The 1153433-nt window shown below is 40.0% G+C and overlaps 4 protein-coding genes, 1 long non-coding RNA gene, 1 other non-coding gene and 2 pseudogenes across 11 annotated transcripts; 4 read left to right on the top strand and 4 right to left on the bottom strand.

Annotated features, from left to right (window-relative positions):
• Positions 1 to 115417: 115417 nt before the first annotated feature.
• RALA (RAS like proto-oncogene A) lies at positions 115418 to 202501 on the bottom strand. 2 transcript variants are annotated; one of them, XM_030932767.1, is made up of 6 exons: positions 201652 to 202501; positions 201079 to 201154; positions 137052 to 137202; positions 132933 to 133141; positions 126425 to 126599; positions 115418 to 117400 (listed from the first exon to the last, which is right to left on the bottom strand). In XM_030932767.1, the coding sequence occupies exons 3-6, from the start codon at positions 137163 to 137165 to the stop codon at positions 117278 to 117280; spliced, it is 621 nt and encodes a 206-aa protein (XP_030788627.1). In that variant the 5' UTR covers positions 137166 to 137202; positions 201079 to 201154; positions 201652 to 202501; the 3' UTR covers positions 115418 to 117277. The 2 variants fall into 2 exon arrangements, with proteins under 2 accessions (XP_030788627.1, XP_010362552.1); XM_010364250.2 differs by lacking the exon at positions 201079 to 201154.
• Positions 202502 to 214690: 12189 nt separating this feature from the next.
• On the bottom strand, positions 214691 to 261753 carry YAE1 (YAE1 maturation factor of ABCE1). The gene is given in 4 exon segments (XM_010364249.2): positions 214691 to 215750; positions 215752 to 215976; positions 257520 to 257641; positions 261593 to 261753. Coding segments are annotated over 4 exon segments (606 nt in total). The 5' UTR covers positions 261722 to 261753; the 3' UTR covers positions 214691 to 215620.
• LOC104663115 lies at positions 257955 to 258787 on the top strand (annotated as a pseudogene).
• A 107591-nt stretch (positions 261754 to 369344) lies between the features above and the next one.
• Positions 369345 to 872958, bottom strand: POU6F2 (POU class 6 homeobox 2). Of its 3 annotated transcripts, none has more exons than XM_010364247.2 (11): positions 872809 to 872958; positions 841365 to 841475; positions 767710 to 767881; positions 644578 to 644669; positions 641302 to 641530; positions 505446 to 505810; positions 431552 to 431692; positions 405161 to 405367; positions 386320 to 386488; positions 377243 to 377411; positions 369345 to 373793 (listed from the first exon to the last, which is right to left on the bottom strand). In XM_010364247.2, the coding sequence occupies exons 2-11, from the start codon at positions 841380 to 841382 to the stop codon at positions 373289 to 373291; spliced, it is 2067 nt and encodes a 688-aa protein (XP_010362549.1). In that variant the 5' UTR covers positions 841383 to 841475; positions 872809 to 872958; the 3' UTR covers positions 369345 to 373288. The 3 variants fall into 3 exon arrangements, with proteins under 3 accessions (XP_010362549.1, XP_010362550.1, XP_030788778.1); XM_010364248.2 differs by having other exon boundaries at positions 369345 to 373685; XM_030932918.1 differs by lacking the exon at positions 841365 to 841475.
• Positions 432175 to 433694, top strand: LOC104663112. The gene is made up of 3 exons (XR_748094.2): positions 432175 to 432278; positions 433288 to 433366; positions 433510 to 433694. It is a non-coding gene; the product is annotated as an uncharacterized LOC104663112 (long non-coding RNA).
• LOC115898479 lies at positions 516063 to 516183 on the top strand. The gene has a single exon (XR_004058206.1). It is a non-coding gene; the product is annotated as a small nucleolar RNA SNORA20 (small nucleolar RNA).
• LOC104663113 lies at positions 858726 to 860301 on the bottom strand (annotated as a pseudogene). The gene has a single exon (XR_748095.2). The product of XR_748095.2 is annotated as an argininosuccinate synthase pseudogene (transcript).
• A 61433-nt stretch (positions 872959 to 934391) lies between the features above and the next one.
• VPS41 (VPS41 subunit of HOPS complex) lies at positions 934392 to 1119337 on the top strand. 2 transcript variants are annotated; one of them, XM_030932462.1, is made up of 29 exons: positions 934392 to 934464; positions 945429 to 945467; positions 977902 to 978009; positions 984813 to 984890; positions 1016695 to 1016769; positions 1025536 to 1025598; positions 1028899 to 1028964; positions 1049181 to 1049300; positions 1050436 to 1050582; positions 1056538 to 1056604; positions 1068822 to 1068919; positions 1071382 to 1071511; positions 1072972 to 1073087; positions 1074366 to 1074422; positions 1077896 to 1077957; positions 1079778 to 1079859; positions 1081867 to 1081959; positions 1086935 to 1087062; positions 1088730 to 1088874; positions 1091068 to 1091109; positions 1091252 to 1091302; positions 1093678 to 1093815; positions 1100360 to 1100414; positions 1102432 to 1102572; positions 1103862 to 1103998; positions 1116067 to 1116166; positions 1116271 to 1116315; positions 1117909 to 1117988; positions 1118563 to 1119337. In XM_030932462.1, the coding sequence occupies exons 1-29, from the start codon at positions 934444 to 934446 to the stop codon at positions 1118641 to 1118643; spliced, it is 2565 nt and encodes an 854-aa protein (XP_030788322.1). In that variant the 5' UTR covers positions 934392 to 934443; the 3' UTR covers positions 1118644 to 1119337. The 2 variants fall into 2 exon arrangements, 1 of the variants encoding a protein (XP_030788322.1); XR_004057966.1 differs by lacking the exons at positions 1117909 to 1117988; positions 1118563 to 1119337 and adding an exon at positions 1114633 to 1114742 and having other exon boundaries at positions 1116271 to 1116287.
• Positions 1119338 to 1153433: the final 34096 nt, after the last annotated feature.

Genomic DNA, 1153433 nt, shown 5'->3' with positions numbered 1-1153433 from the left:
CGGGTCAACATTTAGATTAAAAAATAATAATACATCTAATAGTTTTTCAATGTTGGCTTTAAAAAAAATTACTACAATCCAAACCAAATACACATACAGTCAGGTCTAGCCTGCAGACCATCTGTTTGCAACCTCTGCAGTAGAGAAGCTACTAATAAATACTGAATAGGCTATGACTAACAGAATTGAGAAGGGAGGTAAGCAAACTGAGATGTGGTATAAGTGTGCTGAATTTTCAACTGTCATAGCAGGAAGTAAAAAGAAAATGTCTAAACTTGATTAATTAAGAAATAGCAATAAAATGATTCAAAGTAGTTGCCTCTGGAAAATGGCATAAGGGGTGGGGCAGATGACTGTTGCTTTCCATTATAAGTTCTTTTTTATTCCTTGATTTTGAAAGGCAGGTAGGTATTATTAGGCATGCCAGGAACTTACTCTGAAAGTGTGAGGATAACTGTATTTGTTGCCAGCAATAATTGAAGAGGCCAATGGCTGGAAAAAGTTTGGAAGAGTGCAAAAGACATTATCTCTCCCTGAAGGAAAATAGGTCTTAGCAGATTTGGGAGAACGGACAAAATGCGGGTTTCCACATTTTTATGTACCCCAGAATTTATCTTTATGCAGGTCATGAGAGTCTTTAATCTTTTTTTTTTTTTTTTTTTTGAGACGGAGTTTCACTCTTGTTGCCCAGGCTGGAGTGCAGTGGCGTGATCTCGGTTCACTGCAACCTCGGCCTCCTGGGTTCAAGTGATTCTCCTGTCTCAACCTCGCCAGTAGCTGGGATTACAGACATGTGCCACCACACCTGGCTAATTTTGTACTTTTAGTAGAGACAGGGTTTCTCCATGTTGATCAGGCAGGTCTTGAACTCCCGACCTCAGGTGATCCACCTGCCTTGGCCTCCTAAAGTGCTGTGATTACAGGCATGAGCCACTGCGCCCAGCCAGGGAGTCTTTAATCTTAAGTGTGCTTTAAATTGTGGAGATGAAATAATTGAGTAAGGTAATCTGTTAAGTTTTACAATATGGAGGAACTAAAAAATTAAGAATCCATTCTGGTCGTTTCATTTTGAAATCATCTATGAGAAAACTCGAAAGTGCCACCCGTATTTCATGGAGCTATTTGTGCTTTTAAAAACTAGCCGGGCGTGGTGGTAGGCGCCTGTAGTCCCAGCTACTCGGGAGGCTGAGGCAGGAGAATGACGTGAACCCGGGAGGCGGAGCTTGCAGTGAGCGGAGATGGCGCCACTGCACTCCAGCCTGGGCGACAGAGCCACACTCCATCTCAAAAAAAAAAAAAAAAAAAAAAAAAAAATTTGTTGAGTCCTATTGTGTGTATGGAGGGGACTACTCTGGGCACAAAAACATAAGAACATAAAGCAGACTTGTTTCCTTTCTGACAGTACGCTTTTTATCTCTTTGGGGGGAAGATTTATGTATTTAGAGACAGGGACTCGCTCTGTTGCCCAGGCTGGAGTGCAATGGGGCAGTCACAGTTCACTGCAGACTTGACCTCTCAGGCTCAAGCAATCTTTCCACCTCAACCTCCCCAGTACCTGGGATCACAGATATATACTACCACACCCTACTAATTTTTTGGTTTTTGTAGAGACTGCTTCTCCCTACGTTGCCCAGGTTGGTCTTGAATCCTGGGCTCAAGTGATCCTCCTGCCTCAGCCTCCCAAAGTGCTGGGATTACAGGCATGAGCCCTTGTGCCCAGCCTGCAAAGTTTATTTGAAATGTGTTTCTATAGCATACCACCATCCCAGGGTATATTATATTTTAGATTCTTCTTCTCTAAAACAAAAACATGTCCTTGGCTGACAAAGAAACAATTAAAAGAAAAATGTCCTTAGAGACAATTCATATACTGTTTATATCAGTAGTAGCCCACCAGTTAGCTTCCCTTGAAAGAAAACAATATGGATGATCATTGTACCTTTTGGCCCTGCCCCACAATCTGAGTTAAGGTAAGGGGAGTCATACTGTAAAGGCAGCACTCCCTCCTATTCAGTGGGTCCAATTAAAAAAAAGAAAAAATAGACAGCACTCCCATTTGTCCTCTTGCATGATGAGGAGGCTCCGGACGTCCAGGACACCTGACTCAATCTAACATTTGGGTGACCTTTTCATCCCTTCCAGCATTGGTTTCTCAGGGTAACAACTCCATTAACAGGTGCCAATTTGTTTCCACAGCCTGATGAAGTTCATAAAGTTCACAGGAAAAGTCTTCAGTCATGAGCTGGCTCATCTCTACGCTGTGTTTTGGGAACGGAGGCTTCTTTAAGAGCCCTGCCTACCTCTAGCACATTAACGTCACTCCCATATCACCTTACTCAGAGAGTTGAAGAGTGGCAAGTAATAACCCTATTTTTAAAAGACTTTTGATTTCTCTCTGTATTTGCATAAAGTGCAAACATTTAACAGTTCACAGCTCATTGTAATTACTGAGTTCTACTCGGAGTAGTGTGGAAGGTCTTTGCTTTTAATCCCTCTATTCCATTGTCATTTCCTTGGAACACTCAGATCTGAAAGAGGCTTGCTATGCAGGGGAGCTACATGGCTCAGGCTCTGACAGTCTGAGGGGCAACTGGATCCAAGGGATTAGAGGCTATGATAGCTGAGCCTATTACTTGGCGGGACGAAGACACAAGAAATAACTCTTGACAAGTCAGAGCAAGTGTGATCTCAATGATAGCAGCTCTCCTGTTGCGCTTTCCTAACGAATGAGATTGGGGTCCCTAAACATTTTTTGGAAGAATAAGTCTTCTGTTTTATGTTTTAACAGGTCACTGCAATTCAACAGAGATAAATGAATTCAAATCAAAGATGTTTTCGGGTACTTCAAAAAATATACTTGTAAACTGCTTTCAAAGTACTTTTTTTTTTTTTTAATTTGGAAACACAAGCTGGTCACTTTTTTTTATAATTCCAGCACTTTGGGAGGCTGAGGTGGGAGGATCGCTTGAGCCCAGGAGTTTGAGACCAGCCTGGGCAACATAAGGAGACCTCGTCTCTGCAGAATTTTTTAAAAAATTAGCCAGGCATAGTGGCGCATGACCGTTGTTCTAGCTACTCAGAAGGCTGAGGTGGGAGGATCGCTTGAGCCCATGAATTTGAGGCTGCAGTGAAGTATGATTGCATCATCACACCCCAGGCTGGGCAATAGAGTGAGGCTTTGTCTCTAATCTATTATTTTTATTTTTAGTAATGGAGTCTTGTTCTGTCGCCCAGGCTGGTGCGATCATAGCACACCATAACCTTGAACTCTTGAGCTCAAGCGATCATCCTGCTTCAGCCTCCCAAGTGGCTGAGACAACAGGTAGGTGCCATCATCAAAGTACATTTTACTTTATAAAATAAATTAAGAAATTTTAGAATTGCACATTGATGGACAAACATTTTATCCTTAATACTATCTGCAGCCAAGTGTATATATATATATTTTTGAGACAAGGTCTCTCTGTCACCCAGGCTGGAGGATAGTGGCGCAGTCTCAGCGGAGTGGCAGCCTCCGCCCCCAGGCTCAAGCCATTTTCCCACTTCAACCTCCCAAGTAGCTGGGACTACTGGGCACATGCCACCATGCCCGGGTAATTTTTTTGTATTTTTACAGAGACAAGATTTCCCCATGTTTCCCAGGCTGGTCTCAAACTCCTGACCTCAAGGGATCCACCCACCTCAGCTTCCCAGGGTGCTAGGATTACAGGCATAAGCCACTGTCTCCAGCCCCAAGTATGATTTTTTTTTTTTTTGATTCGGAGTTTCATTCTTGTTGCCCAGGATGGAGTGCAATGGCGCGATCTCAGTTCACCGCAACCTCGGCCTCCCAGGTTCAAGCGATTCTCCTGCCTCAGCCTCACGAGTAGCTGGTATTACAGGCATGTGCCATCACGCCTGGCTAATTTTGCATTTTTAGTAGAGATGGGGTTCCACCTTGTTGGCCAGGCTGGTCTCGAATTCCCGACCTCAGGTGATCCACCCACCTCGGCCTCCCAAAGTGCTGGGATTATAGGCATGAGCCACCGCAACCAGCCCCCAAGTACAATTTTTAATTCTCTTTTATGCCTCTCTATGTCTCCCTTAAGTTTTGAAATTCAGTGCACTGATGAAAGCTCAAGGGGAAGTGTGGTATGGTGGAAGGAGTAAGAGGCTAAGAGTCAGAAGAAACTCTGGCTCTGCCATTTATAAGTCATATTCATTTAATCTCTTTGCTTCAGTTTCCACAGCTGTGAAATGGCAAGAATGATAGCTGCCTCACTTATTTTTACAAAGTTCTTGTAATAATACTGGATAATATAAATGAATAATCTGAGCCAGCATATGAGGTAGGTACTAATGTTACCCATTTTACAGAAGAGGGAACTAAAGGTTGAAGTGCTTGAGTGACTTGCTCAACATCACTCACAAGATACCTGACTGAGTTTGTACCCCATCCAGACTTACTTGGCCCCACTCAGCCCTACCCTTGGACCTTGGCTGCTTGCTCAGTGGAGCTCATCTGGTCTCCTAACACCACAGCTGACTCACAGCTGACTCACACTCCCCTGGGGTGAGTGTCTAGCTTTGTCCTGACCTCTCTGATGCCCATGGCAGTGTTGGGTTTGTTTCTCTTTCTTCCTTTTTTCCATTACTCTTTGCTTGCCTAGGATTCCACCTTCCAGTAAAGCAGCTGACATGCTCATATTCTAGTCCTGTGCTCTCCAATTCAGTAGCCACTAGCCACGTGTGGCTATTTAAATGTACTTATTGTTTGTTTGTTTGTTTGTTTGTTTGTTTTGAGACAGAGTCTTGCTGTGTTGCCCAGTCTGGAGTGCACTGGCACGGTCTTGACTCACTGCAACCTCCACCTCCTGGGTTCAAGCAATCCTCCCACCTCAGCCCCCTGAGTAACTGGGACTACAGGTGCGTGCCACCACATCTGGCTAATTTTTATATATATATTTTTTGGTATAGACAGAGTTTTACCATGTTGCCCACATTGGTCTCAAACTCCTGACCTCAAGCGATCCCCCAGCCTCGGTCTCCCAAAGTGCTGGGATTACAGGTGTGAGCCACCGTGCCTGGACTTTAAATTTAAATTAACTAAAATTACATAAAATTAAAAATTTCATTTCTCACTTACGCTGGCCACATTTCAAATGCTCAGTAGCTCCATGTGGCTAGTAACTACTGTAGTTGATAGCACAAATAAGAATATTTCCATCATCACAGAAAGTTGTATTGGCTAGGGCTGCTCAAAACCTTACCATCACCAATAACTTCTATTTTCATCAATTCCGTTCTTGACGGGCACCTTCTGTCTTTCTAATTTACTCTAGTATCCCCACTTAGATACCTTCCTTTGAACCTAGAGTTGTAGGATGCTGTGTCTTTCTCATCACTCTTTTCTTTTCTTTTCTTTTTTTTTTTTTTTTTTTTTTTTTTTTTTTTTTGAGACAGAGTCTCGCTCTGCCACCCAGGCTAGAGTGCAGTGGCCAGATCTCAGCTCACTGCAAGCTCCGCCTCCCGGGTTTATGCCATTCTCCTGCCTCAGCCTCCGGAGTAGCTGGGACTACAGGCGCCCGCCACCTCGCCCGGCTAGTTTTTTGTATTTTTTAGTAGAGACGGGGTTTCACCGTGTTAGCCAGGATGGTCTTGATCTCCTGACCTCGTGATCTGCCCGCCTCAGCCTCCCAAAGTGCTGGGATTACAGGCTTGAGCCACCGCGCCCGGCCTTTCTCATCACTCTCTTACTACATCCTCACCATCCCCCTTATCCAGCTTAATTTATATGATCTTTCAATGTTTTCTTAGTGTTCTATTCTTCCTTGATTACATTCATCTGCTGTGCAGGATATCATCTATTTTCCCCTCCAGATCCACTCTCCACCCTATTCTGTGACAGGTGGTCTACAATCATTGACGAACCTTTTCCTCTCTGGGTTCTGTTTGAGTTCAGTCCATGGCAACCCAGAAGGAGACTAGAGAGAGAGGGGAAGGTGAGATTGAGATATTTATTCCTCTAATGTTCTCTCTAAGAAGTCACCATGGGCTAGCTTTGTCCCTCATTGGAGGGACTCAGCTCCTGAAAGAACTTTATTCTCTATTTGAAAACCAAAACCAAAAAATACCCTCCTAGATTACTACTGAGCTCTGACAGACACCTGTGACCAGGATGGCTAAACTGGCCATCCTGAACTGGGTATTATATGCTCCACTAAAACCTAAAAATTGCACACAGCAAGTTTCTTTTTCTTTTTTCTTTTTTTTCTTTTCTTTTTTGAGACAGAGTCTCATTCACTCTGTTGCTCAGGCTGGAGTGCAGTGGTGCAATCTTGGCTCACTGCAACCCCCACCTCCTGGGTTCAAGCGATTCTCATGTCTCAGCCTCCTAAGTAGCTGGGATTACAGGTGTGCACCACCATGCCTGGCTAATTTTTGCATTTTTAGTAGAGATGGGGTTCCACCCTGTTGGCCAGGCTGGTCTCGAACTCCTGGCCTCAAGTCATTGCCTGCCTCAGCCTCCCAAAGTGCTGAGATTACAGGTATGAGCCACTGTGCCCGGCCAACAGCAGGTTTCTTATAAAATGGAAATGATATGATCTGCTTGGTACAGGTCTGGAAGACACAGCACCCTGCATGAGCAGGCGGCACAGACTCCCATGCTAGTGCTCCTACTGCTTTGTTGCCTCTTTCTGAATTCACACCAGTCCCTTTTGAGGAGTTCCACATAGCCAGTTAATAGAGGAAGAAGAAACACATAGGCCAGTTTTGTTGATGGATCTGCCTTTAGGCCATCCCCAACTGGAGGTGTGTAGCTGCTACACCATCTCTCCACTGAAAGGTGGCTTAGAGAGACAGTGGTGAAGGGAAATCCCTGTGGGCAGAGTGCTGGATGTTGCATCTAGTTGTCCACTACATGTGGAAGAAGAGGTAGCCTGAGGGACAGAACCGTAGTAACACATGGACAGTGACCCATTTGGTCAGGAACTTGGAAGGATTAATTTTGGAAAACCAGTGGGAAGGAGATCTGGGATGGATGCATGTGGGTGAAGCTCTTGGAATGAGCACAAAGTATGAAAATGTTCATGTTCCATGTAAATGCCCACCGCTAACAAAGAGGCTCTTAATCAGAGGGACAAGATGCCTTGGCCTATGAATGTCAATGAGTTTCTTTCCCCAGTCACTCATGGAGTTTGTGGACCTATGTACAGACAGGAATGAAAGTTGTGCATGGGCTCAACAGCATGGACTTTCCCTCATTAGGGCTACCACCAATGCTGAGCGCCCAACCTGCCAACAGCACAGGACAATTCTAAGCCCTTGACATGACATAATTTCCTGGGGGAGACCAGAGAGCCAACTAGTGGTAGGTTTAGGGTAGACACATAAACTGGGTGTAGATTTATCTTCCCTATCCTCAGTGCTTCTGCCAGCTCCACCAGTTTTTGGACTCTCAGAATACTTTATCCACCACCCTCATATCCCATGCAACATTGCCTAAGATGAGGGCATGAATTTTATGGCAAAGGAAGTGGAACAATGAACCCAACATCTGTGAACTTCACCTATCTTACCACAGACCTCACTACACAAAAGTAGTTGGTTTGATAGAACAGTAGAATGAATGCTCTGCTGAAATCCTAATGTCAGCTGGGAGATAACACCCTGTAAGGGTGGGCTCCTGACCTACAAATTGAGGTATGCTTATAACCCAGTGACCAGCACATGATGTCCTCATTTTCCTAGCCAGAATGCATGAGTCTAGGAACCAAGGTTGGAGATCGCAGTGATCCCTCTCACTATGACACCATAAACTTGAAGAATTTTTGCTTTTTTTCCCTGTGACCTTGGCTTCTGTGTATTTACAGGTCCTAGTGCCCAAGGGAGGAATGCAGAAAATGGGGTTACTGTGTTGACTGGAGTAGTCAATCCTGATTACCAGGGAAAAATTGGGTTGCTGCAACCCAGAGAAGACAGAGAGCTATGTTTGAAACCCAGAGGATTCACTGGGGTGCCTCTTAGTACTCATTTGGCCAATTGTCTTGGTCAATGAAAAGCTGTAGTAGCACACAAGAACAAGGTCACCTGTCAGGTAAAGAACCCCATTTAGCTGAGGTGCTATCAAAGGGTAAGAGAACATGGAATGAGTTGTAGAAGACAGCAGTTATGGTTACCACCTGCTTAGACTTCATGACCTGTCTCAGAAGCAGGGATGGTAATAGCTATGTGTTACATGCTTTCATTTCATAAGAAACTGTGAAACTGACCAGAGGCAGTGGCTCACGCCTGTCATCCCAGTAGTTTGGGAGGCTGAGGCAGGTGGATCACCTGAGGTCAGGAGTTTGAGATCTGCCGGGCCAATATGGTGAAACCCCATCTCTACTAAAAATACAAAAAATTAGCTGGGCATGGTGGCGGGCACCTATAATTCCAGCTACTTGGGGGGCTGAGGTAGGAGAATCACTTGAACCCAGGAGGCGGAAGTTGCAGTGAGCTGAGATGGTGCCATTGCACTCCAGCCTGGGCAATAAAAGCAAAACTACATCAAAAAAAAAAAAAAAGAAAGAAAAGAAAAGAAAAGAAAGAAAAAAAATAAATTGTGAAACTGCCTTCCAATGTGGGTGTGTCGTTTTGCATATCAGTTGCAATGTCTCCATTTTCATTTCTAATTGAGCTTATTTAAGTCTTCTCTCTTCCTGGTTAATCCAGCTGATGAACTATCAATTTTTTTTTATCTTTTCAAAGAACCGGTTTTTACATTTCACTGATGTTTTATATTTTTTTGTTTCCATTTCATTTAGTTCTGCTCTGATCTTTGTTATTCTTTTTCTTCTGCTAGTTTTGGATTGGTTTATTCTCAGTTTTATTTTTCCTTAGGATGGTTTGTTTCTTAATCAGTTTGTTATTGTTTCTCTATTTCTTTGAGGTGTCATGTTAGGTTTTAAGTTTGTGGTCTTTTACTTTGTTTTTTTGTTTTTGTTTTTGAGACGGAGTCTTGCTCTGTCACCCAGGCTGCAGTGCAGAGGCATGACCTTGGATCACTGCAGCCTCTGCCTCCCAGGTTCAAGCAATTCTCTTGCCTCAGCCATCCGGGTACATGGGACTATAGGCATGAACCATTGTGACCAGCTAATTTTTGTATTTTTAGTAGAGATGGGGTTTTGCCATGTTAGCCAGGCTGGCCTCAAGTGATTTACCTGCCTTAGCTTCCCAAAGTGCTGGGATCACAAGCATGAGCCACGATACCTGACCCATCTTTTACATTTATTTATTTATTTATTTTTTGAGATGGAGTTTCGCTCTTGTTGCCCAGGCTGGGGTGTAATGGCATGATCTCGGCTCACTAAAACCTCCACCTCCTGGGTTCAAGCAATTCACCTGCTCAGCCTCCCGAGCAGCTATGATTACAGGCATGTGCCACCATGCCTGACAAATTTTTTATTTTATAGTAGATGATGTTTCACCATGTTGGTCGGGCTGGTCTCGAACTCCTGACCTCAGATGATCCTCTCGCCTTGGCCTCCCAAAGCGCTGGGATTACAGGCATGAGCCACTGCACCAGGCCAACGTTTTTTAGGTAGGCATTTGTTCTATAAACTTTCCTTTTAGCACCGGTTTTACTGTATCCCAGAGATTCTGATCACTTGTGTCACTGTTATCATTACTTTTTTTTTTAAAAACAGAGTCTCACTTCATCACCCAGGCTGGGGTGCAGTGACACAATCTCGGCTCACTGCAACCTCTGCCTCCTGGGTTCAAGTAAGTCTTGTGCCTCAGCTGCTTGAGTAACTGGGACCACAGGCATGCACCACCATGTCTGGTTAATTTTCTGTATTTTTAGTAAAGACAGGGTTTTACCATGTTGGCCAGACTGGTCTCAAACTCCTGGGTTAAAGTGATCTGCCCACCTTGGCCTCCCAAAGTGCTGGAATTACAGGCATGAGCCACCATGCCCAGCTGTTATCAATGTTGAAGAATTTTCAAATTTTCATCTTGAGGCTGGGCATAGTGGCTCACACCTATAATCACAGCACTATGGAAGGCCAAAGTGGGAGGAATGCTTCAGCTCAGGAGTTTGAGACTAACCTGGGCATATAGTGAGACTTTGTCTCTATAAAAAAATTAACAACATAGCCAAGCATGGTGGTGTGTGCCTGTAGTCCCGGCTACTTAGGAGACTAAGGTAGGAGGATTACCTGAGCCCAGGAGTTTGGGGCTGAAGTGAGCCAAGATTGCACCACTGCACACCAGCCTGAGTGACAGAGTGAGACCCTATAGCAAACAAACAAATCTTTCATCTTGATTTCATTGTTAACCTAAAAATTATTCAGGAGCAGATAGTTTAATTTCCATGTGTTTGTATAGTTTTGAGTGTTCCTTTTGGAATTGATTTCTAGTTGTATTCTGCTATGGTCTGAGAAGTCACTTGATATGATTTCAATTTTTAATAATTTAATGAGACTTGTTTTTTGGCCATATGGTCTGTCTTTGAGAATGTTTCGTGTGGTGATAAGAAGAATGTATATTCTGCAGTTCTTGGCTAGAATGTTCTGTAAATGTCTGTTAAGTCCATTTTTTTCTGGAGGGAAGTTTAAGTTCAGTGTCTCTCTGTTGACTTTCTTCCTCAATGATCTATCTAGTGCTGACAGTGGTGTGTTGAAGCCCTCCACTATTATTGTGTAGCTGTCTATCTCTTCTTACCTCTAGTAGTGATTGTTTTATGAACTGGGAACTCCAGAGTTAGGTGCATATATATTTAGGTTTAAAGTCTGTCTTATTCAAGAATAGGTACTCCTGCTCACTTTTGATTTCCATTTGCATGGTATCTCTTTTTCCACCCCTTCATGTTGAGTTAAAAGAATCCTTACATGTTAAGTGAGTCTCTTGAAGATAGCAGATATTTGGTTTGTGACTTTTTATCCATTTTACCAATCTGTGTCTTTTAAATGGAGCATAAGGACCATTTACATTCAATGTTAATATTGAGATGTGAGCTACTATTCTCCTCATTGTGTTAATTGTTACTTACTTTGTTTTCTTCCTTGTTATTACTTTATATGCCCTATGAATTTTATGTGTTCAAAATTTTCTTTTTTTTTGAGATGGAGTCTCACTCTATTGCCCAGGCTGGAGTGCAGTGGCACAATCTCAATTTACTGCAACCTCCGCCTCCCAGGTTCAAGCAAATCTCATGCCTCAGCCTCCCAAGTAGATGAGATTACAGATATGTGCCACCATGCCAGGCTAATTTTTGTGTTTTTAGTAGAGATGGGGTTTCGCCATGTTGGCCTGACTGGTCTTGAACTCCTGACCTCAGATGATGACCTTGGCCTCCCAAAGTGCTAGGATAACAGGTGTGAGCCACCATGCCTGGCCCAAAATTCCAGGGAATATTGACCTTTTGTTTCAAAATTTAGAAAGTATTCTTTTACTATTCCTTGTAGTAACACATTCCCTCAGCATTTGATTATCTGAGAAAGATTTTACTTCTCCTTCATTTATGTAACTTAGTTTTGCTGGATATATAATTCTTGCCTGGCAGTTATTCTGTTTAAGGAGACTAAAGATAGGACCCCAATCCTTTTGGGCTTAAAAATTTTCTGCTGAGAAGCCTACTATTAGTGTGACAGGTTTTCCTTTATAGGCTATCTGATGCTTTTGTCTCACTGCTCTTAGAATTCTTTCTTTCACATTGACTTTATGTAGCCTCATACCATATGCCTTGATGATGTCCTTTTTGCAATGATTCTCCCAGGGGTTCTTTGAGCTTCTTGTATCTGGATGTCTAAATCTCTAGTAAGATGAGGGAAGTTTTCCTCAATTATTCCTTCAAATATATTTTCCAAACTCTGCTTTTTCTTCTTCCTCGGAAACTTCAATGATTCTTGGGTTTTCATGTTTTTACATAATCTGATTTTTTTTTGAGACTTTGTTCATATTTTAAAATTAAAAAAAACTTTAAAAATGTGTGTCTGATCGGACTAATTCAAAAGCCTTTTCTTCAAGTTCTGAAATTCTTTCTTCTACTTGGTCTACTCTATTGTTAAATTTCCACTGCATTTTGTAATTTGCTAAACGTGTCATTTATTTCCAGAAGTTCTGATTAGTTTTTCTTTAAGATGTTTATCTCTTTAGAAAATGTTTCTTTCATATCCTGAATTTTTAAAAAAATTTGTTTATCTTGTTTTTCACCTTTCTCTTGTATCTGCTTGAGTAACTTAATGATCAACCTTTTGAATTCTTTATCTGGTATTTCAAAGATTTCATCTTGGTTTGGATCCACTGGTGGAGAGTTAGTGTGGTGTTATGGAGCCCTGTTTTTTATATTGCTGCAGTTATTTTTCTGGGTCCTTCTCATTTGGGTAGACTATTTCTTATAATTATTTTTTCAATTTATTTTTGATTCAACTGTGTTTTTGTCTTATTTCTTTTTTTCTCCCTCTTGAGAATGTGACTAATGTTTACAGTTTATTGCAACCTAATTTGGCTGTATGTGCTTTCAGTGGAGAAGACACTATATGAGTTCCTTGGTCACAGAGAGTCTTTGTGTGATGCCCTTCTCAGATGCTAGTTGTAGTAGCAATGTGTTCAGTGTGTGAGTAGGTTCACTGTCTCCTGTAGGGCTAGGATGGCAGAAGTCTTATGAGGCTTATTTTGTTCCCCAGTGGTATGCACTTCTTTATTTATTTACTTTCTCCAGTATATTATTCATTGAGTTAACCAGTTCAGGCTTTAGGCCTGTAGGAGATGCCCATGAGTAAAAACCAGTTGTGGCTAAAGCAGGTGGGTAAATGCAATACCTAATGGTGGGCAGAGGTTCCAGTCTTGACTGGGGGAGCTCCCCCCAAAACGCACTGAGGTCAGGGGGAAGGGAGGGAGCCACCTCAGCTTCTCTACCACGCCAGCCGGGAAGCAAAATTTACCTCCTAGTCACACTGCTGGCTCAGTGTTCCAGCTATTTAGATTAGATACGCTCCTCTGTTCATCTGCAAAAAATGTTGATGCTCTATGTAGAAATGGATTGTGACTTTACCCCTCATGCAAGGCTAAACCTCCAGGGCACTCCTCCTGTGGGGATGCAGTCACCCTGAAGTGTTCCAGGACTATTTACAGGTATACCCATGCCGAGGTTCCATGGGAGAAGCCTCAGCTCTGTGTGCAGGGATGGCTGAGTGGGAGAAGAAGTATTTTTTTCCAAGACTCTTCACAAGCACTAGGGGTGCCTGACTATTGGGGTAGAGCTACAGACTTTCCTCACTGAGCCCAGCACTGCACCTGTGCCTCTGCACCTGTGTCCAGCACTGCACCGTCCCACAAACAGAAGGTTCTGTGACTCAAGGGCTGCAGTCTGAATTATTTTGTCCCATGAGATGTTCCCTTGTTGTAGTGCACTTCCCCTTTCCATAGGAGTAGAAGTCCCTGAGGGCCAGACTACTGTGAATTTTGGTGCTCCTCCACTCTACGAAGCTGTCACACTCCAGGCTGGTGCTGGAAGTGTCTGCAAGGAATCTAGTAATATGACTTGTCATCTAGTCTCCCAGCAGTAAGTACCAGTATCAGCTCTGATGGGGGTGGCAGGGGAGAGATGTAGACTCTGTGAGATTTCCTTGGTTATAAATAACCTTAATGTGTTGGCTTTCTCAAATACCAGCTGTAGTAGTAATGTGCTGGCCACGTGGACAGACTCAAGGCCTCCTGGTTAGCAAGAATGGTGAAGGCAGTGGTGATAGCTAAGGGTGGATAAGAGTTTTCTCCTCCCTGGCTGTTGTCTTATTGTGTCTGCAGATGCTGTAATGGATTATGTTGGTTGGCCTCCAGCCAGTAGGTGGCACTTGCAAAAGAGTGCCAGCTGTGGTAGTAGTGGTGGGATTTGTGCTTGCCTTATGTTACCCAGGGGAGGTACTCTGGTGTCTTAGGCAATGTGTGGGACCTGGAGCTTCCAAAAGTCCCTGTCCTTTGTGTTAAACTATCAGGGCAGGTGGAGGAGAAAAGCCAGATGGGGGTTGGGTCAGGCAAGTCTGTGCTCTGGCTCTCCATGTGTGGGTGCAAGCATTGCCCCAGTGGAAATCGGAGTACAGTTCTGGGGCCACTGGGTCAATGTTCCAGGGAGTAGCACAGCTGCCTCTGCTGCAAAGAAGAATCCACATGGGGATTGAGGGGTTGCAGGCAGCAGTAAGCCCTGCCCAGCTCCCATGCATTTACAAGGCAAGTCTCACACCCACTGTGTTCTAGTAGCAGCAGCTAGCAGGGTTCAAGACAGCCTGTGCTCAGAACTCAAAACTGCCCCAGGCCATAAGCCTTCCCCATTGGAACAGAAACCTTGGCTTTCCGGTCATGCCTCTCCCAGTCTGCCCTGGTGAAGGAGGGGCACCCAGCTCCTGCACCCGTGGCTATAGCACACTTCCCACTTATCCCTCAGTTCTGGCCAAAGGGTTTCATCCCTGCTTAAGATTATATTGCAGCTGGGTGCAGTGGCTCACGCCTGTAATCCCAGCACTTTGGGAGGCTGAGGTGGGTGGATCACCTGAAGTCAGGAATTTGAGACCAGCCTGGACAATGTGGTGAAACCCCATCTCTAATAAAATACAAAAATTAGCAGGGCATAGTGGCAGATGCCTGTAATCCCAGCTACTCAGGAGGCTGAGGCAGGAGAATCACTTAACCGGGAGGCGGAGGTTTCAGTGAGCCTAGATTGTGCCACTGTACTCCAGCCTAGGTGACGGAGTGAGACTCCATCTCAAAAAAAAAAAAAAAATTAAAAAATTAAAGATTATATTGCAAATCTCATTTGGGAGCTTCTCTCAACCCATGACTGCTGCCTGAGATAGCTGGCTGACTTCCATGAGGTCCCCTACGAGCTACAATCAGGAATGGCTTCCCACCATTTCCACCGGAGTCTGGGAGTGCACAGAAAGCACATCCTAATGCCTCTTCTTCTCACATACTCCCCACAGCTCACTAAATCAGCTCCAGCACTAGGTAGAGTTAAGGCCTTGCCCCAGGGCCTGGATTGCCAGGTTCCCCAGTGAAAGTAAATATCACAGTCAGTCTCTCCTTCTCTCACACTCTTGGGGACTCACAGTTTTCTGCCTGCCTAATGATGTCGGCTGCTGCTCACTGCTTCCTTCACATGGTAATTGGTTTCTTTCAGTTTTCCGTGTTAAGTTTCTGTGTTGCTTCTTGGAAAAAAATTCACAGTGTAAATCTGTATACGCACTCTTCTTTTTTTTGTTTCCTTTTGTTTTTGTTTTTTGAGACTGAGTCTTGCTCTGTTGCCCAGGCTGGAGTGCAGTGGTGCACTCTTGGCTCACTGCAACCTCTGCCTCCCAGGTTCAAGTGATTCTCCTGCCTCAGCCTCCCAAGTAGCTGGGACTACAGGTGCACACCACCACACCCAGCTAATTTTTGTATTTTTTGTAGAGATAGTGTTTCACCATGTTGTCCAGGCTGGTCTCTAACTCCTTACCTCAGGTGATCCGCCCACCTCAGCCTCCCAAAGTGCTGGGATTACAGGTGAGGGCCACCACGCCTGGCTTGTATGCACTATTCTGTCTTTCCAAGTGAGAGAGACATGCTAACAATGCCTCTAATCAACCATCTTGGAAACGAGATTTTTTCCCCTATGTTTTCTTCTAGTAGTCTTATTTATACTTTTGGGTTTTAATTTAAATATTTTTTCGTGTGTGTGACAGAATGTCACTCCATCACCCAGGCTGGAGCGCAGTGGTGCAATCTTCATTCACTGCAGCCTCCACCTCCCAGGTTCGAGTAATTCTCATGCCTCAGCCTCTCAAGCTGGAATTATAGGTGTGCACCAGCATGCCCAGCTAAATTTTGTATTTTTCAGTAGAGATGGGGTTTTGCCATGTTGGCCAGGCTGGTTTAAAACTCCTGACCTCAAGTGATCCACCCTCCTTGGCCTACCAAAGTGCTGGGATTACAGGCCTGAGCCACCACACCCAGCCTTTAATGTAGGTCTTTAATCCATTTTGAGTTGATTTTTGTATAGGGTGAGAGGTGGGGGGCCAGTTAGTTTCATTCTTCTACATGTGGATGTCCTGTTTTCCCAGAACTATTTATTAAAGAGACTGTCCTTTCCCCAATGAGTGTTCTTGACATATTTGTCAAAAACCAGTTGACTGTAGATATCTGGATTAATTTCTGGGTTCTCTATTATGTTCCATCGCTCTCTGTATCTGTTTTTATGACAGCATCATGCTGTTTCAGTTACTACAGCTTTGTAGTGTATTTTGAAGTGAGATAGCGTGAGGCTTCCAGCTTTGTTTTTGTTGTTCAAGATTACTTTGGCTATTCAGTATCTTTTGTGATTCCAAACAAATTTTAAGGGTTTTTTTTTCTTCTGTTTTTGTGAAGAATATCATTCTTTACAATGTATATATACCAATGTATATTGGTAGGGATTGTATTGAATCTGTAGATTGCTTTGAGTAATGCCATCATTTTAACAGTAATTATTCTTCTGATCCCTGGCAACAGCTAACAAATCCTACTTTGTTGGGAGATTTTTTTTACTGCTTCAATCTCATTATTTGCTATTGATCTATTCAGGCTTTCTATTTCTTCTTGGTTCAATTTTGGCTGATTGCATGTCCAGGAATTCATCCACTCCCTCTAAGTTTTCAAATGTATTGGTGTATAGGTGTCCATAATAGTCCATAATGATCCTTTGTATTTCTGTGGTATTGGTAGTGATGTCTCCTTTCTTGTTTCTGATTTTATTTATTTGGGTCTTATCTCTTTTTCTCTTAGTTGGCTTGTCAATTTTGTTTATCATTTCCATCCATTTACTTTTAATCTATATGTCTTTATATCTAAAGTGGATTTTTGTAGATAACAAATAGTTGAATCTCAGATAGATAGATAGATAGATAGATAGATAGATAGATAGGTAAAATTTTTAAGAGACACAGTCTCTCTCTGTTGCCCAGGTTAGAGTGCAGTGGCACAATCTTGGCCCACTACAACCTCTGCCTCCCAGGTTCAAGTGATTCTCGTACCTCAGCCTCCCAAGTAGCTGGGATTACAGGCATGTGTCACCATGCCTGACTAATTTTTGGGTTGTTTTGTTGTTGTTGTTTTGCTTTTCTTATGAGACAGAGTCTCATTCTGTCACCCAGGCTACAGTGCAGTGGCATGATCTCAGCTCATTGCAAACTCTGCTTCCCAGGTTCAAGCGATTCTCCTGCCTCAGCCTCCTGAGTAGCTGGGATTACATGAGTGCACCACCATGCCCAGCTAATTTTTGTATTTTCAGTAGAGACACGGCTTTGCCATGTTGGCCAGGCTAGTCTCAAGTGATCCACTCACCTAAGCCTTCCAAAGTGCTGGGATTACAGATGTGAGCCCCTGTGCCCGGCTTTTACTTTACTTTTTGATCCACTCTGACAATCTCTGTCTTTTCATTGGTGTGTTTAGACCATTGATGTTTAAACAGTTGTTGATATTGGGTTAATATATACCATATTATATACCATATTTGTTACTGTTTTTTATTTGTTGTCCTTGTTCTTCCTTTTTTGTCTTCCATGCTTGTCCTGAGTTTCATGGCAGGAGTGGTAGCCTCTTATAGAATTCATTTTTTATCTTAGCTTATCAGTTACGCTACCTTTTTAACTTCTTTTTAGTGGTTGCTTTAGAGTTTGCAATATACCTTCCTTGAAACAGGCAGTAAAAAATTAAAAAAAAAAGTTTGCAATATACATTTATAACTAATCCAAGTCCACTTTCAAATAACACTATAGTGCTTCACAGGTAGTACAAGTACTTTATAATGATGAAATAATTCTAATTCTTCCCTCTTATCCCTTGTATAATAGCTTTCATTCATTTCACTTATACATAAGCATATACATGTGTTTATATTTGCTTATATATGTTACATATATAAGCTTATATAAGTGTATATATGTGTGTATATATCTATCTGTTAGATCAATTAGAAATACAAATTTGAAGTTTTATTTTACCTTCACTTATCCCTTCTTTGACGTAGTTCCTTTATGTAGATCTGAGTTTTTGACTTTATGTAGATCTGAGTTATTTTACCTTCACTTATTCCTTCTTTGACATAGTTCCTTTATGTAGATCTGAGTTTTTGACTTATATTGTTTTCCTTCTCTCTAAAGAAATTTTAAAAACATTTCTTGCAAGGTAGGCCTACTGGGAACAGATTCCTTTTATTTTCATTTGTTTGAGAAAGTCTTTGTTTCTTCTTCACTTTTGAAGAATAATTTTGCAGGATACAGAATTCCGTGTTAGGGTTTTTTCTCTCAAAACTTAAATATTTCATTCCATTCTCTTCTTATTTGTATGGTTTCTGAGATAAATTGGATGTAATTTGTATCTTCGCTCCTCTTTAGCTAAGATTTTCTCCCCGCTCCCAACTTCTTTCAGGATTTTTTTTCTCTTTGATTTTTTTCAATTTAAATATGATATGCCAGCTATAGTTTTGTGTGTGTGTGTGTTTGTTTGTTTGTTTGTTTGTTTGTTTTTGGCATTTATCCTGCTTAGTGTTCTCTGAGCTTCCTGAATCTGTGATTTGGTATCTAACATTAATTTGATGAAATTCTAGGGCCAGGCACAGTGGCTCACACCTGTAATCCCAGGACTTTGGGAGGCTGAGGCAGAAGGATCACCTGAGGTCAGGAGCTTGAGACCAGCCTGGCCAACAAGGTGAAACCCCGTCTCTACCAAAAATACAAAAATTAGCCTGGCATGGTGCCTGTAATCCCAGCTACTTGGGAGGCTGAGGCAGGATAATTGATTGCTTGAATCAGAGGCCGAAGTTGCAGTGAGCCGAGATCGCACCATTGCACTCCAGCCTGGGTGACAAGAGCAAAACTCCATCTCAACAACAACAACAAAAAATCAATTTGATGAAATTCTCAGTCATTATTATGTGATAATATTGCTTCTTTTCTTTTCCCTTTCTCTTCTTCTTCTGGATTTCCCATTACATGCTGTTATACCTTTTTTAGTTGTCATACTGTTCTCGGGTGTTCTGCACTGGTTTTTCTTTAGTCTTTTTTATCTTTGCTTTTCAATTATGACAATTTCTTTTCTTTTCTTCTTCTTTTTGAGTGGAGTCTCACTTTGTTATCCAGGCTAGAGTGCAGTGGCATGATCTCAGCTCACTGCAATCTCGACCTCCTGGGTTCAAGCAATTCTCCTCCCTCAGCCTCCTGAGTAGTTAGGACTACAGGTGCACACCACCATGCCCGGCTAATTTTTGTATTTTTAGTAGAGACAGGGTTTCACTGTATTGGCCAGACTGGTCTGGAATTCCTGACCTCAAGTGATTCATCTGCCTCAGCCTCCTAAAGTGCTGGGATTACATGTGTGAACCACTACGCCTGGCCACTTTTTTCTTTTCTTTAAGACACTCTGTCACCCAGGCTGGAGTGCAGTGGTGCAGTGGTGCGATCTCAGTTTATGGCCACCTCAACCTCCCAGACTCAAGTGGTCCTCCCACCTCAGCCTCCTGGGACTACAGGTGCATGCCACCACGGCCAGGTAATTTTTAAAAAATCTTTTTGTAGAGATGGGTTCTCCCTATGTAGCCCATGGCTGGTTTTGAACCTCTAGGCTCAAGTGATCCATGTGCCTTTGCCTCCCAAAGTGTTAGGATTACAGGTGTGAGTCGCTGGCCCAGTTTTGGCAATTTATTTGAGAAATTCTCAAGCTCAGAAATTCTTTCCTTAGACCTGTTGAATCTCCTAACAAGTACATCAGAGTTATTGTTCACTTCTGTTAGTTTTTAATGTCTAGCATTTTTTTTGATTCTTTCTCAGAATTTCCATCTCCTTTCTTACACTGCACACATATGTTTACAGTCTGTCTACTTTATCCATTAGAATTCTTAGCATATTAATCATAGTTGTTCTAAATTCCTGGTCTGATAATCCCAGCATCCCTGCCATGTATGAGTCTGTTTCTAATGCTTGCTCTGTCTCTTCAAACTGTGTTTTTTGCCTTTTAGTATGCCTTGTAATTTTTTATTAATAGCCAGACATGAGGGATTAGATAAAAGGAACTGCTATAAATAGGCCATTAGTAATGTGGTGGTAGTACATGGGTGTTCTCATGAGAGAAAGTGTCCTTTAGTCCTGTGATGAGGTCTCAGTCTTTCAGTGAGCCTGTGCCTTTGGACTGTGAACTTTACTCATGATGCTCAATTTTGTTCCTCCCCCTTAGGTGGCATGAGGATAATTCATGAGCTTACTCCAGTGACATGGTTTGGCTCTGTCCCCACCAAACCTCAACTTGAACTGTATCTCCCAGAATTCCCACGTGTTGTGGGTGGGACCCAGGGGCAGGTAATTGAATCATGGGGGCCTGTGTTTCCCATGTTATTCTTGTAATAGTGAATAAGTCTCACGAGATCTGATGGGCTTACCAGAGGTTTTTACTTTTGCTTGTTCCTCATTTTCTCTTGCTGCCACCATATAAGAAATGTGCCATTAGTTTCTCCAGCCATGTGGAACTGTTAGTCCAGTTAAACCTCTTTTTCTTCCCAGTCTTGGGTATGTCTTTATCAGCAGCGTGAAAACAGACTAATACCCTCCAGCTAGACTGGGCTGCGGTTGGGTATTTCCCTTCCCCTAGGTCAGTCAGACTCTGATAAAACCCCAGCAGATAATAGTCTGGTAAGTTTCTCCTGGGGGCAGACCTGTTAAAAAGAACAGAATGCTTTGGTATTTTTCTATTTTTTTTTAGACAGAGTCTCAATCTGTCGCCCAGCTGGAGTGCAGAGTACAGTGGCGCGATCTCGGCTCACTGCAACCTCCGCCTCCCAGATTCAAGCAATTCTCCTGCCTCAGCCTCCAAGTAGCTGGGATTACAGGTGCGCACCACCATGCCAGGCTAATTTTTGTTTTTTGTTTTGTTTTGTTTTGTTTTTTGAGACGGAGTCTCGCTGTCGCCCAGGCTGGAGTGCAGTGGCCGGATCTCAGCTCACTGCAAGCTCCGCCTCCCGGGTTCACGCCATTCTCCTGCCTCAGCCTCCCGAGTAGCTGGGTCTACAGGCGCCCACCACCTCACCCGGCTAGTTTTTTGTATTTTTTAGTAGAAACGGGGTTTCACCGTGTTAGCCAGGATGGTCTTGATCTCCTGACTTCGTGATACGCCCGTCTGGGCCTCCCAATCCCAAAGTGCTGGGATTACAGGCTTGAGCCACCGCGCCCGGCCTAATTTTTGTATTTTTAGTGGAGACGGTGTTTCACCATGTTGGCCAGTCTGGTCTTGAACTCCTGACCTCAAGTGATCTGCCTGCCTCGGCCTCCCTAAGTGCTGGGATTACAGGCGTGAACCACTGAGCCCGGCCGCTTTGGTATTTTTCAAAATGATTCCTTTTACCCTCCCACTGCCAGAAGCACGAGTGGATTTTTTTTTTTTTTTCTAATATTCACCTTAAGGCCTGTTTTAGTTCCTGGGAATAAAACTCACAAAACTATATGAACGCCTCACCACTGGGTCCCCTGAAGCTTTTGACTCTCAGACTTGACCACTCCAGAAATTCATCAATTACAATTTATGTTTTCCTACCCTACCACTGGTTCCCATGGAGGAATGTGTATATGGGTTTCTGCTTTGGGAAATTATGACCCTCTGTCTGTCTCTGTCTCTCTCCAGTTTTTAGGGCAGCAATTTACCTTATGACCCCACTTCTCTTAAGGATCTAAAAAGAGTTGTTGATTTTTTAATTTGTTCAGCTTTTTACTTGTTTAGATGAAGTGGCAACTTTACATCCTTACATGCTGGACTAGATACCTAAAGTCACATGTACTCTTTGTAAAATCTGGCTTCTTGTATCCAGCATAATTATTTTTAAAGTTTATCTATGTTGTTGCATGTATCAGGAGTTGATTCATTTTTATTGCTGAGTAGTATTAGATTGTATGGATACACCATAGTTTGTTTATCCACTCATCTCTTAATGAGCATTTGAGTTGTTTTCAATTTTGGGTTAGTAGAAATAAAGCTGCTATTTTAGTCTGTTCTCACACTGCTATGAAGAAATACCTGAGACTGGGTAATTTATAAAGGAAAGAAGTTTAATTGACTTACAGATCTGCATGGTTGGGGAGGCCTCAGAAAACTTACAATTGTGGTGGAAGGCAAAGGAGAAGCAGTCACTTTCTTTACAGGGCGGCAGGATGGAGTGAGTACAAGCAGGGGAAATGTCAGACCCTTATAAAACCATCACATCTCGTAAGACTCACTCATTGTCACAAGAACAGCACGGGGAAAACTGCCCCCATGATCCAATTACCTCCACCTGGTCCCACCCCTGACACGTAGGGATTATGGGGATTACAATTCAAGACGAGATTTTGGGTGGGAACACAGCCAAACCATATCAGATGGATGAATACTTACGTACAAGTCTTTGACTAGATACATGTTTCTCTCTTAGGGGTAAATATCTAGGAGTATATTGACAGGACCATATAGTAGGTATATGTTTATTTTTTTAACAAACAGCCCGGCTGGGTGTGGTGGTTCATACCTATATTCCCAGCACTTTGGGAGGCTGAGGCAGGAGAATTGCTTGAGCCCAGGAGTTCAAGGCCAGCCTGGGCAACATGGTGAGACCCTGTCTCTACGAAAGAAAGAAAGAAAGAAAGAAAAAAAGAAAAAAAGAAAAAAAGAAAGAGAAAGAAAGAGAGAAAGAGAGAAAGAAAGAAAGAAAGAGAGAGAGAGAGAGAAAGAAAGAGAGAAAGAGAGAGAGAGAGAGAGAAAGAAAACGGCCAAATGTTTTTCTGAAGCAGTTGAATACTTTTCATTCCTACCAGCAGTTGGTATAATCAGTTGTTTTAAATGTATCCATTCTAACAGTTGTATAGAGGTATCTCGTTGTTGTTTTTTATAATTTATTTTATTTTATTTTACATTTTTTGTAGTTGGGATCTCACCACATTGGCCAGGCTGGTGTTGAACTCCTGGCCTCAAGAAATTCTCCCACCTCAGCCTCCCAAATTGTTTGGATCATAGATGTGAGCTACCATGCCTGGCCTTTTTGTGATAATAAACTGCATTTTCCTAATGACTAGGGATACTGACTACCTTTTCAGGTGTTTATTTGAGATTGACTGTATCTTCTTTGGTAATATGTCTCTGCAAATATTTTGTCTATTTTTATTGGATTGTTTTATTATTGAGTTTTGAGGATTCTTTATATATTTTGGATAAATGACTTTTATCAGATATTGTGATTTGCAAATATTTTTCCCAGTCTGTAGCTTATCTTTTCGTTCTCTTTTAAAAACATTTTTAGTCTTCTTTTTCTTCTTTTTTTAAAATATTTTTTCACCCTCAAACATTTTCCTATTCAATTTTTATTCTCTTAACAGTGTCTTTTGAAGAGCAGGATTCTTAATTTAATGAAGTCCAACTTAACAATTTTTAAATTTATGGATCATGCTTTTGGTGTTATATCGTAGAAGTCTTCACCTAATGTAAAGATTTTCCCCTACATTTTCTTCTACAGCTTTTTTTTTTATAGTTTCTATTTTACATTTAGGTCCATGATCCATTTTGAGGTTTTGTGTATGTGTACAAAGCGTGAGATGTAAGGGTCTACATTAATCTTTTTATATGTGGATATTCAATTGTTCCAGCACCATTTGTTGAAAAGACTATCCTCTTACCACTGGATTGCTTTGGGTAAAATCAATTGACTGTATATGTGTCTGTTTCTAAGATTCCTATTCTACTCCAATACCACAATGTTTTGATTATTGCACTAAGTATTGAGGTCAGGTAGCATAAGTTCTCCAAGTCTGTCATTTTTCAAAGTTGTTTTGACTATTCTGTATCCTATACATTTGTGTATGAATTTTAGAATTATCTTGGCAGTTTCTAAAACAGCCTGCTGGGATTTTTACTGTGATTGCATTGAGTCTACAGATGAATTTGGCAGAAATTGACATTTAACAATATTGAGGCTTCTGATAAGTTAAACAAAATTTTTTTAAATTGTTTTCTTCCTGGCCTCTCTGCATAGAGTCTTCTGATAACCTTTTTTAGTAAGTTGTATACTTTATGACCCTTTACCCCAAAACTTTAAATTATGTATTTCTTACCAATAAGAATGCTCTTGGGAAAAAGGCATTTGAGGGGGAAAAAAAGAATATTCTCTTATATTTCCATAATACAGTTATCAGCCTCAGTAAACTAAACATAGATATCATATTTTTATTTTATCGACTGTCTGTATTCCAATTTTGTCAATTTACCCAGTAACGTTCTTTGTAGCATTCTCTTTTCCTCCAGTACAGTTTCCAGACTAGGATCACGTGTGTATTTGGTTGTCATGTTTGCTTATTCTCCTTTAATCGGGAACAGGTCATCATCAGCCTTTCTTTATCTTTTATGACATTATTGTTTTTGAAGAATACAATCCCTTTTTTTCTTTTTCCTTTCTTACACTCCTTTTGTAAAAAGTATGGTATTTTATTGTGAAACAACAAGGTAATTAAAGGAAGTTTAAAAAATTGGCTGGGCGCCGTGGCTTACACCTATAATCCCAGCACTTTGGGAGGCTGAGGCAGGTGGATCACTTGAGGTCAGGAGCTCAAGACCAGACTGGGCAACATGGTGAAAATTCCTCTCTACTAAAAATCAAAAATTAGCCAGGTGTGGTGGCACATGCCTGTAGTCTCAGATATTTGGGACGCTTAGGTGGGAGAAAGGAGGCTGAGGTGAGAGAATTGCTTGAACCTGGGATGCAGAAGTTGAAGTGAGTCAAGATTGCACCACTGCCCTCCAGCCTGGGCAACAGAGTGAGACTCTGTCTCAAAATAATAGTAATAATAGTAATGGTAATAATAATGTTTACTTCTCAGAACAGAGAAGTCAATTAACAAAAAGATTACTAAGAAGCTTCAGTATAACTTATTCTTTGACTTACACGTGGCAAAAAATAGTGAGGCTTTGCTGATCTAATTTCTTTCTTTTTTTTTTTTTTCTGAGATGGAGTTTCGGTCTTGTTCCCTAGCCTGGTGTGCAATGGCGTCATTTTGACTCACTGCAACCTCTGCCTCCCGAGTTCAAGCAATTCTTCTGCCTAAGGCTCCCTAGTAGCTGGGATTACAGGCATGCACCGCCACTCCCGGCTAATTTTGCATTTTTAGTAGAGACGGAGTTTCTCCATGGTCAGGCTGGTCTCGAACTCCCGACCTCAGGTGATCCGCCCGTCTCGGCCTCCCAAAGTGCTGGGATTTCAGGCGTGAGTCACCGCGACCGGTCCTGCTGATCTAATTTCAAATAATTTTACATAATAATTTTTATAACAAGTACTTGCTCAGGTTCCTCTTCATGAAATAGTCTTTTTCTTTTTTAGACTGAGTTTTGCTCTTGTCGCCCAGGTTGGAGTGCAATGGGATGATCTCTACTGACTGCAACCTCTGCCTCCTGGGTTCAGGCAATTCTCTGGCCTCAGTCTCCTGAGTAGCTGGGACTACAGGTGTGTGCCACCACGCCCAGCTAAGTTTTGTATTTTTAGTAGAGATGGGTTTTCACCATGTTGGCCAGGCTGGTCTCCAACTCCTGACCTCAGGTGATCCGCCTGCCTCCGCCTCCCAAAGTGCTGGGATTATAGGTGTGAGCCACCTTGCCCAGCCGAAATAGTCATTTTTAAAATAAAACTAACAAAAAAAAATTTATTTTTGAGACGGAGTCTCTCTGTCGCCCAGTGAGGAGTGCAGTGGTGCGATCTCGGCTCACTGCAACCCCCGTCTCCCGGATTCATGCAATTCACATGCCTCAGCGTCCCAAGTAGCTGGGACTACAGGCTCCCGCCACCACGCCCGGCTAATTTTTTGTATTTTTAGTAGAGATGGGGTTTCACCGTCTTAGCCAGGATGATCTCGATCTCCTGACCTCATAATCCACCCACCTCGGCCTCCTAAAGTGCTGGGATTACAGGCGTGAGCCACCGCACCCAGTCAAAACTAAAAAAAAAAAAGTTTGATACTGTAGTAGACTAAAAGGGCTTATCATTGGGCACAGTGGCTCACACTTGTAATCTCAGCACTTTGGGAGGCTGAGGTGGGAAGATCAGCTGAGGCCAGGAGTTCAGGATCAGGCAACATAGTGAGAATCTGTCTCTACATATGTAAAGAGAACAATAAAATTAGCCAGATGGGGGGCACACAGTTATAGTCTCAGCTACTCAGGAGCTGAGTTGGGAGGATCACTTGACCCAGGAGGTTGAGGTTGCAGTGAGCTGTGATTGTGCCACTGCACCTCAGCCTGGGTGACAGAGTGAGATCCTGTCTCAAAAATCTAATAGCAAAGTTAAAAAATAAATAAATGATAGAGCTTTTCACATGTGGCTCACCTCTCCTTGGTAGGCATAAGGGGAGACTACAGTCATTAGGCAAGACATGTGTCTCCTTCTTGCCAGTTAAATGTGAATGTAAGAGATGTGTGTTTCTTCTGGATGGACATGTTTACTGGTGTGTTATCTCCATGTGCTTTGTTCCCTGCCATGGTGACCCTGGAAGTCCTATATTGAACGGGCAGCATTTCTAGAGAGAAGAAGCCTGGATTCCTGAGTCACCAGATGGAGGAGAACTCTGGCTCACCGACATCGAATTTTCATGTCTAATGCCTAAAACATTTATGTACCATTTGATTTCTGTTGGAAAAGAGAACTGAAAAGTAGCGGATTTCAAAATATCCTTTTAAGGTCACATCATTCCTATTACAGATTCTTAATGAAAAATTGATCTTCACCCATCAAACAAAATATACAAAAATATCTTAGAGCTATAAGGAAAGTAACAAATGGTTGCAAGGCACTTTCTTCCTTTTCTGTGGATATATCTTTGGGATGTTTTAAGTAACTGATATCAGAAAGTCTAAATTGAATTGGCTTAAAAATAAGATAATGCATTATCATACATTACTAAAATCCCCAACTAGAGTAGGAAGTGCTTCAGGATTGGTCAACTCAACAATTCAGCAACTCACTGTGCTATCAGGAACCTGGATTCCAGGCCGAGCGTGGTGGCTCACGCCTGTAATCCCAACACTTTGGGAGACCGACGCAGGTGAAGTTCGAGACCAGCCTGGCCAACATGATGAAACCCCGTCTGTACCAAAAAATACAAAAAATTAGCCAGGCGTGGTGGCACATGCCTGTAATTCCAGCTACTCAGGAGGCTGAGGCACAAGAATCACCTAAACCTGGGAGATGGAGGTCCAGTGAGCTGAGATCGTGCCACTGCACTTCAGCCTGAGTGACAAAGTGAGACTCTGTCTCAAGAAAAGGACCTGGATTCCTTCCATCATTCTTCGATATTTTTATTGTTAGCTTCATCCTCAAGCTCATAACAAGATGGCAGCAGTAATTGGCATATTCACATTCTGACAGGGCAATGTCAAGAGGAATAAGGATGGTTTCTCCTATATCTCTCTTTTAGGATTTGGGGAGGTTTCCCCAGAAGCTTCCTAATAAATTCTCCTCCTGTCTCATTGGCCAGAACCTAGTTACAGGACCATGCATAACTGATCATTGACAAAGGTCAGTGGGATTGTCTGTGGAAGAATCAGGCCTATCTTTACAAGTGGGGGTATTGTGGCTACAAGGAGGATGGGTTTTCTTGTGAGCAAAATCTGGGTGCTGTTAGGAAGGAGAAGTGTGACTGAAAGTTGGAGAGAAGCTGACAGCATGGCTTATGGTAGGGAATGACGGGATGAGACTCACTCATGGCCAACTCTAAGATGTCCTTCATTTATTAAGAGCCATGTATAGGACTGACAAGGAGAAAACAGATAGTTAAGGAATCCCTGGTCATACCCCTTCCCCCTTCTTGGTGCCTAATTTTAGATCATCCACAGCTTACCTGATTAATTAGGCTATTCATAGACTAACAAAGGGATTAGTTGAGGATTATATGTAGTTATTTTAGGAATTACAATGGGAATTGAAGAACTGTATTAGCTAGTATGGTTTAGTTCCAAGTTAAAATACATGGTCTTGACTTAAACTGGCTTACCGAGGAGGAAATGTATTATTTGCTGTAGCAATGGAACAAGAGTCAGGGTTGGTTGCCCAGCAGCTTCTTGATGCCTTTGTTCCAAGTTTTTTTTCCATCTCTCTGTTCTCCCAGCACTGGTGTTGGCTTCATTTTCAGGTTGATGGCAAGATGCCGTCAGCACTTTCATACATAGTATTTTGAAATGATAATGTCCAAAAGACAAAGGGAAGAGGCATCTGCTCTGTGGCTTTTCTTTGGATAGAGGAAAATTTCTCAGGACTATCTTCCTGAGAGCAGGATTCCCTCATGTTTCATTAACCAGGTTTTCATTACAAGCTCATTCACGAACCAAACACTAGCAAGAAGTATAGAATTTCCAGGATTGGCTTATGGTAATTATCTGGAGTCAAATGACATTTGGGGGTCAACTTTTATAACTGGGAAGCTGAGGCCAAAATGAGGTTTAAAACTTTTTTTCAACTTTTAAAGGATTCCTTTAAAACTTGAAGACCTTATTTTCTCACAGCGAGGTCACTAACAAAGTCACCTGGAGCAAGGTTATCATTTGTTTATTCCACATTTATTGAGTACTGGGAAAAAATGTGGAAGATAAAAATGAATGGTCTCTGGTCTCTTCCCTCAAGGAGCACATAGTCTAGTGGGGAAGTTATAATTGACTGTTCTAAGAGCTATAAATAGAGGCATGAGCTTAGCCCTATGGCTCAGAGATGATGGAGGAGGAGAAGTAGGAGGAGGGTGGAGGCATTGGCAGGGCAGAATCACAGGTACCTGAGCTAAGTGCTGAATGTACATGAGTTTGTCAGGCAAATGATAGACATGGGCATTCCAGGCAAAGAGATCAGCATAGACGGAGATAGTGAGGCACAAAAGGATATGGCAGAGGAAAAGAACTTGAAGACCTTTGGTGTGGCTGGCTCCTTAGCGTTATCAGAGTTAAGGCTGGTAAAATAGGCTTTGCATTGAAAGGTGTCATTGGCCACGACGAGAAGATTGGGATCTTCAAAACTAGTAAGCAGCCACTGAAGGATTTTAAGCAGATGGGTGACCTTGTTAAATTTGTATTTTTCAGTGTTTACTATGGCAGTGGATGGAAGACAATGTAGGAATGAGACCCAAATCAGGCAAATTTTTAGAGAGGCAAATTGAGTGGGCCTCAGTTTTCTTATTGAAAAAATGGGGTAGTGGAGTGGCATAGGATTAGATTAGGCATTACAAATGCAACTGCTACCAGGGCTGGACAGGTCCTGTCTATGCATCAGGTGCACTGGGGGTGGTTGGGAGCTGCATTACATGAATAGAACACGTTCCATCTAAAATGGGGGTCGTTCTTGAAAGAAGATGAAGAAGAATAAATAAATTAATAAAATAGAATGCAAGAGGGGCAGCAACTAGTCAGCCCAGGCTATTTTCTGTAGTTATTTTCCAGTTTTTCTCCCCAAACAGCCACTGAATCACTTTTTGTAAAGTCTCCTAATTTTTCTATGTTGGCAACTAATTTAAAAGTAAAAATCAATGTCAGCAGCAACAAGATTATGCACGGTAAATAAGTATACTCTGCTAGTTCACTGGTTTGGGACTTTGGGATATGATAAGCTCTAGGGCCTCTTCCAGCTCTAACAGGACATGACTCCTTGGTATCCCGCTAGCATTTATGCTACACTGTCATTGATTGTTGACAGTAAGCCAGTCACATGGATGAAAGTCTTTAGGACTGTTCAAACACACATAACCAGATATTTCTGGGGTTAGCATTTATTCATTGATATTTTCGTGTACTAATTTGTTCATTCAACAAGCATTTGTATAATGTCAATTACATGCAAATCATCGTTGAATAGAAATGGAGAGATGAATGAGAAAAATGAACCTTGGGGTTAAGGAGGAGAGACTGGGACTTCCTTACAAGAAGAAGAAATCTGTCATTTCTTACCTGTTACCTCTGCCAACAGCTGTTAGAGGAGAGACTTCTGCAACTTGGCCCAGGGCCTTCTTGTTCAGCCTTTCCCGTTCACAAGACACAGATGTGAGTAAACTTGTTCCTCAGGGTTCCCAGGACTCTCAGGATCCGACTTTCTACTATTCCATCTGGAGGAAAAGACAAATGACAAGAAAGGAAAAGAAGGCAATGAAAATAAATTACTGCTTAAGAAATTGGGTTATTGTGACGATGATGAGGCTTAAGTAACAGCTGACATTTGTTAAGGAGAGTTTTTTTTTTTTTTTTTTAAGTCAATCTAGGATTTTCTTTTAAAAAAAAGAACAAATATGAAAATGCAAGGAGTGGAAAAATGTGTATTGTGTGGAAAATGCATAGAATATCTCTGGAAGGATATGTGCACACAGAAACTGGCAATTGAATTCTATTTAGCTTACTTCCATTTAATTTTATTTTGTTCCATTTAATCAACAGAAAAAGAGCTTGAAACAAAATCAAGTTATAAAGTAAGAAAGTTAAATATACCATCAAAGGGAAGAAAAACAATAAATTACCTTTTTAAACCATTTTAATGTAACATTTTAAACAAAATATTTATTTTATAAGAACTACAAAGAGTTTTAAAATTATAGTATTCCAGTGTTGTCCATATAATTCAGAATAGTGTCAGAAGCTTTAAAGATATATACAGTACAGTGTATCTTTTGTTGTTGTTGTTGTTTGGGACAGTCTCGCTCTGTTGCACAGGTTGGAGTGCAGTGATGCAATCGTGGCTCACTGTAACCTCCATCTCCTGGTTACAGGCTGTGAGCCACTGCACCCAGCCAAGTATACCTTTTAACCCAGCAATTATAGTAATAAGAATTTATCCAAAGGAAATCATTTAACATGTGTATGAAGATTTAACTCTGGGCCAGGCACAGTGGCTCACACCTGTAATCCCAACACTTTGGGAGGCTGAGGCAGGTGGATCACCTGAGGTCAGGAGTTCGAGACGAGACTGGCCAACATGGTGAAACCCTGTCTCTACTAAAAATACAAAAAATTAGCCGGGCATGGTGGTGGATGTTTGTAATCCCAGCTACTAGGGAGGCTGAGGCAGGACAATCGCTTGAACCCGGGAGGCAGAGGTTGCAGTGAGCCGAGATCGCACTACTGCACTCCAGCCTGGGCGACAGAGCAAGCCTCTGTCTCAAAAACAAAAATAATAATAATAAATAATTAATTTTTTAAAAGTCTAAACAAAGACAAGAAAGCATCTGGGACCCAGGAAATGGAGTTTAAAGTGCAAAAGAGCCAGCCTGGTGCCAAAGATTGGGGATGGGAATTCAATACACTTCTGCAAAATTCCCGTGTGGTGCTGCCACCCACTGGACAATTAGGAAATTAAACTGAAACTTTGCCATAAACCTAGTTTTTCCATTAGAAAAATATTTTGTAGACGAGCTGACACTTGCTGTATATCTATCATAATACTTTTTCCCTAATGCATTTGCTTGTGCTTCCTAGCTCAATGATTATCATTAGAGACATATAAGAGGGACAGGTATGAGGAGACAAGAAAATGTCAGTTACTGAGAAATTAAAGACTTCAGTGTATTCTAGACTCAGTCTTTGTGAGTATGAAAGATCTGTAAATCTAGAACTCAATATGCATTTGCTACATAGTCACTTACTCACAAAAAATATGCTGATTAAAACAATAGCAAACATTTGTTGAGTGTTTACTGTATGCTGTATCTATACTTAATGCGGATAAAGTATTTTACAGATAAAACATGAATATAGTGCTTTATGGATACACACTTTATGTGGATTAATTTATTTAAGTCTCACTACAACCCCCCAAAGTAGGTGCCATTTTTGTCTTCATTTTACATGTAAAGAAACTGAGGCATGAGGATATTGAGTGACTTGCCCACGGTCATGAAGCAAACGAATGGTGAATTGGGAGTCCAGCCCATGGAGTCTGATCCGGAAGTTTGTCCCCTTAACCTCAAGGCTAGTGGTTCTCAAAGTGTGACTCCTAGACCAACGTCATCATCATTACCTGGAAACTTGATAGAACCCAAGTTATCAGGCCCCTTTAGAGACCTAAATCAGAAACTTGGGATGGAGCTGGATGTTGTGGTCTGCATGGTGCAGTCCCAGCTACTTGGGAGGCTGAGGTGGGAGGATAGCTTGAGACTAGACGTTTGAGGCTGCAGTGCACGATGGTCACACCTGTGAATAGCCACTGTACTCTAACCTAGGCAACATAGCCAGACCTTGTCTCAATAAAAGAAAAATAAAAAGAAAATCAAAATGGGGATCAGAGGATTCCAGGTGATTTTGCCATAGGCAAAAGTTTGACAACCACTGATTTAGATTATGCCACCACCAATGTTAAAGTATTTAAGTAAAAGTAACTGGTTCTAGACTTATCCTGGAGATCAAGAATAAACAGTATGGTAGACATAACTACACTGTCATTTATGTGACAGCCTTGGTGACTGTCAGGGATTCTCTGTTTATCATAATTGTGTTTGATTGGGATAATGACCCCTCTCCGGGGAGGAGAGCCCAAGGATAGAAAGGTGTGGGTGGTTCTGAAGAGAAGCAAAGGCACCCACCCAGGTGTCCATACTAGAAGTTGGCAGCAGGGAATAAATCCACCGTGGCTCTAAAACAGCAACATTAAAGCAAACATTAAAGCAAAGAAATTCCCTGGGCAGGAGGCTTGTTTTCTTCAGCAATTTGACTTCCAGGGAAAGAATGGTGGGGATTCCCCAGCAAGAGCAGGGCGTCTCATCCCAAGTGTGGCTTGGGCTTGTAGCAGTTGAGCTAAGCTGGAACAATGTCTCCCAGCATCCCCTTCCATGCATAGTTCCAGGCTGGCATGGCCCACAAGAGACATCTTGGGTGGAATTTGGAAGACAGAGGTGAAACAGCAGCTGTATCCCTTCTGTGCTCAGCCGACTGGCGCAGGCTCCAGCTACCATCCCAGCACGTGCTCACGCTGCTGCCTTTCTGTTGGCTCCCCTTGTTGGTGGCAGCCCTTGGCTCACAGTTCCCCCATACTCTGCTGGAGCCTCTTTCAGCTTTTCCAACAGTTGTGCCAGATGTTTAGTTCCATAGCGGAGGGCTCTAGCTTTCCCTATAGGACACCTACTTCCTTGAAATTGGAAGCTTTCTAAAAGACCTGTGTGGGCTCCAATACATCCTCTGGCTCCAGCTTTGGGCTCACGGGTCCCAGTTTATCCTTGCTTTCCTCCACTTGATATTCATCCTCATCCTCACTCCCAGAGGACCTGCCCTGCAGATTTCAGGCCCCAGAACCAGCCATCTACAGACTGTTCAATGTTAACAAAAAGAGTCAAGTTCCATAAAATATTTGAAGAGATTTATTCTGACCCAAATGAGGGTGACCATGGCCTGTGACACAGCCCTCAGGAGATCCTGAGAACATGTGCCCAAAGTGGTTGGGGCACAGCCTAGTTTTATACATTTTAGGGAGACATAAGACATCAATCAAATACGTGCAAGATGTACATTGGTTCTGTCTGGAAAGGTGGGACAACTGGAAGGAGGGGGGTGGGGGGGGCCCAGGTGATAGGTAGATTTAAACATTTTCTGAATGGCAGTTGGTTGAAGCAGTTAAGTTATTATCTAAAGGCCTGGAATAAATAGAAAGGAATGTCTGGGTTATGGTGATAGGGGGTTGCGGAGACCAGAGTTTTATCATGCAGATGAAACATCCAGGTAGCAGCCTTCAGAGATAATACACTGAAAGTGTTTCTTTTTTTTTTGTTTTGAGATAGGGTCTCACTCTATCACCTAGGCTGGAGTGTAGTGGCATGATCTCAGCTCACTGCAATCTCTGCCTCCCAGGCTCAAGTGATCCTCCTGTCTCTGCCTCCAGAGTAGCTGGGATTACAGGCGTTCGCCACCATACCTGGCTAATTTTTTGTATTTTTAGTAGAGACGAGGTTTCACCATGTTGACCAGGCTGGTCTTGAACTCCTGACCTCAAGTGATCCACCCGCCTCGGCCTCGCAAAGTGCTGGGATTACAGGCATGAGCCACCGTGCCTGGCTCGTAAGTTTTTCTTATCAGACTTAAGGTCTGTGTTGATGTTAATGCTTGTCAGTTTTTGCTGAAATCCAAAAGAGAGGAGGGTATAATGAGGCATGTCCAACCCTCCCTTCCCATCATGGCCTGAACCAGTTTTTCAGGTTAACTTTGGAATGCCCTGGCTGAGAGGAGGGGTCCATTCAGATGGTTGGCGGACCTTAGCATTTTATTTATTATTATTATTAATACTTTTAACTTCGTAAATTTTTTTGTTGAGATGGGGTTTTGCTATATTGCCCAAGTTGGTCTTGAATTCCAGGGCTCAAGAAATCCATCTGCCTCAGCTTTCCAAAGTGCTGGGATGAAGGCTGAGGCAGGTGGATCACTTGAGGTCAGGAGTTTGAGACCTGCTTGGCCAACAAGGTGAAACCCTGTCTCTCCCAAAAATACAAAACTTAGATGGACGTGGTGGCGCATACCTGTAATTCTAGCTACTTGGGTGGCTGAGCAGGATAATTGCTTGAACTCGGGAGGTGGAGGTTGCAGTTAGCCGAGATCATGCCACTGCACTCCAGCCTAGGTGACAGAGCGAGACTCCATCTCAAAAACAACAACAACAACAACAAACCAAAGTGCTTACATTACAGGTGTGAGCCACTGCCCATCCCAGAATTTTGTTTTTAGTTTACGCTAACCAGCTTCCAAAATTGTTTAAGTCCTCTCATATTTCCCTAGTATACATCACTCTGAGTGGGTTTTTCTGGATGGATCTCTGGCTGATACACTGGCACAGAGAGAGGATGCCTCATCTGGAGCAGACAAGGCACAAGCCAAGAGGGATCTGGGAACCAGACTTGAGGGAGGAAAAAAATGCTGGAGACTCAAGGTATCCTGGCCAGGTAAACCCAGAGGACTGTTAAGGTGACCCAGTTTTCAGGAGAAGAAAGATCCACCAAAATGCAGTAATCTTCACTCTTTGTACCATTCTCAACACTCAGCCACAGAGTGATGATTTCCAGATTTGGTGGAGAGATGCTGGAACAGGCTTGTCTGACCTGAGTCCCAGCTCCACCCCTTATCAGCTGGGCAATCTTGGGCTACTTGCTTAACCTCTCTTTGCCTCAGTTTATTCACATGCAAAATGGAGATAATAATAGCTCTTACCTCACAGGTTGTTGAGACGTTTGCAAGAGTTAATATTTGTAAAGTATCCAGAATAAGCCTTGGGACATAGCGAGTACTATTTACATTTCTTCTGTTTATTTGGAGGTATTCACATTTACAGATGACTCAAGTTTCACCTATGTCCCTTGGAGAGTACCTCCCCCTTACTTTCCCTCCAGGATTTGCCCCAGGAATTCCCCTTTTGCCTCCCCCGCAAGCAGTCTCCTTCTCATCTCCTCTCTCTCTCCTACCCAAAGCCCTGTAACCAACCAGCAGGTTCACCTTGCCTGCTGCTTAGACAGAGCCAATTTATCAAGACAGGAGAATTGCAATGGAGAAAGAGTAATTCGTGCAGAGCCGGCTGTGCAGGAGACCAGAGTTTTATTATTACTCAAATTAGACTCCTTGAGCATTTGGAGAATTTTTAAAGATAATTTGGGGGGTGGGGGCTCAGGAAGTGTGGAGTGCTGATTGGCCAGTTTGGAGATGGAATCACAGGGGGTCGTAGTGAGGTTTTCTTGCTGTCTTCTGTTCCTGGGTGGGATGACAGAACTGGTTGAGCCAGACTACCCTTCTGGGTGGTGTCAGCTAATCCATCCAGTGCAGGGTCTGCAAAATATCTCAAGCCCTGATCTTCGGTTTTACAATAGTGATGTTATCCCCAGAAGCAATTTGGGGAGGTTCAGACTTGCAGCCAGAGGCTGCATGACCCCTAAACCATAATTTCTAATCTTGTAGCTAATTTGTTAGTCCTACGAAGATAGACTGGTCCCCAGGCAAGAAGTGGGTCTTTTTGGGGAAAGGGCTATTATCAATTCTGTTTCAGAGTCAAATTCAAACTGTAAACTAAATTCCTTCCCAAGGTTGGTTCAGCCTATGCCCAGGAGTGAACAAGGACAGCTTAAAGGTTAAAAGCAAGATGGAGTCGGTTAGGTCTCATCTCTTTCACTGTCATCATTTCCTCTGTTATAATTTTTGCAAAGGCAGTTTCAACCCTGCTGTCAGCCCTTATGGAAGGAGTCTTTTGAGCAGCATGCCAGCCCTCTCCTGGATCTTCTCTGCCCTGACCTCACCTTACAAAAACCAGTTATCAGCATCTAAAATCCAAGATCAAATTATCCTGTGAGGTTTCAGTGGTCATGGCAGTGGACATGGCCGAGGCAGTGATTGGAGCCTTTTCTTGCCCTTATCTCTCTCTCTCTCTTTTTTTTTTTTTCTTTTCTTTCTTTTTTCTTTGACAGTCTTGCTGTCACCCAGGCTGGAGTGCAGTGGCATAATCTTGACTCACTGCAACCTCCGCCTTCCAGATTCAAGTGATTCTCAGCCTCCCAAGTAGCTGGGATTACAGGCATGCACCACCATGCCTGGCTAATTTTTTTATTTTTGGTAGAGACGAAGTTTCGCCATGTTGGCCTAGCTGGTCTCGAATTCCTGACCTCAGGTGATCCACCCGCCTCGGCCTCCCAAAGTGCTGGGATTACAGGCATGAGCCACCGCACCTGGCCATGTCTCTTACTTATTGAACATCTGCTGTATATCATGCAGTTCACTGGACACATAACATATAATAATGCTTCATTAGGTCTTCCCCACAGCCTGTTGGGCAATACCATCTTTGTTTCACAGGAGAGGCAGTTGAAGCTGAGAGAGGTTGGTAGCTGCCCCAGATCACACAGCCAAAGAGCCATGGGGTCATATTAGGAAACCAGGTCCCTATGGGCTGCACAACCCCAGCCAGCACTTTCCATTACAAAACCTGCCCTTGGGTTTCCTAGTCATTGTCAGAAAATTTCAAAAAGGATGTGCACTGCTTTAGAGACAGGGAAGAAGGGTGGGGAGCTAGGTGAGGCTTAGTTCTTTAGGGGCTAAAGAGAAGCAGAGGAACATGAGAAGTGTCTAGGAGAATGCCCACAACTGGCTCACTTCCATCCCTTCATCTTCCCTCATGCCCTGTTTTGACACTGGGCAAATGCCACCAAGTTCCAACAGTGCAATACGTATTGTTTAGGGCAGCAGAAGGGCAGGTGGTTGCTCCATGTTCCTAAGCCCGATTGTGCCTTCCCGTTCGAGCTGGACTTCCCCTCTGGACTGCGGTTTTCAGAACCTTCTCGACCAGTGTGGAGAAACCATAGAAACCACACAGTAGGTAATTTAAGTGAGTACTTTTCTCAGTTCTTCCAAGGATGTTGCCTCACATGCTGCAGTTCCCTGCAGGATGCCTAAGAGTGGAGTTAATTCATTACAGAATATGCCCTAGGACAACAGGACTGAATTCTCTCAGAAAGAAAGGGTTTTTTTTTTTTTTTTTTTTTTGTTAAATAAACAGAAAGATTAGTAAAATATATGCTATAACAACCCCCTATATACACATATACATCATCCATCTTCAACAATTAATAACAACTTGTCCATTTGTTTCATCTATCCGCTCCCTCCAGTACTTTTCAGGGGGTGTTGGGGATGAGTATTTTATTTTGTTTCTTTGTTTAGATAGTCTTGCTGTCACACAGGCTGGAGTGCAGTGGTGTGATCTCGGCTCACTGCAACTTCCACCTCCCAGGTTCGAGTGATTCTTTGCCTCAGCCTCCCAAGTGGCTGGCTGGACTCCCAAGTCCCACACTCCCTGGGACTACAGGCGTGTGCCACTGCCCCTGGCTGATTTATTTATTTACTTATTTATTTTATTTACTTTTTTAGATTTTTAGTAGAGACGGAGGTTTCACCATGTTGGCGAGGGTGGTCTCCAACTCCTGGCCTCAAATGATCCACCTGCCTTGGCCTCCCAAAGTGCTGGACTACAGGCGTGAGCCACCGTGTCTGGCTAGAATGAGCATTTTAAAGCAAGCACCAGACGTCATGAAATTTCACCCACAAATATCGCTGGCAAAAACTTTTATTTATTTCTACTTTTTTTTCTTTTTTTTAAATTATTTGTTATTTTTTTTGATTGACATCTCACCATGTTGCCCAGGCTGGTCTCAAACTCCTGGGCTCAAGAAATCCTCCCGCTTCAGCCTCCCAAAGTGCTGGAATTACAGGCATGAGCCACTGCGCCTGGCCGAACCCTTTAAAAATATGATCTCTATGTCGTTATTGCACAACAATGTAATAATGCTGCACATTGCACCAACAAATATAATTAGTAACATCTAAAATAATAATATTAATAAGATTTGTAATAAATTAATAACATCCACTACCCAAACCATATTCAAATTTCATTGATTATCTCAAAAATGGCTTTTTAAAAATAGGATCCAAACAAAACCTACATGTTGATTTAGTTCTCATGGCTGTTAAGTCTTCAAGCAAATCTTTAATCTCTATAAACCTCAGTTTCTTCATCTGTAAAATGAGAATAATTAATACCCATCTCATGGAGTGTGTTGGTTTCCTTGGGCTGCCTTAACACGTTCCACAAATTCAGTGGCTCAAAACAACAGAAATTTATTCTCTGGCAGTCTTGGAGGCCAGAGGTCCAAAACCAAGGTATCAGCATGGCCATACTCTCTGAAGGCTCTAGGGAAGCATCCTGCCTCACCTCTTCCAGCTCCTGGTGGCTGCTGGCCATCCTTGGTGTTTCTTGGCTTGCGCATGCATCACTCAAGTCCTCACCTATTATAAGGACAGTCACCTTAGAGCACACCCTAATCCATTGTGTCCTCATCTTAACGTAATTACATCTGCAGAAACCTTATTTCCAAATAAGGTTACATTCATAGGCACTAAGGGTTAGGACTTGAACAGATTTTTTAGGGGGTCATAGTTGAACCTATCACACATGATATTTGTATGGGGAAAACACAATACTGCTGTGGCAAGTAAGAATCACTTAATAAAAATGGTGGCAATGTTCAGTATTACTACTATAAGAATAGATGACCACAGCTCAACTCCAATTAGAACAGTTGAGGACTATGATGTGACAAAAGCAAATGGAGGCCAGGCAACTGTAGGAAACAGAAAGTTGTAGAGAGAACCTGGCATTTTCCAACATCAATTAGAGGCCTATGAGGAAAGGGAATTGGCTTGGAGTCATAAGTTTATTTCTCTCTCTCTCTCTCTCTCTTTCTCTCTCTCTCTCTCTCTCTCTCTCTCTCTCTCTCTCTGTCTATTCTTAGAGATAGAATCTCACTATGTTGTCTGGGCTGGAGTGCAATGCCTATTCACAGTCACGATCCTACTACTGATCAGCACAGGAGTTTTGACCTATTCAGTTTCTGCCTGGACTGGTTCACCCATCCTTAGGCAACCTGGTGGTCCCCTGCTCCCAGGAGGTCACCATATTGATGCTGAACTTAGTGCGGACACCTAATTGGCATCATGCACTATAGTCCAGGACTTCTTGGGCTCAAGTGATCCTCCCACCTCAGGAGTAGCTGGGACTACAGGCATGCACTGCTGTGCCCTACAGGAGTCAAAAGTTTAAGTGCTGCAACTTCCTCATGGGGAAGCTGTTTAACCAGAAAGACTAGATCTCAGAGCTATTTAATTAATTAATTAATTTATTTATTTATTTATTTATTTATCTTTTCTGTTCTCTTAGATGGCTGGATCAGATAATCCCTGCATTCCTTGCCAGCTCTATTTTTCTGTGATTCATTCATTACCTGTTTCAAATTACCCCAATTTGGTCCGAAGAAACTCAGAATTTTGAAATGTTAGAGGCTTTTGCAAATGGAAAGTTGAATTGGAAAAGCAATCAATATATCTTTGTAGGCCAGGCGTGGTGGCTCACACCTGTAATCCCAGCACTTTGGGAGGCCGAGGCAGGAGGATTACCTGAGGTCAGAAGTTCGAGAGCAATCTGACCAACATGGAGAAACCCTGTCTCTACTAAAGATACAAAATTAGCTGAGCTTGGTGGCACATGCCTGTAATCCCAGCTACTCCGGAGGCTGAGGCAGGAGGATCGCTTGAACTCAGGAGGTAGAATTATAATTTGTGACAGAACTTCCTGCATATGTATTAGGTTGTGCAAAAGTTATTGCGCTTTTTGCCATCAAAATGGTAAACCCGCCGTTACTTTTGCACCAACCTAATAGAGTTGAAGAACAAATCCAGACCTTCAGTCTTCATTTGTGCAATTCTAGTTCTGTGTGTTTGTTTTCCTTAAGGAGAATACATAGTAGTCATTAAATGCTGTTCACTAAATATTTGCAGCTCTTTACCTTTGGGGCACCTGGTAGGATTTGGGTTATGTAGCTCTTTTTGGGTAAATGAAATTTGAGCAGGAATGACATGTGACCCTTCCAGGTGGAAAGCAGTGCGTAATTCACCATCTTCACCTTCCCAACGTCCTGATGATCAAGGAAGCCACTGCTGAGAGGACACCACTGCCAGCCTGGGCCCTGAGTGGTGGCAGCAGCAAAGATGGCCTGCAGCCCCACCTTGGACATGTAGCAAAAGTAAGAAATAAATGTGATCACTGCAATTTGGGGGTTGGTTGTTACTGTGGCATAGGCCATTCTATCCTGGCTGACACAGTTTTCTTTAATACTGAAAAAGAAGCTGGGCCAGGCACAGTGACTCCTGCCTGTAATCCCAACACTTTGGGAGGCCAGGATAGGGGGACTGCTTGAGGCCAGGAGTTCGAAACCAGCCCGGGTGACACAGTGAGATGTTGTCTCAACAAAAAGTAAAAAATATTAGCCAGGCTCCAGGTGTAGGGTCTCATGCCTGTAATCTCAGCACTTTGGGAGGCCGAGGCAGGCGGATCATGAAGTCAGGAGTTCGAGAGCAGCCTGACCAACATGGTGAAACCCTGTCTCTTCTAAGAATACAAAAATTAGCCGGGCATGGTGGCACATGCCTGTAATCCCAGCTACTAAGGAGGCTGAGGCAAGAGAATCACTTGAATCTGGGAGGCAGAGGTTCAGTGAGCCAAGATTGCACCACTGCATTCCAGCCTGGGCGACAGAGTGAGACTCTGTCTCAAAAAAAAAAAAAAAAAAAAAAAAAAAAAACAAATTAGCCAGGCACAGTGGCACATGTCTGTAGTCCCAGCTACTTGGGAGAGGATTACTTGAGCTCCGGAGGTGGAGGCTGCAGCGTGCTGTGATGGGGACACTGCACTCCAGCCTAGGTGACAGACCAACACCCTGTCTAAGAAATAAATACATAAAAATAAAAGAGACGTTTCAAAAAAGTCAATTCTGTAGCAAACCAGGGCATGTCTATACTTTAGGAGCAAAGGGATTGTGATTTTTGGCCAGCAATTTAATTTCCCTTGCTTAACTTTGTAATTATCTTACATGCTCCCTGAAGCCTTGAAGTCAGATCTCTGCCTACCCTTCATTCACATCCCCAAACCACTTAGAGCAGAAACCAAGTTCCCACCTGCCCTGGCCTTCCAAAGTGCTGAGATTACAGGGGTGAGCCATCACTCTTGGCCCCCAGCTTTCTTTTCTTTTTTTGTTTCATTTTTTTGAGATGGAATTTTGCTCTTGTTGTCCAGACTGGAGTGCAATGGATCAATCTTGGCTCACTGCAACCTCTACCTCCCCAGTTCAAGTGATTCTCCTGCCTCAGCCTCCTGAGTAGCTGGGATTACAGGCACGCACCACCACGCATGACTAATTTTGTATTTTTAGTAGAGACAGGGTTTCTCCATGTTGGTCAGGCTGGTCTTGAACTCCCGACCTCAGGTGATCCGCCCGCCTCGGTCACCCAAAGTGCTGGGATTACAGGCGTGAGCCACTGCACACCCAGCCTTTTTTTTTTTTTTAAGATAAAGTCTTGCTCTGTCGCCAGGCTGGAGTGCAGTAGCACGATCTTGGCTCGCTGCAATATCTGCCTCCCTGGTTCAAGCAATTCCCCTGCCTCAGCCTCCCTAGTAGCGGGGACTACAGGCACCTCACCACCATGCCCGGCTAACTTTTTGTGTTTTAGTAGAGACAGAGTTTCACCATGTTGGCCAGGATGGTCTCGATCTCCTGACCTCGTGACCCGCCCGCCTCAGTCTCCCAAAGTGCTGAGATTACAGGCCTACGCCACCACACTTGGTCCCCACAACTTTCTTTAGGAGTCAACCAAACTCACACCAAGCTGTGTGAAAAGTCACAGCTTTGTCTAGTTTAGACACAAACTAGGCAGAGGTTCTGGTTATGACAGAACACAACATCTGTCCTCCTCCTCCTTCTTGCCTCATTCATTCAATGATATTTATTGACTGCCTACTGTGTGCCAGGCCCTGTGCAAGGCCCTGGAGAAAGGGCCCTTAAAAGCCACAGATCCTGCCTCCAGGACTGACTGGCCACCTGTGCCCTTCCCTGATCCCTGCCCCTGCCTCCTGCACTCCTACCCTAGACCTTGTTATTTTCCTATCAATTTTCTTTTTCTTCTTCTTCTTCTTTTTTTTTTTTTTTTTAGATGGGAGTCTTGCTCTGTTACCCAAGCTGGAGTGCAGTGGTGAGATCTCAGCTCACTGCAACCTCCACCTTCTGGGCTCAAGCCATCTTCCCACCTCAGTTTCCTGAGTTGCTGGGATCACAGGCGTGTGCTACCACACCTAGCTAATGTTTGTATTTTTGGTAGAGATGGGGTTTCACCATGTTGCCCAGGCTGGTCTGAAACTCCTGACTTCAAGTGATCTGCCTGCCTCACCCTCCTAAACTGCTGGGATTACAGACGTGAGCTACCATGCCCGGCTCCCAACTTTCTTTAGGAGTCAATTGAGCTCAAACCAGAAACTTCTGTTGCCAGATTATTAAATCTTAGGGTCTTTAGACAACTTCTGTGTAGTACAATGCTTCTCAAACTGGTTTCTGTAATGATACTCTTGGGCAGCTAAGAGTCTTCAGGTTGGGAAAACATTATCTCAAGGAATTAAAGATAATCTATAAAACTTTTGGCTATGTATTATTACTAAATATATAACATACCTTTATAACGTAAAATAATTCAACCAAAGTAAAAATCACAAATGCAAGGTGATTGTGTTATTTTGGCATTAGGTGCAATATTTGTTAAAATGAGGTCAGCAGATCCCAGGGCACAGGGAGTGGGGTGGGTTCTCTGGACATATTTTTGGGAGACGTGCATTCTCCAGTTTAAGAAGCACCAACACAGGGTAGTAGATCCCAAAGCTGACTTTATATTGGTTTGCTTGTCTCTCTCTCTTTCTTTCTTTCTCTTTCTCTTTCTTTCTTTCTCTTTCTTTCTTTCTTTCTTTCTTTCTTTCTTTCTTTCTTTCTTTCTTTCTTTCTTTCTTTCTTTCTTTCTTTCTTTCTTTCTTTCTTTCTTTCCTTCTTTCTTTCTTTTTCTTTCCTTCTTCTCTCTTTCTCTCTCTCTCTGTCTTTTTTTTTTTGTTTTTTTGTGACAGGGTCTCATTATGTTGCCCAGGCTGGTCTTGAGCTCCTGAGCTCAAGTGATCTGCCTGCCCCGTCCTCCCTAAGTGCTGGGTTTACAAAAATGAGCCACTGTGCCTGGCCTGATTTTCTCCTAAGGTTTCTACATAAATATGTCTTAGAGTTTTGTTTATTTATTTGCAGAAATTTGCATAAGTCTTAGAGTTAAAAAAAATTTCCCCCCAGGATTTATACATTTTTCATTTACTTTCGTGATGTATTTGTTTACTCCAGCTGTTCTCCAGCCAAGCTATATAAGTTGTTCAGTCTGTCTTACAGCAAGTACTTTTGTCCACGTAACTGTTTTATCTACACTTATAGTAAAATACACATAACAAAATGTACCATCTTAATCATTTTTAAATTTGCAGTTCAGTGGCATTAGGTTCATTAACATCACCATCACCACCATCCACCCTCAGAACTCTTTTTTCTTGCAAAATGGAGACTCTGTAACCTACTAAACACTAATTCCCCATTCTCTCCTCTCTCCAACCCCCTGGCAACCGCTTTTCTACTTTTTGTGTCTGGGAATTTGGCTACTGTAGGTATCTCATATAAGTAGAATCATACCATATTTGTCATTTTGTGATTGATTTATTTCACTTAGCAGAATATCCTTTAAGTTCATCTTTGTAGCATGTGTCAGAATTTCCTTCCTTTTTTAAATATTTTGTTTTTTTATTTTTTTGATATGGAGTCTCACTCTGTTGCCCAGGTCGGAGTGCAGTGGCACAATCTCAGCTCACTGCAACCTCAGTCTCCGGGGATCAAGCAATTCTCCTGCCTCAGCCTCCCAAGTAGCTGGGATTACAGGTACATGCCACCACACCAGCTAATTTTCGTATTTTTAGTAGAGATGGAGTTTCACGACGTTGGCCAGACTGGCTTGAACTCCTCACCTCAGGTGATCCACCCACCTTGGCTTCCCAAAGTGCTGAGATTACAGGCGTGAGCCACCGCACCCGGCTGGCTTTGCCCATTTTTTAATCAGGTTGTTTTTGTTGTTATTGTTGTTATTAAATTGCCCAAGTAACTCTTGGTGGTTGTGTTTCTCTAATTTCTGCCCTTCTCTTCCTTCCTTTTTTTTTTTTTTTTTTTGAGACGGAGTCTCGCTCTGTCGCCCAGGCTGGAGTGCAGTGGCCGGATCTCAGCTCACTGCAAGCTCCGCCCCCCGGGTTTACGCCATTCTCCTGCCTCAGCCTCCCGAGTAGCTGGGACTACAGGCGCCCGCCACCTCACCCGGCTAGTTTTTTGTATTTTTTAGTAGAGACGGGGTTTCACCGTGTTAGCCAGGATGGTCTCGATCTCCTGACCTCGTGATCCGCCCGTCTCGGCCTCCCAAAGTGCTGGGATTACAGGCTTGAGCCACCGCACCCGGCCTCTTCCTTTAATTCTTTATATTTTGTCACCAAGTGTGTAGCTTCTTAGACTTCTGTTGGGTAGTTTCAGTATTCATTTAGGAGTAAAAACAGAAAACAACAAAAAAAAAAAAAATGGAAAAAAGAAAGCAAAATAAATGTAGTTGCTTCCAGCTGGAATCTGGTAAAATATGTATTTCACAACCAAGTCTTGTAAGAAAGGATAATGTGACTCATATAAGCTGGAGAGTTTAGGAGATTTAAAGCTTAAAGTAGTGCTCAGACAAGGTCATGTGGGTCCACCTCTTAGCTCTGTTTCTTCTGGTTTCACTCTATCCTGAGACAGCCTTTTCCAGGGTGGTTTTAAGATGGCTGCCAGCAGCTACTTTCTTCTTTGTCCTCCCTGTCCCTCTTTCTCCTCCTCCTCTTCCTTCTCTACTTCCTACTTTCCCCTTTTCTTCTTCAGCAAACTTTATTTTGGCATTGTGAGAGGAAAATATCTTGGGCCTCCAAACACTAAGCTAAAGGGAAAAAGCAGCTGGGAACTGCTTAGAGCAAACCTGCCTCCCACTCTATTCAGTTATCCCTCTGTTCACTGAGATAGATGCATATCTGATTGCCTCCTTTGGAAAGGCTAATCAGAAACTCGGAAGAATGCAACTGTTTGTCTCTCACTTACCTGTGACCTGGAAATCCCCTCCTGCTTCAGGTCTTCTGCCTTCACTTCGAGTTGTCCAGCCTTTCCAGACTGAACTAATGTACTTCTTACATGTATTGATTGATGTCTCACGTCTCCCTAAAATGTATAAAACCAACCTGTGCCACAAACACTTTGGGCACATGTTGTCAGGACTTCTTGAGACTGTGTCATGGGTGAACATCCTTGCCCTTGACAAAGTAAGCTTTCTTTCTTTCTTTTTTTTTTTTTTTTTTTTTTTTTGGAGACAAGAGTTTTGCTCCATTGCCCAAGTTGGAGTGCAATGGTGTGATCTCGGCTCACTGCAACCTCTGCCTCCTGGGTTCAGGCAATTCTCCTGCCTCAGCCTCCCGAGTAGCTGCGATGACAGAAGCATGCCACCATGTCCGGCTACTTTTTGTATTTTTAGTAGAGACAGGGTTTCACCATCTTGGCCAGGCTGGTCTTGAACTCCTGACCTCGTGATCCACCTGCCTCAGCCTCCCAAAGTGCCCAGAAGGGGTTTCTGAGTGGAGATACCCCGACCTTTGACAAGCTTTAAATCAAAGTTACTATGAGCTAACTTTATGGCTCAAACCAATAGGATAATTTGCTGAGGTCTGAGAGCACCCCCTCCAGAGAATCCCTGATCTCCCTTTTTTTTTTTTTTTTTTTTTTTTTTTTTGAGTTTTACTTGCTTCCAATACAAGGAAGGCAAGTTTTTCCTGCTTCCATGATGATGGAAGGCAGGTAACTCCTTTATGGAGTTTGAGTTCGATTCCAGCAGGGAAGATGAGTTTTTTTCCCCCTGCTTCTAGGATAGTAGACAGCAGTCTTCAGCCTGAGACCCACCCCTAGGTAAGTAACTGAATTGGGGTTTGTCTTGGCTAAAGATTAACAACCAGCTGGCATTAATTTCTCCTTACACTTACAGCACTCACGTTGGAAACAAGTTTCAGTGCCGCAAAAGAAATAGCACTCGAACAGAAATTTTCTCAGCAAGGCAAATTTACTTCTGCAGAAGGGTGCAGCTTGCACCAGTCGTGATCACAAGAGTACACTGAGTGGGGTAGGGTGTAGGGGTTCAGTCAGGATGGTGGGAAAAACTGTAAAATAAACACAAATCTTCTTGGAAAGCTGGAAGGTTTTTGCAAAAGCCTCAGGATAGAGTTATGGCTGAAGACAGCCTAATTCTCCTTGAGCTATAGCAAGGGTAATTAACATAGGAATGTAGAGGAGTCTATCCAAATAGCTTGTTTACTCATGTGGTCCTAAGACTAACCTTTGACCATCTGCAGGTACATGATTGCTCTCCACTTGGGGGGTCGGTGATGGTAATTACCTTCTAGTGGTGTTTACTTGAGACTTTTGTCATTTAATGTGTGCTAAATAAATGCCAGGAGGGCCAGGGAGTGGGGGCCATGGTTGCCAGTCTCTCAGGAGTCTGTAAATGGCCTGGACTCTCAGCATAATATCTGTGTCAGTGTATTTATTCATCTGTTGTTGGGTCAGGGTCTGCAGGATGGACCCCCGCAGCTGGTGCCCTGTGTGAGGACCACTACAAAGGAAGCACGAAGGACTCCCTGAAAATGAAGGTAAAAAAGGACCACATGGTTACTGAATAATCAGTAAGTCATTGGTGCCCACTCAGGATTTCCAAGTTCAGGGGGATTGTTCAGGCTGAGGTTTCATCACAGGACAATAGTTATCAGCTCAGCAGAAATAGTATATAAAAGTATTGAAATAGCTGCTTAAAGCTAGCAGAGCCTAGGTTTTGCAGGCTCAATTAAGGGACCTAATGCGGACTGTTGAATCTCAAACCCATGGTTCACTAGAAAAGGTACGCTAGACATAGAGCTCTGGGAACAAGTGGGGAGAAATCTTAAACAAAATTATGCACAAGGGCAACGGGTCTCAGTAATAGCTCTAACACTATGGGCTTTAATTAAGGCAACCCTGGCTCCATTATACACAGAAGAGCCTAAAAAGGGGAAGGAGAAACAAATGTCACCTGCCTTACCACCTCCTCTTCCCTCGGCCCTGATATCACTGGGCCAAAATAACAAAGAGGAAACAGAGGTTTTACCTAAGCCTCCTCCTCCTCCAATAGATAGGAAAAAGGACAGGAGATACACCACAGCTATGAGACCCTGTCTCAGGCAGGCAGCATTAGAAGGGGAGCACTTAGTCTGCCTGGTAATGCAAGATCAGCAAGGCAATCAAGTATACAAATCCATTTCTTTTAACGCTTATAAAAAAGTTTAGAAAAGGCATTAGAGGACAGAGCTGCGTGGCCAAGCAAGTGGTAGGCAAAAGGGAAAGCTCAGTAGTGGGGAAGCTCGTGGACCTGGAGCCAGCAAGTGCTCCCGGGAACTTGGCTTGCGTGGAGGCAGCGACAGGAAGCCAGGCCCAGCGCGCTGGGGCTGGCCTGCTAGGGAGGGGCAGGAAGTGTGCACAGGAAGATCTGCCTGGCTGACAGCAGCTGCCTGGTGGTGGGGGGAAGGAGTGGCACACACAGAAAAAGTGGCACGGAAAGATGTGGCACAAAAAACGGCAGCACCTAAACAAATGCAAAGCGGCTGTCACCCTGGGGCCTGCCTGCTCAGCTCTCTGGCTCCGTGGGCCACCCAGAGCAAAATTTCAAGTGTTCCTTGTATACAAGCGACATCCCAAATTATAATTCTCTGCTAAAATTTAAGTACAATTTAAGAATTTGAAAGACCCCTTTTCTAATAATAACCACTGCTGTTATCACTCTCTTACCCCGACATGGCTCTCTCAAAATCCAATGTAAGTAGAGCAGTAAAGTTTAAAGGGAGAGAAATTACAAATTCTAATAATTAACTGCAAAATCTGTTTTCTGTCTTAAAGGGCAATCCAGCCCTGGATTCTCCCAGATATTTAACCCCTGCAGCAAAAAGTGAAATCAAGGACATAGAGCAAGCCATCTCTCAGAGGCAGTTAGATTGCATTGATCCATGGTATTCAATTCAATTGTTTATTTTTCCCACTAAACACTCCCTTACAGGGTTAACAGGACAGATGGCCCCCAGGCTCCGCTTCCTAGAATGAGTTTTTTGCTTACATACCAGAACTAAAACACTATCTCCCTATATTCAGTTAATTACTAAAGTAATCTATTCAGGTCACAAATGATGCAATCAGTTGCTAGGTTATGACCCTGTTGTCATCAGGATTTCTTTAAGTAAAAAGCAATTTGAAGCAGTATTGCCAGTATCTATTGATCTGCAAATAGCTTTCTCTGATTACACAGGACAAACACAGTATGTCCTCCCTGCTGATAAACTCCTTCATTTCTTATCTCATACTCCAGTAATCTTGCCCACAAAAATAGTTCACTCCCCCATATCTAATGCTTTAACACTGTTTACTGATGGTTCTGGTAAACATGGAAAAGTGGCAGTCTGGTGGAGACCACATAATTCAATCACTTGATCTGGGTTTACTAGCATTCAGAGAGCTGAGATTGGGGTCCTGATATTGGCCTTGGAAACTTTTTCCACTCAGCCCATCAATATTGTGAATGACTTGGCTTACTCTGTTTATTTATTGCAGAACCTTGAAACAGCCCTAATTAGGCCCACTCTTGAGCCCACCCTATGTGCTCTTTTTTTCTGACTTGACCCATTGCTAGATCAACATACACATCCTATGTTTATCACACACATTTGAGCCCACAGCTCTTTGCCTGGCCCATTGGCTTATAGAAATGGACAAGCAGACCTTCAGGTTATGACATCACTGCTTAACCAAGCCACCCAATTGCATCAATTTTTCCACAAAAAGTGGAGAAACTTATCTAAGCAATTTCAACTTACACAGAGGTTGGCTAAAGAAATTATCCTACAATGCCCAGATTGCCAGCTCACAGGCACATCCCCTCCTTCCACAGGTGTTAACCCTAGAGGACTAGAACCTAATCAGTTATGGCAAACAGATGTTACACACATTCCTGAATTTGGAAACCTTCGATATGTACATGTATTCATTGATACCAACACTCATCTAATTAGTGCACACACCCTTCCTGGAGAATCAACCCGATATGTCATTAAACATCTTCTTTTAACTTTTGCATTTATGGGACAGTCCTCAAAAATTAAAACTGATAACAGTCCAGCTTATGCCAGCTCACAATTTCAACAATTTTGTCACATGTAGAATATCTAACATTACACAGGCATTCCACATAACCCCCAAAGACAAGCCATAGTAGAAAGTGCCCACTCCACCCTTAAAAATGTGCTCAAAAAACAGAAAAGGGCGAGTATGGGTAAAGACCCTGCAACACTATTGGCACAAGCCTTATTTACCCTACATTTTCTAAATTTAGATGACAAATTTCAATCAGCTGTAGAAAAGCACTTCACTAAAACCTTTCGAGGCATAAAACCTGCAGTTTTATGGAAAGATGTGAACAGTAATGTATGGTGTGGTCCAAGTAAATTAGTAAAGTAGGGAAGAGGGTATGCTTGTGTTCACACCTCCTCAGGTCCTCTTTAGATTCCAGCATGACGCATCAAACCATACCATGGTGTGTCCGGAATTGGTGGGTTCTTGCTCTCAAGAATGAAGCCATGGACCCCCGCAGTGAGTGTTACAGTTCTTAAAGATGTTATGCCCAGAGTTGGTTCCTTCAGACGTTCAGATGTTTCTGGAGCTTCTTCCTTCTGGTGGGTTCGTGGTCTCGCTGACAGGAGTGAAGCTGTAGACTTTCGTGGTGAGTGTTACAGCTCTTAAAGGCAGCACGTCTGGAGTCGTTTGTTCTTCCTGGTGGGTTTGTGGTCTTACTGGCTTCAGGAGTGAAGCTGCAGACCTTCACAATGAGTGTTACAGCTCATAAGGGCAGCGTGGACCCAAAGAGTGAGCAGCAGCAAGATTTATTGCAAAGAGCAAAAGAACAAAGCTTCCACAGTGTGGAAGGGGACCTCAAGGAGCAGCCTGCTTTTATTTCCTTATCTGACCCCACCCACAATCTGCTGATTGGTCCATTTTACAGAGAACTGATTGGTCTGTTTTACAGAGAGCAGATTGGTCCATTTTGACAGAGTGCTGATTGGTGCTTTTACAAACCTTTAGCTAGACACATAGTGCTAGACAGAAAAGTTCTCCAAGTCCCCACTAGGTTAGCTAGATACAGAGTACCAATTGGTGTATTTACAAACCTTGAGCTAGATACAGAGTACTGATTGGTGTATTTACAAACCTTGAGCTAGACACAGAGTGCTGATTGGTGTGTTTACAATCCCTTAGCTAGACATAAAGGTTCTCCAAGTCCCTACTAGACTCAGGAGCTAAGCTGGCTTCACCTAGTGTATCCTGCACTGAGCTGCAGGCCAAGCTGCCCACCAGTCCCACACCATGTGCCCACACTTCTCAGACCTTGGGCGGTTGATAAGACCAGGCACTGCAGAGCAGGGGGCGGTGCTCATCGGGGAGGCTTGGGCCATGCAGGAGCCCACTGTGGTGGGTGGGGCTCAGACATGGCAGGCTGCAGGTCCTGAGCCCTGCCTCACGGGGAGGCAGCTGAGGCCCTGTGAGAATTCAAGCGTGGTGCATGTGGGCTGGTAGTGCTGGGGTACCTGGTGCAACCTCCACAGCTGATGGCCTGGGTGCTAAGCCTCTCACTGCCCTGGGCCAGTGGCCCCCGCCGGCCACTCCTGTGTGGGGCCTGCCAAGCCCGCGCCCATGCCTGCCAGAACTCGCGCAGTCCCGCAAGCACCAAGGCGCAGCCCCAGTTCCTGCCTGTGCCTCTCCCTTCACACCTCCCCACAAACAGAGGGAGGCGGTTTCGGCCTCGGTCAGCCTGGAGCGGGGCTCCCACAGTGCCGTGGCAGGCTGAAGGGCTCCTCAAGTGCCTCCAGAGTGGACGCCGAGGCCGAGGAGGTGCCGAGAGCGAGGGCTGCTAGTATGTTGTCACCTCTCAATGGCGTGGCTAGGACCCAACCTGGTACCAGAGATGAAGGAACAGACCCCACAGGACCTGCAGCCCCAGACAATGTGGCTTCTGCAGACAACACAAGCCTCGGACATTACCTGGGAGATGCTGAAGAGGACAACTCAGGAGGCTGAATGAATTCTGCTCCAGACACAGACATCATTGACTCTAGATAATTTGTTCCTTGCTATGCTTTCTGTTGTACATTGCAACTCATGTAGGGTATTGATCCTTTTTATGCTCTCTCTTTATCTGCAACCTGTACCTGCCACACTCTATTGGGCTCATATCTTAGATCCACCTTTCTTTCACCCTGTCACCTGGGCAGACACCCCCTTCCCAGCCTATAATAACGTGACTGCTTGTCTGGGAGGGATAGATTTCCCCATTGGGATCCCTCAATAATGGCATACATTGGGCTAAGGTGCCACATAACACTACATATCACTCCACTATCCTCCCACTGTGTGTAAGTTATAAAAATTCTAACCCTTACTATGTATCTGCCCAAACACAATTTTTGGCTACATCATGGCAAAGGAAATGCCTTAACAGCCTTAGCTGCAGGTAGCCTCAAACCAGGTAATGTAATCAACGCCGCTTTCCCAAACGTTCCTTCCTGTGCTAAAGGAAAAAGCCGGGAAAGTAATGGATTTCACTTTAGCTGGGAGGTCTGTCATGGGGGACAAGCACATAGCCTCCAGTTAGGCAATTATAGCATCTTAGACTGGAGCCCCCATGGCCATTTGCAGGGCAGCCTCACTAATGTCCTCATCTGTCATGGCATCAATCACAGTTTCATAGTCACGTCCTGTTCCCCTATGATTTGGGCCAATTGGGAGATGGGATATCCCAGATGCCAAGTAAAATCCAAGACACTTTATGACGCCTGGGACTTCTTGGCACCTCCCTTGACACCTGGCATGGAACATATCATAATTCCAGTAACAACTATACTATAACCTTTATTCATAATCACACTGATCAGTGCCTGATTTACATTACCCATCCATATGTTTTCCTTATGGGAACCAATATTTCTATTACACTCCAAAACTCCATGTTTGTGACCCAGGTGCAGGCACAGGCTTGGTTTGCCTCATGTATCACTAGTTACAATATATCTAATCTAAATATTACTAGTGCCATGGTATTAAGGAGACAATCTGAGGCATTCCTACCAGTCAATTTGAGATGCACTTGGCAGGGTTCCTCTGCCCTTGCCACCTTAGAACGTGACTTGTCCCAATTCAGACACAAAAGATTCATAGTTACATTTATGGCCTTTACAGTCTCAGCCACAGTCATCCTGGCAACTGCTGTTGTTGCTGTGGCATCTATTACTGAATCAGTACAAACAGATGTCTTTGTAGATAATCTGGCCAAAAATGTGTCTAATGAACTTCTCTTACAGTTGGGTATAGATTTAAAAATTCTTGCATGTCTGCAATCCCTCAAGGCTGCTTTGGAATATATGGGGGAGCGACAAGATGCACTGGCATTCCAACAGCGATTAAACTGCAACTGGGAGCATAAACTTATCTATGTCACTTCTCTACCATGGAATCAATCAACACATAGTTGGGATGGGGTGAAAGAACATCTCTGGGGAACCTTTCATAACAATTTAACAGCAGATGTAAAGCAACTTAAAACTAAAATTTTAGAATCCCTTCACACGTTAGATCTACACACCTAACAAACAGCTATATGGAAGGGTGTGCAAGATCATCTCTACTGGTTTGACACCCACTCCTGGGGGTCACTCTTTGACTGGAAAAGAATGTTGCTAATTATACTCATGATGGTCTTATGTTATTTACTAATTCTAGGATTCAAAGCCAGAGTAAGAGCAATGACCACCACACCTGACAAACCTGTTGCTGCATATATCTGCACTCTCCAATCAATAAGGCCTAATACAGAAAACAGAAAAGGGGGAGATGTAGGGTATCAGTCAGGATGATGGGAAAAATTGTAAAATAAACACAAACCTTCTTGGAAAGCTGGAAGGTTTTTGCAAAAGCCTCAGGATAGAGTTATGGCTGAAGGCAGCCTAATCCTCTTTGAGCTATATCAAGGGCAATTAACATAGGAATGTAGAGGAGTCTATCCAAATAGCTTGTTTGTTCATGTGGTCCTAAGACAAACCTTTGACCATCAGTCCTAAGACAAACCTTTGACCATCCGAAGGTGCATGATTGCTCTCTACTGTGGGGGGTGGGGGGGGGTCCAGCAAAAGTAATTACCTTCTAGTGGTGTTTACTTAAGACTTTTGTCATTTAATGTGTAGTGTATAAATGCCGGGAGGGCCAGTGAGTCAGGGCCATGGTTGCAAATCTTTACAGCACTCTCCTGGGAATCTGTAAGTGGGCTGGACTCTTCAGCTGGACTGACAAGCATAATACCTGTGTCAGGGTATGTTATTAATCTGTTTTTGGGTCAGGGTCTGTGGGATGGACACCTGCAGCAGGGCAGGGGTTTTTCAATCCCTAATGTAGTTGGTTCCTACTGCTATGTCCTTTCTCCATTGGCTGGAGTTGGACTGCACAGTCTAAACTGACTGGATTGGCTAATGTTTGAAACTGAACCCAGCTATCTAGGTGGGAAGGGGAAGGCTATCCATTATGGTGCAAGGCATGTCTAGGCTTGTCAGGGTATGTCAGGGTGTGGCAAGGGTGGGAAGGATTGTTTACCACGTGGGTAACTATAGAAACTAGAGAAAGAACCACAAGAACAGGGAATTAAGACCTTTTGAAGAGGAATTTATCATCTCTCACGGTTTCCTCATCTTGATTTTATAGTTTTTCCTCTTCAAAACACCTCAGCATATCTTGGCTCTGTTGTTCTTCTTGGGCGTCTAGAAGGAAGAGTTTATCTGAATAAGGCAGGGGTGAACTGAGGGAGGTTCTGGTGAAGGTCTTTCTGTAAGTCTTTGCACTAAACCACGAATACAGGATATGATACAAGAATACACATATAACGATTACAAGGGAGGTGAATATTAAGGTCATAATTCCTTTCCATTTCTCAAACCATTTTTCCATGAGGCTTGTAAAGGAGTCATTTATTCCAGAATTTTTAGCTAACTCATTTGATAAGGAGGTAAGACCTTGTAAGGCTTTTGTTATTGTTCCATTGGGGGCGGTGTTATTAGGAATAAAAGTACAACATTGGACTCCAATCATGACAAAAATCTCGCCTTTTTTAGCTAATATCATGTCAAGGGCTATTCTATTTTCCCAGGCCATTTGGCTGGTAGGGCCTAATTGTTCAACTATTCCTTTAATAGCATCTCTAGTATAATTAACACAGTGTTGTTGATTATAAAAGATATAACTTATTTAAGTTACATTCATGTTTACAGTTGACCACCAGAACAATATAGACTCAAATCCTGCAGCTATTTGATTTCAGGCTTTCAATTCTTATGGTACCCCTCGTGGTATTCCAATAGCATCTATATAAACATGAGGATCAAAAGATCTGTGAGACATCTCTCTTTTTACGATATTCTGTTTTCAACTTTCTTAGTTGATGAAATGCCAAGGTGAAAGGGATAACCAATTGAATTAGAGTGTAAGTGCCATTCTAGTTACTTGGCAGAGTACCCAGCAATAGTCCCCCGCAATACTACCACATATTTGCTCAGGGATGAACAAGGGCAGACTGGTAAGCTCTTGAAAAGCCTTGGTTTCACTGCACCCTGTTAAGTCTCCAAGGAATGCTAACTTGTCCCCCAGCCATGAAAGGCATAAGGTGAAGTTAATATCAGGGGCTGGAGGGCGGATGGTCCTCAGGGGCTGACCTGCAGGGCTCTTGACCTCAGGGAACAGCAGTAAAGGAGTCTTGCATGACTCATCACCTCAGACTGTGGGGTTCTGGAAGAGAGCTACCATACAGCTCATGCCTGGTCTGTGAGAGGTCCACCTCACGAGTGGAAAGGGGACAATTTGGGTCTCTGACCTGCCTGTCACACAAGCGTTAACAGTCACAGCGTGTGAACAGAATATTTAGTCCATTCCAGCCAAGCATTTTTATCCTGATACCCTGTTTCAATTGCTGTAATTTGTTTTAAATCATTAACCTCTACAACAGCTACTTTTGGTTTATCATTAAGTATATAATGAGAAAAGGTTTGGTTAGCGGAGAACTTAGGAGAGGGAGAAGCGGGTGCAGGAGGTAGGGAAGCAATGAAGTGCATTTCAAAGGATCCTGTGGGGTCCTTCCCTGAGACTCCTATACCATAGAAACAGCTTAATGAAGGGGAAGAACTCTGGGGAGCAGAGATGGTGATCTGTGCTGGATTACATTGGTTCAGCTGACAATTGGGAGGGGTAATTCCTTTAGTAAAATGAATATATGGTTTTAAGAAACTGCAAGTACTAATTGGGGTGGTCCATCCTTGCTCTTTAGTATTTCATAGAACATTGGACCAACTTCAGCAGAGAAGCTCTTCTCTAAGAGAACAAGATTCCCAGTTCATACTGGAGTCTTCGTCAAACTCTTCCCAAACTAACTTATCCCGGTTAACAAATGCCCAGTGTGAGGAAAACCAGGAAGGATGGAGATACTTTTCTGAAGCCAACTCTCCACAGGGTATAACAATGCAAGCATCAAAGGTAATAAATAGTTTGGGGTGAGTTTGACTTGGTTACATTAATGATAAGGAGACTAGTGATGGGGTAGGGGTAGGAAAGAAATACAGAATAGGAGAGTTAAACCCTCTTTAGCCTTAGCTTGGTAAGAGTTGGTCCTGGAACAAGGGACCATGATTCTGGGAAGAGTCGTGCCTGCTTAACTCGAGTGTGATGAGTCCAGCCCTTCTCGGCAGTCCAAACTGCTGTATCAGTTGTTAAGAGCACTAAATAAGATCCTTCCCAAGTGGGCTTGAGCTTCCCTTCTTTCCAACTTCTGATGAGGACATGATCTCTAGGCTGGTGGTGGTGAACTGGAAATTCAAGAGTTGGAGTCTGGGCTAGAATGCCTTGAGTCCTAAGGAAGCAGAGGCCAGAAGACAAAACTAATATATAGTTTTTGAGAAATTGAGTGAGGGTTTTCCCACTCAAAGGCAAATAGGTCCCAGCTGTCCTCTGCTAACAAATAAGCCCAGAAGGCATCTTTTAAATGTACTACTGTAAACGACTCGTGGCTGTATGGGATCCTACTGATAACAGTATAAGGATTGGGAACAACAGGGTGTGTAGTGTGGACTATTTGATTAATAACCCTAAGGTCTTGCACTAACCAGTATGACCTGTCTGGCTTCTTTACAGGCAGTATTGGAGTGTTATAGGGAGACATACAGGGTTCAAGAAGCCCATCATGGAGAAGACCTTAAATTACAGGTTTTAAATTTTCTCTGCCTTCTAAAGGAATAGGGTATTGCTTTCTCTTTACCACTTCCACAGGGGTTTTTAATTTAACATGAATCAGAGGAATCCATAACTTTCCTCAATTCCCAACTTTTGACCATATCTTGGGATGAATGTGTTCTTTGTCGGCGGTGGCAAGCAAGTTTAGGGAGGAGTGGAATTTTCCGTGGTTGATTTGAAGACCTAAGCCTAAATTTAGTGTTAGATCTCTTCCTAATAGATTTCCCCCTGCTTCCAGGATTAACAGAAATTTGATACTAGCTGATTGGTTTTTATATTCAACTTCTATCTCCTACTTACTGGTTCCTTCTCTAAATCTGTATTTTCATTCATGGGTGTTACGTCTCCCCCCATCTCTCTCAGCCCCTATGTCCCAGCCAGGACAAAGCACTCTGTCAGAGAGGAGCTGAGCTGCTGGCGGGAGTGTGCTGATGGTGCTAGAAGACCCTGACCAAAAGCCAGTTACACTTTTGCGTGAACTCTGGCTGCTGTAAACATGTGGCTGGGCCGAAGTGAACAACGCTGGGCACAAGAGTCCTCCAGAGTGGTCCCTTGACCAACCTGTCCCAGCTACCCAGCTTACATCTGAACTTGCCCTTCTTCCTCTTTCCTTGCCAGCTTCACAGTCATGCTGGGATGGGGTAAAATGACAAGCTTTTGTCTGCTTTAAGCAGTCATGCCACACTGCCAACAGTTTTCAAAGCATTATAGCCTTCAAAGAGATCCTTCCTTCCTTTCCTAATTTTAAGTTCCCAGGCTTTGCTTTTTGGTGCTCTTTATATGGCCTGGAAAGTGGAGGCCTAGGCTCTTTTTAGGTTCTGGCCCCCTGAGTACTTTGTTGTATGGTGGACAGAAGAATTTTTTCCTTCTGCTTTTGTTTTTCTTTGTGCCTTCTTACACACACTTTTTGAGCCTTCCTAAGAAGTTCACTTATGGGATAGTGTGGGCGATCAGTCAGAGTGGCAGAAGAAATTATAGGAATAGAAAGAAGCAAACCTTTGAAAGCAAGGAAGTTTGGCATAGCTTCAGATAGTTTGGCTGAAGGCAGCCAGATTCTCTTTTCAGGAGCCAGAGAGCTTAGGGCGCAGATACATAGGAATGTGGAGAAGTTTATCTAAAGAGCTTGTTTACTCGTGTGGTCCTACGACTAACCTTTGATCACTCATGGGCAGGATAGATCTCCTAGGGTGGGGGTGACCAGATTAATTACCCACAGGTGTGCTGACTCAAAGCCTTTTTCATTAAAACTGTGCCCAATAAATGCCCACAGGGACAGCTAATTGGGGCTGTGGTTGCTGACTCCTTACAGCACCTTCCTTGGTGTCTGTGAGTGACTCGGATCCCTAGAGGCACTTTCACTGAATATCAGTGTCTGGTTACATTATTCATCCATCATGCGAGCTGGGTCTGCAGGACAGACCCCAACAGGATGGTCTTTCCAATTTTCCATCTTTTGTAACTTCTTTGAAATATCTGGCCAACCGTTAGTAACAAAATGAAGTTTTAACATTCTTCATCCAAGAGGATCTCGGGATCTAGATCAGCATATTTTCTCATTTGATCCTTTAATCTGTCTAAAAATTCTATAGGCCCTTCATCTTGCCCTTGCTATGTATCAAATGCTCAGGTAAGATTCTGGATTCGGGGTACTGATTCTTTAATCCCTTTTATTATCATTGCCCTAAGGTCTTACATATGTAGTGGACTGCATTGTTATTGTCCCACTGGGGGTCTTTGGTGGGGAATTTTTGATCTGCTGCAGGAACATTTTGGCCAGGAGGGTGTTCACATTCTCAGACTACCATAGCAGCTCTACAGATCATGCTTCTTTCTTCCCTTGAGAAGAGGATGCCTAGGATGGACATTAGCTCAGCCCAAGTATGTAACTGTAGTCCTAGTAATTGGTCAATTTGGTTTGCTACCCCATAAGAATCATCTAATAGCGGCTTAAGCTCTCTTTATAGGTTTTGCACTTCTGAGCTAGTTAAAGCAGCATTTACAAAGACAATGCCACCTCCTCCTAGGGGCACCTCCCTCAAGGGGAAGAGAGCTGGAGCTGATTCCCCTGAGGTAGAGGGGAAGGGGAAGTTCTGAATATCTTTTTTTCATTGCTCTATTTCATGTTAAAGTCCCTTTAGGGAAGGGCACTTAGGCTGGTAGTGAGTGGGCTCTTGGGACGATTCCCAAGAGGGAGGGTTATAAAGAGGGGGAGCAACGGCGGCGTGAGAAGGATCTGGGACAGCAACTGCTTGAGGGGAAGGAAAGTTAGGGATGTTTGGTGGGGGAAGGTGATCTAGTGGGTCCCAAGTCATAGATTGCTTGGGGTTAAGAGTTTCCTTAGAGGAAACATTCTCTGGTTTATGCTTATCTTTTTGAGCTTTTAGGGAGTAGAGAAGAACAGGTCTTTGTCACCAACACAAGGCATAATCTATCTCTTCTTGGGAAACTGGACTCTTGTTATTAACATGTTCTATTAGAAGCTGACAAATCCAGTCCTCATTTGACCCAAAGTTTGGCCAGAAAACTGAGGGTTTAAGGATTGGTTCCTGGGTCCAAATAAAACAATAATATTTTATCATTTGTTGCTTTTTCTTACACTTAGTCCTTTCATTATCTTTCCAATATGTTAACATGAGACCTAGGGGACTCTCAAGGGGAATATCATTGCTGTTAGCTTTATCCTTTTCACTCCTTGTCTTACTTGGGGTATTTCCCATCTCAATGGTTTTGGGATGAGGCTCTACTTCCCTTACTGGAAATTTGTTGCCTTCCCCACTACTGGAGGTTTGTGTGAGGCTCAATTCCCCCTACTGGAGATTTCTCGCCTTTACTTTCTTCTAGAGACTCAACCCCTTGTATTAGGGATTTCCTGCCTTCCTTTTCTCTCTCTCTCTCTCTTTTTTTTTTTTCGGAGTCTCGCTCCGTCACCCAGGCTGGAGTGCAGCAGTGCGATCTCTGCTCACTGCAAGCTCCACCTCCCAGGTTCACGCCATTCTCCTGCCTCAGCCTCCCAAGTAGATGGGACTACAGGCACCTGCCACCACGCCTGGCCAATTTTGTTTTCGTATTTTTAGTAGAGATGGGGTTTTACTGTGTTAGCCAGGATGGTCTTGGTCTCCTGACCCGATGATCCACATGCCTCAGCCTCCCAAAGTGCTGGGATTACAGGCATGAGCCACCACACCCAGCCGCTGCCTTTCTTTTCTCTAGAGGCTCAATCCCCCCAGTGGAGGCTTCTTGCACTCTTTTCCTTTCATTTCATCCTCTATGGCTACTTCCCCAAAGGGAATGTCAGGTCCTTCTTAATGTTGGTGGGTCAGTATAAACTCCTGGTGGGAGCTGAAAGGCTGCCATAAGTCATATGAGGTGACCACGGAACTGCAGATTGGACTCACTCACTCTACACACCAGTAGTACTTATTCACACACTTTCAACTTTCAACCTCCAAGATGTCCCAACCACCAAGGAAATACTTTGTCACCCCCATGGCGTTTCTTACCTTGTTCTGTGCACAGAGTTGGCTAGTCACCATGGCATGTGATGATCTTTTCCCCCCAAGTTGTTGCTCTGTTTCTTCTTGTGTTGCTGAGAATCTGGATTTATTTGTCACACTGGTTGGGCCTCGATTCCTTACCCCCAAGGCCACTGCAATGAGGCAGTGGGGCATGCCTCCTCACAGGAGAGGACTGGACCCTTCCCCAGAGAAGAATAGGTATCCCAGATGGCCCCTAAATTTGTTAGAAACAAGTTTCGGTGATGCAGAAGAAATAGGACTTAAACAGAAATTTTCTCAGCAAGGCAAATTTACTTCTGCAGAAGGATGCAGCTTGTGCCAGTCACGATTGCAAGAGCACACCAGGTGGGGTAGGGCAGGGGATTTTATCCCTAATGCAATTGGTTCCTATTCCTGTGTCCTTTCTCCTGTGGGTTGGACCACACAGTCTAAACTGACCCGATTGGCTAATGTTTGAAATTGAACACAGCTATCTAGGCTGGAAGGGGAAGGCTATCCATTATGGTGCAAGGCATGTCTAGGCTTGTCAGGGCATGTCAGGGCGTGGCAAGGGCAGGAAGAGTTGTTTACAACTCTTAGCATGGGTAACTATAGAAACTAGAGAAACAAACAACCAGAGGAACAGGAAACTAAAACCTTTTGAAGAGGAATTTTTCATCTTTGACACTCAGAAGTTGTATAATTTGTGTGATCATTGTTAGCTTTGCTTAACTGTTTTTTTGTTTGTTTCTGTCTTGTTGGGTTTCTTTAGTGTGTGTGTGTTGGTCCTTTCCCCTATCAAATTTGACCAACCCTCTAGTTCATGAGCGTGGAATCCTCCAAACCCTCTAACTCATGAATGTAGAATCTTCCACTCCAAAGAAATAAGAGCACCTTGCTCCCCTCAACCTTTCAGGACATTCTCAGGCAACTGCAAATCATGTGAAGGTGTCTGGGAGGAATGCTCCTTAAGATGTGCAGTGGCTCTAAAAAGGTTTCCCCCTCAGAAGAATATACTTAGGATCTAATCTCAGCTGGCAGGAGCATATCAGGAGCTGACCCTTCCCACACCTTGAGCCCCTGACACACTGTGCCAGGTAGCTGCAACACAGGTGGACTGAACTCGTTCAAGGGGTAATGGTCCCCGAAAAGCTAGGTCTGCAAGCTATACATTGTGGATCTGACACACGTTCTGACTTGGACAAATCTGAAGAGGAACTCTAAATTGTGGAGAACAAGGCCTCTGAAGGAGGAAGAAAATGGTCAGCAAAAGAAAAAAAAAGAGGAAAGATTTTTTTATTTTGACTACTAAAGGGGCATAATTTACACAAGGCCACCTTTTTGCCAGCCCAGACCAAACTGAAAGAGCAATGGCTGTGCTTCTGAAAAAGCAGCATTTTGTGCTAGCTGAAATATGGTAATGAAAATTTAAAGGATTTTTTTAAAGGGGCACAATGGGTTAAAAGTCAGCTTATTTAAAGGGTAACATCCAAGATGTGTGTGTATATGTGTGCATGTTTGTATTAAAAGGCCTTCATGTTTTTGTTTTGTTTTTCTTACCTTGTATCTTGTCTTTTTTTGAGCAAAAGTGTTTTTTCTTCTCAGTTGACTGAGTTATGTTTTCACCTGGTTTTTTTTTGTTTTTGTCTTTTTTTTTTTTTTTTGACTAAAATAGTTATTGCAACAGGTTTCTCCCATTTTTTTTTGGAGATCCTATTACAGTGTGGGATCTGCCCAGAGCTCAGAGATCCAGTTAAAAGATAGATAGTCCCTATCTAAACAAAATTGTCCTCCTTATACAATCCTATGATAGATTTCTATAATTTTATGTTTGATTTGGCTCAAAGAAAAATAAAAACATCTCCCACCAGCACCATGAGATTATTTCTCTCTGTACCTTATGATGTAAATTTTGCTATTTGATTTTCTCTTGAGTTGTTTCCTTTAATATGCAAATTTAAGGATATTTAGCTGACAACTCTCTAAGTTTGTAAAGCAGGTTATCAAGAATCTGGGCACAGTGGCTCACGCCTGTAATCCTACCACTTTGGGAGGCCGAGGTGGAGTGGATCACTTAAGGTCAGGAGTTCAAGACAAGCCTGACCGACATGGTGAAACCACACCTCCACTAAAACACAAAACTTAGTTTGACATGATAGTGGGTGCCTGTAATCCCACCTACTTGGGAGGCTGAAATGGGAGAATTGCTTGAACCTGGGAGATGGTGGTTGTAGTGAGCCAAGATCATGCCACTGCACTCCAGCCTGGGCAGATGAGCAAGACTCTGTCTCAAAAAAAAAAAAAAAAAAAAAAAAAAAATCTGAAAATCTAAGATAGGAAAAAAAAAAAAGGGAGATTCTTCATGAATTTGTAAAATATACTTCCATCAGCATGCCTAATATGTCTATGTATTTATGTGTTGCATACACAATGTTTCACTACTACAAATATATAAAAGAGATCTAATTAACTATCTGAAGGAAAAATAAAAGCTTTTAAATCAAATACTTTATCAGGAAAAAAGAAAAGACTAGTGAAATGCTTTTACAAGCTTATGTAACTTAAGTAAAATCTTTAATAAATAAACTAGCTTTAAAATTATTGGTAAAGTTATATTAGAAATGTCTTAGAATTGCCAGCATATTTTTTTTACATGTGTTAATCAAGCAATTTCACAGTTATCTCTGCCAAATACCATAAGGTGTCAAAATTTGACATAAGGATTACAAAACTATGAACCCAGCCCAAAACAGAATGATCTTTGCTTGTGTAATTTTTTTTTTTAAGATGAGGTCTTGCTGTGTCACCCAGGCTGGAGTTCAGTGGTGCAATCTCAGCTCACTGCAACCTCCGCCTCCTGGGCTCAAGTGATTCTCCTGCCTCAGCCTCCCGAGTAGCTGGGACTAGAGTGCCCGCCACCACACCAGGCTATTTTTTTTTTTTTTTTTTTTTTTTTTTTTTTTTGTATTTTTAGTAAAGACAGGGTCTCACCATATTGGCCAGGCTGCTCTCAAACTCCTGGTGATGTGCCCGTCTCAGCCTCCCAAAACACTGGGATTACAGGTGTGAGCCACTATGCCTGTCCTGCTTGTGTAATTTTTAATAAATAGGACGTTGACATTGGTTTAGTGAAAATAGCTGCATCTTAAATTTAGTAAGATTACTATAACTTCTAATTTTGTGACTTTAGGCAAGCTAGTTCACAAGCAGTAAGGAGGCCTGTTTTGTGAAAGGACTGTTATGATCTTTGTTTCAAAACTAAACTATAAACTAAGTTCCTCCCAAAGTCCAGGAATGAACTAGGACAGCTTGGAGATTAGAAGCAAGATGGAGTCAAGTTAGGTCATGTCTTTTTTCACTGTTTTAGTTATAATTTTGCAATGGTGGTTTCATAACTTTAAATCATGACTATCTCGGTTTTCATAAATTAGCTAGGTGAACAATTAAAATAATTAGGTAAATGTGATGGGATAAAACTTATAAACAAACTTTAATAATTTAGAATCTAAAGTTATATTAAAATTAGGCCAGTCATGGTGGCTCACCTCTGTAATCCCAGCACTTTGAGAGGCTGAGGTGAGTAGATCACTTGAAATCAGGACTTCAAGACCAGCCTGACCAACATGGCAAAATTCCGTCTCTACTAAAAATACAAAAATTAGCCAGGTGTGGTGACACATGCTTGTAATCATAGCTACTCTGGAGGCTGAGGTAGGAAAATCGCTTGAACCCGGGAGGCAGAGATTGCACTGAGCTGAGATTGCACCTCTGCACTCCAGCTTGGGTGACAGAGCAAGACTCTGTCTCAAAAAATAAATAAAAATTTTAAAAAAAGTTATATTAAATTAAATAATAGATGTTTCATTATTTGGGTGTTTTCCAATAACTACATACTGTAGGAAAACAGTATTGCTAAAAAGAAAAAAAAAAAGTGTGTCCTTTCTTTAAAAGGTGAACAAGTTTTGTCTCATTCAAAGCTTCTTTAAAGGTTATGTATAAAACAAAGTAAAAGCCTAAAGAGAAATAACTTAAATAATTTTATATAAGAAAAAATCTTATATGGTAAATTTAATCCTAAAATAAAATGTTTTTTTAAGAAGAAGGGATGTTCAGGACAAATCAGAAAGTCCAAGCATGTCATGAATGGTTGGCGTAAGTCACAATAACAGGATTTATATATATGTTAAATAACTCAAAAAACTTTTATATAATCAAGTTGTCATATTATTATTAAGTTTTGGTTTGGTTAGGGGAAAAAATGAGGTAAATTTTTTTTTAATTAATGTTATTACACCCATGTATCTTCCTGTATGCATTTTTAAAGGTTTTGTAACATTATGTTACAGGATGTAACCTCCTGGATGTAAAAGGATGTCAAGTCCTGCTAAATCTTAAACACTGACAGCAATTAAAGCCTCATCTTCAGGCCCATAGAAGGTGCCAATAAAAATAAACTGCATTCCTAACACAGGGCGGGCCAGAAAATAAAGCCATTAACTCCTCAAGGCCCAGGGACCATTGCAGAAGAAGCGGACAGGTGAGGTTTTAAGGACCGATTTTAAGAGATAAAATAAGTTCAGTTTCTCTATAAATTAATCATTAATGTCAAAGACACACTGATGCAAGACCAACATATGGACCCCTGTGTCAGATAAACAAGGTTTTCTTAAAGCATTAACCAACTCCTTAATAAAGGTTATAAAAGGCTTATGGAAGTTACATCATATGATCAAGACTAAAATTTTATAGCTTGTTTACAAAATTTTAAAAAACAAATTTAATTGGCTTCATGCTGTTTTTATTAAAACTTCTTGTTTGGAAAATTAAGTCTCCTCTCTCAAAGAATGAAGGCTTTCACTGTTTTTTGAAATCCTTGAGTTATCACTTTGTGTATTTGTCCATTTTCATACTGCTGATAAAGACATACCCAAGACTGGGACATTTACAAAAGAAAGAGGTTTATTGGACTTAGAGTTCCATGTGGCCGGGGAGGCCTCACAATCATGGTGAAGGTGAAAGGCACATCTTATGTGGCAGCAAACAAGAGAAGAGAGCTTGTGCAGGGAAACTCCCATTTTTAAAACCATCAGATATTGTGAGACTTATTCACTGTCATGAGAACAGCATTGGAAAGACCAGCCCCCATGACTCATTTACCTCCCACCAGGTCCCTCCCACAATACATGGGAGGTGACACAGCCAAATCATACCACTTTGGTTAAGTGAATGACTTTACAATGACCTGTAATCTTATTTTGTGATATCAAGTATTTTAAACCTTTTATATTTGACAAACTTTCCAACATCAAATTATAAATTATGTCTTTTTCTGACCTAATTAATCCTTTAAGATAGTAGAGTCTCTAAAATCCAAAAATGACATAATTTGGCTTATTTGATATAAAAATAATACAGGAAGCATTGTCAAATATGAAATGGTGTTTGGTTTTCTTTGGGTTGTATTTGTATAAACATGTTATTGGTATGTGGTCCAAAATTACGGGAAACTCCTATAATTCTGATATGACTTAGTGTACATTATCAGTGATAATCATAATTCTTATGTTAAAATTATTGTGTGCCACAGAGGTAACAAATTTTCTTGTCAATTGTGTCATTAATTATGGCTGCCCTAAAATTTTTGTCATCCACAGACAATTGTTGTCTTGTTTTGGTCCTCTTTAGAAGGTGGTTTTATAATCAGCTATAAAACTCTAACAGGTGCTCTTGAATGGAGGTTTCTAGATAACTTTGGAGATTGTGACATCAGAATAGAGGAAAAACTTTCAGGACTCATTGAAAGCTAAAATGTTCATGAGTATAAGCAGAATAGGGAAGAACTGCATGGACTGAACTAATCTTTTTGACTTTTTGCTTAAAATGTTGTTGATCCTTTGTTTTGTTTTTCAGAGTCTTGGAACTTTTCTTTTGAGCCATTGACAGCCTTTAACAATTTAATATATTCCTATGAACAAAATTTGGAGCATATTTGTTTCTCTCTACCTGATTTCTCCAGTATTTGGGAACAATTTGTGAGTATTCTTAACTTATGGCAATACAGTTGTTTGCATAAGTGCAGTGAGAATCTATTTTCATTTGTAACAGGACACAATTGGAGAAACTGGTTATTTTACCTAGGATTTGACTGGAATGGTGTACTTTCCTTTAAAGAATCAAACCTGACTTATGGAGCCAAGAACGACCTTGGAAAAACTGGTCTCATATTTTGTGTACACAGTCCCTGTACAGGGTTTCTGATCTGTGGTAACTAAAGAATGTCACTTTCTGACAGGCCCAGAAGCCCCAGGTTTATCTTGGAACCTCAAGAAGAGAGGAAATTCACCCAACTCATACGTATTTGATGGCACAAATCCTTCACTGGGCTCAGGTTTAAAAAAGTCTTATCTGAGATTCCTTCTATGGAACAAAGTTCCATCGGAGCCAATTTAAAAACCTATGTAAAAAATAATTATTATTGCTGCACTGTATACAAATAATTAGGCCAAGTATAATAAAGTAAGGCAGTCCTACCATGAATTGTCTTCAGCAAAAATGAAAAACTGAAGAGAGAAAAATTATGTTTCAAAAACTGTAGTACACCTGTTGTTAGATTCTAGTCTTGGCCAATGTTTTAAAATTTTTAGTATTTTCTACAGTTTGGAAAGAATTCTAATTTTTTCTTGGCTACAAGTCTCAAAATAATGTTTTCAATTTTTTCATGTTTTTTTTTTTCCCACGTTTCTTAATTTGGAGTCACTGAAAACTAAGCTGTGCTTTTGTAAAGTCTGTGAACTGAAACTAGACAACTTAAACTTCAGAAGAAAATAACAGCAACCTATTGACATACATAAGCCACTTTCATACCTGCCTACAGATGTGTAGACTTCAGAGTAATGTGGCCTATATTGATTTTCAGGATTGTTCTTTTGTTTATTTTTGTTTTTCTCCCTTCCTCTCCCTATTTTTTCTTTGTAGGGCATGAGACTTCACAACCTTCTAAAAATGAGCTTTCCTAATAACTCTGGATCTACCTTACAGGAATAAATCATCCTAGCCATGAGAGATCAAACAAATCCTAGGACCAGAGGCTCATTTTCTTCTAAAACGCTTTCTCCAAAATATTTTAAAAAAGAAAAGGGGGGAATGTGAAAAGAAAATATCTTGGGCCCCCAAAGTCACTAAGCAAAGGGAAAAAGCAGCTGAGAACTGCTTAGGGCAAACCTTCCTCCCATTCTATTGAATGTTACCCCTCTGTTTATTGAGATAAATGCATATCTTATAGCTTCCTTTGGAAAGGCTAATCAGAAACTCAAAAGAAAGAAAACTTTGTCTCTCACCTATCTGTGACCTGGAAGCCACTTCCTGCTTTTCCTCCCTTTGCTTCGAGTTGTCCCGCCTTTCCAGATTGAACCAATGTACTTCTTACATATATTGATTGAAGTCTCATGTCTCCCTAAAATGTATAAAACCAAGCTGTGCCCTGACCACCTTGGGCATATGTCATCAGGACTTCTGAGGCTGTGTCATGGGTGCATCCTCAAACTTGGCAAAATAAACTTTCTAAATTAACTGAGACCTATCTCAGATTTTCTGGGTTTACAACATAATAAAGATTTATGGAAGAGTTTTGGGAACAGTATAAAGAATTGCTACATACCCTTTACTCAAGTTCCCCAGTTATTAAATTTTTAGCCCATTTGCTTTGTCATTCTTTCTCTTGCCCTCTTACTTTCTATATGTATTATCTGGTGTGTGTGTGTGTGTGTGTGTGTGTGTGTGCGTGTAATGTAATTGTTTCTGAACCACGGGCAAATGAGTTGCAGACATGATGACCCTACATATCTAAACACTTCAGTGTTACCTAAAATAAGAACATTAACCACAATAAAAATTATCAAACTCAACATGATACAATAATACCAACTAATCTACATATCTTAAATTTCACCCGCTGTCCCAATAATATCTTTTATAGGAAAAGAAAACCACAGATTATTAATTGCATTCTATTATCGTTTCTCTTTAGAGATTGCTGGATTCCCCTCCATAAGGAGCATTTGGCATTTCCCACCAAAAATTAAGTTTTTAATACTCTGATTGGGTTTAATTTGAGTCATGCATTTTCTCCTGAACCAATGACTGTTGTCTGGGGAAAGAGGTTTGCTGATGAACTTAGCCTCACTCACTTTCTACTCCCTAGGAGCCCGTGGATGGATTTAGGTTCACCTGAAGCAAATGAGGTCAGACAGGGAGGGTGATTCCCCAAAGCAAAATTGGGGTACTGTTTCTACAGAATAGAACTGAGTGAAAACAACCACCACCAATATCCAATAAGCTGGTTCATGGATGCCCAACATGCACCTATACAACAAAACAACAAATGCCGCTGATGCTTGGCTAAACAGAGACAGTGAAATTCGAACTAGAGCACAGGCAGACTCCAACCTAATTCTTTCACTTTCACGCAGTAAATATTTTAGTTTCTTTTTTTTAATTCATAGCACGACCTTTTTTTTTTTTCATTTGAGGCAGGGTCTCACGCTGTTGCCCAGCAGGCTGGAGTGCAGTGGTGAGATCATGGCTCACTGTAGCCTCAACTTCCCCAGGTTCAGGTGATCCTCCCACCTCAGCCTCCCTAGTAGCTGGGACTACAAGCATGCACCAGCATGCCCAGCTATTTTTTTTTGGTATTTTTTTGTAGAGTTGTGGTTTTGCCATGTTGCCCTGGCTGGTCTTGAACTGCTGGGCTTAAGTAATCCTCCCGCCTCGGCCTCCCAAAGTGCTGAAATTACAGGCATGAGCCACTGTACCCAGCCATAGTACAACTCTTAAGAGAAAGACTTGAGTCTATCTACTGCCTATGATTTTTTTTTTGTTTTTAATTTAGTTAATTCTCACAGCAGTTCTAGGTAGCAGGAAATTGTACATTTATCCCACTTCTGAAAAGTCTGTACTAAGGCAGACACTTGAAATAATTCTACTAAATGTGCTCAAGTAAATAAAATAATCTTAAACCCACGTTTTTGTTCCAAACAATAGGTTTTCTGAAATTGTGATCTTTCTAGAAGAACTTAGATGTGATTTTTCCTCTCAGTTTCTCTTTTTTAAAAAGTCTTAAGAATTTTCATTGTTAGCATGTTTATTTTTCTGCCTTTTCCAATGAGGGAGTTTCCATCTTTCTCAGAAACTGGAGGGCTCTAGTGGAGAGTGATGATGTGTCATCGTTTCACATTTCCTCTCACGCTTATTTTTCTCCTGGTTGTAAAGCTTCTAAATGATCGATTGCCATCTTAACAGATTTGAGGCCAGTCAGGGTCTCCTGCTGTCAGCACTGTCTTCTGGGGCAGTTTGTTTAAGCCCAGGAGAATGAATGCTCCCAGATATGTCTGCACCAGGACAAACTGATTTCTTACATTAGATCCAAAGTGTACTTAAGAAAGCATTCACTGAACCTAAGTGCTCAGTGTACTTTGAGGCATACATGTTTGTTTACCTTAGTCATTAAGCCTCAGAAAGTCCTACCATTCCTTGAGGCAGGAATGCACTCTTTTTAAATTTTCTATTCAGCAGAACCACAAATGTCTAAAAACAGAAATCCCACTTAATGATTTAAGTCTGTCTCCATCCTTACTCGACAACTAGGCAACTATTAAACAGAAAGAGCCCCAGTGCTGGCCTGCCGGAAGCTTTCCCTTCTGTGAGTTGAAACTGGGAAAGTGCAGGGAGGTATTGAAGTACGAGGGGAGGTGGAATGAGCCTTGTTGGTGGAGGCAGGACCCCTGAATCTTCATCTAGCTGTAACCTCAGCCACGCCACTTATACTTTGTGGGGCTTAAACTATGATATCCAAGAAAAATACTTCAGAATTTATTTATTTATTTATTTACTTATTTTTGAGACAGAGTCTTACTCTGTCGCCCAGGCTGGAGTGCAATGGTGCGATCTCGGCTCACTGCAACCTCCACTTCCCAGGTTTAAGTGATTCTCCTGTCTCAGCCTCCTGAGTAGCTGGGATTACAGGCACACGCCACCACGCCCGGCTAGTTTTTGTACTTTTAATAGAGACAGGGTTTTGCCATGTTGGCCAAGGTGGTCTTGAACTCCTGACCTCAGGTGATCTGCCCACCTCAGGCTCTCAAAATGCTACGATTATGGGTGTGAGCCACCGCAAATACTTCAGGATTTAATACAAAAGTCATAATTCTCCCCATGTTGACAATCCCAAAAGGAGAGTTTTCCTGAGAGAACTACCATAACTTGGTAAAATTATAATTTAGATTCTTCCAGATAAAAGTCATTTGTATAAATTTTCTTAATATGGTAATAGAGCCAATCCCTCAGATACATTCTTCTGTTTTGTTTGCCTACAGGTGAAAGAAGGCATATTCCTAGTACAGGTGCTCTGTTCACTCAGCACAAGGTAAACTCAAGCCCGTTTCTTTAAAAATCTTGTACAGACAAACTATGAGAGACAAATCTTTATAAAAGAAAAGAGGAGAGAGGAAGATGAATTATTCCTTTAAAAACAACTCATCTGACTTTGAAATGGGAGGGTATGAGAAAGTCATTAGAGGCTTTTGAGTGACGCTGGCTACTTTTCCAGAAAACTCCTTGCCCCAAGGTAAATAGCAATTTTGTCTTGGAACCTATATTTTGCCTACATTCTATATATATAAAATTGGATTAAAATGTAGAAGAATTTTGAAATAAAACAGAAACAGAAAGGGACAAAATAGTCCCTAAGCTCCCTTAAAAAACAAACAGTCAAAATCAATTTTCCGTATTCCAATTGGCAACTTTGGATGCTCTCATTGAAAAACAGAAGAAAAAAAAAATTTTTTTTTTTTTTGAGATGGAGTCTCTCTCTGTTGCCCTGGTTGGCGTTCACTGGCGTGATCTTGGCTTACTGCAACTTCCTCCTCCCAGGTTCACGCAATTCTCCCCCTCTGCCTCCCGAGTAGCTGGGATTATAGGCGCCCACCACCACGCTCAGCTAATTTTTGTATTTTTAGTCGAGGTGGGGTTTCACTATGTTAGCCAGGCTGGTCTTGAACTGCTGACCCCAAGTGATCCACCCGCTTCAACCTCCCAAAGTGCTGGGATTACAGGCATGAGTCACCTCGCCCGGCAGAAGAATGATTTTTGATTTATGGCCTCCAAGTCTGAATGCTTGGCCTCCAGGTCTTTTAGTTAAGAAATATTTCACAAGGTATATTCATTATTTTGTAAAAGGCAAACAATAACTCTAACTATCTCTGTTAATGTAACTTAGTCTAGATAGTACACTCAATCAGCTCCTTGTCCCTCACCAAATCAAAGTAAAATAATTTAACCACTAGGGAAGGTCTTAGAAATACTCTTATTAGAAAATATTCATTCATTCATTTGAATGTTTATTGAGAGCCTGTGAGCATGTGGAAATGAGCCAAAACATTGGCTAGGTGCGGTTGCTCATGCCTGTAATCCCAGCAGTTTGGGAGACTGAGGAGGGTGGATGGATCCCTTGAGCTCAGGAGTTTGAGATCAGCCTGGGCAACACAGCAAAAATCTGTCTTTACCAAAAATACAAAATTGGCTGGCCATGGTGGTGCACACCTGTAGTCCCAGCTACTCAGGAGGCTGAGGTCGGAGGATCACCTGAGCCCAGGAGGTGAAGGCTAGAGTGAGCTATGATCACACTACTGTACTCCAGCCTGGGTGACAGAATGTGACCCTATTTCAAAAAGTAAATAAATAAAAATATATTTTTTTAAAGGGAGTATTTTCTCTAGGTTCTCATTAAAATTAAAAAAGAAAAAAAAGGAGATGAGCCAAAACAAAGGCCCTGATTTCATGAAGCTGGATCTTATGAGGAGAGACCCATAATAAACAAATATCTCTATAACATCAGCTGAGGATAAGTGCCACAAAGAAAAATCATGCAATATAACATAACAGTGCAAAGAGCAGGTGGGGGGAACATGTTCTGTTTAGGTAGGAAGATCAGGGAAGACCTCCCCCTACCAGGGTGATCGAGACCTGAATGAAGTGAGGGAGTGAAACATGAGGTCACCTGGAGTGGGGGTTGGCAAACTTTTTCTGTCAGGAGCCAGACAGTGAACATTTTTGGCTTTGTTGGCCATACAATCTCTGTTGCAGCTACTCAACTCTGTCCTCGCAGCAGGAAACCAGACACAGACAACATAAATAAGTGTGGCTGTGTTCCAATGATCTCTTGGTAGAATTTGAATTTCATGTAATTTTCACGTATCACAAAATATTATTTTTCTTTTTTTCCCCAACCATTAAAAACTGTAAAAAATATTGTTAGCTCAGAAGCTGTACAAAATAGCCTGTGGGTTGCGTTTGACCCATGGACCATAATTTGCTGATTCTTGATCTCAAGGAAACACATTCCAGGGGAGGCAGCAATTCCAGCCTGGATCAGGAACATGCATGACTTGATGACAGAAAACAAAGGAAAGGTCCATCCCGAAGCATCAATTAGTAGTCATTATGGAAGACAGCCCACTACATTCATTCCAAATGATTTTTACCTAACTTCCCAACTTCTAACTTTCTAGATAACAGCTTGTTCTATATTGAGCACCCTTTGAAAGACAGATACCATGTTCCAGAGAGATGGGCAGATCAGGAGAAACATTTTAGAGAAAGTAGGTTTTGAACTGGTTTGGCTTTGAAAAAAAATGGACAAGATCCCAACAAGTGAGTCTGTTGGAGAAAGAGTATTCTAGTTAGAGGAATAACCTGAATAAAGGCATGGACGTGAGTTTCATGGTGCAGACTAGAGACTCTTGTAATCCCCATCAAGTATTGGGTGTATGTTGCATATCCTAACACTTTGAAAAGCAAGCCCTAAATCATGGTACTCAAATCCTTGCCTGCATCAGAACAGCCTGGAGGACTTGTTAAGCCAAATTGCTAGACCATTCTCCCAGAGTTTCTGATTCAGTAGATCTGGGGGAAGACCAGAGAATTTGCATTCCTAATAAGTTCCAAGGTGGTTCGGATGCTGAGGACCCTAGAAGCACACTTAAAGAGCCACTGCCCCACAGGGTTGGCTGCTACCAACCTGGAAGAGTGGGCTGTAGCAATCTTATATTGCCTACTTTCAAGGTGGGGGTGATACCTGAAAAATTTGCCTGAGATCAGCTATAAAACATAATAGTGTCAGGTTCACCCTAGGCTTGCTTGTGCGTGATATATGGAGTGGTGCACATCACATCAAGCTTTCAGAGAATCCTATGATGTCACCAAGGGACAAAAGAATTAGAGACATTTTGGAAATGACTCACACAGTGAGTTTGTGCATCCTCCTCATAAGTTAAAGGCCAAGATTAAACTCAAGCTCTCCAGCAGCTAAACATATCATAATAAGCTTCGTATTTGCATGCACTATTGACTTTTTTTCTTATTCATTCTTTTAGAGTGACAAAGCAGCACATATTTCTTTAAAATCCTTGACTTGCATCAAATTTCCAGTGATTAGCAAGAAATCTGAAAGGCAGACAGTAGAAAGACCAATATGCCCCCAAAAATATAGGTTTTGGCAAACTGAGCACGGTGGCTCACGCTTGTAATCCCAGCACTGTGGGAGGCCGAGGCGTGAGAATCACTTGAGTATAGGAGTTCAAGACCAGCCTGGGCAACATAGTATATGTAGAGACCTTGTCTCTACATATACTAAAGAGAAAAAGAGAAAGAAAAATAGGTTCTGGCCGGGTGTGGTGGCTCATGGCTGTAATCCTAGCACTTTGGGAGGCTGAGTGGGAGGATCACTTGAGCTCAGGAGTTTGAGACCAGCCTGGGCAATATAGCAAGACCCTGTCTCTCTATAAAAAATAATTAATTAAAAAATAAGAAAATTAAAGCAAAAAAGAGATAAGTTTTTAAGTGGAAACCACCAGGCCAGATGTGATGGCCCACACATCTGTAGTCCCAGTCCCTGGAGACGGAGGTAGGAGGATCATTTGAACCCAGGAGTTCAAGGCTGCAGTGAGCTATGATGGTGCCTGTGAATAGCCACTGCACTCCAGCCTGGGCAACATAGTGAGACTGGTTCTTGAAAAAAAAATAAATTAATATTAAATCCAACTAAATATATGGAGCAAAAACTCAAAGTTTGAATTCAGATCAGTTTGATGGTTTGCTGAGCTTGTTGCTGACTAGTCTCTTCTAAGGGATAAGGCCCTGTCTACAGACTAAGGTTGGTACCACACGACCCTGTTCTCCATTGCTGTGGCTTATTGGGCACTTGATCCAAGGGTGGCCCATGTCAGACTGACCAACAATCTATGATGTGGCATGTCTTAGAAACCTGAGCTGGGCCAAATTCCTCATTGAGGAACTGGTAGTTAGGAAATAGAGGGAGACTGGGCTATTTTGCCATGAGAGCTAGCAAAAGGCTCCTGTGGGCCATGTGCAATGCGTGAGTATGAAGAGGCTTAGCCATAAAGGGAGGAGGACAGAGTGGACAGATTCACAAGAAAGCAGCAGAGAGGCTGTAAGAGAGCCTGTGACCACTGGGGGAAAGGAATAGACTGGTTCTGGATGATTCTGTAGTTCCAGCGCACATGTATCCTTAAAGTCAGCTCCCTTTTCCATGAAATATGACTAACTCATGTGGGTTTCTTTCCTCAACCAAAGAGACCTAATGCAAACCAGCAGCTCTTTTCAATTAGAAAAAAAATGACTGTTAACTACCATTGTTTCTAATTAGAAAAGCAAGCAAAAACTACATTATTTTAATACATTCCAGCTTATATACAGAAAAAATATGGTTTAGTAACAAGTGTGGATCTGGTTTTTGTGGGGCCTGAAGTTTATACAGATTACAGATACAGATCTTTTAGAAAAGAATGCCAAATTATAGGTAAAAAACAGGTAGAGGGTCCAGGAGGGGCCTGTGAAAGTCAGAAGCCTTGAACCTGAGCTTCACAACTGCATGGTAAATTCAACTCTGTTTAGAAGAAAGAACACGATCCTAAAGCTAATGTGGCCTTAGGCACTTTTTAAATTTAAATAACAACATTTAACTTAAATAAAAAGTGGACCCCAGAAAATTACATAGTGTTCCCTTACTTTGGTTGATTGCTTTTTAAGCTGTCGCAAATGAACTTTTCGTGGCCAGGACCAGTACTTTTAAAAGGGAATAGAAAGGAAAGCCTCAAGGTGCATCAAATGATATAAGGATGACTATTGTAGTGTGAGACTTTTGTTTTCATTTTATAAATATGTAAGTCAGTGACTCACAAACTCTTTGGTCTTAGAATCTCTTTGTTCTCTTAAAATACACAGAGGACTATTATTGTTGTTTTTAGAGACAGGGTCTCACTCTGTCACCCAGGCTGGAGTGCAGTGGTGTGATCATAGCTCACTGCAGCCTCCATGTCCTGTGCTCAAGTGATCCTCCCACTTCAGCCTCTCAAATAGCTGGGACCACAGGTGCTTGCCACCATGCCAGACTAATTTTTTCTTTTGTGTGTGTGTGGAAACTGGGTCTTGCCCAGGCTGGTCTCAAGCTCCTGGCCTCCAACCATCCTCTTTCTTCAGCCTCCCAAAGTGTTGGAATTACAGGCATGAGCCACCACATCTGGCCCAGAGGAGAATTATTTAAGGTTAGCACCTAGAGTTAAAAAACATACACACACACGGCCCCAAAATGTTTTTGTTTATGTGAGATATATCTGTTGATATTTACTGTATTAAAAATTAAAACTAAGGACAGGTATGCTGGCTCATACCTGTAATCCCAGCACGTTGGGAGACCGAGGCAGGCAGATCGCCTGTGGTCAGGAGTTTGAGACCAGCCTGGCCAACATGGTGAAACCCCGTCTCTACTAAAAATACAAAAAAAAAAAAACCTAATTGCATGGTGGTGCACGCTGGGAGGCGGAGGTTGCAGTGAGCTGAGATCACGCCACTACACTCTAGCCTGGGCAACCGAGGGAGACTCTGTCTGAAAAAAAAATAAATAAAACTAAGAATTAAAAGTACATGTATTTATTAATTGTTGTTTTTTAGAGAATGGAATAGTAAAATCACAAGAAGTGAAGACATTTAAGGAGGCATCGAAACCCCTCAAATGTAAGAGAATCACATTTCTTTCTGACATTACAAAGGCTCTTTTTCTAAACGCTTAATGTGGGGAGGATCTGATCAACACAACAGGAGAAAAAGAGTGAAAGAACTATGTTGCCAGGAGGTGGCGCCTGCATGCTGCTGGGAGCCAGGAGGAAATGAGGGGGCAGACACACAGACTTCCTGAGAGGAGAGGTTCCCAAAGGATGCTGGCAGCAAGGAAACTTCAGGACAAGGGCGGGGGATCTTCCTGGCCCAACAGCAAATCAGAAAACGGAAGAACAGCTTTTTTCCATCCCTCTTTACCGCCCCAGTGTAAGCAAGTGGTTTTCAAATCCCTCGGGGTGCAGAAGAATCACTGAAGATGTGTTGAAAATGTAAATGTGATGATGGGACCCACATCAAGATTTAGAGCTGCAAAGTCTGCATTCTAGGAAGCTTCCCAGAGGATCCTGATATAGGTGTGGTCCTCTGACCACAGCCGTAATTATTTTAGGAGAAAGGAGCAAACTTTACAGCCCTAGATTTGCATGTGAAAAAACTGACATCAAATTTCACCTCTCAGTTGACAAAGGGCTTTCACATCTAAGGTCTTATTTAAGATGCAGAATTACCCTTTTATACCTGTGGCAACCGAGCAACCTGAGCCAGCCCACAACCAGAGCCCTCAACTTTCAAATCCAGTGCCCTTGTCTTAGCCCCAGGCAGCGTCTCCAGGGCCCCTGGTTAACACGGATACCTGACCCGGATTACCTTGGTGGTTCTCAAAACATGGTACCTGGACTAGAATCACCTGGAACTTGTTAAAGCATAATTTGGGGGGGCCCCCCTTCCAGACCTGCTGAATCAGAGACTCAGGGGTGGGCCCAGCATCTTGTGTTTAATAAGCCTGCCCAGTGATGCTGAAGATGTAGGCTGAAGTGCTGGGTTACCTTGGCCAGACCCTGGAACCTAAGTCATCCTCAGCGTCCAGATCCTCGGGGCATACTGCCAAGTGGAGCCAGCCACTGGAGAAATCATGGTGAGTGGAGTGGGGTGGAGGAGTGGAGTGGGGTGGAGGAGTGGACTAGGGAGGGCCTGTTTCTAAACGTTTCCCTGTGGTCAGGCATAAACCAGTGCTTTGGGGGCCTGCCTATGTTTTCTGCTTCTCTGCCTTGACATACTTTGTCCTTATTTCCACCCTGCCCCCCTGGAAAATTGATCTGATATCAGATAAATGTGTATCTGACTCAGCCCTACCCCTTCTCTTCTGCAGGCCATATGGTTGCTGCTGACCTTCAACTCCAATCCTTGCTCAGGTCTTGGCATAAGCTGGCCCTAAGAGGGAGGGCTTGAAGGAGCACCAGTCCACCCTTGGGGAAGTAATTCATTGTCCTCATCTGCCTGCCTGGCTCTCTGCTGCTGGCTAACACATGCTTCTAATCATGGCTGTTTGGCTCTTGAAAGCTGAGAATTCCCCGCCCCCACTTGGAGATACCTGATACCTTGTCTTGTCTGCAGAGCCAGGCTCACAAATCTCCTTGGTGACACCTTTCCAATTACCCATCCTACCTCTTTACAGGAAGTGAGCAAGTTCTTCCTTTGGGCTCCTGTGACACCTTCAGCTTACCTCACAGCATTTCCCTCACTCTGTTATAATTCTTTATTTACTCTCTGAAGTCCTTATTAGATTCCTGGCCCCAGGCAGAGCATCAGTAAATGTTCCTTAGGTGGGATGAATTTTCGATTTCCTCCTAATCACAGGCTGAGATCAGTGCACTGCCTTTTATGTATCTGGATTCCTGCTACCTAGAAAGGCAGTGCAGGAGCTCAACAAATGAGGGTGACCATGAAGGTGGAAGAGAACCAGAGCAGGCATTATTGCCTCCTGGGTCTTTCCCACACTGCGTTGAATGCTTGAGACCCTTCCTGCACTCCCCCTTCCTTTTACCTTTTTAGGAACCAGTGTCCTGTCCCTGGAACCTTGCTCTTCAAACCTTGGCTGCCAAATCTTGCAAACTGTTGAGAGAATAGCAGAAAGGATTCTGAATAAGGAGATCAAATAATTTATCACTCAAACTGGGGCACTTTGGAGAGTGAACGGGGTAGTATTAATAATGACAACAGGCAGCAGGGCGCGGTGGTTCACGCCTGTAATCCCAGCACTTTGGGAGGCCGAGGCCGGCGGATCACGAGGTCAGGAGATCGAGATCATCTTGACTAACATGGTGAAACCCCGTCTCTACCAAAAAAAAAAAATACAAAAAAATTAGCCAGGCATGGTGGCGGGCTCCTGTAGTCCCAACTGCTCTTGAGGCTGAGGCAGCAGAATGGCGTGAACCCGGGAGGTGGAGCTTTCAGTGAGCCGAGATGGCTCCACTGCACTCCAGCCTGGGTGACAGAGCGAAACTCCGTCTCAAAAAAAAAAAAAAAAAAAAAAAAAAAAAAAAAAAAAAAAAAAAATCAGCAGGCATAAATAGGAGTGTCACAGGCAACTTGGGAGATTGGGAGACATAGACACCCTATCTCTGAGCCACGGAGTGGCGTGGCGCACCTGTGTTCAGGAGCTGGGCTTGGCTCAGCTGGGCGCAGGTAGAAGTGGAACTGCAGACAGTGAAAGAGGTCTCATGGCTGAGGCAGACAGCATTTTCCATGAAAACTAGTGCCCAATTTTGAACTATGGGCACGCCAGAATAATGAAATCTCAAAGGTCATTTGACCCCCAGCTGCCTCAGTAATGTCTTCATTTTGGGCAAGTCCTCTACCTTCTCAATGGGCCCCCACAGTTAGAACCCTCTATCTCCAGCATGTCCCGATGTTGAGGGACCCCAGGAAGTCACCGACCTAGTTACAATCCTCAACCTGTCTAGCCTTTGTCGAAAAATCATTTTCAGATGCTCTCTTTTGGGCCACACAATGGCTTTCTGGGAGGCGAGTGCTTGGAATGACAGGACGCCTGGACACCGGTCACAGAAACACACGACACAGCAGAGTGTGAATGAAAGCATGTGTGAGTAAGCATCCCCTCCCCCACACTGGGCAGTATGTTACATGATTAAATGTAATCACGCTTTACCATTTATTTTCTTACTGCACCAAATTAGAGGGTGAAATTATCCTCATAACAAAAGGATTCCCCGGATTACAAAAGGGTTCCTGTAAGAAGCAGCTTCTCCTGTGTATGTTTATAGATCTTTAAATGCTCAGCAGAGGGAGAAAGTAAAAGCTGAAGGATTCCAAGTCACTGCTTATTACATATTGTTAAAAATTAAGATGAAGGGAATCTTGGCCGGGCGCGATGGCTCATGCCTGTATTCCCAGCAATTTGGGAGGCCAAGGTGGGCGGATCACCTGAGGTCAGGAGTTCGAGACCAGCCTGGCCAACATAGAGAAACCCCATCTCTAGTATAAATCCAATGTCTTGCTGATTTTCCAAATACAAAAATTAGCCAGGCGTGGTAGTGTACACCTGTAATCCCAGATACTCAGGAGGTTAAGGCAGGAGAATCGCTTGAACCTGGGAGGTAGAGGTTGCAGTGAGCCAAGATTGTGCTACTGCACTACAGCCTGGGTGACAGAGTGAGGCTCTGTTAAAAAAAAAAAAAAAAAAAAAAGCAGCGAATCTGAAATTATGACGTTCAAATGTATTTTCCTATGTTTAGCTTTAAATGGTCATTTCACCAGTAACGTTTTCTACTTTACTGGGCAGAAAGCTAAAGTGCCAGACGTCCAGCTCAATACTCAACCCAGAGAGCATGAGTTAGGTGACTGGCCCTAATGCACACCATTAGAAGGAGGCAGAGCTGGGGCTCAAACTCAGTCCCCAGCCACAAAGTCCAGTCTGAGGCCTTCAGTCCTACCCCACCGCTCATCCAGGGCCGCCTGAGCCCCCAGCTTGCAGCCTCCAGCCCCTTCGCACCCACGGACCCCTTCCTGGGTCTCTTACAGGTGGGAGCAGTACTGTCTATGACCATGAATCATGAATCACCACCTGATCACGAATCTCCAGGGCTTTGTCTACAGGAGTCGGAATGGTGCTTCCAACTGCTCTAAGGCAGAGTAGGAACACCGCGTCTCAGCGCCCTCCAAGGCCCGCGTGTGCTACCCCAGCGTGGGACTCCAGACGTCTAAGCACACCCAGTCCTCACTGCAGCACCGCATCCCACCGGCAGGGAGCGCTCCTCCTTCTCCAAAACATGAATCGCCTTCCCTCTTCAGGGCCTTCCTCATGAGGTTCTCGGGCCTGGAAAAGCTCTTGCCCTTGCTGGGTTAACTCCGATTACCTCTCTATAGGCTGAAAGCTCTATGCATGCTTTTTGTGCTCATCTGTTGGGTTTACTACCCTGTCTTTAGCACTTAAGTGCTAAAGATTTAGTACCTGGTGCATAATCACCTGTTAAGTGACAGCTTTTAGGTGTTCTTTTCTGGCAGCCAATAGAGACTTCCTGCAGCAGCTGCTGAAGTGGGAAAGCTTTCAACACCACCATGTAATTTGGAATTTCTCCAAAATTCTGTTACCTTTGTACCACCATGAAATGAAAAGTCAACAGGACACATTACAAAGCCAGTCATCAAATAATACGTGTTATATGATCCATTTATCTGAAGTTCAAAAGTAGGTAAAACAAATGAACTATGATCATTTTTGACTTATTATTATGATTATTATTTTAAGACAAGGTTTTGCTCCGGCTGGAGTGCAGTGGTGCTCAGCTCACTGCGACCTCTGCTTCCTGGGTTCAGGCGTTTCTCCTGCATCAGCCTCCTGAGTAGCTGGGACTACAGGTGCACGCCACCACACCCAGGTAATTTTTTGTAGTTTTATTAGAGATGGGGTTTCACCATGTTGGCCAGGCTGGTCTCCAACTCATGAGTTCAAGCAATCCTCTCACCTCAGCCTCCCAAAGTGCTGGGATTACAGGTGTGAACCACCGTCCCAGACCTTTTTGATAATTATTTACAAATAAAAGAGGTAAGTAAAATTTCCTTAGGGCACTGAATTTCTAAACAATACTCATTAGTTTCTTTTACAATATGTCATATAAAGACCTCCCTGGAAGAAGATCCTATTCACAAACGCAATAAAAAAATACAAGCTATCAAAAAAAAAAAAAAAAAAAACCAAACATAATCAACATAAACAACCAGACAAAGACATAAACTACCTAGGAACAAACTTAAAAATAAATGCAAAGCTGGGTGAGTGGCTCAACCCTTATAATTCCAGTGCTTTGGGAGGCTGAGGCAGGAGGATCAATTGAAGCTAGGAGTTCAAGATTAGTCTGGCAATATATCGAGAACTGCCTCTCTACAAAAAATTAGAAAAAGAAAAATAGCCTGGCGTGGTGGTTCAAGTCTATGAATCACCACCTGATCTTGGGAGGCTAAGGGGGGAGGATCACTTGAGCCTCAGAGATTGAGGCTTCAGTGAGCTACAATCATATTACTGCACTCCAGCCTGGACAACAGAGCAAGCCCTCATCTTTAAAAATATAAGAGTAGAATACATAAATGCATAGAAATGATATGACGAAAACTATAAAACTTTCCAAGAGACATGAAAATTTTAATAATAGTGAATGACAATTCTCAAAATCAAGATATTCATAGTAGCATTATCCATAATAACCTAAAATTAGATAAAATCCAAATATTCATCAACAGCAGAAGAGATGAATAAATTGTTGTATATTCACACAGCAATAAAGAATGAAATCCTGCTAAACCCAACAACATGGATAATCAGACATAATGATGAATGGAATAAGTCAGTCATCAAATAATACATATTATATGATCCATTTAGCTGAAGTTCAAAAGTAGGTAAAACAAATCAAGGGTGATAGAAATTGGAAGACTGGTTACCTTTGAAGGAAGTAATGACCAGTGGAGGGCACAAGGGAGGCTCAAGGAGTGATGGTTACACGTGAGTATTCACTTTTTAAAAATTAAATATTAGCTGGACGCTGTGGCTCACACCTGTAATACCAGCACTTTGGGAGGTAAAGGTGGGTGGATCGCTTGAGCCCAGGAGTTTGAGACCGGTCTGGGCAACATGGTGAAACCCCATCTCTATAAAAAATACAAAAATTATCCAGTCATGTTGGCACATGCCTGTAGTCCCAGCTACCTGAGAGGCTAAGTGGGAGGATCACCTAAGCCCGGGAGGTTGAGGCTGTGGTGAGCCATAATCATGCCACTGCACTCTAGCCTGGGTGACAGAGACCCTGTCTCCAAAAATAAAAAAAATAAAAAAATTAAATTAATTTAATTTAATTTAATATTAGAGCTTACCCTCCAAAAATACAGCAGTTAAAATGAATGGGCTACCACTATACTCAACAACATGAGTAAGTTCATAAAGATAATACTGAGTAAAAGAAATCAGACACAAATGAGTACATACTGTATGATTACATTTATATAAAGCAAAAAGAAATCAATCTAGTATATTAAATGTTGGACAAGTGTTTACATCTGGGAAGGAGGTGCAGTGAAGACAAGGAGGGGGCCGGGCGTGGTGGCTCACACCTGTAATCCCAGCACTTTGGGCTGCCAAGGCAGATCACCTGAGGTCAGGAGTTTGAGACCAGCCTGGCCAACATGGCAAAACCGTGTCTCTACTAAAAATACAAAAATTAGCCGGGCATGGTGGTGCATGCCTGTAGTCCCAGCTGAGATCATGCCACTGCACTCAAGCCTGGGTGACAGAGTGAGACTCTGTCTCAAAAAAAAAAAAAAAAAAAAAAAAAAATGATAGGGAGGAAGCACGAGAGAGGTTCAGAGTATTGGTGTTTCTCTGTATCTTAATCTGGGTCATATATATAGGTATTTTTTTCCTTATTTACATTGAAGGACTAGAGTGAGTCATATTTATACAGGTGCATTTTTATGATTTTTCATCAAACTATAATTTGTGCACTTTCAGTATATGTGATATACTTTAATTTTTACTGTATGTATTTGAGGTGTATGACATGATGTTTTGATATACTGACTTATCTTGATATATATAGACATAATGAATTGATTGCTATAGTCAAGCAAATGAACATACCCATCATCTCACATAGTTACCTTTCTTTTTTATGATAAGAGCACTTCAAACCTACTCTCTTGGAAAATCACTGATATACAATATTATTGGCTATAGTTCTCATGCTGTACATCAGATCTATAGCCTTACTTATCCTCCAAGATTGCAACTTTGTCCCCTTTGACCTGCATCTTCCCATTTCCTTCTATCCTGCAGGGCCCCCACCCTCCATAACTACCATTTTAATGTTTCTGTGTATTTTATATATATGTGTATATGTATAGATAGATAGATAGATAGATTTAAAATTTACAAAAAAATATGCATTCCCTTTGACATTGCAAATCTACTTTTAAGAACTTTTCCTAAGGAAACAAAACAAAAGCTCCCGAAGATGTACAAAGACATGCATAGAAGCATTGTTTACAATAAATAAAAATTAGAGACAACCTAAATGTCTAATGATAGGGGAGCCAGATGAATAATGTATGAGACATACAAGTACCGAAATACTATCCAGCCAACTGTAGATGACACAGACCTACATTTATTGATCTAGAAAAAGGCTCACTGTAACAGCTCAGATAACAAAAACAGGTAAATATATTGGTGTTTTCAAATATAATACCAAAATGTTTTCTGTGGTAACTTTGGGTGGTGGATTATGTCTGATTATTTTGCTTTTTGCTTACATGTTTTTTCTTTTCTTTTTCTTTTTAAATTTTTTTTTCAAGGCAGACAGAGTCTTGCTCAGTCACCCAGGCTGGAGTGCAGTGGCATGATCTTGGCTCACTGCAACCTCCGCCTCCTGGGTTCAAGTGATTCTCCTACCTCAGTTTCCCAAGTAACTGGGATTACAGGCGCGTGCCATTATGCTCAGCTAATTTTTGTATTCCTAATAGCGGTGGGGTTTCACCATATTGGCCAGGCTGGTCTTGAACTCTTGACCTGGTGATCCACCCGCCTTGGTCTCCCAAAATGCTGGGCGTAAGCCACTGTGCCTTCCCTTATATATTTTTTCTAACTTGTCTATAAAACTTGTATCTTTACATGCCTGTAACCCCAGCACTTTGGGAGGCTAAGGCGGGCAGATCACTTGAGGTCAGGAGTTCGAGACCAGCCTGACCAACATGGTGAAACCCAGTCTCTACTAAAAATACAAAAGTTAGCCAGGCATGGTGGTGCATGCCTGTAATCCCAACTACTCAGGAGGGTGAGGCAGGAGAATTGCTTGAATCCAGGAGGCGGAAGTTGCAGTGAGCCAATATGGCACCACCACACTCCAGTCTGGGTGACAGAGCAAGACCCTTTCTCAAAAAAAAAAAAAAATATATATATATATATACACATATATGTATACACACATACACACACACACACACACACACACATATATGTAGCTATTTTATTCACTGTAAGATAGCCCAGTTATTGATAAACAGACGAATTGCCTCCCCTAAGAACGTGGACTCTGTTAGTCATGGTACTTTGTAGGTATGATCTCAATTTTAGAGCTTCCTTTTCTAGACCCGTGAAAGTGAAGATAGTTTTGTTTTGAGGGGTTAAAATTATTCAACATATGCAAAGCATTTTCATTAACGGACACACAAAAGACACTAATAAATGTCATTGCCCTGCTTTTGGTGTGTCCAAGGAACTTAATTTCAGAATTTGGGTTTCAGATACATAACATCATTTAAAAAGATGCCCAGTTTTCCAGGGGATTAATAGTCTATAGTCTCTCTTGTTTTGATAAAGTATTTTTGTCCTTGTGTCAGTTACTTTGGATAAAAATTGTCAACAGTTCCTGGATCTTTTTCCTTCAAGAGAGCAAAAGAAATGGGATTGGTGGGTTAGGGCAGATACTCTTTTTTTTTTTTTTTTGAGGCAGGGTCTCTCTCTCTGTTGCCCAGGCTGGAGTGCAATGGGATGATCTCAGTGCACTGCAACCTCCACCTCCTGGGTTCAAGCGATTGTCCTGGCTGAGCCTCCCAAGTAGCTGGGACTATAGGTGTGTGCCACCACATCCGGCTAATTTTTGTATTTTTAGTACAGACGAAGTTTCACTATGTTGGTGAGGCTTGTCTCGAACTCCTGACCTCACGTGATCCACCCACTTTGGCCTCCCAAAGTGCTGGGATTACAGTCATGAGCCACTGTGCCTGGTCTCAGGTATTCTTGTTTAATCCTGTCAGCAGGTTGAGTTGCCGCACTTGTGCTCCAAGTTTGATATATAAAGGATTAACATCTGAAGGGGTTTAGAAGAAGCCAGACTGTTTGTGAAGTTTCCACCCACACCCCTCTGGGCTCTGATACTATAACAGCATGGAGCTGGCATACGTCTCAGGATCCCCAGAAAACAGCAGGTGGGCTCTTTTACTGTATTTTTCTATTCAACATAGTTAACCAAGTGACTTCAGACAGACCGACTGACCACACCACACTCAACTGTCCCTGGCCTCAAAGCTTCTGCCTCCTAAGTGTCTTATTTTTTTCTTTGAATAAGCCCAACCAGAAGGACAAGCCATAGGCATCAGCATAGCATTTAGTGGGTAGAGAGGAAACTGAAGTCCCTTCCAAACAAAACTCCATGTCCTCAACATGTTAAGAGGTACCTCCCCCAACATGACTAGTCCTAGTATAAATCCAACGTCTTGCTGATGTTCCAAAGGAGAAAAATGCAATTGTCAGAAGCCTGATAGACTATGAAGCATGTAAGTACATGAAAGCTACATCATTGGCTGGGCACAGTGGCTCTCTCCTGTAATCCCAGCACTTTGGGAGACTAAAGCAGGAGGGTCGCTTGAGCCCAGGGGATCGAGATCAGCCTCAGCAACATAATGAGAGTCTGTCTCTATAAAAAATGAAAATAAAATATTAGCCAGATGTGGTGGCATGGTGGCATTGTCCTAGCTACTCCAGAGGCTGAGGCAGGAGGATTGCTTGAGCCTGTGAGGTTGAAGTTGCAGTGAGTCGTGATTGTGCCACTACCCTCCAGCCTGTGTGACAGAGTGAGACTCTATCTGAAAAAAAAAAAAAAAAAAAAAAAAAACAAGAAAACAAAACAAAACAACAAAAACAAAAACAAAAAAAAACAGAAAAAGAAAACTACATAATTTATGAAACAGAAGTTCGTTTATACTGTGACAGTGTGTAAATATTACAATTCTTTCAGTAAGATAGAAACTAAAAAAAAAGGTTAACTTATGAATACGTTCATATGAAGAGACCACGTTGGCAAAGAAAGAGGTGTATGTGGAAAATTTTCCTATTTTATGCACTAAAAAAGCTACCCCATTTTCTCACCTCTCCAAACGATAGCAATAGCTAAGATTTACATACCACTTAGTAACGCTTCGTATGCATTCACTCATTCATTCCCCATAACTACCCATGAGGCAGGTAGTATTTTTCTCACTCATTTACAGATGAGGAAACTGAGGTTAACCATCAGCCCCCGCAGCACAAGCCTTTTTACTTCACTTTGTCATCATTCAGCTCTTTCAGTGGCTTTTGAGGCCTGGTTAAAGGCCAGTCTCCCTGGTCTAGGCTTATTGATGATGAGATGAGAACTGCCAGACCTCCATGCACTCTAGAGATAGCTTCCTGCCACCAGCTGAGATTAGTGATGCTGAGTTATCCGTAGCTGTCAAGGGCTGTCATCACTGAGATTGTCGGCATCCCTGCAATCTGGCTGGCTCCTGCCAGGTCCACCCACCTCCAGGTTGTTAGGTTATTAGGTCAGAAATGGGGGGCTTGTCTCTTACTGATTTATTCCTCTTGAGAGCTACTTAGAGAAGTGGAGAGATCAATATTCTTGAATGGAAGGACATGAGTCCGTAGGTCAGGAGAGGTCTGAGCTGCCAACAGAGAGGTGGGAACTATCTGCAGAGAGGGTACTTGAGGTGAGAAGCCAGCTTAGGCCAGTGCCCAGAGGGATGCCAACATCTAAGCATCTGGCAGATGACTTGGTATTATGTCCTTAAGCTCTATGATTACCTCTACTTTGTTATTCTCCTTGCACCCAATTGTTTCGATAATAAAAACTGCAAAACCCTTAATTATGGCAAAGTTCTGTAACCTTGTCTTTGGGAATAATGAAGACAGAGGGAATGTAAGAAACAGCATCCCATTTTACAGCAGATGAGGGTAAATTTAACTTTTTTCCAAGTTTATTATTTATTTATTTTTGATTGATGGATTGATTTGTTTATTTTCGAGGACGGAGTCTTACACTGTCACCGAGGCTGGAGTGCAGTGGCGTGATCTCAGCTCACTGCAACCTCTGCCTCCCAGGTTCAAGCAGTTCACCTGCCTCAGCCTCCAGAGTAACTGAGATTACAGGTGTGCACGATGCCCAGCTAATTTTTGTTTTTTGTTTTTGTTTTTGTTTTTTTTCCCAAGACGGAGTCTTGCTCTGTTGCCCAGGCTGGCGTGCAGTGGCATGATCTTGGCTCACTGCAATCTCCACTTCCCGGGTTCAAGCAATTCTCCTGCCTCAGCCTCCTGGGTAGCGGGGATTACAGGCACGCAGCACTACTCCTGGCTAATTTTTGTATTTTTAGTAGAGACAAGGTTTCACCATGTTGGCCAGGCTGGTCTCGAACTCCTGACCTCGTGATCCGCCCACCTCGGCCTTTCAAAGTGCTGGCATTACAGGTGTGTGCCACTGCGCCTGGCTTAGGATAAATCTACATATTAAAAAACTGATGCCTGGAACGGGAAGGAGACTAGCAGATTAAGGTACAGACCTCCCAAGATCTAGTGAAGGGAATAGTGAAGTGACCAGGGTGAGAGAGAAGCAAGTTGAATCCCTACGAATTCCAGAAGTGGGCGGTGAGGTGGAGAGAGGAAGACCGGGAAACCAGACTAGCTTAAAGAGGAACGAGGACCCAACACAGAATACAAATTTAATAAGAACCCATTTTCTTTATTAAAAATTAAAGACATTATAAGGGCCATTTATTAACAGCCATGTGTTTGGCACTTTTTGTAGTGGTTTCACATAATTCTAGGGGCATCCCACTGAAGAAGGGTTTACAATCCTCATTCTACAAAAGGGGAAGCAGAGGCTCTGAAGGATCTCCTTGTGAATTGCTAATTAGAAGCTCTGGAAATTACCTATGTTCTGACTCAGCCACTTCCTCACTGTGGGACCTGGGGCACGTCATCTCGAACCCCTGAGAGACACCTGGCAGCTGAGAGACTCCTCTGGGAATCACAGGACTCTAGGGGTTCTCATGTCCCTCCACTGCACTGTCCCCCTGCCCCCTGCATTCAACCTCTGTCAACCTTGAACAATGAAGTTCAGAAAATGTAAATAAGCATAGAGTTTATCTGAGCACAAAGATTGAGGATGGTCATCCAGAAAAGCGCTGACTCCAAACAAATAATGTCAGCGTTTCCAAAGTGAAGTTAAGGTTTCAATTATATAGGCAGAGATAGGGACATTCCAGGAGGATTACAAGTGTGCACGCAAGGTGCCTACCCACAGCGATGTGGTTGGTTTCAGATTGCTGTATTCCAAGGAAGATTATGACTGCGAAGGAGGGACAATGATCTAAAGGGGTCTTATCGCGGATGCTATTTGGTCTTCTTATTTACAGTGGAAAAAAGACAGAGGTTGCATCTGCATGCCATGTGACTCAGGCTGCATAGCCACATTCCTCTCAAGGCTCGGGATCATGTAAAGTTCCAGAAGCTTTAAGTTGTAATTCTTTCAAGTTTGATTTAATTCACAGTTCCAAAATCCCTGTTTTACAGGTAAAGAAACTGAGGCCAGCAGCAAGGGCAGGTCTAGCATCCAGGTTCTTGCTTAAGTACCTGTGATTCTGAAGCGGAACCTGCTTACAGAACATCACCGGCGGCTCCTGGGTCTATATAAGAAAAACTGATGCCCAAGGGGGAAGGGGACTAGGAGGCCGTGTTGAGAAAACCAGAGCCAGCCAGTGGCCTTGAAGTCCTCATGGAGGCTGGGCGCTCGCCTCGCCTGGTCTGCCTCCCGCACTGGTGCTGAGCAGCTAGTCCAGAGCGGGCAGGATCCGCGCTTCCGGTTTCCGGGCACTCCGGGTGTAGCCGCCTCTGCCCTGGGGGATCCCTTCTCCTCCAGCAGGCCGGGGAGGCCCACGTGGGCGGCTTCGTTGCAGCCAGCTTACAGTTGTCACGGAAACCTCCTCCCGCGTCTCCAGGGACCACAGCGGGAGAGGAAATAGCCACCAATGAGATAGCGGCGGTCTCGTGACGTCACGGTAGCTGGGCAGGCTTCACAGCTTTGGCTGAGAACTCAGCGGATCCCCGGAGTCTGAGGCCGGGGTTTGGGATTCTGGTACAGGGCGAGGAGTAAGAATGGCAGTCTGAGGGATGCAGCTTCATCGCCTCCAACGTGTCCGAAGGCACCTCCTATCAAGTTCCTCCAAAATGCACCTCTCCCCTCCCCCCACCTGCTCCTTCTCCTCCTGAATTCCTTTTTGATGCAGGCACCGCCGTCTACTGTAGGAGGAGCGGCCCTTGGGTGGGGGAGAGTGGAAGAGAACTGTCGTTGGCAGAGAAGAGAAGACTTCAGGGGAAATCCTGTCCCTGGCTTTCGCTGAGTGGGGTTCAGGCGGCGATGGGAGTTCAAGAGAGGAAGGGCTTTTCCTAACGGGGAAGGGTGGGAGAGGGAAGTGCCACCCTGGAAAACTACTCCGCTAGTTGCAGTGTGCATGGCGGGAAGGAGGAGAATTGGCTGGAGCTGAGCTGCAGGGAGCCTGAATGCCACCTTGTCTTGCTGCAGATGGCCCCAAACCCTGCGGTGCTCTTCTTCAGGTGGCCATAGGACCTGGCTCAGTCCAGCTTGAGGAGGGTCCCCGGAAGAAAGTCATTCCCCCTTCCCTTCTCAGAATAAGAACCAACTGTGAGCCAGGTCCTTTTCCAAGGCCTGGGGTGCAATAATGAATAAGAGAATAAGGTTCCTGACCTCAAGGAGACTGGCTCTAGGATGCGTTAGAACTTAAATTCCAAACTCTCCACCCCAGCCTCTGCTCTGAAAGTGAACTTTTGTACTGAACAAAGCGAAGAGATTATAACAAGACATGGCCCTAGAAAGGGTATCCGTTCTTGATGGCGCCCTGACCATATCCGGAAACCTGCTCCTTTGCAGTGCTCAGGGCTGAGGTCTTGGGGCCGCCTCCTGAGGCCCCAGCTTGGTGTCCATCCTGTCCCCTCCTCTCTGTATGTTCTCTTCACCTTCAGTTTCTGCTTCAAGGATTCCTCCAGAAAGAATGGGGCTGGGCTGAAAGTGGTTTATCCTAGTCTCTTGTCCCTAGGAAGGAGTAAATGGGCATGAGACTTACAAGGTATCAGGGTTTCAGGCATTTGGAGGCTGATCAAGAAAAAACAGAAACACTAGAGGCAGGCACACAGAAGCATTATTGGGCAGTGCTTGGATAGGGATGTATAAGAGGGGAAGTTCCTCATAGCATGAGACCATCCAGAGCTTTAAGGTGGGGGAGCCATCTTCCACAATGGGAGGGTTAAGGCATCTCCTCGGGGAGAGGGTGACCAGAGAGGGTCTTCTCTATTTAGGCGATGTCCCTCAGCAGCATGGCAGGGAGTCTCCAAAGGGAAGCAGCTGCTTGGGGTCTTATAACAACAAAGCTATGTTGTATCTATTGCTAGCAACTTTGTGTGAGGTTTTGCAGGGTTTGCCTCTAAGTGCAGCCTCTAAGTGGCTAAAAATATGCTGCTTTGGACCATTTAAAAAAATAATTGGATGTGTAAAAATTTGAATGTGGCACTGGTAGGCTTTTGAGCTAACAGGTCTCAGCCCATGGTGAAGAAATAAACAACCTAGGAACCCATACACAGAGGCCATCTTTGGCTCATCAATATAACACATGTACTGAAGGAAGAGAGAAAGGTCTGCTGCTGGCCTTGCCTCTTGGCATGACCTTGATTCAGGGTCCTCTCGGATAGTAAATGAGGGACATCTCATGGCAGACATTCCCACCCTCCAATGACTCTTAAGCCTGCCATTCAAGTCCTTCATGATCTGGGTCTGCTGACTCTTACACCCTGTGCTGAGTGTGGTAATAGCGTCATGGGCAAGGTAGTCTTCAATGGGTAAGACAAATTTCCTCATGTCATGTCCAACTCAAGAACCTTAATGGCTCCTTATTGTCCACTTTGTCCTGACCACAGGCCTAGCCAGATCCCCTGATTCTTAGTGCCATGTCTGCACTGCCTTGGCCACTTGCAGAGGTCATTCTACTGCTTTCTGGGTAAGTTGTTGAGTTCTTGGGGACTTAGTGAGATGTTCTTAAGCCTGCTGGCCTCAACGCCTGTGGCAGATGCTCCACTTATTCCCCACTTTCTGTTCTCCTCTTCTTCCATGATAACAGAATCTCACACAGCTGCCCCGAATAATATCTATATTTCCTGGCCTCTCTTGCAGCCAGGTGTGGCCAGGTGTGTTAGCCTCCTAGGGCTGCTGTACCCGAGCACTGCAGATCGAGTGACTTAAAACCACAGAAATTGATTGACTCACATGGAGGCTAAAAGTCCAAAAGCAGGGCCGTGGTCTCTCTGAAACCTGAGGGGTGAGTCCTTTGTTGCCTCTTTTGGCTTCTGGTGTTTGCCAGCAACCCTTGGCATTCTTTGCCTTATAGACACATCACTCCGAGCCCTGCCTCTCACATCCTATGGCATCTTTTCCGTCTAGGCCTCTTTTCCTCATCCTATAAGGACATCCGTCATATTGAATTAGGGCCCACCTTAATGACCTTGTCTTTTTTTTTTTTTTTTTTTTTTTTTTTTTTTTTTTTTTTTTTTGAGATGGAGTCTCGTTTTGTTGCCCAGGCCGGAGTGCAGTGGCACGATCTCGGCTCACTGCAACCTCCACCTCCCAGATTCAAGTGATTCTCCTGCCTCAGCCTCCCGAGTAGCTGGGACTACAGACGCCCGCCACCACACCTGGCTAATTTTTGTATTTTTAGTAGAGACGGAGTTTCACCATGTTGGCCAGGATGGTCTCTACCTCTTGACCTCGTGATCCGCCTGCCTCGGCCTTCCAAAGTGCTGGGATTACAGGCGTGAGCCACCGTGCCCGGCCAATCTCATCTTTTTTGTTTGTTTGAGATAAGAGTCTCACTATGTTGCCTGAACAGGTCTCAAACTCCTGGGATCAGGCAATCCTTCCACCTCAGCCTCCTGAGTGGCTGGGATTACGGATGCATGCCACTGCAACCAGCAGTGACCTCATTTTAACTTGATTACATCAGCAAAGATCCTCTTTCCAAATAAGGTGACATTCACACTTACTGGTGGCTGGGACTTCAATGTATCTTTTGAGGGACACAATTCAAACTCTAACAAGTAACTAACTTCTGGTCAAACAATGTGATGGAAATACGTAGTTGCTCCAAAAACATTTCATAGGAAACAGGATTTGTGTTCCCTTTATTCTTTGTCTCTCTCTCCATCCTGCTGCCCAGAACATGGATGCTACCATCTTGAATTATGACGTTGAGGCCACACAAGGCAGAGAAAAGCCTGGGCTCTCAACATTGTGGAACACCTTTCCAGCCCTGGGAAACCTACCTGGACTTTTACTTTTTTTTTGAGACAGAGTTTCCCTCTGTCACCTAGGCTGGGATACAGTGGCATGATCTCGGCTCCCTGCAACCTCCGCCTTCAGGGCTCAAGCGATTCTCCTGCCTCAGCCTCCCAAGGAGCTGGGACTACAGGTGTGCCCCACCATGCCTGGCTAATTTTTGTATTTTTAGTAGAGGTTGGGTTTCAGTATGTTGACCAGGCTGGTCTTGAACTCCTGACCTCAAGTGATCTGTCCACTTTGGCCTCCCAAAGTGCTGGGATTGCAGGCGTGAGCCACCGCACCTGGACTTTTTTTTTTTTTTTTTTTAAGAGACAAGATCTTGCTTGCCCTGCTGCCCAGGCTGGAGTGCAATGGTGTGATCATGGCTCACAGCAGCTTTGAACTTTTGAGCTTAAGCCATCTTCCCGCCTTCTTGGCCTCCCAAGTAACTGCGACTACCATGTGAGCCACCATGCCTGACTAATTTTATTTTTATTTTATAGAGACAGAGTCTTGCTACGTTGACTGTTCTCGAACTCCTGGCCTTAAGCAATCCTCCTATCTTGGCTTCCCAAAGTGTTGGGATTACAGGCATGAACCACTGTGCCTGGCCTTTTACTATAAATAAAAATAAACTTATAAGTGTATAAATCCCTTATTATGGAGTTTCTGTCCCTTGCAGAACCCAGTTCTAGCACACACACTTCATGCTATCTCAGACTTGGAGCTTATTAATGAGGTTTGATTTCTCCTTGGAGTTACCAAGAGGAATAGAACACAGGTGCTTTTGTTTTTAGATCTTCAGATTTATTTGGGGATTCTATATTGCATTCTCCTTCTCAGAGACACTCACCAGTGCCTAATCTGTGGCTTCTTTTCTGGCTTTTTCTTTCTCCCTTCACTCAATTCAGAGATTCTTAATCTCCTAATCTAGAGCAGGAAAAAAGTATTATCTTGCATTCATCCAAATCTATTAATTCTGTCATAAACTGCCTGCCCTGAGTTCCTTGGGGCTTTGACGTTTGACACTCAAAACCTTTGTCTCTGCTGGGTGCTGTGGCTCATGTCTGTAATCCCGGCACTTTGGGAGGCCGAGGCAAGCGGATCTTTTGAGGGCAGGAGTTCAAGACCAGCTTGGCCAACATGGTGAAACCCCATCTCTACAAAAAACACACATACACAGACACACAACGTTAGCTGGGCGTGGTGGCGTGCGTCTGTAGTCCCAGATACTCTGGAGGCTGAGGCAGGAGAATCACTTGAATCCGGGAGGCGAAGTTTACAGTGAGCCAATATCGTGCCACTGCACTCCAGCCTGGGTGACAGAGTAAGCTTCTGTCTCAAAAAACAAAACAAAACAAAAAAACCTTTGTCTCCTTTTGTTGTCTCAAAGATGTACTTTGAAAACCAGAAATTCAGAATGGACATTTTTACGTTTCTGTGCTCCTCTTTCCCTGGGGCCAGGAGCCCAGAGTGCTGTAGTGGATGCCCAGTAGGGGAAAGGTCACAGGGACCAGGAATGACCAGGGTGAAGATACATTGGCTAGTTTATCAAATGATCCTGCCACATGAGCATTCACCTAGATGTATCAGAAAATGCCAATACAGAAAACGTGAAAAGTCTTCAAGAAACTTTCTCCGCAAAAGATTCTGTGTTCACATAAGTTTGAGAAACACTCGGAGCTTTTAATATGCTAATATGCACTGTGAGATGGATAGAGTACTGTATTTCCAAAATTTACTCCCCCACTCCCCGAACCACTTACTAACATATCAAAGCACACACAGGGTTCTGTGTTCAAAAATGCATTTCTGTGTAAGTACACGGGGTGTGTGGATGTAGAGATGATGTCTGGGAGGAAACAGAAGAGGCCGGTACAGTCGCCTCAGAGAGGCAAGGTGGGAAGGAGACTCCCCTTTCACCGTGTATCTTTTGGTAATTTTGGCTTCTGTTTACTATGTGCATGTATTAAAATAGATGAAATTAATTTGTGGCAGCTTAGATGAGCCCAAAGCTGAAAATGCATTGACATCATATTTAACTGAATCCTTATGAATGATAACTACCAGACTTACTAAGGGTCATCTTAAGAAATATCCCTCATTGGTGAGGATGTGGAGAAAGGGGAACCCTCGTACATTGTTAGTGGGAATGTAAATTAGTACAGCCATTTCAAAAACCATGGAGGTTCCTCAAAAAACTAAAAATAGAATTACCATATGATGCAGCAATCCCACTTCTGGGTATATTTCCAAAGGAACTGAAATCAGTGTGCCAATGAGATGCCTGCACTCCCATGTCCATTGCTGTGTTACTCACAATAACTGAGATATGGCAACAACCACAGTGCCCATCAACGGGTGAATGGATTTTTTAAAGGGGGCAAATATACACAATGGGATACTATTCAGCCTTTAAACAGCAGGAAATTCTGTCTTCTGTAACAGCACGAATGGGCCTTAAAGGACCCACGAGAAATAAGAAAGGCATACAGAGACAAATACTAAATGATCTCATTTATAGGTGGAATCTAAAAAAGTTGAACTCAGAAGTAGAAAGTAGAATGGTAGTTGCCAGAGGCTGGGCCAGTGGGAGTAGTGGGGAGTGTGGATGGGAAAACAGGGGATGTTGGTCAAAGGATACAACATTTCAGTTAGACAGGAAGACTAGGTTCTGGTAATCAATTCTACAACCTAAATCCTAACCCGAACCTAATTATCTACAGCATGGTGACTATAGACAGTGTATTGTATATTTCAAAATAGCCAAAAGCATGGATTTGAAATGTTCTCATCACAAAGAAAAGATGAGTATCTGAGGTGATGGATATGCTAATAAGCCTGATTCAATTACTCCACAACATACACATATTGAAACGTCACATCGTACCCCATACATATATATGGTTATTATTGTCAGCTAAAAATAAAATGAAAAATGAAGAGAAATATCTCTCAGAAACTTTTCATTGAACCTGATATAAGAATGGCATTGAAGATGCTATAAAATAAGAAGGAAGAAAAATAAAAACAAAAAAATGAATTTGACTGGGGTGGTGTGGAACTGACGCTACTGAATTTTTTTTAAAGCTGTAATGTGCAGTTGGAGTTGAGACCCATTGAGATTTAGAGAGATCTTTGAGAGGTCCTCACTCAGCCATTTCCCTTGTATTAGACAAGGTATTAGACAAGGAAATTTTAAAGTGAGACTCAGTCTCTATCCTCAAATGGCTCATGGAGATGGAAGTCACTCAGTTTCTTATCAAAGATGTGTCCAGAGTCCAGAAAGAGCCTTTTCTGCACCCATTGAGCCCAGCCCCCTTGTGTGTGTGCTAGGGAAGGGCCTGGCATCAAAGCGAGGCCAGAGATGGGCTTGCCCAGAAAATGGCTAAAAGGAGCTTATCACATCAGCCTGGGAAGCTAAAGAGCTTTGGGTCACCTGCAACCCTGAAGGCAGCCTGGTCCTTCCAGGCACTGCGGGGCGTTCTACATCCCAGGTGACATTCTCAGGCCTAGGAAGTGCAGGAGGGGGTCAGCTTGAATAGCAGTGGCTCCTGGATTTTGCCCTAAAAAAGCTTTTCCACTTGCCAGACCTCTAACCACATTTTTTTTTTTTTAAAGCATCTCAGATATAGAATCACCCAGTTTCTATTTTAAACTCCAGCAAATGGAGAAATCACCATTTCAGGGAAGAGAGCTTGTCAGTTTTGGACTACTCTAATTTTATTTTATCTCAAACTTTCTATTGGAAATAATTACAAGCTCAGAGAAAATTACAAAATTAGTACGGAGTCCTTTCCCCACATAGTGACATCTTCCATGGGTATAGTGCAATATCAAAGCTAGGAAATTTGCATTGGCATATTACTGTTTTAGACTACAGGTTTTATTTCACCATTAAAAAAGTCCTTCATGCATTTTGTGTGTATGTATATTCTTCAATGCAGTTTTATCCCATGTAGAAATTTGTGTAACCACCACCACAATTAAGATGCAGAACTGTTCCGTCACTGCAAAAGACCTCTCTCCTGCTACTTCTTTATATTCACACCCACTCCTTCACTCCCCATCCCTCCCCTGGAAACCACTTATCTTTTTTCTCCATCTCTACATAGACAATGTTATATAAATTGAATAATTCAGGATGCAATCTTTAAATATAACAGCTTTATTGAGATATAATTAATATAACATGTAATTCCTCCATTAAAATTGTACAATTCAATGGTTTTTAATCTATTGAAAGAGTCATGCAACTATCACCACAATTTTAGAGCTTTTTCATCACTGAAAAAGGAAACCTTATATCCATTAGCAGTCACTCCCTATTTCTCCCAAACTCTCAATCTTAGGCAACCACTAATCTACTTTCCTTTTCATTTACCTTTGACTGTGTGCTGAACTCTCAATTTGCTTTCTGTACTGATAGATTTGTCTATTCTGGGCATTTCATATAAATAGAATCACACAATATGTGGTCTTTCGTGACTGGCTTCTTTCACTTACCATAATGTTTTCCAAGTTCATGTATGTTGCAGCACGTACCTCATTATTTTTTATAGCTGAATAATAATCCAGCGGATGGATAGATCACATTTTGTTTACCTATTTGTCAGCTGATGAACATTTGGATGTTTCCATTTTTTTGGCTGTTATGAATTATGCTGCTATGAACATTTGCATACAAGCTTTTATGTGGACACAGTGTTTTCATTTCTCTTAGGTATACATCTGGGAGTGGAATGCCAGATCATATGACAACTCTATGTTTAACTTTTTCAGGAGCTGTCAAACTGTTTTCCAAAAGCTGTACTATTTTACCATCCCACCAGCAGCGTATGAGGGTTCCAATTTCTCCACAACCTTACCAACACTTATTATCATCTTTTTTTTTTTTTTTTTTTTTTTTTGAGACAGGGTCTTGCTCTGTCGCCTAGGATGGAGTGCAGTGGCATATGCATGGCTCGCTACAGCCTCAACCTCCCAGGTTCAAACGATCCTCTTGCCTCAGCTTCCTGAGTAGCTGGGACTATAGGAGGATGCCCCCACACCTGGCTAATTTTAAAATTTTTTGTAGAGATGAGATCTCATTATGTTGCCCAGATTCGTCTCAAACTCCTGGACTCAAGCAATCCTTTTGCCTTGGCCTCCCAAAGTGCTGGGATTACAGGCATGAGCCTTGATTATAGGATGGCTATAATCAAGAGCCATCTGTCCTGATTATAGCCATCCTACTAAGTGTTAAGTAGGAGCTCACTGTGGTTTTAATTTGCAATTTCACTAATGACTAATGATGTTGAGGATATTTTCATTCTCTTATTAGCCATTTGCCTATATTCTTTGGAGAAATATTCAGATTCTTTGCCCTTTAAAATCGAATTATTAGTCTTTTTATTATTGAGTTGGAAGAGTTTTTTAAATATATGCTAGATATAAGTCCTTTATCAGATATAAGTTTGAAAATATTCTCTTCTATTCCATGAGTTGTCTTTATGCTTTCTTCATGGTATCTTTTGAAGCACACAAGTGTTTAATTTTGTTTCTGTATCTGTTTATGAGACAGAGTATTGCTCTGTCGCCCAGGCTGGAGTGCAGTGGTACGATCTCCACTCACTGCAACCTCTGCCTCTTGGTTCAAGCAATTCTCCTGCTGCAGCCTCCCGAGTAGCTGGGATTACAGGCGCCTGCCACCATGCCCAGCTAATTTTTGAATTTTTAGTAGAGACAGGATTTCACCATGTTGGCCAGGTTGGTCTCAAACTCCTGACCTCAAGTGGTCCACCCACCTTGGCCTCCCAAAATGCTGGGATAACAGTTGTAAGCCACCACGCCTGTCTAATTTTTATACTTTCAGTAGAGATGGGATTTCATCATGTTGGCCAGACTGGTCTTGAATTCCTGATATCAAGTGATCTGCCCACTTCAGCCTCCCAAAGTGATGGGATTACAGGCATGAGCCATTACACCTGGCCCAAAAGAATCTGTTTTGTCAGGTTTTTTTTTTTTTGTTTTTTTTTTTTGTTTTTTTTTTTTTGAGATGGAGTTTCACTCCTGTTGCCCAGGCTGGAGTGCAATGGCACAATCTTGACTCACTGCAACCTCCACCTCCCGGGTTCAAGGGATTCTCCTGCCTCAGCCTCCTGAGTAGCTAGGATTACAGGAATGTGCCACCAGGACCTCCACCTCCCAGCGTGCACCACCATGCCCAGCTAGTTTTTTTTTTTTTTTTTTTTTTTTTTTTTTTTTTTTTTTTTTTTTTTTGTATTTTTAGTAGAGACAGGGGTTCTCCATGTTGGTCAGGCTGGTCTCGAACTCCCAACCTCAGGCAATCCACCTGCCTCGGCCTCCCAAAATGCTGGGATTACAGGCGTGAGCCACCACACCCACCCTTGTCAGTCTTAAGATCTGTTTTAATGTTAATGTTGGTCAGCTGTTCTGAATTCCAAAGGGAGGGAGGTACAATGAGGCATCTTGGACCCCTCCTTCCCATCATGGCCTTAACTAGGTGTTCAAGTTTACATTGGAATGCCCTTGGTTGAGAGGGGGGTGCATCAGTTGATTGCAGGGCTTAGAATTTTATTTTTGGTTTATAATTCTCACATATAGTTTGAAGAAGAAGTTCAATTTTATTTGCATGTGGATATTCAGTTGTCCCAGTGCCATTTTGTTAAAAAGACTTTCTTCCCCTTTTGAATTATTTTGGCATCCTTGTCAAAAATCAATTAACCATAAATGTAAGGGTTTGTTTCTAGACTTTCAAGTCTATTTCACTGATCTATTGTCTATTCTTATGTCAGTACCACACAGTCGTGATTACTCTAGCTTTGTAATAAGTTTTGAAATCATGAGGTGTGACTGCTCCAACTTTGTTATTTTCTAGGATTGTTTTGACTGTCCTGGATCCCCTGAATTTCCATATGAATTTTAGAATCAGCTTGTCAATTTTCATGAAAAAATCAGCAGAGTTTTGATAAGAATTCCATAAAATATGTAGATCATTTAAGGCAGTATTGCTGTCTTAGCAATACTATATTAAGTCTTCCAAACCAGTATGTTTTCTATTTATGTAAGTCTTCTATTTTTCTTTCTGTAAATTTTTGTAATTTTCAGGCTATAGGTTTTCCAATTTTTTTTTTTTTTTTTTTTTTTTTTGAGACAGAGTCTTGCTCTGTCACCCAGGCTGGAGTGCAGTGGCACAATCTCGGCTCACTGCAACCTCCGCCTCCTGGGTTCAAGCCATTCTCCTGCCTCAGCCTCCTGAGTAGCTGGGATTACAGGCATGCCTCACCACCCTCAGCTAGTTTTTGTATTTTTAGTAGAGACAGGGTTTCCCCATGTTGGTCAGGCTGGTCTTGAACTCCTGACGTCGTGATCCAACCTCCTTGGCCTCCCAAAGTGCTGGGATTACAGGTGTGAGCCACTGCACCTGGCCAAGTTTTCCAATTCTTTTGTTAAATTTATTCCTAAGTATTTTATTCTTTTGAAACAATTATAAGAGGAATTGATAATATGACTTAAGAAGAAATCACTTAGGCAGATAGTAAGATTATGCAGTCCTTGACAAGGCTTTTCTCTTTAATGAAAAGCAGCCCAAATCATTTTCTAACAAAGAGCAGCCTGTAAAGTTGAGCTGCAGACATAGACAAGCAAGCTAGGAGCTTGCAGCGGTGAATGCTGGCAGGAAGTAGGGACTAGACATGTTTAAGATGGCGGCTCCATCTTCCCTTCTCAGCCAGACACGCATACAGTAAGGAGCAGACAAGATGGCACTGTCCAAGGAGAACTCATTTGCCTAATAAGATTAGAGTGGGGCAACCAGCCTTCCCCCACTCTCTGCCCCCCCCACCCCCACCCCATGCTATGTAAATATCACACCTGATCAAACCAATTTGTGAGCCCTGTGTAAATCAGACACCGCCTCCTCAAGTCGGACTATAAAATATGGTGCATTTGCATCCAGCCAGTCTTTTCTGCTCAGAAGACTCTTCTCTATTCGTAGAAAGAGTTGTTTTTCTTTCTCTTCTCTTCTGCCTATTAAACGTCCGTTCCTAAACTCCTGGTATGTGTCTGTGTCCTAAATTTCCCTGGCACAAGACGACAAACCCCAGGGTATATACCCCAGACAACGTAGCCACTTCAGAATTATGTTTTAAAAATCACTTTTGTTGGGTTGTTTATAGCTAGTGTATAGAAATGCAATTGACTTTTGTATATTGATCTTCTTCTACTCCACAATCATACTGAACTCATTTATGAGTTCAATTAATTTTTAATGGATTCTTTAGGATTTTCTGTACACAGCATCATGTCATCTGCAAACAGAGTTTTATTTCTCTCTTCCTGTGGTGTCATTTTATATATATATATATATATATATATATATATATATATATATATATATATATATATAGGTTTTTGTCTGTGGTTCCTGGCCCATAGTCTTTTATAGTCTCTTGTTATAATGTTGGGTGTATTAGGCCTCAGGAAACAGAATCTCTTGCCTGCCCTCCTTTCACCTGCCCCAAAGCAGGACTCTATTCTTCCCACCTTTCTGATTGTGGGTCTTATGACCCTCCCCTGAGAGGATCCTGCCTCATACCCTGGGGGAAGGAATGCTGACTTCCTGAAGCTTCCATAGAAATCCAAGAGAATTGGGTTCAGGAGTTTCCAAATAGCTGAAAATGTGGAGGTTCCTGGAGGGCAGTGCCCCAGAGAGGGCATGGAATCCCTGAGCCCGTTCCCTTACACCTTGCCCCATGTATTGCTTTATCTGTATCCTTTGTAATATCCTTTATAATAAACTGGTAAATGTGTTCCCTGAGTTCTGTGAGCTGCTCCAGCAAATTAATTAAACCCAAAGAGAAGGTTGTGGGAACCCCGACCCAAACCCCGTGGTCAGAAGTTCTGGAGGCCCAAGTTTGTGGTTGATGTCTGTGGAGCAGGGGTAGTCTTGGGGACGGAGTATTCAACCAGTGGAATCTGATGCTATCTCCAGATAGATAGTGTCAGACTTGAACTGGAGGACAACCAGCTGGTGTCCCCTGCTTGATAGTAGGGAGAAACTCCTAAAATTTTGTCACAGAAGTCTTCTTCTATATAGATGATTATCGTTGTGGTGTAAGAGTAGAGGAAAAACGTGGTTTGAGAGAGTTTTTCCTGACATAATTTGTGTCAGTGAATTGGGATTTGCTGGAAAGGCCCTGATGACAGAAACACGTGGTTTGGGAAAAGAAAGAAAAAAAGGGTGGGCAGGGGGTGGGGCAGTGGTGAGAAACCTTTGATTCCTGGGTGGCCACGTGGTCGCCCATGGTATGAGGCTGCAGCTGTGTTGAGATTGTAAACCGACCATAAAACTGACTGAATGGGCCTACTTCCTCTTGGCTAAGAAGATCACGCCTAAAACCTGAAAAACTAGTTCAGGCCATGACAGGAATGAGGGAGCAGATGTTAGAGTAGGTAGCTAGGCAGACATGAGCAGGGCAGGAGAGGAGGTTTCCCCTGCCCAATCGCCAGCAATGTCAGGCAACCATCAGGTGAAGGTGGTTGTTACACTGTCTAAAATAATAATCGATAGTCTCCCAATAGATAGAAAACACCTGAAGCTGGTGATCAGTAGCTTCCTAAAAAGATCTGAGGAGTTGGGCAGGCAGGCTCAATCATGCGCACTAAGGGGCAAAATGGCGGAGTTTCACTGGTATATGACCTTTTTTTTTTTTTTTTTTTTTTTTCTGAGACAGAGTCTAACTCTGTCGCCCAGGCTTAAGTACAGTGGCGCGATCTCAGCTCACTGCAACCTCCACCTCCTAGGTTCAAGCCATTCTCTTGCCTCAGCCTCCTGAGTAGCTGGGACTATAGGCGCCCACCACCACGCTTGGCTAATTTTTGTATTTTTAGTAGAGATGGGGTTTCAGCATATCAAACTGGTCTTGAACTCCTGACCTCGTGATCCACCTGCCTCAGCCTCCCAAAGTGGTGGGATTACAGGCATGAGCCACCACGCCCGGCCATATATGACCTTTTTCTAGAAACACTTGACTGGTGTGGGAAAAAAAATGCCTCAGATAAGCACATGCACAACTTCGGTAAACACACTACTCATGTGGCCCCTCCTAAGTGCTGACAGGCCACCCCAAGGAAAGAATCAAGGGAGAGGAAACACAAACCCTGGAATCATGCCAGTGTATAAAACTCCTATTTGGCCAGGTATAGTGGCTTAAACCTGTAATCTCAGCACTTCGGGAGGCTAAAGTGGGTGGATCACAAGGTCAAGAGATCGAGACCATCCTGGCCAACATGGTGAAACCCTGTCTGTACTAAAAATACATAGGTTAGCTGGGCCTGATGGCGTGTGCCTGTAGTCCTAGCTACTCGGGAGGCTGAGGCAGGAGAATTGCTTGAACCTGGGAGGCAGAGGTTGCAGTAAGCCAACATTGCACCACTGCACTGCAGCCTGGTGACAGCGCAAGACTCCTTCTCAAAAAAAAAAATTCAAGGATTGGATGGGGCACTTAGATCTCTCAAGTCACCTGCTTGGTGCTTGGCCTTCTTCCAAGTGTATTTTGCTTCCTTTTGTTCTTGCTCTAAAGCTTTTTAATAAACTCTCACTCCTGCCCTAAAACTTGCCTTATTCTCTCACTCTGCCTTATGCCCCTTGGCTGAATTCTTTCCTCTGAGGAGGCAAGAATCAAGTTTGCTGCAGACCCATCGATTCACACTGCCAGTACAGATGTGCCTCATTATACTCTCCTCCCTTTAGAATTCAGGCACAAGTGACCAACATTAACATTAAAACAGAGATCTTAAGACTGACAAAACAGACTGAGTAGTAATAATATACCAAATTTCAAACCAATGCTAATATAGCATCACATGACAGATAGCAGGACCTGAAGAAAAAAAAAAAAGAAAGGCTTTTCTTTTTTCTCTGGGAGAAAAGTTGCATATGTAAAGAGTCTCTATTAACATAATTGATCTTTCCCCTTCCAAGTGCTCCCAATCCTGAAGAGATTAACCGAAAGTCTGGCACCTTTTAAAGATCTAAATAGGAAACATTTGCCATCTGTTATCTCTAAGGTTGCTACCTATGAGACTTCATCTACATAATAGTAACCTTGTTCTCCACAACCCCTCATCTTAACCTAGACACTTCTTTCTATTGACTTCAGGTCTTTAGGTAATAACTCTTTCAACCAATTGCCAATCAGAAAATCTTTGAATCCATCTATAACCTGAAAGCCCCCTTCCCCACTTCCCCAGCTTCAAGTTGTCCTGCCTTTCAAGACAGAATTAATGCATATATATGAGGTATCAATTGATGTCTTATGTCCTCCTAAATTGTGTAAGATCAAGCCATAACTCAACCACCTTGGGCACATGTTCTCAGGACCTCTTGACACTGTGCCCCAGGCCATGGCCACTCATATTTGGCTCAGAATATTAAAAATTTTAGAATTTGTCTTTTTTCATCAATAAGGTAAACATTTCCAGCAAAATTTAAAGATGGATCCAACTCCCAGGGAGTTGGGTCACTGGAGGCATAAGGAAATGCAAACTAATAAGAAAAAATTAAAATATTCAATCTCTCGGCTACTGTTATCTATAATAGCTAAAATGAAAGTAAAAGAGGCTGGGTGTAGTGGCTCATGCCTGTAATCCCAGCACTTTGGGAGGCTGAGGCAGGCAGATCACGAGGTCAGGAGATTGAGACCATCCTGGCTAACAGGGTGAAACCCTGTCTCCACTAAAAAATAAAAAAAAATAAAAAAATAAAAAGCCAGGCGTGGTGGTGGGCACCTGTGGTCCCAGCTACTCGGGAGACTGAGGCAAGAGGATGGCGTGAACCTGGGAGGCAGAGCTTGCAGTGAGCCGAGATTGTGCCACTGCACTCCAGCCTGGGTGACAGAGCAAGACTCCGTCTCAAAAAAAAAAAAAAAAAGAAAGTAAGAGAGAGTGTGAAGTTGGGTCTTGAGGCCGTTGAAGCTGGACCAAGCTCAGATGTAGGTCAAAGCTCAGGCCACCAGCCTCAACGCTACCCACAAGTGGGAACATTATGCCAGGACAACAGAAAGTACCTCTAAGAACTGTGGTTACCAAGAAGGTATTCAACGTGGGAGAAGGACAAAACCAAGTAATGACTGAAGCCAGAGGGAATAGTGTGAAGGAATTGCTTCATTTTGTAGAGTGGTATCATCAGCTTCCCAAGGCATCTTTACAAAAATGGATCATGAGAATAACTAATTTAGGAGCAGTATCTTTGGTTTTAAATGCTGAGAGTGGAAGAGCATGTTTGGGTTGATGCAGGACCCACAGCTCACTATTGAACGGTCGCACATGGGTGTATATGATCTGGACACACAGGAGGTTATGCCCAAGGGAACAGCCAGCCTGGTGCACTGGATAAAAACCTCTGTGAGGTCTGTTAACCCTGGGAAGTGAAACTGTTTAACTTCACCTATAAAGGCCAATGGACACCCCAGATGAGGCAGCTGATTCACTTCATATGCAAGCCATGTGCAATTGACTCTATGACCTCAGGGATATTCACCCACTGAATGTGTCTGCTACCCAGGTCATAGATAATTAAGTTTATAATTTTTTGTAGAGACAGTGTCTCACCATCTTGCCCAGGCTGGTCTCAAACTCCTGGGCTCAAGACATCCTGCTTGGCTCAAGCCATCCTCCCACCATGGCCTCCCAAAACGCTGGGATTACAGGTATGACCCACCGTGCCCAGCCCTATTTTTAATTTTAATTTTGTTTCTTTTTTTTTTTTTTGGAGACAGAGTCTCGCTTTGATGCCCAGGCTGAAGTACAGTGGTGTGAGCTTGGCTCACTGCAACCTCCCCCTCCTGGGTTCAAGCGATTCTCCTGCCTCAGCCTCCTGAGTAGCTGAGACTACAGGCGCATGCTGCCATGACCAACTAATTTTTTGTATTTAGTAGAGACAGTTTCACTGTTGTTGCCCAGGCTGGTCTTGAACTCCTGAGCTCCAGCAATCCACTAGCCTTGGCCTCCCAAAGTGCTAGGACTACAGGAGTGAGCCACTGCGCCTGGCCAATTTTGTTTCTTTTAAAGACAGGGTTCTCACTATGTTACCCAGGCTGGTCTCAAACTTCTGGCCTGAAGTGATCTTTCCCTGTCAGCTTCCCAAAGCATTGGGATTACAGTCATGAACCACCAAGCCTAGCCTATTCTCTCTACTCTTATGAATGGATCCAAGATTTTCCATAATAAAAAGTTAAATTCTTAACACTGCTCAATGAAAGTTAATGGCTTAGTGACTCTGCATTTCTTTCTTCTTTCTGTCATCTTCAATGACACTTCTTATGTTGTTTTACACTGCTCATAGAGTCTGCCTCTCTTTATTCTGAAGTGTCCTGGTGGGCAGGAACTGTCCTGTTCACAGTCTTATCTCTGCAACAACCCCACTCACTCCAACAAATACATGATGATGTAAAATACATGTCCTGGGGACATGATGTTGTGTAAAAGCAGACATGGTTGCCAAATCATAGAACTCAGAATTTAGAGGAACCCTCAATCATTAATTAAATAGTTGTGTCCATACATGTACAATTGCTCCTAAGTGTTGCATAGGAGAATACATAGAGTTAACAGGTGGGGACTCAATCAGTCAGGGAGCTCAGGGAGGCCTCCCATAGAAAGTAACAATCAGCCTGAGGGATAAGAAGCTTCAGTCTGAAGGATGAGAAGGAATTAACTTTGTTTATCAGTTAGGATGCTTTTGGCTTCAGGTATTGAAAACCCTAACTTAGCTCAACAATAAAGAAAATGGATCATCCAATATAAGATGCCCAGAAATAAAAGAAACTTCCACATTGGACAACTCAGTAGTTCAACAATGTCATCAAGAATCCGGGTCCCTTGGGAAGCTGAGGTTGGAGGATTGCTTAAGGCAAGGAGCTTGAGACCAGCCTAGACAATGTAGCAAGACCTCATCTCTACAAATATTTTAAAAATTAGCCAGGCGTGGTGGCATGTGCCTATCGTCCCAGCTAATTGGGAGGCTGAGGTGAGAGGATAACTTTACTCAGGAGTTTGAGGTGGCACTGAGCTATGATTGCATTACTGCACTCCAGCCTGGTTGACAGAGCAAGACCTTGCCAATAACTAAACAAACAAACAGTAAAAACAAACAAACAAACAAACAAACAAAAAAAGTCCCCTTCATCTTCCTCTTGCTATTGTCACTGTCGGCTCATTTCTCCTCACATTGCAAAAATGGATTTCACAGTTCCAGATGTTATGTGCAAAGACAAACGTGACCAACAGAAGAGGAGCCACTACTCCCTGTGCATCTACTTTTAGCAGAAAATCTTCCCATGAAGTCTTGAGGCAGCATCCCAAGTCTTATTGGCTAGAATCACATGATGCCTAGTCCAGTCAATGGCAAGGGGACTGGAACCATCCTATTTGCTTAGACCAATCAAACATGATTTACTCCCTGGAGCTAGAATTGAGGTTTTGGCCTCTTTTAATACAGAAAAGAATGGAACAAATACAGAAAAGAATGGAACAAAACTGGGCTGTACCAGAAAGGAAAAGGGGTGGTGGAGGAATAAATTTGGGGTAGGAACCAATGTTGTTTGCTATGCTTGACAAAGAGGAATGTGAAAGAGGTTTTCCAGCAGTGGGACTAGCATGTGCAAAGGCTCTGAATTGGGAAGGGCTATAAGAAACGAGTGTGACTGAAACATGGAGTGCCAGGGGAAGGGAGCACAGCATAAGATGGGGAGAGCTTGCAGGGCCCAGTGAGCCTTGTGCATTAGTTTCCTGTTGCTGCCATGACAGATTATCTCAAATTTAGTGACTTGAAACAGCACAGACTTATCTTACAGTCCTGAAGATCAGAAACCCAAAATGACTTTTATGGAGCTAAAATCAAGGTGTCAGCAGAGCCGCGTATGTTCTTTCTGGAGGCTCTAGTGGGGAATCTTCTTTTTGGCATTTCCCACTTCTAGAGGCTGCCTGCATTCCTGGGGTTCTGGCATCACAACTTTCATTCTCTGCTTGCATCTTTCCATCTCCTTCTCTGATTCTCAGACCCTGACTTTCCTGCTTCCATCTTAGAAGGACCTTTAAGATTACACTGGACCCACTGAGATAATCCAGGATAGTAATCTCATCTCAAAATCCTTAACTTAATCACACCTGCAAAGTCCCTTTTGCCATATAAGATAATAACATATCCACAGGTTCTGGGAATTAGGACATGGACATCTTTGGGGGGCTATTTTGCAGCTCGCCACACTATTTTTGGAGTCCTGTATTTATCTTAAAAAGACTGCTCTCACAGATTGTTGAGTGCCTGTGGCGTTTCCAAGTGCAGGATGCAAGCTGCTGGTCTATCTACCATTCTCTGATCCGGAGGGTGGTGGGCATGTCTCACAGCTCCTCTAGAAGGTGTCCCAGTTGGGACTGTATGTGGGGGTTCCAACCCCACATTTTCCCTTGGTACTACCCTAAATAAAAGTCCTTTTTGAGGGCTCCACCCTTGTAGCAGGCTGCTGCCTGGACACCCAGGCTTTTCCATACTGAAATCTAAGCAGAGGCTCCCAAGCCTACTTCATTTTGCATTCTGTGTGCCTGCAGGCTTAACACAAAGTGGAAGTCGTCAAGGCTTAATGCTTACATTCTCTCAAGTGGTAGCTAAAGCTGAACCTGGGCCCCTTTGTGCCCTAGCTGGAACTGGAATGGCCAGGATGCAGGGAACAACGTCCCAAGCTGTATAGGACAGCAGGGCCATGGGTCTGGTCCATGAAATCATTCTTTCCTCCTTGGCCTCTGGGCCTTTTATGGGAGGGGCTGCCACAATGTTCTCTGAAATGCCTTTGAGGTCTTTTCCCCATTATCTTGGTTATCAGCACTTGCCTCTCTTTCAGTTATGCAAATTTCTCTAGCAAATGGTTGCTCCACAATCTGCTTGAATTCCTATCCTAAAAAAGCTTTTCCTTCCTCTGCCACATGGCCAGGCTGCAAATTTTCCAAATTTTTTATGCTCTGCTTCCCTTTTAAATATAAATTCCAGCTGCTCATGCCTGTAATTCCAACACTTTAGGGGGCTGAGGCAGATGGATCTCTTGAGTCTAGGAGTTTGAGACCAGCATGGGCAACATGGCAAAACCTTGTATCTACTAAAAACAAAAACAAAAGACATTAGCAGGGTGTGGTGGTGCATGCCTGTAGTCTCAACTAGTCGGCAGGTGAAGGCAGGAAAATTTCTTGAACTCAGGAGGTGGAGGTTGCAGTGAGCCAAGATCATGCCATTGCACTTCAGCCTGGGTGACAGAGTGAGACCTTGTCTCAAAAAATTTAATATGGTTTATTAAAAAGTAAATATAAATTCCACCTTTAAATCATTTCTTTGCTCCTGCATTTGAGCATAGGCTGTTAGAAGCAGCCAGGCCATGTATTGAATGCTTTTCTGCTTAGAAATGTCTTCCACCAGATACCCTAAATCAATCATCACACTTTAGTTCAAACTTCCAAAGATCCTTAGAGCACGGACACAATGTAGCCAAGCTCTTTGCTAAGGTATAACATGCATGACCTTTCTGCCACTTCCCAATAAGTTTGCCATTTCTATCTGAGACCTCAGAAGCCTGGACTTCATTTTCCACATCACTATCACCATTTTGGTCACAACCATTTAACCATCTCTAAGAAGTTCCAAACTTTCCCTCATCTTCCTGTTTTCTGAGCCCTCCAAACTCTTCCAACCTTGGCCTGATACCCAATTCTAAAGTTGCTTCCACATTTTCAGGTCTCCTTATAGCAATATCCCCTCCTGGTACCCATTTTCTGTATTAGTTTGTTCTTGCATTGCTATGAAGAACTACCTGAAACTAAGTAATCTATAAAGAAAAGAGGTTTAATTGGCTCATGGTTTTGCAGGCTATACAGGAAGCATGATGCCAACATCAGCTCAGTTTCTTGGGAGGCCTCAGGAAGCTTACAATCATGGCAGAAAACAGGGGTGGACATGTCACATGGTGAAAGCAGGAGCAAGTGAGATGGAGGGGGAGGTACTACACACTTTTTAAATACCAGATTTCATGAGAACTCACCATCATGAAGACAGCACCAAGCCATGAGTGATCCACCTCCTGCCGTGACCCAAACACCTCCCACCAGGGCCCACCTCCAGCACTGGGGATTTCAATTCAACATGAGATTTGAGAGGGGACAAATATCCAAAATATATCACCTGTTGAGCCCTGCATACCCTGACAATCACTAGCTGTCCTTTTAAGGCTCATTTGTCATGATAACTTGTCAGAAGGTTTATGACTTCTCTCTTGGAAATGGTTATTGACCTTTGACATAAGGACAGTGCTTCATTTGAAGCCTCCTCCCAGCAGTGGAGCAAACTCACAAAGGAGTTGCTGATTTCCTGGAATCGAATGCTTCCTTCTGTCTTTGGCAGATACACAGTGGGACAGGGGGATTACTTAGATATGCTACTGGCCAGCCTTTTCACCAGAGGCTGCAGCTGCTGCTCAGCATTTTCCTGTTTTCCTTTTTCTATTGTTTAAAAATCCTGTGTTGATACAAGTTCTTGATGTTAATGTGTCTCAGAAAAAATACAACCGTGACATAGGCTTCACAATGTATTTTGCTGATTTCATCATGTATTATCATTCTCATTTACTATCACTTTCCTGAGAAATACTGTATTTTCTTTCTGGGACTGTGGGAGTGTGGTGCGCCGGGGGCAGGATAAGAGAGACACAAGATGTGATGTGATATGCTGGTGTCTGTGCCCCTTCACCTCCATGCTCCACTTATGCTATTGGCCCTCTCAAGAAGATTTGCCTTTGGTGATGCCAGCTGACCCCCAAAATAGAGAATCAAGGTGAAGGCAAGCTGCTTTAGTTTAGTGGTTTGAATCAGTGAACCACCTCATAATTCCCAAAATGCAGCCTTGCTCACATCCAATGTAATGGGGCCTGAAAGCCAAACCCCACAAACTCTTGGAGCTGGTATCTCGGGCTGCTCTAAAAAATTCTTCAAGAATGAAATTCTTCATCAGTGCTTAACCATGTGCTCTCTATAAATCAAGGGTCAAAATGTTGAATGATTCAATTTCTCCAGTCTCTCAGTCAATGAGTAAAAGTGTATCGAAGGCCTCTTCTAAGTCAGAACTTTCGTATCAGCGGCCAAAGAGAATATTCATCTCCACATTAATGGTCTCTCGAGTTTGCCTCTACCCCAGTGCTCCAGGCCTTCAGTGAGGCTGAGAGAGGAGCCTTCTCTGTAACTAGTCAGGTATCTCTGACCTGTCCTTCCTTCTAGTGTTCTTATGCTCCATACTCCCATCCCCCTGGCAGAAACTCCAGATATTGATGAAAGATACTAGAGTGGGGTAGAAAGAACATGAAAGACTCAGCCAGCAGTGCAGGATTAAGTCTTTCTAGCTATGACCTTGCACAGGCCACCTGTTCTCGGCAGACTTCACTCCGTTGTTCCCATGACTTGCCATCTGAGGGTATTTTCAGTGCTAAGACTCAGTGAATACAAAGGTGTGGCAACGTGAATCTCTGGTTCCTTAAACTAGAGTCTCCAAGTTTATTCTTTCCAACATAAAACATGGACTTGAGGGGTATTATCAGTGGTTTAATTGGTGCCAAGCAGAATGTCACACAGAAACTGCTTTTTACAGAGAGCAGGGGACCAGCCACAGGGAGAACTTTTCTCTGCATTTAAAATATGTATACCCTGTACTAAAAATATCTTACTCTTTGTAAAATCCTCACAATAACCCCAGGATTTAGGCACTGACTAGGAGTTTTACAGTGAAGAACCCAGGGTTCAAGGAAGTTCCTCAAGGCAAATGAGAAGGGATGGAGGCCAAATTTGAATTTCAGTTCATCATGCTCTGGGAACCCTCAGACTATTGTGCTGTCTCCATTTAAAGCACCCTCAGCCCCGACCCAGAACTTGGAAAGGTAAGTGGGAAGAGTGTGGAATTAGAAGACTGATGACTCGGCTGGATGTGGTGGCTTACGCCTCTAGTTTCAGCTACTCAAGAGGCTGAAGTAGGAGGATCACTAGAGTCCAGGAGGTTGAGGCTGCAGTGAGCTATGATCATGCCACTGCACTCCAGCCTGGGCAACAAGTGAGACCCTGTCTCTAAAAAAAAAAAGACAAAGATGACAGATGCTTTTTTTTTTTTTTTTTCGATGGGGTCTCACTTTGTTGCCCGGGCTAGTCTGGAACTCCTGGGCTCAAGCGATCCTCACATCTCACCCTCCATAGGCATAAGTCACCACGTCTTTCTTTTTCTTTTTCCTTTTTTAATTGAAGCTCTGCATTCTAATTTTGGTTCTTATGTTACTCCTGTGATCTTGTGCAAAGTATCTTTCTTCTGATCTGTAAACTGAGGGAATGGCTTTTAAGGTGCCTTTTAGGCCAACTTCTAGGATTCTAGGAAAACCATCTAAATATCTACCCATTGAATCCGTTGAATCTGACATTCTTTTTTGTTGTTTTTTTGAGATGGAGTCTCGCTCTATCACCCAGGCTGGAGTGCAGTGGCGCAATCTCTGCTCACAGCCAACCTCCACCTCCCAGGTTCAAGCAATTCTCTTGCCTCAGTCTCCCAAGTAGCTGGGATTACAGGTGTGCACCACCGCGCCCAACTGATTTTTGTAATTTTAGTAGAGACAGGGTTTCACCATCGTGGCTAGGCTGGTCTCAAATTCCTGACTTTCGGTGATCCACACCTGCTTTGGCCTCCCAAAGTGCTGGGATTACAGGTGGGAGCCACCATGCCCAGCCCAATCTGGCATTCTTTACAAAGACCAGTCCATAAACAAATAAAAGAGCTGGCATGTGATGATACACCTCTCAGGGCTATAACCTGAAATCCACTTCACATCCTTCATAGACAAGTTACCTGTCAGCAGAGGCTCAGAAGTTAGCTCTCATACCTGCTTCCAATTCAACAAGCACAAAAACTGTCTTTAGGAATATTTTCTAAGTACTATCTGCTTGCAAGCACCTAAATGCTTTTCTGTTTATTTTCCTTGGGGCTTTTGATGCGAGCAATCTTTTATCAGATATCTGACAGTTTTTCTATCAGATTAGCCTTGCAAAATTTCCTGTGTCTCATATTCTCTCTTAAACAGATGTTAACTGTTCCTCCACCCTCTCCCCATCCCCATCAATGGTGTCTGGGTCCTGATTGAGAATAGATGACCAAACCTCACTTCCTGCCCATTTGCCATGCATCCACAGGCATTGTCTACAGTAGCTACATGCAGAACTGCTAGAGTAGAGGACTAAAACAATTTTGCAGTTAAAAAAATATGGGAGGAAAGCTCTGGGCTGCCAAAGGAATGCTGCCTTTTTACTGATATTATGGAAAAAGCAGAGTCAGGCCTGGCTCCACAGCTGAGCTCTGCACAAGGTTTTGCCTCTTGGCTCTTGATCCTCTTAGCAAACAGGCTGCAAGCACAAGAAGCCTCTTTCCCATTCACACAGCAACATCTGCAAACTTTCAGTCATTCAACAGGCTGCAGCCCTGGGAAAATCTCGGGTGTTTCCCACTTTAGTATAGGCACTAACTGTAATCTGACCTCCATTCTGTTGCTTCTCCACTGTGCAGTGACTAATAAGAGCATGGACTCAGAGCCAGACTACTTTGCTTCCAATCTCAGTTAATAATGACCAGTTCTGTGGCCTTGGACAAGTTATTCAAATTCTCTATGCCTCAGTTCCAACATCTGCAAAATAAGGGTTAATGGCACTATCTACTTCATTGGGTTAAGTATTAAATTTAGATATAAAAAATACAGTATCTTCATGTCCGGTGTACTGTTTGCTAATATTATATGGAATGACGATCATTAAGAAACAGGGGGCCTAGTTCAGCAGAAGGAGAATGAGACAAACTCTAATCTTTTTGAAACTTCACTTCCTCTCCTTATACATGGGGTACTTTCTTCAGTATGAATCTCTGCAATTGTCCCTTATGCCTGTTTGTCCTTCACCTGCATATTCCCAGCCAAACCCAGAGCAGGCAGTTCATCAAAATCTATTGAATACTAAAGGCACAAAGACCTCTACTGACCTGCCATTCTTGACTTCAGACACCAAAGGAGGTTTTTTTCTTGACTTCAGACGCCAAAGGAGGTTTTTTTTTTTTTTTTTTTTTTTTTTTAATACAGTTGAGGTCTCACTTTGTCCCCAATGGCTGGATTGAAGTAGGTTGATCATAGCTAACTGCTGCCTCAAAATCCTGGGCTCAAATCGATCCTTCTGCCTCAGCCTCCCTGGTAGCTGGGATTACAGGCGCATGTCACTGTGCCTGGCTAATTTTTTGATTTTTTTGTAGAGATGAGGTCTCACCATGTTGCCCAGGCTAGTCTTCAACTCTTGGGCTCAAGCAATCTGCCCACTACGGCCTCCCAAAGTGCTGGGATTACAGACTTCGCCTAAAGGAGACTTCTAACACTGGATTACTATGAAACCTCTACAGAAATTTTAGTAAATGCTTTGATAGCTTAGGTAGTAATATAAAGTTGCCAAATTTTTACGTTCTCACAAAATTTTAAGACATGACCTCCTAACTTATTCAGGTGAGCAAGACCATGTCTGGCTAATTTTTAAATTTTTTTTGTAAACGAGGCTATGTTGTCCAGACTGGTCTCAAACTCCTGGGCTCAAGCAATCCTCCTGCCTTGGCCTCCAAAAGCACTGGAATTACAGGTGTGAGCCATGGTGCCCAACCGGAGCACAGTATTTAACATCATATTCCATATTGGAGTTAAGAATGTGTACACACAATGACATTTAAAATTATGCCAATTATAACTTAAATGTGCTCATTCTAGCACTGCTTATGAAAGTTATGCAATTAAAATGAACTGGATTTTGAAAGGTTGTGCTCAATATTGGGCCAGATTGTTTCTAACTCGCAGGCTATTTGACAGTTAATAGGCCACGCTTCCCTCCTGACATCAAATGTTGGCCCAAAGCTTGGTGAAATGGTACAGGGTGTCATTCCTCCCACAATTTGTAAATTGTCTCTGGGGGTCATTCTGATCAGAAAATGAATATAAAGCTGTCACCTATCCATTCTAGAGTTTGGAGCATTCTAAAAGTAATGTACACATTTGGTCATTTCAGGACCGCATAGAACATCTTCCATGTAGTTGTACACGAGTCCCTCCATTTCTGAGCCTTGATTAAATCTTAGCAATGCTGACACTGTTATTTAGGAAATCTGGCATTACACAAAAGAAGTCTCCAAACTGAGAGCTCAAAAGATGTAGCTGTTTGGTAAAAACACCCCCGTTGATACATTTGAATATTACATGTTATATTGTAAACATCAAGTAACACCACAAACATTTTAAAAAAGGAAGTTTATTGGTCTTTAAATGGCTCAAATTGCAAATAAACAAATCGGGTAGTGGCATCAGCCTAAGACACGTGATGCATCTTTGTCAGTTGGCTTCATAGCACCTCAGTACCCAGGAGAGGAAAGGTCTCAAAGAAAAGTCACAATGTTAGTGGTTAGGACCCCTGGTTAAATAAGACTGTAATGAGTACACATGGAGATTGCTGGGCCCGCTGGCCTGTGTTACATTGGTAACTTGAATTCCGCACATGGCATAGCCTATGAGAAATACGAAATGAAAGATGTACATCTCAAACCCTTTAAGGACAAATATTTAACATGAGAAGCTGGATGTAATATCTAAAGAGTGAGTTCCTAACTTTACGTACACACCTGTTACCTGGAATGCCTGAACACATCTTTGACCTGTTGAAATTAGGACTGAGAAAAAAGAAAAAAACACTTTGTTGAATCAACTGTCCTAGCCCCACTGCAAAGAGGGGGAAAAAAATCTGACAGTGGCGTATTTCTGACTGAAATTATGTCCCCAAGTAGTGTGCCAGAATTCTTCCAGCAGGAACACCACACAATGGTGACACAGCCTAATGTGTGGTCAGTGTGTGCCACACATTTTCTGCACTATACCCAGGTTTGACGGCTTGATGTTAACTTCTGAAAATGTAGCTACAGTGTTCTTCATTATACATGGACAAGAATTACTACTAATAATTCCTGTATCAAATTGTAACTTCATGAGTATAAATTTAGAAATGAACAGATGGCAAGCATGAGTATTTTCCCAAAGTGTTCTAGTGCAAAATGCATTAGCACTACTGACATTTTCTTCCTGTGCCCTGCTCCCAGATTAAAAACTTAACACTTACATGCTCACCACTGGCAGAAAGTGATTTCCAGGGACCAGCATCTTAGAGAAGAGGAGGGTTCATTCAAACATAACTGGTGCTGAATCCTCACAGTTGAAAATTATCTTACAAGTATATGCTGGTCCTTCACTGAAAATGACCTTGCAGTTTATTAAAAGCGATCAAAGAGCTCTGGAATCTTATTTTCAAGAACCAGAGTATGGCACACATTTTAAATTTGGACAGACTCCTAGCAGACAGTTACTTCTCAAGAATTTTCTATACAAAAGCTGTATTCCATGCTAGGCATATATTTTCTCACCAGTACACATGGGGCAGTGGACCCCTGGTGTCAGTAACACACCCAGAATGATATAACCGGGTATTTTTCAGTTTCTAAATTAAGGCATATTCAAAAAATTCCATGTACAAGTTTACACCACTTTTCTAAGTTACTCACCAGGTAACTAAAGTAGATTCACAGATGAATTACTCTCAGTTTAACTATATGCAACAACCATGCCAATAACTTTTCTTCTAAATTTTGCATAATGGTTAAAAAAAGTGGTACAGTTTAACTATCATGTTCACAATTGTCATTTTTCAAGGCAGAAGACCAAGACATTTTAAAATGATATAAAATTTAAGCTTTATAATAAACACCAGAGGAAATTGCCTTTCCTCCCACTCCCCACCCCCATCTCACCTCTTTATTTAATATTTCAAGAAAGACTGCCGAGAAACACAAGCTCACACGCTACATTCAGGACCATGATAAATGTAGGCAATTATGAAATAAGTTGAACTTTGCTTCTTGGTGAAGCCACATTAATTTCTTTTTTAAGTAAATTTGACTTTCATTGCAGTTCCAATTCATGCTTTTAGTGATATACAACAATTTCCAAAATGTTAAAGTAATTTCAGTCAATTAAGCCTTCAATGGCAATGCTTATAAATTATATTTATTAGTATGGTCAAGATAAGAAAGGAGTTTGGGCTTTGATTATAAAATGCAGCATCTTTCTCTGATTCTCTTGGCTAAACTTTTCCTCTTCTTTTTTCCATTCTTTTCTTTGCTGTCTTCCATCTTTCTTGCTCGAATTTCTCTCATTAAATCAAAAAATACCTAGACAGAAAAAAAATAGGATCAATAAAGCAAACAGATATATGAACTTAGTACTTCTCCAAATCACAGCAGTAAACCTTGGGGATAAGAGAAGCATAAATATTTAAGAACTCTTGTTTGGGAGTAGAGAGCGGAAAGCATACAACAAAAGCCTGATTCTCCCAGTATCTTGAAAAAAGGAGGAAACTAGGAAGTTTTCTGAATTACACTTTATGGTAAAAATGTTCATATGTAATAAAACCTGATCTTTCTGTTCCAGTTTTTGAGACGAAAATCTATAAAGTGCTACAAGGTGACAATAGCCCCAAAGATAAAACTCAATGGATTATACTGAAGTACTTTAATAATCAATAAATGTATTTTATTAATTTATATTTAACAATATATGCTTAACTTTATATTTAATAATTTGGTATTTCATAACTTGGTTTCCTCAGCTTCATTTCTAAAAATGGAGAAAAAGCTCCATTTTTAGAAATGAAGCTGAGGAAGATGGGTGTATGCTTTATCATCTTGATACCAGACACTATGAAACAACTTTGTCTGTTACTCTATATGTGAGAATTTATCAGTTTTTGTCTGATGTCTAGGAACTGGTAAATAATGAGATATTAGCATAGTAACTAAAAAAATTATGAGTATAACAATTCAAAGTTAAATTTCAATAAGAAATTCCTCTGTTCTGTAACATAGAAGGGTCTGGAAGGCTACACACTCACACTCCACATAAACAGCTGAGAGTATATGATAAAAGGAGGAATAACTTTTATGATCACTTTTGAATTCTGGATTTAAAAAATAAGTTTTTACTTATAGAATTAAAAAACCCAGTAAGACTAAAGATGAGCAAGGAATATGAAAGCGATAAGGAGTGCTGTGAGTAAAGTGTGCGTATGTCATGACTGATGTGGCCTGTCCTAACGCATCTCTGAAAAAAGCAACATACGGAACAGCAGATAGAGCACTACCTGTGTGTGTGTGTAGGGCAGGAGTACACCTGTATTTGTTTGCCCTTGCACAAAGAACAATGAAATAATAAACCAAACCCTAATAATTTTATTTTCAAGAAGAAGGGAGGAGGGTACAAGGAAGAGTGAGGCATCTCTGAGTGTATCTTGTTATAGAATTTCTATTTTAGAGACATAGGTGGTTTACATACTCAAAAGTAAAATTAGGCTGGGACAGTGACTCACGCCTGTAATCTCAGCACTCTCGGAGGCCGAGGCGGGCAGATCACCTGAGGTCAGGAGTTCTAGAATACCCTGGCCAACATGGCAAAACACTGTCTCTACCAAAAATACAAAAATTAGCTGGGTGTAGTGAAGGGCACCTGTAATCCCAGCTACTCGGGAGGTTGAGGACAAGAATTGTTTGAACCCGGGAGGTGGAGGTTGCACTGAGCCAAGATCATGCCACTGATTCCTGCCTGGGTGACAGAGCAAGACTTAGTCTCAAACAAACAAACAAAAAAATAAAATAGCAAATCCTAAAAATTGAAAATCAAATTTAAACAAGTACGATCAGCCAGGCATGGTGGCTCACGCCTAAAATCCCAGCACTCTGGGACGCTGAGGTGGGTAGATCATCTGAGGTCAGGAGTTCAAGACCAGCCTGGCCAACATACAGAAACCTCACCTCTTCTAAAAATACAAAAATTAGCCAGGTGTGGTGGCATATGCCTGTAATCCCAGCTACTCGAGAGGCTGAGGCAGATCACTTGAATTCAGGAGGTGAAGTTTGCAGTGAACTGAGATCATGCCACTAAACTCCAGCCTGGGCAACAGAGTGAGATTCTGTTTCAAAAAACAAACAAACAAAACACAAATAAGTAAGACTGACTATATTCCAAGATGGTGACATAGTCACACAGAGGAATTATTTCAAAGGTCTACAAGACATAGCATAGAAAGTACCTATTTTAGAATAGATGCTAAGGATAAAAATAGAAACAAAATTCCAACAAAACAATACAAAGACAAATCTTAAACTTTTTTTTGTTTGTTTTTGAGAGACTCTCTGTTGCCCAGGCTGGAGTGCGTTGATGCGATCTCAGCTCACTGCAATCTCTGCCTCCTGGGTTCAAGAGATTCTTCTGCCTCAGCCTCCCGAGTAGTTGGGATTACAGATGTGCACCACCATGCTCAGCTAATTTTTGTATTTTTGGTAGAGACAGGGTTTTGCCATGTTGGCCAGTCTGGTCTCAAACTCCTGACCTCAGGTGATCTGTCTGCCTCACCCTCTGAATGTGCTGGGATTACAGACGTGAGCCAGCACACCCAGACAAACTTCATTTTGTAGTTTGTTTGTGACAGCAATGTTGCTCTTTTGGAACTATTGTATATACACTGAAGACTAATGCAAGGGAGGAATTATGTTAATGTAATTTAGGAACCAAGATTTTCAGTGTAAGACAAAAGATCTAAGTACAAAATCAAAGATGTACACATTTATAATGTTAAATTTGAATTGGAAATAACAACATGATCACATTTTTTTTTTCTTTTAATAATACCTATTTCCTAGCACTATTCACTAAAAAATGACAACACAATAGCAGTAAGCAACTTAAGTAACTATGCTATGGCTGCTAAAAACCATTCCTCCTAAACAGAACCTGAGTTCCGCAGATGAAGGGCTGATTTCTGATCTGCAGCAAGAAGCATAAAATTTAAGTCAGAAAGCAAGGAAACTCCCAGAGATGAATGGGCTGAGTCAAACGGACATAGGACCAACATGAAGGAGCATAAATGGTTAAAGGGAAAAACTGAGCATAAAACACACACACACGTGCGCGCGCGCACACACACACACACGCGCGCGCACACACAGAGTATGCAACAGAATGAAACACAACGATGACATAACACCCACGAATTCCTGCCCCGACTGGCTGTGATTCGATTTCCCCAGAGACTAGGAATTTCAGAAGGCCTCTTTTTCAAGTCTCTGGCTAACTAGCTAGGACAGGAGGTCTCAATTCTAACTAAATGTAATTATTGGAATACTCCCAGTATTGCTTTCTAATGCAGATAAATGACTATGAAAAGGAAACTAGATGAAGGTTTAATTTCTGATTTTATTTTCAATTGAATTTTGTCTGTTTCACGGACACACATTCACAGAGTACACCGTGATGTTTTGATACATATAATGTACAGTGGTAAGACCAGGGTAATTAGCACAGCCATCATCTCAATCATTTATTATTTGTGTTGGGAACATTCAATATCCTCCTTTCAGGTTATTTGAAACTATATATTAATGTTAAGTACAGTCATCTACAGTAGTATAGTACACCAGAGCTCATTCCTCATATCTAGCTGTAATTCTGTATAATTTAACAAATCTCTACCTATCCCTCCCATTCCCACCTCTAGTATTCTGTTCTATTTTTTACTTCTATGAGATCAACTTTTTCTAAGCTTTTACATATGAATGAGAACATGCAGTGTTTAACTGCCTGTTCCTGGCTTATTTCACTTAATTTTCTCCAGTTCTATCCATATTGCCTTGAATGACAGGATTTCATCCTTTTCAATGGTTGAATAGTATTCTATAGTGTGTATATATTTTCTTTATCCATTCATCTGTTGCTGGCACTTGGGTTAGTTCCGTATCTTGGCTATTGTGAACAGTGCTGTAACAAACAAATGTCATGAATAGGAAAACGGCTGTATTATGGAAAAGTCTAACCATGGAATACTTTGTGGTTTTAAAAAGAATGTGGATACATCTATATGCGGTGACATGGAAGAGTTACAAGATTTGTCATAAAATTTAAAAAGCACACCACAGAAATATGCACTATATATACAGATATAAAATATATTATGTATGTGTATAAATATGCACAAATCCTATTAATACAGGGGGAAAAACAAGCAAATGCAAACTTTCCCTTAGAGATATGTATGCCTGCTTTTAATGTCTGGAAAGACACACCCGTGTTAGCACTGGCTACTGAAAGGCAGGGGAAGGGAGTGAAATATGGGAGAAAAGTGACTCATTTTTCCTCCTTATGTTTCTGTATTATGAATTTTTCTTTATATAATAAGCATGTATCCATGTATTACTTGTACAATGAAAAAACCCAAATATCTTTTCCAAAAAATACGGTGTATTTCTACCAACATTCTTCCCTCAACATAAAACTGATTCTCTTGACATAATAAATCACACTCCCCCTTTGGACATCTGTTAATATTTGCTCAACTTCATTCTGTTCTGCCAGAATGTTCCTTAAAATCAAGAGCAACCTTGGAGTCGTGAATTAATAACCAGAGCATTTAGCTAGGATACTAACAAGGTCATTGAATGAATCCAATGAGTACACAAGTAGGTTTGCCCAGATGTTCCTCGCGCCTCAGGGTGATTCCTCTATGACACGCATGGCCTCCTGAGACATGCCATGCCCCATCTCTGGTGGCTATGACACTTTTTCATAAGTAGATTTAAAATCTGCATCTTTGAAACTTCCACCTAACGGTCTATTTGGAATCCAGATGAGGATAAGGCATGAGCCAATGATCTTATGGAGAGCTAGCATTTGTTCTGTGACAAAGCACGACACTTCACAATTTAATAAAAGGGAATAACACTTCCTATTCCTGAAAATTTGTGATCAGGCTTCTAGTAGTGGATGACATAAGAAATGGGAGATACACTAGCTATTCCAACCATTGTTTTGTTTTGTTTTTGAGATAGGGTCTAGCTCCATTACCCAGGCTGGAGGGTAGTGGTGTGATCTCAGCTCACTGTAGCCTCCGCCTCCCAGGCTCAAGCAATCCTCCTGTCTCAGCCTCCCAAGTAACTGGGACTACAGAGACATTTGCCACCACACCTGGTTAATTTTTGTATTTTTTGTAGAGATAGGGTTTTGCCATGTTGCCCAGGCTGGTCTCAAACTCCTGGGCTCAAGTAATCTGCCTGCCTCAGCCTACCAGAGTGCAGGGATTATAGGTGTGAGCCACCGCACCTGGCCCCAGCCATTTTTCTGAGTAAAACAGTGAGGAAAGAATGTGAGCATGTTAGCACCAGAGTTGGCCAGACCCAGAGGCCGCAGATGCCACCACAAACCCCGTGACCTTGAGCGAGTTATGTAATCTTCCCACACCTCAGCTTCCTCGTCTAAAAGTGAGCATCAGAAGAATATCTATGCCTCACACAATTAAGGATTAAATGGTTGGTACTTATCACAGTGCCTGGCTCTTATAAGCACAAACAAATATTAGCTTTTCTGATTATTAGATTATTTCCTCAGGAGAACAACCATGAAGACAAGTATAACCTAATTCTGGAAATTGAATGGTTGCTGCAAATGACTTTTACGTAGCCACTGAGGTACTTTATCTGGTAGCCACTCCGCAGGATGTAGCAGTACACGAAATTACAGTCTTCAGTATGGATTTCCACCTCACTTTACAAGCAGCCTCGTTTAATGTAACTCTGTTTTGGACAGGTGACCACTGACTGCAGACTGTATTATCTGAAACTGGCCACAGCAATGTTTCCTATGTGCTTTTCCAGAATCCTGCCACTTTTCATCAAGAGGTGAAGTCTACTGCCCTTCCTTCTCAACCTAGGTGAGACTTTGTGACTACCTTAAACATGTAGAATGAGGTAGAAATAATGCTGCATAACTTCAGAGACTATGTCATAAAAGGCTGTATGGTTTTTGCCTGGGTCTTCTTTTCTTGTGACACTTGCCCTTGGAGACTCTGCCCACTGTGCTGTGAGGAAGCCTAAACCAGCACATGTGGAAAAGGCCACATGGAGGAGCCCACCTGGAGAGGAACTGAGGCATCCTTGGATAACAGCCAGCATTATCTGGCTGAGCCAGACATGTGTGAACAAGCCTTCAGAACCTAAGTTTAGGTATTTCCAGTGCCTAGACTTGAAGCTTTCAGCTGAGGCAGCAGACACTGTAGAGCAGAGCCAAGCCATTTCCACTGTGCCCTGTTCAAATTCTTGGCCAGAGAATGTATGAGCAGAATAAATGACTGTTTTACCCAGAAAGGTTTTGGGGTGTACTTTGTTATACAGCCATAGTAACTAAAACAGCCTTATACTTTTATTTTTTGAAAAAGTGATACAGTCGTACCTCAGTATCTGTGGGGGATTGGTTCCAGGATGCCTGTGGATATCAAAATCTGTACCTACTCAAGTCCCGCAGCTGGCCCTGCAGAACCCATGGATACAAAAAGCCAGCCCTCCGCATATGCAGGTTTCACATCCTGCTGTATTCTCTGTCTGTATTTAGTTGTGGACGCAGAGACCAATGACATGGAGGGCAGACTGCATCTGTGAAAAAAAATCTGCGCAGCTGAAATCTGTGTTGTCTGAGGGCCAAGTGTCCATGAATATGGCAAAAAGTTCACAAGGGTATTTGCAGTCAAAAGAGCATAAACTGTGACTCAATTCTCTGGAGACAACCACAGGTACCAGAGTCTTACATATCCTTATGATGTGTACATAGATAATGTGTATGTATGTGTGTTTAAAACACATGGCAGCAAGCTACAGACACCACTCTGTACTTTGCTTCACTTACTTTATAATTGAAGATCATTTGATATCAGCACATTTAGTTCTATCTTCATTTCTTTTTAATGGTTGGGCAATACTCCATTATTTAAACCAGTCCATTATTGAACACTTGGATATTTCCAGTCTTTTGCTTCTAAAACTAATGCTTCACTGACTACTACTGAACATACATGTATACATGAGTGCATAATTTGTTCTGTATAATACATTTTTAGCACTTAAATTGTTGGGTCATAATTCTGATAGATATCACAAAACTGTCCTTCCACCAAAATGACAGGTTCCTATTTTTCTATACTCTTGCCGACAGTATATTCTATTCTCAATCTCTTTGCTTTTTTTCTCCCAAAGTGACGGGTAAAAAAAGGACATTCCACTGTAATTTTAAGTTGTACTTCCCTTTTAATAAGAGACCGAACCTCTCTTCCAGTTTAAAGGCCATGTATGTTTCCTTTCTACGACATGCCTGTTGCTGTTTCTGGGCCATTTTTCCTACGTTTTTGGTCTTTCTCTCACTGTCCTGTAAGACCTGTGCTAATGCAGACACCATACTTCCCAGGGCCTCTGATGCCAACACATGATCACCACAAGGACTGTTACAATACAGCTATCTTGAACTGCCAGTGTCTGCATGTCTTCCCCACTCCCCTTAGGTTCAAATAGTTTTTATAGTGTGTTCTACAACCTACTCGAGACATCAATTAGGAAAGTATATATATGCTATGAGAATGTTCAGTGTTGCCTTTTAAAACCTCAAACACCCTCAATCTTAAAATATATTTTCATTAATACTTTAAAAATATTTGCCCTACATACTGCCTCTTCAAATCTATAATTTTCTAATGACTTACTATAGGTCAGGCACAGGCTGGGGCATTTTACGTATATGATTTCATTTCATCTTTACAATAATCCTATGAAGCAGATACTCTTGTTCTCATTTCCAAAGGGAAGCTAACTGAAATACCCAAGCCCTACCTACTGTGTTCAGAAACCGTGGTTCCCAGGAAACTATGATAGGGCATGCTATGGACTGAATGCTTGTGTCACCCCAAAATTCATATACCGAAACCCTAATTCCTTACGTGATGACAATAAGAGATGGGGCCTTTGGGTGGTAATTATGTCACTAGGGTAGGGTTTTCATAATGGAATTAGTATCCTTCTAAGAAGGAGGAGAGCTATCTCTCTCTCTCTGTCATATGAGGATACAGCAGGAAGGTATAAGGAAATCCTGCAAATCAGGAAGAAAGCCCTCTCCAGAATCATATTGTCTAAGACCTTGATCTTAGACTTATCAGCCTCCAGAACTGTGGGAAATAACTTTGTTATTTAAGCAAAACACACACACACACACACACACACACACACACACACACGCCCTAGCCCCAACCTTAGAAAAAATTAGTATCCTGAATAGAAATCTGTAGTACTCACTTTGTACAGATATGTTAGACCTAAAGGAATCTTACAATGTGCTAAGAAGTTAATAAGTTTAAGACAGCAACGACACTGTCTTAAGACCTACAGCAAAATAACAGAACAAATCTTGAACTTTTTTTTTAACCTAGTACTTTCTGGATCAGGGTTATAAATCTACAGGCATACGTAGCACTTGCTAGAAGTGTAAATTCTCAGGTCCCATTCCAGACCAAATGAATCCAAATCTCTGGGGATAAGACTCAAGAATGTGTGTTTATGAAGATTTACAGGCAGTTCTTTTGCCTATTTGAGCCTGAGAGGCACTACTGCAGAGCCTAGATACTTGCAGGCTAAAGAAAGACCACACTTGGAGGCCTTTAAGATCCTGTGCTACCTTAGCCCAGTGGACAGTCTTTCTAGATACCAGACCTGGTCTAGGGCAGTGGGATGAAATGTACTTGGGGGTGTTCCACATCTGGTCTTCAGGAAGGGCCACTCGGAACAAAGTGAGACAAGAAAGAAGGGCAGACGGTTTCCTTTTCTTTCTTTCTCTTTCAGGAGAAAACAAAGGTTGAGGGTGGGGAGTGGAGAGTGGCAGGAGAGATTTTAAAACGATCTTATCTGGGGGCTTCTTCATCTTGGATGGTATCCTTATTTTTAAGAACTTAAGTGGGGTTGGGTAGGCGTCAGGTCAGAGGTAAGAACGTTCAGTGCTGGAATCCTGGGACTCACACAATTCCTTCTAAATTATCCAAAGACTTAATAGGATAAGGGGGGAAAAAGGTCAAGAATGTCATCAGTGCTTAAAAAAGAAAAACAAAAAAAAAAAAAGGTACATTTAGCTGCAGTGTCTTGTGTTTTAATGTCTCTTGGGAAGCTAAGGACAAGGTGAACTAAAATTCCTAACATGTATCTGAGCATTCAGGGATGATAAAAATCAACATACATTAAATCTCTATTTGAAAGTTTCATAGACTCTCCAGACAAAATGGAGCCAAGTTAAAGCAAACCAACCTATTTTAACATGATGCAGTAGTAAAGAGAGTCACATGTTACCTTGTCAACATTAGCTCGTGTTTTAGCAGATGTTTCCACGTAGTTAACATTCCACTGCTCAGCTCTGTTTTTTGCCTCTTCTACAGAAACCTGCCTTTTATCTTCTAAATCTGATTTGTTACCAACCAGTAGAAAGGGAACATTCTCATCTTCTTTTACTCTTAAAATCTGCTCCCTGGATAAGAGAAAATGAAAAAGAAATAATAACATTATAAGGATAGCACAGAAAGTTCTTGTTTACCTCGTATCTAGTTTTCCCTATTGTTAACATCTTCTACTACTGTGGTACACGAATCACAATTAATGAACCAATAGTGATACAGTATTAGCAACTAAGGTCCAAACTTTATTCAAATGTGCTTGCTTTTTGCCTGACATCCTTTTTCTGTTCCAGGATCCCATCCAGGTTGCCACATGACATTGAGTTTCGTCATGTCTCTTTAGCCTCGAGTTGGCCATGGTAGTTCTCAGACTTTCCTTGTTTTTGATGACCTTGATAGTTTTGAGGACTGCTGGCAGGCAGTTTGCTGAATGTCTCTCAATTGGGATTTGTCAGATGTTTTTCTCATGATTAAACCAGGGTTATTGGTTCTCGGGAGGAAGATAACAAGAGAGTGCTATTCTTATTGCATCATATCAAGGGTCCCGCCAACTGTTTTTTAAAACCCAAATGTGCCAGAAATTACTGGCAGTCAGACCTCAAGCATAGATTTTGCATTGAGAGCTAAGTTATCCACTGTGAAAGTGTCATCAATTTTAAAGTACCATGGTTCTGCTCTTCCTAGTCATGTAAGTCTGAGCAAAGTACTTCTTACCTCAGTTTCCTCATCTACAAAATGGAGCTAACAATGATACATTCCTTATAAAGTTGCTATGAGGGTTAAATGTGAAGTGCTTATAACTGCATGGAACAGTGTAAATATTCAAATAATGTTATCTCATTAATCTACTGGAAGAAATGTTTTCTTATAAAATCAACAAACAAAAGGAAATCTGTAAGATTTAGGTTCACTAATTTGCTACCTTAAAAATGCCTCTCCTTTGAAATTATTAAGAGCTGATGAAGCTATAGGAACATAAGTACAGTCAGCCCTCTGTATCCACAGACTCAACTAATTGCAAATAAAAAATATCTTTTAAAACCCCCAAAATAGCCAGGTGCAGTGGCTCATACCTGTAAACCCAGCACTTTGGGAGGCTGAGGCAGAAGGATTGCTTGAGGCCAGGAGTTCAATACCAGCCCAGGCAACATAGTGAGACCCCATATCTATAAAGAATAGAAAAAAAAAATTGGCCGGGTGTAGTAGTGTGCACCCGTGGTCCTAGCTACTCAGGAAGATCACTTGAGCCCAGGAATTCAAGGCTGCAGTGAGCCACGATTACATTACTGTACTCTAGCCTGGATGACAGAGTAAAACCCTGTCTCAAAAAAAAAAAAAAAAAATCAAAAACCAAAAAAATGCCACAACAAAAAGTAAAACAAAATTTAAAATGCAGAATAACAACGATTTACCTACCAATTATGCTGTATTAGCTATTAAAATTAATCTAGAGATGACTCAAAGTACATGGGAGGATGTGCATAGGCTATCTGCAAATACCACACCATTTTATAGAAGAGACTTGAACATCCATGGATGCTGTTATCCACAAGGGGTCCTGGAATCAATTCCCCGCCACCCTATACTGAGGGATGACTATATTTTACAATAAGAGAAAATGAGAAAATTAAAGGGATATTAGAATGGCAAATCAGCAAAGTACACTTGGTTTTGCAGGTCTTTTTTTTTTTTTTTTTTCCGACACCCAGGCTGGAGTGCAGTGGCATGATCATGGCTCACTGCAGCCTCAACCTCCCGGACTCAAGCAATTCTCCCACCTCAACTTCCCAAGTAGTACAACTATACCCACAGGCACACACCACCATACCCAGCTAATTTTTTTTTTTTTTTTCCGTAGAGACAGGGTTTCACTGTGTTGTCCAGACTGGTCTTGAACGCCTGAGCTCAAGTGATCTGCCTGCCTTGGCCTCCCAAAGTGCTGGGATTACTGCTGTGAGCCACTATACCTGGCTGTAGGCATTTCTACAGTGATGCTTGAGAAATTGGGAAAAACCTTCTTCCCTTATTTTCAGATTATTCTATTCTGTGTTTCTTAGACAATGTTTCCTAAATACCACCAGCACACTACTACCACTAACATTTTACTCAGTGTTCACAATGTGCCAAACACTGCTTTCAGGACTTTACATATTTTCTCATTTAATCCTTACCTAAACCTATGAAGTTAGTATCATTATTATTCTTGTCCTACAGATGAGGAAACTGATACACAGAGAAATTATGTTAACTTGCTCAGAGTCACACTTAAGTAGAACCAGGTCTGAGAAATCCAACTCCAGAGCACACAATGAACTTGAGATACCACGAGAATACAAAGGCAGACCTCCTGGATTTTAACTCTATGCTATTCCTGACTGCACGACCTGGGGCAAGCCACTTAACCTCCCAGCATTTCAGTTTCTTCATTTACAAATTTGGATGTCGCTTTTTTGAAAAAAGCCAAATTTAAGACACCACTGGTTCTCAATCTTATTTTATGGACTCTAAGAAAAACTGCTGGCAATTATAACTGTATGGTGCCATATCATAAGACATAGCCCTGAGAGCTGTTAAAATGTACATCTTATAATCTATGAAATCCAGCAGTATCAACCTCAGAGTGTTGTTTGAGAAACTAGTTTATATATGTGAATGCACAGAACAGTCTGGCTCCCGGTAAGTGTTGCATGAGTATGAGGTAGTGCTACTACTATTACTACTTCATTCACTTGATTACTCATGATGTAGCAAACATTCTAACACATTCAACACTCAAAGGAAGTTCTTTGGACCTGAACTCTCAGTTCTTCTAATGTGAATAGACTATAGGCTGCACAGACTATGGGTCACAGAGAAAGTAAACTCCATTCTTTACTGATTTGTATTTGTCTTAGAAAACAAAATGCCAAATAAGCACGGTATCTGGGTGATGCAGGCTAAGATGTACAGCACTACATGGTGCTATGATGCTTCCTACCACTCACATGATTTCTTGCAAAAACCATGTCAACTTTCACCATGATTACTATTAAATATATTCAGTACTTGTGAAGAGGATTTTGGCCAATCACAATCTTTTTCTAGGGCATGCTGTGACTTTCTTAACCAGTTTCCTTTGTGAATGAGGACCTGAATGCTGTTCTTCTTTTTTTTTAAATTATACTTTAAGTTCTAGGGTACATGTGTACAACGTGCAGGTTTGTTACATAGGGATACGTGTGCCATGTTTGTTTGCTGCACCCATCAACTCATCATTTACATTAGATATTTCTCCCAATGCTATCCCTCCCCCAGACCCCCACCCCAAGACAGGCCCCAGTGTGTGATGTTCCCCGCCCTGTGTCCAAGTGTTCTCATTGTTCACTTCCCACCTATAAGTGAAAACATGTGGTGTTTGGTTTTCTGTCCTTGTGATAGTTTGCTCAGAATGATGGTTTCCAGCTTCATCCATGTCCCTGCAAAGGACATGAACTCATTCTTTTTTATAGCTGCATAGTATTCCATGGTGTGTATGTGCCACATTTTCTTAATCCAGTCTATCACTGATGGACATTTGGGTTGGTTCCAAGTCTTTGCTATTGTGAGCAGTGCCGCAATAAACATACATGTGCATGTGTCTTCATAGTAGCATGATTTATAATCCTTTGGGTATATATCCAGCAATGGGATCACTGGGTTAAATGGTATTTCTAGTTCTAGATCCTTGAGAAATCGTCACACTGTCTTCACAATGGTTAAACTAATTTACACTCCCACCAACAGTGTAAAAGCATCCCTATTTTTCCACATCCTCTCCAGCATCTGTTGTTTCCTGACTTTTTAATGATCGCCACTGAATGAAGTTGTTAACAACAAGTAACCTGCCACTCAGTCTCACCACTTGGAAGGTGAGACTGACTCAGGTGTTTGTAACTCTAGCACCTCTGGTTATATATGTGTATATATAGTCATTAATTTATTTCTTAATAAATACCTACTAAGCTACTCTGAGTCAGGCGCTGCAGGGAAACCAATACTGAAAAACTATAGTGTGACGGATGCTGGCAGAAACAAGGCTGTAGAAAACCTGGACCTACTGGGTTCCGAGGTGAGAAGATGTTATTTTTTTTTTTAGAGTTAATAGATTGGTTTTATTAGCAACTTTCCTGGATGCCAGAGAAAGGTAATTCTATGGTATAAACTTCATAAACATTTTGCTTAATACAATACTCCCTTTAAATACAGTTTTAGAGGCTATTACAGCATTTCAGAATAGGGAAGTACAATCTGGTCCAACTTCATTTTGACATAGGAAAGTAAAAACCAAAAGGTAAGGGTTTTTGAATCAAAACAAATGCTTACTAAACATGTACTTACTATAGATTATATGCTAGCAACTATGTCATATATAGGTACTGGGGATACTGAGACAGGCAAGGAATGGGTGTTAAGCGTGATACTGGAGTTGTAGCAAGGACATTGCATATACAGACAAGGAAGTAATGGATTTTGTGGATCATAGAGATGACCAGGAAGGCCAAAGGGAGGAGCTGATATTTATGCTACTCTTACAGTGTAGACCACATGGAGTGCCTACTGTAACCATTCAGACCTTTTCAAAAAAGCCTTTCATATTGTTGGTGAGTCACTAGGGTCATTTTTATTTATGGCAGGGGCACTGGAGGTATGCCATAAGAGTAATGAATCATCCTTATTTTCTGTAATAGTAATAGCCCAAGATTCTTGGCATGAAAATACCTTACTCTCCTGAGATATCACTTTGACTTTGGTGACTATGGTGATTAACATTTATTCCATTACTTAGAACACGACTTGCTACATTATGAGCACTCAAATATCTGCTGAATGAATAAGCACTGGCATTTATGTAACTTTCAACATGCCTCCCAATTACAAGTTACCAGGGTCTGCCATCCCTTTGCATGTCATCATATATGAAATTCCTTCCTCATAGAAACCAACAAACTTTTTTTTTTTTTGAGACGGAGTCTCGCTTTGTCACCCAGGCTGGAATGCTGTGGCCGGATCTCAGCTCACTGCAAGCTCCGCCTCCCAGGTTTACGCCATTCTTCTGCCTCAGCCTCACGGGTAGCTGGGACTATAGGCGCCGCCACCTCGCCCAGCTAGTTTTTTGTAGTTTTTAGTAGAGACGGGGTTTCACCATGTTAGCCAGGATGGTCTTAATCTCCTGACCTCGTGATCCGCCCGTCTCGGCCTCCCAAAGTGCTGGGATTACAGGCTTGAGCCACCGCGCCCGGCCTAACAAACTTTATTTTATAAATAAATCTATACTTCAAAGTTTCTCAATTACCTACTTTTTGCAAAGAATACTCTATTAGAATAAGTTCTTGAGATTTTCAAGTGTGCATTAAAAAGGAATGCTTTGTATAAGCCTTGGTTTAGTTTTTTGCTCAACCACCTGAAATGCCCTCTTTCCTTATGTGTGCAAATCCTTCTTTTCTTCAAACTTATCTATTTCATGAAGGTTTCCCAGCTTCTTTCCCCTCCCAGATCTTCTGTACTAACCACTGCCCATGTTTCCTACTTTGTCACTAACTTGCTCTTGGTTAAATGCCTTATATATTCATCTAGGCTGTGTGAATCTTGAAAATACTGGGTACATTACATGCTTCTTTTCTGTCCTCCATATCAAGTAGACACTTAACACAGAAATAAAAATACGTATCACTTAATTAAAGAACACTTGATTTATGCATGTAGTATTTGCAAGACCACACAAGAACTCTATGCCAAATTTCTCTTATAGAGGAGTACCTCTTTCCCCTTTACCAAAACCACCTCCTCTAAAACCAAATGGGTTCCAGATTTTGATTAAACAATAAATATTAAAAATATTATATAACAATCTAGTGTGCCCACCTACAGAGATATTATTTCTATTCAAAAATTCATTCATTCTGAAGGTTCCCATGTAATAAGAAAAACAAACAAAATCAGTCTGTGCTATTAGGGCATCTATATTTTGAGGAGGATGGCAATGTGCCTGCTGAGCATTATATAGGGCTGAGAAACCATGACTAACAGAGAAAGATGTAACACCTGGGTAAGCTCCACTATGTGCTCCAAGTATGAACTGTTACGGCAGTAGTAGTTTACACTAAAGAGAAATACTTCAGTAACTCATAGAGACTCTGGGTAACTGAAGCTGTCACAAGATCAAACTCTAATACAGGTGACACTGGGATAGCTTTAAGACTATGCAAAGTATCCTAACGTGTATACATAACACAGTACAGAGAGTCATATACTAATATCAAAAAGGGAATAAACACAATTAGAGATAGAGTAAAAGACTAACAAGTTAGAACCTCTAGTTGTCTACTTGTGTGTGGGGAAGGAATTGTTGTATAGTATGTCACAAGCAACAACATTACTCTAGGACATACCTGAAGTCAGCTGTAGCTGCAAAGGATTCCATTTCTGTAATAGAGAAAACACAGAGGAACCCCTCCCCGCTTCGGAAGTAGTTGTCTCTAATTGCAGCGTAGTCCTCCTGCCCAGCTGTATCTAAGATATCGATCTGTACTTCCTCCCCATCTAGCACTACCTTCTTCCGATAGCTGTCTGCTTTGGTAGGCTCATAGTCCTCCACAAACTAGAAAAGATAAAAACACACCAATTTTTTAATTGTTATTTTTACGTTTCAAAACTTCTTATTTTGAAATAATTATAAATTCATGTGAAGCTGCCAAAATAGTACAAGAAGAGTTCTGTATACCCTTTGCCCAGATTCCTCCAATGGTAAAAACTACATTAATTTTAATTTTAGACAATCTGTTGGTTTCCTCAATTGCAAAAAGAGAGGGCTGAATTATTACCTCTAGGCTTTTTACAGCTTGAAAACAGCTTTTCTTCCTTAAAACACAATACCTGCAAAAACTATTACACATATATTTTACCAAATTTATAAGAATCTTTGGCCGGGCGCGGTGGCTCAAGCCTGTAATCCCAGCACTTTGGGAGGCTGAGACGGGCGGATCACGAGGTCAGGAGATCGAGACCATCCTGGCTAACACGGTGAAACCCCGTCTCTACTAAAAATACAAAAACTAGCCGGGCGAGGTGGCGGGCGCCTGTAGTCCCAGCTACTCGGGAGGTTGAGGCAGGAGAATGGTGTAAACCCGGGAGGCGGAGCTTGCAGTGAGCTGAGATCTGGCCACTGCACTCCAGGCCGGGCGACAGAGCGAGACTCCACCTCAAAAAAAAAAAAAAAAAAGAATCTTTTTTCTATGTGACTCTGAATATAAATTTTCATGCTAGAATTGTGGAAATAACTTAAAAGTCAACATTTCGGTAAGCACTGAAAGTATCATTAAATCCTTTCTTTTTCTAAAATAAGCCAAGTCAATAAAGTGATTTATACTACTCAATAGAAAGTCAAACCTTAAACTTTATGAGACTTCTTCCTAAACTTTTGATTTTTTAAATAGTACAATTAAACAACTTTACATTCCCACTCCTATCGACAGCCCCATAAATCTCACTTTAATATACCTTGATAAACCAGTATGTAGGTAGGTAGGCAGACAGATGATAAGTATGTGTGTATGTACGTAGACAAGGCCTTACTATGTTGCCCAGGCTGGTCTTGAACTCCTGGGCTCAAACAGTCCTACTGCCTCGGTCTCCTAAAGTGTTGGGATCACAGGTGTAAGCCACCATGCCTGGCCTATCTTTTGATATCATTGTTAGCACGTGTTCATCTATACACAGATATTTGTGGGTTTTTTATTAGCTCCTGTAAATATTTTCATTATCTGATATGTTTTTGTTTATTTGCTATGACTATATCCTGTCATTAGAATTTAACCCCTCAGAGCAGGGACCTTGCATATGTTACTCATCATTATATCTCTAAAGCCTACAACAGTGCCTGGTACATGGTAGGTACTCAATAAATAATTATTTAAAAAATGGACACTGTATTTGTAACTGTAAAAGTTAAATAACATTTTACCACATTTACATGCTATTAATGTGCTTAGTCATTCATTAAAAGTTAGGCACGTGGGCTGGGTGTGGCGGCACATGCCTGTAATGCCAGCAGTCAGGGAGGCTGAGGTGAGTGGATCACTTGAGCCCAGGAGTTCAAGACCAGACTGGGCAACATGGCAAAACCCTGTGATATGGTTTGGCTCTGTGTCCCCACCCAAATCTCATGTTGAACTGTAATTCCCAATGTTGGGGGACAGACCAGGTGGGAGGTGACTGGATCATGGGGGCAGATTTCCCTCATGCTGTTCTCATGATAGTGAGTTCTCATGAGATCTGATGGTTTTTGAAGTGTGCACATCTCTCTCTCTCGCTCGCTCTCTCCACCCCCACCCCCACTCCAACATGTGAGGATGTACTTGCTTTCCCTTCACCCTCTGCCACAATTGTAGGTTTCCTGAAGCCTCCTAGTCATGCTTCCTGTTAAGCCTGCGGAACTGTGAGTCAATTAAACCTCTTTTCTTCATAAATTACCCCAGTGTCAGGTAGTTCTTTATAGTAATGTGAGAACAGACGGATACGCCCCATCTCTACAAAAAAATACAACAATTAGCTGGACATAGTGGCATGTGCCTGTAGTCTCAACTACTTGGAAGGCTGAAATGGGAGGACTGCTTGAGCCTGGGGGAGGCAGAGGTTGCAGTGAGCTGAGACTGCACCACCGCAAGGGCAACAGACATTACCTTAAAAAAAAAAAAAAAAAAAAAAAAAGGTTAGGCATGTGAATATTCTCACTTTTGGCTTCCTTATTGTCAAGAGGAGACCGATTTAAGGATTAGTCTGAGAGAAGATTAGCTCTTAAATAAACAGTATGAAAAACAGAATTGAACGAATAGATCAATAGAAATGAAATAGATAATTTCATTTAAAGTACCATTTCAATCCTCTCTCCATAAACTTTTTTTAAAAAGAGACAGGGGTTTTGCTCTGTTGTCTAGGCTGGAGTGCAGTGGTATAGTCATTGCTCACTGTGACCTCCAACGCAAATGATCCTCCTGCCTTAGTCTCCTAAGTAGCTAGGAAAACAGGTGTGCAGCACCACGCCCAACTAATTTTTTAATTTTTTCATAGAGACAGAGTCTCACTTTGTTGGCAGCTGGTTCAAGCTCCTAGGCTCAAGTGATTCTCCTGCCTACGCCTTCCCTAAACTTTTTAATTCGCTCACTAACAAGCGTGGCAACTGATAGATTTAAAGGTTTTATGTATGTGTGTAAAAAGAATGGTGGGACACAGGCAATAGAAAAAGACATGGGGGGTTGGGTGCACTGGCTCACACCTGTAATCCCAGCTCTGGGAGCCCAAGGTGGGAGGATTACGCTGGGCAACAGAGTGAGACCCTGGTCTCGATTTAAAAAAATAAAAGGTTAAAAAAAAGAGATAAAGACATGGGGTGGGAAAAAGTCTGTAGAGGTATTTTTAGTCAAAAGACTAGGTTTAACACTTTGTTGCTCATCACAGGTCACTTTTCTTGGGCAAGTTGGGTAACTCTCTGAGGTTCTGTTTTCACATCTGTAAAATGGGGATACCACCATCTCCTACACAAGATTGTTATGAGGACTAAGTTCTCTGCAACCATAAAACTCGGCTTTTATTGGGAGAAAACGGAAGTGAGGATAAATACTCACATTGGATTACCAACTCTTAAGTCATCATTAAGACTTGATAACAGTCCTCTAGGGAAAGACTACATTGCTGTATAGAGGCTACACGTTAACTCAGGGATGATGAAGTCTGATAATGAATACAGGCATACACATCTGTAACCTGTGTAGTAATTATAAATTTTAGTGACACGGCCTGTTGAATGATGAGGGTAGTACCATGCCAAACATGCAATAATGACTTTTTCATCAAGTTTATTAAAAGACTTTTTTTTTTTTTTTTGGAGACGGAGTCTCGCTCTGTCGCCCAGGCTGGAGTGCAGTGGCGTGATCTCGGCTCACTGCAAACTCCGCCTCCCAGGTTCATGCCATTCTCCTGCCTCAGCCTCCCGAGCAGCTGGGACTACAGGTGCCTGCCACGGTGACCAGCTACTTTTTTGTATTTTTAGTAGAGACGGGGTTTCACCGTGTTAGCCTGGACGGTCTCAATCTCCTGACCTCATGATCCACCCGTCTCGGCCTCCCAAAGTGCTGGGATTACAGGCATGAGCCACCGCGCCTGGCCTAAAAGATACTTTATATATGTTAACCTATTAAGTACTATACCCACCACTTCCATTAATTAAAGGTAGGAATCTCCAATAAAACCTAAAAACAAAAAAGCTACAGTTAGATTACTAACAATAGAGGCACTGTTTTTAGTTTAGTTTTGTGTTTAAAGCATGAGGATTTTAAGGACCATAAGTTCCTGATTTGTAAAATCAAGTCATGTACAGATGGCTCTAAACACAAAAACGAAAAAAAATTAAGTTTCAAGGATTCAAAGAATCCATACAAAATAGCACCAAAACTAAGCTAGGGAAATATTCTCTGAAAGCCTAAACTTTGATCCATTATAAAATTAACACTTACCTCATCGTACATGAACTGTAGAGTCAGAGCTGACTTGCCCACGCCACCACTGCCTACCATGATGACTTTGTGTAAGGCCAAAGAATTCTGACCCTTGGGCTTATTTGCGGCCATCTTGTGTCTCAGTTTTCACCAAAGGATTAAGAAGAATCTAAGAAGAAAGAAAGAATAAGTAATGCTCAGTACATTCTTCTTCAGAATTCCAGCGTAAGAGATTACGTCCTTAGAGTTCAATATACTACTTTTCAATGTGTAGTGATTTTAAACAGATGGTAAATGAAGTATGCTCACTTAGGGGAAGAACCATTAACTATTTATCAGAGAATACCATGGCAATAAATCAAGCCTATGACTCAAGGGCATTTCTCTTAAAATAGTTGGGTTTCAGTAATGAGCTATGATCACACGTAAAAATTTTCTAGTATAACTGCATGCTGACAATAATGGGGTATCAGCCGCACTGCAGTATGTCCACACAGACATGAAAGCAGGCTACAGGATCTCTGTTTTCACACTAATTTACACTGGCAATAATTAAAGAGATGTTTCTTCCTTTTTTTTTTTTTCTTTTTGAGATGGAGTCTTGCTCTGTCACTCAGGCTGGAGTGCAGTGGCGTGATCTTGGCTTACTGCAGCCTCCACCTCCCAGGTTCAAGCGATTCTTGTGCCTCAGCCTCCTGAGTAGCGCACCACCATGCTTGGCTAGCTTTTGCATTTTAGTAGAGACAGGGTTTCGCCATGTTGGCTAGGCTGGTCTCAAACTCCTGGCCTCAAATGATCCGCCTGCCTTGGCCTCGCAAAGTGTTGGGATTACAGGCGTGAGCCACCACGCCCCCAACCAAGATGTTTCTCTTGAGTAAGAAACAAGTGACCAAAAAAAAGACTGCTAATGTGTTTATTACATCATGCCTCACATTAAGGACCTCATTGAAATGTTTACTTACTGCTATTTTATAGAAGAAGACATCCCAACAACTTGGTAGTAGAATTATAAACAGAATCCAACACTGTATACCCCAACTAACAGATTACTGGAACATTTGTTTCTTGGGATGGATGGCCAATCTAACAATGCTTGGATCTAGCATGCCTTCACTTTTCTCAGAGCATGCATTGTTTAATACATTTTTACACTCAGTGTGGAGAGGCCACGTTTTTACAGAAGTTGTAGTGGTGATGTGCACTAATGGCATCCAGTTACCTTTGGCCACGCGCCTGGCCATCCAGTTACTGGAGATTCCTACCTTTAATTAATGGAAGTGGTGGGTATAGTACTTAATAGGTTAACATATATAAAGTATCTTTTGGGCCAGGCGCGGTGGCTGATCGCCTTTGGCCATCCAGTTACTTGGCCTTAGAAAGAATCCTGTGAGGCCACAACAAACACTCTGAATGTGTGTGGAGATCCAAGCAAAGAGACTTTTTGTTATTAGGGGGTTGCACCCTTTGTCCTCAGCAACTCTTTGACTTGTTTTGGACACAAACAGCTTTCTAAGTTGCAGCTCCCAGAACCATGCCCCTCCTGTTTACCTTTCTATCTTGGGCCAATCCTTCCTAGCTCAGCTGCATCAGACCCACAATGGTCTCCTTCTGTTCTTCATTCTTCTATGCCTCTTGGCCTTTGCCATGCAGCTTCCTTTGTGTGGTATATTCTTATTCTATCTGGCTAACTCCTCTTGGTTTTTGGGTCTCAGCCTTACCCGAAACTCTCAACCTAAATTAGGTTCTTCTCTGCTCTGTGCTCTCAGATAGCATCTGCTACTTTTCCTTCTTCATAACCCTTATCACAAGTTGAAATTGCCTGAATATGTATTAGGTTGGCGTGAAAGTAATTGCAGTTTTGGCCATTACTTTCAATGGCAAAATCGCAATTACTTTTGCACCAACTTAATAGTATAAGTATTTCTCTAGTATACCAGAAACAGTGAGTTCAGGGCCATGTCCATTTGGGTTAATAGTCTGTTTAATGTAACTAACATGGCTGGCAAAATCAGCCACTTAGTGCAAAAGTGTTGAATGAATGAATGAATGAATACACAAATGTTTGCAGTCTGACTTAACCCTGAGGAATACTTTAGGCCAAGCTTGTCCAACCTGCGGCCCATGGGCCACATGCAGCCCTTTGAATGCTCAACAGAAATTTGAAAACTTTCTTAAAACATTATGCAACTTTTCTTTTTTTTTTTTTTTTTGCTCATCAGCTATCGTTAGTGTATTTGATGTCTGGTCCAAGACAATTCTTCTTCCAATGTGGCCCAGGGAAGCCAAAAGATTGGACCTCTGCTTTTAGGCTGTACTGGTGTAAAGTAGCTCTTCGTACTAGAGGTTCAATCACAAGCAGGGGTCAGGACAATCTGCCATGGGTCTGTGCCTCACATACGGGATTTACAGGGCACCCAAGAGCTGGGCACGGCTTCAGGTCCCAACCATAAATCATTTCCATATGCCTGTTTCCCCAATACAGAAAAGTATTAAGAATAATCCACCATAATCCTCTTGTCCATTTAACAATATGAACAAGCTAACATACCTTCTTGGAGACTGCTTTCAATCTACACTTAACGTAACTGAGATCACGTATACATAAATGCATTTTTTTCATCCTGTTCTTATCATTGTATCAAAAGCATTTTAGCAGAATCAGTTTGAACTGTTAAGTGTATGGCAAAAAAATTTACACTTACAGGCTAAGAGTTCAATTTTATTCAACAAACACAAATTCAGCCACTCTTTGACTTGGGTATGGAGAACAAGACCATCTGGTTGTGAGTGCTTATCATTACCCAAAAACAATGAAAATTACAGTACACTGTAGGTAACTAAAAGTCTGAAAGATACCAAATCTAAGCCAGTTTATGAAGCATGCTGTTGCTGGTGTTCCTAAACATGTCAGGAAGTGACTTCTTTATTATGATTCTTACTTGCTGGCAGCTATAATCATGTCACAGCTAATATATCTATTGTTTTATTTTTAAAACAGTTCATATCACATGAGCTCAGGGCATTAATACATCAATTAATACTCTAAGAGTTGTGTGTGTGTATGTGCTCAAAAGAAAACACTTAGCAGTCACTACAATTGGGTTAAAACACTTTTCCTTCTAGAACAATTTAAAATACAATCTGTGACTCAGAAAAGGCAGAGATTTCCAAGGACGTTTTTCCAAAGTGCAAACATTTCCTAATAACTATGAGCTGCACACTCCAGACTATTAAGGGGCTATCCAGCCGGGCGTGGTGGCTCAAGCCTGTAATCTCAGTACTTTGGGAGGCTGAGACAGGCGGATCACGAGGTCAGGAGATCAAGACCATCCTGGCTGACATGGTGAAACCCCGTCTCTACTAAAAAATACAAAAAAACTAGCCGGGCGAGGTGGCAGGTGCCTGTAGTCCCAGCTACTCGGGAGGCTGAGGCAGGAGAATGGCGTGAACCCGGGAGGCAGAGCTTGCAGTGAGCCGAGATCGCGCCACTGCACTCCAGCCTGAGCAACAGAGCGAGACCCCATCTCAAAAAAAAAAAAAAAAAAAAAAAGGCTATCCAGGAAAAGCAGCTCCTGCCAAGGAAAAACTACTCAACCCCCATTTTAAAAGACTTGGAACTCCACCACTTAATTCCCAAGCCCTGGTCAAGATGTTGTTTTGAATGATAAACAAGCCAAAGATCCTGCCTATGTGGAACTTAAGACAAACACATACACAAATAAGCAAATAACATTAGTGCAAAGTGCAATGAAAAAAAATAAGGCAGCAATGGGGGGAGGAGCTACTTTAACCAGATGGTCAAGGATGACTCCTCTGAAGAGGTGGCATTTGAGCTGAGACCTGAATGTTTTGAAGAAACTAGTCAGCTCTGAGGGGAGAGCATTCCAGACACAGGGAATAACAAGTACAAAGAACTTAGAAGGGGGTGGGAGTGGGGAGCCTGTTCTAGGGACCAGAAGAAGGCCAAAGTAGATAAAGCCTAGTGTCAGTCTGTTTCTTGTTGCTATAACAGAATTATCTGAGACTGGGTAATCTATTTTTTAAAAAGAAATTTATTTCTTACAGTTCTGAAGGCTGGGAATCTCAAGAGTATGGTGACAACATCTACATGGCTTCTGGTGGAAGACATCACATGGCAAATGGGCAAGTTTGCTGCTTCTTATAAAGCCACCAGTCCCATCATGGGGGCCCTACCCTGATGATCTTATTTAATCCTAATTACCTCCCAAAGCCTCACTGCTAATCAACATATGAATTTGGGGATTAAATTTCCAACACATGGCCAGATGCAGTGGCTCATGCCTATAATCCCAGCACTTTGGGAGGCCGAGGCGAGTGGATTAGTTGAGGTCAGGAGACCAGCCGGCAACACGGTGAAACCCTGTCTCTACTAAAAATACAAAAAAAGTAGTGGGGTGTGGTGGCAGGTGCCTGTAAACCTAGCTACACAGGAGGCTGGGACAGAAGAATCACTTGAACCCAGGAGGTGGAGGTTGCAGTGAGCCAAGATCCAGCCTGGGCAACAGAGTGAGACTCTGTCTTAGAAAGAAAAAAAAATTTCCAACACATGAAATTTGCAGGACACATTTAAACCACAGCATTTAGTGAATGACTGGAGAGTAAGAGGAGGTAAAACTGACAGGTAGGCAGAGAATGAATCACAAAAAGCCTTGAAGGCCCTGGAAGTGTTTGGATTTTACTAGAACTGCAATGGGAAGCCTCTGGAGTTTTTAAGAAGGATAGTGGCAAAATTTGGGTTTTTAAAAAGATTACCCTGATTGGTGTGTAGAGAACAGACAGTGGAAGTGGCAAGAGTTGAAAGTCTAGGAGGCTATCCCATTAATCTACGCAAGAGAGGATAGAGGCTTGGGGTACAGCAGCAGTAACGGTATTACTAGTTCCCGTATAACTACTAATGCCTCCTATACTGGGTTAACGAACATTTACTGACCACTCGCTAAGTGTGAGGCACTGTTCTGAGCACTCTGCACATACTAATTCAGCTGAGTACTACATTTCAGATATTTACAATCCTAGATGGTATGTACTATTTTAACTTCATTTAACAGATGAGGAATCTGGGTCACAGATGTTGACTTGCTCAAGACTAAGCCAGAATTCAAACTGAGGCAACCTGGCTCTCCTAACCACTATGTTATTTGGGATACGTTTTGAAGAAACAGTTGATAGGACTTTCTGATTGATTGGATGGGAGAAAACAAGACTAACCTTTAAGTTTTTGTCCCAAATATCTGAATGTTAGGCACCTCTATCTAAGATGGAGAATCAAGAAGGAATACGTCTGGGAAAGTAATCCCAAGCTCTGCTTGCACATTAGACATTTCAACTAGAGTTGAACAAGAAAAACTGAATGTTTTAGTCTGGAGTTTAGGGATGAGAGTAGAGATGGAAAAAAAAATTGCATGTCAGTTTACAGATGATATTTAAAGTCACAAGACTGAATGAGCTTTCTTAGGGACAAGAGGAAGACAGATATGAGAAAGCGGCAAAGGAAAGAGCCCTGAAACAACTCAATAGGCTAGTTCAGCAGGAGATCTAGTGATCACACAGTCACTGAGGCTGGCTGACTTAAATCGTGCTGACAGACTGAGGTGAGATATGAGGAGAGACAAAAAGAGAGCTAATTTTGTGCAAGATGGAGGTTGTTGGTAATTTTGGGAAGAGTCATTTCACCAGTTGAGGTAGAATGAGGTGGACAGTGCATGCCTGTAATCCCAGCTCCCTGGGAGACTGAGGCATGAGAATCGCTTGAACCTGGGAGGTGGAGGCTGCAGTGAGCCAAGATCCAAGATTGCACCACTGCACGCCAGCCTGAGCTAGACCGACTCTGTCTGAAAAAAAAAAAAAAAGGAATAGAGTGGGTTTGGGTGGAAGAGAAACAGAAGGTAGAGAATTGGATTTTTACTCTCAAGATGAATGGAGAAATGCAATCAGAAGGGGAAAGTGTTGTTAGGAAAAGGGCTTTTTGTTTGGCTGCTTTTAAAATATTATTAAGGGATGTGTGCATGACAGTCATCCAAGACAGGCATAAATTAATGATCTAGAAGGCAGGGTGAACTCTAGGAGCAAAGTTCTGGAGTGAACCAGAAGAATTAGGACCTGGAACATAACAGGAGCAGGGACATCTCTTCCTTCGTAATGGGAGGTGAGGCAATACAAAGAATAGGGGTATAGGTGCCGGCTGTAGGTAGATATATTTGACTGTATCTGTATTTCTTCAATGAAATACAACCACAGATAATTTTGTGAGGGAGTCGGAATTCAAAAGCAAGCCTGTCTAGATAGATCAATAGAACAGAATATACACACTAGATTCAAATACATACTGTAGTGTAGTGTGTAATAAATGGTGGCACTTCAAATGGGGGTGGGGGAAGACGGAGAATAATTCAACAGGTAGTGTTTGGACAACTGTTGAGCCAACTGGAAAAAAATAAAAGTTGGATCTATTCTCCTCATACCAATATAAAGCCTAAGTGAATCAAAGATTTAAGTGACAAAATGAAATCACAAAGGTACAAGGAAAAAAGCATGAAAGAACTGAATTGTTTGATAATCTTTTTTTTTATCTTTTTTTTTTTTTGAGACAGTCTCGCTCTGTCACCCAGGCTGGAGTGCAGTGGTGCACTCTAGGCTCACTGCAAACTCTGCCTCCTGGGTTCATGTGATTCTACTGCCTTAGCCTTCCGAGTAGCTGGGATTACAGGCATGCGTCACCATGCCCAGCTAGTGTGTATGTGTGTGTGTGTGTGTGTATATATATATATATATTTTTTTTTTGAGACAGAGTTTTACTCTTGTTGCCCTGGCTGGAGTGCAACCCCTGGTTCAAGCAATTCTCCGGCCTAAGCCTCCCGAGTAGCTGGGACTACAGGTGCATGCCACCATATCCAGCTAATTTTGTATTTTTAGTAGAGATGGGGTTTCTCCATGTTTGTCAGGCTGGTCTTAAACTCCCGAACTCAGGTATCTGCCTGCCGTGGCCTCCCAAAGTGTTGGGACTACAGGCATGAGTCACAGTGCCTGGCCTGTTTCATAACCTTAAGTGGGGAAGGTCTAAAGTATTACATAAAACTCAAGTCATAAGTTTGAAAAATTTTACTACTGAAAAAATTTCTGGCCAGGTGCGGTGGCTCACGCCTGTAATCCCAGCACTTTGGGAAGCCGAGGTGGGTGATCATGAGGTCAAGAGTTTGAGACCAGCCTTGCCAACACAGTGAAACCCCATCTCTACTAAAAATATAAATATAGCCAGGCATGGTGGCGCATGGCTGTAGTCCCAGATACTCAGGAGGCTGAGGCAGGAAACTCGCTTAAAATTGGGAGGCGGAGGTTGCAGTGAGCCGAGACTGCACCACTGCACTCCAGCCTAGGCAACAGAGGGAGAGTCCATCTAAAAAAAAATTCTGCATGGCAAAATCTTCTAAAAGCGAAGTAAAAAGATAAAACTGTGGAAAACATCTGCAATTCATTTTACAGATAAGAGATGATTTCTCTATATAAAAAACTATACCCCACTTCTCACTACTGCACTTGACTAGTCTTTAAAGAAGTTACCATAAATAAAATAAAAAACTGTAGGAAATTGGGCAAAAAATATGAGTAGTCACAGAAAAGGATATACAAATGACTCTAAGTATACTTGACCTCACTGATAAATAATACAAATAAAACTACATTGGGATAATGTTTTATCCATCAAATTAATAACTGTATGTTTGCAAGGGCTAGCAAACCACAGCCCCCTGGAATTGTTTTCGTACGGCCTGTAAGTTAAGAAGGGTTTTTATGTTTTTGAAGGGTTGTAATTAAAATCAAACCAAACCAAAAAGAATATGCAACCGAGAATGCGGCTTGCAAGCCTAAAATATTTTCTGTCGGCCCTTTACAGAAAACTTTTATCTATCCCTGGTGTAGAGAAATAGGCATATTCAATGATTGCTGGTGGAACTGTAAATCTGATACACAGAATAATATGCAACCACAAAAAATGAGGAAGCTCTTTATGCACTGAAATAGAAGGAACTCCAACACAGAGTTAAAATGAAAAAAAAAAAAAAAAAAGATGCAGAACAACACATCCTGTATGCTATGCATTGCCTAAAAACATTAAAACAAAAAAGGAACATTCAGGATTTGCCTGTTCATATATTTGGAAGGATATTTTTTTAAACGGTAACACAAGTTTGTCTGTGAAAATGGAAACTAAGTCACTACAGAAGTGAGAGAGTATACCATTTTGTACATTTGATTTTTGTATCATGTAAATGTATAACTTATTTAAAAAATATAATTAAAACTAGTCATAAATCAACGAAGCCCAGGTATTTATTGTACTCGGCAAAACTGCAATTAACTATGTTCTTGGTACCTTATATAAACTAGAAATTAGAGGTGTGAGCTTGAATTTTAATTAAAATACAACTTACCCACATGTACACGCCTTTGTATTTTTCCACTTCAAATGTGCAGGGACCCTTGAATTTCGAATTGTGTGACTTATTTGGCTCCTCAATTATTTTCTGTCTCTCACTGTTCAACTTTTTAAAGTGATGTCCTAGAATAATACTATAGAACCTATTTGGAGTGATGGGTGGGCTTCAAGTTTTCAAGTTCACTGTTTTTCTCTGCTTCATCCAGAAACTAGACACCTACACCATGTTCATACGAGCTACTTAAGTTACTTCCTTTCTTCTTTCCTCCATTTTTCCTTCTCTCCAAAAATACACCCAGGGCCTACCTTATTACATACATAAGGCACTGTGCTAAGTGCTGGAGCTATGGAATCCTGCCCTTGTATGTTTAGTTAACAGGTCCCACAATGTATTAGTTTCCTGTTGCTGCTGCAGCAAATTACCACAAAATTAGTGGCTTAAAACAACACACATTTATTCTGTTACAGTACTGGATGCCAGAAGCCCAAATGAATCTTAAAGGGCTAAAAAGAAGATGTCAACAGAGTTGGTTCCTTGAGGGGGCTTCAGGGGAGAATGTGCTCTTTGCCTCTTTCGCTTCTATAGCCTGGGGCATTCCTTGGCCCCTGGCCGCCATCACAGAAGCACGGCTCTGCTTCTGTGGCCATACTGCCTTCTCCTCTACTAGTCAATCTCAAACCTCCCTTTACTTCCCTTTTATAAGACACTTGTGATTCCTTTGGCCCATCCAGATGATCCAGAATAATCTCCTCACCTCAAAATCCTTAATTACGCTGGCAAAATTCCTTTTTGTCACATAGGGCAACATTCACAGGTTCTAGGAGTTAGGACATGGATATTTTGTGGGGCCATTACTCAGCCTACTGCTGACCACACACAGGGAAGTGGGTCAAGGAGCTTCGGACCACAAATCTTCAATGCAGACTCTAAACTCTCTATTTTAAACTTTAAAAATTTTTCTAAAAAACAATCAACTCGGGTTTTTCAATACTTACTAAGGAATACTCTACCAAGTAAGGTGTCAAATACCCTACGCCTGCCAAAACAAAAACCACAATGATCTTTGTATGCCCAGAATTCATTATTATCTTCTTTAGACTTTTGATAGAGAAGCTCATTACAGGATAAGCATCGCTAATCCAAAAATCCAAAATGTGAAATGCTCCCAAATTCAACACTTTTTTAGTGATGACATGACCCTTGAAGGAAACGCTCATAGGAGCATTTGGGATTTTTGGATTAGGGATGCTGAACCGGTTAAGTATAATGCAGATATTCTAAAGGCTGAAAAAAAATCCAAAATCCCAAACACTTCTGATCCCAAGCATTTCGGATCAAGGATACACAACCTGTTTTAGGCTTCAGTCTAATAACAGTATTGGCTGGTAAAAGTTGTGAGAGTCCTTTTTAATAAAGAGATTCAAGGAAGCATTTCCCTTGCCTCTGATCTGAATGGTACATTAAAGACTTATGATTGGCCGGGCGCAGTGGCTCACGCCTGTAACCCCAGCACTTTGGGAGGCCGAAACGGGTGGATCACAAGGTCAGGAGATCAAGACCATCCTGGCTAACATGGTGAAACCCCGTCTCTACTAAAAATACAAAAAATTAGCCGGGTGTAGTGGCGGGTGCCTGTAGTCTCAGCTACTCGGGAGGCTTAGGCAGGAGAATGGTGTGAACCCGGAAGGCAGAGCTTGCAATGAGCTGAGATCAGGCCACTGCACTCCAGCCTGGGCGACACAGTGAGACTGTCTCAAAAACAAAAACAAAAACAAAAACAAAGACTTATGATCATTAAAGTTCTGCCCCTATCAAATCATTACAAATCACAAGGAGGTACAGGCCATATTACTGAATGGAAAGTATTTCATATAAACAACTCACACATGATACTCCCTATCTGCATTAAGAATGTTTGCTCAATTAAAAAAACACAGGTAATATAAAATGAACAATTTCAGAAGAGGTAGAATATACATGACCAAGAAAAGGAGATACACAGTTTTTTTTTTTTTTAAATTTCCTGGACATGGTCTCACTCTGTTGCCCAGGCTAGGGTGCAATGGTACCATCACAGCTCACTGCAGCCTTGACCTGCCGGGCTTCAATGACCCTCCCATCTCAGCCACCTGAGTAACTAGGACTACAGGCACGCGCCACCGCCACCACTCTCAGCTAATTTTAAAAATATTTTGTAGAGACAGGGTCTGTGTTGCCCAGGCTGGTCTTGAATGCCTGGGCTCAAGCGATCCTCCCGCCTAGGCCTCCGTGTTAGGATTACTGGCTGAGCCACTGCACCAGGCCCACAAGTATATTTTCCTAACTGACAGAAGAATAAGTATCATCAACACAGGTTGAGCATCTCTAACCTGAAGATCGGACATGCTCCAAAATCTGAAACTTTCTGAGCATTGACATGATGCCACAAGTAGAAAATTCCACACCTGACCTCGTGTGACCTCATGTGGGTTGCAGTCAAAACACAAGTGCACAATACAGTTTATTCAGCATCCCCAAGACCCTCCTAGCCCTCTTCGGCTGCAATGTATCTTTTCTGCACGTGCCCAGATTCTCTCATGCAAGCATTCCCACAAAGGGTAGCAAAATGGTTCCATGTATACAAACTTTGTTTCACACACATAATTATTAAAAATTGGCTCACGCCTGTAATCACAGCACTTTGGGAGGCCAAGGCAGCCAGAGCACCTGAGGTAAGGAGTTCGAGACCAGTCCGGCCAAAATGGTGAAACCCTGTTTCTACTGAAAATACAACAAAATCAGTGGGGCGTGGTAGTGGGCGCCTGTAATCCCAGCTATGCAGGAGACTGAGGCAGGAGAATCGCTTGAACCCAGGAGGTGGAGGTTGCAGTGAGCTGAGATCATACCACTGTACTCCAGCCTGGGAAACAGAGGGAGACTCTGACTCAAAAAAAAAAAAAAAAAAAATTGTATAAAATTACCTTCAGGCTGCTATATGTATAAACTGTATATACATAAACGCATTTCATGTTTAGACTTGGGTCCCATCCCCAAGACATCTCAATATGCATTTGCAAATATTCCAAAATCCAAAAAAATCTTGCAACACTTCTGGTCCCAAGCATTTAGGATAAAGGATACTCAATCTGTACTATTTAACGTCTCAGAGCACAGGGAAAGCTTCCAAATTCTTTTTAGCAAGCTAGCCTAACAGTGATGCAAAGTACTGACAAAAATAGAATAAAGACAAAATAGAATGATTGGACTATCACATGAATATGGGGCAAAAAATTCTAAGTAAAAAATGTTAACAGATAGAATCTAGCACATTAAAAGAATAAACCAAAGTGACCAGGTGTGATTCAAACCAGATACAAGAATGGCTTAGAATTTTAGTAAGTCATAATTTCTGATATTAATAGGTGAAAAAAAATCATATCTCTACAGGTTCTAGAATATTTGATAAAATTGCTCATAAAAAAAGTAGAAATAGATTAGTGTTCACTTAATCACGTAGGAACTGACGGTCTTAAAACCCAGATCAGGCCCAGTGCAGCAGCTCTAACCTGTAATCCCAGTGCTTTAGGAGGCTAAGGTAGGAGGATGGCTTGAGTCCAGGAGTTTGAGGTTACAGTGAGATATGATTTTGTCACTGCATTACAGCCTGGGCTACATAGTGAGACCCCTCTGTCTTTTTTTTTTTTTTTTTTTGCAATGTATGCCTGTAGTTCCAGGTAATTACTTCCAGGCTACTTTCCTTTGTTGAATTTTTCGTAGAGACGAGGTCTCACTATTTTGCCTGGGCTGGTCTTGAACTGCTGAGCTCAAGCAATCCACCTGCCTCGGCCTCCCAAAGGGCTGGGATTACAGGTTTGAGCCACTGGGTCTGGCCAACCCTCTTAAGGGAGACCCTGTCTCTTAAAAATCATTTTTAATGACAAAATTAAAGCACTTCCATTAACATCAGGAGTAAGATAAGGGTGGCCGCTGCATCACTCTTACTTGGCACTGTTCTGGAAGTGGTCCCATATTAGAAAAGGAAAGAAAGAGGCATATGATCATTATTAACTGATAATATGATTTCATACCTAGAAAGACCAAAGGAATCAACTGCAAAATTACTACAAATAAGAGATTTCAAAGGGTAAATGGTTATATAAGCAATATAACATCCACAATTAAATTTCTTCTCAAATAACAGAATATATAATGAAAGACCCAATTTACAACCTCACTCACAAAGAGTATATAACTAAGAATAAAACTACCACTATCTGTGTAAGATATACATGAAGACGGTTTAATAATAATACTTAAGTAACATAAGGGATGACTTGAATAAATAAAGACAACCTGTTCTTAGGACATAAAGAGTGTACTCTGGTAAAGGTACAAAACCCTGACAGTAAAAAAAAGACCATTAATTATGAAAATTAAAAATATCTTCACGATTTAAAAAAACCTAGTACATTAAAACACAAAATACCTGACTCACAAGTCATCTGACCTGTCTCCTCAAGTTTTCTTCACCATAAAATTTGTGAAGATAATTTCTCTCTGTCTCTCTCTCTTTTTCTTTTTCGAGACAGAGTCTTGCTCTGTCGCCCAGGCTGGAGTGCAGTGGTGCGATCTCGGCTCACTGCGGCCTCCGTCTCTCAAGCTTAAGCAATCCTTCCACCTTGGCCTCCTGAGTAGCTGGCATGCACCACCACACTCAGCTAATTTTTGTATTTTTAGTAGAGAAAGGGTATTGCCGTATGTTGAAAACTGACTTGAACTTTTTCAGGGAAGGCTGATTTACATACAATAAAATTCACCCTGTTAAGTGTATAGTTCAATGAGTTTTGATAAATGTATACAGTCATGTAACCACCATCACAATCAAGGTACAAAACATTTCCATTACCCCAAAAAGTTTCCTCTTGCCCCTTTGCAGATAATCTTCTCCATCACCCTGGCAGCCACTGACAGGATTTCAAGCCTTACTGTTCTGCCTTTGGATCATAATGTATGTAGCTTTTTATGCCTGGCTTCTTTTAGACGAGGCTTTTGAGACACACAAATATTGTTGCATGTATCAGTGCATGCACCTTTTTTTTTTTTTTTTTTTTTTTTTACGACTGAATAGTATTCCATTGTCTGGATGTATCATGATTCATTTATGTTGTTTCCATTTTTAAAAATTTTATAAGTAGAGCTGTCATGAACTTTTGTGTACAGGTCTACACGTTTTCATTATTCTTGGGTAAACAACAGGTGCAGAACTGGTAGGTTGTATAGCGTGTGTTTAAATGTTTTCCAAAGTGGCTGTACCTTTTTGCATTTCCACTAACAACATATGAGATTTCCAGTTGCTTTCACATCCTGGAACTGTCCCAGGCTTTTAATTTTAGGCAGTCTAGTGAATGTGTAGTGATATTTCATTATAGTTTTAATTTGCATTTTCCTAATAACTAATCATGTTGAGCTCTTTTCATGTAGTTACTTGCCATCCATATGACTCTAGTGTTCAAATCTTTTGTCCATTAAAAATTTTTTTCTTGTCTTTTAAGTGAGTTTTAAGAGTTCTTTATATATTCTGAATTAAATCCTTTCCAGAGATGTATTTTGAAAATATTTTCTTCCAGTTTGACATATTTTTTGATGAGTATTTTTCTTTATGCTTTTGGTGTCTCAAAAATGTTTGACAAATTTTAAGTGGCAAAGTAACTACGTTTTGAATATTTATAAATAAAGCCTTATTATTTAGTTAATAATTTATTATAAAGAGATGGAAGGAAGTCCAGTCAAAAAAATGACATTAGTTATAACTGACACCCTAAACAGTTAAACCCTCCATTTTAAATATGCAATCAAGCTCCCTAGGAACAACATTCAAAGAAAATCCCTGAGGCATTTTTCTACTTTTGAAACATAACAACTCAGTATTTTCATGTTACTCTAACTGTACTAAATAAGGAGAACACAAAATAATAACAAAGACTGAACTAAGAAAAGTAATATTCTGTTTTAAGGGTACAGTAGTTGATGGCTTAAAGATGGTTTAACATTTTTGCCTTGTCTGCAAAATAAAACTTATTTATAAGACTTGCCAGACATATTGTCAGACATCAAAGCACAGAATCTTAACATTAACATCATGAAGGGTCAAGTTTTATCTTCCTGGGTTTCAGCTCATTTGTAACACTAAGGTTAACATTAATAAAACAACATACGTAAGATATCTAATATGCATAAATACGTATTCAATAAAGGGTAACAAATATTCAGGCATCTTTTTAGAAGACCACAACTTTATATGCCACATATACTCAGTCCGCAGTCAGTGCAAAATCATTACCAGCAGCATAAAGGTAAAGCACTTACCACAGCTAAAACTTACAAAAAATTTCTAAAACACATGAGAAAGTGATGGATGAGACTTGAGACAAAGCATTAGCAAATCAAGTGAACCTTGGTGTGACAGTAAGAAAGCAAGCTATAAAAAGTAAAAGGGCCAAAGAGGGACTTTATAAACCAAGTCTTTAGATTTTTATCCTCAGAGCAATGGAGAACCACCAGGAGTTTTAAAAAATGAGACACTGGGACTCAGAAGGCAGGAACAACAGGTGGAAGGCTACAGGTCAATCATGACTTGAGTTAGGACTAGGGAGGTGGGATGGATAGATCTAAAAGATATTTAGAAAAAAAGAGTCAAATGAACTAGATTAGATGTGAGTGGTAAAGGAAAGTGAGAATTTAAGCCAAAATAACAAACTTCCTAGCTTCAGTGACTATGGTCAGGAAAACAAGGGGAACAAGCAGCTTCTGTGGGACCAAGTGGGAGTAGGAGGGGAGAGAACAGTTAGTGCAAGGAAATGATGGAAATCAATATTGATCTATTAAAAGATCAAAATATTTAACAGGAAAAATCTGAGAGTAGCCTAAGAATAAGCAGTTTTCTTACCCCAGCCCCAGTGGTTTTGCTATCAGATTATGACCTGAATGTTTTCAGCAATATTGAGAAATAAGTAACAGGGTAGAACCTGAAAGGTGGAAAAGGAAATAAAAGACTCATAAACTGCTATTTATATTTTAATATTTGTTTTTAAACCCCTGTGTTTTCAAAATAAGATTATGTAGTTTAGAAAATAATAATTAATTGCAAAGATATATGTGTGCTTCCATATTCCTATGCTAATTCTGGAAGGATACATCGCCTTCTGAATTTTGATCCATGTCAATGTATTACATATTTGGAAATTAAATACACAGATGTTTTTATTTACTGAATTTAACAGCTTACAAAATTGAATAAAGAAATAATGTTCAGCTGAGCATGGTGGCACACACCTGTAATACCAGCATTTTGGAAGGCTGAGGTGGGAGGATCGCTTGAGACCAGGAGTTTTGAGACCAGCCTGGGCAACACAGTGAGACTTTGTCTCTACAAAAAATAATAAAAATTAGCTGGATGTGGTGGCACACACCGTAGTCCTAGCTACCCAGGAGGCTGAGGTGGGAGGATCACTTAAGCTGAGGAATTCGAGGCTGCAGTGAGCTAAGACTGCACAACTGTACTTTGGCCTGGGCAAGACAGCAAGACCCTGTCTCTACAAAAATAATAACAATGCAGGCTTAGACGCTTAATAGATCTAATTTTTAAAAGTATAATTTATGTAATTTATACCTGCTTTAGGTTCTATGTATGAGCTACTACAAATTAAGCATATATATAGCCTGGTAGTTTGAGTTTCTCTTATTGATTTACTTATGAACTTGATATTGTCTATGAGACCTTTGTTAATTTTAAAAAATACAGCCAGAAAAAATAACTTAATTAACCATGCCTAAATGATCCAGTTTAAAAATGAGTAGGGCACTTGCTTAACTGATTAAGACTTACATCAAACCATGTATTAGAATAGTGACAGAAAGTTTACTAGCAGGTTTTTGTTTTTCTTTTTGTTAAGAGACAGAATCTCGGTCTGTCACCCAGGCTGGAGTGCAGTGGTGCTATCATACCTTACTACAGCCCTGAACTCCCGGGCTCAAGTAATCCTCCTGCCTCAGCCTCCTGAGTAGTTGGGACTACAGGCACGTCTGGTTAATTTTTTTCTATTTTCTTTGTATAGACAGGGTCTCGCTATGTTGCTCAGGCTGGTCCTGAACTCCTCGCCTCAAGTGAACTTCTCACCTTGGCTTCCCAAAGTGCTGATATTATAGGCATAAGCCACCATGCCTGGGCCCACAAATGAAATATTTTAAAAGAAAAATCTAAGCACAGCCTCTGGTTTACATGAAGACATCTGTTAAATCCTACTCTTTAATACACATTTCATCAGTAAGTTGGCTCTCTCTTTGTATAGCTGCTTCTCTGATCTTTTGGTATTATTCTGGATTTCCTTTTCCTTTTTCCTATGCCTATATTCTGCACCAACATATGTTTATTGAGTCAGGTACTATGCTAGGCATTGGGAGAGGGTGGGGGATAGGTTCATAGACGAGCAAGTCAAGATCCTTGACTTCAAAGATCTTAAAATCAAGTACAGAGATGGAACAAAAGGGGGAGGGAAAGAATGTATTAAATTCTTATACATCACTTTGCCTTTTGCATTCCTTACCACTTACGTCACACTTGTATTTTTATTTTATTAATTAATTAATTTTTTTTTTTTAGACAGAGTCTTGCTCTGTCACTAGGCTGAAGTGCAGTGGTGCGATCTCGGCTCACTGCAACCTCCGCTCACTGCAACCTCCGCCTCCCAGGTTTGAGAAATTCTCCTGCCTCAGCCTCCCGAGTAGCTGGGACTATAGGCGACCACTACCATGCCCAGATAATTTTTGTATTTTTAGTAGAGATGGGGTTTCACCGTGTCGGCCTGGATGGTCTCAATCTCTTGACCTCACGATCTGCCCGTCTTGGCCTCCCAAAGTGCTAGGATTACAGGCGTTAGCCACTGCGCCCGGCCTTTCCTTTTCTTTTTTTTTTTTTTTTTTGAGATGGAATTTCACTCTCGTTGCTCAGGCTGGAGTGCAATGGTGCGATCTCGGCTCACCGCAATCTCTGCCTCTTGGGTTCAAGCAATTCTCTTGCCTCAGCCTCCTGAGTAGCTGGGATTACAGGCATGCGCCACCATGCCCAGTTAATTTTTGTATTTTTAGTAGAGACGGGGTTTCTCCACGTTGGTCAAGCTGGTCTCAAACTCCTGACCTCAGGTGATCCGCCCACCTCAGGCTCCCAAAGTGCTGGGGTTACAGGCATGAGTCACCGCACCCAGCCTTATGTTGTTTTACTGACTTCATAGCTGTAATTTTTAATGGCTATGTAACATATCATCCTGTGGACACAAAGCAATTTACTTACCATATACCATAATATAAGAGCTGTTTTGAATTCTTCAAAATTATAATGGATGACCATCTATTTCTACATTTAAAGTACTTTCCATGAGACAGAATCTACGAAATGGAAAATTAACAAACTGACTGTTTAAGGTTTATCACGCACATTGTCCAACTGCTTTCTTCAAGTGCTGTATTCTAGCACATGTAACTATGCTAGTATTGTTAGTATCCCTACTGGCATTGAGTATTCTTGTAAAAAACCTGCTACTTGTATACTGTGAAAAATATCTCACTGTTATTTCTAATTACATCTCTGATTTCTTAAAGAGGGTGAATATTTTTTCTATGTAGTATTTATTTTGTGAATTGCTAGTTCTTATCCTTTACTCACCTGGTAATAATATCTTGTATCACATTTTGTGTAATTTCATGTCACCATTGGCTAGACTTTCTTTTATCTTGCTCTCCCAGTCCACTATAGTAAGTTTCCTCTGTTGTTGGATAGATCTGTTTCTCACAACAGATCAGGAAGAGGCTTTAAATTCATGGGGTATTTTAAAGTTTCACTTTAGGTTCATGGGCAAGAAACAGGTTGACAAAGTGGCTCCTTCTCCAAATATCAAAAAAAGAGAGTTTACCCCGGGTTGTTAACATGTTCATTAGAACTCCTAATCTTCCCAGGCTGTGAGTTCAAAAAGAAATGTTTTTTGAAGTAGATTTCCAAAATTAGCATGGAACAGATGTTGCTGCAATCTTTGTATGGGCTGGGTGTGTGGGCAGGATATCAAGCTAGCTTTTCATGTATATTCCTTTAATTAATAGCATGTCCTATCATCTCTTCTGCCCTCTGTTCCTACTGACTCATTGCTTAAAGTCTCTTCAGGACTCAGTGGGGAAGAATAGATTTCCCTTACAGGCCTCCCTCATGGGAATGCTGGGTAGCCCTTCCTTCGCCCTGCTTCATCCATCAGCACCATCTGTTTTCTGTCTTCTACAACCTAGAAAGTCTCTGCTTTGCTGATGGTCACTCCATCTGTTCCCATTCTTAGTGCTATGACAGAATTACACATTTCTGTCTGTAAATTCTTTTTCCTGTCTTTTCACAGAGAGTTGGGGATAAGAGGAGGTAGACACATATATTTAGTCTACTGGCTTTCACTACTATGAACTTAAATTAAAATCCTGAGGTGACATGATTTGGAACCCCAAAATATTTCAAATTTAGACACTATAAAAAAAATTCTAAGACATTCAATTAAAATTAGCCTGAATTTTAAAGAATACTATTTTTCAGTACCAACTTCAAGAGCACATCAGTTTCCTGATATGGATGACCAAAGAATCATAAATAAACACAAAAGTTTAAGATGGGGCAATACCTGGCATCAAAAAGACTGGGAGTGAGGCACAAATGGGAGAGAAGAGACAGGAAAGCTAATGGTCTGAACTGCTACAGAGAAGGGTTGAAGTGATTGTTTTCCCCAAAAATGTTTTTTTCTTCACAACATTGGGACAAGTTGGCTAAAACTCAAAATTTTTAAGAAGATGTATTGATCAGTCAAAGCCTTGAAAATTAAACACTGACATTATTTTTACACACCACGAATGTAAAGCTAAAGACTGTCTCTACAGCAACAAAGATTCCCTTTATTCCAATTAACCTTTACTACAGCTCTTTTACAGACCACCTGCTGAATTCTTACTCTGTGGAACTGTGGGTGAATAGCCAATTCTTTTTATGGAGTAACAGGGAGCAGTTAAAAAGAAAGAAAGAAAATATAAACTAGCAATCTTTTAAATTCTGACTTGCTATATGTGGCACCCCACATCCATCCAGTCAGGTTAACCTCTTAGTATACACTGTAAGATCCTTCCTATAAAAGTAAGGCATTGCGAATGTCACTTTTTAAATTTAAAGAACCCCTACTGAATATAAAAATGTATTACCTGAAATTATGTTTAATGACAACTGAGTACTATCAGTTACATTCTCCAACACAAATCTGTTTAGCACAGGCTTACTTCCACGGGTGATCTTGAATGCTGCTGAATACGCCTAATCCTACCATTTGTGTTCATCACCTCCCAACACACACAGGTACGGGTGGGACTTGAGCTCCTCCTACCCTCAGTGTTTTTTCATAACTATAAAAGTAACATATATTCATTACATATAACTAGAGAGTAAAGTAAGAAAATGTCACCTTTGTGGCCCTGACACCCAGTATACATTTTTTTGAATTTTTACTGTCTTCTAGGACTATCTTACACAAAGTAGTCAACCAGTCATGAAGTTCAGGAAGCTAAGAGGAAAATTCCAGGGAAAGCAGGAAAAAGAAAGGGAAAAAAGGGAGATTAAAAAATCCAAATACCTGGATAGGACAAAAATCTTGGGGAAAAATAAATAATATTCCTATTTATTGAGTGCTTATTAACTGTATCAGACACTTTTTCAACTACGTACTTAATTATCTCATGAAACCCTCAAAACAACTTTAGACCTATCATTCACATTTTATAGGTGAGAAAACTGAGCCATATCAAGCTTTAAAAATGTGCCCTAGGACACACTATTGATGTGAAGCCAGGATTAAAAAAAAAAAATTCACATCCTAAGTGTTTGCCATCTAAACTTTATTACTACTATGGAAGAAACTAGCAAGAATGACCTTATACAAAGGTTAGAGGTAATTTCTTTTAAACATAAAAAGATAATACTCACGGGTGGCACAGAAAAGCTACCCAAATCACTTTATAAGGTCAATGGTACAAAAATAGCAATAATCACACCAAAAAAACTACATTGCAATCTCATTTATGAACAGAGAAATTCCATAAAATACCAACACCCGAAATTTACCTCTCAGCACACAAATAATCCATTACAGCATAGTGTGTTATACAGTCGACCCTTGGACAACACAGGGATTGGGGTACTGAACCAACTCCCCCAACCTCACTGTATGCAGTCGAAAATTCAACTTTTGACTCCCCCAAAACTTAACTACAAATGCCTACTTGACTGGAAGCCTTGCCAATAACATAATAGTTGATTAACACGTTATATGTATTATATACTGTATTCTTACCATAAAGTAAGCTAGAGAAAAGATATTGTTAAAAAATTGTAAGGAAGGAAAAATACACTTACTAGTCATTAAGTGAAAGTGGATCATCATAAAAGTCTTCATTCTCATCATTTTCATGTTGAGTAGGCTGAAGAGGAGGAGGAAGAGGAAGGATTGGTCCGCTGTCTCAGGGGTAACAGAGGAAAAAGAGGTGGAGGAGGTGGAAGGGAGGCAGAAAAAGCAGGCACACTCAATGTAGCTAAAGAAATGCACCATAATTACACTTTTTTGCTCTTTCATTTTTCTAAAAATGTTTCTATATGGTACCAATCCTTCTTCCACCATTTGCTTTAGTTTTAGTCCTTGTATCATGAAAGAGTCTATGTTGTAAATGAAGTCAAAAGCAGTCTTGAATAATAAGAATCCTTCTGCTAGATTATCTAACGTTACTTCCTTTTATGGGTTTGCTTCTTCCAGGACTCCTTTCTCATCACCTGGCACCAATTCAGACGCATTGATCTCTATCAAGCAGATTTTTGTTCCCCCAAGACCCCCCCTTTTTTTTTTTGGGCGCATCCACAAACTCTTTCAAGATTTCCTTGATTGGCTATGTCATAAATCTTGTGAAGTCATACACAACATTTGGACACAGTTTTCTCCAGCAGGAACTTATTGTTTGGGGATTAACGGCTTTCACAGTTTTTTCTATAACAATGATGGCATATTCAATAGTGTAAGCCTTCTAGGCTTTCATGATGTTCCTTCTATTGGGGTCCTCCATAGCACTGACATCCTTTCCACAGAGTGCTGTTAGCCTTCCAGGTCCTTACAACCCCCAATCTAGAAGCTGAATTACAGATGTTGTGTTTGGTGGCAAGTAGACCACTTCAATGCCTTCAGTTTTGACCTCACGGGGTTTGGGGTGGCCAGGGGCATTATCCAATATCAAAAGAACTTTAAAAACCAATCCTTTACTGGCAAGATACTTTCTGACTTTAGGAACAAAGCATTGATGAAAGCAATCCAGAAAAAGGGTTCTTGTCCATGACTTCTTGTTGTACAACAACCTAAAGACTGGCAGCTGGTGTTTATCTCTTCAAGACTTGAGGATTAGCAGCTTTACAGATAAGGGCGGCCCTGATCATAAACCCGACTGCACTTGCACAAAATAGTAGTTAGCCTATTCCTTCCTGCCTTAAATCCTGGTGCTTGCTTTTCTTCCTTACCAACAGAAGTACCTTGTGGCTTTTAAAATTTTTTCCAGAATAGGGCAATTTTGTCTGCCTTAAAAATCTGTTCAAGCAGATATCCTTTCTCCTCAATGTTTTTTTTAATGGCTTCTGGGAATTCACCTGCTGCCTCTTGGTTGGCAGATGCCGCTTCTCATGTTATCTTGACATTTAAAAAGCCAAACCTCTTTCTAAAATTATCAAACCATCCTTTGCTGGCATTAAATTCTCCAGTTTTAGATCCTTCACCTTCCTTTTGCTTTAAGTTGTCATATAATGACATTGCTTTTTCTGGAATCACATTAGAGTCTACAGGTACAGCTTTTTTTCCTTAGATGCAGGGACAGATTGGTTGGAAAGGTATGCCTTTCTTACAGCAACCCTGCACCCTCATAAAAACTGAATTTTCAATATGATAAAAAGGTATTTTGCAACAAATGCAAAGTTTTTGTGCCTGCTGCTGTAGCTACAGTGAAGGCTTCATATATTTTTTCTTTTTTTTACAATGTCCCTTACTCTGGATTCATTCATCTTGAAATGATGGACAATCACAGCTCAATCTATGTTACATATCAGGCAATTAAACTTTTTTCTTGTAATGTTGACTTTTCTCTGCTTCTTGGGAGCACTTCCAGCATCACTAGTAACATTTCCTATGGGTCCCATGGTGTTATTCAAAGTTTGCAGTGTTGTACAAACACTATTTACTGGAGAGATGAACTGTTCACACAGAGATAATCAGTGTCACATGGCATTTGAAGCAGATATCTGCAACACTTGAGCTCACCAATAGCAACAGGAGGTAGTTATGAAATGATTATAGTATCATATGCACTACAGTTAATTTCATGCAGTCATAATTTAATACTGAATCTTTACATTGGTTTACATTTCTCCTGACTGCAAATGGCGCCACATATAGTTGTGTTTGTATGTGATATGATTTGGATGTGTCCCCACCCAAATCTCATCTTGAATTGTAGCTCCTATGATTCCTACATGTTGTGAGAGGGACTCGGGGGAGACAATTGAATCATGGGGGGTGGTTCCCCCACACTATTCTCACGGTAGTGAATAAGTCTCACTTAGCTTGGCTCTCTCACTCTCTCATCTGCCACCATGTAAGATGTGCCTTTCACTGTCTGCCATGATTGTGAGGCCTTTCCAGCCACAGGAAACTGTGATCTGTTAAACCTCTTTTTCTTTATAAATTACCCAGTCTAGGGTGTGTCTTTATCAGCAGCATGAAAACAGACCAATACAGGAAACTGGTACTGGTAGAGTGGGGTGCTGTTGCAAAGATCCAAAAATGTGGAAGCAACCTTGGAACTGGGTAATGGACAGAGATTGGAACAGTCTGGAGGGCTCCAAAGAAGACAGGAAAATGTGGGAAAGTCTGGAATTTCCTAGAGACTTGCTGAATGGCTTGGACTGAAATGCTGATAATGATATAGACAATGAAATCCAGGCTGAGGTGGTCTCAGATGTAGATGAGGAACTTGTTGGGAACTGGAGTAAAGGTGACTCTTGCTATGTTTTAGCAAAGAGACTGACAGAATTTTGCCCCTGAACTAGAGATCTGTGGAACTCTGAACTTGAGGGAGATGATTTAGGGCATCTGGTGGAAGACATTTCTAAGCAGCAAAGCACTGAAAAGGTGACTTCAGTGCTGTTAAAAGCATTCAGTTTTAAAAGGGAAACAGAGCATAGAAGTTTGACAAATTTGCAGTCTGACAATGCAATAGGAAAAACAAGCCAGCTTTCTGAGGAGAAATTCAAGCTGGCTATACAAATCTGCATAAGTAATGATGGGCCCAGCGGGAATGTTAATCACCAAGACAATGGGGAAAATGTCTCCAGGGCATGTCAGAGATCTTTGCGGCAGCCCCTCTCATCACAGGCCTGAGGCCTAGGAGGAAAAAATGGTTTCATGAGCTGGGCTCAGGGCCCCCCTGCTGTGTGCAGCCTAGGGACTTGGTGCCCTACCTCCCAGTCACTCCAGTTAAGGCTAAAAGGGGCCAGGGCACAGGTCGGGTTGTGGTTTCAGAGGGTACAAGCCCCAAGACTTGGCAGCTGCTTCCCCGTGGTATTGAGCCTGCGAGTGCAAAGAAGTCAAGAACTGAGGTTTGGGAACCTCTGCATAGATTTCAGAGAATGTATGGAAATGCCTGGCTGTCCAGGCAGGGGCAGGGCCCTCATGGAGAACTTCTGCTAAGGCTGTGCAGAAGGGAAATGTGGGGGTGAAGCGCCCCCACAAAGTCCCCACTGGGGCACTGTCTACCAGAGCTGAGAGAAGAGGGCCACTGTCCTCCAGACCCTAGAATGGTAAATCCACTGCCAGCTTGCACCGTGAGCCTGGAAAAGCCACACTCAACATCAGTTCATGAAAGCAGCCAGGAGGGAGGCTGTACCTGGCAAAGCCACAGAGGCAGAGCTGCCCAAGACCACGGGAACCCACCTCTTGCATCAGAGTGACCTGGATGTGACACATGGAGTCAAAGGAGATCATTTTGGAGCTTGGATTTGACTGCCCTGCTGGATTTTGGATTTGCATAGGGCCTTTGGCCCCTTTGTTTTGGCCAATTTCTCCCATTTGGAATGGGTGCATTTACCCAATGCCTGCACCCCCATTGTATCTAGGAAGTAACTAACTTGCTTTTGATTTTACAGAGTCATAGGCATAAGAGACTTGCCTTGTCTAGATGTGATTTTGAACTGTGGACTTTCAAGTTAATGCTGAAATGAGTTAAGACTTTGGGGGACTGTTGGGAAGGCATTATTGGTTTTGAAATGTGAGGACATGAGACGGGAGCGGCTGGGGCAGAATGATACGGTTTGGTTGTATCCCCATCCAAATCTCAACTTGAATTGTAGCTCCCATGACTCCCACATGTTGTGGTAGGGACCTACTGGGAGATAACTGAATCATGGGGGCAGCTTCCCCCATACTATTCTTTTGGTAGTGAATAAGTCTCATGAGATCTGATTGTTTTATAAGGAGTTTACCTTTTAGCTTGGCTCTCTCATTCTCTTGTCTGCCACCATGTAAGACAGGCCTTTCACCTTCCACCATGATTGTGAGGTCTCTCCAGCCACAGGAAAAGTGTGAGTCAATTAAACCTCTTTTTCCTTATAAATTACCCACTCTTGGGTATGTCTTTCATGCTAGCAGCATGGAAACAGACTAATATAATATGCATGTATTTTGATAAATTTTAACTTTTTATAAGATTTGTGTACATTATATGATAGTCAATAACAAACTAGTATCTGCATATATTTAATGCATTCATGATAGACCTATCTTGTTTTCGATATTTCTAGGTTATACAGCTCAACTGCAAGTTTTTTCTAATTGTTGTAAATCTGTAAAAAAATTTCCAATATATTTATTGAAAAAATCTCCATAAGTAAACCATTGTGGTTCAAACCTGTGTTGTTCAAAGGTCAACTGTATTCCCAAAATGCAATATTAGATTAATAGTAAGCATAAAAACACAATCACATGAATAGGCCCAGTGAGAAAATCAATATAATCAATGCAAGTGAAAAGAAAAAGTGATGCAGAGAAGGCAAATCCATTTTTCAAGAGAGAGAGAGAAAAGAAATAAGCATTGGATAAAATTCAATCTTCCTTCCTGATAAAAATTCTTCTGAGTTAAGCACTAGAGACTGCCTCTTATAAGCATTATGTATTTCTAAAGAAATGGATCACAAGTGGGAGTCATTTTACGCCTTTTTTTTTTTTTTGAGATGGAGTCTTGGTGCCCCAGCTGGAGTTCAGTGGTGTGATCTTGGCTCAATGCAACCTCTGCCTCCTAGGTTCAAGCAATGCCCCTGCCTCAGCCTCCCAACGAGCTGAGACTACAGGTGCACGTCACCACACCAGGCTAATTTTTGTACTTTTTAAGTAGAGATGGAGTTTCACCATATTGGCCAGGCTGGTCTTGAACTCCTGACTTTGTGATCCTCCCTCCTGGGCCTCCCAAAGTGCTGGGATTACAATCGTGCCACCGAGTCTGGCCTTAAATCGTTTTTAATAAAAAAAAAAATTTTTTTTAAAGAGGGGGCCATGGGCAGACCAGGTTCAGACTCCCAGTCACAGGCATCCAAGGGCCCAGAGCTGCGCATAGCCCCCTTGGAAAGCATGTTCCTTTTATTATTATTTTTTGAGAGTCATTTTTATAAAGGAGCCACACTAAACTTATCTGTATTTTTTAAAAATATACATGCCACTAAAGCAAGCCCAACTTATTTTTAAGGAATGCAAAATTAGAGAGAACACGCTAGGGAGAGGTAGAAGGAAGCTCAGAACTCTTTTCTGGAATTTAGTACTCCTTTCTGCAGTGGTTAATGAATTAAGAGACAACTTTTGCTCATAATTCTGGGCTTATTTAGAGCCTACTTACCCAGAGATTCCAAAAGCAGTGATTAATAATAATAGCATAACACACAAATTACCATCAGTGAAGGCAGACAGATGCTGTTCAAAGAAACTCCATTTTCTCTTGGCTACAGTAAAATTATGAATCATGTAGGTAAGCTGCATTGTGAGTCATGATTAAGTTGATAACCAACTACAGCCTGCTCACTACTGTTAACTCCCTTTTTCATGAAAGACAAAAGCATACTTGAAAAGCACAAAATCTTAAGTTGAAGTTATACAAAACATAATGTGAAGTTACAAACTAGGAAAAAAAAAGACTTGACAATTCCCTGAAAATCATAAAACATCTCATAGCACTTATATTTTTCTTCCTAAGATTGAGTACTGAAAAATCTAAATTTAAGATTTGATCATTTTTTTTAAAATTTATTGTTTTGAGACAGAGTCTCTCTCCCTTGCCCAGGCTAGGGGTAGTGGTGCGATATGATCTCAGCTCACTGCAGCCTTGACCTCCTGGGGTCAAGTGAGCCTCCTGCCTCAGCCCCTTTCATCCCCACCACAGCAGCACCACCATACCCGGCTAATCTTTTTGTTGTGTTTTTTTCCTAGACGGGTTCTGCCATTTTGCCCCAGGCTGGTCTAGAACTCCTGGGCTCAAGTGATCTGCCTGCCTCGACCTCCCAAAGTGCAGGGATTACAGGTATGAGCCATCACACCTAGTCCATACCTTAAAATTTTAAATAATAGTAATTTATGAAGTCATAGACTTAATGTTTCAGCTCATATCAGACAACTGATTGCACCAAAAACATATGCATCTATGTGCAAAGCCTGCTTGAGGCAGGCGCGGTGGCGCATGCTTGTAGTTCCAGCTACTCAGGAGGCTAGGGTGGGAGGATTGCTTGATCCCAGGATTCTGAGGCCAATCTGGGCAACATAGTAAGACTCCATCTCTAAAAAAAATTAAAATTAAAAAAATTAAAAACACCCTAAAGGGAAGATTTGCTTACAGGTGCTTTTAACCAGGGGTATGACTCAGAATCAGCTTTTTAAAAAATGCATTTACGCTGGACCCATCCATGAAGATCCTAACTCACTGGTCAAGGATGCAGATAGTGTGTGTGTATATATATTTTGAACTGCCTAGATAACTGTAGTTCATATCTCTGGTGAAAAATCATCACGGTGTATATTTATAAAGTGAAACCATATGAAACTGCAAACATTATATATATACATACAAAAACAGCAGTTTCATATGGTTTATCTAATAGAAAGTGGCTGGGGGATAAAAATACCCAACAGACTGAACATACTACTTTGTACCAGGCGTGCTTTACTAAGTTCTTTATACTAGTTGTTCAAAGTATTGATAACACTAGGCAAGAAATGGGCAAAAATATACCTTGACTTTGTATGGGGAGGTGAGAGGGTTGGAGAGGCGGCTGAAGGAGAAAAGGAGCAAAGTCATGGATGCCACAGTGCAAACAACTGTTATGTCTGGAATGAAGACCACTGGGGTTAATGATGGAGTGAGAAGGTAATAGAAGACACCAGAGAACATTAATTTAAGACAAGGCCTGCATTTAGCAACTGTCTGTGTGCTCAAGAAAGGGACAACGCTCCTCAGTCATTTCCAACGTGTCTAATATCAAGAATACGGACAAGAATGCATGTGCTGTTAATACTCTTAACTCACAGAAAGAGAAGTAGGGGGAAGAGTACCCTCTGTTTACGGGGCTTAGTAGGTACCGTCGTGGCTCATCAGGAATGAACTAGTATCACACAGGCTGGGCATCAGGCCCATGCACAAGTAAACCTCCCATCTTTTAAAACTATCATTAAAAGACAATCATATTTAAAACTGAAATAGTAAACACATGCACCTACATTCAAACTAGTGGTTGGAAGCAGAATTGCAGCATTTCATTATCAATTTTTTTTTCTTTTTTTGTGGAGATAGGCTCTTGCTATGTTGCCCAGGCTGATCTTGAACTCCTGGGCTCAAGCAATCGGCCTGCCCCAGGCTTCCAAAGCGCTGGGATTACAAGTGTCAGCCACCATGTCTGGCTGCATTTCATTACCACTTAAGGCTTACAGGCCTCAATTAATATAGAGGACAGGTTAATGACCAAAAAGATAATGTTTAGAAGGTCCAGACCCCACAGAAAGTAAGGCTTTCCTGGGACCGTCTCCAATACAATATCCTTCAGTATACTAGTCTGTTTCTTTCCATTTTACAATTTGATACGATTTTTTAACAAGTTGCTTTTATGTCTACCTAGAAGTTTCACTGAACAGTTTTTAAAAGTAAATATAATTAAACTGAAGAATCACAGAAGGAAGCCTTAAAACAATTCAAACCCCCCATTTTTTATATGAAGAAATAAGGGTTCAACAAGAGTTACATCACTGGCATGAAGTTCCAGAGAGTTGTAGTGGAGTTAAAACTGAACTGGGCTGGGCATGGTGACTCACGCCTGTAATCCCAGCACTTTGGGAGGCCGAGGTGGGCAGATCACCTGAGGTCAGGAGTTCAAGACCAGCCTGGCCAACATGGTGAAACCCTGTCACTACAAAAATACAAAAATTAGCTGGGCATGATGAAAGGTGCCTGTAATCCCAGCTACTTGGGAGACTGAACGGGAGAATCGCTTAAACCTGGGAGGTGGAGGTTGCAGTGAGTCGAGATTGCGCCACTGCACTCCAGCCTGGGTGACCAAGCAAGAGTCCATCCCGAGAAAACAAAACAAAACAAACAAACAAACTGGAACTGAGCCAGGATGGTATGATCCAAGAGATTCTATATATCCATGCCAGTGTAGTCAGATGTGACATCACTGGAAACTCCCAAATGACTTTTGAAGCGAAGATCCCTTACTCTCATCCCTTCACTTTATCCCAAAATCCAGGGTCCAGATCAAGAGATGGGCTGAGCATGTTTGTTTTACTTGGTAACTGGTACCCACTTCCACATTCACCAATCTGTCATACTGGAGGACTGAGTTTAAATACATGAGCCAGACTTTAACTAACTTCCTTCAGGATTAGCCACAATATAACCTAACAGTTTCATGTTACGCTAGGTGTTCAAAAACATGGTCTTGTTGCACAGTAATAGGTGCTGCATGAAGACAGAGACTTGTTACAATAGACTCTTAACAACAAGGCATTCTGGTTGTCAGATAACTGGCTGCAGCTCGGCTGCAGCTCATAAATTATCTTTTTTTTCTTTCCTGGGTTCGTGTTCCTATCAAAAATCAGTAGTAGCCTCATAGAGAGTCATAACTAATCGCAAATCAGTGAGTCTTAACTCTAAAGGACTGAAAGAAAGACAAATAAAATACTAAAGCTCTTACATGCTATAGGATTTTAAATTGAGAAATAGCAAACATGAATAGATGAGACCTGTATTTGCTTAATTCCAGTAAACTAAATACTTTGGCCTAAATAGAGTTGTCAATCTCATAAACCCAACAAATACTGAGAAGCAAGAAAATTCAGGTAACACTGAATTTTGAATTGCTAGTTACAGTTCACTTGACCGGATGCAACTATAATGTACAAGGCATGGGAATAAATTTAAGATATCAGAATAGGGGTTTTGACTCTGCCACTACAAAAAACTATATACTAACTAAAACACCAAAGAGACTGATGCAAAGCCCCTTATATAAATACTGCCAGCTTTTTAATGTAAGTTCAGCTGATCACAATAAAAAGTGAAATTAGTCTGACACAGCTTACTTAAAATTCTTCAGAGACTCCACATTGCTCATAGGTGAAAATCTAAATTCCTTAATTCTGCCCCTGCTCATTTCTCTTTTTATTCCTCTCCCCGTAATCCTTATATGCCTTGATCCTGATGTATTCTGTAATTTCTATTAATAATTGTGGAAAATCTGGGGAAGTTTGGGTTAAATTATAATAAGCAAAGTGAAACAATGGTACTAAGTAAGGTTAATAGACTCTGAAGGGATTGGCACGACATAACTCAAAGAAACAGAAGATATGCTTGAAGTGAGTTTACAACAATCACAATTATTTTCCAAATGCTATATTCAGATCTACATACCTTTTTAAGAGGAACAATAAACTGGAGTTACAGTATAAAAAAAAAATTAAGAAATGGGAAAAGAAAAACCTTGGTTATCAGAAACTTATCTAACCACTATGTTATACTATATAAATTTTAGAATTCTATTTGGAACAGCTTTATTGAGGTACAACATACGATAAACTGCACATATTTAAGTCTGTTCAACTGTAATCCCTGTCTTTCCTTTCCCTCCATCTCCCCTCTGCACACTGATCTGCTCTCTGTACATATAGATGAGTAAGTACTTTCTTCAGTTTCACATAAAAGGAATTACGCAGTACGTACTCTGTTTTATCTGGCTTCTTTCAGTAAGCATAATTTTGACATTTATCCCTGTTGCTTGTATCTATAGCTCATTTCCTTTTATTGCTGAGTAGTATTCCATGTTATGGATATATTATAATTTGTTTATTCATTCACCTGTTGATGGACATTTGCGTGGTTTGTAGTTTTCAGCATCTGCTGACAAAGGTGCAAAAGGCAATTCAGTAAAGAAAGAATCACTTTTTTTAAACAATGATGCTAGAACAATTAGATGCAAAAATAGAATTGCAAAAAAAGAATTTAGAGGCTGGGCGTGGTGGCTCATCACTATAATCCTGCATTTTGGGAGGCCGAGACAGGAGGATTGCTTGAGCTCAGGAGTTCAAGACTAGCCTGGGCAACATAGTCAGATACAATCTCTACAAAAAATAAAAGACATTAACTGGGTATAGTGGCATACGCCTGTAGCCCCAGCTGCTTGGGAGGCTGAGATGGGAGAACTGCTTGAGCCTGGGAAAGCGAGGCTGCAGTGAGCCACGATCACACCATTGCACTCCAGCCTTGGTGACAGAGCGAGATCCTGTCTCAAAAAAACAAACCAAAATTTAGATTCATATATTACACCATATGCAAAAAAATTAACTCAAAATGGATTGTTTCTAAATGTAAAACCTAAAGCCACAAAACTTCTAGAAGAAAGCATAGAGTTAGGCATGTGACCTTGGGTTAGGCATTCAATGATTTCTTAGATAGAAACGTAAAATCTATCAAATTGATAAACTGGACATCAAAATAAAAAACTTCCAGTCTTTAAAGGTTAAGAAAATGAAAGGATAAGTCACAGACTGGGAGATAATCTTTAGAATTTAAAACTAAAATTACTGAGGAGAAGACAAAAAGAGGCAGCTATGGCTCACTAGCAAGATCTTTCCAATTACTTATTACTGTAAAAATTGGAATAAACTGTCTGTAAGCCCCATCAAAGAATTCCAACAGATAAAGAGGATTGGAGACGATTAAATTCATATTTCTTATTCTATAAATATATATTTTAGCTATTTCTAAGAAGACCAATTTAATGCATATTTGATATCATATTATTCAATGGTGAAAGAAGCAATTATGTTCTTGATTCACACAATTCAATAAAAATGTTTTTAATTAAAACATTTTTACCTGACAGGGTGATGTGACTGTGTACATAAAGGTAAAGAAAGTTGTTCATATAGAACCCCCTGTGCAGTATCCTCCACCTTCCAATTGCTTTCCAGCCTTCAATGGGCTAATTGTTTCACTGTTCCATAGTACTCTGGATACAACTATCAGTGCTACTCACCAAATTAATTATTGGGAGCTGAGAGCTGTCTTTTTCAGTTCTGTAATCTCAGCATCTAGCACAGTATGTGAAAATAACTAGTACATATTCAGTACATATTCAGACGGGAAAAAACCCTAAACTCTAGAAAATGATTTTGGAGAACAGTTCATCAGTATCGTCAAAATTCTAAGACATTTACTCAGGAGGAACAGGAACCCTACTTAACGCTGTTTTATCACCTGGAAGTACAATGTACTACAAAAAAATTAAACGCTGGTCTTGGAAGCTATAAGCTCCTACAAGACTAATGTTCAAAAAGGTCCTAAAAAATAAAATGGAATTTTGAGAGATAATTTTGCTGAGCTGAGGTGACACTTCATATAATTATTCTAAATAGATAAATTCTAAATAAATTATTACAACTAGGTGGGAGGATTGTAGGAGCTCAGGAATTCGAGACCAGCCTGGGCAACATAGCAAGGTCTCATCTCTATTAAAAATGTTTTAAAAATTGGCCAGTCATGGTGGCACACATCTGTGGTCTCAGTTACTCAGAAGGCTGAGGTAGGAGGATGGCTTAAGCCAGGTAGTCAAGGCTGCAGTGAGCCATGATTGTGCCACTGCACTTCAGCCTGGGCAACAGAGCAAGACCCTATCTCAAAAAATAATAATAATATGTCAGGTGTGGTGGCTCATGCCTGTAATCCCAGCACTTTGGAAGGCTGATGCGGGCGGATGATGAGGTCAGGAGTTTGAGACCAGCCTGACCAACATGGTGAAACCCTGTCTCTACTAAAAACACAAAATTAGCCAGGCGTGTTGGCACGTGCCTGTAATCCCAGCTACTCAGGAGGCTGAGGCAGGAAAATCGCTTTAACCTGGGAGGTGGAGGTTGCAGTGAGCCGAGATTGCACCACTGCATTTCAGCCTGGGCGACAGAGCGAGACTCCATCTCAAAAAATAAACAAATAATAATAACAGTTTGAGGCCATACTGGCTAACAATAATAATTGTTGAGACCAGCCTGGCTAACAATAATAATAGCTTGAGACAAGCCTGGCTAACATGGCAAAACCCCATCTCTACTAAAATACAAAAGTGAGCCGCGTATGGTGGTGCATGCCTGTAATCCCAGCTACTTGAGAAGCTGAGGTGGGAGAATTGCTGGCACCTGGGAGGCAGAGGTGGCAATGAGTCAAGATCACACCACTGCACTCCAGCCTGGGCAAGAGAGCAAGACTCCATCTCAAATAATAATAAAATTAATTCAACTACATCATGATTTGACTACAAAGAAATTCAGATCCTCTGATAGGATAGTTGTTTACTAAAATCACTCTAGAAAGTAGCAAACCTCTGTAAAACTTTTCTTGCTTCTTACCTTATACAGGTATTATGAAGTTTAGGAGTCTGAGGAATGTTAGAATTGCTATATTCTTATACCCACTTCAACAGGTTTATGTAACATATGATTACAGCAACTGAACAATTTTTGCAAATTAACTGAGGATTTGAATATCCTAGTCATCCTTGAGAACCCAATAAAACCAATGGACCTTCATCCTAGAAGCCCTACTATGGTCCTGTTTAAAAACTAATACAATTATTACAAAACTTATACCTACAATTATTGCTTTTGGTGAATTTGTATGTGAATTATTAGCAAGAACTTATATTGGGAGGGAAATGGCTATTCCAGTTTGAATGTTTGTCCCAACTCATGTTAAAATTTAACTGCCATTGTTAACAGTATTAAGATGTGGGACCTTGAAGAGCTGAGTAGGCCATAAGAGATCCACCCTCATGGGTGGGATTGGTGCCCTTATAAAAAGACAGGTTCATCACCCTTCACCTTGCCCTTTCAACCTCTCTTGCTCTACTGCCATAGGAGGACACCATATTCCTCCTCCTCCCTAGAGGATGCAGCAATAAGGGACCATCTTGGAAACAGAGACTGAACCTGCTGATACTTTGATCTTAAACCTCCTAGCCTCCAGAATATAAGAAGGAAATTTATATTCTTTACAAATTACCCAGTCTGGAGGCGGAGCTTGCAGTAAGCCGAGATTGTGCTACTGCACTCCAGCCTGGGAAACAGAGCGAAGACTCCATCTCAAAAAAAAAAAAAAAAAAAAAGGCAATTAAAAAAACAAATTACCCCATTTGTGGTACTTTGCTCTAGCAGCAGGAAATGGACTGAGACAATGGCTGTCAGGGTCATGACTATGCATAGAAAATTAGTGATAAGAATACTTATTGTAACATTATTCATCATAATAAAAAAGAATTATGCATAGCCATGAACCGTAAAGCAGTCATTTTAAAATGACACTGAGTACTGAATGACACTGGAAAACGTTCAGAAAATAAAAGCTGCTTACAACGAGTTATTTATATATTAACTTTATTTTGAACAGATATGTATTACTACAAACATAAAAAGATTGGATAGCAAAATAAAATTTCACTAAGAGTAATCTGAACAAGGGAATATGAAAAATGTTTAACTTCCAGGGCTTTTTGCTTAACTGTATTCCAGTTTTCTACCACAAATGTTACTTTTGTAATTAGAAAAAAAAGAGGTTAGTGAAAACGGAAAAATATTTAAAATATTTGTGGTTAGGCTCCAATATAATCAAACTGTCACAAATAGCTGCTTTGGCAATTGTGGAAACACTGGTCACATGACACAGAGTTTTGCAGACATTCAAGTGGGTCAGTGTGGTGAGGAGCCTCCAAGATGGCTTCCAACAATCCCCACGCCCCTAGTATTCACGTCGTTATGTAGGCTTCTATGTTGTACCAGGGTAGGTCTGTGTGACAAATATACCGATGTTCCTTGACATACAATAGAGTTACATCCCAAAAAAACCACTGTTAGGTTGAGAACATCATAAGTCGAAAATGCATTTAATACACCTAGCCTAACCTGAACATGCTCAGAAGACTTATATTAGCTTACAGTTGGGCAAAACCAACTAACACAAAGCCTATTTTATAATGAAGTGCTGACTATCTCATGTAATTTATTGAATACTGGGTTGAGAGTGAAAAACATAAAGATGGCATACCATTGTAAAGTTGAAAAATCCTAAGTCAGGGACTGTCTATGCATGTCAATTCCAAAGATTAGGGTATAAAAGGCTGAGGCTTCTGTCCTGGGCACTCTCTCTCATTACTTTCTACGGGGGAAACCACATTGTGGCTAGTCCAAAGGAGAGGCCGATGTGGCAAGGAACTGAAGCCTCCTGCCAATAGCCATGAATGAGATATGAAGCCGATACGACAGAGCCAAGTCTCAGAAGTCTGCAGCCCTGGCTGACACTTTGATTGCAGCCTCATGGGAGATTCTAAGTCAGAACCATCCAGCTTAACCATCCAACCATTCCACATTGTTGACCCACAGGAACTGTGATAATAAATGTTTGTTGTTTTAAGCAGCTAAGATATTGGTAATTTATAACACAGCCCCAAGAGATAACTATATAGTTAGCTTACAGTTTAAGACCAGAACTCTTCCAAGAACTCGCCTTAGGAAAAAGCACCGAGGCTGCAAGTCATTTTGCTCTAAATGCAAAGTTCTGATTTTCTATGTGGTTTGACCAAAACCAGAAAAGGTGTCTTAATACCTTCTTCAAAATGTTCAGTTCCCTAGATTTGATACCTATTTCTTCCCCTCTCCCACTCATATTTCATCCTATCTTTCTTCAGTTACTGTAAATCTAAGGGTTGGCAAGCTCTTTCTAGTAAATATTTTAGGTTTCTCTGTAGCACTACTCAATTCTGCTGCCATAGTTTGAAAGCAGCCACAGACAATACCTAAATAAATTCACAAGGTTATGTTCCAATAAAACTTTATTTTAAAAACAGGCAGCAGGCTGAATTTGGCTCCAGATTTGGGGTTTGCCAACCCCTGCTATAAATGAAACTGATTGAGATCTTAGTAAGCCCGATGCTTCCGCTCATGTCGATCTCATTCCCTCTAGCCAACTCAACAGAGACTGCTCCAGAAATTCTCTCCCTTTCATCCATGAATTTGTTCCTCTCTACTGGATTCAAATGTATTTTTTTCTATCTTAAAAACAAAACAAAAATTCTCTACCCTACTTTTCCATTTCTCAAACTCACTGTCTCCAATCTTTTTCCTTTTATCCTCTCCCAAGCCTACTCATATCAAGTTTTTGTTAAGATCACCTCCATACTGCTAAATCCAATGGTCAATTTTCAATCTTCGTTACACCTCACTTATCAGTAGCAGCAGACCATGACTCTCTTAAAACATTTTCTTTGTTTGGTTTCCAGGATACTACAATCACCTGGTTTTCCAAAGTCATTATGGCTTTTCTTTTTCCATCCATCTCTTTTTGGGCCTTTTTTTCCATCTACATTCATTCCTTTCATGAGTTCACTTAGGCTGTTTGAGTTGCTGCAACAAAACATGTAAGCCTGGGTAATTTATAAAGAACATAAATTTATTTCTCATAGCTCTGTGGCCTAGAAATCCAAATCGAAGCACCAGCAGGTTCGGTATCTGGTGAGGACCATCATCTGCTCCAAGACGGCACCCTGTTGCTGCATCCTCCAGAGGGGACCAATGCTGTGTCCTCCCTAGGAAAAGGAGCTGAAACGCAAAAAAGGGCCTAGCTAGCTCCTTTAGACTTTTTATAAAGTTGCTAATCCCATTCATGAGGACTCTGCCCTCGTGGACTAATCACCTCCTACTGGCACCATTTCTTAATATTGTTGTATTACGGATTAAGTTTCAACATGCATTTTGGAGGCAACACATTCAAACCATAATATTCAGTATAGAATCTACATGGGGATGACATCCAAATTTATATCTTTAGATTTCATCTCTCCCCTGAACATACATCAGATTCGCATGTAACTACCTACTTAACACATAAAACTAGTTGTCTAACAGGCAACTTAACTGTCCAAATTCCAAACTGTCTAAAACTCCACACTTAGTTTAACCTACTCCAACCTGCCTCTCTCTTAGCTCTCCCTCTATCAGTAAATGGCAACCTGATTCTTCAGGTTGCCATGCCAAAACCCCTGGAGTCATTCTTTTATTTTTATTGAGACAGGGTCTCGCTCTGTCACACAGGCTGGGGTGCAATGGCGTGATCACAGCTCAGTACAGCCTCAGTCTCCTGGGCTCAAGTGATCCTCCCACCTCAAGCCTCCTGAGTAGCTGGGATTACAGGCGCATGTCACCATGTGCAGCTAATTTTTGTATTTTTTTATAGAGACTGGGTTTTGACTTATTGCCTCTTCTGTCTCAAACTCTTGGGCTCAAGTGATCAGCTTGCCTCGACCTCCCAAAATGCTGGGATTATAGGGGTGAGCCATTGCACCCAGCCCCTTGGAGTCATTCTTCTTTTTTTTTTTTTTTTTTTTTTTTTTTTTGAGGCAGAGTCTCGCTCTGTCGCCCGGACTGGAGTGCAGTGGCCAGATCTCAGCTCACTGCAAGCTCCGCCTCCCGGGTTTACGCCATTCTCCTGCCTCAGCCTCCCAAGTAGCTGGGACTACAGGCGCCCGCCACCTCGCCCGGCTAGTTTTTGTATTTTTAGTAGAGACGGGGTTTCACCGTGTTAGCCAGGATGGTCTCGATCTCCTGACCTCATGATCCGCCCGTCTCGGCCTCCCAAAGTGCTGGGATTACAGGCTTGAGCCACCGCGCCCGGCCATTCTTAACTCTTCTTTCACAGCCCGCATCTGATTTGCTGGCAAATCTGTCACCTCTACTCTCAAAATATAGTCATTCCTAAGAAGACTTCTCATATCACTGGGAATAAAAGCCTTACGAGGTCTAAGAGATCCTAAATTACTTTGCCATTCCTTCAACTGGAAGATTAGCAGATTACTCGCTCCCTCACATCCTTTAGGATTCTTCTCTGCAAAATGTAAGATCCATGAGGGCAGGAATTTTGTCCATTTTATTTACTGTTATATCTCTGCTACCTGACACATGAGATCCTTAATATCTGCTGGATGAAAGAGTTAACTGTGAAAAGAGACCAAAAAAAAAAAAACTTATTAAGTTGATGGAAAACTACTGGCAAAAAAAACTGCATATATTAACTCCTTTTTCATTTTCACAGTGTTTTAAACATAAAGCTCTGGATTACACATGATAGCAAAAAGAGGACTAGAGTATGAGTCAATGGGCCTAGGTTCTACTACCTCATAGCCTCTAAAGATTCTGGTTCTCTGCCACTACAAACCTCTGAAGACCATGGTTTTCAGATATGTAAAATGAGAGGATTGAACCCATGCCCCTGGGCCCCTTCAAAACCTACAAAATTCCAAAATTTTTTATATGACTTTAGAAGCTTACAAGCCTCTATAAAGGTGTGTTAATATGGAAGTATAAATCTGACTTCCTGAGAAAAATGTTTCACCATATAGAAGTGGCCTACAAGCTGATGTGGTTGGTGAAACAAAATGAAACAAACACTTATTTAAGGGCTTGAAATAGATCTAAGACTTTGTGATAGATACTTGAAAAACTTATCTCTGTTTTCAATAATAACACTGAAAAGTAGGAAGAAATTTTCATTCTTTCTTTAAACAACAAAAATTTATTTCTTACAGTTCTGGAGTCTGGGGAGTTCAAGATCAAGGTGCTAGCAGATTCAGTGTCTGGTGAGGACCCATTTCCTCCTACATGGCTGTCTTCTCACTGTAACCTCACAGAAGGGGCAAGGGATCTCTTTGGGGTCGTTTTCAATAAGGCCACTAATTCCATTCATGAGGTCTCTTCCCTCATGACCTAATTACCTTCTAAAGGCCCCAACTCCTAATACCATCACCTTGCTGTCTAGGATTTCAATGTATGAATTTGGGGGGAACATAAACATTCAGTCCAGTGCAAACATGTCCAGGATCACACAACAGTAAGCTGGAACTCAAATGCAGGACTATGAAACTCCAGACCTACATTGTTTCCAATGTTTCCAACAATACCTCAAGTTTCAGTTACAGGACACACAATACACCTAGGACAGACACAGATACTTAAGGAACCTTTTGATCAGAAACAATCACAGAGTAAGCCTCATGAGTGCAGAAGCTATGTGGATTTCCACTAGAAAGAATCTGCAGCCAGGCATGGTGGCTCATGCCTGTAATCCTAGCACTTTGGGAGATCAAGGAAGGCGCCAACGCTTGAGCGCAGGAGTTCAAGACCAGTCTTGGCAATATGGCAAAACTCTGTGTCCACAAAAAATACAAAAATTAGCTGGGCATGGTGGCACACGCCTGTAGTCCTAGCTACTTGGGAGGCTGAGGTGGGAGGACTGCTCGAGCCCGGGAGGTCGAGGCTGCAACGAGCCATGACTGTGCCACTGCACTCCAGCCTGGGTGACACAGTGAGACCCTGTCTCTAAAATAAATAAATAAGAATCTGTTCATAAGCTAATAGGAGTACTTAGTTATACTGATCTCACTAAACAATGGTTTAGTGCCAACACAATATTTACGTATGATTAAAAATAAAATTTTACATTTTATAATAGCTTATCCAACCTCTCATTATTTTCTTACTTTTTATAGTTTATTATTTTATGGTTTATAATGGAAATCATATAGCTGCACAGCAGTACATGGATAAGGCTGAAAAGCAAATATATACACGAGAGGCTCTAGAGTTCTGTAGTGAGAGCATGCAGGACCAAAAAAACATTACTCCTCTGTAACAGAGGTACTCAAAGTGAAGTAGTTAATGACTAGAACAGAATAAATTTGAGAGTACACACTTAGAAATTTGTATAGAGAAACTTAGAGAAATTTTATGTCTATTCAATGTTCAATCTTTTCTTTTTTTTTTTTTTTTTGAGACAGGGTCTTGCTGTTACTCAGGCTGCAGTGTATGGCGAGAACATGGCTCACTGCGGCCTTGACCTCTGGGCTCAAGTGATCCTCCTGCCTCAGCCTCCTGAGCAGCTGGGACTACAGATGTGTGCTGCCACATCTGGCTCATTTAAAAAAAATTTTGGTAGAAATGGGGGTCTCACTGTGTTGTCCTGGCTGATCTCAAGCAATCCTCCCACCTTAGCCTCCCAAAGTGCTGAGATTACAGGTGTGAGCCAGTGTCCAGTCTGTTCAATCTAGTTTAAAAGTGGGCTTGTATTTATATTTTGAGGGGGGGTGCGGGGACAGGGTCTTGCTCTGTCATCCAGGCTGGAGTGCAGTGGCATTATCATGGCTCACTGCGGCCTTGACCTCCCAGGCTCAAGTGATCCTCCCACCTCAGCCTCTCAAGTAGTTAGGACTACATGCATGAGCCAGCACAGTTTTACCTTTTAAACATTTCATTCTTCTAGTAATTCATTGTGGTTGTATTTTCCAAAAGTATCAGTTGGCCACTTATTAAAAATTTTTAAATAGCCCTTCACCAGAGATAATTTTGAGAGCTCTGAAGTAGAGAATGGCCCAAGTCTGTCTAAAGGCAAATCTTATAATGCTTCTTAAATTGTTTTGTTGACTCCCCAGTGACCTATGGTGCTTTATGATTTGCCTACAACCTCCTGACCCCTCTAATCGGTCTCTTTTCCCTCCCCTCTTCACCCTTTAGGAATATACTCTTGCTCTGAATTCATGGAACAAATTTTATTTCCCAGTTTTGAACATTCAATGTCCAACTCAACCTGATGCATCTCCATTATCAAATTCCTATTTGTTCTCCTGTGGTCACTTATGGAAAGCTTTCCTTGCTCCTTAGAACTAGGTTAAGCGCCAGTCCCTATTATTTGCCTAGTACAGTACCTGGCACATAGTAGGTGTTTATTCATTCAAGAACATTTTATTAAACAAGACCTATGCTCATGTCACTATACCATACTGTCTCCCCTAAAAGGTTATATGCTTCCTTTACACTTTACTGACAATAAATGGACTTCTGTCAGCTTCAAATATTAAAGGAAAAACAACCTATAATTTCTAAAGAAAAAAACCCTCAATTACTATCATTATTCCCTTTCTCATTTCACTTATGAGGCCATTAACTGTCAATGTGTCTCAGTTTAAGAATTAAGAAAACTCACATTACTAACAACTTTCATCTCAAAATATTTTCATATTACTGCCTTAAAAAGGAAATGTTCTTTCTGAACCCTTCTGCCCTCAACTCCTATACTGTCACACAGGATTTACAAAATAGGTTTATTGGCTAATATAACAAAAATAAGCTACAAAACCCTGCTGTTGTTTACCCTTGTCCCAAGAATTTTAATGTTAAGTGATAGGATACTTTACACTGACATTAAATTGGGGAAAAAAAAAAAAAAGAGTACTCAGTTCTGAACCTGGATGATGTTACAATTATAATCTCAATATTTTAAGCCAAAGGACACTTCACACTTTTAACATCTAGGAAAGTCATCAAAAAGTCTGATTGCATCAAACTGGCTTAATCCATCAGTGTAAAGAAAGAGGAAAAAGTAATTTATAAGCAGAACTTGGGTTTCCTACAATTTTGCACAAATCTGTCATGTGATGAAATGTATTGTATACTGCACAACAAAACTCTTTAAAATGAAGTACCTAAAATTTCCCTGAAAGCACAGAAAAGTTTACTACTTCTTTAGTCTCAATGGTAGCGATCCTCTGACAAACATTACTTCTGGGTTTTAAATAATCAAGAAATAACAGCATAAATATTCTGGACTATATATTTACCTAATCTTTTTTGGTTGAAGAACAAATTGCTAATATTTGCATCAAAGATTTAAAGATCTAATGAAATTAGATAGTTTAAATCCACTAAGAATAAAGGGCAGTACTCTGTTTATGGCAAAACAGTAACCAAATTCACAGCTGGGGTTTGAAGGAAAAAGAGATGAAGGATGAAACAAAGTATTTCAGTAGTAACGCAAACTTATTCTTTTCTTTCCAAGTCTACAAGAAAGCAACTGTTATCTAGATAATTTTAAAAGTACTCACATACATATTTATATGAAAAACTAAACTATGTTTCACTCAGGCTAATAATAACAGCATTCTGTAAATACTTAACAACTGATAGCAGGGAAAGTGGACCAGGATGTGCTAAGACACAAAGGGAAGTCAAGCTGGGATAAACCTTGACACAGTCAAGATGGGAAGACCTTGATGAATCAACCAAGGTTATAAGAAATGATACATTCTAACTGTATGAATTAGCTCCCAAAATAAGCACCAATGAGTGAATACCTACTGAGTATCTTATTACACTTAACTCTTAACACATACAAATTAAAAAAAAAAAAAAAAATAGGAATTTCCCAGCAAGACCATAATAAGAAACAATCAAGTTGGCCGGGCGCGGTGGCTCAAGCCTGTAATCCCAGCACTTTGGGAGGCCGAGACGGGCGGATCACGAGGTCAGGAGATCGAGACCATCCTGGCTAACACGGTGAAACCCCGTCTCTACTAAAAATACAAAAAAAAACTAGCCGGGCGAGGTGGCGGGCGCCTGTAGTCCCAGCTACTTGGGAGGCTGAGGCAGGAGAATGGCGTAAACCCGGGAGGCGGAGCTTGCAGTGAGCTGAGATCTGGCCACTGCACTCCAGTCCGGGCGACAGAGCGAGACTCTGCCTCAAAAAAAAAAAAAAAAAGAAAAAAAAAAAAGAAACAATCAAGTTGCTGGGTGTGGTGGCTCACGCCTATAATCCTAGCACTTTGGGAGACCAAGGCAGGTGGATCACGAGGTCAGGAGATCGAGACCATCCTGGCTAACACGGTGAAATCCCGTCTCTACTAAAAAATATAAAAAATTAGCCGGGTGTGGTGGCAGGCGCCTGTAGTTTCAGCTATTTGGGAGGCTGAGGCAGGAGAAGGGCGTGAAGCTGGGAGAAAGAGATCGTAGTGAGCCGAGATTGCATCACTGCACTCCAGTCTGGGCGACAGAGCAAGACACCATCTCAACAACAACAACAACAACAAAAAGAAACAATCAATTTAGCCACCAGAAGTAGTACTCAGGTAGAATAGTATTTTTATTTCTGAGTTATATTCAATAAAGATTTTGAGTTCAGAATTTTGTCTCTCTCACAAATTCCTCAATTTAACTGAATAACTTTTTAAAAGATTTCTGAGGACCTGGAGTCATTATGTGTATTAACCTGCTCTCAGAGGCTATTATGAATTCAGGGCAGTATTCCTTGAATTCAATAGCCCTGGAATGTGGAATTCTGAATTCTTCTATCAGCACTGCATAGTCCTTCTGCCTCTTTTTTTTTTTTTTTTTTTTGAGATGAAGTCTCAACTCTGCCACCCAGGCTAGAGTGCAGGTGGCGTGGATCTCGGCTCACTGCAACCTCTACCTCCCCAGTTCAAGCGATTCTCCTGCCTCAGCCTCCTGAGATGACTGGGATTACAGGCTTGCGCCCCCACGCCTGGCTAATTTTTTTATTTTTAGTAGGGCCGAGGTTTTGGTATGTAGGTCAGGCTGGTCTCTAACTCCTGATCTCAAGTGATCCACCTGCGTCTGCCTCCCAAAGTGCTGGGATTACAGGCGTGAGCCTGTAGCACCACGCCTGGCTAATTTTTGTATTTTCAGTAGAGTGGGGATTTTGCCATGTCAGCCAGACTGGTCTCGAACTCCTGACCTCAAGTTATCTGCCTGCCTCAGCTTCTCAAAGTGCTGGGATTACAGGCATGAACCACTGCACCTGGCCGTTTTTCTGCCTCTTTCTTCCCTTGCATAGTTGTCCCCCGCTGTTCACTACTGCCTATGTGCCTGCTGGCAGCAACATCCTTTCACCCCTAAAAATTGTTTGGAAATAAACTATCAAGTTTATTACTAGGTATAAAGTAAGAGTAAGTAGGTTCTGGGTGATAACCTAATTATTCTCTTGTGCATCAGATACATAACAGCCTTTAGTGCTAGGACTTTGGCATTTATATGGATGCTCAAAGGTGCTCTTTGTTTGTTTGAACTTTACTTTCTAATTCTTAATGGTATAGTCTTAAGTTTCCTCACCTTCTACCTCACAGGTTTTACTGGATAATTAGATGCAAATAATGAATCTGAAATTGCTTAGGTCAGGGCATGGGAACAGAAGGAAATCTACAGATTCTAGTAACTTCCTCCTGCCTTATGTGTTCCATATGTAAGCTGTAAAACTTGAGATCCAAGTAAGTGAATGTTAGTGCTATTTTTAGAAGTTTGTGATCAGGATGGTTAGAAACTAACTGAAGAAATGAATGATGTGTGGCCTGAACAGGCAGACCACTTGGGAAACCAGTGGGAAAGTTTTACGACAGCCAGCTTCAATTATTTGATTAAAGGTATATGTAAAATGATTACTCTCAATTCTGTCAACAGTTGTGCTATTTAACAAGTGCTCAAAAATATGTCTACTAAATGCTGCTCCGGATAGCAAACCAAGGAATGAGAAGTCACAACAGTCTTCAGTTCAAAGAGGACATATTTTTAAATATAAACATCCAAAAATGAAGCAGATTTCCACAATATCACTACAGGGGTTTACGAATGGCTAATAGCCGGATAGCTTTGAGGGGATTTTTGTAAAGAGTGTGAAGGAAATCAGAATATATAACCCCCAAATATGCCTCTTTGATGTAAAAATTACTTTTTAGCTGAAGACAACTGAGAGATAGCAAACCAAGGAAAATCTCTATCCTCTTCCTTTTCTACCTAAAGGCAGGATATAGGATATAAATCCTCTGTTACTAGAGACAACTCTAGACTCATCAGCCCAGAGACAGCACCAGAGGAATCTGCAAACAAATCTTACTCCTTTACTTTCCCCCCATATCTTTACCTTTCCACGGTTTCCCACTCCTGGAAACCTAAAATCCTTTCCTTTGTCCTGTCATTTACCCACACATTTACTGCCCTTTGTTGAAGATGCTATATAAACCAGAGCTGCAAGCCACTGTGCTCTGAGTTTGTTTTCACTGCGGTTTCTCCCATGTGTTGTATGCTGCACATGTTAATAAACTCGCTTCTCTATTGTTAAACTGCCTTTGGTTACAGCGGTTGTTCCAACTGAGGAACTAAGATGGGTAGAGGTGATCTTTAGTCTTCCTCTTGGGTACAAAAATATACAAGACGACCCCTTAAGGTCTGTTTCAACTCTGACAGATAATACATTTTATACAGATAATCTGAAGCCAGAATTTTTCAATTCCGCATTTAATTTTCATACTAAAATAAATCCCAAAAAGTACTATATGGAAGAAACGTAAGTTCCACACAGTATCCAAAAATATCTGTTCAACTACATGAACAAATTCCAGTTGTATCTATCTACTAAAGGTTTAGATAAGAAGCACTTCAAGTGATAAACATGATTTCCTTTTTTGAGCAAGAAAATCACTAAAACTACATCAATAACACCATCACCATCACCAACCACATCATATACCCAACGTCATGAAAATGAACTGGGAATTATGCTTACTTAAAAAAATTATCCTTACTTAAAACAAAAATCACTTCAAAGATGAATCATATAACATATGGACACTGACAGAGCTTGGGAATCCAAATATATGAACACAGAGGGGAAGCAAACCAGTTTTAAAAAATTGATTTCAGCAATCTGTAGGAATGTAGGAACTCCAAGATGGTAATAACCCCACTCAGAGAGGTAAAGAAAACTACGTAAAAGAAAGTCCATGAGAAGTGGGGAGGTCAGCCACAATTATCAAGTTGTTATCAATGTTGAGATAGGTCCCCTCCCTTCCCTGGGAGGTGGGAAGATGTATGTGGAATGTTTTAGCATAAACCAAGTATCATATGTGTTTGTTTCAATACAAAAATGGTTCTATTAGTAAAGCCTGATTTAACATTAAAATTAATCAGAAAATAAATATGAGTTTTAAAAAAGAGTACAGGTATTAACCTTCTATTCATTACTTTTGGTTTAACCTCATAAAAATGGGCAAAAATGATATAACACCCGTAAAAAAGTAGACATACAATTTGTCTGCCCAGCACCCCTCCAGCACCCCTTCCTTTCCTTACCCCATCACAAAGGACTAAATTAGGATGTGCCACTTCCCTCAAAAGCAAGGCATGAGACCCAAGCTGGCCAAAGTGCTACATTTCTTGGGCTCTTCTAGTATGGCTACTGAGGAAGACTGTCTCTGCTGAGCTGGGAAGAACTGAATCTGGAGATAAAGGTGGCTATCTTCCTGATCACATGAAGAGAGTCTGCCAGTAAAATGGAGAAGTAGAGGAAGAGAGAAAAAAATGGCAAAACTCTGTTTTGCTGAACTGGCTTTCTGGCTCTTACAACTGAGAGAGTCCTAATACCCACAGTATGAGTATTTACTTCACATGGTTCAAAGTGGAAAGAGTGTCTCACTGCTTAATTGTTGAATGAAGATGAAGGTGACTATTCTTTCTTTAACTGACTCTGCTTTAATACTATTAATAGATACATGGAAGAATTAAGACCAGAAGATGTAGCTTTCCTCCCAACCCTCCAAGAAAGTCACATGGGAAATTAGAAAACATTAAGAAAGGCTCATGGTCAACATCATTACAAAAAAGCACAGCACTCTCTGAGAGAAAATATCTGCCAATCATATATAGCTGATAAAAGATTTGTATCTGTAATACACAAACTCTTACAACTCAGTAACAAGAAAATAACCCAATTTAAAAAGAAACAGGAAAAAGATTTGACTAAACGTCTCACCAAAGAAGGTATGTGAATGGCTAAGAAGCACATGAAAAGATGCTGAACATCATCAGTTATTAAGGAAATGCAAATGAAAACCACAATAAGATACCATTTCAGGCTGGGTACAGTGGCTCATGCCTGTAATTCCATCACTTTGGGAGGCCAAAGCAGGTGGATCCCTTGAGTTCAGGAGTTTGAGACAAGCCTGAGCAACATAGCAAAACCTCATTTCTCTAAAAAGACAAAAATTAGCCAGGAGTGGTGCCATGCACCTGTAGTCCCAGCTGTTGGGGAGGCTGAGGTGGCAGGATTGCTTGAGCCTGTGAGGTTGAGCTCCAGTGTGCCAAGATCTCACCACTGCACTCCAGCCTGAACAACAGAGCAAGTCCCTGTCTGAAAAAAACAAAACAAAATAAAAACCAGATACCATTTCATATCCACTAGAATAGTTATAATACAGAAAAAACACTAACATCAAAAAAGACTACAGCAGGTCCTCAAATAATGTTGTTTGGCTCAAAATAATTTGGTTTTAATGAAATAGGAGGGAAAAAACCCCACATTCCAAAGATGTGTACAAGAGGTTCACAGGCATATCTAAATTGTCCATGCCTGAGTGTGGTGTGTGCATGAGGGCATCCTGCAACAGGATGGCGTCCTGTTCAAGGCTGGTTCCAGCCTGGTTCCCTGAGTTGCTGGAATGGGCTCTGGCCATCCAAGAGCCTGAACTGGAAAAAGAGGGTTGGAAAATGAATGGATGAATACAAATTATTAGAAAATAAAAATCTATAAAGTCTATGATAATCAGACAAATGTATGAAAACACAGGATATGATATAAAAGTGCTCAGAAAGTCTGTCATATTTGTGATTATTTCTCTCCCTCTCTCTATTTTTTTAAAGGAACAGGGTCTCACTATGTTGTCATGGTTAAGAGTGCAATGACTATTCAGTCTTAACCATAGTGCACTACATCGTCAAACTCTTGGGCTCAAGAGATCCTCTTATCTCAGCCTCTCATGGAGCTGGGACTACGTGCGCACATCACCGCCATTTCTTTTTGAACTGTGTGGTGGCAGAAAGTGCTCCTTACAATTTTCGCTTTGTAAAGATTTCTTCTTTGATTTGCCAATCACTAATGCAACTGCTGTCACTCACTGATTCACCAAAAACTGGGTAATAATCTTGTTTGTATCAATCTTTCTGAAAAGTATGTATAGCTCACAATTATTTCAATGTTTAGAAGTGTTTTGGGTCTTGATTTAGAAGTTTGTGATGTTTTTGTGACCAGAAATATGCTGCAGAAACTTAACTCTTGTTTATATCAATTAACCTATGGTAAAATTGTTTTTGTTATACACCATTTCACTGAAAGTCACATTTTCCAAGAACCTACCTATGACATTAAGTGAGGACTTACTGTGTAACAACTGTCCATAAAGATGCAGAGAAATAGAAGCCCTCAAACACTGCTGGTGAGGATGCAAAATAATGTGCAGCCACTCTGGAAAACAGGGTGGCAATTTCTTAAGAGGTTAAACATAAATGTACCATACAGCCCAATAATTACACTCCCAAGTGTATATACATGAGAAATGAAAACATATGTCCACACAAAGGCTTGTACATGAATGTTCACAGCAGGATTAATCACAACAACCAAAAAGTGGAAAAAATCCAAATGTCCACCAACTGTAAATGATAAACAAGATGGCCTGGGCACAGTGGCTCATGCCTGTTATTCCAGAATTCTGGGAGGCCAAAGGGGAGGACTGCTTGAACCTAGGAGTTTCAGACCATCCTGGACAACACAGGGAGAACCCCATATGTACAAAAAAAATTTAAAAACTAGCCAGGCCTGGTGGCATGTGCCTATGGTCCCAACTACTTGGGGGGCTGAGGTGGGAAGAATGCTTGAGCCCCGGAGGTCAAGACTGCAGTGAGACATGATGATAAACAAAATGTGGTATATCCATATCCATAGAATGGAATACTACTAAGCAACAAAAAAGAACTACTGACACATGGGCCAGGTGCCGTGGCTCACACCTGTAATACCATCACTTTGGGAGGCCGAGGCGGGCGGATCATGAGGTCAGGAGATTGAGACCATCTTGGTTAACACAGTGAAATCCCATCTCTACTAAAATACAAAAAAATTAGCCGGGCGTGATGATGGGCGCCTGTAGTCCCAGCTACTCGGGAGGCTGAGGCAGGAGAATGGCGTGAACCCGGGAGGCGGAGCTTGCAGTGAGCTGAGATCCGGCCACTGCACTCCAGCCTGGACGACAGAGCGAGACTCCGTTTCAAAAAAAAAACACAAACAAACAAGAAAACACATGCTGTAACATGAATGAACCAGAAAGACACTATGCTAAGTAAAAGAAGCCAAACACAAAAACCACATATTGTATGATTTCATTTATATGTACCATCTGGAAAGGGCAAATCTATGAAGATCCCTGTTATACCCTTAGAAAAATCACTGACTTGACACTAAATATTGTTCTAAATTTATGAACAAGTGGCACACTCCTGTAATACCAGCTACTCAGGAGGCTTCAGCAGCAGGATCACTTGAGGCCAGGAGTTAAAGGTTAGAGTGAGCTGTGATCACACCATTGCACTCCAGCCTAGGTGACAGAGCATTCAGCCTAAGCGACAGAGTAAGACCCTGTCTTTTAAAATAAAATTTAAAAAAGAGAGAGAGAGAGAAAGAGACATTAGGAGACAACTGGGAAACCTGAATCTGGGTTAGATATTAGAGGATGTTACGGAATTACTACTAATTTTCTTAGGTGTTACAATAGTATTACAACAGTATTATGCAGGAGAATGCCTTTATTCTCAGAAAATGCAAGCTGAAGTACACAAAGGTGAAGTTTCTCCAGCTTACTTTCAAAGAGCTCAAAAATCAATCAATAAATAAAAGCATCTTATACTCAGAAAAAGCAAATGTGGCCAAAATGATAATTGGTGATTGGTGAATATAGGTGTAGGGTATGTAGGCATTCAATATACTATGTTACTCTTTTCTGTAGGTTTGAAATGTTTCAAAACAAAAAGCTGGGAGGAAATAGCACTCTCATTTTAAATCTAACCAAATGTAAAAGGAATTACCAATAAAGTTCTCTGTGCATTTAGAAAGAAGCACAGAGTTCATGTATAAATACTGTCATCTTTTTGGTCTACCTGTGTTAACATACTGAAACAGAGGGAACAATTGTTGAATTAAGGTCAATAAATGTTCCCATGTGGAAGAACAGCTGTCCTCTCTATATCTCTTGGCTGATAATAAAGATCAAATAAGATAATGTATACAAAAGGGCAGTTTCCATTAAAAAAAATTAGTCACACTTTGTACCTTCCTGTTAACAGGGACAGAAATACAGGATTAAACCTAACATCATTTTGGGTTACTTTGGCTATAACTGGGGCTCCTCAATTTTGTAGTCAACACTGCACTAACAATTCACTTAGACAATGTCAGTATTCATTATGAATAATTCCCCTTCATTACTCTTAAACATTCTATTTGCTACACCACAAATTTTAATAGTGTGCTTTTAACAATTTACTGTTTTAACAGCTTGAAACTCATCTGATATGGTTTGACTCTTGTGTCCCCACCCAAATCTCATGTCAATTTGTAATCCCCATGTGTCAGGGGAGGGACCTGGAAGCAGGTGACTGGATCATGGGGGTGGTTTCTCCCATGCTGTTCTAGTGATAGTGAGTTCTCATGACATCTGATCGTTTAAAAGTGTAGCACCTCCTTGCCTGGTCTCTCTCTCCTGCTCCACCGTAACGAGAATGTGCTTGCTTCCTCTTTGCCTTCTGCCATGATTATAAGTTTCCTGAGGCCTCCCAGTCATGATTCCCGTTAAGTCTGAAGAAATGTGAGTCAATTAAACCTCTTCTCTTCATAAATTACCCAGTCTCAGGTAGTTCTTTATAGCACTGAGAGAACAAACTGGTATAACATCAAATACACAAATGTAAAACAGAAATTTTGTTAAAGAATCAAAAGGAAAGTCCACCTGGAAGTTCAAACAAAAAGTCAAGTTTATAGTTTTTACCATAAAGAAAGTGTTCTTGGGACTGGACCTCAAACTTAAGAGATCTAAGAAGAAAAGGCATATATGATATGCTAAAACACAGATAACTTCATAAACATAGGGGAGCTCAAAGTACCCTAGCAGAGGAAGGAAAATAAATTATATTCACTAGAATGGCTATAATAAAAAAGATAATACAATAACAACTGTTAGTGAGGTTGTGGAAAAACTGGGAACTCTCATACGCTGCCAGTGGGGATGTAAAATGGTGCAGCTGCCTTAGAAAAGTTTGGTTGGTCCTCACAATGTTAAACATGGAGTTACTTTATGACCCAGCAATTCCACTCCCAGGTATATACACCCAAGAGAAATGAAAACATACATCCATGCAAAAACACATACATCAATGTTCATGTCAGCATTATTCAATATAAGCCCCCAAGTGGAAACACCCACATCTATCAACTGATGAACGGATAAATTATGGCATACCCACACAATGGAACATTATTCAGCCATAAAAACAAATGAAGTATTGCCACATGCTACAATATAGATGATCCTGAAAACATTATGTTAGGTGAAAATAGCCAGACACAAAAGACTACATATTGTGTGATTCCATTACGGAATCCAAAAATTGTTTGGAATAGGAAAGGCTGTAGAGTAGAGTCCCCATCCCCTGGGCCACAAACTGGTAGCAGTCCGTGGCCTGTTAGGAACTGGGCCGCACAGGAGGAGGTGAGCGGAGGGCGAGCAAGCATTACTGCCTGAGCTCCAACTCCTGTCAGATCAGTGCTGGCATCAGATTCTCACAAGAGTACAAACAGTGTGAACTGCGCACGTGAGCAATCTAGGTTGTGTGCTCCTTATTAGAATCTAATGCCTGATGATCCGAGGTGGAACAGTTTCATCCCAACACTATCCTCCTCCCCATCTCCCCTGGTCCGTGGAAAAACTGTCTTCCACAAAACCAGTCCCTGGTGCCAATAAGGTTGGGGACCACTGCTGTGGAGACAGAAAATAGATTAGTAGTTGCCAGGGGCTGAGGGGCAGAAGAAATCAAGCCTGATGACTAATGAGTATGGCTTTCTTTTCGAAGGTAATGAAAATCTTCTGGAAGTAGATATTGGTGATAATTGCACAACTCTGACTATATTAAAAACCACTAAATTGTACTTTTTTCTTTTTCAAGACAGGTCTGGCTCTGCTGCCCAGGCTGGAGTGCAGTGGCTCACTGCACCTCCTGGGCTCAAGCGATCCTCCCACCTCAGCATCCTGAGTAACTAGGACTACAGACAGGCATGCGCCACCATGTTCGGCTAATTTTTCTGTATTTTTTGTAGAGATGCTTGGTTAATTTTTTTGTACTTTTTGTAGAGATGGGGTTTTGCCATCTTGCTAGACTGGTTTTGAACTCCTGGATTCAAGCAATCTGCCCGCCTTGGCCTCCCAAAGTGCTGGAATTATAGGCATGAGCCTCCGTATCTGGTGAAATTGTACATTTTAAAGGGCAAATTTTATGGTATGTGAATTATACCTCAATAAATCTGTTATTATAAAGAAGACTCAAGTCCTCACTACAAAAAAAATAAGCAAAGGAAATAAAGACAATTCATACACTAAGAAATACAAATTACCAATGAAACAGAAAATTTAACAAGACAAAGAAATGGATTTTATGAACTGGACCAAAACAAAACATAAACATAAATAAGCATAGCAACAAATAGCGACAAAATGATCAAGTTTTATTTTATTCTTAGGGACTAAGAAAGCTACTGAAAATCACAAGCAGCAAATAAGAATGAAGTAGCAGGGACAGAGAATTGTCTTAGCTGTATTATGTAGATGTAAGAAACAGGAAGAAGACCGTGGAGATTAATAGGGTAGTGGGAAGGTTACCAATTATTCAAGCACTAAATGACTAGGGCTGGTGTCCCAGAAACCTAAGACTTCAGAGGATGGAGTAAATATTTTAGGCAGAAAGATGATGGAAGACAGATTTCCCTCAGACTAAAAATGGTGGGGGGCGGGCAGAGGAAATAAGACGACAACAACAACAACAAAAAGAACAGAAAAGATCACCCTCCTGCTGAAGCGTGCCATCAGGGTAGCTGCACGTACCACAGGACAAGATCTGAGGATCTTCAAGGCAGGAAACCCCAAAGTCTGCCCCACCCAAGTCTGGTTTTCATACCAGTGAGGCAGCAAGACCCTGAGAGAAAAAGGTGACATGGGTCATAGGAAAAGTGAAGACAGATAGCTGGAATGGACCAAGGAACGGACCAAGGTGAGTGAAGGCTCCTCAACCTAAGGACAAGAAGAGATCATTAAATACTCCACCTACCAGCACTCCAGGGACAGCAAAGATGGACAACAGGCCAAAGATTGAGAATTGTAAGGAGTTCTAGGAAGGAACTCATTAGCATATGGGGCAATAAATTAATAAACATCCTACCACCCAGCCCTCCTGGGAGAGAAAACAATAGAATGACAGAAAAGGGCAATAGGATGTGGTCTGAGAGTTCACAAAGGGACCTGGAAATCTTGAAATTATAAGAATCTACACAAAATATGCTACTTGAACTTTCTGGATAAATTAGATGGCAGTGAAATAAAAACACTCTCCAGAACTTGGGAGACCAAGCACTGGTGTGCAACCACCTTCATTGCCATGTGGATGGAACATGTGCAGGATGCTGGGCCAACACCTGATTTCACACTAACAAATCATTCCTGCCAGATGACTGGATCCGCATAAATAAACCTGGAGAAAGAACTGCCTCAAAGCCAGATGTCCCAGGCCCTACACACTTGTCAAGAACCACCCACAGCTATGTACTCTAGGATTACCCCCCAATGGATAAACTCATTTAATTACAAACCTACTGATACGGTTTGGCTGTGTCCCCACCAAAATCTCACCTTGAATTGTAATCGCCATAACCCCACCTGTTGAGGGAGGGACCAGGTGGGAGGTGACTGGATCATGGAGGCGGTTTCCTCCGTGCTGTTTTCGTGATAGTGAGTTCTCACGAGAGCTGATGGTTTTATATATAACGCAGTTTTTCCTGCTCTCGTGTGCACACGCTCCCTCTTGCTCTCTCACAGGTATTCTCATTCTCTCTCTCCTTCTCTCGCTTTTCTGCTGACATGTAACACATGCCTTCTTCACCTTCTGCCATGATTTTAAGTTTCCTGAGGCCTCCCCAGCCATGGGAAACTGTGAGTTAATTAAACCTCTTTTCTTTACAAATTACCCATTCTAGGGTTATGTCTTTATAGCAGTGTGAGAACTGACTAACATCTACCTCGCTATACGATCTAGAAATACAAGAAGTCAAGGCAGCACCATATCAATACAAAACCACTCTTGCTCATCTGCAAAGCACACACACCACTTAAGACTATGAAGCCTAGAAGGGAATCCCTAGATTTTCATAGACCCATGACAGCTTTAGCCTAGAAGAGAAAATGAGGTCACCCTGTGGCATCTATAACTAGCTGGGTAAAAAACACAATGAAATCCAGAAAACTGTGTAGAGAAGCAAGAAAACTCAGGACTGGTTGTATAAACTGAGAAACCATGAAGCAGTTACCATGCTAAGCACCGTATTTTGCTACCACGCACTAAGAAAGTTGACCTTTCCTGCCTCTTACCACATCCATCTCCTTAAGTATCTTTTGTTAAAATTTAATTTTTTAAAAATTGAGATGGAGCCTCACTCTGTCACCCAGGCTGGAGTGCAGTGGCATGACCTCAGTTCAATGAAGCCTCCCCTCCTGGGCTCAAGTGATCCTCCCACCTCAGCCTCCCAAGTAGCTGGGACCACAGGCACACGGCACCATGCTCAGCTAATTTTTGTACTTTTTGTAGAGACAGGGTTTCATCATGTTACTCAACCTGGTCTCAAACTCCTGAGCTCAAGCTACCTGCTGGCATCGGCCTCCCAAAGTACTGGGATTACAGGTCTTAGCCCCCATGCCCAGCCAATCTCCATAAGCATCTCTTAAAGACATAGCAAAGGACTGTGTGCAACCCTTGCAAGGTATACACATAGCCAGATAATTATCTAGCTTTAAATATACACATTTGTATATCCAGGATGAATATAATACAATGAAGCAATCAGCACCTCTATTAAAGACACTGTTACACTGCTATTTAATATTGTTCTGGAGATATTAGTCAATGCAATTAGATAAGATAAACAGTTAAAGGCATAAACACTGGAAAAGAAGGAAAAAAACTCTATTTACAGATGACATGATAGTATATCTGGAAAGTCTGAGAGAAGCAATGATGAAAGTAATTGATATGATTTGGATGTGTGTCTCTTCCAAGTTTTATGTTGAAATGTGATTCCCAATGTTGGAGGTGGGCCTAGTGGGGGATGTGTCGATCACGGGGCAGATTCCTCATGAATGGCTTGGTGCTGTCCTCACAGTAATGAGCAAGTTCTCACTCTATTAGTTCACATGACAGCTTGTTTTTTAAAAGAGCCCAGAACCTCTTCCTCTCTCTTACTCCTCTTTCGACATGTGTCACACCTGCTCACCCTTCACCTTCTTCCATGAGTAAAAACTTCCTGAGGCCTCACCTCATCAAGCAGATGTTGGTGTCATGCTAGTACACCCTGCAGAACCGTGAGCCAAACAAATCTCTTTCCTTTATGAATTATCCAGTCGTAGGTATTCTTTCATAGCAACGCAAAAGAGGCTAACATAGTCCAACTTAGTAAGAATTTGGCAAGGTGGCAGGAAAATATGCAGAAATCGACAATATTCATATTCATGGACAATAACCAGTTAAAAGACATAAATTATAAGAAAACTATAATAGCAACAAAAAAGATAAAATGGCTTAGGAATAAGAAAGAAATGTTGAAAACTTATATGAAGAAAACTATAAACCATTCCTCAAAGACACAAAAGTAGAATTTAAAAAATAAAAAGACATTGTTTTCGGTTAAGATGTCTCAATACCATCAAGATGTCAATTCCATAGCAGGGCATGATGGCACACACCTGTACTACCATCTACTCAGGTGGCTGAGGCAGGAGGATCACTTGAGCCCAGGAGTTCAAGGCTGCAGTGAGCTATGATGGCACCACTGCACTCCAGCCTGGGCAACAGAGGGAGACCCTTTCTCTAAAAAAAAGATGTCAGTTCTCCATAAGTTAGTATAAGTTTAATGTGATCCTAATAAAAACAGCAATGAGGCCGGGCACCGTGGCTCATGCCTGTAATCCCAGCACTTTGGAAGACCGAGGCAGGTGCATCACTTGAGGTCAGGAGTTTGAGACCAGCCTGGCCAATATGGCGAAACCCCGTCCCTACTGAAAAAAAAAAATACGCTGGGCATGGTGGCACATGCCTGTAGTCCCAGCTATATGGGAGGCTGAGGCAGGAGAATCGCTTGAACCTGGGAGGCAGAGGGTGCAGTGAGCTGAGATCGCACCACTGTACTCCAGCCTGGGTGACGCGGCGAGACTCTGTCTCAAAACAAAACAAACAAACAAAGAAAAACAGCAATGGAATTGTTTCATAGACTTAAGACAAATCGATGCTGAAGTTCATACAAGAAGGCAAGAAAAACAACGAAGAGGAAGTGCTATAATGGGGGACCAGCCCTACCAAATATTAAAACGTAGCCTCTATGATTACATGATGTGGTACTGGTACATGAATGGTGAGATAATCCAATAGAAAAAAAATACCCAACTGCATATAGAAGAAACAACAATTTTTTTTTCTTTTTTAAATAAATGTCATTGGGGCAATTGGATAGCCACTTGGAAAAGAATAAAATTATCATACATAGAAATAAACTCTGAATGGAACTAAATGTGAGAAATGAAACTATATGAGTACCAGAAGAAAGCATGTGTAATTTGAATTCCGCTATAACTTGAAGGTAAGAAAAAACTTCCTAAATATGACTAAAACTTCAGATGCAGTAAATTTAAAATTTACATATTTGACTATACAAAAACAATCTTTTGCATGGCAAAAAATCACCACAAGCAATGCCAAGACAACTAGCAAAAATATCTGCAACATATGTCAAAGTTAAATGGCTAATATTCTTAAATAGAAGGAACTTTTAAAAGCTGAGGGGAAAAAAGACTGAAAGTCATATAGAAAATGGGCAAATTGGTCGGGCACGGTGGCTGCTGCCTGTAATCCCAGCACTTTGGGAAGTTGAGGTGGGCAGATCACTTGAGTCCAGGAGTTCAAGACCAGTTTGGGCAACATGTTAAAACCTCATCCCGACAAAATACAAAAATTAGCACGGCATGGTGACATGCACCTATAATCCCAGCTACTCAGGAGGCTAAGGCAGAAAGATCACTTGAGTCTCAGAGGCTGAGGCTGCACTGAGCTGTGATGGCATCATTGCACCACTGCACTCCAGCCTGGGAGGGTCCAGCAAGACTCTGTCTCAGAAAAAAAAAAAGAAAGAAAGAAAAAGAAAGCTGGGCACGGTGGCTCACACCTGTAATGCTAGCTCTTGGGGAGGCTGAGGCAGATGGATCATTAGGTCAGGAGTTTGAGACTAGCCTGACCAACATGGTAAAACCCCATCTCTACTAAAAGTACAAAATTAGGGCCAGGCATGGTGGCTCACGCCTGTAATCCCAGCACTTTGGGAGGACGAGGCAGGCAGACCACGAGGTCAGGAGAGCGAGACTATCTTGGCTAACATGGTGAAACCCCGTCTCTACTAAAAGTCCAAAAAATTAGCTTGGTGGCACGTGCCTCTAGTTCCAGCTACTTGGGAGGCTGAGGCAGGAAAATCGCTTGAACCTGGGAGGCAGAGGTTGCAGTGAACTGAGATGGTGCCACTGCACTCCAGCCTGGTAGAGCGAGACTCCATCTCTAAATAAATAAATAAATAAATAAATAAATAAATAAATACATAAATACGTAAATAAGTAAATAAATACAAAAATTAGCCAGGCATGGTGGCGCACACCTGTAATCCCAGCTACTCAGGAAGCTGAGGCAGAAGAATCACTTGAACCTGGGAGACGGAGGTTGCAGTGAGCAGAGATCATGCCACTGCACTTCCAGCCTGGGCGACAGAGCAAAACTCCATCTCGAAAAGGAAAAAGAAAAGAAAGTGGACAAATAATATGAACAATAAAAAGAAATACTAAAATGGCCCTTAAACCTATGAAAACATGTTAAATTCACTTGTAATATAAGTACAAATGAAAATTACACTGAGATACCATTTCTTACCTATTAGATCAGCAGAAATTCAAAAGCTGACAAAACACTGCTGGTGAGGCTGTGGGGAAATAAACACTCTACTCTCATACACTGCTGGTAGGAATGCAAAATAGTACAACCCCATAGGATGAGGAGTTTGACAGTATCTAACAACTCTATATATGCATTATCCTGAAGATGTATCTCCAACAATACAAAGATACACGTACTCAAAGTTTTGCACTGTAATATCATTTGTAATTGCAAAATATTAGATATTATTTAAATATTCAAACAGGACATAGTTGAAAAAACTACGTGATTTGCTTTAATGCGACCCCCAGAGCAAATGCCAGAGAAAAGGCAAGTAGGCAAGGCAAAAAAACTTTATTTACAAGCCAATGTGAAGGAGGGAGCAAGGTTCACCAGTCTCCGGCAGTGGAGGCCAATGAAGTCGCTCCGGCATTCTCGGGCGAGGTTCCTAGGTCCACACAGGAGCAGGGGCCAAGGAAGTTCGGACCGGCGTTCTCGGACGAGGTTCCCGGGTCCCGCGTACAAGGAGGGGCCGAGGAAGTTCGCTCCGGCGCTCTAGGACGAGGTTCCTGGGTCCCGCGCACGAGGAGGGGCCGAGGAAGTTCGCTCCGGCGCTCTAGGACGAGGTTCCTGGGTCCCGCGCACGAGGAGGGGCCAAGGAAGTTCGCTCCGGCGTTCTCGGACGAGGTTCCTGGGTCCCGCCTACGAGGAGGGGCCAAGGAAGTTCGCTCCGGCGTTCTCGGACGTGGTTCCTGGGTCCCGCGTACGAGGAAGCGCCGAGGAAGTTCGGTCGCTCCGGCGTTCTCGGACGAGGTTCCTGGGTCCCGCGCACGAGGAGGGGCCAAGGAAGTTCGCACCGCGCGCCCGCCGGGAGCGGCTTTTACGTCCTGGGCCCGGGAGTGGGAGGGCAGTGGGCGGGACATAGGCGGGTCGGGGGCGGGGCGGTAGGCGTGGCTAGGCGGGTTCCGGTTCCTCCCCGTCGGAGGTCGTGTTGCGCCTGCGCAGCCGACCCGTGTCTTTCCCGGGCGCGGGAAAGTTGACGGTGAAGAACCCGGAACTGCGCCATCCTGCCTCCGCTTGTCCAAACACTACGGTACATACGATAGCAGTTAAGAATGAAAGGCCGGGCGCGGTGGCTCAAGCCTGTAATCCCAGCACTTTGGGAGGCCGAGACGGGCGGATCACGAGGTCACGAGATCGAGACCATCCTGGCTAATACGGTGAAACCCCGTCTCTACTAAAAAATACAAAAAACTAGCCGGGCGAGGTGGCGGGCGCCTGTAGTCCCAGCTACTTGGGAGGCTGAGGCAGGAGAATGGCGTAAACCCGGGGGGCGGAGCTTGCAGTGAGCTGAGATCCGGCCACTGCACTCCAGCCTGGGCGACACAGCGAGACTCCGTCTCAAAAAAAAAAAAAAAAAAAAGAATGAAAGTTATTGATTTTAGTTTATGTATATTATCTTTTCACATAGCTACTGAGTTGTTAGGAGATAAACATTAAGTTGTTCAGACCTAATTACTTAATAAATTAAACTGGCTGGGCGTGGTGGTTGACGCCTGTAATCCCAGCACTTTGGGAGGCTGAGGCGGGCAGATCACGAGCTCAGGAGTTCGAAATCCGCCTGGCCAGCATGGTGAAACCCCGTCTCTACGAAAAATACAAAAAATTAGCCGGACATGGTGCCACGTGCCTGTAATCCCAGCTACTCGGGAGGCTGAGGCAGAAGAATTGCTTGAACCTGGGAGGTGGTGGTCGCAGTGAGCCGAAATCGCACCGCTGCACTCCAGCATGGGTGAAAGAGCGAGACTCCATGTCAAAAAAAAAAAAAAAAGAATAAACAAACAAAAAAATTAAACTGTTAGGTGTTTCTTTTGACCTAGGGATGCTGTGAAAAAAATTACTGCGATAATAAGGGTGCCATGAATTGTGAAAGCTTGGGCACTTGACTGATAAAGGCCTATGAAGAAGGCCTTTAAGAGAGAGAAAGAACGTGTGTCTGTGTAGTTATGAGGTTACTGTGGATTGTTGTCAACAAAATTTACAATAGGCTAATGAAAGTACTCTCTCCATAGTAAGAGCTGTAACAGAAGTTATGACAGGACATAAGAGAAGCAACCAGCCCAGTCTTGAAGGTTTTTTTTTTTGTTTTGTTTTGTTTTTTTTTGAGGGATGGGATCCAGAGAGAGAACCTAATTGTAATTTTTTTTGGAGAAATATAACCTAAACTGAGTTCTGAAGGACCAGTAGGAGTATACTCAACTAGGGGAAGGAAGAGAGGCTAGAATTCCAGGAAGAGGAAATGGAGGACTGAGTAAACAAACACTAGCATTCCAGAAGCTGGGTATTGCTAAAACAAAAGATCATCCAAGAAGAGAGATAAGGCTAAAGGGTTAGGTAAGAAAAAAACGAAAAAATATGAAAGATAAAGGGGGAAAAAAGAGAGTTAGGTAAGGAGCACATCTTGAAGATTTTGTATATGAGATTAAGGCTAAATGGAGTTTGAATTTTATTAATGGGCAAAAAAGAGCCACAAGAGGATTTCAAGCAGGGGAATATCACCACTGTTCTAAGCAAGAATGGGAAAAGTATCAGATGGGTTCCAACCACAGGCTATAAGGCTAATGTAGTAATCCAGAATATCTAGACAGGGCAGCCGCACTCAGTGTTCACTCACTCAGTGTGGCAACCTCCACTTTCAATGGAGTACTATGTTAGCTTCTCGACTACATAAGCAAACAGATCCCGTGGCTTAGATGATCACAATCAAAATCTTTTGGAAACTGGGGAATCTTTGCCCACCTTCCCAATAAATCAGGGAGTATAAGCCATTTTATAATCTAACTGTGTCTTATGGTCCAAAATAACATTATCAAACCCTGACATTTAGTTTCAAAAGTAAATTCAGTAATAAAATTGGATCCCAGACTTTAAGGAGATTATGTATGTCAGTGTTACATCTATTGCATCTAATATAGGACCCTTGCTGTGAAGGGCTTTAAGAACAGTATCATTTTATGGAGGCATGCCTTTTTTGGCTTGTAAAGACTACCCTCTTGACTTTGAGAAACTAAGTCATCACCTTCAAGTATAATTAAATCAAATATGCAAATTCTCATCTAAAATTTACTCATACATAGAAACCCATAGAAGTTTAATTTCTTTTTTTCTATATGGCAACCCAAATCCTTATGAATGCAATAAGGTAATAAGAAAGATGTCTTAAAGAAAAAACAGAATAACTTACTTATGGGGGCCAGATAATCAGCTGTTTTTTACTTAAGGGTATATCTTTAAAAAAAGAGAGAGAGAGAGAGAAACACATTCTTCAAAGTAAGCCTATTTAAAAGTGCATTTTAAAAAGTGCACAGGCTTAGAAGGAGGGAAGAGAATTCTACCAGCACTGAAGAGCAGCTAGACCCTTACAAGACTTCTGCCACCTTTAAGCCTCCATCTTAAACCCAGAGAAAATGATTAATGGCCTCAAATGGTTAAAAACAGACCCAGAACATCTCTGCTTCTTTTACCATTCTTTCTACTGTCCCCCTTAGCTTCTCCCCAATTTCCATTAGTGAAAGAAAGAACTAAAAACCAATGTGATTTCAAGGAAAGGTCACTACAAATAGACTTACGGTATTCCTCTCAAATAGGGATGATTCTGTTACTTTAAAAGCACTAATCAAAAGAACTGAGTCCAAATACTTTACCAGAACACCGACGGGAACAATGCCCAACCATTTTTCCATCGTGGCACACATAGAAGGTGGTAACACTGTATGTGTAGGCACACTGAAGATAAAAGAGAAGAATGGCTGCTGCTTGAGGCCACCTGGCCAGGGCCACTGGCAACCCCAGGCCACACCTGATGTCCAAGAGAGAGGCATCAGTATCTTCGCCTTCCTGAAGCTCCAGTTCCCAGCTCAGTCAGAACTGCCTTTTCCACAGCCATTTAGGATTAACTGCAATAATACTCAATGCTCTCAGCAATTGTTACTTTCAAATCTAGGCTCTACTACACACAAGCTAGGTGCCTAGCCTCCGGCAAATAACTTCAATTTACCTTAATAAAGTATGGGAAAACTACCTGTCTTGCAGAAGTGTTGCAGAGATTAGAAATAATTTAAGTAAAGCTCTTATCACAGTGCTTGGCAGGCAATCAACACATGAGAACTCTTATTACCAAGAGGACTACTGAATTAAAGAAGGAAAATCTAACCTCTGTATAGTGGTAATGTCACTGACATAAGAAATTGCTGGCTTCCCTCTCCTTAGTGTCTAAGAGTTAAAACATTTTAAAAAACAATGAAAATCATAAACTATCTACTTCAGAATCATAATATTTTTCCTCATTAACATTCACAGTCTCTTATTCCAGTATTTTAAAAGTAATTGTCCTTGCCACTCATCTACTAAAGAATACAAATGCATATTACACTGATATGCATATCTACAAGAATTGACACGGGTACATTTATTTATGTTCTGTAGAAGCTAAGCTTGGAAAAACAGTGCAGGACCACCACCAGACACTTGGAGAGGACAGAAAATGTCAGCACCTTCTTCTTATTTGAACCTCCCTAACGTGAAAATAATCCAACCATCTATAGACAAAAATATTCCCTCACAAATGGTAGACAAGATTCTTTTCTATAATTAGCCCTTTCTTCTTTTGGAAAGTCCTGTGAAGAAAGTGTTGTAATGAAGTACTGCTTCAAAACAAACGATACATATCATTGCACACTCAGCAAACACACTAGAGAACAGCATCTGGATCTTGGAAAATAAATATAAAAGAGGCTATTGGTAAATCATGCCAAGGTCACATCAGGATGTCAGAGGATTGCATGTATTCATGGGAAGAATGAACCACTATAAGCATTCTGGGAAGCACCACGTTTTCCAAAAAGTGATAATTCCTAATTTCCTCTTTTTGATTAAGATAGGGTACAGTTATCAACCCCAAACATAAACTTGCTGTGTATCACCAGGCAATCTCTTCCTACTAACTCTGAATATGCTCAAGTAGTAAGCATTTAACACTGGAATACAAGTTACAATGCCCAGCACAATTTTAATATAATTTTAACCTTTCAGAGCAGGATAGTTTTGGAAGGTAAAGAATTCTTTGACTCTGCTGAAGAATGTAAAGACGAAGTAAAGTCTGTATGTGGCAAGAACCTAAAACAAAACAAACAGCCTAGCCCAACAAAAATAAGCAACTCCTGGATGGTGACTGTGAGATAACCTACACATTCATTCATTCAGTGCAGAAATGTGTGAACAGCTTCATGTTCAAGGCATTCTGCATAGAAACAGTGATAAGTAGGACATGGCTCCTGCCCTGAAGAAATTCAAGATCAAAACATGTTGTTTTCAGATAATATTTTACAATAAGAGTGTATTATTTTAATACAGGAGTCAGTTTAGAATAATATTGTATTCCAGAGACAGAAAAACGTGAGCTAATAAGACACACAGAAATACATTAATAAACATACTGTAAGAGTTTACTAATGAAATCTGTTATCCAGTTTCTGGAATATGATTAAAGTTGCAATTTACTTCCTGGAAAAGCATTAACTTATGACACATGTTTTATAATGTTTTATAAAGGTTGTTCCCCACACACACTACACAATTTGTAAATTAGGTGCTTTTCAGCTTGACACTTAGGGCGTGGCACGGGGCTTCTCACACTACCTCAGCGACACTTGGATGAGCTCTTACAAGTCTGGACATTCAGGTTTCCGAGCACAGGCCAGTTAACTCCCCAATTCTCCCTAAATCCTGAAACAACACTGCCACCCGTGTGCCGTCACCCCCATCTACTTACACACATATATACAGGTTAAAGCATGCCAATCACATCTTCCACTTCTAGAAATCTTTCAGAAACGAACCACAGAGGAAACATCTCTCTCCCAAAATGTATTCTCTTCCTCATTTTAGAAGCTAGATTACCTGAAAATGGGCTAAAGCCGTGCAAGCGCCCAAGGCCAGGTAGTCAGTTCAGCGCGGAGAGTCTAATGACTTTAGTCTGAAAAAACATTCCTTTAACTGGCAAAAAACAAACAAAAAACCCTGGGGGAGATGCTTAAAAAGCAGCAGCTCTAGTACAGGCAAGGAGTGGAAAGAAAGGGAAGAAGGGGAGAGGGGCGGAGTGAGGCGCGGGGACTGCGGCGGCAGCGGGTAGCCCCAGGTCGCGGGCACCGCCCGGGCGGGAACTTGGGCGCCGTGGACTAGAGGTGCGGGGTGACCTTCGGACGAGGCCAACTCAGAGGGGCTGCCGGGCGCGGGGGACCTCTCCGCAGCCGCCAGCTCTCGGGGGCTCACTCGCCCCACAGCGGCGAACGCTGTGCCCCGGATTCCAGCCGGGCTCATCTCGCAGCTCGACCCTAGGCAGAACGCGGGATGTGCAATCTCGGCAGCCCGAACCCGCGTCAGGGCCTCGGCCAGCCGCCGCCCGGACACACCCCCGCCGCCGCCCCGGTGGCCCCAGTCCCTCCCCGGGCGGCCCGAGCGGGCATCGCTCACCTGCACCCCAAGCCAGTCCGCCGCCCCGAAGGCTCCGGAAGCCGCGGCTGCGTGGCTCCGGCCGGAGGGTACTCGGTCCTTGTCTCCTGGGAGGCCCCGCGCCGGGAGCAGTCGAAGGAGGAGTCTGACGGGTGGCGGCGGAGCCTGGGCGCCTGGAAGAGGAGGAGGAGGAGGAGGAGAACTCCAACGCTCTGCTCTGGGGAGATCCACCCTCCTCCTGGCGGCTCTGCAGCAGCCGCCGCAGATCACTTCCGGGGCGCTGGGGAGCGGGGCGGGGCGGCTGGGGAGCGACTTCCTGTCCGTGGGCTGAGAGGAGGGTGATCATGGGCCCGGGCAGGAGAACAATGGCTTGGAGGGCGCAGGCTGCCCGGCCTCCGCCCCCTGCATGGTGAGAGCTGTCTGCTCTGTCTTTCCGGTGGCCCCACCCCCTCGGCTCTGAGCTCCGCGAGGTGAAGTCATATCCCGGGGGCTCGGGAGTGGCTGCGGGCCTCGCAGAGGTTCCCGGATCTCGGCGTCGTCGCCCCGGTGTCCTTGTCTTTCTTTTGGGGACCAAGAGGGGGTTCTTGGGGGAAGGAGGGGAGAGCAGAGTCCGCCATCTTGCTTCTAGAGGGTCAGCTCCTGTTCCCTGGGCGTCTCAGGGTTGAGGCCGCTCGGTGGCGTGGCCGGAGGTACTCAGAGCCGAGCTGGCGACGTGGCTTGTCGCGGGCCAAATCCCAGGAGGCGGGTCAGCCGCCTACCCTGGCTGGAGGGTCTTGTGGCTGCCCTGGGCCTCATCTAACTGCTGACCCCCTGGAGAATTCGCCTCCTCGGACGGTCTGCGAGTTTTCTGAGGGGTATCGGACCCCTCTGCGATTCTGCAGGTCGGGTGTCGGTGTGACACTGAGATCATCTTGCGGCCCCATGGCACTGTGATTTGGTAGCTTGTGAGAAGTAGTTTCACTAAATCCATAAATTTAAGTTAGCAACTACAGATTCTTATGTCTTGACATTTATTCGCTTATGTCTCTTTGCTTCCTACAAATTGAGTACCAACTACATTCCTGGTATGAGCCATTCAAGGATTGTCCAGTCTAGTGGGCAGACAGACATGAAAGCAAATAATTGCTATTGAAAGTATGGTATATCAAGATGTACAGAGTAAAGAATGGATAGCTTTACTAACTGTAGGTTAGAGTTTTTAAGATAAATAGGTATTTTCTACTACAAGAAAAGGGGTGGGATGGCAAATCCGGATCCGAACAGAAAGGAGATGCAGCACGGGGACAAATAATGTGTTGAGAAGAATGAGTACTAATTACAGGTCTTAAATTTCAAACTTAGGTTGCTGAAAAGGATGAGGCTAGAGAAGAAAACAGGAGCCAAATCACGAATCATCTATGCCCTAGTGAGGCAATGAGTGGACAGATTACAATTTAAGCTATTCTTCTGTTGGTAGAGAACAGATATAACTTGCAGGGTGGGGGTGGGAGGGCAGAGGAGAAGGGTAAGCAGAGAGCCCACAAGGGGGCTATTGCAGAAGCCCGACCCTGTGTGAGTGGTAGTGAGCATCCAAAGGAGATGGATTCCTAAAATATTCAAGAGACCAGATCAACTGATAATTGGTTGCTAGGGGCAGCTGCCAGATAGGAGAATGGAAGAGGCAATGATGATGCCTTGTTTTGCTTTGAGGGAGGGGCAGGATAAGGGCGTATTTTACCAAATAAGATAAGGAAGAATTAGGATGAGTCCTGGGAGGGGACAGTCAGTTTTGGAGCTGAGGAGTGAAGTAAGAGTGGTGCTGTCTAATGGTGGTTGTTATATGGGTCTAGAGCTCAGGGAGGAGTTGGGCTGAAGTTGGAAACACCACAGGTTTACATTACCACATCCAAGCTGACTGCAGTCTACGTCATTGAGCACAGTTTCAAAACTACTTCTCCTTTCTGCCTGCCTTTACTTGGGAAAATTACTGAAATACTGCATTAAAAAACCCAGTATGGTGATATGTGTCATCCATAGACCAATACTCTAATGTTTAATGGTCTTCTAAGGACCCTAAAGGTCAGGTTTAGCAGAAACTGGATGTAACAGTGGCATCTGTTAATAGTATAGCATCATTAACTCATAAAATGAAATATTATCTATGTTTATATTTTAATATTTTAATTTTTTTCTTTTTTATTCTGTAGGAATTGCTCCGTTCCAATAAAATATTTTAAATTTAATCATTGACAATAGTTAAGCTGGCCGTAGGTTAAGGATTGAGGATGGTGGGTTGCACAAATATCTGCTCAATGGAGAACTAGAAGGAGGATGACTTCAAGAAGAGAGAGGAATAGGAATGCAATGAAAGACAACCTCAGATTCATTAGTCAGCGTGTCTCAGCTGCTTTTCGGTGGCTCACAGCTATGCTAACCTAGCATAAAGCAGTCAGAAATAGAATAGTTCATTTTGAGCAGAGCTTCAGAAAACCACAAATAGTAAAAGCCCTATAAATAATAGCTACAGCTGCAAACCAAAGACTAATTATTAGTTTTTAACTCTGTATCCCTGTAGAGCAGCATTTTTGAACACACAAAAAAATGAGAAACTCATTCACTTACATCGTAGATTATTTAAATACAGTATTCTCAATTTTCTTTGGATAAAAAAGCATTTAGGTGTATTGAACAACCATATAATGGATAATATACTGAACAGGAAATGAGAATAATTAGCTTGAGTCCCTTTTTTGTTAGTTGTTCACCATATGACCCTAGCAATGTCACTTAACCTCTCTATGCCCTAGTTTCTCTGACTGTAAAATAGAGATAATAATAACTTTCTATCAACTGCCTCTCAGAGATATTATAGGAAATAACAAATTAATGCTATGAAAGCTCTTCGAGGTACTTGGATGAAAGGGCATAATTGTAAGTACATATTATTAATAATTAGCACTAATATCCAGTAGCACTCATGAGCATTCCTGACTTTGCTGCCTGGATTACTCAAAGAACATGAAGGATCCTGTTTTAAAATACACTTAGATCTTTTTTCTTAACTTGTGAATTGACTGTTTACTATTTATGATCAAACCTTGTGTATTAACAAATACAGTTAATGAAAGAGGGAAGTAAAAAGAAGTTTTGGTAGCTACAACTTTTATGTTCATGCTACTCATAGCTAATATATGCTTTGGGGGAATATACAGGGTAGATAGGGATTTACGAGAAGCATGTTTTAGAATTGATGACTAGTCTACTCCAGTCAATTAACTGGAATTTTGTATGAAAAACATTACTCATGTCCCCATAGAATAATGCAGTCCCTATAGAATTTATATACAGTTACATGTTTGACACAATTAAGTTGAACATTCCTGTGAGACTCTGTCATTCTCATCACTGTTTAATCGGAAACGTAATGAAATATATAGACTTGGGAAGTTTCGTCCAATGTCTATCCCTAAAGTAGATGAAATTTTTTTCCATTAAATTGGTGACTTCAGTGTTTCCTTTAGAAAGGTGTATGCATAATGTAAATATTTAAATATATTCATGACTACATAATATGCATATTTATTTTTATACACTTGCTTATATACCAATTTATAAAATTATCATTTAATGTATATTAACTCTACATCTGGTAACAACATGACAAACAAGCCTTCTTTGTGTTTTAGGGCCAGATGAAAAGGTAATTGGTTAATAGCCATTTGTCACCATTGATGAAAAATCAACTCAAAGTCATGTTTTATTATTTATTAGAGTTAAGAGCATTATCTATAAGAGTCATGACTGGGTGTGGTGGCTCACACCTGTAATCCCAGCACTTTGGGAGGCCCAGGCATGAGGATCACTTGAATACAGGAGTTCAAGACCAGCTTGGCAACATGGGGAGTCCTCATCTCTCTTAAAAAAAAAAAAAAGAAAAAAACTAGGCAGGCATAGTGGCATTCACCTGTGATCCCAGTTACTCAGGAGGCTGAGGTGGATCCCTTGAGCCCAGGAGGTCGAGGCTACAGTGCCTGTGATCATTACACTGTGCTCTGGCCTGGGCAACAAAATGAAACCCTGTCTCAAAAACGAAAAAAAAAAAAAATTCCGTGACACCTTAACATTTGTACTATTTCATTTTGTTTTCACAATTTTGTGAAATACAAATTATGCAAAGAAAGATTGCAGTGAGCCAAGATCTTGCCATTGCGCTCCAGCCTGGGCAACAAGAGTGAAACTCTATCTCAAAAGAAAAGAAAAGAAAAGAAAAGAAATAGGCTCAGAGTGCCGAAAGACTAGCCCTCTGAGACTAGTTTTTAAAGACTTAAAAACTCGCTACAGTTGTCAAGTAGCATACTCAAGCACACATCTTGAGATTCTCAAATACATTGTTTCTTTTAGTACTTTATACCAGGGTCACCAGCTTGATATGACTGTTATTCCAGAACGTATTTATAATATGAGCATTTCTGGCTTATTATTGATTGCCTGCAGCATCTCCAAAATTCAGCCAAATTTAAGTTTTTAAAACTGAAAACTACAATTCTTATGTTTATGACTGTATCTTTACCAGCTTGAAGACAGGCACTTTGTTTTATTCATTTTTGTATCCTTCATGGTGTCCAAAATAAGTACTCAGAAAATATTTTTGGGATAAATAAAAAGTATATTGTGATGTTTAGTTGAATTAGGGGATAAAAAGCTGATACAATTACCTCAAACTTTTTTAGGGGGTTGTACACATTTTGAGCACCTTCATATAAAGATAGTTTGTTTGGGTTTATACTTTAAATTGGTGGAACCATTGCCTCATTTTTAATGATGTCATGCCTTGGAGAGATAGGCTTAAGTAGGTGCTGGAGATGAAAGTCACCTGTATGATATGCTTCTGGGTATATTTGTTGGGCTTAGATAGTACGGGTGACCCACAACAAAAGGTCACCTAGAATATCTAAACACAACTTTAATGAGAATGTGTAAAGAGTGGGGTTATGACAGTTGAGGTCTTCATAATTCTCCTCTTCATGTCAACGACCCTTTTGGACCACGTATTTCTATACTTTTTCTGTCAAGGGATTGGAGGATGAGTACTGTATCAGTGGTTCCCAAATGTGACTGCTTATCACAATCACCTGTGTAGTTTCAAAGGAAATTCAGATTCTCAAGTCCCACTCTAAACATAGAAAATATTTAGATTTAGGATTAGAAAATCTTGGGTGAAGTCCAGGCATCTGTAACTGTAATAACACTCTCCCTCGAATTCCAGTGATCAGTCAGGTTTGGGAAGTTCTGGTTTCAATAACTTGTTCAAGGTCACACAGAACCCTAAGTAGAGCCAGAAACTAACTCAAATCTTTTGAGTCCAAGTTAAATATCTTTTCACTGGACTCCTGCTGTCCTTTTACTGACAATATATGATGGGGTAGGATGAAGAGGTGGGGAGAAAAGTAGCAATTTTAGTTTTTTCATATTTTTTTACCATATTCTCTTACATGGTTTTAAGATTAAATGAGCTAACATCCATAGAGTGCTTAGAACAGTATCTGGCACATGGTAATTACATATAACCATTCAATGAATAGGTCTGCATTGTCCAGTCATGGCATTCACTTTGCCTGGGGTTGCATTAGGTAACATTTTATTGGGTATCAACTTTTTCTATGAAGAAAAAAATGTATGTAAATAAAGGTGGATTCTTTAGCCTTTATTTGTCGTGGAAGCCCTGAATTTGTATAGCTGAAAATATTTCTATATTGTTTCTTTTCATCTTTTCTGATATATTAAGAAAATATTAATGATATACTTATTAAAAAATTGTGGATGTGTAGCTGTGTAGTATTTTTATATTATCTAATTTAGAATATAAGATAAGGTATTTTACATTGTCTTCCTATCACTGAACTAGCTCTAAAATCGATTCTTATTGGTATATAATTAAGTATTTAGTTTTTAGAAGTCATTGTTTGGATTGATCTTCCAGATGAAATATTTCCCCTTAATGAGGTAATAGATATGTGTGGTTCTATTTTATTCCCTTATTTCTCTGCAAGTTTTTTCAGTTTTCCAATCTTGAACAAGTTTTTATACTTGTTAATTATAAATAAAAGTATGCATTTTCATTACTAGTAAGTGAAGAACCCAATTTAATACTTTAAAATGCTCTTTGATACCTTTGGACAAAGTCTGAAAATATGACTTTGGTCAGTACCTGTCACTATGAAAACTGACATCAATTTTAGTTTTTGTTCAGTTTTATAAGTTGTATTATTTTTGAGGGATTACCCCATACCCAGCATCAATTTCTAGTGGCTCCTGTAATCCCAGCATTTTGGGAGGCCTAAGTGGGCGGATCACGAGGTCAGGAGATCAAGACCATCCTGGCTAAAACAGTGAAACCCCGTCTCTACTAAAAATACAAAAAATTAACTGGGCATGGTGGTGTGCTCCTAGTCCCAACTACTCTGGAGACTGAGGCAGGAGAATGGCATGAAACCGGGAGGCGGAGCTCTCAGTGAGCCGAGATCACGCCACCGCACTCCAGCCTAGGCAACAAAGCGACTCCATCTCAAAAAAAAAAAAAAAAATTATTGTGTCATAGATGGATAGATTTATCCTGGAAAAATGTGGAAGTAGGGCTAGATCAGAAAAGAAGATATTTATAACCTCAGGAGGTATCTGGCAGGTAGAGTAGATCATACTAATGGAGAAGCTAGAAGAAGAATCAGATATCATCACTGATGAAGCCCCTAACTCTTTGAATCCAGAGTCAGCCAAGGAATTGGGGTTAAATTACCACTTGTGAAATATTTACGGTATTTCAGACATTGTATAAGGCACTTAACAAAATAAGAAATGGCTGGCTAGGTCCCATGAATCTAGGTAGTTTGAGTCTTGAGAATCAGAGAAAATAATACTAATAAACAGTATATTTATATTACTCTATATTTCTATACTTATATACTTTATTATAAGAATTCAATTAATGACATGAGAGTGTGTGTTAGTTACTACTTATAATCCAATTAACAAGTTTTGAACTATACTCATTCCTTCCTCCATTCTTTTTACAATAGAGGCCATCATTCAATGTGTGTTCTAGGTCTTGGCTACTCCTGTCTACTTGGGACCTTGGTCCATCAATTATTCTCTTTCTGTTGTGTCTTCAACCTCTCGCTCTTTACTGGTTTCTTGCCATTAGCATTCTCATTTGTTTAAAGTGTCTTCTTCATGCATATCCTCCTTCTAGCTTCTGCTCAAATTCTCCTTTCCCCTAAAGAGGATTTTTGAGAAAATTGTCTACGCTTGCTTATCACCAGTTCCTCACCTCCAGGTGACCCTCAACTGTATATTAGACTTTTACCCCCAATACTGCTGTGAAACTATTCTTGATAAACTCACCAACATCATTCCTATTGTGAGAGATATCTTAGTTGTTAATGTTTCAACAGCATTTGAAGCTGTTGACCATTCTTTCCTTTTTGAAACAATCTTTTCTCTTGGCTTCTGTGATACCGTGCCTAACTGTTTTGTTGTTCTTTGCATGCTTCTGTCTTTGCTTAAATATTGCCACTCCAAGGAATTCTAAGGCTCTTATCAATGTAGTCTAGTCTCCACATTCTTTTTGGATGATTTCATCTAAACCCATGGTTTTACTTTCTATATATTGGTTACTTCTAGCTGTGAGCTCACTCCTAAGCTTGAAGCCTATATATTTAATTCCCTATCTGATATCTCTTTGAGTGTTTTGTAGGTACCCAGCTCAAACTAGGCATGTCCAAACTGACTGATGATAGCCAAATGAGCAGAGCCAGAAATCTAAATGTTTGCTTTGAATTTTCTCTCTACTTCTTACACATCCACTCATTTACCAGGATGTGCTAAATCTTCCTCCTCATTATATCTCAATATCATTCATTTCACTCTGCTTCTACCACCACTTCCCTAATCCAAGCCATTATTACCTCCTTACTATTATTGCAGCATAGATTAATGGGTTCAGACTCTTCCTGCTCTAAACTCAGTCTTCACTGTGCAACCATTATGATCTGGGAGGCAAATATGCTAACTTCTCTGCCTAAACTACTTTAATACTTCCATTAATCTTAGGATGGTCTGGAATGGCTTGTTTGTCATTCTTACTAGGAGGGCAAGAACTCTGTTTTGTGTACTGTTATTACCCCCATATTGGCTCAATATTAATTCTTTTAAAATGAATCATGGGAAAATATTATGAAGGAAAGTGTCCTCTGTGTTCATCAAGCTAGGTTATACTGCAGTAGCAGAAAATTTCAAAACTTCAGTGGCTTACCATCACAAAAGCTTATTGCTTGCTCATGTAACATGTACAGTTTGCTAGGATTCTCTCCTTTTCACTGTTACCTAAGAACCTACCTGTTGGAGGCACCAAGTGACATGTGTTTTCACAGTCACTGCAGGTGACTGCCAGGTACATAGAACATGGCAAATCTTGCACTGGCCATTAAAGTGACATACTTGCATTCATAATTCATTGACAAAGCAAGCCACATGTCATGCCTATTCAAAGTGGATAATCAAACCATATATCTGGAAGAAGAGGGAAACATAAACATTTGTATATAACCCAATGATATCATACTCTCTTAGTTGAGACTCTTTTGCTTGCAAGTGACATAAAACCAGCTCTATCTAGCTAAGGGATGATGAGAAAAATATCCCTTCAAATTTAAAAAGGGAATAAAAGACCAGTGTGGTGGCTCATGCCTATAATCCCAGCACTTTGGGAGGCTAACTGGGAGGATTGCTTAAGGCCAGGAGTTTGAGACCACCCTAGGCAACATAGCACAACCCTGTTTTGTTGTTGTTTTTGAGACGGAGTCTCACGCTGTCACCCAGGCTGGAGTGCAGTGGTGCAATCTCGGCTCACTGCAACTTCCACCTCCTGGGTTCAAACAATTCTCCTGCCTCAACCTCCTGAGTAGCTGGGACCACAGGTGCACGCTACCATGCCCAGGTCATTTTCGTATTTTTAGTGGAGATAGAGTGTCATCATGTTGGCCAGGCTGATCTCGCACTCCTGACCTCAAGTGATCCGCCCACCTTGGCCTCCTAAAGTGATGGGATAACAGGTGTGAGCCACAGTGCCTGGCCTCATTTATTTAAAAAAAAAAAAAAGCCAAGCAGGAGGACCCGCAGCTGTACTCCCAGCTACTCAGGAGGCTAAGGCATGAGGGACTGGTTGAGCTTAGGAGTTGAAGGTTACAGTGAGCTATGACTGCACCACTGCACTCCAGCCTGAGCAACGGAGCAAGACACTGTCTGTTAATCAAAAGGGGGTGGAGAGGGGAATCATAAGACAGCAGATTATACAACTGAAAAAAATTCAACAACTGAAAATGCGGGAGTATATCTGGGCCTCAGTGATAACTGGAACTAGGACTCTTCCTCCAAATCTTGTCTCTGTTTCTGTAGGTTTGCTTCAGTCTCCTCCGTTTCAGAATGACTGACTGTCCATATGGTCACTGATATCTCCCAATCCTCACACCTCATGGCTGCCACCACACCAGAGAGGGCTAGATGTCTTTTGGTTTTGTTTTTCCAGTTTCCTTAGTAAATCCTGGGTTGGGGCTCTGAATGGTTTGGTGGGAGTCATGTGTCCACTCTTAGACTAGTGATCTATGAGCCAGGAGACAGAGTCATGGGGCACAACCATGATGCCTGCCACCCAGCTCTCAAAGGGCAGGTGATGGTTAATTTTATGCATCAACTTGACTGGGCTATGGTAACCAGCTATTTAATTAAACTCTAAGTATGGACGTGAAGGCATTTTGTATATGTGGTTAACACCTGCAATCAGTTCACTTTAAGTAAAGGAGAATACCCACAATAGTGTAGGTCGACCTCATCCAATCAGTTGAAGGCCTCATAAGCAAAAACGGAGGTTTCCTGGAGAAGAAGAAACTCTGCCTCAAGATTGCAGTGTCAACTCCTGCAGAGCTTCCAGCCTGCCCTGTGGATCTATGGATTTTGAATTTGCCAGTCTCCACAATTATGTGAACCAATTCATTAAAATAAATAGACAGCTATAGCTATAGCTGTATCTATGTATCTGTGTCTGGAGATCTCTGACTGATACAGGGACAATTCCAGGATATGACAGAATCATTGTAATGCGAGCCAGGCGGCTACCCCAACAGAGTATCGGTGACAGGAACAGAGATGATACACAGAGGAATGGGAAAGAAGAAAAGGGAGGTGGGAATAAGAAAAAGTACATGTGGTAAATAATACTAGAATGTAGCTACGCATTGACTCACAAGGGACTAACTTTAAGTTACCTAACCGTCCTAATGCATCGTGAGTATTCACAAAACCATGATGAATATATTGAAATTTCATCCCTTTCTAATTCAGATTATTCCTTCATTTTGAATTACTCTGTCAGCACATGGCATGTTTTCTATAATTCATGTCTTACCATGTTTTATTTTTCTTATTTAACATTCTACAACTGGTGGTTTTATTTTCTAAATAAATTTATGTCACCTATTGCTGCTATAGCAAATTAACACAAATTTAGTGGTTTAAAACAACAACAAAAAAAGTTTTATTTTACAGCTCTAGAGGCCGAAGTCTAAAATGGATTGGCATGACTGTGTTCCTTCTGAAGGCTCTAGGGCAGGGGTCCCCAACCCCAGGGCCGTGAACCCGTACAAGTCTATGGCCTGTTAGGAACCAGGTGGTACAGCAGGAAGTGAGCAGTGGGCTAGCCAGGATTACCACCTGAGCTCCTTCCATCAGTTTAGCAGTGGCATTAGATTCTCATAGGATGAGAAACCCCTATCATGAACTGGGCATGTGAGGGATCTAAGTTGTGCACTCTTTGTGAGAATGTAACTAATTAATGCCTGATGATCTAAGGTGGAACAGTTTCATCCCAAAACTATCCCCGCTAGCCACCTGTCCATGGAAAAATTGTCTTCCAGAAAACCAGTTCCTGATGCCAAAAACATTGGGGACCGCTACTCTAGGGGAGAATACTATTCCTCGCTTCTTCCAGCTTCTAGAGGCTGCTCAGTCCTTGACTTGTGGCCCTCTTCCTCTTCCATCTCCAAAGCCAGCAGTCTCATCACTCTGTCTTCTGCTTCCATCATCATATCTCCTTTCCAACTCTGACTGTCCTGTCTGCCTCATAGAAGATCTCTTGTGATTACGTTGGGTTTACCAAATGATCCAGGAGAATTTCCCCATCTCAAAATCCTTAACTTAATCACATGTGCCAAATCCTTTTGCCTTTAAAGTAATATATTCACAGGTTCTGGGGCTGAGGACATAAACATCTTTAGGTGAGGGTATTCATTGTTCAGCCTATTGCAATAAATAATTATCATTATCAAATTGGTACACATAAATTAAAAAATCAAATAATATTGAAAAATCCCTCTCTCCAAGGCAAGTATTTTTAGCTTTTGTATCTGTTTCTTCTAGTATTTATCTTCATCCTTCTCAATAATAGGCTTACATGGCCATTTCTTATTTTACCAGTTTTATTTTATTTTTGAGACAGGGTCTCACTCTGTTGCCCAGGATGGAGTGCAGTGGTGCCATCTTGGCTCACTGCAACCTCCACCTCCTGGACTCAAGCAGTCCTCCCATCTTAGCCTCCCAAGTACCTGGAACTATGGGTGCACACCACCACATCTGGCTAATTTTTTGTACTTTTTGTAGACACGAAGTTTAGTCATGTTGCCCAGGCTGGTCTCAAACTCCTGGGTTCAAGTAATCCACCTGCCTTGAACTCCCACAGTGCTGGGACTGCAGGCATGCACCGTGGCACCCAGCCTATTTTATCCATTTTAGACATCATCTGTTGGCTTCCTGTTTTTTTAAGAAGGCAAGGTAAACAAATAACTTAAATAATGTATTTGTTTGCAGTGAAGCTTGTTAATACCATATAATGAAAATGTACAAAGAACCATGTTGCAATTATTGGGTAGATTTAAGTTAAAGACATTCATTAATAAGGAATCTTTGAATGTGAATATTCTGGGACTATCTCTAAGCCATTTGATCAGAACATCTGTCTTTGACTATTACCTTATTTGGGAAGGTATTGACATACATTTGAATTAAGCTCAGAATTTTTTAAAATAAGCCCTCATTTAAAAAAAAACTATATTCTATATTCAAATAAATTAATATGAATAGGACTTTCCAGAAACAATAATAAAGGAAACAAGGTATCTTGCAAAATGTGGTCCTGAACAAATAACGGTAAAAAAATAAATATATACTTAATTCCCAACTCCTCACAAAAGAGGCTACTTTCTGTGCCTCAGCCGTGGAAACAAGGGGCAGAATACCCTATTAGCAACCTTGGGCAGGGGGTTGCCAACACAAAAGCTCAAGCACTTAAACATGGCTATCTCAAAATAATTTCGGGGAACCTGACCAAAGGATTCAAATTTTGTTTTTAATAACTGATACAAAGGTAAAGTGCTTCTGCAACTAGCAGTGCCAGTGGAGCCTGTCTCAGCCCAGCACTCACCTATGTTATGCCCCCGAGCAAACCCTGATGCTCCTGCTCCAGGGGAGACCTTTTCCCTTTAGAGGTTCAGGACCCAGTGAACTCTTTGATTGTGTGAATGAGGTAAGCACCAACTCCATTTGGGAATTTTAAGGCTTGAAGTTAAATATTTTTCTAACACAGCTAGGCAGAGTCCATGTGTCAAACGCTGGTCTCCAGTTTGTTCTAATTTCTCACTATGTGTTTGTATATCTAAGACAACAGACTTTCACTGTATTGCCATAACCACAGGCAATGGCCGTCCTCACTTTTTCTTTCTTTTTCTTTTCTTTTTTTTTTTTTTTTTTTTTTGAGATGGGGTCTTACTCTGTCACCCAGGCTGGAGTGCAGTGGCACAATCTGGGCTCACTGCAACCTCTGCCTCCCTGGTTCAAGTGATTCTCCTGCCTCAGTCTCCCAAGAAGTTGGGATTACAGGCGCTTGCCACCATGTCCAGCTAATTTTTGTATTTTTAGAATAGACAGTTTCTCCATGTTGGCCAGGCTGGTCTCCAACTCTCCTCAAGTGATTCTCCCAGCTTGGCCTCCTCCCAAAGTGCTGGAATTACAGATATGAGCCTGTGTACCCAGCCTGCATCCTGATTTATGATTCCTATTTTGCACCTGGAAACAGTCCCTGTATTTAACAATAATACCTACACATAAAACAATCCACTGTTACAATTTATATAGTCACAAAACATTAAGGATTTTCTGTAGACTAAATGTTTTTAACCATAATTTTCTGCATCAAATCCACAGCCAGAATGCCCAAGATCAAAAAAATGTGCACAATACAAACCATAATCTGAAATACGCTTACAGACACACACTCTCACACACACTTCTCTTACAGAGCTGTGCTTGGGGAAACTCCATTTGTTGAGTGCCGCTGAAGGTGTGTTTTGCTAAACTGCTGCTCCAGGTTTTTGTTTGGAAAAATCTGTCACAGTAGGGTATGGCTATTTATTGGATGAACAGAAGAGAAAGATATACTTATGGCAACCAGAAAGCTTTAAGGTCTTTCAAGTCGTGTAAAGTGGACCTGCAGAAACGTTGGAATGTTCTCAGGATGCAAAATTGGAGCTGAAATGTCATATCAAACAGTTGCAAAAAATGTATAGCAACCGTGCCTTGAGGTCAAACCTGGTACCAAGATCTGCAACAAAAAGCTTCAAGACACATAGTTTGTTGGGCTTGTCCCACATGGTCGCATAATCTGATCATGTGTGAATTTCACAAACGACTCGTGTTGCTCTGCTAGTTTGGTATTGAGGATTTGCTCATACTCCTCCCAAATCTTCTCTTCATAGTTGAAGAGACGTGTACATACTGTTCCAGCTTGCCGGAGGGCCAAGGTGGGCTGGTCCATCTTCACTCAGGAGAAACCTGGAGCACTGGGTGCTGAGTGCTGAGGACTGAGGCTGGTTTTCCTAAACACAAGCTGCCTTCTGATTAAGAACAACTTCTAAATGTGTCCACCTCTGATAATGATTCTATTATGTGTTGAAAAATGTGCTTCGGAGTTGGAAGGTGCCTCTGGCGGCCAGGTGGGGCAGGCTGCTGCAGGGTCGCGGTGGGGTCTGCGTCTGAAGCGGCGGGCCTGGGGCCCGGAGCCGGGCGGGGAAGCGGGGAGTGGCGCGGCCGCTTTGGGGAACCTGGCTCAGCAGCGTTGCCTCGAGCTCGAGCTCCGTGGGCTGTTTCGGCGTAGCCCCGCTCGCCATGTGGCCGGCGACCCGGAGGGGATTCAGCCGTAGTTGCATCTCAACCTCCGGGCTCCTCAGCGGGGCTCTCAAGCCCAGTAGGCTCCAATCCGTTGATTTCCTGTTTTGATAGACAATTGGACAGACAGAGATTTGACTCTGTTATCACTGTCCCCACAAGTTTCCCCATTCTCCCAATTCGATAACATCATTATTTTCTGATAAACATATAACGAAGATTTGTCTCTGTTCCAACCCCCCCAACTTTCCCCATTCTCCCAGTTTGATAACATCATTACTTTCTGATAAAATAATAACCAGTGTTCCCACATGATGGTGATGTAAATATGATTCACTGCACGGCTTGATAGAGAAGTATGACTGCATTTCCTTTTAAAGATTTTTGTTTGGCTTTGGTATCTGCCTTATTGTTTAACTTATCTAATTTTCTACCCAGATGTTCCCAATGCTTTCCAAATATTTCATCACATTATCTATGGGGTCTCCCTTTTCCCGCAGCTCTTCCCCTGGGGGACTCCAGTCCTCCCGATCTCTGGCCTGGTTATTCTCCCCGTCTACAGCACAATTAGATCCTGTGATTCTCCTTCACTGCTTTCTTGGATAGCACATTAAAGGGGCTGGGGGGCGGGAGTACACAGAAAAGGTGACAGCTTTTCTGAAAGTGAGATTTCTGACATACTGGGCTGAAATTGTCTATATGTTCTACAGTGATGGGAAGGATTTTTAAATCTGACTTAATTATTAAGCTCATGTCAGGCTTGACTTTGGTATAAAATGAACCCTGACTCAGTATTTCTGACAATCAAGTAATACTCAGAATGAGTATTGGTTGTTTTAATTATATAACTTCTTCAGTTACAAGCCCAAAGTCTTTTATGTAATGAGTGAAAGAGTAATTAAAAGCATTTGTTTACACTCCAAATCTGAATGCTTTCTGAAGGAAAGCATTGGTAGATCCCTTATCAGTAGTTACTGAGAATTCATACATAATTAATAAACTTCTGTAATATAGAATGAAATCCTAGAAAATGTAAAATTTTGTTTAGACTCTAATCATGTCTAAAATGTATGTTAAATAGAATTAGCTAATTTCCTGGCTTTCCTCTTGGAAGAAATCACAGTCCCTCAAATCAGTCATTCTGTAAATACTTGTTCAGTGGTTATTATGGTCAAGAGACCAGATCTCCTGAGAGATCTTATCTTTGCCACATTCTCTTCCTGTGTTTGTTTTCTATCCTTTTCTTTTTCTTCTTTCTCAGAAATCATCCCTTAAACATTCTCTATCTCCTGCTCCATCTGCTCTTCACTTCCTGTCTCTCTCAATCCCTATGTCTTCTCTTGTCAGCAGTCACTTGATCAACGCAGGTGCCTTCTGTGTATTCCCAAGAACTTTGCCATATGTATTGTCCTAATTTTTAACTTCCCTAGGGTACTGTGCTGAATATTTTACAGGCATTAAAGAAATTATTGAAAGGCTTTAGAACTATAGGCAAATGGCATTTCACTTATGTCCTTGTTTCTAAGTCAATTTTTAAAAGTTGCATATCTTTATACCTTTATAACAATGGCACCTTTGTTGATTTCAGGGCTATTCAGTAGTTTCCTTAATTAATTTTTTTTGACAGAAATAAAGGAGTCAAGGGAGGGTGAACATGTTCTATGATCCTTGGATTTGGCCTGAAGGCTATTAAGGATTTCAACAGCAAAGGAATCAGTGTAGAGGAAAGGCCAAAAAGAAAACAAATATATTAGGGCCAGGCGCCCTGACTCACTCCTGTAATCCCAACACTTTGGGAGGCCGAGGCAGGTGGATCACATGAGGTCAGGAGTTTGGGACCAACCTGGCGATCATGGTAAAACCCCGTCTCTACTAAAAATAGAAAAATTAGCCAGGCATGGTGGCACGCGCCTGTAGTCCCAGCTACTCGGGAGGCTGAGGCAGGAGAATTGCTTGAACCTGGGAGGCAGAGATTTCAGTGAGCCAAGATTGCATCATTGCACTCCAGCCCGGGCAACAGAGCAAGACTACATCTTAAAAAGCAAACAAACAATAACAACAAAAACCAAATGTATTAGTTTTCTATTGCTGCTGTGATCAATTACCACAAACTTACTGGCTTAAAACAACAAAAAGTGTATTATCTTAGAGTTCTTTATTGAATTCAAAAGTCCAACATGAATCTTACTGGGCTCAGATCAGTGTCAGCAGGGTGTAGCCTAGAGGCTGCCTGATTTTTTGGGTCATGGCCTCCTTCCTTCACCTTCAAACCCAGCAATACCAGGCCAAGCCCTTCCCATGCTGCCATTTCTCTGGTTCTCCAATTGCCTCTTCCACTTTTAAGTATTCTTGTGATTATAGGATAATCCAGGATAACTTCCTATTTTAAAGCCAGCTGATTATCAACCTTAATTCCATTTCTAACATTCATTCCTTCCCTATATAATCTAACATAGTCTCAGGTTCCAGGGAGTAGGACATAGACAACATTGGGGAGGGCAACGAACATTATTCTATTGATCACAGTGAACAAAGGAGAGGATCCTGACAATCCCAAAGAAAGGAAAAATTATGACATTAAGTAAACCTCATAATTTGGAGATAAGGAAGATAACAGAGAAGCATTGAAGACAGTATAGCCCATGATGTAGAGAATACTTGATATTTTCATAGAGTATGAGGCTGAGAAGAAATTGGATATGTCATGTAATTGTTGACAGAAAGCAAACCACTAGAGTCAATTTGCACTGGTATAAATACCAACATTTTAGAAAGGAATAAAAATTTTATTTTTCTACTGAAAGACTCAAACTTAAAATAATGACAGTAGGCAACTCTATGCAAATCACCCTGAAACAAGAAAGTACATATTTTTAAAGCTCAATACAGTTTACAAAATGATTATATTCTGCAGTTATACAATTTGATGAAATTTGGATTTTAACTTATTCAATAGTTCATTCCGTATGGCTTCTCATAAGTACTGCAGAATGCTATCTTGGATTTTGATTTTTTTAGTGCTTTTTTGGGATTAAGTCTGAAATCTTCTAATTTGCCCTTAAACCTAGATAGAAAATTGTGGGCACACCCTTGTGTGTGTGCACAAATATAGCAACTGGAATGTTATCTGTATACCACTATTCACCCGGTTCCACCTCCATGCTCAGCAGAAGTCATCAGGGTGGAGTAGATTTATAAAGCACAGAATAATAGTTTCATTTTCTCCTTTGTTCTTGCTATAAGCCACAAACTAATCACTGTCAAAGAGAATGAGATTAGAATTATCTGTTCCTTTTGAATGTACATGAGGTTCCTCAATGTTAAACTAAAAATTTAACTACACGTAGGTGTTTAATACACTAGCATTCTTTTATTTGCTAAATTTTATTAAATGAAACTTGAAGTCAAAATCCCAAATGTCTCTGTATTGTTGAAATGGTTATTTAAAAATAACCATTTTATTGTTGTTGAAAAATACAATCTGTAACTCTGTTCCTTCTAGTCTACTTCTGATTCTTTGTGCTTAAACTTTATCTTTTATTTTTTTGAGCACAAAAAGTGCAGCTAGAAGTCCCAAAGGAAGAAAAACAACTGGAAGCAATAAGTAAATGTAATAATGAGATTTTAAAGTTGTAGGAGACTTTTGAAGTGGTTTTCTTGAGAGAATTTCTACAAAAAAAAAAAAAAATAATTGTTTACCGTGATTCTTGGAGGTAGGGCAAAAGACCCTGTAGCTTACCTGTTTCAATTTTCTAGGAAAAAGAACTCTGTGATGATGAATGAAACAATAAAAATTGAAACAGAACCATAATTCTAGTCATTCTCAAAGCCCAGCAGGAAGTAAAAAGGATAATCTAGAGAACATACTCAGTTTACCTATAAGAACTGAAGAAAGAACTTGCTTTGGGAGAAGTTCTCAGCCCATGTCATAGGGTTCTGCAAAGAAACAGAACCAACAGAGAAAGAGGAAAAAACAAGATTGGCTCATGCAGTAATTGAGGCTGAGAAGTCCCAAGATCTGTAGGCAATGAGCTGGAGACCCAGGAGAGCCAATGTGTAGTTTGTCTGAGCCTGAGAGCCTGAGAACCAGGACAGCTGATGGTGTAAGTTCCACTCTGAAAAACAACTGGCTCAAGACCCCAAAACAGCCAATGTTTCAATTCAAGACTGGAAGAAGAAAAGATTAATATCCCAGTTCAAAGCAGTCAGACAGAAGTTCCCTCTCACTTGAGGGAGGGTCAGTCTTTTGTTCTATTCAGGCCTTCAACTGTTTGGACAAGGGCTACCCATAGTAGATAGGACAACTTGCTTTACTCAATCTTCTGATTCAAATGTTAATCTCATCCAGCACCAACCTCACAGACACACCCAGAATAATATTCATCCAACTATTTGGGCACTTTATGGCTCAGTCAAGATGACACATAAAATTAAACATCACATCTCATAGGTTAACCACAACCTACCTCATAGTAGGTTGTAGACCATGCTTACAAAGTCACTTTGACCTGGTCTGGTTTCCCACCCAAAGCAAGAATCTCTCAACAACATTGCTGCTAGATGGCCATATAGGGTCTTCTTGGAAATTTCCAATGGGGAAATCAATATTTTGTGAGAAAGCTCAGGGGCAGCTTTAATTATTTTAGATAGGGCTATGTTATTTTGAACTGAAGAGTATCTCACTGTAATTTCCAGTCATTTGTCCTTCTTCTAACCTTTGGAACTACTCAGAATAAGTCTATATTCTATTCCGCACACCAACTCTTCAAGCAAATGAAGATTCTGTTATATTCTTCCAAACACTTTTTTCCCAAGTTAAACATTCCCAGCTTATTTTTCTAATCCTCATAGTATATGATTTCTTTGACACATTCTAGTTTTGTCAGTTTTCATAAAATGTGATATCTTAAACTGAACACATTTTAAATGTGTTCTAACTCTTTTATACTAGGGAAAAATCAACTTTGAGGCTCCGCTTCTCTTATTTTCATATAAGTACAAGAAGTTTTCTGTTGAAAAAAACCACTGAAACCATTATTTATGATTATATAGCTACTAATCAAAATAGCCTTAATATTATTTTAAGTTTTCCAATCCAAGTAGTTTACATAAATACTTTCCCAAACTCCTCTAAGATACATAATATTTCACACATATATTAACAATCGTCCTGCAATGTATTGTTTTCTTTGAGACTCAAAAATCAGTGGAGGTCACACTGCATACCTCAAGCCCTGATTTTGTTAGGTATCGACTTATCCCCCTTTGTCACACTGAAGAAGTAAAGGTGACACTAAGAAGTAAATCCTGATTGGCCTAAGCTAATTAAGATGTTTCAGAATAGGAGCAATCCCTCTTGCCAAAAGAATGTTTTAATGGCAGGCATATGATTTAGCTCTGGCCAATTAGATGTGTAAGAAACTCTGTTGAGTGGCTTCTTGAAAAGGTTTCCACATTTTTCAAAAGGAGATGTTAGTAAATGGCCTCTTTCCTTCCTCTGGATGTTCTATGTGGATGTGTTGACAGGCATAGCTATAACCATTTTGCTCTTAGCTGGAAATGTCAGAGGAACATATTGAAAGAACCTGTGTCCCTGACGTCAATCAACCCTTCCTCCATATTTCCTGCCCTTCCTCCATACTTCCTGTTATGTAGATATTAAACTCTCTTATTCTTTAAGTCGAGTTGAATTAACGTTTTCTGTTACTTGCAACCAAAGTCATCTTAATTGATAGATTCTGCCCTTGAACATATCAAAAACTCAGTTAACCCACATCTCACAGTTGGTGGAAGATCTAATATCCTCCTGATATTTCTTTGAAGTTCCTCAGAATGACTTACTCCAAATCCAACTTCCTGATACTGAACTCTTGAACACTGTGCAGATCCAGTTGTGGAACATGACTTCTTTATCTCAATTTATTTTAAAAAAATCCACTCTCATAATACACACTAAACTTTGTGTGTTAAATTTTATTGAATATTCAGACTGAGGGAATAGATTTTATATTACTCTGGTGAAACATCTTAAAAATGAATCATTAGATATTCTTGTTTTTGACATCCTCAGCAAATCCATCTACTGGAATTTTTTACTGGTCATCTTCCATGGTCAGCAATCTCTGGTTTCATTCTCCAGGCTAACATCTTCAGGAAAAAGCATTTCAACACAATTCCCACCGCTTAATTTTCTAATTAGTTTAGTTTTCCACCTACTTAGGGACTCTGGTTTACTTTTGCATATCAAAACTCATCACATGAGCCGGGCATGGTGGCTCACGCCTGTAATCCCAGCACTTTGGGAGGCCAAGGCGGGTGCACGAGGTCAGGAGATCAAGACCATCCTGGCTAACACGGTGAAACCCCGTCTCTACTAAAAAATACAAAAAATTAGCCCGGCATGGGTGGCAGGCGCCTGTAGTCCCAGCTACTCGGGAGGCTGAGGCAGGAGAATGGCATGAACCCGGGAGGCAGAGCTTGCAGTGAGCCGAGATCCGGCCACTGCACTCCAGCCTGGGCGACAGAGCAAGATTCCGTCTCAAACAAACAAACAAACAAACAAAACAAAAACAAAAACGAAAATTCATCACATGCTCTGCTAAATTAGAGGACATCTACTTTGGGTCTTACTTTTCTGGGGCACAGAATTATTGGCAGAAACTTTGAAATTTAGACCTGGCACAGTGGCTCACGCCTGTAATCCCAGCACTTTGGAAGGCAAAGGTGGACAGATCATTTGAGGCCAGGAGTTTGAGATCAACTTGACCAACATCGTGAAACCTCATGTCTACTAAAAATACAAAAATTAGTCAGGTGTAGTGGCGCATGCCTGTAATCCCAGCTACTTGGGAGATTGAGGCAAGAGAATTGCTTGAATGTGGAAAGCAGAGGCTGCAGTGAACTGAGATTGTGCCACTGCATTCCAGCCTAGATGACAGAGAGAGCCTCACTCTGTCACAAAACAAACAAACAAACAAAAAGCAAATAAAAAAAACGAACTTTGAAATTTCAATCTCTGTTTTCTTCTTCTTCTACCTGCCTCTGCAAATGGAAAGAAACAACATAGAGAGGAATTTTCTCATTGATATGAATTCAGCCACTCCACCTTAGAAGAATGAAGTTGCTATAGTCATTCTGGGTTTTAAATAACACATTTTTTTCTATGATAGACAAGAATGCTAATATAATGAGTAATTGTGCTAAAATATTTGCAAAGTGAATCTTCTCAGAAACTTTGAATCTTTTTCTGATGCTAAAGAGTTCTACAACGTGGAAATCCATCATTCATTATGAGTTTCTATTCATGGTAAGACTTGTTTTAAATCTCAGAAACTTATTGTCTAACTAGCCCTGCAGGTCTCTTAGGTATTAAGGAAGCCACACTGTGCCACTGTGTTTGTTTCAGCAGTCTATTGGCTGCATTGGGCTGGAATATTCTACCTTTCTAGCATTAACAGTCTGATGATTTTTCAATGATGATAGACTCTACAGAATTAGTGCTGAATTTAATAATGCATCTCTAACCAGATGTTCTCTTAAGTTTCTTATGTTCTTTCTGACGGGCTGTGTCTTTGAGTCCTCTAGTTTGCCCTAAAAAGGATAGAAATAACAAACATGATTCCAGGACAATTATTACTCCACAAAAATTCCTGTTAATTACTCCCAGGTAACACAGTTTTTTCTAAAGTAATCTGCTCTCTTAATCCATTCATTTTTTTCGTTCATTCATTCAGTACCTATTGACTGTCTTCTATAGATAACCACTTGCTGGGCACTCTTTGATATTATGCCCCTTGAAGTTAGAATATTCATGAAAATACTTTAACTTTTCTAATTTCATATCAATGTCAAACCTATATAATGCTCTACACAAGCATCTGCTTAATTCAAATGCGATTCGATGCAAAAAAAGGATTAAGTCAAAGAAGTTGGTCTGTTCTTTATAGTTTTTTTTTTTTTTTTTTTTTGAGATGGAGTCTGGCTCTGTCACCCAGGCTGGAGTGCAGTGGCTCCATCTCGGCTTACTGCAACCTCTGCCTCCTGAGCCTCCCGAGCAGCTGGATTACAGGCACCTGCCACCATGCCCGGCTAATTTTTGTATTTTTAGTAGAGATGGGGTTTCACCATGTTGGCCAAGCTGGTCTTGAACTCCTGACCTCAGGTGATCCACCCACCTTGGTCTCCCAAAGTGCTAGGATTACAGGCATGAACCACCGTGCCCAGCCCTTTATAGTTTATTGTTACATTTATAGTCTGTTATTCTTAAGAGTTAAAAGGAAATACTGCCATAATCAGAAGCTTTATTTACTTGTGTTAACTGCCCTGTAAAGCTGTTACAATGTTTTTGTAATAGTATTAAAGGTGGTTACAGAATTTTGACTTGAGTAAAATTAAACAATGAAAACTGTTCTGTTGTTGTTCTCAGTCTGTTTACTGTAGCTATAAATTTAGCATTTATGTCAGGAATTAAGCATGTTCCTGGCACAGAACTTAGTAATATGATGCTGGTCCCCAAAATACTTACTTAGATAACCTTTTAGATAACCAAAGAGCATTTTCACTTTGTGCTTGCTTTTGTTTGGTTTGTATAATGCCTGCTTATATAAAATAATATAGACGAAACCTTCTCTTTCAGACTAGATTTAAACCAGTCAAAATGACAGCCTATGAAGATGATGACAGTACTGACTTGCTGTCTTGGTTTGGTAGGGTTGCCATAACAAAGTATCACAAACTGGGTGGCTTAAACAACAGAAATAGTTTGTCTCATAGTTCTGGAGGCTAGAAGTTCAAGATCAAGGTGTTGACAGGGTTTGTTTCTTCTGAGGGCTGCGAGAAAGAATTTGTTTCATGTCTCTCCCTTAGCTCCTTGTGCTTTGTTGACCATCTTTCCCATTTCTTGGCTTGCAAATGCGTTACCTTCTGCCTCCATCTTGACACGGCATTCTCCCTAGTGTGCATGTTTGTCCCCAAATTTCCCCTTTTAATAAAAACAGCAGGCCGGGGGCGGTGGCTCACACCTGTAATCCCAACACTTTGGGAGGCCGTGGCAGGTGGATCACCTGAGGCTGGGAGTTTGAGACCAGCCTGACCAACATGGCGAAACCCTGTCTCTGCTAAAAATACAAAAATTAGCTGGGTGTGGCAGCACATGCCTGTAATCCCAGCTACTCGGGAGGCTGGGGCACAAGAATCGCTTGAACCCGTGAGAAAGAGGTAGTGGTGAGCTGAGATAGCGCCACTGCACTTCAGCCTGGGCGACAGAGTGAGACTCCATCCCAAAAATAAATAAATAAATAATAAATAAATAAAATTAATAAAAACACCATTTGTATTAGATTAGGGGTCCATCCTATTCTAGCATGACCTTACCTTAATTATATCGATAACTATTTCCAAACAAGGCCACATTCTGAAGTACTGGGGGCTAGAACTTCAACATAGGAATTTGAGGGGACACAATTCAACCATAACACTTACAATCAAAGTTATGTTTTATATTAGTGGTTCTTCCATTTCCTTAACAAATATTTACTCCCTGTGTGCTAAGCACTATGCTGGAAACTGGAAATACAATAATAAATTAGATACGGTCCTTATTCTCAAGAAACTTCAGTTCATGGATTTATGCCTCTTCCTTTACAGTCTTTTCACTTCCAAGGAAATGAAATAAAAAGGGGGCTACCAATGTTTAAGGACCATATGCAGAATACCTAAAAACAATAATAATGGCCAATATTTGTTGAATACTTGCAAATATCATCATGTACATTATCTCATTTAATCTTTAAAACAACACTTCAGGCCGGGCGCGGTGGCTGACACCTGTAATCCCAGCACTTTGGGAGGTTGAGGTGGGCAGATCACCTGAGGTCAAGAGTTCGAGACCAGCCTGGCCAACATGGTGAAACCCTGTCTCTACTAAAAATACAAAAATTAGCTGGGTGTAGTGGCGCATGCCTGTAGTCTCAGCTACTCAAGAAGCTGAGGCAGGAGAATCTTTTGAACTCCAGAGGCGGAGGGTGCAGTGAGCCGAGATTGTGCGACTGCACTCCAGCCTGGGCAACAGAGCAAGACTCCATCTCAAAAAAAGCAAAAATGACAACAACAAAAAAAACACTTTAAAGTAGAAACTATTATTATCACCCCATTTACAAATGAAGAAATTGAGGCTCTGGGAAGCCTAGCAAGTGGCAGAGTGAGGATTTATTTATTTATTTATTTATTTATTTATTTATTTATTTATTATTCTGAGACCGTGTCTCCCTCTGTCACCCAGGCTGGAGTGCAGTGGCATGATCTCAGCTCACTGCAACCTGTGCCTCCTGGGTTCAAGCGATTCTTGTGCCTCAGCCTCTCTAGGAGCTGGGATTATAGCCGCATGGCCAACCACGCCTGGCCAATTTTTGCATTTTTAGTACAGACAGGGTTTCACCATGTTGGCCAGGCTGGTCTCAAACTCCTGTCAAGTGAACTGCCGGCCTTGGCCTCCCAACAGAGTGAGGATTTTAGCCTAAGATGGCCTGGCACCTGAGCTAGATACCATTGCTACAGAACCCCTACATTATACATCTTCTAATGGTGGGGAGAATTGAAAAAAAAAAGTCTTTCCTTTATCTTTAAACAGTTTATGTAACATAATACCTATTGTCTAATTTCTTCTCCTTCTCTTTGTTGCCTTCTTCTTCTTTTTTTTTTTTTTGAGACAGGACCTCAGGGTCTCACTTTGTCACCTAGGCTGGAGTGCTGTGGCATGGTCATAGCTCACTGTAGCCTTGACCTTCTGAGTTCAAGGGATCCTTCTGTCTTAGCCCCCTAAATAGCTGGGACTACAGGCATGTGCCACCACACCCGGCTAATTTTTGTATTTGTGGTAGAGATGGAGTTTTGCCATGTTGCTCAGGCTGGTTTTGCACTCCTGAGCTCAAGCAATCCACCCTTCTTGGCCTACCAAAGTGCTGGGATTATGGGTGTGAGCCACTGCACCTGGCCTGTTGCTTTCTTTTTTACTTGCCAACATATACAAGTTCATTTGTTTCTTCCATCAACACTTCCTTAAAAACAAACAAACAAACAAACAAAAAATGAAAAAAAACTTGGCCCAGGCACGGTGGCTTATGCCTGTAATCCCAGTAATCTGGAAGGCGAGGCGGGAGGATCACTTGAGGTCAGGAGCTCAAGACCAGCCTGGCCAACACAGTGAAACCCTGTCTCTACTAAAATACAAAAATTGGCTTGGCATGGTGGCATGCACCTGCAATTCCAGCTACTCTGGAGGCTGAGGCAGGAGAATTGCTTTAACCCTAGAGGTGGAAGTTGCAGTGAGCTAAGATCATGCCACTGCACTCCAGCCTGGGTGACAGAGTGACGCTCTGTCACAAACAAACAAACCTGGCAGGGCATGGTTGCTCATACCTGTAACCCCAGGACTTTAGGAGGCCAAGGAGGGACTCCGAGCCTAGGAGTTCGAGACCAGTCTGGGCAACATAGTGAGTCCCTGTCTCTATTTAATAAAAAGAAAAAGAAAAAAAAAGAAAAATTTTTCTTATCTCACTTCTTTCCTTCCCATTTCCTTAGAGGACTTCCCTTTCTACCCAAAAACTGAATTTCCTCCGCAGAACATGCCGGTAATACAGAATTATCTGCTGGGAAATTGAGTGGGAAGTGGTTGGCTTACTATTCTGGGACAAAAACCAGCATCTCACTTTTAAAAGGTAAACCTTTTGGGAAGTGAAAGGATGGGGTTAAGTTCTTTCCAGAAAGGAAAACAATCCTATTTTTGGGCCATATCTATTGGCCCAACCACTACCACTACTATTAAAAACCCAGTTTCTCGGCCCTACTGCTAACACTGGTTTTACATTGACATAGTGACAGTGGATAAAGGTTTGCTGGATGATCAGAAGTATATTTTTCCCCAGAGTCTAAAGCAAAACATAACTTAGGAATGGCACTGCTATGAGGAAAAGTGAGATGTAATACCTGAGACCAGCTAATTATCAGAACTAAGTATCCAATATTAACCTCACAGTAAGTTAAACAGGTTCCCACGAATACATTCCAACCACTCTTAAAAAAATTTTTTTTTTAAATAGAGATGGAGTCTCACTATGTTGCCCAGGCTGGTCTCCTCCTGGGCTCAAACAATCCTCTCACTTCCACTTCCCAAAGTGCTGGGATTACAGGTGTGAGCCACTGTGCCTGGCCTCAACCTCTCTCTTTTCTAATCAGTGACAAGATTCTGAGAGAGAAATGAATAGAGTTGATTATGTAGCACATTATGAATAATTAGAGAAAGGGTTACTAGACTAAATATTTTCTCTTACATTTCTAAAGATTTTAGTAGAATCCTTTTTACTATGAAGAAGCCACAGTTCAAAAATGATTTCCTTTAAGGGACAAGTCTTGCATTTCTAATCTGTTAAAAGATGGCAAATGCCATAGTCATCATGACTTATCACAGAAATGTCTTTTAAAAATCCAGGTACAAATTTTAATTGCAAGCACAAATTACAAGAGAAAGAAAGTCAGTTTCAGAGACGTCAAATCATATTCGCTTCTAAAATCTTTCCCTTGAAATTTTTGTGGACATGGCCTATTTGCTTAGCATGTTAGTTAATGTTCCTACGTTAGTTGTGTCTTGTATTCATTTATTTATTCAACAAGTGTGTATTGAGTATCTATTTTATTCCAGGTACTGACCTAAGGGCCAACATACAAAGTCAAGTGAGAGACACAGCATATCCTCAAGGAGCAGATTGTCCAATGGGGAAGAGAGGTAAGTAAATAGGCACTTTTTATGTAATGTCATAAGTAATATAATGTAAATATGCACAGGGAGCACAGAAAATGGTGCCTGAGCCAGGGAGTGAGGTGAACAGGGTTAGGAAAGTTGTTGAGGAGAAGGACACATTTAAGCTACAAAATGAGGAATAATTATTATTGGAAGTGACTTAAAGCTGGGCATGGTGGCTCATGCCTGTAATCCCAGCACTTTGGGAGGCTGAGGCGAGCAGATCACCTGAGGTCGGGAGTTCAAGACCAGCCTGGCCAACATGGTGAAACCTCATCTCTACTAAAAATACAAAAATTAGCTGGGTGTGGTGGCTGGCACCTGTAATCCCAGCTGCTTGGGAGGTTGAGGCAGGAGAATTGCTGGAACCCGGGAGGCGGAGGTTGTGGTGAGCCGAGATCATGTCACTGCACTACAGCCTAAGCGACAGAGTGAGACGCCATCTCCATAAAAAGAAAAAAAAAAAAAGTGAATTACAGATTGCCAAATCTGGTAAGATTTTATTTTGTTACTTTTCAAATGTTCCATGTGATAAATGCCTCTCTTTTGCAAACTCTAAAATAAACATTAGTTTGACGATGGAGAATTCAACCATGTGTGACTGCCTTTGTCTCTTGTAGCTCTGTTATTAAGACCAGATATCAAGAAAAAGGCATAGCCAATGGAGAAAATTAATGATTAGGTCTGGAATTTAGCTGCTGGAGTTAGAGAAAGAACTAACTGCTGTATATATCTGCTGTATATAGATTTGACCAGAAAAGAAGCAGAGATGATTTCTTCTCATCTCAAGAAGGCTTGATGAAAGACAGCTTCCAAAATGAGTTCCTTGAGTGCTGAATCTCTATTCTTTTCATTTTTAAACTCATGATTCTAGGCTTGAAACTCACCCATGTTGATGCCACCACAGACAGCTTTGAATATGTACAAGGGCATCTCCAATAATTGTACTTGGGAGGAGGAGATAAGGCATCATTTCCCTCTTTATCTGCAATTGAGTAGTTACTGAGAGAGTTGTTTAAAGAGCTCTTTATTCATTCATTCGGATATTATTCATTGTTAAAACATATATAATTTGATATGTAAATTATATCTTAAGAAAACTGTTTTATAAAAGCCATTCGTAGTATACTCTAATGTCTTTTCCCCGAGGCCAGCATAGTTTGGCACATAAAGGCTTCTTGACTAAGTTGACTATGTGGCCTGGTTGGGTCCCTCTGCAGTGTTTACCAGCTCCTCTGGCATATGTCCCAGAACAACAATCCTTTTTCCTTTCAGATTATGACACTGGATGTGAACTGAAATCCCCTTAACTCAGAAACTTACTGTTCAAACCTCCAGAAAAACGCTGGACAAAATCCTCATCAATAAAAAGAGAATAATTGAACATGATGCTTGGAAATGTTCCCAGCAATGTCCTTAACCTTGGAAAAAAAATTCCTAGTCTATAATGTTTCTAGTCACTTATCCACAGGAATAGAATTGAAGGGTAAGTCAGAACAAGCAAAGGTCCTATTAGTGTGGCGGTTCTGGAGAAGAGGTTGCCTTGTTACTTTTTTCAGCAGAGAATTTAGAAAAGAACACCACAACATGAGGGGGAACATAGTCCTCCTTCCAAAAAGTTTATCTCTAAAAGATTAAAAACAAAAACAAAACACCCCGAAGTATAACATGATAACCTGGAGCAATCAGGTTGATTTAAATATATAAATATGATACAAATATCTAAATATGGAGCAGATTTTTCTTGGTTAAAAAAATGAGGTTCTGGCCGGGGCATGGTGGCTCACACCTGTAATCCCAGCACTTTGGGAGGCCAAGGCAGGTGGATCACTTGAGCTCAGAAGTTCAATACCAGCCTAGCCAACATGGTGAAAGCCCATCTCTACTAAAAATACAAAAAATTAGCCAAGCATGGAGGCGGACACATGTAATCCTAGCTACCTGGAAGACTGAGGCAGGAGAATTGCTTGAACCTGGGAGGTTGTAGTGAACCAAGATCATGCCATTGTACTCCAGCCTGGGCAACAAGAGTAAGACTCTGTCTAAAAAAAAGAAAAAAAAAAAAATGAGGTTCTACTTCCATTAATGGGAGAGTAGCATGTATCAGACCAACCATTCCACATTCCACAAGTAATGCTTATAAACTCTGAACAAAATATATGTATATATAAAATATGAAGGCATTGAGAAGGGACCAAAGTAGGCAGAAAATGAAAAGGAATCAAATTTAGAGGAAAAGAAAGACATTGGGTGAGTTTTTCCATTTCTTATGACTCTTTACCTAAGGGTGGGCTCCAGCAAGCCTTGCACAGGGTAGCTAATGCTCACAGACTCATAATCATACAGGTTATGTATTAAGAGTCAGAGTTTGGAGCAACCACAGCTGGAATGTGAGGGAGAAGATTCTGGAAAGGAGAGAGCCATAGGGGAGGAGCTCCAGTTTGTCAATATAAAATCTGCTTGAAAATCTGGCTGACTCCTGCACTATCCCTGTGCAGGGCAGAACCTGAGAAGCCCATACATGGCTAAAAGAATGGAACAAAGATTTCAGCTACTGCCCAACATAGAGGGGGTAGAGTATGGAGTTTGAGTTCTGGCAAGTTATCTGTCTACTAAAACAAAAATTAATACTCTTGAGAAGAACATAACAGAGTTCAGAGTTTCTCCAATTTATCATTCACTGACCATGTCCAGGATGCAACCCCAAATTACTAGACATAAGAAGAAACAGGAAAATGCGACCAACACTCTAAGAAAAAGACAGTCACTAGAGACCAACCACAGAATGCTTCATATATTGTAATTAGCAAAGATTTTAAGGCAGTTATTTAATTATACCTAAGGATGTAAAAGAAAACATAATTTAAATGAATAAACATATAGGAAATCTCAGCAGAGAAACCAACCACAAAGAAATAACCAGGCTGGATGCAGTGGCTCATGCCTGTGATTCCCAGCACTTTGGGAGGCTGGGGTGGGCAGATTGCTTAAGCTCACAAGTTTGAGACCAGACTGGGCAACGTGGCAAAACCCTGTCTCTACTAAAAATACAAAAAATTAGCTGGGCATGGTGGTGTGTGACTGTAGTCCCAGCTACTCGGGGGCTGAGGCAGGAGGATTTCTTGCACCCATAAAAGGCTGGGCACAGTGGCTCATGCCTGTAAATCCAGCACCTTGGGAGGCCAGGGCAGGCAGATCACTTGAGGCCAGGAGTTCCACACCAGACTGGCCTATATGGTGAAACCCCATCTCTACTAAAAATACAAAAATTAGCTGGGCATGGTGGCAGGCACCTGCAATTCTAGCTACTCGGAAGGCTGAGGCACAAGAATCGCTTGAACCCAGGACTTAGAGGTGACAGTGATCCAAGATTGTGCCACTGCACTGCAGCCTAGGTGACAGAGCAAGACTATCTCAAAAAAAAAAAAAAAAAAAAAAAAAAAAAAAAAAAAAAAAGAAGTAACCAAATGGAAATTATAGAGCTAGACATTAAAGTATCTGATATTTAAAAATTCACTAGATAGGCTTAACTGCAGATTGGAGATAAAAGAAGAAAGAACTAGTACCCTTGAAAATAGATCAATATAAATTATCCAATTTGAAAAAAGAAAACAGAGAAGAAAGCCTGGGAGAAAATGAGCAGAGTCCCAGTGACTTGTTAAACAACATTAAGAGGTTTAAATATGTGTAATTGGAGTCCCAGTAGAGAGAGAATGACCAAAGATTTAAAGAAGTAATGGCCAAAGCATTTCCGAATTTGGTGAAATATATGATTCTGGCAAATTCTAAGCAGGATAAGTGCAAAGAGAACTACATCTAGGAAAATTGTAACGAAACTACTGAAAACGAAAGTAAAAAAAATCTTTAAAAGAGCCAGAAAAAGCAGCACATTGTAGATAGGATAACAATGATACATAAACAGCTGACTTCTTACTAGAAGCCACAAGGTAATGAATCATACGTTTAAAGCACGAAAAGGATAAAACTTAGAATTCTGTATCTATTTCATATCTAGTAAAAGTGCATATGGTTGCCTACATGTGATGTTTCAACTTGTGATTTTTTGACTTTACTATGGCTTTATTGGGTGGTAGTACATGCATTTTTGACGTGACATTTTTGATTTGTCATGGGTTTACCATGGGTTAAATCCATCACAGATAAATTTATCATGGGTTTATAACTCCACGGTAAGTTGAGGAGCATCTGTATCTTGCATTTTACATATAGCAAAAATATCCCTAAGGAAATGCCAGTTAAAACAATGAGTTACTACTACAAATAGATGACACTAAATGCTGATGAGGATGTGAAGCCACAGGAACTTTCATTTATTGCTTGTAAGAATGCAAAATGGTAGAGCAACTTTGGAAGACAGTTTGGTGGTTTCTTTAAAGACTAAACATACTCTTACCATATGATCCAGCAAATGTACTTTTTGATATTTACCCAAAGGGTTTGAAAACTATGTTCATACAAAAACATGCACAAAGATGTTTATTGCAGCTTTACTCATAACTGCTGAACACTGGAAGAAATCAAGATGTCCTTTTGTAGGTGAATGGATAAAATGACTGTGAAATATCAACTATGAAATATTCAGTGCTAAAAAAAATGAGCTATCAAGCCATATAAAGATATGGAGAAAACTTAAATGCATATTGCCAAGTGAAAGAAGCTAATCTGAAAAGGCTACATAATGTATGATTCCAACTATAGTATATGACATTCCGGAAAAGGCAAAAATGCATAGGTGTAAAAAGATCAGTGGTTGCCAGGAATTAGGTGGGGAGGGAGAGATGAATAGGTAGAACACAGAGCATTTTTTAGGGCAGTGGAAATACTCTGTGTGATACTATAATGGTAGATACATGTCATTATACCTTTTTCAAAACCTGTAGAATGTACAACACCAACTGAATACTAATGTAAATTGTGGACTGTAGGAGATAATAACATATCAGTGTAAGTTCAGTAATTGTAACATATGTACCCATCTGTGAGGGATGTTGATAATGGGGGAGTCTATGCACGTGTGAAGGTAGGAGGTATCTGGGAACTCTTATCTTCTGTTCAATTTTGCTGTGAACTTAAACTTCTCTAAAACATAAAGTCTATTTTTAAAAATCCTTCAAGAATAAAAGGGAAATAAAGGCATTTTAAGATAAATGAAAACTAAGAGAATACATTGTCAATGGACCATACCCACAACAAATGCTTAAAAAGTATTTAGTACTATGTGTCAAACAGTATCTTCCATGTTTTAGCTTGTGTTTCCCAAGGCCAATGCTGAAACAAAATTTCAAGTGAGGTGGTTTATTTGGTAGGTGTTTTGCACTGAATTGTATCCCCCCACCAATAAATTGAAGACCCAACCTCTAGTACCTCAAAATATAATCATATTTGAAGATTAGGTCTTTTAAAAGGTTACTAAGTTATAATGAGGTCCTTAGGGTGGGCCTTAATCCAGTCTGACTGGTTTTCTTGAAAGAAGAGGAGTTTGGACACAGAAAGAGACACCCCAACACATGAGCACACAAAGAAACGATCATGTGAAGACACAAGAAGGCAGCCGTCTGTAAGTCAAGGAGGGAGGCCTCAGAAGGAACCAAGCCTGCCAACACTTTCATCTTGGACTTCCCAGCCTCCAGAACAGTGAGAAAATAAATGTCTGTTGTTTAAGCCACCCAGCCACCCAGTCTGTGGTTTTTGTTATGACAGCCCTAGCAAACTAATACAGTAGGTGGTCTCAGGAAATGTGGTAGAGAAGTGGGAAAGGAAGAAAGAGAAAAAAGGGCAGCCAAGGTAAGATGTTATTACAGGTCAAGTGTCCCTAATCTGAAAATCTGAAATCCAAAATTCTCCAAAATCTCAAAAGTTTTTCAGTGCCAATATGATGCCACAGGTGGAAAGTTCCAGACCTGACCTCATGTGATGGGTGGCAGTCAAAATTTTGTTTCATGCACAAAATTATTTAAAATAGTGTATAAAATGGCCTTAAAGCTATGTGTATAAGGCACATATGAAACATAAATGAATGTCATGTTTAGACTTGGGTCCTACATAATGAGATATCTTTATCTCATTATGTTTATGCAAATATCCCTAAAAAAAAAAAATCTGAATTCTGAATTTCTGGTCCTAAGCATTTTGGATAAGTGATACTCAACAGCATTGGGGTCAGGCAGACATGGGTTTATCCTCTTAGCTCTTTAGTTGTAAAATAGGAATAATACTGCCACTTTATGAGAATAGAATAACATAGTCCATATAAAACTCTTAGCCATTATCTGACATATCTTAAGTACTCAATAAGCATCTTAAAAAAATCATTTAATTTTGTGACAACTCTAAGATTACAGTAAATGATTATTTGTTTTAAAGTATCTCCATTAATTAAAAAGACTACTATTTAAGTTGTGTTGGGAATCTTAATGGTATTATTTTGGTGTATTATGTTTAGTGCAACGGCTTAGTAAATACTTAATGTACTAAATACTTAAATATATAGCATACATTCAGTAATGATTCATTTATACACACTTTTGATCTTCCTATTTATGTGGCTGGGCTGTACTCAAATTACATTCCCTTGTGTTCCCTATTTTCCTATTTCTGCAATCACACACTGTAAACTATGACACGTACATATTCTATTATGACACATGTCAGGTGTTTTCTTCCTCTAAGTCCCAAGGTTTTTGGAAAGGGACTTTTGGTGAGTCATAGTCTCGGTCTCTTGTGGTGAAGTGTGTGACCTTATCATCTGCCTACTGCCTCTAAGCATTGTTTCTTGAAATAAGGCCACAGTTCCCTAAATGCGACTGCCTGCAGCTCCTTTGGTCTTGCTGTAGCTGCATTCCTGGAATTGCCCTTCATAGGTCTCCTGGGGCCTCCTGGGAACTGGAGAGCATTTTGTAATGGAGAGGTCAGATACTTAAGTAAATTACCTTTAATTATGGAAAGCACAAAAGCTCAGAACAGAATTAGCGATCAAAATGGATTAATGGATCATCTTTCTATTAGTAATAATTAAGAGAAATACAAATTTAAATACAGAACTCCTACCTTCACATTTAAAAATACAATCTCAGACTGGGTGCAGTGGCTCACACCTGTAATCCCAGCTCTTTGAGAGGCCAAGGTAAGGGGATTGCTTGAGCTCAGGAGTTTGAGACCAGCCTAGTGAAACCCTGTCTCTACAAAAATTTAAAAAGTTAGCCAGGTGTGGTGGTGCATGCCTGTAGTCCCAGCTACTTGGGAGGCTGAGGTGGGAGAAACGCTTGAGCCTAGGGAGGTCGCACCACTGCACTCCAGCCTGGGCGACAGAGACCCTGTCTCAAAAATAAAAAATGAAAACAACTCTCAGATTGTGTAACTGAGTATGAGAAAGCCAATTTACTTTTTAAAAAGTTTATTCTTTAAGAAAATGTTAAAAACACATTTGTAATGGTTTTATTGGATTACAATAAAATGTTAAGAATTTTACTGGTTTCAAGAAAAGAAAAAATCAATTTGTGTGTATATTAAACCAGTACTAGGAGTTAAGACATAAAAAAAGAGATTTGATTTATAATGTTCACTCATTAATTGAACAGATATTTATTAACCACCCAATATCACCAGGCACTGGTCTAGCTGCTAAAGTTGTAGCTGTGAATAAAAGAGACAGATGAAAAAAAAAATTAGTACCCTCACATTTGAAAACAATATTTCAATAAACAAAACATCTAGAAAAAATGGTGAAAGAATGATGAGCAAAAACAACTCTTTAAGTTCAGTGAATGTCAAAGCAGCAGTCAATCAAACCCCACATGATGAGTCAGGGAGAGCCACATTATTTCCAATATGAAAGGTTATTTACAAAAACAAAACAAAGTTAAAAATAGAAACAGGCTGGGTACAGTGGCTCACGTCTGTAACCCAGCACTTTGCGAAGCCAAGATGGGCGGATCACTTGAGTTCAGGAGTTCGACACCAGCCTGGGCAACATGGCAAAACCCCATCTCTACCAAAAATACAAAAATTAGCCAGGCACGGTGGTGCACACCTGTGGTCCCAGCTACTAGGGAGGCTGAGGTGGGAGGATCATTTGAACATGGGAGGCAGAGGTTGCAGTGAGCCAAGACTGTGCCTCTGCACTCCAACTTGGTGACAGAATGAGACCCCATCTCAAAATAAATGAATAAATAAATAAGAAAACAGAAGCAAACACACATTACAGATAGCTAAGAAAATTACCTTGAAAATGACAATAATGAGCAGAGTAGTCAATGTTAGCCATTTAAAAATGTTAAACTTAATGTATCCATAAGTAATGCTAAACTAATCTACAAATCCATCAGATCCAGTGAGACAAGATTCCAGGGATAGAATAAAATAAACGTTAAGATGAGAGAAAATGAAACAACCATCTGAATGCTCTGACAAGGTATATACCTTGGATGCTTGATAGGCCCTTACTATGTATTCAGAAATTCTATTTATTTTATTTTATTTGCATTTTTTAAATTCCTCCTGTAAACCTGAAATAAGAAATTCTATTTCTGTTGTTCAGTCAGAGCAATTGTATTCTGGCAGGTTGGGCCATATAAACTAAACTCAGAAGAGACCTACATTGACAGAGCAGGAGCATCGCCATCTTGGACACGCAACGCCATTTTAAAGTTCCCCTTGATCAAATACCACCTAAATCCAAAGGGCATCAGCCTAATGGCTAAGGTCAGCATGACTATAAACCACAAATGACATTTCTGACCAGAAACATTCCAATCCTAAGATAAACCCCTCCCTGACCAGAGACATGCCATCCCTGATATAACCTCCCCTCCAGCTGGAGAGATGGCAGCCCCAAGATAACCTCCCCTCCAACAGTCGACATCCAACCCTGCAATGAACTTCTCCTCCACACTGAAACATTCCAAGCCTGTGATAAGCTCTCTCACCCTAAAACCCTCAAATAGTCTGTAAGAGAGAGTACTCCTGACCAAAAAATCGACCAGAAGCCCCTCTCAGGTTTATTTTCCAAAATAAACCTATCTTTGACTGCTGAGCCGCTTTTTGTGTTTCTTTCCTCGAACTCTTAAACAAGCCAGACTGTTTATGTCACTTTATTCATTAATACAAAATCCTCACAGATATTCAGGAGACCTTCCTCCAGATAAAAAGGGACTTGGGGCTGGGCATGGTGGCTCATGTCTGTAATCCTGCACTTTGGGAGGCTGAGGTGGGCAGATCACTTGAGGCCAGGAGTTTGAGACCAGCTTGGCCAACATGGTGAAACCCTGTCTCGACTAAAAATACAAAAAATTAGCTAGGTGTGGTGGTATGCACCCGTAATCCCAGTTACTAGGGAGGCTGAGGCAGGAGAATCACTTGAACCCGGGAGTCAGAGGCTGTAGTGAGCCAAGATCATGCCATTGCACTCCAGCCTGAGCGACAGAGCAAGACTATCAGAAAAAGAAAAAAAAAAGGGACTTGGGTGAATTTAAGGAGGTCTTCATCTAGACTGTGGAAGAGCTGAAAGAATTATCCTGTGGAAAGCTGTTCATTTAAAACATGTGTGCTGAGTACTTACTGTGTACCTAGCACTGTACTAAGTGCTAAGGATCCAGATTTGAATAAAATCAGTTCAAACCCTCAAAGAGCTCACAATTTGATGGGGCAACACTGAGGAATCATTATAATACATTAGGGGGGATGTAGGAGGCATTAGATAAACAGAGGAGAAAGTGGTGACCTGGAGAATGAGTAATGGCTTCCTAAAGGTGATATTTTAGTTGAACTGTAAAGGACAGATAGTGGAAAAAATTCATTCAGGCCTCAGCAACCAATATTTACAAGGACATAGAGTATTTAGGAAACAGCAAGTGTTACTATCAGTGATGTGTGAGGCCCTTTGGTTGTACTAATAGGAAATGACATTGGAAAGGAAGGCTGGAACTAGTTGTCTCAGAGCCATGGAGAGACAAGGAAAAGAACAATATGATCAAATTCACGTTTCAGAAAAATCCTTCTGGCAATGTTGTGGAGGACAGGGGAGCTATGGGAAGTAAAGGAAGGAAGATAGGAGGGCTGTTCCAATAGACCAGGCAAAAATTGATGAAAGTCTGAATTAAGCCCATAGAAGTTCAAATCTGTGGGATTTTACCTGAACAGAAGTGAGTGTTTAGCTAAAGAAAACCCATTTTGAAGGACAGCATTGGACATACACTAACAAAGATTTTTGCGTGGATTCTCCTTTTTCTCAAAACCATCTGAACAATCAGCAAACTACTTGGTATGTTTTTCTCTTATTAGACATTAGATTTCTGCCTGCCTAGTGGTGTTCAGGAGCTAACCTAAATCACTGACAAGATTTTAAGAGGGAGTAGGTATAATAATATTAAGTCTACCTATGAAATACTGAAGTCTAACAATCACCTAACCAGGCAGTAGGAAACTGAGGCCTTTGATTGTACCAGGATTTCTCAAAAGTCCAGAACTGATAAGGGAGAAAAATTAGATCATGCTGGTTCTTAAAAACCATGGAGAAGAAAATAGGGTTTCTTGCACGGTGAAGAGCTAGGTTTGCCAGGCACAGTAGCTCATGCTGGTAATCCTAGCATTTTGGGAGGCTGAGACAGGAGGATCTGTTAAGCACAGGAATTTGAGACCAGTCTGGGCAACATGGTCAGATCTTCCCTCTACGAAAAATAATGATAATAAAAAGAATGTCCTTCCTAAGCAGTCAGTGAAGCTTCCTTTTCTTTTTTCTTTCATTTTTGAGACAGGGTCTCCTTGTCCTGTTACCCAGGCCAGAGTGTTAGTGGTGCAACCATGGCTCACTTCAACCTTGACATCCCGGCTCAGGAGATCCTCCCACCTCAGCCTCTCAAGTAGCTAGAACTACAGTCAGACACCACCATGCCCAGCTCATTTTTGTAATGTTTGTAGAGATGGTGTTTCACCATGTTGCCCAGGCTGGTCTCGAACTTGTGAGCTCAAGCAATCTGCCCACCTCGGCCTCCTAAAGTGCTGGGATAACAGGTGTGAGCCACCATGCCCAGCCAATGAAGCTTTTTAAACTTTAACTTTAAAGTTCGCATTCTAGAACACATATGTTCATGAGGGCACTGAAATAGCTATATAGAAAACGACATAGTAAAAATTTTTATTATTGACATTGTTTTTCAAAACTTCATCAATCTGTAAGGTAAATGAATAATTTCTAAAGTTAGTATGTGGCTTATTTTATAATAAAAAACCCTTGTTTTAAATTAAAACTAAAATTGGCCAGGTGTAGTAGCTCACACCTGTCATCCCAGCACTTTGGGAGGCCAAGGCAGGTGGACAGCTTGAGGCCAGGAGTTCGAGACCAGCCTGGCTAACATGGTGAAACACTGTCTCTACTGAAAATACAAAAATAATCGGGTGTGGTAATGCATGCTTGTAATCCAAGTTATTTAGGAGGCAGAGGCAGGAGAATTGCTTGAACCCAGAAGACAGAGGTTGGAGTGAGCCGAGATCATGCCACTGCACTCCAGCTTGGGCGACAGGTAAAGACTCTGTCTCCAAAAAAAGAAAAATATAATAAAACTAAAATTATATACTGTTTACATTTTTAAATTCTAAAATCAAGTGTGATTTATTTAAAACTCAGAAGGAAGCAGGCAGGGGAATAAACAGGAAGCTTTGCTTAATCTGTTAATAAGACCAAGTAAGTGGATGTAAACAATGTTAGTACTAAGCAAATATCTACATACTTGATATATGTGTCAAAGCCTTCTCCTTTGAGAGGAAACTTTCATTACCAGGAAAGAAACCCTGTGGAGGTTCTTGCTACTGCTGTGCAGTGTATAGGGGGTAGCTGTCATTTTCTTCTTCTTCTTTCTTCTTTCTTCTTTCTTCTTTCTTCTTTCTTCTTTCTTCTTTCTTCTTTCTTCTTTCTTCTTTCTTCTTTCTTCTTTCTTCTTTCTTCTTCTTCTTCTTCTTCTTCTTCTTCTTCTTCTTCTTCTTCTTCTTCTTCTTCTTCTTTTCTTCTTCTTCTTCTTCTTTTCTTCTTCCTTCCTTCTTCTTCCTTCCTTCTTCTTCCTTCCTTCTTCTTCCTTCCTTCTTCTTCCTTCCTTCTCCTCCTCCTCCTCCTCCTCCTCCTCCTCCTCCTCCTTCTTCTTCTTCTTCTTCTTCTTCCTCTTTTTTTTTTTTTTTTTGAGATGGAGTCGCCCTCTTGTTGCCCAGGCTGGAGTACAATGATAAATGATGAGATCTGGTGTCACTGCAACCAGTGATCTCCTGCCTCAGCCACCTGAGCAGCTGGGATTACAGGCGCCCACCATCACGCCCAGCTAATTTTTGTATTTTTAGTAGAAACAGCGTTTCACCATGTTGGCCGGGCTGTTCCCGAACTCCTGACCTCAGGTGATCCGCCCGCCTCAGCCTCCCAAAGTGCTGGGATTACAGGCATGAGCCACTGCATCCAGCCCATTTTTCCTTCTTCTAAACTTTGTCAAGCTTTCAAGCCCACAACATGTACAAAGAAGGACTAAGTAATACTAGCTTTTCATAACTAAATAGTCCACAGAAATATGTTAATTAAAAGTTTAGACTGGAGCAAAAGGAAGATTGGAGAATTTTTAACACCTCAAAGTGACAACCATATAGGGGTTGGGAGCAACTGTTATTAACAAGTCCCAGAAACTAGCAGAGACTAAGAATGAATTGGAGCCAATTGGCCAAGAAAACAAAATGAGATTAAATTGTGATTTTAAAAAACTAAAGAGTAGTAAGGATACATACAAAAGTTTTTGTTTTCTAAATTTTATTCTAAGTTATCTTTAAAGCAGCGTTTTTAGACACAGCACCCCTTTTCATAACGAATATATTGTAATGCTCCCTGTACTGCCTTGAAGTAAAATTTACAGACAATATAACTTACTTACACATGATTTTTTAAAAAGTTATAAGGCCTTGCTTGTAATATAGAAGATAAATAAAAGGGAGATACTCAACAGCAAACTAATATGTATTTTGATACATAAGTGTTTGTACACAACCCCATTAAGGCATCATAAAGGAACCCAAAGCAGGGGATGTGGCAGGTGTGTTGCATGGGTGACTCAGGACCCAGAGCAGTGCTGCTGTCCGTTGGTAAATTCCAAATACAACATGGTACAACAGGGTGCAAAATTCCTTCTGCTTCATATCCCTGGAAAATTCAGTGTATATTAAACTATACCTAAAATTATATATACATATATATGTGTAATAGTACAAGAGTGGTAAAGGAAGGAGTTGTAAAAAAAAAAAAAAAAAAAAGATTAACAAAGTCAGGACGCTTGATTTCTTTTTCTTTTTTTTTTTTTTTGAGCTAGAGTCTTGCTCTGTTGCCCAGGCTGGACCAACAGCCTGTAATCCCAGCACTTTGGGAGGCTGAAGGGGGTGGATAACTTGAGGTCAGGAGTTCGAGACCAGCCTGGGCAACATGGTGAAACCCCGTCTCTGCTAAAAATACAAAAATTAGCTGGGTGTGGTGGTGTGTGCCTGTAATAACAGCTGCTTGGGAGGCTGAGGTGGGAGAATCACTTCAACCTGGGAGGTGGAGATTGCAGTGAGCCAAGATCATACTACTGCACTCCAGTCTGGGTCATACAGTGAGATTCCATCTGAAAAAAATAAAAAAAAGAAAGAAAGAAAGAAAAGAAAAACCACTCTTCCCAGGCTTTAGGCTGGTGGTGAACCCATGACCTGCAGCTGTGGAGAGAAACCCCTTTGTATTTCGCTTGAGCTTTAGCCTTCCCACAGGGCTTGCACTTTTATCATCTCATCGGTAAGATGACTACTCCAAGGCAACGTAAGCAAAGTGTTTATCCCAGTGCCTGGAACATACAAAGCCCTCAAGAAATGATAGTTATCGGCGGGCGCGGTGGCTCACACCTGTAATTCCAACACTTTGGAAGGCCGAGGCAGGCGGATCACGAGGTCAGGAGATCGAGACCATTCTGGCCAACACAGTGAAACCCCGTCTCTACTAAAAATACAAAAAATTAGCCGGGTGTGGTGATGGGTGCCTGTAGTTCCAGCTACTCGGGAGGCTGAGGCAGGAGAATGGCCTGAACCTGGGAGGCAGAGCTTGCAGTGAGTGGAGATCACGCCACTGCACTCCAGCCTGGGCGACAGAGCCAGACTCCGTCTCAAAAAAAAAAAAAAAAAAAAAAAAAAAGAAAATGATAGTTATCATTACTGGTCAGGCATGGTGGCTCACGCCTGTAGTAACAACACTTTGGGAGGTTGAGGCTGGCAGATCACGAGGTCAGGAGATCGAGACCATCCTGGCTAACACGGTGAAACCCCGTCTCTACTAAAAATACAAAAAACTTACAGGGCGTGGTGGTGGGTGCCTGTAGTTCCAGCTACTCGGGAAGCTGAGGCAGAAGAATTGCTTGAACCCGGGAGACAGAGCTTGCAGTGAGCAGAGATTGCCACTGCACTCCAGCCTGGGCGACAGAGCGAGACTCCGTCTCAAAAAAAAAAAAAAAAAAAAAAAAAAGGAAAAGAAAAGAAATGGTAGTTATCATTACCAACATAGACTGATACCTAGGATATATATATTTCTTTGAGATAGGGTCTTGCTCTGTCACCCAGGCTGGAGTGTGGTCGTGCGATCACGGCTTACTGCAGCCTTGACCTCCAAGGTTACAGCGATCCTTCCACCTTGGCTTCCCAAGTGGCTGGGACCACAGGGGCACACCACCACGCCTAATTTTTGTATTTTTGGTAGGGATGAGGTTTCGCCATCTTGCCCGGGCTGATCTCGAACTTCTGAGCTCAAGCGATCCACCTGCCTTGGCCTCCCAAAGTGCTGGGATTACAGGCGTGAGCCACCGCTCCCAGCAAGATATATATTTTAAGTGAAAAGAGCAGGCAGCTTTTGTACATTTGGTATGATTTCATTTCAGTAGGAACTTTTTGTCCACCAATGTATCTATTCCTCCTGAAGATAGTAGGTATTTAATAAATATCTGTTGAAGAAATACATTTCTATAAAAGGAAATTGTGCCATTTGCTAGTCTGCACATAGAAAAAATCTGGAAGAATCTGGAGGAGTAGTGTATGAGCTTGCCAGGGCTGCAATAACAAGGTACCACAGACCGGGTGGGTTGAACAGACATTTATTTTCCCCCAGTTCTGGAGGCAGGAATTCCAAGATCAAGGTATCAGCTGGTTTGTTTTTATCTGAGGCTCCTCTCCTTGGCTTGCAGATGGCCACTTTCCCTGTGTTCTCACGTGGTTTTTTCCTCCATATATGAGCATCCCTGGTATTTGTGTGTCCAAATTTCATCTTCTTGTAAGAATATTGGTCAGACTGGGTTAGGGCACACTTCTATCTCCAAATACAGTCACCTACTGAGGTACTGAGGACTGGGGCTTCAACATGGATTTTGAGGGGACACAATTCGGTACATAAAAGGTGGGATTATGAAATATTCATTTTTCCTAAATAATGTTTTCTACAATGTTTCTGAATATCTAAATATTTTACTAGGAGCCTGTATGGCAGACATACCTGATAATAATAACTGAAGCATAGCCTGAGAATGACTCTATGGCCTAAGAAGAACGGGTTGGTCAGAGTCTCCACCTAAGAAATTGGGAGTGGCCAACCTGGAGATTCACTCCTTATCTATGAAGGACCTTTGAACCTCTGGGCCATTCCCTGTAATACAGGACATGCAAGGAACTAAGGCCCTTTGTTTTGGGTTAAATGGAGGTTGCTAGGTAGAGGTTGCTAGGTGGAGGCTACTAGGTGGAGGTTACTAGGTGGAGGTGCTAAGTGAAGATGCTATATAAATTGCATGGGTTTTTTTGTTGTTGTTGAGATGGGGTCTTACTTTGTTGCCCATGCTGGTCTCAAACTCCTGGCCTCAAACGATCCTCCCAACCTGGCCTCCCATAATGTTGGGATTACTGGCCAGAGTCACCATGCCTGGCCAAACTACATATTTGTTACAAATGATAGCAGTCTTCCTGTCCAGCCCACTGCCACTGGACCACCCCTGTATGTAAGTCCTCAATAAACTCTACATCTCGTTTGCTGGCACCAGGTCTCTTCTTTGGCCTCTTGGACACAGTGCCATCCCTACAGGAGTCAATAGGGGTCAGTACGATAGACCCTAATTATTTTATAATATGGAAAGGCAATAAATTAGAATAAGGCAAAAATACTGTGTTTATATTTAAAATATAGTTAGATTATAGGCTTTGATACTTATAAACAGATTTTTCATTTATACAAACATCTCCTGGGACATTTGAAAGTCATGAAGGATGGAGGGCAATTCTTTTTTGTTCACTATTGACCCGGACATTGCAAGACATACAGCATCTCCTCCCCATAACCATTGCTAGTAGTACCCCCTTTTCATCACTCTGGCAAACAAAAAATATGCCCTGAGAGTTTCCAAAAACTCTCTTATTGATAACCACCACTTTAAAGTATAATTTTATATGAACTTTGCAAATGTTTAAAACGTTTTCTTCTTTTCCCTCCTTCCTTAGTTTTCTTTTAAAATAATAACGGGGTGGGGGGCGGTGAGGAGAAATCATGCTAATTACCTTTAGTTCTGCCAGCGGGAAGCTTGGCTGTGTCTGAGTCATGGCAGAGTTTCATGATGGCTGTTGTGTAAAGACAGTTAAACCTCTTGTAGCTTATTCAAATTCTTGCAGTTTATTCAAATTGCAGGTATGATGTTCAGGAGAAAATATGATAATAATACTAACGTCTAGTGAGTTCTGAACATGTAGCAGGCACTGTCCTAAGTGCTCCACATATGCAGATTCTTTACAATAACCCTAGGAGGTAGGCTCTATTATCTGACAGATGAAGAAACAGGCACAGGAAAGTGAACTGACCTGTAAGTGGTGAAGCTGTGCTTTGAAGCAATCACCAAGCAAGTGCTTTACGTACATTATTGCATGTAATCCCCACAGAAACAATGACATCACTGCCATTACCTCCATTTTATAGATCTTACACATTTGGAAAGTAGGAGGCTCAAATCTCCTGGGAAATACATGGCGTATATGCACACTGTTTATTAGCATGTACAAAATAATGGCAAACAAGGCCAAAGTTATTGCCACAATCAAATCAATGTGGAGAACCAAATAAATTCTGTAAATATCATATTCTCTTTCAAATCTATTTAAGTTAAAGATCAGTCACTTCTCACAGAATTTTCTGAGGTTCTGCCTGAGTATCTTATTGGATATTGTGGAGAAGTGACTTGTAAGTATGATATTCATTTTCCCCTAGAGTTAATGAAAAAATCACTCAATTCGGCTAAGAGTTGTCCCAGTTTTGAAAACTGGTCTTTCTCTTTTAAAACAGAAGCAATATTGTGACAAATGCAATAAAGAACTTTACTTTCATTTTGTTAAGAGCAGGCAGTCCCAGAGTTTTATCTGCAAAATATACATTTTTGTATAATATGTTCACATGGATACATAACATTTTATATGACTTTCACTCAAAAATATAACATTTTCCTTGTTTCTGTAGTTCTCATAATGATAAATTGCAATGGGCGCACAACATTTCTTTGAGTAGATGTTATAATAATTTATGCAATTTTTAGAATTGTTGATCATTTGGGTTATTCTAATTTTTCTCTACTCTAGATTGAATGCAGCAACAAAGAGCTTTGTGCTGAAAGTTTTTAAAATCACCTTTATAATTCCTTTAACTAAATTCCCAGAAGTGGGATTTTTAGGTAAATGTATGTAAATGGCTTTGATTTGATACATCTTCTGCTATACCAAATCAAAAGCTATACTGATCTTCGGCATCTTTCTTTGTCAGCTTCTCCATTCATTCTTTCCATCAGCTGAACACCATCTGTCAATGGCCACTTACTTTGCCTGACTTTCTCAAGTTGTCCCTGGTTACTTCCTTGGAGACAAAAGCAACCTGTGATGAGGTCAGAAGTATCGTGTTCACACTAAAGAGGCAAGGCCTCTGATGAGTAGCTGAGTGAAATCCCATCTCTGACCTCAGTGCTTCTGCTACCTTTCATGAAGGCCATCCTTTGTTCCAGCACACTGACAGAAATAAAAATTCTCTCTAAGCTGACAAATGGGGTGGGTCATAAGTGAACACTGTGACAGATTTCAGACATCATACAGACCTCATATTGGCCTAAAAGATAAAAATCACAGACAATATATCGTTTGGCAGCTTGAATGACAAAACAATGTGATTTTAAATGAAAATACTTTTAATTTGCTCCTACAAATGAATTAATGAGTTTTCCTTCTACAATCAATTCTATTGCAGTAATTTCTAAACAGCTGATAGATTAAAATTATATGGTTAGTTAAAATAACTATTTTTTGTTAAATTTTTTTTTTTGGCTGGGCATGGTGGCTCATGCCTATAATTCAAGCACTTTGGGAGGCCGAGGGAAGAGGATTGCTTGAGCCCAGGAGTTCTAGACTAGCCTAGGCAACATAGTGAGGCCCTATCTCAACAATAACAACAACAAAAGCAACAGTAACGAAATTAGCCAGGCATGGTGTAGTCCTATCAATAGTCTGATCTTTCCAGAAAGAATATCACCAAAGTACTAATCAGAACTACCTACAGATTCAGCTCTCAGAAGCTGGTGTAGTGCCTGTAGTCCCAGCTACTTGGGAGGCTGAGGCAGGAGGATTGCTTGAGCCCAGGAGATTGAGGCTGCCACGAGCAGGAATTGTACCATTGCATTCCAGCCTGAGTGACAGAGTGAGACTCCATCTCTTAAAAAAAAAGAAAAAGAAAATTAACTTTTACTTTTTAAAAAGCTATTTTTATGGTTATTTTCTTGTTTTTTCTTTTTTCTGAGACTGGGTCTCACTCTGTTGCCCACGCTGGAGTGCAGTGGCAGGATCATGGCTCACTGCAGCCTTGAACTCCTGGGCTCAAGCCATCCTCCTGCCTCAGCATTCCAAGTAGCTGGGACCACAGGTGTGTGCTACCATGCCCAGCTAATTTTGTATTTTTTTGTAGAGATGGGGATCTCCGTATGTTTCCCAGGCTGGTCTCAAACTCTTGGGTTCAAGTAATCCACGTGTCTCAGCCTCCCAAAGTGCTGGGATTATAGGCATGAGCCACCATGCCAGGGTGGTTAGTTGTTAATAAGCAAATAATTTGCTGTTCTATGGTATAATTTTTAATTACAAGTTAGAGAGTTTTTGGTTATTTCAGAAACTGATTTTGGAAGAAAGATGTTGTGCAATGCCACCAAATAAGAAAAAGAAGATATTTTATTTTCAGGTTATTTACAGTATATCCTCATTTCAGTCATTTTGCTTTATTGGCAAAAGCTATCATTATACTATTGTCAAATCACTCATATTTCATTATTACGAGAGATTTGACAACTCATTTGTTTTGTGTTTAAAAAACTATCCAGAACTGTACACTTCTTATGTAAATAACAAAGCCATATTACATAGATAATGAGGACTAGGTCATTAATAAGGAAACAGGCTTAACTATTCCAGAGTTGTATTTGATGAGAGGAAAATCTTCCTGGTTGTCCATTTGTTGACTAAAAAGAGAAGGGTTGTGATATATTTGAGTAGGTTAACAAAGTTGTTGTCTCTCCCTATGGTTACATCCTGAAAAGTTGTGTTTGTGTGTATGAGAGAGAGAGCTGAAGAGTGAGACCAAGAGATGAACTGAAAGTGTTGTTTGAAACAGTTTAGGTGCAGTCCTGCTTGCAAGTAGAGATGCTTCCTGCAGGTAAGATTAGATTTTTACATGACTTCTGATTGAAGGCTGCATGCTTTGGGTTCTAGGTGTTTACTTTTAGGCCTCAGAGCTTTGGAAAAAAGGTGCTTTTTTCTTTTGAACAGGTTTTCTTACTGATCGCTTATTTTGATTTAGAAAAATTCTCAACCTAGAATTTAAACAAGAACAGGAGGATTCTGATTTCTTATTTGTTGACATACCCCAAAAGCCCTCCTCATCCACTCAGCTTCACAAGTGGCTCAATCTGTCTGGCATAGCTTTAGGGATCATCACTAGCTTCTTGTACTTGGGACTATGAGGTCTAAGCAAAGGGCACATCACCAAGGAATGAAACACGGACTAGTTTATCAGGTGCAGCAGCACCACCTAGTGGGCTTGAACTAACTCAACAGCTTCTTCGAAAGAAACAGGATCCAAAGGTCCAAGGCCTCTCTCAGTGGTGAGTTGCATACACACGCATGAAAGCACCAGGATTCAATTTCCGAAGAACTCAATCTGTAGGTACTTCTGATTAGTACTTTGATCTTCTTTTTGGAAAGAGCAGACTATTTATAGGGCAAGAAAACGGAGTGTTACACACTGAGAACTCTTGGCTCTTTCTGGCAGATCTGTAGCAATATGCACATATGTGAGAGGTGAGCTAACACCCTTCTTTTGAGTTGAATAGGAATATGTAAAAGCTAGACACATCATCACAAAATGAGTGACATATAGTATCTTCCCGTTTGGAGGGTAGAAAGTCTAAGAAGTCTGAGGAGAATTTAGTTTCTCCTTTAGTGTATGTGCTAAACCACTTTCTACATAATATTCTCCCCTCAGAGTAAGCAATGGACCTTCTCTTTTTCTACATGTATAGCAAACAAATTTCTGGTCAATTTTTCTTCCTCATAACTGTTGGTTATTACACTTTTTTGTTTTTTTAGACACAGGGTCTCACTCTGTTGCCTAGGCTAGAGTGCAGTGGTGCAATCACAGCTCACTGCAGCCTCAACCTCCTGGGCTTAGGTGATCCTCCCACCTCAGCCTCCTTGGTGGCTGGGACTACAGGTGCACGCCACCATGCCTGGCTATTATTATTATTAACTTTTTTTGGTAGAGATAGGCTTTTGTCATGTTGCCCGGGCTGGTCTGGTCTCAAACTCCTGGGCTCAAGTCATCCTCCCACCTTAGCCTCTCAAAGTGCTGGGATTGTAGGCGTGAGCTATATACACATAGCTTGGCTATTATATACATTTTAAAAAATAAACAATACTTGCTGACTGGGAAAGACTTGAAAAATGCAGAAAAGTAGGTTCTTGTTCTTTTTTTTTTTTTTTTTTAAGACAGAGTCTCACTCTGTTGTCCAGGCTGGAGTGCAGCAGTGCAATCTTGGCTGACTGCACCCCCACCTCCTGGGTGCAAGCGATTCTCCTGCCTCAGTCTCCTGAGTAGCTGGGATTACAGGCACCTGCCACCATACCTGACTAATTTTTGTATTTTTAGTAGAGATGGGTTTTTGCCATGTTGGCCAGCCTGGTCTCCAACTCCTGACCACAAGTGATTCACCCGCCTCGGCCTCCCACAGAAAAGTAGAAATTAACAGCAAAGGAAACACATAGCTCACAGTTCCCCTTCTAAACACAGTCACTGCCACTGTGTTATTATTTAGTAAGCATCTACCCTGAGTACACACTCTGGAAGCAGGCTTGCCTTGGTTTGAATCTCAAGTGGGCCATTTGGTAGATATGACCTGGACAAGTTACTTAGCCTTCTTGGTGCCTCGATTTCTTCATCTCTAGGATAGGCATAATAATAGCTCTGCAGGAGAGGGCTATTATGAGGATTAAAGAAATTGATATATGTAAAGCTTTTAGAATATAGTGCCTATATGTAGTAAACACTATCTGCGTTAGCCATTACTTTCCCTCTCCTCTTCCTCCAGCTCCTTGCTGTTATTAGAACTATGCACCAGGGAACCTGCTAGAAACTAGCATCTTGGTTTGTTTTCACCTAGCTTTTGCCTTTGTATAGTTTCTGTCCTCTCTTTCTTAGTAGCTGAAACTATACTAAAACATAACTTTGTATCTTTTAAAATTTTGCTATATTGTAATATTATTCATTGTAAAATTTGTAATGACTGGTAAATGCTATTATCTTAATGTAACTATTTAGCCTGGTGTAAGATAATGAGTTTGGATATGTGGATTTTTATTATTAACATGCAAAATGAAGATAAACATTTTTTAAAAAGGCAAATATAAGGCAGGTGTGGTGGCTCATGCCTGTAATCCCAGCACTTTGGGAGGCCAAGGCAGGTGGATCACCTGAGGTCAGGAGTTCAAGACCAGCCTGGCCAACATGATGAAACCCCATCTCTACTAAAATTATAAAAAATTAGCTGGGTGTGGTGGCGGGCCCCTGTAATCCCAGCTACTCAGGAGGCTGAAGCAGGAGAATCGCTTAAACCCAGGAGGTGGAGGTTGTAGTAAGCTAAGATTGCGCCATTGCACCCCAGCTTCGACAACAAGAGTGAAACTCCATCTTAAAAAAAAAAAAAAAAGCAAACATAAAGGTTTACAAAAGAATGTAACATGATGTATTCTGGAATCCTGTTTCTGGTTATATTTCCATGTTGGCTAGTAGATTCATTTTTTTTTTTCTCTCATCAAGCACCACCTATGCATCTATGTAGACGGCATGATGCTGAATGCTGGCAATATAACACTAAATAAGGGATTTTCCTGGAGAAATGTGAAGAGGCACTCAAAGTGATGCAGGTGAAACACTGGGAAGAGCAATCAGCATTGCCTGATGAAGCTGAAATTTAAACTGGCATTGGAGGGTGACTGGAATTTGCTGGGAAAGGATGTGGAATAAAGTATTCTAGGCAGAAGAGTCAGCAATGAGTAAAAATCAAAGTTGGGAGTAAGCCTAGCGTGTCCATAAAGCATTGTAGTAATGCCTGTAAAGAAGTGTAGTGTGCATGGTGCAGTGGAAAGAGGCAGGTGGGAAAAGAAGACTGACAACACTTCTTTTGAGCCCAACACTTCAACAGGTTTGGGCCCAGACCTGGAAAAAAAAAAAAAAAAAAAAAAAGAAAAAAGAAAAGAAGGAATATATCCAGGTTTTAAGTCAGGGAAGTAAACAGTTTTGGGAAGATAACATGGGCAAGGGAGAGAATGGACAGGAAAACAGCTAGATTGTAGATACTGACATTAGTGATGTGGCTGGTACACAAATTAATTAAAATCTAAGTGATTAGAATGAAAGAAGGCCAGACTCAAACTGTTTGAAAGATGTAAAGCAACTCAATTGGAAGTAGTTGATGGCAAAGGAAAGGCAGAGGAAGAGTTAAAGGTTTCCAGCTACGGATGAACAGGGATGACATTAATAGGTGAGACCATCCAGTCAGAGTATAAAAACAAAGAGGTCCAACAGTGAAACTCTGGGGAATCCCTACATCTAAGCAGCAGTCAGAGTGGGGAAGAGTTAGCAAAATGATAGGGAATAGCAATAAGCAGGACAAGAACAAGGGTTGCTGGAGAAGGCAAGGAGAAGGGATTGTATGTATAATCAGTAGATGGTTCATGTCCAATGATGGAGAGGAGACAAATAGGAGGACTGAAAACAAGTCAGTGATGGGCAGTTGTGTGACTGCTGCCCATCACTGGGCAAAAAGTTGAAGTGAAAAGCTGAAGTGACTTTAGCAAAAAGTAGTTTAAAGCTGGAGAGTGCATAAGGGGTTAAGAATTTGAGACAGTGATGACAGACTCCTACTCCAGCATGTTTGTTCAGAAAAGGCATTAAGTAGGGGCAGAAGCAAGAAAGGTGGTAAAGTATCTTCATGACAGAGATTTGCGAATTTCTGTAGAACAAGAAGCCTGCTCGGTGGATCACTTCCTCTACACACACACACATACACACACATCCCTACACCCACACCCACACACTCTTTCTCTCTCTCTCTCTGTCTCTCTTCCTCCTGTATCTTAGACTGGAACCTTAGTTCTAAGAACAAAGCTCTAACCTTAGTTGGAAGAGGGTAAGAATCACAGCTTAGACTTGTCTGAAGGCTTTTATTTTGGTTTCCCACAAAGCAGTTAATAAGCAGTGTAAAGGATATATATTAGGTAAGGACACAGGTACATGTATTCAGCTGCCTGCTCCCTCTACATATCACATTTTTGGTGGTGTCAACAGTTCTAGTAACTGAAATGTCAGAAAAGTATGGTGCTGTGGGCTTCCTTACCACCCTTTTTAAAAACCTCAGCACCTGGAAGTAACTTATTTTAGATGAAATTTGTTTCTACGGAACCCACACCACTCAGTTTAATGTCTGGGTTCTGGGCCTTGAAACTCTGGCTGTGCCAGCTCTGGGGCAATCTTGCTTTACCATTTTTAATTTATGGTTATGCAGGGTCTTCTCATGGGAAGACCTGGCAGGCCTACAACATGTGAAGCAAGGCAAGAAACCCAAGGTAAGTAAGCTTTCTTTGCCTTCATTCTTGGTTCTAGTACAAAGGCTCATGTTCATGGAACACAGGTAGAATAAGCATGCCATTAACATTCCTCTGCAGTCCAGTAACTTCTGTATTTCATATTGTCAGAGATAGGGTATTGCTCTGTTACCCAGGCTGAAGTAGAGTGTGGCGATCTTGGCTCACTGCTGCCTCAACCTCCTGCACTCAAGTGATCCTCCCAGCTCAGCTTCCCAAGGAGCTAAGACTACAGGGACTTAACATCATGCCTGTTTTTTTTTTTTTTTTTTGAGACAAAGAGTCCTGCTCTGTCACCCAGGTTGGAGTGTAGCGACGCAATCTTGGCTCACTGCAACCTCCACCTCCCGGACTCATGCAATCCTTGTGCCTCAGCCTCCCCGGTAGCTGGAATTACAGGCATATGCCACCATGCCTGGCTCATTTGTCGTATTTTAGTAGAGACGGGGTTTCACTATGTTGCCCAGGCGGGTCTCGAACTCCTGAGCTCAGGCAATCCACCTGCCTTGGCCTCACAGTGTTAGGCTTACAGGTGTGAGCCACTGCACCCAGCGGATTTTTTTCATTTTACTAGAGACAAGGTCTCACTATGTTGCCCAGCCTGGTCTTGAACTCTTGGACTCAAGTGATCCTCCTGCCTTCACCTCCCAAAGTGTTGAGATTACAGGTGTGAGCCACTATGCCCGGCCGCTTCTGTACTTTTTTAAAGGCAAAACAAGTTCAAGAGATGTTTTCAACCCAACAGTCTCAACTAGCGAATTCTCCTGATTTCATTTTCTATGAAAATCTGTACAAATACACCATATGTAGCCAATGGTGGCAAGGGGTGTTATCTTCAGGGAATCTTATCAGGAAAAGCTTAGATAAAAATCTCAAGATTTACCACACTCATGACATTTTTACTTAGGGTGGCCTTGAGATGCATCATTAAGAGGTAAGTATTTCATATCTATATGCACGGCACAGCAACATTAAGACTTTAGAGGCTGCTTATAATACCCATATTCCATGTGGAGTGGAGATTTTGGCTGTGTCCATAAACATGGAAAGATACATATAACTAGACAAACTAGTAAATCTCTGAAACAGTCTTTACATCTGGAGAGATAGAAGAACTTTTTTTAGCCAGCTGTCAAATGGCACTGGTATCTTCAGTGGGTTTTAATAAATCCTGAAACTTAATATGGCTTTCTGATTTCAAATTTGTTGCTTCCATTTCTTAATGTTCTTCTGTGAACTTTGAGGGTCGTAAGATCACAGTAATACATTTTTAATCTCTTGAAAAGATATACTTCGTCAGATTCTTCATCTCAATATGCCTGTCTTTCAGCTTAGATCGTAGGTATAAATAGGGGCAAAAGAGCAATTAAGGCTACCAATGAGGGACAATTATTTCAGTGCCTTTGAAGTCAGGTATCTCATATAAACTTGTGTTTCAGGTGAATAAAAGTGATGAGAAATCCTCCCGTTTCTGATATGCTTAGGTCCTGGAGCAAAAATTTGAATCTAATTTTGTCCATGCTAGACTAAGAATATTGGTTCAAGGTAATATAGAAGTCAGTGTTTTACTCCTATGTGAATATGAAAAATACTGCAGTTTAAAATAATCTGGCACATTGTTAGGCAACATTATTAATTCCTTACTACTTAGAAAAACTATTTTCCTTGAACTTTAGCATAAAATATATTTTCTATATTTTTCACAAAACTGAATGTCCTTACTTTTAATGAATACAAAACCAGAAGATTTTAGTATTTTGCTGTTAATCATTTAATCAACAGCATAAACACTGCTTCAGTTTCTCAGTCTCTTTTGATTTCAATATATAACTACATATATATCTATATATATATATATCTCTACATATATATATAGTAGGGATAGGTCCTTCTAAATATGTTTAATTCTTGTTCACTTTTGCTAATAAGTCTGAAAACAATTCATTTTGACCACAAGTTTGGAAATGTCAATGACAATGGAAATTTCTGACCATATCTTAAACTCCATAAAAATTACCAGCGACAAAGAAAAAAGGCTTATATTACATTTAATAGTGTTAATTTTGAAGACAATAGTGTTAATTTCAATCTTCCATAAAGGATAACCCTACTGTTGAGGTGTTTGATGCAGAAACCAGTACAAATTTCGATTGTCAGGAAACCAAATGTTCTGAACATTATTTTCATTAGAAAAGGGAAGATAATTTTATAGTTGTTTGAGGTGTTGTAATACATCTACTGATAGGCCCAGCTGCTTAACTAAACCGGCTGTCTGTTCCAAAATCCATGTGGGGCTTGGGTTTTCTGAATGTGCATGCTCCTGTGTTCTACAACATTCTAAATATGAACAATCTATTCCATTATGGCTCTTGCTACAGTTTTTGTTAAACTCAGCATTATTTTCACAGAGTCTTTCATCTTTAGCTTCATCAGTCTTTTTCTCAGCTGGAACTACATGACAAATGTCCATGTCCTCAATGGAATCCAATAAATCTACAACATGGGATGGTGGAGTGATTGATTTCAGATGTTTGAGCACACACTCTTCACACTGGCCAACTGCATCCAGAAGATTGTTTATTTTATTGATCAAAGTTGAATTATTATTATGAAGGTGACACCAGGAGAGCAAAGCACTAAACAAAAATATAAACAAGGGTTAAATAGCAAAATAGGACTTAAAAATATAAGACTATTTATCAATTGGACTTAACCATAAAACTGTTTATAATTCATAACCCCCCTTTCTTTTTTTTTTTTTTTTTTTTTTTGAGGCGGAGTCTCCCTCTGTGGCCCAGGCTGGAGTAAGTGGCGCGATCTCGGCTCACTGCAAGCTCTGCCTCCCGGGTTCACGCCATTCTCCTGCCTCAGCCTCCCGAGTAGCTGGAACTACAGGCGCCCACCACCTCGCCTGGCTAGTTTTTTGTATTTTTTAGTAGAGACGGGGTTTCACCGTGTTAACCAGGATGGTCTCGATCTCCTGACCTTGTGATCCACCCGTCTCGGCCTCCCAAAGTGCTAGGATTACAGGCTTGAGCCACCGCGCCCGGCCCATAACCCCTCTTTCACAACTCTATATACACTTTTCCTGATTTTATACTTTTCTCTTATGACTATGTAATATCTGTTGAAGATGAATACAACTCCAAGAAAGAAAAATTAGTTTCTTCTTTAAGGACATTAAACAGCTTCTAAACTAGCAATTCTCAATCATGGATGCACATTAGAAACACCTGAAGAGCTCTGCAATCTATCAGGGCCCAGATTATACTCCAGACCAATTAAATCAGAATCTCTGGGGGTATCTTTTTTTTTAAAGTTTCAGAGTTTATTTCAAGGTGCAACCAAAGTTGAACACCATTGTTCTAAGCATATAGTTGCTTGCCATCAAGAATGAAGGTTAGAGAAAAAAAGTTTTAAAGAGACTTCACTTCCCTGGACTTATGTCACAGAGTAGACATTGTTTGCTGAACTACTAACAATTTCTTTGAAAAAGGTAAAAATTCTTCCAGTCCTAACAGATTTAATATCATAGTCATGTCATAAAATAATGATTATGAAAAGTATTTAAAAATAGAATCCACTGATAGAAAAGATTCAGCAGTAGCTTTCTAAGGTTATATAACATTAACTTGATGATGTGAATATTCACATTGACTATTTTCCTACTGTAGCAGACTAAATTCTGGTTCCTAATAGTTGGATTTTCTAAAACCCAAACACAATAAATTTTTCGGTTTTGTTTTGTTAACTTTTATCATCTACTCTTCTTTAAAATGAGTGCTTCTTTGAAGCATTTTTTTTTTTTCTCTACCAAGGGCAGTTTAAAGGGTATAAAACAAGGGTGTCCAATCTTGTGGTTTCCCTGGGCCTCATTGGAAGAACTGTCTTGTGCCACAGATAAAATACACTAACACCAGTGATAGCTAATGACTCAAAAAAAAAAAAAAAAAAAAAAAAAGACAAAGAAAATAATCATGAAAAAAATCTCATAAAGCTCATCATGTTTTAAGAAAGTTTATGAATTTGTGTTGGGCCATATTCAAAGCCGTCCTGGGCCACATGTGATATGCCGGCCACTGGTTGGACAAGCTTGGTATAAAGCATCAAAGAGGACAACGCTGCTAGGCTCCTGGCTCTGTGTATCATTTGACCACTTGGCTCTGATATATGCCATTATTGTAATGGCATCCTGACAAGTATTCAATGTTCAGGACTAAAGTAAATGAAATCAATTTTCTCTTAATTACCAACTATTTTCATCATGTACTTCTAGTCTAGAGGTCTGTCATACTGTGTGGAAGTATTAAAAGTTTTATTCAAAATCTGAAGACCTTTTAATGAGATAGATAATTGTTCAGGTAGCAGAAGTATACATCTTCTTACCATTTCTTTGCACGAAAAGACAGTATGTGGTTCACATATTAAAGTGGATGAGCTGATTAACGATTTTGACTTTTTGAAGGCAATATAATTATATGTTCTGTGACACACTTTAGCGGATTTAGCAGAAGGAAAAACACTTCAGTTTAAACACTTTATTTTTACAGAAACATCCTCCGGTAGTATTGAGGTTAAAATGATTCAGCATTTAGACTTTAAAAATTACCTTAATGTTCCTCGGAGTCGTCCATAGTTTAAAATGACTTCTGCGCCTTCCTTATAACCTTGATTGAAGCCCTGTTGTAGAGCAACTGCTTTTCCAGCATCTATTCCATCTCTATAACCTTCCTAAAAATAAGTAATGGAGAACTGCAGCTGTAACTAACACCGAGTATACCACATGTAGGCTTTTCTAGAAAAGTACAGAACCAATTTAGAAAGCTGATGAATTAGGGCTTTACTGTGTTATTGACCATAATATGGCATAACAATATAACTAAAGCAGACTATGCTTCTCATAAGTTTATTACTAGTTTATCATTACTTATCCACTTTTGAGGTCTAGAGTTACTGGGCAATTTTCAAAACACTGATAATCACAGTTTTTAAAAAACTTAGTATTGGGCCGCCATGTTTGCTGTGAAGTGGGCAAGTGGCAGACATGGCACCTTCCAGGAGTCTTGTAGTTCCCCTGGCAGTCCTGGTACTGTTGCTTTGGGGTGCTCCCTTGGACCCACAGGCAGCAGAGCAACATACGCATCATCACGGACGAGAACTGGACAGAGCTGCTGGAAGGAGGCTGGATGACAGAATTTTATGCCCCGTGGTGCCCTGCTTGTCAAAACCTTCAACCGTAATGCGAAAGTTTTGCTGAATGGGGAGAATATCTGAGGTTAATGTTGTGAAAGTGGATGTCACAGAGCAGCCAGGACTGACTGAATAGTTTACAATAACTGCTCTTCCTACTATTTATCATTGTAAAGATAGTGAATTTGGGCACTTTCAGAGTCCAAGGACTAAGAAGGACTTCATAAACTTTATAAGTGATAAACAGTGGAAGAGTATTGAATCCATTTCATCATGGTTTGGTCCAGGTTCTGTTCAGATGAGTAGTATGTCAGCACTCTTTCAGCTATCTATGAGGATGAGGACTTGCCATAACTACTTTAGTGAAGACCTTGGATTGCCAGTGTGGGGATCATATACTGTTTTTAGCAACTTTAGCAACTCTGTATTCTGGACTGTTATTAGAACTCTGTATGATATTTGTGACAGATTGCCTTTGTCCTTCAAAAAGGCACAGACCACAGCTATACCCTTCAAAAAAATTATTATCAGAATCTGCTCAACCTTTGAAAAAACTGGAGGAAGAACAAGGGGCGGATGAAGAAGATGTTTCAGAAGAAGCCAAAAGTAAAGAAGGAACAAAGACTTTCACAGAATGCCATAAGACAATGCTCTCTGAGTCCATCACTGGCCACAGATAAATCCTAGTTAAATTGTATAGTTATCTTAATATCATGATTTTGATAAAAACAGAAGACTGATTATTCCTTTTGGTTTGAAGGGAACTGTGACTTGCTTGTATATTACAGGGTTCAGTCTAGATTGTCATTAAATTGAAGACTCTACATTCAGAACATAAAAGCACTAGGTATGTAAGTTTGAAATATGATTTAAGCACAGTATGGGGTTTAAATAGTTCTCTAATTTTTGAAAAATCATGCCAAACAATAAGATTTATGTATATTTGTTTAATAATAACCTGTTTCAAGTCTGAGTTTTGAAAATTTACATTTCCCAAGTATTGCATTATTGGGGTATTTAAGATTTTAGATAAAAATATTTCTCATTTGATATAATTTTTCTCAGTTTCATGTATGTGAAAAAAGGAAGATATTTCCCATAAACGGGAACTTTGCCCACTGTCTCAAGAAATATATATTTCAGTGACAATTCAGTGGTCTTTTTAAAGATAGATTCCAAAATTTCCTCGTATTTTTAGGTTATGCAACTAATAAAAACTATCTTACATTAATTAGTTACAGTTTTCTACACATGGTGATATAGGATAAGCTAATGATTTAAGTTTTTAAGTCCATGGTATTCTCTTGATTCCAATAAATGATTTTCTCTTGTATTTTTCTTATTTACTATGGATTACATTTTTTATTTTTCAAATTGGATAATTTCCTGGAAGTGTTTTTTATGTTTTAGTAAACAGTATTTTTTGTTGTTGTTTCAAACTGAAGTTTAATGAGAGATCCATCAAATTGAACTGTCTGTTGAAAATTTAAAATTTTGGCCATTCATTTCAGATTTTAAATCATTCTTGCTGAACTTCTACTTGAAATTTTTTTTTTTAAATTTTTCTTTTTGGATGTGAAGGTGAACATTCCTGATTTTCGTCTGATGTGGAAAAGCCCTGGTAGTTCACATTTTGAAAATTCACAGAAGCTTAATATAAAACAAAGTTTGCATTCTACTCAGGAAAAAACATCTTCTTGTATATGTTTTAAATGTATCTTTGGCCTCATACAGAAAGTTCTTACTTAATTTTACAGTCTGTAATGCTTGATGTTTTAAAATCATAACTCTCTCTCTATATATATTTACTATTATTATTTTCTGAGATGGAGTCTCGCTCTGTCACCCAGGCTGGAGTGCAGTGGCATGATCTCAGCTCACTGCAACCTCCGCCTCCCAGGTTCAAGTGATTCTTCTGCCTCAGCCTCCCAAGTAGGTGAGACTACAGGTGCATGCCACCACGGCCAGCTAATTTTTGTATTTTTAGTAGGGACGGGGTTTCACCATACATTTTTATATTTTTTAAGAGACAAACTTCATATTTTCCTGTTCTTTCCTGACTGCTAATATTGTGTGGTATCTCACAGGTAGAAATCAACAGGATAGGACATTTAGTGTATTTTTACTCCTTAAAGAGCTAGAATACATAGTTTTGACCTCACAAGAAGGAGGAAAACCATAAATACAATGAATCAACTGATCATTATGTAGTAGACAATTTCTGTAATGTCTCTTTCTTTCTAGGCTCTGTTGGTAGGTGAATCAATTAGATTTATAGTAGAATAATGTACAAGTTTTCTTTAAAGGCCTCTCCTTTAGAATATAAAATATTCTATCATTGAAGAATTTGGATGTGTAACTTGTGATGCCTTAGAAAAATATCCTAAGCACAAAATAAACTTTTCTAACCACTTCAAAAGATCAAAAAACAAAAAACAAAACCCAGTGTCAGCAATGTATTCACAAAAAGGATACATGGAAAATTACAAGTCTGGGCTCTTGCCAACTGATTGGAATGGTGTGGGTGGGTGAGGAGACAGAGCAAAGCAGAGAGGAAATTGTTTTAAAAAGGATGACGAGAAGTCTGGTTTCAGAAATTTTGCATAATACCTAAATTCAACTAACCTGCAAAGGCTATGTGGGTAGTGATTTCGTTCTGCATCTCTCACGGTGCCACAGCATTCAAAAGATGCTCAATACTTACTAGCATAGCCCCAGTCTCACATAAAGCATTTTTGTAATTGACAACATGGTTTTTGGGCTAAGCAAATACCACTTTACTGAAATATTAAACAAGGTAGATTTCCAACTGCAGCTTCAGCGGCAATTTAATGGTTGGCAAATATATAAAGTTGACGTGGACCTCATACTTGGTCCTCACCCAGAACTAGGTTCTGAAGGCTGCACACAGAAATTAAGCTCAGTTTCAATGAACAGTGAGACAAATTAGAGATGAAAAACTTACATCTAACAAATAAAGAAACCAACTTTAATATTCCCTTACCTAGACACCAGTATTCCACATTAGTTTTCCCTTATTGCCCTCTGACAGCATGCTTAGTTCATCTTTTCAATGTGTCTTGATAAACACCACTCCTTAACTTTAGGCTCCCCACCCATTCAAGCAACCCATATAAACTGAGTACACGTCCTTTGATAGCCATAATTGGTATAGTTAGTGTATGTTTCTCCCCAGTTCCCTTTCCCTGTGATCCTCAACAAATTGCAAACTGTTCAAAGTCTAGACATAGTTAATTTTGGTCGGTCCTCTGCTTCTAACGCCCCCCCTAGGCTCTCAAACAACGCGTCTTGTTGTTTTACACGCTTTCAAGTAACCATTGAGAAATTCTAGCAAGACGCGGGTCGGACCGGGTTCCTAGGGATAAAGAGGGCAGCGCCGGGCCAGGTTGGGGCCACTCTGGACCCAGCTTCTTCACAACTCCGCGCCTCTTCCCACAACCCAGCACCCCGCGCCGTCCACACCACGTTTACTTTGACTCGTCTCTGCATGTGGCTCTGCCATTCCCGCTGCGCCAGGAGCGATTCGTCTGCCTCCTCGTCAAACACGTCCCCTTTGTCTCCAGGGCCCCGGACCAAGGAGGCTGCTTGAACCCACGACATCACCCAGGCAATTACAGGGTCGCAGGCCAACGGAAGCGCCAACAACTCCTTCCGGTCCGAAGGCGGGGCGAAGACGGCGAGTGGAGGCTCGGGAGGGGCTGCGCGTGCGCATGGGCGTGCTGTGCACGGTGTCCGCCGACAGAGCGTCTCGCTTGCGGTGACTTTGGGCTCCCTCGGTTGGCGAAGTGTTGATGTGCGCCTGTGAGTTGTGAGCGAGGCAGATTTCCTCGCGTGGCCGGCGCGACCTTCGCCTTTGCAGAAGGCAGCCGGTACCCTCAGTGAAACACCTTCCGTTTCCACCGTAGTCCTATCATGGTCTAGGTTTTACACTCGCGCGCGTTGGTAAACTATTAAAGGTAGTAAAGTTGATGGGCAATTACCGCCCAAAGACTTGGTCTCTTTTGGAATCTCCTCTGCGTTTAAAGGATTTGACAAATTGACATTTTAAACTGTTAGGATTGTGGAGTAAAGGATAATAGAATCGAAAAGTGAGGTACTGCAGCCAATATGAGATTAGTAAGAAATATAGAGTACATTTGTAAAGCCAATATATTTATTCATTGATCCACAGTATCCTTCTGCCTCCCATTCCTGTTCATATGCCCTAAACTGTTGGTTTGGTAAGGGTGGGGACTTGTGTCAACACCAGGACAGTTCTGACACATAGTAGATGCTGAACTCGATCTTGGTGAATGAATGAACACCTGTAGTATTTCTGTTTTGCACTTTGCCTAGGTAAAATGAGTCATGTGATAATTATTTATCTAACAATTTATTGAACACCTACCTTGTGTCAGGCACCATTCTAGGCTTTGGGATACATCGGTGAACAGACGGAAGTTCCCAACCCTTGTGGACTTTATAGTCATGTAAAATTGACAGGATAAACAATAAGCTATATATAAGTAACATAAGTTTTGTTAGAAGATCATAAATCTATGAAAAAAATTTTTAAATAAGCACAGTAAGAACCATGAGTGTGTGGAAGTGGGTGGTTGGTTCATGTTACAATTTTAAATCTCCAGAGAGAATTTGGCATCCCACAAATAAAAAATATGTAAACTATAAATATGTATATTTTATTACTGTAAATGTATTAAGACATATGTATATATCTTTATTAGGAACAAAATGGTAGTAAGCAATAAAGATAACAATGAATAAAATAGAAAACCTCAAAACTTGAATAAGTAAGTCCAATTCTTTTTTGTATTATTTGAAAACACCAATAAAATAGATAATTCTGTCATGATCCTGATTTTTAAAGAGAACAAAATTATACAAGAATGAGAAATGAGATAACCACTGATGCAGAAGGAGATTAAAATATTAATTACCAACTAAAACTCAAAAGCAACACATTTGAAAACCTGGGAGATATGAATGACTTTCTAGTAAAATTGACCCAAGAAGTAGAAAACATGAAGAGGCTAATTACCATAGAAAATTGGACATTAAATATCTACTATTAAAAATGTCACGGAGACTTGGGAGTTTCACATTAAGTCCTTTGCAATCTTTAAGGAATGATGGATTCTTAAACTATTTTTACCATTTTAGGGGAGAGAAAAAGAGGAAACTCCTTGAATCATTTCATGAAGCCAGCCTTACTGTAACTTCATAAAGATAGTATCAGAAAAACCCCAAAATTCAAGTTAGCTTGTGAATATGTATCCAGAAAAGAATCTAGTAGGTTGGTGCAAAAGTAATTGGGGTTTACTTTTGCACCAACCTAGTAGTACTTTATCAAAAGAATAATTCAAGAGGTTTTATACCAGGAAAGCAAACTTCTGCAATATTAGGACATCAATAATATTTCATTGCATTTACTATTTTTTGTTTTTAAACAGGGTCCTGCTCTGTCACCCAGGCTGGAGTGCAGTGGTAAGATCACAACTCACTGCATTCTGGATCTCCTGGGCTTGAGCTATCCTCCTACCTCAACCTCTTGGGTAGCTAGGACTACAGGCATGTACCACCGCACGTGGCTAAGTTTTTGATTTTTTTGTAGTGACAGGCATCTCACTATGTTACCTAGGCTGGTCTCCAACTCCTGAGCTCAAGCTATCCTCCCATCTCAGCCTCCTAAAGTGCTGGGATTACAGGCATGAGCCACTGTGCCTAGCCTGCATCAACATTAATATAAAGGGGAAAAACATGTTTTATTAATAAATGCTAAAAAGTCATTTGAAAAAATTTAAAAATCATTTCTAACAAAATAAAGTATAAATAGAAACTACAAATTGATAAAGATTTTACAAAAATTCCTATGAGTAGTATTTTAAACACTTAGATATTCAGATGTTTCCTTTAAAGTATAGAAAGGAGAGGGCATCTGGTAATCACTATTATTACTATACTTTTAGAGACTAGCACAATAGCACATGCAATAAGAGAAGTAAACAAAATAACCTGTATAAATGTTGGATAATAAAAGATGAAGATACTCGTTTTTAAAAAATGAGACAGGATCTTGTTCTGCCACTCAAGCTGGAATGCAGTGGTGCAATCATAGCTCACTACAACCTCAAACACCTGGGTTCAAGCAATCCTTCTCCCTCAGTTTCCCAAGTAGTTGGGACTACAGGCACACACCACAATGCTGAGCTAATTTAAAAACTATTTTTAGTAGAGATGGGGGTCTCGCTTTGTTGCCCAGGCTGGTTTCGAACTCCTGGCCTTAAGTGATCCTTCTGCCTCAGCCTTTCGAAGTGCTGTGATTATAGGCGTGAACCACCATGCCCAGCCTAAGATATTCCTTTTGGTCATTATATGATTATATGCCTAGAAACCCCAAAAAACTTCGCTTAAAAGCAACAGAATAAAAGAATTTGATAAAGTCTCTGAATATAAGAAAAACAAACATGCCAATAACCTCTTCTAGTAATAATCATCTAGAAATGTAAATGAGATAAATATCCACTTGTAATACCAACAAATATTATTAAATATAGTAATGACATATTTGTTTAGTTTTTAGTGTTTATTTAGTACTATATTTATAAATGTCAGGAACACATTTTTAAAATCATGTAGCAACATGCATAAATTTTGAGTGTAAACGCCACCTATGAAGATATAGAAAATTTCTATCACCCCAGAGAATTTCCTTGTGTTCCTTTGTGGTCAGTCCCTCATCCCTGGCAACACTTGGTCCAATTTTTATCACTAGATTAGTTTTGCCAGTTTAGAATTTCATAGAAATGGAATTGCATATGTCCTTTAATATATTTGGCTTCTTTGACTCAACATGTTTTTGAGACTCATTTATTTAGTTGCATGTACCAGTAGATTGATCTATTTTATTGCTAAGTACATTTTCATTATAGGGATATACCATAATCTGTCCATCTAGTCATTTTTGGATATTTGGATTGTTTCCAGTTTTTGGCTATTATGAATAAAGTTGCTGTGGACATTTTTGTACATGCCATTTGTGTACACATTTTCATTTCTCTTGGGTAAATATCTAGAAGTGGAACTGCTGGTCATATAGTAAGTATACATTTAACATTATAAGTGATATGGGCCGGGCACGGTGGCTCACACCTGTAATCCCAGCACTTTGGGAGGCTGAGGTGGGCAGATCATGAGATCAGGAGTTTGAGACCAGCCTGAGCAACGTGGTGAAACCCTGTCTCTACTAACAAATACAAAAATTAGCTGGGCATGGTGGCACGCGCCTGTAATCCCAACTACTCAGGAGGCTGAGGCATGAGAATCGCTTGAACCCGGGAGGCAGAGGTTGTAGTGAGCTGAGATTACACCACTGCACTCCAGCCTGGGAGACAGAGTGAGACTCTGTCTCAAGGAAAAAAAAAAAAGTGGTATGGTTTGGCTGTGTCCCCACCGAAATCTCGTCTTGAATTGTAGTTCATAATCCCCACGTGTCATGGGAGGGACCTGGTGGCAGGTAATTGAACCATAGGGGCAGTTACCCTCATGCTGCTGTTCTTGTAATAGTGAGTGAGTTCCCATGAGATCTGATGGTTTTATAAGGGGCTTTCCCCCCACTTGCTTGGCACTTCTCCTTCCTGCCATCATGTGAAGAGGGATGTGTTTGCTTCCCCTTCCACCATGATTTTAAGTTTCCTGAGGCCTCCCCAGCCCTGTGGAACTGTGAGTCAATTAAACTTTTCTTCCTTTATAAATTAGCCAGTCTGGAGCGGTCCTCTGTAGCAGCGTGAGAATGGACTGATACAATAAGAAACTGTTAAGCTGTGTTTCCAAAGTGATTATACCCCTTTACACTTCCACCATCAATGTACGAGTGTCAGTTGATCCACGTCCTCTACCTCACTTGGAATTGACAGTATTTTTAACATTAACTATTCTAATGGGTGTGTAGTAGTATTTATTACTGTGGCTTTAATTTGCATTTTCCAGATGACTTATGATATTGAACACATTTTCATGTGCTTATTTGTTATTTGTATATGTTTTTCTTTTGGAGATGGAGTCTTGCTCTGTTTCCCAGTCTGGAGTGCAGTGGAGTAATCTCGGCTCACTGCAACCCCTGCTTTTCAGGTTCAAGCGATTCTCCTGCCTCAGCCTCCGGAGTAACTGGGATTACAGGCACCTGCTACCACGCCCGGCTAATTTTTGTATTTTTAGTAGAGACGAAGTTTCACCCTATTGGCCAGGCTTGTCTCGAACTCCTGACTTCAGGTGATCCATCCGCCTCGGCCTCTTAAAGTGCTGGGATTACAGTTGTGAGCTACGGCGCCTGGCCACTTTGTATATTTTTTAAATGAAATATTTGTCTATAAAAAATTAGGTTGTTTTCTTATTGTGTTTAAAGGTTCTTTGTATATTCTGGACATAAGTCTTTTGTTGGATACATGTTTTATGACTATATTCTTTGCATTTATTATATCCAGCAGGAGACAGATATGGAGATAGAGTCAGGATTGCATGAGGTCTATAGGTGGGTGGGGAGTATAATGTCTGTGACAGATAAAAAGAGGAGGAAACATCATTAGGCAGGGAAAGCCTCCAGAAAGTGATGTTGCTCTGATTCCTGTAATAGGGAAGGGAGGAAGAAGCAGGATAGGACAAAGAGAGTCTCAGATTGCTATTTAGATCCAACAAAGCCTTGGTCAACATAAAAAGGAACTCTGGAGCAAAGAACAAAAGGATCCCTGCATTAGGCACACACAGCCAGACTGTGATATTCCTGCTCAATCATTGGCTGGGGGATGCCCTGGAAGACTGTGGCCTTAGCTAGAAATCGGAGGCAGATCCTATAGGTGCTTACAGCTGGAGGCTGACAGCTAACCAAGCCTTCAAGGACCAGATGATCTTTCAAGGTCTTTTCAAGTGTGTGATTCTATTGTTTCCAAAACAGCATTTCCTCTCCTTTTTAAAAAAGTGAACTGTAAATAACAATGACATCCCCTGTGTAAATTTTGATGTCACAATGTGAACTCACTCCAGGGTATTTAGTCAACTTATCTTACACCTCAGTATCTCTTATAGAAATACTCTGATGAGGTCAACCTTTAGGATTCACTGTATTTTCTTCCCATTCTTCTGCTTATCGTTCATCCTTGCCTTTTCCTTCAAAGACTTCAACAATTCTTTTTTATGTCCTTCTATTTCCAATCTCCTGCTAAGTTTTATTCTTTATCTCAGTCTTCAAAACTTTATTTGTGACTTTTGCAAACTGCTCTTTTGTAGTTGATATAATAAACTCTAAGAGGGCGCAGACCTTTTCTATACTTCTCTTCAAAGTTTCTAGCACACTGGGGCTGTAATCATTCCGTCTTTGGCAACCAGCCAGCAGGACTGATTTCCATATGCCAAGTGAAGTAGTTTTCCCACTTTCCCTTGTCCCTTCTAAACTTTCATATGTTCTACTATCCTTAGTGGCATTGAGCAACTAACTCCTTGGTTACTGTCTTTTAATTACTTATATCAGGTTTGCAAGACTAGGTAATATGTATTAGAAAAATAAAATTCTCGCTGGTGGTGAAAATAGATGGGAGATTATTCAAAATACAGCTTCTAAAGAGAGGACCTTGGAATAAGAATAGTAGGTCGATTCTGAGCAGACTTGCCTCCTTTCTTTTAAAGTCTGTAGATGACCCCAGTTCCAATACAGAATGTTTGTTGAATATTACAAAGTATGAAATAGAAATGTCAGACGAGGGGTCTTTTTTTTTTTTTTTTCTTTCTCAATTTTTTCTTTTTTTTCTTTTTTTTAATTATACTTTAAGTTCTAGGGTACATGTGCATAACGTGCAGGTTTGTTACATATGTATACTTGTGCCATGTTGGTGTGCTGCACCCATCAACTCGTCAGCACCCATCAATTCATCATTTGTATCAGGTATAACTCCCAATGCAATCCCTCCCCCCTCCCCCCTCCCCATGATAGGCCCCGGTGTGCGATGTTCCCCTTCCCGAGTCCAAGTGATCTCATTGTTCAGTTCCCACCTATAAGTGAGAACATGCGGTGTTTCGTTTTCTGTTCTTGCGATAGTTTGCTGAGAATGATGGTTTCCAGCTGCATCCATGTCCCTACAAAGGACGCAAACTCATCCTTTTTTATGGCTGCATAGTATTCCATGGTGTATATGTGCCACATTTTCTTAATCCAGTCAGACAGGGGGTCTTTCTTCCTCTTTTCTTCTTTGAGACAGGTCTCACTCTGCTGCCCAGACTGGAGTACAGTGGCACAATCACAGCTCACTGCGGCCTTGACCTCCGGGGCTCAGGCGATCCTCCCATCTTTGCCTCCTAAATAACTAGGACTACAAGTGTGCACCACCACATCTGGCTAACTAATTTTTTTTTTTCCATAAAGACAAGGGTCTCGCTATGTTGGCCAGGCTGGTCTTGAACTCCTGGGTTCAAGTGATCCTCTCACTTTGGCCTCCCAGTGTGTTGGGATTATAGGTGTGAGCCACTGCACCCAGCCAATTTAAGAATTTGAAATTGTTTTAATTCTTTTTAAATTTTCCTTGACATTGTTAAGTTCGATTTAGCTGAAGAATGTTTCATACTCTTGCCAAAGATCAAAGTATTTTTTTAGTGGAGTTTTACTTGCATAATTCAACAGTTATTTGTTGAACTTTAGCTATTGCACTAGAAGTTGGGGGAGCACATGTATGTTGCCTATTTCTTCTACAAGGTCCCCTTACAAGGTCAATAAGTCTTGTACCCACCCAAGAGCATTTGCAGTAGCTAGTGCTTCTGCCAAGAATGCTTTGTTCCAGATCTTAGCATGATTGACTCCTTTTCTTTTTTGTCTCGCTTTGTTACCTGGACAGAGTACAGTGGTATGATCACAACTCACTGCAGCCTCAGATGCTTGGACTCAAGTGATCCTACTGCCTCAGTCTCCTAAGTAGCTGGGATTACAATTGTGAGCCACAGTGCCCAGCGATTGGCTCCTTTTAATCATGTGGATCTTAATACATTTAGTACAAATGCTATCTCCTTGAAGAGGGCTTCCCTGTCTACTCAGCCTAAAGGAGCATCTCCATTCATAGGTACCTTTATTTTTTACGTCTATAATGATACTTAGAGAACTATTTAAAAGGATTTTGCTGGCCGGGCATGGTGGCTCATGCCTGTAATCCCAACACTTTGGGAGGCCGAGGCAGGCGGATAGCTTGAGGTCAGGAGGACGAGACCAGATCTGCCAACATGGTAAAATGTCATCTCAACACACGCACACACACACACACCACACACACACACACCACACACACATTAGCTAGGCATGGTGGCGGGTGCCTGTAATCCCAGCATTTTGGGAAGCTGAGGCAGGAGAGAATTGCTTGAACCTGGGAGGCAGAGGTTGCAGTGACCCGAGATGGTGCCACAGCACTCCAGCTTGGACAACAGAGCGAGACTCTGTCTCAAAAAACAAACAAACAAACAAAAAGATCTTGCTAATTTATTTGTTTATGTTTTTAAAAATTGCTTTTGTGCTTCCCTGACTGTCTTGCTTACTTCTGTAACCCTAGTTCCCAGCATAGTCCCTGCCACATAGTGAACACCCAATAAATATTTTTTTGGTGATTTTTTCCCTTTATTTTATTGATATTTATTATTATTATTTTTTGAGACAAGGTCTTGCTCTGTTGCCCAGGCCAGAGTGCAGTGGCATGATCATAGCTCACTGTAGCCTCCACCTCCTAGGCGCAAGCAATCCTCCTGCCTCAGCCTCCCAAGTAGGTGGGACTACAGGTGCATGTCACAATGTCCAGCTAATTAAACAATTTTTGTTGTTGTTGTTGAAATGAGGTAATGAGATCTCAGTATGTTGCCCAGGCAGGTATCAAACTCCTGGACTCAAGCAATCCTCCTGCCTCAGCCTCCCAAACTGCTGGGATTACAGGTATGAACCACTGGGCCCCGCCCCTTTTATTTTTAGTTGACATGTAATAATTGTACACATTTATGGGATATCGAGTGGTATTTCCATGTGTGTATAGGTTAATTAGTATATCCATCACCCCAAGCATTTATCATTTGTGTTGTGAACATTCAAAAGCTTCTCTTCTACCTTTTTGAAAATGTACAATAAATTATGGCTAAACGTATTACTCTACAGTGCTGTAGAACACCAGAATCCACTCTTCTTATCTAGCTATAATTTTATCTCTTAACCAATCTCACCCTGTCTTCTCCTCCTGCCTACTCTTCTCAGTCTCTAATAGCCATAATCCTACACTCTACTTCTAAAAGCTCAAATTTTTGTTCTTAGCTGTCACATGAGTGAAAATATGTGGTTATTATCTTTTGGTGCTTGACTTATTTTGCTTAACATAATGTCCTCCAAGCTCACTCATGTTACTGCAAATGAAAGATTTCATTCTTTCTAAATGGCTGAATAGTATTTCATTGTGTATACAACATTTTCTTTATCTATTTATCTGTTGATGGGACATTTAGGTTGATTCCATTATCTTTGCTATTGTGAATAGTGATGTGATAAACATGGGAATGCAAGCATCCCTTTGATATACTGACTTCTTTTCCTTTGGATAAATATCCAGTAGTGGGACTGGTGGATCGTATGGTAGATCTATTTTTAATTTTCTTGAGAAACCTCTATTTTGTTTTCCATAATGACTGTACTAATTTACATTCCCACCAACAATATGTAAGAGTTCCCTTTCCTCTAAATTCTCACCGGCATTTGTTATTTTGCATCTTTTTGGTAACAGCCATTCTAACTGGGGTGAAGTGACATCTCATTGTGGCTTTGATTTGCATTTACCTGATGATTAGTGATGTTGAACATTTAAAAATATATTTGTTGGCTCAATAAATATTTAGTGCATAACAGATTCTTCATGCTGGATCTTCTCTTCATTACTTAGGAACCTCAAGGAAAACCCACCTCTGTTGGAGGAGGAGGATTTTTGTGACTATTCCTTTGCCTGCCTTTCTGCGGAGACTGAGCCATTCCCCACTCCCCCATATGGGTTCCTGCTTCTGTGGTTGCGTCTGCTTACTAACATTCTCCCATAACTCTATTTCACTTACCTAGTAATCTACTCACTTATGGCCTCTTAGTAGTCAGGGACAGTATTATTTTCATCTCATATTTATTTGGAAACATTATTATCTGGTAAGGAATGCTCTAAACAGCCCAGTGGTTAGAAACAAGGGCTCTGGGACAAATTTATAGATTTGAACATTTATTTTGCCACTTACTGACTGTGTAGTCTTGGGTGTGTTACTTGATCTGTCTGTGCCTCAGTTTCCTCATTGAATAATACTAATACCACCTTCATATAGATGTCAGATGATTAAGTGAATAACCACACAAAAGCAGTGCTCAATAAATGTTAGCAATTATGTTTGTTTCTTTTATCTGACCTGAGATCAGATGCTTCAAGATTTTCAGAGCCCTCTCAGAGATTTTTGACTCCTGAATAACTCAACCGCTTTCCCTTCCACCCACTGCATTTGCCAGCCCTTTGGTTCCCCTACATCTCCATTTCTGCCAACCCCAATAATTTCTTAATTGTCTCAGTTACCTCTATTTGAATTAGAACCTAAACATGCCACACGTGGAGCTGACATATCTTTTTAGTTTCTTTTATTCTGTTGTCTTTCCTCCTCACTTCCTTCTCCCCACTTACACTTGTCTCCTTGCTGACTTTGAACATATTGAGCACACTCTTGCCCTAGGGTCTTTGTACTTCTCTCTTTGTGGAACAAATTTTCCCTCCTCCCATGGCTTACACCCTCACATCCTTCAGGTCTCTGTTCAAATGTTGCCTTATCGGAGAGACCTTTATCTATTTTAATATAAAGTAGAACCCCTAATCACTCTCCCTCTTCAATTCTGCCTTATTTTTTTATCATTGCACTAATGACATATTATCTATTTGCTTACTTATTGTCTGTCTTCATCATTAGAATATAAAATCTATGAGAGTAGAGATGCTATGTGTTTCGTTTATTGCTATATCCCCAATGTCTGGAACGATGCATGGGACATAGGCACTCAAATAAATATTTGTTGAATGAATTAATGGGTGGGTGGATTAGATGACTTGGTTTTCACTCTACTTAACTCTTTTAAAAAGTTGTTCTGACTATGCTTGCGATTAGTGAATCCTTTTTGCTAACAGCAATTATATTAGGAAACATAGTCTACATATATGAAATATAGTTGAGTGACATACAATTACTCATATGTGGATCTTAGTACATATTAGTTGACCAATTGGCTTACTTATTAACAGAATATTTAATTCTGGCTTGAAAAGCCAGGGCATGATTATCTAGACCAACTTTATCCAGACTGAGAGTTAGCATACAATATTTGAGTAAGCTTAGGTTTTAGTAAGCCCTACATTTTCAAATCTTATTTTTACCATTTCTTAGCTTTGTGTGGCTGGGCAAGTGGTCCAGCCTCTTTGAATGCGCTCATCTCTAATGTGGGAATAATTGTTCTTTTCTTGTAGAGTTAATACTAGGATTTAGTGAAATCACATAGCAAGTGCCTACTCAGTTTCTGGGGCTTTTCTCAATAAATGCTGCTTTCATTCCCTTTCCACTATCTTCTGAAGCCTGTGGTTAAATTATTTTTTCTATTCTAGGGACAGTCATTTTCTACAAAAGAGCATCTTTTATATGAAAGATGAGTGCAGACAATTCCATTTCATTAAAGAGCTGATGATTTAATAATTTACTTAGAAGCAAGCTATGGCTTCCATTATGAAACTCATCTGGCATATGTGCAAAGGACCACTATTATTTTTCTACTGACAAGAAAGCTGATGGAATATAAATACTTTACAAATGTGCACAGAACAGGTTATCCTGGTGCAATGTCTTTACCTGGAGAAATATCATATGACGCTTTGCAGTAGATGTGGCTCAACATAAAATTTGTCATTTCCTGAGCACTTGAAATATTGCTCTGTTTCTTATACCCTGTACTGCACGTGCTTATTTGATAATGTCGGTCTGCCTCCTTATTTCAGTTGCTGAAGTGACATAGCCCTGTTTTATAATTCGCCAAATGATTGAAGGTGCCAGACAGCTTGCTATTACCCCAGTAACATCACTGATTCTTAGTTCTTAAAGAAAAGGGAGGACAGTGAGCATTTAGCTTGAGGGTGATGTATTCTGTGGGAATGTATATTCTCAGCAAGTTGCTTGTGATTTTTTTTACCTTCTGTACAGCCAGGGGAGCAAAGGGACATATTTCAAATTCCCATTGGCAAAGAAGAGCCCCTGGTTCTTATAAGGATTTGTAAAATTCCGTACCTTTGAATGTTGTCAGTGATCTCTGGATATCCTCCAGCCTTTCTTTCATAAAGCTTTCAACATACAGAGCTGAGTGGGCCGGGCAGGGAAAGTGTATGTGAGTGTGTGATTGCCTGCGCCTGTGTCTGTGCTTCGTGCCTATCTGGAGCTGCCTTGATTGAAATGCCAATGTTCTGCCACGTTCTGGTCTGAATTTACTGTGGCAATAAAATGGAAGCGTCCGCCTGCATAGCAAAGTGAAGTGTAACAGTGGAGCCTCACCATTTATTTAGTTGAGTCAGCTTAGTGGAGATCAGTGCTCAGCTCTTCCTTTTGGTTCCTTTTTTGTTTCTCATCTCTAGTTTCTCATCAGCTGTTGAGTTTGGGGGTAAGTATTTCCTTGGAGCTGCAACAGCTCTCCATGTGGGGAAAGGGAGGGGTTACCTTCAATCTCCAGGAATGATGGGTGTGAGCAGAACTTGTCAAGAGTTTTATTGTTTGAAAGCACCTACATTTTTCTGTTTTCAACCTCTTTTGGAGAGAATAAATCACAAAATACTGGCAAGGCAAAGTTTTTATTTCTTAACAAATCATTAGATATCAGATAATGGAAGTAGTTAAATTGCACAAGTTGGTTTGTGGTTTGCAGGTACAAGAAAACACTTCATGATTGCTCTCAGAATTCTGCATGGCCTGAAACTATTTATTTATTTATTTATTTATTTATTTATTTATTTATTTATTTATTTGAGACAGGGTCTGGCTCTGTCACCCAGGCTGGAGTGCAGTGAAACAAACATGTTTTACTGCAGCCTTGACCTCCCAGACCCAAGCAATCCTCCCACCACAGCCTCCTGTGTAGCTGGGATGATAGGCGTGTGCTACCATGCCCGGCTAATTGTGTGATTTTTTTTTTTTTTTTTGTAGAGAATAGGGTCTCACTTTGTTTCCCAGGCTGGTCTTGAACTCCTGGGCTCAAGCAATCCTCCTACCTCTGAATCCCAAAGTACTGGGATTACAGGCATGAACCACTGCACCTGGCAGCTTGAAGCTTTTGAGGTTTGGAAGCGAATGGCGGGAAAGCAGTATTAAACAATATTCATCTTATTAGTAGGAAAGACCGCAGCTATTTCTTTTATTCTTTGTGGATTGATTCCAATTCAAAAGTTGCTGTGGTCCTGCAAACAAGGATTCTGGGCAAAACAAGAAATTGGGTGGCAAGCACAGTCAAATATGTTCGATTTCCTCCATGACCTCATGTGTAAAAAAGAACGGAGCTGCTCTAATTCACTGAGCAGATTCTGCATATGTTCACTTAAGGGATTAATTTTGTTCTTGAGGCTGGTAGGTTTCACATAGCACTGTAGCAGGACTGCTTGATTCATTCATGTATTCATTCTGTAAATACCATGCCAGGTTATGAATACAAAGATAATTCAAAATTGGATCACAACATGTTTCTCTAATTTGACTGTGACCTCCTTGCCAGCAAAGAGTTTACAGTCTAGTAGGGAAAATACATTATGAACATGAGAGTAAAATATGAATAGAAACTGAAATGCTGTAAAGCAGACAGATAAAGAGAAGTAGAGATGAACTGTTCTGAACAGGGATAAATGAGATTTGGTGGAGAGATTAGGGAAGACTTTGAGAAGGCATTTGAGCTTAACTTTGACTTTATGGGAACAGAAGGCAAACACTTTCCAGGTGGACAAAGACATAGACATGAAAAAGCACTGGACAAAGAAGGTTTATATTTCTTGCGGTGGTGGGTGGAGGAGATAGGAGAATGAGCAAGGGACAATTCTGTAGTTTAAGGCCCATTTTGGAACTGGAACTTACGGGATTTATGAACTACTTTTGGGGCTCCAAGGAGCACAATAAGGATAGATGGCACTTCAAGAGAAGGGGGTAGGGGACAGGGGGAGGGGGAAGGAGTCTGGGACTGCGTAGTGTTTTCTGATACCACTGCTGACACCAAATGTGTGTCTTTTATTGACACCAAATATTTTTTCACACCAATTCTCTTACACCAACTGGGTGTCCAATAGTTCGGTTCAATTCTGACACTGTCTACCTGGAGTTAGTGTCAGATCCTACAAGTTAAAGGGCTTGGTCCCGAAAGACTGCCCCTACCTCAGCTGCCAGCCACAAGTGTGGTCCCCAGCAACCCACACTTCTATCTAACTGACAACAAAGTTGGGGATTCCTATGACCCTCACCCTTGCCTTGGTGTGGACCGAGGTAACTAGATAATTTGCTGGAATGAACTCAGGACAATACTGTACTTACTATTACAGTTTATTATAAAGGATACAACTTAGGGCCAGATGGAAGAGACCCCTAAGACAAGGTTTGGGGCTGGGGGGTACAGAGCTTCCACGTCCTCTCCAGGTACCACTCTCCCAGCACACCCATGTGCTCACCGACTTGGAAGCTCCTGAAATCTTGTCATTTAGTGGTTTTTGTGGAAGTTTCATTGTCAATGCATAGGCATGATGGATTAAATCATTTGCCATGGGTGATCAAATGCAATCTCCAGCCTTCCTCCACTCCCCAGAATGAGGTGGGGGAGAGAGACTGATATTTCTGACCTTCCATTCATGTGGCTGACTTTTCTGGTGACCAACTTTCACCATGAGTCATCTCATGAGCATATGAAAGACAATAAATTTCAGGGATTTTAGGAGTTCTATGCCAGGAACAGGGTATAAAGACCAAATATAGTTGACCCTTCAACAATACAAGGGTTAGGAGCACTGACCCCTCGTGCAGTCAAAAATCTGAGTATAACATTTAACTCCCCCAAAACTTGACGACTAATAGCCGACTGTTGACCTGAAGCCTTACTGATAACATAATAGTTGATTAACATATATTTTGTGTGTGTTGTCTTTTTTCTTCTTTCTTCATTGGTATGGAGTTGGGAGTGAGGGATTTCTGGCTTAGTGGGGTGTGCGTTGTTAGGCAGAAGTATTCAGAATTTGTCCCAGTCCTTGAATTCCTTCCTTCATTGATACCATTAACTTCTGCCGTCCTTCTTTCTCTTTCTTTCTCTCTCTCCTTCCTTCCTGCCTGCTTGCCTTCCCTCCCTCCCTGCCTCTTTCTTTCTTCTTTCTTTCTTTCCCTCCCTCCCTCTCTCTCTCTCTCTCTCTCTCTCTCTCTCTCTCTTTCTTTCTTTCTTTCTTTCTTTCTTTCTTTCTTTCTTTCTTTCTTTCTTTCCTCTTTCTCTCTTTCTTCTTTCTCTTTTTTCTTTTGAGACAGAGTGTCTCTCTGTCACCCAGGCTGGAGTGCAGTGGCACAATCTCAGCTTACTGCAACCTCAGGCTCCTGGGTTCAAACGATTCTCCTGCCTCAGCCTCCTGAGTAGCTGGAATTACAGGCACGTACCACCATGCCTGGATAATTTTTGTGTTTTTAGTAGAGATGGGGTTTCACCATGTTGGCCAGGCTGGTCTCGGACTCGTGACCTCAGGTGATCCACCTGCCTCAACCTCCCAAAGTGCTGCGATTACAAGTGAGAGCCACTTTGCTTGGCCAATATTTTGTATGTTATATGTATTATGCGCTTCATTCTTACAATAAAGTCAGCTGGAGAGAAGAAAATGTTATTAAGAAAATCATAAGGAAGAGGAAATGACTTTAGTCTTCATTAAGTGGAAGTGGATCATGATAAAGGTTTTCATCCTCATCCTCTTCATGTTGAGTAGGCCGAAGAGGAAGAAGCGGGGTTTGGGGGTTTATTGGTCTTGCATCTCAGGGGTGGCAGAGGTGGAAGAAAATCTGTGTATCAGTTGACCTGCACAGGTCAGACCCACGTAGTTCGAAGGTCAATTGTATTTATGTTTTACTATACCACAGAAGCAGAAACCATTTACTTCACAATTTTTCCAAGGAGGACAGCAGCGAGCACAGACATGGGTGACAGTGGTGGGAGCGGCATGGAGCTGTGAGGTAGCCACAGATAACACACTGGATCAAGGTTGAGTGGGTTGGTGGCTGTTCTGGAACAGGGTGAGGACTTAGGCCAGGGGTGGTGAGGTGGGGCAGGGTTGATGTGACTTTGTTGAAGACTGCATCACAGTGTTGGCCCTGCTTAGAGGCTTCTGGGCTTTAACTGAAGGCAAGTTAGGAGAGAAAATGACTTTGCCCTACATATCTATCTTGTTAATTTCAACAGAAAATTTCTATTGTTGTAGTGATGCTAAGTCCGAGCTAGTGTCAATTCTGGGATAATCATCTAGAGTAATTGCTTTCTCTGCCTGGCCAAAGATGATCCAGCTTGTTAACAGTCCAAGTGTAAATATATGTGTAGGAAGATTTGAAGAATATGCTGACAAGCTGGCTTGAATCATTGAAAATGTTCACACTTTTCTCTTTGCTGCTGGCAGAGGAATCTCTGAAGGCAAAAACTTAGCTGAATGCTCCCAACAGTCAAATAAAGACGCCAACTCCGGACTCCACAAAACTAAAGATTAACCTTTTCTTTTCCTCTCACGGAGAACTAAGAGGCCAGTCAGTGAGACATCCCTTGAAGCCCCAAGGAATTAACCTTAGAATCTATTTTGCAAAGATACCCTAATGCCTTCAAAGATGCTGTTCAGGACTGAAAGCTGCCTGAAAGGGAAAAGGCTTGGATGATAACATTTAAAGAACACCAGGCCGGGCGCGGTGGCTCACGCCTATAATCCCAACACTTTGGGAGGCTGAGGCAGGTGGATCACCTGAGGTCATGAGTTTGAGACCAGCCTGGCGACATGGCAAAACCCTGTCTCTACTGAAAATACAAAAATTAGCTGGGTGTGGTGGTGGGCGCCTGTAATCCCAGTTACTTGGGAGGCTGAGGAAGGAGAATCACTTGAACCTGGTAAGTAGGTGTTGTAGTGAGTGGAGATCACGCAACTGCACTCCAGCCTGGGTGACAGAGTGAGATACCATCTCAGAAAAAACAAACAAGAAAACAAACAAAAAACAAGAACAGTGTATGGGCGCCATCATGGGTGCTTTACCTCCATTCTTTCTTTGAATTTTCCCGACAGCCCTGTGAGGTTGGATTTACCCTCTCCATTTTACAGATAAGGAAGGCAAGGTTCATAAAAGTCAAATTACTTCCTTAAGGTCATTTGACTAATTGGTCAGGGTATTAGTCTATCTGACCACTAGCCTCTGCTCTCTCTAGTACAGAACAAAATAGTTGTGGGTAATAATGTTTCAAGAAGCTCTGATTTTATTTATTTTATTTTGAGACAGAGTCTCACTCTGTTGCCCAGACTGGAATGCAATGGCAAGATCATAGCCCACTGTAGCCTCAAACTCGTGGGCTCAAGCGATCGTCCTGTGCAGTCACTTTCTTTTGTTTTTGTTTTTGTTTTTTTTTTTTGGAGATAGAGTCTCACTTACTCTGTCGCCCAGGCTGGAGTGCATCTGTGTGATCTTAGCTCATTGCAACCTCTGCCTCCTGAGTTCAAGAGATTCTCTGAGTGCCTCAGCCACCTGAGTAGCTGGGATTACAGGCATGAGCCACCATGCCTGGCTAATTTTTGTATTTTTGCATTTTTGTTTTTTGTTTTTGTTTTTTTTTTTTTGAGACGGAGTCTCACTCTGTTGCTCAGGCTGGAGTGTAGTGGCGCGATCTCGGTTCACTGCAATCTCCACCTCCTGGGTTCAAGTGATTCTCCTGCCTCAGCCTTCTGAGTAGCTGGGACTACAGGCTTGTGCCACCATGCCTGGCTAATTTTTGTATCTTTAGTAAAGTCAGGGTTTCACTATGTTGGCCAGGCTGGTCTTGAACTCTTGACCTCAGGTGATCTGGCATCTCGGACTCTCAAAAGTGCTGGGATTATAGGCATGAGCCACCATGCCCAGTTAATTTTTGTGTTTTTAGTAGAGACAGAGTTTTGCCATGTGGGCCAGGCTGGTCTTGAACTCCCGAGCTCAAGTGATCCTCCTGCCTTGGCCTCCCAAAGTGTAGGGATTACAGGGGTGAGCCGCCTTGCCTGGCCAAGAATCTAATTGTTGAGTTAGAAGGAACTTTGGAGTCAATAGAAAACTAGTATTGAAGGAAACTTCATAATTATTTTTAGTGATTCTCCACTCCCACCTTCCTACCAAGTGGTTACCTGGTTTAGGCTTTATTTCCAGTCAAGGGGAAATTACTACTACTACTACAACTAAGGCAGAGCCCAAAGGGGCAGCAAATCGAGAACTGCTCCTTTGATTCTAAAGCTTGCCTGCAAAAATAGAAAGATAGGAAAGAGGGTGGGCAGAGTATGAAGAGAAGATTAATGGAAGGAGAAGGGCCAATTCTATGAGATATTTAGAATATAATAATTAGTTAATGTGGCTCAAGAATAGATCCATAGATCAATGGAAAGGAATCTATTTCCTAGAAGCAAACTTTAAAACTTAATATATGATAAAGGAAATATCACATATCACTGGGAAAGATTAAGTAATGGTTTTGGGAAATTTACCTAGCTATGTGGAAAAAATCAATACAAATCATGAGTTCCTATTATATGCTAAAATAAATTCCAGGTACATTAGTGAGTTATGTTTAAAAAATGAAAATACTAGAAAAAAAAGTGAAGTGCAAAAGCAATATGTAAAGTCTTTAGATTTCAGAGGTGGGTAAGGAGCCCACAGTAGTAAATGGCAGAAGAAACGGTGAGGCGCACAGGGATCTGGACTGAATGTAGGCCCCAGGGGTTGAAGTTTCAATACAAAGGCAAGGATCAAAAGAGAGGATATAGGGCCTGCACAGAATGAGCAGAAGTGAATTTCCCTCATGGAACCAGGAGGCAGAAATGTGTTATCTTCTGTGAAAAGGCCTCTGAATATCCTGCCCACCAGCACTGAGTTATGACCAGAAGATTGCCGTCTGTCTTGAGACACGGATGGAAAAAGTCATTTGAAAGACTGGAACCCTGGGTCCTCACTGGTGCAGTGTGGAAATCCCAAGCTGAAGGATAGATTAAAAACCAAATCTGGCCAGGCCCTGTGGTTCATGCCTGTAATCCCAGCACATTGGGAGGCTGAGGCAGGTAGGTTGCTTGAGCCCAGGAGTTTGAGACCAGCCTGGGTAACATGGTGAAACCCTGTCTCTACTAAAAATACAAAAATTAGCCAGGCATGGTGGTGTGTGCTTGTAGTCCCAGCTACATGGGAGGCTGAGATGGGAGGATTGATTGAGTCTAGGAGGTCAAGGTTGAAGTGAGCCATGGTCATGCCAATGCACTCCAGCCTGGGTAACAGAGCAAGACCTCTCAAAAATCCTCTAGGGCCCAGACAGAGGAAACTCAGAATCCTTCTGCCTCTCTCATGGCTTCTACAGGGTAAGGCACTCAAGAAAAAAGCTTCTGCAGATAAACCTTTTCATGGAAGATGAATTCACGGGCAAAACATACAGAATAAGAAGCTCCAACATATGTCTAAAAGGAGTTTCCGAGTGAGTTTATCAAGAGAATGGCAGAAGAACTGTTCAAAGATATAATAGCTGAGCGTTTTCAAGAAAGGAATAAAAACAAGGTATTTAAAAGGCCTGTGGGTGCTAAGCAGGATTTGAAAATTCACACGGCATATCACAATGAAACTGCAGGGTGAGATGGCAGAGAATTAAGGATGAAGAGAAAATCCTGAAAGTCACCAGAGAGAAAAATCAAATTACCTACAAAGAACAACAGAGACTTCGGGGGATTTTTATTGGCCATTGTACATTATTGAGACATTGGAAATATTTTTAAAGTTAGGGAAAATAATGCCGAAACCAGCTTTTATACCCAAAGAGATTTAAAACACAGACACACATAAGTTGGAGTCAGACAGACGTGGCTCAAATTCTGATTTTGTCATTCAGTAGTTATCTAATCTCTTCCTGCCTTAGTTTGTTGATTTATGGAGTGTGGTAAGAACACCATCTCAACTGTTGTATATGGATGCCAAATGTTAGGTAACTGGACTGGGAACTCTTTCAATGTAATTTTTTTCTTTTGTTTTTTTGAGACAGAGTCTCACTCTGTCATCCAAGCTGGAGTATAGTGGCACAATCTTGGCTCACCGCAACCTCTGCCCCCCAGGTTCAAGTGATTCTCCTGCCTCAGCCTCCGAAGTAGCTGGGACTACAGTGATGCACCACCATGCCCGGCTAAGTTTTTTGTATTTTTAGTAGAGACAGGGTTTTACCATGTTGGTCAGGGTGGTCTTAAACTGCTGACCTCAAGTGATTTACCTGCCTCAGCCTACCAAAGTGCTGGGATTACTGGCATGAGCCACCGTGCCTGGCCTCAGTGTACTTTAAAAAGTCTATCTGTGGCCGGGCACTATGGCTCATGCCTGTAATCCCAGCCCTTTGGGAGGCCGAGGTGGGCAGATCACAAGGTCAGGAGCTTGAGACCAGTCTGGCCAACATAGTGAAACCCCGTCTCTAATAAAAATACAAAAAATTAGCCAGGTGTGGTGGTGTGCACCTGTAATCCCAGCTACTTAGGAGGCTGAGGCAGGAGAATTGTGTGAACCCCGGTGGCAGAGGTTGCAGTGAACCCAGATTGCGCCATTGCACTCCAGCCCGGGTGACAGTGCGAGACTTTGTCTCAAAAAAAAGCCTATTTATATATGACTTTGGTGAAGAATCCTTTCAAACAGAGACAACGTCAGGCCCAGAGTCAAAGCAGAAAGAAAGGAGGCTGACGGCACAGAATTATTGATGTCTGCCAAAGGAGGAAATGTGATAGACAAGCTTACTTCTAATTTAGAAGTAACAAAAGTAGGTCTTATTTTAAATTATTTAGAACGTTTTGGCAAGTAATTTCAAAATTAAATAACTATATTTTGCTTTCAAAAGGAATTTGAAAATTATGCCTCACTATTTTGATGAATAATTAAATGTCCCTTCTGGTTTTGCGTTTGCTTCCTCGCCTTTGCATTTCAGTATTGAAAACCTATGGGCCAATATTGAAGACAATATTGAAGACCTGTGGGCCAATATTGGTGACAGGTGGGCCATGTCTGTACCTGCTATAACCAGTTTGAACTGGAAGGGGACCCACTTCACTAGATGTGGAGCTTCTGTAGGTGTGGATCTCTAACCTTAACCCCCAATCCTTTCTTCCAGATTATGCATTCAAGATCTAAAGATGCTTTCCTTTCATCATCTAGAATGAATTTGTTCATTTATCCTGATGAAAGGTTAAAGAAGATATTGCCAAGTGTGAGCAATAACCTTTGATGGAGATGATATCACCAGTTCCTGAAAGTGCAGAACCATCTGTTTTTAGCAAGGGATGTGCTCCATTGAGCTCCTGATTTTGAGACTACTTTTACTTATTTATTTTTAAGCTTAATTTAGTTTGGTATTTAAAATTATCTTTAAATATCTCTTTAAAATTATCCAGCTCATGTTTCAATTCTCTGCTTCCTATGGAATAATGTTTAATTTTCCCTCTTTTATTAGTTAAGGCATACCGAAATTAGGGATAGAACCCCATAAAATCCATTTGACAGCTTCTCAGATGTAAGTTTCATCAAAAATAACCTTTAGATAAATTAAACAAATAAGAAGGCTGAGGAAAGTGTAGTTTTCAAACTGAACCAGTAAGTTGGTTTGAAAGAACACAGGAACTCATTTGGAAAGGTCTTAGCACAAGCTTAGAGAAGTGAGGGCCAGCACGTGTCATCAGGGAAGGAGGATGAGGCCTGGAGGCAGAAGGCAGCAGCTGAGGTCTTGGTACTCATCTGATCATCATTTGCTTTGGGCAGTCCACTCACCTTAGTTCTGCCCCAGTTTTCACTGCTCTGAAGTATCTGCTCCCCTCAAAGGGTTGCTGGGAAGATCTTTCAAGATAACCAAGGTAAAAATGCTCTGTGAACCTGAAAAAGAAAAAGACTGTAATTTAGATGTGATGAGTGTTAACTCGATTGGATTAAAGAATGCAAAGTATTGTTCCTGGGTATATCTGTCAGAGTGTTGCCAAGGAGATTAACACTTGAGTCAGTGGACTGGGAGAGACAGACCCACCCTTAATTTGGGTGGGCACCATCTAATCAGCTGCCAGCACAGCTAAGATAAAAGCAGGCAGAGGAACATGGAAGGACTAGACTGGCTGAGTCTTCTGGCCTCCATCTTTCTCCCATGCTGGATGCTTCCTGCCCTTGAACATCGGACTCCATGTTCCTTAGCTTTTGGACTTTTGGACCTACACCAGTGGTTTGCCAGGGGCTCTTGGGCCTGAGGCCACAGACTAAAGGTTGCACTATTGGCTTCCCTACTTTTGAGGTTTTGGGACGCGGACTGGCTTCCTTGCTTCTCAGTTTGTAGACCTTCTATTGTGGGACTTCATCTTGTGATCTTGTGAGTCAATAGCCCTTATAAACTCCCCTTCATATATTCATCTATCCTGTTAGTCCTGTCCCTCTAGAGAGCCCTGACTGTTACACTAGGTCATGGCATAACTTTGCCTTATTATTCTGTTGAAAGTTTTTTCTCCTCCCTTTTGAATCAGGTAGGTGTTTATCTCAGTTCTTTAGTTCAGTTGGTGTCATAGCATAAGTATGGAAAGATCTCAGCAGGAACAGTCTCCCAGAGAAATCCTGTTTGAGTGCCCAGATCATTTGGGAAAGGAAAAAGAAGGATATATTTTTAAGGTTTTCTGTAAGAACAAAAAAGACCTTCAAAATATTAATTCAATTATTGAACAATTTGACATTTGATATTACATATATTTACACTGTCCAAAATAGTAACCACTAATCACATGTGGCCATTTAACTTTAACTTAATTAAAACTAAATGACATGAGAAGTTTAGTTCTTCATTTGCACTGGCCACGTTCCAAGTGCTTGATAACCACACGTGGTGAGTGGCTATCACAATGGATGGCACAGACGTGAACTTTTCCACTATGGCAGAAAGTTCTACTGGAGAGCACTGGTATAGAACAAAATACCTGGATACATGAATACTTCTGTGGGTGATGGGAAAACACACAGAACAGATGATCACTTCCTGAGATCAATAGTCAACACAGCTCTCCCCTGTTGCTTAGTGATTTATGTAAACCTGAGATGTCTTTACATCCAATCTTAGGAAACGTCATCAATGTTACCTTCAAAACATCTCTGACCTCTCGTCATACCCCTTGTGCAAGCTCTCACCATGTGTGCTCTGATTCTGAAAATGCTTCTTACTTAACTGGGTTCCCTGATGTAAAATTGCCCTCCGCACACAACCTGTCCAGGAGTTCTCATCATTCTGGGCAAAAGCCAACATCTTTCAATGCCTGGCCAGATCTACCCCAGCCTCCACCCACCCAGCTTCTATGAGTCTCCCCCTTACTCACTCATCACCACCCATGCTGACCTCCTTGCTTTTTAGAACATACGATACCTACTCCCACCCAGGGCCTTTGCTTGTGCTATTCCCCAAGTTCGGAGCACCCTTCCCTCTCACCTCATTCATGTTTCTGCTCAAGATCGCTTCACCTGAGAAGGCTTCCTTTACATTCTCTACCAAATAACTGTGCCCCTCCCCATCATCGTCTAGCCCCATCTCCCACTCTCTTCATAGCACTTACTTCTACTTGATATTCTATCATATATTGACAGGTGTGTTATGTTTTGTGTGTCTCTCCATGAGTGCCGGAGCTGTGTAATACACACTTGTGGTTAAGAACACAGACTCTGGAGTCAGATTGCCTGGGATCAAATTCTAGCTTTGTCACTTACTGACTGTGTGACCTTTGCCAAGTTTGTTAGCTTCTCTTGGGCCAATAATACTATGCACCTCGTAAAGCAGATGTTAGAATTAAATGAGTTTCATGTATATAAGGTGCTTAGAATAGTGTGTGGCACATGGTAAGTGCCATTTAAATACTTGACATGTTGTTGGTAGTTTTGTATTATGTCAACTTAGCTAGGCTGAAGGTGGGTCCCTTCCCTATGTAATTCCAGGTTTGCATTGTCCACAAGGGACATATTACCCAGCATTTGAATGGTAGAACTGGGGTAACAGTTGAGCTTTTCTTTTCTCTCTGAAGATGGGTACAAGGGACCAGGGCTGTGACAGCTTGTACAAGTTGTCTCTGTCCTGTGAGCTCACTTTATTTGCATTGGGCATACCTGCAGCTCCTGCAGCTCATACTGGATCTCTAGGTGTGTGGGCAGCTCTGTGTTGACCTCCTGCAACTCATCCATGACATCAGGTAGGATGGGTTGAGAGGCAGATGTGGGTTCCAGCAAATACTGTCTTCTCAGAAAGGCTTTTTTTTTTTTTTTTTGTCTTATGTAATATAGGACTCTCATCACTTTCTATTATTTTACTCTGCTTTATTTTTCTTCATAGTACTCATTATCTCCAGACATTAGATTTATTAATTTTTTTGGATTGAGAGTAGGAGCTTTATATTTTTTGTCCAAGGATATCTGTCTCTGGCCATTAGGTTGTTTGATATGTGGTAGATCCCCAATACATATTCCTTAAATGAATGGGTGAAATGAAATTATAGGTCATAGTGTTGTTCCACGGGTGCAGAGGCAGAGTAAAGGCTTTGGAGGGCTCACATGACATTTCCACGTGAACATGGAAGCCTGATGTATTACCCAGCTCCCCTGCTGGTCTTTGAACTATATTGGAGAACAAAGAACTTTGCCAACCTAGTGCTAACCTAGTTAATGGAAACTCAAAGGAGGTAGATAGAGACTCATGAGGCTATACACAGCAAATATGAACTCTTTTTAGTCTCCGGCTTGTATTATAATTTGACTTTTGAAAAAATATTCCTTGCATCAGGTTAACATATAATCTATTTCATGCTTACTTCTGAGATGGGCATCATTGAACAGTTCATTAAACAAATCTTTAATAGCATCCTACTATGTGTGAAGCATTGTACTAGGTGCTGGGATATATAGTAGTGTACAAAACAGATCAAACCCCTCAATTTCATGGAACTTACAGTCTAGAGGGGAATACAGACAGTAAGGTAAGTATGTAAAATTCATAGTGTGTCAGTGATAAGTGCTTAGGAGACAAAGGAGGGGAGAGAAGGAGAAGTCTTGTTTCATTTTGATTTTTAACAATTTTTAAATAAGGTCAGGCCAAGGTGGTATTTTATTAAATAATGAAGGAGGTGAAGGAGTAAGCCATAGAGATATTTGGAGAAAGAACAGTTCTAGCAGAGAAAATAGCAAATGCACTGACCCTGAGGCAGGAATGGGCTGGGTGTGTTGGAGACCCAATGTAGGTGGTAGCAACTCCCTGCCAGCTCTAGCCCTGTGGGGCTTCACTGTCCTTCTCAAGTTCCCTGAACTCTGCGCACGCCTTTGTAAATAGTCCCGCTAATAAACTCTTCTCAACCCTTTTGAGAGTGCCATCTGTTTCCTGCAGGGACCTGATGGATGTGAGTGAGCTCCATCCTGTTTGGGAGTGTTGTGTAGTTTGTATAAAGAAATGCTGAAGGAGTTCAGAGCAGGAGAAAATCATTGTAAGAGGAAACACGTGAATCTTTTCTTTGACCTTGAAGAAAATAGAACAGAACCAAATTGTTTCTATGATTGGGCCTCTGATTAATGGTAACTCTTCCACCTATGGCTTCAGCCAAAAATTTTTTCTTTTCTTTTTTTTTAGACAGACTTTTTTGGTCACCAACGCTGGAGTACAGTGGCATGATCTCACTGCAACCTTCACTTCCCAGGTTCAAGCGATTCTCCTGCCTCAGCTTCCCAAATGCCTGGGATTACAGGCGCATGCCACCACTCCTGGCTAATTTTTGCATATATATAAATAATTTTTTTTTCTTTTTTTTTTTTTTAGTGAAGACAGGGTTTTACCATGTTGGCCAGGCTGGTCTTGAACTCCTGACCTAAGGTGATCTGCCCACCTCAACCTCCCAAAGTGCTGGGATTACCAGCATGAGCCACCATGCCTGGCAAAGCCAGAAATTTCTCTAGGTGTTATCATAGATTTTTCCTTCTTTCTCCCCCACTCCCCACAACATCTAATTGATCACTAAATCATATTGGAGTATACAAATTGGACTATGTTGCTGCTTCCCTTAAAACCATTCCTTAGCTCTCCCTAGTCTACAGGAGACTGTCCACACCCTTCAACAGGCATTTCCGGTCTCATCACCTGCCATCCGTCCTTTTGTGTGTTACGTCCAAGTGATATGGAAGAACTCAGGGCTTCCGTATGGTCATTCTTCCAGGTGTTTGTGTAAGCTTCACCAGATGGCATCATGGCCACTCCTCTGCTTTTTTTAGTTAACTCCTGCCTATCTCTTGCGACTTAGCTTAAGGGTCACCTCCTCAGGAAGCCTGGCTTTCCACAAGTATTTGAGGTAGCCTTTGCAGGCTGTGAACTAGGTGATTTGTGTAAAAAACATACAAAGTCCTTGTCCTCATGGAGCCTATGTCTAGTAGTAAGTGCTAATGTTAAATGTTTGAAAGGGCAGACACTAGATACGAAAACACCCAAACAAATACATAGCAAAAATCATGGGAAGTGCCTTGAAGGAAAAAACCAGAGAACAACAAAAACAGCTAAAGGGCAGGGATGGGGGATAGGGTGGGAAAGGGCTCTACTGTAAGGAGAAGGCTGAGGAGGTGACAATTAAACAGATACCTGAAGAATGACAACAGCTAGTCAGGTAAACTAGGTGATGTGGTGGGAAGTCGCAGAGAGGGTGGTGGTGGAAAGAGCGTTTTGGACAGAGTGAACCAAGGGACTGAGCACATAGGAAGGGCCTGGGCAGGTAAGAATCAACGGTGCATTGTAGGACCAGAACGCAGGTTAGTGGAGCTGGAATTGATGGGCTATGGAGAGAGTGACAGGAAGTGGAGCTGCAGAGGACAGAAGGCTATCTCCTGTGTGACTGCGTATACCCCGATACAAAGTTTGGATTTTATTTGAATGCATAGGAAGTCTCTGACAGTTTCTGAGCAGAGGAATGACTTGATTTCCTTCACGTTTTAAAAAGACCGCTCTGGCTACAACTTGGAGAATGTCTTGGAGGGAAGCCAAGAGTAAAAAGAAATGATGGTGCCTCATTCTCTGTCTTAGGAGTCTCCCTGACACATTCCTGAAGCACCTGGTGCTTATTTAAGCATAGCACTTTTAATCATGGTCACAATTTTCTGTTTACTTGTCTGTTGCTTCCACCAGTCTGAGGGCTCCTTGAGGGTGGGGACTGTGCCTTCTTTTCTTTTTCTTTACCTTTCTTTTCTTTCTTTTTTTTTGAGACAGAATCTTGCTCTGTCGCCCAAGCTGGAGTACAGTGGCATGATCTTGGCTTACCACAACCTCTGCCTCCCAGGTTCAAGTGATTCTCCTGCCTCAGCCTCCCGAGTAGCTGGGATTACAGGTGCCCGCCACAATGCCCTGCTAATTTATTTGTATTTATAGTAGAGACGGGTTTCACCATGTTGGTCAGGTTGGTCTCAAACTCCTGACCTCAGGTGATCCACCCGCCTTGGCCTCCCAAAGTGCTGGGATTACAAGTGTGAGCCACTGTGCTCAGCCTAGACTATAAATTTCTGTAAGCCATGTTTGTTGCAGTAGAAAGAGCATTTTAGAGGTCTAAGTAAGAGGTCTGAAGGAGAGTGGGGTGAGCAGGCTGCTTTCTTGTTGGAGGCGTGTGGACAGTAGACAAAGGGAGAATTGCTTGACTGGAGCTAGTTGGTTCAATAGGAATTTTTACTTATTTATTAAATTTTTACTTTTTTGAAATAGGGTCTCATTCTTTCACCCAGACTGGAGTGTGGAGGTGCAATCATGGTGCACTGGAGCCTCGACTTTCCTGGCTTAAGTGATGCTCCCACTTCAGCCTCCCAAGTAGCTGGGGCTACAGGTGTGCACCACCACATCAGGCTAATTTTTTTACTTTTTGTTTTGTAAAGATGGGGTTTTGCCATGTTGCCTAGGCTGGTCTTAGGCTTTGGGGACCAAGGGATCCTCCCATTTTGGCCTCCCAAAGTGTTGAGATTACAGGCAGGAGCCAACACGCCTGGCCCACACTTTTTCATTTCTGGAGTGTTTTTTTTTTTTTTTTTTTTTTTTCTGGGTCATGAAAAAAGGTTCTACATGTAGGGAGAGGATAACTGAATCTGCCACATTAATCAGTATAAAAACAAAGCAAATACCTTTTGGGTAGCACCACTCTTAGAGGCTCGTTTGAATCCTCCCCATAAAGCTAGGAGCTGGTAAGCTCTCAACTCTCAAAAGATTGTACAATGAGAATTTCTGCACAGTACCACAGTAAGATACAAAATACAACAGGGTGGGTGAATGAAATTAAAGATATATATGATAAATATGATAAAATACATTTGGTGTTTCATAAAATCATTTTGGCGGCAGGAAAACTCATTAGATTGTGAAGATGAATCACGGTGAGAACGGGGTCCCATTGGCAGAGCATCACTCACGGCACAGTAATTCTGCTGTTGTTGTGGGGCTCTGTGGGGAGGGTGGATTGATGATGATCCCTTCTTTATTGAGATTTTGGGCTCACATCTCATTTACATTTACGCCTGCCAGATGGCAGAGCCTTTATTTGTCGTTGTATTTCTTAGACATTTCTTGATCTCTGCAGCTCGAGTGCATGGATGCTGAAGTGGTACCATAAGTGCCCACAGGAAATGCATCAGTAAACACTGAGAGAAAAAGACAATGCTGAGGGCAGGAGTTTATTCTGCAGGATAACAGGGATGAAGCTAAGAAAAGGCAAGATGGACGTTCAATATCAGGAAAAGTACGCTGGCCATTCAGCTTTAAGAATAACTTCCCAAGGGAAGCTGTGAAAATCCCACGACTTGAGGCATTTGAGAACAGATTGGATGATGTACTGGAGATTATCCCGCAGGGAGTCAAATGTACTCTGGTCCAGGGAGTGAACTAAAATAGTCACAAAAACCACAAAATGATCTTTTGTGGTTATGATTCTGGGAGTCCAGTCAGGTCTTGCTTTATTGAATCCTTTGCTACAACCACTATGAATTTTCCCAAGCTGAACTGAAGAATTGTGCCTTAGAGTATAAGCCTTGGTGGGATTGCATCCCTGTGGCCTGGTCAGCTAAAAGGCTAATCAGATGTAGCATCTGTCTTACAGAATTCTACAGGTTTATGGTGCAATCTCCCCCCTCCTTTCTCCTCCTCCTCCTCTCCCACCCTCAGGAAGAGAACGAGTCACCTTGGTCTTCCTATTGCAGTACCTACTCTCTGCTGCTCACTGCACTGTGGTTTGGCATTTGAAGGAGAATATGGCTTTAAGACCACCAGGCAACACGAGACATGGAATTGCTGAGGGCTGCCAATCATTGCACAAGTGGACTGCAAAGCCTGTGGAGTTGCTATGGAAAGCCCCTCCCTGCTCCTGCTCTGGGGTGCCCAGAGATGTGCTGGGGATTCTGGGTCTTCTCTGTTTTATAGCCATTGTTAAGGATTTGATGGTGGTAGAGGGGAGGGAGGTTTTAATTCCCTAAGGACAGACCAAATCTGTCCCTCAAATTCAGCTCTGAGACTCCAGAGTGAACTGTTGAAGGCCTGCTGCTCATTCTTCTTTCTTTTCCTAATTAATGGTAATTGATCTAAAAATAATTGGGGACAGTCTCTGAAGTAGTTGCTGGGACGAGTTGTTGATATAGTTACAGAACTGGGTTTGAGATAACACAGAGGCTTGGGCAAGTTGAGAGGCTGAGGGGAACTCGTAAGTGAGTTCTTGGGGAGATTTCTCATCCATTACTTGAGTGTATGTCACTTTCTCAGTTGATTGGAATGTGCTGTAATTTTCCCACATAGTAGACTCTGGCCATTTATGGTTGTAACATTTAAAGTTTCAGTCACTTGAACATGACTGCAAGTCCATTCTATAAGGTGAAATGCATAACTTTGCCAAGGCATGAATTTGAATCACAACATTGCTGAGTAGTTGTACCTGAGAGTTTGTTACCTACTGACCAGACCAGACTAGCTGGCGCCTAGCCTCTATGTCTTACAGAAGCCCTTTTCATTCTTTCTTCCTTGTTCTGTGTGAGAAGTTTGGGAGACAGATCCTTGGTGAATGCCATGATTCTTAATTGCCTCATGACGACGAACCCAGCTGAGCCCAGCCTTCCTAAACATGCACCATCATAAAGAAGATCAAAGGAGCAGTCAGACCAGGACAAAAACTTGTTCAACCACATTTACTACTCTTTTATTATGAGCCAGGCCCTGTGCTGGGTGTCATAAGAAACACAAAGATGTACAACCTGGTTCTTGCCCTCGAAGAAAATACAACCAATAGGAGGATGGGAGGGAAAAAACAAGGATAAAAAAGAACATACTATAGGCCAATGCCAGATAACCACGTTGGGGTGTATTTCAGTACCAATAACCAATTCTCTGGATACCAGCTAGGAGTTCAATAACTCAATTCTGTCCCATGGAGTTAGAGTGCACCACTCTCCTGGCACATGGATGCGCTTCTCAATCCAGAAGTTCTCTGAACCCTGGAGGTTCCACTATCTAGGCATGACTGATCAAATCACTGGCCATTGGTGATTAACTCAATCTCCAACCCTGTCCCTTTTCTTGAGGCTGGGGAGTAGGACTGAAAGCTTTAAGCTTCTAATCAAGACTTGATCTTTCTGGCAACCAACACACATCCCAAAGCTATCTGGGGTGCCCAGCTACCAGTCATATCATTAGCACACAAAAGACACTCATCACTCTGGAGACTCCAAAGGTTGTAGGAGCTGTGTACCAAGAACCAGGAGTAAAGATCAAATATATATATATTTTTATTATACCCCAACCACCATAAGGAAGTTACAATGAAAGTGTCATGTGGTTTCAAAGAGAAGAAAGATCACATCCATTTTTTAAGTCCTCATATTGCAATATCTTGTGATGGTAAAGAACTTTGACTCTGCCAACCCTGGGTTTGACTCATGGGGCAAATCTCATAGTCAGTCTTCTACTTCTTTATCGGTGTCCTCAGTCCACAAAATGGAGCAAAACCAATTTCCCTGCAAAGAGTGTAAAGTAACTCAGAACTCTTACAGGACTGAGGCTTCTTGCCGTACAGTGTTATTTTATTTGCCTGTCTGTTGTGTCCACTACAGAGCTTAGCTACATTGCAATTTTTTTTTGTTGTTGTTTCCAGAAACCACAATAGATGAGGAGATTACGGCTTAAAACCCGCAGTCCCATTATCTGTCAGCCTGTGAAAGATAAAAAGTGCCACCAGTGTATCCAGAAAGTCATTTTTCAGTAGCCATAGGTGACAAGAACTACATTTCTTTACCAGGACATCTTGATGTGGCACATCATAAATATTCAGGTTCTGTAGACTTTTAAAAAAGATATTTATAATATCTCCTTTCTTGTATAACACTAGCTTCAAGGTCAGATTCAGGATGGCTCAAAACCAGGAAGTAGGAATTCTTACCCTTGAGAGAAAAGGGGCAGCTGGGGAGTGGGTGGAGGAAGCAGAAACCGAAAAGTGAAGCAGGACTTGGCTTTGGAAATCATCGGGTGAGGTGTGGCATCCTTAGACCCAGGCTGGCGGTACCTCTGCTCTGGGCCCATGCTTTCCAGAGCCTAGCTCTGGCTCTCCTCTGGCTGTGCCTTCCCCATGGGATGAGAAGTTCAGGAGACCAGGAGTGTGCCCACCTGGAGTTCATGCCCCCACTACTTCTAGACCAAGCTTGTCCAACCCGCAGGCTGCAGGCTGCAGGCCGCAGGTGGCCCAGAATGGCTTTGAATGTGGTCCAACACAAATTTGTAAACTTTCTAAAAACATTATGACATTTTTTTGATTTCTTTCTTTCTTTCTTTCTTTCTTTTTTAGTTCATCAGCTATTGTTAGTGTTAGTGTATTTATGTGTGGCTCGAGACAATTCTTTTTCTTCCAGTGTGGCCCAGGGAAGCCAAAAGATTGGACACCCCTGTTCTAGACCATCCTTCAGTGTCAGGGACATGGGGATTCCCTGCCCAAACACTTCGGTTTTCCCTTTTGAGGGCTAATAGTGCCATCTGTGTGCCTAGAGGGTGGCCGAGAGGTGGCTGTTTGGCAGGGACCGTGGTTGCAGGGAGACAGAGAGGTACACATGCATATGGAAGAGGTCTTTATGATCTGGGCAGAACTAGAAGAGGCATGAAAGAAAGGGGTGAGTTGTGGGCCAGGGGCCTCCATTTGTATTATTGCCCCAGGCCTGTAAATGTTAGGGGTAGGCCTGAATGGGAGTCCATGCTTAGAACTTTTCAGGCAAAAACAGTAGATTTGCAAATAGTTCCTAATAAGATTGAGCTGGCTTGCCCTTTTGTTAGATTCAGCCCCAGTTGCTTTTACTTCCATCTGCTGGTCACTAATAGTTCACAGCAAATAGTTCACAGTGATAGCACCTGTCCTCCTAGTCCATAGCTATAGTCCTTGAGATGCTGGGGTAACAAAAGAAGAGAAAGACTGTCTGGCATAGAATTTAGAATTCTAGCCTGACTCAGAGAGGCAAACTTTGATGGAGGCTACGGAATCAGAGTTCTGTCCTGAGACCTGGGTAAATTGGGCTCCTGGCATGGGCTCGCACTTCAGGGGGCTCTACTCTTTGGAGTGACTCTCTTGAACTTTTCTATTAAGTAACTTCCCTTTAATGCCTGGGACAGGCAGGAGTTAGCAGAACCAACCAGGCAGGATTCTTTGGCCCTGTCTCAGGGCCCATGTTATTCCCGGTGCCCATTTCTCCCTTTTAGGGCATTCTCCCATTCTCTACCATTGGATCTGGAGTTAACCAGATGGCCCAGGACCACTGAGCCTTGTGTTGATCACGTTGTCTTGACATGGACATGTCTGGACTAGGACTGGGACTCCAGTTCCAGGAGGGCAGCCTGGAGAGCAGAGAGTTCCTGCTGGCCAGCTAGCATTTCTTTTGTAGGATCACACGGAATTGGGCTGCCAGATGGTGCGGATATGCTGATTTGGTGGCTCAAATTGTTATATAGATAGGGGCTTTGCAAAAAAATATTTGCCTGGGCTCCACACACCCTAGGAGCAGCCCTGGTCAAGCACTTGTACAAATGGCGGTTGCTTCCCACATGATTCCTTCTAAATCTGCTGTCTCCCAAACCCCATAACAAGGACTCACAATCTATAAGCAGTAGGAACCAAGAGGCAGAGCGGGACGTCCTGGGTGTTTAATTCCTCTGCCTTTGACGTAGATGGTACAGTCCTGACTTTCCAGCTGAGTGGAGCCTTGCTCTTGGTTTCCACATGCAACAGTGACCTGCTTGAACCCCACAGTCAGGAAGATGGAGGATTCCTCACGAGTATTGAGGGTAATTGGTAGTGGCTTTAGGGAAGATAATGTCCAATCTCTGGCACAGGCTAGGGGAAGGGATAACCTGAGAAGGTGAGAAGGGGTGACTTTCATTATTCTGTCAGTAAAACTGAGTTTCCAGCACATTCTGTAGGTCCAAAGTGAACCCCCTCTCCACCCAAATCCTCTGTTGTGTCTGCCCTAAGAAGGGGCTTGTGGAAGAGAGAAGGTGAGCACACGACCGAAGGGCAGTGCACAGCTGCTGCTGATAATGTGGAGAGTTGCAGCGCACGTTTGCTGGGCATATTACGTTCATTATCTGGTTTAATACAATGATGAAATTTGGGGTGAGTACTGTTACTGCCTCCATTTCACAGACAAGGGAATAGAGATTAGAGTGGTGAAATAATTTGCTCAAGATCACGTAGCTAGTAAGTGGTGAAGTCAGGATTTGAACACAGGTTTCAAAACAGGCTGGAGGCCTGTTTGTGACCTGAGGGCCAAAATTCTATTGTGGGGTGAGGATAATCTATCTGCAAGGGAAAATTTGGGGCCTTGAGGACCTCACTGGGTCTCAGGAGAAAGCTCTTAGATGGGCTCCATTAACTGATTTTAAAGAGCCTGAAGTACTTGCCGTGACCGATTTCTCTTTCTGCAATCAGCAGCTTCAGAGTATAGCACACTTCAGTTGCTCTTAAAAGGTTACTGAAAAGTGGGTGTGAGATATTGACATTAACAAACAAACAAAAAATGATCGTATTGTGGTTCTCCTCACCCAACCACCTCAAAAACCCTTCTAAAACACCTCATGGAAAATCCCATTGTCACACTTTACTGAGTAACAACTGACCACACTCATTCAGAAAATCAATGGCAGAGTAAGTTTGATTTGAAGAAATGGAGCCGAACTCAAGAACCGTCTCGCAGGTCAGCCCCAAATCACAATCAACTGTGGTTAGAGCTGGGTCACCCTGGTCCTAGGCGATTTGGAATCTATATTGTGTTGGCACATTTAAAACAAACTAACTTGTTTATATGTGATATATGTGGCTTTTTCTTTTCTTTTTTTGCGGGGGTGGGAGGATGAAGTCTCACTGTGCTGCCAGGCTGGAGTGCAATGGAGTAATCTCGGCTCACCGCAACTTCTGCCTCCTGGGTTCAAACGATTCTCCTGCCTCAGCCTCCTGAGTAGCTGGGATTACAGGCATGCACCACTACGCCTGGCTAATTTTTGCATTTTGGTACAAAATAGAGATGGGGTTTTACCGTGTTGGCCAGGCTGGTCTTGAACTCCTGACCTCAAGTGATCTGCCCGCCTCAGTCTCCCAAAGTGTTGGGATTACAGGCGTGAGCCACACCTGGCCTCTATGTAGCTTTTCTAAGGAGGCTTTTTAAATTGGAGATTTATGGAGGCTTAAAAGAACACTTGAAATTTGGCCGGATAGCACAGGAACTTGGGAGAGAAGAAAACAAGAGGGGATCGAAACAAGAGTCAGCAATGAGGCAAACACAAGCAAGGGTGGACTTGGGAATTTGCCACCCTTTGACGAGGTGCCAGAGAGGCCAGACGTGTCTAACTTCTTTCAGGGAGCGCCATGTTCAGCAGCAATCTCTACATTCAGAAAAAAATTAACTCAGTTGGTCCTATGGGCCCCCTCTCCCCTCACACGTATCTCTTACCTCCATATTCAGAGGCAGGTTGGTCTGGTTTAAATCTGGGTTCTGATGTAACTGTGAACTTTGGGACATGTTACTGAACCATTCTGGGCCTCAGTTTCCTTATTTTCAAAAGAGGATAATAAAATCCCCTCCTTATATTGTTTTGAGGGAAAATGAGAGGGCCTGAGTGAAACGCTGAGCACAGCAGGTGCCCGTTGCAGGCTCTTAGTGAGGGCTGCGTGCTTCTCTCCCTCCCTCCTTTTTACTCTCTCTCCCTGCTGCTTTCTTTCCTTTTGTTTTTTGAAAAGTGATTGATCATTTTTATTTATTTGTTTATTTTTCTGGTAGGAATCTTAAACTGCCCTTTTAGGGGGAGTATACAAGACAAAAATATTTTCCTGGGGGAGGTATGGGAAGGTATGGGAATTCCAAGGCACTGGGTGCAGTTTCTGAGGAAGATAAGGCCCCAGGCGGACTACTGTAGGGAAAACAGGGGGCCATGGGTGCTTAAAGGGTTGGGTTCCAGGGTTGCCCAAAGTAGAGGGTGAGTGTGCGTATGCGCGTGTTCATATGCAGGTGTGGGTGTGCATACCTGTGTATGCATGGTGGCACGTGTGTGCCCATATGTGTGTGTAGGATCAGAGAGAGGGCTGCTTATAGCATAAAACTCACTGCTCCCTCCAGAGGTTAAGAAACTCATTAAGAGAGTCCCTCTCACACTTTTGGTGCTCATTGAAGACTGGAAGCTTTTTTCCCTCTCAGAAATCGCTTGCAGGAAACGAAGATATAAGAGAAAAAGTGTAAAGGCTTCTTTGAGAAAGGCCCTCTTTCTTCCAGTGTGAAGGGGCTCTCCAGGAGTTCCAGCAAGAACTCAAGGGCTCTCTCATTTTCCTCCCCACCTCTTCTCCTTCCTTTCTCCTTGATCTTTGTTCTTGCTTTCTCTAGCTTCCTCCACCCACCCGCCACGTCCCTCCCTCCCTGCCCATCCCTTTTCCGTCCTCCTCACTACTTTCCTTCCCTCCTTTTGTTCTCTGCTTTTCATCCAGTTGAGGGATGCCTGGTAGAACACATTTCTATTTCTCTTTTACTCATATCCCAGTACAACATCCCTGCGAGCACTGAGAAACATCTGTTTCTAGCTTTCCTTTTTCTGGAAATCATCATTTATTTCATGGTTTTTTTTTTTTTTTTTTTTTTTTTTTTGTCTATGGTTTAATGAGGCTCCTCTTCTCTGGGATATTCCCACAGATAGAACTTTGGCACCTGCTGTTTGGAGGTGCTGCAATTTCTTCCTCTTTTATCACCAAACAGTTGCCAACCTCCTTCACATTAGTGAAAGTGGGGGGGGGGGGGAACAACAACCAGAATGACGAACCCACAACCAGCCCACGACCCTCTGCTGCTGGGCTCGTACCTCACTGGCCACAGTGCAAGTTTGGTTTAAAAACTGAAGAAACGTTTACCTGAGGTATTATTTTTTTCCTGTGTCATAGCCTTTATAATAAACAAATGTCTTCATTTTAATGAATATAGGAGGAATTCGAGTCCAACTGGTTTCCGGTTGTAAGGATAGACAGGGATTACACTTTTAAAATTATTGACAGCCTGTCAATGCCCATAGCTTTGAATGATTGATGCCATGATAGCTACTGCCAGTGAGACAAACCTTCCAGAGGGTCGTGGCACTAGGAGCATCTGGAGTACTGAAGGCGGGATCCAGCCTCCCAAACCTTCTCAGGAAGGGAGCAGGTGTCATGTTGCCTTCTACATCCTTACCCTTTCCTGGGAGAGGTGCTCATATATTCAGCTGCTAGAGGGTTCTTCTGTTTCTTTTGTCAGAAGTAGGTTCAGGGCCAAGCTTAGCTATTAACTAGCTATGACACTTCTGGTCAGTAATGTAGCCTCTCTAAAGACCAGTTTTCTCTTCTCTAAAATACGGAAGGAATACTTACACAAAAAGTTGTAAGGAATAAGTGAGGTAACGTACTTAAGTATGGAGCTCAGTGCTGATACCTAGAAACTGTATAATAAACTGTGGCTATGCGACAGATGGAGTATATTTGAAGCCTCCATCTGGCCCTAGGCTATGATAATAGGAGTTAAGACAAGTGTTCCTAAGATGGTACTATTTAATCCTTCTTAAGAAATGAGAGGACTTTCTTTTAAGGTTTGGCCTAGTGGCTGAAGAGGCTCTTCATGGCCCTGAGGGTGGTTGGATAAACATCTTAGTACTGGAGAGTGGGCATTCTTGTCTGAATAGTAGGCGCATGCATCCACACTTTTCTCTTTTTGAGACAGAGTCTGGCTCTGTTGCCCAGGCTGCAGTGCCTGGCGAGATCACAATGGCGTGATCTTCGCTCACTGTAACCTCCGCCTCCCGGGTTCAAGCAACTTTCCTGCCTCAGTCTCCTGAATAGCTGAGATTACAGGCATGCGCCACCTCACCTGGGTAACTTTTGTATCTTTAGTAGAGATGGGGTTTTACCATGTTGGCCAGGCTGGTCTCAAATTCCTGACCTTAAGTGATCCACCTGCCACGGCCTCCCAAAGTGCTGGGGTTACAGGCGTGAGCCACCGCATCTGGTGAATCCACACTTTATTATATTTTATTTTATTTGAGATAAAGTCTCACTCTGTCGCCCAGGCTGGAGTGCAGTGGTGTGATCTCAGCTCACTGCAACCTCCGCTTCCTGGGTTCAAGCAATTCTCTGCCTCAGCCTCCCAAGTAGCTGGGATTACAGGCACCCGCCACCACGCCCGGCTAATTTTTGTATTTTTAGTAGAGACGGGATTTCACCATCTTGACCAGGCTGGTTTTGAACTCCTGACCTCACGATCCACTCACCTCGGCCTCCCAAGAATCCACACTTTTAAATCATAGACTGGAGTGACTAAACTGCAGTCACTGAGAGCCGTGTAGACCCAGCTTTTCCTCCTGTTTCTTCATCTCCTGTGTGAGGTCACCCATCAATCCTGCTGCTTTTCTCTTCTTTCAAAACATTGCATGTATTCTTTTTTTTTCCCACACTGTTCTTGCATCTGGCACAAGGCTTCATCTTATGTCTGAGTTATTGTCAAAACCTTTCCCTACCTTGTACCATATTTAATCTATAAAAAAAGTAAAAGTAACTCTAATTGCTTTTTAATACAGAAACAAAAAAGAGTCATTATAGAAAATTAGAAAAATAAAGTTAAAAAAAAGCAAATAGTTACTCCACCTAGAGGTAGCAATATCTGTGATTTTTTCTACATATGCACAGATGTATTTTAAATAAAAAAGAATCAGTGTGCGTAATGTTTTTCCATTTGCTTGTTTACTTAAGAATATGTCTGTTGTGGTGTAACAAATTACCCTGAATCTTAGCAATTAGAGAAACAAACATTTATTATCTCACACAGTCTAAAGGTCAGGAATACCCAGGAGTAGCTTAGCTGGTGGTTCTGGCTTAGGGTCTCTCATGGCAGTAGAGTCAAGATGTTGGCTGGGGCTGCAGTCATCTGAAGGGTTGGCTGGGATGGAAGCATCTTGATAGAGTTTGGATATTTGTTCCCTCCAAATCTCATGTTGGAATTTGATCTCCATCGTTGGAGGTAGGGCCTGATGGGAGGTGCTTGGGCCATGGGAATGGATGCCTCATGAATGGCTTGGTACCTTGCCTGCAGTAATGAGTGAGTGTTCTACTCTATTAGAACACTCCCTTAAGGGAACTCCCTTAAGAACTGATTGTTAAAAAGAACCTGGCACCTCCTTCCCTTCCCTCTTTTCCTTCTTCTCTTGCCATGTGATGCCTGCTACCCTTCGCCTTTTGCCATGAGTGGATGCAGCTCAGGGTCCTCACCAGAAGCAGATGCAGATGCCATGGTCCTTGTACAGCCGGCAGAACCATGAGCCAAATAAGCCTCTTCTCTTTAGGAATTACCCAGCCTCAGGTGTTTCTTTTTTTTTTAAGTTTTACTTTAAGTTCTGGAATACATATGCAGAAAGTGCATATATATGGTACATGTATACATAGATACACATAGGTATACATGAGCCATGGTGGTTTGCTGCACCTCAACCCGTTGTCTAGGTTTTAAGCCCCGCATGCATTAGGTATTTGTCCTAATGCTCTCCCTCCCCAGGTATTTCTTTATAGCAACACAAATGGAGAAAGACAGATCTCTCCAGGCAAAAGTCTGGAGGCCTCAGTTCCTCACCATGTGGACTTCTTCCAACATGGCAGTTGGCTTCCCCCAGAGCAAGTGATCCAGGAAAAAGGAGGAACAAGGCAAACACCACATTGTCTTTTTTTTCAGACAAGTTTTGAGATATGATTCACAGGACATGCAGTTCACCCATTGAAAGTATACAGTCTAGTGTTTTTTTTAAAAAAGTATATTCATAGGGTTGTACAACCACCACTACTGTCTATTAATAGTTCCAGAACTGTTTCTGTCACTCTAAAATGCAAAGCAGTCACTCCTCATTCCCTCCTCCCTCCACCCCCTGGCTACTTTCTGTCCCTATAGATTTGCCTATTTTGGACATTTCCTGTAAATGGAATCACATATGTGGCCTTTGTGTCTGGCTTCTTTCACTTAGCCTAAAGTTTTCAAGGGTCATCCACGTTGTAGCCTATATTGACTTTACTTTTGTTGCTGAACAACATTCCATTGTATGGATATACCACATTTTGTTTATCCATTCATCATGTTGCTGAGGGACGTTTGGGTTGTTTCCACTTTTTGGCTAATAGGAATAATTCTGTTTATAAACATTCAAGTTTCTGTGTGGATATTTGTTTTCATTTCTCTTGGGTATATACGTAGAAGTAAAATTTCTGAGTCATATGGTAACTCTGTGTTTAACATTTTGAGGAACTTCCTAAGGAGTTGCGCCATTTTACATTCCCACCAGCAGTGTTTGAGGGTTCCAATTTTTCCATATCTTTATCAACACTTGTTCACTGTTTTTTTGATTATAGCCGTCCTAGTGAAGTTGAAGCTCACTGTGGTTTTGATTTGCGTTTCCCTAGTGACTAATGATGTTGAGCAACTTTTAATGTGCTTACTGGTCACTTGTGGATATTTTGAGAAACGTTTATTTAGTTCTTTGTCCATTAAAAAATTGTGTTGTCTTTTTATTACTGAGTTGTATGAATTCTTCATGTATTCTGGATACAAGTTCCTTATCATATATATGATTTACAAGTACTTTATTCCATTTGTGTGTTAGCTTTGCACTTTCTTGGTAGTTCATTGTTTACAGGAACAATGTTTCTAATTTTGATGTAGCCCAAGCCACACTGTCTTCTTTGCAGCTGTGGAACAGTCTCCTTACCTAGTCTATTTATTAGAATGAGTTATTAAATTTGGCCTGCACTCAAGAGGGGTACTGAGGATCAAGCTCTATTTCTTTTGCTTTTTAAAAAAATTATAGTATAAAACACATAATAGGAAATCTACCCTGTTAACAAACTTTTAAGTTGTACAGTACACTATTGTTAACTATAACACATGTACATTGTTGTACAGCTGATCTCTAGAACTTTTTCATCTTGAATGATTGAAACTCTGTACCCACTGAACAGAAACTCTCTATTTCTCCCTTCCTCCAGCTTCTGGCAACCACCATTCTACTTTCTGTCTCTATGAGTTTGACTGCTTTGGATACCTCATTTAAGTGGGGTCTTGCAGTATTGTCCTTCTGTGACTGGCTTATTTCACTTAGTATCACGTCCTCAAGGTTCGTCCATGTTGTCAAAAATGGCAAGATTTCCTTCTTTTTGAGGGCTGAATAATATTCTGTTGAATGTGTATACCACATTTGGCTTACTCATTCATCTGTCAATGGACATTTGGGTTGTTTCTACCTTTTGGCTACTGTGAATAGTGCTGCAATGAGCGTGGAAGTGCAAATATCTCTTCAAGATCCTGTGTTCAGTTCTCTTGGCTAAATACCCAGAAGTGGGATCGATGGATCATATGGAAGTTCCATTTTCAATTTTTTGAGGACCCTGCACACTGTTTTTTATAGGAGCTGTGTCATTTTATATTCTGCCCGTAATGTACAAGGGTTTCAATTTCTCCACATTCTCACCAACACTTGCTGTTTTCTTTTTCTTTTTTTAAATAATGGCTATCTTAATAGGTATATTAGTTCATTTTCACACTGCTATAAAGAACTTTCCGAGACTGGGTAATTTATAAAGACGAGGTTTAGTTGGCTCATAATTCTGCATGGCTAGGAGGCCTCAGGAAACTTACAATCAAGATGGAAGGTGAAGGGGAAGCAGAGACCTTCTTCACATGGTGGCAGGAAAGAGAATACTAGCAAGAGCAGGGGAAACTGCCTCATAAAACCATCAGACCTTGTGACAACTCACTCAGTATCATGAGAACAGCATGGAGGAAACCATCCCTATGATCCAATCACCTCCTACCTCGGTCCCTCCCTTGACAACTGGGGATTATAATTCAGGATGAGATTTAGGTGAGGACACAGCCAAACCGTACCAACAGGTATAAAGCAATATCTCATTATGGTTTAGATTTGCATTTTTCTGACAATTCGTGATGTTGAGCATCTTTTCACATACCTATCAGCCATTTATATGTGTTCTTTGTGGGGGAAAATCTATACAAGTCCTTTGCCCATTTTTAAATTGAGTTATTTGTTTTTTGTTCTTGAGCGATAGGAGTCCCATATGTATTTCAGATATTAACACTTTATCAAACGCGTGGTTTGCAAATATTTTCTCTTATTCTGTGTGTTGCCTTTTCACTCTGTTGATTGTTTCCTTTGCTGTGCGAAAGTTTTAAATTTGATGTAGTCCCACTTGTTTTATTTTTCCATTTCTTGCCTGTGCTTTTGGGGTCATATCCAGGAAATCATGGCTAAGGCCAATGTTAGGAAGCAGATCTACCTTTTGAAGGGCAGAGAGTCAAAGCATTTGTGAACACATTTAAAGACTACAAGATAAGTTAATATTCATTTAAAATATCCTATTAGTCCATCAGAAGGCAGAATCTGAAGGCAAAGTGGATTAAAATTGTGGTTTCATTATTTAATTGCTGTGTGACATTGGAAAGATCACTTAATTCTTGGTGCCTATTTTCTTAGCTGTAAAATGGGGATGATATACATTTCTGTTGTGTATAACATCATATACCATCTATTCATCCCTGAAAAAAATGCGTTCTACAAAATCATGCACTAAAAAGAACCAATGGGAAAAATAGCGCTGGGAAAACCACACAAAACCTGTGGAACTGTGTAATCAGAGTACCCACAGAAACAGTAACAATCCTAATGAAAGTACTCGCACGGTTCTATGCAGGGATTGGCAGCTGGAATCTCACGCAATCAACCCTTTGCAGCCTTCAAGATTGGGCTTGTGCTTCCTCCCTCAGGTTGAAGGTGCTGGAGGGCATGCTTCTAATCTTCACTAATTTACCGCTTTAATAGGGAAGCTATCTTTTTCACAGCTTTTTCATCAGCACTTGTAGGTTTGCCAAATGGATATACATAACAGAAAACTCAGTGGTTCTTTTCCTTCCTTTCCCTCTCTCTCTTCCTCCCTTCCCCTTCCCCTCTCCTTCCTTCCTTCCTTCTTTCCTTCCCTCCCTCCTTCCCTCCCTCCCTCCCTCCCTCCCTCCCTCCCTCCCTCCCTCCCTTCCTTCCTTCCTTCCTTCCTTCCTTCCTTCCTTCCTTCCTTCCTTCCTTCCTTCCTTCCTTCCTTCCTCCCTTCCTCCCTTCCCTTCCCTTCCCTCCCCTTCCTTTCCCCTCTCCTCCCTTTCCCTTCCCCTCCTCTCCCTCCCCTACCCTCCCCTTCCCTCCCCTCTCCTTCTCTTCTTTCTTTCTTTTTTTTGAAAAAGGGTTTCACTGTGACCTAGGTTAGAATGACATCATCAGAGTTCACTGCAGCCTCCATCTGCTGGGCTCAAGCCATCCTCCCACCTCAGCCTCCCGAGTAGATAATACCACAGGTGTGCACCATTACCCTCAGCTAATTTTTGTATTTTTAGTAGAGACAGGGTCTTGCCATGTTGGTCAGGCTGGTCTTAAACTCCTGGACTCAAGTGATCTGCCCGCCTCAGCCTCCCAAAATGCTGGGATTACAGGCATGAGCCATCGTGCCTGGCCATGACCCAGTGGTTCTTGAAGTCTCTAAACCAGCCTTCACTTGCACTAAAAAAAAAATACTTGGATGCACTTTTAATTTTTTTTTGAAGTCTTCATTTACTACCATGCCTCTTCTTCTTTCATTATGAGAAAACTTGTGAGATCTATTTTTTTTTTTGAGACGGAGTTTCGCTCTTGTTGCCCAGGCTGGAGTGCAGTGGCGTGATCTTGGCTCACTGCAACCTCCACCTCCTGGGTTCAAGTGATTCTCCTGCTTCAGCCTCTTAAGTGGCTGGAATGACAGGCGTCCACCACCACACCTGGTTAATTCTTTTGTACTTTATTTATTTATTGTTTAAGCAGAGACGGGATTTCACCATGTTGGCCAGGCTGATCTCAAACTCCTGACCTCAGCCTCCACCTCCCAAAATGCTGGGATTACAGGCATGCGACACTGTGCCTGAACGTGAGATCATTTTAAAACATTAATGTGCTGGGAAGAATCAAGTATGAACTACAAGATGTGTTAAAAACGTCACTCCCTTGTTTACTAATTGTGTATAAGCTAATTTGCAACAAAGAATCAGGCATTGTAACAGCCTCATGAAGTTGTGAAGATTGAACGAAGTGATGCATGTGAAACATTGAGAACAATGCTGGGCAAATAGTTAGTGCTTTAAAAGTTATTTTGATTATAATCATACTTGTTTAGCCAATCCCCTCTTAGTTTTCCTGCTCCATTTGGAACTACACTCCACTTAAGAACATATTTTTCGAGTTTTTTTCCTATTTTCACATTGGTTAGCTCAGATCAGAGTGTAATTTCTCTCAGGCCTTGAGTTCTTGGAACTGATTATGTGTGAGAATTTACAAATATGGATTCACTTACAAAGTCCATTCCTGTGTAGCCTAGTTTGGCTTTAATTTAGAAATGTTTTGCTTCATTTAATTTTAGGAACAAATATGATGATTTTAGGAACAAGTATAATGACAAAACAAATACATTTCAAATAGGTGCAGGCCTTCAGGCTATACACTTTTATTTTCAGAATGATAACTTCAAGGCACCTAGATAATTATGAAACAATAAAAAGTTATATTATTTCTTGTGTTTTCTCAGGAAGGATGGGCATTGACTATCTTATAGGAATATATATATATATTTTTTTCTGAGACAGAGTCTTGCTCGATCACCCAGGCTGGAGTGCAGTGGTGCGATCTCGGCTCATTGCAACCTTTGCCTCCCAGATGCAAGTGATTCTCTTGCTTCAGCCTCCAGAGTAGCTGGGATTACAGGCACATCCCACCACGCCAGGCTAATTTTTGTCTTTTTAGTAGAGATGGGGTTTCACCATGTTGGCCAGGCTGGTCTCGAACTCTTGACCTCATGATCTGCCTGCCTTGGCCTCCCAAAGTGCTGCGATTACAGGCATGAGCCACCATGTCCAGCAGGAATATTCTAAAATATAAAAAGAAACAAACTTGGTATATTGGTTAACCCTGAGTTATGGATAAAGTTCAAGTTGAGAAATCTTACCTTTCTTCAAGCAGTTTAATTACTCAAGGTAGAATCTCTTTGATAAGTAACACTATACTTATTAGATTTTCAAGGAAATATTACTTGTGCCTCATCAAGGGCATTTCATTGATATTTTGAAAAAGCTACTGTATCTTAAACACTATAAATTTTCCTGAATTCCCCTCTTTTGAATTCTTTTGGTAACAACAGCCATGACAATAGAAATAACTAAGATTGCTCTCATGTTTGCTGTGTGCCAAGGCCCTGTGATTCACTGAATGAACGCAATGCTAAAATTGTCCTTTAATCTGGACTTTGCCTACATATGTGAACCTGGCACTATGTTAAAATCAAACATTTGTGTCGTTAGGACTTTTTTTTTTTTTTGAGACGAAGTCTCGCTCTGTCACCCAGGCTGGAATGCAGTGGCATGATCTTGGCACACTGCAACCTCTGCCTTCCGGGTTCAAGTGAGTCTCCTGCTTCAGCCTCCTCAGTAGCTAGGATTACAGGCGCGCGCCACCACGCCCGGCTAATTTCTGTATTTTTAGTAGAGATAGGGTTTCACCATGTTGGTTAAGCTGGTCTCGAACTCCTGACCCGTCACAAAGTGCTGGTATTACAGGCCTGAGCCAACGCCTCTGGCCAGAACTTTTGAAAGGAAATTTACAAAGGTAATTATTGGATAAAAGTGTGATTAGAATAGTTAGCACCAGGTGGCGCTAAAGGACTGAACTTGGAAACAGTTACCGTATTTGGTCCTCTTACCTGCGGGCCGGGAAAGGGCGATGCTCCTGGCTTAATGGCTGTGTTACAGGAAGGAAGGACCAGCATTTGCCTTCCTATGCCCTATTACGAGCAGATGCTAGGATTGCCCCTGTCACATTGTCTAGGTTCCCTTCCTGGAAAGCTGACACTCCCTAAAGGTATGGCTCACACAGTAACCTTACTGAGGTCTCAAGTGAACAAAAGACCCCATGGTTTTTCTAAAGAAAAGTGAAAACAAATCTCACATGAAATTGCTTTTTGGAATGCGTTTAATCTTGCTCTCACCTTTGTAGGTATCAAGGAATGGAGATTGGACAAAGGTAGCCAAACGAGAAAACATCTCCTGGAATTCCTTGCCTCAGGAGTAGACAGTGCAAAATCCTTCCCACCAGTTTGGGGTTTATTATTTAATGCACTTCCCCTTTCCTAGACATTTCCAATGTGCTCATAAGTGTTTTTCTCTTGGGCTGTTACCAGGAGAATAAAATCTGAGAATGGAGACCATAGATATAACAATAAAAATAAAATCCTTCCACCGGGTTTCTAAGGGGATAGCAGCAGAAAGAGCAAGAAGTGAAGTAAAAAGCCCCACTGCAAGAAAACGTAAAAACCCGGGAGCCTGAGAAACAGAGGCTGCCAAATTAAAGAATGGCAACAGTTCTTGCAAGGAGTCAGGAACAGCGGAGGCTGCTTCCTTGGGCAGAGTTACTGGGACATTGAGAGAGAGGCTCTATAGAAAGTGACTTTTGAAGGTAGATTGATAAAAGATGTTAAAAAATGCCTGAAATTTCTACCATCAGCTCTTTCTTTTCCGAAAGTCAAGTCTACTAAAAAAGCAGACCAATAGCTAAGTATCTTGCTCAATTTACACAAATCTCTTGCAAAATGCATCACTAAGGGCCATTTTTGATACAAGGTTTGGGCCAAGTAATCACCAATGTCAGCAATTCACCAGCCAGTCTAACCCAGTCTGACCTAGGCATCCACATAGAGCAACATGTTGCTGCCGTTCACTGTTTATGGAATTATTCTGCTGTCTTAGGGAGGCTGATCATGGAAACTCCTGAGTGCAGTATTCCAAGTACAGTGGCACCAGGAATTGCACTGTGGGCTTAGAATGAAACAATTTAGCCCTTCTGTCCTCACTCCATTACCTCCTCATTTCAAGGACCTCCATGAGACAAGGGAGAGAAGAAGGCAGTGGGAATGGCTAAGTGTCCCAATGTCTCTGGCTTAGTTCTCAGCATTTTGCTTCACATAACCTGGAGATCAGGTCATTCCTTGGCCAACAGGGAGAGGCTTTCCTGCTAGGCCTTCTGTGTTTGTTCCATTTATTTCCACATTCGTGTGTGAAACCATTGTTTAAGACATTTTGCTGCTAAATGGAATTCATTCAGCCTGTAAGAACAGTAAGATCAAAGACGGGGTAATTATCAGTTTTTCAGTAGTTAATCCTAAGGTTGGAAATGTGGTGATGAGGCTGGGTGTAATGGCTCATGCCTGTAATCTCAGTGCTTTGGGAGGCTGAGGTGGGAGGATCACTGGAGGCCAGCAGTAATGTATTGAGACTCTGTCTCTTGAAAGAAAAAATATACAAAAATTATCTGGACATGGTGGCATGTACCTGTAGTCCTAGCTACTCAGGAGGTTGAGGCAGGAGAATCGCTTGAGTTCAGGAGTTTGAGGCTGCAGCGAGCTATGACCATGTCACTGCACTCTGGCCTAAGTGACAAAGCAAGACCCTGTCTGAGAAAAAAAAAGTGTTAAAGAATATCTCTTCTTCCCACAGATAGCTAATGATTCTACAGGAAAATATAGTCCACATTTCTAGGTTTTCATTTATTCAAGCCCTCAAAAGGATTCTATAAATATGGGCTCATCTAGACTGAAGTATACATAGGTTTAAGATAGGAAAATCACATGGAAAAAAGAACATGGCATTAGGAGACCAAATGTGAGTCTTGGTGTCGCTGCTGATGTGCTGTGGTGTAAACGGTTTGGATGTCAGTTTCTCAGAGGCAAAGTTAATGTAATGTGAGGGAGGTGTTGCTCCCACCTTAGTCAGCACGGGGAAAGAGGGGTCACTCTCCTGTATTGACAGTCCCTTACTTCCTGTCCTCAGATCCAGCCTTTCTAATGGACAGGGGACTTTCCATTCACCATGTGGAATGTGTACTCCTACTCATTGGAACTGGGTTGATGTTATTCAGTCATTCTGCTCCCCACAACAGGGTGTCCGTTTTTCCAACTGAGTGCCAGTGGTTCTCCAGGCCCAAAGAGAGGAGCTTGCAGCTCTTCTCTCATGGTGAATTTTCCAGGACAAACAGTAATTCTCAGTGCTAGAGGGATCTGAATCCACAGAGGAATCCTTTCCTAACTGCCCCGACCGTAGGCAAACCATTTCCCTCATGGTGGTCGTGTCTGCCAGGTTATTATTTTAGCAGCCAGTCCTTTGACACTTTTGCACAATGGTTCCCTTTGAGGCAACTTACTATTTGATGGTTACAAAGAGACAGCATCACATTAGGGTGTCAGGGCCAGAAACGCACTCTGTGTATGTCATTCCGAAGTGGTTGTGATCAGCTGCCCTCTCTAAGTCTATTGGGTTAAATAGCCAGGGCATGGTAGCATAGGCACTCTGGAAGAGGTGAGGTGATCTGGACTTTGTGTGGTGTCTTGGCAAAGCTGCTGCAGCCAGTGTTGAAAGGAATGTCTTTTATTCTCCTTTCAAAGGCAGCTTCCTCTGTGTCAGTAACCTCTCTGACAAGGGCCTTGATCTTTGTGGGCACTTCTCCCAGAGTAGATTTTGGGAAAGATTTCGAGTAGCACCAACCCATATGAATTAATATTGTTCTGTAGACTCCCACTGGCTGGGAGGAGATCCCGGGCTGGAAATTGGACAGGGTCATCCCAAGAACTCCCAGGAACTCACGCCTCACTTCCGTCCACACAGAGTCCAGTAGAGCGGAAGCAGTTACTGTTCTCAGGGAACAGCACAGGTGGCACCATGCATGTGGGATTAAAGGTTCTTAGAAAACATCGAAGACATTCAAGGGATCACCACAATTTAAAATGGCATTTTGATAGTTTGATAGATGTATTCTCTAGTTCTGTTAATAACTATAAAGTCTTAAACATAATGTGCTATTTAAAAATGACCACATTCAAGCTGTTGTCTGTGTGTGTGTGCGTGTGCACGCGCGCATATGTGTGTGTGTGAGAGCAGGCTTGCACATGCACACACACGCTTAATGCTCACTTAGTATTGTCAAGCTGTTTGTATTTTAATGAATGTATTTGTAATGGCAAGGGACATATTACAGATGCATTTTTCCTTCAGTTACCAGAAGCTTTTAAGGAGTCAGAAAATTTGAACTAATAGAGATAATGTTTTATGTAGTCCCTTAGTGCATCTGTTGAACATGTAGGCAAAGGAGTTCATTGAAATAAATGCTGCGGTTGAATTTTTAACAGTGGCTGCATAAATATACAGACATCTATAACCTTTATGCCCATGGGAGCCAGGAAAATGATCTGTATAATTAACCCCTTGATTGATCTGGTCTTTCAGCTGTCAGGGTGGCAGGTCTGAATTCCCACACAGAGCAGGATGTACCCATAAATTCAAGGTGGCTGGGGGGAGAAGTTTCATTGGAAGCACTAAGTAAGCATTCATTTGACCGAATCTTTAAATGATTCCTTCTCCCTCAGTTTCTCAGTCTCTGCGGAAGGGTTGGGAGGAATGGGGAAATCATCTGGGATCTCTGATTGGTTACTCTAATTCGGTAGGTGTGGCAGGTAGAGTTCTGAGATGGCCCCCATGATTCCTACCCCCTGGTGTACACACCCAGGGTGGTCTCCTTTCTTGAGGGTGGGCAGGGCCTGTGAATGGGATGGGATGTCACTTTCTTGATTAGGTTATATGACAAAGGTGATAAGAGCATCAGCATTATGTTAAGTGATGTTACATTACGTTATGGCTCCATCTTAGCAGAGTGGAGAGGTTCAGAGCAGGAAAAACCTCCTGCTGGCCTTGAAGGAGCAAATTGCCAGGTTATGAAGAAGACCACGTGACAGGGAGAGGCAGGTGGCCTTTAGGAGCTAAGAATAGGCCCTGGCTGCCAGCCAGCAAGAAAGTGAGGACCTCAGTCCTATAACCACAAGGAGCTAAGTTTTTCCAATGACCAGGGAACATGGAACCCGAAGCCTCTGGGGAGATTGCAGCCCCACCTTGATTTCAGCCTGAGGACATCCCAGGTAAAGGATCCAGTAACTGTCCTGACTCCTGATCCATGGAAACTGTGAGATGATGCATGTGTGTGTTTCATGGTAACCTGTTACGCAGAGATAAAAAACTGAAGCAGTAGGTCTAGGGTGGGACCTGAGAATTTGCATTTGTAATAAATCTTCAAGTGAGGCTGAGCTGCTAGTTTGGGGCCACACTTTGAGAACCACTATTATAGTTTAACTTCCCCTGGCAGTTGATTTTATCTGTATCACAAATGGACATGCATTGTATGATTCTGGAATGTAACAAACATTAACCAAAAGGGATTTAGCAATATGTTTTAAGCCACAGCTAAATATAAGCCATATGGTTTAAGCCTTTAAAAATTATTTTAAATGCGGTGAACAAAATTAAACACAATATATAATATTAGAAAAAGCAATTTATAGGCCTAGTGGCTCATGCCTGTAATCCTAGCACTTTGGGAGGCTGAGGTGGATGGATTGCTTGAGCCCAGGAGTCCGAAACCAGCCTGGATACCATAGCGAGATCCCCTCTCTACTTTTTGTAAAAAAATGTGGAAAAAAAGAAAAAGCAGTTGGAATCAGGGCTTACAAAATGAGAACAGGAAAAATAACAAAGTGAGGTGTGAAGCTAGCATGCAAAATGCAAATATCACTCTTAGTTCACCCCTATGGAAGCAAAAGAGACTTAATGATTAATTGCCATTTTCTTTGTGAGAATCAAACCCCATTTATACTGCTTATGAATAAACTTCATATTGTAAACATACCTTGATTAAAAATTAAGTGATGATTTAGAACATCACATAAACTTTATAATTTCCACCATGGTAGAGAGAAAGATGGGACACCCTTTTGTGATTATTCAAAATATTGGCCAATTCTCTGGCATTGCTGAAGATATATGGGTAATAACAGCACTTCATTATTAGGTAGAAAAATGGATGCGGTGCCTCTAATTCTGTGCAACTATCTTCAACTATTTTTCCAACTCTGTCTGTGACCAGATTCTCTGTCTCTCTCCCTCTCTCCCCACTCTCATTCTCCCTTCATCCTTACTTGTTTTTGTTGAGTAATTTTTGAAGTGAAAACATGCAGCTCCATTGAGATTTTCCTGGTAGAACAAAACAGCTAGAGCTTTGCTTAATCCTGAGGCGTTTTACTTCTCTCTTAGTAATCTTAGTCCCCTCTGGCATAGTATGGGCTGACTGCTGTGACTCTGTTAGCTGAACCATCTGGATTGTTGTTTTTTTAAATTTAATACTGCACCTATCATCACCCAAATATGAAAGTTCTGCTCTCTCCAGGCACCTCCATATCCGTATAAAGTATTTTATGTAGCCGTGCCAGGGGGATCCAAGGAAAAAGATATTAAACTTGATTTTGAAGCTATTTCTGAATGTTGCTTGGTCTAATGACTGCCCTGCTCAGGTCTTTTGGAATAGAAAGTGTGAGTATGAGTGCGAGTGAGAGTGTAGTGGGTGGGACTGGGGCAGCCGTGAAGTGGAGGGTAGTCATAATCACTTGCGATGGGAGAGAGGGCCTGAGCAAGCACTATGGAGTTGTTTCTACTGCTGGGATATATATTGCATTCTTTTATTCAGAGCCAGAGGCAGGTACCTGACTAGGATATTTGTTCAGCCCTCTTGTAATGGTGAGTTTATTTTTATCTCTCTTTTTTTTTCTTTTTGGAGATATTCTTTTCTGCATCTCAGACACCAGCCAGAAGATAAGCATCCCTGGAACTTTAATTCCGTGGCAGCACCCTGTGCTAAATGCTGTTTCATTAACAAATGAGACTTTGCATGCACCTGCAGTCTTTTCAGAGCCACGTATCTCAGTCTGGGTGTTAAATTAGTAGTTAAATATTTTATGCTTCTGGGTAAGATAGGGAAAAAAGAAATATGATGTTTCCTCTTTATGTAACTTTCTTCCATTTTAACATTTACTATTCTCCCTCATTAGCAAAGCTTCTCCTTCTCCTTCTCCTTCTCCTTCTTCTTCTTCTTCTCAGAGTCTTACTTTTTCCCAGGCTGGAGTGCAGTGAGTGTCGCGATCTTGGCTCACTGTAGCTTCTGCCTCCCAGGTTCAAGTGATTCTCATGCCTCAACCTCCTGAGTAGCTGGGATTATAGGCATGCACCCCCATGACAGGCTAAGTGTTTTGTATTTTTAGCAGACAGGGTTTTGCTATGTTGGCCAGGCTGGTCTCCAACTTCTGGCCTCAAGTGATCTGCCCGACTCAGCCTCCCAAAGTGCTGAGATTACAGGCATGAGCCACTGTACCTGGCCTCATTAGCAAAGCTTCCAAACAAATAAAAACTTTGTGTTTGGGACAACTCCTGGGGGCTGGGGAATCATGGATAAACTTGACCAACGTGTGTATGATTCTTCTGTGTAGAACCTGTAAGGTGGTTGGAGTGCTTGTGATGCTGTCTGTTTTGTGGATTAGACGATGGAGATACAGAGGCTTGTCATTTTCCCAGGTTAGTGATGAGGACATTGGTCTACATTGCCAGTCTTCAGCTGTGCAGCCAACTTAGACAAAATTATAACCCAAATATTGTATTTCTGCTTTTCCTTGTGAATATCAGTATAAGCATACCAGATGAAAGACTTACCCTAATATTTATGTCTTAAGAATCTGAATTGCATTTCCACTCTGGAGCAATTGTGGGCCCTTAATAGTCATGCTCTTTGATGGTGAAATATTTCTGGAAAGTCTATATTCAAATTGTAAAATATAGGCCAGGTATAGTGGCTCATACCTATAATCTCAGCATTTTGGGAGGCCATGGCCAGAGGACTGCTTGAGTGGAGTTGGAGGTTGCAGTGAGCTATGATTGCACCACTGCACTCCAGCCTGGGCAACAGAATGAAACCTTGTCTCAAACAAAAACAAAAACAAAACAAAAATTAAAAATATTGTGTCCCGGCCAGGCACGGTGGCTCATGCCTGTAATCCCAGCACTTTGGGAGGCTGAGGCGGGCAGATCACAAGGTCAGGAGTTTGAGACCATCCTGACCAACATGGTGAAACCCATCTCTATTAAAAATACAAAGATTAGCCAGGTGTGGTGGCACACGCCTGTAATCCCAGCTACTCTGGAGGCTGAGGCAGGAGAATTACTTGAACTCAGGAGGCAGAGGTTGCAGTGAGTGGAGATCACGCCACTGCACTCCAGCCTGGGCAACAGAGGGAGACTCCTTCTAAAAAAAAAATATTGTGTCCCAAGAAATTTGTTTATTAAACAATGGTGTTTTGGACTTTTGTTGTTGTGGTGGTGGTTTTTTTTTTTTTTTTTTTTTTTTTTTTTTTTTTTTTTTTTAGACAGAGTCTTGCTCTGTCACCCAGTCTGGAGTGCAGTGGTGCAATCTCAGTCCACTGCAGCCTCCAGCTCCTGGTTTCAAGCAATTCTTGTACTTCAGCCTCCCAAGTAGCTGGGACTACAGGCACCTGCCACCATAACCGGCTAATTTTTTTTTTTTTTTTTTTTTTTTTTTGTGTATTTTTGGTAGAGATGGGGTTTTGCCATGTTGGCCAGGCTGGTCTCAAACACCTGACCTCCAATAATCCACCTGCCTCAGCCTCCCAAAGTACGGGGATTACAGATGTGAGCCGCTGCACTGGCCAACAATGGTGCTTTGAAGGCAAGTAGTGTTAGGTCTATGGTTGCAGTTAATAGAGATTGTAAGCTCTATTGATAAGCTTTGGGTTCTGATAAGCCAAACTCATTTAATAGATGGAAACACATTCTCTGTTAGAGGAACTTCTCTGATAATCTCTCTTGTCAGCACTGCTCCAGGCTTGTCAGGTTGTTGCCACTGGAAACATACAATTGGCTGGCAAAGAAGGTTGGGGTGGGATATTGGAGTTGTGAGTTGCCTTTGGAGCATAGCTCTGAGGTTTGGAATGTATTCGTTAATTAGTCTCATAAATGGCCTGTTTATCCATGGGCACATTCTATTTTTAACCTTCAGCCCAGTGTGAAACGATTTTGGAACATTTATCCAGGAATAGCTTTAAGAGCTTTGCTATAAGGAGACTGACTTTGGCTTGGCAGTGGTTTGGCTTGGAGACCAGCACTGTCTAGAATACTTCTGAGCTCCTTCTGAATGAGTATTTGACTACATGGAGCAAAACAAGCCAGCTCAGTGGCTCCTATGCAGAGATGGAGATGATCCAGGCTGAACCAATCAGTTGGGAACTAAGGGGAAAGGAAAGGTTGGTATCCAGGAAAACAACTTGGCAGCAGGTAGGGAGATGTAACTTCATGAAACCAGCCAGAGATTTCAGCTCTTAGCCCATGATGGCATTGAATAGGTGTGAGGGAGAGACTATGTATGAGAAGTGACATCTCAATTTAATCTCTCCAGGGCAAGGTTTCCTGAATTGTGTTGTGCCAAACATTAGAGTTTCTCAAGATATTAAGACTTTTCCAAGATCAAATAAGTGTGACGAACTCTGTATATGATGTTCCTGTTTGGAAATCAAAATTCTTCTGAATAGAAATCTAATTACTTTGCTTAACTGACCATTTACTTCACTAAGTTGACCAAGAAAATACCTTTAGCCAGAGTGAACAGGCAACCTACAGAATGGGAGAAAATTTTTGCAATCTACTTATCTGACAAAGGGCTAATATCCAGAACCTACAAAGAACTCAAACAAATTTACAAGAAAAAAACAAACAACTCCATCAAAAAGTGGGCAAAGGATATGAACAGACATTTCTCAAAAGAAGACATTCATACAGCCAACAGACACATGAAAAAAATGCTCATCATCACTGGTCATCAGAGAAATGCAAATCAAAACCACAATGAGATACCATCTCACACCAGTTACAATGACAATCATTAAAAAGTCAGGAAACAACAGGTGCTGGAGAGGATGTGGAGAAATAGGAACACTTTTACACTGTTGGTGGGATTGTAAACTGGTTCAACCATTATGGAAAACAGTATGGCAATTCCTCAAGGATCTAGAACTAGAAGTACCATATGACTCAGCCATCCCATTACTGGGTATATACCCAAAGGGTTATAAATCATGCTGCTATAAAGACACATGCACACGTATGTTCATTGAGGCACTATTCACAATAGCAAAGACTTGGAATCAACCCAAATGTCCATCAGTGACAGACTGGATTAAGAAAATGTGGCACATATACACCATGGAATACTATGCAGTCATAAAAAAGGATGAGTTTGTGTCCTTTGTAGGGACATGGATGCAGCTAGAAACCATCATTCTCAGCAAACTATCGCAAGAACAGAAAACCAAACACCACATGTTCTCACTCATAGGTGGGAACTGAACAATGAGATCACTTGGACTTGGGAAGGGGAACATCACACACTGGGGCCTATTATGGGGAGGGGAGAGGGGGGAGGGATGGCATTGGGAGTTATACCTGATGTAAATGACGAGTTGATGGGTGCTGACAAGTTGATGGGTGCAGCACACCAACATGGCACAGGTATACATATGTAACAAACCTGCAAGTTGTGCACATGTACCCTAGAACTGAAAGTATAAAAAAAAAAAAAAAAAAAAAAAAAAAAAACACCTGTTTGAAAACGAGGAAAAAAAAAAAAAGGAAAATAACTTTAGCTCTTAGTTAGCCTGCATACCAAGAAGATGTATGGATGTTTGATGGGTGACTCATCCTGTAATCTTGTGTTTTACTTCTTGTCTCTAGATGATTCTGGTGATAATAGGAACATGGGCTATTGATATGGTTTGGCTCTGTGTCCCCATCCAAATCTCATCTTGAATTGTTATCCCCATGTGTTGAAGCAGGGGCCTGGTGGGAAGTGATTGGATCACAGGGCGAGTTTCCCCCTTGCTGTTCTCGTAATGGTGAGTGAGACCATTCACTCACAAGATTTCACAAGATCTGGTGGTTTTAAAGTGTGGTACTACCCCCTTTGCCCATGCTCTCTCTCCTGCCACCATGTAAGATGTGCTTTGTTTCTCCTTCATCTTCCACCATGACTGTAAGTTTCCTGAGGCTTCCCCAGTCGTGTGGAACTGTGAGTCAATTAAACCTCTTTTCTTTTTAAATAACCCAGTCTCTGTTCTTTATAGCAGTGTGAAAATGGACTAATACAGTTATGTTACATTTTTGCAAGAGCCAAATACATCAACAGTGGCAGTCACTGTTCTCTCTTTGCCCTTTCATGTTTAACGTGACAAATTGTTACCAATGTCTTCAGGCCCCATCAATTAAGAAGATGAGTAGGATATTCTAAAACCCTGGAAACTTAGATCTTTGCTGGCAAATGCTACTCTAAGATGCTGAATAAAAGCATCAGGAAGAAATTATAAAGAATATTGTATATTTCTAGGAAGAATATTTTAGTTGGGGAAGAAAGCAATTTCTATCAATTTTTCTAAATTGTGATATAAAATACAAGTTAAATATTACCTGTTTATATAGGAATGCCTAATGTTCACCCACATTCAGCTTTCTTTTCTTTCAGAGCACACAGATGAATATTTCTCTCCATGTCGTTAGGTGGATCCACGTGACCAATTCCAGCCAATGCATCATGGGTGGAAGCAACATGTGTAATTTCCCAGCCAGAGCATTTAATTGCAGGTGTGAAAATCTCCAGCTCTCTTCCCTAACTGCCATGTCTTTTGAGGTTTTATGTTCCAGATGATGCCTGGATCTTTGAGTCTCTGTCTTGTGAAGGACAGGCAGTGGCTCTGGAGAGTCACTTGAATCCACAACTGACTCTGTGTAAATGGGAAACAAACTTTTCGTGTGTGGGTGACGCCAGAGTGAGTTTTGTGGGCTTCGGTTATTGCAAAAGCTAGCCTATTCTGAGTTTTTCTGATGGACTAAATGAGATAATCCAGGCCAACTTTTCTGAGACTTAGTTTTCTCTTTTGTAAAGTGTGGTAAACATTTCCTAACTTATAGGGTTGTGGGGATTAAATACCAAGAACATGGAAAACATTTAGCACACTGCCAGTCCCTAAAAAATTTCAATAACTATTAGAAGTTTAAGTATTGTAATGATCTGTTGGCATGTTTTCTGGCTACAAGTCTTTTATCAAATATATGATTTGCAAATATTTTATCTCAGTTTGTGACTTGTCTTTTCATTCTCTCAACAATGTCTTTCAAAGAGCAGAGTTTACATGTTTAGCAATTTGGCTTTTTTCATAAGTTGCACTTTTGTGTTATAACTTAAAAATTTTTGCTTAACTCAAAGTTACAAAAGTTTTATCCTAGGTTTCCTTTTAGAAGTTTTATAGTTTTAAGGTTTAAAGTCACTGATTCATTTTGAGTGAATTTTTAAAATATAATGTGAAGTATAGATCTAGGTTCGTGGTTTTTTGTATACAGATATCAAATTGTTTCAGAACTAATTGCTGAAAAGCAACTGTTTCTTCATCAAATTACCTTTGCACTCTTGTAATAAAATCAATTGTTCATATATGTGAAGGTCTGTTTGTGAAGTCTCTCTTCTGTCTCATTGATCTATTTGCTGATGTTAACACCTATGCTACATTGTCTTGATTACTATAGCTTCATAATAAGTCTTAAAATCAGCTGGTATTAGTCCTCCAAATTGTTCATCTCTTTCAATGCTTTCGGTTATTCTAGTTTCTTTGCACTTTCACATGAATATCAGAATCAGTTTGCCAGTTTCTAAAAAAAGTCTAGTGAGATTTTGATTGGAATTACATAGAACCTATGGATCTGCTTAGGGAGAATTGACATCTTAACAATATTTAGTTTTCTGATCCATGAACATATTATATCTCTCTATTTTTTTTTTTTTTTGAGACAGAGTCTCGCTCTGTAGCCCAGGCTGGAGTGCAGTGGCGCGATCTCGGCTCACTGCAAGCTCCGCCTCCTGGGTTTATGCCATTCTCCTGCCTCAGCCTCCCAAGTAGCTGGGACTACAGGCGCCCGCCACCTCGCCCAGCTAGTTTTTTGTACTTTCTTTTTTAGTAGAGACGGGGTTTCACCGTGTTCGCCAGGATGGTCTCGATCTCCTGACCTCGTGATCCACCCGTCTCGGCCTCCCAAAGTGCTGGGATTACAGGCTTGAGCCACTGTGCCCGGCCTATATCTCTCTATTTAGATCTTTACTTTTTCTCAATAATGTTCATAGTTTTCAGTGTACTGATCTTTCACAGCTTTTGTCAGATATATGCCTAAGAATTTTATACCTTTTGGTGTTACTGTAAATGTTACTATTTTTTGAATGTCAATTTCTGACTGTTTGTGGTTAGCATATAGAAATACAATTGATTTGTATTTGATTTGTATATTGTTCTGGTACTTTACCACCTTGCTAAACTCATTTATTAATTCTTTTATTTTTTGGGTAGATATCATAGGATATTTTACATTAGTAAACATTTTATCTGTAAACAAAATAAGTTATACATTATTCTTTTCCAAACTGTGTGCCATGTATTTTTTCTTGTCATATTGCACTGGTCAGAACCTCCAGTACAGTATTGAAGATAAATAGTGAGAGTAGACAATTTTGTCTTATTTCTGACCTTAGTGGGGAAGGCATTCAGTCTTATTTGTAGTTTTTTTTTTTTTTTTTTTTTTTTTTGTAGTTTGTGTTTGTGTGTGTGTGTGTGTATGGGAATAGGGAACAGGGTCTCGCTCTATTGCCAAGGCTGCAGTGCAGTGGCATGATCAGGGCTCACTGCAGCCTCGAACTCCTGGGCTCAAGCGATCCTCCTGTTTCAGCTTCTCGAGTAGCTGGGACTACAGGTGTGTACCACCACACCCAGATAATTACATGGGGGTTTCACTATGTTGCCCGGGCTGGCCTTAAAGGATCAAGTGATCCTCCCACCTTGGCCTCCTAAAGTGGTGAGATTACAGGCGTGAACAACTGCATACAGCTGGCATTCAGTCTTTTATCATAAAAAGCTGTAGGTTTTTCATAGATGTTATTTATCAGGATGAGGAAGTTCCTTTCTATCTCTAGTTTGTTGAGGTTTTTCTGTTTGTTTTTGTTTTTAAAATCAGGAATAGGTATTAGATTTTGTCAAATATAATTTCTGTATCTGTTGATACTTTTAAAATCAATAGCCAGAAAAAGAAAGTTTCCTTCGACATGCAGAAATGATATTCAATTATTTATATAAATGCTTTTTTTCAGTTGTAAAGGATAGTATGCAGTCAATCAGCACTGTTTAGTAAGAATTTCTTATGTCTAGACCATTGTGACATATAAAAAATATGTAATTATATCACCTCCTGGAATTCATGATTTTTTCTTACCCAATCCCCACCTATTGCTTTTCCTGATTCTCTTATTTTTGTTAACAGCACTACTATTCTTCCATTTAGTTCGAATGAAATATAAATTATTCCTGACTAAAACAGGAATTCTGGCAAGTAAGGGTTTTAATTTAGTCTAGTTAACAATTAGTTTTGTGACCTTAGATAAATGATGTTATCTACTGCCTGATGGGTTAGTTGGTTCTCTGAGAAGCAGATGCCAAGATGGAGTTAGATGCGCAATGATTGATTTTAGGACATGACTGTGAGGGATAGTGGGAAGGAGCAGGAGAAGGTGGGAGAGACTTCAGAGTATGTCACAGGTCTGTCATATCTGAGAGAGCAGAGGAAGGAAGGAAGATTGGGTAGGAAGAGTTTCAGTTCTAGGAAAGTTCTGTTCAACCTGATGGAGAGTCCTTGAGACAAAATCACCTGTTAAAGGAGTCCTGTTTACAAGAAGTGGACCTTCATTAATACCCTCACTGTGCTCAGTCATCAGCTGGGAGCAGCCTAAGGGAAGTGTGGCCCACTAGGAACTTGGGGATGGCTCCAGAAATGCAGCTGCTGGGGTCCTCAGTCAGTTATGCTTCTTGCAACAGAAGATCCAAGCAGCCCATTTGCATTACTAATGCTCTTTATTTGATCACTTACAAAAATGACAGTATTGAACTTCAGGCTTAAATTGATAGCCTACAAATGTGTTTTATTTAGGAGTATAGTTTAACACTGGTTTTTAAAAAATTAGTTTTCAGTACTTAAAAATCTTCAATTTCATCTAAAATTTGCATGCATAGATTCTAGTTACACTGAGTCACATTTTTGCATGACCATAGTCAACCAGGCCTGCAGAGAGGTTGTGCCTTTTAGGTGGGCCTCTCTACTTTGTCACTGTCTCCACCCCATTGGCTTTCATCATTTAAAGGTACCAACCAGGCCACTGTGGTCAAATGGTTGACTCTATTCAAAGGAAGAACTTGAAAATTAATTTGATAAGGGGTGTTGGGAGAGGGAATATTATAAAATGCTACAATTAGAAAGGAAACAATAAAAAACGGTCAAAGAACATGAACAGATAGTTCATAAATGATAAACATGGCTACGTTTTAAGCTACCCAATCTTATGACTCATATATCTTTAATTATTTTCCTAAGATGATTTCTAAAAGTTAAGTTGTACATCTTTATAACAGGTTAATGGGTATTGATAAATTACCTTCTAGAAAAGTTGTGTCAATTTATACTTCCAACAGCAACATATGAGGGGCCTATTTCCCTGAAGCTGTGCAAACTCTGAATCATGATTTTTTTTCATCTTTGCCAATTTGAGAGGGGACAAGGTTTCTTGTGATTGTTTTAATCTGCGCTTGTTCTATTACTAAAGGTCTGCATTCAGTTGCAATGAATCTTATTTATAGTGTCTGTTTTTCTAGAACAATGATTACCGGTTAATTTTTTATCATTTGGGGAATTTCAAATTAATGATATTGTAATGCTTCTGTCAACTGATAGATGTTTCACTTTTGTCACTAAATATTTAGTACTGTGGCAGGGCATGTTAGTTTAAGGTGCTTTGAGAAGCAGATGCGAAGTAAGCACTAAAAGTATAATAACTTATCAGGAGGAAACACCTGTGTGAAGAAAAACAGAAGGCTCTGGATAAAGCTGGGAGAACCATCAGACCACAAAGCAAGTCTGATCCTGTGTGAAGAAGGGAAGGAAAGGAGGAAGGGAGGGTGAAAATGTTCACCACAGCTGTTTGGGTGTCTTTGAGACAAAGTTGTTTGTTAGGGGAGCTCCACGTCTCCCAGGAACAAGCCTACCTTAGTATTTCTGTTGCATGGAGTTGTTGGCTGGTAGCAAGCCCACAGGAAGCATGACCTTGGCCATGGCCTTGAAGTCATGAAGGATTTCAGAGCACAGCAGCTGGGGTCTTTGTGGTCAGGTAAGCTCCCTATATGAAGATCTGTGAGGTATAACTGATGCCTGACTTGTCTTCACCAATGGGTGACTTGTCTAGTGGAGGAGGCTTGCTAGAATACTATTTATAGGAGGGACTAAAGAGCCTCTTAAGGAAGAACTCATCAAAGGAAGAGATGGTCAGGCCCAATGAGCCAGGCACAGACACACTTGTGATGGGGGAGCAGTTCTGAGTAGGGCTTCCTACCTAGCTCTCAGCTCCGCCTCCTGGCCGAGTCCCAGGGAGGAATGAGGGGACCAGAAAGCCGTAAGTAACAAACAAAAGAGCTGATTAATCTAAAATTCCTGAAAGACACAACGAGCACCATTTTCATATTCTTCTTTTTTCTGAGATGGAGTCTCACTCTGTCATTCAGGCTGTAGCACAGTGGTGCAATCTCAGCTCACTGCAACCTCTGCCGCCCGGATTTAAGCAATGCTCTTGTCTCAGCCTCCTGAGTAGAATACCTGGGACTACAGGTGTGCATCACCATGCCCGACTGATTTTTGTATTTTTAGTAGAGACAGGGTTTCGCTATGTTGGCCAGGCTGGTCTCGAACTCCTGACCTCAAGTGATCTGCCCGCCTCTGCCTCCCAAAGTACTGGAATTATAGGCGTGAGCCACCATGACTGGCCTCATATTCTTTCTAGATAGAGAGAAAGGTGCTGTATTCTTCCTACCTGTGCCCCAGAATCCTGAACAGCCACTGGTGTGTAGGGCCTGGTGGGAAGTGATGTTGCTGCAGACGCTGCAGTGCTGCAGAGAGAAGGTAGAGGGAGTCTGTGAGAGAGAGGGCAAGGGGGGTGCAGTAACTACCTCATAACAGGACTCCTTGATGGGCGACATGTGATATTCCCTCTCAGAGATAATTGTGGCTGGAGGGCGAGAATTCTGAGGGGTCAGTGGGGTAACTGCTTTTATTTAGAATTAAAATCAGTTTAGGGTATTGCTCAAGGACTCTGTATTATTAGGTTGGGCAAAGTTATGTCACAATAACAAGTAACCCCCAAACACAGTCATTAAAACAACAAAGGCTTATTTCTTGTTCACGTTATTTCCATGGTGGGTTGGTTAACGGCTTTGTTCCACTTCATTGCCTTCTTCACATCAGGACCCAGTCCAACAGAGTGGTCACTTTCTGGAACGTTGCTGGTGACCTGGCAGAAGGGAAAGGGAAAGACCATGAGGAAGCAGAATTTGACTGTAAAACTTTTGCCTGGAAGTGACACATGTTACACATCATTTGCCCTAACAAGTTACATGATGGCACCTGAGTTCAGTGGGGTGGGTAGTTTAGTCCCCCTATAGGATGAGGCAGAGAACATTGGTCAAGAGTAGTAAGGTCTACTCCAGCCCCTCCTTTGGGGGCTCCACCTCAGCCGTGTCAGCCTTCCGGGCATTGACAGGGGGAGGTGAAAGAGGGAAGCGGCGCATGCTCAGCCCTGTAACCATGTGGTGTCCTTTGCTGCCTCAGGACACCACAGAGAGTCCCTGCCAGCCAGGAGGCTCTCACCAGATGCGCCCCCTTGACCTTGGATTTCCCAGCTTCAAAATTGGTCATACAAGACACTCTGCCTTGCTCTCTTGAATTGCCTGCTCTGGTGGAAGCCCCCCAGCTTCTGCCATGTCATGAGAACACTCATGCAGCCCTGGGAAGAAGTCCACGTGGTGAGGAACTGAGGCCTCCCGCCAACAGCCAAGTGAAAGCACCATCCTGGAAGAGGACCCTCTACCCTCATTAAGTCTGTCAAGCCTTGAGATGAACGAACCAACGCTACGAGTGTAACTTCCCGAGAGACTCTGAGCCAGAATCACTCAGCTAAGTCACAATAACTGTGAAATAATCATGTATTACTGTTTTAAGCCAGCAAGTTTTGAGAGAATTTATTATGTGGTAATAGATAACGAATACAGTTGTGCTTGCTATGTTTGGTACTCAATCATTTTTACCACCGCATCAGTACACTGTAGTAGAAAACAAATTGTATGCATTAAACTGTTTCTTTTTCCCTGATGAGTTAGACTGGCTGTCAAGGGGAAAAGTGACCGTCAGAGATTTTTAAATGATCCGAATGATTCCAGTAAACATCACTTATTAGTCTGCTAAGACTGCCATAACAAAATACCACGTACTGGGTGGCTTAAACAACAGAACTTTACTTTCTCAGAATTCTGGGAGCTGCAAGTTCAAGATTAAGGCATCAGCAGGGTTGGTTTCTTCTGTGGCCCTGGTTGGCAGATGGCCATCTTCTTGCTGTGTTCTTGCATGATCTCTCCTCTGTGTGTGTCTGTGTCCTAATCTCCTCTTCTTACGAGTACACCAGCCATATTGGATTAGAGCCTACCCATACGACCTCATTTTACCTTAATTGCCCCTTTAAAGGCCCTATGTATAAATCTAGAAATACAGTCACATTCTGAGGTTACTGGGGGCTAGGACTTCAACATAGAAATTTTTGGGGCACACAATTTAGCCAAGAACACAGCACTACCAGCATTTCCTTCCCTTCCTTCCCTTCCTTCCTTCCTTCCTTCCTTCCTTCCTTCCTTCCTTCCTTCCTTCCTTCCTTCCTTCCTTCCTTCCTTCCTTTCCTTCCTTCCTTCCTTCCCTCCTCCCTCCCTCCCTCCCTTCCTTCCTTCCTTCCTTCCTTCCTTCCTTCCTTCCTTCCTTCCTTCCTTCCTTCCTTCCTTCCTTCCTTCCTTCCTTCCTCCCTTCCTTCGTTCCTTCCTTCCTCTCTCTCTGTCTCTCTCTCTTTCTCTTTCTTTCTTTCTGAAGGAGTTTCGCTCTTGTTGCCCAGGCTATAGTGCAATGGCACGATCTTGGCTCACTGCAACCTTTGCCTCACAGGTTCAAGTGATTCTCTTGCCTCGGCCTCCCGAGTAGCTGGGACTACAAGCATGCGTCACCACACCTGGTTAATTTTTTTGTATTTTTAGTAGAGGCAGGGTTTCACCATGTAGGTCAGGCTGGTCTCGAACTCCTGACCTCAAGTGATCCACCCACCTGGGTCTCCCGAAGTGCTGAGATTACAGGTGTGAGTCACTGCTCCCAGCCTATCATTTCATGCAGAGCATTCAACTGGAAAAACCTAGTAATACATATTATATTATAGACTGTCCTAATTGTTCACTTAAAGGTCTGAACACTTTTTTTTTTTTTTTTTTAAATCATATTAAACAAGGTTCTCTTTAGAAGACTAAGAGAAACAAGGCAGTTCTATCAAATTGTTTCAGGCATCTCTCTCCTCTTCTGCTGTATAAGTATAATCATGCTAAGCTTATTTCTACTTTAAGGACATTACACTAGCTGTTCCTTCTTCCTAGGGAACTTTTCTCCCAGAATTTTGCAAGACTAGCCTTCTCCTGTCACGTAGATGTCAGCTTTCAAGTCCCTTCCTCAGAAATGCCTTTCCTGTTTCTAATCTGCAGTGACCTTGTCCCCCCACTCTCAGCTCTTTTGTTTCACCATCTTCTGTTTTCTTTGTGGCATCATGTCTATCAGAAAACATATTCTATCTGATAATTCTGGTTTACTGCTTATGTATTTATTGTCTGTGTTTCTTCACTAGAACCATGTTCACAGACTTTAGTGATAGGGTAGGTGGATTGGAGACAGGGAAGGAGAAGGGGAGGGGAACAAAAACCAAAACTGCCTGGACAAGGCAGATGCCAAAAACACCTGGGACACGGAATTAGGAAAAGGAGGTCTGTAGGTTTGTAGAGGAAACATTTCTGAAGGGCCACAAGATGTGTGACAATAAGAGGGGAAATGAACAGCACTTTTAAAGAAGTGCTATTGGGTGTGTTTAGGTTCCTTGAGAGATTCAGGAAAAGATGAAAGTACTCTTTAATTATTTTTATTGCAGTAATGTGTATATATGACCATGATGCCCTATGTAAAAAGTAGCCTGGATTTCACAAACCAAGAGGTAGGCCTTGTTAGAACACCGTCCTCTGCTGAAATTCTGGTTTTGTGTATTAGTCTCCATAAAGGTAGTCCCTAGAATAATACAGAATGACTTTTGGGTCTCTATAACTGAGGTTTCTAGAACAACCCCTCACTCTGCTGCCAGTGGGGGTAGACAGTACTCAGCACATAATGATAACTGAAGAAATGTTGCTCCTAGGGAGGCTGCAGCGTTCATGAACCAGGCAGAACAAAGATGGTACTGGGGAGGTGGACTGAGGCTCTCCCCCATTGCCTCAATAGTAGGTCAATGGGGGAAATGCTGGGGGAAAGAGAGAGAGAGAGAGAGAGAGAGAGAGAGAGAGAGAGAGAGAGAGAGAGAGAGAGGGCTCTTATTTGAATAATTTAAAGTATTATTATTGGACTTGATCTTTTGGGAGAATATAGTAAGAGAACATTCTAGAAAATGACTGTTGAAATATGGGCAGAAAGACCTGGTACTACTGTTCCCCCAGACTTTAAACTTGTAAAGTCATGGCTTAATATGCTGCCCTATGCATCGTAAGAGTACCCAGGGCATTTTGGTAGTTAAGTGTCAAGTAAGCTGTCTGAAGGTCCATAAATGGGATATTTAGGAGAATGCCTGACTGAACAGACACATTTCTGCCCAAGAACCTGATGATGGGAGAGCAGCTATGTTGAAAGATGGCCAGGGCAAAGGGTTCCAAGTCTGAGTACCCTTGATGGGAATGTCTCATTATTTGAGATTTGAGATTAAAACTCTAAGGACTCAAGCTTCTTGGTGCCCCTGTTTGCATCCCTGGTTGGGACAGGCCTAGAGGAGTGGGGGTCTGTGTAATCCACTTAAGTCCAGCCACCTTTCCAAGTGGTCTTGACCAAGGACAGCACACGCATACCTGGCATGTTTACTTGTGGACCACGTTGGTGTAAGGGAATCAGGTTTGGGGGGACGAATTCAGATATAGCTTCCAAGATATGATCAGGCATGAAAATAGCATGAAAATGAAAGTAACATGTTGAATAGGTGAAAGTAAATTTTATTTTAAATTCTTTTTGAATAATAACACATTCTCAAGAAATCCCTAGAATTAAGTATTTTTGTCAATTATTTAGTAAGCGCCTAATTTGCTCTTGCTAGGGAAGAAAATTACACAGTTGTTCCTAAATTATTAAACAATATTTTGATGGCATTGACAGAGCAAGTAGCAAGGTATTGACTAGTCACCCTGCTATAGGAAAACTCTTGGGAAGCTCTGTTTTATCTTGCTAGGTGAAATTGAAGAGAAAAAGTAATTAATTCCCGTGAGCTACATCTGCAAACTCTGATGGAAAGTCACACATAAAGTTCATTGTCTTTTATAAGACAAAGTAGAAAAGCTCACAAACTAATTCTTTTAAAAAATGCCTTAAATGAACTTCAAAGCTGAAATCTTATTATTGTTCAAAGTTTCATTGGTATGGCTTTGGAGAGGAAATGTAGTTTGGGGGTAAGATTTACTCAAGTTTTTCTTTTTGGAATTTCATAATCCAGCCAATCTTCTTTTCTTGGTTTTGTAATTCATCCGTATATCCCTTTCAACACTTAGAAGAGTGAATGAGTGAATGGACATTTTCTTAAGGTTGACTTCTTGCTACATCCATAAAGAAGAATGACTCTGGGGAGAAGAGAAAGAGAGAAATTAGAGTTAAAGATAAATCCTAAAAATAGCTGTCTTTTGATTAAATGAATTGGGTTTAGACTGCTGTATGCTTTGCCCAGTTGCTCTTCTCTAGGCCAGGGACCTGCAAGGCTCGAGGAGTGGGAAGATACAATATTTTGGGAGAACTTTTAACCAAAAACTCAAAAAGTGAATTTCATCCTTCTTGGTATTGAGGGGCAGCTAGAAACTTTATTTATTTATTTATTTATTTATTTATTTATTTATTTATTTATTTATTTATTTATTTTTGAGACAGAGTCTCACTCTGTCGCCCAGGCTGGAGTGCAGTGGCACAATCTTGGCTCACTACAACCTCCACCTCCCAGGTTCAAGGGATTCTTGTGCCTCAGCCTCCTCAGTAGCTGGGACTACAGGTGCCCATGACCACGGCTGGCTAATTTTTGTATTTTTAGTAGAGATGGGATTTTACTATGTTGATCAGGCTAGTCTTGAACTCCTGCCCTCAAGTGATCCACCTGCCTTGGACTCCCAAAGTGATGAGATTACTGGTGTGAGCCACTGCACCTGGCCCAAAAACATTATTTAGATACAGTTTATAAAATGAAAGAACATTTATTAGGAAAAAGATGATTCTTTTATGGGCCACCTACCCAGTAACCTTAATGTGCTAGGTACTCATGTCATTGATTTTTCACATTAACCCTTTGAGATCATTATTATTTTATCCCCAGTTGATGAGAAATTTGGGACTTCAAGAGGTCAAATAATTTGTTCCAACTTTCACAGGAAGGGCAGAGAATGGCAACTGGGATCTGGACCCATTTATCTTTAACATCAAACCATGCCGTGCTCACTTAGAAGTACCTGGTAACAAAAGTGGTCACTCCATTGGAGTTGCTCACACTATAGTTGGAAAGACAAGGAGTAGGCACATGGAGAAGGGTCCAGAGTGCAGGGGGAGGGTTAAGATGCATCGAGCACCTGTTATGAAGGGATGCTAAAGACCATCTTTGGAAAAAGGCCTCTCTCTCAGATGGCTAATGGGCCAGGAAGTTAAGCTGAGCAAGTTTAAGTAATTTTTCCAATGGCCTCCCAATCAGATATTGATTCAGGTTCAGTTTGATGCCAAATCTTATGTCTCCCGAAGTGCTTTTTGCTTCAACTTAGAGCAAAGACCTCCAAAAAATATTGTCAAGGAACAATGTTTGTCCGTGTGGCTGGTAAGTGCTGTCGAGATGGAAAGAAGGGAAAGGACGTCAAGTTGAGTTAATTAGGAAAAGTAGAACTGTGTGAGCCAACATGGAGGCAGGAGCAATATAGCAGGGGTGGGACAGCCTGAAACTCAGCTCTGGCGCCAGTGGCATGGCTATGCTTTCCATAGCCGAGAGAGCATCTCAGAAGGAGAGGAAGAGGGTGTATGTGTGTGTGTAGTGGTTTGTGCGCCTAGAGTGGACTCTGTGGCAGCTCCTTTCACAGCATTCTGGTGGCCTCCATAACCCCCAGCCTTTTGAGTGTGATCAGGAAGCCAGAGGACAAAGAAGAGGTGGCAGGTGAGCAGGTTCTCATCATGGAGCTCTGGGCTGTCTGCAATTCTGCCTGTGCTCATCCTCTAGGGGTTACATCTCTGTAACCCCTCACTAAACAATGCTAAGGACAAAACATTTCAGACCAGAAAATGGCCTGCCTGGTGATTATGGCTGCCTTACTAAGTTTTACTGCTTCCCTGTGGATTCTGTTACTCAGGCAGAAGTTGGTCGTTTAAAAGAATGAATACAAGTGATTCAAATAAGTCAGTAATTTTTCAGAGGGTACATATGGATATTGCTTAAGAGTGGGCAAGACCTTTCTCTAGAGACCATCTTTTCATCTTCTAGTCCTAAAACCTCCACATTTTCACTGCATAGTTTGATGAGAATAACCAAGAACTCTATGCTTTCAGAATGTTTAAGGAGACTCTTTTTTTTGAGACAGAGTTTTGCTCTGTCACCCAGGCTGGAATGCAATGGCGCGATCTTGGCTCACTGCAACCTCTGCCTCCCAGGTTCAAGCGATTCTCCTGCCTCAGCCTCCCAAGTAGCTGGGATTACAGGTGCCCACCATCATGCCCAGTATTTTTGTATTTTAGTAGAGACAGGATTTTACCATGTTGGCCAGGCTGATCTCGAACTCCTGATCTCAGGTGATACACCCACCTCGGCCTCCAAAAGTACTGCGGCGATAACAGGCATGAGCCACTGCACCTGGCCTAAGGAGACTCTTTTGAATTAGTTGCAGATGTATCTTGAATATCTTCTTTCCCTTTCAACAGAGTTTCAAGGCTGGATTGGTACAGGTTTATCTGAGTATAAACAAAGGATATGCATAGTCACTGTTATTTAAGCTCTGTCATGAAACATTATTAGTCAAACATTGTGGCATCAAGTTGCCTTAGAGCTGAAAAAGTCAGAGGGGACCAAATCATCATTTTCAGTAATCATTTTACCATTCACGCATTTGGACACACCACAGCACTTACTTCAAATGCTTCTTCCTCAACACGTAAATTACCACATCCCCAACTTGTGTGTTCTTCAACGTGTCTGCAAAAGAGAATACCAGGAGTTCTGAGAACATGATCTGAAAATCTTTCCAATTGTCTGTGATTTAGGAAAGTCTTGTACTTTGTAGAAGATCCTAAAATTCTGGAACTTATGGAATACTTGGCTAAAGGAGCCAAATTTCTGGGTTTCTTATCCGGCATTCCGGTCCCTATGTTCTGCTGCGCAAAGGCTGGGTATGTTTCTAGGGTATGAGATTGTGATGTTCAAAAACAGAAATAAGACAGAGAGACTTTCAGCAACCGAGCACTAATATTTAAGATTCTTGTGGGAAAGGGGAAATATTATAGTGTAGTCAATTATAATGCCAACTTCTTCAGTCTTTATTTACTTGGGAAAGATTTCAGAGATGTGGTCTTAATTCCAGTTGAAACTGTTCTTTTCATGTTTAGAGGGGACTGGATGTTGACAGTTTTCTTTCCCTTTGTTCAGAAGTTTTATTTTTGGTTTATGATAATCCTAGCATATCAGTAACCATGCAAAAGAATAAACATGAATATTATGTGTTACTAGAACATATTGGTGTTTAATGTGACTTCGATACTTTCTTCTTCCCATTTACAAGCAACTGTGAGAAAACCTTCTGATAGAACTGTTTAATCATTTACTATATTTATTTCATTTCACAATAGTTCACACATTTTTAAAGAGTGAAGATTCATGCTACTGTAATTGCACCCTGGGGCCACTAATTCGGGTGCCTAAAGGCTCAGGCTGGTCTGGCAAATTGAAGTCTTGAAATTACATGCCTTATGTTGGCTGGTATGCCATCTTTGGGTGTTGGCATCTGTTTTCTTCTCTAAGGTTCCTTTTCCTCCATGAACATGGAATATTGTCAACACAGACTATAGTCCAGAGGGCCAACTGTTAAGCTGGGATAACAAGGAGTTCTCTGGAGCACCAGTGCCTCCGCAGCAACGCTGAAGCTTTTCTGTTTTAAATGCAGGTTTTGAGACAATCTCCTGCCGTCTTCATTTACTCCGAGTGAAGGATTCTAATGAAGTCACCATGAGTAATGAGGCTCAGCCCCATGGGTCCTCTCCTGAGAGGACTGTTTCTGCTGCCTGGTTGTTAGTTGTGTGATTTCTGTCTTTGTCTTTGTTATTTTCAGGGAAAGGTGCTCTGAGAAGGAGGTAAGCTTCACCTTGGCAAATTCTCTCCCAGAGAAATGAATACAAACATCTAATGTCATGACCCTCCTCTGGTTCCACACATTCAGCATGTTTGACACTGTTAGCAGCCATGGTGCAGACCAGAGGACAACAGCAAGTAGATTAAAATGTCCTTTTCTGCCGGGAGATGAGGTCTGTCTGAGTGGGCAGAGGCAGGGACAGCCAGGGAAGCTTTGATGGAGATGCTGTAGAACTGGCCTTTCAGGGGGTGTCTGTGGGTATATGAATTATTAATATATTAAGTGGGTTTCGTCTTCCTTTAATTTCCCCCTCCCAAATTCCAAAAAGCAAACAAGGAATTTGTGCTCACTTGCAAAAAGGCCAGATAACTTGGCGTTGGAACACAACTCCTTTTCTTCTGTTAGTTTTTGCAATGATGAGCTTATTGAGGAGACTGGAGGAGGAGAAACAGGAGAGAGAGAGGTGTGTGTCTTTTAGAGCAGATGGTGGGTGTGTGGAAGTGGAGAGGAGACAGAAGTCTGAATCTAGGTGCCAGACCTCCAAGGTTGACAAGGTTTTCTGTGCCTGAGTAAAATAGTAGGACCATGAGCCTTCAACAGACTGCAGGTTTGGACCAGGAGGCAATCAGTGGTGACTGGAATAGGTAGAAGAAGAGAAGGCCGGGTGTGGTGGCTCATGCCTGTACTTCCAGCACTTTGGGAGGCCAAGACAGGTGGATTGCTTGAGGTCAGGAGTTCGAGACCAGCCTGGCCAACATGGTGAAACCCCGTGTCTACTAAAAATACAAAAATTAGCTGGGCATGGCGGTGTGTGCCTGTAGTCCCAGCTACTTGGGAGACTGAGGTAGGAGAATCGCTTGAACCCAGGAGGTGGAGGTTGTAGTGAGCTGAGATTGTGCTACTGCCTTCCAGCCTGGGCGACAGAGGGAGACTCTGTCTCAATAAATAAACAAAAAAGTGAAGGGTATCCCTGAACATTTGCTCTGTCAAAGCTCCTGGGGCCTTTTCATCATTGTGGGGAGGAAGAAACATTCCTAATGATGACTGATAGCCTCAGAATTGGATTGAGTTTGATTTAAAGGAGATAAAGAGAGTGACTTTTGCATGTGTTAAAGTGTGTGGAGTCAAATTCATCCCTGCTGCCCATCTCACTGCACAAGGAGAGGCCCTGAACACCTGTGACATTAGCCTGAATGAAGAGCTGGACCTTGCTTCTTACAAAAAGTTTTTAGTTGAAGAAGCTTAATACACAAGGAGTGAGAGGAGTGTTACTTTATATATGACAAAGAAATTACATTGCCATTAATATTGCAGGTCACTGCTATGAGGGGGAAAATCCTTGTTTTATTTTAAGATTCTTAGTAGGGTTGATTCTGAGGCACAGAAAACTCAGGAGAGTTGGGCCTTCCAGACAAATGCATTTGCCTTGACGAAACACATTTGCAATAGCTCTCCAACAATGGCCTAGAGACTACTCACAATTCACATTGGACTTTAAAAAAATTTTTTTTATCCTGTTTTGAAAGTGGACCAGGTTTGGGGCACGAATTCACACAGCTACCACACCCACTCTTTCTGCCCAGAGAGTGAGGAGAAAGAATGGGTCAATCAGCTGACATATTTCCATCCAATTTCAAGGATAGAATGTGTTCATTTTCTGACTAATGGCATGTCATTTTGCAGAAGCCTTTGGTCACGAATTAATCCTGGAATCAAAACAGATTTTCCGGGGAGCAATCTTCCATCAAGTATTGATTTTTTTACACTCATGGAGTCTGTACTCCCTAATTTAACCTGACAATGATTCTGCACAATGGCCTGGGAGCACCTTGGCAGCTCGCTGAAGGAACTTTTACTGTCTTTTCTTTCTGCGAAGTAGAAGGGAAAAAAAACAGCCTGGCTAGCTCAGTCAGTCACTGGGGGGCATTTATGACTTGATACTTTACGTTTGGTGATTTGGAATGGGCAGAAAGCTGCCTCCTAACTTTTAAAGCAGTGCTGGGAGGGAAAGCTTCGCTTTGCTGAGACTCTGTTCGAAGGAACATTTTTAAAGAACTGCCAATATTAAACAAATCTGTAATATATTGTTCAGTTATGGCCAATGTTTTCAAGTGATGCCATCTTGCTCTACCCACCACACATGAGAAAATGGGGAAGCGTTTTCTAAAGAGAGGCTTTTGCCTTTGAATTTCAATGAATGTTGTTCTTTTTCTTGTTTCTGTTTTCTCAGAGACACTTTTGGATCCACTCTGATTCTTGTGAACCCAATAAACATTCTTAAGCTGCGCTGAATATGACAAAGCCCCTACTTCAAGAAACGCAGGGTTAGGAAAGTGTGGATAAAACAAGCACATTCCGTCTTTGGCATAAATTATGGAATTAGAACATAAATTATGGAAAGCATGGGCACGAGCCAGTGGGGTGGTGAGAACTGGGAACATTTCCTAATTTCCCTTGCAAGCAGGTTGGGACCATGTGACCAGCTTTGGCCAACCAACGAACTATGAATGGAAGACATAGGAGTCGCTTTCAGGTGGAGGCAGTTGTCCTTTCATCTGCTCCCTTCCCCTGCTACTGTGACTAGATGGAGGGTAACCTTGTTCTCCGAAGTCCCAGCTGGACTTTGTATAAGCAAAACAAACTTATGTGCTACAAAACTCCTAAGAAAGCCATGCATGGTGGCTCATGTCTGTAATCCCAGCACTTTGGGAGGCTGAGGTGGGTAGATCACCTGGGGTCAGGAGAAACCCTGTCTCTACTAAACCTGTCTCTACTAAAAATACAATAATTAGCTGGGCATGGTAGCGGGCACCTGTAATCTCAGCTACTGAGGAGGCTGAGGCAGGGGAATTGCTCGAACCCGGGAAGCAGAGGTTGCAGTGAGCTGAAATCGCGCCATTGCACTCCAGCCTGGGTGACAAGAGTGAAACTCAGTCTCAAAACGAAAAACAAAAAAACAAAAGAACTCCTAAGAAATCTAGGCCTTCTTGATATCACCACATTGGTTAGCCAAACTAATACAGATAGGTAGGATTACATGAGTGACGCCAAAATCCAGAGAGATGTAATTAAGAAGGCTCATTCACAGACAAGAATTTTGATGAACCCAGGAGCACTGAGCTCACAAAAAGCAGTGCTTAAGCAGCTCATAGAAACCAGTGGCAGGTTTTAACTGAAGTAGAATTATCTTATACTTACTGAGATATTGTTTGGAAACAGGGCATGTACATCTATTACTGATGGAAAGCAGAATCAATACTCTGACTGAATAATGCATTAAGCAGTCCGAGTGAGTCCCTGAGTCATGGGCACCCTAACAGGTTAGTGTGGTTTAGAGGTCATTTCCTCTGGATTCTGTATCTTCGACCTAATAAGAATAAAATTACTATTAATGCACTAATTTAGTAGGCACTTGGAGAGACAGGAGAAGTGGGAGTAGAATTTTGGCCCTTGAAGAGCTTGTGGGTGGGGAAGGAAGATTGCAAGCACTGTATAGAGTGAGGAAAGAAGGCAAGAGAGGAGTGGTCAGTTCGGGTGGCAGTGGGTCAGAGGAGGCTTTCTGAGACCTGAGAGCTGGGTCCTAGAGGGAGCAAGAGACTGGTAAAGAGGTCATCCCACTGAAGTGAGCAAAGGACTGAATGGTCTGAGTTGCTGATGAAGAAAACTCATGACGATTTTATGTAAAAGCAATCCCAAATGTCCTCATTAAAGGGAAAGGAGAGGATCTAAGGGAAGGAAGAATGGCAAACTCTCTCTTCCAACATTTTCCTTTTATTAGTCATTCCTTGTTGACCAGGGGCTCTTATGAAAGATGACATGTAGTTGGCCATGGCCATGCTGCACTCTGAAGAGTGGCCATCCTGCCCCTTAGATTTGAGCCTTTTTTCTTTCTCCTCATTGGTCATGCATCAGGTTATTATTGTCGGTGACAATCACAAAATTACTTCATTAGGCCAACTACACATCTTAACCAAGCCAAAAAGATGGCCTTACCAACACACTGGGTTGCTGCCTGGTGCTGCGACCTCATGAGTATTAGTTTTTTCATATGTAAAGTGAGAATTAAATTAAATGAGATAATTTTTATAACACAATTAATATGTAATTGGCCTTTGGCAGATTCTTAATCATCAGTAACATTATTATTACCAATCTATGTTTTTTTCCACTAAATCAGAATGCATTTGTGATTATATTAAAAAGCTCTTTTGGTGGATGCTATAAAATGAAAACTGACTTTGTTTTAAACTATTTCAGGTCATGTTTATTTGCCCTGTTTGAAATCCAAAGTTCCAAACTGTTGAGGAAAAAAGTCATTGCTAATATTGAGATAGTTTTTTAACAATTCACTTTCATTTTTTTCTTTGCTTTCCTCTATCATCAAAATAAAGAAGTTACCCATATGTTCCACAAATGAGCAATGAATACACAAGTTTATGTTTAATAATTTTTTGGAAATTACAGATTTTCAAAAATGCACAAAACACATCAATTATTATTTTGAAAATTCTTGGAAATCTTCATCTTCCTGTCTTAGTGCCTTCAGGGTGGGAGACTGTTCGGCTTTTTCACCTCTGGGAGAAAGCTGCAATTATTATCCCTGATTCTCTTGTCTTTTAAAATTTCAGTTTAATAGCAAAATGTTTAATTAAAAGCATAGATCAAATGTCATTTGAACAAGTGAATAGTATAGAATGAGTTTTGAGAAAGTTAAACTATGAGTTGTAACACATGGCTATATAAAATCCCTTGTGTTTCAGCGAGGGAAACAGCACACAACAGGCCCAGGTGTGGGGGACAAAGGGAGGAAGAACATTAGGACAAATACCTAATGCATGGGGGGCTCAAAACCTAGATGATGGGCTGATAGGTGCAGCAAACCACCATGGCACATGTATACCTATGTAACAAACCTGTATGTTCTGCACATGTATCCCAGAATTTAAAGTAAAATGAAAAATAAATTTTTTTTTTTTTTTTCCGAGATGGAGTCTTGCTCTGTTGCCCAGGATGGAGTGCAGTGGTACAATCTCGGCTCACTGCAAGCTCCGCCTCCCGTGTTCAAGCTGTTCTCCTGCCTCAGTCTCCCGAGCAGCCGGGAGCCCGGCTAATTTTTTGTACTTTTAGTAGAGATGGGGTTTCACTGTGTTAGCCAGGATGGTCTCGATCTCTACCCTCATGATCTCAGCCTCCCAAAGTGCTGAGATTACAGGTGTGAGGTTAATTTTTTTTAAAAAAGGAAGAACTGTTACAAAAAAAAGTCCCTTGTGTTTGAAACAGTGATTGAAATAGCGTATTTCAACAGCTTTATGCAGATGTCATTCTAGAATGAACTCTTTTTTTCTTTACAAATTAAAGAAAACTTCAGTTGAAAGAGTGCCACCTTTTTTCTTTTTTTTTTTTTCCCATCAAAGTGCATCTGTACATTGGTGAAGTGCTTTAATGATCTTCACTGTGCATGATTACAAAGTGCTCTATTATATGCAAGTACCATGGAGGTAAATAGCAGGTTTCATGACTGTAAATTTCAAACTTTCTCCCTTTAAAAAACATATCAGTGATTCTACTGCACATCAAGATATTTAGATTTGAGTGAAACCACTTTCTGATTCTCAAAAGATAGTAACATTTTGTTATATTTGTGATTTGAGCTACTTCTGGAACCAGTCTTCAAAAAAGCTAGAGCAGCTAATGATTCCTCTGAGCCTACAGGGTGGGAGAAGTTTGCAGGGAGATAAACACAGGTTATTATTATTTTATTTCTTTTTCCCTGACTACCAGGTATGAGTGATTGTCAGAGAACAGAAATGATATGTCATCTTCATTGCCCATGCATATCTACATTTTTGGAAACTCTAGAAGCTTCTGAAAGCTCAAAATTTGGAGAAGTTTTGCTCTGGGTTTCAAGTGGATTAGAGACCTTACACCAGTGATTCTGGGATTAGAGGCCCATGTTATTGGATGACAAGTATTCTAGGAATGAAGAATATACAATAAATACCATATGGCCTTTAGCAGAGAGATTCAGGTCATGAACTCTAATCAGACAGGCTTGGCTTTAATGTCTACCTCTGATATTTTCTTGGGTAAGTTACTTAAGCTTTCTAAACTTTATTTTTCTCATCTTTATAATGGAGGTAATAAGATCTCCTTCATGGGGTCGTTGTGAAAATTAAATACATACAAATGCATGTGTATACATACACACATAATTTTTTTGGTGATATTAGTTCAGTTCCTGGCAGGAAGCTTAATCAGTGGCAGTCATTATTCTTATTAAAGTTAAATAGCTTTGCCCAAATGTCTATAGTGGCCCAGATAAATAATGTTATACTCAAATAGAATATAAAAATCCAAACAAAAAACCATGATTGCCTAAGGTCTAATCCTCAGTTAAAGCGAAATGGAGGAAAAACAACACTTCAGATCCTCTTGGCCAGGTTCCTTCTGTAGGCCTAATAAAGTGTGAGTTGATTTGTCTTTCCTATCTGGGCATTTAGGAAAAAGATCTGACTCTAGAAGAATTTTCTTAATTTTTTTTTTCTTTACAAACATCTGCATCAAATACTGCTCATTGGTCCTTGGTAGAATCTAATTGTATTTAGATTGCTGAATAAAAACCAGGTAGAAAAAAATGACATTCTGGATGAAAGCATAGGATCAATTGGATTGTTTCCATCAGTTTCATCTATTGTCAGAGGAATAAGTGAAGGCTTCCAGCTGCAGCTGTGAGACTGTAAAAACCATTTAAAACACATCAACATGTTAGAATTGATTTGCATAGTTTAGAGATGGGGGGTGGGGGGAAAGGAAGACTTAAAGCTTAGTATTATACTGTGACTTGGCTATTTTTTTATGGTCTGAAAATAACTTTAAGATGCAGAGGTTTTTTTGTTTTTGAGGTCTATTTCGTTCACCTTTTTCTAAAAGATGCACCCATGCTCACTAAGTGGTAGGCAATTAACATATGAAATGAGATTTAAAATCTTATGTAAAAATGTATGTAGCCCCACAATAGTAAACAACATTTAAGGAAATTTTGCAGAGGTCTTTATTGAAACAAAGAGAGATGTGAATCCAGAAAACACACTTAAAGAAAACAAAACAGAAAATACAAGACCAGCAGATCTGGTTTTCATCCTATCAATATGCACAAAGACTTGTATAATTACACAGGAAAAAATTGCCACTGGCATGCCCCTAAGATGTTTGCATCTGAATTTGGGACTTTTAGATCCTGTCTTATCAAATAAAATTTCCTAACAAAATCTGGTTGACTTGAGCGAAACGTCCGCTGTACAATGGGAAAACAAGAATCTCAAATGTTAGAAAGAAATCATCTTTGTGGATTTAATTGCCATTGACAGAAAAAGGCCATTGGGCTGGAAAGATAATCACCGTTCAGTCAGAAAGCATTATGTAGTTTGAAATTAAGGAAAAAAATTCTATTACGTTAAAACAGCTGGAAAATGAAATCTAATAAAGAAAATATTTAATTTAAATGATTTACTTTATTTTATTTTATCTTTTTGGTCAGTGAAGTTTTTCACTGCAAATGTGACATGTATGACTAAATATCACATGTCTGGGCCAGGTAGAAGCTGATATTTATTGATAAATGTCAATCTTGGGAGAAAAACATAAGAGATCTACTGCTTTTAAGTTTATTGCCTTTCTATACCAATCCAAGTTTTTTTTTGACATGACATAAGAAGAACTCAGTTCATCTTACCTACAGGCTGGGGAAAGTTTTTCTCTGGGAGGGCATTTTGATCCAACTGTCCACTTGTAAAGATATTCAGATGAGATTACAATGGGTGGCACCACTTCTTCCTTCCTGAGTTAGACTTCAACCTCCTCCCAAACTGAAGCTGCCATGGTGGCTTGGTTTTGTGTTTGTGGAGCCTACTGTTTCTTCTGTTTTCTTTGTTTCTTCTTCTGCCTTTACTAACTTTTCAAAGCCCAGCCCACCTCCCCTTGGCACACTGTTCCCTCCAACCCTCAACCCTTATGCCGGAGGACTGTGGCAAGTAAGATTTTTCCTAGTGGGTATATGATTTTAAAATATTGTGAAGTATTGATGTAGGCGTAGTCCAGATCTGAGTGAGCTTTTCGTCCTTTCCAACAGTCTGGGGTTGTGCACTGAAGACATGACTGTATCTTTTGTATTCATATTCACAGATCTAAATGAAGTCCCTAGGTGAATATTATTTTAGCTATTGTCTTACTCTGTGCTGCTATAATCAAATACCAGAGACTAGGTCATTCGTAAAGAATAGAAATGTATTTCTCACAGTTCTGAAGACTGAGAAGTCCAAGATCAAGGCACCAGAAAATTCAGAGGCTGGTAAGGGCTGCTCTCTGCTTCCAAGATGGCGCCTCGGAAGGTGATGGAGCAAAAAGGGGCAAATGCTTCCTTGCCCCTCTTTTATAAGGTCATTAGTCTCATTCACAAGAACTCTACCCTCATGACTTAATTATCTCCTAAAGGCCTTACCTCTTAATACTGTCATATTGGCAATAAAGTTTCAACACATGAATTTTGGGGGACATTCAGATTGTTGCAGCTATGAATGCTATTATTCTCAAATTTCCTTTCTCTAGGAAACATCAAATCATCCTAATTAGGGGAATTCCTTAATTCCTCTATTTACTCATTCGTTTATTCATCTTGCTTTTACTAGATGCCAGAACTTGTATTTGTCATTGGCAATACAAAGATTACTAAGACATGTTTCCTCCTCTCAAGAAGGAACTATTTTTAAAGGATTCAGTGGCGCCATAGAATGAAGTTTAGATTTTCTTCAGAATTTCCCTGAGACCATCTGCCCCAGCCTCAGACATGCTCACTACACTTTTGCTTCGTCCCATCAGCATTGCCCCTCAGCCCCCTGTGGGAGCTCCAGTGTGCTCTCTCTCTCCTAACTGCCATCACTCCTGTCACAGTGATGCAGGCAAGGATTTAGGCTTAGGTATTTGGAGAGGAGATAAGAAATTGTAGGCCTGGTGCAGTGGCTCACCCCTGTAATCCCAGCACTTTGGGAGGTCAAGGTGGGTGGATCACCTGAGGTCAGGAGTTCAAGATCAGCCTGGGCAACATGGGGAAACCTCATTTCTACTAAAAACACTAAAGTTAGCTGGGCATGGTGGTGGGGGCCTGTAATCCCACCTACTCGGGAGGCTGAAGCAGGAGAATTGCTTGAACCTGGGGTGTGGAGTTTGCAGTGAGCTGAGATCATGCCACTGCACTCCAGCCTGGACAACAGAGTGAGACTCTGTTCAAAAAAACAAACAAACAAACAAAAAAAGAAAAAAAAAAAAAAAAGAAAAAAAAGAAAAGTAATTGTAGAAGCCTCCATCTAATGGCTTTTATTTCCTCTGTGAAGTAAGAGGCAAATTCAGTGCTCAGAGGTAGGGCAAAGATTAAGAAAAGTAGTCAAGTGTAACTAGCTCAGTATCTCCTTTTTCACTATTCTCATCAGCCCCTCAAAAAGCCCACAAGTATTTCAGGGGTTACCAGAATGTCTTTTACATGCATAGAGACACATCCACACCCACTTCCGCCTGTGGTGTCAGGGTGTCCATGAAGCCCACTGAGCACCCACCATGGGTTTCTGCCAGTGGCCTGAGTGGGTGGCTGCTGCATGATGAGGTACAGAGGTCACTCCTCTGATGCTATGCAGCTCCTCTGGGCCACAGTCCTTCCCACCGCTCCTTCTGGCCTGTAGCCACCTGGCCCCTCTGAGTCTCTGTGTTGGCATGATCCAAAGCTGTGTTACCCAGGCCTTAATGGGCTACAATATGAAGGGAAACTATTCCTTTCATTTTTACTCATAGCATCTTTCTCTCTTGTATACAGACAAGCACCCAAGGACTGGCTTAGGGATATATTTGAAAAATAGCCACCTGCTATTCTCAGAATCCCTGAGAATGCTCCAATGATTAAGCCTCTGCTGTTAGCACAACATGGCTGTGCCTTAAAATAATTCTGCTTGAAGGGATCTGCAGATTCCCTCATTCCCCTCACTATGCAGTCTAAACCCCAGCTATGGACACAATTCAAGCCACCGTATCAGCAGATTTCAGAGGACCCTTTCTTAATAGCTCTATCAACATTTCCAGACAGATGGAATCATGACAGCAACAAACTAAGACTTAAGTTAAACTTCATGCTAGGAAAGTTTTAGAATAACTGCTTAGGGGATGGAAAATGTACCAGACTAGAGAAAGTTACAAAATTGCTGAACTCCACTCATTGCTCCTTGGAGACTGGAGCCCTTCGATTGGAATGGTACCGTCCAGCATCTGTGTGCAATTTGTCCAGCAGTGTTGGGCGGCCCAGGAAGAAAAGAGAGGTTTGAATTGAATCAGGGATGAGGATGAGCAGGGCTGGTAAGGCATAGTAATACAGAGTGTGAAGGGATTGAGAAAGTTTCTAACATTGTTGTTGGAACGATTGATTTTGAAGCTCAGCTGGCTGGTGCAGAGAAGGAAGGGGAGGGTGGGGAAGTTGAGAGGGTCATTTGTTTAGCAAGTATTTATTGATCACTGACAATGTATTGGGCAGGCACAGGCCTAGGTTCTGGGAAAACTGTCTTTGAGAAGTTTGCAGGCAGGTTGGAAAGGCAGGTAAATCATAGTATAGAGCGTTAACTGCTACAATAGTCTAGGGAGCTGTAGAAGTAGACAAGAGAAACATTTGACTTTTCTAAGACTGCTGGAGGAAATTCATATTGGAAAAGCATCTGAGTTTTCCAAGACTTCTGGAAACAAGTATCTGACTTTTCTAAGACAGCACCTACGTGGGGACCTGGGAGGCAAGAATGAGTTAGCCAGGCGAAAGGGGAGCGAGTGTGCTCCCAGGTGAAAGGACCAGCTTGGGCAAAGTCTTTGAGGTAAGAGAGAAAGGATGGCAAGGCCAGCTCAGGGTGACTAGAGTGTAGTGGACTGCAGAGGAGCAGGGAAGGAGGGCTGGCCAGGTTGGCAAAGGCAATGTCAGGAAGGACCGTGGGGTATTGTAGGATACTTTCACAGCTCTCTACCCAGCTCAGTCCCTGCTGGCCAACATGAAACTGCCTCACCATCAAGGGTAGAGCCCAGAATCCAAGTTTGTGTCATGTTGACTATGCTTTGCCAGTCACAACTGATCAGACCTAAGGATCATGGTCCAGAATATTCACTTAGGGGCAAAGAAAGCTGTTTGCAGAGAGACAGAACTGAATCAGCATGTGCAGAGAGAAGGGGAGGGAGAGATAGGGCCAGGGGAGAGGGAGCGAGAAATGTATGAAGATCCTAACTCCCTTTAGCTCTTGAGCTCTGGGGCATTCCCCTGTGTCCTTGTAATTAATTCTTCCTTTTTGCATCCAATCGAACCCAAGTGGATTCTGTTTCTTGCAACCAAAGGAGCTTTGATGAGGCTCACCAGGGAAAGAACACACAATGAGAGGAGAACTCTGTGGAGCAGCAATGTGGGTAGAGTTGCTTTATGTCTCAAATTGTTAGTCACAGACTTTTCTAGTCAGTTTAGGGGCTGTGGTTTCCTTGGCTGTACCGGTGCCCTTAAAGCTTACTAGGCTTTTAAAAAAATCTAGTTCAGGAGTCAGCAAACTACAGCATGTGTGCCAGATCCAGGCCGACACTTAGTTTTGTAAATAAAGTTTTTATTGCAACACAGAGACGTCCATTTTTCACAGGTTGATTTATCTCAGTTCCATGTTGCATGTTCCATGAAAGAATACCCATGATTCCTTTCTAGACACATTTCTTAGATTTTCCATAATCCTTTGCATTCTTGTGCCCATGCCAGCTCTTTCTTTCTCACGCTAATTGTCCAGTATCTTGAGCTTGTCAGGTTTAGATGGAAGTGCCGGAATCTACCTCCCACCAAGACCTAAACAATGAGGAGAAATTCCTCAAAGAGGACAAATTTCTGAATTGGAGTGTCAAAAAATGAAAAATATCCACTACTGAGGGCTGAGGTGGGCTTTTCAGAACCCTGGAGCTTCGGAAGAGGCAGCATGGAGTAGTGGGAGTTAGGAGGTCTGTCTCTTCATGCACATATCTTACTAACGGGCTGGGGACCTTTGCGGTCACTCAGCCCTCTGGAGCTTCAGTTTTCCTGTATACAAAATCTAGTGGTTTCTAGATTTTGAATTTCATTGACCAGTAACATTTCAAAGGGAATTTTGGGAATTAACATAGATATCTTGCCAATGTGTTGCTTTGTTAAGTAAAGATATTATTTAAAATAACTACCAACAACGATCACCATCATTTTATACAATAAAATATATTTTAATACCACAAATTAGGAAGGATATTATCTCAGAATAATAATTAATTCTTTACATTGATTAGCTTTTAAGAAAACTTACTATGTTGGCTTTTTTCTAACTTCATGTGGACCAGTGAAGGACCGTCACTACGCCATGGGTGTAGTGGGAACCGTCAGTAATGGTTTTTAAGGTCCTTCCCAAGATCATGATTCTTTGATTTTCTGAAGGCTGGAGAGAGGGCTTTTTGTCTAAGCTTGTTATGACATCGGAAACTTTTTCCTTTTGATTCCTTAGCAAACCTTTTTTGGATGACCTTCAGTGCATGGCAGAGAGTCTACCTTTTAATGTGCATTTAAAAAAACTCTTGAATGGTAAGAGGAAGCCTTTGGGATAAGGAGCATCCACCTCTTTATGTTGCTTAATGTTACTGTCGTAGAGGTGCCCAGAGACCTTGGCAGTGAGTGCATTTCTATAAATCTTAAAAATCAATCAACTAATCAATATGTAGGGAAGGCTGATAGATGTGCCCACTTAGGGGACGAAATGCCTGGTCCAGGTTGGCCTTTCTCATTATTGAGGAGACACTGATGGCTGGCGATATGCAAAGTTTCATAAAGATAACCTTTGTCTCTCTCTCTCCTTCCCACACTTTTCAAAATCATACATTTTGAAGGCAGCTGGGATCGAGGGAATTGAATATGCACATTTTGAAGGAAAGAAACCACTGATGCATATATAAATACTGAGGAATAATAACGGAAGGGAAAGGGACACGTTATTGACTGTGGTTAAAAGTACAGCAAGGGATAATGGGCCTTGTCGGACCAAGGGAAACTTTTCAACTCTAAGGATCCAACTTCCTAACAATGGGGAGTGTGGAGAGGTTTGTAGATAGAGGCCCTTTTCTGGGTGTTCAGAGCTGAGCAGATGAAAAATGGAAGGGTTTAGTGCAGTGAGCAGTACCGCCTTCACCAGGGGCTTTCTATGGTCCTAGGGGGTTGTGATTTTTTCAGCCCTAAGATCTATAATTCTGCTTTTCTTTGTAGATTTTGTGTTGACTCATTTTGATTGCTCCATTTCTTTCCTCTCCTTGCCGTCCTATGCCTGTGGTTGTCTCTTCTTAAAATTTTATCTTGCAAGTCCAGTTTGTTTTCCTCTTTGTGTGGATCCTTTTGGTTCATTGCATGCATGCCCATGTTATTTATTCTGATGCGTTTCCTTGAAACTCTCTCTTGCTGGTTTGGACACTTAGCTTTTTGAACACAATAACTACCCGGTGAAAGAGACCTTTCCCCAAGTTACCTGTTGCTGTTCTTAGGAAAGCTCATGTCTAGGAGCAGGTATTTTGTCTTGGTACATGAAGGATGGTTTGTTGTATGTGGTACATTTATCTTGGGACTCTGTGGTAAAAAGACTCATTCCTAAACAAATATATCAGCATTTACAGACAACAGCAACAAAAACCAAAACCAAGCTATCCCTCACCATAGCCTCTTTATTCCAATGCTACTGCCAATGGTTAAAAAAAAAAAAAAAAAAAAAAAAAAAAAAAATTCTGGGCCGGGCGCAATGGCTCATGCCTGTAATCCCAAGACTTTGGGAGGGAGAGGTGGGCAGATCACCCGAGGTCAGGAGTTTGAGACCAGCCTGTCCAATATGGTGAAATTCCATCTCCATTTCTACTAAAAATACAAACATTAGCTGGGTGTGATGGTGCACAGCTGTAGTCCCAGCTACTTAGGAGGCTGAGGCAGAAGAATCCTTGAACCTGTGAGGCAGATGTTGCAGTGAATCGAGATCGTACCATTGAACTCCAGTCTGGGCAACTGAGCAAGACTCCATCTCAAAAAAAAAAAAAAAAAAAAAAAAATTCCGGACTCATCTGTTGAAATTACCCTTACAGCTTATTCATAAATCACACCAGAACACTGGTCTCCTTGCTTCATAACCCCACTTTTTTATTTGACCCAAGATTATATTACCACTTTCATCTATCTTATTTAATTAAATCTGTTTCATATGCATTTAAATGCAGGATGACTGTGAAAATATTTTATAACACAGGCCAGTCAAAACAGATGAAAGTTGTAACCAACAGATATACTTGTAGCAATATATGGCCTCTGAATATAAATTTTTCTTTATGCTATTCCAAAACATTTTGAAAAATAAAAATGCCCCCCCTTATGGTGAACTTTGATCTTTTTTGACTTTCCAGTGTTCAACTTTAGCTGCTCTTTTGGGAGACTTCCCCATTATGTGTGGTTTTCATGATATAGTGGGTAGTGTCCAGCCTCTCACTACTCCTGGTGAGAGGTTATCAGAAGAGTTTTTTCCTTCCCTGCTTTCTGAGTTCCAAGAATGTGGCAGAGTCTTGGCCTAACAGATGCTCTCTTGAGCAAATCCAAACAAGGCAAAGAGATTTTAGTGTCCGTTCAAGATGGAGGCAGTATCAATGTCTTGGGGCAGGGGCAGTAGCATGGGATGATGGTGGTGAAAGTATCTTAAATTGACAATTTCTACTAAAAGATAATTGTGTTTCCTGTACTTCCTAATCCCCTCTCAATACATTTTCCCTTTTTACTTAATTAAGAGAGTCAGAAATGATTTCTGTAACTTGTGCCTGAAGGCATATACTTAGGATCTACAAAAAGTTGGCCTCAGACTTTAAGAACAAGCAGGTGTTTTTGTTAATTGACAAAACCATTACTGAGAAACACCTTGGCAGGCTAGGATACAGACCCAAATCAACTAAAATCTGCATTTGGAATAAAAACATAAATCAGTTTCATGAGGTAGAGAGTTGACTAGCAGCAGTTCATGTGACAGTGTTCTATGGTTTTATTTTGACCAGAGCTCAATGAGGGTATCCCTAGAGGTGACATGACTTCTATCCTTGGGGAAAAGATGGTCCCAGGAGTCTTTTATTTGGTTCTGTGTATTTTTTCCTTGTGAACCTAAATTAATTTTTCGAAAGTTCAACTATCTTCCCTTCTATTGTGGTTTTTCTAGCTCTAATATTCTGTGCAAATTTTTTTTTTTGAAAAAAGAACTTTGTTTCTTGGACACAGGGTGGGGAACATCACACACTGGGGCCTGTTGTCGGGTGTGGGGCAGGGGGAGGGTTAGCATGGGGAGAAATACCTAATGTAAATGATGGGTTGATGGATGCAGCAGGCCAACATGGTACATGTATACCTACCTATGTAATAAGCCTGCACGTTGTGCACATGTACCCTAGAACTTGAAGTATAATAATAATAAAAAAACTGTGTTTAAACCCCTTGACAGTATTTAATGCTGCTCCGTATATCTACCTTTGTGAGATTAAAGAGACATTATAAAGAGGATTACAAATAGGAAAGTAAACTCCTTATTTCTATTAATTATTTACTTATAGGACAGTATTTCATTTTTATATATTGATTTTATATGAATTCTATTATTTTATCATCTGTAAAGCTACTATTTATTGGCTCTATTTAACAGATTGGGAAATAAACTCAGTCACCTAGGCTACTTGCCCAAGACAACACAGCTCGTATGTGACAGAGCCAGGATTTGAACTCAAGCCTTCTGACTTCAAACCTTAAACTATCCCACAGCATCATCCTTTGATTTGAAATTAAGGTATATGTATTAACCATATGGGATTTATTGAACTCAGGAATTGATGTTTGAATGCTGGATGTTGTCAGTGACATTAATGTATTTGAATGAGTATAAATTGATGTCAAAATAGTGTCCTGGGTTTATCTGAAACTTCTACTGATTTGTAATAAGAAGTGCACTGATTTCTAGTTTCCAGTTGTACATATAAAGAGCTTGGAACTTGTTACTCTCATTTTTATAAGAAAAATGCTGAAGAAACTGAAAATCAGCAACTCTCCCAAGAACCAACCATCAGAGAGTTGAGGTCACATGGAAAACTGTTGCCCTGAGAACTGGAGAGACAGGTGGATACAGAGAATTACCAGAGCAGAGCCTGCAGCTGGAACCAGTATCAATGAGAACACTTTAAACTGTAATAGATAAATTGCTGGAGGCTCAGTATGGAGGAGCTTGAGAGTTAAAAAATTCCCAATCTTGTGGGGACATACTATCTTGAGTTTTACCTCCAGGATCCCCAGTAGATTCTTACTGTGAAGACTGGAGAAAAATCCCTCATGCTTCTTGCTGGGAGAAGGGGAGAACAACCATTTGTAAATAGTTCAGACATCTTTGTTCTCCTTAACAATGCCTATCCTCAAGGGAAACTGTTTTACCAGATCCTAACCAACTAGGGGAAAGGGAAGGCAAATACCCAATTCCAGCCTCCTCTAGCCTTTAATGTGGGACAAGGGATAAACTTAACTCTGGTTCACTAAAAGACAGAGACCTAATCATAGGATTAAAGAACACTTTTCCAACAGGCCCCTGTATAATAACAAGAGATCACAATGGAAAAAACTACAGATCTCAGACTTTATTTAAGAGGCAATCTCCAGGAAAACATAAAGACAACAGGAGAGACAAAAACAGGGACATCAGAGGAAATTTTGGCCTCTGACACCACAGCTATGGCAAACAGTCAATACTGCCTATAGTCAGAAAAACACAAAATCTCACACTAAAGGCCCCTTTACCTCAGTTCTTTTTACTTGATACATCATATCTGACTTTCAACAAAAGATTACAAGCCATGGTGAAAGGCAACAAAACAAAACAAAACAAAATAAAGAAGACACACAGTAAGTATGAGAACCAGATTTACTTATGGCAGATATTTTAGAATTATCAGATCTAGAATTTAAAATAATCATAATGAATGTGCTAAGGACTCTAATAAAAATTGTGGACAACTTGCAAGAAGAAATGGGTTATGTAAGCAGAAATGGAAACCAAAGAAAGAATCAATAGAAAATGATAGAAATAAATCATATTGTAACAGAAATGAAGAATGCCTTTGATGGGCTCATCAGTAGACTGGACATGGCTGAGGAAAGAATTAGTGAGTTTGAAGATGTGTCCACAGACACTTCTCACACTGAAAGGCAAAGAGAAAAAGGAATAAAAAAAATAGAACAGAGGATCCAAGAACTGTAGGACAATGAAAAAAGGTACAACACATGTATAATGGGAATATCAGAAAGGAAAGAGAGAAAGGAACAAAAGAAGTATCTGAAGTAAGAATAGCTGAAAAATTTCCAAAATTAATGACAAACACAAAACCATAGATCCAGGAAGCTAAAAACATAAGCAGGATAAATACTAAAAATCTACACCTAGGCATAATCAATTGTCCTTGACATTGTGGCCATAATCGTATTCAAACTTCAGAAAATCAGTGAGAGAAAATCTTGAAAGCAACCAGAGGAAAAAACACCTTACATAGAGAGAAGCAAACATAAGGATTATATCAAACGTCTCATCAGAATTGAAGCAAGTGAAAAGAGAGTGAAATGAATATTTTAAGAGTCAAAAGAGAAAACCACCAACCTAGAATTCTGGATACAGTGAAATTATCCTTTGAGAGTGAAGAAGAAATAAACTTTCTCAGACAAAAAAAATTTAAAGAATTTGTCACCAGTAGACCTGCCTTGAAGAAATGTTGAAATAATTCTTCAGACACAAGAAAAATAACACAGGTCAGAAACTCCAATCTACATAAGAACATTAGAAAATGAAAAAAATGAAGGAAAAATAAAGTATTTAATTTTTCTTATTCTTGATTGATCTAACATAATAATTTCCTCAAAATAATAATAACAATGTAGCCAGTTATTATATTATGTTGGTGCACAAGTGATTGCTGTTTATTAATTACTTTTATAATTAAAAATAATGGCAAAACAACAATCACTTTTGCAGCAACCTATAGCTTATGGATAAGTGAAAAGACTGACAGCAATGTGATAAGGGAGGGAAGGGAAGAGTTGGAAATACCCAGTTATAAGATTCTTGGACTACTATTTGAAAGTAGACTTGGATTAATTGTAAATATATATTATAAACTCTAGGGAAAACACTAAAGAAATTAAACAAAGAAGTATAATTCATATGGTAAGACAGGAGAGAAAATGGAATTGTATAAAATGGTCAGTTAAAACTAGAGGAGGCAGAAAAAGAGGGGAAGACAAAAAAAAAAAAAAAAAAAAAAAAAAAAAAAAAAAAAAAAGAAGCAAAGAACAAGAGTAATGAATAGAAAACAGTTACCAAAAACAGTTACCAATGTGGTCAACACTAATCTACCTGTCAATAATTACTTTAAATGTGAATGGCCTAAATATACCAAAAAGTGTATTAATGTGTATTAGTAAATGTTTCTAATCTGTCAATAATAAGATGTCTAAGTCTTCCCTTTTCCTCGTCTTGATAAAGGCTCTGATAATTATGCAAGACTGATGTCACTGATATTAGAAGTTGTGGGTAAGGGGGTTAAATTGGAAAGAGTTAGAGAAGATCCTGAGCTGGAATTGAGATGCCACTTAAGCTTCCCTGGGGTGGTGGTGTGCATCATGAGGTCAGCAGATTTTCCCACATATCTGAAGTCCATGCCCATGGGTTTTTTCCCAGTAGTCCCCAAGAACCACGGCCACTAAAGGACCAACCCTGATGACTGTATTGTACCTCAACTCAGTTAGCATTTGTTGATCAGTAGCATATACCAGTGTAGGTGCTGGACAGTAAAAAATGAGTAAGTCATGGTCTCTGCCACCACAGAGTTGAGCCTATGGACATACAAACAAATTACTTAAAGGATGGTGATGTCATGATTTATGAATTGTCTAGTTTTTATATTCAGAGGTTAAAAACCAGTAGTGTTTAGATAGATTTTTTCTGTGCTTATTTAAATTTAAAAAACTGTTGCCAATATTTATAAATTAGGAGAATTCACACAAAAATAAAGATTTTCAGCCTCTCTGGGAAAACTAAAAGGTCTGACAGCACTGGCTCTACCTTCCCACACAGCAACAACAGGTCAGAGCTGAGCCACAGCTATGTTCTTTTGATAAGACGTGCATTCTCCCGTTCACTACACTCTCCACCAGTCCGTATTGTCTCTGACACTGAGGCCAAGTGTCAGGTACTTTTTATCATTGTGTTTATACTGTTCTCCTGGGTCCATTTTTCTCATATACATTACTTTCCAGCATTGTTAGTGTTTTAGTTTATAACCACTATTAAACTTTACTTTTCACAAAAAGCAAATATAAATAACAGTCAAATGTGTAACATCACTTTAGTAACATAAAATAATTACTCACAAATAATTATAAATAATTATAAATATTGATAAATCATACATTTATTTATTTTTTATTATTATACTTTAAGTTCTAGGGTACATGTGCATAACGTGCAGGTTTGTTACATATGTATACTTGTGCCATGTTGGTGTGCTGCACCCATCAACTCTTCAGCACCCATCAACTCATCATTTACATCAGGTATAACTCCCAATGCAATCCCTCCCCCCTCTCCCCTCCCCATAATAGGCCCCAGTGTGTGATGTTCCCCTTCCCGAGTCCAAGTGATCTCATTGTTCAGTTCCCACCTATGAGTGAGAACATGCGGTGTTTGGTTTTCTGTTCTTGCGATAGTTTGCTGAGAATGATGGTTTCTAGCTGCATCCATGTCCCTACAAAGGACACAAACTCATCCTTTTTTATGGCTGCATAGTATTCTATGGTGTATATGTGCCACATTTTCTTAATCCAGTCTATCACTAATGGACATTTAGGTTGATTCCAAGTCTTTGCTATTGTGAATAGTGCCGCAATAAACATACGTGTGCATGTGTCTTTATAGCAGCATGATTTATAATCCTTTGGTTATATACCCAGTAATGGGATGGCTGGGTCATATGGTACTTCCAGTTCTAGATCCTTGAGGAATTGCCATACTGTTTTCCATAATGGTTGAACTAGTTTACAGTCCCACCAACAGTGTAAAAGTGTTCCTATTTTTCCACATCCTCTCCAGCACCTATTGTTTCCTGACTTTTTAATGATTGCCATTGTAACTGGTGTGAGATGGTATCTCATTGTGGTTTTGATTTGCATTTCTCTGATGGCCAGTGATGATGAGCATTTTTTCATGTGTCTGTTGGCTGTATGCATGTCTTCTTTTGAGAAATGTCTGTTCATATCCCTTGCCCACTTTTTGATGGAGTTGTTTTTTTCTTGTAAATTTGTTTGAGTTCTTTGTAGGTTCTGGATATTAGCCCTTTGTCAGATGAGTAGATTGCAAAAATTTTCTCCCATTCTGTGGGTTGCCTGTTCACTCTGATGGTAGTTTCTTTTGCTGTGCAGAAGCTCTTTAGTTTAATTAGATCCCATTTGTCAATTTTGGCTTTTGTTGCCATTGCTTTTAGTGTTTTAGACATGAAGTCCTTGCCCATGCCTATGTCCTGAATGGTATTACCTAAGTTTTCTTCTAGGGTTTTTATGGTATTAGGTCTAACATTTAAGTCTCTAATCCATCTTGAATTAACTTTCTTATAAGGAGTAAGGAAAGGATCCAGTTTCAGCTTTCTACTTATGGCTCTCCAATTTTCCCAGCACCATTTATTAAACAGGGAATCTTTTCCCCATTTCTTGTTTTTCTCAGGTTTGCCAAAGATCAGATGGCTATAGATGTGTGGTATTATTTCTGAGGACTCTGTTTTGTTCCATTGATCTATATGTCTGTTTTGGTACCAGTACCATGCTGTTTTGGTTACTGTAGCCTTGTAGTATAGTTTGAAGTCAGGTAGCGTGATGCCTCCAGCTTTGTTCTTTTGACTTAGGATTGTCTTGGCAATGCGGGCTCTTTTTTGGTTCCATATGAACTTTAAAGCCGTTTTTTCCAATTCTGTGAAGAAAGTCATTGGTAGCTTGATGGGGATAGCATTGAATCTATAAATTACCTTGGGCAGTATGGCCATTTTCACGATATTGATTCTTCCTATCCATGAGCATGGTATGTTCTTCCATTTGTTTGTGTCCTCTTTTATTTCACTGAGCAGTGGTTTGTAGTTCTCCTTGAAGAGGTCCTTTACATCCCTTGTAAGTTGGATTCCTAGGTATTTTATTCTCTTTGAAGCAATTGTGAATGGAAGTTCATTCATGATTTGGCTCTCTGTTTGTCTGTTACTGGTGTATAAGAATGCTTGTGATTTTTGCACATTAATTTTGTATCCTGAGACTTTGCTGAAGTTGCTTATCAGCTTAAGGGGATTTTGGGTTGAGATGATGGAGTTTTCTAAATATTCAATCATGCCATCTGCAAACAGGGACAATTTGACTTCTTCTTTTCCTAACTGAATACCCTTGATTTCTTTCTCTTGCCTGATTGCCCTAGCCAGAACTTCCAACACTATGTTGAATATGAGTGGTGAGAGAGGGCATCCCTGTCTTGTTCCAGTTTTCAAAGGGAATGCTTCCAGTTTTTGCCCATTCAGTATGATATTGGCTGTGGGCTTGTCATAAATATCTCTTATTATTTTGAGATATGTTCCATCAATACCGAATTTATTGAGAGTTTTTAGCATGAAGGGCTGTTGAATTTTGTTGAAGGCCTTTTCTGCATCTATTGAGATAATCATGTGGTTTTTGTCTTTGGTTCTGTTTATATGCTGGATTACATTTATTGATATGCATATGTTGAACCAGCCTTGCATCCCAGAGATGAAGCCCACTTGATCATGGTGGATAAGCTTTTTGATGTGCTGCTGGATTCGGTTTGCCAATATTTTATTGAGGAATTTTGCATCGATGTTCATCAGGGATATTGGTCTAAAATTCTCTTTTTTTGTTGTGTCTCTGCCAGGCTTTGGTATCAGGATGATGTTGGCCTCATAAAATGAGTAGGGAGGATTCCGTCTTTTTCTATTGATTGAAATAGTTTCAGAAGGAATGGTAACAGCTCCTCTTTGTACCTCTGGTAGAATTCAGCTGTGAATCCATCTGGTCCTGGACTTTTTTTGGTTGGTAGGCTACTAATTATTGCCTCAATTTCAGAGCCTTCTATTGGTCTATTCAGGGATTCAGCTTCTTCCTGGTTTAGTCTTGGGAGGATGTATGTGTCCAGGAAATTATCCATTTCTTCTAGATTTTCTAGTTTATTTGCGTAAAAGTGTTTATAGTATTCTCTGACGGTAGTTTGTATTTCTGTGGGGTCGGTGGTGATATCCCCTTTATCATTTTTTATTGCGTCTATTTGATTCTTCTCTCTTTTCTCCTTTATTAGTCTTGCTAGTAGTCTATCAATTTTGTCGATCTTTTCAAAAAACCAACTCCTGGATTCATTGATTTTTTGGAGGGTTTTTTGTGTCTCTATCTCCTTCAGTTCTGCTCTGATCTTAGTTATTTCTTGCCTTCTGCTAGCTTTTGAATGTGTTTGCTCTTGCTTCTCTAGTTCTTTTAATTGTGATGTTAGAGTGTCCATTTTAGATCTTTCCAGCTTTCTCTTGTGGGCATTTAGTGCTATAAATTTCCCTCTACACACTGCTTTAAATGTGTCCCAGAAATTCTGGTATGTTGTATCTTTGTTCTCATTGGTTTCAAATAACATCTTTATTTCTGCCTTCATTACGTTATGTACCCAGTAGTCATTCAGGAGCATGTTGTTCAGTTTCCATGTAGTTGGGCAGATTTGATAGAGTTTCTTAGTACTGAGTTCTAGTTTGATTGCACTGTAGTCTGAGAGACAGTTTGTTAGAATTTCTGTTCTTTTACATTTGCTGAGGATTGCTTTACTTCCAACTATGTGGTCAATTTTTGAATAAGTGTGATGTGGTGCTGAGAAGAATGTATATTCTGTTGATTTGGGGTGGAGAGTTCTGTAGATGTCTATTAGGTCCACTTGGTGCAGAGTTGAGTTCAATTCCTGGATATCCTTGTTAACCTCCTGTCTCATTGATCTGTCTAATGTTGACAGTGGGGTGATAAAGTCTTCCATTATTATTGTCTAAGTTTCTTTGTAAGTCTCTAAGGACTTGCTTTATGAATCTGGGTGCTCCTGTATTGGGTGCATATATATTTTGGATAGTTAGCTCTTCCTGTTTAATTGATCCTTTTACCATTATGTAATGGCCTTCTTTGTCTCTTTTGATCTTTGATGGTTTAAAGTCTGTTTTATCAGAGAGTAGGATTGCAACCCCTGCTTTTTTTTGTTCTCCATTTGCTTGGTAGATCTTCCTCCATCCCTTTATTTTGAGCCTATGTGTGCCTCTGCATGTGAGATGGCTCTCCTGAATACAGCAAATTGATGGGTCTTGACTCTTTATCAAGTTTGCCAGTCTGTGTGTTTTAATTGGACCATTTAGTCCATTTACATTTAGGGTTAATATTGTTATGTGTGAACTTGATCCTGTCATTATGATATTAACTTGTTGTTTTGCTCATTAGTTGATGCAGTTTCTTCCTAGCCTCAATGGTCTTTACATTTTGGCAGGTTTTTGCAATGGCTGGTAGCGGTTGTTCCTTTCCATGTTTAGTGCCTCCTTCAGGGTCTCTTGTAAGGCAGTCCTGGTGGTGACAAAATCTTTAAGCATTTGCTTATCTGTAAAGGATTTTATTTCTCCTTCACTTATGAAACTTAGTTTGGCTGGATATGAAATTCTGGGTTGAAACTTCTTTTCTTTAAGAATGTTGAATATCAGCCCCCACTCTCTTCTGGCTTGTAGAGTTTCTGCCGAGAGATCTGTTGTTAGTCTGATGGGCTTCCCTTTGTGGGTAACCCGACCTTTCTCTCTGGCTGTCCTTAACAGTTTTTCCTTCATTTCAACTTTGGTGAATCTGACAATTATGTGTCTTGGAGTTGCTCTTCTTGAGGAGTATCTTTGTGGTGTTCTCTGTATTTCCTGAATTTGAATTTGGCCTGCCTTACTAGGTTGGGGAAGTTCTCCTGGATGATATCCTGAAGTGTTTTCCAACTTGGTTCCATTTTCCCCCTCACTTTCAGGCACCCCAATCAGATGTAGATTTGGTCTTTTCACATAATCCCATACTTCTTGAAGGCTTTGTTCATTTCTTTTTCCTCTTTTTTCTTTAGACTTCTCTTCTCGCTTCATTTCATTCATTAGATCCTCAATCGCGGATACTCTTTCTTCCAGTTGATCGTGTTGGTTACTGAAGCTTGTGCATTTGTCACGTATTTCTCGTGTCATGGTTTTTATCTCTGTCAGTTTGTTTATGGCCTTCTCCGCATTGATTATTCTAGTTATCCATTCTTCCATTCTTTTTTCAAGATTTTTAGTTTCTTTGTGCTGGGTATGTAATTCCTCCTTTAGCTCTGAGAAATTTGATGGACTGAAGTCTTCTTTTCTCAACTCATCGAAGTCATTCTCCGTCCAGCTTTGATCCGTTGCTGGCGATGAGCTGCATTCCTTTGGAGGGGGAGATGCGCTCTTATTTTTTGAATTTCCAGCTTTTCTGCCCTGCTTTTTCCCTATCTTTGTGGTTTTATCTGCCTTTGGTCGTTGATGATGGTGACGTACTGATGGGATTTTGGTGTGGGTGTCCTTCCTGTTTGTTAGTTTTCCTTCTAACAGTCAGGACCTTCAGCTGTAGATTTGTTGGAGATTGCCTGAGGTCCACTCCTGACCCTGTTTGCCTGGGTATCAGCAGCAGAGGCTGCAGAAGATAGAATATTGCTGAACAGCGAGTGTACGTGTCTGATTCTTGCTTTAGAAGCTTCGTCTCAGGGGTGTACCCCGCCGTGTGATGTGTGGGGTGTCGGTCTGCCCCTAGTGGGGGATGTCTCCCAGTTAGGCTACTCAGGGGTCAGGGACCCACTTGAGCAGGTCTGTCTGTTCTCAGATCTCAACCTCCGTGTTGGGAGATCCACTGCTCTCTTCAAAGCTGTCAGACAGGGTCGTTTGCATCTGCAGAGGTTTCTGCTGCTTTTTTTTTTTGTTTACCTGTGCCCTGTCCCCAGAGGTGGAATCTACAGAGACAGGCAGGCCTCCTTGAGCTGCTGTGGGCTCCACCCAGTTCGAGCTCCCCAGCGGCTTTGTTTACCTACTTAAGCCGCAGCAATGGTGGGTGCCCCTTCCCCAGCCTCGCTGCTGCCTTTGTTAGATTGCAGACTGCTGTGCTAGCAATGAGGGAGGCTCCGCGGGCATGGGACCCTCCCAGCCAGGTGTGGGATATAATCTCCCGGTGTGCCGTTTGCTGAGACCCTTGGTAAAGCGCAGTATTGGGGTGGGAGTTACCCATATTTCCAGGTGTTGTGTGTCTCAGTTCCCCTGGCTAGGAAAAGGGATTCCCTTCCCGCTTGTGCTTCCCAGGTGAGGCGATGCCTTGCCCTGCTTCAGCTGTCGCTGGTCGGGGTGCAGCAGCTGACCAGCACTGATTGTCTGGCACTCCCTAATGAGAAGAACCCGGTATCTCAGTTGAAAATGCAGAAATCACTTGTCTTCTGTGTCACTCGTGCTGGGACCTGGAGACTGGAGCTGTTCCTATTTGGCCATCTTGCTCCGCTCCCTCACATTTATTTCTATTAATTAATCAATTAATAAATATTTACTTAATTAAATAATTAGTGAATAATTAAATTTTATTTATTTATTGATTTTTTAAAAACTTACACTTTAGGTTCTGGGGTACATGTGGAGAATGTGCTGGTTTGTTACCTAGGTATATATGTGCCATGGTGACTTGCTGCACTCGTCAACCTGTCATCTACATTAGGTATTTTTCCTAATGCTATCCCTCCCCCAGCCCCCACACCCCAACAGGCCCCAGTGTGTGATATCCCCCGCCCTGTGTCCAAGTGTTCTTATTGTTCAACTCCTACTTAAGAGTGAGAGCATGCAGTGTTCAGTTTTCTGTTCTTGTGTTAGTTTGCTGAGAATGATGGTTTCCAGTTTCATCTATGTCCCTGCAAAGGACATGAACTCATCCTTTTTTATGGCTATATAGTATTCCATGGTCAGTATGTTCCACATTTTCTTTATCCAGTCTATCATTGATGGGCATTTGGGTTGGTTCCAAGTCTTTGCTATTGGGAACAGTGCTGCAACAAACATACACATGCGTGTGTCTTTATAGTAGAATGATTTATAATCCTTTGGGTATATATCCATTAATGGGATTGCTGGGTTAAATGGTATTTCTAGTTCTAGATCCTTGAGGAATCACCACACTGTCTTCCACAATGGTGAACTAATTTACACTTCCACCAACAGTGTAAAAGCATTCCTATTTCTCCACATCCTCTATAGCATCTGTTGTTTCCCGACTTTTTAATGATCGCCATTCTAAGTGGTGTGAGATGGTATCTCATTGTGGTTTTGATTTGCATTTCTCTAGTGGCCAGTGATGATGAGCTTTTTTTTTTTTTTTTCTGAGACAGAGTCTCGCTCTGTTGCCCAGGCTGGAGTGCAATGGCATGATCTTGGCTCACGGCAACCTCCGCCTCCCAGGTTCAAGCGATTTTCCTGCCTCAGCCTCCCAAGTAGCTGGGATTACAGGCATGTGCCACCACGCCCAGCTAATTTTGTATTTTTAGTAGAGACGGGGTTTCTCCATGTTGGCCAGGCTGGTCTCCAACTCCTGACCTCAGGTAATCCACCCACCTTGGCCTCCCAAAGTGCTGGGATTATAGGGGTGAGCCACTGCGCCAGGCTGATGAGCTTTTTTTTCATGTTTGTTGGCTGCATAAATGTCTCCTTTTGAGAAATATCTGTTCATAGCCTTCACCCACTTTTTGATGGGGTTGTTTTTTTTCTTGTACATTTGTGTAAGTTCTTTGTAGATTCTGGATATTAGCCCTTTGTCAGATGGATAGATTGCAAAAATTTTCTCCCATTCTGTAGGTTGCCTGTTCACTTTGATGGTAGTTTCTTTTGCTGTGCAGAAGCTCTTTAGTTTAATTAGATCCCATATGTCAATTTTGGCATTTCTTGCCATTGCTTTTAGTGTTTTAGTCATGAAGTCTTTGCCCATGCCTATGTCCTGAATGGTATTGCCTAGATTTTCTTCTAGGGTTTTTATGGTTTTAGGTCTTATGTTGAAGTCTTTAATCCATCTTGAGCTAATTTTTGTATAAGGTGTAAGGAAGGGATTCAGTTTCAGCTTTCTGCATATGGCTAGCCAATTTTCCCAACACTATTTATTAAATAAGGAATCCTTTCCCCATTGCTTGTTTTTGTCAGGTTTGTCAAAGCTCAGATGGTTGTAGGTATGTGGTGTTATTCCTGAGGCCTCTGTTCTGTTCCATTGGTCTGTATGCTGTTTTGGTTATTGTAGCCTTGTATTATAGTTTGAAGTCAGGTAGCGTGATGCCTCTAGCTTTGTTCTTTTTGCTTAGGATTGTCTTGCCTATGTGGGCTCTTTTTTGGTTCTATGTGAAATTTAAAGTAGTTTTTTTCCAATTCTGTGAAGAAAGTCAATGGTAGCTTGATGGGGATAGCACTGAATCTATAAATCACTTTGGGCAGTATGGCCATTTTCACGATATTAATTCTTTCTATCCATGAGCATGGAATGTTTTTCCATTTGTTTGTGTCCTCTCTTATTTCCTTGAGCAGTGGTTTGTAGTTCTCCTTGAAGAGGTCCTTCACAACTCTTGTAAGTTGTATTCCTAGGTATTTTATTCTCTTTGTAGTGATTGTGAATGGGAGTTCACTCATGATTTGGCTCTCTGTCTGTTATTGGTATATAGGAATGCTTGTGGTTTTTGCACATTGATTTTGTATCCTGAGACTTTGCTGAAGTTGCTTATCAGCTTAAGGAGATTTTGGGCTGAGATAATGGGGTTTTCTAAATATACAATCATGTCATCTGCAAACAGAGACAATTTGACTTCCTTTTTTCCCTAATTTAATAGCCTTTATTTATTTATTTATTTATTTATTTATTTAATTATTTTTTGAGATAGAGTTTCATTCTTGTTACCCAGGCTGGAGTGCAATGGCATGATCTTGGCTCACTGCAACCTCCACCTCCTGGGTTCAAGCAATTCTCCTGCCTCAGCCTCCCGAGTAGCTGGGATTACGGGCATGCACCACCATGCCTGGCTAATTTTGTATTTTTAGTAGAGATGGGGTTTCTCCATGTTGGTCAGGCTGGTCTTGAACTCCCGATCTCAGATGATCCGCCTGCCTTGGCCTCCCAAAATATAGGAGTGAGCCACCTCCTTTATTTCTTTCTCTTACCTGATTGCCCTGACCAGAACTTCCAATACTGTGTTGAATAGGAGTGGTGAGAGAGGGCATCCTTGTCTTGTGCTGGTTTTTAAAGGGAATGCTTTCAGTTTTTGCCCATTCAGTATGATATTGGCTGTGGGTTTGTCATAAATAGCTCTTATTATTTTGAGATACGTTCCATCAATATCTAGTTTATTGAGAGTTTTTAGCATGAAGGGCTGTTGAATTTTGTTGATGACCTTTTCTGCGTGTATTGAGATAATCATGTGGTTTTTGTCATTGGTTCTGTTTATGTGATGGATTACATTTATTGATTTGCATATGTTGAACCAGTCTTGCATCCCAGGGATGAAGCCAACTTGATTTTGGTGGATAAGCTTTTTGATGTGCTGCTGGATTCGTTTTGCCAGTATTTTATTGAGGATTTTTGCATCAATGAATAATTAAAGTTTGCTTTTTAATTTATTGGTATTTAGTGGAAGTCACGTTTGTTCCCATTGTCCTTAACAACACCTCATTCAAAGTGTACCAAAGAAGACATTTCATCTCACATTGAGACAGCCAGGTGGAAAGGGCTCCCTGGCAGAGCCTCTGACCAACCTATGCACTGGGAGGAATGCACACTGGTGTGGAGCCACAGAAGTTCATGCCATTTGCAGCAGGGAGAAGCTCGGCCCCCTCCTCTTCCTGGGTGGTACCTGTAATTCAATTTGTGAGGCAGGAAGCCTGCACTAGCAGGAACTCTGGCCTTGCAGAGAGTCCCTGTTCCCCCTTTTTTCCTGTTTGTCTAATAAATCCCATTTTTTTCACCCTTCAAATAATCTGTGAGCCTAAATTTTCATGGCCATGGGACAAGGACCCAGTCTTTAGCCAAAGTAAGGAAAAGTCCTGCAACAACATGGAGAGCCTCCAAATCACAGACAAGGGCTCAAAATTTCCTTCTCTCCCTCTTTGGTCTAGAGAGGAAGGCTGAACCATTTTGATATGATTTATCATAGTTTTTCTGAGAAAAACTGTCTTCCTTTGGATTCTGGACATTCATCATCTCTCAAACTGGCCAGGTGCCTCCTTTCTCATAGCGGTCTGGGCAGGGAGGGACTGGTGGTGAGCATCTGCAGCTGAAGGAAGCACTGTGGCAGCTCCAGGGTTTCCACTTGCAATTTGGGTTCTCTTGCTTTGTTCCACTGGGATTAGACTGGAAGGGTAAAAAGCCACTGTGGCAGGTGCTGGGAGAAACACAGTGATGCTGGGGAGAAAGAGGGAGAAGTATCACAATAGGAGTGCCTGGGCAATGCCATGGGCACTTAGATCCAGGAGAACCTGCTCTTAGGCCTTGCAGTCCAGACATACCTGGTCTTATATTTTCATTCGTCCTCTTGCTAGCTGTGAGACTTTGGGCTAGGGACTTAGACTCACTCTGCTTCAGTCACCTTTTCTGCAAAAGAAAGAAGCTAGTATCTTCTGGAGTTGTTTCATAGATTAAACGTGGGCAAAACCCTTTACATAGTGCCTGGCATGTTGCAACTGTGCAGTCAACAAATGGTAACTATTATTGTTGTAGTTGTAACCAGTATAGGGTTGCCAGAAAAAAAACAAGATTCCCAATTATGTTTGAATTTCAGATGAACAATGAAAAATTTTTAGTATAAATATGCCTGAAATATTGCATGAAATATTCATCCGAAATTCAAATTCAACTGGGTGTGCTGTGTTTTTATTTGCTAAATCTGGCAATCCTAAACCGGTATGTTCCAAAACTGCGTTCATTCATTCAGGCAACAAATGTTTATTGGGCCAGGCACTGTTTTGGGGGCTTATGAAAAGTAAATCAAACAAAGATTGCTGACTTTGAGGGGGTTATATTCTAATCAGGAAGAGACAGATAATAAACAATAAATATATTAAATAGTTAAACAACATAGCATATAAGATGATTACAAGTGCTATAAAAAATGTTGAGTAGGTTATAGGTTTAGGAAGTGCTAGGAGGTGGTGGTGCAGATAGCAATGTTAACTAGGGTGGCCCTTGTAAGCCACTTAAAAGATGAGATTTGAGCAAAGACTTCAAGAAGGCAGGGGAGTAGGAGCTTTCTGGGCAGAGGATACAGTTTATGAAAAGCTGATGACCCAAGAAGGGCACCAGGAAAAACCAGGATGTTGAATCTACTAGCATCCCATGAAGAGCACAACCAGATGAGCAGCCTTTTCCCAGGAGCCACTGCCCTTGCTGTTACTTTCAAGCTGCCAACTTCTGCCAGGCAGCTGACCTTCCGAAGCTCTTCTCTGGCCAGGAGGAATTCTCCTTTCTCATTTCAGAAGCAGCCCTGGGGAAGGGCCATGACAAGGGTGAGGTGCTAGGATGCCAAATTTAAATTTTATGCATGTCTGAGTGACTCCTTAAAAAATTTTGTCCTTTGTGGGCCTTGCTTGTGTCACCGAGGCCTGGCCCTGCTTCTAAGGATGCTGAGCTATTTAATCTGGAATGCCTCAGCTCTCTCCTGCCTCTTCCCTTCTCAGCACTCACAGGATCTCCCTGTCATGGCTGCTCAGGGCTATGCTGCTCCCCCTACTCAGAGCCATCTTCCCTCAAAAGCCCCTGTCCCTCTAATCTCTGTCCCTGCGGGGAACTCTAATTTCAATCTTCTGCAAGTATTTGAACCTCAGTTGAGGGCCAGGTTTGAGGTCTTTCCCACAGGGCTCCTGGGCCCCGGATAAATCTAGGGATGTGTCTGAGCATCTGTTCCAGGATCTGCAAACACTTCAGGGAGGCAAGAAATAGGTTTTTAGAACATTTTGAGATGGTGCCTGGGTTCAGCTTCCCCAAAGATAAGGATTTGGGTGTAAGTGATTTATTAAGAAAGAACTTTGGGAAAACCTGGGAAGGGAGTGGAGATGCAACATAAGTGAGGGAGTGATTCCAGGTCATTTTCCAGGGTGGGCGACTGCAGCCTGGTCCCTCCATCTGGAGTATGCATGAGCCTTGGAAGTACCCAGGCCAGGAGCTGTGGGGGCTGGGGACATCATCCTTTCAGCTCTGCGGGTAGGGATTTGGGAACATAAACTTCCAGGCACCTGGGGCTCTGTGCTTTTGCAGACAAAAATGACTTAGTAGCTGGAGAAAGTCCTCCAGAAGGTACAAAATTTGGGGGCCAAACCTTTTTGAAGCAGGTGGCAGGGTACACAGAAATGGAGTGAAAGAATCCTAGGGGTTTTGGGTGGAGCCTTAACAGCGTCACTATGGACGGCTAGGAGGTGGACCCAAACCAGCTTAGCCCAATAGAGCAGGGATCTGTAAACTACAGTCTCTGGGCCAAATTCAGTCAACTGCCAGTTTTTGTTAATAAAGTTTTATTGGAACACAGCTACTACCATTTGTTTACATGCTGCCTATGGCTGTTCTTGTGCTACAACAGCAGAGTATTGTCCTCAGAGTCTGAAATATTTACTATTTGCCGACCCCTGCAATAGATCTTCATCCTGACTTCAACTCTAAATAGTCAGTTTCACTGTTATGCTTTCAGGTCTTAGGCTTTTCATCTGGATCTTGGAGGCTGATCAGAGTTCAGAGGTCAGGAAAGGGAGGAGAAACAGGCCAAGAGAACACAAAATGTAAGTAGAGCTTCCTGGCTGAGGAAGTTGAGGGGGTGCATGCACAAAATGTTGAATTGTCTCGTCTGGCTAACTTCCAGTTTTGGGGAAAATAAGGGCAAAGTAAGTTTAAAGGAGAGAAGCAGAAAATAAAGGGTTTGGAGGAGGAGAATAAGGGATGGGGCAGTTGTTTTGCCAAGGCATGGGCAGTTGGCACTGATGTGTCCTCAAGTATTTTGCTCTCTTCAGGAAGTTTAAATGGACCCCTTCAGAGTTGAATACTTCCTCTGAAGAGAAAAGACGGAGAAACAGGTTCTTATACTCTTGGGAGACTGCAGATACATTAATTTTTCTCATTTTTGTTCCTCTGGGGGAGTCTGATGGTTCTAGAAGCAGAAATAAAGAATACACATGCAAGTGCTTGAGCACCCATTATATTTTTCAAAGACTGGTTGCATTGCAATCTCCCAGGAACAGAACCAGGCGCCTGTGTGTGGACTCTTCCCCTCTATTCAAAGTAGCAAAAAACCCAAAAGTAAGAATTTGAACATTCAGGAGACAGTAGGAGTGTGTTAAAAAGTAAGCGTGAAGCTTGTGCTGTTGGAAAGAAGCAATAAAAATATTCAATGTGTGTGTATGTCAGGGTGTGTTTTATCAAATTGGATGGCAGAGAATGATTTTGATGGGTTCAAGTCATTTCCCTAAGCCTTTATATCACAGACTGGCTCCCCGTAAGGACATGTGTACAATGCTTAATGTGTGCATGGTATTGGCTACTGAAGGCTTTGATATGGTTTGGACTTACATGAAGATAAAACCATTCTTTGAATGTAAAGTAGAGGGACTCACTTTAAGTAAGAGATCATCAAGCCAGCCAGTATGAGCCTGCCATTACCTAGGGATGCATATTTCCATGACTGAAATCCACTTTTCTTCACTCATACCTTTTGATTGGTTAGCAAAGCCTGTGTGGAAATGATCTCGGGTCTCATGTCTCCCCCACAGACAACAGGGGGCTGTTGTGTTTTCCTCCGGGATTAGCTGCATGGTGGGTCAAGTTAAGATTCTGGGTAAATAAGGGCTGAGTTTTGGCAACCCAAACAGCTGTGGCATTTCACAGAAATGGGATTTCATGATATGTGAGTTCTATTTTTGGTTTTCTAATTTACCCTCTGTCTCTGAAGTTCAAGACAAACAATTAAAGCAGCCCATGAATGTTAAAATAGAGCAATATAAAGAAAAACAGCTGAACTATAATAATCTATAATGAAAAGATCTTGTTTCTTTGTATATTCTGATTTTTCTACAATAAAAATAGATTACTTATGCAATAAAAGATTTCAACAATAACAAAAACTGGAAGGTAAAAGAAGCAAAACTCTTCCCCAAATGATCTCTTTTCCTTCATCTGTAGTCATAGATGTGGCCCAAGTGGTGACCAGATCCATGGATCAAAAGTCCATTGTCTGAGGTCCAGTGATCCACTTCAATGATGCATTAGTTCAGGAGTTTAGTCAGTCTAAACGTAAGTAAGTCTTAGTGAATCTTCCTTTATGAGAACATTTATTAGTAGCATAAGTATATCTAAGCAGGGCTCAAATCTCAGATAATAGTGCAGAATTTGAAAATGAGGACAGTAATACCTACATACGGTAGGTATCCAAGAAATGCCAGTCTCTTTTCTGCTTCTTTTGTCCAGCATCTTAATATCTGCAAAGGGCTTCAATATTATAGTTAACCATGAGTGTTATTGCACATGAGTTTCTTGCTCTTTGACTGAAGTTCAGTGTTTGGAACTACTTCAGTTCTGGATCTTTTTGGTTATATTGGTCTTCCTATCATTGCATAGGTGCAAATAGTCAAACACCCTGGAAACGTCACCTCTTTCAGAGGTGATGCCCCAGTGATCTCAGTAACAAAGCCCATTACCTCATACAGATACTTTTACATAGATCACAGACTTCAGTGATATAGATAAGGCAATGGGAAGAGTGTGATTTCTTCCCAAATGACAATCTCAGATCTGGTAAATGGTCAGGAGCCCAACTAAAACTCTTTTTTTTTTTTTTTTTTTTTTTTTAGACAGAGTCTTGCTCGGTTGCCCAGGCTGGAGTGCAGTGGCGCAATCTTGGCTCACTGCAACCCCTGCCTCCTGGGGTTCAAGTGATTCCCCTGCCTCAGCCTCCCAAGTAGCTGGGATTATGGGAGCCCGCCACCATGCCTGGCTAATTTTTGTATTTTTAGTAAAGACGGGGTTTCACTGTGTTGGCTAGGCTGGTCTCGAACTCCTGACCTCAGGTGATCCACCTGCCTTGGTCTACCAAAGTGCTGGGCTTACAGACATGAGCCACCACTCCCAGCCAACTAAAACTCTTTAAAGTGACATGGGAGTATCAAAGTAAGTTCTGGAATGGACCTTCCAGCCCGGGTCCCAGGTCAGCTTCCTATTTCCACATTCATTGCATGGTCTTTACTTGCTAGTGGGATTAGTGACTAGGACCCACTGATTTTCTCTTTCACTTTCAATTGGTTTTAACTCATTTGCCTTTGGAATCATTGGAGCTCTTTGTTTTCTTATCTGGAGACCCTAAATCTCAGTGATAATAAAAGGATACAGTGTATATAGGCATTTCTAATTTCCGTTTATGTGTCCTTTACTGTTTCTGCCAAGCAGTAAGCATTCAGACTAAGTTCACCTAAATCATAGTGGACTTGCTAATTAGATAACTGGTAATTATCCACAGCAGTAAGCCTTTCCTGAACTGCTACCGTGTATCAGATACTGTAGTTTTCATTGACAGTTCAAAGACATGGCGGTATCAGAGTTTACTGTGTTTCAATGTGTACTCACCTTGGTGAATATTCTAGTTCCTAGTGTATTGAAGAACCAGCTGTATCTACCAACTCTGGGATCTTGGTGAAGACTATTAACTTTTATGATTCTTCGTTCTCATGTATAAAACAGGAATCATCACACTTTTTTGGGTTTATGTTAGGAGCGACTAAAATAATGTATATGAGAGAGCTTTGAAAACGATACAAATATGACTGTTACTCTTATTAGACAAGGAAGATGTCACATGCAAATGACAACTAGTTAAAAGAACTTATTGCCAACTACACTTATCTGTAAGCCAAGTCCACAGGCCACTCAGAGATCAACAGCTGTGATTTTTTTTTTTTGTTTTAACATTTCAGAGGTGGCTAATAAACATGCAAACTTGATAAATGTTCTGATGAAGGAAGCACAATGCCTGGCACATAACTATTTGGGGGAATGGCATATAATTGAGCCTTAAAGAATGAGTAGAAATTAGATAGGTTAACAGTACTGTGGATGGACATTCCAAGCAGAGGGTATTGCATCAAAAGTAATTTGGGCATTGGAGAAATTTTAGAAAATTTGGTGTGGCAAGGACATAACCCAATGAACTGGGAATTGATGAGAGATCAGGCTAAAGAAGTAGGCAAGGACCAGGTCACAAAAGGTATTGTGTTCTGTGCTGGAGTCTGTTTCTCTTTCTGAAGGTAATGTTGGAAAGGTTTTAAACAAAAGAGAAATATATTTATACTGGCTTTCTGACTACTCTGGTGGCAAACATATGATGGGTGTAGAGGCTAGGAGGAGCATATATCACGGTGATCCAGGTGAGAGGCAGGTGGGTCTGAACTAAGTAGTGGAGGTGGGTGATGGTGACCAGCAGAGGCTCAAAAGGCATTCATGAGGCAGAACTGCCAGAACTAATAGTGATTTAGGGTGTGTGTGTGTGTTGTGTTTGTGTGTGTGTGTATAAAGGGGTTGGGATGACCTCTAGACTTCTGCTTTGGGTGACTGATGGATGGAGCCATTAACAAGGATAAAGCAAATAGGAGAAAGGCCCTGAAGAGGATTAAGTGATGTTCATAATTGCTTTAAGAAAACGGAAATATTTCATATGTTTTAGAAAGGTTTTCATGCAATGCACTGAAGATCTCCTTAGGTGTCATCTTCTTCCCTTGACCACGGACTTCCTCAGTGCCTGGTAGGTAAGACAAATGGGTGTGTTTGATTGGACTCCTTTTGAGGTACAGAACAATGGATGAGGAGCTGGGACTTGTCTTTTTTAGGAGTTGGTTTTATCTATATGTTGCTTCTGAACTCTTTCCAAGCATAGATTCTTTATTAAACTCATCAACCATTGTCCTGCTACACTTGCCACTGAATATATTGTATGCATATGGTTGGTTTAGTAGACAATTGTTATTGGAACAACTTTTGGAATCATTTAAAACTGATACTTGTGGTTGTATTCTAAGCCTAGGCTGTTCCTACCCATTCATTTTCAGTTTTGAAGTCTGCCTCAGAATTGCTTTCCATCATTTTAGTTTTGAAATTTATTTTTGAAATATTATAGTATAAGAAACATGGAATTATTTCACTTTCTGGAGAAATATCACTGGTTTTTGCACAATGAATATGAGTTTCTTGAAGGCAAAGATTCTTTTTGTTTATTTCTGAGTCCTCAGCACACAGGATTTTCTGACACATGCGAAACGCTCAGCAGATATTTGTGGAATGATTAAATGTAAAGGATGGCTGTCCTTTTTAAAGAAGATGTTTTAGAGATTCCTAGGTCAAACATATTTCATAATAATAGGCATAATCATAGGCAGGACCTTTGCTCATAATATTTGTAGACTATTAAATACGGAAGGAAAGCCATTGAAAATGACTTTATTTTTTGTCTTTTCCCCACCCATCAAGGCAGAAGTATCAGCATTTTTTTCCGCCCCTTTTAAAGTCAGGCTTGGATCTTCCTGGCCCCTTCGTGGCTCATTTATAATGTATGGTTACTCAAATTTTTGGTTTTGTTGCTAACTCCAAAGCACTTCTTATCAATCACAATATGAAGTTGATACACAGATTTTCATGTGGCATAAACAATGTTTGCTAAAGGTCACTGAAAGTATGACGATTATGATTCTAAAATTTTCTTTTTACTGATACTTTTAGCAAGATGATCCTATCTTTTGAATTAGTGATTTATATAACAACATTCACTCTCCCCTCCTACTCACACTAAACTTCAGGCGGGAACATATGCCAAATGTCCAGATTTTCCAGAACATGCCATTACAGACATTACTTAAGACTAGCAGATCACTATTCACCAACGGAACTCTCTACGACCTGACACACACCTGGGTGTTAGTTGTAGAATGTGGTGGCTCTGGGTTTTATCTGCTCATTACCATAGCTCTTTTTTTTTTTTGTCTTCCGGTTCTTATGTGGACTCCTCTTTCAATCCTTGTGGTCCCACAGGGTCGTCAGAGTGAGGCCCCACCCTCCCCCCACAGACAGGAATGAGCCTGTGACCATGAATTTATGTGCACCACCCCCCAGCACCAGTGCTTAGTTTAGAGAAGGGTGCATGACTCACAGTCCTAGAGTTGATGGTTAGAGAATCCATCTGAGAAGGAAACCAAGCAGCACAGGCTGATTACATCTTTGAAACCACTGAATCCAGCTGTGCTTCAGGTCTACAATGGGACTTCCCATTAAGTCAAACAACACAGTATGTTTATGTGTAGGCAAGTTTGAGTTAGATTCCTATAACTCGCAACCAAAAGAGTCCCAATGAATACAATATGTCATTTGAAAAGTTAAAATAATCATGATATTAACCAGTCTGTCTTGAACCCCTTCCTTTCCTTAACATTTGGGGTTGTAACATACACTTTTTAAAATGCTGACAACTTAAATGACATATCTGAGGGTGAGACACAGTTACCCTAGAAGCTCATGTCAAACAATTATTTATTTTTTATGGTACAAATTAAAAGTGACAGATCTGAAGCTGTTAAGAAATACACAAAGTGCAGCTTTACTGACCATACAGATATTGCTCTAGATTAAGTACAGTTTTTTTTTTTTTTTTTTTTTTTTTTTTTTTTTAACATTAAGCAACCTGTGCAGATAAAATCAGCTTTGGTTTCAATGTCAGAGCAAGTAAGGAGCTTTTAAATATTCAGTTTGGCTTCTTGGTCACAAGTCTATCATGTCAACTTCTCATCATGATGATTTTTCCAAAGAAACCCAGTCCTGTTTCCTGCCCTCCCTCCTGCTGCCTGCTCCGGGCACAGAGAAGCAGATCTCTTTGTGGTGGCTCATAAGTGACCCCGGTGACCAGTCTAGATCACAGCACATAGGACAAAAAAAAAAAATCACTTTCTTAACAACAAATAAACAAATGTGCCTCACATAATTTCAAGTTGAAGACAAGCAAATCACATGACAAAAGGCTCATTACAAAATGTTATCCAAACAGATTTTACAGTCAAACATTGAAATGAAAATCAATTTCCTTTATCTCCATTTCTTTTAAGCTTGGTCATTAACTGGGTACAAGTAGAGTGCTGAGGTAAAACATTGATGAACAGTTTGTATTTCTTTTTTTTTTTTTTTTTTTTTAAATAGGAACAGTTTAGTATTGCGAGATTGTCAGCAACATTTAGCCATATCTATACAATGTGCATATACCTACAAATATTGAGCTTTGGTCCAGCGTAGAGAAACGAGCAAAGGCAATTTACGATTTCTTTTTGGTTATAGCTTGAGTTCTTTGATATGCCTCTACTTGTTTTGTTTTGTTTTTTCTAGCTCCTTTTGCTTTTTTGTTCTCTCTTTTGTGTTGTGTGTGTATGTGTGTGTGCATCTGTGTGATGACAACATAAAAAAGCCAAAACCTTGCAAATGCAATGAAAAATTTCAACTGTTCAAAATATTTTCTTGGTTGAAAAAGGAAGAAAATCTATAAACAAGTGTAAAATGTAATATCCACTGTCATTTTTTTCATGAAGTAATGAAGAAAATGCAGATGACAATAATTAAAAATTATGTGAGAAAAATACTGAAGCTTGAAATACAATCACATATGCCCAAAGTGACTTTTATTTTTTTGTGGGTGGCAAACCTTAACCTTCAGTTCATGGAAACATAAAAGACACTTAAACGCTATTGGCATATGAAGTTGTTTACAAGTAGACATGAGAAATGTCATCATAAAATCAAGCATTAGATGTGGTCCCAAAGACTTATGAGTTACACAGTATAATTTATATTCCTAAGAATCTGTTCAGGCACCTTTTTATGCCTTGTAGCAAAAAATTTATCTGTAAAAAATTAATATAAGAAGCATTACAACACCTTATAAATAATTTATAAAACAATACAAAATTATAAAACTATAAAAAAATCACTGCACATGAATGGTGTTACGACTGTGGGATGAATATATTTCTTTTTTGTTCCACTCTGGAAGATTACTTTTATTTTATATTTTCCCTGTCCTAGTTAGACCCTCCCAATTATAGATCTCAGAACTGAGCAGGCCTTATGTAACCGCTGCCGGCATATATTTAAATATTTAGCATCCGTCATATGTTATCTTGTTAACTTCTCTTCGCAGGGAGCTTTTCTTGATGGAATTTGGAGCAGGTCCTAGGAGAATCCAAAATCTGTTTTAATCAATAAAGTTTTGGGTTTCTGAGTTGTCCATATTTGTGCAGTTTTTGAGGTGGCGAAAGGGACTCTGTGATGTTGGCATTGAAGATCAAGTTAGCTGTGGTCCAGTTAGCATTGACTGATAAAATGGAAACACCTTTACGAGTGACTTGTTCCGCTTCCAGGATTCCTTTTAGAGTTTCTTTGCTGGTAGTCTCTTGATTGCTGCATGAATCATCGGAGGGGACAATTATACTGTAGCATTTACACAACCAGCAAAGGAGCCAACAGAAGAAACTCAAACCCCCCGGGGGGAGGGAGTGTATTAGGGGAAGGAGATGGCATTTCTACTCAGTTGGGCAACTTGAGATTGGGTTTCTCTTTTTTCTTTCACAACTTACTTCTAGATAATACATGAGCATGATTATAAATTATGCGTGAATATTTACATTTCAACAGCAAGCAAATTGACGGCTCTCTTTTGCCTGCTCCTTTAATGGAACACCGTCTGCCTGTACCTGGGTGAAAACACCAGTGGCAGGTGCCAAGTGCTCACCTGCACAGCCGTCCTCACATCCTAACATGTTCTTCTTGCTTATTAGGTTATTGCAGCCCACAGCTCTTCTAAGTTATTTTTTTAAAGGAAATAATCCTCTAGTTCTCATATTGAAGGGTATTCTGATGTGTTAGATAAGCCCCTTCTGTATGTTTTCTTTTGGTGGAAATTTCTTCAAACTTCCTTTCCCCTGAAGAACCTAGCCCCCAATTCCAGTTGTTTAAATTTGCCCGCCACTTTTCTGCTCCATTTGTATATCCCGAAGAATAATTATTCCCCCCTGAAAAAAGTCTGCCATCAATATTGGAATGAAAGAAGTAGCAGAAAAGATGAGATTAACAGGATACACGATGGCCTTTAATGATCCAGTTGCGATCACTTTCTTTTTAGCCTGTTTCTTCGTGTGTGTGTTTATGGGTGTGTGCATGCCATGTGTGTATTTGACTGAAATCTTGAGACATTTCTTTGGCTATCAGACTTCTGAGAGAAATTGCTTTGCACAGAAGCATAACATAGATGTAAGTATTGAACCAAATGTGCAGCTTATGTTTATATTACAAAATTAGTTTTGGTCAGCTCTCCATGTACGTGGCCAACAGACTGAGAAAAATCCCAAGCTCTGGTGTGGACAGTGAGCACAATTATAGCTTATGCCAGTGTTGACAGTTCATCGAGCAAAGCCCTAGTTATTTTGGAGTCTCTCCTGCATTTCACTAGGATCTGAGTGGAAAAGACACCGTTCCTCCCCACTTCTGTGGCTTTCCAGCAGACCCCGGGAGCCACGCGTGAGGGAGATGGAGAAATGGAGGAAAAGAGAGAAATGTGAGCTCCATTTTCTTTTCTCAAACCCACAAGTCATAGTGAGAAAAAAGCAACAAGTGCTTTGGCACACGATCCAGGATGCCCTCCCGTCAAAAAGAAAGAAAAAGAAAAAAAACCACCCTCCCCACCCCCCACCCAAGAAAAACCCAATAGTGAGCCTCACAGAATGGCTTCAACAATGGTACCCACCCCGTGGGTGGAGACAATAGATGGGAAAGATGGGAGAAATCAGGTTTCCTATTGTTCTGTTAGTACAAATGTAAAAATTCGTAACACAACTTTACGCGCGGGGAAGCGTAGACGAACGATCGCGTTGCAATGCCATGTTTCTGACTTTGGTTAATAGGTTTCATAGTGAATCAGCACTTAGTACCTGAAGGGGTGCAGTCCTTCCTCCAGGTGGCAGGCTTGTATTCGCTTTGAACAGATCAAAGTTTTTGTTTCTTCATTGTTGGTTTTTGGTTTAGGTTTTTTTTTTTTTCTTTTTCCTTAAAATGTGTTCACATTTTCATAATATACAGAAAAAAGTACGTGGTTATTTGGTTTGCTTTAAGTCCATTAAAAAACTGGGTTTGGGGGAGACGGGTGGGGGAAGGGAACTATCCTACCATATACACCTTCCATGTGGTGTATTCCTTGTTTAAAAATTTTCAAAAAAATTTCTTGTTTCCTATTTGGAAAACCAACAGACATGTAGAAACCGTTCTGTCCACTTGGTAGTTTTCTTAGTCTTTTACTTACAAGGGTGATGATGGCTGGGGCTATTTTTAAATTAAATTAAAAGTCATTGTTATTGTTGTGGAGTCCCAAGCGTGGAGTTTAGTTTCTGTGAATTTTGCTTCTGATTATGGGTGGGCATCTCTTTAGGAGTTTTCTTCCAGAGAGTCTGTTAAGGGCTCCAAAGGGACTGCCGTGGCCGGCTCGTGCTGTTTTAAGCGTTTAATTGTGTTCTTCAGCGCTTGCCTCTTATTGCAGAACCAAACTCTAACTACTTCTCGGTCATAGTTCAGCTTCTCAGCAATTTCGGTCATTTCCTGCCCAGAGGGGTGTGTGTTCTTCTCAAAGTGGGCATTGAGGATCTCAAGGGCCTGGGGTGTGAAGGAGGTGCGCCGCTTGCGCTTTTTGGATGGTTCACTCCCGATAAACTCGGTCAGGTTCTGCATACCTGCTCGATGGCGGGCCTCAGCCTCAGCCATCCACCGCTCAAGCACCGGCTTGATCTTCTGGGCACTTTTAGGGGTGATGTCCAGCTTTTCAAACCTGGCAGGATACAAAAGGCCAGGGTTCAGTTTGGCTGTCAGACTGCTAGCTATAGTGTTCTCTTGGGCTTCCTGTGGTAGGAAAAAGTGGCTTCTCAGGATGGTGTGTCTGGGGGGGAAAATTGAGAAAGAACAGTCTTACACTGAGTCCTCTGCCAGGGTGGGCCTCCTGCCTGCCTGCCTGACTGCCTGGCAGGGCGAATTCACTGCAGGTTAATAGCCAGCTGCAAGGTAGCCAGCCCTGCCCAAGCCAGCGCCAACCCTCCCAGCGTGCTCCATGCCAGACCATGCAAACCACACAGGCGCACAGACAGGGGGGAGGAGAAGCAGAGACAGTAGGATGCATGAGCTATCATTAACAGGCACGCAAACAACTTCAGGCCTTTTCCCTATAAACTCTGAGATCTAAGCTTTTATTTCAACAGTACCAGCTCCATTTCTCCAGTCCTCAGACTCCTGAAGGCAAAAATTAACACTAGGAAGTGACATCAAAGATGACAGTTGTCACATTCTTTCATTTAAAATGATTCTCTACATGTTTTACATTTGGTTTTCTTTAAATTTCCTCCACTGACTTGGTTATAAAAATGTTATTGCTATTATCATAGTCACTGATGGCCACTGGGACTTTTTTATGGCTCTCTTTTTATCTCTCTTTTGTGTCTCATTTTGACTTCTCTCTCTTTTTCTCTCTCTGGGAACAAACAATTTTCACCATATGTAAGTTAACAACATGCCCCTTTTCCAGGTAAAACATAACCCATTGCTACTTTCCTGTTCTGGCTCAAACAGCTGGACACATTGTAATTACTATAAAACACCCCACCTCTGGGTGTGCTAAGGCCACCTCCTGCCTTCCCAGCACCATCCGGCGTAATGGTGTACTTTTGCACCAGGGCACCAAGCTGTGTTTAATGTGTGATATCTGCAAACTGTACTTGAATGATATCATTTTCTGTAAATGAGGTCTTCTATGTATCAACTGCCATCAGCAATTCTTTGCTACATTGACTTTAAAAAATATGAAGTGTCTTGGACAAAATCATATAGAGTGTTTTAAGAAGTCGCCCTGGTACCAAACTCACACTTATTCTCAATGAGGTACAAAAAAAGTAGGAATTCTTTAATTCATTTGTTTGTTTATTCTAAATCCAAATTCACAACTCTCTATTATGACAGCTTTGGATACACAGAATTCTCCTCTCCCTTTTACAGTGTCCCATGCTGTTGAAAAACTTCTGACTACAGAGTGCATCTTATTACAATGGTCTGTTCTCATAGAGCTAAACTGAGCCTGTGTTACTCAGAATATGTTTTGTAAGGATGTTTGCAAAAGTGCAGAAAAGGATAGGCTTTCTTTATGTGCCACAATCTTATTTTTGGCGGCATATTTTAGATCTCTTATAATGTGATAAGCAGCACAAACAGAATCAAATTTTAATGCAATTTCCATAGCATTCCCTTCCACATAGAACTCAAGGGTTATTTGTTTATTTTTGAAAAACCCAGCTTCCAGTACTGGTCAAGGAGGGAAGGAGTACATTTGCTTTCAATACAGAGTGAACTGATCATTTAATGTTATTTAATGAACTTGTCCTTTACGGCAAGCTCCTCAAAAGCTCTCATTGTGCTAATTTGCCACATACCACATTTTGCCATCGTTTGCCATAAAATCCCCAAAGCTTAAATATTTGATTGTGTGACAACGTGCTTTACAGTGTCAAGGCACCAGGGGACAGAGGTTGTGATAGGGCTGATCAGTGTATTGCTAATGCTTTTTTCTCTGTGCCTCTGATAAGGAGGGATTTAAAGTAGCTCCTAGGAGTCACTGCAGCTAATGAGGGACAAGCGATGCCTGAGTGTGCAGGCTCCAAAGCAGGTTCCTCAGCACCCTTTGAATTCACTTAAACTGTTCCAATATAAGATCTCGGTCTTTCTTTCTTTTCTTGGTAGATAGCTCCTAAAACGATCTCACTGAAGTACTGGAAGCTAGAGAAAGGCCCAAAAGTCAAGGCATCAGACACGTTCTGTTATACTAGGAATTCCCAAAGTCTCCACATTTCAGCCACAGCTTTTTTGACCTCTCTCTGGGGTAGACTTTAGAAATCAACATACATGATTGGGAATGCCCAAGAAGTGCTAAGTGCATGAGTTAAACATTAGCTAGCACTTATATCAATAAAAGGAAATCACGTTTTAGGACTAAAAATAAGCTAAACAGGAATTTAGCACCAATAGAAAATTGGCAACAACTAAAAAACCTGTGGCTGCTTTTATCCCAAGGCTGTCAAGATGAAACAAAATTAATGTTTCCCAACAGGGAGCAATGGTATTCATATCATGGATGCTGCTTGTTAGTGTTGATGCTTCTGTACATGTTGTTTGGAATAACATATACAAGCCTTGAAACAAATTTCCCAGCAGTAGTATCCTTGTATAGACTGAATAAAGGTTATTTTCTACAGGGAGGTATCTTATAAGAAAAAACAGTAGGGGAGGCCATAGAAGTGAGAGGATCCTATGGTGCTTTTTGTATTTAACAACAATCAATGGGTTTTATGGAAAATCATTGAGCAAAATGTGAGCTGCAAGCTACTACCCCATACTGATGTTATTTATAACCTTAGTCTTAAACTGCAGGAAAAGTACACTTCCGTCCTTTGGGGAATACATTAAAAGTATAAAGAGCAGATAAAAAGACAGCATTTCATGGATCACCAAGAACAAAATCCACTTAAATGAGTTTAGAGTTGGTTTCTTGGCTTTTCCTGATGGAGGAGGACTCATAAGGTATTGCCCAAGAGGAAAAAGCTCTTACCGAAGTGCCTTTGTTACCTCATGCATAAACATGGGATTAGTGCAACACACACATGCATGCACGGGGCCTGCTTCTGACCACTTAACCCGGATCAACTTGAACACAACCAAGGCCGGATTCTGTTATTCATTTACTTAATTTGGGGGAAATGAGCAAGGTTAGGCCAGATTCTCACTGCCCTTTTCTGAGCCATTTAAAGCAGCCGCTTCTTCTTTTATTTTATTTTTTATTTCTTATAAACGTGCTTTTAAAGCTGTTTCTGGGAAGGCAAGTTAAAACCTTCAAGGTCACAAGATAGTTAATTTTCTTTTTTAAATGTGTGTTTTCTTGGAAAATCCTGATAGCCATCTCTGGGCAGAAATAGCAAAGGCGTTAACACAAATGGCAGCTTTACAACATTTGCTCAGAATACCTATGTACGGACAAAGTCGGTGGCTCTCAGCTGCATAGGAGTGTGGGCCCAGGAGGAAGGCCCCTGACCCCGGGGTAGCGTATTTCCAATGAGACTGCCTTGGAAGTTCTTGGTGAGTTGACAGGAGTTATAAAGCCAGGACCCCCAAATTTGCTTCAGCAGCATCGTTTGCATCAAGATCACCAATCCCAACATATAGCTGCCCCCAAACTTTGTTCCCACTCTCTGCCCCTCCAGCTTTGCCCACCCGACGAAGAAAAGCTGAACCATGAGGACAAATGAGGCCCAGGCCGGCCAGAAGAGGTGACAGCATGCAGGCGCGGGTTACCTGCAGATGGCTGACTGGCTGTACGCGGGCCCCTCTGTAGCACTGAGAGCCTGTCCCACCTGAGTCTGGGTCAGGCCAAGGGACAGGCGCCGGATTTTAAAAGCTTTGGCAAATTCTCGGATCTCCTCCAGATTAACCCCATCCACCTCACCCGCTGCCGTTTGAGGATCTGTGGAGATGTTTTTAAAAATAGGATCAATACGTCAACACACAGCCGAGCAATATCTGTTTATTACGGTTTATAAGAAAGTGGCTCTCTTTAGCAGCAGAGCAGTGAGGAAACCAACCTCAGAGAATGTTCTCTTTGTCTCCCAGGTGAGACACCCAAGACTCCATCCTCAATTCATTACACCTCCACAAATCATCCTTCGAGATGTTTCTGTCCCAGACAAAGCCACAGCTTGTTCACACTGCCACTTCCCCAATGTCCCAGCATGTTCCTTAGGGCTTAACAAATAACAACCAGCACTGGGAGGCACTTGCTATGGGGATGCGACTCCATTTTGCCCATAAATATGTTCAAATATTGTGCAAAAATATGAAAAGGGAAAGGTTTCCATTTGAAATGTTTTAATTAGCATATTTAATGCTAAAAATTACTCTTGAAGAAAATAGTATTTTGTATTTTTCCTTCACCTGATCGCCAAAGCAGCCAGGCTAACAGCTAGGCTAACAGATGATAATATTGCCCAATTTCTTACGTTCACATTAGTCCCTCAGAAGAGCATGCTTATGAAACTGGGAGAATAATATTGTCTTTTTCCCCCCATAGCAGTTTACTGACACAGACGCCTTTGTCCCCTGAAAGGGCACGTAATAAAAAATGCCTACCACAGGAAAGCTCCTTTGGTGCTGGATAACGCGGTCAATTTAGGACTTATCAAGGGAAATGACACAACAGCTGGAGAATGAAACTTTCCGCCCCTGGCTACTCATCCCTGGATAAATGAAAGCATACACCAAGCTGGAGACAGCATGGGTTGGGGATGGTGGAAGATTTCAAAGTGCTACTCAATCCTGCCTGTAGCGAAGTCATTCTCCCTGTGAGCTGACTCTATTGTTCTTCACCTCATTCTTCCGACTTATGTGAAAAGTTTTTCTCTCCCTTTTTCTGCACAATAACCTATCAATTTCAGTAAATCTGAGTACTCGTCCAAGGACTGTGGCAGACTATATTACTCTTCTGGGCTGAGAACTATGGAAACGCTAGTTATCGTGACACAAAACAAAAAATACCCCACAAAACCAGAACATTTTCGTGCCAAACGCCCATTTTCAAGGACTTTTAAATAAAGATGTTAATATCTGTGGGGAGCTTGGAGCTTCATGTGCAGATTTTCTTATTACTGGGGAGGGATCTTCTCCAGCCTAAGGAAAATGGACTCTGTCAACAGAATCAGCAAAACAGGTATAGTTTGTCTTTTAATCGTCACATTAAAACAACAACAAAAAAAGTCCTGTAGAATGTCATTACTCATAATTTTGTTGTAGAAAGATTGAAAAGTGGTACAACTCCTGCGATGGGTCTAAGTATTTTTGAAAAGTAACTTCTGGGAGTCTGAGTGGGGGGAGGGGCAATATCAGAAACAGTTCAGCCTCTATGGAGTTTACAGTCTATAGGGGACTGGCACACAATGCTAATGCGCAAGAAACAATTAGAGAAAAATATCAGGCAGAGTATAATCGAGAACTAATGGTATGACATCCACACCGGGTGTGCAGACACAGGAGAGAGGAGAGGAGGGAGGATTCATCTAGGTCTTCCCCAGTGGGCAGCTTTCAGAGAATGGAGGAGTCATATAGTCTGGTCAGCGGTGACAGCGTGCACACAGGCAGCAAGGCAGGGAGAAGCAAGGCACAGTGAGGACCTGTAAGGTTTGTAGGGTGAAGCAGCAGTTCGTGCTAGAAGTGAATATTTCAGTGTAGCACAATGAGAATCTATGAGCATGGGCGGGGCAGGGGTGGGCAGTGACTATAAAACTGGTTTGCCTGTTAAGATGAATAGAAATCCTGTTTTTTCTCCCAAAACTACTCCCAGAAGGCAGGCAATCCTCAGCTAATGAGATTGGTTTGGGTCGTCCCTAGTGGAGGCTGCGCTCTGGATCCCAAACCCCAGGAGCACATCAGCCTGGAGCTGCTTCCGGGCTCGCTAAGGATTGTGGAAGCTCACTTCGGCAGTCACCGTCTCGAGCCCGTTTTTCCTTTCCCTGTGAAAAAATTCCCTAGAGCAAAAGTTGCACATGAGCAGCGTGCAAATAAAATCTAGCTTTCCTAGTGTTTACATTAAAAAAATTACTTGCTAACATGTAAACATTTATTTCTAAAGGAAAATCTTCATTTTCCAAATTCTTCTGAAATGTTAGAAGATTTGACTGCCCCGGATGTACATTTGCACTTGGTAATGTCCAGTGGGCTACAGCTGATTCTGGCTGCTCCTTCAGCTCCTCCTCGTGTTCACACCACCCAGCCTCCAACCTGCTCCTTGCTCAGCCCGTTTTGTGACCCTGCGTTAGAGCATGCATTCCCAATGAGGCTGATATTGGTTCTGAGGGGGAGGCAGAAAAAGTCTTAGTACAATGGCGTGGTCCCCCAAAGGGCCATAGTACATCAATAGAGCAGATGTGCAATATATCTGTGGTATTAAAATGTTATGGACGGGTGGGGTGGGGAGGAAGGAGGGCAATTAAGATTAACAAACAAACAAACAAAACAAAACACCTAAAAATGCTCCTTGCAGGGGGAGTGGGGTGATAATAAAATAATAGCTGAGAGCTGGGCGCAGTGGCTCACGCCCCTAATCCCAGCACTTTGGGAGGCCGAGGCAGGCAGTTCACGAGGTCAGGAGATCAAGACCATCCTGGCTAACACAGTGAAACCCTGTCTCTACTAAAAAATACAAAAAATTAGCCTGGCGTGGTGGCGGGCGCCTGTAGTCCCTGCTATTCGGGAGGCTGAGGCAGGAGAATGGCGTGAAGTGGGGAGGCAGAGCTTGCAGTGAGCCGAGATCGTGTCACTGCATTCCAACCTGGGAGACAGCGAGACTCTGTCTCAAAAAAAAAAAAAAAAAAAAGCTGAGAAACCCTGGTTTACAGAAGAGAGTACAGAATGGTACAGTGAGAGAGGGATCTGGCCTCTCTGAGAGAGGGAAGAAGGGTTTGGCAGTCTTGCAAGGGTGTGAGCATGGAGGTTTGAAACTGAAAAAATGGAAAGCTGGAGACATTCCATGTAACAATATCACTTTTAGGACTGTGATTTTCTTAATTTGGCAGGTATAAGAGTCACCGGTTTGGGTCCAGGGATGTGCATTTTTAACAAGTAACATAAGCGATTCTGATGCAGGGGATCTGCTGACAACTACAGAAAGAAATCTTTCTTTGTGGCCCTGGCTCGACCAAGTCTGGGTGTGGTGCCCTCTGTGTGCCATTGTCTCTACTGATCCTTTACCATTATTCAGCTTCACTACACAGAAAACTTGCTCCCTTACCTGTATAGGACTGATGGGCCAGACAGGTCTGTTGAGCGGGGGCTCCGGAGCAGCCATCCCACCCTGGCCCTTTCCTTACCCCACTCTCACTACATATGGCAAGTGGTCAAGATCTGGGAATCAGTGGGCTGGGAAAGTAAAATTTTTGCCTTTATTAGCCCCATCTGTAGCTCAGCTAAATTCAGTTGAATTAACCAGTATGCGAGGGGCAGGTCTTTAATCTGGAAGGGTTTCCATGGTCTACTCCAGTCCCAGGGCCTGTGTTGCAACCAGACAGTGGCACAGGATTGGGCAGGCTTATGACTTGGGCTGACATTTCATGTAAATGTGTCCTCTCATCTTTCTTCCCTTCCCCTGCTGTCTCTATTGTTTATATGTCCTTACTAGTTCCTTGAGACTATCAACTGAATCTGTGTGTGTGATCGTGCAGGCTGCTTTTTGTGAGATCACTGACAATAACCAGAGTTGAAAAGGAAGCTATGGACTTTTAGCCTGTGTGCATTGATGGTGTTGTGTGGATTATCAAACTTTCACTTTAAAGCTCAGAGGGATGGGAGCCTGGGCTACTGAGCCCAGTATCTTCCATGAGGCCCCCAAGAAAGAGTTATTCCACCAGGAAGTTGAATTCCTTCTTCTTCCTCTGACAGTTTCCACTCTTGTATTTTCTCCTGGTTCTACTTAGATCCGTGATAAAATAGAAATTCTTATGAAATTTAAACAGGGTGATGGTCTATTGGACAAAGTAGCATCTCTCTGCAAAATTTGTTGATTGCTGGAGGTGAACACTCAGATTTCTTTATATTAGTGTTCTTATCCATAAAACTCAGTTGGCAAAATGTTATTGTTATCGTTTTGCTCCATGGGTTCTGAGACTACAAAAATCTTCCCATTCAAAAAAGGAGTCCACTTCTAGATAAATATTAGCTTTACCCTGATTACTACATGTGGGACTTGTCTTCACATTTTGGAAGAATTCATTAGATGGTGTCTGTAAGATGTTTTGAATTCATCAAAAGACTAATGCTCCTTTTTTAATCCCAAAGTTTCTGTCTTAAACTCTTGAGGTTATTTCACTGTGAGAATAGTTTCCCTTCCTTAAGGAATATATACTTTTTGGCTTGAAAAGGGGAAATAAGAGGTTACTGTGATAAACAGAGTCCTCCCTGGAATGCTACCTCAGCTCAGAATTTCACATTCTGTCCTGGGATAGGTCAATCTGGCTTTCTGTCATCTATTCTCCTGGCTCTGGGGAGGTTGGGTTCATTTTAAGGATGAATCTCAAGGCCACCTTGATGGGAACTTCAGGTAAAATCCTCAGATCTCTCACAAGGTGGATCCAGCACTTTTAACCAGCTCTAGGGAAACTCAATCTGGGGCTTCTTTGGAGGGCGGAGGAAGTGGCATCTTTTATAGAAGTTTGCTCCAGATTACATGAGCCTGATATATTAAAGACAGGGCCAGAAAATAATAGCAATGATGGCCAGGGTCCACCCTGAAACTGACCCTTTGGTCAACGAGGAATTAACTGGCCTGGGGACTTAGGCTAATACGGCATTGAAAATTGGCAGTGACCCATAAATATAATGATGATGTTTCCAAAATCAAGCCTGGGATGCATGAACTGAAAGTAAAAAAGATTTTTATGCAAACTGCATGAAAACAAACCTGCTTTGTAGAATCTGGTTGCATGGTCACCGGGCCCATACTGAATTGAGTGCTCAGGATGCATCAGTCAGGACAGAGTTTTGCTTTATTTTTTATTATTATTATTTTTTAATTTAGCTCCTTCCCACTCTTAGCCCGGGCGTCAGTGTAAGGTGCTGTTAAATGGGTTGAATAGTTACCATGCATCAACATCATCTTTCCATGATTCCTGATTTGTAGGATTGTTATGAGAATAATATATATCTTTAAAGAAGCTTCTAAAGGTATGAATTAATTAATTAACTATCTTATGTAAATAGCTGTCTGCTTTTTAGTGCTAGTCTCACAGCAAATAATGGGCATATTTACCACATATTTCTGAGAAATAGGAAGCCATTTGGGAGTTTGCAATGTAATTTGGGAGAACTGTCCTTTTGCAATATGGTGACCTCTTTGGGATGTAGAAAATGGCATGGATTGTGAATCAGGGTGTTTCGCTGTGCTATATGCTATGGGCATGCAACTTTAAGTTCACTTTATAGTTTTGTTTTTTTCTGGAACTAACTATAAGTCATTTGCTGTCTAAGGATCAAGCTTAGGTGTTGAGAAAATGTATACTGGAAAAAAATCCAGCAAGCAATCAAAACCCTAAATCTACCTATTTCTAAACAGTGCACTGTAAATCTTAAACCTGATTGGGACATTTGTCAAGTCACTTGTTTGACTCTTCTTCTGACTTTCTAAAAACCCTGCTTATAAAAACTGTATCCACCTCTGATGATTATGGAGACTGAGCAAGGTTTAACACAAGGCAAGGTGCTAGAAATAAGTACTGTGCAGATTTTCCAATAAATATGCATGTTTGGTAGTTCTGAGCCCAGATGTGCTGTCCTTTGCATATGAACATCTTGTATCATTACTAAGGTATTAACTCAACATTCTCTTGCTTGCAGTGGGCAAAGCTTTTGTATGATTCACCTATTCTAGTTCATCTGGCATATGGCAGGTTAGCCAATGACAGTCTTTGACAATGACATGGAGGACTCATTGGTCATGGTTTTGACCAAAGTTTTGGTGATATTGTGATGTAATAAGATATATATATATCTGACACGGAGTTCCTAAATCCTTTGGAATGCCCTAGATGATAGGAGCATCTTTTGTTCTAATGAGGTGATTCTTAGGGGCTCCTGGATAGCTTCATGATAATGGCAGGTCATCAGAAAGACAAAGCCATGATTAGAAGCTTGAAGCTTTTAGCCCCACCTCGACTCTTTAGGGAGAGAAGAGGGGCTGGAGACTGAGTTAATAATCAATTATGTCTATATGATGCAGCTGCCACAAAAATCACTAAGGTATGGAATTCGCAGAGCTTCCAAGTTGGTGAAAACATCCACATTCTGAGAGAGTGGTGCACTCCAACTCTACAGGGGCAGAAATTCCTGCATTTGGAGTCCTTCCAGACCTCACCCTGTGTACCTCTTCATCTAGCTGTTCATATGTATTCTTTATAATATCCTTTATAGTAAACCAGTAGATGTATTTCTCTGTGTCCTGTGAGCCATCATAGCAAATTATGGAACCAGAGGGTTATGATCCATGTACTATTCATTCTGTGGTTGGGTTTTGAGACAGAAGGGAATTAACTAAACAACACGCTCAAAATTTGTGGCAACTCTAAGTCCAGCAGTGGGTTAGGGCATAATGTGACCCTAGTGGTACTGTTAGACTCTCTTGGCCTGCAGAGACAACTGTGGAGCTAGCTTGGTGTCATTCAGGCTCTGCATAGGGTTTGAAGTTACCGGCTTCAATTGCATGTGGTAAAAGAGTCTCTCTTTCCCAAGCCTATATATTTTATACCAAGGATATGTAATATGGTTCACTCATCATAAACCTAGAACTTGTATGTCCCACTGGCTACTGTGCAGTGGAAGTTCCATCTGGCCCATTCAGATATCTCTGTTATTGATTTCTGAAAAAGACTAATCCTTCACTGCCCAGCTGTGACAAGGGACTAGAGAGAACCTAGTTCCATCCATCTGACTGTCTGCTGTCTGCCCATCCACTCATTCATCTTTCTGTCCATCTTACACATATTAACTATTTACCTTGTGTGAAACATTTTATTAGTAGGAGGTTGTTTGTACTTCTTTTCCATATTTAACTTATTTCTTCTCTGTAAAAAGCTAAACTTTGGTTCCTTTTCTTTCAGGACCAAAGCTTAACAACCTATCCTAAATTTATGACCTTGCTGCCATTTAGAAATGGAGTATTTTGCAAAAACTTATACGGAATATTGAATTGTAACAAAGTTTGACTCTTTTCCCTAGGATTTTTTTTTTTTAATTAGGGGAAATCTGACTATAATTAAATTCGTTTTATCCTTAACTTTATGCAAGTCAGACTAGAGTTTCTGGAGAGGGCTATATATCTAAACAACCTAAAATACAGTTGATGGAAAATGCGTATGTATCCTGAAACTCTGGTGTTGACCCATCTTTAAGATCAACAGCATCCAGGTTAGTCTGGTGAAGTACCTGGACATATTTTCTTTTTTTGAGATGGAGTTTTGCTCTTGTTGCCCAGGCCGGAGTGCAATGGCGCGATCTCGGCTCACTGCAACCTCCGCCTCCCGGATTCAAGCGATTCTCTTGTCTCAGTGTCCCAAGTAGGTGGGATTGAAGGTGCATGCCACCATGCCCGGCTAATTTTTGTATTTTTAGTAGAAACCCAGTTTCATCATATTGGTCAGGCCGGTCTTGAACTCCTAACCTCACATGATCTGCCCGCCTTGGCCTTCCAAAGTGCTGGGGTTACAGGCATGAGCCACTGTGCCCGGCCTACCCAGGCATTTTCACATCTTTCCATAATGCCTCATTCTGTTTTCTTCCCTACCCACAAGCATCTTTCTTGCCTGAATTATCAGTATAATTGAATATAGACATACATGTATGTAATTCTTTTTCTTTTTTGAGGAGAATTACTTGTCGGGGAGGTCATGGCAACCCTCCATTTTGCTTTAAGATTTGCCCCATGATATGTAAGATCCTCCTGTACCTGTTATGACAGGTCATTCATGACACTTGACCAAACACAGATCCTCACATGTCCTCATTTTATGGCACAGATGCCTATGCAGGCATCCATAGCTGCTGGATTTTTGGTCCCTGGTGAATTGCAATCTGTGCACATGTTCCACAGTTTTATAGATAAGTAAAAGCTACATTAATGGTGACTGACATTAAATCAGACCATTATCCCATCCATCTTAACATGCTGTTATTTGCATGTGATAAATGTACTACCTATCCCTAGGGCCAAATACCATTCTAATAACTATATATATACATATACAGGCTATTTAGGGAGGCAGACTTGCAGGCTTATCCTATTTTATGAATGGTTGTTCAGAGATTTCTCATGAGATTCTGGCCCATGCAGCTTCCCCCACATGCCACTTGAGGTGGCTTATTGTACGCACACACCCACCCGCCCACAGGCATGCTCTCTTTTATTTCCTCTGACACCTACAAATAGAACGGCAGGGGACTTCAAACACACAGAAAAGCAGCTTGACCTGCCAACTGAGTGCCTGTTGTTGGTTATTTCAGTTGTGAGCTATGTGGCTCATGCCATGAAAGCTGATCAGTTGCTACCTTCTGAAGTGGCAGGACTGACTCAGCACATCAGCAGCCACTTAAGATGGAACCCGGTCCTTGATAGCCACTAATCCAGGGAGTGTGCTTTGGGGGCCTGCTTCCCCAGGGAACCATCTGGTCCTGGGGACGGACTTCATCTCAGTATTGACCTAGCAGTGCCAGGAAATTCCTCTGCAGCGTTGAGAGAAAGAGAGAGCAAGAGAGAGTGAGAGAGAGACAAGAAGGAAGACATTGCAAATAGGCAACAAGAAGGCCACCGTGATTTAAACCGAGCCAGAAAGGATACTTACTGCTGACTAACTGGCCCACGCTCAAAGCTGAAGAAGAGGAGGATGAGGAGGAAGAAGAGGAAGCCTGCCGGATGGGACTTTGAGACATGGATGCTTGGCTGTGAGCCAGGTGCAGAAGGTTGCCTTGGGAGGCTGCTTGACCCACTGACGTCTGGGAGGGTTGGTGGAGCTACATGAGGGGATGTAAAAAAAAAATACACAAATGAATGAAAAATTAGGGGGAAAACGCCTGGGAACAGAAGTTTCATCTGGGGGTGAATCATTTTATTTCCAAGAATATATACTTCTCAGGAAGAGTGCACACACTACACAGCAGGCAGGCATTTTTTTTTTTTTTTTTTTTTTTTTTTTTGTAGAGTACATATTGCCACTTGCTTGACAGGCATTTTATTAGTAATTCTAAATATATTATTAATTCCCTACTTGGCTTGTTAGAGCACCCAATTTTCTACATTTCTCAACCCTGGCATGTGGGTGGACCTTTCTGTCTATTCATACAATTACAGCACACTTGACAGGCTTCTCAAATAAATATAGATAAAATATAACACCATCAACTCAGATTGGGAAAGTAAAACTTAAAGGTGTGGCTGTGCCCCACCATTTTATCCTATGTAACTGGTATTTTTAGAAAACTTCCAATGTAGGCTGAGTGTGTGTGGGAACTTCCTCCTCTTACAGACTCTAGAGTCTGGATGGGTTTCTGTGTTGATAAAATGCTCTCTGATATCCTAAGGAAAATTCAGAGAGAAGATGGGGAGTCAGGACAAAAATTTCCAGTAGGATTTGTAGCTCTCAGTTGTTACTTTCTTACTCTGTGCCAGCCACTGTATTAAGACATTGACTAATTTTCCTATCAGCCTGTGGTGTGGGTACTATTTCCATCCCTCTCTCACAAACAGGGAAGCCGAGGCACAGAGAAGCTAAAGGATTTTACAGGTTCAACCAGCAAGTGCAGAGGAGCTGGTCTCTGGACACATGAAGTCTGACCCTGGGACCTGGGCTCTTAGTCACGATGCCACAAGGAAGAATTAATTTAATTTTAAAAATTGTGTGTGTGGTAAGGAAGGCTGTCTTTATATCCATTTATTCATGATTCCTCTACAGGTTATCAAAGGACTGTTGTTCTGAGAGATGAGAGGAGCTCAGCTGAGGAGAGAAAGGAGAGAGGGGAGGGAAATGCTTGCAGGTTCTAGGTCTACTTGGAGGCCCAGGAGGGATGTCTCTGTATCATTTTTTTTTCTCCTGGAAAGCTGCCATAAGGGCAGGCCAGGACCCCAAGAAGGTAGACAATGAGCCTCAGCATTAGCCACCTTTGTTGATTGGATGTAGCATTTTTTGGTTTGCAAAGTGCTTTCATATCCATCTTCATTCTCACAGAGGTGTAGCAAGGCTTTTGTAAAAAGGAATCAGCCTGCGAGTAGAATTAGGTCAGGACCTGAACTTTGGTGGGAGAGACAGCTACCCCCAAAACAGGCACCAATCTGAGAAGGTCTACTACCTTGTTAGCACCTAAGAGCCAGCCTGGGGTGTTCCAACTTCATATTTGTCACTGCTTTCCCAATGTGTGTGTGTTCATTTTTTCATTCAACTTTATTCAGATGTAATTTACACATAATGAAATAAATCCATTTTAAACACAAAGTTTGATGAGTTTTGTCAAATGTGTACACATGTGAAACCACCACCACAATCAAGTTATAGAACCTTCTAATCATTCCACAATGCTCCCTCCTCTCCTTTGTCATCAATTTCCCCTCAACTCCCTGCCCTAGACAGCCACTACCCTGGTTTCTGTCACTCTAGATTCATTTGTCTGAGTCCAGAAATGGAATCATACAGTACGTACTCTTTTTGTATCTGGCTTCTTTTGCTTGGCATACTGTTTTTGAGATTCATTCATTTTGTTGCATGCCTTGGTAGTTCAGTTTTTTTTTATTGCTGAATAGTATTCCCTTCCATACATATATGAATATGGTATATTGTTTATGAATTCATCTGTTGGTGGGTATTTGGGTTGTTTCCAGTTTGGGGCCATGATGAATAAAGGTGTTATATAAACATTAATGAACAAGGTTGTGTGTCTACTTGTGTTGTTTCTCTTATGTAAATACCTAGGAGTGGAACTGCTGGATCATACTGTAAATGCATGTTTAACTTTCTCAGAACCTCCCAAACTGATTTCCAAAGTGGTTGTACCATTTTATGTTCCCACCAGCAACGTACGAGAATTCCAGTTGCTCCACATTCTCCCTAACACTTAGGATCATCATACTTTCTAATTCCCTCAAGTGTTGTTATCAAATTAATATTTTTCCTTCAAACAATTGTTAGTTAGGGGCTACTCTGCAAAATGTTCTTAAGGAGCTCTTTTCCCTTCTGGTCCCCTGTGGCAATAATTAATAATGGCTCCCCGACTCACATGGTATTCCTATGCAGCAGATGTGCCTGGCAGGATTACGTGAAGTAAATAACCAGCCTATGTGGCTGCTGAACATTAGAATCCAGGCTCCCATCCCATAGTGCAGGGATCTTCCCAGGAAACCATTTTGTGCCTCCTACAGAATTGCCTGCAGTTACATTTCAAGTGAACACCCGTATTGTTGCTCAGCTATGCAAAGTAGAGGCTAGATTACAAGCCAAAGACAGTTACAATTGACATGGGATCCTAAATTAATATGCATCAAGCATCTGCCAAAGGTAATTAGCCAAACTGCTGAGGACATAATCAACAATTGAATCCAGTAAATTTTATACTGTAGGGACACACATTAAAGATTAAATCTATTTTTAATTTGCGTAATAAAATGTGATGGATATTTGCATGTCAGTCTACCCCCTATAACCTATTGAGTTGTCCTTCTAAATACTGTTACTTGGCAAAAGCTTTTTACAGTTTTGAGTTACTGAATCGTGAGATTGTCTTCAGTTTTACCATTGCATCAATGTTTTATTGGCCCTGGGTGTGGTAAAGAACCATCAAGGAACTGGAAAAGACACCAATTTAAATATTTCTTCCTCAGACACAACACAGTAAAGAAAAAATTACTAGGCTGCAATCTTGCTTAAGAGTCACTAGAGCAAGCTAGGGCTTATGCATTAAGCTAGGCAAGAGAAGAAATTTGAGATGAAAAGAAAATAATTATTTTAAGAACTTGTTCCATGTCCATACAGTCAAAAGGAGAGTCAAAAGGAATCTAAGATGTCTAAGAATCTAAGAAAGATATTTTTCTTCCAAAGTAAGTAATCATTTCTTTTAGGACACTGGGGTCCTGCTTACCTCTATAGTTCAACCAGACAGTTCAGAAAAACCAACACAAATTCTGCAAATTTCTTACTTGTCAAGGATCAAGAAGATTATATAAGCAGTGGCATCTTAATGGAGCCCATAGATTTCATTCCAATTGCCAGTGTAAATGTGTGTCTGTTAATTCTAGAATCATTTGCACGCTCAGATAGAATAACCTATTGCACATGTCAAAATCAGCCCAGAGACTGACCTCTTGCCTTCATAACGTCTTTCCTTAGAAAAACAGGACTTCAGAGGTACCACTTCTGTGACCTTCCATCTCTAAGGCTGTAATTCTTTCAGGTAAACTATGAAATATAACACTATGTCATTGGAATTCTTAGTTTAATGTTTTTGGTGTATTAATCTTTAGAAATTTTATGCTTAAAATATATTTATCAAATAAGAAAAGACAAAGCAGAGATTTAAGCTAGTTTATGAAACAGCTCTGGGGTTCAATATAAAAAATTAATATATGTTAAATAAGCAGCATTAGGAATATGTTACTTAATTTGATTTAATTATGTTGTTTTGGACACTGACTTAACTGTAAAAATTGTGTATACTTGTATTGCATAACTATTGGCAAAAGAAAGAGATACTTAAATACTAGGACGTAACTGGACACAAAAATTGGAATAGTTTACCAAAAGAAAATGCAGGGAGTTAGGGAATAATCAGAAGCAGAAGAAAAAGTTTCTTTTCCTTCCTGGAGGGAAAGGGAAACTTAGATGCTTCTATAAAGGCAGATGTTTTATTACATTGTCTTATTTTTGAAAGGGCCAAATATGTGGGTAATGTTTACTGGATGCTTCCTACCTGTTTTTGTATCTATTATTTAAAATCCTGGCAATAGTCCTCCTTTTTAGGTACTGGTGATACCATTACAGAAGAGGAAACAGAGACTTAAAAAGATGAAATGACTTACTTGGGATTACACAGCTGGTACAAGTAAGCTTGGAATCCAGGTAAGTCTGACTCAAGAGCCAGCACTCCTTCCACTATGCCCCGCTGCCTCTCAACTCCCCGATCATTGGAGATGAGCAGTTACAGGTCAGGGAAACAGCAGGGAGCTCTAGCTGGGAAGTGTGGGACCAAATGAGGTATGTTCAAACTGATAGATCACGGTGAGCTACACTTTCAAGTTGATCAGCCATAGTGTGGGTCACCATGATCTATCAATGTGTTTTTTTTTCCTAATATAAAATTTCAGATATTTTTCTGATTTAAGAATTGTTACCTGCAGTTCCCTATTTAAAATGTCATATTTGAAAGAAAACATGGTTCTCTCAGGTGGCTAGAAGATTATCCAAAAATAATGTTATGATTTTAGTGCAGTCTGGGGACACATCTCCGATGCAGTTGCCTACAGATTGTTCTTTGCTTCATATAATTAATTCTGGTTATCTGTACTACCCCCAAACTTACTCTTCTCAGTATTGTATCCTGTTTATATGATTGTATTTTCTATTTATTCACCATACTGTTAGTAGACTGCCTAAAGGAGCTTGAGTTTCTGTCCATCTAAGTTTACATAATCACTTTCTTGCCTTTTTTTGAGCTATAAGCCAGGTGTAAATAGGCTGAGAGCATGGAGAATCTGCAAGAAGAGAAAAGGAACAGCTCATGTGAGCCTGTGGCTATGCATTTTCCAGAGGAGGAGGACTGGATGTCCATCCCACACACAGAATGACAAACAGAACACAGGATGCAGCGTCTGAAAAGCTTTCTACGTCCTGTTGGCTCTCACAGGCTTGCTCTCTTGGTTTGTTTTTATTGGTTGGCACTGCCAGGGTGTTTAATATATTCACCAAAAATAGATTGAAATAACAGTGCACTGTAAAGGCTTTCTAGATTTTCTGTGCCACTGATCCCCAGGTATCTTCTATGTGTTATGCAGTATATCCTTAATAATGTTTTAGTTTCTGGAATAAATCATCTTCTAATTAAATTTGTGATTGATATTAAAATAAGTGGGGTGGCAAGTGCCTTGGAAGGTGGAATAAAATGCAGAATGTACTAGGCAAGTTGGAAAAGTGAATGCATATAAACAGAAAATTCAAATGGGATTAAATACAGAGAAACTCACTTGGGGAGGAAAAATCTCTCTAAATCTGCAAAGGCAAAATGAAGGAGGGTTGGCCTTCTACAAAGATGTCAGAGAGCCATAGTGAACCCCAGGCTGAACCTTCCCTGTGCTGCAATGGAGGCAGTGAATACAACCCAGAGGGGCCTCACAGAAGCCAGAGTATATGGGAAGGGCATCGCTACTTGCCCTCCCTGCCTGTCCTAGTTGGCATTTTTTTGAGTAATGTGTACCTTGGAATAGCTTGAAGAGAAATTAAATCAGTGCTTCTCAAGATTTAGTTGCATCAGAATCACCTGGAGGGCTGTTAGAGCACAAATCACTGGGCTCCACCCTGACTTTCTGATTTAGTAAGCCTGGGTTGGGGCTCAAGAATTTGCATATCTAACAAGTTTTCAGGTGATGCTGCTACTGTGGGTTGGAGGACAACACAGATTTTGGAAGGAGCTTCTCTTGGAAAAAGAGTTAAAGCACATGGATCTGCTATGTCTAGACAAAAGAAGCCAGAGCCCAGACATAAGAAGAACTTTGATTAACTAGGAGGGTATAATGAATGCCTGAGCCTTACTGAGGAGTTCATTCTACTGTGGACAAGAACACAAATTAAATTTGCTGAGAAATTTAGGGTTGACATCAGGATGATCTACCTTAAAACATTTGGAGGACCTGGAATATGATACAAAGGAGATTTTAGCTATCTTTGTGGAAAATTTGAAAAGAGGAGGAAGTTATCCTTTTGGCAGGGCTTAGGAGACTTACTGGGTTTTGCTTCCTGCTTTATTCTATGACAGTGAAACATCTCTTTAATGCAAGTAGGAAGAAGAGCCCCACATGTGAGGGTCCAGTACATGCACTGCCTATCAGCAGGGGAGTAAGTATGGCAGAATCACCAATGGCCTCAAGATAGAGAAGGACAGCAGCAAATCCTGTGCCAGGCACTATGAAGACATGAGGAAGTGGGGAGTGTCAGAATGAGAGAAGGATTTAGTGGAGATACCTCAACATAGGCAGAGAAGGCCAAAGCAGTCACAAAACAAGCTTGGAACGTGCAATAAAAGCTCAGCAGGTACAAATGATGGAATGGAAGTTAGAGTTCAGTGCAGAGCAGCAAATGAGGGATTACATGCAATTGAGATAATGAGGTGGGAGAGCATGCAGAGAGGAAGGGGTTGACATTCAGAAAAGAAATAAACAGAGAAGACAGTGCTGCATGGAAGGACTTCCCAAGCCTCTGGTAGGCACAAATTTGGAACATACTGGGAAGTGACAAAAGTCACAGAATTGGAAAGACACAGAAGGGCCGGAGCTGGGCTTCTCTGGAAGCATGGCTAGGATGCTGGTGTCCTAGATAGTGAAATACTATAATTTGGCAGCAATTAAGCAAAACACAAGTGACTGAGCACCCACCATGGGCTGGATCGTGAACTGTGTGGATGAGGCTGAATCAGTTTGGTCGCTACTTTTCAAATGTAAACGCCTAATGATGATAGAATTTGACAAAAATGAATGGAGTGGGTGAAGGTGGGACAAGGAGCAGAGATGAAGGAGAAATGCTTCATGGAGAGCGTTCCGAGAGGCTTTACAGAGGAGTGAGGGATTCAGGGCAGAGGAGGGAGAGTGGATCCAGATCCCAAAGGATGCATAAGCAGGAGCTTGTCAGACAGGGAAGGTGGGAAGAGGTTCCACGCCAGGGGCACAGAATGCACAGAAAGTACGAATGAACTGTGTCAGTCGAACTTGGCAGGGAGTGAGAAGGTGAGACCAGAGAAGTGAGCTATCCGGATACATGGCTGGAAGGTCAAAGGGCTGCTCTGCATTGGGACTACCCATACACATTTCACCCACCTAGGTAAACCCTTAGTCTATTTTAGATCCCTGGTGGGTGGGAATGCCTCATTTCTATCTCATTCTGGGTGGCTTGAGAAAAAATTGAGCATCAGTGATTCAGGCCAGGGCTAGGAAGGAACACTGAGTTTTTTGAAAATTAGTAAGTGAATACATTTTTGTATTTACTTGAAAAATAATGGATGGATTTTGATAGTTGCATGGCATTTTAAGAGAGCTAATTTGAATAAGCTACCTCTCACTGGTTTTCTGTTAGTACCAAGATTACTTTTTGAGGAAAAACTGAGTGCCTTCATGGATGGTAGTCTCCAAGGATTATAGCTATGGTATTTAATTTTTGAAAAATCTTAATGCTTTGATTTTGCAAGTTGCAGATTTTTTTCCTTTCATTTATCTCTCTCCGCCTTAATGATACTGAAAAGTCCTGTTAACTTTTGTCTGGATTTAGTCAAAAGGAGAATAAATCTACACAAAAATAATGTCTGTGTGGCTTAAGAAACTACTAATTCATAGGCATAGGGCAATCAGGGAAAGAAAACCAGGGCCTCTGGAGCGACCCTGACTTTGGGAGGTGTTCACCATATGCCACAGCAGCTGTAGAGTCCCTTGGAGGAAGCAAAAGGTTGCTTTTGAGCTCCACTAAGTACTTTTGTATTAAGTAATTTTTTTTCATGCACACAAAGATTCTCATCACTCTCTTATTTTCATCTGGTTGTTTGTTTGTTTGAGACAGAGTCTCACACTGTAACCCAAGGTGGAGTGCAGTGGTACGATCTCGGGTCACTGCAACGTCTGCGTCCTGGGCTCAAGCAGTTCTCGTGCCTCAGCCTCCCAAGTAGCTGGGACTACAGGCATGCGCCACCACACACAGCTAACTTTTTGTATTTTAGTAGAGATGGGGTTTCACTATGTTGCCCAGGGTGGTCTCGAACTCCTGAACTCAGGTGATCCACCTGCCTTGCCCTCCCAAAGTACTGGGCACCATGCCAGCCTTCATCTGGCTTTTTTCTGAGTTTTATTTTCTGGTGTTGCTCACCAAGGATTTCTGATGTAATACTGCGGAAGTTAAATTTAGGGCTGTCAAATACTGGTGTATGTAAAAAAAAATAGTGTTTGTATTTCAGATGATAACTTTGCACGTTCTTCTTTCTTCATTGGAATGAATCATCATCAGTGTGTTGGATACCACATTCTTAGATTCAGGCTCTTTTAATTAATGGTAGGCAGAGGTGAAAATCAAATTAAAGATGTCATTACTTTTATTAAATTAAAACAAATCATTCCATGTCATCTGGTCTGACAGTCCTATACTTTACTTCATGGAAGTGGACTTCCTTCTGAGTATGAGTTAGGGAGCTCTCTGTTCCTGTAATTTATGACATATTTTACCATCAGAACTATGCTCTTGTGAGATCAAACATTTGTCGTAAATCACATGAAAAAATAAATTGAGAAACTTCTCTACTGTATGACAGAAATCCTTTATTTTTTAGTGGTTGTCCATGTTATATTTCTTCAATGTAAAGGGTAATATTTAAAGAAAAAAATTGAAGACCACTATCCTTATGCCTCTTGAGCTTTTCACTTTTTGACTCAGGGGCTTTTATGATCTGCGAGCCTCAGAATCACAGCTTTTACATCTGGGACTCACACTTGTGCATCTCCTGTCAAATTTGCCCAACTTGTTAGCTTGACTGCATGTTCTCATGGTGTCTCAACTGGAGCCAATGCCAAGAAATAAAGTCATTCATTTATTTCTACCATTTCCATGGTATTTCTGACCAGGTTCACCATCAGTTTTCTGGGTATTCCTGGGACTAGGACAGACCATTGGCACATGCCTTGAACAAGGGGGACAGGTCCGTTGGTGCCTGCTGTGACTTGGGTATTTGAGATGGTTCCCCCATTGCTCTTTTCAGCTGCGCTCACGTGTTCTCTCAGCGTGCACATACGTGAGAGGTGGACATGTGTATTGGTTAAGGGAGCCTGCTCTTTGGGATGCTGGTTGTAGCTGACATGTTGGTTGGGGTATACTTTGTTGGATTTGCAAGGTACATCCCCAAGAAGCTGGCTGTTTTTTCCAGTTGCTAATCTCCAATCCTGCAGTGAAGAGGACAGTGGTGGTGGTTAGACTAGCAGAGAACTGACCATATGTTGCTGTAGTAGGAACAAGTTTTCGTTCCAGGGCCGACAGATGCTGCGTGAGAAGGCTCCTGAGGTGCGCCTGGGCCTGTGAGAGAGACTGTGGACATGGATTACCGATATCTGCTGTGAGCAAGGGGTTAGGAGTGGCACCATTCCTGCATCTTATTTGCTATTTCTTGGTTAGGCCTTTCTCCTCCTGGATCAAAACTGTCCTATTCCTGATCTAGAGCTGCAATTTTGTGTCACAGCTGTAGTCTATCACCCACACTCACCTTTGAAATTCAAGGTGAGAGTAAGAGCTACTTTATATTAAATGTTAATGATTTCTAACTAATTCATCACCTTTTTGGCAGTTTATAACCGGCTTTGCTGACAGAAAAGGTTTTTAGCAGATTGTAGAAAAAGAGGCCAATTTATCCATCTTTTCCCCCAGAGATAATTTTGAACATAGTTGGAACAGATGAAACTAGGGTTTAAAAGGCCAATGAAAGATAGAGAACTTTGCCTTATTTGAGGAACCACTTAGAAGGTAGAGAATCAAATGGAAATAGTGTAAATAGTAAATAGCGAAATAAACCAGCTGAGAGATGGGGGGGAAGAAAAGTTCCTAATGATAAGATTGGCAGAGACTGCTTGGGATAAAGCTGAGGAAGAAGAGGTGGCTTCCCAGGCTACCGATTTAGATTTCAAGTGAGAAGACAAAGTCTCTGTCTCCAGAAAGTGTACAGATTCAGACCTTGCTGGGATTCTCCTGGTGTTGGTTCCCTCGCTGGGTGAAGTTCCCTTGTTAAACACTCTAATAGATCCCTTCACTTCTCCCTCATGGCACTTACTGCTGTCTTAGGGACATATTTGTACAAGTCTTTGGTGAATGTACATCTTCCTCACTACACCATAAGCTCCATGAAGGAAGAGTTCATGGCATCTGTCTTGCCCGCCAACACAGCCTAGCTTCCTGGTACCAATGCCAGACACATGGTAGGTGGTCAATAAATATTTCCGTTAAATAGATTTTTTTTTGTACTCATTGAACAAGCAACTGGATTTTTCAAGCATAGTCTCTGAGAGTCACCAAGAATGGGCTTGTTTTCATGGTTGGATCAGGAGCCAAATGCAGGCAATGGCTGAGGTCTCTGGAAGGCTATTTCTGCATTGTTGTAGATAAATGATAATATTGGGACTTTCTTCTTCCCTTCTCTTTATATTTTATTTCCTTGCTAACTGCTTTACATTATACAGCTTTCTGACTTCACATAAAGCCATGTGCTCGGTCATATACTCACTCTTAGTCTTCATCATTCTTGTCCACCATCTTTCTTTTGTTAGTGTACACTCCAGCTTTAACTCTGGTCTTAGCCTTGCCCACCTTTCACTTCTTAACTTACTCAGCTAAGGAGCTCATTTCAACACATTTCAAACAGGGACAATCCAGACTTTAAAACGTTGTAACAGAGAAATAGAGGAATTGATGTTTCTTCATTGCTTTACCTAATTTTATTTCTGCAGCATTTGATGCTCGTCCACTTCCTATTTTTTTGAAACACTTGGATGCTAGATCACCACACTCCGGGTTTCTCTTCTAGTTACCCAATCATTTCTTCTCTCATTTTTCCTCCTCTATTCCTTAAATGCTGGTGTTTCCCAGGAGGGACTCCTTGGTCTTCCTTCCCTTGCTTCTGATGCTTTTTCCAATTTTTTTTCTTCCCTTGCTCCTCTTGCTTTCTCTGGTGTCTCCTTTGTTTTCAGCTACAACAAATGTACTCATGACTTGACTCCCATATACTCATGACTCAACTCCAAGTACATGCTCTCATTAATTCTTTTTTGTGTTTTGCTATAGACTCCTAAATGGTTTGCTCACAGTAGATGGTTTACTTCAGTTCAACCTCTGTAGTGCCAGCAGAGTTATTTTCTTGAAAAAAAAAAAAAAAAAAAAGCTAAGCATGCCATTCCTCTTTTAAAATACCTCTAACACATTTAGCAGGTTCTGTTCCCCATGCCACCCAACTGGGTGAGTCCCTCCAACAGGGGTTGTCAGACACCCTACATAGGAGTGATCCTACAGGCATCGGGTTGGTGCCCCTTGAGGTCAGAGGTCCCAGAGGAAGGAGGAGGCACCCATCTTTGCTGTTCTCCAGCCTCCTTGAATGATATGACAAGGCATAGGAGCGAATCAGATGAGTAGGGCCTGAAGTGAACCCCCAGCAAACTGTAGCAGCCCTGAGAAGATGGACTTGACCTTTGAAAGAAAAACAAGCAGAAAGCAACAACAACAGCATCATCATCAACAACAACAACAAGCCCCCACAAAAACCCCATCCAAGGATCAGCAGCCTCAAAGACTGAAACTAGACAAACTCACAAAGATGGGAAAGAATCAATGAAAAAATGCTGAAAACCCAGAAGACCAGAGTACCTCTTCTCCAAATGATCATAACGTCTCTCCAACAAGGGCACAGAACTGGATGGAGGATCAGATGGACTAATTGACATCAACAGGCTTCAGAAGATAGATAATAAAAACTACGATGAGCTAAAGGAGCATGTTCTCACCCAATGCAAAGAAGCTAAGAACCTTGATAAAAGGTTTGAGGAATTGCTAACTACCATAACTAGTTTAGAGAGGAACATAAATGACCTGATGGAACTGAAAAACACTGCACGAGAACTTCGTGAAGCATACACAAGTATCAATAGCCAAATCAATCAAGTGGAAGAAAGGATATTAGAGTTTGAAGACCACCTTGCTGAAATAAGGCATGCAGACAAGACTAGAGAAAAAAGAATGAAAAGGAATGAACAAAGCTTCCAAGAAATACGGGACTTCATAAAAAGACCAAACTTATGATTGATTGGAGTACCTGAAGGAGATAGGGAGAATGGAAACAAGCTGGAAAACACACTTCAGGATATTATCCAGGAGAACTTCCCCAACCTAGCAAGAAAGGCCAACATGCAAATACAGGAAATACAGAGAAAACCATTAAGATATTCCATGAGAAGATCAACCCCAAGACACATAATCATTAGATTCTCTAAGGGCAAAATGAAGGAAAAATTGTTAAGGGCAGACAGAGAGAAAGGCCAGGTCACTTACAAAGGGAAGTCCATAAAACTAACAGCAGATCTCTCAGCAGAAACTCTACAAGCCAGAAGAGATTGGGGGCCAATATTCAACATTCTTAAAGAAAAGAATTTTCAATCCAGAATTTCATATCCAGGCCAATTAAGCTTCACAAGTGAAGGAGAAATAAAATCATTCCCAGACAAGCAAATGCTTAGGGATTTTGTTACCACCATACCTGCCCTGCAAGAGCACCTGAAGGAAGCACTAAATATGGAAAGGAAAAACCAGTACCAGTCACTGCAAAAACACACCAAAAAGCCCAGGCGCCGTGGCTCTTGCCTGTAATCCCACTTTGGGAGGCTGAGGTGGGTGGATCACCTGAGGTCAGGGTTTGAGACCAGCCTGGCCAACATGGCAAAACCCCGTCTCTACTAAAAATACAAAAAATAGCCAGGGGTGGCGGTGCGGGCCTGTAATACCATCTACTCAGGAGGCTGAGGCAGGAGAATCAGTTGAACCCAGGAGGCAGAGGTTGCAGTGAGCTGAAATTGTGCCACTGCACACCAGCCTTGGTGACAAGAGTGAAAATCTGTTTAAAAACAACAAAACAAAAACAAACACAAAAAACACCAAAATATAAAGACCAATGACACTATGAGGAAATTACATCAACTAGTGTGCAAAATAACAAAATAGCAGCATGGTGGCAGAATCAACTTCATATATAACAATACTAACCCTAAATGTAAATGGGCTAAATGCCCAATTAAAAGACACAGACTGGCAAATTAGATAAAAAGTCAGGAGCCATTAGTGTGTTGTATTCAGGAGACCCATCTCACGTGCAAAGGCACATGCAGGCTCAAAATAAAGGGATGGAGGAAAATTTACCAAGCAAATGGAAAGCAAAAAAAAAGCAGGGGTTGCAATCCTAGTCTCTGACAAAATGGACTTTAAACTAGTGAAGATCAAAAAGGACAAAGAAGGGTATTACATAATGGTAAAGGGAACAATTCAACAGGAAGAGCTAACTATCCTAAATATACATGCACCCAATACAGGAGCACCCAGATTCATAAAACAAGCTCTTAGAGACCTACAAAGAGACTTAGACTCCCACACAATAATAGTAGGAGACTTTAATACCCCACTGTCAGTATTAGATAAATCAATGAGACAGAAAATTAACAAAGATATTCAGGACTTGAACTCAGCTCTGGATCAAGTGGACCTAATAGACCTAACAGAACTCTCCACCCCAAATCAACAGAATATACATTCTTCTCAGTGCCACATGGCCCTTATTCTAAAATCAACCACATAACTGGAGTAAAACTCTCCTCATCAAATGTGAAAGAACTGAAATCATAACCATCTCTCAGACCACAGTGTGATCAAATTAGAACTCAAGATTAAGAAACTCACCAAAACATGGCCGGGCGCGGTGGCTCAAGCCTGTAATCCCAGCACTTTGGGAGGCCGAGACGGGAGGATCACGAGGTCAGGAGATCAAGGCCATCCTGGCTAATACGGTGAAACCCTGTCTCTACTTAAAAATACAAAAAACTAGCCGGGGGATGAGGCGGGCGCCTGTAGTTCCAGCTACTCGGGAGGCTGAGGCAGGAGAATGGCGTAAACCCAGGAGGCGGAGCTTGCAGTGAGCTGAGATCCGGCCACTGCACTCCAGCCTGGGTGGCAGAGCAAGACTCCGTCTCAAAAAAAAAAAAAAAAAAAAAAAGAAACTCACCAAAACCGCATGATTACATGGAAATTGAACAACCTGCTCCTAGATGACTCCTGGGTAAATAATGAAATTACGTCAGAAATCAAGAAGTTCTTTGAAACCGATGAGAACAAAGACACAACGTACCAGAATCTCTGAGATGCAGCTAAGGCAGTGTTAAGAGGGAAATTTATACCACTAAATGCCCACACCAGAAAGCTAGAAAGATCTCAAATCAACACCTAACATCACAATTAAGAACTAGAGAGGCAAGAGCAAACTAATCCAAAAGCTAGCAGAAGACAAGAAATAACTAAGATCAGAGAAGAATTGAAGGAGACAGAGACAAGAAAAAACCCTCCAAAAAATTAATAAATCCAGGAACTGTGTTTTTGAAAAAAAATTAACAAAATAGATAGACCACTAGCTAGATTAATAAAGATGAAAAGAGAGTAGAATCAAATAGTCACAATAAAAAGTGATAAAGGGGATATCACCACTGACCTCACAGAAATGCAAACTACCACCAGGTAACACCATAAACACCTCTACAGAAATAAACTAGAAAATCTAGAAGAAATGAATAAATTCCTGGACACATACACCCTCCCAAGACCAAATCAGGAAGAAGTCAAATCCCTGAATAGACCAATAACAAGTTCTGAAATTGAGGCAGTAATTAATAGCCTACCAACAACAACAACAAAAAGCCCAGGACCAGATGGAGTCACAGTTGAATTCTATCAGAAATGCAAAGAGGAGCTGGTACCACTGCTTCTGGAACTATTTCAAACAATTGAAAAGGAGGGACTCCTCCCTAACTCATTTTATGAAGCCAGCGTCATCCTGATACCACAACCGGGAAGAGACACAACAAAAAAAGAAAGCTTCAGGCCAATATTCCTGATTAACATAGATGCAAAAATCCTCAATAAAATACTGGCAAAACAAATCCAGCAGCAGATCAAAAAACTTATCCACCACGATCAAGTCAGCTTCATCCCTGGCATGCAAGGCTGGTTCAACTTATGCAAATCAATAAATGTAATCCATCACATAAACAGAATCAAAGACAAAAACCACATGATTATCTCAATAGATGCACAAAAAGCCTTTGATAAAATTCAGCATCCCTTCATGTTAAAAACTCTTAATAAACTAGGTATTGATGGAACATATCTCAAAATAGTAAGAGCTATTTATGACAAACCCACAGCCAATATCATATTGAATGGGCAAAAGCTGGAAGCATCCCCTTTGAAAACAGGTACAAGACAAGGATGCCCTCTCTTACCACTCCTATTCAACATAGTATTGGAAGTCTGGCCAGGGCAATCAGGTGAGAGAGGAAAATAAAGTGTGTTTAAATAGGAAGAGAGGAAGTCAAATTATCTCTGCTTGCAGATGACATGATTTTATATTTAGAAAACCCCATCATCTTGGCCCAAAAACTCCTTAAACTAATAAGCAAGTTCAGCAAAGTCTCAGGATACAAAATCAATGTGCAAAAATCACAGGCATTCTTTTACACCAACAATAGACAAGCAGAGAGCCAAATCATGAATTAACTCCCATTCACAATTACTATAAAGAGAATAAAATACCTAGGAATACAGCTAACAGGGGATGTGAAGGACCTCTTCAAGGAGAACTACAAACCACTGCTTAATGAAATAAGAGAGGACACAAACAAATGGAAAAACATTCCATTCTTTTGGATAGGAAGAATCAATATTGTGAAAATGGCCATACTACCTAGAGTAATTTATAGATTCAATGCTATACCCATCAAACTACCATTGACATTCTTCACAGAATTAGAAAAAACTATTTTAAGTTTCATATGGAATCAAAGAAGACCCCATATAGCCAAGACAATCATAAGCAAAAAGAACAAAGCTGGAGGCATCACTCTGCCTGACTTCAAACTATACTACAAGGCTACAGTAACCAAAATAGCATGGTACTGGCACCAAAACAGATATATAGACCAATGGAGCAGAATAGAGACCTCATAAATAACACCATACATCTAAAACCATCTAATCTTGGACAAACCCGACAAAAACAATGGGGAAAGGATTCCCTCTTTAATAAATGGTGCTGGGAAAACTGGCTAGCCATATGCAGAAAATCAAAACTGGACCCCTTTCTTACACATTATACAAAAATTAACTCAAGATGGATTAGACTTAAATGTAAAACCCCAAACCATAAAAACCCTAGAAGAAAACCTAGGCAATACCATTCAGGACATAGGCATGGGCAAAGACTTCATGACAAAAATGCCAAAAGCAATCGCAACAAAAGCCAAAATTGACAAATGGGATCTAATTAAACAAAAGAGCTGCACGGCAAAAGAAACTAGCATCAAAGTGAACAGGCAACCTATAGAATGGGAGAAAATTTTTGCAATCTATCCATCTGACAAAGGTCTAATATCCAGAATTTACAAGGAACTTAAACAAATATACAAGAAAAAAACAACCCCACCAAAAAGTGGGCAAAGGATATGAACAGACACTTCTCAAAAGAAGACATTTACACAGCCAACAAACATATGAAAAAAAGCATAATATCACTGATCATCAGAGAAATGCAAATGAAAACCACAATGAGATACCATTTCATGCCAATCAGAATGGTGATTATTAAAAAGTCAGGAAACAATAGATGCTGGGGAGGCTGTGGAGAAATAGGAACGCTTTTACACTGTTGGTGGGAATGTAAATTAGTTCAATCATTGTGGAAGATAGTGTGGTGATTCCTCCAGGATCTAGAACCTGCAATATCATTTGACCCAGCAATCCCATTACTGGGTATATACCCAAAAGAATATAAATCATTCTACTATAAAGACACATGCACATGTATATTTATTGCAGCACTGTTTACAATAGCAAAGACATGGAACCAACCCAAATGCCCATCAATGATAGACTAGATAAGGAAAATGTGGTACATATACACCATGGAATACTATGCTGCCATAAAAGGGAATGAGGTAATGTCCTTTGCAGGGATACGGATGAAGCTGGAAGCCATCATCCTCAGCAAACAAACACAGGAACAGAAAACCAAACACCTCATGTTCTCACTCATAATGGGGAGTTGAACATTGAAAACAGATGGACACAGAGAGGGGAACAACACACACCAGGGCCTGTTAGGGGGTAGGGGTGCGAGGAGGAAACTTAGAGGACGGGTCCATAGGTGCGGCAACCACCATAGCACATGTATACCGTATACCTATGTAACAAACCTGTGCGTTCTGCACATGAATCTCTTTGTGTGTGTGTGTGTGTGTGTATGTGTGTGGTTTTTTTAAGAAGAAGTTTAAAAAAAAAAACAAAACAAAAAACCAAAAACAAGCCCTCATAGATCTCCAGGGCTTGGCTGCAGAGTAAATCATCACCATCATCATCACCATCACCATCATCATCACTATCATCACGACTATGTTAGTGCTTACTGCATGCCAGGCACTATTCTGACCACTTCATATGTGTTAACTCATTTAATCCTCATAACCACCCGGTGAGGTAGCTACTGGTGTATCCCCACTTTACAAATGAGGTAACAGGGGCACAAAGATGATATGTAGTGTGTTCAAGATCACACAGAGAAAAAGTCCATCCTTTTCGGCTTGTTTATAGAGCCCTTCCATGAATGTCCTCCGCCTCCTCTCTGCTCCAATCACATGAGCCTTTCTCCTGTTTCTCAGCACTTCATCCTCTTTCCCATTTCCCTGCCTTTGTGCCTGCTGTTCCCTCTACTTGGAATGTTGTTAACCCTTCATTTACTTGGTTAACTCATACCCAACTGTCCAGACTCCATTCCCAAGCCATTATCTCTGGGAGGACTAAAAATTCTCTGGGCAGAGTTGGTCACTTCCAGCTCTGTGGTGACACCTGCCCTGTCACAGGACAGTCTCTGCTCTACTGCACAACAGATTCTGCTTATATATCTGTGTCCTCTACAGGGTGATGAGCTCCCTAAAATCAGAAAGCATCTCTCCTTTATTTCTGTTTCTTCACATTTATCAGGGGCCTGCTATACAGTAGGTTATCAAAAAATGTTTGTTGAAGGAGCCAATTAACCAGACACTCCATGAGGTCAGGGACCACACCTTTCTTTTGTGCTGCAGACCCAACCTCTAGCACAAACACATAGGAAGCTCTCAATTGATATTTGAATGGAAAAATTAATTGGATCATCATGGTTTTGTGAAATTCAACCAAGCAGAACTCTGTATTTTTCATTTCCTCATTTATAGGCAGTGGTTTCAGTAGCAGCAACTTGGGATCTCTTAATATTTAATAATTTTTTCATTCACAGTTAAGGCATGAGTGTTCTTGGTTTCTCTTTGACCTCATCTTGAAAATCTGAAAATTAAGTATCTTGAGCACAGATTAATAATAATCCATCCCTATTGAATTTTAGGGCACTCTCTCTGTAATTTAATATATTCTTATTTTTAGATTAAAGAGATATTTAGTTATCACCCATATTCATTAAGAATGAAAAATAGAGTTACATGCCATTTTATAAGTGTCGATATGTTCAGATGAGTGAGATCAAATATTTTGTAATGTAAAAATTACTTTTCACTGATTGAGACCAAAGAGGAGAAGCTGAGTAAGGAGAGTGTCCTGTGCCATGGCTGCCTTGGCCTGGAACATTTACCTGCTGGCCGGGCTTGATGGGTGACAGCGTGATGCCCTGGGTGTTGATCACAGGCAGGATCTGGTTCCCAATGACTGTGGCGATGATCTGGCCCTGGGCGTTTGTTAGGAGCTGGGGTGTGATTGGCTGCACTTGCAAGCCCTGAGTGCCGCTCGCTGCTTGGCTCGATGGCCCTGGATTAGGCATCAGTGGAATGGTCCCGATAATCTGCAAGAGACAGGCCCAAAGGTGAAGAGCTGGCTCCGTTAAGGGTCTGCGCATGCAACTGAAGACCATGCAGAGTCTGGTCTCTGTAGGATGCTCCCTGGGAGCTGACTCAGAATCTGCAAGCAGCTCTGGAGGGGGGTGCGGTGGAAGAAAGTGGCAGGGGCAGGCATCTAAAGAAGAGATAAGTACACATGAACTGAGTTCATGGGATGGAAAGGAGAAACATCTTATATAAAAATAAAATCAAGCATCTGTTAAGGTATAAACATGCAGTTTTTGCCAGGGCAGGTCTGACATCTGCTTTTTCTCAGAACCAGAGGGAGGATGGGCTTCTCACAGTACTCAAGGCCCTCTTCCACCCGGGAAGCTGCATCCCACCGCCCCTCAAACCTGGGTGGCTCCACACTCCCTGAACTAAAGGGGATCCTTTGACATTCTTTCCTCTGCTTCCTTCCCTCCACCGACATTCAGCTCCTCTCCCAAGGCTGAGGGAGGGGCTCCCTGATACTCGCAGCAGGATTGGGGCCTCACACACCCTGGTGTTTACAGTGGTGGAGAGCCTGGGCTCTCAGAGTGACAGGATTCCATTCCCAGCTGTGCCACTTGCTGGCTGTGGCACATTTGTCAAGGGACCTAAGCTTTCTGAAGGCTTGAGAGAATTGAGATTATAAACAAGTTTTTGAAACTCTTAAAGTAGAGGTGAAATGACTACTGAGGACTGAAATCAGAAAGAAAATGCCTTTGAAATGATGTGTTGTAAAGCCAGGGCCTAAAGGTGAGGGGCTTGGGGCTTCTGTGGCAGGTGGCGGGGGAGGCTCTTCTCTGTATCCAGTGGCTTCTGGCTTCAGCGAGGGATCGTGGGGACAGACTGCAGGAGGGGCCTGGCCAGATCCAATTACTGTGCCAAGGAGAAAGACACCATGAATAGAAACAGCAAATGGACAGACTGGGTGTCCACAGAATCTGGAAATAGAGACCATATTGTTAGGGACACACTGTTAGTGACAGATGTAATCTGTAAAAACCTAAAACACGATCTCTATTTCCAACTGTGGTGGCATCTCCTGAGAAGCGACATGGTACTGGCCGTGTGGATGCTTTTCTGCCTCCACATACAGTAGGATGGTTACGCAGCTCTGCTTTGCCGGTCGCCTTCAAGGGCTCTGGCTCCCAGAGGTGAAATCTGGTGACCTGACCTGGGGGCCACCAGGACACAGTAATAAGATCTCAGGAAGTGTTTTCACACATATGATTTCTCTGCATTCTGTATTCTTACAGCACCTCTATGAAGTAATATTTGTCACGCCTCTGCTTACTAGACAAGACACAGGGGCACAGGGAGGCCAAGCAACTCAGCTGAGTTTCTTCACAGAAGCATTTGTAAGTGACAATCTGGGGCTACAGTCCAGGTCTGGTTGACCCCAAGCACTCGCTTTTCCATCCTTCCCCCTAGCTCCCACAACATGGAGAACCTTGGAGGGTGCCAGCTCTTAGAAAATGCACTGTGTATCTTGTCTGCAATTTCCCACTAGATGAAAGGCTGCTGGTGGGCTGGGTTTGTAAATGATACTGCTTTCTACCTGCACAATACCCCGAGCAGTGCTTTGAACATAGTTTCTCAGTAAATGTTTTTTGACTGAATGGTTTCTAGATTCAGCTGTCACTGGGACGCCTGATGCAGCTGGAACCACAGGAGAACTGCAAGACCATGCCATTCAGTGACAGATCGTGCTGGAGAAAGCCTTCTCATCCCTAGGCCGTTGCTTCCACCACAAAAGCCCCTGTGGGATGACACTAATGGAGGACCTGTGCGGATATCAAGTATCAATGGCATTTGTCAATGGAGGCCGATAAAGGTCAAGTAATTACTGGGAGAGTGGTCAGCTCTCCCCTAGGGAGTGTGGCAGGGCTGCAGTCTCACTGAGCAAGCCCACAATGCCTGGCCCGCAGCATCAGCAATGAGCACGTCCCATCAGTGCTGGCAAGGTCAGGAGGCGTCCACATCAATAGATCATAGTGCATAAGTACTTTATTGATGAGTGGTCTTGCATTAAACAGCCAGGATTCAAAGGCTGGCTCCTGTGACCCCACAAGCAAGGTAAGAGAGGCCCAGGAACAGGCCTCCCATCTTCAGCCTGTGTTGGATAACTCCCCTTTCCACACATGCACAATAAAAACTCAGCCACTGACCCACCCACTCTGGCCTTCCCCAGTGTCTTAGGCCTTTGCAGCCTCATTTCATCCTATAGGCCTGAGCTGAAAGCCTGTGGAAGCTGGATGCATCTACGGGGCAGGGCTGTGGGTCCTGTTTGGGGCAGGGTGTCAGTGCGATTAAGAGCCAATGGGAGCAAGTATCCTGAGAGAATGGTTCAGGGTGAGCACAGCACATGACAGTTACAGAACACACTGTGATGAAGACAGAGGCGTTCTGTCCCGGGAAGATTGACACCAGCCTGTGCTTGCCTCTGCAGTAGTGAAATACTCTGCCTGCTTCCTGGATGGAAAGAAGAAGAAAGGCAAATGCAAACAAGTCATCAGCCTCTTCCTTAAGCACAACCTCACTCTCGGCTGTGTGCCACCGCATTACTAAAACATGGTGCTGCCTATGTTCCTACCCACCCTGTCCTCTCTTCTTTTCTAGGCCTGAGCATCACTTATCAAGGATAGGATAACAGTAGTGTCAGAGCCAGAGGACTCTGTAATCACCTGACTATTGCTGCCTTTAACAAAGAGAGTCTGCCTTTGAGGTGGGGGTGCAGGGTCAGGAGCAGTTCTAAAGTCAGGAAGCCTTTGGTGACACTATGCATTCTTATTTTTGTTTCTCTTTGAGGGGCATTGGGGTCACCATCTCAACATGTCAAAAACTTGGTAGTGCATTATGGGGAATTTCGTCATATTCCCGAATGTATCACAATACGTTGGTTTCAATTGGCTCCCATTCATTGAAGGGTAAAGATGGTCACACACTGTGTCATCTAAATATTCTCTGATGTGCCTGTTTTGCTTACACTGGCTCTGATTCCTCTTAGCACTGCCACAGGTTTAATCAGAACTCCTCCATGGACTTTGACTTCACAGAGGTCGTTAAGAAGGGAACCGGGGGAACTGACATGGCAAAGATCTGAGACTCTCTGTACTCATGAGAAATTGTCCATTTCACCTGTGGAAATCATATTTTAAATTAAAGGCCTTTTGATACTCAAGGAAAGTATTTGCATCTACATATGTTTCAACTAAATCAGGAAATGAAAACGGAGGTTTGACAAGGCTGTAGGGGAATCTCTTATTTGAGAGTAAAGGTAGAAAGAGGATGCTTTTGGGACACTTGCAGTCCTAAAACTAGCTTTTGGAGTTTGACTTCCCAGCTCCCAGAAGCTAAGATTTACTGCTAGGAAAAGGATTTGCCACTGAGCACACGCACATCTAGGCTGTGACTCCTGTTCAAGCCACTCAATGTACAAGACAGATTTATGTTCTCCTGAAATGCCGAGGATTCCTGCAGAGCAGCCTAATACCTGTAGATCCTTCTCTCTGTAAACACTGTGTCAAGTGCCATGAAGGAGGCCAAAAAGATGCAACTGGGGCTGGGGAGGGGTAAACAAGACAGGTACTTTGCATGCAGAGATTCCAACAATCCAAGGGTGGAAATGATGAGCACCAAATGAATAGCAAGTACTCTCTGAGAAAAATCCCTATACCTACGTGGTGGGTATGCAAAAGACTATTGGAAATGAATGAGTTATTTCCGAGGAAGAAGGGTGGGTATGGTTTGAGAGGCCTTCACAGAAGAAATGGGGGCCAAGCAGGGTCTGGAGGTTGGGTACGATTTGGGGAAGGCAGAGAAACCATTCCAAATAAGACATCAGCCTAAAGGTGAGAAACATGGGGGATGGGGAGTTGGATGCAAGGGAAGGTTGAGACAGGTTAGCCTGGGAGGGTCAAATTTCATCCAGCCAAGGGGTTCTGATGAGTGAGTTTTGACAGGAGTGTAGGGGAGTGCTGAAATGGGGCTATTCCGTGTGAATGTCACTGTCTGGACAGAACGGACTCAAGTGGTGAGGGACTACAGATCTGGAAATCAGTTGTAGACCTAGGATGCTGCTGTAGTGTTCAAGTGTGAAGCAAAATGCCTCAATAACTCTTTGGCATAGGATTTGCTTGATTCACTAACTTCTGCTTTAATTCAAAAAGCATGGCCTACTCTCTGCCTAGGTTGCAACATTAGAAAATTTGCAGTTAAGTTATTGCCCTGTAAATCTCATAGCAAATAGCTGAGGCATTATTTGCAATGATCCTCTATGTCTTTGCCCCAGTTCTCCACCAGTGATGATTCATCCCTGAAAAATGCTTTAACCAGGCCAAAGCCCATACTAGTATTGTAATAATAATTTGTGACCTAAAAGAGTCTGGCTTCTCTGAAACAGGACTTACTTGGTTGTTGCTGTGAATGTCCATCTATCTCTTTCCTTAAATGAGTTAAGAGCATAAATCACAAAAGAGGAATAAAGTTCATATTGTAAGAGCAACTTAAAAAAATCATTCAAATAGTAGTGTTTGCTAGCACACGTATTTAAAAGATCCCCATTTCCCTAAGAACTTGAGTGGCTTACGCCCAAATGTGACTATCACGAATTCAGCAGCTATTACAACTTAAGCCATAATGAAGATTAGCTTGCAATTGTAGCCAACTCCAGCAATTCAGGGTTCTGAAGCCCCTTTTGAGTCATGAGGTTATCATTACACTGCCCTCATGTGCCTCAGTCTAGTTGAGGTAGTCAATAGAGATGAATCATGACTGATGGTGGGTAAAGTGTCCTGAATGTATTCACTGCTGACGGGTGCATGTCATCAGCAGCAGTCTGAGAGTTCTGTCACAGAAGCCCAGGGCATTCAGATAAGTCATCTGAAAGGCCACATGTTGTTATAGCCAATGATAATGCTGTTAAACTCTGTGATGGAGAATGTGATTGCAGATGTCAAATTGACAAGTAATTTTGTTGCCCATATATGTAAGAAAAGGAGACCCATCAATGCTGTAAATCGGTAATTTCCTCAGGTCTTTCAATCCATCAGCAGAGAAAATTCTTTCCCAAATATTTGTGCAATCTCAGCACATTTTGGTCAAGAGATTTTTGTTAACACTAGCATCATCCTGTCCATTCTTGAACAAGAGCTTATAACGTTTGAGAGCCAGGGAGATGGTGGTGAGTGATCACCAAACAGAAGCAGCCCATCAATCTTCTCCTTTCTTTCTGGTCTGGCCACAACTATTCTTTCTCTTCCTCCAAGTAATGATTTTGTCCTCCTTATACAGCATATTCATTCTAGGCTCACTGTACTCCCAAAGTTAGGGTTAAACTCTCTTAGAATTATTTTGGCAACTCTGATTAGGATGTTGGCTCTGGAAAGGTAGGAGAATACTATTATTTCTCAAACAAAATGAATTTTTCCAAGACGCAAACTCGTGCCCTCTTGCATTTGGCTATGTCCAAGACGGAGAACAAGAGAAGCATGAATGTAGAGAGAGGCTTTAGCAGAGAATTTAAATCAGAGAATGTAAAGGCATAAAGACAAGCAGATGAAGGCATCTAATCAGAGGAAGACACTAGCCAAGGGCAAATGGGTTTAATCTTGCAGGAAATGCCAATCCTCTAGCCATGGCTTTCTGGAGCTCTGGAGGTTCCAGGGTTTGGGAAGAAACAGTTTCTTCCTTCCCATGACTGTTTGACAATGTCTGGGATGGGCATGGGAATAGGAATGGCAGTGTGTTCCAAGATGGTATCACTACAATCCAGGATACGAGACAAATTAGCTTAGACCAACCTGCAAGAAATGGATGACACATATTTGTTTAATGAGCAACTGTGAGAAAGGATTTTTGAAGGTATACACTTTAATGCTTTTATTAGGGGTATCAATAGGTACTCTACCCCTGGGAATACCCACCTACTTGATACTTTTCCTTGTCAGTCAGAATTAGAATCCTTGCTTGGTGCTCTACTATTTGGTTTCAACTTTAGAAACACACTCACAGACAAGAGTAAAGAACTGAAGGTGTCAGGATCTTTAAAATGACACTTTCTGTCACACTAAGAAAGGAATAATTTGCATGAAAACCGATGTTATTTAAACAGCAATAACAACAATAAAAACAATCCTCTCCCCTAAAAGCTTCTCAAAAGCCATTAAAGTTAATTCTCCTTAATAGAGTTTAAGATGTATACCAAAGAAAAAAAGAATTCCCCACTGGCTGGGTTTCAGCCCAGGCTTTGCCACTAACTGGTAGGAGATCAATAGTGAATTACTTTACCTCTTAAGATCTCAGTCTACTCACCTGTAAAATAGGAATAGTAATGTCCACTTCATAAGGTTACTGTGAGAACTAAGATAATCTATGCAAAGCACTCAGCACTGTGGTTTACCAGCCAAATAACTGTTCAATAATAAATGGTCCTTCGTAGTTTAATTTTGTTTACATGCTTGTGTGGTAACTCCTGGGCATTTACACTAAATTGCAAAAGCTCTTTTGAATTCTTCTGAATGTTGTATTTTTTATCATGGAAATTATTTACCATGATGAAGATGATAGCTTATTATGAAATGTAATTTGATCTTCCCTGTTTTATAATAGAATGCTACGTTGGAAGTTTCCATGGGGGCACCAAGACCCAATTGGTGCTGCATTCCAGTGGAGGGACTAGAGTATGTGCTGGACTTATAGAGGAGGTTAATGAAAACCAATTAGACAGTTCCAGAACTCAGACCTTGACAATGAGGACAGACACAGAGAATTTTTGAAAATCTGTGTCTTCCTCACTTCCAGAGGTGGAGCATGGGGAGCTTTCTCCTTACCTCAAGGACAATAAAAGTGGTCGAATAAATATTGTGCTCTCAAATTTGGGGGAAATATTCTTGAGTAATGAAAAGGTGAGAGGCTATGGCTTTTGAGCTGAGGAGGGAGGAGAGAGAAAAAGGGAGGATGAGAGAGAGAGAAGAGAGAGAAGAAGAAGAAGAGGGAGGAAGAGAAGAGGCAGGGAGAGACAAAGAGAGTGAGAAAGATCACTCACCACCTGCCATTGACACTAGCTACTCTCCCATGACAGCAGGAGTAAGGATGTGTGAGTGTTTCTCTGGGCTCAATATTATGGGTTTGAACCATTTAAAATCCTGTCCCAGAGGACCCCTCGGGGAATGGACACTGGACAACACCAGAGAGGGCTTTGAAGAGTGGATCTGGAGAAAACCAAGCTCCGAGCAGGAAGTGGGCACCTGGAAGAAAACACAGTGCTCATAACAATGTGCCACTGCAAAGTCCCAGCTGGGCCTCAAAAGAATGCATGAAAGTGCCCCCAAGAGTTGGCCTGAGCCATTGGCTGGTCCAGAGAGCAGGAAACCTTCTGCCATTCTCATCCGCTCATGTCTCCTTTCCTCACCTCAACCTGACTAGTTGAGGGCATCACGAGCAAGCTGGAGCAGGATGGGAACCATTCCAACAGGGAGAGCAGGAGGGGCCGGCTACCCTTTTCCACAGCAGCAAGCAGCAGGAAGGAGGCCCCAGTTGGGGCTGCTAATGGTGTTTTAAATTAGAGCTGCAGTTGGGACCGTTGTCAGGTAACTGGGCATCTTATTTGCAATTAAAGTGGCCATACAAGATTGTGTTACCTGAGATGCCCAGAGAAGTCAAGAAGCAAGAAACCGCTGAGCTCTTGTTCCAGGGAAGAGGAACATCACCACTGAGAAGGCTGAAAGGGGCTGCCTTGCTCTCAAATATTAAGGTCAATAACACACAGAAAAGACATTTTATGAGTCATAACGAACATCAGGACTTTATCAACTAAGTGCTTGAAAAACAGAGGAGAAATGAAGGCAAGAAAGAGACAAGGAAAAAGAGAGGAGAGAATTTAAGAAGCTAGCAGAGGTACAGCATTTTAAACTGTGAGCAGAATATATTTCCCCATAAACTATGAATTCGGTTTATTTCTGAGAGGTAGCAGCTGCTATTTATAATAGTGATTGTTGAAGTTTCAGCTGACTTAAACATATATACTATTCAAATGCATTAGTTGCTGACATTCCTCTGAAGATTTTGAAACCTTAAACTTGTAACAGGAACAGTCAATGCCTACCAACAGGGACAATAGTTACGATATCTCAAAAAAGGTCAGAAGAGTCAGGAGAAGTTTTGACATGGTCATTGACAGTTACGTTAGCAAGGTTGTTCCCATTAGTAACCAGAAATATTTACAAGTTGTGCTTGTAAATATAACAAAGATGTGCTTTTGTGGCTCTTCATTTCCTCTATTATGTTTAACTAAACACCAAACTCCCAAACACGTTCTTGAACAGTCTTTTTTCATGTAGTTATTGGGGAAGAAGAAATCTAGTATGTCTGCCTGTGTTTTCCAATTACAAATGATGAAGCAGGGAGAAGAGATTCTATTAGATCTTAATGACATAAAACAGGATGAATAATGCCAATTCCAAAGGTGCTTTATGGGAATAATTTGCGTATAGAGTGTGGCCTGAACCCTAGTTATGCAGCCCATGAGCAGCAAACCTCGCAGAAGAAAGTCCACATTTCAGGGAACTGACAGGTCTCCCAGGTAGGAGTCAACTCAATGGATATTCTTGAGTCAACTCAATGATCATTCTTATTGGACTTGAATATTTCTCGGGTCCTTTGGCAAAATAAAGTTAGCAGCCTCGGCCCCATTCTGAACAGTTGACAGTTCCTACTACAATAATACTACAACTGAATCTGGCACACTCCACACTCTGGAGGCAGGTGTTGTGTTTTTGTGTGTGTGTGTGTTTGTTTTTCCTTAAATTTTTAATTTTAAGATGCAGCATAATATCTGGGGTTACATATTTTACTGTAATTATGAGATTTGCCATGTTCTCTTTTATCTGGGTTTCCACTAGAGCTTTAGGAAACATTGATAGAAAAAGGATTCGATCCTGAATATAATCAAAAGAGTAAATCAAATTTATACAAGATTATATTACATTGAGATGAGAATTAAGTATGGAGTCATTGTAACCACCTTCGTGGTCTATTCCTGGAGTGATTGGTGGACAGCAATCAGTGTCTAGGAAATGTATCCTTTTTTTGAACACAGTATAGGTGCCTGCCATGAACACATGTTTTAAAATTATATCTGCATTATATATAGGCATAATGAAAAGCATACTGGAAAGTTCTGGATTACTTAAGGCTAATTGATTTCTCTACGGTACTTTTTTCCTTCTACTGCTCTGAATACTTTTTACTCAACTAGAAAGTAGGACGATGAAAACAGGAGATGGGCGAGTCAGTTATGCAAAATGTTATCTCCAGTTATTGTCAAGGTTGAGCTGGGCATTGCTATGGACTGAGGATTTATGTTCCCCCAAACTTCACATGTTGAAACCTCAAGTCCAGTGTAATAGTATTTGAAGTGAGGCCTTTGGAAAGTGATTAGGTCAACTGGGATTAGTGTCCATATAAAAGAGACCCCAGAGAGTTCCCTGGACCCTTCCACTATGTAAGGACGTAGCAAGAAGATAGCTGTCTGTGACCAGGAAGCGGGTCCTCACTGAACACTGAATCTGCTGGCACTGTGATCTTGAATTTCTCAGTCTCTACAACTATGAAAAATATATTTCTGTTGTTTAGAAGTCATCCAGTCTACCATATTCTGTTATAGCAGCCAGAAGAGACCAAGACAGACATGATGTTGGAATCAATGTTGACTGGCCTCCTCTGTGACTAAGGGGAAATACTTAGGGATACAAAGTAGTTCTCCCAGAAAGGGCCAGATAAGCAAGATGCTCAGCATTATGTGCAATTCTTTTTGGGCAAGGGAAGTGGAATTTGCAGGCGTCTTTTTGGAAATGGACAGAGAACTTGCCATTTTGTTTCGTGCCTGTCTTCTCCTGGGAAATGTATTGCTTATGGTTAACATATACTCGAAGTTTTAAGTATATAAGCGTGGTTATGTTTGTACAAATATTAACAATTACATATTGAACGTGTGTCAATATAGACAGTGGCAGCCTTTTCAGTGGCAGAACCCCTCTGCTTTATTCTGTGATGGCTTCAAAACTAAGAGGTGGTTTTATTCATGCATTTACTCATGTACAAATTCATCACTCACTCACTCACTCACTCACTCACTCACTCACTCACTCAGCAAATCCTTTCTGAGGGCCTCCTGTGTGCCTGGCATGGGGGCAGGGCATACCACATTGTACTAGCTCCCACTATAGAAGACCAGGATGCTACCCAGCCATCTGAATTTGTGTAAACCCTCTGTTTTGGATCAGTAGGAGTATTCTGTAAATCCTCTCTTATGGCACTAGCAACCCACCAATGAGAAGACAACCTATGCTCCTTGTAGGCAGGGCAGTCAAGATGGCAGCAATTTACATAAAACTGAAACCTGCACTGTTGACAAGAGTTCAGTATGTTCTTTTCTCCTCCTGGAAACTGCTGCAACTGTCAATGACTTCAGGTGATCTCCCAAAGTTCCTCCTTTTGAAGACCAATTACATGCTCAGATGTGTTTGTTGCTGGACAACCGAGTTCACCTTTCCTTGAAATATGACCTTATTCTCTCTGTGGATTGAAATGTCTATTCGTTTTTATTCCAATTAGAATTCTACAGATAGGAAAATTAAAATATATCCATAGATGGGAACTTTTTGGGAGTGTGATGGTGCTGCACCATAGTTGATGGCACTGTCAGGCAGTATTCTAGATCCTGAGAGTCCGAGAAACATCTGACTATTCTAAATTTTATTTTAAAGCCACTCTGTAGGAAGGAACATGACCAAAATGCCTGGGTAAGTCAGGTAACAATCTGGACTGAGTTACTTTATTGAGGGGGAGGGTAGGTGGGAAGTAGATCTATTGGGACTTCTGGTCTCTAAGGACATAAATTGAAGCTGCTGGTTTCTCACTGGAGAGTAGACATGGCAGGCACAGGGTGGAAAATGACCTCAACTTTGCATAGCACAATGCTCCTCCCAGTGGCCACAGCATAGTCATCACCTCTGCACATCTTGAGTCCATCACAAGGATCCTATGAATTTCTTACTTGTAAACAATGGCACAGCTCCATCACACTCCCAAAAAGTTCCCACCTATGGATATATTTTAATTTTCCTATCTGTAGAATTCTAGTTTGAATAAAAGTGAATGGACATTTCCACCCGCAGTTATTTATAACAAGGGCACCTGTGATATCGCATAAAAATGAATTCCTTCAAGCCATTGTGGACTTGGTTTCCATTTCTATCATCTTACATTAGTTATTCTTTTTTCCTCACTTATTTATTTGAATATTACTTATTCAGTGGGAGGAAATGAAAATATTTGTAAATATGATCTAATGTTTCAATTTCCAGTTCTTCTTAGTGGTTTAACATTTTGATTGTATTTTTCCACTAGAAAGTTTAAAAATGTTCCAGGTACTAGAAAACAAAGACAAATTTTTATGGATAAACTGGAAACATTTCTTTTCATCATTCTTTCCTTTTTCCCCCAGTGACTACAAATTAAACTATGGTTTCTTTTCATTTTCTTAGTAGCTGCCAACACTGTCAAATTGCTAAAACATTTTTTTCCCCCTTAAAAGAGAAGCACAACTGTGGTGAAGCCATCATTTTGCAGAAAGACCAACTTCATGAGCCTTTATATGGCTTTGCCTAAAACTTTAAGTTTTAATACCAGCAAAAATACCTAGAATTTGCAGAAGTATTTCTGCTTCTGCCTGTTGATGCCAGATTAAGTGACTAAATCATATTAAAGTTATTTATTGCTTGGGAGAACACCTGTTAGTGTCACTCAGCTTTGGTCCTTAGAAGCTTTAGGAAACATTCCTAAATCAACCACTGGACCTATGAACTGTTTATATTATTTTTCTTCCCAAATGAGAAAAGAAAGAGCTACAGCAGTGGTAGCAAACAAACAAACAAACAAACAAACAACAACAAAACCCTAAATTTGGACCAGTGATCTCCAATATTCCAAGTTTTTTGGAGCAATAGAAATTGGTGAAGAAAATGTTTGGCAATTGCTTAAGAAAATACTGTACATATTTAGCATCCCTTTGTACTTTGTTTATACTCAGTAAGCACATACAAGCTGTAAAGCTGAATTTAAATTAGGATAAACAACAAAACAAGTCTCTAAGAAAATAAGAGGGTGGGGAATGAAGCCATGCCAAGTGCCACTAAAGATGCATCTATTTATCACCACCCAGTTTCATGAGTCCAAGATGATTCATATGCTTTTTGTGAAGAGAATATCCACTGTTGTGGCAAAATTAAATGTATTTTGATAGTTGCATGTAATATTTATCTATCTATTCAATCAGAAAAAAGTTGTCTTCACCACTCAAACATATATTACTTTTTCAATTTTCTGTTAGTAATGTTTTTTTTTAATGTTCTTTAGGGTGAGACCACAGAATTTCTCATTTCTCACGACAAAGACCATAACTCATTAGAATTATGCTGATGAGTTTTTCTCATAAAATTGCATCCCCATTTTCATAGGTGGCCAATCTGCAACCTTATCCCTAATGATTAGCCAGTTTTTGATAGATGTATGCAAAGAGGGCTGGATATACTCTTCCAATTGTAGTTTCTCATAGTTTTCTAATTCCTACTTTAAATGTTCCTCAGAAAAAGAGTATTTGGAAGGCACTTCAAATTTGGTCCTGGTGAAATATGATTTATTATTGCTAATAAACCAATCAATAAATGTAATGATTTTCTGACTGTCCTGTTTTAAGCTCAATAATTTATAATTCATGCTGATAGCATGAATTTTGGCATTTTTAATTTCAAAAGTTATTTTTGAAGTACAGACTTGTCAGGAATATGTCTCACAGCCTTGCCAGATGATATCATTCACAGACTAGCCATATATATTATTAAGTAATGGAAAAGCTGGAATAGTGATACTTTCATCAAAGAACCACTAAGATGTTTAGCTACAAAGCCAAAAATAATCTATTTAACTTCGCTAAAAAAATTGGAGCATTTTAAGCAATGTTTGTAGTATCATATTTGGTTTCTGAGAAGGGTAAGTTTTTAGTACTTTCTGATTCATCTAGGTTCTGGATTTCAGGAACCAGTCTAGATATGCAGAACCACAGATACCATTCTCATTTCTACTGCCTTATCTCCATGTAAGCCTAGAGGGGCAGAAACTCTACTTTTCAAATATTTATAAATGTGTATGATTTTATAGTCTCAGAAATCGAATTCTCAAAGTCTGGAGTAGCACACTATGTCATTTCCTTTTGTATTCATTTAAGGAATTTGTGTATCACCTTTTAAACATAAACATTCTTTCAATAATGTTACCCTTTGTATTAAAAATCCTAAATAGTTCTTTTATAACCCAATAATACTGAGAAGATCCTCATATTAAGAAGGCTTCCATTTTAAACTTGCAAGAAAATCTTCAAATTCTATGTGAATTTAAAACAGATTTTTGTTTTTGCCCATGTTATTTACCCCTTCCTTTTGGCTATCTAGGATAGCTTGCTGATGTTACTTGCAGATTTACCGAAGGCAGATGGGAATGTTTTCATTCTAGACCATCAGAGGAAATCAACAGTTGTTAAACGACCCTAGCAGGTAATATCTCTGTGGCCCCTGTCTTTTGATTAAATAAAGTACAACATTTTGTTATGGAGAAAAGTGAATGCTATTATGTCTAGCAGCCATCTAGTCATGTCATAGAAGCGAGCTAGACATCACCTAGCCTGTTGCTGCTGCTGCTAATCTGATGAAAACAAGATTGTTCAGCTTACCCGGTCACTAATGGTGTGGGCAGTTGACTCAAAAATCATCAAACTGGTCTTCTCTGCTTGCTGGCGGGACCATGGATTTCAAGACAGATGTGAGTGCCAAGGATTTAACATCTTTTGTTACTTTTACTTTTTACAACAACCCCAAAATGTTAGCTGTTAAAACAATTGAAGTAAGTCAACTAAATTAACAATTGCCATTTTCATCAGCTAGAGTAATGCTGGATGACCCACTTAAAAGCACATCCACATAAAACTTCTCATATTAAACAGACCCTACTTTAGGCCAGGTGCAGTGGCTCACTCCTGTAACCCCAGCACTTTGAGAGGCTGAGGTGGGTGGATCACTTGAGGTCAGGAGTTCGAGACCAGCCTAGCCAACATGGTGAAATCTCATCTCTACTAAAAATATACAAAAATTAGTGGGCCGTGGTGGTGGGTGCCTGTAATCCTAGCTACTCGGGAGACTGAGGCAGGAGAATTGCTTGAACCCAGGAAGCAGAGGTTGCAGTGAGCAGAGATGGCAGCACTGCACTCCAACCTGGGCGACAGAGTGAGATTCAGTCTCAAAAAACAAACAAAAAACCCAAACGGACTCGACTTTAGATCAGCCACCCTAAGTGGTTAAAATATATAAATAGATATATATTTATGAAATGACTACTATATGGCAGGCACTCTATTAGGCACTTACACATATTATGCTGAAAGCAGCTTTGCTTCAGAGGAAAGTTGGGCTTCAAAGCAGCCAGATCTGGGCTCAAGTCCAGGCTCTATCATTGACTATATGGCTCTGGAAAGTGGGTTAACTTTTCTTTCTTTCTTTTCTTTTTTTGAGATGGAGTCTTGCTCTGTCACCCAGGCTGGAGTGCAATGATGTGATCTCAGCTCACTGCAACCTCCGCCCCCTGGGTTCAAGCGATTCTCTTGCCTCAGCCTCCCAAGTAGCTGGGACTACAGGTGCCTGCCACTACACCTGGCTAATTTTGGTGTTTTTAGTAGAGACAGCGTTTCACCATGTTGGCCAGGCTGGTCTCGAACTCCTGACCTGAAGTAATCTGCCTGCCTCGGCCTCTCAAAATGCTGGGATTACAGGCGTGAGCCACCGCGCCTGACCTGTTTAACTTTTCTGAGCCTTCAGTTCCTCAGCTGTAAATTAGAGATGATAGTGCAAAATCATTGTGAGAATGAAATGAAATGATGAATTTATGCAAAAATGCTTATTGACTAGCATATTAGCATATATGAAATACTCCATTCAGGCTACAGATTTTATTACTGTATTTATGGTCTTTATGTGCCAGGTGCCATTCTAGCCACTTGGTTCTAGCTGCAGTGAACAAAACAAAATGTTTTAAATTATTATTACAGTACAGTGATTAAAAGCAATCTCTATTAGACATAACTGAGTTTGAATCCAGCCATTTCTAGTTGGGTGATATTGGAAGTTTCTTAATCTGTATAATGGGAATAAACCACATTGTGTGTGGTGGTAAAGATAAAGTAATATATCAAGTGCTTGGCACATAAATAGCTACTTAGCACATAAATAGTGCTCAATTAGTGGCAGCAACATATTAATTTATTATTGCTATTAATATGAATCCTCCTAACAAACTTGAGAGGAATATATTGGTGTCATTTCATGGAAGAGATAACTTCAGCTGAAGAAGATTAAATATCTTGCCAGGGGGTGCAGAGCTGCTTGGAGATGAAGTCAGGATTCAGATTTGTCTGATTTGAAAGTCCATGTTCTTTATCCTGGGCCACCTTTCATGTCAGTACGTGGATATTTGCACTGTCCACCTCTGTTACTCTAAGGAGATTGGTTTATTGTGAGTATTTATTGGCAAGTATCTGATCTAGGGAGTGTGCAACATTTTTTTTCCTGTTTGTGTATCTGTGTGTTGCTTGATTAATAGCATTTACTTACAAATATAAAGCTGCATCACATCTTGACTTCCCTGTAGTATTCTGAACCCTCCACCTGATGACATCTTCTCAGGACCTACTTATATTGTTAGTTATACAGGTAGAAAAGTTTAGTTGACGAGATCAATGGCAATTTGGAGTAATGGCTAGTGCACTTAGTTCAACTGGGTCATTCGAAGGCCTACGTTTGAACTTAATCTGGCTCCTCTCCCTGTTGTGAGCTGTGACTTTTCCATTCCTACCTAACTCTGATTTCTCATTTCTTTCTTATTGGCTCTGTGAGTTGATGACATCCTTAAGAGTATTCATCATGTCAACAACTCACAGGCCAACAAGAAAGTTGGGTGCATTATTGGGCATATGGTGTGGTAAATAATATACTGAAAGTTTATTTGAAAGTTTAATGTTTCTCACGTGAATTTAATGTTTTCTCCTCTCCAATAACACTCTTCTTAACTATAAACATAGTTTGAAGATGGAGCTGATGTTGTTCTAGTATGCTAAATCAAAATTTAGCACTTCCTCCTTTTCTTGTCTGCCCTCCTTCTACTCAAATCAAGTTTAATTTTCATTCTACAGTTGGAAAAGCTGAGGTATAAATGCCTTCCACTCCCATCCCTTTTTGTTAAATATTAAAAGGAGCCATCATCAACAGCCCATTGTATGGTTTTATTGATAATGGAATTGGTTCAGGATATTTATCAAATAAATAACATATTTCCTTAATTACAGTTATAAACATTTCAATGACCCCCTTTTTTTTTTTTTTTTTTTTTTTTTTACATTTTTAACATTTTTGAAATTAGGCTACCTCTAACAACTGATATATTTATCAAATGTGGTATTTTCTTTCCTCCCCTCCAAAAATCAGTGGTGTCTTAGACTCAAAATAATTTGTAATTCTTGCTCTATCAACCTCATAGAGTAAGAAGACTCAAAATTCAGCGTTCGATATTCCTCTTTTTCTTTGGAAGGGTTTACCTCATTCTGGGTGGATCTAGAAATGTGTGGGGTCTTGCCACATTAGGAGCTCGATCAATTCTAACATCACTGTGCTGCGTGGGACAACAATCTTCAGCTGCAATCTTCAGCCCAACAGAAGATTCACTGGGATAGGGTTTTCTATTGAGCTCTGAAAGGCTAATCCGATGAGTGCCCATACGAAGCACTCATCATGCCTTTCTTTCCTCATCGCTAGGTTGCCTCACTGGAAGGCAGGAGATCTATGGACACAAGACAATTTTCTCTGGCAAGAAGTGGAGATCTGATACAGACTTTTCAAGAACGTCTCATTGCTTTAGACAATTCCCTGATACTACCTGTCCGGTTCCTTTGATTAGCAAAAATAATGATAGTAAGAATACCAGTTAAAATACTCTGCATTTATTTGGTAAGGTTTATATCTCTTTACAGTTTTCAAGTGTGAATGTGTGTGTGTGTGTGTGTGTGTATATATGCCTTCAAGAGAACTCTGTGAGGTTGACAGAGCAAGAATTACAATTCCCATTTGCAGATGGAGACATGAAGGTTCCGGAGTTTGTGACATGTCTATGGAATAGCCAGGAAATGAACCAAGTCTCTGAACCTGAGAAAATCAGGGTGATATGGAAGAATGGGAATGGACTTCGAACTCAAATCTCAGTTCTGCCACTTCCAAAAGATGTTATCCCAGGGAGTCACTTAATCCCTGATGCCTTGAGAGTTTGCACAGCTGAAACAATCAAATCTGCCGTGAACTGCTCTGCTAGGATTATAGATGATACCAGCCCCAGGGTGAAGGTTCAATGCTTGGGAGATATTATTTTCATTGTTCTTTTCTAGAAGTCACTTGGCCCAAAAGACTTCAGCTAAAGCCTAGCACTCCCCTAAGAATTAAGCCAGTTAAAGAGCTTTGCACACAGTAAGAAGTCACGTGAACATTGTCGTATTTTGCCATAGGGAGGCACTAATTGGAATGTAAACTATGCTCAGGAAAGAAAGAGCTAGTATGTCAGACTAGCTCTGAGGGAGCTGTTTGTAAATGGCATCGGGTTACGCAGTACCTGTTTAGAATTATAGCTGCTATTTAGGTTGCTTCATTAGTTAATTGGTCCGCTTCTGTCCTTTAGACAGACAAGATGTGCTAAGTCTTGATTTAGGAGCCTCCACAAGAAAACGTTTCCTAATTCCCAGGAAAATGAAATACTCAAGGATAAAAATTTAACACATGGGCCAGGAGTGGTGGCTCACCCCTGTAATCCCAGCACTTTGGGAGGCCGAGGCAGGTGGATCACCTGAGGTCAGGAGTTCGAGACCAGCCTGGTCAACATGGTGAAACCCCGTCTCTACTAAAAATACAAAAATTAGCTGGACGTGGTGGTGTGCACCTGAAATCCCAGCTACTAGGGAGGCTGAAGCAGGAGAATCGCTTGAACCCTGGAGGTGGAGGTTGCAGTGAGCCAAGATTGTGCCATTGCACTCCAGCCTGGGCAACAAGAGTGAAACTCCGTCTCAATAAATAAATAAATAAAAAATAAAAAGATAAACAAAATGCTGCAGCAGCCAGAAGGGGGGAAAGTGACAGCATGCCAGTTCTGCTTTAGGTGAGAAAGACCTTGGTCCTCTCTAGCTCAATCTTCAGGGAGAATCCTCCAAAGTAGATTTCTCACTGTGCATTCCTACACACCCCTTTTAGGGTACATGGCAGCTTGCACTGCTGAGTTTTGCTGGGGAAGGAGAGTAGAAAGAGTTCAGAGAGGGCTTTCCTTTCAGTTCTTTAAGGTAACCCTAAAGCGATTGATAACTTTTTCATTTCAGAAATGTGGTGGGGGGATAGAAGGAAGGAGGGCGGGGCGACCTTGGGCAGGGCCGCATCCGCCGTCCTAAGAAGGTACAGCCCGGAGCGTCTACTGGGGCCCTGACATCCAACGTGTCCGCAGCTGGGCCGCACCACAGCAAAGCTTCCCGTCAAGTCCGTCGCCCGCGGAGTCCCTGCGCTTCGGGGCTCAACAGCGCGATTTACCATCGAGACGGTCCCAGGCCTGAGGACAGCGAGGGCACTTCCGCTCTTCACTCCACAGCCACCGTCCCACTCCCCCTCTGCCTGGGCACTGCAGGAGAGCCCCTTCAGCGAGCGCCTCGGGTCGTCCCACGTTCATTTGCCCTCGGTTTGCATATGACGAGTCCCTGGGACTTTTGGCAACAGTATGAGATGAGATCCTTTATTTCTGCAAAAGTGTTATGTAGGTGTGTGTCCTCAAAACAACACAGAAACCACCGCGAAGCCCTGGTTGCAAAGGAAGCCCCCATTGGAAGAGGTTCTTTTCTGATTTAAATCACTATTTCGCATTTTTAAAAAAAGTGGATAAGAATGAGTGTGAATGGCTTCCTGCAGCATTTTTTGAAGTGGGCTCTGCCAGCGTGAACTCTAGGAAGTGTTCGGTTGGGGAAAACAGGGTTAAGAAAATAAAAGAGGTTGCTGTGGTGAAGCTCAGCGGGGCAGCGCTACTGCCTGGCTCCGCCCACGGGTCGGTCCCACGCGAGACGGCTGCACTGCGCTGCCCGGCTCCTCGGACCAGGGGACTCTCGTTTGTGGGGCATCTTGAGGGATTCGTTATTTTCCCGAAGCGCACACTTAGGGAAAAACGTCATTAATGCAACTGCTTCTCCTGAAATGAGGAAATAAAACTGTCAACTGGGCTCAAAGGGGAAATTTGATATGTTAGTAGAAAGATTGAGGTTGTTTATTGTTTTATCTTTATAACTCAGATGAAGTCAGGGTAAAATTCCTATAATGTTACTAATCCCATGAACATATATATTTCCCAGTCTCTAGAAAGAGCTGATTTAAGAAATGTTATTCGATTTTAAAAAATGCTACTTGAAGTATAGTTCACACAATGCGACTTAATTTTTACACCTTTAAAAATAAAATTTCCTATAATGACATTGCAAATGAGACAATACAAGCTTTTTTCAGATTTTTTTTGGTTTATAAAAGATGGCCAAAAGCATTAGTTAAGCAATGTGATATGAATAGATTGGTCTGTTTATTGTATTTGTGAGAAAACATACAGACACCAACTCTGAGTTTTCAACAAAACATGTTGGATTCTTATTTACACAAAATATAGAAACAATAGATTCTAGTGCCTTTTTTTTGTATTTAAAAATGGTATTATTCTGTACAAATTATTTCGTATCTTGCTTCTTCAATTAATATTTTGGAGTAAAAATGCAGAACGTGCATGAAAAGGGTTCATTTTATCATGGTAATCACCTTGAGAATGGGAGAAGAAGGTGCTACAGTTTCAGCTGTGTCTGTCATGTTCTGTTTCTTTTTTTCTTAAAAAATTTTTTAAAAATTAATTAATTAATTTTTTGTGTGTGGCTGCTTCCCGCCGCTCCTACCCCTCTGTTTCTTTTAAAAATAAGCAAGAAAACTGAAGCTAATATGGAGAAAAAATGTCAATATGCAGGTGGTTAAACAAGAGTGCCTTTTGTATTATTTTGCAAAAATTATTTTCTATACATTTAACATGTTTCATTGTTTAAAATGAAATAAAGTAATATATGTGAATCTCCCTAAACTCCTGATCAACTGGCTTTGGCAGGATATTTCTAATGAACATCATTTATTTAGTCACATGGTCAGAATTACACATATTTCTTTTCCACAGGGTTTGAAAATAATTTTACAAATGTGTTCAGCTACGGTTTTGTTAGTTCTTGGCAGATCTAATAACTCCTAGAGTGGGACTCAACACTCACTGAATAAATTCATTATATCTCAATCCTTTGGCTGAGATTTGCATTTACTACAACTTTATTTTCATTTATTTTGTAGTGATTTGCTTTAAAAGATTCTCATGTATTTAAAAGGTTGGGCTAATTACTTTCGCAACCCACAGTTCAGGGTCAATTGCTGGGTTTTTGTCCTAAAAGAATAGCCGTGATTTATTAAATGCTTATGACATATATCAGGCACTGTGTCAGGCACTTTTTCTACCACATTTAACCCCACAACAAATATATGTGAGAAGCCTATCATTCCTGTTTCACTGATGAGGAAACAGAGGCCCAGAAAAAAGTTTTATGATGTATCCAAGGTCCACGCAACTAAGAAGTGATAGTATTTGGGTTCCAATCAAAGCCCATGCTCTTAGCTACTCTCTTGCTCTCCGGAGATGTTATTTATCTTATTACAACTCAGAGCAACATCCCCATCTGAACATCATGTTGCTTCAATTCTAAGATACGTATTTTTAACCATGTTTGAAAGTGATGACATCAGGATGGCCTTCCAGTTGATGCGTACATCCATGATGCTGGTGGTGTTCCTGCCTCTCCATTCACCCCTCTCTAGCTCAGAGCTTTTGAATAGAATTGTGTGGCAATCAATGGTTTTGCGCCATCAAAGGCATATTCTCTAAGTCATAATGCATAGGCTGCTGTTAGAACCATTCGATAGGTTTTCTTTCATCATGGCCTTGTCATTTTAGGAGGCAGTCCCTATCCTACACTGCTCCAGCAAATCCTTCCAAATCTCACCAAACCAACTCTGCTCAGCTGACATACAATAGTATGTACATTCTGGAGTAACCTGACCAGGTATGTCTCTTTACTTTTCCTTCTTTTTAATACGTTGAAATAGTAATGTTTAGTTGATTTCACCCCCCTGCCTTAATTGGCTTTTTAAGGACCAATGCGTTTGACTTTACTTGCTGCCACTTAAGAAAATTTCACAGTGGTCTAGGACTTAATTTCATCAGGAAACATTCTGAGCTTCAGTTAAAATGTAGAATGCTTTCTTTAGCACCAGTAGAAAATAAAATTTCATTTGCTTTTACTTTGCTGCAATAACGCCAATAAGGAGATATTGCCAGGGGCACCAGGGAAGCCAATTCTATAGCTGAACAAATCGATAGTAAATCTACTTGCCAAATCTTGAACATACCCACTGAATAAGTGTTAAGAGCACGTATATAACCTCACACTTTCCCTCCTCCCTACTGAACTATCCAAGATAAGGGTAAGATTTCCTTAAAATAACTTAATGTCCTACTAAGATTTTCACATTCTCAAACTCCTCACACATACACAGACTTTAGCATGGGTTTTTGTGCACAGTTATGAACTGAAAACACATACCATCTTGATTAATAGCTAGCATTTATTGGGTGATAGCATTATTGAGTGATGATTATGTGCCTGATGCCATTCTCAGGACTTTAATCCTAGGACCTGGTGTTATTATTATCTCCATTTTTCAGATGAAGAAATTGAAGCACAGAATAAGGAAACTGCCCAGTCTCACAGCTGGTGGATGGCAGTCTGGCTCCAGAACCCTTTCTTTTTGCTTGTACACTGTACTGCCTCTTGCTGCATGTCCAGATCAAATACAGGTTTCCAGAAACTATGAGACAAAACTCTTAACAATGACGATGATGATAATTATGCAATCATTTATTGAGAATACCTGTGTACTCAGGCACTGTGGCAGGCTTTCCCCACACATTATCTCATTTAATCTTCACAACCTAGGAGCTTAGATTTTATTATCCTTACTTTATAATTGGCAAAACTGAGGCTCAAAGAGCTCAAGTAATTTGCCCAAGGTCACAGAGCCAGTTACGGGCCAACCTGGAATTCAAACAAGTCCACAGCTAGCACCCATTCCATTGCCCACCTGCCACACTTGCATGATTTCCAGATCCAGCAAACAAAGAGAACTAGGATGTTTTTCTCAGCAATGCCATAGTCATGATCAATTTCATGACTACTAATTTCAGGAGGACATATGCTACCTTCCCACCTCAGAGTGAAGTTGGATATGATATAATTTTAGAGCCTTCAGCATCCTTGGGTAAGATATGTACTTTATGATTTTATTTATTTATTTTGGAGACAGGGTCTCACTCCGTCACCCAGGCTGGAGTGCAGTGGCACAATCTTGACTCACTGCAACCTCCGCCTCCCAAGTAGCTGGGACTACAGGTGCCTGCCACCAGACCCAGCTAATATTTTTGTATGTTTTTGTAGAGACAGAGTTTTGCCATGTTGTCCAGGCTGGTCTCAAACTCCTGGACTCAAGTGATCCACCCGCCTTGGCCTCCCACAGTGCTGTGATTACAGGCATGAGCCACCATGCCTGGCCTCTACTCTATGACTTTAGAACGCAGTATTTCTGTTAAAATTTATAACTCTATTGAATAGTGTCTGTTCTTTGAATTAATGACACACGAGCGGGTGGGGTTAGAAAGTTATAAAAACGACTGAAGTTTTTCCTCCATGTTTGTTCATAATAACTACCGGTTGGGAAAAAAAGGAGCAGGAATAAAATTCTTCAATATATGGAGATTTCCTATCTCTTTAAATTTACTGATATCCAGTTAATAGAAACAGAGTCAGATGCCAAGATAGGGAAGCAAAACCGCCAAGTCCCAGGTAGGGGGATTTCTTTCTGTTGAGAGGTGAGGGCCAAGAGCCTGAAGTAAGATTCTGGCATGTCTCCTCATGTGAGTTGGGCATCTACCCAGCAGAGGAGGCAGCCTTAGGACTGCTTGCCCTGCAAAAGTGCACCACTGGCATAGGCTGTGGGCCCTGTGAGACACTAAGTCTCGTGGCTGCCTCATATAGGTTCCATTTGAACGTTAAGAATGAAACTGGCTTGGGTAGGTTAAGTCATGGCTCCAAGATCATAAAACTAGAAGGAGGTGGAGCCTAAACTCAATCCCAGGTAGGTCTGAATTCAAAGTCTTAACTACTGAATCTTGTCTTTTGTTTCCGGGTAGCCAAAATAATCTAGCAGGAGAGGAGGATCAGAACATTTCTGATAATAGAACCCCCATCTCACCCCACCCCTTCTCAACAGACCTAACCTCACCAAACTATCAGTAGAGTAAAACATGCTTTCCACACTTAGGTTTAGATTTTAATGTGATTACTCCTGGGTGAACTTCCAAATGTAAACAATAGTTGATGTCAAGAACTCAAGTGAAAGAATTTTTAAATGTATTCTGAGTTTTCTCTTTGTACCTTTTCTGGGAAAGCGCTATGGAGATTTTTAAGAAATCGAAAATGCGCTGGGTGGAGTAATCCTACTTTACATGGTATTTTGAGCAAGGCTAATTCTAAGAATCTGGTTTCAATGTATTGCTACCTTTTGTGCCACGTTAACATAAGCCAAAGGAATATGCACACACACAAACAAAAAACAAATAAGTTTTGCCTATCTCTTTTGGTGTAATTTGACCATAGGCTGTTCACCCCACTTCACAGTGCCACGCAAGTATCTCTGTACCAACAGTTGTAGGACATGCACCTTTTCCTGGGAAGATAACCGGGTTGATATTCTAAACACACACAATAAAACCCAAAACCAACAAACAAAACTAACCATATCGCTGCATGAATATGGCCAACTATCCACTGGAAGTTTGAGTATTTTAACTCTTGAACTCTTTCTTCACTAGTTAGATGACATGACCCCACTGGGCACGTGTTAAAACTTAAGATTTCATGAGTGGGCATTATTGATTTCTCTGTGAATGTAATTTTTTTTCCACTTTAGGAGGTTTGTGTACCACATCAAATAAATGATCACACCCCAGTTTCTAAAATAAGATATTTTAAAGTCAACTCTTGTACAATGTATGCACAGTACCAATCAATCTTCTACTTGGAAGATCATTTTCTAATGGGTACTTATGGGCTGGGAAAGCTATCCTTGGGGTTTGGCAAAGGCCAAAAAAAGCAAAGGTAGCAACTCCAGCCCCTGAGAATATCTAATTGGCAAAGTAATCAGCCCTTAAATGATCAGAAGAATAAAATCCTAATAATTCCTTCTATATAATGGATTTTCTGCATCACAAATATTCAAGTTATAGAGAATAGCAGTGTATTTTACTTAGATGTAGGAACAAAAAAATCAGAGGAAATATCTGTCGGTGGATATGGTTTCTATCTTGAACCCCTAAAATTTACATCTCAAGGGCCAGCTCCCTGGCAGGAGTGAGGCAGGGTGTCCTATTTCTGGGCACAGCTCTAGGAAGCAGCGACCTGATGTGAGTATGAGTTATAGATATTAAAACCAACTTTTCCTCCACACCAATATCCCGTCCCTCCAGAAATCTTAATAGGCTTTTGAGAGCCTCCATTTAGAGCCGGCTGCATAAAATGATCCTTTGATGAAAAGGGATTGGAACAAGGGTTAAAGCAGACATTGAAAGGTTACTGTAGAGGGCACAGTGTTCATACAACCCTCCTTTAATATGTGTGGTGTGCACCTGTGATAAGATGATTCATTACATGGGGCCTCTCTTTGACAAGCTCCATCGTTCAGCCCTCGGGGTTCTGATGGGACAATCCTGCACCCGCCCAGGAAATAAAACAAGGTCAGCTTTTTTTCCCTGGGACGTAGACGGAGACGATTTAGCTTATAATGCATCTTTGTTTACTCTTTATGTAAAATAAAAACAGGGTTCAAGACATCGAAATGCCTGCTGTCCACAGAGCAGGCCAAGCAGGGAGGATGCAAACACACTGCTGGGCAAATAAATAAGGCTGGGGAAAAAATCTTTGTGAGAATGCTAGCCCCTTCTCCCTTGGATTTCATGATCATAAACAGTCACACTGGAGAACCAAGTGTCCTAACCACTGGGCTCTGAGAAAGGCCTTCGGATGGAGGGTACCCTAACATCATCAGTTTCATCTCGTTTGCTTTTTATGCAGGTTTTGGGTTTATTGGGTTGTCTGAAGCTCTTCCAGTGTCTTGTATGACCATTACGTGGTACATTAGCAGTGTGAGGGGACGGACCCTATCTCATGACATGAGGAAGGTTTACTGCCCCTGTCATACTGAAGTAAATCAACAAGCATGCCAGAGGTTGCCTGGCTTCCATGGGAATTGGCAGGAGGCTGGGGGCCATGGAGCTGACCTGCAATTGGCTTCATTCTAACTCACCCCTTTTCTTTGTTGCTTTTATAAGACTTCTTCATCACCTTCCCATACATTCAAAAATTGGCTTTGTTAAGACTAATTTTGATATCTTACACCAATTATGGAAGGAAACTGATCAGTTTCCCTCATTATCCAAGTTCTTCCCTAAGTGAAAAATAAAAAAAGCAAAACTGACATTTTATTCTTAAAATTTAACTTTTTTTTTTTTTTTGAAAGAATGCCCCTGTAATGCAAAGTAACTTCTTCATATAAGGTCATAACATGAGTCACAGTACAGAGACAAAAACAAAATAAAACTTTGACAATCTAGAGGTAGGAAAAAAAATCTTGCTTCTAAAATATAGAAACACCTCCCAACCCTTCTCCTATTCTTGACATTGCTAGTAAACATTATTTATTTGCCTCGAATAGATGCGGTTACATATCACTGTCATGCAAAAGAAATTCATTTCCTTTCCAAGTTCAATCTGCCATAAAAATGCACTCTTGTTCCCATCTCCCACTCACCTGTCCTTGTGCATTAGTAACTAGTTGACCTGTGACCCCCTGAAGACTGGAGAGGGCATTGCCAAAGGCCTGTGAGCTTGCTATGGAGCTCATGGCTGCTGCAGCCGCTGCAGCCTGACTTGCTAGTGGATTATTAACCAGCTGCAAAGAGAGAAAAGATCACCGTGAAAACCACCGAGAGGCACAGGCACAGCACACGGACACAACATTGACTCTAGGGAGGTAGTTCTTGCCTCAATTCGCTCATGCAAAGGGGCCTGGAACCCACCGGAGGGGCGTGGCGAACGTTCCCTGGAAGCTCTGGGGTAGGGGGATGATGGAAACGAGGTTGGAAGGAAAATGTTGGGCAGCTTGATGGAGCCTGGGTTTAGGGCTAGCCCAGGAGGGAACGAGCCTGAGCTTTAGGGGTGAGGTGGGCTGTTAGGACCTTCTTGGGTGGAGAAATGATTTTGCAGAAGCCCTCTGGACTAAATAAAACTCTGAGGAAATATCTGCTTTCCCTGAGGTAATCAGACAGAATAGGGGAGTAAATAAGATAGGGGTTGTGGAAAGAGAGGATTAGATTTTTAGGATTTCTGTGAATGAATTTATCATTTCCATCTGTGGATTGCAGTTTCTTTCAGGGACATTGGGTGAGGCAGGTGTTCCACTCCACTTTCTTGTTTGAGGGGAGAAGGAAACCAAAGCCAGTAGACATGGAAATCTATGGCCTCTGCGCTCTCAGAGGGTGAGTCTAGGGCTGCGACAATTTTGGGGCTTTACCCTAACCACAGGATTCAAGGCCAATGAGAACGGTTGTTTGATGAATGGTCAGATTGACAACTGCTTGCTCTTGTAGCTGATATATATGGTCTTTCCTCAGCCTCTTTCCTGGGACAAGAGTGAAACAGGGAGGAAGAAAGAGAAAGGGGGAGAGAGACCTGCCAGGGAGTAGGTTATGGCTGCCAAAATCTGTTTTTCCATGGAGACCAATTCAATATTCTCCTTCCTGCCAATTTTCCACGCCACAGGTTTTCAGGCCTTCTGACCATGAGGCAGAAGTGTGGCTTCAACTAAAATCTGCATTTAGGTTAATGACTAGATATAAATTCAAGAAACATTTAAACTATTTTCACAGTATTGGTTTTGATACATGAATTTCATTTGTATTTATTCTAGGGTGTTATTTTTTTCCCATATAGTTTCTCTCAAGTACAACAATTGATGTGTTGGAAATAATGCATTTTCCATCACCAGTTCCCACATCCATGAAATTCCTGCATTTTTTTCAGAAACATGCCAAGACTAAGACTTGGTGGAAAAAAATTAATGCCATACCTAATTCAAGTCCTGGAAGCTCTTCTAAAAATGCCACTTTTTAAACTTTCTTTATTTTTTGTCTCAGTCTCTCTTCTCTCTCTCTTTTCCTTCTTCCCTATTTCTTTCCTTCAAACCATATTTTATTTCTTAATTTCTTTGGAAATTTGCCTAGAGATTATACTATCTTATGAAGAAGGAAATATTGTCAGAGAAAACATCAAAAAGGACAGGAATTTAATAATTATTTTTTCATTAATGTGATATCTTTATCTTATTGGTTTCTTTATTCATTTATAACTACATTTCACATAACTGTTCTTCAGTAATTCTGCTGACCCAGCTATTTTTTTTTAAATGAGAATCCATTTTAAGTTGATTACTTTATGTCTTTTGCCTTTATCTCTCTCCTAAAAGACAATAATGATTTTCTTTTTAAGGAGAAAAAAATTCTCACTCATTAGCCTAAAGAGAAACCCTGTCTTATCCCAGATTACCACCATGGGATTTAAAATTCAGGTTGGTCTTGATTTTGATTTTTGGAGTATGTCTTTATAGGATAGATGGGGTAACAGTATGCATCCAGAAGTAACTCTCCTTGTTTGTAGACTACCTGAAGTGAGAAGAGTTCATAATGTGTTCTTTTTTTTTAACTTCTGAAGTGAGAAGACTGCGTTGGAAATACTGTCTCCAAACTGCTGGTACAGACACTGACCGCTGGTACAATATTTTTAGGTCATTTATCAATTGCCATGTTTACATTTCTTTCATGCAATACAAGTTGAAATCATAATGAAATTCTTGAGTTTCGGAATATCTCAAAATAAGTTTCTTCATCTTCAACAAATGATTAAATTATGTTCAATTGGATCTTAGTGTTGAACATGGATTTGGTCCATGAATTTTGGGTGAATAATTTAAATATCTATATACAGACTGCTCTCTCTGAAGAAGATGGGCAATTATTTATATTTAATGAAAAGAAAATATTTTTATTAATTACAAGACATTTCCCTAACATCTATGTTGATCAAAAATTCATACAGGAAATTATAGAATTATTCTCTGGATACAAAATAGCATAGATTGGGAATTTCCTACATTGAGGACACTAGTGTGTTGTTCAGATATAGTCCCATGCAATTTGCTGCCTATTCAGGTATTGCATAAATATAAACAATTATTCTGAATACAAAACAAAGTCTCTACTTAAAAGTGAGCTTCTGAGCCTTTGTGTTTTGGGGTCAGAAATGGGTATACTTCAACTGCTTTGGACTGCTGCCTTGGCAACCACAAATACATAGGTTTGGCTTATTTGTAACGTTTATTTCCTCTGTATTCTGGTCCTAGCTTAAAATCTAATTTGGTCCTCTTTTTGCTGCCCTTCCCTCTTAATAAAGCAAATGCCAACTCAAATGACTCTTTTACTTCCTAGCTGGCATTCCGGTAGGTCTTTGTGGACGTTGTCTGAGCTCTGGGGAGATGCCTTGCTGTCCCTGTAGAACTAGAGCTAGAATCATCGTCACAGAGTGTGGTGTGCACAGACAGTGGGTGCAAGCCAATCTGTAAGCTGACAGCATTCCAGGAGGACCACTGGTGGTGTTGATGGATGCAACTTTATACATACATATCTTTTGGCTTCTTTGTCTGTGACTGCCAAGGCAGGGATGTCGTATGCATTAAAATATGTGGCAGGGAAGTGGAGGGGGTGGTCAGGAAACCACACGTGTTCTTCTCATCACCTCTGGTCATGTCACTCTGTATTGTCCCCAGTCATATCATGTTAGCACTGCTCCTATCAATATTTCTTGATTGGAGACTCCGGGTAGATTTGGACAGTGGGAAACCCAGGCACAATAAATGCACATAATGAGCATGTTATCGTTCCGGGACCAACTGGATATTTTGAAGCTGCTGCCAAGTTTATGCCTTCAGATCTTTCATTGCCAATGTACCTAACCAGCAAAGGATGGCCCAAATGAAGTCTGACTATAATACATGGTCTTGTTTTCAACAGACCAGCTTAAAAGACATGATGAATTCTGGTGTGTGCTTGTTGATAAATGTGGAAGCTTTCTAGAGGAAGGATTTGCAGAGGGCTAGAGTTCTTATGTTATATACAAATGGATTCTGGGCCTTGAATACATCAAGTTCTACTTCTGGAGTCTAAAAACCCACTAAGAGAAACATTGATATCTTAAGACCGTTTTCTCCTCCCTGGAATTTTAGAGAATACAATGACAGAATAATTTTTTGAAGTAGTTTTATGCCAGTGAGGAAAGGCTCCAAGCCTTATATTCCCCTGCTTGCCCATTAATGCAGGTGAGGGCATCAGCTCTGACAACAGACTGCCTTGCTTTGTGACTTTAAGTAAACCACACTTCATTTTCTTATGGGTAAAATGGGTATAAAAAGAATATCACACACAGGGTTAGAATGAGAATTAAATGCGATACTGCATTCAAAATTTTAGAATACCTAGCATACATTATTTTCTTAATAAATGCTAGCTAATATTCTGATGGTTTCTACTGTGCATGAAGATTCTGAATTAATCAACTTAGAATTAGAACTCACTTCCATAAATATCTTTTTTCTTTGGAAATAATATGAACAAGGGTAATTATTCCCTATTTTTAGGGCAATTTTATTTTATTTTCTTGTTAAAAAAAGATCAGCTTGAAGAATGTGTGAAAGTATTTTAGCGTAGAGAGCATAAGCAAAAAGTACTTAAGACAGGGCTTCATCTGCCAGTCTTGGGCCTGTCCTATTTGATGGAATTAGCTCATCTATAGAGAAAGTAGTGCTTAGAGTCTGAAGTCAGGGTGAGTGGGTGACAGCAAGAGAAGACATCACCTTATTTATAGTATGTTTTCCTCATCCTTAGTTTGCAACATTCATTAGGTTTCCATAAGGGTACCCATTTTGGAGTTTAATTCCTGCCTCACGTCAAAATATTGTCGATGAGTCCATCTCACAGTTGCTGATTTGATAGCAAGGGAATGCAGGAAAAAGATTTGCAAAAAATTCCTTTAGGATTTACAGTGATTTATTTCTATGTCTGCATATCAATATGGATATTTGGTACTCATCTCATAACGAGAATAAATCCATATTTCCAAATCTGTATACTTTGTGTATCTCCTTGCTGCCTGTGTACACTAAATGGTGATGAGAAAAAAAGCTTTGATAAAGTCTCCCCAAGGAGCCCCCTTAAATGATGTCATATGGATGTCACCATAGATAATATCACATGATGGAAGAAGGTTTTTCTCTAAGTCATGTCCCATATTTTCTTTCTCTGAAAGATGCATAGTTTGCATCCTGGAAATAATTGAGTTTCCTTAAATCTGAACATTAGTAATAATAATATGCTTCATGCAAATGGGCTGATTATATAATTCTATTATTATAAATCTCATTTACAAAAATATGGCAGCATGATGAGGCAATTTAGCTATGGTATTATATTCCTATGTTTATGTCTTCATTCTAAGAGGGACTTATGAATGCAGCTGCCTCAAAACCTTTCTTTGGAGCATAATTGCCCATGATCTATAGTTCTATTATTCTCCTCATGAGCTGTGTGGATTTTATAGAGTATGGATTTTGGAGCAGCTCTTTTTTGCTACTAACTTTTCAATTTAGAACCCTGGGACTGTGGTGCCATTTGTTTTCAAATGAGGATATTCATAAATGCATTCATCACTATTCATTCCTCATTTAAGGTTTGAAATGACTTGGCCGTGGCTGCCTAGAAACAGCAGGGCAAATGCAGCTTTTGAGTTCATTTACATACATTAGGACCTCGACTTTTCCTGTATGTCCGAAAAAGTGTCTCTTGGTTCCTTGGGATTCTTCTAACCAAATCAGTACTTCCACATCTTACCCTCAAGTGTTCTCTTAAAAGGTCAAGAAATTATCAGTAGACAAATATTGGAAGAGTGGCCATATGTATCTCCACAATGTACTTGATGTGTGTTTTATCCTACTAAATTTTTCTCCTGGGTCTCATCATTATTGTTGTGTTATAACAATACTCTCATAACAGTTAGAAAACCAGTTTTGTAGGCCGGGCGTGGTGGCTCAAGCCTGTAATTCCAGCACTTTGGGAGGCCGAGACGGGCGGATCACGAGGTCAGGAGATCGAGACCATCCTGGCTAACATGGTGAAACCCCGTCTCTACTAAAAAATACAAAAAAAAAAAAACCTAGCCGGGCGAGGTGGCGGGCGCCTGTAGTCCCAGCTACTCGGGAGGCTGAGGCAGGAGAATGGCGTAAACCCGGGAGGCGGAGCTTGCAGTGAGCTGAGATCCGGCCACTGCACTCCAGCCTGGGCGACAGAGCGAGACTCCGTCTCAACAAAAAAAAAAAAAAAAAAGAAAGAAAACCAGTTTTGTGAGTTCCAGTATTGAGCCAGGATTTGCTGTTCGCTGTCTGCCCACCCTTCCCTGTAGTGGTGGCAATGTGCTAGATGCTGACCTGCCCACTCTCTGCCAACCAACTGGAGGTCTCCATTGACCACTGCTGACAGATCTCTTGGGCTGGGGTGCTTGAGATTGAGAGATGCCTCTGAGGCACTGCAACATCCTAAAAGACCTTTTGAGACAGCCAGATGGAAAGGGGTCCCCAGAGAAACTCCAAGCAGCCTGCGTGCTGGGAAGAATGTGCACTGGGGTGGAGCCACAGAAATCCATTCTATCTGCAGCAGGGAGGAGCCTGGCCCCTCCTCTTCCTGGGTGGAAGCTGGGATTCAATCAGGAAGTGCACCAGCAGGGACCCTGGCTTTGCAGAGTCCCTGTTTCCCTTTTTTCCTCCTTTTTGCCCAATAAATCCTGTTTTTCTCACCCTTCAAACTGTCTGTGGGCCTAATTTTTCATGGCTGTGTGACAAGGACCCCATCTTTAGCTGAACTAAGGAGATAGTCCTACAACACTTTGACTCACCAATGTAAAATCCCATGATTTTGGTATAGTTTCAGAATCAGTAATATTTTATTTTTATTTAATGGTGAAATTGGAAGTATAGTAACTTCCTATGAGTATTCCAATACACAGCCATAATGGCTAACAGAGGAATTTTTAAGGTAACCTAAGGTTTTTGGTCAGGTTTCCCAGAAACAGAAAAAGGAAGGGAGGAAACCTGACGCAGCATGAGGCTCTGTAGTGTTTGTAGGGTCTCAGCGTTGTCCCATCCTATGGAAAGGAAGCTGGGCTGTCATACCCTATACTGTCAGTCCTTGTTGAAAAGCCCATGGGGTGAAGATGAGGGTTGGCAATGCCCAGGCACTGCTGGCCCTTTGCTTTTGGGGTCAAATGGACCCTGGAGCCCGAGGGAGTCCTTGGAAGAAGGGCTTCAGATGCAGGTCATTGAAAGCCCAAGGTGTGGGGGCAACTCATGGAAAAAGAAGGATTCCAGGGAATCTGGGTGGATCATATCATTTTGTGACATAGTAAGAAATATATATTTTGTCTTCATCCTTGGTTCCTGACACAGAACTCCTAAACACCCTTGGAATTTCTGAGTAATAGGGGTAAGAAAAACATCTTTTGTTATTCTTAATAAGCCCTCTTTCAGCCACACCCAAATTTATGCTAATGAGGTGGCTCTAGGAGAATTCCACCTGGCTGGTCAAACCCTGTGACTCCCGGGATAGAACCTGCAGCCCCACTCCCGGCTGAAGGAGAGGGAAGAGAGGCTGGGGACTGAGCTAATCACCAGTGGCCAATGATTTCAGCAATCATGCCTTCATAATGGAACCCTACACAACAGATTTGGAGAGTTCCTGGTTGGTGAATGTATCCATGGGCTGGGAGGGTGGTAAGCCCCAAACTCCCTGGTGACAGAAGCCAGAAGCTCCTGCACTCTGGACCTCATGAGACCTTTCTCCTCTCCTCTCCTCTCCTCTCCTCTCCTCTCCTCTCCTCTCCTCTCCTCTCCTCTCCTCTCCTCTCCTCTCCTCTCCTCTCCTCTCTCCTCCCCTCCCCTCCCCTCCCCTCCCCTCCTCTTCTCTCTCTCTTCTTTCTTTCTTTCTCTCTCTCTCTCTCTCTCTCTCTCTTTCTCTCTCTCTCTCTCTCTCTCTCTCTCTCTCTCTTCTCTCTTTCTCTCTTTCTCTCTTTCTCTCTTTCTCTCTTTCTCTCTTTCTCTCTTTCTCTCTTTCTCTCTTTCTTTCTTTCTTTCTTTCTTTCTACATTCCTGAGACAGGGTCTCCCTTTGCTGCCCAGGCTGCAGTACTGTGGTCCAATCATAATTCACTGTGGCGTCGAACTCTGGGGCTGAAGCCATCCTCCTACCTCAGCCTCCTGAGTATGTGGGACTATAGGTTCACGCCACCACTCCTGGCTTTTTCTGATTTTGTAGCCATAGGGTCTTGCTACATTGCCCAGTCTGGTCTCAAACTCCTGGGCTCCAGTGATCCTCCTGTCTCAGCCTTCCAAATCTTTGGGATTATAGGCGTGAGCCACTGGGCTCAACACAGACCTTGCTTTATGTGTCTCTTCATTTGATTGCTCATTTGTATCCTTTATAATAAACTCATAATCATGTTTCCTTGTATTCTGTGACCCATTATAGCAAATTATTGTGCATGAGGAGGGAATGGTGGGAATCTCCAATTTGTAGCCAAGTTGGACAGAAGTGTGGGTAACCTGGGGGCTCACTACGTGCAACTGGCAGCTGAAGTTGCGTCAGTCTTGTAGGACGGAGCATTTATACAGTACCCATTATGTTTTGGGCATTGTGTGAGGGGATACAGTGCGAATGACAGACTGACATGTTCTCCACCCTCACAGGGAGTATAGTTAACAGGTAAAAAGATTTGGGGGGAAGAGAAGGGAAGTAGGAAAAAATAAGCTGGCCAGGAAGCAGTACCAGACTTGGAGGGGGTGGCAGTCTGGGGTTAGGGGTCAGTGGGAGAAGGGGTGGTGGCTCAGAGAGATCTGGAAGAGGCAGCTCAGAATTGCTCAGAAATGTGTCCTGCAATTAATGCTCCATTCTACCTTGAAAGTGGAAACAGCACAGTGAAACGATTAAGAACTTGAAATATGGAACCAGATTGCCTCGGTTCAAATTCTGAGGCTGCCAGTAGTTAGCTGCACATCTCTGTGTCTGTTTCTTTGGTTGTAGTAAAATGGGAATTATAATAGTGGTAATGACATTATAGGGTTGTTGTGAAGAATATATGAGTTAATACAGGCAAAATACTAGAAGAGCTCCTGCCATATAATTAGCCCCATATAAGTTTTGCTGTAATAATTATATTCCTTCTGGGAACTTCTGGTCATACTGCTGTTTTAGGATTGAGTCCCCTCTCCTCCTCACTCCCTCTAGGATAGTCCGACTGGCCTTTTTGCAGATCCTCAACTACCTCAGCTGTTTGCTTTGCTGTTTCCACCAGTGGAACTATTTTTTCCCATTCTCCCAGATCACCTCCCTAGAGCCACCTTCCTTGACTACTTTATCTACATAGCATTCTCTTTCTTTTCGAGATTCATGCCAAAAGATTTATAAGCAAAAGATATGATGTCTAGGATTTGCTTCAAAATAGTCCACAGTGGGAGAGTGGGTGGAGATATGGAAGACAGGTCTTGGTTTGATCATTGTAGGAACTGGATAGTGGATCTATATGGCTCATTAGACTTTTTTTTTTTACTTTTATATATGTCACAATTTTCCATAATAAAAAGTTTTAAAGACACCCTTCAATTCTCCATCTAGTCTTGTTTATTTCATACCTTATTAGAGTCTGATATTACATTATTCACTTATTAGTTTATCCTCTTTCTCCCTCTCTCTAGAAGTGCATTTTGGTTCACTGCTATATCTTTGACTCTTTCAACAGTGCCAGGCATCCAGTAGGCCCTCAATAAATGTTTATGGAGTGAAGGAGGGAGTTGAAAATATCTCTACCTGACTGAGAACTTGGTGGGAGTTTGACTCTTTAATATTTACAGAAAAGAGTAGAAATTTTACAGCCAAACTTGTCTGAATGTTTCTTTTTAAAAATATATGCTTCAACATGCTGAAACCCTATCTCTACTAAAATACAAAAGAAATTAGCTGGGCATGGTGGCATGCACCTGTAATCCCAGCTACTTGGGAGGCTGAGGCAGAAGAATTGCTTGAACCCGGGAGGCGGAGGTTGCAGTGAGCCAAGATTGCACCACTGCACTCCAGCCTGGGTGACAGAGCAAGACTCCGTCTCTACTGTGTGTGTGTGTGTATATATATATATATATATATATATATATATATATATATGCTTTACAGGCTACGTGCAGTGGCTCACACCTGTGGATCAGGTGGGTGGATCACCTGAGGTCAGGAGTTCAAGACCAACCTGGGCAACATGGTGAAACCCCATTTCTACTAAAAATACAAAATTTAGCTGGGCGTGGTGGCGTGTGCCTGTAATCCCAGCTACTCAGGAGCCTGAGGCAGGAAAACTGCTTGAGCCCGGGAAGCGGAGGTTGCAGTGAGTCGAGACTGAGCCATTGCACTCCACCCTGGTGACAAAGTGAGACTCTTTCTCCAAAATATGTATATATTTGTCTCTCTCTATATATGTATAAAATATATATATATGCGTTACAATCTCTTACACCACATTGGACCAACTGGCCAGAGCCTCACACATCTGGTGACTCAGTCCTGAGGGCTCCTGTGTAACCCCCGTGCGCCAATTTGTCACTTGAGTTAGCACCAACAAATGCAGCCTTCCTCTTAGCTGTGCAGGCAGAGTCCTGAAAGGTCAAAATTGGCACTGAGCAGTCTTTCATACTAGTTGGGAATATTCCAGGATGTAAAACTCAACTCAGCAGCCAAAGGTGAAAACCTAGCTCTTCTCTGGACATTTTGGACCAAGAAATTGCATCCCAGATGTCCCTAGAAATTCTATGCCTGGAATTGGGTGGAGCTGGGCTGGGCTGAGGGTTTAATCTCTTGGTTTGAGGTTATTTGGGAGCTGAAGGATAAAGTGGCAGTGAACAAGGCTTTTTTTTTTTTTTTTTTTTTTAAATCATTGGTTATGGTGGTGGAGACAGAGTCCAGCTATGGAGCCTACATCTCCCCAACCCTGCCTCATGAACTAAGCCAAAGCCCCATAGACAGCAGCATGGGCCTAAGTTGAAGGGGCTGCCTTCCCCAGATAATGATGGATTCTATGTGCCTTCGGGCACAAGCACTGCTGCTTTGAGGCCAGGCGCTGGAAAGTGAGATCGGTTAAGGAGGTGGGATTTCTGGGGGTGTCAGGCCACTTGGGCACTGAGATGGTCTGTGGCTCTTGGAGGTCACTGGATGCAGAGTGAAAAGTGAGGCTCTACTCAGATGGCTTCACAAAGCCTGGACATCATTGCAGGCAGACAGAGGGGACTCTATATGAGCACTTGTGGACGTGCTGAAGAGTTGCTCTGGAAGTACGCTGGAGAGAGAGCTAGAGCTCACATGGGGCCCAGGTCCAAGTTATGTGGAGTAATCGATGAGCCCTGCACCTCGGGAGCTTGGAAGCACTTGAGGGAGGGGAAGGAAATAAATGAGTCTGGCTGACACACAGTGATCTAGTGGCAAACTCTTAGAAAGCTCTCCAGAGGGATGCATTTCTTTTTATTTGTAAATTTACTGACAAAATAGTCAAGCCCAGAGTTGAGGGGAAAAACTAGCTTTTAACTTAACCCAATACATTGATTTGATTTTGAAGTAGAGAGGTCAGCATTATGGAAACACACCAACTCTAAATCAGATTTTATCCAAGTTATATGTAGACAAATACTGTATTACTACAAGCCTACACATCTCATTTCCTTTTCGGTCTAGTCCTCCATTTAATAACCTGAAAAATCTATGTTTTTATTGAGTGTCATGCTATTTTCTTACTTACATACAATAGTGCTACTCTTACCAATTGCCTATTGTCATGGCACATTAGTTAGGTGAGTTTGTTGATATTTCAAAATTACTCTTTCTGTTTTTATTTTTGTTTTTATTTTTTATATTCTAGCATCCAGTTTAAACAAGTGATTGGGGGCACTCTTGTGATGAAAGTTTTTTTAGAAATGAATTTTGCCACAGCATAGCAGTGGGTGTTGCTCTAGTTTCTAGCTACAGAAAAGCACAACACACTCTTTAGCCACCTGCGTCTACTTTACTTTAGTTCCCAACACTTGCTGAGTTCTTACAAGGGACAATAGGTGCTACTGAGTGCAGAAAAAAGACCAGACAGGATGAGGGGCTCCAAGAAAGCCGAGACACAGGTTCCGTCTTTCTGGAGCTTTAGCACGGTGTTGTTTATCAAATATTTCCTAATAACTAAGGTGCAGGCTCTGTGCCAGGCCCAGGGACACAGAGATGGACAAGACAAGAGCCTCATGCCTTGAGGCACTGCCCGTATAGTCACCCTACGTAGCCAATGCTTTAAGAGAAGGGCAGAGGGAATCCAGACAAGGGATCCTCATCAGGTTGTGGGGAATGTGGGAGATTCCTTGGGGAAGACAGCTTTGGAACTGAGTCTTAAAGGACGGCTCAGAGTTGATTGTGAGGGCAGTGAGAAGGTGAGAGGAAAAGTCTTCTCACTCACCAGAAATAGCATCATCAAAGGTGTGGTGTTGAGAAACAGGATTTTGTGTATAGGGAGCTGCTAGTTTGGCACTTCTGATATTTTGGGGAACATGAAGTAGGAGGAGGAAAGCAGCAGATGATGGGGCAAGGCACGTGCTTGTAGAGGGAGGACCTTGTATATTATTTTATGGATTTGTCCTTTTTGTTCATAGGCAATGATGGAGGGACATAATCAGATGTGAACTTTAGAATAATCACCTTGCAGACTGAGTTGGATTGGGTGAAGATGGGCCAGACTGGAGGCAGAGGAGAACAGGAGGTAGCTGGGAGCAATAGGGCAGTCCGAGGGAGGGAGTGCAGCTGGGGGTAACTGCACACAGAAGCACGGTCTGGTTGACCACTCATTCATTCATCAAACACAGCATTGACTGTTTATCAGGTATGGTGGTGTGGTCTCTCCCTGCAAGCTTCTAGAGTATCAGAGAGACAGATATGTAGACAGACAAGAGCCAATGGGTACAAGCCAGTGTAGGGATATGCTAAGTGAACTGTGGATGTATTGGGGAACTGGCTAGCTCAGTGGGGGAAAGAGGAAGGGTGTCATGGAAGCTTCACAAAATAACTGATAGCAGCTCAATCCTGGATGAATCACAGACCAACTGAGCAGATGGGAAAGACACACAGTTGGAATAGAAGAAAGAATAATTATGGGATTATGGGATGTCAGAAAGCTGGCTATGCTCTGAATGTCCACAGCACACCTAAGACAGGAGATGGAGCCAGGAACCTTCTGAGATGGGCTTTGAAGAAGGTGGGAGAAGGAAAATAGGCAGTCCATGTATGAGTGGTGTGCTTGAGTTCCTACGGCATAGAGTGCCCACAGAGTGTTTCCCATGCAGGCTGTTTTATGAAAACACCTCAATATTCACATCCTTATGCAACATTAAAGAGCTAGCCTTAACAGCTTTGCAGCCCAGGAAACAATACCAACTGGTAGTCATCAAGTTATCAAATAATTTCATTTATTTTATATAAAGGGAATGCTAAACTGCTGACTGACCAAAAATTAATAATTGAACGTTGAATAATAAAACCAAAGCCATCATCTTTAAAAATACAGTGTTGTCTGTTACAAAAAAATACACAGATGGATGAGGAAGAACCCCCATGGCTGGGTGCATGTGTTAAGACTGAGCTGTGATTTTATAAAGCATAATGTTAAAAATTAATTAGAAGTGCTGTACTAGTTTATCATGAGACCTCAGGTTCCTGAGAATCTGCGCAGCATAGCTGGACGTCTTTTATTTATTTGGGGACTAAGTACTGGAGCATTCTGACGTATTTTACTCCAGAATATGTGTCTTTTCTACAGATTCTATTTTTACCCCTGAAACTCAAGAAACTGTTCTTAAGTCCAGCTAATTCAATTAATTACTTTCCAGCTAATTCAATTAATTACTTATAAAGAACAAAACATATGCCTCCTCTTCCTTCCATTCCAATAACCACATTGGTTATTAAAATATGCTTGTAACAAATGTTATGCATAGTATCTTCGTTTTATCAGTCCATGGGCAAATGGGGAGCCTTGTTAAGCTGTTACTGAATTTTATTATTATGTATAATGGCTTGCTTGCCTCATAAAAAGTATCCACTGAACAGCTGTTGTAGAAGGAAGTTAGCCAGAGATATGCTAGCCATCCCACAAAAAACATTACATTTGGGCCATACGATGTATATTTCTGGGGGCCAATAGAAACAAAGCCATTTGTTGTTGGTCTGCTGCTGAACCTTAGACCATCTACCCTCTTGAATTCATGATAAGGGTCAGATATATCATTTTAACTATAGGGAGAAGAAAATGCCATTTCTGGTCATGTCACATCTCTCTTAAGTGGGTGTCTGTAAGCAGCCCTGGGTTCACATCCATGAAGGCTTCTTGGATGGTAAAGAGCCCAGAGGGTACTTTTGGCAGATGATTCGAAAAGCAGCTGAACATTCCAGGAGCACCTGCCACACCCGTGCCAAAGGTGCTGCGGCATTAAGTGTCCAAAAGAGAACTATGCCGTCAGGAAAAACAAATGGTCCAAATTATTAGAGAAAATACGACTGTGTAGAAGTGGGAAGATAAGTACATGAAACAGAAAGCAGAAAACATGACTAGAATGCTCAGAGGTAAATAAAACCCTTCTCTGCTCACAAAATATATTGGTTATAGTTTGTTCTAAACACATTAAGCTAACAGTAGGAACCACTACCTGTAGAAGCCGTAAGCCAAGAAAATATAAAAGGTTGTTGTATAGATTGTTTGGGAAGTTCCCATTAATAAAACCGAACATAGGTTAAAAAACATAAAGCTTAATCTCACCAAGAGCAAAAGCAAGGCTGTGAGGGAATTTTCCACATTTAGGAAGAAGAGAGCAGGGAATCACTGATGGAAGAAAACCCATCTCCCCAATCAGCAAAGAGAAAAATATTTTTAAAAATGCTTTGGCAATCCTGTAACTATTGAGAAATGATTGGCTGTGCATTTATGGGCAGAAACTAGGTAACTGGTAGTGCAGAAGGGTATGTAAAATTGCTCAAAGTCTGGGCACCTGAGCTCTCTTCCTGCATCAGCAGCTCCCTGGTCATGCCATCCTGCCCTGCCTGAGTCTCCACGTTCCTGTCTGTAAAATGAGAAGGTTGAACTACATCTGTGGTTCTCCAAATGTAGTCCCCAACAGTAATGAAGCCACAGCAGATTTAGGGATGTGTGTTAAAGAGTTAGCTTTCCCTGACGAAAACCTCTGATACACACGGAGTCCACCCATTAATCATCCCTTGTGTTGCTCTAAGGACAGGAGAAAGCCAGATTTGCTCCCTCCTTCCAGAGTTCTATGGGGTGTTTGGTCTAAGGCTAGTTTCATGAATGCTCAGCTTCTCCGAAGCAGACCTGGAAGAAAGGGCTTTCTCCCACAGTGGCACTGAGTGTGGTCCTGGAATGAATCACATCAGCCTCACCCCTGAACTGTTAAAAATGCAAATTCTCAGCATCTACCCCTAGACCTGCTGATTCAGAAACTCTGGGGGCTGGAGCAGCAATCTGGTTTTTAATAACTCTTCAGGTGATGCTAATTCATACTAAAGTCTGAGAAGCCCTGAATCAGATAATTTTTTAAGGTTCTTCAAATGATAAAAGTCTACGACGGTGCTAAAATGGAATAAAATTTAGAACAGTGCTATATTTTTTGAGTCCTGCTCCTACAAGGATTACTAAATAAATGTATTAACTAAATATAATTTTCTAAGTCTGTTTCAGCAAGTGGGAACATATGGCTAGAAATAAATATTTAGTGAGTCAAGGCTTATGGCAAGTTTCTAAAACAACTGGGCTGTTCATTGACTTCTAGGTTGGCTTCCAGTAGCCCACAGGCAGCAAGAAGAGGCAGGTGAACACCTCTGGGCTGGGAATGGGACTAGTGGTCTTTCCAACATGATCAGAGCTATCACAGTGTTCTATCCTAGGGAAAACAATGGAACTTTAAATCTATAACAGATTTTTAATAGCAACTAGTTACCTAATGTTAAAAGATAAGTAACTGCAAGTCGACCAGGCAAAGACTTTCAAGGATTATTGCAAAGACTTAGAACTGGCATAGCAGTTTTGTCTGTGTACTGAAGAAGAGTACTGCAGAGGGAGGAAGAGAAAGGGTTGGTTGTCACTTTGCAAGAGGGTTGCCATCTGTTGACAGAAACAGCTGCTGGGGACTTTCATCAGGATAACTTTGGTATGAAACTTGGGAATAATGTAGGTTTTGAGGGGATATATTCTTGTGCCTGGATGGTAGAGAGTTTTACTCATACTTTGATTTTTTTCAGAATAACATGTACACTACTGAGTTCTTATTTTGTACATTACATTTTCCAAAATGAGAGCACATCTTATTATTCATTATGCTTCTATACTTCTCAATTGCCAAACTTAAAGCAAAAATAAAGCAAAATGGCTCAGTGTGAAAAAAAGGAGGAAAAGAAAATAAACAACTTTAGGAAGTGATCATATAATTATTATATAGGAAATATTAAAATAAAATACAGAAATAGAAAATGAAGTAAAAACCCCAACATATTGAACATGTTTACTTTTCTAAGATTTTGGTTTTAAGAACTTGGACAAATTGACCAAGATAGTCATCAGAGGTTTCAAGAGAAAAAGCCTGCCCGGTGCGGTGCCTCAAGCCTGTAATCCCAGGACTTTGGGAGGCCGAGACGGGTGGATCACAAGGTCAGGAGATCGAGACCATCCTGGCTAATACGGTGAAACCCCGTCTCTACTAAAAATACAAAAAATTAGCTGGGTGTGGTCGTGGGCGCCTGTAGTCCCAGCTACTCGGGAGGCTGAGGCAGGAGAATGGCGTAAACCTGGGAGGCGGAACCCAGGAGGCGGAACTCGCAGTGAGCTGAGATCGGGCCACTGCCCTCCAGCCTGGGTGACAGAGAGACTCCGTTTCAAAAAAAAAAAAAAAAAAAAAGAAAGAAAGAAAGAAAGAAAGAAAGAAAAAAAGCCATAAAATAACAAGAAGAAAATGTGATTTTCAAGGATTTACCAAAATAAAACAGAAGTTCATAATGCTTTAAGAACAATGTATTTTTTAGCTAGTGGCTATATATGTTAGCAAACAATGATATTTTGGTAGAATACTTGAGAATTACAGCAATTCTCAATGTGTGTTTTGTGCGACCCTAGTTCCAGGGTTTGCCTGGAATGAAAGGTCTGAGACTGAAATAGGTTTGGGGAACACTGCATGAAGCATCTACCTTTTGGTGATTTATAATGCATGTCAGCATGTTGACAGTTCTGAAAGTTGTCCACAGGGGGGGAAAAAAAAAAAACAAAACCAAACCTGTTAGGCTTGTTTAACTCTGCATTACCCAACATTATTTGATGATAGTACCCACTTCTCATGTAACACCACTAACATCCCTTAGAACTTATATTCTATGTTATACACTCTGGGAAAAGCTGGGTCATGTATTACTTTGTTATCCACCGATTTAACGAATGCACCAATGGAAGAAATTTGTAATCCACCTTGGCTTCTCTCATCAACTATAGCTAAAGGAAGGAGTTTATCTTCCAAACCTAGATGCTTCTCAAACCGTCTAGGTCTGGAAAACATTCTCTCTGGTGCTTTTGTTAATGTTCATGCAAATTGGTTAAGATAAGATTTATTGATTTAAAAAGAATCATGGAGATGCATGAGCTTTAAGAATTCACAAACACATCTGCCTTGCCTTACCATTAAGTGACCATCACGGTGATATTTCTGCATTACTACTAAGACAGAGTCTCACTTTGTCGCCCAGGCTGGAGTGCAGTGGTGCTCTCGGCTCACTGCAGTCTCCACCTACTGGTTTCAAGCGATTCGTCTGCCTCAGCCTCCCAAGTAGCTGATACTACAGGCACACACCACCACGTGTGTGTGTTTTTTAGTAGAGATGTGTATTTTTAGTAGAGATGGGGTTTCGCCATGTTGGCCAGGCTGGTCTTGAACTCCTGACTTCAAGTGATCCATCCGCCTCAGCCTCCCAAAGTGCTGGGATTACAGGAGTGAGCCACTGTGCTCAGCTATTAAGTGAAATATCACTAAGTGAGCATGATCGTATCTGATGGTGTCTTCACTATCACTACCTACCTGATGTAGCATCTTTTACGTTCCAAAAAAAGAAGAGGTCTGAATGGGATGGAATGCAATGGAAAGGAAGCACATGTATTAAACAAAAAACTCCGAAGAGGGAAAAACTATAAATTGGTTCTCAGCAGTAGGTGGGGATTTGGAGTAGGGACATCTGTGTTCATTCATGTCCATATGTGTCTATTTTAAAGGTCATAGGGTTTGAACTGGATCTGTGGCTGACTTGCCCAATTCCGGCTTGGGAATAATACTTTTCATTATTTTCTATTCATTTGTGCCTTAATATAATTGCTAAACACAGGGGAAAAATGGCTACTAAGAATCTCATTTTGTTTTTGAAACCTCAACATTAAATAAAACCAAGAAACGCAAATTTTTATATGTATAAGATATTATAGTTAGGAAAAAATATTTTTGTATGAAGGAACAAATTTACATTTGGTCCTCTATTTTCCTTAGTTTCTGTAACCACAGCTTCTTTTTTAACCTTAGAAATATTGGTAGATAGATTGATTCGCACCTACAGATCAACTGCTATCCTTCACAACTGCAATCAAGGCAAGTTACTCACAACTGTTGGTCTGGTTATATCCAAAGTTTTTCAGAACTGAGAAAGTTTATATCCAGTTTCTGAGAAACTTTGGATATAATCAAAGTACAGTCATTATAAATTATAATAAAATACTACAATTGAAAGCCTGGCTCTAAAATAAATCATTTTGATATTTTAGAATTCAACAGTGATAAGATTGTTTTGAAGCATCTCAGAATAAAACTAAAACGTAGTATTATCGTCCTTAGAAATACATTTATTCAAGACATGATATAGTCATGTTGCTACTGTCTTTTCCCTAAATTTTCACGGATGTGTTTAGAAAAGTAAAATGGCACAGGGGCTTGCCGTTTATTTCTGAAAATGAATGACACAACTTGTGTTTCTTAAGGCCACTGCTAGTAACACTATGACTAATACAGATACATTTCTCTGTGACAAACATCTTCTTGAAGAGGAGTCAGTAGTCAGTAAACTGATGTGTTCAGATATCAAAGTAAAACAATAAAATTATGGTAAATAAGCCCAAGAAATGTAGAAAAAATTGCATTCCATTTCAAAAACTTTTTGAAGCAATCCTATAATTTTCTAAACATTTTTAATGCATTTCTTTCTCATGAACTTTGTCATCTAGTATTCGAATAGCAATCATGCAATACATTATAAAATAGGTTATCTCAAGTAGAAATGGTTTCAAACATAAAATAGAGTTTATGTACTAGCCATTAATTTAACAGAATAGATAGAGGCACTTGACAGCAAAATAAAGACTTTTCTCTCTCTTTTTGATTTTTGTTTTTCTCAGAAGACTAAGTCCAAGAAATTCAATTCACCATTGTGAGAGCCATTCTACAGCCAACTTTTCTTTGTTTGAAAATCATTTTGGTCCAGGTGCGGTGGCTCATGCCTGCAATCCCAGCATTTTGGGAGGCTGAGGTGGGTGCATCGCCTGAGGTCAGGAGTTCAAGATCAGCCTGGCCAACATGGTAAAATCCTGTCTCCACTAAAATTACAAAAATTAGCTGGAAGTGGTGGTGGGAACTTGTAGTCCCAGCTACTCGGGAGGCTGAGGCAGTAGAATCACTTGAACCCAGGAGGCAAAGGTTGCAGTGAGCTGAGATTGTGTCACTGCACTCCAGCCTGGACAACAGAGTGAGACTCTGTCTCAAAAAAAAAAAAAAAAAAAGAAAGAAAGAAAGAAAGAAAGAAAGAAAGAAAGAAAGAAAGAAAGAAAATCATTTTGATAATCAAACAAGGATATCAACAGGACATTCAAACAATGGAAGCAAGGAGATTATTTTGATTGATGGGAACTGTGATGATGCCCTCCTGAAGTTCCCTTCTCTGTTCCTGGGCTGGTGAAGTTTTCCATGTGAGCGCTGTCACACATGGTCAATTCTGCTTTCTCCAAAAAAACTCTCCATTCTCTTTTTATAAAGATTGAAAAACATTTACTCTGCTCTTTCTTTGAAAGGTCATAACCTGAAGATTTATGATTTCCTAGAAATAACTGATTCTGTTTTTTTTTTTACAATTTTTTTTTTTTTACAATTAAAGGATATGAAGTGGCCTTGTTGATGGATTGGATGACTGCTCGAGGCAGGAGGTCTGGCTTCCCCTCCACGAACTAGGAGCAGCCTCAGGAATCACATGAACGTGTTAGATGTGCACTTTTCAAGGTCATGGCTGGATCTTAGACTCGTTCTGTAACTTTACCTGAGGCTCAGTCCTGACAGCCAATGGACTCCATCAGTGATTGATTAAAGCATGATGTTCGACGACTACCAAGACAGCAGCTCGAGAGCATCTGTAGCAAATGAAAACAACTGCTTTCGACAGAAATTGTCCTGTATCCAAATGGACAAAGCTGAGTAACTGTATGTGGATGGTTACATCAGTTTTGCTGTGTGGAGCCAGGAGCCACTGTGTTGTGGAGGTTCATGTGGATGGATTGTGCCCCCGATGTACTAACTTGATCCTGACATTCCAATGCAATCCCCTATTCTCTAAAGGGAAAAACTAGTGTATTTGTTAGAGACATCATGGAACTGTAGAGAGTACATTCAATCAGCTATGTAAACTGTGAAACAAATGTCAGGTTTCCCTGAGTTCTGCCATTGTGGTCTGAAAAACAAGAGTCTGAATGGGATGGATTGCAATGGAAAGGAAGCACATGTATTAGACAAAAAACTCTTAGGAGAGGAAAACTATAAAATGGTTCTTAGTACTGGTAGGTGGGGATTTGGAACAAGGCCATGTGTGTTCATGTGTGTCCATATGTGTCTATTTCAAAGATGGCACGATGGAAAATAAAATAAAGATTGTGTATGTCTTGTCATGGAGACAACCACTGTGGAGAGACAAGCAGAATCATCCAGTGGGTGACCCTGGGTTCCTGGGGATGAGCTGGTTGGGTCCAGTGTCTTCCTGTCCCCCAGCACAGGGTGCCCCACGGCAGCTCAACCCACCACAGGGTCCCCTGCTGCAATGGCCCTGGGCAGCTAGCGTTTCCAGCTGAGATGCAACTTCTCTGAGCAGTTGCTGTTCCAGCTTAGACTGTTTCTCCCCCAATTTCAGGGCTGATGTCATGAGCCCAATACAACGGAAGCTGCAGAGGGGAGCATGGCATTGACTATTACCATCATCTCCTAACTGGCTTGCCGGCTGTGTATTTAAAGATGTTTTTGTGTGTGTGTTGAAGACAGACTGGAAAGTAACCACCTATCTAGGGATTTATACACAGGATAAGTGTGCTAATAATTGTATGCCACTGCTATTTGATCCAACTTCTTCTTGCTCTTTTTTGCATTATTTTCTGAAAATTAAAGAAGAAATTATAAATAAAATAAAGTGGGACTCTAGCTCAACTGTGGCCTAATATTATGGAGATAAGGTGACCTTTCCCATCATAGTCCAGTCCCTGTGCTGTTGCCAGAGCAGCCATCCTGAAACATTTGCTGAGATCACCCTCCTGTTAAAAATCTTTGCTGGTTCTCCCTTGGCCTCAGAGGAGCAACTCACCTCTCATCTCACTGTGACTGTCCTAAATGTACAATTCAAACCTCATCTTTACTCTGCACCAAGTGTGAGGGAGCTATAATAGAAACGGTGGAGCTCTGCAGTCATATTGTCTGGGTTCTAAAGGAGGCTCTGCCACCCTGTTACCTAGATAGAGTTCCAGGTGTATTTACCCAGAGGCAGACTCTGTGAGTTTAGTGTGTAGGATGCTAATGAAGGAGGGACCTTGGGATTGACCCCTGAAGAACAGAGTAGGTGGCAGCTGGAGTGAACAGAGAGAAATCAAGCTATGGTGCAGGCCTGGCATTTCTGGCAACCCCATGGGGAAGCTTTGAAGCCAGAATGGTCTGCAAAAGTGGCCCAAGTTGATTCTTTTTTTTTTTTCTTTTTGAGATGGGAGTCGCTCTGTCGCTCAGGCTGGAGTACAGTGGTGCGATCTCAGCTCACTGCAAGCTCTTCCTCCCAGGTTCATGCCATTCTCCTGCCTCAGCCTCTTGAGTAGCTGGGACTATGGGTGCCCGCCACCACGCCCAGCTAATTTTTTGTATTTTTTTTAGTAGAGATGAGGTTTCACCGTGTTAACCAGTATGGTCTCGATCTCCTGACCTGGTGATCTGCCCTAAGTTGGTTCTTTGAAGCTCCATGTGAGTAGGTAATTGGATGTAGACTACCCTAGAAAGGGGCATGGCCTTGGGCAAAGCTTTGGATGAGAAGACTCTGCAGCTGAGACCCTCTCTGGAAGGGGCTGCTGACAGCAGGTGACTGTGAGCCAAGAGCACTTCCAGACAGCTGCAGCAATACTTCTCAGATGAAGGGGGATCTGGGGCACTACAGCCTCCCCACATCTAGCCTCTCTAAGCCTCAGGTTCCTCCAGTCTCAATGGGGAGTGATAAAAAGCATTCACGGTGGCTCAAGCCTGTAATCCCAGCACTTTGGGAGGCCGAGACGGGCGGATCACGAGGTCAGGAGATCCAGACCATCCTGGCTAACACGGTGAAACCCCGTCTCTACTAAAAAATACAAAAAAACTAGCCGGGTGAGGTGGTGGGCGCCTGTAGTCCCAGCTACTCAGGAGACTGAGGCAGGAGAATGGCATAAACCCGGGAGGTGGAGCTTGCAGTGAGCTGAGATCCGGCCACTGCACTCCAGCCTGGGCGACAGAGCGAGACTCCGTCTCAAAAAAAAAAAGCATTTACCTTGGGACATCGGTATGAAGTTCAATGCTCAGGCACATGGTAGGTTGCACAACGGTGATCATTGGGTTCTTAATGCTCTGACCACTCTGAGCAACTTGGCAGCTCCTAGAACCCAGCATGTTCTTTCACACCTCCAAGCCTCTGACTAGCATACTTCTCTCTCACTGGTGATGGTTTCCCAGGACCATGTGCAACTCAGGAGCAGAGACCATGTCTTATTCTTTACTTCCTCCCTCTGCCCCGGTGCTGAACACAATGCCTTGTTAGGCAAGCAATGCATGTTTGTTGAATGAATAAAAACACAAGACGGAAAAAGCAGTCATTTGTGACACACGGATACTCTTTCCAATGCAAAGATTTGAGATTTGCAGAACTTATTGTTTCATTTTCTAATTTTACCCTCAGGAAGCTCAGGGTTAAATTTAATTAGCAGTTACAGAAATGATGTAAGTCTAGCTATTTGGTATCTTACTTTCTTTTCACTCTGCATGGATTTTGGTGTTTGCGTTACTGGTTCTGCTTATGAGAATTATATGTTTTTGATTATAAGTTCTCTCAGATCCCTTTTGGATGCAGGCAGGTCATAAATCACATACATACAATAACATTTTCTAAATCCTGGCTTCAAAAACATTTGGATATTATTATTTGATCAAAATTTATCCCTCTACTTAGGAGGATTTATTTAGAGGACACAAAGCTTCCGAATGTGTTCTGAATCAAGTTGACCTAATAATTTTGCTTCCATTCCGTGTGTATCAGGAGTAGTAGGAGAGACAGACGAGGTAATACTTGTCTGTCTGTAAATGGGTAAACCACAGACAAGGTAATAGTAGGTAGTGGGAAGCACTAGAAAGAAAAGGACTAACTGGGGCAGAGAGAAAAGATACTTTCAATTGTGAGGTCAGGAGAGATCTCTCTGAGAAGGTGAGAGTTTAGAAATGAGAGGAAGTCAGCCACGGAAATATCTGGGTGCAGAACAGTGCTGAGAGGGAGCAGCAAGTGCAAAGGCCCTGAGGCAGAAACAAGCAGGGCTTTTTTGAAAAACACTCGTCATTTTTTGCATATTCATTATTTTAATTTATAGCCAATACATGTGGCAAATTTCTTTACTTTGGTTAAAAAGAAACACAAAACAACTGCCAATTCCAACTAACTCTTTAGTTCTTAACTCATGTGTTACCCTACATTTCCATAGTCTTCAGACATGATCATTGATATGAGCATGCTTTGAGTTGCAGTGCATTTTGTTAAAACTTTTAAAAACTTTATACAGTTTTTAACAGGTCATCTGTCACTGCTATTACAAAAAGGAAAGAGCCCAGCCATGGTGTCTGGTCCAAGCCCTGGAGCATTTGATCCAAACCGATTGCAAGTATTTCTAAGGACAGAGTATCTATTATTTTATGCGCCACAACCAATAAAATTCCTTTCTCCAGACTTTAGTGGAACAAATGAGAACCACTGGGGCTGGTTTGGATTTATCCTCCTCTCCTTGACCTCCAACTGGGCAGTGCTTTGGATTATTGAATCAGCTTCAAGATCAAATATCTTCAAGTTCCTTACATTTCAGTGATTTGTTTACCACATATTTTAAGACCCCTATCTGTGGTGCCATTTATCATATTCAAATTAAACATTCTGGGGAGAAGATGATACAATTAAATCATTCTGCCCTTGCAGAATTGAAGAAGCATTTCCATGAGATCTAATGTAACAGCAATGCTGAGAGATAGGCAATTGAGAGATGAAAAAACAGAAGCTCAGAGAAGCTGCCCAGATCTTATAGGTGTAGAAGTTCCTGACTTTGGAAAAGATGTACTTTCTCAGTACATTTGGTAATGGCTGTAACTTTCACAATCTTCAGAGGTCTGGCTCTAAGCACACCCAGAGCACTTTAGCAATGAATCACATGATTGGCTTGTTGTGTGATTGTGGACACTTTCATGGAATCTTTTTGGATTTTGGTCAATGGTTAAGCATCTCTGAGTGATATGAACCCAGTGCTGATTTTAATACTCTATTGGCAGAGACGAAAGAGGTCAAAGACGTAGCTCTTCATGCTGAAGAGTTTACACTACTGGATTGATCTAATTGGGGGTCTTAGATCTCCTGATTAAAGGAAATTTAACATTTTCCTTATAAGAACAAACTAAAATACTGCAGAAAATAGGAACATAGAAAGTTTCTGTTAGTAGTGATTCAGACTGAGGTTCTTATTTCATAGACAAAATAAATAAATAAATAAAAAATAGCTGTCTGGGGTTCCTAGAGGCATCAATCATGTCAGATCACCAGGATTTCTGAATGGCTGAGAGGCTTTAAAAACAATTTTAATCTTGTACATGGAAATATTACAAAATGCATTACCAACTACATTTCCTTCTTTTAACCTTTATTACTTTTGTTACGCACAAAGTACAAGTTTGTTGTAGAAAATTGTAAAGACAAGCAAATAAAATATAGATTAAAACTACTTCAATCCCAGAGATAACAATGCTGGTATTTTGGTACCTGTCCTCTTGCAGTTCTTCTTGGCAATGCACATATTAATAACAACAGGAGCACAGTATAAGTACTTTTTGGGGAAAGGTAATTTTTAAATTCACTTTTTAAAAACTACATTATATAGTATTCATTACCTTTCCACACCAGTAATTTTTTTGTGCCCTCCTATATTTAATGAAATTCCTCATTTGCTTGATGACTCCAGGGTGTTATTATGAAGATTAATTAGTTACAGTGTGACCTGCCTGGCTCTCTGCCCCAGTCCTGTTTCTAGGGTGTTTGAGGATCTCCACCTGAGGAGCTTTGCCCCCTCAGATCAACAGCACATTCGAGCTTTTCTGACTTAGTGCCCTATTCTAAGGTTCTAGGTGGCAACCAGCCTCTTCAAACTGGATTATGATCACATTTGCTCTTGCTTGAGTTCTTTTCCTGAAAACCTGCAAGCTACAATTCCTTCCAGTCTGACAGCCTCCCCCAGCCTTTAATTTTCCAATCTCCCAGGAAAGCCAACTCTATCCTAAAGGCTTGCCTCATCCTTCATGCCGGGGTCAGTGGGCCCACCACATGAATTCCTGGGTCCAGGGCTCTGTCTCTTTTCTCTGAGATCTGTGGCTGTGGTGGGGTCTATTCCAGTTGCCTGCCTCTCCCTGGTCCACTCCCCTCCCTCGGTTCCTCTAGGTCCTCCCCCGGCCTGCTGGCCCAGGCCTGAGTCTCTGTACTGGTGCTCTCTTTCTATTGGATGACTTCCCCCAGGTCCAGAAGTTCTGTCTCTCTGAGTTGTATGTTTCTGTAGATACAGAACAGAAATATACAACTCAGAATAACATTCTGATGGGCAGGGTCTCAGGTGTCCTTGGGTCTGCTTCTAAAAGCACCTTTTTCTCTTGTTACTTGTTAATTACAATCTGCCATGCTTTTGCAACCAGATAACCAATCTGGTTGGATCTGGGTCAGAACTTAAGTGTCTTCTTTCCTTTAAATAATGAACATGGACATTTTGACAAAGATTTAACCATTTTTACATTATTATTGTTTTTTGCTTGTGTGTTGATTCTCAACTGTTTCAAAGAGCTAAGTTGCTGGACAGAGGAGTTTCTAATAGGGGAGTTGTTACCCGAGTTGTGGGTGAAAAAAATGTTTTTTCTTGCACTGTGTCATGAAATTACATAGTTATTAACTCAAGGGATTTGTTAAAGATATAAATAGGTTCCAGAAGAGCGTGTATAACTACTACAGACAGAAACTGGGTCAGTAAGTGGAAACCAAGAATCTAATCAACTGATTATAGGAATCCATTTCATAATTAGGTCGTTTTTCTGCTTAAATTGGAACATGGGCATTGTCCCCTGTAATCATTCAAATATCCTTAGGTTGAGCAAATATCCTTAGGTTGAGAAACACCTACACATAACAAATCACTCTTTTGCAACTCATAGCAGAAGACTTCATTGGGGTTCTCTTGAAAGTAGCTTTGGATGGGTTGGTGAAATGTGACTCAAGGTGAGATGCCTTGTGCCTGGGGAGGAAAAAGAAGTTTTTAAAATGGAAAGAAATGAAGCTGGGCATGGAGGCTCATGGCTGCAATCCCAGCACTTTGGGAGGCCAAGGTGGGCAGATCATTTGAGGTCAGGAGTTCAACACCAGCCTGGGCAAGGTAGTAAAACCCCATCTCTACTAAAAAAATACAAAAAATTAGCTGGGTGTGGTGGCGCGTGCCTGTCGTCCCAGCTACTCGAGAAGCTAAAGCATAAGAATCACTTGAACCCGGGAGGCAGAGGTTGCAGTGAGCCAATATCGTGCCACTACACTCCAGCTGGGGCAACAGAGTGAGACTCCATCTCAAAAAACAAAAACAAAAACAAAAATTAGCTGGGCATGGTGGCTCATACCTGTAATCCCAGCTACTCAGGTGGCTGAGGAAGAGAATCGCTGGAACCCAGGGGGCAGAGGTTGTAGTGAGCTAAGGTTGCACCACTGCACTCCAGCCTGGGCAACAGAGTGAGTGAGACTCTGTCTCAAAAAAAAAAAAAAAAAAAAAAAAAAAAGAAAGAAAGAAAGAAATGAGAAGGCTGGATGGTTGATCACAGCTGGATGGATGATTTTCCTATCATCCATGCTATGGGCTGCACCAGTTTTCTCCTTTTTTAGGGGATGAGACAATCTAAAGACTTTGAGTCCACCTGTCTCCTGAATGCCACACAGTGCTTCTACCTGGGCCCACTGGAGAAACTAGTGGGTGAGCATGAGTAGAATTTCTGGTGCACATGACACAAGGAAGCAGGACTTGGGGATCTGTTGGGAAACTTGTCTCAGGAAAGTCATTACTAAATATCACTGTGAAAGGAACCAAGAAGGGAAGACTTCTGGGAGTCGAAAGGCAGGAGCAGCACTCTGGCAGCTTTTCATACTTTGCCTCTGTACAGATATTTATCATAGAAATGGATATGTGCTAATATAATAATACAAAATAGGTAAAAGACGTTTCAATTTATAATGAGGTGACTTTTTCGCTAGAATCTAGTATTCTCACACTGATGATGTTCTTATTTTGTTATAGTTTAAAAACCTCCTGTAATTTGTAACAGAAGCAGTGCTGAGCTGAAAATAAGGAGTTTTCAGAGCATCCTTCTGCTAGGCTAGTAGGGTGCCCTACATCAACATTATTAGAGATGCAAAAAGATTCCTGCAAAAGATGATTTTAATACATGTAATAATATTTACCCTGTAACATAGTATGTGCCAGATGCCTAACACAAATTACCATACTTAATCCCATAACACATTGAAAAATAGATCCTATTATTCCCATTCTCAGGTGAAAAAACTGAGGTTAAATGCCTTGTCCAAGAGGCCTGGGAGCAGTTGCAATTAGAATCTGGGTCTCACTCACTCCAGGGATGACACTACCTTCTTAGAGTATAACAAATAAAAGAGAATTTTGTAGGCCAGGTTTATACAGCTCAAATTAAATGGAGCCATGAAAATATTCAGTGGGAGCATCTATATTTCTCATGTGAATAATATGGCAATTTTTTTCCTGAGTTATCTATATTTCTTCAATTGGGTTGGGATGAATAGATCATTTCTAAATAAAACAGGAGAGCATAAAAAATGAAATGAATGGGCTCAATCCCAGTTGAAGCAAGAAGAGTAAAATACATTTCCCTGCTTGAAAGAAAACGATTCATCTATTTGAGGTTCTATAAATGCCCTCTTTCAGAAAGTCATACAGCTCTGTCTAGAAAGGCATTTTACCTCAAAATGACGAGGGCTTTCATTTTGAGAAGGACTATCCTCTCACACTCTGGCCCAAGTGAACAGTTCTCTCTGAAAACCAGGGGAGTTGGTGTTGGTGATATGAGGGCAAGGCAGGATGGGAAAACGATGAGGAGAAACCGGCCCTGGATTTTTTCGTGTTTAAAAAATGTTTTTAAAAGAAAAAAGGAGAACAATAGTAATCATCGTGGAAAATAGCCGAGCTTGTAGACTGTCTGGTTCTACTGCAGGATCACAAAAACCAGGTGGAATGTTATCTAAAGGGCATTTAGTAATGAGTCATGCAAAACAGGAAAAAGAAATAATTTGTGCTTGTTCCTTAACATCTGAGTTAGGAGGACTGGAGTTTAAGGAAGGGAGGTGAAATGATTCTGCAGGCAGGTGGGCGCAGAGTGAAGGGCAGGGAAGGTGGTTTGAAGACAGAAGGGGAAGTGGCTGACTGAGTACGTGGACTTTCAAAATGTAATAGTGACTGTAAGTCTCAAAGCAGGGGATTGACTGCTGGAGGAAAAGTAATATAGTAAAGACTATCTTTCCACCAGAAGAGATTTTAATGCGTATGATTCCATGCCAAAATCTGTGGTTCTAGCTCCACCTTGGGCCTAACCTCCAGACAAATCCCAGAGGTCTGTTGTGTATTTCCACGGGAATGATGCACAGCACCTAAAACTCACCTTGTTCAAAATGGAACTCAATTTCTTTCCCCCAGAGCCTTCCTCCCCTATTCCTGAGTCACTCATGCCTCCTCTCTTCACTTCTAGGTCCCATCAGTAACTAATCTTATCATTTTGACTGTGAGGATCCATCTGATTGTCCTCCTCTTTTCCATTGCTGTTGGCCTAGCTCAGGTCCTCATTTCTTCAAATTTGGACTATTGCAAGGTCATTCTTGATCCACCTCTAGCATCTTTCATGTTTAATCAATCTTCCCCACAAGGGAAAATCTCAAAGAACTACATAATTCAGTTAGAATATAAGCATCAAGAGATCTTAAAGAACTACGTATTTCTGTTATAATATGAACATCAGACACTTCTATATGCACACGAATTGCCAAGAATGGCTGATTTCACCTTTCACATGATCAGAAAAAGTTTAATAAGGATTTCACATTGGTCTTCCTGGAAACTGAAGAGTTTCTGCCACTTTTTGAACCCAAGTTGCAAGGATGATAACCAATGTAGCCTTGAATAAACATTACAATGTTGGAGAAAGAAGGGGTTTTTCAGAACATTTATAGATGGGCTCGTTTTTCAGAAGCGGAAACTAACAATCAGTGACAGCAACAGATTGACAGGGCATAGACTGAGAGGCAGAGTCAGGACTTGCTTAAACTCTGTCTTCTGAATCTTGGTTCATGCTCTTCCATTCCACACCATGTTCCATCATACCACCTCATACCACCTCATACCACCTCATACCACCTCATGCCACCACTATTCCATATCGTGAAATCAACATGTTTCACCAAAGTTTCAGGAAGGTTGACTTAGTCTGTAGGAGGGATTGGAGGAGATTAGGGGGAGCATGGATGAGGAAGAATGGGAAGGAGGTCAGTGCTAGAGCCTCAAGACTATGACATCTGCAGGGTAACCCAGGATGGTGGCAGTTGGGACAGAGAGAAGGGAATAAATTTGAGAAAGAGAACATGACTGCATCCATAAACTACTGTTTTTGCTCAAGGATGTTCCTGGGATGAAGATGGTCTCCTGAAACGTATTCTCATCATTATAAGAGATGGATTGTCTTCCAAGGTAGTGGTCAGTAAGTCATTCCTCAGATGCCATCAAAACCTGGGTCAAGAGATGGGCTATGTACTCCCACTTCTGTCATTGGACCAATTAGAGGCACAAAATATTCAGAGGGATGCAGATACCTTGAGGGACAGATTGCTGGTAGAAACTTAGTCAAGAGATTTGACTCCAAGCAAGAGGTTGAAGGAAAAGTTTGAAGAGAAGGAAAAGTTCCTCTCCCAAACCAGCTCTTCTTAGAGGTACCTAACTTTTGTGACTTTTATGCAGGTTATTTTTAAAAGTAACTAATTTTTAAAGTGAATATGGTTTTTGTAGCTTTGCTTGCTTTTTTACAACTCTTCACCTTTCTGCAAGTTCCCCCTCCCAAGTCTACCCCTAGTTCTTTGGGGGAATTTCTGGGGTTAACCCCACATGTTTCAGGTCTTAAAGCCATCTTGGAACACACATGGCAAAAAAAGTCTATTTAAATTCTTCTGCCCCAAGGTTGACACAGCGAGGTGTGAGCAGGGAGCTAGTCACTGACATCTGAACACTAAATGAAGTTCTGGAAGCTCTTCCTATAAAGCTGTCAATGCCTATACGCTTTGGCAAATTTTGGAGATGTGGGCTCAGGAAGACAACCTTTGAATCATTCTCTTAAGTATGGCAAGCAATTTCATTTACTAAGGAAATGATTTATTTCATATGTAATTAAAATATAATTATAGGCCATACATGGTGGCTCATGCCTGTAATCCCAGCACTTTGGCAGGCTGAGGTGGGTGGATCACCTGAGGTCAGGAGTTCAAGACCAGCCTGGCCAACATGGCAAAACTCTGTCTCAACTAAAAATACAAAAGTTAGCCGGGTGTGGTGGTGTGCACTTGTAATCCCAGCCACTCGGGAGGCTGAGGCAGGAGAATTGCTTGAACTCAGGAGGCGGAAGCTGCAGTGAGCCGAGATCGCACCACTGCACTCCAGCCTGGGTGACAGAACAAGACTCCATCACAAAAAAAAAATATATATATATAATTATAAATATATTTAATATTTAAGGTATTTAATACATAATTTAAATATAATTATGTAAATTAAACAATTGATTTTAATTCACTTTATATATTTAATATATAAAATATATTTATATGTTAGATATAAGTAAAATATATTTTTATAATGAAATATGTAAATATGCACTTAAAATATACTAAAAAATATTAAATATATAAGTATAAAAATACTGAATAAATGTTAAGCTACACTAATATTAAAATATACTAAAATAATATTTAAATAGAGCAAAAATAATTCTAAAAATAAACAACAAAGCTATGTCCATCACAGATATTCATATATTTCAAGTATTATTTTGAGTTTGACATCTATTCTAGGAACTGGAGGCTTTTCCAGCATTGTAGTTGCAACTATTTTAATAGCAAATGATATTCAAGTAGATAATAAATTTAGAGTTGTAGGAGTCCCTGGAGATCATCTACTTGCTGGGCATATGTGGCCTTAGGTATGTTTCTGTGAAATGAGAAAGCATGAGAATGTTATCCAGGTGTCAGTTCCAGACTGGACGGGGTCCTTTTCAGCACCAAGCACAGCACTGAGTTGGTAATGGAGCCAGCACTAAGATTCCCTTCTGGAGACCTCATTCTCCACAACTCCCAGCCTCAGTGCTCCTCTCCTTTGCTTCTCCGCCTATGAATACCCCTCCTGACTACTCACTCCTCCAACACAGTTTATTTTCATACTTAATTTTAGCAGACCAGAAAAAAAGGAAGTTTTAGTCTCAAGTCACAAATCTCTTTTGCTGTCCTTAAGTGAGCATCCAACAGTGCCGTTCTATAGTACAGACCAGTGAATGGATAACTTATGGAGTCTTGTACGACCCTCTAGGGCAAATTAATCACCAGTGTGCAATACATTGAAAATGAACAGAACCGAGTCAATAATATAAGCTACACTTTGTTGAGGACAATTATTGAGGGCACACAACAGGCATTGTGCTAAGTGGGATTTTTTCCTTCAAACAAAAAAAGTCTAGTGAAATAGGTACTATTTTAGCCCCATTTTATAGATGAGGAAACTGAGGTTCTGAGAATTTAAGTAGCTTGCCCAAGGTCACACAGCTAGTGAGTGGCAGAGTAGGATTTGAATTCAATATAGTCACGATCACCTACTGCCTACTTGAAAGGGACAGGGATGGGGTTTGGGAGCAGAGAGAAACAACAACAACAAAAAACTCACCCCCAAACTGCTCTCTCTGTCAAAGCATCTCCTGCTATTGACTGCCAACCTGAACACTTAGTCACAGGACAGCTCTGGGTATGTCTCTTGGGGCTAAATGTCTCCTTTAGGGCTAACTGCTTCTCCTTTGGGGACTGTGTTAAAGTCTGTCTTCTGCCTCCGCTCCCAGGAGTTTCCACATTGCTGCAGCTTTAAATAGGAATCTTAAATATTTGGAAAAAAAAAAAAAAAATCAAGGAGGAAGCATTAGTCTTGGCCAGAGAGTCCCTGCGTTCCAGCAAAGGGAAAGGTGAGTGGTGAGCAGGAAGCCAGGAAGAAGGGACCGCAAAAGAGGGCTGCATGGATGGCTCTGGGGGCGCCTCCGTGGAAGGTCGGGGGGCCGGGAGGGCTCCCACGGCACCAGGGACTGGGCGGCATGGCCTGAACGAAAGTGGAATTTCCCAGTCCCACTGGTCATTACCTGAGTAAGAGCTGGAGAGTAAATGAAAATAGCCATCCCCAGGAGAAAAATATTTATTCATTTAATGGCTGAAACAAAATGCCATCTCTGTTGTGATAACAAAAGGTTTAAAGTGCATTACTGTCGTTTCTCAATACACTTGTGGTCTGGCTCCTGGGTCATATGGTGCAACAGTCCATGTAATCCCCTGAATGGAAAAAAATTAGGCTCAAAGTGCCAAATGGAAGCCCACAACATAATATCAGGTAAAACAAGCATATTCCTTCATCTTCCCGCCAGCCCCCTCCCAAAACCTCCCCAAATGTTGGAGAAATAGAGAGAAATTCCAGTCATTTCTCATTACTGTGAAGGTCAGCCTGCCTGGGAAAATTGTTTCTGCTTTACAATTCCCCAAACTGTAGAAAGCAGTTAGACTTCTGGACAAAAACTAATGTTGCATTCAAAGGGAAAAGAGGCTGAGACGGCATTGCTGCAGTAATAAGAGAATTTTTTACTCTTTCCACTTCCCTGTGAACCTAATCAACTGTGACATGAGAAAATATACTGGGCTCACCCAGCCAGAATCTGACTGCCACCTGAAAATGTCCTCAATATTCCACTGCTTGGGACTTTACAATGATCCTTCCGACATCAATTTTGTGCATGTACATCAAAATGCCATTAGAAATGCCTCCCCACTCCTCCATTCAATCCAAGAGTCCTGGTGAAGACTCCCCCGTGGTTGACTGACAGTTCCTTTCTGCTACTCATTTGAAAGCATTTGCTTATATGGAAAGGTATCTTGCGGGGAAACTGGAAATCTATGGATCTCTATGCTGACCTCTCCCCAAAAGCATTCTTGAATACCTTTAGATGCGGATTTTAAGAATCTGGGGGGCTTTAAGAATCTGCCTTAAACCTGTAATTAGAATTTGTTGACTTGAGTTCCCAGGCTTTCCTCCAGACCCAGAAAGCCGTCAGCATCTCACGGTAGACTGGAGTTCAAGAAAAGGCGAACCCAAATGTGTTTGTGTACAGGGGCTGCCCACATAATCCTAGCTGCTGTTAGAAGCTATGCTGTACAGGTCCAGTGCAGGTGGATAGGTACACAGATTGCTTTTTATTCCATTCTCCTCCATGCCACTAGCTTGTGTATGTTCTCTGGGCTCATACACAGAGACATATACATGCATAAACGATGTGCAGTAGTTTTTGACAAGTGCTTGGCATGTGTAATGAAATTCTTGATGACAGCTGTATTATTTCTCAGTGACGTAAAGTTGAACAAATCTAATGCGACTCTTCACAGTGGCATTATCATCTTCTCCCTTTGCCCCAATATTTACAGGAAATATTACAAGTGTTTGACATATAAATTCAGCATTTGACTGACTTTAATAACCATGTGATCAATAAGAAGTGATATTTTTATAGTCCAAGTTCAATATTTAAAGGGTCACAGGTGGCAAATCTTTATCAAAGCAATAAGGGAGATCTTTTTATTTTTCAAAATCCATTATTTCTTAAAAAAAACTTCTTTTTGGAATGAATATAGTTAAGAGTTAGATCTATGAAAAGTTGCCTGTATTTATAAAGAGTGTGGGCATTATAGAAGGCACAGATACAGATGCATTTGTTCCCTCAACACCTTGATTTTTGGATACTAAGAAGAAATTCAACATGATGAACATAGACAGCAACTGGGTAGAAAATCAATGAATGTAAATCTGGGAGCTTATTCTTTATTCAATAAGGAGACCAGTTCCCAGCCTCTTTGTAAAATTATTGCTTCTCCAGTAAATGCATACTGTTAGCTAGACTAGGTGGGCAGTTCTCCATTTTCTGTGTGCTTGGTTCTGAATCATTTCTGAAGGGAAGTACCAAATTCTTCCATCCACCCTTCTCCCTTAGTCCATACTCCTCCTCAGGTGCAGGATCTTCAGAGCAAAAGAAACATTTATGATCTTGATTGCTGGGCTACAGAACAGGACCATGACTGCTGGCTCTTGGCATACTAAACTAAAAATTCTCATATCTGAATTGCTCATAGCATTGGTCAGCCTCATAGGTCAATTAGTCAATCTTCTAGCACTTACAATCTGTGGAAAGTGCTCAGTGTCCCAGCATTATCAGAGCTTATCTCCCATCTTCTTTGTACCCCTCTCTTCTTTCACTTTCTTTCATCAACGTCACCGCTATCATGGTCATATCTAGTACTTACATAGCACTCACTATGTGCCAGGCATTGTTCTAAGAACTTTACAAATACTAATTTAATCCTGATTGATAGCAAATCTATGACGTTGACACTTTAATCTGCATTTTTAAAACAAGGCAACGAAGGCATAAAAGGGCTAAGCAACTTGCCTAAGATCACACAGCTACTAAACGAGAGCCAGAATTCAAACCCAAGCAGTCAGGCTTCAGCCTCCTCTCCTAACTATACATCTTGCCTCTCATTATCTTTATTTTAATTTTTAAAGTATCTTTATTTTTAGGGGGCATTATTATTATTATTATCATTACTATTACTCAATAGCAAGGGTAAGCAAACTACTGCTCATGGGCCAAATCTGGCCCATCGCCTGTTTTGGTATGGCCTATAAGCTAAGAATGATTTTTATAGATGAACACTGGCAATTGATTTGATAATGAGGAGCACTAAGTTTGTACTCTAATTATGTGATACATTATCCCCTGGTGATTGTTAATTTTATGTGTCAACTTGACAGGGCCACAGGATGCTTAGATTTGTGATCAAATATTATTCTGGGTGTTTCCATGAGACCATTTTTGGATGAGGTGAACATTTAAGTTGGTAGACTGAATAAAGCAGATTACTCTTCAGTATGTAGGTGGGCCTCATCCAATCAGTTGAAGGCTTGTGCAGAACAAAGACTGACCCTCCCCCTAGCAAGAGAGAATTCTTCTGCCAGCTCACCTTCAGACTCTATCTGGTATATCAGCTCTGCAGATTTTGGATTTGAGAGCTTCCATTATAAGGAGTTGTGTGGATAGATATATTCTATTGATCCTTTTTCTTTGGAGAACGCTGACTAATACACGTCCCTCAAAAGAATTCCATTCTTCTCATTAGTAAATCTGTATTATAAACATTCTACTCAATTCCTATTATTATATTCTGAATTTCATCAATACAAATTTTGTGGAAATTTGTTTTCTCTCTTTATATAAGTACATAAAGATTATCCTTGGCCAGGTGCAGTGGCTCAAGCCTGTAATTCTAGCCCTCTGAGAGGCTGAAGCCAGAGGATCGCTTCAGACCAGGAGATTGAGACTAGGTTGGGCAACATAGGGAGACTTAATTCCTACAAAAAATTCAAAAAAATTAGCAGGCATGGTGGTGCGTGCCTATAGTACTAACTATTTGGGAGGAAGGCTGAAGCAGAAGGATTGGTTGAGCCTAGAATTTGGAGGCTGAAGTGAGCCATGATTGCATCACTGAACTCTAGCCTGCGTGACAGAGCAAGATCCTGTCTCAAAAAAGAAGAAAACAGAACACACACAAAAAACAAACAGACAAACAAAAAGAATATCCATAACTTGCAAAGCCTAAGATACTTAATCATCTAGTCCTTTACATAATGTGTTTGCTGGCTCCTGTACTATAGCAATAAGCCTGTGGTTGAATGTAAACTAATTAGTTGGATTAACTAATTGTCTACCTTGAGTGGGGGTTTGGCAGAATTATCAGTGAAACCAAATGACAGAGGGTAACCACAGTGTGTCCAGTATGACTCTCCTCTTGGGTGGTAATGGGGAAAGCCACAGAGCTGGCTCAAGGGGACATCTGTAGAAGTGACAGAATAGCCAGTGGACTGACTCTGAGTAGAGTAGTCAGGGGTAAAGGATGGAGGGAGGAGGAGAGAGGACCAGACGTTAGTGCTCCGGGCCCCCAGATTGAACTTCAAGAACCATTCTCGGCTGGGCACGGTGGCTCACGTCTGTAATCCCAGCACCTTGTGAGGCTGAGGTGGGTAGATCATGAGGTTAAGAGTTCGAGACCAGCCTGACCAACATGGTGAAACCCATCTCTACTAAAAATACAAAAAAATTAGCCGGGCATGGTGGCGCACGCCTGTAGTCCCAGCTACTCAGGAAGCTGAGGCAGGAGAATTGCTTGAACCCAGGAGGCGGAGGTTGCAGTGAGCCGAGATTGTGCCACTGCACTCCAGCCAGGGCAACAGAGAGAGACTCTGTCTCAAAAAAAAGAGCCATTCTCCGAGTCTGGCTTCTTTTTCCCTGAAAACACATAGACAGCCTTGATTCCATTGACTGCAAAGCTCTAAGTATTCTTCCTTCCACCATTGCACAGGTCCATGCCCTGCAGAGGAGAACTGTATTCCTTTCATCTTTCTGGAAATTCATATGGTCTTTGAGAAAGGGACAGTATTAGTTAGGGTTCTCCAGAGAAACAGAACTGATAGGAGATACCTCTGTCTGTCTGTCTACCTATATATTGAGAAGGAGACGGATTTATTTTAAGGAATTGGCTCACAAGATTATGGAGTCTGGCAATTCAGATCTGCAGGTTGAGGCTACAGGGTGGAGACCCAGGAAAAGCCCATGTTGAAGTTCAAGTTCAAAGGTAATCTGCTGCAGGATTCCCTTTTGCTTGGGAAAAGTCAGTCTTTTGTTCTATGAGGCAATCTGCTTTACTCACAGTCCACCAATTTAAATGTTAATTTTATCCAAAACACCCAGAATAACACTTGAACTATGTGGGCACCATGGCCCAATCAAGTTGACACATAAATTAACCATTACAGTAATTAATTTAGGCAGGGGTGGGGAGGGGACATAGTTGGCCAAAGCAGTGGTACCCATTTGCAGCAAAAGAGAAATCATCCAATTGAATAACTACTACTGATTCAGACATCCTGCAGCACATTCACCAATGTCTTCCTCTGGCTTTTCCTGCCTTCTAAATTATACTAGAACTTCAGAGCCCTGTTCAAGTTCCACCACCTCACGAAAGTCTTCTTGGACACTTTCAGTCCTCAGTTGGCTCCTCTTTGGGTCTTTGAGGGCAACTGCTGTCTTGCCACACCGTTGATCCTTTACTATGTTCTCTTACGTTGCACGTTAGTCTTGCCTTCTGGAAACATCTGAATAATCTATATCAGTGACAATGACCCCAAGTCATCACGAAGTTGCAGTTAGGTTTCCTTTCATTTACACTGGGAAATCTCATCAATCTGTCAAATTTGTTAAGTGTCTACTTTACCAGGGTGTTGGAGGATAATGCAGGCATACCTCGGAGATATTATGTTAGGTTCCAGACTACCACAATAAAGTCAATATTGCAATAAAGCAAGTCACATGTTTTTTGGTTTACTAGTGAATAAGAAAGTTATGTTTATACTCAGTCTATGAAGTGTTCAACAGCATTATATCTAATGTATAAAAATACTTTAGGCTGGGTGTGATGGCAGCTGAGACAGGAGTATTGCTTGAGCCCAGGAGTTTGAGGCCAGCCTGGGCAAAACAGTGACACCCTGCCTCTAACCACCCCCACCAAAAAAAAAATAGCTGCGATTGGTGGTATGTGCCTATAGTCCCAGCTACTTGGGAGGTCAAGGTGGGAGGATCACTTGAGCCTGGGAGGTTGAGGCTGTAGTGAACTATGATCACACCACTGCATCCCAGCCTGGATGACAGAGCAAATATCTCTGAAAAAAATACTTTATTGTTAAAAAATGCTAACAATTGGCTGGGCATGGTGGCTCAGGCTTGTAATACTAGCACTTTGGGAGGCCAAGGAGGACGGATCACCTGAGGTCAGGAGTTCAAGACCAGCCCGACCAACATGGTGAAATCCCATCTCTACAAAAATACAAAACAAAAAATTAGCCGGGCATGGTGGTGGGTGCCTGTAATCCCAGCTACTCAGGAGGCGGAGGCAGGAGAATTGCTTGAACCCAGGAGGCGGAGGTTACAGTAAGCCGAGATCACACCATTGCACTCCAGCCTGGGTAACAGAGCCAGATTCTTTCTCAAAAAAAAAAAAAAGGAAAAAAAAAAAAAGCTAACAGTTATCTGAGCCTTCAGTGAGTTTATCTTTTTGCTGATGGAGGGGGTCTTGCCTCAATGTTGATGGCTGCTGACCGATCGGGGTAAGGGTTGCCGGAGGTTGGGGTGGCTGTGGAAATTTTTTATTTTACCCACAGTAGAACTTCTTTCAAAATTGGAGTCAATCCTGTTAAACCCTGCTGCTGTCTTAGCAACTAGCAGTTTATGTAGCATTCTAAATCCTCTGTTGTCACTTCAGCAATGTTCACAGTGGCTTCACCAGGAAGAGATTCCATCTGAAGGAATCACATTCTTCACTCATCCTTAAGAAACAACTCCTCATCCTTTTAAATTTTCTCAGGAGATTGCAGTCACATGAGATTCAGTCACATCTTTAGGCTTCACTTCTAATTCTAGCTCTCTTGCTATTATATTTCCACCCCACCTTCAGTTCCTTCCTTCAAGGAAGTCCTGAACCCCACAAAGTCATTCATGAAGGTTGGAATCAACTTCTTTCAAACTCCCCTTAGTGTTGTTATTTTCACCTCATTCCAGATGTACTGTCATCCAGGCTTTGTTGTTCCATTTATAAAGCACAGGTAGAGTTGATTTAGAATCAAACTTCAGTGCCCTAGGATTTTATCCTAGGAATGGTAGATGAGCACTGGCTTTAACTTAAAGTTACCAGCTTCATTAGCTTCTAATAGGAGAGTCAGCATGTCCTTTGAAGCTTGAAGTCAGGGATTGAATTCTCTAGCTATGAAAGTCTTAGATGGTATCTTCTTCCAATAGAAAGCTGTTTCATCTACACTGAAAATGTTTAGTGTAACCGCCTTCATCAATGATCTTAGCTAGGTCTTCTGAAAAACTTGCTGCAGCTTCTACATCAGCACTTGCTGCTTCGCCTTGAACTTTTACATTATGGAGATGGCTTTTTGCCTTAAGTCTCATGAACCAACCTCTGCTAGCTTCCAACTTTTCTTCTGCAGCTTCCTCATCTCGCTCAGCCTTCATGTAATTGAAGAGAGGGCCTTGGTCTGGATTAAGCTTTGGCGTAAGGGAGTGCTGTGGCTGGTTTGATCGATACAGACCACTCAAACTTTATCCATATCAGCGACAAGGCTGGTTCACTTTACTTTTAACTTTCTTCAAGAACTTTTTCTTTGCATTCACAACTTGGCTAACTGCTATAAGAGGCCTAGTTTTCTGCCTTTCTTGATTTTTGAATGCCTTTCCCAGCAAACGCAGTCATTTCTAGCTTTTGATTTAAAGTGAGAGACATGCAATTCTTCCTTTCACTTAAACTTGGAGGTCATTATAGGGTTATTAATTGGCCTAATTTCAATATTGTTGTGCCTCAGGGAATAGAGAGGCCTGAGGAGAAGGGGATAGACAGGGAAATGGTTGGTTGGTGGAGCAGTCAGAATACGCACAACATTTATCGATTAAATTTGCCACGTTTCATGGGTATGATACATAGCACCCCAAAACAATTACAATAGTAACATCAAAGATCACTGACCACAGATCATCCTATGAGACCTCATAATAATGAATAAACTTGTAATATTGTGTGAATTACCAAAATGTGACACAGAGACACAAAGTGAGCACATGCCGTTGGAGCAATGGTGCCGACAGACGTGCTAGATGCAGGGTTACCACAAACCTTCAACTGGTAGAAACTACCCTACTTGGAAAGAGCGATAAAGCAAAGTGCAATACAACGAGGTGTGCCTGTATGAGATCATGTTTATGACAGTACCATATAAACCACAGGCAAGATACAAATAGAAGATTTTTATTACTATGATACTCTGTTTAAGAAGGCAGGGGATGGGAGCAAAATGCTTTTAAAAGATTTACATTTTACACCTTTTATAGTGCTAGTACTAAAAGGTTTAACACTTACCTCTTCTGGGAAAACTCATCTATCAAGAGAAACTTACTTGTTTGAGGGTAATGGATAGCCAAGGTTTTCCTGTGCTATCTTGATATTCTTCCATTCTGTGTCTTTTAAAATACATTTATTTTCAGATTTTAAAATTGTGTTTATGTTCACAGCATGAGTGGTGGCTATTGGACAAATGGCTTCCCAAGATCATTGCATATTTGAATGTTTAAATTTAAAATTAAAGGTTCAAATTTAAACATATATGAACATTTTGACTGACAGGAGGAAAGGAAATAATTCCCAAATTACTGCTACTGGTAATGGTTAAATTAATGAAGATTAATTCATCAATTTTTTTTGGATAAATGACTTTTGGTGAATAGTGTTTGCCATGGGTGAAAAAGACTCCAAAGCTTTCTTGTGATTCTCAAAATATTGCCTCTCTTCAGGTCTCCCCCTCTATCTTTGTAAAGATGAGCCCCAAAACTTTGTGTATTCCTGAAAAACTCACCCCTCCTCTCTCCTCTGGGTTCTTAAAGCTGCCACTGTAGTCTACCTTGGAGGCCACCGGAAGTAAGCCCTGACATCTTGTATCCCTGTTTGTGCTGGTCACCTCAAGAAGCCCCAAAATCCCAGTTCCATCTGCACATCCGCACATCTTTTCCCATATGGCATCTGCACACCCCACCTCTCCTCCCCTGCTTCCCTAACTCCTGAGACCTCCCTCTGGGCTCTCTGAAATTTCTGGTCCTTCACTAGCCAAGTCGCCCAACTCCTCAACATCTTCTCAGAATATGCTCTGCACCTTTTTGCCCCAGCAGAAGTCTGGCTGCCCCCTGAGGATGCTGCTTCCCTGAAGACCTCATAGGTGGTGGCTGTTCCCTACCCGTTCCTAGTGTCTCTGGGCCTGGGTGGGAGGGGATCTTGCTTGCTGATCGTTGCTGCTCTCAGGCCATTCTCCTATCTCCTTGAAGACCGCAGTTTAGAAGCTCATACTCTGGGACTATACCATGTGCTACCCTTTGTTACCCTTAAAGTCCTTAAGTCACCCCACCTCCTTCCTTGAAGCCTTTGCTCCTGGCTCTCTGTCATGCCTTGTGGAATTATGACTGTTGGGGGAAGTGTGTGTGTGCGTCTGTGTGCGTGTGTGTGTTTGTGATATTTATCTCCTTCCAATACTGTGGTCTCCCAGTTCTTTGCCCGTCTCTCCTCAGGGAGGATGTCCTTTGCTCTACCTCAGCCATATTTCCCAAGGTCATGCTTTGGTATTGTCAATGACCACACCCTTTCCATTGTTTCAGTACAAGTATTCCACTCTCTGGCCTTTCCTGCCTGTTTCCAGCTCATTCCTGTGACTACTTCAAACTCCAATGGTGAAACAACTGGACTTTGTTACTGGTTAAACAATTCTTTAACCCCACTGGAATTTATAACACCTAAATCCCACCACCTTTCTATTGTCCCTAAGCATCCCATCCCCTAGGGTTCTTCCTTCTTTACCCAGCTTAATATTTCATTGTTCAACTTTGCACCTGCTCTGTGCCTGCACCTACACAGCTGAATGTGGCTGGAGAAAAACCTATAACTGTGCTGATCAGCCTGACTTCAGATACATAACCACTAACCTCAAGTAGACGCACCCTGACACCACCCAGCAATCCTAGGACATTTTACCCACACACCTAGAAGGACTGTTTCACATCATCTTGCTTCTCTTCAGACCTCTAGCACCTCCTTTCCCATTCTCACTCTTAGCCATTGACCTGGCTTCTTATTCCATTAGAATAGATAATCTACTTTTTGATGGGTTTGTTTTTTTCTTGCTAATTTATTTGAGTGCATCGTAGATTCTGGATATTAGTCCTTTGTCAGATGTACGGATTGTGAAGGTTTTTCTCTCACTCTCTGGGTTGTCTATTTACTCTGGTGATTGTTCCTTTTGCCATGCAAAAGCTCTTTAGTTTAATTAAGTCTCAGCTATTTATCTTTGTTTTTATTGCGTTTGCTTTTGGATTCTTGGTCGTGAAACCCTTGCCTAAGTCTAGAAGGGTTTTTGCAATGTTATCTTCTAGAATTTTTGTAGTTTCAGGTCTTAGATTTAAGTTCTTAATCCATCTTGAGTTGATTTTTGCCTAAGGTGAGAGATGAGTATCCAGTTTCATTCTCCTACATGTGGCTAGCCAATTATCACAGCACCATTTGTTGAATAGGGTACCCTTCCCCACTTTATGTTTTTGTTTGCTTTATCAAAGATCACTTGACTGTAAGTATTTGGGTTTATTTCCAAGTTCTCTATTCAGTTCCACTGGTCTATGTGCCTGTTTTTATACCAGTACCATGGTGTTTTGGCAACTACGGCCTTATAGTATAGTTTGAAATCAGGTATTGCGATGCCTCCAGATTTGGGCTAAGGGCATGAATAGACAGTTCTCAAAAGAAGATATACAAATGGCCAAAAAACATATGAAAAAATCCTCAACATCACTAATGATCAGGGAAATGCCAATCAAAACCACAATGTGATACCACCTTACTCCTGCAAGAATGGCCATAATCAAAAAATAAGAAAAAAAATAGATGTTGGCATGGGTGTGGTGAACAGGGAAAACTTCTACACTGCTTGTAGAAATGTAAACCAGTACAAACACTATGGAAAACAGTGTGGAGATTCCTTAAAGAACTAAAAGTAGAACAACCATTTGATCCAGGAATCCCACTGCTGGGTATCTACCCAGAGGAAAGGAAGTCATTACACGAAAAAGATACTTGCACACGCATGTTTATGGTAGCACAATTTGCAATTGCAAAAATGTGGAACCAACCCAAATACCTGTCAATCAAAGAGTGGATAAATAAACTGTGGTATACATACATGATAGAATACTACTCAGCCATAAAAAGGAATGAATTAATGGCATTTGCAGTGACTTGGATGAGACTGGAGACTATTATTCTAAGTAAAGTAACTCAGGAATGGAAAAGCAAACATTGTATGTTCTCACACATAAGTGGAAGCTAAGCTATGAGGATTCATAGGCGTAAGAATGATACAATGGACTGTGGGGACTCAGGAGGAAAGGGTGGAAAAGGGGTGAAGGATAAAAGACCACAAATTGGGTGTAGTGTATACTGCTCAAGTGATGGGAGCACCAAAATCTCACAAATCACCACTAAAGAATTTACTCATATAACCAAACACCACCTGTTCCCCAATAACCTATGGAAATAAAAAAGAAGACAACTTCCATGCCCTTTCATTGCTGCAATACCCACCTGCAGCAACTATGTCTGTGTTCTGTTCCTGTGGATGAGAATGCTGAGCTCCTCTCTAGAGGAAACCCCCACTGCTTCAGTGCATCCATGCCTCTTGCCTATTCAAGAACATCCCTGATTTGTTTCATCAATTTCCTTCCTCTATGGGATCTCTACCACCAAGATATAAATATGAAGTTTCTGTTTTCATCTTAAAAAACAAACCTCTCTCAATCCCACCTCCCCTCTAGCTATTAGGCCATTTGTTGGTTTCCTTTCAGAGAAAAATGCCAGAAAAGAATTGTCTATTCTTCATGTCTCCAATTCTTCTTTCATTTCTTTTTGAATCCACTTTGATCACTCCAATTCATCACTCCCGCTCCACTGAAGCTCTTGTCAAGGTCAAAACTTATTTCCAGGTGAAAACTCCAATGGTTAATTCTCAGATTTCTTTTTACTTGACCTACCCAAACTGGTTGACACAGTTAATCATTCTCTCCTTGAAAGACTTGATTTACTTTTTCTTCTAGGAGCCCCCTTTTCCTCCCTCATTGAGCTCTCTTCTTAATCTCCTAGGCCAATTTCTCTTCCTCCTCAGAAATCCTTAAAGTTGGGGTGCTCCAGGGTCCAGTACTCGAACCTCTGTTTCATTCAGGCTCACTCTCAAAGTAATCTTATCCAGGCCTCTGGCTTTACATCCCAGCAGTACACTGATGAACTTGCAAGTTTATATCTTCAGCACGGACCTTTTTCCAAAACCTGATTATCTAATTGCTTCCTCAACATTTTCTCTTAAACATTTAGTGATCTCGCAAACACGACATCGAAAACTGACATGTTAAGAACAAAACATGTGCACGGACCTTCTCTTCTCACTGTCTTCCTTACCTTGATGAATGAGGAACTTCATACTACCAGCTGCTGAGGTCAAAATCATTGCAGACATCCTTGACTCCTCTGTTTTCCTTACACTCCAAAGCCAATCCATCAGCAAATCCTATCAGCTCTTCCTTAAAACATATTCAGTCTGATTACTTCTCACCATCTCCACCACGTACAACATGGTACAAACCATGATTGTCTTTGTCTGGATTGCTGCAGTAGTCTCCTAACTGGACTTCCTGCATTCGCTCCTGACTCTCGGCAGTCTGTCCTCTTTATAGCATCTACAGGTGTTCGTGTTTTATTCCAAGCACTAGCTACAGTTCTTATATTGTCCTACAAGACCCAGTGTGATCTGGTCTCTGCTGCTTCTGTGGACCCATCTCCTACCTCTGTCCCTCGCCCACTTTGTTCTGGTCTTGCTGGCCTTTTTTGTGCTTCCCAGAACCTTCCAAACATCCTCCTATCTCAGGGCTTTCCATCTGCTCCCTTTCCTGCAGTGTGCCCTTTCCACTGGTCCTGGGAGAGATGCCATCTCTGATTAACCTATATCAAAAAGTAACCACCTACTCTAGCACTTTCTTTCACTTTGACCCCATTTATTATTCCCCCCATGTAAGTTATCAGTGTTTGATACACTATGGGTTTGTTTATTTGCCTTTTTAAATTTGTATGCATATTTGATTCCTGCCCTAGCTCCTAGTGCTTGGCATCTGTAAGTGCTTAATACATAGTTGATAAATAAACAAATGACTCAAAAGACTAAAATGATACCAGAACTGTAGATCAGAAGTTTACTAAAATGGTATCAGGAAACTGAAAAAGTTCCCTAGAGGATGAGGTCTGGGTCATTTTGCCATAGAATCCTCTGTAAATCTTAGTGTTCCACGAGTCCTTCTGACCTTGCTTGTACTGCAAGCAAGCTTGACAGAAGGGAGGGGCCTAACAAGGGGATCCTGGCAGGTTCTTTTTGGGATACTCAATTCTCCTTATATGTGTTGGAATAAACAATTGCATTTCCCCTCCCCACTTTTTTTTTTTTTTTTTCTGGCCATTGATAGCTTTCAAGATGAAATAAAAAGTGCATTGTTTAAATGCACACGATCTGAATTTTGGTTCAGACTAGAAACTTCAAGATGTATTTTAGCATATGTTTTTTGAGCAATTTAAGACTAGATTATAATTTTGTTTAGATTCACTGAAAGAGCAGCTTCATAGTCTTAAACAAGGGGATAGGAAGGACTACCATGGCATTGGAGGCTGAGGAAACTGAATACCACTGTAAACTCTCAGCCATCACTACCAGATAAGGACAGCCAGAGGGGACCTGGCGCTGTCCTATGTGGCTGGGTGCCCTGCATGCTGGCCGCTTGTGCAGGATGTGCAACATCCATGAGACAGAAGCACTCTCTGTAGCCTTGCCTAACCCACTCACTTCTGCAAATAACCTTAGATTGTCTCAAATGCCCGAGCTCAAACATTTGTAGGTATTCTTTATTCAGACTCAAGAACTTGCAGTTTCACTGTGACCTCTTCAAACAGCACCAGTAAGGAGAAGTGGTGAGAGAAACACATCTTTTAGTGTTGTTTCCTGGCTCTCAAAGTATGTTACATAGAAAGAAAAAGAATAAACTTTAAAATGTTTTTTGAACTGCCATTTGATGATGTGTTCAGCAGTCTTCAGAAAATAGGTACATGTTACTACCACATTAGGGAGAAAATAAGTTAAATAATGATTTCCAGCAGTAAGCCTGAAGGCTATCATACTGTCACTCAATAATCTGTTTCTGAAAATCCCCAAATACATTTTAGTAGGTCTGCATGCTTTCAGCTTTCTGGATCACATACCATAGGCATTACATCCAAAACAAACAGAGGCAGTCAAACTGATGGATTCTAATTTAGAAACTGAAAAGTGAATCTTCTAGTGTTTCTGATGGTTAAAAAAATGACAGCCTTGCCTCTTTTCCTGAAAACTTATCTTTAATTATGCTTTGTGGTGGGAGAAAAACAGCATACTTGCTGAGTACAATACCTGAGTTTTAAAAACTACTTTCAATTAATTCATTCATACTTTAATCAGTGGGTCAAGGAGTCCGCTTTGCAGAGCTCACAGCTACATTTATGCAGCCAATCTTGATTTATAAGAGAAATCAAGGCTGAGCACAGTTGAATACAGGGAAATCACCACCTACAAATAGAAAGTAAATTTTACAGTGAAGGCCTCATTAGATTAAAACCTTTTGCCTGTTGGGGGTATGTTCTTTCTTTCCTGTTGAATTCCTGCGTTCCCTCAGGCCAAGTACAACGTCCAGGCTCTCCACCTCTTCAGACCCCCCCTTGCATCAGGAAGGCCAAGGTTCACATCTGGTGAAGCTCTCTGTGCATATCCACAATGTAGAAGCAGTGTCTCCAGAGGCAACACAGGCTCCATGAGGAAACGCACATGAGTGGTCAGATTGAATTCCATCAGCAGATGAGTGGGGAGAAAGGGAGCAAAACTAAGATCGATTGAGTGACTATTATGTCCTAGGTGCTGAAAGGTGCTTCACATACGTTATTTAATCCTCACAACAAATTGTCAGAGGCATTTGAACCAGAGCAACTTCATCTTGAATAGGGACTGGGTAAAATAAGGTTGGGACCTCCTGGGATGCATTCCTAGATGGTTAGACATTCTAAGTCATGGGATGAGATAGGAGGTTGGCACAAGATACAGGTCATTTGCTGATAAAACAGGTTGCAGTGAAGAAGCCGGCCAAAACCCACCAAAACCAAAGACTGCCACGAGAGTGACCTCTGGTCGTCCTCATTGCTACACTCTCACCAGCGCCATGACGGTTTACAAATGACACGGCAAGGTCAGGAAGTTACTCTATATCGTCTAAAAGGGGAGGCATAAATAATCCACCCCTTGTTTAGCATATCATCAAGAAATAACCATAAAAATGGGCAACCAGCAGCCCTTGGGGCTGCTCTGCCTATGGAGTAGCCATTCTTTCATTCCTTTACTTTCTTAATAAACTTGCTTTCACTTTACTCTATGGACTTACCCAGAATTCTTTCCTGCACAAGATCCAAGAACACCTCTCTTGGGGTCTGGATCTGGACCCCTTTCTGGTAACAAAATGAGTGCCCTACGTGATATTTTACAGGGTAGAGATATAAAGCCTCAGAATATTTATGTATATCTTCAAGGTTTCTACTCTTTCTACTTTAAATCATGTGCTTGAAGTTTAGATAAATTGTTTATTTTACATTGAACGTTTCAATTTTCTTTAACAACTGTGTATGGCTTGTATCTCATCTCTCTCCCTCTAAAAGTATATTCAGTATATTCACTGGAAAGTATTTGCCTAACACCAAGTTAACTAGTACTAATTAATTCTCAAAATCCTAATTAATAGGTAACTGCATTGTGGGCAGTATTCTCAAAAGGACCACTTTCCCTTGGTTAATATTTCACATGTACCTTAGCCATGGGAAGATACTCTCTGAAAATGCAATTCTAAATAAGGATGTTAACTACCCTGTTGAAAAGTACCGGAATACTTCACTGCAAACAAATCTTGCATGTAAAATATAAAAATTCTCTGTGTTGCATTTGAAATCTGATAAATATTTATTATCAATGCTGTTTGCTTTTAATCTGTTCAGGATATCATTTCTCCAGCTTCTTAGTAGTTAAACAAAAATGGCATTTACATTACAATATTGCTTGCCAACAATCTCATTTTCTGGTTTAGTCAGCAGCCCTTCATGCTTGATTAGTCTTTAATTATACAAATACCTACATATTAAAAAAAGTTTTCTTTTTTCCATACTTTGAGCATGTAATTATTTTCTCTTGCATGCAATAACCTTTAATTTTAGGATTAAGCAACTGATTCTTTTTAGTATGGATGGGCCTTTTCAAGTGTTAAAGCAAATTTGGTTATTGTATTATGAGAAAAATTAACTTTGGGAAACCTCTCATCAGTGCATTTGACAGCTCCCTGATCAACTGTTACAGAAAGCATCTGGAATCTCAAAAACAAAACAAGACTTCATTCCTCCAGCTTTTTGCTATGTCTCCCTATCTCTTTGGTCTAGAAATGTGATCATTTAATAAATTAAAGCTGCCTATGTACCAATTTTCCTATTTCCATAAATTAGGAAGGAGAGCATATATTTTACATAAAAATATTTTAATGCAAAGGCTGTTTACAGTTCTAGAAGAGAAAACCCCGAACTGTAAACTTTTATAACAAAATATTTTTCTATAATAAATCCAGAGAACGTTTAAAATATATGAGTATCTTGTTGGGTTATATGGTGTTTCTCTCTACTGGCCATCCTAATCCTTGGGGCCAATGAGATGATCAAACAACAATGAGGCTTAGAAGTGGTACTTCTCTTTGCAAAACCAAACTTAGTGTAGATGAGCAAATCCTTGTCTGTATTTGTTAGGTACCTTTTCTGTATTAGTTTCCTTCTTTCTGCTCTCATACTAAACCCAGAAAAAACAATCATTTTCTTAAGGGAATCACCTTAAGAAGCAAACTAACCTGAGAATGTCATAGCACTCAATAGCCACATTAAATATGTACCATGTCCTAGGTTCCATATTAGGCATGAAGGAAACAGAGGTGAGTAAGACTCACAGATCTATGCAGTAAGGTTTTGGCCTGTGTTTAACGTGCTGCCAAGAAGACATTTTAACTTTTCTTTATTATCTGTTCCAAAGTTTAATTCATGGGACGATAAAAGCGTCTTCTTGTCATACTCAATTTTTTTTTTTTTTTTTTTAAATACAGAAGTACAGCTCCACTTCCTTTTGTCCTATTCTCAGGGTTAGCCAGAGGATCTCAGAGTCTGACAGGACCGTAAAACACACCCGGTCCGACTCCTCTACTCTTCAAGAGAATCACTGAGGAAATATTAACTGATATTAATGAACAACCATCTTCAGTTATTCAATCTTTCTATTAAAAACCCCAGTTTCTCAATGCTGTAGCTCAACCCATTAACCATTTTTTTTTGTGTGTATTGCCCTTGAGCCTTAAATAATATCTCTTTATGAATAAATTGTTTACAACTCTATAGAGCAGTAGTTCCTAAACCCTGCTGATCAGCAAAATCACTGGCTACACCCAAAACATTCTGATTTTGCAGTTATTGGGTTGGGTGACGGGAACTTGTATGATTAAAGAATCCCCATCTGATTAAAACTTTTTAATTTAATTTTTTCTTATGAGGAATTTTAAGTCCATCTAAATAAGACACAATAGTATAATTCAGTCACACGGACCCATCAGCCAGCTGCAATAATTATCACCTCACGGCCAATATTCTTTCATCTGTACCCCACCCAAACACCTCCACCCACATTACTCTTTTTCCTTCAACATCATTTTAGAAAAAAATCCTAGGACATGCCATCATTTCATTTGTATTTCAGTAGGTATCCTCAAAAGCTACTCTTAAAAAAAAAAACTACATATCGCTACCACACCAAAAAATATTAAAAATAATTCTTTCATATCATCAGATATCCAGTCAGTGGTCATATTTTCAATTGTCTCATAAATGTCATACTTTTTCCTTTTTACAGTTTGCTTGAATTGTAATCTAAATAAGGCTCACATAATGAGATTGGTGCTGTGTCTTTTGATCTACAAGTCCAATTCTCCTAGCTCACTCTCTCTCTTTCTCTCAAAATTCATTTGTTGAAGACATCTCTGTAGGTGGTTTTGATATGTGGTCAAGGTGGGAATCACGACTGCTCTGAAGCACCCTCAGAGGCCACCCAGAAGAGACACTAGAGCAATTCGTACTCTGAAGCCCCCACCCTTGGTTATTAAACCCTTTGCCCCTTCCCCTCCAGGCCACCTGCAAACTGTTTTTTGTTTTTGACTTTATAAACATTTTAGTTTTTATTTATTTATTTATTTATTTTTGTTTTTGCTACTTCTCCCATTGAGAGGTGGAACTGCAAATCTTTTAATAACATGGCATTTTTGGTTGTAGAGCGAACACAATACATTTATAAGTATTATTTTTTCCATCTTCTTATTAAATTTAGAAATCATCCAAACTTCCTAGCTTTTGTGGCATCAAGCCAAGTGAAATCAGGTGGATGCAGTTTGGAAAAATGTTGGAGGTGGCATGGTCACCAGCTTGGAGTAAAAGGTCAGATAATTTATCCTCCAAGCCAGAACAGTCCTGAGAATGAAATGTTAGTGATTACCTGGACGATAGACTGGTAGACCTGCAAAGAGACTACCCTGGTTAAAAGGAGGTAGGAGTATCCCTTGGGGTCAGACCGACTGGGGCTCAAACTCCAGCTCCACCTCTTACAAACTGTGGGGCTTTTGATAAGTTACCAGCTTCCTCTGAGCCCGTTTCCTCTCTTTCATAAGTAATTGCATGGCATACATAGAAAAACACCCCAAACACCTAGGACAGTGTCTGGCATGTGTTAAATGCCCAGCAGTGTTTTTGTTTTTTAAACTGGATCATTGTTTTCATACTGGGAGATTCCATGTGTGTTTGTCTGCTCTTGCAGTGGGGTTTGAAGCAGCCAGGTTGTGTCATGTGAGAGTCCCAGGCATCCAATAGTGGGGTGTGAGGTGCAGTCAAAGTGGGAGATCCACTTTCATTTTCTTTGGGTCTCCGTATCTTCTTTATAATATGTTTATGCTTTGGGTAACATGATTTAACCCACGGATCAATCAGCTCTATAAAGTATTAGCAAGACCTGCTTCTTTGCCTATTATATTCTGAATATCAAGAACTACCATGTGTTATTGAGATGGTAGGGAAAAGGAAACAGGTTAATTAGAAAATGGTGGTCCTTACTTTGATGTACACTTCTTCCCAGATATAATAAACTGATTTAAAGCATTTAAATCAAGCCCACATTTCCCAAAGAGCACTGTGAAGATAGTGCAGAGAAGGATGGGGTTGAAACAATTTCAAAGGAGTCATCATAACATGCAAGGCTTTTATAGTTCTTACAATGTGCCAAGCATAGTTCTAATTATAACAATAAATAGCTCTTCTCTCTTTTATTAGTAATTGTTATCTTCATCAAGAAATGTTGCAAAGAATTTTAAGACAGTCTGATCGCAGGCACTTCCCACTGTTTCTTTCCCCTTCACTTTCTCTTTAGAATTATCTACTCATTTTTGGTGGGACTACTGGTCAGCTTTTAACATATTACTTAGTCTCTCATTTTAATAGACTTGTTAAACCATTAATCTGCTGTGTGTTTTCAACCACATAGGCAGTGGTATAACGTTGAGTCTTGAAGTTCCCTGCAAGATGTGTATGTGTGGGTGAAGGCTGGGGGGCAGAGTGCTGGGCATTTCTTTTTCGATCGTTTCGACTGTTGGGAAGGGTGTCTTGGTGTTTAGGAGCTCATCATCACATGCAATACGTTGGGATACTGATATACCTGCTTCCTGGCCTGTTATACACCTAAGAAATCCCATCTCTGTCTACCTGAAAAGCTCGGTCTTTCAGGCTAGGGTTTTTCAAATTCTTCTGACCTTGTCTCACAAGAAGAAACACATTTTACATCTCAAGCCCACATATATACACATACAAAAATATATGTACAATTATATCTATCTCTCAACATGTAACTATATATATGTCTATTTGTATATCACTTAAAGAAAAGTGTCTTTTAAAACATGTGTAGCCTTTCTGTGCCCTGTCATTTTCTACTCCTTTTTATTATTTTCTTTTAAAAATGCTAATTACAAACTACTAAACCAATTTAGCAATCACTCACGACGTCATGAAAAACACAATGCCCTTCCCCAATCCGGGCACATCGTCCCACCTAATCCTTCACAAGGATCCCTAGAAAGGTCCAAGGCACAGCCTCTCGAGTGCCAGGGCCAGCCTGTTTTCCATGAATGCCTGTCTTCCTATTCCTTGGTTCAAGGGATCCTCATTTTAAAAATGTGCCAGATTCATTCCTGGTGGGAGGGAGAGCCTTTTCAGACTGGGGGCAGAGAGCATAAACATCTGGCCCAGTGATGAATAAATGGAATTTGGGCAACCTATCATATGGTCAAGAAGAGAGCTCTTACTGCTCCAAAGGCAACTGATAACTATTGATTGGGAAGGAGACCTCCTCTCCCTGCTCCTTTCCAATAATCTCTGTTTTAAGATAATTTCCTTCAGGAAAGGCTGAACTCTCTTTATTTAGTTTCCCGATAAAGCAGAAACGGTTAGCAAGAAGTCATATATTCCTCCTGAATTCTAACTTCTGAGAATCCCTAATGAAATGGCTAGATTGGGGTGTGTTTTAGGGTCTCCTTCTTTGAATCTCTAATGGGGAGATAAGAGTTAACTACAGTCAGATTCAAGGATATACAACGAAACGGATCTAGACTCTGATGTGTTTTCTTTAAAAAATGCTATACTCCGTCCACATCAACCCTGAACACATGGTATGGTATAAAGTGGTGTTTATCTAAACATTAGAATACCAGGACCATACCTATGTTGGAACAAGCAAATCTCACAGCCTAGGTTTCTTCTTCCTCTCTTGTGACACTTTAGATTATTTCAATCCATGTCCTAGTTGAAGAGCCATGTTGGCAAGGAGATTTTTCTAAAGGTTTTTTTTTTTCCTATTGCTCAGAGCTAAAGGTTTTGTCCTCTGACCTTTTGATTCCCGCTCTGCATCTAATCAATGTCAGGTCACCACACGTAAAACTAAAAGGAGGTTAAACGGAAAAAACAAAAGCACAAAGCCAAACAAGCACAGGGCCCCAAGCCCGCCCGGCCAAGATTAAAAAGCTCACTATTTTGAAATAGTACAATAGTACAGTCTCTCGGAAAAGAAAATATTTCCTGTTTACCCTCCCTGTTCCCCCCACCTCCCATTTGTTTGGTGCCTGATTTGTTTCCAGTTGCAGCAGGGAGGTCAGAGCAAGCCAGGAAAATGAATGGAATCAGCCTCCTGCCGGGCCGCCTGGAGCGGGCGGGTGTTACGGATCAGCGTAAAGCCAGCTTCCTTTCCCGGGCCTGGGCCGATGTAACTCACTGGAGTGGCAAATTACATCAGACCTACAGCTGTAACCCGACATTATGATTAATTTGATCAGTAATTTCTCCTGTTTTTCATTTTAATCGGTGTGACTATTCTGCTGTGGCAGGTCTTTCAGATCTAATTAAGATAAATTTCCGAGTAAAAGACTTGGCAGACTTTCCGAGTCAAATCCAGGCATCAAGTGTGAAGACCTGCAGCCCCAGTCCATCACCTTCGGGGAGGGCCGGGCCTCCCGCTCGGCAATCAGCTATTCACACTTAAGCAAATTCATAATCTCCAGCACTGCTTAGTCATTCTCTCAAAAACATCCCAGGCAGGAAAGGAAAAGAAGAAAAGCCCCAGACAATGTCATGTTTCCCCATTCCACTGATTTGCCCAAACTACGTGGATCACCCCATAAGTGGACCCTTTACAGAATCCCTTAGATGATTTTAAATACATTGTAAAAGCATTTTAAGTAAATCCGTGCATATGTACGTATTAAGCAAATGCAAGTATGTATACACACAAATATTTAAAATACATGCATGTGACTATGAAGATTTGTAGTTCACATGTACATAATAGTCTAACCCTTTAGTGCAAGGAGACAGCTATACACATATTGGGTGGGGGTTGGCAGGGCATAAGAGTTTATTTTCCCAATTTGTTTTCTTTTAGGTCAACCCATGCATTCATGTATGCATCCTTAGGCTGATATCTGCACAAGTTCTGGTAGGTTTCTGTTCTTTGAAGATGACAGTATGAATGAGATTTCTTCCCAAAGCCCATCAGCAGGACCTTCCCGTCCAATCTGGGGCAAAAAGACATTGGGCAAACGTCCAGCTGTGCCTGGGTTCCTGGGTCCACCTGTCTCCTTGCAGGAAATGCAAAGTCAGGCCAAGACCTTCGAAAGGGCGGGTGTTTTTGAAGACATTTCTTCCATTTTGTCAAGAAAATGTGTTTTTATATTCCATGTTCTCACTTACAGGTAGGAGCTAAATCTTGGGGACACAGGGACATAAAAGATGGGAATATGAGACTCTAGGGGCTTCAAAAGGAAGGAGGGTAGGAAGGGGCAGGGGCTGCAAAACTTCCTTTTTTTGGGTACTATGTTCATTATCTGGGTGATGGAAGCAATCGAAGCCCAAACCTCAGCATCTTGCGATATACCTTTGTAACAAAGCTGCGCATGTACCCCTGAATCCAAAATAAAAATGTAAATGGAAAAAAAAAAGAGACTGCTGTCTTGCAATGATGGCAGCACTTTCAATTATTATAAAGTAAATTCCCCATTCAAACAGGAGTGACTACTTCTGAAAACAAACATATGACTGGAGTATGCTTACTACGAATAACATTTTCTACACAGTCCTCCTGCACCCCTGCCCTCAAGAGGTTAAGGAATTTCTCCGAACCACTACTACAGGATCTGAAATCAGGTAAAATGAACCACAGTCTGATTCTGTGTATGGCCTCTACATTTTAAGGATCAGTTTGCTACTCTTTTCCATGTATCTTGTGTTTTGCTCTCGAAAAAGAGTGTTGAAGCTATGGTGTTAGGAAAAGCTGCTGCCTCCCCTCGCTGAGGCAGGCAATCTCAAATGCACTGTGATTGCTGCATGAAAGACAATGGGGACAGGTATGTGTGATCTTCACAGTCCTATAGCAAGGTGATTTGGGGCCTACAAATTAGCATAAGACCCTCTGACTTCTCACAGGGATTCTGTTAGCTATCTCAGCTCTAATTTAGTTAGTGGCCCCAGACCACTTTAATCTCTTCATTGGTGTTTCAATTTTGTAGAAATGGTTTCAACAAAACTAGCATATTTAATAAAGAAAAAGAATGGACTTGTCCTCAACCCCAACCTTAGAGTTACTGATTGCTGAGCAGTAATCAATGAAGATTTAGATCAGGAGCTATGAGAAAGACGTAAGCTACAAGAAAGATCAGGAAGGTGGGCAAATGAGAATCTTTCCTCCAACAGTGCTATCTACCTCCATGACTCCAGGAGTCATGTAATTTAAATGACATCACTTTAGAAAGAGGAAAATTCCACCGTGAGAGAAGACTAACAAGAGGCAGATTAGCACAGTGGGTGAGGTTTTGACATCACATAGATCTGAGTTTAAATCTTACTTCTTACAGGTCCTCACACCTAACGTCCTCATCTGTGAAATGGAGCTGGTGGTACTGGGGGGGTCCATTGAGTAGCGCTTTACCATTGGAGGCGAGCGACCCACTGCATCAGCATTCCCGGAGCTGGTTAGAAATGCAGCATCTGGGGTGGGCTCTGGATCAGAATCTACATTTACCAGCATTTCAGATGGATTCATATGCAAATAAAAGTTGAAAAGCCCTACTATAAACTAGATGAGACAACATCTAGCAGCAGTGGGGCATTTAATGGGCTCTCAATCAGTAGCAATTGTTCTTGTTTTGAGAAGATGTTAAAGATTATGAAAAAGATTATTTATTTACTTTCCCTATTATATTTTAAATATCAATATGAATCACCAGGTTTGAGATTTTTCTGCAGATATCGGACTAATAATTCAACTCCAGAGTCTGGGAGAGGCCCAGGTGGCTGACAAAGCACAGACAGGGTGTTTTCCTTTCCTGTTGGGCTGTGAATCTGGGGAGGGGTAGGGCACAAATGATGCTGGCTCATCCTTTTCGGAAATGAAGACCCAGTCTTATTATATCATAAAAGTAAAGTCAGTGCTGACTCATGCAATCAATACTTAGGGCAAACAGCATTTCTTATAAACAAAGGGTAGGAATTTGTTCTTTAGAAATGAATAATTGGAAGCCTATTTACAAGACCATACATAGTTGTCCTCAAAGCTGGCTGCACACTGGGGTCTCCTGGAAAGTTTAAAAAATGCTGGTGCCCACTTTGGTTCCATTAGAATCTCTGGGTGGGACCCAGGGCACTGGTATCTTCAAACAAAACAAACAAACAAACGAACAAACAAACAAGCAAATAAACTCCTCAGGTGATCCCAGCGTACAGCCAACATTGGGAACCACTGCTGTAAACTTGGAAAATCTTCTCTTGGAAAAGAATACAAAGGAATTGAACAAAATATGGCTATAGGAGCGCAGGCATGGTCTCAACTGTTTGAAGATGGTGTGGCTTAGGTGAGACAAGAAGAGGGAGAGACAGTCATCTGCCAGGCAAGGCCCAAGTGGCCCTGAAAATATTTGATTACATGCAGGTCTTCCTTTCTGGTATGAAGATGCTCACTTTTTCACTTGAGAGGCTCACTAGCAATAAATACAACATGTAGGCTGTGCCTTGAAGATGCGTCAAATGGCTTTAATGTGATCATTGCATGCAGGGAGCTTGGAAAACACCCATCTTTGCTTTCTGCCTTTCATAACTTTCTGCTTCAGGTTGGTCCCAAAGACCACTCGGTTTTAGCCTTAGATTGGTTAGATTCCTCCCATGGAGTGCAGACTACTGGAGGTGGTAACTGCTCTAAGGAATATTCCTTTTTGAACTTTAGACAGGAGTTCAAGATTATTTATATTTTATCTAATTAAAAAAAAAAGTTTCCAACCAGATTCCAGAGAGCTTTCCTTGGGGGAAGTGAGAGGGTTTCTCTTAAATCTTCTCCCCAAAACCCTAAATATTGCTTTGTTCTCTTTAAACGCCACAGTCACAACATCAAAATACGAGGACAGAGAACTCAGGTCTGGAAAGAGCAGCTAGTCTCTGAGAGGATATGGAGTCCAGCTGAGAAAAAAAAAATGGAATCTCTAACTTTACTTCTTTTTCATGACAGTTAAATATCTCCTGGTGTAGAAAACTAAGTGGAGGTGCTGGGCTGAGCCCTGTCGAACTACAGTCAAGACAAAGTGGGCTGGAAGGGTTACACTGATCGGAGCCCAACTGGGCCTTCTGACACAGCTACTAGTTCTGAGCACAGAGCTGACAGCATACAAATGCAGGGCACCCCTCCATTGCTGCATTCATCTGCGGCTGCGAAGGCATCCCCACCGAGTGGCCAAGGACACAGAATTGCCCTATCCAGGAGACAGCCACTCCAAGGGGCAGGTGAACCTTGGCCATGGGGGCTCCTGTCCTGCATGCCCCAACATGGTGCCTTTCTCTGCCTTGGCTCTGCACTCACAGGGCCCCCAGGACAGGTGTTTTCAGCCAGAATGCCCAATTTAGTTCTGAACAGTGGAAAACGAAACAGACAGAAAACACCAGTGATTCTGAGAGTCCATATTTAAAAACAGGAAATAGAAAAAGAGCAGGATAGGAGCCTTGTAACTAAGACAATGCCCCACAGACATGGAGTTTTGACAGCTTGGTGCTCTAGACGACTTAGTCCCGGCTTACCATACAGATTTCAGACTGATGTGACCTGTTGTCTGGAATCCAGACCCTCTTAAAATGCAAGGGTGGAGAATGAGGGTGCCAGGGGCTGGGGGATCTCCTGACCACTGGAAATTCCTCAGTCAAAAGATGAGGAGGGTGCAGGTGAGGAGGGGAGAAGGCATACACTCTCCCAGTTCTGTCGGTCCCGTGGGTCTGCAGGGGCTATGTGGTCCAGGGGCACCCTGGCCATGATTCTCATGCCTTGGCATGGGGAGGCAGGACTCCAGTTGTGTTAGCAGGAGAAACAACGGGCCGTGAAGAAAAGAAAGGAAGAAGGGAAGACTATCTGGAAGAGAAGGTCTGCAAGACTTCAGCTGCCATGAGAAGCAACCCAGTCAGGTATTTTATGAAGTGATTTTCCTCATTGTCAGTTATCAGAACCATACTGTTTCAGCTTTCTCATCTCCTGCTTTAGTTTTAAGTGTTTCCTTCCCTCTTTTCTCACCTTTCTATACTTGGTTTTCTCCATGGCCCAGCCTATTGGACATAGTCTGTGGATTTCTACATACTGTCCTGGACAAGGAAATGGAGGTTATTTTAGTTGTGCTGATCCCACAACTAAGGAGGCTTTAGAGCGGTGGTTCCTGAAGGATTTTTCACAGGAGATATTAATTAGCATTATGTGAACTAAAAAGCTCTAGTGGTTTCATAGGTTTCAGAATCTCTTGGTTAAATCGTTTTAACTGGACATCTCTACTGCAGGATGTCTTTTTGCTTTCAGTATTCAAATAATCTTTACGAAATATATAGGAACAGCATATAGTATGCAGCGCTTCTATCTACCCATCTATCTATCTACCTGCCTACCCACCATGGAATCTGTTTTCAATAAAATTTCTTTGGATTAGTGTTTTGTTGAAGGAAATTTGAGAAATGCTAACTTGGAAAATGCTGGGAGCCAATAAGGAAAGTAAGAATATATATTTCACTAACAACCAAATGAACATTGCAGAGGTGGTAAGATATAAATAGAGACACTTTGAAGTCAGACAGACTAGATCTGAAATCCCAATTCAGTCTTTGTTAGTGATGTTGAGAAATTTGCTTGAACTTTCTGAGACTCAGATTCTTTGGGTTGGAATAAAGGCGATTTTAGCCTGTTCTGGGTTGTGGTGAGGAGAAAAAGAGAGACCAAAGAACTTAGTAAAAGATACATAGGTAAAGGATCATGGTTACTCCAGTTAGAACTGTGAACTCATGAGGCCAATGAATGAAATAAGTATTAAAAATGTACTTTGTGGCTGGGCGTGGTGGCTCAAGCCTGTAATCCCAGCACTTTGGGAGGCCGAGACGGGCGGATTACGAGGTCAGGAGATCGAGACCATCCTGGCGAACACGGTGAAACCCCGTCTCTACTAAAAAAATACAAAAAACTAGCTGGGCGAGGTGGCGGGCGTCTGTAGTCCCAGCTACTCGGGAGGCTGAAGCAGGAGAATGGCGTAAACCTGGGAGGTGGAGCTTGTAGTGAGCTGAGATCCGGCCACTGCACTCCAGCCTGGGCCACAGAGCGAGACTCCGTCTCAAAAAAAATAAATAAATAAAAAATTAAAATGTACTTTGTAAATTTCAAAACACATGGCAAACAGTAGCCAAATAGAATCAGAGTATTTCTTGAGTACTGAATATGTGATGTACGTTATGGTGTGGTACATATATCGTTCTTTCTTTCCATAGAATTGAAACCACGTTATTTGTGTTATTTCATAAATAGAATGTGGAGATAGGAAAGGCTTAAAGATCATCTAATATAAACTTTTCATGTAACAAGTGACATAACTGAGTCCCAAAGAAATTAGGTGACTTGCCCATGGTCACTAATTAGTGATCTAGTTAGTGGCAGAAGTGAGATCATCAAGATTCTTCTTCTTTACCCAAATACTAAAAACCACAACTTTGGGAATTTCGAAGGAAAAAATAATACTTGGTTCTTAATCATAATACTGATGGGCTGGGCACAGTGGCTCATACCTATAATCCCAGCACTTTGGGAGGCTGAGGTAGACGGGTCGCTTGAGCCTAGGAGTTCCAGACCAGCCTGGGCAACATGGCAAAACCCCATCTCTACAAAAAATACAAAAATTAGCCAGGCATGGCGGTACATGCTTGTAGTCCCAGACACTCGGGAGGCTGAGGCAGGAGGATGGCTTCAGCCTGGGAGGTTGAGGCTGCAGGGAGCTGTGTTTGTGCTACTGTATTCCAGCCTGGGTGACAAAGTGAGAGTCTTTCTCAAATAAAAGCAATAATAATAATAGTAATAATAATATTGATGGGGAAACTGGGGTTCTGTGGGTTTAAATTGGAAGTCTTTAAGATTATACGATTAGGCAATATTAGTATTACGTGAGTGCACGGCTACAGTCCTTTCTTTCTGCTCTAAACCCCTTGGACAGCTCTGAGATGACCTTTAGTGTAGGTTTGCCCTGTACTGTGTATGCTCCTCACCCCTTTCCTCAGAAATCCCCCGTACCTCTCTGACTCAGGATGATGCTATGAAACTGACATGCAATCATTAGCTTCATTCCAGCTACTATGAGTTTTTGTGCATTTGCAGGGCATCATTTTTACTGTGTCAACATACATTTTTAGATTCCTGTGACTATTTGCTTTTTGTTCAACTTTGAGTGCATGTGTTTGTCTCATATTCCCCAACAGGTTACAATATCTATAGTCAAGGATGGAAAAAAGGTAGGCAGGATACTAACATTTTTTGAGTGCCAACTATCTATCAGGAACCAAATTAGATGCTCTCACATAAGCCACTGCATTTAATCCCCACACCAACTGTCTGACCAGTGAGGAAACTGAGGCTCAGAAGGATGTGCTGACTTGACTCAAATGTCCAGCAGAGCGAGCATGCAAACCCAGGTCCATCTGCTTCGAAAGACAGCATTTTCTCTGAGGCACCATCTTGTCTGTTCTGCAAACCTTCTCCAGGACAATGCACAGCGCAGGTGCTCAATAAATATATACAGATCATGATAAAAGCGCTTTCTTTACAACCTGGAGAATATTCACTTGAAGTCTACGCTTTGAAAGTTAATTTAAAAACCAGTGGAAATTTTACCCCAAACCTGTGGGAAATGAATTGAAGCTACAAAATGAGAAATAACTTGCGTTTATGAAAGCACTAAGTTCACATAAATACTGGCCAAGCGTTGCTCATTCAGAGCAAAGTGCCAGCCAGCACATTTGGGGCATCTCAAATTGCCACTAGACCTTGCATCTATGCACATGAAGGCAAAAGTGTTTCAGAAGCATTCTGAGCTAGACCTTGGGATTAGTTTATCAACCACCATCCAACAGCGAAGGGACTGGACAGTATATGTGGCTCTAGGCTCTTTGCTGAGTTTGCTGCAGATAGACCATGGCTCTGCCCCCACTGTCAGAATCAGAGCAGTTCTCTTTTCTTTGAGAAGTGATCACTTGCCATGCTCAAATGCCGCAAGAATCTTCCCATCCTCCTTTGAGTCTGGCACCCTCATCATCTATCGCTACTTGATGTAAGTTTCCAGAGCCAGTGGTGTGAACACGCTTCCTGCTTTGTTAAACTACCCTTTCTACATGATTTGACTAATCTACGGAGCAGTACCCAGGAATGGTAAATCTAGACAATGACAAAGAAGCACTGCAGTATATAAGTAGATTCTTGGTAAACTAATTTTTCCCCTGCCACTCTCAAAGCAATATAAACTTTGTTGTTCCTCCTGGATCTCAAATGCTTGTAATAAATTCTTTGAAATGTCAGTAATGTTGAACTGAGGGTTTTTTAAAGGAGATTTTCTTTCTTTCATAAAAGGAAAAATTGTTCCTTGCAGAGTATATGGGTAAATATGTTTTGTTTATTTTATTCAGTACTTAATACAGTTGGGTAAAGGATTTACATTTCCCACCCGACCTCTCACTGAATGAGTGAATCATGAATGAAGCTCTCAATTTTCTGGAAGGTAGTATAAACAGAAATAAATTCATGCTCTTTTATATCTTTAGGCTAATCAACATTTGCTTAACAAATTTATAGCACACAAAGCATTCTCATAAGTATGTTATATTTAATTTTCATAACTCTCTGAGCTTAGATGGATTTTCTTTTCCATCATAATAATGTTTCTTTGGCTCTTTAGTCCAAGAGGAAGCCTTGCCTACCCCACGTGGACTCTTCCAGTTTTCCAAAGGTCCTCAGAACTTGGATTGCTTTGGGAGAATGTTGTCTACATAGTGATACTTCTATTATTTTTACTAGACTTACTTAATTTCATAAAATCATAAATTAGTTCAGTGAAAAATGTCAGCCAAAAGAGTTATTTGATTGTCATAACATTTCAGTTCAATCAAAAATGTTTGCTTTATTAAATCTGTGCAATGGGGAAGATGGATTTCTAGCCCCTTCCTTGCCCCAATTTGTTATCCAACATGCATTTGTTTTTCTACTGTGCAAAATTTGGTGCAATGTTCAACTAGAAAGTGAGATCAAAGACTTGGCTGAAATTTACAATGGCCAGAACGTCATTGACTTTGAAGGATTTTTGCTAACTAAATCATTTACACAGCCAGTACCAAAGCTGAGAGGGATGAGGGTGAGATGAATGAGGCACTCATTTCAGGCACCAGATTTAAAGGAGTGTCCAGAAACGTAGTAATCAAGATGAATAAGATCTTAATACAATATTTTAAAAATAAGAATGAGTACCGAAAATTCATGATCACCAAATGTCCATATGACTGATTTTTTTCTTTTGCCTCAGACTCCAATATGGCTCAATACTGTTACCGATCCTGCATTTAAAAATTTGAAATTTTGTTGTTCATAGACTTTTGGCATTCATTTTGATTTCTGAAGATATTTCATTCAAACATTATCTGAATTTCTGAGAATACCCTTAAGTTCTATCTGAGATGAGTGCTTCCAAGCCTCACTATCGTCTCAGTCCTGGCTAGGAGAATTCTGCATAGTGATTTAGCCCCGTGTAGGTGAGAGATGTCTGAGTTCTATATTTACAGTGACCACACAAAGGAGTTATATGAATACACCCTCATGGTCACCCAACTCTACACAGTTTTAGGGGTTTGTAACATAAAACTCCAATGGAACTGAAGGAGTTCTAGAAAATATTTAATTTTACCCCCTCCATTTTATAAATGAAAAAACCTACGGAGTCTTGAGTAATATTGTGGTAAACTGGTTAAGACTAATTGCTGGGGGGAGGGGGTTTGGCCTAGGACACTGGGTCTTTTCTATAGGGCAGACCCATGATTGGAGACCATTAGCTTTAGAGAAATTGACAGTCCTACAGGTCTGGCTCTTTCTCAAGGCTTTGGGCTCTTTATTTTAAAAGTGATAATGTACCACCTTCTCCCATCACATATGCACTTTGTAACTTAGTACTAAGTTTGCCAGTGGGGAAAATATCTCAAATGGGAAGACCAGAAGGCGATGCCCACTGCGCAACAGAGGTGGGATTCCTATGCAGTTTTACTCTGCTGTGCCTGAGAGGTAACCAGACCTTTCCATTAGCAAATGCACGTGGTTGAGAATACATTTTATGCTCTCAAGCAACTTCACCTCCGAGGAGGTGACCGTGCCCCTCATTCCTCATACAAGCACAGATAGCTTTCACTCTCCAATTCCTACTGATCTCTCTCTCCCTCTGTTATTTATTAAAATGTGCAACAGAACAAGAAAAGGAAAAGATTATCCTGCCATGCAAGATGGTACGCAGGAGGCCAAGGTTAAATGCAGCATTTGGTTTCTTAAGCTTCTCTAATGTATAGGTGTGGAAAAGCAATCTGGGACCAGAGCTTATAGCAGTGACTCTCTGAGGATAAAAACTTGACTTTAATTTGGACTCTCTGGCTAAGATAAAATCTGCTTCTGCTATCATTATCCCACTTATGTTTGTCCTCCACTCTCTTTTCACTCTGCCACCCAGCTGAGTGGGACGAAATTAACCTGACCTTGAAGAATACTCAGAGAATCTTCAGGACCATCGAGTTTTCAATAGCCAATAAAATTCCAGAGGCCTACTAACATTGAGATTATAGACTCATGGGCCTGAAAAAGACCTTAGACCACACAGATGAGGGAAATGAAGTCCAGAGAGCTAAAGTGACCCATCCCAAGTTATAAGTTAGTTGGAGGCAGGGTCAGAATTAGAAAGGGGACTCAAGCCCTCTAGTTACTCTCTTCCACCCACACCATGACTGGGCTCCAACCATGCCCAGCACATCTCCAGACTACTCAAGAGGGAATATATGCACAATAGGGCTTTTATAAGATGTCTGAAATTTTACCAGTGCAAATAAAAACTCCCAAGGAGTTTTCTTTTCAAGAAAATTCTTCTTAAAGGTCATAGAAAGGAGGCTTTTATTTTACCATTCTTATACTTATAGGGTCTCTATCCAGATTAAAATTACATATTGAAATTTTTTTTTTTTTTTTTTTTTTTTTTTTTTTTTTTTTTACCTAGATCATGTTTTTTTGCCCCAAAAGATTGCTTCCATTTATGTTTCTGCTTCTATCAAACATAGTCTGTATTTTTAGTTTCGGATTCAGGTACAGCCTGTGGACCGTGGGTTTGAGCAAAAATAAGGAGTATGGACTGCTCTCCATCCTGGCACCCAGGGACTAAATTCAGCTCACAGTGCATCCTGTTTGTCCCACACACTGTTTTTATAAATTTGAATTTGGGTTTTACAGCCAAGATTACTTTACTTATTTACAGGGACTGCCAGGCCCTGAAGACCTCTGCCCTTGCATTTCCTGTTTAGAACTTCTCTCCTCAAGCCACCTGGGCAAGAATGAAGCCATGGGTGGGTGGGTCTTGAATCTCAATGGAGAATCTATAGACAGACCTCCAGGGGCCAGCTTCTAGAGTCTGCTTTAGACCACCAGACCTCCTATAATGCTGAGTGATCACAATTAATAAACAAAGTGATCCCCCTACCTGGGCTTCTTTGAAGGGATAACATTTAGACTCATATCTGTCTTAAAACAACAACTTGGTTTTGTAAATGTAATCCTTTTCATGAAATTGAATAAAAGGGTGAAATAAAACGACACTGCAGTGTTGCAGAAAAGCCCGGTAAGAGGTATTTGGAGACTTTTTGTTTAGAGTGTTACTACCCACCAACACTATTAATTTCTTTTCATCTCAAGAAATGACCTCAATGGCCGAATAGGAACAGCTCCAGCCTTCTGCTCCCAGTGTGAGCAACACAGAAGATGGGTGATTTCTGCATTTTCAACTGAAGTACCAGGTTCATCTCACTGGGGCGTGTTGGACAGTTGATGCTGATCCATGGGTGCAGCCCAAACAGTGAGAGCTGAAGCAGGGCGAGGCATCACCTCACCTGGGAAGCAGAAGGGGGAAGGTAATTCCTTTTCCTGGCCAAAGGAAATGGAGACATACAACACCTGGAAAATTGGGTAAATCCCACCCTAATACTGTGCTTTACCAAGGATCTTAGCAAACGGCACACCAGGAGATTATATCCCACACCTGGCCCAGAGGGTCCCATGACCATGGAGCCTCCCTCATTGCTAGCACAGCAGTTGGAGATCTAACTGCAAGGCGGCAGTGAGGCTGGGGAAGGGGTGCCCACCATTGCTGAGACTTAAGTAGATAAAGCCGGGGGGAAGCTCGAATTGGGTGGATCCCACTGCAGCTCAAGGAGGCCTGCCTGCCTTTGTAGATTCCACCTCTGGGGACAGGGCATAGCTAAACAAAAAGCAGCAGAAACCTCTACAGATGTAAAATTCCCTGTCTGACTGCTTTGAAGAGAGCAGTGGTTCTCCCAGCATGGAGGTTGAGATCTAAGAACAGACAGACTGCCTGCTCAAGTGAGTTCCTGACTCCTAAGTAGCCTAACTGGGAGATATCCCCTAGGTGCAGACCGACACATCACACCTCACACGGCTGGGTACACCCTGAGACGAAGCTTCCAGAGCAAGAATCAGACAGCAACACTCACTGTTCAGCAATATTCTATCTTCTGCAGCCTCCGCTGCTGATACCCAGGCAAACAGGGTCTGGAGTGGACCTCAAGCAAACTCCAACAGACCTACAGCTGAGGGTCCTGACTGTTAGAAAGGAAAACTAACAAATAGAAAGGACACCCACACCAAAACCCCATCAGTACATCACCATCATCAAAGACCAAAGGCAGATAAAACCACAAAGATGGGGAAAAAGCAGGGCAGAAAAGCTGGAAATTCAAAAAATCAGAGCACATCTCCCCCGGCAAAGGAACGCAGCTTGTCGCCAGCAACAGAACAAAGCTGGACAGAGAATGACTTTGACGAGTTGAGAGAAGAAGGCTTCAGTTGAAACTTCTCAGAGCTAAAGCAGGAACTAAGTAACCAGCGCAAAGAAACTAAAAACCTTGAAAAAAGAATGGATGAATGGATAACTAGAATAATCAATGCAGAGAAGACCTTAAAAGAACTGATAGAGATGAAAACCATGACACGAGAACTATGTGACAAATGCACAAGCTTCAGTAACCGACTCAATCAACTGGAAGAAATTGAAGATCAAATGAATGAAATGAAGCGAGAAGAGAAATGTAGTGAAAAAAGAGTAAAAAGAAATGAACAAAGCCTCCGAGAAATATGGGATTATGTGAAAAGACCAAATCTATGTCTGATTGGTGTGCCTGAAAGTGACGGGGTAAATGGAACCAAGTTGGAAAACACTCTGCAGGATATCATCCAGGAGAACTTCCCCAACCTAGTAAGGCAGGCCAACATTCAAATTCAGGAAATACAGAGAACACCACAAAGATACTCCTCGAGAAGTACAACTCCAAGACACATAATTGTCAGATTCACCAAAGTTGAAATGAAGGAAAAAATGTTATGGGCAAACAGAGAGAAAGGTCAGGTTACCCACAAAGGAAAGCCCATCAGAATAACAGCAGATCTCTTGGCAGAAACTCTACAAGCCAGATGAGAGTGGGGGCCAATATGCAACATTCTTAAAGAAAAGAATTTTCAACCCAGAATTTCATATCCAGCCAAACTAAGTTTCATAAGTGAAGGAGAAATAAAACCCTTTACAGACAAGCAAATGCTTAGAGATTTTGTCACCACCAGGCCTGCCCTACAAGAGATCCTGAAGGAAGCACTAAACATGGAAAGGAACAACCGCTACCAGCCATTCCAAAAACATACCAAAATATAAAGACCATCGATGCTAGGAAAAAACTGCATCAACTCATGAGCAAAATAACCAGCTAATATCATAATGACAGGATCAAGTTCACACATGACAATATTAACCTTAAATGTAAATGGACTAAATGTTCCAATTAAAAGACACAGACTGGCAAATTGGATAAAGAGTCAAGACCTATCAGTTTGCTGTATTCAGGAGACCCATCTAACATGCAGAGACACACATAGGCTCAAAATAAAGGGATGGAGGAAGATCTACTAAGCAAATGGAAAACAAAAAAAAGGCAGGGGTTGCAATCCTAGTCTCTGATAAAACAGACCTTAAACCATCAAAGATCAAAAGAGACAAAGAAGGCCATTACATAATGGTAAAGGGATCAATTCATCAGAAAGAGCTAACTATCCTAAATATATATGCACCTAATACAGGAGCACCCAGATTCATAAAGCAAGTCCTTAGAGACTTACAAAGAGACTTAGACCCCCACACAATAACAACGGGAGACTTTAACACCTCACTGTCAACATTAGATGGAACAATGAGACAGAAAGTTAACAAGGATATCCAGGAATTGAACTCAACTCTGCACCAAGCAGACCTAATAGACATCTACAGAACTCTCCACCCCAAATCAACAGAATATACATTCTTCTCAGTACCACATTGCACTTACTTATTCCAAAATTGATCACATAGTTGAAAGTAAAGCACCCCTTAGCAAATGTAAAAGAACAGAAATTATAACAAACTGTCTCTCAGACCACAATGCAATCAAACTAGAACTCAGTACTAAGAAACTCAATCAAAACTGCTCAACTACATGGAAACTGAACAACCTGCTCCTGAATGACTACTGGGTATATAACGAAATGAAGGCAGAAATAAAGATGTTCTTTGAAACCAATGAGAACAGATACAACATACCAGAATCTCTGGGACACATTTAAAGCAGTGTATAAGAGGGAAATTTATAGCACTAAATGCCCACAAGAGAAAGCAGGAAAGTTCTAAAATTGACACCCTAACATAACAATTAAAAGAACGAGAGAAGCAAGAGCAAACACATTCAAAAGCTAGCAGAATACAAGAAATAACTAAGATCAGGACAGAACTGAAGGAGATAGAGACACAAAAAACCCTCCAAAAAATCAATGAATCCAGGAGCTGGTTTTTTTGAAAAGATCAACAAAATTGATAGACTGCTAGCAAGACTAATAAAAAAGAAAAGAGAGAAGAATCAAATAGATGCAATAAAAAGTGATAAAGGGGATATCACCACCAACCCCACAGAAATACAAACTACCGTCAGAGAATACTGTAAACACCTCTATGCAAATAAACTAGAAAACCTAGAAGAAATGGATAATTTCCTGGACACTTACACTCTCCCAAGACTAAACCAGGAAGAAGTTGAATTCTTGAATAGACCAATAGCAGGCTCTGAAATTGAGACAATGATTAATAGCCTATCAACCAAAAAAAGTCCAGGACCAGACAGATTCACAGCCGAATTCTACCAAAGGTACAAGGAGGAGCTGGTACCATTCCTTCTGAAACTATTCCAAACAATAAAAAAAGAGGGAATCTTTCCTAACTAATTTTACGAGGCCAACATCATCCTGATACCAAAGCCTGACAGAGATACAACAAAAAAAGAGAATTTTAGACCAATATCCCTGATGAACATCGATGCAAAAATCCTCAATAAAATACTGGCAAACTGAATCCAGCAGCATATCAAAAAGCTTATCCACCATGATCAAGTGGGCTTCATCCCTGTGATGCAAGGCTGGTTCAACATATGCATATCAATAAATGTAATCCAGCATATAAACAGAACCAAAGACAAAAACCACATGATTATCTCATTAGATGCAGAAAAGGCCTCTGACAAAATTCAACAGCCATTCATGCTAAAAACTCTCAATAAATTCGGTATTGATGGAATGTATCTCAAAGTAATAAGAGCTATTTATGACAAACCCACAGCCAATATCATACTGAATGGGCAAAAAATGGAAGCATTCCCTCTGAAAACTGGCACAAGACAGGGATGCCCTCTCTCACCATTCAACATAGTGTTGGAAGTTCTGGCTAGGGCAATCAGGCAAGAGAAAGAAATCAAGGGTATTCAGTTAGGAAAAGAAGAAGTCAAATTGTCCCTGTTTGCAGATGACATGATTGTATATTTAGAAAACCCCATCGTCTCAGCCCAAAATCTCCTTAAGCTGATAAGCAACTTCAGCAAAGTCTCAGGATACAGTATCAATGTGCAAAAATCACAAGCATTCTTACACACCAGTAACAGACAAACAGAGAGCCAAATCATGAATGAACTTCCATTCACAGTTGCTTCCAAGAGAATAAAATACCTAGGAATCCAACTTACAAAGGATGTAAAGGACCTCTTCAAGGAGAACTACAAACCACTGCTCAGTGAAATAAAAGAGGACACAAACAAATGGAAGAACATACCATACTCATGGAGAGGAAGAATCAATATTGTGAAAATGGCCAAACTACCCAAGGTAATTAATAGATTCAATGCCATCCCCATGAAGCTACCAATGACTTTATTCACAGAATTGGAAAAAACTGCTTTAAAGTTCATATGGAACCAAAAAAGACCCCACATTGGCAAGACAATCCTAAGCCAAAAGAACAAAGCTGGAGGCATCACACTACCTGACTTCAAACTATACTACAAGGCGACAGTAACCAAAACAGCATGGTACTGGTACCAAAACAGAGATATAGACCAATGGAACAGAACAGAGTCCTCAGAAATAATACCACACACCTACAGCCATCTGATCTTTGACAAACCTGACAAAAACAAGAAATGGGGAAAGGATTCCCTATTTAATAAATGGTGCTGGGAAAATTGGAGAGCCATAAGTAGAAAGCTGAAACTGGATCCTTTCCTTACTCCTTATATGAAAATTAATTCAAGATGGATTAGAGACTTAAATGTTAGACCTAATACCATAAAAACCCTAGAAGAAAACCTAAGTAATACCATTCAGGACATAGGCATGGGCAAGGACTTCATGTCTAAAACACCAAAAGCAATGACAACAAAAGCCAAAATTGACAAATGGGATCTTATTAAACTAAAGAGCTTCTGCACAGCAAAAGAAACTACCATCAGAGTGAACAGGCAACCTACAGAATGGGAGAAAATTTTTGCAATCTACTCATCTGACAACGGGCTAATATCCGGAACCTACAAAGAACTCAAACAAATTTACAAGAAAAAAAAACAACCCCATCAAAAAGTGGGCAAAGGATATGAACAGACACTTCTCAAAAGAAGACATGCATACAGCCAACAGACATATGAAAAAATGCTCATCATCACTGGCCACCAGAGAAATGCAAATCAAAACCACAATGAGATACCATCTCACACCAGTTAGAATGGCAATCATTAAAAAGTCAGGAAACAACAGGTGTTGGAGAGGATGTAGAGAAATAGGAACACTTTTACACTGTTGGTAGGACTGTAAACTAGTTCAACCATTGTGGAAAACAGTGTGGCGATTCCTCAAGGATCTACAACTAGAAATACCATTTGATCTAGCCATCCCATTACTGGGCATATACCCAAAGGATTACAAATCATGCTGCTATAAAGACACATTCACCCGTATGTTTATTGCGGCACTATTCACAATAGCAAAGACTTGGAATCAACCCAAATGTCCATCAGTGACAGACTGGATTAAGAAAATGTGGCACATATACACCATGGAATACTATGCAGCCATAAAAAAGGATGAGTTTGCGTCCTTTGTAGGGACATGGATGCAGCTGGAAACCATCATTCTCAGCAAACTATCGCAAGAATGGAAAACCAAACACCTCATGTTCTCCCTCATAGGTGGGAATTGAACAATGAGATCACTTGGACACAGGAAGGGGAACGTCACACACTGGGGCCTATTGTTGGGAGGGTCTGGGGGGAGGGATAGCATTAGGAGATATACCTAATGTAAATGACGAGTTAATGGGTACAGCACACCAACATGGCACATGTATATGTATGTAACAAACCTGCACGTTGTGCACATGTACCCTAGAACTTAAAGTATAATGAAAAAAAAAAAAAAGAAATGACCTCACCCAAATATACCACACAACCTACTTACACTTACTTTTTTCTAAAGATATGGGAGCATCCGCACAGTTTTAGAAATAATTGTTGTCTTCTAAAGTTTTGTTTTTAAAGCAAAAAACCTAATTGACTGGCTTTCCCTGATAATCTACATTGCATAGTTATAAACTAATATCTTTCCAGCAGATTTTTGAGTAATGTAAAAAGATAAAGCCCACATGAAAATAAAAGACTGTAAAATGAAATTTAGGCTACCATATATGAATTTAGTTGATCTTTATTCCCTTAATAATTTTCAGACAAAAACACTTTATAAAGATCATTACTTTGGACAGTTAAACATCCTTGCAATTCCTTTTAAACAGTTTTCTTTTTAAAAAGTTTAAACATTCCATGTTCCACAAACTCAAAAAGCCTGCAGCTAGTGTAAAAAATTTTTTTAAACCAAAAAATTCTCCATTTCCTTTATACATGCCTGTGGTAAAGGAAAAAAGTCATTTTATGCCTACTGACACAGATTTATTCAAAATTAGTTCTGTATCTGCTCCGGAATGTTAAAAAAAAAAAAAAAAATTGTACCAGGTCACTCATTTGGTGGTCATCTGTTAGATCCACAGAAGTTAGAGTAACAGCTCCTCTATATTTAAATGTACTCTAAACATTTTATTAAGTTTATAAGTTAAAACTTCAACAATGAAAAATTAGTATATTCTCTCAGTGTTTCAAAGAAAGAAATGTAGCTCTGAGCCTTCATTTGTTGTAAAAACAAAACAAAACAAAATAGCCCTGGGATTTCCATGAGAAACTGTTAGGAGAACTTTTGGAAATTCTCCTAAGTTTATTTTCCTAAGGCTGAGTGGTCACTTCATCTAAAGTCCTGTCAACAGTCATTCAACAGGGATTGTCTTCACTGGGATCTCACAGGCTGATAGAGATTTATAAAACACTGACAGTGTTCAGGGAAGGCTGAGGTCCACAGAGCTCAAAACTTTCACCTAATAGGAAGGAATATTGGACTACATAGGACAACTGGGGACACACCTAAGCAATTTCATTCCTCAAGGAAGGGCAATATTTTTCTTTGGTAATTTTACCTATTTTGGTGCCTGGGATAGAGAAATTAGATGGTATGTAGGTACATCTAATGTAAGTATTCTTAAAAAGCATTAAATTCATTTTTTGGAATAATAAAGTTGAATCCCAAATGCTGCCAACATTAAGGTTGCTGTAATCATGCTTTTTGTAAATTTGATGACATCTGCTCTCTCGGTAGCTGTCAAGTGGACAATGAAGAAGTTTTTGGCTCATGTTCATTTTAGTCTTGTGTCAAAGGTGTTATGTTGTCTCATCATCGTAAGATTTGTACAAACACATCTTTAAACTCCACTCATGTAAATGTTCAAATTGAAAGTAGCCCTGGCCCAAGTGCCCAGGAAAACACAATGACTCATTTCTCCGAAATGTGTTCATTTCTAGGAATGCTTTGGGCCACCACTGAGAATCCAAATTGAAAGAGATAAAGCTGGGGAGAGCCGGACTGACTGAGGTTCATGCCCACCACTATGGCAGGGGGATGAGATGGCATTTGAAACAGGTCCACAGGTTGCTCACTCTGTTGGACTTTGTCACAGTACTACAAATACACGGAGTCATCTGAAATCTCACAGGGAAAAATGTCATTGTGCAAGTCAAAGAATGGATGGCTTGGCTGAGTTATTAATTTCTGGATCTGATATGATGACATCACAGTCATTATGTTTTGAAACTAATTTATTTTAAAGACACCTAAGTTAAAAATGGTTTTCTGAAGTTTAAAGTCATATATATATTATATATATATATAAATTATACATATATAAATTATATATATATATAAAATTTACGAATGCACCTACCATTCCTTCTTAATAGGTAGGTTATAGATGAGCTCTCATGATTAGCCTGAAATATCTATTTATGATGCCCTCAGCCTCACAGTAATAAAGTAAGCCTATGGAAGTTTTATTCCTTTATAAAGATGCATATTGGTTGAGGCTCTTGGCATGAATTTAGAGTACTTGTTAGTCTGCGGAGTAATGGTTGGAATCTGGGACATAAGACTGGGGCTAAATTTCTTTGCCCTCCTAACCCCAGAGAGTCTTTAGAAAAATAGAAACAAAAGAGCACAAAGTACTTAAGGTGAGACACTGTTGTATTCATAATATAGAGAAATAACCACCATGCCTCATGGACAGTAGATGCAGTTCTCCACGGGGCTACAAAACTGTGCTAGTAATAATTTTAATTGGATGCTCTCTTTGCTGCCTTCAAAAAGTATCATAAAATGGAATTATTACAGGCTCCAAGTGCACTTATAGTGCTGGCCTCTCACAGAAGGAAACAGATACCATTTATCCTTAGGAGGGCAACAGAAATGGGCTTCTATTTGTTTCGTTTACATGCATCCCCGGTTGCCTTCTAGTTGCTGCTTCTTCCCTATGTCTAAGAGATCAATTTGAATTAGACGCTGCAGAACTGGATGCTAAGTTTTGCTGGCCCTCTGCCTTTGGGGATGGCACCACCCCATGGAAAGGTCCTTGGTGCTCCTGGGGGCGGATGGGAAGCACAGGGAGCATACCTGTAGAGGATTGGGTGGCGTGAGCGGTGAAGGCAGGCCATGTCCTGGAGACTGACTGGGTTTCTGCGGGGGGCTGGAACTCTGCTGGGTTGGAGATGGTTGGTTCTGGTTCTGGGGGTGGGAGTGGGGTTGGTGCTGCTGGGGCTGAGGTGCCTGTTGCAGCTGAGATGTAGGAGCTGGCGGCTGCTGAGAGGCGGGTGGTGGCTGCTGGGGTGGGGTGGGCTGTGACGGCTGGTGCTGGGACTGCGAGGGCGCCTGCGGGGCTGGCTGCGGGTGCTGGTTGGTTGACGGGGGAGGCTGCTGCTGCTGCTGCTGCTGGAGCTGGAGCTGGAGCTGCTGGAGCTGGGAGTTCAGGGATGAGGTAGCTACAAGGAGAGAAAGCAAATGTGGAGTGAGATAACATGACAAAGTGTCTTGCTGGGTCTTGACAGCCTGTCCAGTGCAAGCGGAGGGTTTCCTTTAGAAAATTGTTGTCCTCCGCCCCCTGAAGCTCTTTGGTATTTAAGAGGGTCTTGAGGCACTGGGAGAACTAAGGTCACATTTGGGGAAAGTTTAGTATTTTGGGAGGACCAGCATATAACACATCAGGTATTACTTTAAAAGGTGGTGAACAATGTAAGCCAAAGATGTGTGGTAGGAATGGAGATTATTTTTTAATTACTTTCTCTTTTCCTTTCCATACTGCATGGGAAATACACTCATGCTTTCAAGATTTCATTTAGATTTTTGAAGTCCAACCAGTTTAGTTGTTTTGGTAAGTGTTTGACTGGAGTTAATAACAAAAAACCAAATTGTTTGCAATTGCCTTTTCATCCATGATCAATATCATTAATGGTATCATTTTCACTTGCTACTTCAGACCTCCATCCAGTTGCTTATACATCTTAGTGTCAAATTTCTAACTTTTTTTCTTTTTAAATTCAAAAGTAGTACATGCTTCTCCATTTTGCAGGGTCAAAAGCATGAGTCTGAATTTTTTGCCTACTTATTAAAGAGAGAGAATCCCTAAACTGGAAGGATGATAGCAGGCGACTGTGAACCAAATAGTGTGGGGATTAGACATCAGCACCGAAGGACAGGACAGCACCTAAGGACTGAGGGAATGAAATCATCTTTTAGGATCTTGTTATGAGAAAGGTAGAGTAGTGGGAGAAGGTGTCTTAGCACAGAGCATGCAAAATTTGTTCTCACATGCTCATGCAGCACTGAACAATTTCTGCAGCAGGAAGCTAGTTAGTTTGACCTACGAATGGTCTAGAGATATTTATGGCTAAAAACCAAGTTCACTTTCTTTTTTTGCCTAAATCTCAATCTAAAAGCTTTCTAACAAGTCCATGAACAAATAAATATTTAAGGATCAATGTCAAACCCACAGGCCTTAAAGGAATGTGTAGCTGTATTGATGAAATGATGCGACCATTCCCAGGGGTATCAAATACCAATTCTGTGATCTCACATACCATGTAGGGCTTCCAACTTGGTCCAGTTGGGGTAGCAAGTCCTCACTGGGCCATTAAACTACTCTAGGTCTGTGCAAGCAGTCCAGTGTGTGGCCTGCCTTGTGTGTAGAGCCAGGGTGCTCTGGGGCTTGTGATGTGATCTTAGAGATAGAGGTGGCAGGGGGGAGGCCTGGAAAGTACCCCAGCATCATCCCGTTTATTAGACCTTTTAGAGAAAGGCCTGCTTTTGCCATTTCCCCCTTTCTTCTGTTGTATAAAATCACATTTTATCAAAGATCTGGGAGCCCCACTCAATTCTGACATCCCCAGATCTTCTGCAGTCTGGAGGTTCCTGGGGCAGTGGAGCCTGATCTCTCCTTCTAGTAGAGTTCCAGACTTCAGGGACCTGATTGCATCTGGCCTCCTGCCTGATTCAAAGCAAGCCTAACCTGATGTCTTTCAGGTGGGGGCACATATGTCAATGCTTATTTCCATGGTTGTCTTAAATACCATACTGTTTCATTTTGGTTAGAAAAGCATTTATCTAAATCAGCATTTAGAAACAGGAAAGTCTGGGAATATTGGCAGATAGCTATTGGCAGACGGGTAGGGGCAGCAGACCCTAACCTACTAATGAGCCCTGGGCCCAAATATGTCTCCCTTCCTCCATGTCTGTAAGTTCATATTGCTTGGATATTTGTTTTCTGTAACAGCAGCTTGACTGGAAAGGCATAAACCTAAGTCTTTGAGTTACATAAACTAATTTGACATCTGCAAGCAAAAAATAACAGAGAATAAAATATATTCAGGTATGTACCAGATGCAAAGGAAAGCAGGAGGGGTATATATGAATGTAACTTGGGTCTAAAAAACACCAACGCCACCTATACACTAACAAGAAAATGAGAGTTAAAAAATGTGAAAATATGGTGCCTTGAAATGGCTCATTGCATAAAGCATAGCGAAATATGGACATCGAAGAATGAGAAAACAAGATGAATAAAGTTAGGAAGGTTCAAGGATGTATTAATATTTGAACTACAAAGAATGTTTGCAGATAAAATTCTGACCCTAAGCAGGGAAGGTTAAAGACTTTACTTTCTTCCCTGGTATTTATGCCCTTTTATGTGGTTTCCTCTCTGTCTTGTTACTATACATGACATAGGCCAATGTTAAATGTAAAATTTATGGAAACAACAGCTATGAAAGGAAAAGGGATGCACGGAAATACATTATGAAAATTTAAAAATTTAAGATTTTGAAAAAGAAATACAAAACAAAATGTCATCAAATCAAATTACCTAGAGAGCAGAGAGAGTTACGGCAAAGCCAGTGTCTTGAAACTTTCCAAATAAATAATTTAATATGACATAGGAGTAGCCAAGAATCCTGCATTTCTCAACTTGTTCAGTTTCTATATATTAGCTGTAAATTGTAAATAATTTCTCATATTGAATCTTTGTTAAAAGTTTCCTCAGTAAACCCCTACACATAAATGGAGCCACATCATCAGAGGTATCAGAATTATGTCAGATGGGATTTACACAAGAAAAGTCAAAAGCACTTGAAAAGCAAGTCCGTGGAAGATTCTGGAAAAATACAAATGTGTCCTATACTTGGCAATGTACGGAAAGCCAAATGGTGCTCAAATGCTAAAGGAAGTAGGATTTCTAGCAACACCCTAACCTACTTTATGCCAAAATATAAGATCATACTATTATAATCACTCTAGTCGGTATCTCCACTTCAGCATTTACTTGGACTTCTCAGGCTCAGGCAAATGTGGGCATGACTGGCAAACTGGTGGATTGGGTGTGACAGCCTGTTAGGAAGGAGCACGGCCATTACTCACTGCTGTTCACCCACCTCTGGGTATTTCTGAGAGCTGGAGTAGCCTCACCCAGCTATGTTTACAGAGGGCAGAAAACCCAAGCTAACGAGAAAGGAAGCAGCAGGGCTTATCACTTAAAGTGACCAGGAATCCTGGAAAGAAGACTTGTGGTAATGCTTATCCAAACCCATCCTCATCCCAGTCCCCGCAGTGCAAACCTGGTCCTAAGGAGAGATAGAACACACCAAGGAAAAACAAAAAGAGTAACCTTGAAAATATGACACTAAGCGAAAGAAGCCAGACAGACTTGGCCACATTCCGTTTATATGAAATGTCCAGAATAAGTGAATCCATAGAGACAGAAGGCAGAGGAGTGGATGCCAGGCTCTGAAGGTGGAAGGGATGGGGAGGAGCTGCCAGTGGGTGTGAGTTTTCTTTTAAGGTAAAGAAATAGTTCTGAAACTAGACAGTGGAAATGGTTGGACAGCATTGAAAATATACTTAATGTCACTGCATCGTACACTTAGTTAATAGTTAAAATAGAAGATTTAATAAAGTGGTAAATAAAGTGGCAAGTTGTACGTGATGTGTATCTTACTACAAGAAAAGAGCTGTTTATATTCACACACTGGGGACCAAGTTACATTGCCTTGGGAAGCCACAGGGCAAGAGCATAATTCTCCTCTGCTCTTCATGGTTTTATGGTCCTGAGGGGTCAGGGCAGCCACCAGCAAGGGCTGTCCTGGTGGAGCCACAGGAGAGACTTGGCCAGGATGCCGGCACAGGGAGAAACACACTGTGCCCACTGGAGAGGCACAGGTTTGGCAGGGCAGGGCGTTGGGAACTGTGGACTCGTTTCTAAGTGCACACAAGACCCCACCCCAGTGGCTTTGAGAAATGCTGGGGAAGACTTGGAAGCTGGACACTGCGCAGACAGAGAACAGCCAAGGAAACTTGGGTTAAAAGTAAGACAGTGCTTCATAGTTTGAAGATACCTTCATTTAATATGACGGATTAGCTTTTCAAGACAACCGTATGGATAGATGGTGTTATTGCCATGTTATACACATAGAACTCAGTCTCAGAAAGGTTAAGTGATCTTCCCAAGTTTACACAGCCAGTGAATACCCTCGGCACTTCCCAAAACCTCTTACGTGACAGGATTATCTGTAATGATGAGGTAACCTATTTTCTCCTAAGGGTTTGATCAAAGATGACTGCTCACGTTCAGAAAGATGCCCTCCAAGGCTGTGCTTGTGAGAGGAGGTGGCTCAGGTATCTCATTATTGAGCCTAAATTGAAGGGTCTGCTCGTTCAGCTCCTGGGAAAATGTACAGTTGTACCTCAGTCCTACTGCAGGCAAATCATTTGTTTTAAGCCTGCTGATGAGAAATGTCAATGTATGTTTTCAAGACAAAGATGCTAATTTGAGTATGAGGCACGAGTTATTATAAGGAACAGAGAAACGTGGCTGGGAGAAGTGTGGTGGTTGCAGGAAGGGAGGTGAGAGGTATGAATGGAAAGGAGGTGGAGAAGGCCATGGTACATGTTATTCACACCACTAGTTTACCTTGATGGTAAGAAAATGCTTCCTCCATGCTTAAGACATAGGGTGGCAGCAGCACTGTGCTCAGGCCTCATGCCAGTTTAAGGAAAATAAGTAGGCATCAGCTTACTTTGTCTACAGAACTCTGTGACATGTTGTCTCTAGAGTATCCCCAGGGTGGCATCTAAGAGTTCTCCAGCTGGATTTGTCCCTAACTAGGGGAAGCAACTCCCAGATCAGCCCCAGTTGTAAAGAATCAATGGGCCTATGGAAAAACCTGTGTTCCCTGATGTAGCCTTTGCCTCCCTAACTCTGTATTTATTGTGTGCTTTTGCTCCCCACTAAGGTCTCTAGAAGAAGAAAAACCAGGAATCTTTGAACAACCCAAAAGGAGGAATCTGAGTTAGTAAATGGAACATCCACACATGCCCATTAGGTAAGAATACCTCAGGGAGCTGAACCAAGGTTGCAAATCAGAAACCCTTTCTGGTGTCCTCAGTTAGGGCATCCCTAGCCTGCACCTGCAGATGGAAGTTTTGCAAAGTTGATGGGAAAAGGTAGATGGCTGGGGACTGGGGATTTTGAAAAAGTGTAGAAGGTGAAAACTTGCTGGGAGGTCTGCCTTTATTCTCTTTTTTGTTAATCTTTCAAATTTTAGATTCAGGAAGTACATTTGCATGTTTGTTACGTGAGTCGATTGTGTATAATAGTGGTCATTTGGCTTCTAATGTACCCATTCCTCAAATATTGAACATTGTACCCCAGAGGTAATTTTTCAACTGTCACCTGCCTCCAATCCTCCCCGTTTGGGAGTCCTCAGTGTCTACTTTCTATTTTTATGTTCATGTGTACCCAGAACTCTGCCTTTATTCTTGGCAACAACGCCCGAAACAAAGTCAATTCTGCCCCAGAAATTATGATGTGTGACCATGTCACATATGGTCAGTGTTATCAGCTCTAGCAGTGTTGCTACACATGTCCTTAATCTGTCTTTTTGCTTCTTTTGCATTTAAGGCGGAGATCTAAGTGTCTCTTGAGATGTCAGGGGAAAATAAAGAGATAAATTCTTCCAATGAAAACATCCCTACACATTTCCTTGCATTGTCTGAGCCACCCAAGCTTCTTTCTTAAGGTGGATTGTTTCTGCCAACCCTAGCAGCCTATCTCAAATTGTGGACCAGAATCACGAGCGGAGCTTGTTAGGAAATTAGATTCCAGAGAGTAGGGCAAAATCTGCATTCTAAAGACCTACCTTAGGGGATTGGGAGCCATTACCCTTGGGGCTCCTAGCAGTCCTACAGGGAGCTGCAGCAAATGGGGAGAGTGCGACTTTTCCCTTGACTTTCAACCAGACCAGCTTGCAAACGCGGCTCCCCAACACTGAGACTATTTTTGTTTTTATTGTTATTTTTATTTTGAGACAAAGTCTCACTCTGTCACCCAGGCTAGAGTGCAGTGGCACAATCTTGCCTCACTGCAACCTCCGCCTCCTGGGTTCAAGCAATTCTCCTGCCTCAGCCTCCTGAGTAGCTGGGACTACAGGTGCGTGCCACCATGCAAGGCTAATTTTAGTAGAGATGGGGTTTCACCATGTTAGCCAGGATGGTCTTGATCTCCTGACCTCATGATCTGCCCGCCTCAGCCTCCCAAAGTGCTGGGATTATAGGTGTGAGCCACCATGCCCAGCCTGAGACTATTTCTTTTAAACAAATTTTTCTGCCATTAGAAAAAAAAAAAAAAAATTGAAACAAGATCATTGTTTCAATTTGATCATTGCTAGAAAGAAAAGAAATAGACATCTGGAAATAACCCAGTGTTCTTTAGTGCCTTTTGTTTTGGAAATTAGGGCAATTCACCAACCACTACTGCCTTTGTTGACATTTTAGGGCACACTCTTACTGGAATGTTTTAGGACAGGTTAAGTCTGAGACATAACATTAGCTTTTAGATGCCTCATTAAATAGGAAAGATAAAAAGCGAAGGATGAGTGCTCCCTGTAAAGCAGAATGAAGAAGCTATGCAGGACTACCCCAGGAGAGCTGCACCTGCTCAGCAAACTGTTGGGGGCAGGGGCTAAGGACTCAGAGGTGGCAAGTCCCCCACGAGTCCCAGGGGGTGCTTGCTGAGGTCTCTTTAGGGAACAGCTGACTTCCCCACTATTTCCACCTGCAGAATAACCCCACCTAGGCCTAAAATCTCAAAAAAGTAAGAAAAAGAAGTTGAGAAAACATTCTAATGTGGATGTGGGCACCCCAAAGTAAAGTGCTTCTCCTCTCACCCTAAAAGAGCCAGTCAGCCTACAATCTCACCCCAAAACACTGAGCTCTCCATTGCTTTTCCCAGTCCTTCCAGATGTCTACTGAGTGCCAACCAAGATGAAAGAAAAACAATCCACACCTAGACAATTTCCCCATGAAACTGCAGGACACCAAAGATAAAGATCTTTTAAAATCCAAAAAGATTTTGGAGAGAAAATGAGGGGCCACATATAAAGAAACATAAATCAAACTGCTATCATACCTCTCATTAGCAAAACTATATAGCTAAAATCAGAGGACCAATGCCTTCAAAGTTCTGAGGGAAAGTTATCTCCCACCAAGAATTCTACTGCTAGCTCAACTGTCTGGCCAGGGCCAGAGCAGAGGAAGGCCCATTTTGGAACTTACAAAGACTTAGACATCTTTATCTTTACACAATTTTATCCTCACATACTTTTTCTTACAAAGTTGAATAGGTACTTCAGCAAAATAAGGTTATGAACTAAGAAAGAGGAAGACAAAGGACTCAGGAAACAGCGTTTAAGTCACTCAAGAGAGCAGCACAAGGGAGCCCCACTGCAACAGCCATACAGCAGTTCAGACAGCAGCCAGTCCACAGCAGAGCATTGGGGCAGAGGCTATAAGGGGAAAAATCTGCAGAAAAACGGGGGATTCCATAGTAATGAAAAAATATCTGAGATTTTGGAAGAATCTGAGAATGTGAAAAAAGAAACAAGAAAATTTAGGAAAAGTCGAAGCTGTCTGGGAAAGTCACAAGTCAAATATGAAGCAGCTGTTCCAAGTTAGAACAAGAAGTAATTGAGCTTCCAGGAGAAAAACTGTTGGATTCAATGCTGAAGGAAAGGTAAGAAGGGAAAAGATGCCAGCCACTTCCTAAAGAAGATACACATTTTTTTTTCTTGTAATAATAATGATTTCAAAAGGAAGGGCAATAAGAAATTTCTGGCAAAACAAACAAACAGCATAAGAAAAAAATGCATGGTTTTATAAGAAACAATAAGAGAAACAAACAATATAAACCAACTGTGCAATAAAATGTGATGTACTACTTATCAGGGAAATGCAATTTAAAACCAGAGTGAGGCTGGGCGCGGTGGCTCACGCCTGTAATCCCAGCACTCTGGGAGGCCGAGGCAGCCAGATTACTTGAGGTCAGGAGTTCAAGACCAGCCTGGCCAACATGGTGAAACCTTGTCTCTACTAAAAAATATACAAAAATTAGCTGGGCGTGGTGGCATGTGCCTGTAGTCCCAGCTACTTGGGAGGTTGAGGCAGGAGAATCGCTTGGACCCAGGAGGTGGAGGTTGCAGTGAGCTGAGATCATGCCACTGCACCACAGCCTGAGTGACAGAGCGAGACTCCATTTCAAAAACAACAACAACAAAACAAAACTAGAGTGAGATACCACTTCATTCTGTTAAAATGGTTATTAGCTAAAAGAAAACAAGCGTTGGTGAGGATGTGAAGAGGGAACACTTATATACTATTGGTGGGATTACACACTAAGACAGCCTTTGTGGAAAACAGTATAGAGGTTCCTCAAAAAGTCTAAAATGGAACTACTATATGATCTAGCAATCCCGCTATCAGGTATATATACAACGACAATGAAATCAATATAGTCAAAGAGACATCTGTACTCCCATGTTTACTGCAGCACTATTCACAATAGCCAAGATATGGAATTAACCTAAGTGTCCAGCAACTGTGAATGGATAAAGAAAATGTGGTACATATACACAATGGAATACTGTTTAGCCATAAAATGAATGAAATTCTGTCATTTGTGGCAACATAAAAGAACCTGGAGGACATTACGCTAAGTGAAATAAACCAGACACAAAGAGACAAATACCACATGATCTCACTCATACGTGGCATCTAAAAAGAAAAGCCATAGAAGCTGAGAGTAGAACACTGGTTACCAGAGAGTGGGGAAGGGTCAGGGGAGGAGAGGCAAAGCTTGGTCAATGGGTACAGACTTAAAATTAGATAGGAGGAGTAAGTTCTGGTGTTCTGTTGCACAGTAGGGTGACTATGGGTAACAGTAAGGTATTGTACATTACAAAGTAGCTAGAAGAGAAAATGATAAATGCACGAAATAATGAAGACAACATAGATATGCATGGAAATATCAAATGGTAACCCATAAATATGTACAATTTCAATGTCAACTAAAATAAATACCTTAATTGAAAGTAAAATGTGGTGTGATTTTGAGCACTTGGTGGAGTATGAAAGGATGATGCACTTGGATATTTTCTTTGAGTAGCACTAAAATCCACACTGAGAGGAACACCTGATCACTGCATATTTTTTTGGCTCTGCAGGAAATAATAATGTAGCCACATTAAAGTCAAGAATGTTTACTGACTTGTAATTTTTAACAATAATAAACAAAGCATGAAAGATTTCACGAGAACACAAAAGCTATCATCCCTGACTATGTGGAAGGGAAAACTTGGTGGGAGAGAGGAGGGAAAGGGAGGACAGGGGCACTGCATGGAGAGTAAAGAGATGGCTCTGTAGATGACAGAACAAATAGAGACTTAAATATGCTACTTAAAATTATACAGTTAACTAAAAATAATGCTATGCTTCTCTTCGGAGCAGGGAGATAAAGACAGTGAGAGATGTTGTAAGTGAACTAAACCCTCATACTCCATAGCAGGAAATGAACAGATGATACAACAAGTTAATAAAAGACAGAGATAAATTGGAAGTCTTTGGAAATACAGAGGTAAACTCAGAAAGCCTAAAACCAGAAATGGTTAAATGTGATTCCCCTGGGGAGTAATCCTGAGGGTGAAGAGGAGGATGGCTGAGAACTTAGCATGTTTTCAGAAGCCTTCCGGATTGAATTGATTTTTAACCACATGCATGTATTGCACTGACAAAAAATTTAAACAAAAATTAGTTTCAAAACTATGGCTATATTTTATATGATAACAGCAAATTCCTATATTTTAGGAACTGTTTTAAGCATTTGACATTAATCTCTTCATTGGTTTTCTCAACAACCTTATAAAGTAAGACTCCTAAATCAGACTCTCTCAGATGCAGACCCTGATCTAAGGATTTGAGCACAAATGATTTAAAGAAGGGCTCCCAGGAAAAACCCGGAGAGGAGCGAGGACACCAGGATGGGAGGGCAAGAAGCCAAGCAAACGCAGGATTTCAGGGCAAGTCCCAGCCTCATCCTGATTCCAGGGAGCTCTGAAGCATAAATGACACCTTTGGGCTTATCCTGCTTCACAGAGTCCCTTTATTCCCTTGACTCCTCCCAACACCAGTGAGTCACTGATTCTAGCTGGGGACTGGGCATAAACTCCAAAACATTTTGACTTTCCGTAAGGGGGAAGCGACTTCCGTGCCTAAGAATCAAATAACTTCTAAGAATCAAAGTATATATGTATTATATATATTTACAATATTATATACCATATAATTATATTTTATACATATTTACAATGTTATATGTTATAAATATATTACACCAAGCCATGTTAAAGACACAGATGGCTTCCCATTTATTTGCTGCCTATAGTCTCACAGTGATATGAGCAATTATACACGTGGGATAAAATAATATTGGTACACTGTGAAATAATCATTTCATCTCTTCTGCATGGACTAGACATTGTTTCTGTCTAGTATATCTAAATAGTCTTGAACTGGTGAAGGTTTTAACATATTGACAGAAACTAAATGTCTATCAGACGAAGGTTAGTCATTACTGGACCTAGAGAAAGATGGCATCAGAGAAGCCAATTCTGAGGTTGGAGTGGTGGTCAGAGGCCATGCCCTATCTGGTCCAACTGGCAGGCATATCCCACTGTGTAGACACATTGTGGCCATTATATCTCTGAACAAATTGACATGTCAAGTCCTGTATTTATACTCATCTTGTAACCTTCTGACAAGATAAGGATTTTCATGGAATTGTCCTTTATAAGCAGAGAAGGTGTTGACCAAAGGGCAATAATATTAGTGCCCCTTGGCAATTATATTTCTCTTTGTAAATTAAAATGGGCATTCTGGATTTATAATCTATCTTCTTCAGTTTGAGTCAGCATTGTGATATTCTGATCCAGCCTAGGGCACTAATTAAATTGAGCTTGTTGCCCTAGGCTGAGATCTAGACCCTATACGGGACCAAATTCATCTTTGGCTCCACTGATGATACCAACTGTGGCATGAACCTTCTTTTGAAAAGTCAACAATGGACATTTGTTCCTGATAGATGAAGAAATATTCCCTAGGACTATTCCACAGGATGCTAGTTCCCACATATGCTCCAAGGAAAAAAAGTGTCCAATGGCCAAAAAAATTATTTTGGAGATACTGGATGTTTCATCCTATTTTTGGAAATCCAGTGAGCATTAGAATATTAATGGGCAGAATTTCAGCATTAAAAAAACGTGATTAACATTTTCTATCCAATACCAACCAAACTCATTTGACCTTGGAACGCCATCTTTTTTTTTTTTGACACAAACTAATGCATACATATATGGAACTAATATTATTGGGAGGGCCCACTTAGAAATAACCTGAAGGTGTCACTGTCTTTGTTGTCAGACATGAGCATTTTATAAATGAAGAAATTTTATACATATGTCTATATATATATACACACATATAATTTTATATATATATGATTTATACATTTTATATCAGGATCTCTGGAGGACATGATGAACTATTTTCAATATAAAATAAACTTAACACAATTCTTTTTCTTTTTTATAGGTGGGGGGGGTCTCACTCTGTTGCCCTGCCTGGCCTTGATCTCCTGGCCTCAAGCGATCCTCTCAGAGTAGCTGGGACTACAGGCATGTACCAACATACCTAGCTTGCCTAATGAAATTCTTGTTTACCCCTAATAAGATTGCATGTGTTAATTCATATGTCAAGCTTATCCAGTGTGATGAAACTGGCAAATTCACACTAAAGAGAAACTTTGAAGGTAATAGTCATCCTTGATTGATAAAAAATATAAATGTGTTAAAATGTAAATATGTGTTAAGTGGGTATATGCATATGAATTTCTGTTTTTTTTTTTTTTTTTTTTTTTTAGACAGAGTCTCACTGTGTTGCCCAAGCTGGAGTGCAGTGGCATGATCTCGGCTCACTGCAAGCTCCGCCTCCCGGGTTCACACCATTCTCCTGCCTCAACCTCCCGAGTAGCTGGAACTACAGGCGCCCGCCACCATGTCAGGCTAATTTTTTGTATTTTTAATAGAGACCGGGTTTCATCATGTTAGCCAGGATGGTCTCGATCTCCTGACCTCGTGATCCGCCCACCTCAGCCTCCTAAAGTGTTGGGATTACAGGTGTGAGCCACTGCGCCCGGCCTGAATTTCTTAATAAATGCAGTTTTCACGAAGGCAAAGTATTTCAGATAGTCTGGCAGGAAAGGTGAAAGGAACACAAAAAAAGGGTCTTAAAGTGTGCAAGGGTGGGAAACTGGAGCTGGGACTTTTCTGACCAACTAGGATAACCTGGGGCTTAGCTGAACTCTCCCCAGGCTCTGGGAAAGCATCATTGTTATGGATTTTCAGCTGTGAGGAGCTTGGTGTGGAAATTCTGCTCCTGGAATAAGCCTACAGCATGAGTTAAAGAAGAAAATGCAGTTCTATCAATACTAAACATTTTAATAAGATCTTCTTTAAGATAAAAAATTTAAATAACCCTCTTCTGTCTTTTCCCATCAAAATTCAAGTATTTTCCAGGTGTTAATACAATAACAAATTAGAACTCCTAGGGTTTGAGTGGGCATTTTGATTGAATTCTGGTGGATAGATTCTATAGGTTCCTTGATTTTGCTTAACTGATGTTTGGATAACCTGCAAGGAATCCATAGACTGTTTATGGAAACATTGATTCTTGATTTGAAATCTGTTTGCTCAGCAGATGGGACCAAATTTATTCTTCAGAGAATCTAGCAACCTCGAAATCCCAGTACAGTTTACTCACAGAGGAACTAGTAGTATTCTTTCCTTACAGAGTTTGGCAGAGGATTGCTGAAGAACATGGCAGACACAATGGGACTCTCCTTGGATATCAGTTCTCTGTGCTCTGCAACTTCTCCAATACATGGATAATCAAGTGGTGGTGGCTGTTGCTTTTCTGAGAAGTCTGAGATTCACTGTCTATGCCTCATTGTCTTTTTGAAACCAAATGAGTTAAAGACAGAATATACATTTGGGTGAGATAGGAAGCAGCTCATAAAAGTGCTCATGTCACATTCAATCCTATTATTTTTCCTCCATTAATGTGAAAAAGACCTATTTACATCTTTGATGACTTCTTAGAAGGCCAATCCACCTTCGAGGTTAAAAAGTTTAAAATTACAGCTAACATTTATTGAGCATGGGTTTTCCAGGGATATTTTTACTTTTATAAAAATTAAGGTAGAAGAGAACCCATAAGCCATATTCACTAAAAGTTATGCTACATGTATGGGGGGAAGGGAGAAGTATGCTCAGTTTATATTCCTATGTTAATAAAATAATTCTTCAAATTAAGCAGACAAAGCAAGATGCACCCTGGCTTTCAAAGGATCAGTGCTTGCCTTTCCCTTCAAAGGGAGATTTGTAGCAGAAAATATTACAGACAATTCAGTGGCTACTGTGCCTGGTTTAAACACAGCACTATGCTCACTCAAATTTCTTTTAGGCTACAGACACATGGGCCAGTGCTTATTTTCATGGTTGATTTAATCCACCCCCTGTGCCAGTGTGGGGATTATTCCCTACAGTTATTCTCCAGTGATCTGTCAGTTCAGATTAAAAAAAGTTAAGTGACAAAGATGCGGTGGCTGATTCCTTTGGAAGGCTGTGGAAGCTGGAGTATACAGCAAGAGACTTCTTTTTAAGGATCTGCTATGTTCTTTCTTTAATTGCCCTCATATCGCCACAAATCTTTCTTATCTAGGCTGAACTTTAAAGTTCCTAAACAGGCAATTCAATTTTGTTCCTACACAACAACTTCAGGGTTGCTAAAAAGGGTTTCCAGATCGTAATTCATTGGCTCTTGCTTAGTTTTTAAGAAGAGGAGATAGCATATATTTCCTCACTTTACAGATGAAATCTAAGACATGATTCTAGGACCACGTGGATCCTAGCTTTGCTTGGGATACACAATAAATAGTAATATTTTCTCTGAAGCTACACCTCTTTATATTTTGAGATATAGGATTCAAAATATACCTTTGCCAGATTTGTAATTCTGTTCCAGATTCTTTGAGAAGAAACCTGAAATAAAAATGATTTTAATTGTATAGCAAAATGTTACTCATGTTAAATGGTAAAAGTTACTCATATCATAAATATTATTATTATTCTCACTCTTATTTTCTCTTTCCATCTCTACAATAGAATTCTTTAGTAGGATTATGAAGATACTGGATGAGTAATTTGGTTATTTTGTATTGATGTGCGAATCAGTCATTTAATTCATGCATTCATTTTAAAGGCTTTCGTATGTACTAAGCTAAAAAGAAGGCAACTGACAGTTTTAACAAAATAATTACATTAATTCTATACTCTGTTGTGAGAAAAGGGTCATCAAAAATAGAATCCTGAGAAAATTCCTAAAAAACAATACAATGCTGGACTACTAACGGGGCTAGGATGTAATATGGTTGCATCACCTATATAATTACAAATGTTTTCTGCAAATGTCTCGTGGATTTCAGCCAGGATGGTTGGTCTCGTTTATGAGAAGTAAAACAGTATTATTTTTACTTTGTCTACTGCAATGTGGACAAAAGGGGCAAACAGAAATCGATCAGTCAGGATAGGTTAGGTTATGCTGTGGTAACAAGCAACCTCGAAATCCCAGTACAGTTTACTTCTTTCCGTGTCCTAAATCATCAGGGGGCTCAGCTCATTGTAGTCACTTAGGTGGCCAAGCTGGTGGAGCATCTACTATCTTGAACATTACCAGAAGGAAAGAGAGCTTTTGAGAGTGGAAATTAAATGCTCTGGGCCAGAAGTAGTCCCCATCATGTTCTCTTGAAACTCATTGGCCAGCACTGGTCACGTGGCACCACTTGAATGCAAGGAGACCAGGAAGTGGCAAAGCATCAACTCTCAGACAGGGGGAGAACCAGGGAAGTTTGGTGAACCACGTTAGTGACCTCCACAAAGGTCTCACTCTGCCCCACAGATGGTTTCCATATTTATCACTTCTTTTCCATTTTCATTTCCCTTTAACCTCATTATGTCTTGTCTGCATCATTCCAAGAGGCTTTTTTTTTTTTCTTTTTTTTTTGAGATGGAGTTTTGCTTTTGTCGCCCAGACTTGAGTGCAGTTGCGCTATCTTGGCTCACTGCAACCTCCACCTCCTGGGTTCGAGCAATTCTCCTGCCTCAGCCTCCCAAGTAGCTCGAATTAGAGGCACCTGCCACCAGGCCTGGATAAGTTTTGTATTTTTAGCAGAGATGAGGTTTCACCATGTTGGCCAGGCTGGTCTCAAACTCTTGACCTCAGGTTATTACCTGCCTCAGCCTCCCAAAGTGCTAGGATTACAGGTGTGAGCCACCATCCCTGTGGTTCAAGGGCCTCTTAACTGTCCTCTAATCTCTTGCCTTCCTCACTCTCTCTCTCATTCATTAAATTAACTAATGTTATCAAGCCATTTGCCAAGTGCCCATCTGCCACCAGAATTACCTTTGTAAAACACAGATAGGATTATCCTATTAATTTTTTGAAAAGAAGGGAATATGATATCTCTCAGCACAAGGAATTAAACCATAGTGCTCAGCCCAATATTAGATAATGAGGGAGGGCACTCTGTCTTCAACCCACTAGAAACACACTGACCTCTTCTGAGAACCTCACTTCTGGTCCAGAGCTAGAAGCTGATGGTCCATGGCCATCCACAGCCAGCAGATGGGAATGTCCTGCTTCCACACATGGAATCAGGGCTTGAAAAAAGCTTGAATTGGTTGACAAGAATGTAAAATCAGGAGAGCCTCCACAAAATACGCATTGGCCATTTTTCTTAAAAACAAAACAAAACACAACCACACATCCAGAAGGTTTGGCAACATGACCCTGTGTGGGGACTGGAGCTGAGTGCAGCTGTCCTCTTGCTGGGATCCATGGCAGCCAGAATGAACGGCCCCCTCTCCTGAAATTCTATGAGGGAACATCCTGTTGTGCATTGCACCACAATTAATGTGTCCCTGGATGGTTCTTTTACCAACTAGCTCCCTAAGGAAAGTAACCATTTTCATGCAGGACTTTTTTTTTTTTTTAATCTTCCTGTCTTCTCTCTCAGCAACCTGCATATAGCAGATGTTCACTAAATAATTAGGGATTATAATTGTAGGGAGCTGTAATTTGATTGGCCACTTGATGACTTCAGCTTATTCTTCTTACCTAACATGTATCATGTGCTTGCTTTGGTTAAGTTCACAAAAGTAGAGATATCATTGGAGAACTTCTGAGGTTCACAAGATCCACTGCTCAGGGTTCTAGGAGACTACCTCTAAATCATGTGACCTCTGAGCCTGCAAGGAGTTGCAGTTAATTTGGGGGAATGGTATACATTTATTTTTCTAAAAAATCAAATTCTTGTGTTCCTTTTTTGAAAATATGTAACTGTACAGGCCAAGGCAGCCACCTGGATGCATCTGGAGCCATATCCTAAAAGTTCTGCAAAATAATTTTGTTTATGAACTAGCAAGTTATTAAAGGAAGTGAATGAACAACACTTAAGAATTCAGGATTTGAAGGTGTGCTATAGGAATTCAACAGGAAATATGTATATGAAATGTGGTCAAAGAGGAAACGACAAGCTTAGAGAGCCCTGAAAGGTTATCTGGATAAACAGAAAAGTACTGCAGGTAGGTCTGAGATGGACAGATTAAATCATAATCTTAGAAGAGTGAAAAATGTCATCCTAATCAAGGGCTGACCCAAATTCCACTCAATCTGGAGAGACACATAATAGAGCATATGGATTAAGAGGGTTTGAGCTGAAGGTCAGGTTTTTAGTATGTCTGGGCTGGCAGGATGTAAAAGTCAGCCAGGCATAACAAACACATTGCCCTGTTGAGCGAGCGGGCGGCAGAAGGGCCGAAGCGTAAGGTGCATGTGAAGCCCATGGGTTAGTTACTCACTTCTCTTCCCCTGGCCACGCTCCACTCTTGGCCATCTGCAATTGCATGCTCTGTCACTAAGGGGAACCAGGCAAAAGTATAGGATGGATGAGCACAGATTCGCTAACAGGGCAGGTAAAGCAACTCACAGATCCCTTCTACTCACAATGAATTAGAACATTTAACACTAATTTCAAACAGTTTACAGAAAAGCTATTTAGAGGAGGATGAGAATTTGAGTTTTATGGCAAGACAGCAACTCCAAACTATAAGATACTTACTTCATGAAGGCTCTCATTGTCTGGACCTACGTAATAGTCTGCTGTTCTCTCTCTCTCTCTATATATATATATCTATATATATACACACACATACACACACACACACACACATATATATACACACACACATATATATATATATATTTTTTCTTAAAAGTACAGCTCCCTCCTCCCCTACCTCTCTTTCTCCCTCTCTCTTCCTCCTTTCTTCCTCCTCCATTTTCCTCCCTTCCTTTCAATGCATCTTCTCTCCTTACTCTAAAAATACATTAAGCCCCTGTGTTATGCTGGGGAATGTGTAGGCAATTGAACTTATAAACATAACTTCAACTGTGATTCTGCCTTCCTGCACTTCATTCACATCCTATCTGGGAAAACAGACATGCAAATGCTCAAGCACAAGGAGATATGTCAATATTTCTTCTTGGTTAATAATTTTCACTGTCTGCCCACATCTCCAGAAAAAGTACGCACCCTCTCCCTTCACATCAAAACCCTTCACGACTCTGCTCCAAGCCTACTTTCAGGTTTTAGCTGCCAACATTCTTCTGGGTGTAACCTCACACTCCAGCTGCCCATTGCATGTCATTTCACACTCACACCTGGCTTTTGCTCATGATTTGTTCTGTTTTCTGAAATGACCCCTTAGTTTCCCCTCCTTCTGTTTCCCTCTGTCATGATCCTACCCTTCTTTCAAAGTTCAGCTCTCTTTTCTGGGCAGCCTCTTCTGCTCCCATTTACACATAGTAGGTGTAATGAAGTGACGCCCTGGTTATGGTTCACACAGTAGTGCTTTCTTATCTGTGGTTTTTCTTTCCTCGGTTTCAGTAACCTTTGTGGTCTGAAAAGATTACAGTATTTTGACCGAGGGGGTGAAAGACCACATTCACACAGCTTTTATTACAGTATATTGTTATGTTATAATTGTACTATGTAATAGAAGAACTATTATTTATTTATTTTTGAGGTAAGAGCTCACTCTGTGGCCTAGGCTGGAGGGCAGTGGTGTGATCATGGCTCACTGCAGCCTTGACTTCCTGGGATCAAGCCATTCTCCCACTTCAGCCTCCCAAGTAGCTGGGACTAGAGGTGCATGCCACCATGCCTGGCTTATTTTTTAAGTTTTTGGTTGAGACAGGGTCTCACTATGTTGGCCAGGCTGGTCTCCAACTCCTGGCCTCAAGCAATCTTCCCACCTCAGCCTCCCAAAGTCCTCGGATTACAGGTATGGGACACTGCACTAGACCAAAAATTGCTGTTGTTAATCCCTTACTATGCCCAATTTATAAGTTAAACTTTATAGGTATGTATGAATAGGAAAAAGCATAGAATATAGAGGGTTCAGTACTATCTGTAGCTTCAGGTAACCACTGGGGGTGTTGGAACATGTGTCACCTCAGAAAAGCAGCAACTACTGTATGTCTCTTATATTAATAGTTGTTAGTCAACATTAGAACACTGTTGTCCTAGTTCAGACCATGCTGAAACTCTAGGGCTGCAAAAGCACTTTTGGGATTATGAACCCCTTTGACAGTCTGATACAAAATATATGTACCCTTTACCGAGAGACATTTTTATACTTATAAATTTAACATAATTTCTCAGGGGATTTCAGACTCCTCTGAAGTTCATCCAGAGACACCTGCCCACCTGATGACTGATAGCATCTGTAGCGGACCAGGCTACAGGTCCAAATGAAGGGCATCTGTCCCTGAAACATATGGCCCTTTCTGGCATCCACGGATGGGGAGAGGTAGGTCTTCTGATGGAGATTCAGAATCTGGAAGGTGGGCCACAGGTGGTTGAGAGAACTCTGGCTGTTTGATGTTTATTATTCTCTTCAGTCAGGTCTTGAGAATTCTTATCTAGCCTCTGGACCTCCTAGGTGGGAACAGTTAAAGCCCCTCTGCCCCATGGAGGTTCATTCTGAGTGAGTTCAAGGTGTAAGCCATATTATCTGACGGGAGGTTACCCTCTGAGCTGGCTTAAAGTCATGTTTAAATAGTCTAGCCTAGTCTCAATCTGTTATGGGCCTTAAGATCAGACACTATAGTGCATTGCTGAACCAAGATGCAAAGAGGCTGTCTGAGAATTAGGTAGACATCCCTTAATACTTTGTTTATGTTATACAGAAACATGATTTTAAATAGTAATTTTCGAAAGAGCTATTGGTGTTCTGTGAGTTCCATTCTCTGAGGGAGTAGGGGCTCTTTCCTCTTCATTTCATGCCAAGAAAAGGGGACTTCCATGGAGCTGGTTTGTGTTCCTGCAGTAGGGGGTCACATCAGACCTGTGTTGGCCTCTTGTTGGAAAATAGCACAGGTAAAAAGACAGGCTGGTTAGCTGCTCTAACAGGGAGGCTAAGGAGGGACTGTGGCCCTGGTGGCTGGCACTTGAGGCTTGCATGAGAATTTCCTCGGGGCTGGATGTGGGCCACATGTGTGACAAAACCCTAGTGTGGCCCACCTGAGATTGTGTCTGAGAGAGTCCCATGCAGGGGCGAACATATCTCAGCATGGAGAATTTAGAGGTAAGGCATCACCCACATTAAACAATCTGTATTTGAGAGGCCAGGATTGGGAGGTTTCCAAAAAAAACCACAATACCATCCCCCAGAAAGAGTCATCTGTAAACATCTCCAAGTCCAGTGAGTGTGAAGCCAGCCAACAGTAGTGCTCGTCAGTAGGAACTGTCCCTGCTTTCTTTTCCTCTGAAAGGGTCAGAAACTAAAGATAGAGGAGGAGGAGGAGCTGAAACTGTAGGTGGGGAAAAAAGAGAGATTCCCTTTCCCAGTTACAGGCTTTCTGCTTACAATTTGATTGAGATGTAGGATGTGGGAGGTGAAGGGGTCTGAAACCTCAAATCAAATTGGAGTTTTATTTTGTTTTTTTGAGGCGGGGTCTCCCTTTGTCACCAGGTTGAGGTGCATTGGTATGACCATGGCTCATCCCAGCCTCAAACTCCCAAGCTCAAGTGATTTTCCTGCCTCAGCCCCTCTACTACCTGGGACCTCAGGCATACACCACCACATCCAACTAATTTTGCAATTATTTTGGAGACAGGGTTTCACTATGTTGCCCAGGGTGGTCTCAAACTCCTGGGCTCAAGCCATCCTCCCACCTTAGCCCTCCAAAGTGCTGGGATTACAGGTGTGAGCCATTGTACCCGGCCCCAAGTTGGAGTTTTGACTATTACCTGGGTCTGTGCATTCTACTTATTAAAGCAAAGTAGTGTTTATATTACCTAGCAGTAGCCAGGGACATTACAGGACTTCCTTGAGTTGTCATTTGGAGGTAAGGGAAGAACCAGCCTTAATGAGTAAGTTGAAAGTGACAGTGAGTTGAACAAGTCATTTAGTGATTGCACTAACCTCAGAGGAACTGAGCCTTGCTTCGTTTTTTTCCTAAGAGAGCAGAGGGGTTCTTTTGCAGCAGATACATAAGAGCTACTGGGTTAAGTGCACTGTATTTTCTTCCGTGCCTTTATTCCTTTTCTCCCTGGTGTTGTCTTTGTGAGTCTAAGACCTTTCCTGAGGAGAGGGGTAAGTTTCCCTTTCTTTGGAAATGTTCATTCAGTATTCAGCACTTATTTATTGACTGTGTACTGCAGAGGCTCTCAAGCCTCAGGGTACAGAGGGACCACCTAGGGTGCTTGTAAAAATGCTGATTCCTGGGCCCCACCTATGCAGATTTTGATTACATAGCCCTGTAGTGGGCTGAGGAATTGGCAGCCTTTAAACAAGCTTCTGGTGCGGGGTCTTTGGTCCATACGTGAGTAGTGCTGGTCTCTACTGGCTTCCTGGCACTGTGCTGGGTGCCTAAATATCACAAGAAATCAGGCATATTTCTTACCCTCAAAAGTCTAACAGTTTGGTGGCATATGTAGCTAGCCTGCAAATTATCAACGTGTTTGAGCATGTGTTTCTTTGGAAGTATTTACAAACCATGAGACAGCAATAGGGTTAGTGTGGGAAGAGAGAGAAAAAAAACCCTTGTAAGTGCCAAGCAAAAAACATTTCCTACTGGTGAGACAGTCAGGCTGGGAAGAAAGGGAAAATGAAGGGCAAAGTCTTTAAGAGGCTCACCACAGTGAAAGAGCAACTAGTAATTTGAGGATTCCTTTGCCAGCATTCTGCCAAATGTATGAGAATTAGAGCTGTCAGGGTCCTTGGAACTCATCAAACCCAATTTTACCCTTGAGAAATAAAGAAAATGAGACCCAGAGACCCTGAATGATTTGCTCAAGTGCACACAGAGAAGAAGGTAGGATTGTTTATCTGATACATTTTGAATATATGTTGAACCAATAATCACTTATGCCAAGGTGGGTCATTTATTGGCTTAGAATTCTGAAGGCAGTTCTGGACCTAATAGTTAAAATCCCTGTAAACATATGATTCAGTGAGGAATATAATTAGAAAGGCCTCCGAAAGCTTCTTTTTAAATAACCATTTTGTCTAAGATAAAACAAGTAAGTGAAAAGAAATCCCCATGGTAATGTATTATGTCTTAGCTTTTGACCATAAATTATTAAAACTGAAAAATATCTTTGGCACAAAAACTGAGTTGTGAATACATCTTCATTTGTTCAGGCACCATGTATTTACTGAGAGCCTACTATGTTCCAGGCAACTGGTGATGACTTCCAAGTCAACTTGCGATATGAAAGAGGGATCCACTTTAGAAAGGACACAGCTCCCTCTGGGTGTGTGCTGGTTTTTTACAAGCCATCAGCGAGTGCCAATCATGTCGGCAGCTGATGTGCAGGCTCAGCTGACTGGGAGTCAGTTTTACATGCCACTGAGCTAGAGTGTCCTCTGAGAGATACTGCCCCTCCAATGGCAAGGACAGGTTAAGCAGCTCAGTGACACTTACTTCCTTGTAGCATAAAGGATGACTTACTGTGGAGGGGGTGGGATTTGAGAAAAAGAAATTCCTGCTCTGGAGTAAAGCACCTGGCTTATCTCGAGAAGGAAGGTGAGGTCCTGATTCTTCCCTTGGGAAGAACATCAGAGTCTTCCCTCTCAGGCTGAGACAATTCCATGTCACTGGGAAGCTTTTGTTAATCTCAGGCTATGTTTCTGATTTTGCCCCTCACTTTTCAAGTGAAAGAATTGAAAGAGAATGGATATTCAAAAAGACTCACATCCACATGAGTTTATTTCTCTTTTATTGTTAGGCGGTTAATATAATCAAGTTCTATTCTGAAATTCATAATTGTAAGACTTCATCTCCCTCCAGCAACAGCAAAGTGCAGCAATAGGATGAAGGGGCCTGTTGCCTTGTCTTACAATAAATAAATAAATAAATACTTTAAAAGTCTGAAGATCCATTTAGGAAGGTAACTAGGAAACCTAAAGTCTTTCAGAGGAGATGATACACAGACTGTATGCTACACCAATTTAGGGGCTCCCAAGACATAAGTCTTACATGGATCATAGCACAAAGAACTTGGCAAGCATGGGGACTGCTGGATAGTCCCAGAGCTGCTTGGCCCCACACTCTGGAGGTGAGACACACTCACACTGCGATCAGCGGGTACTGGGTGAACACTCAGGGGTCTGACGTCCAAACCCTTTGCTGTCAGACATTCACATGTGGGTCCTTGGATATGTTGGAGATGAGTGTCACATGCAGCTCTGAATAAGATCACAATTACGCTTTGTTAGTGTTAGAGTTAAAAAAGGAAATCAAAATACTAAGTCCCGGCCAGTGTTCAAAGGCTCCCTGGAAACAAAATAAATTCAAATCTCTCAGACCGGTGACCCAAATGGTACGGTTTGGGCATTTAAAACAGGAATGCTGAGAAGATAGCAAGTTGAATATTGAACCCTGTCAGCAGACTGAGGCATGCTATTTCTGAGATTTCTACTCCCGCCATTACTACTGTTACTATTATTATTCCTGGTCTGTGACCACTCTCATTGCTGTTACTCCTACTGCTACCAATATTGCTATTGGAACACAGTGCTAAACCAAACTTAAACTCAGGGAAGGGCCTCCTCAAGTTGCTCCCAACCAACTTCTCTCATCTTAACTGGCAGAATTTTTCTCACAGGAGAAGCATATTAAAAGGATAAACCATTTAATTTGGGGACAAATTATGTAACTAAATCTTAGGTCTTTTGTCTATATAATTAGAAAACATTCATCACTCAACATGGGTGTTATAAAAGCCCAAGTAAAGTTGTACATGTAAAGTCCTAGGTCAATGTCATCCATGAAGTAGAAACATTGAAAGTGTTCATTCTTTCCTTTCCTTTCTCCAGCCTACTGCCATTCTTGCTACTGGAGACTCCAACCAGGACTTAAGGGAGAGATCCATGGGATAAGTGGGGGAGTTTGAAGGAGAAAGGGGAATGGAATAAAGAGTATTAAAGCAGAGCTGCCCTGCTCTAGTAGCTATGATGAGGGGCCACTCAGATAGTAAGGCTGCCTGCTGGAGGATGAAGGAGAGTGGGAACTGACCATAAACCACTGGCCATTTATTTTGCTAACAATACAGATTCACTGGCCCAAAAACACAAACTAGACTAATGCAATCAAAATGTTTGTGGATCATTCATTGAGTACCTGTTATGTATCACACTTAATATACCTCCCCTAACCCTTGCAAAAACCCCTGGTGGTTTATATGCACATATGACTTAAGGGACTTGCGTCAATGACCAGCTGCAAGACGAGCCAGGAAAATCCTTCCTGCAGTGACCCTCGAGAATGGATGCTTCCCTGGAAAAATTAACACTGTAAATGTTAAGGAAATGTTTACAAGTGAAAAGAAGATTCTCTCCTAGGTTTGGTAGAATTATAGTAGTAAGCCTTCCTCAAAAATCCTAACCTCTATGTAGCTATACATAGCAGCCATCCCCTACTCAACAACAAATGGGAAGCACAAACTTTTCTTTCTATGGCTGTAAAGCATGATACTAAAACTGACAGTACCATAAATCTCAAGTCATGGAAACGCTGTGAAATGTTACATGTAACAGTGCAGTGTTACAGGTAAGACCACAGAGGTTGAAGTTTTGCTATGTTTTCATTGTGATCACCTGAAGACCATCTTTCAGAGTTCTTTACTGTCATGGTGCCACGACTAAGAGTTTTTTTTTTTCTTTTTCTTTTTTTTTTAAGTTATCTACTTTAAAGTTCAGAAGAGTAATTACCTCAGTTGGGCTTAAGCAGGTACATTTCTAAATAACTGGGAACCATTCTTTTTTATTTAGAGCTTTAGATCTCTTTAATGCCTTTGCTAGAGTTTAGTTCGTGTATCCTTTAGAATCAAAGTGTGATTAATTTAGGTTCCAACAGAAAATAAGTTTTAGTAAATGTAAGAATAAATATTTTATGTTTTGACTGTGGCATGGAATGTTCTTATGAATTCTATAACTTGTCAACTGGACTCTGAAACAGCAATAGCTTTATAAAACATGAGTATTAGGAACATAAGAATGATGAAACAGAAAAGCAAACAAATAAAAATGTTTGTTTCATGCTCTTCCTCACCACTCCCAGCAAAAATGCCCTCTCACCAAAATGCCCTAAACCAACTCAATGCTCTTTAGGATCTTTAGCTCATTCACATAAGGTCCTTTACCCTTATATCAAAGAAATACTGAAGCTTGCTTCAACCAAGGCTCATGTCTAGCTGGGAGGAGTTGCCTGAAGATCATATTAATGACAATTTTCAAAAGAAATAGGGGATGATCTGCTTGCTCAATTACAGCAAACGAATTCCTCCTGTTGGAATTACTGCTGAATTGTAAATCTCTTCAAGAAAGGCCAGTCAACCAACTGTGCTGGACTCCTACACGCCGGGAGTGCTGTGATTCAAAGAGCAGCCAGTAGGAACTGGGTGAGGAAGCCAGGGACCTGACCTGCAGGCAGAGGTACAGTCACAGTTCCCAAATGTAAATGTCTGCAAATCACCGTCACACACAATAGAACAATCGAAGCTGCACGCAGAGCATCACAGAATATCATGTGTGCATAGCATCACAGAATCTCAAAGCAGAAGAAGCTGGGGGCTCTCTGGACTAAAATTCCTTTATATGGTAGGGATTTCTCCCATAGGGTCCCTGACAGCAATCCGACATCTTTTTCACAATCTCCATTGGCAGGGAAGCTCAGCATTTATGAAGACGCTGATTCCATCATTAGCTCCGACGCTAAGATAATTTTCTTGAAAAACGGAAAATTTACCTTTCTGTTTTTTTTTTTTGAGACGGAGTCTCGCTCTGTTGCCCAGGCTGGAGTGCAGTGGCCAGATCTCAGCTCACTGCAAGCTCCACCTCCTGGGTTCACGCCATTCTCCTGCCTCAGCCTCCTGAGTAGCTGGGACCACAGGCGCCTGCCACCTCGCCCGGCTAGTTTTTTGTAGTTGGGGTTTCACCGGGTTAGCCAGGATGGTCTGATCTCCTGACCTTGTGATCTGCCCGTCTCGGCCTCCCAAAGTGCTGGGATTACAGGCTTGAGCCACTGTGCCCGGCCTTACTTTTATCTAAGTGTTCAAATTCTGTTTCTGTAGCAATATCTGAAAAGTCATTGTTGGCATTTCTTCTAATACATTTAGGGTTAATTAACACAAAGGCTAGGTATTCATCAGATTGTCCTGATAAGATTTAGTTTTCAGACCCCTCCATTTAACTGCTTTTACCCTCTAGGTTCACTCTGGTTCAAAAATGTTGAGGTGATGGAGAGGGAAGGAATGGACTTAGACGCTAGATTTATTTATTCACTAAATAAATACTCAAATGGTTACTGTGTTCCAGGCACTATTCTAGGAATAAAGAAAAATAAAACAGATAATAATTTACGTCCTCAGGGAACTTATATTTTAGTCTGCGGGAGACAGATAAGAAACAAAATACGTAAAGAAGATAGAGTAAGCTAGACGGGAATAATTGCCAAGGAGAAAAATCAAGCAGAGAAGAGAAAAAGAGGGTGTTGGGGGTACTGGAATTTTAGGTAAGGCAGCAAGGAAGGTCTCATTAAATAAGTGAAGGAATAAGACAAGCTTGAGGCAGAGACAATGGTGCAAGGCCTCAGGTGTGGTTGGGTTGATGGGTCTGGGGATCAGGAGGAGGGAAGTGAGGGTGGAGAGCATGGGTCAAGAGGGAATGGAGTCGGGGATTGGGCGGGAAAGATAAGGGAAACCAGAAGGGGCAGAAGCTTGTAAACCATGGAAAGAACTTTCGGTTTTCTCTGAGTGAGGTGGATTCTCCACTCATCTCTTTATTGAGTGGATTTTCAATATTGCTATGTTCTCCGGGTTCTCACATAGTACAATAGTCCCCCCTTATCTGCAGTTTCAATTACCCGTGGTCAGCAGTGGTCAGAAAATATTAAATGGAAAATTCCAGAAATAAACCTTTTACAAACTTTGAATTGCATGCCATTCCGAGTGGCATGATGAAGTCTCACACGGTCCCACTCTGTCCCCTCCGGGACGTGAAGCAACCCTTTGTCCAGCAGATCCACATTGTACCCACTCCCCACCTGTTAGTCACTCAGCAGTCTGGGTTATCAGACTGACTGTTGCAGTATCACAGTGCTTGTGTTCAAGTAACCCTTACTTTACTTACTAGTGGCCTCGAAGTGCAAGAGTAGTGATGCTGGCCATTCACATTTGCCAAAGAGAAGCAGTAAAGTGCTCACTTGAAGTGAAAAGGTGAAAGTTCTCAACTTAACAAGGGAAAACATAGTATACAGAGGGTTTGATGCTATTTGTGGTTTCAGGTAGCTAGGGGTCTTGGAATGTGTAACCCGCAGATAAGTGGGGAACTCCTGTCATGGCTTTACTGGTTACGTGACTGGCTTTGTGCAAAATACTTAGGTCACGTTTTCTCTCGAAGCTTTATTGAGCTTGCACCACTGTCTTCTGGCACTGAGTGCTTCTGTAAAGAAGCTGGAGACCAGCTTACCTTTGGTCCTTTCTAGACAGCTTGCTTTTGACACCTGCATGCCTGAATAACTAACCTTTAAGTTCAGTAACAGTACCAAAACATGCCTTATAGCACAGATTCACTATGAATTTTTTCCCAGAACTTATTGTTTCATGCTGATTCAGTCCTTTCTTCATTTGCAGGTGTTTTTTTCCTACTACATCTTCCATTCTCTTTGGAAAATCAATTCCTGTATATTTATGTTGGATCACCAATGTCTATCCTCCGTACCTTTTTCTTCTGTGAGTTGCTTTAATCTACAATTCCCTTTTCTTCTGTTTTCACTGCATAGAGATATAGGGCTATTAATTCTGTTTTCAGCTATGTGTATTCTGTTCATTGATGTTTCTTATTATTCCATTCTCTAATCATGTTATTCTGATTCATAGTGTGTTTCTGTAGCCCCTAATTCTTTCTTCAGAAGTTTCATTCAATGTTGCCATTACCTCTTTGAGGTCTTGTTTAATTAATTTCATGTTCTCTTTCATTTCTTTTGTAAGGAATTTTTTATGTTTTTCAAAACTTTGAGGATAAATTCTTCATTTGGCCTTTGCATACTTTGTCCCTTTATTTTACAACTTGTCATTTGTGTCTCTATCGGTCACAGCCTTCGCCTGTGGCTTTATCTATAGCTGCAGCCACTGCTGTCTCTCTCTGTTTATACCTACACCTACATAGCTAGATCACTGAATCATTTCTGCCTGGTCTAATGTTGTAACATCATCTATCCACCTATCCACTAATTAACTAATTAATTCAACAAATACTTATTGACTACCTAGTAAGGGCCGGGCACTGTTTTGGATACTGAGACAAATCAGTGATAAAAACAGACAAAAATCCCTGCCGATGCGGAGCTTACATTCTAGCGGAGGAAGACAGAGAGTAAATAATGAGCTTCATAAGCAGGTACATTACGTAATGTGTAAAAAGGTGATCAGTGTGATGGGCAAGACTGTGACAGGGTGAGGTGATGAGAAGTGCAATGGGTCACCGTAGGAGAGTTTTGAGCACAGGGGTGATATGACTCGGTGTTTTTAAAATTTTTTAGAACCTGGCTGCTTTTTGCCTGTATAACATGTACCCGATACGACCACTTTGCATAGTGTGAATGGGTTCTCCTTGAACTTTTTTTTTCCTTGTCAGGAATCTTTTGCCCCTCACAGCTTCTGCTGAAGGCCGGTGCTTTTCTTTGACTGAGAGGGTGAGGAGGAGGAGGAGACAGGTCGGCTGGAATCTTGGACAGCCACTTGGTAACCCACTTCCTGCTCTCTGGAAATATTGCTAAAAACTGCATGCCAGGATGACTCTATCTAACCGGGATGTGTCCTGCTTCCCTGGAGGATCACCCTCCTAACTGTCCCCCAATTCTGGATGACTCCCTTTCACTGGAAACAAAGGAAGTCGGCTTGAGGTTGCCATTCATGCCTCTTCCCTCTCTTCCCAAGCAGCTCTTCACCTCTGTCTTGGACAGAGGATGGGGAAGGGCAGGCAGCCGGTGGGGCCCCTGCTCTGACGCAAGGCAGGGGATTTCCACTAGCACCCTGCCGCTGGGTCGCAGCCTCCCTCAGTGGCTCTTGGTTCTGGTGTCCCCTCTTGCCTTTCATTCTGCAAAATCCTTGCTTTTAGTTCTAGGTGATGACAATAGTCCTGCCTTCCTCCTGGCTGGGAGAACAAAACTGGTACGCTGTACTTACGTCATGTAACGGTTATTTGTTAGCATCACAAAGTATACACCGATGTGTAGTGGTGTTTTCTTAATTTTAAAAAGGATCTGTTTAAAGGGAACCACATTTTCATTTTGATACTTAAACCAATGACAAATGTTTTTCACCAACACTTGAGGATTTGGATACCTATCACTGGTTGTGAAAATGAGGGTCTTTATTAAAAAGTCTTGCTTCTGGGGGACAATCTCTTTTGTGTTCCTGAGTCTCATAAAATGAAAACTTAAACAGACATTTGCATATAAATCAATAAGGGCACTTATCCCTTCCACGCCTTATACATACATCTGTTATTTCCTAAGTGTGTATAACGTGTTGAAACTTCAGCTACTTTTCAACCTTGGAAAGTTATTTTTCAAAAAATTAGATTCAATGCATAGATCTGAAAGGCTTCCCATCCTTTACAAGATTTTTTTCTTTCTCTTTTTCTGCTCATTGTAAAGCACTGTGAAGTATTGCACTGTGGGGCTATATACTCTGGATTGCCCTAGATTCAGGGAATTCAGAGTTAAGGCTCCAACAGTAACCTTAACTTTGCCTTCTCGTGGGGTTACCGCAGGCTTTTGTTATGTGATCACATCATCCAAAAGAGCTAAATTCTCCACCGCTTATCTGCCATTCCACCTGCAAAACCCTCTTTGAAGTCGATGGAGCTCTGGGCACTGAGAGGCCAGACATACCATAGGAGAATTAGGCCCTGTGCATTCAACACTACAAAATGACACATATATGTGCATTTCTTATCTGCGAGAAAAGGTTTAAAAGGCCACAATTTAGCTACTTGTTGGTGCCTTCTGGAGGAGCTATAGAGAAAAAAGAGTGTGAGCTCTTCCATTTATGTAAGTCACATTCTATGTCATGTCACCAACTCGTATATAGTTGTTGGATAAAAGCCTCCATTGTACAGGAAAGGTAACCTTGTAAAAATGACAAGCGTAGGCTTTCTCCATGTTTTATGCAATTAAAATGTTAACCTTGACATTATACTAGCCCTTCAGTTTTCTTTAAATGCCCTTCAGTTTGTGAACCTGAGGGAAAAAAATTTTTTTTAAAGGTGTGGAGTTTCTAGAGCTAGCAATCTCCTTCTTACCCATGTCTTCTTCATGGACAGCCATGGGGATTGGCTGTCCCAGCCAGAGACCATTGCCATTATTTTAGGGATTCCTTCACCATCTCTACTCCTTCATTTCTTCCAGGAAGTTTCTTTCCGATCCTACCCTGTCTCTTCTCTACTGAGTGATGAGAAGGTAGAAGAGGGAAGAGAGTGGACAGAGAGTGAACGTTTTTCCATCCACAATGGTAGGTAGGATTCCTTGCACCATCTCCTCATTTGTGGAGGCTCCAGCATTGCTCCTTAAAGAAAATTCCTTGGACCCTCTCCAAGTCCTGAGTTTCCTCAAAGGCAGCTGAGTCTCTTTTAGTTCTGTCTATATTCTGTGCCCCTCTACTCCCTCCCCCTCGTTCTGATTTATAACCAGGAGTGCTTATTTTTATCTACATGGGGGGAAAACAAACAGGAGGGTGGGTGACACAGAAGACTTTGAATGGCTGCTTGCAAGTAGTAACATCTGTGTAGAAAAACTCATAAAGATGGCGTGTGTCTCTGGGTGTGGCTGTGCCACAGGACACCGAGGGAGAAGCTCTGAGATGCTGCTTTCCAAAATGGCCATCAGAACCCTGGGCTGACATGAAAAGTGGTTAGGGAAGTAGGCAGATCAACTCCTGGCACCCGCGGGGGAAGGAAATGAGTTAGTGATGGGTAGTTAGTTAGATGATGTTTCCTGGGAGGGGGTGGGGTACATGGCACCGGGAACCCACTTCCTGCAGTGCCTCAGCCCTAGCTTGGTGGAGCAGAATCCACCCTTTTCGGCTGCCCCCAGGAGCAATCGCCTCCAGTCTGAGCTGGATGACATTCTGCTTCTTCTGCCTGGTATGGGAGAGGGGACAAGAAGAATGGAAACCCTAAGTCCTATTGTTTTTGAGGATAACGTTCTGATATTCCAGTTGGAATTCTGAGGTTATTTTTACCTAGAAACGTGAGCTTAATTCTCACTCACATCTGTAGTCCAGGACCAACTTTGGGTGGGTTTTAGATCAGGAAGTGTGTTGGGCCAGAGCTGGCAATCTCCTTTTCACCATGAAGCTGATGAAACTTACGTCCCAGGGCCCCTCATGGGAAGCGACACACCTGGGGGAGGCCCTCACACCATGTCCTTCTGATCACACGTTTCACTGAGATATTTAACTGCAGGTGGCTGCCTCTGCTGTCTTTTTTTCACATTGATTCCCATTCCTGCCCCCACTCCAACACTGCCCTCGGTTGGGGGTACTTGGAATGGTTGTGGGCATTTCTGAGGAAGTTGAGTTGGGGATATATTCAACAATGGTTGTCAAGACTGGAATGTCTTTATGTGGTTTGCCGTTCCTTCTATGAATAACTGAGTTACTGTGCAATATCTTGGCATAGAAAGTCCTTCTACCCCTTTGGGACATGGATATGCACTGCCATAGGACCTTGTTCGGTGGCACCTGGCACTGGAAGTAGGTGGACAGTGGAGGCAACAGTTGAAATGTGCAAAGCCAGAAGCTAGTCTATGAAATATTCTTCTAAATCTTACAACTTTTTTTTTTTTTTAAACAGAATCTTGCTCTGTCACCCAGGCTGGAGCTCAGTGGCACGATCTCTGCTCACTGCAACCTCCATCTCCCAGGTTCAAGCGATTCTCCTGCCTCAGTCTCTCTAGGTAGCTGAGACTACAGGTGCACCACCATGCCTGGCTAATTTTTCTATTTTTAGTAGAGATGGGGTTTTGCCTTGTTGACCAGGCTGGTCTTGAACTCCTGACCCGTCTACCTCGGCCTCCCAAAATGCTGGGATTACAGGTGGAAGCCACCGTTGCCTGGCCTAAATCTTACAACTATTATAATGAAAGTAACTTAATTGAAGATTTTTCTCGTTTGACAATAATCGTAAAACTTTACTTACCAATAACACATGATGCTCTAAGAAACTTTTGTAAGAATGAATAATTTTTCAAAAAAAGATTAATCATAACAGAGGAAGTACAAAATTATCTTCAATAATTTCTATGGAAATTGAGATTGCACAATTTTTGTCATCTGAAGAGGCAGTAAAAGGTATTAACCAAAAAACTTAGGAAATATTATCGAGTATGATAGATTATATTTGTGAATTTCGTGATGTTTATGGTTTTTCCAACTTTTATATTTGTAATTCGTTGTGATTTTTTTCTCATTCTAAAAAATATTAACTTTAATACATAATTTTGTATTCTTAATTTGGTACTCTTTTTCTTAAAGAGAGTTCCCAAAATTATACATGCTTCATGATCTACAAAATCTCAAAGCTGCCATTGTAGAAAGAATATTCTGCCCTATTAAATATTGACCTAGCAAAAAGATGTTTTAAAAGGTGGTGGCTGGCCAACAATTATTTTAAATTTATAACAGTCACTGCAGAAACACTCTTCAGAGGGCATTTTATAATTCAAATCAACATCTCTCAATTCATCATTTGGTAGGTCTCTTGGACATCGGAACAATCCAATGTCCTCAAACACTTCATCAGTGAGTAACGTCCCCTGTACCTCTTCCAATGGATCCCTCCAAAATTCTGATCCTAATTCAGAGCTGAAAGATTGCAATAGTAAAGCCCATTAAAAACAGGAGCAAAGAAATCAAGAAACAATCTTTTTTTTTTTTTTTTTGAGACGGAGTCTTGCTCTGTCGCCCAGGCTGGAATGCAGTGGCCGGATCTCAGCTCACTGCAAGCTCCGCCTCCCAGGTTCATGCCATTCTCCTGCCTCAGCCTCCCGAGTAGCTGGGACTACAGGTGCCCGCCACCTCACCTGGCTAGTTTTATGTATTTTTTAGTAGAGACAGGGTTTCACCGTGTTAGCCAGGATGGTCTCGATCTCCTGGCCTCGTGATCCACCCGTCTCGGCCTCCCAAAGTGCTGGGATTACAGGCTTGAGCCACCGCGCCCGGCCTCAAGAAACAATCTTAATCCTAACTTGGATGGAAACAGAGTCCTCTGGCTGAGTAAATGGAAAGCAACAACTCCAGTTTGGTCACAGGTCTCCTCTCCAAGGATTAGTATATAAAATCGTACTCCAGACATGCTGAAAGTATGTGCAAATAGCTTTGGAAAGAAAGTCCGTAGGCTTTTGGTGTTCTGCAGAAATCCTACATTCCTGGCCAGTTTTTCTGTTAGCTAGATACCCAGATTAGGTAGTGACCCCAAAAGTGAGAGTAGACCTAAAAATTCTAAGGCAATAATTACAATGATGACAGAGTGTGGTTAATACAGTCTAGAAAGTAGAACCAGGCAGAAGGGCCCCAAATGGCACCTTGTCAGTGATATAAATAGTGGTAGGGTGGGGTAGCTGGGAGAGCATGGGTTTTGGAGATCTAGGTTTAAATCTGACCCCGGTTATGTTACATAACCTCCTGAACCTTGGTTTCCTCATGCATAAAGCAAGCTTAATGATACCCACCTACAAGAATGCTAGGAAGAATGAAAGCAATGCTGTGGGTAAAGTGTCTGGATACTGGATATTCAATGAGTGATAGCCATTATTTCCTTTGTGAGTTTATGCCACCACCGCTGTTGGAAGGTCAAAGTCTTAGACTCGTCCATAATCGCTGCTTTTATAAGCAAGCGTGACTTTATTTTCAACAATGCTAATTTATTGGCTACTGACACGCTTGCAGTTCTTGATTTAATGTGTTGGGTTCTCTTGATTTGTGAACCTCGTTTCTATTTGTTAGAAGCTGGGAAATTTTAGATATTGCTCACAGATATAGGATTTCACGGACTAAATTTGCAAATGGAATGTTTCTCTCTACAGTTAAGTAACTATAGATTTTTTCTTTTTTAAAGGGAAAGAAAAGGAAATTGTAAGAAGGGCTATTCTGAAAGCAAAAGAAATTGAGTCATATTTCAGAGTGGTTAAAGGATTTACTATTCTATTCCAACTTAGAAGTTTTCTAAGAGTAAATTTAGTTCATTTTTCTTTTTCTTTTATATATATTCAGTGAATATTTTGAATATTACAAATATTCAAAAAATCACATACATGACAATTCAAAGTATCAGGCTTCAGGATGTTCTCTGCACACTGAAGAACATTAGCAAAGACCTGTTTACCATCTTACATTTTCAGAGAGATACAATATTGCCAATTTAAGCCAACTGTTTTCCTTCAGGTCGTATTTGTATGTTCTCATTGGAATCGCACAGCAGGGGAAAAGCCTCTACAGAAGTCCTCCCATGCAATTAATACCTGGAAACTTCAGAATTTTAACACTGAGGACTGTAACTGCAAATAACCACAAATACCAGGAAACGTGCAGACACTCGCTGCACATCTGTCTACACATCGTGATTGCGGCATGAACACTTGTAAGCAGGCTAACTCCTCTTGGTCATGTGATAATAAACCCAATATAAAGCTGGAGGGCCATTCTCGCTTTTTAAAAAAATGCTCTTTAAGAGTTATAAGAAAGGCATTTTTGCGTTAAATACATTTTGATTTAAACACATTTTAGAAAACAACAAGATAGGAATTGTCATTGATTATACAGTAGGAAGTGCAAAATTAGAGACATTATTATTCCTAATTGTATGTCCCTGGGCAAGTTACTTGATTTAATTAAGACTTAGCTTCTTCAAGAGTAAAATGAGGAAATGATACCTTCTTAAGTGCCTGTGAAGATGAAATGAAATCATGTTTCTAAAGAGCTTATCTCAGCGCTAAATGTCCAACAAATGGTAATGATGATGATTTTGGCCTGTAAGTTACATATTGGATTTTAGCATCACACATGTTAACTTGTGAATTTGTATAGTATACATAATTGCAGAAAGTTTGTGTTTGTTTGTTTGAAAACAGGCTAAGAATTTGGCTGGGCAAATTTGCCTTTTCTAACATACCTTACTTAACTGAAAGACTTTTAACTAAATCATGCTCTGTATGAGTCCACTTTCTAGAATTTATCACCACACTCTGGTGGCTATGGTAATCATTGCTCAGGGACTTTTAGCCTTAGGCTTACTTTTGGAGTCACTACCTAAGATAAGTATCTTAATTCAGTAAAACTGTCCAGGAATTTAGACATTTTCTTCAAGATACCAACAAATTTAGGGACTTCCTTTGCAAATAGAAAGGAATGCTGTTTGTGTGTACCCTCAGCTTGCATGGGGCATTATTTTTATTTTAATCTTTGGATGCAGGACTTCTGTTTAAGCCAGAGTTGACGATTTTCATATACTTTGCCAGTGAGCCCTATTTATTTGCTGTTTCCATTGGAATTGGATTTAGGATTATCTCTTGATTTTTTTTTTTTCTCCTGTCTTTAAATTGGCTTTGTTTTACAGAATCTTCTAATTTGGGGTCAGGATTTTGGAGAGATCTTGTGATACACATACTTCTGTTATAGAGATTAGTGAGCAGAGGTTTGATAAGAGTTAGTCATGGTGAACCGTCTGAGGTTACCGAATTGTTCAGACATCCAAGAGACCCACCAAACACTGGCTGAAGATATGTCTATTTGAATTCTCAAAAGCTCTCCAGAGACTGTTTCTGCTGTTTGTTTTCTCTCTCATGTCTTTGCCCATGTTTTCCTGTAATGCAACAGCCTCTTCGCTACCGATTGTGAGATTTCTTTATATATTAAAGGTACTTCACAGTCTATCATATGTGTTGCAGCTTTTTTTCTCAGTTTGTTATTTATCTTTTCATTTCGGTGGGCTTTTAACATAAAGTTCTTTTACATTTTTATATATAAAATCATTGAAGATTTTCCTTTACTGATGTGTTTTGCTGTTAGTTTTAGAAACACCTAATCCCATTTGAAATGATATAAAAATCACCGAAAGTGTTAGTGCAATGGGGAGACGTTATCAGAACTGTGGTTCAGTGAATTAGTCTGACACCATATTTGGGAGAGTTTGGAGTGGATTGATGTGGAATATGGAGAGGGCTGAAGTTAATAATTTTGTTAAAAAATTACAAAGGTCTGAAGTAGGTAGTATTTCACGTATTCTATTTCTTGACTTTGTTTTTTTCCCTCTGAGAAGAATTAATAAGACAATTTCTTAGAATTTATTGAACTTCTTCCTCTCTTCTTTCCTTTCCTATAAATATATAGATTGCATGTCCATTCCTAAGTCTGCAGGCCATGGCTAGGTGTGCTGTGTATATCATCACCTGTCATACTTGCTACTAAAGCTTTGCTCCCACCTTGACTGAAGGAAGGAAGTCAGCCTAGCCTTCAGGGTATCATTCCATCCCACCCAACCAGAGGATCACTTCTTTCGAATCTTCCAACAGATGCAGGGAATGAGAATATTGTGAAAAACAGAGAACAATAAAAATGATAATCTGAGAATGTTGTGTTTCTACACGTCCATATTAAAATAGTCAAGTAGAGGAATTAAAACATAAAGCAATACACTGTAGTAACAACTATGTCTGTGCTACAATATCCAGTGCCTTTTCAAGGAGATGCAAAAGTCATGATTCTCCAAGTGGAATCTTCAGCCAACAGCATCAGCATCATTTTGGAATTTAGTAGAAATGTACATTTTCAGACCCCAGCCTGGACCAACTGATAGACATCTCTGGGTAGGACCCAGGAATCTGTGTTTTAAAAAGTCCTCCAAGTGATTCTGATGCACATTCAAATTTGAGAACCACTGGACTGGATTAGACCTCATATCTAGGTCTCTGATGTTCAGTCACTCATTACTCAGTCATTGTTGTATGCCTACTGTGTGTTCAGTTCTACAAACACTACTCTAATGGAACTGGTTGTATGATAGATGATCAAGCGATGAAGAAAGGATGTGGTTATGCATATTGCTTATCTAAGAAGTAATTTTGATTTTACTCTAGTTTCCTGGCTCTCATTGATTGTTTCTTTCAAGTCAAGACAAACGGTACTTATTGCAATTCTGTATGTCTTGTGCTGTGCTAACCACTGTAGAGAGTTCAAGCAATGACAAGACATAGCCTCTATCTTCAAGGATCTTACAATTTCACTGAGACCAATCAAACATGCAGGAAATAAACAGTGCCAGGTTAGAATATGGATTCAACTACTGAATTCAGTGACATCAATGTGGAGTATTGAGTTTCTTCTTTTACACCCTATTAGTCTTCAAATGACTCTTTTACCCAAACATTTTATCTTTGGAACAAAATTCACAAGTGCATGGAGTGTGAGGGAAATAAATGTCACCCCTCAATAGTGCACTTTTGGTATTAGATCCATCTATTATGATCTTTATTCCTGTGGTGGGGTAGATCTCCCCTGTTGCCCATTACCCTCTTTTTTGAGAGTCCTTAGGTTACCTTAGTTCCAAGTTTATTTGAACAAAACTTGTCTTATAACTTTTGAATTTGCATAGGAGAATGGGGTGTGAAATTGAGAAAATGTAAAAAATTTCAAAAGACGGAATAAGATGGTTTCTGAAAACTATAGACTGGAGAAATTGACTTTATTCTCATGCATAACTCACAGCAACTGTATTAAATAAGTGGGTTGTAACTGCTTAAAGGGGGCAATGGCACAGAGCTGGCACACCTTATCCATGAACAAGAGGAAGAATTCTTTTTTTTTTTTCCCCGAGAAACATCAGCTTTGTAGACTTGGAGGAAACTATAGACAAATTACTACCATTATGTGGATTTAGGCAGAATAGTCAACAAAGTATATCTGTTTGAATAAGTTGGAAAAATAATAGGCTACTGGTGGCTCCGTAAACTCCACAAATCACTGAGCATGCAAGTCTAGAGGACTTTTAAAGGGGCAGTGTCAGCCCAGATAGCGCTCTCTGATGCACTGCCTCAAAGATCTGTCCTCAGTCCTTTTCGATTTAACATTTCATTAGTGACTGGAATAAGGGCATAGAGGGACAGACTGTCAGGGCAATGACTGATGGCATAAGGGTCCAAAAAGTTCATGACAGGGTGGAATGATGACACAAACCTGACCACATAAAGTTTAATGAAGGCACAGCTAGCAATCTTTGTGGTGGTTTCACATGCATGCACTCACACACGTGTGCCTCTGCAAGATTGCTAGCATGCAAATCCATGGGTAACAGCAGCACATGTTAAAAAGCCTTACAGGTTGCAGATGACAATGAGCTATAATGGATTCAGCAACAGAATGATGCTGTTGGCCAACACTGATGTGATTGATAAACGAACAGTGCCTGGAGGAAAGGTTGTAAAACCCCTCTGCAAGGTGGACTGGCAGATCCTGCAGGGGAATATTGTGTTCAGTTCTGGATGCCATGATTTGCAAGGGCACTGGGAAGAATCTCATCGTTTCTTCCTGATGCTGGAAGACTCTGAAATCAACACAACCCAAACTTCTAGAAATGTGTCCTGTTGCTGGAAGACTGAAATCAACACAACCCAAACTTCTAGAAATGTGTCCTGTTGCTGGAAGACTCTGAAATCAATACAACCCAAACTTCTAGAAATGCATCAATTCTAGCTTCACAGGATAGCAAAGAAAAGGAGTCGAAAAACTATTAAATAACCACTGAAAAAACACTTTTGAGCATCTGGATAGCCATCATAGTGGAGCAAAATATAAAAATCCTGAGAAGAAGAAAGGCAGTGTTACTCTATGGCATTTCCTTAAAACACAAATGGGATACAATTTTCCCTGTAAAATAAAAGACAGCATTCCAAGGAATGTGACTTTGCAAAAGTAGTAGTGAGTTTCCCGGTAAAGCTGTTAGAGGCTGAATTAAGTCTCCTCCTGCCAAGTTTCTCTGTTGAAGTCCTAACCCCCAGTACTCTCAGAATATGACTGTGTTTGGAGATAGGATCTTCAAAGAGGACAGACATTAAGTTAAAATCAGGTTCTTAGGGTGGGCTCTAATCTGGTGTGACTGGTGTCCTGATAGGAAGAGGAAATTTAGACATGGATGTGGACAGAGGGAAGGTGATGTGACCTCTCAAGGAGAAGACAGCCATCTACAAGCCGAGGAGAGAGGCCTGGGACAGAGGCTCCCTCCGTGGCCCTCAGGAGGAGCCACCCCTGCTGACACCTCGATTGCAAACTTTGTGTCTCCGGAACTGTAAGAAAATAAATTTATGTTGTGTTAGCCACCCAGTCTGTGGTACTTTGTTACAGCAGCCCGAGTCAACTATGCCGAAGTTAAGTGAGGGCTGAAGAGGGTGGCTGTTGGCCATCTCCAGCATTTGTCACTTGCTGTAAGGACTGTCCTGAGAGTCGTAACTCCCTCCCCAACACTTTGAAACACCTTCCTAAGGTCCCTGTCCCTCCTCTGCCTGCTTTCCCTCTCCTCCTGGTCTTCGGGAATCTGGATATGTCCCCGATTATTTGCACAGTTTCCATTCCACACAACTGAATTCTGGCTTCCACTTTAGTTCTAGTTATTTATTACAATGTTTAGTTTAGCCATGTAGAAGTTTTAAACTTTTATACAGTCACATTTGTTTACCTTTTTTTCTTGTAACATTTTTGTGAAGGACAGAGTTTTCTACGCTTGGGTTTTAGGATTTCATTAGGGGCTAAAGGTGATTGGCAAAGGGAAAATACAGCAGATGGCGGGTCCTTGTGGGCTTGGCCTGCCTTTGGGAGGGGAAGAGATGTGGCTCTGCAGTGAGAAGTCAGCCAGCCTCACTGGGACTGCTGGAAAGAAAAACAGTGGGCTGGATGCTGAGAAGGAATCTCTGCCTCCTGGCTGGGGGCATGAAACAACAGTGCCTGAAGGAAGGTGCCTCGGGGCACATGCCAGTGCGCTGTTAATCAAGTTGTGGCTCATCACTTTTTCCCTGGCTGAGAATTCTCCTGAGCCTTTCCTGCCCGAGGGACCTTGACATCAGCAAAGGCCCTTTTGGAGTTGAATGAAGACCCACGTGCAGAAACAGCAAAAATGCCAGTGAGATGGGGAACCTAGGAGTGTTGTTTAGTTTTTAACCAAATGCTCCTAAAATTTGGTGTATTTAGTTCTCACAATTTTTAGATTTCAACATTCAATTATGAATGAAGCCCATACCAAACTTGAAACAACTCAAGCCCCTCATTACCTATTCAGAAGTAGTTTTCTGCTGGGCAGGGAGGATCTTTTTCATAGCCTGCTGTGAAATGGACACACTTCTAGCTGTTTCTGTTTTGTTTATTTCAGTGTCTTTCGGAAGTATCAAATGCTGTGGGCACAATTCAGGGAATTGGGCTTATTAATTATTTGAGTTCCCTCTCTAAGTGGACCCAAACAAACCTTTATGCAATAGATGAAATACATAGCAGTAGCCAAAAGGATCAACAGATAAGACTGTCGGGTTATTCAAAAAGATGAAGAAAAATAATGTGAAGTAGTGATGAAAAATAAAACTGCAAGCATCTGCCTGGTCCGACTTCAAAAGCAGGTGAGGGTAGTTTAATTTTTTAAATTAAATTAAATTTAATTTTTACTTTTGTTTTATTTAAGTTCCAGGATATATGTGCAGAACGTGCAGGTTTGTTACATAGGTATACATGTGCCATGGTGGTTTGCTGCACTATCAACCCGTCATCTAGGTTTTAAGTCCCACATGCATTAGGTATTTGTCTTAATGCACTCCCTCCCCTTATCCCTAACCCCCTAACAGGCCCTGGTGTGTGTTATTCCCCTCCCTGTGTACATGTGCTCTCATTGTTCAACTCCCACTTACAAGTGAGAACATGTGGTGTTTGGTTTTCTGTTCCTGTGTTAGTTGGCTATGGATGATGGCTTCCAGCTTCATCCATGTCCCTGAAAAGGACATGATCTCATTTTTTTTGATGGCAGCATAGTATTCCACAGTGTGTATGTACCACATTTTCTTTATCCAGTCTATCACTGATGGGTATTTGGGTTGGTTCCATGTCTTTGTTATTGTAAATAGTGCTGCAATAAACTTACGTGTGCATGTGTCTTTATAGTAGAATAATTTATATTCCTTTGGGTATATACCCAGTAATGGGATTGCTGGGTAAAATGGTATTTCTGGCTCTAGTTCCTTGAGGTATAGCCACACTGTCTTCCAAAATGGTTGAACTAATTTACATTCCTACCAACAGTGTAAAAGTGTTCCTAATTCTCCACAACCTCAACAGTATCTATTGTTTCTTGACTTTTTAATAATTGCCATTCTGACTAGCGTGAGATGGTATCTCATTCTGGTTTTGATTTGCGTTTCTCTGATAATCAGTGATGTTGAGCTTTTTTTCATTTTTGTTGGCCGCATAAATGTCTTCTTTTGAGAAGTGTCTGTTCATATCCTTTGCCCACTTTTTGATGGGGTTGATATTTTTCTTGTAAATTTAAGTTCTTTGTAAATTCTGGATATTAGACATTTGTCAGATGGGTAGATTACAAAAGTTTTCTCCCATTCTGTGGGTTGCCTGTTGAGTCTGATGCTAGTTTTTTTTTTTTTTTTGCTGTGCGGAAGTTCTTTAGTTATAGTTAGATCCCATTTGTCAATTTTGGCTTTTGTTGCAATTACTTTTTGTGTTTTTGTCATGAAGTCTTTGCTCATGTCTGCATCCTTAATGGTACTGCCTAGGTTTTCTTCTAGGGTTTTTATGGGTTTTTTTTTTAATTTTTAAAATTTTTTTAATTTTGGATTTAAGTCTTTAATCCATCTTGAGTTAATTTTTGTATAAGGTGTAAGGAAGGGGTCCAGTTTCAGTTTTCTGCATATGGCTAGTCAGTTTTCCCAGCATCATTTACTCAATAGGTGATCCTTTCCCCCTTGCTTGTTTTTGTCAGGTTTGTCAAAGATCAGATGGTTGCAGATGTGTGGTGTTATTTCTGAGGTCTCTGTTCTGTTCCATTTATCTGTATGCCTTTTTCGGTACCAGTATCATGCTGTTTTGGTTACTGTAGCCTTGTAATATAGTTTGAAGTCAGGTAGTGTGATACCTGCAGCTTTGTTGAGGATAGTTTAATTTGACTACACTGAATCCTATCCCATACTGTCAGCGACATTTCACAGATGGCAGCCTAGTAGCTGTATTGTAGAGATATCCATCAAGACACATACTTTTACTTAAGACTGGACTTAGGAAGGGAGCAATATATGTCACAGTGGTCTTGCAAACTAATTCAGGCCATGATTATATATGTTAAAGCAATAGATTTCCAGTTTCCCTTCTTTTTGGTTCAAGTAGTAGTCAGAAAAGAGATTGGTCTGCAGCAACTACACATTTAACCAAGTTTTTCTTTTATTACAGTAATGTGGCCCATGTCTTCATTTGTTAAATGTGAGTTTCAAGTGATTTTTGTCTTATAGTGAAGGTAAATGCCAACAGGAAACCCATGATGCTGATGGTACCATGGCCCAAAGTCTCAGACTTCATACAGGAATGCTGAATTCAGTCCAGGAAAAAAATGTGCACGTACACGTGAATTCGTGTGTGTGTGTGTGTGTAAACACCCCTATTAAAATAATTAGGCACAAACACTACAGAATACAATTTAAACAGGATTATTATTAGAGATTTTACTCTAATCGTTAACTCTTCTTAATTACTGCTTAATTTAACTCTTTTGTCTCATAGGCACAAAGAGACCTAGGCTTTCAAATATATTTTAGAATTAAAAGCTCTCCAGGCGGTACATATTTTTCTGATATCTTGGGGTTACAGAGCATGTTAATGTTAAAAACTCCTGTGGCTTTGAATAAATAAATGCACTGAGCTTTTATTAAGCAGTTAGACTCATTCATTCATTGGTTCGTTCAATCATACATTCAATGAGAGACATGGTCCAGGCACTGGGGAAACCATAGTGAACAAAACCAGGTGAAGAACCTATTGTCATAGAGCTAAGCGTCCAGAGGGGAAAACACGTTAAGCTAATAATCACATATGTGAATGTAAGGTTACATCTGTTCCCCTCTGGGGTGGCACTGGCAGGAGGGTGGCCTCCCTGAGGATGAGTTTGTGCCAGTGAGGAGGGGAGGAAGTTTCCAGGAAGAGGAAACACCAGCACAGACTCCGCAGTGGGAGGGGGTCAGGAAACCTGGGGAAGGAGACCTTGAGGCTGTGTTTAGGGATTTTGGCTTTTATCCCAAGAGCTACAAGGGTGCAAAATGCTAAAATTTGCATTTTGAGAAGATCACTGTGGTTGCAGTGTGGAAAACAGATTGGATTTGAGGAGAGGAAGAGGAGAGAGGATGGTAGCTTATTGAAATGTTATACATGGTAAATGTGAGTATTAGGGATAAAATTAGACTAAGACGTTGTATCTTGTTCTCAAGAGTACTTAGTAGGGAAGGCAAAAATGAAGATTTAAAATTTGTTTGGTAGGGAAAACAGATTAATTTTAGAGTTCTCGTAAATAATTAATTGTAGAGTTCCTGTAATTAATGAGCGTCTAATAACTCTTCTATTTTCTCTTGTTCCCACAAAAGATGAAAACCCAGAGAATGTACAGCAGGAATCTATGTAGCAAGACTGGGCTCCACTCTGAAATTATTAACTAGAACATTATAAGCTTAATAGATATCGCTAAGTTTCAATTTCCTTAAATATATGATGTGACTTTGCTCTCATTAAGCTATTACAGATGACATTTATGTGATAAATGCACTCCCATTAGTGTGCAAAGGTCTGATAATAGCACTAGCTCCTCATTAATTTCTGCTAAAGTGTGAAGGACTGATAACAGGGAAATGCAGCCTTACAGAGGCAGGTACCAATATCCCTCAGGTCTAGTCTAGTGTCTGTTACATGTTGTTGATATGAAATAAAACTGAGTTAGTTCTCTCAAGTTACTTGTTTTTTGAAAGAGTATGTTTAATCATATATTAGAAGAAATTTCTAGTGGATGAATTTTAGACAATTTGCTATGAAGGTTGTAGGAATCATTTTAAGTAGTATTGCCTTCTTGATATCAAGATATAACAACACACAGGACTACTCTATCTAAATATTAGTCTTGAGCTGCCACTTTTCTTTCCCATATCCAACTTCTTCTTTGGATATGGAGTCTCACTTCTTCTCCTAGGCTGGAGTGCAATGGGGCGATCTCAGCTCAATGCAACCTCCGCCTCTCAGATTCAAGCGATTCTCCTGCCTCAGCCTCCCCAGTAGCTGGGATTATAGGCATGTGCCACCACGCCAGGCTAATTTTTGTATTTTTAGTAGAGACTGGGTTTCACCATGTTGGCCAGGCTGGTCTCGAACTCCTGACCTCAAGTGATCTCCCTGCCTCGGCCTCCCGAAGTGCTGGGATTACAGGTGTGAGCCACCACACCTGGCCTCCCCATATCCAACTTCTTATTGTCACCCCACAATTCTCCCATGAGTCCCAAGAAAGCAGTGAGACTGATTTTCGTGTGTTGCTTACAGAAGTCAGTCATGCACACCCCCTAGGTTTTCAATGTAGGACTCTGATAACTGTGGAAAAGACAATTTGGAGTAAATATTTTGAAAAAGAAAGAAAGAGAAAGAGAAAGAGAAAGAGAAAGAAAGAAAGAAAGAAAGAAAGAAAGAAAGAAAGAAAGAAAGAAAGAAAGAAAGAAAGAAAGAAAGAAAGAAAGAAAAGAAAGAAAGAAAAGAAAGAAAGAGAAAGAGAGAGAGAGAGAAAGCAAGCAAGCAAGCAAGCATTTAAAACAATCTTGCTTAGGACTACCAGAATACAAACTAAGAAATGTAATTTTTTGACCCTAGAGTAGTTCATGGCATGACCCAAAGGTGAGAATCTATTCATAATCTGTTTCTCTGAATCCATGAAGTATTGTGGAATTCCTGTTTCACTCGCCAAATGAAACGACCACTCCCCCAGGACCTGCCCCTGATCTCAATGCAGAGCGTCTTTCAACCTAAGTTCCAGGCCTGACTCTGAAATGTTCTCACGTTGTGGGCTCAGTCCAGCAAACATCCCATAAGAATTCTTCCCTGGGGTCAAATACAAGTCAGTCTCGAGGTGGGAGGTGGAATGGCCCAGCCACCCTACACCCATCAGGCTGGATAAACATTAGCCACCCCTGCTGGGAGTGGCACAGGTCCTGCCATCTCTTGGTGATCTGGCTTACCGACGACTGGCCCATCCCTTTCTTGACCTCTAGAATGAATCAGGATGCATTTGTGGACCTCAATGATACAGCAACTAGTGAAACAACATTTTAGTCCATGAAATTCAAAGGTAAGACGGACTCTGTTTTATAAAAACATCAACTGAGATAAATTTTATTTTGTACTTAGACACAGTTTGGCTCATTTGCTACTTCACAGCTCTTTCAGTCTAGATAGACAGAGGAAACAGTAGCGTGTTTTTGTTTTGCTTATCCAAGGTAACTCTTTTTATTTTTCCTTCTCCTCAGTGGATTGTGAAGTATTAGGTTGACGCAAAAGTAATTGGGGTTTTTGCCATCAAAAAGTGACGACAAAAACCGCAATTACTTTTGCACCAACCTAATACTATTGTTAGACAAATGAATGCATCTTGTTAACAAATTGGCTGGAAAAACCTACTTCTAATTCCTCTGGCTGACCAGAAATTTCAAGTCAGAGTGAAAAAGAGAGACAGCTGTTGCCATCATGGTTTCGGGTTTCTGAAGGGACCTTTCTCCCACAGCGAAATGATCTCACTAGACCTGATTCTCATAGTTTAAATAAAGGCACTACTCTATTTCCTTTTACTAATCAACTTAACTGGTTAATAGTTTTTACAACTAATAAATGCTATTAACAAATTGCCTCTCAATTTTGATACCAAAATGGTTTAACTTACTTTTTTTCCTTTTTCCCTTCCAAATTTTTTTCATCCTTTGCTCCATTCTTGTGCTGGACCTCTCCATCCAGTCTTCCCTGATCATTCAGGCCAGGATGGTTTCATGCCTGTCAGTTTCCCCAGGGACAGTGCAATTTCACCTCTCACAGGGTTGTGGAAAAAGAGATGTCCTCGTTCATTGGGATGAGAAAGACATTGGACTTTAAAAACAAACCGTCACGGGTTTCCTTTTTTGGGTTGAGTTAAAATGTGAACTCGGTCTTCAGGTGCTGCTGATTTGATACCACATTTAGGTTTTATACAAAGCTGATCCAAAGACTTGGCCCATTCCACCCTCCCTTGTCACCGGGGCTCACACACAGTCCAGTGAACACGACACCCATCCTTAGGAGGAAGTGGGCCTGCTTCCCTCAGCTTATCACACTGTCTGAAGCGATAATGGTTCTAGATAGATCCGAAAGGAAAGCCGAAGGAAGAGCCGGACAACAAAAAGGAATGAAGAAAGGAAAACAAATTCAAGGGGTGTAACGACGGGCCCCAAGTGGCCTTATTATATGAATAGACTGCAGATAACTACATCTTTCTACCGCAGTGCTTCATAAATTCTGTCATCTTGTTAGGATTGTCAGAAGCACACTGACCTCACTTCCTCCATTAACGAGCTCGCCCTATTTTGAGGGGAGATTCTTTACGAACACACAGCCCAGAAACACCTCATAAACAGCTTGTCAGCCTTGTAATTCTGGAAGTAACGAATTCCATGCCAAGGAGAGGGAGGGTGGCACCCCAGAAGCCAGCTGACCCGCAGCAGAGAGGAGCCTGGCACAGTCGGGGCTGGGCAGGGGCAGGCGCACAGCTGGGCTTGTGAAGCGGCTAACAGCAAAGTTTAATCCCTGCTTACTGAGAAAGGTGTCAGAGCTAGATTGGTGGCTTTTCACACAATCACCAGGTTCTTTTTATTTGCCTGGATGCTTTCTCTTTTTGGTAAATCAGAGGCGGCCAGAGCCCAAGCAAGATTGGGGGTTTGGAAGGGAGGTACGGAAAGGGCTCATTTGCCCACAGCCTACTCTGATGTTTTCTTTTTTGTTTTTGAGAGCCACTGCAAGACCCCAGCCATCCCTGCAGACCCCCAACCCGATTATCTTCTTTCAGGCTAGATGAGGAAAACAGCTTTACGTTCCCAGTGATCCAGGATGGATTAAATGGTCAAAAATTGCATTCCACTTCTATGAGAATGAGTTTTTGCTGAAGTCTCCAGTACAGTCATGAAAAGATTCTTGACTCTATAAAGGCAAGAAAAACTCCCCACGGTCACCTTATGCACGGGGCAAGCTCCATAAAGTTGCTCTTGCTGACTAGCCTCAGTTTTAGTGTCTTGAGACAAACCGCATCAAATTATATATAAAAACAATGCATCCCAAATGCCAACAAAGACCTTCTCTCTTATTCCTAAGGTGTTTCCTCTCGCTCCCCAGCAAGCTACTTTTCACCCCTGTTGATTTATGCTCTGTTGGTGGACACAAAGGTGGACCGAGCACAAACTGTTTAGTGCTTGCATTGGTGCCTTGAACAGATAATGAAAACAGCTCAGTGGCCACGACTTGCTGCCCTTTCTTTCCCATAATGATGGCACCAAAACCCTTCACAATGCACATGGTAATCAGAGCCCGTGGACAGGGAATGGATTCATCAAAATTCATTGGATGCATTTTGGGGAGGGTGGAGGTGGGGAGCAGAGAGGCAGACAGGAAGATGAGCTCGGGACTCACCCCCACTCTTGCAGATTTCACATCTAGCCCGGCGCCGGGTGGAAGGTGTGTAGGGTCATCAGTTATTTCCAGTTGCTATTTTGGTCAGCCACATAAAAAATATCCCTGACAATTCTGAATTGCATGTATAAACCATTTTATGGCTGTTGGTCTTGTTGCTCTCTCCTCTCCTTCTCAGTTTTTTCCCCCTTCTGAGTATCCCATATTTCCTCCTCTCTGCTTTATCCAACATAAACATTTATCTTCTTAGACCATGTATTCAAAAAAAAAAAAAAAAAGGTAAAGGGAATAGTAAAAATACAGAGTCAAATGTGAGTGGCAGAGCTATAATTCTTTATGAAGTAGCAGGTAAGATTGATTGTCAAGGGTCAAAAGGCTAGGTCAAACTCCGCTCATTCGTCAGCTGAATGTCATTTTTGTTTTCCCTGTCACCAGATAGCTTTAAAAAAAAATTGCAACTCCTTCCTCATTATCTGGGACTTGGCTCCTTTTCTGCCATCCAGTATTAATGAAACCGTGCTTCAAGCCTGGCCCTCATCTTCTGAGGTTCTTCTTCATGTGCTGCCTCTCTCTCTAAAGCACTGCAGAGAGATCACCGTTTCAAAGGCCATATTCTCCTGCAGCCACATTGGGAAATTGCCACTAGAGAGAGAATGATTTGAAAACACACACGAGGTATAAACATTTGAATGAACAAAAATGTAATTAAATCATAGCAGGTCTAAAGCTTATGATCCAGCGTAATTGGATGGTGGCAATATCTTTGCATCTCATAAAGAGGAAAACAAAACGAGATGTAATATCTGGAAGCCATCTAAAATTATGTGTCATAAATAAAGAGAAAAAATTTTCCCTTATAATTATAGCAGGTCACAACAACATAACGCAAAACCTAAAATAATGCATTGGCATCTAACATGCCATCCGCAGCAGGTCAAATGTAGGTTAATGCTATCAAACAATCTCACCTTCAAAAGACTCATTTAATTAGCTCATGTTTAATTATTCTAAAATGCAAGACAGTGGTGATTAGTTAGATGGGAATTAATTTGTGAATTTTTAAGCACAGATTTGCCAAATGCTATACGTTATCAGCTAGGAGAGGTAACCCAAATTAATATCCACAGCCAGATAAAAGCTTAAAGTTTGAACCTTAAGCAATGATGCTGAGCTCCCTGTTTTGTAAACTTGTGCTTTCTTTTTTTCTGTCCTGTTTGCCTCTAAATATTAGTACAGAGACCTGGACCAAAGTGGCTTGATAAATCCAGATTCGAATTTTCTTTATAGTAGTGACATTATTTGAATCAATCGTCTAATCTTCTCCACGAGTACTTGCAATTTTCACTAGCCCATCTTACTCCCATTGGTTGGCAGCCGCATGGTGTGAGTGAAGTCTTTTATGAGCCGGGGAATTTTGCTTTATTTCTATTTCATAATCACAGGCCTGCAGTCCCTGAAGGAGGACAGACATTCACCACAGAAAGTCCTGCAGAGCATCTCAGGAGGTTGCAAAGAGAGGTTGTAGCTGGATTTGTAAGATCGACACATGGTCTGCCTCTTAAGGAGGAAAAAATAAGGATGACAACAATCAAAAACCTTCAAGGAAATTCTCAGTTAATTTCAATTTACCTGGAAATGATAATTAACTTTGAATATAACATCTATTGATTTTGTAGCATGGTATGTTTAGTCCCTGAAAAATGGCGCTTGCAAAGCCATTCACCAGATTCAGCTTTAAGAACTCGATTAAGAGGAATATAGCCTACCCATGTTTAGAATTGAGAATATCAGAGCACAAAGCTCAGAGAACAAATTCTGTACAGGGAGTGACTTGGTGGGGAGACTTGCCTAGGCAGCCCGAAGCTTTTAGCACTGTCCCAGGGAGCTACTCAAGCGAAAGGTGCAAGGGAGAGGTAGGCTGCAGCAACAAGAATGTTTCCGGTGAGATCTGGATTCTGAATGGCGATGGGTGGGGACAAGTGGCCCTGGGGAAGGAGTTGTGAAGAGCAATTCAGTAGACAGACTAATATGAAAGAGGACGTTGTGCAACCCAAAATATGAAATGGATTTTTAAAACTTGTATATCTGTGTGTACAAGAGAGGTGCTGACACAAACATGTTAAAAAATACTTTTCCTTAAGTCATATTTTTTTTTCTAACTTTGGATGGTGCTTTATTTTATCATTTCTAATTTTACATTTTGTCATCCTGAGTCTTATTCCTGTTCTTCGTAAATGTCGCTGGGTGGTGAGAACTGAGGCCCGAGTCTGTGTGACTGAGCTGAGCTGGTCCAACAGCAACACTGCTCACACTACTGACAGCAACTGTGAGGAGGAACACAGTTCAGAGATGACATAATAAGCCTCATGAGGATTGCCCCAAACTACAAATAATAATGGAAATGTAACATCTCTGACTGAAAATGACCTGTGTGCGGTACTGTGGGACTAGGGTATTTGTTCTAATGGACTACCAAAACCAAGGCTAACTATTTTGAACCATAAATTCAGAATATTGGAGAAAACTGTTAAAAACTGACTGTATACATTTTCTTTTAAAACATCATTTTGATGTTGTTGAATGATCAACAGCTGCACTAGAATTTCAAACAATTGGGAACCAAATCACAGACAGACCTATTAGTGAAAGTTGATAGCTAGTATTTTTCACAATCGAATCAGAATGCTAAAAGACCCTGACAATTTTTAATGTGGGCATCAACTGAAAAAAAAAAAAGTGAAGTCCCGCTTTTAGGCATAACAAAACAAAACAAAACTGTACAGCTGTTAAGATCAGTAAAACTTGGCTTATGACATGAACAAAAGACTTCAGTTAATTATATAACCTAACAGTTTGACTTGAAAATAAACGGTCATGTGGTGGGTGGTTTCATAGCTAGAACGGAGTTCATAGCAAGGCTGGACCATCCCTTCTGGGCCTTGCTGTCTAGTTTCCAGTGCTGGGGCTGGAGTGGCCCCTCGTATATGTGGCCTGTGTTGGGTAATGCTGGGGCAAGAGGACCTGTGGCCAGGAAGAGCTGCCAGTGATGCCTTCCGGAGGCAGCTGGAAGGAAGAACCAATGAGGAGGGGTTCATGGGGGGCAAATGAGCAGAAAGGGACATATGAGTGCTGCTCTAACATATTTCAAGATGTTCTCCTGAAAAGAAGGGATTATAGTTAGGTAGCTTCAGTTTAGGGGAAGATCAGGAGCAATGTCTGGAAGTTGGAGAAAACTTACCGTTTTGGGCTCAGAATGAAATAAAGGCTTAATTTTTTATTCTAAGGATGGAGTGTGCTGTCTTGATAATCTTTGAACACCTCTTGGTGGAGCTGAATAGGCAGAGGCTGGAAGAGCACCTGGTATAGAAAGATGCTGAAATTGCATGGGGCTTGGAGTAGACGTCCTCCACAACTGTATGTAACTATCAGTTTCAGTGGCCAACACTGATAGAGCATCTTCTATGTGCCAGACACTCTGATTCAGTGAAGTGCCTACTGGTGTTGTCAGCATTTACATGATATGCTCATTCACTGTTTCTTTTTAATTATGTGGTCTCTACTAACCACAATTAGGGAATGGGTTGAAAACTATGATGACTATGGGTACTGTAGGACAGATGATTCACGATTAGCTTAAATGATAGGCTTGTAAGCCAATGGACCAGATGGTTGTATCTCCAAAAGTCATTTCAATTTTTCACTTCATCAAGGTGTTCATGAAGAGAAGGCTGATATATGAAGAAGAAAGGAATCAGTGGTTTGCTGAATGTCTGCTATTTGTGAGTCACTATACTAGAAGCTCTATATTAGTTTATCCTTCTCTGTCCTATGAGATGAGCATGATTATGCCCCTGTGACAGCTGAGAATGTTGAGCTCAGAGAGGTGAGGTTATGTGCCATGTCACAGAGCTGAGAGGGGCAGAGGTGGGCTTTGAACTCAGGTCTGTCTTATTGCAAAGATGGTGGTCTTGACACTGCAGCTTATTGCCTCTGAGGAGAAATAGTCCCCTGAATTGTTAACATTATCTCTCATAAAAGCTAAAGCTTGGATTATAATTGAAAGATCAAACAATTAAAAAGAAACAGAATTCAAAAGCTCGGTCTTTAATTATTTTTTAGTGTTTAAAATGTACCTGCTCTTTGATCTTATTTAGGTAAATGGTGGTAATTGCTCGGAGCCAAGTCCGTTCCCATTTACTCTTTGCATGCCTTTGATGCCAGAATTTCCCAGTCAGCAATCTCCCCTACTGACAGTATACAGGTTCAGTCAATACACACAGATGCCAGAAAGCCCCTCTGAGCATCTGTTGTATACAGAGGGCATCTGTTATATACACCTGGGCTGGCTGTTGCGTGTACCCTCAAGGCCAGTGGTTTTCAATTCATGTGCCCAGAAATAACCTGACATTCTTGACAAAATGCAGGCTCTGATTTAGTGGGTCTTGGCTGGGGTCTGGGATTCTTCATTTCTAACCAGCTTTCAGGTGATCTTGGAGTAGCAAAGCACCTGGGAAGCAAAGAATAGCCCTGGACAGGTAAGATGATAGATCATTAGATGATTGACCCAAATGTTGTTTTCTGTGTGTGTCTCCTGGAATCTGAATGTGAAAGGCAAAACCAAACACAGTTAAGAGGGAATAGGCCCTGAATAGAAAAGAAGATAGAAAAATGGCATGCAGCTAGCACTTACATAGTACTCTGCATACATGAACATATTTAATATTCAAAACGACTCAGTGAGGTTGGTAGACGATGACTTTCCCCATTTTTTGATGAGAAGCTAAGGCCTGGAAGGGTGAATAATAGCTACTACTAACTAGAAATCTGGACGTTAGCTTTAAGGCATTGTGCATTAGAGGAGGTGTAACATACAGGGAGAAGAATCCAGGGGAGGGAACCAGGACTTTGAGGTCTAAAAGTCATATCACAGGCATGATCCTTGAGGGAACTATGATATTTAGTCTGGATTTAAAACTTATCTTCCTTATCATTTTCTTCAGTTATTTGATGAACTGGTTTGAGGAAGGGAAAGTAGGTTTATTTTATGTTTATTTAAATAACTATTTGCAAACATTGTTTGTTGGGCTATTAATCTTGAGAGATGCTGTGTCAGTAAAAAGTGATGCTGTGGGCACAAGCAGGCTTTGTGCCTGTTCCTCATAGAGACTCACAACATCCATTAGCCTATTAAAAGCTCTGAGAAGTCCCTGGGGAAGCAGGCTCACTTGACACCTTTTAAGTTAGGAATTTCATTCTTATTCGACCACAGACTCCCTCTCTCCCTTACAGAAAAAAACATAATACCTTGAAAGGCTGGGCATGGTGGCTCATGCCTGTAATCTCAGCACTTTGGGAGGCTGAGGTAGGAGGATCCCTTAAGGCCGGGAGTTTGAGGCTGCAGTGAGCCAGGATCATACCACTGTACTCCAGTCTGGGAAACAGAGTGCGACCCTGTCTCTGATAATGATGATGATGATGATGATGATGATGACGACGACGATGATACCTTTTAACATTCTGTGAAACTAGTTTGCATCCTTGGGACACATTGGAAAATGCTGATGTCAACTGGCGTAATAGGACCAAGGAATGAAAGTTTCACATCAGGGAATGAGATTCTAGAGTAACATAAAGCACTTTCTAACAATCTGACCTGTCCAACATAAACTCCGCATCACCAGGAATGTTCAAGGAGAGGCTGGAAAACTGTGTTTGAGAGAAATCTGAGCTACATCTGGAAAGACACACCATTTACAGAACAGACAGCTGGAACGTTTTACATTGTCTTGTTAATTCTGCCCCTTAATTTGACAGTAAGATTAAACCATGCTGTGGTTTCTAAAACAATGACATTAGGAAATAATGTTATATAAGTACTGTAGGTAGTTAAATTATTTTTGATTCACTGCTGAGCCAGGATGTTTTCTCCTTGTAAACTATATGTACCGCAGCCATCCTGCTACAGAAATACTTTTATAATCCTTGGCCTGGTTGACAGCTCTAGAGTCTTTGAATCTATGTAATGTTGCCCCAAGCCCCATCTTGTTGGTAAGTGGGATAGCTGTGTGCCCACATAAATCATTATTTCAGAGGTTCCCTCCCCACTTCCCACTTCCCAGGTTAACTCTCTCACTTGCTGTCTGGGGCTAAAGTTTAATAAAAGAAAAGCTGTTTGGTCAACAAGTAAAGACGAGGCTTTAAGTACAGATGCTGGTGGGAAGAGAAGCTCATGGACTCCTAGTCACCCTGTCATTCACTAATTCACTCCATCAGTCAGCATTTATTGCAAATCAACATGTGTCCTGTGCTGGGAATACAGAGCTACATGCTTCCTCCCTTCTGGGAATAAATGCTAAGATCATACGCAATCCTGAAAACAGGTTTAGATATGAGGATGGGGAGGAAGGCACCAGGAGTGGGAAGAAAGCAGAGGAGCTGACAGATGGGGGATCACAGAGTTGCTTGGGATGCTATTGAGAAACCTCAGCATCTTGTGTAAAGTCAAGGGCCAGTCTTTTTATGACATTTTATATAATTTTCAGATTTTTTTCCTCTATGGCTGATGGAAATATGTATTTTTTCAAAATCTAACTCACAAGATTTAAAAAATAAGGTTTTTGGTCCTTACCTGAGCAGTGTTTTAGTTTTACAAAATATTGAAATCCATACAATTGCCACGCAAGTTTTAGAAACAAGTAGCAATTGGATTCAGTACAAATATGTTTTAAAACAAGCTGGCAACTCTCCCTGTATTCCCAAATGGGAATTCCTGAACCATTGCTGCTGGCTATAGAAACAAACCACACATTCAAAGGGCCTTTTTGCTAGTGGGTGAATTGGGCAGAAAACTACGGGTGACTAATACATGAGGTACGATAGGCATGGTGGCCATACATCCTACAGGTTTTATGGGCAGTCTTGAAAAATACTCTGTCCCTTTGTCAGTCTGTGCATCATGCATGGAACCAACTGTGGCATCCGAGTTTTCAGCGGGAACTATCTGCAGTGAGGGGTACATTACAGGTGATAGAAGACGAGTTCCAATCCTTGCAGGAGGGAAAGTCCAACAAATACAGTTGTGACAAATTAGAACAAAAAATTGTTGATTAGGAGTCTGAAGACCTGGGAATAAAATCCAGGATTTGTCGCTCTCTGGCCACGCCACTGGAACAGCCTAGGTTTCCTTCTCTGTAAGATGTGATGGTATCCCCCGGAGGGATGCATGCTGTGGGCTTGAGAGCTTCACGGCTCTTCATGACTGACCCAGGTACGGGGGGAGTGAAGTCTCCAGCCTTCTTGTGGACCCTACGGACCTTGCCTGTGAGAAGCAATGATGCCTAGACCCACCCAGACCATCCTTGTTGTTAGGGACTACAGATATTTGGGCATCTTATATGGTCAGAGGAGGAGGAAACAGTCCCTGAAATAATTAATATCATATTCTTACCAACCTTGACTGAATTTAACTTGAATTAGGAAGAAAAACCATTTCTTATTTCTTGAGTGGAATGGAAAAGCCCAAACCTGCTATGATTTTAATGCCAAACACATTAAAATACCAAACAGAAAGTATTTGAAAGCTAGTACAGAGAAAGAGATGTGTATTTCTCCAAAGGATATAGTGTCTCACTCCCACTCAGAAGGCAATATTACTATTTTAAAGAACAAAGATCAAATTAAATGTTCATGTGCTGTCACCAAGTATGTCAGTATATGTATGAACAATTCAAAATTTGAACTGTTTTCCAGACAGCTGGTCATATGTACATTAAAGTAGTTATAATAACCTGTCAGGAGAAATTTCCTCCAGCACATTCATTGGAGAAAATACGTGTAAGCATGGCAGCCTTTTCAAACCCCACCAAATCCCTTTATCTTGTGAACGGCTCCTACCACAGCTACAAAATCCACAGAAAGCCAGAGCTCGCAGGAGTTTATTATGTGACCTCCTTGTAAATTTGCTCCCTACTGTGAAGACTTTGGGCTACACACATGCATTTATACAGAAAAAGTTGCACTAGCCCAGCCTGAGATGTGTTAAATGGAATCAATCAGATCTCCAACATACAGACTAAGTATCTATCTTAATCACGTGTACATCAGAAAAATTCATCTTACTATCAGATCTCTTTTGCAAAGGGATTTCCAGCCTTCTCGAGACCATAGGATCTTCATAATACCTGAGAGGCTTGGTTTATGGTGTAGGGGAAAGGCTTGGCCTTGGAGGCAGAGAGCAAAATTTGCATCTTGGTTTTGTCATTTACTAGATGTGTGCTGAAGCAAATCACTTACATGGTTTAAGCTTTTGCATCCTCTTGTATTATCTGTATCCTTTTGTATTATCTACAATGATTTAATAATGCATGTGTCACATTTTGGGAGAGTACAGGTGCTAAATTTTTAAAAAGTTAGAAAGGAAAATAAATTAAGTGTCTTTTGGCTGGGCTATCCAGAAGCAGTGTTTCTTTAACATGTTCATTTGGTAAAATCAGCAGATCTTGGGAATGAGTTAAATTAAAGTAAGCTTAAAAAGTCATGATTTGCTCAATAGCCAAAAAGTGGAAACAAGTGTTCATCAGCAGATGAATGGGTACAGAAAATGCTGTGTATACATACAATGGAATATTATTAGTCTTAAAAGGGAAATTGTGATACACACTACAACATGAATGAAACTTGAAGACATTACCCTAAATGAAATAAGCCAGTCACCAAAGGACAAGCACTGTATGATTAGATTTACATGAAATACCTAGAGTAATCAAATTCATAGAGATACAAAGTAGAATGGTGGTTGTTAAGGGCTGGGGAGTTGGGGGAATGGGGAGTATTTTTTTAATGAGTACTGAGCTTGAATTGAGTTTGGGATGATGAAAAAGTTCTGGAGATGGATAGCAGTGATGGTTGCTTACCAATGTGAATGTCTGTAGTGCGACTGAAATATACACTTAAAAATGATTAGTAATTAGGAAAGATAAAAAAAATGAAGGACATTCAAATTGGAAAGGAAGAAGTTAAATTGTCCCTATTTATGGATGACATAATCTTACACATGAAAACCTCCAAGACCCCACCAAAAATCCTTTAAAACTAATAAATGAATCCAGTAAAGTTGCAGCATACAAAATCAACATTCAAAAATCAGTAGTATTTCTAAATGCCAATGGTGAACTATCTGAAAAAGAAATCAAGAAAGCAATCCCGTTAACAATAGTTCCAAAAAAAGAAGTTACCTAAGAATAAATTTGACCAAGGAGTTGAAAGAGTTCTACAATGAAAACTATTTAAGCACTGATGAAAAACACTGAAGAGGATACACATAAATGGAAAGATACCCTGAGTTCATGGGTTGAAATTATTATTAAAATGTTCGAGGAACAGCTCCAGTCTCCAACTCCCAGCGCGAGAGACACAGAAGACCGGTGATTTCTGCATTTTCAACTGAGGTACTGGGGTCATCTCACTAGGGAGTGCCGGACAATTGGTGCTGGTCAGCTGCTGCAGCCCGACCAGCGAGAGCTGAAGCAGGGCAAGGCATTGCCTCACCTGGGAAGCGCAAGGGGGAAGGGAATCCCTTTTCCAAGCCAGAGGAACTGAGACACACAACACCTGGAAAATCGGGTAACTCCCACCCCAATACTGCGCTTTAAGCAAACGGGCACACCAGGAGATTATACCCACCCCTGGCAGGGAGGGTCCCACGGCCACAGAGCCTCCCTCATTGCTAACACAGCAGTCTGCGATCTAACCTCAAGGCAGCAGCGAGGCTGGGGGAGGGGCGCCCGCCATTGCTAAGGCTTAAGTAGGTAAACAAAGCTGCTGGGAAGCTCGAACTGGGTGGAGCTCACAGCAGCTCAAGGAAACCTGCCTGTTTCTGTAGACTCCACCTCTGGGGACAGGGCACAGCTAAACAACAACAACAAAAAAAGCAGCAGAAACCTGCCCAGACGCAAACGACTCTGTCTGACAGCTTTGAAGAGAGCAGTGGATCTCCCAACACGGAGGCTGAGATCTGAGAACGGACAGACTGCCTGCTCAAGTGGGTCCCTGACCCCTGAATAGCCTAACTGGGAGACATCCCCCACTAGGGGCAGTCTGACATCCCACACCTCACAGGGTGGAGTACAACCCCAAGAGGAAGCTTCCAAAGTAAGAATCAGACAGGTACACTCGCTGTTCAGCAATATTCTATCTTCTGCAACCTCTGCTGCTGATACCCAGGCAAACAGGGTCTGGAGTGGACCTCAAGCAATCTCCAACAGACCTACAGCTGAGGGTCCTGACTATTAGAAGGAAAACTATCAAACAGGAAGAACACCTATACCAAAACCCCATCAGTATGTCACCATCATCAAAGACTAGAGGCAGATAAAACCACAAAGATGGGGAAGAAGCAGGGCAGAAAAGCTGGAAATTCAAAAAATAAGAGCGCATCTCCCCCGGCAAAGGAGCGCAGCTCATCGCCAGCAACGGATCAAAGCTGGTCAGAGAATGACTTTGACGAGATGAGAGAAGAAGGCTTCAGTCCATCAAACTTCTCAGAGCTAAAGGAGGAATTACGTACTCAGCGCAAAGAAACTAAAAATCGTGAAAAAAGAGTGGAAGAATTGATAGCTAGAATAATTAATGCAGAGAAGGTCATAAATGAAATGACAGAGATGAAAACCATGACATGAGAAATACATGACAAATCCACAAGCTTCAGTAACCAACTCGATCAACTGGAAGAAAGAGTATCAGCGATTGAAGATCAAATGAATGAAATGTAGCGAGAAGAGAAACCAAAAGAAAAAAGAAGAAAAAGAAATGAACAAAGCCTGCAAGAAGTATGGGATTATGTAAAAAGACCAAATTTACGTCTAATTGGGGTGCCTGAAAGTGAGGGGGAAAATGGAACCAAGTTGGAAAACACTCTTCAGGATATCATCCAGGAGAACTTCCCCAACCTAGTAGGGCAGGCCAACATTCAAATTCAGGAAATACAGAGAACACCACAAAGATACTCCTCAAGAAGAGCAACTCCAAGACACATAATTGCTAGATTCAACAAAGTTGAAATGAAGGAAAGAATCTTAAGGGCAGCCAGAGAGAAAGGTCGGGTTACCCACAAAGGGAAGCCCATCAGACTAACAGCAGATCTCTCGGCAGAAACTCTACAAGCCAGAAGAGAGTGGGGGCCAATATTCAACATTCTTAAAGAAAAGAATTTTCAACCCAGAATTTCATATCCAGCCAAACTAATTTTCATAAGTGAAGGAGAAATAAAATCATTTACAGATAAGCAAATGCTTAGAGATTTTGTCACCACCAGGCCTGCCTTACAAGAGACCCTGAAGGAAGCCCTAAACATGGAAAGGAACAACCGGTACCAGCCATTGCAAAAACATGCCAAAATGTAGAGACCATCGAGGCTAGGAAGAAACTGCATTAACTAACGAGCAAAATAACCAGTTAATATCATAATGGCAGGATCAAGTTCACATATAACAATATAACCTTAAATGTAAATGGACTAAATGCTCCAATTAAAAGACACAGACTGGCAAACTGGATAAAGAGTCAAGACCCATCAGTCTGCTGTATTCAGGAGACCCATCTCACATGCAGAGACATACATAGGCTCAAAATAAAGGGATGGAGGAAGATCTACCAAGCAAATGGAGAACAAAAAAAAGCAGGGGTTGCAATCCTAGTCTCTGATAAAATAGACTTTAAACCATCAAAGATCAAAAGAGACAAAGAAGGCCATTACATAATGGTAAAGAGATCAATTCAACAGGAAGAGCTAACTATCCTAAATATATATGCACCCAATACAGGAGCACCCAGATTCATAAAGCAAGTCCTTAGAGACTTACAAAGAGACTTAGACTCCCATACAATAACAATGGGAGACTTCAACACTCCACTGTCAATATTAGATAGATCAACGAGACAGAAAGTTAACAAGGATATCCAGGAATTGAACTCATCTCTGACCAAGCAGACCTAATAGACATCTATAGAACTCTCCACCCCAAATCAACAGAATATACATTCTTCTCAGCACCACATCACACTTATTCCAAAATTGACCACATAATTGGAAGTAAAGCACTCCTTAGCAAATGTAAAAGAACAGAAATTATAACAAACTGTCTCTCAGACCACAGCGCAATCAAACTAGAACTCAGGACTAAGAAACTCAATCAAAACCACTCAACTACATGGAAACTGAACAACCTGCTCCTGAATGACTACTGGGTACATAACGAAATGAAGGCAGAAATAAAGATGTTCTTTGAAACCAATGAGAACAAAGATACAACATACCAGAATCTCTGGGACACATTTAAAGCAGTGTGTAGAGGGAAATTTATAGCACTAAATGCCCACAAGAGAAAGCTGGAAAGATCTAAAATTGACACTCTAACATCACAATTAAAAGAACTGGAGAAGCAAGAGCAAACACATTCAAAAGCTAGCAGAACGCAAGAAATAACTAAGATCAGAGCAGAACTGAAGGAGATAGAGACACAAAAAACCCTCCAAAAAATCAATGAATCCAGGAGCTGGTTTTTTGAAAAAATCAACAAAATTGACAGACTGCTAGCAAGACTAATAAAGAAGAAAAGAGAGAAGAATCAAATAGACACAATAAAAAATGATAAAGGGGATATCACCACCGACCCCACAGAAATACAAACTACCATCAGAGAATACTATAAACACCTCTACACAAATAAACTAGAAAATCTAGAAGAAATGGATAATTTCCTGGACACTTACACTTTTCCAAGACTAAACCAGGAAGAAGTTGAATCCCTGAATAGACCAATAGCAGGCTCTGAAATTGAGGCAATAATTAATAGCCTACCAACCAAAAAAAGTCCAGGACCAGATGGATTCACAGCTGAATTCTACCAGAGGTACAAGGAGGAGCTGGTACCATGCCTTCTGAAACTATTCCAATCAATAGAAAAAGAGGGCCAACATCATCCTGATACCAAAGCCTGGCAGAGACACAACAAAAAAAGAAAATTTTAGACCAATATCCCTGATGAACATCGATGCAAAAATCCTCAATAAAATACTGGCAAACCAGATGCAGCAGCACATCAAAAAGCTTATCCACCATGATCAAGTGGGCTTCATCTCTGGGATGCAAGGCTGGTTCAACATTCGCAAATCAATAAACGTAATCCAGCATATAAACAGAACCAAAGACAAGAACCACATGATTATCTCAATAGATGCAGAAAAGGCTTTTGAAAAAATTCAACAGCCCTTCATGCTAAAAACGCTCAATAAATTCGGTATTGATGGAACGTACCTCAAAATAATAAGAGCTATTTATGACAAACCCACAGCCAATATCATACTGAATGGGCAAAAACTGGAAAAATTCCCTTTGAAAACTGGCACAAGACAGGGATGCCCTCTCTCACCACTCCTATTCAACATAGTGTTGGAAGTTCTGGCTAGGGCAATCAGGCAAGAGAAAGAAATCAAGGGTATCCAGTTAGGAAAAGAAGAAGTCAAATTGTCCCTGTTTGCAGATGACAGGATTGTATATTTAGAAAACCCCATTGTCTCAGCCCAAAATCTCCTTAAGCTGATAAGCAACTTCAGCAAAGTCTCAGGATACAAAATCAATGTGCAAAAATCACAAGCATTGTTATACACCAGTAACAGACAAACAGAGAGCCAAATCATGAATGAACTCCCATTCACAATAGCTTCAAAGAGAATAAAATACCTAGGAATCCAACTTACAAGGGATGTAAAGGACCTCTTCAAGGAGAACTACAAACCACTGCTCAGTGAAATAAAAGAGGACACAAACAAATGGAAGAACATACCATGCTCATGGATTGAAGAATCTATATCATGAAAATGGCCATACTGCCCAAGGTTATTTATAGATTCAATGCCATCCCCATCAAGCTACCAATGAGTTTCTTCACAGAATTGGAAAAAACTGCTTTAAAGTTCATATGGAACCAAAAAAGAGCCCGCATTGCCAAGACAATCCTAAGTCAAAAGAACAAAGCTGGAGGCATCACGCTACCTGACTTCAAACTATACTACAAGGCTACAGTAACTGCAGTAACCAAAACAGCATGGTACTGGTAACAAAACAGAGATATAGACCAATGGAACAGAACAGAGTCCTCAGAAATAATACCACACATCTACAGCCATCTAATCTTTGACAAACCTGACAAAAACAAGAAATGGGGAAACGATTCCCTATTTAATAAATGGTGCTGGGAAAATTGGCTAGCCATAAGTAGAAAGCTGAAACTGGATCCTTTCCTTACTCCTCATACGAAAATTAATTCAAGATGGATTAGAGACTTAAATGTTAGACCTAATACCATAAAAACCCTAGAAGAAAACCTAGGTAGTACCATTCAGGACATAGGCATGGGCAAGGACTTCATGTCTAAAACACCAAAAGCAACGGCAGCAAAAGCCAAAATTGACAAATGGGATCTCATTATACTAAAGAGCTTCTGCACAGCAAAAGAAACTACCATCAGAGTGAACAGGCAACCTACAGAATGGGAGAAAATTTTGCAATCTACTCATCTGACAAAGGGCTAATATCCAGAACCTACAAAGAACTCAAACAAATTTACAAGAAAAAAAAAACAACCCCATCAAAAAGTGGGCAAAGGATATGAACAGACATTTCTCAAAAGAAGACATTCATACAGCCAACAGACACATGAAAAAATGCTCATCATCACTGCCCATCAGAGAAATGCAAATCAAAACCACAATGAGATACCATCTCACACCAGTTAGAATGGCAATCATTAAAAAGTCAGGAAACAACAGGTGCTCGAGAGGATGTGGAGAAATAGGAACACTTTCACACTGTTGGTGGGATTGTAAACTAGTTCAACCATTATGGAAAACAGTATGGCAATTCCTCAAGGATCTAGAACTAGATGTACCATATGACCCAGCCATCCCACTACTGGCTATATACCCAAAGGATGATAAATCATACTGCTATAAAGACACATGCACACGTATGTTTATTGCGGCACTATTCACAATAGCAAAGACTTGGAATCAACCCAAATGTCCATCAGTGACAGACTGGATTAAGAAAATGTGGCACATATGCACCATGGAATATTATGCAGCCATAAAAAAGTATGAGTTTGCGTCCTTTGTAGGGACATGGATGCAGCTGGAAACCATCATTCTTAGCAAACTATCACAAGAACAGAAAACCAAACACCGCATGTTCTCACTCATAGGTGGGAACTGAACAATGAGATCACTTGGACTCGGGAAGGGGAACATCACACATCGGGGCCTATCATGGGGAGGGGGGAGGGGGAGGGATTGCATTGGGAGTTATACCTGATATAAATGACGAATTGATGGGTGCTGACGAGTTGATGGGTGCAGCACACCAACATGGCACAAGTATACATACGTAACAAACCTGCACGTTATGCACATGTACCCTAGAACTTAAAGTATAATTTAAAAAAAACAAAAAAATGTTCATATTACCCAAGTGATCTACAGATTCAATGCAATCCCTATTAAAATACCAATGACATTCTTTACAAAAGTAGAAAAACAATCTTAAAATTCATATAGAATCACAAAACAACCCAAACAGCCAAAGCAATTTTGTACAAAAAGAACAAAACTGGAAGCATCACATTACCTGACTCCAAAATATACTACAAGCCTATAGTAACCAAAACAGCATGGTACTTTTAGAAAAATAGACCCCAAGACCAATGGAATGAAATAGAGAACACAAAAATAAATCCATACACTTACAGCCAACTGATTTTTGATAAAGGTGCCAAGAACACATATTGGGAAAAGGACATTCTCTTCAATAAATGGTCTCGGAAAACTAGATATCCCCATGCAGAAAGATGAAACTAGACCCCCTATCTCTCATCACATATAAAAATCAATTCAAACTGGATTAAAGACTTAAATGTAAAACCCCAAATAGAAGAAAACATAGAGGAAATGGTTCATGACATTGGTCTAGGCAAGGTTTTTTGGATAAGATCTTAAAAGCACAGGCAACAGAAATATATAAATAGATAGGACTATACCAACCTAAAGAGCTTCTGCACAGAAAAGGAAATAATCAACAGTGTGAAGAGACAACCTGCGGAATAGGAGAAAATATTTGTAAACTATGCATCCAACAAGGAGTTAACATGCAGAATATATAAGCGACTTGAACTACTCAATAGCAAAGCAACAAATACTTTGATTTTAAAAATGAATAAAATACCAAATAGACATTTCTTGGAAGACATACAAATGGCCAACCTGTATATGAAAAAATACTCAACATCACTAATCATCAGGAAAATGCAAATCAAAACCAAAATGAGATACCGCTTCACCCCAATTAGAATAGCTACAAAAAGTAATGAATGCTGATGATCAAGTGGAGAAAGGGGAACTTTTATACACTGTTGGTGTAAATGCAAATTAGTATAGCCATTTTGGAAAACAGTATGGGGTTTTTTCAAAAAATTAAAAATAGCACTACCATATGATCCAGCAACCCAAGTACTGGGTATATATCCAAAGGAAATGCAATCATTATGTTGAAGAGATGTCTGTACTACCATGTTTACTGCAGCACTACTCACAATCGTCAAGATATGGAATCAACCTAAGTGTCCATCAACTGATGAATGAATAAAGAAAATGTGGTATATACACACAATGGAATATTAATTCTGCCATAAAAAGGATGAAATTCTGGCATCTGCAGTAACGTGGATGAATCTGGAAGACATTATGTTAGGTAAAATAAGCTCGACACAGAAAAACAAGTACAGCACGTTCTCACACATATGTGGGATCTAAAAAAGTTGATCTCATAGAAGTAGGAAGTAGAACAGTGGTTCCCAGAGGTGGAGAGGGGAAGGAGGAGGAGGGATAAAGCGAGATTAGTCAACAGGTACTAAGTTACAGTTAGATAGGAGGAGTAAGTCCTGATAGTCTATTGCACGGTAGGGTGACTATGGTTAACAATATTGTATTGTATATTCCAAAATAGCTAAAAGAGAGGCTTCTGAATGTTCTTACCACAAAGAAATGATAAATGTATGAGGTGACGGGTATGCTAAATACCCCGATTTGACCATGGTGCAATACACACATGTATCAAGACATCACACTGTACCCCACAAGTATATATGGTTATTATATATCAATCAAAAACAGAATTAAGAAATGGTAAATTTTATGTACATTTTACCAAAATAAAAGAAGAATATAAACATTAAAATGTCATGATTTCTAAGTGAACCTGTTTTCATATGTCTTGTATTTTCTGTTTATTTCCCCGGTATTTTCCATTCACAAATACTAAAACTTAAAAGATGCATTTATCTTGCAAAGTGTCCTTTGGTGCTACTCTCGGAGATTTTGCACCAGGGTGCTCTGGATTCTGACAAGATCATACATGTTTGGAAATTCACTAGTGTCTGCCAACTTGTGAGCATCACCACTTTTTAGGGAGTGCAAATGTAGGATCTGATGATTACTTTGTAGGCAGAAGATGTCTTCATTCATGTTTTATTCCCAGTGGTTCAGTTTAGTGAAATCCCAAAGCAATTGCTATGTTAACTTATTTTCTCTTGGTTGCATTACCTTATGCATTATCTTGGTCGCATTAGTTTTCTTCCTCCATTATGCTGTTCAATTATCTAGTGTGAAGCTTTCAGTAAAAGAACCCACCTATCCCACTTCACTGCCCCCCCTTAAATTACCTATGAGAAATATATCAGATAACTAATTTCAGAAAGTAGTCATAATTATTTCCATTACCAACATGCAGCCGTAATTGCCTCTTCAGCAATTTTCAAAAGCAATAGAGAGGAGAGTAGGTTCCAGAGACATGGTCCGTTTGAATCTTTATCCTTGGCTTGTGTTGTGGCATGGTTTAAGATTCTAGCATTCCTAGAAGGTCAGATGGGAATGTGCAGGAGAGAAGGAGGGAAAGGAAGCAGCATGGACTGTATTTCCTTGGTTGAACACACACTTTGGGTCACCTGTTATAGATGTCCAGGTTGTGCCTGAGAGTGGAGTGGGCAAGCCATCTGCACACACCTTGGGGTAGCATGGGCTTAGCACGTATGAAAACTTTGTATTTATTATGTGCCATGGGTTAAATTAAGTACTCCCAAAAAGATATGTCGAAGCCTTGACTGTCAGTATGTCAGAGTATGACCTTACTTGGAAAGAGTGTCTTTACAGGGATAATCACATTAAAATAAGGTCATGAGGGGGGGTCCTTACCTAATATGAACTGATGTCCTAATAAAAGGGAAAATTTAGGCCGGGTACGGGGACACACATCTATAATCCCAGCACTTTGGGAGGCCAAGGCAGGCTAATCACGAAGTCAGGAGCTCAAGACCACCCTGGCCAACATAGTGAAACCTCATCTCTACTAAAAATACAAAAACTTATCTGGGCATAATGGCAGGTGCCTGTAATCCCAGCAACTCAGGAGGCTGAGGCAGGAGGATCACTTGCACCAGGGAGGCGGAGGTTGCAGTGAGCCGAGATCGCTCCACTGCACTCCAGCCCAGGCAACAAAGTGAAACTCCATCTCAAAATAATTAAACAAATAAAATAAAAGGTAAAATTTGGACACAAACACAGGCACACACAGAGGGAAGATAGCACACACGAAGATGGAGTACTGGAGTGATACAATGTACAAGCCAGGAAATGCCAAAGATTGCTGGCAAACCACTGAAAGTGAGAAAGAGGCAAGGAAGGCTTCCTTTACAGGTTTCAGAGGGAGTGTGGCCCTGTTGACACCTTGATTTCAACCTTCCAGAACTGTGAGATAATGAATTTCTTTTGCTTTAGGCCACCCAGTTTGTGGAACTCTGCTATGACAACCCTAGGAAAGCAATGTATTATTTCATTTCATTTCGTTTCCACAATCACCCCACGGGATGATGTTATTATTTTCTCCTGTTTTGCAGATACAGAAACTGAGGCTCAGAAAGGTAAGGACTGAATCAAAATTCATACGAGTAGCTTGGCAACCCCTAGGCAGATGCTGCTTAGGACATCTGGGAAGGTTGGCAAGTGGCACCTATGTTGGGGCTTGGATCTTGAGTAGATGTTTGCTGGGTGCAGAAGGGAGTGCACTCTAGGGTGAGGTGAAGGAAGAGGATTGTGGGGATCAGAAGTTCTGAATGACTGGAGTATAGGATGGGTGGCAAAGAAGGCCATGAGGTGAGATTGGCAAGAGTGGCTGGAGCCGATTCTGAACGGCCATGCATGACACACCAGAGAGTCCAGAGAGACTAGGGCCAGGGCACACCTGGGAGACTGGGCAGTCCTAATTCCAATTAGAAACGAGAGCTGGGATTAAGGCTGTAAAAGTCAGGTTAAGAACTGGAGGTGTGTTTGTGTACTGTTTTGGAGACAGAATCTAGAATGTTGGAAGGAGGTGGTAATGAGGGAGAAGGACGTTTGAGTTTCAGTTCTCCAGCCTGAGGAACCTGTGGATGGTGATGGCTAAGAACGGCAATATGCAGGATGCCATGTACAAAAATGCTTCTCAGCTGAGCCACACGCTGGTGGTGACAGACACACATTCCACTGTTCCTGCCTGTATGCCGGCGTGAAGGGCAGGCACAGACACAGAGCAGCTGGCTACAGGGGCTTTCCTGAGGGGAGAAATACAAGAACTTCTCAGCTGTCAGAAAGGAGAGCCCTTACACGGGGGTGGGACAAGCAGGGGTGGATGACTAGATTGGGTCACCTGCCTGCACTCTACTTACAAGGAAGGTCTGGAAATCAGTTTCAGAATCTACTCAACACCCTTTGTTCTCTGCGTTCCACTATAAAGGGTAAATTGCCAAGCATCCTCATTACAAGGTGGGCTCTTTTCATGAAGAACAGAGTGGAAGAATATTGGAACCTGGCCACTTGGACTTTGTCTGATCCATGTGGAGAATGAGCAAAAACCAGGTGCGGAAACTCCCCTTACCCGCGACACCACGCATAAGGTGACCATAAACAGGCTCAATGCCATTAATTTGTCTCCCGGGCCTGATATCCGGTGTCTGATCACCGGAAGTAAGCTCTTTCCCTAGCGGCTCCTATCTCAGGAGCTGTTCCGAAACGCCTTCTCTGCTTTTTCTCAGAGTTCTCCTTGCACTGTGGGGTCTAGAAGAGCTGCTTCTCTTCTGCGTCCCCCACCGTTTCCTTTCTTCCTTCTTTCCTCCCTCCCTCTCTCCCTCTCTCTCTCTTTCTTGCTTTCATTCAACAGAGTCTCACTTTGTCACCAGGCTAGATAGCAGTGGCCCCATCTCAGCTCACTGCAACCTCCGCCTCCCGGGTTCAAGCAATTCTCCTGATTCAGCCTCCCCAGCAGCTGGGACTACAGGCGCCCACCACCAGGCCCAGGTAATTTTTGTGTTTTTAGTAGGGAGGGGGTTTCACCATGTTGGCCACAATGGTCTCGATCTCCTGACCTCATGATCTGCCTGCCTTGGCCTCCTGAAGTGCTGGGATTACAGGCGTGAGCCATTGTGCCTAGTCCCCACCTTTTTCTATAGGGCAGCTTGGCTCCAACAGGTTTCCTAGGAAAATTTCCCCCTAACCACTTCGGTGGCCCAACCTCATGAAAGTTTGTGAAGGGAAAGTTAACCAAAACACCAATGTTTTCCCTTTCCCTGGGTGTTTCCCTGCTCAATTGATGATGACAAAGGATCTGAGATCCTAGACACTCTATACTTCCCCAGGGCTGAAATCAACACACAGGTGCTTGGAGACTCCATAATACTTGCTTTTTGCTGAAACAGGAAACCAAATACTGCATGTTCTCACTTATAAGTGGGAGTTAACCCCTGGGTACACAGTGGACATAAAGATGGGAACAATGGATGCTGGGGACTCCAAAAGAAAGCAGGGAGGGAGGGGGTCAAGGGCTGGAAAACTTCCCACTGGGGACTCTGCTCACTATCTGGGTGTCAGGATCAAAAGAAGCCCAACCTCAGCATCATGCAATATACCCATGTAACAAATCTGCATATGTACCCCTTGAATCTAAAATTTAAACTCAAATTTAAATTTAAAAGTGTGTTTTTCTGATTATGTTGATTTATTAGTGAGGGGATTCAAGAGCCAGATAACTTCCCGTCTACCTTTATTTACTTGAAACTGTACTTTATTTTACATCTTAGCTATTGTTTTTATAACTGAAAGTTTCTCCCAAAGCACAATGCTGGGAGTTACGTTTTGAAAGAGAATTTTTTATACAACTGGTTCAAATCAAATGTTAGTGACTAAGAATAAATATTTTGGTAAGTAGTTTGAAGGTGAAATGAGAAGGTCACCAAATTCTTGAATGCAACTGTTAGTTTACATTACGTAAAATAAATTTGTTGAAAATAAGCACACAAGCTGCCATAGTCATGCGGTTATTATAAATATTTTTTCAATATTTTTCTTTTTACTCTTTATAGTTTATTCCAAAAAGCATTCTAGCTGTTTAATCTTTTATTCATTTACATTTTTCATGGCTTTATCACTGTAATTTTGTTGCCAACATAGGCTTCTCTAAGGCAGTGCCTTTAACTTTTCTGAAGCAACTGAAGTGTTACATTGAGAAAGTAGGTGACAAATTGCAATCTACTGAGGTAAAGGGAGGAGGGAACTAGTTAGTACTCACTATTCCCCGATGACACTCTAAAAAAAAAAAAAAAAAAAAAAAAAAAACGACAACAACAACAAACCTCTAGTCTTACAGGCTTTTTCCAATTGTCCATTGACATCCTCTTTGTGCTTCAAGACCCAATGCAGGCGTACCATGTTATATTTAGTTGTGGGGTCTCCCCAGTCTCCTCTGGCCTGTGATAGTTTCTCAGTCTTTCTATGGTTTTCGTGACCTTAAAGTTCTGAGGAGTACTGGCCAGGTAACCTGTAGAATGCCCCTCCATCTAAGTTTTCCTGATGTTTTAATCCTGATTCAACGGGGTTATGAATGTTTGGAAAGAGCACCACAGAGGCAAAGTGCCTGTCTCATCACGTCCTATCAGAGTGTACATGACATCCACATGGCATCGCTGATGATGTTAACCTTCATCACTTGGTTAAGTCATGTTTTCTACATTTGCTCACTGTAGAGTATTTTTCCATTTTTACACTCTGTTCTTTGGAGGCAAGCCACAGAGTCTAGCCCATCCTGGAGGCAAGGGGGACAGTGGGGAAAGAGCAGAATTATGTTCCCCATCCTGGAGGGCATGGAATAGCTCTGTATGTTATTTGAAATTCTTCCTTAAGAAAGATTTGAAATTCTTTTTTATTTTATTTTTTCTTATCTTTGACTTGTGTAAGTCTTCAGAATTTCTTGGCTAGTACCCTGCAAAATATCATATTCTCATACTTTCTCCCATCATCTCCCATTCTTTCATTCCCTAAAATGTTTATAGTCTGCTTAAAGTTGTCTTTTCATCCTCATTATCAAGGAATTCTGGAAGGAGGGCAGTGGCTCTGACTTTGCCATTGTTTAACTAGAGTTGAGTTACTATTTGTTCAGTAAACATAATCTAAGTGCTAAGTCCTCTCCTACTTGTTATAGAAGAAAATATTTGGGAAAAGAGCTATACTGTCACTAAATAAATCACCCTTATTATCCTTTCTGCTTAAAAATAGGTCTTCCTAAAATATATAATTAAGAATCCAAAAGTCCCACATTACCAAATTGACTCAGTTGGTATGAATTTAGCCAATGTTTGAGAAACTCAGTCTTTGGAAATTTAAGTTTCAAGAATGTTTGGTGCCATAATACTTAGGATATTTATTTTCAGGGACCTCCAAACTCAACAAAACATTTCTCCCCACTCCCAGAGTTGAGCTAAATAGGTGTTTTTGACTTTTTTCAGCTAACATTTATTTCTTGGGTTCCTACTACAGCTCTGTCCCTGAAAGCAGTCCTCGGATTCACTGAGGAATAAAATATTATGCTGGTCTCCAGGGGCTTCCTGGTTGGTAGGGAAGGAGGACAGAAAGGCCCCCTGGTCCGGAGGGAGAAGGCCAGATCAGGCTGACTGGGGAGACTCCAGCAGCTGAACTGTGATGGAAGTGGAGGAGGGATTAGCCTGGACTCTCTGTCTCTCTACAGTAGTGGGAGGATGATGAATCCACTGGTTCTTAATACATTTCTATTTGGTATTTATGACTCATCTCTAGCTGAGCAGCTACTAAGTGCTGTGTTTTCTTAAAAATCACTGAATGGTTTCCTCGCTATAATCCTGGGTTATTTCTGAGACTTCCCTCTTAAGTTTTCTATGTAGCAATCATAATATTTAAATTTATCTCCAAATCTACCATCTAAATGTTTTTCCAAAGCACTAGCTTTTCTGTAATCTGATCTAACACCACCACCCCCGGCCCCTCCCCCGCCCCCCCCCCCACACCAAATCCTCATCCTCTTCATAACCCTATGGATCCCATGGAACCCAGCCTTTTGCTGGATCAGAAATAAAATGTCTAAATTTTTTCTTCCGCAGCAAATTGATTTTGCTGAAAATATTTCCATTTCCAGGATTTTTTTTAGTTAAAAAAAAGAATAAAATAAATTGAATGACTGAACTGCTCCTGGATGTCTCACCCTCATATTACAGCAAATTATCCCTCCTGGCAGAGATAATGTTTGAAAATGAGCATATAGGCATGTTACTGACAGAAAGTTGTGGCACATCGAGCAGGTTTGCTCAGCCACGAGAGGGGAATTTTGCAAAGCTCACGCTGCTGGGATAATCTGCCGCTCCCCGTGGCTCACACAGCTGCCAGAGCCACTTCTGCTGGCACACGGCCAGGCCTGGGCATTCTATGATTCCTTGGCTCTAGGAGCTGCTCCCTGGTCATAAGGGTTTTTTTGTTTGTTTTTTTTTTGTTTGTTTTTTTTTTGTTTTTTTCACTGATTGAGCACAAGACAGTACCTGGGTTCCTTAATAAAACAAAACAAAATAAAACAAAGCCAAACTAGAACTTTTTCTCTTACTATGCCTTTAGGTCTATGGTCAGCAAACTTTTTCTGTAAAGCGCCCACACCATAAAGGTTTTAAGCTTTGTAGTTATCTAGTTCCTGTTGCTACTCATATTCAACTCAGCCCCTAAACAGCCAAACACAACATGTAAATGAATGAGCAACACTGGGTTCCAATAAAACTTTATCCAAGGACACTGAAATGTGAATTTCATGCAGTTTTTATGTCTCATGAGTGTCTTTCTCCTTTTGATTTTTTTCAACCATTTAAACAGGTAAAAACCATTCTTAGCTCACGGGTATACAATAATAGGTGGAGGCCTGGATCTTGGGCTGCTGGTCGTGATTGGGCCACCTTTGATCTACACTGAGGGATACATTATCCAGCTGGCCCCTGGCTGGAGAAGAGATTGCTCTGTACTCTGTGGGGTATGTGAGGGCAAAGCTAACTGGACCAGGACTCTGACAGAGAATTCTAGAATCCTCAGGGAGGAAGGGATCTTGTAGCACACTGAAATAACATACCCTTGTGAAGCCAGGGGGAAGAAAATGAGCCTCCAAGTTACCAAGCTGAGTTGAAGTTATGTCACTAACTGGGGCCAGAATATTGGTGGTTTGATTCTCTAATCTAGGAGTGTTTCTATCCATCCATATTCTAGAGATATGTATGCTAATTGACAGAAAAATAAAGTTTGAGTGCACCAGGGGATTCCGCAACCCTCCAGGCCTCATAGTGACCAACAAAAATGAATGTTCCATTGCAGCTTGATTTCCTAGCATGACAAGATCCAGGTCTAGGCTGTGGAGGTGGTAAAAGTTCCACGTACACTTCATTACCTGCAAAGACTTGTGGACCCTCCCTTACCTTCCACTCCGCAGGAGAAGAGAAGTGAAAAGACTAAAAATAGCAATAACAATAATAACAGTTGCCATTTACTAAATCCATTTCCTTGAGGCAATATGGCACACGTGTTAAAAGCATGATCTCAGACATCAAACTGCCTGGATTCAAGTCCCCTATTACATACTTCCTATGGCAAATCCTTTAACCTCTCTGTGCCTCAGTTTCCTCATCTGTAAAATAAAATTGTTCTAAAGATTCAGTCTGTATCTACAAAGTACCCATGGTGCTACTTCATGTGTTTGCTCCCTCATGTCATCCTCAGAATGACTCTTAAAGGCAGGCATTATTAATCACGTGTCACATATATGGATACCAACCAAGCCTTGGGCATTTGACTTGTCAATGGTCTCCCCCACCGGCATTTGAAGCTAAGTCTGCTCAATTCTGTAACTGTGATGGTGCCCTGTCTCCCAAAGACAGGGAGAAAATAAACAAGATCTACAGGGAAACACCCTCGAGTGCTCTTCTGTACACAGTTATGGGTCCTTTCTTAATGATTTTTGTTTTAATTACACGACTGATAAAACTTCTTCCTATTACTGAACAATATTGAGAGCTCGTCTTGACTTAGTCCTGACATTGAAATTCCAGCTTTGATGAGTCTGGAATGGGATGATGTGATTTTGTCTACTTTATCTTGGATGGACTTCACAATAGCAACAAACATACAGTCAATATGGCCCATGATAATATGACTCTCACCCTCTAATGCCACATTTTTCCATCCAAGCAGTACATAAAAGAGGGTTTCCCAAGCCCCTGGCTTGCACCAAGAACTGAACACAAAGCCCTAGCAGGCTGCACTTCAACAGGCTCAGGGGGTGCTCACAGAGGACCTGCCAGGCAACCCAGTCCTGCCTCAAACTCTAAAAAAGAGGCACCTGGGAAGGCAGACTCTATGGCCTGAGTCTGTAGGAGCTAATGAAGAAAGAAACACTTATAGGGTGAGAAGACGCGTGGTAAATTAAAGGGAATAGCTTACCATTGACCATCCAGCTTGTCAGCTGGTGGAGGCCAAGATAGTCTTCCAGCCCTGCCACCCAGCTGACCATCTGTATCTGGCAGGGGTGTTGGGGGCTGTCACAGGACTGAGGAGAGTCCCAGGCAGCATCTAAAGAGAATCAAGGCCTTTCTCCTGACCCCTTTACTAGGAGGAACTGTCCAGGAAGAGTCAACATCGTGCTGAAATGAGACAACACACACGCCAGGAGTGGCTGATGTGGCACCTGGCTCAAGGTGAAGGCTATCTGTGTGTGCCAGCCTGAAGCCTTCCTTCTCTCCCCTGGGGTCAGTGGTTCTCACCCACATCACACCCACACTATTTCTTTTTAACACATACTTCATAACACTCCCTTACTAGCCTGAGTTGAAACAATATAACCTACCTACACACATACTTTCTAAAAAAATCAATATAACCCCTCAACTATAACAAAAAAGAAATAAAAGGAAGCTAATTTATAATAAAATACCATGTATTTCCATCTGTAAATGCTCGTGCATGGCTATGCTGAAAAATGTAGTGATGTAGTCTGATTTTTGATCCTTACAGACAGAGTCCTGTGAGGATTACAGCTATTAATCAGAGGGATCCAGGAGCATGGGATTAGCAACTTAAATACCCCTGGCACTTGATACTCCACTTGAAGTGGAGACTCATTTAAAGCAGTGAAAATTCTCACTCTGGTGGCAAATCTGAACAAAACAAAGTTTAGCCCTCTTCTGATGTCAAGGGTAGTTGCCTTCCTGGAAAATGTAATGTGTATTAATTCGGTATAAAAAGATTATTTGGATTTATATATAAAGTGGACTTAAGGTTCTCTGCTCAGATCATCATAGAAAGATTTTTCCGTGTGTCTGAATGTCTGGCAGGACAGTCAAGAGCCACGCTGTGTCTATCTTCACGTGCAAGGCTGGTCACGTGTTAGCTTCTCTCTCCCTTACCTATTTTTCCTCGGAATACAAAGTGACAAAGGAGCTCTTTTTAAACACTGCCATTTGGAGTGCCCTATAGACACTTCTGCTTGAGCAACTTAACAGCAGTTCTATCTCTCTGGTTAAAAAAAGCCACTGAAAGTCATCAAGCACCTTCCGCCTCAGTACTTTATGTACTGCCATCCTTCTGCTGGTGTAAGCCATCACCCTGACATGTTTTGTATGATCATCCCACAAGCACAGACACTCATAAAGATAACATCAGGCAAATCTAAACCAGCACCAATTAGTGTCCCTGCACTGAAATTCCAGCTTGGGTGGGTGCAGAATGGGCAATGTGATTTTATTTTATCTACTTTCCATTATCTTTGATGGACTTTACAGCAGCAACAAAATCACAGTCAATCTGGGCACGTGACTGCATGACTTTCACACTCCGTTGCCACATCTCCCTATGCAGACGACACATAAAAACATGGTGTATTATCTCAGAGCCTGAAATTGACAAAGTCACCAAAAGTGAATGCTTTTCTGGAATTAGTATATTTTAAGGAAAAGCTCGTCTGTGGGATTGCTGTGGGGTGCACCTTCAGGATCAATCCCAGTAACCCCTTCTAGTCAAACTCTCCTCACAAGCAAGCTGTGTGTTACCCACCTTAGGAAAAGACTGACAGATAGACAAAGGGCTTGGGGAGGGTAAACCTCATCGTATGAATAAATTAAATACTGAAATTAAATTAAACTCCGACATGAGGAGTGAAGAGTGTCAGCAAACTAGCTAATTAGGGTTAACAGTGTGTGCTCAGTTAAACTTCAGAAATTTTAGTCAGGTGCAGTGGCCCACACCTGAACTCACAGCTCTTCAGCAAGCTGAAGCGGGAGGATCCCTTGAGCCTAGGAGTTTGAGGCCAGACTGGGAAACATAGCAAGACCTTGTCTCTAAAAAAATATTTTTAAATATTTTTAAAATGTATGAAAAGTTAACAGCTAGTACTTATTAATTAAGTGTATTACTTTACAGAGGAATATCTTTTCCAAATCATGCAAATTATACAATGTCACCGGGATTCTCCCTATGTCAGGCTTGTCACAAATTGGCCCTATCCAGGATACGCAGTGACAGGCAACAGATGCTGGGCTCCCTGCTGCCTCCCTAGGGCCTGGCACATGCCTGGCATAGAATATACACTCAGAGAGCATTTATTGAATACAGAAAAGAATTAATTCCTGAACAGCTGAAAATAAGGGGTGCTTGAAGGATAAGAAAACTACAGAAAATGACACTTGTATATTTGAAGAGCACAGAATCCAGGAGCCCAATCCCATTTGCTTTTCCTGCAGTACAATTTTGTGGGTGTCTGTGTGTGTGTTCTCTTTCCTACTCCACAGCCTCCTCCCGTAGTGCTATTCACCCCTTATTTTTAACTTCCCTCTCCTTTGGTTTTCTAGACTTTTGCCGTTTTCTTCTCCAGTTATGTTATTCAAACAAGCACACCATTCCTGGTGCCCACCGAAATAACTCTTGGTCATGTTAGTGATAAAATGCAAGGCAGCTTATATACAAAACATAGAATCTTCATTTCAAAATCACTACTCAGGGGAAGAGGTTGGTCAACAGGTACAAAGTTTCCACTACATAGGAGGAGTAAGTTCTGGTGTTCTATTGCCCAGTAGGGTGACTATGGTTAACAGGAAAGTATTGTATATTACAAAATAGCTTGAATATTCTCACCACAAAGAAATGATAAATGCATGAGGTGATGAGTACGCTAACTGCCCTGATTTGACTATTATACAACATAGATATGTATCAAAATGTCAAATTGTACCCCATAAATATATGCATTTACAATGTGTCAATTAAAAAAAAAAAAAAAGGCCAGGTGCGGTGGCTTATGCCTGTAATCTCATTGACTCAGGAGGCTGAAGCAGGAGGATTGCTGGAGTCCAGGAGGTCAAGGCTATGGTGAGCTATGATCACACCATTGTGCCCCAGCCTGGGCAACACAGCAAGCCCCCATTCCCCCTAAAAAAAAAAAGAAAGAAAGAAGAAAGAAAACAAATCACTACACAGGGAGATGCAAGGGACCAATCCCCGGGCTGGGTTGAGGGTGATTCCTGAAGGCTACGTAAACACTGCCAAGGAGCAGGACCTGAGCATTTTGCCCCTCTATGATTTCCTGGGGGAAACTGGCTCATTCAGGAGCTATTTGCTGATCAACTACTACATCCTTGTGGTGCAAAATGATGTTGATGTTGACCCTGAACCCTTCTTCCTGGTCAATGCAGACTTACATCTGATCCTGTTCACATGGATATCCTCCACCTCCAAAAAAGTTATCTTTTTTGGACACTTTTTAAGCCTAAAAACTTTATTAAAATCTCCTGTGACTCTTTGCCAAGGGAACTTCCCTGATGGGTCAGACAGAAACCCAGCTGGATTCCAATCCATGAAAAAGGTCTGGTGAATCAGTGTATTCATGGGATGCTTCCCTCCCAGTGGGTGAGACACTTTGATACATCTGAAAACCTCCACTTCCGAGGAGAAGGCGGACCAGCCTTTCTCTTCCCATTATTATTGATATCTTAGCAATTAGAAAATGTACGGACTTTGAACACGAAGGGTTAAACAGACTTTAACTGATAAGGGAGAATTCATCCTGGAAACTCCTTGGAGACACTTGTAATTAATTTGATCTTCTTCAGTCATTAACTCAGACTCATAGTGAGTTGTCTGCACACCGCTCTATTAATTCACTGGAGATCACTGCCTGGGATTCATTTAGTTAAGCAGCACTGTAGGATTACATTTTAAAACCCTTAAAACTGGTTGTAATTGATGTCTGTTTATAGAAGCTTACTTTAATGGAGTCAAAGCGAGATGGGAATCTCTTCTGGCAGCCTGAGATGCTACCTTCCAGCATAAAACCCAGCTCTGGGGGTACCAGGTCAGGGAAAAAACTACGGCCGACTGAAATAAATTATTATTTTAATTTTGATAGTACATTCTAAAATGTGGAGTATTTCAATGGTAAAACTATGGATAACTTATTTGAAACCATATGCTCCTCTTGAAATGCACATGTAAACGTTTAAATGTATTAAGAAAAGTACATACTTTCAAATGAGCCAAACATAAGTAATAATAATGTGGGTTAGGTGTGAGATTTGGGGAAGCTCTGGTTTTCTCTCTGCGGGAAGTTGGGGTGGAAGGACAGTAAAGATTTTTGTTAGACTTCCTGAAAGCCCATCTGGCTCCAGAAGCTGCGGTCAGGCAGGCTGGCTTTGGGTGGGTAGTCCTGTGCTAGGGGTATGGGCGAGCAGTTTAAACACCTTCACCCCATACCTGGGGGATCACACAGGCTTGGATTTCCTATCCCAAATTCAGAACCAGAGGGTCCCAGAATTTTTACTAGGGTGTGTATGTGTTAGGGTCGGGGAGAGTATCTTTATTTTTCCTATAAAACAGAAAATTGAGAACTGCCTGAGGTATACATTGTGACCTTTTCTGCTTATTTCACCAGGCTGGCTTTTCTCTGCCTGGCCAGACTTTACCTTTCCTTCAAAGTTCACCTCAAGGCCTAACAACCTCCTTTAATAATCCTTCTCTGACCATGCCTGACAATAAGAGCAAATACTTTTTTGATGTGTAGACATTTGCAGTTTTTCCAACCAATTTTGGGTACTTTCTTGGATTTATTCTTTAGAACAATTCTTTATGGTATGTAGGGAGTATACATATTAGCCATCTCCACACACATATACATATGTGCATATACATCTACACACACATATATGTATATGTGCACATATATATGCATATTTGCATATATATCCTCTGAACACCTAAGTTATATATTGAATGTACTTATTTATTTACTGATTCATTCAACATTTGTTGAATACTTAGCCTGTGGTAGGTACTAAGCTAGGCACCAGGAGTATAGGCTTACACCATAGGAGGGGAGCCAGATGGATAAATCACTGATGATCTCACATCTCATCAGATTTCGGTCTGTCAGGGGACTGAGTGGCCAGGTTTGGCATAATTATAGAGATGAACACAGTTTAGATACCAGCTGGGACTCTCACCATCCCAAACGATACACTCAGGACATAATCGTGGGGGCCACAATCCCACTCCTGCAGGCAGAATGGTTTTCTCAGATCTTCATTACAACAGGGATTGAATCATCTAACCAGGCCATAACTCAGTAGGGCCCAGTTGGATGGCTGGGCGTCCAAGTGCTTTATTCTATCAGCACTTATTGAACGATGGGTCCACATTCTTACTTCTTTGCTCTCTGGTTTCCTTCACTAACAGCTGACACCAATAGAGCGCTTACTGTATGCCAGTAAGAGCTTTATAGACACCAAATCATTGAATGCTCCCACAGCTGAGGTGGGTGAATTGCCCATGCAGCCCAGATAGGAAGTGGGGAAGATGGACTCAGACCCTGGAAGTCAGCTCTAGGGCCCATGGTCCTCACCACCATACTGAGAGGCCTGGACTTCCATTTTGATGTCTTAGGGGCCTTGGGACTGTCAAGAAGTACCTCCTAATGCCATGGAGCAGAAAATTAGCAAGTGGACATTGGAAGTCAGACTGAGGAGCTAGGAGAACTGAGAGAATTCAGGATAGGAAATGGCCACGCACACATCTTTATTCTATCAGCACTTATTGAAGGGCTTCCTCTGTAGTGCCAGGCACTGTTCTAGGCTCTGGAGGTACAACAGTGAAGTAAACACAGTCCCTGCCTTCAGGGAGGTCACATCTGGATATGGGCCATGGTGATAGGGGCTGGGGGAAAATAGACAATAAAAATATGCTGTTCTGCATTCTATCAGGTTGCAATAAGGGTATTAGAAAGATGAAGTGGGGTATGTGACTCGTGTGTGTGTGTGTGTGTGCATGCACACGCTCATGCACGTGCATGTAATTGTATGCATGTCCAGTAGGCTTCACAACTCAAAGGCCAATACAAATTATAATATCTTTTGACTTTTTCTATTTTTCTTTGTTCAGTACATTGTGTCCACAAGATAGCCAAATTATACAACCATGTGTATCTTAATTAAACAAAGACACAATCCTCTGATCTCAAAAGGTCTAGTAAAGTTCGGATTAAAGCTACACCTTCAGGAATACATTCAGAATAAGATGCTAAAAGTAAAAAACCTTGACTACTATAGAAGGTGTGATTTAAACTTTTAAAAACATGGGTTCACTAGGTGTGATTAGATAAAATATTGAAAGGAGAAACACCAAAACATTATCAGTAGGTAAGTCTGAGTTATAAAACTCTGGGTGATTTCAAAACACATATTTTATTTTAATACTGAAAAGAGAAAAAAGAAAGTAACATTTTCCTTTTAGGATGTTACTAGGGATGATTAGGGATGATTCTAGTTTTCTTTTTAATACTTTTTTACATTTTTGAATTTTAAAACTGTGCATATGTGTCTTTATAATAATAAAAAGCACACAAAAGAGGTCTCTAAAAATGTGGACTGAATTTCTGGGGACAGCATGTGGTTTCACAACAAGAGGAAACAAATTGCCACAATCATCTTTAACGTGATCTTATATCAGATGAGCAGAACATGGTAACTTAGGAAACCCGTCTGTTTTCAGTCAAATAAAAGTGATGGGAAATGGTGATTTTCTGAGCAATAGCACTCTTGTTGTCAGAAGAGAAGGGAAAGGGAGCTGGGTACTATTCACAGAAAATGCACTGGGTAATTTTGTTAAGTATATGTTATAGGTTCCAATGCATTTTATGTTTTTTAAAAAAGTCCGACTCCATGATTCATGTTGGTTGGAGAAAAACAACAACGAACTTCAACTATGCTATAAATAAAATGCATACCACAAGCCCTGAAAGTAAAGACGCTTATGTTCTGATATGATAATTCTGTTCATTTTGAAGATAATAACTTTAAAGTTTCCCAGTGTGGTATTGATTAATATATTATTATGCTTTTCTTAAATATTAAAAAACCTAGTCATTTATAAAAAGGAGGAGCACAAAATTGCCCTACACAGTTGTTGCATGTTCAGCATTTGTAGAATGAAGAGTTAAACAGTGATCCAATGTGGATTCCATCATTGAACTTTTACAAAATCAGGCTCTGAGAAAAAGAAAATGGATCTAAACCTGAGTTTTAGTAAGCATCTGTTGGGACTCCAGCTTGTCAGGATCTCCAGCCACCGTGACTATGGGCACAAGTTCACTGAAGCAGTTCAGATCCACCACTCATTCCTGTTTTGTAAGACCGTCCTTTCCCCATGTTTGACAGTTGCCAGTTGGGTCTCTTCCTCTTGATGTCCCACCAAGGTCTCATAACAACCCTGTTTTCCTACTGCAAATAGGAACCTTATGAGCCACTGCTTCAGCATAATTATGTAATATATGAAGCTTATATTTGACTATAAACTGGTCTAAGGTGAAAGATTTTGAACATTTACAGATCTCACCAAACTGGCACCACTGAACAACTTTTTTTGTTTTTTCCAGACCCCTTTTCCAGTATTTCTCCACCCTTCCATATTGCTTTCCGCAGCAGCCAACTCAGAAAACACATCTCAAGCTCTCCCTCCCAGCTGATTCCCACAGGCCTAAAATCACGATGAGAGAGAATACTGAATGTGTTTTAGGTTTACTGGCTCATTTCCTACTCTGACTTCTTAAAGACATAAGTACTGGTGAATTTTCTGGTTAAACCAGAAAATATGCAACCTGCATAAACATGACAAAAATGAAAACTCATTTACCTGAACAACATAGTAGAAAACAAATCACAGAACTATAGAGATAAAAAAGGGCCCTAGGAATTTCCAGCTCCGTTTGCCATTCTTAGATGAGAAATGACAGCATGGTGTAGTATGGTCAGGTCCAAGTTCAAATCCCACCTCTGCCACTTATGAGCTGTGTTACCTTGAACAAAGTAGGTAAACATTCTGTGCCTGCTTTCTCATCTGTAAAACAGGGTTGATAATGGTTCCTACCTGAGGATTGTAGGGAAGATTCAATGAGATACTTAAAATAAATGGATGAGAACAATGCCTTATGAAAGTGAGAGCCAGAAAAGCTGATTCTTCACGATGGCCAAAAATGGAAAGTCAGTTTCAAGCAACTAGAGAAATCCACAGTATGACTTGGATATGTTCTAAGAGGCAACCATACTTTTACATACTTTACACTACATAACCATACAATGACATACTTTAATAAGGTGACCTAAGGAGTTAACAGAGAAGATGTGAGGGAGGAAGGAGGATTTAGGGAAACGCCTGGGTGTCGGGAGAAGAGCTGGCAGTGCAGGAAGAGCATCAAAGTGGAGTAGGTTCCCACAGGAACAGGAGAGGTGGCCTGGCTGAGCCCTGGCAATTGTGGAATCAGTGGTCACAGAACCTTTGCCTAACTTTGTCTCTGTGGCAGCTTTCATTATTGATGAAAGGAGGCAGGAGACAGATTTGTGGTGTGGGGGGTGTGTGTGTATGTGTTATGTACATGTGTGATGTATGTGTGTAGTGTGTATGTGTGATACATGTGCTGTGATACGTGTGTGATATGAATGGTGGTGGGTGTGGTGTGTGGTGTCCATGTGATGTAGGGTGTGTGTATGTGTGAGATGTGTATAACGTGATATGTATGTGTAGGTGGCATGTGTGGTGTGTGGAGTGTGTGGTATGTGGTGTGGTATCTGTGTGTGCATTGTGTGTGTCTGTGGTATGTGTAACGTGATGTGTGTGTGTCATATATGTGTGTTTAAGTGTTGCGTGTGGTGTATGTGGTATGTGGCGTGGTGTCTGTGTGTTGTGTGCATGTGATGTAGTATATGTGGTGTGCGGTATGTATGCTTGTGGTATATGTGTGGTATCTGGTGTGTATGGTGTGCTATGTGCATGCATGTGATGTATGTGTGGTGTGTGGTGTCTATATTGTGTGTGTGTATGGTGTGTGTATGGTATGTGGTATGTGTGTGGAATGTGGTGTGATGTGTGCGCAGTATGGTGTGTGTGTGGCTTGTGTGTGGTATGGTGTGTATGTGTGTGGTACATATGTGTATGGGGTGTATGTGTGTGTTTCTGGTGTGTGGTGTCTGTGTGTGGTGTGTGTGTGTTGTATGTGTATAGAGTGTGTGGTGTGTGCATGGTATTGTGTGTGTGGTGTGAACATGGTATGGAGAATGTGTGTGGTGTGTGCATGGTTTGGAGTGTGTGTTGGGGGTGTGTATTGCATGTGTATAGAGTGTGTGGTGTGTGCGTGGTATTGTGTGTGTGGTGTGAGCACAGTATGGAGAGTGTGTGTGTGGTGTGTGTATGTGTACAGAGTGTGTTTGTGTGGTATTGTGTGTGTGGTGTGAGCATGGTATAGAGTGTGCATGTGGTGTATTGTATGTGTATGGATTATGTAGTGTGTACGTGGTATCGTGTGTGTGGTGTGAGCATGGTATGGTGTGGTGTGTGCTTGTGGTGACCGTGTGTGTGCATGTGCGTGTGTGGTGCATGTGCATGTAGGACATGCAGACACACAGGGCTCCCATCCTCCAGTGTGCCACAGGCTCGAGGCTGCAGTCACACTTACAAGCCAGACCCTGGGAGTGTGGGCTCTGTCTGTGTGATGCGTAGGAAAGCTGAGAGCTGGGGTGGGCTCCTGAGCTGTGAGGAGCAGCCCACAGATTTCCCTAAGGAGCAGGGGAGAGTATTGGAGAGGAAGAGGAGGCCAGCAGAGAGAGAATCTGGAGCAGCCCAGGGAAGATGCTGAGATAGAAAGTTTTAGTGCATACACAAGTCTGCTCTTACTGCCCAGGAAAGCTAGGAATGCACAGGCCCAGGCTCCCTATGTGTCCCTGTGCCGCTTGATCATCCTTTGACTCCAGGAGGGCAACACTGCCCTTGGAACGTGCTCAAGGAGGAATGTGACTCCCAGAGCTCAGGGCTGGGTGTCCTGCTCTCTCTGCTTGTCGCTTACCTCTTGACTTCCCGCACTCTTTGGATTCCTCAGTCATCTCCCTACTCAGGGCCCAACAGGCTATTTTGTTTTTCTCTCTCTTCAAGGGCAAATTATGGTTTGTGCATGTTTTAAGGGGATGATCTGTTTCCAAAGGCCAGAAACATCTCAATACAAAGTCAGGCCAAATAACTTCCCTAGGATTACATCTGAGTAAACAGTTGGCTTAAAAAGTTGCCCACTGTTTTATTTTTTTTCTCGATAGAGAACGACATTGAGATTGGAAAACAAAAATCAGCTGCCGCTTAAGTGTATAAAATGTATTGTGATGAAGGCAGAACTGGGCTCTTATCAATCTATAGTCTTTAAATGTCTTTGCTTAATGTGGCTTCCAGATAATCATCCGACTTTTGATAGAGTGATTACCAGGTAATGCTATCAAATAACAATCATGATTAAACAAGTTACATGAGCCCTCAGGCCCTGAAGCAATTTCTGTGAAGAATGAGTTTGTCCTTCAAATGGCATAATAAGAAAAAAATTAGGTGCAATTCACCCAGAACACTACGTTATACTGGGAGAAGTGTAATATGTTTACCCATTCCTAACAGTTACAAATGGCCTGCAATTAGCTTCCTTTCTTCTCAGCTTCTTTTGTTTCCATTTACCTTTGCATTCTTTGTCATGTGAAAATGAGCAAGGTGGTTTGTAGGTGCCACTGTGATTTTCTGCCCACCCCACCTGGACCACTTTACAATATCACAGATTCTGCCGTGCCCCCAGCACCTTCTTCTTCTTCTCTCTCTTTTTTTTTTTTTTTTTTTTTTTTAACATCTAGAGTAAAAATACACAAAGCAGACAGAAAACAATTTGTGGCTATTGGTGAATTTTACACCTGAAATGTCAGAAAACTATTAAACATAATTTGAGCCCAGAAAGAAATTAGCAACCAACAATTGTGTTACCATAATAGAGGATCTCTATGGAATGAAGCAACCAGGAAAAAGGTGGGTTGATTAATTTATCATATACAGGGTCTAGGCATAAGATTCTTAAATGTGAAACTTGTGGCTTATACCAGCTACCAATGAGGACAGAATAACGTGACACACACTATAAAACCAGTATGTGAAAATTCCTGGATAAGATTGCAGGCTCCAGAACACAGATTTAATATTTCTATTTTTCTCAGTAAATGTTCCCCAAAAGTAAAAGGTAGAGCTGCTGCCTTCAAATCTCTCAGAGTCCCGTATAGTGCTGTTGCCTGTAGGTATTTATTTTAATTTGGGAGACAAATAAATGAAAAAATAAAAATATGTAACTACTGTTTCTGTTGTTACAGTCATAACCAAGTCATCTACATGGTATTATCTGAAAGTTAATTTCACTACCCAAGGATGTGAGAGCTAAGAATTTGTGATGTATTTAATCTATGTTCAACCTCAATTTATACCACATTCTTCTCCCCAGGTAATCTTGCATCAGTAGGAAATGGGGGGAAACAGTGGTGGCCCTAACAATGTAGTTTCAAAAATGTATATGTAAATAGTATTAAGCACTGATACTTTCTTTTAAGGATTTTATGTTCCTTCTGCATAAAAGTTATAGATGTCTGAAAGCTTTGATATGCATGAAACACGTCTACGGGGAGAAAAGTAGAGTAAGTGTGGGAGTTCCATGCATGTATAAATTTCCCCCGTGTGTACCCTGCCTCAATGGGCACAAAAAACTTCAGAAGTGTGGGTTTTCTCGGTGGAATTTGTGATGTTGCATGTGATTTTGATTCAAATGCATAAGTATTATCTTTTTACTTCAGATGTTTTAGGCTTGGAGTTGTAGTTGAAAGCTCCATTCTAAGCCTAGTTCTCTTGCCTTCTTAGTTTTCCTTTTTCTTTGCAAGTATGTGTCTTCACAAAGCAGGGTGGGAACACATGGAGCTCGAGGTTGTGCCTTTCACACCCACCCTGAACTGGTTTGTGGGTGTATCATCCTACGGAGACACAACGTAGGCAGCTTAAAGGAGCTTTTGTTTCTAGATAACACACAATGATTTTCAGATGTGCTAACAGGAAAAGCAAAACCAATAGGAATAGGAATTTAAAAGTTTACTGTAACAAGAAGATATTTTTTTCCCTTCAAAAATGGAAAATTTTGTCTAAGGCATATTAAGTAATTTGAAATTCTAACCAGGCTTTACAATGGCTAAATAATTTCTAGGTTTTTCAGAACTTGTTACTCCTAACTCCAAGTGCATGTATTTCCCCAAAGTATTAGGAAGTATATTAGTCAGGATCCTAGAAAGTGGAAAGTCTCAAAGTCTCCACTTTTTCTTTCCCTTGGGTACCATGCTCCTTTGTATCTGCACTGTTTCCCAAAATATAAATGTATGCGGCTGGTGAGCTTAGCTTAGCTTGTGGCAATAAACAGATGTGACAAACCTTCCATTGAGAGGGTTGATGGGAGTTCCTCATAAGTGAGCTGGTAAACTTTTAGGTATAGACGTGCTATGTAGTTAATAATAGACTCCTATGCGGTGTTAGTTTGCTATTTGCTGCTATTAACAACAGAAATTTGTGATCTTACATTTCTGGAAGTAAAAAACGCAAAATGGGTTTAAATGGGTTTTACTGGGCTAACATCAAGTATCAGCTGGGCTGTCTTTCTTCCTGGAGGCTCTATGGGAGAATCCGTTTCCTTGCCCTTTTCAGCTTCTAGACTGCCCACGTTCTTTGGAAGGGGCTCTATTCATCCAACTTCAAAGCCAGCAGCGGCTGGGCCAGTCTTTCTACACTGGTTGACTCTGACCTGCTGCCATCATCACACCTTCTTTAATTAGGACATTTTTCTGCCTCCTTCTGCTTTAAAGAACCTTTGTGATTACATTGAGTCCACTCTATAATCCTGGATAATCTCCCTACTTTAAGGTGAACAGATTAGCAGCTTTATTTCCATTCACAAACTTAATTTTTCTTTGCCTTGTAACAACCTACTCACAGGTTCTGAAGGTTAGGATATAGACATCTTTAGCAAGGGGAGCATTATTCTTCCTGTTGCATGAAGAGGGAGTTTAATGAGGAATTCATTCCACTCTGATGTTCCTGACTCACCTCTTTCCCCCTAAAGAATTAGTACCGTCCCTCTTTTTCCCCCAGCCTGATGGGATCCGCTCTTGGGGATTTTGATACCCCAGTGTTCCTATGCTTATTGGCCTATGAGCATGTTGTCCTTTTGCCCCACCAGATTCCACCCTTCTTGTTCTAAGCACTCATTGAGAGCCTGCGGTGTGCAAGGTTGCATGCTTTATGAAAGGAAGTAGATACATACACATAACAAGGTGAGAGTAACGAAAGCTATGGAAGAGCAGAACGGCAGGGTTAAAAAAAAAAAGCAGTGCACCACACGATCTCAATGTGGAATAGAGAAACATCTGGGGGATTCAAGGAACCTACCTGGGAAAGGCAGAAATCATTCTCACACTTGTAACATTGTTGAATCCATCAACACACTGGTAAATGTACGAGACCCTATTCTTGACTGCTAGGTGATTTTTAATGTGGCCTCTGTGTGGAGCAAACTTCTAGGCAGGTGCTAGAGGCTAGAAAAGCAGAAGATACAGTTGCTCACCTGGAGGAGCTCATGGCTGGACATTTGAGAGGGGCAGTACTGCTTTTAAAGGGGATTTGAGAAGACAAATCCACATACACAGACTTTTAAAAATGAAGTCATCTGGAATCTCCCAGAAGGCCCTCAGCTTCAAACACACTGCCCTAAATCCCTTTCCTCACCCAGGGTCGTTACTGTCACTTCTAAAGTTAGATGGCTTATGATGACTTATTTGGCAACTGGTTAATCCAAACCAGGCATTCAGCTCACTTAATTTTTTAAAAACCTGAGTTAAAACCTTTATAGTTTCCAAAGTACTTTGTATTCTGCTCCATTTCCTGAAATATTAAGACTGCAGTCATTTATTTTTAATACCCCAAACATTTATTGACCATCAAATACATGTCAGCTTCTTCATGTGACACCAGACACACAAAGATGAGAAGGGCATACTTCTTTGTCCTGAGTTGTAACATGAAGAATAAAGTGCCTTCTTTCCATGAGGCATATGTAATAATTTAGTGGAGCGTATTCTCATCTACTCTGGGCAGGAATACTTTCATGATTTAAGTTTTCCTGTTTCAATCTTTTAATACCTCTAATCTAATAGCTATGACCTTCTGATTCACCATGTATTATTCCCAATTAAAATAATTTTCACAACAGTAAATGTTTATCATTAAGAAGGCACTTGTATGATAAACCACACTAATTTTTTAAAGTGATCATTTGTTTAAAATCAAAGTCTCATTGTTTTAGGAATGTTTCAAACTAACTTTTCTATTTGTATATTCAATTATAATAAAAGGATATAGTCACGCTCAAAGTTGTCTAGGAGATATATATATATATATATAGATATATATATATAGTTATATATATATATATATATAGGATACATGTAAAAGGATATTCACACTCAAAGTTGTTTAGACATTTTACAAATCTACCCCTTTATTTACCTTCTCTTAGATTAATCTGTATTTTTTTTGGGGGGGTTGCCAAATGACCTGGGTGAGTTTGGTAGAATCACAACAAGATTTGGAAACACTTGTGTTGTGTACGCAGCTGCTGAGGCCCTAAACTGGCCTACTTTCTTCAGCTCAAAATTAATCCTCTCTTAGAAGACACATGTGCTGTGGCTGAAATGCACGAGCAGGGCAGATCACATTTCTCTCTAAAATTTGAAATTAGGTACTGAGAGATCTTTTGTAACAGACACCGAGGCTGAAGTTACAGGAAAGAGCCAGAAAACAGATTGAGGATGGCCAAAATGGTATGGAAGCCAAAAATATAGGAGAAATTATGAAGAGTCAGAGTCCTACAGTTTGCTGAGGGGGGCAAGGGGTGAGATGCCGTGATAAGGAGCTTGCAGGTGCTGGAAGCATGACATTGGCTCCTGGTGGCTTCTCAAGGTTGGTTCCCTGGGACTCGATTGTTCTGCAGTGTCTTTAGATTCCCAGGAGATCCTCATTAATATTTATAATGGACATCCTCTTTCTTGAAGCAGCTTAAGTGGACCTCTGCTTCTCACACTAAAATCCAGACTAGCATGGAAATGGGAGTGGGCCCATTCTACAAACCTTGACTCTTCCATTTTGTTTTTGGTACTGCAAGAGCTGCCCTCTTTTCTGAAGGGACAGTATTTTAATGGATATCAGGCCGTTGGGAATGTTTAAAGAAAGAAATAAGGAAGAGGCAAATCTCACTGTCATTGGCCTCCAAATTACTCAGTCTTCCAGCTTTTCTGAAAATATTTGTGAGCCTTTTTATATGCAAGGGTCTGTGCTGAGGGTCCAAATCCTCAGGGGTCTGTGGGGAGGGTTTGGGTAGGTTGCACAGAGTGAGAAAATTATGACACGAGGTAGCATGTGCAATGACAGAAGGAAGCAGAAATCAATGGACACTTTCCTTGTACTGATTTTCCAATGGCCCTTAAGTGTCCTGACTTTCAAATGGGCTTATGACAACTCCTTATAGTTGGTCAGGTATTGCATCGTAGGCGAGATAAAGTTTAGCAAATGAATAGGGATAAGCCCAGATACCATGAGGCAGGATGCTGATAACGAACAAACTCTAACAGAAAAAAATAACGGTTTGGCTATCGCAAAGAAGTCGTAGCGTAATAGCAAACAAACTGTTAAATAACTTCATCAGAAGCTTAGCTGAGAAAGAAAACAGAAGTTTCTTTGCAGTGCCCCATTTTCAGTGGTTGCTCTAGGCATCACTGTGCCTGGTCTCCTCCCCACTCTGTGCCCTCCTCTACCCAACCCTCCACTTTGCATGACACTGGGGTCTTCAGCGTCTCGATATTGTGACCTACATTACATGCTTCTCATTTAGGTGACGGGCAGCAGTGATCAGCTGTTGTTCTGGGGCTGGTAGCAATTTTGTAATTTCATTCCCTCATTAGAAGCTGTGTGTTTATTTATTAAAGCCGCACACTGCCCAAAGGCAATGTACAAAAAATACAGAAATACCAAAATTAAATAAAGGCTATTATTGCTGTTATTTTATAAAGCTTGTCTATCACAAGCCACCATGTGCATTTATAGGGTAGAGGCTCTGTTAACCAGGTGCTCCCCGGCACCTCACTCAACAAACTTTCTATTACCCTGCTTCTTGCCTCTGTCAGCACACAGGTCCTCTCTATTCCAGATTTTAGCATGAGGCAAAGAAGGCAGCAGATACATCTAAATTCCCGCAACTTTTTGGAATTCTCCACCCTCCAAACCACCCCTCCATGTAGCTCCTGGGAGCGGCTGTGCTGAGCTCAATACCCCAGAGCAGCAGCTCAGGGACTGAACAAATATCTCTGCCTCTGCATGAATTCTTTCCTCTGTACTGGATAAGGAATCATAGCAAGCCATGGATTCATTCCTTCCTGCACTAATGTTCATGGAATGACCACTATGAGAGGTGTCTCTGAAGCTGGGAAGCCAGCAGAGTCCACACACAATCATGGCCCTGCTGGAGCTTACATTCTTTGGGGGCCAGGAGGTGGTACAGAAAATGGACAAATACTCAGGGAAATACATGGTCTATCACACAGTGTTAAGAGCTATAGCTAAAATAAAGCAGGGGCAGGGCATAAGGTGTGCCTGTGGGGTGGGAGTTTGGGGGTGCTGTTTTCTACATAGTGGTTCGAGGAGTTCTCACTGATAAGATGCCATGAGCAGACCTCTGGAGGGACTGAGCCAGCAAGCCATGTGCACATCTGAGGGAAAAGCATTCCAAGGGAAGGAACAGCAAGCACAAAGACTCTGAGCATGTGTGGCAGAAAAGCAGAGGCTGTTGGTTTCCTCCAAACACAAATGTTCAAACTCTGCAAACAGGAAGCTCATTTATAACTGCATGTTAAGGACGCTCTCCATAGGAGAGAAAGCTGCATGAACCCTCAAACATGCTTTGGGTTAATGCTTTTCATTTCACAGTGGCAAAGATGTCTCTATTTCAAGCTGTTGGTTAGATTTTCTTCAGATATTTTTCTAGTGTTGCTCAGGATTCCATGTGTGTGTTCGTGTGTGTGTGTGTGTGTGTTTGTGTGGTGACTTTGGACAGGCTGCAAAACTTATGGATCTAAACTTTGTAACTGATTTGTAGGATTATCCCAACATCTTCGGCATCCTCTTTGGCTCAGAAGGGGAGCCACACTCAAACAGAGGACAGGTAAATGGAGGACAGGAGGACCTCTTATCACTGGGGCAGATGCCAGTGATAAGAAGTCCTCCTGGAGCTCCAGGGACAGACCCTTCCTGTCAACTCCTTCAGTGTTCTTTCTCATGATGTGCTGATCTCTCCACAGAGACCCGAGGAGCATGAGAGAAACAACAGGGACAGCCACACACTCGAGGGATGTAGAGCTGGCCCTCACATTTCAGTTAGAAATTGAGCAGACAGGAACAATTTTTAGACACAGGGATGGATCAGAGGCAACAGGCACTGATGTGAACCACTGAAGATTCTGCTACCAGCCCTTTCATATCTTTGAGTCCCTTTACTTTTCTCCCCTGGTTATGATCAAACTTCAGGGTGGGGGTTGTAAGGGTGGTCAAAGGAGGGAAAAAAATTAAAAAGGGAGGAACTCTTCCTGCAACACCTCTGTGCCCATGCTGGGGGTCTGGTGGGCAGACTGTGGTGTCCAGTGCATGCAATCTTAGTGCATGTCCAAGGCCCCGGTGTCTTTGTGCAACATCTCCCAGGATGCTAGAGTTCAGACTGCATTTGCTACATGAGGAGAGGAGTCTCAGAAATGGGAGCTCAGCTAGGCTGGGGAGATGTCTTCTTATTTTTATTTTTTTTTTACTTAACATTAAACACGCATGTATCCTTATGCTAAACAGTTGGCATTTGAGCCTATTTTAAAGGGAGGGGCCATCAAATAAAGCATTAACAAGAAAGCTTATTGCATTTTCTCCACAGATTTTTAGTTTCCTATAAAGAACAAACCAGCTCTTCCTCCTTCACACTCTGGCCTGGAGACCAAGCTCTTCTCCAAGCTTAGGCTCACAAGTGTCATTTTGTTCATTCTCTTTGGCCAAAACTCATTTCAGAGAACACTGCTCACTATAATAACTCGGGTTTTAAGTGGAAATATCTCCTGTGATGCCATCAACTGGAAATAAAAAGAATAATTTTCAAAACTCTCTTCAAACAGCAAGCAGCACAGACCAGGCTGATGACAAAAAGCAGGCAGTCTCTTCTGGAAAGGGGAAACATTAAAAGAATTAAAAATGATAGAGCCCATTTCTCTTTTCTGAGCACTGAAGAGATTCCAGATGAATACAGGACCACTTAGCTTTAAAAATAAACCAAATCATGTTTAGATTTACGTAAATGAATGTTGCCTATGTGTGAAGCTTAGACCCTTAATTAGACGCTGCGGAAGTTTGAAGTGTTTAATTTTGAGCCTAGCATCTTTCTTCCTCCAGGTTAGCAAGCCTCAAGGTGAATGCTATTATTGTTATTCCAAATGGAGACACAAAGCAAAAAAGTGAATGCATTTGCAGTTATTCATGATAGGAAGTTCCTGCTTAGCACCGTGATTTTTACTGAAAAGAAAATGTTGGTTGACTCTATCTGGCCAACAGGGATTTATTCTTTTATATAAAGATAATTTTTCCCTCAGGCCAATTCAACTTAATCTTGAGAATCCTTCATATCCTAATATGAATTAATTACATGAAATGGCCGCGGTGAATGTGACTGAGCAAAGTAGTGGTGGCTGAGCAATTCTGCCATCTGGGATTAAGGTGCTATCAGCTCCATGGGGGTAGGATTATACTCTCCTCTCTGGTTTCCACTGGCAAAATCTTGGAACAGAATGATTGCACTTCAAACAGAACATTTTCTATCATAAAGAGATGAGATAAAGAACTATTAATGAATAAGGAGATCTCAAACAGGGCCAAAGTAGGTTAAATGGAAGGTGGCTATTAAGGAGGGTTTGTTTTCCTTGTACCTGTGTATCAATGAGCCACATCTTTAGATAAGGCTTTCTCAGCAGGATACCAGATCTTATCCAATGTTGTTACACACTATTTAGTCTCTAGGGCCAGCGACACAAAAGAAATGACATCCCCAACAGAACACACACAAAAACAACATGGAGAAAACCAGAGGCAGTGCAATGAGAGGGTTCAGATGGACTGCACAGTCAAGATCACGGTCGCTGTTTTCCATAAAGCTGAGTTTTACCTGAAGTAGGTGCAGATGATAAGATGCATGCAAGTGAGTGGGTGTGTGTGGGTTGCAGGGGTTTTCTGAATAAGACGTGAAAATGCAGGAGAGAAGTAGAAAATAAAATTGCACGCGGGCTGCCAAGATGGAGCTGATATTTGTTTTCTCTGGCACTGCCGAGGCGGCCCTCTCTCGATCCAGCTTTTGTCCTTCAGTGCTGCGAGAGCCCACGCTTTAATGCCTGCAGGTTGACCATGCATTGTTATTATACAGTCTTCATGTTCACATCATGTGTCATCTGACCAAAGGAGAGTCTACAAAGTGAAAGGCTCATGCAAAATTTATGCTTATATGGCTGTTTCAGTCAGTGGAAAAATCAATACTGCAGGCTTGATGCACAGAAATGACTGAGTACTCTCTGACTGACACTAAAAGCACCAGGAGATTGAGAGCTGCATTTGCTGTTCAAGGAATCGAGTGTATTAGAGCTCTTATAATAGTCTGCTCACCTTATATTAGCCTTTCCTTGGGATTATTTTTTGATAACAATTATGATTGTGGGGTTTAAGGCAATTACACTATTACAAAGAGAAAGCTGCTTTTTATGTCCTGTAAAGCTGTCATATATTTCACACCGCAACTGCCTTCCAATTATTTTGCTACAATGCACTTTGCAAGCAAAATGTCCTAACTGATATATATTAGTCCTTTATGTTTTATAAATAAAAATCAAAGGTGTAATGTAATCCTTCAAAAGGAGCTTCTCAGTTTCCCCAGACAAGATTTGAGAAAGAGCAGAAACGTGGTGGGTGCTGTATGTTTTGAGAGAGATGCATTACAGCATCTGTGGTTCCCCTGGAAGGGTGCACATTCCAGGGGTGCTGCAGAGCTCAGGAGAGAGACAGGGCCTAACCCAGGTTTAAAATGCTAACAGCATCTGTTAAGTGGAGAGTTAGGGAAGCATATAGTTGGCATTTAATGATGAAGCAGAAAAATAATCCTTAAAATTAATTCATTCTGAAAGGAACTCAAAGATATGTTGTGACAGCACATTAAGGAGTCAGCAACAATGCAGATAAGATTTCCTCTTAGTCTTCAAACCCTGTTGCAATGAAGATTTTATAGCCACGCTGGGGCCTAGATGTCAGGAGGCGTTGATGGGTGGAATATGGAGACCTGCATGGGGAACAAATATATACCAGGTAGAAAGAAAAAATTCATGGGCTAAAATGAGTCATCGTCACAGGGATCTGGCAGTTAAACTGTGACCTGAAAAAGCTCCTTGGGGGTGAGCCATGAAAAAGCATGCTTGTGTGTTAATGTCCCAGGGGCAGTGTGAGAAATGCTATTGTTTCTGACTCTGAAAACCATCGAGCAAGATGGGCAAAGTCAGCTCAGTGGGGATAGGGACTAACTGGGTTAACCTGTCTCTACCACCCACGTGACACATAACTAGTCTAGGATAACCAAGGCAAGTAGCTTAGTCTTTAAATTAATGGTATTAAGGTTGCTTTGTGTTCGCACTCCAACAGTAAACAACAGAATTGCCCAAAACTACTGGAAGCACAATGGTTATTCTGATGATAAGGATTTAAATATGGATGTGGCACATACTGTGGGTGTATTACACGAAAATTACCCACCTAAGAATTTTATCCATGCATGCATAGAGAAGATCCTTTGGGGATTAAGAATTCAATGCAGAAAGGATTTCCGTGATCTCTGGGCGCCCGCTGTAGTGGAGAGGCACAGACATCTGGACACGCCCAGTAGCAGCCTCGTGCAAGAGTTCTCTGACAGGCTGAGGAGGGGAAAGGTGATGGGGGCAGCAAGGATGCTTCTCTGGCCTTCCCTGAACACATCTCCTCATTTTGATATACCTTTTATTATCTCCCTGGTCAGAATTCTTTCTTAAGCTAGTTTGTTTGGCTTTGTTTTGTTTACTTAGGAAGACACCATTTTAGCAACTTTCCCTTCGTTGATGCTTTGTCTGAGAGTGAGCTCATTAGCCAGAAATGCTATCTTAATCCCATATCCTGTTAAATATCTTTATGGCACTTGAAATGTCAACAATATCTCTTAATAAGTCAATATGTCCACTTCTCCCAGAGTGGTAATGCCACTGTGTGTGTGTGTGTGTGTGTGTGTGTGTGTGTGTGTGTGTGTGTGTGTGTGTGTGTGTTTTTCCTGGAAAAGAGAACAGTTACCGGGCGGTCTACCAAAATCAACACACTAAATCCTGTCTTTAATATTGGATGCATTTTGAGGCATCCACCTGGGATACATACTAAGAAATTAAAAGTACTTTATAATTTATTAGGAAAAGGATCCACCCCAGATTGTCAGGAAAGACCTACCTCTACCCAGAAAGAGCAATAGAAAATAAAGATTGTAGAGATGCTAAGAAAACTGCAGAAACTTCCAGGCTGTGACAGGGGTCCTACCTATTAGCTGCCCTGGAATATTGTGTTACAGTTGACCATTAACTTAAAAGCCTGTGACTTCTTGATTTGTTTGAAGTTAGTACTATCCTGGGGGATAGGGTGACTTCTGGAATTCCTTCATTGTCTCTTATGAGAGTGGGATTGGTCATTAAATAGTAGCCAATGAGGACCCATATATCAATGAATGGGCTGATACCTCAATGACTACGTTAGAGCAGAAAGAGCATTGGATGTGAGGTTCAGAGTCCTCAAGTTGAATCCTTCTCTGTCATTTATTAGCTGTATGACACTAAGAAAACTTCTTGAGCCTCCTCTTTCTCTTTCTTTTCCTTCCTTCCTTTCTTTCTTTCTTTCTTTCTTTCTTTCTTTCTTTCTTTCTTTCTTTCTTTCTTTCTTTCTTTCTTTCTCTTTCTTTCTTTCCTTCCTTCTTTTCTTTCTCCTTTCCTTCCTTCCTTCCTTCTTTTTTTCTTTCTTCTCTCTCTTTCTTTCTTTCTCTCTTTGTTTTTTCTTTGAGACAGAGTCTCACCCTGTCTCCCAGGCTGGAGTGCAGTGGTGAGATCTTGGCTCACTGTAACCTTCGCCTACTGGGTTTAGGCTATTCTCATGTTTCAGCCTCCCGAGTAGCTGGGATCACAGATGTGTACCAGCATGCCTGGCTAATTTTTGTATTTTTAGTAAAGATGAGGTTTTGCCATGTTGACTAGTCTGGTCTTGAACTCTTGGCCTCAAGCAATCCACCCGCCTCAGCCTCCCAAAGTGCTGGGATTATAGACATGACACACCATGCCTGGCCTCCATTTCTTTATCTGTAGAGTGAAAATAATAATCCTTAACCACAAATGGTTGTAAATTACATGGCAGTATTCAAGGAGGAAGCACCCAGCACAGAACTTGGACCATCAGGAGCACTGAAGACTTGTTCATTATTTAATTTGTTTCTCAGTCAGAGTGGTTACAGGCTAACAAAGCCACCTTGGAGGCAGAGGTTGCAGTGAGCCAAGATCGTGCCATTGCACTCAAGCTTGGGCAACAAGAGCAAAACTCCATCTCAAAAAAAGAAAAGAAAAGCCACCCCGGATTTGGGGTGAACTGGATTGTGTCTCAAAACAGCAGAGAGAAGACTATCAATCTCTCTCTCTCTTTGACTAGAAACATTCGTAGACTAATTGGCTAAGGAAACACTGAGTGAAAAAAAAAAAAGTCCTGGTTCATGAATGAGATTGTTAGGGCCCCAGTTTACGACTGCTGTTACTGCTGGCAATTACACCATGGATGATGAAGATGGTGGTTATAGCTCATGTTTATTAAACCATTGAGAGGAATTAGCTCATTCTCAGAGTCATCCCATCAATTTCATGGGATAGTTAGGTTGTTCTGTTATACCAATTTTACATACAGGAGTCAAGGCTCACACAGGTTAGATAACTTGCCTAAGGTCAAAGGAGGGCTGGGGTTGACACCTGACGCCAGACACCTTGGCTTAACCACTTGGTCATATCTTCCACTAATGTTCCTTAAAAGTCACTTTCAGTAGGGGGTCAACTTAAACCATTTCAGTCTACACGGCGTCCTCTTTATTTTCTCTATCCTGACACTGTTTTCCCCTTTGGTAGTACTAATCACAATTTGCAATTATGCGCCGTCTGTGCACATCTTCAGCTAAATGCCGGCCCTCCCAGCAGAATGTCCCCTCAGAAACCAGGCCTTCCTTGGTCCCCTCCCGTCGTCCCAGTGCCCATCACCATGCTGGTACATAGGAGGGGCTCAGAACATCCTTGCTGGTGGAAGTCAAACATGATTTCATAGATTATATTCCTAAAGGTTGACCAACATTTCTCCAATGAGACTTTAAAAGGTGGTAGCAGGTGACAGAAAAGCCTTGGGTTCACTTTCAACTTGGTTAACATCTTGTTTCTTTCTCTCTGAGCAGTTGCCCCAAGACTCCCTGATATGTGGCTCCCTGAAATGGTCAGTGAGAGGAAAGCAAAGTAGCTAAATCATGAATAATATTTCAGTTTCTCATCTACATATCTAGTGCTTATCTCAGAATGCCATCTGGGCTTTGCTCCCATCACTATGCTTGTAGAAAAAGGGTTGGAAATAGTGGTGAGGACAGCAACAAAAGGTATCAGAACCATAATCATCTTGGTCAAATTATGTGGTCTTCTTTCTACTTTTTCAGGATTCTTTCCCCATTGATGCTCTCTATTGAATCTAGCTGGAACTATGTACAGTCCCATATACTGGAGACCTCTAAGGTTTTACTGTAGGTGATAACATGATTTCATGCAAAAACTAAGCTCCTCTTAGATGGAAAGAGACTTGCATTAGTGTTCAGTCCTAATCCAGCATGTAGAACTAATAGCCTTTCCAGCAAACTGAACGATGTGGCACAGACAGGAACCTCTTCTTAATAGGCTTAACAAGAATGTAAAAAGTTGATTAAAAAACCAAGTCATAAAAAAAGATTTTCTTTCTAACTGGTAGATATTGCCATCAAGACAACCTCTTGGGCTAATGATTCGGCTAGTATTTTCCCAGTGAGTCTAAATAATAAACAGAATGAAGAGACCCCAATGCCTAGGTGTAAAAGTGAAAGGTAGATAACCATATGTCATTTTCACTTTTCAGAATTCAGAACTAGTGGAGAACTGGGCAGTATTCACGAAAATTCTACTTGGGTCAAGTTTTACAAAGTGGTCTGCTCACTTTTGAATAAGTTGATTTGTTATTAACTTCAACTCAAGATCTTAATGCAGGGCCAGATATTTTCTCCAAAACCTTTAAAGATATTCATTTCTGTGATTTATAGACCCAAAGTAGACTTTAGTTTTACTTGATGGTAACTCACTCAACAAAATCCTTAACTTTGCTAAGTCATTACCTAAGCCCCACATTATTTCTGTGTAATACCTATAAGGTTATAGACTTTGGACATCTCCAGGATACCTTTTTTCATGGACTGCTGTGAAGTTCAGAGATTTCTCATATCCCTCTGGAAATATTAAAGGCCATTTGGAGTATCTGTGGCTGTTACTGAATTCTTCTGGTTCATTAAAATGTATAATTTTTATAAACGATATTCTTTCAATGGAAGAATCATTTCTGGGTAAGGGGCAGCTGTGAAGTTAATGCCAAGGAAGAATTGATGGCAAGTTTAGATCCTCTGAGTTGGCGATGGTGATTCTGTTCATGGTAAGTATAAATGGGAACCATGATTTTAACACTTGGCTCAGAATTTGGACCCTCATGGGAGAGATAACCATAGGCTACACTTTTTCTATATTAACATTACACAGCTTGTATGAAATGTGTGTGTGCGTGAGTGTACATACAGAAATGAATGATTAGTTGATGGAATTTCTTGGGATTTCATGATATTGTAATTTTAGGGAAAAAGAGCTACCAATAACTACCACCAGTAAGTTAATACCGGTTCCAGCTATTTCTCATACACTGATGTATTTAATCCTCACAACAGCCCTAAGCATAAATATTCTTATGCCTGCTTTGTAGAAGAGGAAATTCAGTCTCAGAGAAAGAAATTCGTCATGGTCACACAGGCAATGAGTGGTACCCAGGCTCAGCTCTTGCCACAGAATCAGACCGTTTCCCACAGTGAACCTAACTGTAGTTATGAGATGTTTTTGCAGTGTGGGCATGGTTTGGGGGCAAAATGCTGTTTTCTGTCTTCCTTTTGTAAGCACTTTAAAATATGCCTATGCCTCAGAAAGACATTGCAATCTAAAGTTAATGACAGTACTTGAAATTTATTCTAATGTCTCATGACAAAACTGTTTTTTTAAATATGAAGTTTTAATCGAATTTCTCTTTTTCTATTTTGTAGTCCCACTTCATCTGGAAATACAGTAAATCAACATTTTTTCCCTTGAGAGAACCTGTCTCTAATCTTATAATGGACATTGCCAGTGAAAGATTGTCATTAATGGAAATTTATCAAATATGAATACCTTTTTGGTCAAAAAGCTTCCTCAAGTCTCCTCTCTCAATAAGCTTTAAGAACTTGAAGACAATGTTGTAGGTCTGCAACTGTCAATGACCTGTAAGACTTTCTAGCGCTAAAAACAGGCCTGACACCTTTGCATAACTTCCCATCCTTTCACTGTCTACATACAAATCTTTGCTAGGGCACAGCAGCAAACACCTGCTTCAAAGTCAGTATTTAGTTTAAAAAAGTTGGCAAATTCTCAGTTTTCCAACTGACCGAGAGACAAATCAGATAGATTCTGGGGACTTCATTTCTGAGGATTAGTGTACTATCCTAACAGAGCTGAGTTTCCACACCCTTACAATATAAAACCTCTAAAACTGTGTTCATTTTGATCTAGTAGCATGAATTGTCTTGGTTCCTAGAATAAATTATTGATAACTATAATTAGCATCTCTTATCTCTTCTTGGAGAACTCAGTAAAATAACTCTTCTAGAGCTGAGCCAAGAAATAAGGATTAAAGGGCTTTTTGTTATACTTTTCCTTTGTTTGCTCTCATCCTTCTGGTTCTGTAGAAGTGGTTTCAAAGGTGGGTGCTCTTGTACCCTGGCAGGGCATAACTGTTCCCAAGCAACGAGGTTGGGTCTTCTATTGATGAATGGAGTGGAAAGAGCTTGCATCCAGCTAAGTGAAGAAATGGCTCAATTATGCCCTGGTTAAGGGGTGGAGGGGGTGCAGGGGAGGTGAGTCCCCAAAGTAGCCTGTATTTAGTGGTCCTCACCTTTCCATCACTGGGAGGACAGTTTTGAAAAAGAACCACAGGAAATGGATAATGAACCCTATAGTCTGCTACTTTTGGGGACCACCACTCTTGATCCAGTTGGAAAATAAGGAAGAATACTACCGTTTTATTATTGTTCAAATAATATAATATGTGCTATGTGTTATTGAGAAGAGTTACATTTAGTGTCTTTGTCAAACCAGTTTTGATTCTAAGAAACAGAACGATGAAATAGGTATGCTTGGTGATTTCTTATAGTTTTAAAATTCATTTAATTCAACAAACATTAATGGAGGTACTTCTATGAGGGCAGTATTGTGTGGTGGTTACAGACTTCAGATCCTCCAGATGTCACTTACTCTTAATAGCTGTATGATCTTAAGTGAGTGATTTTCTTCTCTGTACTTCAGTTTCTCATATGAAGGGTAGAGGAGAGAACTAGAACCTGATGGAAGTGGTGTGAAGATTAAGTTACTTCATACCTGTGACTGTGTACACGTGTGCCTGCATGTATCTGGTAAATCATACATGGCAGTCATTATTATTTTCAGTTTACTGGCAGGCACAGTGCAAGGTGTTTTCTATGTTCAGTGTCTATTTGTTAGAACAAATATGTTATGTAATTATGGGTATACTACTCTTCTCATCCCTTCAGACTTCGTTTATGCAGTAGCTTCCTATCTGATTTTCATAACAAGACCTTAATTCCAGCTCAAGTTTGTCTTTCTAAAGCTTTGATTTTACCATATTATGATATTATGAACCAAAAAGGAAAAAAAAAGCCTTTCTTTTTAGACACTTTACTGAAAAAGATATATAGTAGACAAATAAGTACAAGAAAGATGATCAACATTATTAGTCATTAGAGAAATGAAAGTTAAAACCACTCCATGCTTAGTGGAATGGCTAAAGAAAAGAAAAAAAAAAAAAAAAGCAAAACAAAAACTGACAACATCAAGTGCTGACAGGATGTGGAGGAACAGGAATGCTCATACCCTGCAGTTGGGATTACAAAGCAGCACAACCACTTTTGAAAGCTGTTTGGCAGTTAACATATACTTACCATACAATCCAGGAATTCCACTCCTAAGTATTTATCCAAAATAAATAAAAATTTATGTTCACAGAAAAACCTATAGGCAAACATTTAGAGTGGCTTTATCATTGTCCAAAAAACAAAAACAAAAACAAAGGGAAACCATCCAAATATCCTTCAACTGGTAAATGGAAAAACAAACTGTGGTATACCCATGCGATGAAACCTTACTCACAGAAAAAGAAACTAATTACTGTGGTATATAACATGGATGAATCTCAAATGTGTATTTTAAGGGAAAGGAGCTAGACTCAAAAGGCTACATATGACACTCAGAAGAAGGCAAAACTATGGAGACAGAAAACAGATCAGTGGTTGCTGAAGGCTGGTGGTCAAGGAAGAGTTAATTACAAAGGGGATGAGAAAATATTTGAGGAATTTGTCTCTACCTTGTATCACAGTTATACCAACTGTGTGTGTTTGTCAAAACTCATGGAACTATATACTGAAAAGAGTGGAATTTGCTTTATGTAAAGTATAGCTCAATGCATTTAACTAAAAAAATACTTCCCATTACCAATAGAATAAGGCCTAGTCAGTGAGCCAAGTTGTAAAAATTTATTTTTTTATTTTTGATCCTTAATAACTGTCCCCTATTGCCCTCTCCTCTCTTCATTCAGTGTCTCTCTTCCCACGAATACAGGTTATATGTGTTTCTACTTCCCTACATTGGATCAAACTCTCCCCACAAATGAAATGCCTTCACCAGCTCTTCACCCATATCCAGACCACCCAAGTTCAGGCCTGTGCCACTATCCCAGTGACACCTTCCTCCCCACACCAGCCCACAGTGACATCTTCAGAAAATCCCTCTGTCACTTAATTTTTGGATCACCCATTTGGCATTTTCACATTTGACTTTTTATCTTGATGCCATTTGTTTCTATATTCATTCATTCATTCATTCATTCATTCATTCATTTACTTATTGAACAGCTATTTATTAAACAGACATTTAAATCTGGAGCAATCACTATCCATTGATTATGTAAATCTATTCCTCTGCCTCCTTCTTTCTAGGAAAACCCTGATTTTGTTCAGGGAGCATACCCATTTCTCCTAAACTATCTAAGACAATTATGTATCCCAGACCTCTTGCCAGGAACAGGTTAAGAGTACACATGCCACCTAATTCCAGCCAATAAGAAGTGAGAAGTCTGCTGAGGTCTTGGGGGAAAGCGAGGAAGGTTACATGACGCTTGCAAATGCAGCAGCTGCTTGGCAACCACAAGGTGAGTCAGTTGCAAGAAAGTTAACATGCCTAAGATGGCGGGCAGAACAAGGAAGAAACCTGGGTCTTTAGTGACACTGTTGAGCCAATAAAGATGCCAATAAATAAACCAATAAAGATGCTGTCTCCCTTTTGAATTCTTAATATATGAGATGAGACATTTTCCCTGTAAATAATTTTGAGCTGTGATTTTCTGTATGGCTGAAAATATCATATTTTTTACTTGCAAGAGTCATTAAATAACATAAACTTCATTAGTATTTATTTATCAAAGAAACTATTGCTGTCTCAGTAACAGATCTATTATTAAAATAGTCAGTCGTTTATGCAGCAATACTTTTTTAGTACCTACTTTGTGCCAGGTGCTATTTTAGATACTGGGGATGCCACAGTAAACAAGACAGGGTTGTATTTTAAATCAATCAGTATTTTGTAAAGCTTCTCATTCTGTAGGTACCTCTGGTCTTATGTAGGAGTTTGAGTTGATTGGTAGGAACTGGTTTCTGGACTTTCAAAATTGGGGCAGTTAGAATTCACAGAATTGAGAGGCATATTAGAAATCAACTTTCCATTTTTAAGGCCCCTTCGATTTACAAATGAGGAAACTGAAGCACAAAGAGATTCTGTGGTTTGTCTAAGGTCACCCAGCAAATAGTGGCAGATGCAAGAACCAGAATCTGGTACTCAGAGCCATTGCCCTTTCCATAAAGCTCTTCTTTTTATTATTTTTGGATGCTGAACATCCTTTTGAAGGATCATTTATGTGACTTGCTTCTCCCATTAATTTTTCCTTTCCTTGTCCTGATTTGGGGTAATTTCCTTGCATATGGCCACCTTAATTCCGGTGCAAACAAAGATGTCAGAGACATAGGAGTCCTTTCAGTGGAATGCTTCAAATATGCACAGCCCAGCAGAAACGCTGGAAATGGAGTATTTTTAAAACTCAGGCAGAATCAGCACTAAATAAAACTCCTTTCCTGGTCCTTCAAAGAAACCCTCATATTCTGTTCAAGAATACTTAGCAATTTATGATCGTAGTGGAAGTGTCTACTTGGAGATGTGACAGAAAACAGCCTCTCATAACAGAGTCCCATTTGTGAAGTTTTCCTGAGTGATAATTCAGGGCTTTGCCCCCTTTAGGAAGCCACAGTTTTCCACCTCTTTGTCATGAAGTCTGCTCAAGGGAAGGTTTATAGGCTGCTGTCTTTAGAAATTTGACTCCTGATAGTTTTCATAACTAGTGTCATCTGGCCCTAAGGAAAACAATTGTCATACATTTCCTTGGAGTGGGAGCAGAAATTACAATCAATAACATTAGTCTTTGTTAAGTGCTTTGCATGAGATAGGCATTGTTCTAAGTGCTTTTCAGGTGTAATTTTATTTAATCCTTACAAACTCATGAGGCAGATGTAAGCCCACAATCACTTCCCTGATGATCTTGGTCCAGAAATCTTGGATTCAGAATTTTTAATGTTTTAGAAAATTAACATGGAAAACATATACCACATATTAATAATACTCCTAGTATCATCTGTAGCAGCATTCCACAATGAAGCACATTAATATTTTTCTGCAACAAGACCTATTACTTTTCATACTAAGTGGGATAAATAAAAACCATAAATATTCTGATACAAGTTAAGGTCAGTTGTGCTGCTAAATGAGTTATGAAAACACCTTTGCTTTTCAGAGATTTTTTGGATTTTGGAATTGCAGACAAGGAAATTTAAACCTACCCAACCATTTGGCCATTCTACAGTTGAGGAAACTGAGGCACCATGAAGACAGCTGTCCCAAGTCTTATTACTAGTCAGTGGTAGAAAATCAGGATCTGACTCTTGACAGCCTCAGCCCAGAGCACTCTCTTCTCTGTCTCTCTTTCATATTATTCCACTTCAGTTATAACATCCCAAGTGCAGAAAGTACATTAATTTTATATATGTAGCTCAGAAATGTTTACATACGTAACTACCATCTTGTGCTAAGTAATGGAGGTATAGAATGCTTCAACAGACCAGAGGTTTCCGGCACTACTCTGACTTGTATCACCAAGAGTTAGTTTTATATGTTCTAGAACATATAAATGTGACAATACAGTATGTAGCCTTCTATGTTCAGCTTTCTTTGCTGGTCCCATGTTTCTGTGTGTAGCAATAGCTCATTATTTTTATTACTGTACTCTTTGACTGCACAAATACTGCACCACAATGTATTCACCCATTTTCCTCTTGATAGACATTTGAGTTGATTCCAATTTGGAGCTGGAGTCTTCACTACCAGACCTTGCTGCCAACAACTGTTAGTATTTACCCCAGATCCAACCTCCAAACAGGGTATGGTCACAATAGCAATAAACAGATTCCTCCAATCAGGAGGAAGGGAACTGCCTGCAAATGCAGTTGACTTGGGTTAAGAGCTACAGAGCAAGTGTTGGTAAACTTTTTCCGGAAAAGGCCAGGTGGCAAATATTTTTTGGTTTTGCGAGCCACATAATCTTTGTTACAACTGTTCAACTCTGCCATTGTAGCACAAAAGCAGCCGCCAACAATACGTAAACAAATGGATGTGGCTGTATTCCAAGAAAGCTTTATTTAGAAAAACAGGTGGTAGGTAAGATTCCGCTGGCAGGCTGATGTTTGTCAAGCCCTGTTTTCTAGTTAATGACTTTGCTTTCTGGTAAGTCAGTCTAAGAAGGGAGAAGAAACAGACACTGGCGAAGCAACTACCATGTGCCAGGCGGCGTTTGTCTTTATATGTTCATTGTCTCTAATCTGGCCGCAGCACCCTTGGCAAGTACTATCTTTGTGCTCATTTTACAGATGCTCAAACTGAGTGCAGAGAGGCTTAATAAACTGCCTCAGTTTGTAACTGGTGATTTGAATCCAGTGCTCTTTCCATGCACATTTGGGGACCCATGAGCGAACCTCAGAGTATTTATACCCCCCTGAAATGACATGCAGGCATCTGCGTGTTTCAGATGTGCGTTTTTGTCTGTAGGGAAGATCCACAGCTTTCATTCACATCTCAAAGACTGTGATTCAAAGAGCAAGAAGAACCAGGGCCTAGAGAGCGTTCCATCAACATGAGAAATGGAGAAAACCAAATGGTTTGTTGCTGTATATTTAGTAAGGTGTTTTCACAGTGGCCAGAATTAATGTTACATTTAAATTCTGCATCCCAATCCTGCATTTCAGAAAGGAACATTCTTTTTTATTGAAAACAAACAAACAAAAAACTGTTTAAAAGTGAGTTTTCATTTGAGAGGCTCTTCCCTTTTATATGGGTACCCATGCAAGGCCGGGTCGAGCTGAGTCGTGTTTAGAGGTATAGAAGTGAGTTGCTGCTGAAATGCATCATGTTGAAATACATAGACTGTTGTTTCTGAGGAGCAGTAGTCCTATATGGACAAAAATGCCTGGGCCTCCATCAAGTCTTGTATCTTTCTGTAAGTATCCATAGCCTTTATCTGCCTATGGGTTCCACTCAGCTAAAGTACTTCCTGGACTATAAAGAAAGGGAGACAGCGAACACATAATTGTTAGCTGTATTTCATGTTCACAATTCCTTTGAGAAAGGTCCTAATTAGTCTAAGCAGTGTTTAATGTAAATCAAGTTTCACTTTCAAAATTTCAAGGGCCCCATTCTGACAGAATGTAGATTTTTTAATGCTACACATAAAACATGGGTGCTAGTAAAACACTGCATTGACAGGTGGGGGGAAAGCAGAAATCAATACAGGAAAAGTTACTGAAATTAGGTAGGCCTGGCCTCCTGGAGCAGCCTAGGAACATAACCCTTCTAAAAAGACTTTCTAAGCACACGCTTAGAGCTTTATTTTCCTTGGCTTTCCATTCGCTGATGCACCTTCTCTCTCCAGCCTCATTCTGGCTTCTACAAGTGTTGGCTCTGACTTAGGGCTGTTTTCACTCAAGGCAAAAGGAGGAAAATGTTGAAGTGCTTCTCTCTGTGTGAGGAGTGTAGCACTAGACAGCCCCTGAGACACTGCTGGGATTCCCAATACCCTGATTTATTTCACAATGTGATCCAATTATTGAAAATAGCATCTTTATATCTTCCAATTCTCTTATACACCACATCACAAAAGCCAGGTTCTTTCTATTCGTATTTGACAGCATGTGGTTAGCAGGGTTATAAAAAAAAAAAAAAAAGGATACTTATAGTTTTAGTATAAACTATGATTAATTTTTGTTAAGAGGATACATTTATATAACATAAAGTGACAATTTACTTGAAGATCTTTTTTTTCTGTGAGTTGGGTAGTTCCTCTTTGTGCAGAATGCAGAATTGTATATGAGATATTTGAGTGTCTAAAACGATGTATGATAAATGAAGTAGCATGCTACTTATACGCTTATCATGTTCCCTGACTAGCAACAGGTTCAGCAAAGGGCACAGCCAGTAAATGAAATTTTCCACCAGGACAATATATCATCACAAGAAATGTATGCGCTGGAAACTTACAAGCTTGCTCAAGATGCGGACAAGGTGTGAAACGGTAAAAAATGAAAAGCAGCAGCATCATACAGCAAATTTCAAATTCAAGTGCATATTAGTTGAGGCTGATGCTTTAACTATTTCAAACCACAAGGATGAGAAAAAAATGCAAACACAATCTGAAAGCAGGAATAAGTTTCCATTATTACCAATGCCATGGAAGCAGAGAAAAATGATGGGTACCGAAATGTATATAAGTGCTATGATATTAATTTGAGAGGCACTTAGTTATATTCTTAGAGTACTCATCACCGTGTTTAACCCTGAATGCATCCATTAATATTTCTGTACCTCAGTTTCTTTAGTTGTGATGTAGAAGGTGGGGACAAATAATTTCTGAAGTGTGTTCTATTTAAAGAAAATTCCGTGGTTCTCTTGAGTCTTACCTTTGAGTCCTCAAAGGAAGTGGTGAGTGTAGTTTGGTTTTCAATACGTATTCTATTAGTAGTTTCATGGGAAAATGTTGCAACTGCATTTTGCTACTTAACCAAAGAATAAAAGATGTACTCCAGAGACGTTCCAGAAAATGCAGATGCACCTGTTCAGTATTCTATTTCAACAATGATCACATCTTAGGAGTTATTTCTCTCATCTTCTGGCTCCTTCAAAGTCATCAAATGATGCTCTTGATTGGAAAGAAGACATCTGTGTGATCCGGGAGGTACAGGTTCATTTTCCTCCCCATGTGTTTGCATCAAGTGACACCAAGGTCCTCTGTTGATGGGCACCATGCATACGATTTCCGTTTGCTAGCTACTTCTGGTGACAGTGGAAAGTGACAGTTTGCAAACGTGAATTATCTGCAGCATAGTGTCAATAGGTATAAATTACAATAGGTGTAGGTGACAGCTATTCTAAGGAAGGGCTCCTGGTATGTTAAAAAGCTCAGGAGAGACAATGCACAGAGAGTAAAGGGATAAAATACAATCTGATCTAGACTGAGGTCTTGTCAACACCAAGGACCTCAGAGGGGAAACAGGCTGAAACTTTGACTCTCAGGGGAGAAAGCCCAGTGGACTGGCAGGAGAAGGGGCAGGGTGGTCCAGTGGTGAAGGCAGGGAGACCTTGGCTTTCATCTCACTACCACCAATTACCAGGTGTGTGACCTTGAACAAGCGAAATGGAGATAAGAACTACCTCATAAAATCATTATGTGTATAAATGAGATACTAATATGGCAAGTCCTAACCACAGTACTTGATATTCAGGAGCTATTTTTATTATGATCTGCCCAGATACATCTATTATGCTGCCTTTGTTGCCTCCTTTTTCTTTTCTAAAAATGAGTGGCTGTAGATCTGGGTCAGACAAAGGCAGGCTGCTGAAAGAGATGAGCATGTGAGCAGCAGGTAGTTACACAGCAAGGAAAGGAAAAGATGGTGTAATATTAATGAAGAAGGTAAAAGCAGCAAATCCTGGAACATAAGGGGCTGACCCCAAAGCTCTGCCTTGGTGGTGTAGAGTTTAGCATCCTAAAGACAGCAGAGACAGAACCTACAAGGCTCTACAAATGCATAAACTGAAAGTGGGAAGGCACTTGTTCTGTTGCATCAGAGTGAAAGAATTGGCTTCTGAACACAGGAAGAAAGCCACACCCAGGGAGGAATGCCTAAGAGAATTTCACTTAGTTAAGAGTCTGGGAAAAGAATTATATTGATGCCCTATCTGGATAGTTTTACTTCTAGAATAACATTATAGCAGAATGTAACGAAAATGGAACAACGGCACTACTGATGAATGAAACATTTCAGTGTGTTGGCAAGAAAATTGACATTAGTAGAAAATGCATTTCTAACAGTCCCTATTAAATAGTAGTTCGGTCCTATGAAGAGGGGATCAGTGGAATCATTGGAACAAAAGATGCTTTTGCACCCAGAGGTAGGTTGCATATGAAGCAGCCAACAGACAAACAAAACACAAAAGAAAGGTGACTTTCCAGAAGGATCACACTGTGATCTTGTTCCTGTACTTCGTCTCCTTCTCAGAGATAAACACACAGCAACATGGCTGCATTTTGTCTTCACCTGAAAACAAAAATCACTAAATCCAATAACTCATTGATACTAATCTTCTGCACATCAAAACTCATAGAGTCTAAGGCTTAAGAGCACTCAGGCCCTCAGCATTGCATAATACCAGGAGACACCATTTCTACCATGTTCTCTGGGACAGGTTCAGGGAGAGTAGGGGATGGTCACTTAGAATACAGTGACAGCTGCTCAACTCGGCAGTACTGAAAGCATCCAAGTGCTAATCACAGGCCAGAAAATATTTCCATTCAGAGTCCTTTTTTTCCCTTAATAATCTAATTTTAATCCTAAAGAATCCCAAGGGTAGCATCTTATTCAATATTCGAACAGACCGATTTATCATTAAAAGGGAAACATGCATTTTATCTAACAGAGGTATTACAATATCCTGGGCTGATTGTCTTCAAAATGGGGCTCTTACAGTGCTGTATGCTTAGCATGTGTGTGCTAAAGATGTAGTTTCCATAAAATTTATGTTAAAACAAGCAGGACAGAAGGCCCACATGTTTATTGGTAGCAGAATATTAAAGATTCAGCAATGCCTTTCTCTGCGCCGAATACCATTTAATGAAAAGTCTCAGAGGAAATATCCCCATGCTCTGATTTCATAACCAGAAGCCCAGAAAACACAAGAGAAGGACAACCACGCAGATGGATTGATATCATTAAAGTGATCGAGTTTTACGGGTTTTACACTTTCTGAAAGACTCTGCTATGCTGGAGAAAATGAGTCACCAGGAAGTTTGGTAATGTATACATATTGTGCATTGGGGGGTGGCATTCACATGCTGGCTTTCTCTGGTGGTCTGCTAACAATCACAAGACTCTGGCCAGTGGCATTAGTAGTGCAGCCATGTGGAGGGAACCCGGGAAGAGATGAAGAAACCCAGGTCCTAATTCCACTTTGCCATAACCCAGATCATCATCCCCTAGTCCTCCGAAAGGATTTCTCTTCTGTGCCGGGAGGGATGGAAGTAGATCAGTCTCGGGACAGACCCTTCCTACAAGTCCCAGAGAATGAGAATGTAGCAGTGCAAGAAGCTTTGCAGTATCTCATTTCTAAAAGAGTTATTAATTAAATTATTGATAATATTGACACCTTAATTACTTAATAAGGCAGCTAATGATAATGTTGAGAAAAGCCAAATGCTAAATTCAGACTAGATACCACTTAGTAGAATTTTTTTTTTTTTTTTTTTTTTTGGTAAAACAGATAACACCACCACTTATTTAGTTCTCATTTTACAATATTCTATCAAATTATTTTGCAAATTACCTGTTTTCAGGTCTACCTTCCTCACTAAACTATGATGTCTGTATTACTCATGTTAGAATATAATATTGAGAATGTGGGTTGAAGTTCCAGACAACTCGTATCCCTGAGCACAGCATAGGATAGGTAGTTAATAAAAATAAATGAATGAATTAATAAATTACATGTAATTTGTCAGAAAACGTTTAAAATATATAATATGCTACAATGTGGTCTATGATAAGCTAAAATATTATCGACAATAAGCTTAAAAGCTTAAAAACCAAAGAATAGTCCGGGAGGGAATGGAAATATATTATACACAGAGTCAAGAAATTCTGTAGATGTCCTTGAGAGAGCACAAAACTTCATTTCACGGGCAAGTCCTTAGTTTAATGCCATGGAAACTGATCCCACACCAGAAGACTCCTTGCCTTTAGCATGTGCATTATTTCAGGCAAATGACATGGGCCATAACTACTTTTGATCTTAGCATGTCATGGCAACATTAAATGATTGCCAGTGCAATAATATTTGCTTGATACGTTGAGTTCAATAAAATCATTGGTAGCAAGAAGTTAAAGGGAAGCTAGCAACAATTTCCGTATGTGTTCATTCTGGTTAGATCTTATAACTGCAATAATATAAATATTCAGATTAATTCAGTAAGTATTTGAATACCTTCTATATGCTGGAGGGAGCTATACACATTCTTAAGAAATTGGATGTTTTCCATTAAAGGGTTCTCAACATAGTGACCATGAGTGATAGTCTTTTTAGCGATACCCTCTTTGTTCTCCTACTTGCAAGTAGAATGATTGTCTTTCTAGTTGATAACTTTTATCATTCATCAAGAGTCAGTGTTTTATTTTGGTTTGAAATAGAAACAGGTAAGCAGTACTTGGTTATCTTCTCTCCATTTTTTTTTTTTCCTAAAATTCTTTTGTAATCTATTTACTTGTCCTTTGTGCTTGGAAAGAAGAACAGCTAACAAACATCTAGTTAATATCAGAAGAACATGTGAAGAATAGTGTCTATTCATATATAATCATAAACATCATACATTTTTATCTGTTCCTAAAATTGTTGAATATTTATATACTTCAGGGACATATTGGTATTGATTTACATTTCTATAATGAGAAAATTCAATGATAATTTTATACTTCGACTTTTCTATCTAGAAGAAACCCAGAGAAAATTATAGACATCTTTTTACAACTGTTTCTTGAAAATAGTTTGTACTTGTTTTGAAATGGTTTATAATAATTTATTTGTAACACAATGTAGTCATCATGGACAGGGGCTCTGGAATTAGAAAAACATAGATTCAAATTCCAGCTTATTTAAAGCCCCATGTATTAATTAGGGCACACTAACTGCTCCAAGAAACCCCAAATTTTAGTGGCTAAATACAATAATGTTTTTTATTTTTCTTTCACATCTATGTCCAGTGAGGGCCAGTGGGGCGCACACAGTCACTCAGGGATCCAGGCCATTCCCTAGGGCCTGAGTCCTCCACTGGATCCGAGGGAAGAGAGAACATGCAGGGGATTGAATAGAAGGAATTTTTAGAAGTCAGTTCTGGAAGAACATATCTTATTGTACCCACATTCTATTGGCCAGGATCAGTCATAGAGACCCGCTTACCTGTAAGAAAGGATGGAAAATATGGTCTATGTGTCAATGAGGAAAAGGAAATGAAGTGATCAGAACAGAAATATCTCTACCATATCATTTAATCTCATAGCAATTTTTTTTATCATCATAGAGTTGTGATGATTAAATATAATGTATATAAAGCATATAGTAAATGCCTGCCATGCTGTAGGGATAAAAAACCGCTACCTATTATCATTGCTGTTTTCCTGGAAGTTAATTCCATCCCTGCTTAAAATTTATTATAAAGCCAATCCCATTAGACTGTGAAGAATACTGAAATAATTTTCAATCATGCTAACAATATTAAGATGCTTTTCTTATCACAATTTCTAGCCAGAACACACTTATACTTTCAGACTGTAAATTCAATCAGGCTTCTTTACCCTTTGTCATTTTGTCACCCTCAACATTAGCTCTTTGATCCCAGGTTTCTCAATCTCAGCACAGTTGACATTTGGGGCTAGATAATTTTTTGTTTTGATGCTATCCTGTGCCTCACAGGGTATTTAGCTGTATCACTGGTCTCTACCCTTTAGATGCCAGTAGCACCACCCCCTGCCCCCCGTCATTACAACAACAAAAATGTTTCCAGACACTGCCAAATGTCCCTGGGGCGGGGGGGTAGGGGAAGAATCAGCCCCAATTGAGAACTACTGTGCTTATCCTTTGTCTAGTTCTTCTGACCCCATTAGCACACAGATCTATTTGGGGTGCATTGTGGGGGGCTTGTATTCTAATTAAAATTTTAGTAATAACATTTGTCAGACACAGAAAAGTGTGTATCTATATATTGAGTATACTGACCAGTACTAACTGGCATTCTCCCTTCACTTATTCATTTTAAGAATGGCAGAAACTATTTGTATCGATTCTGATATTTCTGTTGGGCCCTTTATGATTTTCCCCCTTCCTAGATTTACTTGAAAATTCTTCTATTGCTATGGGAAGGAGACATATTCAGAGGCATGAGGTTGTTCCAGTTAATCAATTCATCCAGTTTTACTGAGCAAGTATTACTATCTCAGCATACCAAAATTTTGGAATCAAACCATGCTATCTTGAACTCTTTTTTTTTTTTTTTTTTAAACAGGGTCTTATGCTGTCAACCAGGCTGGAGTGTAGTGGTGTGATCATAGCTCACTGTAGCCTCAAATTCCTGGGCTCAAGTGGTCCTCTGCCTCAATCTCCAAAGTAGCTGAGCCTGTAGGCATGCATCACTACACCCAGCTTTTTTTTTTTTTTTTTTTTTTGGTAGAGACAAGGTCTCACTATGTTGCTTAGGTTGGTGTTGAACTCTGGCCTCAAGGAATCCTCCTGTCTCAGCCTCCCAAAATGCTGGGATTACTGGCATGAGCCACCGTGCCTGGCCTACCTTGAACTTTTTTCTTTTTTTTTTTTTTGAGATGGAGTCTTGTTCTGTTGCTCAGGCTGGAGTGCAGTGGCGCGATCTCGGCTCACTGCAAGCTCCGCCTCCCAGGTTCACGCCGTTCTCCTGCCTCAGCCTGGTGAGAGTAGCTGAGACTACAGGCGCCCGCCATGACGCCGGCTAATTTTTTGTATTTTTAGTAGAGACGGGGTTTCACTGTGTTAGCCAGGATGGTCTCGATTTCCTGACCTCGTGATCTGCCCACCTCGGCCTCCCAAAGTGCTGAGATTACAGGCATGAGCCACTGCACCCGGCCTTGAACTTCTTATAGATCTTGTGGGAGCCACTTTAAATGTTCCAAACCAGTAGCAGGTAAATCTGATTCCCATTTACAGGAGCAGTGGAAGGGACAGGGCATCTAGGCCAGACAACTCAAGTTCAAACGTGGACTCCACTGCTTCCTAGTTGTATTATTTTGGAAAAATCTCTTAATCACATCTGTGCCTTGGTTGACTACCATGAGCAATGAGGATGATGCCTGGACAGGCCGCCTGTGGCAAGTAAGTGAGATGAGTTTTGAGAGCGGTCAGAGTTTAGTATGTGCTCAATAAATGTGAGCTGCACGTGAGTTCGTACACCAACATTGAGATCCTCAAAACGTCGGAGTTAGTATCTCCCCTTCTCTCCCAATCCCAAGGTCCAGGATTACACACATTGTTTAGGGCAAAGATTGCAAATTGGAGAGACTTATCGCTGTTAAGAGATACCTGCCTGTTTTTTTAACACACTTTCCATGTGAATGGAATCTTTTGTGTGGTAATATTCTGATCATTACTGAGAAAACTTTAACATCAGGGTCTCACAAACTAGTATCTTACTAGTGAAGTCATATAGGTTATAGGATAAGGGTATGAGGGGGAGGAGGTTTTCCCCTTTTTCTAAATAATTCCCAAATCCAGTTACCTGATGCCTGGCCCAAGCGGCTGCTTTCCTGTAAGTGTTTCTGGGATCATTGTTGGGAAATTAAACCTCGGGATGAGCAAGTGCATTGGGACTTTTCTCGAGAGGAGATTTGGACCAGGGAGAGAAGGCAGAATGGCTCAGACAGTTGATGCCAGATGAGAAGGAGAGAGAGGGAGCATCGCTAAAGAGGGCAAAGGAGAGTCTGAGGTCGTGAAACAAACTTGTTACAGTTTTGCCTGTGGCTGATCCTTCAGACAAGTTTGCCAGCTCTTAAAGACAGCCTACTGAAGTGGGGCTGGAGGATGCGCAAACAAAAGCTGCCCTATTGTTTTCTCTTTCTTGAGCTCTTTATGTATTCACAGGCAAATATCAAGAGGGCTGCTGTTTTCTAACCAGAGCTATCAATCCACCGGAAACAGCATGCATTTAAGGCTCTCTTGACTAAACAGGAACTTAGTGCTGAAATAGATCTCCTCATCCAATTCCACAACCATCACTCACTACTTTGTGGTCTATGGAGATGGCTATCTGATCAGCAGGGATGTACTTGTGGTGAGGAAAAAATGGGGCCAGGAGGCTCTCAGTGCCTAAGCCTGGTCCCCAGAGTACGTTTACCCCATTGACACTTTCTGTGAAGCCCGAAAGACATTCCCAGAACAGCAATTGCAAACTCATCCATGAGCCTGGGAGCAAGGGTCCCAGGTTTAGCAGCTATTAATTAAAGTAATTACTCCCAGGGCTGCAATTACAACCCAAAAGGCCCCACTTAGCATCTCTTCTTGAATCTCTTGTTTCTGTAATGCTGATGTCTCCAAAAGATTCATTTGCAACCACTTACTGATTACATTTACTCCAGTATATTGTTTCAGATGGACAGGACGGAAAGCCAATACAGAATATTGACCTCGGCGGCATCCTGTGATTACGTGGGCTGCTCCAGCTATCATTAACCACCCCGTTTTATTTTCTGAGTGCCACAAACACTGCTGGTGACAGATCCGTGACCTTTTCCCTAGAAATGTTATGAAACGAATGTGCGGCAGAAATGACAGGAGGGATGGATGTCAAATGGTTGCTTAAATGCTACGTCAGCACCCACAGCTACAGTCTTGGGTTTTGACGTTAGAGGACGTTTTGGTGGGAGGGCTATTTGTTTTCTACTTCAACAAAACAATAAAAAACCAGGCCAAAAGGATGGAGGCAATAGGCCATCCTCTGCTACAAAAACAGACACTTCTAGCCAGTTCTCAGGAAAAAGTTTTAAAATATTTTATATTAAATTGGGACAGAAATCTCAATTTAAGTCATCAAACCTACATAAAGACGATGGACTGAAAGTATATTCTGAGCCTGTGATTTGAAAATGCAATTAAATAAATAAGGCAGAATTCTCCTATAACCTATTTGTGTATGTGTATTTAGGTCAAAGACACAAATCCAGTTATTGTGAGTCAAACAATTATTCCTAGAATGCAAAAACTGCACAGAGGAAGAGTAGAGTTGTGTCTTCTGGAAAGGCAGGGATGAATCCGGGCCCACCAACCCCATCCTCTCTCCTTCCCTTCCTCACCTAAAATAGAGCAACTTCACAAAGGGTTTCCCTACCACCTCCTTTTACAGAGCTGTAGTCTCAACCCTGGCTGCACAGGACACTCAACCAGGGAGTTTTTTAAAGGTACCAATGTCACGAGGCACCCTAGACTCATTACATCAGAACTCTATGAAGGGGACTAGGAATTGCTATTTTTTACAAAGCCCAGGTGATACTACATGGACTGCCCCACCGGAGAAGCACCTCTGTAGTTACAGAGCTAGAAAGCTACCACTCTGGTTGAAATCAACATGATACAATTTTAACTTATTGAAATGACTAGCAGTTTTCTTATTAGAGAAAATAGTGAGAAAAATAGATGAGAAGATTTCACAAATGAACACAACTCGATGGAAAAAAAAAAAGGAAAATAAAAGAGGACATTCCAAACGATCGATCCTAAAAGTATGATTTCTCACATGTAGTGGATTTATTTAAATATAGTACAAGTACCAATTTAGCCAAAGACCTTAATATTTAGAATTTTTAGAAGTTCTACTTATGTTCAGCTGTGGTTCACGGAGGAAGAGATGAAAGCAGGGAAAAGAAAAGAGACAGAAAATGGATTTTGAAATCTGAAGGCAAATAATTTCACAGCTTATGCTTTAGTACTGGGTCAAACTATTTAAATTTTATCAAATATTTAAGGCACAATAATTTAGAAATGATATACTTCAAAAAGTCATGACCATCTGTCAAAAATAGTCAATGTAAAGGGAAGAACAGCATGTGAAATTAAGCCCGCAACTCAATCCCCCGTTCAAAATTTACATCAACTCATTACTGTTGAAATATGATAAACATTTATTTTTTATCAAACAGAAAAGGAAGAGTCTTGACCTTTCCTACCTAGAACACTCTTCTCTGACCACAGAAACAATTACGAGTGCTTTTACAAAATTGGAATAAAAAGGGAGAAAAATGGGCAACTTCTGAATGACCCACTTTTAGGAAGATATACATTTGCCATCCTGCTAACATGTTCTAGGTTTTTGGTGAAGTGTTAATCATACTTTTGAAAAAAACAAACAAAAAATGGTTTAAAGTGAAAGCTTTACATTCATTGCACTTGCTTCTTTCACGTACATTTTAAAGGGTCTTTCTTAGACATTACCTAAACAATGCAGAACTAAGGAGAAGCCTCTGTGTTGCTTGTAAATGTGCAGTTAGATTGTATTTGTGAGCATTTGATGTTCTTCTTTAATAACCTCAAGTAAAAGGCTGAATGCATTCAACAACAGTAGCTGAAAAAAGTGCAATGAGTCATATTACAGGAAAATGGAGAAAAGGATACAGGCCTCTCCACTGAACACAATCCTATATTGTAGGCAATCTGTGATAACACCCTTTTCATTTCAGTTCAGTCCCATAAAATTACCACTAACATTACAACTCATGCAGAACACAGATAAATGTAAAAATGTCACAGAATTCTTCCAGATGGGACTTTTAGTTCCACTAGATCACCATCTACTTTTTTACTTGTCTAATATTTCATTACAACCTTCCATAAGTTAATTTTCTTTCCACTGACCATGTAAATCACAAATCAATTTTCATTTAAAATGCCTGACTACAGATTGCTCCTGAAAGCTCAGAGCATATGCTTCAGTGAACTCTCCAACATCCTTAATGTACATTAGAAAAATGTTTTGTTTTTTTTTTTAAAAAAAAAAAAAACCCTTTTTTTTAAGGGATTAATTCTACATTAAAACTTGGCATGAGACCTGAAGCATTCTATTTTCCCTCTAAAATGCGGATGTGTTTTTATGGCATGAAATCACATGTGAACAAACATTTGTTATGACAAAATTAACGAATATGGCAACATTTTATACCTGCATAAAGTGCAACGCTTTTGCTAAAGAATACACACACATTCACATACATCTATTATATACACAACATGTGGCTATATCATCCAGTTTTTAAGAGAAAATTATAGATCAAATTTTAGATAAAGTCTCTTTTATACCTGATAATTCTATGAATGTCGTGGGTGTGGAATTTTTCCCTTCATGGGAACATGCTTTGAAATCCTGTTTCCCTTTGGTGGGGGTGAAGAAATTCAACCCCAGTACATAGATAATTCTTCAGAAATATTCAGACAGAAAAGGGAACATGCTTTCAAATCCAGGTTTCCCTTTGGTAGGGGATGAAGAAATTCAATCCCAGTACATCGAGAATTTTTCAGAAATATTCAGACAGAAAAGGTAATCTTGTGCTTTTGTTATGAGAATTCAACATAGCCCGATTAAAACAACTTTAAGTTAGGGGAAAGTTGGGCAGTTATGAACCAAAAAAAAAAAAAAAAAAAAATTATAAAACATCCGTCTTTTCGAGTTTTAGCTCCTTAATTAAACGTTTATTATTTTACACTCGAACCCAGGAGGCAGAGGTTGCAGTGAGCCAAGATGGCACCACTGCACTCCAGCCTGGGTGACAGAGTGAGGCCCTGTCTCAAAAAGAAGAAAGTTTATTATTTTAATGATATTTTGAATTGAAAAGATGTTTATGTTTGATAACATTCCTGATTTCTCCCAAGAGTCTATGAAGTTCAAAGTGGTTTGAGGTTTTTGTTTTTTAATTCATTCATAAATTATGTGAACACAATATTGAAATATTTCAGGTGAGAAGTGGTTGGAGTTCTCCTTCTTAAAATACAGCGGGCAGCTGACTGCAGATCAGTAAATCACATGGTCATATGATATTCTGGAACATTCAGGAGGCAAGCACTGACATGGAATACTGTCTCAGGTTTCACAGAGAAAATTTCACTTATAGACTCAGTCACGTCTGCTTAGAATTTTGGAAAAGCTGTGCTGGGAAATAGGGATGCCCTTTTTCTGTGCCCACTGTGTGAATGAATGTGCTGTCAATCATTACAGACATTCACAAGGCCGATCAACTGCTGTGGGGTATTTTTTTTTTCTTCTAGAAGCAGTGATTATTTTTGCTTTTTTTTTTTGGTCTGTATTTCATAATATTATCACCTTTGTGATCAATAAATAAATTTTCAAGTTTGCTAATTGGCATAAGGTAAAGCAGCCATTGATGGTTCTAAGATGTGTGTTGGGGCAGTCTACGTGGACCCACTGAACTTTCAGTAGCATTCCACTCCAACTGCCTCATCTTCATTTCCAAAGACTTGGAGAATTTAGCTAAAAGGACATAACTGCTCAAGACATAACCTGGGCAGAAATGCTGGAGCAGTTCGGGGTTTCAATAGCTGTATTTCCTCTTTTTTTGTTTTAAGTGAAGAAACGCAACAGCATTAATGATGTGAAGTGCAAATATTCTCAGAGCCAGGCTTTCGCAGTTGGAAAAGTACTACCTAGGAAACACATAACTTTCTGACTGGAAGTTGGCCAAAAAATTAATGCTATTTTATGACCCACTCATTAATCTCCTGAAAAATTGTGCAGTATCATTTTATGAGCACCAATGACTTTATGATTTTGAGGGGCTTTTGTACACTGATTCTTTTATTTCGAGGTGACCTGGCTACCTTATCCTGCATTCTATTTGTGGCTAGAGTATGAGACAGACTGTACAGATGACATAAATGTCAAAAGCTTGCTGGTGAAGTGTAGCTCTACTAACTGCGTATCACACTTGACTTAAACAAAATCATCTATTGCATGTGAAAACTCTGAACACAAAATACACCAAAAATGTCTAATAAATATACAGGATTGGATAGAAGTGCTCAAGTAGAGAACCAACTTAATTTTGTTACTATAACTTGAAGGCTTTAATTAAAAAAATTTAGGCTAGAGTAAAACAAGAGCTAGAATAGAGAATTTACTAGAAAAGTAAATATTATACTTCAAACTGAGGAGACAGTAGCTCCCACTAGGCTAAAGCATGAATATGGCAAAGACATTCTTGACATTCAAAGCAGAAAATAAGGCAATACTCTGGCATGGAAGAAATTCTTGTGATTCAGGAAGGGATTTAGATAGCTCTCAAAGGTAAGGAAGATTTCAAGGTTGGGGAAAAATGCTACAAAGAAAAACAGGATGATTGTTTAGGTCCTTTGTTGAATTCCAATAGTCAGGATTTTGCTGAGCAAGTCACAACCTCAAAATCTTTAAGGAAAAATTTCCTCCAATCTCTAGGTATTTTATTTTTTGCCCAGTGTAGCCTTTAATTGTATTGCAGTTCAACAGAAAAAGAGGATTTGTGTTGCAAGAATTTCTTTCATGGTAAAAAGAAATGTTCTTTCACGTGAGTCTCCACCTGCATATGTAACACAGTTGTATATACCTAAAATGTAAATCCAACTGCAATTATATAAATACCATAATGACGATATTTACAATTTGAAGGGCACAAAGCAGAAATAACGCAACTTCTGAAGCGTGCATTCTCCTTAGGTTATTTTAATATTTGATATTATACTTGAATGTGATTAAGCCATATTAGGAGAAGTCAGTAATTGTTCTCTCAAAAATGCTCCTTCAACCATAATGAGATATCACTTCACATCCAACAGGATAGCTACTATAAAACAAAACAAAACAAGAAGCCTCCAAAACAAACAAACAAACAAACAAATCTCAGAAAATTATAAATGTTGTTAAGGATGTGGAGAAACTGGCATCTTTGTGCACTGTTGGTGGGAATGTAAAATGGCACAGCTGCTATGGAAAACAGTATGGCAACTCGTCAAATTATTAGATGTGGAATTACCATATGATCTAGCATTCCTCTTCTGGGTATATACCCCAAACAATTGAAAGCTGAAACAAATAGATATTTGTCCACCCATGTTTGTAGCAGCATCATCCACAATAGTGGATGTGTTCTTTAAAAAGAACACAATTCTGACATATGCTACAACATGAATGAACCTTGAAAACGTCATGCTAAGTGAAACAAGCCAATTACAACAGGACAAATACTATATGATTCCACTTCTATGAAGTACCCAGAGTGGTCAAATTAATAGAGACAGAAAGTAGGATGGTGGTTGTCAGGGACTGGGGGAGGGGGACGGGGAGTTGTGTTTTAATGGGTACAGAGTTTCAGCTGGATAGGATGCAAAAGTTCTAGAGAGATGGATGGTGATGATGATTGCACAGAAATGTGAATGTACTTGGTGCTACAGAACTGTACACTTAAAAATGGTTAAGACGATAAATTTTATGATAAATTTTATGTTAGGTATATTTTACTCCAATTTTGCCGTGGAAAGTCTCTTCTCTTCCTTTTGTCGACTTCCCTAACTAGGCCAGACTGAATAATGGATCCTTAGCAGATAGATAACTCCTAAAATTTTCAAGCATTCAATTGAATTTGGCAGTTCATTTTTTTTCCTGGAACTTTCAGAAATTTGCAAATACCCTTTCTGGAATTATTGGAAGCTTTTAGCAAGAAAGCAACAGGCCCTTTGCTAATATGTCTGATGTTGTGGTCTAGCATTCCCTCTGAAACATTCTTTAGTGATAGACAGTATTGCCTATGGTTTTTTTTTTAAACAAACCAAATTCTGTGTGGATGCCTAAGCTTTTATTCAGCTAACTTTTGGTGGTGAAAACAAGTAACTAACAGAGATTGCAAATGAGTTAAGACATTTTTTTATCCCAGAAAAAAAGATAGCTTATCTTATTTGTTAATTTATTAAGGATATGGAAGTATAATTCCTAAGGAGCATTTTAAAACATTTTAATGTCTTTTATTTTGAAATATTTAAACCATAAAGATAACTACAGTGAATAACATACAGAGGGCCTGTGTACTCATCACACTGTTCTCACAAATTCTAACATTTTATCCTTCTTGCTTCATATTGTTTTTAAAAAATATTACAAATATAGTTAAAGCACATGATTTCTCTATATTTCATAGCAAAAAGTGTACTAATTTTTAAAAAGAAAAGATAATTTTTGGACTAGCTGCGGTGGCTCCCACTTGTAATCCCAGCACTTTGGCAGGCCGAGGTGAGTGGGATCACTTGAGGTCAGGAGATCCAGACCAGCCTGGCCAACATGGTGAAACCCCAGTCTCTACTAAAAATACAAAAATTAGTCAGGTGTGGTAGCACACACCTGTAATCCTAACTACTGGGAAGGCTGAGGCAGGAGAATCGCTTGAACCTGGGAAGTGGAGGTTGCAGTGAGCTGAGATCGTGTCACTGCACTCCAGTCTGGATGACAGAGCTAGACACTGTCTTGAAAGAAAAAAAAAAAGATAGAGATAATTTTAGATTCTGATGAATGGAAATTGCTTATAAAACTGCATCCTTTTTCTCTCTGTATAGATAAAAATCCCAAGTAGTTCCTACACTATAGCAGAGAACCTAGAAAATGAGTTCTCTCTAATTTGTGTTACCAAAGTGGATCCTTTGTGATTTCCTGCCTGAAGGTCCACAATTTACATGTACACTGTTATTTTTACTTGTAATGAACATAGCTTTTAACCAGTGCCATATGTATAGGCAGATCCTCCAGGCCTGTGTTGCCCAAGAGAAACATAATGTAAGCTGCAAATGTGAGCCACCCATGTAATTTAAAATTTTCTGGTGTCCATATTTAAAAAAATTTTTTAAAGCTGAAATTCATTTTAATAACATATTGTATTTAAATTAATATATCCAAAATACAATTTCAACACATTATTAATATATAAATATTCATGAGATACTTTGCATTTGTGTGAATTTTACACTTACGGCATATCTCAGTTTCAACTACCCACATTTTAAATGCCCAATAGCCATGTGTGGCTCATGGCTACCACATTGCATTTTGCAGCTCTAAATAATGAAAGTAGCCATCATTCATTGTGCACTTACTTAAGTGTCAGGCACCACACTAGGTATGTTCCATACAGTATCACATTTAACTTTTAAAACAACCGTAAAAAATAGACAAGGAGCGCAAATCTCAGAAATCAGAGTGCCGTCTAGGCTACATAGCCAGCAAGCAGAAGGGCTGGAAGTAAATCTGGTCAGTGTGATTCACAGGCCACTCTATTAATTACCATGATACATGTTTGCCTGAGTGCAGAGTCCTTGTCCTAATTAATCCTCTCCTGACCACGTAGCTTCTGTATTAACTAAACATCTCAGATCTTATTCTTACCAGGGGCTCGGGTTTTCAGTTGCATAAATGCCTTATCTGGTCCCAGAGATGGTGCCAAGTACACCCCTCTTTTCTCCCCCATCTCTTGTCAAGGGGCTGAAAAATGCTTTGACTAAGAATCACTTCACAATGAGAGAAAATGTACTAGGGCATCAAGTTGCAAAAGAAAGGGAGAGACTGATGTAATTTAGCTTGGTATGCTACTGCCACCTTAGATTCTTTTGTCTATATCCATTGTTCAGCTATTTGACAAACTCCTATTTCTATTCTCTCCATAAAAGTCTCCCTAGTTGGGGAAGTGGCACACCTTTCATGGTTTCATAATAAACTGGAAGTGAGTAACAGAACCAAATCAAAGGAAATAAAACTCCAGTAGCGGCTGCTCCTGGGGTTGCCTTCTGAATGTGGCTTATACAATATTTCATCTGTGCTGACACCTTTCACTCTCAATTATTTGGCTGCTGTCAAAACAAATCAATCAAATTATAGCACTGTGTCTTCATGTTACCATTCTATTGCAAGTTAGCAGCATTAACTTTGAAATATATGGAAGTATAAATTTTATCTCTATTATTTATTTAATGCAACTTTCTCCCATGTGAGTTATTTTCCAAACACAGCAAATTCAAATTATCTTATGTCAAATGTTGAATATATATATATATACACGTATATATATATATACGTGTATATATATATGTATATATACATATATACGTATATATATATATATATTCTGCTAAGAATTTCTAAAATAATGCCACACAAGGGAACTGAGATGCATAAAAATGTGTTAATGGACCTGTATATTTGTGCTAATCCTAATCCAGTGACAAATGACAAACATACTATGTTCTTTTTTATTTTTTTAAGTTTTGGCTATAAACTTGGTAAGCACAGTTGGGAGGAGATAACACTAAACTGAAGTAAAAGGCGAACGTGGAGCAAAGTATTTTTCAGAGATTACGTTTACTTACAATATTAATAAAATATAATTTTCAAGGTAAATTGTTCCAGAAAATTAAAACTGTGTTATTTAAACCACAGTTTTTACAAACACAAATATCCTTCCCTATAGCACCAGATCTAAACATAACGGTACCGTTTCCACTGCCCTACATGAGGATAGTAGGCATGACCCAAAGGTTCTTTAAAAAGAAGAAAGGAAGGGAAAAAAGGACTCAAACATTTTCATTTTGAGATTTTAAGGCTACAACTACTTTTTTTAAATAATAGATTTAAATCAATTGAGTTATTTTTCAGCAAAAGAGCAAACACTGTTGAAACTTTCATGTAGACGCTCTTAAAATAGCTTCTTTATACATGGAAACCTGGCAAATCCTTAGAAGATTAAAAAGCAAACTGACATACTTTTTTGGGGCTCCTTCTTGTTGCATTCCGGCTAAATAAGGGGTAAGCAACAATCAAAAACACCCACATTAATGTGGAGATTATGTCCATGAAAAAGAGTTCAAACACAGAGATATCTACAGGAGCCCCACATAACCTGGTGCACAACGATTAGACAAGTTGAGAATGCTTCCTTAGCCTCCATTGTGCCTGTCCCTTCCTCTTCCAGGGCTTGAAGAGTGGTGCTCCTTCCCTAACCTCTTCTCCCCAAGAAATCTCTTCCCTTCCTAGCTTTAGTCATGGTTTCTATGTCAGGATCTCCAGTACAAATCTTTTTCTGAATTCTAGATCCAGGTATTACTAACTGGCTATTGGTATCTCCATTTCAGTATTCTACAGGAAATTTGAACGAATCATGGTCAGCTTAAACTAGGGATCTCCTCTCTCTTTCCTCTTATTCCTCTACATTTAACCTATTACCAAGTCTTATCAAACCCACCTTGTTAATGCATCCTAAATCAGTCCCCTGCTCTCCATCATTGCTACCAGGACCTCTTCTCCCTGGATTCCTGCAACAGCCTCCTAACTAGACTAGAGTGCCTGCTATAGTGCCTGGCAAATAGCAGATGCTTGGTAAGTATTTGTGAAATCTATCAACCAATCTTTGGGCACAATTCACAGAAGGAAATGAGGTTTAGCTTTTCCCCAGAGGAAGCTGAGAGAGAATAGCTGTGATCTCTCACTAGCAATCTGCCCTGCAAGAATTACACACATAAGAGTAGATACGGTTTTCTTGGAGAGCATTAGTTCTCCATTCTCTAAACAGTGGGCCAAGAAGAATTGGGAACCGTCTCCCATTTTCTTACTTTCAATAACCCCCCACTCTCTGTCCCCACACTTCCCTCGGATAGAGAACTTCTCTGTATTTTGGTTCCAGAAGAGAAGTGAGCAAGTAAACCCGCTTCCCTTCCATACATGGTAGTGGAGTGAGATTGTGAATTTCAATCACAGTCTTTTCCTTTTTTAGGCATCATGACATTCTAGTGGCAGCCATCTTGGAAAAGAGCTACTCACTTTTGCCAACTCTGATAGCTGGCCTGGAATCTAATCCAGTTTGCACATCCTAGTGTAGAATCATTGCTTGATGCCATCAGAAGCCCTGATTTACAGTCTTATTATGTGCACACTGGGGATCACATTACTTTCCTGCCTTTTGCTTTGAAAATAAATGCTTTGGCTTTGCTTTGACATTTATGTGGCAGCTGGAAACCATTATCCTTTGACAATGCTTTATTCCATTGACAGTATCTCTTAAATACGCAGTATACTAGTCATACTCCTCATTCATGTGCTTCCAGTTTAATCCATGCCCCAGTGCCTCAGTGACACCCGCTTCAAGGATAATGTACTACAGAACAGGCTCTCCAGGTATTTTAAATAAAAAGTCTAAAGCCTCAGAGATACAGAGGTTTGAAAAACTGCCAAAGTAAGACACATTGCAACTACTTTTCATAACTTCTTTATGGTGGATTTGGTATTATTGTATGGCGTGTCTTGTGGAGCTCTTCTGAATAACACTGTGAATACGAATTTATGCACTAGGTATTTTTAATATTGAGCTTTGTGACAGCAAGCCACGTATCATTGCGTACTAAGAACCAAAGTCCTTTCTTCTCATTTCTGTGGCAGGTACTGCATGGCCCTTTTCTGTGAGTGGTAATGGATCTCTACTTTCACGTTCACGATGCCAGCGGGGATGCAACTTTCTGAGTGTGGTCATCACTAGAATAGCACAAAATTAAATCACAAGAAAAAGTGGTGCATCTGGCCACCTACTTGTCTTCCTCAAGAATGGTACCAGAAGGTTTAGCACATATTTCCATTCCCACCCACCACCTCCCTGCCAGCAATTTCTCCTTCGATCAACAAAATCAAGCACATTTAAAGACAATTTTATTAATATTAAATACTGTTCATACATAATGAATGCATAGAATTGCTTTGTGGTTGTATTGTTTTTAATCTGAGAATTAATGCACTTTGTGTTGAGAGTTGCTTTTTTAAAGAAGGTGGTTAGAAGGTTAAGACAGCAGACCCATAAACCTAACCTTGGCAATCCTAGTAATTATGTTATGGATATGGCCTTCCACCTTAACGAATAGAAAGTATTCTGATTTAAAAATAAAACTTGTTAATATAAGAACATTGTCTGGAATCTACCAGCAACACTTTGTGATATACAGTATTTATCTTTTATCATTTCCTCCCTCTCTCTGTGAGTGTGTGTGTGGGTGGGGAGGGGGCTTCCTTTAAACAATTGGGATCACATTACAGGCATTTGAAATCTTGATTATTTTAGTGTTAGCTTCTGTATCTGAGAAACTGAGCAAACAACATCGTTTAATGGGGAACTTGAGTCTCCCATTTCCATAAAGATTTTCCTAGTTTCAATTTCATTAGAAGTTTTGTATTTAAACTTTGTTTTAAAAAATGTTGGTATTTTGTGAAGCCCTATAGCATTCCCTTATGTTTTCTCTTTTTGGGGAAAAACTGAAACGTATTTTGCATACCATAAAATTCCCCTTTTGTACAAATTTGACAAACACAAACAGTGAACCATCACCACGATCTAGATAGAGAACAGTTGCATCAGCTCCAAATTCCCTTGTACTCCTTTAAATTCACCTGCCCCCCATTTCAGCAATCACTGATCTGCTTATCATCCCTCTACTTTTGTCTTGTCCTGAATGTTACATTAATAAATTCATTGCTTCATATGCCCTAATTTGCTATTTTAAACAGTCCCCAATTGGCCCATATATTTGTTACCCATTTTTACGTTTATCATTTGAATCCTATGGTTAGAAATTGTTAATGTGTGTGTTCTGAAAAACCACATGGATGGACCATGTGATCTAATGGGTTCACCTAATAGAATTCTAGAACCTCAGGGTTGGAAAGAATCACCTAAGTCAAATACTTCTGCAGCATATCATTAATGCAATGGCTGTCAGACACAGCGCCTTGTCATAAAGTTTCCAATTTTGTGCTCCTCCTCTGTCCTCTTAGGGTTATTTATTTTCCTCCTCCACACCACTAGCAGCTGGCTTGATCAGGTGACTTGTCTGGCCAACAGCACGTGAGTGGAAGTGATATGAGCAGCTCTTGAGCTGAAGCTTTAAGAGCCACTGTAGTTCTGGCATTCCCTGCTCCCTTTGTAATGAAAAAAAAAAACATATCCCAGACAGGGGCCGCTTCCTCTGCCTGGATCCTAGAAGGCGGAGGATGTACAGCAGAGTCATGCACACCTATGACCCATATGTAATATGATATCAACAAATAAACACACCTTCCTGTTGGAGATTTTGAGATTTTGTGTGTAGCACTTAGGACTTCTCCCTGGGACATTCTTTCCTCAGATACTGGACAGCTTAATCCCTCTCGTCCATTGGGTCTCTGTGCAGTGTAGAGACCACGACTTATGACCTTGCATAAAATGCATCATCATATCCTCATCCCTGCCACACTTCCCCACCTCCATCTGCCTCACTCCCCCACTGGCATACATGTGCATTAAGGAACTCTTTGTTTACTGCTATGTCCTAAGTCCAGATCACGACCTCCAATGCTTTGAAAAGTTCAGTAAGTATTCGTTGAACAAATGAATAAACATTGTCTTAATAGAAAAACAAAAATAAATAGGTTGGTTTCTGTCAAACTGGTGTGGTCCTTTACTGTCAGATAATTAAAACTATATAACTTGATACATAGTTTTTATTTGTCTTCTAGTTCCAAAACTTACTCTAGGTTTTTTTCTTTTTCTATTAAAAAGATTTTGCTCTGTCTCGCTTCTTGTTTTTATTTTTTTATTTACTTTTGAGATGGAGTCCCACTCTGTTGCCCAGGCTGGAGTGCAGTGGCACGATCTCAGCTCACTGCAACTTCTGCCTCCCAGGTACAAGCGACTCTCATGCCTCAGCCTCCTGAATAGCTGGGACTATAGGTGTCCACCATGATGTCCAGCTAAATTTTGTATTTTTAGTACAGACAGGGTTTTGCCATGTTGGCTAGGCTGGTCTTGAACTCATGACCTCAGGTAATTGGCCCGCCTCGGGCTCCCAAAGTGCTGGGATTACGGGCATGAGCCACTACTCTTGACCTCTTTCTTGTTTCTTACATTACAAGCTGATTCAAATTCTTGGGATTACCCAGGCATAAATAAGTAAATGAAAACATATATCCATGAAAAATTATAGCATAACTGCATTGTTTTTAAGTATGTTCATCTCTAACATTTCAGGATCTATGATGGCCACACTCACACACATCAAGGCATACAAAATCCTCAGTGCTGCCTTCTTTCCGCTTGTGTAGTCTGATTTCTTGCCACCTTGGATTCCCAATTTTCATTGCACAGACAGAGCTATTGATAGAACCTGTAGACTCTGGTCTCCTTGTGCCTTCTTCTCTACATATGAATGCTCTCTTTACTTCTCTTTACTGGACTCTTACTTACTCTTTAAAATGCACTCATTCACACTTGAGCACCTTTTACAAGTAAGCCAGTCACTTTCTTTGTTCTTGGGCCACTTTATTGAACCAAATAAAGATGCCTGTCACAGGGCTTCCATTCTAGGGGCAGAGTCAGACATAAATGATGCATATTAGCAATACATTATACACAGAGATTCTCCTCTACAGCAGCAGGCCCAAGCATCACAACGCTGCTGACCCTGCTCTCGATGGCTACAGGAGGTATCACCCAAAATGCTCAAGGCGGCCAAATAAAGAAAAACACTTAAACATTCTTGAGATTTTATAAAAGGTCCTAAGTGTTAGGGAAAAAGAAAATGCAGAAAGCGAGTAAGGGAGACAGGAGTGCTGGGGCAGGGGAGGAGGAGGAAGGAAGGTTTGATGCTTTCTGGGTGGGAATAGAGTGCTTCAGGCAGAGAGAACAGCCTGTGCAAAAGGCCCTAGGCTAGGAGTACGTGCAAAGGACACCAAGGAGGCCAGAGTGCCCTCACATCAAGGTTGATTTAATTGAAAGAGAGGTGTGTAGGGAACAAAAAGGCAAAATAAATTAGATTCAAGATGTCCGTCTTGGTAAAAACTTTGGCACAGGGAACTGACCGGAAGCAGAAAGATCAGAAGCATTCCCTTTTCTGAGAAACTGCATTTTCAAAGGAGCTACACATCCCTATCTGTTGGAAACATCAAGCAGCCCATTAGACCTCCAGCTTCCATAAGCTATACACGGACTGAGAAACTCCCCAAAGAAAGGTATATTCCTCAATTTCCTCATCAGACTGGCCAAGGAAGATAACAGACAGGAAAGAATCTCCCAGGGGTGTGGCCAAGGGCCAAGGAGAACAGTGGCCAAAGCTGCTTCCCTAGAGACACACAATCAAGGAAGCTCCATGATGTCTGCCCACTGGGACGTTGGAATGGTCATAGATAAACAAAATGTGGCATATTTTTATGATGAAACACTGCTTGGAAATTAACAGAAAGGAACTACTGGTTGACACAACAACATGGATGAATCTCAAAAACTTTATGCCGAACAAGAAATGGCAGACACGAAAGAATACATATAACATGAATCCATTTATGTGAAGTTCTAGAACAGAAAAAAACAGATTACCTGGTTGGATGGAGGGGACGGACTGCAAAGGGACACAGAGGAATCTTTTAGAGATAATTAAATGTTTTCTGTATTGATGGAGCCTGCACGGCTGGATGCAATTATCAAAACCCATTGAACTAAGCAAGTAAGGTCCATGCATTTTCTTGTATGTAAAGGATACCTCAGTGAAAACAACAACACAAACAAAAGGGAATATAATGTAACTTGCACATGAAATCCCTAATCCCCAAACTATTCCCACATACTTCAGCATCCACAGGCTTTAATATGGGGAGTCAGAGAAAACCAGGGCAGGTTTCCTGCCAGAGCAAAGGGAAGAAAAACCATCCTTGGCCTTGATTTTTCAATGGCCTTGAACCTAATTGCTTTTCCATGTTCAGGTTTAGCAGCACTCTTTAATGTATTTTTGGTCATTAATTTAAATGTTATGCTTGACTTAACTGGAATGTTCACACTTTGACATAAATCTCCTATGTAGCACATTTATATTCTCCATTTATGTTGCCTACAGTGATTAGTAGGTCATTCTGGTCTGTGCTGTCAGAACAAGTCACTAACCTGAACCATCTGTCCTAGAAGTAGACTCAGCTCTACCGTCCCATTAACCCCTTTGCTGCCTGTTGTCACTCATGTCGAGGCTGTATATATCTTCATTTCTTGCCTATGTTTCAAAAAAGCAAAAGATCCAACACATTTGCATGAGCTCCATAAAGGGGATTTTATTTTGCTACATCAACTAACAACCTCTGTTTTTACCCTAGGACTGTACATCTTTAGTGCAGCTATCTGTGTTCCAAAGTAATAAGTAAAAGGGAAGACACTGACTTTTCAAGGAGCTTATGGAGTATGTGACAGAGCAAGCTTAGTTATCTTCTTTCTTTGGAGTTTATGGACATTATTCGTCTTATTTCACAGGTGTGAGCTTGCTTACAGTCATCAGAGGCCAAAGCCCAATAAACATGGGATGAAGGACACAGGGATGGAGAGACCCAGTGTAGCTGATGGCGGATGGTACTTGCAAGGGGCAAGGGGCACTCAAGGCAAGGTAGGAGAGGGCACAGAACTCAGCTATTTCACGTAGGGACACAGGGCTTTGAGGAGGAGGTCATTTCTAGGTCTTATCTAAATGCTCCGAGTAGAGCATTTCTGGGTTTGAATCCCACCCAGAGCTTCCAAGGACATCGTTCAAAATAGTCAGAACCTAAACCTCACCATTGGCATCTCCTGAGCTCAGAATTTGTCTCAGTCCTTGCTCACGGGAGGCCCTACTGGCTTTTACTATTCCCAACAGAAAGGCCAATGTCCGGCCTGCCTTACCTGCCACCCCTTCTGCTGATGAGGGAGGCTCAGCATGTTTCTTAAGCTTGCTTGTTCATGTTCCATACCACATCATTCTGGCTTCCCACTTCCCACCCATGTCATAGCCGAGAACACAGAAATGAACATCTCAACCTGCGGGCAGTCAATCTCCAGTCTGGCCAGTGACACGAGATAGCTTAAATTAAAAGGCTCAGCCTCACGGTAATTTCTCTCTTGGATAGTCAGAATTTTAGATAGACATGGAGATAAGGATAAAGATAAAGATAAAGATGATAGAGATAGAGAAAAATGGAGAGTTCCTGACAGGTACATGAATTGGAAAGATGCCTAACCTTAGAGGAGACAAAATGGAACATGAGTGAACTGGAATTATGGTTCAGCCAAAAGCCAACCGGTGCAGTAGAGAAACGTCCTGTAGGGAGCAGGAGAAGACAGGGAGATGGGTCATTATTCATTCTGGGGTTGGGGATTAGATACATGCCTCCTGCAGAGGAGAGGATGATATAGCCTGCAGCCTCGTGGGTTTGCTGGATGCTCTAATGCCCAAATTTCATTCCAGGTTCCAATGAGACTGGGTTACAGGGCTGTTCCTAGGATCCTGCAAGATGTCTAACTCCTTACAACTGTGTGTCTTCTTACAATAAGACCTCATCACTGAAGAGACAGCAAGGAATCTCTTTCTTGCTGGGAAGGATCTGAGAGAAAGAGAAAACAATCCCCAGACCACACATCTAGGTTTTCTGCTGAGTTATAAGGTCTTTTTATCAGCAAAGCAAAACTTTCATTGGATAAAATCTTAGAGCAAGGACTTCAAGAGGGCTTCCATTATGTAAGAGAACTTCCCTTGGTCTTGAGGATATGAAAATCCTAACAGAAGCAGAAATGTTCCCACACATTATTCCTTTCAGTCATTCTCATCTGGAGGCCTGCGGTGGTGAGTGAGAACAGGAGCATTAATGAGGACATTCACTGCCTCACGTGGGTCCTCCATTATCATAAGAGTCTCTGATTCTGGCTGCTGGTGATATTGGGGGATGCGATGGACTGGATGTGTGTTTCCCCCACCCCACCAAGTTCATATGTTGAAATCCTTACCCCCAAGGTGATGGTATCAGCAGGTGGGGCAGATCAGCAGATTAGGTCATAAGGGTGGAACCCTCATGATGAAATTAGTGCCTTTATAAAAGGGACCCTGAGAGCTCCCTCATCCCTTCTGCGGTGGGAGGACACAGTAAAAAGACAGGTAGACATCTATGAACCAGGAAGTGGACCCTCACCAGAACCGAATCTGCCTTGATCCTGGACTTGCCAGGCTGCAGCACTGTGAGGAATACAATCTGTTGTTTATAAACCACCCTGCCTATGGTTTTCATGTTTATAGCACCCCAAACAGATGAAAGCAGGGAGTTGCCTAATAAACTTTGAATAATCTCCCTAAGATCAGCTTTTCTTAAACTTTAATGTGCATGGGGATTATCTGGGGATCTTTTAAAAATGCAGATTCTGTTCAGAGGGTCCCAGGTATCTTGGGTAGAGCCTGAGATCCTGTATTTCCAGCAAGCTCCCAGGAGACATTGATGCTGCTGGTCTGGGGACCATGTTTTGAGAGGAGATTGTGATATGACCCCCGCTGTCAGAGTCGACAAGAGCTGCTCTCAGTGTAACAGCATGTCATGAGTGCTCATTAAAATACATGTGTAAATCACGGCCTCCGAGGCTCTGAGAGCTATTCCGTGTGACTTGATAGGGGATGTAAATGAACAAGCTCTCGATCACTTCAGTAAAAAGGAAAATATTTGAAATCTTATCCCTGAATTCCAAACCATTAAGGGACTGATGTCAGCAATTTTTTTTTTTTTTCCTTTCATCCTAGCAAATTTGTGACTACTGAGCTAGAATAACAGACAGGCTGGAGGGCTGGGTAGGAAGGTTGGAGATAATTCCAGTTGGCCGAACTGTTTCATGAATAAAAGCTTAACACTTCACAATGAGGAAAAGGGAACTATTCATGACCAAGCATGTTACATGGTAACAGGCTCTGCTTCAGACTAGGTGTGCGGACTAGGTGTGCAACCTCCCCCTCACAATCACCCACCAAACCTGTTTTATAAAATCACTGGAGAAGCGGGGTGTTTATTATAGATGAGAAGACTTAAGAGTCATTTTTAAAGACTCTGAAAAGCCTTGGCCTGAGGTTACTGTAATTATTGTATAGGAAAGAGACGGGGGAAAGGAAACAGCCTTCTCCCCTCGCTGTTGACTATATGAATGCGTGTAAGGATTCCTTCTAAGGTACTGATAGTCCATTTACAAGACTCTCACCCTTAACCTTTGAGAGAGGATGAGATTTGAGGTTATCTTGAAGACTGGCTCAGTCTCAGAGCTCCTGCAGACGACCTTTCAGTCTGTCAGTCATTCACCACCATCCCAAGAGTCCCACTACTTCTGCAACATAACCTGGGAAGCTCCATAAACCATTGATTCTGCCTAGGGATTGTCAAGGGCTGTGCAGCAGGTCACCTAAAGGTGGGAAAATCAGCTTTGGGATGGCTGCTGGTGGATTGATTGCAAGGTAACCACCGGCTTTGCCCTTTAGGTGGTGGACATTCATCTTGGGCACTTTTGAGGCATGAGACTTCCCTGATTACCATCCTTATTGCCCTTGAACTTCTCGTTAAGATGACCACCTCTTTCTGGGTTGCCTGAGACTTATATGAAAGGAATAGAAAATCCCAAGGAAATTGGAAGGTAGAACTTTCCTGGATCCTGACAGCGATTTAGGACTTGGGATTCATTCACAAAGATATTAAAGCAGAAGGCATTGGGGAAGGAGTTTGATGTTAAGCCTAATTAGAAAGCTTTTCCTATAACGAGCTGATTTGCAACTGGGAGGTGTTTTATTCTAATAACCTCATCACCTTTCCTCCAACGTCAGTCAAATTTCAAAGAGGAAGACAAAGGGGGAAATGTTCACTTGTGCTTGTGTAGCAGACAAGAGCTTGGGCATCAACTCCAACCCACTTCTGAAGATGACGCTGAGAGGGAAACTGTCAGAAGCATCCAAGGGTAAGAAAAGCAAGTGCTTTTGTTTCCTCTACTTCATCAGGCCACAAAGCTTGGGATTCCTTTTCTGAAACCAGAGGTGCCCCAAAGAACCAAACTCCTAATTATAAGCTAATACTGAACTTTGATACTTACAATAAACAAAAACAAAAGGGAAAATCTTGGTGGAAGAAGGTCCATGTTGGACCAATCATTAATTTTGAACCCTTAGAAAAACAGGCACTAATATCTTAAGAATACCAAACCATGACCAAGAAATAACAAGTTTACTTCTTTTTTTTAACTCTGATTTTTGGCATCCATCTTAACCAAGCAGGATTAATTCGTGGCCTAGGAGCTCTTCAGGCTTATGTTTATTTATAATATTCAATATTCCCATAAGTGCAAATGTTCCAAATGGAAGGCTGCATTTTGATAATGCCCATTTCTTCATTAAGATTTCATCATCCGCCTACATGAAAGAGCCTCTCCCTACACTTTGTTGCTTTGGCTTTCACCTTGTGTATTCCTGCTTTATTTGCTTAATCTTGAGATCTGGCTTCCCAGGCACTCTCAAATTTGAAACAAGCAAAGTTTGTGCATTAGCGTATCCTGGGCATGCATGATTTATGAATGGCAGGTTTCTTGGCACAATTTAATGGTACAAGAGAGACTTTGTTTTAAACATTAAAATGGAAGTCAAGAAGTGGCAACAATGGGTGGGGTAGCAGAACACAGAGCATGGAAAGAAGTTTGGGTCAAGAGTTAACCAGTTCTTACTTGGTCTGTTTCTTAGTCTTGTGGACTGATTCTTCAATAAATTATAAGAAGCCCTGACATTTGACCAACTAAAAAAGTATTTTAAATTACCGTTCTGATAACTTACCCAGACAAGCCCTCATTCTGCAAAAAATTTAATTGTTAATGTTTACTTATATGAAGAAATCAAACATCTTTGACTAGTCCAAAATAAATTCATTTTCTCTTTAGCAGACATCCTACTTATATTCAGGTCATTTTCCACCAAAATAACTCTTCCTCTGACAGAATCTTTTGTAAATCAATCTATCAGTCAATGCTACCAAATCTTTTAAAGAAAAGTCGAAACCTTCATAATATCAAGACAACTACCCTTCCTGAGTAAAATTAGAGTCTGACTTGTTATATGCCCCTGTAATATAAAGGCTCAACATACAAGTCTATTTTTCTCATTGCAAAATACGAGCTCAAGTAACACAATTTTTGTTTAATAGCTATAACTAAAACATACTTTATAGAGCAAAATAATCATTAATAAATTATTCCAAATAATATCTTGTATTTGAGATGTTCCAATCACTTCAAACACAAACAAGAAACTCTAACTTTTCTTTACCCATGGCTAAATTGAAGAATTGGTGAGATGATAACTCAGGTCTTCAAATAACAACACAGGAATTTTACTTTAAAGTTTTTGATATGTCATGCAATGATTGACTCATAAATGCTTCCAGGAGACCTGAAAAGTTTTGATACCAATGTTAGGAAATGAGGATTGATAAAACCAGTGGCTTGTGCAAGCTCAGGATTCACACACAACTGAAAATTTTGCTTCCTACAGAAGCCTTCCATATTGTTTAGGGCAGAAGCAACTCTGAACCACATTCACCATTCTAGGCACATTTTTTTGTCTGCTTCAGAGAATACTGGCCAATTGGTAGAGCCTTAGGTGGCGCATGGACACTATGGATTACCTTGTAGATTTTGCAATGGCAGAGTCATAATGCCTCCGGCTGCAGCTGCTGCCACCAGCCCTTGGATGTTGGTGAGATTCGCTGTTGGCAGTGTAAGAACCAGTCCTTGCTGGCCTCCTAGCTGTCCTGCCATGTTGAAGGGGATGAGGATTGGCTGGTTGAGGGCTGGGGGGCCTCCTGGCATCACGCCGGCCACAGCAGAAGCTAACTGCTGTGCCGTCAGAAGTGGCTGCAAGGAAACAGATAAAGCTAGCTCACTTACCTGTGGAACCAAGGCATGGGTTTTAAAAACATCATCCTTCCATTTAAGCAGGGTCAGAAAGTTCCCAAAGAAGTACCAAAAAATATGCTGTATCCCATTTAAAAAAATGATTGGTAGAAAAAAATGTCAAAGTTGCATTTCATTGATATCTTTGGAAAATTTCATTTGGTTTGGACTTCTTCTGAGGAACTCAAATACCTTTACAAGTAATAACTTATGTTTACATGCTGTTCTTCCAATGAATTTCCATTTGATCCTGTCTTCATGTATTTGAAGCTCTCAGCTAATTTATTCTCTGTTGCTCCAGAAAGAACTTATTGGGATCAGTGGGATTTTTTGATTCAAAAAGAACAACGAAATACTACTTTTGACTTTTAAATCAACAAAAATAATGTAGAAAATTTACTCAATGCTGGAAAGTCTCTATTGGCACCACTATGCAGATTTATGGCTGCGGGATATGTATACTAGCATAATCCTTTTGGAAAGCAATTTAGAAATAGATTATCAAGAGCTGCAGAAATATTTATCCCCCTTTAACTCAGAATATATTCCTAGGATATAGCTTGAAGATATTATTCAAAAGGAAATAAGATAACTGCATAAAAACCTGCATTGTGTTTCAAAATACATAAATATTGAAAATAGTTTATTACAGTACTAAACTAGATAAAATATTGCACAGTCATTAAAATGGATCATTATGACACCTCTTTAGAAAAGTAGAAAATGTTTGTAATATGAGAATACAATAGAAAATAAGCTGGATAACTATTAAGTAAACTTGAATGATTATTGTTAAAATGGTAGAATTATGTAAAAATGGTACAATGACAAGATCTAAAGCAGAATATAAGACATAAAAGTATTTGATGTGGATAAAACTTAAAATCTTTGAAAATAATTCTTTTGTTACTACTCTAACATCCTTTGCCCAATTAAAATGATATTATACAAACACATGTTTATGTGCACTATGGATGGAACACCCTTTCTCTGGTAGGGAAAGGCAACTGCTGGGCATGTTTTGAGGGCAGCACGTGGGCTCTTCACCAGGATGACATGGGAGAGATTCCTGCCCTGGTCAAGCCAGATGACCCCGAGAGTCATTTGATTTTCAAGTCCTTGATTTAGGACTTTTATTGCAGCCTTGTGGGAGCCATGTGGAACATAATAATCCCATATCTGTTGTTCTTCTACAAGAACCAATGCAAAACTCTTATGTGAGGGATAGGTAATTAAATACAGGCATACTACCAAGCCCAATGTGTATTCGAATGCTGTAGTTATTCTACCAATGAGATACAGAGAGGCTAGTAACTTGCGCAAGTCCCATGTCTAGTTGAGAGGGGATTCAAGTTCAAACCCAGGAAGGTTGCTCCAGAGCCCGTGTTTTACCCCTTTCTTGTATCCCCTCCAATACAAAGAACAGATTTAGAGAAGTGGGGTTGCTTTATCTGAAGAATGAGGGGAGGTGTGGAGAGGGCTAAGTCCACACTATGGCCATTCCCTGCAGTGTTTCTTTCAGGACCCTTTGGGGGAAGACTCTGCAGAACCCTAGGATTCTGCACAGCTGAGTTTAGAACTGCTGCTTTAGACCCCACAGGCCTTGTTCCTAGTGTATTTGTGCACTTTGCTAAATTCACACCAAGTAACTGTGCTTCCCTTTTTAAAAAAATAGTTATTCTAATGAGCAAAATAAATATACTTTGGGAATGAACACAAAATTACATGCTGGCCCTCAGATTCCAGGTGTTACATCACTGTCAATAGTGATATTATGGTAAGAGGGAAGGCAAATGAGTAGCTCTCAGATCATACATGGGTCATAGATTTGGGGGGTTTGGCCTGCAGCATTTTAAAAATAGGATTTGTGGGCTCAAGGCAGGGCATGCACTCTCCAGTTTGTCACAGGGCCACCACTCCTCACTGACCTGGGCCTGTAGGGCTGCCTACCCAACCTGAAGGCATTAGAGTGTGTTACCCCCAGTATGTTCACAGGCAGGTGTGCAGGCATGCATACACGCAGACACACATAATTACATGAACACACACATGATGTTACAAGCATAAAATTATAAAGAGTATGACACCAAAAATCCTGTTCCTGAAAGTCCCAGGAAAACTCTCTAGGCTTCCATAAGCCAGCATACATTTGCCCAGGCTTTCTGTCCACAGGCACGGAGCGATCTGTGCTCTGAGATGGACTATGGGATCTGAGGCCACAGGGAGTCTTGGTGGCTAGTGGAATAAGAATGTCAAGACCAACCCTCACTCTAAACTTGCAGGAGCCCTCAATGTGCTGAAAGTCATTAACTTCCAGGAGCAACAATGACAACAAAAGGGAGAGAAAGGCCCAAATCTCAGCTTCTCTTTCCATAAAAGCAGGATGAACTCTGAAAGCTTCACACTAAATGATAGAGGTAAAAAGGAAAAAAAAAAGCCCAGCCTTTTATAATTGTGTTCTACATCTCCATATAGCCCACATCAGCCTGTAAAAAAACAAATATTGGGCTTTAAAAAATAATGATTGTATTTCTTTATTAATGCAAGAGCTATGTGTGATGTACAGTATTGTCAAACCCAATAAGCTGAACTTGCATTAAAATTGCATTAACTCTTTTATATTAAATCACATCTTGTATTTCAAAAATGGCTATAGTAAGGTTGAAATAACTTAATTTTCTTCACACTCCAGTCATTAAAGTTTTACTTTCCAGAAAACTGCATGGTAACCAACAGCACAACTGTAGTGGGTTTTAAGTTAAAAAAAAAAAAGTATTTCCACATGATTAAAGCCAAACTTTCCTTTAAGAGGAGAGAATAGCTTTGCAAAAGCATATTTTCTTGATGGTATTTAATAAATAATGTAGTCATACAGCTTTTCATACAAAAATTTATTACCATCTTTGCTCTGTTGGAGTTAATTGGATTTAACTCATTATTATTTGGTTATTTATATGGTTAAACCATCCTAAATGCAGCCTAATGGAAAGCAGTTGAGAGATACTGACCTGTGGCCCAACTGGAAATGGTGGGTGGGTCTGACTGGCCTGGTGTTGGTCAGGAGTACCTGGGTCTGATAGTGCCGGGTTTCCTCTGGCCCCTGGAATTCAAAGGAGAAATGCTCCCTTAATACATGATCCAGCCTGGGAACTGCACACGACCCCATTTTCCTGTGATGTCACATAACATTAAGGCATAGATGATATGACAGAGTGGTTTATCAATATCTCCAGTGCTCAAATCACTTATCAACTGCATAAATAATGATGAGAGACATTCAGGATGGCCAAGTTCATCAAGAGGCAGAAGAACAGAACAGCAGGGAATGTAGCACAGTCAGCTTGCATAGAGTATGCCAGTGTGCCACATGTGTGGGAAACTACACCCTTTAAGTACAAGCGAGCCACAGCTAATCTAGTATCCTAAAATTAAACGAAGTGTGATCTCAGATATGACCAAGTCCATCAATATTTTCCCCTAATATGGCTTTCCCCATCTCCTCCATACTCCTAAGCCCTTCTTCCATACTCTGAACACTGAATCTTATGACATCGCTTTCCTGAAAACAAAGCCTTTTTCCATATCACCTTACACAATGTCCTAAAAAGAATATGGCTCTCCCTAAGCAAGTGTCCCAGGTGCTGACTGAAACACTAGGAATCCCACAATAGCTCCAGGGAGCTCCGCCATGCTAAGCACAGAACACAGCTTGCTTCCTTTACTGGAATCCTACCGGACAGCAAGGCAGAAAAAATGAAATTCCACCCAAGAGCAAATCCTTCAAACTCTTTTCACATGGTCATTTCTCTACGTGTGCTTCTGTGCTTTGTTTCAGGACAAACTGTAGCAGGTAAGATAGTGGTAGAAACAATAAATACACAAACAAACAAATAAAACCGGTGGCAAATTTGAGAATTTCTACTTGGTAGCTTTGTTTCCTTGGAGTTTTCTAATGGGTGGTTGAAATCCAATTCCAAGCAAACCTGAACAAGATCCCCTCTCCTGATGTTTGTGCGGTGAATAACAAGAGGAACACAATTCAAACCCTGTTTACCGGCATGCCATGGACAACCCAGAAAAAAAGATAGGACTCTGTCACACTTATAAATTTTAAAGAAGGTATTATTGGCTCATTTAAAACAAATTCTCCTATATATTCTCCAAAGGGACAGACTTATAAATAATGGAAACAGGGAAAAATACTTCAGCACATTAAGCTACAAATAAAATTGACTGCTACGTATTATTCAATTGACTTCTATCTCCACCGTGATGTGTCAGTCATAACAGCATTTTATAATAGGATTAAGCAATAAATGTGCAAAGCCATTATGCGGAAATCTGAAAATCTGATTAATTTGTAATATTTTTGTGCAGAAAGTCAGGAATGGACATTGCTTGGGGAATACTTACAAGCATTCTATTGAAATTTCTAAATTGATTTGGAACAAACTAATAAAAACACAGACTTGCTGACATTTTATAAAGTGAATTCTGTCAAAATATGTTTGGCATTTTAATGATTGCTGTCATTTAATAACAAGGATAAGATGACCCATCATAAGATGCCAATCATTTCCTCAGAATGTACAGAAGACCTTTCTTCTAAATTTTTTATATGTGATTTACCTATTATGCTTAAAAGTACGGCATTTTAAGCTGGGAGATGGCTTGTGCAGTGCAAACCTTTCAAATCTCTGTTCTTTCTTACATACCCAAGTCCCATTTTGCCCTAAAATTCTCAGCAGAAATTTATGTATTCAAAGAGCTTATGAGGTTTCAAAGTGATGTTTTTGGTCAAATATTCAGATTAGGTAAATACTCAAATGGCTAAAAGTGAAAAATTTTTAAAAAATTTGGTTGTTTTCCCATACTTGCCAGGCATGGGTTTTTATACCAGACTATGAAAAGAGAGTTTTTACAATGCACAGAAAAATAGAAAAGCCCTTTTAAGCAATTAAAAAATGAATACCTTCATTCTAAAAAATTTCTATACCATGCCAAGTCCTTCTGGCTCATGTTTCTTTCATGCATACAAAGCCCACTTTTTGACTCTGTTTCTAATGCGCTCCATGGTAATGTTTAGGATTGGTCTCACACAGGCACTGTGTCAACAAGATTGTGCGTTTGTTCCCCTCAACTTTACACAGATTACATTTGCTTACATTTATTCTTTGTTGCTTTGAGGCCTAGCTGGTGCCCAGCAGCTTTTTCTGAGGCTGGTTAATTCTCAAAAACCACGTTCAGTGCAGTCCAGGGCAATACCACACAATTTCATGTGTAAAATGAAGTCTTTCACAGGCTCTAGAGGAGATTATGTATGCTCTCCTGCCTGGATCCAAAAGTAATGTTTCTTCTTAATGTGCATCTCCATTTTCCCCAAACACATGTATCACGCATAACCTTGTAGGACCATAAACTAATCCGTCTGGCTAGAAGGCGACTCTGGAATCAGGGGCCTTCGCAGAGCCAGAGGGGGAATCAGGAAGTCAGAATGAATAAATGATGTTGGCTAAGGGTTTCAGAGAGATTTGAAGCAACACTTAGCTGAATGTTTGCAGAGAATTTGACGTTGGATATTTTCATGAGCACAGATAGGAAAACACAAACTTGAATGGGTTGGGTGGGTTTCTCCTGACCAGGAGCCTAGGAAACATGTTACATCTCTGAGACCAAGGAATTCCAGGAAAGCTCTCTGAAGCCTGTTCTGAAGTTAGCAGTCTACGCTTTTGCGGCCGCAACTATGAGCTCTACGGGACAGAGGCTGTGCTGCTGGTTCATCACTTTATGCTGTCATTTCATTCACATTTCTTTTTCAGTAGAAATAGAGGTCTGGCTTTTAGTTCAGCAGTGATATAATTTCTTTAAGATAGGTACTGGCATCCACTTGACTGCTCACTGTTGTTTAACATAAACCTTTGAAATATCTTTAAATTTTTAGCATATTGGCAAATTCTACCTCAATTCCAATTTAGATATTCAAAGCCGTTTGGTGTAAGGGTTAAAACCAAGAACTCTAAAAAAAAAAATTAAACTCTGCCTGGGTTTAAATTCAGCACTACCACTTAACTGAGAAAGTGAACTCTGGCTTGTTTTCCAACTTCATGCATCACCTTGTAAAAGTCAGGGATAATAATAGTACCCCTCTCACAACACTGCTGTTGTGAAGATTAAATGAGCTAATATATATGTAACTTTCTTGAAACAGTGCATGCTTGCCACGTAAGCGCTATTTCTCTTGATTATTGTTATTTAATAAAAAAATTTAATTTCTCTTTTGGAGAGACAGTATCTCACTCTGTTGCCCCGGCTAGAGTGCAGTGGTGTGATCATTGCTCACTGCAGCCTTGATCTCCTGGGCTCAAGAAATCCTCCTACTTCAGCCTTCTGAGTAGCTGAGACTACAGGAGAAGCCACTACACCCAGCTAATATCTTCTTCTTCTTTTTTTTTTTTTTTGGTACAGATATAATCTTACTCCATTGCACATACTGGTCTTGAACTCTCGGCCTCAAGTGGTCCTCCTGCACTGGCCTCCCAAAGTGCTGGGATTTTAGGCATGAGCCACAATGTCCAGACTAAGCTGTATTTAATCTAATAATATTTAATATTATTTAATGTGTCTATGATAGCGACCTGCCCCAAGCCAACTCAATTCATATTGCTGCCCCTCTGTCCCTTTCTGTGCAGTTCACATTCTCTTGCCCACTGGCTAAAGGTGGCCATTGTGCACTGACCCTGACTCTGTTCTTGGTACCACTGGATGAATGTTTGGAGCTGAACTAAATGGTTGGGTCCTGAAGAGCCTATAAAGCAAGATGTTTACATATATAGCGCTTCCTTTAGTCCATGGTAGCATAATCACGAAATATGGCACAAAGATAGTGGCAAAATTTCCAAATTTTCACACAGACCATGGCTTATACCAGTGGTTCTCACCCAGGCCTGTAAATCATTTGTGGAGCTTCCTGAACACAGAGGTTGATATCCCTCATGAGGCCACTGACAGAGCATCTAAAGGGTAGCTCACGTGAATGTTTTATGAAACTCTACCTGTGACTGAAGACCACAGGGAGCCAGCAGTGGCTTGGATGTTACCTAGGCAAGGCTGAATCTCCTTTGTGCTGAGACTGCCATATGCAATCAGTTTTCTGAATGGCAGATGGGTCTGCAGCTAGTGTAATCCCCTTGGCCTTCCAAGCTTCTTTATCTGCACCATTCTTTTATCATAATCCTGATTGACTTCTAGCTTAGCAAGGGTGGAATCATCTCAGATACATCTGTTTTGTAATTATGATTTGTTCACAGATAATTTTAAAAGTATGATAACTGATTTTAAAGGGATCATAATATAAAATTTAAAATAGCCATATAACAGGAGTTAATTATCTGCAAATACAAGAAACCCTGATTTGAATCTATTATGGAAAGGATAGGTCATAAATGGTGAAGACATCAAAATATCGATTAGGAGATTGGATGGTACACTTGGATACAACTTATTCATTGTTATAAGACCTGGTTGTCAGAGGGCATTTGTTCACTCAACACCATTGGTCCCAGGGTTGATCTCACATCCGAAACCCGCAGGGTTGCCTGCAGATCCCTCTGCTCTGGAGGGACTGTGACCCACAGAGCTGAGAGGGGTGACCGCCTGAGCACGACACTCCTTTCTTCAGTGCCCTCCTGAGGACCGAGCCTCCCACACTCCACTCTCTCCACACAGCTCAAGCTGAGTCCCTGAACAACCATCACCAATGACTGTCATTGCGCTCCTCATAGCAAGTTCATTTTTGTTTTGCAATTTTTTTTTAATTTGGTACAACAGATTTTCATTCACCAAGGGAAACCTGGCTCAGCATCTCTTAGCGACGCTGAAAGTAAAACAGATGTTCACTCTTGCACAGAGTTTTGAATTGTTCCCTCTTTTTGGAGTTGACTCTTCCAAGTAAGTCATTTTAAGAAACGAATACACTATTTTTAATCCCGAGAGTATATACTCCTTTCTGGAGCCTTACTCTTTGCAAAGAGAATATGACGGCCAGGACAGATTGAGAAAGTAACAGAATTGCAAATATAAATTGCTCATCTCAGGCAAAGCAGCTCCACTTCCTCCCATGCATCAACGATCCCTCCAAAGTACAGTGCTTAAGATTCCCTGGTTAATGACCAATGCATTTTTTATGAATTGGGTTCTTCGGATAGAGAGTTTGGGTTTCTGTGCTCTCTGCATTAGCACAAACATAATCACCTGAAGGTCACAGAGATCCCTCAGCTTTTTCTGGTAGTCATACCTTTCTCACCCACTGTTTGCACTTTCCACTAGTGAAGGAGGTGACACAAAGGTTACTTACTCTAAGACGGACAGTGGGATGCATTATTATTTCATGTTGGGCGTGTGAACCCCAGCTAAGCAGAGCAAAAGTCTCCTGTAAATTAAACTTCTCTTTCAATTTTTTCAAGATTACTGAATGCCAAGGAGAGGGTGGAGGTGTCTATAAAAATCTCTGCTGAGCTACTGCCACTGTTTGCCTCTTTTTATTACCAGTTAGAACTTCTTTATGATACTGGCCACACAGGTATTTACATACAGAACACTGTATGGACCCTCAGTAGAATCTGAGACTCCAAGGCTAATTCTACAAGCCATGCTTGGAAATCAAGCATTCATTAATCCACATAAGGGTTTGTACGTTTTTGCAAATTACATTGTTAGGTACTTGTAAATTCACCTATTGAGGCCTGGAGAACCAAGACTGTCTGATTACATTAATATGAAAAATGCATTTCTTTATTCTTTTAGTGAGTGACTTATCTGGCTCCAGCAGAGGGAAGTCCACTTTTCTATGGGTGAAGGGTCTAGGTCCTAAGTGGTTTTAAATCTTTATTTTAAGCCTGCATCTATACATGAAAAGCCAAAGGGAGATCTGGGACATTTAGATAAAGTACAAAAAGAAATCCTACAAATCTCTTATTTGGACTGAAGATGTTTTTGTAGTATCTGCCAAAATTCCTCAATAATTGCTTCATTATTTATATGTAGATTTAGTCTGTGTTATAGAAGACTTTAATGACCTTTTCTTCCTCAAAATTTACTAAATATCCCTCAAACTTCTTCCAACAACTTTTTTTTATCATTTGTTTTCATATCTACCTAATAGAAGCAGAGCTAAACTCCTGTGATATACAGGTCAATAAAGGTCCCAATTTCTGTAAATATTTTTTCTCAGAGAGACATGAATAAAGAAGATAGTCATCAAATGTATTTTAGCAAATTCCATGACATACTTTAGGCAGTTAGAGAACTTTGGGGGTAGAGATTATCCCTTGAGTACTGCTCTCTCTACAAGAGTGTAAGTTCCTTCAGGGAAAAGTCTCTCATTTTGTATCTCCTACAGGCCAGCTCCAGGTCTTCGTATGTATGTACACATTTATGTATCTCCATATGTATGTGTGTATGGTGGTGCTGAGGTACAGCACAATGAGTTCACATTCTTAAAATGATGGAGGTATGCGTCAAAATTAGTGGAAAGAATTCAGACACAGATTTTTAGAGCATCCAAAAATAGTTTGTCTAATTTTTAAAATGTGCTTTTTTAAGTTTAAGAAGTCTTGCTCATTTCAAAACAGTTCTCCTAGGAAATGCACACTTCCTCTGACAAGGTCATTGCTAGGAGGCACCCTCAACACTGCACTCCATCCCTGGACGGAGTCTCCTTGCAACTGACAGCTGGGCTCTGGAATCCACAGATGGTGCAGTCACACATGTTCTGGGCTTTCATGCCCATCTAAGCAGCCGCCTTCTTTCTTCGTCCTTGCTCAACCCTGTGCCAATGGGGTTAAATAATTTGTGGGGATCAGTGCAAAATAAAAACGCAGGTCCTGGCCTGGGGCTGGGAAATCAATCTCTCCTTCCCCAGGGCACCACCCCATCTTATTGCAGATGGGTGAACCCAAGGGATTGCAACCTTCTGGCTGGGATGTGTTGGAGACCTGGATTGGGGTTGAGCAGGAAGGCCCTTGATGAGTCACATGCTGAGCATATGACCTTCCCCTCACTTGAGCCCAAGCTCCCTGAGAAGGGCAGAGTGGAGCACGTGGCAGCTGCACTCAGGCTTCCAGGGCCACCAGGGACAAAGAGTGGACAGCCGGAGCCCGTCCTGTCCCGGGGAGGTGAGGAAACTCTAAGCCCCCTCCATCCTCCTACACGCTCAGATGTCCCATTGGACTTTACTGACAAAACACAAATTCACAGACAAATTCTGAAGAAATTCAGGATGGTGACCTCAAGGCATTAAATCCCAGCCATGGGGTTCTGCTGGCTGCTGAGCTCTGTGAGACTGCAGCCGTCACCTGCCCGTGAAAGGGGTCCTCCCCACAGCTTGCTGCCGATTCCACTGACTCGGTTTCCATACCATTTTGGGTTACTAGTTTTCCTTCAAGAAACCTCAGAAAGGATCTTCAAATTTTGAAAATTGTCCCTACACCTAAAACCGCTTCAGGAAAGTCGCTTTTCTAAATCAGTGCAAATTCTTTTTTTTTTCTTTTTTTTCTTGAGATGGAGTCTCGCTCTGTTGCCCAGGCCAGGGTGCAGAGGCTTGATCTCTGCTCACTGCAACTTCCACCTCCTGGGTTCACGCGATTCTCCTGTCTCAGTCTCCTGAGTAGCTGGAATTACAGGCACGCACCACTACGCCCAGTTAATGTTTGTATTTTTAGTAGAGACAGGGTTTTGCCATGTTGGCCAGGCTGGTCTCGAACTCCTAACCTTGGGTAATCTGCCTGCCCCAGCCTCCCAAAGTGCTGGGAGTACAGGCTTAAGCCACTGTGGCCAGCCCAAACTAGTGCAAATTCTTAAGAATGCTTATATTTACAGAGAAATTTAAACATGGCATTTCTTCCCCCAACCAGAAATCAAACCCACAAATCATCAACATGTCTATTACAGGTCATTATGAATGACCTCCTAAACATATCATTTGGTGGGAAATTAGGATTAAAATTTGGTTTTCTAATTCATTATCTATACTGATTATAGAGAGACAAGGTACGAATTCTTCAAAAAAGGAAGCATTTAAAAGGTGCCACCTGCCTTTCTTCAGCTGTAGATCTACCTTTGCAACAGTGTTTCGCTTTCAGTAACACCACCACAGATTTTTCTCTCCTGGCTGGCCGCCAAATCACTGGGGAGCTTGATAACAAGGGAACAAGATCTAGATTCTTCAAGGCAGTGTGATTGGCCTAGTTTTAAATTGTTTTCAGTTTAACTACCCATAGTAAAATAGGCAAGAATTACCAAGAGCTGGTTTTAAATATGCTTGAAAAATGGTCAAAGCTGTTAAATACTCTTTGAAATTGTGGGACTAGCTTAGGTGAAGAGAGAGAGAGAGGGGAGGGTTTTGAGGGTGAGGAGATGTGGGCGAAGTGAGGGGAGCTAGTCCATGTTTTTGTACCCGACACCTGCATTACAGTACCGTGGTGTGGAAATGGCGAGGCCAGAGAATGCTGCAGTTCTTTCTGTAAGATCCCATCCTCCAGCCCACTTCTAAAACATTCTGATTTGTGTTCTAATACCTGCAAGGCTCTCTTTGCAGCCTTACAGACCTACAGGACTTCCCCATCTGACACCTTCTTATGAGATTTCAAACTGTTTTTACTCACTGAGACTGTTAGCCAAGTGGTCCCACATGGATACTGGAAACTGAAGCCTGAAAAGGAGATGGGGATGGACCAGAGATCACTGTGTTGTGGTGACACGAGTCCATACTCTTGGCTCAGACCAAGGTTATCGCGAGAACGACGGTGATATCTCATTCCCCTCTTCTGCTCCAAGACCCCAGATGCCTTCCAGAGCTCTGAACTCTGCACAACCCTTCAGCAGCAAGGAAGCTACTAATCTGTCATGCAGAATATGATTTAAGCATGAGTTACAACAGAATAAACCATTATTTCAATTGAAAATGATGGCCTCTGGGTGCAGTCACTTCTGTGGTACAAGACCTCAGAGACCTTCAACACAGAAAACAGTGGTTCTTCATCAGCAGTAGCTGCATTTGTGACTGCAAAGGGCAGGTGATTAGATCACCACAGACCATGGACTTCCCCAGCTTTTGAGATTGAACAGGGCAGTCAAATTAAAGGAGAACATTAATAATTGGGTCAATAGGAATACGGATCTTGAAATTTAATTTTTCCAAGAAAAACATTTTAACTGTCACGTGCTACTGTGCCTGGAATTGGTTCCTTCCTGTAGGTTCTTGGTCTCGCTGACTTCAAAAATTAAGCTGCTGACCCTGATGTTGAGTGTTACAGTTCTTAAAGATGGTGTGTCCGGAGGTTTGTTCTTTCAGATCTTCACATGTGTCCTGAGTTTCCTCCTTCTGGTGGGTTTCTGGTCTCGCTGCCTTCAGGCACACAGCTGCAAACCTTCCCTGTGTTATAGCTTCTTAAAGGTGGCACGTCCAGAGTTGTTGGTTTCTCCCAATGTGCTCGTGATCTCACTAACTTCGCAAGTGAAGCCGCAGACCTTTGCGGTGAGTGTTACAGCTCATAAAGGTAGTGCAGACCCAAAAAGTGACCAGCAGCCAAGATTTACTGGGAATAGCAAAAACAATAAAGCCTCCACAACCTTGAATAGCATAGCAGCCGGTTGCAGCTGCGGGAGCAGGTGGCTAGCTTTTATTACCTTATTACCCGCCCACATCCTACTGATTGGTCCATTTTACAGAGCACTGATTGGTCCATTTTACAGAGTGCTGATTGGTCCATTTTACAGAGTGCTGATTGGTCCGTTTTTACAGAGTGCTGATTGGTGCATTTACAAACCTTTAGCTAGACACAGAGCACTGATTGGTGCATTTTTACAGAGTGCTGACTGGTGCATTTACAAACCTTTAGCTAGACACAGAGTACTGATGGGTGCATTTACAAACCTTTAGCTAGACACAGAGCACTGATTGGTGCATTTTTACAGAGTGCTGATTGGTGCATTTACAAACCTTTAGCTAGACACAGTGCTGATTGGTGCATTTAGAATCCTTTAACTAGACAGAAAAGTTCTCCAAGTCCCCACCCAATCCAGAAGCCCAGCCGGCTTCACCTCTCACTATCATGATCAAACAACATTTTAACGTCCTTCTCCCACCCCAAAGGATGTGTTCTCAATCTCAAGACAATCCTTAAAAACGAAGAATTTCAGCCTAATGAAAAACTCATAGCATCATGCTTTCTTTTTCACTTTCCTTTTGACCAGTGACTGTTTCATGGTAGATGGACCCTGGTCTGTTTGGAGTATTTGGGAGCTTCATGTGTTTCGTGTCAGCAAGGTAGGATTTGAGGAATCACAGCATGCTCACTGCTTTTATTCTTCTAGGCACAGGAATGTGTGGCCAACACTCCTCTTTATTCAAAATTCTTTTGAATAAAGAATTCCTTTCTTCCCTCAATCCTTATTTTTAAGAGACAAAAATATGATTTCCTTCATATATACATATTTATATGTGCCAGGTCATACACTAATGACTTTGTGTATATTATTTAATCAACTCTTACAATAACCCTATTAGGTATTTATGATTATTTCATTCATTTATACAAGAAACAAAACTGTATAAACTGTCTAAATAAATAGAAATTAACCCACTGCCTCTTCGGCACAATGAGGAAGCAGCAGAGAGATGAGAGTATCAGGGCTTTCTCACTGATGGCAGGATCACATCTTTAGCCAATTAGGTTTCTCTACTGCTCAAACATTTTATAATAGCTGCCATCGACTCAATACTTACCATGTGCCAGCCACTATACTCAGTATTTTATATCTGTTTTCTCATTAAATCTTCACAGAAGGTCTGTGTAATCAGGACCATCGTTCCCGTTTTGCAGATGTGGAAACTAAGGTTTAGACAGGTGAAATAATTCACCTATGGTCACAGTTAGTGAGTAATAGAGTTGGGATCTGAATCCAATTCCATTTGACTTCAAGACTACACTACATTATACATTAAATGCAAATATTTCAATAATACAGACCACAATAAATCACCAATATCATGATACAAATTGCAGTTTTTAGATATTTTCCTCTGCATCTGATGGAACCCGGCCCCAGAGCACTCTAGGTTCCCAGTATGGTGGGTGGAGGAGAGGAAATGGCAGAGAAGTAGGGAGAGGGAAAGAGTGGTCGCACCAGAGACATCCTTTTCTTGTGCCCCATTTTTCCCCCGGAAAACTTGACCAAATTCCTAAGAAATAAGCACCCCCGCAATCGTCTTTAAAATAATGTTAATAATGAGCTAAGAGCAGCTGCATTCTTAGTTTTGGGTCTCCATAATCAAGGTGTGACCCCTGGGTCAGCAGCATTGGCATCCCCTGGGACCTTGTGAGAAAGGCAGATGCTCGGGCCCCAGTCCAGCCAGGTCTCAGACCCACCAAATCAGAATCTACATTATAACATGGCCCCCAGGTGATGCACAATGCCCATGGTAAAGTGCAAGAAGCACTGGGTTTGAGTTTATAATTCTTTGCATTTCTCCTTTTTCTTCCTCCCTCTCTTCCTTCCTCCATCCTTTTCTCCTTCCCTTCTCCTTGTCTTGTTTCCTTTCTGTCTTTTTCATTCCTTCCTTCTTCCTCCCTTCCTTTCTTTTTTATTTGGCAGTACTAAAAGCAGGAATGCACCCACAACTCCTAACTTGCATCAGACATTTGCGGTAGACTCTTAAATCCTATCCCACAAAAGTCAAGGGGGAGGCGTGAGAATGTGGAGAAAGAAAATGTGCTGGAGGAATGCTCTCAATCACAGTAATAACCTGGGCCACTTCTTACTCCATGCAACCTGCTGGGAGGACGACCAAGGAAGAGGTTCACAGCAGGAAGAGCTGCTTCCACATTCTCTTAAAGGGAACCATATTTATCCTTTTTAAAACACAACAAAACTTGTGCCAAATGTAGCCCAATATCATTGCTCTGTTATTTATGGCAATTTTCCTGACCACTTACTCCTTCCATATCCATATCTTTACTTTTCCATTTGTGAGGGTCCATGAAGATAAGAGTCTGGCCTATCCATTTCAGTTATTTGCTCTCAGAACATCACATTCTTTACAAAAGTAGCCAAAGTATCACTTTAAATAAGGGTAATGAAAATTTTAAATCCCTTAAAGCAGAAATAAAACAGCATTTCTACACAGATACTCCAAAAGAGTAGCATTTGGAATCCACTCTTGTGTGCAACTCAAAATCGGTGAAAGGGGGGTCATTTAGAACTCAGTAAAGGACAGGAAGGAAATACCCCCAGAGGAATCACATTGCATGAAATTGTAGCATCACATCTAGTTAGCAAACCCGTATGGTAATAGAGCTTCTATAACAGACAACAACACAAAATTGATCAGGAAGAGAAAGATGTCACACAACTCACTACAAACAAATTACCAAGAGTTTCAAACCTTCTTCAAAGATGGGGTAACAAAATATTGCATTCTTATGAAGATTAAGTAGATCCAGAATATGAAAATTCAAATCAATGTCTCATCAAGAGATTGTTGGAGACTTTTTTGCCTTCCCAAGAGTCAGTCGTAAAAAACCAACCAGCCAAACAACTAGTTCAATTCATGTGTCTCTGACCATTTTTCTCTCACTTAGTCTATTTATTTCTTTGCATTACTGTAATTGAAAAAGTATCTATCGCTAAAAGATGCTATTAACTTGAGTGCATTCATAGAGTGTTATATTACTAGTAGACTTAGGTCATATTCTTTTATCCTTTTAGCAAAGCATTATTTTGTTGTCCTCTTGTTCTGAAGATTATGTTCCACTTAAAGTCAAATAGAACAAAAGCTCCACAGAACTTGTTCAGATTATTTTTATCATTATTTTAACACCATTACATGATAGTATCAATTGTGTAGCAATGTCCATTTGTTATATCAACTTATTTTTGGGTCTGTGTCAGAGCTTATCTTATATAAATATCCCTACTAACCATGACTTGGACTCTGATTATAACTTACAGGTTTTCAGTCCAAATACTTCAAAAATTTACTTTTTGAGTTTACATTTGATTTTAGAACTTTAGGGTCAGAATTGAAACAAGACACACACAATAACCCTAAATACAATGGTGAAAAGGTGAAATAATTAAAAAAAAATCCAATAGTTTAAAAATAGATGGCATATTTTATTGAATCTAAGATGTTATTGATGTAAAATTTGTGAATATTTTGTTCCACAAGGAAAGAAACAAAGCTGCCAGTTAAACCATGACATGCCACTGATTATAAGGCACATCCCAATTTGCATACCCAAATCTTTCTTTTAAGATGCCTCATTAAAATGTTGGTTAAAAGGCTGTATATCTTAGAATGAATAAAATACGTTAGTACTCATTACTCATTGGGATCTATATATCAGTGAGTTATGGCACAGACAATAGGAAGTCGAGTAAACTGGAAATTTTGATGTACAATTTCTAAAGATCCTCAGGTTTGGTGGGTTAAAATGTATTGCTGGAGTATGGCAGTTGGATAAAATGCCTTATTAGAAGAAGTTGACTCAGCTGGGTGTGGTGGTTCACACCTGTGATCCCAGCACTTTGGGAGCTGAGGCAGGCAGATCATGAGGTCAGGAGTTCAAGGCCAGCCTGACCAACATGGTGAAACCTCATATCTACTAAAAATACAAAAATTAGCCAGGCATGGTGGTGCATGCCTGTAATCCCAGCTGCTCAGGAGGCTGAGGCAGGAGAATCACTTAAACTCAGGAGTCGGAGGTTGCAGTGAGCCGAGATCGTGCCATTGCACTCCAGCCTGAGCGACAGAGCGAGATTCCAAGAGGGAAGGGAAGGGAAGGGAAGGGAAGGGAAGAATAAAAGAAAAAGAAAGCAGGGAGGGAGGGAGGGAGGGAGCTGACTCAAACAAGAAGGGATCAGGGAAAGAAACACCTAGTTCTTGAGCATCAGCCTAGGATCTGGCAATATTCTATCTAGAAAATTCTGCATCTGTGATCTCATTTAATCTTCATAACAAGCCTGTGATATTAGAATATTAGAATTAAGGGTTAGAAAATTCAAGTAACTGACTCAAACCTTTTTTTTTTTGTTTGTTTTTTAGAAAAGTAGAAGGAGGAAAAGGAAGAGTTGGGATTCAAACCCAAGGCTGGTCAAGTTCTTGTACTCTTTCAATCCCAAGCTGCATTGTACACAAATCTATGCATTATACGCTAGTCTATCAATGTGTATCATGAGGAGTATTTAGGCATGTCAACGTACTTCAGCAACAGACCACCATGTGGTGGAGCACATTCTGATTTATAGATTCACTGAAAGGAAGGGTCAGGCATAGTGGCTCACGCCTGTAATCCCAGCACTTTGGAAGGTCGAGGCGGGAGGATCGTTTGAGCTCAGGAGGTTGAGACCACCCTGGTCAACATGGCAAAACCCCATCTCTACAAAAATGACAAAAAAATTAGCCAGGCATGGTGGTGTGTGCCTGTCGTTCCAGCTACTCAGGAGGCTGGGGTGGGAGAATCACCTGAGCCTGGGAGGTCAGGGCTTTGGTGAGCTATGATTGTGCCACTGCACTCCAGCCTGGGTGAGGGAGTGAGGCCCTGTAGACATACATATACCATGGGGGCATCTCAGTAGGAAGGGGGTAGAAGGAATGATTGATAGGATTTGGGCTTGCACTCAGTGATTTTGGAAAGAGTTCAAGGAAGTGGAGCTTCACTCTGGATTGGATGATGCTTTCTGAAAGTGGGGCAACTTTATGATTGAACACTTTAATAATTCTTCTGCAGGAGGTAGGAAAAATGAAGCCAATTTAAAACTATTTGGCTGGGCATGGTGGCTCTTGCCTGTAATCCCAGCACTTTGGGAGCCCAAGGAGGGCAGATCATGAGGTCAGGAGATCAAGACCATCCTGACCACACGGTGAAATCCCACCTCTACTAAAAATGTAAAAAAAAATTAGCTGGGCGTGGGTGGCACATGCCTGTAGTCCCAGCTACTCGGGAGGCTGAGGCAGGAGAATAGCTCGAACCTGGGAGGTGGAGGTTGCAGTGAGCCGAGATCGTGCCACTGCACTCCAGCCTGGCGACAGAACAAGCCTCCATCTAAAAAAGAAAAAGAAAAACAGCAACAACACAAAAACAAACTGTATTTGATAAAAGAAGAGTATGCACTCACATTAGTCAGAATGAGTGACTATTCGGTCATTTTGTGGTTTTGACAATGTTCGTGTTTTGTCTGTCTTCAGGCATGATAATGGAGTGCACCTGGTTTTGCCGTGGCCCATCCTGGTCAGAGTAGCCTTGTCTGATGTTGTGGCCTCATCTGATGTTGACGTTCTATGAAATTGTGCTCAGTGGGACAATACCAATGTCCCATTTGTGAGCACCAGGCCAGGTCCTAGGTGTTAGGGGCTGCTCTTCTCTTTCTCAGTTAAAGAGTACGAGTTTCATTTTGAGGGTATAGGATGGACCCCAAACCGTGTGGGAGGTATGGATGATGCTATCTAATGCTAATTATAAAATTTTTGTACAGGGAGATACATTTGGCAATGAAGAGCTTCTCTTGGAAATGTCAGCTGAAAGTAGAATATCTGATAAATTTCTGGTTGACCTGTCTGACAGTTTCATCTCTCTGGAGTTCAGGGAGCAGAGTCTAGACTTAATTCTGAACAACTGGGCCACGTTGCTGTAATGGAATCCTTAGGATAATGTGACTGAATATCCTCAGACGAGTTGTTTATCAAGAAAGGGAATGTGAAGCAGAGCCAGATGTGCCTAGACTTTAGAAAATCAGATTCTGAAAAATTCAGGAAGATCATTCACATAATCCCATAACCAGAACCCCATAAAAAGAAGATAACAAGAGTCTCTAAAAATCAGATAGAGGGCCGGGCGCGGTGGCTCAAGCCTCGGCACTGTGGGAGGCCGAGACGGGCGGATCACAAGGTCAGGAGATCGAGACCATCCTGGCTAACACGGTGAAACCCTGTCTCTACTAAAAAATACAAAAACTAGCCGGGCAAGGTGGCAGGTGCCTGTAGTCCCAGCTACTTGGGAGGCTGAGGCAGGAGAATAGCGTGAACCCGGGAGGCGGAGTTTGCAGTGAGCTGAGATCCGGCCACTGCACTCCAGCCTGGGCGACAGAGCGAGATTCCGTCTCAAAAAAAAAAAAAAAAAAAAAAAAAAAATCAGATTCAGGCCAGACACAGTGGCTCATGCCTGTACACCCAGCACTTTGGGAGGCCAAGGTGGACAGATTACTTAAGGCCAGGAGTTTGTGACCAGCTTGGGCAATGTGGCAAAACCCTGTTTCTACTAAAAATGCAAAAATTAGCCAGGGGCAGTGGTGTGCACCTGCAATCCCAGTTACTTGGGAGGCTGAGGTATGAGAATCATTTGAGCCCAGGAGGCGGAGGTTGTAGTGAGCCAAGATTATGTCACTGCACCTGGGCAACAGAGTGAGACTCTGTCTCAAAAAAAATTATAAAAAAAAGATTCTGACAACCATGTAGAATCTGACTGACTTGTGCTTTTCTTTTTGCTTCATATGCACTGCCTGTGTAATTTTGGATACGTTATTTAAGCTCCCTGATTTTAGTTTCTTCAACTGTAAAATGGAGGTAATAATAGCACCTGCATCATAATTGTGAGACTTAAAGAGATTACTGGATAAAAAGAGCCCAGCTGTGTGCCTGGAACATAATAAATACTCAACAAATGTTGGCTGTCATTATCAATTATTTTTACAAGTGACATTGACATACAATTGTTCAATCACAAATGATCATGATAAAGAAGGAAAGAGGGAAGCATTGAAGAAATCACTGTGGCCACAGAGGATGCCTTCTAACAAGGGGACATTTTAGTGGAACCTGTAAAATCAAAGACTCATGTGGCCAATATGTAAGAATTAATTCAGGCATATGGAAAAAAGTGTAGGAAGACCAGAGGAGGAGGGGGTGTCAATCGAAATGGCCACATCTAAAAACTTCTCTGAGCTTGTATCCAGTGTTCCGAAACAATGCCATCTCCCACAGGTCCAAAAAAAAAAAAAAAAAAAAAAAAAAAAACAGCATTTTCTTCTCAAAAGCTCCAGTTCCTTCTAATTTCACATTTCCATTTATGTTCGTCTTTCTAATCACACATGCTCAACAAGCCCATCTCTCAGTTACCTTTGCCTGGTTTCTCTGCCTCAAATCCAGAAGTAGTGGCTCTCAAATCCCAAATCCTCCATTCTACTGCTGCTGGTAGCTGTCCCCTGGCCCCTTCAGTGGCCCTCCATGACATGCAGACCACAAACATAGCTGCATGCCTCTGCCCTGTCCTGTCTCTTGTCCACCCTACCCTCTGATGGCAGTAAAGACTTGTCAATGCCACCACTGAGTGAAACGTAGCCGATGCTTCCAACTTTGGTGTTTACTCTCAGACAGCTGAGTCAGGAGATTGAGCGGTCAGGGTTTGGGGTTTGGGGTGGAACAGATAGGCAAAGACAAAGCCTCCATCAGGACACCTGTCAGTGGTTAAGCGCCAGCCCCAGGCAGGAATCTAGCAAGAGCCTTAGGACGAGGAGCACAGGCTGTGAAGGCGGATTGCCTGTCTCCACCACTTAACGGATGTGGGACCTCCAGCAAGCTACTTAATCTTTCTTGGCTCAGTTTTGTCATCTGTAAAATTGAAGTAAAAATGCTACCTCCTTCATAGAGTGAGGATGAAGTGCACTAAATAAATAAATTGCATAATTGCAGTTTCTGGCACATAGTAAACACACAATAAATGTAAGCATTCTTATTGTTACCTTGTATTTGAAGGGAGACAAGAGACCACCTTGGCGATAACATTAGTAGGCATGTCACCCAGCAGGGCTCCAGAACATAGAGCAGGTGGCAGGCCTGGGAAACCGGGTCACAGCTGTTTGATCTGACAAGATACTGAGATTCTGAGCATTAGCCTCAACATTGCCAATGCCTGGGGGGGCAGGGTAGAGCCCACAGGTGTGTCAGGAGGGGAAGAAACAGCTGGGGAAGGAGCAGACCCTGACAGCACCTTCCCTAGTGATTTGCAAAGGCTCTGCAGAAGGGGAGATGACAGGCACTACTCAGGGCTCAGACCCAAGGGACATAGAGCTCAGGATAGAAATCTACGTAGTCCTGTATGAGCAGTAGTGGAAGAAGAATGAAAGGAATTATATTTCCGGTGTGGAAGATATCATTTTCAGGGCAATGTCTGGCAGTGATGGCTTTGGGCAAAAATGGCTCGGTTGGTGCTGAGGAATCTATACAAAGGCTGAGGTGGTGTCTGAACGTGCATCCCCAAAACAACTCAGATCCTAAGTGGAGCATAAGCACACATGTAGATATAGGTGGACTATAATGATAGGGACCAAATAAATAAACAAAGACCAGGGAGACAGCCACCAGGGAGGTAGTGACAGCCTGCATGCTTAACCAAGTAGCAAATGCTTGCTCAGAGCCCAGGCTGGATTCTGCTGGTATTTTCTTGCAGTTGTCATTCCATTCCCAGTAGCTCTCAGTCCTTGCCCTGAAGGAGAGCTATGCTTGGGGATTCCCAGTTCTAAGACCCTGGTCTGAGTTCCAAATTCACTACTGACTATGAACTCTAGCCACCTCATCTGAAAATTGTTCATTTGTTCATTCAACATGATATTTATTAAGTTCTTGCCAGGAGGAACATATTTTGCAACATGCTAGGGATACATAAAATATACCAGCCACGCGTGGTGGTGAGTGCCTGTAATCCCAGCTACTCAGGAGGCTGAGGTGGGAGAATTGCTTGAACTCGGGAGGTGGAAGTTGCAGTGAACCAAGATCATGCCACTGCACTCCAGTCTGGGGAATAGAGCAAAACTCCATCTAAATATATATATATAATATATATATATATACACACACACACACACACACACACACACACTAAGTTGTCACATTTCTCATTACTTAATTAATTTACTCATTCCCCAAAATATTTACTGAATGATGGACAGATATGCTCCCTTAGCCTCTGGGGCCTACAGCCTAGCAATGAAGCTACCTATTAAACTAGTGGTTAAACAAGAAATTATTTCAGGAGATCACCTGAAAGAGGCTCTAGGAAATTCCAGGGAATGCAGGACAGCACTAGAATATTCCCCTACGTGTCTACCAGTTGCCCCATCAAGAGAAGATGTTTGGGAATACATGGTTCTATTTTTATAAAACTTTCTTTTCAGATGCAGGCTTTGTTTTTAGACATAGCCTTCAAAATCTCCTGTTTTAAGTCATTAGCATTATATTTCAGGGTTTGTAAAAATAGTTAAAACAGAAGTTTAAAGACCTGGATGCTTGAACCCAACTGTCTCCATTGACAGTTTTCCTGGTTGTCATGTTATGGCAGGAGGGAGGACAATTCAGTGGCGCTGTCCTGGATCTGATTAGCCCAGGAGTATTTGCTGTATATCTTCACTGGACTGAGCATTCTTGTCCTTAGTACACTATTGTCCTTCACCCTGCCCCGATCCCTCCACCCATCCTATTGTAATGCTGTTCTAATGACTACACTGAAGTGTACTTGCAGCCATCATAACTTCTTTAGGTAACAATGGATAAACATCAGTTTAAGAAATTCCAGGTCTATATTATTTATGAAGCTGCAATTCTCCTGTAAATAACCCAGTTGTTAAAATGATATGTATCTATGTAATTGAGTCTTCCGTATACAAATAAATAAGACTTTATTGCAATGTCAGAAGTTAACAGACCAGTCAATAAAATCAATAACTCACTTTTTCTTGCTTATATATCTAACTTTTCTCCACCTTTCCTATGTCCTCTGTTTGTTCTAGTTACATATTGCTGCTCAGAAGAAAATACAGCTCTTCTGCTACTGTTTATTAAACTGTAGGTGAGGGGGAAGGTAGCAGACAAAGGGAAAAAGAAAACCGTTAAATCTCCCACCCATTTGATGTGTTTCATATTTCACATATATCTATGTAAGAAAACCAAAGAGGAGAGAAAAATGTCTTGTAAGTCAGAGTGCAGATATTTTGAGCATGAGTGCCCCACCCAAGCCACAAACAAATCAGGTGACAGCCACAGGCTTGGTGAACTCCAGGGAACTGTTGTCTCGTCCTCCAGTTGCTGTCCAAAGAGCCCTGCTGGATTAAAGCTGCACCATTTTGCTACCATGGCTGAGATTGTGTCAGCATTTCCCTTTTAAATCCCTAGTGCTGAGAAGCTGGCAATTCAGCTGGAAAAATGTGCTGGGCATAAATCTAGGCATATACTATCTCTGAAATAGGGAAGTGGTTTGTTTGGAGTTAGTAGGTTATTTTTTAAAGCAATTTGCTTAATTGATTTGGCCCTTGTTGAGCTCACTCAAAAAGCTTAAAAGGACTACTTGATATTTTTGTGGTTATTTTAAAAATCCAATTAAACAAATTGGCACTGATTCAAATTTTTCTGCACCTGAAGGGGGAAAGATAACCAAAATAGAGAAAAAGAAAAATTAACAGATTGGGTCACTCTAATCTTTATGATGATTCTATTGCTGTTCAAATAAATCCATAATTTATTGGCCTATTTGCATGGACCAGCTTGTCCTTTCCCGTAGACTAAACACATGAATTTGCCCCTCTTTAGTATCTATCAAAACAGAACTGGGCCTCTTAGGAAGGGAGGACGCTGGCATTTGCAAGACTTCACAGGGAATGCAGGTGTCAGCCTGGACTTATGGACCTTAATCAGGTGGTCGGAATGTCGGACTCTGAGGGGATTTTATGTTGGAAATGTGAAAATGTTTGTACTTTGGCTTGGAGCATGACATAATAATTTAGATTTGCATAGTGTGTTTTGTGTTATAATAATGAGGAATTGTATTTGTTATTGTGGATAACGAATAGTAGAATAAACTTGAAATTCACTCTTCAGCAATGGAAGCTATAGAAGAAGGTGGTTTGTATGAACTCTTGGCATTATTAGGCCTAAGGAACGTGAGAATTATTGGTCTAGAGCAATGGTCCCCAAACTTTTTGTTTCCAGGGACCAGTTTTGTGGAAGACGATTTTTCCACAGACCAAGGAGGGTGGTGATCTGGTTTGGGTCTGTGTTCCTGCCCAATCTCATGTCTAATTATAATCCCTAACGTGGAAGAGGGGCCTGGTGGGAGGTGATTGGATCATGGGGGCAGGTTCCTCCTTGCTATTCTTGTAATGGTGAGTGAGTTCTCAAGAGACCTGGTTGTTTATAGAAGTGTGTAGCACCTCCCACTTCTCTCTCTTCCTCCTCCCTCTTCCTCCTTCTCCTGCCATGTAAGAACTGCCTGCTCCCCTCTTGCCTCCTGCCACCATTGTAAATTTCCTGAGACCTCTGCAGCCATGCTTCCTGTATAGTCCATGGAACTGTGAGTCAATTAAACCTCTTTTCTTTACAAATTACCCAGTCTCAGGTAGTTCTTTATAGCAATGTGAGAACAGACTAATATGGCAGGTGGGGGATGGTTTCGGGATGATGCTTCCCACCTCAGATCATCGGGCATTAGATTCTCATAAGGAGTGCATAGCCTAGATCCCTCACATGCACAGTTCACAATAGGGTTCATGCTTCTATGAGAATCTAATGCAGCTGCTGATCTGACAGGAGGTGCAAGTCAGGCAGTAATGCTCGCTTGCCTGCCTCTCACCTCCTGCCGTGCAGCCCAGTTCCTAACAGGCCATGAACTGGTCCCAGTCTACAGCCTGAGAGTTGGGGACCCCTAGTCTAAAGGATATGTCAATTGTTGCCAAGCCAGGTTCCCAGAAAACGTGATTTTCCTTGCTGCGTTTTTGCTGGAATAAAAATTTCAGGTTTGGGTATAGTAAGTGTAAAGTGCCTATGGGACTCTGATGGTGATGTTGATACCACCAGATGCTCAAGAAAGAGACATAGACTCAGGGACAATCAACAAACAGGTGATACTTCAGCCACAGAATGGATGCACTGTCAGAAAGAGTGGGTTAGAAAACAATGACTTAAGGATGCAATTCTGGGGAATACAATGGTAAACAATTGCAGCAGAAAAGAGCCCAGGAGTTAAACCGAGGAGAAACATTCAATTAGATGAGATAAGAATCCAGAGAGTTAACAGTTGTTAGGTGACCACAGAAGCAGAGATTTTGCAAGAGGACAGTGCAGCTGGTCATCCCAAATGCTTTAAAGGGATCAAGAAGAGAAGAAGAGAAAGATACCTACTAGATTTGTTAATATGTTAACAAGTACTAAGTACTTAAAATATTATTTGTATGAATAAGCCCTAGCATGAGCAGTTCCATTGGAATAATGAGAATTGAGGCTGCATTTCAGTGAGGGCTGAGATGCATAGGAAGTGAAGACACATGTACAATGTGTTAAACAGGCAAAACATTGAAAACAATGGTTTTCAAACTGTAGGTTGTAGTCTATTTGAGGAATGTGAAAAAAAGGTTTGTGAGTGGCAACCAGGATTTTATAACACATACAGTAGTAAAATATATAATAGAATGAAGTGGAATAAAATCAGATATAACTGAGTGCTTAGCACATATTAAGGATAAATATTATTTGCAATGTGTCATTTATATTATTTAAAAAGTGACATTTACAATGTCAATATTATAAGCAATGTGAAACGACTTTTGTGCTTTAAGATGAAGTAAAAAAATTTAAAATCTTCTGATTTATAAAACAGAAAAGGATAATATGGAGCAAAATGTTTTGTTGTTGCTTTTGTTTTCTTTTTTAAGGAGGTAGAGATTATAATCTGAGAAGGAGGTAGTTAAGAGAGAAAGGTTAAAAATGTATGTAGAAAGTTGATACTCCTAATGTAATAAGCTTGCTGAAAGAGGTGGGAAATGAACTGAGAGCTCACATGATAAGTTGGTTTTGAACAAGAGGAAGGAAACATCATCTTTGGGGCTGGAAGAAAAGAGAATGAGTGTGGATGGAGGAAGGTGATGGAGAAGCAGCCTAATGATTTCAATTTTCTAAGGAATGAAGGACACCAGCTCATCTGTGAGAGAGGTGGGGATGGCTTGAGTTGGAGAGGGGTGGTTGTGACATTTCAGACAGTCATTGAAAGGAGTTTGAACAGGAGCTCTTTGTAAGCAAGTAACAGACCTAGTTGAAGAGGTTGGAGACCATGGATTTTCTGCGGTTCCAATCTGCAAAGTTGCACAAGTTATGTAATGAGTTGAATGATTGCCTCCCGAAAGATATATCCATCCCCTATTCACCAAAGCAAGTGAATGTTCCTTTATTTGGGGTGGGAGAATAGATATTATAGGAACAAAGATAGCACTGAGAGATGATGCAGAATAAGCCTGGGCTTCACATACGGTCTTTGGAGTAAAGAGTTCTGGGTGGTAACAGAAATAAGAGTACGTATTCACAGAGAAGGCGAAGACCGCCAGAGTTGAGGTGGCCAAAGAACATTGCCTTCAGTGACAGAATGAGGCAAGAGATGTGGCATATCACAGAGGAGCAAGGTTCTCAAAGGAACACAGTGGAGGAGTTATGGTGTGTTAGTGGCATTTGAGGGATGTGACAATCTCAACCTCCTTCTGATACCATCATGTGTAGGGTGGACACGAGTGAACAATCTCTTATTGAAAGGACTGCAGAGAGCCATGTTCACAGAGAACAGCAAAATTTTGCTTTAAGCCAGTAAGGGAAGATGCTTTCTGCAAACAGGACTGTTTTTCTCTACACTGAATGGGTGCACATTAGAATCATATGCACATCACAGAAATACACAGCCCCAGCAATTCTGCTCTAATTGTCTGGGGTAGGACTTAGACGTTAGTATTATTTAAAGTGCCTTAGGTGACACTGATGCACAGTCAATGAGAACCATGGAGGGAGGGGTTCTTATGGAAAGGTGTTCTGGAAGGCAAAGGGGAAAGGTTGGCAGGAGGGTCAATAGTGGGCAGCTGGTAGGGAGAAGAGGGAAACTGAAGCCAGTACTGGGGCCCAGTGCAAAAACAAATGTGCTGGGTCCCTTGTTCAAAAATATCAAGCATTTCAAGACAGTGACAGCAGCACATTGAACTAAACAGAGAGCCCTTCTGAGCTTGGGGTCCTAAGCTCCTGCATGAATCACACAGCCATGAAGCCAGCCATGACCCAAAAAGGCAAATGACCAGGAACAGCAGAGACATGAGGCTGGAGTTTCCCATACAATTTTGGAATAAAGTCTTTGGTGCAGACACAAGCTAATCCCTGGGAGCATCAAAGCCTGGTGGAGGCAGTAATTAGTGGCCAGGTGTTGGGAGGCTTCCTCTGTGCTGTGTGCCCAAGAAGTGGGCGGGTGGGGGGGACTCATTTGCTGATTGAATGACATTGAAAGTACTTCATAAAATAATTTCTCTATTGTCTTTGGATCCACTCAAAAGGCTTCAATTGAGATTTCAGATAGAATGTTCTACCTTCCCTTTTATGCTCTTTTTCTCTGGTTACTTAAAAAAAAAATCTAATATCTCATTAATTCTTCGGAATGGACCCTCTGCTGAGAAAGCATGCTAGTTTGCTTTGGCTCTCTGAATGCATGGACACACACCTGGGCATATTTACTTCTGTCTTTGTGTTGTTTCCTCCATTAGCAGTTACTACTACATTGGAATAACAGCCAATCTGCCTCTCCAACCTCCTTCAAACCTCAGCTCAGAATTTACTCTTCTGGGGAGCTCTCCACTCCCAGTCAAATGTCCCCCAGTCCACCCCTCCTTCTGCTACTATCGATCCCTTTACAATTGGGCAGCACTTTTAATTTTTCAAAGAGCTTTCACATACATTTTCTCATTTGACCCTTACAACAATCCCATGAAGTAGGTAGAGCAAGTATTATTATCCCCATTTGGAAGATGGAAGAAATGAAATACAACGCACTTAAGTGGTGGGCCTTAAGTGATATAATGTGCAGCTAGTCAGGGCCAGAACCGCATCCTCCCAGCTCCCCACCAGCTCTGGGAACTTTCCAGTAGACAAGGAGTGATTATAACCAGAGCCACATTGATTTGTCACTCTTGCTAATATTTTCTGTAAACACATCTGCTCTCCATCTCTCCTTCAAAGCATGGTCTATGAGCGGCGGCAACTGCAGAGCCTCAGATCATCCCAGACCCAGTGGATCAAGATCTACATTTTAAGATCCCCAGGTGGTTTCTGTGTATATCAAAGATCAGTTGTATAGACTGTGTGTGTGTGTGTGTGTGTGTGTGTGTGTGTGTGTACGTGTGTCGTCTGAGTCCCATGCATAATAATAGCAAAGATTCAACTGGGCTTAGCAAGCTCCAGACTCTTCTAAATGCTTGATGTATTCTAACCCAGTTAACCCCCACAGCAACCCTAGCTAGGAGAGAGGAGGATACCACTACAACCTGCATGTTACAAACAGCAAAAACAAGTCCCTGGGAGGTGAGGTAACTTTGCCTAAGCCACCAAAAGTTGCAGAATTGAGATTTTAACCCAGGCAGTGTGGCACCAACATGCACATTCTTAAGCATTATGCTGTTCCACCTCACAGGTAGAACGAAGCAGCATCCTCTCTGGTCTTTTGGGATCATTCCATGGCACTTAAGACAATCGTCTTGATACAGTAGCAGTGACTTAAATTTTCTTCACTGACCGATAATGCTATAATAAGGTGGAATACAATCACGTTATCATTATGGAATCCCAACTCCAGGTATCTGGAGGCCAGCATCCTTGAAACACAGGCTTCCAGAAGATTTCCAGAGCAGATCCTATAGCTGATTAAAAAAAACCCATCACATCTCATCCCTTTAATGAGGAAAAAAGCAGCTTTTATTCACCTAATAAAACACCGCTGAGAATGCCCTGTACCCAAACAAACACTTGATCAGCTTGCCTTAGGTACAGAAAGGAATGCCCTGATAGGATGGAACTATCTGGAAAAGGACTAGCCTTCTTCCACCAGAGCCAACAAGTAGAAGGTAAACTGACAGTCAACAGAGGACACGAGAGCCAGGCAGCCCTCTCAGTGGTCCTGTCTTTGATGAGGTCACCATCATCCAAGATCTGTTTTTCAGCTTTGCTGTCCCTCAATTTGATTACTATGATTCTGTTGGTTGATAGGGTGGAGATATTTTTCAGGAAAAGACTCAACTTTATGAAGACCACAAGATTTGTAGACACCAAAATGACAAGTTATTAAATTAAGTTTAAAAATGATACAGTCTCTCCTGGTAGGGCTATGCTTCCAAATTGAGAGAGTTTCTGCATGGGTAGTTTAAAAAGCATATTTAATGTTATAACTCTTAATATAATTTGTATTATACTTATAAAATATCATAATACTTAGAAAATAAAGACTACTTTTATAATCAAACTATAGAATGTAAAACTCAATGAATACTTTTTATTCAATAGGGACATATAGAAGAGAAACTCTTGTGGGATATTCAGGGGAGAGTGAAGCATATAAAAATGGGTAATGGTAAAATGTTTATATTTGAAGAAGGTTTTTTTTTTTTGATGGAGTCTCTGTTGCTCAGGCTGGAGTGCAGTGGCATGATCTTGGCTCACTCTCACTGTAACCTCTGCCACCCGGGTTCAAGCAATTCCCCTGCCTCAGCCTCCCAAGTATCTGGGATTACAGGTGCCTGCCACCAGGCCTGGCTAGTTTTTGTATTTTTAGTAGAGACAGTGGTTCACCGTCTTGGCCAGGCTGGTCTTGAACTCCTGACCTCGTGATCCACCTGCCTTGGCCTCCCAAAGTACTGGGATTACAGGCATGAGCCACCACACCCGGATGAAGAAAGTTTTAAAGCTCTAAAAAAGACTGTTACAGGTATAACTATATGGAATACAAGTTACAGTTATAAACTTATGCTTGTGAATTTATAGCAAGAGGAGTAAAGTACCTATTGGACTCTTCCTATTCAGAGGAATCATTAATTTTAAAATGTAGCATCAATATAATAACTTCTTGGATTAACCTTGTGATTTGCCTGCCTCAGCATCCCAGAGTGCTGGGATTACAGGTATGAGCCACCACGCCTGGCCTCTAGCTGTTTTTTGTTTTATTTTGTTTTGTTTAAATAAGGAAAATACCTTTTGGATCCCACAAAAGAAGAACTGATTATGAGACACCTCCTAACTTGAGAACGTTACAAATCTTAGAAGAAAGAAAAACTGGGAATTTCGTATTTGGTGGCATCAGTCTCTCCGAGTCTAAGCTCATTCAGAACTATGGGGCCTTTCAGGCCAAGTTCACAGGCCACGCCAGCGCCTCCCATGTGAAGTGCTTGGAAGGACACTGCCAGCTTCAGATTAAGCCAGGAGGCAATGCAGATGAAATGCAACACAAATAGTGTTGATTTTAAACTTTACATCTCAAAAGGCATTTTTCTTTCACTTCTTTCCTAATCCTTGGATCGTCTCATCCAGGTGTTCTTATTCCAGAGATGGCAATCTAGTGCATTTGAGCTTCCACTCCCCGATATGGCCAATGGCAGACCTTGGGAGTGAACGCTGATGCCCCATCAGAGTTCTTCTAACATAGGTGCCCCCACTCGATCACGGTTGGCACGGAGGTTGAAAGAGATTTTCCATCCCTGCCCTGAGTTCTGCGTGAAGGCAGGACTCAGGAAGTCCCAAGGAAATTCTTGTGGCTTCTGAATCCTTAAAAGTAGGTTGGGGGCAAGGGAGGGGAAAAAAGACCAGTGTCCCAGGGACAAATATATTGAATGATAGACACTGGATTTTGCATGTGGATCCTCCTATAGTGATCTGATTTTCTTTCTGAAGATAAACTATTTTATAAGAAAATGCAGTTAACTATGCATTGTGTTTGAAGAGTGGAAAAAATATTTTAAACTGAGTGAGCCATAGCATAGAGGGAATATGCTGGTTGAAGAAGAAGTCATGAGATGAGGCTGCAAAGGAATTCTGTGACTTTCTATGGGGATGTTTCTAAGTAAGGTCCATTCCTTCCAATGGTTTCATTATGCCCATTGACTTTTATTTTGGTAGGCATCAACGTGTTTCTGCTTTTTAACAGACTAAGGCTACCCTGATTTAATTCTTATGCTTAATGTTATGGACTCTTCTATCATGATGTTTTCATGGTATTTGGAAAATTTCAACATTCTAGAATTTGGAAAATGTGTTATTTGTTGCTAACACAAGATGTGGGTTGTGTGTTTGTGTGCATGCATTTTCTTTTTAACCTTTCTTTGATTCTATGCTCATTTGTGAATAAAAGAACATTTCAAAGCCATGATGTGAAAGTTATGGTCAGTTAGACCTGTAGAACAGCAATGATCCAGGAAGCATATTTTGGGAAGGAAATGGCTTTCCCTGTCTTTCTGGAAAAGACACCTTCCTCCCCTAGTGTTGCCTCATTGGTCCAACCTGTGGAGCAAATGAGAATTCATCAGATGAAATGTGAGAGCAGTGGGGGATGCGTGAGGGCATTGAGTAACCATCCATGCAGGCAATGTCTAGGCGTCGTACGGAATTCTCATTTTCATTATCTGTAGCATTAAAGATAAAATTAACATTCCTTACAGAGCAATTTTTCTTAAATTCAAGCATTAAGGATAATCTAGAAAACCACAAGGCTGCTTTGCCAGTTAAGTCATGCTCATTCTCTCTGGCAAAGAGAGAAGCACCATCATCTGAATCTTGAAATGCTGACAGATGCTCCTCACAGCCCAAGAACAAATTCACAGCAGGTGGGAGAGGAGACTGGGCCCTGCATGGAGAAGAGCCTGCAGGCCCGGGGTGGTTGTTTGGCAGAGTTAAGCACTTTGTTGCCAGCCAATAAAAGCATCTGAAAGTTACAAAGGAAGAAGAGAGGAATATACTCAAGGAAGAAAACAAAAAGAAAAATGAGAAAACTTTTGGCCGAAGTCTGCTTCTTTGATTTGCTGGTTGACCTAAGAAAAAGGCGGCCATGGGACAGTGTTCCTAGACGGAAAGAGAAGCTTAGGGAACTGTTGAGCCACAGGTAATCCTTCTGCTCAGTGGAGTGGGTGCTGAAGGGACAGGTGGAGGTGACTCAAGGATGATATCCAGGTTTTCAGAGTGGGGTCTTTTGAGTAAATATGAGGATGCCAGTCTGTGAGATAAAGAAATCAAGAAAGGAAGCACATCTGGAGAAGTGGGTGTTAAGGGTGGCCACACATAAGGCCACATGATGATTTTCATGGTTTCTCTGTCACACTGGCCTTTGTGGGCCCCTTTCTTCATTAAAAAAATTCAAAATTATACTTTATGACTGCATTGATATAAAGACAGAGATAATCCAGGCTAGATTCATTATTACTTTATTAGTAGTATATTACTTTTTCTTCTGATTATAAACAAAATTAAAATATTTTCATGGGCCCCTAAAAATATTGTAACCATGGCCTGGGCACGGTGCTTGCTGTGCCTAAGGATAAGTAGGCCCTAGACACTTGTCTTGATTTTCCTGGAACAGTATCTGTCTATGCCTATTGTTGTGGCATAATTACTAGTAGTACCTCTTTTTCACACTCAAAAGTTAACCTAGTTTGGACAACAAAATATATGGTCACCCTATACTGATGCACTAAATTTTGGACATGCTTAGTTTGAAGTGCCTACTGGGAAGTTTGAATGAAAGTGTCTAGTAGAAAGTTCAAATATGGGTTGGAAGTCAGAAGAAAGACTTGGAGTTAAAGTATGGCTTGGAGTTATCAGTGTTTAATATCATTAAAGCCAAAGGAATAAGAAAAATAGAGGACGGAAAAGGGCACCCATTCAAGGGATGGATAGAGGAGGAGAACCTAGTAAACCAAAGAGGTAAGTGAACACACACACACACATACACACACACACACACTGATAGTGTGGCACCAAAACCAAAGGGAAAAAGTAATTTGATGGTGGAGGGAATAGACAACAGCGTCAAACACTGGAGAGAGGTCACAGAAGAAGAGAAATAAAGCGTACAAGAGCACACGACTGACCTGGGGGGAACAGTGCCATTGCGATGGTGGGCAGAATCCAGATCACAGGGGCTTGAGGAGTACATAGGGGTCAGGGCAGGGATGTCACAAGTGAGACCAGTTCTTGCAAGTATCAGGCTATGACAGAGAAGAGAGAGATCCGGCAACAACTGGAGAGGATGTGGAGTCCAGAAAGACAGGAAGGACTTGCGTGGATGTAAGAACAGATGTGAAGGAGCCAAGTGAGAGTGATCAGGTGAAGACTGAGGAGAGAGGGGACAGGCCGTGGGGTGAAGGGAAGGAGGAGGTAGGCAGGAATGGGATTGAGGGCTTTGGCCATGATAGGATACCTCTTCGAACAGAAGGAAAAGATGCATGTGACTGCAGACAAGTTTGCAGGTGTTTTCAGCACTAAATGAAAATAAACACATCACAGTAATACATGAATACAATGAAAATCAGGTATAGCTGGCTGTTCTCTAATTATAGTCACCCTTAAAACCAGTCCTGATCACACACACAATATAAAAATATTGTGAGCTAACACTCAATGTTGAGGACACAAAAGTCAGTACAGAGAAGTGGCAACCAACAAGAATTCAACAAGAGGTTCCAGGTATGTTTTCTAACTGTGATGTGCCTGAAGACAGCCTGCCTGTTGGTCAGCAAGAGCGTTTGCCTTTAATACAGCATTATCTGTGAGATTCGCTCAAATTTTCTAAGTACAAAGGACTTGGGATTGCAGCCGGTGTCTTCCTGCTTAAAGGAATCCAACCCACCTCCGGGGTGAACTGAAGGGAGCCTTTTCCATCACACCTCCACTTGGTAGCTCTCTCCCGTCCTATGGCAGAACCACTGAGGCACATATACCTGGACCAGAATGCAAAGCAAGTTTTCTGGCTCAGAAATCTCTGCCAAACTCTCTTTTCAGTTATTTCTGTTTTCAGCTCCATGCTGAGGCTGGAATATTAGAAGTTAAGAGAGGTAGAATAGGCCTAAATCTCCACTAAGTAACCCATGCAAACTACCACGACAGCCACAGAGTATGTAGCCATGCTAAGAACCTGTGGTTCCCTCTACATTCCCATCCACCACTTGGAAGAGATCAGAACATATTATCTGACAATCTAGGAGGAAATAGTGTAGGCCTCTGTTAGAGGAGAACCAAAAGGAGCCCCGGAGAAGCGCTGTCATCAACAGATTAAACATAACAAATAGGTACCTGATTCCACATTGCCGTGGGCATCTAGGCTATGGATGAAATGCTAGTCCCTTTCTCCAGAGCAGGAGAGCAGTGATTAACTTCCAAATAATTCATTCTTACCCAAAACAGTGACAAAGTGAAAGGGGAAGATGATAGGATGCTGAAAGTCATTGGTTAAGTTAGAGTAGGATCACTAGCTACACTTTTTCAACATTTCTTCACAGGACATTTATTGAGCACTATCTCCGTGGATTATCTCATCAAATTCTATAGCAACTCTACCCAATAATTATTATGACTGTTATCATTTTACAGATAGACAAACTGAAGCATAGAGAAGTTAAGTAACTTGCCTGAGGTTAGCTAATAAACACAGAGCTAGCTCAAACCCCAGATGGAATCCACCTTCTTATCTACGGCTTATGCTAGCTTTCCACAGCTGTGGTGTCCCAAGTGGTAGCAGCTAACTACATACAGCTACTGAACCTTAAAATGTAGCTAGACTAATAACAGATATGCGTTAAGTATAGAATGCATAGGTCCATTTCTAACAGTATAAGAAGATTTATAAGATATCTCATTAGTAATTTTTATATCGATTGCAGATTGAAATGATAATCTTTTGGGTATATTGCATTCAGCTCATTATTAAAATTAGTTTCCTCTTTTATTTTACTTTTTACGTATGGCTACTAGGGCATTTAAAATTAACATCTGTGGGTTGCATTTGTGGTTCACATCATATTTCTGTTGGACAGCACTTCTCTAAAGTATTTAAAAAAAAAAAAAAAAAGGGACCTGGAGGCCAGGCACGATGGCACACGCCTGTAATCCCAGCACTTTGGGAGGCTGAGGCAGGCAGATCGCTTGAGCCCAGGAGTTCAAGATCAGCCTGGGCAACATGGAGAAACCCCGTCTCTACAAGTAATACAAAAATTAGCCAGGCATGGTGGCATGTGCTCTTAGTCCCAGCTACTCGGGAAACTAAGGTGGGAGGAGATAGAGGTTGCAGTGAGCCAAGATCACACCACTGCACTCTAGTCTGGGCAACAGCATGACTCTTTGCCTCAAACAAACAAAAACAAACAAACAAACAAAAAACAGGAGGGGGACCTGAAGAGTCAGGCCTCTGAAAATTTCTGTCTTCAATTTTCTAAAACATGAAGGTGGGGGTGGGGTGGGTAGTAATTGATCCTAAAGTATAATTTTCCTACAATTCCTGGGTTACAGATGCCTTGAAAATAACAAGATTCTAGTGAAGAATCACCTTCACTATGTTAAGTTTTATAGGGTAATTCAATAAATCCTGTAGAACAAGCCACTATGTGACCAAGGAATTATACTGTAGAAGTTGAGGTCCAAAATGATGTTACATGGATGACACAACAGCCTCAGTGCCTCACAGGAGGAAATGGTTATGTAAATTATGGGATATAAATGAGCTGGAATGTTAAGTAAAATGTTAAAAGGACTAAAGAGTTTACAATGATACTAAAAAATGTTTGCGATCTAATGTTAAATATATAATATTACCTTAAATATGTGAACACAAATGTGCAAAGAAAAACTGGAAGACAGTATATCATATATTAATAATTGTCTCTCGGGGAAGATGAGGTTTGAGATGATTTTAAAAAAACAAACCTTTTTACACTTTTCTGATTTCTCTAAAAGGAGCAAGTGTTTCTTTTGTAAAAATGATGCTTTAGCAAAGCCAACCACTTTTCATTTTGCAGACTCTCTCTGTTCTCCTCCCCCACTCCAATAAGAACAAATAAACAAAAAAGCAATTCACAAAAATTGCCTGATGGCCCTACTCCTTAACAGTCATGAAACTCTTGAGCACAAAAGATGTAAGTTAAATATACAGAAGTCTCTCTTGACTTGAAAAGTTTTTAACACTTGGATGTGTTAGAAGACTGAAGTGATTTTCAAAGAGCAGATTGAGTGGATGGTGCTGCTGTCTACACAGGGCAAAGGACACTGTAGCATCCCTTCCTACCCGAGACTGCAGGAAAAGGAGCAATGATAGGTGCCCTATGGCTAAATGCTCCGAAATTTGGATTTCTTGCACAAGTCTATCAGGGATGGCCATTAACCAATTGAGGGATTATTTTTGTTTGATAGGTGACCATCTTTTTTTTCTTTTTAATCCAACTGCTTCTGTTTCTCTCTGTTTGACTCAATATTTTGGGAACATAGACAATACTGAGAGATGCTTGCTAACAATGTCTACGAAAAATCTGAATCTAAATAAGACACATCTTATCATTTACAGATTGCTTCCCTGATTAAAATGAGCTCTGACACTTAAAAGTTGGATATTCCATCTTTAAGTATGACTACTAAAACATTTTGACTGAGGAAAATTGTTTAATTTCTAATTAATAATTTTATAGCAGAACTTGCAGCAGTATTTTATAGCAGAACTTACAGGATAAATATATATTATAAAATACATATAAGATATATGTGAACTTACGGACACAGGGAGGGGAACATCATACACCAGGGCCTATTGGGGGATGGGGTAAAGGGGAGGGAGAACATTAGGACAAACACCTAATGCATGCGGGGCTTAAAACCTAGATGATGGGTTGATGGGTGCAGCAAACCACCATGGCACATGTATGCCTATGTAACAAACCTGCATGTTCTGCACATGTATCCCAGAACTTAAAGTAAGAAAAAAAGAAGATATATGTGAACTACATTTAAATTCTAATTCTTTAAAATTTTTTATTTATTTTTTATTGATACAGTTGTACATATTATTGGGTTACATGTGATTTTTCTTTTTTTTGTAAAGTGAAAGCAAGTTTATTAAGAAAGTAAAGGAATAAAAGAATGACTACCTTATAGGTAGAGCAGCTACATGTGACATTTTGATACATGTATACAATGTGTAATGATCACATCAGGGTACTTGGGATACCTGTCACCTCAAACATTTATCTTTCCTTTGCGTTGGGAACACTACAATTCTTCTCCTCTAGCTACTTTGAAATATATAGCAAATTATTATTAACTATAATTTACCACTGTACTATAAAATTAATTCCGATTTTTGTTCCAGATTTGCTTAAAAGTCATTTTAAATGGTTAATAATTTTATAGGATATGTAGCTTCTTTGATTAGTTAAATGAGGATTAGGTAAGTCTTCATCTATTATATCTCTATTGTTCCTAGTTTATGATTAAATATATATAATGATATTGCAATATCACATGGTTATGTTGTTCAAAGTCGGGAAATTGGGAAATTTTTAGTTGTCCTAGCCATATGAATTCATCTATAGACCTAGACCTAATGGTTTTAATAAAATTATTATTACAACAGATATACAGCATGTAGTTTGCAAAAATTCTGGGTATTTTCTAATTTTTTACTTCATTTTTCTCTTTAAAAAAGACAAAATGTAAGAATATGCATTTTTATCAATCTAACTCTCCAATCTGCACGGTAAAAAAAAAATATAGTAAGCAATAGAAATATGTAAAGACTGAACAAAAACCACCAATCACAATTTTTTTTATTATTATGCTTTTTGAGACAGAATCTTGCTCTGTTAACCAGGCTGGAGTGCAGTGGCACGATCTCTACTCACTGCAGCCTCCGCCTCCCAGGTTAAAGCGATTCTCCTCCCTCAGCTTCCTGAGTAGCTGGGATTAAGGTGCCTGCCACAACGCCTGGCTAGTAGAAACAGGGTTTCACTATGTTGGCCAGGTTGGTCTTGAACTCCTGACCTCTTGGCCCATCTTGGCCTCCCAAAGTGCTGGGATTATAGGCGTGAGCCACTGCGCCTGGCCTTACCTTTTAATTCAATTTTATAATCACATAATGTGATGTAACATGAAAAATAATTTTATTACAAAAAGTATAAATATGTTATTCTGAGTACTAACCCTTATTTTATTAGTTTATCCAGTCATTCAACCAATAATTGTTGTACCATCCTGGACATTGTTCTATGGGCTATGACAGATCAATTTTCACATGGTGTGGTGGAAGTTCTAGGTGTATTTAATCACAATCTGACAGCGAATGTTCTAGGTATATTTAGTTAAAATCTGATCATGTGTCTATACTAGGCCCAAAAAGAATGCAGAAATGACATGTTTATAGTTGAAAGTTTTAAACATTGTATGACTTGATGAAATTTTATTCACTGCAATGAGTGTGTACAGGTCAACTGTATTCCCTTTGAACAGGTTTTTGTTGTTGGTTGTTGGTTTTTGTTGTTTTGGAGGGGCCCAGACACTTTATGGGCATGTTGCAGTTCACAGGTATGCTTAACAAGCGTAACAATTCTTCTCCAAAAGACTTTCACTCTCAAAGCATAATGGCTTTAAAATAGTAAAGTAGTAAAGGAGAGAAATTAAAGAGAGTTTCAAGTCAACTTTTTAAAAGAATAAGAATTTTCTTCTGTGACTAAAAATCAGCAGGCATTAAAATAAAGGTGTTAAAGTTAGATGCTGGATCTAATCAGACCTAAAGTACAGTTGTTTGAACAAAATAAAACTTTCCTACTGTACAGAGTTCATCTTCCATAATTCACATTCTCTTCACAGTCCAGAATTTGTCGTAGGATACTATCAAAATGTACAACTCAGTTAATTCCACAGTGCAAGATTGTTAAACATAAAATAATGTACTGAGGTAGGGCACCCCACCATCCATCACAACAGACAACTTGGGAAACAGAAAGGCACTGCATTTTCAGAGTAAAACGCAATCTAATGACCATTGCTTTGAAATGGATCAATCTGGCCACATGGGCGCAGCTGTGCAACATTCAAAGCAGCAATCACTGCTGGCTCTGGTGTGGTAGTTTTCTTCCCAATGTCATCTCGTTTTATCCCCTCAGAAATGGCAGTAGGGACAAAAGACATGCAGGAGAGACACATCAGGTTTTCCTTTAGCATCCTTTCTATTGTGTTAACAACTCTCAATTGTGCTAGCAATTTTCCACTGTCTTGCGTTAGGAATTATCTGGCACAATTTGCACCTCTCCAGTTAAGTCTGTACCGGGCGACCACCCCAGACTCTTTCCAGCAGGCTTCCAACTCAGTCGCAACCATTTATGTCAGGCCAGAGGTGGGGAGAAAGGGCTCGTGACCAACGGTTTTAACAAATCTGTATTGCTTAACTTATTTAAGCCTCTCACTTTGATTACAGTCAAGACTTTCTGCCCTGGGATTTCTCTGCGTGTGGAATAACGCCTGGTAGAAAGGTTATGATTGTTAGATTAGTAGAAAGAATACTGGAATGTAAAGAGAGCTGTTTTCTAGAATCAACACAGCCATTAATTAGAGACCTTAGACAAGTCACTTAAAACAGATAATACTCCCTGCTCCATGTACCTCATATGGTTGTCATGATGCTGCAAATAGAGAACCCAGATACAAAAATGTTCGGGCAATTTTAAGGTGCTACACAAACACAAAGCGCATTTCGTCATCTGAAGGCTCTTGAGAAATAAAAATAGGCTATTATCGATGCTTGGTCAAAATTCCTAATTTTCTTTCTTCCAAGACAAAAAAATCTCTTATAAGATGTAATAAATTATATCACCATTATAGATAAGTTTGCTATGGTATCTCTCTCAATTTGAAAATTCTTATGCCTTCCACAAAAAAATAAATTCCAGCTGGATTAAATATCTATTTTTAAAAATAATAAATTTGAGAATGTAGCAAAAGAAAATATGGCAATAGTTTTATAGGCCTGAGTCAGAAAAGGCCTTACTTAACATGACACAAAAGTCCAAACCTAAAAGCCAAAAATAAGTATAACATATGTGACTATATAAAATATGTAACTTATCTGAGGCACAAATGAATTTTGAAGACAATGAAGAATTGGTACAAAATATATCTATATATATAATATTCACAGCATTAACATTCATAAAATATAACATTGCCTAGACACCAACAATACAAAGATGATCTAACAAAAAATTGGTAAAAGATATGAATAAACCACTCATAAAAGAAATACAAGTAGCTAATAAAGAAAAGGATATTTAATATCACTAGTAATTAAAGAAGTGTATAAAATGCTACAGTCATTGGGAAGGGAAAGTTTGTAATACCAACTTAAGTGAAAGATGTTCATGCATGATACCCAGGAATTTCATTTCTGGATGACCTTCTGGTAGTAATAGTCACACTGACACAAAGATGTCCATACAATTTTCACAGAAATATTGTACGGGTAAATAATTAAATATTTTACAAATGACCCAAAGGTAAATTAATCAATAGAAAACTACCTAAATTATGAATAATTGCTAACATGGGATACTAGGATACTAGTACTATGTAGGATACTATGTAGCTGTTACACAGTGAACACTGCTATAGACAGATGTTAATGATGTTTTATGGAGTACAAAAGAAAAGTTTTTAATAACATGCATAAGATGAGTATGCTTTTTAGCAAAATAAAATTATATTCATATACATACAAATGTATGTATATATGTTTATATAATAGACCTTATACCTTGTATGTATATATGTTTACATAATATGCCTTATATAATATACCTTTACATACCTTGTATGTATAATGTATGTATATATGTTTATATAATATACCTTATAGATATATATACAACATAACATCTGTCTGTCTTTATGTATATGAAGTTTGTTTGGCTATACAAAGCACTAAAGAATTTAAATCAAACTATTCAAAATGTTTTCTGGAGAATAGGGTGTGAGGTGTGAGGAAATATGTCTATATTATTTGAATATGCTACAAAGAATATGTATTATTTTGAAATGAGTTAATAGCCAAACCCACAAAAATTTCCCAAAATGTAGTTTGTCTGTTTCCATATAGAAAACTTACTGAGCTAACATTAGTCTATGGGAAAACCCCACTCAAATTTGGGACACTACTGGTCATGAAATGTGTCCTTTATCCCCCAAGAAGTACACCTGATTGGAAAGAGGCTTTCTGCCTCACTAGGGCAAGGTGAACATTCCAGCACTACCTTCCACAGGTAGATTCAGCAGTTGGACAGGATCCCTTAAGGTAAACAAGGATAAACAAGGATCGTAGGGGTAATGAAAAAGCTCCAGAGAGCCCCAGGGGTGACAGAGGTAGGGACAAGCCCTCAGTTCTCTTGGAAGTGTGACTTTCCTAAGGGCTAGTGACAGACTCTGGCTTTCACAGATAACAGTCAGGCTGACACTTGGGCTTTGCCAAAATGATGCCCACTGTACCTCTTCCTAAACACACCCTCCTTCTCCAAAGAACTGTTTCCCAGTCAGTGTCTTAGAGAACATTACTTCTCTGATATCCATAATTTAGCGGGTGAAGAAATTTTCCATGATCAAATAAGATTGGGAGATACTAGAAGTCAAGTCAAATTGAACTTGGAGAGAAAGTCTAACTCCCGTTAGTATGTAAAATGGACTGCAAATATGAGAAGGGATTATAGGATATAACATTTTCCAAAGTTATTTTTAATTGTGAAACCAACCAAGTTTTCCGCACTGTCTGTGGAATCCTTGTTTGAAAAACCAGACCTAAAAATGATAAAACGTCTTAGGTCTTGGCAGCAAGACTCATTCATTTATTTATTAATTCAACCACTATTGATGAAATATCTTGTTTGTGTTGGACATTACGCTGGACACAGAAAATGTCAAGACATAGGATACAGTCTAGTGGACAATATGAACATGAATAGGTATTTGCGCTGCTGAGTAGTGAGTTGCAATGACAGAGATGACGTTAAAGGTCCTAGAGTAGGGAGAAGGAACAAATGGAAAAGGTTCTCCAAAGGATGTGATTTGCTTACCACAAAGTAAGAATGATCACCTAGGAGCTGCAATGTACTACATGGATTTGGAAAGTTTGGGATTGAGAGTTTTACTCATGTGTGGCTGGTCAGTTCCTAATTTTATTGTATTTATTGGCTAATTATTACTTTTTGTCTCTGGATTTTTATTCACCTTGATTCTCTATTTAGAAAACTCTCCTGTTTCCCCCTCTTCTTTTGCTTAAGTTTCCAGGTTGTTTTCTTCCATCAAGAGCTTGACTACTCTTTTATCTTAAGCATCTTGATCTTGGAAAACTTTTATGTCAAATAAACTGAACTTATTTAAAGATGATAATATTCTGATCTAATTTTTAATTTATAGAAACATATATGACTATCCTTCAGGGTTACAGATCAGCATTTTAAGCCATAAAAATAATATAATTTCAGCCTAATGAAAGAAATTTGATCTCTTAGTTGTTTATCATGAGTAAATTCTTATTTGACAACTTTTGAAACAATAAAAATAATTAATGAAACTGCCACTATTGGCTTCAGAATCTCGAGGGGTCCAAGGACTCATGTAAGGCATCACTATCTTAGACAATTAATTTCATAGTTGGTCTAGCTTCAACGTTTCAAATTTTAGTGAAAATAAATTCATGGTCTTCAGTTGAGACTGAGGACAAAGAGTAAGCAATGTTGGGTAGTTGAACATACTTATATTATAAGTGTACCCTTTAGTAATTTATCTTCTAGCCTTCTCTTCATGCAATAATGTATTTTGTGGGAAGGAGGACACTAAATGCTTTATAGATCCTGAACAGAAATGTTATATTTCATAATTACTAATATGACCAAGAATTCTCTGCATGATGGGGAAAGCTATTAACCTGCAAGTTTTATTTATTTCTCAGAACTGTTGCCATTTTCGGAATTCGTTTTTTTTTTTTTTTTTTTTTTTTGTAGTAAACATGAAGTATTTCTAAGTGACTAAAATCAATTCCAAACAAGGTTCTAGGAGTCACACATAACAAACATGGGGCATTTATGTTTAGTCATCTCCATCATCCTTTCATCCAAGGCTGGGATACACCACCATCACTGTATATCCTTTCAGAGCTCTCACTTTTATACTCATCATCTATCAGGTTCTCACCTCTTTTGTGTTAAAAAACAAGTCAAGTTAATTAGTAGCTTCTAGTTTAAAGAGGCTTTTGCATGAGGATGAGTCGCTGTTGGGGAGAGGCTTCATCTCTCCAAATTCTTGAGGTTACAACAAAGGAAGACTTAAGAAAGTAGGCAGGAGATGTTTCTCATCTATAAAATGATGGGTCAAACTAACTGTCCTTTAAGTTTTGGTTACTGGCTACATGGTGGTGCCTCAGTGGCAAAGGAACAAGAGCAACAACCAAATCAACAGGAGGGAAAAGAGATTGTTCCGAAAAGATAATGTGTCCATTATTGAGTTTGAGGTATCTATGGGATATGCAGGTGGAGGTAGTCTGGAGACAGGTAGATATACGGGAGTCCTGCACTTCAGAAAGAGATTTGAGATGGAAAATTTAATACTAGAATCATCACTGTATGTAGTAATGAAACCTTGGAACTAAAGAATATAGCCGAGGAAGAGTATGGGGACAGAATCCTGTGGAACACCAGTCTTCATGTGGCAGATAGAGGATGGAAAACCACTAGAAACAAAAGAAACTGTCAAAGAAGCAGAAGGAGAGAAAGAAGATGGACAAGAAGAGGAAGAGGGAAGAGAAGGAAGAGGAGGAAGAAGAAGAAAGTAGGAAAAAAGAAAGAGAAGAAGGAAGAAGAAGAAGAAGAGGAAGAACATCAACGACTAGGACAGAGCAAAGTTCCAAAACCAAGGGAGAAGAGATGGAAATGGTCAAGAGTACCTATCATGGCAGAGTCAACAAGACGAAGACTGAGAAGGATCTGTTGGATTAAGCAACAAAGGGACCATCTCAGAGTAATCCAATATGGTAAGCATAGTAAAAATTGGTAAATGTGGGCTTTCAAGCTAGGGGCTCCTTTGTTGGCTCTGTCAGCTGTGTGAACTTGAAATAGTTACATAACCTCCCTGAGCCTGAGATTCCTCCTATGTAGAGTGAAAATTCTGCATTCATACCTAACTCTCCAGGCAATATGTGGAATGAGTGAATTAATGCATGCAAAGCTTTTGTTACAGTGTGTGGTGTAAAGTGGATTCACAATAAAAGTTGAGTTTCTCCCTCAAAATCAGGATTCTTCCCATTGCAAGGGTTTGAAACCTTGGAGCCAGTTTCAATTCATTCCCTTCATCTCATATCTAACTAATTATCTGCTTTTGTCTTAATTATTTTAGCAGTGTATCTCACATCCTACCCATTCTATGTGCACAATCATCTACTATTTTCTGTACATCATGCCTGGATTACTACAATAGGTTTCTAATTGTTCTTTCTGCTGGTTCTCATTTCCCCTTGCTACTGTGTCCCCAATCCACTTTCTCCCACTGATGTCCAGCCAGCATTATCCTTGTGAAGTTTTTCCTGGGCTCACAAACCTTCAGCACTCCTCACCATTCTCAGAATAAAATGTAAATCTTCAAGTTTCTAGGACCCTTCAACTGCAGGCCCTGGACCCATCTTTCCAAGGCAATCCTTACCTCCCAGAACTGCTAAAGTGGCAGAGTAAACTTTTAGCCACTGCCTTTCTGATCACTTCTGAGTCCTCTGCTCAAGCTCATTTGTGTCTCTGTGTCTCTGTCCTTGCTATCTCCAGACCTAAAATGCCCTTTATTCATTTGTCAAAATCTAACCCAACATTTGAGGCCCAATGGAAGCTCCTGTAGACCTGTTTTTCTCTGAACAACTCTAAGCAGTTACAGTCCATAATGATTATTTGTACATTCAGTTTGTTAAACTGTTTCATGGGAACTATAAGCTACTTGAGGGTTAAGACCATGTGTTATACCTCTTTGCTCTCTTTCACAATGCTTAAAGTAGTCTTAGACACATTTTTTAAATGCTGAAAAATTGTTTATTAAAATGAAATAAATTTCAAAACAGCCAAAAAGCAATTTAGCAATGTTTTATTGGTAGCTAGCACAGAAATAATGTCACTAATAAATAAAATTCATTTAAAAAATCAATAAATAATGCAGGTGCACAGTCTTAGTGCCAGAGGTGCAAGAAGAAAAGGAAATAACTAATCTGTCTGAAACAGAGGAGAAATGTAACTACTAAGGCATTTGGATTCTGGTACAAGTATAGTTCAATGCTCAAGCAGAGTTTAGGAACTTGGGATTTAATCTACGTTGGTTCTCAACAGGTATACTGTGGTCCATGAGTACATTGCAAACCCTTGCAGGGTGGGCTGCCAAGTTTTGATGAATGTATCATTTACTTGTCTTACAACCAAAGAGATATTGACTGTGATATCTGTTAGATAGAACTTTTCAAGGATTTAAAGTAAAATGGGATAGCTGTGAATAAGGGATAGCAGATAAGATGTAAAATCAGAATTCCTGTTTAATAGAATGTGCAAGAACTATACGCATCCATACAGTGTGCATCATTTGGGCATAGGGCAGCCTCATTGGGGCAGAAACACGATTTGTCAAGGGAAAAGAGTGACTGCTATAGAAAGATTGTTTACTGTTGCTGTTTTAATGGGAGTCACATTTTTAAAACTGATGAGACACTGAGAATGATAGTACATTAAAATGTGCCAAGAACGTAAACAAAGGCTAAGTGCCACAGCTACAGGAAATGGAATGGGCCGGGAGAGGTGGAGGGAGGATATGTTCCTAGCCAAACAAAAGAGGCCCAGTCAAATGAAGCTACTCCTCAGAACTGGATGTGTAAACTTGTCAACGTGGACACATTATCTAAGCTTCATGGCCATCAACTTTCTTGTTTGCAAAGTAAGGCTGCTAATTCCCTCCTGGCTGTGCCATTAGGAAATTAAACACGAGAATATAGAAAGCACTATCACATATGCCAACTGTGCTTGGCATCCTGCAAAGGCTTGTAAATGTTACTGTTGTCACTTTTCTTGTCTCAACCTTGGTGAGTCAGTGGTCCACATTCTCTTGTACAAAATGGGATAGAAGGGTTCAGATTATAGGATCCCGAAGATCTTCTCGAGCCCTCAAGTTCAATGAGTTTTCATCCCATTAAATGCACCAAACACACAGCCACAGCCTGGCTTAAAAGGGTTAACAAATGAAGGAGGGGTTAGTCCCACCTGAGACACCACTTTATGAGAGGCTGGGGGGAGTGCAGCTGCCTTTTAATCAAGGGCATTAGATTATCACCAGGATGGAAAAGTCTTATGAAAACACTGAGTGCGCTGCCAGTCAGGGCAGGCTGTAATCCCTGGGGAAGCATGACATAATCATTGATCCTAGTGGAGTTGTAATCTTAGGAAATACAAACCCTTTGCATAATTTGAATAAATAGGCCAAGGATGGCTTCAAAGAAATAAAAAGAATGGGTGGCACCATGTTAATATTAATGGGTAGGAAAAGTGGGACCATATCCAATGTACCTAATGCAGACTTGGGAATGGAGTGAATGAGGGTAAAAAAGACTTATCTGGCTTGCTCGAGAGGATCAGCACCTCCTTTAAAGCCTCCCATAAATAAATGACTTTCAGACACAAAATTCTTAACAGATATTCACCTTTAACTACAGGAGTATTAGACTTTAGCTTTTCCTTCTCATCTTCATTCCCCTCCTTTGCTCACATATGTGAGGCCACCATGTGCTGTCCCTGGCTTCAGCTACAACCCTTTTTGTGAACTCCACCCTGCTTCAGTGCACACCCTAAGGACCACCAGCAGCTCTGGATGGCAAATGCTTCCAGAGTGTCCCTTCCCATCTGACACTGCACTCAGCACAAATTGGGACTTAGAACACCTAGAGCCTTATTGCTAATGGGGACCTTACAGAACAATGGGTTCCCACTCTGCTCCATAGAGTCCTGCTGGAAGGTCACAGGGAGGGACAGTGGTGGCAGAGCAGGTGGAACTCTGGGATGGGAGTGGGCTCAGAGTTCCACCTACTCTGCCACCCTGCCCCTCCCTGTGACCTTCCAGCAGGACTCTATGGAGTGCTTCTATCCACTTTATAGAAATGATTTCATTTGAAAAGCGTGGATGTAGGAAGGAAAAGATGGTGAAAAAAAATCGATGGTTTAACTGCTATGTTTGAAACTTACTATTATTTATTTTTAATTGACAAATAAAATTTGCATATATTTCAAAACATCATGTTGTATATATTCATGATATACGTGTTTTGAAATACGTATACATTGTGGAATGGCTAAATCAAGATAATGAATGTACACATTATAGTTACCTTTTTTTTGTGGTAAGAGCTCTTAAAAATTTATCCTGTTGGCAATTTTCAAGTATACGATGCATTGTTATTGACTATGGTCACCATGTTTTATAGTAGATCTCTTGAACTTACTCCTGCCTAACTGGAATTTTGTATCCTTTGAACAACATCTCCCCTTCTCCCCAGCCTTCATCTCTCTCCCAGCCTCTGGTAACCTGTACCTGGCTTATTTCTTTTAACATATTGTCCTTCTGGTTCATGCATGCTGTTACAAATGACAAGAATTCTTTCTTTTTTAAGGCTGAATAGTATTCTATTGTGTATCTGTACCACATTTTCTTTATCTGTTCGTCCACTGATGGACACCTATTTGTTTCCATTTTTGACTTATTCTAAATAATGCTACAATGAACATGGGAGTGCAGATATCTCTTCAATATACTGATTTCATTTCTTTTGGAAATATACCCAGTAGTGAAATTGCTTTAACCATTTAAATTTTAAAGATGAAACTGAAACCAGAAGAGGTTTATTTATTTATTTATTTATTTATTTTTAACAGAAAGAGAGTCTTTGGATCTGTTCTGTCCAAACACTATTGACTCAAGAGACAGATCCACGGGACGTCGAATGTGCTGTCCCAGAAGAGGTTTTAAGGGATTTGGTCAAAATCGCCTCATAAGTGTCAAAGCAGGGACTAGGTTCCCAAGTCTCTGAATCTCCATCCAGAACACTTCTCACTGCAGATAGTGCATCATAATGCCCTGTTCTCTGTGTTACTCCTTCCATGAAGCTACTTCTAGAAACTTCTCCACAATTTTCATAGCTACAATATCAGCTTCTTACCTCCACAAGAGACTCAAACATGAGAATTAAAGCAGCTTTTCTGAGTCAATACTAATGGTTTAGAGATGACTCTTGGGGATATTATTTCTTGATTTTTAGAAATTATCTAACTAATTGTCCAGAAAACTTCTTTAGGTAGATTGGGGCTTGATATTCTCTGTCAGATTCTAGTTGATCATATACTCTTTGATACATTGCATTTAAAGTTGTCTTTGATTAAGAGAACGGGGTTAAATTCATACTGGCATGGGTTAAAGCCAGACACCAGAAAGCAAAACAAGGTGCTGCCATGAATGATAGAGATTCTCCAGAGTGTGGAGTAATAGTAGAGATACACAGCTAAGAGATTCTAACTTTGTTCATGTCCCAGTCTTCCCTAGAATGATATGACAAACCATGTCAGAGATGCCTAGAAAACCCAGGCTGTATAACAGCATTTACCCAAGTAATTACTCAGTTTTCTAAATGATACTAAGATATGTTCTAGGGGAGATGTTTTATTTATTAAAATGTCTTGGAAATACTGAATACTATACCTCCTTAGAAATTTACCAGCATAATGGCATGTTAAAATTTACCAGCACAATGGCATCATTGCTCTGAGAAAGCCAGAGTGTTTAACTTTGTTTATACCAAACTTCTTTGTCCACAGAACTATAGTTTTGCATGTTACTTATGAGCACCCTGGTGAAGTGGTCCACCAAGGAACACACTGGGGAATATGGCTCCATTGGACTCACATCAAACTTGCATCGTGGAGATTTATCTGACTTGCTAAATGGAGACTATCCGATCTTGGAAAGAACAAAATTCAGGTACAACAAAACCTCACTGTGTGAATGAAATCTAAGTTAAGACCTATTCCCTTGAAACAATAGACTGTTTTGGAAGATGTAAAACTTTGTTGTATTTATTGGCATAGAGTAACTAGGTCTACCAGTTAAACCTTCTCAAGTTGGCATTGCAACCAAGCCTACTTACTGAACATGTGCCACTCTTCTACAGAGCATCCGTTGTTAGAAATTAAAATGCAAATTAAAATATCCTAACTACTGTAAATATTCCTCACTACGTCTTATTTGCACACTTCTTGTTTTCCCTCCGGAGCTCTTTTTCCATCACATAGCTTCATTTACCAAGTTTCTTTTTCTCTCCTGCTACATGCACTTAGCCTCTCTGTGTTCTACAGACACAGACTTATCCACAGCCCCTGACCACATGTCTTGTAGAAATGCCTCCTGGTCACCATGGAAACTCCATGAGAGGGTATAAATGGATCAGCAGAAAGGCATTCCCACAAATAGAAAAATATATCCAAAGCATGTGTTACAATGAATGGCGGGTCAAGTGCCTTATTTTCTGATCCAAGGACAGTGCTACTGTACCGTGCAGGTGAAGTAAACGTTGGAGAACATGGCCGGTATACCACATAAGATGATGACACATGAGAAGACACCCAATTCTTGGTCCCTAAATGTCATGGCAAAATGTACTTAAACAGATGCAGGGCCGTCTACCTCCTGTTTTGCATAATCTATTTTTCTTTTCCCTTATTCTTCATTATTCTGTCTCCAGATGTTCTTCCCTGATTTGCATAGTACCACTTTTGTATCATAAAATTGTGGGGAGACAAGGTGCCTGTCACTGACCAATAGAGCCACGAGCCAAGCAATACTAACATGGCTTTGCTCTGAGGATTTGAAAGATGTCTCATTAGTTTACATGGGCCATTCTGAAGTCAGCTACCTTGAGCAAATCACTTGACCTCTCTGGGCTCCTATTTTCTCATCTATAAAGCAAAGATACCAGTCTGGATCTGTCTGGCAGGGTTAATACCTACACCAACATATCTGTCATACAGCTGCCTTTGGAAGATTGAAAACTGGAGAAATACTAAATTCTAGTACTACAATTCTACTGACCTTTGCAGAAATGAGACTAAGAACAAAGAAATATACTTCAGGCAGATGGAAGTGACTCAAGTAGCTTATCAGTTTCAATGAGATGCATGTGAATGTTTTCCTGAAAAGATAAAGTACTACATGAAGTGTAAGGTATTAAACCATCTCCCTATGAAAAGATTTGTGAAGATGAATCTCAGCAGAGGAAAGAAAGGGCGAACAGGAGAAAAAGAGAGAAGGCAAGAGATTGTAATTAGGAATAGATGGTGCCTGGAGTAGGTGATGATTAGAATAGATAACTAAGAAACAGGAAATCTCTCTGGTACTTACCCTTGTGCATTTGCTTCTCCTGGGCTCTCACAGTTCTGATAGTCTGACCCAGAACTTTCATCAGAATGTATTACTGCTTGTGCACAAAGTGTGAACTAAAAGTGTGAAAGATATCAATGGCTGCCATGAACTCAATTCAACATCTATTTAACAAGTAACTATTATGTGCAAAACACTGTGTTTGGCACTAGAAGAGGCATCAAAAAAAGGTAATGCTCTCACTTACCAATTCACCGACAAAAATTATCCTCTGGACACTTATAACACGTGGGTACTCCTTCAAGAGTCCTAAATGTAGCAAGGATATTTACAAGTTCACAACTATCATACAAGATATAATATTATAAGTGCTAGGAATATTGAGGCAAGTTAATCCCAAAGAATTGATCAACAAAGTCTTCATGAAATATGCTGATTTTTAAATAGGGCTGATGGTAGAGGCAGGGTTTCTACCAAGGGAGATGAGAATGGGCTGGAGCAAAAGTCCAGAAGCAGGAAGGCAGGAGGTCAGTTTTAGATGAATATCAGCTGCAAATAAAGACGCAGTGTCCCATGACACACAGAATGGCCCTGTCTTGTAGGTAGCTGAGGGGTTCGTCATAGATGAGTGGCAACAAGGAGAATCAGAGGTGTCGACTGGGGCAGAGGTTCCAAGCGGATAGGCTAATTGGAGAATTGAAGTAGAAGAGACCAGAAGAGTGTCTGTGGGACAGAAAAGTACAAGAGGAACTGGAGGGACCCTTCTTGTGAACTTTTCTCAACAGAGCCTGAAATAAGCCTTCCACCACTGGTTTACTGAAATTATAAAATCCATTTGGCTGTTTTCAGTCTTCCTCTACTGGATGTTCCATACAGAATTAATAAATTATTTTAATAACTAGCCTTCAGTAAATGTTCACTGTGTGCTAGGAGCTCTATGACATATGCTCCACACTGGCCACAGCCTCCTTCGGAAACCCTCTCTCAACTTGGAACGCTGTCCTCTCCTGTGTTTGCTGATAGTTTCTCAACTCATACTTCCCAGTCTCCCTTGCTAATTCCACTTCTTTCCGCACCATCAGAGACACTGAATCAAGATGGCGGCCCTCTCATATTATGCCAGAATCTCAGGACTGGCTTATTTAAATTGCCCATGCCATCAAAGATTCTGGGAAGGCGTGTCTTTTTGGTTGAGAGTCACTGGTCTACCTTCTCCTTTCTGACAAGTTTAAGTAGACTATTTTCTCTTCTCTGGCCTCCCTTCCCCTCTCCTCTTTTTCTTTTCGTCCTCTTCTCTTCTCTCTCATTGACAAATTCTTAGTTTCAAGAACACATTTTGCCTATTTACTTCTTCCCCCCTTCCACCTTTTCCTTCCTTCCCTCTTTACATCCTTTCTCTTACTATCTATTATCATCTTTTTGTTACCTCTTCCCACCACAGTACCTAGTATAATGCCCATTTTAATGTATGTTCTATGCATTTTCTCTTGCGGTGCTTTGCACTGAGTAGGTATGCGATAATTATCTGGATTGAGCTAGATATGCTTATGTGTTTACGCAGCAGAAAGGCATGCACATTTCAACACTTTAAAAAAGACTACATAGAAATTAAATATGGTAGACAAAGCTACAAAAATGTAAGTCTTTGGACAACAACTTCTGACTGGGTTCATTATATATTCAGGTGCTCCACAGTGCTTAGATGCAGGGGAGCTTTTGTCTAATAATACCTCTTCTTGGATGAGCATTGAAGAATGGATTGGGGAAGAAACAGAGAATGAAAAAGCGGTTGTGTATCTTTGTGTAATTATAAACTGCCAATGAAAGATAAGACATAGAACATGGACAAGAACATAATCCTATAGAAAAACAATAATGTGACACTGCAAGGGTTAATTTTTTTTTTTTTCTTTTTTCTTTTTTTTTTTTTTTTTTTTTTTGAGACGGAATCTTGCTCTGTCGGCTAGGCTGGAGTGAAGTGGCACCATCTTGACTTACTACAGGTTCAAGCAATTCTCCTGCCTCAGCCTCCTGAGTAGCTGGGATTACAGTTGTGCGCCACCACACCTGGCTAAATATTTTTTGTATTTTTAGTAGAGATGGGGATTCATCATGTTGGCCAGGCTGGTCTCAAAATCCTGTGCTCAAGTGATCCACCCGCCTCGGCCTCCCAAAGTGCTGGGATTACAGGCATGAGCCACTGCACCCAACTTGCAATGTTAATTTTTTGATGTCAACTTGGCTAGATTAAGGAATCCCAGATAGCTGGTAAAGCATTATTTCTGGGGATGTCTGTGAGAGTGTTTCCAGAAGAGATGGCGTTTGAATCAGTGAACTGAGTAAGGAAGATCCATCCTCATCCAGTGTGGGTGAGCACCATCCAATTGGTGGGGGCCTGAATAGAATAAAAAGACAGAGGAAAGGTGAATTTGCTCTCTCTTCTGGAGCTGGAACATCCTTCTCTTGCCCTTGGACATCAGAACTTCAGGTTCTCCAGCCTTTGGACTCTGGGATTTCCACATGCTGATGCCCAGTTCTCAAGCCTTCAGCCTTAGATGGAGAGTGACGCCACTGGCTTTCCTGGTTCTCCCGCTTGCAGATGGCCCATAATGGGATGTCTCATCCTCCATAATCACATGATCCAAGCCCCCTAATAAATCCACCCATGTATGTCCATCTCTCTATATATCCTATTGGTTATGCCTCTCTGAAAAACCTAATCCTGTATCTAAATTCCTTGGCATTTCCCAATCATGTCTAGAAATTTTACAAAATCTGTGAAACTTGAGGACTGTGATTCAACACCGTATCCTCAGTCCTGCCAATTAGAATATTTAATAATCACTTACTGAATTCAGGAGTGAATGATGAATGCTTTTGAAAAATTACTAACAATTACTGAGTGCTATGAGCAACATACTATGTTTTGTTCCTACTGTACACGTTTCCTTTAATCTCCATAACAACATCCTAGGAAGAACGGAACATAGTTATTCACATTTTACAGATGAAGAAACTAAAGCTCAGAGAAGTTACATGAATTGCTGAAGTTGGAAAAAATAAAATGCAGACAGCCTGCTTCAGACCCCTGCTCTTCAGCCTGTAGTATGGCTTCCTGAGTGAATGGCTAGCATCCTGAGTTTTTATCTGCTATATTAAACATCTTACTCCAAGGAGATATTTCGGCTGCTAACCATCCAGCATTCATTTTTACTGCTTTATTATAGGCCCCAGAAGGAATAACAGTTAACCATTTAGGGATCCCTCAAAACTTTGTCAGGTTATTGAAGTTGCACCTCCAACAATTTGTTGCCTGTTGAAACAATGTATGTTTAACCCGACTTGATTCTCTGCAGTTGTGCATGATTTCAGCTGTAGGACAGAATCACTTGCAGTCATCCAAACCATTAGCCAAAGGGGTTTCTTTAAAACACGCATTGCATGCAACAAAAGGGCAAAACCTTAATACGGTTTTATTTGCCAAGTAAATGTAGCTGTAAATTAATTCCTTACAATCACTGCTCATTAATATTTAATATATTTATGTGAAGGATGCCACTTCACAATTCCCTATACACTCAGCATTTAATAACCTAGAAACAGCTTATCTTCTTTAACTCACTGAGACTGGATTTGCAATAACTAGTAATGTTAAATGTATTTTTAAAAAATCAATAATAAATAAATGCATAAGCACTTCCCTCTCGAATGCTTCTGATGTTATTTACAAAATTAAAAAAAAACATGACAGATCCACAAGGGACTTTATAACCATTTCATTACCACCTCCTTAATTGTGTGTGGTGGAACTGCATAATCTGTTTATTGAAATTGAAATCTTTGGAACGAATCCTCCCCACAGACATTAACAATAAGCATCTCATGCAATAACATAGTACTTAATGTAATATTAACATTATATGCACCAGGCCTTAACCGCTCACTGGTTCCCCCACCGGAATTGAACATTTTAACACTCTGTGCTCTGCCTCGGTATTCAATTCTATATCTAATTTACAGGCTGTAAAACACAATATTCACAGATTACAATAAATACAAAGAAGTTCTAAGGACATATCTGGTGGTACTAGGAAAAGAGAGACTATTTTGTTTACAGTAGAAACAAAAGAAAACTCCCCTTAAAATTTTGACCATGAAGAAAACCACTCTGTTCAGTGCTGCTAGGCCAAGTGACAGAAAAGCATTACTTTGACATTAGGTGAAGGTATTTGGACGTATGTGGTGCATGGTTGAAATCTAGACATTCCTCTCCAGCTTCCGTTTCCTGAAGAGGCAAGCAGGGAAGGGCAGAGCAATGAATGAGGGGTTGGGAACACTGGTTTTCATCTTGAATCTTCCTGAATGATCTTGCATGCTTTTGAGTCATTTAACTTCTCTATACCTTAGATTTTGTATCTTTGAATAAACAAGATGAATGACTGTCTAGAAGATTCCTTCCAGCTATAAAACTCGAAAAATCTAGACGGAAGTCTTCCATGTATAAAAGTTAGTTTGCAAAGCCCACTCTGAGATTTTTTTCATTACCCTTTAAGTAGTATCTCTTAAATTTCTGGCTTTCTCAGTAACAAATCAATTATAACAGCATTCATTTCACGCTGTATACTTTCCTAAACTCTTTTTATACATTATCTCAATTAATCTAAAGCACAGTACTGGACATGAACTACATAGCTGAGATGAACACTAGAGACAGGGTTAAAAGGGAAAAAAACCACGTGAAATTGCAAAATTTCTACTGAATAATGGAAAAGCCTCAAAAGTCAATGAACACTTGCCCCATTCTTTCACGATCATTCAGCTAACTTAAATGATCTAATGGGGGTCTGTAGCCAATACAGTCTTTTGTAAAATACATGTTTACTGTCATACTGTAATCCACTAATCTCAGACACAGCATAAACATTCCTTCATTATTTGTGCTACCTTCCTGTGTTAGGCAAGAAACTCACAATCTGGATTTTACTTGGTCATTTAGAGGGAGATATAGACATTTTCTTAGGTCATTATGTCTCTATCAGCCGTGTACTTAATATGTATTTTTTGGAAACTAATAGCTATTTAATATGAAAAATAATGTGACCCATCAAATTCAGGATAGGAGTTACATTTTGGGAGTAGGAAGGGGAATTTTCTCAAGAAGGAATCCTCAGGGGCTTCAACAATAGGTAGTATTACATTGTTTAATATGGGTGGCTAACTGAATGGTGTTTGTCATACGGCTATTTACACATTTTATATAAAAATATATAGATACAATTTTCATACTAAAAATAATAGATAAACTTTCAAAATAAATTTCTCTCCTTCAAATCTGTCTTCCTTTCAGAAAGCTTAGGGGACAAAAATTAAGACCACAGAATTATAATGTAAATTATAAAATTGGGTGTTTGCTCTTTATTTATGCATCCTCTGACACAACATGTAGTTGTCTTCTGAGTAAAACATTTCAACACACATGAACCCACTTTAAGACAAATACTACAGGATACATTTGATGTAGATTTGCTAGCAAAGTTTTTCAAAGGTATTTGCAACTTCAGAGCTTATAATCTGCAAGTTGAGTTTTTCTAAATGAGAATTATACTCCTCCAGATTGGTCTTCAACAAATCATTCTCTTATTCTCTTTCCTCTTTTCCCAAAAACAAAACCACTTTTCACCATTTTCACACAAGTTTGGAAAGCAAGGCATTCTGGCTGTAGTGAAAAAGATTTCTAATACCCTTTCCATCTCACCCTCTTCATCTCCTTCCTCTCCTATAAGGTTGCTCTATCTCACTGCTAAGAGAAAAAAGCTTTAGGACTGAACTCCCCCCCAACCCCCACCCTCCAAAAAAAAAAAATCAGTAATAGCAAGAGAAATATTGGTTTGGAATTATTTCTTTTTGAAAGTTGTCAGTTCTTCTCAGAACTCCCAAATGCTTTATTTTTAATCTTATCTTATTTTGCCTGCTTGGATATGAGGCTGCTTTATCACTCATTTCACCACACTGGTCATTGAGGAAAGTCACTATTCAACTTTCACTTTCAGGTGTGGTTCTTTTATGGATGAGAGGGGAGAACCTGTGTACCGGGATCATTTTATTCCACAGGTCCACCCGTCTTGCACAATTTCCAACTGTCCTACAACCTGAAAGCACAAATCAGCACACAGTATCAGTTGAACAGCACATGTTGAACTATTTTATTATTTCCGTGCCATGGGATTAGTACAGAAACACAGCCAGCTTCTCCATTTTGCTGGGGTTCTGCCTAGATTCACAATAAACAAAGGGAAAGGTCACTATGCCTTGAGCCAGGGCAATCATCAGTGCATTCATTGCAGCAGCGATATTCTCCTCCCCAGTTATCATCTTTTTTTCAACTTGGCTAGGAGGCCCCACCCTCACCCACAGAGCCTATATTCAAAAGAAGAGCATGAATTCATGTTTCATTCAGGGTTATCAACCCTAGAAAGTGGTTCTACCTGTGGTTGCAATTTCTAATCCAATTAATTTCAATAAAATGGATCAACTATTAGCAATGTGGGAAGTACTATAGAGAAGACCAAGGCATAAGCCTTGCCTTTAAGGATCTTAGATGTGAACGAACTGAGACATAATGCTCAGACGCATGAGCACGTAACAGTAACAGTGCTGTTAAGTGAGCACTTTCTATGCTAGTAACTAAGCAAAGAGCTATATGCAAGTTTGCTCATTTAATTCTACAAATGCCTTATACAGGCATTATCATGCTGGGGCCAAGAGAGCTTATACACCGGGGTCCTAAAGCAAAGTGGAAACAGGAAGCAAACCCAGGTCTATCTTACTCCAAAGCCCATGCAGCAGCTACTGTCTTAGATGCCCAGCACAGCTGCTTGGACAAGGAGACAGACAACAGAGTATGGAAATGACTGGGGAAAGTAGGAAACACAATCCCTCTAACTTGATTTTAAATGACTTCACCAGATTAATGTTCGTACTTTGAAATGTTTGGCTAATGAGCCTACGAGTAATGTATGCTATTCATTGTGTTTACAACAGTATTTCTCAAAATCTAAATCATCTTTCATTTTTGAAGCTAGTTATCACTGTGAACAGCCAGATTTTTAACAGATATTATTGATGTTTATGTGTCCCTGCCACTTACTTGTGGACATTATAGGTGGCAGAGTATATTAAATTAGCTGTCATCCATCTTTACACCAGTGGCAAGGGTACCCATCTGATCTCTCACCTTCCCAGCAACCCGGCTGTTTTTCCAAGTGCGTCCCCTTTGCCCCCAAGGCTACTCATGGTACTGCACTCTTTTGCCTGGATGCTAAGGGACTCAGCTACGGTACTGATTTTTACATTATTACTCTTTAGAAAAATAAGCATTGTACAGAGATGAAGGGAAAAAACCGAGTAAGTAGCACCACAACTTTATCTGGGCTGTTGAAATAAAAAAGAAAATCAGCTTAATCAGTGTATCTGTTCATTTCTTTTAATTAATCTTTTAATTAATTGTCAACTACAGTAGTAGCATGAGGATACCAATTTCATTTCACTGATTTACCCTGAAATAAAAATGCATCAAAACCCTTCTGTTGACATCTAGAATCTCTGGACATAAATGTAGATGTTTTGAAATGACTCCCTCTTTTTTTCATGCTCTTGACCCCATTTTTCCCCCAAAGGGTGGGATGCAATCATATTGTGTAGCAAAATCAGAGAAGCCACCATGTCTGAGATCCTGGGTTATTGTAGAGAGATGCAAGGCATGTCACATCAATCCCAGCTTGGTGTCATGAATAAATGCCACATCAGTTCAAATACAGATCAATCTATTTTTTTAAAGCAATAGAAACTGCCATCATTGGCGTTGAATGCTCAGTGTTGCTCTTCAACCCTCCAACCTTCATAATAATGTATATATATATAAAATCTTTTCTCCATCAACATTATATTGGCTGCTAGTTTTGACACTAAGTCTTCCCAAACCACCTTTGTCCAATGCAGATCACCGCAGAAACCATTTCTTACTGGCTAAAAGCAGATAAACCTGCCAAAAGCCAGTGCTTATTTCTTTCCCAAGAGACCTCACTTGAGTAAGTGTAAGCTAGCATAACTCTGTGTGTTTTCTTACCCAAAGTGACAGGCAGCCTGGGAACAGAAGATCTCCGTTTCTTAACTCGGCACCCTGGATTTGGATGATTTAACTATATATAAAGGCAGCACTAGGTTGATTTGAAAGATACATTTTATCAAGTTGTCAGCTTTCCAGGGCCAACTGTTTCAGAATCACTTATAAGTAAACTAGAAAATGATTTGGATTGTAGGAAATTTAAACCTTACTTTCCCAGAATGTTGCAGCAAATAGCTGAAAAATAGACATAGAATCAAACTCTGAAATTAAAGTGTCCTGAGTGTGTCTCGCTGGCGGTGAGAGGCTGCACAGTCTAATGGATGGAGAGCTGGATGCCGAGTCAGGGGACCTAGGGAGTGATTTCCACTCTGGCAGCAAATCACTGAGTGACCCTGGGAATCTCAGCCGACGCAGTCACAGGGAGAAGACCAGACTTCTTGGGCTGGCACCCCTCACTGTTTTGCCCATTTGCCACCTTTTATGGGGCTCTGCCAACAGGTATGGGAAACCTCTTAATACAGGGACAAGGGAAGAGAGGTTTCGACCGGGAAGAGAACTTTAATACCAGCCTTCCTTCGTATCTCTCTCCAGTGGCCGGGAGGAGAGGCAGGAACCTTTGGGGACAGAAAGGTCCTCATGCTTTTTCCAGCCCAGTAAAGTAAATAACTGCCACAGCCAGTCCCTAACAACCAGCTGGAGGGTCACTTACCCACCCACAGCCTGGAAGATAATTTCGCCTCTTGGTTGACTTCTCAGGAACTCTTGGAGGAGGATTAATCAGACTGACTGCTGAGTTTTTTCAGGACCCTGAGCATCTCAATGATAAGAATCTTCATGATACTTTTGGACTCCAGTTTCAGACAAAGCCCTACCCAACTAAAACAGTTCACTGCATTTTCCAACATTGCATGAGTATACAAGCATAAATATGCAGTGTGAACAATGTCCTTGGCCTGCAGATCACCTTTTTCTCTATCATGAGCTCTCTTGGCTACAGAGGGAAGACAAGACACCCCAATGTTGCCCTCATTCTGATAATCTTACCAGTCACAAGGCACAAGCAGAAAATATACAGACATTTTGTTACTGTTTTTCAAAAGTGTTACCAGCAGTCCCCTTCCTTATTTTTTTCTGACTCCAACCCTCTGCTGGCATCTTGGAAGTATTGTATTTGAAAGCCTCCCTCTACCAAGCCCTCACAGAATGTGCACACAGTTAAGGGCATGGGATCATTGGCAAAGGGGCATCATTGCCCTGACATGGCATTTTAAGGAATTTAACAAATCTAATCATTTCAGAAGCCATATATCTGCCTTATTTGATTAGATGAAAATAGAAGTTACTAGGGTAGGATCAGGCATTGTCTCCTTTTTAAGAAAGGGGTCATAGATATTGTACTGCCACCAGAGAGCAGATGATGCGTCATAGAAATCTCTGCACGACAAACTATGTGAAGCTCAATTTATCTACTTCAGGAAGACCAAGAGCTACATCAGCTCAACAGAGATTTGAACTTGTGGTCCCAGGGACTTCTGGACTAATGAAGCTGATGGTGAGATGACTAAGTCATCACCACTAGCTAATGGGCCCCCAGAGAGGATACATGTGATCAGAATGATTTATTGATCAATGCTGACCTCTAAAACTACTTTAGGACAGGCATTGGAAACATAAAACCACTTTTACTGTGCCATGGCTCAGGCTGCCGTTACTTCGGCTTTGTAAAATGCCGTGTGGGACTGGGATCAATCATTGCTAGACCTTGCAGTTTGCTGACCTCCATTAGGAAAAGAACTCTCTAGAAGAAGCAGAAAACCCATGTTTAATAGCAAAGAAAGCAGTGCCACTTCAGTAGTGCATTTGGAATCATGATGAAAACTTGGAGGGCAGAAGTCCCTACCTCCCATAGGTTGAAAGAGTTCTATGGAAAAAAAAAAAAAAAGAGTGGAAAAAGTCAATTCCACATAGTTCACAAAGAATAAATTGCATTATCAGAAGAATTTTTTTTTTTCTGAATGAGGAATCTTTCTTCAGTTCTATAAACTCATATAAAGGTGCTCAACATCACTAATCATCAGGTAAATGCAAATTAATACCACTATGAGATATCACGTCATATCCATAAGGATAGCCATTATCAAAAAGTCAAAAGATAACAAATGTTTGCGACAGTATGAAGAAAAGAGAACCACAGTACACTGTTGATAGACATGTAGACTGGGCTGGGCACAGTGGCTCACACTTGTAATCCCAGCACTTTGAGGGGCGGAGGCAGGTGGATCACCTAAGGTCAAGAGTTTGAGACCAGCCTGGCCAACATGGCAAAACCCCATCTCTATTAAAAATACAAAAAAATAAGCCAGGCATGGTGGTGGGTGCCTGTAATCCCAGCTACTCGGGAGGCTGAGGCAGGAAAATCACCTGAACATGGGAGGCAGAGGTTGTAATGAGCCGAGATCACACAATTGCACTCTAGCCTGTGGAACAGAGTGAGACTCTGTCTTGAAAAAAAAAAAAAAAAGGACATGTAGATTGGCACAGCTGTTATACAAAACAGTGTGGAGTTCCTAAAGAAAATAAAAACAGAACTATCATATGACCCAGCAATCCTTCTTCTGGGTGTTTACCCAAAGGAGATGAAATCACCACCTTGTAAAGATGTCTGCACTCATATGTTTATTGCAGCATTATTCACAATAGCCAATAGGTGAAAACAACCTAGACGCTACACACACACACACACACACACACACATATACACACTAACATGTACACACAGAGGCATATTACTCAGCCTTAAAAAAAGGAAATCTTGCGACTGGGTGTGGTGGCTTATGCCTGTAATCCCAGCACTTTGGGAGGCCAAGGCAGGCAGATCACGATGTCAGGAGATCGAGACTATCCTGGCTAACACGGTGAAACCCCGTCTCTACTAAAAATACAAAAAATTAGCTGGGTGTGGTGGTGGGTGCCTTGTAGTCCTAGCTACTCAGGAGGCTGAGGCAGGAGAATGGCGTGAACCCGGGAGGTGGAGCTTGCAGTGAGCCGAGATTGCGCCACTGCACTCCAGCCTGGGTGACAGAGCGAGACTCTGCCTCAAGAAAAAAAAAAAAAGGAATTTTTGCCGTTTGCCACAAAATGGATGAAACTGAAAGGCATTATGCTAAGCAAAATAAGCCAGAAACATAAAAGTTTTGCTTGATCTCATTTATATGGGGGATATTTTGCTAGATCATATATATATAAATATATATATGGCTGAAATACACAGAGAATGAAACAGTGGTTATGACCGGCAGGAGGTAGGGGAGAGGAAATGGGGAGATGTGGTTCAAAGGATACAAAATAGCAAATATGTAGGATGAACAAGTTCAGAGACTTGATGTACAACATGAAGACTACAGTTAATAAAGCTGTCCTGTATTAAAAATTTTTGTGAAATAAATTGATTTTAGCTGCTCTTATCACAAAAATTGTAATTATGTGAGAAGACAGATATGTTAATCTGCTTCACTACAGCAGCCATTTCACTATCTTTATGTATCCCATAACATCATGTTGCAAACTTCAATTATACACAATAAAATTTATTTTAATAATTAACAAATAAATAAAAACACTGGATATCTGCGCTTAAAAAAAAGTATTCTGATGAGATTTTGCCATAATATTCCCTGCAAGTACACGGCTGGATATAGACTGAACCTCTGCATAGGCTAATTAATGGAGGTTCATAATCAACAGTAGATTGCAAAACCCACATCTTGTCTAGATATGGGGTGACTTGCCTGAGGATCTGAGGGAGACAGTGACGGATGGAGCGAGACTAAGGCACCACATCATCCAGAATTCTGGAGAGCCTCAGCAAGTCTGACACCCCCTTGACCCCTTCTCTGTGACTTCCTCAGAGTCCTCCCTCATTAACAATCCCCTCCCTCCCTCTCCTGGATTTTCAACTTCTCTATCAGTGCTTTCTCCTTAGCAAATAAATATGTTCAAGGCTCTACTATCAAAAAGCAAGCCCTCATCCTTCCCAGGAAACTCCGCATCCTTCCACACTTTACTGACAAAATTTTTACATGTCAGTATCCACAGGATCCACATCACCTCCCAATCACTACACAAAACCTGCCACTCAAGGTTTCCCACAACCATTTTGATAATGCAGAATCTCTGGAGTAAGACACGTGTTTGGAATGGAGATCTGGGTTTCACTAGCTAGGTTAATTTAGACAAGTTATTTAACATCTTTCATTGTTTCTCTTTTGCAAATGGGAGGATAACAATATTCTCTAATACAGTTGCTGTGAATATCATCAGTTCATTTAGCAGTGTCCATGGACAGCATTCATGAAGTGGTAATCATCATCATCATCATCATCATTATCATCATCATCATCATCACCATTATCATCATTATCATCATCACCATTATCATTACCATCACCATTATCATCATTGTCATCATCATCACCATTATCATCATTATCATCATCATCACCATTATCATTACCATCATCATCACCATTATCATCATCATTATCATCATCATCACCATTATCATCATCATCACCATTATCATCATTGTCATCACCATCACCATTATCATTATCATCATCATCACCATTATCATTACCATCATCATCATCACCATTATCATCATCATTATCATCATCAACATCATTATCATCATAGTTAACACTATTCCTCTATTCCTGGGGAGAATATGCAAAATCAGTATCAACCCAAGGAATAGATGCTGGGACAAGTACATGGTTATACCAGAGATAACTAGAAATTATCATATCAAAACTCAGAAGAAAATGCGGGACTCTGAACCCAAGAAGCGGGTAGAAAATAAGAGGCAACCAGAGATCAGAACATGGTCAGAAGGTGAATTAGTTTCTGAACCTAGATGTCACAGGTTTGGCCCCTGGTCAAATCCTGTCAATTCTCAAGAAGGTCCAACCTCAACTTGTAAAGCCACCAGCCTACAGAAAAGTGCCCACTGGAAAAGAGGTCAACCATATCTTAGGTAAGATGAAAATTCCTTTCTGTTCTGTGCCAGCCTTTCTGCTGATGGGCAGAAGGGCCAGTCCTAGGTGTTAAATGGTTTCTCATGTCCCTGAGAGGGTTTCTGCCATATTCATGTATGGTGGAAGTAATTAAATAGGGCATGGTTGTGGGCAGTGCCTGGGGGTGGAAAGAAGTGATGCCTACTTTGGAAAACATTTGAAGTGTGTAAAAACTACTTTAGAAGATTTGGAGAGTGTGCATGAGTGTGTATGGTCATATACTGCATAAAAGTGAGTGTGGGCTGCAGATTTCCATCTCTTGTACGTGTGTGGGGCTCCTGCAGCAGGGAGGTCCCCCTGAAATGAAGTATAGGACACAAACCAAGCAATCTAAGACAAGCTATAGCCCAACGTTACCTGTTTGTACTCTGGTTTGAGAGAAGTTGATTTCCTCTGAAATTTCCAGACCATCCCATGTTCCTCCAACAATCCAACCCTTCCCACCTCTCTAAGTTGCCGTGTGAAGAGTTGGAAGAAAAACAGAAATGCAAAAACACTGGGGTGTTTTTACAATAGAAGAGAAAAAAGGGAAAGAGAGTGGAGAGAATCTACCCTGGCCTGGGACTTTCTCCATCCCTTTCAAAGTATGTTTCATAAAAATCAATGTTTACAAATGAAAACCTGTTTCCTTGTTCATTCTTTATTAGTTTACAAGCGACCTCAACTCCCACATAGGTTAAATTTGTATTTTTCCAGAATCTTTTTGTTCTCTACACTCATGTCCAAACAGCTCACATATCTCCTACAAGTAAATACACATAAATAGGCCCTGCACTTGCAGTAGGATTCACTTGATTGTGTTATACTTAGTTTTCCTGAAAATTTTATCAGACAGAAAATATCCATTAGGTTGGTATGAAAGTAATTGCGGTTTTGCCATTAAAAGCGTGGCAGAAACCCCAATTACTTTTGCACCGACTGAATACAACCTAATTTAAGAATTTTTTAAAATAATATATTCTTATTGTAGAACATTTAGAAAGTATAAAAGAAAATAAACAAGTTGATGAGCCCTGTCTGTAGTCCCACCACTCAGATAATATAACATTTTAATACACATTTTTCTATGACTTTTTTCTACGTGTATATGCAAATTCACATAGAAATATATGGAAATGTATTTATGTAGTTAAGCTCTTTTTTGTACCTATATTTTTATAACCTAATTTTTCCAGATAATATTATATATTTTTAAAAATATTCAAGCCATTAAGTTCTCTATAAAATTACTTAAATGGTATGAACTGATTATTTGGAGCATGGAAATCAGCCTGGCGGAAAGACCCCTTGCCTGGGGATAAAGAGTACACTGTGCCATGAATATGCGGTGTGACCTTGGGCAACTCACTTTTTTCCTCTGAATCTCAGTTTCCTGAGCCTTGATGAGAATCAGCAATAAAATAATTTCTACCAACTCACCACCATCACCTTCACTGAAGAAACCTACGACTTGAAGCCCAGTCCTCCCTGGGGAGTTGGCGGGGCCTCCTAACCCAGGCTGAGCTACATCTCTTCCCATCCACTGATAAGCACTTTCCTGCTTTTCTCTCTCTAAACTGTGATCCCAGCTATCAAATGCTTGCAGCTATACAGTTTAGATTTGGGTGTGCTCCCCTTACCCACAACTTCATTTTATCTTCCCTGTTTTCATTGTAAAACCAAATCTAATCGTATCACTTTCTTGCTGTTGCTTCTCAATGGCCCATGATGGCTCTTATAAAGAGGTTGCCTGAGCTGCCCCACCTACCCTGCGGCCTAGTTCCTCACCCTGCCTCCCTCTGCCTTCCTGCCCTCAGGCACCCTTTGGTTCCTCAAAAGCATCAAGTTCTATGTCCCCTACGTCTTGGCATCCACGGTTCCATTACAGCCACATTAACATTCTCCCTCATAAAATGTCCATCAATGACAGAATGGATTAAGAAAATGTGGCACATGTACACCATGGATACTATGCAGCCATAAAAAAGGATGAGTTCGTGTCCTTTGTAGCAACATGGATGCAGCTGGAAATCATCATTCTCAGCAAACTATCACAAAAACAGAAAACCAAACATGTTCTCACTCATAGGTGGGGTTGAACAATGAGAACACTTGGACACAGGAAGGGGAACATCACACACCAAGGCTTGTTGTGGGGTGGGGGGAGGGGGGAAGAATAGCATTAGGAGATATACCTAAGGTAAATGACGAGTTAATGGGTGCAGCACACCAACATGGCACATGTATACATATGGAACAAACCTGCACATTGTGCACATGTACCCTAGAACTTAAAGTATAATAAAAACCAAATAAATAAATAAATAAAATAAATTAATTAAAATATTTTTTAAAAAACATTCTCCCGTCACCACCATGCCCACCCTCCAAAAGCAGCTCATCCTTATTCAGCCTTCAGGGAAAGTTAATCATACGCCTCCTCCCTCCTTTGAAGTAAATTAGATCATCATTTCCAGTGCTCTCCCTCCCATAACATTTAGCACAGCATATACATGTGGTTATTTGATAAGCATTTGTTTCTCCCTTAGACTGTAAGCTCCATGCAAGAGAACTGTTCAGCTCATCCCTGAAGCTTTACTACTCAGCCCAATTCTGTGCACATAGCAGGCACTCAATAGATATTTGTTTAAAAAAATGAGTGCATTTTCTCTTCGTCATTTCCTCCTCTAACTACTTTAAATTGCAGTTTTCCTTGTGTGATCTCTGTGAAGGTAAGCTTCCTCATGCCCTTTCTGGATCCAGGATGAGAAAAACAAATAAATAAAAATGAATAGAGGGTGGGTTATGTTATTCTTTTTATCTCTTAAAGAAAACATAATACAATAAGAATCATCCACAACTCCACACCCTTAAAACTATACCAAGCAGCTTCTGAGAAAGGGGTGAGGAGCCTGGGGTACCAACTTTTCCACTGGAGCTGTTCCTTCCCTGTGAATTACCCAAGGAACTCAAAATGCCCCAGACCCAAATACTTAACTGAAGTCAAAGGGTGAGAATATTTCGGAGCAAATAAAAACACTTGGAAAACCTTTTTAGAGTCATTCCATTAGGACCTGTTAAAACCATTGCCAGTTAGAAGTAAGAAGGTTAAAATGCAGGTCAGTCAACACTACACATTTGCAAATAGGCTCAACAAATGTGCCAAGGAGTTAATTCTCTCTGCTCAGGCAGATTTTATTTGATTACTTATAGTAAATGGCATACACTGGTCAAAACTGGGTGATCTGGTTCTCTCTCTCTCATAAACGTCATATGCTCACCAATTCCAAGTATGTTTTAAAATGGCAATGTAGTTGTTTTTGGAGTAGGTTCTTTTGTAAGCGTAGTACCCCGTCTCACTGCAGATTTCTCAGTGAACATATTCATTCTTAGCTTATGGAAGAAATAAATTCTTTATTTTGATATTCAGTGAATTTTTATAAAAAGACACTAGAGATACTCTATAATAGAGTGGCAAAAATAGTTTACTTTTTTCTTTCTCTTGAAATATCAGATTTAAGTGGAGAGAGAAGTCTGAAGAAGGTGCCACTAAGAAACTGGCATGGAATGTCCACTCTAAGTGACCAAATGTGCTGCTATGTGAAGGAATGAAAGCCTTCATTGCAGAAGCCATCGATGTCTTGCCTGTAAAGCGTAAATTCCGCATGAGTCAATAATGGCCTGGGCCACTCGAACTCCAACGGAGAAAGGAGTCTACCATAGACCAAAGACTCCTCCAGAAGGAGCAAGGAGGACCCTTCAAATCTCCAGAGCTATGTTCCCGCAGTGTATCTAATGCCCTGGAAGAAGAATACACCCTTGGACAATTCTAAAGGATTTGCTATAATAATTACACCAAATGACAGTTTTGCCTGAGATCATTCATGTAAAAAGTAAGCATTTAGAAAGAGAGTTGATGATTCCCATGGAGGTACTAGAAAGCAGTAAACACCATTCAAACCATAAGAGAAACTCACAAAGGTGTTGCCTGATCATAGATGAATTATGGGTACTTATTCACACTCCAAAGGTCACTTGAACTTACAGGTAGTTCTTTAAACAGCAACTTCCCAAAGAATCTAGTTATTTACTTACAGAGACACTTAGGGGATTAATAGAGAATGAAAATGGTGATAGAATAAACCTAAGAGAAACTGACAGAAACTATAGCATGCTGAAAAATCATCAACAATTAAGATACAGCTCCAAAGAAATTACAATGCATATCATAGGAAAAGGACATTATCTTGAAATTATTAGGTTTACCCATAGTTCTTCAGAACCAATTATATAATATGAGAAACTTTTTAAAAGAACAGACTTTTCCAGTCCAACATGGTTTTTTTTCCTGTATATGATGATAAGATCTCAGTATTTCTTATCATAAGTGAGCTTTTATATTATTTATCTTGTGACTTTATTCAGAAGCACGGGGAGTACAGTAGTTTTTTTTTTTAAAGGCAAATTCTTAAAAGGCAAAACCCAAGTTGTGTTCAGTTTCATATTCTCAGTGTCTGACACCTTGTAGGTACTTTATAAATATTTGAAGAAGGAAGGAAAGAGAGAAAGAAGGGAGGGAGGAGGAGAAATAAGAAGGAAGACCTATTTTGATGGTATGTGCTATTTGGCTTGTGGTGGTGATCCTCCTCTTTAGACTGCCTAAATATGTCAGCCTCTTTTGCTCCCTTGTCCATAGTTCCTTGATTCAACTTTTGAAATCTTTTGAAGATTTCTCAGGAATTCAGTTTCTTCAATAATTGATGTAGTTCAATAATCCTTCTACATAGAATAAAATAATAAATGTTTAAACTCTTCAATCTAACTGTCTATATCCTCAATAAAATTCCTCCTTTTATCCTCACCCTAGCCCATTTCTTTTATTTTAACAATGATCTGGATGCCTGCAATGGGCCCAAACTTGCCATAGGTTGGTCCTAGAGGTTCAAAGACTAATACAAAAACCTCAGCCCTGGGAGTCTTCACTCCTTCAGCTCCTTCACTCCTTAAGTGGCTCTTATTCCTTAAATGTCCATCTCTGGTCAGTCAAGCCATCTTGCTTATAAAGCAGACACCGTTTGGGTAAATATTGCTATCTCTTTTGCATAGAATGCTATTTAATACATTTAGAATTCTCTATTATCTTTGAAGTTTCTAATGAACAGAGAGCTTCCCAGACAGCTTCACTGATCAACTACACCTGGCTTCAGCCAATCTCTTCTGCACGCTCCTTCAGCAGTTCTCAGGAAGCTATAGTAAACATTTTATCTCCTCAGTTAGGTCAAACCCTGTGAAGGTGAGCTCTGTGTACGGAACTTGGTTTCTTGCCTTGCCCACAAAGAGAATAGTGCTTAACACAATGAGGTCATCATTTCATTTTATCAGTTCACTAGGTCCTTTGACAGCCTCTTCTGATGCTGAACTTGATCACTATGAGGACCAACTTGGACACCACCAAAGGCAAGGGAACTTCCTAAAGTGGTTTTGATGCATAATATCCTCATTGTATGTACTTCTCTATGCCACAGCTACTTCTGATCTTGAGATTTTCTTCAGAAAAAACAATCCACTAGAATGTAAAGGCAAGGGTTTATAATAGGTTTGTTTCATGCTGTATCCCCAGCATCTAGAACAGAGATGATACATACAACCATTTCATAAAAAACTGTTTAATTAGCATATTATTGCTTTAATTAACTGTTTGTTAAATAAATAAATACACATATGATTTTATAGATTCATATACATTTATATGTTTTTTAATGTTTCAAAAGCATATGACATGTGGAAGATTACACACAAAATTTCTAACATTCACTAGCTCAGGGGAATGAATTAGAGGAAAAGAGGTATAAGGGTGCTATAACTTTTTTCTTTTATACTGTATTAAAGCAAAAGAGAGGCTCAAATAAGGAGGAATTTAACAAATACAAAGTTATTTCAGGGCCAGGACTCAATGTATTTCTGAAAGCCAAGAGAATTTATAATTCAACAAAAAAATATCAATAAGGGAAGAAAATCAAAGGCTTATGAAGTTTCATGGAAACCCTCAGCAGTTCATTACCCACCTCTCCTGCCCTACAGAAAGTATAAACACAATAGTACAACAAATCACATGAACATTCTTTTCTACGGCTCACAGTATAATGTTCTGAGAACAATGAGCAGACCAATAATCAAGAGATTCCTGCAATGGCAGAGTGCAGCTGCCAACCACAAGCCAGGCTTCTATGCTTCAGCATGTACCATTTGCTTTTCACAAAAGAGTTAAATAGCTGACCCTACATTAGAAGACATTTTGGGGTTTTATTAGAAGAGCAAGGCTTAGTTTTGGTGTGACTATATATATATATATATAATTTTTTTTTTTTTTTTTTTTTTTTGCTCTGTCACCTACGCTGGAGTACAATGGCGTGATCTCAGCTCACTGCAACCTCCGTCTCCTGAGTTCAAGTGATTATTCTGCCTCAGCCTCCCTAGTAGGTGGGACTACAGGCGTGGGCCACCACGCCTGGCTAATTTTTTGTATTTTTAATAGAGATGGGGTTTCACCATATTGGCCAGGCTGGTCTTGATCTCCCGATCTCATGATCCGCCCACCTTGGCCTCCCAAAGTGCTGGAATTACAGGCGTGAGACACCGTGCCCAGTCTGGTGTGACAAACTTTTTAATACTTTTTTCAGTCTTCTTTCGTGGCATTCCCAAAGTCCCATCTGTAAACATTTATTTTTAAAAATAATGTAAATATTCATTATGATTATTATTGATAGTTTATTTTGAGACTGAGAAAGGAAATTTAAGCCCATGATATTTCATTTTTACTAGCAGTATCAAGATACACACTTTTGGAACTGTAGATAAATGTTAAGGGTTGAGGTGGAAAGCACTAAAATTCTGTGGAACTGTGTTTAAGATATACAAAGAATGCAATAGACTTTAGTAAAATGAAGCCATTGATATCTTGCAGAATAAATATAAATCAGAGCTTTAGGCTTTGTCCTTTCCATCTTTCTTCATCCTACATCTCAACCTGAGTACGCTCAGATGTCTGGGTGTGAGCTGGGATTTGGAGAACTCCAAAGAACAGGGTAGACTTTGCCCACAGAGGGCAGGAAAATCCATTTTTCCCAAACTCCCTCCAACTGCTTCCTGATATCTGACATCCCAACCAAGATGCTTTCCTGAGACTTTGTTACTCATTCAATCAGAAATACTCCCGAAAAAGATGAACATTTTGCATTGATGATCAGTTCAGCTTTTATGTGCTCGCATTCTTTTCTAAACAAAAGGAAGAGAACATGAGAACAGTTGTACCTCTTGCAAGAACACAGTCCCCCAGATGTTTGACCCTGAGGTTTAGAGGCCCTAGTGTGAGTTAAGTCAGAGACCAGGAGGCTCAAGGAACGCTCAGAATAACTTCTGATGTTAAGACTGGCCACGAGCTGCAGTCTCTCCACAATCCCAAAAGGGAGCGCAGGGCTTACTCCTACTTGTAGGCATGGGCCCCTGTGCTGTAGTGGTGTCCTAAGCAGACATCCTGCCTCTGCTCCTGACCCTCAAGCCCACCTCCACAGACCCTTAAAACCCCCTAGTGACTCCTCACTGCACTCAGGATACATTCCAAATACCTGAGCAAGGCTTAAACGATCTTTTGAGATCTTTCCATCTCCCTCCCCATGGCAGGCAGAACAGTGCCCCACAGAGATGGCCACTTCTGAATCCTTGCAACCTCTGAATGTTATGGCAAAAAAGGGTCTTCGCAGATGTGATAAAGTTAAGACTCTAGAGATAGGAAGATTATCCTGGATTATCTAGATAGGCCCTAAAAAGAGGGAGGCATAGGGAGATTTGACCACATACAAAGGATGAGGAAATAGGTCATGGAAAAAGAGACTGGGATGATGTGGCCACAAGCCAATGGCTGCCAGCAGCCACCAGAAACTGAAAGAGGAACAGATTGTCCCCTAGAGTCCCTAGAGGAAATCAACCCTGCTGACACTTTGATTTCTATTTCTCGCCTCTAAACTGTGAAAGAATAAATTTCTGTTATTTTCAACCACCCAGTTTGAGGTGGTCCTTAGAGAAAACTAATGCACTTCCCTATGCCCTAGCCATTTTGGAACTATTTTCAGTCACCCAAACAGATGGTGGCAATTTAGCCTCTACCCCTTAGCACATGCTATTCACTCTGCCAAGAGATTCCTGCCCACCTAAAATTGGGAGGTGGAGGACACCAAGGTGGAAAATGGAAAAAAAAAAAAACTTTAATTCTGTGCTTAGGTTTATAAAAGTAGGCATCACAGGGTACAACTCTGATACAGTTGCAGGGTTCTGTGGTTAATAAAGAGCTCTTTCCTATCCCATTTGTTCCTTACAACAACCCTGTGAGGTGGGGAGGGGTAAGTAACAAGATCACCCTTTACATATGACAAAAACTGAGGCTCACAGAGTGGATCTCAGGGTAGCTGGTTAATGACGCTATTGGTCTCCTGACTGTCTCTAATGTGAATTCCCATCTTCTTCAGTGTCCTATAAAAATGGCATTGACATCTACTTTTCAACCCTAGTCTAAATCATCTAGCTACTGGTTGTTCTTGAGTCTTTCCTAGAGCCAGAATAGCCGTTAAGTGCAAACAAGACTCAAATGTCTTTCCAGGAGGATCAACCCACAAATCAAGAAGTGACAACTCACAGACCACGTCAGGAAGGTGGGCCACATCCCTCATGTCCATGCTGTCTGGATTCAGAGGTCATGTGGAATCACCCAGAAATCTGCCCTGATTCAAAGAAATCCTCTTCCGTTTGTACATTAAAGAGCTCCTGCAAAAATCCTTCCCAGCCTGCTTCTGAAATAGACATCCCATGAGAAGGAGAATCTAGCACAAATCATGGCCGGAGTTGGTTCCAACCTTGCAGAACAGCGTCCAGAGTATTAGTATTGGAAAACAGCAAATGTCACCAAAACCAGGAGCCATGTGGCTTTTAGCAATTTATTTAGAAAACTAAGATAAAATAAATAGTAGTTTGCTTTTGTAGCAAGAGTGATGGTTTTTCCTATAAATAACTCAGGTAACAGATAGGGCAGGCAGAACAGAAGAAATCTAAACTGGGACTCTTAAAACCAACAGCAAACATCAGCCTATCAGCGCTGAAATGATCCCCTAAGCCCAGTCTCCCTAGATGCTGCCTCTCTGGGGCAAAGGCTGTTTTCTCATATTATACTCGAGCAGAGTTAGACAAGTCAAACACCTCTAATGCCTCAATAATCTAGAAACTATTACATTTCTATCAGCAAGCATACCTTTCAGCAACTGCTAGGGATCAGTAAGATGGGATAGCTTACTTAACAGAACTGGCTACATAATTTGCAGTGCCCAGTGCAAAATGAAACTGCAGCGCCCCTGGTTCAAAAATTCTTAAAAAGCTCAAGAGGGTGACAACAGAACATTCAACCACACACAGGCCCCTCTGGGCACAAGCTAAGCGACTGCACAGTTTTCGTACCCATGAAGTTCACTCTGCAATGAATGATAGGTCTCTCTCCCAACAGGTGATAAATTATAGTTTACTAGGTCCTAGCAAGAGGAGATGAGGGAGGGGAGACTCAAATTATGACTCCATGACATGAAAGAGAAAGATGAGGTGTGCCAATCAGATCACTGTAAATCAGCAGTCCCAGGGACCAGCTTGGTGGAAGACCATTTCTTCCACGGACCTGGGGGGCAGGGATGGTTTGGGGATGATTTAAGCACATTACATTTATTGTGCACTTTATTTCTATTGTTATTACATTGTAACATATAATGAAATAATTATACAACTCGCCGTAATGTAGAATCAGTGGGAGCCCTGAGCTGGTTTTCCTGGGACTAGATGGTCCCATCTGGGGGTGATGGGAGACAATGACAGATCATCAGACATTAGATTCTCATAAAGAGTGCACAACCTAGATCCCTCACATACACAGTTTACAATGGGGTTTGTGCTCCTACGAGAATCTAATGCTGTCACTGATCTGACAGGAGGTGGAGCTCAGGTGGCAATGTGAGCGATGAGGAGTAGCTATTAAATACAGATGAAGCTTCACTTGCTTGTCCACTGCTTACGTCCTGCTGTGAGGCCTGATTGCTAACAGGCTACTGACCAGTAGATCCACAGTCCAGGGGTTGGGGACCCCTATTTAAATAATATAATTATCTTGGTGATACATATATTACATAACAGACTGACTGTGGGCCAGGCACTTTGCCTACAAATTTGCATCTCCTCATTTATTTCTCATCAACATCCACCAATAAGTAATATTGCACTCCTCATTTTATAGGTTCATAAGGAAACAGAGGTTCATAAGGGTTCATTTTTCTAAGGTCTAATGTCTGAATGCTTTTCTTCTAATTATTACATAATACTGTTTCCTTACATTCAAAAAACATGCAGAAAAGTACTGTCGCCTAATTTAATAGCAAAATCTTACAGACCCCCAATTCCTGTAATACACATGATGACATCCACCAGATTTGTGCTCACATTACTCAGTCTCCAAGTTAGGTGTAGGTCTCTTCACAGGACTGTAGGCTTATAGGCATCTCTTTGCAAGGTTTTGTGATATTTCTCACAGGAATTTCCTAATTAAGGCCTGCATCCCCGAGAAGCTTGGAAGTAAGTGGGAAGATCAATATGCGTAGGTTGAACTGTAACTCATCCAGGAATGTGAAGTATGGGATTATAAAGAGGCACATAGGATTTATAAAGGGTAATGCTATTGGGGAATCTCTGAAGAATTCAGAGAAGAGGTGATAGTTGAGCTGGGCGTGAAATGACATCAGGAGTGTTTAATGTTTATTTTTCTGTATGTTGTCTTTGTTAAAGCTTATTTTTGTGATAACCAATTAAAATTTTTGAAAAGTTGAAAGGTATTTAACTATAAAAAAATCTGTAAGGCCACCATCCCCTAAGTAATCACTGTAACAATGTGTTATATTTCTGTCTATGATATTTCACGTGTGTCTATTGATTGGAAGATGGAATTGTATAGTAAATATTGTTTTGAATCCTGCCCTTCACTAAATAATATGTTTGAGTCATTCAAATCATACTTTTTTAATAATTTCAAAATATTCCAATATATGGAGGTGCTGTAATTTATTTGACACGTACCTTGTTCCTTATCATTGAAGTCATTTCTTGGTGTGTGTACCCGGTTTCTTAACTTTCCTTTTTTCTTCTTTTCAGTTGACTCATAATAATTATACTTATTTTTAAAATACACAGTGATATTTTGAAACAGTGTGTAATTATCAAATCAGAGTAATTAGCATATCCACCATTTCAAACATTAATCATTTCTTTGCTCGGTGAACATTTAAAATCCTCTTTTAGCTTTCTGATAATATATAATACATTATAGTTAACATTTAAGTTATTTTGAGTTTTAGTGCTTCTATTAACAATGTTGTAAGGAACACCTCCACTTTTTTTTTTTTTTTTTTTTGACAGGGTCTCATTCTGTCACCCAGGCGGGAGTGCAATGGCACAATCACAGCTGACTGTAGCCTTGACCTCCTGGGCTCAAGTGATCCTCCCATCTCAGCCTCCTGAGTAGCTGGGACCACAGTCATATACCACCACACCTGGCTATTTATTTATTTATTTATTTTAAAGATGGGGTCTTGCTATGTTGCTCAGGCTGATCTTGAACTCTTGGGCTCAAGTGATTTTCCTGTCTCAGCCTCCCAAAGTGCTGGGATTACAGGTGTGAGCCACCATGCTCAGCTACCTCCATTCTTAATAGCTGATCTGCACTATGGATTACATCTTTCTAAGATTATTTAAGGAACAATCATTGAGACAAAAAGCACTCTTTATCATATATTTAAAATTGTCTATTTTACAAGCATATTAAAATTGCTTTCTTAAAAGCCTGTACAAATGTGTACTAAACTTATTTACACCCCAGCCACATCAGCCTTTAGTTCTTTAACATTCCCACTGTTTTCTACCCCAGGATGTTGGTGTGTACCATTTTAATCACAGTGCCTGGAACATTCACATATCCTAAGATCTGTCTCAGAAGTGTCTGTAACTGTTTTTTGATTTGACCTTTAGTTCTTGAAACAGTATCTTGTGGTTCCAGTGTTTATACCACCAATACATTTTGGTATCTGGTAGGGTAAGTTCTATTCCACCTCCACCTGAATAATTTACTTTTCAAATTTTTTACAGTATTTAAATATTTTTATTTTTTTTAATTTAGGTTTTATCAAGCCAACCAGGTAGTCCCCTACAGATTTTGAGTGAAATTATGTGAAAATTGTTAGTTTGGGCAAAAGTAGCATCATATTATTTTACAGTACTCCTGTTCAAGAATACAATATACATTTCCATTTAGCCAAATCTTCTTTTATATTGCTCAATAAAATTTTGTGGTTTTCTTCATATAGGTGTCACACATTCTTTGATAATTCATAGTTGTAGTTGCTACTATATATTCTACAATGTTTATTGCTGTTATTTAGAAACGTCATTGGTTCTTGTATAATTTATCCTGCAGCCATTGTACTTTTGATGAACTTGCTTATTAATTCAAAACATTATTTAGCTGTGGTCCTGGATTTCCAAGGTATGTCTAAGCACGCTGTCATCACAGAACCATAATTTTATCTCTCTTTTCTATAGTTATTCTTATTTTCATGGTTTATTGTATTTGTATTTACTGGAATTTTCAGACAATGCTAAATAACAACGGTGACAGTGAGAATTAATCTCTTTTTTTCTGCTTTAAATGGAAAAACCTTCACAATGAAATGTGATGTTGATTCTTAGTTTCTATTTTCTTTATCAGGTTGAGAAAGTATCCTCCTATTAGTGTTCCAAGAGATTTTTTTATCAGGAATAGATATTCAATTTTATTGAATATCCACCGAGATCAACATTTTTTAAATTAGTAAACTTAGTGATTTGATGTATTAATGTATTTTTAAAAATATTAAACTATCATAAGCCTGGAATGAGTGTGGATGAGTAGTCATTTTAAGGTACTTTTGAATATAGTTTCCTGGTCTTGTGCTTACATTTTTCCATCTTTATATACGTGATTGGGTTATTGCCCTCTGTATGTGGGCTGCCAGACTTTGAACTTAGGTTCACAGAAAGTCAACGCCACAGTGGCTGAGATTTTTGCCTAATTTGTCCAGGGCTGGACCCTCTGCCTAGGTCAGTGCCTGACATATAGTAAGTACTTGACAAACACTTGAGTTAATAGAATATATCTGATATTTTTGAAGTTTTTGAGTCAATGCTTACAACTGCTTTCACATAAATTATCTATTTCATCCAGATTTTCAGATGTCTTGGCATACATTTTTGTTCATACATTTATCAGAAGCTCATGTCTTGTTAGTTTAAGATCTGCTTCCTGGATTGAATTTTCCCTTCTATTTGTTTTTCTCTAAGTTACTGAATTTTACTCTTGTCTTCATTTTTATTTCAGTCTATAAATTTTCTTTTATTGTTCTCTTCATAACTTTTTAAGGTTATTGCCTATTTCATTTATTTTTATTCATTTTTCTTTTATTAAGAAAGATTACAAAATTATGAACTTGCCTTTGACTGTATCTTGCCCACATCTCATAAGTTGGTAGTTTAATGCACTTGCGAAGCTTTTAAAAAATACAGGACTCATTTGGGACCTATCAAATCAGAATCTCCGGAACAGACACTAGCCATCTGTACTTTTTGAGAGCTCCTTGGGTGATTCTGATATATAGCCAGAGTTGGGGTACGTGGGTCTAAGCCTGCCTGGAGCTTGCGCGCAGTTTGGAGTGGGGTATTGAAGAATGACGAGTGCCTCCCAAAGGTGGAAGTTGGCTTTAAGCAGCACATGAAAGAATTTGGACTTTGAGCTATAGATACAAGGAGTCATCAAACGTTGGCAGCAGGATTAAAGTTTAGACCACACTTTGAAGACAATAACTCTGAGCTCCAATGTGAAGACAGAATGAAGAAGGGAAGAGAAAGGTTGTCACTGGCATGATCTCTCATCATCATTATCATCATCATGATCTGTGGATCTTATAGCAGTGGTTCTGAAAGTATGGCTCCAGACCGATAGCACCAGCATCCGCTAAGAAGGTTGCTGGTCCCACTTCAGACCTACTGAATCAAGGACCCCTGAGGGCAGGGCACAACTAGTCCTGCTTTTAAAAGCCTACCAGATGATTCTTATGTGTTCTAAAAACCACTGCCTTATAGTTATGCATCATTCAGCAATAAAGTAAGTGATAGTTTCTGTTCACTGTAACATAAGAAAAACAACATCAGAAAAAATCTGGCTGGGCTTGGTGGCTCATGCCCGTAATCCCAGCATTTTGGAAGACAAAGGTAGGAGGATTGCTTGAATCCAGGAATTTGAAACCAGCCTGACAGCAATATAGTGAAACTCTATCTCTACAAAAAATAAAAAATTAGCCGGGCATGGTGGTGCACGCCTATAGTCCCACCTACTCAGGAGGCTGAGGTAAGAGGATCCCTTGAGCCCAAGAGGTCAAGGCTGCAGTGAGCTATGATCATGCCACTGTACTCCAGCCTGAGCAATTGGGCGAGACGGTCTGAAAAAACAGAAAGAAAAAAATTTGTGCATTTATTTCTAAGGTATTTATTGAGTTTCTACTATGTTCCAGCCCCTTAGGGTTGCTACATAGAGCTTACATAGGTTGTACATTGTGGTCTATATGAATCACCCCCTGGAATTGTATAGTACACAGACTACCAAGCCACAGGCTGTGGCTGTGCCCCTGGGTAGGTATTAGGTTGACACTATGGAGAACAAGACAGTGTTATTGTATTCATGGAGTTTACATTCTACCGGGACCAAGACACATTAAACTAGTAAACAAATGCAGAAGATAATTATAGATTGTGAGAGTGCTTTAAAGAAGCTAAACAGGCAACATCTTAGAGAAAAACATTTCTTATCCAAATTTTTGAGTATATTCACCAACGCACCCATAATCACTTTGAAACCTAGTAGAGAAAGAGATCCAAATTTTGAAACACATCCATTCTCTTGACTACTCATTGCAGATAAGACACTGACACAGCCCTGCTCTCTTTTACACAGCACTTCAGAAATTACAGCTATTGATGGGGGTGCTTTCGACTCACACCACAAACACACAGGCTACATACATGCAGCAGCTGCCTCTCTCTGACCAGGGGACATTCTCGTATTAGTCATATGCATGCCTGTGGCAGATGGAACCCCAGCAACCCCTGACTACAACACTCAGAGGCATCATGAGGAATGACACGGCCAGGCTCTCCTGGCCCAAGTAGTTTGCGATATTACCTGATTGCATGCAAATGACCGAAAATACTTTCAGAATTGATATTTGATAGGCAGATCCTTGCTTGTAGGCAGAACTATCTGATATAGTAGAATGTGATGTTTTATGAGCTGGATTGACTTGTTTCATTGTCTGCAAGAAGCTACATGACTTTTGTCAAAGAGGTAATCACACACACCATCAAGGAGATGTTCTTAATAGAGACAGATGTTCGTTTGACATCATATCTTAACTTTAAATGAGCTACCTCTAGTCTCCAGTTCCATGTCACTAATGTGGGAAAAAAAGGCAAAGTTCTGAAAACGTGTTCTGGAGTGAAGTATGGTAAGTGGAGAAAAAAACATCCATATTAAGTAGACGGAGCAAAATAATTCTCCTTTCCCCTTCCCCTTCCTCGCCCACACCTCTTCTCCATAAACACAGAGTCCAAAGGCTTCAGGCTACTTTTACCCTGAACTCTATTTTTGTCAGATCAATGACAAGTCACGTTAACAGCGGTGTTTAATTCTATCAATATGTGACCAATTGTGTTAGATTGTTTGGCCATTGATTTCACTTACAGCTACAGTTGAGTCTGAAAGGAGCCGCTCTTCCTTGCCGTACCTCACACGGTGACAAATGCTGAGTGCTGGCTTTGTGCTGGGCTTGTACACACCAATTCCACTTTAGGAACACTCGATCACATGCCAAAGCTAAACCACAAATGACACAAATATTATTTCTGACATTTCAGGGTCATCATTTGCCTCTCTGATTAGCCTTGAATGAGAGCATGACCCAAAATGAATAGATGAAGAGATAAAAAATCAGAAGGTATGAGAACTAAGCAACTGGAAAAAAAATTCAGTGTTCTAGCTGGCCACAACAAATGGAATTATGAGCAAATCTGAATTCAGATGGTTAAATTGTGATGCTCTTCTATTGCTGTAGTCTTACAGTTTTCCAAAATGACCAGACAAATTACATTTGATCTGGAACTATGGTCATTATCCATTACTCATTCCCTCTGTCCCACATCCACACTTCCTTTGCTTCCAAAATAGATGCCTCTCATATGGCCTAGTATTTGACAGCATAACAGGGTGACTATAGTCAGTAATAATTTAATTGTACATTTTAAAATAACTAAAAAGTATAATCGGATTGTTTGTAACACGAAGGATAAATGCTTGAGGGGATGGATATCCCATCTTCCATTATGCATTGCGTGCCTGCATCAAAACATCTCATGTACCCCATAAAGATACACACCTACAATGTATCCACAAAATTTAAAAATTAAAAAAATATATAAAACAAAATAGATGCTTCTCATCGGAAGGGAAGCAAATCACTCTCTAGCCAGTCAAAGGAGCCTCTCCACTGTGCAGGAGAAAGATCAGAAGATAAAATCAAGGTCGTAATTTCCTTAACACCAACCCACAACCTCCTGACTTAGTGAATTTCTCAACACGGAAAGTGCTCAATTCCGTGGCACGGAATCTGAGCCGTGCCAATCGACGGGCTTATGGCACTTGAAATACCCATTTCACAGCCAGGATATAGAAAATGGGTCTAGCTCTTTAAGAAGGAGGAGATTCCAGACACTCAGGATGACCTTAGATTCAGGGCTTATTCTCCTCCGACTCGACTGAATCAAGGGCTCTTCTTAAAAGCTGGCCGCCTCGGTCAGTTCAGGCGGTCAAAAAGAACACTCCGTCGATGGCAGCGAGGCCCAGCGGCAGCGTGCCACCGCCAAAGTCCTCGGCCCTTGTGAGACGTTACAGCACTCAGCTTATCAATTTACTTGCAAATGGCTCCCTGAAGTATTAACCCAGGTTAATTATTCGTCAAATATGATTATGCAATGGTAATGTAAAAAATCGGAAATGCGGGATGGAATTTTTCACTCCAGCGATTTGGCAATTGTGGCAGCTGGTGGAGGAGCTGGAGTAATTACCAGGCCATTCCAGCTGGTGGATCACCACTCTGGTTCAGGAGGGGAAGAGGGAAAAAAGCAATAAAGGACCGGAGGAGCGGGAATCTGAGCCGTGCCAATCGACGTAGGGAAAATTTCACAGCTGCTGGTGGTGATAAATGAGAAACGGTGGCCCTACTTCTAATCAATACATGTAAATGCTACTCATTACAGCCTTTATACACACTTCTCAATTAGTCTTTCCTCCCACTGGTAACAAGGAATGTCATGCTTTCTGGACTGTGAAAGTGGTTCAGCGCTGGGTTCACCTGCATCCGTGAGACGCAGCAACCAGGCTCCTGGCGCCCGGGGCAGCAGGTGGGAACTCCGAAAGGCCGGATTCCTCCTCTAGCCGAGGCGGCCAGATCCCAAGTGTACCCTTTTCATTAAACAGTGACTTTTCAGACACCACTTGTTCATTTGGGGTGACTGACAATCCCACCCAGACCCTACTTGGCATCTAAAAATGCAGGCGCATTTGAGGACATGGCCCAGAAGAGATGTTTTTTAAACAAATTATTTTCTTCCTATTTGAAAAAACAAACAAAAATACTTCTTTTTTAAAAGTTGTTCTTCTGAGTAATAAACTCTATTATGATTCAGTGAGTTTTCCACATATGTTTGCAGAACTTTTTTTTTTTTTCAAGAAAAACACAATCTATGAAGGATTCCTTAACTTGCTGTATGTAGTTTCATTTTCCTTTTGTGTAGGGAGATAAAAGTCCAAGCCAGAGCACACTTAGCTCAGCAGGTTGCTTGTGCCTACATAGCTTCTCTCAAGTGAATTTTTTTGCAGCTATGATGCTGTTCCATGTATTGTCAACCAAGTCACTTGGATGGCCCATGTGTGTCTAAATCAGGCATCCTATATTTAAAGAGCTGAAATCCTTAAGGAAAAATGCAAGTCTCCCATTCTGTAAGTGCAGTGTTTTCCTGCCTTCCCAGTGGTGAGTAATTATATGGATTTCATTACCTTCATTCATTTTGTTTCATCTGATATTAAATATAATTTTTCCTATAGTTAATAAATATCCCATAGAAAGAAAAAGACATTAAAACACACACACACAACCCTTTCTTTACTTTAAAAAATGGTATTGTACTTAAGTGCATGCTGTGAAAAAAATTTTTTAAGTAATTATAATAATGTCCTTTGAGGTTTGAATTGTTGCTTAGTGAAAGATAAATCCTTCAAATTGTGTTAAAAAATGATGTTTATGGGACCAGCAGTTTGACTATCTATCTATATCTATTGATCTATCTATCTATATATCTATGTCTCAGCCACTTGGACACATGAAAAATTGTTATCAGTTTGAGTACAGTATCACAATTAACAAACAGCCATTGGGGTTAAATGCCAAAGAATGCCCATCATCTCAAAATCAAATTGTATAAGTCCATTGTGAGTTAAGCTGAGGGCAAAGCTTAGGTGTGAGAAGAGAGGAATCAGTTGTACTTCTTAAGGTTTTCCTACATAATAATATATATTTAAATCAGTTCAGGTCAAATTTCCTTTATCTGATATTCATAGAGCATCTACTGTATGCCAAGCACCTTTCTAGGCAATAAGAATGCGATAGTGAACAAGACATGCAGAATTTCTGTTCTCATGAAGCTTGGGACTTGAACCGACATCTTTGGAGTTGCTAAACCTTGAGATTCCCAAGGAGAAAGCCACTCTCCTAAGAAAGCAGAGAAATGATGGCCAGACACAATTCAAAAGGTAATTTTTCTAACCACACTAAGAAATGACCAATTACTAAGATAAAGAGTCTCCATTTTGAATCCTTTGCCAGCATCTTTTCCTCAGTCTGAACTGTGGAGGAGCATTCATGTTGTTTCAGATATGTTAATTTTCACCATGGTATTCCAAAAGCAATATCTACTCTTATTCTGATCCTGAATTTCATACTAACTGCATTAAGAGAGTCTTTTACTAAATGAGGATGTTAGCAAGAGATTTGTTCTTGGAGTCTCATATACTCCCACTGAATTTCAGTTGAATTCCTTTTCAGAGGTAAATATACTTTCTTCACTCTACAGAAAACTTAAATCAGAGACCAGGAATAACTTGTGATTCTAATAGGAGATAAGAAATGGTTTCTATCTGGCTGCCAGACTGCCTGAGAACACATGGCGATCATAGATCCAAGCAACTGGATATCTTTGGTTTTCTTTCTTGTTTCCTAGCAATAAACACGTTGAATAAGAATAAAATACCATCAATTTCATCCTGAGCACATTCGTCACTGATAATAATCAGACTTTTCTGTAAAGACTGACGGTAGACTAGAATTCTGCATTTACACACCAAAAAGTCCAAACATCCTTATGCAGAAATATTTCCCACAGATAATCATCAAATTAAGATATATATCTATGGTAACCCATTTATAGGTAATAATCCACGTGTCAAATTTTGCTAATGTTCAGGCTAGCTGTCTAGCTCTGCACAAGCCCTAACATGCAATTTATGTCTAGGATTCAGCTCCTGTATATTTGGGAGGCAGATTTCACCATTCAATTTTTTGGTTAATAGTAGCACTGTTTTAGTAGAATTCAGAAATGTGACTGAATTGAATATTGAATTTAATCTTATAGAAATAATGTAGTTAAAAGGGAAACAAATTTTTTAAAATATAGAAGTATGCATATACATATACATGATATTGTCTAAGCTGTTTATTTTCCATGAAGCATCCAGATCTTGTCACACATTAGCTCAAAATTTTCCAGTGGCTTTTCATCTTATTTAGAGTAAATTTAAATCCTAATCATGGCCTACAGGATCATATAAAATGCACCTTTCTGCCTCAGAGCCTTTCCAGCTGCTTCTCGAAACAAACTTTCCCCAGATCTCCACATGACTCAATCTCTCTCTTCATTCAGGGCTCAGCTCAAATGTCCCCTTATGTGACACCTTGTCAGCCCCCTGTAATCTAGCATGGTACCCCCATCACACTCCAGTTCTTCATACTGCTTTATTTTTCTTCATAGTCCTTATCTCCACTTGATGGATTATATATTAGTTGTCTCTTTTTTCCTGTCTCCCCCAGTAGGATGTCAGCTACATGGTAGAAGAGATCTTGTTTGTCTTTTCCATTTCTATACATGGTCCGATTCTTTACTCCAGTGCCTTGTACATGATACACTTTGAATATTGCTTGAATGACTAAATGAATGAATAAATATTCCCTACCTAAGCCAAGATACTACCAAGATCCTCTTCATTTCTAAAATAGACACATTTTTGGTAAGGAACCATACTTCTTATGAGTCACCATGTCTGTCTTACGCTGTGTTATTATCACAGTCACATGGCTATGGAGCACTTAACACATCTCAAATCTAACTGTGATATGCTATCAGCGTAAACTATATACTGGATTTCAAAGACCAAGTACAAAAAAGATTGTAAAATATCTCACTAATAATCTTTAGATTTGTATCTAATGAATACATTTAATTTACATCTTGAAGTGATAGCATTTTTATGTATGAGGTTAAATAAAATATATTGTTAAAATTAATTTCTTATTTGTCTTCAGTTTTTTTTTTAATGTGGCTACTAGAAAGTTTAAAATTACATACTTGGCTTCCATTTAATGTCTACTGGACTGTGATGGTCTAAAGCATATTTCACTGCTTTTAGAGTCTTTAATCTATTTCTTTAGCCCACTGGTCTAATAAATTATTCTACTTACACTTGATTCCAATAAACCACCTTGCAGATAAGCATGTGTTGGTATGGATTGTTAATATCTATGTGTATCTCTGATTTCCACATATATAATTTGTATTATATATATACAATTATATATACAATTGGTTTTAGTTTTCTCACATGCAGCATTAGAGAGTGTTAGCTTTCAGGAGATAGATCTGAATCATCAATACACTGAGAATTTCGGCCATCTTTGTTGGCTGAGGCCTGCTTAGGAAAATCCTAGGCCAGTCTTAATGATTTTCATTTCTAAACATAGACTGAGTATGGCAGAAATCTACAAATCTTGCTGTAGTTCATGCAGCCATTTCTAGAAGAAGTAAAGGAAACTCACGACACATACTTAACTAGCAGGGACTGACTCAACATTGTACTTAATGACTGAGTGCTCATGGCCAAATATGAGTCAGGAGTAGATACCAAAACAAGCCAAGGCACATTGCATTCACTTCCCGATCCACACGTGAAATTTGCATGCCCTTCTCACAGTTGGACCTTCCTCGGAAGTTCCCTGCCCTCCAAGTGGTGGCTTTTAACCGAACCAAAGTTTGCCTCCACTTTCCTTTTCCTTTCCCTATCCCCCTGGGTATGAGATGATTTGTAAGCATGCCCACAGTGCTGTATACCTTAAATCTTAGCCAAGGTTGAATTCAGCTTACATGGTGACGAAGGTTAGGTCCAACATGCAGATAAAGACATCTGTCCTTGCTGTCTCATGTAAGAGCTGATAATGAGCAAGACTGGAATGGAAGCTGTCACTTTGCATTGCATCACAGGGACCTGAACAATGTAAAGAAATTAAAAGCTGCCGGTGGCAATGGATCCCATTTCAGTCATTAGCTGCGTGGGAGAGACAGGCACCATTCAGGAGACTGGAACCAGTGGGGTCTTTGCTCCTCAGGGAATTTGCTGCAAATGCTGCTTTATGCCCCACTTCTTTTTAGTGCACCTCAAGAACAAATGAATTGCTAGTCTTTGTTTTGATTATTATTTAGGTCCAGCTACTGTGGATGGAAAGAGGAAGATTGAAAAGGCAAGGCAAGGGAAGAGAGAAAGACCCAGTGCATTAATCTAGAAATCAATATTTTTTTAAACAAATGTATATGCAAAAGTATATTTGTGTGTTCATGTGAGAGATATTATAAGATAATAAATACAAAAATACAAAAATGGGCTTTCTTTATGCTTCCTCTCCTCTCTTTCTCTCTCTCTTTTTTGAAGCTGGCCTACTGAAAATGAATGAGACTAGCAAACCCAGGACTGACTCTTATTTCAGGCTCAGAAATATGAAAAAAATGTAATATATTTTTTAACAGAAACTCTGAGAATATATGCTTCAATCTTGGAGTTTCAAAAAAGGCAGCGAATCAGGCAGAAGGACAGAAGGTTACAGATTAGTACTGGTCATTGCTCAAAGAGTACAGGTTATAAATAATAAAGGAGGAAAGGGTGAAGGACACTAAAATATAACTGGGTACCCACAATGGAATAATCAAAGCAGAGAATCTAATTTCAGCTTTAAAAATACCATCTAACATTGAATTCCAGCTGTATAGGAATCTTTCTGCTAACACACTGCCACAGATACACAAATGCTTATCTTAGATACACATGGTTCAAAGTTTCAAGAGAAGTACCAGGCTAGTCCATGATCTCAGGCCAAAGAGAGGCATATTGTTTCATTTGCAAAGTGAATCAAAGTATTTTCTATAGAAGTTAAAGTGCAATTTAAAAAAAGGAAAAGAAATATAAAAAGGATTGTGGTAGGTATTTTTATATTGAGGCCCAGTAGTAATTTTATATTTTATATAAGTTATATAATACATAGACATATTAACGGACATCTAACATTAAGGGCCTCACATTTTGGCAAATTTATCAATGCTTTTATAGGCAATATAAACTTGGCCTTCTTATGCACACAAACGCACATACAAAGAAAATATAAGGAAGGGAAGGAGAGAAAAATAAAGGCTTCAGGATCTATCTGTGCCTCAACTAACTGTCCTAATCAAAATGAAGGCAAATTCAACTTCTGAAAAAGCTGGCTGTACAGAGATAGGAAAATCTGTAAGACGCACCTCTTCCCCTAACAGGGTTGTTCTGTGGGGCACATAATTTATGTCCCTGAAACGTGGTTGTTTGGTGGCAAGACTCAGTCTTCACCAATGGGTTTTGCTTGTTATTGCCGCTGTTAGTGAATCTGCTTCTATGAAAGGAGGGCTGAGTATGAGTGTATAAGCCCCTGGTAGGAAGAGAATTATATAATTAAACTCTTCAATACTTCCATACACCTCAGAAGCCACTCTTGTCACTTAAGTGACAATAGCTATAATGATAATAGCAAGTCTTCACATCGTCCGGGAAGTTATTCTTACTTATTTCAAAATACAATTTGGCTATTTTGTAAAAACATAGTTGTTGATTACTAAATACAACTTTTCATAGGACAACTTCATCTCTGAAGATGTGCACAGATAAATACAATTTCCGGCCGGGTGTGGTGGCTCACGTCTGTAATCCCAGCACTTTGGGAGGCCAAGGCGGGTGGATCACGAGGTCAAGAGTTCAAGACCAGCCTGACCAACATGGTGAAACCCCGTTTCTACTAAAAATACAAAAGTTAACCGGGTGTGGTGGTGCATGCCTGTACTCCCAGCTACTCGGGAGGTTGAGGCTGGAGAATCACTAGAACCCGGGAGATGGAGGTTGCAGTGAGCTGAGACTGTACCACTGCACTCCAGCTGGGGTGACAGAGCAAGACTCTGTCTCAAAAAAAAAAAAAAAAAAAAAAAAAAAAAAAGCCCATTCTATGGATGAGGAAAGTAAGGTAGAACAAGGGTATGTAGGAATGAAGCACGTATTTGGTTTCTTAGCCGTGTGTAGTCACAGTGGGTATACATCTATTCATATTCTATATATGTACACAAATACTTTCATTATCATGAATTTACAGATTTTACTACTAGTTACGTGATTTTTCTTCTTAACATACGTGAAGTTGTTGAAATGTCAGAATAGATAATTGTAAATAAAATAAAATAAAGAATAAAAAAAACCCAAAGATCAGATCAAGGAAAGGTAAAACTCTCCAAGAAACTGAGGAGTCATTGCTATGAGGCAATCATAATAGAAGCCTTAAAAATACCCAAGACATCCTGAAAATGAGCAAGAGGTAATAGAAGTGCTGTTAGTGTATTTTAAATCCTGGCCAAGCCATAAAGGACAATAGAGATGGCTCCAGAATAGTTTCTAAAATGCCCCAAATTGGCAAGTAATTGATGCTCTAATATCTGGGAAAATCATGCTTAACTATAAAGAAGTATATTTTAGGAGTGGATGTTTTAATTCAGGCCCAAACCAAAGAAAATTGAAGATATAATTTTCACAAGTATCTAATCAAACACACGTTCTATTTCTCACCAACTTTCTGAATGCTTGATTCTTTGGTTGTTAACTCTGGTCTGTGTTTTGGATTATCTTACTTCTCTGAAGAAGCAACCAACCTTTCAGTTTTCCCTAGAGGATGGAGAATGTGTATTCACTGCCATAGAAACACATGATAATCAAGGCAGAGCAAGTGCACACTACATACAGCGCAATGAAACAATGGCTTCCATGGCCTCGAAAATTCATTTGCATAAATTTAGCATTGATTGAGGACTTACTACATTTGTCAATCATCATGACAGCTGATTTGCACACATCAGCTCTAGTCTGCTCAATAACTAAACACAGTTTAGGTTCGGTATTTATATATGAGGAAACTTAGGCTCAGAGAAGTTAAATAACTTGCCCAACTTGCCCAAACCACACAGTGTGTAACTGGTGGCATGTTAAGAGGCATGCATATCACTGGGTGCGGTGGCTCAAGCCTGTAATACCAGCACTTTGGGAGGCTGAGGTCAGGAGTTTGAGACCAGCCTGGTCAACATGGCAAAACCTCGTCTCTACTAAAAATACAAAAATTAGCTGGGCATGGTGGCATGCACCTGTAAACCCAACTACTTGGGAGGCTGAGGCAGGAGAATCACTTGAACCTGGGAGGCAGAGGTTGTAGTGAACTGAGATCGCACCACTGCACTCCAGCCTGAACCACAGAGCGAGATTCCATTTCCAAAAAAAAAAAGAAAAAAAAAATGCATATTTATGACCTCCCCAGTTTAGACTCTAAATTGGACCCCAATAGGCAAGCAGGTAAGCAGGTTAAGAAAACAGTCAATCTAAAATAAAGACAAAACAGAAAATGGAGCATCAGGGAAAGGCAATATTCCTTCTTCCTTAGATTGCCTCCCCTCTGCTGTTATATGCACACTTCATGCTGTCTTTTAAAATACTTATGTTTGCTTATTCTGCATAAGGCGTTGTGCTAAATACTTTACATACTACTTGGCACTGGTGGCCTATGGACATGCCCATTCAGCTGATGGGAAAATTGAGTTTCTTTAGAGATTAGCTTGTCCAGATTTCACAGAGAGCAGTGAAGCTCGTTTTTGAGAGCTGGCCTGGCTGCACAAGAGCATGTGCTCTTTCCACTCAGTCATGCTGCTCCTCTTACTGTGTGTATGTGAATTATGCTAATTTCATACATTAGCCGTGTTCTAAACGCACAAGTTAAGCTCACGACTTAAAGGTAATTTGCAGTCCATCTTTCAGGAAGTACAGAATCCTTCTGGAAAACACATATACACATTTCATAAAATGGCTATTTGCCAAAAGGCCCAAATGATAGGCTTAAGATTACATGACAAATTAGGTGTGAATGTGGAAATGGCATCACATCCCTTGCCCTGGGTATATTATCAATGATCACCATCATCACCTACACCTGATTACTAAATACTATCTGTAGGCTGTGTGTGGTGGCTTATGCCTGTAATCCCAGCACTTTAGTAGGCTGATGCGGGCAGATCATTTGATGTCAGGAGTTCGATACCAGCCTGGCCAGCTTGGTGAAACCCCATCTCTACTAAAAATACAAAAGTTTGGTGGGCATGATGGCATGTGCCTGTGGTCTCAGCTACTAGAGAGGCTGAGGCAGGAGAACTGCTTGAACCCGGGAGGTGGAGGTTGCAGTGAGCCAGGATCACACCACTGCACTCCAGCCTGGATGACAAAGTAAGACTCCATCTCTAAGTAAATAAATAATAATTAGTATCTCTATATGGCCTCATATACACTAAGTTGGTACACATTAATCTTTTCCTCCTGGGTAGATACACAAATTTCTGAAAAAAGGTATGCTGGCCAAATAATAAATTTAAAAAGAAAACAGCAAATGCAGTATGTACCCACTACAAGATAATGAGTGAGAAATAATAACGAGAAGCACGTGCTTTGACAGAGAATGTTGACCAATCTTTTCTAACCAATTGGGAAAATCATTTCTAAACTGTCATTCTTAATTATGCCACTTAGCAAAGGATTCTGGCGAGTGACAAATCTGGATGGGAGAATACATTTGGTAATGAAAGCCAGCATCTACCAAGGGCCTTCTCTGCTGTGAGCTGGGAAAAATGTAACATGGATTATTATTGCATTTCATCTTGGCAAGAATCATCTGAGGAAGATACTATCATTCCCACTTAATGGATGAGGAAAAGGAGGTTCTAAGAGTAAGCAACTTTTCAGAGTTTACATAGCTTGTAACTGTTGCAACTAAGATTCATGTGTCAAAATTATGGTCTTAACAGATATCTTTGTGACTTTTTAAACCTTTCCCGTACCAACGTCTTTCTCTCTCTCAATCTGTCTCTCAGTTATATACAACTAAAACAGAAGTGTCACACAACAGTAATCACCCTTACTTACATGTGATACATGCTGATATTTTTTTCACTGTGGGTCACAGTAAAAACATTTTTCAATTATTGAAAAACTAGCTTAGCGGCCTAGCAGAATCTTGCAAATTGACTAGAAAGAGCCACCAAGAATACTGCTGGCTTACCAATTTCTCCAGTTTATGTGATTCTCACCAGTCCTGGCACTCCTGTATCAGATTCCAATGAGGATCAAGGCTTTTGAAAAGTATAAAGGACAGGGTTTCTAGTAAGAAAGCAATATTGAATTGTGCAGTATTTTTCCAATTACAGCCACAACTACTCTATTCTATTCATTCCAGAATATTCTGAAATACTGTATTTTATTTCATTTTAAAAAATAAATGCTGTTATTAACCTACCACATTGATTTCATGACACTGGATGGAAATCAACCTTTTAAACATGAAAGAGAGAAGAATGGAATAGAAACATATTTAATACAAAGATCACCTTGTTGAGCTGTCAATAAATTATAAAATTTGTGTTTTCTCTTAAGCTGTTTTTATTACAGACTAGCTATGAAAATCAGTATATTTCATTGCTCAACACGTTGACATATTCCCAAGAAATATATTATGTGTAGTATCGGGTTACTTTTAATTAAAGGTATGACTTTTCATGAAAGAGAGAGGTAATAGTTCATTGCATTTGTTAGTGCCCTATTCCTGTGCTTTAAATAATTATTTTTTATTTTAGTTATACATAGCATTATAATCAGATATATAGGCTGGGCATGGTGGCTTACACCTATAATCCCAGCACTTTCGGAGGCCAAAACAAGAGCACTGCTTGAGCCCAGGAGTTTGAGACCAGTTTGAGCAGCATAGTGAGACCCTATCTCTATTTAAAAAATGTTTTTAAATCAGATATATGAAGTATAATATAGAACTGAATTTATCTGATACAATACTATGGTACCTAGAGAATTAACAGGATTCCGGTCAATAAGTGATATGATATTTGCCAAACTCTTGTAGACAAGTGCTGGTTTATGATCACTTCCTACCATACGGCACTTTAACTTGGCTTGGATTTTATTTCATTTCATTTCAAACAGCATCAAATGAGAGCCTTGTGTTCCCCAATCCCAAGAACATCAATTCATCATAGATGCCTTCTAATTCTGTGAATTGCAAGCCCTTTGTTTTAACACATTGTCTCATGTTTGAACCATGTATGACATATATTCTTATTAACCTGGAGAAATTATGTCAAAATGAACCAAACCCACTATTAATTTATTTTGGGTCATAGATAAGAATACTTATTCTTTAGGTCTGGTTTTTAAAATTCCTTTTTAATTTTTTTTTTTTTTTTTTCTGAGACGGAGTCTCGCTCTGTCACTCAGGCTGGAGTGCAGTGGCCAGATCTCAGCTCACTGCAAGCTCCGCCTCCCGGGTTTACGCCATTCTCCTGCCTCAGCCTCCCGAGTAGCTGGGACTACAGGCGCCCGCCACCTCGCCCGGCTAGTTTTTTGTAGTTTTTAGTAGAGACGGGATTTCACTGTGTTAGCCAGGATGGTCTCGATCTCCTGACCTCGTGATCCGCCCGTCTCGGCCTCCCAAAGTGCTGGGATTACAGGCTTGAGCCACCGCGCCCGGCCTAATTTTTACATAAGTAATACAGCACATTTTAAAAATCAAATAGTAAAATGCTTAAAGAGAAAACAAATTTTCTTGCTCCATCCTTCCTCTTTAGTTCCCCTCCATGCCTATATTTCTAAATAACAGGCTGGCCATGCTATTCCTTGATTATCTATTTTAGCCATTATTTATAACTTTCTCATTTGGAGGTTGAGAACTGAATTCTCTCTACCCCGTTTCCCCTCCCCTCTTCCAACCATCCTTCCATTCGACTCTCTCCCAAAGCAAATTATATCACTATCTTTGAATAAATCAATTTGTGATGTTTACATTATTACCATTATGTATTTATTGTTTACAATTAAGACAGTGTACAGTGATATTTAATTATTTCTGACTATTGGTAACTAATAATTGTCTATTTAGTAATTTTCTATCTGTAAATCATTATTTCTTCTTTCAAACTCTTTGCCAGTTGCCCTCAATGTTGTTGAATATGTCAGGCATCTAATTGTGCCCTTTCCCCAGGGGCATCTGAGTGTTCTATTCTTAACAGGATTGGTTGCTGTCCACACCTTCCCTCCCCTGTGTGGTTGGGACTTCCCTCCACCTCTTTCCTGGGTCCCATCTCGTTGTATGGCTCTCAGGCCTTCTTTCTTGGTTTATCCTCTCATTTTACTGGAGTAAATCCTCCAGTAGCTTCCCAAAAAGCAGTACATAGGAGATGCAGTTTTTCAGAGTTGAACACGAGTGAATGAAAACTATGACTTGCTGCACAGATTGGCTGGACTTAGAAGTCTACGCATGACTTGGTTATTTTATAACTTGTTATTATTGAGAAAACTGATGTCACTCCAGTTCCTGATGTATGCCCTGAAAATGATTAGAATCTTCTAAAATGTCATGGTTATTTACTTTGGTGTGATCTTTTTATATTCGTTGTGTGTAGGTTACTTAGCCCTTTTGATCTGGCAGTTAATATCCTTTGTTTATGAGAAATTATTTTTGTATTATTTATTTGATAATTCCTCCTTTTCTTATTTGTCTGTTCTTCTTCCGCTACTCCTGTTAACCAGAGAATGAATTTTCTGGTTCTACCTCTAATTTTCTCATTAATCTTTTCTATACTGTTTGATCTCTGTGTACTGCCTGAAAACAACTGGTAGATTTCAACTATCTCTTCTAAACCTTCTGTTGATTTTTTAATTTCACTCATCATATTTTTTAATTTCCAGGAGCTCTTTCTTGGTCTTTGTCTCTTCTCTGTGGCATCCTTTTCCTGCTGCATTGTAGTAGCTTACGTTGTTGAGGGGATTTTTTTTTTTCTTCAAGTTTTACGTTGCTGTATACATTGCTTCTATTTTTCCAGAGTTCCTCCTCCCAATCCTGTTTCTTTATTATCTACCTTTCATACTGAAGGCTTTCCTCAAATACCTGGTGATTCTTGGCTATCAGGTGTTATTTAAAAGAAGGACACTAAAAGGCTGATTGGATGCTCTGTATGCATAGGCGAGATTTATTGACTTAGGATTTATTAGGCTGAGAAGGAGTCATTTTGCTGGAGAACACTCACTGTCAAAATCTGGAGGCCTTTTCTAGTGGAGCAGCTCATTTCTCCAGAGAAGAATCCTGTAATTTTCTGCTAATTGGAGACAAGGGAAAGGTGATATGGTAAGAGTCTAAGGATGGCTATCAGCATTCTACAAGGTGAGCAGGGGAAGGAAATTGAGCGTTCAACTTCTCCATTGGCGAACTCCATTGGAGTTCAACAACTCCAACCCTCAGAGTGAGGGTCCAGTTCTCACTCAGTGCCTTTGTTTTCAGCCCTTTGGGTTTCCTATGCTGGGCTGGGTGTCCCTGAGACTGGAACCTCTCTGTTTCAGTTTCCCCAGAGAGTAAGGCTCATGCCTCTGATGGGTGGGGGAGAGTTGCCCACCTTCTAAGAGAGAAGAAGGAGATCTTGGTGCTCTGACTGCTCTTTATAGGTTTTCAACCAATCCTCTTGCTTTCAGCTGTAGCTGAACACTTCCTGTGCAGAGGTACTAGGTGCCCCAGTTCCTGAGGGGACCAGTGGCTCTGCTGTGAGGACTGGCTGCCTCTTGTTGGCTTCTCCTCCTGCCTGCAGCAAGGGCTCGCCTTTCTCTACTTAGCCAAGTCAGTTATTACTCATCCATTTTCCTGCTTCCAAAAGTTTGCTGACCTATCTTGTTCAGGGTCATCTCTTTCCTGCTCCTCTTTGTCCTTGTTGGTTTATGTCTTTTTAGATCCCTTCATGGTTATGTTTATTGAGTTTCAGAAGAGAGTGAGGAAAAACGCATGTTTTCAATCGCCCATGTTTAACTCTGAGTCCACTGTAGCATTTTTTGTTTCACTTTGTTTTGTCTAGCTCCTAGTAGTATCAGTATGGGAACTGGTTTGGTTTCCCTGGGAAGTATAATTTTGTAACTCAAGTTTGTACTGCCTTGTGAGGCATGGTTGTTTGCTCTTCCCTTGCTCGACACCCCAAGCTCAAGCTTTCAGCAATCACATTAAAGATTTATTATCGGCCGGGCGCGGTGGCTCACGCCTGTAATCCCAGCACTTTGGGAGGCCGAGGCGGGCGGATCACGACGTCAGGAGATCGAGACCATCCTGGCGAACATGGTGAAACCCTGTCTCTACTGAAAATACAAAAAAATTAGCTGGGCGTGGTGGCGGGCACCTGTAGTCCCAACTACATGGGAGGCTGAGGCAGGAGAATGGCGTGAACTCGGGAGGCGGAGCTTGCAGTGAACCGAGATCACGCGACTGCACTCCAGCCTGGGCTACAGAGCAAGACTCCGTCTCAAAAAAAAAAAAAAAAAAAAAAAAAAGATTTATTATCATAATGATTTACTATGTAACAAGAGAAGCAATAATTCATTTGCTATTAAGTAATTTTCTGGGTATGCATTGCTGAATTCACTTGAAACATACCTATCTTTCAAAAGGTATGAGATCAAAATGCAACTGCATAGGTGGTCTGCCTGGCTGTAATTCACTACAAAAAAGAAGCTCTCTCAGACTCACCATAAAAACAAGAAGGTGCCACTACATAATGTCATTTCAGAGAAATCAGGATAGGCTCCTAATCCACCCCTGAACTTCCTAGTACCTGTCTGACTTATTGACTAAAATTCTGTATTTAGTTTTAAAATTTCTTTTGCTTAAAAGTGATGTGCAGGTACTCTTGGGAAGTGTACAGACATAAAAAAGTTGCTGTAAATAAAAAAAAATCTGAAGATTTTTATTTGGAAAGAGGGAAGTCATCAGGATATCTAACACTGGAGGGAAGACAGAAAAATGTCATAGAGAAGAGGAAGGAGGTTGGCAGGTTAGAAGACACCAAACACCCAAGTCAACTGGTTACACAGATGAATAGTTTAGTGGCTAAGAGAAAGGGTTTGGGGGGCAGAGAGACCAGAGTTCAAAACTCACTTCCATTTATTGGCTGCGTAATATTAAACAGTTAGTCTCTCTCTTTATTTTCTTATCTATAAAACAGGAATGATAGTATTTATCTCAAAGAGATTAAATTAGGTTACATATGAAAAATACTTAGCAAAGTACCTGGCACCTCGTAAATATTCAATGAACACTAGTTAATTATATGAGTGATAATGATAACTTGCTTCATAATTTTTTTTTCTTTGATACAGGGTCTCACTCTGTCACCCAGGCTGGAGTGCAGTGGCGTGATCACAGCTCACTGCAGCCTCTACCTCCTAGGCTCGAGATTCTCCCACCTCAGCCTCTCGAGTAATTGGGACTACAGGTGCACACCACCATGCCCAGATAATTTTTAAATATTTTGTAGAGACAGAGTCTCACTATATTGCCCAGGGTGGTCTTGAACTCCTGGGCTCAAGCAATCCTTCCACCTTGGCTTTCCAAAGTGCTGGAATTACACATGTGAGCCACCATGTCCAGCTCACTTCATAATTTTAACTGGAGCTTGCCCTGAGTGCAGGGGAATAAAAAGATAATGCCCAGATGGAGAGGCGAGTCTGCTGAGTAGACTTTGCCCAAATCCTCTGTAGGACAGTGAATGAATTACTTAACCTCTGAACAATCTCTTACTTTATAATCTGCAAATGAGAGTAAAGTACTCGAATTTGAATTCAGTCTATAATCAAATAAATATTTCTGTAATCCAGGAAAGAGAAGCTGTTGCCAGAGTTATGTAAGTATACTATACAAACAGAACGTGTCTTTAAAAAAAAAGATTTTATTTCACTTTAGTTTTGCCAAATGCTCTATTTTTTTCTTCCTCTTTCAAATGGCAGCATCCAAAAAACAAACATACCAGGCCTGATACCGAGCTCCGGAAGCTTTGACTTGATCAGTTCTCATCTTTTCCCCAAAACCAACACATTGGCCTAAGTTAGGGGTTCCTATGACTTTGCTCTCAGTAATATGTCAGTAAATACAGTTTCTGCTGTCATTTCTAAGATTTCCGTGTAATCCTAGAAGTCTTTATGGAGTAGGCAAGACCTGGGCTGGCTTTAAAGCGATAGGGAACTTCTTCATGTGAAGGAGACCAGCAGGCTCTACTGGGCCCAGGGAACAGTGGCAGGACAGCAAGGAGGGACTCCTGAGGGAAGTCAACCTTGTTTGGAGGCCAAAACCAGAAAAGAAGTAGCAGAGAAGGAGTAGGAAGCAATGGGAATAGAAGGTACCTAAAATAAGTAAATAAATAAGTTCTGAAGGTTTTAAAGAAAGTTGAGATTTAACGGGCGGGTGAAAAGAAATGGAAGTTTGTTAAGAAAAAAGATATGGTTACACATCCCATCTGACATCTCTCCACACAATCGCTGGGAGAGAGATGAGGACGGGAGACCCTGGCTGGGCCTGGCTCTCTTCTCTGGCTGTATGATCATGGACATCCATCTGGATCTCCTGTTTCTCATCTGTTGAATGAAAGGTAAAGCCAAAACCCTCAAAGGTTTGCTTTCCATACCCACATGATATTGGGGAGATCACTTTTGGCTTTTCACAACTGAGAATGTAAATTGCTAATTATGTATATTTTAACTACTAGTAGGCATTTTAGCTCCCTAAACCACTATGATTTATACCTATGTAAATCAAAGGAATATAGGCCTATATAATGCAAACACACACGTATCTATCTACTCACCTATCTGTCTGCATGTGTACTCACATGTGTGTGTGAGTAACTCATGTTATGCATCTTTCATAAAATTTAAAAGTCTCCTTCAGTTAAGATACATGTGATGATTTCTCCAATTAGCAGCAAAGCGCTCACAATACAAAAATGATTAAACATTAAAAGATGACACTCGTCTTTTGATGCAAGGTTTAACAACTTCATTTTTATGATATAAAAGCTGTAATTTAGCACCTGACCAATGCAATTTTTTAAATGAAATTCCTGGCCTTTAATAACATCAAAAATCAGTTTCATCTCTTTTTTTCCCAGAAAAAAAAAAAAAAAAAAAAAAACACCTTTTTATTAACTTCAGGTGGTGATTTCCATGTGAATGATATTGTTTATCTGTACTTTCCCCACATGTGACTTTATTTTCTTCTAAGAAATATGGAATATTGCTTTGGGCCTTTGAAAGGCTGGGGGATGGAGGAAGTTTCCATTAGAATAATCTTCACCTAAAGAGATTTGCAGACTCACCTATCCATTGACCCATGAAGAGTAAATGCTAAATTCCCATAGTCGAATACTCACTCTAACCCTGCAGAAGAGATGAATGAGCTTGCCTCTTATTTAAATTACTGTGAGATGGATAAGATTTGTACTGTCAGTTGAAAGGTGATGATCATGACTACCATCACCATCACATGGCTGTTAACAATGACAAAAATGACAAAGAAATTTGGATTCACCCAATATCTTCCTTTGTAATGTTTATTTGTATGGGTGTAATTTCAGTACTATGCAATTCCATGTCAACATTCAGGATGTTTACCTATAGGTACATGCATGGATTCATGGTTTGTTTGTTTTTATAAACCGTATAGCTTAGGATCCTGCTGGGCCTCAAATTAGCATTCAGTTAAACCATTGCTTCAGAGATACACTCTGCTGACTTCTAAGTATTAAAAAAGTATGCTATGGATCTAGCCAGAAGGGTGTTCCTTGAATTTTTCCCCCAATAATGGCCACGTCTTTTTCTCTTTTCTCCACACTTACTCACCTCCCATCAGCACTTGTGACCAAGAGCAATGCACCACATTGGAAGCAAATGTGCTCTCGTGAACCTCCATTATAAACAACTCCATGTGTTCACAAATTATTTTGGTCCAGGGTAGATTTTGCGGAAATGAGGCATTTTTCTAGTTTGCAGAAACTAAAGATAAACTATTTCTGAGGCCCAGTCCCTAAAGAGCCAATTTGCAATAAAAAAAAACAAACCTAAGAAGAGAGATGTAATAATATCACAACCACTTCTTCAAATTTCCAGATCTTTTCGAGTTGACTAGGTTGCTGGCCAGATCTTTAGAAGTCCTGATTTTATCTCTGCTCATTTTAGCTCCTGTTTCCTCTATGCAACTTGAGGGAGAATGTTCTAATTCCTTGACTCTGTCATCTCCTTGCATATTCTCCTGTTTTTTTAATTTTGATGTGGGGAGAAAACATGAAGTTTTTTTCTCCCTTGGTGAGCTGCTCCAAGTTGTAGTCCCATTACTGCAGCCATGAACCTCTGAACCAGTAACCCATACCCCAGGATAAGATTGTCTGGCAGTTGTATTTTAAGGTTCTAGCAAATTTTACCTGTTCATTTAACTTAAGAGTATTTCTCTTTTCTTTTCCTGATGCTTAAAAAACAAATACAAAAAAATAAATAAATAAAACAGAACAAAACAAAACAAAAAACAGAGCATTTTCTCCTGGACTTTCGCAGGCAATGGTGATACATTCTCATAAAATGGGTACCAAGAGGCCCTTTCATGAGCATAGTTTTGGAATTTAAATTCAAGACAATGATATACTTCAAAAGTTTTTCTCATGTTTCTTTTTACATACTGTGTTTCTTTGGAATTTATATTCTAAACTGACTCAAGGATAAAATCAGGATACTCATGTGAGTTTTCTGATCTCTGGAAATAATTTTTTTTCTGTAAAAATGTAATTAAAATTCAAAATTTTCAACTGTCTTATAACAATCAAGAATAGTTAATTAGGGAGTTAAAATATAAATATCTAATCCATAATAGCTTAAGATGGCAGTATCTTTTCTCTGATACTGCCATCTCTGGGGAACAGAAACTTTAGAAATCTGATTAGCATTGCTAATCAACACAAATCCTTTCGGCACACAGTTATTATATAGCTACGTAGCCAAGCCTAATTACTATTCCAGAGTGCCAGTCAAGTTTCATTTTTATTCATTTGATCTATGAACTTTCTCAAGTAAAACACTGATTGGGGGGCTATAATTAGCCCCTAGAGGGGATGATGTATTTTAAAAAGTAAAAGAAAAAAACACTCAATTCTTATGCTGTAAGCAATTTCATGTGGCTATTAACTGAAATAGCTTGCCAGTGGCAACTCAGTTTAAACAGCATTTTTGAATGTTACTTCTCTGCCCTGCTTTTATTTTTGGTTATAAGTATGTTGAAAAAAGAGTGAACAAAAGGGTATCTGTGATCAAGCAATAGCACCAATAGTATAAGCATGCAATAATGTATCACTTACTGTTAATGGATCATAAAGCTTTTGTGCTATGTGCTATTTCCAGTGTACAGAAACATTTTGTTATAGCGAGCACTTCTTTGTAAGGGTATTTGTTCCAATGAGATTTTACCTGAATTCACGCTCACTTAAAAGTAGTACTTTTAAGTTACCTGTATCATATTTAAAAGACTAATTTCAGTCCTTAAATTTCTGAACCAACATATTCAGCCAGTTTTCAACTGTGCAGACACATTGACAAGGGCTACCTACTGCTTCGGATTTAAAATACAAGTGAGAAGTCAGGTACTCACAGAATTATAGAACTGGAAGTGTAAGAACAGAGGTCATCTGAAGAGCATCTATAGCAACTATCATCCCTGGCTGAGGACTTCTAATGATGAAGAAATCACCACCTTCTCAACAGGCCACATTTAATTCTGGACCATTTTAGCTATTTTATAATTCTTCTTGCATCACGCCAAATTCAATTCCCTTTCCACCCACTGGGGTTTGGTAAGCCCTCTGAAACCACCCAGAATAAGTCCAGTCTTTCTCCAACATTTAAAAAAAAAGAAGCTGCCGATATTTGCAGATATTGGAAACATCTCCCATGGCCTTCTAAGTGTTCATTTCTGCAGGTTGACTGTTTCATTGTTCAGTCCTTGTGTGATATAATTGTGAAACTCTTTATCTTCCAAGGGTCATCTGAATATACTATAGTTCTCCACTGTCCAAGCTGAATGCTCTTCACTCTGAAGACCATCCAATGTCATTTTGTCTATCTGCTTATATCTCTATATCTATTTTTATCTGTACCTATATCTAATGTATTTGAGTATCTACAATTATGATGCAGCTATAAAGTATAAAAATTCATTATTTTAACATTTGTTGAATTAATTATGCAGAGAACCATTAACAACAACAGCAAAAAGAACAAAACACTAAGTGGTTGGTCATATTTTGGTCATACAACTAAAAGGTCATATTTTTCTTAATCTGAGTAAAGGTAAAACTCTTCACTTTCATTTTACTATCCACAGAAATCTAAATACTAAGAATAATTCGTAAACAACTTCTCTCAAGAAAAAAAAGAAAGTGGTGTTGGAGCTAAAATGCTACCATGATAATCCTGCCTAAATGTCTTCATGATGTTTCTGAGGTCAAAAAATTATTAGTAAAACTTCATCTCCTGGTGGGGCCTCACAAACCTAAAACTGATATGTTGGGACCAAAATAGGAGACATTCCCAGAATTGTATTTAGAATTAATAATATCCAAACAATTGTGTAGTGGTAATTGTTTAACAGTTAGCCTCCTGGGGACAAAAGTATACATATATATGCATATACACATTTATCAAAAATTGATACAAAGAATGTATAACACAATTTACAAAAAATAACAAAATATACAATGTATTTAAAATTTTTTACACATATAATTCTGTGACATACTATTTCTTACAAAATCCACTATCAGTTTTTATAATTCTATTGCCAATGATAGTGTTATAAAATCAGACTTCAAGTAAATATTGGATTACTATCTGATTTAGCAAGAAGTCATTCACCTCATTGACGAACATTCTGTATGAATGCTGATTGTTATTTTCATTTATGTCAACAAGATAACAGTGAAATAACAAAGATATATATTAGAGTTTCACTCATTTGTCAATGATGTAAGTGATTTCCTTGAAGAATCATATCATATCTTTTGATTACTGGAAAACTGTTTTCTAATTTATTTGTGCTATTCATAGTGTAATACCTATAGAGACAACACAGTTTTAACTTTCATCTATATTATTAGTATTTTCTCCATCACTTTTCTCAAGTTTAGACAATCAACCAAACAATAAATAAAGCATTTGCCTATTTCCATAGTGTAAATACTCTCTCCTTGGCCAATTTCAAGCTACCAACGTGATATAATTTAATGTAGGATTGGGAGAAGACATCTAATAGCACATCATTATGTAGTATTTCTACCATGCAGATGCAATAAATGTGAGTACCCTCAAGAGGACAGAAACCAATAAAATAAAGTAAAATATTTAGGAAATGATCAGTTTTCATATTTTTAGCTTTGTTTTTAACATAATTTATATAATTATAAGATTACATTAATTTTTTTTTTTTTTTTTGAGATGGAGCCTTGCTCTGTCCCAGGCTAGAGTGCAGTGGCACAATCTCAGCTCACTGCAACCTCCACCTCCCAAATTCAAGTGATTCTCCTGCCTCTGCCTCCTGAGTAACTGAGATTACAGGCACACACTACCACGCTCAGCTAATTTTTGTATTTTTAAGAGAGATGGGGTTTCACCATGTTGGCCAGGATGGTTTCGAACTCCTGACCTCAGGTAATCAGCCCTCCTCAGCCTCCCAAAGTGCTGGGATTACAGGCATGAACCACCGTGCCCACCCAGTTATGTAATTTAATTCTTAATTGCAGCTATGTTTAAAAATTAGCTCACAAAATTCCTAAAAATATGGCAATTATCTCTCACAGGCCAGCATGAGCTGGCTCCAGGACACCACCCATGGTAGACTTAAGGAGCTATGTAATTTTTCAAGAGCTATCTCAATATTCTAGACTTCTCTCTGAGCTCTGGAATCATTGATTCAAATCAGAAATGTCACTCTAAATTTAAAGCCAAAATAACTTCATCAGTAATGCTACCTATATGATTTACATTTTCCACTGTGTAACAGGTATACCAGACTTACAGCTCTAATATTTATTCCAAGTCATTAAAATACAATATAAATTACACTATCAAACTAAACAATACTTTTTGCCAATCCTATAAAAATGTTATAAACTCATACACCAGGACTAACTTAACAGAATAAGCTAAAATCCCTACCAAGTAAATGGAAGGATGCCTCATTGGATACTGGGTCACATTATGCTACCACTCATCAGGCAGAATTTATTCCTTTCCAAAGACCAACTCAGGCTGGATATCAGTGCCTTTGATCAATACCATCACACACAACGGTGGTGCTTTCATATCTATTAGTGGGTATTAAAATGGTAATAATCATATATGGAATTATTCTTTCTTCATTCAAAAATTAATAATTGGCTGAGCGTGGTGACTCATGCCTATAATCCCAGCACTTTGGGAGGCTAAGGTTGGCAGATTGCTTGAGCCCAGGAGTTCACGACCAGCCTGGGCAACATAGCAAAGTCTCTACAAAAAATTAGCCAGACACAGTGGCAGCATATATCTGTAGTCCCAGCTACTCAGGAGGCTTAGACAAGAGAATCACTTGAGCCCAGCAGTTTGAGGCTGCAGTGAGCTGTGATCACACCACTGCACTCCAACCTGGGTGACAGAGTGAGACCCCGTCTCAAAAAGTAAACTCAAAAGCATAAACAAAAACTAAAAATTAATAGAAAAATTAGGACGCCCAATTTACAGACAACTAAAGACTCCCAAGAAGGTTTTTTATTTTTTTCTTTTTTCCCTTACAATTGTATACTTAACATTTTTCTCTAGTTTTGATTGGGAAATTCTTGTGTTAATGCTTCATAAAAAGGTATAATTTTGTTGCAAAGTATTACCTAAAAACATCTCAAGAGTGCATATAAATCTGTTTGTTATTGCATACTCCATACACAAACTTCTCCACATATTTATTTCATTAGTTAATGATTGTTTTATCTTTATCTAGAAAGAAAATATTAAAACTAAAATCTGTTGATAGATACTAAAGACCCATCTCATGTGGTTATCGTAATAAGAACAACAAAAAAAGCTTCCTCTTGGGGAATGCATTCATTTTATCTCATAATTTCTCTGGGCAAATGAAGATATCTCTAGGAAATATTCCGTGGTTGTACGTCCCCAGTCCAGGCTGGGGGAACATGATCAAGTGTCTGGGGACATGGCACGGGGTACCCCAGAGCCTCTCCTGGGCCACTGATCAGAAGCATAGACCCCTAGGGAGAGACACAGGTCTGTTTGGATGCTGTGTGGGAGCCATTGCCATGAATAGTCCAGCTGAGGTCAAAGGAAAGAAAGAGGGTTGACCCCCTGGTAATTTACACGGCTGGTACCTAGCTGAATCTCAACCAGCAACCAGGCTAGGATAGAAATTGGGATCCTTAAAGGAGAGAAAAAAAGGGAAAGAGCAAAAAAAATAATTGAAGGGAAACATTTCGACTTCCTTAGACTCCCTCCCCTCTACAACTGCATCTAGACACTCTATGCCAAGACTAGGCACATGTCTTCACTCTTTCGATTATCAGCACAACCTGATGAGGCAGTTACTATGGTCGCCCTCATGTTACAGATGAGGATCCCATGTGAAATAACAGTTTAATGGCCAGGCTGGAGAATTGAGAGCAATTTCAGAATCACAGTTATAGCCCATTGTGTTGAAACCATTTGTTCCTGTAGATTTACACTCTAACCCTTTCCACCTTGCTCCGTGTTCTGGGAGGCTGATCTCTATGGACTCTATCAAAGGCTTTTCTTGCTCTGCTGTTTCCACTTGGGTTTTGTCAAAGGAAGGGAAGAGAGAATAAAATTGGAACATTTATTCCTTTGTCTCTTTTCCTGTGGAGTCTTCTTGGGGACGGCTGCATCCTGCAATAGAAGTGAACTTTTTCATGTGACTCTCTCCTTCTTTGTTTTGGTGTCTGCCTTCTCCCTGGTCCCTTTTGGGTAAAGAGAGAGGACAAGAGCCCAGGGGTGATAAGGACACTGCATTACTTATGCTTGTGTGTTGTGGGGGGCAGGGGGTGGTTCCACTATCCCTTGTGTTACTCTACATTCTACTCAAACTTTTGTAAATAGTACCATCATTAAACTTTCCTCAGTTTACTCAGTTTAAATATTCCATCTCTTTCCTGCCAGGATCCTGAATACAAAAATACTATAATATTCTGCCGTGTATAAACAAATTGTTGGTCTTTAGATAACTAGCCGATTCAAAAGAAAATATTTTCCCATCATACTTTTTGTTAATATGTTTTATTTGCTCTTATCTAACAGTCTACAAAAGTTGAAAAAACATGGGAAAAAATAATACTGGTGTCTTTTTTAATATGAAGAGCTCATATGAAACAATAAGAAGGTGGCTTACAGTGGCTAACGCTTGTAATTCCAATACTTTGGGAGGCTGAGGCAGGAGGATCACTTAAGCCCAGGAGTTGGAGACCAGCCTGAGCAACACAGGGAGATTCCGTCTCTACAAAAATTTAAAAAATTAGCCAAGCATGGTGGCACATGCCTGTGGTCCCAGCTACTTGGGAAGCTAAGGTTTGAGAATTACTTGGGCCCAGAAGGTTAAGGCTGCAGTGAGCTGTGATTGCACCACTATACTCCAGCCTGGGTGACAGAGTAGGCCTTGTCTCGAAAGAAAGAAAGAAAGAAAGAAAGAAAGAAAGAAAGAAAGAAAGAAAGAAAGAAAGAAAGAAAGAAAGAAAGAAAGAAAGAAAGAAAGAAGGAAGGAAGGAAGGAAGGAAGGAAGGAAGGAAGGAAGGAAGGAAGGAAGGAAGGAAGGAAGGAAGGAAGGAAGGAAGGAAGGAAGGAAGGAAGGAAGGAAGGAAGGAAAGGGAAAGAAAAGGTGGATTTCCCAGCAAAAGAAGTGAAAAATGGGCAATTCACAGATAGTCAAAAATCACAAAAAGAGTATTCAAGCCTAATTAGTAATCAAAGACAGGCAAAGTAAAAGAAATACTATTTCTCCTGTACCAAATTTTCCAACACCAAAAATACTGATAAAAATCAGATTTGTAAAGGAATCAGAAAATGGAAAGTCTCAAATACTGTTCAGGCTTGAAACACTGTTCATAGTTGTATGAATTTACATATCCTTTCTGAAGGGCCTTAAAATGTGAATACCTATTGATTTAGTAATTCTACTTCTATTAATTTATCCTAAGAAAATGATTAAAGATCAAAAAATAGTTTTATCTACAAAATGTTCAATTTTAAACATTGGAAACAATCTAACTGTCCAATAACAGGAGTTTAATTTAATAAATGATGGCATGCCCATATGAGCAAAATAGTTCACATCATTTAAGCTGTTGCTACAAAATATGTCTGCATAGAAAAAAAGTCCACTGTTATAGTTTCAGTACAAACTAAATATGAAAAAAGCAAACCACAAACCCATTTTATTACCACATGGTTATAGATTATCACAGCACAGTTATATCATTAGGTTGTAGATTTTTACACATCATCTGGAACATGGAGGGGATGTTGTGGGTGTTTGAAATTTATTCTGAGATGAACAGGAAATTACCATAAGTCTTTAAGTAGTAGAGGGCAACAATGCTTATAACGGTACCAACTCTATATTACCTAAGGTCTAATGGCCAAATCCTGGTAAATATCTGCCTCATGGAGTTTCTGTAGATGACAATACTTCAAAAATGCTAGTCTATGCAATCGTTATCATTATCACTATTAAAGAACATCTGGAAACAGTAAAGCCGAGTGTGTAGATGCACTTGGATATCTAGTTTATTATGAAATTCTTATAATTGGGGTTTGAGGAAAGAGCTTTTGAGAAAAGTTCTGCAAACTGGAGTTTCATATTGCATCTTTGCGCCACACACCATGATCTACAGAGAGTGGTTACAAGTACTGAGCTTAACATGTTCTGGTACCCAACCCACCTCCCCACTTGGGAACATCCCTGGCTGTACTGTTTGTGAAGGCTGGCATCCAACTAGGTTCCATCTTGGCTTTTCATGTATCCCCGGGGGAACTGGAGGGCTGGAGGGTATTGATTCAGGAAAACAAGATTCTGGGCTAGAATTCTTAGAATAGTGAAAAGAATTCAGAATTAAGTTCATGACTTTTTCTGTTAATAAAAACTTCTTAGTCTGGTCACTATTTGAACAACACATAGCAATTAAGCACATTTTAGTTTACCGAGTCCATACTTAGAATAACTACAGATAATTCTGAGTCTTAATGGGATCTTTTGCCCCACCCCACCCACTTTCATCAACAGAGCAGAAATTATTTGTATATCCTTCTATCTAAAGCACCAAGAATACTTATCCTTGCCTGTGCTGAGACTTCTTGATAGAAATTATCACACATGGGGAAATGTGGCGTCAACTTCTACAAGAATTCAAGATACTTGAAGAGGGAGTCTCTTAGATAAAACCAGAAAAAAAAAAAAAAAAAAAAACTCTGAGGTTAAAAATATCCTAAAACACAGAATTTGTTTAATTTAAAAATACTTACAGAAAATTGTAATGTAAATGATCTTCTTATAAACAACAATTACATGAAATATCTTCAAACACACCAACTTGTTTTTTCTCAGCCTATCCTTTTCTAGAATGTCTAGTGGTAGACATAAAGGCTCGGAAATGGTTTATTATAACTGAAATTTCTGTCTGTTATTACCAAAGAGAAATGTATTGAGCTTAATATGTTAGATTAGGGAAATCTATTTTCATTCACTATAACCGAAGTTCTATCGTAAGTGTGACATAGTGGACTTCTAGATTCCATCTGCCCTCTGAGCCTGATGCCCTAAGATAGCCTTCATTTTTTATATGCTTATTGAGTAAAAACCCAGATTCCAAAATTTAAACTAAAGCTCTTAATGTCTGTGAGGAAAATAAAAGTGATAAAAAAGGTAACCTTCAGGAGAACTAAACATGCAAATATCTATAAGATAGTGAGCTATGCTCACTAAATGTTGCAGACATTATCTCCCATTTAACCCTGCTTCAAACAAGATCTTCTGATCCATTCAAATATCTCTTCACTAATGAGAAGACACTGTCTCCGAAGTGCTTTTTTTTGTTTATGAGAGAGAAAAGAAATAGACATGTAGAAGTAATGTTACTTTTGTGGTGATTGTAAAACCTGTCCATTAATTTGTTGATCCTCATCAAAAGTAGAGTTTAATTCCCCTCTTCTCAAATATGGAACAGCCTTAATGACTTGACTCTCTAATAAGTAGACAGTGGTGGAAATGATGCTGTTGACTGCCAAGGCTAGGTTAGAAAAGTCTAGTTTATGAAAACCAGAGTCAATGTAGTGCGTCTTCCCTTCCCTCTCCCCTGTCTCTCCATTCTTAACCTGGGAACCCAGCCACCACATTGTGAAGAAGCCCAGGTACATCCAGCCACCGGGGAGATCAATCACAAGACTCGTGTGAGAACAAGCCTTCAGATGATTCTAGCCCTCCACTCAAAACCTGCCACAGCTGACACTAAGTCGGGCAGAAATGCACTGTCTCTACCAGGCCTGCCAAAATTGAAGATTTGTAAGCAAAATGAATGTTATCATTATGTAAACCTCTGTGTTCTGAAATGGATTTTAGTGCAGCAATAAATAATGGGAGCAACCCTATAATTGTAACTAGAGTATCTGTACTTTAAAAATAGACTGTACTTCAAATAACACATTAGCAGAGGACGCATAGAGATGGTGGAAGGTGCTCCCACCGTGTCTCAGGCTAAGCATGGGGAATGAGAGGCAGCTGCAGAATTTTGAGCCTATCTAGTTTTGCTCCAGCTTTCCCAGTTTTGCTCATTTGGAAAGTGGATTTCAGTATTTCTCATTAACACTCTTCCTGGTCCTACCCCTTTTCCCACAAGGAAGCCCTAATTCTCTACTTCCCTTTAGGTAATTATAGCCGGAGATAACTCTTTTCACTCTGTATTTTTGTCCATGATGTTTGCCCTACCTGGGATGCCTTCTCTGTTCTAACCTTGAAATGTCAGTTTTAGAAAAATGTCTTATCTGAATGAAGTCTGGAGGTCATGAACATACCAGTACAGGGGTTCGCCAGTACAGAGGTTCTCCAGCTCCAAGTAACACAAAACTACTCTGGCTTACTAAAGCAAAAACTGGAAAGAGAGAAAAGAATTTGTTGTAAGAGTTTAGGATGGATCACAGAATTCAAGGAAAAAGCTAAAGATCTAGTTTTCTCTGAAGAGATAGTAACCAAGACTCTTCCAGGAATCAGGGTGGTAAAAACCAGGGGACATTTTCTAGGGGAACAACCAGCTAGACACAGACTCATGGCTTTTCAGTCTTTGGATCACTCAGTTCAAGAATTAGCATCTTAGGAAAAAGCACCTTATTGTCTACTTTGGGCCATGTAACATCTCTTTGTCTAGGGGAAGATGGAGCGTCTCGACTGATCATCCCACCAAGACTGTATCCAATAGGAGAGGAGTCATTTGCCAAAGTAACATCTACATATTGTCCACCCAGTGTCCACTACAGCAGCCGATGCTACCAACAAAGTCATGAGCTTTCATTATTCATCTCTCTAGCTTCTGGCACTTCTCTTTCAGAACACGTCTCACAATGACAAATTATTAAATTTCTAGATAATCATTGCTTAGGATTTGAGTTTCCTTTGAGTTTCCTATGAAGTCTACGAGAAGAGGGAACAATTCTGTCTGACTTCTCACCATATTCTCAGCACCTAGTCCAATACTTAGCACAAAGGTGCTCAATAAATATTTGTTGGATATGTGACAAAGCACTTTATCTTTGTTTTGTTATTAATATTTGTTGATGTATACAGTTTACACCACAGAACAATGTTTTGGTCAACAACAGACTGCATATATCATGATGGTCCCATAAGATTATATCTTATTTTGTATTGTACGTTTTCTATGCTTAAACACAGAAATACCAATGTGTTACAACTGGCTACAGTATTTGTACAGTAACATGCTATACAGGTTTGTAGTCTAGGAGCAATAGGCTGTACCATACAAGCCTAAGTGTGTAGTAGGCTCCACCATCTAGATTTATGTAAGTACACTCTATGACATTTGCACAGTGATGAAATTGCCTAACAACACGTTTCTCAGAATGCATTCTTGTCATTAAGTGACACATCACTGTATGTGTGTGTGTGTGTATATATGCACATGCATACATATATAAATATATATATGTGTGTGTGTGTATATATATATATATATACGTACCTCTGTCCCTAGATAGGATAGTATACTCCTATGGGTAGAGTCTATTTTCCCTTAATATTCAGTAAATATTGGCCAAATGTGGATGATGTCCAGAAACATCCAATTCAGAAGCAGTTCAATTCAAAAAACATTTATCTGGCACTTAATATATGCAAGATCTATTATCTGTCCTCTAGGGGCTAGCTATCCAGCAAGGAGGCAGACAAATGCACAAGTCATGATAATACTAGGCAAACACTGGAAATGACTGCAAAAGAGGCTATAAAAAATGAGAAAGTAGTTGGAAAGCAGGGGAAGGCAAGATTCATTGTAATGTTGGAAATCAAAAAGTTTAGCCAGAATATTTTGACCACAAGAAAGGAGGAAGAGCAAAAGGGGACACACTGAATAAGTGTTAATTTTTGAATAAATTAAGCTCTCAATAAATTCATTATAAGCGACTTAAAGAGCACGTCAGGATATTAAATGGTTATTTGCACCTGGCCCTTTCACCTAATTGAAATTGAAGTGTTATTAGCTAACAATGTACTGCTTTGTAGATTCTGTAGATTTTTTCATAAAGGCTGATAGCTAATAAGAAAAAAAAAAATGCATCTCTGGAGGATCAGAAGACCAAAAAATAAGGTATCCTTCCAAAAGATAGTGTAAAACTGTTACCATTTTCATGGGCAAATTATTGTAAAGAAAGTGTTAGAGAGAGGAAGACTATTTTAATATTTTTAATTAAAAAGGTAAGCTATGATTTTGTTTTAAAATTTTGTAATTGACTAATAATAACTGTATATATTTATGGAATACAATGTGATGTTTTGTTACATGTGTACATTGTGGGATGATTAAATCAAGCTAATGAAGGCATCCATCATACCACATACTTATTTCTTTGTGGTGCAAACATTTAAAATATACTCTTTTGAGAATTTTGAAATGTACAATACATGATTATTAACTATAGTTACCATGCTATTTATAACTATAGTCCCTAAAACATATTCCTCCTAACTGAAACTTTCTACCCTTTGACCAACATCTCCCCTTTCTCCACGCTAATCCCGCAACCTGTAAATTCTCAGGGATGTCAAAAACCGTAAAAGTTTCAAGGACCCCAAGGAAGGAAGATGTTTGAACCACCATGGAACATAAAAGAGAAATCTGTACAAAAAAAAAAAAAAAAAATTCTTGCCTAGAAAAAGCAATTCTTCTCTTAAGTGCTGACTTTTAGTCAGTACTGATTAAGAAAAGAATACACAGCCTAACACGGTGACTCACGCCTGTAATCCCAGCACTTTGGGAGGCCCATCACCTGAGGTCAGGAGTTCGAGATTAGCCAGGCCAACATGACGAAACCCTGTCTCTACTAAAAATACAAAAATTATCTGGGTGTGGTGGCAGGCGACTGTAATTCCAGTTACTCAGGAGGCTGAGGCAGGAGTATTGCTTGAACCAGGAGGTGGAGGTTGCAGTGAGCCAAGATCATGCCATTGCACTCCAGCCTGGGCAACAGAAGTGAAACTCTGTCTCAAAAAAAAAAAAAAAAAAAATACACTTAACCTTAATAAAAATATGAAAAATTGGAAGATTTAGTTGCAGAGTGCACTTTAGGTGGTGGCTGGAAATGAATGGTGTGGAGAGGCAGGTCAGAGCTGGGTGAGAGGCTCAGTAAAGAAGGCTGGACCCAATTCATGCCATAGAATGAAGATGTGGATTTTCATTCCTATGTACAATGTAGCCCAACCTTGTATTTGTTTTCCCAACATCATCCTTTCTACGCTGACACTGCTCAGGGGTGCAGCCAAGTGTAGATAAATTTAAGTTTGGTTACCCAATGACAAAACCACAGAGGGAACAGTAATAACATCTGGGACATCTAAGGGGCGATACAGCTATAAATTCAGTGAAGAAAGTCAAAACTGTCACATTATATGAAAGGGATGGTCACTGCCACTGGCTTAAAAGAGAGTTTGTCTCTTCTACTTAACATTAACACAAACGTGTACATTAATTCAATCTGAAAGTATGATTTAATATTTTTAATATCACAATATATTTATTGACATTGATCGACACATGTTAAATGAGTGGTTTTAGAAGTGCCAATGATTTCTAAGAAATGAGCATAGGGCATGAATATGTAATTAAAAATGTGTGGGGTTGCCATGGCAACAACAACAATAACAGAAAGATGTTCCTTTACTGATCCTGACAACTTTAGTGTATATAAGAGGAAGTAGGTTTTACGGATCTCAACCAAAATGTGTAAATATCCCCAACAAAGGTTATAACATGTTTCCTCCCAATTATGGTTCCAAATGTCAATTTAAGCTACTTAAATATTCACAGCATGTTCAAACCCTTGGAAGTATGGCACTAATAGATTTTTTTGAGGTTGCCATCTTATTTTTGGTTTGTTCTTTTTGAAAAATATATGAAAAGGGTTCATTCTTGAAGATTTGAAAATTCCAGTTAAACATTGGCTATGAAAATTCCTTAAGGAATGAGGACTCCATGGATTTCTAGTTGAAGACATGTTCCCATACCTAACACATAACTAACTTTTTGAGAGAAGCGCTTCTGTTTAGGGGCAAAAAAGAGCTCTCTGCTGGGACAGAGAAGACCCACAATCTAGTCAAATCCTTTGCTTCCGGGGCAAAGGTTATTCTCTCCACGTCTAGCTTGAGTTTTGGCTTTCATGGAGAAGCTACGTTGAGAAAACAGATCTTAACGTTCAGAGCCCCTGCTGATTGTTAATCTCTGATCCACACTCCCAAGAGAACTCCCATCAGAATAAGTCACTTCTCAGACCTTGGAAAGATATGCATTGGGCTAAGAAGTGAGGGGAACGGGCTCTCATTATTAAACACCACCATGTGCAGGCATCTTATTTGCCTTCCTTTACATAATCTTCAACATCCCACCAGATAGGTATTTTAACACTCACGTTTCAGAAGAGGAAACGGAGGCATAAGCTCATAGCCTTGTGCCTAGGTCAAGGGTGGTGATTCGAACCCAGGTTACCATCCTTCTGCAGTATCATTTTTCTAAAATTGTCACATGACTTCAATGGAATGTTTCTCTCTCTCCGAAATTTTCTGTAGTTCACCCTGATTTGGTCACAAAAGCATCCTATGAAAGATCTTTGGGCATTTAACTAGAAGCAAATGCTCTGTTCCCAACATGGGCAACAGTATGGTCAAGGCAGAGAGATAGAAGTGCTTGGCCTGGAGCTGGCAAATTCCCTTGGAGGGAGGGAGGAATAGCTGATGCCCCTGGGAGGAACTCCACCCAAAGGCAGACTGCCCCCAGGGTATCTGACCACACTGCGAGGGAGAGGCATTTGCTGCTGCCCACAGACATCTGGCTTCATAGCACTTCTCAAGGCCAACATTATTTTTAAAAATGCTATTATTTGAAAGAATCACACCTTCCAACATTTTAAATTCAGAGAAGAGTGAGATGTGTAACTGCCCTGTTCCATCCTTGCTCACCACCTCACTTATGTACTCTCCAGAATGAAGAGAGTGAACTATTGTTCCCTCTAGAACCTGCTTACAATCCATTTATGAGTCTGAATTCTTTCCTGAATGGACTTGAAGAGAAAGCAGAGACTGAAGAAGGAAGGGGTGTTGCCATTAGGAAGCAAAGATCCCCAGAACCTTTCTTTGATCAGGAGGACACTTGGGGGCTGATGTTTCCTTATGGAGAAGAGTGGCTACTTCCAAAGGCCACAATTTTGGTTTTATGGTATCTGCTGCCCAAAATTAATCAGACTCTTTCTAGACATAGCAAGTACGTTTTCAACTCTTAACAAGTGTGATATTCGTTGAGCTCCGGTTACATTCCAGGTACTCTATAGGCTTTTACACGTGTCATTTCACTTCAAGCTCAAGATTGTCCTGTAGCATATCAGCAATACTTCCATGCAGAGATGGGGAAGCTGAAGTGTCAACATGTTATTACTTTACCCAGCCAGTGAACAAGTGGCAGAGCCGGACTCAAGCCCACATGACCTGACTCCAGAGCCTTGAAGCACTACTTTATAGTGTAAGACAATGACCAGGTGCGGTAGCTCATACCTGTAATTCCAACAGTTTGAGAGACCAAGGTGGGAGGATAGCTTGAGGCCAGGAGTTCAAGACTAGCCTAAACAACAAAGTGAGACCTGTCTCTTGCAAGTTGAAAAAAAAAAATTAGCTGAGTGTGATGGTGCACGCCTGTAGTCCCAGCTACTCAGGAGGCTGAGGTGGGAGGATCACTTGAGCCCAGGAGGTTGAGGCTGCAGCCATGACCATATCACCGTACTCCAGCCTGGGTGACAGAGCAAGATCTTGTCTCAAAAAAAAAAAAAAAATTTAAAATAAAATAAAATAAAAGGAATTGGTCCCCAATAGAACATATGTAAAAACATAAGTAAATAAAAATAAAAAAATAAAAAATATATAAGACAAACAAGAATTTGGGGAGGAGAATGAAGGCAGATAAGACAAGGAGGAAGAAATAATCTAATTCATCCTCCCTTTGGACATGATTAAGAGACAATCCCTAAAGAAGAGCAATTGTGTTCCACGGCATATGCACCAAACCCTGTGATAAAAACATTGCGAATGTCATTTGTCACAAACCACTTAATGCTCCTTTCTTCTTCCCTACATTTTGGAGATAATAGTTTTTTTCTCAAATGTTGAGGCTTCTAACCAACAAACAACTTTTGAAAAGCGTGGTTTTGAAGACTTAAAATTGCCTAAAAAGGTACCAGAAATGATCAAGTAAAATAGAATGTCAATGTGTGATGCTGACTGTGGGCCATTTCAGGGTGGGGTCCTCATGTCTTGTTCAGTTTTGCATCTTCAGTATCCCTCACAGTGGGCAAGCTAGGTGATCAATTCTATCTGGTGTCTTCTCTAGTGAGTCCTCAGGAGACAGCACCGCCCCTGCCACAGAGCAGGTGCTCAATAAACTTTTATTGAATGGATTAATTCACTGTTCCATGTTGAATGCATAAATTGTATTGAATAGAAAAAACTCATACAATAAATAGGGCAAATTATGGGTTTTCACTTCTACTCTACACTGTAACTGCACGGTATATATGTACCCCTCCTTTGTTTTGAAAGTGGCGCAAAAGAAATCTAGTTTTAAAACACTTCACAGCAAAGGAGAAAAATATAAGAAGTGGAGACAACAGAGACTTGATGAAAATTCCTAGGAAAAGTAATTTCAAAGATTCAATATAGAAATGATCCCAGGATATCATGGTTTTATTTTCATCAATTGTTTTATTTTGAGAGGAAAAGATTGTTCTTCTAACTTCTATAAACATGCCCCCACCAAAATGGAATGTTTCTTTGTGTGGCTTTGTGACTGTCAGAGAACAAAGAAGGAAATGTGATGAATTTTGACAGAGAATAATAATAATAATAAAATCCCTTTTATTTATTCTTTAGTATCCTCTCTGGAAAAGGGCATCTATACTAAGAATGGCATAAAATGACAAATATAATGACACTGTAATTTTAAAGAGTGCAAAATGTTAAAAACTTGATAACCATTGTAAAACAGCTTCATAATTAAATTTATATTGAAAATGCCATCACGTTTTATCTATATATTAAAGATATGAAATCAATTTTTGAAGTATTTAGAAAAAATTCACATATATATTTGTTTCACCTGATACGCACAGTTGTGCTATTTTGCTTTTACATTGCATGAAGTATTTCATTATATAAGCTAATTTCATATATTGTTAAACTAAAAGCTTTACATTATTTTTATGTTCACTTGCTAAATGTTCAGACACAGCCACATTAAAACAAACCATTTCAGCTTTCAGCCATCTATTTTTAAATTTTAAGTCATTTTTTTTTTCTAGGCTGCAAAAGTGTATTACCAAATAAACTGACACGACATCTCAGCAACTAACATAAACGTGCAATTTTAATGCCTTCTAATCACACAAATCAATATGAGATTTTTGTACTTGTGCATGACCTTCTTCAAATTATCCCCCCATTTTGGCTGAATCAGAACGAGTGTGGGCTATTTGATAAAAAACCCTAAGTGTGTGAAATAAGAGCCCTTGCTTCTTCTGCCAGACTCCTCTTGACAGAAAGATGATGGAAGCATCGCATCCCTGGGAGAGTAAATGCAAACTGACAAGAGATGAGCCTTTAGATGTTGAATATAATCTTGAATTGTGCTTGAAGTGTCTTATTATCTTGTCTTTTGATGTCTGAAGGGGTGGCTCATTGTTAGAAAAAGGAAAACCCTCGCGCATCTTTGCCATCTTTAAAAATTGTTTGGCCTTTAACAACTGCTTTTCCAACTAATGTCCATTTCTCCTGACAATAAATATGGCAGGTCGTCGGCAAGTGACAAACAATTTACTTTACATGCCACACTTTTATGGGTTTTGAGAGCTCATGTGGAAGTATTTTAAAAAGCCCATAGAAATTAGCAGTATTACAAATGTTAAGAGGACTGAGATCTCCATGCAGATCCTGATGTGAAGTTACTCATCGTGGTTATTTCCTGCTGTTTCTGGTTCTATATCTCACTGGTGCCAGATTCAAAATTCAAGTTCTTTATTTATCATTGACTAAAAATAGCCAGAGAAAATGAAAGAGCAGCAATCAGTTCCGACAGATTCCATAAAGGAGATGCACAAATACAGATTTCCGACACACACTGCAATATTCAGAAAGGTGTATTTAAAAATGCTTATTTCTAAGTAGGAGATCAAGATCAACAATGGGCTTGCTGCATTTTGCCTTTTATTTTTAAGAATCTTCAGCACGTGTTAATTTTCACCGCCACTTTGGGTACCCCTTACCCTTTGCATCTACCATTTGTTTTGTGGTTTTTGTTTTAACTTAAAAGTTTAATGATGTTCCTGGTCAATAGGATTTCTTAGCAGCTAAATCACAGTCCTGCTAGCTTTCTGTCACCCAGCCAGATTTTGTGAAAGCTTTCAAGATCTTTTCTCAGACCTCCGTCACTCTAAGAATCCATAAGAATTCTCAAAAGGACCATAAACCGTTACAGGGTTCAGGTTATTGCATCATTATAAAAACATATTGATACACTACAGATGACAAGACGAGTAGCCACCATTCTAAGCTACTGCAACCACCTCCATGCCATCAGCAATCTCCAAGGTGACCAGTTCTTTCTTTGTAAGCAGGCAGCTGTAGATATTAATTCCTTTTAAAACATGAGGCATAATTTTTAACACTTTTCTGATGGCCTACAGATTCCAGTTGGCTTATTAGAAAATTACTATGAATACAGGATGCAATTAATGGGAGAAGTAAAGATTCAAACTAGAGCAAAGAAATAGATGAGTCTACCTGAAAATTTGAGCAATTTCTTGGGTAAAGCTTAAGACTAAAACCTGCCTTCATCTTAGGAATCAGAATAAAATGAGCCAGTCAACACTTAAAACAGTGACATATGTTCCTCCCAAAAGTTTGTGAAAGTTTTCCCTCATAATCGAGAGGATCCTTGTTCTGGATATTTACGCATTCGTAGATTATAGAACAGTGTATGGATTTAATTAAATGGATCCATTGAAATAGGAGTTTGATGCAATATTTCTTGTATGCTTCTCCTTTTGCAAATAGCATGCGTCCTTTCTGACACATTTCTATCTTGCAATATTTTGGGAAATGAAGTAAGTATATTGAAAAAAATGCCAGTTTTGATGAAGTGCATTTCACTCCCCACATTACTTCCATGTGTATACATTTTTAAATATAGGAACATGTGGGTTTCCATTCGACTTTTTATTCTCCTTTACCCTGGGTCGATTTGAGCAAAAAGTCATGTACAATAATTTTTCGTGCTTTTAAAACAGCTTCAAATATTTGCATTTTTAAATTATATTAACCCCTTAGCTTCTCTTCTGCTTTGACAGTGATGATTCCCTCCTGTAGGAAGTCACCCTAAGTCATTAATTTTCAAAAATAAATGTTGCCATATTGGTATTAAAAGACAAATAACCATATATGTGGTCATCAAGAACTGCAAAAGGAGATTAATCATACCACATTACTTTAATAGTAAATGTTTAAAATATGATTTCTTTATTATGCACCAATCACACACTCTACCTTGATATCTAGGCACATAGAATCCTTAAAGGAATGTGTAACAAAAATTGTGCTTGATAACTATTGAATAAATGCCTTTGACTTAAAAAAAGAAAAGGATAAATGTTTATATTGTGATATATGTCTATCCCAGAAATAGACAAGTATTTAGGTTCCCAATATTTTAGATCCCAGAGTCTTCCCTAGCTTAGGTAAGTTGGTATGCTTTAAAACTACATATATTTTCTACAAGTCAAGTTGTCCAAAAACCCCAGATTTCTTTACTCAATTAAACTGCACAAATCCTGAGGAATCTTCTTGTCTCTTCTGCTCAGTAAACAGCAGCATCGAAGAAGACACTGGAACTTGGATTCTAGCCCAAGTATAGCTGAAACAATACTACAATATAATTAGTTTCCCTTTTTTGGTAAGCTATTAATTTTCATACATTTATCAGGGAACTGCTTTTTAAATATACAGGAGAAATGCATTTAAATGTTGGATGGATAGCATGAACTAAAAGAAAGCTTATTATTATAAATGAGACTTTGTTAGTTTTACAATAGAGAAAATACATACATACTACAGATTCAGTAAGACAACTTGAAGCATTGTATGTGTATGAAGAAAATACGGAGAAAAGCAGACCATAGACACACACAAATATTTTATACAGATAGCATTACACTTCTTTCACTGTGCACTCACAGTGCCTAAGAAAGAAAATAGAGGGAAACAAAAATAAAGTATGGAAGTGGTAAGAAAATGGATAAATTTGCATTGCTATTTTAAAACACTGTGTTAATATCAGTCTTTAAATATGAATTCCTTGGCTTTCACAAACTTCTGTCATAATTATGCTTTTATTCTCATTAATAGGATGAAATTAAAGAAATACAAAATATTTGGAAGGTACATCAGTCAATCCCAAGAAACACTAATTATTTTACAGGAAAAGATGAAACACTAAGAAATCTACTTCATGCCAAACAATATATGGCAGGATACACGTATTCATTAAATTGTGAGACTGTTTCATGTGGGCTATCATTGGGACATCATAAGTATCCTAAAAATACCTTCATATTCTACTTCATTCATGAGCTAAACTAACAGGTTTTATTTTGGTTATTTACTAAGAACATTTTTAACCATCTAAGTGAATGCAGATTTCATTATACAGTCCCATTTTCAAATGGTCTTTTGTACAGCAAATCTCTTAAGCATTTAGTTCATGTATAATTATATTACTTAGTTTCTCTAATTATAATCTGATCATTTTTCCTTATATTTTCAAATAGTTTTAATGGCAGTGTGGTCCTCCAATAATTAGTCACTTGCTTAGACTATTAGTTATGTTGTTCCAGGTAGCTAATTTTTTAATTTAGAAAAAATCACAATATATTCTTGTTACATATGAGACCTTAAAATCACTTAAGAAGGAAAAACTGTAAGAGAAGTTTGGGCATGGATTTTCTTTTCCATTCTCAAATAAAATATAGACATTCATATAACATACTAGGAAATTTTTTTAAAGTAGAAGCTAATTATTAAGAAGCGATCTCAGGGGGTAGGCATCTTGATTAGGTAGTTTAAAAAAAATTACCTTGGAATATTTCTAAAACAAAGTTAATTTCCATTTCTCTGCAAATAACAAACTTTCTTTAGCCTCAAGAGATCCAATGTTATTCTTTCTGACCTCTGCATTCACACTAAAAGGGCTTAATCCATTTTTGATAGCTCATAAAGTGTCACAGCATAGACTAGGAGATGTCTCCAAACAAGTCCACCCTTGTTTCATTTTTATGAAATCTGACTTTGACAATCAGGAGGTGAAAGTTTACATTGAAAAGATTAAGAATCAGATCAACATGTTTAATAATCGACCTCATCAGAAGCCCCCATATTACCAAAGCACAGATACTCCTTTATGAATAAATATTACTTGAAGGTATTCCCAAAGAAAAGTCCAGTGTTGATAGATTTAGAAGCTCATTCAGAGTCATAGCATGACAAAGTATATGTTCAACTGCAAAATACCATATAAAAAATTAAAACAAATTATGCTCACTTGTTTCTCTCTCAAAGAAAAGACATTTGAAATTTAAAAAGATAAACATTTAAAAAGTAAGACTGAAATGGCATGAATAAAAGAAAAGCTGAACAAAAACGCCAGCTAAGTACAGAACCCAGGAAGACAACAAACAAGAAAATTCCAGGGCCAGGCTGATATTAAAGAGAAACCCATCCGCTGGAGAATGGCAACTGTTACTATGAGCTTTCTCTAGCTACCTCTGCCTTTGGATATTTTTTAAAAATTTATTAACCTGACAGCAGGAAACTTTATACAGATTGCCCCCTGACAGGGTGCCAGTTTGGTATAAACACTTTGCTATCTTTTTCTTTAGCATAAAAAATCAAGAAACATGTTAAGTGGAGCCAGGTGCATATTTGGGCAAATGTGCCTGCTTCTCCGATTGCCTCTGCATTCCCAGGGAAGGCCTGAATAATCAGGGCAGCCCAATAGCAGAACTGAACCTTCTACCCTTCCTCTTCACATTTACTTTCTTTTTAATGTGTGAATGTCTGATGTATTATTAATCCCCAAATATAAACCAGCAAGGTCGTCAATCAAAGAAAGTGCCAATTCTCTCACAAATTAACTGTTGACTGTCTCATAACAAACAAGGTCCACTTGAAACGGTCAAGTGAAATCTCAACGTTGAAGTGGGAGAAAAACGTATTTGGTCAATTCTTGAGAACGGGAATGCTAGCTGTATAATTAAAGCAGGTAATTAAGAGCGAAAGCAATCTTCTTAAGGGCTGAGCCTTGGGAGCTTGAATCTGGAATGCACCTCTATTTATTAATTATGACATAAACTGGGCTGGGTGAACTACAAAAACACTGTAATGCCATGTAACCTTTAAGTCAGAAACATCCAAGACATTCAAGAGATGAAAATGGGATCATTTAAAGGAGTGATGATGCACAGATTAATCTCATTTCTAATACCTTATTTCCTGTTGTTTTTAGGACAATTTAATGACAACAACAAAATATAAGAATCACAGCAATCAAAATAAAAGGGGAGAAAAAAGTCAAACTGTATCAGTATTTTGACTTGCTAATGTGCTACCATGGAGTATCCTTGGACACTGCAATATTGAACTTCCTGCTTTAAACAGAGGTCTGACCTGAGCACCCCAGGCATAGCGAAGAGCTAGCAAAGACAGGCAAGAGGAAGGTTCCCACTGACGATTCTGGCACATATTGTGCACTGTCCCCCACTGAAGTTCACTTAGAAATGAGCAGCTCCACAGAAAAATATGGTGAAAAATTTGAACACCAGTGCCTCTCTATATGGATTTATTTTTATTTCAAAGCTTACACATTCATGTTATTTAAAGTGGATTTATTTATCAATGGAGCATTACAGTGTTTTTCTGGGAGGAAAATCTAAACTAAAATTGCCCAAATGCACACAGCCTCTCACTGATTTTTTTAAAAAATACCCCTGTGCATTAGACTTTCTTAAATGTAAGAAGTGTATCCAAATATGCATTTTTTTTCACTCAAGTATGCAGCAGCATGACAAGAGCTTGTTTGACTATTAAACCATAACTGATTTTTGACAAATACCTTGTGCATCTCACTTACTTCCACAAATACAGGTTTCTACAGATTTCTTTTAAATAACTGTTTTTGCATAAATCTATTACTCAAATTATTTAGTTGATTTAAAAAATATACTTTTAATATTTCTTTAGCGAAACTTTCTTTGGTGAAAAGGGGTATAAATTTTCAATTGATATAATATAGAAACTTCTAAAAATATAGAAGCATGATACACATTTTAAATAAATCTATTTCTCTAGGGAATTTACCTCATCACCTCCTAACTAAATCCCTCTTGGGTTTAAGCTCTTGGTACTGATTACTGGCTCCAGAATAGTTAATCAGAATATTATAAATACCCAAGGTACTGAAGCCTGGAGAGAGACGTTTAAACAAAGTAATGAAGACAGTGATCCCATAATGAAGGCCTCCACTGATACACGGGCGCAAGGCAGCATCACCCCCAAGTGCAGTCCCCATAATGCCCTGCAATGACCTCCACGCTGACCTGCAGAGACCACTGTCTCAAGGGGTGACAGACAATTTAGTCCTTTATCCTTTTGTCATTGAAAGCGACTCCACTGCCATAAATTCTAATCAAGTCAAACTGGATGGCAATTTGAAAGAAAAAAATCTTATAATGCATGTTTCTGTGAGAAAGATTACAGAAAAGAAAAGAAATACACAATATAGTACATTCTAGAGCATGGAGGAATCCCTGAGCCAACTTTAAGGCCTTTTCCAATAGCTCACAGATAAATGTCATTGAAAATACCCACTCTTAAAAGTATCATTGCATGCAATTTCTTTTATCCTAGAAAAGCACAATATCAGAAGAGAAAATCAACCACAAACTTTTTACTTTGGATGCAATGCTTATACAAGGTTTTGTAGTTCCATCTCAGCTCAAGACTCTTAACTGTGTGCCCAATTCATGCACAGTGTAGTACAACTGAGAAGCCAGCCACCGAGACTAACGCAGCCACCCAAGATAGCTGGGACTTAAAGGAAAGAAATCATGAGGTTTAACTTCAAACAATAAACATTTTCCCAGGAGAAACACTGTTAATAAATCATCTTTCAAATCTCAAATATACAGGGGAGAAAATATTTAGGGCATGTTTTATGAGATCTCACTTCTTCGGCTGAGAGTGCATGGGAAAACTTTAGTGTACATATTTTTTCCAAGGATATATATTACTTTTATCCTTTCCGCCGTCATTTTCCCTACCAAGTTGTTGATGCTACCATTTGAATTTTAGCATCCAACTTGACTGAATGTGGAACACTGAATTCTTGATGGGCATAACTAAAAGTGAAGCACCACATTGACACGAGTACTATAAATGTCACTAGAGAAACACAGCAACCTCTTCCCTTTAAGATGGTTTGCCAAAGGCCAGTTTTGAGAATAGTTTCCAATATGTACATCACTTGTCACATATTAAATGACTGGCTCTATGTAGCATCACTCATCTGATCACACAGCTAAAGCCCTGTGAGACACAGCTCCAGATTCTCTGATAATTCCCCACCCCCAACCACATGCAAACCTGTTTTCCTCTATACTGTTTCTTACGGCTCAGAGCTTAGCATAATACAGTCATGAACTGAAAAAGGAGATAGTTATCCTACAGGCTTTAGAAGAATAAATAATGCACCACTTAATGATATCACAGAGAACTACCTAACCACATGTTTCTCAATGAAATGTGGATTCATCTCTCCTAAGTGTACTTTAGTTTCCATGGCTGTTCAAGTTAAGCAAAACGTTACCACTGATGTAATTACTTTATAAAACACAAGGGCCCTTTTCTGAACTTTCTACTTAGGCTGGCATATGGCTTCTCCTTTCTCCTTCTGGTATTCTGAGTTGCTCAGAGCACTGAAACATTCTGCACAGTATGTTTCCCTTTGGATGCTGTTAAGTGCAGAGGTGCAATTTAAGGAGAGGCATAAAAGGCCCAGTGGTTCCTGGAATTTCCTTTGTTTATCCATAGAGGGCATCAGTATTAGCCTTTCTCCTGCAGTTTTGGGCTGAAGGTACCATACTGTGAGGGAAACAGACTTGTCCTCTGGACTGCTAATTTGAACAGTACACAGATGGGGGAAGAGGCTTCAAAGAAATCCATTTATAGTGAAATTTCAGGTACAATAAAAAAACCTGAGCTCTGCTTGTCTCCTGTTGTTGGTTAATGCCTCTCCATGAAACTAAACATATCAAGATGCACATGATTTGTCATAATCTTGCCATCTCATTAGAGAATCCCAATTTTCAATACTATAGTGTATATAGAGAAGAATGACAGTTTGAGAGAGAGAGTGAGTATATTAGAAAATGATTGTTTAGATAAAAACACAGATGCTGTCAACTATTCAGGAAGAACACAATTCTTCATTACCAAGTAGAGGGTATAATCAAGACTACATCTAAAAACAAAAAACAGACTTGAACATATGCATATCAAAGAAAATCATGGTTCCTTAAATTGTGCTGCCAAAGTTGCTAAAAATTCTGGGACAGAATTATTCTGGAAAGTTTTAGTCAGTTACGTAAACTTGAATTGCTACGGCCAAGTCCTGGTAATATTAAAAAGTAAGAGCATAACAGGCCCCTGCGAAGGAAAGCTTATGAGACTGTTAGGGTGCTTCCTCCTGATCCTTTCTATTCTTTCTTTCCCATATTGTCTCGAATTTTTTCTCAAGTTCTCAAAACTGTTAATCTACTGATTTCTTCTTGACCTAATTGGAAACTGGGAAATACTCGCATTGTGTTTGAAAAACAGTCTAGAGACCAAAGACAATTGAGTGAATTCAAAAGGAATGTAAGATGTAGATTTTGCTGTGTTCTCTCACACAAACTCAGAAGTTGAGAATTTCAAACTGAAAAGCGGATTCCTTCTAAAATCCACTATGATTTTAACATTAAACTACGAATTCTTAGTAAATGGCACCTCACAAAAATATTACTTTGGAATTAAACTTTTAATTCAAATCTCTTTGACCCTCTGGGAATTTTTGAAGCTTTTTTCTCTACACATGCAAATCAGTAAGACATAGCATAACAAATCTATAACAGTGTTCAACACTGGGACCCCTAAACAAATGAAAAAATCAATCGCCCCTCTTTTGGATTACTTGAAAGAAAACGAGTTGGAGCTCCAAGCTCAAGTCTACAAAATCCATTTACTTTTATTTTAAATGCATGCAAAGTTTGGGAACAAAAACGTATTATCTGTAGCTTGTTGAACTCAAATTGATTACTTTTTAAAAGTCAAAGTGCTTACTTAGCATACTCAACATCAGAGGGGTATGGGCATGGCTTTTACCTTTCTGTAATTTATCATTTTATCTGACTTTTCTCACTACCCTCCTACAATTGAAGTGAAGGTTTTAGTGCATAATTCTTCCTATATGGATAAAAATTTACACTGTAAAAATATTTCTTTAGGGTGAAAATGCTAAAACCCGAAAGCACGGGCTTGGAAATTCATGTCAGAGGTGGCATTGCTGCTTTTCAAAGAAGGGGTGATACCAAAGAATTTCTTGCAATTGGAATCTAGTATATTGTTAAGCATAAAACAGTATTGTACCAAGAGAAAATCTGAAAAGCAGAGTTTCTCTGTGATATTGCTCTAATGTTTGATTGAGTAAGCATTTAAAATTAAGGAAAAGCTTGTCTTTTGAAGCAAGCTAGCCTAGAGTTGCCAAACACTCAAGGCAGCTTGCTTTCTGTCTGTTAAAATAAATAAATAAATAAAGCCTGTGTTTTAAGCCGAATTGCTGATTTTCTTAACAAAGTAGTAGTCTATGTCATGATTTTTTTTTTTTTTTTTTTTTTTGAAGTTCAGGTGCTTGACTGTTTCTTACCCGAGACCAAGCAGTACTCTGCCTGATATATATACGTCAGGTTAGTAGTTATACTTATGTCTATGTGTGTGTGCACACACATGCACTTGAAAATAATTAAAAGCGAATGTTTCAGGAGCAATTGTTCTGAAAACCTAACGTCACTCTGAACCCTAAAGTGCTTCTCCAGCAGAGACATCCATTAACATCTATCACTCAGGCACGCGCCTCAACAACCCACTCCCCTTTCTGATTAGAGATCACAGTTGCATGAGTTGGCTTACAGAGTGTCATCTGTTTGAATGACAGATGTCTTTGCTGGAGTGGCACTCTGCTTGTTCTTGTTTTGTTTATGAAATAACAAAGATTCTTAAAAGGTCCTGGGCTGCCTCTACTTTTAGTTATGAGGCTATGAACACAATGTTGAAAAGGAGAGGGGTAGAGGAGGGAATCAGAGAACCAGTTTTCTTTCCTCATCACCTTTTTTAAAGGAGAAATATTCATTCTGATTGTGATGACACATGTTATTTCTTAGAGCAATTCCCGTGGCCACCTTTGTTTACCTGGCATAGCAAGACTTGTATTGATATTTTTCAGTTCTCCTCTCCCATCTTTAGACGACAGATAATGTCTTTACTCACCTTACCCTTAACAAAAGGCTGTGAAGCAACCTGAAACCGAGTCGATATTTACTCAATAAATGTTAACCAATTCTCACAATGGAACCCATTTCCTGATCATTATTACCACTTTCTATTTTTTTCCAAATAATTTCCAGCCTGGGGACTTTAGCAATATTTGACAAGTCAAAATGGGCAGTGAATAAGTTCCTTGTTGGTAAAAGTTTGGAGGACATCCTCCTAGCTGGCTGGAATCAGCTTCGGTGGCTTAGCACCTCTAAGATGCTCCTTTTTAGTACTTACGAGAAAACTGAATGAACAACAGAAAAAAAGGGGGGGTTGGGGGGGTTGGATTGCTCTTCCGGACAACATGGTAGTACTGAAATGAAATACCTAGACAGACTTACCGAAGAGCTTGCTGGGAGTGTCCTCGCTGTCATTTGATTCCACAGGCGCAAGCAGGGGCTCATTCAGCTCGCTGTCTGAAGTAGCAGCCTTGTCCTCACCTCTCAACTCCGCATTCATTTCACTCCGCACTGACAGCAAGGGCTTACTGACTTGTCCAGCTATCATTGGATCCTAGGATGGGCGAAAAGAGTGAAGGGGAGGAAAAAAAAAGTGGCAGCTTTAGAGTGCGTGTCCTCTCTCTCCCTCTCCCTCTCTCTTCTCTCTCTCTCTTCCACACACACTCTCCCTCTCTCCTCTCTTATCTCTGGCTGCTCCCGCTGTTATTGCTGGCTGCAGTCAAGTGAAGAGCTATTACAGATCCGATGAGTTCTCCATTACTCCCCACCCTATTAAAGCTCAACTAGCATGTGAGAGATTCAGGAGGCTTTGGAGGAAAAAAAAAAAAAAAAAAAAAAAAAAAAAACTTATTTGAAAGCAACCTAACCAACACAGCTTTAATTGTGGGATATGCTTTTGTGCGAATGGTTTTACACCTTGTTCTGTCTTTAATGCAGTAAGAAAAAAGAAAGTGCTGGGCTTGTACTTCAGCAACATACTAAAAAGGAAGAGCACCCTATGGAGGAACCACGGGCTATTTTAAGAAGCCTTCTCCCCGGGGGAGAAGCAATTAAACCCTATCCCAAGAGCAGAGAAAAAAGATAGGGAGAAAAGAGACCTCAAAAGGCTTTCAATGGAATAAAAGATATTTCTTATGTAAATTCTATAAGCACCCTTAGAAGTTGGCTTCACTGGTCCCAGATTGGGAACCGGAGCTGACCCCAAATCAAATGAACATTTTAAAGCAAATAATACACAACACAATACACGAAAATTGATTTAAATTTTTTTTTAAGGAATTGGGAAAATACTTACAAACTGTGTTCAATAATTCGGATACCTAGAGCATCACACACCCAGAGCATTAAAGAAAAAGAAAACAAAAATCGCCTTCAGAAAAGACAAACTTTTCCCCCTAATTATTTAGATCTGCTTTATCTTCAGCTCATTTAGGAGGGCATTTTAGGATCAGAAATATTTTCCAAGTGTAGTCTTTTATTCCATTTGCAAACTGAGACGCATAATATTGTTTTGGCACAATATCAGATGCAGAAGGAAAGGAAGAGCAAGAAGTGCCCTTTTTGCGAGATCTGGGAGCTATTTATTGCCAAGTTCATGCCTAAATGGTTCCTGAGCAGGAAACAGGTGACCAGCACAGAAGCAGGTGGGGCGGCATGCTCCTGGGTCCCACCATTGCATTGGTTGCGGTATGCCTGTGTGTGTGTGTGTGTGTGTGTGTGTGTGTGTGTGTGTGTGTTTAATGTATTCATGCCTGAAAAGTGAATTTGATATGACACATGATAATCTATGAAAATGTTAATCAATACAAATAGTTTAAGCTGTCATCAAATGCACTTCTTTAGTCAATACTCATACCATTGAAAACAATGTCACTGTCACCAGGGCTTAATTTGCACAGCACTTAAATATTGGACTCTGTGCATCAATGCACTTCTTCTTCAAATACTGTAGGTAAACACATTTTCTCCCTATTTAAGGCTGAAGCACTCAGCACGCATTTAGCTGAGTCGAATCCTCCCTTTTGAATACCTTGATAGGTCCACTGGAGGGCAAAATTAATACTTAATTGAATCTCACAGTCATCAAAATAATCAATACTTTTTTATTATTTATTCTTTACAGTCTGTTGACTGTTTCAAACCTCTGAGGGAATGGTGGAAAGGATTCATGGCTTTGAAACACTGTCATTTAACAAGGTAATTTTCAGTGGGGCATTAGGGGTTGTGAAACATATAATAAAACAAAAATGGTGGCTTATAATAGGAAGAAAGAAAAGAATTATATTTCTGCCATCTAACAAAACAGGATAAATAAAAAAGCAAGTGCAGAGAAAGAGAGAGAGCGAGAAAGGAGGGGGACGAGGGAAAGAGAAAGACTGGCTTTTGAAGGGTTTTATCATATCAAGAGCAGAGCCGAGCTTTCATAATGCTGACATTTCTCATCCTGACAATCCTAAACAAGTGGAAAGGATGAGATCGCAGATATCATCTTTCATCACATTCCCCAGCTTAAGAACCAACATGACAGCTCCTCTCCCCTTTACACTGTTAATTACTAAATAAAATACTACTCTCTGTCAGCACCAGATTATTGCAGATAGCAACCACAAACATTTCTCCATTGTTTCCCCCCTCAGAAATGGTGATACCTACCTTGAACTCCTTAGAAAAGAAATTAGACTTGTCCCACCATATTGTAAATATTTGAAATATAATCAATGTAATCAATGCAGTCGATTCACAGTATCGTCAACTTGAATTTGCTAGTGATAGATTTGCATTTTGTTTACTGGTTCTTGTTGCCGGGATTTGGAGCTCTTGAAACTTGGGGGAGATGGGGGAGGCAGGCAGAAGGGAAAGGAGACACACAATTCTCAAAATTTCCCCAGACCTCTTTCCTAAATATCTAAGAAAGCACGCCTGTTCGAGTTCTGATTCAGTTGGTGGATGGGTGGGTGGGTAGGGAAAGAAACAACGCTCGTTGGTTGACCTCGTGGCGTTCCTAAGTATACTTGTCATGTGATGTCAAGATCCCAGGTTTACATTCTAATCCACTCTTTTTACTTTATAAAAGGTTGAATCCTCAGTCTCTCTAATCTAAAGGAAGGGGTGTGACCTGTACCTTTGAGATACCCAGTCTCTGTTGCTGTACTGTTCATCTGAGCATTTTTTAAGGTAACGTTAATGATAAACTTATGTTGAGAATAGCAGTCTTATGATAAGTCAGACATGATTATTAATGTGCCAGTGAATATCTGGGTAAACTTAAGAAAGAATATTCTACTCTTGCTTTATTTGTGAAGGGTCAAACTGAATCCCGAACCACACTGATGAGCTGAAATGCAGCTGCTGAGTTCAAGTGCACTTAAATCTTTAAGATGTTCCGTCTGGCTGATGTGTGCAAAACATGCACTGGCAGATGGTATATGTTCACTGACCATTAGCTCTTCTTCCTTAAATTACTTTTATGTACCTCATACCTGGCTAGGTTCCCAACTAGTGCCTCTCACTGACTTGAGCTTCGAAAATCCAAGAGTTTGTCATTCAAGTACTCATTTGAATTTTTTTGTGTTACAAAAACTTTACGTTTTCCATGATGCAGCCCATATATATATATACACACACACACATACATACATGACATGGTTAAACAGCAAACCTCCAGTGAGGCAGAGAGCAGACAGCTTTTAATCACAGCTGCAGCCACTGGGGGGTCCATTTGAAAATGTGTCACAAGCAGTAACCAGTGAGTACAGACTTATAAGTGATGGGGGAGTGCCTCTTTCAAGTAGCACTCGGCTTGGAAGTCATTCTCTCTCTGCCAAGAGCCATAGCAGTCTGTGAAATCCTTTCTATTGGAGTAAAGAGAGGATTTTCCAACATGCACCTATGTAGGTGCTTGTAGAAATGTAACAGACCTGCAACTTCAACCTGTACAAGGATCTCTGCAGCGGTAAACAGGAACAGAAAGAGCTAGTGCAGGTGAGAAGTAAAATAGAGCTGATGAAGACTTCTTACTTGAAACTCTGAAATTGTTACTATCACAGTAGAAGACGTTGAGACTTCTTTGCAATTTGTTTATCATCCCTGACAGAAGAAAGTGACTGGTCCACCGTGGAAGAGCATTGTATGTGTGCAAGAATAGGACGTGGCATGTGCCAATACAGGACACTCACAGGGGCCATCAGAGACCCAAGAACCAGATGGGTAAAAAAGGAGAAGCAGGAGAGGTAGTTTCTATTAGCAAAATCACAATAAAAATTTTCATCATGTCCTACAAGGAGAGGACTGCAATCACCATCAGAAACTACACAGTGATTATTTGTCTCCTTCAAGCATTATTAAGGAATAAAAATAGGTCCCACTTATTGAATGCCTTTACCAGACAGGCTCCTTAGGTGGATCTAATGTTACCCCAGCTATGCAAGGTATCAGCCCCATTGTATGGGTAAGAGATGGAGGCTCAGTAGGCTGTTTCTTGCCCCAAAGGCACACAGCTAAGTGGTAAAGCTGCATTTTCAACCCTGGCCGATTCATCTCCAAAAGTCAGCACCTTTTATACCCAGTAGGCATTGAGAAAAAATTCAAGGCTTATGGACTTAGTAACTCATGGGGTATCCCAGATTTTGGATTATGAGCCAGAACCAGTGGCTATGAAAGGTGTGAAAGCCTGGATACCCTAGTCCCAGACATCATCTTCCCTGTGGAATGTAGGAACAAAACAGTTCTCTGGATGACTTTGCTTGAATGAAATATATGGGGCAAGATGGTATAGTAGACAGGACATCAGATAGTGTTCAATACCCAGGCTTGCATTCAGCTTCACCCTCTAGATAAACATGGCAAGCCACTTAACCACTTTTTGCCTTGGTTTTCTTGTCTACGAAGTGAAAAGTCTATAATAAAACAATATTTCCCAAAGTGCATTCCACAAAACACTTGCCCCAAAAGACACTCTGCAATGAAAGAGTTCTGCAGTCGTACCCACGTGGAAAACTCAGCAGGGAAGTCTACCAGGAAAGAAGTCCATCTAATTATCTTATCCTAGCATTTCCCAAGATTATCTGACCATGGGAGGTCTTTGCCTTATAACTCTTATATTATCTAATAGATCTGGAAGGGGCAAGGTTAGATTATCTGTAAATTACTGCACTAATTTTTAATGATTCTATAATACTAAGCTCAAACACTTCTACAAGTACCTACTTGTGTAGTGCTTCTCACATTCTAACAACTTTTACCTAATTAATGTTTCTTAGAGTTTATTATGTGTAGTTACCATATATGATATATGATTTACTACGTGCTAACCATATATACTGTCATTATATGCTAATTTCTGATGTACTTTCCTATAATTTTTAAATAGAGATGTCCCAGTGTATTTCTATGATGAAGCCTTGAAAGAGTAGGTACAGGGGACTGTATTAAGGAGGAGAATTCAACTTGGGCTTTGTGTTTTTTTAACCAGGCTGCTAAAAATAATACCACATAAACAAATATGTAATTCAGCTAAAGACCTTCAATAATTTAACCAACAGAGTTTTGATAAGCATAGTCATTCTATTTTATAGTCGGAGAAACTAAAGATAGCGAGATAATTAACTCAGCAAAGCATCCGTGTCCAGTGGCAGCCACACGATGGAAATACCCACACCTCTCTACACTGAGCTTGAACGAGGTCCACCATATTTTTACGTACATACAAACTAACAACAAAACAGGCCATCAGAACAGCTTTGAGGAAAATGCAAATAACATAGGCAGGCTTCAAAAATCCAGGGAAACAATTCATTTGGTTGTGAAGCACTCGAGTATGGTAGTTACACAATACACAACAGATTTATTTCTAGAATTCAATAGAAAAATTACGTTCATTATGAAGAAAAAAATGTATTGGATTTTCCCTCGTCTCTAAATGCTACATTTCAACTTAGGAAAGGATAGAAACAAATTACGTACATCCAATTTAAGATGCAAACAATCATATTTTGTTTTCAGTTTCTCCCATAGAGAAGAGGTAAAAATTGAAATCAAAAAGAATTAAGAGGAAGAAATGAGGTATTGGTAGGTTTGGGGAAAGGGCAACGTCAAGTGTGAATATCATTAAGAAAATAGTCATGAAGAAAAACAAACTTAGTTTCTTTTATCAATTACCAAATATTATTAATTAGTTTAGCTCTTGATATGATATTTAATGTAAGAGTATTTCTCTCAAAAATTTTAAAACATTTCTAATTTTTCATCATTCACTATTTCCTTACTTTTTCAGTTTTTAAAACAAGAACTTCTATTTGACTTTCTGAAACAAGACCATATTTTATTTTTATAAGTGTTTTTTATTGATGTAAGTGTACGTATTTATTGTAGAACATTTTGAAAATTTGGAAATATCAAAAAAGGATACTAAAACTATTATAAATTCACCCACAACTGATTATTTTATTTTAAGTGTCACTTTTTGGGCCGCAAACAAAAATTATTTTGAAAAAAATGTGGAAAATCCCGCATTTCTAGCAAATATTCAACAGACAAAAATTTCCATTATAATGCACTTCATTATAAAGCTTATACATGCATACCTTTGATTGTTCCACAGTAGATTTTTTTCACAGCCAAATATTGATCCCAGCATGCACTTCCTTCCTCAACTCAACATTCCCAGCTGCTATCGCTTTCCCCCGTCTCTCCATTTTACAGTTAGTGTGGCTGAAATTTTCTTTAATCCTATCCCAAAATATATAAGATAAGTATTCTGTGACAATCAAGCAGGACATTGAAAATTAAAAATAAATGCTGCATGTAACAGTGGCGTACTAAAGAGGGGACCCCATGGATATTGCCTAATTTAGCGCTAATTACTGGTAGGACCAAGAATTGCTGTCTCTTCTATCTTGATTCCCATACCAATGTGGTTTTCTATACCTCGTGAAGGATATTGTGAGACTCGGCTGAGCCCGTGGCTCACACCTGTAACCCCAGCGCTTTGGAAGGCCAAGGCAGGCTGTTCAGAAGGTCAGGACTGCGAGACCAGCCTGGCAAACACAGTGGAACTAAAAATACAAAAAATTAGCCGGGCATGGTTGCGGGCATCTGTAATCCCAGCTACTCAGGAGGCTGAGGCAGGAGAATTGCTTGAACCTGGGAGGCGGAGGTTGCAGTGAACCGAGATCACGCCACTGCACTCCAGCCTGGGTGACAGGGCGAGACTCCATCTCGAAAAAACAACAACAAAAAGATATTGTGAGACTCAAGTGAGGCAATGTACAGATAATGTGTATGAATATGTTTGGAAAGATATAAAAGTACTACACAAACAGACTATTTTCTACAATACCGCTTCCCACGTTACGGGATCTAACTGGGACTTACTTTTCTCTCCACACCCTCCGTTTGGAGCATGAGCCACCAAATCGTTGAAGTTGAAGACTCAAATAGATGCTATAGCGGATGCTGTGGGATGCTGCCCAGATCCTCCCTTTATTTTTTATTTTTTGCGACGGAGTCTCGCTCTGTTGCCAGGCTGGAGTGCAATGGCGCCTTTAGAACCAAGGCACTCATTTCCCAGTAGCCAGGCATGTTGCCCTTCAGTGGCTCACAATAGAGGAGTCCTTTCTCAGGAATTGCTCCTGCCTGAAAGGAGCTGCCTCTCTCAAGGTCCTATCTGTTCCTCTGGGGCAGCCTGGATTTTGCCTTATGGCCTGCAAAGCCTGAAATATTTACCATTTACCTCTTTACAGAAAAAGTTTGCTGACTCGCGAGCTCCGCCCTGGGTTTGATCAGTTGCCTTAACTGATATTCATGCTCTAAGACTAGCATTCAATCAGAAAAGCCACATTCCAGGCGTGGCCACCACAAACATTGTTCACTGACCACCACTCCCTTCCCCTGCATTTTGCTGTTTAGTATCATTTATATCAATTTGGGTAGAATTAGTGCCTTATTGATCAGCATTAATGGAGGTTAGAAATGGGTTCTCATTTGGTTAAATTAGTCATACTCAAAATATGTGTATCGGCTAAAATATTTTGGAGACCTTCCCCACCTTTGTATGCAAGCAGAGAATATTAATGATCTAGCAAGTGTTGTTGTCTATGCTTATAGATCTTGCTTCTAGAACTTTGCCATATCTGCCTTAACGAACCTTCATGCAAGGTATGCTAGATTCATCTAAAATGACAGAGAACTATGACTTCATTAAGCTTTCAGACAAGTCAAGTAAACTATTTGGAAATAATTGGTAATAAAAGCGTGCTTAATAAATATCTGAACGTATGGCAGCTCTTGGTCTGAGAGCTTGTTTTCATCATAACCAGAATGCAAGGCTTTGAGGACGACTTAGCAAACCCTCACTCATCTCTAACCATAACGGTAGTTTTGGTGGCCTACCATTATCTACCAAAAAGAACCTAATAGTTGTGCATACAAATGTTGCCCCAGGCCATCTGCTACACAACCCACTGAACCGGGTGATGACCCCCAGTCAGATGAACGCGGTATTAGAGGCAAACAAGCTCGTCACACAGTGAAATAAGGTCTAGAGCTTCTGTTAAAAGGATGTCCCCGGCAAATTACATTATTTGCTAGTCCCACGAATCCCCAACACTTTATCAAGGGAATATTTGGTTAAGGTGAATGTACAGAATCATCCTGAAAGAAAAAAATAATACAGCAAATACAAGATTTTCTTTGGTGTAACAGGATGGTATTTCATTACCAACAATGAGTGTGCACATATGGGCAGTTTAAGGGTCTCTTGTCTTTTTGCATATTTGCAATGCATCACAGATGCAATAAAATCATGATACTTGTCTGTTAGCTAATCATATTCTTTTTCAGATAAGTGTCCTCCTCTCCTGTCAGTATCCACATAGGGTCTCTATCCCTTTCCAAGTCCCACCATGAATGCCACGTTCTCTTAACTATGCTTATACTCTAGAGGCTACTCCAATTGATAATGAAAACCGATGCAGCTGTATTTAAATAGAGATAAGCAAATAAGCCAAACCGCTCATCACTGTAAACCTGTCGGTTGAAACAACAACATAACCATCAACCAAACAGGAGCCTGCCAGTCTGGATTTCTACAAAGCATCTAGCACACAGTTGGACACACCTCCTCGGAATCCTCACCTTGAACCTCTACAGCTCCTTTGCCCCTAGGAGGTTAAAATGACTATATGGACGATGCTTCATGTATACTTATCTGGGAAGAAAGGGAGACACTGGTATTGACAACCTAATAGCACCATCAATTCAATTTCTGCTGCCTTTGTGAAAAAGCATCAATAAGAGTTCAATCCAGGATCATCTAGATCTGGTCTTTTGGTAATGGGGTTATACAGCAGTATTGACATTGCATACACATACCCTATATTCATACACTCTTCATAATCTGAGGGCTTCAAATAGCTATCAGGATTTAATCAGAATACAACTCAGATTAAAGTGAATTTACATTTAGCAATTTGAATGTAGAATTGCTTGGGAGTTACAAAGAGAGAATATATGGTCTCTGTCCTAAAAAGAGCTTACTTTCTAGCATCTTAAAAACTCTAGCAGAGACACTTAATTAATGTGTGTGTGTGTGTGTGTGTGTGTATCTCAACATTTGCAACCTTTTGCAAAAGTGAGATAGTCAGTTTCCAGAATAGAAAGACCTGTTCTCTAGTCCCAGGGTTTTAAAACTGTGCTCTGAGAAGCCCTGAGGGTTTTAGAGAGGTGCCTCCAGGACCTCAAAGGGAGACAGGGGAAGACCTAAGTGCCCACTCCCAGTTTTTAAGACCATATTGGCTCCTCCTATCTATTTTATATGGAGTCTTTAGTATACTTGAGGAAAGGGTTTCACAGATCTGCCCATATTGCATATTTGCAATGCATCACAGATGCAATAAAATCATGATACTTTGTCTGTTAGCTAATCATTTTCTTTTTCTTTTTTAAAAATGTAATTTATTTTTATTTTAAGTTCCAGGATACATGTGCAGGACATGCAGGTTTGTTACACAGGTAAACGTATGCCACGATGGTTTGCTGCACCTATCAATGATTTACTTTTCCAAAACACTTAGGCGTTAGACCCTACAGCTGAGATGTTTGAGTCCCTGGCAGGCAGACATGTGTGAAAATTCCTAATACTGGGCACTATGTCTGATACAAAATAGGCTCTCAGTAAGTGTGTTTGACTGATTGATTGATAGGAAAGAAGGAAAGAAGGAAGGAAGGAAGGAAGGAAGGAAGGAAGGAAGGAAGGAAGGAAGGAAGGAAGGAAGGAAATGGAAGGGAGAAAAAGGAAGGAAGGGAGGGAAGGAGAGAGAAAAGGAAAGGAAGGGTAGGGAAGGAAAGGGAAGGGAGAAAGGGAGAAAGGAAAGGAAAAGAAAGGAAAGGAAAGGAAAGGAAAGGAAAGGAAAAAGGGAAGTTCAGAGCAAGGATTAGCTTTGGTTGATATTTTTAGCATCCATTCAGCTGTGTCTGAAACTATATAACATGAAGCTGAGGCCTCACCCGGCTATCATACCTCTCTGACTCTGCACACACATACACACTGACCCATATGCTGCTTCCAGAAGCAGAAGTGAGCTCAGTTTGTGTGACTGCATTACTTGTTGTAAATAGGACAAGATGGAAGAATGTCATAGCTACACTGGAAAGGAAAAGGAAAGTCTCATTTTGCCCCAGGACTGAAGTTGAATGGGAGAGGAGTGACTACCAAGCTAGTCCAGGGATTAGTGCAACAAATTGAAGGCAGCAGAGCCCCAGGGGGCCCCAGGTGTGCACAGGGACCACACCCCAAGGGCTCAGCCTTTGGGCTCTGTCTCCTCGTTCAGCTGGAAGCATCTTCATGTCACTGAGGGAAGCCGGCCACTGCCAGCACCTCTATAGCACTAACTGTGGTCCCAGCCTCCTCGCGGCCTTCAGGAGCAGGGTCATCAAACACACACAGCGTATTAGAAGTGTGATTTTACTACAAATGTTCTCTTGGTACGATTTTTCTTAGAAGAAATTTATTTAAATGAATTTTACATGAAATATGTGTATACGTCTAATTCTGTCCTTCTGTTCTGATGACAAAGTTGAGAAGAAAAACTTTTTCTTCAAAAAACATCCAGCTCTTTATGGTTTCAGATTTCCATAAATAAATACAAAAATCCATCCTGCCCCCTGCTGACAGACTAATATTCCTAAAAATCCAGCTCAAAACTTGACAGTTTCCACAGTAGTTTCTGAATTGGGCCAGAATTCCTACCTACGGCGCCAGGCCCTCCCCATTTGGAGCCTGGTCTAGCTTTCTTGGGCTGTGACATTGGGCTGGGCACTGCAACACCAGGGAATGTGCTGTTCACATTCTAATGATGGTAAAATCGCTAAGACAATTTTCTGTCATGTGGCAATAAAGCGTCCAGGTGCTTCCTGGTCTAGCTCCACAGAGATGCCCTTTGGCCTATAATAGGCAGTCTGTGGCCAGCCTTACCTGGGACCTCGAAGAGCCCCACACCCAAGTCCCACGGTGCCAGAGTGAGTGCCTGGGAACTGGAGTCCAAGAGCCTATAGTTAGGTTCACCTGGGTTTACCTTCTACCTACTGAAGGGCACAGTTCTCTGAGCCTTCATTTCCCTGAGAGGAAAATGGGGTAATAACAGTATATGTCTCATGGGATGGATGGATTAGCAGATTAAATAAATAATTCACAAACAGTGCTCAGAGCAAGCCAACTGCTTAGTAATAATAAGAAATTTCGATATTGAAATAAAAACATAACAATCAACCAAACAGGAGTCTGCCAGTCTGGATTTCTAATAATAAGAAATATTCGAAATTTTTTTTTTTTTTGGAGACAAGTCTCACTCTGTCATCCAGGCCGTAGTGCAGTGGTGTGATCTCGGCTCACTGCAACCTCTGCCTCCCATGTTCAAGCAATTCTCCTGCCTCCACCTCCCAAGTAGCTGGGACTACGCCTGCCACCACACCCAGCTAATTTTTTGTATTTTAGTAGAGATGGGTTGTCACTATATTGGCCAGGCTAGTCTCGAACTCCTGACCTCAGGTGATCCACCCGCCTCAGCCTCCCAAAGTGCTGGGATTACAGGTGTGAGCCACTATGCCCAGCTAATTTTTTGTATTTTAGTAGAGATGGGGCTTCACTGTGTTGCCCTGGCTGGTCTCGAACTCCTGAGCTCAGGCAATCTGCCAGCCATGGGCTCCCAAAGTGCTAGGATTACAAGTATAAGCCACCATGCCCAGTCAGTTTAGATTTTTTAAAATAAAATTACTCAGAAGTCTTTTGAGAAGGTAACTCTATAAATCCTAACATCTTATGATTTTTAAGAAAAAAGTAATTGTCAGAAGGCTGTAAATTCTGTAGAATTTTCTCTCTGAATTAAAATAGTATCTGGCTTTTAATTCTACAAGGTTCACAACTCCACATTCTCTAAATAAGCCAGTCTACTTCTGTTCATAGAGCCATTGCCTAATTGATTTCACCAATAAGTGTTTTCCTTCCCTCTGTTCCCAAACTGCAATAGCACACGCTGGGAACCGCTAATGTGGCTTGGTTGACCCAGCGTTGCTTCCTGTGCTTCCCAGCAGTCTGGGCACCTTTCTCTTGGCCAGCACAAGATACTGTGGAGTTTTCCTCTCATTCTCTGCCTTGGGTCTGAACAGGGCTGCGCCCAGCGCCAGCTGCTCCGGTCCCTCCCTCTCCTGTAATCCACTCTCCTTTAATATTCCAAGGGTGACCCTTGACTGTCCTTTGAATGCAGCTCCAATTCAAAAGGCTTCTGAGCTTTTAAGACGAGCAGAGATAACATAATTCCAAGGAGATGGGGGTGGGGAGGGAGGAAGAATGTGATTGAAAAGATTAGCTAAATCTTCTCATTCCCGGGGATTTGGCTGCTCACGAAAACATGAACTGGAAGGTTTGTTGTTGTTGTTGTTTTTATACAGGTTATCCCCATTCCATCAGCTGTCTGTATTAACCCCTATTAAAAATATTTTGCAGATTTGTTTCCAACCTAAAACTATAAACAGAGGATTAAGTAAATATTTCTTTAAATCTCTAGCCTTTGAAATTGAGGGCAATTTAAAAACCAGGCCAGCCTTTATTAATATTTACTTACATCCTCTTTAGTTTGCATGGATTGGGGATGGCTCTGAATCAGGGCCTACTTAAGACAAAACTGATGCAATTCAACAAATATTTATTGATAGTTCATTAGTACCAGGTGTTGTGCTAGGGACAATGAGAAATGTAAAAGATCTAGAAACATTAACTACCATAAAAAATGTCACCATCTAGTAGACATCGGCAAAGGGAAGAGAGTAATTGTATTCAGCATCTTCCATGTGCCTGTCTACTTTCACAGTAATAATATTTTCTTAGCACCCTGATCATGTTGATGCAATGTGTTCTATGTACGTAGATTAGGCACGTGCACACACAAACACAACGCCCTCTCTTGGAAGCACTGTCTTGACTTCATTATGGCTGCTAATAAATAAACATGTCGCTCCACGCAGGGAGTTTTGACGGGTTTTCTAGGCTTTATTTCTCATTTTAGGGAGGTAATCCGCAACTGACTACCCACCATCTCACACTCTGAAGCTCACAGAGTGAAACGAGGTTTCCACACAGCCATTCAAGATTGGCACTGCTGGATGGAACAGATGAAGCATCTGAGTTGCTGTTTCTCCCTGAGTATTTGTAAAGAATTACTGACTTAATATCCTCAAGCACCTAAAATGGCTAACGTGTTGTCAAGGGGAAAATCAGACCCATTTTAACAAATCATAAAAGCATGTATAAACAGGTGAGCTAAAGTCTTCATAAACAATTGGCTCTGTTAAGTGGGTTTAGGGGCTTATCCAGTATCCACTTGCTATCATTAATTTGCTTAGACAAATTGTTTAAGGCAAAAATGCATATAGATTGAAGAAAAACAACATCAACTCAATGCTGGCTGAATTATCCCAAATTTTAATATGTAAGCGAGGTCTGTTCCTATGACACCGATGTACCTATGCCCCAAGAAAGCTCGATCCTCCACAGCTGAAATTTAGCCTCATTACACAATCAATCCTCTCTCACGCTACTCCACTGAGCTTCTGCACTATAACTCCACAGGGGCATGCATTTTGCCTGAAAAGTTTTCTGTTTCCTGCACAACACAAATGAGAGATGAAATATTGCTAGGTTCTCCTACTTTCTCTCACACCTCAACTACAAGGGCCCATGTATCTACCTTCCTCCAGGCACCTGGTTCCTGTCCTGATGCCCTGTGAGATTTGAGCTCTGTCTGCAAGTCTTGCCCTTGGCGTTCGAATCTTGTGAGTACTTATTTCCTTAGTATGTCAAGCAAAACTCTAATCAAGCCTGCTGAATACTTTGTTAAAGTAAATCAGCAGGAAATAATCTTTTGAATTAAAATAAGCAGAAAAATCCGAATTAGTGTTGAGATAAACTCGGAAATAAATTCCCAGATTTTGACATAAAAATAATCAACTGCAATAGACTTTTGAACCTGAATACATTTTTAAAATCCAGTGGAAACCAGTTTGATTTGTTGTTGCACAAAGACTATTAGAAATTTTTTCTCATTTAACTTTGATATTGTGTGTGTGTGTGTGTGTGTGTGTGTGTGTGTGTGTGTGTATGTCTTTAGAGATGGGGTTTCACCATGTTGCCTGGGCTGGTCTTGAACTCCTGGGTTCAAGTGACCCTCCCACCTCAGCCTCCCAAAGTACTGGGATTACAGGTGTCAGTCACCATACCTGGCTTTGGTAGTGTTTTTAACATTATTTATTTATCCAAAGTGCTTACTGAGTAAGTACTATATGCCAAGGGTCCCCAACCCTCGGGCCAAGGACCAGTCTGCGGCCTGTTAGGAACTGGGCCACACAGCAGGAGCAGAGTGGTGGGCAAGCAAGTGAAGCTTCATCTGTATTTATAGCCGCTCCCCATAGCTCACATTACCACCTGAGCTCTGCCTCCTGTCAGATCACTGGCAGCATTAGATTCTTGTAGGAGCACAAACCCTATTTGAACTTCGCGTGTGAGGGATCTCCGTTGCCCATTCCTTGTGAGAATCTAATGCCTGATGATATGTCACTGTCTCCCACCACCCCAAAATGGGACCATCTAGTTGCAGGAAAACCAGCTCAGGGCTCCCACTGATTCTACATTATGGTGAGTTTTATAATTATTTCGTTATATATTACCATGTAATAATAATAGAAGAAATAAAGTGCACAATAAATGTAATGTGCTTGAATCATCCTGAAACTGTCCCTAGTCTATGGAAAAATTGCCTTCCGTGAAACTGGTCCCTGGTGCCGAAAACGTTGGGGACCACTGCTGTATACCTCCACTCCTCTAGGTGAGGGGAACACCTCACTGAACAAGACAGATCAAGTCCAGGGCCCTCTTGCAGCTAAAATTACAGTGGGAGAGACAGGCAAAAGTGAAATAACTAAATATGATGTTGAACAGTAATGAGTGTTATGAACAAAAACAAAGCAGGACATAGGGTGACATGGAGGGGTGTGGGTATGTAACTTACATAAGGCGATCGGAGAGGTCTCACAGTGAAGGGACTGGTGGGCACAGCCACGGTGCCTGAGGGGAAGGGTATGTGAGCATCACAAGGCCATGTGGAAGGAAAGGCCCTGCACTGGGGGCCTGTTTAGTGCCCTCTTGGGGACAGGAGGCTGGTGGGGCTGAGAAGTGAGGGGGCATGGGTGCTAGAGAAGTGGCCCATGGCCAGATCTAGGGGGCCATTTCTTGGCCATTGCAAGGACATGGAATTTAATTCCAATCACAAGAGAAAACCACTTGAGGGTTTTGAGCAAGGCATGACAAGGTCTGATGTGCCTTCCAAAAGGCTGCTTTGTAGGGAGGCAAAAACGGAAGTGTGGAGGAACATGCCTGGTAGTTGAAGCACTAGACACATTTTGAATTAAAAATAAAAGATTTTAAAAGGTTTACTGGGCCATCAAAAAGCTGTTATTCTCACAGAACTAGGAAAAAAATTCAATAACCCCTATCTTACAAAAACTCAAATTTAAGCCATTTTTTTTCTTACTATCTTACCACAATGGTCTTTGTATCAACCAAATTCCTTTTGAGAATCAAATAAATCATCTCTCAGCTTTAGCTGCCTTTGCAGAACCAGTACTGGCTGCTTCCTTCTTGGCTGTCAGGCTTAATTGGATTATTACCAAAGCCCCCTGGGCACGTGCAGCCAGTGAGGAAGGGAGTGAGTCCCTAACATCACTGAAGTCTATTCTGCCTGACTCTGGACTAGCTCCCAGCACAGCCTTAAAAAAGCCACTTGGCCGGGCGCCGTGGCTCAAGCCTGTAATCCCAGCACTTTGGGAGGCCGAGACGGGCGGATCACGAGGTCAGGAGATCGAGACCATCCTGGCTAACACGGTGAAACCCCGTCTCTACTAAAAAAAACTACAAAAAAACTAGCCGGGCGACGTGGCGGCGCCTGTAGTCCCAGCTACTCGGGAGGCTGAGACAGGAGAATGGCGTGAACCCGGGAGGCGGAGCTTGCAGTGAGCTGAGATCCGGCCACAGCACTCCAGCCTGGGTGACAGAGCGAGACTCCGTCTCAAAAAAAAGAAAAAGAAAAAAAAAAAAAAAAAAAAAAAAAGCCACTTTAACTTATCTGAATACAGCTGACCCTTGAATTACACAGGTCTGCACCACAAAGGTCCACTGATACGTGAATTTTCTCCTACATCTGCCACCCCTGAAGCAGCAAAACTGGCTTCTCCCCTTCCTCCTCCTCCTCCTCCTCAACCGACTCAAAGTGAAGAGGACAGAGATGAAGACCTTTATGATAATCCACCTATACTTAATAAATAGTAAATATATTTTCTTTTCCTTAAGATTTTCTTAATAACCTTTTCTTTTCTAGCTTACTTTATTATAATAATCCAGTATATAACACATACAACATACCAAATAAGTGTTAATCGAATGTTTATGTTATTGGTAAGCCTTTCGGTCAACAGTAGGCTATCGGCAGTTACGTTTTTGGGGAGTCAAAAGTTGCATGTGGATTTTGCACTACAAGGAGGTTGATGCCCCAACCCCTGTGCTGCTCAAGGGTCAGTTTTATTTCCTTCAGCTAAAACAGTATCTGTCACTTCCTAGTGGGACTTAAAAACCATGCACGGTCTTGAGCTCGTCAGAAAATGAGTATCACCTGCGGGACTCTCCAGACATGAATGAACTTCCTCACAGCCTGGGCATCAGCCTGGAAGAGGCCTGTGCTCCACCTTCCCTAGCAAGTCTCTTCTGGAACACTTGGTCCCTGGCATTCGGGGCTTTTTGACCTAGTCTCACATGATAAAAAGCCCCTTTTCAACTGCTAATGGTTTGTACTGACCTCAGTTTAGGGACCGCTGCTTCTAAGAGCCCTTGTCTGAATGCAGCTTTTAGCTCTGTGGTGACACTGGCAAGGAGCTTGTGCTTTTTAAGTCTCAACTTCAATCCTCCCCATCTATTGTCATCTATTCTGAGCCACTCAAACCCACAGTGGGTAATGTCGTAGAGGTTCTATATTCTGCACAGAAGGCAAGTGCCTGGTCCACTCTCCACAATTTTTATGTGTGATCCTCAGGTCCTGTGGATCAGAACCCCGGGCAGGGCAGGGGGTTAAATATAGATTTCCGGATCCTTCCTCAAACTGCTAAATAAGAATCTCACAGAGCAGGGCTCAGCAATCTATACTTTTAACACATTCCTCGGAAAATTCTTATGAACGCTGAAGAGTGGGAACCGCTATCCTAAAACCATATTCTGAGGAATCACAAAAGAAGAGTTATCAAGTTTCCCAGCATTTCCAAAGAAAGCAGGCCACAGCAATACACAGCTTTATAGTAACTTTTAAATAGGAGAAAACTCTTCATGAGTTCCTGTTATTCTGTCCTCTGGGCTATAACATTTGAAGTCTTGAGCTATTTATTTCATATTCTTTATATTTCAGAGACTCTATCATTTAACCTTTCAAAATTGCTCTCCAACTTGACAGTCTACATTTATTTTTTGAATCCATATTTTCCCTGAGTTTTAGTTTAGGATTATGGAACTTACTATACAAATTTATGAAAATTATATTTATACATATATATGCATGTACTAGGTGTATATATAATCTCTGTTATCTTTCTTAGTGTTTTTAGAATCAGATTGTATACACAAGTTAGCATCCTGCTTTTATAATTCACTTTTTCATTCAACAAATATTTATTAAGGGCCTAACATGTGCTTCCAGCTAGGTCTTGGATGGTCTTTAAAATCAGGCATGTGCACACTAGGGGATGTTGTGAGACAGGGCATTGATGTACAGTGAGGAAGTATTAGAATTTCTCCTCTTATTTCACTTCTTATAATTCTATTTTGTGTATGTTTTTTAGTGGCAAAAATGTGTTATAAAAAGAACTACATAGATAAATATCAATACATTAAGAGTGCATAGTAAAAATCATTTTCATTGATAAGGCTTGGCTATCAAAAAACCAGACAATCTCTTGATTTAAGATGTGTCCAGTTAGTCCCACAAAAAATAAAATTTTGACAGTTTTAAATACATTCTCAGTAGTGAAATTACGGTTTAAAAGAATGTGAACCATTGCCAAATTGCCTTCAAGATCAGGTGGTGGAAAATTTATGTTCTCAGTGTATGAAAAAGCCTCTCTTTTGTATTATCCTTAAAATTTTTTTCTAGCCTATTAGATGGAAAGTGGCATTTTATTAATGTTTTAATTTGCATCTCATTACCAAGGTTAAAATTTTCAAGTTTATTAGTTAATTAAGTTTCTTCTTTTATAAATTACTCACACCCTTTACCTGTCTTTCCACTGTGGGGGTCTAAGCATTTTTCTCATTGAACTTTATATAGATTTATAAAAATAATAATTATAAAAATGTAATAACTGACATTTATTGTGTTGCACACTGCCTGGGCTGTAAACACATACTTGATTTTGACACCTCGCAACAACAAAGACTGGTATGGTTATTTTCCCCATTTTATTGATGATGAAATCAAGATTAGTGAAAAATAAAATGGAATTTAGCTGTATTTCTGATTCCAAATTGTATGCATCCGAATTTTTTTTCTAGAATTTATTATTTCCGTTTGATTTTTATTTACGTTAGTTTTTTAAAAAGAGTTTTGAATTTTTATCCAGTCATATTTAACCTTTATTTTTATGAAAATAAATCACTTCCCTTTCCACAAAAAGACATGCATATACACCAATTTTTAAATTTCCTATTATTTTATTTTTAAAATAATTCTATAGTCTCTGGAATTTGAGTGGGCATATGGCATTAACTGCAAATCTCACATCTTCCCAAATAATCAAATTTTGGAGCATAATTAGTTGAATAATCCATTGGCATATTATGCTTGCTTTTTTTTATAGTCAAAGTAAGTTGTAATGAAATGCCAGGCCTATTTTTGAACCATATATAGTGTGAGGATATACAATGCCATGTATATGTGTGTATATGTTAAGTGTATATATATGCCATATACATAATATATACATTTTATGTTTCTAAATATGATTTATAAATATGTATATTAATGTATAAATTATATGCAATGCATATATTATATGTGATGATGTATAATGTGTATATTTTAATGATGTATTTCTATTAGGTTATATTATATATAATAATATGATATAATGTATATTATATAATACACTAAATATTATGCACAATATGCTACATATATAACCTATATAATAGGGCAAAAATCATCTATATGCTATTCTTCTTTGTCAAAAACATCTTAGATATTCTCAGCTCTTTATTTCCCAGATGAACTTTGGAATCATTTTGTCAAATTCTAAAATAAAAAGTGGGGGGAATAAATGTCATCTTTGTAATATTCAGTGTTACCATCAACGCTTGCTGCTTCTCTCTATTTATTTAAATTTTATTTTATTATTATCAGGAAGATGTTGTCATTTCCTCCACATCTATTACAGACATTTTTGTTTTAAAATTTCCATATATTTTATGTGTTGTTCATATTGTGAATGAAATCAATTTCTATTATCAAGTTAATAGATAATTTTCCTAGTAAATAATCTCAAATTGCTCTTATATAGAAAAACTATTGAGTTTTCAGTTGATTCTCTTAGGACTGTATGCATATATATATTCATATTTTTATCAAATTAAAATAGATGTCCCCTTTTCACTATTTATGGCTATTTCATATCTTATAACACTAAGCAAAATAATACCTAATAATAGTGATATAAGGCATTGTTGTCTTAGCCTTGATTGTAATTGGAATGCTTCTTGCATTTCACCAAAGTAAGATATTTGAAGCATATTTGGTGTTGGTTTAAGAGGGATTAGCCTTGTCGTGTAAGAAACTTTCAAATCATTTAAAAAAATTAAATCTGAAATGGCCGTTGTAGTTTATCAGTTGTTTTCTTTTTTTTCTTTCAAGTTAATCTAAAGGATCATGCAGATACGTTTCCTAATAGTAACGCATCTTTGGATCCAGGAATATTCTGAGTTAACTGTCAAGCCAAATTGGGGCTTCAGAATATTTTATTGAGTATTTTGCGTTGATACCTTTATAAGTAAAACTAGTTTACAAGTTTTTTCAATTGCTCTCTTGTGTATTAATATCAAGATAAGATAATTGGCTTGTAAAATTATTCCAGTCCTTTTAAGTATTTTTCTATCTCTGGAATAATTTATGAAGCATAAGAATATGTATCTCTTGAAAATTTGAGATTATTTACTAGTAAAATTATCTATACTAGGAGCCACATATTTTCTTTTTTTTTCCTCTTGGAGAGATTTTTAAATAATTTTATAATTTTACTATTGTAGTACCCTACTTATTTATTGGTAGATTTGGATCATTTATCTTTTCTTATAAATTCATCTATATGTAAGATTTTCAAGTATATCTGAATGGGATTGTACGTAATATTATCACTTTAACATCCTTCATATCCATTGTTAAATCTTCTATCTCACTCACGCTTTTTTTCCCTATTTTATGTTGTTTAGATTTAGCAAATATTTATTTTATTGGCTTTCTTTTTCAAATATCTGTTATAATTATCAACTTAAAGAATTTGATTTCATCTTTTATTTTCATTATCTTTCTACCCAATGTCTTTATGCTTCTTGATTTTCACACTTTTGTGAATTTATTTATCCCTTTAAAAAATAATGAGAGAACATAAGGTTGTGAGTTTGTTCTATCCTGTGAATTCTCATATTCATTGTTTAATATTTTTAAAATTAACAAATAGCCCATCCTGTGATGTTATTTTATTCTGGAAATCTTTTTTGGAGATGTTTTAAATTTAGTGGAAGGTTTTTATGAAGCTCTTCTCTATTATTATTAATTTTTAACTGTAACCGATTATGGAAGAGAATGTGTTTTTTAATTCTTTTTTGGGATAATTTTTTAAGTCTTGTTGTATGATCAGCTTTTAAATGTTTTACAGATATGTAAGATCAAAGTATCTTCTACGTTTATAAGAGAGCTTAATATATAAATTAAACATTTAAAATTATGGTTTCAATTCTTTAAGTTATTATTTACTTTGTGTCTCCTTGGTCTAGCTAAAGTTGACCGATGAGTTAATATTTCTCATAATGCTGGTTTTTAAAAAACTTTGCATTGACTTTCTAAGAATTTCTGCTTTATGTATTTTTAAGTCTTGTTATTTGATGTGTACTGTTTCAATTAGATGTCAATTGCATTTTACCATCAACAGAAATGGAACTTTTTATCATTTAGTACTTTTTGTCCTGAACTCTACTTTGGGTTTTTTTGTTTGAGTTTTACTGACAAATAGTTGCTTCTTCTTTGATTTTACCAGTTTTATGTCTTATTTTAGTGTGTTTCTTATTACTAAGAAGTTTGTTGTCATGTTTTTAATGCAAAGTTGCTATTCATATCTTACAAAGAAATTTAAAACATTCATGTTTATTGCCAGAATTAATATATTTGATCTTATTTTGATTACCTCAGTTGTTGTTGTAGTTTTATTATTATTTTCAGTTTAATTTTTATTTGTATTTTCTGTCACTGTGCTTCATTTGTTACTTGGAGGTTTTTGTTTCTTTATGTGTCTCATTTGTTTTTTGTTTCATTTGTGCATGTTTGTATTAATCTTTGCCAGAAATCTGTAAGTTTTATATACTGCTTTTAGCTCTTCAACTGGTAACTACTATTTTAAATACGCTTACTAGCTTTTCATTTTTAACTCTCTAGTTAAGAATATAATGATATCATTGAAGCACCCTTTCTCAATGAAATTTGTGTTAAGAAAATGGGTTTCTATAGCTTTATACAACCACCAATAGACATCTCATTCTAAGTCTTGAATACAGAATTTTATATCAAATTTACTATTACTGTAAAATATTTTATACTCTGAAATGTTTTCTTTCAGTATTATTTTGTATTTCTATTCAATTTCTTAACTAAATTTCTAAGTTATTCAGTTCACTTCAGATCTAATTGGCTTCAGAGTTCGGCAGCAATCCATTTACTTCACGATGTTCATTTCCCTTAGTTCATTTTGATTCATCTCATCTGTCTTTTAGCAATTTTTTAAAAGAGATTATGTGGGTAGCGTATCAGCGGAATCCTTGTTTATCTGATAATGTATTTCTGTTGCCTTCACACATTAAAGGCGTCTTCACTAACTAAATTTGTTATATTGCTACTTTTGACTCAAAATTCTATTAAGATTATTTCAATGTCTACTGAAATTTATTTCCAAGTGGGGATGTTTTAAAACTAACCTGCTACTTGTTGTTTTACAAATAATATTTTTGTTTCATGCTTTATGCTTATAATATTATTGTTTTTCTTTGTTGTTAAAAAAATGACCAAGATATCTCCAGGGTGGGTGTCTTTTCATCGAGTTTCTTAGAACTGAGAGAACCCTCTCAATCTTGATTTCTCAGGGATTCCCCACCTCCATTTAACATTGCTTTAAATTATTTTCTTCTAGTCCTCCAGAAGTCTTGCATTGTTCTTCATTTTCTGTCCTTCGTATCCATTGTCTCTCTTATCCATTTAAGCTCCTGTGGCTTTGTCTCTGTTTTGCAACAGTTTTGTGAGTTTCATAATACATTGGTTTAATTTGCCAGTGGAAGCCTATACTTTCATCTTCTAATGTGAATTTTGATTTGTCACTGAAATACTTTCTTACCTCGAGGAACCCCTTTTTGCATCTCACTTTGCTGTCTTTCCTCTTAGCCCTCTGCTATAATTATTGCCCAAGCTGATCTCGAACTCTCAGGCTCAAGTAATCCTCCTGCCTTGGCCTCCCAAGTGGTGGGATTACAGGCATGAGTTGCCACACCCGTTAAATTCTTATATACACATTTAAGGATGCCAAAGAATTTTCTAAAACCTTCTTCTGATTTTTACCATAAATCATATTTACAGGCTTGCATTACAGAGCATTCATAATAATGTTTCTTTTTCTTTGTCCTGTAGCACCTTTATATGAATCCAATATTGTTCTTTTTTTCTGTGTATCTGTCCACCATAAGAAAGCTATCCAGACTATTATTTACTTAGCTAATAATAAGTGAGTTTGACTTATTATTATTTACTTAGCTAATAATAAGTGACTTTGGGTGGAAGGTAGAGCATGTTCAAACTGCCTAATATGATACCCCATTAGAAGTTTTCTCATTCGACAGTTTTCAAAGCATTCCAGAAGCTCACTGAAGCTGATCACCAAGTCTCTTTCTCAGATCTACAGTGAACAGGAGTTTGTTAAAAATAGTTCCTAATCTTATTCTCTCTCTCTCTCTCCTTTTTGGAAAAAACAAAACAAAACAAAACAAAAAACACCTCCTGGGCTCAAGCTATTCTCCTTCCTCGGCCTCCCAAATTGCTGGGATTACAGGCATGAGTCAATGAACCCAGAGCCCCAGTATCTTCTAATATTTTTTCTTTGTCCCTCCTGTGAGTGTTTCCCTCCAATGACCATTGTTACAGTAATGATAATATATCTTTTAAAGTTGTATCTAGTATGACTTTGCTGGACTAAAGTTGGATCTTCTCCTCCCCTCTTCCTGATGCTGTTATATTACACATGACAAAGCACAATCACTAGTGTGCCTTCTAGGGCTCTACTTGCAGCCAGTCCCACGAGGTGCTGTTGTGGCAACCTTCCTAGCTGAGGATGGAATGGGCAATTGCCTTCTACCCTCTACTTTCTATGTAGTCACTTTTGGCAATAACAAAGTCTAACTGTATATAAAAGGTAAGAAGTGGGTGGAAGGTAGATCATGTTCAAAGTGCCTAATATGATAGCCCACGAGAAATTTTCTTACACGTTTTCTCATTTGACAGTTTTCAAAGCATGATTTTACAAATCTCTGAGATCCCTGAGATACTCTGAGGAGGTCTGCAGGATAAAAATTATTTTCATGGTAATATAATATTATAATAAGCATTTTAAAAAATAATACTGACACATTATTTGCCTCTTCACTGTGTTGACATTTGTATTCAGGATGCAAAACAATGGTGGACAAAATTGCCGGTATCTAGGTATAAATCCTAATGGCATCAAGCTACACATGTAGTATCCATGAACTCACACTAAGATTAAAAAAAGAAGAGAAGACCAATTTCACTTTTAAAAGCCCTTGATGTAATGGCAAAAATATTAATAAAAAAAATTTTTTTAATTGTACCCTTTGCATACTTTTTCTTAATATTTTGAGTGATGAACTGGAAAGTGCACAGAAGCACCTCAGTTGCATACTGAAATATGATTGTTTCAAAGAAAAGCACCTTGCAATTGTTTAAGCTGCATTCTTGAGAAAAGAGCAACAAGCTGGTTTTTCAGTCTTTGGTATCTGACAGGCAGACTTTTTTGGGGAAAAATGAGTGGAGTGAGCCTGTTACTTCAAGAAAAACAACTAGAAGTATTTGTTGCTGATGATAAAACTTAAGCTTTCAGAAAGAAAAAAATTAGAATTTTGGAAAACTTATATTCACCACCAAAAGTTTAACAACTTCCCAATACAAAAAGACTTTTCTGTTAAAATAAGTGGTGAGATTAACAAACAAGATTTTTTATATAGTGTAATAAAATATGTCAACACTTGGAAGTGCTATGTAACACAGTGAACCAACAATTTCCAAATGACCAGTTGCTGATACTGCAAAATTATGAATTGGTACAAGATTCATTTACAGTGCAAAGTAAGTCAATGGATTTCATTGTAAATGAGTTCAAACAGTTTCTTAATATGGGTTTTTAATTCTACATTGAAACTAAGCTTAAAAAACTATCACTAGTCAGATTTTGATACGGTATCAAAGGCTAGCCACGATTATCATAAGAGGCTATCAAAATACTCCTTCCTTTTCCAACTACATATCTGCATGTTTCTTGCTTTCTTCATAAAATACAACCAAAGGAATATATCATAATAGAATAAACAAAGGAGTAGATACAAGAACACAACTGTCTCCTGTGAAATCCTGTTAAAATGTCATTCTATTTTACATGTCAAGTGTAAAATAATACCAGTCTTCTAAATTATTGTATTTTGAAAATATAATTTTTAATAAAAATATTTATGTTAACAATGAGTTTATTATTTTAAGATGCATTAATATACAAATATGTTAAAACTTCCTTTGTATTTATAATTTAATAAATATCAATAGATATTACCTATGTAAATGAAAGTTCTTTGCAGTCTTCAATAAGTTTTCTTTTTTAAGCTTAGTGAGGATGTCTATTTTGCCCAGGCTGGAATGGAGTGGTTATTCACAGGCACAATCATAGCACCCTACAGCCTCGAACTCCTGTGCTCAAGTGATCCTCCTGCCTCAGCCTCTAAAGCAGCTGGGGCTACAGGCATGCGACACCACACCCAACAGTCTTCAGTAAATTTGAAGAATGTAATGGAATCCTGAGATCAAATACTTTGAGAACCATCATTCTATTTGTGCAGAGTTTTTTGAGTTTCTGAACCAGCAATAGAAAGGGACAACTTTCTGCTTTCTGTGTCTAGCTACACAGCATTGTTGGACTACCAACTGCATTTTGCATCCACATTTTATCTGTCTTGAAGGTAGTGAACATTTCTGTCATACTAGGACAATAATACATAGGCGGAGTGTTAGAGCTATCTGGGGATTTTGTAAATTTTCATATATTTAGTTACTTCATATTTTGTGGTGCAAATTGAGAACTTTTTTCTTTTAACTATGTCACAGAATTCACCATTTTAAAGTGTATAATTCAGTTGTTTTTAGTGGTGAACCATGTGTGCAGCCATCACCAGAATCGACATTTCAACACCTTAAAAATACCTTGAGTTATATAACTCCACCATCTTCTCATCCCCCCCGGACCTAAGAAACTACTAATTTTCTGTCTCTACAGGTTTACCTATTCTGGACATCTCATATGAATGGAATCCTACAATATGTATTACTTTATCTGTCTGGCTTCTTTTCTTTTCTTCTTTTTGATGGAGTCTTACTCTGTTGCCCAGGCCAGAGTGCAGTGGCACGATCTTGGCTCACTGCGACCTCCGCCTCCTGGGTTCAAGCGATTCTCCTGTATCAGCCTCTCGAGTAGCTGGGATTACAGGTGCCCGCCACTGCGCCTGGCTCTTTTGTACTTTTAGTAGAGACAGGGTTTCACCGTCTTGGCCAGGCTGGTCTCAAACTCCTAACCTTGAGATCCACACTGCCTTGGCCTCCCAAAGAGATTACAGGTGTGAGCCACTGTGCCCCATCCCTGTCTGACTTCTTTAACTTAGCACAATGTTTTCAAGGTTCATCCCTGTTGTAGCATGTGTAAATACTTCATTCTTTCCTATGACGAAATAATATTTCATTGTATGAATATATCGCGTTTTCTTTATCTATTAATCAATAGATGAGTATTTGGGTTCGTTCCATGCTTGGCTATTATGAATAATGCTTCCATGAAGATTTATATACAAGTTTTTATATAAACCTATGTTTTCACTTCTCTTCGAAATAGATTTAGGAGTATAATTTCTTGGTCATATGGTAACTACAGGTTTAACGTTTTGAGGAACTGTCAAACTGTTTCCCACAGTAGCTGCAACATTTTACATTCCCACCAGCAATGTATGAGGGTTTCAATATCTCCACATCCTTGCTAGCACTTGTTACTTTCCATTTTTTTTAAATTACAGACATCCTAGTGGGTATGAAATTGTATCTCATTGTGGTTTTGGGAAACTGAGCATGTTTTAAATATTACATTTGTGAATGAGATCCAGTCACTCACTTTAATTATCACATGCAAGTTTCTAAAGCTTTTCAATCAATCCTTACCCCTTGATTCTTTTCTTTGTTCTCTTGAGTCTCCTAGAAGTATATATATATTTATCTAAGAACTTAATTTAAAAGATCTCAACATTACTTTCCTTTCCTAATTATCTTATCTCTAAACATAATATTTTAAAATTCTTTTCTTTGAAGTTTATGACTGAGTTCCTACATGAACACGTGAGCTGATAGGGCATATCCTCTGAGAAGTCATTATTAAAAATGGTTATACTGATTCATTTTTTCCATGCTGTTTTGTCAGCTTTCCAAAAAGATACTGTATAAAAGCATTCCAAGAACCTTTATTTGTGGTGACAGTATCTTTATAAAAGGTGTGTATTTTTTACATTTTTATTTTCCCAACTCTTTAAAACTATTTCTTACCTTGTTGAGAAATTAAACCCTTGATCTTCATGCAATCCAGGTTGTTTTTTCATAAATACAATTTTTTAAATGAAGATTCTGGGTGTTGGTTTGTAGTCAGCAGCTGTGAGTATCCAAATTAATAAAACTCCCTGCCCCTGTGTAAATCACCCACAATTTAGATTTTTGTAGATGTTCCCTCCATCATTTGTATTACATAAAAACGTTAATGAACATTTCCAATACAAAACTGATAAATAAACCCATTTACATATCTAATCACGTAAAGATAATTTATTCTCCTAAGACTTTGCAAATATTAGAATCATCTAAACTTATTACTTGTAATTCCATGTTTCCATGGTGATAGATTCTTCATCTCCAATGTCTAGTTAAAATAACCATTAAGGGATTGAAAAGGACTAAACACTAGAAACAAGAATGCAGAGTGATGGAAAAAGATGATTTCCCAAATTCTAGGCGAAATGTACAATTGCAGTATCAGTGACTGGTGATGAATTAGGATCACTGTAGAAATGTGTTCCCAAAGTGGGATCCTCTGCACTGTGCAGGAGACTAATTGGTTCATACCTCTGCCTAACTCTAGTTCTGATATACAGGGGTTCATCATTTGGAATCTTTCCCTTCTTCCCTCCTAATCTCATCCTCAACCCCCATCAGGCCTCCTCTCACTCTCCAAATTCATCTGGGGACATTGACTGCTCCTAGTACAGAACTCACCAGGATGTTAGTGTATTGTTCTCTGAGAAACTGAGTCAATGACAGAACTACGGATAACTTGGAGAAGAGGACACAAACTGAAATATGCTGCTTTCAGATAGTACATTTAAACAAGGGGGGAGGAATTAGATGCTGTTTCTAGCTTTATGGAATCGTGAGAAAGTCTAAGAGCTGGAGCAGGAGAGACATTAACTTGAGTTTATCAGACCTTAACAGACTGGGTACTTGCAGGGCCCCAGAGGTGGACAGGTTCTGTTTATTAACCTTTCTGGTCATCCAGGAGCCTGGTGGACAGAAGGAGAGCTGGAGACAATATTGAACTCCTTCTGGAGGAATAAACCAACACCCAATATGAGGCCTCACTCTGTGAAGAACAGACTAGTAAAAACCACTTACTATAGAAATATCACAAATCACTGGAAATGGAAGAGATTTTCCAATTAATGATGTGAGGAAAAATTATTACTTGGAGAACTGTCAACCGAAAGCCTCACCTCACATTAAACACTAAAATAAATTCAGGCAGAATAAAGAGCTAAATACAAAAAGAAAAACTACAAAAATAGAATTAAAATGTGAAAATTGACTAGTCTTAGAATAGGAATATATTTTTTAAGCATAGAGCAGTGGAAGAAATTAAAAAGGAAAATACTGATAATACAAAACTATTGAACTTTTACATGTTGAAAACATTATAAACAATTAGGAGGTAAATAAAAAGCTGACATTATTAACTGCAACAAATTAGACATATAATGATTTAATGTCCTTTGCAAATTGCAAAAGAAAGACTCAATAAAAGTGTGTGAAGGTGAGAAACGAAAGACATAAAAAGAAATAGAAAAAGATTTCAAAAGTAAACTGACTAGCATTAAAGGAAATGTAAATTAAACAGACAAAAATGATGATCTACCATTTTTTCTTTTCAAATTTTAGAGAGAATTTTTGTTTTAAAAATGGTCATATTTGGTTTAGAATGGTGGTATAAAAATGGCCTTTCCCAGTTACCATTTTTAAAAGCATGCAAAAGTAATAAGGCGAATGAGAAACAGAAGCACGAATTCCATCTTCAACAAAACAAGACGATATCTGAAGCCCTGAACCATAAAAGCAATTAAAGTTTAATGTGATAAGGAAAGACTTAAGAGAGAGGAAGCCACAACCTCAGAGCTCAGAAAATGCTACCAATGAACCCTTCTCCAAGATGAAGGGTTCATTCTCAAGTCAAAACCAACAGTCATTACCTTTTAAAAATGGAACTGAGGGCAGCAGCTCATAGAGAAACGAATATTTTCTGAATCTCGTTTGATTCCAATGAGAAGAAAAGAAAGGGTCATACAGACAAGTTATGTTTTCAGGGAGCATTCCACTGATAAGACAGAGTAAAGAAGATAATTCTGTATTGTCAGCGTGTGAGCAACCTAGAAGTGCTGATCTCAGCTGACTTGGGAGTGGCAAAGTCTAAATAAATACCCACATATGCACAATTCTATTATTAAAAAAGTCCTGCTGGCATAGAACACAGCATTGGCAACCCCTACCCCCACCACCTACACACACACACACACACACACACACACACACACACACACACACACAGAGGGAGAGAGAGAGAGAGAGAGAGAGAGAGAGGGCTTCTGTTGAGTTCTAATCCTGAATTCCAGGAAGTCCTGAGTTTTTAGAGTGATAATTTTTATAAAGAAGTCAACACTTCATCTGTACAAAAATTATTTAAAAAGATGGAGAAGGAAACAACAAAAGAAAATGCATCAAGAAAAGAACATTCACCAGAAAATGTTTGCCATGAGGCAATTTAAAGCATTATGCTCAAATACATTGTTATACATTTTTAAACTTAATGAAAGAAAGCATAACCTCTATAAAACAAAAATACAAGTCAAAGATTCAATAGCTCATGGAAGATAGTAAGACCACAGAGATAAAATAGGAGTTGATAAAGGGAAAAAAAGTTAAAAAATTGTCACAAAAATAAAAACAAAATTGAAACAGCATACAACATCTATCCTGGCTCTCTGATGCCTTCAAAATAACCATGTTTTATCTCATTTTCTGGAATTGAGAAATAGAGAGTAAACATAAATTTATACAGATAACAACCTTGTATTCATATTTTATATGGGAAAATAAAAATTGCTGAAAATATTGAGAATGGATTGAGGAAAATCAAGCAAAATTAAATGCAAATAAAACAAAGCAAAAACCAAATGGCTTTTTTTAAAGATTAAAGAAATATTGATAGGTGAGGAATCTAGACCAAAATAAAAAGATTCAACATGAAAAGAACAAAAAATTAGGAAATAATAAAGTACGCTTTAATAACATTTTCTGGAAATAAGACTTGAATCTAGAGTTTCAAAGGCCCACCCCATCTCAGGAAAAATTGAAACAGAATGCTCAACATCAAGATACAGTCATGTTATCAGATGAAAAAAATAAAACTTTCTATGCTGTGTTTGTGTGTATCTAGAAGGAATCTACTATTTTCAGTTTCAGTATTTTCTTCTACCAATGTCTAGAACATTACTTACCTGCTTTGTACTTTTGTTCTTGCTCAAACATACAGAGTCTGATCACAAAATAGAAAAAACTAGACAAAAAAAGAATGGAAAGAACAAAGAAGTCATGACTGGAAGGAAGAAAATATTCCTATTTGCTTCTAGTTGGAGAGCTTAAGGATAAACATCTTTAACAGGAAGTTAAAGTAACCTAATTAACATTGTTTATTTAATATTCTCACTCATAAAAGCAGATTTTTTAGTGTGGAACGTGCCCATTAGCATTCAGACAAACAGGACTTATAAGATCAAGTTTGGCAGTGTTCTTAATCTAGTGGATTGATGGAATAAAATGATGGACTATCTTAAATTACCATAATAAATTATCTGCCCTGAAAGAAGAAATTCCACCATTGCATCTTTTCTCATATCCAAAGAGAAAGCTGTAAAAGATGACACACAAATCATAGCATTGTTTAGCTCTTTTGTTACTTTATCAGGAATCACACCCTGAAATACCATTTCCCTTTGCTCACCACCTGCACTTAATCTCCAAGGCTAATCAATTTATTTTCCTCACTATCTTCTGACTTTGACTTCTACTTTGTCCCTACAATCCACTACTTCTAGTCCAACTCACCTTCAGATAGCAGCTTTTGCCCCCTTCCAATCTATTCTGTCTGCGCCCAAAGTGATCTTTTTAAATAACAAAGATGATCATGTAATTATCTCCCCCACCGGAGACTCCAACCCTGCTTACGACTCTTCAGCAGCTTTTTGTTATCTTGAGGGTAATGAGTAATCATTACATGATCTGGCCTTTTCCACCTGTTATCCTCAACTTCTGCAGCTTTTTTCATGTGCTCACACACATATTCATATTCATTGAATATGTGTGTGAGCACATTTTTTTTGTTTGTTTGCTTGCTCTTTTTTTTTTTTAAGTTTCTCCAAAAAGCTCTCATCTTTTCCCTGTGCTCTGGTAGGAGCATTCCTCCTTCTTCTCCCACCCCCCACTGCAGCTGCAGCTCTCTTCTACTCAAATTTTGTGTGTCTGTTTAAGCAACCTTCCTCAAAGAAGCCTTTTCGGAGCCATTGTACCTCTTTCCTCTTAATATTTGTCTCTTCCAACTCTATATTCACGCTTAGAGGGCCATTACCTGTATTCATTCATAGCTACTTTCTATCCCTCAATTCCAGAAAATGAAATAAAACATGGTTATTTTAAAGGCATATAAGATCAAGGCTAAGCCAAATCTCTTTAGATTTCATTTATTTCATTTTTTTTAATGTCACCCTAGTGTGGGAGGTTTGAGTAGGTTGCTTAAAGTTTCCTGTGGCTTATTTGTATCATCTATAAAATAGGAGCAGTTACGCTGCCCATGACTGTTGTGAGGATCAGGGTTGATAAGAAATGTTGTAACCTTTTATAAAGAACTGTATCATACTAATTAATAGGATAATAATAATTATTATTCTCAAAAGGTTTTATTGGTCTAATCACATATCTGAATGTAAGACATAGAAAGTATCTTGTGGTAGTTTTGATACTAAAACAAAATATAAACTTTTAAAAGTGTTTAGAGATTTTTTTTAAATTTCTTTTTTTTTTTTTTTTTTTTTGGCCATGGAGTCTCACTGTCACCCAGGCTAGAGTGCCATGGCATGATCTCGGCTCACTGCAACCTCTGCCTCTGGGTTCAAGCAATTCTCCTACCTCAGCCTCCCAAGTAACTGGTACTACAGGCGCCTGCCACCATGCCCAGCTAATTTTTGTATTTTTAGTAGAGACAGGGTTTCACTATGTTGGCCAGGCTGGTCTCTAACTCCTGACCTCAAGTGATCTGCCCACCTCGGCCTCCCAAAGTGCTGGGATTACATCTATAAGCCACTGGGTCTGGTCTTATTTTATTTTATTTTATTTTGTTGTTCTATTTGCCAGTGCTGACTTCTCTTAGGCCAGAGACATGTAGTACTTCAGAACTATTTTTACAGGATGACAGCCTGATGAAGTTTCTAAAACCCCCAGAAGAGTGATAAAAATGATGGTAAAGAATAGAAAAAAATGGACAATTATCTGTAACATATGTTTGCAGATTATACATGCCAGTGTGCATGTGAACACACAGATGAAATATTCATTTCATATATTCAGGAAAAAAGAACATTTTATATTTTAAGTAACTCACTCTTTACCTTAGGAATCTTCTAGGGAAAAATGGTTGGTGGTGTTGGCAAATGTGTATATATATTTAATATATGTATGAAAAAAAGAGAAGAGTAGGGAGAAGATAACAAAATGGAAAGAGGGACAGAGAAGAAAGGAGGAAGGAAAAAGACAAGAATTACCAGGATTCTGTTTCAGGAAGTCCCTTATTGGACAAAATTACTGGGGATCCAATGTAGAAAAGGCAATTCGACAGTGAATGCACTGTAACTTTCCTAGTGAATGCTTGCTTTCTGGAACAAACATAAAAGTCCCATGTGATAAAGCTGTGATGCAAAAAGTTCTGGGATTTCCCTTCTTCATTTTGGGACCATTTCTGAAAAGGGGGCTTTAAGCTCTTCTTCTTCCATCATCTTAAAGGGATTTTCATCATAGATTAGCTCTACTAACGCCTTTGAAAAAAGGGAATGTATTCTACCTCTTCAGTATACCTCACACCCCTGCGCAAGTTTCTAATTCAGTAGATCTGTGGCAGGCCTGATAATGGGCTTTCTAGTAAGTTCCCAAGTGATGCTGATGTGGCTAATCTGGGGATCCTGACCTTCAAGAAACTCTGAAAGCCAATAGAAAGAACAGAAAACCTTAGAAGTAGAATCATGATTTGAAAGAGCTAAGAGGCGCGCGGTGGCTCAAGCCTGTAATCCCAGCACTTTGGGAGGCCGAGACGGGCGGATCACGAGGTCAGGAGATCGAGACCATCCTGGCTAACACGGTGAAACCCCGTCACTACTAAAAAATACAAAAAATTAGCCGGGCGAGGTGGCGGGCGCCTGTAGTCCCAGCTACTCGGGAGGCTGAGGCAGGAGAATGGCGTAAACCCGGGAGGCGGAGCTTGCAGTGAGCTGAGATCCGGCCACTGCACTCCAGCCCGGGCGACAGAGCGAGACTCCGTCTCAAAAAAAAAAAAAAAAAAAAGAAAGAGCTAAGAGAATGGACAAAGCCAAGGTCCAGTGTGGTTCTGGCACACACTGAGCACCCCATAAGTACTGAATTAATAAGTGGATGAATAAGTAAGCATTATCTGAATGCTTCTGTGAATGGCCCAAGGAAGAAGAGCACCATGGTGACCAGGACTTTGCCATTAGATACATCAAGTTTCAAATCTTGCTTCTCCACTTACTGGCTGACACGGTTTGACTCTGTGTCCCCACCCAACTATCACCTTAAATTGTAATCCCCATGTGTCAAAGGTGGGACCAGGTGAAGGTAATTGGATCATGGGGGCCATTTCCCCTATGCTGCTCTCGTGATAGTGAGTGAGTTCTCATGAGATCTGATGGTTTTATAAGTGTCTGGCATTTCCCGTTTGCACTTATTCTCTCTCCTGCCACCCTGTGAAGAGGTATCTTCTGCCATGATCATAAGTTTCCTGAGGCCTCCCTAGCCATGCAGAACTGTGAGTCAATTAAATTTCACTGCTCAATAAATTACCCAGTCTCATGTATTTCTTCATAGCAGTGTGAGAAAGGACTAATACACTGGCCTTATGACATTTTACTATCATTTCATTTCTCTGGGCGCACGTTTTTCTCATATTTATATTGCAGTCACAGTATCTACTTTATGGAGTTGTTCTGAAGATTAAGAATAATGGTTGTTAAACTGGCTAGGTACGGCTCCTGTCGCACTGGAAAGACACACTATGTAATGCTTATTCTCTGCTATTGTTCCAATGATCTGCAAAGTTGCATAAGCTATGTGACAGGAAGGTGTTTCAGGACTGGATCACCTGACATCCAAATAATTAGCAGTCAGCCCCCCAACACCTGCCAGTGATTGGTAGAAGAGGGCCTAGCCAGTTCAGGGTTCATGAGTATGTGACAAGTGAATTGCCACACAAATAGTTACTTTACACACCTTCCAACCACACGTTATTGTGCATGACAAGGACGCCCTCGGCTTCAGTAAGCGGAGAATAAATGGACCCTAGAGAAATAAACACTCATGAATACACTATGTTTGAATAAGGAGCTAGAGTCAAACACTTTTTCATAAACTTCCTGTCCACTTCTCCACCCACTAGATCCATATTGCTTCTGAGAACATGCTCTAGTAACTGTTTTAACAGAATAATCTCTCTTTTTTGGGAGAGGATGGCAATCAAAATAAAAGGAATAGCTACACCTGAGTAAAAAACATCTTCTCTAAAAGTCTCAAAGAATATTACTATATGCCTTATTCAAACATTGTTCAATTCAGACACCAAGAGATTTGGCTTTTCACACTCAAGATTAATATTTCTGTAGAGTATATGTGAAAAGCTTAAGTAGGGAAATGTAATCATTCCTCAAGTGTCCTGATGTTTTCCTATCACATACCTCAGTGCCCTGAATATTATGTACATAGAAAGTAACAAGTAGATTTTTGAGCATTAGCCCTCACCAGCAATTTCCACCCAAATCTACTCAAACATGTACCATAAAATAAAAGACACCGTGAAAACTAGCCAGCTCTACCACTTGCTCTTAAGCAAAAAATGGGATATGGGTTGTATTCAGTGATGTCACTGTTGTAGATCAGCTTTGCCCCTTGGTGTCCTTTGCCTGTAGAACTTCTGCCTATCAGAAATTCACTCTAAGCAATGATCTGAGGCTCATTTGCATTAAAATACAAAATAATAAAAAGATTTAATTCTGTCTTCTACTAGATGTCTAAGGCCCATTGCAGAGCACTAGGCTGGGCTATATGAGGTGTCGTGTAGCATAAGCTAGGCGTGGTGGCCTGTGGGATCTAAGAGAATAATTCAAGATACTGCAGCTTATGGGGAAACAAAAAAAGAAGCGAATGAATTGGAATGAGCAAGTCACCAAATATTTTCTCCAAACAGTAATGATAAAACCAGACAAATGTATCAGAAACAACCATTGCAGTTCCCTGGAAATTGACCAAACACTTAAAACAAACTGATAAGCACTTATTAAAGAAAAACTATTGAATTTTCATGAGAACTGTGGACATCCGTGGTATTCTTGCCTGGGCTGTTCCCCTTCTTGTCCCCCAGCTTTTTCTTCATGGTAATTCTAACATGGGAGAGCACATGGTGAATAGCAGCTTAACTGTAGGAGGAAGATAACTTGATTTGCAGCAGTAGTTGGACAATCCCATCCCCAGCAGAGATGTCAACAATAAGCAACAATACCGAAGACAAGGGAATTAGGACAAGAAATTTTGATACCTGAGGTTGAATGGGCCAACCAGAGTTTAGCAGGAAAATATGGGAAATGAGACAGTCATAGAGACACTTGATACCCTTGGTTGAGTGGAGGTGATGGGTACATACAGGGGAGACTGGAAGAAGTCCAAGCTATTCACATATCCCTGTCTTACCAGGAACCTCTGTGTTTTGCAGAGGAGATACCAGAAACTGCAAAATAGCCTGAACTAAAAACTGCCTGAAATATGAATGTGTTCCTGAATCCACACAGAGACCCATCAACTCAGGTGGGAGATTTTGCTGGCCTAAAGTGTTTGGGCCCAATCTCTCACTAATCATTGGCTGACCATCAGGTTATGCAGAAATAAGACTCCTAAGAAGTCAGCCTTAAAAATATGAACAAGAGTTTGGCGAGGAGGCTGAGGGAAAAGGGATGCTAAGCAGAGAGTTAGTGTCCACACACTATAGAGGAAAAAAACTTCAAAAATGTAGTCCAAACAGGTTACTAAATAAAGATATAAACATATTTTTAAAACAATATTGGTAATAACCCCTGGAACAAAAATGAAATCAGAATCAAGAGCTGCTATAATGTGGTACCTCAAAATAGTCCATATTCAATAAAAATTACGAGACATGCTAAGAAACAGGAAAGTGGGCCGGGCGCGGTGGCTCAAGCCTGTAATCCCAGCACTTTGGGAGGCCGAGATGGGCGGATCACGAAGTCAGGAGATTGAGACCATCCTGGCTAACACGGTGAAACCCCGTCTCTACTAAAAATACAAAAACTAGCCGGGCGAGGTGGCGGGCGCCTGTAGTCCCAGCTACTCGGGAGGCTGAGGCAGGAGAATGGCGTGAACCCGGAAAGCGGAGCTTGCAGTGAGCTGAGATCCGGCCACTGCACTCCAGCCTGGGCGACAGAGCAAGACTCCGTCTCAAAAAAAAAAAAAGAAACAGGAAAGTGTTACTCATATTAAAGAAGGAAAATAGAAGCAGTGAATAGACATTTCTCTGAGTGTCCTCAGAGGCCAAATTTAGCAGACAACAACTTCAACTCAGTTTTATATCTATGTTCAAAGAACTAGAAGAAATTAACAGTAAAGAATTAAAGGAAAGTATTATAACCCAAAAAATAAAGGACCTCAGTAACGATATAGAAATTATTTTTAAAATCCAAATGGAAATTCTGGTAATAAAAGTACAATAACTAAAATAAAAATTGTACTTCAGGGGCACACTGCCAGATATAACAGCAGAATTAAGTTGGTATTATGATAAAGTAAATTATAATTACTTAAGATGCATAACCACAAGCTATCATTTGCTGACCTCTATGCTAGGCTATAAAGCAAGCCTCAATAAATCTAAGGGAATGAAATCATATAAAGTGTGTTCTATGACTACAACAGAATTAAGTTAGAAATCAATGAAAGAAAGAGATCTGATGAATCCCTAAATATTTGGAAATTAAACAACACACTTCTAACACCCATGAATGAAAGAAAATTGCAAAATATTTTGAGCTGAATTGAAAACACGAAAAATCAAAATATATGTAGCATGCATCTAAAGCAGTGCTTAAAAGGAAGCTTATAGTTTATAAAAAGAAAAATAGTCTCCAATGAATAATTCGAGCTTCCTCTTTAGCTAACTAGAAAAATAAGAGCAACCTAAACCCAAAAAGAAAAAGAAAAAGGAAATAATATGGATTTACATGAAAATCAAAGAAATAGAAAAAATATAGAAAATAATGAAACCAAAAGGTGATTATTTAAAAAGATCAACAAAATTGATAAATCTTCAGCTAAACTAAGAAAAAAAAAAAAGAAAGAAAGCACAAATTGCCAAAATAAAGAGTAAAAGAGGTAACATCAGTACAACCCTACACAAATTAAAGGGATTCTAAAATGACATTAAAACCTTTTTGCCAAAAATTTGACAAATTGCATGAAATGACAAATTTCTAGAAAGACAGAAATGAACACACTGATTCAAGAAGACACAGGAAATCTGTGTAGATGTGAGATACCATCTCACACCACTCAAAATGCTACTATTAAAAAGTCAAAAAAGTAGATGCTGAGAAGTTGCAGAAAAAAGGGACTGCTCATACACTGCTAATGGGAATGTAAATTACTTCAACCACTGTGGAAAGCAGTTTGGTAATTTCCCAAAGAACTTAGAAATACCATGCAACCCAGCAATCCCATTATTGGGTAAATACACAAAGAAATATACATTTTTCTATCAAAAAGACATGCACATGTATGTTCATTGCAGCACTATTCACATAACAATGATATGGAATCAACCTAGGTGCCCATCAACAGTAGATTGGATAAAGAAAACGTGGTACATATACACCATGGAATATTAGGCAGCCACAAAAAAGAATGAGATCATGTCCATTGCAGCAACATGGAGCTGGAGGCCATTATCTTTAGGACACTAACACAGGAACAGAAACCCAAATAATGCATTTTCTCACTTAGAACACATAGACACAAAAAGGGCAACAACAGACACTGGGGCCTACTTAAGGGTGCAGGGTGAGAGATGGGTGAAGATAAAAAAAAAAAAAACAACTACCTATCGGGTAATATGCTTATTACCTGGGTGATGAAATAATCTGTACACCAAACCCCACAACATGCAGTTTAGCTATATAACAAACCTGCACACATACCCCTGAAACTAAGATAAAAACTTAAAAAAAGAGAGAGAGAAAATTTGTATAGACCTACAACCAATAAAGTAATGGAATTTGTAATTTAAAACTCTTACCACAAAGAAACCCCTAGTTCTAGATAGCTTCATTGATGAATTCTATCAACTATATAAATACCAATCCTTCAAAACTCTTTCAGAAAATAAAGAACGAAGTCTTTCCAAATCATTCTATGAGACCTATTTAACAAAGCCAGCCAAAGACATCATAAAAAAATAAAATTGCGGATTAATGTCCCTGAGAATATAGAGGCAAAAATTCTTTTAAAAAATTAGCAAACCGGCCGGGCGCGGTGGCTCAAGCCTGTAATCCCAGCACTTTGGGAGGCCGAGACAGGCGGATCACAAGGTGAGGAGATCGAGACCATCCTGGCTAACCCGGTGAAACCCCGTCTCTACTAAAAAAAAATACAAAAAATTAGCCAGGCGAGACGGCGGGCACCTGTAGTCCCAGCTACTCGGGAGGCTGAGGCAGGAGAATGGCGTAAACCCGGGAGGCGGAGCTTGTAGTGAGCTGAGATCCGGCCACTGCACTCCAGCCTGGGCAACAGAGCGAGACTCTGTCTCAAAAAAAAAGAAAAAAAAAAAAAATTAGCAAACCAAACCAATCAGCAGTTTAAACACATTTTACACCATGACCAAGTGGGATTTATCTAAGAATGCAAAGTTGGTTTAACATCTAAAAATTACCTTATGTGACCATTTTACAGATGTAGAAAAAGAAAAGGCAGTTGACAAAATTTCACATGCATTTGTGATTTTTAAAAAATTTTAACTGGAATCAGGGGGGCGGAGCAAGATGGCAGAATAGGAATAGCTCCAGTCTCCAACTCCCAGCACGAGCCACACAGAAGACCGGTGATTTCTGCATTTTCAACTGAGGTACTGGGGTCATCTCTCTAGGGAGTGCCGGACAATCGGTGCTGGTCAGCTGCTGCAGCCCGACCAGCGAGAGCTGAAGCAGGGCGAGGCATTGCCTCACCTGGGAAGCGCAAGGGGGAAGGGAATCCCTTTTCCTAGCCAGGGGAACTGAGACACACAATACCTGGAAAATCGGGTAACTCCCACCCCAATACTGCGCTTTAAGCAAACGGGCACACCAGGAGAATATATCCCACACCTGGCGGGGAGGGTCCCACGCCCACGGAGCCTCCCTCATTGCTAACACAGCAGTCTGCGATCTAACCGCAAGGCAGCAGCGAGGCTGGAGGAGGGCCGCCTGCCATTGCTGAGGCTTAAGTAGGTAAACAAAGCCGCTGGGAAGCTCGAACTGGGTGGCGCTCACAGCAGCTCAAGGAAACCTGCCTGTCTCTGTAGACTCCACCTCTGGGGACAGGGCACAGCTAAACAACAACAACAAAAAAAGCAGCAGGAACCTCTGCAGACACAAACGACTCTGTCTGACAGCTTTGAAGAGAGCAGTGGATCTCCCAACAGGGAGGTTGAGATCTGAGAATGGACAGACTGCCTGCTCAAGTGGGTCCCTGACCCCTGAGTAGCCTAACTGGGAGACATTCCCCACTAGGGGCAGTCTGACACCCCACACCTCACAGGGTGGAGTACAACCCTGAGAGGAAGCTTCCAAAGTAAGAATCAGACAGGTACACTTGCTGTTCAGCAATATTCTATCTTCTGCAACCTCTGCTGCTGATACCCAGGCAAACAGGGTCTGGAGTGGACCTCAAGCAATCTCCAACAGACCTACAGCTGAGGGTCCTGACTGTTAGAAGGAAAACTATCAAACAGGAAGGACACCTATACCAATACCCCATCAGTACGTCACCATCATCAAAGACCAGAGGCAGATAAAATCACAAAGATGGGGAAAAAGCAGGGCAGAAAAGCTGGAAATTCAAAAAATAAGAGCTCATCTCCCCCTGCAAAGGAGCGCAGCCCATCGCCAGCAACGGATCCAAGCTGGTCAGAGAATGACTTTGACGAGATGAGAGAAGAAGGCTTCAGTCCATCAAACTTCTCAGAGCTAAAGGAGGAATTACGTACCCAGTGCAAAGAAACTACAAATCTTGAAAAAAGAGTGGAAGAATTGACAGCTAGACTAATTAATGCAGAGAAGGTCATAAACGAACTGACAGAGATGAAAACCATGACACGAGAAATATGTGACAAATGCACAAGCTTCAGTAAGCTGGAGGCATCACACTACCTGACTTCAAACTATACTACAAGGCTACAGTAACCAAAACAGCATGGTACTGGTACCAAAACAGAGATATAGACCAATGGAACAGAACAGAGTCCTCAGAAATAATACCACACATCTACAGCCATCTGATCTTTGACAAACCTGAGAGGAACAAGAAATGGGGAAAGGATTCCCTATTTAATAAATGGTGCTGGGAAAATTGGCTAGCCATAAGTAGAAAGCTGAAACTGGATCCTTTCTCCTTATACGAAGATTAATTCAAGATGGATTAGAGACTTAAATGTTAGACCTAATACCATAAAAACCCTAGAAGAAAACCTAGGTAGTACCATTCAGGCCATAGGCATGGGCAAGGACTTCATGTCTAAAACACCAAAAGCAACAGCAGCAAAAGCCAAAATTGACAAATGGAATCTCATTAAACTAAAGAGCTTCTGCACAGCAAAAGAAACTACCATCAGAGTGAACAGGCAACCTACAGAACGGGAGAAAATTTTTGCAATCTACTCATCTGACAAAGGGCTATTATCCAGAATCTACAAAAAACTCAAACAAATATACAAGAAAAAAACAAAAAAAAGGGATTGCATTGGGAGTTATACCTGATATAAATGATGAATTGATGGGTGCTGACGAGTTGATGGATGCAGCACACCAACATGGCACAAGTATACATATGTAACAAACCTGCACGTTATGCACATGTACCCTAGAACTTAAAGTATAATTTTAAAAATTTTTTTTTGAATGGAATCAAACAGAATTTCCTCAACTTCTACAGAAAAAATATTTTATTTTTATTTTTATTTTATTATTATTATTATTATACTTTAAGTTCTAGGGTACACATGCACAATGTGCGGGTTTGTTGAATATGTATACATGTGCCATGTTGGTGTGCTGTACCCATTAACTTGTCATTTACATTAGGTATATCTCCTAATGTTACCCCTCCCCCCTCCCCACAATAGGCCCTGGTGAGTGATGTTCCCCTTCCTGTATCCAAGTGATCTCATTGTTCAATTCCCACCTATGAGTGAGAACATGTGGTGTCTGGTTTTCTGTTCTTGTGATAGTTGGCTGAGAATGATGGTTTCCAGCTGCATCCATGTCCCTACAAAGGACACAAACTCATCCTTTTTTATGGTTGCATAGTATTCCATGGTGTATATGTGTCACATTTTCTTAATCCAGTCTGTCACTGATGGACATTTGGGTTGATTCCAAGTCTTTGCTATTGTGAATAGTGCTGCAATAAACATATATGTGCATGTGTCTTTATAGCAGCATGATTTATAATCCTTTGGGTATATACCCAGTAATGGGATGGTTGGGTCAAATGGTATTTCTAGTTCCAGATCCTTGAGGAATCACCACACTGTTTTCCACAATGGTTGAACTAGTTTACAGAAAAAATATTAAGTGCATCTACATTGGAAAAGAAGAATGGTCGAAAACAATTAAAATTTTTTTTTGTTTGCAGATGACATAATCCTATAGGGAGAAAATTCTAGGAATATACACACACACTGCACGCTTACTACAAGATTGCATGATAGAAGATTAATATACAAAAAATCTATTGTAGTTGCAAATACTAGTAATGAACAATCTGAAAATCAAATCAAGAATACAATTCCGTTCACAATAGTAACAGATAAAACAAAATACTAATGATAAATCTAACAAAGTGTAAGATTTACACAATGAAAACTACAAGTGCTGAGTGAAAGAAATAAAGGGAGGTAAAGAAAGAAGTGGAGACATATTCCCTTTTCATGGATTGAAAAACTTAATAGTGTTAAAATGGCAATTTTCCTTAATTTTATTTATACAGATTCATGGCAATTCCTATCAAAATTTCAATAGGCTTTTTTGTGAAAAATGACAAAATGATCAATATATAACATTTATACATAAATGCAGTGGACCTGGAATAACCTGAGTAATTTCCAAAAAGAAGAACAAAGTTGGAAGACTTGCACTAACTACCTGGTTTCAAAACTTACTATAAAACTACAGTAATCAAGACAGTGAGGCATTGCTGTAAGTGTATGTATATAGGTTAATGGAAAAAAATGAAGTTCCAGAATTAAACTTTACGATTTTGGTCAATTAAGTTTTGACAAAAATGTGGAGACAATTTAATGGGGGAAATGACAGTCTGTTAACAAATGGTGCTGGGACAACTGGATATTCATATGAAAGAAAAAAGAACCTAGATCTTTATCTCATACCACATGCACAAATAAACTCGAAATAGACCATAACCCTAAATGTTAGTAGTTTAAACTATAAAACTTCTATAACAGTGGTTCTCAATCAGGATGATTTTGCTTTCCAAGGGACATTTGATAATGTCTGGAGACATTTTCAGTTGTCATAACCAGTGAGAAGGGGTCAGGCAGGCACTAATGGATCTAGTGCATAAAAGCCATGGATGCTGCTATGTATTCTAGAATGAACAAGACAGGCTCCCATGACAAAGAATTATCTGGCTCCAAATATCAAGAACGCTGCTATTGCAAAATCCTGATCTAGAAGGAAAGCTCTGTGACTTGGGTTATATAAGGAATTCTTAATGTGACAATAAAAGCACAACCCATTTTTTAAAATAGATTATTAAGATGAATAACTCTTGCACTTCAAATTAAACTGTTAAGAAAATAAAAAGACAAGCCACAGACTGGTGGAAGATATTTGAAAATCAGATTTCTGACAAAGTTCTTGTATCCAGAATATATAACAAACTCTTCAACTCAATAAGACAAGCAACTCAATTTAAAAATGAGAAAAAAGTTTAAATATACTTTCACCAAATGAGATATACAGATAGCTAAAAGACACAGGAAAGGATGCTTACTTCTTTAGTAATTTGGGAAATGCAAATTAAACCACAATGAGATACCACAATAAATCCATTACAATAGTTATAATAAAAAATATAGACGATATCAATTTTTGGCAAGAAGATGGAGAAACCTGAGCTGTCATATACTGCTGATGCTAATGTAAAATGGTACAGCCATTTGGAAAACTGTTTAACAGTTTTCTAAAGAGTGAATCATAAATATATCAATATGACCCACAAATCCCACTTCTAAGAATCTACCCAAGAAAAGTGAAAACATGTCTACACAAATGCTTGTATCTGTCTGGTCATAGCCACATTACTCTTAATAGCAAAAGACAGGAAACAGTCCAAGTGTCTGCCAACTATGAATGGGTAAATAAAATGTGATAAAAATTAAAGTAAAATGGAAGATAAAAATGGATAAGTAAAATGTCTGGAAAAGGCCAATTTGTAGTGACAGAAAGCCTGGGGTAGGGGTAGGAGTGGAGACTGGCTGCAGAGGGGTAAGGAAACATTTTGGAATGAAGACAGTGTTCTAAAACTGGTTGTAGTGATGGTTGTGAAACTCCATAAATTTAACAAAAATCATTACATTGTACATTTTCAATGAGTGAATGTATGGCATGTAAATTATGCCTCAATAAAGATTAAAAAAAACAAGCTAAAGAGCCTCATCCCAATGTGAGAAACACAAATAATACTGGAAGGGAAGTAAGAGAGATCAAGAAGGTTTATGGCAAACAGATACTGGAAAATGACATAATGTCTACGAACGGCAATGTGCCTAGAATCTTGGCAGGGAGAGAGCATAAAAAGCTATAACTTGCTGGAAACCCCTCCCCTCACACCTCTGGAATGAATGAGGCTGGGTTAGCCATAGGCTTGTGTATAGGAAGCTCTGATGCTTTGGGGCATGTAAAGGTAGGAGTGAAAATCCCACCCAGTGGGTCCTCAAGCTGACCAAGGTGCTGATAATTTCTCAGTTCAAGATATAGGTATAGGATACGAATTTGTGATGCTTATCACTCTGAGGAATGGAAATTGATAGAGGAGTGTATTACATCATAACTATAGGGTTTACAGCCTTAAAGAATCTCAAGGAGCATTACTGTAATGAGGTGGATACCTGTGTACCCAGAGAAGTCACTACCTAGAAGGCCACAGACTCCTTATGCCAGTCTGTCTTTACAAGAAGCATTGCAAAATTGATCAAATAAGATGTGCATCCGGTAAGGGTTCAGAAAGGGACTAAAACCAGGCCCCTGGAATGACCACAGATAAGAATTCACCTTTTGTGCCTTCAAAGAGGACTGATAATAATTACCCTTTAATATGTTTCCCAGCTAAGCCAATCACCAGTTACAAAAAAAATCACAGCCTTCTTATAAAACATCGTATGGAAAAAATATCTTCTTCTTTCTGTATGCTAACTTGAATGTATTTCCTTCTGCAAAAAAAAAAAAAAAAAAAAAAAAAAAAAAAAAAAAGCTCATATTTATCAACTTATTCATGGACTCTGTCAGCAATTTTTAGCCTGTGAGAAACGACATCCCATGCTAACCGCAACAACCTGTAAGAACAGAAATGGATTTCTAATTTAATCACATCACAGTATTGGTCAGTCTCAGAAAATATTTATTATTTCATGACAGAGGTGGCAATACTTTGAAAATCGCTTTATAAATCTATCAGTCTCGGAAAAGCAACGTCTTTTAATTTTAATTCAAAATGCTACAGTATCTGCTCCTTCATCAAACACAATTGTCTCAAAATCTCTCAAAGCATTTTATTGTCAAAAATGGAATGGGTAAGCTCCAGACAGAATCTTTACATAAAATATATCTATAATCCCTGTAGAAGTAGAAATATCTGGACATGTATTCTTATGTACAACAAATCTTGAATGTAATGTGTCTTAAAGCATCATGAAAATCATTTGGAAAAAGGATGTAAACTTGGATTTTTTAGATTCTCTGAATAAAGGTATTTCATAAATGGAAAACAAAATAATAATGAAAATCGACCCCATACATTCTTTAAAATTTTCTAATGGGTCACAGCTTACGTACATTCTTTCTTCACTTCCAGGTTCCTAGACTCTCCTGTGCGTAAGAATCCACTAGGGTGCTTGTTCAAAATGCACTCTTCAAGTCCCTACACCCAGGAGATTCTACTTCAGTGCATCTGAGACAGGGCCTGGAAACCTGGTGATTCTGATGAAGTGGCATGAGAATCACTGCCTCTGAGGACTCCGGTGAATTGCTTAAAAACAGATGTATTTCCCAATGATTTTGCACTTGAGCCTGGGGTATAGCAGCCTTTATGCAACAGAGAGCATTATGGGATTCCTGAAAACCTGGACAACTGAGGACCAAGGGGGCAGAATGGATCAAGATTACACCAAGTTAGCAATTTGACGATGTTTTTCTTTGGAGGATTCAAGTAAGTATACTAAAACCAAATCCATGCCAGGTAACATCTGTTCTTTCTATGACTATTCAAGCAAGACAACTGCTAATAATAGCTCCTGATTACTGAACAACCGTTAAGTGCTAGACAGCCTGAGGAATCTGTGTGGACATTACATGTTCTTTTCTGGTCATCAAATCCGGTTGGTGTGCAGTTACTCCAGTGTGACACCTTATATAAGCTAGAAATCATGTCTTCACTTTAAATCAATAAAATTACATTGTAGCCATTGACAACACATACAATTTTGCCTGTTTGATGCCCCATTACTGCAACAGCACTCGCCTTGGTTTGGAAAGCAGTCCTTCACTTCCCTAAATGAGTATTACGGAGGAGTTTCCCCCTCCTTGGTCTTCTTGCATTGAGGACATATTTATAAACAGAGAATAATGTCACAAAAATTGCTCTCATAAATAGTCTTTTCTACTTTACAGTATTGGTGCCCACTCCTAGGTCAGATAGTGAAATTTCCAAGAGTTCCATTTTTTTTCCCCATGTATTTTCTTACCATTTTTACATAAAAAGGTGGTGGAGTTGAGAATGCGTGATTGAGTTAAATGTGTCATGTTAAACACAATAATGTACAAAATATAGCGTGTTAAAACTGTACTCCTATGAGATAAATATACAACTTCTACCAGAATAAAATTAAGGAGGATGTCTTTTGTGGGATGTTAGGAAGCCTAACACTCCCCCGTTATCCCTTCTGGGATCCAACTTACAGAGAACATACACACACTCCAGAATCACTTGCCCAGTGAGGATCAAATTGCCAGTGGTATTCATGTCCTGAAAGGTGTTTCCAAATCTTCCAAAGGCAGGGCCTCTGATTGGAGGATGCAGCGTAAGAGACAGCCTGAGACAAAGGAGAAGATTTCTATTCTCCCTGTCCCAATAAAAACAGGTCAGTGTGCACTGAAGGCATGACTTAGCCATCCACATAGAACTGAAAAGCTGAAACAAAGAGCAAACAGGCATCCTGATGGGTCTCCAGCAGGCTCTGATAAGATCTGTTTACCACTTGGAGATTGACAATGCAAGGTAAGCCCCTCTAAAGAGGCTGGCATTAAAGGGAATAAGCCTGGGGTGAGGTCTACACTATTTGTTGATGAATGTGACAGTCAGCATAGGCTAGGTCAGGCTGCAGTAACAAACAACTTCACTTCAAAATCTCAGCATCTTAAAACAGCATTTGTTTCTTGCTCATGCTGCATGTCAAACATGGGTTGGCAGCAGGGCTCTGTTTACTCTCGTCACTCAGAGGCCCTGCTGACAGATGCATGGATCTCAGCACATCCTTCCATAATCACTGCAGCTGAAGGTCTCACCATCCCAACTGAATGTCCTGGCTATACAGTGACATACATCACTTTTCCCCCGCAATCCAGTGGCCAGAACTCATCCAGTGGTTCCTCCTAACTTCTAAAGAGCAGAGAAGTACAATCCTCCCATGAACCAGGAAGCTGTAAACACCAGTATGTGTGCCACAGTGGGGAGTACCATTGCAGGAGGCACCATTCATTTAATTTTCTCTTTCTATTTTACAGCTTGGCCACCCACATTTTTAATTGATCATTTTCCTCTGATTCCTTTGATGTCTTATTTACATAGTCTTAGTGGGCATTGAAATGGAACCCCTATAAAAATATAGGCATGGAAAACAACTTTCTATCTGTTCCTCCCACACTCTCTCCTGCCCATACTTCGGAGTATGTATCCAAGAAGCCAAGAGGCTGTGTCATAGGAAACTATCAGTTTCAACACTCTGACCATACATTTGTAAATCCAGCCCGACAAATGCTCGTGATTCTTGCCAGTCAAATTAGCCAACCCTCCTTGCATGGGGAAAAGTAAAGAAGCAGAGGAGATCATTTCAATACTCCTTGGGTCTTTGGGTAGGAATGGAAGCCTTTTGCATGAAAACATGTGGAAGAAAAGATACCATCTAATAATGTCATAGTCTTAGATTAGAGAAGACTTTATAAGTCTGGCATGAAAACTAGATATCATAAGGCAAAATTTTATCTCTCACAAGACAAAAGAAACCTTCAATAAGATGGAAATAAAAAATAATATATTGGAAGAAAATATTTACAACACATATAACAAAAATGTAGTATCCATAGTATAAAGAGTTCCTATAAATAAATCAAAAAGACATTCAAATGACCAATAAACATAAAAATGTGGTTAACTTTACAGATAATCAAAGCATACTGATCATTTTGCCTATAAAATTAGAAAATGTAAAAGATTGATTCCAATCAAAAGATCACCAGAAGATGGAGAATTGGTTGACGTATAAACTGGAACAATTATTTCGGACAGCAATCTACTAATAGTAGTCAAACTTTAAATTTGCATGTCTTTTGACCAAAGAACCTCCACTTCTAAGAATCTGAACTTCAGAAAGACTTGCACAAATACCTCAAATATATAAGCATCACACTTCTTTACAAGATCACTTGCGATGTGAAAAATTGGAAAATGAACAAAAGTTTATCCATAGAGAGATAGTTCCATCCATGCAACAGAAGATCATGCAACTATTTAAAAAAGTCAGATAAAGCTATATGTACTGACTTGGAACAAGGCCTGTGGTACATTACCAAGTGAAAAGCAAGCTGCTGAATAAAACATATAGTACACACCACTGGTGTGTTGGGATCCAGCTCCCATTGAAGGCGGAAGCCTTGAGTAGTGTTTGCTGATGTCTATGAGATGAACACTAACCATTACTCAATTCAAGCTACTAACCTTTTAATAATCAGCTTGAGAAATTCTACAGACCACTGTATGAGTATATTTTCATTTTTTAGAAAGTCTGAATGTGTCTTTGAGTATGTAAGTAGGCGAATGTGTATGCGTTTGTGCGTGAGTTTAGAGGCACAGAAAAGATGTCAGGAAGGGTAAGCACAAACTATAACAGAATCATAGTGGGACAAAAGGCACAGTACCATGTTGTAATTTACATACTTGGATATTTGAATTTGTTTCATTGAAGATTCTTGCTTGAATAGTTTTCTTAAATTACGATTTAAATATTTTGTCATTACAAAAGTAATACATGATTACTATAGGAAAAATACAAAATATAAAAAAGAACAAGGGAGAAAATTAAAATTACCCAGAATTCTATTTCAGCATAACCACTGTTACTACTTTCTGTATTTTTTTCCAGTTTTTTTTTCTGGAAAACATAGCTTTGGGTTTTTTCAAAACCAAGTTTACATTGTATGGGTAATTTGCTAACTGTACAGAAAATTTTCATTCCATTTCTAACTATTTCCTTGAGAAAAAATGTTGTTTATTATCTTAGAAGTGGCATTAATTACTGTTTAAAGGTAAGATCACAAAATATGTCTTAAAGAGAGGATAAGTACATTGTATTAAATGTAATTCAGGTTAATTCTATGTAATGAAATTGTCTCCGATTTTCTAAAAATATATAGATAGATTTTTATGGCAGTATTAATGTATTTTTTTGCACACTTTACTACCTATGCATTATTTTACATGCAAGAAAATTATTGGCCCTGTAAAGCTTGCAATAGAAATAAAGTATAGTTATCTAGATTAACTCAATCTGGGATTATACACATATATGTATATTATATATATAACACATATATATTATATACGTTTATATATATATATAAACTTTAACAGGAAAAATACAGCAAGCCAGTGCAGACATTTAGGAAGTAATGAAAATCTTGTCAATACAGCTGCTGATAAAAAGCAGGTGAGGGAATTCAGTACAACTCACTTAAGCCCAGGATTCCAGACACCTGCATTCACCAGAGATTTGAAGTCATTGCATCGAGCTCTATACCTAATCCGATATCGCACCAAGTTGATCCCCAATCAAACTTCTGGTTTCACAGTATGATTTCCAAATGCACTCTCCACCTAACCTTTGCCCATTACTCAAAAACTGAAAATCCAAATTTGTAGACATACCTCTCATGGGGTACTATATTCAGAAGTATCTCAGGACCAGAGTCCAGGATATTATGTGTATCTCAAGCCATTTGTTTTATTTGGGACTATCAACTCACATGCTGATGGTTCTTAATCCAACATTACCTCCATTCCTAAGTTATTTAAGTAATTGATAGAGTTCCAATATCCATTGAAATAATTAGGATTACTTGGGATCATTATTGTGTTTCTTTTCTTTTTGCAATTATGGAGAGTGTCTATAGTAAGGGAGTAAAGAAAAAATATAGTCTCTTTTTTTTCTTTAAGTGAATGCAATTAGTTGATACATCCATAAAGGAGCTCATCTGTACTTCATAAAATTAAAGATGTAGACATCTGAGTGGGTACAGATGACAAAAAAAAAGTCAGATTTCAATGGAAATTGACTAATGAGCCTTTTTTACTATTGATTCGTTTTCTTTTAATAAATTATGGAGAACACAGTGAGTCTCCAAGAATGAAGGAAATTAAATGTGATGCCAGCACTCTCTAACCTCTTGTATCTGCCATTCCCAAACAGAACTTTTGGCCATGGTAAAATAGCAAGAGAAATGTTGAGAAAATCAGATAGAGAGTAATGGAATCTTGAAACCAATAAACTACAAATTAGTAGAGAAAGGGACACCCTAGAGGCCCTAATCTGGACTTGAGTCAATATTGTGATACAATTGTCCAACAAAACTTATGTGAATTCAAACTGGCTTGAATCCATGCCCTAAATCCATGTATTTATACATCACCTCTTCCCCGGGAACTAAGAGCACTTCATAAGCAGTTTTGTCTTCCCTCATTATTAAACACCTACAGTTTCCCCTTCTTTTGTCTCTGTGGTGACCTAATATCCCCTGTCGACAGAAGGAGAGACTGGATAAGAAGAAGCTCTCTCATAGGCCTGAGACAAATCACAAAGAAACAACTAAAGTCAGCCCAGGTACTGTTACTTCCAATGGGACATATTCTACACTAGCCAAGATTTAAATAGAGGAATGTAGGAGTTAATTAAGATATCAGCATGAACTATAGTGGGTATGGATGATAAGGCAAGGGTTTCAGCAGTTTAGCATCATTACTAAGGAGGTTTTTAAAGGGATACACAAGAAAGAATAAACACTGCACTTAATTCCAAGGTTATAATAAAGTCAAGCCAGATTGAAAAATGAGAACATATTTCCCCAAGATTCAAATTGCCTTAAGGCTAAATTTTTAGAGATCTGAGTGCTGTATGTACGTGTGTTGTGGCAGGTGCTTGGGAAATGGTCTTTGCTATCAGCTATCTTCTTAAAACTAACTTACACCTTTTGGGATTCAAATACATTTATTCTAGGCAATATAAAGTTACTATTTTCTATTAAAAATAGAGACTTAAATGTTCAAAGGAGTGTTTACATTCCTTAGAAATAGCTTAATTTTCCCCTGAAACAAATGCAAATTTTAATATACAATGAAAACTAGGTGACATAAATGATGGAAAAGCATAGTATACCAAAGAAAAGGGTATGTCAAAAAAGTGTGATCTTGTATCTTCATCTTGGTGGGACAGAGTCAGTCCTCCAGACAGTTCTTACAAGTGCAAGAAACAATCCTATGACAAAAGAGAGAAACTCCAGAGTTGGAAAACCATTTTATTCCTTAATTTTTGAATGCTCAGTTAAGCTACAGCTTCAACAGGTCTGTGACTGACACACATTCATTCAACTGGTCCCTTGAGTAGATTACTTGTTTCCAATGAGGACTCCTTTCTTTAAGACCATCAAAATAAACCTACTACATATTTGAATTTGGAGAGATTTTTGGAAAACAGCTTATTGCATATTTCTTGTTTGCTTAAACTAATATGGGGTGGTAAATGGTGGGGGGATGTTTTATTGACCCTTGGCCTTCAGAAAACTAGAAAGGTATCCTAACCTCCACTGATGGTACTGCTAAACAATCAGGGCGATGGCACAAAGGACCTCTCCCAAAAGCAAATCAACCAACACCTCTTCTCAGAACTAGACCTGTTTTTGAAAAAGATCAACAAATATGATTTGGTCTGTGGTACTGGAAGTGTGGGGCAGGGTGCTTCCAAATAAAAAAATGAAAACATGTAAACACAGAGTCAGACCCTGTATCTCTTTATTTGCCTAATACGTTGCTGGAGGCACAAAGGAGAAAGCAAACATTACTAGAAAGTGAGATTTTTCTCAGAATAGCCACAATAAATGGCTTTTCAAAAAAAAATTAAGACAAAATAGAAGAGAACATTCACGTCTGAAATCAAAGAAAAGTCAGTTTTGGTCTAAGATGTTGAAAACATGGCTCATGAGCAGTTTGTCTAGGTAAAAATATGACCCCTGTGATGTTGCCAAGGTCTCTGAGACCCAGGGTGCTGCTGAGTAAATGCTGGTTGCATAAGTTAGAGCAGCTAAGGGGACACTTTAATTTATGTGCTCAATTTTTCTGAGGTCTCAAAAAAGAAAAAAAAAAATGAAGGTGGGGGAAAGGGATGGATGAGGTTAATTTTCAGGGTGGCACATTCAGGGATGCTTTGGAGATTAAGGGTTTTTCCATTACCTCAGTATCCTCATCTGAGGGAAAAGTGATTTTGTAGGAAGAAGCATTTCACTGGAAGTCTTCATTCACCCTCCCCAAAAGGCCTCAGGGTCTTTAAACAGCAACTGAGTCTCTCAAATTCATTTTTCAAATGAGGGTTATGTAAGAAAGATTTCAAAATCATAATCAATAAGAGTATGCTTCATATCAGGGCGATGAAATAGTCTGTATACAAAGCCCCCGTGACACGCAATTTGCCTATATAACAAACCTGCACATGTACCCCTGAACCTAAAATAAAGGTTTAAAATCATCATCATAATAAGAGGTACTCTTTCATTTCACCATAGACCTACAAGTTAACATACTAGGACACTATGGATTAAATGGAATAATAAATATAAGAGGCTCAAATTTCATGTAAAATACTGTCAAATATAAAATGACACATAAATTCATATGCGTAAAATGTATTTTTCCATTTACTAGGTATTCCTTCTTGGAATACAAGACATAAGATTTTTAAAAAATCTATGTCAGATAAAACTTAAGCATCCTATTCCTTTCACAAACTTACCCTGAAAACTAAGAATCATAACTGAAAACTTGAAACTTCCCCTTCCTCTCATTTTTAAATGGCATATGTCTTATAGAGTCACTGGTAAAGCAAAGAAAAAAACATCCTGCCTTAAAAGTTAAATTTTCTATTTAGTATTATGTAGAATAAATGTAAATGGCATAATTCCTGATAATTAATTATAATTAAATCATTCTCTCCATACTTTGCAGGTGTTTACATAGTGTTTCTGATTCCTGAGATTGAAGGTTCTACCCAATGGAAACATATTCTGAAATGCTATTTTCGGTAGCTTATTTCTGAGTTGTTTGGGGACTATTACAATAAAATAAACAAACACAAAATGGTTTGGCTAAGTACTCTAATCATTCCTGCTGCACAAAAGTCTAGAGATGATTAAAAGAAGACTCAGGGATAAGGATGATAACGTGAACTGAAGTACTCCATCTGGGCTCTACATACAAAGGCCCATCATTGTAGACACAGACACAGCCTGTACTCCTTGCGAATGAGCTGTATCCTGTAGGCAAAGGCTCCACCTGTTCTCAGCATGCCTCTCCTCTCTCGCACGCCTCTTATTCTTTGGGGGACATTTTTCTAGTTTGGGCAAATAAATTTAGATCTCTGTACTGCTGTACTTGTGACTTAAGTTATTACAAATGTACTCAATTAGTTCTTTGGGTTTTTGTTTTGTTTTGTTTTGTTTTGTTTTTAAATGTTTATTTGAATGCAAAAGGCTGCCAGGTCCTGTGGCGGAGAGTGTGAACTTGGCCTTCTGCCACAGGTCACTGGTGATTTCAACTTATTTCCTCTCATCTTCTTTTACTAAATTAAAACCCTTGAAGTTCAAATTAAATTAAGTTAAAATTAAAAGCTAGGAAGCAATGTCATCTTTTAGAGTGGAGAAAAAAAAAAAAAGCACCAAGTAGCAATTCAGTGGCAAATGTATTTCAACTTAATGGAAAGTTAATATTCCTTAATTTCTCCAGCTTCCTGGCCCTTTAATAACTGGGAATCTCATTCAGCTATTTTCCCCTGTAGGTTAGAAACCTGATTCGCAGGAAGAAGTGAAGTTTTACCCCAAGTGAAATAATCTGCCAGTTACTTTTGTCTTTGCGGCTGCCGGTTCCCCTGTGGCATACAGCAAAAGAAGAGTCCTTCATAGACTTCCTTAGAATATTTTTATAAATCCCATTTTTTTACTCGCCTTCTCCTCCAAACAGAAAACGCCAGTGCCTTCCCTCTGTAATGTTTCCCTAAATGACATGCAGCATATCTCAGTGGCAATGTGACATGATGAAGAGAAACCCATAAAAGATCCTTCAGCAGCTCCAGAACTTTTATTCTGGAGGGGAAACTGCATTTATAACTTGTCCTTTTAAACACGGATCTTCTTGCTCCTGCAGAGTAAGAGCTTGAAGTATCAACACAAAATCTGAACTCTTCTAGCTTTGCAGATAATCAAAAATCTTCCATTCACTTTCCAACTAGAGCAAACTTTAAAAAAAACTTTTAAAAATGTAATTATTTAAAAATATATATACACACATATATAATACATACGTGTGTGTCTGTGCATATATACACACATTAGAGAATCCTTCTGTCTACCTTCCAATCAGAGAGACCTGAAGATGGATAGATGGATGAATAGACAGAATATAGAAAATATTTTAAAATATTCTATTTTTAGTAACTATTTTTTCAAGAGTTTCCTTACTTTTGATTCATTAAAAATATCAAAATAAACAAAGAACCAAGTATCCCCTCACAACCAAATGGCTGTGAATGTGGCTGCCAAAATGACAGGGCGCCAAACTTGAAAGCAGCATTTGCAAACTGCCTCTCCTATTGTGCATTCACATATCACCTCAATTATGATCATAAACAACCTATTTGCAATGCAGCCTACTCTTGACCTGAAAAGCTGATCCAACCCACATTTGAAGCTCAAGATTCACACCCAGCAGTGTCCACTTTAAATAGAAAAATCGCATTGATTGCATGAAACTCAGGACTCATTTTGGTCCATCGATTCCCCTAGTGACCTTCTGCAGCATCAAAGCCCACAGCGAACCCAATCTGACCCCGACTTTATGTGCATTATTATATCAAGAGACAGGAGCTACTTACAGTCCATGCCATTGTCTCCATAGATATGTAATAAAGTATTCTAGAACTGCTCCTGCCGAGAACACTTCAGGTGCACGTCATTTTCTTCTGTATCTTCCTCCTCGCTCTCTCTCCTATTCTTGCATGCAAACACATATACACTCTCCTCCTACCAGTATAAAAATTCTTCGTTTACTGAATGTTTCTTTCCTCCCAGTTCAGAAGAACTCAAAAAGCAACTTCAGACTTTGACTAATACTCACGTAACTCCCCGTAAAAAACATCCCTCACCCAAATACATAACTAATCGTAATGCTCTTTATGAAGCTCTTCTGTGAAACAATAGGTCTAATACAAAGCTCCTCTCCACACTGTTTTAATTATAATAAATCACCTTCATTATGATGCATACTTCAATATAACATGTCGGCTGCTTAGCTACCTAGGTTACTCCCATAATGAGAGGAGAGCAGACGTGTACGTCTTGAAGAAAGTTATTTACGCACACTGAAAAATTCTACGGCATCCCATGGCTTTGCAGCACGATTTTCAGCAACTTTTATCTTACCTTACTGTTCATAACATTACAGCTGAGAAGACAGGGAAGAAATGAATAAGAAAAAGCACCACATCTGAAAAATGCTGTTTACACAAATAACGGTACCCTGAATACATCCACTAGCGTGGAAAAATAAGTCCTTGCAGTACAATCATTTCTCTATAAATGTATGAAAGTATTTTACTGCCTGGTGCAACAAATCAGCGATGAGACGCTAGGCTGTGGTGTGTAAGTTTCAAGGGACTGTGTGTCAAAGTCAACTTCCTGGGCAGTCCCCTGAGAACTGCGCTGGGCACATTCTCATGAAAGGTGTGAAAATCTGATTTTCTAAAATGGATCAGTAATTCTCTATGAAGGGGGAAAGGATCGATAAATCTTTGCTAAGTAGATTGTAAAGGAAAAATTATTATTTCAGTGACAGTACATTAGGATCCTCCAAACAATCTCAATAAAGAAAAGACATAGTGTTTCTCCACCAGCTACTTTTGACTTCTGATATATTTTTGTAATCTCAGATCATTCTGCAATGCACATACATTTATATTTGCTAAGCAATGTTCCATGTTGATGTTGATTTATGGTATGTGCCATTATAATGTTTGGCTGTGACTAGCAAAAGAAAATTATTAGCTGCTTGTAACCTGATAGATGTGATACGAGGAAATGTCATTATAACCCAATGCACATATATGTTCCCAGCTATATCAGCTCGCCGGGTAGCCACAAGATGTGTTGTTGGTATTCCTCAGCCAAATATATACGTATTGTTTTTAGGTAACTGATCATTGACGTATAGTGTATATTCTCTTGATGCCTAAAAACACTGGGGTGTGATATGCTTAGAATCATGTGATGTTAATAGTCCTTGAAGGAATATTTCTTTCGGGCCCTGGGCAGAGACCAAGGAAATCTTTAGACACCGGTTTTATCACATACACTCGATGACACTGAACGGGAGTAACTACCAGCCCTGGCCACTAACACATTCGCCATTTGTTTCACAGCTAGGGAGTCCATGCTCCTCATCATGCTGAGGCCTGAGAATCCTCACTAAAGAATTTAGACAGAAGATGTGTGTCACGAGAAAACAAGCCTAGGAGTGGACCGACAGCTCCCAGGAGGCTCTCTGGTTATAGCATCCTGAGCTGTGTGTGGCTGAGATTTCCCCTGCTCTGTGTTAAAGTGGTTATTAAAAAATATGGCCTGTGTGGTAGCGAGGTATTTCAGGGGCCTCAGAGCATGCTGAACATCATGTGTCCTGCGATACCCAGATCAAACAAAGCAAATTCTCAGCATGGCAGGCTGAAATCTGCATTTCTCTCTACTTATGCACATTTATGTCAGAATTCACAATAGGATAGCTCCTTCGGGAAGAAAAGGCTCTTCCACAGGATGCACTATTTTCATGTACAACATCCTTGGACAAAGAAGGGAAACAAGATAATTGGCATGGCAAATTGTAGCAAACAGGTGTGATTAATGTGTGCAAACCTCATTCAACTGAATGTCTACATACATTATAGGAATTATGTCCACTAGTATCTTATCAGGGATGGGGGCTGCAAGCAAACATTTTTATTAAATATCTCCTTTCCTTCTTTTTAATTGAATAATGCTAATAATGCCCTCATTGAGGTACAAAAGACAGTGGCTATAATTTCTTTTGGCATGAAGAAGGACTCACTATGATTATAGACCCTTCCACCATTTGGTTTTTGTGATGTTTTCTGACCAGAGAATGTTAAGAGTCCTAAGAAATAAGGTCATATTTCTAAAAAGTCCAACATCCAATGCCCACTGGTAAACAGAATACAACAGGAAAGTCTGTGTGGTATCAAATGAAACAAGACCTCTGGGTGTCTGTAAACATTTTGGAGAAAGGTGCCATCTTTTAAGCATCCAAAGGAGACCATTGATCTAGAAATAATGAGTAGCATCCTTCCTGATTCACAAGTCAGATTCATGGGACACAACTATTGACATATAAAAATTCAAATTTCTCCAAGTCAGAGCTTGTAAATCACATGGAGTTCTGAGTCTTACCCATTATAAGGCAAGTGCAATTCTTTTTTTTTTTTTTTTTTTTTTTTTTTGTTAGGCAGTCTCCCTCTGTTGCCCCGGCTGGAGTACAGTGGCGTGATCTCAGCTTACTGCAGCCTCCACCTCCTGAGTTCATGAGATCCTCCCACCTCAGCCTCCCAAGTAGCTAGGACTATAGATGTGCACCACCACGCCTGGCAATTTTTTTTTAATTTTTATTAGAGACGGGGTTTTGCCATGTTGACCAGGTTGCTCTCGAACTCCTTGCCAAATAATATGCCCACCTTGGCCTCCCAAAGTGCTGGGATTACAGGTGTGAGCCACTGTGCCTGGCTGGCAAGTGCAATGCTAAGAAACCTAAATGATAGGAGGGAATTAAGTCAGCCACATTTCGAAAGAGAAATGAAGAGTGGTGGGTAAATAAAATACTGATGGATAGAAGTATAGAGTAGGTGTTTTGTTACATATTCACATTCACATGGAACCTTAAAATGAAATGTCTTCACTGATATTGTTTTAATTTGGATTCTAAATTTGAAAAGCATTATTAGTATCAAAATTTTTTTTCTGATCCTAATAATTATCCTAAACTTCCAACAAAATGGCTTACAGATAATTTTCCTAAAATCAATACAATGGTATATTAATGAGCTAAACATCCATCTTAACAGTTAGTATGAAAACAACAGAATGAACTAAAATACAGTAGGAAAGAGCTAATAAAAATAAAGCTGGCCAGGTGCGGTGGCTCACGCCTGTAATCCCAGCACTTTGGGAGGCCAAGGAGGGTGGATCACGAGGTTAAGAGTTCAAGACCAGCCTGGCCAAGAAGGTGAAAACCCATTTCTACTAAAAATACAAAAATTAGCCAGACGCGGTGGTGGGCACCTGTAATCCCAGCTACTCATGAGGCTAAGGAAGGAGAATCCCTTGAACCCGGGAGGCAGAGGTTGCAGTGAACCAAGATCATGCCACTGCACTCCAGCCTGGTGACAGAGCGAGAGTCTGTCACAAAAATTAACTAACTAACTAAATAAATAAATAAATAAATAAATATTTTTTTAAGAAAATAAAGTTTAGTTCAATTTTTTTTTTTTTTTTTTTTGGAGGGAAGCAGGAGGATATGAAGCAACAGTGCTCTCATGTATTGGTGGGAAAGCAACATGGTACAGTCCCTTTGGAAGACAGTCTGACATTTCTTTAAAAACTAACCATAATCTTCTCATATAATCCAGCAGTCACACTCCTTGGCATTTCCCCCAAAGAGTTGAAAATGTATGTACACACAACCAGCACACAAACTAATGTTTATTGCAGCTTTATTCATAATTGCCAGAACTTAGAAGCATCAGATTGTCCTTCAGTAGGTGAATGGCTAAACTGTGGCACATCTGGACAATGGAATATATACATTTTTTTTGTATTTTTTGAAAGTTCAATACAGAAGATGAGCAAAAATTGCTCCTTTGAAAAAGCTAATAAATAATCAGATCTCGGGCAAGACTGATCTAGACAAAAAGAGAGGATGCCCAAGTAAACTATATCAAAAACTGAAATGGAAATATAACTACAAATAAAACAGATACTGAAAAAATAAAAGAATTCACTGAAAAATGTATGCCACTGAATGCAAAATATTGATCAAAATGGGCAATTTCCTAGAAAATAAAACTTTTCCAAAAAACACAGAAAGGGATAGAATACATGAACATCTCTCTTCATTATTATATACATTTAATTCATGATTTTAGGACTTCACATACAAACACACACACCACACATTGACTCAGATGATTCTACAAGTGAAACTTACAAAAATAAATTTTAATTTTTAAAAAGTCTTTTAAAGAATAAAGAAGAAATTCTTCCCCTAAGCTATGAAGTCAATAAAACCTTCATACCAAACCAGACTAGGAAACAGAACAAAAGACACTTCTAGGCTAATGTCATTCATGAGCAAAGATGCAAAAAGTCCTATTAGCAAGCAGAATCTAATAGTGTATATAAAAATGATAATGCATCATGACCAAGTCACTTTTATCCCAGAAATGTAAGAGCGGCTTAATATTTTCAAATCTATAAATGCCATTTAATATATTAAATTTAAAGATGAACAATTATGTGATCATTTTAATGTATACAGTAAAAGCATTTGATAAAAATTTCATGACAATTATAAAACATAAGATAAAATTTTCAACAAACTAGGAATAGAATATCCTTACCACTTTAAAGGAATTCTATAACAAACTTATATAAAACATAATTGTTCTTTCTTTTTATTTTATTTGTATACATTTTATGGGACACAAGTATAATTTTGTTACACGGGTAGATTGCGTAGTGTTGTGAAGTCAGGGCTTTTAGGGTATCCATCACCCAAATAACATATATTGGATCCATTACATAATTTCTCATCATCCACCGCCTCCTCCCAGAAATGTTGTTTTTGATAATGAAAAATGACAAGTACCTTTAAAATGAGGGGCAAGTCAAATATGCTTAACCTCACTATCATTACTTTTATTAAATATTGGATTCAATATCTGAGCCACTGTAATAGGAGACAAAAGTAAAAGTACCAACGATAGGAAAGAAAAATCAAAAATGTTGTTTTTCAGATCACATAATTATCTCCATAGAAAAACCAAAAGAATATAAAACAAAATGTTAGAAAGTTTGGCAAGATGGCTGGTATATGATCAATATATAAAAAATCAATTCTATGTACTAGCAATGATAATTTTAAAAACTATTTTAATAGTAATAATATGAAAAGTTGAAAAATTTGTGTTAAAAAGAAAATCTAGCCAGTTGCAGTGGCTTGTACCTATAATCCCAGCACTTTCGGAAGCAGAGGCAGGCAGACCCTTTGAGCCCAGGAGTCTAGACCAGTCTGGGCAACATAGTGAGACTCTACACATTTTTTTTTTTTTTTTTTTTTTTTTTTTTTTTTATAGCCAGGCCTGGTGGCTTGTGCCTGTAGTCCCAGCTACTCAGGAGGCTGAGGTAGGAGGATTGCTTGAGCCTGGGAGTTGAGGCGGCAATGAATTGTGATTGTACCAGTACACTACAGTCTGTGTGGCAGAGTAAGACCCTCTTTCAAAAAAAGGAAGAAATTTTACAATATTCCAAGTTACCTAGGAATAAGCCTGAAAAATATCTGTACAAAGAGAACTACACAAATTTTCTATGTATAGGTATAAACTATTTTAGAAAGATATTAAAGAAAACCTATAAAAATGAGAAGATATATCATGATTATGGATTAGAACGCTTAATAGCATACAGATGTTAATTCTTCCCAAATTTATTAAAAAGATATAAAGGTACATCTAATATATATCAACAAAAATAAACAAATAAATAAATAATTTTAAAAAGTTATAAGGACATTCAAAACAAAATTTCAACTAGATTTTTAGGTTACTTGTCCCACCAGATATCAGGACCTTTATGAAGCAGTAGTGATGAAGACAGCAAAGCAATATTTTTAAATGTTTAAAAAATACAAAAGAGTATGTTTTTAAAATGTTGAAATGGGTTAAGATTTCATAAGCAAGATACTAAGAGAAACAAACATGAAATAGTTTTAAAATTAACTTCATCTGCATCAAAATTTAAAAATGTCCGCCCATCAAAAGACACCATAAAGAAAGTAAAAACATAATGCATGAGTAGGGAGAATATTTTTAGAATGAAGGTAACTGAAAAAAGACTGGTATTCAGAATATAGAATGAATATGTAATATGCAAAAACAATAGAAAATGTGACATGAATAGGCTTTTCACAGAGAAAAAATAGGTGTGTCAGATAAATATATGAAAAAAATGATTAATCTCAATAATCAGGGAAATCCCATTAGAGAACAATGAGATGCAATTTTATATAGCTTGGTTTTGGACAAATTAATAATTGGATTATACCAAGTCTTGGAGAGTATGTGGATCAATGGAGGTTCCTAAATATTGCTTTGTAGGAATATAAATTGTTATGTGCATCTGAAATACAAATTGGCTTTTTTTTAAATGTGAGCATACTTGTACCCCAGGTAGAAAAGAATGTCATGGAATGGAAAAACAAATTTTAAAAAGTCCAGAATGTACAAAGCAATGGAGGTATAATATAATAAGGCACCTGCAGAATATTTCAGTGAACTGTACATTTTCATAGATGGAGCGCAAGGTGTATGTTTATGGGGGAAGAGAAGGAGATTTGATTAGCAACATTGGCAAAACGCCAACTCACAGTGGGTTGTTTTTGCAGTGTTAGGAAGTTTGTACGTTGCCCCACATCCCAAAATATTTCAAGAATTCTTTGTCACGGAACTCCTTCAAATTGAAAGTCAAAAATGTAAAAAGACAGAAAAGCAGAGCTGCTCTGATTGGAATTGGAGGACCTTGGACCAAAAGGGAACAGCCCTTCCTCCCTTTCCATGGAGAGCCCTGAGGACATACCACAGTGCTCCTAATGCTTGGACACAGGTTTTTAAAAGCCCTTGTGGGCAGTAGGGTTTTGAGCACTGCAGTGCCACAACCTAATTTGCATTACAGAAACATCGCATAACATCAGTGTGATTGGATGATGGCAGAAGCCTAGTGAGTGTTTTTAAAGAACACCTGCTTGATGTACAGCAATGAGGAGGGTTTCTGGAAGGATATCCAGTTGCAACATCAAAGGTACCCAATGTATTTGAAAGAAGCTTCAAAGGTCTCAAGCATACAAATATATTTCCTATTACTCATTCAGATTGCTCAAAACACCCTGGGAGTACACTATAATCTTCATAAGTAGTTTACTTATATTGTTTTCTGTGCTGTCAGGAAAAAATTGCTTATGTCTTTTATTAATCCTAAGCAAAACCTACTTGATACCACTTTCAATCATCAGAAAGTTGGACAGTAAAATAGAAAACAAAAATAAAAATAGAGAGAAAAGCAGTCAACTGCCTAAATTCATCCCTGAGTATCAGAGGAGACACTTGACTTCTGTTATGTAGTTTGGCAATTTCTAAAGAGGAGATGAAAATATCCATCTTCTTACTGCCCTGCATTCTAACCTAGGTTACTCCATCATCATAGTACAAATAGAGCCCATCTTCTCTGGGACTATCAATATTTTTATATTAAAAGTAAAATTAAGTAATTTAAGTGATAATGCGAAAGTTTTATATTAAAATAAACTCAAAAGAAATTTTAGTCTTAGTAAACTATCACACTGACCTAAACAGAAATCTTGGCTCTTTCACCGACCATTGGGCCTTTTTCCTTTCTGGCTTCAGTTTTTCCATTTGTAAAGTGCAAAGAATACCTACTTCTCAGGCTTAAGTGGAATAATACAGAAAATATATAAAATGTAGCCTGTATCATAGTTAAGTGTTCAATAAGCAGTAGCCATAATGTGACATAGGAGGACATAAGATTTTATAAATGTATAAATTAGATGGAAATGCTTTTCTAATAAGAACACTTCAATGAGAAAAATGGAAAATGTATTTGGACATTTGTGCATCACTCTAAATCAAGATTTCTCAACCACAACTCTATTGACATTTGGGGCTGGATAATTCTACATTGTAGGGAGACTGTCCTGTACATTACAGGATGCTTAGAAGTATTCTTGGCCTCTACCCACTAGGTCCTAGTCTTCTCTCTCCAAGTTGTGGCAAACAAAAATGTCTCCAGACATTGCAGACATTGCCACATATTCACTGAGGGAGTGGGGAAGCATCTTAGCCAAGATACTGAAAGCACAAACAACAAAAGAAAAATACAGCATATGAATGTTATCAAAATTAAAATTTCTTCTTTTAAAAGCCTTTGTTTAGAAAATGGAAAGGCAAGCTAAAGACTGGTAAAAATATCCACAATATATACATCCAATAAAGGCTAGTATACATATTTGTAAACTCCTGAAAAACAATTATTTTTTAAAAACTAATCTTAAAACTAGGCAAAAGATTTGAATAATACTTTTTAAATGCAGATATACAAAGGATCAATGAATATATGAAAAAGTGCTCAACATCATTAGTCATCAAGGAAACGCAACATAAAGCCACAATGAAATACCACTACCCACCTATGAGAATGATTAAAGATAAAAAGACTGACCATACTAAGTGTTGGTGAAGATATGGAGCAGGTAGACTCTCACACACTGCTGTTGAGTGTGTAAAATGGTACAACTGCTTAGAAAACTGAGAGTTTCTTATAATGTCAGACATATACCTACTCTGCCACTTAGCAACTCTACTCTTGATATTTACTCCAAAGAAATGAAACCATAAGTCCATGCAAAAGAATGTTCATAGCAGCTTATTCATAATAGCTCAGAACTGGAAATAACTCAAATGTCCAAGAGATGAATGGATGTACATGGTGCTTGTCTCTCCAGCAAAAAAGATAAAAGATGGAAAAAGGGGGGAAAAGGTCCCAATACATGTGAAAACATAATGAATTTCATAGATGTTACACTGAGTGAAGAATGAAGACATAAAAGAATATATATTGTATGATTCTACTTACATGAAGCTTTAGAACAGGTAAATAGAAATTATGATGACAAAATTTAAAAAGTGGTTGCTTCCAAGGCACTAGGGAGCTTTCTGTGTCCTTGAGAGTGTCCCATGTTTTGGCTAGAGTAGCTGTTACACAGGTGCACACGTGTGTCAAAACTGATTGAAGTGCACAACTGTGTGTTTTACTGCAAAAAATGATGTGTGGGGGATAATCAGGTCGAGCAATCAGAATTATTATTATTATTATTATTATTATTTTTTTTTTTTTTTTTGAGACGGAGTCTCGCTCTGCTGCCCAGGCTGGAGTGCAGTGGCCGGGTCTCAGCTCACTGCAAGCTCCGCCTCCTGGGTTTACGCCATTCTCCTGCCTCAGCCTCCCAAGCAGCTGGGACTACAGGGGCCCGCCATGTCGCCTGGCTCGTTTTTTGTATTTTTTAGTAGAGACGGGGTTTCACCATGTTAGCCAGGATGGTCTCGATCTCCTGACCTCGTGATCCGCCCGTCTCGGCCTCCCAAAGTGCTGGGATTACAGGCTTGAGCCACCGTGCCCGGCCCGAGCAATCAGAATTAAAAACACCTACAGAAAAAAGTAAATATAGGAAACTGAAGAAAATTAAATAAGCATATATATATATGTTTCATTTTAGTGAATTTTGAGAAGGCATTTTGTCCAAAAAAGAGCAGCCAGGTATGAAAAATGAGCAACTGACAAATGAGAAATAAGACAAACTAGTGAACTAGGCCAGAGAGAAGAATGCAGAAAATAATAAATAGTGAATATCATAAAAGAAAAGAGAAGAAGGAAGGAAAGCATTCATCAGAGATATAATAAAAGATATTTTCCCTGAGCTGAAGAAAGTCACAAGTCTCCATATCCTAAAGTCTCCCTAAGAGCCAGATAAGATTATTTCTTAAGGCCTATCCCTTGACATATCCTGACAAATTTCTGGATTCCAAGAATAAAGATAAAATTCTAAACATGTGTAGCAAAAAAGAAGAAAAATATTACCCTCAAAGAAAAATGCTAAAACTGTGGGCTAGCAGAATCAGATTTTAGGAACCAATACAAAAGACAAGAGTTTCTAAACAAACATTAAGGAATGAAGTACAATTTCTAGAAATCTTAAGCAAGGTGAACTAATTCCCTGGAATTTTATTCCCATGTAAATCATCATTTTTTATAGGTTTTAAAATGCAAGGATTGCATTAATATGATATCTATGTGCCTTTTGTAAAATTATTTTAAAAAGATGTAAATCAACATAACTATAATAGAATAGAGGGAATTTGTAATATACATGAAACATTTTTGGAGAAAAATAGTAAAATGAATATTAAGCCCAAGAAATTGTTAACAATATGGTTTTAAAACTTAGATCAATTACAAAGAAAGAATTCTTGAAAGAAAAAGTAAATAATTTTATTTTTTAATACATATGCAGCTAACATTTCACATACTTTCAATAAAATATGGCAAATGGGGTGGAGTAAATAAATACTAAATGCTTATCTTAGTCTGGGGTTATGGAGAAAGGCTATAAATAGAGTTTAGATCTTGCCGTCAGAAAAAAATATTGGTCAAGTATGTTTGCTACAAAAATTAATATTATCTGCTAGTAGGAAAGAAATAACATGTAAAACTTTCAAAGCAGTAAGAATAAAAACTGATTATTCCAAAGAAGATAGAAAAGAAAATAAACACATAACATAAATTGAAATAGATAAGATTTTAATCATTTCACAGTGTAAGCATATACCAAACATTACATTGTACCCCATAAATATATAATATTTATTCATCAATTAAAATATAAGTTTTAATGGTAAAAATAAGACCAAGAGCAAGCAAATCAATTAACATAATAAAAAGAAGGAATTACATTTCTCCATTAAAAGACAATGGATCCAAAATTGAGTTAAGAGAAGCAAAACAAAACCCAGCCAGAGACTGTTTAAAAGAACATTTTAAATAAAATGATAAAGAAAAAATGAAAATACTTGCAGATATGATAGGCAAATGGAAACAGAAGGAAAGCAGGTGGCAATATTACTATCAAAGTATAGCTCTAGCAAAATGCATTAAATGGGATATTTCATTTTTATAAAAGGTACATTCTGCCAAACAGATATGTCAAAAACTTTGTACATTAAAAAAAAAAAATCTAACCTAGAAATACATTAGGCAAAGAACTTTTAGAAATACGATGAGAAATTGGCAGAAACTGCAATCTTAAGAGCAATAACACCTCTTTCAGAGTGTGACAGATCAAGTAGATAAAAAATAGAGAGTAGCTGAATAACACAATTAAGGAGTTTGATTTATTGAGGAGAAAGAGTAAAAGAGGAAACATTGTATTTTACAGATGTAAAATACATATTCTTTTCAAATTTCCATGTAAAGTAATGAAAAGGACTCATGAATGAGACTGCAATGACCATCTCAAAACATCCACCAAAAAGAAATACCAGTTAGCCCACACTCTATCTTCAATGCTGTAATTCTGGAAATAAATACTTCTGCATGAACCTTGGAAAGGAAAGAAATCACATCAGTGGTGGACTGAGAAAGCAATATGAGTAATACAACTATTGGGTAACAATATCTTGAAGTAGATATTTGAGTATCTTGAATAAATGAAAATGACTTATCCCTTCCTGGACCATCCTAAATATCTCATCATGCAGCATTATAAAGAGATGACATTATTTCATCAGGGCCTGCCCAAGGCACTGGCTTCTAGAATGAAAGATAAGACCCCAGATTGGGAACTACCTTTTTTGGGGGGTCTGGGAGGGTGCACCCAACCTGCTCACTTGCTCCTGGTTCCACACTTCCTAGAATGAAGCCTGACATATGCAAGCTGCGAAGGAAATCCACGATGGCTGCATTATCTTACTTATTCATTCATGCATATAAATGGACAACCAACAGTTACCAGATTCTGAGAAAAATGTTAACAAAACCCCAAAAGAATCAAAAGGAACACATTGATTCCCTGATGCTGGAGAAAACAGAAATAATTCAGGGAAGAGAAGGGAATCATAAAATAATTTTAATTGGTGTTGTGAAGAACATTTGACAAAATGCTTTATCCACAAAACAAGAACAGGTTGCAGTGATAAAAGGAACAAAGATTTTTGAAAATTCAAAATGTAATTGTTGACATTTGAAAGACTGATGAAACACTACATGGAAAAGTCAAGGAAACTTTCCAGAATCGTAAAAAAAAAAGAAAGAAAATGTGAAAGATTTCAGCACAATCAATGCAGGAAGGCCAACATCTGTCTCCTAGTAGTTCTAGAAAGAGGTAGCTAAGAAAAGGAATGTGAGCAATTTATCAAAGGAGTAATGAATGAAATTACCCAAAGCTTAAACAAACCTACAAATAGAAAACTGTAAGTCTTCATTTTGAAGGATTCCATATGGTATTGAGCAGAAAAACATGGAGGAAAAAAAATCTAAGAACATTCTTATAAAATTTCAGAACACAAGGATTCTAAAGAAGATCCTAAAAGCTTCCAAAGAGATTACAATGTTTATCTTCAAAGGAAGAAGGACCAAACTGGTTTCAGACATTTCATAAGCGATGTTGGATGCCAGAAAACATCAGAGCCTTCAAAAGTTCTGAGAGGATTATTTTGAATCTAAAATTCTTGCTATCAATCAAGAGTAAAGACAAAATAAAGTCATTTGCAGGCATGTGGGGACTTATAAAATTTACCATCTACAGATTTGTTCTTAAAGAATTACTTGAGGATGCCCCCAAACAAAAACAGGATGTAGGAATGAGGAAAATACGAGGTTTAAGAAACCATGGACCAAATAATGCTGCAAAATGAAAGGAAATTCCAAGAAGATGGCCATGCAATCGTCCTGGAAAACCAGGGCTGCGATACAAGAAGGAGGCAGGGGAATCAGAAGGAGTGTTTCCAAGAAGCAAATGAATTCTAGGTAGTAAGTTTCTAGGTAAAAGAACTGAACCTTCTTCATGAAAAGGGGAAACTATATTAAAATATGTAAAGGGAAAAATGCTCTGCTACATTCTCTCCCACTTCCAACTTTTACTCATTGTATTTCCACTTTTAGTGGCACTGCTTTCATGATACAAGGTTATACGTCTTAACCTATGAATTACTCTATTTTGTTTTATAGTGATTATTTCAAATATCGGATTTTTAAAATTTTTAGATTTAATTTATAGATACATAAGGAAAATTTAATTATACTGGCTCACAATCCCCTATGTGATTCCACTGGAGCAAGACATAAATGAGAACTCAGAATTTTATAAATTTTATAATGGTAATGAAGTATTTAGATTACATATTAACTAATACTCCCAGCACATTCTGGACTATTAAGCTGATTAATATCTCTGCATCAAAAAAAAAAATGTAAATGGTTTACTTCATGTCAGTTCAGGTGAGGTTTTGTCACCAAATAAGTTCAGGTCACTGCTTCCGGCACAACCAATCCTCACACCTGACACAGAAACTAAAGGGTGGGTTTGTATGCTCTGCAAACCAATCAGAATCATTCCCTACTTCCTACTTCATGGAGAGAGCATTTCTGAGAATGTTTGGATACAAAGGAAAATAATGGTGAGAGATGGAGACATAGAGACATGGCCCTGATAGAAGTTTTGAACATCAAAAATCACTTCTACCTGCAGACAGTTCTACCCCTAGATTTCTGTGAGCCATTACCATTGATTGATATGGCTTTCTGTCATTTGCAACTAAAAGAGTTCAGGCAAATTCTGTATTTAACACAAATCCCAAGGACTTTTCAATAGGCTAGAAAGACAACAAAGATGCCTGCTATCACCGTAAGTGTGCTATATTTGACTTGAGAATGTTAGCCAATACAGCAAGGCCAGAAAAAGAAATGAGGTATAACTACTAGGAAAATAATACAAATTAACATTATTTGCAGATAATATGATGAAAATGCAGAAGAATCAATACATTAATAAAACGAATAGGATAATTCTGAAAAAAATCCACTCAAATCACACACACACACACGCATGCATGCACGATCTAGGAATGAGCTTAATAAAAATTTTGGAATGTTTTATATAAAGGAGTCATGCAAATATTTGGGTTAGAAAACAAAATTCAAAGCCTCTGAGATGAGAGCATGCTTGGAATGTTTGAGGAACTGCAGGAACGCCCGGTATGGCTACCCCAGGGTGGATAAGGGGGTGTGTAGTAGATGAGGTAGGAGAGGCAGGGAGGTGGGGAAGATCATGGAGGGTCTTAGAAGCAGCTCTAAGGACAGTGACTCCTACTCTGGGTGATATGGGGACCTCCTGATGCTTTCCAGCCAGGGCTACGGTAATCTGCTTTAGGTTATCATAAGATGGTTGCTGGGTTGACAACAGGTAATAGGCGAACAAAGGAGAACACTTAAAAGAATATTGTGATAATACACATAACAATAACAGCAACTAAAGATGGTGATTTAGCAGTGGAATTAGATTTAGCAGTACAAAGTAAACAGATCCCAGATAGATTACAGAAATCACTAACAAATCTCCATAACATGTTCACACGCAGCCCAGTGTGCACATTTTGCTCATTGTTATGTAAAACTATATTTACTAATAGCTAAAGAAAAGTCAAGAAGAATAAGTAAATGATATCAAATCATTGATTTAATATGTATTTATTGGGTACAGCATCCATGTGTTAGGCACTAAGCGAGGCCATGGGATAGGGAAGAGGACACAGTTCTTGCCCAAAGGAACTCATGGTTACATAAGGGAGAAAAAACAACATAGTAAAATTAAAGTTGTAAAACCTTATACACACAGGATCATCTCAGGGCAACATCTCCAGCCTTCCCCACCCAAAGGCATTATGACATTCACTGGTTCCCTAGAGCTTCCTTGATCAAACCAAATTTTCAGCAAGGTCTCCACAGTCTGGCTTACTGCCACCTTTACACTCTTTTTGATCTCTGTGCTCTGCCACAGTGGCTGTCGGCCTTCTTCAAGTCCCTTAAACTGGACATGCCACATTCCTTTCAGCTGCAGGGACTATGCATGCACTGTTCCATCTGCAGAAAGCACGCTTAGCGCTGTCTTGACCTACACAACCCCAGCTCCTCCTTCAATCTTACCTCCCTGATATACTCACTGATGATTTCCCTGATTAGGTCAAAGTCTCTTGTGATGAGCTTTCATACCATTCACCTCCCCATGGTAACACTTAACACCGTTTTACATTTATGTAAATATAAATATTTGACTTTGGTTAGCTAAAGTCTTTTCTACTGAACTGTAAGGTGGGGGGGGGGGGTCGCTATATTGTTTTTAACCTTTTTAAAATGCTCCTGTGCTTACATGATTTTACAACTTTTAGTTTACCATCTTGTTTTTTCTCTGTCATGGGACTATGAGCTTTTTGGAGCAGAAACTGTGTCTTCCTTTCTGTCCCATGTCCTAGCTTAGTGATCAAACACATAGATCCTGCACTTAATAAGCCATATTAAACCAATGAATTGGAATTACTATATCATATCCCACATTACTAGAACCCTGCTTGGCTCACAGTGGAGAGTCAATAAATATTTGTTATTATATAGTATATATTGTATTATATATAGGTCATCAGTATATATTGCATTATATATAGGTAATCATATATAACTATATATAATATAGATGTATTATATATCCATATATAATATAGATATAGAATATAGATACATAATATGTAATATAGATATAGTATATAGATATCTGTGTATAATAGAGAATACACATCTATATCAAATATAGATATTATATGTCTATATATAATATGTATTTTATGTAATATAGATATATAATATGTATATAAAATCGAACCTACAGGTACCATTAATAGTCATCATATTTTAAAAAAAGGAAATAAATTCTAAGAATAACAAATTATTAGGCATTAATATATTTTAAAAATTCTGCTCCTGAACAGAGTTACTGAGGTATTTTTTTTAAATTCATAAGCAAGATGCTAAATATTCTCAGTGGTCATCTGAATGCAGACCACAAGGGGGAAGACGATCATCTATGGTGTACCATCCTTCTGCCCAAAGGCTCTTGACTCCAACTAATTGAAAAGAGTCAATAGCAGTAGCAAGAAGGAAGCCACCGTTTCATGGGGAAACCGTTCCACTTTTGACAAAAGGAAACTAAGCAGTAGGAGGCGCCATCATTTATTAAACCAGGATGTATTTGTATAGCCAACTGTGAAAAAGAGCTCTCCAACGTTTGCGAGAGAATGATCCACAGGACCTTTGAAGTTAGGAGGAAATCTTGTGGGGAGAAAGGAGGGAAAAAAAAAATCTTGCAGTTTTCTTTCCGGGTCTAAGCAATAGCAACATGTGGAGGTGACAAAAGAAAAAAGATAAATTGACGAAGAATGAAAAAAAATTCAGAGTTTTCCGAATCCGTAAGATTCCACACATATTTCACAAGGATTTATCAGGTGAATTAAGACTTGCCTTGCACATAGATGTTCATAAAACTTGTCTTTGTATTACCCAAGGCATAGGAGAAAGATTGAACATTAAAAGTTGCTAAACAACATCTAACATGTTATCATTTCTGTAAAATTAATTTTATCCACTTCTTTTTCAGTATGTTCACCTTCATTTTTATAGTTATAGCTTCCACTCTCCTGAAAACATGCTTTTCCAGTTAGCTGGAAGAGACCTTCATTCACTTGCCATTTCCACACCCTGTCTGAAACAATCTCCTGTGGGAAATGTTCATTTAAAGCCGCTTTCATACACTGCCAGCATTGGGTTATGCCTCTCTGAAAGTTCTGCTGCTAAACACTGGCTTTTAAGCAACTACTTAAAGACACTCCCAAGAGATGTACAGTTAACTGTCTCATAATGAGTCGCTTCTCCTAGCCAGAAAAGATATTTCCGCCACATCCATATTTGATTTTCTGGAAAATCTATAGTAGGCTAAGCTTCACACATGAGCCAGTATAAGCTTATTATAAGCCTATGGTTTTTCTTTTTGCAACTCATGAGGACTTTCTCATTGCTCTGAGGGCAAAAAATCTGGAAACAAAGTAACCTGACAAGCTGAGTACATACATTAAGTGCATAAATTCTTTACAAATTGGGCTCTTGATAGTACATTTAAAGTACAAATAGTGTTTCTACAGCACACCCAAGGAGTTCATTTTTTAAATGAATGAAATGACATTGGAAAGATGACATATTACAACTATTTCCTCCACTCGTTGACTTACAGCAGCTCCACTCCCTTGGTGTTTATAGACAAATGCTGCTAATAGAAAGGAAGGGATCATGTTTAACATAAATGTTGCCTTCTTTACACTATGGAACACTGCAAAATATCATTATCATAGCAGAATCAATTGATTATATTATCCCCAGCATTCTAAAATTCTTAAACTCTACAGACCAAGACATTCTGAATGGTTGCCCCATTTTTTAAAAGTACGTATCTAATTTTAAAAGAAGCAATTAGAAAATTGGAGATAAATTCTGTTCCTAGACCCATCAGCAATGACCTAGGTCTCCTTTCAAGTTTTCTGTGCCTTTAAGACAGAATACATTCCATTGAAATTTTCTTCCCACTTTCTTCATAAGGAAACTGTGAGTGTTACTGACCCAACATTCCCCCAAAATACTTTAAGCCTCCTAATTACAGACATCTCGAAATAGAAGTGTAAATTAATACTCAAAAATCTAGAGTATCTTTTCCCATAAAAGCCACATCTGCCTTATTTTTTAAAATGAAATACAAAAATAGCAAATAAAATTCCATAAAAGATTATTTATGTGCAGCTTGTATTTAGAATATAAACTCTAATGGTCAAGTATGTAAACAGTAAGGAGAGAGATATATATTCAATGTAGGTGTTCAGTAAAACAAACTATAATACCACCCATGGATACAGCTTGTGAATTAAGGAATAATTCTAGCATAAAATAATCTAACCTTTTGGAGAAGCAGCATATCAGAACAAAAGGGAATCTCACTCATTTGACAAAAGGAAACATGACAATGATTTCCCTCCAATTTTATACAATAAACTCACAGATTGTAGTTTTGTGGAAATTTCCTATTGGTAGGCATTCTGAAAAATCAACAAAATACCTGAAGAAGAGCACTCATTTGCCACTTCCTCTTGGATCATTATAAGAACATTCTCTCAGCATCTTGACAGTAAACAGCAAACAGGGTAACACAACCCAAGAGAGTTCATGCCTAGAAGAAAACCCCAACATTTTATTTAAATGATGACATTGCAAAGAAAACTCAGCTGAAACGACACATGTACTTTTTACAAGACTTGGCAGACAGAACACTGAACAACTAGGCTCTGACTTTGACTTAGCCACAGATCTCCCATGGAGCTACATGGGAAAATAAGAAGCCCTAATGTCAGCCCTCTAACTTTATCTCTAAATAAAGAAGTAATTTTGAAGGTGTGGATTGTAGGTACATTGTTCTATATTTTTAAAACAAATCCTAGACTCTATTTTTTTTTTTTTTTTTTTTTTAGACTGAGTCTTGCTCTGTCTCCCAGGCTGGAGTGCAGTGGCACGATTTCGGCTCACTGCAACCTCTGCCTCCCAGGTTCAAGCAATTCTCCTGCCTCACCCTCCCGAGTAGCTGGGATTACAGGTGCATGCCACCATACCTGGCTAATTTTTGTATTTTTAGTAGAGATGGGGTGTCACCATGTTGGCCAGGCTGGTCTTGAACTCCTGACCTCAGGTGACTCACCTGCCTCGGCCTCCCAAAGTGCTGGGATTACAGGTGTGAGCCACTGCTCCCGACCCAACTCTATTATTAATAACTAGAATGGGGACTTAAAAATGTGATCAGGTGTAAGATGCTTGTCCATGTCCCTGACTCCAACACTTTTAGGCTGGGCCCGTTACCCCTTCTCGTGTCCCCCCAATACCACAATACACCACATATATGCTGGCACAGTGTTCTTTTTCTTTAGGGAGATTACTTTTCAGGTGGAAAACTTGTTATCTTAGATTCTACAATTAAATATTATCCCAGATTTCTGTCAGAGATTAAGCACATATGAATTTGTGTGAGGATAGCTCCCTTTCATAATGTCCATTTTACTGCTGCATGCCACAACGTGATGGAAAGGTCCAATTGTTTCTGGATATAGACATAAACTTGCAGAGATCTGTTAGATCCTTTGGAAGATAAAGCAACTCTTAGCATTATCATGAATGATTTGTCTAGGAAAGTCAGTGTCAAAACAAAGGAAATCTCAAAACTCAAACCCAAACCAGAGGGTAGTTCATTCTCTTGCATTTATACCCTATCAACATTGGATCATATTCACTTCAGGAGTAGAAAACCAAAATTAAAACAGAAACAAAAATCTTTTTGATGGCAGGTCAAGATAGCATGTGGCTATCAACCCAACCTACATACATGAGCACGCGGGCATGCACACATGTGCGCGCAAACACACAACACACAACACACACACACACAGAGGTTCCTCCCTTTCCCCAAAAAGCATTTATAGTAAATATGCATCCAGACAAAAGCCTCCGTTTTCCTACTGCTTTTGTGTGCTGTGGCAGGAAGCAGTTGTCAGCTGCGTTCGTGAAAAATAACAACTGCAGACACTGAGACACATGCCACAATGTTCCCGTGGAAATCAAACTCTGAGAAATTTTTTAAATGTTTTCAACACATCAGCATGAAGCATCGACCTAGTTGGAATCACTTAGATCTAAAGCAAATGCACTGATTGTTTTCACAGCAGGCTTTTCTTCTCGGAGCTGAAACAGGCGCACTGGCGAGGGTTGCGCGGAAAGGTTTGCAGCCCCCTGCCTTGGTCTGCTATAGCCAGTGACACGATCAATACCAGGGTGAGCAGCAGAGGAAGCTCAGGGAAGATTATGAAGATGAGGTGAGTGACAGAATTACCTTATAGGGTTTGTTCTTTCTCTCACCTTGAATCTCATCTGCCACAGACAGAGATGGAAAACCATCAGGGCACAGACCAAAAACAAGAGGTGGAAAGGGTTGAAGGGCATTAGACACCATATGTGCTTGAGAGCCTGGCTATTTGTGTCTTTTTACGTGTTAGGATCCTCAAGAAAGGGCAAGTCCTGTAGCAAATCAGGGCGGCATCACTGATTAACGAGAAGACAAATGCCAGCATCTCTTTCAGGGCCTGGAGCACAGCAGGTGCACCAATAATTGGCAGCCCTGATTTTCAGTATATTTTTTATTACTGTTAATACAACTACTCCTCCTATTTTACTTTTTAGCCCCAGTATAGTATCATTCATGTAAATAATATACATACATAAAGTACCGTCTTTCCAGGTTAAACTGTGGGATGAAGTGTGGACAAGACCAAATGTGCCTTAGGTGCCCATCATTTATTTATTGAGGGCCTCCTCTGCACAGGCACTGCTAGTCCACAGTTTTCTTCCCCTAACTCAGAGGTCCAAAGATGCCTAAACAATTGAGTCAGCTCATTCACTGGGCTTGTCCTGGAGCTTAACAGAGGCACCAATTTAGTGGAACCAATTCTCATTCAAAATGTCCAGAATGCAAGGAAACAGGAAAATCTCTATTGTCTATCAGTCTGATTGAACAGTCCTGATCAACTGAGTAGAGTTGACTATGTTGATAATCAAATGTGCCTAATACTCATACTGACAATAATATGTCCAAGCTATAGCTGCTTTTATAATCCATCTCCCTAAAGCTTGAGATTTTTAAAAATATTTCTGTGAAGTTTAAACTGTATATAAGAATTGTCCAAGAAATTCAAGGCTCATATTTGTTACTTGTTTCCTTAAGGCACTGGATGAACACAGTGAAAAGGAATATGTTCTAGGCCTTCCCAATTATTACCAAAACATCAAAATGAATTGTTATCAGAGATTTTATTCTGATTCTTTGAAAAAAAATATAAACGTTTATATGTATATCTCATTTTAAATGGAATGTCTATTTGTTGAAAAGTTAAAAAAAACATGATTCCCCAAACCTAAAAATTATCATTGCCATAAGTTTGGTTATTTATTTATGGTCTTTTTTTCTACACTTCTAAAATTTACATAATTAGAACAATACTACATAAACTAATTTTTTTTTTCACTTAACATTACACATTATATCATAAGCATATACCCAGGTCAATTTCTTTGAAAACAATCTTAATGTCACATGATTTATGGATTTAATATGCTTAATCACTCCCTTCTTTTTTTTTGTTTTTTGTTTTTGAGACGGAGTCTCGCTCTGTCGCCCAGGCTGGAGTGCAGTGGCGCAATCTCAGCTCACTGCAAGCTCCGCCTCCCAGGTTCACACCATTCTCCTGCCTCAGTCTCCCGAGTAGCTGGGACTACAGGTGCCCACCACCACGCCTGGCTAATTTTTTTTTTTTTTTAATCTTTAGTAGAGACAGGGTTTCACCGTGTTAGCCAGGATGGTCTCGATCTCCTGACCTCATGATCTGCCTGCCTTGGCCTCCCAAAGTGCTGGGATTACAGGCGTGAGCCACCATGCCTGGCTCAATCACTCCCTTCTTTTAAGACATCAGATGCTTCGTTTTTGTGTGTGAGTGCTAATATAATTTCTTTATCCAGGTCTCTGTTTCCTAAAAGTAGAATTACTAGGCCAAAGGTGAAAACAACTTATTATTTTTGTGGTTTATTTCAAAAATAGTCTTTTTGCCTTTGAATTTTAGAATTTAAATTTAGAAGTTAGAAAAAGGAAAAAAAAAAAGAAAATGTTTTCAAAATATACTACAAGTAAGAGATTAACATTTTAGTATATCCTTGATAGCTTTTTGTACACATCCATAAATATTTAGATATGCATCTCATCTTTCTGTATTATTTATAAAACAGAAGCACGTAGTACAAATGTACTACAATCTGCTCTGTCTGGTTAACTAAATAACTGAGATTCTTTCTGTATCATTAAAGTCTTCCTGATTCAGAAACGAAGATAACTAAGTTGTGCTGGCTTTCCACAAGTGTTGTCCCACAGATTATAAATGAGGCTTAGTATAGCTAATAGCAACTCGGTAAATTTTAAAATGCTCTTTTCATAGTCTAACATTAATGCTAAATCATAAAGGAAACCTTCGTATTTCTATGCTAAGGACATTTTGGCAGGAGAGGGAGGAAAAGGAAGAGAGGAAAGGGCAAGGCCAGGAAGAAGATATGCATCAGAAAATATTCAAAAATTCTCCCAAAGGGAAAAACCACTTGTAGTCACTTGAAGAAATTGATCAAATCAGTAAATTACCAAAGCAGTAAGTCAGTAATCAGTTTATTGTCCTAAAATGTTATTTTCTCCTTAATACTTTGTAAATCACTGGCCGCGTGTGGTGGCTCACGCCCATAATGCCAGCACTTTGGGAGGCTGAGGTGGGTGGGTCACATGAGGCCACGAATTCGAGACCAGCCTGGCCAACATGGTGAAACCCATCTCTACTAAAAATATAAAAATTAGCTGGGCATGGTGGCAGGCGCCTGTAGTCCCAGCCCCTTGGGAGGCTGAGGCACGAGAATTGCTTGAACCCGGGAGGCAAAGATTGCAGTGAACTGAGATTGTGCCACTGCACTCCAGCTTGGGCAGCAGAGCGAGACACTGTCTCGAAAACAACAACAACAATAACAATAACAACAAAACTTGTAAATCACTAATCTCAAGGCAAAATCAACCTTATATAACAAATTGGTTTCAAAATCTCTGGATTTTGCCTAAGGAAGAACGGGGTAATAGCAATCACTTTGTTTTTCCTAGAATTCATTACCTATCAAAGAAAATGCATAAATTCTAGAAGTACTGCTTGCTCCTTTGCCACAAAGTGTACATTAAAGAGTAAATTGTTTAAAGCCAAAGGTAAGATTAAACAACTTATTTAATATCATCCTGTCTGTTATTATTTCTAGGTCTTCTTTGATAATATGTCAAGGAGTTACATTTGACATAGCCCTGTTATTTTTGCCACAGGTTAGTTTTAAACACCATTGTGGCTTATAATCACCATTACCGTCACCGTCACCAACAAATCACATCACTATGACTATCACCACCACATCATCACCATTACCAACATCGCCATCGCCATTCACATCATCATCCCCATTGCCATCAGCATCATCATCACATCACCATGACTATCATCACATCACCACCATCACCATTGCATCACCATCATTATCACCATCACACAACCACCATCACCAACATCACCATCACCATCACCGTTGTATCATCATCACATCACCATCGACATCATATCACCACCACCACCACCACCACCATTATCACCATTTCTCCCATGGCATCAGCAGCTCTGGTCAACAGGTTGACCATGCAACCTTTAGGAGATAGCTCATACATGGTCTTCCCACATATCCTCATCTAAAGTAGATTTCCCATCCTCAATCATAATTCACCAGCTTAGTAATAATATTCATTTCCTTTCTGGTGCATATCACAAACTGAGAGTCTCCTTTGTTTTTTCTTTTTTTACTTGTTTCTCCTCTGTTTGCTTGTCTACAATGCAATCTAGGTGAGAACAGGGACCACAGTTATCTTAGTAATCTTCTATCCCCAGGATAGATGCCTGGCTCATAACAAATACTCGATAAAAATCACATGAATTAAATAATACAGCACCTATTATCAACTCTTTGTTTCTAAACTCTAACCCAATACAAAAAAAAAAAAAATCAAAATGGCCTGTGTCAAAGAATGCTCTTTCTAGTATATTTTGTCTCATTATGGAAATTTGATACTGCTATACCCATAAGTCATTTTAAACTATTTACAAACGATGTAGGCACAATCAAGAACATCAAGGTAGAAAAGTGACCTGATAGGTCACACAGGTTAAGAGGTAAGGAACTATTCACTCACAGACATCTCTCTCACCTTCCCAATATGAATTTCCATGGTCAAATTAATCTTTAAGGATAATATACTGTAATGCCACGAAACTCATTTTAAATGATAAATATTGCATGATTACTCACATATTAATACCTAGGTATGAAATCAGTTACAGATTATTTGAACAAACAACACTGGGCAGGTCATTTTTAGCTTGCCAAGGACCAAGGTGTTGGGAGGTCTAAGGAAAATGAAAGGCCACTTTATTGATAAGGAAGGACCAACCGTGCACAGGAGACCGTGTGCATGGGGCAGAAAAGACGCAAAAAGGACAGGAGTGGGAAGACAAGTCTCTGTTGACCCTGATCCTTTCTAGATACTCTATAAACAAAATGTCAGAGTGTTTTTGTTCCATTTCAACAAATATGTTTGAGCGACCCAATTTATAGCATTGGGAGAAACAAAAATCGGTCTTGAGGCCAGGGCTATGAATGCATAAGAGAGATTAATATGTCATTATAAGTTGTGTGTGTGTGTGTGTGTGTGTGTGTGTGTGTGTGTGTGTGTGTGTGTGTGTTGAGAAAATGGAGAGGGTGGAAATGTAGAAGAAATGAAGAGAACATTTAGCAGAAGATAGACACTGGAAAGCAGTCTGATATTAGTGGCTGTTGTGTAATAAATATTGGTAAAAATATTGTATTTGCTTCACTAGACAGTCCAAGTGATCACTACAAGTAAAATCCTTACAAGTGAATCAGTGTTAAACAGTAAGAGGCTTCCCATTTAGAAAAGCACACATATTCTGAGGATTTTCCCAAGAGTATATCTATAAGCTTCAAGTAACACAAACAGAAATCTGCTGGCTCAAGGCCAATCTGCTTAAACACTGTGCTCCAATGTCCCCCCAGACATGCTTGCTGGCATCTGGAGAGGAGAAGCATTTAACTCCACTTGACTTACCCTAACTGACCCTTAACTGTCCACTGTCCACTTTCCTTAGCTTGCCATTCACAAAGACGACTTACAAAATGAACTAAAATGAGAATTGGTTATTTTTCCAGGTTTCAAGTAGCTCCCTTTAAAAAAATCTCTCATTACGAACAGAAAAGAAAAAGTTGTAGTACCTACTTTAAGGGAACAAAGCAAGTACAATTCATCTTTGGTAGCATGAGACAGGATAAGACAACATATTTGTTCTATGCCATCATGCCTAGGAACATCTCATAACCAGACTGACTCTTGAATTGATCCCCTTTTCAAAATGTACGTGTAATAAAACGGTACTCCCCAACAAAGCAATAATAAATCTAAAAGTGGGCTTTCAAAATATTAATGTCACAGCATTACTAGCAAAAAAGACTGTTAAGCACAGCATTGTTATTACAATAAGCACATAAACTTGTCATTGGATGTGTCGACCAAACAGGAGGCCCAGGGTCAGTGAGAGGAGTTAGGCATGGAAAGGTTGTGTAGTTGTCACCTCTGCATACACAAGGATGGCTAGCAAGGGCTTATTTTAGATGGGAAAAAGTCTATGGTTCCCACAACAACAGTAACTTAACCAGTTACATATATAGTATATTATGACATGAAAGTTGACACCACATACAGAAAAACTAAATACTACATATGCTTGAGGGGTACAAGTTATTGTTGCTATGGGAGCTGTAAGTTCTGAATGGCAATAAAAATGGAATAAGAACCACCTCAACAGCCTTGGATCGTGCCTTTATGAAAACCTTGTGCATTCATACACTTGACAAATCTTTATTGAGTGCCTACTATGTGTAAAGAATTGTGCTACAGGCTGTGGGAAAATATGGCCCCTGCCTCCAGTAGCTAATAAAAAAAGTATCCATTGGGACCTTACAATTTTACAGGAACTGAGAGAATTCCTCCCTCTGTAGCCAAACAGTATATTCCACATTTTTCAAATGTCATGTAAAGAAGCCTATATAGGGGAGATGCTATTAGGATCTACCCCCAAATGCCTTCTACTTAACTCCAGCATCTGACTCCTGAAGCTAACCCTCTAGTGCCCATTGCTATGTTCTCCACTGTTGAGTCATTAAGCATAATTGTTGGTCTACCCTTTCCTCCCTTGCCCTCTTCCAACTCACCCTTATATCAGCTAATGTGATAAATGCCGGCTGGGCATGGTGGCTCATGCCTGTAATCCCAACACTTTGTGAGGCCCAGGCGGGCAGATCACGAGGTTAGGAGATGGAGACCATCCTCGCTAACACGGTGAAACCTGGTCTCTGCTAAAAATACAAAAAAAAAAAAAAAAACAAACAAACCCAGGTGTGGTGGTGGGCGCCTGTAGTCCCACCTACTTGGGAGGCTGAGGCAGGAGAATTGCTTGAACCCGGAGGCGGAACTTGCAGTAAGCTGAGATCATGCCACTGCACTCCAGTCTGGGTGACAGAGTGAGACTCCGTCTCAAAACAAACAAACGCAAAAAAAAAAAAAAAAAAAAAAAGTGATTAACGCCAAGAATATCTTTACTGCTTAAATTTTCCTAAAATTCTCCTTGCATTGAAAATACTTTACAGAACATGTCAATACTTATTGAAATTTGTTCAGATCTCCTAATGGCATTTATGTATCCCATGACATCTCAATAAATATCAAAATACATATATGTCTACATATAGGTATGACTTTTTAAAATGAGATCATATTGTATGTGATGTAAACTCCTCTCACTGGGACCTGAGCACTGCAACCCTATCTTCCTGACTTGTTAAAATGCACTCAAGTACACTTTAATCACATAGGACAGCTGAAACTAGATAAAGAACCTGATTAAAAAAAAAAAAAAAAAACCTGTACCTGATAAAGAATATGGGAGAAGATTCCCTCCACCACCCCAATCTCAGGAACTTGCAAGGTCTAGGAGATGTCACAGGTAATTTATTAACTATAATGAGGAGTAAAGCGATACTTAACTGCATAAATTGTTCACATGACTGTTGAAAATGGGCTTGAGGGGAGATAAATAGAGGAGGGAAAGAGAAAAGACTTGATCATTTAAAAATTCTTCAGAGAAAATAAATGTACATATAAAGATAATTTTGCAAAGAATATTATCTGTTTTTCCCATTTTTCTAAATCAACAAGACCTTATGCTTAGAGACCAGTCAGAAGTAGCTTGAGAGTTGTGATGTAAGTGCCCAGAGAACAGGACTCAGGACTCATCCAGGTTTGGCCACTGCCTTTGAACAAATCAGTTAATCTCTTTGAATTAAAACAAGGGTCTCAGGTCAGCTGGACTTGATAATCTTTTTCCTCTAAAAATTCCAAAACTGTATGAAATTCATCCTTCTTCAGGGAAGGAGCAACTTATCACATCTGCTTACATGTACCCATACCCGCCATCAGGCCATAACAGCTGGGACCTTGGTGTATCTGGAGGGCCAAGAAATTTGCTTAACAAATACTCAGTAAGCATTTGTTGGGTGAATGAATTTTTTTCACCATCTGCAAATGTTCGTATTTGGTGGGTCTAGGTTCAAGGCTGTGTGCTGAACACATATCTACATGGAGGTAATCCCCTGGAGGTCATCATCAGGGGAAATAGAACACAAGCTTATAATAACCCTAAAAGAAACCAAAATGTGGATGCCAAAAAGAGGCACGATGTGCTCTGAGGATTCAGATGAGGCCAGACTGGTCAGGCAGACAGGTAGAAGATTGCTGCAGGAGCTGTTGCTTCAGAAGGATGGACAAGATTTAAGTAGACAGAAATTGTGGTGGAAGTTTAGAGATAAGGAAGAAAGAAACTGCAGATGTTTGAGAAAACTGCATAGTCTAGTTCAATTAGACTAGAGTTTAGAGTCTGAATTGGAGGAGTGAGAGTACAAAAACAAACCAGGAAAAGACAGGACGTGGGGCTTTGCATTACCTTGTGTTTCAGAATAGGGAAGAATGCATTCAAAGCCATGTCTTAAGGAAATTATCCAGAATCTGGCTCAATGGTGAACAAAGTCAACACACAGCAGGTGGAAATCTGGGTTAGAGCAGGTGGAAATCTGGGTTCTTCTCCCAGTTTCAATGAGAGCCCCACTGCCTTTGTCTGCTCTACATTTGGGGCTTCTGAAGTTAAATTTGTTTGAAAAAAAGAAATGTGTGAAGGTCACTGATGTACAGAAAACATAGGAACAGGAAGACTAGAGAGGAATTACGTCAGTAATTCAGGCAAGAGGAACAAAAGTCTGGAAGGGAGGGTGGTAGCAAGACTGGATAAAGAGATTTTTCACCCCAGATAGATTCCATGTGCTCTCTCCATTCATTAAATGTGGGGGGAGTCAAGGTGACTGAGGGCCCAAGATTCAGTGAATGGAAGGCTGTCAGCCTTTGTGGAAATAAGCAAGTCAAGAGGTACAAACATAGAGTAAGCCTGCTTGAACTTGAACCTCAACTTTGCCACTTTTTCGTGTTGAGATAGATACTCAAGCAGAGTTCTTAGAACACTGTCTGGCACACAGTAAAAGTAAAAAGTAAGTGCCATTATTCTTTCAGGTGGAGTGGATTTGTAGGAAAGATGCATTTAGCATCCAACATGATGCTTGTGAAGGGAAAGTCATGGATGTTTTCTAGGTAGATATGCTCTAAAAAAGTGGTCAGGGTTGCAAGGGAATGAAAGAATAGATAGAAATAATAGTTGAAGTTACTAAAGCTGATGGGAATACAGAAGAAAGAGAAGAACCTGTGAGCAAACCTTGGGAGTGCCTCTTTCTGGAGAGGAGGAGGACGCAATAGCAAGTTAAATAAATAGAAAAGAGGTAAGAAAACTAGGAGTAGACAGTTAGGGTCAAAAAGAGCCAAGCCCTGGCTGGGTGCATGGCTCACATTTGTAATCCCAGCACTTTGGGAGGCCGAGGTGGGCAGATCACCTGAGGTCAGGAGTTTGAGACCGCCTGGCCAACATGGTGAAACTCTGTCTCTACTAAAAATACCAAAACTTAGACAGGCATAGTGGCAGCTGCCTGTAATCCCAGCTACTCAGGAGGCTGAGACAGGAGAATCACTTGAACCAGAGAGGTGGAGGTTGCAGTGAGCTGAGAACACGCTATTCCACTCCAGCCTGGGCAACAAGAGCAAAACTCTGTCAAAAAAAAAAAAAAAAAAAAAAAAAGCCAAGCCCCTTACTAAGGAGCTTCAGGAAACATAACCAGCAATATCTCACACAAAAGGCAAAGATAGATGAGCACTTCCGTTTCTTCTACAAGGAAAGTTTAAGTACTGAAGAAGCAAGAATGTGAGGATAGATACAAAAAGAAGTAAATGGGTGACAATAATCAGATTAACTCAAGTACATGTAGTGTTTTCTGTGAGTCAAGCACTGTGCTTCATTCTCTACATGAGTTGTCTTATGTGTAATTCTCACAGCAACCCTCTGAGGTAGTGATTTTTATAACTCTTGCTTCACTGTTCAAGAACTGAAGCACAGAGGAGCTAAGTAAGTTGTGCAAGGTATAAAAGCTATAAAAGGTGATGGGCCTGGTATTCAAAAGCTTGCAAAGAATTGTGCTAGAGGCTGTGGGAAAACATGGCCCCTGCCTCAAGTAGTTAATAAAAAATTATCCATTGGGACCTTACAATTCTACAAGGACTGACGGAATTCCTCCCTCTGTAGCTGAACAGATATTTCAGTCCTCTCTTAACCACTTAGCAATATTGCCTTGAAGATGCAGGAGAAGCAAGTGCCAGAAAGTGGGCCAGTGAGAAAGACAAGTTTCAGAGGTCAAATTCTTGGAAGACAGCTTCTTTAACAATATCTTTTCTAATTAAGTTGTCCTGGTTTGTATAATTCTAATCATTCTCCAAGACACAGAATGGATAGATGCTCACGAATTCCCAAGGAATCTCTGGAAAGCAACTTAGTACTTCTGATCCCTTTTTAAAACACAAGTAATGGAGGAACATTGAGCTATATAGAAGACACCTCCGAAATTAAGCATTGGGTTTCAAATTCTATGGTCAATATAATGAATATGCATGACTTCCCCGGGATTTCTGCAATACATGGCTTTCCAGGGATTTCTTCTGGGGAAATGTTTGAAAAACTTTCGATAAGAAGATCTGAGTTGATCAGTCTGTCAATGGGGATTCTTGGAAGTGAAGGACTGGGGAAGTAAGATGGCAGCAGGCTGTAGAGGGTTTAAATTCACATTAGTGGGTGGGTGAGCAGAATGACAAGATACAAAATGGCAGGTTTTGAGGTTTTATCTGGAACTGAGGGCAGTGTGAATTGGAATGGGAATTGAAGGAGTGGGGAGAGCAAAGTCAAGCTATGAAGTGAGGAGGGACTGAACCAGGGAACCAGGGAGGGGAACAGTAGTGGTAAAGAAAATTGGGAAGTGTGGAAAACGAAACAGAGCCAGCTAGATTCTCTGATCACACAACCGTTCTTTACTCAGAGGATCACTGATTAGCACCTCCACACTCAGGACTGTCCCCAGCTCTGCTCACCAACCCTATCATGGGCATGGTGAAGAGCATTCATGTATATCAGCCTCTAGTCCTGCTCTGCCCCCATACCCTGGGTTCAACAAACTGGCAGACACCTTGTTTCTGTGCCCAGAGCCTCATTTGCACCCTTGTCCTGGCAGCTGGATTTTCCTAGTTCTTCCATGCAGAATTATCCTTCCTCCTCTGGGACCTGCAGAATCAATTCCCTGTTTCTCCTCACTCCCTCCTATTCCTCTTACCTCCTCTGAAACCCACTGAGTACCAGTCGTTATACCACCATGACACAACACTGTTTTGCAAAACCTCTGCCTCTCCTGCCTGGCTTTCCTGACCAACTGAGTGACTCCTCACATTCACCCCATTCCACTCTGCTGTCTATTTCCGATTTCCAGGTTGTCGATTCACTCAGGTACATCCATGCAGCACTCTTGCAGCTTAGAGTTCCCATGTTCTATAGAAAGAGATGACATGATATTTATCCAAAGCTCAATGAATATAGGAAAATTGAGAACAACAAAGAAGAGTTGGCACTAAAAATATTGACGGTTTTGCCTTTTTATTAGCCGCAGACATTTTGAATTCTAGGTGGACAAAAGGTTTGTTCAGCCAAGTGGAAAAATCACTTCTAGGAGAGATAAGAAAATGAATATTAACCACAGCCGTGAAAGGTACTAAGGAATGACTCAGCTAAATTTTGCCTCCAAAGGGAGAAGCTCAAGCCCCTGAGAACATGTTACTCCTTTGGACCAGCAAGAGGCCAATGCTCTGAAATATGCACTCAGAACACCAGGCATGTTCTTATTCCACAGAATGCTATGTTGATGCATTAAACTTGGAGTACTTTACGTGTTTCACGAGCTTTGACTTCTTGAGAAAAGACAAAAAAAAAAAAAAAGGTTTCCATATAGTATTAAAAAAAAATATGAACCACTGATGTATGTGTGTGTGTGTGTTTAAAACCTGAAATTCAAATATCAGTGTTGGTCAGTGTCAGTTCAAGTGCTAGACATATTTTCCCTTAGGTTATTTCTGGAATCATAAACTTAAACCTGCAACCCCTGAGAAATCCCCATTTCAGTCTCAGACATTATTTCTGACATTTTTAGATACCATTTTATACTTTATAATATTACACAATCCTAATTTAAAACTTGAAAATTATAACCGTTATGCATGACACTCATTCAAATAAATGAAACCAATCAACACTGCATTTTTTACTGATCTAGTCTAAAATCTTATTTTCTTTTTACCTTTGCCTATATTCCTTTTTCCTTAATTTTTTATACAGAAGAGCAATCCCTATTTCATTAAAATGAATATATAGAGGTATTTATGTATATGTATAAATCATCTTCACTAGTGTGTTGAAAATTGAGCTGGAAAACCAAGAAAAAATTAAATGTCAAGTGATCAGATATTACTATTTGCTTATCTTTATACAGAGAAATGAAAAATAGTCCATTAACATAACTTTACTTAGACATTATTTTGAGAAAATATTATTCAAGAACCAACTAGAGTAGATCCTAAACTCAAGTCACTGTTTTCCAAGTACTACCAAAATAATCTCTTTATTCATTATATTTTATTATTCATTAACTTTGTCAATTTGTAAGTACGCATGAAGCTGCCAATTAACATACTCTTCTGTGGCCTTTTGTATTAAAAGTTTTAAAACATGATTTGAATAATACATTTCCCAGACTGTAGAAAAATGAAAATTATTCACAGTCACTTGTACTGCATAAAACATTGCTAAAGTGAATAGTAACACAGTATTTCCACTTGGAGTAATATTTCAGGGACTATGTTTTAAAGGTGACAAAGTGTTAGTACAGATTTGTTTTTGCCACTAAACAAACAGAAGAATACTTTCATGAAATCCCGGAAGACAACGGTACATACTGTATAAGCGGCTTTTCAGTCATGCTCCTTTGGACATGCCTTGTTTATCTGATCCCCATATAACTTAAAATCTAGTCGATGCAAACTTCTGAAACACAAACTCTGTGTCCTCATTCTCCACTCCCCTTTGTCTTTTAAGATCTGTTACAAAGAACCTCGTGTCCCCCCCTTCACGTTTTAAGATTCAACATTATGACTTGCTAAAAATAAGCGTGTGCTGGATACCATGGTGGTGGCTGCTTAAATTAAATGTGTTATGCAGTATGAATAAGGAACCATGGCTGAGAAGCCCTTTCCTTTTAGACATCATATGAAAATAGAAAATGACTGTTTTCAAGGATAGCCTCATTTATACACTCCGAAATGAAGCTAGGAGCAGAGCACAAAAAACAAATTCCCAGACAAGGAATGTTGAGAGAGAGCAAATGGAGCAAAGGCAACTCGAGGCTTCAAAACCACTTGAGACGAGCATTCTACTGAGGTATAAATTAGGAGAGTGACAGTTGTAATGAAGCAGTCATTCGAATCATAGTGCCCACTATGCTCCCACTACAGGCCAGGACATACCTCTAGAAAGACTTAGGAATTGTCTGGGAAGTAGGAGATAAGGGGAAGGAGTAAGATGCTGAGTATGAAGAGAAAAAACAACCTGTGTGGTCTCCAGCAATGCTTTCAACTCTTTACCTGTTCTAAGATGATTATGGGCCAATTCCGTTATAGAGAAGGGAGGGAGGGGGTATGGAGACAGAAGAGAAAATGTTATACAGTTAGAGATGTGTGTGTGTGTGTGTGAGAGAGAGAGAGAGAGAGAGAGAGAGAGAGAGAGAGAGAGAGAGAGAGAAAGTGAAAGGAAAAGAAACATCTCTGTACCAGTCTAAACTGAAAATACAGAAAGCCCGTAATTATATTCCATTCAAGCCCCTTTGCTTGGATTTTCAGTCTGACAATGGCCTCAATAATACACCAGTATCATTCTTTCCTGAAAAAATTCGCTGGAAGGAATTGCCCAGATAAAGAAAGGTGGGAGGCACTCTGTTCCTGTGGTCTCAGGTTTTCATGTGAACACACTTCTCACCCTTGCGAGGAGCAATTTTGTATTACATTGGTGCATGATAAGAGTGTGACATTCATGGCCTCTAGTTCTATATGTGAATTCGATCTTTTCCCTCTTTGTCCCACTCCCAGTAGGAAGCAGAAACCCTGGGTAAAAGGGTCTCTTCATTAGATCCAAACTTTCTGTTGGTAGACTGTCCCAAGATCAAAATGCAGGGCATGAGATGCTAGCAAACTAATTTGGTTGCAGATCTAAAGCCACAGTTTTCAATGAGATCTATAAGTATTAAATGAAAACAAACTCAGAAATTAGAGAAAAGGTCTTATTTATTGTCCCTTGAAACTCTAATAGAATAAAATGAGTGCATGAGGCACGTATTTACCTTTTTATTAATGTATAATGGTAATTCTTCCTAAACATAAATAAATAATTGGTTAAGTCAGGGACATACTCTTCTGTTCATTTGTTCATAAACATATTAATAATTTAAGCCCATAATTTGTGCTGAGTAATCAAGTTAATGTGCTGACTTTAAGCAAATAACCAGGGGGCAGCATAGTCTCTTGTCTTCAATATTTCCTTTAAATCTCTATTTCTTATAAAGATTTGGTCCAACTAGAAAGAAAGAAAACCACCAAGAAATATTGAAGGAAGGGAAGTGTGAATAGATGAGAAAGAAAACCACCAAGAAATTTTGAAGGAAGGGAGGTGTGAATAGATGAAAAAACCTACCAAGATCTTAATACACAAAATCTCCAACTCGTATCCTTGTCTACTGTGTTGGATTCTAGCACACATCTCTCTTTTACTCCCTTTCAAAAGGTTCAACCCAATTTCCCACATTGCTGGGCTCTTGCAGGAGATGGTATCAAGGCTCAGCTTATCTGTTTGAACAATGACCATGTCTCCTCCCTGTGATTCAGAATGATCATTGAAAGGAGGGATGCAGGTGTGGAGAGGTGGCGGTACAAGATGTAAGATATATTATATTACAGGCTCCAGACACGAAAAGAAAAAGAACAGCGCTGTCCCTACCAAGCATTATGTTCCTTTCTGATGTTCCAAAGCAGTAAGTGCTTTGTTGAAGATCATGTTGATTTATTTCACCAAATCAGCATTTTGTTTCCTAACTATATATCCGTGAGGTCTGGCAGGGCTGAATCATTTGTAAAAGCGAAAGGAGATATTTAGGAGTACACTCTATTTGGCCTTACATTCAAAACACACAAATGCAAACAAGATTACATTTTGTGAACATTTCAAACTACTAAGCAGAGATGAAAGTTCTCTTTTTCAGCCCCACTCCATCTCCAGGGCCCCAATGTTTAAAATCCCATTTGAAAGGAAAAAGGTGAGTTGAAAACAGCCAGATAAAAGATGCCCTTTATTGAATTCAATTTCCAAAAACTGATATTGAAATATGAGAAATACCGCAGGATTTTTTTAAGTTTTCCAAAATTTGTGTTAACATGTACTTTTTTTTGGTAAAATCTCTGACTTCATATCACCATAATCCTTAATGATACAATATAATTATTTCATAAAAATGAGTTTAGAAGTGCCAACATACATTTGGCTGGAATTTTGTTGAGTTTTTGTGAAGGATGGATGGAGAAAGCAAACTTATCTTGCAAATAAGTCGAAATTGATTTCAAATTTAGACAAGAATCTTAATCAGTTAAAAGATGATAGATAGATATAGAGATGATAAATGATTGACAGAATGTTAATTTATCAAAAGATAAAAGAGTTTCTGAGGCTATGAATCTCAAATAGTTCAGACTCCATCAGCATTTTAAAAGATATGAACCTGTTTTCAAGCCTTCCCTGAAATTCCTCTGGGAATTTTCCTTATACACACACACACACACACACACACACAGAGAATAGTGCCTAATATATATACACACACACACACACACACACACACACATATATATATATGTGTGTGTGTGTGTATATATATCCTACTGTGTGTGTGTATATATATCCCTAATATATATATATACACACACACACATATATATGTGTGTATATATATCCTACTTCTCTCTCTCTCTCTCTCCTAATTCTCAGGATATATTTTATTTGTATAACCTGTATATGCGTAAATAGGTAAACTCTCATATGCAGAAATGAGAATTAAAGAATACTTATTTTTTTTTTAGTGTATCTTTTAATTGTCATTTTATAGCTCCCCACCGCAGCTGCCCCCCACCCTTCCCTTCGGTGACAACACAACGTCTGCAGGCTTCAGGGGGACCAGGGAACAAAGCTGGGGCCTGGCAGCCCCACTAAGCTGCCAGCCAGGGAGAGCAAGTCACAATTACAAATTATCACAACAATTAGCGCCTGTACTTGGGGGAGCTGCAAACTGAGAAGGCCCCAGCTCCTCAATGTACAGGGGTCTATTTGGCAGTGACCTTGCTCTGGAGACGATGATATTCCTTCAGCCTGAGGGAATTGATGTTGATGAACCCGGTGGCATCAATTGGCTCATAATCACCCTGCACGTTCATGCTTACCAGCTCCTCGTTGTAGAGAGACAGTGGGGACTCCCGGCCGAGGATGTACACCTGGCCCTTGAGGACGGACACCTGCGCTTTCCCTTCCACTCGCTCCTGGGACTTGGCAATGCAGTGACGGACAAATTCACACTCAGGGCTGTGCCAGAAACCGGTATACACCAGCTCAGCAAACTTCAAGCCCAGGCCTTGTTTGATTTTGCGCACTTCTCGTTCCATGGTGAAGGCCTCGATGTCTAAATGAGCGTGGTAAAGGATGGTGCCTGCTGGGGTCTCGTAGATACCTCGGGACTTCATTCCAATGAAGCGGTTCTCCACGATGTCAATACGGCCCATACCGTGCTTGCCCGCGACTTCGTTCAGGTACATGAAGAGCTCCAAGGAGGTCTGGTGGGTGGTGCCATCCTTAACGTTGGTCACCTTCACGGGGACCCCTTTTTTGAACTCGATCTCGAGAACGTCAGGGGTGTTGGGGGCTTTGGCCGGGTCCTGGGTCTTCGTGTAGAGACCTGAGGCGCTTGGTTCTTGGGGTTCTCCAGGATTCCAGCCTCGTAGCTGATGTGCATGAGGTTCTCGTCCATGCTCCATGGGCTCTTGGGGGTGACCGGGGTGGGAATCCCATGTTGCTTTGTGTATTCCATCAGGTCACTGCGGCCCTTGAACCGGTTGTAGAATTCGGGCATCCTCCAGGGAGCAATGACCTTTATCTGGGGGCCAGCGAGTAGCAGGTGAGCTCAAACCGGACCTGATCATTCCCCTTTCCCGTGGCGCCATGGGACACATACTTGGCCCCCTCCCGCTGGGCGATTTCCACTTGTTTGCGGGCGATGCAAGGCCTGGCAAGAGAGGTGCCCAGGAGGTAGCGGTGCTCATACAGTGCGCTGGACTGGATGGCCGGCCAGATGAACTCCTCCACAAACTCCCTGCTGACATCCTCAATGAACACCTTTTTGGCCCCAAGCTTCAGTGCCTTCTTCCTGGCTTCCTCGAAGTCTTCCTTCTGGCCAATGTTGGCCACGTAGGCAATGACATCATAGCCTTGTTCCTTCAGCCACACGAGGATGCACGAGGTGTCCAGGCCGCCACTGTAGGCCAGAACCACGGAGCCTTTGCTGGACATAGTGTCTGGGATTGAAGGCGTGAGTTCCTGGCGTCTGGAATCTGTCTTCACCGTGCAGTGAACCACTCGGGCTCGGGCAGCGGTGGCAGGCGGCAGAGCAGGCTAAAGAATACTTTTAACAGATATTTCCAAATCAGTTCTTAAAGGCACTCAAATAATTTATCCCTAAAAAATTTCTTCCGGCTTTGAGAAACAACGTGAAGCAAATTGCAAAAATTATTAAAACTGATCATGAAAAGGTGAGATTTCTCTCAAATGTTATTTTATAATCCCAAATATCTATTCTATTATGTAACTTATGAAAACACCTTAGCTTATTTTATGGCTGCCCTATTTACTAAAGATGATAATTTTAACAAAAGAATAGTTTTAATTATTAAACAATTAAATAATTATTCTTTAACCAAAGAATAATTTATTCATTCATAGAATTTATACATCTCTGTACTCAGATTACCTTACAAGTCTAAAGGCATCTGACTGTGACATGGGGCACTTACAAACTTATTTGTGAAAATAACTTGGGATACTGTATTGAAAGTCGGCCGCATCTAAAGGTGTAGCTCATGGAGGACTGGGACATCAACTATTTGAGGCTAGTGTGGCTCCCTAGCCTCCAAGTTAGGAGCAGCTCTTTGACGAAAGCTACCAAAAAGCACTGATTTGCTCCTCCAGCCTTCCACTCCCCAACGGGTCTACCATTTTACATTTTACAAAAGGATCATCTTCCAGGCCACCATGTGGAACCCAAGTACCACAGTTATTGATGGCAACAGTAGGAGGAGGAAAAGGAGGAAAGGAAGGAGGAAGGCAGGGAGGGAGTAAATGAGGTGTTGCTGTCATGAAATCAGCTTTCATAAAGAGATGACACTTTTCACAGGTAATGTTAAGGCCATGTTTTAATTGTGTGATTTTGCATATGATTAAGGACTTACACCTGGCCTCCAGCATTCTCAGGACCAATTCCAGCTTTGCCACTTACTGTCCTGTGAGGCCTTGCACCACTTGCTTAGCCTCAGCCTTCTACTTGGTAAAGTGGAAATAACAACAGACCTGGCCTGAGGATTAAATTATACCAGCAAAGTGCCTGGCACCTAGTAAGTGCTCACTTATTGGTAGATTATTACTACTGTTGTTTTTTGGATGGGTAAATATTTAGCCCTTTTCTGGATGAAAAATGGTATTAAACATTAGATATTCAAGGAAGTTTACAAGAGCCCCACTGAAACACATACAGACACACAGGGATACATGAAATGAATACCAGGTTACATTCCCTCCATTCCTCTTCTGCTATTGATTTATGATTGGTGGGGGGCAGGAGGGGTTACATTGTTCAATTTTTATAGGTGTATTTTCTTTATTATTTAAAATAACAGTCATCCAGTTTAAGAGGTACTGTGATAGAGTGCACTAGAATCATCTGTAAAGCTTTTTAAAAATACTCATACCCAGACTCCACCCAGATAAATAGAACCAGAATTTATGAGAATGAGTCCTTCACATCAGTAGATTTTTAAAGGTTGCCCCTGGTGGATCTACAAGGCAGGCAGAGAAAAACAGTGGAATTTCAGAAAATGATATGAGTTCAAGTCTCATTTCTTCCACTCCTTAGCAATATGGCTACAAATAAGATACATAACCTCTCTGAGCCAGCTTCCACTTCTATAAAATGGGGATGATGATCTGTATCTACTTCTAAAGTTGTGGGTTTCAAACAAGTTCATTAATATTAAAGTCATACTCTGCAATTTGTTCGCAAAAGCCCGTTTTAAGCTCCAGGCAAAGAAGTCAGCTACTTTAAATCTATAGATGAAGCTCACTTGTCTTAGCATCTGTTAGCATCTGGAGGGAGGAAACAAGAGGGAAAAAGAACACACCTACAGTTCCATAGACTCGGTTCTGGAAGTCTGTGTAGGGAAAGATGGCATGGTCAGCTCACACTCCCATCTCCTATTCAAATATAAGATTTCATTACCGCCTGCGTTACTGTCTTCTTGGTATATGTGAGGTAATGTGATTAAAGAGAACGAGCAAAGTCATATCCTAAAAGAAACGTAAAATATAACTTTTCACATTCTCTGAAATATTTCAATAATGTACACTTTGTCTGCCTTCTCAAAACCCTAAATATAGTAGAATTCAAGAGCTAAGTCTCATTAGTTTTGATTCAGCCCTGCTTGTGGCTGCATTATTTAACCTGTGAATCAGGGTTGAAGGATTGGTCTGACAATATGAAATATAGAAAACAGAAATTTAACTGACGTTAATTACCATGAATTTCTTCTGGTCTCTTTTTCACTAATCTAGATACATTAACTGAATCATGCATTGGAAACATATATCTATGTCAATTATCTTAATAAACAGCATTGAGGCTCATGGAAGAAAATAGCTTAAGCATTTTGTTCAGTTGTTTGGTGGCTTGGAGCAAACATAAAGGTTTTCAAGTCATAATGTGTCTGACTGAGAACCAGCTCCTTGTGCCACTCTCTGTCATTCTTACCTCTTTGTTACTAAATACAATATTGTGATCTTTATTGCTATTTTAATTGTTTTGAGTGTTCAATATAGAAATGATACATCTCTTTTCTTGTGGCATAAAGCTACTCTTCACTTTTAACATTACACTTAACCTTCTCCCAGGAGACACCATTTATGAGTTCTTTTGCTCAAACAAATCTTTTTTTTTTTTTTTTTTTTTTTTTTTTATTTATTTATTTATTTTTTTAATTATACTTTAAGTTCTAGGGTACATGTGCATAACGTGCAGGTTTGTTACATATGTATACTTATGCCATGTTGGTGTGCTGCACCCATCAACTCGTCAGCACCCATCAATTCATCATTTATATCATGTATAACTCCCCAATGCAATCCCTCCCTCCTCCCCCCTCCCCCCTCCCCATGATAGGCCCCAGTGCGTGATGTTCCCCTTCCCGAGTCCAAGTGATCTCATTGTTCAGTTCCCACCTATGAGTGAGAACATGCGGTGTTTGGTTTTCTGTTCTTGTGATAGTTTGCTAAGAATGATGGTTTCCAGCTGCATCCATGTCCCTACAAAGGACGCAAACTCATCCTTTTTTATGGCTGCATAGTATTCCATGGTGTATATGTGCCACATTTTCTTAATCCAATCTGTCACAGATGGACATTTGGGTTGATTCCAAGTCTTTGCTATTGTGAATAGTGCCGCAATAAACATACGTGTGCATGTGTCTTTGTAGTAGACTAATTTATAATCCTTTGGGTATATACCCAGTAGTGGGATGGCTGGGTCATATGGTACATCGAGTTCTAGATCCTTGAGGAATTGCCATACTGTTTTCCATAATGGTTGAACTAGTTTACAATCCCACCAACAGTGTAAAAGTGTTCCTATTTCTCCACATCCTCTCCAACACCTGTTGTTTCCTGACTTCTTAATGATTGCCATTCTAACTGGTGTGAGATGGTATCTCATTGTGGTTTTGATTTGCATTTCTCTGATGGCGAGTGACGATGAGCATTTTTTCATTCAAACAAATCTTATTTGGAAAATTCTGAAATCCTTTATGGTAAGAGAAATGAAACTTCTCAACTTGTTAGACTGATTGCAGAGACTAACTTATTTTTAAAAGCTAGATCAAGAGAGAATTGGTTAAATAAATCACTGTATATCCATAAAAGGGAATACTACAGAGAAGGATGCAGATCTATTCATAGTCACATGAGAAGAGGTTCAAAATGTTTTTTATATGTGAAAGTAAGTTACAGAACTCTATGTATAGTATAGTTCTACTTGGATTGTATAAGGATTGCATATACATGCATAGAAAATCTCTGAAAGGATATATAAGAAATAGTTAACAGTGGTTATTTGTGGTGAGTGGAATCAGGATACTTTACTTTCCACTTTATACTATTCTGTGCTATTGAAATGGTTTGTCATATGCAGGCAATACTGTTATAATTTTTTAGTAAAAAATTCAAAAATACTCATAGGAGTCTACCATGTAACTAACTCACTTCAATCACATGCATATAAGAATTGTGTTAATGTACTGTCACTTTTACTCAGATGTTCCACTCTCTGCCTGAACTAGTTGTTTAAATTATATTTGATAAATAATGGTAGAAAAGGAGAAAGCAATTGCAGTTGATAGGTTTCAGCACTAGTACAAAGGGAAGTACATTGCAAAGCAAACAGCCCCCCTGTTTTTGCAAGGAAATAACTGCAATATTCATACGTTTGCAGTTTTCCGATCGACTATGTACTCAAATTCTTACCATAAACTTGATGTTTAAAAGCACAAAGTACTATGCAGGAGGCTAAGGTGGGAGGGTCTCTTAAGCCCAGGAGTTCACAGCCAGCCTCAGCAACATGGCAAGACCTCATCTCAAAACAAAAACAAAAAAGTTGCAAAGTATTTTTCCATTCTCAACCAGGTTGAGAGGAGTATTTTAAGTAAACATCTACCGTAATTTTTTCAGGTACTAAGATTGAAAACAGAGACAAAATATTTTTAGATTATTAGAGGTTAAATAGTCAAAGATTCCTAAAATGTTTATAGTATGTCTGTGAGTGTGCATGTGTGTTAATGAATTAGATTGCTAGACTGCCTCATTTTCATTTTTACTCTAAATTCTTTCATCACTAGAAATCTAGATATAGGTTTGTTTACAAACAAAAAAAGTTTTCAGGAAACAAATCACAACTTTAGTTCTTGAATCTAGGATTAATACATTACCTAGGAACAATATAGGACTGTTTGGGATTTGAGCCATATTAGCCTTTGTTCCCAGAGACCTTTTGAATATTACTACAAACACCTCTTGTATTAGCAGTTCTAGAAACACACCAAGAAATGCACCTAAGAATGTGTAAAGACTCACTTTGTTAAGGAAATATTGAAACAGAGAAAATGAATACAACAGAGATTTACTTTTAAGATCCTTGAACACCATCTGCTGATATGAATGGAGAGAAATTTACAAACTTGGCATTCTTATATCACAGCCAAACTTTCACAAAACTCTTATTTTTCCCAACTTCTGACCTGGGGCATTTCATCCCACAATCATCGCTTCTGACTACCATTCAACCAGCATCTTGTCAAATCTGGCTGCAAGATTAAGTTTCCCGATTCGGAATTCAATATTGTAACCCTAAGGATATAAGATTCAAGCTGGAACATTCTGGGTTTTTTTTTAATGGATAAAATTGTTTCAGCCCAAAGACCACAGTTCGCCCTGGCTATAATGATGAATCATCAGGACTGACACTAAGTGAAATGAGTTTGATGTTCTTGGTTGTATATGTGCCCATTAAGCAGCATTTTACATTTGTCCTAACTCTCAACCTTTTGGAGAAAAGGTTGAAAGAGACTTGTTTTCTAGTATTATTTGAGACTTACAAAATTAACTAGCTCTGTCTGAAGCAAGTTTGGCTTGCCATAGTCCCTACTATTGTGTGTCCAGCTCCATTCTTGCCCATTCTGCCCTTCCAATTTGGAGGAAAAGAACTGAAGATTTAAGAAATATCTACTTTTCTCTCATATTTCCTCAGTATCAATTATGGCTTCTGGTATCCTTGCTTCTGTCTTAGTACATTATTTACCTTTTACTCTCAACAAAAACCTACTTCCTTTAAACAAAATCTGTATATGAATTCTCCACTGAAAACTAAGCTCCCTATAAATGTTGTACTTTGTCCTTTTGAAAAGGAATTTGCCTGGGTTCTGATCAATGCTAAAAACACCACTTAACAGGTATGCAATCTTTTCAAAATATACCTGTTTTTCTAAGTTTTTAGGTGTTAGAGATAAATGTTTTCTTCCAAAAATAGTTTTAAATTATTCATCAAAAATCAAAGTCATAAAATATGCAGAGTCAGCATCATATTAAACTCCAGAAATAATAAGTGCTATTGCACAGCATCGGAGCCCTGGTTAACCTCTTGTAAAAAGCTCCAAAGATTTAAAGAAAAGTTTTCCTTAATATTGAAATTTGCGTACAGCACAAGCACTGTGAAGCCTTTTCTTAGACTTTGTTTTTTAATTCTAGTTCTCCTGTGCTAACGTATTGTTTTACTGTATTTTTCGTGTGTGATTTGAATTGCTAGGTGAGATGAGGTAAGCTTACAGAATAACTTAGAAATATAAACTAAAGAAGCAAGTATATTGGTGAGTCTTCTGCTACCTTTCTGCTTTGTTTTGCTCGAGGTCTTGTCTCTCTTTCCAGTGCCCTTTCCTGCCTGGGAAGCCCACAAAGATTCACTTTTCAGTTATTACTCATCAAACTGACTCTGGTTCACAGTGGAAAGGAGAAGAAAAGCTGATGGAGAAATGGCACTGAAGAAAGGGAGCAAAATGTCAGAGCAGTACGTTTGAGCGACTATATTCTTTTCATTAAAGGTGTCAACACGTTTATTTGCATCTTTGACCCTAGGACTAAGGAAGTGCTGGAAATTATGTGGGCCCCTTTTCCCACGGGAAAAATATACCTCCTAGGTGGGGGGAAGCCTGAAAATAGGTGAAAGTTAGAATACTCAGTTGATCTTCAATTTTTTTTTTTTTTTTTGTCTTATGGTTAGAAAAGCACTGTTGAAAGGAATAGGGTTGCATTTCACCTAGAATCAGTGCCAAGTATCAACAGCTAAGGTCTGTCTTTTGAAGAAAGAGTCTTTCATATCATGAGGGTTTTAAAGCTACTGATAAAACAAAAAGCTATTTTCTGAAGACCAGTCAACCTGAAAAACAAGTGTTTTAAACCCTAGAGAATTTCCTTTAACGTAAATAATCAAAGATGTTTTCAATTATTTTGCTGTTACCTACATACAGCGATTTTACATTTATGAGAAGTGCTATCCCTGAAATAACAAAAATATTATCATTTATAAATGGGGTATAGAAAAATAACACAAGCATACAGCAAACCAGGAAGGAATTTTTCCAACAAAAATTAAGCAATATTCACCATAATTGGCTCACATTGTGGAATTGGGAAAAACAAGAAAATAATAGAAAGAAAAACAAATCTTTACTGAAATGTAGTGATAGTGTTTCACTCACAACCTCTTCTTCAAATTGAGATGCAGAAGAAATGTGTAAAAAGCAAAACTGGTACAAATCTTCATTACAATTTTGGATCAGTTTAAGACAAGATGGCTCAACCGAGCAATTTACATAGGCTAACACAGCAAAGCTTGACTCGGTAATTTACTTTATTGGACACACATTTCACCTACCAAAAAAAAAAAAAAAAAGAAAGGAGCGAGGGAGGAACAAAAGAAGAAAGGAAGAAAGGGATGTAGGGAGGGAGGGAAGGGAAAAAGAACATAAATCCAAGTTTGAGATTACATATAGAGCAGCTATTATCTCCCAAGTAAAGGTTTGGCCATAAATTACAAATTAATTTAAAAGTTATGTAATTTGGATTTTCTTTTAGTGCTCAAATTAAAGTCAATATTTATCTTTTGGCACATTGTTTCTTCAAGTCTGATCCTTTCATGTTTGCACTTTATGTCACAACTTTATTTTCTATTCAATCAAGCATTAGAAAAGAGTAACAGCTTGTACAATATCACAATGCAATTGAAAAGTGAAGTTTTTCAATATTTGCAGACATGTTAATTATATTCCAATTTTCATAGCAATAAAGAGAAAAATACTTGAAACTGGTAATATGCAGTTTACATAGCAAAGAAAAGGTCAATTAAGAAACATCCTTCACTACCTCCGAAACAAATGCTATAGATTTTACACGCAGGAAACTTATTACGTGCAAACTTTCTTTCGTAAGCATTTGTATTTTAAAAGTTGCAGCCACCTCTCTGCATATGTTAGAGGTAAGAATCAAAAAGTGTTAAGTTCTTAAGCATTGAAAATGATACTTGAATCCTATAGTTTCATTAATTGACCTTAGAGATAGAAAAGAAAATTTAGTTTCAAGACTCAAGTTCATCTAATTTTTGTTTAATATTAACATTATTGTACAGTAGTATTGCTATGTTGATAAATTTTACTTAAATGGACAAAATTGACTTTATCATTTAAATGTCTGCTTTAATTTTAAAAAATTCTAAATGGAATAAAAATTAAGTCCATCTGGTAAAATGTAAAATGTTAACATAAGACTTTCCTATAAGTATGAATGAAATATTAAGTGAAGCTTTTTAGGTTAATAAACAATACATACTACAAATTCAATTTTGGTGAGTCCGGCACTTATCAAAAGAATACTAGCACCAGTATTTATAAGAAAGAATAATCCTTAATTAATCTGTATTTTTTCTAGTATACCATTCATCCATAATACCTTGGGGAAAAGGTATTCTCAATAAAATTCAAGCAGTAATAATTTCACACTCCCAAAATACATAAATTTGTTGAAGCAATCTGTCAGTTTCAAAAATATCAGCATTCACACCCACAAAAATGACTTTTTTTAAGAGTCTATGGGAGTTATGCTTTGCATGAGTAAAACAGGGTTAGGTTAGCCCCAGTGTTTCATTTTTATATATAAGGCATGAATATCAGTCTAAATTGACTGAGGGCAATCTTCAAGTGTGTTATTTACATCATGCCAATGTCCCCCCTCCCTAGGCCACTTGCATCGCACATCAGTTTGAGCATATTTTAGGTAAGCAAATTATTATTAAATCTACATTAAATACTTTTTGGAACAAGGGATTATACCATCCATGTAAAATTAATTGTTTTTATGCTATAACAGTGAAATATTTGTGTTTTAAAATCTCCATATGAGAAAACATACATGGAGATACTGTTAAGCCAAATGCATGCATACACACTGAGCACTGTCTGAGACATTTGCATTAGTCTTCTGACGTACAACTTTACAACACTTCAAATTGTCGAAATGTACTTTGAAAAATAAAAGATCCATTGTACCAGTAAGGGAAATTGTAAACAGCTTTTTATTGTACTTCTAATGCTATTAAAATATAGAATGCGTGGTCTCTTCTCTCTTCTAGTACTTTAGCAATGTCAACTGGAAGTGCATCCATGATCACTTTATCCAGCTGTCTCTCTCCCACTCCCAGCAAACTCTCAGATATACTTGATAAATATTTTCATCTAATTTGGTTCATCTGTTGTTTTTATTAACAACTAATTTAATATCCTCTGTTCTGCAATATTTGCAAAAGTCAGTCTATAGACGTGAAGCCAGCCGGGACCCTCAGGCCTGTGCATCAGGATGGTGGGCTGGCTAGGTCCTCTGGGGACAGCAGTGCCAGAAGGAGTATTGGACACAGTGACCCGACTGTATGAGATGAGAAAAAACAAAAACAGGAGGTCCGCAGTACTGATGAACTAATCTGTCACTCACAAGCTCAGGTCTGCAAAAAAAGAAATGAAGCACTAAACATTTAATGGCCATAAGAGATGGAAATGCAAGTCTTCATTTCTAAATGATAATCAAACCCATGATCAGAACCTGCTTAACTGTGTAATTGAATTGAATTGAAAATCATCCCCTGGATAACAATCCATCCTACGTTCAAGGGGTTAGGAAGCTAACTACAGGTAATTGCTATCAGAAATCTGATTTGATTTCCAAAAATTGTGTGAATGAACCAAGTTTCTTGATCTTGATATACTAGGCAGGGAGTTTGTTCTTCCAAGTACTAGACTGCTTAATTGCTTGCTTGGGGGAGGAGAAATCCTGGGGGAAAGGCATATATGAGCAATTTCTACTCTGTGAAGCCAGTGCTGTGTCCTGAGCTGGATCACGGCCAGAAACACAGAAAAGTCTACTCTTTCCTACAGTGGAAGCAACTGTGGATATTTCATCCTAAGAGTGAATGAAAAAACCTAAAGCTCATACTTCACAGGAATCTTTCAATATTCTGACTGAAAACTGGTTATTTGCTCCTCCAACCCAAAGTCATCCAGGAACAGGACTCAGAACAGGAAAAAAAAAAAAAAAAAAGACAAAAATAATAATTATTCCAAAATGTATTTGAGAAGAAACAAACACAAACATTTGCATTATTAAATGGGATTGTTCACACCTGCTGAGTAGATATAAGATGATATTTAAGTCAAGAGCTAAAAAATAAACCATCTCTTTCTGATTTTGATTGACAGCAGAGCAATAAAAATTATTTTCACAATCTTTTCCTTATTGTTAAAAGTAATCATTTGAGTAAATACACTGTGCTATAACTATTAAAATGAATTCATTTCAAATATGTATAGCACCTTTCTTTTTTATATTTCTAGATATGGTTTCCATATAGACTTTCTGACTTTTATCGTATGCGTATAGGGCAATATTCTATTTTTCTTTCTTTTTAAATACTTACTGTTTCAATTTCAAATAAAAAATAAGCATTCTAGTTTGTACATTTTTAGCACAGAAATGTTTACAACCTTCAGCACAATTGCTTTTATAATTTACTGACTTGGTATTTGAGGAGTTTTGAACAAATTATGAGAAATAACACCTTCAGAAAGCATGTGACTACTTTGATGCAACTATTGGCAATGTATTCATAAGTCATTAACATGTAGAGTTCTTAGACATACGGAACCTTTAAAAATTATACTAAAGAATACATATAAAATACAGAGCTATGTAATAATAACTAATTTTAAATCCTGACAAATTAGAAGTTAAGTCTACTATCTGTAAAAATATATACTGATTCCTTTTTTTAACTATATACCTGAGCCTTTAAAAAGTATATACCTTTACAATTGATTTCCAATAAACAATACTGAATAACAAACTACAAGTGACTTTCCTGATTTTTCAGCAGAAATATATAGAAAAAGGAAATCCTATTTCTTATTAGAGTTTGAAGCACAGTAATTCTGCACAGTATTAAGAGCCATAACTATGCCATACAGAAGACAGAACCTGCAACCTAAGAAAAGTTTTATTAAACAGGACAAGACAGTGATTAGGGGCTCAAGTTTTATTTCAATATGCGAAAGTCATCCGCTGTAACAGATATTTATTTCATTCCCTACACCACTATTATTTTAGCTGTATTTGATATATTTGCTCATCAGTGAATACTTACATTGAAACAGGTATTAAGAGTATATAAAATCAGTTGATATATTTTCTTCTGTCTACAGACTTCACTTTATATATGTCTATAGAACAAAAACCACGTTAAAGTTTTAAAAAATATTTCTCTGTTGAACCAAATATCTACTTCTTTTAAAATAGTGTGAGCCTGTGAAAACATAGTATTATGTATTTGACATTTTCCATCTAAAAATACATTATGAAGCAAGCATGCTGGTATTAATAAACCATGTGCTTTCAGAACCCTGAAGTGCTTTTCTATAATTTTGTTGAAAACAGAATAAGATGACATATTTTCCACCATGCTATTAACATACAGCAAACAAATTTTATGTCATTGCCTTGCCAGCTTGTCTTGATTGGAAAGTGTACCAAAAAAAAAAAAAAAAAAAAAAAAAAAAAACTTTTAGGAGTTTATAAATATTCGTGAGCATAGTCTGGTTTATAAGTTAACAATACATAAGTAAACATAGATAACTTAGAAAAATTTAGTCAAAAATACATTACAAAAAAAGAAAAGAAAAAGAAACCATGTATATTTCCTTTTTCCTCACCCCACCCCCATCATAGTCAGAAAAATCACCCTTCCTCTGCAGCAGGGTACTATCCTTCCTTTCACCACTTTAGTTATCTGAAGGCAAATGAAAATACAACGATCCTTTTCGTCTTCTGATTTAGCTTACAACGCAAACATTTTAACACAAGCATAAACTACTGACTTCACAGAAAGCACCAAACAGAAAGAGCAAGACTCACTGACCCATTTGGAAGACAAAGACGACAGAGCAGGAAAGCTCTAAAAATCAGCTTGTGAGGCCTCTGAGAGATATTCTTCTGGCATTTCATCACAGCAGCCCCAGACCAGCTCACCTCCCTGGATACAAGGAGGAGGCACTAAATAGAGCTGTTTATTAAAGCTGCTGTGCTGGATTGCATTAGGAAGCACGAGCAGACCACCTGGACCTTTCAGATTGTGGCAGTGTTTAATTTGCAGCCTGCCCCTCTGCAGCAGCCAAGACTACTACTACATTCACCGGGCTCAATCACACATTATCTGGGTTAGAAGTCAAGGCACATGTATCTATATATTTATATTTCCGATATGGATAAAGTGAGAGAGGGAGAGAGAGAGAAGGAGAGAACACAATCAAAATAAAAATATTGAACAGCATTAGAAAAATTTTAACTACTACCTAGAAAATCACACTTGATTCTCTTCTCGCACTTTCTTTCCTTCGGAGATCAAAATCTAAAAAGAAAGCAAATTTCTAAAATAGACTTTTAAGAAACATTCAGATCAAATTATAAATTAGATTTATCCTTCAGTGTTTTTGTTGTTGTTTTAGTTTTTGTTTAAAAGGATCACATTGAAGTTTTAAGCTGAGGTTTCCCTGGTCAGATTTAATGGGTGCCTTTTGCCTTTCGCACTTTCAGCACTACACTGGCAGGTAGCTGAAGATACAGATAGAAAGATGGTACTGTAAATATGAATTATGTGAATCATATGGTGAGACCCTTGTGGAAAAAAGGGGAGTTGAGAAATGGCTGACTCCATACCTGACCAATTACAGCTTGCATGGTCCCCGTGTCCTGCTGCGCTGAGAGATCGCAATCCGTCATATGTTGTCTTTGAAAAGGAGAATGGGGGTTTCTGGCATGCATCTGTCAATCAACTTCTGCACTCACAACCATCACCAAAAGCAAGGGGAAAAAAAGTCAAGCTGCTCCACCAAATAGGATGAAACTGTCATGTGACCTCCGGCAGACACGCACACACACATTCACTACCTCCACAGAGCGTAAGAATTTTCTGTAGATATGAAATGACATTGACAAATATCCAATACCAAGTAAATAAAGTGAGACAAACAGCTATTCACCAAAGACAAAAACATGGGCTGTAATCTTCCGCTAAAGGTTTAACAAACCTATGAGGATTATTTTTAATGCTCTAGAAATCTATGTTTAAAACAAAACAAAACCAAAATGAACTATCTCATGTGAGTGTCCATTAAGACTTTGATTTTTGTGCTACTATATACATTTTTAAAAGTATAGTTAATTGCTGTAGTTTTCTTAATGGATCCCTAATGATTTTATTTTTAAAATCTCTGAATGACCTTTTGATAATATGCAGTTATCTTTCTTGTTTTATATAAAGACACCTTTTCAGAGAAGCTTGAAATGTTAACTGTTACGTAACAGACACCCTGATATTTGTGGATTGGAAATGGACATAGAAAATAATCCATGTAAACGATGATGACCACTCTAATATAAAATATTCAAAGTATATAAATAGTAGTCACTAAACTTTCTATCTTCTAAAAGGTAAGGGGATGATTTACTTGCAGTTCATCTAAACTGATGTAATGTGTTTTTAATGTGATGACAACTATTTTAAGTTTTTAAATTTAATTTTAACTATCTGATTCCACACAATCTAGGGACAGATTGCTAATGTATTATGGGTCAGTTATTGTTAAGGGTGACAAGAAAATAACTTACCAGCTTTTTAACCTTCCTAGGCTAAAGACCGGAACCTGACTTTCAAGACAATCCTACAGGTATTGTAAAGTTGCTCTCCGAAAACCCAAAACCGTAAACACCGTCCATTAACTTGGTGGCTTTGTGGCAGTGAAGAACGTTTGCATTGTCTACTTTTTAACTGAAGTTCATTAGTTAGTATACTGTCCCTAACTTTTCAAAAAAATGTGTAGGAAAACCTTGTGTTAATATTAAAATGAAGATTTTTTCGGGGCTATAAACTCATGACAAGTCGGGGAGCAATGAGAAATATTTGATACAGAATATATACTATTATGTATATTATTGCATAATATCCACTGCTTGAAAATTAATCAAAAGGGACTTCAAGTAAGAAAAAAATTTTTTTTTCAATATTGTTAAAGAAAGCTTTAGGAGCAAAGAATGGAAGACCAAGCGCGCGCGCACACACACACACACACACACACACGCACACACACACACACACACACAGACACACACACACACACACACACAGACACACACACACACACACAGACACACACACAGACACACACACACACAGACACACACACACACGCACACACACACACGCACACACACACACACAGACACACACACACACAGACACACACACACACACACAGACACACACACACAGACACACACACACACAGACACACACACACACACACACACAGTTAAATCAGCATCCCCAAACAAAATGAGACCGTGTACCAAGTGGGTAGCCCTCCTGGGAGCTGAGGGCTAATGAGGAAAGGCCCTTCTAAACATCATTAAAGGTCCCGTCTGCGCTGAAGCCCTATCCGGGGGTTTCTGCAGTCATCCCAGATCAGGACTTCGAGCGTCCCATCACCTCCTCTGGCCGGGGAACGGGAGGTCAGGGAAGTCGAGCCAGGAGCATAGGGGCCCCGGGCTGCAACAAGGACTAAGCCAAAGTTGCCCGAAACCTGCGGGCTCACAGAGGGCAGGGGGGCGCGACTGCTCGTGGCATCGCCTTCTTGGGACCCCTCCTGGGCGGACACTAGACAGAAAGCCAGGTGACGGGACCAGTGGGAAGTTGCGGAAGAGGGACGAGCTGGACTCCCAGGCCACAGCCGAGCTGAGCAGCCGCCCCCGCTTTCTAATTATTGGGGGACCTGCAGCCAAGCCTGGAGCGCGCCCCGGCGGCACCGCCCTCCTGAGCGCGCTGGAGCCCGGCGCCCTCCGCCTGCGTCCTCAGACTTAGGCAACGGAGCCGGTGCGCGGGTCGGGTGAGCCCGGCGGCTGTTTTGGCGTCCGGCATCCTCTGTAGCACAGCCTGGGTTCTCCACGCGCTGCCACCGATCGGAGGCTCAACTTCCTCTGGGATCTAAGCTTCTTAAGCGCCTTCCTAAGGGGCTGGGGGCTTGAGGGTGTGGGTGGAGGTGGGTGGGAGAGGCTGGCCAAGCTGTAGCATGAGGCCGAAGACTTCCTTTGACGCTTTGTCCCACAAATTATGGTGGTTCCGATTGGCGTAGGAACAACACTCTTTGCTTATACTCCATTTGTTTACATGACCATCTGGCCTACATGAATTATAATTATTACTAGCCAGCATTGATGAGAGGCTGAGCCAGACACTGTGTCAGACACTTCACAGTACGTTACATGTGAAATAACAACTCAGTGAGGCAGGCATGATTATTCCCATTTTGCAGATGAGGCTCCAAAAAAAAAAAAGTAACTGCTCATGATTAATAGGAATATGATTTGAACCTGCTCTGAACCCAAAACTGGAGCCCTTCATATGAAACCACAGAGTCAAGTAGCATTCACAATAGTGGCTATCATACATGAAGCACCCACTCCTTCCGCACATATTTATGGAGCCTGTACTAGGTGCCAAGTACTGCATTCATGTTAGAGATACAGCAAAACAGCACAGATTGCTTTGGAAACATAATAAAAATAAACCAAATGGTTAAAAGATTTATCTGGGGGAATTGTTTGATTCTAGCTGGTGGAACATCCTGACACTTTTTAAGCACCGTAATGCACCGGCTCGGGTTGGGATGGACTCCCTCTCCGACCGCTGACTGAGCATGGCCTTGAAAAAGTGTCACTACTCAGAGTCATGGATTTCATGTCTTATACCAGAGATTACGGTCCCTCAAGGGTAGTGTAAGGATTTGTGGAGATAATGTTTTGTGAAAGCTTATTGAGCTATACTGTGTAAGTGCCCAGCAAGTGTTAGTTATTTTCCCATATGGGAGGTCTATGGAGGCAGGAAAGATTAATTCTCCTGGGGAAGGGAGGAAGCCTCAATGCAGATGGTGGAAAGATTTGGGTTGTGATGTAAACAGAGGGCAGCTCCTGTTCAGGGCAAGAGGAACAGCATGAGCAAACCATCTGTTCCTCTATCATTGTGGGTGGCAGACACTTCTAAGGTTTGATTAATGGAAAACAAATGGGAGAGAATGTGGGTATGCCAACTAATGTTGATTCCCACTCCCACAGTAGCATTTAGGAAAGGAGACTCCTTGAGTGAAATATTCACCATTACCATCATCTCTCTGTTTTCTTACCTCCCATCAAAGTTCCATAATAGTGTGCATTTTCTGACCCTCTAAAACCCCTTCCTGGATCACGAAGCAGCTAGATATGTCCTTTTCCAAGATACTCTTGTAGGCAAGGCAACAGTGATGGCAAAAGGTCACCATAAGTCAAACCAAAAGAGGTCCCATCATTGCCCAAAATCCCAGTCCCCAGCTTCTCAGGATAGGGATGTCCTTGATCTCTTAAACCACAAAGGACACTGATAGATAAATGGAGTACTGGGAATCAAGATAAAGTGCAGATATTGGTCATCTCTGTCTTCATTTGTTTTGATGAATGTTTTGCAATGTTTAGGGATGAGAAGAGCTAACATACCTGGAGGCTTCTTTAATTCAAGGACCAAAAGCAGAAAAAAAGGGAATAGATGGTTCAAACAGTCACTAAGACGAATCCACTTTTACTAGACTTAGTATATTTCTGCTTGTGCTATCATAACATGTAGATTTACTACAAGTCTATATGACATGCCTTTCTCTCTGTTGAGACCTGTTCTTTTTGTGGTAGTTGTTTGCTTTTTTGTTTACTGGCTTAGTCTACTCTTTTTTTCTTCATTTCTCTGCTACTTCTTGCTTTTGCGTACATACCTTTGCTGGTTTTTAAAAGACTAAATTACCATTCCTCCCACTCGTTTCATTTTTCATTTTAAATCTCCCACCCCTAGTTTACTAGACTCCAGCCTTCTTCCTAGACTAAGCATCATGGCAGAGCACTCTCTACAGCATGACTCACCACGTAGCTGTCTGTCTTCACATGATTTTTGAGGCTGACATGGGAATCACATGACAGGGGGACAAGAATCAACATACCCAATCAAGACTCCTCATTGACTTCCCTTTCCCTTCTTCAGTTGGCTTTGCTTTTGCCCTTCTTTTCAAAGTCAGTTTTTCCTAGAATTTCATGTGCTGCCATCAGCCTCTGGAGGGATCCATTGCGTTTTCTATTTTCACCCCCACAACACTACATTTTTGTCTACTTTCAAGTTTTGTGGAGCATTTCTCTGGAATGGTCTTTTCAATCACCATCAGTTTCCTTAGGCAACGTTAGGGGGCTCTTAATTCCACGGGACATCGACCAGTGTAACTGATCTGTACCCTGGGATCTTTTGTTGTTGTTATTTTCATATTTCTAGCAAAGTTGAGGACAGGAAAAATACCAAAAACAGAATGATTATTTTTAAAAGAGAAAGGGAGAAGGGAGGAAACCCCACACATCAAGCCCAAGGACTACAGAGTTGAAAGGGGCTTGACTGTGCTGAGCCAAGGCACCATTAGTCGTGATGACCTATGATTTACAGTTTCCTTCTACAACATAATTTGGGAGCACTGGTTTTTCCCCGAGAAACAGTGACAAGATATTACTTTTAAAATGAACAGCTGAGAAGTTCAAGAGCCTGTTGACTCTGGGCAAGGAAGACCTGTGAATATGCTAATGCATTATCAGACCTCCAACTTCGTCATCCTTTCTACCAGGGGACTTTATCCAGGATAAAAACAGAAAAAGCCAACACACGGAGCCAGTTCCTTAATTTCCATTTGCCCTCTTCATGAAATGTTTTGGTTATAGTTACGCATTTGGTCTTCTAGAATATATTTCTTCTGCCTGAATATGCTTGGAAAAAGCATTGAAATGCTCCTGGGTTTTACTGTACTTTGGGTAGTTTCTGTGTCTGAGCTCAAATGCTAACACGTAACTTCTCATGAAAATTATCCACAGTGGTGGAGACACACATTCTGTTTCCTTACAGCCACGGTATACTAGGGGACTTTTTCTTTTTTATTTCATGGTTATAGTTTCACATGCCTGAAAAAGCTAAATACCACTGTCCTTTTATTCCTTATATCGATAGGTTCACAACACATAGACCTAGTTCCGCCATTTTAAAGACAAACGTTTTTAAATGGATGACTGTACAGAACCAAATTCATCAAGAGAACTTCAAACCTGCAGCTCTTATGTTGGAAAACCCATATCTATTCTGGATTTCTCTGTAATCATCATCATCATCATCATCATCATCATCATCAATAACAATAACAGCAATAACAACTATAGAAAACACAGAAGAGGATTCCAAGATGTAGTTTGAGTACTCTTGAGGGTTCATGAGGCCCTTTCAGGGGGTCTGGAAGGACAAAACTTTTTCAAAATAACACTAAAATGAGATTTTTTCCTTTTTTACTCTCGTTTTCTGAAGAGCATACAGTAGCGTTTCCCAAAACTGCATGATATGTGATTTCATAGCAGATTGAATGCAGAAGCAGACATGAGACTCCAATCATCTTCTAGTAAGTCAGACACTTACTAGAGATTTGCAAAAATCTAAAACAAAGCCACTCTTTTTACTAGGTATTTTCTTTGTGGTAAACACAATTTTTTTCATAAAACAAATTATGTTATGTAACTATTTAAAATAAATTAGTAAGTAAACATTTTAAATTTATTGGTTTTAATTTCTAATGTAGTAAATATTAGTAAACATAACCCACAACACAAAAGCTTTTTGAGGTCTTAAATAATTTTGTAATAGTGTAAAGAAACTCTAAGACTAAAAAGTTTGAGGTTTGCAGACATCCTAGAGTATTTACTATTTGCCATGCAACTGTTCTAAGTACTTCATTTATACTAATGCATTTAATCCTCACCCTGGCCCTAGAAAATATGTGTTCCTTATCCTGATTTTATAGATGAGGACACTGAGGGTAGTATTATATTGAATACTATAAATGCAAGGTTCTTAGGGATGAACGTCCAAAACAATTTTATATGAGGGTCAGCTGAGATATGCAATACCTCCTGGATGGAAATGTTGGAAAAAAATCACTTTGTTAAAGTTTTTAAAGGTTTTCTAAAGGATACTCATCTATGATCAGCATCAAACCTATGTCCCAGTAAATGAAATGTCCCTGGTAACTATCACATGCCACAAAGCAGAGGCAAAAGAATTAAGGGCTGTCTGATTCTACTCCCGTCTCTACTGCCCACTCCTATTGGGCCTGAATGAAGGTGTTGGACTTTTAATGCCCTTCCAGTTACAATATTTTGTAATTGCCAAATCCCCACGTTAGTTGGCGAACAGATCTATCTATATAGAACATGGAAGATTAAAATCTATAATTTTTAAGCATTCATTTGACTACAAAACTATAGTTGAAGCACTGGGCAAAAAAAAAAAAAAAAGATATTCATTAAAGAGAACAGAGTTTATATAATTGTTTAATTATCTAGCCTTGGCATTCAAGATTGTCATCTTGCAAAGGGAATTGTATTTCTTCAAGAAAATACCTGATACACAGCTTAGCCAGGCAGGTCCAAAGGGAAAGTAGAAGAAGACAAAGTAATAACGACGTAGCTAGCTGAAATAAAATTATGGGCCAAGGAGAACAAAGAAGGAGGAGGAGGAGGAAAAGCAAGACACACCAGGCAGCTGGGGCCTGAGTGTGTGGGAGTGGATGAGAAATTCCCCACCATGTCCCATGAGGGCAGTGAGAGTCTCACAACTGGAAATAGCTAATATACAGTGTTAATTGAATATATTGCTGTTGTTTAATTTCCCTGCATTGTACATATGCTTTGAATCCCAAACTTTCAGCAAAATCGGCTACACACATAAATTCTTGTGTGAGGGGCCATTTTTTCAGGGAAAGGAAGGCTGAATCCCACATCTGGGTCAACAGTAACAAGTTGAGAGAAGAGTTGTGGAAAGTGAGATGTAATGTGTTCAAATATTTGGTGAAGTCTGAAGAAGTGACACAATATAAAAAGTATCTGTTATGCAAGGAATGCAAAACCAAACTCTGACTTAATTGGACAACAAAGGGAATTTTCTGGCTCACAAAACTAAAAAGTACAGAGGTTAGTGGGCCTCAAGTCTGGCTTGATCTAGAGGTTTTTTAACATCTAATGAACCCTGTCTCCATCAAAAAATAAAAATAAAAATAGCCAGGCAAGGTGGTGCACACCTGTAGTCCTAGCTACCTGGGAGGCTAACACAGGAAGATCACTTCACTTGAGCCCAGGAGTTCGAGGCTGCAGTGAGCTGCAATTGTGCCAGTACACTCCAGCCTGGATGACAGAGCAAGTCCCTGTCTCTATAAATAATAATAATAATAATAATAATAATAATAATAATAATAATAATGTAAATAGAGTTCTAGCTACATCTCTCCACGCGGCCCTTTGCTCTGTTTCAACCTATCCATTGGTTTTGGCTCCCCTCGTGGGAGTGAAAGGCTGCAGCAACTCCAGGCCTTATACCACACCACAACCCACACCATCTAAAACAGGAGAGCATGCTTTGTTTCAAATATCCAAGCAAAATCCAAAGATTCTCTTTGTTTAGACCAGATTAGGTCACACCCCAGGCTAACCCTCCTGGTCTGTGTTCAAGGGGATAGAATACACTGGATGGCTTAGCTTCAATGGCGTAATGTACTGCAGGAGCTGGAGGCAGATGCAGGATCCCTGGAAATACATGAATCTCCAAGCAGTGTTCAGGGACTTTTAGGAAAGGGAGAATGAATGCTGGGTGGAAAGAAAGACAATACAAAAAGTCTACTACGACAACCCCTGAGATTTCACAGACATTTTGCAAATCCATGCAAGAGACACAGAAAAAGAGCTTTTAGTTCATTTTAACTAAATCTCAAAGGATAGGCTGACCTGGTGGTTGATGACCTGGTAGTTGTTTTGAATATTAAAAGAGAAAATGTTCATGAATACTGATTACAGTGCATGAAATAATAGTAGATCCGTACAGGCTGGAGTGCAGTAGCACAATCTCAGCACAGTGGCTGCCTCCACCTCCTGGGTTCAAGCAATCCTCCCAGCTCAGCCTCCTGAGTAGCTAGAACTACAGGTGCCTACCACCATGCCCGGCTAATTTTTTTTTTTTTTTTTTTTTTTTGATAGGGATGAAGTTTCACCATGTTGGCCAGGCTGTTCTCGAACTCCTGGCTCAAGTGATTCACTCACCTCGGCCTCCCAGAGTGCTGGGATTACAGGCGTGAGCCACCATGCCCAGCCTATATCTCTTGTTTCTTATAAAACAATATATAAAAATCCCCACTTCATTTAATTTTTTATGCTTTAAATATTGAAGAGACGAAGTTCACTCCGTGTTCTGACTTTTGCTGATGGTTTTCTCCTAGTATGATTTCGCTTGTTTCTCTATCTCCTGTATTTCTGTAGACTGGAAGTTAGATCTAGAGGCTTGCTTAAATTTCATCTCAGATAATGCCTTACTTTCCCACTGCATTACTTTAGGAAGCACCTGAAGCATGGTGTTCTCACTTACAGAGATAAGAAAGTCCGGGGTTCAGGTGCCAACAACCTGTTTCTTCATTGCAAACATTTCCCTTGACATTTCATGTAATAGTTTTACAGCCCATTGATGACCACTGTCTGAAGTGATTTTTTTGTAAGCCACCAAATGGGGACTTTTCATAATTCTTTCCGATTTATTAGCAGTTTTTGTACAGAAAAACTCACTCACTAAGGACATTTGCTCCTGTGAAACACAGTTCGTGCTTGCAAAGGCAGAATAAATGCTCAATTCTTTTCCTTTCATTATCAATTTTCACAGTAATGAGTTTGTGCCCTAGCAACTTCCAATATAGTAACAATGAGTTATGTCTTATTTCTTTTCTATTCTTTTTTTAAATATCACTAATAACTCATAGATTTTTATATTTTCAGTGAGTTTTAAACAATTGCAATCATTATTCTCATTGATGCTCAGATTGTCACATCTTTTGCCATGGGAGCCCATCAAGCTGGCTTGTGTACTTTGACATGATCCCATTAGCCTCTGATAGCTTCCTTGCTCTTTGTGCCAACAAGATGTTCCAGAATCTTTTTGTTCATTTCCTACACCAGTCCTAGGTTCTTTTTAGAGAAAAATGGTATTTAGAACCACTGATAATATGTCATTTCAGTGGTCAAAGCCAGAAAAAAATTTTTAAGGTAGGAAAAACCACAAGTTCACACTGATATTTCCAATTCAAAATGTTAAGAGTACAGATTTTCCTTGACTTCTTTATTTTGTACTTCTATCTCTGGTATCTCTTTTCTCCTATGATTAATATTTTATTTCAAGATAAAATTAATATGATTATTTGCTTACTTTAACTTAGAATTACAAATCTAATAGTTCATAAAACGAAACACTATTCTCGGTTTTACTTATTTATCAGTCAAAAATAAGATACATAACTGTGATAACTTTCATTTGTTGGAAGGCTACATTTTCCATCTTTGAGTATTTTTTTGTCCCATTTATTTAAAATATGTATTATCTGAACCTTCTTTCTGTGCTATACATATTTAACATCTATTATGTAATCTTTTTTTTTTTTTTTTTTTTGAAACAGTCTCGCTCTGTCTCCCAGGCTGCAATGCAATGGTGCCATCTTGGCTCACTGCAACCTCTGCCTCCTGGGTTCAAGCAGTTCTCCTGCCTCAGCCTCCTGAGTAGCTGGGATTACAGGCGCCCACCACCACACACAACTAATTTTTGTATTTTTAGTAGAGACGGGGTTTCATCATATTGGTCAGGTTGGTCTCGAACTCCTGACCTCGTGATCCACCTGCCTCAGCCTCCCAAAGTGCTGGGATTACAGGCATGATACACCGTGCCCGGCCATATAATCTTTTAAATCTATGAATCCTTTTCCTCTATATACTTTTCTGCATATTTAGGCCAGCCCACAATTTATGGAGCTATGTTTCAGGAGAGAGACTTTTCCTATTGTCATGGTTACTATTTATGTAAACACAAATGATCTTACAGGGTTTGAGGATAAACAAATTGCTTTGGTGCCTAACAGATACGGTTAGGTGTCAGAATCTGAAAAACTTGGGGGTACCTATGCAGTTGCTTTTGCCACTGGGAGAAGAACTAGTCCCAGCAAATGTGTGGGTCTTTCATTGAATAGGTAATTCTGATAGCTGGTTTCCACTTCAAACTCCATAGAAAAGTGTGATCGCATGGAATATAACATTATTTGACAATACATATTAAAGGCAAACCTAGTCTGACTGGAAAGGGGAATGTTAGAGAAACATAATTTTTTTTTAAAAAAAGAAACGCCAACAAAGTAAGCACTCAAGTTAATACAAAAACACTGGGGATGGGATTTTAGGAACCCGTAATGAAGAGAGGCTGGGATTTTATTTATTTATTTGCATGTGTCGAACTAACCTTGCATCCCAGAGATAACATCTACCTGGTCATAGCGGATTAGCTTTGTGGTCTGCTGCTGGATTCAGTTTGCAAGTATTTTGTTGAGGATTTTTGCATCAGTGTTCATCAAGGATATTGGACTGACATTTTCTTTTTTTTTTAATTGTGTCTCTGCCAGATTTTGACATTAGGATGATGCTGGCCTCATTAAATGATTGGGGAGGAACTCCAGCTCCAGTGGTTTTTTGTGTCTCCATCTCCTTCTGTTCCACTCTGATTTTGGTTATTTCTTGTCTTCTGCTACCTTTGCAGTTGGTTTGCTCTTGGTTCTCCAGGTTTTAAAATTGTGATGCTAGATTGTTAATTTCAGATCTTTCTAATTTTTTGATGTGAGTGTTTAGTGTTATAAATTTCCCTTTTAACACTGCATTGCTTGTACACTGATTGAATCTTTTCCTTTAAAAATGATTGGTGTGGGCCAGGTGCGGTGGCTTATGCCTGTAATCCCAGCACTTTGGGAGGCCAAGACCGGCAGATTATCTGAGGTCTGGAGTTTGAGACCAAACTGACCAACACGGTGAAACCCCCATCTCTACTCTAAAAATACTAAAAAAAAAAAATTATCTGGGCATGGTGGTGGGTGCCTGTAATCCCAACTTCTCAGGGACTGAGAGAGGGGAATCGCTCGAACCCGCGAGGTGGAGGTTGCATGAGCCAAGATTGCGCCATTGCACTACAGGCTGGGTGACACAGTGAGACTCCATCTCAAAAAAAAAAAAAAAAAAAAAAAAAAGAGTGGTGGTGTGGGGGCTGGATATTGGTATTTGAGTTTAATCACTTACCTGCTTGTGGCTATATGAGGAGAGAACTGGGACATAGAACAGCCACAGCTCAAATCCCCCTGGGTGGAATTTCTGATCTACTACTGCATTTTAGCCTTTTCTTTAGTGCATTGTTTTCTTTTCAGAGTAGATTATATCCAGTAGCTATAAAACTGATTGTAGCCTTTCTGTTTCCTTTATCTGCAGCTCTTCAGTCTGCCACCATTCTCTTGGGAAGCTCATCAAGTAACTGAAAATAAAAATAGCGTGGGGCTTCTAGGTCTCTTCCCATGTTGGGTAGATGATGGGATCCAAGCTAGATGTTTCCTTTACCTCCCCAGCTAATTTTTCCAAGCATATGGTTATGTGCTTAGTATTTTATCTTAGGTCAGTTTTATATCTAAATTTTTTATAAGTCTAATACATTCTGATTCTTATCAATTTGCTTTATTTTCTTCTCAAGGATACTTGTAACTTCTTTGCTTAATTTTTCATACCTGATTTCTTTCTCATTTTTGCATCTCTTTATTAGTAATTTTGTGATATTTGGAAGTATTTTAAATTCAAGTTGGCATCAGATTTTTATTCAAAATGAAAAAAGATATTAGAGTAATGCCTACAGCATCTCTACATTCAGTCAATATGGTGTTTTTCTCTGGGAACAACAGAGAGATATTCTCAGACATGTAAAGTGTCTGGATATATTTCATTACTATATTCGTGATAAAAAAAATGACCCAAAGAAATATTCCACAACTCACTGAAAGTAACCAAGATAGGAAATTGGAGCATTGGCACCAAGAGCTCCAAAAGAAGAAGTAGAGATCAATGGAACCTGTTAAATATGGGGGCTGTCTAAATACACATGGTGCATGATTTAAATGGTCATATTTTACCAACAAGCACCAGACGTCCTCCTAAAGTAGAAACTACTTTTGTTTAGAACAATGCTTTGATAAGCAGTTTCAGATGGAAAGTAAAGACAATTATAAAACATATCTTTTTTGACAATTTACTCAGTGTTTTATTTTGTTTTTGTTTTTATTTTGAGACGGAGTCTCACTCTGTCACCCAGGCTGCTGGAGTGCAGTGGTGTGATCTTGGCTCACTGCAGCCTCTGCCTCCCTCATTCAAGTGATTCTCATCCTCCTGAGCAGCTGGGACTACAGGTGCATGACACCACACCTGGCTAATAATTTTTTTTTTTTTTTTTGAGATGGAGTCTCACTCTGTCGCTCAGGCTGGAGTGCAGTGGCACAATCTCAGCTCACTGCAAGCTCAGCATCCCGGGTTAACACCATTCTCCTGCCTCAGCCTCTTGAGTCGCTGGGACTACAGGTGCCCGCCACCACACCTGGCTAATTTTTTATATTTTTAGTAGAGATGGGGTTTCACCGTGTTAGCCAGGATGGTCTCGATCTCCTAACCTCGTGATCTGCCCACCTTGGCCTCCCAAAGTGCTGGGATTACAGGAGTGAATCACCACGTCCGGCAGCTAATTTTTATATTTTTAATAGAGCTGGGGTTTCACCATATTGGTCAGGCTGGTCTCAAACTCCTGACCTCATGATCCGCCCACCCCAGCCTCCCAAAGTGCTGGGATTACAGGCATGAGCCTCTATGCCTGGCCTACTCAGTGTTTCTCTACTTCTGTTTTCTCACTTGTAAAATGGGGTTAATAGTACCTACCTCATAGGTTGTGAAAGCCCTAAGTGAACCAATAGCTAGTGCTTGATGATGGTTAGCAATTGTTATTTATCAGTGAGTAGAAATTTAAGTATGAAGATTGGAGCAGATCAGTAGGAGGGAAGGGAAGGGAAGAAAAAAGGCTGAGCACCTCATTGAGAAGCTGGAGCTGAGCGGGTAGAACTGAAGCGTCACAAGAACATATATTTAAGCGCATGGTTTTAGCTCTCCACTATGGCACTGAGATGGACCCAACACTACCTCCCACCTCCCCACCACCACCTTTCAATTTTACACTCCCAAGACTTCAGGAAACATGACACCTGCTCCTCCCTCTGTGAGTGGCACTTTGAAGGACGGCTGAATTAAGGCGAAGCAGTCTTTTTTATGTCTGGGAAACACTGGGACAGAAATGTAAAATGAATTTTGAAAATTCAGCAGAAGACATGACTCAAAGCCATGGGTAACTTGGATGAATGCACACTGCTGAAGATTTTTGAAAATCTTGGTAAAACTATAGAGTTTCTATAGACTAGACTTTGAGGAGATTCTAGCAAGATCTTAAAGGACAGTGATAACCCCATTGACATCTGGTATTGCAGCTTGTTAATACAAATGACAAAAATAACTACTTATGAGATAAGAAATAAGCATATGGATTTAAAAGCTTTGATTATTTTAACAAAAACAACAGACTTAGAAGAAGTAAACACATACTACACATATCATCCTACACAGTATATAGATGCTAGTTCATGCTTCACATTAATAGAGAAATACAAGTTTAATCCTGCAAGACAACGCATCAGACTGAGGATTGCCCAGGAGTTTGAGACCAGCCTAGGCAGCATAGCAAGACCCCCATCTCTACACACACCCAAAAAAATTAAAATTAAAATTAAATTTAAATGGGTGTGGTGGCACAAGCCTGTAGTCCCACTACTTGGACGGCTGTCGCGGGAGGATCACTTGAGCCTGGGAGGTTGAGGCTGCAGTTAGGCATGAGTGCACCACTGCACTCCAGTCTGGGTGACAAAGCGAGATCCTGTCACACACACACACACACACACACACACAGACATCAGACTGGTCCACTATCTTAATGACATATTTTTGAAAAGATTTGGGTTGGTGAAAGGATCAGGAACCCTAGATGACTCAATGACACACAGGCATGCTGGCACATGTGGGTAAATCTCAGAAAGTACATGATCCTGCAGGTGACCGGAGGTTTTTGAGCATTCAGCATTCTGGGGCATGTCAGGATATTTCCTTCAAAGTAAAGAACAGACTGCTGCCACTTTCATCCCCTATTCATAAAAAGAGCCAAAATACTTGATGGGCATCTTTAGGTATTAGATATGTGCTACCCTAACTCATTAATTGGATGATCTGAAAAGTTGCTCACTTGGAATAGACTACCTAACAAGAGAAGACTCTGTGGTTGTTCCACGGGGCAGGGTGCATAGATATTCCAAGTGGGTGCTTTTCTGAGGAACCTAACTGATGCAGTCATTATAATAAAACCCTGTGGTAGACTAAACCAGAAATCAGGGTTTGTGACTATTCTAGGATGATAAGAGAAAATATCAGCGATATAGCAGGAGAAAAATCAAAGAGTTTGAAATCTGTTGCTTCTGGGGAGCAATACAGGGAGGAACACCTATTTCTCTTTACTGTTGACTTTTTAACTATACACTCATATTTTTGTGATACAGGTTTTTAAATAATTTGAAAATTGATCATTTTTATTAGTAAATTAATCAGCCAAATCATCTTATTCTTAAAAATAATTTTATCTTTTTAAAAATCTAAATGTTCAATAGGAAAGTTTGACAGGGGAAATTTAAATTTATTTTCTCCTTTAATGTACAACATTTACTCAGGCTTTCATTTTTCTAATGATGACATTACTGAAACACACTTCTAGGTAATACATGCTTCCTACGCCATTTCTGTTCCTCCAGCAGAATCAAGGAAATAATGTGTTCACTAAGTTAAAACTCTGATTCTATCAAAGAAAACGTGCGCATCCTCCATTGAACTCTACGTGGTATGCTTAATATGTATAAGAGTTGCAATGTTGCTATTTGAAAGAATTATGAAACATTGTTTAGAACTTAATAAGATAAAAACAAAAATTTTGTACTTTATTACATATTAATTATATATTTAGATATTTAATATGACATATTTTGCACTTTACATGTTTCAGTACTAAAGGTTTAGACACATCTTATGTTACACATTTTGTACTTTATTACCTATTTAGATATTCTTGCAAAGGAGTATTCATTCACAAAGGTTAATGGTTTGGTGAGTTTCTTAAAACCGAAATCTGTCCTTTGGATTGCACAATCTGTAATCAATACTGGCATCATTGCTACTCCTAATCAGCTGAGTGATGGACAGCTAATGACTGGTTTTCCAATAACACCAACCTCATATTCCCCTTTAGATAGAGTTTTGGCTAGGGTTCGGAAACATCTTGACTTCTTGTGCTGTTTTTGCTTTAATGCAGTGGAGAGCTTTGAAATACCTTCAGAGCTTTAAAGCCACACTGTTTTTGGTCTGGTGAAGTTTCTATATCTTGAGTATTTGACCTCTCAGGTAAATTTTAATATGATGTGACCTCTCAGGTAAGGCATTAGTTATTCAAAGCAAATATGTTTTTTAAAAAAGAATAGGAGACTTTCCTTGGAGTTGGGAAAAAAAGAAGGAACAAAAATTTCTCAATCTGCAGGGTCACCTTGACTAGCACCCTGCTTAAGTTATGCACTGTCCAACTCCAGAGAGTGCTAGTCACAAAAACTGTGAGAATGGAGCTCCAGAAATGTGCATCACAGTGGCCTTGGAGTCTCCAACAAAGACAATGGACTCCCAGATCGCAAGGTGTATCCTGCTATTCAGCACGCAAAGGTATTTCAACACTTAAACATAGTATAATTCTAATCTCCTTTTCAGGCTCACTTTAAAAAATGTATTATCTCCTGAAAAGCACAACCAAGGGAATAGAAATCATCAGAATCCTGTCACTAATATTTCTGTTAGAATTACATTAATTTTCAGATAATTGACATCTTTATTACATTTTCAGTCACCTAAGATCCACACATAATTCACTTTTCTTTTTTTTTTTTTTTTAGTTTCCTTTAAATGTTGTAATTTTCTTCTTTTGACTTCCTCACAACTTTTGCCCCGTCTCTGGTTAGCTTTTGGTTTGGTTCTTGGTATGACCAGGATCCTTTTTGAGATGTGTAAATCTTCAGCTTTTGGATATACTCTTCTGAACTCTCCAAAACTCATGCTGTTTACCCGTTCTTAACTTTATCCCTTGATTCTCTACTTCTGAACCTGAACCCTGAATATCTACTGCTTTCTCAGTACCTAGAGGGAATCCATACCTCAAAATAAAACCTTTGATATTTTATTATTTCTTGTGTTCCAACCAGAGCAAATGATTAACATTGTGTTTGAAGTTGCTGATGCTATTCCGAAAAACTCTGGTCCAAGACTTCTCTTGCTATTTTACTCAATTATTGATATTAAAGGCACAGTTCATGATACATGGCAAATCAGTACCATTTTCCTCCAAATGAGATATCCCACTTGTTAAAGAACACTGAAACAAATTTTTCACTGGATTTTCAGTTTGAATAATGTAATTGCATTCAACTTGAGTTCCTTTAAGTATATCCTGCTATGAGTACTTCCAATGCGCCTTCCTCTATGGGCACAATTATGTCTCAGTGAACAGCAGGCAGAAAGTACATCAAAGAGAAGGACTATTTTAACAGTTCAACACAGTGAATTGGATGTCAAGAAATCTTAGTTTTGCAACAGCTAACTGAGACAATAGCATTTGTCTATAACTATGTATAAGAATCTGAAAGTTAATATTTCCTACATGAGAAAATATTTGCAATTTCAAAAATCCTTGTAGCCTTAATGTTGGGCATGGTAAAAAGGTAAATTAAGAAGCGGGAGAATCAGCAGGGCGCGGTGGCTCATGCCTGTAATCCCAACACTTTGGGAGGCCGAAGCGGGTGGATCACCTGATGTCAGGAGTTCAAGACCAGCCTTGCCAACCTGGTGAAACTCCGTCTCTATTAAAAATGCAAAAATTAGCTGAGCGTGGTGGTGGGTGCCTGTAATCCTAGCTACTCAGGAGGCTGAGGCAGGAGAATCACTTGAACCTGGGAGGCGGATGTTACAGTGAGCCGAGATCGCGCCATTGCACTCCAGCCTGGGCGACAAGAGTGAAACTCCATTTCGAAAAAACAAAACCAAACAAAAAAAGAAGCAGGAGAATCCTCCAAAATTAAATTTGAAGGAAACCTTTGAGGCCACCCATCTTCATTCCTCCAAAAGAGAGAATGTGATATACAGATGCCTTTTAAATATGAGAGCAAGTCAATACTGTAGACAAAAGCCAGTCCACAGATATCAGTTAGAACTTAGCTACCTAATATAACACATGATCCTGTAACTTTATTAACTACTGTTGCTTCATGAAATGTACTTCAAACAGATAGTCTATAGCATAGGAAGTTAAATGCTGTAGAGGTGTATTTTTCCTACCAAGCTCATCCATGATTAAGGGCAAAGGGAAATGTTCTCATCTGGTACTCCTCTACTATTTCAGAATTAAAAAGCCACTTTGGACTGTCTGCCAGTGGCTTCTCCACATGGTGTAGCTCCTGGAAAATTTACTTGACACATATTTGAATATTGATATGATTACCTGAAGGTAATAAAAGTTAAATTTTAAAAAGTGAATCACAACATGTCACGTCTCTGTATTAATTTGCTAGGATTGCCATGAAAAAGTACCACAGGCTAGGTAGAGACATTTATTTTTCATAGTTCTGGAGGCTGGAAGTCCAAGATCAAAATGTGAGCAGGGTTAGTTTCTTCTCAGGGCCTGCACGTGGCCATCTTCTGTATCTCCATATAGTCTTCCCTTCTGTGTCTGCACCCTCATTTCCTTTTCTTATAAGGATACCAGTCTTTGGATTAAGGCCCAGTCATTATTGCATTTTATCTTAATGAACTCTTTAAAGGCACTATCTCCAAACAGGTATATTCTGAGATACCAGGGATTAGGGCTTTGGCATGAATTTTGCAGGGGACACAATTCAGTGCAGAACAGTTCACCACTCGAAAACTTTCCCTGACTAGTTTTGAAAATTCTTCCCTTGTAGCTCTCCCTCTTGCTCACTAATCTCCAGTTGAATAGGCTTCCGCTCAATTACTAAAATGTGCTGAGATCTTTTCTGCAAGAGCTTTGCAAACACTACATCATCTTCCTGGAATGCTGTCTCCTCAGCTTTGCCTTACTAATTCCTTACTGTTCTTGAGGTCTCACCTTAAATATTTCCTCTCCAAAAGGTAGGATATCAAATTAGGCATAAAATATGATGATAGAAATATATCCATTTATGTAAATAACTGTAATTACTGCAAAACAGACTAAATGATCCAGGAAAGTAGACAGTGTTTTCAGATTAGCTAAAAAGATCAAATTCCAGCTCTGTGTTATGTATAAGAAACATAAATTTGAAAACGAAAACACAGACAAACATAACCTATGCAAATTATAATCAAAATAAAAATGAGGTGTCTCTATTAATTATCACACTAGACAGTTTAAACACAAAGAAGAAAAACCAATTGTTATGAGTGATAAATTCTATATCAAAATTGTGACCTTCCGGCCGGGCGCGGTGGCTCGAGCCTGTAATCCCAGCACTTTGGGAGGCCGAGACGGGCAGATCACAAGGTCAGCAGATCGAGACCATCCTGGCTACCACGGTGAAACCCCGTCTCTACTAAAAAATACAAAAACTAGCCGGTCGAGGTGGCGGGCGCCTGTAGTCCCAGCTACTCAGGAGGCTGAGACAGCAGAATGGCCTAAACCCGGGAGGCGGAGCTTGCAGTGAGCCGAGATCCGGTCACTGCACTCCAGCCTGGGCGACAGAGTGAGACTCCGTCTCAAAAAAAAAAAAAAAAAAACTTGTGACCTTCCATTTCTCAAACTTCACCAATAGGAAAGTAAAATGACAAGCCACAAAATGGGAAAAGATGTTTTCAGAACTACAACTGGAAGAGAATGAAAATCTGTAATATGTAAATAACTTTTTCAAATTAATGACAATGAGAAAAACAGCCCACTAGAAAATGGGGATATCATTTCAACAAATAATTCACCAAAGACAAAACTTACGAAAAGATGCTTAATATCATTAGTAATCAAGGAAATGTATTTTAAGTCACGGATGCCATGTCACATCTTCAGATTAGCAAAAAGGAAAAATGTTAACATTTTCAAGTCTTGCAAGGATGTAGGGTACCTAGAACTCTTCTAAAAAGCAAATGGGAGTATAAATTGATATGACTTTGGAAAACCACTTGGCATTATTTATTCTAGTAGAAAGTAGATATACACTTAACATGACTCAGCATTTCACTCCTAGGTTTATAATCTGGACTGGGGGGGCCAATGAGCTGTGCCCCGAGGGCCCAATCTAGCCCAAGTCTTGTTATATTGCAATATACACATGTCCATTTGTTCATGTAGTGTCTACGGCTGCTTTCACAGTATACAGGCAGAGTCAAATAGTTACAACACAGACCACATGGCTCTCAAGTGAAAAATATTTACTATTTGGCCTGTAACAGGAAAAGTTTGCCAACCTTTGGTCTAGAGAAATTCTTGCAATTGTCCACCAAAAGACATTTACAAAAATGTTTATGGCAACACTGTTTTTAACTGCAAGAAACTGGAAGCAACCCAAATGTCCATAAATAGTAAATTATTACATAGAATAAAAATATGAGTTAACTAGAGTTTCACACAACAAAATGATGCATCTCAGAAGCATAATGTTGAACAATAGAAATAAGTCTGAGAAAAATTACAGTATGGTTCCATTTACATCAAATTTATTATAGCATCTTATTATTTAGGTGAGCAAACATGTGGTAGTATTAAACGTAGAAGGAAGACAATGATAAATTCAAAATTCAAGATAATGGCTAGCTCTGAGTGGGGATATAAAGGGAAGAGATTGTGAAAGGGTAGTGGCAGGTTTTCGAAGTTAAGGTAGGTAATGCTTTCCTCCTTAAACTTGGTGGTGGTTTCCAGGTGCTCATTACGTTATTTTTCTTTATATCCTATTGTTATAAACAGAATTGTATCCTCACAAAATTTGTATGTTGAAGCCCCAACCCCGGTGTCATTGTATTTGGAGATAAGGCCTTTATGGAGGTAGTTAAGGTTAAATGAAGTCATAATCAGGGGGCCCTAATCCCGTAGGACTGGTGTCCTTATAAGAAGATGAGGGGATATCAGAGAGCGTGTTTTCTCTCTCTCTCTCTCTCTGCACAGGCACAGAGGACAAGCCAAGTGAGTACACAATGAGACGTTAGCTGTCTACAGGCCAGAAAGAAAGTGCTTGCCAGAAATAGAATTTGCAGGAACCTTGATCATGGACTTCTGTCCTCCAGAATTGAGAAAAATAAATGTCTGTTGTTTAAGCCAGCCAGTCTGTGGTATTTGTTATGGTAGCCTGAGCAGACTAACATAAACGTGAACATGTTTATAAATGTTTTATGCATTCAATATTTTTATTAAATATTATGGTAGTAGTAAGACCTCTTGAGGGGATATTTAAGCTGAGTTCTGAAGAATAAGTAAAGGTATTATATGGAGTACAATATTTGTATCTCTCAAGTGATTGAATGTATTGGGACTAATTTTATCAGGTGTCAGTTTTGGTGTTCTGTGTCTTTAAAGGACTTATTTAAATTATCCAATTTACTGACATGTTCATACTATTTCCTTATGATCCTTTTAATGTCTATAGGATCTGTAGTCATGTCTCTCTTTCATTCTTGATATTGATAACTTATGTTTTCTTTTTTTTTTCTTTATGAGTCTATTTAGAAATTTATTGGGCTTTGATCCTTTCAAAGAACCAGCTTTTGGTTTCACTGATTTTCTATTGTTTATTCATTTTCCATTTAATTAAAAATTCTATTATTATCATCTTTATTATTTCACTTTTTCTGCTTATTTTGGATTTTACTTTTGTTTTGAAACTTCATTAAGTGGAAATTTAGATTACTGATTTTAACCTTCTTTCTTTTCCAATATAAACATTTAGAGAGAAAAACTTTCTAAGGACTGCTTTTTGCACATCTCACAAAATTTGATGTTTTCAATTTCATATGAAATATTTTGCAATTTCCCTTGGATTTCTTCCTTGACCCATTGATTACTTGGAGTGTGTTACCTAACTCCCAAATATTTAAAGACTTTTCAGATATCTGGGTTTTTTTTTTCTGTTCTAATTTAATTCTGTTGTGGTTAAAGAACATATCTTGTGTGATGTCAGTCTTTTAATGTATTCAGACTTGTTTTGTAGTCCAGCATATAGTCTACCTTGTTACACATTCCATGTACACTTGAAAGTAAAATGCACAGTTGACCCTTGAATAATTCAGGGGTTAGGAACACCGATCCCTCACACAGTTGAAAATCTGTGTATAACTTTTGACTTTCCAAAAACTTAACTACTGATAGTCAACTGTTGATCAGAAGCCTTATCAATAAAACAGTCAACTTACACATATTTTGTATGTTATGTATATTGTACACTGTATTCTTACAATAAAGCATACTAGTGGAAAGAAAATGTTATTAAGACAATCATAAAGAAGAGAAAATATATTTACTATTCATGAAGTGGAAGTGGATCATTGTAAAGGTCTTTATCCTCATTGACTTCATGTTGAGTAAGCTGAGGAGGAAGAAGAGGAGGGGTTAGTCTTGCTGTCTCAGAGGTCAAAGGGGAGACAGAAGAGGCAGGCACACTCAGTGTAACTCTTCTTAAAAAAAACCTGTGTATAAGTGAACCAAGTAGTTTAAACCCTTGTTGTTCAAGGGTCAATTGTATTCTTCAATTGTTGAGTGTAGTGTTCTTTAAATGCCAATTAGGTTAAGTTGGTTGATAGTATCATTCAAATCTTTTATATCCTTCCTAATTTTGTTGTCTACTTAGGTTGGAGACCGAAATAATGAGGGTCATGACCAACTCAGTATACCACTGGAGGCTATATGAGCAAACAGCAAACTATTCTCATGAATGCAGGTTGTTGGCAAACTGACAAGCTGTGTCTGCCACGCAGAAGGAATACTGAGGGCCGTTACCTCCTGGGGTCAGTGTTTCTTGTGATTATCTACAGGCACAACTGAAGCTTGTTAGCAATCATGTGAACTTGTGATCAATCAAGCAACTGACAGATCCTTACCTCCTCCTCCCTGCTCTTTCTACCCAACAAATAGGAAGGGCTGTAGAAGCTCAGGGCTGCCTTTGCTCACTAGAAACAAGGAGCCCCCTACCCCTTTTTAAAAACAAATCCTTTTTTCTTTGTTTTCATTTCTGCATTTGTCCCCCTTCACTCAGTCCTGTAGTAAAATTCACATACTTAAGCATTTATGAAAAGGTTATCAAATTACCATCAGTAATTTTGAATTTGTCAATGATGTAAGTTTTTTTCTTGTGCATTTTAAAGTTCCGTTAAGTATATATACATCCACTATTGTTATATCAACAAATATTTTTTCTCTAATTTTGCTCCATACTTACTCATCAGGGAATGGTTAATTTTTTTTTTTTTTTTTGAAACGGAGTCTTGCTCTGTCGCCCAGGCTGGAATGCAGTGGTGCAATCTCGGCTCACTGTAAGTGCTGCCTCCCGGGGTTCACACCATTCTCCTGCCTCACCCTCCCGAGTAGCTGGGACTACAGGTGCCCGCCACCATGCCCAGCTAATTTTTTTGTATTTTTAGTAGAGACAGGGTTTCACCGCGTTAGCCAGGATGGTCTCGATCTCCTGCCCTCATGATCCGCCCACCTCGGCCTCCCAAAGTGCTGGGATTATAGGCATGAGCCACTGCGCCTGGCCAGGTAATGATTAATTTTTTAAAGAAATTGTATAAACAGTAATTTCTCAATGTAAGGAATTATTTTTTAAAATACAGAGCAAAACAGTAAAGCCTCTCTGCCTTCAACTCCTCACCCTCCTCTACTTACCCATCTCGCATCTAAAGCTATTAACATTTTGATGAAAAAATCCAGGCTTAAAAAAGCTTTCTTAAGCTCCCACCTTCAAGCCATAGTTTTAACCCAGGGAAAGTTTGAGACTGAGCTGTGTGTCTTGGTCAGATGTTCAAAGTGATCATTTTCTATGCCCTCCACCATGAATCAGGTTGTAAAGGGGAGCTATGTAGTAGTTAAGGTCAGAGAAAAGAAACTAGAGAATTCCTTAATCTTGTGGAGACTGGTTTTCAGGACATGCTTTAGCTGTTGGTGATGTGCAGGAATATCCCTGCTGACTAAACTAACACAGGAACAGAAAACCAAACACTGCTTGTTCTTACTTGTAAGTGGGAGCTGAACGATGAGAACACATGGACATGGGGAGGGGAACAGCACACACTGGAGCCTGTAGGGCAGTGGGGTCGGGGGAGGGAGAGCATTAGGAAAAATAGCTAATGCATGCTGGGCTTAACACCTAGGTGATGGGTTGATAGGTGGAGCAAACCACCATGGCACACGTTTACCTATGTAACAAACCTGCACATCCTGCACACATAACCCGGAACTTAAAATAAAAATTAATAATAATAATAAAAGAAATATGCTGGCTGACATATGTGACATATGTACATGAGTTTTTAAAATTAAAAACCACTTTGTATCATTCTATTATATTCTAGATTTGGATACTCTATCAGTGGAATCAGTACGTCTCCAGTACTTAAGAAGTAGACGTGTACTCATAAATTTAAGGGATCAGGGGACTTTTTAGTGAGTATTCTATTCTCTAAATACCTCTTTTTAAAAATTCTGTGTCTGCTATTTTCCTCTCCACATTTTGACTAAGAAAAGTCCTTACATGAAAGTTAACTACCAGTAAAAGTTCTTAAATGGCCCTAAAGTCACTTACCACTTGCATGCTCTAGTTCTATTGCTAAAGTTTGTTTTCCCTTTCCCTTAGCAAAACAAGTGATGTGGAATATTTCTCACATGAAGCTATATCAATAGTCCAGGACATGAAAAATAACATAGAATTTTACTTTGCACTCCCAAAGATTGAGTGCTAGCTAACTAATTTCACCATTTATTTCAGGATGAACTTTCAAGGTGAAGATAGCAAAATCTGGTGCTCTGAATCTGACCCATTTCCTCTAGGGGAGAGATATAAAAGGATGATCTGATCTTATAAGTGATAGGACTTAGATATTTATGTTCTAAAATGTACATAATTTTCATTGTGGAATATAATGGCTCAGTAGGAATAGATTTATCTTTTGATCTATTTTCAATTTTATGAGGCAAACTTTAATGTGATGTTTCCTAAAGTCGTTGCCCTCTCAAGTTTCTGAGGATAGCTCCTCATTCTCTTGTGCCAGAATTAGATAAAAGTCAATCATTTCTGTGTATCCATCGAGTTCATTTATTATACATTTCAATGTATAAATAATAATAAGTAATATGCTTGTATAGTACTTTAAGGCTTACAAGACAGTGACATTAAATATTTCACTTGTTGTGTCTCACTGACTCAAACATTTTACATTTTAGCATCTCTGAAATCAGGATACATCTTACAGTTGATGGTGTTATAGTTTAACTGGCAGTGTTTTTTTTCCTTAGTTGTACATAAAATAATGTGTGTCTTATAATCAATCATATGTGAGAGTCTATGAAGCAGAGTAATTTTGATCAAAATTTTCAATTCAATGTGATAATTTTACTGATAAAATAATTGAGACTAAAAGAGGTAACATGTTTTTCACAAAGATAGCATAGGAGGTAGTGGATCTTGAATTTGAAATCTGACTCTTAAACCCTTTTGTTACTACAATGGTATTCATCCAGGGTGGTCAGATGGTGCAGAAAGAATATTGGCATCAAAGAATGGTGTAGACAACAAACCATAAAGGAACAATAGAACATGAATCATCTACTTCACATTTTTACCCAGAAATCTTTGCAGATCTTCCCCTGCATCCTCTGCCTCAAAATACCGACTCAGATATTCATCCACAAATATCTTGTTTCATAATTTCCAGTCTTCCCACTTCTGTTCTAAAAGCCACAACACTAAATGTTTACTCAGATTTAGTGTATTAAATTGCCCTCCACCTTGTAACTAACACATATCCCATGCATCACACCCCAACATTGGACGTAACTTTCCCTGGCATTTATTTGGATTATATCATTCACATCCTAGAAACTCAATTGAGCTTCCAGTCCTCCTTTTTAATGTTCTGTGGGTGCTGAATTTGTAGGAACAAACCTTCAGTGTACCTATAAGACAAAAACAATCAAATTTCATAAACAAACAAATAAACAGTACAATCAGTGTAGTGTTTTTGTTTTTGTTTTGAGATGAAGTCTCACTTTGTTGCCCAAGCTGGAGTACAGTGGTGTGTTCTCGGCTCACCGCAGCCTCCGTCTCCCGGGTTCAAGCGATTCTCTTCCCTCAGCCTCCTGCCTCAGTAGCTGGGGTTGCAGAGGCATGCCACCACTCTCAGCTAATGTTTGTATTTTTAGTAGAGACAGGGTCTCCCCATATTGGCCAGGCTGGTCTCGAACTCCTGATCTCAAATGATCCGCCTGCCTCGGCCTCCTAAAGTGCTGGGATTACAGGTGTGAGCCACCGCTCCCGGCCCTAGTGCAGTGTTTTTTGACATGTTAAAACCCAACTAAGATCAATGGAGAGTTCAAATGATCAGTGACCTACAGAACAATCATAACACCTTGGAGTAGATGCCTAAAAATGATTTGTTGATGATTAAACTTTTGTTTATAAGGCAAACATGGCCTCCTCAGAATTGGAATCTAAGATTGGACCTCACCAGAATATCCACAGTGCAAAGAAGTTTATTGAGATACATGTTAGAGGAAGATGTATTTTATGATCTCAAAACCATCTTACTAACTTTTGGAAGAATGCCCATGTTAAATAAAGACTAATCAGGCCAGGCGCAGTGGCTCAAGCCTGTAATCCCAGCACTTTGGGAGACTGAGACGGGCGGATCACGAGGTCAGGAGATCGAGACCATCCTGGCTAACACGGTGAAACCCTGTCTCTACTAAAAAATACAAAAAAAAAAAAAAAAAAAAAAAAACTAGCCGGGCAACGTGGCGGGCGCCTGTAGTCCCAGCTACTCAGGAGGCTGAGGCAGGAGAATGGCCTAAACCCAGGAGGCGGAGCTTGCAGTGAGCTGAGATCCGGCCACTGCACTCCAGCCTGGGTGGCAGAGTGAGACTCTGTCTCAAAAAAAAAAAAAAAAAAAAGACTAATCAAATTCCACGAAAATCAGTAGTACTTACCTTCCCACTAGCAAGAGCTTAATATGGCAGCAACTGTCTTTTCTCTGTGTATCTTTAACACAGTGCCAGACCCATGGTCCTGGACAGAGCATTAAGATTCAGCAGCTATGATTTGTGTTATGATCTTGCTTTAAACATCAAGTAATTTAGCCTCAAAATATTTTTAAATAATAGCATATTTTTAATTATGGGAAGAATTTTGCTCCTGTTTTTAAAAAGTAAACATCCAGTGTAAGAAAGCAGTTTACTTTCTTGGTTAAATAAATTAAAATTCCTTGAATAAACTTCCTGCATTCGGGTACAGTCAATGTTGGATGAAACTTTTCCCAGTATTTTGCTGTAAGTTCAAGTTGCTTAGTTGTCTAAGACAAAATGTGACAAATGGATCAGCTAGATGTCAAAAGATGCATTCTAGGTTTGGATCTGCTTTTATTTAATACCAGCTTCTGGGTCTAGAAGTCCCCAAGTCTTCCAGTCTCCTGGGGTCACTCTTTCCTTTAATATCTGAAATAAGATGGCACCAGTCTATCTGATATGCACAACAGAAAGTTCAAGCCTTCCCCAAGATTTTAGGGCATTCCTAGAGGGACCTTACCAGTTCATGCACCCCTCCCATTCTGGATTTATGCTCCTTCTGGATTCTCAATCACTGTACTTACTGGTCAATACCTGGGCTGCTGTCCTCTCTCTGAACTTCCTTACCCCATACCCGACCCCACCTCTCTTCGCTCCTTTTCTCAAAGGGCCACTAACCACAGCTGTTCTGTGTAGCAGGCATTTTATTGAAGGCTTAGGCTAACAGAAGTGAATTACATACAGAGAGGTTAGAATTGGCAACCACATAAAACTGAGAATTAGATATCACTGTGCTAAGATCCGAAGGTCATCTCTACTGCAGATCATTTTCTGTGGGTCCTTCCCTCCAAACTTCACTTGCTTCCATCTTCCTGGGTCCTCTCCCTCAGCCAATGACACGTCTTTTCCATCCCTCCCTTTCTGCCTCCCACTTCCACTGTCAGATTAGATTCTCCCAAAAACTCTTTTTATCCAGAGGAAAAAATTCCAGTTACTTTGAAAAGCAACATAATTAACTTCATTGGCCTTGATCTTAACTCTTCAGGCCATGCCCTACCGACTTTTAGTGCCAAACAGGTTATTTGCCATTCAAAATCAAAAATTTTACCCTAAGAGGAATTTGGACTTTCCACCAGGTCTGCCAGCTTAAACTGAAAATAAAAAGCAAAATAAATAAATAAGTAGGTTTACAAGAACATTTTTCTCATTCCCACTAGTGTTATCATTAAGGAGTATATTTAATACAGATCATTTTAGAGAAAGGGCCAAAACTCCATTCTTCTGAAAGTTTTTTTTTTTTTTTTTGCATGAATACTATTTGGAGAAACAGAAATGTTATTAAAACTTTGTATATCTTCATTTACCTGTGTAACAAATCTGCACATCCTGCACATGTACCCTGGACCTTAAAACAACATTTTTTTAAAACCCTAAAAATCTGTGTATGTCTGAAAGCCCTGTGTTATCATGTCTATAATTCATTTAAAAATACTTTAGCACAGACAGCGTGATATAAATAAATGTGTGTATTAATTTTAATCTACACCTTCAGGGCTGTTACTTATCCTAATTAGAAATTTATACAGAGAGAGAGAGATCAGCTAGCATTTAATCAGAAAGGCCACAGTTACCCAGGGACTACGTATGTTTATCTTCAACCAAAACTAGAAACTTTGCTAATTTACATATTGAGTATTGAAATGACTTTGTGTTCATGAAATTACTGACTTGATAATTAGCGTAAAGAATGCTAGAAATGGTTAGATTAGTTAAACAAGTGGCACTAGAGATATGTGGATTGAGTAAATTACTTTAGATATATAGGCTACAATTGCATGCACCCGCAAGCCTTTGAGATGGCACCTAGGACACGACTCCGGTACCAATTTTAAAGGCCAATGGTTGACTGTTGCCAATTACTAGGTAAACTAAATTCTATTTTTGGACTGTTGCTATACTTGCTTCCAGTGAACCCTCCATTTAAGATGTTTGCAGATTGCACAAAAGAACCAAGAACTAGGCCTTTCTGGAACTCACAGAATGAATTGTGTGATGGTTTATGTGCCTGTTTGCTAAAAATGTTTGTCTAATAAATGTATACATGTAACAGAATTTGTTCTTAGACCTTGATTTCTTTAAAAACATATCCAGGGCCGGGTGCAGTGGCTCACGCCTATAATCCCAGGACTTTGGGAGGCTGAGGTGGGCAGATCACAAGGACAGGAGTTCAAGATCAGCCTGGCCAATGTGGTGAAACCCCATCTCTACTAAAAATTCAAAAATTAGCTAGACGTGGTGGCGGGTGTCTATAGTCCCCACCACTCAGGAGGCTGAGGCAGGAGAATTGCTTGAACCTGGGAGGTAGAGGAGGCTGCATTAAGCCAAGATCACGCCACTGCACTGCAGCCTGGGTGACAGAGTGAGACTCTGTCTCAAGAAAAAAAGAAAAAAAATCCAGTTGGGCAGAGTGGCTAATGCCCATAATCCTAGCATTTTGGGAAGCCAAGGAAGGAGGATTGCTTCAGGCCAGAAGTTCAAGACCAACCTGGTCAGCACAGCGAGACCCTGTCTCTAAAAAAACAAACAAAAATAAAATAAAATAAAACAGATCATGGAGGATTAGCTAAAGCTCTGTAGGAGCTTTGATTTCAGTGAATACTAATATCTACCAAAAAGAACCTAATAGTTGCACATGACTAAACTGATTCAGATGAGTTCCAAACTCTCTTGTAGCCAGAACTCAACTGTGGTAGAGTCACCATGTGCTCCTGCAGCACATTGTACAGGGTTAGAAATATAATGCATGCTTAATAAATGTAGAATGAATGAATAACTGGGGCATATATATCTAACTAGGTTACTGAGGAGATAAGAATGAAGAAGAAGATGCGTTGTCCTTGTTCATTTCATCATTTTGGTGTGTCATGTAGAAATTTGGATATGGACACAATAGAAGTGAAATCAGCCAGGCTGACTATATCGGGACAGGGCCTCTCAGAGGAGTACCTGAATTATACACTCTTGTCAGCATGCAGGGGTGATCAGGCCCAAGAAACTATTTTGCAAAACTAAAGCGTTTGAAAACTGAGGTAGGCACCAGAACTGTCAATTTGTTGCTTTATAATGAGAAATAAAAATAACATGAGCCAAAATTCTAGCATCAATGCGGCCAAAGAAGCTCTAAAAAAGACGTTAATGGACAGATAAGTCAAAATAAGAGTTACCTGGTAAACATGGGTGTTAAGCAAATGAGCTAGTAAGTCAAATGTTTAACAAACATTATATGGTTTTGTCTTATTTATCTGTACATTAGAGATGCAATATTGACAATAGAGCACAAAGTTGATGGCCAGGCCTCCTTTCTCCCTTTTTTTTTTTTTTTTTTTTTTTTTTTTTTGTTGTTGTTGTTATCGTTTGTTTCTTTTTTTTTTTTTTTTTTTTTTTTTTTTTTGAGATGGAGTCTCGCTCTGTCGCCCAAACTGGAGTGCAGTGGCCAGATCACAGCTCACTGCAAGCTCCGCCTTTCGGGTTCACGCCATTCTCCTGTCTCAGCCTCCCGAGTAGCTGGGACTATAGGCGCCCGCCACCACGCCCGGCTAGTTTTTTGTATTTTTTTTTTTTTTAGTAGAGACGGGGTTTCACTGTGTTAGCCAGGATGGTCTCAATCTCCTGACCTTGTGATCCGCCCGTCTCGGCCTCCCAAAGTGCTGGGATTACAGGCTTGAGCCACCGCGCCCGGCCGTTTGTTTCTTTTTGTTTGTTTTGTTTTTGTTTTCTGAGATGGGATCTCACTCTGTAACCCAGGCTGGAGTGCAGTGGCATGATCACAGCTCACTACAATCTCGACCACCTGGGCTCAAGCAATCTTCCCACTTCAGCCTCCAGAGTACCTGGGACTATAGGCATGCACCGCCACACCCAGCTAATTTTTCAAATTTTTTTGTAGAGATGAGGTCTCACTATGTTGCCCAAGCTGGTCTTGAACTCCTGGGCTCAAGTGATCCTCCCGGCTCAGCCTCCCAAAGTGCTGGGATTATAGGTGTGAGCCACCACACCTAGCTATACCTTAAATCTTGTTACCGTTGAATTTTGTGAGCCTGGATCCATTGTGAGTTTGGGAAAATTTTGCATTACTTTTTATACGTACTCTAAGGATATAATAAACTTAACACATATTTGGCATCCCCTAATCTTGGTACCAACAGCAGATAAACATCACCCTTGATTGTCAAAGGAGGGAAACACTCATTACAAGATCCTTCACAAACAGCCTGCTTTACTTTGTATATGCTTTTGATAATCATGATGATCTGAATGATAAAGCTTGAAGAAAGATCAGACGACAGTCTGCTCTAAGTAACTTTTCCTCCTTAGATATAAACATCTAAATTATTCCATCCACATTTTGTAGGGCTCATTATTATGAAAGCATTACATTAAGCTTTATGGACTATTTGAAAGAAGAACCAAAATTGTAGCCCTACTCATGAGAAGTCTTAAATTTAGTTAGAAAAACTTGGTTCAGATACACAGCACAACTAGAGAACAGTTACTCTGAGATAGTCAGGTTGGTAGATGGTCTAGTTTTGAGTTTAAAAGCTTTATTCATTGAATGAATGCTATAATAAATGCTACTTTGTCCCTGGAACTGAAATTATAAAAGGAAAATTAATGAAATAAGTTTATAGAAATCAGCATGGGGTGGAATATGGCAAGGAGATTTTGTGCAAAAAGGGAAGTGAATTCTATCTCGTTGGATATTTAGAATGGGTAAAATAGGTGGGGTGAACATTCCAGACTAGGGGTACAGCAAGAGGAAAGGTAGAGGATTAGAATGACCACAGTGAGTGAAGAGAATGAGAACATATAGTCAATTAGTGAGGCAGAAGCTAAGTGACTAAGGTACTCACCAAGAGAGAAGAGAAATAACAGGTCGGGTCTGTACATTATGGATTAAATGAGGTCTCACAAAAATTTGGGAGGAAGGTATTAATAACCCCATTTTACTGAGGAGACTAAACTGCACACACAGACTTCCCACAGCTACAAAGCCTAGAACAAAACTCTAGGAATCAAGTACTATTGTTTCTCGGAAACAGTTAAGCAGACTGCTGGGTTCTTTTCAGGCCAAGGGACCCTGACATGACATTAAGCAAGGGTCACACACTGGAAAGTCACCAGCCACATCTTAATGACATACTCTGACCCACAATTTTTGTTTCTGTTGTTCACTTTTGTAGTTGTTCACGTCTGAATAACAACATTTCTCATAAGAACACTGACTGTGTGGCCACACGGGGTCTGCATTCCAGCAGGGGTAGCATCTGAGGACGAGAGCTGATCACCAACTGCCCCTTCCAGTGAGGCCAGTGCTCTCCAGTTCTCACTGTGACTGACTCCAGACACACCACTCACTTTTGTCCACTGCCTGACCCCTTTGGGTACTTGAGTTTGCAAGTACTGCATTCAGATAACTCTACCGAGTAAAAAATTATGGAAGCAACAACAAAAGAGGTGACCTCACATACATGTTTCCCAAAAGGCTCTCTGTCCTCAGAAAGTCCCTTCCATCTCACACAATTCCCAACTGTGTGAGGATTCAGCCTTGGATGGAGAAGAAACACAGGCTCTTGGGCCACTGTATTTTGTTTGCATAATTTTTCTTGAAATACCTGTCACAGAAACTGAGCCTGGTCTGATAGGCTTCTGTAAAGACAATGTAAATGAGCATGGGTAGACAAATTAGAGCTATATAAATCCTAAAGAGTCACATTTGTTATACTCACAGGCATGCCTATTTAGGGAGGCAGGAAGATGCCAATGCCAAGTCTTAAATACAAAACAAATGGGCCAGAATCACAGTTACGTCATGGAAACAGAAGAATCAGTGGTTAGAGGACTGGCATAGCCGTAATTCTACTGTTGTTTTAATGTCATTTTTAGTCTCTGAACAGAAGAGTTTTTGATTTTTATTTTGAGATGATACAAACTTGTTCCACTGAGCTTAAAATTGACTTCAAAAGACATGAGATACTACATTTTAGACCTAAAGCAGCTGGTACACAATGCAGAAATTGCCTATACAATTTTCCTGAAACCTTTGAGTATATATTCTAGTCAAAAAGACATGTATTTTTGTAAGTAGAATAATTAATTTTCTCTTCATCACTAAAAAGCGTATTTTAGCATCTAATTAAATCCAATGCTGTGCAAGGCACTTTACAAAGAGAATTGCCTGTACTGGCGGAGGTAACAGCAACAACAAAAACCCACACCTGTAATCTCATCCCATGATCAAAGAATGATCCCTTTTTTAAAGTACCACTGACATTTTTCATATGGACAGGTATTCATATCATTATAATCTGAGACACAAGTCTACAACTAACTCACACATGTTTGAGATAAATAAATTATACAATAGATTTGTTTTATGAAAAGGAGCTAGCAGTTCTCTGCTTTGAGACTCCTGACTGAGGCACATCCAGCCAGCCGCGCGTGCCCTGACATTGTTCTTAGCTACTGCCCTGTTCCTTGCTGGTATTTGCAAACTCTTAACTATCTTGTTTCCTCACCTAAAATGCAGTTCCGCCACTGATCTTCTCTACTGGGAGTATAAACTAAGTCTACGCAATATTTAATCCTCAGCCATACCCAAGAGGTTTTCCCTAAATTCACTCTGGTGTTGGGTGTTCACATGATAAAAATCAGTTTCCTATATGTCAAGCAAAATGTAACAATTTAATGTTATTTTAATTTTACATTTCTGTGAATACAAAATGGTACATTTTTTTCCCATAGGTTTATATGGCAATTTCAAGTTATCTTTTGTGAATTTTCCTCCTTTCCTTTGGAATGATTTCCTACTACCTCGTGAGTGATCTTTTTAAAGATTAACACTTTCTGATAGATCTGTGGGATTTTTTAAAAAGAGTTTTGAATGCACATAATTTTTATTTTTTATCAAATCTATCCTATCTCTTTTTTATGTGCATATATAATTAGGAAGTCCTTCTCCATACTAAGACTAATTAACTGCATTTGCCTGTACAGTATTGCATTTAATTTTTTAATGTTAAAAATTTCATTTAACTCCACTTGTATTGTATTTTGTTGTACTAGATAAGAGATAAAGACTTTTGTTCTCCATTTTTCAAATAGTTAACATACTGAACATGGACTTTAATCTTATACCATATTAAAAAATTAACTCAACAGGAATGAAAGGCATAAATATAGAGGTAAAACAGGGAAACTATCAGACAAAAACATAGGAGAAAAGCTTCATGACATCAGATTTGCAATGATTTCTTAGATATAATACCAGAAGCACAGACAAGCAAAGGAAACAGAATAGATACATTGAACTGCATCAAAATTTAAAACTTATTCATGTATCAAAGATACAGTCAACAGAGTCAAAAGACAGCTCATGAAATGGGAGAAAAAATTTGCAAGTCATCTATCTAATGAGGGAGTAATATCCAGAATATACAAAGAACTACAACTCAACAACAAAAAATAACAGCCAATCAAATTTAAAAATAGGCAGATGACTTGAATAGACACTACTCCAAGGAAGATATACAAATGGCTAATAACCACATGAAAAACTGCCCAACACCATCATTAGGGAAATACAAATCAAAATCACGGGGAGATACCACTGCATGCCCGTTAGAATGGCTGCTGTCATCTCACACACACACACACACACACACACACACACACACACACACACACAAACAAACAGAAGAGAACAGGTGTTGGTGAGGATGTGGATAAATTGGAACCTTTGTGCACGGTAAGTGGGAGTGTAAAATTTTGCAGTGACAATGAAAAACAGCATGGCATTTCCTCGCAAAATTTTAAATAGCGTTACCAATTTCACTTCTGGGTGCATACCCAAAAGAATTGAGAGCAGGATCTAGCCGGGTGCAGTGGCTCACGCCTGTAATCCCAGTACTTTGGGAGGCCGAGGCGGGTGGATAACCTGAGGTCAAAAGTTCAAGACCAGCCCGGCCACCATGGTGAAACCCTGTCTCTACTAAAAATATAAAAAATTAGCCAGATATGGTGGCACGCATCTGTAATCCCAGCTACTTGCTGGTCTGAGGCAGGAGAATTGCTTGAATCCAGGAGGCAGAGGTTGCAGTAAGCAGAGATCGTGGTCCAGCCTGGGTGACAGAGCAAGATTCTAAAAAAAAAGAGAATTGAGAGCAGGATCTGAAGAGATGTTTGTACACTGATGTTCACAGCAGCCTTATTATTCATAGTAGCCAAAAGGTGGAAGCTACCCACATGTCCATTGGCAAATGAATGAAGTGTGGTACATATATACAATGGGAAAGAAATTATGACACACAAAGGTAATAAATTATGACACATTCTACAACATGGATGAACCATAAAGTTATGCAATGCCAGGCACAAAAAAAAAAAAAAAACCAAAAAACAAAAAACAAATACTGTACAATTCCACTTACATGAGGTACATAGAATAGTGTAACTCATAGAGACAAAAAAATAGAATGGTGTTTGCCAGGGGTGAGGGATGAGGGGATAGGGGAGTTATTGTCTAATGGGTACAGAGTTTCCATTTTGCAAGATAAAGCGTTCTGGAGATTGATTACACAATGTGAGTGTACTACCCAGAATTGTATTCTTAAAAGTGGGTAAGATGGTCAATTTTACAATTAAACAATTTTTTTTAAAATTGGATAGATGGAAGACAAATGAGGGTGGGCAGAATGAAAGGGCAGGGGAGATGTGCCTGATTCTTCTCACCCACAGTATCTCAGCTTCTGCTCCTGCCAGGACACCAACCTTTCCCTGCGTACAGTGCAACTGCAGTGCTGCGGGGTTTTTTGGGTTTGGTTTGGTTTAATTTCATGGATGCTTCAGTGGGAAAATGAGGCAGAATGAATCAGTCACTGTTAGCTAACCATAATTTTAAGAAGGACCCTCCCTTTAAAAAACATACATATAACGTTTTACAAAAATACACACATCCAAAATCATGTTGGATCACACAATGCTACTGCTGCAGGAACAGGAAAGAACGCACATTTATTTGAAAGCTAACAATATGCCAGGGCATTTTTGGTGCTATTCCTTTTCATCTGAGATCTTCTGATTCTAAACCTGGAGATCCATTTTAAAGTGCAAACACCCATATATAGAGCAAGCGTCCAGGGACAGGACTGTGATTGAAGGCATTGTCCTAAGAACGCAGGCTTAGGTTAAACCCCTTTCTTCCAGGAGCTGTGTGTGTGTGTGTGTGTGTGCGTGTGTGTGTGTGTGGGTGTTGTAATTGCGTCTGATTCACCTTACTGGCAAATAGAGGATCTTCTCCATGAGGATGGGAGCTTGTGGTTAAGTGATTCAAAGTTGTTCCAGTTTTACCAGATATCAAGGCAGCGCATAACATTGAAGCTTAATTTTAGTCCTCACCACTGTGTGTGTGTATGTGTGTGTGTGTGCACATGTGCGCTAGGGTGAGGTGGGTGGTTTGTGTAGAGATGTGCAGCCACTGAATGTTTGGGGAAACAGGACACTGCAGGGTAGACTGGAGCCACAAAACCAAAGGACAAGCACTTTTCTCTTTGCTCTTTTGGAGCACTCCAGGGCTCCTCAAGTGTGGTTCACGGACCAGTGCTGGTCTACAAAGTACTTATCACCCGGATGTAACGCAATAAGTACAGAAATCCAGAGTAAGCCTTTAGACACTTTTACAGCGATTTGACACAGATCTAATACCACACAATTCCAGGCCCATGTTCGAAACAAGCACACTACCCCGGTTGTGGTTTCACACCAAGCAGTGTTCAGGCACGTTGCCAAACAAATTGGAAGTGTGAATGTTGGTCGAGAGGAGTCTTATTTCATTAATGGTTAATTCTGCTCCTGTGCTCCTATCCCCACTCCAATTAAGTATAAAATACACATTTCAAGATTTGATGCCAAACCATAAAGGCTAGAGACAAACCTTGCCACCCAACAGTAAATATGAAGGGAAAGATTTAATGTAAACGGCAGCGTATGGCAGTGCTGATGATTTCTCATAAACTACATGGACTAATTTAGAAAGAAAGAAAAAAACAGTCAGAGAAGCCTTCAAGGAAGTAATAACCCAGAGGTAAAAAATATTGATTAGGGAAAAATATTATCTTAATCAAAATATGTCTTTCAGCTGGAAGTTGTTTGGGCTTCAGAAAGAGAGAAGAAAATATGTGTCTAAGATGCACATTTTTTCTGTGGTGTTTGTTGAATAATGAGCAATGCCATCACTCTTACTGAAGTCTTTGCTGTGTAAATCAAAAAGAAGGCTTTAATAATTCTATAGGAAACCTTATTTATTAGTGTGATCAACAGTAAGCAATATTAACTATTTTTATAGTTAACTATTTTAAAAATCTCAATATATAGCCATGAATTTGGGTATTTCTTAATGTTAGATCCTGATACATTTTACAGGGCTTGCCATATACCATATTTTCTTCTAATGAGAGCTTGTTATGTCTGATCTCTTTTTATCTGTCTTTAGAAGCAAATAATTAAAAATAACTTGTTTCTGCTAGCATTTGTTTGGAGCTCAAGCAACTTCTTTTTAAACTCCTTTCAAGTTTAGAGCTTGACCTTTTAAACATGAAAATCAAACAATATTTGAATAGGCTACATGTTGTTTTATTTTTAGGAGTTTTCTCAATTGAAACTGAATCTGAATCAAAGTAGATAAGAGTTACTTTCAAATTCTAACACCTCCCCAGTTTTTCCTTGATCTTATAATGTATGACTGTTCTTAAAATTGTATATACCCCAAAGTGTCATTATTATTTTCATTTGCCATTTTGACACCAAGAAGTTTATTCTTAGGAGAAACTGTTGGTGGGAATACAGGATTCCATTCTGCTTCCTGTACGTGGAGCAGCCGAAACTGAATGCTAAGAGACGCTCCAGAGTAACGGGGGAAAGCAAAATTAGAACATATTTTCTGACTATTCACTCTGTGTCCACGAGCACAAAGTGAGAAGCTGATAAATTGTCCAATAAATTTAGTCATTATAGCCCAGAAAATTTAGGTGTAATTGATGATCAATGACCCAAATCATTCAGGCACCCAAGTCCCTGGGAACTTCAAATCCCCATTTCATGTATAAATACTGGCTCTGCCTAAGGCCTCCTTCCCTGACCTGGACATTTCCTCACGTTGCTTCTGAACACATTTGCAAAACCTTTGTGTGTGAGAACTATAGTCTTTACTTTTGCATTGAAAGTAAAAGGAAAACTGAAGATTATTTTGAATCCAATCGTTTTTCCCCTCATCAAAATATGCAGTGAGCACCCCCTGTTGGCTGCCTAGCAGCAGGCAATACACAAACACAGCCTTGTTAGCACACAAAGAAGGAAGTAAACCAAAAGAGCCAATGGTAATTTGGACTCCCGTATCTAAGAGGGGTAGAGGTGGGGAGGGATGGAGAGGAAATCAATATTTGCTTAATGGAAAAGGACAACATTGATAGGGAAGGAAGTTTTATTCCCAAGCTTTTAATAGGGTATTACAAGCACTGGGGAGGAGAAAATTCTTTTTTTCTTGCTTGCTTGCTTTCTTGCTTTCTTTTTTATAAGCTTAAAGCTGTATTTTTTTTTTTCAGTGTTAGATGAGTAAGAGTTTCTGAAATTATAGGGGGCAGAAAAACCAAACAAATATATTTGCTTTTGCTAAAGCCACACTTGGCTTTTTAGGTTATGCCTTTTCTCTATTCTATTTAAGTCAATCACTAAGAAATCTACTGCAAATTCTGGACTTTCCACCATATTTTCAAGTATGCGATTTGGGCACTGAAGGCAGGAAAAATGGTTAGGAGAATAATACATAAACACACACACACACACATATATTTTCATTCTGATATCCTAAGGATTGAGTCAATAAACATGGATTTCCTTTATATTTACTTTAAGTGTCTTAAATTTCTAACCCCTTCTAGTCTATCCACTAAAATCTAGCTTTACTAATCTACAGGGAAGAATAGATTTTATTTTAAAATCCTGTTTAAAAATTATGACAGTGGGTTTAAAAGTAAAATGGATATTTTTTCAATCCATTATTCCTCTTATTCCAACAACAGAGGAATAGATGAATTTTTCTCCAAGAAATCTCTTCTCTGACAGGGCACGGTGGCTCATGCCTGCAATCCCAGCACTTTGGGAGGCCGAGGTGGGTAGATCATTTAAGGCCAGGATTTCGAAACTGGCCTGGCCATCATGGCGAAACCCCATCTCTCTACTAAAACTACAAAAATTAGTCAGGCGAGGTGGCATGCGCCTGTAATCTCAGCTACTTGGGAGGTTGAGGCACAAGAATCCCAGCTACTTGGGAGGCTGAGGCAGGAGACTCACTTGAACCTGGGAGGCAGAGGTTGCAGTGAGCCAAGATCATACCACTGCACTCCAGCCAGAGCAATAAGAGCAAGACTCTGTCTCAAAAAACAACAACAACAACAACAATAAGAACAAAAACCTCTTATTTTAGAAAAATTAAATATTCATGCTTTTATTCTCAATTATATCTCTCCCCAGTTATGACTTTTAAATATATGATTAGTGCATGGCATAGCCAGCACACTAGACTAAGAATCAAAGGATCAGGGTTCTATCCTGGCTCTGCTGCATTTCATCCCTATAACTGTGTGGCCTTGTAACTTCCCTGAATTTTAGTTTTCTCATCTGAGAAATGAAAGTCATTAACTTTATCATTGATTCAGGATATATGGGGATGCTAATTATGTACCAATGCACTGCCAGATGCTTAACTCTAGAGGCTTTGTTGGAGAGGGACTCATAAAACTATCAATAAGCTAGATCCTAATTGCTGTAAATTTCAGTGACTTGACTCAGCAACAGAGAGGCGCTTGACTCTGGTGTCAAACAGATTGGGCTCTAATCTCATCTCTGCTCTTTTCCATTTGTGTAAACTTGGAAAACTAATTGTTTCTGAAACTTGGTTTCCTTACATGGAAACATTGAGTTGTTTCTCCCAAGTCACATGAATGAAAAATGGCAGAGACAAGACAGGACAACAACCGTGCCCTTGAGGACCACTCCTCTAGAAGGGAAATGAACACATATAAAAAATTACATCACCAAGCAACTTGGTTCCTTAAATTTTTTTTGTACTTCTTGAAGGGACCTCAATGACATGCCAAAGAATTTAGACTTTATCTTGTGGATGAAGGGGAGTTAGTAGAATATTTTAAGTAGGAATGGTGTAGGATCATGACTAACTCAACAGGATGTTAAGAGAATTTAAGAAACAACCATATGTGAATGTGATACATTTGTAGAAATTTTTATGGCTATATTTATCATGGGTGATCATGCAGGGAAAAGACCCAAACACTGTATCTCTCACTCTAATGCTGGACATTTGTGTTCTAATATGATGTCCTATGGGGATAAAGTAAGACTACTCCTCTATAGGAAATTCGAACTTGGAAACTTAGCCTTAATTAATGGCTGAAGATCAACCTTTCCTGTTTTCACTCATCTCTTCCTTTAATCTGGATTCCAAGAAAGCTTGACAACTGTCTACACTGATGTGGAAAAATGGCCTCTGCCAAGAAAGGCAGCCAGGGCTGGACAACCAGTCCTTCCCATCTAAATATTCTCTCCTCAGTGCCAACCTTGGAACATATCAAGGTGATAAAGTTGCTGCCAGATATGTGAAGAGAATAAGGTTAATTTTGTTGTCTTAAAGGAGAAGCTCCATCCAGTATTGCTATAAAGCAAATATAAATCAATAAGGCACTCAAATAAGCTCAATATCTAGTCCTTGACAATCAACAGGAATATGTTCCACTTAATATGACATCTCACCAGTTAATTTATTGCCAAAATGTGACAGGGTTATGTGAAACTTTGGTTATAAATTCTAGTGCATGTAGTTCCCGATATCTAAATGTTCTGCTTTAGAGTTCATTTTGGGACTGGGGGTGTGGAAAGATAGAGCATGCTTATTAAGAGAGGTCAGCGTGCGGTGATGACAGTTTTTCTAAATCTGGGTCATGGGTTTATAAAAGGCTTATGATCCATCAAAAGACCTCTCTGAGTCTACAGAATGAAAAGAATGTAGAAAAACTATTGTTCAGGGAAATGCTTTCCCTGTTATTAAGATGTGGTCATTTCAATTATTAACTTATTCTGTAATGCAATCACCCAACTACAATTCTTTACTTAAAAGTGTATGTCTTTGGAATGTTACATAATCTTTTCAAAATAGTATGTCTTCCGTTTCTGAAAAATTCATTTCTCCAATGGATTAGGAAGCTGAGTCACTTTCCTAATCAGGACAGGCCCCTCCTCCAGGAGTGCTGTTCGGCTCCATTTTAACCACCCTGGCAGGTGGCGGCCTGGTTTTTAATTCCTTGAAATCTACAAATATACTCTTCACTTTGGAAGAGGCTCTTAGCTCAAAATGCATTTCTTTAGAAAGATTCACTAAGAAGAAGTAGGAAAAAAAGAAAAAAAAAAAAACCACCGCAAAGCCATGTACTTAAACAGTCTCTTTCAAGCACCACTTAATGGCGTGGAGTTGAACTGAAGAGATTAGGATTTGACGTCTGACGTAGTCACTCTGTAGCTCCATAATCAAGGGCTGTCCAAGGGTGAATATGGGGCCTTAGGTCTCTGGGTTAGTGTCAATTATTAAAGGAGTTTGGGGAGAAAAGGAGGAAATAGGAAGGGCAGCCTATTTCTGTGAAGAGGAGAGGATTGATACCAGCACTGGAGTGGAAACTGTAATGAAGGAAGTGGCTATCTGCTTGGCAAGGCGGTGATTGAAGGGGTCAGATCCCGTGGAAAGCACCTGCAGCAGATGGGACCCACGCCACGCTTTTGTTGGATTTCATCAGTGGGGGCGGGGGGAGGTTTAGGGAAGCGCTCTTTCAGAGGCTCTTACGGGCGTCATTCACTCTAGGGGTTTGTTTTGTTTTGTTTTGTTTTGTTTTTGAGACAGGGTCTTGCTCTGTCACTCAGGCTGGAGTGCAATGGCACCATCACAGCTCACTGCAGCCTTGAACTCCTGGGCTCAAGCAATCCTCCCACCTCAGTCTTCCCAGTGGCTAGGACTACAGGTGTAAGCCACTGCACTTGGTTTTTATCTGTAACTAATGCCATATTTTACCCTTCAGAAAATAGTATAGGAAAACTCCTTCACTGAACTCTGCAGGTTGAATGTTTGTGGCTAAACCAGAATGAAAATTATGATAATGCAGGGTAATAGTTATCAAACAAAAACATAAAAATACTCCAATGATAGAAGGGGCCTTGGGAGGCCACCTAGGCCAACCCTATTCCATAAGCCCTTTGAACCTGATAGCATTTACCATATACAATGGGATAAGCTACATGCATTTCTGCACTCCCTGATGCAGGTGAGAGTCACATGAGGACAGGGAATCTTGGGCTGTCTCCTTTATGTTATTGGTACTTAGCATTGGGCTTAAGTAATATTCGTTTGACATTTGTTGAGAAGCCATGAAACAAAAGCATATAAAATAGTGTACTAATGGACTGAATCCCTATTAGAAAAATGTATAATAATCAAGTGTGAAGGTGGTGGTGGTCATAGTGTGTGCTGGGAGTGGGAGTGGAGTTAGAAGTCAGGTAGAGTTTTTTATGACTACCTAGCCTAGAGAGATTTCTGGCTGGTAATAATTTGTTTCATCGAAGTCTGTATGCAACGGACTTTAATGTCTCCCTGTGCATCAAAGGCCTCACACTGTACTTTAGGGGGCTTTTGTGCATCCTGGTGGGTGCTGTCTACCCAAGGTTGGAGGAGATACTGGGACACCAGACACTCAGCAAGTGATGTGCTAGCTGCTGTTGCAAGAAAATTCTTACTGAGCCTCAATGCAAAAACAATTAACAAAATTCCTCAGCACGAGGGATGCATGGTCCTCACCTGAACGGAGTCAGGAAGTCCCCTAGGCATTAGCGTTGGACTCTGTTCATGGGACCAGGAGCTGGAGCAGAACAGGAAAGTTTTGCCTCTGGCTTCTCCCAGCTTTCTCCCACTTCATGTTCCCTCCATCCTTCATACTCCTCAACCTAGGGATTCCTTTCTGGTCTTAGAATTACAAAGACTTTTATTCATCAAATCTCTTTCATGTTCTCCTGAAGCCTGGGCATTTGAAAATGAAAATTACAAGACTTTGCATTTCTGCCATACCTTTCCTTTCCTGAGGAAATGAGTAAAGAATACCAAGCGGACAACATGAGAGAAGACAAGGGGTAGAAGAACTGGTGCAGGAGGAGGAAAGAACATATAAATTGATACTTACACTTTTTAAAATATGCTATCCTGTCATGTAAGTGACTAAGCAGCCCATTTTCTCAAGGATGATAGAAGGGAGACAGAAGATAGCCTTTATTAATATTTTCAATATGAACACAGGTATGTGGTCTTCCCACTCACACCACAAATATCAAGCCCTCTGTGTCCGTCTCTGTTACCATATTTATCAGGACTCTTACACTTGGCAAGTAAGAAAACTGTTATTAGCCAGGCGTGGTGGCGCATGCCTGTAATCCCAGGGCTCTCTCTGTCCCTTGCCAGTCCTCATCAGAGCAGTCCCAACGGACTTCATTATTCAATAAGGCTTTCTCCACACAAGCAAGATGAAGGTGGTGGCAAACAGTGCAGACTCACGTTCTCTCAGGTTGGTGAGCCCAGAAGAAAGAGGTTCTCTTCCACACTCATTTCAGTGAAGAACTTTTGATCAGCACACCTTGAGTTAAAAGTCGTTATCTAAAAGACCAGGTGCGGTGGCTCATTACTGTAATCCGAGCACTTTGGGAGGGTGAGGCAGGCGGATCAAGAGGTCAGGAGTTCGAGACCAACCTGACCAACATGGTGAAACCCTGTCTCTACTAAAAATACAAAAATTAGCCAGGTGTGGTGGCGGGCGCCTGTAATCCCAGCTACTCAGGAGGCTGAGGCAGGAGAATCACTTGAACCTGGGAGGCAGAGGTTGCAGTGAGCCGAGATCACACCATCGCACTCCAGCCTGGGCGACAGAGAGAGAATCAGTCTGAAAAAAAAAAGAAAAAAAAAAAGTCCTTACCTAGAAGAATTACTGTTTCCTATAGGAAATGTATTATAATTGGTTCAACTTGCTCACATGCTCGCCTTGAAGATAGGAAGTCCTGGTGGTTGAGCCCAACCAACAACACCTAGAAATTAAAGGTTAAAATGTCTTGAAAATGTTCCAGAAAGTAAAAAACTAGTTATTTCACTTGCCTTGTTATTTTTGTAGTTTTTTAAAAAAAACATGATCCAGTACTTTTCAAATTGCAGATTGTTGCCCAATTACAGATTATGAAATCAACTTAATGAGTAGTGACTAGAATATTGCAGGGTAGTATAGAACAGAATGGAATTTAAAAAATTAGCAATGTCAGTTTGCATCACTTATACTAAATGTAAGTATTATTTCATGGATATTTTGTTTCAATTATGTCTCTCTGTGTGTGTATACTCTTTGAGTATACATATCAATATCTAGGTTATGATATAGAACAAATTACTTACTGTGGAGTGCAGTAGGTAAAAACAAAACAAACAAACAAAAACCTTTAAGATACACTGAGATGATCTACCTACCAGTAAGAGTTTCAAATACTCTTAATTCTTTGGAGGATAAAATTAATTCTACTTAGCACTTGGAGTGACTACCGTCTTCCGTTAAGAATCCAAATTTGTTCTACATATTTAATGATTTTATGCCAATTTGTTTTCTAAAGGGTTTGGCCATGAAAACAATAAAACAGAAAGTCCTGGGGACCTAACAATAAGGGCCTATAGTTTGAATGTTCTGAGATTGGCACTGTAAATTCGGAAAATAGAACCTCAAAGGCAGTTCATATAAGGGGTTGTAAAACAACGTAAGTAGCATACTCTATCAAATGATTATAAGAGTCTGGGCACAGTGGTGCCTGCCTATAGTCATAGCTACTTAAGAGGCTGATGCTGGAGGATGGCTTGAGCCCAGGAGTTTAAGGCTGCAGTGAGCTATGATCACACCAGTACACTCCAGCTTGGGCAACATAGTGAGACCGTGTCTCTAAAAACAAACAAACAAACACTTTAAAACAACTGTAGGGAAAGCAGCATCAGAGTTGAATGTCTTTCACAAAGCAGGTCAACAATTTGCAAAGATCCAAGAAAACTAGTTCCAAGAGTCAGAATTGTTTTGAGGGCTAAGTTATTTTTTTAAGTTATCTATAACTTACTGATGGAAGATTATAGTAAAATATTAAGCTGTTTCATTGTCAAGTGGTAGCTTGGAAGCAGGAAAAGTTGTTATAGGCAATATTAGCCACAGAAAGCAACTTGCTCAACTCAGAGTTAAATCGTCACATGTTTATGGAATAATACCCCAGTGGCTTAAAAGAGCTCTAGCTTCTTGGGGTCCTGATTCCTTTCCAAAGATAGAAAGACCATCCTATGTTTGCAAAAAAAATGTTGTAGTCTCATTGTCACCAGGTATAGATACACTGGCAGCTTGAACTGCCTAAAATCTTAGGGAGTTTACTACAAATACAAACCGAAAGTGAAAAGTATACTTCCTTTAGAAGAGATTCATAGGCAATTTGTTGTTGATACATAATAATTGTACATGTTCATAAAGTACACGTGATATTTCAATATACATATACAATGTGTAATGATCACATCAGGATATTGAGGATATCCATCACCTCAGATATTTTTATCATTTCTTTGTGCTGGGAACATTTCAACTCTTCTATTCTAGCTCTTTTGAAAAATACAATAAATCATTGTTAACTAGTCATCTACTATGCTGTTGAACACTGGAACTTACTTCTTCTATACAGCTGTATGTTTGTCTCCATTAAGCAAACTCTTTTCATCCCTACCATACACTCATCCCAGACTCTGAGAACCATCATTTCTACTCTCTACCTCCATCAGATCAACTTTTTTAGTGCTCACTCATGAGTAAGAACGTGTGACATTTGTCTTTCTGTGCCTGGCTTATTTCACTTAACATAATGTCCTCCAGTTCCATCCATGTTGCTGCAAAGGACAGAATTTCATTTTCTTATGACTGAATAGTATTTAATTGAGTGTATCTACCACATTTTGTTACCGTTTCATCCATTAATGAACACTTAGATACACAAGCTATGAATGATTCCCTATCTTGGCAATCATGAATAGTGCTGCATGGCAGTGCAGGTATCCCTCTGATATCCTGATTTTCTTTCCTTTGGTTAAATATCCAGTAGTGGAGTTGCTGAATTGTATGGTAGTTCTAGTTTCAGTTTTTTGAAAAACGTCCATTCTGTTTTCCGTAAGGGCTATACTAACTTATGTTCCCACCAACAATGTGTGAGTTCCATTTTCTCTGCATTCTTGCCAGCATTTACTTTTTGTCTTTTTGATAATAGTATTTGTAACTGGGGTGAGATAATACTGCATTGTGGTTTTGATTTGCATTTCCCTGATGATTAGTAACACTGAGCATTTTTTCATATAGCTGTTGCCCGTTTATATGTCTTCTTTAGAGAAATATCTATTCACGTCCTTAGCCCACTTTTTAATGTGATTATTTATTTTACCGTTCATTGGTTTTAGTTCCTTGTATATTCTGGATATTAATCCCTTATCAGATAAATAGGTTGCAAACATTTTCTCCCATTCTGCAGGTTATATCTTCAAGCTGTTTACTGTTTCCTTTGTCATGCAGGAACTTTTTAGTTTGAAGTAGGTTCATTTGTCTATTTTCATTTTGATTTAATAGGTAAGTTTTATTGCCATTATTAAGGCAATAATGGATGACAGTTCTGAAGCCTGAGGCTTTACCAATCAAGTATGGAGTGGGATGGCGGAGAGGGGACAGTGAGATTCTTTTAGATAAAGCAAACCCTCAGAAATTAGAGATAGTGGGACACTTAGGGCATGCCAAGTGATTCTGTGTGGCTGGAGAAGAGAGTGGCAGAAAGTGTGGTGGCATATGAGGCTGGAGAGGTAGTGAATATAAATCAATTGTATTTTAACCTAAGAGCAATGAAGAGTCAATGAAAGATTGTAGGCAGAGAAGTTTGCAATCAAATATCTTTTCTAAAACGTCACTCTAGATGCAGCATGAATAAACAACGGAGAGGAATGGGCATGGAGAGACCAGTTAAGAGGTTGTTATAATAGTCTAGATGAGGGTCGATAGTGCATTGAATTAGGAAAGATGTGAGAATGGAGGGAAAGGTACAGAGCAACAAGTTAACAGGTGAAATTAACAGAGTTTGGTGACGTATTTGGATTTGGGAGTATATATGAAGGAGATGCATCTGAGAAGACTCCCACCTTTCTGACTTGGGCATGTAGGTGCTGCCAATCATGAAGAAAAGAAACTCAAGAGAAGATTTTAAAGAATGGATAATGAATTCAGTTTGGGATCCATCCTCAAAAAGGAGAGAAGAAAAGAGAAAAATATACGATAATCAATGGCAGCAATCAATTTGAGTCTCTGTGAATTTGGTGAATATTCTTACACTGTATGTTTAGTTGAACTGTCTCTCAATCTTTGCATTTATGTGTTTACCCTTAGTAGATGCTAATTGCTAAATAAATGAATACCAACTGTGTAAATGAGTAGGAGAAAACATGCCTTTTGAAAAATCTTCAAAATAAATTACATAGTAATAACGTATTATTAGCATTTCTGAAAGGGAAATCAGGATGTTGGACACACTTCATAAATGAAAGAATCCAGTAAAGGGCCCAAAAATTAAATCATGGAACCTCCAGGAAAAACAGCTGCCCCATATAATCTTTTGCATAGGCGAAATAAGTCTTCCCAGAAGCCTTCCTGCTATAACCAGTGGAAAAAACATTTAAACAGACTTTACAATGGCAATATTAACTACATGCCACCAGCTTTAGTGCACATGAATGCTCAGAGTAAAGGATAGCTTCCTGACACCTAAGTGGGGGGCGATGTCAAGCAAGGAGCCAAAGATTCTTTGCTTGGCAAAGAATCTGTATCCTATTTAAAGCTGAGAGAAGACTTTCTAGTTCAAATACATGATATCCACAAGATAGCACAGATCTTGACAGTGGAATTGGGAGTCACTCTGACATCATTTTCTTTTCTTTTCTTTTTTCTTTTTTTTTGACTCGCTCTATTGCCAGGCAGGAGTGCAGTGCTGCAATCTCTGCTCACTGCAACCTCTGCCTCCCAGGTTCAACTATTCTCCTGCCTCAACCTCCTGAGTAGCTGGGACTACAAGCGTGCGTCACCACACCCAGTTATTTTTGTATTTTTATTAGAGACAGGGTTTCACCGTGTTGGCCAGGCTGGTCTCCATCTCTTGACCTTGTGATCTGCCCAACTAGACCTCCCAAAGTGCTGGGATTACAGGCGTGAGCCACCGCGCCCAGCCTCTGACATGATTTCTAAGAGGTTTGATGAGGCTAGCTTAATTCATAGAATTTAATATGTGCAAACACAGAAAAGAGCCATTATTGTAGGATGAAAATACTTTTTGGGTTTGTAGATGCTCTAAAGGCATTGATCTTCCAGCCATTTCCAGCAATGTGGCATTTGGAGCACAGCTTGTAACTGTTACCAATAAATCCTTTCCCAGATACAAAATTACACTGAAATTACACCAAGTCTGCAAAGAGTATCACTATTGAAGTCTGAATATTTTCTTCAATCCTGCAGTTTAGCATAAGAGTCTTAGATAGTATTTGTAAATTGTGGACCACAGTGTAAACCTAGCAACATTTTAGATCACTAGAAAGAGAAAAATCTGTAATTTATTTGTTTGTTAGTAGAAAAGAACCAACCATTACAAAATGGAAACTCAAAAGAAGAAGAAATTTAATGCTCTGAGAATAGACTGTGCCTTATTTCAGAAAGGTTGTATTGCAAAAAGTCATCTTCAAGTCTTGGATTTTCCGTGTTTTATTCCTTTCTATTAAAAAGCAAGAACCTTATCTCCCAACCACATGCCACTTAAACATGAGGAAATGTATTTCTTTTAACTCAAAGAATACTTATTGTATTAGGAATACTCCCACGGCATTGCAGCTAGGGTTTTGGTTGGCTGGCTGGTTGGCCTCAGGGTTTTTCTCAACATTCTCCGCTTCATAGTGATCCCACCTCCAACAAGGAGTGGGAACCCAAAGCCAGTCCTCTACTGACCTACTCCTTAAACCAGATACTTGAGCCAGTATCTTTGAGGGGTTCAGTATTACAGTTTTTCCTAACTTGAAACTGAACTTCAAAATGGCGCCTGACCCTGAATCTGGCTGATCTGTGATTGCCCATCCAAATCTTGCAAAGAAGGCATTGTCAAATCAGTTGCTGGCTGGAATTCAGCTAGAATTGGAACAATGGCAAAGTCCTAGCCTTTGTCAGTGACACATGCAACTGAAGAAATGTGGCAAGGGTAGATGGTAGTGGCAATTCTACGCATCATCCAATGAGCAAGGAATTCAGCCCTGCTGCTGTCTATTCTTTTGTTTGTTTTGTTTTGTTTTTTGTTTTTTGTTTTGAGACAGGGTCTCACTTTGTCACCCAGGTTGGAGTGCAATGGCACGCTCTCAACTCACCGCAGCCTCGACCTCCTGAGTTCAAGAAATTGATCCTCCTGCCTCAGCTTCCCCCAACAAGTAGCTGGGACTACAGGCATGCACCACAACACCCAGCTAATTTTGTTTTTTATTTTTTGTAGAGATGGAGTTTCACCATGTCGCCCAGGCTAGTCTCAAACTCCTGAGCGCAAGTGATCTGCCTGCCTCCGTCTCCGAAGGTGCTAGGATTACAGTCATGAGCCACCGCACCCAGCCTGTTTCTGTCTCTTCTGAGATACCTTTCCTTAATCTCTTAGGGCTAGAAACCAAGACTGTTTCCCTGGTTACCAAAGCCCACTTAACTAAAGCAAAGGGCAGGGAAGAGAGGATATAAAAATTGCTTGGAGAAGAAAGCCAACTTGTATGTGTGTGCATGTGTATGTGTGTATGAACACGTCAGTTAGGCCTCTGACAGTTAGCATCAGAAAATGAATTTGAACTTGTTTGAACAAAAAGGTTCCCGGGATAGCTTATAGAGCCCAAGCATCGGGAAATAGTTTGACCTTTTTCAGTCTTAATTCCAAAAATCTCAGAGAAGGGATGAAGTTCAATAAACTATATCTAGGAAGTGGAAAGCCTTTGCAGGTACCTTGTGGGTGGTGGGCTGGGGGGCATAGGGTAGTAGGGAGACAAGTACTAAAAAATGGGTGCTGGACAGACAATCCAATAGATGGTCATTACAATATATCATAAATGATTAGAATAGGACTTCTGCAACATTAGGCCTTCTCAGCTGCAATAAACAGACCCAGGATGGAAAAAAACAGGAGAAAAGAGAGGTCCATCATCTATATTAGCTGATGAAAGCCCATGACTTTCTTACTCCACACTCAATCCTATCAAAAAAGCCTTTCCTCATCCTTCTTTTTACCCATCTGCACCAATGACAGGCACTGAAGCACGATGACAAGATGGGAGGGTGTCTCTAGAGCAGGGTAATGGAGAAGGAGTAGGAACGAGCTTGTGAGAACAGCAAGAGTGGAACACAGGATCTACAGGAAGCAGTGTGAGGGAAAGGCATCAAAGGAAGAGCATTTCCAATGGCCTTGGGAGGAAGTGGGCACTCGGGTAAAGGTAGGGGAGTTTCTCCAGTACTTTCCAGTCATTTATGTGTCAGAGAAGAAGTTCATGATACATCAGCTGGTGATGTCAGGCCTTGGGTTCTTGTACTGCCATGTAAGTATTTTTCTCCAGCAGTTGTCAAACCAGTTAGAAATATCACCTAGGAGTCTAAAAATGATGCTCTTCTTTCTTGGGTTCTCCGGGGTATGCTCCCTTCTTGAGGGGACAAGTCTTCTCTATTAATGATTAAAGCCATTTTCTCCTTAAGGCAGCAATCAAAAGGCCATAACCTTGGCATCGCATGCAGTTCTAGGTGGAAAAAAAAAAAAAAAAAAAAAAAGCCAAAACCTAATTTCTGAGTCAGGGGCTTGCAACTAAGGTTGTTTTTCTATGATAAGAATGCCATCAGTGCTGGATAAGACCCCAGGTGGTCACATTCCAACCTAGCTTATATAAATGAATGGTGTACAGCAGAAACACAATAAAATATAAAACATAAAACTATGGTGATTAAGTTTGGTTTTCTTTGTAAACTAATGTTCAGGTAAATACAAAACTTTGAAATGGACATTGTAGGGTATTTATTTTATTTTATTACTGGTACTGCAACGGCAATAGTTTGTACTATTTCTCATATCATGTATAGATTCAACTGTATTATGGATTAAAAAGCTTTCTGGGTCAGAAATAAGGTACAATTACTGTTTCTATAAAAAGTAAGTATTAAGATTTAATCCATTAACATACTGGTTGTGTTAAATTTTGGAACACAATTGGTGACTGCCATTGCTTTCACTTAGCGCAGCAGACCCTTCCTCTTCTTCCTCTTTTCTTCTGTTCCTCTTCTTTTTCAATTTTTCATGTCTTTATGTTAGAAGAAGGCTCTTGTGCCACAAACGTACCTTGAAATTGGACTCTTGCTGAAAAATGGATCTTGTTTCACAAATGATATTTGGATCCAATGGCAGGATGTGTTTAAGTATTTTGTTCCAAAATTTTGATTGAAAATGAAAGATTTTCTATGAAATAATACACTTTTCTGGCACAGCTAAACATCTGGATACTGAGTAGACTGAATTCATGCTTTAAGTTAAAAAATTAGTTTTGTGCTTTTCTGTCAAAAATATGAAAGAAGTGCAGTAAGTGGATTGCACATAAGCATTCTATGTCTGGGGAAAACTCAAACAGATGGTCTTTGAAATATTCTTTTAGTAAACATATAATAGGATCCAAAGGATGAATAAAATATTTCCTGCGTTATTCAAAATCACCACATTACAGTATTGAAGAGGTTTTTTGTTTTTGTTTTTGTTTTTGAGATAGGGTCTCACTCTGTCACCCAGGCTGGAGTGCAGTGGTGCAATCTCAGCTTACTGCAATCTCTGCCTCCCGGATTCAAGCGATTCTCCTGCCTCAGCCTCCCAAGCAGCTGAGATTACAGGTGCGTGCCACCATGCCTGGCTAATTTTTTGTATTTTAGTAGAGATGGGGTTTCATCATGTTGCGTTGGTCTCGAAGTCCTGAGCTCGGGTGATCCACCCACTTCTGCCTTCCAAAGTGCTGGGATTACAGGTGTGAGCCACTGTGCCCAGCCCTGAAGGACTTTTTCTTTCTTTCTTTTTTTTTTTTTAAGGTATTTCCTGATATTTCCAAAGAACTTTTAAGAGAACTTCAAATGTTTCAGTGACCAAGTTATTCCATTTCTACACATTTTTACAAGAAAATATTTATAATTTGGAGATATGCACAAGATGCAATGTTCATCACAATACAGTTTATAATGGTGAAAACTTGAAAGCAACTTAAATATTGAAAACTAGAGGAGGATTGGTCATATAAATTACAGAAATCAACTCCATGGAAGACTATATAAGCATAAATAATTATGTAGTTCTATATTATGAGAAATTGCATCGTTGATGTATTAATAAGTTTTTGTTTGTTTGATTGGTTGGTCGGTTGGTTGGCTTATTTTTTTGAGACAGAGTCTCACTCTGCCATCCAGTTTGGAGTGCAGTGGCAAGATCTCGCCTCACTGCAAGCTCCGTCTCCTGGGTTCATGCCATTCTCCTGCCTCAGCCTCCCAAGTAGCTGGGACTACAGGCGCCCGCCACCATACCTGGCTATTTTTTTTTTTTTTTTTTTTTTTGGTATTTTTAGTAGAGTCAGGGTTTCACCATGTTAGCCAGGATGGTCTAGATCTCCTGACCTTGTGATCCGCCCGCCTCGGCCTTCCAAAGTGCTGGGATTACAGGTGTGAGTCACCGCGTCCCGGCAATATGTTTTTAAAAATGCCACAGAACTCTAGAGTGTGATTCAAATTATGTTTAAAACACAGAGATAGCCCTTGTATATACATATATCTGTGGGAAAAAAAATCTGGAAAAATATCCCTCAAAATACTGCAACGAATATAAAGACCAAACTCCTCCTGGGGTTTCTTCTCACTCTCGTTCATTACTGAATAATATTGGATAGACCGTTTATATATTGTCTCTTTCTATTTAAAAAGACATTAGCCTTCTCCATTAATTTCTAATACTTCCCATCTAGACATCTGTAAATGTGAAGTATTAACATACTCTGGAGTGTTTTCCAATACCTACAATCAACTCTCGAACTCACTGGACACCAGCTGGGTGTTCAACAACTTAATTCAGTTCTGATAGTAACCACCCAGCGTTAGCACAGACCCTACAGCTTAAGAGCTCAGTCCCACAAAACTGCCCCGTGCTTCAAATGTCAGTTGCAAGTCCTGGGCCTCCTGTGCTTCGGGCCAACCAGACATAAATGGGAGCTTCCTATGAACCCCTCCTAAAGTTCCATAACTTGTTAGAATGACTCACAGAACTCAGGAAGACACTTTACTTACATTTACCAGTTTATTATAAAAGATACAAATGAACAGCCAGAAGAAAAGGTACACAGGCAAGATCTGGAAGGGTACAGAGCACAGCAGCTTCCATCCCCATGGGGTACTCCATGCTCCCATTTCGTGGACGTGTTCACCAAATTGGAAACTCATCAAATCTCATTTCAAGAGTTTTTATAGAACTTAATCTCCAGTCTTCACCACCCCCTCCCTGGGGGACTGGAAGTTCCAGCCCTATAATCAATTGGTCTTTCTGGTGACCAGTCCTATCTTGCTGCTATATAGGGGCCCCACCCTAAGTCACCTCATTAGTATAAACTCAAGTGTAATAAGAAGGGATTCAATAACAAAATATTCTCCTATCACTCGGGAAATTCTAAAGGATTTTAAGTGCTCTGTGCCAGGAACCAGAGATAAAGACCAAATATATTGCTTATGATAGCACACATACTTAGAAGGATGATCACTTATGGGAAATGGTATAGAAAAGGGTAACTGGTAGCATTTTCTAACCTCACTATGAGTAAGATACAACTCCATATTCTCTGTAATTGTACAGAAGCTAACATTTTTGGGCCACACTCTTTCTTTATCTATAAGAGATCTCTTGAGAGATTGAGTAAAGGGGGACTCTGCACATTCCCCCAAATTTCTTTTCTTCCTTTTATGAAAACAAGTAAGACGTGAGAGTGGTCCTGTACCTCTAAATGAGGATCATGAAAAATGGAATGTGAAGAGGAGACTGCAGTGTTCCTTATGTGTATAGTGAAGTGCAGGAAACAAAATAGCAGTACAACAGTGATAAATACAACTAGGCCCCAGCCTTGGGCAAGGACCTTGATGTACATTTTCTCATTTGTTTTTTGCAACAACTCTGATTGGAAGGTACTTTTAGTCCATTTAGCAGCTAAGAATACTGGACTTTGGAAAAGTTAACTTGTCCTAGATTTATTATAAATGGCACACACAAAATTTGAATCCTGATCTGATTCTCAAGCTCTCAAATATCACAATGAACTAGAAAAAAACAAATGCAAATTGATACCCTGGCAGTACTGTTCTTGCCCTATGTCCCAAGATTCCAAAACTTTTATAATCTGAAAGTTTGCTCTTCTCACACACGTGAGCATGTGATCACTCCCTTTCTCCTGTGTCAGGTGGTCAAGCAGAAGAATAATAATTTCCTCAGGTGCAGTAGGTGATGTCTTTTGGCCGAGTCATTTCTATTCTCAAAACTCCTCAATGGCTCCCCACCACTGTATCAGTTAGGATTAAGTCTGTCTGCTTGTGATAGGCAAGCTACAATAACACAAGGAATTATTATTTTATTCAAAATAAGTTTGGAGGCCGGGTGTGGTGGCTCACGCCTGTAATCCCAGCACTCTGGGAGGCCAAGGGGGGTGGATCACCTGAGCTCAGGAGTTTGAGACCAGCCGGAGCAACATGGGGAAACCCCGTCTCTACTAAAAATACAAAAATTAGCCAGGTATGGTGGCATGCACCTGTAATCCCAGCTACTCAAGAGGCTAAGGCAGAAGAATCACTTGAGTGGGTAGGTGGAGGTTGCAGTGAGCCAAGACCCTGCTGCTGGACCCCAGCCCAAGTGACAGGAGTACAATCCTGTTAAAAAAAAAAAAAAAAAATTAGTTCGGAGGCAGGCAGTTTAGAGGGTCATGTTGGCTTCAGTCATCAGGGACTCAGGCTTCTCCTATCTTTCTGCTTCATCCTTAGAATTTGGTTTTCATCCTCTGGGTCACTTGTGGGACCTGTATGGTTGCTGGAGAATCTAATAGCAGAAATGGTGAAAGGGGTATCCCCAGATGTCTGTTCCCCTTTAATAGACTTCCCTGAAAGGTACACATAACATTTCCACTTGTACGTCATTGACCAGAACTTAATCGTATAGCCACGCCTAACCGTGATGGAGACCAGGAAATGTCTTTTATTTAAACATATTGTTGCCCCTAATATTTTAGTTGTTTTACTAATAAAGTAGAAGTGAATGGATATTAGGCAGGCATTTAACAGTCTCTGCTACAACTGCCTATGGAATTAAACACAAATTTATTTCGACAGACTCTAGCACCATCTTACCTAATTGGTCTTGTATCTGACTCTTTGGATGCTATTCCACATTTTTATGTCTCTTCTTCTTTTTTTTTTTTTTTTCCGAGACAGAGTCTCACTTTGTTGCCCAGGCTGGAGTACAGTGGCACAATCTCAGCTCACTGCAAGCCCTGCCTCCCAGGTTCACATCATTCTCATGCCTCAGCCTCCTGAGTAACTGGGGCTATAGGCTCCTGCCACCACGCCCGACTAATTTTTTGTATTTTTGTAGTAGAGACTGGGTTTCACCGTGTTAGCCACAATGGTCTCGATCTCCTGACCTCGTGATCTGCCCGCCTCGGCCTCCCAAAGTGCTGGGATTACAGGAGTGAACCACCGTGCCCAGCCTATCTTTATGTCTCTTCTTATACTGTTCCCTTTACATGGAATATTTTCCCTTTCCTCTTACCATCAGCCTCTTACCTATCCTTTGAGGAACACTGATGTGCTGCTTGAAGTCATGTCTGATCTTCCCAACTGATTTGATCACTCCCACCTTCAAACTCTCACAAAATGGCTGACTTAAACTTCCCAGATACCACTTTCTTTGTGTCATTTCGCTGCTCTAAATCTTCAGTATCTTTTTATTTTCTCATAGAACATGTCTGAAACTTACGCAGGTGGCAGGGCACCAAATAGTCTCGTTCTCGAGAAAGCATCACAAATGGAAAGATGTTCAATTAATTAATTGATTCAGTCAACAAATAATTATAGTGACCCTATTATGCACATACACTGTGCTAGGTGCCTGGTACATGTTTAAAAGTAAGAAGTTGTCAAAGCAAGCTTTATAGTTTCTTTCTGATTTTTTTTGTTGGGATTTATTTACTATTTTTATGTATTTTTATGTCTTAGTGCTTGTTTATAGCTAAACAAGAGAAAAAAATCAAAGATTTCAAGAAAGCATATGTGAAAACCCTAAATAAAATATTTTACCCATTAATCAATTGATTTCTTTCTGTGAATTGGGAAAATAAAGTGACTATTTGATTTTACCAATAAAACCCCTTGATGCAAATCAAGGCACACTAATTTCACAAGAATCTAGCATGAGAACCATCACAGTGATTCTAAACTTTACCCCTTCAATATTCCCTCAAATCTATATATTTCCAAAGATTCTCTCTTAGGTTGTAATACTACACAATACTATGCCTCAAATATCAGTTAAAAGTAACGGCAAAAGCTGCAATTACTTTTGTGTCAACCTAATATATGTTGAAGACCTCAGATTATTTATCTCCAGCACCAGACCCCTCTTAGCTTCAAAACCAAATAATCAAATACCTACTGAACACTTCTTTTACAAGCCAAATAGGGAAGAGATCAACTTTCCCACAAAAGATGGGTAAAGAACAAGAGTAGAAAGGACAGAAGAAAGTTGAAAATGGCCAGTAAATTTATGAAAAACATCGACTCATCAGAAATCAAAGAAATATAAGTTAAAACAAAAGTTAAAATATTAATATGATTTTCCCCAGCTAAATTGACAAAATGTGTAAGAAATGATAATATCTAATGTTTGATGGTAGGAGGGTTTAGAGCTCTCATATATAGCTTAAGGGAGAATAAATTGTGAGAGATTGAATATATAAAGGGACAATGGCCAGACCATATATTAAAATAGAACCCAGACACACAGTCTGGAGCAAGCTGCAGCAATTGCCCAGGAAACCAAGCCATTGTCTACAATAGACAACCCAGGAATCTAGCGTGACAGTCAAACTGCCATCTCTAGTAACAATCTAGGAACCTTAACTGTAACCTCTGAAACAATCAGCCTAAAATGACCAGGACTTTATTGGTAGTTGACAACTTCCTTAATTTTTACCCCCACTTCCAACTAACGCCAACCAGAGAAAACTAAATATCCACCCCTAACCAATTATGTAGGTTGCCCCACTTCGAGTTAGCCCACCTGCAGCTTTCTCATGCCAACAGCCTCCAACCAGGGCCTACCTGAAGCCTTCCCTTTTTCCAGCTTCCCACTCTTGTGCCTGTCTTTGAGTCTCTGCCACAGTGCAAGTGCTGATGGCTGACTCCCTTTCTAGAGCAAGCTCTGAATAAATCCTCAATGGCATTTCTCACTTGAATGGTTTTTATTTCTACAGTTGATACCACCTTGTATTACAGCATTTTCTAAAATTATGCACAGGTATGTTAATTAGATGTACTTAAAGTATGCAACAAAATATAATGATTATATACATTACTTTTCATAGGATGGAATTATAAGGTGAAATCATGTTTTATTAAAATCATGTTTTAGAAGAATATTTTGCAATGTTATTGGGAAACAATCTTGAAATTTACTAAGTAAAAAAAGTAAATAATAAAACTTGGTAATATGATCTTTGCTGGAAAAAGTTTTTAAATAAATACAGAGAGAGAAAGAGAGACGGGAAAGGAGGAAGAGAGAGAAAGGAGGAAGAGAAGAAAAAAGAAAAGCATATATCTAACAATCATAATCTAAGTGGAGAAATCATGAGTGGTTTTAGAATTTTATTTTATAATTTATTGTATTTTTCCAGTCATCTATCATGAACACATAGTACTTTTGTAATTAGAAACATGTAATTTTAAAAAATCTAATGTGGTTGCTCAGGGAAATTTCCAATAAGCTATGTCTTAAAATGACATTTAGAATATTAGAAGGTAACAGGTTTCAGAGGGTGCAGTTTTGGAAAAACTAAACTGCAAAATAAGCTGAGGCTGTCCAAATTTGCTAAAGATAACATCAATATTCTTTTAGCTATTTGGTACAGTTAATTAAATAAAGGCTAAGATTATAGCTTGGAGTTAGTAGTGTAATGTGGTGCAAATTTGCTTGTCATTAGCTGTCAGACTTTTAGATTGAGAAAGGTAGCAATCTAAGAAGGAATGGAAGCTGAAGATTGGGAATAATCTACAACGCATCCCCTAATTAGCAAGGGCATAAGAGTGAATTATTTTAACTTTCTCTTTCCACCTCGCTGATTTTTCAAGTTTCTTGAATTTATAAATGCTATTTAATAATGGAAAATATAGAAGCCATTCATATTGTTTAAGCAATGAAATAATGCTATTGTCATGAATAAAATGGCTATAATTTGAGTTAGTAAACTGTTTCAGACCTACGAAACAAGTATATGATACAGATCCTTGAAACTAGTGAGCCACTCTACATATAAAAGGTCTTAGGTCTGTTTTCTGAAGTCTATCAACAATTTTAGGTCCTATAGACTGAGAATGAGAGTTGAATCTTACCTTTATCCCCATATGTTTTTTGTTTTGTTTTGCTTTTTGTTTGTTCGTTTGTTTGTTTTTCGAGATGGAGTCTTGCTCTATCACCAGGCTGGAGTGTAGTGGCGTGGGCTCACTGCAACCTCTGCCTCCCGGGTTCGAGCGATTCTCCTGCCTCAGCCTCCTGAGTAGCTGGGATTACAGGAGTGCGCTACCACGACCGGCTGATTTTTGTATTTTTAGTAGAGAGGGGGTTTCACTATGTTGACCAGGATGGTCTTGATCTCTTGACCTCAGGGGATCCACCTGCCTTGGCCTCCCAAAGTACTGGGATTACAGGCGTGAGTCACTGCGCCCAGCCCTTTACCTCCATATCTTGAAGCTGGGAGAGGGTGGAGTGATTATGTGCAAGAAAAAAAGCAGGTGATTTGACACAGAATCTGTGACTGTTAGGCTGACTACTCCTCAAACTTTAAAGTATATGCATATGACTGAGGGATATTATTAAAATCCAGATTGTGGTTAAATAAGTCACTCAAAGGGCCCCAAATTCTTCATTTTTAACAAGCTCCTAGGTAGTCTTTGGACTACATTTAGAGTAGTTGGAGAGTACAAGACCACCTAGATAGCAGAGTCTCAAATTCTCACTTCACATGAGAAAATGGGGTTTGGAGTTCACATGTGAATTTCATCCTGTCCACTGGCCCAGCACGAACCTGCTAGTTCATAGTAGGTTTCTTCCTCTAATCCACCTTTCCACACCTGTGTCTCTTCCCTTTTCCAGTCTCTCCAAAAGGAAAGAGGCTGATAATATTTTATTGTAATCAACAGAGTATACTGAATGCGGAACAAACTTGGGGAATTGAGGTTTCTATGGTTAAATGAGCAGAGGAAAATCTGTAAACTTTGGCTATATCTTTAAGAAGACCCATAACACCCTTTTTGAGAAAGAGAAAGAGAATAAACATTCTCATTCCAGAAAAGTAGAAAGGCCAGGAAGGCCCAGAGTGAATGGCCTTCAGCTTTGCTTGCTTGGGCGGCTTGACTTCTCACTGAAATAAAATGGAACCATAAAACAAAAATGCCCTTGTGGGTAAGACAGTGGCAATAATCCTGTTTTCCTTCTTCATCCCAATCTCATCTGTTCACCATAGAAGAGGAGATTGCCAAGTTGGAGAGGCTGTAGTCCTAGAGGTTTATGGGTGGCTGTCACTCATAATGGGAAAGAGAAAATTAGAGTTTGTGAGGAAAGTCAGAAAGGTAGAAGATCTCATTTTATCTCTCTTTCCTGTGGATACTGGACTGAGAGCTTCCACAGTCTCTTTGGTCTGTATTAAAGTCTTTCTGGGATCTGGAGTTCACCATGAGCAATGTTTGACCCTGGACTGCTTTGCAAGATATTTCAGAAACTCTTGGGTTAGGTTTATACTTGCCCTAGGTTTATACTTAGGACATTGGGTGATTGCTTATGGATTTCTTTTTTCTTTTTCTTTCTTTTTTTTTTTTTTTTTCGGATAGGGTCTCACTCCATTGCCCAGGCTGGAGTGCAATGGCACCATCAAGGCTCACTGCAGCCTTAACCCCCACCTCAGCCTCCTCAGTAGCTGGGACTACAGGCGCACACCATTATGCCCGACTAATCTTTGGTATTTTTTGTAGAGACAGGGTTTTGCCATGTTGTCCAGGATGGTCTCAAACTCTTGAGCTCATGGAATCTGACTGCCTTGGCCTCCCAAAATGCTGGGATTACAGGTGAAAGCCGCTACACCTGGTTGCTTATAGACATTTAAATGCCCCAGGGTGGTCTATCCTGTTGGCTGAGTGATTAGCCCACTGGAAGAGGAACCCCAGCAAGGCTTGGAGGAAGAAGATGGAGGTCAGGCTGTTTAGGCCCTGGGGAGAAGACAGGTGTCTCAGAGATAATGTCATCTTGGCTTCTGGGCCATTGAGGAATCATGGGTTGAGCAAGCTACAGACAGAGTACTGAGTCCATGACTTCCTACTGGGTCAGACTCAATGAGGCACAGGGAGTCAAAAATGTACTGAGGCAACCACCACATGCTGCCATTTGCGATACCCTCTACTGGTCACCAGCTACTCCAGTGAACGGAAATTTTTAAATGTCTGTCTTTGGATAAGGTGCTGCAGATTCCTGAGGATTAAGAAGCAGAATTCATAATGTTCAGAAACATGGAGAGAGGATCAGTCATTCTGAAGGCTGGAATTAATACAGTGGTTGTGCAGATTTGACCAAAGACAACTTCATATTGTGTCTCCACTTGAACATTTACCTATCGAATATCCTCAACAAAAGTTTACCAATTAATTTATTAAACAACCGAGATTCTTTTTAAAATCGATGTTCATATGACAGAAGACAACTTAAAGTAGCAAGCAAAAATAATAATATTATTTGTTGGTGTATAAATTTTCTCTGGCTCTCCACTGCAAAGACTGCTTTATATTCACTGAATGTACTTAAAGAGAGAGAGAGAAAAAAAGGACAAGAACACTTTTAGAGGAAGCAGCGTTTGGCAATCACAGAGACTTTGGCATCAGACAAGGCTGAATTCTGTTACTAGCTCTGCTTCTTAATAGCTGCATGACCTCTGAGCTACGGTATTCCCCCCTGTAAATGGTGATGATAGTAGGAATTGCTGCGAGGATTAAATGAGATAATTTATGCAAAGCTATAAACCCAGGGCGTGACATAATAAGTCCTTAATAAACACTAGAATAACTACAGAAACAAGAACAACAATAAAATAAGCTATAGTATTAGCAATGGTTATGTTCAGATTCTTCAAAGCAGAACTCCATTGAGTTTGGAGACTTGGCAGCAGAAATGAGCCCCAAGAGGTCCGTCCCCTAGAAGAGATTTCCAGGCTCAGATGAAGCTAAAACTACATTTCCCAGAAGGCCCCGGGCCCAGGGTCTGGTTTCCTCATTTCCGGGTCTGTCATGTGATTCTCCGGTCGCGCCATGGCGGAAGCAGAGGAGCAGGTAAAGGGTGCAGTTGGTAGTTGAGGGCACAGGGATATGGAGACTCGGGTGGGCTGTTTGGGGAGGGTGGAGTGGAGTGGGTGGAGGTGCGGAGCTGCTAGAAGAGGGCAACGCAGGCCCGCGGCAGGGCGGGATGGGACGGCGAAAGTTGCTTTCGGAGAGCAGAGAGGATGCCAGCCCCAGGAGGGCACCTGGGGAAAGCGCACTGACACAACCCCGCCTTCGGGAGGCGGCCTTTCCTCGGGCCCCATCCCTGTGCCCTTTGCCCTGTGAAATTTTGGCATGAAGGCAGGCCAGGCTACCCCAGGGACTGACTGCCGGTGGGAGGCGGAAGAGAGGCCAGGTGGCTGAAATTTACGTTGCTTTCCACTTGAAGTAGGACAGTAAGAACTAGGAGAGAGTAGACGATGAGTTTTGTTTTGTATCGGATTTAGGTACAGAACTGGAGCACTGTTGCGGTGCAGCAGGGATTAAGTGCATCGGTTCTGGAGCAAAAATGCCTGGGGTCCAAGTGCTAGTTCCTTTTCTTACTCAATGTGTTACTTTGAGCTACTGATTTAACTTTCTAGGGTAGGATGGGGATAATAATAGGACCGTCCTCAGTGTGGTTTAAGATGGAGAGCGTTTATACATAAAGTTAGAGTGCTTAGAACTATTGGGCTCAGTAAAAATTAAATGGAATTATTTGTTGCTGGCAGTATTCAGTCAACAACTGGCAATGTGGCACTGGAGTTTAGCATAGAAATTAGTGATGGGAATACGAATTATTTTCATATAGCGGTAGTGGTAATCCCACGTTTTATGAAATGACGAAGTAAAATAAAAAAGACAAAAAAGAGAAGCAGACCAAAAGGGAGGCTAGAACTTGGGGGAGGTAACCTAAGTTTCCTTTTCCAGTGTTATTTCAGTTGGATACTGTTTTTCCTCACAAGTTAACAGGGCTGTTAGCAGTGATTGTCTCTAAACAGTGACTTGGGCTGTTTAGTGTCGTAAGACATTTACCTAGTTCAATAATTTTTACTGTTTTCAACATACTTCATTTGTTTTTAGTTCATAGTGAAAATTTGCTCTGTATATGTTTTACATATGCCAATAATTGAGACATTTGACTAGGCTGAAATTTGGTTTGGCTGGTCCTTGTGATAACAAGATAACAAAATCTCTTATCTAACACTAGAACCTCCCATTTCCATTCTAGCAGTTAAAAGGAAAACACTCAATAAGAACGTATCATTTCATGACTGCCATTGCTCGTTTAAATAAGGACGAGATTGTTTTTCACATTGTGCATCTTTATTTCATGTTGAAATGTTTGTTTCCTGGTTTAATTTAAAAGCAAAAAACTGAGTTTCATATGTTCTTAGATATAGTGTAATAGAAATGGAGAGAGTTGCCTTAGAAAAACCAGTGTTTTTTCTTCCCTTGAAAAAAACCTGTGAAATATTTACCACTGTTCAGTGCCGAAGAAGAATTTGACAAAGTTGTCGGATGTGAAAATGGCGCGTATAAAGTTAGGGATATAATAATGTTTCACATTTGTACATTATTTTCTAGTTTTAAAACCCTTCCATATTGCATTTGGTCTTCCTAAAAGAATTCTGTGAGGTAAATGTTTATTCTTATACATAGGTGAAACACCTCTGATGTTCCAGACTTTCTAGTGGCTTCTAATCTTATTCAGAGGAAAAGCCACAGTCATTACAGTAGCCTGGTTGCCCCACAGGACCTTGACCCAGCTGCCTCTAGCCACCTTTTCTGGACCTCGTTTTTCCAACTACCCTTCTGTGATTCTGCATCAGCTATACTGGCTTTCTTATTCTTCAAAAAGCCAGGCAGGTTCCTACCTCAGGGCCTTTGCTCATGCTGTTCCTTTTTGAGGAATGCTGACGTTTACAGGCTTAATTCCTCATTTCCTTCATGTCTTTGTCCGAGTGTTCTTTTTCATTGCGACCTTCCCTGACCGTGCTTTGAAACCTTCCTGCATTATTTTTCTCTATAATGTGCATCACCGTTTGACATATTGTATTTTAAAATTTGTTATTTTTTTCCCCTGTATATTGCTGTGTACCTCTCACCACAGAGCTTGGAACATCATGACAAGGATTTATTCACTGTTGTATGTCCAACACCTAGAATATTGCTTGGTACTTAATAAATATGTGCTAAATGATTGACTTTTACTGATAAGCAAATTGAAATTCAGGCAACTTGAGTAACGTGCTCAGGCTTATAGCTATAATATAAATCTCCAGTCCTCTGTTTCCAAAGCTCATGACTTTTCACTAGAATACCCTGCCTTTTTAAAATATATGTAGGAACCTCAATCTAAATTGTTATTTTTAGTTTATAAAGTAAAATTAGCCCTTTTCATTTTAATGATTTTCCCTCAAGCCATCATTCCACCTTTGATGCTTTAACAGCCAATATATAGTTGGAGTGGGCATTCTCCTCTCCAATGGTGTATCTTTCTTAAAAAGACCAGTGGTGGGCCAGGCACAATGGCCCATCCCTGTAATCCCAGCACTCTGGAAGGCCGAAGTGGGGCGATTGTTCGAGCCCAGGAGTTTGAGACAAGCCTGGGCAACATAGCAAAATCCTGTCTCTACAAAAATTACAAAAAGTAGCGAGGCAGTAGTCCCAGCTACTTGGGAGGCTGAGGTGAGATGATTGTTTGAGTCAAGGAGGTCGAGGTAGCAGTGAGCCTTGATCGTGTCACTGCACTCCAGCCTGGGCAACAGAGCAAGACCCTGTTTCAAAAACAAAAAAACCAAAAACAAAAAAAAAAAAAAACAAAACATCCCCCCCAGCAGTCTATTGTAAATGGGCGAAAGAAACAAACATTCACAGATTGTTAAGTTCTTTTTTTTTTAAAGAAAGCTAGTAAGTAGTTGTACCTAATCTTATCTTTTATAGATTAAAAATAGTTAAGCTTTTCTCTGTTTTTTTTTTTTTTTTTTTTTGCATTTCACAGTAGGAAGCCATTGAAATCTGATGGCAGCAGTAGGGCTTTATTATATCAGTTTTTTAAAAGCTAAAAGTGTATAAAAATGGAGAAAATTGGGCTGGGCTGGGTGTGGTACGGTGGCTCATGCCTGTAATCCCAGCACTTTGGGAAGCCAAGGTGGGTGGATCACCTGAGGTCAGGAGTTCGAGACCAGACTGGCCAACATGGTGAAACCCTGTCGCTACTAAAAATACAAAAAAATTAGCCAGGCATGGTGATGGGCGCCTGTAATCCCAGCTACTCGGCAGGCTGAGGCAGGAGAATCACTTGAACCCAGGAGGCAGAGGGCCGAGATTGCAGTGAGCCGAGATTGTGCCATTGCACTTCATTCAGCCTGGGTGACAAGAGGGAGACTCCATCTCAAAAAGAAAAAAAAAAAAAAAAATGGAGAAAATAAACTGTTCTATTGAACTTTTTAGAAAACTTGACATAATTTTTTTTCTTGGTATCATGTATCATGAATGCCAGTAATCTCCAGAATTAGCAACACAAAACTAAACGTCTCCACATTATCTTTCCTGAGTATTGTTGTTTCTTTGATGATTGCTCCCCTCCCCCTTCATTTTCAGAAGAACCAAAATAGTGACATCTGCACTGAGTTATTGTGATATAAAACAGCTCAGAGGATCTAAAACAGGAACGCTTTTTAGATATGAATGAAAAATTTTTTTATAAGTCTTTGGGAAATCCTTGCTTTTGCCTAATATGGTAAAGGTAGTTGTCAAAAGTAACTACATATATATTTTATAGTTTACAGAAAAACGAATACCCTGCATTCTGCCTGGAAATCTTCTAACCAGCAGTTTTACTTGGCTCCAAAACGATTTATAGTTGACCTTCATAATCACAGATGCCCAACAGTATTTGTCCATATCTTTCTTATGAATAACATTCTGCTTGAAGTCTGGTTGTTTGTGTATTTGTCTTATCTCTCCTAGAGATTGCTGAGTCCTCAAGAATAAGAACAAGAACTTACTCATGTCTGTATCTTCCACAGGGCTAGTGCTTTCTAGGTACTAAGTGTTTACGGAAGTGTTTAAATGAATTTATTAAGGGGAAAATAGCATTTCAAATTGTCAAATTGTAAATTAGTAGGATTTGCATGAAATTATTTTATGTTACTTGAACCTTTTGTAAGTTATTAATTCAGATGTAATGTGGATTACATTCTATACTTTCTTAACTCTTGCCTGCTCCCCAGGTACCCTTTGATCTTTCCTACTCAACCAGCCTGGACCCTGGTCCATTAAAGTATTTCCACGATTAGACCATCTATTTCTTAACCAAGTAGGAGAGTTTCTACTTTGAATTCTCTTTCTGCATTTTAGAAATTAGGGGAATTCCGTCCTTATTATAGATTACTTATGGATTATTAGATGTCACATTTGTCATGTATATCCCCGTGTGATTATGTTACAATAAAAATCAAATCAATACAAATTTGCGTGCCTCAATTTTCTTGCCTGTAAACTGGGAATTTTAAAACTTTTGTGAGTATAAAGTATGCAAAAGTGGCTAGGTTGAAATGGTCGTATAAATATGACAGAGGTTAATCATCGAAACCTGGACTTGGCTTACGTATGCCCAATTCTTTTTCTTACAGTTTGGCTAAGATAGATATTTTAAAGGCAGTGTTACTACTAACTAAAGGAAAAACAAAACCCAAACAAGAAGTTTTAAAAGTATAGACAGATTTTTAGAGAACACACTCTCCCATCATGTAACTAAGTGTAGTCACAAATTCGTTTTGCTGTACTTGTGGATTGCTTTGTTAGTTTTCCACTTATTTTCACCTGAGATGGTCGGCTAGCGGCCAGTTCACTAGTTGATTATCAGTAGCCTCCCGCACACCCACATTAACACCTTGGAGAGAGGACACTCATCAGATCGGGCTTCTGTGTCTCATGCTACTTCCCATTCATGGCTGTGCAGTCCCCTGTTGCCTGTTTCTTCTTGACGCCTGGGCGTCCTTATGGTTTTTTGTTGTTGTTGTTGTTGTTAAAAACTGCTTGTGATTCCAGGCTCTTATTTTAAACCTACTGAATCAGAATCTGTGAAGATGGAGTGTATTAGTGGGTATTAGCTAACTCCCCAAACTGAGTTTTGATGATTCTGATGCAAAGCCAGATTTGGAACTGGGTCATCGGGTCGCCACGTTTGTCCTTTTTTCCACGCTGGGGCAGACATCAAGGTTTTTCTTCATTTGCAGAATAACATGAGTGCAGTAGCTAAGCCCAGTGGGTCGCACGGGCTTGGTAACCTGAGTCCTCATCTTTCCTACTCAACCAGTGTAGTCCCTGAGTATCTAAAACTGGCCACAACTCCTTTGAGGTTTTTGAAATTGGAGCTCTGTGACAACAGAGATATCACATACATACCACACAAAATATTTCCTCCTTCCTGTGCCTGTATCAGACAGTGCCTGTATCAGAACTTCCTTTCTTATTATGCTCAGCTAGGGCACACAGTTTGTTGGAAAGAGAGAGAAGGTGGCAGTACCTCAGGGAGTGTTCACATGTACCTCCAGGCATAGATAGAGATAGATGATTTCTTGGAGCCTCGTCTCTGCTTGTTTTTTTCCTGCTACACAGAGCCAGGTGAGCCCTCCTGCAAAGTTTGGAGTGGCCTTCCTCAGGCCCCAGCCTACCATTTCTCCCCCAAATTCTGTTTTTCTTTCCCAACAGTACGTGAGCACTTACAATTCTGAGGACTTCACAACCCAGGCAAGTCCTGGATCCTCTCTCTCCTGGGCTGACAGTCTTCCTTTTCAGTACTTCTGACCTCTGAGGCCAGCTGGGCCAAGCCTTCTCCCAGGCCAATGTCGTAGGGTTCTGTGCTGATGGGAGGATTAGGGGTGGGGGTTGGTTAAAAGCCTGTATTAGAGAAGTCTTCTAGGAGCTTAAGTAATTATTGGAATTGCTGCATCCTTGTTTGATGCTACTTTCCTGCAGTTCCCTTTCTGTAACTGTCCTACAGTTCATAAGCTAATAATTCAGATGTGAATCTGGAGAAAATATGCTGGATATTGCTCATAAGGGAAAGGCAATATATGGAGGAGGAAGAATATTGTTCTAGATTGGCAGCTTATCTCATCATCATCACCAGCAACATGTTTTTCCAGTAGGATACTGGGAGACCAAGAGGGCAAAGCCTTTGGGTTTATCCACAGCATATATATAACGAGAACTAGTAGGACAAGGCATTTAATATTAGGTGCTAACTGAGGGGCATGGGAAGAAACGTAAAAACCAAGCTCTGATGTTGAAGAGAGAGTGAAGGTCCTCAGGCTGAGTGCCTGGCAACCCCTCCCTGGGGTATCCCCGAGAGGTCCACTGAGCCTGTAGAGCATTCCATCAGGATGAGTGCAGGATAGGGCCGGGGGCCTTCTAAATGGAGGGAATGACATGAGGAAAGTGCAGAGCAGGCAACACAAACTCAGGCAGGCAGGTGGTGGTGCACATGAGCAGGAGTGCCTCGGTGTTGGAAATTGGGAGTGGTGGGGGTGGTGGAGTACATTCTGTCCTGGGTGTATGTTATATGGAACTGTGGATCCTATGTAGACATACAGTCAGAAGTACAGGTTTTTATATGGAAGCTTTTTTAAAAACACCACCCAGGCCAAACAAAACACCTGCAGGCCATATCCAGACCCCAGGCCACTGATTTGCCACTTGTGGTATAGAGATAGAAGCAGTATCTCGGCGAGGGGTCCTCCAGTGTGGCTGGAGGGTCTCAGGTTTGTGGAGAGAGTGGGGAGTGAGGCTAAGAGTCTGTTGGGGGCGAGACTGGGAAGAACTTTGACTGCTTTGCTGGGGAATCTGAAAGCTCTTCTTCAGGCTGGAGCACTACTGAGGGTTGTTTGAGGAGGGCAGTGGCCATTTGGTTTGTGCTTTGGGAAGATAATCCTGATGGCAGGTGATGAGTATATTAGGCCATATGTCAAGGCACAGAAATCATTAGGTAAAGCTGTTTGAGTAGGTGATTGGGCTTAAGGGATTGGTTGGCAAAAGACAGGTAAAGTGAAATGTTTCTGAGTTTAGCTGTCAATCTGTTACCCAGAATTGGCCCAGCTAGACATTTGTATCACTGGGTATCTTCCAGCCTATCACTTTTACTTTGATCAGAACAGCACTTTTTTTTTTTTTTTGATTGTAGTAAAATATTCATAGCATAAAATTACCATTTTAACCGTTAAAAAAGTTGAAAACATTTTTTTGTAGAGACAGGATCTTTCTATATTGCCCACGCTGGTCTCAGATTCCCTGGCCTTAAGCAGTCCTCTTGCCTCAGCTTCCCCAAGTGCTGGGATTACAGGTGTGAGCCACCCCCACCTTAATCATTTTTAAATGTATGATTCAGTGACATTAAATATACTCACATTGTTGTGCAACCATCACCACTGCTATAGTTTTGATGTTTGTCCACCTAAAATCTCATATCCCCCGTATTAGAGGTGGGCAGTGTTTGAGTCATGGGGGCAGATCTCTCATAATGGCTTGGTCCCATCATTGAGACAGTGAGTTCTCTCTATTAGTTCCCATGAGAGCTGGTTGTTAAAAAGAGCCTGGCACCTCCCCATTGCCCTCTTTTGCTTCCTGTCTTGCCATGTGATCTCTGCATGTGCCAGCTACCCTTCAACCTACTGCCATGAGTAGAAGCAGCCTGAGGCCCTCATCAGAAGCAGATGCTGGTGCCGTGCCTCTGGTACAGACTGCAGAATCATGAGCCAAATAACACTCTTTTCTTTATAAATACACCAGCCTTAATTAGGTATTCCTTTAGAGCAGCATAAATGTACTAAGACAACCACTCTGCCTCTCTAGCACTTTTAGTCCTCACAAACTGAAATTCTGTACCCATTTAACAATAACTCCCAGCCACATCCTCCCTCTGCCTTTGGTAACCTCTATTTTATTTCTGTGTTACATAAGTGGAATCGTGTCATCTTTGTCATTTTGTGTTTTGCTTATTTCACTTTGAAAACAGCATAATTTTATAACTTATATCTTCAGGATTTGAAGTTAGATTCTTTAAATGAGAGTATGAAGCTTAAAAAAAGTTTGAAAACCACTGACTCATTCTCAAATTGTTACCTTTCTCAAAGTTCAGCCTTCTTGGATTTCTTACTGAGGACATTTACTTTATGTCTTCTTGTTTGCCTTTCTGTCTCTAGAACGTTAATTAGAGGGCTTGATGAATGAACGAAGCTAAGAAATAACAGACCAGCCTAATTCTTGACATCACTCATGCATTGCTTTGGTAGGATTGTGGAAACAAGTTTTTTTTAAGGTCACCTATCTGTGTGAGATGATCGTAGTGGTTCTGAGGGCAAGTCTCAGTTTCCTAGAGTAAATGTTCTCCATCAGTTCCATAGCCAAAGAAGCTACTCTCAGGGCCCAGTTTTCCCTGAAGATTCAGATCTCAGGTCTTCATGCCTCAAGGTGTCAAATTCTGGGACTGCGTGCTTTCTGGTATGGAGAAAGAGTGTAATTTGATTTTGAGTTTTTGGATTGAAATTGCTGGTTGGAGACTTATGCTTTTTCTTTTTTAATTTATATAAATTTAAGGGTTACAGGTGCAATTTTGTTATATATATTGCATAGTGGTGAACTCTGGGATTTTAGTGTCACTATCACCTGAATAATATATATTGTATCCATTAAATAATTTTCTTATCATCTACCCTTCCCAGTCTCCATGGTCTGCCATTCCCTACTTTTTGTCCACGTGTACACATTATTTAGCTTCTGCTTTTAAGTAAGAACATGCGTATTTGACTGTTTCTGAGTTGTTTCACTTAAGATTTTTTGTTGTTGTATTGTTTTAATTGAGACAGGGTCTCACTCTGTTGCTCAGGCTGGAACGCAGTAATGTGATCACAGCTCACTGCAGCCTTGACCTGCTGGGCTCAAGTGATTCTCCCGGGTTCAAGTGGTCCTCCCAAGTAGCTGGGACTACAGGTGTATGCCACCACACCTAGCTAATATTCTTTTTATTTTTTCTGGAGATGAGGTTTCACCATGTTGGCCAGTCTGGTCTCGAACTCCTTACCTCAGGTGATCCACCCGCCTCGGCCTCCCAAAATGCTGGGATTACAGGCGTGAGCCCCTGTGCCTAGCCCAAATATTTTTGTTTTAATGAAGAACATAAATGGGGTATTCACCCATTTACCTCATGTGCATACTTGAGTGGATTCTATATGAGGAAAAAAAAATTCCTTAGGTTTAATGTAATTTTTCTGAAAAGAGTACTCAAGTGTCTTTTTAGAATTGTACATACAGGAGATAGGAATCTAAGTGTGGTTTATTGGCATAGTTATCAAAGCCTTGTATTGCTGATGCTAATAACATAATATTCAGCAACTCACAGAGATGGAAAGGATGTTAGAAGTCATTAAACTTAACATCTAAGCCTCACTCTTCCTACCCCAGTGGTGTTAGGAAAGTTTATAATGTTGCGGGTGGTGAATGGAACATAATGAGTAGTTTATAATAGATGTTCAGCAAAGAAGTCAGAATACTGACTGTTAATGTTAAAGCGGACTATGTCCATAAGAGAAGGATCAGTAGAGTAAGGGGACTGAAACCAGGAACTGTGATGGTGAGTGCAGAGGAGAAACATTTTAGAAGGTGGAACATGATACATGTCATTAACTCTCTGGACAGCTATCATGTAGTGGAATAATTGGTTTTTTAATGTAGTGCTAAGAACAAAAATGTTACTGTGGATTATTGTAGCTTCAAATGAATAAGAACTTTATGAGACTTGGATTGACATTAAGCTAAACAGGCTGCATTGAGATATAGAGGAGATTCTAATATTCATTGTGGTTAATGATACAAGTATAATAAAATTCTTAATTACAAGGAACATATCCCCATTTTACGCATGGCCTTTGAGGGCAAGGACTGTGTTGTCCTCCAGGCTGTACTTTGGAGGGTGCTTGCTACCTGTCAGGCTCTTGCTGATTTTTGATGAATGAAATTAAAATTACTTTAAACACTAAATTTACGTTTATCCTGCTATCCAACTTGTATTGAGTAATATATGCGTCTCATCTTCCTTAAAATGTTCATTTTTTTTCTTGAAAATATATTAGTTATATCCAAAATGTCCTTGCCCCATTTTTTCTTGTTCTTTGTTTATCTCATGGATTGTTGTAAAGTGCTTACATTCAGTGTCAGCATATTAGTTGTAACCTTTTATTGCTATTGATACCTATAAGTACGTTAAGTAAATCTTCATTTTGCTGACCTCTTTGAGGATGCATGGCATCAGCAGATTCTCTCTTTCACTGGACAGGTGAGAGATTAGCAGGATCAAGTCAATTTTTCCCTTTTTGCTTTGTTTCCTTCAGAGCAGCAAGATTCATTGTCTAGCAAGAGGGAAACTGTGTTAAATGGCAGAATTTGTCTTAGCGGTAATGGTTTAAAGAGTGCATGTAAATTATACAGCTAGTTTACACAGGGTCTGATAGGTACCACTGCAGGGGATTCTTTTTAAAAAGCTGTTTTAGCAAGACAATCATTTTAACTCAACCAGATTAATAGCATGATAATTAATAACACAAGAGCTTTTCAGTATAAAAATTGGCTTGTAGATAACATGAGATGGCAGTTTCCTCTTGCCTTCTGAGATCTGTGAGGCTACTTTGCCAGATGGGTTTCCATTATTAACAAGGGAGAGAGTCTTCCAGGGCCTCAGATGACAAGTTCCTGGGGCAATTTGTTTACCTGTTAACTCTTTGAGGGAGAGCAGCAGGATCTGCCTGCCAGGGTGTGGAGAAGTTACAGGAGACAGGTGAAAGTCAGAGCATGTGGTCCTCTAAAGTATAGTTTTAGATTCTCTTTCAAAAAGGGCAGATGGGTGGTGGTAGGAACACAAGGATTCTTTCCCCTTGCAAATGATTGTTATTCTTTTATCATCTCTTCTGACCATTTTCTTTTTCTGTGCTTTGTAGGAAACCGGGTCCCTTGAAGAATCTACAGATGAGTCTGAGGTAAGGTGGTGACTCAGGAGCCCTCGGATTTGTAGCTCACCATGTTGTTCTCTTGAGTTACGCTGCTTTGCTAAATGCAACATTTGCAGGGGCCGAGGGTGTAAAGCAGGGCCGTAGGTAACTGAGCCTTGGGGAAGAGCTTTTAATATGCCAGTTATTTTAAAAAAGATTAAATGGATTAGCTTAAAAAACAAGAAAAGGAACAAAAAGTTTTCATCTGGAACAATATTTTAACTTGAAACATGTTGGCAGTGGGAAAATTGATACAAAGTTTTAGAAATTTATCTCAACACTTTAACATCCCCCTTGCCTGCTTTTTAAAAATAGCCACTGTAGGTTTTCTTTGTTCTTTTAATGAATGTGATATGTTTATTGGTATAATTTTTGAATCATTGAAATTGGAGTTTGCTTCTTAAAAGGGAACTACCTTAAAAGTTGTTAGGGTGTTGTGATAAAAATAGTTTCTTAAGGAGAGTAATATATAAGGAACGACTTTTTAAAAAAATTATTTTCAAGTCTGCATAAGAAATGTTTAAGTATAAGTTTTTTCTTGTTGTTTTTTTTTTTTGAGACAGAGTTTTACTCTTGTTGCCTAGGCTAGAATGCAATGGTGCAGTCTCAGCTCATTACAACCTCCGTCTCCTGGGTTCAAGTGATTCTTTGGCCTCAGCATCCCAAGTAGCTGAGATTACAGCTGCCCGCCACCATGCCCAGATAGTTTTTGTGTTTTTAGTAGAGACAGGATTTCACCATGCTGGCCAGGCTGGTCTCTAACTCTTGACCTCAGGTGATCCGCCTGCCTCAGCGTCCCAAAGTGCTGGGATTATAGACATGAGCCACCGTGCCTGGCCCAAGCATAATGTAATTGGCTTATCAGTTTTCTAGATGGACTCAGAAGAAGTACATTTTTCCTTTTAATATTTTGTTTCACTCAGAGAAATGAAAATGTACCTGTGATAACCTGCTGGAAATACACGCTGACATGACTCTAGCCATGATAATCTATTACATTTGGGTTGATATTGCATAAGCTTTGTGATTTTTGTTGCTTTTCCAAGGAAAAGTTGGGTTTGTGCATGTTTCTGTAGAGAAGAGCTTATATATCAGGGATGACCAATCTTTTGGCTTCCCTGGGTCACATTGGAAGAAGAAGAATTGTCTTGGGCCAGACATAAAATATACTAACAATAGTTGATGAACTAAAAAAGATTGCAACAAAAAATCAAACAATGTTTTAAGAAAGTTTATGAATTTGTGTTGGGCCTCATTTAAAGCCATCCTAGGCCACATGTGGCCTGTGGGCCATGGGCTATATATTATGTCATTGCGTAGTCATGGTTTCTAACATTTTCATTGATAAGGACTTCCATTACTGTGGGGCTCCTGGTAAGGCATTTCTGAGTTTGCTTATAGATAGGGTATATTTGTTAATTTCTCATAGAGTATTGAAAAGCATTTTAGGTTACCTTATTTTAGAAATCTCTGGTTAACTAAGATTCTAGTGTTCCTAGAATCATTGGTATGGAATCATACAGTGTTGGAACTCTGTCCAGGAATTTCATTTTACAGGTGAGGAGGGTGTTGGCAGCCACCTAAATCTAAATCTTTCCACACATGCTCCAAATACTAAACAGCTCAACAAGGAAAACAAATAAAAGTACACACAATCTAGGCCTTCCAGTGTAATTAGCAAACGGGGAGTAACACAAACTTCAGTGCAAGTAGGGAAATAAACATCCAAAGCCAGCAGAATCGGCTCTGGAGTTGACGCTGGAGCTGACAGTCAGATGGAGACTGGGTAGAAATGAAGAGAGTACAGCTGAGACCCAGCCGAGGCAGAATGCACATAAAAATCATCCTTAGTGAGAAGGGGGCCTCATTCTTCGTGGGGAAATATGAGAACAGATGTGACTTGGTAGATTTGGAGAATTTAAAGAAAGGAGCTTGAAAGTATGTGGGGCTTTAGGTGACAGAGTTGGATGGTGTTGCTTTTGGGAGAGATGGGGGAGGCATCCCTTAGAGGCTTGGCGGTGAAAGAGAAGGACAAAGCAGAGGAAATCAAGGGTGCCCAGAGACAAAGAACATCATCAGATCAGGAGACCTACTACTCACCACAAAAGGATGCCACTTAGAAAAGAAAATGCAGAAACCCGGTAAACCACACAGATGCCTCACCCTTTCTTCCCTAGTAGCATCTAGTACTGCTATCCAGGAAAATCCAAGTCATTTAAAAATGAATTGAAATGACAGGTAACATCCGTAAAAAGCTGCTATAGGAAGAAAATAGAATCAGAAGTTTCAGTAGCAGAAAACAATAACCTAACACTCCATCATGAGTAGACTATCTATAAACAAGCATTTGCAGATACAGTAAACTACCTTAACATATTTTTTGTTTTGTTTTGTTTTCTTTTTTGAGACAAAGTCTCACTTTGTCACCCAGGCTGGGGTGCAGTGGCATGATCTCAGCTCACTGCAACCTCGACCTCCCAGGTTCAAGCAATTCTCATGCTTCAGGCTCCTGAGTAGCTGTGATTACAGGTGTGTACCAACATGCCTGGCTCACTTTTGTATCTTTAGTAGAGACAGGGTTTTGCCATGTTGGCCAAGCTGGTGTCAAACTCCTGGCCTCAAGTGATCTGCCTGCCTCGGCCTCCCAAAGTGTTGGGATTACAGGCGTGAGCCACTGTGCCTGCCCACAGTAAAGTACCTTAAATCAGATATTTAAAAACTGTATTAGAAATGGACAAAGAAACTAGGAAGTTAGGGAATGAGAGTTGGCCAAACTGAAGAGAGAAATGGAAGGAAAAGGTAGTTAAGGTTGAAGAAAGTGAGACCCAAATGTGGCCTGATTGTCTAATGTCCTACAGCTGATGAGTGGGAGAAAGGGATTCCAACTTTGGGCTCTTTCCATTGTCTTACTGTCTAGCCTCCAGTGCTTGCTGCTTTGGATAGTGCTAAAGGACTGGAGGTGGACCCTCGTTTGTCACTTGGCCATACCTTGTGCCTTTTGTGTGACCTGGGCATAGCACTTACCTCCTGTATTCTTCAGTTTCCTTGTGTGAAAAATGGGGCTTGTTGCTTGCCTTGTATGGTTGCTGTGAAGATTACATATGATTAATATTCATAAAGCATCTTGTATAGAGCCTAGCACATGGGAAGCACTTGCTAAATATTAATGACCTTCAGTTTATATTTTAGATATTGTCATGGTGGCTCATTTTCCAACTTGGTGCTTCAACCTGAGGGCTTAGAGAGATTCCTCCCCTACTTCCCCCCGCCTGACCTCCGCGCCCCCCGCCGCCACTAGCTCTATGAAAGCAGTTACTCTCCTAGATACTACTGATTCTACTGAGTTTATGGACCAGCAAAGTAGTCAGAATGTTGACAGCCCAGGTTTAGGCCTTGTAAGTGTAGTAAACCTGTTTGCAGTTGAGCCTTTGAAGACTTTGGAGTTTTTTTACTCAGTTTGAATCACTTTCCAGTTCCAGGAGCGATATTTTGAGACACCACTCAGCCTGCCAGAGAATCGTCCTTCATCCATTTCTCTTTGTTCTCTATTACCTCTTCTCATTATGTTTTGTAACTGTTAAACTTTTTTTGAAGGACAGGCATTTTCCTTATATAGTTCTACCTTTTCCTTATTCAAGTGCTAGGATAATTTCCATTTCCATAAAGAATAATGTGTAGTGTTTTCAACCATGTAACAGTTTATATATCATTTTATGAAATGTTGCATTTCATGTAAACTGTGCTTTTATAGTGTATCAGGAAGACTTTTAAGTTTATCTGAAGGTCTTATTTTGATATATGTTTGGGAAAAGAATATTGTCTACCTAAAACTGGCCATATGTTTTTCTTTACTCTTGAAAACTGCAACCAAATGAAATGAAATTGTTGAGTTAGTATTATTAATGTAAAGGAAAGTGGTGTATATGCCAATATATAATACTTTAAAAATTTTAATATATTTTACAGTTAAAGTAGAAATGCAAAATCATATTACAACCAAGATAGTTAAGTATGTCATTTAATAGGCTACATAGTTAAGGGTCCTGCATTTATGGTAATAATTGGTTGTTGCAAAATTCTGTAGACTAACTAAACTGGTCCTTCCAGCTAGGATTTTTTGAAAAATATGCAGTGTACTGTTTATTTCACCTTGATATTATGAGCCAGATTATTTCTTAGATGCTGTTTTATTTTGAAGAGCATAACAAAGAAGTACATTATCTTCAAAAGGATTTCACTCCTATTGTGAAGCACTAAGATCTTTTCAATACTTGCGGATGATTGCTCTTGTGTAAATGGTAGCATAGTGAGGTGGGAGCACAGAGGAGTGGGTGAGTGGTCAGGAATGGCTTCAGTTGGAGTCTTCAAGAGTGAATATGCCTGGAACCTTGGGAGGTGAGTCTGGGCAGCGAAGCTGGGTGTCTTTGGGAAGGAGGGAATGTATGTGCAGAGACTGAGTCGTGAGGCACTCGATGTGGCTGTAGTGTAGGAGGAGGGTGGGGGCAATGAGGCTGGCGAAGGAAATTGGTGCGGTTGTGAAGCCCCTAATGTATCAAACCAGGAAGTGTGGACTTGATTCTGCGGCCATCAGGGAGCCACCCCAAAGCTTGATTGTTGAGGGTATAGGGAGGGGTTGTTGAGGGTATTGTTGGTGACAGATGAACTGAAAGGAGAGACAATAGCAGGAAGACCATTCGTGAGGTTCTCGTGGAAGTCCCCATAAGAGATAGGAGGAATGTAGGGGCCTGGGCAAGGCAGTAGCAGAAGACAAAGAGGAACTGACTCCAAGAATTTGCTTCTTGAGTCCAGTCCATAGGAAATATAGGGTAGTGTGGAAGAGATGAGCCAGATGGGGAGTCAGGAAGATTCCAGTGTCTGCTTCAGCCTTGTTACAGGAAAGTGAGTCCAGTATAAACAGTGAGAGAAAAAAGATGTTCTAATCCTGAATTCTGAACCTAAAGATTGATTTCTTTTTGTTTAGATTATTCTTTTGTTCAAAGTGGTATGTTGCAATCCATTGGTGACCTCTTTTATATGGTTTTGTTCAGGCTGAAACAAATAATATGCTTTTGTATTAAATATATTTTCAAACAAAAGCAAATAATCAAATTAATTTCTGGGATTTTATTTTATTTTTTAAGTCCTACAAGTTACTGCTTGTTAGAGGCAGGCCTGAGCCCTCTTTGGAGCAAAGGTGTAATGGAACAAGTATTGTGTGAGACGTCTACTCTGATGATGATGATTATTACAAAAATGAACAGTTATTTAGTATGGAAAACAGTGCTGGGCACTTTGGTATGCTCTTTAGGTATCTTAATCTGCCCTGTGACTTGGCCATGATGATCGCTTCTGGTTTACAGTTAAAGACACATACTTCAAGTTTTCGGAAACGTGCAAGGCTACCCAGTTGGTAAATGGATCTGGATCCCGTAGTTTGACTCCAGGGCTCTAGCCGCTAGTTATACTGCCTTTAACTTCCTTGTGCCTCTCTGATTTTAGGCTAAATTCTTCTATGTACCTTTATAGAATTTGACAGGATTAAAAAAAAAATCTTTGGAATTTTCCTTATGTATAAAAATGAAATTTTTGGGTAATATTACAGATTCTGATTTGTTCAACTTGTAGGAAAATATACCAATTTCAGAATTGCTTTCTATTCTAGAGAATAGAAAATAATTTATATATCATATTGTTTAATAAAGTTCCTGTTTTACCACAAAATGTATGCTGTTTATTTACAAAACAATTATAAAAATATTTATAAAATAATGTTAACTATAAGTGAGACCTCCTTAAAAGTACTCTTCTATATTTAGAAATTTAGCTATAAGAGCATTCATTTGCTTTGTATAATACAAAAATTTGGAAAAGGCTAAATATCCAGAAATAAGAAATTGATTAATAAAGGTTTATTCATATAATCCATATAATGGATTGTTATTCTGCCACTAACTTGATTAATGGCATTAATATTTAAGTAAAGAAAATATTCATATGTCCTTTTTCATGCTATCTTTGTAATTTAAAAAGCTTTTTATGAAAATGCCATTAAGAACAGGAGTTGACAGGTGTTTTCTGTAAAGTTCTAGGTAGTAAATATTTAAAAGCTTTGCAGACAGAGGCAATATGGCACATATTATGTAGGTATGTAACTGTAAAAGTGTAAACATGCTTCGTTTACGGGCTGTACAAAAATGATGCTTGACTGGAATTGATCTGCAGGCTGTAGTTGGCTGATTCCCGATTTAGGATGTATACTGGTTTCTCTCCATCCCACAAAATCCATATATAAGCAAAGGAAAAAAGCATACAAGACCATATTATCAGTGGGACATGTGCTTTTTATTTTATTTACTATCATTATCTGCCTTCATTTTCTAAATTTTCTACAATAAATATGCATCACTTATATACTTAGCAAAATAACCTTTTTTTTTTTTAGCAAAACATATTCATCTTTATACATATTATAGGTGTCTTCTGTATTGATGTTTGGGTTGCAGAGCTATGGAACCCAGAATGAAATGGTATGTCTTTCCTTCCCCATCTCAAACTCTCTAACAAGGGAGTTAGGAGAAAGATTTGGTTTATTTCTTAGCCAATTTTATTGTATTCAAGATTTTCTGTTAATATAAAGCCAAACTTGTTTGTTCTACTACACTTTTTTTCCTTGAGATATTAAGTTAAAAAAATTTTTTGAAATAACTGTATATTCACAATGTAGTTAAGAAATAACACAGAGGTGGGAGGTCAAGGTGGGAGGATCACTTGAGGCCAGGAGTTTGAGACCAGCTGGGGCAGCACAGTGAGACCCTGTCTCTACAAAAAATTTAAAAATTAACTTGCCTGTAGTCCTGGTTACTTGGGAGGCTGACATGGGAGGATCACTTGAGCTCAGGAGGTTGAGGCTGCATTGAACCATGATTATGCCACTGCACTCCAGACTGGACAGCAGAGCAAGACCCTATCTCTAAAAGAAAAAAAAAAGAGGAAAAACACAAAGATATTCTGAATATCCTTCACCCACTTTCCAAAGTGTAACATCTTACATAACTCTAGTACAATATCCCACCAGGAAGTTGATACTGATACAAGGCACAGACCTTATTTGGATTTCACCCGTATTACATGCACTCATTTGTGTGTGCATGAGTTTGTGTGTACTTAGTTCTATGCAGTTTTATCATGGGAAGATTCATGTAGCCACCACTCCACTGCTGTGAAAATACAGGACAGTTTCATCATAAGGTTCCCTGTGCTATCTTTTTGTGGTCACAGCCACTCCTTGCCGCGTGTCCAACTCCTGGCAACTAGTAATCTGTTCTCCATCTGTAGAATTTTGTCATGTTATACATACTATATGCATAGAACCATATAGAGTGTAACCTTTGGAAATTGGCTTTTTTTGGTGCTCTGCTAGTCTTTTAACTAGTTGTAGGTAGACCACTCACATTTAAAGTAATGATATGTTAAGGCTTAAGTCTGCCATTTTTTGGTTTTCTGTCTGTATCCTCCATTTTTCATTTCTCTTGTTTCTCTTTCCTTTCTTTCCTGTGCATTACTTGAGCATGTTTTAGGATTCCATCTTAATTTATAATATTTTTTAGTTACTTTGTATAATTTTCCTAGTGGTTACTCTAGGTATTAAAATATATGTACATAACTTGTCACAGTCTACTGGTGTCCACAGCATTTTGCCACTTCCAGTGAAGTGTAGAAACCTTACTTCCATTTAGTCCCTTTACCCTCCTTGCTTTTTAAGTGCAATTGTTTAAATATTTACTTTACGTACTTTGAGCGCCACATCAGTTGGTATTGTATTTTTTGGCTCCAACTATCAAATGTCATTTAAGAAACTCATGAAAAGAATAATCTATTATATTTACCCCTATTTTCACTCATCTCTGTGTTCTCTTCTCCTTTTCCAAGTTCTAAGCCCTTTTTTCTGTTATCTTCTATCTCCTATCTTCTCCTCCTTTCTGTGTAGAAAACTCCCATTAGCTACTCTTTAAGGATAGGCTTGCAAGTGACAAATGCTTAGTTATTTGAAATTTTTTAATATGAGAGTACCCTTTATCTTCCCTTCAGTTTTGAGGTGGTTTTTGTTTTTGTTTTGTTTTTTTAACCAGATACAGCATTTGTGGTTGGCAATTCTTTTCTTTAAGGACATAAGATATGTTGTGCCACTTCCCTCTGGCTTCTGTCATTTCAAGTGAGAAATCCATTTTCATTTGAATTGGTGCTTCCTGTAAGTAATGTGCTGTTTCCCTAGCTGTTTTCAATATTTTTTTTTAACTTTAGTGTTTACAAATTTAATTATAAGGTCTTTGGGCATGAGTTTCTTTTATTTTTCTTATTTGGGGTTTGCTCAGCTTCTGAGATCTGTAGGTTTATGCCCTTCACCAAATTGTGAAAATTTTCAACCATTTTTTCTCCAAATACTTTTTCAGTCCCACTCACTGTCCCTGTGGAACTGTAGTAACATGAATGTTGGCCCTTTTGTTATTTTTTTCACAGGCCCCTGAGAACTTCATTTTTTTTTTTTAATTATACTTTAAGTTCTGGGTTACATGTGCAGAACATGCAGTTTTGCTACATAGGTATACAAGAGCCATGGTGGTTTGCTGCACCCATCAACCTGTCACCTACATTAGGTATTTCTCCTAATGTTATCCCTCCCCTAGTCACCCACTCCCCACAGGCCCCAGTGTGTGATGTTCCCCTCCCTGTGTCCATGTTTCTCATTGTTCAACTCCTGCTTATGAGTGAGAACATGCAGTGTTTGGTTTTCTGATCTTGTGACAGCTTGCTGGGAATGATGGTTTCCTGCTTCATCCATGTCCCTGCAGAGGACATGAAGTCATCCTTTTTTAAGGCTGCATTGTATTCCATGGTGTATATGTGCCACATTTTCTTAATCCAGTCTATCATTGATGGACATTTGGGTTGGTTCCAAGTTTTTGCTATTGTGAATAGTGCCACAATAAACATATGTGTGCTTGTGTCTTTATAGTAGAATTATTTATAATCCTTTGGGTATATGCCCAGTAATGGGATTGCTGGGTCAAATGGTATTTCTAGTTATAGATTCTTGAGGAATTGCCACACTGTCTTCCACAATGGTTGAACTAATTTACTCTCCCACCAACAGTGTAAAAGTGTTCCTATTTCTCCATATCCTCTCCAGCATCTGTTGTTTCTTGACTTTTTAATGATTGCCCTTCTAACTGGCTTGAGCTGATGTCTCATTGTGATTTTGATTTGCATGTCTCTAATGACCAGTGATGATGAGCATTTCTTCGTATGTCTGTTGGCTGCATAAATGTCTTCTTTTGAGAAGTGTCTGTTCATATCCTTTGCCCATTTTTTGATGAGGTTGTTTGCTTTTTTTCTTGTAAATTTAAGTTCTTATAGATTCCGGATATTAGCCCTTTGTCAGATGGATAGATCACAAAAATTTTCTCCCGTTCTCTAGGTTGCCTATTCACTCTGATGATAGTTTCTTTTGCTGTGCAGAAGCTCTTTAGTTTAATTAGATCCCATTTGTCAAGTTTGGCTTTTGCTGCCATTGCTTTTGATGTTTTAGACATAAAATCGTTGCCTATGCCTGTGTCCTGAATGGTATTGCCCAGGTTTTCTTCTAGGATCTTTATGGTCCTAGGTCTTATGTTTAAGTCTTTGATCCATCTTGAGTTAATTTTTGTATAAGGTATAAGGAAGCAGTCCAAGTTTCAGTTTTCTGCATATGGCTAGCCAGTTTTCCCAACACTATTTATTAATTGGGAATATTTTCCCCATTGCTTGTTTGCATCAGGTTTGTCAAATATCAGATGGTGGTAGATGTGTGGTATTATTTCTGAGGCTTCCATTCTGTTCCATTGGTCTATATATCTGTTTTGGTATCAGTACCATGCTGTTTCGGCTACTGTAGGCTCATAGTAAAGTTTGAAGTCAGGCAGCGTAATGCCTCCAGCTTTGTTCTTCTTGCCCAGGATTGTCTTGGCTATGCAGGCTCTTTTTTGGTTCCATATGAAGTTTAAATTAGTTTTTTCCAATTCTGCGAAGAAAGTCAGTGGTAGCTTGATGGGGATAGCATTGAATCTATAAATTACTTTGGGCAGTAAGGCCATTTTCACGATATTGATTCTTCCTATCCATGAGCATGGAATGTTTTTCCATTTGTATGTGTCCTCTCTTATTTCCTTAAGCAGTTGTTTGTGGTTCTCCTTGAAGAGGTCCTTCACATCCCTTGTAAGTTGTATTTCTAGGTATTTTACTCTTAGTAGCAATTGTGAATGGGAGTTCACTCATGATTTGGCTCTCTGTTTGTCTGTTCTTGGTGTATAGTTATGCTTGTGATTTTTGCACATTGATTTTGTATCGTGAGACTTTCCTGAAGTTGCTTATCAGCTTAAGGAGATTTTGCGCTGAGATGATGGGGTTTTCTAAATATACAATCATGTCATCTGCAAACAGGGACAATTTGGCTTCCTCTCTTCCTATTTGAATACCCTTTATTTCCTTCTCTTGCCTGATTGCCCTAGCCAGAACTTTCAATACTATTTTTTTTTTTTTTTCTTGAGATGGAGTCTCGCTCTGTCCCCCAGGCTGGAGTGCAGTGGCCGGATCTCAGCTCACTGCAAGCTCCGCCTCCTGGGTTTATGCCATTCTCCTGCCTCAGCCTCCCGAGTAGCTGGGACTACAAGCGCCCGCCACCTCGCCCGGCTAGTTTTTTATATTTTTTAGTAGAGACGGGGTTTCACCGGGTTAGCCAGGATGGTCTCGATCTCCTGACCTTGTGATCCGCCCGCCTCGGCCTCCCAAAGTGCTAGGATTACAGGCTTGAGCCACCGCGCCCGGCCTCAATACTATTTTGAATAGGAGTGGTGAGAAAGGGCATCCTTGTCTTGTACCGGTTTTCAAAGGGAATGCTTCCAGTTTTTGCCCATTCAGTATGATATTGGCTGTGAGTTTGTCATAAATAGCTCTTATTATGTTGAGATACGTTCCATTGATACCTAACTTATTGAGAGTTTTTAGCATGAAAGGCTGTTGAATTTTGTAGAAAGCCTTTTCTGCATCTATTGAGATAATCATGTGTTTTTTGTCGTTGGTTCTGTTTATGTGATGGATTACGTTTATTGATTTGCATATGTTGAACCAGCCTTGCATCCCAGCGATGAAGCCAGCTTTATCTTGGTGGATAAGCTTTTTGATGTACTACTAGATTCGGTTGGCCAGTATTTTATTGAGGGTTTTTGCATCGACGTTCATCAGGGATATTAGTCTAAAATTCTCTTTTTTTGTTGTGTCTATGCCAGGCTTTGGTATCAGGATGATGTTGGCCTCATAAAATGAGTTAGGGAGAATTTCCTGTTTTTCTGTTGATAGGAATAGTTTCAGAAGGAATGGTACCAGCTCCTCTTTGTACCTCTGATAGAATTCGGCTGTGAATCTGTCTTGTCCTGGACTTTTTTTTGGTTGATAGGCTATTATTGCCTCAATTTCAGAACCTATTATTGGTCTATTCAGATATTCAACTTCTTCCTTGTTTAGTCTTGGGAGCGTGTATGTGTCCAGGAATTTATCCATTTCTTCTAGATTTTCTAGTTTATTTGCATAGAGGCGTTTATAGTATTCTCTGATGGTAGTTTGTATTTCTGTGGGATTGGTGGTGATATCCCCTTTATCATTTTTTATTGTGTCTATTTGATTCTTCTCTCTTTTCTTCTTTATTAGTCTTGCTAGTGGTCTGTATATTTTGTTGATCTTTTCAAAAAAGCAGCTCCTGGATTCATTGATTTTTTTTTTGAAGGGTTTTTTTGTGTCTCTATCTCCTTCAGTTCTGCTCTGATCTTAGTTATTTCTTGTCTTCTGCCAGCTGTTGACTTTTTTTGCTCCTGCTTTGCTAGTTCTTTTAATTGTGATGTTAGGGTGTTGATTTTAGATCTCTCCTGCTTTCTCTTGTGGGCATTTAGTGCTATAGATTTCCCTCTACACATTGCTTTAAATGTGTCCCAGAGATTCTGGTACATTGTGTCTTTGTTCTCATTGGTTTCAAATAAACTTATTTATTTCTAACTTCATTTTGTTGTTTACCCAGTAGTCATTCAGGAGCAGGTTGTTCAGTTTCCATGTAGTTGTGCGGTTTTGAGTGAGATTCTTAATCCCGAGTTCTAATTTGATTGCACTGTGGTCTGAGAGACAGTTTGTTGCGATATCTGTTCTTTTACATTTGCTGAGGAGTGTTTTATTTCCAATTATGTGGTCAATTTTAGAATAAGTGCAATGTGGTGCTGAGAAGAATGTATATTCTGTTGATTTGGGGTGGAGAATGCTGTAGATGTCTATTAGGTCTGCTTGCTCCAGAACTGAGTTCAAGTCCTGGATGTCCTTGTTAATTTTCTATCTTGTTGATCTGTCTGATATTAACATTGGGGTGTTAAAGTCTCCCATTATTACTGTGTGGGAATCTAAGTCTCTTTGTAGGTCTCTTAGAACTTGCTTTATGAATCTGGGTGCTCCTGTATTGGGTGCATGTATATTTAGGATAGTTAGCTCTTCTTGTTGAATTGATCCCTTTACCAATATGTAATACCCTTCTTCGATCTTTGTTGGTTTAAAGTCTGTTGTATCACAGACCAGGATTGCAACCCCCGCTTTTTTTGGTGCTTTTCATTTGCTTGCTAGATCTTCCTCCATCCCTTTATTTTGAGCCTATGTGTGTCTTTGCACGTGAGATGGTTCTCCTGAATACAGCATACCAATGGGTCTTGGCTATCCAGTTTGCCAGTCTGTGTCTTTTAATTGGGACATTTAGCCCATTTACATTTGAGGTTAATATTGTTATGTGTGAATTTGATCCTGTCATTACGATGCTAGCTGGTTATTTCGCCCATTAATTGATGGTTTCTTCATAGCGTCAATGGTCTTTACAATTTGGCATGTTTTAGCAGTGGCTGGTACTGGTTGTTCCTATCCATGTTTACTGCTTCCTTCAGGAGCTCTTGTAACATAGGCCTGGTGGTGACAAAAATCTCTCAGCATTTCCTTGTCTGTAAAGGATTTTATTTCTCCTTCACTTATGAAGCTTAGTTTGGCTGGATATGAAATTCTGGGTTGAAAATTCTTTTCTTAAAGAATGTTGAATATTGGCCCCCACTCTATTCTGGCTTGTAGAGTTTCTGCTGAGAGATCTGCTGTCAGTCTGATGGGCTTCCTTTTTTGGGTGACCTGACCTTTCTCTCTGTTTGCCCATAACATTTTTTCCTTCATTTCATACTTGGTGAATCGGTTAATTATGTGTCTTGGGGTTGCTCTTCTCGAGGAGTATCTTTGTGGTGTTCTCTATATTTCCTGAATGTGAATGTTGGCCTATCTTGCTAGGTTGGGGAAATTCTCTTGGATAATATCCTGAAGAGTGTTTTCTAACTTGGTTCCATTCTCCCTGTGACTTTCAGGTACATCATTCAAATGTAGATTTGTTCTTTTCACATAGTCCCATATTTCTTGGAGGCTTTGTTTTTTTTTTTCACTCTTTTTTCTCTAATCTTGTCTTCTCACTTTATTTCATTAATTTGATCTTCAGTCACTGATATCCTTTCTTCCACTGGATTGAATCGGCTATTGAAGCTTGTGTATGCTTCACGAAGTTCTCGTACTGTGGTTTTCAGCTCCATCAGTTCATTTAAGCTCTTCTCTACACTGGTTATTCTAGTTAGCCATTTGTCTAACCTTTATTGAAGGTTTTTAGCTTACCTGCGATGGGTTAGAACATGCTCCTTTAGTTTGGAGAAGTTTGTTATTACCGACCTTCTGAAGCCTACTTCTGTCAACTTGTCAAACTCATTCTCTGTCCAGTTTTGTTCACTTGCTGGCAAGGAGTTGTGTTCCTTTGGAGGAGAAGAGACGTTCTGGTTTTTGGAATTTTCTGCCTTTCTGCCCTGGTTTCTCCCCATCTTTGTGGTTTTATCTACCTTTGGTCTTTGATCATGGTGACCTACACATGGGGTTTTGGTGTGGATGTCCTTTTTGTTGATGTTGTTGCTATTCCTTTCTGTTTGTTAGTTTTCCTTCTAACCAACAGGCTAGTTAACAGAAAGGGTTAACTCAGCTGCAGGTCTGTTGGAGTTTGCTGGAGGTCTACTCCAGACTCTGTTTGCCTAGGTATCAACAGTGGAGGCTGCAGAAGAGCAAATATTTCTTCCTGATCCTTCCTCTGGAAGCTTTGTCCCAGAGAGGCACCTGCCTGTATGAGGTGTCTGTTGGCCCCTACTGGGAGGTGTCTCCCAGTCAGGCTACCCAGGAGGCAGTCTGTCCGTTATTGGAGCTCGAATGCCATGCTGGGAGAACCATTGCTGCCTTAGAGCTGTCAGGCAGGGACATTTAAGTCTGGAGAAGCTGTCTGCTGCCTTTTGTTCAGACATACTCTGCCCCCAGAGGTGGAATCTAGAAAAGCAGTAGGCCTTACTGAACTGCAGTGGGTTCTGCCCAGTTCAAGCTTCCCTGCTGCTTTGTTTACACTGTGAGCATAGAACCACCTACTCAAGCCTCAGTAATGGCAGATGCCCCTCCCCCCACCAAGCTCCCGCATCCCAGGTTAATCTCAGACTTCTGCGTTAGCAGCGAGAAAAGCTCCATGGGCATGGTACCCGCTGAGCCAGGCACAGGAGGGGATCTCCTTGTCTGCTGGTTGCGAAGACCATGGGAAAAGCGCAGTTATTTGGGCAGGATTATGCCGTTCCTCCAGGTACAGTCACTCACAACTTCCATTGGCTAGGAAAGGGAAATCCCCCGACCCCTTTTGCTTCCCGGGTGAGGTGACGCCCCACCCTTCTTCTGCTTACCCTCCATGGGCTGCACCCACTGTCCAACCAGTCCCAATGAGATGAACCAGGTGTCTCAGTTGGAAGTGCAGAAATCACACATCTTCTGCGTTGATCTCACTGGGAGCTGTAGACTGGAGCTGTTCCTGTTTGGCCATCTTGGAAGTGTTGACTCTTCATTTTTAAAAGCTGGTTTTCTCTCTCTCATTCAGAGGGTATGCATTCTCTTGATTTATCCTCAGATTCAGTGGTTCTGTCCTGAGTCATCTCCACACTGCTATTGAGCCCATCCAGCGAGTTATGTCTTTTGGTTATTGTATTTTCTAGTTCTAAAATTTTCCTTTTTTTAAAAAAAAAATTCTATTTCTTTGCTGAGATGTCCTATTGTTTCGTTTGCTTCAAGAGAATTTATAACTACAACAATTTTCTAATGGCTACTTTGATATTTCCAACACTGGATTTGTCTCATGATAAACATTTTAATGCAAGATAATATTTAAATCGCGAAGAATCAATTGCTTCAATATTTCCTATATGCCTCATGTTGTGCTGAGTGCTTTATGTGGATTATCTCATTTAATATGGACCACAGTCCTATCAGGTAGTATATCTGGTGGGAGAGGCTGGTTATGTTGAAGTAACAGACAGTTTCTAAATTGTAGTATCTTAACACAACACTTATTTCTAAGTAGAATTAGTAGTGCAGGGAGAGGAAATTGAGCCATAAATAATACAGAAATGTGATCATTTTCTGTAGTTTTTTTTCTATTTATGGAACATAAACAATGTGCTATGGAATACATTGGTGATAGAACTGGAGACTAAAGCAGGTCTGCTTCATGGAGATAAGTATTTTTTTTTTTTTAAATCCTGCGTCTTGGCTGATCACGAGGTCAGGAGATCGAGACCACCCTGGCTAATATGGTGAAACCCTGTCTGTACTAAAAATGTAAAAAATTAGTCGGGTGTGGTGGCATGCGCCTGTAATCCCAGCTACTCGGGAGACTAAGGCAGGGGAATTGCCTGAACCTGGGAGGTGGAGGCTGCAGTGAGCCGAGATTGCGCCACTGCACTCCAGCCTGCGCGACAGAGTGAGACCCCTTCTCAAAAAACAAAACAAAACAAAACAAAACTGAAACAAAAACAAAATCCTGTGTCTCTGAATAGGTTCTTGGTGTATTATATATTTATAAGTGTATCCCACCTTTCTCAGAAGAGTTTAGAGTATTGTACAAAGAACTTTGCGATATAAACCTCAAGTTATTAGCCTAACATTTCAAGATTACAGTTGAACAGCAGAGAGAAAAATAAGAAGGGAAAAAACAGGCTAAAGAGGAGTGTCAAGGAAAGAGAAGAGCACTAAATAGCAAGTGAAATGTTTTGAGGTCTGTTTCGTACCAGATGAGGGTTCCAGAGACCTTTAATTTGTGAACGCAACTGAATAACTAAACTAGGCTTATTCTGCCTATAGTTTGTTCCATTGAAGCAAAGGTTGTATGTGCGTTTTATTACTCAGAGCCCAGGCCAAGGCGGGTAATTACAGAACAGTTAATTGGTGTAGGCCAAGTGCAGTGGCTTACACTTGTAATCACAGCACATTGGGAACCTGAGGTGGGAGCATTGCTTGAGGTCAGGAGTTCAAGACCAGCCTGGGTAACAGTGATCTTTCCTCTCTACAAAAAAAGCAAATTAAAAAAATATATATAGGCCGGGCGCGGTGGCTCAAGCCTGTAATCCCAGCACTTTAGGAGGCCGAGACGGGTGGATCACGAGGTCAGGAGATCGAGACTATCCTGGCTAACATGGTGAAACCCCGTCTCTACTAAAAAAAAAATACAAAAAACTAGCCGGGCGAGGTGGCGGGCGTCTGTAGTCCCAGCTACTCAGGAGGCTGAGGCAGGAGAATGGCGTGAACCCAGGAGGCGGAGCTTGCGATGAGCTGAGATCCGGCCACTGCACTCCAGCCCCGGCGACAGAGCGAGACTCCGTCTCAAAAAAAAAAAAAAAAAAAATATATATATATATATATATATATATATAGTGTCACCTCTGTCTTTACGATTTTTGTTAACATTATTAAATAAGCATTGCCTTATTTATTAAACATTATAAATATATAACATTATTAAATAAGCATTTAATAACATATTAAATAAGCATTGCCCCCTAAACAGATGTGTATTTAGTTCTGGTTTAATTCTTCCAAATACCAGTTAGGAGTTCTTAAATATGTTAGATATATAAATTTTAATAAAACCAAGTGGACTGACAAATACTTGAAATTATTAAAATAAACCTGTATGCTATTTAGTTGAATGAGAAATTAATTTTAAAATAAAATGCAGTTTCTAGGTGTATCAGCCACAAAGAGAGTTCTTTTTCAGTTTTGTTAAAATGAAAACCAGTCATTCTGAGAAATCAGGAGATAGCTTTTTAAATCAGGAAATGTATCACACAAAAGTCATTTATTTATCTCACCTGGTGGGTAGAACATTTATGAATCATTTATTGAAAATTAAATTGATTCTTTACGTGTATTAATTTTAATAAACAGATTTATGGCAACTAGTGACAAAAATGGTAACGCACCCTGTTATGAGATTGATTGCTGAGGAAAACGGAGCATAGGGTTATAGTGTCCACGTAGCTTCCACATAGCACTTGGCTTACAAGCTTGATCTTTCATTTAATGAGCTATTAATATTAACAGGTTCTGCTGATTATTGCATCATTCAGGCATGCATAAACATTCCCTTTGAAGCATATATTATAAAAATTATATGTTTGAAAACTTAGTAGATACTTTCTGGGGGCAAGATTTTTGAATCTTTATTACTGCCCTTTCTTAGAGATTGAAGAAATGAAAACAAGTCCCCTGGTATGATATATATTTGAGCAGAATTTATAATTTCACTACCTAGAAGAAAATTTATTTTAGGCAGTCCAAGATTGACTGGTTGATCATTTTATTCATTCAACAAATTTTTATTGATGACTTTTATATCTTGGATGCTAGGATACACAAGTATTTCATGAGGAAGGGAGACAGTAAACAAAAAAACTTAAATATGTAATAAACCAAGTGAAATAACACTAGGTAAGGGGACTACGGAGTGGTCTGAGGAGTTGCTGTTTTATGCTGGGTGGTTAGGGAAGGCCTGTCTGTTCAGGTGACATTTGAGTAAATATCTGAGGAAAAAGTCTCAGAGGTAAAAGGAAGAGCAGATGCTGTGCCCAGAGGTAGGAGTCATGCTTTGTGTCTTCTAGAATGTGAATGTGGCTGGAGCAGAGTGGTGGGAAATGGTGTCCAAGAAGTAATGGGCAGCTAAGAATGTTGACCCTACAGGTCAATTTCTTGTCTTTGTTGTTTTATTTTTTGTTTGTTTTTGAGAAGGAGTCTCACTCTGTCATCCAGGCTGGAGTGCAGTGGCCGATCTTAGCTCACTGCAACCTCCGCCTCCTGGGTTCAAGCGATTCTCCTGCCTCAGCCTCCTGAGTAGCTAGGACTACAGGTGTATGTGACCATGTCCACCTAATTTTTGTAGTAGTAGAGATGGAGTTTCACCATGTTGGCCAGGCTGGTCTCGAACTCCTGACCTCAAGTAATCCGTCTGCTTCAGCCTCCCAAAGTGCTGGGATTACAGGAATGAGCCACTGCGCCTGGCCCTTGTCTTTGTTTTTTACTGTAAGCTGGAAAACATTGGAGAGTCTTTGTTTTAGTAGGATCACTCTGGATGCTGTTTTAAAAAATGTCTAAGGAGGATAATAAGTAGGAATACGGGAGACCAGTGGGGAGGCTTTGTTAAAACTCTGGGCTAGAGGCGATGAAGGCTGTAGTTGCTTTTTGTTGTTAAAGTATAGCCAGTAGATTTCTGACTAAAATGTGGGTGTGTAAGTGAAAGGGAACAGTCAAGGATGAGCAGTTGGAATGACGGGGTTGCTGTAACTGAGGTAGGGGAGGACTCTGGCTAGAGTTAGTTTTGGTGCTCAGGGTGAAGGTGGTGGTTGGTGGTAGGGTAGGTTGGAAGTTCTACTTTGCATATTTTGAGTTGGAGATGTCAGACATCCAAGTGGAATTGTCTAATAGACCTGAAAAAGAGTAGTTCAGATCTGCACTGGAGGCAGGAATTTGTGACTCAGTATTTAGATGGTGTTCAAAACCGTGAAACTAGATGAGATCATTTAGGACATGAGGACAGATAAAGAGGCCTGATGCCTGGACCCTGAGGGGTGCTACCACATTTTAGAGATCTGGTAGATGAAGGGAAATCAGCAAAGGAAACAGAGAAGAGGTAACCAGTGAGGTAGGAAGAGAACCAGGAGAGAGTGGTGCCCCAGAAGCCAAGGGAGGAGCACATCTCTGGATGAAGGGCACCATCATTGTGTCAAATGCTGCTGAGAGGAGGAATGAGATGAGGTCTAGGGATTCGCTGCTGAGAGGAGGAGTGAGATGAGGTCTAGGGATTCACTGCTGGATCTGCAAAAGTGAGGCCACTGGTGATTCTAAGAGCAGTTGTGGTGACCTGTGGTGGTGGGCCTTGACTGGAAGGAGCTCAGGAGAGATTGAGTTGGCACAATGTCTTTGAGATGCCCTGAGAAATTCTTGTACTGTATATTACAAAATGGTGCAATCTAGAATGCTTGTATGGGATACGTTTGTTGAGTGACTGTTAAAGGAGATAGTGTGTATTTGGCACCTTGTCTGGCATTAAAAGGTATTCAGAAAGCATGCTGCTGCTATTTTATTATTTTTTGTCCATATGTATGCCAGGCACTTTCATGAGGGTAGGGACCCTGTCCCCAGTATCTAGTAGAACTGCTTGTCAGTGAATAAATGAATTGATTTTATTAATCCTCTCAACAATTATGTGAAGCTGGTGTTGTGTCCTTATTTTGGAGTTGGTGAAACTAGGGCTTTGAGAAGGCCTTTGTCAAACAGAAATAAGGACCACTTCTTGCCTCCTAACTCAACCCGAGAATTGTTTTATCCCATGCCGTGTCCTCACAGGGATCAATATTTAATTTAGGAGCAAGCAAATGAGAAGTTTTTTTATTTAGCTTTGGATTTGGCTCGGGGTTTCCAACTCTTTCGCTCACCATCATTTTTATCCTCTCTGATCCTTGTATTATTCTCCGTAACAGGCAGAATAATGGTTCCCCAAAGATGTCTACATCCTAATCCCTGGAACCTGTGAATATGTCGTGTTACACAGCAAGGGAGAATTAAGGTTGCTAATCAGCTGACTTGAGAGTGAGATTATCTGAGCAGGACCAGTATAATCTTAAGGGTCTTTATAAATGGGAGAGGGAGGCAGGAGAAAAGGCTGTGATGTGGGAACGATTCAACCTGCCTTTGCTAGCTTTGAACGGGGAAGAAGGGCCCACAGCCAAGGATTGCCGGCGCTTTTGGAAACTGGAAAAGGAGAGGAAAGGGATTCTCCCCCCAGTTTCCAGGGGAGGGCAGCACTGCTGACACCCTGATTTTAGCCCAGTGAGATCTGTGTCGGACTTCTAACCTACAGCATTGTACGACAACAAATTTGTGTTGTTTCACACTAAGTTTGTGATTTTTTTTACAGCAGTGATAGGAAACTAATACAGTAAATAATTTGATTGAATGACCTTGTCTCCTTAACACTTTTCATTAGGCTGCATTTCAGAATTTGGGGAGTCAAATACAGCAAGGAAAACATACAGAAAATGGTTGTGACGGAACTGCTAATACTGTGGGGAACTGTATTTATAAAAATGTGTCTTTTCTGATGATCGTTCAAACGTGTGTTTAAACAATCATTTCACTTGACAATTAGGACCTGATTCTATGCTGTCAAGGCTTTAAGGCATTCCTATCTCTGCAGGCTCAAGGAATGCTGTAACAAATCTAAATAGCATGAAGATTTCTTTCCTCTATGAGCTATTTCAGTTTCAGTGCAGCCGTTTTTAAATACAGAGATTCACAGGCATCCATGTCATCACAGTCGTTTACTTTAGAATATGACTGTTTTCCCCAAAGACCTTGGTAGATTAAATACGTCTCTCAGAATCGTATCAGGGAGGGATGGGAGTGGGGAAACCTCTGATAGAGCTTAAGGATTTAGTCTGTTGTCATCATTTCCATCACCAGTGTTTGGGCAGTTTTGAGGGATTTGGGTTGTGATGGCCTACTTTTAGTCCTTACAGGCATCCAGGAGAGGTTCTTGGCTTAAATAGGAGAGGGTAGTATTTCCTTTTACATTCCTAATAGCAAGATTCACACTTAGATGTGTGTGAGAAAAAAATTTTTTAAATGATGTGGTAAAATAAAAAGTAATGTGTCTTCATCTTTTAATAGTTTAAAACAATGAAGTAATTAGATGAGAAGTGTTACTGTTTGGTTTTATGGTCTGGTCATGTGATAGCAAGTAACTTAGAAGGGAGGCTATGAGTTCTGCAGTGTGAAGTTGGGATTGTAATACACCTCATGGCCGTATTTTTAGTATTTGACATTCACTGGGTATGACCAGATACTGGGCTTTGTGCTTGATGTACATTTATTACATTTAATTCTTACAAAAATCCTCTGAGGTACAGGTTATCATTTCCCTTTCACAGAAGGCAAGGTAACTGAGGTTTTAAGTAACTTGTACAGTGTATATGCACTGCATATGGTAGAACTGGCAAAATAAAAATTTTAGTTTATTTTGTGAGTGGCTCTTGATTATGAATTTCAGTAGGATTTTGGATAATTCTCTCCTTTTTTCTTAAAAAAAAATGGCATTAGTGACCTTTATTAAGATACTTGATTGTCCTTACATCTCATACCTTTTTCAGCAGGGGTCTCCTACCCGCCGGTCCATGTGCGCAGCGAGGGAGCGAGCATTACCACCTGAGATCCACCTCCTGTCAGATCAGCCGCAGCATGAGATTCTCACAGGAGCATGAACCATACTGTGATCTGTGCATGCAAAGGATCTAGGTTGCACTCCTTATGAGAATCTAATGCCTGATGATCTGAGGTGGAACAGTTTCATCCCCAAACCAAGACCATCACCACCACCCCCACCCTGGTGGAAAAATTGTCTTCCACGAAACCAGTCCCTGGTGCTCAGGAGGTTGGGGACCACTGTCTTATAGCAGCTTCTGGATTTTCTTTTCCTGTTGTTTGAATACTTCCTCCAAAAATACGATTTAGTGTGGGAATTTGTGAGATGACTCTTCTGAGCCTTCGTGCACTTTGGGTTAATCCACAGAGGAAGCAGACCCTAACAACCTTCTCTGCTTGTTAGGAGGAAGGGAAAAAATGGAGGAGTGAATGCAGCTGGCCAGTCCTCACCCCTGTGAGGCTGGGCTGTTGCTGCCCATTTCTGTAGTGAAGGGGGCAGCAAAACCAGGCACGCTGGGGAGAGGCCTTTGCTGGATCTGCCAGCTTTCCTTGACCCTCGTCCTCACTGTTGCCCCTGGCTCCCCACTGTGGGTCGTTTCAGTGCCTCCATAGTTTCTTACTTGGGCATGTTAATTTCTGGAATCTCTCTTTCCTCTCATTTTTATCGTGTCTTCAGGGCTGAGTTGGGGGTAGGAGGCCAGCAGCGCAGGTCAGCTCTCTGTCTTGGCAGAAGCTGTGTTGTGTTCTTTCTAGTCATGCTGTCTTCAAATAAGACCATACCAACAAGGATCTATTTATTATGTTTTCCATTTTCTTGTCTTTTGCCTTGGCTAAAACTTCTAAATTGGTTTTGGAAAAAGCAGAAGTGATTGTTGGCACCTGTGCGTTGTTTCCTGCTCATGATGGGAATGTTTCTCTTACTTCATTGTTCCGTATCATGTTGACTTCTGATTTCAAACGGTCATTCTTGGCTCTTCATTCTTAGCTCTTCGGTAAAGAAAGTTTTTTATTTACTGAAAGCTTTTTTAAGATCAGAAACAAGTGTTGAACTTTATAAATGCTGTCTGCAGTGTCTGTCAAGATGGCCCTGTGTTTTTTTTTTCTCTGACTTACCAAATGACGTCAGATTTCCTAATGTTCAGTCTTTGTGTTTTTGCAATATTTGATCTTCAGTGTTTTCTATTAATATATGCTGGGTTTGATTTATGATATTTAGACTTTCTACATTTAAATTCCTACATGTGATGACAGAATTATATGTATATTTTTTGTTGTTTTTGGTGTACTCTTTGGGAGTTTTGATATCAGGGTTATCAAAATGAATTTGTAAGTTTTTATATTTCCCTCTTATGGGGCAGCTTAAATAAGTTGGAAATTTTCCATTCTTTGAAGGTTTTTAATAGACTTGCTTTGCACTAGAACAGTCTGAGCCATGTACCTTTCTGCATGAGATAGATAGTACTTTAATGGCTTTTATTTTTTCACTGTTTGTTTGTGTGTGTCATATTCAATTTGTCTTTAAAAGGTACTAATGCTTGGACTTACTAATTTTTTTTTCTCTGGTTTATTAATTCATTTTAGCTTTACTTTTGTTAGTTTTCTCTGGTGCCTGCAGTGCCCACCTTCCTGCTATTAGAGGTCCTTTGGTCCTGCACTGCTTAAGGCTGGACTCCCGGACCATGGAGGGCACTGCCCAGGTGATAGAGGTTTAGAGTCTCAGCCTGTGGAAGAAAGATGTAGAAAGATGGTGGTCAGGGCTAAAATGTGTGAGGATTGGAGATACAGTGGGCAGAGGCTGCAAGCATAGTTCTCCTTCTGGAAAACAGTAGCTAAGGGGTAGGGCAGGGGTCAGCTCTGTGAGGCTGGGGCAGGCTCAGCCCAGTCTTAGGCACAGAGGGTTGGTGAGAGAACTAGAAATCATCGGAATACCTTTCGCTCAGGTGGGTTATGTTTCTGGAAACAAATCAGGATTTGTCAGGAATTTAGATTCAACAAATGTGTCAGTTTCTCCTTGATTTTGGTAATCATTTTAATGCTTACTGCTATAGTGAGTTTTTGTGTAATTTTTCTGGGAAATTATTGAGAGACTGGAAGAGGCTTTGGTAGGGATGGTTAGCAAGATGCTTCTTTGCACTTGGCTTATGGGATATGCAATTGGAAATGCTTGAGAGGTATTTAATCTCCTCTCAAACAAAATAATTTGAGAACTTCAGCATTGTCCTTTTTCGTATAACAACATAGATTTATTAGAAATAAGTGTTAAGTTTTTCCGACAACTGAGTTTGCAGGACCTCTATTTGCTTCTACTGCTAGAAGATGGTATAGTTCCACTTCTATAAATTTTCTATAATTCTAGTTTACAGTATTGCAAAATTGCCAGCCCTTTCCTTCTGTTTGGTGCCTCTACCTCCTTACTCCCCCTTTTACCCCTCCCTCTCTGTGTCTGTGAAGTAACACATAGTTTAGATGATCTCTGAGGTTCCTTTGGTTAATATTCTATGATTTGGATTTTCCTGTGTGGAAATCTAAATGAGAATGTCTTAGAAAAGCTGCTTACCAAACCTGGTCTGCTGTTACTACATACGTTTGTTTTCACTGTTCTTTATTAGGTACCCACAGTTCTGTTAGGTGAAGTTCAGAACAATGAAAAGGCATAAACTCTGCTTCTAAGGATCTTGTGATCACCAAGGGATATTGGCAAGAAAGGAAAAGAGGGTTATGTTGGCTTTAGTGGCGGAAATTGTCCACCTGAATGGCATAGCTTGAAGATTGGTGAGGTTATTCCATATGGCTAGAAGGAAATGAAAAGCTTATTTGCTTTTCTCATTTTTTCCCCTTTTCTATATATTCTTATCGCTTTCCCAATATAAACTAAATGATGGGAGTTGATCCTGTTTATGGTATGTGGCTTAGGGCATGGGAACCTTCACCTTATTTTTTCCTCCTTGAATTGAACATGAAATTCTAATACTACAGGGCACAGGAGAGACCAGGGTTTATGAAGACTGCATATCTTGTGAATCTTAAGTAGAGCTCCTCAATTATTAGGGGCTCAACTTTTTCTCAGTTTTCTGGTCACTGTGTTACGGTAAAGGAAAGCAGCTTTGAGAGATAAAAATCTTAGCTCAGTAGATACAAAGTGTTGAAGAGGATGTTGAACCATTTATTTTTATAATAAATATGTTTGTTTTAGAAAATTTAGAAAATATTGGCACTAGCTCACAACAGCGATTTTTTTCATTTGCTATCTTCAATAGTTACAGCAAGCCGGTGATGTGATTTCTATGATCATCCCTGTTCTACAGAGGAAGAAACTGACCTTAGGAAAATTACCATTTTGGTTTTTATTCTTCTCATCTTCCACCCATATATGCATATACATTTCTTAAATAATATTTGGATCATACAAAGCAGGTTTTATGACCTATTCTTTCACTTAGCAAGACACTGTGAGAACATTTCTTTTTGTTATTAAATTGTCTTTGAAAACAGATTTGAATGTACATGTAATATTTTTTCTTGTGAAATTTACTTAATCCAGAATTTTTCAACATTGGGGCTACTTTGGGCTGGATAATTTTTTGTTCTGGGAGAGTGTCTTGTGCTTTGTAGGTTGTTTAGCATAATCCCTGGCCTCTACCTGCTAGATGTCAGTGGCACCTTTCCCCCACCCAACTGTGACAATGAAAATGACTGTAGACATTGCCAAGTAAATGTCCCTGGGGGACAAAAATCACCTCTGGTTGAGAACTACTCATTTAACTGTATGTATTTTATGCTTTAAATAAGAATATGTGGGTATAGTAAACTCATGGTGAATTTTCTGTTTGAAAAAGTAAGACCCATGCCATCCAGATTACGTTTATCAGCTCCTAATTTCAGCTACTTTAAAAATTAATATTTTTTTCCTTAATAGCAATTTTGCTTGTATGTTGAAAATTTAACAACATTATTTGCATTCATATAAGAATGTAATTGCCTGCCTATCTGCAGTCTGATGGAAAGGCATGCTGGGAGCTTTGACCACAGTTATTTTACTGTAGATGAATTCCATTATCTTCATGTCACTTTCTTAAAAAGTTTGGTCATTGAGGCAACTATAATACCTGGTGTTATTAATGGAAACCAGAAGTTACTCTTTCAGCTTATTTATGTAGTTTTCTTGATACGTTTTGACACTTTAGAAAGATCTATAAAGCCATCTTTCCTATCAGATAGTCGTCTTTGTGTGTAAATAAAATGATCTTTCTTTAATAGAACTATAGCATACAGTATTAATAGTTACAGTTGTCCTTTTAAAGAAATAGCATTCTTTCTTGGGGTGAGGTGGGGTGGGCAGTACAAAGCTAATTGAAGACTTTACTCTTTGATTAATTTTGAACTTTACCTTCAGATTCTTTTTTAGGCATTCTTTTTTTCTCATCTTGGATCTTTTCTACACTTTATGGAAAACTTTAATACAAATGTGACAAATTTGGAGATGTCCCATATTATGCATGTACTTTTGGTGATAATGTTATAGTTTCAAATAAATGTAAATATCCAGTAATATGTAGCTCCTGTCTATGTTGCCTTTTGTGCATGTTGATAATATGTTAATATCCTGTGGTAGTGACTAGAACTGTTCCTTAAAATATTGTTATATGTTGGCTGTGCATGGTGGCTCACGCCTGTAATCGCAGCCTTTTGGGAGGCTGAGGTGGGCAGATCACGAGATCAGGAGATGGAGACCATCCTGGCTAACACTGTGAAACCCCATCTCTACTAAAAATACAAAAAATTAGCCAGGCATGGTGGCGGGTGCCTGTAGTCCCAGCTACTTGGGAGGCTGAGGCAGGAGAATGGTGTGAACCCAGGAGGCGGAGCTTGCAGTGAACCGATATCGTGCCTCTGCACTCCAGCCTGGGCGACAGAGCGAGACTCCGTCTCAAAACAAACAAACAAACAAACTATATATATATAGTTATATGTTTTTGAATCTCAAGATGTGTTTTGATTGACTTGTATTAATTTTAATTATGCTCTTAAAAAATTTGTATTTAGCACCAACTGTGTTTTTCTATTCTCTCTCTTCTCTAATAAATAGTAATAGCAAAGACATATTTTAGTTTAGGGCTTCTACAAATTGAATTATTTGTAAAGAGAGAATATTTTAAAATGCAAATTTCCTAAAATTCAAATGTTTTGATACAGGATTTTGATAGCTGTTTTTATATGTTAAGCTTGTAAGGTCCACTACCAATTTTGGATATTTCAATTCCCCATAGGTAATTAGAGTTCTAGAAAGAATGTTCTAGAGGAAGAAAACCTGTATTTTATAGCTTCATCCCCAGGGTTGGTTATCGATTTTCTTTTTATTAATAGTTGGTTTTTTACTGTGGAAGTTCAAACTGCGTGAAAGTTTTTTGTGTGTGTGTGTATGAATTTCTTTTGAGGATATTAGTGTTTCCCTATTGTATCTAGCTTTAAAACATTGGATATTTATTAAAAGGATTTGCCCCTAGTCAGATGTAGTTGATGACATGAAACCAACTAAACCATTCATCTTATTAAAATTCCTGGAGGTTCAGCTGAGGTCTTTCTCAGGTGAAGCTGGAGAGGATGAAGGTCATCTCCACAGAGTGCAATGTGAATAGTCCAGGAGTGCTCCACTGGTGGTGTTTTCTACCAGCCTAATTTGGGCTTTGTAAGATATCTCACCTTTCTCCAACCAGTATATTGAGTATCATTTTATTTTGTAAAAACAAAACAAAATTGGATTTTAATAAAGAAATGTTATCCAGAGATGACATTTTAAGTTCTGTATAAGTAGTAACGGTAGAAAATGTAATGATCTTTCTCTTAACCCCTAGAATTGTGACAGACATTTTTAAAAAGTAAAATTCAAGTCTTCATTTGGTCTGTGACAGTGATGCCATATAAAATGTACTAATATGTGAAAAATACAACGTTTAAACAAGGTGAAGAATGTAGAATCCATGCTACACAATTATTTTTGGTTGTAAACAACGAAAAAATCAATTTCTTGTACACAAATTTTAAATTATTAGGTGAAAAGAAACATAAAACGTTCTTGTTGGTATACAAGACCAAGTTAGGTAAACAGGACTTCCTCCATGAAAATGTACCCGATGGTAACACTGTAACAACATTACTAAACAGTTTTTCAGGGAAAAGTCTTTAATTGCTTTAATTTGTTATCCTTAAAAGTAATTTCCCTCCTCCTAAGTCCAAAACTCAGGAAGATTGACCATGATGTGACATTTATTTTTAGATAGTGTTTAGAATTCTGTAGGATGGTATAAAGGACTTGTCTTTAATTAAAAGTGCTCTACACTTAGTAAAAATCTATGCGAGTTGAGGAATTGATTCTTTTTAAAAGAAAGCCGCAAATTTTTCTTGTATGGGTAAATGTCACTGTGTTCGTATCTCCGCTTAGCTGCAAGTCAGGACTTGTACTATTCCACTAGGTTGTCATAGAAACGCAGTTAACTGTCATCTCAACTCAGACGGTTGATGGTTTTATTTGTTGGTTTGTAGGATTATTAAAATTTAACAAAAATTATTGATTTGCTTTTTATTAACACTGGGTTGTTTACCATGGAAGTCCAAACTGCATGGAAACCTTTTTTCTATTATTATTTTTTTTAGTTAAAGAGAAACTCTATAATCTATTAGATTTTTAAATGTTTTTTATTTAAAGTGTGATGTGGAGTCTACAGTAGCAGAATAACCTCCATGAATCGTATTTTTGAATCACTATTTTCTTTGTTTACAGCAAGGAGGAAAAAAAAAACTTACAAATTCACCTTTACCCTGCTTTTAACTTAGCATAAAAGATACTTGTCAGAAAAGCGTGAAAGGGTACATCAAATGCCTAATATTGGAGTCTTCATTTTATTTATGGTTTTTGAAACCCAGTAAGGATGCTTCACTGAGCTGTGTTGTGAAAGTATTTATTTTTGTATATTTACGTGTGAGAAATTATTTAGTTTTCACTTATAAGTAAGACAGGAAAACCTTATTTACAGTGACTTTATCTAATGGTCCGTGGATGAGTGCTTTTATGCAAAATAGTCAAGAGGCTAGAATTAACTTTTCACATTGGATGCACATTTGATGTCCCTACTTGAGCAACATGTGGCATCTTATTATAAAGACTAACACTCAGGATTCAATTTGTATTTAACATGTTTACTTCAGAATGCACACATCATCTGTGCTACATTTCATATTAACTTTGTAATGATTTCTCTTTCTTGCTTGTAGATACGTAAGTAGAAGTGTCTGTTGTTTTTTGTAGTTTTCTTTTTTCAGTTTTTTTAGTCTTGGCTAATTAGCTATTTTATATTTTCTGTTAAAAACAGGTCAGTTTTGGTGTGTAACAGCTCCTTGGTTTGGGTAGATTATCACTACCTTTCCATAGAAATGTGTAGGCCCTGTGGATAACTGTGCTTATACTTCCCTTTTGTTGCCATTAGTTTGTCAAGTTATTCTTGGAAAGTTAATAATAGGTATATCATCTTTGTTTTTAATACTCGCATACGAAATAAACAGCTAATAGCTTATGTATAACTAGGGAATTAAATTTAAGACAGCTCATCAGTAGACATGAAATACTGATTTTAACTGAGCTTATGGCTCTTAAACTGTCATTACTGTTCTTGTAGCTAGTCTGCATGATGGCCTCCAGTGATCCTCGCCTCCTATTCATGCTCTGTGTCTGCGCCTCCCACACTGAATCATGGCTGACCCGTATGATTGAAAGGATATTGTAGAAATGACAGCATTCCATCTGAGGCCGTATAAAACATAAAAGGGGCTTCCACTTTGTTTTCTCTTGGATCACTCTTGCTTCATGGACCCCTCCATGGGGCTGCTTGATCAGAACATGGCAAGTGACTTCCTCCAGAATGAGTGATCCAAGAGTGTTGGCAACTTCTGCCAACAGTGAGGACCAACTTGCCAGCCATTTGATTGAGCCATCTTGGAAGTAGATCCTCTAATCCCAGTCAGGCCTTCCGATAGTTGCAGCCCTAGCTGACATCTTGTCTGCAACCCTGTGAGAGTTCCTCAGTGAACCACTCAGCTAAGCTGCTTCTGAATTGCTTACCCATAGAAACTGTAAAATAATACATGTTTATTGTTGTTTTAAATCAGTACATTTTGGTGACCAGGAGTGTGGCACATGCTTGTAGTCTCAGCAACTTGGAAGGCTGAGGCGAGAAGATCTCTTGAACCTCTGAGTTTGAGTCCAGCCTGGGCAACATAATGAGTCTCTATCTTTATAGAAAATAATAATAAAATAAATAAATCAGCAAGTGTTGGCATAATTTGTTACACAGCAATAACTAGCTAATGCACCTGCTAAATAAACATATTTTAAAATGTTTTCTAATAATCACATAGTTTATAATTATTTCTAGGTTTAGAATAGGCTTCTGTTGTGGTTTGTAGAGTCATTTTCATAGGAGATTTTGGAGTGTGTTATAGAAGGTATTGACTTTAGAGCACTCATAGCTGAATTTGAATTTTAGCTTCTCCTCTACTCACTGTATGCCTTGAGGAAATTACTTAAAATCTCTCATCACCAGTTTTTGCTGAAAATCTGTAAAACGGGACCAGTATACTTAACTCTCAGTAGGGTTTTTTTTTTTTCTTTTAAGTCAGGTTGAAATGAGATATCTGATATTAAGTCTCTAGCATGATGCTTGATATAGTCCATCATTTCCATTAATCCACAGATTAAACCCTTTCCATGTGAAGATGTAATCCCTTGCCCCAGAGGTGAAGACTTCTGTTAAGAATTTGATTTTGCAGTCTGTCTAGTCTGTCCTCTCAGTCTTATAATCTTCCGTAGGCAGAGCACTTACTACTCTACAAGTCGTTTTTCTTTTGCCTGATTTTCTTTTTACTGTGATGCATCTTAGGTGTGACTTTATATTTATCCTGCTTATTGCAGAGCTTCTTGAGTTTGTAGGTTGATGTCTTATCAGTTTTGGAAAATTCTGTTATTATCTCTTTAAATGTTGCTCTTGTTCCTTTCCATTTTTCCTTATCCTTCTGGGACAGTAAGGAAAAGTATGTTAGAGCTTTTCACTGTGTTCTACATGCCTAATAGATTCCTTTATATATTTTCCTTCCATTTATTCTTCTCTGGGCTTCCCTTTGAATATTTTTTTTACTCATTTCACTTATTTTGTCTTCTGTTTTACTAATCTTCTATTAAACCATCTATTGGCTTCTTAATTCAGTTAACATTTTCAGTGTAAAAATTTTCATTTGATTCCTTTTTTTTTTTTTTTTTTTTTACAGATTAGAGTTCTGTTGAAAATTTCTATCTTTTCATCAGCTCTCTGTCTTTTTCTGTTTTTTTTTTTTTTTTTTTGAACATGTGGTTGTAGTTATTTTAAAGCCCTTTACTGTTAACTTCAATGTCTAGGTCACCCATTTGTTTATTTTTATGGTCTTTTTTCATTTTGATTTTTGGTCATTTGGTCCTGTCTTATGGCATACCGGGTCATATTTTATTGAATCCTTAGTACTGTACATGAAAAATTGTAGAGGCCTCGGTGGTTTTCTTTCTCCAGAGAGGAGTCACCCTTTCCTTCACTAGACAGGTATGTTGGAGGTTATATACCTCACTCCAGTCAAAGATTGAACTGAGTCAGAGCTCTATGGGAGTGAAGTTTTTGTGTCCTGTAGGGATCAGGGGTTCTGACTAAGACTGTGATATTCACCAGGATCCAATTTCCCAATGCCTCTTGAACTCTTATTCTTACCTTCTTAACACATCAAGGCAGCTGGTTTGTATTTTTCTTTCTGTTCAGCTTTTTAGCTTCATCCTGTGCAGTTTTAGAAATTGACAGTTGTCTTACAGGGAGAAGTAACTGTGTAACAAGCTTGTGTCTCTGCCTCTTCTCCACTGATATCTTGGCCCTTCAGGTCTCTCTCCAGTTTTGTCACTCTGTCCCCACAAGTGCCAGAAGGTGTGCTGCTTTCCCTACCCCCAGCAGTGGCTCTCTTCCCAGGCAGAGCTTGGGTTCTCAGCCTCTTGTCCTACACCCAGAATTAGTAAATGCCTCCAGGAAGAAAGTGGCTGAAGAACGCCAGCTCAATTCTTTGCTGCCCTGGAATCTTGACCCTTCTAGTTGAGGTTGCCTCAGCAACCCTTTGATGCCTTGGATACACGATAATTCCATAGTCTTCACCCTCTAGCTAATGTCAATGAGTAGATTATTTTTATGGACTTCTGTTTTGGCTAGCTTTATGCCATCACAGTTTTCTGTATATAAACTTTTTGTTTCTCATTACTTATTGATGTAAAATAAAATCTTACTCTGAATCATAGTAACTTTTACAACTCTCCTTGATTTATTAATTCATGGCCATTATAGTAAATATTGATTACTAACTTTCTTCCATAACGGTGAGGATTAAGAATATTTTATGAAGCCATAGCAAATTGTAAGGTTCAACATGTAAAGTTAGTGACAATATAACACTAAGTCTGTATACTCTTGTTTTCAACTTTTGAATTTATTTTACCAGTGAAGTTGTAGCAATTAATATGCCTAGGCAAAATGAAATATGAAGATCTTAAACTTTAGCTGTAGTTGGAATTATTAACATCGTTGAAGGAACCATCTCTGATTCTCTCGTAAGAAGTGTATTTTGAGGTTTTCAAAACAAGTAAGTGTATGATGGCAGTCATTTTTCTTTGCCGTTTGTGCAGGAAGAAGAGAGCGAAGAGGAACCCAAGCTGAAGTATGAAAGGCTTTCCAATGGAGTAACCGAAATTCTTCAGAAGGATGCAGCTAGCTGCATGACAGTCCATGACAAGGTAAGGTAGCACTTTCAGAGGATTCTTCTGTAAATTGTTTCTATGGTAAATTTGCTTGTGCTTTGGAGTCCTGATGCTTTTGGTGGTGGCTTTTTACAGTGATCCTGTCTCCTTGCCGCTACTCTCTTCCTCCTTGACAACAAAAACGAACCAAAAAATCCAAATATTTTATATGTGTGTACAAGCCCATTCACACACATACAACACACTCCAAGACTGTATTAAGTAGAGTGTAGACAGTGATCAAAGTCAAAGATTTATATGAAATGATTTTTGGAAACTCTATCTCTCACTTAATTCCTTAAATTATAAGGATTCCATTAGGAACCTGTTAAGATTAGAAATAATGTGAAGGCCAGTGCTTTTATAGGGGTAAAAGGGATTATATTGTAGGTGTTATGAATAGTAGAAGTGCCCCAAATTACTACTTATATCAGTGAATGAATTTATTCCACATCTGGGTCCTTGCTATAACAAAGCTCCCCCCAACTTTCTGAGTCCAGGGTAAGTACTGGATAGCACCCTTAGCCTACTCTTGGACCAGAACAGTTTGTGTCATAGTCAGAATATTGGGGGGCATGGAGCTTCACCCATTGCTGCCTTCTTCCCTATGACCTTGTAAGTTTTAGTCCTTCCACAAAAAGCAAACTGCTCTTGTCTGATCCATCTCCTGGCTTTATCCTGTGTTACTAGAAGTGTGGTTCATCCTCCCCCTTGCTTCCCACCCAGTTCCTTTTTACCTCAAATTTTGTTTAATTGTAAATAGAGTCCTGTACCCACAACACTTTATTAGAGTGTGTGCCTTCTTTCTCATGTTTTACCAGCAGCCTTCTCCTTTGAGGTGTCTGCCATTTGGCTGCAATGCAATCGACCCCTTTTCATTGCTGCCATTGTCCAACTTGTGGTCCCTTTTCTTCACTCATTGAAGACTGCCTTTGCAGTTCTTCAACCAAATTTCATTCCAGTGACCCTTACCTCTTCCCTGTTTCATCTCCCCACTGATAAGGCCACACTTTGGATGGTGTCAGCACTGGAACTTGAGGATCTTAGCCTCTGTGATACTCTTTGTTGACCCCTGTTATTCTTCAACCTTTTGTGCTCATTTTCCCACAAGCTGTATGACTTTATGGAGTCCTGATCTCTAATCCATTCATTCTTTTTCTTTTACTTTTCTGTGCCTGTGAAATGATTGATTATCCTAACTCTATCTTACCAGCATCTTCAATTCTCTTACATCCCTGTCTTCCCATTGTGCACCTCAGCCATACTCTCAACCCTGAATTAGTGCTTTTGTGACAAGGAGAGCCATGTGCTGGTACAGACTCACACACCTAGGTAAATTTGTCACTAAAAATTATTCTGAATTATTTGTCCTTCGTCAGTTTCTTTAGTCCTCAGTCCCTCTTCTGAACCACTGTCCCTTCTTTCTTAGAGGATGATGTCATTTCTATGTAAGAAGATTGAAATTGTCCGATGTGAACAGCCTCAATTCCTGACCTCTTTTTCACACCCATTCTTACCCATGGGAGATTTTCTTTCTTTCTTTCTTTTTTTTTTGAGATGGAGTTTCACTGTTATTGCCCACGCTGGAGTACAATGGCGCAATCTCGGCTCACTACAACCTCCGTGTCCCAGGTTCAAGCAATTCTCCTGCCTCAGCTTCCTGAGTAGCTGGGATTACAGGCACCCGCCACTATACCTGGCAAATTTTTATAGCTTTAGTAGAGACAGGGTTTCACCGTATTGGTCAGGGTGGTCTTAAACTCCTGACCTCAAATGTTCCACCTCAGCCTCCCAAGGTGCTGGGATTACAGGCGTGAGCCACCACCACACCCGGCCACCTACGGGAGATTTTCTTTCTCCTATTCGTGAATCTTTTTGTCCACTTTTGTTCTTCACTTCATCACATTTCCTCCCTTGTTTCCCAGCAATACATACTATGTCATGGAGCATACCTAATTCTACCTCCAGGTAACCAGGAATCTACCTTGTGTCTATATAGATTTGCCTATTTTTGTGTATTTCATGTAAGTGCAGTCAACATTATTTGATCTCTTGTGTCTGGTTTCTTTCACTTAATGTAATGATTTTGAGGTTCATTCGTGATGTAGCACGTATCAGTACTTCATTCCTTTTTATTGCTGAATAATATTCTATTGTATGGATATGCTATGTTTTGTCTATCCATTCACCAGCTGATGGACATTTTGCTGATTCTGAATTCTGGATCTCACCTTTCTTCTCAAAACTTCTTTATCGTGACACCATTCTTTTCCTATTTTCTTGATCGTTTGTGACATTCCTTTCTGTTCCTTTCACTTTCCTTTCTTTGCCTCCACTTTTCCTTTACATGTTGGCTTTCCTAGGATTTGGTCCATTATCCACATTTCTTCTTAATTTGTACTTTATCTTGGTTTTAAATCTCAGGATTTCTGTGACCACCTGCACACTGACCTTCACTGGAATAGCATGCATATTTACTTATGGACCTCTTAAACATCTTTATCTGCTGTTGTCTTTTTACCTGAACCTCTCAGCATGTCCATAATGAATTCATTTTCATTTCCCTCTAAACTTGCATCTATCTTTATTCTTTATCCCATTTGGTGGCATCACCACCTCCTTTGTCACCTAAGCCACAGATGAATCCTCCTCCCCTTTCACTCAGCTGTTTCCTAAGTCCTGGTGATTTTCTTACTACTCTTGCGCTGGCTTAGGCTCTTATCTTCTCCTGCTTCTACATAGTAAATAAAAGAATCTCTTGTGCCTCTAATTTTTCTACTTTAAACTCATCTGTCACCTGGTTGCCAGAATGATCTGCTGAAAATACAGATTTTAAAACTCTTGTATGATTTTGCATCAACTACGAAATAAGACCTGAGGTCGTTAATGTTGTATCTAATGCTCTCTAAGATCTTGCTCCCTGTTATTGGCTTGTGTCTTACCACTTTCTGCCATAAGTGTGGTGCTCTGGCTGCAACATTTGGCTGTTTCTACCCACACCCCGTTCTGCTTGATCCACACACATCCGGAGCCCTTCTCTTTTGTTCAGGTATTCTTTATTTTTTCCTGGGAACGAATGCACATACTGCGAACTTGTCTATTTTACTTCAGATTTGCTTTCACCCTAGTCTGTTCATAACACTTTACTAAAGTAATCTTCTAGAAACTTCAACCTGATCATGTAATCCTCCTTCTTAGAATTCTTTATTGGCTTCCTGATGACTTAATTATTTGGGCCTTCCCACCCTGATTTCCTCTACTTTCCTGCCTTTCATCTCTCCATAAATATTTGAATGCCTCTTATTAGCTGACCTTTCCAACCTTATCACCTGTCTCTTCCCCGGGCATGAATTAGATGTGTCATCCATAATTTCTTGACTTTGTCCTGCATTTTATGTGTCTCCGTGCCTTTGAGCAAGTTGTATCCACTCTGCCTAAAATTGTTTTTACTACAAGCCTACACTGTCTGCCTTAGTGTCTATTTTCTAATTTCTTTTTTAAAGTTCAGCACAGCTGTCATATACTATGTTCTATAGGGTCTTCCAGGTACTTCCATTTTAAGCATTCTCTTTAAATCTAATTGTAATTAATCAATTTTTATGTCTGTTTCCCTCATTATACCATAATCCTTTTAAGTCACAGTTGGTTATTATCTAAGCATATTATAGTGTTTTTTGTGTATTTGTTGAATGATCCAGTGAATGAATGAAATGGAGAACAAAGTTTGCCTGCTTAGAGGTCAAACTTTATTAACATTGTACTTAAACCAACTTTGCCAAAGAGCCTGATGGTTGGGAACTGTAATCAATGCTAACTTTTAGAGCATGCACTCTTTATCTGAAGTCCATGTTTCTATTTAAGAGGATTCTGGGCCGGGTGCGGTGGCTCAAGCCTGTAATCCCAGCACTTTGGGAGGCCGAGGCGGGTGGATCACAAGGTCAGGAGATTGAGACCATCCTGGCTAACATGGTGAAACCCCGTCTCTACTAAAAAATACAAAAAAACTAGCCGGGCAAGGTGGCGGGCGCCTGTAGTCCCAGCTACTCGGGAGGCTGAGGCAGGAGAATGGCATGATCCTGGGAGGTGGAGCTGAGATCCGGCCACTGCACTCCAGCCTGGGCGACAGAGCAAGACTCCGTCTCAAAAAAAAAAAAAAAAAAAAAAAAGAGGATTCTGATCCAGTTGAGTGTTTTAGTTTTTAATTCCGGCCCTAATTCTGCTACTCATCGACTTTTTCCCGGGAAGTCTCATCAACTTTTTGAACTTATTTCCTCATGTGTAATTGAAGGCACTCCCTGCTGTAATTCTTTGAATACTATAAAACACTATGTGAAGGTAGATGATATTAGACAGTTGACCAGATTTCAAATGGTCTACTTACTGTTTCCTTTGTGACGTCCAAAGGACTGCTTATCACCTTTTCTACTTGTTTCCTTACATAAAGTCCAATCTTTATGGATGTACATATATCAGTTACTTAAGTTACTTACATGAAGTTTAAGGTAAAAGCAGTTGTGCTTAGTGGATGATGCCCAATCTGGTAGTATGGAAAATGAGTCAAGTTTCTGTAATTAAACATGAGAGGGTCTAGTGAAATTATATTTATTCTTTGCCCATCCTGAATTTTAAGTACATTCAGGTTAAAAAAAAAAAAAGAAACAAAGCTCAGTGGTTACAAAAGTTCAAGGCTTTTAATGGCTGGAATGTGGGTAAAATTGGAGAATTTGTATTTATGTTGTCACATTTGTGGCCATTTTGCATTTTTTGTTTTATTTGAAGTAGTGGAAAGTATTAGTAAATGATGAAAATATGACTCATCCATAATATTGGTAGTTAAATAACTATAATTGGCTTGTTAAACTTTTTTTGAAGAGTATATATTTCTAAAAGTGGATAGCACTGATTTATCTAATCTAATAATGAAATGTTTTCCTCAACACAAGATAGCTTGTCATAAGAATCACTGAATCTTTTTTTTTCAAAATGTTCTAACATAATTTTAGTTTTAGGATGAGACTGTAAAGTCATAATAATTATTTTATGTTTTCTTTCTATTTTAAAGATTAAATGAACGAAATCAGTAATTTAGAAAAAAGAAGGGAAGGAATTAATACTTGGGTAAATTACGTAAAGCTTCTAACTTCCATAAAATAAAATGTAATTAGAAGTTCAAAAGTGGCCTTTATAGCGGTGTCAGAGAAGGACAGCATTAAAGCGTTTTAAAGATCCAAGCTCCCTTCTCCCTTAGTTTCCTAACAAACTAAATATAGTATTTATGAGGAGAATCAATATCGTGAAATACTTGGGGGGCAGTGAGCTTTTAAGACCCATTCTTTTACCACAGATAGCCTCAGAATGGAGTATTGTTTGTTTTCAGTTCTTATCATATGTGGTGTTTTTCTATTTAAATATCGTCAGTGTCACTGAGCGGTAAAATTACAATCATTCGAGTCCTCTATTTCTGATTAGAACATTCTTTTGCTTTGGAGGAAGCATTCCTGTTTGTTTTAACTATTCAGACTAATTTCCCCCCAGAATTACCTATTCCCCTTTCCCTTCCAGCGCCCAAGCATTCTCTTTTCACCAGGCTTGCTGTCTGCCCTGGATGACTAATCGTCATGGCACCTGGTGCATTCAGGCAGGCCTGTGCAGCGGAATCGTCATACCTAGTTATGTCTGCACACCTGATGTTTTATTAACCAGTATTGATTTTTCTACCCTGGGGACTTTTTTCTTCCTGAAAAAAGGCAACCTTGCAGGAGTGAAAGGCATTGCAGGGGATGAATGTCTAATGAACTCCTTCTTTCCCTTTTTGTGACTCGTCTTTAATGTAGCTTCATATTTTAAGTGCCTGAACTGAAATTTCGTTTTAAGAAATTCCATTTTGATAAATCCTTTTAAATCTTGACTTTCTGTAAGGTTATTTTTTAAAGATTGTGCTGCTTGACTGAAACACTTAGTAGTGCCTGTAAATTTGAGCATTTCATTATGGGTTGCAAGGAAGCATGCTCACATGCAATGAAATACAGAGAATTTTGAACTATTTGAGTAATGCTGAAATAAATAAAAAGGGAGAAAACTCATGTCATATTATAGGTAGTCCTAAAGTTTCTTCTGGTTTATTTAAGGTTAGTTCAGATAATTAAAGAAACGGTAGGAGTTACAACATAAAATGAATATGTAGCTCAACAGTTATTTTATGACACAAAAGGGGTTTTTCTTTTACATGATAATATAAACACTAACACTCAACATTATACATTAACTTTTATAGAAGCATCCTAAAGCTAACTGATGGTAGGAGTACACCTGAGATTTCCGGTTTCTCAATATGGCATGGATTTTCCATTTGAGAAAATAATTTGTTGTTTGTGTATGTGTGCAGCTTAAGCAATAGCACTGATTTACACATTTGCCATAAATTAGGGGGAGTTTCTGAATCATTCTCTTCTCACTTTGAGTTCAACTGTAGGTTGGTCGTGTTTTCACCACTGCATTTTTAATTTACTGCCTCAGTCCATCAGGCATTGTGTATAGACTGCATACACACCATTAGTTGTCAGTAGATGAGGGTCCTCATGAGTCATTCTGACAGCTGGCTCGCACCATCGCAATAAAATAGGCCCTGATCTGTTATTTCCCTGAAGCTGGAAACAAGCCTTCTCCAAGGAATGCATATCTTCTGAGACACTGCAGATCATTTATGCATTAAGCATCTTGTCTTTAAAAATGGTTTTATTACTACTTGTGTATTAATAGTATTATTAATTAATTAACTGGCCCCTTTGTTCTTCTTACAGTTTTTGGCATTGGGCACACATTATGGCAAAGTTTATTTACTTGATGTCCAGGGGAACATCACTCAGAAGTTTGATGTAGTAAGTATTCTGTATAAAACAATGTATGAGCTAAACTTCATGTGAAGTATTTGTGTTTTAGAATATTGGTTTACCAGTTTGTTTTAATAGCATCAAGAGAATCTTTATTAATTCAGTCAGAGTGCTAAGAGTATAAATTTGAACTTTATAATATATTCTAAAAACTTAAAGGTGAACTTATAAAGAAAGGGGTCTAGATGCATGCATTATGTATTTTGACCGGGTATCTTTTATATGCAAACTCCATGTAAAAATCTCTATGTCTATTTAATTGCAAATTCTTAATTATAGTCATCTATGTGGCTTTAATTTTGGGCATTTAGAATACTTCTGTGTTCTTTTAAAATTGTGACAATGTAGAATGTCTAGATGAATTGTTGTTAAAAGAAAAATGGCTGCGTTGTTAGTGAATAATAGTGCAAATTTACGTACTCTGGAAGTTTGTGGAATCCTTAAACTATGCACCCCCTCATTTAGTGACTCATGTCAGTTGTAAGTACATGCGCTGTCTTCTTACTGAGATGCCACATGTATTTGAAAGTTGATTGATCACCTTGCTGGATCAGTTTATCTCTTCTAAATATACAAAGAAAATATTTTATGTGACTCTTTTGATGCTTGGACTCTTAGGGGATTATATTGATTGAAAGCAAAGAACCAGGCTTTCTTTTTTAATTGTGATTTGGAATCATTGAGGATGAAGATACTATTGAATTTGAAGCTTGATTTGGTGTGTAAGGTGTACCTTAAAGGTATCAAGAACTTCCATGGTTGTGTAAATATGACACAACCGTTTGGTATGAAAAAGGTGCTCATTTCGGGGGACAATGACTACTTTTTTGAAGAAAGCATCAGCACTTGTCAAAAGATCCATCTATTGATGTAGTTTAGAAAGGAGATTACAGTTTCTAAAGCTGACATGTTGTGTGGGAAAGGAAAAGGGATGCCTTGTTTTGCTGAAAAGAAATGGAACCCTGGAATGAGGACAATCTTTGGAGCAACACAGACAGGGAATTATGTGCTCTAATCATACTGATGCATCAGGCAAATCTCTTTGAGGCAAGAGGAATATACTTTTGACTCTCCCTCATCTTCCCCCTGGACACTGGACATGCGTCTTGATGACCAAAGCACTTGGTCTTTCAGTTGCCATCCATTAAAATGTGTACCTGGTACTGGGCCAGGGCTCGTTTTTGTGGCGTTGTGCATGCCCCCTCACCTTTAGAAAGATTGGCTGTATAGTTTCTTAAATTTCCTGCTCCCATTAAATGAGACCCTGACACTCTGCTTCTGTCTTTTTCATATTGAATAGAAATTGCAGTGTTTGCTTGCTAAGGTTCATGGGCACATACCATTGGTTCCATTGCCAAAAGTCAGTCCTTGTATCTGTTCCATATAAGCCTTCAGTTATATCTTCTCTCATGTCTGTTTTATGTCGAGTATATCCTACATCCATCCTCTTTCAGGTAATTTATGGTATCATCCATAAATTTGTCCAAATCTTTCTTCAGTTCTTTTTTCAGTCCTGATTATATGACATCTTTGAAAATTAAGCTCTCTATAGCTTTGCACCTTTTATTTGGCAAGGGAGGAAGAGAGTTTGGTGCTGTATTTGTGTGTTTGTTTACCTTACTGAAGAAGTTGATAGTCTGTATTTGGAAGTTCTCCTTAGGCCATGGCTTCTTCGTGATCATTGGCAGAATCTACCGCAGCCAAGCGTATGTCTGCCTAACGACCTGGCATTTTGCACTCCTAAGTACATATTCAATAAAAATACATTAAATGCATATGTCCACACAAAAAACAGTTTGTTAATAATAGTTTAATGCATAATAGCCTCAAACTAGAAACAACTCAAATGTCCGTCAATAGTAGAATGGATAATTGTGGTGCGTTCTTAGCAAATTAAAAAGAACAAACTATTGATAGATTAATTTCATAGACTTAATGTTCAGCCAAAGAAGCCAGACCCAAATGTGTTCGTGTGGTATGATAGCTTTTATATGGTGGTCAAGAAAAAGCAAAACTAAATTACAGCAATAGAGTTCAAATAATGGTTTGACCTGGGAGGGAGCACAGAAGAGTCTTCTGGAGGGCTGAAAATACTGTCTTGGTGGTTTTCTCATGATCTACATATGTAAAAATCACTAAACTATCATTTGAGGTCTTTGTACTTTATATAAATTGTTCCTCAATAGCACACACATACTTGCATTAACACCTATACCTGTGTGCATGTCTTTGGTTGAGCTTGAGCAGTGCTCAAATTATCCTTGTTTGTGGAAGCAACCCCTTTCTGCTACTTAATTCTGAATAATACTAAACTTCCTAGGTTGATACCCTGTTCAGAGATCATTTTGTACATCAATCATGACACTGAGGTTATTCCCATGGCTGTATATTCTACAGTTACATAAGAAGGTTGACAGGATTCTGTTTTATACAGCCATCTTTTGTTGATGAAGAATGACAACTGCTAGAGTGATACTTTATTATGCATATTAATACTCAGATTTCAGAATATTTGAAAGAATATTCAGCATATGTTAATTCAAACACTTTGGCCATCAATTTTTTTTGAGATTATTTCTAGATATAGCTTTATGTTAACTCAAAACTTAATTGCTAAAGCAATTTTACTTAACTCACAGAGTAAAATAACATGACTTCAGAATTCTTACAGAATCTTAGATTCCTTCTAAATTCCCACAATATTTATGCCCATATAACCACTTTAATCATAGTATAATCATGCGTCGCTTAACAGTGGGATGCGTTCTGAGAAATGTGGCATTAGGCAATTTTGTTATTGTGTGGACATCATAGCCTCTACTTACACAGATCTAGATGGTACAGCCTACTATACACTTAGGCTGTATGGTATAGCCTGTTGCTCCTAGACTACAGACCTGTACAGCATATTATTGTCCTGAATACCACAGGCAGTTGGAATACAATGGCAAGTATTTGTGCCTTTAAACATACCTAAATATAGAAATGATACAATAAAAATATGGTATAAAAGATGACAAATGAATGATACATCTGTATAGGGGACTTACCTTGAATGGAACTTACAGGACTGGAAGTTGTTCTGGGTGAGTCAATGAAGGAGTAGTGAGTGAACGTGAAGGCTTAGGACAGTACTGCTGTAGACATTATTAACCTGGTACACTTGGGCTAAACTCAATTTATTTAAACATTTTCTTTCTCCACTAATATATTAAGCTTAGCTTACTGTAACTTTTTTTACTTTATAAGCTTTTTAATTTTAAAACTTTTGACTTTATAATAGCACAGCTTAAAGCAAGCACATTGTACAGCTGTACAAAATATTTCTTTATATATTTATTTTATAAGCTCTTTTCTATTTAGTCTTTTTTTTCTTTTTTACTTTTAAAATTTTTTATTAAAAATGAAGATACAAACACACACATTAGCCTAGGCCTACCCAGGGTCAGGATCATCAATAGCACTGTCTTCCACCTCCACATTTTGTCCTGCTGGAAGGCCTTCAGGGGCAGTAATGCACATGGAGCTGTCATCTCCTGTGATAACAATGCCTTCTTCCTGATACCTCCAGAAGGACCTGCGTGAGGCTGTTTAACAGGTAACGTCTTTTTTTATAAGTAGGAGGAATACATTCTAAATACCGATATGTATTTAAGCCAGCAACACAGTCATTTATTGTCATTATAAAGTATTATGTAGTACATAATTGTGTGTGCTAGACTTTGTATGAGTGGCAGCTCACAAGGTTTGTTTATACTAGCATCATCACAGACACGTGAGTAAGGTGTTGTGCTGTGGTGTTATTAGACTGCAATGACACAGAGTTTTAGAAATTTTCCAGCTCCATTATAATTTTTTTTATTTAAATGTTTAGGAAAAGATAGCTTGTAAAACATTACAGTCTCATGGGACCACTGTAGTCTATGATGTAAACCAAAAATAAAATTCTAAGCTTCTCAGTCTACCGAATGAACTCCTCCTCTCAGGATTCATGGAAAACTGGTTCAGGCCACGATGGGAACGGGGATTCAGACATGCCTCATTATATTTGGAATTCTTTTTGGAATTCAGGCACAACTGCCCAGCATTAACATTAAGACAGAGCTCTTAAGACTGACAAAACAGAACTCTTTGTAGTGTGAAAGGAAATAAGATACCAAATTCCAACCTGACTGTAATATAGCATCACGTGACAGATAGCAGGCCCTGAAAGAAGTCCAAGTATTTTACTCTAATATATATTTCTTTGATATATATTGACAGAGCTGTGCAAAGCTGTCTCTTTTGGGGAAAATTGACATTCTGTAGAGAATCCAGTTCCCTTTCCGGGTCTTTTTCTGATCCTGAAGAGAGTAGCTTCAAGGTCTGAATAGGAAACATTTGTCATGTATTACCTCTAAGGGTGCCACCTATGAGACTTCTTCTGCATAGTAAGAACCTTGGTCTTCACAATTCCCTATCTTAACTCAGATATGCCTTTCTGCTGATTCTTTCTGTTGATAACTCTTTCAAGCAGTTGCCAATCAGAACATCTTTGAATCTATCTATGACTTGTAAACATCCCTCTTTCCTCTCATCTCTTCTTTGAGTTGTCCCAAACCATTGGTTTTTCTGGACCAAACCAATGTGTACCTCACATGTATTGATTGATGTCTTAGGTCTCCCTCAAACATGTAAAATCAAGCTGTAACCCAGCCACCTTGGGCACATGTTCTGAGGATCCCTTGAGCTTTGTTATGGGTCATGGTCCTTACATTTGGCTCAGAATAGATCTCTTAGAGTATTTTACAATTTGACTTTTTAGTCAATAGTGGATGTATGTGGTCTCTTGTTGACCAAAATATTGTTATGAAGTGCATGATTGTAGTTACTTTTTCTTTAATAGCCTCCAATTTATTTAAACATTTTAATTAAAAACTTGTTAATTAAGGGTACTTAATTTGAAGCAATGATCAAATTATTATGCCATGTCTCTGTTAAATATTTAGGAGCATTATGCCATGTGTTTTAAATATTTATTCCTTTAAGTGTGCTAGTGAGAGAGCAAAGAACTTGCTGATCAAACATAAATTTCTACTGTTTACCTTTATGTGTTTTTCTTTCTTTGCTAGAAATAGAAAATGATGAGGTTTTGCTGTAAGGCACTATGGTAAGAGACATTATATAAATATTTATATAATGGATGATTATGAAAAAAAGGGGATTAAAACAAAACAGGAGCTTAGTGGGCATTTTGTGTTAAGATAAATATCACATTTTTGAAATTAATCTCTTGAGGCAGAGGTGGGATGATGATTCACCTTGTCAGCTAGCAGAATCTATTAGTATTTCTATTCCTGTTTTTGATTTGAGATTAAACTAACAGACTGTATTCCTTAGTTGCTCACACCTTTCATGTTCATGTGCTAGTAAAAACACAGACCTCTGTCCATGTAACAGTTGTGTCTCTGAGAACATTTCAGAGTTCTTTGTTACTTCCCACATCAAGTCCTAACTATCTAGCTAAGCATTCCAGACCCTGGTCATTTGGTGAAACCTACCTTTCTAATCTTAGTTTTAATTTCTTCCCCTCTAGTAATTTTTATCTGTTCACCACCTTCTAAATATTGCCGTGGGCATGCTTGTTTCTAAGCTTTTGATCACTTCTTTTCTCTCTAGAATGCACTTCTGTGAATCTCCATTCTTTCTGCAAAGTACCTCCCCTGGATTGTAGCCCTGAGGTGTTTTCTTCCTCTAAACTCCTGTATTATTACTATTTCACTTGTAGTGTGGCCCCTCATAGTGTCAGTACCAGCCTCACATTCATATTTGAAGTCTTGGAGGATAGTTGTCATGTCTTCTGGTATAACCCTCTCCTCTTCCTCACCTTTCTCTTTTCTCTGGTGCTATTTGGTGTCTAGTAAATATATATTGGCTGGTAATATTATTTTGAAACAAAGCCATGGAACTGGTGATTTTCTGTTACTACCTTTCAGGAGGGCCTCTGGGAGCCAGTTCTCTGTTCTCCTCTGTATTATTCCACCTTCACTTACCCATTGGATGTATAATTAGAAATTTCATACTGAGAGCTACTGCAGACTGAATTGTTCCCCACCTCCTAATTCATGTGTTGAAGTCCTAATCCCCAGTGTGATGGTATTTAGAATTGGAGACTTGGGGGGTAATTAAATTTAGATGAGGGCCAGGCATGGTGTAAACTCGGGAGGCTAAGGCAGGAGGATCACTTGAGCCCAGGAGTTCCAGGCTGCAGTGAGTTATGATTGCACCACTGCACTCTCTAGCCTGGGTGACAGAGCAAGACTCTATCTCTTAAAAACAAAAACTAGTTGAAAACAATTTAGATGAAGTCATGAGGGTAGAGTCCTCAAGATGAGATTAGTGACCATATAAGAAGAGACAGGAGAGACCTTCCCTTCGTCCCCCTTCCTGCTGGCCTTGTAAGGACACATCGAGAAGGCTCTCTGCAAGCCAGGAAGAGAACTCTCACCAGAATGTGACCATACTGGCAGATTGAGGACCTCCAGCCTCCAAAACTAAGAATTTCTGTTGTTTAAGCCACTGTATGATATTTTGTTATGGCAGTTCAAGCTGACTAATATAAGATCAGAGTCTTAAATCTTACTTTTGGAAAGTAACCCTTATATTTAGCAGCATTTAAGTTTTTAATATATACTTACACCTTTTCTAGTTGCTATGGATAATGTGTAAAGTCATCAAAGTGTAGAAGCTAAAGAGACTTTAAAAGATCATTCCAGGTGTAAAAGGTACCAGGGAAAGAAGTGTGATGTAAATTAGGCTTGAGTTGTTCTGGTTATGTATTCCATGCCCACTACTCTTCCACCCTTATCTCCTTGTGCATTCAAGACCTCCCTTATGTAGTGAGACGGTCTTTTTAGGGCACTTCCCTAACCTAAGTTTCAAAACATGTTTTTGTGACTGGTTCCTCATCTATGAGTGATGATGGTTTCATTTTTCTCCCTGGACTTTGGGACTCAACCATCTTTTGGACTGTGCTCCTGACCTTTTGTTGCTTTCTTTGACTTAGAAGAATTTATTTCTAATATAAATCAGCTCCTCTTTTCTCTTTCCTCTGGATTAATATATGAGTGTTTGGAGGATCACCCATCTCTCTTTTCCTGTTTCAGCAAAAGAAATGATCATCTTCTTTCTCTCCTCTCTCTTTGACAGTATAATCCTGAAGATTCAGTGTTCCTTTAAGCTGCTTAAATTGCATTTTTAATATTCACAACACAAACACCTTTTTTTTTGAGACAGAGTTTCAGTCTGTCACCAGGCTGGAGTGCAGTGGTGTGATCTCGGCTCACTGCAACCTCTGCCTCCCAGGTTCAGGCAATTCTCCTGCCTTAGCCTCCCTGAGTAGCTAGGACTACAGGTGTGTGCCACCATGCCCAGCTAATTTTCATATTTTTAGTAGAGACAGGGTTTCACCATGTTGGCTAGGATGGTCTCGATCTCTTGACCTCATGATCTACCCGCCTCGGCCTCCCAAAGTGCTGGGATTACAGGTGTGAGCCACCACGCCCAGCCCACTTTTTTTTTTTTATCCTTTACATGGCTTAACCATCTCCTTCTTTGTGTTACCTCCACTTTCCTTTTTTTTCCCTCCACTTCTTGAACATACGGTACTTTTGTCACAATTATTTGCCTCAATGTCATTTTCCCCATAGAATGCTAATTTCCTGAGGACGGTTTGTGTAATTTATCTCTGCATCATCAGTGCTCAGCATAAAAGCTAGTGAACTGATAGAAATAAGAAATTGATGGAAGTTGGCTGAACTAATCCACAGTTCCAAATTTGCAAAGTTTCACATATTTAGACTATTTTCCAGATAATCAAGGTTTTTTTATACCTTCCTCTCCCATAATCAGGATTATTGTGTGTACATTATAGGAAATTGTTTGGGCATGACCATCTCTTTGACAGTTAATACAGATGCCCTACATTCATTATTCCCCTAAACAGCCTAACTGTTTTGGGCTTATTCATAATGTGGCCAGTGTGATGTTGGGTGACTATTCATTGAAAGAATCTTTGGAGCAGATCTATAAACTTAAGCTACATATCCTTGAACAAAGAACCATGCTCTACTCTTGGTCTAATGGTACTCACTTATTGACCTGAAGCAAATACCATCTGTAATATGCTGTTCTAGATGTGACATCATTAATTGACAAGCAGGGCATGTATCTTTTTGATATGACCAAAGTGGTTCATTGTTGGCTCAAATGTGCCAGTGCCTGTAATACTTGTTTAAGACTGATTGACAGGTCTCAGATTCTTGTGTGTTTAAAGAACTTGTTTTCTGTATTTGAACTCCATATTTTGAGTGATAAGAGATGTGTCAAAGGATTTGAGAATTACTTAAGTGGAAATCATTCTAACTTCTGATAAATGATGCCAAGGCAAGTCATATTTCCATTTGTCTGCATTAAAAAATAATCTCAAGTTTGTGGGTTTATTTATAGATAGCTCGATAATTTTGATGCATTAAAAAATAATCTCGAGTTTGTGGGTTAAGTATTTATAGACAGCTCAATAATTTTGATGGCTTCTATGCACCAAAGTGGCTAAGAAAACATGGTCAGAATTAAGGATGTTTCTCTCTTTTAGAGTAAAGTGTCATACTTACAGAATGTTTTAACGTCTGACCCTTTAGTGGTAACTTCATTTAGGCGAATATCCCTTAAATAGCTAAAATTGAAAATGCTCCTTCACTGAATGAAATTACCGTGGTATTTCACATATTTCAAAGTCAGGGTTGAAGTAATTTTAACTTTGTGGAACATGACTCTGAATTAGGTAGTAGACTGGGGCTTAGTTGTCTGAAGCCTTTGGATTTCATTCTTTAGTACAGGGTACTCTCAGTTCTGGTGCTTCTTTCTTTGGGGTTCAAGGCCATCATTGCAAAGTAAGAGCTTTAAAAGGATTATGAATAAGATGTAGACCTAGGGGAGGAATCTCCACCTTTGCAAGTGGGAGATGGCGAACCTGTGGAAAGTAGAATTTGAGGTGAATCTGGAAAGATGCATGCGCATTTTCCAGGTTGTTATAGTGGAGTTAAGACAGTGATAACATTCTTCTTGTGAAACAGGGAATCACCAAAGGGTGAGGAACATTTACCATGGACTTTTTATCTTCATATATATTGTGTTAATTATCTGGTAGTATCTTGAGAATAAGGGAGTGGAGAGGAAAGAATGGATGGTGAGATGCAATAGGAGCAAATTATTTGGCAGGTTTTACCAAAGGACCAAAGGAAAAAGAATGGAGTGATTTTAGGGGAGTGTCTTTGTGGTGACTGACTTTGGAGTTCAGAGTATTTAGGGAACTAAATGAACCAGAAGGATGATGGTAAATCAGATGTCATGGACTAGAAGGCAGGGGCTTTGTATGTGGATAAGGTTTGAGTGTCTGTGCATATGGTTTAACAACAAATAATTTATACCTTGAGTTTGTTTTGTTAATAATAGACTTCTTAGTTTCTGGGAACCATGACAGGGTATATTTCAAAATGATAGTGTATACTTCTTTCTTAAACAAGCTCTGTTTTTCTGTTTGAGTAGCTTTGTTTGAGTTACCTTCTCTAGAACTTATTTATTTGGCTATAATTCCTAATGTTTTTCATTTAATAGGATTATGATATATTAGGATAGATGAATACTTAATGGATATTTTTCATCTATCCACTCAAGACATGAAGTTCTTGTTACCCACACAACAGGTTGGTTTGATTGCTGGGCTAGGTATCAATGACCACAACCAAGGAGATTTAGTAAGATTTAGTATTTAATAAAGGGATTTTATTGCTTGTAACAATAAAACTATCCCTGGTGGAGAACATCAGGGATAGTTCTCAAAGCAGTGTCTCCCAAAGCTGGGGACTGGGTCAGGTTTTATAAGCATAGGGTAATGAGGTGTGATCTGATTGGATCTTGCAATGAGGTGATGCTGGGAGGCCTGATCTGACAGGATTCTGCCTTGGGGTAATGCTAGAGCTCCATCTGATTGGATCCTGGATCCTGTTGTGTGGTGTATACTTCTTAATTCATCCTGCTCTTAGATTCCCCCTGTGGTTGCATGCTTGGTTCATCTGGGCATGCTCAGGTTACATGAGCTAAGGGTCCATGGCAAATGAAAATGCACAACTTTGTTACCCACAAGTTGAATCATATTGTTCTGGTGCGACTATACTTCCACAACATTCTTGTCATTTGGTTGCGCAATCTTTATATTTCTATTAGGATGAATTTCATTATTTCTATGGGCAGCTATTAAATCTTAACACTTTGACTTTTTTTTAGGTTTAATTTATAGTAAGGAAAAAATCATATTAAAACTAATTAAAATGGAATAATTCATACCACAAAATATACCTTTAGAATGGCTAAAATTACAAAGACGAATCATACCAAGTATTGGTGAGCATGTGGAGGAACTAGAATTCTCATACACTGCTAGTGGATGTACGATAGTATAACAACTTTGGAAAACAGTTTGGCAAAATTTTGAAACATGAAACATACACCTATCATACAGTCCAGCCTTTCAAACTTAGGAAATGAACAAATATACACCTACAAAGATTTCTATATGAATATTCATATCAGTTTTATTTGTAATAATCTGAAAGTGGAAACAGTATATATGTCCATTTGCAGATGAATGGGTAGACAAAATGTGGTATATCCAAACAATGGCCATTCAACTCACAATAAAAAGGAATGAACTATTGATACGTGCTAAGTATGGATGAATCTCAGCTCTATAGTGTTAAGTAAAAGAAGGCAGATTCAAAAGGCTACATATTATAATATTTGCATTTAGATAACATTCTAGAAAATGCAAACAAATCTGTAGTCACAGAAAGCAGATCAGTGGTTGCCTGGAGTTTCATCTCAGAGGAAAAGAACTAAATGCCCCATGGAGTAGTCTAAAAATCTGATTTCATTTTACTGATGTGGAAAAAAGATTAATATATTACTCAGGGCTCTCTTCGTTGCTCCGTGGCAGACATGTGTGTGAGTCCTACCCTAATCATATAGAAGGAGTTTCTTACAGAAAAAAGCAGGTTTGTTACTGCTTTAAGCTGCCCAGGAACCAACTTTTCAGTGTCCCGTACACATAGCGAGTGATGTGAAATCTTTGGGTGGGGTTGGGATATTGTTACTGACTCTTTCCTTCGAATAAATTCTATAGAAATCACCTGCACAGATGCTGTAAACATTTTTAGGGTTCTTTTGCAGATTGCTACATTTCCCTGCAGTTAGGTTACACCGAAATAGGTTCCCACCAGCAGCCTGTTTATCATTATATCTCATCACCAACATTGGCTGTTATTATTTGAAAATTCATTGCCACTTGGATTTCTAGAAAATGGGAGTTTATCAATTTAGTTTGTATTTTTCTGGTTACTAATGAGGCTGTTTACTCTTGAGAATTGTTAGTTTATATACTTTGCCAGTATATGTGTAAAAGGTCTAAATTGATTTGTAATTAAAAAGTTCATTGTTTATAAGCAGAAATAACATTGATTGGGGTGGCTCATGTGATGGCTCAAAATCAGAAGAATTAAGTCGCTACCAAGTCAAATTTAACACTTACCAGTCTTCCTATTATTAAATAAAATCCTATGATTTGCTTTTAGGAAAACATTCAATTTCACACTGAATTAATATTTTAAATCTGAACTTTTTTTCATTTGCTTGTGCACTTGTTTTGATCTTTAAGTTATTTAAAAGCTTAATTAGAAGGTGTTTGTACCAAGTGTTAAGAGTATATATATTTTTGTTAAAATGTTACTTACATAAGGAACTCTTACAGATCCATAAGGAAAACCCAAACAACTCAGAATGAAATTGGGCAAATGACATGAACAGGCGGTTCTCAGAAGAACACCAAATGCTCAGTAGCCGTCTGAAAATATCCTTCATTTCTATAGTAATCACAGAATAATAAGGGAAATGTGAAGTAAGACAATATGGTACCATTTTATACCCATCAACTTGGCAAAGCATTTAAAAGTCTGATCAATACCAGATCCTGGTGCTGGGCCAGGGAATTGGGAGCTGTTCTCCAGGGGGGAAGGTATAGAAAGTCTGGACACAACTTCTTATTTGAAGAGTGACAAATGTCTGCTAGTCTGTGGGCTTATCTTTCAGTTTCCCATTTATGGTGTTGTAGGTTCAGAAATTTTTTTATTTTAATGCAGTAAATATGTATCAGTCTTCTCATTTATAGTTTGTGTTTTTTGTGTCTTCTAAGGGAAAATTGTATTTGCTCCTACAAAGTTGTAAAGATATGATACGGAAGGCGGCTAAGGAAGTGCTGGGAAGAGAAGAGCATGTCTGTGGCTAGGGCTCCACTCCTGGGCCTATACCTGAGGACCTAGGTGAGGACAGGAATTCCTATTTTCCTGCCCAAACGTTGCATTTCCGGAGATCACCCTGTCCTGCTACCACCGCCCACCAACAACCTGTGCCTATAAAAACCCTGAATCCCTAGTGGGCAGAGACAAAAGCAGCTGGACATCCAGAGGAACACATCAGCAGAAGAACACACAAGTGGGATGCTGAGAGGAGTACACTGGTTGAAGAGCATGCCAACAGGCACCAGCAGACACCGGCACCCTGGCCTGGGAGGTTGGAGGAGAGCCTGGGCTGCTGAGCGGCCAGACTTCAGGAGAAAACCATCTCCCTTTTGGCGCCCCCATCTGCTGAGAGCTACTTTCACTCAATAAAGCCTTGTACTAATTCTCCAAGCCCAGGTGTGATCCGATTCTTCCGGTACACCAAGGCAAGAAACCCTAGGATACAGAAAGCCCTTTATCCTTGCGATAAAGCAGGGGATCTGATTGAGCTGACTAACACAAGCCAACTACAGATGGCTAAACTAAAAGAACATTCTGTAACCCACCCCCACTGGGGCTTCAGAAGCTGTAAACATTCACCCCTAGATGCTGCCATGGGGTCAGGAGCACCACAGCCCGCCTGTCTGCATACTCCTCCTAGGGGTTTGAGTAACGGCACCAAAGAAGTGAGCCACATTGCCGTCACATGCCCTGTGAAGGAGATAAGGGAGCTTTTCTTGTTTCAATATTCTCTGTATGTCCTTCTAAAGTTTTAAAGTTTTGCTTTTTACATTATCTTCACTTTTCCTCAAGAAAAAAATTCTCCCTGGACTGTGAGAAGAATTTATTCCTTGATATTGTGACAGATACTGAAGTTCTTATCTTGCCAGAAAAAAAATTACATGAAAATGAGTCCCCTGAACCTACTGATTTCCCATTTTCTTTCCTTAGCGCCTGTCCAGCCCTTGACCCTGTTGTATTAGTGGAATCTACTCTCCCAGATTGGATATAGAAAGAGCAGCCTGGGCGACAGAGCAAGACTCCGTCTCAAAAAAAAAAGAAAGAGAAAGAGCTGTGTTGTTGGAATGATTAGAGAAGAAACTCTGGCGGGGCGGTAATGTCCAGCAGAAGGATGGTTGGCGGGTTCTGAGGTGGCAGCACTGCATGCAGGCCAGGCTTGGGGTCAGACGCCAGCCAGCCGTCCCTGCCCCACGTTCATTAGCTTGATGTGTTACCACGCTTTCTTCATCTGTAAAGTGTGGATCATAGTCATACCTCTCATTTAGATGATGGTTTTGAGAATTATATGAATGAATACATGTAAAATATGTAACACAAGGCTTAGTAAACGTTAGTCATTATCAGAAGGTAGATCAAGCTAAGAGTCCAATTGAACATGTTTACTACACTTCCTGAAGAACTGTTATTTTTGAATTTATTCATATGGTTGGCTTTAATAATGTTCAATTGTATATAGGGTAGGGAAACCGAAAGGGAGGTAGGGAAGAAAGAAGGAAAAACGAAGGGAAAAAAAGAGAAGCTTCTGCGACACACCCGTTCTTACACCCATTTTACTGCCTCCCCATCCCTCAGCTCCTGTGTTTATTTGGGAGGAGTAGGTATCTTTTATCGCATGACACAAGTAGTATTTTAAGAACATTATTAAGCTTGAGTAATTAGGTGTGTGAAGTCGATCCCAGTGCAGGTCTAGTGAGTTGACTTCAGAAATGTCTTTTCGACATAGCAACATTGCAACATGGCTTGTAAGATGCTTCTTTTGAAAAGTTTTGAGAGACTACTTGGAAAATGATTTAATGGAGATTGATAAAGCATTGTTTTCACACTGGAGGGAATTATAACAATAATTTCTGTGGTGGAAGTAGAGCCGAATTTGTGAAGTGTTAAGTGGTCTTTCTTCATCATATGTTGGAAAAATAAATTAGGCATTTTCTCTTTGATTAATAACTTGGTCTCAATTATTTAAATTATTTATACTCCCCACCCTTTTTAGATAAGTGACTTTTACTGACGTGGAAAACAAGGGCTTTACTCTCTCAAACGTTTAAATTTTAGATAAATAGAATGCATTAGCATTGCTGCAGCCATTATTAAATCAAAAATAAAAGTGAGAAAAATAAGAACACACCTTTACTCCTAACAGATTTTCCCTTCATCGTTGATGGTATCATTTACGTGTATATTGAGAACATTAACAGGGATATTAATGGGCCCTGCTGAGATGTTCGTAAAGCTCTGCAGCCTTCATGGATCTGCTATATATTTGGCTTTCTTTAGCTGCTTTTATTAGTGGAGTTTGTCCTCAAAGGCGTGGCATAGCAGATCCTTAGGATTAGGATAGCCTAAGGATCTGAGTCTAAGGATCTGAGACTTAATTTTACAGAATATTAACATACTTATAATTTCCTTTTTAGTTATATGGTCTCAGGGATGACAACTCCGTTTCTGTTGCCTTACTCTTAGAGAAAAAAATTTATTACACTCCTAGGAAATGTTCTCTGGGAAAAAAGGAAAAATTTTGTTTTCTGGAACTGTAGTGTTAGATGCCCTGTGGACTAGGAATCTTAAGGATATGGCCAACTACTGGAGGATGCTGTATTCTTTTTTTTTTTTTTTTTTTTTTTTTTTTTTTTACCAAACCCATTTGGATACTAAAACATCAGTGTTTATTTCTAGGCTAAATTATCATTTAAAATAGTTCAGATCAATTGGGTTATATGATGTATGAAAATGTCTATTTTGTGAATCACAGTTGGAATGGAAGGGATTGTCCCTTCTCCACTGAGTTCTGGCTCCACAGACAACACTAAACTATTCCCAGCAAGGTCCTGCCAGTGGGACGGCCCTTTTCATTATTAGACAGCTTATCTTTTTTAAGTCCTTGTTTCTTTTTCTGTGTGGTCTGTTGGGCCAGACAAGGTGAAGTCTCCTACTGTTTTTTAATCTAAATACCGGGCCCAAGAAAAAGCCACTCTTTGCCTAGTTGCAACGACTGTGTTTCCAGACTCCTGATGAATATTATCTCTTTAGAAGGCCTGTTCTCTTCTACCGTCAGTGTTTTCTTCCATCTCTGTGACGTTTTATCCTCTATCATCTGCCTCCCTTATTCCCCATATATCCTCCTGATGCTTCTTTTAACTTGTTCTTTCCTTTGCTGGTTCTTTATATTGCCATCATCCGTGTTCACATCTTTATTGAATCTCACCTGGGTTATTGCAGTAAAACCCAACTGATCTCCCTGCCTTGTGTCTCCCCTAATCTCTCTTTCACACAGCTGCCCAAGTAATCTTCCTAAAGTAGTACTGGGATTTTGTTATTCCCCTCCCTGAAAACACTCGACTGACTCCTTGATGCCTGTGGAATAAAACAGCTCTTCTGGGCGGCACTCAGGACTTCTGCTTTCTGTCGTAACAGTGGTCCCCTGCATTGCACCTACACTGTATCCAGACTTCGTCCTTTGGCTCTCGTTGGAATGCACTTTCTTGTCTTTGCTTACGCAAATTATTGGTGTCATCTTCTCTGTTACACGGTCCTTGATGACTCCATGCAGAAGAATATGTGTTTGGTATTCATTTAGTAATTGCTACTTACTCCTTCAGCAAACAGTCTCCAAGGATGTGCTAGGGATATTAGATAAATAAAACACAGACCCTGTTCTCAAGTCACTTGTGGAACAAACAATGGTTTGTAATGTAATGTGTTAAAGTATGAAATAGAGTTGTGTTCAAAGTACTGGGGTCACAGACTCTGTACACATCTTGTATTCGGGCCATTTTTTTTTTTTTTTTAATTCTCTTTATATCATGTTGGGTGTTTGGTACTATTAGTTGTTTTGTTAAATGCGGTTATTAATGAATTCTTCTGCATTATTCCCTTGCAGTAATCTGGTGACTTGGTCATTCTGTGTTTCTCTATCACTCTTTCTTTTGTATCTTTGTTGGATATATGTACAAGCAAGGAAAATATTTACTTGGTTTAAGAACAAATAATTTTTTAAATCATATTTCACATTGTATGCCACCATTTTGAAAACGTAGTTGGCTTTCATTTGAGGTTACTTACAGATGGAAAAAAAGTTTATTCTTTTTAACAATGATATTCTTTTTAACAATGATATTCCAGTAAAGTGGATTGTTTCACAGTGGTATCAGAACCAAGTGTAGGGTTTGGTTTATGGCAGGTGCTTGGCAATTCTTCATTGACAGTGTGAGTACTAGAAAGAGAAACTTTGTTGGCTCCTTATGTCATTGCTCAGACTGGTTTTGATTTACATAAAAGGTCCTATTAGTTTTCTCTCTTCCCTGCCAAATTTAGTATTGTAAACAACCATTCAAGACATCATCGGGAGACCACAGTGCAACTTGTCCAAGGTGTTGATCTGAACTGTTAGGGAAATTTAACTTTCTCTTAGTAGCGGTAGGATGTGGCCATTGCACACTCTGGGAAAAATGAGCTCCAACTCTAGATTTACTGTTCATCCACCTCACTGTACAGGACAACTTTAGGATTTGTAGCATCCCAGAAGGTGACTCTCTTCAACCTGAACGTATTTCAATGATTTGTAAGCTTAATAAGGGCGAGGATCACATTTGTTTTGCGTACCACTGTGTATTTGGTATCCAGCACAGTCCCTGGCATGAGACTAAAAGAGATAATTTGTACCAAAAGCCTCTTTTTTTCTTTTTATTGAAGTAATGTTTTGAATATTTCCCAGATTGTGAATAACTATCTTGAGTACATAGTCAATGTCTGGTGCCGTGTGCAAGCCAGGCTTCTGCCGTTGTCCATGGGCATGTGGCAGGCACGGGCAGAAGATGAAGTTTCACAAAAAGAAAACAGCTCACGGAATCAGCAGTATGCCAGCCTTTTAGGAGGCAAACCCTTCAGATCCTCCCTGTGCTTTTAAAGGTTGTTAGGATTTAGCCAACGTCTATCTAATAAGTCTTCTGTAGGCGGAAAGGCCGTTCTGTGCCCCTGCCTCTGTTGAGGTTCTACCGTCCTGGTGGGTGCAACAGCAGGGTGAATATCTGAGCCTTTTACCTGTCAGCCATGCACACAGGGCTGTTGGTCTCAGGCACAGAGTAGGGACAGCAGCCTCGGGCTTTCGGGGTCAAATGAAGTTGCAAATGGTCATTGCCTATGGTCTCATAAGTTTACAGCATATAAATGCTCTTGTGGGGGAGGTGGTTAAAAACTCTTGATTAGAGGAAAAGTTAAGGAAAAGAGTAGGGATATTTTAATGAATAAGCAGAGACTGATTTATAAGTATTCTCATAAATAGAGAAAATTTAAGCTCCATTATTAAACAGGGATGACGTAGATGGGCAAAATTATTTTCTTTCCAAACAAGATGACTCTTCCTCAGAATTTCTTTCCGTTCTTCACATTCTCAGATGATTTTTATGTTTTTTAAGATTATTTCCAAGATGTTAGAGTTTAATCAAGGATGTTTATATTCTAGTAGAGTAATTTGATTTTTAGATCATTAGAATGGAAGTTTAAGTGGCTCAAGTTCCCTGACAAGTTTCCTAACAAATTTACTTTTTTCAGTGTATGTTAGAAGTTAGAGAATATTAGGGCCATACGGAGATACATACAAATGGTGCAGTGGTATATCTTAAAGTAATCATTTTATATTATTCACTTTCATTTTGTCGCATCAGGGCACAGCTCTGATGAACCATAAAGCCACTTGAAGCACTGCAGCTACTGTGAAATCACTGGGAAGGAATCGTCTGCAGTTCAATCAACTGTGATATTTGGGAAACATTTGTGCACTCTTGTATTAGGAGTATAACACTCATCATCTCAAATAGTAGACATGTTATTGTTTCATATTATTAAAATAGCAGTATTGGTATGACTAATTTTTAGCTACTATATAACTTAAATAAATACCTTTCGCTTAGAAAGCAGCATTACTTGTATATATAAATAGAGGTGAACTTTTTAAAGTATACATTTATAGTAGATAATCAGTAGTTGTTTTTGGAATAAAAGGATATTTCAACCACATTTTCATGCAGTATATTAAATATAACATAACCTGGCCATGCCACATTTTATCACTTACCCCTTCTGTTTATAAATTGCTGCCTTTTGAATTTCCTAATTATTTCTCAAGTTGGAATGAATTGTTACTGAGAAAGCATTATTTCCTCGTCTGTAGAAACAGCAGCTTCTGTTAAAATCTGGATTGTCTTGAAAGAGCTTCAATATAATATAGTCGTTCAGTTTTAAAGGTGTAGAGTCATCTTTAAAACCTCATAAGAAGACTTTTTTGCATATTCATGTTAATTCTGAAATATAATGAGCGTCACGGGGACATGATTGCCACATGTGGACTGTCAGCTCTTCATCAGCTACTCAAATCTGATCAAATCTTTTCAGTTGAGTATTGAAAACCTGGGGTCCCAAAAGAACAGGGGCATGTCAGAAGTTAACTCTTTCCATTGAACTTAATTGAGGCTTTATCATCCTTTAAATTTTTTCTTATTTTTAAGAAAATAACATTTTAACAAAACTCTGCCTCTGCTTTTATTCCGCTCTGTAGTTGTCTTTTTCTGGAGCTTTTGTTTATTTATGTATTTGCCTGTTTTCTCGTTACATGAGATGTGCTTCAGACTCCGAATGATTGTGGTTCTTGTTCTCTCGGGAACTTCATGAGCTTTTCTATGCCAGATGCTGAGTTTAAAGTAGATTTCTGCTCTCTTGGGCTCACAAGTAAGTGCCAGAGACAGGCAGCAAAGTGAGTTATTGTTCTGAAACAGAAATGCTTGGCTAGAGACTGATGTGGGAACACACAGAGGGGTATGCCATCCTGCAGAAAGGAAGTTAGGGGCCTTCCCACAGGAGGTAATGCTTGCATTGAATCTTTTAGAAAGAGCAGGAATTAGCCAAGTGGTGGGCGACAGAGGCTGTACACGGCCTATTCTAAGCCGAATATATAAAGAACACATTTTAAAAAACCGGGATGTTTAGAATCTTGTGAATCTTTAGGATCTGGCTGGAAATGAGCCTGAAGAGATAGGTGGAGCCACACAATGAAAAATGGCTTTATCAGTAGGACGACTGTTATTTTACTATTCAAATGAGGATGAAAGGGCAGCTCTTAATAATTATACCTGGGCAGCAGTGACAGACACTGACAAGGGCACGCTGGGATGTAGGGTTATTCTGTGTAAAAGCCATATTAAGGAGTTTACTTTAAACAGAGTAGCAGCAGGTGTAATTTGCTTTTAGAAGACTAACTTTGGGATTCGCAGTGTGGAAAATGGGGTGTTGGAGAAGACGAGTGTGTGTCAGGGGATGTGTTTGTGGGGCTTGTTTGGGGAAGTGGTGTGAATTAAGAGACCATCTGCTATAGCAGTGGGAAAAGGATGGATTTGAGAGGTATTAAGAGAGATAGAAGGATAGGACTTAGTGACTTTTGATTGCTTGTTGGGGGTGTGAGGGAGAAACATTTATCTGGGATGACTCTTAGTACTCTGGCTTAGATAGCTAAGTGGACTGAGGGTCATTAGGTGAAATTGAGAATACAGAAGAAGGCACTGGTTCTGGAATTGACAATTTGACATAGAGCTGTAGAGTGGTTGTTAATGTGAATATGCAGCTCTAAAGAGAGGCCTGAGCTGGATTGAAAAATACTGCTGTTTAAGAGGCAGGGTGAGGCTCTACAACCTGGAAGGGTGACTGAGAAGTTGTGAGTAGAGGCTGGGTGCGGTGGCTCATGCCTATAATCCCAGCACTTTGGGAGGCCAAGGTGGGTGGATCACCTGAGGTTAGGAGTTCAAGACCACCCTGACCAACATAGTGAAACCCTATCTCTATTAAAAATACAAAAATTAGCTGAGTGTGGTCACGCATTCCTCTAATCCCAGCGACTTGGGAGGCTGAGGCAGGAGAATTGCTTGAACCCGGGAGATGGAGGTTGCAGTAGGCCAAGATCACGCCATTGCACTCCAGCCTGGGCAGCCGTCTCAAAACAACAGCAACAACAACAACAACAACAACAACAACAACAACAACAACAAAAGTTGTGAGTAGAAAGGCAGGAAGGAAATGAAGAGAAGTGGGTGTAATGGCAGCCAGTGGAGGAGAGTTTCAGATGCCAGAAAGTCATGGGGACTGAAGGACATCCACTGACTTTGAAGCTAAGAAGGCTTTGGCAACCTTACCCCCAGCAATTTTGGTGGTGTCATTCAGGTAGAAGACCCATTTCTTGTCTACTAGTAAATGGACATACGGAATGAAAGGAAATAGGCAGCCATTCCTTTGTATACTTTGGATGATTGGTTCCTTGGAAGTATCTTTTCTCGTCAATTGGCAAAAATGGTAACTCGAGCAAGAGAATAGTGAGACATGTGTATATACATTTTCCACATCCACGCTCATGAGGAATGACGTACATCTAAGGCTGGCCAGCCGGGCCTCTGTTGGTTGAATGACTGTGACGCAATTTAAACAGTATTTGTAATACAAAAATTGGTTCTTTTTTATTTTGTAGTCTGGTTCTGGATTCTTCCTAGATACTTATTCAATTCTAAGTGTAGTTATTAAAAAATCTACAACCCTCAACCTGTAAATATTTTAAATTGGTTTTGAATGAGAACAAAAGGGGGAAGGAAGATGAGTTGCTGCCAACACAGTGGCGATTCTCAGCTGTTCAGGGGCAGAAGGGCGAGGTCACCTGAGAAACTTGTGTACTTCAAGTGCAGGAGCGGTGAAGTGGACCAGGGAGCGGGTGGGTCTGGTCCTTTTCACTGTCTTTTCCCGGGATGAAAACATTAAATGGTTTTACTATTTCCATGAAGGAAGTCATCTTTTCTCACTTTTAAGCGAAAGCCAGCAGTCTGTCTGGTAATTAATATGATAGTTCCATTTGCTAAGGGGACTGCATCTTAATTTTCATTAAGCATCTTAATTTTCATTTCTTTCATTTTACATTTAATGTTTACCTTTGCATTACTTTTCAGCATCTTAATTTTCATTTCTTTCATTTTACATTTAATGCGTCTTAATTTTCAGCATCTTGTTTTTCATTTCTTTCATTTTACATTTAATGTTTACTTTTGCATTACTTTGTTTTAATTCTGAACTAGTTTTTCATTATATGTTTAGTAATCATTGTTTCTGTTTTTTATGTTGAACATTTAAAAATCTTCATTTACTTAACATTTATAACATATCCAGAATTTAATATTGTTGTGACATCAGACTAGGAGTGTATTCATTATTTTTTCTTGTAGGATTTTTGTTCAGTCTCTTTCCTAATATTTGTGATGATTTTTCACTTGAGAGCTAAAGTCTTCTCCCTCATTTCCCTAAGGGGAAGCATATTGTAATAACTGTCATTAAATAATTTCCCCACAAACAGTGTGCAACAGGTTCATGTTTTTATATCCTATTTTTTGGTGGGAAGGAGTACTGATGTGCTAGGTAAGAATGATGGATTTTGCTTTTGTCATTGGGCCCATAAATAACAAAAATATAACAGAAAATAAAAACATAACAGTAGTTGACTTATTTTTTTACTCAACAGTGTTTATATAGCTCATTGTTGTCAATGCTGAGGGAAAAGAAAGTTGGAAGGAAGCAGTGGGTCAGCAGCATCAGTGTCACAAAGCAGTCAAGGATGGGAAGGCTGAACGAATTCCCTGTTTGCTTCAGCCTCTGAAGTTCTTGGCAACCTTAGGGAGAGCAGTTGGTGATGGAAGGTTGGACAGCAGCTAGCTGCCATGCTACTCAGGAGTGACAGTGATGGCAGGCCCCGGAGCACTGAGTGGATGGCTCTCCTAGGGAACTGGCTGGAGCCCTTCTATCTTCCCTTTTGCATTTACTGAACCTATATTGTGAGACTTGCAAGAAAGCTTCATGAAAGTTCTCCAACTTCAGGAGTGCTTGTTTGATTAATATATTCTCCATCTTGAATCAAAGAAGGTTTAGTGCTGGAGAGGAAATCTTAGAGCAACTGCAAAGATTGGAGAGTTTATAGTTAAAGAATATATTGTTCTGGCCAGGCGAGGTGGCTCACACCTGTAAATCCAGCACTTTGGGAGGCCGAGGCGGGAGGATCACCTGAGGTCAGGAGTTCAACACCAGCCTGGCTAACATGGTGAAACCCCGTCTGTACTAAAACTACAAAAAAGTTAGCCAGACTTGGTGGTGCACACCTGTAGTCCCAGCTACTCAGGAGGCTGAGGCAGAAGAATCACTTCAACCAGGAGGCAGAGGTTACAGTGAGCTGAGATCACATCACTGCACTCTAGCCTGAGCGACAGAGTGAGACTCTTGTTTCCAAGAAAAAAAAAAAAAAAAAAGAATATACTGTTCTGGTTTTAAAATAAGTCAATGAGAAAATAAGTATTTGTGTTTGTTTTTGTTTTGTTTCGTTTTGTTTTGTAGATGTATAGAAAACTTGCTATTAGGTGTGTTTTTCATAGGCTTCTTAAATCCAGGTGGAGGTCTTGCTTCCCTCCTGGGTGCATCATCAGTGGAGAGTAAAATAAGCAGTAAAATGAGCTTTTCCCAAGTATGAAAGAACAGACGTTTGCTTTTCACACATGGAGTTTTAAGTGTGGCGTGCTTGCTAACTGTGACTAAAGAGCATGAAGCTGCATAGGCAACCATGTGGATGTTGGGATTGCTAACTAGTAGGTCTCTGAGAGAACGAAAATGAAATCCTGTCTTCTATTTCTTATTCATTCCTCTCTGTGTCCGTGGGGATGCAGCATTTTTGAAGGAATCAATTATCCATTTGTTAGTCAGAGGAGCCTTACAAATTATACATTAGCAGATTGATTTCTTGGGTTCACTGTTGGGGGACTGATAGCTTAAGGTGGGATGATGAGGAGTGTCAAGGGAAAAGAAGTTGCCACAAAGAACACCATTAAAAGCAGCTTTCGAAATGACCGTGAATTTATTCCTAATTGAAGAGCTGACATAATCCATACTAAGTGTATTTATTTCAAGCATCTTACATTAGGTAATTGATTATCACATGAGGTGTACATGTTGGTAATTTTGCCTTTTCTTTAAATTTAAGAACTCAAGACCACCTGTAGTGGACCTAGATTTAGAAGGTGTGTGCTGGTCCTTGCCCCCTCCTGCTTACTCGGACTTCTTTTTTTATTCCATTAAGGAAACATTTTTGTATGTTCTATAGTGTCAGCTTGACATTATTGATTTTTGAACAAACTCACTTATATTGTCCAGAATTCCAAACATGTCTCCATTAGTAATAAAATTGTAGCTAATGGAAAATACAGCTGAGGCCATTTTTCTCTGGTCTTCTTTTCTCTGGTCACTCTCTCTTTCCTACATTTATGCCAGTATTACATCTTTGCAAACACACACCCCAAATTGTATGTTTCGATGTGATGCTTTCTGCTCATTGCTGTTACGGTGAAAGGTTTAGGAAAATCAGGCATTTTAGCTATGTAGAATCTTGTACTGGAAGGTTTCCCTCTATGTTTGGGAATATCTTGTACCCTTTCTCTCTTTCCTGTTGTTGTTGTTGTAGTTTTCCTGTCGTTGCTGTTTGTTTCTTTGTTTTCAGTATATAGAAATGACAGATGTGTGTAAGGCATGTGTTTCTTTTATAGGAGGAATGATTATGGATGCCAGGCTAGTTGCATGCAACATTGACAGTTGTAATATTGAAATCCTCTTGTTTATTTGTTCTTTATTAAATGTTACGGAGCTGTTATGGAAATGGAATGTGCATAGTAATGGTACTCAGTTATCATTCAGAAATATGCATGTGAGTTCCTGGAATCCTGGTTTTCAATATTATATTTAATATCTGGTTTCTTTTTGTTTCTAGATTAATGAATTTGCTACCTTGCCATATTTTAAAACTATCTTCTGATTAGAAACAAAATAAATATTTTTTTTGTAGAAATCTAGTAAAACATAGAAAGGAGTAACCCAAACAATAATAACTTAGCACTCAGATATAACCAATGCTAATATTTGGGAGTATCTGCTTCCAGTCACATAGGTGATATACAAATACTCTAAATATAGTAATATTCGGCTAACCTGGAGTTAACCAAACTTCAAAGTTTGAGAGCACAATTCTCCTGACAGCCAAATCTACCCAAGCCTTCTGACACACACTGCAAATTCTGGAGATTCCCAAAACCACCCTCATGTTTGATAGGTAGGAGACTCACAGAACTCACTGAAAGCTGTTGTATTAATGGTGCTTTATTACAGGGAAAGGATACAGGTCAAAAATCAGACAAAGGAAGAGAGAACATATAGGCTACAGCATGGGAGGGTTTCAAATGTAAAGCTTTCATTGTCCTCAGTATGCGCTACCCTCCTGGTATAGATGTGTGCTGACCAGAGAAGCTCTCCTGAGCCTCAGTGTTCAGGATTTTTATGTAGACTCTATTACAGAGGCATGATCGATTGAGGATTATTCATGTGGTTAATCTCAGCTGCCAGGTTGACTAATACCACTCTGACCCAAAGCCCCCCCCACTACATGATTGGTCTTTTTGCTTTGTCCAGCTCCCACACTAATACGATTGGGTATGGCAGGCCTACCCTAATGTCTGGTCTGGCCAGCCCCCTGCCTTTGACTTACGATGTTCCTGTCGACACAGAAGCCAAGGGCAAAGACTGAACCTCTCATTGGACAAAGCCAGATACCTTAGTACATAATACCTTTTTGTTAACTTAATTTCTAAGAATTATCACTTAGATGCTTTGCTTTTAGAAATTTAGATAATTTCTATTTTTTAGTATCTTACAAAAGAAACTTGTTGTGAAAAGGCCCTTGTGAAAAAATCTTTTTGCTTCTCTTTGGTCATAATAGGTAATGTATATTTTAAATAATTTTGATACACGTTTTCAAATACCCTTCAGAAACATTTTCCAATTTTAAATTATTACCAGCAGTATGAGTATCCTTTTTTGTGCTTCTTTGCCAAAACTATTTTTAAAAGTTTGCTGTTTCCAAAGGTAAAATATGGTTTTTTTTTTTTTTTTTTTTTTTTTTTTTTTTTTGTTAAATTGACTCTTATTCTTGTTTACTTACAATTTATGCACATTGACTGTTTACTTGGTTTGATTTTGGTGACTAAAATATTCAAATTTATTCAAAAATCACTCCAAAGAAAATTTTAAAATGTATATATAATAAGGTACGAAGATGTTTGCAGTCTCCATGACATGGGGTAAATATCCTTAAATATCCTTAACCTATAATGACTTCTTATAAATCAGTTTAAAAATTACATCTCAAAAGTAAAATAGTTTCTGCTCCTGGATTCATTCTTAGAACCGATAGCTTAAGACTGCAGTTTTTGCTGATGTCTTTTCTCTCCAATTCTATTTAAAGTGACCCAAGAAATGGAGAATATTTATACTTTCACTTTGAAACAGAGAAGGGAAGACTGTCGTAAATAATCAAGTACTAAATAATGTGATTGCATTGATTTTGGGGAGGCATAAATCAAGTATAATTTATAATAATTTAAAGGTAATTGCTAATAAGATAGATCAACAACATCTAATTCTTGGATAGAAAAGAAAAAAAATTGAGTAATATAGCAAATAATAAAAAATCAAATGGGGACACATAAAAACTGTAAAATAATGTAGTAACTAAGCCAATACTAAATGGATCAGATATTCTGTTACTATTAATTAAAGAAAAATAACCTTAGCTTTGAAGGACACATATTTTACAAAATGATGAAAGTGAAAAATAAAAATGTGAGCAAAATACACTGTAAAAAGCCAAACAGAAATCAAGTGTGTTGGCAGTAGAAATGTGACAAAAACTAGAATTTAGAGCAAAAGAACATTAACCAGCAGAAGGCATAGTATATTGATTACATTTACAAGTTAAAAGGAAGATTGAGTATAATCATTATACCCTTTGATATGCCAAATTATAGGGCATCTAATATCTGGACCAAAATTCATTTGAAATTCAAGGATAAATGAATAAAACTACAATTGGAGTAAGAAGTTTTTAAAACCTTTTTTTTAATCAGTTTTGATAGATGAAGGAAGAAAACAGTAAGTATATAGAGAAATTAAATAATATAAATAGCGTGATTTAAAAATACATATTTTGAGCCTAAAATAGAGAATATGCATTATTTTTGAAATTCTATCTTAGGAATAATTAGAGAAATTATTAAATTTCTAAAAACAGATACTATACAAACCACATTCACAGACCACAATTCATTCACACTAGACTTTATTAATAACTAGATTAATGGGCAAATACAGCATCACCATCCTTGGAAATGAAACAAAATGTTACTTTTCTGAAAAAGGAAATAATTATTGTAATTACATGTTAACTTTTGTCGTTCGGTTTGTGGCCAGTGATAATCAAAAGCATTTTATTATACGACTGACAAATCAGTAATTACAATTATTAGGTAGTATATTAAAGTCTGGAAATTTCAAGATGGTGAACAAAATTGTTCTAAAACTAAAAAGGAGAAAATTAAGGAATAATAATAAGAAATTAATAAAATAGAAAAATTTTAAAATAAAACAAATTGATGAAAGTATTGTTTCTGCAAAGAGGCTACCAGTATAGCTGATACACACCTGATAATGAGAATCAAAGAAAAAAAGGAAACAAAGTACTTATACCGGTAAGATATCTGTATATTTGCAAATATGAAATAGGAAAAGTAATAGTACCTACCTTATAGAATTGCTGTGTTAAATGATGCATGTATAAAAGTCATAGAATAGACCCTGATGTATAATGACCATATAGTAAATATTAACTTAGTAGTAATAGTTTTACTATTTATTCTTAGTAGTAGTAATATCATCAGTATTACTAAAATTGTTAAAGAACAAAAAGTAAAATAAAAGTTATTTTCATCACTAATGAATTTAAAATGTGCTATATTTTTTTTTCTTGGAAAATATAAATGACTAGATTAGATTGAGAACATTTGAGTAGCTTGACAATTAAAGTGGAAAAAAATGAAAAAAAGATCTCAAAATTTAAGAAATAACCCATTAAAGATGTTGATCTCAGACATTTTTATGGGCCGGTTCCTTTTTATCTTCTTAAATTTTGAATGTTTATTGTGAAATGTAACTTGACATAAAATGTGTAGTAAAACAGATCGTCACCATGCAAACAGTCACAAAACTACCACTCTGTTGAGAATAAACCATGTGACCCTTCCTGATCACCGTGTTCTCTCTTCCCCTCAGAGGTAACCACTATACTGACCTTTATAGTAATAACTCTCTGACTTCTCCATTTTATTTTACAACCTGTATGTGCACCCCCTACACACTCTGGTTTTGCCTATTTTTGTATGTTGTGTAAATGGAATCACACAATACGTGTCAGGAATGAGGAAAGGATGCTTCCTGTGATTGCTGCTCCTTGAATAAAACTATCAAATGAATGTTAAGACCTCTCAGGGGAAACATATAAAACTTTATTTAGAGATACCGAAGAAGACCTAAATAAATGAAGAAATGTTCCATGTTTGCGGATTGGAAGATTCAATATTACAAATATAACAAAGGGAGAGCTCTCAACATTTTACCATTAAGTGCAATATTTTCCTTACCATTCAGAAGATACTCTTTAAGAGGTTGAGGAATTTTTCTCCTAGTGTGCTAAAAGTTTTTTTTTTTTTTTTTTAATACCATGAATGGATATTGAGTTTCATCAAAAACTTTCTGTATCCATTGAGATAATTCTATGATTTTTCTCATCAGTATAGAAAATTCGTGTTCATAGGTTAAATCAGCTTTGTATTTTTGGAATAAATTTGGATTTTCTCTATAAGTTGACTTTGTTAATCGTTTCTTTAGGATTTTTTCATTTATGTTTGTGGGTAAGATTTACTTGTACTTTTTCTTTCTCCTAATATTTTTGTTGAGTTTTATTAGTATAAGGTTATCCTAGTCTGTTAAAATGGGTTAAGGAGCATTTCCTTTTTATTTTTTTCTCTGGAAGAATTTATGTTGAATTGGAATTTTTTATTCTTTGAACCTTCTCTCATGAAGTTAATATTCTAGTTAGTGAGTTTGAAAATAAATAAGTAAAAGATATACTAAGATAGTGGCAAGTGCTAAGGAGACAAAAGCAATGAGGAGTTATGAAATGTTTGGGTAAAATGTTGAACTTTTAGATTGGTTGGCCAGAGTCTCACTGAGAAGATGATTAGCCGCGCAGAGTAGGCAGAAAAGCATTCCAGGCATGGGATGGACAAATGCAAAGGCCTTAAGGCTTGAGAAGTAGCAAAAGGTCATCAGGACTGGAGTAGAGAGAACCAGGGGGAGACGGGATGAGGTCAGAAGTTGGAGGGAAGGCAAAGGCCAGATAATTTAGGACTGTCAGGTCATAGTAAACATTTTGGCTTTTTTCTTGAGATAGGAGGCCATTGCAGGGTTTTAAGCAAAGGAATGACTCTTATTAACCTGTTAACAATGTCGCTGTGCAGGCTTGGGATTGAGAACAGATTTCTAGGAGAGTTAGGGCAGGAGAAAGTCACTTAGGAGACAATTATGATAATCCCTACTAGAATGATGGACCAGGATAGCAGCTGTAGGGGTGGTGAAATGTGGTCCAAGTCTGAATAAATTTCATCAGAAGAGGTGATAGGAATTATGAAAGATTGAATACAGAGTGGACATAAAGACAGGAATCAAAAGTGGCTTGAAAGTTTTTTCCCAGAGCAACTAGAAGAAGGCATTAACTGAGGTGGGGAAACCATCAGGAAGAGCCCTTTCCAGAGGGAATATTGGGATCTTGGTTTTGGATATGTTTTAGATGAGGTGCATATTAGGCATCCAAGTACAGATATAAAAGAAACCATCTTAGATACTGGTCTGGAATAGGGAGAGGCCCAACCTGGAGATAAAAATACAGGGGTCATTCCATGGCCTGGAGAAAATATTATGTTTTGAGTATAGATGTAAAAAAGAAGAGGTGCAAGGACTGAACCATGAGATGTGGAAGTCAGGAGTTATCAGTGGTGCTACGTGCTCCAATTAGGTGAAGTAAGTTAGGATTGAACAAGGACCATTATGTTTAGCAACACTGGGGTCATTTGATCTCAGAATTCACAAGAACAAATATTTGAGAAAAGCCAAAGAAGATGTGAAAAATTGTGACTGAGACTTACTAGATTTCAAAACATACAGTGTACACCCGCTATAATTAAATCAATGCTAAATTGATATGGGAATGGACAGAGACCACAACTGAAAACCCAGAATGTTATGTGAAAATTAGCTGGACGTGGTGGCGCGCGCCTGTAATCCCAGCTACTCGGGAGGCTGAGGCAGGAAAATCACTTGAACCCAGGAGGCGGAGGTTGCAGTGAGCTGAGATCGTGCCACTGCACTCCAGCCTGGTGACAGAGCTAGAATCCGTCTTGAAAAAAAAAAAAGAAAATGAATTCTGAAATGTGAAAGACTTAAATATAAGAAATAAAGTACTAACCATCATGCAAAAAAAATAGGAGACTGCATATACAATGTCTGGATAAATATTATACTTCATCCCCTAAAAATAGAAAAGAGCTCTTATAGATTGACAAAACAACAAACATGTTAATAGAAAAAAAATGAGTAAGAGAGGTGAACAAGCAGTTTACCGAAGAGCAAATTAATTGGCCAATAGACTTAAGAAAAATGCTTAAGTTTATTAGTAGTCAGGGAAATGAATCAATGAATATTGATCGTTGGCAGAAAAAAAGTCAAAAAAAAAAAAACCTTCTATTGCTAATAGAGGTACGTGGGAAAAAGGATTCTTTTACCTTAGAGGTATCATTTTTTTCCCCCCACAATGTTGCTAATGTGATGGCACAAATGGTTTCCATTCAGTGAGAAACATGTTGTAATGGAAACTTTGGTTTATTTGCACTTGGAATACTATTGTGTGGCATGCATAGCCCTTAGTAGCACTGTGGCTTTAGACACTCACATAAATTCTTGAAGCCTCATTTTCCTCATTGTGAGATGGAGATAACCAGTCTTAGCTGACTACTTTCCTCTGGGGTTGAATAACAGATCTTGTGTATGCTAGGTCTTTGGAAATGATATAATGTGATTTACAGAATATTAGGATAGGCCATGAGCTTTTCAATACCAGAGTCCAAGAACAAATTACATAAACATGTATATAGAAAGAAAATCTACTAAGTGTAACTTGCAGTAAAGAAGAGCTTTGTAAAGAAGGCTTGATGTCTTAGCTGCTTTCATTATTGGGTCTCAGTTTTCTCAGCATAGACCAACGCTGTCCAGTAGAACTTACTGCAGTGATGATGTTCTGTGATCTGTATTCTTTCCAGTACAAGTCACATGTAGTCGTTGAACACTTGGCATGTGTTAGTGCAACAGAGGAACTGATTTATGGAATTTTAATTTAACTTTCAGTTTTAAAGGCTACATGTGGACAGTACCATATTGGAAAGGAAACCTAGGCTGCACACACTTACTAAATTGTAAATTTGAGGCAGCTTACAACCAGATGCCAAAGAAATTACAATCAGAGGTTTGTGGAGTTTATATTTGCCAAGACTAAAATCGATATTAAAAAATTGTTGTTTGATGAACCCACGATCTGAATAAGGAAACTATTAACAGAAGATGCTCAATTTGAGGAAGGAATTTATTCAAAGACTATAGAAGCTGAACATTTAGACTTCTCAGCCAGAAGTCCAGACATGCTGGCCTAGGTGCTTTCCCAGATCAGCTTTTGCTTTCTTTGTAGATCCTTGCTGCCCAGTGCAGTATTCTTCACTCCTTCCAGGTTGCAGCCCTGACTCCTCTGTTTTCTCTGTTTTGGTTCCCTGCTATGAGCTTCAGTTTATTCTTCTACAAAATAGATCAAATATCTATCTTCAAGGACCTTTACTCTTCTAACATTCTAGGAACTTTAAGGAGCTAGCTTGTTTTTCATGGGCTGCATCTCAGGAGTGTCGCTCGTGTGGTGATTTAGGGATCGAGATGAGAAAGGATTTTGTAGCCAGGAGTCTCATCTCCATGTCAGAATGTCTTTCAACAGCATCAATCAGTGGGTGGCCTTTTTGGGGTCTGGGAGCCTTGGTCTGCCCTGACCTTTGCCTGCTTGCTCTGATATATTTTTCACCTGAAGATCTCACATTCAACTTTGCATATTTACATTTATTTTATCAACAAGCCAAACCATTTTAAGGCTAAATATTTTTTAAAAGCTACTTTGCAAGCTTATGTTGTAGCTGTTGTAGGCTTACTTTTCTTCTCATAGTTAGTTTCTACAGTGCTTTGTGTAAGATAGTTGGAAACTGTCATTATTTAAGAAGAAAACAAAGAGTTTACTATTTTACAAAGAGCAAAGACATTTGATTGTTGATACATATGTTCCTGAAGTTTTACACATCTTTTCGTCTTTTTCTTTTTAGAGTCCTGTGAAGATAAATCAGATTAGCTTGGATGAAAGTGGAGAGCACATGGGCGTGTGTTCAGAGGATGGCAAGGTATGGCAAGGATGTGGTCATGCTGAGAGTTCTGCTGTGGCGCCAGCCCCAGGTGATCGGAACAGCACCTTGCTTACTATATACCTGCATTAAGACAATCTTGATTAATCTTTCTGAGTATTGAACTTGCTTCTGATTGGTCATAATTAAAATAAAATATATTTTGCATAAATGTGCCTTAGGAAAAGTAATTACAAGAATGTCAATAATGTAACTAGTATTAAGCTGATTAACAGCTGTGGCAGGGTGACGTGTCACCTTAATCATTACTACCGTGCCACTTCTACTTCAGTGACTAGTCTGCAGTTCCTGCAAGATAGTAGTTTAATGCCTTTCTGCCATAAATCCACAAAATTGGATTTTGTGGGCATGATTTCTGTGGGCCAGTGGTTTTCATTTTCACACACAAGTTATGAATGTTTCTCTTGAATTATAGAATCTTTTGATAAGCGATCATAGTTTATCAGAAGAATAAAGTGTCTTACAATGGCCACATTAAATAAATGTGAAATCAATATATGTACAGTTTTCTAAAAACCTGGTGCCTACTTCCTCGACCAAGGACGTACATCATTTGTGCAGTGTATAACTAACAATTATCAGTGCTTCTTGCTGATGTTGAGCTGTGACATTTAATGGTTGTGGTGATTGATTTTCCACTTATAAGAATGTCTTTTTTGTTTTTAAGTCGATGGAAATCTTTTCTAATGTTGGTTTGCAATGATAAAATTCTAATGCATAGTGTATTTAAGCTACTTTTCTAAAATAACAGTTTGAGAGAGTGCATTAAGAATCATTATAGATCTTTACATATTCCTTACTGAGTAAAGCAGATTTTCTAATCTAATTTTGTATTTTTTATGTGCCCTAAATTCAGTGGGCCATTAAGATGGGTAAATTAAAAACAGTAAAAGTTTAAAAGTGTAAAAGAGTAATATATATATCTCAGTGTAAAAGAGATATACCCATTTAATCTGTTAACAGAAAGCAACATGAAGTCTCTTGACATACAAGAATGCATTTTATAGATCTAAGCCTAATGTTGCCCAAAGAGTCTTTTGCAACAGTAATTGGAACACTAGTGCTTTTCAAAAAGCACTGTCAAATTTTACAGTACTTTCAGAAATTCTGAGATTGTCATGATTATCAGAGAGAGATGAGGGAGGAGTTGGTTTGTGCAGAAATTGAGAAGAATTATACACACCGCTGAAACATTTTTTGTGTTCATGTATTTGTAAAGAAAGATAGTCTTCATTTTGTTTTCTTAAAGGTGAGGAATTCCTTTTGGGCTGTTATCAATTTAATCGAACTAATTTGTTGAAAGATAGTACTCACTTTTTTTAAAAATTAGAAATGAATTTTTACTAAATACTTCATCTAGGAATTTTCAGAGCTTTAAATGTTGAAGAATTATTATTTAATGCACCAAAGTGGAATATATTAGCTACTCCGTCTGGTGGATAAGATGAACCTCAGATTATCTCATGGTACCCTTCTTGTCAAACACCTTTGGTTTCCTATTTTGGTGAAATTTATAGCTGCCATATTTTGGTGTGGAACTATGATATATTTTGGGAAGTGATTTTCCCATATTTTTATTAACATTGATAGAATTGAAAATAAATCTTTTAGTACACATACTTATATGTAAGCTACTCCCTTACCGTGGGTTAGTCAGTATTGTGAAAGTTGAGAAGCTAGTATAGAGTGATCTGGTAAAGTGGTTAGTGATGATAAAAACATAAAGACATTACACAAATACGTTCCAGATACCTAAATCTAATGCTTCTTTAAATAGGTTTTGTGGGTATTTTTTTCTTTTCTTCAGTCTGTTAAGGATCCTAGATAGATAATTATTTATTAGGTTATTTCAAGGGTAACCTTTGATATTTGCATTCAGTTTTCAAGTCGTAATTCCATCAGTTGTTTAAAATATACTGTTTATTCAGCCGGTGGTCATTTTCAATCTTTTTTTGTCATGACTTTTCTACACTTGAGTTCTGCATTTTGAGACACACACATATATCGTGTGTGTGTGTGTTCAGTTTCAGTTTACTGGCATATGTTTCTAGAAAACTTTTAGGATAAGTACATACAAGGTTTATTTTGGGATCGCTTGCGTATGTTGCTTTCACATGTAAACTATAATTTAGTATAAAATTCTGGGTTGGAATATTTTCTCTCAAAATTTTGGAGATGTTGTTCCCTTTTTTCTGACATTTATTTTTGCAGACACGTCTGAAGCCAGCTTACTTTTGTTCTTTTCTAAAACCTTTACAATTTTTTTTTTTTGGTCCTGCCCTGGAACTTGGACTAATAATAATAATTACAACAAGAACAACAACAGTAATAAATGGTCTGTGTAATTCAGTTTGCTAAATTACGTCTAGTTCTGGTCTCTTTTCATTAATTTTGTCTGGTGCACAATCAGTCCTTTTGATCCATACAGTGAAGTATTATTTTCATTTCAGAAAAGTTTACTTCAGTTATAATTTTGATGATTGCCTCAGTTGCATTTGTTTTCATTTCTTCAAAGAAATTCAATAGTATAAAGCTGAAGGCAATATCGCTTAGAGGCTAAGAGCATAGCTCTGTATTCCAGCCGCCTGGGCTGGCGTTCCCACTCGCTGTGTGAAGTTGGGCATGTTGCTGGGCTTGGCAGTGCCTCCCTCTCCTCAGCTTGGCAGTGGGAGGCCTCCGAGGAGTGTTGCGAGGTGCAGGTATATGGTGAGCTGTCAGTTGTGTGTTAACTGTTTGTGTAGCTGACCATTCATGTTTAATCCATTGCAGTCTGGCCTCTTCCTGTCTCCCATTCTTGTACCTGAACTTTTCAAGGCAAAAGGGTGAATGATTAAGCACTATTTACCCTTCTCTTCCTTTTGCCAGTACATAAGTTGTACAGAAAAGTGTTCATTCATATTGTGTGATGTCTCACACATGTACTTTGCTTTCTCATTTTTAGCTTTTTATCTCTGTGTAGTCAGGGAGAGTTTCTCTACTTGTTTATGCCCCTCGCTGATTCACTTTTCTTCCAAAGTCTGTTTTGTGTCTTACTACTTCCTGGAGTAGATTTTTATTCCATTTTGCATTTTTAATTTTTCTGAAATCTTTCCCAATTCTGTTTTCATATCAGCCTGATATATATTTAATTTTTAAAAAACTATAACTTTTTATATGCCGTGGAGTGTCAGGCGGGTGTTGTCTAGTGGTTAGCAGTGGAATTATCCTGTCACTTTTTAGCTGTATGATGTCTGCTAAGTTATTTATACCTCTCTGTGCCTCAGTCCATTTCCTCCCCTGTAAAATGGGGATAATAACAGTACCTACTTATTGGGAGGATTAAATGAGTTAATATATGTAAATTACTTGGAATAGAACCTGGAACAGAAGAATCACTTATTAGTTGTGAGTTACTATTATAATCATTGTTGTCATCTTCCTGTTTTTCTGCTCCAGGTTCATAGCGGTCTGATCTTCTTATTGTGGTTGCCGAACAGTTTTCTAGTTTTTCTTTGGTTTCTGGTTAATATTATTTCTTAAAACATGGTTTTTCTCCCTTTGAGTCTTTGGAATGTTCTGCAGGACTTTTTTAATAGACCTTGACTGTGCTTTCTGTTTGATTTGTTTATCCATTCCAGAACAGGGAGATCTCTTTCTGAACCTGGGTTAGCAAAGAGATTCAGTGTCTGACTTGCCCTTGTTATTGTTTTGGGCGTTTTAGAATCACGCTAGTTCAGTAACAGGGACCCTAAAATGAGCTTAGTTTCCCGTAACTAGATGAAGGCAGCTCTCTAGGGGGAACTAGAGGCTTCTGTCATCACTCTCTGGTCTCTGATAGTCAGCCTGGGTGGAGAATATGAAAACCAGCAATCTTGACCACCAGAGTCCCTCTAGCTACTACTGGAGGTATAATGACAGTTCACATGTCCACCCTATTTTGATTTTTAATGTGTTGTTTGGAAGTGGAAGTTTGAAAGAGGCTGTTACAAGGGAAGTCTAACTGGGAAGGTTGTATAGCACTCTGGCCACCTCTGTCCTAGTTTCTCTGCATCAGGGCTGTTGCCCAGTATTCTGGTTGGCAAATTACATAGAGTTTCATGCTAAAGTGGAGAATGATTACATCCCTTACTGTTTCATGAGGGTAGGTTTCCTCTATTTCAGGTAATAAAACACATACTACATACTTCTAAGGTACTCACATGGCTCTCTGGTTTGCAGCTAATGAGAAGTCCCCCAGGACTTTGCAGGAGCTTGCTCTGGCCAGTTGTTAGGAATTTTCTCTTTTTCTTCATTAGGTATTTTTGTTAGCAGGTTCAGGGAAGTTGTTAGGGCTTCTACAGGAGATACCATTTTCAAAAGGGTCCTCTCTCTTGTAACCTTTAATTACGTGATTCTTATCTCGGATGAGCTCTTCCCAAAAGCGAAGGGATTCACAGATAAGTGTGATTTTCACTGACAACATGGCAAAATAAATAAAGAGGGAGAGAGAGGGGAAATAAATGAGAATTGTTTGGGATTTTATTAGCATTAGTGGTATAACCTGTGACCAGTTAGTTTGGCATGTCATAGTAGTGAAATGAACCAAAGCGTTGAAGGTTTTACAAAACACTCTTGTGCTGATACTGATAAAGCTTATGAGATTTGTCTTGTGAAGTTATATTTTTTAATATTGAAATAGAATATAAGAACAGTTGAGGAAAATGTTGCTCAGATAAACATAGCAATAGAAACTGACCAGAGAGTTCTATTCTTGATTTGCCACCTTCAGCAGTTACTCCTCCAGCCCCTGCTGTGGGTATGACAGTGATACTTTTGCTTCTGGCGAATCCTCAAGGATAGTATGCATATCGGTGCCTGTTTACTATGAACTTGTTTGATTTTGTTCTCTTTTTGTTTATTCCTCTTTATCACTATACTATTATGCCTTGAATATGCATTTTTAATTTTTAAAGGGACATTTATCCTTGGCAATTCCTAATTTAATTTTCAGCATTACATCCACGATCCCTGTATTTATCCACACATTTACTGATCTGTCAGTCTTTTTCTGCAGGCTTATGCTTCATTTGTTTACATCTCATATACTTTTCTGCATAATAGAAATCGCTTTTTTCTAAAAATTACCTTTATCCCATCTGTAAGGCAGAAGGAAGGTTTATCCATTTGAATGAATAGTTGGCTTCATTTAATTTCAATTTCTGTCATACAGTACCCTTAATTCAAAGTCTGATATTCATGTTCTTTTCAGTTTGGCACATATTTAAGGCTTTTGAATGTTTTTTATTGTTCTATTCTACTCTTCTTACACTTTATGTAAAAAGATAGCTTTCTGTTTTGCAAGTTTCAGTTTATCCTATATAAAGATAACATGTAGAAGAACAGGATTTAGAATGCCTGGGTTCTGGTTCTAACTCTTCTGCATATGATTTTTATGACCTTAGGCAAGTCATTTTTCTACGGAATCATCTGTTCAACAGGCATAATGATATTTGCTCTCAGACCTAGCATTTTTGCTATGAGGACCAAATGAGGAACAGCAGAACATTGCCAATTGTGCAGAACTTCAAAAATATCATTTCACCTCACCAGAAAGTTTGATTTTGTTTGTTTGGGGTGGGATTTGGCCATTAGTTTCCAGGGATTTTAACTGTACAAGTGTGTTTGAGAACCACTGAGGTAAAGCATGTTGAAGCATTTAGGGATGTGAGTTAGTAGCAGTAGTGTGAGATTTCACACAAGACCATGCAGTACATGACCTTATTGTACTGAAAAGAAATAGATTATGTTAGGAGAAGTTCAGCGTGCTAGTTGAGCAGGTGTTCATACTGAGGTAGCTTCACCAAGGTGGCCACTTGTTGATTCACTCCGTTAAGATTCACATGATTCAGGAGCCTTCTTCCTTTCACCTGGTTTTCTTAGATTTGTCGGGGTCCATCAAGTTAAACTTCCCCAAGTAAAGTGAAACCCTGAATGCAGTGCTTTCCTTTTCTGCTTCTTAGCCATTATTTTATAAGATGTTTGTTATATTATCCTATACCTATATATTTCCATAAAAGTAATGACTTTATAGCCTCTGAACAGTGAGAAGCCAGATGATGGGGGGGCATATGTGTATTTGCCATGTCCAAAATACAGTTCAAGACTGGCCTCAGGAAAAATGAAATTCCCTCTGTTTTACATTATATTATCACTTGTTTGTGGGACCCGAATAACAAACTTGGCACAAGTATATGAAAACAGTAGTTACAATATGAGTGGATGGTCCCAAAAACTTTAATTTTAATGCATGAATCCATTTCCCAAAATTATAACATAAGTGAATTTCCTGCTTGGGACTTGAAAGAATGAATCACTCAGAACTTACCAAGATTAGAATAAGAAGAAATTGAAAGTTTGAATAGTCCTATATTTGTTTTTCAAATGGAATTTATAATTGGAAACCTTTTCACAAAGAAACTGTCTTAGTCCATTTGTGTTGCCATAACAAAATACCTTAGACTGGGTAGTTTATAAACAATAGAAATTTATTTCTCACAGTTCTGGAGGCTGGGAGGTCTAATTTCAAGGTGCCAGCATTTGGCATCTGTTGAGGGCTGCTCTCCTTGCTTCCAAGATGGCGTCTTATTGTAACTTCACATGGCAGAAGGGATGAATGAGGTGTCCTTGTGTGGCAGAAGGCAGAGGAGCAAAAGAGCTAGCTAGTTACCTCAGGCTCTAGCTAGTTACCTCCAGCTCTAGCTAGTTATCTCCAGCTCTAGCTAGTTACCTCCAGCTCTAGCTAGTTACCTCAGGCTCTAGCTAGTTACCTCCGGCTCTAGCTAGTTACCTCCAGCTCTAGCTAGTTACCTCCAGTTCTAGCTAGTTACCTCAAGCTTTCTTATAAGGGCACTAATCTCACCTATGAGGGCTCCACCTTCATAACTTAATCATCTACTAAAGGCCCTACCTCTTAATACCATCACCTTGGAGGTTAGGTTTCAACACATGAATTTGGGGAGAACACATACATTCAGACCATAGCAAAGCCATAAGACCTAGATGGCGTCACCAATGAATTCCCGCAAAAGTTATAGAAGAATAATACCACTCTACTAGAGACTAGAAAGAGAGTGTGAACATATTCAGATGTTGGGAAATAGTTCTCATTGACTCTAGTACTCTTTGTTAGCTCCAAGCTAACAAATAGATCTCATGGAATTCTCATGCTGAGAGTATAGATAACCATCACTTTGGAGGTTAGGTAGGTTTCAACGTAATGAATTTGGGGGAACACAAACATTCAAACATTCTCATGGTGAGAGTGTAATTAATTTGAAACCACTTTGTGAAATGGTTTGCCTATTAAATGTGAACATGCACATAAATTATGACTCAACAATTCCATTCTGTTATACACCATAAATATGTGTATAAGTGCACCAAAAGATTTGCAAAGTGTGTTCTTAGCCTTATTCGTGATAGCCACAATCTGGAAACAACCTAAGTGGTCATCAGTGGACGATGGATATGTGAATTTTGATGTATTCATACATTGAAATAATACACAGCAGTGGCAAAGAACCAACCTCTACTATATGCAGCAGTGTGGCTAAATCTCACAAATAAAATGTTAAATAATGAATGAAATAAATCAGTGAAATTGAATATGATTCCTTACTTATAAAATTCTAACACCAGCACAACTTATCCATGGCAATAGCTTTGAGGGTAGTGATTAGTTGGAGGGTGTTATTTACTGGAAAGGGAAACAAAGGAGCTTATTGACTTCTATTTCTTGATCAGAATGATGGTTACCGGGATATGTTTGTGTCATAAAAATTTGTCAAGCTATGAATTTATGATTTGTATTCTTTATAGCATGTGTTTTATATTTCAGTTTTGTTTTTGTGTTGTTGTTGTTAAGTAAAGCACTCAGAAAATATACTAAGTATGAATAAAGTAGCCTGGAACAACTTTAAGGGAGACACTGGTAAGCAGGAACTTCTGTGTTCTCAGTAGATTCAGCATAAGGTTGTGAGTTAAGTGTGGTTCACCTAATCTCTTACCACATTGATCTACGTGGTTGGTTTATTTTATATATGAGAGAAAGACTTTAAAAAAAGCTTCCCTTTCCTTTAAGGGATGAAAAAAATAGTTCCTTTAGGGATAGCTTATGGAAGTTTATAAAAGAATATTAATAACTTGTTCAAATCTGTTTCATTTTTTTAATGGCATGCATTTAATACAATTTATGGTGATTGAAGGGAACTCTATCCGTGGAATGCTTATAAAAGCTTAATTGCAGCAAAGTACCCTCACCCTGATGGGATTTTCTTTTTTTTTTTTTTTGAGACAGAGTCTCGCTCTGTCACCCAGACTGGAGAGCAGTGGCGCGATCTCGGCTCACTGCAACCTCCGCCTCCCAGGTTCAAGCAATTCTCCTGTCTCAGCTTCCTGAGTAGCTGGGACTACAGATGCACACCACCATGCCCGGCTACTTTTCATATTTTTATTAGAGATGGGGTTTCACCATATTGGTCAGGCTGGTCTTGGAACTCCTGACCTTAGGTGATCCACCCACCTTGGCCTCCGAAAGTGCTGGGATTACAGGCATGAGCCACTGCACCTGGCCGATGGGATTGTTTTCATTAGATATTTACTAGAGGTCATAGGGCCTTGGAATTATTAAATGTTCTACTTTTCTTATTGATCGTATGTGTTCATACTGACTCAGTAACCTTCTCTGTTGCTGTCATGGTGAACTGATACAATCCATTTTCTTTGTAGGTGCAGGTATTTGGACTGTATTCTGGAGAAGAATTTCATGAGACTTTTGACTGTCCAATTAAAGTAAGTATTCAGCAAGTTTTACTTTTTCTAAGGGTTTTCTCAAGTAAGGCAATATGGATTACAGTAATTTGAACATTACCACTTCTGTATTAATTTTGTCAGTAAGTGTCTGTTCAACACTTCAGATGTACTGGATACTGTTTAGACGCTATGAAAGAAGACAGAATGTGTATTTTGTTATTGTGATCTCAGTCTGTCTTCAAGGGTATTTTATTATAGTGAGTGAGATCACACACACACACACACACACACACACACACACACACACGGTCTGTGATAAAAGACTCAAAGAGGTAGAAATAATATTAAGCATTCCAAATCTGAAAGGAATCACTTTTAGCTGTTCTTGTCAGTGATGGCTTCATTGGTGGAGTGATATTTAACTTGGCTTTAATAAATGGAGAGGGACTGATGGGAGAAGCTGGTTTTCCATGTGGAAGAATGACACAATAGAAATGGAGAGGCTAGAAAGTTCAACTTGTGTTCAGGAAATAGCAAGTGGTCCATTTTATTTGGTACATAAAAGACTGATTTGACAGGAGAATGTGGAGGAAGATTGGGCTGGCTTTACATTCAGGCTAAAGAATTTGGATTCCATTTGGTAGATAAGGAGAAATTACTGAATATTTAAGAACAAAGTAAATAAACTGAGCTGAGCTTTAAGACAATTAATACAGTGACTGTACACAGTATTGATTGAAGGACAGATAAGAGTCAGAAGGACTAGTTGTTGATAAAAAATATGGTAGTTGAAGTGTCTATTATAGTTGTTGAAGGAAGAGGTCATTTATTTTTTTCACTTGTTTATTCAAACATTTATTGACCAGCAGGTAAAGGAGAGATAGGGTCTGATGTATGTTTTAAAAAGTTGAATTTGCTGAAGTGGAGGGTGATATAAACAGGAGAGTGACTGGGGACAAGAGACAATTTAGAAGCCTAATATAATACTCTAGGCAGGGCATTACTTGATCTCAATGAAAAGAGTGATAGTGAGCGTTCAAGATGGAGTGGATGAAATTTATTTGGACAGCCTGTGCTAAATAGACTTAGGGAACCTAGTGATGGCTTGGATGAGGGTGATGAAAGATGGAAGAGCTCACTGTCAGTTCAGGTTCTCGCTTTGGGGATGGGGTGTTGGATGCCATCAGTTGCAGTAGGGTATGTTTGAGTAAGGACATGGCTAGTTTGGTCTTGAGTTTAGATAAGTGTAGTACATCAGGTGGGGATGTTACAGAGGTTTTGGAAACAGGAATATGGATGGGCCTCAGGATGGAGATTGGCCCTTAAACACAAGCATGATAACCGTAGTTGAATAAGGTGAAGCTATTTTAAAAGATATTACCCAATTTAGAGCTGTAGAGTGAGAAGAGAAGACCGATGGTGACATTTTGGAACACTCTAACTTGAAGACTCAGGCTGTGGAAGAAAAAACAGCAAAGGAGTGTAAGAAGAAGCAGTTGGAGGGACTGGAATGAATCCCGAATAATGGTGTCAGAAAAGCCAGGGGAGAGAGGGTTTCTACGAGGAGGAAGTGGTCAGCAGTATCAAATGCAGTGTGGAGATTAAATAGCGGGAAGGACTCAAACAAGAACATTCTACGTGGTAATTATGAAGTTACTGGTGACCTTGCTGAGGACTCTTTTCAGAGCAGGAGGGTCACTATACATGAAGGAGTAAATTGGAGGTGAGGAAGTAGAAACAACCAGTAGAGACTCTTCTTTCAAGAAATTTGGTAATAAAGAAGAGACATCATCTGGTAGAGAGAGGGGCCATGTCCTGGGAAGGTTTCTGCCGATCATGTTTTGGTTCATGGCAAAAACCAGTAAAGAGGAAAAGATTAAAAATAAAAGAGAATGCTTGGAGCAGCACTAAGCAATGAGATCAACAGCTTAGGTAGAGAAGATAATCGTGGAAAAGAGTCCTAGACCCTCTCTGCCTGTGAAACAGGCATGAAGGAAGTGGACTGAGCCCAACTATTGCAAGTTAGGCAGTGAAGGAGGAGCACTTGTGGGCAATGATCCCGATGGCTTTATTTTCTTACATCTGAAGGGAAAGAAAAGGGTAACATAATGTGATTGAGGAGCAGAGATGTTTGGAATCAGTCACAAATCTACAGTTATGCATTATGAGAGACCTAGGGGGAGATTTTCAGAATGTGAAACAATAGAATGTGTGAATCCTTCAATATTGGTATTGAGGATGGATTAGGAAGGTATTGAAGGGAAGAAGGGCTAACTTGGGAGGGAGGAGTGTAGAGCAATGAAGGGTCATATGCTAAGCCTTAAACATGACACTGTAGGAAGAGGAATCTATTCCATTGTAGGAAGGAAATATATCAATTGATACAAGTATAAAATATGTTTAAATGAAGGTTTATAGAAGTATAATTGTGTGGGATTTTATGTGTGTGTTTACCTAAAAAAAATTCTCTATGTTAAATTAGAAAAACACAAAATTAGTTAAGTTGGTGATTTCATGGGTGGTTTGGGGATAAAGAGAGAAGGAGGTGGAGTCTGTGCAAGCTTACAGCCACAACAGATGAGCCCCAAAGATGGAGGTGTACTGAGTGGAGCCATGAGGGCTTTTGTTTTCACCCCCTCTCCAAGATGTTAATGATGTTATGTAATCATAAAGCCCTTGCAAATGAAGGAAACAGTAACAAGGGTGGTGGGGCAACCTTAAGAGAAACCTGGGTAGAAAGGGGCTGGGGAAAGATTGGATGAGTGGGAAGCAGATGAGAACCACAGGAACAGGTTGTATGTAAAAAGGTAAGTCCTGAACGGTTAGCTCTTTGGGCCTGTAGCTCTGTTATCTCTCCATTGATGGGGTCTTGGTGTAAGTGGGCTAAATATCTGGGAGGCTGCATTGCTACTTGGTGCCGTCTATCATTGGGAGGCATCTTGGACAATGAGTTAGTTGGCTTCTTTGTTTTTTTGTTTGTTTGTTTTGTTTTCTGTAAATTGTATACAGTTAGATATAGTTGTGACATCTTGCTGCCTTGACCGACCTCCCTTACTGCCTCTATACAGGGGGCATCCACTCATAGGGGTCCTCAGCCGGAAACTAGAACTGACTTATCCTGCTCTTTGAGCTTTGACCTGGCTTCAGAGAAGAAATCTTTTCACACAAGAAGAAAACTCAGATGTCATCAGTTGTTGTAAAATATTATTTGAATATATTATTTCCTACCAAGGTTTCAGGATAATTTTTAGATCATGCTGCTTGAACTGTATCAGGGGTTTTCATTCTGTGCTTTAGCTATGACTCCTAAACCAGAGTTGGGTCCTGTTTCTCTTGTAGATTATTGCTGTGCACCCACATTTCGTGAGATCCAGTTGCAAGCAGTTTGTGACCGGAGGGAAGAAGGTAAGTGTTGTGTGTCTCTACCTTGGTATGTAGCCTTGAGGGGTGTTGTATGTTTACTCTACAATTTATCCTTAATTTAATGTCTGGCTATTCATTAGGAGAAATTCAAGAAAGACAGTTGTAATGAAATCTGATGATCATCATCTCTTGGGGGAGTTGTGGCTTCACTGTTTCTCACTACATTGCTTTTTTTGTTGAGATGGAGTCTCGCTCTGTCACCCAGGATGGAGTGCAGTGGCATGATCTTGGCTCACTGCAGCCTCCACCTCCCAGGTTCAAGTGATTCTTCTGCGTCAGCCTCATGAGTAGCTGGGATTACAGACGCCCGCTATCATGCCTGGATCATTTTTGTATTTTTAGTAGAGATGGAGTTTCGCCGTGTCTCTAATAAAGAAATGGCCAGGCTGGTCTCGAACTCGTGACCTCAGGTGATCTGCTCTCCTCAGCCTCCTAAAGTGCTGGAATTACAGCTGTGAGCCACTGCGCCCAGCTTCTCACTACATTTCTTTGAAGTAGGTATAGGACAAGAAAATTAAGAGAGCTGTTACATCTAGAGCTTTGAAATATTGCCCCTTCCATTTAAAAATAACAAAAGCACACTTAAACTACCAATTTTTTTTTTCCTATTTTATTTTTTTCCCTTGTAGAAAAATCTCTTGACGGCCTTAATAAACTTTTAGAACAGTTATGGCTACTCTTCACTGACATGTTCATGGCACGTTTTATTATCTCAGTGCTATTTTAAAAATAAGAGATTGGGCTGGGCATAATGGTGGCTCACTTCTATGATTCCAACACTTTGGGAGGGCAAGGTGGGAGAATCACACAAGGCTGGGAGTTTGGAACCAGCCTGGGCAACAGAGTGAGACCCTGACTCTACAAAAAAATTAAGAAATTAGCTGCATATGGTGGTGTGCCTCTAGTCCTAGCTATTCAAGAGGCTGAGGTGGGAGGATCACTTGAACGTGGGAGTTTGAGGCTGCAGTGAGCTATAATTGCACCATTGCACTCCAGCCTGCGTGAAAGAGGGAGACCCTGTCTCTTAAAAAATGTAAAGAGAAATAAGAGAGAAAAACTTTCATATATTAACATTTTTCTGTTTATAGATATAGTAAATTCTCAAATTAAAGAATCTGTCTGCTTATAGAATAAGTCAAATTAGTTTTTTGTTTTCTGTTTTTATTACCTAGAGATCTTTTAAAGACTATTTTTATAATAAATGCAATCACCATACTGAAATTCCGAATATTATTTACTGTTTGGTTTGGAGCCAGTGAAAAGGAAGTAGTCTGTAGCTATTCCTGTAATAGTAGAGAAGTCTGGAGTAGCTGCTTTGAGGCCCAGCTACTAAATGCTTTTAAATGTTTTATGATACTTATCTGTCATTTTCCCTTGGTTCAATAGTTAATAGAATGATAGGGCAGGAAAACCTTCTGGTCCTTCCATGACTTGTCATGAGTGGCAGGTTGGTAGATCCTGATTCCATTCCACGACATAAAGCCAAGATCACGCCGGCTTTGATTTCTGCTAGAGAGCCCCTCCTTCCCGCATCTCACAGTCCATTGTTATTCTTAGGCTGTAGTCGCATTCACCTCATGTAAAAATGTCCAGGGGACTAAGTAGTGGGAATTACAGACCTAATCTCACATTCCCTAGCTTAGATCTGCAGCTGATCCACTCCTGAAAAAATAACTACCTTACTTGTCTTTGTCTTTGTCAGCCTCAGGAAAGAGTAGCATTAACATTCCTCTCGTATTTCTTAACTAAACGCTTTTTGGGTTAAGAAATTTTATGTGTGATTGCATTAGGGTTCTCTTAAAGGGACAGAATTAATAGGATATATATATATATATATATATATATATATATATAAAATAGTTTATTAGGGAGTATTAACTCACAAGATCACAAGGTAAGGTCCCACAATAGGCCGTCTCTGCAAGCAGAGGAGCAAAGAAGCCAGTCCAAGTCCCAAGCTGAAGAACTTGGAGTCATGTTCAAGGGCAGGAAGCATTCAGCGTGGGAGAAAGATGTAGGCTGGGAGGCTAAGCCAGTCTAGTCTTTTCACATTCTTCTGCCTGCTTTTATTCTGGCCATCGTGGTCAGATTAGCTAATTAGGTTAGATTGTGCCCATGCAGATTGAGGGTGGGTCTGCCTCTCCCAGTCCACCAACTCAAATGTTAATCTCCTTTGGGCAACACCCTCAGACACACCCAGGAGCAATACTGTACTTCCTTCAATCCAATCAAGTTGATACCATCACAGTGATATAGCATAAGTTCACAAGGCTGAAATTTAAACCCAGGTGTTCTTAGAACTGAAGATCTGGAGGAGAGATTTTGCTGTGTTGGTTTGTGTATTTTTTTTTTTTTTTTGAGACAGAGTTTTGCTCTGTCATCCAGGCTACAGTGTAGTGGCGCGATCTTGGCTCACTGCAAGCTCCGCCTACCGGGTTCACACCATTCTCCTGCCTTAGCCTCTGGAGTAGCTGGGACTACAGGCGCCCGCTACCACACGCGGCTAATTTTTTGTGTTTTTAGTAGAGATGAGGTTTCACCATGTTAGCCAGGATGGTCTTGATCTCCTGACCTCGTGATCCACCCGCCTTGGCCTCCCAAAGTGCTGGGATTACAGGCTTGAGCCACCGCACCCGGCCTGTGTTCTTTAATAATCAGTGTATTTGTGAAGTTTAATAATTGCTTTTCTGCTGTAGGGGATACCTGTAGTCTCATCAAGTTTGCCACATTAATTCTGCTGCATGAATGTCTTGTCTCCCTGTAGGATGTCTGGGTGAACTGTGTCAGTAACATATTCTTCATCCTTTTACTTAGCATATGATATCATTTGCAGACATCCATAGAAAGGACAGTGTGCATGCAGCAGTCTGGGTCAGAGTCCATTGAATAGATCCATGAACAGTACAGGAACAGCAGAGTAATCTAGCATCTAATTATTGGTGAGGTAACATGAGAAGAGCTTGGAATTTATAGAAAGTTGGACATTGGGATAAGCAATAAAATAAGTAGAATTCAAAAAGTGCTGAACAGGCAGAACATTAGGGGTTTGGTTTGTCTCTTTGGTTGTCACTGACTACTTGACAGGCTGTTCTATGTTCAGTCTTCTATGAGAGTAATTTTTTTTTTCCTGTTGAGTTCTCCAAAAATGCATCTGTTGACATCTCTTTCCAAGCACACACAAAAATGTTTATGTGTATATAAAATGAGAGTAAAATAAAAACAGTTAAAGTCATCTGGTGAAAAATTGAATTAAAAATGATTTTGTTATTAACTTAGACATTCGGGACTAAAATCATTTAAAAGGAAAAACACACTGAAAAGCTTCGTATATTGTATATAAGGTTTAGTATTTGGGGCATGAGAAAAGCACGTGTATGATAGTTTAAAGTGAGGAATCCCGTGATTACCCATGTCAGTGTAAGTAATTGGTATTAAGCCATCTATTTTTGAGATGTTTTAAAATAGCTTTATTGGTACATAATTTGCATACCATGAGGTTCACCAGATGATAGTATGCTGTTTAATGGTTTTAAATATATTTACAGTGCTTTGCAACCATCAACATAATCTAACTTTAGAACACTTTCATCACCCCAAAAAGAAACCTCGTACCCATTAGCAGTCATTCCCCATCTTCCTTCCTCCCCTCCTCTCATCCCTAGGCAACCACTAATCTGTTTTCTTTCTCTATAAGTTTTCCTATTCTGGTTATTTCATATAAATGGAATCGTGTAATATATGGCCTTTTTGTCTAGTTTCTTTCCTTATTTTTCTAGGCACATCAATGTTGTGGCATGTATCCGTATTTCATTCCTTTTTATGTCCAAATAATATTTCATTGTGTAGATCTATCATGTTTTATTCATCCGTGTATCACTTCATTGACATTTGGATTGTTTCTACTTTTTGGCTATTATGAATAATGCTGCTATGAACATTTTTGTACGGCTTTTTATGGCTATGTGTTTTCATTTCTCTTGAGTATGGAATTGTTGAATCATATGGTAACTATGTTGAACATTTTGAAGAGTTGCCAAACTGTTTCCCAAAGTGATTGCTCCATATTACATTCTCATCAGAAATATATGAGGGTTTTAATTGTCTACATTCTCACCAATGTTCATTCTATTTTCTCTTTTTGATTATAATCACTCTGGTGTGTTAGTGATACCTCACTGTGGTTTTGACTTGCATCTAATGACTGATGATGTTGACCATCTTTTCCTGTGCTTATTGGCCATTTGCATATCTTCTGTGGAAAAATGTTTATTCAGATTCTTCACTCATTTTTTAATTGGGTTTTTTTTTAATTATAGAGTTGTAAACTTTAAAAAATAAATTCTTGGCAGATATTCCTTATTAGATACATAATTCGCAAATATTTTTTCCCAGCCTATGAGTTGTTGATGGTATCCTTTGAGGCACAAAAGTTTGTAACTTTAATAAAGTCACATTTATCTTAATTTTTTTTTTTATACTTGTACTATTGGTGTTGTATCTAAGAGATCATTGCCTGTTGCCTGTTCCAAGGTCATGAAGATTAATGCCTGTTTCTTTTAAGACTTTTGTATTTTTTACTCTTAAATTAGGTGTATAACATATTTTGAGTTCATTGTTGTGTGTGATGTGAGACAGGAGTCCAAATGTATTCTTTTGACCCAGCATCATTGTTGCAAAGACTATTCCTTTCCCATTGTCTTGGGCCCTTTGTGGAAAATTGGTTAACCATAAATGTTAGGGTTTATTTCTAGACTCTGAATTCTACCAGTCTATATAGCTATCTTTATGCCAGTGTCCCTTTTAGGTTTCAAAGCCACTAATTTTTCTGTAATTAGTTATGGGATGATAGCTGAACTACAGATGCTCCTCAGTTTACAGTTGGGGTTGTCCCAATAAACCTATTGTAAGTTGAAAATATCATTAAGTCAAAAATGCATTTAATATACCTAACCTACTGAACATCACATCTTAGCCTGGCCTACTGTAATTATAGTCAGAACACTACAGTTAGGCAAAATCATTTGGCACAAAGCCTATTTTATAATAAAGTATTGAATATATAATGTAATTTATTGAAAGCTGAAAGTGAAAAATGAGTCATTGTATGGGTACCATCATAAAGTTGAAAAATTGTTAAGTCAAATAATCATAAGTCAAAGACTGTGTACTCTTAAAACTTTGGTTTGGGGTTCTTTCCCTTTAAAAAGCCATTGTATATCATCATTCTTTAAGGAAAACCTGTTTTTATTCCCAGTACGATTAAAGCACCCTAAGGTAATACAAGCAAATTATTTCCACTTACTAAAGAAGATATATATATGACATCTGTCTATCTATCTATCTCTCTATCTATCTATCTATCTATCTATCTATCTATCTATCTATCTATCTAGATGGAGAGGTGTGTATGTGTGTATGACAAAACAAGTCTTTTAAAAGTGTGATAATAGTTTGTGATTTAGAATAATTTATTTAAAAAGCCATTATAATTCATTTTACTTATGTTGAAGGCTTTAGAAACATGTAACTGTGTCCACAAATTAATGACTTGTAACATACAAACTTTGATTTATTTGGATCCATTAAATTTTATCATATAAATATGTATTTAGTAAGTAGTAAAAAGTACCATTTACTTGATAAATTATAATGATCTGTTTGCATATGGTTAAATGGAGATTTTTAAAACATGTATCAGCCTGGTGTGATTTGCAGAAATCTCCAGAGAATTTCCTTTTTCTACATGTTGTGTGGTATATACTTGTAAAGATTATTGATGCTACATTCTTTTGACATTAGTGTGTTTTGTTTGTTTTGAAATAGATTTATTTAGTTGAGGTATTTTAGGATGTGTTTTTCTAATTTCATTAAGAAATATATCTTTGATGTTAAAAACTAAAGGCATGTAGGAGGTGACATTAAGAAAAGAGGACTATTGTGAAATGATCACTTTCATTTTGAAAGTGTTCGCAAATTTTTAGCAGGAGCTGCTCTTTTTGTAACTCAGTTATAGAGGTTTATATCTTTGACAAATGAGATAAACAACTACATTGGCTCAGTAGCTACTCAAATCCTTTCAGCTGCAATTTTAAACCAGCAGCATAAACTAGGCAGAACAATTTCGAAAAGCCCAGCATTTAGCAAATGGTTATAACCTTGCAATAATCATATGTCACAGATACCAAGATCCCTCCTTTGTTGAGAACAGGTGGCGGATCACATAGAGGGAAAAGAGAATAAAGACATAGATAACTGGAGGTTACGACTTTCTGCCTTTAAGAAATAATTTAATCTTCAAAAAATTGGAGCAAAGACTAGCCAAATGAAGGTGTAATGTGGAATAAAGACATTCTTAACCCTTAAGAACACTGATCTTTAGACTGACAGCCAAATAAATCCTTGGAATTATATGCCACCTTCTACAAACAATGGGTTAAAGTGGCACAGAGACTAGAAGAACTAAGTAGAAAAGTAGAGGACCACTATGAGATATTCATGAAGTCATAAGAAAATTTGAGAGAGATGTCTATTAATATTTAATAGTTGTTTAGTCTTATTACGATTTTTGATTCCTATAAAAATTATTAAAGTAATTAGAACATACTTTTCAAAATAGTACTGCAGAATATAGCAATGCAGCAGAAGAAAACCTGAAACTGTAGTTTGACAGATACTTCCTTTTTAAAGTTCTCCTTCTTAGGTGTTTAGAGATAGCTCCTTATCCACCAGGGACTAGGACTAGGAGGCTATAGTTCTGTCTGGCATAAACTTTTATTTTAGGTTTTCAAGGTGTCTTCTTAGTAGTTGAATGCAATAGCTGGATTTATGGACTCCAGTGCTTGACACATGAGCATAAAAAGTTTATTCCAAATTCTGTTTTGTTTCCATCTTGAAAAAAGAAAGAAAAGAGAAAGCACATCTCTTGAAAATGCCATTGGAGAGAGCTTTCAAACATGTGAACCAATGAATTTTTTTTGTAAGTGTAACCTTGTTGTGTAGCAAGAATTCTAATACAGGAGCATGGCAAATGAAGTTTCTATTTTAGAAATAAATCTGCCAAGTGAATCTTGTCTGGAGTTTTTTTTTTTTTTTTTAATTGTCCAACTTTCCCTCTCAGCAGGTAAACTTTAGCTTCATAGGACCTTTACCTTTGAACTCTGAAATATACTTTGTAATAACTAGTTCTACTACTTTGACAAGTCATTAAATTGTTGTGATGCTGTTTGCAGTGGAGTTCACTTTTAGAAATGAGATAGTCAGTTGTTTGGCGTTATGGTGGGATAGAATGAGGGGACCTGGCCGCAGGGACAGGTTGCTTTGTAAGCTGGAAAATGTCAGTCAGCAAACAAGGAAAGGACTGGAGTGAATGAAATGAGGAAAATTTGAAATGGCAAATTTTACCTGAAGGACAGAGATGGTAGTGTCAACCAGCTTCTGTAAGCTTCCAGCAGTGATCTGCAAATAAAAAATTGGATTTTGAATCCTTTTTCAAAGAGGAGTCAATACGGGAAGCTTTTTATAAAACTGTAAATATTTAAAAAATTATTATTAAGATTTTTAAATTTTATTTTTTCCCTTGTTATCAACATTATTTTTATCTTTTTCTAGCTTAATTGAGGTATAATTGGCAAATTAAAATTTCATATATATATATATATATATATATATATATATATATATATATATATATATAGTGTGTGTGTGTGTGTGTGTGTGTGTGTGTATTTTTAGCAGAGACTGGGTTTCACTATGTTGGCCAGTCTGGTCTCGAACTCCTGACCTCGTGACCACCTGCCTTGGCCTCCCAAAGTGCTAGGTTTACAGGCGTGAGCCACCATGCCCAACCAAATTATAGATATTTAAGTTACAATGATAATTTGATATATACCAAATGTATTTAGTATTTATTGTGAAATGATTGCCATATTCAAGCTAATTAACATTATCAGTTGCCTCACATAGTTACCGTTTTTTGGTGTGATGAGAATACTTACAATCCATTAGTAAATTTTAAGTATTTAATATAGCATTATTGAATATAGTAACCATTGTGTACATTAGATCACCAGAATTTATTCATCTTAGAACTGAAAGTCTGTGCCCTTTTGGCCAACATCTCCACATAGCTCCCAGTCCCCTGGCTACAAATCTTTTTAGGATCTGGATAATCTGGTGAGCCTTTTCTTACCACTGCCATCCCTAAACATGAAGTGTAGGGGTGCTTCCTAATGTGTTTGTTCATCTTTGGGTCAGATTGGAGCTGGGGTTTTGATGGCTAGAAGGGTTTTGACATTAGCAGTTCCTGTCTGTCTCCTGTCCAGTGTTTGGATCTCTAGGATAGTATTTCCGCAAGTTGTCAGATGCTTGATTGTAGCCTTCTACCTGAAACTTCCTTCCACATTACTTACTATTGTAGTTTTCAAGTGAATCATCTGAATATTTTTAAGAATTAAGATTAAGGCTTCCTAATTAATTCACAATTACACCACAGGCAGCCACCAATCTAATGGTTGCATGTTGAGGCATTGTAAATACATACCTTTATTTCTTCTAGGTACTGTGTTGTAAGTTGTAGTTCCATTCCTAGACGTTTATTTCATGCTGTCATCAATGTACCAAAATTGATTAAAAACCATTGATTAATAGGAAGTAAAACACAAATGTAACCTTCACAAGAATTTTTTTAGGTATTAAAAATGAAGCAATAGAACAGTTCTATTAAAGTATTTTTTGGTCAGTTTTCCTATGTGTGCTAAGCTATCTGAGGCTAAAATTAGAAATATAACACTTAAATAAAAATCATTTTCAGTCTGAAAAACAGGTGTTCTTCATTGCTGATTGCTTTTTTGATGTCGATATGTAGGACTCCTAGAGTATTTGAATGGTATCTACAGTGGTCGGGGTGGGAGAGTTGGGTCCATAGCAACTTCATTTTCCTTTATGATTCCCATTGTCTCATATTCATCAAATGCCTGTTAAAAATATACTTTTTTCTTTAATGAGTTCAGCTAACTTTTTCATATAATATTTCTGTACTGATTGTAGCTTTCCCCTGAACTCGGATGTTAAAACTACCATCTCTCTTCCTGGAGTAGTCAAACCATCTTTTCCTCCTTGCTGATAATACCTTCTTTTGCGTATGGAGAGTCCTGTGCGTATTCTTAAGTATTTTGGGGAGTGACCACAAGTGTCATTGCCAGTTCAGAGATGTTCCTTTCTCTCTTTTGCTTTAAGATAAGGCTGTATAAAGCAAGGGGTCACAACTGCAGTCATTGTTAGTTGGTGTCACGGTGCAAACTAAATCAGTCATTTCACAGGAGTATTTGGTTTGACTCTGCTTCCTGAATACAACTTTGTGTCGTGCTTCATGTTAGGTGCTTTGTGTACACAGGATCTTGATTTCAGAAATGGTGGTAGGCTTCCAAAAGCATACAGGTAGGGTGGTGTAGGTAGAATATAGTTAATAAGACCATTAGTCAGAAAAGTGGTTTGATAGGAAATGAATGTGTTTATATGTTCACATACAACACTATGGGGTGAATTTACAATCCTTTATTTGTCTTTAAGCCTTTTGGATCCCCCTCAGCCTGTACGTTTGTTTTCGTTTTAATTTTTTAACTCAGTTTCAGCCAATTTTCTTGATGTTTGTAACAGTGAAAATTGGTGCAAGCTAACTGTCTAACAATAGTGAATTAGCTGTGTCAGTGCCCTGTGGCCAAAGATCACCAGGAGCACCCCATATGGTTTTAGGAAGATGTTAGAAGAATTGTAGGATTTAGGCTGGTATGAGGTGATTTCGGGGAGGTTTAAGGCATCAGGGCTTTGCTCTAGATTGGATGCTGTCATGCAGTATGAGTAATTCTACAGTTGGGCATTTTAATAAATATTATCTAGAAGGAGAAAAGGCTAAGCTAAAGCCAAAGTCATAACTGGTAAAGAAGCAGCAGTCTGTCATTTTAGCCAAAGCGGGAGGTGTTTGGTCATTGCCACGACTTGGAAAATGTTCATGTCTGGTTTGCGTTCAGACGTGATTATGGAGGGGTCTTGCTTCTGTCCTGGGTCTTCACGATCATGGAGTGGCCTCGGCTGATACTGGTTTTCTGTGAAATTGTTTATATTCATAAGGAGAACATCAGGGCCCTGCTGTGGGTGCCAGGCTAGCTTCTGGATGTCAGCTTTTCTCTTTCTCAGTTGGAATAAATAAAATTCTCAACATTTGATAGATTGCTTCTGTTGAGATTCTTTCCTAAAATATATGTATGGTTTTAATTATCCTTTTTTGTAGAAATAAAATTATGTATGTAGATGTATTCATGGAAGGCTGTACACCAAATTATTAACAGTGTTTGTGTCTGGGCAGGATTATGAATGTTCTTTCTGACCTTCATTGACTTTTATTTACTTTTTTGTAGTAAGCATGCATTATTTTTATAATAACAAAAAGCAAAGGAATGTATAGGGTAATCTCAGTTATTTTAGATCTTATTTTTAACTTATGATTGTACATCATATTGAAATTCCCTACATTATTGACGTCTATTCTTAGCTCAGTGTTATTGAATAGTTGCATACTGTTGTATCTTATGGATCTATTTGATTTTCTTAACCGTTCTGTCTTTGGACCTTTAGGTTATACCCAATGTTTGGCTGTCATAAATCATGATGTGGTGAAGCTGGGAATCTTTGGGCTTTCATCTGTTCCTCTGAATGTTTTCCTATCATTGATTCTTAGGATTAGAATTACTGAATCAAAGGTTATGATTATTTTTTAGGCATTTAATATGTGTTGCCAGGTAAAATTGTATTCCAGAAAACTTACACAAGTGTACATCAGCTATGTGTGAGTACCTATTTTACCACATGCTCTTTGCCAATCTGATATATAAAGATACTCCATTTTTCTATTTTGTAATATATTTGAATTGTTAGTGATTTTGAACATTTTTATTAGCAACTTCTGTATCTTCCTTTGTGATTTGTCTGATTGTATTCTTTGCTTAGGGCAGCTTTTAATATTACCATAGAAGCCAAAACAATGAAGGCTGTCCAATTGATATTTACTGTCAGTTTGAGCACAAATTGTTGCTGCTTACTGAATAGCCTGTAGCCTTTTCTCCAATTTTGGCCAAATCTGGAATAATTATTCTTGTTCCCAGGGAGGCATTATATAGGAGTCTAAATGAGACTTTAGACCCTGAAGTGTGTAGAGAGGACGAACATATATTACCCCATAGATGTGAGTCTGCCCCAAAACCGTCAGTTCTGCCACTTCTGTGAAAGCTATCAGCGCTGACCAGTGTGTCCAGTTAATGCCAGTTTTTCATAGAGATAGTAAGAAAGTGGATTATAATGCTCAAAATTGGGTTCATTTGACTCCATTTCTTCTGCAGATAGTGTCTTGATTTTTTTTTTTTTTTTTCAACTTTTGGGCTTTGTTTTTGTTTTGTTTTTTTTAAGTTTAGGTTTTTTTTTTTTTTTTTTTTTTTTTTTTTTTTTTTTTTTTTTTTTTTTTTTTGAGACAGAGTCTCACTCTGTTGCCAAGCTGGAGTGCAGTGGTGCGATCTCGGCTCACTGCAACCTTTGCCTCCCAGGTTCAAATGATTCTTTTGCCTCAGCCTCCCGAGTAGCTGGGGCTACGGGTGCACACCACCATGCCGAGCTAATTTTTGTATTTTTAGTAGAGATGGAGCTTCACCATGTTGGCCAGGATGGTCTCCATCTCTTGACCTTGTGATCCGCCTGCCTCAGCCTCCTAAAGTCCTAAAGCCACTGCGCCTGTCCGGTTTTACTTTGAAGTGTGTGAAGGGCTTGTTCAAATACGTAAACCCATGTTTTCAGGTAACTGTCTACATTATTCAAGACTTAGCAATTTTGCATTTCTTTTTGATATACTCACTGTGCAAGGATTTTCACCAGTCATCAATGATTGAGGTTGTAGATAGTTAAAGTTAGAGATATTTGTTCATTGCACAGAACATTAATTCGAGTTTAATCACCCAGTGGATGACTTTTGTGTTATCTCTGCCCTGATGATGAGGGTGTTTGACCTTGAGCCCAGCCCCGGGAAATGTATCCTCAGATAACTGCAAACTGAAAAACAGACTCAAGGTGTTTGGTATGAACAGCCAGCTCTATTAAATTTGTGGAATCCATATGGAAGATTTTTTTTTAAGTGGTAAAATTACTTAGAAAGTGTCCTAGTCATTTCTGAAATCACACTTGTAATTATGTGCTTGCATTTGCAGAAACTGCAGATTAGTAGTTTAAATAGGGGCCTACCTCACATGCTGGCTTGATTGCCAAACCCACATAGGTGTGTAGGTAGATCCCGCATAGGTGGGTAGGTAGATCTAGCTGTCATCTCTAGTTTTTTAATGCAAAGAAAGCTGCTCCGAAATGGCACCTCCGGTGTTTGACTTATTTTGTTCTCATGGAGCCTTTAGCTTAGATTTCTTGGTTGCTGAATTGATTGTTACCTTGTGTTGATACAGTATTTTTTAAATTTCAAAGCATTGGTCTGTCTATATAGGTTTCACAGAATTAACTGCAAGGGCCTGTCCAAAGCCTGTGTTGCTAACGCAGGAACAGAAAACCAAATACCACACGTTCTCACTTGTAAGTGGGAGCTAAATGATGAGAACACATGGATACATAGAGGGGAACAACACACACTGGGGCCTATTGGAGGATGGAGGATGGGAGGAGGAGGGAGAGGATCAGGAAAAATAACTAATGGATACTAGGCTTAATACCTGGGTGACAGAATAATCTGTACAACAAACCCCTGTGACACTAGTTTACCTATGTAACAAACCTCCACATAAACCCCTGAAATTAAAAAACAAGTTAAAAAAAAAAAAGTGTTGCATGGGAATGGTGTTTACTAAAATATTGTTTGTAAGCAAGCGCCATTTGAGTTGGCTCTAGGAACCCTTGTGCACACAAGTTTTCTATGGTATCAGCATTTTGTCTGTATTGAACTTGTTTTAAACATGTTAAATTCAGATAAAGGGGATTGAAGCATTATAACTTGTTCAGAAAATAACGACTGAAGTTAAGGCAATAATATATTTTGGAAGTTCTCTTTTTCTTCCCACATGTTTATATTGTATCTTGATGGACATAGTAGAGCTATTGGTGGTGTTTAGAAAAGCTGCATGTTTGAAACTTTGGCACTAAGCCTAAGCAGGAAGCAAGACAAAGACACTTACCTACTCCACATGGGTTCCTGGTCATTCCTGCCTCCTTCAGGATTCAAGACCCCATCTGCTGTCAGTAGCCAGCCACCATCCTGGGTCTTCTCCACACTCACTCATTTTTCTCACTTGCCTTCTTGACTTTTAAAATTTTGCTCATGATCTTTTCTAATCTTGAATATTTAAATCCTTTTGTAACAAGACTTTCCCATTGTTATGCCTTTATTTTTATTGAGACAGTTTTATTTGTTGGGTTTTACTTTTATCTATTTCTCTATTTTATTACCTGGATCTTCCATACCTTCCTGACCTAGCACAGGTTCTCGTCTGTGAAATACTTGTTTTCTTTAAGCCCCTTGGTTCTCCCTGTAGGAACACACGTGGTGTCTAAGCCTTGACCCTGGACTGAAGCCCCTGCTGAATCTTGCCCACTTTCTTGTCTGCGTCAAAGCTAGCAGTGTGGTCAGTATTTAGGGAACCTGAAGGAGCCAAGTGATTTATCAACTTGAAAGATTACAAGATGATTAAAACAGGGCCAATCATGCTCTTTTCAACTCCCATCAGGGAAGAGTGAGTGACAAGTAATGGGCGTTAGGTGACCAGAATTGGGGGGTGACCAGAATTGGGGACTTCATTACAGCCCGATAGGAATCTTGCCACCCATGTGGGAGATTCTGGGCTCCGTGTCCTTATAGCGCTCTGTAGAGTAGGGAAACACTAGATAGATTTATCAGCACAAAACAGAGGAGAATAAAGTATATTGCGGAGGATGTGAGAGCTCATATTGAAATATAAGTACTGAGAGTGCTGACTGCCAGAATGTGGATTTATGGGAAATAAAGCCCTAAAATACTTTCTCCAACAAAAAAATAGACCTCTTGGAAACAGCTTTTCCTCTCTATGTACTTAGCTCCCATTGAGCTTAAATTGCTCTTAGTATTGTGATAATGACAGTTCAACATTACAGGGTATGGAAGATGAACCAAATAAATTAACCAGCTGCTTTTAAGGGTAGTTTTTTTCAATGGCTTACCCCATAAAATGCTTTGTAGAACATTCGTGCTCAGTAGGTCTGTGGGCAGTTTTATGACTGGAAGGAAAAAAATGAGTATTATTAAATGTCAGTGAAGTACAGGCAGATAGTTTTGTGGTAGTTAAATTAGTATAGAATGTTTGTAAGAAAAGGAGTTCATCTTTTCTTAAATCATCAAAGCAAAGCTTCCCTTGGCATTCCTATCAGGAAATATTTTTCTGCTTGAAATTCACGGAGATTAGAATAAAAAAGCCAATGGAGAGTGGATCATTTGGCCATTGTCCACTTATGAAACTCTATGTCAAATCAAAGCGAATCCCGTATGAGAGTTTCAGAGGTATAGAAATGACTCCATAATTATTAGCGATCATTTAAGGTTTTATACTATGTAGGATAGGAAAAGTGGACTCATGAGTAAAGAATAAAGTAGAGCGGAGAGGAAAGGCAGAAATAAATGTTTAACGGGGCCAGGCTGGTAACATCAAGGAGAGAAGCAGGCCAGGTGCCAGAGAGCCTGGAGAAGTAGGCGCTGTGGCAATCCAGAGAGCCTTCTGCAGGCTTGCAGACACATTTCAGAAATTACCGTTCGGGCCAAATGTGTGGTCAGTTCGTGTCTCTGAAATAAAGAAGCTGCAATTACTTGAACCTAAGAGAGGAAGGCTAACCTTAAAAGCAGCTTTCAAATTTTGGACAAGCTGTGCATAAATTCTATCTGCTGGCCTTGAGCAAAGGGAAATAGAGTGACATTACGTGCCTGGATATGGGATCCATAGAAGTGAGCTGTCTCTAAAAGCAAGGCTGTGTTGATTGTATGAATTAGTCATTGGGTTCTTTAAACTTTTGAGATTGGAGTAGATTCCAATATGTTCAAAATACTTTAGGAATATTACTAACTGTAAAGATAGGCTGAGTAACAAAGGTTTTGGGAAATTATGTAACTCCTCCTATAGCAAATGTATTGTGTATATGGTCAGAGAAGGAAAGAATTAAGACTAGTAGACTAGGATAGTCTACTTAATATTTAATATTTATTATGCTTGTGTGTCTAGCAAAGTATAAGATATGATCCTTTTCCCCAGCGCACTGGTTGGGGAAATGCAAGGTAAACACGCCAGTCTCAGTGAACAAGATTTAATAGAGTTAGTTGTGCAGTGAGAAAACCAGTGTGACCATAAAACATACAGAACCAATAAATTGGGGGGAAATTATTTGACTTACAAAAGAATTCTCCTAAATGATCACTTTCCTTAGTATGTTTATGATGATCTGCTTTATTTACAGATATTTTCTTATTTTTTGTCCACAAAATATAAAGTGATAGGGACTTAGGCTATTTGAAAAACATAAGAAAATAACGTAAATCCTGTCAAAACTTGTAATGTTAACTAGTTATAATTTGTTTCATTTACAGAGGTTAATTTTTTATTCCCCTCCATTTTTGAGCACACATCAGCTGCATAGAATGGCATGTGCCTGTCTGCATTGTAGAAATAATCACTGGGAGAAGCTTCTTTGCTCTTTTGATTGCATGTCAGAGCAGGGTCCACAAGATTTTTGGGAATCAATCCTGAGATGGCCTGGATTCAGAATTCTTCTGTCCTTCCTTTGCCTCCTCCCCTCTGCTGGAAGTTTTTCGTTTCTTGTTTTGGGAGGTAGAGTAGGAGACAAAAGGAGGCCAGAGTTCAGCCACCTTTGCTTCTTCCCGTAGCTCGGAGCACACAGAGTGTAATAGAAAGGGTCCATTGGAGTGAGCTTATATTTTGGTGGGAACTGCAATAAGATGTAATTAACAGTTTTCTGAAGAAGTTAATGTTTTATTTGAAAAGTATATACAGTTTATGTAAATTCATTCTAATACATGTTCAGTATGCCTCAAACATTACTTCTTTAAGTTCCAGTGAATTTTTTTTTTTTTTTTTTTTTTTGAGACAGAGTTGTGCTCTTGTTTGCTAGGCTGGAGTGCAGTGGTGCAATCTTGGCTTGCTGCAACCTCCTCCTCCGAGGTTCAAGCCATTCTCCTGCCTCAACCCCCCGAATAGCTGGCATTACAGGTGCCGGCCACCATGCCTGGCTAATTTTTTTTGTATTTTTAGTAGAGACGGGGTTTCACCATGTTGGTCAGGCTGGTCTCAAACTCCCGACCTCAGGTGATCCACCCGCCTCGGCCTCCCAGTGCTGGGATTACAGGCGTGAGCCACCGCGCACAATCTCCAGTGAAATTTTGATATTGCTTTGTTGTTTCATTGTAACTATTCCCCCAAGTTTTCCTGATTCTAAAAATAAGAGAATGGATTTTCAGTCCCATTAATGTATTAACATTATAAAAATATTCATATATTTAGTGCAGAATAATTATAACATAGAAATATAAAATTTCAGCACTCATTTATAGAATTAGGATTACTTCGTTATTTATCTTTTAGATTTTATAATATATGTGGATACACATTCACATTTTAAGGACATTGTATTGAATACGGCAATTGTAATCTGCTTTTTTATTTAATATGCCCTCGTAGGTTTTTGTGTTAATGAAGATACATGCATAAAATAATTTAATAATGGATACATACTCATCGTGTGTGCTCCACTGTATTATGCTCTGGCATTCCTCAGTTGTTAGTCCATTTCTGGCTGTTATAAATAGCTTTACATGCATCTTTACTAAGTCGTCTGATCATTTCTTAGCATAAGTTTCTGGATAGCAACCTCCTGGTGTCATGTTTTTTTTTTTAAAGCTTTGAGTCCATGATGCCAAATGATCCTCCAGAAAGCTGGTGTCCAAGATCACAGCTCAGTAGTTTGAAGATGCCTCTTTCTCGGTACACACTCCACTGTACCCCCCACCCCACATATCCGTTCCTGACCATATCATTTTGATTCATCTTTATCAGTTCATTCTTTTTCCTTCATCTATCAGTTCTAGAAACATTGCTGTACTGTTTTGAGTGTTGATTTTATAAAATGTTTTTACTATCTGGACAAATCCATTCCTCCCCCTAAATTACTTGATAAAAAAAGTTTTTATATTTTTAAATGAATTTTTAGCATTTTTGGAATTTCTAGAAATAATCCCTTTGGGATTTTCTTTGGACTTGCATTAAAATTATAGGTTAATTTAATGAGACTTAAACTCTTCAGTGAGAATCGGAGCCTTTCTATCCATGCATATAATGTGCCTTTCTGTTTATTGAGCTCTCCTTTCGCATCCCTCAATGAAATGTTTTTGTTTTGTTGTGTAGCGACTTGTCGTGTTCATTATTAACTTTTAAATCTAGATTTTCTGTTTTCTACAACTTTCTATCCCATAAAGTTTAGGTTTGTAGTATTTGTTTTCTCATTTTTCAAAGTACTGTGGTTACCATATGAATTCATCTTTTACTCAAAGATCGAGAAAATTTTTTGTATCATTTTTGTTTTGTTTTGTTCTTTCTCTTGTTCTTTGTTATTAGTTTCTTAATTTTGCTGTTGCATGAGAATTATGATAAGAATTAGATCTTACTTTTAAGTTATTTTGTTTTTTTCAATGTCTTCTTCTTCATATGGAGTCACAAGTTGGGGATTACTCCCTGGGTAATTTGTGTTCTTTTCAAATGCAAGATTTTTCCATAGGTGCCTGCCTCTTGTCAGAGTGCCTGTTTTCCCTCCCACCTGGGACAGCTACCGTGCTGGCTGCATGCTTGGGGACCCAACCCTTTGTATTTCAAAGTGAGACTGACCACTCCCCTTTGTTCCTGCCCCATTACACTGAGTGTGGGAGGTGTTGTAGCATTCTAGGACCTGCCTGACCAACTACTTCCCAGGCAGGCTTCTTCTGGGGGAATGAGTTAAATCATGGCCTTCACTGAGGTCTTACTATTAGCATATTTTACAGAATTTTTAGCTTAAAATTTGGAGCGTATTTAACTTTTTCAACACAGGTGCAGAGTTTCTCCTCTTAGTGCTGCATTGGTCATTTCTAGGTGGGAATTGGTGAGGGAAAGGAATTTGATGCTGTGTCCCGCCATGCTGTTCTCCCGGCCATCCAGCCAACCCTTCATTGCAGCAGGTGGTTATTGAGCACTCCCTGTGCTTTGCCCATTTCGTACGATCACCTCCATCAGATCCAGGCCACAGATAGAAGATAGACATTTTGATCTTATCAATTCATCATGTTTAATTGTTGTGGCCGGGCATGGTTGCTCACACCTGTAATCCCAGCACTTTGGGAGGCCAAGACTGGTGGATCACCTGAGGTCAGGAGTTCAAGACCAGCCTGGCCAACATGGTGAAACCCCGTCTCTACTAAAAGTACAAAAATTAGCCAGCCATGGTGGTGCACACCTGTAATCCCAGCTACTCAGGAGGCTGAAGTAGGAGAATCACTAGAACCCGGGAGGTGGAGGTTGCAGTGAGCCGAGATGGTGCCACCACACTCCAGCCTGGGTAACAGAGCGAGACTCCATCTCAAAAATAAATAAATAAATAAAAAGAATTGTTTTTAGCTGCCTATCTTCAGTGGGGCATAATCTTCTCTGTAGCAGGAACTGTATGCTCAGCCTTTCTCCCTCTTTCCTACATTTTGAACCTGCCCTTTCAAAATACTGAACAGATTCATCATCCCTCTGCATTTGGGCTGACACAGTAGCTTCCCTAGCTCTGTTCTCTGCAAATGGCAGAGGCTGAATCACAGTCAGGGGACACTCCCGAAGGCCTCTAACTGGGGGGTAGGGAGGCATGGTAGTAGTGACTTCTGAATTGGAACCTTCTGACTTCTGAAGGTTCTGACTTCTGAATTGGGATAGGAGAGGACAGGGTGGGTTAGAAGGTCTCTGAGAATATATAGGATATATCTTAATGGGAAGACGGGGCTAAGTATGGTCAGAAGAATCCCTGCCTCCAGTCTCCCTGTGGAAGTTGTGAAGTCACACAACTTCAAATTGTTACAGCATTTTAAAGTAACTGTACTTTGCTTACTTGTGATGATGGACATCATATTTAATTTTAGGGATTTTATTTTGTACTTCCTCTGCCTGTGTTAGTCTAACTAGTGAGAAAGATATACAGGAAATACAAATAAAATGTGAATTACCCTCTTTCCCCTGTTACCTGTTTCCCCTGTCTCTTTTGGGGTGGGTAGAGGACATAAAATATACTAAGGTAGACTGAAATTACTTGTAGTGGTAGGAATTTTAATAATTCTGTTATGGAATCTGTTGTCAGCATTTGCTTTTAAAGGGTAAACGTGTTTCAGGATTGCATGCCTTAAGTTATATACTGTATAAATGTCTTTTCTTAAAGGATTTAAATGGAATATATCAAGAAAAATATTTTATAGTGTTCTTAATAATGTATGACTTCCTAGAATACATCTTTATTAATCTTAGAGGTTTTTGACCAGTTATATTTTATATTAAAATTTATCCAGCAGGTTTTTTGAATGATGGAATCTTCCCTTTAAAATAAAGACCCTAGATACTATGAAATTTCTAAAGAAGCTTAATTCCAATTTTTCTTGTTTTGTGATGTGAATTACTGTTCAAAAGTCATTGTTCAGTTATTTGAGTTAAATGAAAAACATAGCTGTGACTAATATCTTATTTTCAGTGAAAAACTTAAGAGGTTTTGATTTCCCGATTTACAAAATAAATTAGTTCCCGGACAATCATTTGAAGAACTTGTGCGATACAAATCTTTTGATTGACTAATGTGCGTTATTTTCCGTGAATCTTGGTGTTTTGGTGCCACCCTGTGGCCTGGCCTTGTAGTAACTTCAGCACTCATCCATTTTGAACAACGTCCTGGGGAGAATATGATGTGCTAGGAATTCTTTCCAGGGTACAAATAATATACTACTATAAGTTACATTAAAGATGTCGAGAGTGACTTGTTTGTTATTTGGTCACAAGGATAGGTAAAACTAATCGGTAAAGAACCTGATACATGATTTGCAGTTTCTAAGATTCTTTGTTTATGCTCTTTGTCCCTAGCTGCTGCTGTTTGAACGGTCGTGGATGAACAGATGGAAGTCCGTTGTTCTGCATGAAGGGGAAGGGAACATAAGGAGTGTGAAGTGGAGAGGCCATCTGATTGCTTGGGCCAATAATATGGTAAAAAATACGCCTCTGTCTTCCCAATGCTTGTTGAGTGGCAGAAGAATGGCCAAGTTGATAGGGCTGTAATGAAGGGAAAAGATGCCACTTGCTGAGGTGGTGATTTCTAAAAGGTGAAAGGACGATTGGTATCGTACCTAGGAGGTTAAAGAAATTAGATTGCTTTTGGCTTTCATAATATAGTAATTCCCAACATATTCTGGACTCTATTTTAGAGTAAGAAACCTGAGGCATGGAGAGTAGCCAAGAAAATGAAAAGCTATCTTAATAATTGAAGGACTGCATTGGGAATGGGTCTTGAAAATATCATTTGCCTGTTGGCCAAAGGCAAGTAAGAGTTGATATGAAACAAGTGCAGAATATTGCTGATTTCTCTTTTACTCCCAGTATAATCATAGGCAGAAGTATAGACCTGCCTGTAAGAAAGTGAATTGTGAATTTCAGTGCTGCATTTTAACTTAAAGTTTACTTGCTGTGAATTGGGGCTAGTAGGAAGTTTTAAAAAATGGTGTTTTTGACATCTGGCATATCTTTTGGAACATCAAGGTATAATTTAGTAAATCAGTTCTATTCAGTTTTAGATGGTAGAAATCTGGCTAGACTCTACCTTTTTATTGTGGACTTTCCTTACTTCTCCTGGGTCACAGTGAAGGTAAAACAAACCTGTGGTCTCTTGGTCCATTTTTAGTTTTAGCTGCTTGCCTGATGTTTTCATGTGAGAATTTTTAAATGTCGGATGTAGTTTTCTTTATATAGGTGGCTTTTCAGACTCAAAGTTGTTCTAAAAAACAAACTTCATTTTTGTGGTGGAACCATAAAATTAGAAACATTACATGTCTGTCATTTTGGAAATGCAGCTATTGATGTCTGTACATTTCATGTTTCTGTTGGATTTGAGTCACCCATATCATCTAAGAAAATCTCCTTTGTCCAGAAAGAAGGGTGGAGGTGTCCTTGTGGTTTAAGTTCCCATAGGGTTTGTGTGGAGCAGGAGCATTTTCCTTGCACGCTCAGTAAACACTGCTAATACTTCTCCCTGCTGGTTATTGCTAGTATGTAGCAGGGGCTGTTAATAAGTTTTCTGTTACTTTCCTCCTGAGTAGAGGATGCTTACTGCTGTTTTATTTTCCAGGGTGTGAAGATTTTTGACATCATCTCAAAGCAAAGAATCACCAATGTGCCCCGGGATGATATAAGTCTTCGCCCAGACATGTATCCCTGCAGCCTCTGCTGGAAGGACAATGTGACACTGATTATTGGCTGGGGGACTTCTGTCAAGGTGGTTTTGCTTGTCTTTATAATAAGTCCGTGTTGTTATAGATCCACTGAGGGTGGTCCAAAGGGCTGTGAGTCTTGAATGGCTTCTGGGACCCAAATCTTTTCACCTGGATGTTATTGGGATGTGATTACCATTTAATGCTCAAATTATTTCCTGTGCATACGTTTTAAGATACATTCTTTCTTTTCCACGGCATGTAAAACTATTTGTGAACTTTTTCATGTTCAGAATGGTGCTGTCTTTTTCAATCTTCTTTTAATTTCTCACATCCCAGCTGGCCTTAGCTGTTTACAGAACATGGGGTCGTTTTGTTGTTTAGTCAGGTTTTCTTCTCTCTATTTTTCTTTCCGTTTCCCTTCGCTTTGACCCTTCACTTCTTCGTTAGAGTTATTGATAGTGGGAAGAGAAGGTCAAAATTCAATCATCCTGCTGCTGGGTGATCATTTGATGGAGTAGAGGCCCAGACTTATCATCAATAATAAGATTTGGGAATATTTTCTGAAGTTTAATTATATGACCCTTAGGTGCCTGGGTAAATGAAATTTAGCTGCTTTGCAAAAGGGGGCCCAAAGCGCATTCACATTTATTTTATGCCTACTAGTGCTTCTATTATATTAAATACTTCAGTGGCGAAAGTTATTTCTCTTAAAAAAAATAGCTAAATTCAAACAAAATAAACTAAAAATTAGCGTAAGTGTAAAAATGGCATGAGAGAGTATCCCAGCAATAGTCTCATGGAAGAGCTCAGGCTTTGAGGCCAGACAGACCTGGGATCAAGTCCAGCTTCTCTCTTTTCCTTTGGGATCCTCTGTGAGCCTTACTGTCCTCATCCACAAAATGGTAGTGCTAATTGTTCTCACATCACAAGTTTTGGGGAGAAAGAAGTGAGCTAAGGCATGTAAAGAGTTTTGCATAGAATCTGATGTATTGTAATTGCTTAATAAATGTTAGCTGTCACTATTATATAAAGTTCTAGAAATGTCATGAAGGGGACATGGCTGTTTAAAATTTACTCTTCTCTGGAAAGGGAAAGTGGAAAAATTATTAATGGAATGACTGTTATTAGCAAGACAAACATTGTTACACTTCCGGCCTTCCCAGCCCTTATTTTATTAACATTCAGGTTCTCTTTTCTTCATGTGTTAAATGAACACAACCTGATTTATATTTAGGGTAACAGGAAGGAAGCTGTGCCTATAGCGTAGGATGGAAAAAGTGATTCCCTGTGGGCTCCCTGTCCCGTGTGTGTGGTTACTCATCCAATAAATTTATATTCTTAGTATTTTAAAAATCCCTTAAATGGACCAGGTAGCTTGTTAAAGTTCTGATTTTCTTTTCTTATGGTGAAAGAAGGAAAATTAGCCTATAGGAATATGTAACAAGTTCACTCATTACTACCAGAAATTCTTTTTCTGGTGTGCTGAATGATGGCCCCAAGGATAGCAGGCCCTAATTCCTAGAACCTGTAAATGTTTCTTTATATGACAAAAAGGCAAATATTTCTTTATATGACAAAAAGGTAAATATTACTTTATTTAGCGAAAGATATGATTAAGTTAAGGATCTTGAGATGGGGGATTAACCTACATTATCTAGGTGGGCCCTAAACGCAATCATGCTTATCTTTTTTTTTTTTTTTTTTTTTTTTTTTTTTGAGACGGAGTCTCGCTCTGTCACCCAGGCTGGAGTGCTATGGCCGGATCTCAGCTCACTGCAAGCTCCGCCTCCCGGGTTCACGCCATTCTCCTGTCTCAGCCTCCCGGGTAGCTGGGACTACAGGCGCCGCCACATCGCCCGGCTAGTTTTTTGTATTTTTTAGTAGAGACGGGGTTTCACCGTGTTAGCCAGGATGGTCTCGATCTCCTGACCTCGTGATCCGCCCGTCTCGGCCTCCCAAAGTGCTGGGATTACAGGCTTGAGCCACCGCGCCCGGCCAAATCATGCTTATCTTTATGAGAGGAAGGCAGAGGGAGATGCTAACATGGAAGAGAGGAGGAGAAGGCAGTACCACTGTGGAGGCAGAAATTGGAGTGAGGTGGCCAGTGAATGGTGGCAGCCACCAGAAAGCTGGAGGAGACAGCAGATTGTCCCCTAGAGCCTCCAGAGGAAGTACAGCCCTGCCAACACCTTGATTTTAGCCCAGTGAACCTGATTTCAGACTTCTAGCCTGCAGAACTGTAAGAGAATACATCTCTGTTGTTTTAAACCACGAAGTGTGGCAGTCTGTTATAGCAGCCATGGGAAACAAATACCCTTTCTCTATGCCTAAGTTAAGATCCAGCTTCTATACAATTTTTATGGCAAATATTTCATTTTATTGGAGGTTCCTTTTCTTCAAACTTAGTTCTACATGTTGAGCACTTCTCAGTGTAGACTCTTAGTGAGTTCTGTTGAAGGAAGAGGAGATAAGGACATGGTCTTTCTTCAGAGAGACAGCAATCTTGTTGAGGAGAAGCAACCAGAAACAGTATAATAAAGTGTGCAATTGGAGCTTACCATTTACTTCATTCATTCATTTGCCCAACAAACATTTACCAGGTGCCTGCAGTGTGCCAGGCAGTGTTCTAGTGTTGCAGAACACGAATAGACAAATGAGTAAGTTCCTTCCCTTGGGAAATTTATGATCTAGTGAGGAAGGTAGACAAAAACAAGTAAGTATAGCATGTTGAAGGTGACAAATAAAAAGGAGGACATTTTAACAGGATAATAGGAAAAGGGATTGGGGTAGGTACCATTTACTATAGGGTGGTCCAGGGATGCTCTGTCCAATAACTAATATGTCGTTTGGTCAGAGATCTGGAGAGAAAAGTTATGCAGCTCTATGAGGGCCTGGGGTAGGAGGTGTTAGCAGGAGGAGCAGGAGTGCAAAAATTCTTGAAGCAGGAGTGTGATTGGTGTGCTTTTGAGGAATAGCAAGGAAGCTATTTGTGTCAGAGTGAGTGGAGCAGGTGTGGAGGAGAGGGATGTAAGTGAGGGTGGGGGAGGATAGGGTGGAGGAGCAAATGATGTTGGAGCCTAGGGGCCCTTGAGAGGTCTTTGGCTTTTAATTTGAGTGAGATAGGAAGCCAGCACAAGGCTTTGAGCTGTTGTGGAGTCAGCTAAGTGATCTAACTTGTGTTTTAGAAGGATCTCTGGTTGCTGTGTGGAGCTAAATAGCAAAGGGGCAGCCAAGAGGGGAGACCAGTTAGGCTACTGCAGTCATCTCCGTAAAAATAATGTTGTCTCGGGTCAGTGTAATGCAGCTGGTAAGAAATGACCAGATCCTGGATATATTTTGATGGTAGACTCTGCAGTATTTGTTGACAGTTGCATGTGGAGTGTGAGATCACAGTCACCTAACATACTGGAAGGTGAAGCTACGTTTTGCTGAAATGGGAAAGACTATTGATAGAGCCTGTTTAGAGTGAAAAAGGCAAGAGTTGGTTTTAGGTGTGTCTACTTGAGAGATGCCTGTTATCCACCCATGTGGAGAAATGGAGGAGACAGTTGGAGGAAGCAGATTAGAGTTCATGGGCAAGAACCCACCTGTCAATGGTAAAGGGCTCTTATAATCATTGATTTGTGCTTATGCAGGACAAGAGCTTAGGGCAGCACTTACCTATTCACCCACCTTTACCTGCCACTTTCTACCTATGAGACAGGTGCTGGGTGAGCCCAGACTGCAGAGCTGAGGAGTACAGTAGAGCCATGCCCAGCTACCAGTAGTGCAATGCTTCCTGTTCTCAAGTTGTGGCATGGTCAGCGAGATACCAGTGAGGCCTTGGTGTGAATTCCAACTCTGACCAGGCAGTCTGGCATCACTCACAGAGCTTCAGTGTCCTTATCTCGAGATTAGACATAATAACGTTGTCTTTCAGGGGTGTCTGAGTGTTGGAAGACTGTCAGCCCTCCAGTTCTGTCAGTGTCCCTCAAATCTCTGCACTTCATCTTCCTGTCAAGTCTTTTTGGTGCTGGTTTTGCCCCAGCTAAACCTGTGCTAAACAGTGTAGTTAGAATAATCTAAGTGCAGGTCAGATGAGGTCAGTCCCCTCCTTGCCCATAGGATGATTGATCATAAGCATGACTTCCAAGGTTCTGCGTGATCTGCCTTTCCATTCCTCTCCAGCCTCAGCTCTGTCCCCTTCTTCCCCCATGCCCTCCATTTCTGTCTGATTAAACTTCCAGTTGAAGGCACTACGCTGTCACATCACCCTGTTCTCCTGTGCTGTCTCTCCTGCTTCAACTTACATGTCACTTCTTCCAGGAAGTCTTCCTGCCCTAGCAGGAGATGCCCCTGCTCTGTACTTCCCCATCACACTTCAGTAAAGTGCCTTATTTTTGTGTCTCCCCCGCTGCACCATAATCTTAAGAAAATAATGATATCTGTTTCACAAAGGGCTTAACTCAGGAGCAGTGCCAGTAAGTGCCCAAAAAGTGTTCACTAATATTGCTGTTACATTTGCTTTTTTATTATACTTCAAACCACTTGAAAGACTGTTCCTCATGTACTTATATCAGCACATTAAAGCAGTTGTCCATCTGGCATTGTGGAATGTGCCATTGGATGATTTAACAGTTCCCTAGTAAGTGTGGAAAGAAGAGTGGATCACTTATAAACTCAAAAGTCTACCAGAAGGGAAGAAAATTGGAGAGCGGACAGGAAATTATATGAAATGGACAAGAGACAAATGGCAGAAAGCAATCAAGGAGGAAGACAGCCGGTTACTTCTATGTGGAGGCTTCTACCTCTGTAGCCATGGGTTCAAGCCCTGCATTAGGGAAAGTGAGCACTCTGTATTCACTAAGTTGCTGCAGTGTTGCTGGGCAGCAACTCATTATACTACGTATATTAAAAAACAAAACCTTACGAAAGTGTATATACCCATTGGTATCAATTCAACTTCTAGGAATGTATCCTAAGGAAACAAAAGTCCTAAAGTTTTATATATAAGTATGTTGATTACACTATTGCTTACAATAGATATAAAAACAAAAAAACTATGCCCCCAAAGGGGTTTGATTAAGTGTAGCACATTCATGTAATAAAATGTAGTCATCCCTCAGTATCTGTGGGAGAATTGGTTCCAGGACCCCTGTGGATCCTGGGCTCCTCTGATGCTTATATAAATGGTGTAATATTTGCATATATAAAATGATGTAGTGTTTGCATATAAGCTATGCACGTCCTCCTGTATAGTTTAAATCATCTGTAGATTACTTATAACACCTGATACAGTGCCTACACATCACTGCATTTGCATGGACCTAATGAAGTAGTTGGTGTGCAGCAACTGGTCAAGTTTTGCTTTTTGGAATTTTGTGGCATTTTTTTTTTCCTGAATATTTCTGATCCTTGTTTAGTTAAGTCCGTGAAGGTAGAATTCATGGATACAAAACCCAAGGATGTGGAGGACCCGCTGTATTATAAAGACTTTACAGAATTATGTTGTAGAAGAATCTTTAAATAACAAACCGAATTATTTGTATTAAATTGTGAGGTTAATAAAAGTAGCTTTCATAAAAAAGAAGATTATTAATGGTGTTCTCTTTGTGCTGGGACAATGACTAATGTTTGTTTTCCCCTTTGAGTTTTTCCATATTTTAGAATTTTCCATATTATAGTTACAGTTATGGTAGCAGCTATAAAAGAACACTATGTAAAAGAAAAAGGAAAAAACCCTGATCACAGACAGAAGTTGTACTTGGATTAGTACTTGACTTCAGGTTCAGTCTCACCAGGGAAGCCGAACTTATGTGAATAAGGCTTTACTGAGGAATAATGGTGGTGAATATAGATAGTGATTGCTATTTGTCATTTACATTAATTTCTGTCATTTAAGTCATAGGGTAGTCGTAGGGTGGGACTCCATCTGCAGTGCTACATGGTTAATTTAACAAAGATACCATATATTGAATAAAATGTTATGAAGAATTTTCCATCAAATGAATAAAATAACCTGCGAACTTATTTTCCAGATATGCTCAGTGAAGGAACGGCATGCCAGTGAAATGAGGGATTTGCCAAGTCGATATGTTGAAATAGGTATGGCTCCAACACTTGCCTTCTGTGGATGTAAAACTTAATTCAAAATTTTCATCTTCATTAATCTCATCCAGACTGCCATAGTCTTTTGCCTGGACCCCTGCAGCGGCCTCCTAACTGGTTTATCTTCTTCCACTGTGAATTACTCTCATCTACTCTCCCCTCTGCTGTCAAAATACAGATCAGATCTTGTCATCATCCTTCAATTCCTCCACATTGTTCACAGGGTGCAGGTGGAACTCCTTAGTGGATCACAGAGATCTGTGTTGGCCCCTACCTGTATCTCCAGCTGTAGCTTACACCAAGCTTCTCCTTGGTCTCTGTGCTGCAGCCACACTGACCTTTCACCTGTCCTTGCCTCTCCTTCCCCTGTCTAGCACATTCTTCGGCCTGAGTGTTGCTTTCCTGGGAAAGCCACTGGACCTCCCTGACTGAGTCAAGTCTTCCCATTTTAGGCACTACAACTCTGCAGGCCTCCTCCCCTTCCTAGCACTTGTCATGGGTGCCAGTGATCCTGTGATTATTTGATGCATTTCTGTCTTTTCTACCAGATTGTCACCTCCTTGTGAGCACACACAAGGTCTGTTTTTGCTCACCGTTTGTATCTTGAGGACCTGGCACAATACTTGCACATAGAAGGTGCTTAATAATATTGAGTTGAATGAATCAGTGACTCTGGTAAACAGCTGTTCAGGAGAAGTATGCCCTGGATGATATACCATGACTTTTGTAATTTAGTTTGAAAAAATTATTCTGAGGAAAAAAATTGCCATTTTGTAAGTCAGCTGAAAAGTTCATTTGCCCATTTGCTTGGTGGATGGGTAATATAAATTTGATGGGTTATTCTGCCAAGGTGAAGTTGAAATAAATTATTTGCACATGACTATATTTCTGTAAACAGAAAGACATACATTACCCACATGGCTAATGTGGTTATAACATTTAAATCTGGACCATTTTGTACTTGAAGTCAGAAGTTGGCAGTAGAGTTTTAATCGTTTTTTTTTTTTTAACTTTAGGAGGATAAATACATAGTTCAGATTGTGCAGCGTAGGTATATGAAGAATGTAGTAGTGCTGAGAAAAACTGAGGACCAAGATAAGAGACAAGACTTATAACTAGATTATATAGATAATTGTTTCAATATCTCTTTCTTCTTTCCTTGCCTACCAGAAAATAAAAACAAAAGCATCTCAACATCTCAATGCAATGTCCTGAGAGATTAGTATTTGGATATTTTAAATTGCCAGAGAGGTATAAAAATGTGGCAATTGTCACCTTCTTTCCTTAGTTGATATTTATTGATCATATGCTAGGTGGAGGGCATTGTGCTGTGTACATAAACTGCAGTAACTCACTTTTTCCTCACAGGAACTCCTGAAGTGCAGGTAGTTTGCTTTTTGTTCTATAGATAAAGAAATTGTGGCTCAGGAGGTAAATGACTTGTCCAAGATCTTACTACTATAGCGTTAACATTGGGTAGAATCTAACTCTACAGAACCACCAGAAATCTTCCAGGAAGGCAAGGAAGTTTGCTGAAGTGTGTGATCTTGATGAGGTTACTTAACCTTCTTGACCATCCTTTTCTCACCTGTTAAATGGAGGTGATAATATCTGTCTTTCAGGATGGTTGTGGGAATTAGACATGGCATAAGAAATGTGCCTAACATGGTACTTGGCACACAGTAGATGCTCACTAAACCATGATGGTTATTATCGCCATGCAGACTTCCATCCCGACTCAGTGACTGCTGATAGCTGGCTCAGTGGTGGCCCTATTACCTAGAATCCTGGGATCACATTATTGCAGTGTGGTTCATCCGTACTGTAACTTACGTGAAATAGACCATATGTGGGTACTAACGGTATCACATTACTGACATTTTACTACTATGGTTAATGGTTAAGTACCATTTTTTCCCCTCTTAAGAGTAAACCTTTAAGAATTTAAGCCATTTCCACAGCAGGAGGCAAAATGGTTTGGATAAGAGTCCTTGAGTAGGATAACAGAAAGGGAAATATGAGGAGGTCTGGATTACAATTTCCTTTAGCCCTGAATAGTGTGAACCACTGTTCTTTGGTAAATGAGGTGAAAATGGCATTAAGGTTAAAGAAATATTATGGCTGTACATTTCTTAGAAACCAAATGTTTGTAACTCTTTCACTTACAACTCAGACTCTCAAAAATAGCACAAAAGTTATTCCTATTCACATAGGCTATTGATTTATTCTGTTAAATGAAAAATAATAATAACATAATGAAGATTAAGCTTCTTGGCCAATCACCAACACATGAAGAGATTCTCTATACATAGGGCTTTTGGTACATTATGTTTTCTTTCAGATTGCACTGTTAAAAATAGATTGTGGTTTGTGCCTGGCATCCATATTTTAACTTCACTTGCAACTCTTGTATTCTCACAGGACTCCCTAACCCTCTGGTACTTTTCACCAAAGTCTTCCATGATCTCTGAGGTATGGTAATTGGAGAGCTGACATCATGATGTTGGGAAATGAAGCCAATGTTTGTTGTCATTTTCTGGGAGTTTTCTGCCAGGGGCAGTTGACTTACATGCAAGGAATTAATGATTGACTTCTTGGTCTTAATTTCATATGGAATTTTGTTTAATAATTGAGATTAAACAACTGTATGAGAATCTATATCGAATGACAAGCCAGGAAGAAAGGGAAGAGAAAAGAAGGGAAATCTTTTTTACTTTCAGTATTGTCTGTATCTTCAGTTGATCATATACTGTGGTCTTAGAATTTAGCACATCGGTCTTTTTTCAATCTCTTAATTGATTGAAAAAACAATGACCTGAACATTGAAGATCTGTTTTCATAGTGGAGGAGAGTTGTGAGATAATTCTTTCCTGGATCTAAGTATCTCTCTTTATCCACCTGTTATCATTTTGATTCAGCTATATGGGTTACAGTAGTGGGATCTTTTCGTGTGTGTGCCCAGGAGTGATGTGGTTTCATCTCTTAGTGTGAGTCTCAATAGAAATGATGACAACTGGCATTCTTCAAGGTGTTTTTACTTGAGGGTCTAGGTATGTATGGTTTTCTGTTCTGTTATAGATAGTTCAGCATAAATCTCTGTAATACATTAATTCTTTTGTTCTGTATTGAATTTTTTTCTAACATTTTACTATGAAACTTTCCTTAAAGACCTTTGTAGTGAATAGAACCTCTAAGATTCTGCAGTTAAGATTTTACTATATTTACTTTATTACATATCTGTTTATCTATTCCTTCTTTTGGGAGGGATGTAACAACTCTTTCCCCACTCAGTACCATAGACTCAGGTTTTTGTTGTTAGGAATGGAATTTGAATGTTTTTGTTGTTTTGTCCATTAGCCATTCTTTTCAATTTCACTTCATGTATCAGGTCTTCTCCATAATTTGCTGATGTAAAGCATTGTAAAGTCAGTTTCACTTTAATGTGTCTGTTTCGTAGCACAGCCCTGAAGCTGTTGAAGTGCTGTGATTTCCAAATGTATTTTCAGTGATAAGTGGTCATACTGACAGAATGTCCAAACTTATTGAAAAGTCTGTGGACATTACATCCAGTTGATTATAAAATACTAATATATCTGGTGACTAAGGGGCCAGAATCTCTTGGGAACAAGACACTACCTATCGTAAAGGGCCCTCAATGTGTTTTCATAAATGAATATAAGACAGTGAAAGGTATTTGTTCTTATTTATAAATTGCTTGACACACTTTTTTGTTTATTTCTTTAAGAATCACAGAAGCCAAGATCTGTGGGATGTCACCTTATTAAACTCAATAAAGAAATCTGGGTAACATTTAGCTAATGGACATTTGGGGACCAATAAGGGGATAAGAAATGGGGGGAAAAAGGCAGTGCAAGTTCTGTGTACCGCAGAGCTTTAGCCCTCGCAGTAGCACTACAAATTCAAGAGAGGGCCTGGGGCACCCTGACTGTGCAGCAGAATCACCAGAGAGCCCTCACTTCTGTTCTTGCCAACTGCAGTGTGCTTTGAATCTAAGCATCTCTGAATTCTTATATTCTTCCCCTTCCCCCCACCTTTCCCCTTCCCTTTCCCGCTCCTCTTCCCCCCTTCCTGCTCCCCCTCCCGCTCCCCCTCCTTTTGGTATAGGGTCTTGCTCTTTGCCCAGGCTTTAGTGCAGTGGAATAATCATGCCTTACTGCAACCTCAACCTCCTGGGCCAAAGTGATCCTCCCACCTCAGCCTTCTAAGTAGCTGGGACTATAGGCGTGCGCTACCACGCCTGGCTAATTTTTTAATTTTTTGTAAAGATATGGTCTCCCTAGGTTGCCCAGGCTGGTATCGAATTGGGCTTAAGAAATCCTCCCACCTTGGCCTCCCAAAGTGCTGGGATTACAGGCGTGAGCCACCATACCCGACCCTGACTTATGTTTTCTCGTGTGACTTATAGTTGGGAAAAAGAAGACTTCAGATTCCTACTTCTCTTACCTTCCACTTAAATGACTTTAGTCAAGTTACTTAACCCTTCTGAGCTTCCTTGCCTCTCTAAAATAACCATGGGGTTATTGTGGTGAAAAGCGATATTTAGGGTACTGCCTCACAGCATAGTAATGTTCATTAAATGGGAGCTATTATTAATATTTGTATTATATTTAGTTACAGTGAGAAAAATGAAAATTCTGTTTTATAAAAGTAATTGAAAGAAAATTTGGGGAAGATATAAATAAGGGCTTACTGAATGATTCTGAGAAGATTGATACCTTTTATAATTGCATTTTTCAGTAAAATCTATCTATAAACATATATGACAGGTACAAGTAATAAGAATATTGATTTAATGTTGTCTCATAGGTCTGAATATACAGATAAGAAGTGGAATAAACTAGTTGGTAATTATTGGAGGATGTTTTTTCTTTAAACAAAATTTTGATTTTTATCCTTTATAATCTAATATCCATTAGGGTTTTAAGCAATTTTTTTTTTTTTAATGAAACAAAGAGGTTGTTTTCTCTCATGTTATGCACACCATTTCTGGCTTAAAGGGCTTATGGTCGTAATTATTGCTGCTGTTTCCACCCTCATCTGTACCTCCTCAGAAGCTGAATTTTCCTGCACTGTACTATTTTTTGTTTAACACCTGTTCCTGTTTTTCTCATAGCATGTGGTATTTTAATTATCTCTTTTTTTTTTTTTTTTGAGATGGAGTTTTGCTCTGTTGCCTAGGCTGGAGTACAGTGGTGCGATCTCAGCTCACTGCAGCCTCCGCTTCCCAGGTTCAAGCAGTTCTCTGCCTCAGCCTCCCAAGTAGCTGGGATTACAGGTGACTGCCACCACACCTGGCTAATTTTTGTATTTTTAGTAGAGACGGGGTTTCACCATCTTGGCCAAGCTGTTCTTGAACTCCTGACCTCGTGATCCACCTGTCTTGGCCTCCCAAAGTGCTGGGATTACAAACGTGAGCCTCCGTACCTAGCCTAATTACTTCTTTAAATATGCAGACTCACAATCTCCTTTAAGTCAGGGTCAGGTCTTAGTCATCTTGATGCATCTAGAAGAGTGTCTCATGTGTAATTGGTACTCAGTTACTCTTATTTATTTATTTTTTTTCTGAGGCAGAGTCTCGCTCTGTCACCCAGGCTAGTGCGCAGTGGCAGGATCTCGGCTTACTACAGCCTCTGTCTCCTGGGTGCTCGCAGGTTCAAGTGATTCTCCTACCTCAACCTCCCAAGTAGCTGGGGCTACAGGTGCATGTCACCACTCCCAGCTAATTTTTGTATTTTTAGTAGAGACAGCGTTTTACCATGGTGGCCAGGCTGGTCTCGAACTCCTGACCTCAAGTGATCTGTCCGCCTCGGTCTCCCAAAGTGCTGGGATTATAGGTGTGAGCCACTGCACCCAGCCTCAGTCACTCTTCATTGAATTAAGTTGTAACCTTAGAGATTATTAGACCCAAGGTATGAGAAAGTTCTTTCATATTAATTTTTATACTAATCCTGTGGCATTCATTCTGAAACTGATAGTGTGTAAGCTATCGAGGGCCAGACACTGTTGATCTATTTGTGACTCTCCTGCTGATTCCATTGCCCTGGGCAATGTAAGGTTGATGTATAAAACATGTATAACACCAATATGTGAAAATTTTGTGGTTAGAAGATTCTGGGAATGTGGTGGCAGTGGCAACATAATTTTTCAACTACCTGAGTCCTCCCATAAAAGCAGAACAACTTGGTCACAGAACCAAAAACCCACAGACAACATTTACAACAAAACTTAGTGACAAAGGTAGTCCTAAGAGCCCCAAGACACAAATTAATGGGAAAATAAAACACTGGTAGCCACAGGGTGGTATCAGCATCTCTGTGAGAGAAATCAGAGGGGAGCAAGTGGCCGTCTAGCAGACTTGAGGCCAGGGGAACTCTCAGATAGCCAGTTGGCATTCATGGAAAGGCCAACAGGCTGCTCTGAGAACAGTGGGTCCAGGACCTGCAGTTGGGTGTGAGAGGCTAGGCAACCCAGCTACCCCTGGGAACTCACACTGTGGAGCAGCCAGGCCTCCTCTCTCCACTGAGGAGACGCTGCTGGGAGCAGAAGAAAGCCTGAACGAGACAGGGACAATAGAAACAAAAGAAACAGGTCCAGATAACACCCAGGAGGAGCTGAGCCAGCACATCTCAGAAAGCAAGCTGCCATATTTTTCAGACCAAATGGAAACAGCAGAAGAGGGAGCTCTAAGAGTTCAATAATAGTCATTTCACCTAAAAAGCGAGCAAGGTCAAATCCATAATAAGTTTTAAGAAAAAGTGAATAAGAAGCAGACATACCAGAAAGACACACCTACACAATAGATTACAACTGTAATTTCCTGTTTCAGAAAGAGCTACAAGACATCTTTAAAAAGTGATGTACGAAATCAAAATTTGAAAATCTCAAATTAGGTGGCAGGCTTCAGGAAGAATTTATAAATAAAAGCTCATTTCAGAATTGAAGACTGAACCTGAAGGAAGACAAGAACAAATAGACACAAAGATAATGTTGGTAAGAGGAATAGAAGGGGAGCAGGAGGAAAACTGTAAAAATCACGAAGCAATAAGAACAAAAAGATTTAAGGTTAAGTGATAAATGCTGAAGACAGGCAAAGATGATTCAGCCTACCAATAAAGAGTCCCTGAGGAAAAAACAAGAGAATGGGACAAATGCTATAGACAATGTCAAGAAAAATTTCATGAAAATGCAAAGAAACAGAAGTTGAAATTATAAATTAAAACAGCACACCCTGTATCTGAAAATAGTGACCCACAAAGAGCACCACCAAGATACGTTCTAATGAAATTACTGCACTTTAAAGACAAAGAGGAAAACTTGGGCGTCTAGATATGTACTGTCAAACGTGGTAACCATTAGCCACTGTAGCCGTTAAGTCTTTGTGGTATGGCTACTGTGGATTGATTTGTGCTACATACAGAATTCCAAAGACAGTCTAGAAATAAAAAGTAAAGTATCTCATTAATCACTTTTCATATTATTACATGTTGAAATAATATTTTAAGTATGTTATGTATTATTAAAATTTCACCTCTTTTTTGAACTCTTTATTGTGGTGTATTAGTCCATTCTTGCGTTCCTATAAAGAAATTCCTGAGACTGGGTAATTTATAAAGAAAAGAGGTTTAATTCTCACGGTCCTGCAGGCTGTACAGTAAGCATGATGCTGGCATCTGCTTGACTTCCGGAGAGGCCTCAGGAAACTTAAATCATGGTGGAAGACAAAGTGGGAGAAGGCACCTCACATGGCAAGGGCAGGAGCAAGAGGCAGGGGTAGACACCACACACTTTTTTTTTTTTTTGAGACGGAGTCTCGCTCTGTCGCCCAGGCTGGAGTGCAGTGGCCGGATCTCAGCTCACTGCAAGCTCCGCCTCCATGGTTTACGCCATTCTCCTGTGTCAGCCTCCTGAGTAGCTGGGACTACAGGCGCCGCCACCACGCCCGGCTAATTTTTTGTATTTTTTAGTAGAGACGGGGTTTCACCGTGTTAGCCAGGATGGTCTCGATCTCCTGACCTCGTGATCCGCCCATCTCGGCCTCCCAAAGTGCTGGGATTACAGGCTTGAGCTACCGCGCCCGGCCTGACACCACACACTTTTAAACCACCAGATCTTGTGAGAACTCACTGTCGTGAGGACAGTACCAAGAGGATTGTGCTAAAACATTCATGAGAAATGGCCATTCATGTGAAATGCATTACCGTGATCTAATCACCTCCCACCAGGCCCCTCCTCTGACGCTGGGGATTACAGTTCAACATGAGATTTGGGCAGGGACACACATCCAAGCTATGTGTGGTGACTGGGAAATTTTAAATTGCATATGTCATGTGTGTTTTGACCCACATTATATTTCCACGGGGCAGCTGATCAAGAACTCTAGCCTCCCTTTTGGATGAGGACTGCATATAGAATCGTATTTATCTCATCCTCATTCTGGATCTAGAAGACCTTGCTGAGTAGAATTTTCCTGTGAATATAGTCCTTTTAAAACTCTCTTTCTTACTCTACTAGAATCTCTGTCTTTTTTCTTGAGTTATTGCTAGCATGTCTAGGAATGCTTTATCCTCCTGAGTAAAGCAGAATGCAAAAGTCCTTCCACCTCCATCAGGAGGAAGAAGGCTGTGCCTCAGCTGTCATGCCCACTGTAGTGTATGGCCATCATCTAGGTGAACATAGCACACTCTTTGCAGGGCCTGCGAGCCAAGTCTCAGCTGGCTTTCTAGGTGACCTTGATCTGAAGTAAAGCCACTGTCTTTTGTGGCTACCTTTAGGAACTCTACCTGCATTTTTCACTACAAAACAACAAAACAAAACAAAAAACCCTCCCCAGCTTTTGCTTCCTGTTTTCATATATTTCCTCTCCAGCAGAATTTATGTTTATTTTCTTTGTGATTTATCTTTTCCAGATAATCAGGTTAAAAATGAGCTTCTGTAGTATTAGACCTGACAGCCACCTGTATTCAAACTGAGTCTCCTTTAGGAGAACAAAATACTTTCATTTAAATAATAGAGTCATTTTTATGTGGAATAGAATAGAATTTTAGTGAAAGTAAATAAACTGAAACTTCCATTTGTTGGCTGAAAATTCGAAATATGAAGTCTGTAATTACTTGAATATATTTTACAAAGTCAGTCCATAAGCTTTTACATATTTTATATGTATTTTTACAAGAATTCCTATTGTCATTCAACATTTTTTTCTCTAAATCTGTATGAAGAATATTCCTTATACCTTCGTGCTCATTTTGACACCACTGTCTGCAGCCAGCCCTTCTGTGACTCAGCATTAATGTAAAAAATAAACAGAATCTTGTTAAATCTAAAAGCAATTATGTTTTGCTGCATTAGTAAAGACTAATGGAAAAACAATACACCACGATTTATTCTAAAATGTCTTACTTTGTGGCAGAATAGCTGCAGACATTTCCTTAAATCAGCAGCTTACATTAGGATTGAGTTCTTTTTTACATGATATCATTACTAGTGGGTATTAATGGAGACGAATTGCTGAGTGGGAGAGTACTCAAAACCAGATAAATGGACATTATTTTGGAATTCTTAATTTGAGAATCATGCTGAGTATTACTATAATTGCAATTTTGTTTTCTATAAGAGATTTTTATTGGTATTAGGGAATTACTTTAACAAAAAGAAAGATAATTTAGTTTCAGTTTTATCCAAATGTTGATTACTTGCTTACCTGTGCATCTGGAAGTCTTGACAATATTATTTTCATGTACCACATCTTTTCTTTATAAATAACATTTTTGTCAGCTTGTAATTTAGCCACTGCATATAGTCCATGTCCAAATTATTCTCAATTAGCAAGATTTGGCAAGGTTTAGTACTTAACAAGTAAGCATTTATTACAACACCTGGAATTGAGAAGTGAAATAGATATGTGATCTGCAGTTTTTCTTTGTTTTGTTTTAGAGCACATTGGAGTTTCTATCATGTTCTTAGTTAGAGAACAGGAAATTTTCTGTCTTATTCATACAAGCTATTGTGGACTGGGGAGTTGGGATGTAGAGGAAGAAAGATTTGGGTACGACTTTTCGTAGCTTCTCTGTTCTGTATCTTGGAGCTCATCCTCAAAAACCAAGGCCTTTGATGTATATTTGGTTACCTTTAGGAGAAATACTGACAGTGTCTGTCAGTGAGACTAGGCAGCCTGTTTGGCATCCCAAGTGGGGAGAATACCTCCTTCTCCCACCACTTCTTTTGTGATTAGGAGATGTTTTCCCTTGCGTGTCTATGGCAGACAAGCACAGCAAAGCCTGTGATTCCTGTGAGAATCTCTGATTTTCTACTCTTCACCCAAGATGCTGGTAAGGGAACTATATGTGTAGCATTTCAAAAATGGAATGTGATTTAGTAAAACAGAGCACAAGTCCAGAGATTAGGAACCTCAGGAGTAATGACAACCAAAACCTCTTGTTAATATGCCGTATGTCTTCTAAAATGTGAAGCCGCCATCTCTTTCATCACTGGGTCCTGTGTGGCCCCATACTGTTTAATATCATCTGTACATTCCAGCTCTCCCCTGCGCCCTGCTTCACTCCCCACGTGCATACACAGCACTTTGAGCTTCTCTAGAGCCTTCCCCAGCCTGGTTGCACTAGAAACACTGTCTGCACATGTGGTGGAGGTTGAGATGGCTCTCCATATAAGCTCTTTTGTGAACATTTATCACATTACCACTTTACCAAAACTATTCTTAAGTACCTGGATAAACACATTCGGTTCAAGCCCACAGAGGTTAAGGAAAAAATGTGTTCGTGGCAGAACTGGGACCAGAGCACCTGCCCTTGGACTTCCATTGTGTGGTACTTTAATTGAGGACAAGGCAGACAAAATATTATTTTCTTGTAAATTGATGTTGCTAACTATTATATCTTTTTGGTCATCCACAATTTTATTTTGGTGCAAACATTAAATTGTGATAACAACTGTGTAAGGAGGATCATTAAAGGTCAGCAAAGACAAGGAACACTAAGTGATCTGTAAGGGAAAGAAAGAGGAGGACAAAGGAAAGTTCAGTGTTTCATCTCCATTATGGATTTTATTTCTACTGTCATTCCTTTCTCTTATAGATGGGAAAAGTTAAAATGACTTGTTCAAGTTCAATTTAGTAGAAGTTATAACCCAAATTTCCTTATTCAGCATTCAATATTGGTTCCAGTATGATACACTGAGGTCCCCTAATTGGGAAAAGAGTGTGGAAATTAACTAAATCTGCAGCTAATACCACAGAACCGTGGAGATGATCTGAATGAAGAAACTCTTAGAAAATGTGGTGGGTCTGAATGAGAGTTTACTCCCAAATGAATCTGTTAAGTGTAAAGTATGGTTTCTGGAAGGATCTCTGTAATACCACCACTGTATCAGTTAGATTCTGCCTCAAACAAGCCACTTCCAAACTCAGTCTCTTAAAACAATGATCTTTTATATTTTATAGCAGTTAATAATTAGAATCATATAATAATAATACGTGTACTTCTAAGCTTTCTGTCAGATCTTTGGGGTCCAGTGCGATTAAAGTCATGTGCTTCTTAAGTGATGCAATATGTCTTCTAGATTTTAAAAGGGCTATTTTTTAAAAGGAAAGAGAAATTTATTATTTTTCTCTAACCTTTATTTCACTTAAGAAATAGTGACGTTTCATCATAATCTGTATTTATGCATCTTTTTTTTTTACTTCAGGTTCTTTAAATAATATCCCTGTTCTCCAAAATAGTGTTTTATAATTACAGATAACATTCTTTGTGACCTTTGTACTACTGTAATGCCCCAATTGAGAAAAACAAACTCAGGAATTTTAAAAAAAGTATTACTGTTACTAATAATGGTTTCCATTTCTTTCTATGGGTTTCAAAGTGTCTTTATGTCATCTGTGTCATTTTAAACCACCTGAGCACAGTGTCACCCTTGACCATTCATGCTGCTTGTTATTGTTGGATTCATTTTTGTTTGTGATGGGAATTTGCAAGTTTACTTTTCCACATATTCTTTTCCAGGACCGATCATGGTGAAGCACTTGCAGTGCTGAGTCATCAAAGTATGTTCAACGGTGTCCTCTTTATGTTAGCTCTTAAAAAGGGGTCCACTAGCATTCCCAGTTAGTGTGTCCCTCCAGATGTCTGCTGCCGTTTGCTCCTGTTAATGATGGCTCCTGTATCCCTTTTGTTTGCAGTGTCTCAGTTTGAAACTGAATTCTACGTCAGTGGACTTGCACCTCTCTGTGATCAGCTTGTTGTACTTTCCTATGTAAAGGAGATTTCAGAAAAAACGGTAATTATTTTCTCCCCAAATGCAAAGGCATGTGGGGGTTCACTTCTTTAGCATTACACCCAGATCAGGTTGTTCATCAGTGGCCTACGCTATAATCTGAGCAGAACTTTCTGACCTATAAAATAAGGTTGGCAGAGATTACCCTTTAGACCTGACATATTTACTTTCCGGAAACTCTACTCATTGCCTGCCTTTGTTCCTATTGCTGAACGAAGAAAAGAGTCATTTTTTTTTTCCTTTTTTTTCAATCACTCGTGGTATATTAGTCAAAAGGAATGAAGGATTCCTCTTGCTGAAAGGGGAAGAAACTAAGCTGACACTGTGCATTAGCAGAAATGACAGCAATGAAGTTGATCGGCAGCAACCACAGGGGTCCCTGTGGTCAGAGGGAATTACAGAAAGGGCATTTCATTATTTTCGTTGGTCCAGACATATTTGTTTACTTTCCCAGTGGCCTGGTGATTCTAAGTAGCTTGATTATGGCTTTGAAATGGATTGTTGTGAAATCTCAGTTATCAGTGCAAATAATGGTACATCAAAATCTGTGGCTAATAAAAAGCAGCAGATGATCTAAATTTTGTTGTGCGTGTCTTTGGAAGAAGCTTATATATTGCCCAGCAGAGGGGTATCCACACCCAGTCTGTCTTCAAAGCTAAGGATGGCCCCATTCCGAGCTTGTCTTTATTATGAGAGTCCAGGGGTCCTGCCAGCACAAGAATAGGGGTGGCTTCAAGGCGTAAACAAGGAGAGTGTACTGTAAAGGATTTTCTTTTGGATGCTGTATATAGAAGAAATTGTAATTGATTCTCTCGTCCTTTACAGTAAGTAGCAAGTGGGCTATCCTTGTTTGTATCCTTTTTTTTTTTTTTCTTTTTCAAATGGAAAGACATAAAATGGGGGAGAAAAACCCTGGGAGCCCTGGTTTTGAAGTGGTAGCTGCTCTTGAGCATTTCTCTGAGCAAGCACTTGCATTAGGAAGCTATCACTATAGTAACCTGAAGCTCTGGGTGCCCATGTTGCTAGGCAATAAAATGCTGTAGACTGAAGTGAACACTCAGACCTACTAAAATCAATAGGGTTGGCTTCCAGCCCTATTGCAGGACATCAGTTTGCTATTATTTATTTTTTGAAAATAAAGAAAAGCAGTGGCTCCTGGGGGAGTAACTACAGTGCTGTTTGAGGAGGAATGCAGGAAGGATTGAGAATGTGATTGGAAGAAATAAAGAAGCAGTAAAATGAAAAAGGAGACACCTGATAAACAACTGAGCAAAGAAAGAAAGGAAACCTTTGTTAATAAAAGAGTATTTGAAGGGAATAAATGCCAAAAGACAGGCCAACCTCATAGAACACATAGAAAATAGACTTTTTCTAGAAGAAGAAGTGAGGGTTTTGGAGATAACTAGAAAATGTGTGTGCCAGTATATGTAGATAACTCATTTTATAGAACATTAAAGTACATCTTAAATCCTTAAACACAGAATAAACTCATAAAATTAAGGCAAAAAGAAGAAAGAGGTAAGCTCCCCTTCCCCCTTTATTTTTTCATACTGAAAAGATGGTTTAGTGACATTGAATAAAATTTGTTTTATATCATTCAATATTATCCCCCAAATATTATCCCCCAGATATCCACATGATACCTTTCACATACATGCGTGTTTTCACGTAGTTGGAGGGATATCATATGCTACTCTGCATTGCCCTGTTTCCATGGGCATTATTCCATTCTCCCTGCGTATGTCTGTGAACTGTCCACCATCATTGTGTTTAGTGGTTGTGTACTATTCCAAATCTGCTTGATACACTTTAATTTATTAAGGTGTTCTCCCAGTATTTTACTTTTCTTTCATTCATTGATAAAGCACATGTGTGTTAGAAATTGTGCTGGGCACTGGGGATCAAAGATCAACAAAACCAGATTTCTGCTCTTAGGGAGTTCACAGGCAAGGGCTGTTTGGCCAGGGAACAAAAGTATAAAATGAGATTCACATTGCTGATGCTTTTCTTATACATATAAAAGAGCCTTTTCTATGGTCTAGTGAAGTGATTTTATTTTGTTCAAAATATTTTTTTTTATTTTGCTATTCTGATTTTGATATTTTTTATTGTTACAGTGGTCAATTTTTAAATATATTTCAGTTTTCTCCACTTTTTTTCAGTTGTTTCAAAGTTTAGCAATTTATAATTTCTCCACAGATCTGATAGGTTTTTCTTCACTAGTTGATCTTTTATAGTTGCTATTTTATTTTTGGAATGTTTTCTGTTTGTAAGTTTCCAGAGGCCTTTCCTGCCGAGCGGAACTGTGAGTCAATGAAACCTCTTTCCTTTATGAACTACCCAGTCTTGGGTATTTCTTCATAGGAGTGTGAGAAGAAACTAATATGTATGGCTAACTAGAATTAATTTGTGTAACATGTAGAAATGTAATTTAAATTAATGTGTCTCTCTTTTCCCCCCATTAGGAAAGAGAATACTGTGCCAGGCCTAGACTGGACATCATCCAGCCACTTTCTGAGACTTGCGAAGAGATCTCTTCTGATGCTTTGACAGTCAGAGGCTTTCAGGAGAATGAATGTAGAGATTATCATTTAGGTAAGAAATATCAAAGATCTGGCTAATATGATTTTTTTGTGGTTTTTTTTCCCCTTCCTACTTGCACTAAATGGAATTTAAATTAAGGTGCTGAAAGAATCTTAAGAGAATACCTGGGTAGACCTCGTGTGCTGAAAACAAGGACATTTGGATGCAGAGATGTTGCAGAACTTGCATAAGCTCCTATAGCAAAAGGGAAGACTAGAGTTCAGACCAAGACCGGGGGGAGGATTGGACTCCTTGTTTTATGTTCTTGTATTTTTTCTATTGTCCTATTTAATGTGACACATAATTTAATGTCAAGCCGCATGGCTCCATGGTTGTCATATCTCTTCCATTTTACGTGTCAGGAAAGTTCGCTCTGGGATGGCAGAGAGCTTGTCTTTCTTGTTTGTAACTGAGTGCTCAGAGCCTGAAAGACTTCTGGCACATTCTAGGTATTCGGTCAATATTTGTTGAGTGGATGGAGCAATATACTTAGTCACTGCTCATAAATACAGGGAGAACCATTAATATTTAGTCATACCAGTCTGTGTTTGGCTATTATCATACCCTTGTAAACTATATTAATTAAAATAGAACAGTTAAGCTTTGTAGGAATGCTGTACCGCTTTAAACACAGTTGTCGTTTTTTGAGAATATTTTCAGTTCTCATTGTGGCCAAAGGAAATGAAGAAATATTCTATATATATTTAACTTTCTTATATGAAGACCCTAATCTGTTGAAAAATGTAAGAGTATATTCTAGACTTGGCAAAAAGCAACTGTGATTCACAACTGAAAGTGTCCAATGTAGGTATTTGGCTCAGAGCAAACTCTGCTGCACACTTAGAAACCCTTCAGAGCAGGTTTTATAATTGAATTCTGCAGGAAACCCTCAGATTGGCATTGTGCACAACATGCTGAAATGATAGATTATGTCCCTAGGGCTTGGGCGTCTGTCATTGATGCCTTAGGTGGCCTTGACCTTGATGAGGAGGAAACATTTATCGCCAACTGTGGGGTGTAATTGTTTTGTAAAAATAGAACAGTGCAGTAAATGGCCATAAATAAAATTTATATACAGTAGATGAATTCTAATATGCAATAGACATGGAGAATTTTTAACACTTTTTCAGCTGAAGTCAGAGTGTTAATGTATTAAACATAGAATTTTAAACTCACTTTATGTTTTTTCAAGTTTTTTAGTATGTCATTCCCTCCCTTCCTGTCCCTCTCCTTCCCTCCCTTGCTTTTTTATCAAGTATTTTTACACTTAAATATTTTTAAAGCACTGAAATACGCTTGTCATTCTTTACCCTGTCTCCCACACTTACCTTCCAACAGAGCCAAACACACAACAAAGATAGACACATTTTCTGTTCCTTCTTGGATTGGATAACCTAACCAGTCCTCTGAAACCATTGCCAGATTTTCTGCTGTTGAGTCACCAAGTCGTTCCTCTCTTTTCTCACCTATAGAGTACTCTGAAGGGGAATCACTTTTTTACATCGTGAGTCCAAGAGATGTTGTAGTGGCCAAGGAACGAGACCAAGATGATCACATTGACTGGCTCCTTGAAAAGAAGAAATATGAAGTACCCTTGATTTTACTTCTTTGAAAGTATTGACTCATCTACAGCATAGAAAGGATAAAATATTTTTGTAATAAATATTTTATGTAGTCAAAGTAGAGTATCCCAAGCCAAAAATATGTAGGAAGTTAATAACTTTCCAGTACTCCCTTCAGAAATTAGGGAACCAAAAGATTGCAATGGATTGACTGGCTTTACTGCTAAGTGAGGGAGGAGTTGGGTGTGGAAGGAGGAGGTGAGTTAGATCTGGACTGTTGGAAGTTTTATTTTTTGATTTTGTTCAAGGAAATTTAAATAGAGCTAGTGTTTCAGAGGTGTCTATTTGGATTTAATGAAATCATTTATTTTATGCTTATCACATTGATACTCACTTAGGATGATTTGAACTACCAGTTTGGATAGAATGATGTTGTCCACTTCCTTGAGTTTTGGCGTAGATTAATTTGAATAGATAATGCCCAATATCGCTTAAAAAAAAAGAAAAAAAACGTTTTTCAACTTTAATAGCTACAAAGTTATGTTATGTAGATGGGCTTATATACTAATTTAAAACAGCATCAACAATAAATAGTGTGTGTATTTGTTTCACTAAGTTTATAACCATCTGAAAGGATTTGGGAAAAAGATTTTTTTTCATTTATAAACCATTTAAAGTCCAAGTATCGATAGCTAGTTCATAACCCAGTTATTACCATGTTACTTTAAATCCAGTAGTTTCTCAGAGAAGTAATTGTATGTTTTACACATTTATGTTAAGGTAGTACTTGTAAACTTTCCAAAATTAAAACAAAATCAGAGAATTTTTCAAAAACTTAGTTTTAGATATACATAAACATATGCATATAGTTCACTTTTTTATTGAAACATAAGGGATAATGCTCCTTTATCAATATATGTCATAAAGATTTAGAAGACAGCTGCCTTTTTATGTGTGGAGACTAGGAGACTTTGTTGTATTTTGATTTGTGTCTGAAATGTGATTCCAGTGTCCTAATGAGGAAATGAATTCAAATGGAAGTAGGAGAAGTCTTCATTTTGGTTGACTGCCTTTGAGTTTGAATTCAGTGAGGTTCATTCAACCATAGTATTAAGAATTCCAGTGCTTCAAGCAAAAGCCATGGGAAAATGGAGCTTTATTCGTGTAGTGCAGAATGCTAAACCATAATAACTGTAGTGTTTATAACCTCAATATCTTTTCTCTCCCACCTTCTCCCGTTTTCCCTCCCTCCTTTTCTGCTTTTTTTTTTTTTTTTTTAAATCATCCTTATGTTTGGAATATAGGAAGCATTGATGGCAGCTGAAATTAGTCAAAAAAATATTAAAAGACATAAGATTCTGGTAAGTGTGCAATTTGTTATTTGAAACATAACTTTATCTTTCAATAAGTTATAGTGAGACTGAAAATAATTTGAAAAGAACAGTTTTTTCCTATCTTTTGAGAATTTATTTTAGACTAATTCCCTAACCTATGAGGTCAAAATATTTTATTTTATCGAATCAGTTTCTGCTTGTAAACAAGAGACTTGAACGCTTGCTAGAAGGCAAGTTTAGGTAATTTGGAAACTGTATCTGTGAAAAACACTTGAAATACAGAGCTTTCTAGTTATGTGTATGAAAGTGTCTCTAAATCATAGGTAAAAATCACATTATCACAACATTTATCAAAAGAGAGGTTTCATAAAACTGCATTGCTTTGGTGTTTCCATAATAACAGACTCAGTTGATTTTGTTATGGAAACTAATCTAGAACATCAAATACATTTTTAATACATTTTGGACTCAGGAAAAATAGAGTGACTGAAAGCCCCTTTCTTTGCTAACTGTGACAGTGAATGTGCAGATGGAGAGCAGAGAGGAGCTCATATCCTTCACATGTGAAGGGTCCTTGGAGACCATCTAGCCTAGTTCCCTTGTTTACAGGTGAAAACTGGAGGCTTAGTCTTTTATGGCTATTTGGGTTTCAGCACAAATTCTTTCTGCCTACATTTTCCCTACTGTAAACTTCTCTGTAAAACTCCACACTAAAGCCTGAATTGCCAAAGAGTGCAGAAGCAAAATAATTTAGGAATAACAGGAGAAGAGAAAACCAGAGCATCTTAAAAAAAAAAAAAAAATCTAGCCCAAATTGTGGGGAATACACAAGGATTCTCTAGAATTGGAACAGAATGCATTCCGGCCCTTAGAGTAGTTAATATATGCGAAGATGCAGAGATGTGAAACAGCTTGGCCTCCTTGGTTATGTGGGCAGTTGAGGGCTTTTATTTTATTTTTATTTTTTTTTTATTTTTGAGACGGAGTTTCACTCTTGTTGCCTGGGCTGGAGTGCAGTGGCGCAGTCTCAGCTCACTGCAACCTCTGCCTCCTGGGTTCAAGTGATTCTCTTGCCTCAGCCTCCCGAAAAGCTGGGATTACAGGCGTGCTCCACCACGCCCGGCTAATTTTGTATTTTTAATAGATACGGGATTTTTCCATGTTGGTCAGACTTGTCTCAAACTCCCGACCTCAGGTAATCCTCCTGCCTCAGCTTCACAAAGTGCTGGGATTACAGACGTGAACCACTGCACCCGGCAGTTGAGGGGTTTACTACACAGGTAGCAAAGACCAGATCCTGAAGTGCCATTCATAATTGAGAGCTTGGTTCTCTCTTGGAATATCTAGAAGTCAATTTAAGCTTTCAGACATCAGATTTCCCTGTTAGAAAGATTCTCTGATGGAGATGGGGCCAGAGGAGGGCCAGCTGAGATGGAGATCAATCAGGAGGCTTCCTAATCTGGGTGGAAAGTGGTGAGACTTACACATAATCAGGAGGATTGGAGAGGTGAAGATAGGTGGAAGATACAGTAAATTTGAATCTTTGGGATATGGTAACCGATGCTGTGTGGATGAGAGAATAAGAATAAAAATCGAGACTGACTCCTGGGCTTTGGGCTTGGGACTCTGGTTTGGTGCTGCTGTTCACTGATTGATAGAGATACCCTATGGAAGGAGGAGCAGGATTGGGAGAATTGATGAGTCCTGTTTTAAACACATTAGTTTTAGGCATCTGTGGGACATCGTAGTGGAGCCCAGGAAAGAAATCTGGACTCAGAAATAGATTTGGGAGAATTATCAGCAAACAAGTGTTAGACAAGCTTGGATCAGCCCACACGAGGTGAGTGTTATGAACAGAGGACCATGAATGGAACCATCAGGAATGCCGTCATTCAAGGGATGATGCATACATAGTAGATTTGGAACAGCCAGAGCAAGGTCATTTCATGGGAGCTGAGAGAGGAGAGAACTCCAGGGTAAAGAGAGTTAAATGCTTGAGTAGTGGAGGTAAGCAGGTCAGAAGGTTAAGACGAAGTCAGCTGGTCAGTTGTACACTGGATTTGGTAATATGAAAGTAGTGAATTTTCTGTATATGTATTATTTATTCTCAACATGTTACAGGGAATGAAACGTGAATAGGAGATTATAAAGATAGACTATCAGGTTAGCTGTGAAGGGGAAGAGGGTGAAGGCTGTAGCTGGGGGCTATGGCATCGTGGGATGATGGTAGTTTTTGGGTATTTTGTGTAAGAGAGGCAATTAAACATGCTTATGCTGAGGGAAAAGAGGTAAAATAGAGTTGACATAAAAGGTTGATGTAAAAGAAGGAGGAGGAGTGCAGGATAAGCTCCACAGTGGAGAAGCATGGACACAAGGATTGACTCTGAAAAGGAGACATTCTTTCTCTGAACCTTGGTGGAAAGATCCTGTGTAGAATTGTTATGTGTGATCTGTTTCCAGAAAAATAAGGAAGTTAGACACTCTTTCTTCACTTGATGTCTCATATAGTAGTTATTAAAGTAAGAATTTAATAAACTAAACATGATGGGTATTTTCCTTCACTGTTGAAATGGGCATGTCCTATACATTAGTCCTATACATTAGTTATGAATAGATTTTTTTTTCCTCTTAGCATGATGTAATTTCATACCAGACATGCAGAGAAGGAATGGGCTGCTGCCACTTTTTTTTTTGCCATACAAGAAGGTGTTTCACATGCATCTTTTTGTATGTAAAGTAGAAATTAAAATCCAACTTTTGTTATATAGAGAGAGTTTAAGCTCCTGGTGAAATACTTTTAGGTGCAAATAGTATATGAGAAGATTAGTCATAGGGAGCTCAAGCAAAAACTGGCCTCTCATGCCTCTGGTGATGTTGGCCACTCCAACTCCTTTCAGAACGGAGGTAGAATAAGCGAATAAACATGAATACTCTGAAGCCAGTCACTTCCCTCCTTTCAGCCCAGTTTCTTCTCCTGTAAACGGATGGGTTTGAATCACAGGTTTTTCTGAATTCAGTTTTACTTTAATATTTCCTATTTCCCTTTAATATGATAGTCATTATTTCATTTTTCTTATACCATCTTTTCAGACTTGGGGTAGAAGAAGCAGGTAGCTTGCATTCTACAGATGAAGACGCAGGAAACAGAATTTTATATCCATTGACAATGTGGAACTGTTGGATCATGTTTCTAATATTGAATACCACCTTTATGAAAAAATCTCTTAAAGGGGGCAGATTAGGAAACTTTAAAATACTAACATTATTTACTTTTTTTAATGACCTGACCTGTGAATTCTAAAATCTATGAAAATACAAATACATTTAAATATGAATATGCTTAAGAAGCAAGCATAATTACATAAAGCAAGATAAGAGTATAAACAGGTTAGTCAGTAGTGCCAATAGGATCCTAATGTTGTGCTGTGTGCAGAAACTGAGACTCAACTTTTTAGTTATTCCAGTTAAATTTTGACATTTCTTCATTTGACTTTCCCTAGGATATTGGCTTGGCATATATAAATCACCTGGTGGAGAGAGGCGACTATGACATAGCAGCGCGGTAATGATGACATTTTCAATTATTTTTAATATAAATAGAATTGAGCATTGCTAACAATACAAATAAGCCATTCTTTGCAGTTGACATTTTATTTTTGTACATCTTTCTAACAAGGGTAATTTTTGAATATTACTTTTGAACTACAGTTTTTGAATATTAATGATTTCAGGTATATTATTTTCCCAACTATTTCATTTTTACCAGAGGAGAATTGTTTTTCTCACCATTTAATGAGAAAGGTATCAAGAACCATGAAGGGTCTCAGATTTTACCTATTTACATCTAACAAATTAGCTTGTCATTTCCCTGGTTGCTGGCAGAAGACAAGAGACTCCCGGGGCAGATCTAAAGGACTCTCTGAGCAATGGTACCAGCCAAGGTACTACTACAACAATAGCAGTCAACCAGAGTGTCAACATTTGCCCCAGTCCCCAAGCCCCAATTCCCACAGTGCAACAGAGGGTGGACATGCAGATCCTGCCCATGCAGTGGGCTGTAATACGGGAGAGGACCCCTGAGCTTAGGGTATCTGAATCTTTTCTAGTGACCAGGAACCCCATGTATTAGTACATTCTCACGCTGTTAGTAAAGACATACTCGATACTGGGTAATTTATAAAGGAAAGAGGTTTAATTGACTCACAGTTCAGCATGGCTAGGGAGGCCTCAGAAAACTTACAATCATGGCAGAAGGGGAAGCAAACGTGTCCTTCACAACGCAGGCAGGAAGGAGAAGAACGAGAGCCCAATGAAGGGAGAAGTCCCTTATAATACCATCAGAACTCGGGAGAACTAACTCACTATCATGAAAACAGAATGGGGGAAACTGTCCCCATGATTCAGTTTTCTTCACCTGGTCCCTCCCATGAAATGTGGGGATTAATGCTAACTACAATTCAAGATGAGATTTTGGTGGGGACATGGCCAAAGCCTATCTCCCTGCCTGCCCTTTGTCCCAGAAGGCATCATTTTACCTTGATTGTACTGGGCAGTAAGAAACCTTCCCTTTCCTCTGGAGTTTGCTTTGTAAGCATCCTTGGAAGATAGTCCAGAACAAAGTGCCTCAGTTTATGATTCAAAGAAAATTTTCCCAACCAGAGGATGACAATTAAATAGAAGTGACCAGACCACAGCATCCTGGGTTGCAGAGGTCTGTGATGGGCAGAACACGTAAACGTTATGCAGTGGTGTGCACGTCTGTGTGAGTGGTTCCCACTGGAACTGGGCAGTGCCCACTGCGTGACTGCATGGCAGCCCTGAAAGAGTGGCCTCAAACCTGCTTCTGGTCCCCTGAGGTTATTTAAGAAAATGTGTTTCTTTGATATGTAAAGTAAGGTTTCATTCATACATAATCAGTCCTCCAGGTTATATAGTAGGATAGGATACTAGTTTTCTGAAGTCTGATTTTGTAGTGCATAATTTAAAGCCATTCAGAAAGGATCTGGCACTTTGGGGTATGACGAGTTTTCTTCAAGGCAAGAAAGGTCCCCCGAAACCAGCAGTGCTCATCTGGATAAATGGGAAACTTAAAACAGGCAGATAGTTGGGAAAACCCCTAGTTGTAGTCTTCTGAAAATGATTCATCTTTATTTATAAGCTTTTTATATTAACTTTTATAAGTTGTGTTAACTTATGTATGCAACCAAATGAGTAACAGTAATACCTTTATGTTCATTGGTACTTGAGATAGAAATTCATCAAAACTCTGAAAAGAGAGATTTCTCTAAACCTCTGGAGAAAATGCCCATTTATTCTGTCTCTGTTTTTTTTTTTTTTTTTTTTTTTTTGCTTTCTTTCTCCCTGGGATGTTTTTACTGCCAGCAAATGCCAGAAAATTCTTGGGAAAAATGCAGCACTCTGGGAATATGAAGTTTATAAATTTAAAGAAATTGGACAGCTTAAGGTAAGCAAAGCCTTATTTTTAACTCTCCGTTTCTGCAAGTAGTGTATTAATATTGCGATGGAAACAAAGATAATAGCACTCAGCTCTTTATTGGGAAATGATTATTATCTCAGATGGAAAGAAAAATCAAACTTTTAGAGATCAGTTTCAAAATATAAGCCTGGTGTAAAAAATATACATATATATAAGATTATATTACATATGCAATGTGTTCACTTATCTCTTTCCAGTTCTGTGTTTAGACGAAGTTTTCATGCTCTTTTTAATGACTTTTGAAATAGGTGGAATCTCATCCAGTAGGTTATAAAGCATAAGACTTTTTTTTAGATTTACTGAATAATTAATGTATTTTTCAAATAATATTTCACATGCTGAAAGATGGAAAAAATTGACCACACAGCTCTAATGAATAATTTTGATGTTTCTTTTTTTAAATCTTTCAACTTGGTGCACAACATCCTAATCAATCAATGAAGTATTTTTATGTTTGTTTTAAACATTTAAAACATGTTCAGTATTTGTGGACCTTTTGAATGCTCTCTTGGAGTTATAAATATGCTTTAAAAATTCCCAGTTACTCAGCTTGTCAACCGTGTGACTCCTCCTCTGTCTGCCCTGTAAATGTTACACTTCTCATTGGATTTATTGGGCTGTTCTGGAGGACTTGATCCAGTCCTGCCTCCCTGTTTACTTTAATGGCTGTGTAACTCGGACCTCTTTTTTGAATATCATGTCATGGCCATTTCTCCTTGTGTATACTGCTGATAATGATAATTCAAGTTAATATAAATCTATTTCCTTCCCAAATTCAGTCTTTTTCCATTCAGTCTGTGTTTATGATACACAATATACCCATTCCCCAAGGCCCAAAGCCACTGTTCTTGGTTAGAACATATTACACCCCTCCTCATTCTCTTTGATCTCCACTTCTTGTCAGTTTTATCATGTCAATACCAGTCGGGTCTCTTCTCTTCCCCTGTGGTACCATTGCCTTCACTCTTGCCTGAGCCATTGCAGATGCCTTCTGATAGCATCTGTGGGCAGCTCTAGCCCAGAGTTATCTGCATAAAAAATAAGTCTTGACTCTCACTTCCCTAATACCTGTTGCTTCCCTCCTGCCTATAGAATAAAATTGGAATTCCTCTCATGATCCCACCTCCCCTTCCTCTCCAGCCTCATCTCCCTTCAGTGATGCCATGTCGCATCTCTGGGCCCCTCTGACCTCCCTGCACACAGATGCATGTTCATGGCTCTGCGCCTTTACTCATGCTATTCCCCCTGCCAGATACCCTGCCCCTCTCTTATTTTTTTCGTGAGAAACCCAGGGCTTTAGTAGGCAAGGTTCTCCTCTGCTGCTGCAGCACTGTGCCGACCCTTCTCTTGTAACACTTACCACACAATACAGTTATTATCTGTTTAATTGTCTGCATATCTTTCTTCTAGGACTTGTGAGCTCCTTGGGGATCGTGACCCTCTGTCTGTCCCCAGTATAAAGCATGATGATTGGATCGTAGGGCATTATAGTGACAGTATTTGGAAATGGACTTTTAAAACAGCACTTAAAATATCTGAAGAACACAAGATGTATTTTTCCCAATTTCAAAAGATGATTATGCATTGGTAAAGGTTGATAAACTCCAGTTGAAGGAAAGAAAGATGAATAGATTACCTATACTCCTCGATTACTTAAGAAGTTGACTTTTTTCATCTCTGTGACTTTATGCCTCCTATTATTTAGATTTCTATTAACTCATCCGGAAGAACAGAGAGATAAAGATTAACTGAGGCAACTTTTAAGTTCATTCATACATGTATACTTTTGAAAATATATTATAATTTGTTGTTAGAAAGTAGTGTTCATTTAAATCCTCTTCAGAACATTTTTTTCAGAGTACTGTATTGCCTCACATTTTTAAAGTAAAAGTATACTTTATGTTTTCTGCATAATTGGAATGCAGTTTTGTTTTGCCATTTTTTAAAGGATTTTTTTTCCTTTTCCTTACCTAGGCTATTAGTCCTTATTTGCCAAGAGGTGATCCAGTTCTGAAACCACTTATCTATGAAATGATCTTACATGAATTTTTGGAGAGTGATTATGAGGTATGGTATTGTGATATGGTCATATTTACTTGTTCTCGATGGGAAGTGTTAGGAAATCTAGAAAGGAATACAATGGAGCAATGTCTGTAAAGGAAACAGATTTGTAATTTGGATGTGGCAGGTGAAACTGAGCTAGAGAAACTCCAGTGATAACTCACGTTTATGTAGACAGTGAAAACACTTAGTCCTTGTGCATTTTAAGGAATTCCTTAAAGTTACCTTCTTTCTAGAACTAAAGAAAAAGAGCTAAGTACTGTTTTGTGGATTTCATAAATACAATAGCAGCTGCTGTTCCATCTTTGATATCATCCCAGAAGAAAGAGAATTATGAGTGTTCTGTGAAAATGGTGGAGAAGAGTACAAACATTCTTTACAAATGCGAAAGTATATTATAATTTTCCTATTTTTAAAGTAATGTAATTTAAGCATTTTAAAAAATTTATTGTTTTTATGATTCTGTTACAGTTCTTGCACATGATTGAACTCTTACTTTTTCATGAAACTTTTAAAAATCCTGTATCATCAAAGTTATCCTGTTGATTTCATATCTAGAACACTTTTTACTAAGATGGAAAGAAACAAGGGTGACTTAACCTTAGAGATTGTAGATGTTTTCTCATGAATGTTTTAGGATGTCTGTCTGGTCAGTACTGTTAAGGAGGCTGTAAATAATTTGTTTTTATTTTCATAAGCTCTTATAAATAATTTGTATTTTACCTTCCCTTATTCTCAGCTTAATATTTAATTTTGAATTAAATTGTCACATAATCATTCAAATAGCTGTGTTCCCTAACAACACTTTTGATCACATATTATGTAGAGAGAAATTTTGTGTTGCTAAGCAGAGCACTGAAGGTCAGATTACAAAAAACAAACTGTACTTCTCTGGAATATTGACTTCTCAATTTTTTTTTTTTCTCCCTAAAAAGATTTGAAGTAGTATTGGAGGTAAAGGTGCTTCATGACTTCTTTTTATGGGGTTTCTAGTCATATGCCTGTAGCTTTGCCTATTAATTTACAACCCAGCAGAGTTATATTAAACAGTTAAGCTTTGTTTAATATTAATGACAAATGTATAAGTATGTTAAAAATGGGATGATTTCTATGGCATTTCGTTTCATGAGTACTTTCAAGACTTTTACTTATTATAATAGGCACTGAGGTTTTCTATAACTTTGCTCATTCAATCATAGCAGGTCCCTAGTACCTGTGTCCTCTAATTAATAATAATGGCCACAGGATAGATTTTATAAATATTTCTTGGGTAGCACATTTATTCAAGGGTACACAAAGCCAGTTAAACAGAGAGACGCCTGACATGAAATATGATAGATGTTTATTTCAGTTTATGGTGGGGTCATCATGCTTTTATCACACAAGATGTTTGGTCATTTTGTCTTATTTTATGTTTGAAGTTGGCAGCACCACGAGGCCCTTGCATGATAGTGAAAAGAAAAAAATGGGGCCAAACTTCCTTCTTTCCCTGAGCATTGTTATGAATGGTCTAGAGGCTACTGTGAGCTGCTGGTATTGGGGTAGAAATCTTTTCAGACTATTTTATCTTATGTAGTCTTAAGAAAACAGGGCTGTCACTGTGGCTTACATCTGTAATCCCAGCACTTTGAGAGGCCAAGGTGGGAGGACTGCTTGAGCCCAGGAGTTCAAGACCAGCCTGGGTAACATAGTGAGACCTGTCTCTACAAAAAACTAAAAATTAGCTGAGTGCCGTGACATATACCTGTATTCTCAGCTATTCAGGAGACTGAGGTGGGAGGATCACTTGAGCCCAGAGGATGAGGCTGCAGTGAGCTGTGACCATGCTACTGCACTCCAGCTTGGGTGACAGAGTGAGACCCTTTCTCACAAAAAGAAAGAAAGAGGCCGGGTGTGGTGGCTCACACCTGTAATCCCAGCACTTTGGGAGGCTGTGGGAGGCTGAGGCGGGCAGATCACCAGGTCAGGAGATGGAGACCATCCTGGCCAACATGGTGAAACCCCGTCTCTACTAAAAAAGAAATACAAAAATTAGCTCGGCATGGTGGCATGCACCTGTAGTCCCAGCTACTCGGGAGACGGAAGCAGGAGAATCACTTGAGCCCAGAAGGTGGAGATTGCAGTGAGCCAAGATCGCACCACTGCACTCCAGCCTGGGTGACAGAGCAAGACTCCACCTCAAAAAAAAAAAAAAAAAAAGAGAGAGGAAGAGAGAGAGAAAGACAAAGAAAGAGGGAGAGAGAAAGAAAGAAAGAAAGAAAAGGAAGGAAAGAAGGGAAGGAAGGAAGAACAAGGAAAGGGAAACAAAGGGAAGGAAGAAAAGAAAGAAACTTGATCTGAAATAATATTTTGGTTCTACAAACATTTTAATGTTCTGATTGAATCCATTCCCCAAATTTCTGAAGTAAAATGTCAATCATGTTAATATATAAGAAGGTTGCAATCTAAATGGAAAATATGTGGTCTTTTGTTCTGGTCTCTTGCCATCCTTCCAGGGGTTACTTTGGTAGAAATTGGGGAGAACTTGAATGAAAACTGTATTACTGATTCTTCGGCGATTTTCTTACCAAATCCTGATGCATTACAGAAGTGACTTCTATCACACTGTTTTCATTTCTAAATATTATTTAAACAAATTCACAGTAGTTCATTGAAGTATTAATGGAGTTATTTAATAGTAATAATGTACTTTTTTTTATATAAACCAAAAAGTGACTGAGGCAGATCTCAATTGATTTAAAGGTTTATTTTGCCAAGGTTAGGGACATATTTGGGGAAAAGAAACAGGGTCTGTCCTGTGCTTTTTCCAGAGAGAGTGTTGAGGACTTCAAAATGTAAAGGGGAAAGAGCAAGCAGGAAGACAAGGAGGAAATTTTAAAAATAAACAAATAAATAAATAAATGGGGGAGAGTAGGCAGTGAGGCACATGGTCACATTCCAGTGATGCTCTGATTCGCTCAGGGAATCTACGTTTTACATGTAAAAAGAGAGAAGTGGGGAAAAAGTCAATTATGCATTCATCTCTTGCTCAGTAGATCTACCTTTGACATGAATAAAAGAAGCATGTGAAATGACAGCTCTCTGGGAACAAAAGGAAGGCAGTTTTTGCATGACTCAGTTCCCTTAACTTTCCCTTTGGCCTAGTGAGTTGGGGGTCCTGAGAATTTATATTCCTTTCACATTTAATAATGTGGACATTTTAAATTCTCTTTACTGTCTTACGGATATGTTTTTGTTCTAAACGTTGTCAGGGATCGGTAAGTAAACTGCTCCACCATATTTTGAGTTATAAAACATGAGGGCTAAAGTCAGGAATCAGGGAGTAGAGACTGAGCAAGATACTGGCCCAGAATCAGCTCTGGGAGGGAAACAGGATCACATCGGGGAACCACAAAATTTGAGATCTGGAGATAGCCAGTATAAGAGCCAGGGGATAAGACTTGAGCCGAAGTCCCAAATTCCAACATAAAACTGGCATTAGAAGCCAGAGTGGAAGGAGGACCAAGATGGCAACTTGTTAAAGGTATAGAGTGCTGGACAGTTTCACTGTGGGAGGAGCCGTGTCCCAAGCAGGCTGCCTCGTACAGTTGTGCTGGCTATACAGTGCACAACTGCATAACCAGTCACACCCAGCAGCCCAGGCCTAAGTGCATTAGAGGACTCTTGGTGGTGGGGAACGTAGCTGACTTGGGTAATATCTGTAAGATGTTAAAGCTGTCATCAAAATGTTACAGTTAGTCCAGAATGGGGATAGAGCAAGTCCAACCTAAACTCTTGTCCATGCAGTGAGATTTTATAGAAGGAACAGGAGACCTTTCTTAGTTGTACATTCCGTAAAACTAAGGACCGAAGTAGATGGCACAACCTACCTCCCAGGAATGCTAAATGGAGATTTATTGTACAATAATATTCCCTGCAACTCTTCACTACACCCAAACCCATAGTCTGAAAATTGATGAAATGTTTATTGAACAAACCTTTAATCGTATAATTGTTTGGGCTGTTATGTGACTAAAAGTGAATACTTTTAGGGATGGTTTAAATTGTTTTGTTTGTTTTGAGAATTTAGGAGAAACCAAATTCAGTTTCTCATGCTATACTCTCACAACACAACACTTCTGTGACCAAATGTGTGGGTTTTTCTGCTACAGACTAAGAAAGCAATTAGTTCTGCCGTGGACACCAGCTGGGTGTCCTCTAATTCAATTCAATTCTGACACTATCTACTTGAAGATAGCATCAGATCCTGCAGGCTGAGGGCTCAGGCCCATAAGACTGCCCCCACTTCAGATGCACCAATCACAAGTTATAGGCTGTTACCTGTACTTCTGACTGGTCAGCTATAAACTGGCATTCCCACTACCACCTCCTTAGATTTGACTCATTTGCTAGAGCAGCTCACAGAACTCAGGGAAACATTTTACTTATATTTACTGGTTTATTATAAAGAATACTGCAAAGGATACAGATGAACAACCAAATGGATTAGATGCATTGGGCAAGGTATGTGGAAAGAGGCATGAAGCTTCCAGGCCCTCTTTGGGTGCACCATCCTCCAGGAACCTCCAGGGGTTTAGCTCTTGGGAGCTCTCCAAAGCCACTCCTTTTGGGTTTTAACGGAAGCTTCATTACTTAGACATGTTTGATTTAAATCACTGGCCATTGGTGATTGGCGTAACCTTCAGCCCCTCTCCCCTCCTTGCAGGTTGTGGGGCAGGGGTGAGGGTAGGGCTGAACAGTTTTCAACCCTCTAATCCTGCCTTGGTCTGTTCTGTGACCAATACCACCCTGGAGTTACCTAGCGGCTGCCAGCCACCAGTCAGCTCGTTAGCATAGAAGACGACACATCATTTTGGAGACTCCAAGGATTTTAAGAGTTATATGCCAGGAAACAGAAGGAGGACCAAATGTATATTTCATAATATCACAACTATTATTCTGTTGAATGAGTGTTCTTTTTTTGTTTTTCACCTTTGGTTAGGGTTTTGCCACTTTGATCCGAGAATGGCCTGGAGATCTGTATAACAATTCAGTCATAGTTCAAGCAGTTCGGGATCATCTGAAGAAAGATAGTCAGAACAAGACTTTACTTAAAACCCTGGCAGAATTGTGAGTATACTTAAGTGTTTCTTTTTCCATATCAGTCTATGTTGAAAAGTTTTTCATACTTTAGATTTAGCAAATAAGTGGAGAGGATGCATTTTATACCATTTCCTACATTCCCTCTTAGTAAAAACCTTCATAAACCTCAAATGAGTAGGAGAGAAGGCCATATGTGAAACTGTACAATTGCAACGTAATCTAGTTCCCAGAGAAGAGAAACCCTAACGTGCAGCACTTAGGAGAGGCAGTGGTTAGGAAACGAAAGGGCGCCAAGTTAAAACTTGCATCACTCAAGCATAACAATTTCCCAGTGAGCGAAGCTCTGGATTTTGCTCTTCTAGGGCCTTCAAGTCAGTTAATTCCTCAAATGTCAATTCCTTATGGGATAATTTTAAGCTTTAAAAGAGATGTCATAATAGAGGACCAAGTGCATTGCCCTGACCCTGAGTCAGGGCTCAGAAAATGGCAGCTTGGTTAATATTTTTCGTATTTGTTGGGCACATTCAGTGATGCAGACTTTGTGCGAGGTGCTTGTGGTACATAGATAAGATATGCTCTCAAGTACCTTCGATCTAGGGAAACAAGAAGTACACTGCAGGTCTAGCCGAGACGACCATCCCTGCATCCACCTCTCCTCAGTGCCCCGGTCACCTCAGACCACTCCTCTCCTTTTTTCTTCTTTGCCCAAAACCAAGAAAGGTATACCAAAATGACCTAGAACTCTGGACTGTATTGAATTTTCCACAGAGGAGGTTGTGTTTATGGCATTCTGAGTTGAAATGCTGATCATTTTCTCTTGGAAACGTTGTCCTGTTAGATGCCTCTTAGAATCTGCAGTACTGTTCGTAATGGACCAACAGTACAGCTTCAGTGCAGTGAGCTCTCAAGAGCTGGCTTAGGGACTTAATGTGAAAAACATTGTTTCAATGGAAAAACATATTTCAGTTAGACACAGCCCCTTTAAAATCAGCTTTTGGAACATTAGCCATTTGTCAGCTGAATACTGCTTGTAAGAATTGGAACACATGTTTCTATTACCAAAATGAGAACTTCATCCTGGATCCTGGTTTCTTTGCTGTATGGATGTTTGTAAATCTTTTGAGTCTGAGACCCCCAATAAAGACCATTTTTATTACTTGAATATTGTGAATTTTCTGAAATTTTGGCAACAAGAGAGGCAAAGTTCTGAGAAAGAAACACTTATTGGTCATATATAGTTAAATCCCAAGGAATTTTTTTTAAATAAAGTTAACTTTTCTCTCAAAAGGAGTGTTTCCATTTTTTTTTTTTTTTTGAGGCGGAGTCTCGCTCTGTCGCCCAGGCTGGAGTGCAGTGGCGCCATCTCCGCTCACTGCAAGCTCCGCCTCCTGGGTTCACGCCATTCTCCTGCCTCAGCCTCCCGAGTGGCTGGGACTACAGGCACCTGCCACCTTGCCCGGCTAGTTTTTTGTATTTTTTACTAGAGACGGGGTTTCACCATGTTCGCCAGGATGGTCTCGATCTCCTGACCTCGTGATCCGCCCGTCTCGGCCTCCCAAAGTGCTGAGATTACAGGCTTGAGCCACCGCGCCCGGCCTATGTTTCCATTTTTAATAATGTGAACCATGATCTCTCTGTGTGTGTTTTAATTAGAGCTGTTGATGAATATTAATGTAAAAAATTTGTATTACCAGGTACACCTATGACAAGAACTATGGCAATGCTCTGGAAATATACTTAACATTAAGACATAAAGACGTTTTTCAGTTGATCCACAAGCATAATCTTTTCAGTTCTATCAAGGATAAAATTGTTTTATTAATGGATTTTGATTCAGAGGTAATGTGCTTTTTATTTTAGTACTCTCAATTATTTTTACTATTTCAAGTATTTAATACTTAGATATCTATCCAAATGCTGGATTGGTGAATGAATCACATAATTTGGTTGTATGCTGACAATCTTTAGAACCCTCTGACCCTCACTAGATGTTGTTATTTTAGTTGTTTGGCATTCAGGAATCCTTTTCTTAATGTGGTTATTCTGTGAAAGCAATTCAGATTTGATAGAGAACTTTTAAAGTTGTGTGTGTGTGCATATAAAGTAATTTCTTGCTAAAACAATTCGTATAATTGATAGAAACAATCCAGGTATATACTTTGACTCATTTATCCCTCCTAACCTGTGTTCCAGAATTTAAAAATTTAAAAATTAAGTGAACTTCTGTCTTGACCCACTTATTACTATTTTATTTCTTGGTGTTCACGTATCCACCATGTGGGATTTCCCCTGGTTTGAGTTGATGCTCACGTCCAGGACATGTGGAATATGTTATTTTATTGTGTGACAAATTTGAATAACCTAATAACAAATTTAAGCAACCTAATGAGTGGACCCAGCCACAGTGCACATTGGCTCTTGCAAAGTGATGCAAGCTCTGTGTGTGTGTGTGTGTGTGTGTAAAAGAAATCTAATTACGGTCGGGTGCGGTGGCTCACGCCTATAATCCCAGCACTTTAGGAGACCGAGGCGGGTGGATCACGAGGCCAAGAGATCGAGACCATCCTGGCTAATGCAGTGAAACCCCATCTCTACTAAAAACACAAAAAATTAGCCGGGCATGGTGGCAGGCGCCTGTAGTCCCAGCTACTCGGGAGGCTGAGGCAGGAGAATGATGTGAACCCAGAAGGCGGAGCTTGCAATGAGCCGAGATTGCTCTACCACGCTCCAGTCTGGGCGACAGAGCAAGACTCCGTTTCAAAAAAAAAAAAAAATCTAATTACAATTGCTCATGACAGAAATAATGAGGTTTATAAACAGTGTTCTTATTCAAAAAATTGAAATTTTAGATAAACCTAAAAGTAGAACCCTAAAGGCTCCAAAAGGATTAATGCATTTTTCAATTATATTGTACTGTATTTAGAGATATTGTGTGCTATGTTAATCTCCACCAACTTAATTTAGATAGAAGCTAGATCTACCTTTTTTTCTCAAACATGTTTTAGCCCTTTTAAAATACTGAGTCAAGTCTTTAGGGACTACAGATTTGCAAAGAATTATGTAGCTCCAAGGAAGTTCAGGTAGAGAGGCTCTGCTTGTCTCGCAGAGGATGAGATGCTTATGTAAAAATTAATTACATTTTCCTCATATCTAGTCTCCCCTCATGCACCCCCCTCCATTGTTCTCCAGAGCCTCGTTTTGCATATGTAGCTGTGGAAAAAAGATGAATGAGCTGAAACTAATTGCTATTCGAGAATGTGATCCAGATGTAAGGAATCAGTCTTCTGGTTAGAGGAGACCTTAGGAGTAATCTACTCCAACACTCTCGTATTTCAGAGAACAAAAGTAACATTTGGAACAGACAGCTAAGTAGCAGCAGAGTCGGGAACAAGGCCCAGGTGTTCTGTGTGAGGCTCAGTCTAGTGTGCTGTTTTCCCTCTTCCTCTTGACATAAACTGTCTTAATTTGTGTTTCCCGAATGATAAAAGTGGCTAAAGTAAATTCTGAACGTTCGAAAGCTTTATGTCATTATGAAACTTCAAGTATCTCATTCTCTTTCTGGCTCTTATATTCCCTTCTCCTCATAAAGCCAGCTCCTTCTGTCTGTGGAGTCTCATAGGGAGACTAGGTCAAGGTTCAAGTAACCAGAAGAAAAGCTCATTTTCTTGATATACTGGTAAAGAGATGCTCTCCATAACTACTGAGAGTCTCATGAGAAGGTGTGAAAGTATCCAAGACATTGAGGGTGGGGGGCTAGGATATGGGCAGTCAAGATGTTTTGTATTTGGTAAATTATAGCAAAGCACCATTTTAGTAGTATGCAAAACACATAGACTTCAGATTGAGATGCATTTGAAAATGCGTTTCTTCACAAATATCATTTTCCCTAAGGGCCATTGTAAAGCTAAGGGCCTCTTTAAATAGACAAAATAAGCCCTCCACCTGTGAACGGTGGTAACTACACTGCATTGTGTTTAGTCTTCTCTTCTTAAATAACGGATTTCATTGACTGGCTTTTTTTATATGTTTCAGAAAGCTGTTGACATGCTTTTGGACAATGAAGATAAAATTTCAGTGAGTGTCCTTTGTTTTTATATGTGTTACTAGATGAACGTCTGGGACTCCTATAACTGTGCAGAAGAGAGTTTATCAGATAATTTTGCAGCTGTCTTTCTATCCTCATAACTCCACCTTGAAACTTTTCTTTTTTATCTAGATTAAAAAGGTCGTGGAAGAATTGGAAGACAGACCAGAGCTGCAGCATGTGGTGAGCACGGCAGTCTCCTCCTATTGCCCTTTTGATTGACCAGTGAGTGAATCACCTTTTAGTATTGGTGCGAGGAGGATACTGGAGGGAATTCTTCAAGGAGGTTAATATTCCAGTTGGAGGTTTCACCACAAACAATGTTCTGGAATTACCAAAATGCAGCATATGCTGTGAATTCAAGGTCAGGGATTAATTGTAGATCAGGCACTTGAATTTTGACCCACAATTGAATTGTGATGGAAAAAAGTTACCAATCTACTGTATTACTACAATATAAATATATATAACATAGCTATATATTTAACTATAATGAATGTTTTTGTGTTACGCTGTGTCTAGGAGTAAGCACTCTCTGTCTGTAGTTGCCATTAAATATAACCATGGCGTACATCACAGTAAAGGCCAGTATGGCACTGCTGATACTGTAAACCAAGTTCTCCTGCTAAGGAAATGTCAGACAACCATTCCATATCCAGGACCACAGGGCGATAAAAGGGCAGAGCCTCTTTTGTCCCTCACCATGACAATAGCTAATTCCATTTTTCTTGTGTGCTACTGGTGGTTGTGCAATTAAGGCCTGTTATTCTAAATTTCTTTGGGGGGCTACTTTGATTCTCTGCATTGCATCATCATGAGAGTAAAGCAGGAATAGTTGTTTTATATGTCCTTTAAAACTTGTACAAGAGAAAACCTCAGCAGACATAAGGACTGTGGGACTATCAGTAGGACTATGGGTATCAGGTACAGTAAGTGCTCTTGTGTCTCTGCCCGTCTCATTGTGCCCTAAGAAGAGGCTTAGGGAATAGAGCATTTTTTTCAAAAGTCAGTTTTCTGCTTTGAAGCTTTTGAAGACTGCAGGAAGGGAATGAGAGGCATTTCTCTTTTGCTCAGATGCTATTGCTGCATTGTTCATGATTGGAAATCTCAAGATTATCTGCTTCCCCAAGCAAGGCTCCACACTGCTAGCCACCTTGGGAATTCACCTTGATTTCTGACCTACTTAAGCCACGAGACAGGATTACGGGCAGTAGCTGTCTGTGTGACAGTGTAATCAGTGCAATGGTGAAGTAGTGGCACAGCCCACAGTAACATGGCTCATCTTCCCTGCCAGGCAATGTCTTGTCTTTATAAATTTGACTCAGCATTCATGTGACAGAGCCTCCCTGTCCTGTTTGCACTCTGGGAAACAGCACCATGTTTCCCCGCTCACACACTGACCCCAGTGCCAGTGGACTGGCGGTGGTGCTCATTAGACCTCGGCCTGGCACTTGAGTTCAGTCTACTGCTTGTACCGCTCCGTTTTGCCTTAGGAAGAGGTGAACAGGAAGCCTGAGGATTGGTTTCTTAAGGTGCATGTGTCCATGGTTAGGCCTCATTGTGACCAGATGCAACAGCGATGACAAACATCAGCGCATTTACAGTCTCAGCTGCAGGGTGGGCTGGTGCTCTGTGTCTGTTATAAACCAATCGGCTTGGAAACAGCCACCCAAGGTTTAATGCACATTGTGGGACTGGTGATGAAGTCTTCCTGTCTTCAGTAGATTGTGGGGTTTTTGTTTACATTTAATATTCGGTAAACATTGAATTGTTTTCTTACTTCTGAGGATTGTATTGATAGATTTATCTTGCCTGTGAGGAGAAAGTGAATTAGTGATTTCCTCTGAAGTCGATTAACTTTTTTTCAGACAGCTAGGGTAAGGAATCGGTTTTGAAAACTGTTTCAGAACACCTGCATTCTTCTTGATTTTTACTTTGTATTTTTGTTTTTGATGTTACCAGTTTAGGCAGCATTTCATTTGAAGACTCAGCAACGAGGAGATGCAGAATGTATGGGAATGAGTTTAGTGCCCGCTACATGAGTTTTTAAGAACATACGTTTGTCCTAGGACTCTGCCTTCTTTTATATAAAATAATTTTTATGATCTGAGAAGACCACTCATCTTTTTACTTCTGAGCCAAAGCAGATGGCAGTGAAGATATTGACAATTGCTGTCATTAACATTTCTGTAGTGCTTGGTGTGTGCTAAGTTCATTGGTTCTGAGTGATTTTGTAGTGACAACTCTTTTAATTGTCACAGTAACTCAATAAAATTTTTGTAGATAAACTGAGTCTCAGAGAGATTAGTGACTTGCCTAAGGTCACAGTTGGTATGTGGCAGAGTCAGATTTTTGGGCCCTTCTAGAAAAAGTATCAGAATTCTTTGCTCTCCCAAAGTGTTTTCCTTTCCACTTCTCCATCACCTAGTGGTTTGCCCTGAAGAGTGCTTCTCCCCCAACCTCTCCATGGCAGCTGTTTAGAGCTAAAAATAGCAATGTTAGCCAGGTATTGGTTTTCTTATTTTAATGGGTCATGGCTTATCTTTTGTTCCTTTTAGTATTTGCATAAGCTTTTCAAGAGAGACCACCATAAGGGGCAGCGTTACCATGAAAAACAGATCAGTCTTTATGCTGAATATGATCGACCAAACTTACTTCCCTTTCTCCGAGACAGTACCCATTGCCCACTTGAAAAGGTAAGGCACAGACGTCCCCCACTTGTACACTTTGGATGAAGAGGTTGTCACTGATGGTAAGTTGTTTGTCTTTCTTCTCTTCCTGTCTCTGCTCATCCATCCCTGTCCAAGGGGAAGACTGTTGCTCTCAAAGAAGTAGGTTTTTGCTGGGACTTTCTGTCAAGAAAAGGAGGTCTCATTGGATTAGACTTTGGTGAAGAGCTGAAGCGTTTCTGTGACAGGTTTAATTGGAAGAAGAACAGTTTAATCTAGGGCCTAGGACGTAATCAACCATCAAGCAAAAATGATATATTAGGAGTCTCAGTCCATCTCCCAGGGTCAGAGTGACACCTCAGAGTCAGAGCCTGGTAGGGAGACACAGACTGTCCTAAGCCAGCTGCAGTTGCTCCAGTCAGGAATCAGGTTTGATAAACCAAGGTCATAGCTTAGGTCCTGCATCCTGTCTTCTTTAAGTGTCTATCCTGTGTTTTTCTATATTTCTCCTACATTCTACATTCCACAGTAATTATCTACTTACTAGTCTCTCTCTCCTGTAAATTCTTCAAAGACAAGGAATTTGTCTTACTCCTTTTGGTAAATCTAGTACCCACCCCACATTAGACATTTACTAAGTGTGTGTTTCATCATGAGTGAGAGAATGAATGAATAAATTAAATACATGCAAGGTCCTAGTTAGGGCTAAATAAGGACTAGTAAGTTTTATGAGACTGCTGTTTCAAAATAAACTGAAGTACTTAACTATATATGTGCTAACAACTGGGCAGCCTTAAAGGCAACAGTATTATGTCCCACGGTTCTCGATACCATCTATCAGTAACATGTGCAAATGTCTGACTAAAGTTGGATGGCTAGATACTTTTTAAAAGTTCGTTGTGTGGACCACCAAAATAAAAAAAAAAAAAAACATATTTGACCCATACGGGATATGTGCAAAGAAGCTGGATGATAACACAGTTTATGTACTTACAACTTCCATGTTTGCTTCTTTAGCCCGTGATGATTAAATGCATTGGAGTGACTGTGAACCAGTTTTAGCTCAATGGATTTTTAAAGTCTACAATTAATGAAAAAAGATCTTGCCTGCCTGTTAACTTATAAAACAACTTCAGTATTTTATATTTGTGGCCCTAAGACATTTTCTGAGGGCTTAATTTGGAAATTCGTTATCTTACTCTAAAAATAAAAACAGATATTACCCTCTTCTCTCACCATAGGCCTTTATAATCTGGCGATAGAGTGAGAATTGTATTCTTTAAACAGTGTTCCTTCATTTGTTTCTCACTTTTCAAGAAAACGTTGTATATTTGCAGAGAGGATGTGGCAGTCTCCTGAAGTCTCCAGTTGACCTCTGAGACAGAGAGGTCACATGTGGGTGATTAACAACCATTCTCATTCCCTAAGCACAAGGTGCAGAGGCACCACCCAGGTTCCAGTATCTTTATATTGCTCACACACTTTATGCCCACCTAGTTTAAAGTTTTTGGGTCTAGTAGCACTCAGTGGAAGACGCCTTGTTCCACCCAGTAGGGAGCAGCAGAACGTTGCAGACCTGCACATGATGCTTCCTACATATATGGCTTGCTTAGAGCCTTTGTGTAGACCTTGTAGAATTTTTCTCTCTGGGCCACTGAAAACACCATATTGAATGTAAAAGAACTCAGCACAAGCATAGTAAAACCAATTATGTTTTAAACACAGTTGTTTTTAAAAACTTGTCTCATGTGTCCCACTGAAAGAGAATTTTGGGCATGGATTGCAGGTGGTAATGGTGGGAACAGACCATTACGAGATAATCAAGGAGTAATCCATATTTTTAGGACTCCCTCAGTGGGTTTTTGTGTTTCAGGTTATTGAGACTTCTTCCTAAGAGATTATCTCTTTGTCAGGATCTATTGTGGGAAATCTGTATATTTGTAGAAAACATAGCACTCTACCCTATCAGGTACCCAAAGCTGTCTTAAAGGAGAGGTTCATGACAGTATTACTAACTCAAGATTCTTATCCTTTTTCCTTAAAAATAAGTTCTAGTTGGGTGTAGTAGCCCACACCTGTAATCCCAGCACTTTGGGAAGCTGAGGTGGGAAAATAGCTTCAGGCCAGGAGTTTGAGACCAGCCTGGTGAACATAGCAAGACCCTGTCTCTACAAAAATAAAAACTTTAGTCCAGTGTAGTGGTACATGCTAGTATTAGTATCTGCTCAGGAAGCTGAGGGAGGAGGATGTCTTGAGCCCAAGAGTTTGAGTTTATAGTAAGCTATGATTACACCAGTACACTCCAGCCTAGTTGAGAAAGCAAAACTCTCTTTAAATAAATAAAAAAGAATAATAAGAAAGAATTCTGTATATACTCAGTCATCTTAGAAACAAATCCCTTTTATGTTTACATGTGACATGAAAAAGCTATCATATGTACCAATTTGTGAATGACAAAGTGAATTTCTCCAATTAAATGCATCCCAAGCATGCTAGGAAAGGGCACGGAATACATGTCTGCCTGTTTTGTGTAAAGAACGACTCATAGAAAATGTGGTCTCTTTTTCTCCTGAATCTGAAATTGAGAACTTTAAAATTCTAATGCCTCCCTTTCCCCAAAGAAATTTCTGTCTGCTTCCTTAGAATTTAGAGATTGTTGAGTCCTATTGGTACAAGAGGATTTTTTGTTCTTTGTTTCTACTTTAAATGAGAAGTGTTTAAGCATTCAAAGGCATATTCAGAACCTATTGATCCACTGTTGTTTATAATTTACCTCTGGCAGAATAACACTATGTCTTTCTAATTGGTTGTCTGCCTTTGCTGGGGATTGGCTAATTGTTGAAAGGAGGTAATTTCAGATTGGCAACTGATTGAAATCTTCAAGAATCTACGTCAACCTTATTTTGAATTGATTGAAATCCCACAATCAATAGTATTTGGCCCAAAACTTTGGAAAGATCCTGACATCACATCAAAAGCCCTAGTTACGGTTATCAAAGGCCGAGATTCAGGATTTAAAATCACCACGACTCTGAAATTCAAAAATTAATCATAAACTTTTATGAAATTGTTTGTTCTAAAGGAAATACAGAGTGTGTAGGAATTTATAACATCTACAGCAATTTTTAAAGATAATAAAAATTATTTGTATTTCTTTTGTGCTTTATAATGTATGCTGTGCCTTCATGTATATTGTTTCACTGAATCTGTACGAAAGTGCGGTTAGGTGGGTAGAGTCCTTTTATACATGACAAGCTACGTCTTAGGGAGCTGGAAACAAGCCTAAAGTCTAGAGCTAATAAGTTGAGGGACCAAGACTTAGAACCTGGATCACTTAACTTTAGGCTCTATATTTTTTCCACTATGTTGGGGAATCATTTTCAGGTTTAAAAAGTTAACTGAAATAGTAACAATCACTAAGGTATTTCCTAGTGTTGCAAGAATCATGAAAGATTTTTTTTTAACTCTTCAACTGTCCTTCTGTAATTTACAGATGTGGTCATCAGGCCCTGGTTTTCATTTTGCAAATCTGATTTGCTTGTGCCTAGAGTGGTTAAAAGCAGATCATCAGTTTTATAGTTTGGCAGATTTATACCCAAATTTGTGATCGCTTTCATATCTAATAGTATTCACAAGGTGGCAGTATTTCTGAATTTGGAAGAATAAAGCTGAGAGATGCCAAGTTTGCAGATTTTCATTAAAGAAATTTAAAGAGAAGATTGGATAAAAGATGACAAGATCAAGGATAGGTAGAAGTAATTATTTAATTTACATTTGATGAGGTTCTTATTAGTTACCCTAAGTTTTCTAACTTGATTCTTTACCTTCATACTAAATTAGAAAGACGAGAATTAAAATACTATTTTTGCATCATTTTTTACTCAAGTTCTATTATTATTCTGACTTTTCACTTTTATTTTCACTACATTCTCTGTGTGTGTATATTTGTGTGTGTGCTTGTGTTGTGTGTCTGCTTTAAAAATCGTAGTTTCCCTACTCTCTCCTCTAGAGGGAGCACCATGGTCCAGGAACATTCAAGAATCTAAATGCTTGCTTTTTATACTTTACTCAAAATTTCTAGAGATTTCTAAAGTCCATTTTCCCATTTGTGAGAAGAGGATAATTTAAGATACTCTTAGAAACTCGTCATAAAACATCTAAAATTATGTGAAATTGAAATTTTAGAGACTCAAATTATCTTTGAACTTGGTGAAACTCATCTGCTTGCATTCCATGTCATTCCTAACTTCAACTTGCCTTCAGACATTTCTTCCCACATGACTTCCTTTTTGATAGTATATACAGGATCTCATAGCCTTGCTATTCTATGGCATATTCAATGGCATATTCTACAGCAATGGAAATGTTTTATAATCCACTCTGTCCCACATAGTAGCCACCAACCACATGTCACAATTGAGTATTTGAGATCTGGCTGGTGCTACCAAGAAACGGAATTTTAATTTAATTTAGTTTTAATCAATTTAAACTTAAATAGACACATAGAGCAAGTGGCTGCTGTCTTGGATAACTCAGATGAGGCTCCAAACTGCAAACTCTTTGTGGTTTGAGGCTAGCATGTTCTTAACATTCTCATGTGCAGAAGAAAACGGGTAATGGCTCTGTTTGAAATCTTGAATGGTATTTTAAAGTGTGTAAGTGAATTTCCAAGTACAGAACTGATTCATGGATACCCTTTAATAATAAATTATTGTAAGCAGCATAAGTACTTATCATTATTCAGACTTTCTCTAAACATTCTCCTTATTCCGTTGTATTACAGTATTCTGTTTATCTGTGAATGGTAGTCCCACTCAACTATAAACTCTCTGTATCTTAACACCCAGAACAAATCTAGGCACTCAGTTGACTTCTCAGTTATTTTTTGTTTGAATCCCATGTCCTCTGATGTTTTTGCTCTGTTTTGCTTTATTATTTAACTTCTTACCTATGTTTTTTTGTCTCTGCAGTAGTATCGCTGCAGGAGAGTGAAGAGTTGGTAAGAAAGTTTCATCATTTACAATGATGATTGACAGGCAAGACCATATAGGAATAGGTAAACCATGTTTTTAATCAAAATAAAGGAAGATTTTTTCAGTATTAGCTAGGGATTAGATTCAACTGCAAGTGATAAAAAATCCCAAAATAATAGTGGCTTAACAGAGCAACAGTTTCCTTTTCTTTCACGTGTAAGTGTTGGCTGTGTGGCCCTGCTGAGGGCAGTATGCCGCAGGGTCAGAGACCGGGGCTCCTTCCTCTTGTTCGTCCACCTTGGGTGACCTTGACCTCATGACGTAAGGTAGTGCCATCCAGTAGTGGAGAATTGGGGGTAAGGGAAGCATTTCAAGCAAGGGGACACAATGGAGAGATGAGCAGAGGGAGGTGAAGCTGCACAGGAATTCAGGGCTAGGTTGTGGATGCCTTGTAAGTCGTGGTAGAGATTCTCAGCTTTAAGTCTGAGTGGAGCAACGCAATAGAAAGTTTTGTATGCAGGGTGCGAGGTAAGGTTTCCCAGCTGCACTCATTCATCATACTGCATCCAGTTCAGATGCCACTTCCCCTTGAAGCTTCTCACAAGAGGACCACACAGTTTCAGTGTCCCTCCTCTGTACACATGGCCTTTGTTCATGTTACTCTAATCATGGAATAATGCGTTGTCACATCTCTTGTCACTTCCTGGACCCTGAGCTCCCAGGAGTGGACTTATGCCGCTAATGCTCCTCCTAAGCCTCCTCCTTTATTCTCTTCTTTGTTGTCCGCTTACTTGTAATCATCACTAACATTTTTATTATTGTCATCTTTCCATCTCTATCTAACCTGACCCTCTAGCACCTAGCACAGAGCATAGAGTAAATGTGTCCTGATTAATTTAGAATCAGTAAGTAATTTATCAATATGTAGTAGGCCTTTTTTTTTTTTTTTTTTAACACTAATGGAAATGCTCTCATCTGCATAGTTGCTCCTTTTTGGATCCTTGATCATCAAAAGTATTTTTTTCCTTCTCACCTTTGACAGATCCTTGAGCAGAGTTCTCTTTCAACCCCTGTGTTCTGACAGTACAAATATTCATAGTAAATTCATTCATTCATTCATTCCTTCCTTCATGCAGCATGAAATCATATTTTCTGAGCATATGGTATGCACAATACTGGGAAAGTTCAACCATGAACAACATTCATTACATCTTAATGGAGGTAAACAGAGCTTAAACAAATGACTACAGATTTGGAAGGAAGCAGTGCTGTAAAGAAACCTAAAGTAGTATAAAGAGAGAAAGCTTAGTGGGCAAGGCCCTTTCTTTTCATTTGGTGTCCTGTTTTCTACTCTTGCTCATGAAATGTTCTGAGTAGCTTCAAATATGTTTTAAATTGAATTGTATAGAGTCCAGTTCCTCTGAGAGGTGACCGAGTGCAGCCAGTCTAGGGAGATGTGTTCCTTATTTGTTTGCTTTGTTTTATTTTTAAAGAAAAGCTGTGGAAAAATTCTTTCAAGTGTAAGTTTAAATGACTTTATTAATATTTGTTCTTATTTGGTAGCCTATAGTAACATTTTTACCCTGCTTTAATTGAAGGCTCTTGAGATCTGTCAACAGAGAAACTTTGTAGAAGAGACGGTCTATCTTCTGAGTAAGTAGCTTTTGTTCATTTTGGTCACCATAAACTAAGAAATGGGATGACAACGTGAAGTAACTTGTCTAAGAAAGGACATAGGTTTTAGACCAATGTAACACAGAATTTGAGCCTATTTTATACAATAACTTAATATATGAAAACAGACTTCACAGCACAGTAAAGAAGGAAGAGTTGTTTAATAAATGTTGAAATAACATATTGGTAATTTATAATCAACATATAAAAATTTATCAGTTTATACCTCACAACATAGATGAAAATAAATTGTAAATGAGTTGACAAGTTTTTTCATTTTTTAAAAAATTATAATCAGCGTATATTACCATCATATTGGTAGAAAATAAATAATCACTTTTAGAAATCACACCCTAAATAACTGGAGGAAATGCAATTGAATACCGTAGTTTTGGAGAAAGAGGAGAGCTTTTTAATATAATCTAGGTGTCAGTGTTCCTGGTCTTCTGGCTCCTACCTCCACATGAGTCACAGTTTTTGTACCATGCATCCCAAGAAACAAAACTTGTCATCTTTTCACATTCTTCCAAAATCAGCCACGAGCATGACAGCAATGTGGGTTGTACTGAGAACTGCATAATGTGGCATATAACATAACATTCTTATCTGGTGTTTCTCCATTGTCACTTCCCTGCTGACCTCAGTAGGGTTTTTCCACTTTACACTTTTCCCTTATACAACACTCACCCTCATTGGCCTCTTTGCCTCTGTTGAAAAATAATCCAAATCCTCTATTCCCATTTATGTGTATGCAGATTCATGGGTGCTCAGCCACAAACCCAGAATTATCCAGTTGTAGCACCTTCCCTTCTTAGGAGAAGTGCTTTTGGGGCTGCATTTTGTTACTTCAGCATGTTCCTGGGGTTCTAATCACAATTTTAAGTAGCTCATCAATTCACTAATTGCAAACGGTGTTCTCCCCAAGAAATATTTTGGTGGAATAAATTTTTGTCATGTTGTCTTAGCAGCAGTAGAGGACTTACAGGGACATATAGGCTGATTTTATAAAAACTTGAAAATCCTGTAAACATTTTAAATAACCATTTTTAGAGATATAGGCTGTGGAAATAATATTTATAAGAAACACAAAATGCTATGGAAGGGGTATCAAATGGGATATCATTTCATTCACGAACCAGCTTTTATCGGTTGATAATGGCCATGTACAGTGAGAAGGACTCAAGATCCTTTACTAGTTCCTGTGCAAGCCCAGAGACAGCGGTAAGGGTGACAACCTACAACCAGGCAGTTGCTGTCCCTCCACTGAGTAAGGCTTTCTTACATGTACTGTATTAAACACTCATGGAAAAATTTAAACTATTAAAATGCCATAGATCAATGAGCAAAGTGTGTAAAGAAGATTAGCCAATAGAAGCGTGGTTGATAAATACTTTCATCTCATGAGGGTTATTGAAAGACTTTCCTCTGAACTTGGGAGAGAAGAAAATGAGGTAGCCCTTTGATAATCGAATTTGCAGTTGGCACAAAGTGTATCAGAAAAGCAATATGCACAGCTGCATCATGAGGCAGAGTGACTTTAGGGACTTTAAAAGTCTTAAGTGTATCTGAATGTGAAGGTATTGACCTCCAGAATATATATAAGTCTACCAAAAGTAAGTCAGAGTATGACAGACCTGGCTTCAAATTCCGGGTGTACTATTTAGTAGTTGTATGATCTTAGCAAGCTACTAACATTTCTATTTCCTTTTCTATAAAAGAGGAATATTAGTAGAACATGCCTCATAGGATGGTAGTGATGGTTAAATGATGCCATTTATATGAGGCACTTAAATGAGTACTCAGCACAGAGTAAACATCCAGTAAATAGGAGATATTTATTTTACTATGTTATAGAGAGTAAATGTTGGTGTCACATGAGAAAATAGCCTTGTCTTAGCTTTCCAACTATGTAAACAAATTAAGAGATATGCAGTTTTTTAAAAAAATCATTAAAATACCTTAAATGAACTCTTTCTCCCATCTTCACCCCACCTAGGCCGAATGGGTAATAGCCGAAGTGCCCTGAAGATGATTATGGAGGAATTACATGATGTTGATAAAGCAATCGAATTTGCCAAGGAACAAGATGATGGAGAGCTGTGGGAAGATTTGATTTTATATTCCATCGACAAACCACGTAAGCATAAAAGCCATCTGTGGTTATAACTTTTTTTCTGTCAGTGTAGCCAGTTATGTCTAGATTAAAAACTATCTCAAGATACATTGGGTAAAAAAAAATGGCAGTGTACCTACAATAAAAATAGGCCAGGTGTGTTGTAATGATTTCCAATACTCCTCCTGTGCTGGAAAACCTGGAGCCTCATCACTTTGCATTACCTGAATGTGATGAAGAACAGGTGGCTACACAGTCTATTAATTGTGTGCCCATGAGGCATGTTTTTACCTGCTGCAAGCAAATTGAATAAATGTCATCTGGGTTGTGTTGGTGTGTTTTTGTTTGTTTTTAGCTTGTATATGGGAGTGTTTATAGTTTAAGTGTATAGACCGTACCAGTCTTTTTTGGAAACATGTAACTGTTCTGGACATTGATGGTATTTGGATGTTTGCATTGTAGCATTTAGCCTCTTTCCGGCGCTATTTTTATCAGTACGGCACCCAGAGTTTGTATTTGCTGGTCCTCAGCTTGACTGTTTGCATTGGGTCTCCCATTTTGGAAAGGAAAAAACAAGAGCAGTCACCTACAGAAACCTGACTCTTTTGAAAATAACTAATAGTGGTGATGTGAAATTGCCTCTTTCCTTTTTTGTTTTTTTTTTTTTATTTTTAAGTTTGGTAGGAAATCTTTATGTTCATGTAACTACCTTAATCCGAAATTGACTTTATAAACTATCCTCTTGACAATATAAGGAGTCTCATTTGTAACTAGCAAGATAAAGAATAGTTTAAGAATCTCAAGAGGCAAAGTGCTGTCACAGAACACATCAAAACTTGAGGCTGGCCTGAGTGAATTTGGGCACATTACTACTTAGCTGTGTAACCCTGGAAAAATTAAACACCCCATTTCCCTTGTCTGTAAAATGCGGCCACAGCATTCCTACCTTGCACAGTATTTGAGGAAAGTGTATATAATACCTGAGCAGTAATCAGTTGTCAATAAATACTGTTTGCACTCATTTTGATGCTAAAAACTGTATTTTGAAGGCAAGTAATCATTTGTTCAACTGTTTTAAAACAGTTCTTATTTACTTTCTCCTTCATGTCTTAAGGAGCGTTAGTTGTTGGAAGTTTAGAAGATTAATTCTTAAGAGTTTAGAAATTTAAATGGTTTTAACACTTACTTTGAAGGAAATAATTTTTTCTTTGAGTTACTTTTGGTCTAAAATTGCATTATGTGCAAATTATGTGCAAATAAAATTGCATTATAATGTTGCTTTTATGTACATTGTTTTATGTGATATTTTGTAGCATTTATTACTGGCTTATTAAACAACATTGGCACACATGTTGACCCAATTCTACTGATTCACCGTATTAAGGAAGGAATGGAGATTCCCAATTTGAGAGATTCCTTGGTTAAAATTCTGCAAGACTACAATTTGCAAGTAAGTATCCTTTCTTGGACAAATGAGCATGCTGAATGAGTTGACTTAGTACTGGATAAATATTTCTAGGGTTTATGTTAGGTGTCAGTTAAAAACTTTCGATTTTATGGTTACATTTTATTTAGGCCCAGATATTTAGAAAACTGTTCAGAGTAATTAGAAACGTCACCTTTAAAATTGTGTTGTCCAGTAATACCTTAAAGGCCTTAAGAAGGCTATTTGATTCTTTAGCTGTCTCCAATTTTCAGTTGCTTTTGAGCAGACATTCTTATATTTGTATGGTTAATATAACATGAAATTGAGGTATGAAAGCAGTTATAGTGGCCATTAGATCAGGCCACCCCAACATTTTTAGGGAGAATAAGTATTGTGTCCATTTGAGGGAATTAACAAAAATGTTTTTCAGTAAGGTAATAATTTTCTTTGAAGCCATTCAGTAATCTGTTGCCTGAAAGCTGTTAAAAATAGGATTTTATTTAACCTTTTGTCTGTTTTCTAGAATAGTGCAACTTTATTATCCTTGTTAAACCAGAATTTGTGATAAGAACAGTGGAACTCATTATTTTCATATAAATTATTATGCTAATTACAAAGCATCTTAATCTTTTCCTTAAAAAAACTCTAGCAATTACTATTTTTCAGGATGCTGGTAGCTTCTATAGAACTTGAATTAAAACATTTCCTTAAAAATTCAGACTGTTGGCCGGGTGCAGTGGCTCACGCCTGTAATCCCAGCACTTTGGGAGGCCGAGGTGGGTGGATCACGAGGTCGGGAGATCGAGACCATCCTGGCAAACACGGTGAAACCCCGTCTCTACTAAAAATACAAAAAAAAATTAGCCAGGCGTGGTGGCGGGCGCCTGTAGTCCCAGCTTCTTGGGAGACTGAGGCAGGAGAATGGTGTGAACCCAGGAGGTGGCGGAGCTTGCAGTGAGTGGAGATCGCAGCACTGCACTCTAGCCTGGGCGACAGAGCGAGACTCCGTCTCAAAAAAAAAAAAAAATTCAGACTGTTGTTCTTCCTCTAATTCACTTGAAAATGAGTTTTTGTTAATAATGGATGAAATTGCTTTCCTAGAAATAATTTTTGCAGGTAAAGCCAAAAGAAAAGGCTATTAGCTGAGGAGCATTATGATATGAGATCCATTGGGACAGGATTCACCATGCAGGTTGCAAAGTAGAAGTCTGCCTGCACTCAGGGTAACAGCCTTAGGTAAGAGCAGGGTGGAAAGGAGAAGATATTGCAGGAACATTGGTGACGTCAAAAACAGATGTAAGAGATGAAAGGGATGGCAGAGCTGCAGGGACAAGAGGTTGTGCCAGAGAGTGCGACGTCATTAATGTTTCTAAAGCGGAGTCATGGTGTATACATGTTTAAAAAGTGGGATGATGGTAAAGGTCATTTGTGTAGAATTAGTAGAGAAACTGAGGCCACAGCCTTTCTGAGTCATCCTCATGGACATGAAGGCCAGGAGGAAGAAACGAGGTGCCCTAAGCCAGGCTCCAGCTTCTCATTGAAGAGTCCACAGGGGACAGTGGTATTAACTGGACAACACAACTTTAAAAGTGAAGAAGTTTAAAGATGGTGGTGGCGGTGGGAGTGAGGGTGTGAGAGATCATGGAGACTTCACTCAGGAGAGCTTTGTGAGAAACTGGGTTCATGGGAGAGAAGTTTGTATTCAGTTAAGCCAAAGAAGTAGATCACCTATTCCGCAGAAAGCTTAACGATATACAGGCATGTATTTCCAGTGGGATTTGGAGGTTTGCAGATGACCCAGGGGAAAGGTTATTGGAAGGAGAATGAGAAAGGCAAGAAGGAAATAAAAATGTGGGAATGGGTTAATAGGCAAAGAGAGGTGGGATGAGGAGCTGGCCTTTTATGGCCGTGCCCTGGAAATCCAGAAAGGTGACGTCCCTGCCTGGGGAAGTCACTAATTTAGAAAGTCAGCATTGGGCTTTGATGAAAGTGGTTTCAGTGTCAGACCTTATAAGCCTCTGAGTGTGAGTGAGCTTGATAATGACCTGTACTTCACTGGCCCTTACCAACCCCAGGCATGCCAGGATATGCTTTAGGTTTCAAATCCACATTTGATGAGAAGTCATTTAGGTGTCTCTGGACAACCCTCCCCCAAGGGAAGTAGTCAATAATTATCCCTCTGCCTTTCTCCAGTAGTGCAAGAAACCTGGCCTCCAGGTTAGAAGTTGTGCCTTTCTTTTCCCCCAGCCTCCACAATGACTGCAAAACCACATAGTGCATTCCTCTGTCTAGGTCATTCTTCCAGAGAACCAAGCTCATGGGCACCACTGTGGTCTCCATGTTCATTCATTTTTAATAAATAAATTTGCATCATTCTGAGTCAGCTGGAAAAAAAATGAAATTATTATTAGATGCAAAATGAATGCCTAACATAAAAATTTATACTAAAGAAGCTGCTAAATCAGTGTCTTGTCTTAACTAGAGCTTTTCCTCAAGATATGTAAGTATGTAGTTTGGTAATGTGTTAAGGAGGTTCAGAATTATTTAGCCAGTGGGTCCAAAAAGCTGTGGTTGCCTATGAATCCCCCAACCAAGGAGTGGCTTCTCAGAGGGTGAGGGAGAGATGAACAGGGAAGGCAGCAGAGCCTGCGGAAACTGCTGCATCTGGAGTCCCCACTGGAGCTCAGGCATCTTGTTGGAGAATGCAAACAGAAAATGCTCTCCGGGGGCAGGTTGTTCAAAGAATTCCAGGCATTATTTTTCACTCATAGATCAAGAGTTTAAAATATTTCTCTGCTCTTTTTACATAATCTATTAATGACCACTTAATGTGTTTCCTTTCTCTAGGCAATCTGTTAGAGTTCACTGTAAAAATAAATCTATCCAGAGAGCGTTTTGCAATTTCCAGAAGGATTTCACATGCATGTTTTTATTTTATTCTTTTTTTTTTATTTTGTATTTCATTAAACTATGTTGTTTTTCACATACTCTCACCTAGCAAAGTAAAAAATTAACAACCTTATTCAATCTGAAAATTTGGGAGAAATTTTGCATGTTCATCAATTTCCAGGAATCTGGAACTGACTGTGTGTGTGATGGGGTTGGGTGGGACAGTAACCCCAGGGGATATCAAGAACCATTCAGTAATGTAGGGATCTGTGGTCAGATGTTGGGGAAGTGTTCTCACAGGGTTTCTCAGCACCTTTTTGCTAGTATCCGTTGGAAATCTCTAAAGGGAGATTGACAATAGAGCATATAGCATTTCAAACTTACTTGGGCACTGCTTTGGGAGATCATTCATTAGCCAGTTGTTAATTGCAAGGTGGGTGAGAGAATGTTGTGGGAAAAACTTGAAATGAGTAACTCTTCTGCTTTTGGTTTCACATTTTCTAAAATGTAACAGCTTTCTTCAACTGAAGGTTAGCATCATTAGGTTTGTTAGATGCCTATGACATGACATAGTTTAAGGAAATAGTATAATCAACTACATTAGCAGTATTTAATTTCTTTAACTTTCTATGTTTTTATACCTAGCTACCTTGTTAGTGTAATCACTGCACAAATTTTAAAAGCTTCATGAAGTCAGTAAGATGCAAGTAGCATGTATTGCACGTCATAAACTTTAAATGTTTCTAGGCCTGATTTCAAGGACAAATAGCACTTATTTTGATATAACTTACTTCCAAAACAATATGGTATCAATGATACTTCAATTTTTACATGCACTGACCAGTTTCCAAATGAGTTTATGCTATAAATTTCTAATGTTTTATATTTTCTATTTTTAAAACATTATAAATTTAGCATTTATTTATTTAGTATTTGTATCCATTTTTGTAGTTGGAGGCTTTTTTCCCTTAAGAATTTCAGCATCTTTTTTCTTAAACACTTTTCTTGATGGTTTTATTTGACAAACATTTTGTCTTCACAACAGTTCTGTAGGAACTATCATCTTTGTTTTACAGAGGAAAAGACTGACTCTCAGAAAAGTTAAATGATTTGCCAGTCTGGGAAGGTGATGAACTGGGTTTGAACATAGATCCTCTGACTAAATCTCATGCCTTTTTTAAATCCATGACTACATTACCTTTTATAGCCAAAAGTCATCTCTAAAATATCTGCTAATTAGAGTGGGGTCTTAGGATTTTTCATTATGGATAACACCTCTTGGGAAAAGAATATAGCAAGCATGTTTTAAGTTGCTTCTAAGGAGGTGTCATGGTGCAGTGGAAATCTCACCAGGCTAAGCCTCCTGAGTCCCTGGTGTGAGTCTAACCCATAAGTAAAGTAGCAGATGATCCTGAACAAGTCATTGCACATCCCTGGACCTCTGTTTTTCCTAGAAAAATAAAAGGGAGCAGGGGCTAGATTAAACGTCGATCTTAGATACTTTAGGGGCTGCAGACATTCCTAAGGCTAACTGGAGCTAAGGCATTGGGTACAAAGCTGAATTGCCTTTAGCCAACACCTACCTAGTTAGGTTTCTCTACATTTCTCTCTGGAGCAGGATGTTCAGCTTTGGGCACTGGTTTGGGTCTCCTGATTACAAAAATTTCGAAGATCACTACAGAAACCTGTGACTTAGCCTTTACAAGATGGACACATCTTATATACCCATACCATATACCCATGGACCATATACCCATGTACACACACATACCTCATGCAAACTGGTAAACTGATTCCAGATATCTCCATGCCTTCCAAAGTTATTTTTCCAAATTTACATTTGCTACAGTCCCCATAGTCCTTTATTTCCCATATCTCTACTTTGCAATCCAAATGGGATAAGAGGAAATAACGCTTCTTTCTCACCTTTTTTTGGGCCTACATGGGTTTCTTTTTGACTCTCAGTATATAAACTCCTAATTTTCTTCTGTGAGAGAGTTTTTGAATTTATAAGTTCATGAAATAAACTTTTAAGACTAAATGAGATTTGTTGTTTTCCTTTTGATATTATTTCAGTTTTGCCTTATCACAGCTTTTAGGTGACCATAGGTGGCCTGTGACAACGAGGTGTGTAGCTTTTAAAACTAATTTGGTACATCCATACTTTGTGCTATTAGAAATTTAAATACAATTGTGTTTATAAGATTGTTTCTGAACTCCAACATAAGACCTTAGGATCTCTTTCCCTTCGTATTTCTCTGCAACTCATTATCTTTATAAGAATCCCAGCCAAAAGCAAAGCTTTTTCAAGAAGAATTCAAGTCCCATAGCATTGTGACCTAAAGGAAGGATTAGAAATGAGAGGAAAAGTTTCTCAGTCTAACCCCGTGTCATACTGGGGGCTTTTCAAACCAGGTAACTATCTGTCATTTGCAGTTCTAATGACAAGCATTGCAGTATGAACAAGGCAATGTGAGCAAAATGTTTAGTGTTCGAAGAATCTTTTAAAAGAAAAATTTCAGAATTTTTATTTTACTTATTTTATTTTATTGTGAATTTTTATACTTGTAATAAGTAATTATTACAAAGGTAATAATTATAAAATGTGTAAGTTTATATTATTTTATTACACATTTTTATTTGGCGACTTTTGATGGCATTTTTCCCATGGCCGCCGTTTCTAATGAACCATAACAACTTTGCTGATATACAGTTTTTTTATTGCTTTATAAAACCTCTATAGGTCTGGTGTTTTGCTTTTGGTTGGGATTATTATCACTGATGACGAACTGCAGAGAAATAAGGAGAAAAGGGGAAGATAAGGCAAATCTAAGTTGTCATGTTGGTTTTCAACAGTTGTATTGTGAATTCATTCTTATTTAAATTTACAGTAGCACAAAATATAATATGTAACAGATTGTTTATAGAAGCCATAGCTGGTTGACTTCAAAATGATGAAAAGGAAAGAATAAAGGTCTTGTTGATAAAATATGTAATTTAGAAAAACTTAGAACTATGGAAGGAAACAAAGTAATATTAAGAAAACAAGAATCCTGGAGTAGGATGTAAGAAGAAATTGACCCCTAGATTTGAATAATCTTGGAAAAATACAGGAAAGTCCCGTAAGGAAAATAAATCTCTGAAAAGTAGTATTGTACTTTCTAAGCTATACCTACAAGTCTTTTTTGAGATGAGAATTAATACTGTTATGAAGTTGAGGAAAGAAAAGCCTGGTGTATCCTCAGTGAAAATCTTTTTGTTTCGTTTTGAGACAGGGCCTTACTTTGTTGCCCAGGCTGGAACATGGCAGTGGTGCAGTCACAGCTCAGTGTAGCCTTGACCTCCTGGGCTGAAGCAATCCTTTCACCTCAGCCTCTGGAGTAGTTGGCACTACAGGCATGTGCCACTATGCCTGGCTAATTTTTTTTATTTTAATTCTTTGCTGAGACAGGGTCTCACTATGTTGCCCAGGCTGTTGCCCAGGCTGGTCTTGAACTCCTGGTCTCAAGAGATCCTCCTGTCTCAGCCTCTCAAAGTGCTGGGATTATATGTGTGAGCTACACCCATCCGATTGTCAGTGATATTCTAATAGGAGATATAGATTACAAAGCAAAGGTTAATAATGGTGCTGTTTAATTTACCAAGTAGAGATATTTCATAGAAAAGATGTTTCAAACTAGTTTTAAGTTCTGAAAGTGATATCAGAGGCTGTCCAACACAGAGAATAAGAAACCAGGGTAAAACAGGAGGAAATAGGTGAGAAAGTTTTTAGTGGGTTAAAAATGATTCATCTTTGAAAGGCCAGTTAGGCGTACTTTGGAAAACAAAAACTACTTTTGGTGGGGAGGAGGACATATCTTCAAAACTGCATACTTATAAGCTTCTGTAGTCTATAAACATTCAGGAAACATCACAAAATGTATTTGCAAATTCCGTAAGGTTTGAGAAAAAGGCACGGGGAAACAATCAGCATAAACATAAAAAACAAAGTCCATGCAGACTAAGTTTTCAACACCTAAAGTAAGCAAAGAATACAAGTTTATATCAATATCTTTGAAAACTCAGAAGAACTGAACTATTTTCTAGGAAAATAATAAGTTATAAAAGTTTACTCAAGCAAATAGAATAAACCTGTAGTCATTAACTAAATTGGCAGTCAAAATGTATAGCTACAATAAAGGCACTTATTCCTTTAGGGCCTATAGACAGTTTTAGAGACAAGTTTTATCAATCCTTTTAAAAAAATAGGTGGCTGGATATGGTGGTTCATGCCTGTAATCTCGTCACTTTGGAAATCTTAGATGAGCAGATGGCTTGAGCTCAGGAGTTTGAGATAAGCCTGAGCAACATGGTGAAACCCTGTCTCTACTAAAAATACATAAGTTCTCTGGGTGTGATGGCTCATGCCTGTGGTCCCAGCTACATGGGAGGCTGAGGCAGGAGGATCACTTAAGCCCAGGCGGTCAAGGCTGCAGTGAGTTCTGATCATGCCACTGTATTCCAGCTGGGTGCAGAGCAAGACCGTGTCAAAAAAAAATTAATTAAAAATAATAAAACTAAATAAAAACAGGCAATGTCTGTTTTACATTTACTTTTCCGGATAATAGAATGGACAAGTTCCTCAATTCCTTATGGGATGCTAGTGGAACCCTAGTACCAGCATTACGTGAGGGCAATATGGGAAAATTATAGCCCTATCTTTTTTTTTTTAAACACAAATGCAAAAATAATGCATAAATCAATAGCAAATTGAACTTGACCATTTATTCAATTGTTAAAAGTACATCCATATCATAAATGTTATTAGTTCTCCCTAAAATAATCATCTGTATGTTCAATAAAATTTTAATCAAAATCTCCAAAGAATTTTTCATGGAAATTGATAAACTGGTCCTAAAATTTACATAAAAATTAAGAGTAAGATTATTCTTAAAGAGGGAAGGTATTTTTATTAGATATCCAACTTAATATGTGGGAGTATAAAATGGCATATAACCACTTTGGAAAACCGTTTGACATTTACTTGAAAAATTAAACATACACCTACTCCATGACCCAGGAATTTCACTCCTTTGTATTTACTCAAGAGATGAAAATCAGTTCCATAAAAAGATCTGTACAAGAATGTCCTCTGGATTTCCTTAGTAGCCCTAAACTGGACATAACCTCAACATGCATCAACAGGAGAGTGTACCTCAGGGTTGTTGCCTCTTGGTGACAAAGTAGATGCCGTATCAGTAGGCTTTACAGCCACACTCCATATAGCACATGCAAGAAGCAAGGGTTTTTTTCCTAATGGGGCTTTGCCTTTTTATTTGAAAGGGCCGCTTTCCCAGGCTTGATGTTTATCTTGTTGACCAAGTCTATGTTACATGAGCCCCAGCCAGCTGTATATTTCAGTTGGACACACCCTAAACGAAGTTGGAGTTGTGTTTGAAAAGAAGGAGCAGGAATGGTAGAGGACAAGAAGGTGTCAACTGTGTTTGTAATACTTTATTTTCTGGAATGAGATCTGAAGTGTGGGAAAATATTAACATTTGTTAAATCTAGGTGGTAGGGACTTTTGGGTCTTTTTTTTCTTTTCAGTTATTTTTAGTATTTCATATTTTAAAAAGAAAAATAGCACAAAGTAATGAAAGATAGTGCTCAGAGCAAGAGCAGCAGTGATCGGTGCCATTCTGGTCATTGAAACCTGAGTAACAGAAGAGAGTGCATGCGCCCTAAATATGTGAAGAACATCACATTAGCAAGTTAGAAGGGAGATGGGGAAGGTGATGATAGGCTATGGCTGGGAAGATAGGCTGGGTAAGATGACCTTGAAACATGGCAGTGATCCAGAATCATGAGTGTGAAGGTCAAAAAGGGGTGAGGATGATCTGCTTACGCCAACTGCTGTGGCATCTGACTTTCGGCCATCAGCGTCTTTATAAAAAAGACACTCATGGGAAATTCCAAACATGAACTTTTGAGGGTAAAATGAATGTGAACAACAGCACATTTTTCATGAGTCACTGGTGGAGTTGCTACTAGAAATCCATAGTCAACATAATGCCTTGTCATACATCTGATGTTGAAAGCAATACATGTAGATTGTAATACATTATAATCTTGTACTGTCTTCCTTCACTTATCACCTTTAATTGCCATCCATCAAATTATTACAGATGTTGTAGAATAAGTGATTACATTCTATAGAGGATAGTCTCATATTTTGAAATACCTGCCTGGGATCATATAAATGAAACTTAAAATGTTTTCCTGTTTTTCTGATTTGGAGCCTTGGATTTTGACCAGATGAAGTAGTAAATAGCAGTAAGCTGTATTTATGTACTTTCCCCTCTCCTGGCTGTTTGCCTCTGAATAATGAATTTTCCTAGAAAATGCTTTCTGCAGGCAAACAGATTGTACCTGTTTAGAAAAATGTAATCCTGCTGAAGAGATGGTTCCTTCCTGGTTTGCATGTCTTACTGTTTTCCTTTTTAGCTTGCAGACACAGTGGCCTCTGTCTAGACTGCTGCCTCTGCACTTCTCTTATATTATTCATGCCATGGACCTGGAGCACCCACTGAGAGTCAGAGCCCTTTTTTTTTTTTAATTATTTTATCTGAGATGTTGTGGTTGAAACCATTACTCTTTGTTTTTTATTTTTTGTCTTCAAGGCTAAGCAGCTTTATATGTTAGCTTTTAAATTTACTTAAAGTTTTCCTGACATCAATATTTCGTAGCTGTCTTTCTTACTGTATTGGTTATTTTTCTCTTCTACCTGTATGTTTTAATGCAGTCTGTTAAAATTTTAATTGTGTGTGTGTGTGTGTGTGTGTGTGTGTGTGTGTGTGTGTGTGTGTGTGTTTTGAGATGCAGTCTCCCTCTGTCGCCCAGACTGGAGTGCAGTGACCGGATCTCAGCTCACTGCAAGCTCCGCCTCCCGGGTTTACGCTATTCTCTTGCCTCAGCCTCCCGAGTAGCTGGGACTACAGGCGCCCACCACCTCGCCCGGCTAGTTTTTTTGTATTTTTTAGTAGAGACGGGGTTTCAGCGTGTTAGCCAGGATGGTCTCCATCTCCTGACCTTGTGATCCGCCCGTCTCGGCCTCCCAAAGTGCTGGGATTACAGGTAATGTGTTTTTTTAAAAAAATCCAAAAAACAGCACTTTGGGAGGCCGAGACCGGCAGATCACGAGGTCAGGAGATCGAGACCATCCTGGCTAACACGGTGAAACCCCGTCTCTACTAAAAAATACAAAAAAAAAAAACTAGCCGGGTGAGGTGGTGGGCGCCTGTAGTCCCAGCTACTCGGGAGGCTGAGGCAAGAGAATGGCGTGAACCCGGGAGGCGGAGCTTGCAGTGAGCCGAGATCGCACCACTGCACCTCCAGCCTGGGCGGCAGAGTGAGACTACATCTCAAAAAAAAAAAAAAAAAAAATCCAAGAACATTTGATTCTTGGTAGAATTTTAAACAAGAAAACTTTATAGGCAGTTTCTCAATTAATGTAGGAATATTAAAGTCATGTAATCTTGTTCATCAGTACTAGAAATGGCAGACATAGAACTTGAATCTAGACATTAGTTTTGTTTTCCTGAATATTAATTTGTCTTTGTATAATTAGGGGGAAACGGCTTTTGGCGGGATTCGCCCAAAGCCAGTGCTCTTCGGGATTTTCAGAGGAACACGTGGACCACTAAGGATAGAGGGCTGTGGTGGGCTGCTCCTTTACTTTTCTCCCCCAGTGGCATGAATTTAAAACTTATGAAAGCAAAATGCCCATGTAGGTTGTCGAGTCGTGAGTAACTTCAGTATGAAGAAAGCCAGAGTGCCCCCTCTAAACAGCAGAACTTGCCACTGAAAGACACATGCTTCTCAGCCTCGGAGCTGCACTGTGGTGAGACAGCACTATCTGTTATGTGAATTTCTGTGATGTGACGTCTGTTACTGCACATAACCACGTATGATAAGACACATAGGCCCCAAAGGGAGAAGCCACAGGCACAGCCCCAGAGCGTCTCTGTCCATCAGGCCTTGAATTTCTCCCTCTGAAAAAGCAGAAACAAGTTCTGGTTAAAAAATAATAATAATAAAATATAAAATGACATCTGGCTTATGTGGACCTCCTGGGCCTCTCTCAGTTTCCTACTAATACCTAAGAAAACCCAGCAAAGGGTGGAAGCTCACACTCTGCCCCACAGAATGGGCATGAAAGGTAAAGTGTTGCCTGCCCCTGCTGTGTCCCCACCTAAAAGCAGGGGAGAATCTTGGACCCCATCATGCCTCCAGTTCTGAAATACAACCTTGGTACCAGCCAAGTGGAGGGTATCATCCTCCACTGTGTGCTTCTGACTTCTGAGGCTGCCAAAGCATTGTGATACCTCTTGTCATTCTCCAGGCAGGAAGTGGGGAAATAGTAAAAAGCCTACAGAGGAATAAGAAAAATGTGTAAAGAAACAAAAGCTGTAATGCTGGGGTGAAGAATAAGAAAATGACTCTTGTGACATAATATTTGTATCCATGATTTTTTTTCAATTGTCAGCCCTCCCAGGGGTCACCAAATTTGAAGGTTATTATAGTCCGTTAATACCACACACACACACACACACACACACACACACACACACCACATTCATAGCACTACGCTGAATGGTTTGGGTTGGATTTGGAAAGAAAAAGACAGGTTGCAGCCTGGAGGGAGATTGTATCTGTTTAGTTTATTATCTATACCCAGTACCCTGTACGTGATAGGGACCCAGTACTTATTTGTGCAGTAAATAGATGAATTTATGAAGTAAATGGATGATTTTGGAATAACAGGTTTTCATTCTGGTTAAAGATCTGAAGAATGGAATGAGCACATGATGTAGGAGCCAAACTCTGCCCAAGAGAGTCTGTATAAGGAAGCCCTCTAACAATAGGGTTAGTTAATATAGGACCTTCTTTGCCAGACTTGGAATGTATGTTTGATTATACACATGCTACAGGAGCCAGTGTATGGTTGGAAGAAACGATGCACAGTGTAATGAGTGGATCCTGGCTGGCCAGGTCAGCCTGGCAGTGGTTTGGCGGGAAGAGGGTACTGAGGGCAAGAGAATCAGTGAGTGCCCCTTTAGAGTATTTCAAGCATGCCAGCTTTTGGAATCCCCAGTATGGTGTCCCTTCACCCCTCAGATTTGAGTCTATTTAAGATGGCTTTTCTTTTAAAATGTATGCATTAGATTCTGCTTCGTGAAGGCTGCAAGAAGATTCTCGTAGCTGACTCTTTGTCCTTACTGAAGAAAATGCACCGAACTCAAATGAAAGGTGTTCTTGTTGATGGTGGGTAAAATTGAAATAATCATATGGGCTGCATGCCCTGCTTTCAGAAACAGCCAAGCAGGTATAAACAGGGCATAATCCAAAGTGTGTGTGCTTTCTTACAGAGGAGAACATCTGTGAGTCGTGCCTTTCCCCTATTCTTCCATCAGGTAAAAAGGTTTTCCCAAAAACTTTCCCAAATGTGTATTTTAATGATGAGTGGAATCAAAATTTTGGAATTAGCCAACTACCGTTTATAAAAAATGTATAACTTTCAGAATAACCCAGTGGAGAGAAGTGTTGTGACTCACATCCCGCTCAGTGGAATGCTGGTGTTGCCATTGCTTAGAGCTGAGGTTCTCAAGCTATAGGGTGAGTCAGCATCACCCACCAGGCTTGTTGGAACCCAGATCGCTGGCCCAGTCAGTCTCCCTAGAGTCTCTGGTTGCAAACTTCCAGGGCAGGAACTGAGAAATCTAACAAGTTCCCAGATAATGTTGATGCCACTGGTTCGGGGGCCCTTCTTTTAGAACTGTAATCTAGGATAAAACAAAATGAAAACTAACCATCAGCATTTAAATTTCAAGGTAGGAGAACCATATATGTGTCTGGGGAAAAAAATTTATATGTAGCATTCTCTTTTTTTTAATCTTTTTCTCTGCTATATGGTTCTACATGCCCAAGTTATCTCACATTTCAATGGAAACATACATAATACCTGCCATCTAATTGGAACTGCCAGTCTTTAAAAGACATAAGCATTTGTTTATTTCTAGTTCTTAGCAGATATATATATATATATATATATATGTCTTCATCTGTAATGAAAAGCACCTTCTTAAGGTTCATTATGACATAAGAAGAAATTTACATAATTCAAAAGCGGAAACTAAGAAAGCATTGTCAGGATGCTAACAAATGCTTTTCAAATGTAAGTTCAGCATAACAAAGTACTAAAAGACCTAGTTGACCTCATATTTACTTAGCATTAAAGGATTATTTCATGGGTCAGCTCATGAGAAGTTTTTCTACTTAGGTTCTTTTCTAGAGGAATTAGATTTGGATGTTTAAGTGTGAATTAGATTTGGATATTTAAGTGCTTCTGTTGAAAACTGCAGTGGGCTCAGGTAAAGAAGTGAGCTTCCGTAGCGTTTCAGGCAGTGTTGCAGCAGAAAGGAACCACATACATTCCCACTCTACAGTTAGATTTAATTCCACATTTAATCTGCTGATGACACTAAATCTTACCAAAAAAAAAGCTGGCCACACAGAGCAGAAACAGAGGAGGGGATTTGCCCAAGCAGAAGTGCAGTAAAATGCAAGGTTGGGCTTGTAACCCAGGTCTGCCTCTGAAGTCAGTGTGTGGTCTTGGCAAAGGTAGCAGGTGGACAGGGAAAGCATTTTTATGAAGCCACAGACTTGACTTCGGCTGTGGTGGATAATGATTATAGGGGTTAGGGGCATGTTGGCACATACACATGCTGGTTTTCAAAATAAAGGTTACTGCAGTTGTCCTCAGTGTAGTCTTGGTAACTGACACAGAGGCTAAGCAAGTAACCTGTGAATCACATAGCAACATGATTATAATACCTATTTTGTGTCTGATCATACCACCCCTCAGGAATGCTTTTGTAAATAAGCCACTCTTCAAAGGCAGCTTATTGCTGAAAATTAAACTGCAACTGGACTTTCAGTCGGGATTGGTTTAAAATGATCTTGCTTGTTGCATTGAGTTCTCCTCCTTTCTCTGCCCTCCTCACCAGATGCAGCTAAGCCCTTCAGCGTGGTGGTCTTCCATTGCCGGCACATGTTCCACAAGGAGTGCCTGCCCATGCCCAGCATGGTGAGTTGGCAGCTTGGTACCTATCAACAAGAGGAAAATTAACACACTTAGAGGAATGTGCTTGAAACACAACCCGTCATCCTTATGGCTGTATGGGTTAAAAAAATATAGAGAGATTCATATCACTTAACAAAAAGTAATCTAGTTTTTAAATGTAAAAATATTTAGAAATGTTTTGTATACTATAGTTAAGTATAAAAGCATACCCATTTGAAGGAATTCATTCAGGCCAAATTGACAGCTGTCGTGCTTGAAGAGATGAGCAACAACGGTAGAGAGCCATTGTGTATCTTATGTGTTTTCCAGCCTGATTTGTGTTCCATGATGCTATCATGTTTTTAGTGTCGTGTTCCCCCAAGTCACATTAGACTTATTCTGCTGCTGGGTGTCCTTTGAGTCGCAGAGTAACAGCTGATCTACTGAATCCTAAGTTAACCAGAAAGAAACTCCAGAAAGAGGAGTGACATCTTATTACTTCCTCTCCACCCCCTGACTAATGTTACCGTAGTATTTCTGAATATGAGAGTAGAGAAAGATCATTTTTTAAATCTGTGTTTTTAAATTGCATTTTTAGAACTCTGCTGCACAGTTCTGCAACATCTGCAGTGCTAAGAACCGTGGACCAGGAAGTGCAATTTTGGAGATGAAAAAATAGCTCATTTCTGCTTGTCAGTCTCCTCGTCACCACTCTTTTTGAGACTGTTTTTGCAACAACGAAAGCATTTGTTGACACTCGTGCTGTTAAGAGATTTGTTTATGTTTATATTATGCTCAGAAACAGTTTCTTCATCTATTCCTGTACTAATGGTTTCTCTTTGCAGTTGACAGAGAATTTGGGGCTCTCTTCATGCCTTGAAATTTTGGGGTCCATAGTCCATATTTTGTTATTTATTTGTTTGGCTCATTCTTTATATAGTAATGGAAACATAAGTCTAGGAGTTAGAAATGAATTTTTTAGACCTTAGTAAAACCATTTAACCATAAAGTGGACTACTGAGAATTCTCCCAGCTGCCTGAAAGTGTCGCCAACTGTGGTTATCCTGCAAGCTACTACCTGCAACCTGGATCTTGTTTCCATGTGCTCTGCTGGCTACCATTCTTGCATTCTGGGTTTGACTTTTTTCTATGTCATCATCTATGGTTATCCTCTAAATAGGCATTTAATGAAACATTGTACAAATTGTCACTCATTTGGTGACATCTGGGAATAACATTAGCAGGCTGATGTCCTCCACCATTATGTTTACTAATCACATGTTCTGTGTGCTCTGACGACTGGCAGATTATCCGGCCATGGCAGACACTCAGCATTTGTTGATTGAATAAATGTTAGCTCTTCTCATTGTGAAGGACTCACTTTTACTGGGATGAACAAATGCAATTAAGAATTCTGGCACCCTTGTAAGGAAGAAAAGAGAGTTCAACACCTTCGAATCTGAGCGCTTGTGGCCAGGATTTGCCAGGAGGGAGGAAACCAGTGACCCTGAAAACTGAGGGTGTCTCAGGAGCAGTGGGACAACCTGATGCTGAAGGACGGGCTAATGATGTTTCCTCTTGCCTTCTCTGGTGCCTCCATTGCCCTCATGGAACAGAGCATATCATAGAGGGAGAAACGTCAAACTTGTAATTGTGTCTTCCAGTTATTGGCTTCATCTTCCTTGGGATATATGGTCATCCTCTAATGAATGTAAAAGTATGCAAAACACATCCTCATTGTTCCTGTTCTCTTTGTCCCATGAATGGGAACAAATACAGCTTTCTGCTTCTATCTTTTTGGGGAAAGGACGGGGTGCTAGTGAGTACTGACAGTATTCCAGCTACCGAAGTCACCCAGCCATTCCCGTTAGCAACAGTTCATTTAATTATCACAGCGTTGCCAGGAAGAAGATCTGATACACCTTGGTGTACAGATGAGGAAATCAAAATGTAGAGATGTTTTTGAGGTCACAGAGGTGACTGCCTAACTTCACAGCGGGGCTCCTAATCCCTTTAAGAAATCATAGGGCCAGCCGGGCATGGTGGCTCATGCCTGTAATTCCAGCACTTTGAGAGGCCGAGGCAGGTGGATCACCTGAGGGTTGGGAGTTCAAGACCAGCCTGACCAACATGGAGAAACCCCGTCTCTACTAAAAATACAAAATTAGCCAGGCATGGTGGTGCATGCCTGTAATCCCAGCTACTCGGGAGGCTGAGGCAGGAGAATCGCTTGAACCCGGGAGACATAGGTTGCAGTGAACTGAGATTGCGCCATTGCACTCCAGCCTGGGCAACAAGAGCAAAACTCCGTTTCAAAAAAAAGAAAAGAAAAGAAATCACAGGGCCAAGTTCAAAGGAAATACACAGAACATATTTTCACATTAGAGTTAAGAATTCTCTAGCAGACAACAGATGTTTTTGTTGTTGTTAGTCACAAATACTTAGAACTGGAAGGCTCTTTGTTATTATTGAATGTACCCCTCAGCCTTCTCAGCATTTCCTTATCCCAAGACTAGTGCGCTTTCTGCTACACTGCTAGTTTTCATTTTTGAGTTTTGTTCTTACCCAATTGTTTTTTGTTTTCAACGTTACCAATTCAAAGGTTCAGTTTATTACATTTACATTAATCCCCTCTTAGGATTTGAGCAAGCTCATTTCCAGAGAAGTTCAGTTTAAGATCATCAATAGGATTTGCTAATTTCAGTGAAGTCATTTTACTTCAGGGGTAAATTATCCTAGTTACCAAGTCCCATTTGGACATAAAGAAAATCCTACTTACAGAAAAGGAGATAATAATTAAACAGTCTTCATTTTTAAGTAACTGATTTAAAAGGAAAATAATAAAATATGTTCATTTATCATTTCAGAAATTGCTATAACACATTGGAAAATTCCTGAACAATATAGATTTTATTGTTAATAAGAAACACTAGCTTTCCTTCCTTAGAATGACTTTTCTTTTGAATAAGCAGTACTGGGTGATTTATTAAAGGATGTACAGTCCTTTTTACTTTTCATCAACCTGTAAGGGCTTAAATATAGCAAAAAAATCTCAAGTGTTAGTCAATTATTTTTCATGTGTGACTAGCTCAATTTAAAATACAGGTAAAAAAGCAAAGCCATTTCCCTCGTATTGGGGAAGAACATAGTTGCAAAGTACAAACTTCATAAGCTATTCTTTTTTTTTTTTTTTTTTTTTTTGAGAATGAGTCTCGTTCTGTTGCCCTGGCTGGAGTGCAGTGGCATGATCTTGGCTCACTGCAACCTCTGCCTCCTGGGTTCAAGTGATTCTCCTGCCTCAGCTTCCGGAGTGGCTGGGAGTACAGGCACGCATCACTATGCCCAACTAATTTTTTGTACTTTAGTTGAGATGAGGTTTCATCATGTTGCCCAAGCTGGTCTTGAACTTCTGAACTCAGGCAATCTGCCCACCTTGGCCTTCCAAAGTGTTAGGATTACAGGCGTGAGTCACCACGCCCGACTAAGAAAGCTGTTCTTGAAGTGAAACAGCCAGGCTCAAAATTATTTTGGAGTGCTTTTAGTTTGCTTTTGTTTTTAGCCAAAGGGATTTCATACTGGTTGAATTATGTTCATCCTTGAGAATTCTTGAGAAGTTTCCAACAGATTTTTAGTTCATTTTGCTGCTGTTACAGTGTTAAGCTATATACAGTTGACCCTTGAACAACACAGGTTGGAACTGCAGGGATCCACTTATACATGGATTTTCTTCTGTTTCTGCCACCCCTGAGACAGCAAGACCAGGCCCTCCCCTTCCTCCTCCTTCTCCGCCTTCTCAGTATGAAGGCGACAGATGAAAGCCTTATGATGATCCATTTCTACTTAATGAGTAGTAAATATATTTTCTTTTTCTTGTGATTTTCTTACTATTTTCTTTAGCTTATTTTAAGAATATAGCATATAATGTAAATGAAATACAAAATATGTGTTAATGGTCTATTTATGTCACCAGTAAGGCTTCCAGTCCACAGTAGGCTATTAGTAGTTAGGTTTGGGGGGAATTATCGTGGATTTTTGACTTCATGGGGTGTCAGCACCTCATCCTCCACATTGCTCAAGGATCTACTGTATTTTAATATTAAAAATCAAGCATCCATTGAGTAATTACTATGTGTCAGGAATTGTGGAAGCACTTTGCTTATTATACTATTTAATTGTGTTAATACGGCCCTATGAAATTGATGTTATTATTACCATCATCGTCATTTTACGGATGCGGGGAAACTGAAGCACATAAAGGTTAAGTGACTTGTCCAGGGTCAGGTAGCTGATAGTGGAACACCTAGCTGAAATTCAGTCACATGCGGTCACCTTCAGAGTGCCCGATCTTAACTGGCGCATATTTGATTTTTTTGTTGTGAAAACTTACTTATTTGAGCTGTTTTGGTCAGTGGATAGAAAGCAAAATCCACTCTTGGAATAGAAAGGGATTTATTACAAAGTGTTGAATGGCTTACAAAATCATTGATGGGAATCAAAGAAACAATAAGGGAGCTTTCAAGCAATTCACAAAGCCACCCCACAGAACTGGGCTGCCCAGAGAACCACTGCCCCACCACCATCAGATGATGAGCTACACATAGCAGTGTCAGTTGTCACTTTTAAGTAAACGTTGGTAAATAAAAATGTATACATTACTCAGTTTCTCCTAAAGCCCTTTCTCGATAACATTAAGTCATGTGTATACATATGTGTGTGGGAGACATTGCTATGTGCTAAATACTGCATCAGTTCATTCTGGTTTCTATTATCAGGACTCAGGCTACTAAAACCACCAGTTTTGGTACTAAACTGTAACTCTCACTTCCCATTCCTGGCACTCTTAGCTGAATGCTGATTTATGAAATCTGGAATGAAGTTCCTTCCTTTCTCATGCAGTGCAGGTTTTGGAGTCATTAGAATCAATGCAACATTCATAGTAAAGATAAGACAGGAGCAAGAATGAGAAACCCAGCCTGCAAAAGCAGGTCTCCAGAGTTGGTCACTCTCCAGACGTTTCTTGACCTACCAGAATCGTGGTTCTTAATGAAAACAAAGTCATGCCATTCCCCTTCTCCAGTCCCATGGGAGTCTTTGTGCCCCGTGTGTGAAAGGGCTTGTAGTCTCTGGCTTGGCTTAAGCAACCCTTTGCGTTTAAGTTTGCAGACTCCCTTTTTCACTCCCTGAACTCTGGCCATTGTGAGTATACTTGTGGTTCCTTTCACCCCTGTACTGCTGCTATCCTTCATCCTCTTAATACCTTGCTCAGACGGGACTCCTTGCTCACCCTGATGTCCTTAGACGGGGTAGGAGACCCCTCACTTGTCCTCATATAGTACCCAGGAACCCATCTGCCTTGTCACATTGCATTGTAGTCTGTGAAGCAAGTATAATCTTAGTCCACAAACTCAGGTCTTCAAATGAATAAGGTTTTTAAGTTTTCTCTTGAGTTCACGTTCTACCTAGTGGCATACACTTAACTTAGTTCATAGTAAACTCAGCTAAATCAGGCTTTTCTTGATTCCTTTAGGCACCCCCTTCTCTCGCAGGTTGCCTTGAAGTTTGGGGGTTGTGACAGGAATAGTCTCCTTTTGCCCCGGAATCAATTAGAAGGAGGCATGTGGTTCTCAGTGGAGCTGTATCCAGGCTGGCATTGGCTGGAATGCCGTCATCCCACCGGCCCCCAGCATCTTCATCTGCTGCCATCATTTCTAGAATGTCTTCAGTCCCAGCTGGCTGTGGTCATCAGTCCTTGCAGTAACCCTGCTGCTTCTGACAAGCCCCTGCCACACGTCTGTCTAGGCTGGGAAAACTTGATGAACTGCCTCATGGCTCTGATGGTGGAAAATGCAGACTTTGCCATGCAAGCTGATCTTTATTGCTTCCTCACCATGCCCAAGAGTCCATTAAACCTCTTTTTTTTTTTTTTTTTTTGGTAAATTGCCTAGTCTTGGGTATGTTTTCATCAGCAGTGTGAGAATGAACTAATACAAGTTAAAACATTTTTTTCCAAAAATAATCTTTTTGCCTCAATTATTCCAGATAGCCTCAATCTTCTTTTTTGCTTTGATGTTGACATGTCAGTGATATATTTTCAAAATTCCATCAACTCCTCTTTGACTAGGGTGATTATATATTTGTGATCCAAATCAGAGCACTTTGAGGTGTAAAGGGTATTATTAAAAATGACTCCAGGCCTGGTGCGATGGCTCATGCCCATAATCCCAGCACTTTGGGAGGCTGAGATGAGAGGATTGCTTGAACTCAGGAGTTTGAAACCAGCCCGGGCAACATGGAAAAACCCCATCTCTGTTTAAAAAATAACTATATGTATATACATATAAAATAAAAATAAATGACTCCAAGCAAACTAGTGAAACCACAACTGTTCCTGGCAACCTAAGAAGTATCTCATCCAATCTCCACTGTGTAGTACTATTGATGCAATACTGCGTGTAATAGAATGAGGAAAATAATGTTACTTAAAGCCAAACTGGTTCTGCCTTCTCAGGGAAATTATGTAGGTCATATCAGAGGAAAAAAATATTTATATTACACACTTCCACTTATAAAGACTAGTGGCTCAATAGAATGGAGGCTGAAGAGGAAGAGAAAACACTAAAACTTCAAGGCCTCCTCAAATTCCTTGCTCCTAAGCAGAGCAAATTATTGAATCTTTAGATAGGTAGGAATTAGCCTAGAGTTCCATAGAGGATTAAGAGTGAGACTTTCTAAAGTGAGGGGAATTGAGAGGTGAGGGTTTTAGGGAAAAAGTAAATCAAGCAACCTGAGCAATCAAAGGGCATTTTAAGAAAGGAAAGGTTAATATTCAATTTTATGTTGCATTGCTGCTAAACCCATCCATCTTCCCCAAATGTTCAGTAAAGTTTGGTATAAAAACAATGTCATCTCTGAGTAGTTTTTAGAGAAAACTGAGGAGCTGTGTTCCAATCTGGGACCCTGAGGAGCAGAAAGAAGTGAACAGCAGGAGGCAGGAGCTGGAGTCGAATGGGAACAGGAATTTAGACCCACAAGAGACAAGAAGATATAAAAACCCTAAAATTTGCAGAAATGTCAGGAGACTAGTCTTCCCAAAGAACAATGGAGAAAGGCATTGAGCCAAATTTAGATGGATTCAAAAGACTGGGTGACCTCAGCTACATCAAATTACACATTTCTATCTCTGTTGACAAAATTTGGCTAAAGAGGGCAAATAATTTCAGTTTAGAAACTGCATACATTTTGTCACCAGGATTTTATTCTAATCCTAGTGTGTATTGTGTTTTATAGACACATCTATGGCTCCTGGTTTATGATCTATTTATATCATGTTCAATGTGAAAATAAGAGAATTTTTAGATGACACAGTAAGGGTGAAAGGAACTCACAAATGATAGATTCAAGAATGAAAATTACCATGTAATTTTTTAATAATTATGGCACAATTAATAGAGATGACATGCAAAATTCTGCAATTATACTCAGAAAATTATTCGTACAAGGGTAAGGAGATACTTGGTTAGTAGTCCAAATGAAAAGAGAGGCCTTGGGTAAGAAAACTGGAGCATTTTCCTCTGGAGTTAGATCTAAGTTTTAATGTCTGCTCTGTCACTAAGCAACAATTTACTCAACATTTCTAGGCTTTGCTTGCCTCGTGTAAAATGGGGTGATGATAATAACATCTACTTGGGAGGATGTTAACAGCATTAGGTGAGATGATGCATGCAAATGCATAGCTAATGCTAGCATAGGAAGAGTAACTAGCACGTAGCAAATGCTTCATAAATGTCAGCATCCAAGATGGTCCCCATGATCCGCACCTCTACCAGGGTTGGTTTGTGTGACCAAAAGAATATGGCAGAATGGACAGAACATCCCTTCCAAGATTAGGTAGTAAGACAGCAATGTGATATCATGGATGCCATCTGAAAGAAGCCATGTTATGAATGAAGAGACCCATTTGGTGAAGAATGGAAGCACCCTGCCAAAAGCCATATGAGTGAACCTGGAAGTGATCCTCCAGTTGCAGTCAAATCCTCAGAGTTAGGAATCCCAGCCAAAACCTTGACTATAACCTCATGAAAGGCTGTGAGCTAGAACCACCCACCTAAGCCATTCCTGGATTTCTGATCTTCTTCTGAATTGTGTGAGATGATAAATGTTTGAAGTTGCTAAATTTGGGAGTGGGGAAGCACAATTTGTTATGCAGCAGTAGGTAACTAATACAGTAATCCATTAATAATCAGCCTGGTTTCTGTTACTTGACTACAAATATGGACCATCAGTGACTCCTAGAAATGAAAATTGAATGCAACATTTTAATGGGCTGTTCATCCTATTCACAGAAAGTAGCATTCTCCATTGTGCATCTAAGAACACTTTGTTTAGGGCATTTTTTTTTTTTAACAAGCATTTTGACAAAGTAGACAGGAGTCATTAGGAGAGTGATAGAATTTGAAATCTTAAAATTTAAGAAACTAGTTTCATTCCAAGATAACCGAATAGGAACAGCTGCGGTGTGCAGCTCCCAGCATGACTGATGCAGAAGATGGGTGATTTCTGCATTTCCAACTGAGGTACCTGGTTCATCTCACTGGGATTGGTTGAACAGTGAATGCAGCCCGCAGAGGGTGAGCAGAAGCAGGGCAGGGCATCACCTCACCTGGGAAGCACAAGAGGTCGGGGATTTCCCTTTCCTAGCCAAGGGAAGGTGTGACAGACTGTACTGGGAAAATCGGGACACTGCCACCTAAATACTGTGCTTTTCCAGCGATCTTAGCAAATGGCACACCAGGAGATTATATCCCATGCCTGGCTCAGCAGGTCCCACACCCACGGAGCCTTGCTCACTGCTAGCACAGCCGTCCGAGATCGAACTGTGAGGAGGCAGCCCTGGCTGAGGGGAGGGGCGTCTGCCATTGCTGAGGCTTGAGAAGATAAAGCGGCTGGATAGCTCAAACTGGGTGGAGACCACCGCAGCTCAATGAGGCCCACATGCCTGTATAGACTCCACCTCTGGGGGCAGAGCATAGCTGAACAAAAGGCAGCAGAAACTTCTGTAGACTTAAACATCCCTATGTGATAGCTCTGAAGAGAGCAGTGGTTCTCCCAGCACGGTGTTTGAGCTCTGAGAATGGACAGACTGCCTCCTCAAGTGGGTCCCTGACCCCCGTGTAGCCTAACTGGGAGACACATCCCAGTAGGGGCTGACTGAAAGCTCATACAGCCGGATGCCCCTCTGAGACGAAGCTTCCAGAGGATGGATCAGGTAGCAATATTTGCTGTTCTGCAATATCTGCTGCTCTGTAGCCTCTGCTGGTGATACCCAGGCAAACAGAGTCTGGAGTGGACCTCCAGCAAATTCCAACAAGCTGAGGGACCTGACTGTTAGAAGGAAAACTAACAGAAAGAAATAGCATCAACATCAACAAAAAGGACGTCCACACCAAAACCCCATCTGTAGGTCACCATCATCAAAGACCAAAGGTAGATAAAACCACAAAGATGGGGAGAAACCAGAGCAGAAAAGGTGAAAATTCTAAAAGCCAGAGGGCCTCTTCTCCTTCAAAAGATCACAGCTCCTCGCCAGCAAGAAAACAATGCTGGACGGAGAATGACTGACAAGTTGGCAGAAGTAGGCTTCAGAAGGTCGGTAATAACAAACTTCTCCGAGCTAAAGGAGGATGTTTGAACCCATCACAAGGAAGCTAAAACCTTGAAAAAAGATTAGATGAGTGGCTAACTAGAATAAACAGTGTAGAGAAGACCTTAAATGAACTGATGGAGCTGAAAACCAGGGCACAACAACTACGTGACATATTAACAAGCTTCAGTAGCAGATTCGATCAAATGGAAGAAAGGATATCAGTGATTGAAGATCAAATTAATGAAATGAAGTGAGAAGAGAAGTTTAGAGGAAAAAAAGTAAACAGAAATGAACAAAGCCTCCAAGAAATATGGGACTATGTGAAAAGACCAAATCTACGTTTGATTGGTGTACCTGAAAGTGACAGGGAGAATGGAACCAGGCTGGAAAACACTTCAGGATATTATCCAGGAGAACTTCTCCAGCCTAACAAGGCAGGCCAACATTCAAACTCGGGAAATACAGAGAACACCACAAAGATACTCCTCAAGAAGAGCAACCCCAAGATGCATAATTGTCAGATTCAACAAGGTTGAAATGAAGGAAAAAATGTTAAAGGCAACCAGAGAGAAATGTCGGGTGACCCACAAAGGGAAGCCCATCAGACTAACAGTGGATCTCTCAGCAGAAGCTCTACAAGCCAGAAGAGAGTGGGGGCCAATATTCAACATTTGTAAAGAAAAGAATTTTTAACCCAGAATTTCATATCCAGCCAAACTAAGCTTCATAAGTGAAGGAGAAATGAAATCCTTTACAGACAAGCAAATGCTGAGAGATTTTGTCACCACCAGGCCGGCATTACAAGAGCTCCTGAAGGAAGCACTAAACATGGAAAGGAACAACTGATACCAGCCACTGCAAAAACATGCCAAATTGTAAAGACCATCGATGCTAGGAAGAAACTGCATCAACTAACGGGCAAAATAACCAGTTAACATCATAATGACAGCATCAAATTCACACATAACAATATTAACCTTAAATGTAAATGGGCTAAATGCCCCAATTAAAAGACACAGACTGGCAAATTGGATAAAGAATCAAGACCCATCAGTGTGCTGTATTCAGGAGACCCATCTCACATGCAGAGACAAACATAGACTCAAAATAAAGGGATGGAGGAAGATCTACCAATCAAATGGAAAGCAAAAAAAAAAAAAAAAAAAAAAAAAAAAAAAAAGCAGGATTGAAAATCTTACTCTCTGATGAAACAGACTAAACCAACAAAGATCAAAAGACACAAGGCCATTACATAATGGTAAAGGGATTATTTCAACAAGAAGAGCTAACTATCCTAAATATATGTGCACCCAATACAGGAGCACCCAGATTCATAAAGCAAGTCCTTAGAGACCTACAAAAAGACTGACTCCCACACAATAATATTGGGAGACTTTAACACCCCACTGTCAATATTAGATAGATCAATGAGGCAGAAGGTTAAGAAGGATATCCAGGACTTGAACTCAGCCCTGCACCAAGCAGACCTAATAGACATCTACAGAACTCTACACCCCAAATCAACAGAATATACATTCTTCTCAGCACCACATTGCACTTACTCCAAAATTGACCCCACAGTTGGAAGTAAAGCACTCCTTAGCAAATGTAAAAGAACAGAAATCACCACAAACTGTCTCTCAGACCGCATAGTTGGAAATAAAGCACTTCGCAGCAAATGTAAAAGAACAGAAATCACTACAAACTATCTCTCAGACCACAGTGCAACCAAATTAGAACTCAGTATTAAGAAACTCACTCAGAACCACACAACTACATGGAAACTGAACAGCCTGCTCCTGAATGACTACTGAGTAAATAACGAAATGAAGGTTGAAATAAAAATGTTCTTTGAAACCAATGAGAACAAAGACACAATGTACCAGAATCTCTGGGACACATTTAAAGCAGTGTGTGGAGGGAAATTTATAGCACTAAATACCCACAAAAGAAAGCAAGAGAAGATCTAAAATCAACACCCTAACATCACAATTAAAATAACTAGAGAGGCAAGAGCAAACAAATTCAAAAGCTAGCAGAAGGCAAGAAATAACTAAGAGCAGAACTGAAGGAGATAGAGACACAAAAAACCCTCCAAAAAATCAACGAATCCAGGAGCTGGTTTTTTGAAACGATCAACAAAATTGATAGACCACTAGCAAGACTAATAAGAAAAGAGAGAAGAATCAAATAGATGCAATAAAAAATGATAAAGGGAATATCACCAACAATCCCACAGAAATACAAACTACCATCAGAGAATACTATAAATACCTCTACACGTATGTGAAAGACCTCTTCAAGGAGAACTACAAACCACTGCTCAATGAAATAAAAGAGGACACAAACAAATGGAGGAACATTCCATGCTCATGGATAGGAAGAATCAATATCGTGAAAATGGCCATACTGCCCAAGGTAATTTATAGATTCAATGCCATCCCCATTAAGCTACCAATGACTTTCTTCACAGAATTGGAAAGAACTACTTTAAAGTTCATATGGAACCAAAAAAGAGCCTGCATTGCCAAGACAATCCTAAGCCAAAAGAACAAAGCTGGAGGCATCATGCTACCTGACTTCAAACTATACTACAAGGCTACAGTAACAAAAACAGCATGGTACTGGTACCAAAACAGATATATAGACCAATGGAACATAATAGAGGCCTCAGAAATAACACCACACATCTACAACCATCTGATCTTTGACAAACCTGACAAAAGCAAGCAGTGGGGAAAGAATTCCCTATTTAATAAATGGTGCTGGGAAGACTGGCTAGCCACATGTAGAAAGCTGAAACTGGCTCCCTTCCTTATACCTTATACAAAAATTAATTCAAGATGGATTAAAGACTTAAATTTTAGACCTAAAACCATAAAAACCCTAGAAGAAAACCTAGGCAATACAATTCAGGACATAGGCATGGGCAAGGACTTCATGACTAAAACACCAAAAGCAATGTCAGCAAAAGCCACAATAGACAAATGGGATCTAATTAAACTAAATAGCTTCTGCACAGCAAAAAGAACTACCATCAGAGTGAACAGGCAACCTACAGAATGAGAGAAAATGTTTGCAATCTACCCATCTGACAAAGGGCTAATATCCAGAATCTACAAAGAACTTAAAACAAATTTACAAGAAAAAATCAACCCCATCAAAAAGTGGGCAAAGGACATGAACAGACACTTTTCAAAAGAAGACATTTATGCAGCCAACAGACATATGAAAAAATGCTCATCCTCACTGATCATCAGAGAAATGCAAATCAAAACCACAGTGAGATACCATCTCACACCAGTTAGAACGGCGATCATTAAAAAGTCAGGAAAAAACAGGTGCTGAAGAGAATGTGGAGAAACAGAAATGCTTTTACACTGTTGGTGGGAGTGTAAACAGGTTCATCCATTGTAGAAGACAGTGTGGCAATTCCTCAAGTATGTAGAACTAGAAATACTATTTGACCCAGCAATTCCGTTACTGGGTATACACCCAAAGGATTATAAACCATGCTACTATAAAGACACATGCACACTTATGTTTATTGTGGCACTATTCACAATAGCAAAGGCTGAACCAACCCAGATGTGCACCAATGATAGACTGGATTAAGAAAATGTGGCACATATACACCATGGAATACTATGCAGCCATAAAAAAGGATGAGTTCATGTCCTTTGTAGGGACATGGATGAAGCTGGAAACCATCATTCTCAGCAAACTCTCGCAAGGACAGAATGTTCTCACTCATAGGTGGGAATTGAACAGTGAGAACACTTGGACACAGGGCAAGGAGCATCACACACTGGGGCCTGTCATGGGGTGGGGGTATGGGGGAGGGATAGCATTAGGAGATATACCTAATGTAATTGACAATGGGTGCAGTAAACCAACATGGCTCATGTATACATATGTAACAAACCTGCACGTTGTGCACATGTACCCTAGAACTTAAAGTATAATAATAAAAAAATTTTTTAAAAATTTAAGAAACTAATGAGGGAATTGTATAGTACATGATTTCAAAAACATGAAAACTGAGAGGACATTAAATGTGCAAGGGTTAGAAGTTTGTCACATGCAAAGGGGAAAGTGAAGACAGCATTTTTGCATGTTGTTTCAGAAGTCCAATTGCTGAGGTTAATCAGTCAAAGTTGTAGCAACAAAGGTCTAAATTCAACATAAAACAGCTTCCTAAAATCGGCCGGGTGCGGAGGCTCACACCTGTAATCCCAGTGCTTTGGGAGGCTGAGGCGGGCAGATCTCCTGAGGTCAGGAGTTCGAGACCAGCCTGGCCAACATGGTGAAACTCTATCTCTACTAAAAATAAAAAAATTAGCCAGGCATGGTGACATGTGCCTGTAATCCCACCTACTCAGGAGGCTGAGGCAGGATAATCTCTTGAACCCGCGAGGCAGAGGTTGCAGTGAGTTGAGATTGTGCTACTGCATTCCAGTCTGGGTGACAGAGCAAAACTCCATTTCAAAACAAACAACATACTTTCTAACATCTGGAGATGTCCAGCTACAGATGTGTGTACCCTGTGGGTCTGAGCCCTGGAGCCCTGCTCTGAGCCAAGACTGGTGACCATGTGTCAGGTTGCTGCAGACAGAACTCTGAGCTGCCAAGTTGTTCTCTAACACCTCTGTCCACTGTAAGCATATCTAAATCCCCCTAGAAACAGCAGGTTTATCAGTTACTGTCACACTCTGTTATTTTTATACGCAGATCCTATGCCCATCTGTTGTGTGTCTGAATACCCACATTTTTGGCTAGCTTATTAATTCAGTGTCACTACAGGGTCCTTTCTTCTATCCTCCCCGCAGGGCAGGATCTACTTGTGTCTCCCATCTATTTTGCCGCTTTCTTCTCTATTTTGCTTGATAATGCATTCTTCAACTGATAATATTACTAGTTCTTATGAGCTAGTTCTTTTCTAAAAGGAAAATGCATATGAGTATGTTACCACATGTGTTATGGACTGAATTAGGCCCTCCCCAGATTCATATGTTGAAGTCCTAACTCCAGTACCTTAGAAGATGACTGTATTTAGAGACAGGGCCTGTAAAGAGGTAAGTATGGTAAAATTAGGTCAAATGAGAGGGCCCTAATCCAACATGACTAGTGCCCTTATAAGAAAAGAAAATTTGGCCGGGCGTGGTGGCTCATGCCTGTAATCCTAGCCCTTTGGGAGGCTGAGGCGGGTGGATTGCCTGAGCTCAGGAGTTCGAGACCAGCCTGGGCAACATGGTGAAACCCCGACTCTACTAAAAATACAAAAAATTAGCCAGGTGTGGCAGCGTGTTCCTGTAGTCCCAGCTACTTGGGAGGCTGAGATAGGAGAATTGCTTGAACCCAGGAGGCGGAGGTTGCAGTGAGCCAAGGTCGGGCCACTGCACTCCAGCCTGGAAGACAGAGAAAGACTCTGTCTCCATAAAATAAAAAAATAAGAAAAATAAGAAAAGGAAATTTGGGCACAGACATGCACATGCACAAAGGAAAGATCATGTGAGAACACAGCAAGAAGATGGCCGTCTGCAAGCCAAGGAGACAGGCCTCAGAAGAAACCAAACCTGCCCAAACCTGGATCTTGGACTTCTGGCCTCCAGAATTCTAAGAATATACATTTCAGTTTAAATGACCCAGTCTGTGGTCTTCTGTTAGCACAGCCTTAGCAAACTAATACAACATAATTTCTTATTCTGCTGTTGGGCTCTGTCTCCGCAATAGGAACAGAATTCCACTTCTTGAACAAAGAGCTACTGCCTGAACTTCTGATAAACACAAGGGGGCCCACCTGAGCCCACTCACACATTGGATCTCTATCCAAAAATGCCATGTGTCTTTATCATTTCTGCAGGTATGACTTTCCACGCTCTCTCTCCTATTCTTTGATGCCACGCTGCACCAAAATGTGTAACTGAGAATTGCCTACTTATTTAAACAATGTGAAAAGACTCAAGAACATACATTTCTAATTCCAAAAATTTAGAAAAGCTGCTCTTAAGAGCTTTAATAAAATATTTGTAATATTTTATTAAATATTACTTCCTGATTGGAAGTTCATTTTTACATAGGTAGCTTCTTTAAGATTTATTTTTAATTCAATTAAAAAAAAGTAACCTAAGATTTAGATTCAAAACATATACTATACAAAATATATATACTGAATATACAAACATTCAATAACATGACTGCATTAGTCAGGACTCTTGGTTGCAAATGACAGAAACAACTCAAAACTAAATTTGGTTAAAGTGGAATTTCAAGAAGGATGGAGTTGTGCCTGGGCCTCCTGAACTCTGGTGACGCCAGGGCTTGATCTGCAAAGGAGATCCTTGTGCAGCCTGAGGAAGGAGGAAGCAAGATTGACTTACTGGAGTTGAGTTGTCACCCACAACCTGCCATCCATACACAATCCAGATAAACAGACGGAGGAGCCTGAGAGAACAGCTGATTGCCCAGAGGAGTTCTACCACAAGGATGGGCAGTTTGTCAGTATTTGAGCTAGGACTTTGAGCTGCGTTCTCACGTATTACTTCTCCATTGTGAATAGTATCAGCTAGAGTCAGGGCCCTACTCCTCAATAAATAGGGACAGGGTATTAACTTAATATTAAGGGAGGAAGTGATGACAAGTAAGAAAGGAGGACAGTCCCCTAGATGCCTTCTGGCTAGTTCCTACACACCCTTCAGTTTAAACATTGCTTCCCCAGAATGGCCTTCTTTGCCTTTCCAGATAAGGCTACCTTCCCTGTTAAGTGCCTCCATAGCAACCTGGAGTTATCCAAAGATACTTGAGCCCTTGGAATAATTTAATGATTCATTTTGTTCCCATTACACTATTATTTCCTAAAGAGTAAGGAGTGCCATTAATTCTTTGTCTGTCTCCAGTGCCTCTGTTAACTGCCTGGGGATATATGTAAAAGACACTCAAATGTCTGTTCACTGATGTTGTGGATTGATTTGGATATGGTTTGTCCCCACCCAAAGTCATGCTGAAATTTGATCCCCCAGGTGATAATGTTGGGAGTTGGGGCCTAGTGTGAGGTGTCTGGGTCATGGGAGCAGATCCCTCATGAATAGATAAATGCCCACCGACGTGGGTAAGTGATTAGTTCCCTTGAGAATGGATTGCTAACAAGAGTCTGGCTCCCTCAGTTTCTCTCTCTTGCCTCCTCTCTCCCCATGTGATTACTTTTCACACATCAACTCCCCTTCCACTTTCTGCCATGAGTTGAAGCAGCCTGAGGCCCTCACCAGCTGCAGCTGCCCCTATCTTGAACTTCCCAGCCACCAGAACTGTGAACCCAATAAACCTCCTTTTAAAATAAGTTACCCAGCTTCAGGTATTCTGTTATAGAAGCAAAAAACAGACTAGGACAACTGACTAGCAGGATAACAGTGGAGTTAACTGCATCAGCCCCAGGCCACTCAGACCCAAATCTAGTACCTAAAGACAGAAGTAGATTTAGTCACTACAGAAGCCTAATTGGGAATCAGTCCGCATTCAGTCTCCCTTTCTTCTCTGTTCAAGTGCCAAGAATAGTGCTGTTGCCATTGTAGCTTTGAGGTGGTCCAAAGAGTCTGGCATGATCCTTCTTATGCTTTAAGAATGTTAAAAAAGAAGGAGATGGAGGAGGAGAAAGAGAGAGCAGGCAGGGAAAGAGGGAGAAAGAAGAAGCAGGAAAACAAAGGTATCAATGTGTATCTCTTGATTTAAATGCTCCCAAAGGGAGATGACACAACTTTGCTAAGTAAGGGCTGGCCCCTTCTAATCTTCTAATTTTACTAACCAAGTCCAGAAGCACAGCCAGACAGTGAAGAATGATTCGGCCTCATGGTCATCCAAAAAGTGTTCACGAAATTGGCAGTTTCCCAAGGGGTACCATTTTGTTTGTTGCCCAGTATGGAAGACCAACAGAGAAACTAAATTGTTGCTTGCTTTTTAGCTTACGTTCTTCCTTATACCTCGATAGCAACCTCAGTCCTGTCTGAAATATCTTTGTTCCCTGCCACATAACCTTTAGATGACCCTGTATTCAAGGCTGCATCCTTAATACATAGTTAGGATGCTCCTTCAAGATCACTGGAAACATATTAGATTGTAGTTTTCTTCCCAAAGTGCCTACAATTTCTTATATTCATTTAAGATAGAAAAATGGCTTTAATAACCTCAGCAGCCTGGTCACTGGCAGTAGCCACAGCTGAAATTTTATGATTATAATTTTTCTTTGTGGCCACAAAAATAATGGAAATCTCATATTTTTTCCAGTAACAAATAGTGAGGTTCCTGAACGGAAAAGACATATGGGTCTTAAGAGACTTGAGCTAAGGTTTTTCCTAAAACTGCATTTACAGTCCATCTGAGGCACAGATCACAGGAAAAAGAGCCCCTTTTCCAGTGGTCCCAGAAAATTTTCTCTATTAACTGTGATTGGCCCAGCTTGGTTTGCATGTGGACACCTGAAGTCACTAAATGGGAGTCAGTCCTATCCAAACCACATAGATTGAGAGGGGAGAGGGGGCTGGGAATAGAAGGAAAAGTTAAGGTGGATATTTTTTAATACACTTAACAGGTTTACCAACCCCTATATTCTGGGGTTGAGAGATCATGTGGGCTGCTACTGGAGAAAATATTTTAGGAGGGACTAGACCACTGACCATGAAGTCAGTGGTAACCCAGGCGTGAGAAAGGCCCTTGGGACCTGGACCTTCCTAATGTTGATCACAGTGCCCTGTGAAGGAGGCTGCCCATCTTCCACAGGAGTTTGGCTCCACTTGTAGAACTATAGTCCAACTCAGACTGATACTGCAGATTTTTGAAAAAGTCACACGTAAAAATATTTATAAATGGAGAATTCAATATATTTAGCAAGAAACATGGGTCTTTATGAACAATTTAAAGATTAACATTGCTGGTGATATAGCATATTTATCAAAGCCTGGGAAGTGAGATGCAAAGATCTTGCTCTTGCTCCCATCCCATCTGTGATTTGTAATTATTTTTTAAAGGAATGAAACACTAAAAAAAAAATGTATATAAGGAAAACATATTGCTTACTTCTGTTATCAGTGCAAATTAATATGAGAACTTTGGATCATTTAGGCTGGATGATGGAACAACATGTACCCAGTGTATGGCTACACTTGCGCTAAGACGATCAGGTAAGCCTAAGAATTCCTGGACTCAGTATTTACATTTGAAGAACTAATGCCTTCCTTTAAAAGGTGGACATTCTCCTTTGGATGGTAACACAGATATGCATTAACCATAACACCAACATAGCAAGAGAATTGAGAAAGTGCTGCGACAGGCACTCTGCTGCTGGAAGTCCTGGACAAGAGACATTGATTTCACCCTTTCAGCACTGAGGGAGCAGATCCTGTGGGTCTGGATTATGTCCAGAAAGGGTTTCTTCTGAAGTTAGAGAAGGATGGGAGGATGGGGGTCCCCAGGCCCTGCCAAGGGCAATATTTTTCCAGGTCATCAGGCCAAGGGGCTCTTAGCCAAGACAGATAAATCATTTATAAGCCTTTGACAGAAGCAAGAGGGTTGAGAATCAGGGGATGAAATTGCTCCAAATGTGAGGTGCAAAGCATGAGAGGCACCAGAAGCTGAAGAGTGACAGAAGCCAGAGAAAAGGAGATGTATGGAATAAATTGACTTTCGGGGAATTAATTTCCATGTGCAGCCTCCTGCCTCAATACCACACTTACCTATTCCTGCTATGCTTCATGAGGCTGTATGCTATTCATTGTTACTATCTTTTAAAACTTTGTGCTGAAAATTTCAATCATATACAAAAATAGAATATTATCATGAATTCTCATGTACTCATCATCCTACTTCAGTAGTCAATCTTGTTTCCTCTATATTCACCTGTCTCCTCCTATGCCACCAGATCATTTTAAAGCAAATCTTACACATAGTATTATTTCATTTGCACATATTTAGGTATATGTCATGAAAGGATAAGAACTCTTTTAAAATTAAAACTACAATCTGATTATCATAACTAAATAGTAATTTCTTCATGTCATCAGGTATCCAGTCAATGGTCACATTAACCTGATTATCTTACAAATGTTTTCTATCGTTAATTTGTTCAAGTCTGGAGCCAAGTAAGTCGCATTGATGTATTTCTTAACTCTCTTTTCATCTATACATTTCCTCCTCTTTTTTTTTTTTTCCTGTTTGCATTTATTTCTTGGTGGTTTTTAATATGTTTTCTGATCATAAAGCAATTTATATTTTTATATTTTCATTGAAGAAAATTTGGAAAATATGAAAATGCACAGTGTGATTGTTTTAAAAATCACCCCAAATCCCCATATCGAAGATTATCAACATTTTGGTATTATTTCCTTCCTGTCCTGGTTCAAGGTAAAAGCTAAACAGAGAAAAACTAAGACACCATCTTGGGTGAGACCTCTCATTGTCATCTTTCCCAACCCCTTTTTCCCATACTCTCTTTTTTGTTATGCATATCTTAGTGCATTATGTCCTTACAGTAACTTCTCAGCTTAAATGATATGCCCATAAGAGTTTTGAAACATTTTGCCAAATTACCTCTAAGAAGGGGACATGCCTTCCAGAATGACTCTACCAATTGGTCCTCTTGCCAGCAGTGCTTAAGAGCATGAACATGATCTTCAGTGATTAGTGGGGCTGGAATAGAAAATTGATCGGATTGGAAAGGTCAGGGAAGCCTTTTGGAATGTAGCGATGTCAGAGTAGGAGGAAGAGGGCATTGGGGGCAGTGAGCAGGAAGGGAGGCTGAGTGAGGCACTTCAGGAGTGCGGGAAGGTGACTCCGGGAGATGGGGGGACCTTTTGGAATGTAGAGATGTCAGAGTAGCAGGAAGAGGGCATTGGGGGCAATGGGCAGGAAGGGAGGCTGAGTGAGGCACTTCAGGAGTGCGGGAAGGTGACTCCAGGAGATGGGGGGCTTGTTCTCAGAGCAGAGTCCTGTTACTCGCCACCTAATCAGACAGCAATGCAAAAGCTTGGTCTATTGAGTAAGGAGACATTAACAGAGACCTTTGTAAGCAGGGGGAGGGTGAGGATTGTTGAAGAATTCTGCTGACACAGTCTGTTGGAATAGTGTTGTCTTGACAACCAAGAATTAAAGCCCTTCCAGTGGGCTCAAGTCCATTCACCCAGGAGCCTCCTGATGGTGCAAATCAATCTGTGAGTCTGTCCTTGAACACAGCTTCTTTCAGGTTTTTTTTTTTTTCTGTTCCTGCTTGAATTTCTAATAAAAAAGGATATGCCAATTTCTTAATAAAAATGTATCCAAATCTTTTTCATTCGCTGACCAGATATTTCTACACATTACTAAACTTGTCCTTTCCCCAAGACATCAATTTTTAGTCTAGTTACTATTCCTATTTTCTATGTATTTGCCACTTTGCAATCTTATATGTAGTTGTGTCTTAAGCAAAACCCGTCTTTAATTTTCTAAATGTTACAAAAATACGTTAGCACAGTTGTAAGTCCAAAGGAATACAAAAGGATAAAGATATAATTCCTGCCTTCCAGAATTTTAGAAATTCCTCTAAATATCTCGAGCAACTAGGATCAATTTTTAAAATTAAAAAATGGTCAATTAACCCAAGTAAGAAATGGGCAAAAGATAGGAAGAAGCGATTCACTGTACAGCAAAAACAGATGACAAAACAAGAGACAGAAAAAGCTCAACCTCACTAATACTTAGGGAAATGTAATAAAATCTGCCAGGCTGTTGGCAGGGGGACAGGGAACAGATACATTTCTATACTGTAGGTTGGAGGTGTAAATTGATCACAGTTTTTTTTTGGAAGGTAACTTGACAACATTAATTAAAATTAAAAATATAGATAGCCTCATTCCAGTAATTCAACTTGTAACTAGGTATCCTAGAGAAGTTCTCACACTTGTACACAAAAAGCATGACAGCTGGGCACAGTGGCTCACACCTGTAATCCCAGCACCTTGAGAGGCCGAGGCAGGTGGATCACTTGAACCCAGGAGTTCAAGACCAGCCTGGACAACACAGACCCTATCTCTACAAAAATAAAAAAATATATAGCCAGGTGTGGTGACATGTGCCTGTAGTCCCAGCTACTCAGGAGGCTGAGATGGGAGGATCACTTGAGCCGAGGAGGTTGAGACGGCAGTGAGACATGATCACGTCACTGCACTCTAGCCTGAGTGACGGAGCTAGACCCCATCTCAAAAAACAAAACAAAAACGAAAAACCATGACCAGTGATATTATAAATATCCATCAGTAAGGCCCACATAAACCATGATTCATGCTATGAAATTCCAGCAAGTACTAAAATGGACCATGACATTGTAAAGTGTAAGAAAGCAAGTTGGTTCCACTTACCGACAATAAAACAAAGCAGTCATGTTCTTTGGGTATGTATACAATCAAGTAAATGCAAAAGTATGTGTGTACAATGCATAGAAATAACAGCTGTAAATTACCTGGAATGGGGTGAGCCTTGAGGGAAGAACTGGGAAAGAGGTTTTCTTTGGCTTTCTACTTTGTTTATTTATAAATCAGGGTCTCACTCTGTAGCCCAGGGTGATCATGCAGTGGTACAATCATGGCTCACTGCAACTTCAGCCTCCTGGACTCAAGTGATCCTCCCACCTCAACCTCTGAAGTAGCTGGGACTATAGGTGGGCGCCACCACACCTGGCTAATTTTTTAAGTTTTTGTAGAGACAAGGTCTCATGATGATACCCATGCTGGTCTTGAATCCCTGGGCTCAACTAATACATTTTCATAAGAATATGTTTATACATTACTTGAATGACTAAAAAAAATTATAAAAAGTGTTAAAAGGATCATCAGCAGTTATAGCTTATAGTTACAGTTACCAGTTTCCTTCTGTTAGTAAGGAGATTCTATCTCTTTGACTCTCTCCTTGGAAGCAAATATTCCTTACGGCTTTGAATCTTCTCATTTGTAGTTGTTCCCTCAGTGTTTTACTTGAGAAAGAAATGAAACTGTCCTGACAGTTCTTCTAACAACAGTTTAATTCCAAGTTCACCCTGACCTGGAAAGAACTCTGTATTGAGGGTCACTGGTTGGTGTATTTCTCAATGACACCAAAGGAAAATATTCGTATCAGCTACTATTTTGATATCTTTAGGTATCACTGTGACTTTGTAGTCTTGCTTAGTAAGGTCAGAGTACACTTTTAGAAGGAATCTTCTGAGGCATTTTTCTTAGAACCAACTCAAGCTGTGCATTTGCCATCTCATCAGGCTCGTGGGTGATGTACTTTTTTAAAGAAGGCGGCAAAACTTGGCTTGCTTTCTTTTGGAAGGCGTGATTTTATTTTCTCAATCTGTGCATCTTGTGACCAGTGTTAGGATCCTGGGAAAGGAGCTAGGATCAATGATTTTTTAAAAAAATTGACTGTTTTAATTTTAAGCTAAATCAAAAGAGAAAGTAAAATCATGTTTCTGTAGTCTTTTAAAGAAGATAATCTAGAAAATTCCATCAGCCAGCCAAAATCATGATTTAAACAGTGATCTTATTTTCCCGAAAGAAATTTACTGAAGATCTATAAAATGGTTAGATAAAAATAAAAGAGGGAGGAGAAAATGTCTGTTCCAGAATCCTGATCACAGAAATGGGTGTAGGATGAGTGAGCATTTTGCAATGATTTTGAGGAGATTACTGACAGCAGGTCTTGAGTCTCAGCATATGGAACGATGCAGATGTGTCTAATGTCTTTTGTCTGTTCCAACTGTGGAAATTCTAAGCTGCTTTGTCCTTTTGCTGTGTTTCAGTCTTTTGTACATGTCACCACCAGCAGCAGTTGTTTAAATAAAACAGGCACACTGAAATACGTACAAAATAGGAATGATCTCCAGTGTTATACTTGTGGTAATTTTTGATCTGGGAAAGACTCTGATCTCTCTGACTTCTTCAAACCCTTCATGGATAACAGAACTTAAAGAAAATAGAAGAAGAGAAAAGAATGACTTTTAAATGGCCACCAGAATATATCCCACATGTTTTTCTTACAATATAACTGCCTTGATCACTGGAACATGGCAGAGGTGACCAAGGCTAGGCCATAAAAGCATCATGCACTTCCATCTTGTTCTACCAGGATACTCAAGCTCTAAGACAGCCCAGGCCCTGCATCCAAGGAGGCTCTTCATAGGTGGTGCAAATGACAGCCCCACTGAAGACCCTAGCAGACAGCCAGCATCAACCACCACACGTGAGAGTGACTCCTAAAATCACCAGCTGGGAGCCGGCAGGTCTGGGGTTCAAATCCCAGATGAGTCAGGAGCCTCATAGTAGCCTGTCCCATGAAAAGGCACAAAAGTGAGTGCTGGGGAAACTTGGAGCACCCTCCACTCTACTCCCTTTGTTCACTGGAAGAGGAAACTAAGGCCAGAGTGTGGAAGTGGCTCGCCCACCTTGCATAGCCAGAGCAGGACAGACCTGGCTGGACAAGACCCATGTTTGGCATTCCTGCTGTCACTCTGGGAAGACTCCATACTGGGAACAGAAGCAGCATCATTAGATTCCTGCTCATCACTCAGGATCATCGTGGGCAAAACTATTTTTTAAGTGTACAATTCTGTTGCCTTGAGTTCATTCACACTGTTATACAATTATCACCACCATCCATCTCGACCCCTTTCCTCATCCTAAATTGAGAAACTACTCATTAAACATTAACTCCCCATTCCCTCCTCCCTCCAGTCCCTGGCAACCACCATTCTACTTTCTATGAATTTGATTACTCTAGATATCTCACATAAGTGGAATCATACAATATTTGTATTTTTGTGACTGGCTTACCATTCATTTATTGATGGTTGCTTCCATCTATTATAAATAACACTGCTGTGAACATTAGTATATAAATATCTGTTCAAGACTCTGCTTTAAATTATTCTGGGTATATCACAGAGTGGAATTGCTGGATCCTATAATAATTCTACTTTGAAATTTTTGAGGAATTGCCACACTGGCTGCACCATTTTACATTTTCACAGCAGTGTGTAAGTGTTCCAATTGCTCCACATCCTTGTCAACACTTGTTATTGTCTGAGGGTGTTTTTGGTTGTCTCTTGTTTTATAAATAGCAATCCTCATGGGTATGATTTGGTATTTTGCTGTGGTTTTGATTTACATTTTCCTAATGAGAGACATTAAGTTTTTGGATGGTTGGTTACCTAGCAGTAGAAAACTTGAACATGAATTAATCACATTTCCCTTTAGCATTGCCTATGATAGACAGGCCTGTCTGTACAGAAATTATTTATTTATTTATTTATTTATTTATTTATTTATTTATTTAGAGACAGAATCTTGCTCTGTCACCCAGGCTGGAGTGCAATGCCACTGTCTTGGCTTACTGCAACCTCCGTCTCCCAAGATAAAGTGATTCTCATGCCTCAGCCTCCTGAGTAGCCAGGATTACAGGCATACACCACCACTCCCAACTAAGTTTTGTATTTTTAGTAGAGACGGGGTTTTGCCATGTTGGCCAGGCTGATCTCAAACTCCTGGCCTCAAGTGATCCACCCATCTTGACCTCCCAAAATGCTGGATTACAGGCATGAGCCACCGCACCCAGCCAGAAATCTTTTTTTTTTTTTTTTTATTCATTCTAGAACAATCTCCTCTGTCTCTCATTCTTCACATCCCTTAGGAGATACTACAGGCTCTTGTCTCTACTTCCAAAAGAACACCCCAATCCACCCCTCCTCTGTAACCCACTACTGCTGCTCTAATTAGGATTCAGTGTACCCATGAAGTAATTCTGTCTCAGGATTGACTGCAAAATTGGTTTTTGCAAATCTTGAGAAAAACCAGTGAAGAGATTGAGACAGTGGAAAAAAGTATTATAATTCCGTGATGATTGAAGCTTAACAATCAACAAAGAGATCATTACTGTTTCAAGGGAATCCGTTGACATTAAGAACAGGAAACCCCTACGAGAGAGTCAAAGGTTAAGGTCAGCATTTTGGGAAATGAGAATGGGAGTGTGGAGGAGGGACATCATCCTCATCTAATCTAACAGTCTGGCTCGTAGCAGTTGCTGTGTTCCAAGAGTGTACTATGGTCCTATCTGCTGCAAACAAGGAGCCATTCTTGCAAATCAAAATAAATATTAAGAAATGTATACCTATGGTGCACTTTACATAAATCTTATGAGGGGGATTCCAAGAAATAATACATTTTGAATGTATAGTAAGTCTTTAAATTGGCAATTTTGAAACTTGATTCTGTCTAGTAATGTTAACCTTGCTAGGAGATCCAAATGTTAGGTTAAATACTACTCACCTGTATTTCCTGATGTTTTCCAGTGTTTGAACATTTGCTATAAGCTATAGTTGTTTCTAAAATACTTTACAGAAGAAATGCAAAGAAAAGAAGCTATGAGTATTGTTTTGGAATGCTCCATTGGGAAATTAGAAATGGATAAAAAATCTGAATTACCAAAGCAATATAAATTATAAATTTCAGTAACAAAACCAAAATCAGGGCAAGTAGACAAAATATTTTCATTGCAATGAAAAAAATCTTTTCATTGGATTAAAAAAGATTAAACTTAAATGAAGCAGCAACTGCCCTAATACCCAACTTCAAGACGCTGTTTGGTGCATTCTTAATTAACCAATGTCAATGTGAAATGAAAGAAATTTTTTCTACATTTGGAATGTTTGTCATGAAATAAAAACTGAGGCTATTAAATAGGACAATTGGTGTTTGGCATATTTAACATTGCCATTTTAAGAATTAATAACTTTTAAATATTAAATATGGTATTTAATATTTTTTTTTTTTTTTTTTTTTTTTTTGTGAGGGGAGATGGAGTCTTACTCTGTTGCCCAGGCTGGAGTGCAATGGCACGATCTTGGCTCACTGCAACCTCCATCTCCCAGGTTTAAGGAATTCTCCTGCCTCAGCCTCCTGAGTAGCTGGGATTACAGGTGTGTGCCACCACACCTGGCTAAGTTTTGTATTTTTTTTTAGTAGAGACAGGGTTTCACCGTGTTTGCCAGGCTGGTTTCAAACTCCTGACCTCAGGTAATCCAGCCGCCTCAGCCTCCCAAAGTACTGGGATTATAAGCCACTGCGCCAAGCCGGTATTTTACGAATTTTAGGTAATTTTTTTTTTTTTTTTTTGAGGTGGAGTCTCACTCTGCCGCCTAGGCTGGAGAGCAGTGGCGTGATCTCGGCTAACTGCAAGCTCCACCTCCCGGGTTCACGCCATTCTCCTGCCTCAGCCTCCCGAGTAGCTGGGACTACAGGCGCCCGCCACTATGCCTGGCTAATTTTTTTGTATTTTTAGTAGAGACGGGTTTTCACCATGTTAGCCAGAACGGTCTCGATCTCCTGACCTCGTGATCTGCCCGCCTCGGCCTCCCAAAGTGCTGGGATTACAGGTGTGAGCCACCGCACCCGGCCAAATTTTAGGTAATTTTAACAACCATTTATTGCATGTTAATATTCTCAAATTATAATGTTTTATCATCAGATGACTATATGAGATAGAGAACATTTTTACATATTACTGAAATATAGAATCTTGTCACAATATATTGTTCCAATTTTTAAAGCTATTTATTATTATATCTGTTTTTAGCAGAAACTTAAAATATTTAGTGTATGACCCATCCCAGAAAAAATAATTTACCTATATTATTATGCATGCTCATTATTATTTTAAAATAGGTTTAAAAAAGTTTTGAAAATTACAGAATGGCTTGTGATTTGAGGAATTCATGACAATTCCAGGGAATTCCACAGTTTGGTTCACAAATCCCAAAGACTAATCTGTCGGGAATTTGGAAACACTGCTTGGCCTATCGCAGCCACTTCCTGGCTGGCCTTGCCTTTGTTTTCTGCCACATTCTGTCTGTGCTTCTCCCTACTCTCAGAGAGGTTCACTGTGAACCCAAAACTGTTCACGTCAGTTTCCCACTTGGAACTCCTCAGTGGCTTTCTACATTTTTGTTCACACACCGTTATCTGCATGAAGGTTTTTAGAATTCACCCCAAAATATTCATATTTGTTTATAAATTGCATAAATGTACTACTATACAAAATCAGTGTGTTCATCTTAAAACAGGCAAAATGTAAACATTAAAAAAGTAAAAATTTGTTAAAGTCCTCACAGAAGTTCTAATCTTACTTTCAGTAAACCAGTGAATCATTTTGTTAACTTTTAGGAGGGCATGCACTTTACTTTGAAGTTCACTGATATAAAGGATAAAAATCCCAATTCCTAAGCAATTTTCTTCATGGTCGGGCCATTTCCCCAACTCCTCTGCAACTCCCTGTGCTCTGAGCAAGTTCGACTGCTTGAGGTCCCTGTACATGGAATGTGCCATCCTGTACATTTTGTCTTTGCTGTCTGGGATGAACTAACCTCCTAGTCTGCCTGGAAACTTCCTTCTAACTTTTTAGCCTTGGTCTAAACATTACCTTTTCCAAGAAGGCTTACTTAACTCTCTCTCTAGGAAGAGTTGGTAAGTATTAGGTTGGTGCAAACGTAATTGCGTTTTTTGCCATTACTTTCAATGACCAAAACCGCAATTATGTTTACACCGAATTAATAATACTAACCATTATTTTCATGATCATCCTAAAGCGTCCTCTGCCATTCATGTATTGCCTTTGGGAGTCTGTGTGGTACCATCCCCTGTAATCTCTGCAACAATGCAATGAGACTGTTAGTATTCCTTTTCTGTTGGAATAAAACAACAAAGGCTCAATCTGCCTGACTCTGGAGCCCAAGCATGAGGCTGCTTGTCCTCTAGTGATTTCTTTCATGGCTTTTTCCTCATTGCAGTCAGTATGCACACAGCTGTATCCCTCACAAGGCAGGGAGCCCCCAAAGATCTGGGGCTGCCTCTAGCCCGTCTTTATATTTGTGCTATTCAGCATCAGACCTGACTTACAAAAACACTATAAATGGTTGCTAAATAAATTTGTAAATAATTTTTAAAATAATTTCATGATCCTTTATAGTTTGTATATTGATGAAAGTTCTTGGGCAAATTAATCCTTATAAGCAATTATTTATAAAGCATTTTTTAATCATTAACTCTATGTATGTGTACACACAATTCTTGTTGCACAAATTAAGTAAAAACTCTCCTGACCTATCATATCATCTGATCTGCTCCCTGTCAAGAAGTTATTATATAGAATATGGAACACAAGCAGATTTTGGAATGCCATGACATGGGTTTCATTATTATTATTATTTTGAGACATCATTATTATTAGTATTGTTGTTGTTGTTGTTATTTTGACACTCTGTCACCCAGGCTGGAGTGCAGTGGCACAATCTCGGCTCACTGCAACCTCCCAGGCTCAGGGAGACGCCTGTGGTGCCAGGTAGCTAGGACTACAGGCACACGCCACCATACCTGGCTAATTTTTGTTTTTTGCTTATTTTTGTAAAGTCGAGATTTCACTATGTTGCCCAGGATGGTCTTGAACTTCTGAGCTCAAGTGATCTGCCTGCTTCAGCCTCCCAAAGTGCTGGGATTCCAGGCATGAGCCACCGCGCCTGGCCAGGTTTCATTATTTGCGTAGCTGCAACTCTTCCAAAGTTACACAACCTCTATGAGCCACATTTTCCTCTTCCATAAAGTGAAATCATTGATAATATTTACCTCTTGTTTGTGAAAATTCTGAAGCATTTAGAACAATGACTGGTACATATTTATTGCTCGATATATGTTATTATAATTTTTAAAGATTTAAGAAAGTTCTTCTGGTGTAGGTGACTTCAAGCTTCTTAAAGTTGTGGTACCTGAGGGATTTCACTACCTTAGACCTCCGGTCTCTAAACCACATCCCTGGGCCATCACCTTCACTCTTGCATTTTCAATGATCATCTTTTGTTTGCTAGTTAATTCCATGCCCTAATTCCATGCCTAATTTCATGCCGTTAGCCCAGGTAGCCTTCTAAAACTTCAGACTCACATATCCAAATCCTACTAGATATTTCCACTGTGACCCTTCCCAGTCACTTCAGACTCACCAGGTCTCAAACAGAAAGAATAGGACAAAGGAAGAAAGGACCAGGGGAGCACAGGGACTTGAAGGAGAGTTTGTTTCAGATGGAGGAGGCTTGAACACCTTTAGTGCTTCCTGGAAAGAGGCAAGTAGAGGGAGTAGCTGGAGACACAGAGTGAAAAGATGCAGTGAGGGCCTGCAGAGTGAGAGGGAGTGGCCCAGGGGACAGGCACAGGAGGTGCTGAGACGCCCCTTCCCCGGTGGGGAGAGTGGGGGACACAGACAAATGGATAGAGGGGGATGCAGGAAGCTGAGTGAGTTGTGCCCAAAGACTGCTAGTTTCTTCGAGAAAAAGAAGAGGATGCGGTTTGTTAAAAACAGAGTAGGAAAAGGAGAGCTGGGGGCTCTATTCAAGTTGGAGGGTTTCAGGCTGCTGCCAAGGAGTGGAGGATAAGCTGCCATGCAAGGCTGTGCGAGGGACCTGATAAGGTCAGAGAGCACAAGTCAGTGCTCGTCTGTCTCTGAGACTGTGACTTTCTCTCTGGTGCTTATTGGCCAAAGACTGGGAGAGGTGGGCTGTGAACAGAGCAGTGTTGGCTATTGGATCCAATGTAAGGGTGCAGATGGTTTACACTAGTGCAGAGTGAGAAGGTCAAGTATGTGCGGCCCATGAGTGGGCACATGAGCCCACCCCTCCCACTTGAGGTGACTTCAGCTGTCAACTGAAGTAAGACTTAACAGAAAGAGCTATAACTGAAGAAAGTAATTGAAGTTGTCTAGCTTGTGAATGCAAACATAGATATTTATAAGCTCATATGTCCCTTTAGGGCACATGCCCAGTGTTGGGGAGAAAACCATTTTAAGTGTGCACCGTGGCAGCCTGCCCTTTGGCATGGCCATGTGTAATCACCCCCATAGGATTTCAGGTGAGAGCTCCAAATCTTTCATCTGCAGTCTCTTTTTATACTATTTAAAAACTAAATATCTGGCCGGGCGCGGTGGCTCAAGCCTGTAATCCTAGCACTTTGGGAGGCCGAGACGGGCGGATCACGAGGTCAGGAGATGGAGACCATCCTGGCTAACACGGTGAAACCCCGTCTGTACTAAAAAATACAAAAAAACTAGCCGGGCGAGGTGGTGGGCGCCTGTAGTCCCAGCTACTCGGGAGGCTGAGGCAGGAGAATGGCGTGAACCCGAAAGGCGGAGCTTGCAGTGAGCTGAGATCCGGCCACTGCACTCCAGTTTGGGCGACAGAGCGAGACTCCATCTCAAAAAAAAATAAAAAATAAAAATAAAAATAAACTAAATATCAAATCATTTGCCTATTTCCTAACATTTATTTTCCCTGGAAACTTCTTGAGGCTGAAATGGTTTTGTCACTTAGACCAGTGTCTTGCCCATCATTTTTTAAAAAGTTGAACATTGAGATATTTAATAAGCATAGAGGTATTGATAAAAACTTAGCTGTTTTATCTTCCTCTGATCACAAAAGCTACACATGTTCATTAAAAAAAAACAAAAAACAAAAAAACAAGTGGCCAGGGGTGGTGGCTCACATCTGTAATCCCAGCACTTTGGAAGGCTGAGGTAGGCGGATCACAAGGTCAGGAGTTCGAGACCAGCCTGGCCAACATGGTGAAACCCCGTCTCTACTAGAAACACACACAAAAATTTAGCTGGCATGGTGGCACATGCCTGTAATCCCAGCTACTCAGGAGGCTGAGGCAGGGGGATCATTTGAACCCAGGAGGTGGAGGTTGCAGTGGGCTGAGATCGCGCCCTTGCACACCAGCCTGGGTGACAGGGTGAGACTCCGTCTCCAAAAAAAAAGTTAAAAAATAAAATGTAAAAGCTGCTCATAATTATAACACTTCATGATAGTCAGTGTTAATACTTTGGAGTAAATATTTCCCACTTCCCCGAGATATGTCATTGGTTTCCTTGGCCTGTGGTTTGCAATTCTGGCTCTTCTTTTGTCCCAATGTTATGTTGTAGCCATACACCTCTGTACAAGCATAGTCCAGGTAAATGCTCCTCCTCAACCCAGTGCAAACCCTTCTAACACAGCAGTGGATTCCGAGTCTCAGGACTCCTTGGAAACTATAGATGGAAAGACTTCTCCACAGACCTTTGCTTGTCTGTCTTCTCTAAAATCCATTGCCAAGATGGGGCCTCATACTTGACCCTAGTGGGCACTCAATGTGTGTTGAGTTAATGAATGAAAGTTTTCCTTTGCTCCCTGTTCTGCTTGTCTTACCTGAGGCAATGCCACATGTGATAGCACAGGATGAATGTTTCTGAACACAAAAAGAGGGAGCTGTTAGGCGGCACCTGCAGAGCAAACCTAGGATTTTCAGAAGGAAGTCTTTGGAACTGGCTGTGGCCCAGCGCTTCCCAGCAGCGCTCCATGGAGTATGGATCCCCCAGCATGCTCAGAAAACAAGGGACATGTGGTGAGATGAATTTGAGGAACACTACAAGCATATTAGCATATTTAAAAAGCATATTAATATATTTGAATAGCATATTATTAGAATCTGGGATTTTATATGTTTCAGTACATTAATTATATTGTCATATTAACTTGTATTTTACAGAGGAGGGAAACAGGCTGGAAAGGTGACGTGACTTTGCTCAAGCTAACGAGTACCAGACCCAGGCTTGATGGAGCCCCTCTCCACTTCCGGGTCATAGCTCTTCCCATTTCTCCCTGCTTTCCCCTCTAGGTTTCTGTTACTTCTAAAAGACTCAGAGGGAAAGTTCTAAAATTGGACCAATGGGACATTTTTAGCTCTTACCAGGCAGATTTTTCCACAGAGCTTGAGAAAGTTCCTGTAGTTCCAGTGCTGCAATCTCAAGGTCCCAGGCTCATTGCCAGATGATTCCTATGCTGGCTGTTAGTTAAGCGTAGTCCAGGTAAAATGAAATTTTGTTCAAGGGACACTGCTTTCTATTTTCCAAGGATGCTAGTAAATGGTCACTCCGTCTTCCATATTTATGTGAGTCATGTCTGTCATGTAATTTGCATAAAATACTGCACTGATTGGCATTCATATACAATTGCAGGGCATTCTTTCCCTTGTCACAAAAATGAAGTTATCCACATACATGAACTTTTAAAAAGTAATTTGTATTTTCCCTTGGAGTCATAAAAATTTTAAAAAAGAGTATGTCCAGTGAAATATTTCTATATATGGGACATCCACTTGCCAAACCTCACTTGACTTTATAGTAATTGTCAACACCAACGTTGAACAGAGAGACTCTCCAGCCTCTGAGATCACCCCAAAGGGAGAGACCGTATGGGGCGGTGGTGAGGGGACTCAGGTTTCAGAAGGAGACATTTGTGTTATACTGGCCCTGTCATGTATAACCTGTGGGGTCTGGGACAGTTCACTTCACCTCTTGACACCTCAGTTTCTCCCTATAAAATGGGGATAACAATGCCTGCCTCCAAGACTTGTGGTAAGGATTTAAACAGCTTGGCCCAGAATAATCCCGTAATGAGTCATAAATGTCATTGCCTCATCTGTTTCTGGATGTGTTTAAGATTTCTTTTTCTTTGTCTTCCTTTGTATTTTAATCAGAAGCAGTCCATTTTTGCTGCTTTCTATCGCTGGGGTCTCTATCTCTCAGGGAGTCCTATCATTCACAAGTGCTCCAAATCTTTTGAACACCCTTTCCACCTTTGACTAGTTCCCCACTGTGGAAAGCCTACCTTTCTGAGACAGACTTCAAAGCAATTACAGCCTGCCAATCAGATGTACCCATATGGCTTGATTCGGAACACAAGGTGGTCCTATTTGAAGCCACCTGGTCACACTCAAATCCAGTCAGGTATAATAGCTAAAGCTCCAAATAAAGCTAATCCCTTCAATCACACATGGCCTCCCTATCACACTCAGCAGGGAAACCCATTCCAATTCTTTCTTCCTCTCCCCCAAACGGCCTCATTGGAGCCCACCGGCTGCCACCCATGCCCTGGGGACTGGAGCACAGCTTCTGTCAGCTCCACTTGGTTCAGTCAGAATGATCCAGAGAAGTGAAGGGAGCTGTTTACCCAATAGACAGAGGTCCTTCACACCTGCCAGCAGCCTTAGGCATATCTTCTGTGTGCTACCATGTGATAGAGTGATTGTCCCTGTCTTCACTGTCAGAGGCCCCTTTCTGTTATGCTAGTCTCGGTACCTGCAGGATCATGAAACAAAGTGGATTTGGTGGGGACATGAGGGCAGAGACTCACCCCATCAAGCTGGATTTTCAATTAGGAAATATTCTTCAAAACCTTAAATTCTGAAAACAGATGTCTGCCTGGTCATGCGATCTTCACTACATTATCCAAGTTTCCTGTTTAGAACCATTTATTTCCTCAACTTTCATTTCCCACTTGATAAAAACGTGATCACAGTTGAGAACTGAAGTGAAAGGATGCAGAGTAGTTTAACCAATTAGAAGCTGATCAGATGGGCTTGTGTTTGGCTGTGACAGAGTGGCTGATAATCTGACTTCCTCAACTCTAAAAGCTGGAAAAAAACACCACCTCTAGGACTCCCAGCAAAAAACAAAACAAAACTGTTGGGAGGTATCAGAGGGCAGCCAAGGGAGTCAGGCCTTAGGAGAGAGAAAGGAAACCCACAGAGGTGAGCTGGGCCTCCTCCAGAGCTTTGTATCTACAGAGCATTTGCCAATCCACACTGCAGGCGTAGAGGCCCAACAGAGTACAAAATGAACCGGAGGCTGACACGGTCTCACCAGCCTAGGCAGGCCCAAATTGTTCAGGGCTACCAAGGCAGCTAGGAATTAAAGAGCCAAGTTCCTAAAGTGAAGGGAACTTGCAGAGGAAGGAGTTCCCTAGTCTGCATGGAATTCACCATTGAGGCATCTGAGGGTACCTGAAGGTGCATGTTGCAAGTGAGAAACCAGGAAGACTAAGACTGATACAGCCATTCAAGAGATCACTGCCTACATACGCACCCCCAATGGCATGACAGCTAATAACTAATGGATAGCAAACCCACAAAAATGACAAGCCGCCAGACCATAAAACTGAGGAGCATGATTAAGTCGAACCTCTGCAAGCAAACTCCAAGGAAGAAAGAAAATATGATAGAAACCTATATTGTAGGACACCTAGACGCAAATTAAAAAAGAAATAAGAGGCTGGATGTGATGGCTTATGCCTCTAAATGTCAGCACTTTGGGAGGTTGAGGTGGGGGGACTACTTGAGGCCAGAAATTCCAGACCAGCCTAGGTAACATATCAAGCTCCCATCTCTAAAAACAATTGTTTAAAAATTAGCTGGGTGTGGTGGCACATATTAATAGCTGTAGTCCCAGCTATTAACACTAGCTGAGGTGGGAAGCTGAGGTGGGAGGATTGCTTGACCCCTGTTCGAGGCTTCAGTGAGCTATGAATGCACCACTACACTTCAGCCTGAGTGACAGAGTAAGACAATGTCTCAAAATAAAAGGAAAGAAAGGAAAGAAATGTGAAAGATCAATATTGAAGAAAACAACTAAAGTTACAGAGATATGTGAATAATTGAATCCATGAAATTAAAAGATATTTTTGATTTTTGGTTGGAAAGACAAATTATAAATGTACCAATTTTTCCCACATTCATCTGTGTATTTTACACAACTCCAATCACAATCCATAAACACTGCTTTTAAAGCATAATAAAAACAAGTTCTAAGTTAATATATAAGAATAAACCTGTTAGCAATTAGAAAGAAAACCTGTGAGAATGTTAAGAAATGTTTGAAAAAGACAGTAATGAGAATGGCAGAAATTAAAAGCATTTTAGAACTGG

Source organism: Rhinopithecus roxellana, chromosome 6 (assembly GCF_007565055.1).
Source record: "Rhinopithecus roxellana isolate Shanxi Qingling chromosome 6, ASM756505v1, whole genome shotgun sequence".
Classification (NCBI taxonomy): domain Eukaryota; kingdom Metazoa; phylum Chordata; class Mammalia; order Primates; family Cercopithecidae; genus Rhinopithecus; species Rhinopithecus roxellana.
The sequence above is the reverse complement of the archived record's forward strand: the minus strand, read 5'-3'. Positions and strand labels throughout refer to the sequence as shown.

Excerpts from the sequence above, each read along its gene's own strand:
- RALA (XM_030932767.1), bottom strand. The coding sequence starts at position 137,165 with ATGGCCGCAAATAAGCCCAAGGGTCAGAATTCTTTGGCCTTACACAAA. Across the intron at positions 126,600-132,932 it reads GCAGCTACAGCTGACTTCAG|GGAGCAGATTTTAAGAGTAA; the intron begins GTATGTCCTAGA and ends TCTCTTATCCAG. Across the intron at positions 117,401-126,424 it reads CACGAGCTAATGTTGACAAG|GTATTTTTTGATTTAATGAG; the intron begins GTAACATGTGAC and ends TTTTCTGTCTAG.
- POU6F2 (XM_030932918.1), bottom strand. The coding sequence starts at position 872,913 with ATGCATGCCAGAAACCCCCATTCTCCTTTTCAAAGACAACATATGACG. Across the intron at positions 431,693-505,445 it reads CGCCACCCAATCCTCTACAG|CTGGTTAATAATCCACTAGC; the intron begins GTATGCTCCCTG and ends CTCTCTTTGCAG. Across the intron at positions 405,368-431,551 it reads TTACTAATGCACAAGGACAG|ATTATCGGGACCATTCCACT; the intron begins GTGAGTGGGAGA and ends TGTCTCTTGCAG.
- VPS41 (XM_030932462.1), top strand. The coding sequence starts at position 934,444 with ATGGCGGAAGCAGAGGAGCAG. Across the intron at positions 1,091,303-1,093,677 it reads GACCAGAGCTGCAGCATGTG|TATTTGCATAAGCTTTTCAA; the intron begins GTGAGCACGGCA and ends TGTTCCTTTTAG. Across the intron at positions 1,116,167-1,116,270 it reads GAAAGGTGTTCTTGTTGATG|AGGAGAACATCTGTGAGTCG; the intron begins GTGGGTAAAATT and ends GCTTTCTTACAG.